We start from the raw sequence: 1125987 nt of genomic DNA on the forward strand, positions 1-1125987 counted from the left end.
ATATTCTTGTGAGTCTAGTATGTACACTCCTGGAAATGGAAAAAAGAACACACTGACACCAGTGAGTCAGACCCACCATACTTGCTCCGGACACTGCGAGAGGGCTGTACAAGCAATGATCACACGCACGGCACAGTGGACACACCAAGAACCGCGGTGTTGGCCGTCGAATGGCGCTAGCTGCGCAGCATTTGTGCACCGCCGCCGTCAGTGTCAGCCAGTTTGCCGTGGCATACGGAGCTCCATCGCAGTCTTTAACACTGGTAGCATGCCGCGACAGCGTGGACGTGAACCGTATGTGCAGTTGACGGACTTTGAGCGAGGGCGTATAGTGGGCATGCGGGAGGCCGGGTGGACGTACCGCCGAATTGCTCAACACGTGTGGCGTGAGGTCTCCACAGTACATCGATGTTGTCACCAGTGGTCGGCGGAAGGTGGACGTGCCCGTCGACCTGGGACCGAACCGCAGCAACGCACGGATGCACGCCAAGACCGTAGGATCCTACGCAGTGCCGTAGGGGACCACACCGCCACTTCCCAGCAAATTAGGGACACTGTTGCTCCTGGGGTATCGGCGAGGACCATTCGCAACCGTCTCCATGAAGCTGGGCTACGGTCCCGCAAACCGTTAGGCCGTCTTCCGCTCACGCCCCTACATCGTGCAGCCCACCTCCAGTGGTGTCGCGACAGGCGTGAATGGAGGGACGAATGGAGACGTGTCGTCTTCAGCGATGAGAGTCGCTTCTGCCTTGGTGCCAATGATGGTCGTATGCGTGTTTGGCGCCGTGCAGGTGAGCGCCACAATCAGGACTGCATACGACCGAGGCACACAGGGCCAACACCCGGCATCATGGTGTGGGGAGCGATCTCCTACACTGGCCGTACACCACTGGTGATCGTCGAGGGGACACTGAATAGTGCACGGTACATCCAAACCGTCATCGAACCCATCGTTCTACCATTCCTAGACCGGCAAGGGAACTTGCTGTTCCAACAGGACAATGCACGTCCGCATGTATCCCGTGCCACCCAACGTGCTCTAGAAGGTGTATGTCAACTACCCTGGCCAGCAAGATCTCCGGATCTGTCCCCCATTGAGCATGTTTGGGACTGGATGAAGCGTCGTCTCACGCGGTCTGCACGTCCAGCACGAACGCTGGTCCAACTGAGGCGCCAGGTGGAAATGGCATGGCAAGCCGTTCCACAGGACTACAACCAGCATCTCTACGATCGTCTCCATGGGAGAATAGCAGCCTGTATTGCTGCGAAAGGTGGATATACACTGTACTAGTGCCGACATTGTGCATGCTCTGTTGCCTGTGTCTACGTGCCTGTGGTTCTGTCAGTGTGATCATGTGATGTATCTGACCCCAGGAATGTGTCAATAAAGTTTCCCCTTCCTGGGACAATGAATTCACGGTGTTCTTATTTCAATTTCCAGGAGTGTATTTGATGATCTGTAGACAACTTTGCGGGTTTAACTGTCAATGAACTTTAGCAAAATAATTTTACCACTGAAAGTCTCGTCTGCAGAAAGAAAGAAAAGGTGGATGATGCTTCGATACTAGCGGCATCAGTAACTCGGCGGGTAAATTAGATAAGAGCCAATCATAAGCTAAACTCATTCACAAGACATCCTTTGTGGTGGGGTATAGGAGCCTCTGCATAGTGGTGAGGATGTTTACATGTCTTGAGAGCAGAAAGGGTATCACATTAGGACCGCTGGGAAGAGTGAATTCGATGTTATTTTCGTAAACAGGTTCTGTTAGGGAAAGAATTTCCATGCATACAAGCTGAGATATCTCGAAAACTCCTACAAAAGCGCACATTAAGTATTTCTGGGACACTATGCAGTTTACTAGAGTTCGACTTGGTTATTATTTTAGATAGCCATGTGGCTTCAGTATAACATTAAGAATATTGCTAGATATGCTTGCGATGGTATGTAGCTAAACGCAGTGATGTATCAGCCACATGTCACGCATGGTCCATTACAATTGCTAGGGAGAAAGCAGCTTGTGCTATTCTGGAACAGATTTCTGCAGCGTCGCTCGGCAATAAGCTCTTCGTCGGACCGCGGGTAGAGGGAGGGTTCATGCCAGCAGTGGTGAACACGCACACATAGCCCACCTTGGAGCGTCTGCGCTTTGTATATAGGTCTTTGTTCCCGCCTGGTCGCATCATCAACAGCGCCTAGGTGAACACGTATTTCGATAGGAATTTCTCAGGTGTTGAGTACGAAAGGGATGCCGCCACCTCATGCGTGTGGGACCTGAACGGACACCTGTGTGTGGTTTGACAGGTGATGGCCGCGTCACTTCGCGTGGCTGTTGGTGCATCTTGTCTTCTGGGAGCATGTGCGGTCCAATGGACAGGGGTCGGCGGGTAGTGTCTGCACGTGTCTGTCACATTATTTTGCGAGCGGGTCTGTAGGCTGTGCTATGAGCTATTTGGATAGTTTACGAGTACTGAACGTGTCTACACATCACTGTGCTGCATTATTTAAGAGCAGTTTTCAGGTCTGTACTGAAACTATTTCGGTAAGTTAGGAGTTGTTTGCGTGTCTGCAGAGCGTTATTTAGGAGTAGTTTACAGGTCTGCAGACTGTGTATTGTGACCCCAAGCATGTGTTTTGTATCAGTGTGATAAATATACTCTATCCCTAAATAAATTGTTCCAAAATAAATAAAGTACACTCCTTCCTTACGCTCTCCAGCAGCCCAGCACAGGCTGAGTCATTTTTGCGCCATTTTCCCCCTCCAGACCACCATCTTGGATTACGTCACAGGAGGGATGACAGCACCTTCTGGTGGCAAAACTGTGTACTCGGTCAGTTGGACTCTAGATCTCTTGGTGGGGACACTGTCTGTCGCTATTTTGCCCCGCCATCTTGGACTACGTCATGGATTACAGCGCCCTGTCGTGACAGTACTGTGCACTAGGTCAGTTGGAGTCCAGATCCCTTGGCGACCACACTGGATGGTGGTAGTGCCTCTCATTGTTTAAACAAAGACTGGTGCATGTAAAATAAAGACTTATGTCCAGCACTGGTCGAGTTGTTTACCCACGAATCCTTAGGAGGAGGTGGCGGTCAGCTGACTGAGGTTGGTCCGAGTGTCCATTCTTTCGCCCCATTTTCTTAGCTTAGTAGAAATACGCAAAATGACCTATGTTTACCACCAAACTTAGCGCCATTTCCTAGGAAGAGGTGTCGGTCGGGTGACTTATGTTAGTGGGGGTAGCCCAAGTGACCAATGTTACCGCGATTTTCTTAGGTTAACGGAGATGACCGTGGTGTGATGCATTATCCTGTTGGAATTTGAACTTCCCGCCATTTTTCTAGGTGAGGGGAAGGGAGGGGGCGTGGCACTTCCCCCCAAAAGCCGACATCTTGGATGACGTCACGGCCGCCATGTTGGAGTCGTCTCGCCGCCATCTTGGATAAAAGTACTTTGGCGTAGAATGCACATTGCTCTAACACTCCCCATGACTATTCAATTTTCGTCTCCCTTAACTATCTGAATGATTTCTTTTATTGCATCATAGATGTCTTCAATCTCTTCATCATCTGCGGAGTTAGTTGTCAAATAAACTTGTACTACTGTGGTAGGTGTGGGCTGTGTATCTATCTTGGCTACAATAATGCGTTCACTATGCTTTTAGCAGTAGCTTACCCTCACTCCTATTTTTTTATTCATTATTAAACCTACACCTGCGTTAGCCCTATTCGATTTTGTATTTATAACCCTGTATTCACCTGACCAGAAGTCTCGTTCCTCCTGCCACCAAACTTTGCTAATTCCCATTATATCTAACTTTAACCTATCCACTTCCATTTTTTAAATTTTCTAACCTACCTGCCCGATTAAGGAATCTGACATTCCATGCTCCAATCCATAGAACGCCAGTTTTCTTTCTCCTGATAACGATGTCGTCCTGAGTAGTCCGCGCTAAGAGATCCAATCGGGGATTATCTTACCTCTGGAATATTTTACCTAAGAGGATTCCATCATCATTTAACCATACAGTAGAGCTGCATGTCCTCGGGAAAAATTACGGCTGTAGTTTCCCCTTGCTTTCAGCCGTTCGCAGTACCAGCACAGCAAGGCAGTTTTGCATAATGTTATAAGTCAATCATCCCGACTGTTGTCCCTGCAACTACTAAAAAGGCTGCTGCCCCTCTTCAGGAACCACACGTTTGTCTGGCCTCTCAACAGATACCCCTCCATTGTGGTTGCACCTACATTACGGCTATCTTTATCGCTGAGGTACGCAAGCCTCCCCACCAAGGTGACCAGACGGAAAGTATAAAATGCTTTCATTCTCACCTGACGTAGTATTCTAATTACAAACAAGAGTGATGAAAATTCCTAACTCAAACAGAGGTTAATTTTTCTGAGCGAGCTATGTGTGATGCAAATGCATACTGCAGGGATTTCACAGTATTGTTGAATACTGAGGCCATTGAAGGTATTAGTTACAGCCAGTCGTCTCGTAGTCTCTTAGCTCCTTCCTTATCCGAATCCGAGAAATACATGTGAGTACTGGAACTGTCATCTGCTACGTTGCTAACGAGTCGATCAACAACAGAATCCACGTAGCCACCCAGGTGCTGCATTTTCTCCTCCTCTTTTATGACGTGCCGTTCTATATCCCGCCAACGTTAGGCAGTGACATGTGAAAAGGGTGCGTGCGTTAGTTCCAGTACAACTGACAGCTTAACAGTCTTATTATTTCTCGGGCCAGATCCCTTAACGTGGCTTCATATCTGTTCTGTTGGGTTCATATTGTAATGATACAGTGGCAGATGTAAAAGTGCATTTATTTGTGGATTGCTCGATGCTGTGAAAATGGTTGTTTTTCATGTTTCTACTACACATATCTACATCTGTGGTATAAATCAATAGACATAGTCCAAATAAAGAGTACTTTGTATTTCATTTTTGCCTTAAAAAATTAAACTGTTACGTTTTCTTAGTTTAAGCAGCCTTTATTAACAGTCTTTCATAAAATATCGATAACTGAGACTTTATAGTTGACATGAAGACAGGAATTTCGCGGGTAATGTGTAATTAAACACAAGAAGACATGCATTATTCATAAATAAACGATGATGAATTTTACAATTACAAGATGTAGGTAATTAAAATTGAACGTGAAAAAAGATTAACTTGGGCGAGATTTTATTTTTTTTACAGGGTGTAGCTAACCCTCTTTTCTTTCTTTTTTTTACAGCTAACCCACCTTTTTCCTCTTTATCTCCCCTGGGGAGTATAAAGATCGTTTAAAAATAAGGCAGGAAAATTGCCACCGCCACTTTTAAAAAAGAAAAATAAACCACCACATCAGGCGTTGGCCCCTATCCCAGTAAGACTAACGTAGAGTATGAGGAGGCGAGAAAGGATAAAGGAAAGGAAACCATAGGGCAGCTATGAAAATTTAACATAATTAGTTTTTATTTTTTTAATAATTTTTTATTTTATATATATATATATATATATATATATATATATATATATATATATATATATATATATATATGTGTGTGTGTGTGTGTGTGTGTGTGTGTGTATGTATGTATGTTTTACATTTTTTTATTGTTTTTTCTGCTAGATGTGGGCGCTTTGAGTAATGGATACTGCGTCAGCCAGCAAGCCCAAACGTATCTTCTCGTTGAGTGGGATTAGATTCAGTTATTGGTTCTCTTCGGTTCGGAAAGGTTCAGATCAGTTTTCAGCTCTCATGGCTTGGACGTTCCACCTGCGAGGTGGATCGTTAAAGGTGCTCCCTAAGAAATTAGAGAAGTACTGCTGATAGTGTGGGTTGCGTGTTAGGATGCAGTGTCGTTCACTGAGATAATTCCAATACCCTGGTACTGACTTATGGCCAGAATTAAAAAGATAGCAGATTGTGTGGCCACAGATCCATTTCACAGAGTGAGTTCTGGTGGTGGGGTAAAAAGTCCATTCCAGGAATAAAAGTGTGTGTATGTCGATCTGAGCGGGTGTTTGGTGTGTAAGAAACGCCAAAATGGGCTGCACAAGCGTCCAGACAACGGACGCTGGACCACAGTGGAACCAGTGGTCATCTGTGTCGTCCACTCCACAGCGGTTGCAGAGTGACGAGTTGGCTTGATGGATGCGATGCAGTCGATATCGGTTAACTTGTTTGCCATTCACTGTGATATACCACACTGACTGGACGTCGAATTCGAGAAAGTGGGCGTGGACCACTTTCCATATGTGCAGCCACACATACTGGGGATACTTAATTTCGATGGGGTTGGGTGAGCGGCATTGTTGTAACGCCTGGTAAACTGTTTTCATCTGTAACAACCGTGTAAGGCGTAAAGACTGGTAGACATAACTGAAGTCCAGGAAAAATTGCCAGATATGATAAAAGGGAGACGGGATGGTTGAGACCAAAGCTGGGCAGACAATGACACTGGCGCAAGGTCTTGGAATAGGAACCCAGTGAGGCTTTGTGGGCAACAATGCCAGAGTCTGAGTTGGGAGCTGATGTACAGTGCCGGGACTCTGGTCGGCACATGTATTAGTCCCACACCACCATGGTCCCATGGGAGTGCAAGAGAGTCGTACTGCACTTTGAATAACATCCGCGAGCTGACGAAGGAGCCCAGTGCCATCAACAGATGTCGGGTCAGGATACCACGTGGTATGCTTGTGGTATATGGGAGGCATGATAGATGTTCACATATTGGGGGTCTTGAATAATGTCGAGGGCTCATAGCTGGTGATCTGCAAGGCTGGTAGTCTGCAGCAAACGCTTACCTTTAATAGCCGTTGATTGACGGAGATTGGCGGTGAATTCAATGCCAACACATCGAACCACGGTGGCGACGCTAAAGGGGGCGACGCTTCTCTCTGGTAGACCCTCACCAATGGGTAAGACCTTCGCTTTGGACACGCTGAGGGAGCTGCCCGACGCTTCGCCGTAAGTCATCAGCCTTGTCAGCGCTGCTCGAACTTCATCCTCACTGCACAGGTAAAGAACGAGGTCGTCGGGTAGGCCATACAGCAGAAACGGTGCCCATGCAACTTCATACCTTCTAAACGTTGGCGCAGTCCATGGAGTAGGGGTTCCAAAACGAAAGCATATAAAATCGTGGAAAGGGAGCAGCCTTGCCGGACAGATCGAGCTATGACAAGAGGGGGCGTAAGGCGGCCATTGTACATGATTCTGGAGGTCGCGTTGCTCAAAAGGCGAGAAATGACTGCGATAAAACCGCCAGGGAAACCCATATAGGAGTGGTCTACATGGTTGAAGGCCTGACTAAAGTTCAGTGATGCCAAGGCACCAGCAAGACGTTGGTGAAGAGCAAAGGCTATCATGTCCCTGTAACGTTAAAGGACCGTACAGATATTGTTGTTGCCTCCTAGGGAAGTCTGGTCGCTGTAGGTGACGTATCATGCGACCTTCATCTGTGGTCACGTCTTCTAGGAATTCATGCGCTACCTCCACCAGGAGAGTGCTCCTAGTAAGTCGTGCGACCTCTGTGATCAGTTCCACGGAATGTGGTATAGCTGTATACAATCTGGCGAAATGATTGTGGAGAGCGTGGCCGATGGTTTGTTGGGTCTCATACAGGTGACCTTCCGCATCAGTGAGGACATTGATCAGAGCCCTGCATCTTCGTTGTCTTTCCTGGAGGAGGTAGTACATCGATGGATGTTCTTGAAGCATACGATTAGAGGTCGAAGATCGGACTACTGTGCCTTCCAGGTGACGGCTCATGATCAAGGAAATCTGCGCCTTTGTTCTGTGTGCCACCGTCTGTCTGGCTGGCGAAAAAGGCATCGTCGCACAGTCACGAAGAATTGAATAAGAAAAGTGTATTGTATTAGCAAGCCATGCCTTGGCTTCCTTACCATAGCTCATCAAAGTTTTATGGATGGTCGGCTTTGCGCAGGAGAGCCACCAAGATAAGGTGGAGTCATAGGCGTTATCGTGCCCATGCTTCCTCGACCATATGGCGACAGTCTGGGAAGGTCAGGCTGGCGACATTGGATTTCCACAGACCACATTGTGCCACACACGCTGTCAGGCGAGAGTACGTCACAGATGTATGCTTCACGGTCTGAAAAGGCCATGGGCCAGACTTCTGCATGTCGGGTGCCATCAGCAAGTAGGTGGTTCAAATGGCTCTGAGCACTATGGGACTCAACTGCTGTGGTCATAAGTCCCCTAGAACTTAGAACTACTTAAACCTAACTAACCTAAGGACATCACACACATCCATGCCCGAGGCAGGATTCGAACCTGCGACCTTAGCGGTCGTGCAGCAAGTAGGTGGGTGAGGTAGGTACAGTCTATGGGGCTTGACAAGTGAGCGGTGTAAAATGTGTAACCCGGTTGGGTTCCATGGTGCTTTGTCCAGGTGTCAATGAGTTGCAGGCGATCGATGACCAGCGAGAGAGCTGTACAAGGTGAATTCTGTGGGAGTTGGTCAGCGGGTCCTTATATCAAGTTGAAGTCTCCATCGAGCGCCAAATCCTCGTCGAAGAATGTACGCACGCTAAATAGGGTGAGGGCCATACCCTGTGTAGTTGGGAGGTATGCGACATCCTCCGCAGGGAGCCCGTCACGTGGGAGGATGGCGATGCCACTACCAGTGTCAGAGGCGTGAGAAATGTAGATGGTGTACCTGGTGGGTACTTAGAAGTCAGAAATGAACACCTCCTGTAGGAGTGCAATATCTACACCCACAGGGTAGATGATGTCTCAGAACATGGCCAGTGTGTGAAGGGCTCAGATGGTGGTAAGATTCATTGTGGCGGCACGATATTGCTGTGTACAGTCGCTTGCAGTTAATGCAGAATGCGTGATAGAAGCATCCTGCAGGTGATGACGCAGCGGGTCTGCCGCAGTGGTCGTGATTACCGGCAGAGTGCCTCCGTGAGATGCTCTCGCTCGGACATGCTGGTGGTCGTCCTCATGTTCTGGCAATACTGATTTCGCGTTCTGGACTGAGAGAGGATTCTTCACAGGAGGAGCGTCAGGAGTGGTCGTACCATGTGACTGGACGCAATATGGAAGGTCACCATCAGACATCGGGTCGTCATCTCGCGAGGTCATCTGAAGGAGAGCGTCATCTGATGGTGTTCGTCGGCATTTCTTGCGCTTCCTGGGCGACCGCTGTTTCCTAATGTGTTGTTCCAGATCAGAATGTGGTCGCCCATCATCTGACGCTATACCCGTCTGGGTGAAGGCAGCAGTCGGCACGACATCTAGTTCGACGTCCATGGTTCGGGCAGGGTCGTCCTCTACGGTCCTGAGAGTGAATGTTCCCGGTGCGAGCACTGGGAGTGACGCCTTGCTGGTTTCGTCGCCGTGTTGTGGTGCGGTGGATGGCGTTGATGGTGCTTCAGGCATATCCTGAAGTGACATGGAAGGGCTTCGTGATCTGCCGGACGCCATTTAACACTGCGTAGATCGTAAATGTTTGCCACTTATGCGCGAGGTGACACCAAACGTTTCCATATAGCTGGAAAGCGGCAATGACCACCTCCTGAGGCACCTCGAACGGTAGCTCAAACACACGCAAAGTTCGGAAACCGATTCCCTCGTGGACCACTGTCACTGCACCTACATGTCCACCAGAGTGTTTAAATTTTAGTCCGGCGGCGTGTCGTTGGACAACTTCAGGGCACAGCGCTTCGTCGACATCTTGATGTCTGTAACACTTCCTGTGATGGAAAAATGTATTCCGATCACGTCCACGGGGTTCAAACGCAGATCCTCTCCTATGAACTGTTCAACTTCAAAAGCTCTTGGTCGTGGATGTTCGGCCTGAAACGTTATTTTGATCGTTGCACGGCGGTAAGAATGTGCCACGAGATACGGTAGTAGTGGACTATAACGCGAGTACCGCGGCGCGAAAGTAAACAACGCCGAGAGCGGTGCGCTTGGCCTGTGTGCCGAATAGTTCCGCACGCTACCACGGTTGAGAGCCGACTGACTGGTACTGAATTGAGTTATCAAGATACTACGCTACCGATTCCGCTGTGCACGAACGTGCACTTAAGTCTCAACTATACCTAATAGAGTTGCTCGGAAAACTTCAAAGCCGATTAGCTCTGGCAGGCCGCGGTGGTCTCGCGGTTCTAGGCGCGCAGTCCGGAACCGCGCGACTGCTACAGTCGCAGGTTCGAATCCTGCCTCGGACATGGATGTGTGTGATGTCCTTAGGTTAGTTAGGTTTAAGTAGTTCTAAGTTCTAGGGGACTGATGACCACAGCTGTTAAGTCCCATAGTGCTCAGAGCCATTTGATTAGCTCTGTAAATTTATGACAAACATTAAAAACAGCCTATTTCTCGGCACTTTTTAACCGTGTTCCACACGCGTGGTTCACTACGGAACAGGAAGCAGTCTCAGCCATCTTCATACTGCGTATTAACATCTCGAAAATCAGACCACAACAGTGCAGAGGCTGGTGGTAATTAAAGCGTGATTAAGAAAAACGTAAGTGGTAGCTAATATATTTGAATATCTTAAAGCTTTATTTAACGTAACTTACTAATAATATATCTAATACATAAGTACGACCTACATCCAAGAGCGTAACAACACCAGTCTATGTGTGCTACGGCTTCTGAGCAATCATCGCGTTTGTTTTTTTTTTTTTTTTTTTTTACATCAGGTTTATTCTTATGATGAACGGAGTATAGTTTCACTCAAAAGAATGAATGAATAATTCAACCGATACGTAAAATAACAACCGAATGAGTCGATTGTTTTCATTCAGTGGTTTCCAACACTTATAGAGAGAGAGAGAGAGATTGTGGTGATCTAGTGGTCTGTTCTGTTCTTGTTCATGATCTAAGTGCAGCATACTGTTTACGTTTGAACATCAAGGAGCTCGCTTTCGTCGCATTGGTTCCTGAGAGGTGTATTGACAACAGTCGGTTTTTTGTAAGCACAACTTGTAACGAACTTTGAAAAGCTAGGATTTTATTGTATGAAATGGTTGAAACCAAAATATGTTTGAAAAACATGTAATTGAGACGAGTACCATCCTCGAGACTTATAGAGATTTGAAACTTATATCATCAACGAATATAGTGCTATTTGCAGCAGTTATTCAGGAACCGCACCTTAACATCGTTGGTAATTCTCTTCGAAAACGGAATGCATCTGTCGGTGAAGTCAGGCAAGAGACAGTACCATAGATACACTCTCGTGAACCCTATCCGTCAAGTACCTATGTTAATTTTCCTTACAAAAACATTGCGCTCAGTGATTCACAAATGCACATCGTGTTAAATCACAGAATTTCAGTAACATAGGAACTCCACTGGAGGTGTTGGGTGCCCTATGTACAATGTTGAACAGTTATTTATGAGAGGAATCGCTTAAAATCGCCTGGATATTGGATCGCTGTCTGTGTTATGGGGAATGACTGGAGTTTAACATACTGCTCAACATGTAAAATTATCGTATTATTCCAAACTAAAGACTTTCATGCTGCTTCTGCTAAGCTACAAACGTTGGAAAGGCAACTATGTATACTCTGCAAGGCTTCGTTCAGTGCACTGTGTAGTATATCGCACACCACTATCAATCTTATCTTTCCTATTCCATTCGCAGATGCAGCAATGGGATACTTATTATGTGCCCTCATACATTAGGTGTTCTGCATCAAGTAACTTTAAAGTGTCCAAGTCTTGTTAACCTGTCCAGTTTCTATGCTGCAGTATGGATTGCTATGGAGAGACTCAATCTGTGGTGGACATATCTTAAACTACTCTTCGTTGATGTTGTCAAGTATGTATTGGAATATAAAGTTCATGTTCATGCTTTCAGGTCGGGGTTAAATACAGTTCCAGGATGTCACGACATGAGCAAGATATGGAATATTATATCGGATTTCAACTGGGTTGAAGAGTTCCTAGTAAGTAGCATGTTGTCCTTAATGGCGGGTACTAATTTCATTGCTTTCAGTACTATATTCGCTGTTTTCAAGCAGATTTCAGTGTCGTCAATACAATATTCGTTTTAAGAGAATAATGCTACACCTGGAGACGGACTTTAAACTTTTTTTATTCCAATTTCATTGACTTTGGTATGGAAGTGGGAGGGGGGATTGGAGAAGATCTGGCAACAACACAAAGCACGCCAGAACCAGAACCCGGCCAGCCTATCTACTTGTGATATGCTTTTTCAACAGAATGATCCATATCGACATTCGGCTGCTATGACGCAACGTGCTTTTTGTGGTCTTACAAGGGAAGCCCACATACTCATCACCGAATTCCTCCAAATGTATGGTATCATCAGGAATGAAAGTGTCAGAACTGGGAGTCCAGATGGCCAAGCGTTACGAAAAAATTGCATTTTTGGCGCAGATCTGGCGAAGTATAAGGCATTAAGACGTTTAGTACAGTCGAAAAAGTTCAGTACGGTAATCCGATGGTCGTCGGGTCGAGTCCGTGTGCAGAATATTTTTTATTTTCAATTTTTACGTTACTTGCACTGCAAATAAACCGAAATAACGTTCACTACATAGTATTTATTAATATTTTCATAAACGGCAAAGAAATATTCGGGATTGCAAATAAATTTGCAAGACATTATTGTAGTTACAGCGTCCACGAGGCCTCTGTAAGTAATTTGCCAAGAAAGGATTGTAATGATAGCCTCCGGTACTTCGTATTCCGTTAATTTCATTTCGGCCTTCAAGCAGTTCTTGGCAGCTGCACACGGACATTACGTTGCCGTTGCAGGTAAAATGTACTCATCAGCCCTTGGGGACAACGGTAGCTACAGCGGCGGAGCTCATTCGTTTACTAACTCTCGACTCCTTTCCACGCCGTTTACGAAAATATTAGTAAATACAACATATTCGGCATTATTTCGGTTTATTTGCAGTATAAGGAACTTAGAATCTGAAAATTAAACAATCTACAAATACCTTTTCGCAGATGGTCTCGACATCACGACCCGCAGATTGCCGTTTTGAATTCTTTCCACTGCACTAACTGCTGCGTGGAAACTACGCTAACATAAATGGCTCATTCCTTGCCCGTCGGCGCCAAAAATACTATTTTTTAAACAGTTGGACATCTGGAGCTCCTATTTCTCTTACTTTCATTTCTGGTCAAGCCTTGCATATATCCCGTACCATAAATTTGCACGAAATCGGTGATGAAGAGTAGTTGCGATCCCCTTGTAAAACATCTTACCTGGCCAGCAAGATCACTAGACCTCTCGCCAGCTGAACCCGTATGGGACCTGATTAAGCGGGAATTCAAAAGCTGAACGGTCAGCGCGTTGGAATGCCTCGCACGGTGGCCTGTGTTCGGTTCCCGGCTGGGGTGGGAGATTTTTCTCCCCTCAGGGACTAGGTGTTGTGCTGTCCTTTATCACCATTTCATCCCCATTGTCGAGGGGCAAGTCGCCCAATGTGACGTTGCCATCAATAAGACTTGCACTTGGCGGCCGACCTTTCCGCCTGGGAACTCCCGGCCACTGACGCGGTACGATCATTTCCATTTATCCAAACGTGAATTTACTCGTTCTCCGAAGCTTGCAAGAACCATTGCTGATTTGCAACAAAAGGCGCAACATACTCGGGATAATCTATCGCAGGATGCCATACACGCCTTTATGATCATTTGCTTGTGTGAATATACGCCTGCGTTGCCATCAGTGGTGGAGTGGTGAGGGAGAGGGGTACACTGTGGCTTGGTGCGAGTGAGAGGACATCTTTACTGTGATATGTGTGTTTCATTTGGACTGAATTCGTTATCGTATGCTCCTACAACGATGAATTACCTGTCACCTCACCTCGATAAAATGATCTTGTTCTTGAGGGTGTTCCATTTTTTCTGGCAGTGTATAATTTGGGATGGACACGTTTGGTGAACAATCGTGGCTTACTTTGCAATAGGGGTGTATAACAACTACATTGAAATTAAATTAAATGAATCACTGCAGATAAAATCAATGGAACGCAATGATGTAATATGATACCGGTATGTGTGAATTCATTTCAGAAATGCTGACCCTGCAATTTTACGAGTATTTCATCTCCATTGACGCATTTCATTTATTTTCAGTTCATCGAAAATTAATTCAACTGGTACGGCAGGATAAGCCAATGTCCTCTCAGTGATGTGATTCTCACAAAACTGTGGGAATAAGTCTTTCTGTAGTGTTATTACTGACACTGGATATACGATGCAGGCCTCGAAGCGTCCTGATGTAGTTCCGTGTTTAACAGGACTGCCAATAGTAAGGGGGAAATCCAGTTTCATGTCCTGGTATCGTACAATTTTTCACTAGCAACGATATACACTCCTGGAAATGGAAAAAAGAACACATTGACACCGGTGTGTCAGACCCACCATACGTGCTCCGGACACTGCGAGAGGGCTGTACAAGCAATGATCACACGCACGGCACAGCGGACACACCAGGAACCGCGGTGTTGGCCGTCGAATGGCGCTAGCTGCGCAGCATTTGTGCACCGCCGCCGTCAGTGTCAGCCAGTTTGCCGTGGCATACGGAGCTCCATCGCAGTCTTTAACACTGGTAGCATGCCGCGACAGCGTGGACGTGAACCGTATGTGCAGTTGACGGACTTTGAGCGAGGGCGTATAGTGGGCACGCGGGAGGCCGGGTGGACGTACCGCCGAATTGCTCAACACGTGTGGCGTGAGGTCTCCACAGTACATCGATGTTGTCGCCAGTGGTCGGCGGAAGGTGCACGTGCCCGTCGACCAAGGACCGGACCGCAGCGACGCACGGATGCACGCCAAGACCGTAGGATCCTACGCAGTGCCGTAGGGGACCGCACCGCCACTTCCCAGCAAATTAGGGACACTGTTGCTCCTGGGGTATCGGCGAGGACCATTCGCAACCGTCTCCATGAAGCTGGGCTACGGTCCCGCACACCGTTAGGCCGTCTTAAGCTCACGCCCCAACATCGTGCAGCCCGCCTCCAGTGGTGTCGCGACAGGTGTGAATGGAGGGACGAATGGAAACGTGTCGTCTTCAGCGATGAGAGTCGCTTCTGCCTTGGTGCCAATGATGGTCGTATGCGTGTTTGGCGCCGTGCAGGTGAGCGCCACAATCAGGACTGCATACGACCGAGGCACACAGGGCCAACACCCGGCATCATGGTGTGGGGAGCGATCTCCTACACTGGCCGTACACCACTGGTGATCGTCGAGGGGACACTGAATAGTGCACGGTACATCCAAACCGTCATCGAACCCATCGTTCTACCATTCCTAGACCGGCAAGGGAACTTGCTGTTCCAACAGGACAATGCACGTCCGCATGTATCCCGTGCCACCCAACGTGCTCTAGAAGGTGTATGTCAACTACCCTGGCCAGCAAGATCTCCGGATCTGTCCCCCATGGAGCATGTTTGGGATTGGATGAAGCGTCGTCTCACGTTGCCTGCACGTCCAGCACGAACGCTGGTCCAACTGAGGCGCCAGGTGGAAATGGCATGGCAAGCCGTTCCACAAGACTACATCCAGCATCTCTACGATCGTCTCCATGGGAGAATAGCAGCCTGCATTGCTGCGAAAGGTGGATATACTCTGTACTAGTGCCGACATTGTGCATGCTCTGTTGCCTGTGTCTATGTGCTTGTGGTTCTGTCAGTGTGATCATGTGGTGTATCTGACCCCAGGAATGTGTCAATAAAGTTTCCCCTTCCTGGGACAATGAATTCACGGTGTTCTTATTTCAATTTCCAGGAGTGTATAAACTGCATTTGAGCTCCTAAATGTACTTCACTGACATCATTTCATGTCGCTGCATTTCGCTCAGTTCACCTCATCGGTTCCGTTATATTACGCCAATGAATTTAATACAATTAAACTGTAGAAAGCATTCAAAAAACAACCAAATCCTTCCAAGTCGATTAAATTGTAGGACACATTCGAAGAAAAATAAAATTCTTCAATGTCGATTAATAGTATCGATTAGCAACTGTCGCTATTGTTTTTTTAATAAGACCGGATATCGATAACTTTCATGCCCTTTACCCAGCTGATATACACGCCGGTCGAAGGGCTTAAAAACTAAATTATTATACAGACGAAGTTGAAATCTTATCCGGTGACAGCTGTTCTATTCGAATTAACATCAGCTTAGTTATGGCAGCCACAGTTACGAGAAGGCTACCTATGGTGGTAAAAAATGGTGGCGCCATTCAAGTACGAAATCTTATAACGAAGAAGGTATGCCAAAATGCAATGTATCATGATTAATTCCTAACTTTGTCGTTAGCATGCATAACATATATAGTGTATTGTATTTTTGCCAACGTATCTTACAAACTTGAACCTGACGACAGGTTAATACGTTTTAACCGAATCGTCAGAGACTAAGTATTGATGCGAAGTCTGTGTGTTAATAATTGGTTTTGGCCAACTGTTGTTCAACCCTGTGTATCATTTTGGATGTAAAGTAAGCGATACCTATGTTCTATTTAGTGCTTCTTAGGATGACGTCATTGGGATGCTGAGTACTCTCACTTTAGTCTTCACTCAGAATGTAAACTTCTAGTTAGAACAATATGTTTGTGGGATTCATACCCATCACTGTTAACAGAAAAACAATTTTGGGTCTGTTGACATTGATTGATGGCAATATAAGATCTGTCTGTCTGATGTATTGTACGACTGCAGGCTAAACTCCCCTATATTATTTTTTTATGTTATAGGAGAGAGTTAGTATTTTTGAAATATGCTGAAGAGTGTATAGTCTCCATAAATAATGGTATGTAGCTTAGACAGAGAAAAGGGCTCGAAAATATTGTTGAACTTGTGTGTCTGTGGAGAATATCTCTCTGCTGTGTATGCTGCGTGATTCTCAGCTAGGTTTTTTGTTCCTTTTGGTAACAGCATCTTTTTAGATAAGAGAGATATTTGTTTTTCATGCATGTTCTGGTACGGCGTGCAAGTACTTCTGCTAAGTAACATTTCACGTTTACATTAAATAATACAGCTTCTTTTTAGAAACAAAATTCTTTAGCTGTGGCAGACATTACCTTGCCCATGAAATTAGCAGTATTCCTATTTGTAGTATGTACAGTTCAGTGAAATGAGGGTGTAGAAAGCACAGAATGTGGGCAGAGAAGTCAATTGATGGATGGATCAAGGAATATTGCTTATCTTTCATCAGATATGTAAACAGGGACTTATAAACAATTGAGGACTTCAAATGAGCAAGCTTTAATGAAAACTGTTTCCGTGAAAAAAATTTCAGTGCGGAAAACAAAATTTCATGGTGGAGGAACAAGAAGTTTGAAAGTGAAAGGAACACATGTGCATTAGGAATGGCAAGTACAAGAAGTCAACAGAACAGGACTGCAAACCAAGTAATTTTGGTGCCAGGAATGAGAAGAGATGTAATTAAAAGAATCACTTGGATGATTATACTCACTGCATGGCAGGAGTGAAGGTGAATACGGTAGTAGTTGGAGTATTGATGGTGAAAGTTTGTGGTAGCAGTACTCAGTATTTTGTGTTTCCCTGTGATTAGATCAAATTATTACAATAAATGTGTGTGGCTTAATCACTTGGTTCAGGGCTTTAAATTGGATGTTACTAGTGCAACATGTGCCTACCGTACCCCAGTAGTCCTAATGGGGAAATGGGAGCTACAGTTCAACATAGAATATGAACCATGTGTAGTTACTAGTGAATCTTCACATCATAAGAGGTGAAGGCTAGGTTAAAGGCAGACTGAAATATTGTACTGTCCAACCAGGATTCAACCCCACAGCATTTTGGTCTCTTGGCATCATTAGACCTCCAGGCTTGACAGATGATCAAAGAGGTAGAATGAAAGCTATATACTGTCATCATGATGTGATTGTTTATGCTGTATCAAGCAATGTTCACATAAGGCAGAAAACCAAACACCAGAAATATGGTTGACGGATTGCAATTTGTGGAATGCAGGTAAGAGAAGAAAGTTTGGGGAAGTACTTGGCAGGGAACAGGAAGCTGCTGCAGTGATGGGTGGTCTTACATGGCTAATTTTGGACTGGAGGGGAGGAGAACTCACCATATGGTTGACAAAAATATTGCAGTTCCTATCCATTGTAAAAATGAAAGGGAAATATTATAGTGATTTTACCTTATTTTGTGTTAGACAATTCTGTTTGGAATCCATATGAATTGTATGATTATGCTCCTGCAGATGTCAATGTATGATCTAATGATGTAAAAGAAAAATTGGAGGTGGGATTTGAAGTACAGTCCAAAGAAGAGTCTTAATCCTTCGACAAGGTGCACTATGATCATTCAGGAAAAAATTGAAACTATTAAAGTAGGGGGGAGGGGGGAAACAGAATTAAAGCGATTGTTGTCGTACTTTTACAACCTGTGTGTTGCAAATATTACCAGATGAGTATGAAAACAGCTTTTCAGTGTGATATAAAATGAAAATAATAATAATAATTACAATTTCAAAGTAAGGAAAAAGAGTAGTGATCTTTGATAGGTCATTACAAATTAACATTTATGGTATGAAATAATGGTGTAACTGAAGTGAAAGTATTTGGTGTTCTGTTAGTTATTTTGAGTGACTCACATAGGACTGTATCAGAAATGAAATGGCAGGAACACTTCATACAGCCTTTCCTTCATAGCTAAGCAGGTAACACATACAGGAAAGAAACTCTGTATAAAAACAAAACTGTTCTTTGGAGTTGATATCACTTAATAAGTATTGATTTGTGTGGTTTGGTGTTAATATTATTGGTTATCTTCTTTAGTAAGAAAGAAGGTATATTTAGAAAAGCAATAGCTGTATTAATAGATGTTATAAATAAGCTGCCCTTTATAGATTTCAGCACATGCAACTTATTGGTATATATTTCAGCTGCCAAGGTGAAAAAAATTATTTAATGTTAACTAAATGATAACTTATGATCAGTCTTGTAAGGAAGGGAACACTGAATGGACAATTGAGGTGTCAGGAAACATTTAAAATAGGACACAAAATAGAATTGTCGAACATTTGTAATATTCTCATACCAAAAACTAGTGAAACTAATTTCAAATGGTCTGGCTTTAATTATAGTGTTGTTGTTTTTAAACCATTATGCTGAGAACAATGTCATTGACAGTAAAAATAGATAACACTGTGAGGCAAAAATGTGGGCATCTGCTGATGTTGGATAAATACATTACAGAAGTGTCTTATTCCACCCATCCGCTTTGGCCTGTGATGTCGTCAGTATGGCGGAAATGGCTACTTCCAGCATATACGAAGTGACGTCACTACATACACAGACCAACAAATGCGAACAAAAGGAAAAATGACACAATGTCTCACTCCAAAAATAAAATCAAACTAATGAGACAACCACAGAAAATTGTGGGTTTAAGGCAGGGACAAGCTAAATGTACAACAATAAAAAAATGTGGCTTCATACCAAAACAAATAATAGCCTAAAAACTTTAAATCACAGAACTCTACTACACTGACAAAACCACAGAAATCAGAGATTTCCCTTGACCTACATAGCTCAACTGTAATTATCGATACCAAACAACCAACAGCGACAACTCCGAAAAGTAGAACCAAAACCACCAAAACCAATAACTCAAAAACCCAAATATCCCATATTCACTACATCAATTAAAACATAACCGACCTACCATATATATATACAACACACAAAACTTCATAATTACTACAGAATAAAACCAAAACAAAAATCACATACTAACAAATGCCTCTGGCAATACCATCTAGGTTGCCTACAAAGTGTGTGCAAGTGCCCCCCCCCCACCCCCCCCCCACCCCCCCCCCCCCCCCACACACACACACACACGCACACGCGCGGTATGAACTGCCGGAACTCTCATCAATTTCATGTTGTTGCCACAAACTTGACATGTAACATATTTAGCAATAAGACAAAAATCTGCAGAAACTGTATGGCAGGCATCATGTCATCACCCATCTCAAGGTGCAGTGATACACTACACCAAACTAATCAGATTTAACAAAAATCCCAATACATAAACAAATAAAGACCTTAATAACTCACTGAAAACACTTCCACTGCCCACATTATCGCACACGAACTACCTAAACTCGGAACCACATAGCACAATGACAACAAACGAATGAACCCAATACTATAATTAAACTCAGCATGTCTACATCCACCACCAGTGGGCACCATCGAATATAACACATGACATCTACAAACACAAACAACTCAAAAACTCCATGCTGTAGTGATGTCATACACAACAGCACTATTATGTCACAGGTCAAAGCAGATTGGTGGAATTGGATGCTTCCATTGACCCAAGATTTCTTTTTTGTCAGATGAGATGGTTGGGGTGTAAAATGGCTGAATAATAAAATATATGTGCGTATTTGTTCAATATTTACATAATCTAACATTGGGTGGTAATAATTATTCCACGTGATGCACTGCATAATTTAGACAGAGATTTTGAGTCCATTAAGGAATTGTCCCTAGTCAGCATACTAAATATGTAAGAGTTCTTTCATGTGGTACCAGTTCTGTTATGTCTTAGTACATGTAATTAATTTGTATGTTAGAAATGTTTGGCAGTTCTTCAGCACACATGCATATTCCGAAGTCGTGTCATACAACAGTGTGTAGTTTTTTTTTGCATCATATAGTTTCTTGTGTTTTTATTATTATTTTACTTTGTGTATAGTTAAATTTCGTTTGAGATATTACATAAACACAGTACATCCAATTATTGAATGTTATTAACATGGTACCATTTCAAGCATCTAGTATGTTATACTTGATACTGCCTTTGTTGACTATATGATGTATACAATAGAGATGTTCCACTGTTCACAGGCAGAAGTGCTCACTGACTTTGAAGCTCAGCATAAAATGCCAGTTGCAAAACGTGTGGTAAGTGTTAAGTTGTATAAGGTACACCTTTCCCTTTTTTTCCCTCCCTTTCCTCGGCTGGATGGATAGTATTGAAAACTAGAGAACAAGAATGAGGATTTTTTTTTTGTTTTACTGGATAACAATTTGCATTTTTCTTCCAATTATGAGCCAGGTGTATAATTAAGCTATGGTCAAGGAATGCGATGATCACAATTGTCCTAATATCAAATAGATATGACACTTTCAAAATGGGACTGGTGTAATTGACCATAATGTTGTTATTGCAAGAGTGGTTACTGACAAAAAAGTACGGGGATTAGGAGATCAGTTAGAACAGGTGTATGATCAGTAATAGCCAGTCCAAACTTATCAAGTCTTTAAAATCTGTCTCTGCAACTACTAAAATTCTAGAAATTCAGAGATATACAGGGTGTCCATAAAGTCCCTTTACAACTTCAAAATTTTATTACAGCGGCAGTTGTTGAAATATTTTAATAACATTCCTTTTATTGTAATCAGTGTTTATAAAAAAAAATTTGACAGTGTTTAATAGACCTCTATATGGGGGCCTTTAGTTACATGAAGCACAAGACGGTACTCGATTTCTTGCCATGTTCGCTGTTGCATAGCATCATCAATGGTGGCAGTGGCGTTACAAATCCTTTGCGGTGGCCAAGGATTTGGCACATTCCTCCCAATCCATCTGTCTGGAAATGTTTCATTGGGGAACCAATGAACATGCAGTCAACAATGTGGTGATGCACTATCTTGCTGGAAAATTATAGTTGATTGTAAATCAATCAATTGTAGTGCTACTTATTCGGTCAGAAGGTCGAGGTAAGCATCTGCAGTAATTGTTGACTCGTTGAAGAAAAATGGACCAATTATTCAGTTGCACATGATTTCACCCCACACACTCACTTTTGGACTATCACGGTGAAGCTCTCTAGTCACGTGGTGGTGTTCAGATCCCCAGATTCTCACACTGTGTCTGATTACTGTCCCAGAAACAAGAAAAGTTGCCTCATCACTGAAACAAACTTGCTTGAGGAATGCTTCATTCTCCGAAAGGTGTTCCAGAATATTGAGTGCAAACTCTGTCCATTTTGGCTTGTCATTTGGCTCAAGTGTCTCTAATAGTTGCACTTTGTAAGCTTACAACCAAAAGTTCTTTTGGAGGACCTTATGCATAGTCGAACGTGGTAGTTGCAACTGTCTGGCAGCAGTGTGGATGGACTTCATTGCTGAACGAGTGAAGACGTTTAAAATGTGATCGATGTTTTCTCTTTATCCAACAATGTCCCTGTCTCCATAAATTTTTTGTGCAATTCACGGATTGAAGGGTGCGATGGTGGATCTCTTCCATCCTTCATTCTGAAGTTTCATTGAGTCTGAACATCCGATTTTGCCTCAATAAACCAGGACACACATTTTGCCTTCTCTTGAGGAGTGGCCATTTTATAGAGGTTCAGTTTCTTCCATTAACACAGTATCTGAAACGAAAAATTTTAGTATATATAAAAACTGTATTAAACAGTGATTACATTAAAAGAAATTTTGTTAAAATATTTCACTAACTGCCATTGCAATATAATTTTGAAGTTGTAAAGGGACTTTATTGACACCCTGTATTTTAAGTACCTTTAGTAATTGTAAAGCAGCTGCAGACACTGTGGCCACGCAAATGAAGAATTCAAATTTAAAAGTTATATGAAGCCACATTAACACAGACAACACTGGTAATGTGTGATTATAACCCCTGAGCTGATGTAGACCTATTAGCAATTAAGCAGTTATTCCATTTTTCTGGTCACTTTCCTGTCTCGACATTCTACGGTTGTGTGTTCTATTTCGCTCTAGGCCAGTGCTGGGATGGTCCCTTTGAAAAGAACATGGTCGATTTCCTTCCTCATCCATTCGTAATGAGATTTTGTGCGCTTTCTGTAATGACTGCACTCTTGACAGGGCATTACACTCTAGTTGTCCTTCCTTCAGTGAGCTGTTGAACATTATCTGATCACTAGTCGCACTGGCATTGCATATAAATAGCTAATAAAATGGTTCAGTTGTACTTCTGACAATGCTGCTGCAATATACCATTAATATGCTAAGTAAGTGGACCTGTAGCTGTCATTGGGCTTCTTTCTCATGAAGCTACCATCTCCCAACCACTTGAAATTTCTGTTAACTACTTTGTGGCAGTACCGAATTAAGCCACCTTCAGCAAGGAATGTCATTCCATTTTCAATGTCACTCCATTTTCATTTAAAACCTGTGCCTCTGACAGGCATTTACAAATTAAATTATTATGGCAAGGTTGTAAGTTTTTTGTGACCTTACATTCTAACTCCAATATTCCACCTTGTATTTTACATGTTTCATTTGTCTTAAAAGGTATTCATAGCAAATTTAAGTTGGGTAGAGAAATGCAGAACATTGAATAGAAAGTAAAGCACTTTATTTGTAGAGATTACGAGTAAAAAAAACATAATATTAAAAACAGTATTATTGATATAAATAAAATAAGTTGTTTTTAATGAAAAAAATTTCATTCAGTACTCGTTAATTAGTATTTCAGTTTGATAATATAAATTCCTTTGCCTCTCCCAGTCTCTACACCAATATGTAATAATGCCTTGTTTACTTGAAAGTGTTTCAGTTGTGCATGTACTATATAAAGCTGAGAAAATTGAGAAAATCTTTTAATGATAATTTTACATGTACAGTTCCTCCCAAGGATTTGACGACACACTTCTTGAAAAGCCGTACTCTTAGTATTAACGACCACAGAATTGTGTGTTAAGAGATATGCTTAGTAACAGCCCCCTGTTTTAAAAGCAGAAGTATGAGAACTGCAATCTCATACATTAACACAGGGTGTCATGAAATAAATATTTTTAAGACTTTGTATTACATGTGAGACAGTTTGTTTTTTGATTCTGCAGACAAATGTGATAAGAATTTTTGTCGAAAATAAATTGTAAGTAACTAAATAAATAAAGGGAACTGGGATAATTTATGTTCAAAAACTAATAAACAGGGTGTCCAGCATCCAGGAAAATAGGGGAAGGGAATTTTTGTGTTTTACCTAAAATCCCTCGAAAAGCCATGGTATTTGATTTGATTCCGTGCAGAGACATTTCCTTTACTTCTGCTTGGCTTGATGAAATGCTGCTGTCACCATTCACCCTCAGATCCATGCTGTGCAACCGACCTCCACCTGGGTTTTGGCATCTCCCAATCGCTTCCCTCATTCAGTCCACTACAGCAGCCAATCAGCCCAACCTGGTGGAGTCCAGACAAGCTGTGTGGAAGTTTGTTGTTGTTGGTGTGGAATAGCTTGTATGACTGCTGCTGCAACCTGGCCTTGCTACCCCAGTTTGTTATTGTGCCATGGGTTTGTGCTTTTGTGGCATGATGTGACCAGCAAGTATCTGTGTGGAGTAATTAGTGCAGTTTACATTTACGTATGTTCTAATGTAAGTATTGCCTTGTTCGCAAACAGTATGCAATCACTGAGACAGATGTTTTTAGGAGAGTTTGTGGCTCATTCAAATCCATTTATTTTGAACCACGAATACTAGGGCATGATAGGTTTGCATGCTGTACATTGTTTTGGATATATACCGAAAAATTACTGTTGCATGTACCAACAGCTATTGATCTGATTGCGTTGTATACAAATAAGTGTGATTACAGCTCTGTAGCAGTAAGTATAAAATAGTGTGATTAGAACACTAACAAGCAGTCATTGCACTTTGGCACGTGGTTGTTGGTTTAGTTAACATTGAGCTGAAGCCTACAATGGGAACAGTGAAATGCAGGTGGCCAGAGGGTGGCTGGGGGTTGCGGGAGTTGGTGGCTTGGGCATTGGGGGGGGGGGGGGGGGGCAACTCTTTGCATCATTTATACATGTATTCTCACTGGCTAACATTTCTGATGCTGCTGTTGGTCTTAGTCAATAAGAACTACTTTCAATTACATGCACACAAGGAAGATTTTATTGCCTTCCTTTGGACCTAGTCATCAAAAGATGGTAGGTGAGGGGATGGGATGGAAGTTGTTCATAAGAAAGAAAGAAATGCAGGTTGCAAAAAATTGCCACTTTCAGGAAAGAAAAGTAGTATTCCTAATTAGCATCCATGTAATTTTAGTCTGCTGTGATACAGGCTTAGATTTCAGCATGCCGTTGTGGTGTGTCCCAGCAACCAGGTCCTACTCTGAGGTAGTCACATCAAGCACATACTGCAGAAACTTCTGGCTGATGGCCGATAATGCTAGATTACATGTAGAGGGATGCTGTGATGAAGGCAGAGATCCATTTGTGTTTTTTGGCTGCTGTGAGACTCCTATCTTCTCATGACATTGGAAGCTTGTTAACCTCTTATCAGTTATGTTCCTAGATGGTAACATTGCCTCTAAAATGCAGCTTCAAGAGCTAAAAGTAAATTATAGCATTGTTTTGGACTAGAGCTATTCTTCACTAAACAACTACAGAATGTTGTTGCTGTTTCTGACATGGTAGTGTCAAGAGTTTGATCTGCTTTTGCGTCGTTAGAAAAGTACATTGGGCCACATTTTGAGGAGGTATCTTACTTCAGTTTTTTTGAGAAAATGTGCTACAAAAGATTTAGGAGAATTTTGGACAGTTGCACCCCAATCTAAGGTAAATCTGAAAAGGCAAGTCGTTCAGGTGGTAATCCAGAGGGTCCCATGGTTTTATACCTTGGGACAGGTTGTATTAACAGTAGTTGGAATCTTGTTCAGCTTCTGAGAGCTTCATATAATTTATTAAACATGTTTCTTTCCACCAAGCTGATTTCAGAAATATTACAAGCACCTCTGTTTTACTGCAGAAGTTTTGCAGCATTGTGGAAAATAAAATGGTTTCAGTCTGGGCTCAGCAAATATTAACGGCTATTTAAAAATGTGTAAGGTAAATGGGGACGGAAGTCGGTAAAACTGAAACCTGAGGTCACTACTGGAATCCTAAGAGTCATAGCAACCAAGTAGTGTGTGTGTGTCTTTGAGGGACAAGATGCTGATAGCTCATTTCACCTTTTTTGAGACTGGAAACTCAGGTTGAGTAGTTTCTGACTAAATTTCAGTCAGATGCCCCCTTAACTTCACTTCTCTATACTTCCCTCCATTCTGTGGCCAGAGAATAAGGAGAAAATTTGTCAAACAAAAAGGTCATAGAAACAGACTAGCTAAAAAGTAGATCTGAATGACAACATTAATTAGTTACAACCTCAGAAAGTGGACATCAGGTACAGAACCAAAGAAAGCTGTTGGTCTACAGGGGGGAAGATGTCTTTGCATTCTGGAATGAGTGCCTTACATTTATGAAGAGTATGGTAACCAAAGTACTGGATAAATTACCCTTGGCATACTCTGTTATGAAGGACATTCCAAGTTTAGACCCAGAAGTGGCAATTAACGGTACCTATGAGAAAAGACATTTAGGCCATAGCATTGACACATCTCATTACCTTAAATCACTTTGGTGGTCACGAGCCTGATGCCATTGCCGATGAGTTCCAAAATGTAGTAGAAACCATGTCAGTAAAGGAAATCCTCAAAGAATTTGATGGGGATCATGTTCACATCAATCAGTTCTGGATGATGGTCATTGTGATCAAGAGTGGACATGAAAATGTGAAGAGATTTATCAAGGTTGCTTGCATTCTCGTCCATGGCAGTGCCAGCTTTGGAAAAGATTTTTCTGACAGCTGTATTCTGATCAAAAATTTGACAAGCCTCTTTCACAGCTTTTTGTGCTTTTCCTGATGCAGTCAAGGTAACAGGGCTTTTGTCTCTGTAACTATAACAAAGCAGTTAATATATAGCTTCCAAAATGCACATGGTGAAAAGTCTTCAAAAGAAATCTGGAGAAAGAAGAAAGTGAATAGAAAAAAGCTAAGGGGGGGGGGGGTGGGAGACCTAATTTAAAATGCTGAGAAAGAGGTTTCTCAATTTCAAGCAGTAGTTCTATCATTACAAAATATCTGTCTAGTCCATTGCTATTCCTTCCATAATCATTTTGCTCAAACAGTATTTGAATATTATTCTTAGATCTCTTTGTAAAAACTGCAATTTTTTACTAAGATATCTTTGAAACCTAGTCTCATTCTAATTTTTCTGTATTTTTTATTCAAATTACATTTTACACTTAATTTAATTGTCAGATCCTGGTATGTTTATTTCTTGGTTAAAGTGAACCATGTTCATTTCGAGGTATTGTTTCCTTTTTTCCTCAGAGTATAGCCCCCGTCATAAAATTGATCACAATTTTTTATATATATATATATATATCTGGACACCCTGCTAAATCATCATGTAGACTAGAATGCACAAACTATTCTGGATGTAGGTGTATAATGTTATTCTAGTGCTGTATTTGGTTACTGCTATTGTTTAATTTTTGTTCATGGACTCCTCAGGATGCCATCCCTATAGCTCAGTATGGAGGACGCCATGCTGTGACAATGTTAGCTGGTGGTGGTATAGGCCCAGAGTTGATGAATTACGTGAAACAAGTCTTCAGGTACATTTTACTTTTATGTCTGTTCACTAAATGGAGTAGTTGTAAGTTTATCAATACTTCTGTTGCTGCAAACACAAAAAAAATGGTGAAATTCTTTTTATGGTCAAACTTACAAAGCAGTAAAATACAGCACCAAAGATGTAAGTGTACAATCCTTGTAATAAAAATCTCACCATATGACGTGTAGCACCACCTCTGTGTGTAGTCGTAGTTGGTTAACTCGAGGAAGGACATTGTCTGAAAGCTTGGCAGAGAAATTGGTGGCTGGAGAGCCAGGTGTGGAAAGTACCCTTCCCTCCACATTTTGCTTCTTCCATCCACAGTCTCACCATAGACCTAATTCAGCAGAAATCGGAAGCCATTAGGCCTGCACCTGTGAGTGTAGAATCTAATATGTCAAGCCTTGCTGTCAAACTGTACTGTCAACAAGGATGTTTGACACGTGTATGATACTAGAAAATTCTGGGTGGATTACAAATAATGAAAGGAATAAATGTAACCATTCACTGTATAGTTGAGGTGTTGATCGTTCGACAGACACACGAAAAAGATTTCAAATGTTCCTGAACTTTCAATGTCCTCCTCCAGTGCTAACTACTACAAAATGCACATACACATACATGTCTACAGTGTCCCACCACAGTAGTCTGATAAAGTTGTGTTGGGTGGAGCAGGGGAGCAGATGAGGCGGAAAAAGTAGTCGGGAGGGAGGCAGAAGTCTAGGGGAAGGGTGGCTTATGGCTAGGAGGTTGGGGCAGTAAGGTAACATAATTGAGCTAGCTAGCTCTGGGGCAGGTGGGGAAGTTGCATGTGACACAGTATGGAGTGGTTGGTTGATAGGGGAAGATGGATCTTATGAAGAGAACCTGGTATTGTGGGGTAAAGGGGGGGGGGGGGGGGGAGGAGTAGGTGTGCTACAGGTGGCACACATTGGTAAGCAGCCATCAAAGTCAAGCATTTTGTGTCCATCAGTGTTTCCTGCCACAGGGTGGTCAACTTTACTCTGGGCGACAGTTCGGCGGTGACTGTTTATTTACCAAACAAGGTGGCGCAGTGGTTAGCAAGCTGGACTCACATTCAGGAGGACCACGACAGCTCAAATCAGTGTCTGGGGCCCTATTCTATATCATTCAGGACCGATCGGTGCAGTAGGTTAGCCTCGGTAGTGACATCATTTTCAGTTCTTTATCCAAACTTGCTATTCTGTAAACTGCTGAGACCTGTTGCTGATTGGTCCCCTGCCAAGTTTTCGACAACTGTACCATGGGGTTTTGGATTATAGTATGGCCCTCTTGTTTGGTTCGGTGTGATTTATTTGCACCTATAATTTGTTATTTTAAACATATTGAGCAGTTTTAGTGTCAGATTTAGCGACTGTGTTTCAGAAAAATCACCAGGACGTGTCCGGGTGGAAAGTGAGTTCATAATAGACAACTTTCCTTTGTTAGAAAGATGGTTTGTATTGTTGTTATTGTGAGTGATTATAACATAAAGAAAAACAGTTTCAGTCAATATTCTCACAAAATACGTGTTATTTTTATGTAATTAAGAGTTTAAAAAAATCATTAATTTTCAAAAGGTCGGCTCTGCTTACGTGTATCACATGAGTGTTAGCTGAAATTACTAGTGACCTTGTGTACTTTTTTCCTCTAATTGTTTGCTTATTAATTATCAAAACATGTTTAAAATTTTTAAGTAACAATGCAAGTGCCACAGAAAGTTGCACGAGTCTCTTTGTGGAAACAACAAGGCCACTTATTGACAAAAAGTGTGCTTTCATTCAAATATATTTAGATAAGCATTACAATACAAAAGTTTTTAATGTTTGGTATTTGTTGGAACATTTAAGGGCGGACGGTTTCCATCGTCATTTCACTAAACACAACAGCTACAGTTAGACACAGAATCAACATAGGTTTCCCCAAATGGCAGTACTATGCAGCTTTGATGCCTTAGTACAGTCAGGATCAAAAATGGACCATGTGAGAGCTATGAAAAATTGTGTCTAATGAGGCTCGACGTCAGAGTGGAAGACAAGATTTCCAATGTCGAGCACCACTCGCCATTGGAGTGGAAAGGGTTAAGGAAGATGTTTGTACAAGATAGCATTGAACACTGTGGTAAGATGCTCACTTGGAAATATGTGGTCACCGAAATACGCCAATAAAGATTTTACAACCAAAAGTAGGCAACATTTTATTTTTAATAGTTTGTTATGACTGCAGAATTGTTATTAAAAAATACAGTAGTGAAACAGCAGCCATAATTCCATTATTTAACCTTTCTGTGTTTTCATTCATCTACATCTGCATCAATATTCCGCAAGCCACTGTAAGGTGTGTGGGGGAGGGTATCTGTACCACTACTTGTCATTTTCCCTCCTGTTCCACTTGCAAATGGAGTGAGGGAAAAACAACTGTGTGTACGCCTCCGTATGAGCCCTAATTTCTTGTATCTTATTGTCATGATCCTTATGCGTGATGTATGTTGGTGGCAGTAGAATTGCTCAGCAGTCAGCTTCAAATGCCAGTTCTCTAAATTTTCTTAATAGTGTTTCCCAAAAAGAACACTGCCTTCCCTCTAGAGATTCCCATTTGAGTTGCTGAAGCATCTCTGTAACACTTGTGGTTTGTTCAAACCTCCTAGTTACAAATCTAACAGCCTCCTCTGAATTTCTTCGATATCTTTCTTCAATCCAACCTGGTATGGATCCCAAATCCTCAAGCAGTACTCAAGAATACGTTGCACCAGCATCCTATATTCGGTCTCCTTTTACAGGTGAACAACTCTTTTCCTAAAATTCTCGCAATAAGCCAAAGTTAACCATTTGCCTTCCATACCATAATTTTCACATGCTTGTTCGACATCATATCGCTTTTCAATGTTACGCCGATATACTCTGTGCCGAAGGAGTCATTTTAAGCTATTAAAAAATTTCCTGCAAAATTTTGCTAGATGCATTCCTTCAGAAAGTCATTTTCTTGAGACTCTTCCATGTGGCCTATTAACTTAATACAGTATTTCACAGTAACATTATCAATAGCTTCTACAAGTAAATTCTGCACATCTTTAATTGGAATGTGCAATTTCTTGATGCCATATTTCATTTCATTTGCACAACACATATTTCCTATTACCTTGGATTTGCAATGATAAAATGGAAGCTTTGCATCCTTACATGCAGTTTCTGCTACTAAGCAGTCAAGTTCAAACATTATAAAGATGCTTGTCATGCCATACATTCTCCAACATATCATGCTTTCGCATAGCAGTCCAAAAGAAATATTTCTCTCTTCTGGCCACTGTGTAATATCTTCCCTCCTTGTAGTTTGAATTAGAGGTTATGTCCATTTTTGAATTGTAACTGTGAGTTGAGTGATAATGAAGGATAACTTCATTATCACTCAACTCTCCCTGGAACACTGTAATGAAGTAAAAACCACAGATTAAACACATCACTGTTCACCACCTCATAATGATTGCCGGTTTTGCTGGATGTAAATATTACCTTTGCATATTTAATGAAACCATTTTGTGATGATCCTGCATGATAACCAATGTTGTTTCTTTTGGCTGTCAGCACTTTTTCTCCACTTGCCCTTCTAAGTGCCAGCTAGATGTTCGTTCCCACACAATATTGCTTGAGCCAGATCTGATCAAGATATTAAACAGGATGACAATTATTTTCTTTCCTGTCATAGTGCCATTTTTCTGAGAAGTTGCTCTAGATGCTGCCTTATCAGATATCTCTGGCAGAATGCAGTTGTCTTTGTCACAGTTTCAGTATATAAATTCCAAAGATTTCAGAATTGTCACTCGAATGGTGGTCCATTGTGAAGTTAATTTTGTCATTTAAAAGATCTGGTGCTCTGACGTGTGGGATACATGCTACAAGTGTGGTATGAACTACATTCTTCTGGAAGCAGTCCAAATTGATGACAGTTATTCTACAAATATATTTTCTTAGTGATTGTAACTTAATTTATTTATCACAGGTTTCCATTCCATATGTTATGTGAGTGATACGTAGGATGGGGGTGGGGGTGTGTAGTGTATTCCTAGAGTCATCCTTTAGACTTTGTTAGTAGACTTTCTCGGAATAGTTTATGTTTATCTTCAAGAGTCTGCCAGTTCAGTTTCTTCAGTATCTGTGTGACTCTCTCCCGTGTATCAAACTAACCTGTGACCATTCATGCTGCTCTTCTCTGTATACATTCAATATTCCCTGTTAGTCCTATTCAGTACAGGTCCCACACATTTGAACAATATTCTAGAACCTGTTACATGAATGGCTATCCTTCATTATCACTCAACTCTCCCTGGAACACTGTAATGAATAAAAAACCAGTGCTTAAACACATCACTGTTCACCACCTCACGATGCTCTCCTGACAGCCAAACATGTTTGATTCAGCATCTGATTGCACTTCCCCAGTATTCTATCAATAAACCGAAGTTGACCACCTGCTATACCCACAACTGAGTCTATGTGATCATACCATTTTATATCTTTTATATCCCCACAAAGTGTTACACCCAAGTATTTGAATGAATTGGCCGAATCCAACAGTTACTCATTGATATTATAGTCATAGGATACTATGTTTTTTTTCATTGTGTGAAGTGCACAGTTTTACATTTTTTAACATTTAAAGCAAGTTACCAATCTTTGCACCACTTTGAAATTTTATCTAGATCTGACAGAATATTTATGCGGTTTCTTTCAGACATTATTCATTATAGATAACTGCATCATCTGCAAAAAGTCTTACGTTGCTATTAATATTGTCTACAAGGTCATTAATATACAGCATAAACAACAAGGGCCCCAACACACTTCCTTGCGGCACACCCAAAGTTACTTCTACATCTGACGATGACTCTCCATCCAAAATAACATGCTGTGTCTTCCCTACCAAAAAGTCCTCGATACAGTTACAAATATCAATTGATACCCCGTATGATCATACTTTTACAATAAGTGTAAATACAATTGTACTGAGTCAAATGCTTTTCGGAAATTATGAAACACTTCATCTACCTGCCTACCTTAATCCAAAGCCTTCAGTATGTCATGTGAGAAAAGTGCAAGTTGAGTTTCACATGACTGATGTTTTCAGAATCCATGCTGATTGGCATGGAGTTCAGACTCTTAGAGATACCTCATTATGTTTAAGCTCAGAATATGTTCTAAGATTCTATAACAAATTGATATTGGACAGTAGTTTTGTGGATCACTTCTACTACCCTTCTTGCAGACGGTTGTGACCCATGGTTTTTTCCAAGAACTGGCACGTTTTCTTGTTCAAGGGATCAAGGATAGATTATAGGTAGAAGAGGGCCTAACTCAACCACAAATTCAGTATAGAATGTGATAGGGATCCTATCAGGCCTTGGAGGTGTGTTAAAGTCTAATGGTTTCAGCTGTTTTTCAACATCACTGACACTAATACTTATTTCACTCATCTTTTCATTGGTATGAGGATTCAATTGGGGCAGTTCTCCTGAGTTTTCTTTCATAAAGGAACATTTTGAAACAGAATTAAGCATTTCTGCTTTTGCTTTACTACCCTCAGTTTCAGTTCTTGTCTCATTCACTAGGGACTGTATGCTAACTGTGGTGCCACTAACAGCCTTTACATATGACCAGAATATCCCTGGGTTTTGTGCAAAATCATTTTGACAGTATTTGTTACGGTAGTCATTGAAGGCTTCACACAGTGCTCTCCTGACAGCCAAACATGGTTGATTCAGCATCTCCCTGTCTATAGTCCTATGCTGTGTTTTACACCTGTTATGCAGTAGCCTCTATTTCTTTAGAAGTTTCTTTACAGTGACTGTATGCGATGGAGGGTCCCACTCATTATGAACTGCTCTACTGGGTACATATCTAACCAGTGCTTGATCAACTAGTCTCTTAAACTTGAACCATAGTTCCTGTACATGTTCCTGCCCTGTGCTGAAAGTTTCAAGTCCCTCTTTGAGATGTGACACTACTGATTTTTTAGTCTAGTTTACTGACCATATATATCTTTCTGCTTGTTTTAGTTGTCATTTGTACTTTGGTAATCATTGTTGCTGCACCCATGTCATGGTCACTGATGTTCTCATGGTGGTCAAGTCTGTTTGTTTCCATTAGGTCCAATATATTTCAATCATGAGCGAGGTTATGAACTATCTGTTCTAGATAGTTTTCAGAGAAGGCATTTAGTAATGTTTCACAGTATGTTTTATTATGCACACCATTACCAAAACTGTAATTTTCCCAAATGATTCTTGGAAGATAGTCTCTACCAATGATTACAGTATGGTTGGGGAACTTACATACAAGTGATCTGAGGTTTTCTCTAAAGTTTTTGATACATTGGAAGATGAGACTGGTGGGCAATAGAAGGGACCAATTATAATTTTATGCCCATCTCTGAGACTTAAGTTTTGTTCGATCAATCTGTCAAGCAGCTTCAGTTTCTGTCTTGGTGTATTTGAGTTTCTTGTCTTGTGTGACAAATGCCACCTCTATTTCTCATTTGCCTACTCTTTCAATATACACTTAAATTTTACCCAAAAATCTCACTGCTATCAATTTCAGTTTTCAACCAGCATTCTGTACCTAGTATGCTTCACTGCTTCTCAGGTACACTTCAGACTCCAGCACTTTGTTGTGAATGCTTTAGCAGTTAACCATTAGGATTTTAATACTCTCAACTGTGATGGACATTTTTTTTATTTATTTATTTTATTATTTTTGGGTTTCATACAGGTATTGTTATCTGGATTGGATGGAGTTGTTGGTCCTTATAATACTACTGGGACGACAGCAGTGGGAGAAACGTCACTGTGACCACAGAGCATGCTTAGTCACGGCTGCTAGACTACACTAGACCAGATATTAGCAGTTACAAATTAAGGGAAGACAAGGGCAGGAAAAAATTAAAATTGAACCCAGGACTTCCCAGATCACATTAATTTTACAATACAATATATTGATTTACAATTATCACATTCACCTAAATTTTAATATGTATGCTAATGATGTTGATATCAAATGTTAAACTTCAAAGCTCATTGAATTCACCACCACTGTGGACACCATTTAGCTACATAAGTTATATAATTGTTCATCATCCTGAACATCATATGTCATTCAGTTGTGAGCCTCCTAACAATTCTAGGAATGCTGTGTAATGATTACATCCTCTGACAGTAACAGTAGTATTGCTGATTTTGGTGGGGGGGTGGGAGGATTGGCTGTGTGGGTCTATCTACAAGAGATTGCCTTCCTCACCCTCTGATATGTTAACATGGTTAAACGTTCATAGAAAAGCTACTATCTGCCTATAAGCAAGTTTCATAAAATCAGCAAAACGACCACAAAAAATCAGGGTAGTATTACTCTTTGAACGAACCCATCTGTTGCTTGTATGTAGGACTTGTGGATATTTTCCTTTGTCAGCTGACTTAAAACATGATTGCAGGCTGTTTATTAGCATCCCTTCTTTCATCATAAATTAACACATTGAAAACACTTATTCTTGTTGTTAAACATCAGTTCATGCACTGGAAGCGAACTGTCAGCTTCGAATGTGTTAATTAAGCTGACAAGGTGAATGTATGGAAGCAAGTGGAAAAGTCTTAAGCTTGCACTAAAAACCACATTTTATGTATGAATCCAAGTGGTCAAAGTATTGTGGAGAACATCATTTATGCATTCATCAAATGCAGCTTCCTTCCAGTACGAAACCTTTCACGTAGATTGGACCATAATTTCTGTTCACACAATATCACATTATGTACGTCCTTGGTGTTTTTGTCTGTGGTTGCAGTTTTGTGATATACTTAATGTAGATCATATTCAAGGAAAGTGCAACCATGTTGAATATCATTGTCCATATCTCAGACGTTAATAATGAAGTACAAATTTCCTTATAAACCTTCTCCAGATCTGCACACATTTTTGTTTGCAGTAAACTGCATGGCAAAGAATTTTATGATATCACAATATTACAGATTGTCAATTTGAATGAACCTTATACAACACAACTGTTGTAAAAAGTCGTGGAAACAAAACTGTTCAGTGCCACTTCTGTTATTATGCAACAGGAACCAACATAACAAAAAATGAAATTTTGTCATTATCAGTGCTATCACTGTGCCAAGCTGAGAAATTTCTCCCCTCTACATATTTTGTCTCCAGTTTTCAGTTATGTCCTCAGCTGAGTTATCTGTACTTTCCAGTGGTGAGTGGTGATAAGAGAAACTATAAGAAAGGTGATAAGTAAAAATGCTCTTGGGAATGCTGCAAAGATCGACCACTGACAACAGTAATGTGGGTGGGAGTGCTTTTGGCTCATGGCCCGCCTAGGGATATAATTTACACAATAAACAAAATAATTGGGATCTGATGAGGGAAATAAAGCTTTCTGGCTTTGTGCATCTGTTACCCAAAAGACGTCAAAATGTTGCTGTCGTAGCTTTGACATACAGTGAAAATTCTGGGGAGGACTGAGATAAACAGCACTGCTTATTTTTGGACTGATGATGGGTAGCTGCTGCTGCTGCTGCTGCTGCTGCTGCCGCCGCCGCCGCTGCTCCTCCCAGAGTTGAGAGCTGGTTCAGTAGGAGTTGCTGCTGTTAATATACAAAGACATTTATTAGTACTAGATCCAGTGTACGTTTTAACTGCTCACATGAAAATTACACCCCAGTTATTTTCTAAAGTTCCAACTGCTGCAGACAGGTGTTACTGAACAGAAGTGAGGATTTTTTACCCAAGTGATCTGCCGAAATATTGGCAGTTGCATCACACAAGCTGTGATGGCTTCCTGTATGGTTTAGCTGCTTCCATTATCTCTGAGTTGTGAGGGTTAATAAAGTTGAAAATTAAAGAAATCAAATTATAGTTTCATGAGAATATATTAAGTGCATGCAGTCCTGCCTCACCCGCAATACCCCTCCTTCCCCATTTCTGTTAACCTCACATTTCTACTTCAAAAGAGTAAACCATTAGCTAACTTCAGGAAGAGATCAGTTGTTCTTAGTGTTGCACATATTGTTAAATTCAGTAATTATACAGCACTTGCAATAAGCTATGCAGGCCATTCTGTTTTATTTGTGAGCAGATTCTGCTACTGCCAGTACCTCATCCACTCTTGCTCTGCTCTTTTCCAAGCCTTTGTAGGAGAATGATGATAATGTGCAAGAATGGATTTAAATTCTCCTCTGGATTTAAATTCTCCTCTGGATTTAAATTCTCCTCTGGATTTAAATTCTCCTCATAAATTTACCTGTGCTAGTTTTAACTACCCATGACACATGACTTTGTATTAACTGCAGTAAAAGTAAGTTTTCAACTTCAGAAGTCCAGTGAAATTTGTAGGTCATACTATTGCACTTCGGTGAAGTAAAAACAATTTTCTTTAGTACCTCACAAAGGATTATTCAGGAAGTATTGTTGTTATGTTTATTGGCTATATGAATAAATAATGAATGAGTAATAATAAATGCATTTTGGCACAATCTTTAATTTTCCTAGAATTCATTGCCTATGATCATTCCAGCTGTTTTTTCATAAGTAGTGAACTACAATAAGCATAAAATTAACTTTGAGTGCTTTTAAAACATAACATAAGCATTGTAACATAAAAAAATCTCACTTTTTCCCACAAAATTTGGGAATATTTCAAATTAAATTTTTGGAAGTGTCAATAGTGGACACCAGTATGGTTCTAAACATTTCAGTGATAAAAGTTCATTGACAACATGATTTTCACTTATGCAGCAGCACTGAAGTTATGATGTTGGAAAGCCCTCACCAGTGGGAAAGTAGGTTTAATATGTAGTGCAGATACATTTCTTGAGCTGATTTGGCTTGTTATTAACATTTAAATTTTTAGTGATAAATGTCAAGAAAATTTCTGTTTTCCGTGAATTTTGTTTATTCAGCTACTGCAGTGTTCAGACTTTTCTCTTTTTGTGACCCTTCTTTTTTACTACAACCACTCTCATATTTGAAGCCCAAATAAAATACAGTATATTTAGTATTTTTCATATGATGATTGGACACATTAACTGTAAAACAGAATTACTGTACAGTCAGTTTTTGTGAACAGTTGTTTATTGTTTTTAATTGTTGTTTACATTTTTAGAGTTGGTGGTGTGCCAGTCGATTTTGAGGATGTGCAAATGAACCCAAAGAGTGAAAGTAATGAAGATCTAGAATACGCAATAACTTCAATTAGGAGAAATGGTGTTGCTATAAAAGGTACTTATATTGTGAAGTAGTAAAACTTAAGTAGCCACAAAATGTCCCACTTGAAACTATTCACTTGAAAAGCTCCCACTTGAATTCCAGTTACATTAAAGTAGGTTTTAATGTAGTGTCAGTCTCCTTAATTATTATTATTATTATTATTATTATTATTATTATTATTATTATTATTATTTCTTTCTTGTCTCAGACGTTATGTCTGGTTAAAAGTGGAAGGTGACGCGGACCTTGATCAAGCATGACTTCCTTTTAACTGTACGGTATATGTTACATTGCATTTAGGAACTTTCGGGTAATTGAACAAGTGTCAATAATTACAGATTTCTGTAGTTGTATATATATAAGTTTGGATATAGCTGTATTGCATTGATGTACTGGTGGATATTGTGTGGTATGACTCCTGTAGTTGATGGTATAATTGGTATGTCAACTTTATCCTGATGCCACATGTCCTTGACTTCCTCAGCCAGTTGGATGTATTTTTCAATTTTTTCTCCTGTTTTCTTTTGTATATTTGTTGTATTGGGTATGGATATTTCAATTAGTTGTGTTAATTTCTTCTTTCTTTCTTATTATTATTCTTTATTATTATTATTATTATTATTATTATTACTAGTAGTAGTAGTAGTAGTAGTAGTAGTAGTAGGTAAAAGCGTTCTTGAGTTTAATGTATTGCCTTCTGAAATATGATAAAAATTTATTCTGGGCACTTAGCCATTTTAGTAATCAGTTATTAATTTCAAGTATTAGAGAGATTGCAAACCAATAAAAACCGATGTTGAAGTATTTCACAGATTAATCATGCTGGTTAACATTTAAATCTAGGATAATAACCATTTAGTTTCTATAACTATCAGGTCAGAAGTTTCCACTGTCATTTTTGCTATGCAATGGACTGCTTAAATTGTAACATATTGAAGTATTTACCTCCAGAACTTGAGTGTGTTTTTATATTTATTTAAGAGTCTTACTTAAGTTCAGATTTCTGATTCCGATTTCATAATTTGGACACTGAAATGCCCACATGCATAGCTTTGGTAAATTGTCTGAATGCTTTTATAATTTTTGATTATTTTCTGTGAGCAATAAAAAGGGTTTGACAGTTTGTCTGAAATTGGGTCTTGTCTTCTGCTATCTTAGTATTGGATTATGTTAGAGGTGGTAAGGCAGTGACCTACTGGACATGTTTGAAACACACAAATCTGATGTCTGACTTCCCATTGTTTCAGAAAATTTTTGAAAGCTATTGGTGATTTATCCTCTACACTAAGGGTTGCACATGCAGACTTCAAACATTACTAATAAATTGAAGTGAATAGTGGAAAAGAGGAGACACAAATACAGTGAGACCTCAACCTAAGAAATTAATTCACATTCAAAAGTTACTTGCTACCTCAATATCTCCCGTACCTCATATTTTTTTGTATTTTAAAAATAGTAATTTTAAGGTTCACTGCACACCCAATACTTTACTGTACATGGTCTCCTGTAATCTAACTGTAAGTCTAAAAATCCTGTCAAAGAAATTTGGTTCTGGACTGAAGTGTTTTTGTCTCTTCCTTATGTTACAAAAAAAGCTAAATTTACTCATTGTGTTGATAACTTCATTCTAAACTGAATTATACTGCAAAGAAAATCACTAACATGTTTTACTTATTTCTCCATTCTGAAAATTTTGTTCTCAAAGTAGTCTGGAGGAGGCCAAAATTGAATGATATAAGTACCTGGCTGTGTAGTGGATGGTGGAAGAACATACAAAGGAAAATTGTGCGATATCCTTCATTGAAATGTTCCTTCCTGCATAAACTGCTTTAAAGTTACAACATATGGTCCCAGATTTGTTATGCCACCATGATCCAGTAATTCCACAAGAATCAATCCCTGTGCATCCCAAATGAACTAAGATATGATCTTTCTTTTATTATTTCTAGACCTAAGGGTTTCCTCTTTCTTGGAAAATCGGGGCACCCCTTCCATTGGCTTTCTCGTAGTCTCATGTTCAAGAAAACACTCCATGGCTCATCACCCTTTTCATTGCCATATAAAAATTTGTTTTGTAACATAACAAAAGTGCAACAGATCTGGAGCTTCTACTTTCCTCGCCTCTTTGACTAGTCTAAACTTTCCGCTACCATTCTTAACTGACCTTTGAATAACATAGGTTTTCAGTAATTGACACATCACTGACTTTAATTGTAGACAACAAATATAGTTCATCCAGTGAGACCCAGAGATTCAGGTTAATGTTATTGACATATGATGATATCTTGAGTCAGTAAGTTAAGTGTCTGTCCTGCTGCGGGTAACATTTTCTTAAAATTTAATTCTTTTTGTCTAGCTTTGTCACAGTGCCATGCACATTACCACACTGTACACTAATCAACAGCTGTGCCCACATAAACATTGTGCAAATGTTTGAGTGTGAAATTCTCAATTTTGAAAATTGTTTTAAAAGTAGTCCAGAAGATCCCAAAATTGAATAGTGGATCCTGGCTGAGAAATTCTGCACCAAAGCCTCAAAAGTTATAACAAAAAGCACCCAGTTAAAATTGTACCAATAAATTCATCATTTTCATAAACAGTAAATACCCTTTTTTTATGGCTCCTAACACATGCATACTTTATAAGGCACTATATAATGTATGGCATATAGTTCTCTACATTGTTACTCGTCATTAGCTTCCACTTGGGAAAAATGATATTTCCAATCTTCTTTGTCTATGATATTCACCCTTATCTTGTCCAGTCATTCTTATGCAAAATGTGTTGTAGAGACAGTCAGACTAATTTTAAATTTCTTAAGTACTGGTTATGTTTTTTTATGCTGCTGTAAAGACCCCAAGAAATACCACTGTAAAATTTAGTTTAAAAAACAAGATTGTGAAAATGGAAAAAAAATTAGACAAACTTTTTACTCGTTTCTCTTAAAAGTATGGAACTTGAAGGTTATTAATAATTAAAATAAAAAATAATGCTGTTGTGTAGAATTTCTGGGGTTTCTGTGGCTCAGTGCTCCCTAATTTTTTGGGTTTTTTGGTCAAAAATCTGTCAGAGTTAAATTTTTGTTCTGATTACGTGCTAAATTGGAGTGCTTTCATAATGATACATATTCTGCAAGTCACCATGTGGTGCATAACAGAGTACTTATTACCACTACTAGTCATTCCCTCCCCTGTCCCTAAGATCTGCACTAATTCCACTTTTGTGTGGTTGTTATTAGTATTTTTATCACCAGAAGGAATTACTTCATGTCCCATCATAGTATGTTGGCAGTCATAGAATCATACTGCAGTCAACTGCAGATGCTGGTTCTGTAAATTTTCTGAACAGCATTCTACAAAAAGAACATTTCTTTCCTCCTGGGATTTCCATTTGAGTTCATGAAGCATCTCTCGATAACACTTGCATGCTGATTAAATCTGCCACTGTCAAATGTAAATGTAATGCCACACTTCTGAATTACTTCTTATGTCTGTCTTTAAAATGGTCTGGTGAGAATCCCCAAACATTTGAACTGTACTCAAGAATGGATCGCACTGGTGTTCTATATGTGGTCTCATTTATAGATGAACTAAACTTTCGTAGAATTCTCCCAGCGAACTGAAGTCGATCATTTGCCTTCCTACTACTGAACTTATGTGCTCACTCCATTTGACATCGCTTTGCAACATTACATCTAAATATTCAGTTGACATGGCTGTATCAAATGCTCACAACTAATACTAAACTTGAATAATACAGGATTGTTTTCCCTATTCATGTCCATTAGCTTGCATTTTTCTACATTTTGAACAAGCTGCCATTCATCACTCCCAACGGTAAATCTGCGAGTCATCCTGTATCGTCCTACAGTCACTCAGTGTTAACAGTTTCCCATACACTTAAAGAATCGTCAGCGGTCACAGATCGCTGCTCACCCTACAAGTCAGATTGTTTATGTAGATAGAGAACACTTAACGGTCCTACTACACTTCCCTGGGGCACTCTTGATGATACCCTTGTCTCTGTGAACACTCACTGCTTAGGACAATGTATATGTAAGAAGTCTTCAAACCACTCTCATATCTGTGAGAACCAATCCCGTATGCTTGGACTATTGTTAACAGCCTGCATTGGGGCACCGTGTCAAATACTTTCTGGACTCTGCCTCTTACCTTTTGTCTATAGTCCTCAGGTAATTTGTGGTCTCAGGCACATGGTTCTGTGGGTTCAACATAGGGACGCCTCATTAATATTTTGAACCAGTTTCATGTACAGATATCAGACACCTCTCATCACTGTTGAGGTTATTTAGAGGTCTGTGCAGTATCGGGACTGAGTCCTCCGACCTACTGTCCGGCCCTACAGACAATGTTTTAATGATGCAGTCATCATTCAAGGCAATAGTGCATGATCACATCACGTCTACCTAGTGAACACCTACCTCCAGGAGGCATAAATCAACTAAATCGAATGACCAACAGTATCTGCTGACATGAACCCAGCTGAGCACTCTTGGAACAGGTTGGCGCTGATAACCTCGCTGTTGTGCACCCTAAAACACTAATCATCATCATCATCTTGGAACAGGTCGAAGCTTGCAGTGTGACGTCACAGTAAACCACCTCATACACTGGATACTTTCAGGAGGGCCACTGTCAAAGAGTGGAGCAGAGTTGTACAGCAACATGATGACCACCTACATTGGCTGCTCTGCAGTTGATAGTTAAATGCCTGATAGAGGGTTCATCGAACCATCTTCAAGCTATCTCGAAAAGATTGCGCTCTGATTTTTTTTCTTTTTTTACAAAGATCATCTCTCCCTGTTAAGGTGGGTGCCAGAAAAATATTTTCAAATTTGGAGAATAGAGTTAGTAATTGAAATCTTATGAAAAGATCTTTGTTTTAATGATAGCAACCCCAATTCATATACCATATCTGTTTTAGTCTCTCTCCTGTTGTGCTATAACACAAGAGAGTTTCCTTTCTTTGAACTTCTTTGATGTCATCTGTCAGTCCTATTTGATATGGATCCCACAGAACCACTCCAGCAGAGAATTGACAAGTGCTGTGTTGGTAATTTCTGTAGTAGATGTTTTACTTCTTCTAACTGCCAATAAAACTCAGTCTTTGGTTAGCCTTCCCCACAACATTATCGCTGTGATGATTCCAATTTGAGTTATCCATAACAGTAATCCCCAAGTATTTGGTTGAATTCACAGGAATTAGATTAGTGTGATTTGTCATTTAACTGAAATTTAGCACACTCCTTTTAGTACGCATGTGGGTAACGCCACACTTCTCATTAATTAGAATGAATTTCTACTTTTCACACCATACAGATATCTTGGCTAAATCATTTTGCAATTGATTTTGATCACTTGGTTGCTTTACAAGGTGGTAAATGACAGCATCATCTGCAAACAATCTAAGAGGGCTGCTCAGATTGTGTCCTAGATTGTTTATATAAATCAGGAAGAGCAGAGAACATATAAAACTTCCCTGGGGAATGCTAGATATCCTATTTTACTCAATGACTTTCCATCAGTTGCTACAAACTTGAACCTTTCTGACAGGAAATCATGAATCCAATCACACAACTGAGTCAATACTCTGTTGGCATGCAGTTTGTTTAGAGGTCGGTCGAACAATCCGCAAATGTACTACCAGTTCATAAGTGTCCAACAGGCACAATATTTTGGTGATTGTACGTGTTGCCATCATCAGATGTGCTGACGAAGTGAACCCCCTGCGAGCTGCTCCCTCTGTGGTTTGCACCCCTGGCCACATGCCGGTGCCCACGCAGATGCTAGCATCGGTGTCTGGGATAGTGTTGATGTAAGTTCTCTATGCACCCTGGTTGCCCGATTGTCTTTTCTACTGAGAGTCGTCTTAACTAAACTCAGTGCTGGTTCCCAAACCTTGCTAAGATTATGGTTGTAGTCTCAGTTAATAAGATTGTCCCTGGTGTGAATGTCTATGACCCCTCTAACGACGCTGTCCCAGTACTTGGAAGTCTCTACCAATATCCTTGTATGTTTGTATGCCATCGCATGATTCTCGGACAAACAGTGTTCTCTGAATGCTCCCTTGTTGGGATACATCAGTCAAAAATGCCTCTGGTGTTCTCGGCAGTGATTGTAGACGGTGCACACTGTCTGTCCAGTGTATGTCTTCTCACATTGACATGGAATCTGGTAATCACCGGCCTTCTTCATCTTTGACATTTCCCAATAATGCTATGTTTTATTGGGTGGGCAAAGAACAATTTTTATTTGATGTTTCTTCAGTATGCATCTGATTTTTCCCAATAGTGCACCAATGTAGGGTATGAAGGCAGTGCCTGCCATTTTGTCCACGATTTCTTTCACAGATTGCACTGTTGAGGTGGGGAGGAGAGCACGCCTAACGTGCCATTTAGGGTCTAGTTTTTTTGGAATACTGTTTTGAGGTGTTTCAGCTCCTGGAGCAGACTCTGTGTATCTGAAATGGTGTACGCACTATGTACTACTATTTTTAGGTCCCCATTCCTCTCTGAAGGGTGGTGGCAGCTGTCTGCATGCAAATACAGGTCATTGTGTGTTTTCTTCTGATACACACCATGACCCAGAGTGCCATCAGCTCTTTTATTGACCATGACGCCCAGGAATGATAATCTTCTTTCTGCTTCAGTCTCCATAGTGAATCTGATGTTGGGATGTATGGATTTCAGATGTGTAAGGAAGTCAAGGAGTTTTTCCTTCCATGGGACCAGATGACAAATGTGTCATCCACATAACAGAAAAAAAAGTGAGTTTCCACTTGGATGATACCAGGGGCTTCCTCCTCAAAGTTCTCCATGTACAAATTCACGAACACAGGTGAGAGTGGGCTGCCCATTGTGACTCCTTCCATTTGTTCATAGTATTCTCCATTAAACAGAAAATATGTGGAGATCAGGACATGCCTGAAGTTGCTTGTGAGGAACAGGGTCAAAAGCCTTCGACAAATCTAAAAATATGGAATCAGTTTGAGATTCCCTGTCAGTGGCACTCATTACTTCATGTGAATAAAGAGCTAATTGTGTTTAACAAGAACAATATTTTCTGAATCCATATTGGCTATTTGTCAATAATTTATGTTAGAGGTAATTCATGATGATCGAACACAGTATGTGTTCCAAAATCCTGCTGTAATTCAGTGGCTTGTATGTATTTCCTTTTTTGAATATTTTTGTGACCTTGGCAACTTTACAGTCTGTAGGTACAGTTATTTTATTAAGTGAGCAGTTCTATACAACTACTAAATATGGGGCTATTTTATCAGCATATTCTGAAAGGAACCTAGCTGGTGTACTATCTGGATCAGAGGCCTTGCCTTTATTTAGTGATTTAAGCTGCTTTGCTACACAGAGGATATCTACTTGTAAGGTATTCATGTTGGCAGTTGTTCTTGATTTGAATTTGGAAAATTACTAGGTCTTCTTTCGTGAAGGAATTTTATAAAACCATGTTCAGTACCTCTGCTTTAGTGGTTACCATTGCTATCATGTAGGGAAGGTATTGATTGTTTCTTGCTGCTGGTGTACTTTTTTGCTGATGTACTTTTTATATGAAAAGAACCTCTTTCAATTTTATGCCAGGTTTTGAGACAGAGTTTCAACATGGAAACTATTAAGGGCATCTTACATTAAAGTCTGCGCTGAGTTTTGAGCTTCAGTGAAACTTCACCAATTTTGGAGATTTTTTGTTCTTTTAAATTTAGCATGCTTTTTCTGTTGCTTCCACAACAATGTTCTGACCTCTCTTGTATAGCCTGGAGGATCAATACCATCTCTTATTTATGTATTTGGTATATCTCTTTCAGTTGCCATCACTACTGGTTATTATAATTATTAGTATTATTCGAACCACATCTGGTACATGCTTACAAAATTAGATTGGAAGGTGTGAAGACTCTCTCTTAGGAGGGCAGTCAAGTAGAATTTTTAACTGATTTTTTAAATAGATTTATTTTGGTGGATTTGGATGTTACAGTACTCGGTCTCACTATGATGACCTCGTGGTCACTAATACCTGTATTTATTATGATGCTCCCTATTTGCTCAAGATTATTTTTTGTCTCTAAGAGGTCAAATATATTTTTTCAACCATTATGGACAACATGCTATGGGGGAGCCTATGTTGTTAGAATACACAAGGTGAAGCTATATCGGATTGTGTTACCCATCAGGATATTTTGATTTCACCAATGTGGATTTTCAGACTGCCTGCCTTTAGTTCGGATTTTTTTTTTTTTTTTTCTTCATTTCGTGGTAAGGTTCCTTGTTTACTTCTATAATGCTCATTCTTTCATTCGCTGTGCCCACTGATATTCGCTGATGGCAGAAAACTTTTTTTAACCACATAAATGGTAAAAAATTATACTCCTCTCTTAAGGAAATAAAATCACTCTTACTGATGTAATTATTCTGTTTCATATCTCCTCTTTGACTAGTTATTTATTTATCTGATTGTTTCAGCCATCTATGGCACACTATTACACTACTGCCTTCACTTCTTGCACTATTTCCTCTTTTTCAATTATTTCTCTATTCTGTCTCAATCCTGCTTCTTTGTATTACAAGAACACACATCTTGTTCTTGTTTTCTTGCTGGATGGATTTTTGCTTTCCTATATCATCTTTATTGATCACACACTTGACAAGGTTCTGATTCGCTTCTTTCACCTGAGGCCCTAGTTTCTTTGCTTTCCTAGTATGTCAGTATATTATTTGCAGTCCTTTTGTAGATGTTCATGGACACTTTTATTGTGTGTTTGTGTCCTTGCTTACCACATTTTTATATGTAATGTAATAAATGACCATTTTCTATGTAAATGTGTCTGCGCCTATCCGTAACCAGGTGTTTTCTGTAGAATTAAATAAATATTCTATTGGAGTCGAAATCATATTGACTTTTAAATACAGGAGTTCATTGGCCATATGCCTCGTAAGAGTGTTTTTATTCAATGTTGTGGAGTGGTGTCGCAGTTAAAAATTAATAATTTTTATTATGAAGAAAAGTTTTGAAAACAGTTTAGCATACTGACTTTAATAGTGCTGTTGTTAGTTTTAAAGTGTCTAAACATTAATTTTTATTCCATAATATATGACCAAAAATCTGTTTATGGTGTGCATACTAGGCAGAGGTATAGGAGGAAATAATTTTGAGCTAAATCATAGTGTGGGTACAATCACGAAAAAAGCAGCACTGAATTTTTTAATCAGCAATGGATGATTCATATAATAAATAGTGGAAATATGAAGAATGTGTGATATGAACGTACGAGTTGTCAAATAGATCTTTGCTCATTTATTTAAAAGTGCATTAAGTAAAGAAAATGTAATATGTGATGGAAATGCTATTGTAAACAAGTAGCCTTAGCTACAGCTAGCTGTTTGTTATGTGATATTTAACTTTATATTTTATACTCATAGTATCATTTCTACACACACCTATGAAATGATTTCTGATTATATTGAATTGTAAAAATACTCATAACTTGACCTGCATGCTTTGCTTCTCCCGTTTTCCTTTGTTTTGTCAATTTCTTTTCTCAGCATTTTATTAGTCAGTAGCCTTGCCCTGTCAGTAACTTTTGCCCAGTCAGTAGCTCTGCCCAATTAGTAACGTCACAAGTGGCAATTTATTTTTCAAATTAAATATTTTATGTTGTCATTTTAGATACAAATTTTAGTGGTAAGAACAATTTCTCTAAATGTGCAGGTAACATTGAAACTGGCAGTATGAATCGAGCTGTAATATCACGAAATGTGGCTTTGCGAAATGAATTGGATCTGTATGTGAACGTACTCCACTGCAAATCTTATCCTGGTATTCCCACAAGACAGAAGGGAGTTGATATCCTAATTGTAAGGCAAAACACGGAAGGAGAGTATGCCATGTTGGAGCATGAGGTGAGAACATGTTTTTTTTACTTGTGTACTTTTACTTAGTGTGGTTGAAAGTGAATTAATGCTTCACACTTCATTCTTTGTTGGTCTCCTTTTCTTTCCAGAAATTTTTAATGATGTTTGCTGAATAAATATAAGTTCTTTCTTGCCTATAGTTGACAAGAAAAAAATTACACTTTCATAGCACAATTTTTCTGATTTCTGTTAATGAATAGAACAGTGTTTGTAACATTACTAACTACTGCCTCAGATCTGCCAAATCTTGCAACTATTATTATGTTTTTGCACTTGCCCTCAAAGTATGCTGTTTATTCTATTATTATTATTATTATTATTAGTCGCAAAGCTCCTAGAATGGAAGATGCTAAGTAAAGATGGTTCATTTTCTGTTCTTCTTGTTCTTCTGATTTTCCACTAGTTTTTCATTGTTTGCAAGAATTTAGCTCTTTCTTCGCTCCATTTTGTTCCGGTTCTTCAGGCTTTTGGCTCTGGTTTAACCTCCCATTTTTGTACTTTTATTCTAAAATTGTTCCTTATGTCTATTTCTTCTTTGCTGATTTTGATAATTCCAAGTCTTTTTTTTAACATTTTGGATCCATTCTCCTCCATTAGTAAGGGAACTATGTACTTTACTATTCTTTTTGTTAGTCTGTGTTCAGGAAGCCTCATTGTGTGGCCATAGAATTTGAGGTGTGTTTTCCTCATGTCTGTCTCTGTGTTGGAATATTCTTCAATTTTGGACATTTTCTGTAGTCTATATATATTCTCGGTCCATCTTGATCCCAAAATTTTCCTAATTATTTTTCTTTTTTCATTCTTTAGATTTTCTGTATCAGTTTTCCTGTTTAGTACCAAGCTTTTACTGGCATATAACATTGATAGTTTAATTACTGTTTTTTAATGTCTGATTTTGGCATTTAAAGAAAAGCATTTTTTATTATAGAGGTTTTGCACTGATCCTAAACCTTAATGAGATTTTTGTATTCTTTCTTGTTGTGCATATTTTTCAGAGATAATTTCTCTTAGATATGTAAAGTGTGATACTCTGTTAATTTCTCCATGTTGGTTTGTAATTTGAAAATTCCTAATTTTCTGTTGTAAACACCGTCTTTTCAAATGATATTTGCAGGCCAACTTTCTCTGTGCATTCTTTTAGAGTTTCTATCTGTTTTATAGCCATCTCACAAGAATCTGCCAGTATTGTGAGATCATCTGCAAAGGCTGAGAAGGGGATTTGTAGGGTTGTGGTTTTTTCCATAGTGAAATTTGTTTCCAGCAATTTTCTTCAAGTTTCTTTTCCCATTCTTCCATGACTCTATATAGAACTACACTGAAAAACATCAGCTTGTCTAACCCCAGTTTTTATCTTGAGTTTGGTTAGGTTAGCCCCAGTTTTTATCTTGAATGGTTTTGAAAGTTTTCCCATAAATTTCACTTTGGATGTTGTATTTGTTAATCTCTGCTGAATGATTTTCTGTGATGCAATCCTTTTTCTTCAAGAATTCTATTATATTATGCGTGCAAATAAATTTTTATATTATGATGAGCACTGATTTATTATTTAGCTTATGGCGTAGTACATACATCACATGAATTAATAATATATAAGTAGTCTCTATTGTAGACATTAAGAAGAATCCATGTAAGATGTACAAGTCATGTATAAAGAAAGAAACTAGTCAAATACATAAAATATATACATTCACAAGATACAGTATAACCCCAATTTTATATTCCCAGCATTAATAGTTTCTCACCGTTTACAATATTTTTTATCACTTGCATCAAATTTTCCTGGTCCACAATGTTAATTCACATCTGACTTTGCATCAACGTATTTATAATCTTCCCGTGATTTACGCTTTATGAAAAAATGTTTGTGGAGAAAAAAATTGATGTAAAATGATGCTGGCCACCAGGTGGTGTTCACAAACATTATGTGGTTAAGTTTTTTGACACCAAGGTGCTCTGCTTAGCGGACTTGAACCTGTAAACGTGTGAAAGTAGGAGCTGTCTGTTCCCTATCTCCTGCCAATGCCAAGCTCTACTCGGCATGGCACCTGATGGGAGTAATTGGGTTCGTTTCAATAAAGATATGACCAATCACAACCATTTCCAAACTGTCTCTGGTGTGCATGTGCAGTTTCGTGATTGTTGTGACACCTGTGTCAAACAGTATTCAGCGTGATTTGTCATTTGGCCGCTTGTAGTGCTAATTGACACCTTCATTCAATTTGCATTGCTCAAATGTTTTTGGTTTAAACAGTGCCAATTACATATTTTTTCATGCTGACCATAATGTATTTTGAGAATTTATTCTCATTGCCAAGTACAGTATTTACATACGTATTTTTGTGATATTACACAAACAAACAACGTGAATGATAGTTTGTGTTTGTGTGGTTTTCTACATAACTGAGGAGGAACAGTACCTGATAACCTCAAAAAGATGACTACAGTGCAAGAGATGCAGAACAACACATACACAAACACCACACAAAATACTTTTGTAAATATTAACACTTGACAGCGAAAAAAAATTCTTGAAATGTAACATGATACGCATGAAAAAATATGGAACTTGTGCAGTGTTTCATTGTTTAAATAATGAATGACAGCTGCATGCTTTTCAGAAACGTTGGTTATGATGTGTGAAATTGAGTCAAACATTTCTAGTTCCTACACAGTTTATCAGCTTCAGTTACATCAATGGTTTTTATTAGATAATAAACCTTTAGTAGTTAGTAAAAAAGTCTCTGACAATTATTTTGATGCATATTATGTACATATACTGCATATTAAGTGTGAAAATGCAAAGGGGTATCATATACATAACTTTTACAGCTTGATATGTTATTTCCCACATTTTACATTTTCCTGTATTTTACACTACTTTTTTGAAAAGTGTATAAGTAGGGTTTCACTGTTCACTATATACGGAAACACAATACAGCCAGATGAATGACTATTTGGTCATACACTATTTAGAGTGGCCAAGATTTTTCGAGGCTGGTTGACTCCAAAGTGTGCTGAGGCCAGGCACATTACGGATAGCAGGAGGTGCCTCTTTGGCCCACTGCTCTATCCAGCAATCACTTAGCCTGAATGCATGTTCATCTATTCATCGAATTCTTGTACTCTTTAGGGGTGGATCTCTAGAGTGCAGTGTGGTTCTCTCACTGTTGGGGATGTCGTGACGGATTTGTATAGTAGTAGAAATCAGTATAAAGGCGTGGGTATTTGTAGGAAAATTAACATTGTCAGTTGGAGTACTTGTGCACAGTGTATATGCAATAGTATGAGAGCCAGTATACCAACAAATGCAGTCAGATGGTATTGCGTTTGATGTCAGTAGTATACCAGGGTGTGTTGTGTACATAAACCATGATTGTGACAATGCCACACGGAAAACAGTTGTCATGTGATGGAAAAAGTAAAAATCAGTGCACACAATGAATTGGAACTCTGTTTGTCAAATCACCAAGAAGTGGAACTATTCAAGTATGGTGATTGATAATTTTGTTAGATTGGATACACGATACGGGCAGAACAGGATATATGGGCAAAGTAGAAAATTATTTGATGCATAGAAACAGTTACTTTTCGGCATAGCAAGGGCCACAGACTGTTATTCTTCTCAACTTGCTGATTTACAGTGATCTGTAACTGCCAGACATGTACGACAAATTTGGTCACTTGACAAATATTTAGCATTCAAGAAACAACTGCAGAAATTTGCTCTAACACCCAAACATAAACAGTCTAGATAGGAGTTTCCTGAAAAACACATGTCATGGACTTCAGAATGAGAGAAAGTGATATTCAGTGATAAGAAGTAGTTTAATTTAGATGGGTGGGTGGATTTCAATATTATTGGCGTGGTCTAAGAACAGAGTAGCGAGTAAGAATGAGCAGAAATTTTGATGGCGAAAGAGTTATGGTTTTGGCAGCATTCTGCGCTAAAAGTAAATAGTGAACTCTAACATGTACACTAAGATGCTGGAGACAGAAGTGATTAGAGTGTATGAGGACTCAGTGGATGAAAGAAAATTCAACAAGATAATGCGTCTGTGGATGTTTGTACTACAACCAAAAAGTAGATTGGAGATAAAGATATCAATAAATTGCTGTGACCTGCATTCATGCCCAGATGTGAACCTCAAGGAGAACCTTGAGGAATACATCCACGTTGTGTTTGTTACAATGGAAGGCAATTTGAGGCCACATTTTAGCTGAAAACAATGATAAGAGAAGAGTGAGCAACAATTTCACTTCAAGAACTACAAACTAACAAAATCAATGCTGAAGAGTGTTTTAGAGATAATTAGAAAGAACAGAAGTCAGAAAAAGTAGTAACAATGCAATAGTACAACAGGTCAGTGAGTGCCTTTATACAGATTTCCATCCAAGAAATGCGAACACCTTATTTTGTTACTTGTGTTATGAAAGAAACTGTGTAATTCCATAATGATTTCGTATGTCTTATATGTATCTACTACGTTCATAATAAATTCATTAAATGTTACTTCAGACATTGTAAATTACTTTCATAGGAACCCTGCCTTTACAGATTTCCACTACTGTAGAAGAGGGTAGCTCAACCTTCCTTGCGTTCTCTGATAAGTGGTTTCTCGCATCTCAGATGGGAATGAGCTATATTGTTTAGTGTGGGTTGCCAGTAGATTGTGGTTGCCTCTGTTGCGCCTATTATAAGGCACACAGTTGTAGTTGGACAGTGATGCGACTAGTGTGAGAACTGTTGAGTCAAACCCGTTAACAGTATTGTGCTACCAGACGGACAAGACCTAAAGCTGAAATCAATAGTGTACTGTCTGAAAATCCCCGTGAAGTGCCAGCACATGCAAGATTTTAGTGTTCAGAGTTTGGCAGCTGTGTTTGATAGTTGATTCATGAAGCTCAGTGATCTATCCAGGCTGACACCTAAATATTTTGGATGTTGATTGTGGGATAGTAGTTTGGTCTCAAAGCAAATACGGAGTTCTCTGTTGGCTAATTACTTGTCGAGGTGGAATGTAGAGACTTCTGTCTTTGTGCACTGGGTTACAATCTTCAGTGGGAAGAGCATTTCCCAATTCCTCTATAACAGGATCAGCCTAGAGATATTTAATCTTTCCAAAAGTTTGTTAATCATGTTGAGCAGTGCAGTTGGTCTATAGTTTTGTGAGGAATCATTTATTTTTCCTGGTTTTAAGATGGTGGTGATCTTGGCTCTCTTGAGATGGTGGAGAGCATTGCTTGTGTGCAAGACATCAGTGAAAAATCTGGCAAGCCACTTTTCTGTATAGTTGCTAAAATATATGAGGAATTAGGTATGGATGCCATCGAAACCAAGGGCTTTTCCTTTTCACTTCTTGAAGAGCTGCTGCGCAAGGTAGCCGCGCGATCTGAGGCACCTTGCTGCGGTTCGCATGGCTCCCCCATCGGAGGTTCGAGTCCTCCCTCAGGTGTGTGTGTGTGTGTGTGTGTGTGTGTGTGTGTGTGTCTCCTTAGTGTAAGTTAGATTAAGTAGTGTGTAAGCCTAGGGACCGATGACCTGTGTGTGTGTGTGTGTGTGTGTGTGTGTGTGTGTGTGTGTGTGTCTCCTTAGTGTAAGTTAGATTAAGTAGTGTGTAAGCCTAGGGACCGATGACCTAAGGAGTTTGGTCCCATAGGAACTTACCACAACTTTCCAGATTTCTTGAAGAGCTGCTGTGATTTCTTCCATGCTGAAGGGGACCTAGTATGTGGTTTATGTGTTGCAGGCTGCATTAATGGTCTTTAGCTCTTTTTTAACTGTGATTGTATGCTTTCAGTCTTGAGCTCTTGAGGTTGACACAATGAGGTTAGTGACTTCATTTGGTGACACAAAGTCGCATGCACATTCCCCATAGCTTCCTTAGTGAGTACCAATATTTTTTACTTGACATTCTAAAATCCAAGCCTTAAACATCTCTGCCCACTTTTTGTGTGTCACAGTATCAATATTGTGAAGTAATTCATCTACTATGTCATGTCTCCACTTTTCGGGAATTCCTTATACAAGTTCTCACACTCAACAGTGCAACCATGGATGTATTGCTTCCGTAGTGTCGTCTTTAACTTTACTGATAACTGCCTCAGCAAACCTCTGATAGTTCTTATTTCATGACATTAATCTCATGCACTTGTTAAAGGTAGTGGAGGGAGCCTCCCCGTCACCTCTTTTGAAATTCCATCTAGCTCGCAGAAAAGATCGTATTACTGGGATACCGATAAGATGTCGGGACTATACTCCTGCTGCTAGGCTGCTGATCAGAACGTGTCAAACACAAGGTGTGTGGAATGCTCCTCAGTCCAGTCAATCAAAGCATCTCCATTTTCATCTTTTTCTTTGTACTTCCAGCAATGGTGGTGACTGTTGAACTCTCTGAGATAGACTGTAGCATGGGGACGAGTGTTCAACACATTTTTTAGCTGGTTGCAAGCAGGAGATTTGTAGGCATTAATGACAGCGATTTCACCAATCTTCACAAATGCTTCATGAAAATTGTCGGTGGAAGTGGCTGTGAGAGATGCATTTTCAGTATTTGATCTCAGATATTGTGCCCCTTGAGAGAAAGGTTTCTGCTGATTAAACATGTGTTTCCTGTATGACGTCCAGGTTGGTATCTAAATTGGATTGAAAATCCTCAAAGATGAATACAGTCAGTATCACAGTAATTATGAAATAGATTTAAAAAAATACTGTTAGTTTGCGCAAAAATATTCAGAGTTTTTTTGCGAATTTCTTTTTGTTTCTTGTCACGGCATGTTTTGAGATTATCCCATCATCTGATGACCATAAAGTACATATGAACATCACTACTTTGTCAGTCTAGTTGAGTTTCGTCAATTAAAAATTTAATGCTAACAAGAAACCTAACAGGGATAAAGCTAGAACTGATATCGTTATCACTTAAAATGTTTTGTAAGGTTTGACATTCAGTTGTCATATTCCCTCCATATTAAAGTGACAAACTTATAGCGACACTCCGAGCTTCCTAGACACGTGGTCCATGGAAGATTCATTGGTTGAAATCATGCTGTGATATGTGATGTAAGTGTGATGAGATCTCAGTGATGGTCTAATGCCAGTTGTGCTGACTCGTGTAGCATTATCCAGGATGCACATGTAGTATCCTACTGCAGATATGAATAGTGGTACATTCCACTAATTTTATAGAATACTTAAAAAGATGTGTGTGTTTCGATTTGTGACCTCATTACATCTACTGAATATGAATGTTTTTTTTTAATTGATATTGTAACTTGGCCAACAGGACTGATACTGAGTATGAGCAAACCCAAATACTGAAAGCAGGTTCATTGTACACTATGTGATCAAAAGTATCCAGACACCTGGCTGAAAATGACTTACAAGTTTGTGGCGCCCTCCATCGGTAATGCTGGAATTCAATATGGTGTTGGCCCACCTGTAGACTTGATGACAGCTTCCACTCTCACATGCATACGGTCAGTCAGGTGCTGCAGGGTTTCTTGGGGAGTGGCAGTCCATTCTTCGCAGAGTGCTGCACTGAGGAGAGGTATCGATGTCGGTTGGTGAGGCCTGGCACGAAGTTGGCATTCCAAAACATGCCAAAGGTGTTCTGTAGGATTCAGGTTAGGACTCTGTGCAGACCAGTCCATTACAGGGATGTTATTGTCATGTTATCACTCTGGCACAGGTCGTGCATTATGAACAGGTGCTTGATCGTGTTGAAAGATGCAATTGCCATCCCCGAATTGCTCTGCAATAGTGGGAAGCAAGAAGGTGCATAAAACGTCAGTGTATGCCTGTGCTGTGATAGTGCCACACAAACAACATGGGGTAGAATCCCCCCCCTCCATGAAAAATACGACCACACCATAACAACACCACCGCCTCCGAATTTTACTGTAGGCACTACACACCTTGGCAGGTGACGATCACCGGGCAATCCCCATATCCACGCCTTGCCATTGGGTAGCCACATTGCGTAACGTGATTCGTCACTTCACAGAACGTTTTTCCACTATTCAGTCGTCCAGTGTTTATGCTTCTCACACCAAGCAAGGCATCATTTGCCATGTACTGGCATGATGTGTGGCTTATGAGCAGCCGCTTATCCATGAAATCCAAGTTTTCTCACCTTCTGCCTAACTGCCATAGTGCTTGCAGTGAATCCTGATGCAGTTTATAATTCCTGTATGATGGTCTGGATAGATGTCTGCCTAGTACACATTACGACCCTCTTCTACTGTCGGTGGTCTGTCAGTCAACAGTCATGAGGTCAGCCTGTACGCTTTTGTCCTGTACGTGTCCCTTCATGTTTCCACTTCACTATCACATTGGAAACAGTGGACCTAGTGATGTTTAAGAGTGTGAAAATCTCGTGTGCAGTCGTATGACACAAGTGACACCCATCTGACCACATTCGAAGTCTGCGAGTTCCACGGAGCACCCTGTTCTCCTCTCTCATCATGTCTAATGACTACTAAGATCGCTGATATGGAGTACCTGGCATTAGGTGGCAGTGCAATGCACCTAATATGAAAAAGTATGTTTTTGGGGGTGTCCAGATACTTATGATCACATAGTGTATAAGTACAAAGCAGAGCACAGACAGAGCTGAACTGCCTCCTCAGCACTGTTGCTGATACGAAACAGAATTTTCGTAAAACATTCCAATATTTTTTTAACAAAAAGTTTCTAGAATCTGTTAAAAATCTCAAATATTTTGTGACCAATACTGGCGAGTCTGAATCAAACCTGCCACTTGTGCATCACCAACAAGAAACTGTAAACACTTCATCATACTTTACAATATTTAGGCTGCAGTATTGCTTTCACTCCTAGGAAAATAGTGACATGCTGTTTTAGATGATTTTTCAGCATCATAGTTCTTGATCTGGTCAAATGATCTTGATATGATGGCACTTTGAGCTTGCTTGTGCATCACTGGGCCATTATGGCCTCGCCATAAATATACTGTTTAGAAATACCCACTCCCATCAGTGCTTTGTGAATGTTAAGTGGGTTGTAATGTTGTATATGAAGGTAGTCACAATCATTGATTTGCGTTGCAGGACTATGTTAGCATGCAGAGAACACACATAAGATCATGTTTAAAAGGTCCTTGATTATGAATTTGGGATTAAAGTAACTGCCCTAAAGAAGGCAAAGCAAGGTACACAAACAGATATCCCATTGATGATGTGGTTATGTATGTTATTAGACAGCATTTTCTGCTATGTTGTGAATGATACTAGAAAATACCAAGACTGTAAAAATTTCACAGCTTTTGTCACTTGAGAGTGGACTTAAATTCTAATACAGAGTGTATACACCCCAGGCCAACTGGGAAATCCAGAAAATACCTGAGAATTGTTTCAGCCACAAGAAATCTGGAAAATGCCTGGGAATTTTTTGACTTCGGGAAATTTTTCCTTATTTTAGTTTTCACTTAAATTTTTGTAATTTTGACTGATAAGAACAGATAACTCTAACGAAGAACTTTACTTTAGCTCACTGCCGCAGTACAATATTGCAATAGTAAAACATAAATAAGAGAATAACACCAAAATAAAACTTCAGTTGCAAAGAAAATCCGCCATTTATAACAACAAAACACTGTGGGGCCTTTTCTCGATGAGTGATTTGTAACAGATCGTGGGAAAATATTGTGATTGGTGGTTTGAGAAGTGTTACTTTCAATGTAAATTTCCTTTTACCTAAGATGAGTTGTGTTACAAGTGAGAATGACCAATGAATTTCTTAAATTGCAGAATATTAGATTCTCATTCAAGACTTAACTCTGTGGACCAGCCCCTAAGAAAAATTTCAGTCCCAGAAGACCAGCCATTTATGCCTTTATTTAATATTGTACTGGCACATTTGTGTTTGATATACCTTAAAGGGTAGCACACACACCAAGAAAGACCAGGTTTCGAGACTAATTTTTCATATTTATATTAGTTCTCTCATGGATCACAAATTTTGCAATAATGATGGCAAAGAGTATAACTAAGTGCAAAGTGAGTTCTTGAGCAATTGCAAACATAATTGGCTTTTCTATGGAAAAGTTGGAGTGCTTGGTGGAACATGTATTCAGCCAGGTAACACACAAAATGTTTAGTGCACAGTAGTGAAATTCATAATCGTGCTTGTCAGAAATATTCAGCTGCTCCAATTTAAGCTGCGTTCTTGGGACCCTGCCTAATCACACACTCAGAAAAAAAGCAAAAAATATTTTGATGGCCAATATTGTATGTGAAAGCTTAGCTTGTAGCTATGCTTATTAATTGAAACCATTAACTTCACATATCTGAGTGTTTGCACTACTTAACAGTGATATTGCAATTGGCCGACTACATCACTTGTCCTATGTTCTGAATATCTGCTGTCATTGGCTGGTGAGGTCAAGTGACATGGTCTATGATGGCTGACATACGAGGGGCATTTGAAAAGTCCATGCAAAAATAAAAACTACTTATGTGTTTGGGGTAAACCTTTTTTATTTTTTGACATAGTCTCCTTTTATACTTATACACTTCGTCCAACGCTGTTCTGATTTGTTCATCCCTTCCGAATAATAGGAATTGTCCAAGTCTGAAAAATAGCTATTAGTTGCTGCAGTCACCACCTCGTTTGAATAAAATCTTTGCCCCGCCAGCCATTTCTTCAAATTGGGGAACAAATAGTAGTCCGTGGGAGCCAAGTCTGGAGAATAGGGGGGATGTGAAATGAGTTGGAATCCTATTTCTATTAATTTTGCAACCACAACTGCTGAGGTGTGTGCTGGTGCATTGTTGTGATGGAAAATGACTTTTTTACGGTCCAACCAATAACGATGAACAATATGCACCTGTAATAGCTTTACTCTTTTCCAGATAGTCGAGGAGGATTATCCCTTGCGAATCCCCAAAGACAGTCGCCATAACCTTTCCAGCCAAAGGAATGGTCTTTGCCTTTTTTGGTGCAGATTCTCCCTTGGTAACCCATTGTTTAGATTGTTGTTTGGTCTCAGGGGTGTAGTAATGTATCCATGTTTCATCTACAGTGACAAAACGACACTTAGTCCTGCGGATTCTTCCTGAACAGCTGCAAACCATCCTTGCAACACTTCACACGATTCCGTTTTTGGGCAAGTGTGAGCAATCGTGGAACCCATCTTGCGGATAGCTTTCTCATGTCCAAATGTTTATGCAAAATATTATGTATCCATTCATTCGAGATGCCCACAGTACTAGCAATCTCACGCACCTTAATTCTTCTGTCATCCATCACCATATCATGGATTTTATCAATGATTTCTGGAGTTGTAACCTCCACAGGGCATCCAGAACGTTCAGCACCACTTGTGCCAATATAGCCACTCCGAAAATTTTGAAACCATTTATAAACTGTTCTAATCGAAGGTGCAGAGTCACCGTAATGTTTATCAAGCTTCTCTTTAGTCTCCTGAGGTGTTTTGCCTTTCATAAAGTAATGTTTAATCACCACATGAAATTCTTTTTCATTCATTTTTTGACAATCACTCGACTTCCTTGATTCACATGAATGCCAGACACAAAGAAATAGATCAATATTGCTGAAACTTGGTGTGTGTTCTTTCCAAAGATGCTACTAACTAAACATGACCTCGATACGCGCCGGTGGTGCCATCTCTTGGACTTTGCATGGACTTTTCAAACGGCCCTCATAAATGCATCGCAATTTAGATTTCAGTGCTTCGGAAGGTACCGTGCTGTAATTGGTGGAATTCCTGGTGGAATTCTTGTTTATACTTTCATAATGCAAAAATATGCAGTGTAACTGTTGCTGTGCATTAAGGATCTTTCCAAATTTTTTTTTCTGGGTTTAGTTTCATAAAGTGCTGGGAGGTTTTATGCCAGTATATAAAACCTTCACTATTCAAAGAATTGATGACTTTTACAGCTCCAAGGGAAAGTATATTGTCACTTAACATGGAAAAAATTTACTTTCACAAGGGGTATGGTGTATTTTCACTTGGAAAAAAAAGTGTATTTCTAATAGGGAAATCCAGGAATTTTTTTCTTGTCCGCATATAAATCCAGTAATAAGGGATGTTTGGGGAGGGAGAGGTATAGTTGCTCACAGTATGAGATTTGGTTTTCAAGGTTCCTAAATAAGAGTTACCTATGCCTCTCAGAAATGGCAAAGCTGTTTGGCTGTTTGCATGCTACAGTTTTGAGAATATATGAAAAATGGTTGAAGGGCGGTGAAAACCACAAGTAGGCAACAAAGTGTTGGACATCCACACCTTATCACAGAAACATGTACTTGGAGGCTTGCCCTCTATGTAAAGCAGGATGAGCCACAGTTTGTGGACATATCTAACAACAGAGTACAGTGCTGTGCAGGCACAATCTTCTCAGAGCACACTGTTCAGTGTATGTTGTTGAACATGGGGCTCTGCACCAAATGAGCCCTACATGTTTCCATGTTGAGCCATCAGCATCATCAGTTCTGATTACAGTGAGAATGGGATCATAAAGATTGGATTGTGGGGCAGTGGAAAGATGTTGCCTGGTTAGATGAATTACATGTCTTGTTACATCAAGTCAATGGTAGGGTCCAGAGATGCAAACATCCAGGTAAATGGCTGCTTAAAACATGCAACTTGCTATGGACACAAGCTGTTGTGGGGGAGCGTTGCAGTATAGGGGATATTCACCTGGGTTTCCAAAGGACCTGTGAGAGTAATTGAAGGCACCATGAGAGCTGTAGACTTTGTGAACACTTTTTTTTGGACCACCTGCATCATTTCTTGCCTGATGGATTCCCTGACAGCACCTTGTAACAGGACAACTGTCAGTGTCACAAAGCCGGAATCAGAGTACAACGGTTTGAGGACCATGTCGTGTTAATGTCTTGGCCACCAAATTCACTTGATGTGAACTTGATGGAATATATTTGGAACTATCCGGCACCAGCTTCACAACCCCAAATCACTGGTCCCTAATTAACCAGAAATATGTGACTTGTGCATTAAATCTGGTGCCATGTACCTCCAGAAACCAACCAAGGACTTGTTGAATCCATGTCACATTGAGTCACTAATATATTGTGTTAAAGGGTGAACCAACATGCTAGTAAACTGTTCCTTCATAATGTTTTTTTCTCATCAGTGTTTATGTGTTATGTCTCACTTAATTTGTGTATTGCTTTTACTTTTTTGGTACTCATTGTTCCTCCCCTCTTTCTCTACGAGGGTGGTTCCCCCCCCCCTCCCCCCCCCCCCCCCCCCCCCCCCCGCCCCCAATATTGCTTCTAGTCCCAAATGGCAATACTAACTGCTCTAACTCGTAATATTTCTTCAGTTCTTACTCTGTCATCTCAGAACTGTAACTGGTGCTGCACTAATAATGTACTACTTTGATCTCCTCCTTGCTCTGATGCCTCCTTTTTCACCTTTGTCTCCCCTCATCCTTGCAACAGGTGGGTCCGTCTCATCATCAAGTTTGAGTGACATGCCCTTCCTTTTTAATCACCCCCAAGTATGCTGTCAAGGAAGGAACTAATAGTTCTGAAAGCCAGACTAGGGTTGTGTCCATCATATAGTGTATGTATTAAATGTTTTGCCTCCAGAAGGCAAGTGCTGCAGACAGTTGTCTCACACTTTTTGTGAGTGAATTTTCTTTTTATGTAAATCATAGAAGTTATCAGGTATTACGAAGGAACTCATTTCCTGCTCCGACATGTCCATCTCAATCAGCTAGCATTCAGTCTTTTTGTTCAGGCATCACTACTCAATGCAGAAACACCATGTGCTCTCTTCAGTGTCCATAACAACCACAGGAAAGGAACAAGGCTTCTGACAAATGAATGTCATCTCACAGCGTCTTATCCCCTTCTTCCAAATTACCAGACACTTAGTGTCTCCACAAAGAGTGGTGACTGATAAGTGGATCCCCAGTATTGATTCAGTGTTACTTGCTGGGTTGTCTTATTTGTGGGAACCCCATCTCTGTGTATAAATGTTGAGCTTAGTTTTTATGATTTTGGTGGCAGCCAGGTGGGTAGCTGGAACCTCTGTTTGATGAGGGAAATGGCTACAGCGTGTTTAGGAGTGACCTTGGTCGGTATGTGTCAGCTGTATTTGTTTGCAGTCGTTTGGTATGGAATAATTGTGGTGTGGATGAAATCTTTGAGAGTAATATTCATCATTCTGTTCACCCTCCTTCTGCCAAGAGCAGAGGAAATTCACACATGTCCATTTTGGAGGCATATTGGCTTAGAGTCCTTGTGCTCCTGAACACACGTTTCTCTTTTGGTTGTCCAAATTGGCAATGGTGATGATGTGTGCAAATTATTGGCTGGCTTGTTTGCTGTTTGATGGTTGTGGTATCTAAAGTTGCGGATTTAGTTCTCCAATATCTGATGGCAAAAAATGGTGTCAAAGGTTGATGATGAACCTATTTTGTAGAACGTGCACCTACCTCATGCTATGAGGATTGACATTCATGGCTCACAGTAACTCCTACCTCTCATCCCTCCTTACCCATCATATTGTGATGAAAGCTTGTAGTGGTTGCTCATGACTTCCATAGATAACAACAGTAGGAACTCATAATTTATTTCAATATGTTGCCTTGATGAGTTAGTTTTGGCTTGATAAAATCTTCTCCGCCTCAGATGCACAGTTTAACGATTTGTTTAATTAGGTGCAAGTTGTCGGTTTCCAACATAATTTGATTCACCTCATGACACCATGCCAGCATTCTATGTACATATGACTGTGTACCTCCGGAGTAACATGACTCAGCTTCATTTGTTATTCTGATAAGCAGACTTTCTGCAAGTTGTTACCAAAAGCCTACATAACTTCTAACTGGGAATTTTTCCCAGCTATTGGACTTGTTTTTCAACCCGTACTGTTCTATGGTATTAAAGTGAAAATGGATATTAATCGTGTCATAACAGCCTATCTGTTGACTTTAGTGAACAGGGCTTGGTCATCATCCAACTACTGAATATCTCTTGAGCACCTTGGAACCCACATAACTCGTATTGTTGGGAGTAGCTCTTCCTTTCTTCCATAACCCTGTGAATGGTCTGTACATGCCAATGTTTCAAAGTCTATGTCATGCCTCATTTGTGCATTCAGATTCCTCATTTTGGGTATCTATAATCCTGATTGCATCATGATGTCTTTGTGTGCACAGTACTTATTGTCATTAAAAGGATCTTCATCTTGGGAATTGTCACAAGTTCCGCATTTTAGTGATCCTTATCTACTTTCTTTACACCTACTTACTCTGTCAAAAAGTTCAGTACAGAAAGTATTGCCTTAATTACACAGTACCAGTATAGCATAACTGTTATGGTTACAGTATTATCCTCTCATCTTTAGAACAGAGAACTATAACACTCAAAATTTTAAAATATAAAATTTCAAGTCATTTGTGCTCACCCAATGTACCAGGTATAGTGATTGTATCTGCTACATTCCTTTATCCCTGATTCACCTTTGCATCCTAATGTCATATTATTATTGTCACTTCTCATTTATACCACATAATGTTTCATGTTTAAATAACAATGTTGTTTACCAGTTACAGTATTTTCTATGTAGCCTTCACTATGAAGAGTTAAGGTGAGTTGTCATTGTTGCCCATCACACTGGAACACATTGTCTCAGAACATATTATTAAGGATGTCAGTTTCTTTATATAATCTGTCTCACCTGATAGACAATCTTAATTTTACACATTTTTTTCAGAGTGTTACAGGTGTAATCGAAAGTATGAAGGTAGTGACACAGGAAAATTCTGAAAGAGTGGCACGATATGCATTTGAATATGCAAAAAAGCAAGGACGAAAGAAGGTTACTACAATCCATAAGGCTAATATCATGTGAGTAAGAGTTGCCTTTTTGCTCTGTCTTCTGCTTTGTTTTTTTAAAAAAAATTCTTTACAGAGCTGTTGAAATCTTCTAAAAAAAAATTTCAGGAAACAGCATTAGCTGTTGATAGCCGTTTATACCAAGATTATAAATGACAGGTTTTTATCACATTGTAATCGTATCTTCAAGTGAAAAAATTTGCAGGAACATATAATGTGGATCAGGAGCAAATTAATAACACAAAAAATGTGAGGTACTTAAACCAAGAAAAGACACAGTGAAATACCCACATAGTTAGTTTAACATTAGGCCAGTAAACAGCACAGTCTCCCAATGTTCGAATGGCACAAGACATTAGCGTTGCCAGTTAAAATGGGGAGTGAGTAAGCCAGGGAAAGAATATAGCCAAAAATAACTGGTTGGAGGCCATGTAATTGAACAGAGCAAGTCGTGTTTGTAGACCTAAAACAGGAATTAGCATAAGAAACCCAAAAAACTGTGGGGAAACTAACTTACACTGAAATAATGGAATGATGGCTCACCAGTGCTGCAAAACCAGTGAAAAACAGCAAGGAGTCACATGTAGTGACTATGGCTGTGTGTGCAGCAGAAAGGTCATACCACCAGATGCAGGTGTATACACAGCCAACCACTGGGGAAAACTGATGCTGGGCAGTGCGCCACAAGAGGACATATGAGAAGTAGTCGAATGTGTCAATAGAGGGCTTGAAAGAGGATGTTTATAAAGCAAAGTTTGGGAGCCGTGAAATAAATTGGAATGTATAGATAAAAGAAATACAGCGTAGGTAATAGAGCAACAGAACTGTTACATGTAAAATGATGACATTATGACAAATACTGTAAAAATTACTTAGATAAAATAATCTGAAAAATTACTTTGGTCGAACACCAATGGCGACAGGAGGTGGAGAGCAGTACCACCTGTAAATAATCTTCAAGAAGAAGAAGAAGAAGAAGAAGAAGAAGAAGAAGAAGAAGATCAATAACGTCAAAATTATAAAATTAACTTAAAATAAGGTTAGTTAAAATTGTTAAACGTTATTAAAAACCCCAATGTGGATTATAAGAGAACCATACTGAAAGGGGCAATTGAATGTTGCCAGAGTATAGAGTAATAATGACACATAAAAATTACAAATATGTAAAGAGATAGGCTGATAAAGGAAACCAAATTGCATGGCCAGTACACAGTAAGAAATTGAATGGAAGCAAGAAAAAATAAATAAACTAAAGTTAAAAAACCCATAATGAAAGAGATCATGGTGGGAACACGATTAGGGGAGTGCGTATGTAATCAAAATCTGAAAGTATGGGATGGTGCCTAAGTTCTCACTGACCGTTCAGGGCATGCTCAGGAAACTCTTTTAAAGAGTGCAAGATGTGGACTTCTTCCAAAATGTTGAGGATATTGCCCTTGTTACCAGTGCATAAAATCTTTAAGTTTGTTGTCAGGTCAGAAAGTGTGTCCAGTATTATGTAAGTGGATGGTAAGAGCAGATTGAGAACTTGTGAGGCTTAAATGTTTTTTACATTGAATGCAGAAACTGTGTTCTGTTCATACAATGTAACTGGACAGTCGTTACAAAAAATGTAATAAATACCTGCCAAATCAAATATGTTGAAACTGGCCTGCTCATTGTGACAGAACCGGAGGCCAGTACCTCTCAGAATACAAGACACTGGGGAAATACCTTTTACTTTTAGTTTTTTCCTTTTAATTGTTTTGGAGATTCTGCCATAATGAGATATCCTGTGAAAATTTGTCTTTTTGTTAGACTAATTTACTTGTGACAGTTATTTGCTGTTGAATAGGGAAAAGAATAGGGTTAATTTTCTTTTGGATGGCCTTATTAACAACAAAAACAGATCTGTAGTCATTAGAGTAAGCAATGTACTTAATCATGTTCAATTCCCAGTAAAAGGCGTCAATAGGAACAGTATGTAGTCTTTAAAGGAGCAATCTAAAAGCAGTTTTTTTTTATAACTGACATGGTGATTGGGTGTCTGGTGGATCTCCACATCCATGGTGGATAGCTTTGTGTTAAGTCATATTTAATCTCGGAGTCCCTCAGAGTGGTTAACTGGTCTAAAGATGAAAGTGAACCCTGACTGCTATATTGAATAGTAAACTGTATACTCGCATAAGAGTTCTTCAGCTCCTTCATGAAGGACTCACAGTCCTCATTTGACTCAATGGAGAAAAATAGAATGACATCAGTGTAGCAATACCAGGCTAGTAGTTTGTTTGAAAATCTTGTAAGTTGATGAAACATATCATTTTGCAAGTAAATGATAAAAATGTTAACAAGATCGAAGGACAATGGCAAACCTGTCGCAGGCCTGTTCTTGTAGGATAAAGCTATCACGAAACCTAAAATAGTTGAACCAGGTCTAGCAGTCGAATGGCTTCGTGAATTTTGTCAGTAGGATGGCCACTGACTGTCGTGTATGATGTTATGAACTTTATCTGCTGGTAATGATGTATGCATATCTTTAATATCCAAATAAACCAAATTTGTGCCACAGGAAGGTTAATTGTAATAAGTTATTGACGAGATATTTCCTGTTACCAATATTACCACCGATTTATGTGACACTGGACACTACTTCTAACCTGACAACAAGCTTAAAGATTTTATGCCATGGTAACAAAGGCAATATCCTCAACATTTTGGAGGAATTCCTAATCTTGCACTCCTTAAAGTTTCCTGACCACACCCTGAACAGTCAGAACTTAGTCATTATGCCATCTTTCCAGATTCTGATTGTCTGTGCCCTCTGTAGCAGTGCTCCCACCATAATGTCTTTCATGATTGGTCTTTTTAATTTTATTTGTTTTTCTTGCTTCTGTCTTCTTTTTTATTGCATACTGGTCCTTGCAATTTTGTTTCCTTTTATCAGCCTCTCTCTTCATGTATTTGTACATTTTACATGTAATTATTATTTTATACTATGGAAACATTCATTTGTCCCTTTCAGTATCTCTCTCTTATAATCCCTGCTGGAGTATTTAATAATACTTAATAATTTAACTAGCCTTAATTTAAGCTCATTTTGTAATTTTGACATTATTGATGTTTGATCAAAGTAATTTTTCAGATAATTTTATCTTAATAATTTTTACAGTATTTGTCATAATTTCATCATTTCATATATATGTAAGGCTGCTGATGCTCTATTGCCTATGCTGTATTTCTTTTATCTATACATTCTAGTTTATGTAACGGCTCCCAACCTTTGCTTTAAAAACATATCAATGTAACTTCCTCACCACTTTCGTGCCCTCTATCGACACATTCCACTGCTGCTCACTTGCCCTTCCATGGCACATTGCCCAGCATCAGTTTTCCTCAGTGCTTGGCTGTGTGCACACCTGCATCTGGTGGTATGACCTTACTGCTGCACACTGCTGTTTTCCACTGGTTTTGCAGTGAGCCATCATTCCTTTATTTTAGTGTAAGTTAGTTTCCCCACAGTTTTGTTTTGTTTCTTATGCTATGCCCTATTTTAGATCTACAAATGTGACTTGCCGTGTTCAGTTGCATGACCTGCAACCACTAATTTTTTGGTTATATTCTTCTCTTGGATTTCTCTCTATCCATTTTAACTGACAATGCTAATGTCTTGCGTCATCCGAATGTTGGGAGATCTTACTGTTTCACTGGCCTAATGTTAAACTACCTACCTGAGTATTTCGCTCCCTCTTTATCTGGTTTAAGTGCCTTACATTTTTTATATTGTTCATTTACTTCTGATCCACACTGTGTGTTTTTGTATATTTTTTCACTTGAACATGTGATCACAATGTTACAAAAACCTGTTGTTTATAATCTTGGAATAAAGGCTTATCAATAACTAGCATGTTTTCCAGAAGTTTTTTAGACAATTTTAACAGAATTAAAAAAAAAAAATTTATGATGTGTCAACTAAGCTGTCGATACCAGCACTGTAAAATCATATGCTTCTGCTTTGTTTTAGAATATGTCTAATTGTTGAAGTTTTTGAAAAAAGTTATTTTCCATTTATATTGTTAGACCAGTAAGTCATTAATCTTAAGACTAATTTGAGGTTATCCTTTTATTGATATATCCTTCAAGATAGCTTCCATCAGTTAAGTAACCAATCATCTAATATTTGACTGAAAACTATTTTTCATGCATTGCTGAAACAATAGTTAATTCAAACTGTATGACCCCACTTAATCAATAATGTTCTTACAAAACACACAGATTCAATTACATAATATTCCCATTGCTATTTTAACATTTTACTATACTTAACTGTCATTGTGTGACCTGAAACTTGTAATTTCAGGAAGGCCTTTCTTGTATGTTCATACCTGAGTAATCTCACTAGCAAAAGATACTCAGTAATTCATCTTGACCCCGTTTTTGTTTCTGAAATTGAAGATCAGTATTTGAAGAATGTGAGTGCCAACATCTGAGGAGTCAATATGACTGTTCGCTCATCAGACACAAGGGTGCACTGCATTAAAAATGAGTTGGTGGTTTGTCATCTGTCAATCATTGTCTTTGCAACATTTATACATTTGTGTTTAGTTAATAATTTCATCATTTAGTTTTTTTTTCCAATGTATTTGCTTTGTGTTCTACAAATATTTGACTTAACTTCCAATTACTTTGTTTATTCTGTGGCTTTGCCATAGTTACCTTTGCATTTATGTGCCAAAACAGCAGAATGTCAGTTATGTATTATTGTTCCTTCAACTACAATATACAGGAAACACACACCACAACATCCTTGTGCATTTGCTGAATAGTTAAGTTTACCCTTCATATTATTCCAATGACTGTGGATTGTATGTGCAATTTTCAGTTTTGAAGCTCTTGACCAATGGCCACATGCTGAAATGGGTTGATAGTGGACAAGTGAATGATGACATAAGGAAACATTGATTATTAAACTTTTTGAATAGTGAAAGTGTGAAAAAAAGGTTCAGTGTTCAAAACATCTGTTTTCAGGTATACACATTGCACAAGACAATTAACTGTGCAAATCAAAAATATGTTGACACCTGTACCTGATATGATAATAAGATTGCATTCACTGCATCTTAAATGAGTGCTGTTAAGTCAGATAATTACCTGTCAGAGAGGTGCCAACTGTTTTCTTCTTGATATGCACGGCATGAAGCTTCACTTCCTATACATTCTCGTAACTTTATCTTGAAATCTTAATGAAGGAGCATGTATAGATCAGAATTATTATTAGTGTTCTTTTCATAAGGATGGAATGAGATTCATAAATTTAAGCTTAATTTTATGTACAGTGAAGAAATGAACTTCATTAACTTTTGTTGAGTGAGGTGTTACAGTACTTAAGACTCTGGTATTGTATTTAGGAGAAATAAACAAACATCAGTCCATCCACCAGTATATCTGCTGTAGTGTTGGTAAATGAGGAATACACCATGCACATTTTTTTGTAGAACCTAAAATTTCATTTTAAATTGTTTTGCACTGCATTCAATCCAATATTTAGGATTTTTGTAGATGTCTGCAAATTTTATATGTGGACTATATCATCTACAATAACTTTTCTTACAGTTTCGGTGTTTCCTTATATCACTGCTGTTGCAGGATATCCACTGTGTCAAACAGAAAGAGCCATCTATCCAAAACACATGAAACAAATTTTTGACTACTGTCTTTGAAAGAAAACTCAAGCGAAAGAACAATGGCAGTCTTTTTACATCCACACTACTTTTTGTAATCCTGTAAAATCACATTGTGGATGGCAATCTTGGGATTGACTCATTCACTAATTACTTTGTTTCACCCTCTCCATTGTTAGCCAACCTTTTTAGTTATCATTAATTCAGTATGAGGGTTAATAATGAATGTTTCTTCATATTTCAAAAGTCATATTGTAAGACTTTGGTACTGGTGTATTCAAAAAACTGTATTCATTCCATAGAATGAAAAATCAGTCAAAGTTGCAAATATTTTATTTTTCATTCGATGACTAGTTTCAGGCCAAGACCCATTTTCAAATCGACCTACAGGACAGAAAACCAAATTTACACTCATACGTAATACAGTTATTACAAAATTCTTAAACATATGCCAAAGATACAGAACACATCATTTTAAACTTACATAACAAAGTCTGAAATGGCATTTCCGAAGATGGCAACAAAATGTGTAATGTACATTCACAGTGCATACAGATAACTGGTAGTTTATTCCTTCCTCTGTCGTAAAGAAACCTTGGGAAGGGGGTGCCCTAAATGGATATAGGAAACCTTTTTATTTATTAAATTATTCTACAACCATCAAGAATACAATAATTCATACAATTGTTTTGATTCCCTTGCTGCATTGTTAACTCTTTGTTGTTTTCTCTACTTTGTGATGACAGTTTTACTTATTTCTGAACAGACATCACTTTAACTGCCATTTATTCTGTTGCCTCTTCTATGTCACTAATTGGCTATTCACTGAATATTTGTAAGGTTTTTTAACTAGTCATTCAACATTTAATACACAAGTATGTCATAGCTTTATTAGCATCTAAATATGTGGATTTACTGCAGACTACTTAGTGCATATTGTAGAGGAGCAACTTCAAATCTTAATAGAACCATTAAGATTAGTTGTCTTCCTGTCCTCTTTAACCTCTGAAGCATTCCAGGAGCGCAGCAAAATGTATCCTTGAAGTAGTGTTCCTTTGCTAAAGATTTTTCTGTTAAGATGTTGGACAGCAGCCACTATTTATATAAAAAAAATTGATCTTTTGCTAAACTGTGTTATTACTTGATTAATTTACTATCTAAAATTTCAAGAGTTTCACATTAGTATCATTTCCTTTTCTGTTCATTCATCTGAAATCATCTATACTTCAGCTATATCTGCAATCATACCTTGCATTCCTGCATTAAATTTTTTTGTGGAGTTTTATTGTAGTTCAGTAACTTAAATTATAATCTACTCTGCTGAAGCTTTGGATATAATGTTAACAAACCGACTTTTTTGTGATATTGCAAAAATTATGCACTTGGATGGGTGACCATCCGGTCTGCTGAGTGCTCTTGCAAGTGTGGTGCACTCAGCCCTTGTGAGGCAAACTGAGGAGGTACTTGATTGAGGAGTAGCGGCCCCGGTCTCTTAAACTGACATACGGCCAGGAGAGTGGTGTGCTGACCACATGTGCCTCCATATCTGCATCCAGTGATGCCTGTGGGCTGAGGATGACACGGTGGCCGGTCGGTACCATTGGGCCTTCCAAGGTCTGTTAGGATGGATTTTAGTTTTAGTAGTATTTCTCCGTTGTAAATTACCTTATCTTTCCATTACTATAATGTATTTGAATCATTTTTGACTGAGACGTTATGTAGTTGTTGACTTGAAAGACAAGAAGAGGTCTTTGATATATTGCAACTGTACTTGGGTTCATTCACTACCTATTTTTTCACGTGGCTCATCTGCAAAGGGGGTTGGTAGTGAACAGTTGCATTTGCACCCCTAATACTGAGTCATATATTGGCTAGCCTTTGAACAGCAGTGAATTCAATACACAATTATCTATACCACAACCTTGCAAAAAAGGAGGTACACTATACAGGTTCAGATTGAAACTTATTTATTTAAAAACACACACACACACACACACACACACACACACACACACACACACACTTCTAGCTTTGTGGCCATGCATATTAGAGTTCACAAATAAATCCGATCTGGATAAATGATATTCAGTGCAATTTGTACACATGGTTTATTGTCTCGCACCTACACACTTTCATGTTGTTCCTTCACAGTTTATTCGCATACACTGGCATCAAAGCTTACACTTGTGGCACTTTGTCACTCTGAACTCGCCACCACAACAGACAACGACCAAAAGCCCCACTTTCACGCTCATATCCCCAGTCCTGAGTCGGGTCACGTGATACTACGTTAATCAAAATAATTCCTAAACATGGCCACAATTCGTTTACAATTTCATCAGATTTTTATATAATTTTACACACATTTATCACCACATAATTTTATAATTCATTGCAATTAAAAAAAAAAGAAGGCACTATGCAAAGGAACTATGAATGCTCATCAAAACACAAAACAAGTACTTTCATGTCCATTTTGCATCACACTATTTTCACTCAGCATTTAATACATAATTTTATTCATAAGCACGGAAAATTAAAATCAGTACTAATTTATGACATGCTATCAGATTTACATAATTAGAAATAACTCCATTTTTTGGCACAGTTTCACCCCTCTCCCTTCATTTAATGATGTCTTTGCATGAAATATGAGACATACAAATACTTGGCTGGCAGTACAAAGATCGGAACTGAATTGTGTATTCATAATAAAATAATGACTTAGTTTGCATTTGTTCTAAACATCTTTATAACTTAATTCTACTATGAAATGTTTTGATTGAAGTACACCAGCCGAACATATTATTTCTGCTGCTGTGCTTTACATTTAAATTACAAACTATGTAGAAGAGCTCATTTTCACATTACTTCTATTTCAATGATTAGGTATCCAGCAAATCCAAGGACTTGCATTACAAGCACACCCTACATTATTTACTTAAGTGCAAAGTCATGTACAGTAATATATGCAGTTATGTAACCAAGTAATTTAAACCATCTGAAACTGCTCAATGCTGCCTTCTCTTTATCAGGGAAGATGAGTCTATAAATGTATTGACTTGTGTTTGTGCTTTTCACATTCCATCCTTTTTCGTAGCAGATATTTGCATTGCCAGCAAAGCTGCTGTCTGGCCATATTATCCCCCATTACCTTACATACCCCCACTTCATGGAGACATTACCTTAGTATTGGCAACATGAAGTAGCACCAAACACAGCCAACCTATATTACTTTTTATTTATATCACCAAAACATGTAGAACAGTGTTACAGTGGTGAGTTAATGAGTGTGAGTATTGTCATCAGAAAATGTACAAACATTGTCCGACAGTGTAGCCAACCTAAATATATAATTAGATAGTCTCATATTGTGGCTGATTCGGCCTGCAAAATGCAAAGAAATTTACAATATATAAATGCCCATGTTATTCTAAATGTAGGTTGCACACTTACTGCACATTAACACTTCCACTTTTTACACAGTTGTTTCTATAGTTGCATGAGGTTGTTGTAACTAGATCCTTGGGTTCACAGCTTTATGCATTGGAATGCAGGCTTTCCAAACTTGTCAGCCAGCAGTACTGTGCTAGCCAAGCCATCCTATCAAAATTTGATCAAATCCTCTTAAATCTTGCCTAGACATTCAGACCCATGTTTCCCAGGAGTGAGGCTTTCCAAACTCTTCCTGGAACATCTTGTGTTCACTGATCAGCTGTTATTGGGGTTTATACAAATGGAAAACATGCACACAAATCAAACACAAACATGGCATAATTAAATATATTCTATTTCACCCCTTAAATGTTCCCAATCAGGAGCTCTTACATAAATAAACTCCAAATATTTGTATAAATTCCTATATCATTTTTGCACATAATATTTGGCAATATCTTGAAACCCATTCTTTTCTGCCATTTCCATGAGTAACTAGATTCAATAAAAAATGGCAAATAAACTCACTAAGGTCATAAACTTTTACATACATCCACTTAGCCATTAGTGTTCTCTCCCTTACTTCCCTCATTAACATCTTATAATAAGCAAGTTAATTATTTCCCATATGCCTCTACAGTTTCCATATTTGGTAAGTGCCCTACGTGAGTATCCCAGCAACAATCCTACACCCGCACACCAGTATCAACTCCAGGTTCAACAGATACATTAGAAATTTTAATAAAATCTTAACTATTTTTAAACAAACTATTTGCAGAGTCCTCCCTGCTTCTGTATTCTCCACACTCATTTATACAGCAATAGAGACTATATATACAGTAGGTTTCAGTTCCTGTATGACTTTTTCCAACAAGGCTTCTATCATACCCACACCAGTTGTGCAAATTCATTGCACAACAGATTCACTTAATGCAAATACATACTGTATAATGAAGTTTGTTGACCACCAAACAATGGCATTGCAACATACACAGTACACAAGTAATCCTCCAATTATAAATACGCATATATATAGCCCCCAATAATTTTTATAGCTGCATAAACAAACCTAAAATTTTTTAACTAGACACAGTAGTGTACATGGGAATCTCTCACTTCCTTACCCTTTATTCTTTCACCACATATTGTTTCAACTCCATTACATTTCTCAGTCCATATGGCTTTTTGGACACTGGATATACTAACCTATATGCATTAGGGTGTGGACGACCAGTTATCTCGAAGTGCCATGGTATAATTTAAATAACTTTTTGATAGCACCTTATCTCCCTCCGTGAACTAGGTTGTCTTATACCTTTCTCCGTGCCTCCTCTGTCTCTCATGTGCTTTCTTTAACATTTGCTGTCTGGCCAGCTGCATCTTCTCTTGACTTGTCAAGCCTTGAGATGGAGAAAAATTAATGTGTTATGCTATTAGATTGTCTGGCTTGATATCTTTCATGAACTCATAGGGTGAAAATCCTGTTGCACAACTCTTCACTGTGTTCATTGGATCCTCGAGCACAGTTATGTACTCTGCCCAAGTTCTATGCCTTTTACTGCAATATGTCCTACATAGACTACCCAGCTCCTTCATATACCTCTCAGCCAGGTCTCCCACGGGGTGATACACTGAAATCCTTATATGCTTTATCCCAGATCTTTGCATAAATTTCCCCCACACACTAGAAACAAATTGTGCTCCATTATTAGACAGAACATTCTCTGGTTTTATAACATTCACAAAGTAATCTTTCTCTAGCTTGTTAATTATTTTCTGGCTAGTGACCTTTTTCAGTGGATACAGCTTTACAAACTTGGAAAATACATCAATAGCTAATAGAACATACTTCACACCCCCTCAACCTGTTGGCAGCATCTCAAACAAATCAATAGCCAGCAGTTCACCATTTCTTTTAGGAACAATATTCTGCATCTTTCCTTGTACTGCAATAGTACTGTACTTCACTTTTTGACATTTGTTACAAGGAGGCAACTGTCTCTTTACCCTCCCGGCCATGTTGTTAAAACTAACGTAGTCCTGCAGTATTTCCAAACATTTCTGAGCCCCATAATGCCCATGGCTAAGGTGGATGTAATTGATTAATGTTTCCACATGCTCATCTGGAAAACATCTCTTCCACTCCTCTTTGTCCAAACTTCTTTGGCTAAATAAAATCCCCTTATAAATTCTATAATATTTAGTAATTTTTTCATATTCTTTACTTCCAAAGTTTGTTTTGATAATCTTCAAGGATTGGTCCCCATTCTGAAGTCTCCTCATGTCCTTACAGATGGATTTGATTTCCTTCCCTCCACCCACTCCTTTCATATACAGTATCTGTAGTTCATTCTCGTCTCCATTGCCTTTATGTTCTTCTCCAGTGAAAGGTAACCTTGATATGGCATCAGCCACATTGTTGTCTGTGCCTTTTACATATCTTATCTCATAGTTAAATTGCTGCAGAAACATGGCCCATCTCATGAGTCTATTATTTAACAGCTCACATTCTTGCAAATAGCTCAGGGTCTTATGGTCTGTGTAAACAATCATTTTCTTACCTTCCACATATATCCTGAACTTCCGAAATCCAAAAACTGTGGCTAAAAGTTCCTTCTCTGAGATACCATACATTAATTCGTGTTTGGACAGCATTCTGCTTGCAAAAGCGATTGTCCTGTGCTCTGTCTTCCCATCTACTACCCTCTCCTGAAATAGCACTGCCCCTGTCCCGTAATCTGAGCTGTCTGCCCCAATACAGAAAGGCAAAGACAAATCTGGGTAGTACAAAATTTTGCTATTTTTTAAGCTATTCTTTATGGCTTTAAATTCCCTGTCGCACTCAGATGTCCAGCACCAGTTTACACTTTTCTTTAATAGTCTACATAAGTTAGGTGAATTCAGGATATAATCACTTTTATACTTCCTATAGAATGAACATAGTCCTATAAATGATTTCAGTTGTTTCCTGTTTCTTGGCACCTTGCAGTCAACAATAGCCTTGATTTTTCTCTTTATTCGGCAAAATGCCATCAGGGGTTAGCTGATGATTGAGTAATAGTAATGATTCTTGAAAAAATTCGCATTTACATAAGTGTCATTCCCCCTTTAGATATAGCCTTGAATACATCCTCCAACAGCTGACAGTGCTCTTGCCAATTGCTACTCATGATCAAAATGTCATCTACATACACTGTCAATTTTATCATTAGTTCATCACCCAACACATGACTTAAAGCCCTTACAAAAACTGCTACAGATATTGATAAACCAAATGGCACAGTTGTAAACATATAAGCCCTTCCTTCAAATAAGGAAGCAGTGTACTTCCTGCTCTCTTCAGCCAATTGCACGTGCCAAAACGCTGAAGTCACATCTACACTGGACAGAATTTTAGCTTATAAAAATTCTCCAACAGCTCATTCATGTTCTCTGGCTGATCATTTTCTTTGACTATTATTTTATTTAGCTTTCTTGCATCCAATACTATTCTTACAGAACCATCTCTCTTTCACCAATACTATTTGATTACAATACTCACTCCTCCCCATTTCCAGTATGCCGCTCTTCAACATCTTCTGTATCCTGGCCCTTACAGCCTCTTTATCAGCTATTGCTATAGGATAAGGTTTGGCCTTTATTACAGCATGTGGCAATACCCTCAAAACATAATTGAAATCTACAACTTTTCCAGGTCTGTCAGAGAACACATGCGTATGTTTATACAATAAATCTGTAAGCGGCACCTTTCGTTCCTCATTTAAATGTCCCATTTCATTTACTGTTGTTTCATATCAGCTGTTCGGTACACATTTCATCACCTACCTCATCTATCCTCTGTAAATGAGTCATTGTCTCATCCCCTTTAAATTTTATTCTTTGTCTGTTTCCACCAGCATCAAATGCTACCACTCTGTCTTTTACAAAACTGCTACAGTATATTTGTGCAGGAAGTTCACATCCAAAATTACATTCAGTGCCACACCACAAACCAACTAATATCAAAACAATAATCACTACTCTTAAATTCCAGAGATACTTCTCTGCTGATGGGCTTACTACATGTCCCAGTTGCTGTCTTAATTTTGACTCCTGTAGCTGGTAGTTCTATTAATCCTAAACATTTAATTTGCTGCCAGAAAGATTCAGAAATTGCAGATAAACTTGAGCCAGAGTCAAATAATACTATGTCTGTAATTCCTCCCACATTAATATCAATTATTGGCTGTATCACCACTATTTCTACTCTGTTCAACCCTGATTCCTGTAGTAAGTCACTTTCTATTTCACTCCTGCTTTCCTCTTGCATAATGCAAATATATTTAGGTCTTTCTCCAAAACATACATCAGTATCCCCTTCAAACAGATCCTTAATAGCAAACTCAGCATTCTCTTCTTCAATTAATTTTTCAAATTTTCTGGCAATTTTAAATTTTATTTTACTCCATTCTTCAGGCAATAAAGCTTTATGTAATTTTGCATAGGATACTCAATCACTCAAATTATAATCAGCTTTCAGGCTTGCATACTCATCAGTTAAGAAAACATAGGTTTCAATTTTATCTTCAGGGCAACCTATGGCAACATTCTCCATATTACACATTTCCATATCAACATTGAACTAATTATCGCTACAACAGTTATCACCTGCACCCATAAGCACAGTAACATTATCAGTAGGTATTTTACCAGCATTTTCCACATTGTCCCATACACCGTTCATATTAACCTATACATCACACTGAATAATCCTCTCCTCACCTTTTCCATAACTCTCCGTACTATTTCCATTAGACATCTCTACCCATTCATCACATCCATTATTCCTGTGAACATTGCCCCTTAGTTCCATTTCCACTTCTGTTTCCCCTTTTGATGAAACTACATTTGTCTCTGATCTTTTAATGAATTTTGTTGCACACAAACCAATATTGTCCTCCTCTGCTTGTAATTTCTCTTCCCTCTTAAATATGTCATCAATGTTAAACTCACAATGTCCATTGCTGGTATTAGCCTTGTTCCATTTTTTCCTGTTATACCTTTTATCTCTATTTCTGTAATTGTTAAAACCTCCCAACAGATTTTCGTTTCCTAAGACAGCATCATATGATACATTCCAATTTCCCTATTTTCCTTGCTGACTTTATTACTCATCCCATCATGTCCTTGTCTGGCCCTGTTTCCAGAATTACCAGCCCCCCTGCGGACCATAAGTGAGCTTTTTGACTGCCTACCCTGTCCATTTGTATCTGGCATTCCCTCTATTCTCACACATTCTTTGTCACTCCTCCTCTGATCAAAATTGTCTCTTCTCTCCCCAAAACTTCTGTTATCTTTGTGGCCTGCTTCTTCAATCTCTGTCCTGATTATTCTCATCACTTCTATCCTCTCTCCACCTGTTATGGTTGTTACTGTACTCATAATTAATACTGTTTACCTTTTCATGATACATTCCACTCTCCCTCTGTTCCATGTATTTATGTCTGTAGCATAATACCCTGTCCATATTATCCACAAAATTAAGAAATTCTTCCACTGAATCTGTTGCACTGTGAATCAAATCCTGTTGCAAATGCTCTGGTAATCTTCTCTTTAGTGTTGATATATCTGTTAATATACCCATTGTCCTATCCAGATGATTTAATTTATCCAGTTCTATAACACAGAACTCTCTCATACTTTCCTTTCCACTCTTGTAACTGGATCCATTCAAAAAATCGCTTTGCAATCTTAATTGTTTTGCCTGGCCCCAGGTTTTCAAAAGTTTTAAAATCACAAAATTTTGTAACATTTTGGTTAGCCCATGTTTGAGCTCCCCCTTCCAACTGCCTCTTAACATATTTAATTTTTGCCTGCTCACTCATCCCTGTCACAAAGTTATCCTTACACACAGCTAAAAAGTCAGCTGCATGGTATTTACTTTTTTGTATCGCACCTGGATTGGTGGTGTGTGGGTCTGCTCCTGTGAACTGCTCGCAGGAGCAGGAGAGGTGAAGCACTTCCGTACTGCATGTAACTTAAACACTTTTAATCGAGTCAAAAACACAAGTAAAAATAAAAGGCATACATAACTTTGGCTAGGATGAGCACGTAGGTGTGAAGCCGTAGTCCATGTCTAATCTAATACAAAGTCTCAATAGCAAGCTAGCTCACTCGGTAGTAGTAGCGATATTTCCAGGCCGTCTGCTCTTGATGAAATGGGCAGAAATCAATGTCTGCCTCTGTTTCTGAAATAATGTGCATTTCTGTTCCTGTGCCTGAATCTGCCCCACAAGATTGCTTTGCACAGTGTCCACCTTGGCTACTAGTCCCTTCTCAACCTCATCAACTCTCTCAATAATTCCTTTAACAATTTTAACCATGTTTTCGACTTTATCTGTAATTTGAGATCTAGCTGATAAAATTTTTCACTCACTGTCTTTATTTTATCACTTTATCACTAAGCCTCAATTCCATATCTCCTATTTTTGAATCCATTTCTCCAACTATTCCAGATTTAAATTCCCTATTTTTGACTCTATTTCTCCTAATTTACTACTAAATTTTACAAAAAGTGCACTCAGGTCACTTCCTGGTATCCAACCTATTTCTTTTGGCATGCTAGGGCTACTACAGTTACTCCTAACATCCACTAATTTGCCTTCACTTTGAGTTTCACGCATCTCATCGGCCATGGCTAATGAAAGAGCACAATTTTACAATGTAGCTGTTGGTTGTACTTATCTTTTATATCCTCGTGTGACGCAACATCTGCAGTCAGCAGTGGCGGCACAGCTATGCAATGGATCATAGTCGGCGGCATGGACATGCAGCAAACTCAGTCAGGAGCGATAGGACGGGCATGGGCCCCTGGCAGCATGTAGACGTGTTGGTCGGTGGCACGGACAATGGTATGATCCTCGGCAGCACGTGGATACAGCTTCATCAACTGCTTTTCCCGCAGCAACACATGGACACAGCATGGATGACGGTTTTACCCGCGGCAACACGTGGACGCGGCACTGAAGATTGCGTGTGTTCGGTGCCTGTGGTAACACATGGTCAACACACCAGGCTGTGTAAATGACTGCATCACAATCATGGTGGCCCTACATTGGCGTAACCAAGCTGCAGCGCATATCTTGTCCAGTACAAACATGCTGCTACTGCTAATGCACTGATTTAGCTCAGAGCCTCTTCACTGACTGTTCAAAAGCCTAAACATTAGACGGACACCTGAGCCCGAAATATTATGGAATAGAATGAAAACCAAAAAGGCCTTTCCCAGCTGAGCCTCCAATGGCAACTGTACTCGGGCTCATCTGCAAAGGTGGTTGGTAGTGAACGGTTGCATTTTGCACCCCTAATACTGAGTCATATATTGGCTAGCCTTTGAACAGCTGTCAATTGAATACACAATTGACTATACCACAACCTTGCGCAGAATGAGGTACACTATACAAGTTCAGATTGAAACTTATTTATTTAAAAATACACACACACACCACACACACACACACACACACACACACACACACACACACACACTTCTAACTTTGTGGCCATGCATATTAGAGTTCACAAATAAATCCGATCTGGATAAATGATATTCAGTGCAATTTGTACACATGGTTTATTGTCTCACACCTACACACTTTCATGTTGTTCCTTCACAATTTATTCGCATACACTGGCATCAATGCTTACATTTGTGGCACTTAGCCACTCCAAACTTGCCACCACAACAGACAATGACCAAGTCACGCTCATATCCCCAGTCCTGAGTCAGATCACGTGATACTACGTTAATCAAAATAATTCCTAAACATGGCCACAATTCGTTTACAATTTCATCAGATTTAAATACTTAAACCTGAATACATTATATAATTTTACACACATTTATCACCACATAATTTTATAATTCATTGCAATTAAAAAAAAAAGAAGGCACTATGCAAAGGAACTACGAATGCTCATCAAAACACAAAACAAGTACTTTCATGTCCATTTTGCATTACACTATTTTCACTCAGCATTTAATACATAATTTTATTCATAAGCACGGAAAATTAAAATCAGTACTAATTTATGACATGCTATCAGATTTACATAATTAGAAATAACTCCATTTTTTGGCACAGTTTCACCCCTCTCCCTTCATTTAATGATGTCTTTGCACGAAATATGAGACATACAAATACTTGTCTGGCAGTACAAAGATCGAAACTGAATTGTGTCTTCATAGTAAAGTAATGACTTAGTTTGCAGTTGTTCTAAACATCTTTATAACTTAATTCTACTATGAAATGTTTTGATTGAAGCACACCAGCCGAACATATTATTTCTGCTGCTGTGCTTTAAATTTAAATTACAAACTACGTAGAAGACCTCATTTTCACATGACTTCTATTTCCATGATTAGGTATCCAGCAAATCCAAGGACTCGCTTACAAGCACACCCTACATTATTTACTTAAGTGCAAAGTCATGTACAGTAATTATTTGCAGTTATGTAACCAAGTAATTTAAACCATCTGAAACTTCTGAATGCTGCCTTCTCTTTATCAGGGAAAGATGAGTCTATAAAGGTATTGACTTGTGTTTGTGCTTTTCACATCCCATCCATTTTTTCGTAGCAGATACTTCCATTGCCAGCAAAACTGCTGTCTGGCCATATTATCCCCTGTTACCTTACAATATGGAGAATTATTGTCTGATGTACGGCACAGATTTTACTGCAGCAGTACTTGTTCTTCTTTACAATTATCTGTGAATGTAGGATAGAGAGTTCGTAGATCCTGAACTCATGTTGTATACTGTGTTAGTTGTGTTGTTCTGTGAATTTGCCATTTTGAAGTTGTGCGATTCAAAAGTCAATAAGCATGAAAATTGTGTTGTATCAAAAGAAAAATTCATTTGTGGAAACTATAAAGACATTGAATAGCTGGCCCGAACTTACCATCAGGAGTCAAAATTTCAGTACTGCAGATATATTCAAGTTCTGTCTCATAGAGATAAGTACTGGCCAGTCTTCTGTTTCTCTGCAGTTTTAGAATTTCTTGGTAAATAGGGTGTTTCTATTCAGAGAAAATAAATATCCTTGTGTTGTCAGCCTGTTGCAGTACATATTCACTCATTAGCCAGAACATTATGACCATCTACCTCATAGCCGGTATGTCCATCTTTGGCACTAATAACAGAGGTGACGCATGGTGGTGTGGAAGCAATGAGACCTTGATAGGTCACTGGAGGTAGTTGACACAACATCTGCAAGCGCGCGCACACACACACACACACACACACACACACACACACACACACACACACACACACACACACACACACAACCTAATTCTCATAAGTTCGAGGGGAGGGGGGGGGGGCGGCGGTGATGAGCTGTCATGCCACATTAAATCACATCCCAGATGTGTTCGATAAAGTTCAGATCTGGTACGTTGGAGGACCAGTACATTAATTAAAACTCACCACTATGTTCCTTGAACCACTCCACCACACTGGCCTTGTGACATGGTGCTTTATCTATGGTCTGCAACCAGTGTATGATACTCCGTGGCCATCATGATGCCTTGCGTGAGCTCCAGTGGACCAATGGATGTCCACATGAATGTTCCCCAGGGCATAATGGAGCCACCACCAGCTTGTCTCTGTCCTGCAGTACACATGTCGAGGAGCTGTTCCCCTGGAAGATGGTGGATTCGGCAGGATGAAGAAGGTGTCAAGATTCATCAGACCCTGCAATGCTCTGCCACTGTGCCAATGTCCAGTACCAATGGTCACATGCCCATTTCAGTCATAGTTGCTGATGTAGTGTTAACATTGGCACATACATGGGTCATCAGCTGCTGAAGCCCATCATTAGGAGTATTCAGTGCACTGAGTTTACACATACATGTGTACTTTGCCCATCATTAAAGTCTGATGATGTTAATTCCACCACAGTTCACTGTCCGTATTGTTTCACCAGTCTGCCCAGCCTAAGATGTCTGACACCTGTAATGAGCGGTGGCCGCCCAATCTGACGATGTCTGATGCGGTTTCACCTTGATTTTGCCATGTGTTGAAGACACTCGCCACAGCACCCTTTGAACACCTGACAAGTCGTACAGTGTCCGAAATGTTAGTGCCGTGCCTCCGGGCCATCACAATCTGCCCTCAATCAAACTCAGATGAATGGTGTTCTTTCCCTATTCTATACACAGACAGCAGACTCGCTGATACTACATGCACTGCGTGTGCATGTCTGATTAGCAGTCATTAATTTCCAGGTGGTGCTGCTATTGCCTGGATGGGTTTATGTTGATAGTTGGCCGTTGGTCGTAATGTTCTGCTTGATCAGTGTAATTGCTTTGTTAAATTATTGTGTAGAGTAATGTCATCTTGACAGCTGTGTTTTTAATGCTTTACAGGAAACTTTCAGATGGACTGTTTCTGGAAACATCCCGTCAGGTAGCAAAAGATTATCCGAATATAGAACATAATGATATGATCATTGACAACTGTTGCATGCAACTGGTTTCTAATCCACATCAGTTTGATGTTATGATAATGACAAATTTGTATGGTACAATAGTATCAAATGTGGTCTGTGGAATAGTTGGTGGTGCTGGCTTACTATCAGGAAAGAATTATGGAGACCATGTAAGTTGTTTTCACCTTACATTGTTCATACTGATTTTAAACTGAAAAGTTCAGGTTTTCATACCAAAATAAAAAACACATTGTCCTTTAGATATGTCTGGTGTTTGGGTCAGGCATGATGAGAATACTTAAACAACTAGAGACAGAAAAAAATAGTTCTTGGCCAATTTATGTATTATCTTTAAGCAATTTTGACTTTTTTATGGTGTTGGTTTTATTTCTGATGGCTTATTTTTCAAGTTTGTTCTTTATTTTTTTGTCTTATGACATTTTTTTACAGTGTTATGTTGAAAATTAAAATATTCTTACAAATTCTGTCAAATTTATTGGGCATACAAAATGCATTTATTTACATTGTTGGGAAAGAAACCAGTACTTACGTTAAACTTATTGAGTCTAATCAGTTATAGAAAAAAATTCTATACTCGTAAATCACTAGAAGTTTTTCAAAAGAAAGCATAGTCATAACATCAAAATTGTATACCTACTTCGAGTTTATACTGGGACATGTAACAACAAGGAATTGTGGGTTGTCATGTTTTGTTGGATATAGACATTTCCTGCTGCCATGGAAAGTTGCATTTCCACTAAATTTTGAAGGGATTTGTATGCAGTCAGAAGATCTACACCATCCAGACCTGCCATTTCTATTACTCATAAAAGACTTGTCCAACATCAGCACTGATAGAGATCACTACCATCATTCTGGGGTTGAAAAAAGAATCTAGGGCAATGAACACAGACTTTCATAGCTCTGTGACCATAAGAGTTGTCAGCCTAGTTCAAAGATGCCACCTAGTGCATTTCACTATTTCCTGTACCTTTGCTTGAAGTATTTGCCTCTCCATGTGGGTGCCAAGGTTTGTCGGTTTCATCACCTAAACAACAAAAATGTGAAGACATCTTCAAACTAGTTTACCATGGAATAGAGTTTGTAGGAAGTAGGGTCTTTCGTAGGGTAAGTATAGTGTCAGGTTCATTAAGTAACTGGCACATTTAACAAACGTGAGATGAATTTATTTAGTGAGAACAAAGTGAATGAAAGTATTCAGTGCTCGCACGTGGTAATTACGTCATCACTGTGTAAGAACTCCACTATTTGTTCAAAATATTCTTCCAGGTAAGAGGCCATGGAAAGCCAAGAGTTACAGCATGTTGTTACTTTAAGAAGGAAAAAAAAAGTTCAGCTTTCTCCCCTGCTTGTCTTTTCTCTTCCGAAAAACTGTAAATACAAATTCCCTGGCTTTCTTGTGTTCAGGAAAGCACCCTTCGTAGCTGCAGTCTTAAACTCATGAAGTACCTTAAAAATTTTCAACTAGATTCCATTTGTGTACCCAGCACTGAACATAGCTTATGTGATCTCCAGTGACTGTTCTTAAGAGTTGACGCATTTGTTCATATATCTGCATTGGACATAAATGAAATGTAACAGCACCATCAAATAGTGATGTGTTTGCCCTAGGAGGATCATCACCTCACTCAATCTAATACTGAATGGCAAATATGATGTTATGAGGGACCATTTGCCTTCAAAAGGTTGAAATGTAGCATCAACATCTAAGCATTCTTGCTAGAGTGGCCAGATGTAGCAATTGTGTGTGTGGAGATGTGCCTGCTTTTGTGAATGTGAGTGTTTTTTCCTTTCTTTTCTAAAGAAGGCTTTGGCCAAAAGCGTAGTATATATTAACACACTTTTCAGTGTGTCTGTCTGCAACTCAACAAATCATCTTTATAATAAGCAACAATCTGCCATTCTCATAATTGCTGATATCCCAACCTAGACTTCACACCGATAACACAAAATTCACTATGGAGATGGAGAATGGTGATATTTCTTCAGTTTTAGGCAAATCGGTGTCATTAAGAGTGATGAACACTTAAGCCATTCACTGCCTTGTGTCACAGTGGGACAAGTGTCTCAACAGCTAGGGTTAATACTTCTAACATACAGGTACTGGTTTCTGTAATTATGCCTCCAGTTATTTATTTTTGAAAGCCTCTTACATAACCTTTCTTTCCTCTATGGAGGATAGTAATTTCGCCTCCCTTCAATTTGTGGCCTGTAATAAGCAAATAATCCACAAGGGACACTTTACACACATTAGTACCCTTTCTTCCTAATAAATACTCTGTACGAGGGCTATTCAAAAAGTATCCAGTCATATAAATTGTTGTATGTGGGCATGCCTGATTTCTCCCCTCACCCCCACCCCCGCCTGCTCCCCATGACTGCGGAAACAATAAGTCACTGGCTAGCCATTGACAAGTGAACATGTGTAAGTTGTTCGTGTCTGATTTTGAATTGTGGGTAAAATTACAGAAAAAGGGGAACAATGTTATTGCATCCAGTGTGTGTTTTAAGCTTGGCAATTCTCAAGTGGAAACCATTTGTAAGATTTGACAAATGTTTAGGGATGAAGCAGTGGGCATCACCCAGATGAAGAAATGGTACAGCTGTTTCAAATATGGCCACTCATCAGTGAAGAGTGAAGCATCTTCTGGTAGGCTCTCAATGTCCGCAAATGAGGTTATTATTGATCATGTAAGGATCCGGTGATGCAAGAGAGACAAATCATGATCAGAGAACATGTAGACAAGGTTAAAATTACTATTAGGGCCATGCATTCCATTTTAATGGAACATCTGAGCTTCAGAAGGACCTTTCAAAATTTGCGCCCTTCAGCTTATATGGTTTTATTATCCCTCCATGTAATGTGAACCTATGTAAGTAATCCCAGTTTTATTTTTAATACTCAGAGTGCTACTTACAGTTTTTGATACGGTTGTTATTCTCCTATGTTGATTAAAATATTTTTGTAGGTAACCATAACTTCTGATGAACATACACTTACAAGGGGAAGGCCTCAGACACAGCCAACCGATTCAGCTAAGATTTGGCAGGTCGCTTGTGTACAACCTAAAATGAAGGACTCTAAGATATTTTGGGTCAACACCCCTGCAATTTTGAGAAAATCACCCCTAAAGGTTATGACGAGCAATCAACTCAAAATTGGAGGGATCTGTAGATAATTGTAAATAGAGCATTTTTCATCATCAGGTATGGGGTCCGCAAATGCAAACTTTTCCAGAAATCGAGGTAAGAAACTTTTACAACTGCCGCTTCTGTACCCACATGGTAAACGCTTTTCGCCAACAGTGCCGATAGCGCAGTGGCCGAGGTAACTGGCTGGGAATCGAAGAACCCAGGTTTGAATCTCGAAGAAACCTAGTGGATGTTGGTCTTTTTGTTTGTATTTTTCCATATCTCAATTGATAGGAATAGGAGGGTCAATAAGGTAAGTAAATCAATAAGGAATGATAATAATAAGGTAGGCAAACTAATTTCTCAAATGCCGTGAGTTAGTAAAGTATTAAACTTTTAAGCCTTGTCACATGAAAACAGCTCCGAGTAAGAGTGCTGTGAATTCCTCATGAGGGATCACAGATAGCCAACCGCACGACGCTTATTTACAGCAAGGCATGGGACAGAATGCACACGGGGAGAGTTATGTTGTCCCGGTTGCCTCTTCGTCATATCATAGTTGTGAACCTGGAAGAGTGAAGGTGTCCAGCACGAGCCTTATAGGAGTCAGTCGGAAAGAGTTGTTTTCCGTCATTAGGATGCCGTGAACCTCGCGGATACATGTAGTGATTTTTCCATCGTTAATGCGCTGAATGAAATACATTTTGTGAAGGAATGAATACAGTGTTCTTCCTTAAGTAACATATGACAAGTACTGTATGTAGTTTGTAGTAATTAGCTTGTCTGTTATGCCATAGTAACTAGTTGTTGTTTGTTGTGTCATATATTCCAGGTGCATAATCTGAATAATGGAGGACGTACACCCTTTGACTAGTGCTGTAATATATAGTTGAGAGCCTCTCACAGACGATGACAAGCGGGAAGTTACAGACACTGTGTTTTGGTTTGTAAAAGTGTTGCAAGACAGATGCATTATCAATACACTACTGGAAGCAGGCAGTTCTGTTCCTCGGTGTTCCAGGTTGATAGGAGCGGCTATCATCAAGTGATTTTTGGAACTGATGAACGAAATGACTTTTTTTGATACTGAAGTACTGTACCATGAAGACGGAGCAGAAGATGATTCAGTGGAAGATATCCCGACTAATGAATCACAAAATGGTCATAACACTTAGGAAATCTCCACGTCACTGGGAATGTGTGCTTCATCTGTTCCCGATGAGTACTACGAACCGGTTACTAAACGATTGAACTACGGCACTATACCCCTTGAAGTAAAAGTAAAGGTGGTAGCGCTAGCCAGGAATCATCCAAAATGTACTTACAAAAACTGCAAAAGAATGGAGCAACAACAGCCCTGAAAAGAAGAAGGACTTGAAATTGTGGGAAAGTGATATTGTTAAAGGAGGGACAAGATACGACAAATACCAGGCGATAAATAAGTGGACATACAACCGATTTGTCGAATCTCATTGTCGTAACGAGAATGTAACAACGAGAATACTTCAGGAGTGGGCTGCAGGTGCAGCGCTTCAATATATGGCCAACGAGGATTTTACATTTGCTGCATCATTATCTTGGGTAAGAAATTTCAAATTGGAGTATAAAATTCGTCAACATCGCGTCACTAAATACGAGGGCAGTTCAATAAGTAATGCAACACATTTTTTTTCTCGGCCAATTTTGGTTGAAAAAACCGGAAATTTCTTGTGGAATATTTTCAAACATTCCCGCTTCGTCTCGTGTAGTTTCATTGACTTCCGACATGTGGCAGCGCTGTACGGAGCTGTTAAAATGGCGTCTGTAACGGATGTGCGTTGCAAACAACGGGCAGTGATCGAGTTTCTTTTGGCGGAAAACCAGAGCATCTCAGATGTTCATAGGCGCTTGCAGAATGTCTACGGTGATCTGGCAGTGGACAAAAGCACGGTGAGTCGTTGGGCAAAGCGTGTGTCATCATCGCCGCAAGGTCAAGCAAGACTGTCTGATCTCCCGCGTGCGGGCCGGCCGTGCACAGCTGTGACTCCTGCAATGGCGGACCATGCGAACACACTCTTCAGAAATTGAAGAAACGACTTCAGCGTGTTCGTAGTCACAAAAATCTGAACGAACTTCTCCTTCTTCATGACAACGCAAGACCTCACACAAGTCTTCGCACCCGAGACGAGCTCACAAAACTTCAGAGGACTGTTCTTCCTCATGCACCCTACAGCCCCGATCTCGCACCGTCGGATTTCCATATGTTTGGCCCAATGAAGGACGCAATCCGTGGGAGGCACTACGCGGATGATGAAGAAGATATTGATGCAGTACGACGTTGGCTCCGACATCGACCAATGGAATGGTACCGTGCAGGCATACAGGCCCTCATTTCAAGGTGGCGTAAGGCCGTAGCATTGAATGGAGATTACGTTGAAAAATAGTGTTGTGTAGCTAAAAGATTGGGAAATAAACTGGTGTATTTCAATGCTGAATAAAACAACCCCTGTTTCAGAAAAAAAAATGTGTTGCATTACTTATTGAACTGCCCTCGTACATCTCTAATAAGGAGGTACAAAATATGAAGATATACAGAAAGTGGTGGCTCTTTTCAGCACACAAACAGCGTCACTTATGACTGGTTTTAATCGTGATTATGTGATCAACACCAATCAAACAGGATGCGAGTATTGGGTGAACATTTGACAGACGTTATCACATAAGGGAGAAAAACAAACCCTTGTCGCAGTTGGTAGTAAAAACAAACTAACACATTCATACACGATGCAATATGCCATCACAGCCTCTGTAAAAGTGTTGCCTGAGGTTTTCCTGTGTTTACAAGAAATGAATGTTACATTTGGTCCTTGGGTTATAGAAGAGGTGAATCGTTTAACCTACTCATTGAAAAATGTTTACATTACCTGCTCCAAATCCGGGAAACTTACAAATGTGATTTACAGAACATTTCTTGAGAATATTTTAAAACCATATATTTCTGATAACAAGTTTCGTCTAATATTTGATTCCTGGAGTGGACAAATTAATGCTACAATATATGACACAATGTTTATAAATGGCGAGGGTCAGCCGACGCGCACAGTAAAAGTAATACTACCAAACTGCACACTTGTGTGCCAGCCGGGCGATGTTCATTTCTATCGCCAGGTTAAAAACTTTATTTCCAGGCTTCAGAACTGCAGTGTGCTTCTGGAAACCCAGTGGGAATTGCACAACCACACGGATGCAATAACTATTCACAGCATAATTCATAACCAACTTTCAGCACACTGATTTTTCAGGCAATGATATCGTATATGTGGTACGCATCAAAATTAATTCCCGAAAAACACATATTTTTTAATGTAAACCATGTTTGTTTTCTGCCGACTCTTCGTAAGGAACAGTGTAGCTGTCGAAAGATTGCATTCATTAGATGTTCTTGGTGCTGTGAGTATATTTGTCTCGAATGTTTATATGACAAGTACCATCCATCTAGTTGTTCGAAGAAAAGTGAGGACACGCAACAGTGACTGGAAGAGCCATTGTAAAGTGACCTGGAGTAACATTCTAGTTCCCAGAATGAGATTTTCACTCTGCAACGGAGTGTGCGCTGATATGAAACTTCCTGGCAGATTAAAACTGTGTGCCCGACCGAGACTCGAACTCGGGACCTTTGCCTTTCGCGGGCAAGTGCTCTACCAACTGAGCTACCGAAGCACGACTCACGCCCGGTACCCACAGCTTTACTTCTGCCAGTATCTCGTCTCCTTGCAAGGTTCGCAGGAGTGCTAGTTCTGCAAGGTTCGCAGGAGAGCTTCTGTAAAGTTTGGAAGGTAGGAGACGAGATACTGGCAGAAGTAAAGCTGTGGGTACCGGGCGTGAGTCGTGCTTCGGTAGCTCAGTTGGTAGAGCACTTGCCCGCGAAAGGCAAAGGTCCCGAGTTCGAGTCTCGGTCGGGCACACAGTTTTAATCTGCCAGGAAGTTTCAACATTTTAGTTGTTTACTATCCCAAGAAGTTTGAGAAATTGATTTACTTGCCTTATTACCCCACCTATCCCTATCAATCGAGATATGGAAAAATACAAATGAAAAGAACAACATCCACTAGGTTTCTTCGAGATTCGAACCTGGATTCTCCGATTCCCAGCCAGTTACCTTGGCCGTTGCGCTATCGGTGCTGTTGGCAAAAAGTGTTTACCATGTGGGTACAGAAGAGGCAGTTTTAAAAGTTTCTTACCTTGATTTCTGGAGAAGTATGTGTTTTTGTACCCCATACCTGATGATGAAAAATGCTCTATTTACAATTATCTATTGATCCCACCAATTTTGAGTCGATTACTCGTCATAACCTTTAGGGGTGATTTTCTCAAAAACGTGGGGGTGTTGACCCAAAATATCTTCGATTCCTTCATTTTGGGTTATACACAAGTGACCTGCCAAATCTGAGCCGAATCGGTTGGCCATGTCTGAGGCCTTCCCCTTGTTAGTATTGACACCAAGTCAGTGCAATAAAATTTTTGCAACTGGATGGATGTTTATGTCCTTCATTACATATTACAGAGTTACCATAGTGACATCTTGGAAGCTCTTATGTTGATTAGGAAAGATATCTTCACCCAATTCTTTTCCTTTTATTTTTTACTGTCATTTAAAACTGGTAGTCTATGCAAATTAAGAAATAGAATTTTGGGTCAACTGTAAATACTGTGCCATGTAACATCATTGATCTTAGGTTTGAAACATATACAATGGTGTTCCTTTGTAACTTGTGTATTTTAGATTTCAGAATTAACAAATTTGTGGTGTTTCTAGAATGGAACCAGACTTTCCCCACACTGCCACCATTCCCATTTCCTATGGTAGATTTATGTATAGTGCTATAGTGAGCCATTACCATTGTCACTGGATAACCTAACCAGCTGTTTATGTATTGCCATTACTCGACCCTGAGAATTACAGCCAGACGTAATCTGTCGAAATCCCAAACTTAAGTGTCTGAAATTTGACAGTGATTGCTACTGCAACATAGGCTACGTAGACTATGTTGGGCGGTACCTGTTTATAGCAGTGAGATTTTAGTTTTAGTATTCTTAATTATAATACAGAGATTTTTTTGTATTAAAGTTATGTTACACATGAATTAAGTACTGAATCATAAATTTCACATATTGTTACTGTTTTTTTTATACATTTTGTGATTTGCAGTATGCAGTTTTTGAGCCTGGCACCAGGAACACAGGAACTGCAATTGCTGGAAAGAACATAGCAAACCCCATTGCAATGTTAAATGCTGCTGTAGACATGCTTGACCATTTAGGTCATGTCCATCATGCAAAGATTATCACAGACGCTATTGATAAAACTGTAAATGAAGACCGTATCCACACGCCAGGTATTTATGTTTTATTGTGATTGTTTATTGTATAATTTACATTCCTTTCTTGCATATAAATACAGTTATATAACTATTTTGTGTAATTTCAGTATCCAATAATATTGGTGTATGTGAAAGACCACCTCTGTTTCATCACATTGGATGTATGTTAAATAGGTAGTGTTACATTTACTGCAAAATTGATATGGTTATAAAGCTAGAGACATTGTTGTCCATTTTTTAAACCTTTCAATAAATGCTATTCCAGAGAAATTTACCACAATTTTTAATGTAGTGTGAAGAAACACAATTGTGACATGTCATGTAGGAGGTAGATGACCATGTTGAAAATGAATAGTAATACTGCATTAAGGCTCAGTTTGTTGCTAATTAAAAAAGAAAAAGAAAAAACGCCCTTCAAAAATAGAATAACTTTATTGCTCATAATATGGTGCATTTTGGACTTTCACATCTTCAAATATGTGTTAAAAATAGTAAAGGTATATGGAAATAACGAAACAGAATCAGAATAGCGAAATACAAGAACAACTCTCAGTTGCACACGCAAGGTACTTCAGGAAAAAACATACCTGGGAGCAACATGGTTCACATAGATATAAAGGTTGCAAGATGTATTCGTAAGTCTTAAGCAGACCAACAGACCAATGAAAAAAATCTTAACATGAAACCTTGAGGCGAACATTCACATCAGATGCCAGGATAGTAGTGATGGTGGCAGCATAATAAAAAAAACATTAAATCGTAAAAATACAGTACTCAAATATTTTTAACATTATAACAGTAAGAAAGCTAACTCTTTTTTTACAAAAAAAAAAAAAAAACAAGAACAGCTGCATGGTTACAATCAGGTTGCAGAATCATAGTGATTGTGATGCTGCACATCACCAGGAATGACAGTGAATTTTATGTATGAAGAGTAATAGACAGTAGTACATAATAAAAGTTCAATGAGAAAATAATTACAAAGTTTGAAATAAAAACTAACAAGTGAAGGTGTATTGTGTCTGCCATCAGTTGGCAGAACATTAGCAACAGTGGTGTCATACATGATTGCAGTTGACTATGGATGTGGTAAAGGCTAGGCAACAAAATCGTGTAAAATTACAATGCAGAAAAGACAATGCATTAACAGAGCCATATTGGGTTACATCATCTGTAATAAAAACTAACACATGAAAGGAGTACAAGAGCTATCCCGAGTGTCTTTACAAAAATTGTAAACACCCAGAAATCGAATAAATAAATAAATGTACCACAATACAAAGGAAAATCCAGGAAGGAACTTAACAATATTATGAAAAGGATAGTTGCTACTCACCATATAGTGGAGATAATGAGTCGCAGATAGCCACAACAAGACTGTCAGAAAGTGAGCTTTCAGCCAACAAGGCCTTCATCAGAAATAGACAGTGTGCGTGCTGCCCCCCCCCCCCCCCCCCACACACACACACAAAAAACCACAATCTCTAGCTGCTGGGGCCAGAATGCGAGCAGCAGCGCATGATGGGAGATGCAACTGTGTGGTAGTGGTAGGAGGAGGCTGAGGTGGGGAGGGATGGCAGGGTAGGGGTGGGCAATGGTAAAGTGTGGCTTGTGGGAGCGTACAGGGGTGAGGTGGAAATAGAGGTTGTCAGCTATGTGCAGTCAGGAGGTTAGATGGTGAGGGGGCGGGGGTGGAAGAGGCAGGCAGCGGAAAAGAAGTAAAAAGACTGTGGGTGCATTGGCATTGTGCTGGAATGGGAACAGGGAATGGGCTGGTGGGTAAGGACAATGATTTAATGCAGGTTGAGGCCAGGAGCGTTAGGGAACGTAGGTTGTATTGCAGTGAAAATTCCCACCTGCGCAGTTCAGAAAAGCTTGTGTTGATAGGTATAATCCAGATGGTAGAGGCTGTGAAGAGTCACTGGAATGAAGAATGTCGTGTTGGGCAGCATACACAGCAACGGAGAGTCAAGCTGTTTCTTATCCACAGTTTTGTCATGGGACAATTCATGCAGACAGACAGCTTGCCCACATAAATGCAGCACAGTGGTTGCAGCTTCGATTTTAGTCACAAGACTGGTTTCACAGGTAACCCTGTCTTTGTAGGGTTAGGTGATGCTTGTGATCTGACTGGAGTAGATGGTGGTGGGACATGTCTTGCATCTAGGTCTGTTACAGGGATATGAGCCATGAGGCAAGGTGCTGGGAGATACCAACCGTTTCCTCCACCAACTCTCCACACTTCGTGTTCCTTTACCACATGGTGCCTTGCTGATCACTATTGATGCCACCTCCTGTTACACTAACATTCGTAGTGCTCATGATCTTACCACCATTGAACACTACCTTTCTCAACACCCAACAGATTCTGAACGTACAAATTCCTTCCTAGTCACCATGACCAACTATATCCTCACCCACAATTACTTCTCCTTTGGAGACATTATCTATAAACAAATCTTGCTATGGACACCTGTGTGCCACCATTCTATGCCATCCTATTCATGGGCCATCTAGAGGGATCCTTCCTAAACACCCAGAATCCCAAACCCCTCACCTGGTTCATATTCATTGATGACATCTTCGTGATCTGGATCAAGGGTAAGGACATCCTATTCACATTCCTCCAGAGTCTCAACACCTTCTCCACCATTCACTTCACCTGGTCCTACTCAACCCAACAAGCCACCTTTCTCCATGTTGATCTCCACCTCAAAGGTGGCTATGTCAGTATCTCTGTCCATATCAAACCTATCAACCACCAGCAATACCTCCACTTAGACAGCTGCCATCCATTCCACACTGAGATGTCACTTCCATACAGCCTAGCCATGCATGGCTATTGCATCTTTGGTGACATGTGGTCCCACTCGACATATACTGAAGGTCTCACTGAGGCCTTCACAGACCGTAATTACCCTCCGAACTTTGTGCGAAAACGTATCTCCCGTGTCTTATCCCTCCAGTCACACACCACCTCCCAAAGTCCCACCATCAGGCCACAGAGGAGCATTCCCCTTGTGAGTCAGTACAACCTAGGACTGGAGCAACTGAATCACATTTTCCTCCAGGGTTTGATTACCTCTTGTCATGTCCTGGATTGAGGAGTATTCTACCCACTGTTCTTCTCATCCCTCCCACATTGGTACTCTACAACCCACCGAACCTGCACAGTGTCTTCGTCCATCCCTAAACAGTCTCTGCTCCCAACCGATTGCTCATATCCCTGTAATAGACCAAGATGCAAGACCTGCCCCATACATTCTCCCACCATAACCACCTATTCCATCAAAGGCAGTACTACCTGTGAAACCAGTCATGTTATCTAGAAGCTAATCTGCATGACTGGCCACCGACAGACTGTGGCCAAGAAACAGCTGGACCACTCCATTTCTGAGCACGCTGCCCAACACAACATCCTTCATTTCAGTTACTGCTTCACAGCCTATCCTTCTCACAAACACCAGCTTTTCTGAATTAAGCAGGTGGGAACTCACCCTGCAATATATCCAATGTTCCCGTAACATTTCTGGCCGCAACCTTCGTTAGTCATTGTCCTTACCCACCGACCCCCTTCCTGTTCCCATTCCAGCACTACTCAGCCCTCTATTCCACCAATGCACCCATCATCTTTTTACTCCTCTCTTTTTGCAGTACGCCCCCCCCCCCCACCCCCCACCGCCCCCCACATTCTGGTGCTCATCATCTATATTGTCTAGAAGTCCATATTTTGTTCTCTTTGCACCACAAAAGCCTCTTGTGTGCATTTGCCTAGTTTACAAGACATTTAGCAATAGCCTTGAATGTTTAGTCACTGTAATATATTTATTTGTTAATGATCTGCAGCCACAGTTAAATGCCGAAATATTAGACACAGTGTGAATAATTTTGACAGCAGCTGAATTAGGTATTGAAAGAATACCTATTGGCGACACATGACAATTGGTGTGGTAGATGTGAGTAGGACATGGTTACAAGCAGTTGGATGGTACGTGGACCAAGGAAGTTGTTTGCAGGATTAGAGATTAGAAACAATTTAATATAAGTTAGCTGCATAGTATTAGAAAATCTGAAGAAGGGGTGTGTGTGTGTGTGTGTGTGTGTGTGTGTGTGTGTGTGTGTGTGTGTGTGTGTGTGTTTGGCTGAAGGCTGTATCAGATGGAATAGTGTAGAGAAGACCGTTATCCAGCAGTAGATGTGAAATCATTGATGCTGGTCGTTGATGTCGTCATCATCATCATCATCATCATCATCATAATCATCAGAACCTCATTAGGAACCAATCAAAGTGAAGTCACAAATCACTTAAAATCATTGTGGGATTGTAACAGATATGCTCCACCAGCTCCAGTTTCAGATGCCATAAGAGGGGCATGATGCATGTCAGAGAGGCTCTGTTTCACTCCAGAGAGCACACCTTCCAAGAAGAATTGAGCAACATTCCATATATACTGCTCCAAATACCAGCATGAATTAAAATTTCTGCAGCTTTATGTATGCAGGTGTAAATCTTACCAGAGGCTGTTGTGAGTTCTAGAGACCCATCAAATGGAGAACTAATATAAATATGACAAGAAGGAAAATCAAATGAATTAGTGACTTTCCTCTAACTGGAAAAGAAATATTTGGTTCAAAAAGTTTGAGATTTGGGGCAAACTCATTAAATTTACAGCCTGTTTTAGTCACTAACTTCTGTAGTCTAATTTCGAGACACTATATTATTCTCGTTTCTCTGAAATTATATTTTAATGTAAGAAATTTTTATTGTAGGTGCAGAGTATTCCCTAGGCATTATTTGCCAATTTAAGGCTAATTAACTCTTTCAGAAACTGGTATTTTTGGTGGTGAAGGTACAGAAATTGTTAGTGCATTTAGTAATGTTTCATTTACATATTATTATTATTATTTTATTATATTTTGCAGTATGTTACTTCACCCCTTTAAATGTACTAACTTGTACTAATTATTACAGATTTGGGTGGAACTGCATCAAGTACAGATGTTGTAGAAAATATTCTGAAACATGTTCAAAAAACAACAAAGTCTATTTACTGGTAAGTCCCTCCTAAAAATATAGTTATGTGTTATTTTTTAACTATATTTTTATAAAGCTTTTCGTTAAGAATGAAATCTCTTGAAAAAGAATTTGTACTATAAAAAGCAAAAGTGGGTAAAATCTAAGACCAGAGCTGTTAAATACATATTTTGGCAGTAGTTATTGAATATTACTGAGCTACATATTAAGGAATTCCAAGCTCACAGTTTCAATTCAAAAAGCACATCTGTTTTTTTGCACATCATTGGTTACCCAAAACTATTCTCTGATTGGCAATGAAAAATTGATTTGTTGCCAACGTATGAATATCATTGGCAAAGTGTCCTGGCCTGCATTGCCTTTATACTTACTGTTGCCAATACTGGTCTTTCATGCTTATGAGTAATGCCTAAAAATTATTTTGGCCATAAAATTTTATGACGGTAAATTTATTGTCAGCTAATATGATATTCTTTTAGCTGATAAATTTTCATAATCATAGTGATGGTTGTATGATATATTACCTATTAGTGTGGATAATTTTTCAGAAATCAGTTCTGTTGTAGTTGTGCTTTAAAAACATGCATTTTCTATGTCATTAATGCTTAACTGTATTAATTACCTTTCATTGACAATGTGAAGAGTTCAAAACTTCAAATTAATATGTAAGGGCTCTTTTGACTGTGAAGTGAGTTGCATGGGGACATTTTTTTTCCCATTAACTTCCCTTAGGCTACAGCATTTTGATCTTGTTAATTTAACTCCGTGTGATCTGTGTTGAGTGAAGTGCATCATACCAAACTTTCCCAGTTTTTTTCTTGCATCTTATATATAGTTTTTATATTGTCATCTGGAACTCTGACTAGACAAATTTCCAAAGTGGGTGATTTGTCCATCTTCCATTCTAGTTTAACAACCAAACATCTACATCAACATACATACTCTGCAAGCCAGCATAGGATGCACAGTGGAGGGTATCTTGCACTATCACAACTAGTCATTTCCTTTCCTGTTCCACTCGCAAATAGAGCAAGGGAAAAAGACTTTCTAGATGCCTCCTTATGAGCTCTAATTCTTCTTACCATGTATTTGTGCTCTTTATTCGAAATGTATGTTAGAAGCAGAAGAATCAGTCTGCAATCCACTGCAAATAGTGATTATTGTAGTTTTCTCAATAGTGTTTTGCAAAAAGCGCATTGTATTCCTCCAGGGATGCCCATTTGAATTCACAGAGCATTTACACAGAACTCGTGTTTTGATTGACCCTACTGGTAACAAATGTAGCTTCGCTGACATTTAATCCAATGCAGTGGGGGTCACAGTCATTTATGCATCACTCAGTAATGGGTTCCACTAATGTTCTGTACACATTCTCCTTTATAGACAAGCTAAACTTTCAATAATTCCCCCCAATAAACCAAATTTGATCATTCGCCTTGCCTGCTATTGACCTTATTTGCTCTTTCCATTTCATACTGCTTTGCAGCATCATGGCTAGATAGTTAATCGACAAGATTATGCCAAGCAGCACACTTCCATTATTTTTTCCTTGTACTCGAGAGTTTTCAGTTTCTTATGTTCATTCCTTTGTGGATGATTTATTGTATGTATCCCTCAGTCAAAATACTTTATGATAGCATGTCCTCAGATTGAACTACTTGTGCATTTTCATACTCCAATGCCAAACACCTGAAACTCTATTCGAAGTACATCACAAGCTATATGCATATTCATAATATTTATTTTTTCATCTGTCCTTTCATCAAGTATCAAAAAGTCTCACTTCTTGACTGTAAAGTGCATTCCTTGTTGCTTTGTACTCGTTTATCAATATGAATAAATTGTTACAGCAAAGTATAAGGTTATGTTCCTCTCACACGCGATTTCTTCTATTTTATCCATTAGCAGTGTGGAGAATTTTTTCCAAATTTTTATTTGCAACCATTATTTATATTACCTTACCTGGTTAAATAGGTTGCTAATTTAAGTCTTTTGTACACCATTTACCTCGTGCATCTTTGTAATTGTGTAACTTGGAAATCCCTACAAAAAAACCAATTTGGAATTTGCATGTTTGATGTCTTCTTATGATCCCATGGTGGTGTGAAATTTAGTCTTCGTCTTCCTTTAACAAAGAAATTATCATATCCATGCCAGTTTTGTCCATTTTTCCCAGAGGTTGCCATACAACTTCATACAAAATTTGCTACATTTTGTTGCACAGCTGCAGTTGAAATGCAGTGTACTAAGTGGAGCCTCATTGTGGCACTGCTTTGCTGCAGTGCAGTTCTGCTCAGTGGAGTCTTGCCTTTATGGCTATCAGCCAGTCTTCCAGGTTTTAATATAGCGATTATCTAAGAGAGTTTTAATTCTTGTGGTATATTGCTGGTTTGCATAATCTGTAAAGAAATGAGCCATCCATGCTTGTGTATTTGCCGCAGTTTATTAGGAAGTCAGTATGGATATTGTCAGTCCCTGGAGCTTTTCCTGGCTTAAGATGTTTAAGTGCTGTTGGGGACTTCTTCAAAAGTGACAAATCTTCTGTAGTTTTTGCTGATATTTGGCTTTCTTTAAATTTAACCTTGTACAAAGAATAAATGTGATTAGAGCGATTTGTGTGCCTACCACTATTTTTGATTTTAGGGTTTGAAGTTCTCATTTCGCATTGATTGTAAGCAATTTGTCCCTCAATGCTCTGGATGTCGCTACTAAATGTCAAGCAATGGCATTTGGATTAACTGTTGTCTTAGTGCTTCATGTGGGGTCTCTGCTTCCTAGTTTCCTTAAAAACATCCATGCTTGTCTACTCAGTGTCAGAATATTCAAGCTTTCTTCAGTTTCCACTCACATTTGCCATCTCACTGCATTTAGAGTGTGTAGTAGATCACCTATGTCATGATCACCATTTTTGTGGAAGCTTCAGTAAAACTCCTCACTTTTTTGGGACCAGCCAGGGATGTATTGCATTCAGTAGCCTCTTGGTATACACATTTTGGAAATCCTGGCTGTGACAAATCTTCTGTAGTTTTTGCTGATAGGGGGTATCCAATGTAAGTTGTCAAGTTCTGTAGAGAACTTGGACCATTTGGCTTTCTTTAAATTTAACCTTGTACAAAGAATAAATGCGATTAGAGCGATTTGTGTGCCTACCACTATTTTTACTGCTTAGTGCTTGCTGTGTGGGGAAATTGTCAAGGACTTTTTGTGAGACCGCTGAGGTCTGGCCATTGTTGTCTGCTGAAACGAAACATCGATTGGGCTATCCCTGCCTCCGTGCTGCTGACTTGTAAATAGGTCAGTCTTTAGCAGTGAACACAAGCATAAGGTGTTCACCTTCCGTTCATTTTACTATAGTCTGATTTAAAGTAGTTGTCACTTGACAGGCAACGGGCTTCAGGGCTCCCGCCACCAATAAACCAATGGCAGCCGGCGCTGTCGGCTGCCACTGCGTTGCCACTTCGCCCTGCTGAGCTGACTAAGGCATTGTGCCAGCCAGTCCTCAGCGAACCGTTGTAGATGTGCGGGTGAGAGATTTGAGTGACTTGTAGCTTCGCGTATTTACGATGTCTGATGAAAGCAGTCGCAAGAGAGGGAGGCCGAGGCGCACACTCCTCGGAAACCTCCAAAAAGTGGCGGACATGGCATCGTTATACGCAGTCAGGCGCGTGAGTACGTGTGTTCCTTAAGGGAGTATTTTGAGAGAGAGAGAGAGGGATGCAGGAGGGCCTCTCGTTCCTTTGGATAAGGTGGTGGAGCGAACTGCAGCTGCTCTGCAAGTTAGCGAACGATCAGTAATAAGAATCTGCAAGGAGAAATTCATGAAAGAATGCTCAAGTGAATCATCTAAATTGGATACACTTGGGAAAAGGAGGCGACTAGAGAAGAGGGTCACAAAACTTGACTCTTTTCAGGAAGATGGCATTCGTCGTCAAATATACACATTTTATTCAAGGAGGGAGTATCCAACACTCAAAAAACTACATGCTACCCTCACAGCGGCTGACCTATTTCAGGGTAGTAAATCGTCTTTGTTACGAGTTGTGAAAATGTTAGGATTCTGCTATAAACCCATCTCTGGCAGAATGTTACTAATGGAACGCCATGATATTGCAGCCTGGCGATGTCGCTTTCTTAGAGAATTAGTGGGGACAAATTTTGATGATATCGTTTGACTTGATGAAACGTGGGTGAATGCAGGACACAGTTTAAAAAAAGGCTGGACAGACGGTACCATCAGCGGAAGTATGGCAGCTCCGATTGGCGGAGGAAAAAGGATAATTGTAGCACATGCCGGAAATTCAAAAGGTTTCATTCCAAATTTTCTGCTGCTATTCAGTTCAAATAAGACCTCCGACTACCACGAAGAGATGAGCCACAATACTTTTGTGAAATGGTTTGAAGACTGTGTGCTCCAGAACTTAACAAAAAACTCTATCATTGTTATGGATAACGCTCCTTATCATTCAGTAATACAAGACAAAGCACCCACAAAGGCAACGAGGAAAAACGACATTGTTAGCTGGTTACAGAAACATAAGGTACAGTTCAACAATAATTTTACAAGGGCAGAATTATTAGAACTTGTATCGCAACACAAGCCAAAGAACCCGATTTACATTATGGATGAAGTAGCAAAAAAATACGGGCATAAAGTGCTCAGATTGCCTCCTTACCATTGCCATTTCAATGCAATAGAGCTGATTTGGGCTCAGGTTAAGCGGCATATTGCTGCGAAAATATGAAATTCACATTAACCGAAGTGGAACGCCTTTTGAAAGAGGCAGTTGAAATTGTGACATCGGAAGACTGGCAGAAAGTAGTACATCACGTGAAAGGAGTGATACAGGATGCATAGAACAATGAAGGTATCTTACAACAAAGTGTCAAAGACTTGATTATATTTGTCAATACGAGCAGCGAGACTGATAGTTCCACTGACTCTGACTCTGAATTAAGTGGTGTTTTTGCATTGTCTGATTAGTGCGTAGTGTACTTACTGCCATTAAATATTGTGTTTGTGAATTTATTTCGATTAATTCTTATTTTTGTTGTGAGACTAAGAAATACTGTTTGGCCAGCTCTCATCATCTCCTTATGGTAAGTTAGACTGAATTTTAATTCTATTTCATTTTGTATATACACCAAGATGTTATTCAATGTGTGTGATAGTTTTCGAGATTTGCAATCTAAAGAAGAAAACTTTCCCGGATGCGAAAATTTCTCACACTTCAATAGTTAATGTAACAACGGCCCTAATTAAAATCAAGAAAAGATATTTGATTTGCTTATAGATACCACTGAGACTGATACTGTACGTAAATTTCAAAATATTTACGTAACATTTGTAGGAGATAGAGATTTTAAACATCATACTTGTTTCGAGTTCAGTACTGATAGGGTTCCTTAAAAATGCTGTTTTCAGAAATTTATATACAGGAAACGTGATGCACTACGAAAACTTTTAAGGATTCTTTGCTGAGTGCATTATTTTTGTAATGAATGGAAAAAAATATTTTGCTGTGACACCAATAGTTTTTCTGTAATGACATGATAAGTTAGAAGCTGTTTGCGAAATCGAGAATTTAAATGGTTTCAAACAAATTAAAGTAACTCTTGTCCTAATTAAAATTAAGAATAGATATTTGACAGATTGAGAGACATTGTAGAGATGTACATCATATGTGGGTTTGAAATTTTTTGCTTACTTTTTGTAGAAGATACAGGCTTTCAAACGATTTTCTGTCGTTGGGGGTAGCGATGCGCTGAGGCGGCTGCCTCCAGCCAGTGCTTGACGTGACAACGCCGCAACTTCGCAGCGCAAACGTCAAGTGACAACTACTTTAAATCAGACTATAGTATGTACCCATTATGATTGCAGTCTCTGTATTTCCCTTGATAGTGTTGGCTGTTATAGTCACCCACATATATAGTATGATAAGGACGTGTGTGGAGAACTTGAACTGACTAGTATATGGCTGGTGGCTTGTGAGTGTTGGAAACAGAAATGCTCACAACTTTTGCAACAGCATATAGATTTTGTCATTGGTAGATGTGGAAACAAGAGAGGTGTTTTGTCTATCTTGTTTAATATATGTTGCTATGCCTTGTGATGGGTAACAAGTAGCATCTAACACTTCATAGCCCAGTATTTTTCCCTTTTTTTGTTGTTGCTTCTCCATTTCACCAAGAGTTTCCTGGATAGCAACTAGGTCAATATTTTATTTTTTTGAAAATTTTCATAGGTACTGGCTTTTCTATATTAATATGACAAATTCAGACGTAGTGTCAGAGTTTTCTGGTCAGTAGGTCCTGAGAAGGACGATTCGTTAGTTGTGACAGCAGGTTTGCTTTTTGAGATAGGTAGAATGTGTCTTATGGTCAGCAAATTGCAAGATTGCCTGACAGCCAGTATTGCTAGTTCGTTTAGCATTATCCAGGGTGTATGTGTAGCCTTCTGCTATGGAATTAATGAACTTTTTTATTGACATAAAGTTCCTGCCTAAAAAGTTAGCATTATGTTGGTTTTAAACTTATGCCATTTATTGATTGTCTACGCTTTGAGTATACAAGAAGAAACAAAGTAAACAAAAATAAATCCTTCACATTAATTCTTATTTTCATTTCCTTTTTTCTCCTTACTATGTAAACCTGTTGTCCATGGTATCACTGTTTTTAATCTTCATTATCACTACTATTGTGGCATGCCAAAGTAAACAAGTGTCTCATTGGTATTGCCCATATGGGGTAGCAAATAGTCATATTGTTTCCTCAGATTGATTATATGACACTGATACAGCAGCAGTTTCTTGTCAAATGCCATGGGAAGTCACTAAATTAGCATGGTTCTAGGTCATACTGTAAGCCCCACACTGTTCATTATTCTCACACACCATCCAGTACTTGCTTTGAAATCTGTGACATGTGCTGTTGAAAAATTCCTCATTATCTCCAGCATGCATCGTCATACAGATAATTTCTCTAGAAAAATGGGAAGCCTCAATTGCATTTTTCTTGCCCGTACTGAACAGCTTTCTGCTCAAATTCGTGAGACCTTTTCTGCTGTGGTCACCTGAAAGTTTGGCATGTAGAACTCATGTGCTTTGATTTAGTCTTTATCTGGTGCATCTATGAACATTCACTTCTGTGACATCAAATTTTGTTCGTACTACACATTCATTTGTGGTCTCTTCTTCGTGGCCCCCTGCTGGTCTGGGGGTTAGAATAGGCCCGAGGTATTCCTGCCTGTCATATGAGGTGACTAAAAGGAGATTCACACGTTTCGGCCTTTATGTGATGGTCACCTGTAGGGTTTGACCTCCATTCTTCAAAATTTTCCCGAAGAGTGAGCCAATTGGGGAAGGGCACTTTACAAGATGCATCGTGTCCATCGTGCATTGAGAACTTTAGCCCACTTTCTCGTCGTCGCATACGCAATCCTACCCATTCTCCATCTCTCGGGCGAGGACAACTTCCTGGTTGCATTTTCCACCATGCACTACACAGTGTCGATTTCTGCATCGACGATGACCATGGACTTCTTAGCACCTGATATCCAGTATGGTAGCCAGTCCGTTGTGGTGGGGCCGCCATGTATCCTATGGTTGTAGCCCCCTGACCACACAGGGATCGCTCTGCTGATGCCTGCACCGTTAACTCCCCACATAAGCCAAGGGGTAGATGTCTATCCCCCTGGGGCATCTGGACTCATGGCAATGGCCATCCTGCCAGGTGGCCTTTGCTGCAGCTGGGTGGCACCTGTGGGGAGGGCCCCTGGTTGAAGTGTGTGGCGTCAGGGAGGATGATACACACTGAAGCATAGCACATCGTCTCTTGCTGGTGGTGAAACACCAGCAGTCTCTAAGCGATCGTGAGCTGAATTCAATGCACAGAAGTATGACCCCAAATCGTTCCCCTCCCTGACCACACCATTGGAGGAACGACAGGCTAAGGATGGCAACAGATCTTATTCGCCCCAGTGCCTTGTATGTTCGAGAGCTGATGGGGAATCCTTTCGTGACTATGAAGCCTCAGTTTTTTGTTGAGCATTTAGAGCTCAAGTTCGGGGAGACGGAGGGCTTGTCCAAAATTAGATCTTGGTCAGTCTTGATCAAAACAGCAGCCTCTGCCCAGTCACGGGTGTTGCTCACTTGTGACAAGCTGGGGATGTTTCTGTAACCATCATGCCCCATAAGAACTTAAATATGGTCCAGGGTATCATATTTCACAGAGACCTTCTTTTGCATTCTGACGATGAGCTGTGCGCCAATTTAGAGTGGCGAGGTGTACATTTGGTACAGCGTATTCACTGGGGTCCGAAGGATAATTAGGTTGCCACCGGTGCCTTCATCTTGGCCTTTGAGGGTGATACATTGCCCGAGAAGGTCAAGGTGATGGTCTACCAGTGTGATGTAAAGCCCTATATCCCTCCCCCGATGCAGTGCTTTAAATGCTGGAAATTCAGCCATATGTCTTCCCGCTGTAATTCCAGTGTCACATGTCGAGATTGCGGATGTCCATCACATCCTAATACTCCACGTGCCCTGCCTCCCATCTGTGTCAACTGTGGAGAGCACCATTTGCCTTGCTTGCCTGACTGCAGGATTCTCCAGAAAGAAAGGAAAATCTTGGAGTACAAAACCCTGGACAGACCCCCCCCCCCCCCCCAACCATAGGGGACATCCATCCCCACTTCTAAGTAGGAGAGGCATAAGTCTTCTTTGGCTTCTCTCGCTAAGTAGGGGTACCTTGGGTCACTCCCTTCCCAGGTTTCTTCTAGTGGGAAAGACAACACCTGCCAGTGGCTGAAGAGCCCAAAAGCAGCTAGTCGTAGGGCTTCACACTCACCCTCAGCCCCGGAGACTGAGCCAGTGAAGTCCTCTCAGGCAGGGAAACCCAAGGAGCAGTGAGAGAAATCCACTTCCGGGAGATTTTAATGCCCATAACCCCTTGTGGTGTGTTACCATGCTTACTAGCCAAGGCAGAGATGTCGAAATTTTACTGTTGCAATTCGACCTCTTAAATACTGGGGCCGCCACACATTTCAGTGTGGCTCATGGTTGTTACTCGACCATTGATTTATCAATTTGCAGCCCAGTACTTCTCCCATCTATCCACTATAGAGCACATGATGACCTGTGTGGTAGTGACCACTTCCCCATATTATTCCTGTCACTGCCCCAGCGTCAGGCACACAGACGCCTGCCCAGATGGGATTCGAACAAAGCAGACTGGGAAACTTTCACCTCTGCTGTTATCGCTGAATCTCCCCCACATGGTAACATCGATGTGATGACTAGCACAATTGTTTCTGCGAGAGAAAACATGATTCCTCGCTCTTTAGGGTGCCCGAAGCGTAAGGCAGTCCCTTGGTTGTCGCCGGAAGTAGCTGAAGCAATTAAGGAGCGTCTGCGAGCTCTGCAGTGGCGTAAGCGGCACCCTTCCCTGGAGCACGTCATAGCCTTTAAACGGCTCCGTGCCCGTGTTCACTACCTTATCAAACAATGGAAGAAAGAGTGTTGGGAGAGATAAGTCTCTGCCATTGGGTGTCAGATGTCACCTTCCCTAGTCTGGGCAAAGATCAAACGTCTTTTTGGGTACCAGGCCCCCAACAGCTGTCCTCAGTGTTACCATAAATGCCGAGTTATGTAACGACGCAAAAATGATTGCCGTGCACTTTGCTTGAGCCTCAGCATCGGAGAATGACCCCCTAGCCTTTCGCACACTCAAACGGTGGCTGGAAAGGAACGTCTTCTCATTCACTACACACTGCAGTGAATCCTGTAACGCCCCATTTACAGAGTGGGAGCTCCTCAGTGCCCTTGCACATTGCCCCAACACATCTCCTCGACCTGATTGCATCCACAGCCAGATGGTTAATCTTTCATCTGACTACAAGCGACATCTTCTTGTCATCTTCAACCAGATCTGGTGCGATGACATCTTTCCATCGCAATGGTGGGAGAGCACCATCATTCCAGTGCTCAAACCCAGTAAAAACCCACTTGATGTGGATAGCTATCGACCCATCAGCCTCACCAATGTTCTTCGTAAGCTGCTGGAACATATGGTATGTTGGCAGTTGGGTTGGGTCCTGGAGTCACATGGCTTGCGGGCTCCATGTCAGGGCGGCTTCTGTCAGGATCGCTCTACCACAGATAATCTTGTGTCCATCGAGTCTGCCATCCGAACAGCCTTTTCCAGGTGGCAACACTTGATTGCCGTCTTTTTAGACTTACATAAAGCATACGACAGGACTTGGTGACATCATATCCTTGCCACATTGTATGAGTGGGGTCTCCGGGGACCACTCCCTATTTTTATCCAAAACTTCCTGTCGCTCCGTACTTTCCATGTCCAAGTTGGTGACTCCCATAGTTCCATCCATATCCAGGAGAATGGAGTCCTGCATGGCTTTGTATTGAGTGTCTCTCTGTGTAGTGGCCATTAACGGTCAAGCAGCAGCTGTCGGGCCATCCATCTTACCTTCTCTGTATGCAGATATGCAGATGGCTTCTGCCTTTCTACTGCTGCTCCAGTACTGTTGTTGCTGAGCGGCACCTCCAGGGAGCCATCCACTATGTGCAGTCATTGGCTCTAGCCCACGGCTTCCAGTTTTCAGCCGCAAAGTCATGTGTCATGCACTTCTGTCGGTGTCATACCGTTCATCCAGAACCTGCACTTTACCTTAATGACGATCCATTCACTGTAGTGGAGACATATCAGTTCCTACGAGTGGTTGTCGTTGCTCGTTTGACTTGGCTCTCTCATCTTCATCAGCTGAAGCAGAAGTACAAGCAGCACCTCATTGCCCCCTGTTGCCTGAGCAACACCAGTTGGGGTGCAGATCGCTGTACGCTGCTGCAGCTCTGCAGAGCCCTTGTCCAATCCCAAATTGACTATGGGAATGTGGTTTATGGTTTGGCAGCGCCTTGAACATTGCATTTACTCGACCCTGTGCGCCACTGTGGGGTTCGATTAGCGACAGAAGCTTTTAGGACGAGTCCGGTGACCAGCGTACTGGTGGAGGCTGGTGTCCCTCCACTGCAGATCAGACATGCACAACTGCTCGCCAGTTACGTAGCACATATTCATGGTTCCCCTGAGTATCTGAATTACCATTTCCTTTTCCCACCCGCGGCAGTCCAACTCCCGCATCAGCGGCCCAGATCGGGGCTAACAATAGCGGTTGGTGTGCGGCCCCTTCTTTCCGAACTCTTCACAACCTCTACTTGCGGTCCGTTCACGTACACTTCCGTGATGTATGCCCGGGCCGCAGCTTCATCTGGACCTTTTGCATGGCACTAAGGACTCCGTTAACACCGCTGCTCTCTGCTGTCACTTCCTCTCGATTCTTGACGTGTTCCGGGGCTCTGAAGTGGTTTACACCGATGGCTCAATGGCTGATGGCCACGTAGGCTTCGCATATGTTCATGGAGGACATATTCAGCAGCACTCCTTGCAAGGTGGCTGCAGTGTTTTCACTGCAGAGCTGGCGGCCATATCTCGTGCTCTTGAGTACATCTGCTCATGCCCTGACGAGTCATTTCTACTGTGTACTGACTCATTGAGCAGCCTTCTAACTATCGACCAGTGCCACCCTCGCCACCCTCTGGTAGCGTCCATTCAGCAGTCCATCTATGCCCTGGAACAGTCCCGCCGTTCCGTAGTGTTTGTGTGGACCCCAGGACACATCGGAATCCCCAGCAATGAACTTGCTGACACGCTGGCCAAACAGGCAATGCGGAAACTGCTTCTGGAGATAGGCATCTCGAAAACTGATCTTCGTTCTGTCTTACACCCCAGGGTTTTCTGGCTTTGGGAGATGGAATGGCATAACAGCTTGCACAACGAACTGCGTGTCATTAAGGAGGCTATGAATGTGTGGAAGTCTTCCATGCAGGCCTCTCGCAGGGAATCAGTTGTCCTCTGCCGGCTCCACATTGGCCATACGTGGCTAACACATGGTTACCTACTCCGTTGTGAGGACCCACCTCAGTGTCTCTGTGGCTCCCAAATGACAGTCGTCCACCTCTTGCTGGCCTGCCCACTTTTAGCTGCTTTGTGCCAGACTTTTAACTTTCCCAGCACCCTGCCTTTGGTGTTAGGCGACAGTGCCTCCACAGCAGCTTTAGTTTTATGTTTTATCTGTGAGAGTAGAATTTATACTTATATGTAAGTTTTAGCATATGTCCTTTGTCCCTCTGTGTCGTGTTGCAGAGTGGCTGACTTTCCCTTTTTAGTCTCGTGATTAACCAGCCACTGTAATCTGCTTTCATGCTTTACTCTCTTCTGTTTCTAGCATGTCTCTGTTGTTTTCTTGTCCTCTTTTGTTCCTTTTATGTTCGTTGCCTTCCCTTCGATCTTGTGGCTTTTCCTTCCTTTCCATTTTGTGTTATATGTTTCGTCCGTTTTATTCTCATACTTGTAGCGTTGTTTTATTAGGAACAAGGGACCGATGACCTCATAGTTTGGTCCCTTCTCCCACCTTTAAACCAACCAACCTACCTACCTAATCGTCATGAAACACCATTAACTTAAAATTAACATTGTATTGACTGTGTGAACCATTAGTGAACTGAGAACTTGTAGATCCAGGTTTCCCGACAGAGTAGTCATGGCTGTATTATGCATCTATTACCGATTGCTACGGTTTACGGTCCTTACAGCACTGGCAATGTAAGCAAACTTAATGACAACAGTATGTTGTCTTCTCTACTCCTGACTGCAGAATTGATAGAACTTTTACCACTTCACATTAACACTACAACCAGCCTTGAAAATTAGAAGTGCTGTCGAACAGTAGCAGCTTTAGTGCCATTGTTAAAGATCATGTTTCATTTGTTGTTTCATGTTTGTCATGTTCTGTGTGAATGCCTCTTTTTTTGCATCAGTTTGTCTCCTGTGGAAATGTATACTAGTGTTGAATGTTTGTCCAGTGTTAAAGGCAATTTAATTCCAGTTAGTAATTGATTCAGGTGACTACAAAAAGCTGGTGTTACAATGGGGTAAATGACACAGTCTCTGGAATGATGACTTAACCGAAATATGTTGAAATAGAGATACAGAACACCAAACATTTTAAATTGTTTTTTATTCATTTCAAACTCTCATATACGGACTAAATTTCAGTCAAATGTATACAAAATATTGTTGTTTCAGAATATATTGCATGATATTATAATATGTAAGACTTGCTGATTTGAAGTGATAATATAGTACTAAATTGTTGTGTAACATGAAAAATAAAACAAAACTTTCCATTTTATACTATTAAACAGTCATTAAAACTGAATGTAGTGTTCTCAGACCATATTGCAACAAAAACTATATTTTATCAAACAAATATACTTAATGTGGAAAGTAATAGGTCATTTGAAAGTTGTTTCTTAAGTCTTTTTATGGAACAATGAATGAAACACACAACATTTGCCTTTAAAAATGTATTAGTAATAATATAATTCACGATGTGAAATAAATGCATTTTTCTAATTAATTAATTAAATAAATAAATGGATGAATAGCCCAGAATGACTTCCTTTCAAATGATCTTCAGTAGTCTTTGTGTGATCATTAACGATCATTTTTCTGTTTCACATTCTCAGTATACATTTCACTAGATGCATGTTCTTCTACAACTGTCATTAGCATTTCAGTATTTTCTTCTCACAGTAATTTGATTAGTGCAAAAATATCTTTCTTTTTTGTATCTGTAATCCCAGAATGTCAGGTCTTCAAAATCACCATTTCAGTCTTCAGCTTTAGCATTGTGCATTTTCTCCTTTTCTGTTTGTTAAGGAATGCATGTTCCTGCACAAGGACATGAGACTGGAAAACAAATTTTTGTTTTCCATGTGTTGTTTTAAATTTGGGTTTGTTGTAGTATAGTAATCTAACTGATGCCCAATCCTCAATAAATTCCACTCCTTCTCAGGGGCTGTTTAAGGTCCAAGCATCATAAGCAGTCACTTAGGGTGTTCATATGGAAGAGGCACCAGGGGTGCCCAAGTGCTTCATCTGTGTAAAATGTGTACCACAATTAGTAGTGAAAACTGACACTGGTGAACATATACAGCAATAGAAGCAAAAATGTTCCAGCAAACATGGGTCTCCAAACAGATGATTTGCAAAATAATTGTGAAAGTGTCACACTGACTTCAATATTAGTCTGTCCTGGTTAGTGCAAATGTATTCAAAATTTAAGCTTTTTTTCTGAGTCCCCATGTAATTGGGATCAAATTTCAGCCAAGGCCTTTCTTAACAAAAAATAAAATACTTCTTCATCATGTTACAGTTTACTGTGCAATCATACATGTTAATGATGTTAAACATCTTTTCCTTGCATTTTGATGCAGTACCGCAATAGTGCATGCAGTAAAATCTGAAATCTTTCAAACTCCCCTAGTGTATGAAACTTCTTGGCAGATTAAAACTGTGTGCCGGACTGAGACTTGAACTCTGGACCTTTGCCTTTCCCGGGCAAGTGCTCGACCGTCTGAGTTACCCAAGCATGACTTACAACCTGTCGTCACAGTTTTAATTCCGCCAGTACCTCATCTCAGACTTTCGAAACTTTGCAGAAGCTCTCCTGCAGACCTTGCAGAGCTAGTGCTCCGGGAAAAAAGAATATTGCGGAGACATGGATTAACCACAGCCTGGGGGATGTTGCCAGAATGAAATTTTCACTCTGCAGCAGAGTGTGCGCTGATATGAAACTTCCTGGCAGATTAAAACTGTGTGCTGGACTGAGATCCGAACTCGGGACCTTCACCTTTTGCTCAGATGGTAGAACACTTGCCTGTGAAAGGCAAGGTCCCGTGTTTGAGTCTCGATCCAGCGCACAGTTTTAATCTGTTATCATCTACTGTAAGAGCACCAGCCTTTAATGCCTGTAAAACTGTTTTTAAACAACTCTTGGTGGTTTGCAAAACTCTCTGGAATACGGCTTTACAGATTGCAGTACTATTATTATTGCAGTTTAGTTGATAAATATTTGAAGAACGACAGTTCGAACCAGGCCTAGTTTCATGAAATGTTCTAGATTTTTTTTTTAAAATTAAACTTAAAATCACATCTTACTTGTTCTTTTCACCTGTTGTCCAAAATCTTTCATGGATCTCTTCTTCATTTTTGGGTTTTTGTATATAATGTTTTGTCAACAGAAGATCTGTTAGTACAGCTTCGATATTTGCAGGAAATGGAAAATAACTTAATGGCCTTAACTGTTATTCTAAGGAACAACTCAGATATGGTAATTCATACTTGTCTGCCTTGAGAATGCAAGGAAGGGTATTTTATTTTGCTCTTAAGCTTTATATCTGTTGCATATCACCGGACAATATTTGTGCATGAGATGCCTCCAATTCATTCCCTGCAGTCAAGGTTAGGATGTCATTTGTCATCTGTATTCTTGTTCAGGTTTTAGGATCCCTCTCTGGTGCATCCCCACGCCCCCCATTGTCCTTCTGCCTTGTTTGCAGCTCAACAGTCTCTCCATCCTGGCCGGCCACAGTGGCCGAGCGGTTCTAGGCGCTCAGTCCGGAACCGCGCGACTCCTGCGGTCGCAGGTTCGAATCCTGCCTCGGGCATGGATGTGTGTGATGTCCTTAGGTTAGTCCTGTTTGTTTTCAGTGATAGTATCATCCACATAATGAAATCATTAACATTCAGATAAATGTTTCTTTAGCCTTTTGACGTAAATCAGAAATTCTGTGCATTAATTATGACTTCATGTCTTTCATTGTTGAGATATTGTTCTCTTTTAGACCAGTCTGCCTTGTGGATATGATGAAGAGGTATCAGGGGATTGGCTTGTTTCCTTGTTTATAGCTAGAGTGTGTGGGTCATTAGAAGATTAGCACACCTTATGGATACAATTACACATTTAAAAAATTAAAAAGGAATTACATGACATTGTTGTTTCAAAATCATTTGAAAGTGAATATCTATTTAATTGTTGCCATTTTGAAAGGAGGCTTATAAAATATGAGGGTAACAATATCAAAATTAAGAACACCTTAATGTTTCATCTCAATGTTCGGCAACTCGCTCATAATGGGACCTGCCACCACTGTCATTTTCTAAACAAATAACCTTGTTTTTGACATTTTGAAACTTCTGAGGCAAGTAACTTTCCCTTGTTGAGAAGTTAGTATCATATTAGCTCAGAAAAAATACTTATATTCATACTGTTTTTGTAAACACATTAATTTCCTTTTTCAACAGGTGATTTGATGTGTTTAGTGAGATCCCCCTCCCATTTAAGTCTTTCACATTGTAAATGTAAACCACTCCATTTATTTGATAGTAGATGTGAAACAATCCAAAACAGTCATTGGATGCACTCTCATCCTCTTTTCAATTGTTACTGTTGTTTTTGCTTGAACGGTCACTTCATGAAATATAGTACATCTTCCATTTCTAGTATTTAACAAATAAGTTTGTTTATTCCAGTGTCTCAGTCTTCTGCTCAAACATTTTATTTCTCAAGTTGTGAAGTGTCTTTCAACTATCCATTGCTGATTTTGTTTTTATTGCTTAAAGGCTCACCCAATGTGTGCCTCGGCTCTCCTCAAAAACAACCACCTTACAATTTCTGACCAAACTTTTGAATCATTTTGATAATTATTCTTGTTCTTCAACCAATTTTTGTTTACTGCTTGATACTGTAAGCGCCTTACAAACAACAGAACTCGAGCGTGTAGAATATTTAATTTTATATATATGAGGGTACTTTCTGGTTGAACTGTATGATCCAAATGTTTGTTATTGGAATTATTGAAACTGTTGGCCTCCAACATCGATACATTTCCATGTATGAAACACAACAGATGTTTAAGCTTGTAGCAAAGCGTAAAATTATTATTATTATTATTATTATTATTATTATTATTATTATTATTATTATTATTATTATTATTTGCATACTGTTTGAATCTATACTTTGTTGTACTCTTTCTCCTTAACTGTGTCCATTTAGAAAAAAAGACCAAGTGCTGTAGGGCCTGAAGAATATGGAGAAAAGTTAAATTGTTCCCGTAAATCTTATTGACTGGCCTGGAACATTTTGATCCAAATAAGTTCGCACAGCCCTATGACAGTGCAGAAGGCCACCATCTTGTCGGTAATAAAATCTGTCATAACCATACATTGTATGAATGGAAGGGAAAATGTAATCATAAACCACCATTAGGTACTTTACTCCTGCTACAATTCCTTCAAAATCTACATCAACATTTATACATGGAAAAACCACAATGAAGTGGAAGTGCATGGCAGCTTTGAGTCCCCTAGAATACAAACCACACCACATATCCCCCCACCAAGTTCACATCCCTTTCACCACTAACATGGGGATTATCTTCAGCTCAGGACACACCATAATGCTGACTGATAATTCCAATAAGTTTCAGTTGTGCTTTGTCAGATTAAACAGTGCCACCCATAAGTCGTAATTCACATGTAACCATCCCTTCAATGAATTCGCAAAATTATGGTTGTCGCTTACCTGTTATACCACCCTTGGAATGAAGTAACCTAACCTGCCTCTCTTCAGAATGTGTTGCACACTACTAGCACACACACCACACTCTTGTGATCCTTCTCTTGAAGATTTTCAGGGTGAAATCTGAAACATTACGAGCATCATATTTAATGATTCATCACTTGTGGCTGTGAGAAATCACCTGGATTGTCCTTTGTGCACATCACACACTATTCAGTGGACATCAGATTTGTGTTGTAGACATTTGTTGACCTTGTAGGTGGATGAATTGGAGACTCAAATTTCCACTATCTCTGAACTGCAGCAGATCCCAAGGAAGGATGAAATGATTACTAATTTGTCAGTTAAATGGCCATCTTCAGATCTGAAAGTATAGAGAAGGCTACAGGCCAATATTCACAATATGAAGAATAGATGAAATCAGTGGTCCGGTAATAGATTTTTTTTTGCGCTGTGCGCCATTTTATTGTGTGATATAACATATACACCGTAGTGCTAGTGGCAACATAAGGAGCCATCTTATCTGTTGACAGTATTGGAAGAAGCTATCCAACTGACAGTATCAGATAGACTGACCGATACAGTGTGTACCCGACTTTTGACTCATTGAAGCTGCCAACAGGTGACAGTTCAGTGAACAAACAGTGCTTTTGCAGAGTAAAACAATAAAAAATATACTATAGTTTAAAAATAGGTGTAGAGTACATTATCGTATTTTGTTTATAAAGGTATGAAAGCTGCACAGATAGAACCAATGGGTGGCGTAGGTGATGAAGATTTGACATTCCATTAGAGCAATCCATCAGACTATATTTAACATAAAATGCCAGACACTAGATCATACATTAGTATGTTTAAAATTATAAAATTTATACAAAATACGCTTTTACAAAAATTTTAAATATTGTTTATCATGGACAGTCGCTATGCAAGTAGCAGAACATCGACATAGCCGTGGTGTAAATTATGTAAGAAAAAATAATTCTGACATTCAGGACAATAGCAAACAATTACATATAAAGGCATGAGTACCATAAGTGCATTTAATGCTGTATGTTGAGTAGGCTAAGAGAAATAGAATCATTGTATCCCTCCATGTGATCTTTTCAAATAAAAAGTTTTCCAAACGAAGACTACAACTCTATACTTAAAGGTCGCCTCCCATAACACTAACAATGTCAAGCAATTATAACATCTAAACTGACAATTCTACTGCCATGTAAACATCAAATTACTTTTTCCCAGAGATTTAATTTTTAGGCTCAAAATAAATATTCTATGACAGTTCCAACTTTGTATACTAAATGAACAGTTTATGCTATACTGCAACTACAAAACTTATTTTGTGTCTTACCTAACACTGTCCTTACATGGGACATGTTTCTCATCATGTAGCACACCAGATGTGGTGTCTGTTGTGGTTACTTCGCATTGTGAAATGACCTGCTACATCTTAACAGGGGTGCTCGTCGTCATGGTTTGAGACCACAGCAATGTCCAATGGCAGTTCTTGTCTGCATCTGGCTTGCAAATCGCAATTTCGTAATGAAAATGGACGTGATTAAAATGGCATTGTTCATTCTGTTAGCAATTGTCTAGGAAGAGTGGAAGAAATGGTGAAGAAGATTCTGGACTCGTTGATAGCATGAACGTCAAATTACTGGTTGAGGAACACTACATAATGCTGTACAATGATCTGAGATATGTACTAGTAGAAGTTAACAAATAACTCAATTGAATGTCCATCTTCTCTTCGGTTTCAATTTAAATACAGTTAGAGTATGGTGTCAAATATCAATTTGCACATCCATGTTCTATGATTACCCTGAGGTAATGTACTTCACATAGGTTTCAATATCAGGATTCGTTTTGTAATTTCATTTGAATGGAAGAAGAGTTTCTCACACCCCCCCCTTCCCCCCCTCCAAAAAAAATATAAAAAAAAATTTACCTGCAAGGTACAAACATGAGGCAGTCTACAAAAGAAAGAGATAGCTATATATATAATTTACACACAGTTTCAAAATAGCAAAAACTTCCAGTCTGCAACTTGGAATTACTTTCTGACGTAGACCAGTAGTTCCATTAAGATTTCTGGCCACTGGGCAAACGTTTCAGTCGCTAGCCTATACAACAAGAACTGCAGCAAATACATTATTTATAATAAGTAACATTGACTGTTGTATATAATACTTCCATTACATTAATAAGAACGACACAGAACTTTTAGAAAACAAAAGGTGAAACAAAATTTGGAGGTAGCTAGATGTGCACCTGCTACCGTTTTCTTTGTAGTTCATGACACTATCAACTATGGTACAGCTTTCACATGACAGCTGTGCCTCCTTATATGTTATACACAGTGTAATAGTTGAATCTCCAAATTTCATTATTTGATATTTAACTATGACAATTTTTTTAAAAAAAGATGTGCTTTTGATAATCACCGTTGAGCTGTAGCATAGAAATGGTATACCTTCATGGAACACAAGTTGTAACACCAAAAGCATCAAACATGGGAAGTCTTTAACTACCGATATGTATTTCCTGTCATTTTCTTATAACAAATTGTACCTAAAATGATGTATTTTGAAGATATCCTCAATGTGCTGGTGCTGTGAAACATTTTATATTCATACTGTGTTGTTGTTGTTGTTGTTGTTGTTGTGGTGGTCTTCAGTCCTGAGACTGGTTTGATGCAGCTCTCCATGCTACTCTATCCTGTGCAAGCCTCATCATCTCCCAGTACCTACTGCAGCCTACATCCTTCTGAATCTGCATAGTGTATTCATCTCTTGGTCTCCCTCTACGATTTTTACCCTCCACGTTGCCCTCCAATACTAAATTGGTGATCCATTGATGCCTCAGAACATGTCCTACAAACCGATCCCTTCTTCTGGTCAAGTTGTGCCACAAACTCCTCTTCTCCCCAATTCTATTCAGTACTTCCTCATTAGTTATGTGATCTACCCATCTAATCTTCAGCATTCTTCTGTAGCACCACATTTCGAAAGCTTCTATTATCTTCTTGTCCAAACTATTTATCGTCCATGTTTCACGTCCATACATGGCTACACTGCATACAAATACTTTCAGAAACGACTTCCTGACACTTAAATCTATACTCGATGTTAACAACTTTCGTTTCTTCAGAAACGCTTTCCTTGCCATTGCCAGTCTACATTTTATATCCTCTCTACTTCGACAATCATCAGTTATTTTGCTCCCCAAATAGCAAAACTCCTTTACTACTTTAAGTGTCTCATATCCTAATCTAATTCCCTCAGCATCACCCGACTTAATTCGACTACATTCCATTATCCTCGTTTTGCTTCTGTTGATGTTCATCTTATATCCTCCTTTCAACACACTGTCCATTCCATTCAACCGCTCTTCCAACTCCTTTGCTGCCTCTGACAGAATTACAATGTCATCGGCGAACCTCGAAGTTTTTATTTCTTCTCCATGGATTTTAATACCTACTCCGAGCTTTTCTTTCATTTCCTTTACTGCTTGCTCAATATACAGATTGAATAGCATTGGGGAGAGGCTACAACCCTGTCTCACTCCCTTCCCAACCACTGCTTCCCTTTCATGTCCCTCAACTTTTATAACTGCCTTCTGGTTTCTGTACAAATTGTAAATTGCCTTTCGCTCCCTGTATTTTACCCCTGCCACCTTCAGAATTTGAAAGAGAGTATTCCAGTCAACATTGTCAAAAGGTTTCTCTCCCTAAGTCTACAAATGCTAGAAACGTAGGTTTGCCTTTCCTTAATCTTTCTTCTAAGATAAGTCATAGGGTCAGTATTGCCTCAAGTGTTCCAACATTTCTACAGAATCCCAACTGATCTTCCCCGAGGTCGGCTTCTACCAGTTTTTCCATTCGTCTGTAAAGAATTCGAGTTAGTATTTTGCAGCTGTGACTTATTAAACTGATAGTTTGGTAATTTTCACATCTGTCAACACATGCTTTCTTTGGGATTGGAATTATTATATTCTTCTTGAAGTCTGTGGGTATTTCACCTGTCTCATACATCTTGCTCACCAGATGGTAGAGTTTTGTCATGACTGGCTCTCCCAAGGCCATCAGTAGTTCTAATGGAATGTTGTCTACTCCCAGGGCCTTGTTTCAACTTAGGTCTTTCAGTGCTCTGTCAAACTCTTCACGCAGTATCATATCTCCCATTTCATCTTCATCTACCTCCTCTTCCATTTCCATTGTATTGTCCTCAAGAACATCGCCCCTATATAGACCCTCTATATACTCCTTCCAACTTTCTGCTTTCCCTTCTTTGCTTAGAACTGGGTTTCCATCTGAGCTCTTGATATTCATACAAGTGGTTCTCTTCTCTCCAAAGGTCTCTTTAATTTTCCTGTAGGCAGTATCTATCTTACCCCTAGTGAGACAAGCCTCTACATCCTTACATTTGTCCTCTAGCCATCCCTGCTTAGCCATTTTGCACTTCCTGTCGATCTCATTTTTGAGACGTTTGTATTCCTTTTTGCCTGCTTCATTTACTGCATTTTTATATTTTCTCCTTTCATCAATTAAATTCAATATTTCTTTTGTTACCCAAGGATTTCTACTAGCCCTCGTCTTTTTACTTACTTGATCCTCTGCTGCCTTCACTACTTCATCTCTCAAAGCTACCCATTCTTCTTCTACTGTATTTCTTTCCCCCATTCCTGTCAGTTGTTCCCTTATGCTCTCCCTGAAACTCTGTACAACCTCTGGTTCTTTCAGTTTATCCAGGTCCCATCTCCTTAAATTCCCACCTTTTTGCAGTTTCTTCAGTTTTAATCTACAGTTCATAACCAATAGATTGTGGTCAGAGTCCACATCTGCCCCTGGAAATGTCTTACAATTTAAAATCTGGTTCCTAAATCTCTGTCTTTCCATTATATAATCTATCTGAAACCTTTTAGTATCTCCATGGTTCTTCCATGTATACAACCTTCTTTCATGATTCTTGGACCAAATGTTAGCTATGATTAAGTTATGCTCTGTGCAAAATTCTACCAGGTGGCTACCTCTTTCATTTCTTACCCCCAATCCATATTCACGTACTATCTTTCCTTCTCTTCCTTTTCCTACTGTCGAATTCCAGTCAGCCATGACTATTAAATTTTCATCTCCCTTCACTACCTGAATAATTTCTTTTATCTCATCATACATTTCATTAACTTCTTCATCATGTGCAGAGCTAGTTGGCATATAAACTTGTACTACTGTAGTAGGCGTGGGCTTCGTGTCTATCTTGGCCACAATAAGGCGTTCACTATGCTGTTTATAGTAGCTTACCCACACTCCTATTTTTTTTATTCATTAATAAACCTACTCCTGCATTACCGCTATTTGATTTTGTATTTATAACTCTGTATTCACCTGACCAAAAGTCTTGTTCCTCCTGCCACCGAACTTCACTAATTCCCACTATATCTAACTTTAACCTATCCATTTCCCTTTTTAAATTTTCTAACCTACCTGCCCAATTAAGGGATCTGACATTCCACGCTCCGATCCGTAGAATGCCAGTTTTCTTTCTCCTGATAACGATGTCCTCTTGAGTAGTCCCCGCCTGGAGATCCGAATGGGGGACTATTTTTACCTCCGGAATATTTTACCCAAGAGTACGCCATCATCATTGAATCATACAGTAAAGCTGCATGCCCTCGGGAAAAATGACGGCTTTAGTTTCCCCATGCTTTCAGCCGTTCGCAGTACCAGAACAGCAAGGCCTCTTTGGCTACTGTTACAAGGCCAGATCAGTCAATCATCCAGACTGTTGCCCCTGCAACTACTGAAAAGGCTGCTGCCCCTCTTCAGGAACCACACATTTGTAACTATTGTGGTTGCACCTACGGTACAGTTATCTGTATCGTTGAGGCACACAAGCCTCCCCACCAACGGCAAGGTCCATGGTTCATGGGGGGGGGGATATTCATACTATGTACTCTAATTTATTTTATTTAAAAAAGGCATTTAACTTCATACAATAGGGCACCACCTAAACTGCTTGTGATGTAAAACTGATGCCGCATGTCATTAGTCATGTTCCTCTCCACAAGGCAAAAATTTGACATGCCAGATTCTTCATTTGCTGCTTCGCAGTGTAGTGTGAATGTGGAATTCCACATTCTGATGTCACCACCACCTCATCCATGTACATTTTCAGGTGTTGTGACAGGCCCGCTGAAGACTGAATTTTGTTCGATTATATTGTTGGTGTTTAAATTCTCTTTTGTCTTAGTTCTAGGAAGGTTTGTGTTTTAGCCAGGTTGTTTTATATTGGAAAAATTACACTTTTTAGTATGTTTTTCTGTATTGAGGGCAGATACATTAGTCCACAATCTTATTTCATTTCCCTATAAATGAAATAAATTTGGTATACAGTGTATGTATTAAACATGTTTGTAGATAATTGTAGGAATGGAGTCCTCTTTTCTTCCCCTGCAGAAACAAGATTTTCTGTAGGCTGCTGTACCCAGATATGTGCTATAACCTGTGGCTCTACAATATTTATATTTCTTTCAATTGTATGGGTAACTGTAGGTTCCATATTTTGATGTCATCTAGATACATGGATGTGGCTGACTGGGTTTGGGGCACACCCAAAAACCACCAGCAACATGTCAGAATTTAAATGGTGGTTGGTGGTTGGGTTACTTTAATATTGTTTCTTATTTTGTCCCCATTCAGCATCAATTTTCTTATGTTTTGTTTGGTATAATAACCCAAACAAAACACTATCAACGAACATAACAACATGTAATTACCCCTTTGCCCCCACTCCAAAAAACAAAAAGACTTCTGAACTATTTAGCAGTCACATTGTCGCGTCATGGGCCAACATGCCAGCAGCAAAATTTCTAAATTTGACAGCATGTCAGCAGCTTGTATGTCACTTTCACTGCTTATTTTATCAAGCAGCTTCTCGTGTGGCCTGATGTGACTGAATGGATTCAGTTTCAGGCCTTTCTGCCATAGAAAAATCTGAGCTAGTCACTGGAAATTAATAGGCAACAGTTCTAACTAGATCAAATTGGTTGGATGTGTACCTTAATGATTAAAGTCAATTATGACAGTGATAGTGCAGCACAGAACCTGCAAGTTGGCCTCCACTTCAAGGAGAGCAGCCTAAAGCACTAAATGTACATGGGAGACTTAGAGAATAGTCAGTAGGTTACAAGCCGGTGTAGTGCCAGTGAAGACCTCTCGAGAAAGATGGGGCCTTATCAACGAAGACATTATTTGTGAATACAGTATCCTTGTTTATTAATAAATAAAATCATGTTCAAAACTTCAGGATGGGTGCAAATAATTCTGGTTGTAATTGATTATAGTTACTAAAGAATCATAGATTATTAGTAATACTATACATTCTAGATTTGGCAGGTTATATATCAGTCTTTACAAATTGTCTGTTAATTTAAATAATTCAAGGTCTAATTGTAGCAAAAATTTCTATGGTTATCTCATTAAAAGCAACCCTAAATAAGTGAGAGGGGGGAACTATCTTGGGGTAGGGAATGCTTGAGCCTAATGTGGGGTGGTGTGGCTTCGGATCTGTCAGTATGTGTGGTGGTTTAACAGTGTAACAAATTCACTCTTAAGCTATACTGAAAGTAAAGGGCAGCTAAAATTTGCAAGCTACAACCACAAAGAGAGCCCTATTTGATGAATAGAGTTAATTAAAATTACAGAAAAAGACTGTTACAAAAATGCAAGGATTATTTTAAAAATCCTCATCACTTCCAGTCTTCATCAAACAGTGGACAGACTTAAGTAGAAAAATTGTCCAAAAACTGGTTGACAATTCAGATAAAAACATAATGCTAAACAAAAGAAGATAAACAAGACTGAGCATACCAGAATGGTCCTAGTACTAAGTGTCATTCATGTTGAGGAATGCCACCATTGCAGTACTGTGTGTTGCACAGTAAGTGAAATCAAAACTCTTTGAAGAAAGAAATCGATATGCAGAGCAGTGGTCTGGTTAGTTGGGCTTCAGGTAAGGCTATTATAGAGCTATGAAGTGAACCAATGTGGTTCAGGCAGTGGTTTCATATTCATAAGTATGAGGACCTTCCAGGTAAAGAGTCCCTCCAGCTCGAGTAATGATCGATCTGTAATGAACTTGAAGACAAAGTCATAAGTACGTATCCTCAGAACAGGGAAGGAAGACAGTTTACATCCAGAAAGTGGAATTTGTAACAGTCATTCATAATCATCAAAAGTGGAGATAAACAGTAAAACAAATTCCTTATGCAAAGTAAAGCATTGTAAAGCTCTAAGAGACCAACTTAAAATTTCCCACATTGATTTTAATGTTCATTTACCACCAAACAACATTGATAAATAGGTAGATATTTAGAGAGAATCATTAATACTGGGATCTGAAGGCCCATTAACAAAGGTGTTACAGTATATTGATAAACCAAATAAATTCCCAAGAGTTAATCTGAAAGCTTTAATAAGTATGCTGTCCAGTTATCAAGATGCAATAACAATAATAAAACTTAATTATGAAAAGTAACTGCAAATTATATGTTTGTAATAAATATACATAAGAAATGTAAATGATTCTCATTCAAATGATCAGAAGACATGGAAACATATTAGGTCATCCAATTTATTCTTCTTTTTTCTTTTCACTTGGAAAACAGCTACACTACATGTTTAAGAAAGTAAAGGAGGTCATCCTCCACTAGTTTCTATACTTTTGCAGCATTCCAGCACCATCTATAATTGGCTGGGTCATTCAGTTCAAATTTGAGAGGAAGGCAAGGGCATACTACCCCTAGCAGGAGAGTAGTAAAGCACTGTGGTGTTTAAACCAACCTTCAGGGTGAGGGTAGCTTCACATAGAGCCCAATAATGATGTGTAGTTGATTCTTGTATGCTTTAAATAGTTACATTAAAATGACAGCATGATTTCTCTCTTCATGTTCATGACTATGAGCAGAACTCTCCAATTTGTGATGTCCACAGATTGAATGTGCAGATGAACCTTAAACCTCTCTCAAAAAGACATCAAGTAGTTTTAAATTCTGAAACTGTTTTAACAAGACTCCACTGGACAGTAAAATAATTGTGTACATTATTGTGGGTACACTCTCTCTCTCTCTCTCTCTCTCTCTCTCTCTCTCTCTCTCTCTCTCTCTGTCAAGCATAGAAAGTGGCATTTTCAATTTTTGCTGTATACTTTTATTAGGTCACAACTAAGTTTAGCTTTCTATACCATTCTCAAGTGATTTTGTGTACAAAATGTATTCTATTACCTCAATGAATAGAAATGTAAACTTATTTAAAATCCATTTACCTGCAGTAGAAAATTATGCCTTACATATTGAAATGACAGCGTCTTTAAATTTGTCTTTTGTAGTCCTGTTGGTTCACAAAAACTGTCTTGTTGGTTTGGCAGCTTGACATTTACAATGGTATTATGTTGATCAAAGAGTAAAGTTTAACATGGAATAAATAGAGTAATAATTTCATATACTATGACTCTCTCTCTCTCTCTCTCTCTCTGTGTGTGTGTGTGTGTGTGTGTGTGTGTGTGTATTTGAGGAAGGTTAAAAATACTAAATAACAAGATAGTATGGGAAATAAAATAAAGTGAAAATAAATAGTAAATGTTAAAATATATTCCAGTCGGCCATCTTGTCTTCTATTTCTTGCAATATATGCTCTCCAGTCTTCTTGACAATGGGTAATTTCGTTATGAATAAAATATTGTTCACAAGAGACCAATGTGTGTGTAATGTGCTGTAAGTGTGATGTAGTGCACCTGACTCTGTGAATTAATCCACATATCGACTGTCACAGTGCACTTCTTAGTAATTACTTCCATATTAAAACATGGCACTACACCACTTCATATTGTCAGCCTATTCACTGACATGGTTACTTGCAGTAGAGGCTTATTGCATTAAATTTGTAGTACTGATTTTTCCATAATGTGTAGTTACATCTGTTAATTGTTGGCCTACTCTTTGCAACTTTCACCAAAACAGGATTAAAAGGTCCCATCTCTAGCACACCCTGAAACACACATTGCAGCAGTACTATTTTCATTACTACAGGTATCTCAGAAGGACCTGTCAGTGGGATCTTGTTAAACAATTTTTTTCTTAAATGGAATTGTTCACAACTGGAAACATAACACTGTTGAACAGTTTATGCATGATAAGTTAACAGTAGACTTGGTGTTTTCATCTACAGTCAGTGTAAATTTATTCCAGACATCACGTTTTAGACTCTACCATTTCATCAGTGTTTACACATTGCTGTCAGTCTTAACTTGTTCCTGCACCTGCTACCAAACACTGCAGTTCTCTCTCTCTCTCTCTCTCTCTCTCGCTCACACACACACACACACACACACACACACACACACACACACACACACCACACACACCACATATGAAACCTGACTGGCAGTTTCTCAGTCGTGCTTTCTGCAATAATCCACTTATTTCAGGTGTTGATGTTTCTTATTGAAGTTTATGCAGATCTGCTTACTTTTTGTAAAATATACTAATTGCCTACTCTCGTGGTATTGCCATTTAGTGTAATGAAGCTTCACGGTACTTTGACGAAACTTAATTGTTTATATATTTCTCCCGTGATATTGCTGATGCTCTTGATTTCACAATAGTGTAAGCACAGTGATCTATTTTGACATTGGGCAATAACAATTACACAGTCCCAGGCAAAAAATGTCCTTTTTTTAAGTTTGAAAATGTTCTTGTAAGGGAAATGCATGACCTCAAATGCTCGTAATCACACAAAAATATGCTTAAAATATAAATGATTCATCCCAGAAACAGTAATATAAACTAGTATGCAAAACGGTGTGTTTTCCCATGAGACATATTAGAATGATCATCTGTTCAAGGTCTAAGAGAGGAGCTTTGGTAATGTGAAGAAACAGATACCAATGTAATAGGAGCAAAACCACACTGAATACAACAAACTATTGTCAGCCCATTGATGTCTATTTCCTTAGGCGATACAAGTTCTGCATGAGAAGGATTGTTGATATTGCAAAACCACAGTGAGAAAAACTGCAAGTTAAGTCACACAATCATCATTTCATCATCAGTCTTCACTGTGTTCTCTAGAATCAACCTTCCACACCAAAGTAAAAGCCTATGTTATAGTATGCATGGCAGAAGGCAGGTCATAACATTGACATACCAATATCATAATATCTAAAACACAGTTTGATTGGCATTTGATATTGGACTGCATGAATGCAGAAATGATGTTGAAGTGAAAAAGCATCTTCAGTCAGATGTCCCTATTGTTCTGACTGAAATCCCACACCTGCACTTTGAAGACAGTATAACTGTGCAGCACTATTAAGTCAGTGGGAAAGTTCATTCTTCAGATAGCATAATTATATTAAGCAGAGGGAAATATAACAGTAAATCACAACATTAAAATATATGTATTTTTTGTGCTATTATACTGGTATTTTGTTTCTTCCTCTTACCAAAGTTCCTGCCTAAAGCCCTTGAATAGGTGATCCTTCAAAAGTATTTCATGATAAGACATGCAGTTTTGCATGCAAATGGCTTATACTGCTGTTTTTGGGATGAGCAATTTATGTTCTAAACAAATTTTTGCATGGTTCTGAGTATTTGAGGTCATGCACTTCTATTGTTAGAAAGATGTTATCAAATTTTACCTTGTTTTGCATGAAAACAAGTGGTTACATTTTTTTTCTTCTCTTTTGCCAGTAGATTGCTTGTTCGTTGCTTTAACAATTATGGCTTGCATAGGGTGCTGGAATAAACCTAAAGCCCTTAATTCTGTAGCTCTTCTTAACTGCACTAACCTTAAATCAAAGGTAGATTGTGTGCCGAATTCAATAAGATTAAAATTGCATGCCATTAATGGAAAAGTACAAAGTTGGCTCATTTGTCACAGCAATGACCTAAGCTCAACATGGAGTTCAATCTTTCTGTGACGTATTATTGTAGTTGATAAATTTATTTTAAAATTTACAGATAGCTTTATCAGGCACATCTATTTTTCTTGTATTTTGATGTTAAAGGAATTATTTTTCTTTTTTTCAGATTTCGTGACCTGCTTTCTTTTAAATCTGTCTATGTAGTGTATTGTTGACCTCATCCAGAATTCTTCTGTAGTGAGGAGTTCTTAGTAAGCTTAATCTTGCTCTTATACTTGTGTGCTTGCTTTGATATTATTTTGCTGGTAAAAATGTTTAAGTGCAGTATCTGACTTGTAGTCCTGTTGAAGGAACATGTGGTATTATTCTAGTCATTATACTCAATATTTATTTCCAGATGTTATGTAATTATTTTTAAGAGTGGATGAAGTTTTCTCAAAGGACTGCTACATATTATTTGAGGAGTTCATGACTCCAAATTGTACAGAAATTTGTATTTGATGTACCACGTTCTTGTAGAAATTGAATAATAATGTATAATAAGTATTGTATTATTTTCACTTTGGTCCTTGTCCTCCAAATTACATGTATTTTGTGTACCATGTTCAGAAGTCATTTAGCACTTGTTCATTATATTTTGTCTTCCGTGTGTTTCTCTGCAGGATAAAACCAGGATCAATGAGGGTTTCTGCTTAGAGGTAAGCAAATGTTATATGTATTTATATATGTGTGTGTTGGGGAAAATTTGAATATCTGAATGTTTTTTTGTAATTATCAGTAGGAACTATTTCAATTTCATTAGTCACAAAAAATAGTGAAATATCAGTATCTAAACTAGTACAAGATTAAACACATTTGGATGAGGGAGACAAAGGGAAAGTCATTTAATAGTGTGATATTGTTACCATCTTAGGTGTCTTGAATAGCTATGCTTTAATACCCCTGTGGAGCCGGCTTGTGTGGCCGAGCGGTTCTAGGCGCTTCAGTCTGGAACCGTGTGACTGCTACGGTCGTAGGTTTGAATCCTGCCTTGGACATGGATTTGTTGATGTCCCTAGGTTAGTTAGGTTTAAGTAGTTCTAAGTTCTAGGGGACTGATGACCTCAGATGTTAAGTCATATAGTGCTCGGGGCCATTTGAACCATTATACCCTTGTCATCCTTTTGAGTGTTTGTAGGATCACTCTTCAGTTTCAACAGATGTTTTGCTTCATTTCTACTGTTGAATAATGGTATGTGAATACAACTGTATAGTTGAAGTGTATTTAAATAGTGTAAGAAGTGGAATGAAATTGAATATCAACTGAAGAACATATATTTTGTTTGCTACAAATACTTGAAAAATATTTGGAATCAGCCCCTTCACTTTTTGCAGACAGAGAGAAAGCCTATGATTATATCCATCATGCAGTTTGTGGAAGGCTTAAAATCAATTCCATACCATAATTAAAGCAATCCAGAACCTATATAAAAACTACAGCAAGAATAAAAATACAAAGAGTTACTCCCCCTCCTCCTCCTTCATTAAGAGGACACCAGTCTCTTACTAGGGTAGTCAGGTGGTGGGTCTGCCACTTTGTTTCCTGACCTACTTGATCTTTCTGTTGGGGTTTTCTCCCTTAGCCAAAAAGTCCAGTTGAGATGTAAGTCAACAACTGGATGCCAAGAACTCAAATTTCACTCTCTCCCATCTGCTACACTCCTAATGAGAGAGTGCTTTACCCAGGGGCTATATGGTTTTCACCTTCATGGATGTGGGAATAGGATTTGCTAGCAGAGCTACGAAGCAATCACAGAGCCATTGCCCAAAGTTTTAGTGTCATAGGAATGGAAAGTAGCAAGAATTATAACTGTATACAAGGAAGGAGATAAAAAAAGAATGCTGAAATTACAGGGCACTATCCATTTTAAGTGCTGCTTGTAAAGCTTATTCCTCTATCATTAAAAGGAAACTCTAGCCAATAGCAGAAACATATTTACGAGAGGGCAATGTGTCTTTTGTAAAGGCAGGTCCTGTGTAGATGCAACATTTGTTTCAAAACAGTTGTTAGAAAAGAGGAGAATTCAACAAACCAGTATTTATGCTCTTCCTAGACTGATAAGACCTTTCATATGGTAGGTAGGATGACATGGGAAATATTCGCTGACAACAAGGTACCGCCAAATTTGTTGAATTCCATTAAATCATTATAACACCAAAATTAGTATAAATGAAGAGTTATTGACTGTAAACCAGGAACTAAAACAAGGGTGTCATCTCTCACCAATCCTTTTCTATGTATACAGAGTGATTAACAGGTATCTGCGCACTCATTATGGGTGTAATGTATGCATCAAAATTAGAGTAAAATCTTAAATAAAGATTTGTCTGAAATTGCTTTATTACTGAGATATTCAGTAGAATAGGGATCACAAGTGCAACACAAATGACACAAAATTAATTCTTCTCTGAAAGCAATGACAAGAAGGGACCAAAATGATTTCTGTGTAGATGAAGACAGTGACGTGCTTGACATCTTGCTATTCTCAGAATCTTGCAGACGCCATTCATCTCGTTCTGCACTGTTGCCAGCCATTTTCAATTCACTGCTGTAGTTGTGCTACGTTCTTGTCTACAACACCATAAAAAAGTTCCCTGAGATGGACACAAAGGTACAAGTCCAGGGGGTCTAAGATCTGGAGATCTGGCAGGCCAGACAGCTGGTCCTCCATGACATATCCACTTATTGGATAAGAAACCTGATGTGCTCTCTTGGCTCCCAACTGAAATCTCCAGGGACACCATCGTGCATAAACCATGATGTTGGTTTGTGCAGTAAATGGGACATCATGAAGCAAGCCACCTAATTCATTTTCCAAAAACTGTCAATACACTCTGCCAGTCGGTCACTGTAAAATAACATGCGGTGTGCGTAACTGATTGTTTACTATGCCAAACCAAAGGTTCACTGCAAAATGCTGTCTTGCATAAAGATTCTCATCCACCCACATGTGCATGTTATGAGTGTTCACAGTACCCACATGGATAGAGAGACTGTCATCCATAAACAGTACCCAATGACTGAACAGTGGATCAGCAGCATTGTGCTCATGTAACCACTGATCGAAATTCTGACATTTGGGTAGCCTGCAGGTCTTAGTTCCTATACCTTCCACAGGTGAGATGGATGAAATTGCTGTCTGCGAAGCAAATGCCATACAGTTGATTGAGGAACCCCTACAGTGCCACCTTTACAGCACGTACTTATGACCAGATCTTCATCTACCATTTCCAGGCTGTTCTCAACACCCACTTCATCCAGTTGAGACCAACTTAACTGTGGCACACCACACGTGCCATATTCCCATAAATGCCTGTCCACAGCTGTGAAAGTCCTATGGTTTGGTACTCTTCTGTTTGGAAACATTTACATATGCCATCATCTTGTTGTTTGTGCATTGCCTTGTGCTGCACTATTATGGAGGTGCATATCTGCATATCACCTTTTAAGTATGCCATCATACTGTACACAATGTCCGCCCCTGTAGCTGAGTGGTCAGTGTGACAGATTGTCAATCCTAAGGGCCCAGGTTTGATTGCCAGCTGGGTCGGAGATTTTCTCCACTCAGGGACTGGGTGTTGTGTTGTGGTCCTAATCATCATCATTTCATCCCCATCGATGCGCAAGTCGCCGCAGCGGCGTCAAATCGAAAGACTTGCACCCAGCAAACGGTCTACCTGACAGGAGGCCCTAGTCACACGACATTTACTGTACACAATGATGATTAGTCTGTGATCTAGTGACATAGTGACAGAATGAATTTACGTAGTACACTGGGCGCCACTACACCGAAGTGAAGTAAACAAAGGCATTTGTGTCAGAATCAACTGAGCAGTGTAGAGGGGTGTACAAAGCAACGTCAGTAGATACGCAGGTGAATATGACATGCCAAAAGCCTTTACTGGCCCATCGTGTAATGCCTACCTCAAATGATGTTATGCATAACAACTCGGAAATAAAGCCATTTCAGATGAACTTTATTTAACATTTTACTTTTGTTTTGATGCATACATTACACCCATGAAGTGTGTACAGCTACTTTTGAATTTCCCTGTATATATCAACAAGTTTCTAGAAGAATGGTATTCTGCGTACTCCAAGGAGATGGACCTGGGAAGGAAGAAATTTACTGGCACTATTTTGTTTTTTTTAGATGACCAACTTCTCCTAGCACAGTGAAAGATCTTTACAAGAAAATGTATTTAAATTGAATAACATTTTACAAAATTATCACACAGTTATATCTGTAAATGAAACTAAAGTAATGGCAATCGAAGGGAAACATGCAAGAAGAGCAAAAATAGTGATAAACAACAAAATAATAGCACAGGTAAATTCAGTTACATATCTAAGTACGGGGATGTCATTGTACAAAACTAATTCAGATGTGGTTCAAAATATACAGAAATAAATATAAAAAATAAAATATAAATGGTTTTATTTATAAGATGGTACTTTGTTAGGAAAATGGGGTATGGGAGAGCCAATGAAGAGATTGAGACGAGTTTTGTTCAGTTCTGTTACTTTCAGAATGGGCCAGCTGTCACTCCATGAAAACAGGGAGAGGAACGAAAAAAACTTACAGCTTCTAAGATGTTACAGTATGAATGCAGCCCATTACCAACATTTTATAAAATATATGCATGCTGAGAGAGAATTGGAAAAATGGAAGAATGTGGAAATCCCAATAAATGATAGTACTATATATTCACTACAGTTTGCAGATGACCAGCTAATTTTGGCACAAGTTGGAGAAGGAATTGAATATATAACTACAAAATTAATAGAAGAGTGTAAAACATTGGCCTTTAGGTCAACATGAATAAGACAAAATATCTGGGAACAAGACAAACAAAGAGAGATTTGACCCTGGAAGAAGGAATGGGGATGATTACATGTACTGAAGAGTACAAATATCTAGGAATAAAAATCACACAAGATGGTAAACAAGATAGAAATTAATTCCCCGTTGGAACGTCAAATGGTAGGTGATTTGGTCCTCAGATCTAAAAGAAGACAAAAGAAAAAATCATCAAAACAGGTATTAGAATCATAATGACGTACGGATTGGAAGTATGGACTGTTTAATCCCAAGTAATGAAAAGATTGACAGCAACTGAGATGGACTTTTCAAGAATGACTGCAGAATATTCAGGTGGGAAAGAGTCATAAATGAAGTTATCAGAAGGCAAATTTATGTCAGAAGTGCAGCTCTCCTATGGTATAGACATACAACAAGGATGTCAGTGGAAAGATTGACTTGAGGGTTCACAGAATGGGAACCACCAGGAAAGAAGAAAAGAGAGAGTACTGACCACATTGATACAAGGAATTCAGGCATTAATTAGAAGAAGAGATATTGAAGGAAATTTATGGAAAAATAGGCACAAATGAAGAACAAATATTCAGTTAGGTGTACAGTCTCTCCTCCTGACAAAGTCATTCTCTACTGTGCATTTCTCACAGTGTTCCGTTAAATTAACTTTACTGAGAAAGATGTGTCCTCTGTACTTTTGCTAATGTGACCAAGGGAATAGTGCCCTGTCTAATTTCTCAGTGTTCTGTTACTTAGTTACATCTGACACATAAACGGTACAAAGCAGTACAGAAATGTGAAGGATTCAATTTTTTAAAATATTTGTTGACATATTCACATCTTTACTACCTTATCATGCCTATCAATTTGTGGATTGCATCTTCCACTATTGTTATCAAGGCAAAAACTGGGAAATGATTGGAATAATGTGGGAAAAGTTTGCTTGTTGGGAATTCAGTAGTGAAATGTGGCAAGGTAAATGACTCAATGCTGATTAAACCTCTTTCTTTTGTAAGTTGCTGTTGTTAAGTCACCAGTTTTTCAGTTATCTCTGTACCCACAATTATTGTTGTCCATGCGTGCAAAAGATGTACAAAAATCTGTGTTTACATATTCTCTCTCTCTCTCTCTCTCTCTCTCTCTCTCTCTCTCTCTCTCTCTCTCTCTCTCACGCACACACACTAATGAGAAAGGTTCTTATATATTTATAAATATTTCAGAGAAATTGGCTGAGCTATGATGACCCACAATCCATCACCACAGTGACGACAAAGGCCTTCATGTATGTATAGGCTGAAAAAGGCGCGCACACACACTAATGAGAAAGGTTCTTATATATTTATAAATATTTCATAGAAATTGGCTGAGCTATGATGACCCACAATCCATCACCACAGTGACGACAAAGGCATTGCAATCTCACAGTAAAGTTGCCACAACTCCAGAGAGCTGGAGCAGAAGCGTAATCGAGCCTGGTGGTCTAGCAGTAAAGCAAGTGCTTGAAAACCAAAAAGTTCACAGGTTTCAATTCAGGTTGGACCACAGAATTTTATTTTCATTTTTCACCCTAGCAATCACTTCTCAGTGATGTGGAGATTTGCCAGAAACGAAACTTGTTTTGGATTCCACTTTAAATTGTAGCTAGCCTTTTCCCGGTTGGATAACTGGCAAGGGAGATGCAAGTCGCTGAAGTGACGTCCGCATGAAAGACTTGTATTTGGACATTAAGCCACATGGAATTATTATTACCAAAATCTGTATGTACATTCATTCATTCTCCTTCTATACATGTTGTAATTTAAACTCTCCACTGCCTTTTTCAGCCTATACATACATGAAGGCTAATCTCAGGAATAACTGTAAGGATTTTGATGAAATTTTTCACTAATAGATACATTAAGTCATGAGAAAGGTTCATGTATATAATTTCTAAATATTTCTTTCCAATTGGTTGAACTACAATGAATTCCAGTCCCCCTGCCACATTTTTCTGTCTTTATGTAAAGGCTAATGTCAGTAATGACTGTAGGGATTTTGATATTTGCAGTGGACTGGCTCTGTAGTCTGCAAGCTCTCAGGAGGCACAAATGTTATATGTACTATATTTAATTGGCTTTTGGAGCGACATCATGTAGCAATATTGGGGGCTGCAAGTTACCGCACTACCTACAGTGGCAGGAGCAGTATCCAGTGATGATTTCCAGCAAACGGCTGGCTCTTACTGCCAGCAAACAGAGAGTAGCCACAAAGGTGCAGTGCCTTTGATGAACAGTTTGTGTTGTTAGCGGGATGCGATTGGGCAGTCTGATGACACCTTTAGATGTTGCAGTACGCCGTCAAGTGGCATGTGCTGCTTAAATCATTTAATTTTTTGAAAGTGATGATATTGTCACCCGATGTTGTACTCTGACCTTTTTATCATAACCATGCAGTGCTCAGTGTACAAAATTACCTACATGCCACACATGTTGACCAGCTGTAGATATTTATGCTACCTGTGCAAAACTGGGTTGGGTCACTAGGCTTCTTATCATTATACATTTTCAACACTTTATCCTTGACACATACGCACTACTTTGGAGATTTCTTTCATCTTAAGGGTCAGTTAATAATGATTTCATGTGAAAGAATTGTCATCAAAAAAGATTGCTTACCAGATAAGCAACCGTTTTAATGTATAGAAACTGCATAAATTTATAAATATAATTACGTGGAATACTTAGAACTTTGTTATTCAGTAATCCTTTGTGTAAGATTGGGCATTTCAAATGTGTTCAGTTACAGTTGTGTAATTGAAATGAAAAAGCATGTGAAGCCTATGGCTTTTGGGTTGTTATTGAGTAAATCTATTGTTGCAGTTAGATGTTAAGAAACAAGGTTTGATGTTATGAAAAAGATTAAAGTTAGGGTGGTTTAAATTTATAAAATATTTAAGTTATAGCAATTAATCCTTACAAAATAACTTACAATTATGGCATAAAGTGATAGTAAAGAAATTAGATTATTTGCATTATCATTATAGACAATACTGTGCATACATTAGTGTTTTTGTTTATGTACTTCAAGTGAAAAAGTATAGCATTCACAAATCTTAGGATTTTGAACATCTCTTACAGTGTAACCCATTTTTCTATTTTTGGAAAGACAGCAAATAAGTAGAAGCAGATTGCTTCGCAGCATAAGCACAATCTTCTACAGTTCAACACACAGGAGGAAAGAGGTCTGATGAATACAGGCAAGAATTATGTACCTAATGAGCCATAGCTATCCCTTCCAGGGAAGCACCTACCATTTTGCAAGTCTTGGGCTGTAGCAGCTGTGTCAGTTACAAACAAGTGTGGAGCGTGTTTTCAAGTTTTTGGATAAGTGTAAATGTCTTTGAACTGATGATTGAATAGCTTTCATTCTTTCGGTTTAGTCAGCCAGTCAAAATGTATTCTATTATTTTATGCTTCTGTAAAGTTAACTACACACATCAAAAAAAGTTTTGCATCACATTGGTTCTGAGAGTTCTGGAACCTGTACAGATAATTGGAATAGAGGTCAACATAATCATCATTTCCGCCCTTTTTATTGCACATGAAAACCCCACATTGCATGTTGTACCACCATACAGTGAGACCTCCAGAGGTGGTGGTCCAGATTTCTGTACACACTGGTACCTTTAATACCCAGTAGCACGACCTCTTGCATTGATGCATGCCTGTATTTGTTGTGGCATACTATCCACAAGTTCATCAAGGCACTGTTGGTCCAGATTGTCCCACTCCTCAACAGCGATTAGGTGTAGATCCCTCATAGTGGTTGGTGGGTCACATTGTCCATAAACAGCCCTTTCCAATCTATCCCAGGCATGTTCAATAGGGTTCATGTCTGGAGAACATGCTGGCCACTCTAGTCGAGTGATGTCGTTATCCGGAAGGAAGTCATTCACAAGATGTGCATGATGTGCGAATTGTCATCCATGAAAACGAATGCCTCACCAATATGCTGCCAATATGGTTGTACTATCGGTCGAAGGATGGAATTCACGTTTCGTAGAGCCGTTACGGCGCCTTCCATGAACACCAGTGGGGTACGTCAGCCCCACATAATGCCACCACAAAACAGCAGGGAACCTCCACCTTGCTGCACTCACTGGACAGTGTGTCTAAGGTGTTCAGCCTGACTGGGTTGCTTCCAAACACTTCTCCGACGATTGTCTGATTGAAGCCATATGTGACACTCATCGTTGAAGGGTACAGGATGCCAATCCTGAGCAGTCCATTCGGCGTGTTGTTGGGCCCATCTGTACCATGCTGCATGGTGTCGTGGTTGCAAAGATGTACATCACCATGGACGTCAGGAGTGAAGTTGTGCATCATGCAGCCTATTGCGCACAGTTCGAGTTAATAACATGACATCCTGTGGCTGCACGAAAAGCATTATTCAACATGGTGGCGTTGCTGTCGGGGTTCCTCCGAGCCATAATCCGTAGATAGCGGTCATCCGCTGCTGTAGTAGCCCTTGGGCGGACAGAGTGGGGCATGTCATCGACAGTTCCTGTCTCTCTGTATCTCCTCCATGTCCGAACAACATAGCTTTGGTTCACTCCAAGAGGCCTGAACACTTTCCTGGTTGAGAGCCCTTCCTGGCACAAAGTAACAGTGTGGATACGATTAAACTGTGGTATTGACTGTCTAGGCATGGTTGAACTACAGACAACATGAGCCATGTACCTCCTTCCTGGTGGAATGACTGGAACTGATTGGCTGTTGGACCCCCTCCGTGTAATATGCGCTGCTCATGCATGGTTGTTTACATCTTTGGGTGGGTTTAGTGGCATCTCTGAACAGTCAAAGGGACTGTGTCTGTGATACAATATCCACAGTCAATGTCTATCTTCAGGAGTTCTTGGAACTGTAGAGATGCAAAACTTTTTTTGATGTGTGTATTTCCTTATTTATACTATATTTTATCAGAAGATACAGTTTTACTTTCAGTTGTGCAGATTATTATTTGGTACTGCAAGGAAAAGACTAACATTTACCTCATAAAAACGTAATGTACTTCACAAAGGTAGGGCACTGCACATGCTAAGACATTAAAGAGATGATGATGATCTGACCTTCATTTGTTAGGAATTGGCCTGATTATAGTGCTATTTTTCTTTACATTTATTCAGGTGCCAATACTTTATTCTGTATGCATCTTCTGTGGGATCTGCTATCTTTATTATCTCAGTGGACTTAATCATGTGCAATTACTGTTAAATAATTTGAGGAGTTAAAATAATATGGTTACCTGACATTGTCATAACAACTCAGTGCTTCAATTATTCATTACCATTTTTATACTCAGTGTAATAATTTATAATGTAGTAGAATTAGGTGGTAGTTAATGAAAGTAGTAAACTGGAAAAGGCTTATGTAACAATCCAATTTCATCAATCAAGAGTCTCCTTCCCTCATACCCCATACGAAATCATATTTATTCTTCTGTGAGTGCTTTTGTTTATTTCTAGAATTTATACATATTTATTTCAGGTTCCTCAATACACAACCAAGATGATAACCTGGATGTTGACTTTGCAGTATTATTATTCTTTATGTCCTATTAACAGGTATAAATCTGTGATGAAATTGTTTTTAAAAATTTGAAATTAATATTATGTTTGGATTCATTTAAATTGTTGAATGCAGATACACAATATAAACCGTGGGTGGCTAAGAGCACCCAGTTTTTGAAATGGGAACAAGATTAGCGCAGTCTGAAAACTGACATTTCATTTCCTGTATCACATCAGCTAATTTTCTGTCAAAATGAATATTTCTCCTAGTGGAGGGAACCTCAGCAGCAAAAGAATTAAGCAGACTGCAAATGTAAGCAAAGGTAAACTAAGTCAAATGTCTTGTTCTTATTTCAATGACAGGTACTCATTTTTTAATCATAAAGTAATATTTAATTTACTGTGATGTTCTGTTTGTGATACACTTGCACAGGTTATAATTAGTAATATATGAGTTTCTGAGGGCATGACATCTTGTCCCCAACTGGTGTAACATTGACGTGCTGATGGTGGTTCTGTTCTTACCAAAAAGGTATTTTAATTTCCTTCATACACCATTGGAGCACTTGCATACAGGCCACTGAGTTGTCATTTTGCACAGTTAAAGAGTCTTCTATTTGAAAAATAATTGCACAGAAGTTAATTTAGTTCTTCAGAGGAACAACAGAAATTGCCTCTAATGCTGCAATTCTAATTGTTATCCCATATACACCAGGCAGGTATACATAGAAGTTAATGGTAGTTTTGAATCATAGATAACATTACAAAATAATTGGTCTTAAATTTTATTCAGATCGTTTACTTTGTAATTAAAATTGGTTATCATTTTGGAAAATGTGTAATGTTGAACACAGCAGATGGTCAGATTGTGGACTCTCTTACAAAATGAATAAAATATATTCCATGCACAGCAAATGATGACATGAATAAATAATGTAACTTAATTGGTACATTCACATTAATGGGAAAAGGAGTATTCGTAGAAACTACCATGAGTAGAGTAATAACTTTTGTATTTCGTCACTAAATCAGAAGAACTGCTTATCAACATAGTATTCCAGCTGTGTTACTTAGATTCGTACTCACAGTTCACTGGTATTCATTTTTAAGGACATTATTGGACCATTTATTCAGTGATCATATGCCATACATTATTCATTGTTGTGATGTGAAGGTTTGTCGTGCTAAGAAGTGGACTTGAACTTTGGTAAACTGCAGTTAACTGTTACTCAATTTGAGTAAGATGCCGAGAACGGGCTGCAGAAATTGTATCATTTCAATTTTTACAACTCTACTGAGGTAGCACTTGAATTTTAGGGTACCTGAATTTTAGGAGCTGGAATTTTTGATAACATTCTACTACAGTCCTCATTATTCAGCCTTCTGTTTATTGGATATGGTGCATTGAAACACATTATTAGTATCTACTGAATGTGCAGCCATCATTGTGTTCAAAGCTGTAATTCACAAAGACAGTGTCCCTTCTCAGCATGTTTGTCATGATCTTTGACAAACTGGCTTTGTGTGTCAAATTGTGAACAAATATACAAAATATATTTTATTTATTCCATTTGCTACCAGTAGTAAAACAAATAAATAAGAAAACTTCATCAGTACAGCCAGTACTTAAAATAACAACCACACCTCAGGAAAGATGTAGAGGTGCTGGGAATGCCATCCTTTCGTCTCATTATATCAAAACTAAATTGCTGTGTACTGTTTTATTGAATATCAAAGTTAGTTTCTCCACACTATAAAGGTATGTTTCTTTGTATTATGTCATTTCAACCATGTGGAATATGATCACTTAGCAAGTGGCCTACACATTTATCCCAATTGTAAGTACTGATGTCATGGTGACTTCTGGATCAGTCAAATGAAGTCCTCCATCAACAAAATATGCCCTCTCTTTGTCATTTTACACTTTTTTCTTATATATATATTCTTCTGCCTGCCTTCCAGAATACTCACCTGTTTCTTGATACATTTATTTGTGTAACACAATGGATGTTGGCACTGAAGTCCTGCTGAATCTCAAGTCCTGTGTGTCACTTATTACTTATAGTGTCAATGCTAATGACTTTCCTCTTCTATGTGGGAAGTGGAAGTTCAGAGTACATTCATTGTAATATATTGTCACAGAGGTGCTAAAAACATAAGATAGTTGGCAGCTACCTCTGCATTTACATGTATTCATGTGTAGTTGTCTCCTAATGGTTGTCACAGTGGAGGGTAAATGAGGCTGTATATCTTCAAAAACAGTTTGTGTTTTCCATTGCTGAAGTAGGACTGCAAGAGTAAACAGAAAATATGTCTCTCTTGGTAACTGAATTATGCACATTTACCCAAACTTGCCACTATCTAGAAATAAAATTGGTCAAATAATAAAGAAATAAAGTTATTGATGCAAAATACCTAAATATTACCACATTTTTATTAAAAGAGTCTATGCAGTGCGTTTGTTGGTAAAGTGTTGATTGTGGGATATGAGAATTGTAGCAACTGGAATAGGAAGGAATATAGTAGGTTACTGTGTTAAAATATGTATGTTCTCTTATTTGTATTCTCCATAGAACTGCATCAATTAAGTATTTATATAAAAATGTGAGATGTATTGTATAGAGTTTCCAATTGCCAAATAAATTTTTTAACAAAGACTTTTGTAGTTATTTGCCTGTCTTTTACCATGAAGCTGAATTTACAATAAGTTGACATAAAGTTATACAAGATTGTTGTGAATGATTCATTTCAGTATTATAGAACTCCAAAGCCATCGACTGAATTTGCTCATTCAGATTTTAAGAAAAAAGAAAAAGAGACCCTCAGTACCTTCATTACCATGTTTGCCTTCATGTCTGCAAGAAAGCAACAATAGCTCTATTTCAGGGGCTGTGGTCGAAAAAGGATAATCTAAGGCTGCTTAGGTGGAACTCAAAGTAATAAATCATTGCAATTTTGCAGGTTTCTCTTTTGAGCTTATTAAAGAAAATGTATTATTTCTGTTAGCAACACTGGATGTCTCCAGGGATGCGCTGATAGAGATTTTGATGTTGCGAAGATACCAGGCTGTCAGTGAAGAGAAACAGAGTTCAGCTCCACATCTGTTCAACCAGATTTATGTTTTAAATATGGTAAGGAAAGGTCTGGCTGAATGTAAATAATTTAGGAGTAAAGAGAACCCCTCTCAACGAGAGGAAATGTTGAGTAATTGACAGGCTCACAAAAAGAAAAAATGAAACTTTTGTTAGCTTTCAGATGAATCCCTTAATGAGTTAGAGCACCTGCCCCCCCCCCCCCCCCACACACACACACACACACACACACACACACACACACACACACACACACACACACTCCTGTGCAGCATCATTGTGGCAGCTTAACACACAAGACCAGGATTGCTGTTCAGCAATAGAGTGGATTGGAGTGAGGGGCTGTATGGGGCAAGGTAAGTAGAGGGAGAAATAGGCAGGAAAGGAGGAAGGGTATAGGAAGAGTTAACTTTCAGCTCTGAGGTAGGCAGCTGGTGTGAGAGATAGGAATGCAGGATGGAGAAACAGCAGGTGCATGGTGTAAGGGTGCAGCACAGGCATCAGAGCCAGTGAATTCCTGTGGTGCACAATGAAGGTGACTGACATAGAGCTGTGAATTGGGAGGGGAGACTGTTGGGTAGAGAGTGTGTGTCTAGTGGGTTAGTGAAGATTGAGACCAGGTGGTTAATGGGAGTGAACCATGTGTTTCAAGGATAACTCTCATCTGTGTAGTGCTGAAAAGGAGGTAAGGATCCAAATGGCACAGATAGTGAATCAGCCATTAAACTCTGTATGTTGTGCTCTACTGTGTGATCCACCATTTGGTGGTCAACTTGTTCTAGGCTGCAGTGGCCATTCGGTCTGGTGGAAACTGGATGATGGTCATGCCCACATAGAATGCTGTGCAGCACTGGCATATGACAAGGCTGCCTTTGATGGGATTGAATAAGTTTATGACCGAACTAGAGTAAGACACGTTGGGTGGGTGAATTGGGCAGGTCTTGCACCTGTGTCTTCCATTGGAATATGACTCCTGTGGCAAGGGGTTGGGAGTGGGAGTACAACAGAGATAGAACAGGATGTTGTGTAGGTTGGTTCTGTGGTGGAATACCACTTCAGGGGGGAGGGGAAGGGTCATGGGTAGTGTGTCCCTCATTTCTGGGTGTGATACAGTTGCAGCATGGGTGACCAGGCTAAAGAAGAGTGATTTTTGGTGTGGGAGGGATCACAGCTGTCAAAATGCAGTGGGCTTGGTATGAACAAAGGTATGGAAGGAGCCATCAGAGAGGTGGAGGTCAACATCCAGGAAGGTGGTAGATAAGGCTGAGGAGAACCAGGTTAAGAGGTGGAGAGATGTTGAGGTAGTGGAGTCAGGAGGATAGGTGTCTTTGTCATGGATTCAGATCATGAAGATATCATCAGTGAACCTGAACCAGACTAGGGATTGAGGTTTTGTGAGACTGGGAAGATTTCCTCTAAATGGCCTATAAACAGGTTGGCATAGGTGGGTTTCATGAATTGCTGATGGCTGTGCCATGGATTTGTTTATATAACTTACCCCAAATGAGAAGTAATTGTGTGTGAGGATGTAAGTGGTAATGGGTATAAGGCATTTGAAGTAATGGTTTTGGAGTCTGAAGGACATTGAGAGAGGTAGTGTACAACAGCAGCAAAAACACTGGCATGAGGAATGTTGGTGTATGGTGTATAGAGAGGTGGCATCAACAGTGACGTGTGGGGATCTAGGTGGTAATGGGATGGGGATAGTAGAATGCAATTGAAGGAAGTGGCTTGTAGTTTTGGTGAAAGAGGGTAGGCTACATGCAGTTGGTTGGAAGTGTTGATTGAAAAGAGCAGATTTTTTTTTTTTCAGTGGGGACACAGTAACCAGCTACAATGGGGCATCCAGCATTGTTGGTTTTATGGATTTTTGGAAGCCTGTAAAATGTGGTTGTGTAGGGAGTCTTTGGGGTAAGTAGGGAGATGGATTCAGGGCAGTGATTCCGGACTGGGCCTAAGGATCTGAGTGTGAATTTGGAGGTTATGTTAGACTCTTGGGATGGAATCACTATGGCAGAGCTTGTAGTCGACGGTCATCACAGTGGACAGCAGCCGTCTGTCAGATGGTCACTGTGATTCATCACAACAGTGGTGGTACCTTTGTCTCCAGGGATGATGACTAAATCAGGCTGTAGCAAATGGCTGTTCTGTTAAGAGGTTTGTGTTGGGAGGATCCTGAAGAACAATGGTGAAGCCTGGTTGGTGAGGACTTCCTGGAAGGGGAACAGGGGGTGGTTATGTGGGATAGGGAAGATGCAAGGTTCAATATTGGGATTAGGTGGGCTTTGGTTGAAGTGTTTGGTAGCAAAGAACTGAGTGTTTGAATGGAGAAGTCCATAAAATAAGAGTGTTACCGTATTAATGCAACTTTTATTTCGTGTAATCCATTATTTGCCAGAAGATGCAGTTAGTAGTAAAAGAGCACTTTGTAGGTGATTATGAAAGCAGTATGATGACTTTTCCTGAGTTGAATATTTCAAACGTGTTGAAGTCAGCTTGGATCTCTCTCTCTCTCTCTCTCTCTCTCTCTCTCTCTCTCTCTCTCTCTGTGTGTGTGTGTGTGTGTGTGTGTGTGTGTGTGTGTGTGTGTGTGTGTGGGCCGCGCGCACGGGCGTCCGTGCTTGCGAGCGCATGTGTGTGCTCGCGCATGTGTGTGCTGACGTGTGTATGCGTACGGGCGCACGCGTGAAAGAAAGAAAAAGAGAGAGAAAGAGAGAGAGAGAGAGAGAGAGAGAGAGAGAGAGAGAGAGAGTGGGGGGGAGGGGTGTGTGTGTGTGTGTGTGTGGAGTGATGTCAAACTTAATGGAGAGCTATAATAAATGATCAGCAAAACAATGAGAGAGAGCATATGCTTCAGGTTGTATCACCATAAGTTTCCAGGGCATGACAAAATAGTTCATTAAGGAATAAGAGATTTTAAAAGAAAATGTGATTATTTTTCCATTACTGCCTCACAAACTTTGCACATACTAGATTCATATGTTGTGTTACTAAAATTAATATAATAGTATTAATCATTAAGTTGAAAGCCATAAACTATTGGTTACTGAGCTACTTCAGAACAATATATTTATATTAAAAATAAATAAATTTTTGATGTTTTACATTTACTCAAAAGTAAGGGCTGAGGGCACTCCATCCCCTTTTCTCATTGAGTCCATTTTACACAACTCATATATATATATATATATATATATATATATATATATATATAACAACTTTTGTTTCTTTGTGCTACCACACAGTTTGGATCTATTGTACTAATATATATATATATATATATATATATATATATATAGATCCAAACTGTGTGGTAGCACAAAGAAACAAAAGTTGTCCTTAAAGAGGAAGAGCTGTTCTACTGTATATCGTGCTCACTGAAGGTTACAACCAACGAGATAGGAGGTACAAAGAAGAAGATGATGATGATGATGATGATGATGATGATGATGACTACCTGGATCCAAAGTATACAGATAACAATGAGAATATCTGATGCAGAAAGAAATACACAAAATAGAAATACCTGGAGGGGTGGGCATGAACAGCATCAGAGTTTGAGCAGTCATGTGACATGGAGATGCCGTGTATACTTGTGAGACAGCTTTATCAGCACCTGACATGGGACTCATTGTGAGTCTCCATTTGGCAGCCTGATCAAATTGTGCAATGTGTGACATTGGGATGAAACTATGGCCAGATATTGAACTGCAAGGGAACATGAGGGCGGGCAGGCTTGTCAAGGTTCCAGTCAACCACGTCTGACAACCACATTCAAGGATAGCCAGACTGTGCACAAAGTACATCATAACTCCTTCACAACTCCGCATTCCATCAGAGTACAAGTAATGAACTCCCTGCAACATTCCGTGTCATCCTGCACCATTTATCGAATACTAACAGCAGCCAGACTAGGGAATTACCATCCCATGCATTGGCTGCCATTAACATACCAACACAAACAGCTTTGTAGAGTGGTACCTTGATGAAGTGTGGATTTGCTGATGATTAGCATCATACTGTGTTCAGTGATGAATCGCAGTTCTGCACTACCCCAGGTGATCATTGTCAGCAACTGTGGTGGCGATGTGGGAAGAGGACCCATTCTTCCAGTGATTAGTAGAGGCTTTAGCAGTGTTACTCCTGATGTCAAGTGTGGGGAGCCATTGAGTACGACTTCAGTTCACGGCTGGTAGTGAGTGAGGGCGTCCAATGGCACAACAGTATATCATAGACATCCTGTCTCCTGATGTTACCTCTTTTTAAATTCCTTAAGAAAGCAATGACTCATATAATGTGTCAACAATCATTTCAGACTATTCATATGACTATGACCCTTGCCAATTCATAATAATAAGAGTTTGAGCAGCTAGATTTTTGGATATTTTGCTTAGTTGCTGTGAAAGTCCTGTAGAAATAGATGATAGGGTCTCTAAGCACACAACTTAACTGAGTGAACTGAAGGCATGAGAATTGCGTGGGGAGAGAGCAGGACTATAGGACAGGTGCTTGAGTGCATCCCACTTGAGTTCATATAACTTCTGATCTTTCCCAGACTTCAACCGGCATCACGTATCGAATCGTGACCAGCACGGAACTTGGCTCACCATTCCGCAATTGTGATTTTTGACAGAAATGCTGCTCCATACACAGTCTTCATTGTCCAGTGGATGTCTATCTGTGTTTTTCCTTTGGCAGCCAACAAAAGTATAACAACACACTGGTGCAGTTTGGATGCATTAGGCAATAAAATCGCCATAGTTCATGCTTCCACATTTACTGCAATGCACATTGGGAAGGGAAGAATGCCATACTAATCTTTTGCCTATATGTCTGTGTTTATATACCTGCATTGGTGTAGCGCTACGTTGCATATAGGCTGCAGCAATGCTTTCAAATGGAAGCCCTCTCGTATATTTTTTACAAAACTTTTAAGCAAAATACTCTCCACCATTACATTGCAGTTTCTTTTGAATAAAAACTGCTAAGTTCCCTTGGAAATGCTAGAAACTGGCAAAATTTGAAAACCTTAGAAGATAACAGAGGCAGAGGAAAAGGTGGTGGTTTAGGGTAGATAGAAAACTGTTATGGCTCAAGCTAAGGCAAAGACTCATTGCCGTAACCTGCTGATGCAGCATTATGCAATGCTGCCCACCTAGGAGCTGTAGCATGACTGTTAGTCAATGACCAGTGATGTTATTGTAAAATGGGACACTTCGGCAATGTTATGGCATCCAGCATACATAACAGCTGCAGCAACCACTCAAGCAAAGTCATCCTGGTGCATACAAATACTGGCCATCTGCCCAGGCTGGGGATTGAATCACCCTGTGTTGTAGGGTAAGCTCCTGCTGTGAGGTGGCCTTCACACAGTTATAATTCTGAGATGACCAACTGCATGGGGGTAAAGTCACAGTGCCAATGGACTGGGGGTCGAATTGAGACCCTCTCAACCACCAAGCCAATGGGTGTCTGACAATGCCTGATGCTGCTAGTCAGATACTGAGGCTTTGGGTTCACATCCCAGATGTTGATAGTTCCGTCAGTCCCCACAGCTGGTGCAGGGTGCCAGTAAACCCTGCTATTGGCATAGGCGTCCCCCCCCAGGGGGTCCCATCTGTTGAGTATATGCATGGCACCATGGGTCCACAGACCTTGACATGTTACCTCCATTTCTGTGCTGCAACTCATTCCTTCTACTATTTTTTTCTCCATTGTGCGTTTCCATGGATAATCTTCTTGGTTCTCATTGTGCTTGGATCTTGTTTACGATTTTGGACAATCATTTACTTCCCTTCCATTATTCTGCAACTTTTCATCCTTTGGTTTGACTTGCTACTCCTTTTCGATATTTTATAGATATGTGGATCATGCAGTGGAGGTTAGCCTGTCCAGGAGAGGTACTATGCCCAAAACCTGGCATGGTAGCCATTTCACAGTGGGGGGAGGGTGTAATAGTGGTAGTAAAGTACCTGCCCACTGACCACACAGGGATTGCACTGTTGGTGCCTGAGATGGAAACTCTCCAAGATAACCAATGAGTATGTGCCCATCATGGCTGGAAAATGGGGTCTTCAGGCAAAAGTTTACTGGCCAGGTGACTGTTGCTGTGGCTGGGTGGCACCCTTGGGGGAGCCCCCATTTTGAGTGGAAAGTACCATGGCAGAAGATCCACACATGAAGAAAATTAAACCATCTTCCACGTGTGGCCTAAAGGTTGCAGCAGTTTCTTGAGATGGGAAAGCTTATTTTCGTGCAGAGAGATAAGTCTGCACAACATTTCTTTCACTGGCTACACAATGGGCAGAGGGACAAGCCAGATGTCAAGAAGTGAAACATTTCATCCAGTACTTGGTATGCACTCGGAATGAGGTGGATACTTTTAGTGCAACAAAACCATTTTTTTATGACAAAAACATTGAAGAAAAATTTGGTGAATCTGTGAGAAAAATGCAAAATGGTTCGCTATTAATTAAAACTTATTTGCTGCCCAGTTTGGAGCTCTTCAGGCATATGATCGTCCAAGTGATGTACCTATGACCATTGCCCCATACAGAACTTTGAGAATGTTCCAAGGATTCATTATCCACAGAGATCTTGTGCTCCAAACAGATGAGGAGCTCTGGACTAATTTCCAGGAGTGAGGTGTACATTTTATCAGGCATGCACAAAAAGGGCCTTAGGATAATCACACGGATACGGGCCTCTTAGCTTATCCTTTGAAAGGAATGTCCTCTCAGGGAAAGTGGGAAAAATTAAGGTCATGGTGTACAGGTGTGATATAAAACTGTATGTCCCACTGCCTATGAAGTGGTTCAGATATTTATGCTTCGGGCTTATGTCACCCTATTGCATGCGGACCCAAAGTGTGCCAACTATGGATGACAGAGTAGTACTTGTGAACATCCACCTTTGTGTGTCATTTGTGGGAACACCACCCTCCACATTCACCAGTTTTCAAAAAAGAACAGAAGATCTTGGAGAACAACTCTGTTGATTGCCTGTCATATACTGGAACAGATATGAATGCTTACATCCTGTGGATATGATCATCAATTATGCTAACATCAAGACTATCACCACCTCTAACTCAACCTTCCTCCAACCAGATGTCCCACCACCTTCTTCTCCTGTGGTTCCTGCAGTACCTACTTCAGGAACCACTTCCCACACCCGGCTCGGAAGCATTTTCCTTCTTCGTCATCTACCAGTGACAGCACACTATTTTGAGATTGCTCTCCCTGGCAACCCCCGGACTTGGAGGCCCAACATCAAACAGTGGATGAAGGAGCTACGGCCTGTGGGTACCAGGGCTGTTCGTTCTTCATCTGTCCCTGCACTCAATGTGGATAGCCCCCTTAAATGAACCTTGTGACCAAAGATGATGATGATGATGAAGAAGAAAAAGAATAATAATCTGGACAAGGCTCCTCTGGTACACCCCTCCCCCTCCCCCCCCCCCCCCTCCAGAGGTGCCAGATCCACCCACGCAGTCAGATTTGGAACTGATGTTTGTGGCTGTGGCTCCATCTCCACTTGTTACAGGCAGCGATCCTATGGCGTGAGCGGTCCTCCTGGCCCCTTCATGCCCAACCTGGCCGCCATTCACATAGTCATTCAGTGGAGCTACAATGGGTACTACTGTCACCTGCTGGAACTATCACACCTTTTTTCCTCTTTCTATAGTTTGCATTGCTCTCCAAGACACACAAGTCACTGATGACCATTCTCCAATGCTGTCTTGTTATCACGTGTTCTGTCAGAGCTGTGCAGGTCTTGAGAGGGCATCTGGAGAGGTCTGTACCTAAGTTCATTCAAATGTTGTCAGTTAATGGCTTCTCCTTCATACCTTGTTGGAAGCAATGGCAGTGCTGGTGCAAATGACCTCAGCAATTACCATTTGCAACCTCCACTCACCTCCAGGCAAGCTACTTATGTTCAATTGACCACAGTAATCCAACAACTTGCCCCCTTTTCTTCTGCTTGGGGACTTCATCTCACACCACCCCCTGTGGGAGAGTACCACTTCATCTGGTAGGGGCCTTATAATTGACCAGCTTCTCTCAGACCATGATACATGTCTCCTCAATGGTGGTTTTTCTACCCGCTTCAGTGCTGCTCATGGCACCTTTCCAGCTGTCAATCTAACTTCCTCTTCTCCTAATCATGTGGCTTTGCTATATCTGCTATATCGGTCACTTCATGATGACCTTTGTGACAATGACCATTTTCTGATGATCCTGTTGTTTCCTAACCACCGCCAGACCACCTGACTACCGCATTTGGCACTTCTCAGAGCCAGCTGGCCTTTGTATGCCTCTGCTGTTACATTCGCTCTCTCTCTGTCAGATTGTAATGAGGAGGTTGTGTGAGGCATCTCAAATGTGATCATTCAAGCTGCTGGAACTGCTATTCCCCTTTCTACACACACCATACTGTCTGTCGGCCGGTGTCACTGTGGACCAAAGACATTGCAATAGCTGTTCATGACAGCCGACGAGCCTTACAACAATTCAAACATCATCTTTTGCAGGCCAATCTTATCACTTTTAAGCAACTTCAGGCTAAGGCTCACTAAGGGACGTATGCCCCTTCATCTCGGGTGTGGGCCAAACTCGGTGGTCTTATGGGCTGGCAACAATGAACACCTGTTCCAGGTCTTTGTACCAATTCATCATTTCTTACAGAATACCTTGTGACTCACTTCGTGACAGTGTAAACATGCTTTTCCTATCCAGCTAACTTTATACTGCAGAACTGTCAAGTTGAGGACATCCCCTTATGTTTCATTCCTCACTAAGCTGAATCCTCTAAGGAACACTTCACTGGCTGGAACTACTTCAGGCTCTTGCCTCATCTCACAGCACAGTCCCAAGCCCTAATTCAATTCACCATTACATGATTCAACACATGAATGTTCCCCAAATGCAACATCTCCTCAAGGTCTTCAACTGCCTTTGGCTCCAAGGTACCTTCCCCTCGTTATGGTATAGCATTGTTGTGTCAGTCCTTAAACTAGGCAAGAACCCAATATCTCTGTAGAGTAACAGGCCAATTGGCCTGATCAACATATTCTGTAAGCTGCTTGAAAGGACATATCCCCACATATTATACTGGGTTCTCAAATCTCAGGGCCTTTCGTCCCCTTACCAGTGTGGTTTCCAGGAGGGATGATCCACAACTGATCACCTCCTTAGGTTGGAAACAACAATCAGACAGGTTTTTTCTTAATGCCAACGCCCTGTCACAGTCTTTTTCAACCTGCATAAGGTGTACAATTCCATGGTTGGGGCTTTCTATGACCCCTACTGATTTTTGTTCATCAGTTTTCATCACACTAGTTGTTCTGGGTTAGAGTCGGCACTTCACTCAGCTCCCCACAGGTCTAAGAGAATGGTGTTCCACTGGGCTCTCTGTTTAGTATCACTCACTTAATGATTGCTATGAACGGGCTAGTGATCTCTGCTGGGCTGCTGGTCACCTCTGTGTTGTATGTCGCCAATTTCTACAGTTGGTACAGCTCCCACTTGGTAGTCTTTGCTGAAGGCCAGCTAAAAGGTGCCATCTAGCAGGCCTTTGCGTGGACTCTTTCCCGTGGTTTCCAATTTTCCTACAAAAATATGGATCATGCATTTCTGCCATTATAGTACAGTCCATCCTGGCCTAGAACTCTACTTAAGTAACCAGCACATGTATTTTGTAGCACAGTTCTGTTTTTGGGCCTCCTTTTTGTTAAAAAGTGACTTGGCTGCCCCATATTCATTACTTGAAGAGTAGCTGCATGGGAAGCTTAATGCTCTGATTCCTTGCCTACACATCTTGGGGTGCAGATCGTGCTACTCCTTCCATATTTACCAGACCCTGGTTTCATCCCAAATGGACTATGGTCACCAGGTTTATGAAAATGTGGCTCCTTCAGCTTTGAAACTGTTAGACCCAGTCCACCATCATGGCGTATCTCTGGCCACTGGTGCCTTTCACACTAGACCCATTGACAGTCCCCTTGCCAAAGTGGGGATCCTCCCTCTTCAGATTCGATGGTACTAGCTCCTGGTCTCCTATGCAGTCGCTGTTCAACAATTCTCTTATCACCCGATGTATCTCATTCTCATTACATACAAGGAGTACCAGTGAGTGGGATTGCCAGTAAGAATGCACTTTGCTTCCCTCTGCCAAGGTCTCGATCTCTCCAATTTCCTGGTGCGCTCCCCCTTGGACAGTGCCCAGGCCACAGATTAGAACCAATCTCTTCAAAGGTCCTGAAGTCTTAGCCAGCCCATGACCTTTTGACATCTGGTACACTCAGTTCTTCAAAGAGTTCCAGGGTGCTACGACCTCTTACACCAGTAACTTCAAAAGTGTGGAACACACAATATATGTATTTACATTTCCTGCTGGTATGTAATGCCATTTGCTGCCAAGAACATAAAGTGTATATATGGAAGAGCTGACAGCCATTAGCAGAGCCCTTGATTATATTAAATGGGCCTCCTTGACCATGTTTTAATATGTACTTACTCAACGAGCAATGTCCAGGCTATTGACCAATGCTATCCATGCCACCCTTTAGTCTCTGCTCTCCGACCTCCTTCATGCTGCCTGCTCAGTTGTTTTTCTCTGGGTCCTAAGTTGAGTCGCTCCCAGAGAACAAACTGGCCGACAGTTTGGCTAGAAAAGCACTTCCTCACTTCCTGTTCACTTTGTCGACCCCAGGTCTGGATTTATGGGTGCGTGAGAGATCTCCACTTGCTTAGAAACACAATGACATCTGGTGGGCTACTGCCCCTTCTAATTAACTCCATACAGTCAGGGAGACTACTGCAGCACAGTGCTCTTCCGTTCCATTCTCCCAGAAGGAATCCACAGTCCTATATCACCTCAACATCAGTCATACCAGGTTAACCCAGTTTTCTTTTGTGTAACGAGCCACCCCCACATTATGGGTGTGGAGCTGTACAGACAGCACCTCATATCTTGATGGAATCTTTCCACCATTTGGCCCTCCACGCAAAGTACTGACTTCTGGACTCAGTGCCTCTAATATTAGTGGATGATTCACAGATGGTTGAACTGGTTCCCAGTTTTCTCTGTGAATGTGGTTTTTATTCTCAGTAACAAGGTTTTAATCTGCATCTGGAGCAGGGGCAGGGTGATTGGGATGGGGCATCTCCCACTGTATGCTAGGTGTGTGGGATCCCTGACCCTACCTCCTTGACAGGGCTAGTCTCTTACAATAACTTTTAAATTCAGTTTGCCTCCATTTTGCTGCATGCAATTCTCTTTCACAATTTATTGAATAGTGGTCTCTCTTGACTGTAATGGATCGAGGGTGGGACAGCTGTGGGTGGAACATTTTGTGTTGCATGTAGAGCCCTGGGGACACCCACCTGCTGACTTTCCTATCTCCTTCATCTTGCTTTTATTATTTAGAGTATATAAGATGTCCATTACATTTTTAGCCTCTTAACATTTACCGTTATGACACTCTGACTGGATCAGAAAACATTTTCGGTGGACATCTCTACCTCCTGATGCGCCATTCTTGGATCGTTGGATCAAGGAACTGACGACCTCATTGTTTAGTCTCTTACCCCTCCCACCCCTTTTATCCTAAATCAACCAACAACCGACCAACTATTGGCGTAGTCTACAAGTTTGCTGTGCCAGTTCATGACGCATCTCTGCCACCTTGCCAAGGTTGTAAGTGTCATGAGGTTTCCCTGCTGTCAGCCCAGACTTGACATAGCAACTACTAGCTTCGTCTTCTCTGCACATTGTGCACAGTGAGTTTGATGCCCATCAGCATGCTTCCACCTAATGTGCGCGTGATAGTACAATTACACTGCCTGACACAAAATGTAAAGCACTCAAAGGGGTGGAGGAAACAAACTAAAGCTTCACAGTTTGAGAGGGTATTTGATATTATTTCAGTGACAACAAAATCGAGTAAAATTTCCAAAGAACTTGAGAGTATGAGTCCACTTATCAGTATGTCCCATTTGGCCTAGATGTATGCACGGATTCATTTGGGAATGGTGTCATAAAGCCATTGTATCCTCTCATGAGGCAGGGTGCATTACAACTGTTGTAATTGGTGATGGATATTCTAGATACTGGCACTGAGACAGAGTTGATATCATCCTGCACATATTATATCAGGAACAGATTTGAGGATCTTGCCGGCTGCAGGAGTACTTCAGTATTATGGACAAAGATTTTTCATGTGGATGAGCATAATCCTGTTGTAAAATGGCACCACAGTACTGTTGTCATATGATAGGTAACGTGAAGATACTGAATGTCCATGATGCATTGTTGTGCCATCAGAGTTCCCTCAATCACTACCGGTCATGACCTATAGTCATACCCAATGTCTCCCCTCACCATAACCCCAGGAGTATCACCACTGTAACCCTCCAAAACATTGGAAGAATGGGTCCTCTCCCAATATTTCTGTGATACTAACAGTGGTCATCCAGGGTAATGCAGAGCTGCAATTCACTGCTGAACACAGTGCAATGCCATTGATCACGAGACCCTGCTTTCAGTTCATGGCACCACTACCAACTCAGTTGTTTGTGTTGTGGTGTTAACAGCAGCCTAAGCATGGGACAGTGATTCCATAGCTCAATGGCTGCTAGTCTCAGACCAACGGTGCAGGATGACAAAGAATGTTGCACGGAGTCCATTACTTGTTCTAGGATCGTTGGCACAGGTGTGAAGGAACTACAATTTGCTTGGTGAACATATGATGATTTTTCTCTTGTGGTGGCCAGACATAGTTGACTGGAATCTTGACGACACACATGCCAGCCTTCACAATGAGCCACTGTCAAATCCAAATGACACAACACTAATGCACTCTGGTTTCTGTTCTACCTGTTACAGAGAATTGCATTGTAATCATTTATATACTTGCTGATGGTGTGCATGTGCACAAAATTATATTGACGTCCAACTATGTCTTGTGGGTGCTTCTCATTGTGTCAGGCAGTGCATAAACTGTTGAAAAACTGTCTTTGAGCTGTGTGTGACTTATACTGCCCACTTCTCTCCTTCTGAGAACATCTGCAATCCCTACAAAATATATACATAAATGACCAAAACTTAGAAGCAACAGAGAAAAAAAATATAGAAACTGCAGGTACACTATTTGGAGCCAGCTTTGAATTATGTGGAAGGCACTGTGGTATTAGAACTTTGTTCCAGTGATATAAAGTTTTAATTAGGATCATACAGCAAGCTATACAAGGTTACATTTGGAAGAAACTGCACAAATGGTTGCATTGTCTATGTGTGAGGAGAAGCAATTGTTAATGTTTAGAGTGAAGAATAAGTTTGAGGATGTCAAATCACAAAGACCTTTCAGCTGTCTAATTTCCAGACAATTATTTTATTTGGCTACCAGTTTTGGTGATTTACTTTGCCATTTTCAGACCCCCTGACTGACATGTAGGAAGATTCCAACCTTGGTTCCGGTCAAAATAGGGGGCCAGCATTCAAATACTGGGGTCTGTAGATTTCTGCGTGATACAGCGATCACTTCAACCATCATCTCATCTCAGGGGGCCTGAAGGTGGTGTAGTAAATCGTCGAAATTGGTAGCCAGATAAAAACTAACAGTTTGGAAATGTGATGGCTGAAAGGCATTTGATTTCATGTCCTGTACTGAACAGTAGAGTCCTGCAACCATCTCTGAAAAGAGGGACATACAGAGAGTTAATATCTTTGATGATGTTATTTCCAAATCAAACTCAAGATGAAGGGATATACTGTATACTTCCAGCACGACAAAGGTGCCCGGTAGTTGTAAATTATTTGTGGTGGTGAAGTTAAAGGGGTTGCCTGGTGAAATCAACAGTAGACGCAGTATTAGTGAAATCTGTACTGTATGGATTCTCTCTCTCTCTCTCTCTCTGTGCACAATAATGGTAAATAATGCAATAATATCATACTGCTTTGTGATATCTTACATACATACCTTTTTTCACAGCATTCAGGACTTACCTATATCTTTGTGGATAGCCTTGACTGACCACTTTGATCACTTGCCAACAGCAACCGCCCCCACTGCAGTCTCTGATGTCAGCAGATGTTTCAAGAACGCCCAAAGCGACTGCTGATGTCAGAGACTGCAAGGGGGATGGTTTGCTGTTGGTAAGTGATCAGTCAAGGCCATCCAAACAAATATAGGTATAAAGGGAAGGTACTATGAGACAGATGTTCAGTTGTATTGCAGTAACGATGGGAACATAATGTTAAATCATTAACACGGAAAGATAAAAGGACAGGTACAACTCGTTCTTTACTGTGGGCTCCAGTAAGATGAGTTTATGCTGCAAGATCTTCTTCATTTCGTACTCATGCTACTGCTGCTGTTGATAGTGATAATTCTGTTACAGATGAAGTACTTGATGCTGTGGTTGATCTGTTTACTAATTTAGATAAAGAACCATGAGATAGTATTCAAGAGGCATATGACAGTGGTGAGTTAAATACTCCACCTATTGAAGAAACAGATAAGCATTTTGGAATAAAATGGAAAGCTGAAGAAGATTCTCAGCCTGGTCTGGGAGAATGTAAGCAAGCATGAGAAGATACTCCAAGTAACAAAGCATGATAGTATTTATACAATTGTTCAGTTTCACAAAGTAATTTATGATGCCACTTGAAGAGCGTTCATAAGAAATATTGCTGGATTGAGGGAGAGATCAGTCACCATCGATGGTTCAGTAGTGGGTGGTGAACTCTTCATAGGGGTGGACAATGAGTTTGAAGAAGTGGAAGAAGTCCATGATGATAAGAAAAATCCCAATGTGCCCTTCATGACTTACTCAAGCCACTTGTTAAGAAGTAATGGGAATTGAGCTTTCAAATCTTTTTTACGGCTGTCACAAAATTTCCTGAAATCAGGGAGTATAGACTTACAAAACATCCAGTCATCATCATCAGCTGATGAATCCCATTGTGTTTTCACTTTAGTAAGTGCTTCAGCATTTATCAGTAGCATATGAAAAATAGAAACACGAGGCAGCTCTACATAGCAGCAGGCAGCATTTAGCCTAGCACGTGACACTTAGCCGCCAACCTCATCGTGGACTACCTCCAGTATACTTCACGTATTTTCTTAAGAATGAAGAGAGAGATGTCTCTCCTTCCACCATTAAAAACCATTTTGATATGTTAGCTACATTTTATATGCAGCAAAGTATGCCATAAAATGAACAAAATTTAAACCGTCCAGCAGCTACATTTATCGCTTCGAACTTTTCAAAATAAGTTCTTTGTTTTACCTTTCTTCAAAGTATTACAATAACCATGAGCAACAACAAAAAGAAAACCAGTATATTATCAAGTTGTGATGTCAGGCTATAAGATGCAAACACATCAATTATTTTTACCGAATATTTTCCTCAAAATCGAATGAGAAAGACTGCATAGCAGAGAACATGCACAAATCTCACAACAGTAGTTTTTAGTTTATCTACATGAAAACTAAAAGTATCACTGAGAAAGTAACTGCAGAGATAAATGTAGCTGTGCTTCATCAATATAAAAACTTCTTTTTTAGGCACATGGAATGACTTGAAATATGACTCCCTTTGCATTGTAAGACACAAGTTGCATGCAGCAACCAGCACTCCATGTTGTACCAGGCTATACAATAGACATATGTAACAATGTTTTCTTGCTTTTATCTAATTGGGAATTGGGTAAGTGGCTTCCACTGTGTTTCTATGCTCTGTGCTGATTCAGGATGCTTATGCATCGTATTGCGAGTCGCATTGTGTATACTAACTCAGTAAGAACTGTGCCTTAAGTGCTTGGAAGAGGATTCATAGAAGCACTTTCAGACTATTTCATGATGATTCCACTGTCAAATAACCCATGGGAAAAATGAACATGTAAGTCTTTTTCCATGTGATCTCTACTTTCTCCTATTTTCTCTCTGTGTAGGTGGAACTTAACAAAATATTTTCACATACAGCAGAGAAAGTTACTCATTGAAATTCAGGGAAAAGATCTTGCTACAATGAAATACATCCTTGTTTTAATGATTGCCGCCACAACTCACTTGTCACATGCATGACATTTTCTCACCTATTTCACAATAATACAAAACAAGCTGCCCATCTTTGATATTTTTCAATGTCCTCCATCTATCCTGTCTGGTAAGGACCCCATATGACACAGCAGTACTCCCAGAAGAGTACAGACAAGTATAGTGAGACAGTCACTTCAGTATATTTGTTGCATCTTTTACATCTTCGTCCAGTAAAACACAGTCTTTGGTTTGTTAAGTTATTTGTTATTGTAATCTGTAAGTAATTAGTTGAATTGGCTACCTTTAAATTTATATAATTTATCATTTAAACAAATTCTAATATAAGTCTTTTGTACTCTTATGAACGACCAAATGCATGACATTTTTTCACCTATTTCACAATAATACAAAACAAGCTGCCCATCTTATTGTTCAGGATCAATTGCCTCTTTCTAGGGGTACTAATAGCCTGTGTAATTTGTTTTGATTTTTTGATGATTACTGGACAGTAAATGACAAAATCGTCTGCAAACAATCAGAGTGCTGCTTAGATGGTCTCTTAAATCGTTTCTATAAATTAGAAATGACTGACAGCGTATAGCATTTCCTATGGAAGCCCCAGATATTACTTCTGTAACATTTGATGACTTCCTTTTAGTTACTATGGACTGATTCATTTCTAACAGGAATTAATGAATCTAGTTGCACAATGAGACCATGTTCAGAAGACACTTGTGGAAAATGATGTGACATCAAAAGCCTTCTGGAAATCTAGAAATCTGGAATCAACTTAAGATGCCCTGTCAGTGACACTCATTACTTCATGAGAATAAAGATCTAGTTGTGTTTAACAAGAATGATATAAAATGAATCCATGCTGGCTACACATCAACAGATGGTTTTCTTTGAGGTATTTCATAATGTTCAAATAGAGTGTGTGTTCAAAAATCCTCTTGCAGATTTATGTCATTGATGTGGATCTATAATTCAGCAGATTACTTCTGTTTCATTTCTTGTGAAATGTGTAACAAGTGTGTAAAATATTAATTACTGGCTTTTGTAAAGTCTGGCAATAAAAGTAACCAACCATACTGAATTACTGAACTCCACACTACTACACTGAGATGACAAAAGTCATTTGATGCCTCCTAATATTGTGTAAGATCTTTTGCCAGATGTAGTGCAGCAACTCTACATGGCATGGACACAATAAATTGTAGGAAGTCTCTTGCAGAAATACTGAGCCATGCTACCCAGCCATCCATAATTGCGAAAGTGTTGCCAGTGTAGGATTTTGTGCATGAACTGATCTCTTAATTGTTGTTGTTGTTGTTGTTGTTGTTGTGGTCTTCAGTCCTGAGACTGGTTTGATGCAGCTCTCCATGCTACTCTATCCTGTGCAAGCTTCTTCATCTCCCAGTACCTACTGCAACCTACATCGTTCTGAATCTGCTTAGTGTATTGATCTCTTGGTCTCCCTCTACGATTTTTACCCTCCACGCTGCCCTCCAATGCTAAATTTGTGATCCCTTGATGCCTCAAAACATGTCCTACCAACCGATCCCTTCTTCTAGTCAAGTTGTGCCACAAACTTCTCTTCTCCCCAATCCTATTCAATACCTCCTCATTAGTTACGTGATCTACCCACCTTATCTTCAACATTCTTCTGTAGCACCACATTTCGAAAGCTTCTATTCTCTTCTTGTCCAAACTGGTTATCGTCCATGTTTCACTTCCATACATGGCTACACTCCATACAAATACTTTCAGAAACGACTTCCTGACACTTAAATCTATACTCGATGTTAACAAATTTCTCTTCTTCAGAAACGATTTCCTTGCCATTGCCAGTCTACATTTTATATCCTCTCTACTTCGACCATCATCAGTTATTTTACTCCCTAAATAGCAAAACTCCTTTACTACTTTAAGTGTCTCATTTCCTAATCTAATCCCCTCAGCATCACCTGACTTAATTCGACTACATTCCATTATCCTCGTTTTGCTTTTGTTGATGTTCATCTTATATCCTCCTTTCAAGACACTGTCCATTCCGTTCAACTGCTCTTGCAAGTCCTTTGCTGTCTCTGACAGAATTACAATGTCATCGGCGAACCTCAAAGTTTTTACTTCTTCTCCATGAATTTTAATACCTACTCCGAATTTTTCTTTTGTTTCCTTTACTGCTTGCTCAATATACAGATTGAATAACATCGGGGAGAGGCTACAACCCTGTCTCACTCCTTTCCCAACCACTGCTTCCCTTTCATGCCCCTCGACTCTTATAACTGCCATCTGGTTTCTGTACAAATTGTAAATAGCCTTTCACTCCCTGTATTTTACCCCTGCCACCTTCAGAATTTGAAAGAGAGTATTCCAGTTAACATTGTCAAAAGCTTTCTCTAAGTCTACAAATGCTAGAAACGTAGGTTTGCCTTTTCTTAATCTTTCTTCTAAGATAAGTCGTAAGGTTAGTATTGCCTCACGTGTTCCAACATTTCTACGAAATCCAAACTGATCTTCCCCGAGGTCGGCTTCTACCAGTTTTTCCATTCGTCTGTAAAGAATTCGAGTTGGTATTTTGCAGCTGTGACTTATTAAACTGATAGTTCGGTAATTTTCACATCTGTCAACACCTGCTTTCTTTGGGATTGGAATTATTATATTCTTCTTGAAGTCTGTGGGTATTTCACCTGTCTCATACATCTTGCTCACCAGATAGTAGAGTTTTGTCATGACTGGCTCTCCCAAGGCCATCAGTAATTCTAATGGAATGTTGTCTACTCCCAGGGCCTTGTTTCGACTCAGGTCTTTCAGTGCTCTGTCAAACTCTTCACGCAGTATCTTATCTCCCATTTCATCTTCATATACATCCTCTTCCATTTCCATAATATTGTCCTCAAGTACATCGCCCTTGTATAAACCCTCTATATACTCCTTCCACCTTTCTGCCTTCCCTTCTTTGCTTAGAACTGGGTTTCCATCTGAGCTCTTGATATTCATACAAGTGGTTCTCTTCTCTCCAAAGGTCTCTTTAATTTTCCTGTAGGCAGTATCTATCTTACCCCTAGTGAGACAAGCCTCTACATCCTTACATTTGTCCTCTAGCCATCCATGCTTAGCCATTTTGCACTTCCTGTCGATCTCATTTTTGAGACATTTGTATTCCTTTTTGCCTGCTTCATTTACTGCATTTTTATATTTTCTCCTTTCATCAATTAAATTCAATATTTCTTTTGTTACCCAAGGATTTCTACTAGCCCTCGTCTTTTTACCTACTTGATCCTCTGCTGCCTTCACTACTTCATCCCTCAGAGCTACCCATTCTTCTTCTACTGTATTTCTTTCCCCATTCCTGTCAATTGTTCCCTTATGCTCTCCCTGAAACTCTCTACAACCTCTGGTTCTTTCAGTTTATCCATGTCCCATCTCCTTAAATTCCCACCTTTTTGCAGTTTCTTCAGTTTCAATCTGCAGTTCATAATCAATAGATTGTGGTCAGAATCCACATCTGCCCCTGGAAATGTCTTACAATTTAAAACCTGGTTCCTAAATCTCTGTCTTACCATTATATAATCTATCTGATACCTTTTAGTATCTCCAGGATTCTTCCAGGTATACAACCTTCTTTCATGATTCTTGAACCAAGTGTTGGCTATGATTAAGTTATGCTCTGTGCAAAATTCTACAAGGCGGCTTCCTCTTTCATTTCTTCCCCCCAATCCATATTCACCTACTATGTTTACTTCTCTCCCTTTTCCTACTGACGAATTCCAGTCGCCCATTACTATTAAATTTTCGTCTCCCTTCACTACCTGAATAATTTCTTTTATCTCGTCATACATTTCATCAATTTCTTCATCATCTGCAGAGCTAGTTGGCATATAAACTTGTACTACTGTAGTAGGCATGGGCTTTGTGTCTATCTTGGCCACAATAATGCGTTCACTATGCTGTTTGTAGTAGCTAACCCGCACTCCTATTTTTTTATTCATTATTAAACCTACTCCTGCATTACCCCTATTTGATTTTGTATTTATAACCCTGTAATCACCTGACCAAAAGTCTTGTTCCTCCTGCCACCGAACTTCACTAATTCCCACTATATCTAACTTTAACCTATCCATTTCCCTTTTTAAATTTTCTAACCTACCTGCCCGATTAAGTGATCTGACATTCCACGCTCCAATCCGTAGAATGCCAGTTTTCTTTCTCCTGATAACGACATCCTCTTGAGTAGTCCCCGCCCGGAGATCCGAATGGGGGACTATTTTACCTCCGGAATATTTTACCCAAGAGGACGCCATCATCATTTAATCATACAGTAAAGCTGCATGTCCTCGGGAAAAATTACGGCTGTAGTTTCCCCTTGCTTTCAGCCGTTCGCAGTACCAGCACAGCAAGGCCATTTTGGTTAATGTTATAAGGCCAGATCAGTGGTTGTGGATGACACTGGAGTTGTCGTCCAGTGGTGTTCCATATGTGCTTGACTGGAGATTGCTCTGATGATAGAGCAGTCCAACGTAACAAGTTAATGCTCTGCAGTATGTGGTTGAGCATTATCGTGTTGGGAAACATGTCCTGGCATGCTGTTCATTAATGGGAGCACAACAGGTCAAATCACTTGACTGATGTACAAATTTGTGGTCCGGGTGCCTGGGATAGCCACGAGAATGCTCCTGCTATCATACGAAATCATGCCCCAGACCATAACTCCATGTGCAGGTCCAGTGTGTGTAGCATGCAGATAGGTTGGTGGCAAGCCCTCAACTGGCCTCCCCCTAACCAATGCACAGCCATCACTGGCACCAAGTCAGAACCATCATTCATCAGAAAACACAATGGACCTCAGGCCTGCCCTTCAATGAGCACTCACTTGATACCACTGAAGTCACAAATGGTCGTGACTTGGGGGTCAGTGGAATGCACGCTAGAGGGTGTCTGGCTCAGAACTGTACTTGAAGTAACAGACTTGTAATAGTTCATTGTGTGACTGTGGTGCCAACTGCTGCTCAAATTGCTACTGCGGTTGCAGTACGATGCACCAGAACCATACTCGAACATGATGGTCTTCCCTTTCGGTAGCGCCATGTGGCCATCTGGAACCCAGTCTTCGTGTGACCATACATTCTCATGACCACCACTGCCAGCAGTCATGTACAGTGGCTATATTCCTGCTGAATCTTTCTGCAGTATCATAAAAGGAACATCCAGCTTCTCATAGCGCTATTACGCGACCTCGTTAAAACTCAGTGAGCTGTTGATAATGTTGCCTTTTGTCGCCTTAAAGGTGTTCTTGACTAACATCAGCTCACCACATCCAATCTGAAAGTTAAATAACGCTCGTGACCATTATAGCATGTATTTAAAGCAAACCTGATTTGCATCCTCCCAGTGGCGGTACTAGTAACACTGTTATGTGACTGATGTGAAATTTGAATACACATCATCTTTCAGATGTAGAAACATGCCTGCCAACTTTTGTTTATGTCACACAGCTCTTGAGTTTTCTTCATGTTACATGCCCCATCACCCTTCCTTAGAGCAGCGGGGGGGGGGGGGGGGGGGGGCTGGGAGTGAGGGCTGCACTTGAGTCCTGGTGTGCTTGGTCAGATGTCACCTTATGTGGCATTTAAATGTTTCTCAACTGGGAGCACCTGCAGTGTATTCTCAGCAGTAACAGATCCAAAGCAGAACTTAGTTGGTAGTGACGATCTCTGATTATGAGGCCACCATTGGTCTCGATTTCAATGGCTTCCTGTATTACGCTGTCTCAAAATCCACAGGGCTTGCTCAGCATTCTTGTCTGTTAAAATCAAACATATGGTTTTCTTCTAAGCTGTGCTCAGCGACTGCTGATTTATCCTTCTGTCTCAGGCGAATACATGTGGTGTACCACAACCAGCGCTGCTGAGCCCAGCATTGTGTCTACCCAGTGTGCTGCAGCGCACACTCGCGGATGCCAGGCATGAACAGTCCCACTGGATCCTTGGCCTAGCCAACAAAATCTTTAATCTTCTGCAGTGGCTGAATGACTGTTTTAACATTATATTTCTTAAGGATCTTTTTCATCTTTGCTGTTGGTGGTCCCACATATGGCAAGAATGCCATTCACTTGTCCTCTTCCTGTCTTATTTCAGAGCAGCACATTGTGTGTATGCCCTTCTTAATTTGTGTCTCACTGTAGCCATTACCAGGAAAACTGTCCTCAGGTTTTTCACTTTGGTGGACAGGCTTTCCAGGTCAGTTATAGCCTGAGCCCTGTGACCAAGAATCAGTTAGAATTGTGGTACATTGGATCAAGTGATGGAAGATAGATGCATGCCAACACAGATCAGTGTGCAAAATGTCCAGAAATGGGAGGCAGCCATCTGTCTCCACCTCCCCTGTAAATTTTATATTCTCGTGGGTGGTGTTGGTGTGTCCAAGGAATTTGTCAGTGGTTTCACTGCCGTTCACAGAGTTATCCACATACCTGCAGATGTGTTTGGGTCTGAGGCATGTGGGCCCTCTAACCATAATCTCAAATATTCCATGTACAGACAGGCTATTCCTGGTGCCAGGGGAGACATCCTAGCTGTAGTTATTAATACTTGTTGCAATTAAAGTAAGAGGGAGTGAAAGGTTGTTTCAGAGGTCTCACAATCAGTGGCTCAAAAAGTTACACTCACCAACAGAAGTTTTTTGACTTGAATATCTTCCAACAATTGTATAAACTCATAAAAATTCTTCACATGGTACACACAGTGCCCAAAGGTTTCAATAATTCTGCTACATGTTTGGCCACTCCATATGTCAGTGAGCTGGCAGTTGTTTACTGTTGAATGTAACAGCATTGCTTCCTTATGCCCTTTTAGGAGCACAAACGAGCAAGGATGTGCTGCTGCCTGTGGCTGTAGTTGTTTTATCCATTCGAGTGGCAAGTCAGAGTTCTTTAGAGGAGTGAAAGTCTTTCATGGTTGATGTCACATTCTTCGTAAGTTCCTTGTATGCTTATTCCAGCAATAGTTTATCAATTTTTCTGGTGATATTCGGTGGCACTCTATAAAATGGTCACATTGCCTTTATTTGTTGACAGCACAATAGTATCTTTATCCTCTCACAAGGTTCAAAGTGTTCTGCTTTCTGCTGCTGTGATGTTCAGTTTCAGAATTTTGAACGTGCTACCATCCGGGGCCTGCCTAACAAAAGAAGCCATTGAAATTAGAACCAGAGATGGCTTCAAGAACAGAGATGGTGCCTCCCAACAAAGTTCTACCTTGGAACCATTATTGGCCACAACACACTGCCAGTACTGCCAACCAAGATACATCCGTATGTCGTGTGAGACGGAGTCTGAGGGACCATGCTGTTACTCAAGTGTGACCCCTCCTCCCTCTCCCACCCACTCTGTTGGGAGGTGAGGGGGCAGCCCACTGCCCTGCAGTGCCTGTATAAGAATAACCAAGATGCCACCTCAACACTTCACCAGAAGATGATGGGAGTGACATTCTATGAAACATCACTCTTTTTGACAAACTCACTCAGCTGGAAACCCGAGAGCTTTGTATTAGTTCACCTTGCCAAGAAAGACATTGCGATCATATAATGTGATTTATCCTTCAGCTATAGTCTGTCATTTACAAGCAAGCATTCGGAAGGATGACGGTTCAATCCCGCGTCCGGCCATCCTGATTTAGGTTTTCCGTGATTTCCCTATATCACTTCAGGCAAATGCCGGGATGGTTCCTTTGAAAGGGCATGGCCAATTTCCTTCCTCATCCTTCCCTAACCCGAGCTTGTGCTCCGTCTCTAATGGCCTCGTTGTCGATGGGACGTTAAACACTAATCTCCTCCTCCTTTACAAGCAATTATCATCTGATATCTGCAGATCAATGATGCATTACAAACTGCAAAATTCTGATTACGATAGTAGTGGCTCTAAACATTTTCAAAGGTGTTACTGATGCTGATTTTAATATTGATGGTATGAGGTACACATTTATTTGTCACATTGTTAACAAAAAGCGTTCATAAAAATGTGCAATACTGAGGCATTGGACATGTTTGCAGAGCTTTGCCAAAAAGTAGCCTTTTGTAGTTTATTTCACAGATATGTATATATTGCACTTGTTCAGTTTTGACTGCTTTCTTTGTCCATAATTCAGCAGGTAGACAACTTCACCATGCCAGGGATGGTGCAGAGTCCATGATATGCAGCTGAATAGCACTTGTATATATTAGTACATTGCTTCGTTGTTACCGGCTTCTGCAACACTGCAGCTGACTGCTGGATGTTTTAATTACTAGGAAGATTCATTCTTTGCAGTTAAACAGGTCAAAGAGAACAACATGACCATGCAACATCTGAGCTGTCACAAATTCGTCTTATGCTTTACATTAGGAATCAAGCAACTTGGAGCATATACCTCTTTAGCCATTACTTTATGTAATCTGGCCCTATTGTTGAGAAATGTGAAAGACAACACATCATATAACATTCTACGTCTGTCAGAAGTTCAGGTTTTATTTTGAGCCAAAGAAGTGGAAAAAAATTAATCAACTGGAAATCCAACCAGCTGTCTCGTGATATTAATGCAGTTATATCAGACTATAAAAGCTCATATTCATATAACCAATAGAATTCTTAGAAGTTGTTCACACATTATAATGTTCATTTGGAATATTGGCACATCATAACCACACTTGAGTCCAAATCTGATTGCAGGGTTATCATTGCAATACAACACTTTGCATCGAAAGAAGGTATTGTGAACACCAACATACAGCTAGTACAGAACTGACTCTTGGACAGAGAGTGCAGCTATTTATAAATTTGTGGAATATTAAGAATATACAAATATTATGAACATAAGAAATTTTGAGAACCTTCCATAACTGATAACTACTAAATGACAAATTGCTTGTGGTCAGGTTTGAACTGGTAACCCACAGCATGATGCTAATTTTACACCACACTGAATACAGTACAGCTTGTGACATTGCTACCTCTCCTGGAGAAACAATGACTCGCTGTTTCTGAAGTTCTCATTGGAGACAGCTACAGCATCCTGGATCTAGATCTTGTCAATGATCCTCTATATGGCATTGCTGGCAGAGTCTCACTTTTTGGTTGTGTTGTCAGAACCTCTTCACTATGATGAACATCAAATTTATCCCAACCCGTCAAATCTTCACAAAGTTGAGCTAGTCTTCAGGTTCATTGAATGACAAGCCCTCATCATTGATCTGCACTTCAGGAATGTAGTAGGGTTTCATGCGAAGAACATGGATGATGTCTCTGCATTTTTATCTTCTTGAGGAATGGTTATAATCCTCAACTTTGGATGTGATGTCCGATAAGCAACAATGTTTAAGATATGGCCCAAAGCACTACTTTATTAACTTTTCAAGTACTCACATTTGCTGAACAGGTATAAATATTGATATCAAGTCCCCCAACCCATATTCCAATGGCTAGTGTTTGTCATTCTAGCATTCTTGATCTTTATCCTTAACATGCAGAGTCTGTAGATGACCTAGCTGTCTTGCCTCGGTGGTCCTTGTGATTATGTGGTTCGCATAGTCATACTGAGTATCGTCCATTTCAAACTGGAACAGTGTATCCATTATGGTTTTGGCCTAGTGACTGTGGAGCAGAAAGAACAGTGTGAAACATGTAGTGTCTTGCTTCACTGTGTTGTATATGAATGTCATGATGGGCAATATTGTACCCCAATATCTCTGTTTGGCATCAGTGTACATCATGAGCATATATCTGCCATTGTTTTGTTAAAGTATTCTGTGAGACCATTCATCTGTTGGTGATGTCATAATGTGAAATTACATCTGATGCTAGTCTCGACTGGAAAACTTTTCCATAATCAGAAATCATTACACAGGGTGCTCGATGCTTCAAAATGATGTTCTCTACAAGGACACTTGCAATTTCTGGAGCTTCAGCAATCATTGCAGCTTTGGTGACAGTGTAGCAGACGGGGTAGTAAGTGCAGACTGTTATCAATCGATTCCCATTTGTCTGCTTTGGGAACCTCCCCAAGTGCCGCTGTAGTTAGAATTAGTACTAGATGCCCAGAGGTATTTCCTGCACACACTTCCATCACTAACATTCCTTACTGCTGCTCTGGTAGTATATATTCTGTCTAGAGTCGTCACAGATCCCAGGTGACCACATTTTGGAGTGACATGGATAAACTTTAGGATGACTAGCCATAGATCAGCTGGGATGATGAGCAACCATTACAACCCCATTGGATCATAGTTTTTCTTAGACAATGTTCTCTTTATTAATTGAAATTCTCCTTTGATCAGTTCCTCATTCTTCAAGCCTTTGTGATTTTCCCTGTGTCCAGCAGCAATGTCATTTAATGCAACAATGACAGAGTTCATCCATACTGCTCCATACTGCTGTGCTCCACCAAAGGATTCCTCGAAAGGCAATTGGCATCCTTCTAATTGCATGCATTTTTATATACCAGTGTGTTGTACTCCTGAAACCTCAATACCCATCTTGTCAGTTGACTCAGTGGGCTCAACGGGCTAGTCATCCATCATAGAGATTAGTGGTCTGTCACAATGGTGAATGGTTTGACAAATAAACATGACTTTTTAATGGCTCATACAACTACAAGGCACTCTTTCTAGGGTGTATAATAGTTCCTCTCAGCTATTGAGAGTACTCTGGAAGCATAAGCTATCATTTTATCACCACATTCATGAATTTGTACTAGGACTGCTCCTATCCCATAACCACAAACATCAGTGTGAAATTTTGTCTTGGCATTCTTGTTATACAGTTCTAGGACTGGAGATTTTAGCACCTTGTTCCAGGAAAATTTTGCATCTCTCTGCAGTAGAACAAGCACATTCCAAGAAAACATCTCACATCTCGAATGTGCTGAGATATTGGAAATTGGTGACTGCACTTCTTTATTCTGGTTTGGAATGGACTCCACTGCCATTTACTAGATACACCACGACCTTTATTTCTTTGGCAACAAAGATGCACTTTTTCGGATACAGGTGTAAGCAGAGGCCTGCAGTCTGAAAACACTCCAACACAGCTTTCAGTGACTTATATTTTCTTCAAATATGTTCAAGAAATATCATGGTCATCCAGATAGCAAACACACTTCATTCATTTAAGGTTCAAAGCAGATTATTTATCATGTACTCAAAGCTGGCTGGTGTGTTAGATAGTCCAGACAGCATGACTTTGAACTGATAGAGGCTGCCAGGAGTTATGAAGGAAATCTTTTCACTGTCAGTCTCATGGCCCTTGATTTGCCATTTGTCTGTCAGCGTGTCCACAGCTTAGAAATATTTTGTTTCTTTCAAGCAGTCTATGGTGACATCAGCATGCAACAATGGGTAGACATCTTTTTTCATGAATGTTTCACCATTGGTCATTTGGTTTATCTTTCCTCCACACCAGATTTGAAAGGATGCAAAAGTGAGTGTGGAATGGGTAACACTCAACCACTTTGCTCCTCTGTCAGGTCATATCCTAGTGGCATTTTGATAGTAGCTTCCTCCTCTACATTGTTTGCAGTGTCAGAGGAGTATGATTCTTCATCAATGGCATTAAGCTACCCTTACTGGACTCGTCTGCGATTCAAAGTTCTCCTTGACCACCTACAATGCTTATGATCATTGCTGGGATGTAGATTTATTTTGTGAGCCTGAGTAGCTGTTTGCAATCAACAGTGTGTTCACAGTTTAACTAATCATCTATATTGATCTTTGTTATGTGTGCTTGATGAAATAGCTTTGTTAGCTGTGAGCTCCAATCTTCCACAATCTATGACTGCTCGTGATGCCTGCAAGAAATCCCATCCAAGAATAATGTTATGCCTACATTCAGATAAAGTGACAGATTCCAAGAGCTGTGTTCTCTCACTGAGAGTTATAAGACTTACATTTTCTTATTGTCTGGACATATTTCCCATCTGTGACTTTCAGCACAAATGCCTTCATATCATGGGACCCAATCTTCTTTAGCTGGCAACAATAAGCATTTAACATTACAGAAAAGGAAGCTTCTGAGTCAACTAGTGCCCAAACAGGTTGACCATCAACGAAATTTTCTGACATCTTGGGGGGTGTCGTCCATGGAGGATTTTCATCTGTGGCTGCCTCTCCTCCATAGAGGGTTACCTTGCTTAGTATCCCTGAATTCAGAGACGAAGTGAGTGGCAGATACTCCTGTAAGCATCAGGGAAAGGCTACAGTGTGTTGGGGAGCAACTACATCCCCCAGGTTGGTTATAATTATCTGCAGTTGACTGGTGTGAATGGAACTGTTGTTATGGTGAATGTCTGATGGTGCAGTAGTCATCAAAAAATTCTTCTTCTTTCTTTGCAGCAGTGCACAACATGTTCAGGGCACCTACAGTCGATGTTTTGAAGCAACCACTGTCTCCATCAAAAAATGTCACATCATGACAAAACTAAAGTCCAAATCCCAAAGCACAGTCATCAATGAAATACAACATTTAGCACTGAAAGCACATTTATTAAAACACCAACATATAGCCAGAAAATAACCAACTTCTGGATGGAGAGTGCAGCTATTTGTTCAATTATTGAATATTCCAGAATATACAAACGTTAGAAATGAAATTTTGAAAACCTTCCAGAACTGATAAATACTAAATGACAAATAATTGTGAGTGGTTGGGTTTGAACTGGTGACCTGTGGCATACCAGCCAGTGATGCTAACTGCTACACCACAGTGCAAGTAGCACAGTTCATGGCAGTATGTAATCCACCATTCTCAGGTCATTTTTCTAATGTATTTAAAATGTTCGGTTGCTGAACTTCTATGTATGAATGTTGATAGTAGAGGTGCTAGTAATTATCAATCTTTATCACTGCTGATATTTTATAAACAATTTGAAAAGTTATTTATTCTAGGACAGTGCCCTACCACAATAATGATGATGATGATGATGATGATGATGATGAAGGTAATGTAGAGCATAATAATAATAATAATAATAATAATAAGATAGATTTCAGATGAGGGAGAAATTCTGAATAACATTTGACAATATTTAATCTCAGATCCACTATTGCCACACATTTTGTGAGTGATCTCTCATTTAATGTAACAGTACTGGAACTAATCAGTAAGGCTTTTCAACAGGACACAATTGTTATATTCAATCCTTAGTACGTATAGAGTAAAAGATGAGATGGTGTGTGATGTTTGGAAAAGAATCATGAAGTTATATATGTGGTGTCTGTTATTATGGACATGTGAATCAAGACACAGAGGAATGACTGACATTAGCTGCCAGTGAGCATTGATTAAATCAACCGGAAGTCGAAAATTTGTGCCAGACCAGAAACTGAACCCGAGTCTCCTACTTACTAGGGAGATGCGCTGACCACTGTGCCATCCAGACACAGTCGTCATTGCAACTGCACTGACTCCTTAGAACACCCCCATCAGACCCAAATTCTCAACTTATACATACACTACTGATGTAGTGTCCCTTGTCCATTATCATCGTTACTTGTGGCAGTTTGTTAATTCCCGTAAGAGTTCAAGCTTGGCGTGCATCTGCACTGAAGTGATTAATTGGTCGTCCTCACCTTAATTATATGTCCGAAAGAACAGACAAAATTTTAATTCTGCAGCCATTATGAATCAGACACAAAGAAGTGCCTAGTAAGCAGAATACCCAGGTTCGAATCAGAGTCCTGCACAAATTTTCAATTTTCACCATTGATTTAAATCAGTGTCCACTAGCAGCTAATGACAGTCATTTCTTTGTTTCTTCAATCATGATGTTGTTTACTGTAAATAATCTTAATTTTAAACACACACACATTAAATTCAGTTACTTCCATCATGGGTACAACACAAGTCATAAATACAGGGTGTCCCAGGAGGAATGGTCAATATTCATGCATATGATAGGGATGATCATTCAAAGCAAAAAAAGTCTAGTAAACATGGGCTCTAACATGAAAACCTTAAGAGCTTTGAGCATCTCCTGTACTGTGAAACAAATCTCTTCTACTGCAAGTTCACAACAAAAACAAAAAAAAGTCTAGTAAATATGCCTGAGGGTGTTTTCATGTGCCATCAGGCGCTAATTAAAAACATTGTTACAATTCTCATTACAAACAAAATGTTATTCCTAGTGTAATTTAATGTGTTCAATTCATTTGATTTACATTCACTTCAAGAATGTGGCAATATGCTGAGTAAGGTATGTGTGACTCTCAGCTCTCTTCACATTATCAGCACACACAAGACTTTCTCAGTTACATATGAACATCCTGATTGTTCTTCACACATTACTGCCATCACATCTAGTTACTGTCAGAAAGCACAACCTATACATACTGGAAATTTCTAAATAATAAATCTGTAAACAGAGAGATGTTAAGTAGAAATTTTTTCAGTTTAATTTTAAAGTTAACTTTGCTAGGCATTTAATGTCACGTACATCCATCCGTATTCTGCAAACTAATGTGAAGTGTATGGCAGAGTGTACTTGTGATTCATAATTCCATCTACACATCTCAAAAACATGACTAAAGATGTCTTTGGAAACACTAGCAAAAAAAAACACGATATCTCAGTGGAAATGCCCCTTATAGTGCCTGTATTAGGAATAGCTTTAATTGTAGTCTTCAGTCCAGAGACTGGTTTGATGCAGCTCTCCATGCTACTCTATCCTATGCAAGCTTATCCATCTCTGAGTAACTACTGTAACCTACATCCTTCTGAATCTGCTTAGCTATTCATCTCTTGGCCTCCCTCTACGACTTTTACCCTCCATGCTTCCCTCTAATACTAACTTGGTGATCCCTTGATGCCTCCGAATGTGTCCTACCAACTGATCCCTTCTTCTAGTCGAGTTGTGCCACAAATTCCTCTTTTCCCCAATTCTATTCAGTACCTCCTCATTAGTTATATGATCCACCTATCTAATCTTCAGCATTCTTCTGTAGCACCGCATTTCAAAAGCTTCTGTTCTCTTCTTGTTTAAACTATTTCTCATTCATGTTTCACTTCCATACATGGCTACACTCCATACAAATACTTTCAGAAAAGATTTCGTGACACATAAATCTATACTCAATGTTAACAAATTTCTTTTCTTCAGAAACACTTTCCTTGCCATAGCCAGTCTACATTTTATATCTTCTCTTCTTCGATTGTCATCAGTTATTTTGCTGCCTAAATAGCAAAACTTGTCTACTACTCGTCTGATTTAATTCAATAGCTAAACTTAATATCTGATGCTACTGAATAAACTCTTCTATATGTGTGCAGCATGTGCCATGTATGTAAATGAATTATTAATAGTTTGGAAAACCACATAATTTCAGTATTTCATGCAAACTATCTCTATCTAGCCAAGACACATCAGTTTTTCAAATTCTTATTCAAGTGTTTGTGTGAAAACCAGTTCTTTAAATTGTTCATTGACTTTTGCTGTCATAATTGGATGTTATTCATTGCTTTATAATTACCTCAAGCAGGAGTGACTTCTAACAATTGTTATCTTATCTGGCAGGGTGTTCTGATGATTTGTATAGACTTCTGTAGTATTAGACACTAAGTCAGCTGCCACACCTATTACCATGAAAATCTTTGCAAGAAAGGCTTCAGTTAAATGTGTACCACTGTTTGATGCATAAAGACCCAAGTTTATCTTGAACTGCTTATAAACTATGCTACATAAGACTCCAGTGTATATTTCCTGAACAGTATGAACATGCTGAAAGAGTGCCATGGTAAATAGTCAATGAGCACAATGAAATTTTGCCGTAACAGTATATTTCTGTTAATTTGTTCAAATATATGTGTATCTAAATACACTTTATATAAAAAAAACAAAGATTCTGTAACTTACCAATTGAAAGCGTTGGTACGTTGATAGAGACAATAACAAACACACAAACACACACACACACACACACACACACACACACACAAAAAAAAAATTTCAAGCTTTCGCAACACACGGTTGCTTAATCAGGAAAGAGGGAAGGAGAGGGAAAGACGAAAGGATGTGGGTTTTAAGGGAGAGGGTAAGGAGTCATTCCAATCCCGGGGGCGGAAAGACTTACCTTGGGGGGAAAAAGGGACAGGTATACACTCGCACACACACACATATCCATCCGCACATATACAGACACAAGCAGACTTCCGCTCCCGGGATTGGAATGACTCCTTACCCTCTCCCTTAAAACCCACATCCTTTCGTCTTTCCCTCTCCTTTCCTCTTTCCTGATGAAGCAACCGTGGGTTGCGAAAGCTTGAAATTTGTGTGTGTGTTTGTGTTTGTTATTGTCTCTATCAACGTACCAACGCTTTCGTTTGGTAAGTTACAGAATCTTTGTTTTTAGATATATTTTTTCCATGTGGTATGTTTCCCATACGTTTCTTGGAGTGGAGAGGAAAAGAGGATATAGAAAAGAGAATCCACTTTGTAACAGAATACACACAAGAATTTTCAATTGTGTTGATATACATTCATCAAATACACTTTATTTTCAGTCATCAAAATCAACATGAGTGACAAACTGCTTCCTATAGTACACTAAATCACACAAACTCTTGTGATATATGGAAGCAAACAGTGACTTAACCTTTATCAACAGCAAATACAACAATTATTAATTGCAAGCAACAGATATAATATTACATCCAGTCTGTTTCTGAAGTAGCACAACCAATAGATGAAAGCAGTCTGCTATGAATTTGCTCTGAACTAAGAAGCAGACACATAGATAACAAATAAAATGATTATTTTTGGAATATTCATGTTGAACAATGCATTTCAAATTTTATACTTACAGAACTGTTTTTATTTCTTTTTTTATTTTTTATTTTAAATTACATAAGCAATGAATCTCATTTTTTTCATTTTGTTGAAAAACAGATATTCTTTTGAGTAAATATGTAACATGAAATAAAGAAATTAAAAAAAAATGTATTCATTAGAAATTTCAATAGCTGACAGAGGCTGTTCACCTCAGAATTGCTTTAGAACAATAGATTAAAATCGAGTGCCATATAATTTTTTATATACACTGACAATTTGAAACAGCAAACAGTAAGCTCTTGAGGTACAAATGACATATTTTGCTACTTATTTGTACCACAAAATAAATAAATTGGCCATTTTGACATCTAAATCTGATTTATTACTATAATAATAAATTAGCAAACAAACTGTTGATTTATCTCCCATAAAGTTTAGGACAAGGGCACAGTCTCTTGTAATTATAAATTTCATATATCTTCTGAATGGGATGTTTCAGTGCATTTCCATTTTAATTTGTCATATCAAAGATATATAAATAATAAGTGAATCATAAATAACACATGTTTCTCAATAGTAAGAACAGCTAAAATGGAATAACATCCCAAGCAGGAGAATCAAGGGAATGGTTATCTGCTACAGAAGTAAAGCATCGATATACAGTTTTGTTCCATGCATAAGACATGCGTGTGGACGCTGCAGTACATAAGAGCTGGATTACTATACAATGAAATGTGCTATAGTTTTATACCTTTCCTTCCCTGTCAGGTGACTCCTTGCTTTTACCCCAGAATTTGTCAAATCTTGTTCTAGCTTTCTCTAGAACATCAGATGCAAGTGAACGACCAGAGGACGGGGATACAAGTGGCAAAGGTTTAGTGGGAGATTCTTGTGTCAGTGCCTGACCTTCTAATACATGGTAAGAGCCCTGTGCGCTTCCCAGCTCACTTGGCTGATACGCAATGTCGGATGGTGGACTAGGAGCTTCCAGAACTCGGTAACCAGATGGCCCTCCTGGTTGCTGTGTTCCTATAACTTTACCCTCTTCAGCACCAAATGAAACATCTCCAAGACATTTAAGTGTAGTTCCAGGAACAGGTGTCTCATAGTGAGTCAGTTCTGACCCTGTTGGTACGTTCTCCTCCCCTTCACTTTTTTCTTCAAGCCCATTAACTGTCTGAGAAGGCTGTGGAACTGGTGTGCTTGAAGGTTCAGTCTCTGTTGTGTCAGATCGCCAACCTGTGAAATACGAAACATAATGTGAATGCAACCAAATTAATATTTTTACTATTTTATTGAGACATAGCAATAAGTTTTACAGCAGTTAAATAAAACTGGAATAGTATGAGTATATTATTATATTAAAAGTGGGTGGTTGGGTGGTATACAGGATATATCAAAAAGAATCATCCAATTTTAAAAAAATCATAACTTTTATGTTATCTGAGATGTGTGCATGAAGAATGTACTGTTGGAAAGAGCAAACTCTTGAGTTTCACATGGTTCCCACTAGGTAGCAGCAGTGTCTGCCCACTTAAGTTCTAGTAAAAACTGTGTCGGGACAGCAAAAAGCATTTTGTGTTCTACATTTTGCACAGTGTGGGTCAGTAATAAATGATCAGCGTGACTTCCGTACTAGGTATGGTGTGAATCCTCCAACAGCTCAGATCATTAGATGATGGCATGAACAATTCTGAGAAACAGATTGTTTGTGTAAAGGCAAATTGCTGGGCTGTCCCCGAGTGTCTGACACCAACGTTGAAAGCATCCGCTATAGTTTCACAAGGAGTCTGCAGAGATCCGTTCACCGTGCAGCTCAACAGCTCAACAGCTCAACACGACCCTAATGTCCATCTAGTATGTGTTGGATCTATGTTTACACATCAAACCATACAAAATTCAGTTACTGCAAGCTCTTTTTGAAGGTGACAAATAACAGTGTGTGGAGTTCTGTAATTTAGTACTTGGCAAGATGGAGGATGACAGTTTTCTTCCATGGTTAGTGTTTTGTGAAGAGGCAGGATCCTATTTAAATGGAAAGTTGAACCATTGTAATGTGAGAATATGGGGTGCAAAACAACCATGTGAAGTTGTACAGCATGAGAGGGACTCTCCAAAATTTAATGTGTTTTGTGCATTTTCATGGGAAAGGGTGTATGGTCCATTTTTCTTTGCTGAGAACACTGTTACAGGAAGCACATATCTTGATATGCTTGAGAACTTTCTTTTCCCACAGTAGGAGACTGATTCGAACAAATTCTTTTACCAAGAGGATGGGGCACCAATACACTGGCATCTGGAAGCGTGGGAATTTTTAAATCAAACAATTACTGAACGATGGATCGGTTGCACTGAACTAAATGATTCAGCCTTACATTACTGACCTCCAAGTTCACTGGACCTGACTGTATGTCATTATTTCTTGTGAGTGTTTATAAAAGACTCTGTTTATGTGCCTCCATTACCAGCAACAAAGAATGAACTAAGACATCATATAGCAGCAGTTGTGGAAGACATCCTCGCTGCAGTGTGAGAACTCTGTGAATACTGCATTGACATATGCCGTGCATCTCAATGGGAGCATAATGAACACCTATGAAAAGGTATGTAAAAAAGCTTATTGAGTTTCCCCCTTCACCGAGAAACGAAATTCATTGTGTATGTTTATTAGTTTCAGAAATATAGATGTGCCAAATTGGGCAGTTCTTTTTGATACACCCTGTATAGTACTTCCAGTTACTGTTAGATACGTAACAAGAGAAATAATATGTATGGAGATACAGTATGCTGCATGTGCTGGCAATGGCTGCAAGCATTTTACAGAATTTAAATACTGATCAATAGGAACAAGTGAAACTGAACAGCAGATTAGTTGCAAAAGCATTTAAAATGATAAAGAGGCTAGGATTTTGGGGAAATTAAGATCTTCAGTACACGTCAGTGATAACATGAGGAGGGCATTTTATTAAATTAATTGATATTACTCTTTATGTATTGTCCATCTACATGTTGTCTTTCTCACCAAAAAAATTCATATGAGACTTTACTGTTGGACACTCATTACAGAACAAAATTATAATTGTTACCAGACATTTACAAATACATCAGTGACAGTGTCTTCAGAGTAGATGAATAACTTAACTGATTCCTTGTTTGCACAACAGCATGTAGAGTGTTTGTGAAAAGAAGAAGTGGGGCAAAGGAGTTTATTCCACCAAAGACCAAAAATAGAGCTCCGCACTTAGAGCCTCTAGAGACCATGCCACTGAGATGCCTTTATTAGCAATGCTTCTGTTGGCATACTATTGGCTTAAATCAGTGGTCATCAAAGCTTTTTGCTCAATATCCAGTATTAACATGAAGGGTTGACAACTTGGGCTGCATGTGTACCAATATTATTATTAATTGGTAAGCTATGGAAATCGGTATTTTGTAAGCGTCCAGTAGACTAGTTGTGGTAAGGGCGCGATAAGTTGGCAGCTGGCCCCCATGTAGTGATCCTTAAAAATCAGCACCATTCAGACCACTTCGTGTCAAATGTTCTCTATTTCAGATTGTTGCACCCTCAGCGACCCCAGAGTTGTAGCACAGCTTTGCGTAACTAAGTCTTGTGTTGTCCGTGTGAACGGATAGTTAACTGGTTAATAAAAGTAACTGTACTTATGTTTTAAAGCATTATTCAATACAAGACCCTATGACATATGATTTGAATGTCAGTTTTCTTCTACTCATTGCCCCGTATAATAAGATCTTTAATGTAATGTTCCTTGCTGCAAGCAAGTATCACATTTGAAGATGACCATCTCTGTAACGTGCATTCACAAATTCATGTTACTTCCATCTCAAAATTCATACCGTAGACTCTGATCACTACAAGATGCTCGCACACGAGAGTTGTTGGTACTGGAAGACAAAACAATAAGTTTCCCACTGTAACGCAGCAGTGGCCGCGCTACTTGACCCCCATACCCCTGAGGTAAGTGGCCAACTTTACTTAGCTCATGGACGAATTCATCAACATCGATTAAAATTATGCACATCTTAAAATCATACTGGCTGTGTAAGTATTTTTTTGTTATTAAGCAGGAAAACTACAGCTGTTAACGTTAGTTGGCGTTTTGGGTTCAACTGTTAGTTGTCAGATGCATATTGTTATAAAATACAGCTGAGAATCGCGGGCCACACGAATACTTGATTCGGGCCGTATGCTGCCCGTGGGTCGCAGTTTGACGACCACTGGCTTAAATGAACACGTTGAGACGTACAGTGCCACTGCACTTCTGTGGCTCTTAACAACAGGCTATCACCACCACTGGCAGAACACTGCTTTCAATCATGGCCTTTGCTAAATGCCACTCGGTGGTACTACTGACTAGCCAAGCAACAGATTAAGCTGCATAGAAACCATCAGCACATGACACACTGATATTGCCGTGTATGAGCATTTTGTAGCATTAGTAGACCTTTAGCGATACTGTTGGCTTGAGATGGAAATCAATGCAGAAGACTTAATCTGTGATGCTGAAAAACATCCATCAATATGAAATGTGGAGTGTGAAGAATATTAAAGTCAAGAAAATTAAAACAATGGAGGCAATCATCATTATGTTTTCTCAGGACTTTGGAGACAAAAGTACTTCAGAGAAGAAAACAATTGGCAAGTGTCATAACAAAAATGATCAATAAACTGTACATGCACAACATTTTCACTTTTATTAAATGATTAAATATGGAATATACTTCATTTCAATATGTTCAGTAAGGTAATAATTTTTCAAACTGCCATGGTAAATGTGTTTTGCCTGTTGACATGTCATGTTAACTGAAAGTAGTCAAAGTGTTTTCAGATCTGTATCCATCTTCATCGTATTCAAAATTCTCAAAACAGCATGTTTTCACATCATTGGCAAATTCTGGAGATACATTCAAAGACCATTGAAAAATTCTCCACTTGTCATTAAGAATGCCAAAAGTATATTCAGTGTATCTTCTAGCCCTACAGAGATGGTAGTGCAATTTTTAACTGTTAAGAAATTGCTTCTGTATGGATGCAGAAAGAACAATGACATACTAAAACCTTTACCACCAATGATTGGTGGTACATACAGCTGCCATTTTCAAGGGAATTTAATTCTATTCTCAATTAACTTCTTATAAAGCAATGCATTCTTGAATACGGTTGAACCTTTCGCTCTTCCACAGGCACCAGCATCAGCGAACGTGAATCTAGTAGTAATCACACATGGCTAGCAGCACTATGGAGAAAAAATTTTGTATTTGTAATAAATCAAGTCACTGTCAGCTGGTTTGATGGCACATATGTGTTTACCATCTATAGCTACCACTCATTTGGGGTTTTCTTGTTCATTAAGAGAAGTAAAAGAAAGTTATCTTCCTCATCCAAATTTATGATGGAACAGCAACATGGCAGAATGTGGTAGCGACATTCTCACAGTGGCACAGTGCAACAACAAAGAGCCACTGCTCAATGGTGCAACACTTTGTGAGAGATCAGTGAGAAGCACAGCTTGGTGATGTTGTTTAAGGCCAGACTTAGTCATATGGCTTGCATCTGGATGTGTACCATCATTTTCACAATAAAAGGGTCTTTCATAAATGTGCAGAGGAACTACGCATTGAAAATATTCGGTAATTAGTTTACTTTTGAGGTGTCATGAAACTATCAAGAGATATTATTGTACTAACAGTGATCATATTTAGCCCACCTCCATGGATGAGTGATTAGAGCAGTTGGCTGCAGAGTGGGGATGCAGGTTCAGTTCCCATACAGCCAGAGATTTTTCCTTGGTGGGGGACTGGTACAGGATGCACTCAGCCTTGTGAGACCAACTGCAGAGCTACTTGACTAATTAGTAATGGTTCCAAGCTCAAGAAACCACCAGTGACCAAGAGAGTCATGTGCTGATCACATACCACTCCGTACTGCATCCGATAACACCACTGGCAGAGGATGACACAGCAGTCGGTCAGGCCCAATTGGCCTGCCTAGAGCCAGAATGCAGAACTTAACCTTTAGTGATCGTATTTGGTGTAGGGTGAATATTTCCTGTTGAGCATGTTAACATCTCGATCATCATACATTTGACTGCTATGATTTAGTGGATCCATACCCAATATAAATAAACAAGGTCATACAAAGATTCGGTGTTTCATATAATACGCTACATCAGTCAGTAATGACTCAAATTTCCATCTACTGCACACGCAAAATTTATGAAAAGTGTTACAGGTTGGTGGTTAGTAACTTAGAATCATGAAAAAGAACTGGAACACTTATGTTCTTAATAGTGAGTATATAAATATAACTTCCTGCAACTTATGAAAAGCCCAGGATAACTATCAGTACTCAACTTTATCTTCAGTTGTTTATTACTCCCTTTTTCATACTTAGAACATGCAAGGAAGGCACACTGTTCTGCTCTTCATTTCTTGTCTTTCCTTATGTCTGCAGTGCAATGTGTTGGAACATTTATGAACAATAAAAGCAAATCAACATATCTCTTGTTCCTGTATTTGTTTAATCCTTTAAGCACAAGACCCATCTTGTGATGGACCATTGAAGTTGTGCGCTCACTGGTAGCAGTTGTTCATAAATAGACAGTGTAGTATGTAACCTCCCTCTCTCTATATTTTCTGATTCTTAATTGCAGTGATCAGCGATAGGTAAGGCACGGTTAACTGAGAGAACACACTTTTCATGGAACCCGTCAGTGTTGCTAAATGGAAACATATCTCTGTTCTTTATGAAATTTAAAGGTTCGCTTCTTCAGTGTAAGTGACATGGTTGCTCTGAAAGGAGAACAGTTCATACCATTACTTAGATTATTGAGTTCATAGATAGCACAATTCCTAATAATGGCCTGACCCAACCATGCTCGTAATAACCGTCAAATCCCGTTCCATTTGCAAGCTAAAGATAGCAATTGCTGTATAGCTTTTCCAAATTAAAATTATCATGTTTTAGAAGTTCATAGTCATATTAATAATTGTTCAAGGAAGAATATAGCTTGCCAACAGACACTACTGGCTAAAAATCATGATACTGATTTGTCCATAGATTTTTTTGTATAATTATATGCACTTTTCATGAAAAAACTGATTAATCACTCAACTTTGCTTTACTGTTTGACAGAAAACTTCCAAACTCATATTTTATCAATATCTACAAAGTGTCAATATTTTTTGTTTGACTTGACTTCATGCTACTGTTCCATGCAACCTGAATAATAAATTTTCTCACCTTACAGAAAGTACCCCTTACAAGTGTGAGCTCTTTCACTTTCTGCTGCTTGTCTGTGCTGGATGATCATTCTGTGGATGATATGCAGATTTTTAACTGAACATTTTGTAATTTGTATGAAACTCAGTATGTTGCAGGCAGTGGAGTCACTGCAAATGCACATCTGCAACTGTTCATAAGGCCAAAGGGATCTCATATATCCAAGCTGCTGGAGTTGTTGGAAGTACTTATTAAAGCTGAGTGCAAGGATCTGTCTGATCTTTGTTTGTCAGACAAAGATTCTGACTCCAAAGAAAGAACTGCATCTCGTCAAGCCTCAACCACAACAGGTATTATACATGGAACTGCAGGTTGTGTTATTTCCAAATAATCTTCAGACTTGTATGAAAGTAACAGTGAATGTGACTTCTCTACAAAAACAGAGAAGAGTACACATAATGTGTATTGGTCACAAAACAACAAAACAAATACCACCCAGTAGTGCATCCTTTAAATGTGGAGAATGCAGGGATTATTTGATATCTGGATGCCTGATGTTCAATCTTTCAATATTTTCAATTATTTGCATCACTGTCAGTTTTAGAGTTTATTGTGGAAGAAAGTAGTAATTTTTTATACACCCATTTTGGAATAATTGCTCTCAAGAAACTGATTTTATTTGATTGTAAGTGTTCTGTATTTTGCTGACTTCTTGGATAGTGCTGGAGACAGACTTCTCAAAGTGAGGAAGGTTGCTGATTAAATATGTCAGACCATTAGGAATGTATTTCTCCATTCTGTGTAGCCAAAAGTTTGCTTCTGTTCGATGGGAAACTATTCTTTAAGCACTACATTACTTCTAAGAAAAGATGATCTGAAATAAAGTTATTCATGTTCTGTGACTGCAAGACTGGTTACATACTGGATTTCTTTGTTTATACAGGGGCTGAAAGTGACATCAAAGAATATAGCCTGGGGAAAACAAGGGCTATAGTGGTCACTCTATAGCACATCTATTTATGTCAACAGGTGGTATGTGATTGCATTACAGAGCTACAAATACATGTGGAAAAATCCCCAAAAACACACATTACATGCCTTAAATGAAGACATAGCTGAAAAAAAGAACAAACTCTGTTAAGGTCATCTGATATTTTATTAGCTGTCAAGTGGTGTGATAAAGACAAGTTTGGATCTCACAAGTTGCAGCATTGGCAAAGAAAACTGACCATAAAGCTAGAAAGAAGGTCCAGAAACAGGAGTGCGCGCTGGACTACAATGAGTCAATGGCAGCAATGGACACATTGGATATGGTTCTAAGCTCAATAAAATCTATCCAAAAAACCATAGAATGTTGTAAGAAGTTCACCAGAATTTGTTTCCACAGTGCAGTGAAGTGAACACAGATTTGAAACGTCTTGGCAGATCGCAACTGTGGCAGACCAGGACCCAAACCTGGTACCTTTGCCTTTTACAGGCAACTGCTCTATCAACTGAGTTATCTAAGCACAAATCATGACCCAGCCTCACAGCTTTATGTCCACCAATACCTCTTCTTCTACTTTCCAATCCTCACAGAAGTTCTCTTGCATACTTTGCTGTAAAAAAGTTGGTTTTTTCATGTTTTGGACATGCGTGTCTTAAATGTACACAAAATACAAACACTTAAAATCATAATGAAAGGTTGAATGGATAAATACCACCATAGTCATATATGATAAAAATTGGAGGTGTATGGCAAAGAAAAGAGGAACAGTGTATCAAAAAAGTGTTAGCAGATGTACCAACCCTTTGGTTAATCTTGTAATCTCATCGAACCTATATAGAGATCATACCATACTCAAGAATCAGTCAAATAAGTATTTTGTTAGTCTCTTCTTTTGTGGATAAATTATATTTTCTTAAGATTCTCCCACTGCATTTCAGCCTAGCATCAGCTAGGTGCATGTTAGCAGGTATTCCATTTTAGGTCACTGTGTATGGTTACTTGTAAGTATTTTGTAATAGTCGCTGTTTTCTGTGATTTTACATCAATAGTGGCTGGCTCTGGTACCACTTTTAATCTGCTGACTGTCCCATTCTATAGCTGTCAATTTCATGATCAGGAAACTTACTCATGATATTGTCCAAGTTCTCTCTGAATCACTCTGCCACTATAGCTGCTGATTCATATAGTGCATAAAACCATCTGATAACCATGTTTGTTCCACCCTTGGTGCTTAACTTCGCTCAGATTATTTCACATTCATAATCCATAGTAACCCCACTACATATTGTAGAATTCTTTTTGGCAATAAATGTGCTGCCACCATTATGTCAAACATATCCTTCAGATATATGTTCGATCTGAATTTATGATTTCACTGCTATTCATTTAGATTTTCAGCTTGCTTTCTGTTCTTAGTGTGTATTATTATCTTTAATAAACAATACAAATTCTGGAACCTTACTCTTTGTGCTCTTTCAGTCTCCCATTATCACCTTAACATTTTTGCTTTCTGATCTGCAAGGATGAATGTTCACCTCTGAGAATGATATCACTGATCCATCTTCAATTTCAGCAGGAAATTCATCATTGACCATAAGGAGGTATTCTTCTAACTTAAAAAAGCCTCCATGTCCACACTACATGTTCTCTGCTATCCAAGTAGTATCTTTCTTCATGTAGTCCATGCCTGACCTATTCAGGGGACCCCTATAATTTCCACCCTAAAGTGGAGGTCAAGAAATTTGCATCCAAGATCATCACAGAATAATTTGAGCCTCTGATTCAGAGCTTCCTTTTGCCTCCAAACCAGAGTAGTGAGAGCCCTGTAATCTGTGTTAACATGATCTATGATTTTCAACCAGTTGCAGCCAATGTGTTCCATAACGGGTGGCGCACCCTCCTCCATGTCTCGGATGAGACCTCATGGCAGATGTACCAAGTGCATATGGGCCTTCATTCCTGGACTGCTTGCTATTTCCCTAAGGGGTTCCATTACCTGCTTAATGATGGAGCTCACTGAACTGGTGCAGCTTGCATGTTATGGTCGATTCTTATTTTGATATCTTTGGTGGTGTCCTATCTTCACCGTCTTGCTTATTTGGCCAGCTTTGGTTTTGAAATTGATAATGGAAGTAGTGAACAGGGAGTGCTTGTACGGGAGCAGTGAGTGTGTTTGTGGCAGTGAGCGTGTAAAGAGTGTACCAAGCTGACAGCCGTTGAGTGCCGCACATGGAAGTTTGATGGCTTTCTGGACCGAGCTGCGGCTGTGTGGTATTAGTTGGCTCCCTTATACTGGAGAACACACAGTTCTGCATGACTCAGTGGGGACTGCTAACTCAACCCAAAGTGGCCTTCTGTTGTTATCAGCCGTGGACATGGAGCTGTAACTCAGAATACTGACTGAGTGTTTCTGGCCACAACAGCTTACTGGCATTGTATTACTGCTCATGGCTGTCTTTGGCAGTTCTGACTGTTTGAAATCAATTAGCAATTAAGATCACTAGTTATCTGTTTTGCATCAGGTTTGTTGCTTTGGTGATTGGTACTGGCTCAACCTCTCAGTGTTAATGGTAGGTCACTTTCATAAAGTTTGATTTCTAAGCTGTTATTGGTTATCAAACTGTAGTCTTACTTAAGGGGAATATTTTATATTATAGGCTAGCCTATTTTTAATTGAGCTGTGATCAGAAATTTGTTTTAATCACTGAGCTGTATGGTTGTTTTTCCTTAAGCTTTGATTGATACTGCACATGGTTTAGACAGAGGTTTCCAATGTTTTGCTAAGTTACCCAACCCATTTTTATGTGTGCTTTGTGATGTATTGTCGCTCACCGTTGATTCTGTGGAGTGTCTTGTAAAATTCCTGTGATTTTCAGTTGATTTGGAGAAACAAGTTAGGATCTTTAAAGTTTCTTGACAGGTAGAGTTACAACTCATTTACCCACTATGTAAAGCTTCGCTCATTGAGTTTGTCAGTGACACCTTGGTGCAGGAGTGAGATACAGGTAAATTGAGGTACACCATCCTACAGAGAAGATTATTTATCCCCATGGGCTCCTCAGCAGGAAAGGGAGCCTCTTTCATGCTACATTTGGGAAGTGCATGTGGCAGCACAAGCCCTTGAAGCAGCTTTATCCAAAGATGAGGTAGTGTCTATCATTGTTCAGGGGATAAATCCAGAAGATCTATCATATACTTTTGTTCATGGGTAGACCCTCCACATTTCAAGAATTAGAATTGTAAGTTGCATAAGGCGATGCAAGGTGCTGGTGTAGTCGTGATGTTAAGCAAGCAGAATGTGGGATTAATTCAGAATCTGGTGCCAGTATTGCTAATCAATCAAGCAGATGTTTTTGTTGTAGGTGGACACTGGGCACTTTGCCTGGCAGTGTAATTGCCAGACTAGCACAGAGCCAAACAGTTGATGCTGAAGTAGGACCAGGCAGAATGGCTGAAATAAGATACCACATGCTTGCTATCATCTCAGTGTGGGTAGTGCGCTGCCTGCCTGCACCAATATTAATCATGAACCCATATGTGGGTTAGTGGATTTGGGAAGCTCTTCATCACTAGTCAGTTATGAATGGTATACTAGACATGAGCATATTTGTAAGTCTGGGCAGTTGCACCCAACCTTTGTAAGGCATCACACTGCCAATGGTCAGCAACTGGTTACCATCAGAGCCTTGGGAGTCAATTGCAGCATTGGGAAATTTTCTTGGCCACTTTAGGTCATCATGATTAAGAATTTGAGTCTTGAATTAATTTTGGGCTGTTACTTTATGGATAAAACTGGATTAGTATTGGATTATGAGCAAAGGTCATTTTATTTCAGTTCATGCCCACAACAAAGTTGGTCTTTTGCCATGATAAGTGTGTCCATGAGGTATGTTTGGTGGCTGATAGTTATGGGGAGTTTAATTTGCAGCATCTGTTGGAGGTGGAGGCATAACAGCTGTGGTGGGTGTTAAAACAATTTCCTCACATGCCGACTAATAAACTTGGGATGACTAATAAGGTGGAATATGGTATTCAACTTAACAATGATATTCCTGTTAGACAGTCACCATATTATGCCGAGATTGACAAAATGTTGGGCAAGGGAGTTATCCGGCTGTCTGTCTTGCCCTAAGTATCTCCAATAGTTTTAGTTAAGAAATGTAATGGATCAGGCATCAGACCTATGGTGGATTACCATTTGTTAAATAAGAAGGTGGTGTTAGAATCTGTTCCTTTGCCAGACCTCTACCACTGTTTTACTTGGTTTGCTGGTATGAGGTACTTCATGGTCCTGGACCTCAACCAAGCCTACTATTAGATTCCCCTGGTGAAGGCTTCTAAGCCTGTTACAGCCTTTGCTATGGACTGGAGTTTGTATGAATTCAGCTGACTCCATTTCAGTTTATCCATGTAAGCTGCAGTTCTTTCGTCTGTTGGATTCCATCTTGGGGGTCATATAGTTACAGTTCACATACAATTATTTAGATGATGTCGTCATATACAGCAAAACCTTCTCTGAACTCCTGGAGCATCTTTGTCAGGTTTTGGCAAGGTTGGGGAGGCAAGTTTAACCATGAATCCATCCAAGGTCGACTTGGCACATCCAGAAATCTCATTCATAGGGCATTTAATATCAGTAGATGGGACAGGAATAGATCATTCCCACATGCAAACCATTTTGAAATTCTGTTCTCCAAAGAGTAAGACAGGGATAATCCAATTTTTGGGAATGATTAATTTTTATAGCAAATATATCCGCAAATTTGCTGAATTAGCAGCCACTCTGAACACACTACGTAGGAAAAATTAGGAATTTACGTGAACTGATACCCAGCAGGCGGCCTTTGATACCCGTAAGCGTGCATTGAGCAATGCTCTGGTTTTAGCATTCCCGAATTTTGACTTGCCCTTCATCCTTCAAACTGACGCATCGAACTCTGGTGTTGCAGCCATGTTGCTGCAAGGGGAGGATGGTCAGTGACATCCTGTGGCTTATGCATCACATGCCCTTACTAGTGCTGAGACCAAATATTCCACCTATGAGCTGGAGGTGCTTGTGGTGCTATTTGGTACTGAAAAATTTCGATTCTACATTGATGATCATTCCTTTGTGTCGGAGATGGACAACCAAGCCCTGTTGTGGGTGCTGGCACGTCCCTACAAGACCGGTCAGATCGTGAGGTGGACCATTAGGATATTAGTGTTTAAGTTTGAAGTCAGACATAACACGGGTTCTGACAATATGGTCACTGATGTCGTTAGCAGAATGTTTGAATCTGATGCTGAGAAGAGCCCTAGAGAACAGGTGGCCCAGCAAGAGGCCTTGATGGCTGTGGTTTTGTGTGAAATGCCTGAACTCTTTGGGGATCAGGGGCTACATCAGGATTCAGACTCTGATTTAGGAAAGATTGAGCAGTGAATACAATCCAGAGAAGATGCACCTGGGTACCATGTTAGGAAAGACGTTCCATGCGCAAAAACCCAAGGAGGTGGGATTTGGAAAATCTGTCTTCAAAGGGAGCTAATTCCTGCCATCTTTAAATATTACCATCATTCAATGTTGGAGGGGGGGGGGGGGGGGGGAACCTGGGCCTTTACAAGATGCTTCATAAGATCAGGGACCACATCATCTGGACTTTCCTGCACAAAGATGTTAAGCAATTAGTTACACAGTATCAGGAATGCAAAAGGTCCAAACGCAGTTTGGGGCATAAGTGCAGCCTTCTTAACTCCAGATGGGTGGAATTTTCCATGCAGCAACTATTTGTTGACTATTTCTCTCCACACAAAGTGCGCTTATTTTCATCACTGTTGATGCGTTTACTAGGTTCACGTTGTTGAGGCCCATTGACAGTATAACGACAGGAGCTAGTGCGAACCTCCTAAGTAAAATCATTTCATGGTTTGGTCCTCCTGTTACCTAGGTGAGCAATAATGTCCCGGCTTTTGTTTCCCAGGAATTTTGCAGGGTTTTTTTTTTTTTTAATGGTTTATGCATGTGACTATAACACTTTATTACCCACAGCCTGGCAAAATGGGACCAGTTTTTGTCACAGCTGAACTTTGCATTTACATGGCAAGACATGAGCCCCACTAAGCTACCTCGGTTTCATTGATGTTTGCGCATCCAGTTAACTCCCTACTCACGAACATGTGGGGGTACCGATTTGTTGCCCAAGGTTTTTAGTCCAGATATTATTCAGGAGAACTTGTGACAGGCTAAAGCTAATACTTTTAGGGCTCATTGTACAGATACGACAGGTTACCCTGCACAACTGCTAATGCACCAGCAATTTTCTAATGTTTTTTGAAGCAGATGATTCAAAACTATCTGAGTGTAGTCACTTATCTGGACTATATGTTAATAAGTGGCATTACAAGAGAGTGACAGCTGGCAAACTTACATCTACTATTCCAGGTACAGGAACAAAACTCACTGAAGTACAACCTAAAATCATGTGAATTCTGTCAAGAACAAATGGAGTGCTTAGGCCACATATTTAATTGTAAAAGACTTCAACTAACTCAGCAACATGTGGAAGGCACTGAAAGAAACCAAAGTGCCTCTGAACTTTAAGACTTTCGGTCATTTCTTGACAATGAAATGAAATGATCGTATGGCATTTATTGGCCGGGATATCCCCTTCAGGGTTTGGCTGCCGTATTGCAAGTCTTTTTAGTTGATGCCACTTCAGTGACTTGCATGTCAATGATGATGAAAATGATGATAAAGGACACACAACACCCAGTCTCCTGCTGGGAATCGAACCTGGGCCCCCTTGCATGGTAGGCGGTAATGCTACCACTGTGCTACGGAGGCAGACATTTCTTGACGAAATAAACTATTATGAAAATTTATACAAAATGTGACCCAAGTCACCAAACCTCTTCAAAATCTTTGCAAAATATGAATGGTGACAGCTGTATCAGGACACTTTTCACAAGTTTAAATATCATCTAAAGTTTTCTTCTTGTCTGCTGAAATATGTAACATAAAAAAGCCTTATCCTAGCCACCAATGTGTATCAGTGTTGCATCAAGGTAATTCCTTTTCACAAATGTGATGAAGGGCATGAAAAATCCATTGCATATACATTTAAAATGCTCTCTTCAGCCTAGACCAAACACTCACAAATTGAAAAAGATGCACTGATTATCATATTTGGCATCTATAAAATTTCATAGTTTCTTATGGCACAAAATTTCACCTCATGATAGACCATAAACCATTAATTTCCTTGTTTGGTTGTAAGAACTGCCTTCCAGGAAAAATAAAATATGCAGTGCCCACTACACTGGACCCTTTTCCACAGCAATTAAAAATATTCAATTCAGTATCAGCTGACAGCACAACATGCTATTGCCAATGACTATGCAGACTATGTAAACAACTAGTTTGGCTCTCAGAAAACAGATTTTCTGTACACACACACACACACACACACACACACACACACACACACACACACACACAAACTTTTAATAATACTGACTACTATATTTATATACATTTATTTCATTTTGAGTAATATGTATGTCATTACCGCCTGAGAGAGATTGTTCTTGTTCAGCTAGTTCTGGTGGTGCAGACTGTGGTGCTGGAGGAGGGACAGCTGGTGGAGTCCATGCTTTTACCTCACTGTGTGGCCTGCTTATTAGTTCACCTGAAAAATAGTTTTAAGTGCAATGTATAAAACAGAACTTTCAAAAACACATCTAAAATAATTTGCACATGCTGTTTCTGAATGCAAGCAGATTTTTCATATCTCTTTTGAAGAAGCTTGCCATTATTCTGCCACTAGCTTGAAATATGTATTACTGTAATTAACTGCAAGCACAATAAAATCTAACATTAAAGAATAATCAACTTTCAGCAGTTTATTTCCTTTGGTGCCGATTTAAATCATGATGAAGTCCTAACATCTGCATGTGTTGTTCATGATAGTGTTTCATAGTAATACAGATTGTAAACTATCCTACTCACTGTGTGTGTGTGTGTGTGTGTGTGTGTGTGTGTGTGTGTGTGTGGGTGTGTGTGTGCGCGCGCGCGCGCGCGCGCGCCAGAGAAAACTGAAGTGTGGATTCGTAATATTAAAATTCTGTACGAGTACCGCTTCGTTTCAAACAGAAAATGTATTATGAATTTTCACTAACTTCATGATGTTATATTTCAGTCTGAGTGATCAAATTTTTCTGGATATCAAAATGCAATTAAATCTGCCCCTCAAAAAAAATTGAAAATTTAACAACATTGTGTCATATACAGTTTTATCTAATGTCACATTAATGAGCTTAGTCTTTCCTGCAACTGCAACATAACTGTCTATGTACTGCAGTCCAGCAGCTAGCAACAGGCATGATGATTCTGCGAAACAACTTTTGTATCTGGAGGTACATACTGGCATGCATTATGAAGCACAATGAAAACTCTGTAAAATCCAGAATGCGTAGCTGTTGGTGCCATATACAAGAAATAAGTAACTGGTCACTACATGTCTTTATAATGTACATATTCAATAATTTTCATTAGTTTGGTCAGTTTCCCTGACCATTAAAGTTACTTAAATGCATGCAAGTATCAACAGCAACTAATAATGTAAGAGCCCTCTGCTCTGAATTATTGTTTTTATTTCATTGTGAATATATTTGGTGGCAACTTTGTATCTTGAGTCAGTATTTATGGTCATGTGGAGTAAACAGTAGATCATTAATCATAGCTGAAAATAAGAACTCTTTGTTGTCTGATCACTTTCTTAATAAAGAGAAAAATAATTCTATTATACATCAACAAGATAAAAGAAAAGACCAGTGACAGTCACAGTAAATGTCACTGAATGCAGTTGTTGTTTGGAGACGAGCCATCCAATGTATAGGCCTTTCAGTGGGCTGCAAATGAATAGATTTATAACAACAAAAACAATAAATTATTGATAAAATTATTTAATTGGATAGATGAAGAAGCTACTCACCAAGAGGTGGCAGAACACACACATAAAACACTGTTGTGACTGGCAAGCTTTTGGAGGCAGTGGCTCCTTCTTCAGGCAGAAGGGTTGAAGGGGAAGGAAGAAGGGTGAAGAAAAAGGACTGGAGAGGTCTAGGAAAAGGGGTAGATTTTCGGAAAGTCAGCCAGAACTGCTGGTCAGGGGAGACTTACCGTACAGGATAAGAATGAAAGACTGATTGTTGGGGACTGCATCGGATGAGATATCTGTGGTTCTGGGTGACTTTCCCAAAATCTACCCTTTTTCCTAGACCTCTCCAGTCCTTTTCCTTCACCTTTCTTCCTTCCCCTTTAACAATTTTGGCTGAAGAAGGAGCCACTGGATCTGAAAGCTTGCCAGTCACAACAGTCTTTTATGTTTGTGTTCTGCCGCTGCTTGGTGAGTAGATTTTTCTATCTATCTAATTAAATAAATGTATCTAAAAACAAAGATGATGTAACTTACCAAACGAAAGCGTTGGTATGTTGATAGAGACACTAACAAACACAAACACACACACAAAATTCAAGCTTTCACAACCCACGGTTGCTTCATCAGGAAAGAGGGAAGGAGAGGGAAAGACGAAAGGATGTGGGTTTTAAGGGAGAGGGTAAGGAGTCATTCCAATCTCAGGAGCGGAAAGACTTACCTTAGGGGGAAAAAGAGACAGGTATACACTCGCACACACACACAAATATCCATCCGCACATATACAGATATGTCTGCTTGCGTCTGCACACATGTGGACGGATACGTGTGTGCGTGTGCGAGCGCACACCTGTCCCCCCCCCCCACCCCCCACCCCTCAGGCAAGCCCCTCCCAGGACCGGAATGACTCCCCACCCTCCTCTCTCACTCACAGTGAAGAAGAACTCCAGAATTTCCTCTCCAACCTCAACTCCTTTGGTTCCATCAGATTCACCTGGTCCTACTCCAAATCCCATGCCACTTTCCTTGACGTTGACCCGCACCTGTCCAATGGCCAGCTTCACACATCCGTCCACATCAAACCCACCAACAAGCAACAGTGCCTCCATTATGACAGCTGCCACCCGTTCCATATCAAACGGTCCCTTCCCTACAGCCTAGGTCTTCATAGCAAACGAGTCTGCTCCAGCCCTGAATCCCTGAACCATTACACCAACAACCTGAAAACAGCTTTCGCATCCCGCAACTACCCTCCCGACTTTGTACAGAAGCAAATAACCAGAGCCACTTCCTCATCCCCTCAAACCCAGAACCTCCCACAGAAGAAACCCAAAAGTGCCCCACTTGTAACAGGATACTTTCTGGGACTGGATCAGACTCTGAATGTGGCTCTCCAGCAGGGATACAACTTCCTCAAATCCTGCCCTGAAATGAGATCCATCCTTCATGAAATCCTCCCCGCTCCACCAAGAGTGTCTTTCCGCCTTTCACCTAACCTTCGTAACCTCTTAGTTCATCCCTATGAAATCCCCAAACCACCTTCCCTACCCTCTGGCTCCTACCCTTGTAACCGCCCCCGGTGTGAAACCTGTCCCATGCATCCTCCCACCACCACCTACTCAGTCCTGTAACCTGGAAGGTGAACACGATCAGAGGCAGAGCTACGTGTGAAAGCACCCACGTGATTTACCAACTGACCTGCCTACACTGTGAAGCTTTCTATGTGGGAATAACCAGCAACAAACTGTCCATTCGCATGAACGGACACAGGCAGACAGTGTTTGTTGGTAATGAGGATCACCCTGTGGCTAAACATGCCTTGGTGCACGGCCAGCACATCTTAGCACAGTGTTACACCGTCCGGGTTATCTGGATACTTCCCACTAACACCAACCTATCAGAACTCCGGAGATGGGAACTTGCCCTTCAATATATCCTCTCTTCCCATTACCCACCAGGCCTCAACCTCCACTAATTTCAAGTAGCCGCCGCTCATACCTCACATGTCATTCAGCAACATCTTTGCCTCTGTTATTCCGCCTCGACTGACACTCGACTGACATCTCTGCCCAAACTCTTTGACTTTACATATGTCTGCTTTTTTTTTTGTGTGTGTGTGTGTGTGTGTGTGTGTGTGTGTGTGTGTGTGTGTGTGCGTGTGTGTGTGCGTGTGCGTGTGCGTGTGCGTGTGCGAATGTGTGCCTTTCCCTTTTTCCCCCTGGGGTGGATCTTTCCGCTCCCGGGATTGGTGTGGCTCCTTGCCCTCTCCCTTGGAGCCCGCATCCTTTCGTCTTTCCCTCTCCTTCCCCCTTTCCTGGTGAGGCGGCCATGGGTTGTGGGAGCTTGAATTTTGTGTGTGTGTTTGTGTTTGTTGGTGTCTCTATCGGTGTGCCAGCACTTTCGTTTGGTGGGTTGCATCATCTTTGTTTTTGGATGTATTTTTCCCATGTGGGTGGGAGGGGTGTATCTGAGAACAAGGATGATGTGGCTTGCCGGGCGGGGGCATTGGTGTGTTGTTGGAAACACTGACAAGTGCAGGCACGCACGTGGGGTTCAAGCTTTCACAGCCCACTGTTGCTTTGTCGGGGGGGGGGGGGGATGTGGGTTTTTTGGGGGGGGAGGGTCCCCACCCTCATTCCGGTCCCGGGAGTGGAGGGGCTTGCCTTGGGGGGAGACAGGTGTGCGCTCGCACACGCGCACACGTATCCGTCCGCACGTGTGTAGACGCAAGCAGACATATCTGTATATGTGCAGATGGATATGTGTGTGTGTGTGTGTGTGTGTGTGTGAGTGTATACCTGTCCCTTTTTCCCCCTAAGGTAAGTCTTTCCGCTCCTGGGATTGGAATGACTCCTTACCCTCTCCCTTAAAACCCACATCCTTTCGTCTTTCCCTCTCCTTCCCTCTTTCCTGATGAAGCAACCGTGGGTTGCGAAAGCTTGAATTTTGTGTGTGTGTTTGTTAGTGTCTCTATCAACATACCAACGCTTTTGTTTGGTAAGTTACATCATCTTTGTTTTTAGATATATTTTTCCCACGTGGAATGTTTCCCTCTATTATATTCATATAATTAAATAAATGAATAGATTTGTACTAGTGATTTGCTTAAAACTCATACAGTATGAGGAGGAAAATTTAAATTCAGTCCCCCAATGGTATCAAAATCAAGAAAAACAAAGCACAAAGTCAGCTGGATATGGAACGGTAAAATAATCATTTATGGTAATAAACATGCATAGGTTTCCACAGCTTGAGTCACTTTCCATAAAATTCTTCAGGAGTGCTGACCACATCATCCTGTGTTTCTGCAATCATATGTGCGACCTTCATCAGAATATGTCATATGCTACTGGATCAGTGGTTTCAGAATGTAGGTCTCTTTTACAAAATGATATGGACAACAATGCGTAAAAATCTTATGGACGCTATAACCTTGTGAAGGAACCACAGAAACATAAATTTGGACGATTGAATAGGGTTCTTAACCAAATCCCATCCCTCTATGATTCCTGTATTTCAAAACAGTACTGCCATGCTTAATTTAATCCAAAAAAACCGGTTAAGCTCATTAAAATCCAGGTATAGTGGTGTGCCATCTTATAAAACCAATGTTTTGGTCATGTTGTAGTGGAATTTCTTAAAGTACAGGCTAAATTTAGTTGGGAGGAGGGGGTGGGGTGCTTCAGTATGTTTGTTTTCTAAAGGTATAAATTTCTTTGGTAGCAGTCTTTTTGAATTGTTTTGAGAAAGCAGTTTATAAGAGAGTAGGTGCACAACTGAGAATGCACAATTCGCAGTCAGACTCACAGCTTGGCTCCAGGATAGGAGTCTCCAGAGAAACTGCAATTTACCCTTTTATGTGTGAGTCACTATTGAGGGTAACCAAAGGTTGGGGATATTGGGTATTAGCTATGAGTTAACAAAAGCATTTGACTGGCTGGCCTATGCAATACTTTTGCATAAGTTTGAAGATCTGAGACTGGGTAAAAAGCTCAAAAGTGGTTCCATTCATATCTGGAAGTAGGAAGCAGAAGGTTGTCCTCCAGTGTCAACAAGAAGTAGTCTGAATCTGACTGGAGTCACGTAAAGTGCACATGGGGGAGATTGTTTTTCTCATTTTATATGTCAGTGATCTAACACCAAACATTCAATCATTTTTATCTCTGCAGATTGCACAAATTTTAGTGTGAAACAGTGTGATATAATTTAAATGATAAAGCTATTAGGATAGTTAGTTACATCAGCATATGGCTTTCAGAAAATAGATTAACACTTAACTACAATAAAATGCATTTTGCAGGGTGGTCATAATTAAAATTTCACTACTTGAGGCAGTGTAGATGGAAACTATTCACCATATGGGTACCCAACTTTGTAGGACTGTGTGCTGCAGGGTATGCATCGTTACCAGTGTGACTTGCTGTTTGGCTCCGGAACTGGTATGGCAATGTAGGGTTGAAGCACAAGCATCAGTGTACATTACAGATGAAGTCAGTCTGGACAAGGTGAACAAGACTTTACTTGTAAAGCTGTTTGTTTGATAAAAACAACAGGCTGATGCTCTTTGCAAGTATCGACACATTAAAGGAATACTGAGATGTCCAGTTGCTGCACCGAGGCTGAAGAACACAATTCAGAAGTTTGAATTAACTGGTTATTTGAAAACTGCTTGTAAGAGAAGCCAACAACCAATTGAACCACAAACTGAACTGTTGAAGAAGTTACAGTTGCCATGGCTGAGAATGCTGGATGCACTGTACAATCTTCAAGCAGTGCATAATCTCTGTCATGACAACTGAACATTCCATGGTCCACCATTCAAAATGTGCTATGGACAAAGGAATTGATACCTTTAGTGTGATTCCAGAATGTCATGGATGCTGATGGTTGTCACACTGAGCAATGTTTGTAACCTGGAACGTAAACATGATATGCAATCAACAAATGTTACCCTTTCATATGTAAATTAAAAAGTGTTTCTTCCAATGGTTTACCCATTATTTCTCTTCTTCATGTCTTTGTAAATGTTTCCACTAAGATTCATTGTCCTATGATCACCCGTTTTTTTAGGCGGGCCCTCTCAAGTAGCAGAAATTTAATTATAGGGTGGCACACAAAATGTGTCACCATTTGTTTTATACATAATTTATGAGTTGTGCTGGATATCATGTTGAGCATCTCAGCATCTGTAGGAGTAGAGCTTGGAGAAATAAAGGATTTTTGAAATGATGTGTAATTCATGATACCGCCGCTAGGAGACGAGTGTTTACAACATGGCTGACAGTGGATGACTAACAACTTTCGACAACAGTTTAACCCATGGTGAGCCCACTGCAGGAGAACCATTCACAGGCTATATTCTCAATTTCTATGGGAAGGATCAATATTGGAAACAAAGCAACCCTGGCTGAAGCCTGTTTGTTCACCAGAGAATACTGAAGTGGCACAAGTTGCTTTGCAGAGAAGCCCTGGAAAATTGAGTAGAAAGGCAGCAGTACAACTGGGCATATCCAGAGACACTCCTTTCAACAGATTCTTAAAAGTGACTTCTGGATGTACCCGTACAAGATGAACTCTGATCAGAAGCTCACTGCAGAATGCAAGCGGTAGACACAGCTGTTTTCCTGCTGGGTGCAGGATAGGGAACAAACGGTCAGCAATGTTTGGTTTTTAGATAAGGTGCATTTTCATTTGGATGGTGTGGTTAATAAACAAAATGCATGCTTTTGAGCTCCTGAAAATCTGCAAGTGCTTCATGAACAACAACATCATGTTCTGAGGATTACAGTGTGGGTTGCAGTTTCAGTCACAGATTTGTTGGACCTTTTTTCTTTGAAGAAAGTGTGAACAGTGCATATTATTTGAGCATGTTCTGAAATAACTTCCCTCCATAGCTTCTTGCTAGTATGTTGCCCTTCAACACGCAGTGGTTCATACAAGATGGAGCAAGGCCATGTACTGCAAATACTGTGTTGCATTTCTTACACAAGCATTTTGACATACTGGTTATTTCAGTCAGATTTCCAGGTCATTTTAGTGGTGGACAATTTTGAACCCCCCCCTATAGCCCAGACCTCAACCCATGTGACTTCTTTCTTTGGGTGAATCTAAAGGAAACAATTTTCCTGAAATGTCTATATGATTTAATGGTGCTCAGATGCCTTATTCTTCTCACTTTCAGTGAAATCAAGGAATACATGTGCCATAATGTTATTGCTAACATCAGTAATCATGTGAAGGAAGTTAGGAATCAAAATGGTGGTCATATTGAGCATGAGCTGAATTAGAACAATTCTCCACAGACCATTTTCCACAGTAGTGTGTGTTCCATTGGGTTTATCTTGATAGTAAAGTGTTGATTCAGAAACAAAATGGTGATACATTTCTTGCACTACCCTGTATAACCACCCGGTATATTGTTTCTCAAAAGTGAAATTTTACAGTCCCAGTGTGGTCAAACAGTCAATGAAGTCATTCATTTTAAATTCTTAGGGCAGATGGTAGATGGGAAGCTTGTTTGGAAGTATCATGGTCCAAGATCTTCTGAGGGGGGGGATTGCTGTTATCTTCACTATAAGACTAATCTCAATTGCCTTTGACACTGAAATACAAAGGCTTGTTTATTTTGATTACTTTCGCCCTATTATCTCTTATGAGGTGTATTTGGGGGGGACACTGTGCACTCACTGAGATCATACTTAGCCCAGTTAAGGGTGCTCAGACTGATCTGTGGCATCCACAATTTAAACTTTGCATAGGCAATTGTTTAGATGGCTCTGAATTCTCTCTCTGCCATCCCTGCATGTATGTACATTGTTCAAAGAAACTTCGAGATTCATTCACTGCACACTGGACAGAAAACTGATATTCACTTGGATAACACTTCCTCAAGCAATGTAGAAGGTTCATTTGCAATAGGGTTCCAAAAAAACTGCCTGATAAACGACAAATATTCAAATCCAAGTTGAAGGGTTGAAGGCTTGGCACATTCCTTCTACCCTGTATGGGAGTGCCTCACAATAGTTCAGAAATTTTCTCTGTAATGTCTTATTTGTATGTATACTCTCTCACGAGATTTGTAGAGCTTTATTACTTCTTTAATTCTATTTATAAATTATCTAATCAGAAATCTGTAAGCAATGTACTGACTTATTCCTTGACCAAGTATCTTTGGCCCACTGAACCTGAAATATTAAAAAAGTTAAGATCACCAACATCAAATTTCTTACATTTTATTGGGCTTAAAAGCCACTATATGGCATACTATTTGCAGGTAACTGACAGCTCACTGGAAATTGGTGACAAGCCTGTGAGGCCCATGTTTTCTTGCTGTTAGTTACAGAAAACTGACATCAGTTTTGCATGTGTTATTTGTTCAGCTGATTGTGCGAGCTCTGATTTCCCATATTTTATTATATCAACAAAACATTATCACATTCGGAGAAGACAGTTGGTGACTGAAATTTTGTGAGAAGGTTTCTCTGCAATGAAAAATGCCTTTGTTTTAATGATGTCCCCCCAAATCTTATATCATGTCGGTGACACTCTCTCCCCCCTATTTCTCGATAATACAAAACATGCTCCTCTTCTTTGAACTTTCTCAATGTACTCCATTAATCCTGTCTTGTAAGGATGCCACACTGCACAGCAGTACTTCAAGAGAGGATGGACAACCATAGTGTAGGCAGTCTCTTTAGTAGATCTGTTGCACCTTCTGCCAATAAAATGAAGTCTTTGGTTCACCTTCACCACAACATTTTCTATGTGTTCTATCCAAATTAAGTTGTTCATAATTGTAATTCCTAGGTATTTAGCTGAATTTTGTGGCTTTTAGATGTGACTGATTTATTGTGCAACCAAAGTTTAACGGATTCCTTTTAGCAATCACATGGATGACTTCACACTTTTCATTATTTAGGGTCAATTGCCAATTTCCATACAGATATCTTTTCTAAATTATTTTGCAGTCTGTTTTGATCTTCTGATGTCTACTAGACAATAAATGACAGCATCATCTGCAAACAACCTAAGATGGCTGCTCAGACTGTCTCCTAAATCATTTATATAGATAAGGAATAGCAGATTAACTCCAGCTGCGGTAGCCTATACACTTCTAACAGATTAGGCTGGGGCAAGAAGATGTGAACTTACAAAGTAATATAATGAAAGGATGGGAACATTTACAGTGGCCTACAAGACTGAAATCCAGAACAGTTTAGAAAATAGTATACCAAATGCAGTTACAGATGAATTTTCTCAATAAATATTGTTACATGAATGAGTAAGAATTCATTACAGCCGCAAACATAAAAACTACTGTAGGAACTGCTGTGCTTCTACAGTTGTGGGTTCCACAAAAACAAGTAAGCTTACATTGTACCTACTAATGTGAACAGCTTGCGAACTCATTCAACAGTTATTAAAGAACCAAAATAATGAAAGTTGTCACAAGCTGTCAAGCAGATCTGCAATACTCAGAAAGACCACTGAAGTATGCTCTGTCCTCAAATTATTATACTCTAAGCTTCCTTCTTTTCCTTCTCCTTAAAAACAGGCTTTATGATGCAAACAGAAATAGAAAACACTGTATTACATTCAAAGAAAGTATATTCACTTCCTTTGTAAAAATTATGGGCACAAATTAAACTATTGTTTAGATAAAAAAAACTGAATGGGATGGACTTGTAAAGACATTGAAGAGATTTTTTCATAGTAAAAACTAACACTGTGTACTGAAAACTCGAACATAAGTTCTGGAATGTGTAAGGTGTTAACCTATAAGCAATGGAAAACTCTATTACTGCAGAGACAGAGAGATGACAAAAGTGCTCCAAAAGTATGTGTGTTGGAAATAAATGTCCTGCTGCATAACATAAGGAAAGAAGAAGGTTAATGTGGAAGAAATATGATATCCAGTAGCAGCATCAGAGTTTTATAGACTATGAATGAACTGAGATGAACAAGAAAGGTACCATCAAGTTTCTAGAAATGTATTGTCATGACACTATATAAAATTCACATTTGGGTAAATGTGAAGTCTATCAAATGATGATTGAACAAGATGGCACAGTGGTTAGTTATGGACCTGCATTTGGGAGGATGGCAGTTCAAATCCCCACACAGAATCAGGTTTTTTGTGGTTGCTCTAAAATGCTCAACTTAAACACAGGTGTTTCCTTTGAAAAAACAACGTGGCCAGTTTCCTTTGCCATCCATACTTATTCTAAGTTTGTACTCCATTGTTGATGGGACATTAAACCCTAATCTGCCTTCCTTACTTTTTCAGATGATCAGTTTGATATTACATGCTCATAAATTTCTGACAATTTCTTAATGAATCTCTACCTCACAGGCTGAAAGCAGACTTGTCATTTCTATCATAGCTATTTAAGCTTTCTGATAACACACCCTGTGATTTTTTCTTCTGGTACTCATGAAAGAAACCATTGATGTTTAGCCTCTGTCAACAGTGTTAGATGAACTATATCACAGTTCCAGTGAGCTCAATAAACCAATACATTTTCCATTGGCTGACTGAAATATTCAGGTACCATCTGGCTGTTGCTCTGTTACTTGTGCAACCAGAGTGGGCACATTGAGTACCTACATCAGGTATCACCCGATGTAAGTTACACAATTCACATATGTATAGACCATAAAATGAGAACTACAGACAGGAAACCCAAATCTGGAAAAAGTCATAGGGTCCAATGCCTACATCTGGGCCTCCCTTTCAATGGAAAAAAAATGAGGGTTTTTTATTTTATTTTATTTATTTATTTACTACTTCCTGTGGTACTTCTTGCAATTCAGTTGACTGCATTTAGGATGTTAGAATGTCTCAAGTGCATTGACATCTGTCACAAAAACACTGCTTGTTGTCCATCATCACTACTAATTCACATATGCTACCAAGGAGGTCACCTAGTGAGAGGCATGCCCCTACAACTTTGTACCTGTGTAGGGCCATTGGATGATGTTTCCAGAAGAAGGTTCCTACTGTCAATTTGTTCCTCATCATAACCTCTACAACCCTTCTGAGTTTATCAGTATTGTTTTGTTACACTCTGTTTATTTACAAAAAATATATCTCCCAGAAAATACTTGATGTGTTGCCATTTTCTTTAACTTGTAATGAATATTTACATTTTGAGGCATTAGCCATTTCAAATTTATCTCTAGAAGTTCATGGTTAATTTGTCGATGATTGGAAACTTAATGGGCACGTCACTTCTAATATGATACAAGGCATTGTTTGTGTTATCTCAAAAACGTGGGATCAAATCATTCATCATGCGGTTCAGCTGAAAATTTTGAGTGGAATAATGATGTAAGATTAGTGGCATGGAAATTCCAGGTGAATTGGTATTGAAAACAACATTTTCATACTTGTACAGTGAAATTGCAGTATTTTATTAAATAAATTACCAAGCACATGTACAGAGCATTTACACAAGAAGGACAGAATGAAGCAGCTAACTGCATGTTGCACTGTAAAGATAAAAAACTAAACAAACTAGACTTCTTCTGAACAGGCCATGAAGGCCCAAAGGTACTGACCAGCTGCCATGTCATCCTCAGCCCATAGGCATCACTGGCTCTGGATATTGGGGGGGGGGGGGGGGGGGGGGCATGTGGTCAGCACACTGCTCTCCCGGATGTGTGTCAGTTTCTGATACCAGAGTAAAGATAAAACACACTCAAAAGAAACTATTCAAGTGCTCAGGTAATGGTGCGCATAATTGCGCAATTAAGATACAAGAACCTTGTAATACTTATCTACCCTCATAAGCTCTTATTCATCCCATGTATGCCTTGTTGTAGCTGTATAGTAAAAGCAAAGATATACTGGTTTTCCAGGTTGGAATGGATTCATAGAGGAAAGCACCCAAGATCTCCATAACACAACCACCTTTGTAAGTTACTAGCTGTTCGTTCACAGTTACTGTGACACCATCTTCACATCTCCGTTGTATGTAGTAGAAAAGACTGAAGAGCTGCAATGAGAAAATATATGGTAACATTTGATGAGCCATGCATTTGAAAGCCTGAGGTGCTGTAGCATCTCAACATTGAGAATCCAAGCTTTTAAATCTTATCATACAACTTGTTGGATTCCCTCTCACAATGTCTTCGATGGGAGTAATAGTTTACATAACAGAAGGATGTCACCTAAAGGGACTCTTCAGCATTATTTATGCTTTTGTAGGTGAGCAGATGATGTTGAGGACCAGAACCCTGAACAGTTTGGACCTTCCAGAATCAAAAAAGAGAAATTACTGTGATGTGTGTTATCTATCATCTGCAGATAGTAAATAATGTTATTAACATGTTATGAACATACATTCAGTTGTGTACTTTATCCAGTCCATTAAGTCCAGTAAGAAGGTAAGATGTTTCCTCTGTGGTGTAAATAATATAAGAAGTGATAAATATTATAAGTTATTCAAGAATACTAACCAGAAAATCACTGTCTTAAATTTCCCACAAGCATATACTGCAAAACATGGCAAGACAAGTCAAAAAGCTAGTTCCATTATTGTTTAATATACTGCCTGAAGATACTAAAAAAGTTTAAGTTTTTGAGATTTAAAAAAAAATACATTTCCAGGGGATATTCAAGGTGATTGAGTTGAAATTCATAATTGGCACCAGCCTGGAAGCTACCCATGAACAAGCAAAGTTTCAGAACTCCTCTGAAACTTTCAAGGTAAAATCTTCATATGCCTGAAGTAACTGTCCAGGTAAGTGAAGAGGCAAGAGTAAAACTGATGACAGAAGAAAGAATGAAATGGCAAATAAAGAATTTACAAAAGAAGACACTGGAAGAGATCAAATTCCAAAATTTAGTTCAAGTTGTCATAACATAATGTAAGACAAGAGACTCAATATGCTGATAAGGGAATATATTCTTATTACAAGCAGACAGTTCAGTGCCCATGGATTGAATGTAAACTGTCCACTAAAAGTTTTGGACTACCTTGGTGACTTGCACAGTGTGCATATTTTTGATCAGGAAACTCTTTCTCAGTACTCTTTTGAACACAGGAAATCACTACCTGTGTAAGGGACGTAAAAAATAAACCTCCATTTTCAGTGGAAAGCAGTTCAATGCAGTGTACTATTTCTCCAATCATGAATCAGGCAATGGGACTTGTGTACACTTTTCAGGCTGTCAACACGGTTTGAAGCTTCATCTCAACTTCAGAATGTGCACACAATGTTGTGTTACAACAAGCTGTCTTTAGCATGGGACACTGCTGAACTGTTGTATACCACAGTGAGATCATCATAACATTAAACCACTATCATGCGACACCAAACTTGAATATCTGTTTCACAGTGGTCTCCGCAGTTACCAAGAACTGATGATAACCAGTTCCTGAAAGTAAAGGCACATTGGTAAGCCAAGGAAACTACAATGCAACTGTACAACAAAATTTCGGAGGCAACTGTGAAGGCTGCATTAACTCAGATAGTACACAACTGTCTCCATATGATTAATTTGGCCTCTAGGCATCCCAAACAACAGCACAATCCCCCAGGAACAGTGGTCCACAAAGTAGGAGAGCAAGGGAACGCCTAGACTGGAACCTAGCTCTTCATGAATAGTGAAAGTTTTGTCTGATACTTGATTATCATTGTAGAAGAGTGTGAAGGCAGCTAGATACCAATGGAGTCACACATGTTTTGATGGGAGGTGTGTCAGTCATGTTTTGGGCTGGTCTCATGTACGGATGTCAGACACATCTCATTGCTGTCAAGAGTAATTTTAGGGCTGTTTAGTGCCACAGCAGGATCTTCCAACCTATTACCCAGCAATACACTCCACACTGTTGCAATGGATCTGTCTAGCAAGGTGTTAATGCACAAGCCAGTCACACCCACCTCATGGACACAATCCTCAAGAAGACAGGCATTGTGGTATTTGCTAACATGAACCCAACTGAAAATGCTTTGGACGTGTTGAAACTTGTAGTGCATCATTCTAGGAACCCTTCATGCACACACTGAATGACCTCAGCAGGACAATGATAGAATGATGGAACAGGCTTTGGCAGCAATGCCTCAACCCGATTGTGGACAGTGTGCCAAGGAATATCCAAGCATGTTACTATGTACAGTCAGTTAAGTTATTTTTTAGTTTCATAATGTTTATTTTTTTACTATCTGCTCCCTTTGAATGTAATCTCACACACATTTGCAGATGGATTTTTTTATTTTCCTTTTTTTTAGCAGTTTAGGTTAATCTAGTTGTGTCACCTCTGATGATGAATAAGTGCTACAACACACAAGCACAGATTTGAAACAGCAGAGAACATGGCACCGAAAATAAAATATGCCAGATGTTATGTTGATGTGAGAATATAACATCTTGTAGGGCAAGTTCTCAGAAACTGTCCATAAGGTATGTGTTGCAGAGTATGCCCCGCAACAAAGTGTTATTTCTTACTGATCTCAGTTTCTGTTCTATATCCATTAATCCTTTCTGTATTTAAGTGCTCATCCTGCTAATGTAGAAAACTGAATGGTGGTTAGTTGTTAGTTGCTATGTCATGTGTATTGTCACACAAGTAAGTCTTCTTTGGATGAAATAAATATTATTAATGACTGAGGCTGAGCAGCAGTAGTAGGTAGGGCACAAATAAGTTTTATTGCAAAGATGTTCACATGGGTATGACTCATACGCAAGAATATTTTGAGGAGGTGAAAAGGATTTGACCAAGATCTTGCAGAGGTTGTTGAGAAGCTTCTGTGGGTGTTTTGGGGAGTGAAGTGAAAAACATAAACTTAATTTGAGGTAGTAACTTCAGAAAATTATAGCACTAGTTGAGAATTAGATTGATGCATTTCATGTGGTAAACTATTTTGTGGTCAGAAATAAAGAATCATTTTTGGTTTCTGAATGAATCAACAATTTTGTAGTGACTGAGAGGCCACAAGAAATCTTGTGAATGGCGCTTGCAGTGTGTCTCTGAGTAGAAGTGCTGTGGTGAAATTGCCTGTGCATTTATATAGCATATCAACAGATATGAATACTGATTCTGTAAGGGAGAGGACCTTTCATGTGAACAGGATGGCTACTGAGAAAATGTAAGCACTGAACAGGTGAATTTATTTGTGAAACTGAAATACTGTGTTTTGGAAAAATCAGCCCTCACATTTGCGTTGATGTAATGCTTTGGAACTGCTTGCTTTGATGGAACTGCTTGCTTTGAGAGAATGAAGAGCCTCTGGTTGAACAATGTTTACATTGGGACCATGTTGGAGCCAACTGAGAATTTATGCAACCCAGTTATATGTCAAGAATTCTTGGAGTATCAGTATGTGTTGATTCTGTGGCAGAAGTGTTAGATCATATTGGCTCACTGACAGATCAATTTATCTAAAGGAGGCAAGACAACTACAGGCTTTTTTTTTGCAAGAGAGGAGTAAATGTGCTGGAAAGATGAGTGAAAAACCAGAGTGGGACAAATGAGGAACAAAAGTAGTGATGTAGGCAAAGAAGAAGGTCTGGTAACCAATTAAGGTGACTTAACTTGTTGCTGCAATATGTAATTATATCAGTGGACATTTTCCGGTGAAACATGATGAGCAATCAACTGCAGAGTTTTATACAGCACAATATTTCACTTGTGTAAAGAATTACAGATAAAATGTATAACCTGAGGACAGTTTGGCTGAAGCCAAGAGAATGTTGTGACTGCAATTAAAGAGGATGGCGAACACTTCAAGCTAAGCCCTTGGGGGGTGATTCCTAAGGATATGCAAGTGCAGATGAAAAATGTTTTCGAAGGGAAAAATCATGTTTGACAAAGAAATGAAGGTGATATACTGTCAAAATCATCTTGACAAAACAAGAAAATTGTAAGAATAGGCAACACTAGCAGATCCCAGCGAATTACTGAATTACAACAAATTGTGAGAAAAATAAAGGCTAATACTTACATCAGACGAGTAATAACTGTAGAAGAAAAGGAAACACATTGGCTCTCAAAAACACACAAAAAATTTAGAAGGAAATAGCAGAGATATTATCTTGATATAAGAAATCAAATTATATGAAAACAAAAAAATGATGCTACAGATAATGCAGAAATTTAAGAAAACCAGAGTAAATAGTGTACGAATTACATTCAAACACATGAAACAGAATGTGGAAAGAAGCACAGAGAAGATTTCAGAAGCCCCTTTTAAACTTCAGCAAGCATTATTACTCTTTTTCTCTTTCTGTAGTTGATCTCCTCATACAGCCACTTTGAAAACAATATCCATGTCCCCACTGCATGCCTCCCTTTCCCTAACACTTCAAGTGTTCACATTTTCTTCTACTTCTGTAATTTCAAGCACACTCCCTGACACAAACCAATGCATATCCACTCATTCCATGGTACAGAGAACAGAGCAAAGAACAAATGTACCTACATTAACATCCATACTCTGCAAATCACTGTGAAGTGTGTGGCAAAGGAAGCTTCCCATTATCACACACATTAGGGTTTGTTCCTGTTCCATTTGTGTATAAAGCAGAGGAATAATGATTGATTAATGCTTCTGTGCATGCTGTAATTAGTCTAATCTTGTCATTCTGGTTCCTACAGGAGTGGTAAGTGGGAAACTGTAGTATATGCCTAAATTCCTAATAAGTAATTTTCCTGGAAACTTTGTAAGTAGGTTTATGTGGGATACTTGATGTCTAACACCAAGTATCTGCCATTTCAGGTTTTTCACCATTACCATGCCGCTCTCCCATAAGTCACACAAACCTGTGATCATTTGTGCTGGCATTTTTGGAATATGTTCAATATCCCCTGTCAGTGGTATTTGATATAGGTCCACACACTTGAGTGATATTCTTGAACAGGTGATATAAGTATCTTGCAAGCTATCTCCTTTGTAGACTGACTGCCTTTTCTGAGTATCATACAAATAAACAAATATCAGTCACCTTCTTTACTCCATCAAAATAGTTATACCCAGATATATGAGTTGTCTGACTGCAGTTGTGAATCTTTGCTATTTTAGTCATGTGTTACTTCATTTTAGCATTTTCTAAAGTGCAAAATTCCTTGTCATTCAGTTGGTATGTTTATCCCTGTATAGTGTATCTTTGTGTCAATGTCCAAAAACTTATTTCTTCTATCACTACATATTTTTGTCTCTGTTTATGTATGTAATTTGCATTTGTATTGAATAATCATTCATCACACCAAGTAGTAAAAAAAGTGTGATCTCAGATTTATTTAGATTTCTCTAGTAATGGTTGTTTTCTGTAAATCAGATCATGAGAAAACAGTATAAAGATAAATTATGATTTTTCAATGAAAGTGGGTAGTTCCGATGTTCATTCATTGTAACATGTAATAGTTAGTCCCAGAACCTTGTACTCTTTCAGCATTGGAATATATTGAAATGTGGATTGCCTTCTGATGCCAAATTTGTTTTCATGTCTGCTGTACTAGTGCTGCAATAACTGATATGTAAATGGGCCACAGACATTACTTTTCCATCACATTTCTTACAGTACAAGAGTTTGTAATATATATGGTTCCATGCCTTGAGTGCAACATTTCTGGCTTGCACTGCTGTGACAGTTAATGCACAAATTTATTTCATATTTTAAGTACCTTGAACGTTTTTGGACCAGTCAGCAACCATTCTTTATAGATACAACAAAATAGAAATGTAGCTCTTCAGATGAGCTATTCTATATTTTGAGACTGGAGAAACATAGCATCTTGAGTAAGGACCAAAATAGTTTTCAAACCAACTTTCAGATTAGTGACTGCTTTCAGAATATATCCTCAGATTTCAGCCTACATGTATATTCTACTTTAGCATGTTACATGTTACAATTTACTGTACATATGTACTTGGAGAAGGAGGTGTTCCAAGTGTCATTCTCACGCCTGAATGCATTACATCATTTCTGCAGTGATTTAAATTCTTTCAAAAACACTAGACCATCTCCTAAAGCTTGACAGGACTGTACAATTTGCTGTTTCTTTCAATAAAATCTTCAATAAAATCAATAGTGCTGTACACTTTACATTTAAGATGATCTCAGATAGAAAGGTCCAGAATAATGATGGCACATGATCTTTTGGGGATCAAGTTACAGGCCTTCCTTGCCTATCCATCTTTGACCATATTGGTTCCATTACATGTTGCCTTATATCAACAGCAAAATGTGCTGAACTGCATCAAGCATCTACTATATACCCCAATGTTATACAAGAGGTATTGGTTACATCTGAGGCTAATTAAATGGAGACTTAATGAAAAACTTTACATTTCAAATACATTTGTACTACATAGCACAGTTTTTCATAACCACACATTCACAAATACCTCCACACATGTCAGTTTTTGCTAACATAACAGAAGTTGGACAAAAATATGGAAACTAAATGTGAAATGCATGCTTGAACATAAATGCAGGTGCTAACGAAGCCTGCAGGTTGCACTGTTGTATTTGACCAAGAGTGGCACGTGCAAGATATCGTCAATACATTGCAAGTGAAATATCCTCAATACATTGTAAGTGTCAGTCATGATGAGAACAGTATTCTGTATAATTGCAAGTCCATTATGTTGGAGCTAATTGAATTTGAACATGGGCAAATTATTGGTGCTTGTATGGTGGGTGCTTCCATGACTAATGGAGCCAAAGTGTTTAGTGTTTCGCCGGCCGCGGTGGTCTAGCGGTTCTAGGTGCTCAGTCTGGAACCGCGCGACTGCTACGGTCGCAGGTTCGAATCCTGCCTCGGGCATGGATGTTTGTGATGTCCTTAGGTTAGTCAGGTTTAAGTAGTTCTAAGTTATAGGGGACTGATGACCACAGATCTTAAGTTCCATAGTGCTCAGAGCCATTTGAACCATTTTTTTTTTGTTTAGTGTTTCAAGTGCAGATTTAAGTGTGTGTGTGTGTGTGTGTGTGTGTGTGTGTGTGTGTGTGTGTGTGTGTGCAAGTTTGAATTACTGTTAAGGATTATGTAAATGTTTTGGATGATCAGGTCCTTCCCATGGTAGTATGTTTGTTCCCCAGTGGTGATACTGTGTTCTAAGCTGACAGGACCACTGTTCACATAGCTTGCATTGTCCAGAACTGGTTTTGTGAGCACTTGGATGAATTCTTACATCTCCCCTGACCACCACAGTCACCAGATCTCAATATTATTGAGTCTTTGTCATCTATTTTGGAGAAAAGTGTGTGCGATTGGCAGCCACCTCCATCATCATTACCCAAACTTGCCACAGTTTTTCAGAAATTCCCTTGAAAGCCATGTAGGACCTGTATTTATCCATCTTGACAAGACTGTGAGCTGTCTTGAATACCAACAGCTTTTCTACACCTTTTGAGCATTGTAATTGTATCGTGTTTTTGCTGTTTCCATATTTTTGTCCATTTCTTGCATATATTATTTCAGAGTGAAGGGTTTACACTATATTTTGTTTCTGCAAGGGTTGGAACTTTAATAGTGGCAACTATTTGTTTACAGTTCATACAAAACAGATACACGTTTCAAAGTTTTACTGACCTTCAAAGTAGTCACCAGCATTGTGTATAGCTCATTGCCAGCGATGTGGAAGTCATAGGATACTCTTAGCAGTGCCAGTTGTGTTGACAGTTCGAGTGGTGCGGTCTACTGCCCGACAAATTTGTAGTAGTTCTGAAGCAAATGCTGTTCATTTTTGGAACACAACCTACGACCAGCTTAGAGACAGAAGTGATGACACTTTCTGCAGGACCTGACCATCATTTTGCAGGACAATGCTCAACCATGTACAGTGCAAGCTGTTACTGATCTGTTTGACTGATGGGGTTGCTAAGTGCTATACCACCTACTGCACTCCACTGACTTAAGCCCTCATGAGTTCAACTCGATTTCTAAACTGAAGGAAACACTTCATGGCATTCACTTCAGAACTGCTACAAATTCATCAGGCAATAGACTGTGCCGCTCAAACTGTCAACACACCTGGCATTGCTGAGAGTATTCTACAACTTCCACATCGCTTGCAACGGGTTATACACAATGCTGGTGACTGCTTTGAAGGTCAGTAAAACTTTGAATCATGTATCTGTTTTGTACAAGCTGTAAATAAATAGTTGCCACTATTAAAGTTCCAACCCTCATACAAAGCAGTGAATTCTTTGGGAAGTAGTCATAAATCATTATTTAACAAGAGCACTTCTGTGGACTTAAATGTTTAGCTTATGGCTTACTTATGATGACACCCATCAATGCAGACTTTTGTCAATTGTTCTCATGAAAATTTGATATTTCACTGCAACAGCCTTTAAAAATCATGAGATCTATGTACTGGCCTTTATTTGAAGCTGGTCCGTGGCTTACTTTTATAGTAAGCGCATACAACTGATAACATGATGAGTGCAGGCAAAATAAAGAACTAGTTGATACTCTACCTACACATTTCAGGAAGTGATACATATGTACCAATAGCTATAATTCTTAGAAAAATAAAATCAAAATATCCATTCAAAGTAACATAAAAAACAACATTGGAATTTTATATTCTTAGTAGAAAATGAGTGTTTTACTCTAATAATGAAAATTATAATTTTAAATATATGTGAAAATACTCTAATTCCATACCTCTGTAAAACCTCACATTTGGCATAGCTACAAGAAAATAATCAACCATGATAGTGTCTGCATTTACACACAGTATGTGAACTTAAATTACTTATTACAATAATGAAGATACTGTGTACAAAAATTCAGTAATTTACCATGCACTAACTACTGCACAAATACATTAAGTGTGACAGAGTTCTAATCTAAAGTGTTTTGTTCGACTAAATTATTTTTAATCACATAAATGGGGTTCAACTCTATATTTATTCTGAGAAAATACTGAAGATCACATTTCCTAAATTAATATTTCTATTACTGGTAGTTTACATCTGCAACACTCAAAACTAAATACATGTCTGATGAATTAATAGTATGTGCTGTGTTGTTTGATCATCAATTTCTGTCAAAGAAACAACAGCCACAGCTATCTGAAACCAAATGTAGTGTGATTTAAATTTAAGGCAATGATAGAATTTGCTTCCTGTCTGAATTTGTAAAACAGAAAAAAAGAATTTTAAAGAAGATGCCAAGCTGATAACAGATCTATAAAAAGAAGAGTACCTGTACAACTCCAGTAAATGACTGATGTCCCAGCACCTACATAATTCACCATTTACCACAGAAAAATTATTTCTTAGGCTGATTAATTGGGAAATAATAACTCTTTTAGGTGTATTTTTTCTATTTTTAAATATAATCCATAAGGTATGGTATTACTGCGGTTTACTAGTAGACCTAGTCTGCATAATCATATTTTCAATTTGAACATGCAAAATAATAAAGTTAAAACATGCAACATATATGGAATTACACATGGATATCTTTTAACATAGTGGCCAAAGCATTTTTATGAAAACTTCTACATAAATGTGGCCTAAAACACTTTTAACATTATCTATCAGTTGCACTGCACAGAACATGGGATGATTTTATAAGTAGACAAATCCACAATCTATTTTTTGTTTCTCAGCCACATTTAAAAGAGTAAAATTGTTTTAAAAGCTTCGATGGTTATGTAATCTCTGAAATTCAGTCCTAGAGATACTCCATAAATAGGAAGGGAAGGACTGATCCCAATCATTTCCTTAACTAGTTATGTTACATGCCAGTAAGGGTACGTTAAGAAGTGTTGCCAAAGCCAACACTAATTCATCGCATTATCTCACAACACCAGAAATAGTGAGTAACTAGTACAATAATATGACAAGGCTGGTAAATCTAATATTTTTGTAAAGAATGCCAGAAATGGGCAACATTAAGTGCCATACCACCTCAGAGGAAAAAAAGACAAGAAGAGCAAGTAAAGGAAGAAGTGAGCAAATGAAGACATTAAGTGGCAAATCACTCGAACAGAGATACCGAAATGGCAGATGATATTCAAGATGCAATCATAAAACAGAAAAAAAGGTGAAGATGAATTTTTAAACATCCAGAATATTCCTTTGACCAAAATGAAGGAGAAGACTTAAATATTAGGATTACAGAGGCTGCGAGCAACTTCAAACTGCTGTGTTTCATTACAATAATATACAATGAAGACCCAAAGAAACTGGTACACCTGCCTAATATTGTGTAGGGCCCCCACGAGCACACAGAAATGCCACAACACGATGTGGCATGGACTCAACTAATGTCTGAAGTAGTGTTGGAGGGAACTGACACCATGAAACCTGCAGGGCTGTCCATAAATCTATAAGAGTATGAGGAGGTGGAGATTTCTTCTGAACAGCGTGTTGTATGGCATCCCAGATATGCTCAATAATGTACATGTATGGGGAGTTTGGTGGCCAGAAGAGTTTAAACTCAGAAGAGTGTTCCTGGAGCCAGGCTGTAGCAATTTTGGATGTATGGGGTGCAATGCACAATGGACCTGAATAGATGCAGGTGATCAGACAGGATGCTTACATACATGCCACCTGTCAGAGTCATATTTAGACATATCAGGTGGTCCCATATCACTCCAACTGCACATGCCCCACACCATTACAGAGCCTCCACCAGCATGAACAGTCCCCTGCAGACATGCAGGATCCATGGAATCATGAGGTTGTCTCCATACCTGTAAATGTCCATCCGCTCGATATGATTTGAAACGAGACTCGTCCAACCAGGCAATATGTTTCCAGTCATCAACAGTCCATTGTTGCTGTTGACAGGCCCAGGCTAGGTGTAAAGCTTTGTGTTGTGCAATCATCAAGGGTACACCAGTGGGCCTTCGGCTCTGAAAGCCCATTACACTGATGTTTCATTGAATGATTCACATGCAGACACTTGTAGATGGCCCAGCATCTGAAGCAATTTGCAGGAGGGTTGCACTTCCATTATGTTGAATGATTCTCTTCATCCTGTACTTGCAGGATTTTTTTCTGGCCACAGTGATATCAGAGATTTGATGTTTTACCAGATTCCTGATATCCACGGTACACTTGTGAAATGGTAGTACAGGAAAATCCCCACTTTATCACTAACTCAGAGATGCTGTGTCCCATTTCTCATGTGCTGACTATAACACCACATTCAAACTCACTTAACCTGTCATTGTAGCAGTAGTAACCAATCTAACAACTGCACCAGACCCTTGTTGTCTTATATAGGCTCTGCCAACTGGAGCTCCGTATTCTTCCTGTTTACATATCTCTGTATTTGAATCCACATGCCTATACCAGTTTCTTTGGTGCTTCCATGTATATTATTTTACATGGCTATCTTTCTATTACAAATACATTTCACTTCTATTTTTATTTATGTTAGTTCACTTTACACCTTTCTCTCAGTACACTTGTTTCAATGTCCTTTTGTTTTAGTCAAATGCATCTGGAGGATGTCCTTCCTATACTGATGCTGCCTGAGCTTCAGACAGGCCTTTGAATACAGCCAGGTAAAATGTGGGCTGGCCACTGATGTAATTCTGAAGCTGGGTGCTGCAACAAGCATCATGCAGCAACCTGCAATGTGGTGTTCTGCTGTCAGTGGTTGACTGTGTCACTACACAGTGTAGCAAAATGGGCATTTCTACAGCAAAGTAAGCATTGGAGGCCTACCACCTGTCAAAACACATTTGGCCAGAGCAAGTTAAAATGTTCCCAGCTCAGCATGTAGCAACATTCCTTGAGCATCATTCATTTGACTGGCATAGTGTCCACATTAGTAGTCAGTCAAATTTACAGCAAAGCTACTCCAGCCTCATTGAGCACGCGAAGCTGCTGATCTATGAGCCATGGACTTCAAACTAGATCCACTGAGGTGAGGCCATCCAGGGGTGTGTCATCACATGACAATCAATCCAGTCTCTAAGGGCCCCAGATTTTATGGCCTGCACACTTGTGTCAGTATCACAGAGTGCCAGTAGTACTTGACAACACTCTGGCGTGGCTTTAAGTCATCAAGCTGACAAGGTGAATTGCATCAGCTAGGTTGCTGCCTGTCACCAACTGCTGCTGTCTCATCGTACTGATGATAATGACACTCACTGCCTACTAGCCACAGCTGGTACCTGGGCCACTGCTGTCTGGGCAGTGCACAGGAGGCATCAAGTAATAAAGATTTTTCTTGTTGAGTAAGAATTTTTGATTCTGCACTTGCAAAAATAATGGAAAAGCCATACCACAGCTCTCTACACACACCACTCTGCTTTCACAACTGGCAAGCCTGTAACACTGTTGTCAGAAGAGCCAGTGCCTATGATGATGTGTGGCATCAACTCACCATGGCGAGTGAAAATGAGTTGTTTTGCATGTGTTAGGGTTGGGTAAGCAATGTTTCATTGCCAGGATAGGAGGTCTGAATGTAAACTTCAAGTGCTGAAATGGGACTCAATTAATGACGTATGTGGTTTTGGAGGGCAAAATAATGAAAGAGATAAGGGTTTGCAGCCAGTTAGATATTTGCAGTGTAACTTGATGGGGCACAGTGCTCAATGGGCCCAGTCATGCCCTGTAATCTGTTTCGAGGATGTGTTAGTGTTCATAAAAACCCTATTAAGAGCTGAAAATGCTGGATGCTGATCAGAGCAGCTTTTATATATTGCGTAATTATGTTTGGTGGGATAAACTAAGAAGTTCTGGAACACATGGACATTTGAAATTCTGTCGGTAAGCTTAGTACAGCAATACAGTAGAACAATGTATGTAGGTATTGCAGAGAACAGTTGGGCAGTGTGTTGCAAAGACAGGGAGTCCATCAAAAACTTTTCAGAATGGATTAGAATGCTAAACATTAATATATACATGATGATGGATGAGAGAGTCCTTCTGCAGGAGACAGAACAAAGGGCACTATATGCATTTTTATGGGGCCTGTTGCCTGGTGTATCAAGAAATGTACAAGCAGAATTCTGTGACTGTCATGGTGTTAATGGAGTTAGACGTGGTGACCTTAGTTTGAGATAGGAAGGGAATTGGTACTACATGAAGATGCGAGAGAACAAGCCACATACAGTGGGAATGCCCCACAATCTGCAATGTAGAAAATGCATGTGAATGAGGTGAACGTAAGAGGACCGTAGACAAAAGCCTACCATGGAGCATGATAGATGCACATGGGGTGGGAACAGTAATCAAATGTTAACAACAATGGGTGTCCAGGGGTGCTGTACAGTGCTTCCAGTAAATAGAAGCTCTTCTAAAATGTGTGCAATGGTACAGTTTTACTCAGGTAACTTAGTGGATGAAAGAAAGTGTAAGATTTTACTGGACACAGACTTTGAGATCATGCATCAAGACAATTCAGATACAGAAAATCCAGACCCTAAGCTCAAGCAGGCCACCAGTTTCGTTGCATTATGATAAAGGTAGAGCATTTGGAATGGGCAAAGAAGATAGCAATGGAGAAGTTATTCTTGGAATATTAGGATCTCTTTAAAAGCTGTGCATATTTGCCAGTGAGCCCAGTGACACAGCACTGAATCCCAAGTTGGGACGAACTGTCTGTGTATTATAAGCTGTACTGTATAGCACATCACCTGCAACCAGTGACAGAAGTATTTATTAACCAACAGTTGTGAGGTGAATCACTTTTGTTGTGACTATTGGTTACCATATCAAGTGTACAGTTATGGATGCTTATCCAGTGCTGGAAACATTGAATAATCTGGGGCAGTGCAAATATTTTCCTATTCTGGATCAGTGGTGTGGTTATCACCAGTTACAGTGTGTGTGTTGGGGATTATGGGCGCTCAACATCGAGGTCATCAGTGCCCTACCAGTTACGGAAAGCACAAAGGGATCACCCAAAGACAATATTTATGATGCTGGCAGAACATTACATTATAGGTATATGTTGTTTAGGTTTAAAAAATACCAGCACATTTCTGCACCTCTTTGATAGGATATTGAAACTTAGATAATGTATGGTTAATGCAAAGAAAATGGAAGAATATGTATTACAGCTAAGCAAATTGTTTAAGTAGCTGTGCATAGCGCATTTAACACTCAGATTAGAAAAATGTTACTTCATGCCAGAATAAGTACTGTATTTATGGCATGTAATAAGTTGCAAGGAAGTTGGAGCAACTCCAGGAAAGACAAGCAGGATTTTCCAGTGCCACATAATACAGGAAAAGAGTTGTAGTCTTTCTTAAGCCTGGCGAACTGTTACTGTAAGTAAAAGCATGGCTACTCACTCATCTATTGGAAAAAGGAGTGAAATTTCACTGGTCAGTGGAGTGCAAGGTTGTGGTCAGTCAGTTGAAGAAACCATTAACAACTGGACCGGTATTAGTTCTCCAAATTCTAAGTAGGAATTTCTGCTGTCATGAAGTGCAAGCAATCATGTGACCATCTGTGTATTAAGTCAGGAAGTGGATGGCGCAGAACATCAAGCTGCCTTATCTCAATACAGTTGAATAGTGTGGAATAGAACCATTCTACAAAGGAGAAAGAGAAACCTAGTCTCATATATGGCATAATATATTTTTGATGTTATTTTTATGGAAGAATATTCATTTTCATAATAGATCATGCAGCACTGAGATGGCTATTAGCATTGAAAAACCCATCTACCTGGTTAATGCATGTGGCAGTAATATAAAGTGAATTTGATTTTGAGGTGATTCATCAACCTTGAAATTTACGTAGGAATGAGATGGCCACAGTCAGAAAATTTGTGTGATACAAAGAGTGGGTGCTTTCTCTGGAGAATGGCAGAATGTACATGCTACTGATGTGGAAAGCAAACTATCTGGAATGTAATGAAAGGTCACTGTTCATCATGGAATGTATGTGAATAAACAAAATTTTGATCTCATATTGCAGTACGAGCAGCATTTCAAAATTAAGTGTTTAAACAGGTACATGATCATGTCATGGAGGTCATAGAACCACAGAGTGACATTTAGCCATACAATATTGGAAGCAGGCACATAAGCACGATGTACAACATTGAGTAAGGAACTGTGTACATGTGCACAATAAGTCAAATTAAACCATCAGCATATTACACTGCAGAGATTATTGGGGGCCAGCAAACCATTTGAGGTCATTGGTTTAGACATTTTAGGCCCTTTTCAGCAGACACTAGCAGGGAATCGTTGTGTATTACCCATAACAGAACACTTTTCACCCTCTGTACAAATGATAGCTATTATCAATTAATAAGCCACCACAATGGCACAAGCCATGGTTAGTAACTGGTTATTAAACTTCAGTACACCAGAGATCTTGATCTACATCAATGTACTTACCTGATATCAGAACTGATAAAGCAACTTCATTGTTTGCTACAGATTTGTAAAAATTAAGAACAAGTGCCTTCTACCATGGGTCCACAGGATGGTAGGAAAGATGTTGAGGCACTATGACAACAGTCATCATCATGACTGGAATACACTGTTACCTTACATAGTGACAGCATACATTTTGAAAGTGAATGGCAGTATAGGACTTTTGTCGTATGAGGTAGTATGTAGACAGAAGGCACCATCAGCATATGAGATAGTAAAACACAGAGTGGGGAAAATGGTGCATCAGTGCTGAATTTTGGGAAAATGGTCCACCAGTGCTGAATTTTGAGAAAACTTTATACACAGTACGTCATCAAGGCCTAAAAGTGAACATAAAGGTCCTTGAGCAGTGGGAGTGAATGGGATAGCACATTGCTGAATTCTCTAAATGCCATGTAGGATGCTATGGGATGTTGATAGTCATTACATCCCATATGGAGAAAATAAAACTTCTATGTTCATTACCAAGATCCACAACAGGTGATCAAGATGATCTTATCAGTAAATGTGAAGTTACAGCTCCCTCCTTGTACCACAGTCATCTATGATGTGCATATTCAACTCTTTCAAGGTGCACCACAGGCTTTACCCCCATTACCAGCACTGGTTCCAAATAAAGGTGGGTTGAAGGGGGGAGGGAGGGGGGGAGGGGGAATGCGAAAGAGAAAGTGGCATGACAAAGGAGCCAGCTGCTCCACGTAGTCTGCACATACCTCACTGTGTGCACTAAGATCAAGAGATAGGCTCGCATAGAGAAGTGAGGAGGGTGATTGAAGTTTCCTTGCTTTAGGCAACATCACTGACAGACATGGCCACAAGATGTATCATGCTATTGATGCTGCTGCACTTCTGCAATTGTGGGGGGTTGCACACAATACAGGTGTGGCCACTACAGGATGGAGTCCTGTTAACTCAGTGAGAAGGCATTGACATGACAGATCACTGGTGGACATTGAAACTGAGAAATGAGGTTCAAGGCTGGATAAAGTCTTTGGGGAGATCCATCAGAAAGCTAAGGAGAAGGGGGTGTTAAATTAAGTGTGTGGTGAATAGTAGAGTTTAAGGGCCTCTTATAATTGCTTAGAGGGACAGTTATAGCAGGCTATGGATCTAGTGCTGCACACCATGAGAAGAGATAAACAGGGATGTGTAGATGCAGGAGGAAGATAGTTGATGACTGTCTTGAGGACCAATGATGCTGAAAATATGAGGCAGGTGTGCAGCATGATGATATATGTGCAGTTGGAAGCAGAGGGCAATAGAATTCTGACTAAATGGTATACAACCCAGCTCGCTAATCTGGAAAATGAAGTGTTGAAGAACAGTAGGACTAAGTGTGGAGCTGACTAACTACACTAAGGGGGTGGGCAATGAAGTGAATTGAGATTTGGATATTATACAAGCACAATTAGATCTGTCAGACACACAGTTAGCCCTGGAAAGAGTTTTGCGTACCAGAACTGACAGTAATGGCAACGCTCAAATAGAAGTAGCAGAGTTACAGGAAGCCTTCCAGTATGCAGTACAAGGGCAACTAAAACTGTGCTACCTCCAGGAAAGTTTCTGGCAGGGCTACGTCAGACATAGGTAGGGGTACCAACCACTCTGGAAATAATAAGAGTGCATGTTAGTGCTGTCAGAAATGACTCCATGGATAGCATGCAGTAACAGTAGATATGAATGATGTGAGATACATCAGTAACCAGTGAAGTGGAGAACATAAGGGAAATTTATACACCTCAAAACAAAGAAGATTTTGTTAGTTATTTCAGATAGGAAGACTGATGTACTGATGGCAGCAGAAGTGCTGTACCAAAGCCAAAGGGAATAGCTTACAGTATGCTCTATAAGATGGTCCAAACTATCACTAGGACATGTGAATTGGAACTGTTTCTCATGAAGCAGATGGTGCTATGAGCAGGGACACTCAAAGGTAACAAAACAATTGGAACAGTGGAATACTGCTAAACGAAACTCAATGTGACATCTCAGGATTCACTTTTTGGCTACCAGCAGTGATAATATGCTCAGAACCTTATGTGTCCTCTACTGTACCTACCTGATAATCCTCTCAAAATCCTGCCAGCAAAGAACCTAATTTACTCAATAGCTACCCTCTATCTCACCATACTTAGTTCCTAAACAAGCTGTTAGCAGCACTGAACGGCCACATTAGTGCAGAACAGTTGTTCCAGCACATTCAGCAATACTGCATTGGGTGCCAGCACTGAGACATGGTAACAGGAATTTCAATGTTGGGAATGTTCTTAGTCTCAGCTGTCACTTTTGTGGGCTGTATCCACCATCAGAAGAGAGCTGTCTACCTATCCGATCTCCCATCTCACCAACCAACTTAATGGGAACCACAAAGTTTATCACAGGTGACCGAATATTCTGGTTGTACAAGTAACCATATGATATGATGGACTGTTTAAGAAGAACAGAGAGTGCATGAAGTGTAAATAGTGGAGTGGGAAAGTGCACTGCAAGAGTAGGGGGAAATCTGTAGACACAGTAGTGCTGTGCTGATTTAGTAATTCACAAGTTCAGCAGCAGCCTGGAATTCAGAGGACTGGATATTCCTGAAGGGGTAGGAGCATTGTGGCCTGAGCTTCATTTAGACCTCCATGACCAACTGAGTGATTTGCTGGCCAGCCACTCGAGTAATTCTGCAGCCACCTGCTGCAATAGTGCTGGTGCAGTACTCTGCAGTGTGGCTTTCTGCTGTCAGAGATTCACTGTGTTACTACATGCACAGTGTGGTACAATGTGGCTTCTCCATACTCAAATATGTGACCAGAGCTTACTGCCCCCTTGAATGCATGGTTACTGCCCCTTGAACACACCAGTCCAGAGGTAGTATAAATGTTCCTAGCTCCGCCAGTGGTTCCATTGCTGCAGTTTCATGTATTTGACCAGTCATTGGACAAATGTATGACTCAGCTACTCTACCCTCAAGTGACATCACTGACTAGCTGAAGCTGCTGATCTATGAGCCATCATTGAGTCCTGATGGTTCTGAGCTCCGAATTGGATCTGCCAAGGTGAGGCCATCCGGTGGGTGATGTCAACTGACACTTCAGCCAGTCTCTGTGGGTCCCAGCTTCAATGTGGAGCCTGCTCAGTTCCTGCCTGACTTGCCCTTCATAACCAAACTGATGGGGCAACTCACATTGGTAAAGTTACTGGTTGCTGCCGGCCCCCACTGTCTGAGCATGGCACAGAGGATATCAATCGCTGCCTGATAGCCATGAATAGTACTATGCTGATACCACCAATGCTGTAATTGTATTGAGTAATGGAGAATGTTCTTGTTGAATAAGTATTTTTGACTCAGTGCTTGACATGGTACTGGAAACCATATTACAGCTTCCTGCACAGGCAACTCTGCAGCCAGAACCAGTCAGCCCATAACAATATGAACACAAATCTGCAATGAACTATTGGTTGTTTCCTATATGTTGATTACTAAGTCATCTGTAGTTTGGAAATGTACACATCAACCAATTTGCTTATAACCAGGGCCTACCTTTTTTCTTTAGCTTTTATTTTTTCTAATCTCTTACTGTCGTTTAACAATAATTTTAATTCATGGGATTTTTCTCTACTTCACTATTCTTGCTAAATGGTAATTATGCTTCCCAATTATAAATAACTGTTATATTCTGAATATACAACAGAGATGAGTATTGAACATCACAGTTTATTAAACACATCCATGTGTTACAATATTTTAACAACCATTACAAGACCAAAGGTGTACATTCAGATGCAATTTTTCTTTGGTATGATACTAGAAAATCCTGGGTGAAATAAAAACAATGGACTGACTCAAAATAATGATACATATATAGGGATATAAGCAAGAACTAGAACATAATAGCTTGGATGTTTTCAGTGGTGTTACAAGAATTTTAGCTGGCAGTATTGCACCACAAAGCATTTGTTTGTGTGTAAGGCAATGGATGTTGTTGGAAGTAGGTGGAATACAGTAACTCCACTTCAGAAATTTTATGGACAGAAATGTGAAGCACTTACTTACAAAATTTACTTTACACTACAAATTATTGTACTGTGAATTATCTTGCATATATTACCGTTAAACAGTGCATCACTGAATGAAACTTTCAACTTTTTGCAAAATTATAATAGCTGAAATACTTCGACAAAAGCCCATAGAGTCAAGAATTACAGAAATATAGCAACTGATGTGGAACATCATGCAGTGTTCAATCAGTCGAAAAAAAAAAAGGAACAATCAATGCTTCTTCTATAACTTATTAATAGTAGCTAACAGATCAACAGCTAATCCCAATTTTGAAAATTTAAAACTGCAGTAACAAAACCACTTTCAGAATTTAATTCCAAAATTTACTTTACTACTCAGGAAATTTGATTATAATGTGTCTGACTCAGTGTAAATATAAACATGCCTCAGAGCAGCATTCCGTTTAATGAGGACAATTTCTTCCTGTACAAATAGTCGCATTTTCAGGCAAACGATTATGTATATAAAGTTTAGTAAGGATGTCACCAATGCATTAATGAACACTGCTAGCACATGATGGCTCTATTTGCAGTCAGAGCTCATAGCATGAGATGTAACTTTGTATCTCACAAGGAAGCCACGTATTGTTTCATTAAGTTTGGTTTTTGACTATGGCAATCTAACAATTTCTCAATAATCACACATGCTGTGACACTATGTTGGTTGCATAACAATGCTATTGAATAGAAATCAATGTAAATACAACACATACATCTTGAAGAGAAAAAGATTAACTGTATATCTGTGTTAACATTATGAATGAATAAATTGGTTAACATTTATTTCATAGTTATATGATTTTTCCCAAAGAAGGAGCTTTGTTATCTCCATATTTTTCATTATGTCATGCAGAACTTTCATTTATTACAATGATAGATCAGTATTGGTATGGTAACAAAATATAACATATATGAATGATGCTCCTTTGACTTTTGAAGTAGAGACACTTACACTGCTTTAGAATCTTACAGAAATACCATTCACATTACTCAGTACACCAAAAAATGCTATACGGTACCCTAAAAAACAAAATTTATTACCACATTATAGTCGACGTGATGGATGGTTTGAATTCTGGCAGTCGAGGTAATTTTTACCATCAGTGTTTAGCTAACAAGAAGAAGACAGTTTGCAGTACAAAGTTACTGATTACCAGATTGTGAACCAAAGTCCGGGATTCAGTCTTAATTCTCTCCCCATTACGAGTGAGCACATGTGACACTGTTGATGGTGATTTGTCTCTCAGATAGAGGCTTAAAACTTAGGGAGGGTTGGGCTGTTTCCTTATCCTGGGACTGGTTTCATATGCTCCCTTCCTTTTATGATACTGTACATCTGCTGTACCTGGAATCCTACAGGCTATTATTGCAGCAGTATTGCCACTTTTCAAAGTATGTGTGCCCTGTTGATATGTATGAGAGAGTAAGTAAAATCATGTCAGAGTGTAGCCTGCATGTGTTAAACATGACTGAAAGAACTCCAAAACTTAACCTCTCTGTGTGGTGTACCACTTTTATCAAAGTGTTTTATTGCATCTCTCAACAAGACTTTGCAGAGATGCCTGCCATTTGTAAAAGGAAGTGAAATAAAGCCACACTCTTTATTGTGCCAAAAAATACAAGTGATGACTGTACTAACTCCTGATAAAGTTTCAGATGTATCATAATCTATAAATCTCAATCATGAAGACATTACCAAGAGAGAAAGGAGGATGATCTCGAACTTTGCTATTCCAAGTGGCATCTTACTCATTCAACATTATCGTATGCATTACATAATGACCTGTTGAACTGGCCTTTAACAAAGACTGCATAAAGTGAAACTTAAACAGAATTAAAGATAAATTTTAGACAGTTTTATTGTATAACTCAGTGTAGCCTTCCTGAACAGTAAATTAATATTTTGGTAGTTCTTGCATTTATTTTCTAGAGAAAATTTATGTATTTTAGATAGAACAAGAAGAACTAGATATGTTAGTGGGAAATGATGTATATTAAAATTGTGGCTACAACGAAAATATATTTTTACATCCTTTTTCAAGGCTCAGGGAATGCTCTTTTCTTTTACTGGCATTTAACATCTTGTTACGTGTGAATTTCAGTTAATGTCTGTGATGGTTTTGTAGGATTTCGGTTACTAAATTTACAAACTATCAGTGGCTGACATAAATAATGTTTTACAGAAAATTGTTAAGGGGAACATCAAACATGTGGTACCTCATTAATCAAAGAACAAAGGCAAATGTTGAGCAGCTGTGATAAAATTTGGAAGTAACGAACTAATGTACATACCAAAACATAGTAAAAATGACAATTAATTCCAAGGTCATCTAGAAAGTAAAGTCCTCAGTGTAACTGAGGTGGAATAAGGGAAACCAGCCTGCATTCACCGAGACAGATGAAAAACCACCTTAAAAACCATCCACATACTGGCCGGCACACCAGACCTCGATGCTAATCCACTGGGCAGATTCGTGCCAGGGACCATCATGACTTCCACCTGGGAAGCAGTGTGTTAGACCTCATGGCTAACTGGGCAGGCTTCTTCCAGATACTTAATTATCACTTCTTAATTTTCATTTCCTGCTGTCATATTTTGGTCCCAAGATTTTCCTCTGTATTTTTGTTTTTGTCTTTTATATTTTACCTAATTGCTTGGCTGTATTTAGCGAAAGAAATCCTGAAGCATAAAGGCATTCTGGTCTAATCACAGTGTTGTAGTGATGGAGTTTTGTATGTATGGATAAATATTTTTTGTTATACAAGTTTTTTTTGTTGATTGAAGAGCCATGGCCATTTTCCTTTTCCTTGCTTAGTTAGCTTCTTTGTCCAATGTATTTGGTTGTATTATTTTACCTTGATATGTAAACTTTGTAGTCTTTTTTATTATTCTATAATAAATTTCCATGCATGCTCATGCATCCAACAAGTATGTCATATACTCTGGTTTTTTCCCAAAAGATATACAGTTTTCTACTTTTGAAGGTGTCTCTTTTATGAGCTTTAACTGCATTGTTGCATCTTTTATACATTCATCTAAGATGTCAAGACTGCCTGCAAAAGATTATCCTCTTTTCTCTGAATTAAGCTTTTTTTGATTCCTTATTCTGTTCTTCTCTTTCATTCCTTGATTACCTATTCCAGTAAACAATTGAACAGCAATAGGGATAATCCTTTTCCTTGTCTTACACCAATTTTGATCTCAAAAGCTTTGGAAGGTTCACCTTAAAATTTAATTTTACATTTTGTATTTGTTAGTGTGTCTTTTAGGACTGCAGCTGACTTTTGTCAACTCCAAAGTCTTTTAAAGGTCTTGAATAATGTTTCTCTGTCAATTGAGCCATATGCTTTTTGAAGCCCACAAATTTTTTGCTCTCATTCATCTATACCTGATCTTAAATTTCAGGTTTAAGATTTGTTCCACAAAGGATTTTCCTTTTCTAAACCCTCCTTTGTATGCTTCTAATTGCCAATCCAGTTGGCTTCCCAGCCTTTTTTTTTTTTTTTTTTTTTTTTTTTTTTTTTTTTTTTTTTTTTTTTTTTTTTTTTTTTTTTTTTGATGGAGTCAGTTTCATCACCTTTTTGGTGAATTGGGTGAATTAATGCTGTTTTCCAATTTTCTGGTATAGTTTCTGTTTCCCAGGCTATTTGAAAGACTCCATGTAGCTGCACGACTGTCCCAGAATCTGCAGTTTTCCACATTTAACCAGTTACTGATTCCTCATCTTTTATTACCCTTCAGATCTTTAACGATATTTTGGATTTCATCTATGCTGCAAGATCTTGAGTTTGTGTATATGCATCCCAAATTTTGTTCTAGAACTTTTTCTCTTGGTTCCGCACAATTTAGTAATGTCTTGAAATAACTTGCTAGTATTCCACATTTTTTTCTTTTCCTTTTTTAGGCTAATTTTATGTCTTCATTTTTGAAGCACAAGTTGGTAAGTTTGGAAGCTTTGTCTAAAAGTTTTTTAGAAGTTCCTGGTATTGTTGTTTTGGAAGTCTCCCTCGGTTAGTGATAGCTTGTTCTTTTCAAAATTATTTTTGACTGTCCTTATTTTTATTTTTTGTTGTTGTTATTGCTTAAAGCTATTAAAGTCTTCACTTCTGGTGGTGGACAACCATTTTGGCCAAGCTTTCTTTCTTAATAGCAATGGTTTTTCACAACGTTCATTTCACCATCCCTAGTGTCTTAAGAGTGGCACTATTTCAAGTGCTGTTATACTAATTTTGCTTTAATCTCTTCCTACACTTCTAAGCCTATACTTAGCTGTTACTTGAATTTTTGTTTCATTAGTGTTTCAGAATCAAATTTATAAATCCAATGCCCCTGTTTTGAAATCCATGTTTGTGGCATAAATTTAATTTTTATTGCAGTTAGATAGTGATCTGTTGCTATATTTGCCCACTTTGTAACTTTCAGGTTCTTAGTTTGTTTTTGATTGCTAAAAGATATAGTTACATGGCCATGTGAATTTCTTCTGGGTTTGTATTGGGTGATTTCCAAGTTTTCTGTTTCCTTGGCAGTTTGTTAAAGTTTGTGGACCATAGTTTCCTCAGTTTTATTCATTCTTTTGTGCTTTGGATACTCTCCAATAGTTTTCCTGAACTTTCATTCTTTTCCAGTCTGTGCTTTGAAGTCCCCTAATAAAAGCTTGACATTCTTCAGTGGAACCACTACTAAGATGTTTATTTTAATAATGTAGATAATAAGAGTTTGCTGCCACAAGTGCTTGAGGACATCGGACAGATGAAGCTACTTAGTGTGAGTTTGCAGTTGTAGGGTGGAAGTCCTAAGATCTTGGGTCCAAACTAAAACAACTGATTTTATGTAATTTTGTATTAATTGAGTTGTGAAGCATAATTCCCCCAGTCAGATCCCTGTTTCTTGTTCTGGATTGCCTGTCACAGGTTTTGCAATATCTGACAATAATGTCAGCATTTAAAGCGCCTCCCCTTGTAGTAAAACTTGATCAGGAGGACACCACGTTGATCCCAGAAGACAATGCACACAATTTTTGACAGAGATTGTCTGTCTGAATCTGACTTTCATAACAGAGCAACCATACTGCCAATGAATGGATTGACAACACAAGCAAGAAACTATTGCCTTTCTTTTCATGTGATTGTCAAGATGTGAATGCTGTGGTGAGAATTTGTGTTTGTGTTTACCTGCTGGCAGCCATCATGCACATATACTGTGGAAACCAAGCCTTTGGCCGATAATTTTGTTCAACAGTGAGCAAGAGATAGGGGGAAAAAGGCGAGTGTTCCAAATTTGTGAAGTGCTTGTGCTGCAGAATTATTTGTTGCAGACTTCTCATCAGTTCTGAAGTAGTCAGCCACTACAATATTTTCTGTGCACATTGTATTGATTTTAAATGAAATGTCTGTACCATTGTCTAATTACATATATTGTTGCTCACAATGTCAGGTCTATGGATGTGGCAGAACTGACAGACAGTTCCTGCTGGAGTTAGTTTCTGAGTGTGGTACCAAGCTCACAGTTGGCAGAAGATAGTACTGATGTTGCCTGTATCTCCTACACATATGAATGATGACTACTGCCACAACACTGAAACTACACCACATTGTTGCCTCATACCCACTCTCTGCAATCAGTCATGTATGTTCCACACCCATGACTATATCATGTGTACTTTGTACAATATGTGATCCACAGGATAAATAAATAAATACAAATACAAATACAAATGACTCATGCCATAACTGTATGTGGTTGGAAACTGCATTCTAGGTGACCTCCATACAAAGGCTAGTAAAATGGCAGTTGTGGTGATATAACACCACTTATGTCTTAAGAGTTCCTGCACAGCTGGTTTAGAGTGCCACATCAGACAAAATGCATGTGTGTGTAACCTTTGATGGTCATCCTTTATCCACAATAACAGTACGCAGACACTTGCATGATGATGTGCACAACATTACCAGATCAGTGGTTTGTTCACCACTGGCCTAGTATCACAGAAAAGAGCATTTACAATGGAACAGGCATATGTGAACTGGACTCACAAGCAACTGCAGACAGTGCTCTTTGCTGATGAATCCAAAAGTTTGCTTGACAGTGATTTTCAGCTTTCTCAGTTTGCTGGCGAGCACCTGAGCCTGTTTACCATGGATGATAACATCCATTTTTCTGATGGTGTTTGTGTTGGAGGGTGGTTCCATATGGGACCATGTCTGCTGAAGCATACAAAGGTGACATGTTGTATCACCAAGTAAGCATAATTTGTACAATAATGAGGAGAAAGCTGAGCCCCCACACCTATAATAGCTATCATCACAGAGTATGTCTAGTTAACTGAGAAATCACATAATTTGTACAATAATGAGGAGAAAGCTGAGCCCCCACAACTATAATAGCTATCACCACGGAGTATGTCTATTTAACTGAGAAAGTGGTAAAGTTCTCTGTACATTATTCCTCCAGGACTATATGTATTTCTTGTGCTTCTCTACAAATCCTGATAAATGTACAGTGATACTAGTCCACTTGGCTCATGCCATTACTCCTACACTTGTACTTCACAGGCCAACTAGGGTGCCTGGTGAAAAGCATACAGCATGACAGTATTGTTAGCCCCATTCTTGTTGCACAAATATATGGTACATCTGCGAGAATCACAAGGTTCTTTGTGATGATATTATTTCTTCTTAGGCTTCAAACAAAATTTTATTTTTATTTCTTAGAATTATTAAGAAATTAATGTATTTATATTCTGCTAAAATAATGTCGTTATTTAACATTCTGCATCTGCCTAAGCAACAAATGTTTCAATTGCTCTGTGATATTTTATGGAATATAGCAGTGTAAGACAGTTCACTTAAGCAAAATTGTATTTTACAGGAGTTAAGATGTAATTTCATGTGAGGAAAGTATATAATGCTAGATTAGCAACAATACTAAAAAAACCAGTCTCCCACTTAAATGGATAAATATCTGGTTTACTACCAGTTATATGAGCTTAGGTATTTTTCAGCCCTTCCTCTTTGTTTATTGCATGTAACACATGGCAGTACTCCAGAAGAGTATCACTGAAAGATTTATAATCTGATAGATCATAATTGTTGGTTAAAAATTCAACTCATTGTTGTTAATCCATAAAAGTGTCATTTCAAGAGGCAGTGGATCTTAATGGCCACTGCATGTAGCAAGAAGTTAGAAGTGTTGGTTAAACTTCATTAATGAATTTGAAAATATTCAATTAAATTCACTGATAAATCAAGTTCCACAGACCCCAAGAAGAAGGAGAATCTTCAGGGATGTGCAACGAGTCAATTTATACATTAACAAAAGACAAATATATTAAAACCTGTATAATGTATTAACAATAAACTAGCACTACTACATTTAATGTTATTCACACTTATGCTACTGAAATTTAAATTCTCATGAAACATAATGATATTACTGTCTATCAGATCTGTGTAAATAACAAATTAAATAATGAGTAACTCAAAACTATATGCCTCACAAAACACATGTCAGTGAACTGAAAACATTTTGTCTGTTGCCAGAGAAAATCCACTCTTCAAGTGGGAGCAGATGAAAACAAGTAGAAAGATGTAAAATTGTAAGCTCTCAGAACCATAGGCACCTTCTCTTGGCAGAATAGAAGAGAGAGTTGAATGAAGAGAGGAAAAAGATGAAGAAAGTGAGACTGGTACAAGTTAAGATACAAGGAAAGTTACTCAGGGCCCCAAGTCAAGGGAGACAAACTGGACAGGGTGAGAAGGACTATGTTGAGAAAAAAATATGTAGACATGAAGAATAAGGATCTAAAATCTTAAAAAAGTTTGTTTTATTTGAAAAGCTTTAAGAGTTTTCACATAGCAAATACACACATGCATTACTTTTCAGAATGGTCTCATAATATAGAAGCTGCATTCACATATCAGGTATCTTCAATATGTACAATGTTCATCATTAGTGTGAAAGTAACCCACACATCTCTCACAATCATGGATATCCAGTCTACCTTAGCTTCACTGTATATGCCAGAATATTGGGAGACAGTGTTTCGGGTCTCTACTTGATTATTATGTCATTCATTTCTCACAAAAAAATTTCTGAAGCACTGCAAGATATCAAACTTTATGTTCAACAAAGGATATGGTTCCACACACTTTCAAAGGAATGTCTGTGGTAGTTACCCCCATTGACTTTCCTGGGATATGTGTTAGTCATGGTGGTTCTGTTTTATGGCCTCCATATTCATCTGACCAAAATCTCCCTGGATTTTGTCCTGTGGGCACACTTGAAGGAGCACATTTAGTCTACTCCACCATCCACCAATGAATGTGTAAAAACTGGTAGTGCAAGTCCATGCTCCTCTTGTAACTGCCGATGCAGCTCTGATATGAAGAGTTCAGAGAAGTATGATCCAGTGAGTCTCTAAGTGTTTGGAGATGCAGGGAGCTCACTTTGAACATATACTCTGAAGTCATCATATGCTTTGTGAAAGAAAAGGTGTCACTGATAGTTTGTTTATAAGATTTTAGAAGGTATCTGATGTATTACGTATGGCTGCTTGTACTGAATGTAGTAGTATGTTTAACGTCTCCACATTGATAAGTTTTGTAGTTATTTCAGTTTTATGATAGGTAAGTTTTGTTTGATAAATATTTTCAATATGTCTGACCAATGATTATTATTTTCTGCAGCTGCAGGATATGTATAATTTAAGAAACAGTGTACACTATAGCAGTATTGGACAAACTGATGCCTTCACTATTTAATCTCTCAGAGCTATCCATTCATCTTGTGCTGTATTCCTTGCTCCTGTTTCAGTCATCACCTATAACCAATAAGTTATGGTCAGAGTTCGCATCTGCCCTGGGAAATGTCTTACCCTTTAATATGTGGCTCTGAAAGCTCTATCATACCATTATATAATAACTCTGAAAGTGGTATATTGAAAGTAAAAAAATGGATGGAAAGGAAATACAATAAATAGGAACCATAAATTGAGGCCAGGTTACTAGCACATTCTGGAGGAAATTTCCACCTGTAATGTTCTGAGGAACTGATACTGGGCAGGAGAATCCTGATTGCACATGTTGTGAAACAGACACATCATCACAATTATCACTTTCTAGACCATGAACTGCCTCAAAAGACTATTTATTGCTTTCATATACAGAGTGAAGAAAAATTCATATGTTTTTCCACAGTCCAATTCCCTGTCCAGCACCAATACAAAAATGTCACCAACACTTCCTGGTTAGTGCAGTGGGTAGAGTTTTGTGTTAGAATATTTGAGGTGAAGAATTTAATTCCTGGTCTGGGTGTAATTTTTTATATTTACCAAACAAAAATATTACCTGTAGACCCAGAATCTAACTTCTCACCTCAAATATTCTAACACGAAACTTTTGTCACACATGCGATTATAGTGTCACCAAATTGCTATTATTTGATGTCGATTTTCTACTGAAAATATGCATAGGATGAAATTTTCTTACAGACATTTTTGTGTTGATAGTACATTGTGAAGTCCAACTTGACAATTTTTTGTTCATCCTGCATACTTTCTGCCTGTACCCGCTCATTCTAGTTGACAACTTTGTGACTGTCTCACCAATAAGTTTGGCTGCTAATAAACTGACAAAGCCTTTTCTTACAACTTTTATGTTTTCCTACGCCTTTTTTCACCACTTATTTCAACTCATTAGGGTCTCCTTTTCTACCGTGATGAGTCCCATTACTTGTTATTTCTTTTTTCCTTTTGGTAACAGGCTTTTTCAGTCTTAAAAGTGATGTTCTACATCCTGATCTGTGAAAGCTGCCTGTCTCTGGAAAACCCCAAAGGTCAAACCTTGAAAGTCCCTATTTCTAGATATAACCCCACCCTCCACCATTCCCTTCTATGTTTCTAAGTACAGCAATCAGCTGCATTTACTGAATCCATCCATGACCTTCATTTGCCAATAAGCTTTGGATCTCCAAGTGTGGACTACTCAAGAGCATGTAGTCATCAGGAAAAACAACCACAGCATGCTAAGAATCAGAATGTGAAATGACAGATTCATTAATCACATATGTAGGTTAGAAAATCTAAAAAGGGAAACAGATAGGTTGAAATTAAAGTGAGGACCAGTGAAGTTCAGCGGCAGTATGAACAGGACTTCTTGTCAGGTGAGTACCTGACTCAACTAAAAGTAATGCAGGAGCAGGTCTAATAATGAATAAGAAAATATAAATGCAGATAAGCTACTGTGAGTTGCATGGTGAATGCACTATTGATGCCAAGAAAGCCAACACCCACCACAGCAGTACAAGTTTATAAGCCAACTAGCTCTGCATCTGATGAAGAGATTGAAAGAATGTATGAGAACATAAAAAAATTATTCAGATAGTTAAGTGAGAGGAAAATTTAATTGTGTTGGGTGCGGTAACCCAGTGTTACCAACTCGATCATCTTGGCAACTCGCTGTCCATTAAATCAGCAGGAAATGAGGTGCTGGCCTGTCACTTGTTATTCAAGTAGCCTGTGTTGGCGCATGATAGCTAACCTCAACTTCCAAGAGGTGGCACATTCAGACAGCACTAACAGCTGTGCATCAAGAGTGGCAGCTGCCAACAGTTGGGAATGTCACATGCTATTGTGTATAACCCCAGAGTGGAATGGCTTCATTTCATTGTGTAATGGTTTATGCTCTTGTTACCTTCACACTGAAATTCCGGGAAACGGGTACAGCCATGGACAGATGTCACAGGCTGTATCTGGTGTGACATGCAAGAAACACATCAACAGAGAATAGAACATGACCAAAGAAGAAAGCAAGAAACTTGTGGTTTTGCCTTTCTGTGGTACAGTGTGGGGAAAGGTTAGCCAGCTCCTGAAGAGATATAACATTTCATCGCTGTTCAGACCCCCAGCAAACATTTGGCAGCTCATGAGGCCTGTGAAGGATGATCTAGGGCTTTAAACACCTGGAGTGTACAAGATACCATGTAAGTGTGGCTGTTACTATGTCGGCCAAACAGTGCGCACTGTGGAGCAACACCGGACGGAACACGAGAGGTGCCTATGCCTATGCTATCCAGAACATGCCTTAGAAAATGGACACCGAATTCTATTCGATGAAACATCTGTCATTATGAAGATGAAGGGATTTTGGGATAGCATCATAAAAGAAGCTATTGAAATAAAAACCTCTGAAAACACCGTCAACAATGACGGTGGTTTGCAGCTCAGTACAGCCTGGGACCCGGATATTGCAAAGTTAAAACGGCCGCGACGGACGTGGGATGAAAATATTACCATATATGACAAGGAAGAGCACCAGTGACGTCACAGCCAGCAGTATGGCTATATAGCGACACGGCCATGGTGACACAACAGTCCGTCTTACCACTTGACAATGACCGGGGAGAGCTCGGTCCAAAGCTCATGGGATTTTAACTACATGATGCGGTTGGAAGCCCAAGAATATTTTATCAACTGGATGTATCATTTTGCTACCAAACTGCAATTTTTTTGTATGGAAAACATATCATTGAACCTTGCCTTGAACAGTTCCTCGCGGTTTGATCCAGCACCATACATAAAACCACCCATTACATGGAGCATTGTTCCACCAAGCTTTCTTTGGTCCCAACTTTATGACACCAACCCATCCACTGTTATCTTACACTTTTCATTTCCTCAAAACAAATGACTTCATCATTATCTCCCCTCAGACTAGGAATCTACGACTTAGGTACTCAAATGTCACAAGTACATGAAGGAGAGTCTGCACCAGCTGACCCTTTTACTTTTGGCATCTGCCATCAGGATCTTAGTTTACTGCTTCTAATTGACCTACAATATTTCCTAAACTCAAGCACCTCCAAAGGATTAATGTGTGAATCCCTATCACTTCTTACCCCCTCAAAACTGTGTACCCCCAACTTCAACTACTTCAGGAAACCAAACTGCCCTAGTGATCCCTTAGCTGTTGTGTGTCTACATTGTTGGATCATCATCTGCAACCTACCATACAGAAAATTGCTTCTAATTTTACTGACACCAATGATTTCCTGGAACATCTGACATCTGTACCTGATTTACCCCAGCCACACACCTTGTTAGTCACTACTAATGGCACCCACCTCTATACCAACATTCCCAACACACAACATTTATCTGTAGACTGGTTATAGAAATATACTTCTGGTGTTACCTATGCCTTTACCACCCATAATTATCCAATGAGTCTAGTTCACAAAAAAATTCTCAGGCCAAATAAATTAGTTTTTCAGCTGCCAGTCTCAAAAAAACTAAAGAGCACTCTCTTTCAATATCCAATCTCATCCTGATATAAAATTAAATAAATAACTTCTTCAACATGGTTATCAGTTTCTGACATGATATGCTGAAATGAGGTCTACTTTATTTAAAATTCTACACTTACATTTATACTGTTACACCCTATAGTGGACATTTATCCTGTTGCCATTATCAATTTCCTCTCTCCTGTTCCATTGGCAAAAAGTGTATGGGAAGAATGACACTCAGTATGCCACAATTTGAGCTCTAATTTCTCTGATTTTACCATCACAGTCATTTTGCAAGATGTGTGTGAAAGGAAGTTATATGTTGCTTGACTCTTGTAAGTAACTACACTCTCACAATTTTAACAGTAAACACCTGTACGGCGAGTGTCTCACTCTTGTAGTGTCCAACAACAGAGTTTTACTGTCTCTGTGGTGCTCATTCTTATTAAGTTAACCTATTATTAAAGTCAGCACTCTTCTTTGGATCATTTACATTTCCTCTATTCATCCTACTTGGTAGGGACCCAGACTGAGGAGCAGTATTCAATAATCAGTTGAATGAAAGTTTTGTAAGCCATTTCTTTTGTAAGTGAAGAACATTTCATTGAGATTCTTTCAATGAATCTCAATCCCACATTTGCTTATCTTGTCACACATTTTATTACTTCCTATCATTTTGAAACACTTTGGATAGATACCCCTAAATATTTTACAGTTACTTCTACACACCAAATCATAACATCTTGCTGTCACATGCCACTCCTTTTGAATCTGTTTCCTTGCTCCGCAGTTTTTACCACTGCAAGATTTTTTCTCTACACTCTCCAGTAACTTCATGTGCCAGCTACTTGAAAGAACTATCCCACTGATGGAAGAAAAAGCTGTGACACAGCTTATGTCACATACCAATATACATGCCTTTCATGTTGGTATGACAACCACAAACATGTTAATAAGGATAGTCAAAGAATATATACTAACAGCACACAGCACTTCATTTAGAGCATAATCTGAAACATGATGATATGAACTTTGGAGCTTATTTAGACACGTACACAACTGGGATTCTTCCTGTCAACAACAGTTCCTCATAACTTCACTGATGGGAACTCGCTTTACATTGTATGTGCTCGGTTCTTGTCACCATCTTATCTCAGTTTTCATCATTTTTTGGGTATTGATCCTCTTTTCTTTTCATTTTATTTACTTATTAATTTTAATCTCTGAATCATTTGTCTTGTAGTTAATTTTCCACTCATTTTACTTATTTATATGGTATTTGCACTTATCTCTGACATGCCTACTGCCATCTCTCTCATTTCTAAGTTCTCAGGTTTTCAAATTTTGTCTGCATCCAGCAATCCATTTTTCCCTCTCATACTATCTTGTGCCAGAAAAGGGAGCCCTTGGCTCTGTAAGCCATCAATTTCACAGTCATGTTTTTTCTCTCTCTCCATAAGAACATATTTTGAAATATTGTGTTTTATGTGTTTGGTCAAATTCAAAGACAAGAAGATAAACCAATAAGAAAAAAGCAACTGCTCTAGTAAACAGTACTCTCTACTACTTACCAGCATGTCATACACTCATAAACACTACAGATAAAACAAATGAGTCTAATCCTTACTAAATTGAGGATTAGCACTTTCTTCCACTGACCCCTTATATGTATATTATAGCTAAGTAAATGGAAACATAACCATATAATATAATTTAATTCATCATTATGAATGAGTCATTTCCTAAATCTGATATTATTTTTATTATACAGTAAGTCAGTGGAGCAGCTTAGTCTTTCCATTAAGTTACCATGTACTTCTGTGGATGAATAAAACTAAGTGTTGAATAAGTAAGCAGTGATAGGCTGGACATTTAAGAAATGCCATGATGCAGACACAGATATATTAGTAAGAGAGCCATTTCTGTAAAAGACAGAAATCATAACATGTATTCAGGCCTCCATGCTATCAGGATCTGCTGTGAAATTTCATTATGCCACAAATTCCAATTTTTAGTCTCAGATTTTACATGTGAAATGACTGCACAGTGGGAAGGATTTAGCTATGACATTTTATTTGTCTATAATAAATCAGCAAAACAATAAAAATTCAAATGATGCTGAAAAAAGAAGAATTTGATTTCAGATCCTCTCAGTATGAGCCCGATATAGCACTTATATATCCTCTTGCTCCCCAAATTGATCTTTTTGGAGGAAGATACTGATCTAAATGTTATTTACTTTTGTAACACAATACTGTGAAATTTTAGTTTTCCACTATTTAATTTAGTTTCTGATGCATATAACCAAAGTTAGTATTATGTACTTAGATGGAACAACACTTTCATAATGGAGGATGAAGCTTTCACTATTAATTTAATTTTCCCAGAGCTTCTGCACATCAGCCAGTTTAGTTGCAAGAAGCAGCATCTCATCATTGCATTTGAGGAAACGCTAGTATCCTACCAGTCTGAACAAGTTGCTTTATTTCCAGCACACCTCACACTGAAATATATTAAGTACTGGGAGCTGATAATGAAATATGTGATGAGATAGTAATATGATAGACATAAAAACGTCTGTGAACATAAACTTAAGGAAGGGAACCCTACCTTCAAGAACATTTTGGGTTACAGTGAAAGTCTTTCCTGTGTCTAGCGGCACAGTCCAGTTGACTGGTTCAGGAGATCGCATGATGATCTGCTCAGGTGATTTCACCCTAGTTGGCTCAGGTGGAGATTTCACTACAGCTGGCTCAATCTCTTCCTTTGACTCTGATACAGTTTCTTCCTTTACTTCTTCATCCTTCTTTTCTTCTTCAGCACCTGAAAACCATCAATAAATAATTTAGCTGAAGTATATATCAATATTATTGATCCCACAAATAACTTATTTCTATGTACATAATGTGAATTCATTGTGCCATTTCTCATTTTCTGTTTGCTTAAGTTTATTATATATAAAGGGAACAATAATATTATTTATAAATATAAAGAAATTATAATTATGTAGAACCAAGAGTGTATCATGTATTATATGTTCATTTCTTCTTTATGCACAAGATGTGCTCAACTTCTGTTATATAAAAGAACCATAACTGGATGTTAGTAATTATGCAGCGTATAAAATTAATGACTGTAAAAAACCCACAGGGGATGAGCAGTGGCACAATTCACACAAGTCTGTGTACTTTGCAAACATTTATTCACCAAACAGACAGAATTTTATTGTCAGACTTCCCAACATTATCTATTATGTTTATGAGGCAAACATCTAACTCTGCAACTGATTGTATGAAGTAGTCTGACAGTCTTAAAAGTATCAGTCCTGCTCATCAAAAGGAAACTATTATAATAAAACTGGCAAATGTGCCACACATAAACAATTAGGACCACAAAGAGAAACATGCAAAGTATACGAGTATGAATGAAGCTGTCTCCTTATACCCTACTGAATGGAAAATTAAAGAGCTCTTAAATAATGTGTCAGCAGCAATGTTGCATTTACAAAGCAAAATTTAAGGATATATAATAATGGAGACATGACACAAAAGCTGATAGGAATCTTGGAAAAGAGCCAACTTTCAAAAACTATTAAACACATTAAAACGTACGCAAACATTAAAATTATCCCTTTGGGTTTGTTTAATGAAACACAAAGTAGTAGTAGGGTGTTTAAAATGTAGAAAGCAACGATGATGTTTCTTAGTGTAAAATCAATTTGTTTTCCTTTCTATTTAATAGTGTGTATCAACTGGAAGAAAGGACCTATGATTAAGGAATATTTAAAAGCCGTTGCTGAAGTAAATTAAAGAAATATAAACTAAATCAAGTGATGACAAACAGTATGGGTATGAAGCATTAAAGTACACAATCATTTAAAAGTTAACACCATAGGAGTGCCACATAATGTTATATTTATGTGCAACAGAAGAATTAAGGGCTTTCATGTGCCAGAAGAACATAAACACAGAAATCTAGCTTCAAATGAGACAATTCTTCTTTGGCAACTAATGCTCACTACAAAAAGTAGACGCCTTGAGAAAGAATAAATACATGATGTAGTACCTGTTTGTAAGACCATTTATATCGTATTGCTCATACCGTACTTTCTGTAGACAATGATATGGACTAAGAAGGAAGAAAACCTGCATTACTTTGCTTACAATATTCTGCATGATCACTGTTCATTTTCATTACATTGCACATTGAAGTGGTAACCAAAATACATCATATTGGTGTAAAATATCTGTGGAACTGTACACACAAGCAACAGTAAGCAAAACAAGATAGGCAATACTTGTATGAAGCCACTACATAAATGCATTACTCCCAATGAGTCTTGTGTGTAATAGGCATATGGAAAAAAAGCTTAAACATTTTGGAGCACTTATGCGCTCTATTCTTTACGAGATTTATTGCTCTGATTCTATGTCAGAGGCTTAGTATGTATGTGACACACTAAGTGTCAGAATGTAGTTGTTACATATTTGATCACACAATTTCAGCATAGGACTGAAAGTTTGGTTTCAACAGAGGACTGTTAGGTTTTTAATACTTTAGTGTGTTGAGAGTGTAGCCAGTGAGACAGATGATGTTTGGCTAAGTCCTGACACGCTGTTAAAATACTGGTGCAAATATATTTATAGTTACAAATGTAATGGCAGTGTTTGTAATTGGGGTACATCATGTACATGCCATTCAGTTTTCCAAGCTGGGCAAGGAGGCAAAAATGTTGCAGAAACTACAAAAAACTGTTTCTGTTTTAAAAGTGAGATAATAGCTAAAATTATGGCACTGTTCACATTGGAAGAACAATCTCCTTTCAAACTGGTATGTTGATTTTCAGTACTCTGTAGGTGTTTTATTCTTGTGGATGAGAGTAATTAGGAAAGCTGCAGTTCAAATACAGTTGTTGTTGCTTCATAATGGTAAAAGATCAATGATACTGTTAAATCATTAGTTACCTGAAGTAGAAATTATGTCACAGTTCACATAATGTATTGATATGCAAAATACACTGTCATACATATTCTGATGTGGATGACCTTACTCACTGTGCACAGATTCAACAATGCTCCTGTTGAATATGGGAGCCTCTTGCAGATAAAATGCTGCATAAATATACAGCAACATTGATAATCTTTCACGGACTATGCACACAGCAGAAGACATCAATTTTACAATAAACTGTTAATATTTAGATCTGAGTGCACAACTATATACATAGATTAAAAGAATACAATATCCTGCACCATCAGCAACTCCAACAGAAGAACTATAGACATCAACTAGTGTCAAAAGTAGCACACTGTGCCATATTAATTCTAACAGTTTACAATATTTGCACAAATAATAGAAGTATATATCCACTGAAAATACCGAGCTCAATATATGAGAATAATGGTACGATTATGTTTATGCCAGATGGAAATTATTGATTTACTATGACTGAAAATTCATCAGACATGAAAGAAACCAAGATATAGGATGGAGAGTTTCCAGATAGGCTTAATGTAAATACACTCCTGGAAATTGAAATAAGAACACCGTGAATTCATTGTCCCAGGAAGGGGAAACTTTATTGACACATTCCTGGGGTCAGATACATCACATGATCACACTGACAGAACCACAGGCACATAGACACAGGCAACAGAGCATGCACAATGTCGGCACTAGTACAGTGTATATCCACCTTTCGCAGCAATGCAGGCTGCTATTCTCCCATGGAGACAATCGTAGAGATGCTGGATGTAGTCCTGTGGAACGGCTTGCCATGCCATTTCCACCTGGCACCTCAGTTGGACCAGCGTTCGTGCTGGACGTGCAGACCGCGTGAGACGACGCTTTATCCAGTCCCAAACATGCTCAATGGGGGACAGATCCGGAGATCTTGCTGGCCAGGGTAGTTGACTTACACCTTCTAGAGCACGTTGGGTGGCACGGGATACATGCAGACGTGCATTGTCCTGTTGGAACAGCAAGTTCCCTTGCCAGTCTAGGAATGGTAGAACGATGGGTTCGATGACGGTTTGGATGTACCGTGCACTATTCAGTGTCCCCTCGACGATCACCAGTGGTGTACGGCCAGTGTAGGAGATCGCTCCCCACACCATGATGCTGGGTGTTGGCCCTGTGTGCCTCGGTCGTATGCAGTCCAGATTGTGGCACTCACCTGCACGGCGCAAACACGCATACGACCATCATTGGCACCAAGGCAGAAGCGACTCTCATCGCTGAAGACGACACGTCTCCATTCGTCCCTCCATTCACGCCTGTCGCGACACCACTGGAGGCGGGCTGCACGATGTTGGGGCGTGAGCGGAAGACGGCCTAACGGTGTGCGGGACCGTAGCCCAGCTTCATGGAGACGGTTGCGAATGATCCTCGCCGATACCCCAGGAGCAACAGTGTCCCTAATTTGCTGGGAAGTGGCGGTGCGGTCCCCTACGGCACTGCGTAGGATCCTACGGTCTTGGCGTGCATCCGTGCGTCGCTGCGGTCCGGTCGCAGGTCGACGGGCACGTGCACCTTCCGCCGACCACTGGCGACAACATCAATGTACTGTGGAGACCTCACGCCCCACGTGTTGAGCAATTCGGCGGTACGTCCACCCGGCCTCCCGCATGCCCACTATACGCCCTCGCTCAAAGTCCGTCAACTGCACATACGGTTCACGTCCACGCTGTCGCGGTATGCTACCAGTGTTAAAGACTACGATGGAGCTCCGTATGCCACGGCAAACTGGCTGACACTGACGGCGGCGGTGCACAAATGCTGCGCAGCTAGCGCCATTCAACGGCCAACACCGCGGTTCCTGGTGTGTCCGCTGTGCCGTGCGTGTGATCATTGCTTGTACAGCCCTCTCGCGGCGTCCGGAGCAAGTATGGTGGGTCTGACACACCGGTGTCAATGTGTTCTTTTTTCCATTTCCAGGAGTGTAAGATACTTCTAAGTCATCAGTGGAGTTTTGAATGGAAGACATAATAAACATCTGTTAAATTACTGAAGAAGCAAGATGTTTACATGCAAAGGAAGAGAGAAATGTTGAATGTCATACAGTGGTTTACAAGTATCAGTATCTTCATATTACACACAGAATGTAGAGGTTTATATCAACAAGCAAGCTACAGTGCAACAAGTTAAACAAATTTATAATAAAGCACCAGTTGATGATTCAGAATTATTTCAAGGTTAGAAAATAATCCTTTTAAGCTACTTTGACAAGAATGCTTGTGGTACATTTATAGACACAAACTATTACTTTATGTACATTCTTGTGTAGTATAATACTTCTTTTGATATATCATAGTGACTCTGACTGTAGATTTCCACTTTAAATGGCACAGTTGATTTACTCATTTGCTTCATTATTAGAATGCTGTACAGCTTCTTAAAACAACCCCTTAACCAAACATGCAAGCCTAACCGTATACAGAAATATTATGTGGAATACAGAAAAGATAATACTTAAGAATATGCATATGTTGTTTGAATATGTTATATGAAAGAGGACATAAATTTAATTATGTTCAGTAATATATTTCTTTGTTAAGTACCTACAGTAATATAGTGGATGAGTTTGTTCACAGGACTGAGAAAGTCAAGGGCACACCACTTCCACTATAATCAAAAGTATTATAGCACTGTGGTGTTCAAAGCAACCTTTGGGTAGATGAATGTTTTGTTATAACAAATTGAAATAATTTACAAAATACATACTTTGACAGAAATCTCTACCAAATGTAGCACAGCACTTCTTTATTAGATTTGTATAAAAATCATGACACAAATTTCCTTAGACTCCCATAGGAAGTAGAATGTTTTTGATTTAACTGCAACAAATTTGTTCAAGATGACACAGCAGGTGAAACTGATCTATCAAAATTATAATTTGTGAAAAAGTAGCTTTCTACTTAAAAATTATATCAGTTAGAAATCCACAGAAAGCAAATTACATAAAAAGTTTGTCACTCTGATGTTACTTTCCTAAAGGGAACTGCACAAAAATTTTAAAATTTTTCACAGTCTTTGGTGTTTTACTGTTTGAAGAGTATACACCATATCTGGCATGCCATGTCTGAGTCCTCACAATCTAATGATAACTTCATCTAAGTAAAGAAATATCATATATGCCATCTCTCTGGGAGATATGCAAAGTCTACTCAAGTGTTTACTCACATTTTAACTGTTTGTGTACTGTGTTTATGAAGTGGAGATAGAAAACCAGCCTGACACTTGCACCTACATGGATCTGGGAAACAATCTAAAATTTACACCAAGTCTACCTGGTGTGCTAGACCAATATCTGCTAACTTGGAACCACTCCAAGCTGGTTGATGTGGCCATCTCTGTGTGTTACACCATATGAGCATGACATCAATTTTTTGTAAACATGAATAAGTTTGAAAATCAATTATAGTTAATAGGAAAAATATATCAGCTTTGTAGTGATACCCAGTGACATAACTTATTATAGCTTTAAAAACAATTATATAGTGAATGGAGAGTGTGCCTTTGGTTTGAATTGAGATCCTTCTGATTGTCATCCTTATATCATAAGCCATGAAATCACTAGTACTACAATTTAGTACTCTCATTCTACCAATGTGATGGATTGTATATTGTTGAGGTACAGACAGGCACAATGAAAAGACTGTTACACATACAGCTTTCAGCCAAAGACTTCTTCAGTAAACAAAACACACACATATTCACATAAGTAAGCATACCTCATGCAGACATGACTGATACCACTGGCAGTTCCAGTCAGAATGTGACTGTCATGTAATAGCAATCTGGAGTGGCATGGGCAAGGGGGAGGGATAGCACATTATGAATGGGGCGAGAGAAGAGCACTGTCTGGCATAACATGCAAGGACTAGAGAGCGCCAGGCACAGCATCGCGAGGTGGGGATGTGGGGGATGAAATGGGGACCAGAAAAGATAAGGATTGGGAAAGGAGAGGAGCAGGGAAGGGGAAAGGACAGGAGGGTACATTGGCAGGGGACAGCACATAAAGGGAGTGAAAGTATGTGAAAAGGAAGGAACTTAGGGACGGGGGGGGGGGGGGGGGGTGGAAACTGTTGGGTGGAGGGTGTGAGAAAGGTAAGTTACCGTTGGTTAAGGTTGGGACACTTTTGGGAGTGGAGAATATGTTGTAAAAGTGACTCCCATTTGTACAGTTCAGAAAAACTTGTGGTGGAGGCGAGGATCCAGATGGTCTGAGTTGTGAAGCAGCCATTGAAATCAAGCATATTATGTTCAGCTGTATGTTGTAGGATGTCTCTCATTTCAGGGCATGGTGATAGATAATCAAACACATGACAAAGGATGTGGTTCAGTTGTTTCAATCCATAAGGTAATTGTTGGGTGATGAAAGGGACACTCTTTTGTAGCTGGCTCTTGGGGAATGGTGGGAGGATTGGGAGTGTGTTGGGAAATGGCATGGGAAATCTGTTTGCAGACTAGTTCCAGGGAATGGTGCCTGTCTGTAAAGACCTTGGTGAAACCTTAGCAGTTCCCCTGGAACTAGTCTGCAAACAGATTTACCAAGCCATTTCCCCACACACACCCAGTCCTCCCACCAGCCCCAAGAGCCAGCTACGAAACAGTGCCTTCATCATCCAATACCACCCCTGACTGTAACAACTGATCTACATCCACTTTGATTATCTATCATCATGCCCTGAAATGAGAGACATCCTATCCAAGATCCTAAAGTGGAATGCCCACCTAACTTCCACAACATCCTATTCAATTCCTATGCCACTCCCAGCCCCAACCCCTCGCCATAGGTATCATATCGCTGAGGAAGACACAGGTACAAGACCTGCCAAATCCATTCACCCAGCACTTCCTCCTCCAGTCCTGTCACAGACTTATCTTACCTCATCAAAAGCCAGGCCACCTGTGAAAGCAGCCGTGTTATATACCAGCTCTGCTGCATCCATGCACAGCTTTTTATATTGGTATGACTACCAACCAGCTGTCCACCAGAATGAATGGCCACTACCAAACTGGGGCCAGGATCAAAATAGACCACCCTGTGATGCAACATACAGCTGAACATAACATGCTCGATTTTAGTGGCTGCTTCACAACACAGGCCATCTGGATCCTCCCCTCCACCAATAGCCTTTCTGAACTGCACAGATGCACTGAACTGCACACATTCCCCATTCCTAAAATTATCCCAGCCTCAACCTACATCCCCCTGTGGGTTCGGGGGTTAGAATAGGCCCGCGGTATTCCTGCCTGTTGTAAGAGGCGACTAAAAGGAGTCTCACATGTTTCGGCCTTATGTGATGGTCCCCTCTTGGGTTTGACCTCCACCTTTCTAAATTATTCCGAAGAGCGAGCCAATTGGTGCACTGTATCCGTCGTGCATTGAGACCTTTAGCCACCTTTTTTATCGTTGCAATGGTGTCCCGCTCGTTTTCCATCTCTTGGGCGAGGATACGTCCCTGGGTGCGATTCCCACGCTGCACTCTGCAGTGTTGCTTTTAACTGCGGCGATGGCCTTGGACATTTTTGCACCTAAGATCCAGCGCGGTAGCCAGTCTGTTGTGGTGGGGCCGCCATGTACCCTGTTGGTTGTAGCCCCCTGACAACGCAGGGATCGCTCTACTGATGCCTGCGCCGTTAACTCCCCACGTATGCCAAGGAGTAGATGCCCATCTCCCTGGGGCATCAGGACTCCCGGCAATGGCCATCCTGCCAGGTGGCTATTGCTGTGGCTGGGTGGCGCCCGCGGGGAGGGCCCTTGGTCGGAGTAGGTGGCATCAGGACGGATGACCCGCAATGAAGCGTGGTACATCATCTCTCGCTGGCGGCCAGCCACCAGCAGTCTCTAAGCGTTCGAGGGCTCATTTTAAAGCTAACGTTTATGACCCCAAATCGTTCTCCTCCCTGGCCACACCATGGGAGGAACGAAAGGCAATGAATGACAGTGACATGTATTCGCCCAGGTATCTCGTCTGTACCAGAGCTGATGGTAACTCGTTTCTATCCGTGAAGCCTCAGTTCTTTGTAGAGCATTTAGAGGACAAGTTTGGGGAGGTGGAGGGCTTGTCCAAAATGCACTCTGGGTCAGTTTTGATAAAAACGGCATCCTCTGCCCAGTCACACAGGTTACTCACTTGTGACAAGTTGGGGGATGTTAACGTTACCATCACCCCACATAAGAGTTTAAATATGGTCCAGGGTATTATTTTCCATCGGGACCTACTTTTGCAGTCTGATGACGAGCTGCGCGCCAATTTAGAGCGCCGTGGTGTACATTTCGCCCGGCGCGTTCATCGGGGTCCGAGGGACAAGCAGGTAGCTACCGGTGCCTTCATTTTAGCCTTCGAAGGTGATACATTACCAGAGAAGGTCAAGGTGATGGTCTACCGATGTGACATCAAACCCTATATCCCTCCCCCGATGCGGTGCTTTAAGTGCTGGAAGTTCGGTCACATGTCCTCTCGCTGTACTTCTAGCCTCACATGTCGAGATTGTGGACGCCCATCTCATCCCGATACTCCATGTGCCCTGCCTCCCATCTGTGTCAACTGCTGGGAGCACCATTCACCTTGCTCGCCAGACTGCAGAATCTTCCAGAAAGAACGCAAAATCATGGAATATAAGACCCTGGACCGACTGACCTACACTGAGGCTAAGCAGAAATTTGAACGGTTACATCCTGTGCGCATGATGTCATCTTATGCCTCCACTGTCACTCCTGCTCCAGCTCCTTCAGCTGCAAGTCATACCGTCAGCTCTCAGAGTCAGAGGACCTCACCTGCCCCCTTGACGATGGGGGCCCCTTCTCTCGCTGTTGCTCCCACACCATCTACCTCGGGAGCAGCACCCACTAAACCACTGGGGACACCAGTCCCCACTTCTAAGCCGGAGAAGCGTAAGTCTTCTTTGGCTTCTCTCGCTCGGAAGGGATCCCTTGGGTCACTCCCTTCCCAGGTTCCTACCAGCGGCACAGCAGACACCAACCAGTGGCTGAAGACACCACAGATCGCTGGTCGACGGGCTTCGCGATCCTCTTCGGTCCCCGAGACTGACTCCAATAAGCCCTCTCAACAACGGCAACCAAAGGAACAGCGAGAGAAAATGACTTTGAAGACCCGTAAGACCAAGACACCTGCAGTGGCACCTACTCCACCGCTACCTAAAAGCTCTGCGTCTGATGATGAGGTGGAGATCCTTGCGTCTGCTGAGGACCTCGATCTCGCGGGTCCCTCAGACGCAATGGATAGCACTTGCACGGGTGCTCCATCGGAGGCAGCAGGTGACCCAGCGGCGTAATCTGCCTTCCCAGTCCCGTCACGCCTTTCTCCGCCATGGACAATACCATCCTCCAGTGGAACTGCAGCGGTTTCTTCCACCATCTAGCTGAGCTCCGCCAACTTATCAGCCTTCACCCTTTCTTCTGCATTGCTCTTCAGGAAACTTGGTTTCCAGCAATGCGAACCCCCACCCTCCGTGGCTATCGGGGTTATTATAAGAACCGGGCAGCATATGAAAGGGTGTCTGGTGGCGTCTGCCTCTATGTCTTTCACTCTTTGCACAGCGAGTCTGTCCCTCTCCACACACCTTTAGAGGCTGTCGCTGTTCGGGTGTGGACGCCACAGGCTGTTACCGTCTGCAGTCTTTACCTTCCACCGGATGGTGATGTCTCGCAGTATGTCCTGGCTGCGCTGATAGCCCAATTGCCGCCACCTTTCTTGCTATTGGGCGACTTCAACGCCCATAACCCTCTGTGGGGTGGGTCAGTGGCAACAGGTCGAGGCGCCACCGTTGAGCATTTATTGTCGCAGCTCGATCTCTCGATTTTAAATGATGGTGCCTTCACACACTTCAGTGTGGCGCATGGCACATACTCCGCCATTGACCTTTCAATCTGTAGCCCTAGCCTCTTACCGTCTGTCCAATGGAGTGTGCATGACGACCTGTGTGGTAGTGACCACTTTCCGATCTTTCTGTCACTACCACAGCGTCACTCTTCTGGGCGTCCTAGCAGATGGGCTATGAATAAGGCTGACTGGGACTTGTTCTCCTCCACTGCCGCTATTGAGCCTCTGTCTAATGATGACATTGATGCGGTGGTTCAATCGGTCACCACCGGCATCATTACTGCCGCCGAATCTGCCATTCCCCGTTCCTCTGGGTCCCCTCGGCGGTGGACTGTGCCTTGGTGGTCGCCTGAGATCGCTGCAGCGATTAAAGATCGCCGGCGGGCGCTACAGCGTCACAAGCGACATCCCTTCATTGAACACCTCATCACCTTCAAACGGCTGCGAGCACGGGCCCGCCACCTTATCCGCCAAAGCAAGCAGGAGTGCTGGGAGTGGTATGTGTCCACCATTGGCCTCCATGTCTCTCCATCCCAGGTCTGGGCCAAGATCCGACGCCTCTATGGCTATCGGACCTCTGTCAGTGTCCCTGCGCTCTCACTGAATGGAGCAGTTTGTACAGACTCCGATGAAATTGCCAACAGCTTGGCAGAGCAGTTTGCTCTCAGTTCCGCTTCTTCCAATTACCCGCTGGCCTTCCGCTCCACTAAAGAGCGGATGGAACATCGGAGCCTTTCGTTTCGCACCCACCACCCAGAATCCCACAATGCTCCATTCAGTGAGTGGGAATTTCGCAGTGCCCTAGCCGCTTGTCCTGATACCGCTCCTGGGCCAGATGGCATCCACTGTCAGATGCTGAAAAACCTTTCAGTGGACTGCCAGCGGCGCCTCCTCGATCTTTACAACCGTCTTTGGGTCGAGGGGGAGTTTCCGTCGCGATGGTGGGAAAGCGTTGTCGTCCCCGTTTTGAAACCTGGAAAGAGCCCTCTGGAGGTGGACAGCTACCGTCCCATTAGCCTCACCAACATTCTTTGTAAGTTGCTTGAACAGATGGTGAGCCGGCGCTTGAATTGGGTACTGGAGTCTTGGGGCCTTCTGGCTCCGTCTCAGGGTGGGTTCCGTAAAGGCCGCTCCGCCACCGACAATCTGGTGAGCCTGGAGTCGGCCATTTGTACTGCCTTTGCCTGCCATCGGCACCTGGTCGCTGTCTTTTTCGACATGCGGAAGGCGTACGATACGACATGGCATCATCACATCCTTTCTATGCTTCATGGATGGGATCTTCGGGGCCCTCTGCCAATCTTTATCAGAAATTTTCTGTCGTATCGTACCTTCCGCGTGCAAGTCGTGGCCTCATATAGTTCCTCCCACGTCCAGGAGACCGGTGTGCCACAGGGTTCTGTTTTAAGTGTCTGCCTGTTTTTAATAGCCATTAACGGGCTCGCTGCGGCCGTGGGAAATTCTATCTCCGCTTCCCTGTATGCTTACGACTTCTGCCTTTACTACGCTCTGTTGAACGTCAGCTACAGGGCGCTATCCGCAAGGCGCAGTCTTGGGCTGTAGCTCATGGGTTCCAGTTTTTGCCAGCCAAGACCTGCGTTATGCATTTCTGCCGGCGACGTACTGTCCACCCGGAGCCGTGGCTTTATCTTGCTGGCGAACTTCTTTCCGTGGTGGAATCACACAGGTTTTTGGGGGTGGTTTTTGATGCCCGGTTGACTTGGCTGTCTCATATCCGGCAGCTCAAACAGGCGTGTTTGCGCCACCTCAATGCTCTGCGATGCTTGAGCCACACCCGCTGGGGCGCCGACCGATCTACCCTGTTACGGCTCTACCAGGCGTTAATCCAGTCTCGCCTGGATTATGGGAGCCTGGCTTATGGCTCAGCATCCCCATCTGCGTTGCGGGTGCTGGACCCAATCCTCCATAGCGGGATACGCCTTGCCACTGGTGCTTTCCACACCAGCCCTGTGGACAGCATACTAGTGGACGCAGGTGTCCCTCCACTGCGGTTATGACGTCAACAACTACTGGCTGCTTATGCTGCCCATGTTTTTAGCTTGCCTGGGCATCCAAATTACCGTGTCCTGTTCCCACAGTCAGTCGTCCATCTGCCAGACCATCGGCCCCGGTCGGGTTGTCCGATCGCCGTACACATCAAGGAGCTTCTCTCCGGGCTTGGGTTTTTTCCTGTTCCACCTCCTTTCCGGGCACCTCTGCATACACCCCCATGGAGTGCGCCTCGCCCTTGCCTTCGGCTCAACTTGGCACAGGGCCCGAAGGACTCAGTACCTCCAGAGGCCTTCCGCTGCCACTTTTATTCCATCCTGGCCGTGCATCAGGGCTCTGGCATAGTTTACACTGACGGCTCGATGGTCGCTGGTCGAGTCGGTTATGCGCTAACTCTAGGGGACCATTCCGAACAACGTTCCTTGCCGGATGGCTGCAGCGTTTACACTGCTGAGCTAGTCGCCATCTTTCATGCCCTAGAGTATATCCGCTCCTGCTCAGGTGAGTCCTTCGTTATCTGTAGCGATTCCCTGAGCGGTTTACGAGCTCTCGACCAGTGTTTCCCTCATTCCCGTCTGGTGCTGGCTATCCAGGAGTCCCTGCATACTCTTGCGCATTGAGGCCACTCTGTGGTCTTCGTGTGGACCCCAGGCCATGTTGGGATACCTGGCAATGAGAATGTAGACCGCCTGGCGGAAGAGGCCACTAGTAAATCATCTCTGGAGATTGGCCTCCCGGAGACTGATTTGCGGGCAGTCTTACACCGTGAAGTTCTTTCGGTTTGGGATGCTGAATGGCGCAATCTGCCCATGCCCAACAAACTCCGTCCAATCAAGGCGACGACGACTGTGTGGTGGTCGTCCATGCGGGTCTCCCACAAGGAGTCTGTTGTCCTCTGCCGGCTGCGCATTGGGCACACTCGGCTTACGCATGGCCCCTTATTGCGCCGTGAGGACGCACCTCTATGTCGCTGCGGCTCCGTTTTATCTGTGGTCCATATTTTATTGGAGTGTCCGCCTTTAGCTGTGCTCAGGCAGTCATTCACACTCCCTGACATGCTCCCTGCCCTTTTAACAGAGGACTCTGCTATGGCTGACTTAGTTTTACGTTTTATTCGGGCAGGAGGTTTTTATCATTTAATCTAAGTGTTTCTGTTTTATCTTATTGTTTTGTGTTGATTCTGGCCTTGGCCTCCGGTTTTAAACTGATTTTTTAATGTGTTTTAAGTGGTTGGCTTTTTCTTTTTTATTTCTATGGTCGGCCAACCACCGTCACACTCTGTGTGATTTTAGTTCGTTTTGTATTGTCTTTGTCTCAGTTTCTCTTGTTCTGTGTCGTCTGTGCTCTATTCTGTTAATCGTTTTTATTCTCTGTTGGTGTTTTTAGTACTTGGAAAAAGGGACCAATGACTGTAGCAGTCTGGTCCCTTTAATCCCACAAACCAACCAACCAACCTCAACCTACAGTAACCCACTGTCCCCACACCCTCCACCCAACAGTTTCTGGCCCCTTGTCCTGTCACCTCCCCCTTTTTCATATTCCCTCATTCTCTTTGTGTGCCGCCCTCCACCAACATACCTTCCCATCCTTTCCTTTCCCTGCACCTCTCCTTTTCCGCTATTCTCCTGTTCTGGTCCCCATTTTTTCCAACACAGCCCACCTCCTGATGCTGCATCTGGCAGTATCTAGTCCCAGCATGTCCTGCCAGACAGCACTCTTCTCTCCCCCCATCCATACCCTGCTATACCACACCCATCCCCACTCCCACTCCAGATTGCTATTCACATCACATTCACATTCTGGTTGGTGCTGCTGGTGGTAGTAGTCACGTGTACGTGAAGTGTGCTTGCATGTGAATGTGAGTATGTGTTTTCTTTGCTGAAGAAGGCTTTGGCGAAAAGCTATTGTGTGAAACAGTCTAGCAGTATTTTCGTTTTGCTTGTCTGCAAATCAACAGATCTTCTTTACAGTGAGTAGCAATCTCTCTTTTTCCTAATACTGTTGATATTCCAACCTGGTGTTTCCACAGTTTGGCATTGTATGTTGTGATTAATACTCATACTCGTAAAATGGGCATGAGAAAGAATGCTAGTAAACAATGCAGATGCCTTGTCATTGCTTGGTGGAAGTCGTTTATTACAGCCAGCTTCATATTTTCCTATTAAAGATTCATTATATACTGTAAAATATAAACACAAAAAAGATTAAGGAAGGCCCAGTTAGTATTATATTGCTGTAAATTAAAGTATTGTATCACATACAATAAAGATGAACAAAATGGTTCAAATGGCTCTGAGCACTATGGGACTTAACATCTGTGGTCATCAGTCCCCTAGAACTTAGAACTACTTAAACCTAACTAACCTAAGGACATCACACACATCCATGCCCGAGGCAGGATTCGAACCTGCGACCGTAGCAGTCCCGCAGTTCCGGACTGAGTGCCTAGAACCGCTAGACCACCGCGGCCGGCAAAGATGAAAATTATTTCTTTACTGTAAATATATTTACACCACCAGATAGTAAGTGTACTGTCAAGCAGTTATTTATTTTGTTTCTTAATAACTCCACAATAAAATAACTAGTTTCTTATAATGCAATAGTTTTATTTTATTAATTATAAGCATGCCTGTATTGTGACATCTGGACATATATTTAACAAACCGAATAGTTGTTAAAGGATTAAACACTTATACTGTCTGTTAGCATGTCCTTGTTTATTCAGATTAATGACTTTGCCATAGGACAGAGTACTGCAATGTCTTAGTGGTAATTTACATCAAATTTAAAGCAACAATTTTAGGAGAATTCTGACAGTTGGTCCAGGGTGTATATATCTCTATGTTGTAGATAACAATGACACATAACTTGTTTCTTAAAATTCTTAAAATTTACAGTATATGTACATACTCTGTTGTATAAGAAAACAGTAGTTCTCTAGGAAGTTTATGGCTTGTGTAGCATAATGCTAAACTATTCAGCTGGAAAATTTCTCAAAATATATATTTAACAATACTGTGCACCAGTACATATATTTAATAACTAAAGCAAATTACTGGCAACCAATTTAGCAGCCATTCTGCTGTATTTACAGTTGAGTGTGTATATATTTCAATATGAGGAGTAACATGTATGAGAAATACATAGGGAAACTGATCTAAGCAAGGATGTTATAAATACAAGCAATGCAATACTGCATTCTGCAAAGCAGCTGTAAGTCACAATCATGCCAAATGCAAAAAGAAAGAAGGAAATACCGAGAAGGAAGTCTATTCTTTTCATCTCTAGTGCATTTAAATTCTAATCAATCATCATTATACCAGGCAAAATTTTTCTATAACATTAAAAGACCCTAATTAAGAATCAATATTTAGTAACAGCACTGTTGTGTAATGCTGAAAATAAAACATTGTCTGAATATAAAAACTACACAAACATTCATGTTTACCTGAAAGATATTCTGTTAGTGACATGTGTCAAATAAAGTAAATTATACAAAATACATAACATTTTCTCTGTTCCCATCTCCCACTGACATTTCTGACATTTATCCACAATCATACCTAAACATACACAGCAAAACCACACACACATGTACGTTCGGCAAAGGAAGTGATAGTCATTATGGGGGTGTGTTGCATATTTGATTCCAGTACTTCAATTACACTTAAAAATTGACATCTGTAAAAGCTACATTTTGTGATATCACAGTGAACAGCTTTTATAAAAGGAAAATTTTGTGTACATTCTTATCATGGAAAGTGAAAGCCAACTTAAGCAAGAAGTCTGAAGTGTAATAGCTCATCATTTCATAAGCTGTAGCTGACACAAGTCAAAATACAAAGCTGTTAGGATACTTGTTTGTTACTGTCACCTTTATCTCCACAATCTATTTTTGAAAATTATCATAGCTATGCAAGTTTGTTCCCAAACTTGTAACACTGATTCAGATTTTTATGGGTTTTTCATGCGGTATTACCACAGAGAAATCTGAGGTTTCTTCTATTCACAAATATTAGTGAACATGTTTTCAGATCAGAAGTAACACCGGTTGCACCCCAAACAGTAACACTGCAATAGTCATTCTCATCTATGAATTTGAAACTGCACCAAAAAGATTATTGAATTTTTAGTTTTTGTTCATGACACTGGAGGTTTTATTTTTCATGTCATATAAAAAACAAATGTACTGAACAATTATTGAAGCTTCTTAGTTGTGTGAATGGAATACAGAATGTGTAAATATATTATACAAAATTTTAGTTAAGAAACTGTAACTCTTTACAAAACTGATAATAAATGAAAGTAGAAGAAGATAATGGGAAGTGCTGCCCAGCAGCCTGATGATGAGCCAGTCATAACAACTACAATAATCGTTTTGGCTTGATGTACGATACTTTTAACTTCAATGTTGTTAACAATTGTTTATTAATTTTTCATGTATGAATTTGGTTTCTGTGCCAACACAGTCTATAGGAAAATTTTATACTATATTTTTTAAAGTGTTTATTAATGATTCTGTCAATCGTTGGAGAACTTATATTGGGTGAATAGTTTCAAATTTTACAGGTTCATTCTCAAGCCTGTCCTACTGATGCTGCACTGACAGTGCCTGATGTTAATAATAAACATCAATGTAGTAGTAGTAGTAGTGGTAGTAGTAGTAGTAGCTTTATTCATCCGTAGATATCTTTTTACAAGGATATAGGACATGTCAAAGTATTTACAAGTTTAGATCAATTTAAAAAAAACTAATTCATATACACATATATTTACAGAATTCTAGTTAGACACAATCATTAGATTTACCTCCTGGTATACAATACTTTTCTTACAAATAACTTATTAAATAATGTAATGCCACACTGTACACTCATATTCACTATCAGCCACTGCACACACTATACACACATTGTGATGTTGAGCTCAGAAAGAGGAAGAGGTGTTAGTATTGTGCTATGCATAGCTTGGGGGTAAGTATTTCTAGAAAGGAAAGAAGAAGGGAAAAAAACATAAAGCGAAGGTGTTATGAGGAATGTTGGATGTCTTATAATCATTATTATTATTATTACTTATTTGTACAACATTTTTTTATCAAATCCCTGCTCTGTTTTACCTAAGTAATCCTTCAATGTATAAAATGTATTGTATAACAGGTACTTTTTAGCTGCCTTTTTAAATAAATGTATTTTTGCAATTTCTTTAATGCCAACATACTCTTTGTAAAATGTTTGCAGAATGAATGCCACAATCCACATGTGCCTCTTAGCAAGTCAAAATGATTGATTATGACTTGCTAAGAGGCATTTGTGGACTGTGACAACTGTGACATTCATTATGCAAACATTTTGTAAAGCATGTGTTGCCATTTTGATGTTTATTATTAAGATCATGCACTGTCAATGCAGCCTCAGAAGGCTAGGCTTGAAAGTGACCCTGTAAGGTTTGAAACTAATCACCTAATATAAGTACTGCAGCTGTTGACAGACTCATTAATAAACACTTTAAGAAATTTAATAAACATGCTGGTTCCCTGTCAACAAAATTCTTAACAAAAATACTATATTGTTTTCGAAATTCTTGTTATTGACCCAAACACTTATAACATAAAACCAAATTTCATCATTCACATTATACAACAATAATTAACAGCACATGACATTACCAGTAGTTGATTTACTAAATATCCACAATGAGACACTAAACACACTTTAAAATATGTTACTCATTTCTAAGCATATAAATTGCAAATTTTCAACACACTGGAAATATTAAAATGGATTAGTATTCTAGCTATAAGAAAACCCACTGCTGTAATTAAATGTGGCATGTTTAACATGGGACATGCTATTTGGTCAACTGAGAGATTACATAAGGAACACCAGAAACAGATCTCACTGAAGCAACCAAGCAAATCAGCTGTTACTGAGCATACTGAGTATTTATCATTAAATAAATGGCAACTCCAGTATCATGGTGCGCTCTAAGTTTCTGGAAAAACATAATTAAGCAGTGTATGAAGTTCTGATGTTCTCAGATTCAGTGGGGCCTAATATCAAGTGCTGAATTTATGAAGATCTCACTGGTCACTGGATCAATGATAAGAAGACAGTGTTGATGGAATTAATATTATAAAAGAGCTGTTATTAGTGATAGGAAAAATAAATGTTTATAAAAATGATGGGTCCAGCCATGTTGAGAATTGATTTAAACTGAATTTATCAGCACATGGCTGACAATGTCACAATTTGGCTGGAGTCCAGACAACTAGCAAATCACAGTTAATCATTTTGATGGAGAAGATATTGCTATACAATACAGAAAAAGGCTTGATATGACCAAAGCTGTCTTTTGTTATCAAAATTTATTCCCAGTAGAATAATTCCCAGTTTCCTGCATAAATAAAAAATAATTGATCATAAATGCAAAAGATAGGAGCGTTCCCCATAACCAGAAAAATTAAGAAAAGCATTAGTTTCAAGCTAAACAGAAATATGATAAAACTGGTCATGCTGAGTTGACTATGGCAAAACAGGGTGGAAGGGGATAGGGACCTGTTGGGACGAGGTGTAAGCATAAAGAGAATTTATCACTATATTAGAGCACAAAAAATTAAGAACAAAGTAAACCAAACCCTGGGTGACTCAAGTGATGAAGCACAGCAGTAAAGTAATAAAGTTTTAAAAAATCTCCTTTGTATTGAGTTCAAAGGACAAAGAGGCTTTCTTTATAGTTAAGGAACATCAGAAGAGATTTTAATGCAACAGTCATTGATATAGGGAAGGAGAGAGTTCAAGTTATATTTGAAGCTTTGGTTTATGTAAAATTCAAATTTATTTGAAACTTTTAGGCACTCATATTTACTGGATGACCTGAAAAATAGCTACCCATTTCTGTGCACATGTGGAGGAAGGTCATTAGTATCTGAATAACATTCACATTTACAGTAAGAGATTTGATTTTCATTTCCAGCATGTACATTGTTTTGAAAGCCATAGTACTGCAATGTTGAACTATTTCTGTTGACAAAGACTGACTTCTGAACTCAATGACTAATTATGTTATCCATATTTTTTGATTTGAATAAACCAAAAGTTAAAGCAGATAATATCTTTCAAATCCAGTGTATGTGCAATCATGAAAATAACAAGCTTGCATTCTATCTATTGTTTCAACTGTCAACAACTCATCCTTGAAAAATGTAAAGACTGATTTTCCATAGTAAAAAGGGAAGGAATGTAGCTTGTTTATGTGATTGATATAATACATAAAACATAATTAAATCAACAAGTGGTAGAGGAGACCTCATGAACTAAAGGATGCACAGATAAACAGAAAAAATATCCTTACAAAGGGCATAATTTGTGGAACTACTAGCAGCTCCACAAAAGTTCACAAAGCATATAGGTTTGATGTTAAGCAGAAATTTATCAAGTTGTGCTGTCCAATACCGAGTCAAGAGTTCTGCTCTGGACATGTATCATTATTATGTTGAAAAATTAACAAAACTTTTAAAATAGCATAGCATCATTAAAAAACGAAACACCCTCTGCTTGCTGTGGTCAATTTTCCATTGTTACTATATCCATAAGAAATATAGTGTGCAAAGGAAGCTGTCTGAAAAAACTGAAATGCAGTGTGATTACCAGATTTTGGCAGTGACTGAAATGAAAGAAATGAGAACTGAATTAATAATTTTAGCAACAAGAAACTTTTAATTACTGTAAAAAATAAGTACCAGTGCAAAATTTTAAACTATATCTCGCTTTTTGAGAGTCAGTGTGTTGTCAACTAAACCATTCATAAATGCATTTTGGGATGACATGCCATCTCCCAAACTGAAGGTTCCATTTCTAATGGCATTGGTGACAATGCAGAAATACACTCTAACCATCTTTCTCTTTCCTTCAAATGTATGAAGGAGAGCTAATAAGAAACTGAAGCTCTGAGTTGACCACAATAGTAAGCAGGTGGCTAAATTGGGAGAGTGTCTCCAACAAAAGGCAAGCATCTGTGTTAGAGTCTAAATCCAGCACATACCTTTTCCTTTTTGCAAATGTTCAATGCAATATATGGCCCCACTAAAGAGTACCATTCCATCTCAATCACATTATTATGCAGTAGGAAGAGCTAACCAGACTCTTACTAGAAGGTATCATTAAGCAATTCAGAGAGTAGGCGAAGAATTTGTTATTGAATAAGGGGCAGTCAAATGAAAATGAGAAAGATGGAAAAAGTAAGTAAATTGTTTATTATTTCAGAAGTAATCTCCACAATTGTTAATACATCTATGTCACTGTGAGACAATATGGTCAATGCCTTCGTGGAAAAAGTTTTGCAGTTGCCCGCAGAACCATGATTGTACCCGGGCATGCACTGCCCAGGGCTCCAAAAATATGGAAATAAGATGCGGAGTGATTGAGACTGTATAGAGGATGTTAAAGGCTTCCCAGCAAAACATCTGCAGCATAGTCAAAACAACCTCGGCAACATGTGAGCCTATCCACATGCTGCAGAGGTTGTTTCATGTATGTTGAAGTACTTTTGCTGGGAAGCCATTACACATCCTTCATATAGTTCTGATCTCTTCCCATGTGATTTCCATCAGTTTTGGAGCACTGAAGTCAGACATTGGTGGCCACTGATTTGCTTCACATGAAGAGGTGTATGCCTGGGAACAATAATCGCTCCGTAGGCAACCACAAACATTTCCCGTGAAGGCACTGCCCGCCTTTTCTCACTCAGGGATAAATGTATTGACAATTACATAATACATGGCTTACTTACTTTTTCTCATCTGTCTTGTTTTAATTTGACTGTCCATTATAGATTACCCCAGATCTGTGAAAATTATTAGAAAGGATGACAAAACTGGGTACAGATGACAACACATTATAGGATAGGAGAAGAGGATTTCTGCAGTAATGATTACATTTGATGCTGTCAATAGCATGAGAATACCATTCTTTCTAATATTCACTCAAATTTTTAACTCACAAGGAGACTACATAGCAATCGGACTCTTGTAATTTTTTTTTTTTTTTTTTTAATGTGATGTTCAGAACTCAAATATCAATCAACCAAAGCACTTCCATTGCACTCTCTAAAATTCTTGAGAAAACTGAATTTGAAGTTTTCCAACAATTTTTAATTTCTTACAGTAAGGTCCATTTTTCACAACTGGCAATAAGGCTGTGTAGTAGGATGCTCCCCTGCCACACACAAGTCCTGGAATCAATTCCTGGCTGATGTAAATTTTTGAACAGAGGCCCATGTTCTACTAGCATTTCCATAAAGTGTAAAATACATAAAGAGGGCAAAAAGTCAGTAGACTGGTATCATCTGGCTCATGTCTCATTTCAGTCATGACTTTTTTTTCATTCTTTTTTGTTCAATTCAAATACCTGCATCATTTAAATTAAAATTCATCAGATGTATGCTAATTAACACATATCTAATTGTCATTTTTATGAAAAATTCACCTCTCCTTGTTTCTAATTACATAGCACACACAAAAATCCAATTTCATTGCAAATATAAATACTTGATTACCAATCTTTTGTAAAGGATTGTTAATAAAGATTGTTTAAATTAAAGAAACACATCAGAATTTTTTTCATCTTTATATATTTTATGCTTCATGCAAATACTCATGTAACATGCACTTTCATTTAAAATCTTACCACAACTGAGAAGTGAGCCCAACCCAGTCACTTGGTAGACAAGCGTACTACTACAGAGCCACTCACACCATCAGAAACACAGCATTACTTCAGGGTATTACAGATGTGCAGAAAACTTCTATGTTTATTCTCTTGAGAATTACTGTGTGTTGCATTGAATTGCTTTGGGAAATCAATGTTTGAGTTCTGAACTTCACATAATGAAAATATTTTAAAAATACTACGAGTAAACATGAAATGTTTATTCCACTCAGGAACAATTTAAACAACAAAATGTTTCTTGCCACAACTTTTATCTTAATAATACAGTGATTTTCATAGTCTGCAGCTGTATTGTTACATAAACCAAACATTGTACACCATAAACCAATACACCCTATTACAATCACATATGCAATAATTATTATGAACATCTATAGAGGCAACTGATACATCACTTTTTGTTTAATTTTTTGCTATCATTTTCCTAAATTTCAAAGTCAAACTTTTGCTCTGCAGGTAATGGCCCACCAAAATAAAAATCTGTCATTAATTAAAACTGCAACGTCTGTTCAAAAATCCAGAACTTTGTCCACAATTTTTCTTGCGCTTACCTTTTACTTATTGTGTATGGTCTCCTTCAAAATACTCTTCTCCAAAATTGATACATCACTCCCAACATTATTTCCACTTCCAGAAGCAGTCTTGGTATGCCTCTTGCTGGATCGTGTAACGTGCTGTCTGCGAATGTTTTTATCTCATCTATCATTGCAAATCTTCACCCAGTCAATGGGTTTTTCAACTTTGGAAATAAAAAATGTATGCAGTGGCCAGGTCTGCAGAGTACAGGGGATGTGGCAGCACAGTGATTTCATTTTTTATTCAATAGTCATGCACCAACAGGGATGAATGTGCAGGTGCGTTATCCTGATGCAAGAGCCATGAATTGTCTCACCACATCTCAGGGCATTTCCTTCTCACATTTTCTTGTAGGTGTTGCAACATGTCCTGACAGTATCATTGATTAACATTTTGTCCCTGCGGCATGAATTCATGATGAACTAATACATCAAAGTAAAAGAAAACTATCAGCATAGCTTTGACATTTGACCTGACCTGATGAGCTTCTTTTGGTCTTGCAAAACCTTTCCCAACCCATTGTGAAGATTAAACCTTGGTTCCAACATCATAACCATAGACCTACATCTCATCAGCAGTTACAGTTCTCTTAAGGACTATCTCATTCTCATTTGTGTGATCCAAAAGCTTTTCATCGATTGTGAGGTGCAGGTCTTTCTGGTCTTGACACGTGAGCCATGGTATGATCTTGGCGGCAGCGTGATGCATTCCAAGATGCTGTGTCAGGATTTCATGACGTGATCCAACTGAAATGTTAAATTCTTCTGCAATCTCTCAGATGGCCAACCTTTGATTGGCATGCACAATTTTGTTGATGTTCCTGACATGAGCATCATCAGTAAATGTCGAAGGGCATCCTGAATGAGGATAATCTTTAACTTTCATCTGGCCATTTTTAAATCATGTGAACCATTGTGAGTATGGCTTAAGGACTCATCATTGTAGGCTTCCTGCATGATTTGGTATGTCTCTGTAAAGGGTTTCTAGAGTTTCACGGAAAATTTAATGAAGACACATTGCCCTTCTAACTCCTCCACCTCAAAATTCACAGTGTCCTATTCAATACAGCACTGAACAATACTAACAGATGTACAACAATGAAACTTCCAACAGTTACACATTAAACACGTGTGTGCAGGGATGCCAACCATACTTTGCTCCATCACAGCACTGGTGTGATATTATAAAGGTCCAAAATTTTTTGAACAGACCATGTATATAGCAAATCAGTGTTTGTGCTGAGACCTGTACCATTTCATGAGCAACGCTGTACCATTTAAGCCACCAGAGTATGTGTCATTAATTGACTTAAAGCGAGAATCTGCTAATATTTCTCTCATGTGTTTGCATGGCAGCACTCCCACATATTTTTCTAGATTAACACCCAAAGGTGAAAGGATATGGCAAAGAGTAGGTTAGCCACAACCTACAGGATGGTCCCAGACTGTAACTATTAGTGTGAAGCAAAGTGTACACTAAAAATAATTCTCCTACGACACTGTAATTGTGTGCTTGGAGAAAACTTGAGTTAAATTTTGTCTCTTGTGGAAAATGATATATAATACGAGTATATTTCACGACCTGACACAAAGCTTCAATATTTATCTCCCAGGAGTACCCTTTTCAGCAAATGATCTAAGAAGAGTGATAGTTTTAGTTTGAAGAAATGGAGGAAGGAAGATTTGGGTTTAACATCCCATTGACAGTTTCATTATGAAACAGCCCCATAGGTTGTGACAAAGTGAGTCTTTCTCTTTAAATGACAGTTGTAGTGCCATATTGACCAGAAATCTTTCTGTTGTGCAGATTATTTTGGGTCAGTTAGGTCTGTGACTTTAGATCAGGTCGGCTTATTACAGGGAGAGACAGTCACTGTCATTTGTCACAATCAGAAGCCAAAGAAGAATGAAAAAAAATTCTGTACCCCTCAATTGCCATAATTTACACAATTTGAATATACACCTATAGTTATACTAGGAAGACTTGAGCTTTTCAGAAATTATTATAGAACAGGCTAAATAATCAATAAGGGCTGTCAATAAAAAATGTTATATAGTCCTGCAAGATATGTAGGAGAAATTCTGTTGAATATGGAGAAATGAAAAAGGTATACCAGCTCACTGAAGCTTTGACTTAACCTATGAGGTACTGCAAATAGCTTAACTGATAGAACACTACCTGCAGAAAGCAAATATCTAGATTAAATTCATTATCCACCACAGTTGTAATCTGATAGAAAGGAACATATGCAGTATTCTCTAATGATTCTTGCACACTCAGGCAGAGACAAGAATCACAAGCTACTTTTTAAACCAAGAAATATCAGTAGCTTGTTTGAAGAAAGATGGTGCCAAGTTAAAAGCTTGGCATTATTACTAGTTTACCCAAAGTTTTTCTGATTAAGTTTTAAATTACAAACAGTCTATTTTGAAAAAGGTCTTCAAGAAGGACAACCATCTCCCTCAAAGTACACTATTGACTGTACTTATAAGTGCTGCAAAAACAAAGTACTGCTTGAAATACATAAGGTCTGCTTTTATATTCACTGCTATTTTCCAAAATAGTATGCCATAATAGAATTAGCTGATCACTATAATCAGTTACCTATGATTTGAATTTCAGTAGGAACTTGATTTATTATATAACCCTGTAATATACAGCCTTTTTGGCATAATCTAGGTTAAAAATTGGAGTCCTGAAACCTTCACTTATAAAATAATGTTTAAAACTTATTCCTTTAAATTTCAAATAAAATGAGTAGTATAAAAAATTAAATCCTGAGTAAACATGGAGGAAAGTTAGAGGAATGGGCTGTACTCATCTGTAGAGATTTTTCTCTTTAGTAATGGGTACAAATTTCACGGAAAGAAAGACAAAGCAGTGAATGAAATATTATGTGCCTGATGGAATCTGATGTGGATTTGTGAATGAAAGCATTTAGATGTGCAAGTAACTTTAACCATGACTATCCATACTTATATTTACCTTTAAGTCTCATGTTATTATTATTATTATTATTATTATTATTATTATATCATCAATTAAAGCTGTCATCAATCTGAAGATTGTTTTGAACACCACAGTGCTTTACTAGGCATGTTCCTGCTAAGGGTGGTATTCCAGATCATGCATACATGATCATTGATGGTATGCCTTTGCTTTCATCTGAACTTTGAGCTGAATTACCCAGCCTCATTAAAAGGACACCTACAGCTTAATGTGAATTCTGAACCACAGTATCACTTGGCATTTTTCACATAAACAAACATTTTCAGAGATGAAAGAAGTGGTAAGTGACAGATAAAAATCCTAGGATTGACCAGGGATCAAACCCTTGATCTTTGGATCTATAATCTGCACCATCAAGCCATGTTTTATTATTATTACTTTACTGTGGATTACATCGTCACACTATGGCTACCTTCAACTACTTGCCTCAATCCAGTGGCAGTGGATGAACAATTTATTGCAGACAGGTTCTAATGTCCTGGTACTTTTCCATAAAATATTGTGTACAAAATCTGACACAAAAAGAAGGAGAGAAATGCAGGAAATTTGTGTGATTACCAAATACACTCATCAGCAACTGAATATGAGGTAGCTGTTGTATTGGAGAGAGTCACCACAGTGAATAAAATAGTTTGACATCAGACCTAATGACAGCATAGGATGAGAAAGACATGCTGTCTCAGCATATTTAGTTGGACACACATTGTGGGTGCCTGATGCAGGGGAACTCTCCATGGTTACACAGTCACTGGGCTTGTCACATGCTACCTTGTTATGGTTGCAATGAGAGTACCTCAACTCCACCACCAGAGTCAACTGCAGTGGGGAACAGTGCGTTAATGACAAGGGTGCTGCCAACTGTATTGGACTGTAATGGTGCAGCGAATCTTTCATAAATTCAGGACTGGATGACAACAAACAACAAGCTGTGACCAGCTACACTATCCAGAACCATCTCTTCATTGTAGGGTACAATGTCACTGGCTCACACATATATTTCTGCTCACTGAACATCAAAGAGAATATATATTAGCATAGGGGTAGAGACACAGCTATTAGCTATTCAGATATGGTATAAGATCATGTTGACTGATGAGCTGTGGCAAACATTGGTATACACTGATGGATACTTATGATTATGTTAAAAAACATTAAGATTGCCAAGGGCCTCCTTTCAGGCCCGTTTTGAAGGTATTCTCACGTGAAGGTTGTTTATAAGTGATGAAAAGGGATCCCTGGTCACTAGTGAATAATAATGAACTCTATTATCTAATTCTGTGCATCTGTTCATTCGCCTACAGTATACTGCACATGACTTATATCATCAGTAAGCCAACACTTCTTCTGAACATTCTTGAAGCTTGTAAGAATGGTATAAGGAACCATACTTCATTAACATGGTATGACTGTGTTTCCTCCACATTACCAGACCTCAGTTCTGCTTAAATCTGGCAGTTGAATGAGATAAATGTGCCCTGGACACAGACCATTCTCCATGAGTTGTGGGTGGAGGTTGAACTGCCACGGATTAGGATGACTCCTCAATGCTTTCAGTATTTTGTGGAGTCATTCTTGCAAAAGGGTGTTACATGATATTAAGTAGCTGCCTCTAATTCAGTTGCTCAACACTAAGTGTTCAGTTAAAGGTGCCTAAACTCAAAGTAAGACTTAGTTGAGTCCATACAAATCCAAAATTATTCCTTCAAAACAGTTTTGCATTCCATTTTCCATGAGGATTCACAGGTTTGACATATTCATCATAGTGCAGAGTCCAAGAACACATTTGTAGTAAACTTGCTGTCCACAGCCACTTATTTTTGTTTTTGTATTTCCTGAAGTTGTATATTCCATGCATAGATAAGTATGGACACTATATGTGAACCATCAGTGCACATGTGGTTCCAAATAATGTGTTATGGGTAGTCCATATTGTTCTACATTTGCCACCTGTGAAACAATACTATGCTGTGCAGCTCAGCTCAGCATATTTGTGATTCTGTTTTGAAATGGACATAATACAGCGTGACAATTATTGAACCATATGAAATGAAATCATCATAACTTCTGAACGGTTTGCGTCAGGATGTTCAAGCTGCACAGCTGACCACAGGGTGTGATGGAAATTAGGATGCAGATGCGCACTCATCTTCTTGTTGTTGGTCATTTGCACATGGAAATGTCCCAGTACAGCACATTTGGGGGACTGAGAATCTGCATTTCACAATCAAGAAGTCTCTTCACCCTCAATGGGTGACTGTGTGGTGTACAATATCCAATCACAGAATAATCAATGCAACATTTCTTGATGGCACGGTGACTACCAAATGGTATGTGAAAGTTTTGGAAGATGATTTCATCCCCATTACTGAAAGTGACCCTGATTTCAACAAGGTGTGGTTCATGCAAGTTGCAGCTCAACCACAATGAAGCAGAAGAGTGTTTGATGTCGTTGAGGAGCACTTTGGGAACCATATTCTGACTCTGGGGTGAACAGAGGCCAACAGTATAGGCCTCAATTGGCCACCATATTCTCCAGATCTGAACACAGGCGACTGCTTTTTGTGGGGCTATATTAAAGAAAAGGTGTACAGCAATAACCCCAAATCCATTTCTCAGCTGAAAACAGCCATTCAGGAGGTCATTGATAGCACCAAATGTTCCAACACTTCAGTGGGTCATGAAGAATTTTTTTATTCATCTGCGTCACATGATTGCCAATGAAGAAAGGCATATTGAACATGTCATAACCTAAATACAAATAGCTGTAGTGACATTTACATGTTGAATAAAGTATCTGCATGCCATAGTTTGTAACTAATTCTTTTTTTTTCATATAGTTCAATAATTGTCACCCTGTATCTTAAGCCCACCACCACCAATGGCCGGGATGGTGCTCCATACTGACTATCATTCTACAATATGAACACTGGTGTACAAAGTTAAAGCAACAAAGTGCTATTTCCCCATCCTGTATCTAATTCACAATACAATCATACAAACTGTCAATCAGATGTCTGTACGATCATGTTCTGCACTGAAGATGGCATTTCTGTCAATGGACAACCACACCAATAATGATGTAAAAGCATCTATGAAAGGAGGTAGTGTTTGTGAGGTAGCCCCACATCCACAGTCACTGTGTACACAGTCACAGATGGTGTAGTTAGGCACAGAGAAGATGCCTACTAGACTCTCTGCCATGGGAGCCCATAGAAGGAAAGTAAGCAGGACAGTCACAAACTGATTTGGCCCGATGGCTTAATGTGAATCGTTCAGGTGTTTCTTGGATGTGGTGACAGTTTGTACAGACAGAAACTCTATCCCAAAGACCAAGGCAGGGCCAACCATTTGTGATTTCAGATGAGAGGACCATTATTTGACTGTAAAGGGATGACACTACTGCCTTAGTACTGCACAGCAACTGGCACGTGAGCTCGCAGTATCCACTGAACATGTTATATCAAGGCAAACAGTGTGCAGAAGACTTCGGCAGAGCAGCCTTCATTATTGGAGACTTGCTGCATGTCTACCTCTGACGCATCTTTGCAGAAGGAACATCGAGAGTGGAGTCATCAACATGCCACCTGGATGGTCCAACAGTTGGCCAATGTTGTTTTTACAGAGGAGTCCTGATTTAATCTGGAGAGCGATTCTCAATGGATTCACATCAGGAGGGAATATGGAACATGATTTTGGGACCCAAATATTGTGGAAAGAGACAGATATTGAGGAGGATGCCTAATGGTGTAGGCAGGGATTATGTTTACCACTCGTACTCCACTTCATGAAACTGTATGGGTGCATTGGCAAGGTTTAACTTCTGTCAGGTATTGTGACATGATCTTGGGACCTCATTTGTGGTTGTTGAGAGTTTCTGTGGGCCCAGACTTCATACTGATGGATGATAATGCTCAACCTCATAGCGCACAGGTGGTTGATGTTTTCTTGGAAACAGAAGATATTACATGCATAGCGTGGTCTGCTCACTCTCCTGGTTTGAATCCCATAGAGCATGTCTGGGATGCACTGGGGAGATGGCTTGCATTATGCTGGTATCCAGCAACCACTCGCCAAGATTGCGAGCAGCTCTGCAGGGAGAATGGGAGTTATTGCCTCAACATGAGACTGATGACATCATTCACAGTATGCCCCATTGTTGTCAGGCCTGTATTGCTGCCAGAGGTGGTCCCACCCCATACTAAGCATACTAACCAGTTGTTGTAATGTGTGTGCAAATCTATTAAGTCTGAAAAATGAAGAACATTTTTGTCTACCTTTATGCATGTTGCTGTTGTTTATGTTCTGTATTATTTACATTGTTTCTACTTTACTATCACCTGTTTATACTGTTTTGAGACAAAATAAAAGCAACATTGCAAAATTACCTTTTGTTGCTTTAATTTTGGACACCAGTGTTAGTTAACTTAAGTCAGAACAGTAACCCTCATATTAAAAATAAATAACTAAATAATTTATAGGGTTTTTATCTATTTCACCTGAGCAATTGGGCTAGTACACATCTGTACTACAAGAATAGTTTACAGGCACCAATTGTAACTGAACACTGATTATAACATGTGAATGTAATATCTGTTTCAAAAATGTAGTTTTAGGTGATAGTGTGGCATCACACTCTCAGCTTTGATAAATTACTGGCTCTTGAAGTCTTGTAAAATTAAGGAATTTTCTACACTGATACAACACATGTTTTCACTCAACTAATGACAGGATACATATATTGGAAAGCCTGTGTGTGAACATAACAATCTTTTGCCAGCACTTCTGATGAAAAAACTGCTCTCTGCTGCAATATCTCAAGAGAAAAAACTAATAATAAGGGCAAAACTAAATAAGAATAATCATGACTATTGTGGAGTTACATAGAAATTATCCATAAAACTCATGGATAAATACAATTCAAGATGGATGCACAGTAGAACATTTACACACTCATTATAGCTTCACTGTTTAGCTTATGTACAGTCCTGTTTCCTGTAATAGTAGTTAAAACAAATATATCTCTAAAGGATTGTGCAGTCAGACACATTTTCCAAGATAGTCTGCTATAGTAGGATTAGCTAATGACTGTAATCAGTTACCTTCATGCTACCTTAATTACTAAATGGTGGGACAGGAGTAAACAAGGGCCTCAGTGAAACAATCATCCTATAATTAACTCAGAACACATTTAGAAGTCAACAGAAATTGTAAATCAGGATTCCTGAAAGAAGATCTCAGTTGGGTTATTCATGAATGCAGGTATCTTTTTTCACACAATATTCCATACTGGTGGGAAAGAAGCATGGAGGAGCAAGGGATAAAGTAAATGAAAAGTGGCACTCTGATTAAATGAAAAAGTGAACAACATTTAAAAATCTGAGAATAAAGAAATAAAAATGTGTTACAGACAGAATTGAGAACAACTATTTCAGAAATGAAAAACAATACATGAGGAATGGAAAGGCACAAAGAATCAGTGCAGATAGAAGCAAAAATTGTTGAAATAGAAGAAAAAGGCCCTGAAAATAAAACCTTCATCAAACAAATGCCAGGAAAAGCGCAACAGCTAGTATGAAAAATAGAAGAGATAAAAGCAGTTCAAAATGATGGAGAGAAAAGGAACTGTAGAAAAAATATTTCGCATCACTGAGTCCATGAGGTGACATAAGAGAGAAAATATTGATTTTAGACAGAAATAAAAACAAAAGTTGGGGAGGTGTGTTAAATTTAGAAGCTTATAATGAAAAACAGTAGAAAGAGAGTAAATGACTGCAGCAGATACACATGCTGATAACAGAATACACAAAAATGAAAATTCAGAAAGGGGCACAAACTGATATTCATTGGCCAAGTGAGTGAGAAAATCATCTCAGTAACAGTATGTCTGTATGTAATTGAAGTTACATTTGTCTTCTTGATATAGTCTTGTCTCTATAATTCTACACATGAGAGAATAATTTCTGGACAAGAGCAGAAGATTTAAAACAGGCCAGCAAACAGAATTATGGTTCCTTGACAGGGTCACTATGAACAGCCAACTCTTCTTCACACCTATGTGGCAAGGATTTGAAAGCTCAAAGATGAGTTTCTGAGCTACATTGTTCAACTCCTTCTGTCCCAAGATGATCTGCTGTGACCAAGATTCTGATAAATTCTATCCATAAGAACAGACACCACTCTCATACATACATTTTTAACATTTCAGTGTGGATGCACAAATATCATCTGAATTCCTGCAGGAATCAGTAGTTGGTTGAATATGTCTGACAGAACAGAAACCAGTCAAATATATATATTTCTGTAAGAGATTTTTCTCTTAGGTTCTTTACAATTATGTTAACAAATTAAGTGTTGTAATGAGTGCTCACTATTGCATTGAAATGATAAAGAAAGAATGAGGAGTTCAATGTTCTCCATTCCAATAAAAATACTGCAACTGATCCAGTATCAGGAATGTTACTGTAGTATGTATACTATAGTATATCCTAACAGCAACATATATGTGGTTAAGAAGTTACTGGAACAGAAAAGAAAGAAAGAAAGCTGTTCGCATTTTAAAACTGTTCTTTTGACATTACTTAGAATTTGAAAAACCCGTTTGCTTGTACACAGACATTCTCAAAGCAAACTGAAGTTTGTGTCACTGAAATATTACGCATGGTAACTGGGGTTGGAATGAAATGTGTGTGGTTTCATTATTTAGAGATAGTGCTTTGATGGTTTGGGTTAGTTATTTTCAACTAGATGAACTGATTGTTCTGTTGCTGCAACAGCTCCCATCTGTGTGGTCTGTCTGTTTACACTTTCTGCAAGCTGAAGTTTCCACAGTTTGTTATCACAAAATGTGTATTATAGTAACATAAAATATAATGATTATATAGAATTACATGTGCTAGACATTCTATGATGAAATGTGTGACAGACAAAAACTAATTTAACAGTCTGAATGAAATATTCTCCAGAAACTAATTTGGCATTTTACCTCCACTTCTTAGCATATAAAAAAACATATTACTTACAACCATTTGTCAAACAAAATGATACCATAAATGGAAACATAATGGGTAAATTTTGCCATCTCATGTACTGCAATTTTTTCATCACAGACTGGAAAATTATTTCCACAAATAAGACTAGTGGAACCCATATCATATAAAGACTAATGGGGTTAGTATCATAACCCCAACTAACATGTAATCATTTTCTAACAAACTTGTTAGCTGGCTCTCTTTTAAACAATAACAGCTGATACATGAGCATTATGTAGAGGGAACATGAAGAAAGTGAATCCCCATATGTTTGCAATTGTTTGATTTCAGTGATGTGTTAAGGATCTTAGTGAAATATGATGACGCAAATAAGAGGTACCATTCCAATACACAGTTATTACAAATACAAATAAATAAGGTGAACAAAATAATAACTCTCTCTCCTATTTATGAAACTACAGTACTTTTCTGTGTCGGTGATAGAAACCTATGTGTTTTTATACTATTGTACCTGATTAGCATTCAGAAAAGAATAAACCTGCTCTAATTCATTATAATCATCAGTTTTTACATTAAATTCAATGCTCACTAGAGACCAAGAGTATTTAACATATCATCGAAATATAGTTACAGGAGTAACAAATCACTAAGTTCAATAGGGAACTCTTTGATAGCTTCTCTGTTGTAACATGATGTGATTATGTAAACAACTCGGTGACGTACAAGTATGTAAACATTTGTTAATTAATAATGAATAATATGATGTGCAATTTTAGGGGAAACTATAGAGGCAAGCCTGAAGGATACTACCAAAGACACAATGTATATAGATAGATGTCTCAAAAAGCATAGAACATGATACGAGTTTCTCAATGAACCAAGAGATACTGAGTGGGGATTCCAAGATACTTCAACTACCTACTTCTATTTTCAAATTCAATAGTAATAATTACAATCCAATTTTACGAAACTATTACTCAAATTTGTATCCAACCTATTAATTCACATGCTTAAAAATGATTTACAGATGAATGATGACAGTTTCAACAGCTAAATTCAATACTGTCATACACTTACAGACAAAATCATCAGACCTCTGAAAGAAACAAAACCATAAAATAATCTTATGTAAAAATTTCAGTTGAGTATAAATGTATAATTCTCTTCTATTAGCTTATAAATGTATTCAGTACTAAAAATTATGATCATATAGCTACCTAGAAAAAAATATGCTTTCAGATATCAAATGATTAAGTCTCAGAGTGTATATTGCATGACTGTATGAATATACCCTGTACCAAAAACATGTTTTAAAGGGTTTGCATACATCACTTCCAATACCATCTGTAGTTTAATAACAGGCTTCATCTACAGCACTGCTAAGCAGACATCAACATCCATCCATCTTTACAACACCCGGCCCAACTATATCAGTTTACTTACTGGATTCTTTTGTGTCAGCAACTTTGGTCCTGTCGCCTCTGACTTTAGCTCCTTGCACCCCACTCACCACCGATTTTGTCGGCATTTGTTTGGCTTTAACGGTGTGATGGGATTTGCCTTCTTCGGGTTTTAAGGGAGCAGAGCTACTTTTAGGACGGGAAGGACCTGTTGTGGTTAAGGAGGCTAGAAAAAGGTGAGAAGCAGTTGTAAAAAATATTAGCCTTCACAATCTAAAATCTGGCTCCAGCTACTTGAAAAATGTGAATTAATGTGTTTGAACACTAGCACATACAACATACATGACCAGACATACAAATTGCAACTATTAAACTAAGTTTCTAAACTCTTTTTCATTAAACAATTGACATTAATTTTGAAAGGAAATTGGCATTAGCAGAGAAACTTACAGTAATAAGCAACTTGTGTATCAGAGCACAAATAAGCTCTTAACCTAAACATAAAAAAAATAAATGTCATATCCAGGTGAGGTAACATATGTGATAGAAACATACAAACATCAATGAACAACCATTAGGTTGTCCACCGTTTCATTGTCCAGCTAGAACAGTGATAATGTGTCAGACTAAATCTGACTGAACAACTAATTAAGTGAATAACTAAATATAAAGAAATATTTCATGTGCCCAGTGAAGAGATCACTAAAACAATTCTCATCTCCAAATGATGACAGAAATGGGCAGCATCACATCACAAAAGGAACTATACTTCTAAAATAGGTGAATTATAAGGAAACATTCCAATTTAAAAGAAAATGGTGCTACCTACTGCACAACAATTATTAGGATCATAATACTCATCTGGCAAAAGATCATTCCCACTCTAAGTCTATAACTGAACATAACATACTGAATTATGGTTACGAGGGATATACCAGAACACATCTGTGCCACTACACAGCCAACAGGAAACACATACTGTTCTATACCTAAATGTGACAGGCATTAATTTTTTGAGACAAACACATGATAAGATTAATAACTACAGCAAATTCTATTTCAACCATTGTGACCAGTCTGAGCAATTTACCATCTTTCCTGCTTTTAAATTAGTGGTTAATATTATTTTCATGTAGCTGCACTACATATATATCAAAAGGCCTTTTATGGTAATGCTGTGTTTAAACTAGCAATAATATTCCATTGTAATTTATGAAATGTTATTTTTTTAGTTTTAATGAGAACTGGTGGGTTATTAATGTGCCTGATTTTAGAACAACAGTTGTTGTGTATTATGGGAAATAAAAAGTTGTAACTTCAAGAAAATTTTCATTTGATAAGAGTTGAATTTTCTGATTAGCAGTTCTGCATTTTGAGGCTTATGAGAAAATTTATGATTTTTTTTTTTAAATCTGGGCAGGTAAGAGAAATTATTGGTAATAACTTAAATGAAGCACAAACAAACTGGAGAAAAAACTCTGACTTACTAACAATATAAAAGGTAAACAAGAGTATGCATGTGACTTCAAATCAAACACTTTACAGAATTTCTGGGCTGAGAGGGTATTCCAAAATTAGCAGTTTCAAACCACCATGTAGGAAAAATCAAGTTCAGTTTAAAAAAAGCTACAATATCAAGTTACTCATGCTGTATTAGTTTCCAATGGAAAACTACAGTAATCCATTTAGCAATATCTGAAATATAGAAGGAATATTATGAGGTATTACTACATACATCACAGATAATACACTCTGATCTACATATTCAATTCAAGCTCATTACCTGCATAGTCCAAATAGCTCTTCTATTTTAAATATCAGTTTTTGACCTTAGTGCTTCAGTCATTTGCAGCATGACTGTTGCAAAATACTGGATATGACAGCAGAGCACTCACAAATACACATGGAGATAATGGTCAGACACAGAAGAGGAACATTTACCATTGTATATGGGCTATAAGAGCCACATTCTTTATAGCAAATAAATTTATTAATCATATTAAATTTAGATAAACACACAAAATAATTTTTCATAAAACTAAAACTTTTTTCATACGTGAAACAAATTATTTCACTGATGATTATTTACACGCACACATAAATGTTCGTTGCAAATCATCCCTAAAACATACTATTTAGCTGTTTATATAAATGAGATGTGTACAATCTGTACATATTTTGTACTTATATGATTTTTGATTGAAATATACCAAAACTCCATTTTCCTACAGAGTGTGTTAGCAGACACAAAATCAGATAGTAAGACACATATGTGTTAGGTTTTTAGAGTGAGACATGCCTTCAGCTGTTAAAACAAAGGAAAGAACTGGGCAAAATACACTAACCACACAAAATGTTGCAAGATGGGGAGGAAATTGATTCCCTTCTTGTTACATTCTGTCGAGCCTTTTTGATCAGGGGACTTTCCTAATTTGTTCATGATTAGTCTCATTTTCTCCAGCAGTTTTTCCCCAGATTAAGGAAATAAATGGTCTGAAATCTAGTGGCTTCTTATATGTCCTTGTGTCCCTTATATCTGCTGGGTAGTTATAATTAAACTTATGGTGTTCCCAGTGCTATTGCAGGGCACTGACATATCATAGGTATGTTCGTTAATCAGTGCACTCATGGAGTGTGCTGAAAACATAATAGTCTGGCTTCCTGCCACCAGGTGCAACAAAAGGCATGATACACAGTCAGAATGTGAGGTAGGTGCAGGAAAATGATAGGAATGATCAAGCACATGATAACAGTGGACCTGGCATGTTAATTAGGATACAGGCACAAATTAGAACATGTGTTCAATATGATCTCCTTACTCAGCAACATACCGCATCCATAACATGGCATGTTTGACAGTTGCTCACAGCTTATCCAGGGTAATCAGAGCAATGTATCATTGTATGCTATCATTAAGATCAGGAAGAGTCTGGATACACTCCTGATGGACATGATACTTCAGATATCCCCACAATCAGAAGTCACAAGAATTTATGTCAGGGAGATATGGAAGACCACACACCTTGAAATTGCTTAGAGATGATGCAGTCATTAAAGAAGGTTTCTTGAAGCAAATCTTTTACCTGGCAAGTGACATGTGGTGGCACCTCATCTTGCATCAAAGTAGTGGTGTGGGCACAGTTGTGTTCTTGGAAAGCTGGACTCATGTGTTGTACATGCAGCTCCTTAAAATATGTAGATTTCACTATACACCTAATGGGCCTGAGAGGTGTCATGTCATCTGCTTGAAGAAAAATGGATGAAGTATGAAGGAGCTTGTGAAACCATACCATATAATCACAAATACTGAGTGCAGTGAATGTTCCTGCACCAACATGTGGTGCAGTAGAACCCCATTTGTAACAGTTGTGTACATTCATGGCACCATGCAGAGTAAAATGTACCACATCCATCCAAAGAATAGTCCCCAGCCACATGTCATCCATTTCCATGCATCCGCGAGCGCGTGTGCACATGCACACACACACACACACACACACACACACACACACACACACACACACAAACATAAAAAAATGTAGGGCAAAGTCACGGTGTTGTAGCCTTTCTTGGGGCTTCATTTGCTGCACATTCTGAATCTTACAGGGACACCAGTGTAAAATGTGCCACAAAATCTTTTGAACCATTGACCAGGGGAGAGACAATTCCTGTGATGCAGCTTAAGCACTGGCTGCACAATGTGAGGCATGCGCTGCTTGGTCAGCTATAGATACAGTGACTTCATCAACAATTGTCATGGAAATGGGCCACCTCCCTCTCCATGCTGCACCACTTAATTCACCCATTTCTTCCAATTTCTTGATCATATACTTTACCCCATTTATTGACATGGGACCTCTTTGCAGATGTTTCTGTCAATGAAATTCCCATAGTGCAGTGCTGCTAATGCTGGCATTCTGATAAAACAACTTTAACAGCAGTGCACAGCTTTTCTTCTCAATAGCTATAGTGTTTTGTACGAAAAATTCAATGTTCTTAACACTTTACACCTGCAGTCACTTCACAAAAGAAATCAACACAGGACACCAAGAGACGAACAGTATACTGACATCAAAAAAGGAAACATGTCACCTTCTGACTGCTTACAGAATGTCATTTTCACCTGATGGCAGGAAGTGGAACTATTATTTTTTTCAGCATACTCCCCAGGCGCACCAATTAACGAACATACCTACAGTGTTTCAGCAGCCTGCAATGTATACAGTGTGCAACGCAGCACCTGGCACACCAAATTAATAGTAACCACCGAGTACAAAATTAGAAATTTTATCTACATTTGCCTGTATTTTTATTTCCTGCCATGTGGTAGCAAGATGCACTCTAAGACAAAAAATAACACAATATGAAGGAGTTATCCAAATGGGATGGAAATTTGTAGATGTACATTTACAGACAAACATACAATTACAATTTCAGAAAAATTGAATGATTTATTCAACAAAAAGAGCTTCACAAACTGAGCAAGTCAAAAACACATTCGTCTACTTCTGGCTCTTACGCAAGTAGTTGTTCAGCTTGGCACAGATTGACAGATTTCTTGGATGTCCTCTTGAGGAATATTATGCCAAATACTGTGCAGCTGGTGTGTTAGATCATCCAACTCATGAGCTGGTTGGAGTGCCCTGGCCATAATGCTCCAGACATCCTCAGTTGGGGAGAGATCCAATGATCTCGCTGGTGAAGGTAGGGTTTGGAAAGCACAAAGACAAGCAGTAAAAACTCTCGCCATGTATGTGTGGGTATTATCTTCCTGAAATGTAAGCCCAGGATGGCTTGCTATGAAGGGCAACAAAATGGAGCATACAGTATCATCAACCTACCTCTGTTTTGTAAGGGCACTGTGGATGACAACAAAAGGTGTCCTGCTATGAAAAGAAATGGCACCTTGACCATCACTGTTGGATGTTGGGCTGTATGGTGGGCAATAGTCAGCTTGGTATCCCACTGCTGTCTGGGGTGTCTCCAGATACGTCTTTGCTGGTCATCAGGGCTCAGTTTGAAGTGGGACTCATCACTGAAGACAATTCTACTCCAGTCAATGAGATCCCAGGCCAAAGATGTGTCTGGATATGTCCCAGACAATGGTGAGATAACAAGCTGACTGTTGTCAACATATGGCCTGACAACCCGAAGTGATGGTTTGGGGTGCCACATCTTTTCATAGCAAGATCACTTTGGTTGTCATCCAAGGTGCCCTTACAGCACAGTGGTATGTCAATGATATTCTATGCTCCATTTTGTTGTCCTTCATGGCAAGCCATGCCAGACTCTTATTTCAGCAAGATAATGCTCACCCACACACAGCAAGAGTTTCTACTGCTTGGATTTGCGCTCCCAAAACCCTGTCTTGGACAGCAAGATCACCAGACCTCTGGCAAAGTGAGAATTTTTGGAGCATTATGGGCAGGGCCCTCCAACCATCTCAGGATTTTGATGATCCAACTTGCCAATCAGCAGTTGGACAGAATTTGGCATACTATCCCTCAGGAGGACATCCAATAACAATATGAATCAATTCTTGCATAAGGGCCAGAGGTGGACCAATGCATGATTGATTTGCTCAATTGGTGAAGCTCTTTCTCTTGAATAAATCATTAAATTTTTTTGAAACTGTAATCATTTGTTAGCCTGTACATATACATCACATCTATCAATTTCCATCCAATTCAGATAATTATTTCATGGTGCATATTTTGTTGATCTTAGAGTGTATATCAAAAATGTTGTTTCCGTGCATATTTTGTTGATCTTAGAGTGTATATCAAAAATGTTGTTTCCAAGTACTAGATTTTAAATGCCATATTTGCCTATTTCAGTGTTTACAAAGTATATGTAACATTATTTGGGATGTTATGCAACAGGAAAGGAGCCCGTGACCACTGGAGATTGTCCCATAGACTATCCCAGTGTCATACAAACATGTTGTATTAATTCGCATAAATCCACCTGATGATGGAGGTATTAGTTTCTATTCTTCTGCCAGAAAAAATTTACATAGTAGGAAATACTTTGAGGTCTGCTCTTGGAGAAAAAATTACTTTTGAGCAAGGAACATACTGGTTGGCTGTAGAGAAACATTGTAATTGGAAGGCTAAGTGGATAATTGATGATTCACTAGCTTGAAAAGTTGTCCAAGTACATACCATTCAAAATAACACTCGATAAATAAAAGTGTTAATGGTCTTACTACTCTCAAATTACACTTATGAAAAGCTATGACCTACTGCACAGAAAGAGCAAGATAAATGGAAAGAAATAGTATCATATTTTGATCAGTGGAACATAACCATTAAACCCAAAGAAGGAGTAGCTAAAATATAGAAACTTTCATAGTCAGAGGTGGTAAAAGGGAGGTGGTAAAAAAATAAAATCATCTGAGATGAATAAACAGGCCTACTGGGAGAAGTTCTACTTAGCTGGCCTTCAGCTATAAATGAAAGTAAATATAGAATCTTCAGTCCTCAGAACTGGAGACTTCTCATTCAGGTGCTAGAAAGAAGTCAAGTAGTTTAGAAGCTGCAGCTAATAAGGTGAGGCAATATTATTGACAAATCAGGCTCAGAAGAGGGCTGGTGAAAGCAGTGTGCATATTTATATCTCTTATGTACTGTCCCAGGGATTTTTTGTTTGTTTGTTTCATTGCACATGACTGCTGAGTGGTACCATCTGTGGGGGAAAGTGCATGGTTATAACAGTACTTGGAGATGACCAATTATCAGCCAGGAAAGTTGTGTAAAAACAAGTCAATGCTGACTGAGAGCTCAGGATGTAGCCACATGCACATAATGGACTTGAACAAGACCCTGTTTGTCTTTTCCTTAAATAGTGTTTGGCATTTAAAATGCTAATGTAATGAGTTTACAAATATGACAGTTTTAGCTGTATTTCCCCATCTGAAATATAACTAAAGTACTATAAAATATATAGCAAATACTAATACAAAATAATTTAAAAAAAAAAAGACACCAACAGCAGGACTGGAAAGGCAAGACACACCTTAACAATTGAGTGGGCCATAGATGGTTAGTTACTGTAACTATCTTACACTCTACTGGCATCATCTACAATATGGCGACATATTGCATATGAGTTTTCAATACATTGTTTCCATTTTGAATTTCTTCAATCTCACCTGCATTAATGATTGTGGTATCTAGTACTAAAAATTTCACTGTAAAGCAAACAAAACTCAATGAGGTCTTCTATTATTAACAGAATAGCCCTGTTATTTGTGCCAAATAAAATGTATTTTGTCTGTCTTGTGTGCACCGTTTTGTCTACCAGTGCCTGTGACCTTTTGTAAGTGCTAGACATCTCTAAATTTATTCTGTATAGGTTATTTAAACATTTAGGGTTCCCTAAAAGTTACTATTATGTAATAGCAACTTCAAGAAAATGACAAGAGATTATTGTTGTCATTTGTCCTTTTCAGACCTACTGGAATGTTGAAAAACTATTGCATTTTTCGTGGTCCACAATAAATGGCATATCAGAAAACATTGTGTAGGTTTCTTGTTTTGAAATATTAGGATATGGTACCCTCTTAATACTCAAATATATTTTCGCACATTTGGAGAGAGATATAAATTGTGGCAGCACTGAACAAGAGAAAGGGAACCTAATATACAAGCAAAACAACAATATTGAGTGAAAGAAATCACAACAAATGTCTGTCATTTCTGCAAGAAGTTCTTATGAATGAAGAAACCATCTATATCACTATTTCCTTTATTAATGATGACCAGTTTTGACCTGACCAGTAGATCATTTTCAGATTGAGAACTGCAAGGTGTTCTTTGTCAGGAGTGGTAAGAATGTAACATAAAAGTTGAGTTTTATATTAAATTCTTATCACTACTAACAAACTGCACCTTGCAGCACTATATCTAAAGATGATCTGCTAGAAAGCTCAAAACCAGTGATCATTAATAAAAGAAAAGTATATTTATCTAGACAATGGTTTTCATTCATTGTACCAAGAGAGATCACTGTCTCTTCAGACATGCCTTAAATTAATAAATTATTATGTCCTAGAGAACACTATGATCACTTCAATGTTGATTAAAATCCTTTACTACCAAGGGTACAAACAATTCCTGGTGATCTCAAAAAATTATTTGTGATCTTAACAGTAATAAATTTCTTAATAAAAACTTCCAATTGTTCTCAAATATGCAGGATGTTATTACTTTAAATTGATTCTGGATGAAGCAATATATGAGATTCAGGTGAGCTTGGTAACTGTGAAATACACTTCTCTTAAATCAATATTCAATCAACTGTCGTTGCAGAAAGTAGTCAGTTATGAATTAAAAGATCTAGTTATCAAAGTGTACACCCCTGTTATCAAAGTGTACAACCCCATACTTTCAATCTTAAGACAATATAAAATGTAATACTTTCTGTTGACAGTTTCCTCATTCAAAACCAAATGTGCTCTTGCTGAATGAAAGCATTTAATTCTCTATTCAAATGGCCTGTGGGCAGCATCTACTGTGTAACACCACAAATGAAGAAAATAATTTTAGATCTGCCCAGTGTGTCTATTGAGTAACAAAAATTTTTATAGAATTTATGGCATAAATACTATTTTCATTGTAGGTTTTGCCAGTTCTAAAGTCTGACACAAAATACAATCTGCAACTGGTTAAAATTTGAAGAATTTCACAATATCTTGCATGGTTCAATAACATTTGTACAACAAAATGATGACAATCTTTTGTCAAATGTAAATAATGTTCTGTAATTTTTAATGAAATTGTACGCCGCGGACTTAATAGAAAACTTGTTGACGAGGTAATTAAATAATGAAAGTAGCAAAAATTAACAGTGAATGATGAAAGGAATAATACTGCACAATTATACCTGAGGATTTACACATTGATTTAAGTACTCAAAAAAAGACTGACTTTCTAATTTCAGGAAGCACATAACATAAGAGAAGCACAAATGAAGCTAAAATGTTCACTCTCCAGAAGCAAAGAACAGAATAATGTCAGTAGAAGTAATCAATAGTAAGACTTATTCTCATCCTAGAAACTAAAATATAAATCAGTATATGGAATTGAGCATGGCACATTTGATACTGGTGTAACAGGAAATGTAGAAGCAGTTGTGGCAAAATTTTTCTTTTTGTTTGTATTGAAACAAAGGAGCCTTTAGTTCTGATAGCTCGTAATTAAAAAATTATGGATGTTTCTCCTCTTCGCTTATGGTGAGTGTTACACTTGTCATTTGTATTTATTCATGTAATTTCATTTATGTTATTATACTAACATCAGTTACTTAATATGACACATAAATATTTTAGGAACACTGGGACTGTCTTTTCATCATAACAAATGCAAAAGGTAAACAACAGCTTACTCTACATCTTTGCAGGCATCACCAATTACATGAAAATATTTAATTTGTGCTGTAGCCAAATACAAAAGCAGAGAAAATATTTGAAATATGACACTGTGTAAAATCTAGTGTTATTTCATCACTCACTGAATGGTCTTCGGGAAAACTAAATAATCTACATATTCCAGAATGAGATTTTCACTCTGCAGCGGAGTGTGTGCTGATATGAAACTTCCTGGCAGATTAAAACTGTGTGTCAGACCAAGACTCGAACTCAGGGCACCGAGTTCGAGTCGTGGTCCAGCACACAGTTTTAATCTGCCAGGAAGTTTCAATCTACATATTGCTACTAGTATGCATCTTCTGTTATTGTAGCATACAATGACCAGCTGAAACACAAAGATAACCCTTCTACTATTGCAACGGCCATGGCTAGGTTATGTGGAGGACACACGTTCCAATATCAAAGTTACATGAGCAGTACTTTATGTAAAAATACATAATTTGTGTTCTGAAAACTGGGAGAGCTTTTAATTTATCTGACTCTGAAAAAAGACTCTCACTCATAAACCCCTGCCTAGGAATCACAAAACTGATGACATTTGTTTGCTATTCACTTGATGCTAGCATTAGTATCTGTAAAATGTAGTAAATTGACAGTGAGAACTATGGTAAATGATTAAGTGTTGGGTAATTGTGCCAAGTTCAGGAACATAGACATTGGCTGCTTCTCTGATAAGAATATATTATTATGAGTGGGGTAGTTCTCTGTGGAGTACAGTGTTGGAGAAGACATAATTCCTTCAAAAATCTCAGTTCATTGTTAATTGTTCATTGTTGAAAATAGGGATTCGCAGCAGGTAGCCTTTATGTTCTTCACTGTTCAGCTAACAACATTACAAGCTACAAATGCAGGTGCTGTTGGAATGTTGTGATGAGACTATGAAGCAATGAAAATCAACTGCCTTGTCTTACACATCACACTTTCTGTGACATTATGATAATGGTTGGGTCAGGATACACAATACTTCAGGAGAATTACTAATTACACAAACATCACATAACATACTGTGTGTAGATAGATAGTGGCAGTAATATACAGTGGAGGACATTTGCATAGTTTTTGCTAAAAACTGTGGTTTTTGCAGGTTGCACCACGAAAGCTGTAAGCTATGACAGTATTGTTTCTAACCACTTGCACCCCCCGAAGGGTGATGTATTTACTACTCAATAGGAAGTTTTTCAGATGGAGAAAATTGTGCTACATTGGTTTGTGGAACATGACGATAGACTCCATTTGATATCATGGCCTGTAAATTTTAGTCATTTATCCTACAAACATATCTGTGATCCAAAGAAACCTTCTTACAATATTAACACTTGCCAATCTACAGTAGTCCAGTGCCCTTTCCACGAGTTACTGGACATGGTCACTGTTCACCACTAACCCACGAGGTGCAGAATGGTGCAGCTCTCATATTATTGCTTCTAACACAAGTTGCCAATTGGTGCTGGAGGCAAATCCTTCATCCTGATTAATAAAATTCAGTGGCACCCACATTTTAATTGCTTCCTTAAGTAATGTATCCTAGAAAACATCAGTTAAACAGAAAGCAGATTTATATATTGCTGAACACAGCTTAATAAATAATAATAATAATAATAATAATAATAATAATAATTCAGCTTGTGGTTGCTGGGTAATAATGAGGCAATTGATACATGAGTGTTACTAAATTTCATCAAATGGAATAAAAGATTTGCCCTTAGCACAGTTCGTCAGCCCTTAATGGCAGTGATAAGACAGAAGTTATATCACACTGTACTTCATGGATCAGCACTGTAAAGTGGGTATCGAAATATTGAAGTGTTCAATGCCATACATTAGCTTTGACCCATGACATCATCACAATGGTGAAAATAAGCATCTCATCCATATCCAACGTGGTGGCCATTACTTCACTCATGCAACTGTAGAAAATGTAGAAAATAACAATTGTTTTGTTATTGAAAACATAAATAATTTAAAAAATTAATATGTAACTAATGGAACAACTGTGTGATTTTGAGTATTTAAGTATGGAAAAATCAAGCAAACAATGCCACCTCCTTTACATATGCACCAAAGCCAAAAATTAAGCAAAAGTCTATTAATAGCATATCACACGAACCTTCTAGAACCATCAAAAACTTGGTATTGTAATCTTTAATATAAAACTCTGAACTCCATGACACCAACTGATGAAGAAACAACTATTTCAACAAAAAATTACATAACTGCTGGATTGAAACTTCCTGGCATATTAAAACTGTGGTCAGATCAGGACTTGAATTTCGGACCTTTGCATTTCACAGGTAAGTGCTTTACCAGCTGAACGGGGCAAGCACAACTCATGATTCAGCCTCACAGCTTTACTTACACCAGTGCTTCATCTCCAAACTTTAGAACTTCACATGCCACATTTCAAATAGGCTGTTCATGCATGATGCCAAATGCCACAAAACATCATTACATCAAAATTCAAAGCTAAAGCCCAGTACAGAACATGTCAGGTGACCAATGGACATGAGCTGACACTGTCACAAGTGGGGCTGATTGTTCATTATGGATTTTAAATGTGTTGCCACTACCAGGTCATGTACAAAGAATTGGGCAGTGACACACTTTATTTTTACAGAAGATGGAAAGAACAAATGCATCTTCCAAAAATCAATGCTCCCTAAGAATATTTTACTGTATTAACAAACTCCAAAGCATTCATCTAAAGATATCTGAGATAACATTAAGCACCAGATTGTAAATCACCATTTTATCTATATATATATAAAAGAAAGTCGTGTTAGTTACACTATTTATAACTCAAGAATGGCTGGACCAATTTGGCTGAAAATTGGTGGAGAGGTAGCTTAGAACCAGGAGACAGACATAGGATACTTTTTATCTTGTTTGACCACTATAAAACGTGGTATAACAAAAACGCATCTGGCATGGAATAACAAAATGCAAATTTCAGCTGAACGTCTATGGTTAAGTATCAGTATATAACATTAATTAAAAATTTAAAGAAATAATTTTTATTTTCTTTGAATCATCATTAACAATGCCATGACCAAGATGACTGAATATTTCTTGACAAAGCCATAATGCAAGAAGGATACAAGACATTGCGAATGAAAGGACTGAAGAAGAACAACAAATTGCCTGTGAAGAGCGCCGCATTAGTATGACTCAACTTCGTGCTTCTCAATCACAAGAGCAAAGTGAGGCAGCCTGTGAAACGGCTCAGTTGGCAATGCAAAATCGTCAAGTGAACAACAGAGATCAACATGTAGATAATTTTCGATGCACAAGAAGAGCTTTATCATGTGATGATTTGAATTGAGCAGCGTTTATTTATTGGCTTTAAGGTGGAACAGAGTTCGCTGGGTCAGCTAGTAATGTATAAAAATTACACACTTGTCCACCTATTTTTAGTACCATCTATCTCCATAGATATACAACATATCTTGAGGATCCAGGATATGGAAAAAGAAGAAAATATATGCTTTTTGAATGTTAAAGGTAGATAACTATTCAATTAGTTGTAATTAAAATATTCTGATTGAGTAGTGCACTTCAGTAAAGAAAATTCTTTTGAATAGGGTGGGTAATACAGAAACTGTTTTATTGAAGGATAAAAACAGCCAACTAGCTACACAAGTTTTATTGAATTCCTTGGTTTTGATACTGACTAAGGGCATCTTCATTAGAATAAGTTATATTTATATATAATTTTTTTAGTTAATGTAGGAGAATAACAACCATACCAAAACCTTAAGTGGCACAAGAAGCATTAAAAACAGAACAGGTATTAATTACACAGTAAGCATTTATAGGTAGCCATAACTTATTCACCGAGCAGGGTGGTGCACTGGCTAGCACACTGGACTTCCATTCAGGAGGAGGACTGTTCAATCCCGTGTCCAGCCATCCTGATTTAGGTTTTCCGTGATTTCCTTAAATCACTCCAGACAAATTCCGGGATGGTTCTTTGAAAGGGCACGGCTGACATCCTTCCCCGTCCTTCCCTAATCCAATGAGACTGATGACCTCGCTGTCTGGTCTCCTCCCCCAGACAACCAAACCCTATAACTTATTCTGATGAAGATACTCTTAGTTGATATCAAAACCAGGTCAATGCAACACAATTTGTGCAACCAGTTGGCTGTTTGTATTCTCCATTACAACTTAAATTCAGTTGCTGAATGTAAGCCATGCTGAAAATTGGAACAAACACTGTTGTTACAATTTACATCTGATAATACATCAACTATTACAGCCTGTCAATAAAAGCATAAATATATGAGCAGATGTGTTGCAAAATATTTTGAAAAGTGAACTTTAAAAATGTGTGGATATAGAAGTGCTCACATCATTATGAAGAAAGTATTACTACAATTAATGATAAGAATAAAATTTATATTTCATTTACATGAAAAAGAATAATTTCACAAATCAAAAGTCTGACTCCTCTAGTGGTATCACCATAGTGGCATTCAAACGTTACCTCTTTCAAAAGAGTTTATAGTAGAACCAGGTATTGCACATTGTTAATATTGTGTTTGCACTCCTAATATTATGAATTACTTCATTTGTTTTTTCAGCTTCTAGAATTACAGTAAAGTAGCCAAGATGTACAGTTTACACAATGTGCTATCTCTTTGTAAATTATCATAGCTAAATACATTGTCCAGTCACATTAATGTGCAAGACGTTTCTTGGTTGAGGATCCTAGGTATGAACAAACCAATAGGGGTGGTGCCAAAGAGTCTTGAGTGGATTTAAATTCAGGTAGTTTTGTTGCTAGGGGAGTAAGGTTAACACATCTTGTTGTTCTTTGAACCACGCATGTGCGCTGCCAGCTGTATGACACATTTCATTGTTCTACGGATAGATGCCAATGTGCCAAGGAAAAAAAGATGCTTATAGGGGTGGACATGGTCCCCTAAGATAAATGCATACTTGTGTTGATACATTATGCCTTCCAAAATGACAAGATCACCCAGGGAATGTCCTCTGGCCTGGACCCTTCCAAGCATTGTTGCAGGGTGTTTGCTTTCAGATGTTTCATGTTGTACATGCCAACAGCCATCTGTTTGATGGTGCATAAAACATGATTCACCTGAAAATTCACCATCGCCACTCAGGGGACATTCAATAGCAGTACTGGTATGCAAATTCTAACCTTTGTTACCAATAAACAGCAGTCAGCTTTGGTGCAAGAACTAGGTACCTGCTGTGGAGGCACATACTCAGCAACATTCACTAAACGATCACTGAGGAGACACTTTTGGTAGCCCCATGGTTCATCTGGGAGTCAGTTGCTCACCAGTTGCACATCTATTCACCTGTACATATCTCTGCAGCTGCAGTTCATCCCTGTCATCTGTGGTCTATGGCGCACCACAGGTACCTCACTGTTGGTTTTGGACAGCACCATTTCACCATGAACAATATACTTTAACCAGGGTGGCATGCAAACAGTTTAAAAACTTACCCATTTTGGAAATGCTTTCACTCTTGTTCTGAAAGCTAATGATATGCCCCATTTGGATGTCAGATCAATCACTCTATTTCTGCATTACAACAATGACTGCACTGTTTTACACATCCCCTAGCACACTTTATATACCCTCCACTGCTAACATTACTACCTGCTCTTTGTGAGTGATAATTGCACATTGACATCATACATAATGGTGGTCACATTAATGTGAATGGACCTTGTAATAATGTACTTAGTTTTTTAACATTCATTAAATAACATTCAGTTGAAAACAATTACATCAAAACTGCAAGGCAGAGACAATATAATATAAAGGTCATTCATATTATTCATTCATTTATGTCTGTTATGTCAAGTTGAACTAGATGTGGAATTAAACTGCACAATGTGACAATTTGTGTGACAGTGGAGCTTTGTATACATAATAGAGGATTTAAGAATCTGTACAAAGATACTATCACTATATACAGGTATAACTAACACATGGCGATCACTGGCACTGAGGCAGAACCACCTTTCATCAGAAAACACAACAGACCTCCGCCCTGCCCTACAATGAGCTCTTGATTGACACCAATGAAGCTGCAATAAATATTCGAGCTTCTGACAGAGTGTATAAATGTATCCCCTATATTGTATTATGATTATAAGCTTATAGAAATAAAAACATTACTACTGAATACAAAATAATTTAGTAACATACAGAAATACTTATGCTTTCATGTACATATTATAAGTTTGCTAAGTTCCAAACTTCTCATATATAAAGTGACATTTTATTTAAAATTATTTTAATGTATTCAATCTAGTGTCTGAACATACACAATATGTTTTTCTTAAATTGTGTATTTTGGGTCTGATGTTAGCTCCTTGATGGAAAAGCATGCTGAGAAATGGAAATTTTCTGCATTTAGTTGTATGGAAAATCTGGTTTTCAGTCTTGACATAGTTTTTCACAGGTCTGATTTGAGGTTTTGGGCTAGAATCACAGATGATAACTATACAGTACAAAACAAACACAGCTGAAATGAGTAAAATCCTAGCAATCAATTGCCAAAGCATTCACATCAAAGTCCCACAGTTTGAGACACAGATTAAAAAAAAAAACAGTGGTTTGTATATGTCTTTAGATACACAATGCTTGCTAAGATCCAGAATTGAGAGGAGTGAGATTTATCAAGTAAATCTAAGTGTATATCAAAAGGATGGGGTAATGGGGCATGGAGGTGGTGATTTCATCACAGTAGACAAGAAACTCAAATCTACCATGACAGAAATTGAAGTGGCGTGTAGCATTGTTCTGGGAAGTCTTGGTATCAAGTGTGGGTATAAATTTGTAATTGAATCCTTGTCTTATATATACACTGAAGGCAAAAATCTAAACACCAAAAAATAATTAATGTATAGTAATGAAATACATTTGTCTGGATAATGTACTTTAGTGATTAACATTGCAAAATCACAGATTGATGAAAGTGCAAGATAAGACACAAACTTGAAATGTTGGTATATTAATAACCAGTCTAAGCACAAAAATGTTGAATGCAAGCATGCAGAATTGCATTCCTTGTGTTGTAAAGGTGACAGTTGTAATTTTGTGTGCCTATTGCACTTGGTCGCGCAATACAGGGACAGATAATGCTGCTGTGGATGACACTGGAGTTGTTGTCTGATGATGTCCCATATACGCTCAATTTGAGACAGATCTGGTGATCCAGCAGGCCAAGGTTACATATCAACACTCTGTAGAACACATTGGGTTACAGTAGTGGTTTGTGGGTGAGCATTACACTGTTGAAAAACACTCCTAGGAATGCTGTTGATTAATGGCAGCACAACAGTCAAATGACTTGGTTTATGTACAAATTTGCAATTAGAGTACATGAGATAGCCAGGAGAGTGCACCTACTGTCATTTAAACTCACATCCCAGACCATAACTCCACATGTAGGTCCAGTGTGTCTAGCATGCAGACAGATTGGTTACAGGCCATCAACTTGCCTCCTCCTAACTAACACATGGCCATCACTGGCACTGAGGCAGAACCACCTTTCATCAGAAAACACAACAGACCTCTGCCCTGCCATACAATGAGCTCTTGATTGACACCAATGAAGCTGCAAATGGTTGTAGTTTGGGGTCAGTGGAATACACGCTACAGATCCTCTTGCTTGGAGATGTCATTGAAGTAACCAATTTGTAACAGTTCACTGTGTCATGGTGGCACCAACTGCTGCTTATATTGCTACAGCAGCTGCAGTATGATGTGACAGAGGTGTTTGCTGAAAACGATGGTTTCCCCTCTCAGTACTGCCACATGGCTGTCCAAAGCCCAGTCTCCTTGTGACCATACAGTATCATGACCATCGCTGCCAGCAATCACACACAGTGGCCACATTCCTTCTTTCTGCACTATCACAGAAGGAATATCCATCTTCTCATAGCATGATTACATGACCTCATCAAAACCCAGTGACATTGATAATGGCATCTCTGTTGTCTTCATGGCATTCTTGACCAACATCCAATCTCAAAGGTACTTAATGCTCACAACCATTACAACATGTATTTAAAGCAAACCTGATTTGCATTCTCACAGTGGTGCCACTAGCACCAGTTGTATGCAGCTGGTGTGAATTTTGAATAGACATCATCTTTCAGATGTAGAAACACACCTACCACTTTTCATTTATGTTGCACAACTCCTTCTTGGTGCTGCAACTTTTTTCTGTCGGTGTATGTTCTCTAATCATACTGTTATCATTGAAGGAGATTTAACAACCAAACAATTGATGTGAGTAATTTGTTATGTAAGTGGTGGATATGACAAAACATCCTGCAAAACAATGCTAAATGCCTTCTCTGAAAACTACTTAAAATAGGTAATTCAGAAGCCCAATTGTAATGACAGTTTACTAGATCTAATGGCAACAAACAGACATGACCTCTTTGCAGATGTTCACATTGAAACTGGCACCTGCAACCATGAGGTGGCTGTAGCAACAATGATTACCAAAGTACAAGGGCAACTAAAACAAGTAAAAAGATTTACATGTCAATAAACTATATAATGAGGCAGCAGTGTTATATTTCAAGGAGGAACTTGAAACATTTAACTCTGGGCAGGAAATGTAGAAAAATTTTGACTCATGTCTGGAAAAATAATTTACCAAATTGACCAATGTCAACAAGTCACAAGTTGAATCAGTCAACTGATATAAATATCTAGGTGTAACAATTTGTAGAGGTATGAAACAGAATGGTCACATATACTCGTTAGTGGGCCAGGCAGGTAGTACACTTGGGTTCATTGGTAGAGGACTGGGAGAATGCACTGAGTCTAAAAAGCACACTGATAATAAAACACTCATGCAACTTGTCATAGAGTATGGCTTAAATATGTGGGATTCATACCAAATAGGACTAACAGGGGATATTGAATGTATACAAAGAAGAGCAGCATGAATAGTCACAGATTTTGTCTGACCCACAGGAGATCATCACTGGAATATTGAAAAACCTTAACTGGGAGACAACTGAAGATAGATGCCAAATAATATTGTATGTAAGCCATCTTATAAAGTTTCAAGAAACAGTATTACTTCTGTATCTACAAATTTATTACAACCACCAACTTATTACATCCATAGGGACTACAAAGACAAGATCAGACCAACTACAGAGGCATATAAGCAAGCTTTCTTCCTGTGCTCCACGCAAAAATGGAATGGGAAGAAAGATTAATACGTGCGACAATGAGAGGTACGCTCGACATTGCACTTCATAGTGGTTTGTAGAGTATAGATATGCATATAAATGCAGGAGAAACTTGCACTATTTACAGGAAGAAGGTGACAGTGTTTCAAATATTATAATTAAATAAAATGTAGATCTAGAAAAACCTTGAACAATTTACATGCACAAGATGACAGTCTTTCAGTTATTAAAAAGAAATCAGTGTAGTTCAATGCTAATCCACACATATCGCATTACACTCATGAACAAATGATTAGATGTTCCATAGTGAGGACATGATATAGATTAATACACAGTCATAGATTATTATATTCTTATGACAATTACCTAGCTGTGATTTCTGTCCTAAAAAGAGAGTGATTATAACTAAAGGCCCAATTTCGAAATACTGCAAAGAACAAACCACTGCTCAGAACAACATCAAGTTTAAATGGAATATTATCAGAGAAGTGGGAAATGTTACAGAAACAAAATAAAAGACCGCTAGATGGTATGTGAAGTGGCAGAATATGCAAAATAAAAGATGCAGAGTACATGGCCACTCCTCAGTTTGCATCTGAGATACTCAGCATGACTGTTTCAATGCAGGATCTTGTACTGCTGGTAAAGATCTTTTACAAAAACAGTCACTGTGTGCCAGTAGCACTGCAGAAGTTCCAGAACATAGGGTTCTGAAAAAAGGAATTGGTTAGATGTATGCCAAAGAAAAGGATGGCTGCCTTCCCTTCCTTGATGTGTTGACCAGAAGGAAGGTTGAGGGTATGTTAGGACATGCTGTTTATATGATGCCTACTCACAGTGACATGTATCTATACACTGATAGTTGTTGCCATCTGGCTCAGCATTATGGCATACTTTGTACTTTGGTACACAGGGCCATGTCATTTCAAACCCCAGGAGTTTGTCAGCTGAGTTAACTCATCTTGAGGCCATCTTCCATCAAAATGGATATAGTGAAAGATGATCAGATGTGCATTCACTATGAACCAACTGTGCACCAACTGGGTAATGTTAATACTGTGCTGGTACTGAAGTCTATGGCCTTTCTGCGTTATGCAGGGGGCATCTCCAACAAGACTGCTCATATTTTGTGGAAATATGATGTGAAATGTGTTTTCCAGCCTCCCTCTGAAATTAGGGTCATGGCTTGTCATATATTGGTCAGACTATCAGGACCATGGAGGACCAGTGTATTGGCGTAATCATCACATATACTTACAACAGCAGAGCAAATTATCTGTTACAGAACATTGTCTTGGCACCAGTCATCCTATCGAATTTAGCAACATGGAGATCCAGCATGCGCTACTAGCTACTGGGATAGCATTGTTAAGGAAGCAGCTGAGATTAAATTAGCAAGTAACCTTGTAATCAGAGATGGAGGTTTTTGCTTAAATTCTGCATGGAGTCCTGCTTTCTCCCTTGTCAAAAAACAGAGGAACAGAGTTAATGTTACCTCACCTGTTGTTTAGTAAATTTCACTATCAATAACTTCTGATTGCTGTCATCTATGGCTGTGTGGTGATGCTAGTGTTTGCAGTGTCTGTGTCTGTGTGTGTGTTATCATTCTAGATTTGCTCTACAAACTGAGGTATTAAATTCACTTGCACTGCACTTTCTTGCTGACTTTGGGCTTGAAAAGGACAGGGCGGTCACCTGTTGAAACATTAGTGGTTGTCAAGAATGTCACTCGGCTGCATTCCCGTAACTTATTTGGACATTGCATGTGCCAGAAGAAACTCAGGTCTCACAGTGTCACAACTGTTGAACGCCAAACTTGTGTGGTCATGAAAAATTGTGCAGTATGGTTGGTTAATTGCACAGTATGGTTGGTTTAATGTGCAACTCACACCATATCCATCATACTGCAACTCATTTGTTATTTGTAGCTGAACTCATCTACATTATGCCGCTTGCAGCACTATCTAGTGGGAAAATTTTGGGTAAATTTCTTTTGTTTCCATAATGTTTCCCCTTCTTCAATAATATTCCATTCAAATTTGATGTCATTCTGAAAAGCAGTTCTTTTTTTACAGTGTTTTGAAACTGTAACTTTAACTATTATCACCTTGTATATTGATGTTTCAAGTATACAGATACATTCCACTGTACTCTGATATAATTTTTCAGCAAATGGTGTAAGCTGTAACACCCATATGAAAACAACTGCTTCCTCACAAATTATCTTCCTAGATGCATCTGGCTGCAACTCACATTGGAAAATAAAGACAATGAGAGTATTTTTTCTGTATGTTGTAACAGGGTTGGAAATTTATGATAATAAATTGTTTAAATGTGTAATAAAGCCAGGTGGGATTAGCCGAGTGGTCTAAGGCGCTGCAGTCATGGACTGTGCGGCTGAACCTGGCGGAGGTCCGAGTCCTCCCTCAGGCATGGGTGTGTGTGTTTGTCCTTAGGATAATTTAGGTTAAGTAGCATGTAAGCTTAGGGACTGATGACCTTAGCAGTTAAGTCCCATAAGATTTCACACACATTTTTTTTTTTTTTTTTTTTTTTTTTTTTTTTTTTTTTTTTTTTGTAATAAATCCTCCGGATGTGATATCTGCATGGAAACACATGTGCAACAATAATCACAACCTGTTAAAAATCAAAACCACTTATACAAACAACAGAAAATTGTTGTTGTTGTTGTTGTTGTTGTTGTTGTGGTTTTCAGTTCAGAGATTGGTTTCATGCAGCTCTCCATGATACTCTATCCTGTCCAAGCTCCTTCATCTCCAAGTAACTAATGCACCTTACATCCTTCTGAATCTGCTTAGTGTATTCATCTCTTGGTCTCCCTCTATGATTTTTACCCTCCATGCTGCCCTCCAATACTAACTTGGTGATCCCTTGATGCCTCAGAATATGTCCTACCAACTGATCCCTTCTTCTAGCCAAGTTGTGCCACAAATTCCTCTTCTTCCATATTCTATTCAGTACCTCCTCATTGGTTATGTGATCTACCCATCTAATCTTCAGTATTCTCCTGTAGCACCACATTTCAAAAGCTTCTATTCTCTTCTTGTCTGAACAGAAAATTATGGCTGGAATTAAACCTGTTTGAAAGGATAGATGCTACTCACCATACAGAGGAGGCACTTAGTGGCAGACAAGCACAGTGGCAAGGACTGCTAGACATTATTTAGCTACAAGACTAAGTCCCTCAAAAGACAAATACAACAAAACTCACACACAAGCACAACTCATACACACATGGCCACTGACGTCTCCATGCACTAAGGCCCAGCTACGACTGTGTCTGAGGTAAGCAGCTATTCTTGCCGAGGTGGGCAGTAGAGCTACAGAGGAGCTGTGAGGCCTGATAAGATGTGGGGTAGGGTTGGGGGATCTTCCCAGTGCTGCTTGTGGGAGCATGCAGGAACACTTGGGAGCAAGATAGTGTCTTGAGGATGTGTGTGTGTGTGTGTGTGTGTGTGTGTGTGTGTGTAGAGGGGGGGGGGGGGGGGAAGAAGGCAAAATGATAGAGAAGGAGAAAGGACTATGCAGGTGTGCTGGTGGGATAGAAAGTGTGTGTAATGTTGGAGTGAGAGTAGGACAGGGATAAGTAGGTGGAGGACAGGAATTGGCATAAGTTGAGACCAGGGGTTACGGAAACAGACATGTTGCCGGAAGACCTCCCATCAGCAAAGATGGTTTGAGAACATCCACCTCCCCCTCCCCCAATCTCTCCCTCCCCCCCCCCCTCTCTCTCTCTCTCTCTCCCTCTCCGCCTTGTTTCCTGACACACTTCCACCCTGTCGGTTTCCACTATTAATTGTGATATGTACCATGTAAAAATCTAGCACTTGGGCACCACTTTCCTGTGCTTTGTCTCCCTAGTCACCTTTCATTCTCCACATACCCACAGTCTGGCCATACAAGAGTACACCTCTTATGACTCAGTATCACCCAGGACTTGGGCAACTGAATCACATCCTCTGCCAGGGTTTCAACTACCTCCCATCATGTCCTGAAATTAGAACTGTTGTATCCACTATCCTCTCCACACCTTCCACAGGAGTATTCTGCCACCCACACAACCTATGCAATATCCTTGTCCATCTTTATTCCACCCCTGCCCCCAACTGCATGTCCCAATGGCTTGAAACCCAGACCAAGACCTGCCCCATATTGCCACCCCAGCTACTTCAGTCATGTCACTGATATCTCCTACCTCATCAAAAACAGCACCACATGTGAAAGCAGCCATGTAATCTACCAACTTACCTGCAATCACTGTGCTGCTTTCTACATGGGCATGACAACTATCAAGCTGTCTGTTTGCAGGAATGGCCACTGCCAAACTGTGGCCAAGAAAAAGCTGGAACACCCAGTTGCTGAGCATGCTGCACATGCGATATCAGCACCTACTTCACAGCCTGTGCCATTTGGATTACTCCCACAAACACCAGCTTATCTGATTTGTACAAGTGAGCAGGGCCAATTGAAGGCCAAAGTGACACAAGCTGCCACTAGGAACACCAAGTTGACGGGGCTCCTGAGGCATCACAACTGTAAGATTTCTGTAAAGGAAGTATCACAATAAGTAGTGGCCATTTGGGGTGCCAAGTTGAGAGTGGCACTCAAATGCAAGATTTGTGTACAGTGAATATCACAATTGGTAGTGGAAACTAACTCAGATGGAAGTGCACAAGGGAGAAAAATGGACAGAGGGGAGGGGGCATGGGGGGGGGGGGGGCACCAAATGATAAGTTGCTTGTGTGGAAAAATGTTCTCATACATATTCACTGGTGAAAACTCTACCTCCAACATAACCAAATATTGGTCACAGTATTATGACTTTTCCAGTTGAAGGTACTGGTGATTTTCAAGTTCAGTAATAGTACAGAACACCTGGAGGAATATGACAATCATGCAAACATCAACCTTGAAAAATTTTGTTCACCCTGAGCATTTTTTGAGGGCGTGTCAAAACCAATATATATCACACTGAAAACATCAGAGTTTGTGTCCATAAATTAATCTGGAGATTGGCATATATTCTTAGCAATTTCTGTTTTTTGAAACTTTGACACATTAATTTGAACCCAAAAATTAACAAACTTGTACACTGAATTAATTTATCATCTATATCACCAACAACAGTTTAATAATTTCCAAAAGGATTAACACTGAGTGTGTTGGAGGCTGTAGATACATGGAGTTAAGCTCTATTAGTTTGTAATTTATTGAATCATTTGAAGCAGTTGATTTGAGTTCAAAATATGAGGTAAAAAATAACATAAACAAAAAACAACTAAAAAAAATATCAACTGGAAAACAGGTTATGAATGAATCTACTGCAATCTAACTGAATCTATACACAATGCTGAGAACATCAGTACTCAACAGACTCAATTAATATGATATAGCCTATAATGTTTGATAGTTCTCATCCTGAGGAGTATGAGGTATCAGGATGTAAACTCAACAAGGTTCAATTCTGACAGTTCAGGCTTACTTATGACAAGCAAAGCATAAAAGGAATATACTATGTTTTGACTTCAGTCTTGAAATATACATATATTATGGTTGATGTTCTAGCTTAATTAGTTTCCTAAAATGTGCTAAGGGCCATGCCAATGTTTTCATGCTGAAAAAAATTTCTCACTAAATATTATTAACCATTTGTCACCTAAACTACTCATACAAATATTTTCATTATTACTACAGCATGTTGAAATAAGCCATAGTACATAAACTTATTACTCTTCAAAAACTGGTAGTGTCCTAATGACTGTTTTCCAGTGTCTGAAAATTGATTCCAGGATCTACGGGGTGGTCCATTGATAGTGACCAGGCCAAATATCTCACAAAATAAGCATCGAATGAAAAAACTGCAAAGAATGAAACTCGTCTAGCTTGAAGGCGAAAACCAGATGGTGCTATTGTTGGCCCACTAGATGGTGCTGCAATAGGTCAAACGGATATCAACTGCGTTTTTTAAAATAGGAATCCCTATTTTTTATTACATGTTTGTGTACTACGTAAAGAAATATGAATTGGACCACTTTTTCTGCTTTGTGATAGATGGTGCTGTATTAGTCACAAACATATAAGTACATGGTATCACGTAACACTCTGCCAGTGCGAACAGTATTTGCTTTGTGATACATTACCCGTGTTAAAATGGACTGTTTACCAACTGCGGAAAAGATCGATATCATGTTGACGTATGGCTATTGTGATCAAAATGCCCAAAGGTGGTGTGCTATGTATGCTGCTCGGTATCCTGGACAACATCATCCAAGTGTCCGGACCATTTCGTGGATAGTTACGTTATTTAAGGAAACAGGAAGTGTTCAGCCACATGTGAAACGTCAACCATGACCTGCAACAAATGATGATGCCCAAGTAGGTGTTTTAGCTGCTGTCACGGCTAATCTGCACATCAGTAGCAGACAAATTGCGCGAGAATCGGGAATCTCAAAAACGTCAGTGTTGAGAATGCTACATCAACATCAATTGTACCCATACCATATTTCTATGCACCAGGAATTGCATGGCAATGACTTTGAACGTCGTGTGCAGTTCTGCCACTGGGCACAAGAGAAATTATTGGACAATGACAGATTTTTTGCATGCATTCTATTTAGCAACGAAGTATCATTCACCAACAGTGGTAACGTAAACCGGCATAATATGCACCTTTGGGCAACGCAAAATCCATGATGGCTGCGACAAGTGGAACATCAGCGACCTTGGTGGGTTAATGCATGGTGCGGCATTATGGGAGGAAGGATAACTGGCCCCCATGGCAATCTAAATGGTGCAGTGTATGCTGATTTCCTACATAATGTTTTACCGATGTTACTACAAGATGTTTCACAGCATGAAAGAATGGTGATGTACTTCCAACATGATGGATGTGCGGCACATAGCTCACGTGTGGTTGAAGCAGTATTGAATAGCATATTTCATGACAGGTGGATTGGTCGTCGAAGCACCATACTATGGCCCGCACGTTCACCGGATCTGATGTCCCCAGATTTCTTTCTATGGAGAAAGTTGAAGGATATTTGCTATCGTGACCCACCGACAATGCCTGACAACATGCGTCAGCGCATTGTTAATGCATGTGCGAACATTACGGAAGGTGAACTACTTGCTGTTGAGAGGAATGTCGTTACACGTATTGCCAAATGCATTGATGTTGACGGACATCATTTTGAGCATTTATTGCATTAATGTGGTATTTACAGGTAATCACACTGTAACAGCATGCATTCTCAGAAATGATAAGTTCACAAAAGTACATGTATCACATTGGAATAACTGAAATAAAATGTTCAAACGTACCTACATTCTGTATTTCAATTTAAAAAAACCTAACTGTTACCAACTGTTCATCTAAAATTGTGAACCATATGTTTGTGACTATTACAGCACCATCTATCACAAAGCAAAAAAAGTGGTCCAACCAAAACATTCATATTTCTTTACGTACTACACGAATATGTAATAAAAAATGGGGGTGCCTATTTATAAAAACACAGTTGATATCCGTTTGACCTATGGCAGCGTCATCTAGTGAGCCAACCATACCGCCATCTTCAAGCTAGACGAGTTTCATTCTTTCTAGTTTTTTTGTTTGACGCTTATTTTGTGAGATATTTGACCCAGTCATGATCAATGGACCACCCTGTATATCAATCAAAGATTGCCACTGTCAGGCATTACAGATAAAGGTTATTTTCCCTGATCCACTTTCTATATGTACCTCCCCTCACCAAACCAAATACTGTATATTGCCAGTGAACTGTAATGACTACATGGCGATGTTCAAAAACTCCATTTGCTTTCAAAACATATCATTTTCATTATAAACACCTTCCTTGATAACTATATTTTTGCTTTAAATGAAGCTGACTTGGTGAAAGAAGTAAGATTATAATTTAATGGCTTGCTGAGTGATTTGCTTAGGTTCAAGTCAGAAGACAATGATTGGGGGGGGGGGGGGGGGGGAAGTCAGCTTGGTGATGCATAGCAACATAGTGGTGCACAGCATTTGCCTATGGAGAGCTGGCAGTAGATAAACAAAGGTGATTTCATATGTACAGAAAAACATTCACTAGGGACTAAAGATTACATGCATGGAGCATCAAATTATAAGAGTCTGCTGTACTGAACTACTGGCACTAACTGCACTCTAAACCTCGTATCAGTTGGCAAAGAGGACACAACGGTAACATACGTGTGTACCTGCTGTACTATGAAGGCTACTCTGTGAATGCACTGGACAATGATAATACTAGAAATTTATGCACTAGGGATAATCAATAACTGAATGAGTTGATAGACACTATCCACTGAACAATATTATTCTGAGAACAATTTTTAGTAATTTGTGTGTTAAGACCAATTAACTATGTTGAACCTGAAATCAAAGAGACCACTTACTATAGACATTGCAAGAAACCATTGTCCAACACATGTAGTCCAGAGCATTATTAATATTTTTTGTTTTAGCATGAAACTTCACTGTTCCATGCCAGTGTTGATTTCGGAAGTAATGCGATTTTCAAGTTATGTATCACTGCCTATATGGAGCCAGCTATTTGCTTACTCAAAAGTAAGTGCTGATTATTACTGTCAGTGGCAAATCAAAAGCACTTTGGTGACATTGCTGCCAAATGATGGGCTCCCTGTGTGTGGCACCAAAATGTCGGCAGCAGCTGCCAGTAGGTGTGTTCAGCTGCTCCGCAGTGTCACAGTACCTGTTAGTGTGTGATTGTCGTAGTCCACTCTCATAGACACCCTACCTCCTTGAAATTGGCTCAGACCTCTCTGTCTGCCCCCTCCAGTTACTGCCAGCTGCTGGGTGGCATCCGCCCTCTCCCCTACTCCTCAATTCAGGATATAGCTCATCAATCACCACTTACTGTTCTCACACCCATTCTGTTGATCACAGCCTCAGCAGAGATATCAACATGGACCATCACCATGGCTGACTTTACAGACCCCATACTTGGTGACTATTTCATTGCCCACTATGGTCTCCGCCTCGATCTGGTGAACCGCCGTGTCATCAGCAGCACCATTTTGCCTTTAGACCATTATCCTACTCTGGTTTGTTTCGTGACCTCTCTGAATTCCTACTCCTCACCCACCCTTTCAGCACCCCCCCCCCTCCCTCTCTCCCTACAAGGTATGCCACAATATGCAGCACTACACTGCAATGAGCCTGGATTCCCCAGTTTTCTACTCCCCCCACCACCTCTCACCTGTCAAATGCTGGCCTGTGCAGGGTGACATCGAAGCAGCCTTCGCTGCTTGGGTGTTATGCCTCTCAAAAACCCACTGGACTTCTGCCTTGCATCTCATCCCCAGAAAGGATGGGACTTGATGCCCATGCAGCAACTTCCACACCCTCAATAAAAGAATGGTTCCTGTCTGTTGTCCGGTCCCACTATTGAACAGCTACAGTGACAACCTATAGAGCACTACCATGTTCAGTAAATTAGACTGCAAAAAGAAACTTTTATGCAAATTTTGGTTGTTCTGGAAGAAATGGAAAAGATTCCTTTCAGTCTATTCAAAAGTGTCTTTAAGCCAGCTCGCAGTGTTTCCTTGATAACATCCCATGTGGTGCCTCAGGTCACTTTGTGTATGTTAATGACCTCTTTACCTATTCGCACACCCCAGTGGAACATCATTGCCACCTCCGGGAGGTTTTCTCCCACCTCCAAACAGCGGGAGTGATAACCAACCTGGAAAAGTGCATTTTCTGTGCCCCGGAGATTGACTTCTTGCGGCACAGAATATCAGCAAAGGGCTCCTGCCCACTACATGAGAAGGCTCATGCTCTTGACGAATTACCACACCCCAAAACGTTTAAAGAACTCTGCATATTCCTCAGTATGGTGAATTTTTTTCAATGCCACCTAAAGAATGCAGCTATTATCCAGTCATTGCTCACTACTGCACTTCAGGGCAACCACACCAAAGGCAACAGGCCCATTCCCTGGGCAACTAAAATGAAGGATAACTTTGAGCTCACAAAACAAAGTCTTTCTGACTGCACTCTCCTCCCTCATGGTCACCGTAGATGCCAGCCAATCTGCCATCAGTGCTGCCCTACAGCAGAATGTCAAAGGTGCTTGGCAGCCACTGGCATTTTTATCCGCAGAGATGTCTGAGCTGAAACAGCAGTGAGGTGCATATGACCACGAACTTCTTGCTATGTGTAAGGTGATAAAGTATTTACGTTTCTCTATTGAAGGGCTCCCCATTGCAGTGTTTACTGACCACCACCCCCTTAGCACAGGTTTCTGCCAAAGAGACAGCAGCCAAATTTCCCATTGGCAGTTCTGCTAACAAGAAAATGTTACACAATTCATGACCAACACACAACACACGGCAGGCATTGGCAATGTTAGTGCCAACTGTCCTAGTCACTCTTGTATCATTACAGCCCCCTCAATCACACCACCCTGACAGCTGACACCAAATTACAAAGGTAGCACAGGAACCCCAACTTTCAACTGTATATGATTCCAGGTACAGTGTTGTGCTTTTGGTGCAATTTCTCGCATGTGTTGTGACCATATAGATGGGTCTAATGAATACATACACCCATACCTAACTCCCCCAGTTTACGCCAGCCAGCTTTTGAGCACCTCTAGAGTTTTTCTCATGTCAGTGTTTGGGCATCTGTGACACTTGTGCAAGAACAGTTTGTATGGCCCAGCGTACAGTGAGGTTGAACCATCTGCGGTGCTCTTGCCTCCATTGTCAACGTGCCAAAGTATGCTGCCATATCTGTGCTCCAATTGCCTCTTTCCCTCCAGTCTCCCATGTCCATATTGACCTCACTGGATCCCTCCCACTGTCAAATGGTCACAGGTATATACTCAATGTCATTGGCAGCTGAAAACCATACTGCTGCCTGACATAATGGTGAATATGGTGGCTGCAGCTTTCATAGACATTTGGGTCTCACATTTTGGGTGGCCCCACCACATAGCACCAGACTGCAGATGACTGATCACATCAAGCATATTTAAAATATTGGCTGCAACATGCAACACACTCTTTCATTTCATGACCAGTTACCACCCTACAGCAAACCAACAAATAGCATGGTGGAGTTTCCACAGAACATTGAAAGCTGCCCTCATATGCCAAAATTAAACCTGGGGGACTGCCCTACTGCTAGTTGTCCTAGGTTTGGGTATGGCTCACGAACCCAACATGGGTGCATCCACCACCAAAGTTGTTTATAGGCAACTACTCATCATTCCAGAAGACTTCATTGAGTGCCAGCCAATGTCAACCATCAGCCAAGTTTCAGCCTTCATTCAGGAGTTCCTTGACTGGATGATGTGCCTTCATCTGGTACCCTTATGGCACCATGGCAAGCACAAGTCCTTCATGAACAAACACCTCTGCATGTACATACACATTGTGCTCAAAGTGAAGGGCAATCAGCCACCCCTCTGCTCACAGTATTCTGGTCCACACCTCATCCTCAAGAGAGGAGAGAAGATTTTTTCTATCTCCATCCACAGAACCCCACCACAGTCTCTATCTATCATCTAAATCTGACATATACACTGGACCTCCCCAGCCCATGTGCAACATCCAATGTCAAGGTTGAGCTGTCATCGGGTAAATACCCCAGTTGCCATTGCTGATCCAGCAACTGAAACATAGGGCTCTCACCTGAGGTTCATGCTGCCACCCCCATTGCCATCTACACCAGTGGAGCTGCCCACAACAGCTGCCACTGCCATGCCCTAGATGTGAACCTCAGATTGCCATCCTACCTGGGTTGTGGGATGCCTGCACTATGCACCCGCCACTGAGTGATGGATCAGGAAGCTCATGATATAAGCTCATGCCCACATGATAGCACGTAATATGCCCTTCCACCAGGAGGTTACAACAGCCTGTGGCACTGGCACATAATGGCGTGCAGCGTACCATGTATGCGGGAAGCATGGTGTGCCTTGCACTACCTGTCCAAGTGCCAACAGCCTGCCATGGTCTCCATAGCCCGTCCGACCCCACCAGCCAGCTGCAACACTTTGATCTGCCTCCCCACCCAAACTGAAGGTGAAACATGCAACCAACCCACAGCCAGTACCATATGATTCTTCAGAGCCCACCAGGTACAATGCCACCCGCATCTGGTGACCGGCATCTGTGACAGACGGGCTAGCACCGAGCAGAAGACATGTCAATTAGTGTGCACAACATCACAGACTGTGCGTAGTGACATGTGGTAGCATATCTCATGCCCATCTCTTTGCCAGGCATTGACTTTTTCCCAAAAAGCCATATGGCAGAAGGCATTCTTCTCAGTGGCACTTCCCGTGGAGATGCCTAGCAACACGCACGATGGGACATGCTCTCCTAAGTTTTGTTAGTGATTGTAAAAATAAGTTTGCTCATGTGATATCAGACATTTAACAGTTTGCCAAGTGATTAGTTTAGGGTTCAGGCCAGAAGATGACAAGTGGATAAGTCAGCTTGGTAACGCAAGCAACATAGTGGTGCACAGCATTTGCCTATGGAGACCAGGTGATAGACAAATAAAGAGCTGTAGGTAATTTCATGTGTGCAGAGAAAGACTTCCCAGGGGCTAAATATTACATGCATGGAGTGTCCAATTATCAGAGTCTACTGAACTAAACCACTGGCACTAACTGCATTCGAAACCTTGTATCAGTTGGCAAAGAGGAATACTAAGTAGACCCCTCTATGAATGCAATGGACAATGATGATATTAGAAATTTATGTTCTAGGAATAATTAATAACTCAGTGATTTGGTGGACACTATCTGCTGGACAATATTATTCTGAGAGCAATTTTTAGTAATTCGTGTGTTAAGGTCAGTTAACTACATTGATCTTGAAAACAAATAGATCACTTACTATAAACACTGCAAGAAACCATTGTCCAATCTGAATAATCCAGATCATCATTAACATTCTTCATTTTAGCAAAATACTTAGCTGCTCCATACCACTGTTGATTTCAGAACTTATGTGATTTTCAAGTTACGTAGTGCTCCCTGTACAGAGCCAAACTTTTGCTTATTCAAAATTAGGTGCAGGTTATTATTGTCAGTGGGAAAGTGAACATTGTAAGTTATCAATGAGATTCTTTCTTTTAACTCAATAGATGTTTTTCTTGTGATACATAGTAAGTTGTTACAAGTGTTGTATGTCCTGGGCCATTCTGTCCTCTCCATTCCTATGAAACATTTATTTGGAGCAGATTAGTTGGTGGAATGTACAACAGTTGCAACATGCTTATCATCATGAGCATGATGTGCCAATTTTTAACTGCACAAGAACAGCATATTTTGTTGACTGAAAACATAAATAATGCTGTTGTATCTGTTGTCATGTTTCTCTGCAGAATTTTAATTTTGTAATACAGTTCTAAACAAATAAGATTTCTGAAAATAAATAATCAGAAGACAATGCAGTGGAGCTAGGAGTTCAAAGGGTTGCAGCTAAAAATTTAAATCTTGAAAATTGTGAAACTGCAACTGCACAGTTGTCATGCATTGATGTATATAGTGGCTTTAATTATGCAGATGGATCAAAAATGCCAATGAGAAATCAAAATAATTTTTAGAAATGAAAGTTTTTATACACTAGAAGTATTAAAGTGAAATCCCAGGCAGCAGATTATGTCTGCAAAAAGAATACTGAACTCATGAAACAATAACTATACCTACACGACTGTCTGAAATTATAGATGTCACAAAATATACTGCAGAAATCTCCAGATTTCTTTGAAATATATCAAAGTACGGAGTACCTATGGTACTGGAAACTTAGCTCCGAAAGAAAAAAAAAGCAGTCTGACCTTTCATTACTATGTGTTGATGTAGCACTTCAATTGTAACAAAGTAAAGGTATTACAGTGAAACCTAGATGTTTGTGGGTTTGCATTTCTGATCCAGAAACATAACACTAATAGCTGCACACAGTGTACATTTTCAAATGATATTTTGTTCTATTTTTCCTGTTAATTTTTGACTTACTGGATACATCACTACATGTCCTTTGGATTTACAGAAGGAAAGTTTATATTGCCTATTATTAATAGGTATCTTAAATTGCATCCTGTGTGTTCTTTGTGTATAAATAATGTAAAAAATGTCAGCGGCAGGCGCACATTTAAGTATTTCCACAATAATTAGGTTGCTCTATCCACAGTCAAAAAGAAATGTGAGAGACAATAATGTGAGGAAGATGTAAAAAAGTGACCACATAGTCGCTACTCATCAGTTGTCAAAAAGAAGGAACCAGAAGCCATGCTTAATTCCTTATGATATACTTCATCATTTGAGGTGTACATCAAATGTGAAGCACTTGGAAATAAAACTGAGTAACATTTGCAATGCATAAATATGTGTGGCTTCAGACATGTATGAGAAGAAAATTGAGAATCTTGTCTTTTTACTTCATTTGAGCCTAATAATTACAATAACAATTATAAATTTAGATTCAAGCAAATGTAAGAAGATATCAGAATCTACAAAACTGAGAGGGAGAAGTTAAGAAAAATGTGTAGAGATTGGGTGTACAGAAGTGGTCGGGTCCAAGAGATGGAGATTGGTGGGGCACACAGAGACAAACATGAAAAATTGAATACTTGTAACTATATATATTGATAATAAAACATGATGAATAAGACATATAGGAACAAATAGGAGACATACACAAGAATAGTGACAGAAAAGAGACTAACAGAGTGAATACTAAAAATGGAACATAGGAGTGAAACTGGGGACAGTTATAAAGTGAACTGGATGAGAATAATCCTGAATGTTTACAACTATACAGTAGTTGAAAAAAACTGACAAAGTTATATTACATTCTCTTAATTTATTGCCATTTTAGTCATCAGCAATGGGAGCTGGCAGTTGTAATTGATAGTGTGCTGATATTTTAACTAACATTGTCTTGGTATTTTATGAATAACAGTTGGACAAATTATGTTGTAGTGACATTACACAAAGATTAAGGAGTTTAAAATGGCATGTTTCACATCCATGAGGATCTCATCACTTTGGGTCTGTGGAACAAAAAGTGTATCTAATCTATTGTAGTCTAACATTACTACCAGAGATTGTGTCAGTGTGATTTTGAAACAATAAACATATAGATGCTCAGCCATTAGATGATTATCCACGTATAGTAATCTTCCTTCCTGTGAGGCTACATCAAGCAAAATAGGAAGGATTTTGGCAGACAAGGCATTCAACATATTTTTCAAGGACCCATGAAAATAAAGGATGTCCTGCACACAACAAAAGACAATTTTGGCCTCATGATTCCTTGATTTATAAAATACCTTATTTAGTGTCACACATGTTATATTAGCATCATGTGGATGCTGATAACACATAATCAATTATGGAAAACTCAGCAACAGTTGAGCACTACCACACAAACAAATAAAGAATTAAGTTTGATGAGATAAAAACCTAGTCCCACACATTGACTTAGTTGAATATTGGATTCCTTAACCCTTTTATTGCTGTGGACGTGTTTAACCATGGCCTCCAGGTTTCCCTTAAGCATTATTGATGTGTTTACGTGTTCTGTTCTGCCAACTCTCTCACTGCTGTGGGTGAGTTTAAGCACACTGAGCCTCTGGTGCATGCAAAGATGAATTCCTGCACTGTTCTTATAGATATTTTTTGATTTCTTGCTGCATAGTTAATGTGCACATCTACATTTGTTGTTCTGGATCATAGCAGATGTCAATTTTTCTTTACGTATTTTTCTCAGTAGCAACTTTGCATTCTTCTGTTCTATGGGTGAAATGTCATGTTGCTGTGGTTGCACACAAAGAGAAATCCTGGAGATACTCACTAGGGGTGACTGTGAGAGTGAATTATGTGATGTTAGTAACAGCAATGAGTCATCAACGGAATCCTGAATTAACAATCCTCAGCTCTGTGCATCAGCTGGTACAGCTCACTAGTCTGATCTTTCTCCAGGAGGCGCAGTCAGCAGATATTTAGAATCTGAAGAATCAGAAAATGATAGTGAAACACTTAGGAAAAGAGCACACTTACTGGCACTTTTGATCAAAAACAAACTGATTTTCAGCCATTGGAGTGTGCATTTGAGGAGTCAGCTTCAGGGCACAAATGTCAGCTGATTAATGACTCAAGCATTCTGTAATTTTTTATGATATTCAAGTCAGAGGACTTGTTTCATTTTTCAGCAGATGAAATGAATTGATTTTACATATACAACAAGGCAAATACTTGTAAATCTGGTGGAAAGGTGGAAAGATACTGGATTTGAGGAACTTTTATTGTTTTGTTGCTATTTGTCTTATAATGGTTCAAGTTAGAAAGAGAGCTGAATGTAAGTCATTACTGGTCTACAGAGACATTTGAACACTCCAGTTTTCACTGAAATTATGTCGTAAGACAGTTTTATTTTACTTTTGAAAATGGTACATTTTAGTGACAGCTAGGCAGGCAATGGATATGACAGTTTGTTTAAAATTATGAATTTTGTTGAAAAAATTCATTCAGCATTTCAACCACATTTAAACCACATCAGAAATTTTGCATTGACAAAAGTCTTCTGTTGTTTAAAGGTCAATTATCTTTTAAACAATTTATTTCAGCCAAATGAAGTAGAACTATACTAAAGCCATTTGTGCTGTGTGAGTGTCAGACTGGGTTCATTTTGGAAGTCATTGCATATACCAGTGCAACAACAGAAATTGGGTTCCACAACGTAGAGGAAAGTGGTTATGTGGTGGTAACACTTATGAGACAATATTTGGAAAATGGACATAATCTGTATCTTGACAGTATTATTCCAGCCGAGACCTATCTCTCTGACTTCGCAACCATGGAACAACAACATGTGACACTGTTCACAACAAGCACAACATGCCAAAACTGCATAGGTACCTGAAATGAGGAAAAAGTAACTTTAGGTCAACTGACAAAATGATTGCTATCAAATGATGTGATAAAAGAGAAGTGTGGGTGTTGATCATGTGTAACACAATACAAATGGTTGAAACAGAGGAGATTGACAGAAACACTAGCAAAAGATAAATCAGTAAAACCAGAAGTATTGTACGTGACAACTCAAATAAAAGTGCAGTTTACCACTGTGACATGCTACAGAGCTCAGTAAGAATAATGTGTAAGATTGTGAAATGACATAAAAAATATATTTTCACATCTTTGATCAGTGCATTTTAAATGCTCATTTTCTCCATAAGTCAGTTACAGGGGAAAAAATGGCATTGTAGAGTTTCACCTACCTCCCATTAGGGAGATTGTAGAAAAATATGCAACAGAAGGAGAAAAGCTGGCAGACAAAGTACTTCTGATAACTGGAATCTTCTATTATTTAGAAGAAAAATTTGCTAATCTACAGATGTGTGGTTTCCATTAAACATAAAGTGCACCAGGATACCAGAGACCAATGCAAACACAATGCACCATTATGTATTGTACCTTGTTTTGAGACTTGTCATACAAAGAAGCTCTTGTGAATAAATTATTTAAAAAAGACAGAAAAACACAAAAATGTAACAAAAGGACAAAAAAATCTATTTTTAACTTCATCAGTGCCAGTCCAAGGCCTGGACTAAAACAAAAAATGACAAATAGATACAATGAGAGCAAAAAGTATTGAGACGCTTCCTTCAGGTAAAGTAGATCACTGACAAATGAATAGACATGATCTTTCAAAAGCTACACTATACATTTCTACAGCAAAACAAAGCTCCTACATATGATGAGTGTTTCAAAATGAATATTGGGGTTTAAAGGCTTTGTAGCATTTATTACATTCAACTTACAATTATAAATTACATATCAAATGAAAGAGCAACTGAAATATCTCCTTATGATACACTGATATTATTACCAAATAATGTATACAATTCATATATTATGAGTTTTGACAATGAAATTTACTTAGGCAGATACAGTACTGTAAAGCAGACTTGAAATACAGACTGTGTGTTAAAACAAGTCTTAATGCTTCAAATTTCTGAGTATGAAGCAGAACTCCTGATGATGAAATATGCTGGCAGCTAACAGATGTTGTGTTTCAGGTGCTACAATACCTATTCTGTGCATGATGCCAATACACAGTTAAACAAAACCTACATATATTCATCACTTTAAAATGTTATGAAATTATTCCGATGTGAGGGAAACAATTACATTCAGGTAGCCTGATATTTGGGTCATGGTACTTGCCTAAGGATGCAGGGAAGAACTGAAAATATATACTGAGTATTTAAAATGTATTCAAAGAATTAAGTTTCCTCACTTTGGAGTGTCTTTCCAGATGAAGAAGTATGGTGGCAAGAAAAAGACTTGTTGTTTCAGATGATGTTAGATCTATTTTGTATTTGATGTAATTACACAGCATACATTGCATGAGTAAAACAAATATTATAGATATTCATCTGATTATGATATGCTGAAATTATTATCAAGTAACATAGACAATCATAGTCAGGAATAGTGATTTTTGGCTGTGAAAGTTGCCTAGAAATGTGTAAAAGCATTGAAAATACATAATGCACATTGTAAAAAGTATTCAAAAGCTTCAAGATTCCAAGTTTAACATGTCTTTCTAGACGGAATAATGTAGTGGTAACAGACAGACCTGATTCTTCATATGCAGCAACAGCTATTCCATGCACAAAAGTAAATACACAGAACACATAGCACCAGTTAACAAAACATTATGCAGATTCATCTCTTTATGATGTGTTAAAATTATTCCAACATAATGGAAAGATTTTGTATTTGAAAACATCGATTTCTGGCTTTCGAGTTTGCCAGGGAACAATTTATTTTATTTATGTACTCAAAATGTATTTCAATGCATCAGAAGTGTGTTTCAGCAAGCAATTCACTTCCCTTGTGAAGTGTGTGTGAATGAATTAGTGTGCTAGCATGCCCTAAGAGCACAGATAAAATGGAGAGAGTGGACGTACAGGTTCTACAGCATTTATCTCGAAATCTATGACCAAAATATTCAGCACACAACCAGGAGGCCACCACAGGTACTACAGCAGCAGGAAGTGGACGCAGACAGAGGGTCCTGTCACAGATAATGGGGTAAGACCATAATGACACTGCACTCGGCATGGTCTGTGGCAAGTGTGTCATTAGCAGTGAAAGGGTTAAGAAAGAAAGCTGTTAAGATCAGATTACACAACCACAATTTTGGTTAAGATAGGGGCTGTAACTTCTGTAACATACTGCATGTAGTGTTTAATGTTGAGAAGTTACAGAATAATATTTCAAGCAGTATACATTCCCAGGAGATTGGCAGCGCTATAAAAATTCTTGCATTGCAAGTCCAGGCATCTCTGGTTGCATATATGAATCCCTTTGCCCTTGCATGAGGTCACAACAATGTCATTTGGCTCACTGCTACATTTAAAATATCAAAACATCATAAATTTAAAGTTCCAACACAATATTATTTACAACAGTCAGCTCCTGGGGATGACAGAGATATTATTCAAACTGAACACAGCAAGTGAAGTGAAACAATTTCATCTAAAACTGTTATTATAAAAACCTTGCTTACAGCTGATGAAATTTGCTACAATAACACCGTAACAGTTTGAGATTGATACACAGGTGTAATACAATAGGATATATGAACTGTAAGTGATGCAGCCTTCTGAAACACAACTACTGTTTTTTTAATTAGTGGATATATCAAGTTCTTCAGACGTGAGATGAAAGTTTACTAGATTAGATGGCCACTCGTATTCCTGAGAATGCACTACTGATTTCTTTTTATATTTGTGACCCATAAGTTAAATGAAATATGTTATGATAATAAGAGAAAATGTATATGGGACACTATTAGAGAGATATGGCACAGATAACATAAATGTTCACAAATGCAGTGTCAGATGGGAACACAATAATTCTGCAAATATCCTTGTATCACTCTCACAAAATTCAACTTATAATACATAGCAATATTTCACTGGCATCAGAACTCCATATTTCTTCCAAGAAAAACATCACTCAAGGTGTGTTTCAAAAATCAAAATTTGGAAAAGAATCAGTCAATATATTAATACAAATGGTAAAAATGATAACAAAATTGAGAATAGGCACAGTTAATTTCAGTGCATATGTTGCATGGCATCACAGTAATAGCAAAACAAATAAGAGGCACAGTTAATTTCAGTGAACAAATTACTGGCTATTTCAATACAGCTTTTGCATAAATACAGCAAGAGTAACATATACAATAATTCAGCACACATGAACAATGCAGCCATGTACAGAACAATGCTCTGCATTAACAATCAAACACTGATGAAGCAAATTGCACCATTGCACATGACAGCTTACTGATTTTAAAATAAAAATGAGCAAAATAATATTTATGCTTTCAAGCTGCAGCAGTTACATGATGTAAGAATAATTGGAATATTAAAATAAACTCAGATTTTTTAAGAAATACAGTGTATCATACGCCCTGCAGCCAATTATTATTTTAGAACCTTCAAAGATTATTTCAAACATGGGCAACTGCAGAATACCGGTGGCATGGCCGTACATTTCTTTACATGTGAATTACCTAATGACATTTATCAAAAGGACTAGTTATTGCCATGAAGGAGTTATAAAACATCAAATCTGAAACAGTACCACCAGTGAGTATCAAAATAATAAAAAAATAAATAAAAAGGACACACTTATGAACTATTGTTACACCGTACTTGAGAAATCAGTGGTACCTGTACATGGATATAACTGAACCTGGGTTGCTACAATAATACAAAACCAGTGTTTCTGATGCTTCAGTATGTCTTTCACTACAACTTTTTACAGAGTGGGACTACTGAATGATGCATTTCTCATGTTTTGCAGCTGGGAATTAATCAACCTGAATTATTACAAAAATTCAGTATCTGTAACAATTAGATGCTTTAACTTCTTTAAACACATTGTACTAGTCTAAAACTAGAAGGAAGTTGTAACAGAACACAAAAACATGGAAGCTGAATCTTCATAAACAGAAAAGAAAGTGTGTGTGCGTGTGGGGGGGGGGGGGGGGGGATGTGTGAGGTGGGTGGTTGAATGTGCGTGTTGTGGGGGGGGGGGGGGGGTGCAGGGGTGGTGGGATGTGGTGTGTGTGTGGGGGGGGGGAGGATGGGTGAGGTGGGTGAATGTGCATTTTGTGGGGGGGGGGGGGGGATGCAGGGGTGGAGGGACGTGTGTGTGTGTGTGTGTGTGTGTGTGTGTGTGTGTGTGTGTATGCTGGTACGTGAGTGGGTGGGTGAGTGATCATTGATCACATGGACCCCCTTTGTGATGAAAATGGGAATCTAATAGCTGAGCAGCTACCATTGTTACTTCTTTGTGTACCATTTTATCATCTTGCATCCAGGATTTCTGATACTGAAATATGAAATGAACCAAAGAAGATTTTAAATGTCTGCAAGTAATCCCTACATTAGCTACAGCATATTTAGAGCAATTAATTTTAAAACTGTTGGAGATGCTGATGTCTGGTATAACACAAGCAAAGCTGGTGCAGACACTATTATCATATATCTTTCACCACAACTTTTTAGGAATCATGTAATACAAAATGATTCAGGGATCATTTTATGCACCTCAAGAGTGCAAGCTCGTAATAAATAACAGATGACTTACAAATAACATCAAATTTTTGTAAATGATTGATCAATCCTAAAAGTGTAAATAGTACCATAAAATTTCACATCTAGCGCCAAAAAATTGAGAAAACTGCTTTGAGAGAAAGGTTGCTACTTCTGAGGTGACCCACAAAAGAGTAAGACGTTTACATTACAATAATGAAATATGCTGCCTGTATCAAAACCACAATACAGATCATGACTGTTTGTTACCTCAATGAAACACTTCAGTGTACTTCCAGCCTAATGGAATGAGCTAAGAGGGTACACTGGTGTTACAGACACATGTGTCTAAGGATAAGACCAAATAGATAATCACCTAGAAAAACAATTTATAGAAAGAAAATATCCATATTGTATAATTTATATTATTGTATAAATGGTCCATTTTTTAAGCAGAGAAAAGGTCACTGATAAGATCACTCAACAAAGAATTATGCATTGATCTGTCATCAAGCTGGCTAGGTTGCATAAAAAGTCATACAGCAGGTGAAGAATGACTTTATTGGTCACAAAGTGACATGTTTTAAGATTATTTCCATCTTCAGAGTCCTACACAAGTGCAAAGGTAGCACAAGGATAAAGTATCACCAGTATCTGTAACAATTAGATGCTTTAACTTCTTTAAACACATTGTACTAGTCTAAAACTAGAAGGAAGTTGTAACAGAACACAAAAACATGGAAGCTGAATCTTCATAAACAGAAAAGAAAGTGTGTGTGCGTGTGGGGGGGGGGGGGGGGGAGGATGCGTGAGGTGGGTGGTTGAATGTGCGTGTTTGTGGGGGGGGGGGGGTTCAGGGGTGGAGGGATGTGTGTGTGTGTGTGTGTGTGTGGGGGGGGGGGAGGATGCGGGAGGTGGGTGAATGTGCATTTTTTGGGGGGGGGGGGGGGGGGGGTGCAGGGGTGGAGGGACGTAATATGAGATCACAGGCTAGGAAGTCTGTCATCTCATGTTATGAACACATCAGGTAATGCTCTTATCCTTGTGCTACCTTTGCAGTTGGGTAGTACTCCTGAAGATGAAAATAATTCTGAAATGTGTCACTTTGTGATCAATATAGTCATTCTTCACCTGTTGTATGACTTTTTATGACACCTACCCAACTTAACGACAGATTTACACATAATTACTAGAATGGTCACTAGCCTCCTACATGACATCATGTCACACTTGTATTATTTAACAAGAGAATTGAGGAATCTGTCAAAAACAAGGTGTCATTTCTGCTGGTGCCTTCATGGTATACAAAAGTATGAAAACTGTCCTCCAAGAAGTGAATGTCAGCATCACAGAACATGACACTGAATATTCAAAGACAAAACTTGATAAATACAATTTCTGAAAATAAATTATCCTGTTCTCAAAAATTACATTATTCAAATTCACTATCTTTATCCATTTCTATCTCTCTTGTTGCACTCTGTATTGCTTTTCCATCACCAATCTTTCATTCTTCTACTAGCACTATCTGTTATTTCTCATATTCTACTCATTTTTCCTGAATGAGTACCTGTGTTTTGGTCTGAGCAGGACTGTTAATTACAGTGTAGTGAATGAGGTCCTGAATAGTTTGGACAGACTTTCCAAGCCAAGCAAATGGTCTCAGGAGAACTCCTGGGTGTGTGTTTTGATGTGTTACAAACTTCTGACAAGCAACACTGAATATGAAGCACTTAAGAGAAAAAATGTTAACCCATGAACTTGCAGCCCAGCTTAGAAAACTCTTGTGGCAGTTCCTTTTCAAATGTTATAGGACGGGGACTTCTGTGTGTAAATGTGATGAGACATTTCCAGTTTGGTAAGCTGAAAGGAATCCTGTTGTCTGGACATTCTCTGGTATACCATTAGGAGTGGCTGAGATGCTTAACAGGTGGGGCACATACAAGCAGCCACTAATTTTGCATGGCTCATACGGCACAGCAAGCAGCTATTTGTGGTTCGTAACATGAAACTCGTGCCAGTATCAAAGGAGGTGGGATTTCCACCACTTCATAGTTACGTAACATTAAAGCACATGCCACAGCACGCAAAACTAAACATATTATTTTCTTATCTTCAGTATCAGTGCAGTATTAGGAATGTGCCAGAATATTTATGTCTTAGGTTAGTAACAAAATGAATTTTCATGTTAGTATGATACTTTATGAGACATTATTCATTTTAAATATGTAGTGTTTTACGTCATTTTGATCAGTGTCTGAGAGTGATTTATTAGATAACTTTTTTGAATTAATGTTGGCCAATTGGTTCCAAGTTTTATAATACTGAAATAATGCATATCCCTACAATGGAGTGGCACAGCAGGGAAGAGACAATGGTGGTAGCCAATAGGAAGGGAACTGAAAGAAGTAGAGGGGCCAAGTCACACAAGTCACAGAAAGCTGAGCTTGGGTGCCAGGATAAGAAGGAACTTTTTGTTTAGCATTGAAAAGGTGAGAAGTTCTTTTTTCAGGACATGATTTAGTAAAGTTTTTATGATTGTTTTCTGCTTGGCAGGTGGCCATGTAGTGGAAGTGCTGAAACTTTGATTATTTTTTTAGTCCATGCTAATTCAGAATTTTTCTGTGTGTGTGATCATAGAGGAACTGGCAAGTTTTACAGAAAAGTATTTTAATGTGCATTAACAGTGTGAACAATTAATCATGAGTTGTGAGCATTACTTTGAATCTGCTCTGAGGGTTTGGCTACCTGTTAGAGTTTACTGAAACTGTTTACTGTCACTACTTCAGTTGTGTTTTAGTGAGTAAACAACTGAATTTCAAAGGTATTTGTTCTGTTGCCTATCTTATTCCTAATAAACACCTCCAGCTCCATTCTTTTATTTATATTGTATTTAACACATGCACAAAGAACTTATGGACTTGAAATCTTTTGAAATAGAAACTCTTTTGCAGCAGTGTGCAATTGGTCTCTAGGCTACATGGCTACATCTTATGGGCCAACAGTAAATAAGTTTGTGCATTCCCCCCCCCCCACCTACCACCCAGCTCACCCCGCAGCCCCCCCCCCCCCCCAAGATAAATTTTCATTAATACAGGGTGGTAGTTAGTTATTAGTTACTTGGAGCTCAAGTCTAGGATATGCTGAAATTTATTAAGCAGGCCTGTAGACAGTAGCATGGAGGGCTAGGAAGACTTAAGAAAAAATATTGAGTGGCCGTAAACATCAGATGGCATCAAAAGCATCACAACACTGTAGGCAGCCCATCATCTGTTCAGGAGTTTGTGAGTCCAAAATTATCACTTCAGCACTATGAAATAACATATCCCTTTAGCCAGCACTCTGAGATTTCCTGTCATTGTCAGTCCACAGTGTTGGTCAGAGATGTCACAGCTCATCAAAACAATGCCGTGACTTCCTCAACAAACAAGTTTGGAGTACTGCATCAGCACACACAGCATACGACATCTAGATTGTCTACATACATTAAGTATAGCTACTACTGCATTTTGTGAATGTTGAACTGAATTGTAAGCCATAGCAGACCATTGATTATGACTGTGGTTTGAAGCACAGATCTAATGATTCAGTAAGCCCTGAGCTGGGAGTGGAAATGCCAATAGATATAAATCCATGGTAGTTCATTTTGGGTAAACTGAATTCAAAATTTGAGAATAAATTAGGGGAAATTAGATCTAAATTTGAAAGTAAAAGTGACATAATTGAAGGGAATATAAATGCAAAATTCGAAGGCTGAAAGTTAGATTTATAGAAGTTGAAAATATGTTTGTTGCACATTGGATGTGATCAAGGAGAATTTAAGGGAGTATATGAGAGGGAATATGTTACAAATTGAAAAATAGGAGAAAGACGTTAAATCTGCTCTTGACAAGCTTACCAGCAATGTAGACATCTGAGACCTGAATTAAAATGTGCTGTAGAAACTCAACCTCCTCATTTTGATTCCAGGTTCACAGAAGCGGTAAGTTTCATCATGATTACTGAAACTAATAAGTCTTGTGTGTCATGCAGGGACCTGCATTGAAATTGTTTCCAAGTGATAACATGTATCACACTGTTGGTTTATTGCCTTTTCATAGGATTAACTTTGTTGTGGGTGTATATATTTGCTTATGGAATTATACCAGCCAATGATTTGTGTAATGGCTGCATACAAAACAATGAATGTCAATATAGAGTGAAAGACTTGAAGAGTAAAACAAAATTTTATAAATGCGTTAATGCTAAAGAGTGGAGGTAAGTTGAGAAATTTAAGTTTGACAGTGAGGTATTAAAAAATAATAACCCTGAAAATACACTTTTGCCTATATGGAAGTTTTTGGAGATGATAAAAATGTAGAGCCTGTATGTTGTATGAATGTAAACACTACACAGAGTGAATGTGTGAAAGATGTGGGGAATGGTTTGCTGAAATAAACAGAATTAATGAGAAAGGATGAAGAGGAAGTGTAGCCATTTATTGATGTGAATGTGTATGATGTGTGTGTAGAGGTGTTAACTGGGAGTGGGAGTAATATTTATGACTTAAATGAGAAGTTCTATGAACATGTTAAGGAACTGCATGGTAATAAAACGGTAGAGTTTCCTGTGAAAATCATAAAAAATTAAGAATGCTACAGATCAATACAGAAAACCAATCAAAAGAGAGATAATGGTTGAGTTTGTTGTAGACAGGGAGTCATTTGTGGAGAATTTCCTTGTGATACCAAGACTGACTGTAAATGTAATGCCTGAAATGGATTTACTGATCAATAAATTTGTGACTATGAAATGCATGAAAATGAGTTTGAGTGTGCATTAAACAGGAAGAGGGTTAGATTTAAATATGTGTTATCTGAGGAAAATGTAATATCAAATGTGTGAAATTGCAGGAGGCTGAGGATGCTTTCAACATAGAAGAGAAAACTGAGTATAAAAATAGCAATAGCTTCTGAACTTAAATTTATTGTGTTTGCTTTTGGAGTGGAGTACTGTGTAATTTTTTTGTATGTACATTCTGTTGTCTTTTAAGGATGTAGTGTATTAATGATATTGGTGGATTTATTAGTACAATTTTTATTAATCACACCATGTACCATGAAGTGAGAATGTGTGGAGTAAATAATGTACAAATGATGAAAGTTTCTTGTTTAATTAGAGTTTTAATTATATGTTTACGTGTTCTGATAGTACCAAAGTCATGGTACATGGAGGTGGCAGGATCACTGTAAACTTGTTGGCTGACAGTCAATTGATTTTGACTGATGAAAAGTAACAATGGTAATCTGGAAGAATTTGACTCCTATGGTACTGATATGTTAACAGTTATTTGTTGGATATCATATGAATTGTGTTTTTGAATTGGATCTGGAGTCTTATTAGTGTGGTGATTCGGCGGGTTTGTTTTTGTGTTGAAATGAACTTCAGGTGACAGGGATTTTGATATATTTTTTGGTATAAATGTAGTGTGAGTGATGTACAGGGCGATTATAATTAAAGTTAAATTTTCAAAATGATGTAGAAATAAAACCACTGGTCAGAATGACATCAAATTGGAACGTAATATTATCGGAGAAGGGGGAAAACATTTGGAGGAAGAAAAAAAAAAATAGTTACAAAATGTAGCAATAGATGGCACTGTATGTGTCAGAATATGTAAATGAAAACACTTATCATGAGCACAACCCATTGAAGTTGGTATAAACACACTGGGTGCATGGCTTTACCTTCTTTCACGTCTGCGACGTTCTCCATGACTGTCTCAATTCAGGATGGTCCTCTTCTTGTAAAGTTGTATTAGAAGAATGATGACTGTGTATACATCATTCTGCAAAAGTTCCAGACACTGAAGGGTTTGAAAAAAGGTGTTGGTCTGATGACTCGCGTGGGTCTGGAGAAAATGATTCAGAAATTTGAAAAGACGGGTTCTTTTGGTGTGGAACCTGGTAGAGGGAGGAAACAATTTGATTCATTGCCAGTGGAAGCTGTGGCTACAGCAATGCAGGAGATGAGTGGTGATGTGCAAACATTTAGTGCACAGAGAATTGCCCGAACATTGGACATACCCGTGAGCATGGTGCATAAAATCCTATGAAAACTCCTTCTTTGCTATCCATTCAAAATTAACCATGTGCATGAGTTGCTTCCTGTTGACCTGCCAGCAAAAGAGACCTTTTCTTTAGAATTTCTTGCTCACATGGAAGTGGATAATGATTGGTTGTGGAATATTTTGTGGATAGATGAAGCCCACTTCCATCTGACAGTACGTCAATACACAGAATTGTCGAATATGGACAATGGAAATTCCACACTCAAATCAACCAGTACCATTTCATCCTGAAAAGGTCACTGTGTGGTGCACGTTTATGGCATCATTTGTCATAGGGCCATATTTTTCGAAGAGACACGTGTTCCAGTCCTGTTACCTGTACCATCACTGGTAAGCACTGTGAGCGTCTTCTGTGCAATCACGTCATTCCAGCTCTCCAACAGCATGTATGTGTGGATGGGATTATTTTTATGCAATATGGCACACCCCCACACATTGCAAATACAGTTAAACAGCTGCTGAAGCTCTATTTCGCAAATGCTAGAATTATCAGCCTCCATTTCCCTACAGCCTGGCTGTCCTGATCACCTGATCTTAATCCGTGTGACTTCTGGCTGTGGGGCTATCTGAAAGATGTTGTATTTGGTGTTCCAATTGCAAACTTGGCTTCATTGGAGGCATGCATTGCACAATGCATTCTGAACGTGACCTTGGAAACACTTCGATCAGTTGTGGAACATGCTGTTTCTTGATTTCAACTTGTTGCAGAAAACAGTGGACAGCATGGTGAACATATTTTGCACCATGATTTTAATTGGTGCCTTTTATGCAGTTTTTGGCCTCAGGACAATTCAGAACCAATGTGAATGATGCTTTTTATGCCATTTTTGCCTCAGGACATTTAAAAACCGGTTTTTCCCATCTGTGTGATATGACCTTGCCATGGTGGATGGGCTTACTTACATAACTAACAGTATCATACCCATACACCCATGCACACTGAGTAGTACAGTTTGTTTAACACCAAACATATACCTTAGGCATTGTTGTATGATTCATTTGTCATTTGTAGTTGACCAAAATTAAATTATGAGGCTTACAGTGCCACTTATTACTATGTTTTGTAACTATTTATTTTTCTTCTGCCATACGTTTTCCCCTTCTCCAATAATATTCCTTTGCAATTTGACATCATTCTGACCAGTGGTGCTATTTATAGAACGGTTTGAAAATTTAACTTTAATTACAATTACCCAATATAACTATGCTTATTTTCTAGTTACACAACTGTGAACACAGCAGTGCCAACAGAACACTTATTTAGAAAGTAGCAAATTCAGAAAAAAAGTATTCTTTATACAGTTTGATAAGAAATGAATTGATGATTAAATGAAAGCTTGTTTTTTAATTGTGTGTTGGTTTGGCTAGCTACTTGCATAAAAGCCATGTAACAGCTGATTCAGAGATGTAAATTCTGTAGTATGGGCCTACACAGTCCAATTGGGTTAGATCCTTGAACTAGACATCACAAGCAAGTTAGAGTCAAAAGAAAGTTCTCTGTTCCATTTCCTGTTTGAAACATTGCTACCATATTGGCTTTCATGGATTTAATTGAATTGTGTGAGATAATGCACAATTTGGTGAGTATTTATTGAAGTGAAGATTCAGAATCCCTCATACCAACTCTACTTCATGTTCTTTCTACCATTTTTAATTTCTATGCAAAAAATTAATTATCAATTCCAGAACAATGTAAATACAATACCTTCTAGTAAGCATTCCTGTTTAATTTCTATCTGTTTAGACTTAAATATCTGTACACACATAAGCAATGAATGAGACATATTTGTACTGGAAATAGAGCATCTCAACAATGCGCTATGTCCTATATGAGAGGAATATTGGCACACCTTACCCTGCCTCTTATCATGACAGTCAAGCTCAGGATAAACAAGGCACATGATATTAGCACTTTGGATAATAAGCAGAACACGAGTGACTGACAAACAGGACACTTCCAAGCCTGAGGTCATGCAGACATTGTGCATTGTGTCACCCTGTAATGAGTGCATTATGCATAAATTCATTGCAGGAAAGCTGCCACCACCACAGTCAACTGCCGATGGTGATGATGTATTCATGACAGGCATTCTATGGCAATGCAACTGACTGAAGTCTAAGACTGAAAACAGAAGTGTGAAATATCTCCATTGTTGAACCCATGTTTCCCTTGTGTTATTGTTTTTCCTATAATAACATGTATCCTCACATTGGTGTTGCATGTATTTCTTCAGTAAATTAATGAAGTGTGTGTAACAAATATTACTCATGTTTTATTGAGGATCGACATTCCCACTAGTGGTGACCCTGAAGTGAGTTGTTCATGCAACCTTTTGAACTAAGAGGAGGGGTGATATCCATGGTGTGTTGGAATGTTGAATAATGCTTTTATTTTTCTTTCCTTTCTTTGATTTGGTATACTTTCCTGGTGCCAACTTGGACAGTTGAAATACGATTGGTGGTCCCACCATAAGAGGAATGTGGAAGCAGATGTTATGTAGCATCCTTGTGAAAGCTTCATGCAGCTCTTTCATGTCAGCCAAATTCTACATAGGTGTAGTGACATCTTTTAATTTCCACAGTTTAGTCTGAACTGTCCTTGAGGTAGTGGTGCATACACTAATGTGAGTGCAGAACACTTCATTGGTTTTAACTATGCATGTTGTCACTTCCTGCAAGGCCATCACCTTTCCAATCAACTCACTGGCAGTGTTCACTATGGTAAGAAGTTCACCTTTCAGTGATGCTTCTGTGTTGACAGGTAAATCTGTAAGCTTCCATGAGGGCAATGTCACACCAAAAACAACGGTGTTTTTCAGTTTGTGAGGAATGCTTGAACAGCTTGTATGTCCATAAACAGTCTCAGTCTTTATATGGAGTTGAACCTTCCATCAACATGAAAATGGTGTACAAAATCCACCTCAAGGATCGGTTCATTGACTTTGGCAATCAGGAAGATCCTCTGCAATTTCTTGGTGAAACCCAAACTCACCACCTCACTGCATTGTCCAAAAGTAGGTATATTAAAGCTGTTTTCAGCAGTGAGCCAGGGGACAACAGAAGATCATTCTTCAGGTTTCATCTTAAGTGTCATCAACTGACACAGCCACCGATGAAGCCACACCATCACCAGACTAGCCTCCACAGGAAACTTCCCAGTTTCTCCTGTTTTAAGACCAGTCTGCATGAAGGCTGGCAGGAGCATAGAGCATGAATACTCATTAACTCCAAGACATCCACTCTCTGGGAGGGGGGCTGTATGGTGAAATAATTAATTGAGGACTAAGACTGGAAGTTGAAGTGTGGAATATCTCTGTTGTTTAACTGACATTTCCTTTGGGTCATTGTTTTTCCTGTTAGTGTAGCTTATGTTTCCATGCAACATGTATACTCATTTTGTGTTGCATATATTGTTCTAGTAAATAAAAAAAATGTGTGTAACTAATATTGTTCATGCTTTATTGTGGACTGATGTTCCCACACAATCAACTGTTACAGATTGTAGTAGTGGATAGATGAGTCACAGTGTAACAACTGAAAAGCCACCTTCTTGCTATGGGGTACAGGAACCACCACCCTACATATGTACCTCAGCTCATCGAACATCTCAAGGCACAAAAATTAGCATGGGTACAGAAACAACAGCATCACACACTCAAAGAGTGCAATACGATTGTCTGGGTTGATTAAATGATTAACATGTTTGATACACACTGGAAGCTGGATCAGTTATGTCCAAACTCACATGAGGTCATGCATCTCCATTGCCAGAAGAACCCTGTTCAAGCAGGTGATGGATGGACATCAATGAATGGATCACAAGAACCATCTATAACTAGTGTCCATAAGTTATGTACAGTGATTCAGCAGTCAAGGTAATTCCATAATACTTTCTCCACACCACAATGTATCATCATACTCACCAGGGCAAAAAGAGATGCTACATATTACCAGGTACATGTGCCTAATCCAACCACTCATAAACGTATAACAAGCTTATTATTTAAAGTGCTACGTTAGTTAAAACACAGAAAGTCAGTTATAATCTAATATAAGGAATTGTTTTACCTTAAATAATTCAAGAAAGACATGAACCATGAGCACTTCATTAGTACGATAACATCTACACTGCCAGAAAAAAATGCAACACCCTCAATGACAAAGTCATTTTATTTACAAGTGAGGTGACAGGTAATACATCACTGCAGAATTGTAGGGAACAAATTCAGACCAAACAAAACACATGTCACATTAAAGGGTGCCCAAATGATTACATCAATACACAATCCACCCCCTCTGGTGGCAACACAGGTGTGTATTATCATGTGCAAACAATAATAAAGATGCAAAATTGCATCCTTCACTAGGTAGACCCAAGCATATAGCACATTTTATTGCAATTTGACAATGGTTCTTGCAGGCCCTGGAGAACGAGTCAATTCCCACTTCATCATGTCCCATATGTGTTCAATTTGTGAGAGATATGATGATCCTGCTGGTCAGGCAGTTGTACACCTCAAAGAGCACCTTTTGTCACATCAGCTGTATGTGGGCAAGCATTACCTTTCTGTAAAAGCACATCACCTTCTTGTTGAAGAGATGGCAGTAGCATAAAGATAACACCTTGTGCAATGTAACAGGCACTGGGCACTTTGCCCTGCAGAAACACCATATGTGACTGACAGTTGTAACTGACAGTCCCCACACCATAAAGCCTGGGATGGGAACTGTGTGCCATGGGCAAGTGAATTTGGGAACAGGCAGCTCACCAGGTCTATGCCATATATGTATATGTCCATCACCTGCATACATACAGAACTTACTCTCATCACTGAGGACAATAGAGTGCCATTACACTCTGCAATCAACTCTTTCACGACACCAGAGTAGCCACGCTTGGTGGTGTCATTGTGCCAGTGGTAGCCTGATAAGAGGCACACATGATATTAATCCTGCTGCAAACAGACGGTTCCCAATGGTCTCTGATGACACAACAGGTGCAATATGTGTTCAGATTTCATCTCTGGATGATGTTTGGTTGGCCACCACTGCTCACACAGTGTGTCAATCTTAACATGTGTCTGTGCTATGCAGATGTCCAGAACCTGATGTAAGTGTGTGGGCATGTTCCACAGACTATTGTTGAAAGCAGTTACACACCACTGACACATTGTGCTCAACGTGGGCAGCACTCTGTCAATATGTCCATCCGGCTTCCTGCACACAATGCAACCCCTTTTTGAATGGTTGAAGCAGCTCAACAGGAGTATGTACTCCATCGTGGGACATGATTGTACCGTAGAATGAATGTTGCAAACAGCTCACACCTTCAAACTCAGCACAATTACCGCCTGCACAGTCAAAACAGAGGGTGCACAGACAGGCCTCCTGGGCACCATCTGATTGATGATGATGATGACAGATGAATCATTAACATTACAACCTCTCAGTATCCACATATTACATCCTGCTGCTCCTGACCACATTTTTTTTCTGACAGTGTACATTCAGCCATAGTTCTTCAAACAGGCACCAAGCACCTTACTGTCATATTGATTTATTTAGTTCAGAGTTTCCTTTGGCTTAAGTGTCAGCTTCACTTTGGAAAGTATTGACTTTTATCTTTCTAAAATCCTTATATTTCCACAAACTCTCTTGGGGAGATATTAGTTCACTGAGCATAAATATGAATGATTGAAAGAGATTGATTCCTTGAGAATGTGACAAAATAATATTTTTCTTTGCAAGTTAACAAAGAGCTGATGGAGGTTACTAGATAGTAAACTTCCCTTTGAATAAAACAATAATGCTTATTTGGGCTAAAAATTACTTCCATAATTATGTGAAAACTGCACTGAATTAAAAATAAGCACTTTGATTGATGTTATTAGGAGAAATTTCAGTGTAGAAAAACTAAGAAACAAACCAAAAGGAAATTGCTACAGTAAAAATGAAACAGAAACAAATATTCTGGATAGATAAGAAGAGTCAGAACCAATTATTTGGCTGTTGGTCATGGCCCAGATTGATTTAACAGTTTAGCTTTGAAAAATATATCTGACAGCAATGGAAATAAATTCAGCTTATATAGTTTATACTTCGCTAATATAATTAATTGTGCCAAAAGTTACTAACCAAATTAAAGTTCTGAAACTAATATATGTGAATTCCGTTGTAGATAAAAGTTTACTGATCACATAAACGTAACTAGCCTCATTTAAGCACTTAACTTTTCTTAAAATTTAAATAGAAGTGGGACTGTAGCCACTTTAAATGTGAAACTCCATTAATTATTCTTAAACATTTTGCAGGAATAATGGTAATATAGCATAACAGAAATCAAACAGTAGTGGGTAAGTTGCTTGTTGGAGTATCAGCATGCAAACATGCAGAAGTCTTGTTACTTAACACTTAGTTTGTAAGGGCAAATTATGACACACAGACTGCTGCCAATTCCAAGTGGTATACTATGATTAGGCATATAAACAGTTCACGATATTTTTGTAAGAGTATTGGAATCCCTGCTCTAGATGACTTTTCTGTAATTTTAGGTTACCTCTTCTGTGAGAGTTTGTGACTGTATAATGTTAGCAGGAGTTAGTTTAAGTATTAAATTATCAGTTACACACTTACATTTAATTTTTCATTCCTATTTGTTGTATACAGGATATGTATTTAGGTATATGTAATTATTTGTGTTATTATAATATGTATTTTTATATTGTGAAACAGTGTAATGTTATTTTCTTTCTTGATGAGTTCTTATGCCTTCTAACATATCCAGGAAATGATTAACAAATAAATAAGAAAAAATTCACTGCTGGACATGTTGAAATGATAAATCAGTCAACAAGGCTTTGTTATGGCTTAAATATTTGCTCTGAACTTTGGAACAGTCATTTGACAGACTGTAATTGAGTATCACTTGATTGCACACAACTTTTGTGGATACTGTGATAAATTAGCTTTCAATCACATGTTCAATCTACACAGATAGAGATTTTCTATGGATAAAAGAAAATTCATTTCCATATTTTTGAAAACAACTTATTAATGTAATGTAGATGCATGTGGGCCTGAATACTTTTATATAGTAGATTGTCCTATTATAATTAATTATAACACCTTAAATTACTCACTTGGGCGTGGCCGCCGCTCTGTATGAACTGGTCCATTAACCTGGCCCTTATGAACAGCTGCAAGTGGAGCACTAGAGACAGGTGCCCTCGGTTGTCGCTTTGGTGAACGATTTTCAACGCTGACCCCTGGGCCCACGGAGTGAGAACGAACTAAAAGTCAAGTCCATACACAACTTATAGAGTATCAGTATCAGTATATTCAGTATACTCTTAATCTTGCTATTTCCGCTTAGATACAAAGTATCAACACCCTGAGAAAAATTTGAAATTTAGAAACACTAATTGTTGCAACTAAAACCTTTTTCTCGTGTGGTTGATAAACATATAAAACAATGCTTTAAAACTGTCCTTCATTTACTTATTTCTACTCTCCTCCCCTCAGACATCAAATAATAAATTCTAAATAATGAATATCAGCTGTAGAAAGAACAGTGTTGACTGATTTTTATTTCATAATACATTATGACTAAATCATTTTTAAGTACAGAATTACAATGTATTTTAACGTTCATAGTTCTGTATATTTAAATTCACTTTATTAAATATGAATTGCCTGTATCACACTAATTAGCCCAGTCATGAATAAGCATTCTAGATTTTTTTTTAAATTGTTCCATTACCTAGAGGATTGGTCCAAATGGCTCTGAGCACTATGGGACTTAACTGCTGAGGTCATCAGTCCCCTAGAACTTAGAACTACTTAAACCTAACCAACCCAAGGACATCACACACATCCATGCCCGAGGTAGGACTCAAACATGTGACTGTAGCGGTCACGCGGTTCCAGACTGTAGTGCCTAGAACCGCTCGGCCACCCTGGCTTGCTACCTTGAGGATTATTTCACTATCAATCTGTGGAGTCAACACTAAATTTAAGACTATTATTTCTTGTACTGTGTTGTGGTTTTCAGTCCAAATACTGTGTAAATACTGTAATCTATATCCATTTGGACCTGCTCTCCATATTCATCCATCTACAATTTTTACCCCTCATGCTTCCCTCCACTATCAAATTGACAATTCGTTTATGTCTCAGGATGTGTCCTACCAATTGATCCCTTCTTTTAGTCAAGTTGTGCCATAAATTTATTTTGTCCCCAGTTTGATTCATTACCTCCTCATTAGAGAAATGATCTACCCATCTAATGTTCATTCTTCTGTAGCACCATATTTAAAAAAAACTTCTATTCTCTTCTTGTATAAACTGCTTATTGTCCACATTTCACTTCCATACAGGGTTACACCAAAGCCAAATACCCCCAGAAAAATCTTCCTAACTCTTACATTTATAGTACATAGTAACAAGTTCCTGCTTTTCAGAAATAATTTTCATGCTATAGCCAGTCTATATTTTGTACCCTCTCTACTTTGGCCATCAAGAGTAATTTAACTGCCCATATAGCAAAGATCCTCTACTATTTTTAGTGTCTCACTTCCTAATACAATTCCTTAGCATCACCTGAGTTAATTCAACTACAACCTATGTTTTACTTCTGTCTTCTAAGATAAATCTCGCATCAGTATTGATTTGCGTGTTCTTACATTTATCAAGAACCCAAACCAATCTTCCCTGAGGTTGGCTTTTATCAATTTCTCTATTCTTCTATTAATCATCCCTGTCAGTGTTTTTTTAACCATAACTTATTAAACTACCATTACAGTAATATTCACCTGAAATTCTAAATATTACATTCTTCTTGAAGTCTGCTGGTAGTTTACCTATCACATAAATCATGCCTCCTAGATCAAATAGTTCTGTCCTGACATATTTTTCCAAGGACCTCAATAATTTTGATGGATTGCCATCTACTCCCAGTGCATTTTTTTATTTAGGTCTTTTAGTGCTATGTGAAATTCTCCTTTTAGTATCACATCTCCTTTTCCTTTCTATAATAGTTTGTTTCTGTAATAGGTTTTTCTATTGTACAACCCTCTACATATTCCTTACACATTTCAACATTCCCTTCTTTGTTTAGTACTGGCATGCCATCTGAGCTTTTAACATTCATTCAGGTGCTTCTATTTTCTCCAAAAGATTGTTTAATTTTCCTAAAGGTCTGTCGTTCTCATTGTCAAGCATACTTCTGCACTTTTGCATTTATCTTATACCAATTTCTGCTTTGTGCTTTCTGTCAGTCTCATTTTTAGATATCATTAATCCCTTCTGCCTGCTTTATTTGTTGGAGTTTTATATTTTGTGCTGTTGTTAGTTAAAAACAATATGTCATGTATTTATGCAAGGGTTTCTACTGGGCTTTGTCTTTTTTGCTTAGTTGGCTGAATTCATGAGTAAATTTAATTAATACTTCCATTTTGTAGCAGTAAGGGCTGAGTCTTATAAAAGTAGATCATAGATAACAAAATGAATTACAGTGTCTAGCATTAAGAAGATGGAACTGCATATGGAGACAAAAGTTAATTGATACCCTGAATTTCCTAAATATGTAAGCACATACAAAAAAAAGTTTGACAAAAATCATTAACTAGCAAAGCATACTTCAAACAATAGATTCATTTTAAATGCTAAAAACAAATCAAAAGCTTTTTGGTCTGTTATAAGAAGTTAAGTTGGCAATGAAATTGAGAGAAAATGTCCCTCTAAACTAATAATAAAAGGTAGAGCTGTTACAGAGCCCTGTGCAATATGTGAATCTTTCAATGACTTATTCATTAGCTGTAATGAAACTGGTGACTGCTCACCACCACGTACAAATTCTAATAAGAAAGAGAGAAATTGCTCAGATTTTAAGTTTTCCTATGCTTCAAACTCTGATGTTATGAAAATCATAATGTCCCTAAAAAAATTAAACTCAGTTGGTCAGGGTGAGGTTCCCATTAGAATAATAAAAACAGTCTGTCATAGTATTGCATATCCACTCTCCCTCATAATCAATCAGTCTTTTGATGAAAGATGTTTTCCAAATAAATTAAAGTATGCCAATGTTTGGCCAATTTATAAAAAGAGCAAACAAGATAAAGTGAGGCAAAAAATGAGAAAAAATCTCATTGTTACTGATTATTTCAAAAATATTTGAATGGGCTTCATGTGATAAGACAGCAAACTATAATTCATCCCACAGCACTATTTACATAATCAGTATGTTTTCAGGAAAGCCTGCAGCACAACCTTATCCATACATGAACTGGTCACAAAAGTTATCAGCTGTCTTGGTAACAGAACATTTGTATCATACATCTTCTGTGAGCTTACCAAGGCCTTTAACACTGTAAATCATGACCTGCTTCCCCAAAATTGACAAGCTATGACTTTCAAGGAATATCTGTTACTTGAATGTGATCACACTTGGCAGATAGAAAATGAAGAGTACTTGTTAACAGAAGTGGTAAGAAATACACACAATTATACATTTCATAAGGTTCAATATTAGCACCAATACTATTTTTGTATTGTATTATCTTTGCCACGCCAGATTCAATCCAATACTATCCATTATGCAGATGACTCAATGGTAATAGTCTGGTGTAGAACCTATGAAGACTTAATCCACCATATTGCACAGATACTTGAAGAAGTAGAGGCATGGGTCAAATACAATAATTTGGAATTATACTTTGCAAAACCAGATATTGTTCTTTTCACCACAAAACAAACAGCACAATGTATAAGTGAATAAGCCCTATGGACGAAAAATAGAACACTGCAAATTGTATCAAATTCCTTGGTGTAGTAGTTAATAAAAATATAATTTGAAATCTCATTGACCAATAATCACCTGTGACTGTTTTAAAAATATGAAAAGGTTTTCAAATACCACAAACAGTCACAACATTTGTTGATTACTAAATTATTTACTAAATTATTTATCACCTCAAAAATGTCACTAAATAAATAATTTAATACTCAACAAATTTTTTGAGTGGTAGTGGTACTTGAAAATCTTTTCATAATAAAAATATGTTGTAGAGTTACCATGTGGACAGCATACTGATTAAACTGAACAGTCTCACATATGTCAGAATGTCTCATATCGAGTCACTGATTTAACCATAACAAAACTGTATATTATGCATATTTTGTTTCAGTAGTTTTGTATAGTATAATTCTCAGTGGGTCTGATAAAACTAATCCACTAAGCTTTCAGACTACAAAAAAGATCATCCAAGCCATGATGAGAGATAAAAAGAAACAACACTCCAAGCAAACCTTTACTTAAAAAGCTACAGCTAATGTCCATTCCAAGCATGTATACAACTGAGATTCTTGTTTTCACAAAGAAAAACCCAAAATTGCTTGAATGACAACCATGTAAAATAATGTGTGTCTATGGAAGTAATGTCACATGTATTATAACCCCTGATTATTTTTCAATGGTAGCTGTGTAAAATAATACCTGTCTGAAGAAGTAACAACATAAGTTTTATAACCTTAGATTAAGTTTATTAATCTGCATTCTGCTTTAGAATAGAGAGATTTACATGTTGCAAAATTGCTTGAATGACAACCATGTAAAATAATGTGTGTCTATGGAAGTAATGTCACATGTATTATAGCCCCTGATTATTTTTCAATGGTAGCTGTGTAAAATAATACCTGTCTGAAGAAGTAACAATATAAGTTTTATAACCTTAGATTAAATTTATTAATCTGCATTCTGCTTTAGAATAGATAAGCCACCTCTGTCACAATCTTCAACTGTATGAGGCATGTTATGTGATAATAAAAAATTGATTTTATCTGACTGATTCATTTGATCCTATGCTGCCTTCACTATTTCATCTATCAAAGCTACCCATCCATCTTCTTTTGGATAGCTTTCCCCTGTTGCAGCCAATCATTGCCTAATACTTCCTTTGAAAACCTCAACAAACCCTGGTTTTATTTATCCAGTTCTCACCTTCTTATTTTCATACATTTCTGCAGTTTCTTTAGCTTTTAATCTGCAGTTCATAACCACTACATTATCTTTGATGATTTTTGAACAAAGCATTAGCAATGATTAAATTATTCTGTGTCCAAATTTCTACCAGGTGGCTTCCTTCTTCATTCCTTTCTCCTAGTCTATGCTCTCCCACTATTTTTCCTTCTCTTCCTTTTACTGCTATCAAATTCCAGTCCCCCATGACAAGTAAATTTTCTTCTCACTTAGTGACATAATGAAATTTTGTATCTCAGAATTCATTCTTTCAGTCTCTTCATCAGCTGTGGATCTAGTAGGCATACAAATTTGTCCACCTTGAGATATAACTGGCTCATTAGGAGAACTGTATAATGAAAAACTCAATACTAGATTTATATAGGAGTAGACAACATACTTTTCAAGTGAATTTTTCAATACTTGTGTTTAATACATTGTATCTCTGTTATTTTGATCTACATTTGCAATTATGTTTCATACTGCCATGTATATTAATTGCTGTTTAATATCATTTAAAGTAATTTAATGAGTTGTAGACAGCAAAGTTAGTCATCTCATTTCACATACTAAATTTTAAAATTATACAGATCAAAACTTTGTTTACATCTATTTCAGTTCAGTCAATTTTTTAGTGACAAATCCAGGAAATCAGAAATTTGCTAATTTTGTGATGACTGCTGATGGCAGATTGGCTATCAAGAGTCTGTCTAAGCTGCTGTGAAGCTGTGTGATATCATCTTTGACTCAGTATGTTTTCTCTTGGTATTGTGATAATTAGTGAGTTAGGGCTTTGTATCACTGTACTGTAATAAACACGTTTTGTTACATCAAGTGGTCACGTGGCATTATATTCGCCAAGCATAGCCCCTTTTTTCCACATTGGTGAGCCTGATTTGGTTGTTTCATCTGCGAAATACATGTTGTGTGTTACCTGCTTCGCACCAGTACTTGTAGGCAATGGATTGCTTACCACATTGTGACTTGAATACTCTGTTCCTGGCTCCTACAGTGAACTTTCTCTGTGAAGCACAAACTCTGCCTTCATAACACTTCTCAGATCCATCTGCACATGCACATTCACTTCATACTGGTTCTCCAGAGGTTAACCTCACCTGGCTGATGCTGCCATGGTGGGAACCACATGTAGTCAGGCCACTATGTCCTGAACAACACTGTTTGTTTCCAGGCTCATTTGGTCTATCCAAACTGTGTGCCACATGATTTGAAGCATGAAGACACATTCCCATATCAGCTTTCTGCACCGCTGTCTCCATCTTCACTGCCTCAGCAGCCTGTGAATTTTGTTTATCTGCATACAATGCAATGTTCCACTCACTCATCCATACTGTTTCCTACAAACTACTTGAACTGTTCTCCAGTGACCATGATCATCCCATCTGCACTGATCAGGTTACCTTCCCTACCAGCCGCACCATGTGTGACATGCAGACAATGCCCGCCTGCCCCCCTTACACAGGCCTCAGGCGGTACATTGCATCCTCTGCCTACCTTGTCCACTGCTCTGTATCACAATTCCACTGCTGACAGCATTCCTCTTCAACTACCTAATTCTTCACCATCCGCCAACAGCCCATGCCCTATACTGTTCAAGAACAGCACATTCCTACAGACAGAGTCCCCAGACTTCCCCAGCTGCAGAAAGAAAACACAAAAACATGGTTTGCCTCAGTGGGCATCTAGGACATTTATGGAATAATTGATGACAATGCTCATTTTATTTGTCTTATCAGTCACGTCCATGATCATATAGAACTTATTAGGGATTTGCTTCTCAACCTGCCTACTCAACGTAAATAGGTCATTGCAAAGTCTCTCATCATTGAGTACCTGTCACACCCTCTGCCAGAGGTGATGCATCACATCCTCTGTGAGATACAACTACATGACAGAACACCTTTGAAGCTGTGGTGGCACCTTCAAGTGTAGGTTGGTTCAGAGGACATGCCTCATGTTGCCTTGTGGTCACTCCAGCTCATCAGACATCCACTGACCTGCAACTTCAGTTACTTTCACACTCCACCCACACAATGGAATCCAAACTTCGGTTGGCAGATCAGGCATATCATATCATCTGTCTTCGACAGCTTCTCCCTACTGTTGACTCTTTGTCTACATCTAAGGTTGGCAAACTTCAGTTGGCAGATCAGGCATATCGTATCATCTGCCTTTGACAGCTTCCCCCTACTGTTGACTCTTTGTCTACATCTAAGGTTGGTAACAGTGCTCCTGCTGTCTGCCTATCACCTCCATGTCCGGCTGCTGGAGCTGAACAAACTACCTCCCTGCCACCTGTTGGACTGCCGCTGGCACCTCCTACTCAATCCTCTATGAGACTCCCCTCCAGCCTGACCTGAAATGCAGCAGTTACCTCAACATGCTGGCTGATTTAGATGCTACAGTTCATGGTGATGTTACAGTGTGACATTACTCACTGAGTTGTCCAACATAGTGGCTCCTCCTAGAAGCAGAAACTACATCTTGGACTCTGCCAGCAACCTTCCATTTCTGGTCGACACTGGGGCAGATGACAGTGTCATTCTCCTCGCCTGCACACCTTCAAGCTTTCTCTTTACAAGGCTAGTTATTTGTGCTGCCAATAACTACAACATTACTGACCATGGTGCTTCTGAACTCAGTCTCCAGCTTATGCTGAAGCTACAATTCCCTTTAACCTCCTATGTTACCAATGCCGATGGCCTGGTCCTCAGAATCAATTTCCTCTAGCGTTTTGGTCTCTCTCCCAACCTGCATTTGGCCACCTTACTCTATCACACAACTGTCACCAGCATTCCCAGCTCCTGTGCCCCTTCCAGACCCTCACCTCTGGGTCAGTGTGGCCCCTTTTTTCATGCTACATCTGAGTGCTCCCGTTTGACAGCTAACCTTGTCAACTTACTAGCTGAACTTGTGACACAGAGCTGTGAGACCAATGCCCTCCACTCCAACAGCAAAGTTCTCCATCAACTGATTACCAATGCATCATCCAACCTGGCAGGTGCTCTCCACATGGTCAATGACCTCACTACTTCATGGCTGTTTCACATCACTGGTTCGGCCCCCATGCCCACTGCTCCCTCGCCCCCAACCATGCTTTATACAACTTAGGTCAGTGACACTCAAACTATTAATTTTTGTGTGATCTGGCACTTTCATCTCATGTTGAAACACTTGTGTTCCCCCATGTACTCAAACTACTCTCATTGGTGCAATCACAAATGGTACCTGTCATAGATTATCCAATCGAGAAGGCCCTCCACGTCATTACAAGGCTAGGGGCCTAACCTCTAAGAAACTTCTTCATGTCAAAGCAGCCATTCACAAACTATTAAATGGAAAAATTGTGCATCCATTCAATAGAAACTGGTCATCACCCATTCATCTAGTCTCTAAGAAGGATGGTTCATTCCAGTTGTGCTGTGACTACACAAGCTCAACGCTCATACCATTACTGACAACTATCCTATTCCTCACATACAAGACTTTGCTCAACAACTCAATGCCACATGGATTTCATTTTGATTGACTGTTGCAAGGCATATCATAAGATCCCTATGTACAAAGACACCATAACAAAAACATCTATCATTATGCCTTTTGGCTTGTCTGGATACTGCCTAATGCCATAGAGTTTCAAGAATGCTGCTCAGATGTGGCAACAGTTTCTTGACTATGTTCTTTTTTCCCCTGCCTTTTTGCTACTCCCATCTTGATGACATTCTCTTCTACTCCACCTCCACCAAGGAGCATGAGCAACACTTAACATAGGTCCTTAAAGCAATTTCCAACCATGGTATGGAGATTAACCATGACAAATCACAATTGTGCCGCTATAGTGTTACTTTCCTTGGTTACATCATCACTGCTGCAGGAACCCATCTGATGTTGCACCATATCACATTTACCAATGACCTGCCATTACAGGAGGCCTACTGTGATCTGTGATGATACCTTGAAATGGTAAATTTTTTCTAGTGCAATATACCTCATGCTGCTTCTCTCCAGGCCCTGTTGACAGACAATTTGTTGGGCAAGAATACTTTTGGGTTGTGGAAAGTGCAGTGGTCCAATGACATGATCCACACATTCAACACTCTCAGGACTGCCCTTGATAAAGCAGACACTCTCAAGACTGCCCTTACTAACGCCGTTACACCCACCACCTGCTTTCTGATGCTCACTTCGCTATCATGACCAACGTGAGTGAATCATCTGTCAGTGCCATTATTCAGCAACACATCATTAATATAACCCAAACTCTCCATTTTTTCAAAAAAACTTCCCTTCTCAGTTCAAGTGGTCAGCATTTGTCCAGGAATTCCTCACGGTCTATGATGCCATGCAATACTTCCAAGAGGACACTGAAGGACGTCAAGTCACGATCTTCACCGAGCACAAACCATTCATGGATGTGGTCCACAACCCTGCCAATGATCTTCCCCTGCAATGTTTCCATCATATGGACCTCACTGGTCAATACACCACATTTGTCCATTACATCAGGGGTACTGATAACATTGCAATCACTGTTCATGCCAGCAGATGGGTGAAGGCAGTTCCCCTCTCGGAAATATCTGCCAGTTCAGTCACATGAGCCTTTGTCACTACATGGCTCCCCCACTTTAGTTGTCCCTCTTCTATCATGACTAACCAAGGGAGACAATTTAAGCCACTTCTCTTTACCAGGTTATGTCTCCTGTGTGGTGTTAAAAAGTTCCACATGACCGCATACCATCCCCACAAAAATGGACTGGTCAAGTGTGGCACCGCACCCTTAAAGTGGCCCTCATTTGTCACTAAGACTCCTTGTTAGAGACCTTTTTGTGTGTTTCTCAGCATCTGCACAGCCTTTAAAGATGACCAAAACTCTTCCTTAGCCAAAATCTTATATAGCAAGTCTTTGAAAATCCCTGCTAAGTTTGTTGAAGACCCCAAGCTCTCTTCCCCTGCCATTCTCTCCAGCTCAGTCGAGCATATCCACTTTCATATTGACAACATCTGCACTCCACCTCCACAAGCACCCTCTTTATTCTCAAAGCTCCTCTACACTTGCTTGATGATTCAGCAACCATACACATCATTCTTCTCTGCTCTTTCCAGCTTCCACATGCTGGTAATGAGGACAATATTGTGGCATCCCTTGACAATAAAGGTTGCCTCTTTATCGCTGTCTCACTCATCACACACCCTCCTTCTACGGCACATGATCCTACAATCCCTCTCTCTCAAGCAGGCCGACCTCTGCATCCTCCTCACTGGCTAAAGGATTATGTGTCTCCTGGATATGCGACTTCACACCACCTTTGGCATCAAGAAATGGTACAGTCATCTCTCCCTCATGGGCCTGCCATGACACAACTGGTCACACTATCTCACACACCTCCTCACCAAATGCTGACTGGATACCACTCCACCCTATCAACCCCAGTGCCATTTCCTTCCCCATGCTCCACAATTCCAGGAGATGGGGAGCTCTGTAGTGACAGTTGACAGTGGATCGACTATCAAGAGTCTGTCTGAACTGCTGTGAAGCTGAGTGATATCACCTTTGACACAGTCTGTTTCTCTTGCCATAATGATCATTGGAGATTTATGAATTTGTATCATTGTATCGTAATAAATTTGCTTTGTTACTTAAAATGGTTATGCATCGTTATATTCTCCAAATGCAGTGCCTCATTCCCACAATGTAATACAATTTTTGAAAAAGCACACAAATGTACACTACACAAATCTCTAGAAAATAAGGAACAGTAAACCAACATTGTTGATCATTCAAAATAAAAACATTTCAATCTTTCACAACCTTTAGCATGATTTTAAAGACATCTTTATGTATAAATTAATAATACATCAGCACTGGAAAGTTTGGGAATAAAATCAACTGAAATACACAAACTTTTTAGTTAGAATTTGTAGATTTCAAAGGAAATTTTTCAGACATAAAATTTAATGAACCTCCATATACAAAAAATTAATGTTTAACAAGACAAATATTTCAAATGCTGTATTTTCTTTGTTTAAGTGGAACTTGCTTACAGACTTAAAAATTTGTGAATATATAAACTATAGTCTACTAATAATAAAATTATAAAACTGTCATGTCTATCTGTTTGAACACGCTAATCTCCAAAACTACTAGGGATTTTCACAGGTAACTTAAGAGTAGCTTGGTGCAACATATAGGCTTTATTTCATCAAAATCAGATATTGGAGAAAACAGCTATTGAGATTTAAGGTTTTATCTATAACCAGCACGTCTGTCTGTTTGAATATGCTAATCTCCAATACTAATAGACAAACTTTTGTGGGGTTTTCACAGGTAACTTGAGCATAGCTTGTGGCAAAATATAGGCTTTATTTAATCAAAATTGGAACACAGAAAAAAAGATATTGTAATTTACAGTTTTACCTAAAACCACCACGTCTGTCTGTTTGAATTTTTATGGGGTTTTTATAGGCAACTTGAGTGTAGCCTGGAGCAAAATAAAGGCTTTATTTTATGAAAATTGGAACACATAAAAAAGGGTATCAAAATTTAAAATTCTATTTAAAATCATCTGCTCAGCTTGCTAGTTCAGATGTTTAGTCATCACTGTGCAGTACACCAAAGAAGCAATAGATTATGTCATTAGTTTCTTAGTACACTAACAGATGGTGGTGTTAGTGTTTTTTTTAAATCAGTGACAGATATATTTTCGGAAGTTTATGTCAGTGTGGCAGTCTTATCTTTATGAACCCAAGCTAACAGTGAATTTACTTGGATAGGATATATGGATTTACTGATTTTTCTTTTTGTATTAAAAACTTAATGATACTGCTTTGCTTCTTCAACAGGTTTTATTTATATTCTTTACTAGAAAAAACAACAAATTTATTAAGCTTGCTTTGTGATTTGTGTGCTAGCTCACTATATTTTTATTTCATTTTGTTTATGAATAAAAATGCCTAGAAAACACTCATGCCTTTCTGTATACACTGGAATGGCTAAAAGACTTAAGTCTACGTCTGAAGAATCCAATGAAGATTATGAAGTGAGACTTGCTGCTGCACAAGAACATGATGCTTTAATTTGCTTTTTGGTAGCTCCTTCCAAAAGTGAGGCAAGATATAACTTTGCTTGAGAGCATAGTGTGTTATCTCATTTTTAGAACTGTTCCCTCACACAGGGTAAAAGTTACTTCTCTTCAATGTAACATCATGGAAGTTGAAATCTTGATGGGAAGTGGTGCAGGAAAGTGAGTTTTTGCACCAAAATTCTGGTCATTCCAAGCAATTTACCATTTAACTTTAAACATGTACAATTCCCAGTGAGCTTATGCTATGCTATGAGCATAAACAACGCACAAAGCCAGACACTGCATTTTGCAGGCATGGAACTTGGTGTCAGCTGTTTTCCACATAGCCAATTTTACATGGCAGAGAGCCTCGTTAGTAAAGCGATCAAGCTCTTTGCTCATCCCCCCAATCATACTACCTCAAAAGTTATATACAAAGAAGCTTTATAAGTCAAAAATAAATTAAATTCTGTGTATGAAGTATCGGTTACAGCTATAATTAAGTACCTGGACAGGTTTTGCAGGTAGTTCTTCATTATAATTATGTAAATATAAAATTGGCAGTAATGTAAAAGAAATTTCTGATTGTTACTCATTTAAATCAGGGCCAGTGCCAGGCCAGTTTGTGAAACCATTATGAGTAGTAATTTTGGGGCAATTTGAAGAAGTTATTTACGATCTTTTCTTTCCAAAATATATATGTGGCCCAAATTTCTCGCTCATCCACAACAATATGCCATCTTCAAAAGTTAAGTATTTAATGAAGTCTCCACACTCCTCCTCTCATAATTTTATGTGCTAAAATAATTTCATTGAATTAATAGCAGTGATAAAGCTGTATGTTTTGTTTGAATTGGGAGGTTATCTCAAAATCTTGACAGACACCCCTCTCATGTGGTTGCACCTATGGTATGAAGCACAAAAGCCACCCATTCACAGCAAGGTCCAAGGTTTTTGTGTAAAATATGTACTCTATATTACATTTTTCTCATGTTTTAGCTCCACAAGGATGATGTCATCACTATGGACTTATAAAATGAACACCATATTTAATATGGTCCCAGCTATACTAGATAAAAAAGATGAATAAATAATAAAGATATATACTACACAAAATATTTAAAAAAGGAAATAAAATATTGGCAAACACATATGAAATACACAATAAATGAAGAAAAAATATGGTAAGAAATATAATATTGATAGCAAACAAGTTAGTGTGTCTCTAAAGTATAAAGAGGGAAGCTATTTGAACAATAGACACATCTCAAATGATACATTAAACCGATTGCAGTTCCCTCAACAGAAAAAAGTACTACTTAATTCTCATAATTAGTGCAAACGTCTTATTGGGAAACTGTACAAAATTGTGAAAGAAAGATGGCTAAGAATTCAACACACAAATGAGAAAGAAATTGATGAGTGGGACAAATTGATGAATGAAGAGTATCTTCTTTGAAATGTTTGATGTCTTTTCTCCCCAGCAATGACGTGTTTAGCTTGACTCACAGCACAATACTAATTTTAATGAATTTACTAAGCAGTACCATTCTGATATTCAAATCTGTAGTGCACAGGACAATTATTTCCATTTCAGGTATGTCTTAAAATTTTCCCCCGTCTTTATCATTGGGTTGAAGAGTCTATAACCACACAAATCATATGAGCTGAAAAGTAAATATTGAGACAGAACTGGTAAATTAGCTTTTCACTAAAAAACTGTATCTCAACTGTTTAGAATGCAGTAACTTGATCTGTATAAATGTCATCTCCCTGTTTCAAGAGTGGCTTACACAATTCAGCTTTTTATTTCTGTGGTGTTATGCATCTATTCCTCAGGAATGAAAGAGCTCATTGTGTTTAAAATACTACAGCGCTCACACCCTTCTGTGATAATTCATAAACACCCATTATGTGTAAAAGTATCATATTAGAATGAAACTCTCAAATACTTTGATATTTGGCCATATTGTCAATACCTCATACATGGAATATTCCATGTCTGAGGTTAGGCAGGTAGTAGACTTTTTATGCGCAAACTGCCAAAGAATTTCTGTGTGCACCTCAATTATGGAAAAACCACTGCAACAGTGAACTACCATTGCCAATAATATTTTGATTGTAGGTTTCATCGTTGTCTGTCATGGAATGTAACAGCAAACACATGGATCAAAGAACAGCAAATCACCTCAGGAAACAACAACTGGTGAGCAACTGTGACATCCAGAAACACCTTCTCATTATGGAGCACAGAAGCTGCCACCCCAAATATGTACCTCTCACTTCCAGCACATCAGAGGCCACAAAGATAAGCATGAGAGCAAGGACAGCAACAATGCATGCATACAGCATGGGAAAAGATCATCTGGATTTATGAGTTGTACAGATTGGTACTCGCTGATGACTGTATGCAAGTATGTCAACAATATCATAAGGTAATACATTTCAGTCACAAGTAGAGCTCTATTCAGGGAGGTGTGGGATGTTTACATGAGTTGAAATGGGGCCCTGGACATGGGTGCAATCATCTCTCAACAGTGAACAATATAGGACCTACTGTCTAAATATGTGCATGCATTTGTTCACCTACAACATCTTACTTTAGTAAGCCAATGCTCCACTCAGACACTACTGAGTTTTGTTAGAGTGATTTGAGGAACCCTTCTGAAATACTTATGTGCTCACACTAAGGTCAGCAGACTTATTGAACACAACTGGAATGCCACTGAGTGACATGTGCATGCCTTCAAGTCAGCTCCAACCAATGTCAACAAGAGTTATAGACAGAGAATCAGCAGTCATAGCTTAGAGTGGCTCCCAAAGGATTTTGATGTGTCATGAAGTCTATGCCATGACAAATGGCCATCATTGTCATGTGAAATTAGATTCTATACAATAACAGGAATATGTCTGTAATCTAATTGTTGATGAGTGTGTACTAAGATTTCTTTCCTATCTACCACTATTGGATGGCATACATAATATGTAAATGACAATTGTTAATAATTTACCACAATGATGAAGAGGAAGCTGAGACAAACAGTTTGATATAGCACACTTGTGGCATATGAAGTTGTAAAACTATGTCAACTAGCATAAAAAAGCCACCTAAGCTACAGTGTACACACACCATGACATATCCTGAATATCTTTCACTTTAGTATACTACTGGCCTAGTCGGTCAAAATTTCATACATTTTATTTCATTAACATTAGTATTTTAAACTTTCCCATGAGGCAATGAAGGAAAAAAGATCTTTGTAAATGCTATGCAAAAACTAATTATTTTTACAATTCAGTCTAAACTTAAGCCTTACAAGCACAGTACTCACATAGTAAGGATGCTAGACAAAACAATTGAATTATTAATTTTAAGTTATTAAAAGTCACAAAATGTTGAGGTAAAATTTACACAGAAACCAATTTTACAATTTGTAAGTCCAAGAACAGGGTGTGTTTAATATTCAAGGATGATTTTAGTGTGAAAAAGAAATGATGTTCAAATGTGTAAGACTGACTATGCTGGTTGTTTAAGAAGGCTGTTTTTGTTGGCCAATTTGAGGTAGTTTACTGACTTGATAGACCACAAGTGGCTTGCATAAAATTGCTGATCTTGACCTCCTCTACACCGGTACAGTATGATACATTGCAAACAGATATCATTTACAACCTGTATACAGGGTGAAGAAAAATTCATGCACTCAGACTTTGCAGTGTGATTCCTCACATACTATCAATACAAAAATGTCTCCACAAAATGTCTCCTGCACTTATTTCTGGCAATAAATGGACATTAAAGATTGGCAGTCTGGCAACATTGTAATCACATAGATGATAATTACCTCTGTCAGCAGACAGGAGGAGGCCTGTGCAATTGGTGCATTTGATAGCGTTTTGGTTTAGCATGCAGGAGGTCCAGGGTTCAATTCTGGATGAAGGAGTACTTGTTTTTATTTGCCAATTTTATTCTGCATATAATACTGTAGAATGCATCATTTCTTCAGTCATCCTTATCCAACATTTCCATGTACATGTTTAGAAATTACTTGTTTGTAAGGACACGTTGCTAGTCCAAATGGTTATGTAAGGCCATAATGAAATGTAATGGACCTGATCATGGCATGAATAATAATTGGTACTAATCAATGGGATCACTGGGGAGTGGGGTTACAGAAAACGGGTTTGATATCTAATAGATGCAGTGGTGTGAAACAATTTGCATCCATGACATGGAAAAGGCTTCTTTAAAGGCAGACCAGTGAAAATGATTGTACTTTCATTCCTGTGTTCACATACTGTACCACACAGCCTACATTTAGCGAATAAAAATAAATATGCCTTGCCACAAACCTGGACCCTTGACCTCCTGCATACTAACCCAAAAAGCTATCTGCTGCACCAACTGCACAGCATTACTCCTGTATGCTGACAGGGGTAGTTATAGTACATGACTACAGTGTTGCCAGATTGCCAGTCTTTAACATCTATTTACTGCCAGAAATATGTGCAGGACAAAATTTTGTGAGTGACATTTTTGTATTGCTAGTATGTGAGGAATTGTGCTGCAAAGTCCAAGTGCGCAATTTTTCTTTGCCCTGTATATTTACAACAAATTTTAAGAGTCCATCTGATCTAAGGGCAAAACTGCTCTAATTGTTATGTACCAGAAAATAATGTATGCAATTTATGTCTGAGGTATGTTACCAGTGATTATTTATTTAAGCTATCAATTTGAAAATAGTTTTGTTAGATCCTAAAATTCTGGAAACTAACCAGTGATCTTAACCATCAGTAGTACTCATTAGTGTTTGTGTCAGTGACTATGATCTGATCATGGAAAGCACCAAATTTCTGATACTTATGATTACATTTCAGACAGTAGAAGGGTAGATTATATTAAGTTGAATGCAAGGTGAAAAGTGTTGCTGCAACCAGAATACTTTTATGTTTTCATGGTATCACATTTCAGTTTAATGAGGAATTATTAAAAAAACATTTAACATGTAACATCACACAACCAGGTACTATGCAATGAACATTTCGAAAACATATGCTATATGATTGTGAATAAAAGGTAAATTATACAGACGGGATATTTTTCTCTTCAAGGTCTGATCGGTAATGAAATTAAAATCAGAGTGAAAATCCTATAAGCCTTTGTGTAGATGTGTTGCACTGTGTTTATAGTATGTCTGTGAATCCTGTCATGTCACAATTTCCACTTTTGAGCACACAATGAACATGTAAAACTGCCTGAAACACCACTCTGAAGCAGGACATACAGACTTTTATGATGCAGATGGTCAAGGAAGAGAGTGAGTGTTTCACCAGCTGAAACAAAAGCTGGACAGCAGCTACTTTAGGAACTGCCTTGGTTGGTTGGTTGGTTGGTTGGGGATGGAGACCAGACAGCGTGGTCATCGATCTCATCGGATTAGGGAAGGATGGGGAAGGAAGTCGACCGTGCCCTTTCAGAGGAACCATCCCAGCATTTGCCAAGAGTGATTTAGGGAAATCACGGAAAACCTAAATCAGGATGGCCAGACGCGGGATTGAACCGCCGTCCTCCCGAATGCGAGTCCAGTGTCTAACCACTGCGCCACCTCGAACTGCCTTGAGGCAAGTATATTTTACAACACAACACTTGGCATAACAGAGAATCACAAATTTGTCATTGGGACTGTCTCTTAGAAGCATCAAGGTTGCTACACAAACACAGCTGTGTCAGAAGGTGAGAACATTGCCTTTTTGGTGGCTATCATTGAGCTTATACGCTGGATGCATAAAGCAAGATCTGCTGGAAATGGAATTTTCTATTTGAACAGTTACTTAAATAAAATCCTGAAAATGAAAAAAGGAAAAAAAAACCGTCACAGTACCAGTATGTATTATTCACACAAGACATCAAATTTGATAAAAAAAACTCATGAAATATACATCTACATCCACACTCTGTGAACATCTGTGAAGTGTGTGGCAGAGGGTACTTCAGATTGTACCAAATATTATGGTTTCTTCCCATTTCTTTCACGTATGGAGCATGGGAAGCACAACTGCTTAAATGCCTTGCTGCATGCTGTAATCAATGTAATCTTGTCTTTTCAGTTTCTATGGTAACAGTACAAAGGAGCTACAGTTTATTCCTAAATTTGTCACTTAATACTGTCTCTTCAACATATAAAAGTGGTTATAACAGACTAGTTTTGATATCTATTTTCACATATCTGCCAGTCTATGTTTTGTTTTAAGCATTCCCATTGACTTTCTCACATGAATCATGCTGCCCTCCTTTTGTATCTGTTCAATATCTACTGTTAGTCCCGTCTGGTGAGGGCCTCACACACTAAGCAATATTCTAGGATGGGTCATACATGTGTTGTAAACAGCCCCCTAGAAGACTGACAAATGAACTGAAATCTGCCATCTGCTTTACCTATAACTGTGCCTCTGTGAAAATTCTATTTTATATCCCCAAAACTGTTACACCCAGGTATTTCTAGGAGTTACCACAATCCAGTTGTGATTCAGTGATACTGAAGTCATAGGATGCTATGTTTTGAGTTTTTGTGCTGTGCACAATTTTATCTTTTTCAGCATTTAAAGGGATATTTGCACAGTTTTGAAACCTTATCAAGATCTTACTGGATATTTATGCAACTTTGAATCCATTAACTACCATTTATTTCTTGAACAGCATATGGGAAAAATGAGCACTTAAATATTTCCTTACACGCTCTGATTTCTTTTACTTTGTTATGATGGTCATTTTTTCCTCTGTAGGTTGGCATCAATAAAATATTTTTGTGTTCAGAGGAGAAAGTTCGTGATTGAAATTTCATGAAAGGATCTCTCCACAATGAAAAATTCCTTTGTTTTAATGGTTGCCACCCCAACTCACTTGTCATATATGTGACATTCTCTATCCTAATTTACAATAATACAAAATGAGCTGTCCTTCTTTGGGCTTTTTCAATATCCTCACTCAGTCCTATGTGGCAAGGATCCCATACCATTCAACAGTATTCTAGCAGAGGATAGACGAGCACAGTGTAGGAAGTCTCTTTAGTAGGACTGTTGCATCTTCTAAATGTTGTGCCAACAAAACACAGTCTTTGATTTTCCCTTCCCACAATATTAGCTATGTGATCATTCCAATGTAAGTTGATTGTAATTGTAATTCCTAGGTATTTAGTTGAATTGACAGTCTTTACATTTGTGTGATTTATCATGTAGCTGAAATTTAATGGATTCCTCACACGTTTTTTATTTAGAGAAATTTGCCACTTTTGCACTATTCGGATATCATGTCTAAGGAATTTTACAATTGGTTTTGATCTTCAAACGACTTTCCTAGACAGTAAATGACAGCATCATCTGCTGACAATCTAACAGGGCTGAGCTCAGACTGTCTCCTAAATCATTTGCATAGATTAGGAACAGCAGAGTGCCTAAAACACTTCCCTGAGGAACACCAGGTATCACTTTCATTTTACTCGATGACTTTCCATAAATTACTGCAAACTGTGACATTTCTGGCAGGAAGTTAGAAATCCAGTCACACAACTGAGACGCTATAGGTACACAATTTGATTAGAAGTCTCTTGTGAGGAATAGTGTCAAAATCCTCTGGAAATTTAGAAATGTGGAATGAATCTGAGATCCCCTGTTGCTAGCACTCTTAACTTTATGCAAATAAAGAGTTAATTGTTTTTCAAAAGAACAATATTTTCTGAATCTGTGTTGACTTTGTGTCAAAAGATTATTTTCCTCAAGTAATTTATAATATTCAAATACAGTACATGTCCCAAAATCCTACTGCTAAGCAACATCTACAGTATAGGTCAGTAATTAATAAGATTATTCCTATTTCCTTTCTTGAGTGTTGGTGTGACCTGTGCAACTTTCCAGTCTTTAGGTACAGATCTCTTGTCAAGTGAGTGACTGTATAGTATTGCTAAGTATGGAGCTATTCTAATAAATGTCTGAAAAGCTGTGGGTGAGAAAATATTGTCTCCTGCAAAGTGTCAAGTCCTATTGAGGGGGCTTCATCCGAGTTCATGTAGCCCACATAATGTAACTGGCATGTGTTCCCCTCTTCATGACAAATATCAGCCACATACTGCAGGGGCAAAGAAGATCCTCCTGCAGTGTTTTAGATGGGAAGTGTTTAATCACCCACCATATGGCTTGGACTTGGCTACCATTTTTTAAGCCCTTCATTCACATGAGGCACTGGCTATGAAGACAGCATTGTGGCACAGATAATGAGCTGCAGACCAGCACTGGGGATTGGCAGAAATCACATGCAACTGCCTTCTATGATGAGGGTATTGGAAAGTTGGTACCACGCTACAACAAATTTCCAAGTAGGAGTGGCAACTATGTAGAGAAGTAGCTGGAAGGTGTCTCTGAGGTGAGTCAAGTGCACTGTGATGCTGCATAGGTGACTGCACATTCAACTGTGACACAGGCAGCTCACAATGTCCAAACTGTTGTGGTATACATGCTGTTAATTACAGGGTATCCATTACTGTTACAGACATCATCACAAGAAAATGAAGGTTGGCTATCATGCCTGCTGTAAAGATGAGTCATAAAATTATCTAGAATAACACAACAGAAGCAAGTTTTGAAATGAAGCCTCTTTTATTTTATTTTTTTAGCTTTGCTTCTATTGGTTTGAAAGTATCTCTTCATCCTTCCACATCACTCATCCTTCCAATTTTTTCTAGTTTCTTCCAAAAACTAAATATGTTTACAAGCCCATGCCTACTGATGGTTTTAATCTGTATAAAATTGCTATTTCATCAGGCAGACCTTCTTAATGAAGATGTTCAAGAACTTTGTAGCCTAGCACAGCTAAAGAGTAACCACAAATTACTGTACTTACTGAAGTACTGTCATTATGAAGAACTAACTTCTAGATCTTAATGTGAAATGCTTTGTTTTTAGTGCTTTATAATACTACCTGATTCTGATGTTGAGTAAGTGTTTCAGGACACCAAATGGCTAAGGTCATCAGTCTCCTACTCACCTCTCAGGACAGATGCAGTGAACACAACCTGCCTGCATGTAGAGTAAATTCTGTGTGCACATGTGAGAAAGTATACTAAATATTTGTATAGCATGTATCAGAAGCAGAATGTGGGAACCAGCTCAGTATTCACCTAGTGTGATGAGCGAAACCACCTAAAAACCATATCTAGGCTAGTCAGCTCACTGAGCCCAGGCAGATTCGATCCAAGGTCTGTATATGTTCCAGTCCCAGAAGCTGTCACATTAACATGAGCGACTACATGGGCAGGTCTAACACTACCTACCTACCCTCCAACAGTACACTTCATAAACCATTAGATTATCAAAACACCAACTCTCAATTAACTGAAATGAACTGTATTATGTAAATTCCCTATAGATTGTAACCAACTGCATATTAGTTATATAGTCAAAAGCCTACCCATGTACTCATGATAATTATAATCTCTAGCTAAATGTTTAAGCAAATTATGAAGTATACCTTTGCCTTCCATGCCACTTCCATATCTCTCTCTCTCTCTTTCTCTCTCTCTCTCTGTCCCTGAAATCAACAGCCTTAAGTTTATGTAGAAGTACTATATTTTTAATATTAAAAATGTCTATCATTCTGTTTCTAAATCCGTCAGTCACTCCTTTTCTGCACCACCCCATCTGACCCTCTCTCTCTCTCTGAAATTTACAGTCTCAAGTTTACATAGCAATATTATATTCTTAATATGTAATGTGTCTTTCCTTCTGTCTATAAGAGTTTCCAATGCTCTACATTTACATACATAAAGAGAATTATACTCACATACCCAAGCATATAATATAGAAATAAAAATAACGACTGAGCTGATATTGTACATCCACTGAAGCTACAGGCAAGCATCATTTTACATGCTCTTTTATCAGTGGCTGTCCTAAAAACTTGAGCAAATTTTCAAAATTGGCTTTATGGTGAAAACAGTTATCATCATTCTCTTCCCAAAAGATGAGGATTTTCCAGACTACAATACTGAGACCACTTTCCTTAAAATACTGTAATAATAAAGACAGGTTTTTATGTATTTAGGAATCCTCTTTACAAGATGATATGTACCACTTCTAAAGTTGCTTTTTGTTTTCTCACAACACATGACAAAAAGTGCAGTCTGCTCTCCTATCAAAGAATGTGGTTCCCTAATGGAACAAACATTCCTCATATCATCACGAGGAAACTGCATGGGTGAACAGGCTCAGTGTCTCCTTTATGTGTTTGTAGGACATAAATGCATCTTATTAGAAGTTTCAGTGTTGCAGCAATACTACTGCAAGCTGTACTGCATGCAGTGTGACCTAGTGATTAGTATTGCATCTGACATGCTGCAGGTAACCAGTTCAAACCTGAGCACCTGTAATTATTTGTTATTTAGTTTTTATCATTTCTGGAAGGTACTCAAAATTTGTTATGTTTAAAATGTTTGTACATTCTGGAATATCTCATGTTCTTATAAATGTAGCACTTTCCATCCAGTAGCTCAGTTCTGTCTGTATGCTGGTCTTCATGATAAATATGTTTTCAATGCTAAGTATTGTATTTCATTAATGACCCTGCCTTTGGATTCAGACTTGATTTTATTTAGAACATGACATTGTTTGGTAGAAATAGCAGGTACTTTTAATCATCTGCATCATTGTGGCTGCAATTAGGTAAAATGAAACTCATTGCTGACACAGACAGACATCAGAATACAAGCAGTATATCATTCCTGAGGTCTATATATTCATGAAACCAGTGCATTCCAAAACAGCAACAGGTCAGGTTTATGTCACACATCTGTTAGTGTTTTCCAGAGATGCTGGTTAGTACCATACAAACTGGCTAAAAGCAATCAGCTGGGTCATTAAATACAACAAGTGGGATGTCATGATTCATTTGTCAAATGTGTATTTTTACTTGGATGGTACAGCCCAGCAGTAAGCTGCAAGTTTGCTTAACAGAAAAGCAATTGAAGAACAGAGTATAACACACTGAGGAAAGAAAACAGTCTTAGTTAAAGACTATTTTGGTCCTATGCCACATCATGTTTCTGAAAATGACAGAAGCTGACAACATCTCACACTTGATGAAAGGAATCACAGAATACATGTATCAATCTCTTCTGATAAGTGATATCACAATGACAGAGGAATTCATTGATTGGTGCTAGTTTATTGAGGAAATGGAACAGAGAAGAGTCAGACAAAATAAATATTACTGACTTCTGAATGTGGTAATGATGCCAGTTGTGGAAACCACCATAACCTCATCTCTCTCATAATCCAGGTGGTAAGAGAAAAGATGCAACAGTTTATGGCAGCCAGAACTGTCAGATCCCACAGATCAGTAGGTAATAGAAAATTGTGAAGAAAATGGGCATCGTTCTTTAGCGCCAATCTCCACCACACCTCAGACACACAAGAAAAATGGGCACAGCCAACTTGGACTTACGCTGCAGCCCTCAAACAAAAACTCAGCATTGAGCATTGTAGGTACACCAATTCCTCCACCAAGTTATGGCCCACAGAAGAACAGACATCTGAGGTACAAAAGAAACAAGCTGGTACGTTTTCAATGTGGACAACCCAGATACAATGTATGCTACTGCATAGAAGGAAGATGAGTGTTCCACAACTACTATGTCACCAGATGTGAACCATCACAACCATTTTATTCATGCCAGTAAACTGCAGATAATTATAGTCAGCAGGTGGAACGAAGCCCATCATTGTACCCTGGATGAGGTCACTCCCCAATATGCTGTAGTCTTTCCTCATCATTCTGCAGAGATACCAGCTGCTTGCCTAGCATTTGAATTCACCAACTTGTTTGAACATTAGATGAATCAAGGGCATTTTTTCCTATAATACCAAATACTTACTGAGTCAAGCTAAAGAAGACTAAGTTCTGTGATATGAAAGTGACTGTGCAGAAAGTCACAAATGGGACACACATCCAACCAACAGCAGCAAATGTTGCCAGTACACCTATGACTGACAGAACACAGACATTCAAATTTTTCATTTTAACAGAATGTAGTCATAGTGTTTTTCTCAGATGTGACTTCTTGCAAGTATCACAAGCACTCAGAGACTGTGGAAGATCAGAGTTCCATATTTACAAAGCTACTCCAACAAGCATACATAACAAAGAATGGTCTGGGCAGTTGTTTGCCATTCAAGATGGCATTAGCATGCCATCATCAATGAAACAAGTCCCAGTCCTCAATCCAGATGCTCAATTAAACAGTGAAGCTCTTGTTGACTGCAAAAATCTACTCAGGATCATAAAAAATCTACTTGTCTACAATGATCATAAGCACTGCAGGTGGTCAAGAAGAACTTTAGATCACTAATTGTCATGAGCAACCACAGCTCTTTCCTAAAGATATATCCATAGGAACAGCCAAAGGAATCAAAGAAAGACACCGTAGTTCCACAACAAAGAAGTGTGGTCTGCTACTTCTATGGACAATGCAGTGGAGGAACCAGCTATCGAACTGTCAATAAGATTTGGCCTGATTGTGGAACAATGTGACTGAGTATCAGATGTTCTGCACCAATTTTTTGATGTTTTTAAATCCAAAGCAGAGAGAAGGCAGACCAAGCAGCCCATGGCAAAACCCTGTATCAGCACTGGGGGTGATCCACCAATTAACCAGAACTCATATAGGATATCACTGGCAGAATGACACACAACTTGGAAGGAAGTGGAGAAGATGTCGCAAGATGAGATCATTGAATATTCAGAGATTCCTTCATACTCAGCTGTAGTCCTCATGAAGGAGAAGGGTAGGACATGGCATTTCTACATCAGCTACCAATAACTACAAAAAAAGTAAGTCTACCCACATTGTGGAATGCTTGGAAGGAGCAAAGTATTTCTCATTTATGCTTTATGGACATGCAGACAAGCTACCGGCTAACTGAAGTTGGCAAGGCTGATTGGAAAAGAGACTGCCTTCATAAAACCTGCCACTCTCTGTGAGTTCAAAGTTATGCTGTGTGGGCTGCATAACACTCCAGCCACCTTCGAGCATATGAAGTACAACTATTGTACCTTTGACACCTTAAATGGAGGATATATCTTTGCTAGCTGGATGATACTGTAATTTTGAAGGTATTAAGAACACCTAATCCACCTGACAACCACTTTGAATTTTTTCAGACCGAATCCAAAAATGTAATTCTTCACCACTCAAGAAATAAAAATCTTGGGGCATGTAGCAAATGGTAGGCAGGTCGTCTCCATCCAGACAAGATAAGCAGTCACAGATTTTCCAACCTTTCAGCACATTTATGATGTGAGAAGTTTCCTCGGGATGTTCTCATACTACCTGCGATTCATAATAGACTTCTGTAACACACCTTACAAGAACTACTGTAGGGAGAGGCCAGATTTTCCTGGAATGAAGTATAAGAAAGATCTTTCATTGTACTTTAGGGGGTCCTAACATCTCTACCAGTTCCAGTACCATATGACAAAAATGCTGAGACAAAACCTCACACCAACACTAGCAGTCATGGCGTAGGTGCAGTCCTAATGCAGATTCAGGAGGGTGCTGGAAAAGTGATAGCATATGCTCCCATAGTACTCTCCAAGGCTGAGATCAACTATTCTACAAGTGGGAAAAAATACCAGCAGATTCCTGTCATACTAGTTTCACCATTCTGATGGACCATCACTCTCTATGCTGTCTGACCAGCCTGAAGGACATTCCAAAAGTCGACAGATGGAAATGGATGGACAATAGTTTGCACTACCTTCCTCACTCATTAGTCTGTCAGCTCTTGAAATTGCAAGGTTCTTTGTAGAAGACATCATTTTGAAACATGGAGCACCCTGAGTGATGATCTACAACTGTGGGAATGTTTCCCAGTTGGGACTAGTATCAGAGGTAATTTCGCATTGCAACATCACCCTTAGGATGACAACTGCCTACCACCCACAGACAAATGGCTTCACAGAACACTTTAATAAGACATTGGCAAATAGGTTTTTGATGTATATTGATCTTGAATAGAGATGGGTAACAATACTGTCCATCATGACATTTGCATATAACACAATGAAGTAAGGCACAACAGGTTTCACACCATTCTATCTGCTCCAGTGTCATATGGCTGAAATGACAATGGACATACTGATCTTGTTTCAACCAGATGGCCCTCAGGATGACTATGTGAAACACCTTATCACCATGACCAAAAATCAAACAGGTGGCTTTCAACAAACCTTGGATGTCCAGGAGACAGACTGAGTGCACTACAATGGGAAACAGCATCCAGCAAGGTGCAGCCTGGGAGCCATGGTATGGAGTTTTACACTTGTGGGAAAAGTGGGGCTACTGGAAAAGTTACTAAAGTGTTACTTTTGGCTGTCTTGTACCCTCCATTGCTTGTTAGACATTGCATATGAAGCCAAGGATTATGACACATCATCAAGAAAACAAAAGCACAGAGATGTCGTCCAAGTCCTCTGTGTTAAGCACTGCTACAGTCCTGAGGTTCAGATCAATGATGGGGATTCTTGATCCAAAGAAACTGAAGACCCACACAGTAAGCACAGAGCTTTAATGGGAGGGGCTATTTTCAGTGCTCATCATAGTGAAGTTCACATCCCAACACAAGAATCTGCCAGTGCTTCTGTACAGAGGACTACTGACAAGATCTAGATCCAGGGTGCTCAATTTGGCACCAATAAGAGCTTCTGAAATTGCAATTATTTGCTATTCAGTATTTATCATGTCTGGAGGGTTGTTGAAATTTCTTATGTTTGGATTGTCAGCATATTCTGGAATAGTCAATGTCTGTATAAAGAGCATTCTCTGTCCAGGAGTTCAGTTCTATCTGTACATTGGTATTCACAAGAAACATGCTTTCAGTGGTAAGTGTTGTACTTCACTGGTGACTCTGCTTTCACATCTGGACTTGATTGTGGTTATGACATGACAATATATTCTTCAGTAATTTATGAAGAAGGCTTTCTGATCCATCTAAAAATTGTGTGGTGGTGTGGATAGTTATTTTAACATTCAAAATGTTGATGTGTTCTCCGAGAGCTGGAAACACTTCCTTGATATATTCTTGTTCTTTTTTGCCCTTTCGTGTTTTTGTGTCTGTTAATACTATCAGATTGACTGCATTGGCAAATCTGGTAGGTACAGCTCAGTTCTTGATTACATTGGATAACTGGACTGATCTAAACATGCTCAAAAACTGAAGTCTTACAGTAAAAAGCTTTTAAGGACCCATTGGACAATATAGATGAAAACACACAAAATGAGAGAAAATGTCCTGTAAGCCGTATATCATGGCAAGAAAAAGCCGCAACGATAGTGTGCATGTCACCCCAGTCAGCACTGTGTACAGCATGTGTCGTAGCAACTTTGTAGTTCAGTGGCTGACTGATAAGCAACTGCACAATGAACACAGGAAATTAGTAGAACAAACAGTTCAATGTTCTTAATATGTCTTTTTGGTCCTCAAAAGGGCACAGTATGTCATTTCTTTACCATTTAATTTCTCTTCCAAAGGCCTTCCACTTCAATGACCATCTGCACCCTGTGACCAAAGAAGTCTACAAAATGAATACTAAATCTCTCATTTTCTGCAACCTCCTCCCAGCCAACTTAGGTGTTATTCAAAGGTCATTACAGAGCCTTGGCATGGGGTCACACAAGTTTTCACTCATTTCATATCCATCTATATATTTTCAATGGGGCTGAAGTCTGTTGTAGAGGGAGACCAGTCAAGAAGAGAAATCTCACTCTGTTCAGTAAAACACTCTTGCACTGTAGTCGACATGTGTATTGGAGAGTGGTCATGCTGCAGACAGATTAATCCCTCCAGGATACTGTTGTCATACTGATGGGATCAAAACATTATCTATAACATGGGTATACTGAGCCACATCAAGTGAAACACCGAAAGTACACAGGAACACATTCAACCCAAGCAGCTACAAACACTTGGCCACTGCAAGCTGTCTCACAAATATACACTGCCTGACAAAAACAGTGAAGTACCCAGAAGGTGAGGAAGAAATGAAATAAAACTTTATAGTTTGAGTGGGTATATGACATAATTTCAGTTATTACAATGTTGAGTCAAATTTATGAAGATCTTGGCAGTAGGAGCCCACTTATCAGTATCACGTTACATCCCATCTGGCTTGGGTGCATGCCCTAAGTTGCTTAGAATGGCTGTCATAAAGCTGCTGTATCCCCTCCTGAGGTAATCTGGCCCACAACTGTTGTAACTGGTCCTTGATAATGGCACTGGGGAAAAGTTGATGTCTGAGTTGTTCCCACACACGTTCTATCCGGGAGAGGTCTTGGGATCTTGCTGGCCACAAGAGTCCTTCAGGCAGTTCGTAGAGATACAATGAAAGTGTAGATGAGCACTGTCTTGTTGAAAAATGGCACCATGGCACTGTCTCATGAGACATAATGCACGAGGATGCAGGATATCTATGATGTATGGTTGTGCCATCAGAGTTCCCAGAGTTTCCTCAATCACTACCAACCATGACCTGACTTCATACCTGAAGGCTCCCCACACCATGAGACAATGAGTAACACTGCTGTGATTCTCCTAAAAATAGGAAGAATGTGATCTCACCCTAGGTTGCCACTATACTTAGTGACAATGGTCATCCAGGATTGGCAAAACCATGATTCATTGCGGAACACAATATGACACCATTCATCAGCAATCCATGCTTCCTATGCAGCTTACGCATGGGACAGTAACTTCCTCATCCAGCAGCTGCTAGTCCCAACCAGTGGTGTGGGATGACACAGAATGTTGCAGGGGGCCCATAACTTGCATTCGTATGGCAGGCACTGATGTGAAGGGGTTGCAATGAACTTGGTGCACAATGTGTTGATCCTTCCTCATGGTGACCAGACATGTCTGACTGGAACTTCAATGAATATGAGTGGTATTTATGACTATAAACATACCTCCATCACTAGTGTCAAGCCCTTCCATGTGATATACCGGGTGATCAAAAAGTCAGTATAAATTTGAAAACTTAATAATAAACCAAGGAATAATGTAGATGGAGACGTAAAAATTGACACACATGCTTGGAATGACATGGGGTTTCATTAGAACAAAAAAAATTAAATTAAAAATTTAAAAAAATAAAAAAATAAAAAAAAAGTAAATAAAAAAATAAAAAAATTGCTAGACCCATGTAAGATCTCTTCGCGTCGTTTGGTGATGATCGTGTGCTCAGCCGCCACTTTTGTCATGCTTGGCCTCCCAGGTCCCCAGACCTCAGTCCGTGTGATTATTGGCTTTGGGGTTACCTGAAGTTGCAAATGTATCGTGATCGACCAACATCTCTAGGGATGCTGAAAGACAACATCCGACACCAATGCCTCACCATAACTCTGGACATGCTTTACAGTGCTGTTCACAACATTATTCCTCGACTACAGCTATTGTTGAGGAATGATGGTGGACATATTGAGCATTTCCTGCAAAGAACATCATCTTTGCTTTGTCTTACTTTGTTATGCTAATTATTGCTATTCTGATCATATGAAGCTCCATCTGTCGGACATTTTTTGAACGTTTGTATATTTTTGGTTCTAATAAAACCCCATGTCATTCCAAGCATGTGTGTCAGTTTGTACCTCTCTACCTACATTATTTCGTGATTTATTCAGTTTTCAAATTTATACTGACTTTTTGATCACCCTGTACATTTCAATCAGAACTTAGAATTTTATTGCTATTAACATTTGGTTTCAGTTAGTTTCTGGCTGTATTATTGTGTGAGCATTACTATCATTTATAAGCAAGACTAGTTCTGTGATCTTTTCATGGATGATCCTGCAGTTAACTAGCACTGTATTAACATTTCCATTCTCTGATCTGTCATGATGAATCTTACTCTCTGTAGCTGATGGTACTAATATCCATTCCTCTCTGAAATCAGAATATAATTTATTGGGCCTTTGGTGGGATTTCTCTCCTCTTACAAACAAAATTTTCATGTCACGCATACTCTGATACCCTTATAGCCACATTCTGTATGTAGTGCACAACTGTCCTATTAAGAGGGGTCCTACAATTCTCCATTCAATGGCAAAGGTAAAGGAATTTGCATCCAAGATTGTCACAGAATAGTCTGAGCCTCTGGTTGAGCAAGATGGTGCAACAGTTAAGATATTGGAATCACATTAGGGAGGAGTCACATTGAAGTTCTCACACAGACATCCATATTTATGGATTCCATGGTTTCACTAAATTACTTCTTCCTCCCTGAACAGTCAGAGAACATGCTTTATCTCCAATGATCTATTAGCCAACATGACATAAAATCACGACTTCTTTCCCTGCCACCTTGTGGTGTCACTCTGTCTGACTGGAAAGTATTTCTTGGTAGTCATTTCAGTGCTGAGAAAATCACACAAAACTCCAGGATGGCCTGGGTGGTGGCAGCAAGATTATCTGTGCTGATTAAGTACATGAGATGTTTGTTGTCAGTCCTCATGAGCTAACAATATTCTTTCAGCAAACAGATGTACTTGACAGGAGCATCATGGAAACAATGTCACATAACAATGGAGGTGAAATGAGAAATATACTAAACTTAGATCATTTACTGACGATTGTTTAATTCCCTATCATTTTTGCTGCAATCTGATGCAGTTAACCAGCCCATACCAAATATTAGATAATATGCTATCACTGTTTGGTTTTCTGTATGACAGTTTCATAACTGTCAGTACTGATGATAAAATATATGCCATAATGCACAGTACTCTTCCAAAGGGCATGGTCTGCAATATGATAGTCATGACCATGATATCTGTTCACCAAATAATTCTTTTTCCTAGCACCAGAAGCCCAGGTGAGTGCATTTTTTTTGCTACCACGCCAATGGCCTCAAATTTCCTCGAGCTGTTTCTCACTTATTTTACTTTTTCTCTCATGTTTCATTTAGCTTTTACCTTACCTCTGCACTAGCATTACCTTTGACATCTTTCTGTGAGCTTTGTCCCTTCTTCACATTAATCTCTTTTCCCTTTTATGACTCCCTCTGTTATTCCATTTCATTGTTCTGTAAACTGTATTGTTGTTTCTATTTTATTGACTTATGTTCCTCTCTTTTGTGATTTACTACTTCATGGCATCCTCTACAATTGTGCCTTTAATTTAATCAACTTATCCAAATCCACTTTCTTATTCCCATATGGCTAAATTGTCAGCTGCTCATTCAGCTGAATATTGTCTGTTGGTGACATCTCCATGTTGACTTCCTAGCGATACTAGCAACATCTCTTATCACTCACTCAGCTGCAGCTTCATTAGTAGACTTCTTTTCTATTTTTATTTAAGAGGTAACCATAGACAGTGGCAGGTACACAGAAGATGGAAAGTATCAATTTTGGCTTAAAAGTAGCAGCACTTAAAAAAAAAAAAAAAAAAAAAAAAAAATATTACTGATTGCACTCACATCTTCTGTGCAAAATGTCCATTAAATGACATTACCAACATAATTAATGTAAGCCAAATTCATTTGAACAGATATCATGCAAGCAGAACTATCATTATTGTTAGCATATTAATAGTTACATCAGCTTACAGAAGACCATGACATTCATTACTAGATTCTATTAATTGATTCCCTGATGTTTTTTCTTCAATGTGAGAAATCCTCCCATCTTTTCATGCATCTAGCAATAATAAGAGCTTTCTTTCTTATTCCATTCATGTATTAAGTGAGGAAAAAGGCTGTCTATATGCCTCTATCATGGGCCATGATCTATCCCTAAATGAGATATATACTGGTGGAAGCTTAATGGTCTCACAGTCTTCTTCGAATACAAGTTCTTTAAATTAACCCAACAGAGCTTCACGGGAACTATGTAATCTTTTACTCATTTCAGGCCCATGAGTATTTTTGTTCCACTTTTGGATGGACTTTTCTGATCTGTTATGATTCTAGCAGCATGTCTCTGAATTTATCTGAAATCTGGTATCATGCCTACTTGTTAAGGCCTCTAAAAACTAGAACAATATTGTAGAACTGGTTGCATCAGTGTCTTGTAAGCTATTCCCTTTACAAATGCAAAGCACTTTCACAAAATCCCCCCCCCCCCCCCTCTCTCTCAATAAATCTAATTGTTCCATTCTCCTTCACCAATAGTGATCTTATGTGATTTTGTCCCATCTCATATTGTTTCTTAGTATTACTCCTAAATACACTATGTAACATGCTCAAGATGTTTAGCACTAATCTTGTAATCAGATACTATATGCTTCTTTCTCTTTGTTAGAGCTGTTATCTTACATCTATCTACTGTTAAAGAGAGCTAACATTCATTACACCATGAGTCAATTTTGTCCAAATGTATCTGCAATGCTTTAGAATTGTCCAACAACGATACTTTCCTGCACACAACTGTGTTGCTAATGAACAGTCTTATAGTTTGGAGCACTTATGAATGCATATACATATTTGCACTTATTCAGCTCTTTTAAATTTAAAGTCTATTTTGAAACCAATTAGCTGTTAATAGTAACATTTATTACTTCAAAAGATGATTTTGAAATTCTTACCTGCTCGGGGACTACACTTTGGGCTGGATTTTTGTGGACTCTTGTTTGGGGCTTCCTCTTCTTTTGGACGAGGTACCACTGGCTCCAGTTTCTCTCGGGTGGGAGATGGCAGCAAAGCACCATCAGCTGAAGCAAGACAATTCATCTACATGCTCATTGAGAGTTTTAAAGTTAAATTTGTGCAAAACATATTTTATTGCCAGAGTAAATGTTTTATTTTCTGATTTTCAACAAAATTTTAATATATATGTTTTGAAAAACTTATTATGAATTATGAAGGACTGTTTTAGCTTAAAAAGGCATAGAAAAAGAATCAGTGGTAAAGGAGGTCAATATTCATCAAGAACGAAGTTCTGTTTTGTGGTGGTGGTGGTGGTGGTGGTCTGGTTTGAGGGTATACGGCAGCACCAGAATCAAACTATGTACTGCCAATCAAATTTGGGGGAGACTGCTTACTGTTGCAGTTTAATAAATTTACTGTAATTATTGACACAGAAATTAATACTGGAGTTACTCAAAATAAATAATTAAAAATTATGTGGTTGTAATCTGCAATAGAAATGAAAATTGTGAAAAACCTGACACTGACGAAAGAGGAAACATACTCAATGAAAATTGTGAAAAACCCGGCACTGAAAAAAGGGGAAACATACTCTATTTCTTGAGGGTTTCATCTTTAATTTCTTTGCTCTAGAGAGTTAGAGGAGAAGTAGGAGACATCAAGTGGTAAATAATGCAGTTAGGCCATTGATAAAAAAGTTTGTGGGAAAGCTATTATAAGCAGAGACAATAATAAATACTTGCAGAAACATATCCTTTAACATCTGCACATATTAGGCTTTGTTTCAACCTATACTGTAGCTAGTTCATCCTTTTTTCCATATTGTAATGTATCCCTTTCCTCCTTTTCTTTGAAATAAGAAATGTCCATTCAGGAAAGGTGAGAAATTTGGGTATTCTTTAATATGCTTCTTTCCACCTTGCCATGATTTGAAATTTTTTAAATCAGTATAGCAATAGTATTTTTCATTTGATTTTTGTAAACAAAAATTTTTGCACTCTTTCATTTTTATTCTGACCCCTTCATGATAAAATTTAGTAACTGATTCTCTATGGTTTAACAACTAAATTCAAGAAATGCCGAGGAAGCAAAGGTTGTTGCACTCTCAGTTCAAAAGAGAACACACCAATGATGACATATAAAGGTTAGTAGAGGTTCACACAACTGTGATGAGATCTATGCGTGAAGCACACAACAACCATCACCATCATATCTTACCAAAATATCTGGGCAAGAACATGAGAAAATTCTGGTCCCATGTAAAATTGCTAAGCAGGTTTAAGGCTTCCATCCAGTCATTCACTGACCAGTTTGCTGTAGCAGTTGAAGCTGGCAAAACGAAAATGGAAATTTTAAATTTTGCATTTAATAAATCATTCAGGCAGGAGAATCATACAAGCATACCATCATCTGAACATCAAACAGATTCATGTATAGATTGCATAGCATTCCTGGCATAGAGAGACAACTGCAAGAGTTGAAAACAAATAAGTTGCCAGGTCTGGATAGAATCCCAGTTTGGTTTTACAAAGAGTACTATACTTGACTGGCTCCTTACTTAGCTTGCATTTATCATGAATCTCTTGCCCAACACAAGGTCACAAGCAACTGGAAGAAAGTGCAGGTGACTCCAGTATATAAGAAGGATAAAAGAATGGGCCTGCTATATTACAGACCATTCTCCTTAACATTGGTTTGCTGCAGAATTCTTGAATGTATCCTAAGTTCAAATATAATAAATTTGCTTTGGACTGAGAAGCTTATGTCCACAAATCAGTACCATGTTAGAATGCATGACTTGTGCAAAACTCAGCTTGCCCTTTCCTCAAATGATATGCGGTGAACTATGGATCAAGGCCAATAGAAAGATTCTATATTTCTAGATTTCTGAAAAGCATTCGACACAGTGCACCACTGCAGACTTTTAACAAAGGTATGAGTATATGAAATTGGTTTCCAGATATGTGAGAGACTTGAAGACTCCTTAATAATAGGACCTAATATGTTGTCATCAATGGTGAGTGTTGATCAGGGACAAGGGTATATTTAGAAGTGCCCCAGGGATGTGTGATAGGACTGCTATAGTTTTCTGTGGACATGGTGGGCAGCAATCTACAGTGTTTGCTGATGATGCTGCAGTGTACGTAAAGGTGTCAAAGTTGAGTGACTGTAGGAGGATACAAGCTGGTTTAGACCAAATTTCTAGTTGATGTTTGGATACAGCATTAGTAGTGTCCTACTTGACACAGTCATATTGTCTGAATATAAGGGTGTAGTATTGCAAAGCAATATGAAATGAAACAAGCACATGTGGATTGTAGTAGGGAACTTCATTTTATTGTGAGAATTTTGGGAAAGTGTGATTGATTTGTAAAGGATACTGCTTATAGGACACTGGTGTGAGCTATTCTTGACTACTATTTGAGTTTTTGGGGACTACACTAGATTTGATTAAAGGAAGACACCGAAGCAGTTCAGAGGTAGCCTGCTAGATTTGTTACTGGAGTTTTGAACAACATGCAAGTATTGCGGGGATGCTTTGGGAACTCAAGTGAGAATCCCTGGAGAGAAGCCATTGTTCTTTTTGAGAAACACTATTGAGAAAATTTAGAGAACCAGAATTTGAAGCTGACAGCAGAATGACTCTACTGCTGCCAACATACATTTTGCATAAGGACCATGAAGATAAGATACAAGAAATTAGGGATTCTATGGAGGCATATAGATAGTCATTTTTTCCACTCTCTATATTGAGAGGAACAGGAAAGGAAACAATGAGTAATGATATAGGGTGCCCTCTGCCATGCAGCATACAGTGGCTTGGTGAATGTGTATGTAGATCTAGATGTATATGTGGATGTATATTCATAGCTAACATTACCACCCTTACTCACAATGCATTTTAGAACTGTTCTATATTTACTTAAATACATCAACAAATATCATAGCCAATTTCAACTGTGAATATAACAATTCAGTTGGAAAATGAAGATGAAGTAAGATAGGTCACAAGTGAAGATGATGAAAAATGAGTCCTGGAGATATCAATAACAAATAACACAGTTACACTCAACAGAAGGAAAATGAAAATACAAATGAAGGATTTAGTTTGTTTACTAAAATGCAGAGACATTAGGAAAAAGAAACTTAATTTCATGCTTTTGAAATTGCATATTTCATAATACTGAAGTAGATCCTAAAGGAACAGATGATTGCTTACAAATGCCACGCAGTGTGAGGAAGGGAGAAGGAAAGAATATTATGGTTTAACATTCTGTCAATGACGAGGTCATTAAAGATGGAACATAACCTCAGACTTAAAATAATGGGGATAATAACTTCACGAAAACTATAAAAAAACATGCATCTGAATGGCCAGATGGGTAATTGAGCCCACTCTTAAATGTGACTACAGTGCCTTAACCACTGCATCATTTTATTTGGTAGCCCAGCACATACATATGAGATCCACATAAGGACGGGGCCAGAAGGTACAGGACAGTTCTGAGTCCTGAGTACCATGAATTTGCCAATTACATGAAGAATGAATTTTCATTATCTGTTTTATTTATTAGAAATGTCTGAAGAAAAGATAATATACAAACTATTAAGTCCTAGAAATTGTTACTAGAGGTTATTTAAATCTGTCAGGAAATGTGCCCCGAGTCAATAATTAATAACGAAGATAGCTTACAGCTAATCATATGAAGTCGTCATAAGATTTTAATATTCTGCAACAACCATCATCATAGCCACCAGAATTACTATTTTGTAGGTACCTGAAGAATTATGTAATCTCCTTACGCATTGTATTTTTGAAAGTACTGTTTGTTGATGATGCACAAGTAAATTTAACACACCTGTATTTAGTTGTTTATCACTTGGTAGAGTGTTTGCAGTCACTGTGAGGGAGTAATCAATAAATTTGGTGTACAATGATTTGAAAGTGCCATCATTTCTGCCAGAGCTATTTTCTGGGTGCTATATTTCATTTGGATGACTAGTTTTGTCTGTTTCTTGTTTAATAATGTTCCAATTAATATTAGCCTTATTTTAAGAGCATTTAATTTTTTGCAAATAGAACATGAGTTTTTAATGACAGAGTGGAGGACTCGACAGTACTGATGACAATGGAGTTCCAAATCTTGATCACTGCTTGTTCTCTGAATTTTAGCTTTCTCTTCCTAACACAAGATACTTTAATCCCAGGAATTTTCCATACCTTATCCTTGCTTCTGTTCAGTTTTTCTCTTATTTGTTTTAGAGGAAGACAGGATTCAAAGTGCTGGAAGAATACATTTAAGAAAAAGTTAAATTATTTATTAAAGTCCCCAGTTTAAGCTGCACAGTATTTCCCAGAGACACCCACTTGTTGTCTTCAGGTGCATGCATAAACATTATGAGCAGCTGTCTCATGGAAATACTGTACAGCTTAGACAAAACCATCTGATACTGTGCCCATGAAACTTTCAAGCAGTTATTACACTGGGAAAGACACAAACAGTGCAAGAGTTAACGTCCATCAACATTGTCTGCCTTATAAATTTCTCCCAGGTGTTCTTCCTTTAATCTCTCTTTAAAAACTGATACCACTATTTCTGAACAATTAAAGAAAATTTGATATCCACACACTTGCTCCTGTTGTGCGCTCCAGATGATGCCGTATGAGATATTCTCGTTTCGATCGAGGGAATTCTTTCTTCATCTCCTCTTTCAATTCCTCCCGTTTCTCTTCTTTCTTCTCTTCTTTCTTATCTTCTTTTTTCTCTTCTTTTTTCTCTTCATTTTTCTCCTCCTGTTTCTCCTCTTTTTTTTCTTCCTGTAAATTGGCACAATTGAGTTATAAAAACAACACACTCCTGTTACCATGAACTTAGTAAATTTACTGAAATAACAAAAATTGTCAAACAAGTTTAAAATATCTGTTTTGTTCCATAATATACCAAGCTCTGTATTTTCATTTATTCTTAACCATCATCCATAAGTTAAGAATGCATCATAAAATTTGAGAAATGTTTGAAACATATGGAAAAATGCCATTTACTATTATTATCCATGCAAATTACATCAACACTAAGAAATCGAGTTACTACATACATTACTCATGCACTACATAGAAAAAAATTGTAGTGTAATAACTGAGCCAGTAAATAAAGTTGAGTGGCACAAAATAATGGTATATCACACTGTAGAATATCAGTAAAATTCTACAAACATAAACACTTCTGCTTATATAAACACAGAAAAAGTTATGCAAAAATATGTTACAAATATCTATGTAGCACAAATCAGTGTAGCTGTATAAACATTTACATTGATAGTTTTAAAATGAAATATTCACTAAAGCACTCAGCATCAGTCAACTGCTCATTGCAGGCTTTGAAAATGGCCAGTATGACAATAATTTGCTTTTGGGAGGTACAAATACATGCTATAATATTGAAAAAACATTCAGAAATTTACAGTGATTATCAGAAGCAATTCAGTATAAAAATACACATACTAAGAGATCATTTGTTATTTGAAGATCTAAAAATTTCTCTATACCTATAACAACTTCTAGTGTCAAATAATCCATCAGCTTCTAGAGTTAGCCTCGTACTTACTCATTTCTTTTGCAATATGAAAAAAAAACTGATTTTCATCTATCATTAACATATGGTGCACACATAACTCACTGCTTATATATAAAAAGGTGATAACAGAATTAGAGAAAACAGATGAAATTGCACAATATATATATATATATATATATATATATATATATATATATATATATATATATATATATATATATATATAGTGTATAAGTATTTGTGGACATATTTTATAAGTACTTCAATTGATATTTTGAAACAGGGCACAGTTTTTGTTAATCTAAATATGTGACACAAGTACTTGTACCTATAGGTACACAGTCAAGAACATAAGAAAAAAAGAGTGAAAAAGAGTTTGCTTCTGTAGTGAAGAGCCATATGCTCAAGAACACATTGCTAACTACAATTAATTAACATATATTATTAAAAAATAATGCACATATAGTGTTAGAGGAAAGAAACATGTTGCCCATCAAGTTTAAACTGGTAATGCAGGGCTATGTTTTAAAAATATGATACAGAATATAGAAATATTTTGCAAAAAATTCTATTAAAAATTGACTACTCTTACCAAAGTTAAATTTTAATTAATGGAGGATTTCACAACATATTCTAAGTATGGGTTTCCCATAAGTAATGATATGATCCTTTCAGACTGACATCTGCTAACTTACCCGCTTTCTTTCATAACGTGTAATCTTATCTTGGAATGTTGATACTCTAGCAGACTTTGGGCGATGGGAAACTGGCTTTGTGGGGGAGCTTTTCTTTGTATTTTCTTTCTCTTTTTCCTCCTTGGAAATGGATCTGGAATTTAAAAGGGCAATTGCTCTACATCAACATCCTGAACATCACTGAACTGATGCACCTGCTGTTTTAAAAAAAGGAATCATGTTTATGCCATAAGACCTAAACAATGACTTTGATTTTATATACTTATAAAACAAACATGAGTTATAAGAAACAAGTCAGTACAATACCAAAGAATATGGAAATAGTTAATCAAGAGACTGAACAGAAAGGAAAGGAGGAGAGAGAGTGGAAAGAGCAGGAGAAGTTCTGCAGAATTTCATTCAAAAGAGACTCATCAGACAGTGGAGATCAATCAAACATTCCTTTGTTGTCAACAAAAGGGGGTGGAAGGAGCAGAGGAAGACAGCTGCACTCAGCACACAGACTGTTGTGAGGAGAGGAGTGATGTAGGGGACAACAAGTTCAGCTGTCTTCGAACTGTGTGAGTATGACAGCTAAGCTATATGCTTCACACTGAGTTTCAATGGACGTACAAGTGCCATGTCTTCCTACATATTGTAACCCATCTTCTCTGAGTAGTCATAGGCAGTGTCTGTCATGAACCCAGAATTGCCTTATAATTCTTTTTGAAACACAGAAACTAACAGCAAAATATGACATTCACAACTTAGTGTTAGCTACAATGCTGCGCACAGTATTTTCATTGTTAGATCTGTAAAATTGGCAATGACTTGACACAAGTAGCCCAAACTCTTCCAACATCTACTAATTCAGAACTAGAGAGAACAGTGATCAAGAAAAGTTTGAAAATGTCAGAAAATAGCATAGTTTCCCTTTTCGACACTTTCTTGCTTGTCTGTACTTGGTAGGTTTGTCTGTTTTATCTTTCTATCAGAATGACTAGACATTTCCCACACCACTTCGTCTGACAGTTTTATTCTTCTGTTTTAGAAAATAAAATCTAAATTTTTAATATTTACCCAATTATATACAAGTGCTTTGAATTTGGCACCAGTTTATATCTGTACAAATTACATTTTTGCCACTTTTCTGCAGATCTCAAAAAGCTTGTGGCATTCTTATGAGTTGTCAACCAAAGAGTTTCTATATCATTGTATGCTTTAGAATTCATACAATTTACAAAAATTTGTATTGAATTTTATATTATATTAAACTTAAACACTACCTAACAGCCCATTTGTAAATCAATTTGGCTACAATACTGAAATTAGTGCTACCAGTTCCGTATACGTTCAGTGATGGGAAATAGGAGTAGAATTAATTTTATTATTTCACTTATGCACAAATTTGAATAACTAATTTAACATACAGGAGACACCATCAAGGTGCATAAAATCATAAAAAAGATAACCAACATAAATTCTATATAACTATAAAAACCTAAATTAATATTGAACAACAGTGGAAATTACTGGATGGAATAATACATAAAATAAGGGAAAGACAGACACTCACCTACAGCTGACTGACATGTGGTTCACAGAAACATGAACAGAGAAATATTTATACTAGCTTTCGAGCTCTTGCTCTTTCTTTAGTAGATGTACACACATTCATGCAAACAACCACACAGAACACAAATGTAGATGCCTGTGGTCATGGGTGTGTGTGTTTGGGTGTCTGTGTATAAAGTTTTCTTTTGCATATTCCTATGTGCAACACACATCAGTAAGCTATAGATGACTGGTTGCTTTTCCTTTATTTTGTTTTATAAAAAATGTTAATTCTAACATGAGTTCTCCAAAGACAGTGCTACAACCACTCAGAAATTCTATTATTAAATTATAGCAATTCAGTGTAAATTTGGAGTGTAAGCTTTTTTTTTATAAAAGCAACATGTGTAATATAGATGTGTCTGCCTTTAAATTTGTCATGAATCATCGTGAACATATCAAGTACAGTTTGTAAAAAGAGTTTCAATCTGTGACACAGAAGCATGAAATTCTCTTCATTTCTGGTATTTTTCAAACATTCAGAATGATTTCCTGAAAATAAGTCTGAATTTTTTATGTACAAAGTTAAAATACAAAGATGCAGAGTAGTTAAAACATTTAGCTTTCTAACTGGTATAAGAACAAATCCCTGGGATATGTCTAGACAGATTTCTCCAGACTTTGTGTTACACATATTTCTATTCAGATAAACAAACTACTCACCAAGTGACGGCAAAACACACACACAAAAGGAAGTCATAATTAGGCAAGCTTTCAGAGCCAGTGGCTCCTTCTTCAGGCAGACGGGCTGACAGAGAAGGAAGAGGGGCGAAGGAAAAGAACTGGAGAGGTCTTAGGAAAAAGGGTAGATTTCAGGAAAGTCACCCAGTACCGCAGGTCAGGGGAGACTGACCGGATGGGATGAGAAGGAAAGACTGATTGTTGGGGACTGCATCAGACAAGATTTGAAAACCTAAGAGGTTAAAGGTGGAAGACACGGTAATATGCAAGACAGAGATTGCTGCTAAAACATCATGCATGAGTTAATAAGAGTGAAAAGCTAAGAGCATCGTAGGATCATATGTAACAGAGAAAGGGGGGGGGGGGGGGGTAAAAAATAGATGGGTAAGACAATGAAAGATGTATTACACTAAAATGGAGTGGACAAAAGAATAGTTTCTGTGAAGAATTGCTGAGACAGAAGAAATTAATGTAAATTAAAGCCAGGTGGGTGGCAAGAACCAGGGACATGTTGTAGGGCTAGTTCCCACCTGTGCAGTTCTGAGAAACTGGTGTCTGGGGAAAGAATCCAGGTAGTGCATATGGTGAAACAGCCACTGAGGTCACATTTGTTATATCATAGAGCATGCTCTGCAACAGGATATTGCATGTTGACAGCATACACCCTCTGCCTATGCCCATTATTCTAATAGATAAAATTATTAGCTGTGTCTTGAGGTAAAATTAGTTTCTTTCTGTTGATAATATGATCAAAATAATCTACAACCAGGGTCCCATATCCTTATTTTGCCAATTTTTAGAGCAGCAGGTGGGAGTCAACCTGTCAAATGGTTCATGGACTGAGCCAAGACAGTATGACCACCTACGTAATAGTGGGTTCGTCCACCTTTGGTACATGGTACAGTAGAATTACTGCATGACGCAGATTTGACAAGCCACTGCTAGGTTTCTGGAAGTATGTGGCACCAGATGTCTATGCACAGCTCCTGCAATTCCCATAAATTATGGGCATGTGGCTTGCAGGCACAGAGATGATGCAAAATAATGGCCCAGATGTGTTCCATTGGTTTAGGTGAAACTGCTGGACAAGACACCAATGAGTTCACTGTCGTGCTTCTCAAACCACTGTAGCATGATTCTGGCCTTGTGACAATGACAGTTATCCTGCTGGAAGATGCCATCACCATTGGGAAAGACATCAAGCAAGAATGTATGTAGGTATCCACATTAATGTTCACATAGCCTACAGCTGTAATGGTGCCTTCAGTTTTTACCACAGGTACTACAAAAGCCCAAGTGAACATCATCCACAGCATAATACTACTCCCACTGGCCTGCATCTATGGTGCTGTACACATTTCAAGCAGTCATTCACCTAGATGATGGGATATCTGGATACAACCATTGACCTAGTGTAACAAGAAATCTGATTTATCCAACCAGACAACACATTTCCCTTGATCTATAGTTCAATCTCAGATATCCTGTTCACACTGCAATTGTAGATGATGATGATGGGACCAACATGGAAACACATAGGAGGATCTGCTATGGAGTCCCATGTTCAACAATGTGAGCTAAATAGTGTGCTCCAAAACACTTGTTCCTACATCAGCATTCTACTCTATCATCAGATCTGTCGCCTACTAGTGGTTCACTGTCCTTGGAAGCCAAGATGGCCGCCGAGTAAGTGACGCCAGAAACCATTTCCAGAAAGTTAAGTGATTTAGACAGGAATATAATTTAGTTTAACGCCGACAACAAATTAAATACGTGCATTAGTGTATCGTTTAGTCTTACCATTAAAGGTTTGACTTTTCTTTGCGTATTTTTTCAGAAAACACGAAAAGATCGTAACTTCGCGAAGTCGCGCTTAGGCTTAAATTTTGTAAACGTGTTTGTTTCTTGTTTCACGGTAATTTAACTAGTTTCTCGGTAACAAATAAGTAAACTACCGTAAGTAGCGTATAACTTCATTGTTGTAATACAGATTTCAGAAAAACAGCGTAACTTTATATCAGAAACTTGCCTATATACATTTGTTTATAGGCCTAATTCTCGTAACGTTTTTGGAGAATCAAAGTTAAAGTATCTCGTTTAATTGTCCTTTTTTTCATTCCATCGAGTGAAATATATAATAAATAGCGTATACCTTCATTTTTTTAATACAGATCTCAGAAAAACAGCGGAATTTTAAATCAGAAACTTGCTTATATACATTTGTGAATAGGCTTAATTCTTGTAACGTCTTTTTTGATTTTCGGTAATTTAATTGATTTATTCTAGCTAAAGTATTATTTTTGCCATGAGTGAGAAGTGCCTGACTTGCCGTAGAATTGTTAGTTCCGGGGTTTGGTGTGATGGATGTAGTAGTTTTTTTTCACTGGGGGGACTGCAGTGGCGTGGGTGTTGGGAAAGTGGATCAGGCTCATCAGTGGTTATGTAGGATTTGCAGCAGAGATAGGAAGATAGTGGAACAGGAGGGGAAAATTGCTGCCCTTCAGGCTGAGCTAGATCAGGCTAGGGAAGATCTGGACAGGTTAAGGAGGGAGAAGGGCAAAGAGAGGTGTGAAGTGGCAACAGGTAGCAGAAGGAACAGGCCTAGAACTAAGTCTGACAGTTTTGTGGTGAATGTCAAAAATAAGTTTGACCTGTTGCTTCAGTTAGAAACTGATGAGCCTCAAGCAGAGGTAGGTGTAGACAGAACACAACAAACTTTCAATAGGAAATTGAAAAAGAATGTAGGAAAGTCATCGAAAAGGAAGAAAGTTTTGTTGTTCGGCAGTTCTCATGCCAGAGGTGTAGGCCAACTTCTGCAGGAGGAATTAGGACCAGAATACCAGGTCACAAATTTTTTCAAACCAAGTGCTAGTCTGGATCAGGTGACAGAGGATTTAGGTTCACTCTGTAAAGGATTTAGCAGGGAAGACACCGTGGTTATTGTGGGAGGGCCAGGGAACAGCATCGACAGAGATCCTGGGTACAGTATAGAGTGTGACCTGGTAAAGATAGCGTCGGCATCGAGACACACCAATGTTGAATTTGTATCTGTCCTGAGACGCCATGACCGGCCTCATTTGAACTCTTCTGTTGGGAGAGTTAATTTGGAGTTGGAATGGCTGCTTGGGTCGGGTGCGGGGGCTCATATTGGTGTGGTTCCTGTTGATTATCTCAGTAGGTGGGACTATACCAGGCACGGCCTACATCTCAACAGGAAAGGGAAGGGGAAACTGGCTGGGGTAATAGCAGGAAATTTAAGGGGGGGAGGCACTGCCATGAATGGTAAAATACCAGTGGTTACAGGTGTTGGAGCAGCACCTTTTTAGGATAGGTAAGACAGAAAGATGTCAAGTTCTACGAGAGGTCAGGATTGAAACAAATCTTCAGTTTAGGAAAGAAATTAAACAGCACAATTCTAGCACATTTGATCACCAATCACAGCTATCAATTATAAATTTTCACCAATCACCAGAAATTTTATCTCCACCAAGTTGTATCTCAGTCCTAGGTAATTCCATTGATGAATTAAAGTCACCCAACCCAGTTGACATAATCTGCCTCTCTGAACACCATGTGACCACTGGTATAGGAACTAGGCCTAAGCACAATGAGAAACTCAGACAGGAGAGTACTGCAAATGTTAGAATAAGGAAAGGTTCTCATAAAAGTATAATTAAAAATAATGTAAGTATATTTCATCAAAATATTTGGAGTTTAAAGAATAAAGTAGATGAGCTTCTGGTTTGTTTAGAAGATTTAGAAGCTGAGAATGAAATAGATATACTATGCCCGTCTGAGCATCACATTCTTACTGATATGGATAAGGTAAATGTAAGTGGATATAAGCTCTCTGCACATGTAATGAGAGAAAATATGGAGAAAGGAGGAGTTGCCATATATGTCAAAAGTTATCATTGTGCAAAAAGTATAGAAACAAAAAAGTTTTGTGTAGAGAAACATATAGAAGCATGTGCCTGTGAGCTTAAATTAAATAAAGGCACATTTATAATTGTAACTGTATATAGGTCCCCATCAGGAAATTTTTATCTATTTCTGAAAAATTTGGACTCCTTGTTGTGCTATCTGTCAGACAGGGGGAAGCAAATTATTATTTGTGGGGACTTCAATGTAGATTCTCTGAAAGAGGGTAATAGGAAAAATGACCTTGAAGTATTACTCGGTTCTTTCAATTTGACACCCGTTATTGATTTTCCTACTCGGGTTGTAAAGGATAGCAGCTCACTGATAGATAACTTCTTTATAGACCAAGATAAGTTTAACCAGATAAATGCTCAGCCTGTTGAGAATGGTCTTTCTGATCATGGTGCACAGCTAGTTACAATATATGACATAGCTCCATTCAGCAATACTAAACAGTCCTCCAAAGTAGTACGTTCAGTCAACGATTTAACAATTGCAAATTTCAGGGAAAGCCTACAGCAGTTAGACTGGGATGAGGTGTACCATGAACCTGATGCCAATTTAAAATATAATTTATTTCATGACATTTTTGTAAATGCATTTGAAAACTGCTTCCCCAAGAAAATAGTTAAATATACTCATAAGAAACCTTGTAACAAACCATGGCTTACTAAGGGTATAAAAATATCTTGTAACCGGAAAAGGGAAATGTATCTGACAGCAAGAAAGAGTAGTGACCCAGAAACTATCAAAAATTATAAAAACTACTGTGTTATATTAAGAAAAGTTATTAAAAAATCCAGGAGTATGTGTATCATGTCTGAAATCAGCAACTCTGATAATAAAATTAAAACAATTTGGAATATTATTAAAAGAGAAACAGGTCAACCAAGAGCAGAGGAAGACAGTATTACCATCAAACTGAATGAAAACTTTACGAACAAAAAGTCAGAAGTTGAAAATATTTTTAATAATCATTTTCTAAATGTTGTGGATATAGTAGGATCCAGGTGTTCATTAGAAGATGCTAGGCTGTTAATGGAAGAGGCCATACCTATGCAATTTGATACAATTGAAATCTCACCCACTTCTCCCTCTGAAATTAGGAAAATAATAAACGAAATTAGGAAAATAATAAACTTGCTTAAAAGCAAAAACTCACATGGAATTGATGGCATTTCCAGCAAAATACTAAAAGCTTGTTCTCAACAGATAAGTAAGATTCTCAGCCACCTGTGTAATAGCTCTCTGGAACAGGGCATTTTCCCTGATAGACTGAAATATGCTATTGTTATACCTTTGCATAAAAAGGGGGATAGATCTGATGTCAACAATTACCGTCCAATCTCCCTTCTAACAGCTTTATCCAAAATTTTTGAGAAAGTAATGTATTCAAGAGTAGCTTCACATATCTGTAAAAATGAAGTACTAACAAAATGTCAGTTTGGTTTCCGGAAAGGTTTTTCAACAGAAAATGCCATATATGCTTTCACCAGTCAAATTTAGAATTATCTGAATAACCGAACACCACCCATTGGGATTTTTTGTGATCTCTCAAAGGCTTTTGATTGTGTAAATCATGAAATTCTGCTAGACAAGCTCAAGTATTGTGGCATGAGTGGGACAGTGCACAAATGGTTTAATTCGTACCTAACTGGAAGAGTGCAGAAAGTTGAAATAAGTAGTTCTTGTAACATGCAAAGATCAGCACATTCCTCAAACTGGGGAACTATCAAGAATGGGGTTCCACAAGGGTCAGTCTTGGGTCCTTTGTTGTTCTTATTATATATTAATGACTTGCCATTCTATATTCATGAACAGGCAAAGTTAGTTCTCTTTGCTGATGATACAAGTATAGTAATCACACCTGACAAACAAGAATTAACTGATGAAATTGTCAATACTGTCTTTCAGAAAATTACTAAGTGGTTCCTTGTAAATGGACTCTCACTGAATTTTGATAAGACACAGTACATACAGTTCCGTACAGGGAATGGTATGACGCCATTAATATATATAGACCTTAATCAGAAGCATATAGCTAAGGTAGAATATTCCAAATTTTTAGGTGTGTCCATTGATGAGAGATTAAATTGGAAGAAACACATTGATGATCTGCTGAAACGTTTGAGTTCAGCTACTTATGCAATAAGGGTCATTGCAAATTTTGGTGATAAACATCTTAGTAAATTAGCTTACTACGCCTATTTTCACTCATTGCTTTCATATGGCATCATATTTTGGGGGAATTCATCACTGAGGAATAAAGTATTTATTGCACAAAAGCGTGTAATCAGAATAATAGCTGGAGTCCACCCAAGATCATCCTGCAGACATTTATTTAAGGATCTAGGGATATTCACAGTAGCTTCTCAGTATATATACTCTCTTATGAAATTTGTTATTAACAACCAAACCCAATTCAAAAGTAATAGCAGTGTTCATAACTACAATACTAGGAGAAAGGATGATCTTCACTATTCAAGATTAAAACTAACTTTGGCACAGAAAGGGGTGAATTATACTGGCAGTAAAGTCTTTGGTCACTTACCAAATAGTATCAAAAGTCTGACAGATAACCAACAAGTGTTTAAGAAGAAATTAAAAGAATTTCTGAATGACAACTCCTTCTACTCCATAGAGGAATTTTTAGATATAAATTAAGAAAAAAAAGAAAAAAAAAATATTTAAAAAAAAAAAAATAAAAATAAAAAATAAAGAAAAACAAAAAACACAAAAAATAAAGTTGTTATATTAACTTAAGTATGTTGTTAAATTAACCTAATTATGTCATGTATTAGAAAATTCGACTCGTTCCACATCATTACGAAATATCGTATTCATGATCAATGGAACTAGTATTAATCTAATCTAATGTAATCTAATCACTGTCAAACAGACATGAAATACCCACAACAGTAGTACTTAGACATGAAATTCCCACAACAGTAGTACACAAACAGCCAACCACCTTCACTATTTCTGAGAAGTTCATTCCCAGACACCATGCCATAACAACCTGCCCCATGGGAAAGCCATTTATGTCAGTATCTTTCCCCATTTGTGGCCAATGATTCCTCATTTGTCTCTGCTTCTCTAACATACATTCCTTCATGTGTCATGTGCCCACAGTGCAATTGGGTGGCATTCAGTCTCATGGTGGGCAGTGATCAAAATGTTTTGGCTCAGAAGTGTATCTTAAAATGTTGTCGTATTAGCTGGCCAATATATCTTCAGTGCTATTCCCACCATATCCAGCTGCTAATGTAACTGGTAAGCTACAACATAAATTACCTTGGCACAACAAGTCTTCATAGTTGGATTCCACAGTAAACAGTTGCTCTATATAGATGTTCAGCATTTAATACAACATCTAATTCTGATTCTGATTCCAATGTAATGCCTGAGAAATGGTTAAGCAAATTCTATATACGCAAATATGCAGTCTCCACTACAAAGTAGAAGAACAATCATTCCAAACAATATGTAGCCCCCTGCTAAAAAATATCTCTGCAAATATGAATGAAAATATATCTGAGACATATTTTGCGAATTTTGTGTTTGTATCAGGAGAAAAAGGGAACTGTATCTGTCAGTCACAAGCAAACATTAAAAGCACTGTGAGAAAAATATAGTCACACCAAGTAACAAAATAAAGATGATATGAGACATAATGAAGAAGGAGGCTGGTGGAACTAGAGGTGAGGAGGTGCAGATAGCTTTAAGAATATAAGATATATTGTTAACAGTTGTGTATGGTGCTGCAAAAATTTTAACAAACATTTCATAACCATTATTAAAAAGCTAAAGATGTCAGATTCAGTTGATGGTGCCGTATCTTCAACCAGATATTACAAATAACTGCAGTAATATGAAGAGAACCTGCACTATACCAGAAGAAGTAATGTCCACCATCAAATCCTTAACATAAAGAAAAATTCTAAAAGATATGATAAATGATCAACAAAGTGTAATTGAAGAATATTTCTCTGAGTTTAGTAAGATTAAGGTATTTCTGTGACCAGTCATTTATCACTGGAACATTTCCCAATTGGTTAAATATGCTGAAGTTAAGTTTCTTTATAAGAAAGGATCTAATGAAGCACTATAAAAAATCTGCCAAATTTCAATTTTGTTGGCATTCACAAAAGTTTTAGAAACAAATGAATTCTTAACCATCTGATTAATAATAATGTGTTGTCAGAGTCACAATTTGGATTTCTACAGGCTCCTGATACTGAGAAGGAAATTTACTTGTACAGCAAGAATGAACTTAAATTTTTTAAATGAAAAATTAAAAGCTACTAGTATAGTCAATGATGTTGCAAAGGGATTCTGTGTAAATCACAACATTCTTTTAAATAAACTGGAACATTAGTGTTGACAGGAAATGGCTCAAAATGTCTCAGATCATATCTCTCTGAGAGGAAAAAAACAGTATCAATAGGAAATTGTCCTGTGTTACGCCATCAATATTATCCAATTAGGAATTAATTACATGTGGTGTCCCACAAGGTTTCATCCAATGGCCTTCACTTTTTCTTGTGTGTATTAACAATGTTTCATCAGTAACAGTACCTAATGCCAAGTTTGTTTTGTTTGCAGATGATATAAACATTGAAGTAAATGGAAAGTTACATATTTTTGGAAAGAGTTATTAATGAAATTTTTATGGACATTAATAAATGGTTCCTAGCCAATTCTCTGTCATTACCTTTGAAAACAGACACTATATGCAATGCAGAACTTGTAATAAGGGGTTTCCTCCCAGTATATGTCTAAAATATGACAACAAGCAGACAGAACAAGTTGACAGTGTTCAATTCTTGAGACTATAACATGATAACAAATTCAGCTGGGAGCAGAATACTAAAGAGCTGCTGAAAGGCCTCAACAAATTGTTGTTAGCAATTTGTATCTTGTCAGATATAGGTGGTATGAAAAAAGAAGAAAACATACTCTACTTGCTTACATTCCCTAATGTCATATGGTATAATTTTTAGGGTAACTTACCAAACAAAGCTAAGGTTTTCTTAGTCCAAAAGTATGCAATACAAATTATTTGTGGTGTGAACTCATGAGTGTCTTGCTGAAGCCTGTTCAATGAGCTGGAAAATAATTCCGATGCAGTATCTCCAAGGATAAAAGGTAATCCCCGATTTTCTACGAGAGAAAGAAGAATTCCAAAAAGAAACAGTGATTTTTTATGGCCAGCACCCAACCGACCTCGCCAACGACATCTAGTGAACAAATCTCCAGCTGCGACATAGGTCTTAATGTATCCAACACAGTTTTGAGTGCAACGGGGACTAACGGTGTTAATGGACAAGCAGACCAGCAGGACAGTAGAGGTAGCTATAAGAATCTTATTATTCTTCATCAAAATATCAGAAGTCTCAAAAGTAAATTAGAGTTTTTATCTGTAAATTTAGGGGACATGGACACTGTTGACCGTCCTCATGTTTTATGCCTTACTGAGCATCATGTAACAGTTGGAATTGATGGGCTGCAGCTTGATGGGTATGATCTAGCTACTCATTACTGCAGAACAAGTAAGGAGAAAGGTGGTGCTGTAATTTATATAGACAGTAAAATCATTTATAAATCTTTAGATCTAAGTAAGTATTGTGTAGATCAACATTTTGAAGTTTGCGGGACTGAAATTTCTGCAAAGGACATGTTACTTACTGTGCTTGCAATTTACAGAGCTCCAGCAGGGAAGTTTTGCATCTTTATGAATAAGTTAGAATCTCTTTTGACCAAATTGTTCTCTAAAACTAGAAATTTAATAATTGTAGGTGACTTTAATGTCAACTTCTTAACTGATAACAACCTCAAAACTGACCTGGACCACTTAATGAATTCTTACAACTTGGCTGCGATGGTTACCTGGCCCACTAGAGTTACAGAAAATTGCAAGAGCCTTCTAGATAATATTTTCATTGACAAGAATAGAGTCAACAGTGCTAGTGTGAGCAAAGTAATTTATGGCCTGTCTGACCATGATGGACAACTTCTGAAAGTAAATAACATCAGTTTGTGCAATAAAATCTCCCACACCTATAGGTCCTATAGATGTATAAACACTGAAACTGTGTCTGCCTTTAACGACTATTTGTCACAGATAGATTGGGAGCCAGTGTACAGCACATCAGATGTTAATGATAAATTTAACCTTTTTTTAAATGAATTTATATCTGTATTTGAAATGGCTTTCCCAAAAAAAACTGTCAGAAAGAACAATGAGGTTTCTTCCAGTAAACCATGGATTACTGGAGGTATAAAAATTTCTTGCAGGACTAAGAGGGAGTTACATGCCTCACTAAGAGTATCAAATGATCCCCTTGAAAGGTCTCATTTTAAGTTATATTGTAAAATTTTAAAAAGGGTGATAAACAAATCCAAGAGCCTGTATATTAAGTCTGAAATTGATAAATCTGAGAACAAAATAAAAGCAGTTTGGAATGTTATAAAGAGAGAGTGTGGCAAGAGTAACAAGAATGTTAATACCACAGAGATAAGCTATAAGGATGAGGTTATTCATAATCCTGTAACAGTTTCCAACATATTCAACAATCACTTCATAACTGCAGCAGAACAAGTAGGTTGTAACGGTTCCTTAAATGCTGCTACGCATTTATTACACAGAGCTAACCCTAACACGTATGACCCAATTTGTATTGCCCCAGTTACTATTACTGAAGTTAAAAATACCATCAAGGCCTTAAAAAATAAAAATTCCACTGGTATTGACAACATTTCCACCAAAAATACTGAAGCATTGTAGTGACCACATATGTCAAGTCCTGTGTCACATTTTTAATGAGTCTATCCAGCAAGGTGTTGTCCCAGAGAGATTAAAGCTTGCCGTTGTGAAACCACTTTTCAAGAAGGGTGACAAAACTAATTTATCTAACTACCGTCCAATATCACTACTAAGTAGTTTCTCAAAAGTATTAGAGAAACTAATGTATACAAGAATTGTAGAACATCTTAACAGCCACAACATACTCAACAGAAAACCAGTTTGGCTTCCAAAAAGGTAGATCAACTGAGCAGGCTATTTTTTCTCTCACAAATGAAATTTTAGAGTCAATAAATAATAAAATGTCACCTATTGGAATTTTTTGTGACTTGTCTAAGGCCTTTGACTGTGTGGACCCACAACATTCTCTTACATAAGGCTAATTTTTATGGCTTGCGAGGTAGCATTGGTAGATGGATAGAATCATATCTGCATAACAGAAAACAGAAGGTGATAATTAATGGTGCCAATGATAGTCCCATTTCTTCTGATTGAGGCACATTAAAGTGTGGTGTGCCTCAGGGGTCCATCCTAGGACCTTTGCTTTTCCTTATCTTCATCAATGATCTCCCACTTTGCACAGACACCGAGTGTAAATTTACTCTTTTTGCCGATGACACCACTATTCTGCTTGAAAGTCGAACTAACAGTGACCTAGAAAATAAATGTAATGCTGTACTCGTTGACATCCTACACTGGTTTAAGTGCAACGGACTAACTCTAAACATTCAGAAAACTCAGTATATGCAATTTCACACATCTCAACAAGAAAATGAAGTATGCCACTTAAACTGTGGTAACCAAAATATACTACACTGTGAATCATCTAAGTTCTTGGGCATTCTAATTGATGGCAAGCTGAACTGGTCTGAGCATATCTTAGACCTACATAGAAGGCTCAGTGTGGCAACTTATGCTCTGCGTGTAATCACCCCCATTGGTGATGAGGACGCTACTAAAGCTGCCTACTTTGGTTATTTTCATTCTATCATGTCGTATGGCATATATATTTTGGGGCAACAAGCCTTTAGCCAAAAAAATATTTACTGCACAGAAGAGAGCTGTTAGAATCATGAGTGGTGTTCATCAAGATATTCTTGCAGAAGTCTGTTTCATAAGTTACAAATATTAACACTTACCTCTCAATTCATATTTTCTTTGATGATTTTTGTTGCTAACAACCTATCTCTTTTTAAAACTAATAGTGAATGTCATGATCATAATACTAGGTCTAAAAATGATCTACACAGGGATCTGAAACATTTAAGTCTTGTTCAGAAAGGTGTTCATTATTCAGCCACAAAAATTTTCAACTCCCTTCCATCAGGTATTAAAGATCACATTAATGTCTTACCTACTTTTAAATGTAAATTGAGAGAATACCTAATGGTAAATTCCTTCTATTCTCTTGATGAGTATCTACAGATAAAGCAATGATTTTTTATACTGATAAAAATTTGTTTGCTATAGGTCACATTAACTGTTTAATTTGGAAAATGTACTATATTTCCTTTTTAGGTATTGTTTTATATTACTTGAGCTATACCTTTGATTTGATTTTAACCTACAAACTTATTCATAATCTTATGGTACATTTTTGTCATTTTATATATGTGTATTATTTGTTTAATTTGGAAAATGTACTATATTTCCTTTTTAGGTATTGTTTTATATTACTTGAGCTATACCTTTGATTTGATTTTAACCTACAAACTTATTCATAATCTTATGGTACATTTTTGTCATTTTATATATGTGTATTATATCTGTTGTATGTAATCATGACTCATTCCACATCCTTGTGATTTATCACAATACGGATTAATGGAATACGAAATAAATAAATAAATAAAATAAATAAATAAATATCTACTGTTTCCCAATATAATTACCCACTAAACGAAATTTATCATAAATAACATCTCATTTTCAAACTACCAGTTCAGTTCATGGAACCAATAATAAATAGAAATAAGAATAATCTAAATAAAGATTTAAAGTCATTTACTTTGATTTATAATGGTGTCCCTTAGTCAGGAACACAAATTGTTAGTGTGACCAGCAGCCATAAGAAGTGTAGCTACTAATAAAAGTCAGTTTAAGAGTTGCCTGGAAGGGGTGGCCAATTCCTAATCCACTGATGATTTTCACAGTAGAAACAAGCTTCTGTCAAGAAGTGAATATTATCTGTATTTTTGTCTGGTTTGACCCATGTTTATTCAGATTTTCTAAGAGCTTGCATATTTTTTCCGTGCATTAGCTTTTTGGCAAGATGTCTTTGCTGTGAAATAGTGTAATCTGTTTTTATTTTAAGTGCTTCATGATGCTGTGACCTTAGTGTACTGTGAGAACTTTGCAGAACAGATTTTATGGTTTGCTTATTCTTCTTGTTTATATTTTGTGTCCATCCTAATTTCAGTAATGCCACAGTTGGTTAATTTTATCTCTTGTTGAGGTCTGTTTGTTCTTTCTCAATTAGTCATAACTGCTTTGTTAATATTGTTTTGAGATTTGATAAAGTTTTTTACACAGCATGACACACATGTGGACTGGGATTGTTGTGTGCAGGCACAAGAAGAATTGACCACTGTCTGGAAACAGCTGAAATCTGTGTTGGCCACAACTGACAATCTTCAGAAAGCTCTCAAGCTGCAAAAGTATTATGGCATCAGTAGTGAAACATATGACACCTATGGTACTGTTGGTATCCCTTGTAATACTGCTGTCATTGTGTTTTATGTTACACAACATGAGTCTTCACTTGAGTACAAGTGGAAATGCCCATTTCTGTTCTATGATGGTTTCAATTCAGAGGTGTAATATGTCTACTTCTGCTGAGGAAAAGAGAAAAATCTCAGAGCTGCTTGTCCTGGTATGCAATAGGATAGACAGGATGACATGTGCTATGTTAGACGGTCACCTTATGTCACTTAATGTCTGCCTTGCTGTGAAACCTCTTCAATGCCTGTGCATCTCTGATACAATAAGAGATTCTGATCATATGTGAAGTATGTTAATGGCAAGACACAATCAATGCCTTCTCTGCTGTGATGGCAGTGGAGATACTATCAAAGACAGTGCTGCCAAAGCAGAGTTACTAAGCGCAGTCTTACGAAATGTCCTCACAAAAGAAGACGATGTAAATATTCCAGAATTTGAATTGAGAATAGCTGCCCACATGAGTAACATAGAAGTAAATATCCTCAGAGTAGTGAAGCAACTTAAATCACTTAATAAAAGCAAGTCTTCTGGTCCAGATTGTATACCAATTAGGTTCCTTTCAGAGTATAATGATGCAATAGCTCCATACTTAAAAATCATATACAACCATTTGCTTGACGAAAGATTTGTACCCATAGGCTGAAAAGTTGTACAGGTCACACCAATATTCAAGAAAGGTAGTATGACTAATCCATTAAATTACATGCCCATATCATTAACGTCAATATACAACAGGATTTTGGAACATATATTGTGTTCGAACATTATGAATTACCTAGAAGAAAATGGTCTACTGATGCACAGTCAGCATGGATTTAGAAAACATTGTTCTTGTGAAACACAACTAGCTCTTTGCTTGCATGAAGTGCTGAGGGCTATTGATAAGGGATTTCAGATTGATTCCATATTTCTGGATTTCTGGAAGTCTTTTGACACTGTACTACACAAGCGGCATGTAGTGAAATTGTGTGCTTATGGAATATCATCTCAGTTATGTGACTGGATTTGTGATTTTCTGTCAGAGAGGTCACAGTTCGTAGTAACTGATGGAAAGTCATCGAGTAAAACAGAAGTGATTTCTAGTGTAGGTAGTGTTATAGGCCCTTTGCTGTTCCTTATCTATATTAACAATTTGGGTGACAATCTGAGCAGCCATCTTAGGTTGTTTGCAGATGACGCTGACATTTATCGACTATAAAGTCATCAGAAGACCAAGACAAATTGCAAAATGATTTAGAAAATATATCTGTATGGTGCAAAAATTGGAAACTGACCCTAAATTATGAAAAGCATGAGGTCACCCACATAAGTGCTAAAAGGAATTCATTAAATTCAGTTACACAATAAATCAGTCAAATGTAAAGCCCGTAAATTCAACTAAATACCTAGGAATTTTTCATTGCTGCAGATCTTCTCACAAAATTCCAATCACCAACTTTCTCCTATGAATGCAAAAATATTTTGTTGGCACTGACCTACATAGGGAGAAATGATCACCATGATAAAATAAGGGAAATCAGAGCTTGTATCGAAAGATATAAGTGTTCATCCTTTCCACGTGCTGTATGAGATTGGAATAATAGGGAATTGTTAAGGTGGTTAAATGAACCCTCTGCCAAGCACTTAAATGTGATTTGCAGAGTATCCATGTAGATGTAGATGATTTGGTGCACATTTTTGGAATATACAGACCTGCTCCCTGTGCATGGAAAAGCTCAATGTAATGGAGAAGCTGTTAGTAAGCCATATCATGAATATTTTCTGCAGTGTAGCATGCCATCACACAAACGTTTTGTTCAAGTTATGCAGTGGCTCCGAGACACAGGTACCTTCACCATGAGAAGACAGGACAGTGGTGCTCCACGGCAATGCAACATGCCCAAATTTGAAGAAGGTGTACTGCATCACATTGAAAAGAATCTTTCAACAAGTACATAAAAACAACTGTGCATGCAATTAGTGTTAGTCACAGTTTCCATGTTGAGTTCTGTTTGCAGATGAATATAAGATCACTAGGGACCATGTTCTGAATTCATGAAACCGCCATATCTGGGCAGGCAAAAACCTTGTACCATGCACCTTCAGGGGTTTCAGCACAGGAATGGTGCTAATGTGTGGGCAGGTATTCTGGACAGTCATGGGATTGGGCCATACCTCCTTCCAGTCAAGCTAATTGGATTCTTCTAAAAACATATTGGACCTGTTCTTGGAAGCTGGGCAACTGAATGTCCATCAGGAAATGTGCTTTAAGCATGGTGGTGCACCATCTCATTTCTCAATTGTGGTTTGGAGACATCTCAACAAATGATATAGTGGAAGATGGATAGGCCGAGGTGGTCCAAATACATGCCCACCACAATTGCTGGATTTAGCTCCTATGGACTACTTCTTGTGGGGTTGTATGGAAAGTTTAATTTATGAGACTACTGTAAAGACAGAGGAAGACTTGCTGACATTATTTCTGGCTACTGCACTACAAATTGAAGAGACACCAGGTGCCATGGAGAGTGTGTATCAGAACATGTTTCACAGGTACAATGTCTGTAACAATACTGGTGGTCATCACATCACCACTGCTGTTGCACTGCATCAGTACTGTTCTGTATGTACAGTATGCTGAGTTCTTTTTTGTTCTGGAATAATGCAAACACATAATGTTTAAGTGTTAATACAAATAAATGTGCTTAAGTGATAAATGGATGCTTCATTATGTTTCCTTTCAAATTGTTACCTAATAACTGTACTGGGTCACACCCGATTCGGTTCCTTACGCGGAAGTGGACAAGTTAAACATCTGAATTGAAAACATCATAGCACAGAAACAGTACATTTCTGGACATGGGTTCATATTCAAAATGTACTTACTCCCCTCCAGATATCCTAGATGTTTGTAACAGGAATTTCCAAACACCCTATAGAATGCAGTTTTCCAGCTGTCCTCTTAACAACAAATAACACAAAGTCAATTAAAATGTGGAGTACTGAAAGCTGCATGCCACAACCACCACAAGGAGTTGCATCCTACACAGCTAAAAGAAGAATCATCATTACACTATGGATGGTTTCATGAAATGCACCTTGTAATGTATCATCTCTGACCACTGAGTGTCCCAATGATAAATGACAGATCATCTTAACAATGGCATTGCAATACACAAAAGAAATGTACAATGAGTCATATTATGTAGTCTATGTCAGTTTATGCATGAAGAATTTACTAATTTGTTTCCTCAGATTTTCATGTGCACTAGAATTCAGAAATATGAAACCTCTTTTCCCTGTCATTACAAACACTGACGGACATTCTGTATATTCTGGACTGCTTTAACTGTTGGATAAAATTGGAGGATGGTCTGCACAGCAAATAAGGTAAGGAATTTAAAAATCATTAGAGAGATACAACCTGAGAACACAATCAGGAATGATAATGAGGCAGCCAAGGATGAAACTATGCCTGAACTTATAAGTTTTTATCAAATGAAAATCTTTGTTCTCATCTGAAATATTTAAATTTGTTCCTACATGTACACATGTTTTGAAATGAGCTGGGTAGGGTCCTCCAACCACATCTAGATTTTGATGATCTAACATGCCAGTTGGACAGAATTTGGCATGATACCTCTCAGGAGGACATCCAGGAACTCTATGAACCAATGCCAAGCTGAATAAATGCTTAAATAGGCACCAGAGGAGGACCAATACATTATTGACTTGCTCAATTTGTGAAGCCCTTTCTCTTGAATAAGTCATCCAATTTTTCTGAAACTGTAATCATTTGTTTGTCTTTTATTTACTTATTTATTGTCTTAAGAGTGTATTACACTCTGGCTGAAAATGAGACAACATATGCTGATATATTTTGTGCAGGTGGTGCTGGACAGCTTTTAGGGATGTTAAGAATTTCATTGTACAATACACAACTGTACAAACTTCCTTTCACAGAGGAAAATTGATTTTGGTCTTGCATCAATAACTGGAAGGTGGTCTGGTGCAGACCAAAATCAAGTGTCTTCAGCAAAAATAAAGTAGCACAGTTGTGTATTGTACAATGCAGTTCTTAATATATAGATATATTTTAGGATAAGTATACTTTCTTGGATATTTCTTGAGAAGTACGAGATTTATATGACCACGGAAACTAGATGTCATTTATGCCAAAATTTCCTATTCATAGTTTATAAATACCACTATTTCTTATTTACTGGTGCATATTTGTTGATTCCTTACAGCCATTTCATCACAATAATATCTGCCATAATATAGTTGTTGGCTTTTCACAGTACTTATTGCAGCAGCAGCAGAGAAAACATGGCTGCAAAACCTGATCTTTAGTACACATACTTGATAACATTTTGATTTACAATAAGCTCTAAATAAATGAATATTGTAATCAACTGTGCATTTGTAACAGTGAACCAAAAATCAGTGCATGATATGTAGTGATTAAGTCAAACAAATTTTTTGATACATAATGCTAAATTAAAAGATTATTTTAAGCTATTTTTCTGTTATCTGACTTCATATTACTATTGCAGTTGATTATTTGAATATGTGATGATTCTTTTATCTTGTGACAACAATGAATTCTCTGTGAATATGTAATGTTGAGCTCATGTACATGTCTCTCTGAATTCCTTCAGAGAGACAGAGTAGTGTGTTTACATTTTGCGGCATGCACTGCAGCTGTAGTGGTTATAAAGCTAAGTACTGACAAACTTATTTGTGCACTTTTATATAGTTATTAAATTTAACAGTTTTTGGCAGCGTTTCATGCCATTTGTGACAAAATAATGATATAATAAACTTTTGGAAACATTCACTCACCGTGTTTTTTAGAGTTTTCTGTGTGCTGAAGTCATTTAGTAAATGAAACTTCCTGGCAGATTAAAACTGTGTGCCTGACCGAGACTCGAACTCAGGACCTTTGCCTTTCGCGGGCAAGTGCTCTACCATCTGAGCTACAGAAGCACGACTCATGCCTGGTCCTCACAGCTTTACTTCTGCCAGTATCTTGTCTCCTACCTTCCAAACTTTACAGAAGCTCTCCTGCGAACCTTGCAGAACTAGCACTCCTGAAAGAAAGGATACTGCGGAGACATGGCTTAGCCACAGCCTGGGGGATGTTTCCATTCTGGAATCATTTAGTAAATTTTGTGCTTTAGTTTTCAACTGACATTTCTTATTGTTTCTAGTGAAATATTTCCATAAAATTTTCATTCAGTGGTTTAACTTCATTTAGTGTTCCAGTGGCTGTTTGAATTTTTTGGTTTTAGCTAATAATTTTGTGAAGTTTTGTTGGTATTGATATTAGCTATGGTGTAGTAATATTAACACAAGTAGTTGCTTTCTTAGTAGGCAGAGAATTTTGAGACCGTTATTGTTAGTTCTATAAATAGTTCTACTGGTGTCACTGAACTTTGTTAACGTAGACATATGGTTTTTCTCAGTAACTGTAAAATTTTACCATGAGTGAGAAGTGTGGGCTCTGTCATACGTTTGTGAGTAGTGGGTTACGGTGTGGGATTTGTTCAAAGTATTTTTATTTGGGGGAATGCAGTGGGGAAGCTAGTGGTTATTTTAGTGAGATCCTCTCCTGGTAATGCAGAATCTGTAGTAGAAATAAGCTGACAGAAGAGCAGGAGCGTAAGATCTGTGCCCTTCAGGTGAAATTACAATGCACAATGGAAGAACTAGATAGGTTGAGGAGGGTGAAGTGTGGTGGGGAATGGGAACTGGCAGTTCGCAAGAAGGCAGCTAGGAAGAGGAGGTATTCAGACAGTTTCACTTTGCGTATATGCAATAGATTTGACCAACTGTCAGAGCTGAGTGGAGAGAAGTCTCGTGTAGCTGTAGATGTAGGGAACATCTAGCAGCCCTCAGCAATTAGGAGGCCTATGTTAGTTGCAAAGTCTAACAGAAAGAAGAAGGTTATGCTGCTAGGTAGTTCTCATGGTAAAGGTGTGGGCCAACAGTTGCAGGAAGTGTAGGGGAGTGAGTACCGGGTCACCAACATTGTGAAGCCTAGTGCAGTGCTGGCTCAAGTGACTGACAGCATAGGGGAGTTATGTAGCAATTTTACAAAGGAGGATCACCTGGTAAAGATAGCTACTCAAACTGGTGGCACTAATGTGCATTTTGTGCAACTGTTTCAGCATCATGATTGGCCTCACCTTAATGTGGTTGTTAGGCGCGCTGATATGGGGCTGAAGAGGGTACCAATGGCAGAGGGCATTGGTCACATCTCAGTGGTGCCAGTTGGGTCTATCAGCAGATCAGGTTTCACTAGTCATGGCCTGCACCTCAATAGGTATGGGAAGGGGAGGCTGCCTAAGCTTATTGGTGACAATGTAGTGGGTGGTGGTGGTGGTGGTGGTGGTGGTGGTGGTGGTGGTGGTGTCACTCATGGAAAAATTCCTGTAGTAGTTGGTGTTAGAGCATCACCTTTTTTAGATTGAAGTCAGCTGATAAGTATACCTGCTTAAAGGAAGCCCCTCTAACTAAGGGCTCACCTTATGAGGATGTAATGTTTCCAAGTAGATAAGGAATTAGCATATTTCATCAAAATATAGGAGGTATTAGAGATAAAGATAAAGTTAGTGAACTGCTTATAGATATTGAGTTTGAAATTATTGGTATATCAGAGCACCACTTAAATAATTTGGCAATTCAGAGGCTTCCTTTACCAGGATACAGATTAGCAGGCTGTTTCTCAAGTTCCTTGAGGGGTGGGGGAGTGGCTATGTATGTAAAAAACAGTATTCCATTTGAATCCATAGATGTATCACGACACTGGACTGAACAGATATTTGAATGTTGTGCACGGGCAGTTGAATTTAGTGAAACCAAACTTCTAATTGTTGTTGTTTATAGGTCCCCTAACTCCAACTTCAGAGCATTTCTACTCAAGCTAGAGAGGTTCTTGATTCACTTTGTACGAAGTACCAGAAATTACCAGAATGAGATTTTCACTCTACAGCGGAGTGTGCGCTGATATGAAACTTCCTGGCAGATTAAAACTGTGTGCCTGACTGAGACTCGAACTTGGGACCTTTGCCTTTCATGAGCAAGTGCTCTACCATCTGAGCTGCCGACGCACGACTCACGCCCGGTATTTACAGCTTTACTTCTGCCAGTATCTTGTCTCGTCTCCTCTCCTAGGAGATGAGATACTGGCAGAAGTAAAGCTGTGAGTACCGGGCGTGAGTCGTGCTTCGGTAGCTCAGATGGTAGAGCACTTGCCCGCAAAAGGCAAAGGTCCCGAGTTCGAGTCTCGGTCGGGCACACAGTTTTAATCTGCCAGGAAGTTTCATACCAGAAATTAGTTATATGTGGTGACTTCAATGTTAATTTTGTATATGATGGTGCAAGAAAGGGGATGTTGGTAGATCTCCTAAATTTATATGATCTGATGCAGACTGCATTTTTTTCCAACTAGGGTGCAAGGGAACAGTAGCACAGCCATAGACAATATTTATATTCATTCTTCATTACTAGATGGGCATTCTGTTACTAAAAACGTGAATGGCCTTTCAGACCATGATGAAAAAATTTTAACTTTAAAAGGCTTTTGTACTTAAACCAATGTCATATTTAATCGCAAACTATGTAGCAAAGTTAATTCAGCAGCAATAGAGAGTTTTTTAAACCTTGTCAAGGAAGAAGAGTGGCAGGATGTTTATGGTGCAGATAACATAGATGATAATTACAATGCTTTCCTTAACACATTTCTCATGCTCTTTGAGAGCTGCTTTCCATTAGAACACTCTAAATGGGGAACTAGCAGTAATAGGAGGCAGCCCGGGTGTCTGACTACTGAGATAAGGATATCTTGTAGAACAAAGCCAGAATTATATCAAAATGTTAGAAGTAGTCACAATCAAGCTACAGTAGCCCATTACAAACAGTATTGTAAGGTGCTTAAAAATGTTATTAGGACGGCAAAGAGTGTGCGGTATGCAAGTAGAATAGCTAATTCACAGGGTAAAATTAAAACCATATGGTCAGTTGTGAAGGACTGGTCAACAGCACAAGGTTGACGATATAAAGTCAGTTCGCAGTAAAAATATTTCTGTTACTGGTAAATCAGATATATGTACAGTATTTAACAATCTTTTCTGAGCATTGCTGGTCAATTAAATAAAGATTTAGTTTCTACAGGAAATAATATAACTTTCTTGGCAAATGCCTTTCCAAGATTGGTGTCTGAAATACTCCTCTGTGATACAGACAAGAGGGAGATTGAGTCAATAACTAAACCACTGAAGATTAAGGACTCTCATGGTTATGATGGAGTGTCCAGCAGAATATTAAAGTACTGTGCTGCACATTTTAGCTCTGTATTTAGCCATATTTGTAATTTTTCCTTTAGGAATGTTCAGTTTCCTGAGTGATTGAAGTACTCAATCATAAAGCCGCTTTATAAAAGGAGAGAAAGGGATAACATAGATAATTTTAGATCTATTTGTATGCTATCAGTGTTTGCAAAAGTTATTGAAAAGGCTGTGTATGTAAGGGTAATTGTTCATTTTATATCACACGATTTGCTATCGAATGTACAGTTCAGCTTTAGAAATCGTTTAACAACTGAAAATGCTATAGTCTCTTTTCTTTGTGAGGAACTGGATGGGCTAAACAAAAGGTTTCAAATGCTTGGCATATTTTTTTTTTTTTTATTTAACTAAGGCGTTAGATTGTGATGATCACAAAATATTGCTCCAGAAGTTGGACCATTACGGAAAACGGGGAGTAGCTCACAATTGGTTCACCTCTTACTTTAGCAACAGGCAGCAAAAGGTCATTATTCACAATGTTGATAATGGCTGTGATGTGGGATCTGAGTGGGGTACTGTCAAGTGGGGAGTGCCCCATGGATCAGTGTTGGGGCCACTCCTGTTCCTTATTTACATAAATGATATGCCCTCTAGTATTTCAGGTAACTCTAAAATATTTCTGTTTGCTGATGCTAGGTAGTAAAGGATGTTGTGTGCAACATTGGCTCAGTTTCAAATAGTGCAGTACATGACCTCAGTTCATGGCTTGTAGAAAATAAACTAATGCTAAATCGCAGTAAGACACAGTTTTTACAGATTCTGACATGCAATTCAACAAAATCTGATGTTATAATTTCACAGAACAGGCATATGATTAGTGCAAGTGAACAGTTCAAATTTCTAGGTGTTCAAATAGATAGTAAGTTGTTGTGGAAAGCCCACTTTCAGGATCTTGTTCAAAGACTTAATACTGCCATTTTTACTATTTGAATGGTATCAGAAGTGAGTGATCGTTCGACACGAAAAATAGTCTAATTTGCTTATTTTCATTCACTTATGTCATATGGTATTATATTTTGGGTTAAATCTTCCCACTCTAAAAGGATATTTTTGGTTCAGAAACAGGCAGTTTGAGCAATAAGTGGTGTAAGTTCACAAACTTCTTTTCGACCCCTGTTCACGAGTCTGGGTATTTTGACAATGGCCTCTCAATATATATATATTCCTTACTGTCATTTTTTGTTAACAACATTAGCTTATTCCCAAGAATAAGCAGCTTTCACTCGGTTAATACTCGGCAGAAATCAAAGCTGCATTTGGATCGGACTTCCTTAACTCTTATGCAAAAAGGTGTGTAGTATACTGCTGCATCCATTTTCAATAAGCTACCACTCAAATTCAAAAATCTTAGCAGTAATTTATGCGCTTTCAAATCTAAACTGAAGAGTTTTCTCATGGGTCACTCCTTCTATTCTGTCGAGGAGTTCCCTGAAAAATTAAGCTGATTCTTGTTGTATTGTTGATTGTGTTTACTTAAACTTATAGACTCACTTTTTTCGAGTTCATAAACATTTATTTTTATCTGTTATTACTTTTATGTTGTTATTTTATGTACTGAAACGTTCCATGACCTTGGAGAGTTGGTCCTACGGAACTTGATGCAACATACTTTAAGATGGGGTGGAGTGGTTCTTTGCCAACTTGTGCCTTCCAGATGCTCAAATGGTCTTGAATTCACACCATATAACAGGCAACCTCATAGAGATGCTTTTGTTACCTGCTGAGAATAATTCAGACTCCATAACAAATTCTTCTATTCTTAAATGGGGCAGTGTATGTTCCATCGGGCCACATTTGTAAATTTATTGCAATATTTAAATGGGAGTTCTATTTTATTGCTTTGCAGTCATTCAGTAATATGAGAGCTATTTTTTTAACCTCCAGTCAGTCATGAAATAAAAACAACACTGAAAGTCTGATGAAACTTTGTGCAGTGTCTCTAGTATCCCCACTATTGTGTCACATCACACTTTAGTTCTGATTGCATATAGAACACATAAAGATGCCAAGATAATAGTGTCTCCCACCAAGTGTGAAGTCCTCATGAGGAGTTTTATCTAATTTCATGATGCCCACATAAAGTAACTGTCATGCATTTCCTTGTTCATGACAATTCTCGGCCGACATACTGCAACAGAAACAAAGATGTTTCTGCTGTGTTCGACCACCCTCCATACAGCCAGGGCTTTGATCCTTCTAATTTTCATCACTTTGCTCATGTGGTCTTCTCAGCATGAGCACATTAATTTGGCACAAACAAACAACTGCAGACCACCACAGAGAAACGGTGGAAATCACAGATGGCTCCCTTCTATGAGGAGGGTATTAGAAAGTTGATGCCATGCTACAGCCGGTGCGTAAGTCAGACTGGTAACTGTGTAGAGAAGTAGTTGGAAGGTATAGCTAATGTTTCAAATAAAACATTTTGGTTTTTCACTGTGGTTTCCACTTCACAACTAATTGAAGTTTGGGGAAAAAAAGCCCTCGTAACATTTTCTCTGTACCAAAGAGGGATCTGATGATACTGGACATATTATTATGTGATAACAGGGTTGGTTGATTAGAATCACACATTATGGAGTGATCTTTTTCAATGAGCATCCTGGACCACTCTTTTTAGCATCTTGCATTCATATCAAAATAATAATCCTCACCACCATTTTGCACAAAAAAAGAAAAACTAACATTTTTCATGCAGCAAAGGATGAGTCATTATGAACTACATAATAATGTATTGTAAATTAACTATATCCAGTTCAAAAATGATTTATAGTTGCAGGACATGTATGGTCGATGTTTCATTAGATGTTACACTGCATCAGAATGCCACATATATATACACCACATATATATACACTATTTGATCAAAAGTATCCAACACCCCTATGTAATGTGGAATTGACCACTAGATGTCATGAGAGGCAGACCAGCCAGTATAAGAGTAGAGTTGCAGTAATAACGAAATGAGTTGGTCAGGAGAACTCAGTGACTTCAAATTTGGACTGGGCATTAGATGTCACCTGAGTATCAAATCCATTAGAGACATTTCAACCCTTCTACATCTTCACAAGTTGATTGTTGGTGGTGTGACTGTTAAGTGTATAATAAAGGAATGACTACAGCTACACCAAGACTGGTATATCTCACGTAATGATGAATGGGAATCATAAAACATTGCAGATTATGGTAGTAAAAGATCACATGAAATAAGCAAAAGGAATTACTCATGAGTTCCAAAAAGTTACCAGAAGTCCAGTCAGCATTACAATTATGTGTAAGGAGTTAAAAAGAATGGGATATGATTAGTTCCACATAAGACACACATTTCTGTAGTCAATGCTGAGTGATGTTCTAGGTCTTATAAAGAGTGACATCACTGCACATTAACTGACTGTAATTGAGTCATTTGGATGATGAATCACCTTATATGGTGGGCAATTTGATGAGAAGGGTCTAGGTTTCATGAATGCTTGGAGAACATTACCTGCCATCATGTGTAATGCCAACAGTGAAGTACAGAAGAGCTGATGTTATGGAATGGTGATGTTTTTCATGGTTATGGTGTGTTTCCCTTATAGTTCTTAAGAAAATGCTAAATGCAGAAAGTTATGAAGTTTGTACTGCATTATGTACTGCTTACATTATGGGAAAAGTTCAGAGATGATGATTGTCTGTATCAGCATGCCATGTCAGCATATCATGTCATTAAGCAGCATCTGTGAGCCAATTGTGTGTGATAAACAACATTCCTGAAATGGATTGGCCTGCTCAGAGTTTCAAACTGAGTTCAATGGAAGATCTTTGGAATGAGTTACAAAGTCGACTTCACTCCAGACCCAAGCATCCAACATCACTCCCTACCATGTATGGTTTTGGCTCTTGAGGAAGAATAGGCTGCCATTCCTCCACAGGTATACAGGCACCTCACTGAAAGTGTCCCCCCGCAAATCACAAGCCATCATAAAGGCAAATATCCATTGTAGCATATAATTGGTGTCCAGATGCTTTTGATTAGATAGTGAGTGTACTGAATCACTTCATGAGTTGTAAAGAAATATTTTAAATATTTTGTTCATTAATATTCTTGACTTTTAAATCCAAAGCATTAAGATCAAATTAATCAAACAGCATGTACTAAACAGTCCCTCCAGATGTGGATCTAAATGATAGTTTGGTATAGCCAACATCTGACATGCCACCAAGTTCATCATTCCAGTACATAATGTATTACTGCTGACCTGCTTGCGTCAAGTTGGTGTGCATAGCTTAGAAAAGAATAAATGATGAGCAGTTCTTAATAAATCAATCAAAGGACAAAAAGTTTGAGTGTAGCATCTTTTTTTTATTTCATTTTTTAAACTTGATTGAGAAAGTGGTATATTTGATAATGACACATTGATGATGAAACACATTTTGTAACACAGCAACACATGACCAAACAATATAATACCAGTCATCTCAGGAGTCCCACAAGGATCAACTGTATGGGAGGATGAACCATAGACCCAATCCTCCTTATTCTTGTTCTTAATTGCTACCCAGAAATTGTACCATCAATTTTCCTGTATTAATTGCCAACTATACAAACATACTTTCTTAGAAAATTTTGCCACAGCAGATGAAAGTTAACTAAGCTGACAGTGCTAAAAGTTTCTTATACTCGCTCTATGATAACATCCTGCTCAACATGGATATAACCACTCATATGACCTTCTGCCCATCAAAGAACCATATAATATATATAAAACCAATAATTATTGAAAATAAAGCTATTGAACAGGATAGTCACACTAAATTCCTTGGGCTATGGATAGATGATGCATTACAGTGGAATATTCACAGAGATAAATTGTTAAGTAAATCAATCAGCCTCTGCTATACCCTTAGAGAGCTCACTCAAAGGGTGACTTGACTACTAAAGAACTGTTTCCTCTGTTCAGGTCAACTTTGTCATCTCATATGGTATTTCTTTATGGGAACCAACAAACATAAAAATATGGCTCTGAGGAAAAAAAGTGAAGATCATGATGTGATTCCCATGATATGCAACAACTATGCCAATTTTTAAATAAATTTTACCTGTCTCATGCAAATATATATCAGACACCATTTCATTTGTTAATACAAATTATCTCAATCTGTCTGGAAGAAATGATGATATGCAGATGACACGTGCATACTACTGCCGTGAGAGTTTGAAGCACACAGCACTTCATAATAAATTGTCCTCCTCAGTCAAAAATAATAAGAATTTGCTCATTAAGAATGCCACCAGTATACTGCCCCAACATTGATTTTATTTGGATACAGAATACGTGGAGACCAATTCATGACAAATTATACTCCTGGAAATTGAAATAAGAACACCGTGAATTCATTGTCCCAGGAAGGGGAAACTTTATTGACACATTCCTGGGGTCAGATACATCACATGATCACACTGACAGAACCACAGGCACATAGACACAGGCAACAGAGCATGCACAATGTCGGCACTAGTACAGTGTATATCCACCATTCGCAGCAATGCAGGCTGCTATTCTCCCATGGAGACGATTGTAGAGATGCTGGATGTAGTCCTGTGGAACGGCTTGCCATGCCATTTCCACCTGGCGCCTCAGTTGGACCAGCGTTCGTGCTGGACGTGCAGACCGCGTGAGACGACGCTTCATCCAGTCCCAAACATGCTCAATGGGGGACAGATCCGGAGATCTTGCTGGCCAGGGTAGTTGACTTACACCTTCTAGAGCACGTTGGGTGGCACGGGATACATGCGGACGTGCATTGTCCTGTTGGAACAGCAAGTTCCCTTGCTGGTCTAGGAATGGTAGAACGATGGGTTCGATGACGGTTTGGATGTACCGTGCACTATTCAGTGTCCCCTCGACGATCACCAGTGGTGTACGGCCAGTGTAGGAGATCGCTCCCCACACCATGATGCCGGGTGTTGGCCCTGTGTGCCTCGGTCGTATGCAGTCCTGATTGTGGCGCTCACCTGCACGGCGCCAAACACGCATACGACCATCATTGGCACCAAGGCAGTAGCGACTCGCAACGCTGAAGACGACACGTCTCCATTCGTCCCTCCATTCACGCCTGTCGCGACACCACTGGAGGCGGGCTGCACGATGTTGGGGCGTGAGCGGAAGATGGCCTAACGGCGTGCGGGACCGTAGCCCAGCTTCATGGAGACGGTTGCGAATGGTCCTCGCCGATACCCCAGGAGCAACAGTGTCCCTAATTTGCTGGCAAGTGGCGGTGCGGTCCCCTACGGCACTGCGTAGGATCCTACGGTCTTGGCGTGCATCCGTGCGTCGCTGCGGTCCGGTCCCAGGTCGACGGGCACGTGCACCTTCCGCCGACCACTGGCGACAACATCGATGTACTGTGGAGACCTCATGCCCCATGTGTTGAGCAATTCGGCGGTACGTCCACCCGGCCTCCCGCATGCCCACTATATGCCCTCGCTCAAAGTCCGTCAACTGCACATACGGTTCACGTCCACGCTGTCGCGGCATGCTACCAGTGTTAAAGACTGCGATGGAGCTCCGTATGCCACGGCAAACTGGCTGACACTGACGGCGGCGGTGCACAAATGCTGCGCAGCTAGCGCCATTCGACGGCCAACACCACGGTTCCTGGTGTGTCCGCTGTGCCATGCGTGTGATCATTGCTTGTACAGCCCTCTCGCAGTGTCCGGAGCAAGTATGGTGGGTCTGACACACCGGTGTCAATGTGTTCTTTTTTCCATTTCCAGGAGTGTAAATTAAACTTAAATTTTCCTTGCAGCAATAACTAACTCTAAATTACTTATTCTGTTGTGTTTACAGGTTTGTTTTAATAATTGAGGCCAATTTATACACAATTTAATGCTATAAACTGAATTGTAACAATTTCAACTTTCAATTAATTCTTATGTTGATGTGGCACAGCATACCCTGTCCTCTGCAGACTGTTATTTTGTATAAATAAATTGCTACAGCTGATAAATATTTGAAGGAAATTGTTTCCATAGCTATCAGCTGCAGACATTTAACTTTACTCTTGACCAGTTTTGGTTTTTACAGCCATCAACACTGGAAGACTAAACAACAAATACGGAAAACATTTCTAGTATACACAGATGAAAACAACAAAAAATCATACTCTGTACTTACAAAACAGTACATTAGATGGTTAAAGAAATGCATACTACACAAACATGACTTATTACCATACCAAATAAGATGATGTCTTACATTATTACGTGAAATACATATGCATTAGCCAATGTCATAAATCACACTGACAGGTTGCAGAAAGACTAATATTAGTTAATAGGTGAGTGTTGTGACAGTGCCATGACATTTAAGAGTGCCGCCACATCAGTACGCGCAAAAGGCGATAGAGGCACTCCGCAACTCGGCTGTGCGCGGGAGCGCCACCTAGCTACGAATGGCGCCGGCCGCATGTCACGGCACGGCAGTTGAATGACCGATACGGAATTGGTAGCATGTAACCAGCTATTGTTTCTATGTTTGTATATCCACGCAATTTATTAGTGATTAAAGGTTTTAACACTTTTTGGCGACGAGGATGGGATATTTTTGTTCCTGCGTTGTGGATTTGTGTGTTCGTGTCGGGGCAGATATGGAACAGCCTATGCAAGTGCTCATTGAACAGCAAACACAGCTGACAGCTGCTATTCAGGCATTGTCGACGTCACTTACTCATCGTCTGTCTTCCTCTTCTCCGCTTCCATTTCCTCCTTATGATGAGACCGCTGAAGACTGGGAGGATTATGAGAAGCGTTTGCGGCAACACTTCTTGGCTTTCGGCGTTGTCGACGCTCCTATGTGTAAGTTGTTACTTCTATCTTGGATTTCCCCACGGATCTATCAGCTGCTATCTCAGTTAGCCCCGCTGTGGGAACCTGCCTCACTGTCCTTCCAAGAAATGTGTGACTTATTGTCTAACTATTACCGAAAAAACACCCATGTCGTTGCCGCCCGCGTGGCGTTCTACCGGTGTCGTAAAGAGCCCCATCAATCTTACCGGGCTTGGGCGGCGGAACTACACGGTCTGAGTAGAAAATGTAAGTTTGTCATGGACACTCATCATGAGTCTTATGCTGATTCAATGGTTAGGGATGCTATTCTACGGCTTGCTCCTGATAAAGAAGTTCGGCAACATGCCTTACAATTGCCAAACCCGTCGTTGTCAGAAGTTCTAAGCATCGCTCAATTTTTTGAAGTGTCTCATGCTGCTGGTGCCCAAATAGACACATGGTGTGATGTAGGCGCTATACAGACCACTTTTGACACGGACAATTTGCCTGTTTCCCAGGGGACCGACGATGTGGCGGCGGTTCACTCGCGTCAACAACGTCGCGTTGGGCCGCCACGCTCGCAGCGAAAACAGCAACCACAAAAGCAGGTTCGTTCCGCACTTCCTTCTTGTCCACGTTGTTTCGTACAGCATGACAGGGCCGCATGTCCAAAACGTTGGGCCACATGTAATTCATGTAGGAAAAAAGGCCACATTGCTTCTGTGTGTCAGTCCCCTAAAGTTCCTGTCGACGAGGACGAGGCATTGGACATGGACGTTAACTGTGTGCTTTCTCAAACAAATAAGTTGTTTGTTACTGTTCGTGTTCTGGATAAAGACATTCGCATGCAAGTGGACTCTAGCTCTGCTGTAACTCTCATTAATTCTCGCACGTATTTGGAGGTGGGCTCCCCTCCCTTGTCTCCAGTTACGCGAAATCTGAGAACTTATAATAAACAGAAAACTCCTATCGTTGGCCAGTTTGATGCTTCCACTGCCTACAAGTCTGTTGTTAGGCCCCTCACGTTTTATGAGGTGGATCATGCGGGCACTGAAAACCTGTTCGGTTATGATGCTTTCCAGTTGTTCGGGTTCTCCATTGATGATGATGTGCACCTCATATCTGAGGATATTCCATATCAACAGCTGGATGGATTGTGTTCTGAATTCTTGTCCGTGTTCTCTGCTGGTCTGGGTCGTGCCAAGGATTTTGAAGCCCACATTACTCTTAAACCTACAGCTCGCCCTAAGTTTTTCCGGGCACGCCCTATTCCGGTGGCGTTGCGTGCACCCGTCAAGGCTGAGATAGACAGGTTAACAGCTTCAGGGATTCTCCTTCCTGTTACCTCCAGCAAATGGGCATCGCCAATCATGGTGGTTTCCAAACCAAATGGGAGTCTGCGATTGTGTGGTGATTTTAAAGCCACTGTCAACGCTCAGAGTCTCATTGACACTTATCCTCTTCCCCGTCCTGAGGAGTTATTTACCAAGCTCGCTGGGGGCCAGTTCTTTTCCAAGCTTGACTTATTGGAGGCGTACCATCAGTTGCCGTTGGATGCGTCTTCCAAGGAATTTCTCGTCATCAACACTCCTTGTGGGTTGTTATCAGTACCAGCAGTTACCGTTTGGCGTCGCTAGCGTGCCGGCCATTTTTCAGCGGTTTTTGGAGCAGCTCACGGCTTCCGTTCCCGGCTGCATAAACTATCTGGATGACATTGTTGTCATGGGGGCCTCCACTGAGGAGTACCTTCGCAATTTGCGTTCACTGTTTCGGGTTCTGCATTCGGCTGGGTTGAAGTGCAGTCTGGACAAGTCACAGTTCTTCCAACCCTCCATCATGTATCTTGGTTTCCACTTGTCCCGTGAGGGTATACGTCCTCTATGTCAGCATGTTGCGGCCATTACCGCTCTATCCCGGCCATCTACGGTAAAAGAACTTCAGGCGTTTCTAGGCAAGATTGCTTATTATCACAAATTCATTCCATCCGCGGTGGCGGTAGCTCATCCTCTGCATCAGCAGTTACGCAAAAACGTTCCTTTCTGTTGGTCCGACGAGTGTGAGCAGGCTTTTGTCCGCCTGAAGGCTCATTTGCAGTCGGCGTCTGGGTCAGCACTTGGTTCTGGCGACTGACGCGTCCCAGTATGGCCTAGGGGCTGTTCTCGCCCATCGGTATGAGGATGGGTCGGGACGACCCATCGCCTATGCTTCCAAGACCCTCAACGATGCGCAACGGCGTTATTCTCAAATTGAAAAGGAGGCGCTCGCTATCATTTATGCTCTAAAAAAGTTCAGCGTTTTTTGTATGGTTCTAAGTTTCACCTCATCACCGACCACAAGCGGCTGGTCTCTCTGTTCAGCCCATTGGCGTCGCTTCCGGATAAGGCAGCTCACCGCCTGCAACGTTGGGCCTTATACTTGTCTCGTTTTCACTATGAGATTCACTATCACCCCACGGCCCAGCACGCCAATGCTGACACGTTGTCGCGTTTGCCGATGGGCCCCGACCTGGTTTTCGATCGAGATGAACTACTCTGTTTCCACATTGATGAGGCAGAACGTCGTGCGGTCGAGGGTTTTTGGCTTACAGGTTCGCAGGTCACGTCGGCTACTGCGCGGGACCCGGTCCTGTGTCAGGTGATCGGTTTTCTTCAACGGGGTTGGCCGGACAGGACCAAGGGCCGGGCATCAGATCCCCTTTGCAATTACCATGCCTTGCACCTTCATCTGTCTGTTCGTGATGGTGGTGTTCTTCTGGCCACGGATGGCACATCTCAATGGGTCGTGGTGCCAGCCTCTCTTCGCAAAGATGTTCTCAAACTGTGGCATGAAGGCCATTGGGTAATTTCTCGGACTAAGTCCCTGGCCCGCAGGCACGTTTATTGGCCCGGTATTGATTCGGACATCGCCCACATGGTTGCTGCGTGTGGTCAGTGTGCTCAACAACTGGCTGCACCCCGTACAATGCCCTCTCCATGGCCTGACCCGGCGCAGCCATGGGAACGGGTGCACGCTGACTTTGCCGGCCCCTTCCTCGGCACTTATTGGCTGCTGTTGATTGACGCCTTCTCGAAATTTCCGTTTGTTGTTCGATGTCCGTCGCCCACCACTGCGGCGACGACGCTGGCTTTGTCCAAAATCTTTGCGCTAGAAGGTCTTCCATCCACGATCATCACACAATGGCCCTCAGTTCTCTTCGCAGGCCTTCCGTGATTTTTGTACTGGACACGGGATTCATCAGCACCGCCCTTCCATCTGCAATCAAATGGGGAGGTCGAGTGCCTTGTCTGCACTTTCAAAAGCCAGATGAAAAAATTCCTTAGTGATTTTCCCACAGATGATGCTCTGTTGCATTTTTTGAGTTCTTATCGCTTCACGCCTCTGGGTGATCACAGCCCTGCTGAACTCTTGCATGGCCGCCAACCGCGCACTCTACTGCACCTGCTTCACCCTGTCAGGCCTTGTACTGTGTCCCCTCGTGTGGGAAAATACTCGGTGGGTGCCGATGAGTTGGCATGAGGGTATGGATCTTGCCCTAAATGGATTCCAGGGTTGGTCAAGGCGCTTCGCGGCCGCCGGCTTTGTGAAATACGTACGGACGACAGCATGGTTGCTCGCCATTACGACCAGACATGCCCACGAGTGGTGGCCATGCCGGTGCCACCGCCCCTTCCTTCGCCTCCACCAGCCCGAGAAGCCAGTCCTGTTGCTGCTGCCGATCTCCCGTGCATGTTGCTGCAGCCGACGTCACTACTGCTTCCGAGTACGCCGGAACCGGCCCCAGTCGCGACACCGCCTTCTCCAGAACCCATCTCGCTGGAGCACACCCCCAGGTCGTCGACACCTATGGATGCTGATCCGAAGTTTTCACCCGTCATCTCGTCCAGGAGGCACGTTCCATGCACGGGCTTCCGTCCTGGACATTTTCGACCGTACTCTCGTGTTTCTCCGCAGGATTTTCTCGGGGCCTCCCAAGAGGCCATGGATGTCTCCACGCTGTCTGTGTCTCCCAGGAAGTGAGTGTTTTTTTTTTTTTTCGAGGGGGGAAAAGTGTTGTGACAGTGCCACGACATTTAAGAGTGCCGCCACGTCAGTACGCGCCAACAGCGATAGAGGCGCTCCGCAACTCGGCTGTGCGCGGGAGCGCCACCTAGCTATGAATGGCGCCGGCCGCATGTCACGGCATGGCAGTCGAATGACCGATACGGAATTGGTAGCATGTAACCAACTATTGTTTCTATGTTTGTATATCCACGCAATTTATTAGTGATTAAAGGTTATAACAGCGAGTGTTATCAGAGGCACATGTAACCAAAGATCACCAAAGAGGCTAATACAGAAGAGTAAAAACATGTGAAGATCTGAAAAATAGTCATTACAAAAAGTGAAAGAGTACAACTAATAAAAGACTAATGCTGCTGTTACTATCAGTGAAACAATATACACCTGAATACACAGATTGATTCACAAAGATATGCAAATATTTTAACATGTTATTCTACAAGTAAAACTAAAGAAAAATGTTTGTATAAACATAGGTCTGCAAATGTTTTTCGCAGAGTTATGGCTAATAAAAGATTTTGCTTGGAATTAAGCAACTTCACTAATATGAAGCCATCGCAAAGCTGTATGAGGTTAAAGTATAACATAATTTCCATTTATTTTATTGTTATTGGTCTGTTGAATGTAATAAAACATGTCCCAGACGTGTATATGCAGTAGTTTTCCAGAACTTCCAGAGAAGCAAAAAAGTAAAGTCACAAAATTTTTAATTTATTAACTACATAGCCCATTTTTTTAAATTCCAGACAATTTCACAAAGTTTTCAACAGAAGTTGTAGAGAATTCAATTTTAGTATTAATAAAAGCAGATTATCTGACACATTCACACAGTTTCAGTTAATGTTATTACCATCATTTATCCAAAATTAAGTTCCATTGAAAACTTTGTACAACTGTCTGGAATTTAAAAAACAAATTGGGCCAAGAAGTAAATAAATTAAAAATTTTATGAATTTACTTCTTTGCTTCTCTGGATGTTCTGGAAAACTACTGCAGATACACATCTGGAACATGTTTTATTAGATTCAATGGACCAATAACAACAAAATAAATGGAAATTGCGCTGCACTTTAACCTCATACACTTTTGCAATGGCTTCATGTTAGCAAAGTTGCTAAAGTTCAGGCAAAATTTATTAGCCATAACTCCGTAACTAAACATTTGTGGACCTATGTTTATATAAACATTTTTCTTTAGTTTTACTTATAGAATAACATTTTAAAATATTTGCATACCTTTGTGAATCACCCTGCAATATAAGGAGAACAAGTCTAAATGACACTACATCATAAAATATTTCAACTAAACAAATCACACAAATGATATCTTCTAAGATATGTGTTTTTGGTATTGTTATAATAATGATAATATTATACACTGAGGTGACAAAAGTCAAGGGATAATGATATGCACATATATAGATGGTGGGAGCACTGCTTACACAAGGTATAAAAGGGCAGTGCATTGACAAAGCTGTCATTTTTACTAAGGTGATTCATGTGAAAAGGTGTCCAATGTGTTTATGGCCACATAACAGGAATTAACAGACTTTGAATGTGGAACGGTAGTTGGAGCTAGACACATGGTACATTCCATTTCAGAACTCATTAGGGAAGTCAATATTCTGAGATCCACAGTGTCAAGAGCGTGTCAAGAGTATGAAATTTCAGGTAGTACCTCTCATCAGGGACATGGCTGATGGCTTTCACTTAACAACCGAGAGCAGTGGCGCTTGCACAGAGTTGTCAGTACTAACAGATAAGCAACACTGCATGAACTAACTGCATAAATCAATGTGGGATGTGCAACAAATCAATGTGGGATGTACAACAAATGCATCCGTTAGGCCAGTGTAGCGAAGTTTGGCTATGGCAGCATATGACTGATGCCAATGCCTTTGCTGACAGCACAACATTGCCTGCAGTGCCTCTCATGGGCTTGTGATCATACTGGTTGGACCCTAGATGACTGGACAACTGTGACCTTGTTATACGAGTCCAGATTTCAGTCGGTAAGAGCTGATGGTAGGGTTTGTGTGCGACACATACCCCCTGAAGCCATGAGACCAAATTGTCAACAAGGCACTGGGCAAGCTGGTGGTGGCTCCAGAATGGTGTGAGCTGTGTTTACATGGAATTGACTGGGTCCTCTGGGCCAACTGAACTGATCATTGACTGGAAATGGTTATGTTTGGCTACCTGGAGACCATTTTTGACCATTCATGGACTTCGTGTTCCCAAACAATGATGAAATTTTTATGGTGACATTGAGCCATATCACAGGGCCATAATTGTTCATGATGTGTTTCAAACACATTCTGGAAAGTCTGAGTTAACGGTCTGTCCACCCAGATTGCCTGATATTGATCCCATTGAACATGTATGGTACCTGATCTGGAGATCAGTTTGTGAACAGAATCCTGCACTGGCAACACTTTCACAATTATGGATGGCTATAGAGGCAGCATGGCTCAATATTTCTGCAGAGAACTTCCAATGACTAGTTGAGTCCAGGCCACATTGAGATGCTGCACTATGCTGAGCAAAAGGATGTCCAACACAATACTAGACAGGTCAGGCGTGCACTACACACCGGAAGCAGCTACTAGGGTAGCAGAGTACGTGTGGCGTGCACACGGGGGTTTTTTAGGTTAGAGGGACCCCCCCCTTGGGCGAAACAATAAAATACCTGACGGCTTACCAGAGAGGACATTATCATCGTTGATAAAGAACGTCCGTCCTCAGAGACCAAAAACAGGGAAAGTTAACGTAATATTGGTAAACTGCAGGAGTATCCAGGGCAAGGTTCCTGAATTAGTATCTCTTATTGAAGGAAATAGTGCGCATATAGTATTAGGAACGGAAAGTTGGTTAAAACCGGAAGTGAACAGTAACGAAATCCTAGACACAGAATGGAATATATACCGCAAGGATAGGATAAACGCCAATGGTGGAGGAGTATTTATAGCAGTAAAGAATTCAATAATATCCAGTGAAGTTATTAGCGAATGCGAATGTGAAATAATCTGGGTTAAGTTAAGTATCAAAGGTGGGTCAGATATGATAGTCGGATGCTTCTATAGACCACCTGCATCAGCAACCGCAGTAGTTGAGCGCCTCAGAGAGAACCTGCAGAACGTCGTGAAGAAGTTTCGTGATCATACTATTGTAATAGGGGGAGACTTCAATCTACCAGGTATAGAATGGGATAGTCACACAATCAGAACTGGAGCCAGGGACAGAGACTCTTGTGACATTATCCTGACTGCCTTGTCCGAGAATTACTTTGAGCAGATAGTTAGAGAACCAACTCGTGAAGCTAACGTTTTAGACCTCATAGCAACAAATAGACCGGAACTTTTCGACTCCGTGAATGTAGAAGAGGGTATCAGTGATCATAAGTCAGTGGTTGCATCAATGACTACAAGTGTAATAAGAAATGCCAAGAAAGGAAGGAAAATATATTTGCTTAACAAGAGTGATAGGGCACAAATCGCAGAATATCTGAGTGACCACCATCAAACGTTCATTTCTGAGGAAGAGGATGTGGAACAAAAATGGAAAAAATTCAGAAACATCGTCCAGTACGCCTTAGATAAGTTCGTACCGACTAAGGTCCAAAGCGAGGGGAAAGATCCACCGTGATATAACAATCATGTACGAAAGGTACTACGGAAACAAAGAAAGCTTCATCATAGGTTTAAGAGTAGTCGAATCATAGCTGATAAGGAAAAGCTGAACGAAGCGAAAAAGAGCGTAAAGAGAGCAATGAGAGAAGCATTCAACGAATTCGAACATAAAACATTGGCAAACAATCTAAACAAGAACCCTAAAAAGTTTTGGTCATATGTAAAATCGGTAAGCGGATCTAAATCCCCTATTCAGTCACTCGTTGACCACGATGGCACCGAAACAGAGGACGACCGAAGAAAGACAGAAATACTGAATTCAGTGTTCCGAAACTGTTTCACTGCGGAAAATCGTAACACGGTCCCTGACTTCAGCCGTCGCACGGACGCCAAAATGGAAAATATTGAAATAAACGATATCGGAATTGAAAAACAACTGCTATCACTTAGTAGCGGAAAAGCATCCGGACCAGACGAGATACCCTTAAGATTCTACAGTGATTATGCTAAAAAACTTGCCCCCTTTCTATCAGCAATTTATCGTAGATCGCTGGAAGAACGTAAAGTACCTAGCGACTGGAAGAAAGCGCAGGTCGTTCCCATTTTCAAGAAGGGTCATAAATCAGATGCGAATAATTATAGGCCTATTTCGCTTACGTCAATCTGTTGTAGAATAATGGAACATGTTTTGTGTTCTCGTATTATGACGTTCTTAGATAATACAAATCTCCTTCATCATAACCAACATGGATTCCGCAAACAGAGATCATGTGAAACTCAGCTCGCCCTATTTGCCCAAGAAATTCACAGTGCCGTAGACACTGGCGAGCAGATTGATGCCATATTCCTGGACTTCAGGAAGGCATTTGATACGGTTCCGCACTTACGTTTAGTGAAAAAAATACGAGCTTACGGAATATCGGACCAGGTTTGTGATTGGATTCAGGATTTCCTAGAAGAAAGAACACAACATGTCATTCTTAACGGTTCAAAATCTGCAGATGTAGAGGTAATTTCGGGAGTACCGCAGGGAAGCGTGATAGGACCTTTATTGTTTACAATATACATAAATGACTTAGTTGACAACATCGGTAGCTCCGTGAGGCTATTTGCAGATGACACGGTTGTCTACAAGAAAGTAGCAACATCAGAAGACTCGTACGTACTCCAGGAGGACCTGCAGAGGATTAATGCATGGTGCGACAGCTGGCAGCTTTCCCTAAACGTAGATAAATGTAATATAATGCGCATACATAGGGGCAGAAATCCATTCCAGTACGATTATGCCATAGGTGGTAAATCATTGGAAGCGGTAACGACCGTAAAATACTTAGGAGTTACTATCCGGAGCGATCTGAAGTGGAATGATCACATAAAACAAATAGTGGGAAAAGCAGGCGCCAGGTTGAGATTCATAGGAAGAATTCTAAGAAAATGTGACTCATCGACGAAAGAAGTAGCTTACAAAACGCTTGTTCGTCCGATTCTTGAGTATTGCTCATCAGTATGGGACCCTTACCAGGTTGGATTAATAGAAGAGATAGACATGATCCAGCGAAAAGCAGCGCGATTCGTCATGGGGACATTTAGTCAGCGTGAGAGCGTTACGGAGATGCTGAACAAGCTCCAGTGGCGGACACTTCAAGAAAGGCGTTACGCAATACGGAGAGGTTTATTATCGAAATTACGAGAGAGCACATTCCGGGAAGAGATGGGCAACATATTACTACCGCCCACATATATCTCGCGTAATGATCACAACGAAAAGATCCGAGAAATTAGAGCAAATACGGAGACTTACAAGCAGTCGTTCTTCCCACGCACAATTCGTGAATGGAACAGGGAAGGGGGGATCAGATAGTGGTACAATAAGTACCCTCCGCCACACACCGTAAGGTGGCTCGCGGAGTATAGATGTAGATGTAGATGTATTCCCTGACTTCTGTCACCTCAGTGTATAAAGATATTTGTACGTGGTAATTACAATCAATGAGCTTGTCATACAAGTTAGGTTGGTTAGCACGTTTTTTTTTATGATGTAGCATCATTTAGGCATGTTATACTTAAGCTGTACTCAACGTATGTCATTTGTTGATAGTAACCACAACATGTTGTCAATACTGAACCAGTCTTGTGTCAACTGAAGTCACTGACATTTTCTAATGACTACATTGCACATCCTCATGTGTTTTTACACTCTTTTGTGATCTTACATTACATGTTATTTTGATGACATTTATCTATTAACTGTCAGTAGTTTTTATGCGACCTGTCTGTGTGATTTATGACATTGATTAAATTATGTGTATTTTATAGACCACTCTGAGACCATTGTATTTGGTATGCTAATGAGTCATGTAGGCTTATGAGTAGTGTGTATTTTTAATCCATCTGATGTAAGCACTGAGTATGATTTTAATGTACATAAGTAAAATTCTTATATTTTTCATGGTTTTTGTCCATGTATATTACAGATGTTTTTGTCTACTTGTTGTTTAGTTTTCCAGTGAGGTTTGGTTGTAAAAATTGAAACCAGTAATGAATAAAGTTGACTGCCAGGCATTTAATTTTGAATTGGAGTGATCATGTAAATGTAGATGTGTAGCTGATAGCTATAAAAATGTATTTATGCTCCACAGAATATATTTCCCTGTATGTAAGAACTGTTGTAACGAAAAGATATATGCTTTCCCAAGTTTTGTTTTACTGTGTATCCAATATCATGGACATGTTTTGTCAATTAAAAAATAAATACTTATGTATGTGAAAAATTCATCAATGTAAATACTTTTGAATGAAAGGAGACCACTCACCGAGAAGGAGAAGCATTGATTTGTTGATAGGAACAAACAAAAATTAGGAAAACTTGCTAGCTTTTGGATTAATTCTTGAGCTGGAGTAAAATACACACGAAAAACACACACATGCACATAAACACACATACATTTGTAGTTATTCCCAAACATGCTGCCAGATGGAAAAACAATGCCAGAGCTACATTTCGGCAGGTGGACTGTATTGTGGTGGGTGTTGTGTCAGGTGGGGTTATTAGAGGGACAGGGAGTTGTGAGGCAGGGAGAGGGATTGAACGTGGGTGGCTAGTACCTCAGGGTTTGCTGGCTAGGAATGTGGCAGTAGGGGTGGCAGGTACATGGGTTAGGCATATGGTGCACAGTTGTTGGAGCTGGTGGAGTGTGGCACATGCTGAATGTGACTTGGAAACATGAAATGGGAGGGGCTGACAGGATGGAAGAAGCAGAAATCTTTGGGTAGGGGGTGTGGGGACAGAGGGTTACCAGATATTGCGGCCAGGGTGGTTACAGGAGTGACAAATGTGTTGCAAAGATAACTCCCATCAGCATAGTTCAGAGAAGCTGGTGGTGGAGAGAAGGGTCCAAATGGCCCAGGTTGTGAAGTAGCAACTGAAATTGAAAGAGTTGTGTTCAGCTGCATGTTGTGACACTGAGTGGTGAACTTTGTTCTTGGAAACAGTTTGGTGGTGGCCATTCATCCTGCTGGACGGCTCCTTGGTAGTGATACCAACATAAAAAGTTGTGCAGTGTTTGCAGCAGAGATGGGGTATGACATGGCTTCTTTCACAGGTGATCTGGCCTTGGGGCACCACTATCTGTAAACATCCATCCTACTCACAACGAAACTCCAATCAACCCTCATAGCATTCAGACCCTGCCTAGCTGACTTTTCAAATTTACCATATCCTCCAGAACTTCCTTCCAATGCTCCACAAAACCCAGACCCCAAGCAAACACAAAACACTGTTGTTAACCCTTCCACTGAACACCTCAGTCTGCAGAAGTTTCAGTCCAATCCAAAGGCCTCACCTTCAGCCCCACACAAGACCTACTCCCCTTCTCCCGATCCCTATAGTGGAAACACTTCTTAGCCACCAATCGCTCCAACTAAAGCCTACCTAGTCCCAACATTACCTCGCCTGTCCAACTTCATACTACCACCCAACTGCGACCCTCCTACCCCCCCTCCCCCCACCTCCCACTCAACCATCCCCTGGTAACCTTCCAGGAATTCCTCACCTCCAACTTGGTCTCATCATCCTTTCTAAGGGCCCTTTCCAAGAACACTAACCTTTCAGCAGAAGAAAGGACAGTCATGCAGAACCTGAAAACAGGATCTGATCTAATCATCCTCCCTACGGACAAATGTTCCATTACTGTCATGATGAATCACATTGACCACCTGACAGTGCCTCTGCCAACTGTCCGACTCTCCCACCTACAAGTTCTGCCACAGTGATCCCATCCCAGAAGTCCAACATAACCTCCAATCTCTACTGAAAACTATAGGCCCTTCCCAGAACCTCTCCCCCTTGTCCACCTCTCTCCTGACCCCAATGACACCCACAAACCCACCTTCTATATGCTTCCATAAATACACAAACTCAACAATCTAGGACAATCCATTGTAGCTGACTGTTGTGCTCCCACTGAAGGAATTTCTGCTCTTATTGACCAACACCTCCAACCAACTGCCCAAAACCTAGCCTCCCACATTAAAGATACCAACAACTTTCTTCACTGGCTCTCCACCATCCCCACCCATTTACCTACAGGATCCCTACTTATCACTGTTGATGCGAACTCCTTATACACCAACATCCCTTATGCTCATGGCCTTGCAGCTATTGAACACTACCTCTCCCAATAACCTTCAGATTACAAACCCACTACCTTATTCCTTATACACCTCACCAACTACAACCTGACTCACAACTATGTTTCTTTGAAGGGAAAATATACAAAGAGATCTGAGGCACAGTAATGGGCACCCACTTGGCACCCTCCTATGCCTGCTTGTTTATGGACCATCTAGAGAAAACCTTTCTGGCCTTCAATAACTTCAATACTCTAGTCTGGTTCTAGTTAATTGATGGTATCTTAATGATCTGAATCCAGAGCCAAACCACTCTACCCTCATTCCCTCCTCACTTTCTGTCCCATCTGCTTCACCTAGTCACCATCAACCCAGTGTGCCACCTTCCTGGTTATTGACCTCCACCTCTCTGGTAACTCTATCCACATCTCTCTCCACATTAAACCGCTAACCACCAACAGTACCTGCAAATCGACAGCTGCCATCCGTTACACACCAAAAAATACCTCCTATACAGCCTAGCCATCTGTAAATGATGTATCTGCAATGATGACAACTCCCTTGCCCAGTATGCTGAAGGTCCCATTGAAGCATTCCAACACAGCCACTACTGCCCAAACCTAGACCACAAACAAATTTCTCATGCCATTTTCTCACACAACCCCAATCCTGCCAGCACTCCCACAAGTATCAGCTACAAAGGAGTGCCCCCTTTGTCACTGAATATCACCCTAGACTGAAAGAACTGAACCATATCCTTCATTAGGGATTTTACCCTAGCACTAATAAGGATAACTCTAAAATATAGCTAGTATTCTTTCTTTTTGTGTATGCCTATTGATGACTCCGATTTTTGGTGAGTGGTCTCCTCTAATCCAAAAGTACTTACATTCTACCTGAACTTTCCTTCAACAAAAATTTACCAATGTAATATTAGCACAGATTTTTACTTAGAGCGCATAAAGCAACTAAATACAGAGTAACTGTGTTCATCACACACTGGACTCGGGGAATGGGTAATTTTACTGTATACAATTAAGTCCTATGAAAAAGAGTGTTATTCTTCTAAAATCAAGCACCCAGAAGCTCATGAGGTAGTAAAACTCTCCTTTTCAGGACAACCATGCAATGTATTTGAACTCTCAATAAGAACTGTGATGGTTCTGATCAGCTGACAGTCATCCATCTTTTAATGAACTATACTGAGAATTTGGTCAAGGCTGAAGTGCACATATATCTAATGTTTTAATATTATATTTACATAAAAACAAATGATAAATATAACATTAAATGATTACTTTAGATTGTGCCTGATCAAACAGCACTCAATGAGTGTGAATGGAGAATCATTTGGCAACAGATATGATGATCAACACTGATACCATCACACAAAAATTAATACTTTGGAAAAATCAACTTCAAGTTCATGGCATGAAATGCTTCCTAAAACTCAAGACAGTCATTTGTAGACTATACATAACACATTTGAGTAACTGAAACATTTCATTATGAGTTCTGAAGGAGATTCCAAGACATTTCACAACTGGACACTGATTTACATTTCTCTGTCAGACTGTTCTCACTTTTGACTACTGGTGTACCTCATTACTTCCAACTTGAGCTTGTAGATGTACACCCAGCTCAATGGCCTGTTTGTCCAAACCAGGAATTTACAAGACTTTTATAAAATGTTACCCCAAGAGCAATATTCTTGACTGCACAGAGAAACTACATTCAAAGCACATTCAATAAATGTGTGCAAACATTTATTTTTCCTGTTATGAAACTGACAAAGCCCCATCAGTATTTGGGTTTAACAGATTTTAAGTCTGCGTACCTCCATGTGTTTGAATATATAATGAACCACACTTACAGATATATAACATATTCTAAAATTGAAATGTGAATAAGTTTACAAACATCACACCTTAATGTTAAATGCCTGTATGTATAGGTTTTTGTAGTCCTGCTCACTGTATTAACTCTATCTAATGTACTTATTTAGTTAAGTAATAAAATTTGTTCTTTTGGCAGAAAAATAAAAAGATTAAAATAAACACACACGATTCTGCTTATGAAAATATGCTCCAATATTCACCTCTTACACCCAAACCTTCAGATATCAGATATTCAGATCAGTACCAAATGTTATATATCAACAGAGTATCAACCAGAACTGCAGTATAGTTTGGGCTATGTGCTGTTGTGCAGCAGAATGTGTGTAAATGGTAAGTAATAAGTAACTCCTGACCTACAGAGCACAGTAAAAGAAAAGCTGAGTGTCTGTTGTGTAGAGCTTCCATGGGAAAGTCAGTAGAGTGTTAGTTTGTAGAGACCTGGTCACACCAATTTTTGTACTGGTGTATGTGTGAAACTGTCACAGAGGACAACATATTCCTGGCATGTAAAAAGACTGTCCAGAATTTATAGCAATGTTCTGCTGGAAGTCCACTATTGCTTCATTTATTTGAAAGTAACAAACCTATAGAGTGCATTTGTAGTTTCACAGAATAAACATAAGCAATTGGAACAGAAGAATAAAGAAAAAATTGCATCACACATGTGGAAGTATTTATGGTATTGTCTAAAAAATTTGGTGCCACACCAAAGTTAGCAATGTCTCACTGCAATCTGCAATGATGAATGGGAGGTGCTCCTGAAGAAACACTCTCTCTCAACACCACAGTGCCACCACACAGAGGTTGTTATAGAGCTGAGCATGAACTCGGTCTGTCTCAGTTCATGACCTGTAATAAAGCAGTCAGCATCATCTAGTTAGGACACCAGTGCTATTCAAGTCTCAAATGGAAATGCACTTCAAGAGAAGAGTATGTAATTGGATGCAGCAAGTGATGCTTTGCTGTTTGAAGACAGTTGTAAATATTCAATGCACTCCTGTTGCAGTGGATTGTATAAAGTTAAGTAAATCTCTTTATCATTCTTGTAATAAAGTAAACTAATGTTTCATATGTTGTAGTTCCAATCAGCCACCTCCCAGAACAATCCAAGAACCCACAGTTATGACTGTACAATTGTACTTTCATCATGTCATAACAGTATAAATAGTAGTAATAACAATAATAATAACAATTTACTGCTAGATGGCAGCACTACTGTACATCAGAGGTGTGTGTTGTGGCTAAAGTGTTTTGTTTGTGCATACATAAAGAAGCAGGTCTGGAATTGCTGTCCAGTTTGCACAATACTGCCACTGCTGCAACTGACTGCTGTTTTGTGACATGAATCCCTAGATCACTGCTGACATTCTCATCGAATTTTTGCATAGTGACACCTGTGTACCTACAACAACGGAAATAACTGAAGATGCCAGAAAGTGTGCAGCATTCGTACTGGATGTGACTGGTCAGTGGAAGGTGTTAAATTTCACCATAGGGGAAACATTACATATCAATGAGCCCACACCAGATGGAGCAGAATCATTCATTCTTGTCCAAGTATATGGACAAGAGTCAATGTCTTTGATATCGCCACCAGGAGAGTCCTCAAATGATGGAAATGATAAAATACCATAAAAGGAGAAAAGGGAATTGTTTTCCTCAACAAACAAGAAAATCAAAATGCTGAAATATTAGCTTAATGCCAAAAAGCAGCTGAAGTCAACTCAAATATTTGTACATTGGTGTCTGTAATGAAAAACAGATTTCTCACCAGATGTTCTGCATGATGTATGTTGTTTCAGTGGAAACAGTGGTGGATAAGTGGAGAGAATAATGTCTGTAAGAGATAGGTACAAATATATTATGATGCACGTGCTGGAGATCTTCAAAGAGAATTGCTGGAAGGGATGATGTCTTCATGATGTAGACATATAATTGTGGGCAAAAAGAAAAGCAAGGTAGTTAAATTTCCCAAGCTTTGATGCACATGACAGTTGAGTATTGCGCTGGAAGCATAAAAATAGTATTATAAGTTGTAAAGTCAAATCTTTTGTTACAGTGAAAATGTACCAGAACAGAAATGACATAAAAAACAGTAGAGAGGACGGGTAACAAACAAATCACACATTCATGACAGCCTACACAGATGTACATATCTAGTGCTCATGAAAGTTGATTCAACAACAATATGACTGTGGGCTGCACTCTCTTGAAGCTAGAGGATCTACAGATACTGTAGGGATTGTACAATCTATTCACGTGACCTCACATACATACACAGTTATTCCATTGCTTCCAAAGACAGCCAAATTTGCTCCAGAGTTGTCTGTAGTTCTTCAAGAGCCTCTTTCTTTGAGTGCTTATATATGTCAGTCAATGTCTGCAGCACTGAATTTAATTGCCCACTCTCATTCCTCTGGAAAATGACCAAAGAACTGTCCAGGACATTTCTACAAAAAGTGGTAGTGAAACAAAATACCAGTGGAGAAAAATGTCTGCTAATACTGGTTCCTTACAGGCTTCACAAAGATGGCAGTGTTCTTCATGGCCTGCACATACAAAATAACCTGCCAGAAGACAAAATCACAATTCACGTAATTCCAGCAAACACAACCTCCATTCATCAACTGCTTGATCTTCATTTCTTCAAAATGTAAAAGCTAATGATTTCTAAAATCTCTGATGCTGGTCAAGGTTCTTCAGAAGAGATTAATGGAATAATCTACTTAAGCTGCAGTCCCTCTCATACAATCAGTTATGTACTCCACTTTTCTATAATTCTCACCATCACAGCTTAATGATGAATAAACTCATTGAGAAACCCAGATCCTTTGAATATTGATACAGTTCTGTTTCAGAAAGTTCCATTCTGCAATCTAACTGCAATCTACAGGTTGGATGCACAAATATGGCATTCATCAAATGTGCTTGGTGTACAAAAGTGATTTGTTTCACACACTTCTTGGTATGCAAGCACTATTGTGAAACTGTCATTCCAGACTGAACAACACCATGTTTGTGTGTGTGGTAATGCTTGTATTGATTCCTGAACATTATGAACTTACAATTATTCTTATTATTTTGTTTATAATTATTATCATTATTAATGTTTTTGCTGTTGTTACTGTTCCTACTTCTGCTTGTGTGATGTTGTGGTTCCTTTATTCTTCCAATTGTTAATGTTTATTCTGTGAAACTACAGATGTTCTCTATAGGTTTGCTACTTTCAAATAAATGAAGCAAAAGCAGACTGTCAGTACAACATTGCTATAAACTCTGAACAGGCCTTTTACATGGCAGAAACATGTTGTCCCATATGACAGTTTCACACTTACTACAGTACAAAACTGGCATGACTAGGGCTCAAACCCAGGACCCTTGATACAAGAAACTAATGCTCTACCAACTTCTCATGGGAGCTCTATACAACAAATGCTCACAGTTACACCTTCCCTGTGCTCTTTAGGGCAGGAGTTACTTATTACCTACCGTTTATGCACATTCTCCTGGATGACAGCACAAAGCACAAACTATATCAATGTTTTGGTTGATGCTCTGTTAATATACGATGTTTGGTACTGATCTGTCTGTCTGACATCTGGAGATTTGGATGTTAGAAGCAGTTGCACTATGTAGTAAACACAGCCTTCTAAATTTCCCACATGTGCAGCATTTGGTATATAACCATCTCATTCACACCCCTGCTGGAATAGCTCAGTGGTGGGGAAAGCTGGGGTGCTGGGCAAACTTAGCTGCACTTGTGGAGAGTGAGTGCACTCCAAGAGCACAAACCTTGGCCAGGCCTGCTTTAGATGATATTACTTTTATAAATGGCTCAAAGACATTGGGGTATGCAACAAAAAACACTACATGCATTGCAAGTTGTTATCATTGTTCCCATGAAACAAAAAAAGTTGAATTATAGATCTAGACATAAGTCACAGTAAAACATAAACTTTATCAAAAATCAGAAATTACAAAATGAAAGTCACCTTGGGGTTGTAGAAGCCAAAGACAGTGCAGACAATGAACTTCTGCGTGATACTTGTTCCCAAAGAGTCATTTGCTTGCTGTACAGTTCTGCAATGTGCTGAGGTACTAACTCAGTCCCCCATCCACGATGCTGTAAAGTGATTTATTACATGTAAGCATACAATATTTTTCTCTTTTTTATGTAGAACAATGTTTTTTGTTTTATTACAAATGACTAAAGTTCAAGTTCAAAAGATGTATTCCATGCCCAAAAGCTACACATCACTTTCTTCCAAGATATTACAATTTTGATCATTCAACATTTTCAGAACTGAGAAACTCTGCAAAAAATTGTTTTTCCCCCTTGTGTGTATGTTTTAAATTTTGATAGTTAAACTTTCTCAATAATGATTCCATACAGCTGTGCAATTTTCAGAGAAAATTACATTTTGTTAATCTCATCATTTCCAAATGACCTTGGCATTCCTTTAAACTACATTTCAGTTTATAAGTTAATGCATTAAGTGTCACAAGTACTTGTGGCATCTTCAAGATGAGAGCAGTTATACTTAAAATAGTGATGTTGGCTCAAAGCTTGCAACATAATTTCGTGTTTCTACTCATTTTATATCAGAATCTACCTTTAATGACCTCACAGTGAACAGAATTTTAAACAATAATCTTCATTTCTCTTTCCTTATATTGGTTGTTAGTTTTACAGTGAATCATAATACACTCTATGTGTGTGTGTGTGTGTGGGGGGGGGGGGGGGGGGAGGTTTCAATCCACCATGAAGGAATTATCCAAATGGGATGGAAATTGTTAGATGTTATGTACATGTACACACAAACAAATTATTACAGTTTCAGAAAAATGGGATGATTTATTCAAGAGAAAGAGCTACACAAATTCAACAACTCAATAATGTGTTGGTCCACCTGTGGCCCTTATGCAAGCTGTTATTCAGCTTGACATTGATTAATAAAATCGTTTGATGTCCTCCTAAGAGATTTTGTGCCAATTTCTGTCTAACTGATGAGTCAGATCATCAAAATCCTGAGCTGGTTGGGGGGCCATGCCCATAATAATACAATTGTTTGCAATTGGGAAGAGCTTGCCAAAGTAGGGTTTGGCAAGCATGAAGACAAGCAGCAGAAACTCTCACCGTGGGCAGGTGGGCATTATTTTGCAGAAATGTAAGCCCAGGATGCTTTGCCATGAATGGCAACAACATGGGGTATAGAACATTGCCAGTGTACTATTATGCTGCAAGGGTGCCATGGATGACAACCAAAAGGGTCCTACTATGAAATGAAATTGCACCACAAACCATCACTCCTGTTGTCAGGTCATACAGCAGGCAGCAGTCAAGTTGGTATACCACTACTAATTGGGACATCTCCAGAGAAATCTCCACTGGTCATCGGGGCTCAGTTCAAAGTGGGGTTAATCACTAAATACAATTATACTCCAGTCAATGAGACTCCAGGCCAAATGTGCATGACACCAATGCAAATGGGCTAGTTGGTGTACAGAGGTCAACAGTAGTCAGCACAAGGGGCACCGTGAGGTCAGCCTCATTTCTGTGAGATATCTATTAATGGTCCTTATGGTCAATGGAGCACTAGTTGCATGTTAGATCAATGATAATGATGAATCCAGGGCTCTGAGTGCCACTCTGATGATTGCTAAGCTCTCACGTTCTGCATCTTTCTAGGTCAACTGCTTCTTTCTTCATGTTGTTCTGTGATTGTTCACCCACTCCTACAAACACTGTCAAATAATGGTATCACTCGTACTCACATGTTGAGTGATTCACCAACTACTCCAACCACCCTCTTTGAGCCAACTACACGCTCTCTCTCAAATGCTGACATCTGCATGTATTGTTCATGCACCTGTCTGTGAGACACAGTTACTATCCAACTGAGTACACAAAAAGATATTCACAAAGACTTTATGTACTGGTATTGACATGTCCCCAGTTTACCATCCTTGGCAGCTGCACAGTGAAATTGGGTTGCAGCATCACACATTCATCCGTCAGCCTCCAAATTGTATTTTGCATCAATACCTGCATAGATACCCAACAAGGATCCAGTTTCTTAAGTAGACAGAGTAAGTTGCTGAGTCAGTGTTTTAAATACAAGAATGTAGAACCTATCTAATTATGTTGGCCTATGTGTGCATGATACCAAGGATGATGAATGCAGTAATAGTAAAATCCATTCAACTCAAAGAAGGTTGGTTATTTTCAGATGAAAAATAGATACATTGTGTGGCTTATCAACAGCTGTGAGTTGTACTTTCTTCTATTCTCTGAGGACTCATTCTTGATACAGGGATTTCAAAAAGTTATCTGTAAAAAGGCTGATGGAGTCTCATTGAATGGAGTGGCACAAAGAAACATTTGAAAGTATGTTTTCTGCTTACAATTGAACACTGTTGGTGTGTAACTTATTAACAAGTAACTATATAATTTTTCCTCCTCTCCTAACAGATTGAAATTACTGGTAATTGTAAGCAGTATTATTACTGGCTGCTGCTGTTAGAATAGCCAATATTCCATATCTATTTTTCTTCAAGAAAATCACATTTAAATTGCCTTTCATCCTGTGTAAATTATAACGTTTGTACACAGATAATTTGTGTGGTTGTCTATAAATATGACATACTAACCGAATTAAATTCACTGCAATGAAATAAATGGAAACAAAGAGGATGAAATCAGAGAATGTGATGACATGAAATGATACTGGTGAAATTCATTCAGAAATACTTAACTTGCAATATATGAATATATCATGTCAAATGAAAATTTTTGCTAGACCAGGATTCAAATCCAAATATCCTGTTTCTTGCGAGCAGTCCAATAATAAATAAATAAATAAATAAATCATCACGTAAGCACAAGATCTGGGTTCAAATCCCACTCTGGCACAATTGTTCATCTGTTACATCATATTAAATACAAAATAAGCCACTTTAAATAATTGGGCACATGTCACACATTTCATCCTAGGATCAACTGGCCAATGGAAAATTTTACCAGCAGCCTGGCTGAATGAACTGTAGAGTTCAGGCAATTTCACACTCTCGCCTGTGAACCATTGGGGCCATCACCAATTTTATTTGTAATTGCTCTATTCAAAAACACACATTATGATTTTTAAAATCCAATTTAATTAATTAACAAAGGTCACCACTATAACTTTTTTATGTAGAGGTCAATTAGAGGTAAAAATGACTGTTCATTTTGTGGTCCTTTTTGTACACCTATCTATTGCCAAATGTTCCCTCTCTTTAGTGAATTTAACTGAACTGAATTTTATTTGATCCTGCGGGATAACACGTGTATAGTAAATGTGCGCCGCGCGGGATTAGCCAAGCAGTCTAAGGCACTGCAGTCATGGACTGTGCGGCTGGTCCTGGTGGAGGTTCAAGTCCTCCCTCGGGCATGGGTGTGTGTGTTTGTCTTTAGGTTAAGTAGTGTGTAAGCTTAGGACTGATGACCTTAGCAGTTAAGTCCCACAGGATTTCACACACATTTGAACATTTTTTGAGTAAATGTGCATGAAATATAGGAAACATCAAAAACAAAAACATTTATTATAAATTACTTTCTAAGGAGCAATCATTATGATGATTATAGAAAATAATATACCCAAATTTAATTTAACAGATACCCTTTAACACAGTTCAATTTCTTTTCCACCAGACAGTCTTTGAGTGTCTTTAGAAAGTCAGTGTCAATAGTATCACTACATATTAAGTGCATAATAGATCACAAGGGTCATCAGCGCGCATTATAGCCCTGGATCATTTGATTTTATTTGATTTTTACTGATCCCAGAATGTCTTCTTTTTTTCTATTTATTGACATTCAAGCTATGCCCATTCAGCAATCGCAACAATATGATGTCAGTTATAGCAATGCAAATGTAAGGACTATATGACACCCAAGCAGAGAAAATCTCTAACCTGGCCAGGGAATAAACCCAGCCCCCTTTGCTTAGCAATCCACTTTTCTCACCATGCAGCTACTTAGGAGGACATTCCAAAAATTCTGTTATCTGATGTTACACATAGGTGTCAGACAAGCCACAATTACAAACTATATAAATATAATTAACTCATAAAAAGAAAAACAAATTATGTCTGTAGAACGAAATATATTGGCTAAAAACTTGTGGTATTTAAGAAAACATTAGACTCATAATAACAAAAAACATAATAAAAACATTTAACTCAAATGTTTTAGACTAATAATACATAAAATAACAGTTAAATCTGTAGAATTAACTAAATCAGCTATAAGTAAAGTCATATTGCATGAATGGCTGGGAGGCCCTGAAGGGCTGGTTCAGCCACCTAAGGAAATGTTTTCCCTGTCCTTTGCAACTGCAGCCACCTTCCCTTTATGCAGTATGAGAGCTGTGTGTGGAAGTGTATTTGTTAGGTACAGGTGACTGTAATGGGTGCGTGTGTATTGGTGTAGTGTAGTGTGTTGTTCGTGTTGGGGCCTACTCCTTTCAAAGAGCACCAAGCAGGCCACTGAGCATAATGTCCCCATCTGGTGGATGGATGACCATCAAGAGTGTAGCACTCTCTCAAATCATGATGCACTGCAAAGACATTTGGAACTTAATCCAGGACATTGGCACAAACTCTGTTGATCTGGGATGTTACACCACCACCCTTCTTGACTCAGCCTTAAAGGCAAAGAAAAAATTGTCAACAGTGTGTGGCAGATCCAGATGGTCACACATCCAAGTACTGACCACATCATGTGGAGCTTAACTTCAGCGATCTGAAGGAAAATGGTGTATCCATCACAACACAACTATTGAATAAATCTGCTATGAACTTATGGTATAAATGGAAAATATTTAAATTGGTCATTTTAGACTTGCATTCATAAATTCTTCTACTAAACAGAAGCAGATCTTCTGTAGTAACATTTATTTTTGCTCTGAATTCTTCTCTATTCAACTTTTAGCTTTTTGCATGAATCGCCTGAGTACAAATGACATCTCTGTCAATGCATTGCTGTTTTATACTTGTGTATGCAATACTGCTGCCATCTGTATATGTGCATATCACTATCCCATGACTTTTGTCCCCACAGTGTTTTTTTATTTTATTTTTTTATTTTGTGTGTGTGTGTGTGTGTGTGTGTGTGTGTGTGTGTGTGTGTGTTGTTTTCTCAATTACTTTGTTTTGAATTTCTCAGAAATTTTTGTAGCTGGCTTTTCAGACACATTAGAAATTCCCAATTGAGTTTATAACTCTCATTTTCTTTTAAAGTATGATGTGTATAGTAACCACAGCTTCTCAACAAGTTCTCTGGAAGTTGCTCAATAGGTTATTTTAGGGAATCTGTAGCAATTTCATTACTGTAAGTGCTGAATTTTAAGTTGACATCAAGTTCTAACTAAATACGCTCCCATCAAGTTTGAGAGAGCTGTGTTTTAAAGTTTAACTTGTTTCTCCAGCAAGCTTGTGTATGGGTCCAAGACGCAGTTGCAGTTACGATCGACATTTATGTATTGTTAGAAACTATATAATTTATGAAGAGGAGCAGAGGCTTTTTTTCGAAGTAGCTGTTAGTGTCATGATATATATATATATATATATATATATATATATATATATATATATATATATATATATATATATATAGTCTAGAAGTATTTCCATATTCATTAGCGTGAATAGATTCTCACCAGTCAAAATTTGTTTTTAGTGTACTTTATAGAAGTAGCTTGCTTCTTCCTATTCTGTATAACTTAACTCCTTCCACATAGCTGGAGGCTCTCCATGATGGGATTTATGGAAAACGTTTTATCACTGAAATGCCAATTCTAACTTGTTTGCCAATTATGTTGTTGATGCTAATTGTAACTACAAAGTTGTTGTTGATTAATGTACTAGAATTGACAGTGACTTGAACAAGTAAGATCACTGTGGAAATTAGATAAAAGGAGCACAGCAGGGGATAAGATCTACTTTATAGCAGAAGTCAGTTAAAACTTCATATTAAAATTTATGAGAATTGTAATAGCCTTCACTTTTACTGCATTTAAATGCTGTAACAGAATACCTAAATGACTCATGAGACACCTGAAATTATCAGGAGAAACTCCATTAATGGCTGTAGTTGAAAGATGTTAGAAATTCATTCCATTTCAGTAGTCTTGAATATTCTTGTCTCAATAATGAGACATCATCAGAAGTACAAATGATATTACATGCACCAAAATAAACTGTGGTAGGATTATTATCATTCAAAGGCATATATGTAGAAAATTGCAGTAAAATGCAGTAGGTTGCACATAGATTTACATACTACCAGTGGTTGGTGAACACATTTGTAGCTGACTTCCAATACAAGTGAGCAAAAGTTATGTTTGCAAAGAGACAGAAAATTTCTGTATCTTTATCCTGCACAGTAAATTTGTTACAACAATCAGTCACTATTCATGCAGTACCACTTTTAGACAATTAACTAATAGAAAATCACATTTAAGGCTAAAATTCATTGGAAGAATTCTTAGATAATGTAGTCAGAACAAGATTGTCATACATTTACTTAATGAAATCCAGTTGGAGACATTAAAACAAAGACAAACAGTGACAAACCAGCACATTATGATAACTGCACACTGCAAGACTTAATGCTGCTTGGTGGCAGTAAAACAGTGGACATGGTAAATAAAGCATATAAGTGAAACAGAAATGGATGGAGAATCAATCCAGTGATGCTACGGGCCACGAATGAGGAAATTCACTATCATAAGTGACTCTGACAAAGGGGACATTGTTACAGCCCAGCACCTGCAAATGAATATCTTGTATATGGTTAAGCTGGTCAGTTCTCACATGCTACTATTATGAGTTTCTCTGAAAAGTAGCTGCACACAGTGAAGCCACAAACAGGTAACAAGGTATTGGATGTCCACACCTCCTCACAGAATGTGGAGGTCAGAGGTTTGCCCACTCTGTGAAGCAGAATGGGTGACAATCTGTGGCAGTCTGATGAGGGAGTACAATAGCAGTGCAAGCATATGCTTTTCAAAGCATATATTTCAGCACACTGTTGAACATGTAGTTCCATGGTTGACAACTGCTACGTGTTCGTACATTGAACCAATGAGATTGTGAGTTACAAGCACAGTGGGCATGGGATGGTTAAGACTGGACCATGGATCAATGGAAACATAATGTCTGGTTGGATGAATCACACTGATGACTGGAGTTGCTGATGACAATTTCAAATCATCGTAATTTAAAGATGGGCCATAGTGCAGAAAGTGTCTCATCACCGAATGCTGCACTACAGAAACCAGTGAGCATCCATGCCTTTCCGAGCCACCCCCTTGTTGTGGATTACAGAAGTCATGCCTTGAATGTGTATCTCCACTCATCACACACTATAGGTCCTAGAGATTATCACAAGCATGGGACTAGCACTATTGGTTGTCAAAAGCCTAGAAAAAAGTTAATCTGGCCTGATGAGTCATAGTATACAATAGCATGTACTGATGACAAGTTATCTCTAAATCATAACTCACAGACGTGATGGAACCCAATTACCAACAGGGCACACTTTGGGGATGTACTTTCATGTGAAGATTGTTTTTGTTGAATGAATGGTTCCCCACAGATATCTGCATTCTTTCATTATTCACACATGGTAAAAGACCCAACAATCCAATTATGTGCATCCACCTGTTTGGTTCAAATGGTTCAAATAGCTTTATGCACTATGGCACTTAACATCTGAGGTCATCAGTCCCCTAGACTTAGAACTACTTAAACCCAACTAACCCAAGGATATCACACACATCCATGCCCAAGGCAGGATTCGAACCTGTGACCTTAGCAGCAGTGCAGCTCCGGACTGAAGTGCCTAGAGCCACTCGCCCACAGCAGCTGGCCATCCACCTGTTTACCTACAGTATTCCATGGAAACCTCATGCCTTCAGCAAGGTGATGCATCACTCGTAACTTAAGTCAGCATAGATTGAGGAACACTCCATGGACTTGAGGGTGGATGGTGGCCTACGTTATCTGATTTCAATGAACATCACTGAGCAAGATGTGCATGTACCTTGGACTCAGCTCAACTTAATTCCCATGAGATGAGGGAGAGAGTTGAGTGGTCATGGATCAGGATTCCTCCCCGATACTTTGTGTCTCGTGGAAACCAAACTATGATGCATGCTCCTGTATCATGGCAAAAAAATATTCTACACATTGTTAAATATATATCTGTCTCATACATTCTGTGTGTGTGTGTGTGTGTGTGTGTGTGTGTGTGTGTGTGTGTGTGTGAGTGAGAGAGAGAGAGAGAGAGAGAGAGAGAGAGAGAGAGAGAGAGACAGACAGACAGACAGACAGAGAGACAGAGAGTTGTAAGTGTGGGCACCTCCAACAGCCAACGCTGGAATCACCAATGCTAATGAAGCCATCAGTTACAGTTTTTAGAAACTCACAACACATGCACATTGTTACAATGTTCTAGTGACTGATACTGACAAGAAGTAGGGTGCGAAAGCTGGTAGAAAAGGGAAATGACTATTGATAGCAGCATCTTAAAAATAAATAGACATTACAGCTGGAGTGGACTGTCAAGTGTGTAAAAGACCCATGAACACAACAACTGGCTGCAGTTACTATAATAAAATCATGGGCATACTCCTTTGTGGGGGTGGCGGGGGTGGGGATTAGGGAGGCAGCTGTCATCTCTCTCCCCATAGGAAAAAAATTGTTACTGTAAATAAAACATTCAAATCATGACCCACTTCTATAATAATTGATTCCTAATGGCAAAGCATCTAGAACACAGTTTTGAATGTTTGCTGGCATTAATATTGACATATGTTACATCAGCAAGGTCACTTCCAACAAAATCTCAAATATCTATCGTGTTTCTTATTACATGCATATATCTTTCACTTAGTGACACTAATAAAGTCATTCATGTCAGTAACAATTTAATGCAGTCCTTGACATCTACTTACAGACAGATTGATGATCAAGGGATTTATTTTATTTATGTCTTTCTGTAGTATGACTTTCCACAGGGGCCAATGTGGGCAGCACAAATGAATCAGCAGACACACAGATATGGAAATATGTCTGCCCCTGTGTTGTTTTCATGTGTCCCTTTCCTCTAGTGGCATTTGACAAATGTTTGATCTCGTGAGCAAACTGCATTTGACATCCTATAGGCAGCTGCACAGTTTGGTTACATGTGGCCCTTGCTGCTGGTATGGGCTCCCAGCATGCTGACTGCATATCTATAATATACTATCTGTTGTATAAAACTGGTCTTCTGTGGTCTTGGTCAGTCTTGTGTTTTTGGTAATTTAGTTTCAATTTTTGCTCATTATTTGATGTAACAAGAGGCTGTGAAATGACTCATTATTTTTCTAAAAAAATTCTCTTTTATAAGTGAGTACTGAAAGATATACTGAGGATGTTGCAAAGGCTCAGTCACTAGTAGCAGTTTCTTACAAGTATGATTTTGTGCTTTGAGGAGATGGAAGCATTTCATATTATCTGAAGACAGTATCTGCTGTTGTTTTCACAATAAACTAGTCTGTAATAAAAAAATCTAACAATTCCATAAAGAAGCATTTCAAGTAACAGAATATACCTAAGCAGAATATATAGGGAAAAAGAATTAAAAACAGTCTAATTTGCAGAAGAGCAGCAGTTTTATTTCAACACTCATTGCAGCAGTTTTATTTCAACAATATCTTATTCTTATTATGTACACAGGTAGAGCAAAAGTTACTTCTAAAAACAAATTACCATGTTTCACTGCGAGCAAAACTTTATGAAGAAAATTAACACTAGGTATGCACATAATGTAAACTGTGTCAGGAAAATGTTCTTTACCTTGTACTCTCCAGCCTTTTTTCGTAGCTCAAGAACTTCACAATACCATGAGTCACTATGGGGAATATCAGATAGTAAAAGCTGTTGTGAAGAAGGATCTGCATGTTTCTTTTTGAAGAATTTTCCTTCCACATAATCATAATGAGAAAATGGCTGGAACTTTTTCTTGTATTCTGTTTTATATTCTTTCCTAATGAACAGAGAATGATTTAATTTCAGTAAAATACACACATATTGGTGGAAAATATATGCAAATATTCAATGTTATAACTGAGGAAATCAGACACTGTTCTTCACCTATGTAACATATGAATTATGATTTCTGAAATCCCTTCTTTTCCATATTTTGAAAGTTGATTTACTTTTTCTTGTTTTCCTTGTTTATAATGGTATTTCCCTTCCCACAGTTTCAAAAGAAAAACATATAAGCACTTAAAGATAAACTGATATTTATCACACAGGGAATGTGTTGAGCAGCAGAGAAGGCATTCTACAGGGCAACAGGGTGAGTTGAATATATTTTTAATGCAAAGAGTCTCCCTATAGGAGAGAAAGTAAGATACCTATTATCAGAAAAATCAACCAATTATATGATTAACATACAACTAATATCAACTGGAGAAATACCACTCATGTTGTATTACTTGAGTGATAGGATGGTTTCTCCCAGCAACTCAAACCCTTTAAACTAAGAAAAGACATGAACTATACAGAGGTATATACACTGACGTCAGATTTTTATTTCATTGAATACACATTTAAGTTGGTCTAAAGTTATTGCTTGCAACTTCTCTTTGTCTGAAGTGATGTGGACTGCACACTTTGATATTTATTTTGCTGTTGTCTTGCCCTGTACGTAAAGCTCATACCTGGAGCTATGGAATCCTTAATATTGTAGTGACCTCAGGATTGACAAATCAGTTGTGAACAAACAAAAGACAGATTGTGTGCAAAACTTCCCTATACTGTGCTCTTTGCACTTTCTCACTGATCACATGCTTTTGCTTGTTGTAAGAAGTTTTCATGTTGTGTAAAGTAAAGTAAAATAATTATGCATATTCAGACAACATGTCTACATAATCATTGTAGTGTCTGTTTACTTTGTGTCCACAAAAATCCTACAGTGATGACCATGCAAAGGAGCACAGGAAATTAATAACCTCAAAGGTGGCAGGAATGTCAGGCAGGAGAATACACATCAAGAAACATATATGGTACAGCATTCTGAGGCAAGTACACAAACCAATCATCATCCCATGCTACCTATGATGTCAGCACAAGGTAGGATCTCCAGCCATGTTAAACAGCCTCCATTCTGGCCAAGGAGACCAGAGTTATGGTTCACTCATGTAGAAAACATTTTCAACGAGCATGGCATCAGGAATGATATGGAACAATTTCACTGTGTCTTTGCTCACTTGAATTAAATTCAGATAGTCTAAGCAGAGGAAGCATTGTGAACCCATACTTATATTCCTTTTAAAAAAATGCCTTATCAAGCAAAGCATTTCAAGTCAATGCCTGCAATATGGCTTCAGAGATTACTTACAGACAAGCAATTGGGAAACAGAGCACCCAAGCAATTATTCCAAGGGTTTAGGTCACTGGTGACATTGCATTTGTTATCAGAAAATTCCTTACAAATGTTGTGGTTCACACAGCTCCCTACAACCTACAAACATTCGGATTGTTTTGGCAGTAGACATGGAGTTGCCACTTAACATAGTAGCAGATAATATAGAAGCCTTTGTAAGTTGTTTCCAGTACAAAGTCCACAGCGTGGAAGCAAAATACAACAGGGCGGAAGGCACCAAACCACACATACTAGGGGTGGAGCCACCTGATAGCCCAGATCAACTGTCTATGAGCATGAAAGAGTTGAGTGCCTTAATTTTGGCACTTAAAAACATGCAACACACTGATGACATGAGACAGTGGCATAATGCATCCTTTCCTCATGATCAGGGTGATGAGAGATGTTTTGAGAAATTCAGCTGGTGCCGGTATTGCCAATGATTCAGAACCAAAGCTCAAAAATGTGTAGCATCCTGCAGTCACCCAAATGCCTCAGACAGCCACTAAAGGGCACCAGTGGCTGTCACTCTCTTTTAAATAGTTTCTGTACCCACTATCCTCCTCCAGTGGCTACCACATTGGGAATTCTTGAGACATATGCTTCCGTTAACTCCCGTGGAGTGCAACCATTTGCTCCACGCAAGAAGATGTCTGCAAACAACTAGTCACAACAAATTCCCCGCAATGCTATTGTTTGACAGACCCAGTGGTACAACATGCAAAACAGTGAATGAATGGGACATGAGTGGCTCTGGTTTTGACCGCAACTGGTCAGCTCAAATCCATTTCACACAATGTGGTGACAAGTGTGACAAACTTCTCCTCAGGGCAGAATAATGTTAATATTCAGAAGGCACAGACCACTACCATTCCAGATTCTGATACAATAGCCACAGATGGAGTTAAAACACTAATAAACATAAGACACCATTGTTAAGGCTTTCATGGCTACTTGTTGACATTTGTCAATGTTTGGTTTCTGTCTCGGATTCTTTGGCCAACGGTTGTTTGATGATGTACGAGTGACTGGCATTGTCAAAGCTTCACCCTCCATTGTTGGTGGTGGACTATCCATCATTAAACAAATGTTGGCCAAAGAACCTGAGACAGAAACCAACAGGCATTTTGTCAACAAGGTGCCACTGATCAACCTTTCATTCAAACATTTAGCAGGAAGCAGTTCAATTTGGCCCTCAGTTTGGACAGGAAGTTCCAGTGGACCTTCATAGTCGTGAACATTACTGAACCTATAATAGGGGTGGATTACCTTCACCAGTTTCTATTAGCGGCAGATCTCCACAACAAGAAACTACTTTCATTAGCAACAGTAGAATCAACGCAGTTTGACCAGAACTTGGGTAGCTTCATAGAAAAATTTCTACAGATTAAGACAGTAGACAAGGCAAGGTGCCTGGGTGGTCTATGCATTTAATTCTGACATTGCCTGGACCACTGGTGGTGGCCAAGCTGTGCTGTATAACACACAAAAAATTTGTGGCTGCAAAAGAATACATTAATAAGCTGATCCAAGGGGATGTAATGGCACCTTTGGAGAGTCAGTGGAGATCACCACTATATATGGTGATCAAGCAGAACAGCACATGGTGTTTGTGCAGCAACTACAGCGCTCTGAACACCAGAACTGTGGCAGACAGATATCATATTCCCCATGTGTTGGTTTTTAATAATGCTAATGTGAAATCTCAAATCTTCAGTTCATTGATTGTGGGAAGGCCTATTCAAAAATACACCTGGATATACAAAAAAAAGACAGCCACCACTACCCCAATCAGCCTGCTGAGTACCAATTAATGCCATATAGTTTGAAAAATGCAGCACAAATGGCAGAGTTTTATTCACCAGGTTCTCAGAGGCACTGATTGTATGTGTTGTTATGTGGACAATATTGTAGTGTTTTCAGAGTTGCTAGAGCAGCACAAAAATGATCTCAGACAGATTTTCCAATTCATATGCAGACACCGGGTTGCCATCAATAAACACAAATGCATCTTGGGAAAAAGCAATGTGAACTTCCTCAGTTTTAAGGCATCAGCAGAGGCCATAGTTCCAATGCTTGAGAGGGTAGGAAACACTCACGAAGTGCTGATACTGAAGATGTACAAAGATCTGTGGTACTGCCTCAGAATTATTAGTTATTAGAGAATGCACCTACCAAAAGCAGCAGAACCACAGGCATCTGCAGGAAAATATACCAAAGGAAAATATGTAATCAGCAGGAGGAAAGTGAGGTAGAGTCAAGAGCAACCAATGGCATTTAACTCAATTAAGGACTACGTAACTCAGGCAGTGCTCCTCACATACCAATGGCATTAAAGGTGGGCATCAGCCAGGTAGTGGTAGCTTGCAGCAACTCGTACATGGGGCCTGGCAGCCCCTAGCATTTTTCTTGCAAATGATTACAGCAACACAGCAAAAATTGATTGTGATAGAAAGGAATAGTATGCTATATTATCTGCAATACAACATATCCAATCTGCAATACAACATATCCACAACTTGGAGGAAGGAAACACTGCACTGCCCACATGGACCATGCTCCACTTACTGCCTTCTTTATAAAGTCTCTACCCATGGCTCACCAAGACAATGTGGACAAGTGGACCACATTTCTCAGTTCATTATGGACATAAATTACATCAGCAGCTGTAGAAATGTCATACTGAGTTTTTCTCATGTTGTTGTGTAAATGTGAGGGCCATTCTAGGGTATAGCATTGCAGAACAACAACAGAATGACATGACCTATGTTTTATGCTTGAGTAGCAGCAGAGGCCATAGTTCCAGTGCTTATTTATTACGGAAGGCACAAACCGAAAGTAGCGTAACTGTGGGAACATCTGTAAGAGATACATTTGCCCAAACTGCAAGATTCATTGTAGTGTGACATATAGCACAACCTACAGCACACTTTTATACCCACAAACTTCTGATGCCAAGTTTTTGTGATAAGGTGAAGTCAAGCTGATAACAAAAAAGGAGGTTTGTTTGGCGAATAAAAAAAGACTGCTGAAAATGAGTTGAAGCTTATGCCAGATGCCAAAAATGCAAGATTGGCAGGTACTTATCAGCACCCCTCAGCACTGTAACCACACTTATGGTGCACTTCATGTATGTTGATGTTGACCTGGTGGTACCCTTGCCATGTACAGGACAGTGTAGTTACTTATTAGCAGTTGTTGACAAATGGTTCAAATGGCTCTGAGCACTTGAGCACTATGGGACTTAACTTCTAAGGTCATCAGTCCCCTAGAACTTAGAACTACTTAAACCTAACTAATCTAAGGATATCACACACATCCATGCCCGAGGCAGGATTCGAACCTGCGACCGTAGCGGTCACGCGGTTCCAGACTGTAGCGCCTAGAACCGCTTGGCCACCCCGGCCAGCAGTTGTTGACAAATTTACATGCTAGCATGAGACAAGCTCACTGATATGGCTGTGGAAACAGTGGTCAGAGCTTTTGTAAATGGCTAGATTGCAAAATGCTGGGTACTTCTGACAATAACAACAGACTATAGAAGACATTTTGAATCATTACTGTTCCACAAGGTCCAACAACTATGTGGCTGCTCATATATTAAAACCAAAAGCTCCCATCCCACTAGGAATGAGATACTACAAGGATCCCACATGACCTTGAAAGTGGCCATTATGGCCAGGGAGAGTAATGGACGGAGATGTTACCCCTTGTGCTACTGGTGTTATGGACGGTGGTGAAACAAGAGCTGGGCTACACTGCACCTCAACTGGTGTTCTGAGAGCACCTGAGACTTCCAGCTAAAATCATATCTACAAGATCAAGACTTCTGCCTGCTGAGGAATTGAGGAAGCCACAACAGAATTTGTACAGCTTCTTCAAAGAAGCATGGCCCAAATTCAACCTTCAGCACCAGAAACTCATGATACTGAACCTATCTTTGTCCAGAAAGACCTACACGAGGCCCCACATGTTTGGCTGAGGAATGATTCAGTACAACCATCATTAAGACCTCCTTACACAGGACTATTTAAATTCATTCAACATGGAGCAAACACAATCAAGACAGCATGGGATGATAGGGAAGAAATGGCTCCATCGAAGGACTCAAGCCAGCCCACATGGAGGAGGACTCCATGGATCAGAGGCCACTGGTTAGACATCCTACTCCATCAGGCTCTAACTTCAGCCTGTCTCCATCAGTTCAAATAATAGGACCATGGTGTAAGACTCACTGGCACACAAGTATCACTAACTACAAACACATCTTCCTGACATCCCCAGTGCTCCGTGATTCAGAAAGAGTGTGTGTGAGAGGGCAGGGGTATTGTGGGGAGGGGGGGGGGGGGGGAAGTAGCAGGGGTGACAGCTAGTGGCTAGTGTAGTGACCTCTGGATCAACCGATCAGTTCTGAACAAACAACAGACAAATGGTGTGTGCCATTTTCTAGGTTGTTTTCTTTGTACATTCTTGTTGGTCTCGTGATTCTACTTGGAGGGAGAGAGGGGGGGGGGGGGTGTAAGAAGTTTTCATATGGTGTAAAGTAAACTAAAATAAGTGTGTGTATTCAGAGAGCATGTCTACATAATCAGTGTAGTATCTGCTTACTTTGTGACAAGATAAATCCTACAATGTCTTTCAAAATGGCATAGTCAGTCTTGATGGTATTGTTTCATTTTTTAGCCTTTCATTATTGTATTTATCATATTTTTTAGAGACATTTACTTACTTCTTTAACTGCTCCCAAACTGTGACAAGACATGAATGAGCTTAGCTTATAGCATTTTACATATAATTCTTACATGCACACATTAATACCACAACATTTAAAATACACACTTAAAGTTAATAAAAAAAGACTAGTAGCACAATATTAGATTTTATCCACCCCCAAAACACCATTATTCAGTTTTGGGCCATGTGAACACACAGCTATGAGCCATCTCTTGAAATCTCTCTGCAAAATTTTGCCCACTAACTTCTGACCTCACTTGGTAAGAAGTCATGACACAGCTCCTTTGATATACTGACTGTTTTCCATTAATCTCAGTCTTCTCCAGTCTAAGTGAAAATCTTCCTTTCTCCTTGCATTATAACCATTAATTTTTAAATGCCTGCTGGTAACTTTCCTGTCCTCTGTCACTATTGTAATTTTTTGGAACATATAATAATAATTCCATATGGTTCAATGGTCTGGTGCAAGTCTTCAAATTGGATGTCATTTCAGGGACTTAGGTGTCTCTAACCTACTCCAGTAGTCCTATCATGAAAGGGGACCTACTGTTTAATGTGGAATCTAAACTGTGTGTCGTCTCTGGTGAGTCTTCACATCACTGAGAGGCGAAAGTTAGGTTAAAGGAACACTGCAAAATTTCTGTGGTTTGAATGGGATTAAATCCCACACTCTCTCGTTTTTCAGGCATACACTTTATCACTTCATGTTTTTGAATTCGGATATGGTGCTAGCCTCCTCAAAGCGCATGAACTAGATGTTAGCTTATTACTCACATAATCAACTTGATGTTTCTAGTTCAGTTTCTTATTTATTACATGCCCAAAAACTTGTAAGGAGACCTTGTGTTGTTCAGCACATTTTATTCATTTGATTCACCTGGGTGAAAGCACATTACTTTGAGTTCTGGGAATTTAAGCCTTAAATATTCATTTTAAAAAGCATTTTCTGTTTTCTCTATAAATTTACGAACTTTGTTATGTAGATTACCTGCACCTCTTGCCCAGCTAAGACCAGCTATGCCACTGGCATACCTGGAGATGAGTGGTTTATCTTCAGGACTTGGACGGTCATATATATATTACTTTACAAAAAGAAATGGTTCCAATATCAAGCCCTGTGGCACACCAAATTTTATGATTATCATTCTGGACATATTTCTGTCTATGATATGACCGCTGTCATACAAGATTTTAGTGCATTGTCACCTGTTCATGAAATATAACTAGTAATGTCAAGCTTTCCACTGATAATACCATTTGCATGTTTCAACAAAAGTGTATCATGGTGTACTCCGCCAGAAGCTTTGGAAACATCTAAAACGATTCATATAAGTAGCTTATTTTCATCCATTTTTTAGAGCCACATGTACAAACTTCACTGCTTCTGACATGGTGCTCTGCTCTCTTCTGAAAACTTGTTGAGAATCCCCTGATTTATTCTTACTGTTATAATGAACCAGCATATGTTTTAGTATTTTTTTCCAATAAAGTGTAAATTAGAACAATAGGTCTGTAATTTTGGAGAACTTCCATATTTCCACATTTAAACAAAGTCTTGGAAGTTGTCAGTTACAAGTTACTGGGAAATATAAGCACCCAGAAAACACAATTTATTGAAGGAATCAGTTGTATAAATAATTCCTGTTTACATTTTTTCTAATAATAATAGAGAATTTTGTCACAACCTTCTGAATTTTTTTAATTTTTAGGCTATTTATCAGCTGAACAACACCCACACAATTGTAATTTGTTCCTCAGTTCTTTTTTCATGGACCCACCAGTATTCTGCTACATAATCTGACCTTTCTATCTGTAAGTTAATATTATGAGCTATTGGTCTCTTAATTTCTCTGTGAAACATATGCATGCTTTCTGTATTGCTCTTTATGTAGTGGTACATTTAAATTTGTCTGTCTATGTAATCTAGACATGTCTAACATTTTCCCACTCATCTAATGTTAATCATTCCACATAAGATATTTTTTGTTGTTGAGATTTACTTTCCTTGAGGTACAACCATTTATAGTGTCTACTAAGATAATGTTTTCAAAATCAGTAATTATGCGATCTGTAGCCTCAGCAGTTGTATGATCTATTCTAGTTGGAATAAGTGCAAGCAAATCTTTGAGTCCATAGAATAGAATGCAGTCTGTTTATTCTCCAGGGCTTTAATGTTTAGACAATAAGAATGAATGTTTATGTCACCAAGAATTAAGTGATTAATATTATGTCTATTAAATGTTAATTTACATATTACTGAATCAAAAAATTTCAGTTAGAACACAAAATTTGGCATAAGGGATCTATATATGCCTACAATAAAAAAGTCAGTCTGAGGGAAAACTACTTTAACTATTACTATTTCAGTGTGTTCATCTTCACAAAATTAGGTTATCCATGACAGTTTTTTTTAAAGAGATCATGAAATATTTTAGTTTCAGTGTAAAGCTACTCCACCATTTTTGCTTTTAGAGCAACAATAAGATGCAGCTAGATTATAATTTTCCTGTTTGTGATTCTGGACATTATTTAATTTTTTGGTTTTAGTATTCACTACTATGTGTGGGCCTATATCTAAAATAAATCATTCAAAAGCATCAATTTACACCATCTAAATTATAATGTAAAAGTGGTTTTTCCTCTTTGAAGCATATATCTTCAAACAGTTCATTCATAAGTGTACCTTCTTGTTTAACAGTACTGTAGCCCTTACTTATCTCAGAAGAACCTGGCATTGGATCAGTTGTACTACATTACATCTTTTGTGTAGCATTTTAGCAATTACATCTGAAATATGTTTATCTACTACCCTTCACAACACAATTAATAAGTTACTTTTTTGGAACCCTATAATTGTCTCCCATTGTCACACAGAAGTTTAAAATTTAGTTCAAAGGGCCTAAAAAGTATCCTCAGCAATAGTACAAAAGCATGGTATCCTGTAACATCACCATCGGGTTCAGCAACACTTGAGACAGCAAGGTGTCAACATATGTGAAAAAAAGGTCAGAGCTCAAGAGTTCATGTGAGGTGTAAGGTGGGCTAATGAGGTCACATTGGCAACAAACTTCACCACAATTCTGCCAAACACCACTGTGGATGTGTCACATGATTGGAACGTTGTCACACCACCTCTTACCCACTGTTCACCCCTAGTTTGGTGCCTCTGTCATGGAGGTCAGAACCACAATATCCAGCCTTTGAAATCACGTGGTTTTCTTATGGATGGCCAAGGAAAACATTTCAGATACACCTCCACTCAGAATCAATATGAAAAGGCCTCAGGGGGTGGCGTAAAGGACATCAATGAAACTATCCTTCCCCTTGGGCTGTTGGTTCCCACACATTTCACAATCAAAAAAGACAGTTTGTTTTGTGATGAACAACAGGACAATTTTCTTGCAACCTTTGACATTGCTGACACTTCCCTGATAATTCAATCTTTCTCTGAAGAGATTGTGGGCCTGCAATGCTGCTAAAGATGATAGCATCCCTTTTGAGAGCAGTGTGATCACAATTTTTGCTTTGCTGTACAAGATGAAAGTGCTAGGGGCCTTTCAAAACCATTTGAAAAAATTTGAATGTGATCTGAAGCGGCAAAGGGTGTTTATGCTTTTTCAACACTCCTGTTTTCTGCCCTCCTGTGGTGTGTGTTGCTTTTTAATGTAATGCTTGATATGTATGCTTATGCTTCCCATAATGAACACTACAATGACTAAGTAACCTCACCATAATCAAAATAAATCCTTAATATTCTATGGGCCCCGCAAAGCATGATTTACAGAAGCCAAAGGCTGGTATTGGCTGGAGTATTACATTGTATACTGGTCCTTGCCACTGTGCATTGCCCCATCACATGCCCTGTTATGTGCACCATTTTAACAATTGCTTGTGAAATATGCCACTTCAAAATACTGCTTCCACTGGTTGCAAAACCACTTGAACACTTTACTGAGATGATCAGGAAGACTTTTTCTGACATTGTTTGACTTTTGATTTTTGTTTTTCAGTCATAGTCAGGGACACTGCCACATTGTTATCATAGTGACACTTCCTCTTGAAGTATCAGTTAAAGAACTAACTGATATTTTGCAATGGAATAGTTTTGTTGGCAATGCTTGACCATATGTAAGAATTATGCTACCAGCAGGCATGACATTTGGATTGAATTAAGTTTCTTCAATCATTATGTGGAGGCATTATTTTTCAAATAAAACCTTGAAGTGCGTATCAAAATGAACCCTTATAATCTATGTCCTTTGATGCCTCACATCACCTGATAAACTTCTTACAGCTTGGGCTTTTGATTAAAAATATACATAAATCCACATTGCCATAAAAACATCTCCTCCATCTCTGTAGCTGAGTGGTCAGCATGAATGGTTACTGTGCAGAGGAAGACGAGCTATTTGAATGAGAAGTAGAAATTCCAAGGTCAGGTAAGTTGGTAAAATGGCAAGGAGTGCAGTGTGCTGACCACATGTTTCTCCATACTACATCCGCATGATGAAAAATGGTAGATGATGGCATGGTGGCCAGTTGAAACACTCATGTCTCCAGTGCCTTGACGAGGAACTTATTATAAAATAAAATCCAGCATAAAGATGTAACTGTGATGCAATATTCATATACTTATCCTGTTACTTGAGTACAGTACACATTTTTTGACATAACTTTTATCAGAATTACTTTGCGCATCCACCTCCAGAGGAAACACCATCCCATAAAAAGGATTTAAAATTACATAGAATTTCACTGCCAAATTGACACTGTTCCATTTTAAAAACTATGACCAGTCAGTAACATCAGTATTTGGCATATTAAGTCAAGAAGATAGTACAACACAGTACTGTGTTGCAATAGTGCACTGCATAATGTTTTGGTGAGCTGTTACAAATTGTATTATCTACTTTTGTTTACACACAATAGGCGTATATTATTAGATAAAAGATTTCAAAAGTTACAAGAATGAAGAGATTAAGAAAATGACCAGGAGAAAGTGCAATGTTTACTTGAGTAAAACATATAACAAATTTTTGTCTATGGGAAGGAATAAAATTAAAAACAGTGAGGGAAGAATCCTGCTGTCATTAATCTATCAATGATGATGCATCTCTTAATGCAGATAAATTAATGCACAGCTACTATCACAGTTAGTGATATTGTAATGGGCACCTGGAGACGAAACTAGTGTTGTAGAGACAGTTTCAAACTGTATAGGTTGACAAAGCCCTCCCATTTGCCTCCAAATGGTAGCACATAGTTCTGCTTCATTCCCCATAGGTTATGTAGGATCCACAATTAGTGGATAATGGTCATCACATGATGGTGCTGACTGTGGGTAACAAGTACACTATAATTCTTCAATGTTTTCAGTCTTATAATAAGAGTAGAATCTTGTAAAGATGTTTCTGAGGTTATGCAACCCCCCATGCTGAAAATCCTTTTTGCCATAAAGTGACAAGGCATGCATGGTCTAAACTTGAACTGACCAGACTGAATAGTGTACACAATGAACATTCTCCTGTTTTCCATTTGAGACACAGTGTGCTCTACCCAAGTACATGGAGTATGGAGGTTTACTTGTACCTCCATTATACAGGTGATGGTAAGTAGTGACTTCCTGTGGCCAATAGGGTATTGAGAGAAATAAAATAAAAAGCTATGCAAGTGGTAAGGATGGTGCAAAATGTTTATTGTAAACATACTTAAACTCTCTTTTGAATCAGATTTATTTATATCAGTGATGATTTTTATTTAAATATCTACCACTTTGTACATTCACAATTATATTATGATATGTAGTCATTATTTGTCAAATAAATAATCTAATGTAGCCCACAAGAGCCAAATTAGTTTGCCTCTCAGTTTAGATTCTGAGTGACCTGCCCCTCCTTACTGACCTATCTTGATCAATACCTCTTTCTCCTCTGAGGATGAACATCACAAGAGTATTTATTACTTCTAACTGATTTTATTGACAGAACTTGGAATTTCATTTCTTGAGGTTAAGTGCTGGCCAACCATGCTATCTCCTAATAATTTAACAGTAAACTAACTAATGAAACATTTATGATACATTCGTGTCTTGTCTGCAATTTCTGCAAATAAAATGAGCTCTGCTATACAAAATAGCAAAAATAATGTACTTTATTAGAAGTCAATAACAATTTTGTGCAGTTTCACTCTATTTTCTTTTTAGAGGTTTCATAAATGGTTTGATACCTGCACCACTGCCTTCATTATTCACAAGCACCATATTAAAACATAAATACAGTCAGCCAAATCAGATTACACAATGTGACCCATGATCGTAACTTTAAAATCCTACATAATTTATCTGTTTCAAAGTAATAGATACCAATATAATTACATACACATCTGCATTAAAATCCTTCTGAGTGTACTACCACATCATACTTCTGTTGTTAGAAAAGTTCCAGGACAGGTTTTTTATTTCTGAGTTTGCAACACTAAAAAGGAACAAATATTGTTTTTTGTTACATGCTACGTGTGCATCCCAGAAACGACCTTGGCCATGTTTCTTCACAAACTCGTGAGGTGGCAGGGCTGTGCTTAGCAACACACTGTTTGGGTTCTTAGTGCACTAGTTACAGTCACACAATTGATGCTGATTGTGAGCAAAGAGTGAACATTAACTTCTGTGTTAAGCTTGGGGAAACTGCTAGTGAAACATGGACAGTGATTAAGCAAGCAAACATAGACAAGCCACTTTCAGGAAATCATGGTTTTGAGTGGCACTAAAGTTTCTGTGAAGGCAGAATTCAGTGCAAGATGTTCCCTGATGCAAATGTGGAGCGTGTAAGGCAGTTATTGCAAGAAGACCATCATGTAAGTGTGGGTGTGATATCAGAAGAACTTATTGTGAATCATGATGTGTGTCATAAGATTTTACAAAAAGATTTAAGGAAACAAAAACTTAATGCAAAACTCATCCCTCACACACTAACAGATGAACAGGAAGTGGTAAGACAAAGAATTTCTACTGAACTACTGGGTAGAGCCAGACATGATAGCACATTCCTGTCAAAGATTATTGCTGGGGGTGAAAGTTGGTTCTAAGAGAATGACCCTCACACAAAAAATCAAAGTGCTGAATGGTGGAGACCTGGCTCAGCAGCATCAAAGAAAATCAAATGACAACCTTCGAGAACAAAGACAATGTTGATTGCATTCTTTGATAGTAAAGGATTAGTTTTCCCTGAGAATATTCCTCCAGGTCAAACAGTGAACCAAACTCTTTATGTCAAAGTTCTGAAACATATGTGACAAGCAGTCTGATGTTACTGTCCTGATATGTGGCATTCTAAGGACTGGTTCTTACTGCATGACAATGCAAGGCCCCTATACGGCTTTATCTGTTACCGACTATCTGGCCAGATATCACTGAATCCAATGGGCTGTGACAATGAGCTCACAAACATTGCAGCTAGAAATCTGCTGCTTGCTTTCAAGACCTGCAAAAATGTTGGCAACTGTGTAAAGATAGCCATGAGGACTACTTCAGTAGTGGCTATGATCATCACTCGGTAAGTGCAATACTCTATTAAAAAAAGGGATTATTATAAAATACTTAAAATGCTAAAAATAATAAAATAACCAATATTTCAGTCATGGTATGGAAAGGTAATTAAGTTTCAAAAATCATGAGTACTTGCAAGACAGCTGTGGATCCGCACCCACAAAATAAGAGAGGTAAATGAAATCCTGAACCAGTCTTACAAGATTGATGGGGGATGGGTACGAGTTCCTGGCATCCTGGCAGTGAGCAATTACAGTACAGTGGGCCAAATGTTATCACAGGGCAGCTGCTTCACTTGTCACTGCTGTAATAAGCTACATGAACACAACATACACAACTGGAGTCATTTCTCTGCAACTAACTGGAAGAAAAAACAGCCAACACAAGTATCTCACCAATATGTTGTGAGCTCCCAATTTCAGCAAGTACTATAACTTATAAATAGTCCGCCATACATCACCTCCCTCTCTCCTACACTGAACAATGGTATTTTAGGGCCAATAAAAATCTAAGAAATGTGTCTTATGACACTGTTAGGAATGCAATATACTGAAGCTCTCACCCTACATCTAATTATTATTTGCCCTGAAGAAGGACACTGGAATGCAGCTGGAACATTTGTTATTTTAGTATTTTTAGAATTTCAGCTATTTTACAAGATGATGTCACATTGCACTCTGAAGGATCCACATCTACATCTACATCTACATCTACACAGATACTCCACAAGCCACCATACAGTGTATGGTGGAGGGTGCCCTGTACTACTACTATTCATTTTCCTTCCTGTTCCTCTAGCAAATAGAGCGAGGGAAAAATGACTATCTATATGCCTCCGTATGAGCCCTAATTTCTTGTATCTTATCTTCATGGCCCTTATGCAAAATGTTTGTTGAGGGCAGTAGAATCATTTGGCAGTAAGCTTCAAATACCAGTTAAACTTCAAATGCTGAGTCACAAAATTTTCTCAATAGTGTTTCTTGAAAAGAACGTCACCTTCCCTTCAGGGGTTCCCATTTGAGTTCCCAAAGCACCTCCATAACTCTAGCAGGTTGTCCAAACTAACCAGTAACAAATCTAGCAGCCTGCCTCTGAATTGCTTCGATGTCTTCTTTCAATATCACTTGGTATGGATCCTAAACACTTGAGCAGTACCCAAAATAGGTTGCACCAGCAGTCTCCTTTACTGGTGAACCACATTTTCCTAAAATTCTCCCTCTACACCAATGTCAGCCATTCACCTCCCCTATCACAGTTCTCACATGCTCTTTCCATTACATATTGCTTTGCAACATTATGCCCAGATATTTAAACAACTTGACTGTGTTAAGCAGGATACTACAAAAACTGTATCCGAACATTACAGGTTTGTTCTTCCTACTCATCTGCATTAACGCACATTTTTCCATATTTAGAGCTAGCTGCCATTCATCACACCAACTAGAAATTTTGTCTAAGTTGTCTCATATCTTCCTACAGTCACTCAACTTCAACACCTTACCATACACCACAGCATCATCAGCAAACAACCATAGAATGCTGCCCATCCTGTCCACCAAATTGTAATTTTTAACATTGTAGTTTTTAACTGCTACTAGTTTTCACTTTCATACATTATGCATGTCAGTGATAGGTCACCGATCAATGACAGTTGAGGAAATGAAACTACAGTAAGAAAAGGAAAAAAAGTCGATGAAGATAGGCATTTCTTCTATTGATACCAGAATATATCATCAGAAACATAGATATTGACATTTATTTGTGTGGTTATGAAGACTTGTGGTAATAGTTATCAGGTAGATTCCATTCTTCTTGACATTTAGAAGATTTATAACTTGCTACTTTTGTTTGCAAAATACTGACATGGATTATTTATGGAAGAATGGAAAAACTGGTAGAGGCTTACCTTGGGGAGGACTAGTTTGGGTTCTAGACGTATGTAGGAGCTTTTGAGGCAATGCTGACACCAGAACTTATCTTAGAATAGAGTTTAAGGAATGTTAAATCTATGTTTACAACATTTGTAGATTTAGAGAAAGCTTTTGACAATGTTGAATGGAATACACTATTTGAAACTCTGAATGTAGCAGGGATAAAATACAGGGAATGAAAGATTATCTACAATTGATACAGAAACCAGATTGCTGTTATGAGAATTGAAGGACATGAAAAGGAAGCAGCCTGTGCAATGAGCAAGATTTGAAGGAAAACTATAATACAGTTGAAAAAGGAATTAAGATTCAGGGAGAAGAAACAAAAACTTTGAGATTTGATGATGACACTGTAATTTTGTCAGTAATAGTGTCTTGAAAATACAGTAAAGATGAACATCAACAAAAGTATAATTAAGGTAATGGAACGTAGTCAGACTTATACTGAACTGTCAGACAAACTGGTATAGGCATGTGAATTCAAATACAGAGATATGTAAACAGGCAGAATACAGCGCAGTGCTTGGCAATGCCTATATGAGACAAAAGCGTCTGGCACAATTGTTAGACCATTTACTGCTGCTACAATGGCAGGTTATCAAGAGTTAAGTGAGTGCACAAGCAATGGGATGCAGCATCTCAGAGGTAGTGATGAAGTGGGGATTTTCCCATACAACCATTTCATGAGTGTACCACGAATATCAAGAATCCAGTAAAACAGCAAATCTCCAATATCGCTGTGGCCAGAAAAAGACTCTGCCAGAATGGCACCACCAACAGCTGAAGAGAATTGTTCAACATGACAGAAGTGCAGCCCTTTCACAAACAGCTGCAGATTTCAATGCTGGGCCATCAACAACTGTCAGCATGTAAACCATTCAATGAAACATCATTGATATGGGCTTTTGGAGCCAAAGGCCCATTTGTGTACCCTTAATGACAGCATGACACAAAGCTTTATGCCTTGTCTGGGCCTGTCAACACTGACATTGGACTGTTGATGACTGGAAATATGTTGCCTGGTCAGCATGACACAAAGCTTTATGCCTTGTCTGGGCCTGTCAACACTGACATTGGACTGTTGATGACTGGAAATATGTTGCCTGGTCAGACAAGTCTCGTTTGAAATTGTATCGAGTGGATGGAAGTGTGCGGGTATGGGGACAACCTCATGAATCCATGGACCCTGCATGTCAGCAGGGGACTGTTCAAGCTGGTGGAGGCTCTGTAATGGTGTGGAGACTGTGCAGTTGGAGTGATATGAGCCCCTGATACGTCTAGATATGACTGTGACAGGTGGCATGTACGTAAGCATCCTGTCTGATCACCTGAATCCATTCATGTCCATTGTGCATTCTGATGGAATTGGGCAATCCTGGCAGAACAATGTCACACCCCACACATCAATAATTGCTACACAGTGACTCCAGGAACACTCTTGGGAGTTTAAACACTCCCACTGACCACCAAACTCCCCGGACATGAACATTATTGGGCATATCTGGGATGCCTTGCAAAGTACTGTTCAGAAGAGATCTCCACCCCCTTGTACTCTTACGAATATATGGACAGCCCTACAGGATTAATAGTGTCCATTCCCTCTAGCACTACTTCAGACATAAGTTGAGTCCATGCCATGTCACACACTGTGGCACTTCTGCGTGCTCGCAAGGGCCCTACACAATATTAGGCAGGTGCACTGATTTCTTTGGATTTTCAGTGAGTGTAAATAAGGTGATGCTGAAAGAACTGTAATGAAGCATTAAAAGTAGTAAATGAGTTTTGCTATTTGTGCAGCTAATTAACTGATGATGGCCAACACAGACAGGACAAAAAATGCAGACTAGCGGACAAAAGCATTTCTAAGAAAGAGAAATCAGTTAGCAACAAGCATAAATTTAAATGTGAGAAAGTCTTTTCTGAAGATATTTCTCTGGAATATAGTCATTTACAGAAGTGAACATCGATGACAAACAGTTCAGACAAGAAGAGAATACAATTTTTTAAGATATGTTGCTACACAATAATGTTGGAGATTAGATGGGTAGATCAAGTAAGTAATGAAGAGGTACTGAATCAGATTGGGGAAAAAGAAATCTATAGCACAACCTGACTATAAGAAAGGTGGTAGATAGGACACATCCTGACACACAAAGGATCATCTGTTTGGTAATGGAGAGAAGTGTGGGGGGTAAAAATTCTAGAGGAAGGCCAAGGCATGAATACAAGAAGCAGGTTCAAAAGGATCTAGGTTACAGTTGTTATGCAGGGATGAAGAGACTTGCACTGGACAGACTACTGTGGAGAGCTGCATTGAACTAGTCTTTGCAATGAGGATCTTCACAACAAAAATTAATATAGTCTTCCACCTTGTTCACTCTTTACTTCAACAAACTATACAATTTTAATGCATTTCAGTTGAAGCTGGAGTAATTGTGGACTCATCATTTCGTGTCCTTTATTGACAGAAGTGTTTTGACACAGTTGCACATCACTATATAATAAACTGTCACTGAAGTAACGACACAGCATAACTGATGCCATGTCAACTGCCCCATAAATATAAAAATGCAGGCAGCCACAACAAACTGTCTAGCTTGTTACATATCTCTCTGTTTTGGGAACCAGTTCTTGAGTCACGTTTTCAGTTGGCAGAAATGGACTGCATTTCAATAGAAGATCTTTTCACCGAGAAAGAAATTGTTGCTAACTTGAAAGTAGCATATGAAAATAAATATTTGTTTCTGAGAATGACTGACAGATGCTAGCCACTACTCCGATCTTTAGTCCTCCTCAGATCTTCCTCACAGGCGCCAACACCATGGGGCCTGAGGGGGCCCAAGCCCCCTCAAAATTCATGATTTAAGAAAATTATTAATTATATTATGCTTTGTAAAATCACAAAATTATGTTGGAATTTTTTATTTTCCTTGTTTGACAATAGTTACCTTTTAGAATACATTGGTTAATGAGTTAAAACAAATAATTACTATGGTAGTAAGCAGGTTAACTGAAAATGAGTGGTGTGAATCATGATAGTGTTACGGTGCTGCGGGCACACTTAGAATTTGTCCCAGTGAGCGAACCTTCAGCTAAAGTCTGGTGCTGGCGAGCCAGTGCTGCAGCCATGATGACATCAAAAGGACTGGAGAAAAAGCACGTGGAACCCTCCACCTCACATTGCCTTGATGCTTCAAGACATTAAAATGCCATGGCTATATAAGGCCCACCCTGCAGTAGCAGTCATTCAGTCGTTCAGTCGTTCAGCGCATGCTGCAGACGTGTTAAGTATTCCAACTTTAGTGTCTAGGGGATTATTTTACATGACTATATTTTATTTGTTTACTTTAGTCGCTTAGTGTATTGTGAATTAAGTTTGCAGTGGATAAATTTGTTATCAAAAAGCACGCTTGGAAGTTGATGATACTGCAAGTCAACCTCCAACAATTATTGTGCTTCAATTGCTTCGTTGTCTTCAGGCGAGAACCATTCACAGCCCAAAACCTGGACAATCTGGTAAGGGAAGATCATTTTAGAAGTCTTGGTTGATCAAATATTCATGGCTAGAATATGAAGCAACTACTGAGAAAGTTTTTTGCAAAATCTGCAAGGAGGTAGATGCTAAAAGTCTATTACAATTTTCTTCAAAAAAAGAAGATTCATTTACTTCCATAGGGTTTTATAACTGGGAAAAGGCTTTGGAAAAATTCCATCTTCATGAAAATACGTTTATGTGTAAAGAAGGTGTTCTGAAGCTGAATTCTGTCGCTAACCGAAGTGTGGCCTCCCAATTGAACGAACTGTTAGATAGTGATATGAAGAAAGGCCTTTTAGCTCTTGAGACAATTTTTACTACCATACAATCTCTGTGCTGACAAGGCCTAACAATTAGAGGGCATGAAGATGTAAACTAAATTTTTTTTCAATTGTTGGAACTCCAAAAGAATGACATACCTGAGTTTAAAGATTGGTTAGGGCATTTGAGGTATAAATGGATGTCCCACAATATTCAAAATGAGATCATTGATCTACTAGAAAAGTCTGTGTTGAGATAGGTATTGGCTTCAATCAAGAAGACTGAACATTTTTCTATTATGGTTGACAAAACATGTGATTCTTCGATTCACGAATAAGTGTCATTTTGTATTTGTACAGTCGATGATTCCTAAATCATCAATGAAAACTTTATTGGCTTATATGAGACCCCCAACACAGAATCACACACTCTATTTAGTATTTTAAAAGACATTTCTTCTCGTCTTGATTTGTCAATGAATAACTTAAGAGGACGGTGCTATGATGGTGCCTTGAATATGAGAGGTAAGTTCAAAGGACTAAAAATGTTAGTTTTGGATGTACAACCAAAAGCACGTTATGTGCACTGCACTGCTCACAGTTTAGACTTGGCAGTTGTAGACAGTCTCCACCATCTTACATCTATGAGGGATATTATGACTTCAGCCAAGGACTTAACAAACACCGTAAGAGAATCCAACAAAAGGATGGGACTTTTCAGAAGCATACGCTGTGAGAGCGCCAGCGACCAAGTTGGTCTATGACCCCTTTGCCTGACTCGATGGACTATGCAAGCTTCTAGTGTCTTGAGAATATTGAAAAACTTTGAAGACCTCATAGAGTTTTTTGAAACATTTTCTGCAGAGGACAAAACAGAGGCAGGTTACAAATATGCAGGCTACCTTGAGTCAATGTTACAATTCAAGACTTATTTCGTTTTACGTCTTTATTACCATGCAATGAATCCAGCAGAGAATGTCAATGAAAAAATTCAATACTCTCATCTAAGTGTTGCTGATCTGGAAAAAATATATGAGGGCTTGATTTGTATGTTGAATGGAAAGGAATCATAGTTTTGAACATTTTTGGGAATTGTGTTTTAAAGAAAAATGTTCACTAGCTTCCTTGGAATCGAAGTATACCAAAGATGTATGAAAACAATGAAGCCAGCTCACTGCACACTTTCAAAACCCCACAGGAATACTACAAAGCTATTTCCATTAAAGTTTGTGAAATGGTGCAATCTTGCGTTACCGAGCAGTTTGCTTCAACTGGACTCACACAGGTCATTGCAGTTGAACAAGAGTACTTGCTTTTAGTGAACAGAGGTGAAACAAATTTGGAAAAATCAACTGAGTTTTTAAAAAATGATCTAGACATTGAGAGACTGTGCTTACACTTGAATATGTTAGCTAATATCACTAATAAAAAACAACTGGTCGTAAAAAACATGTGTGATGTAAGAAAGTACATTACACAAGAGCCTGCAGTTGGAGAAATGTTATGTGATGTAGTGAAGTGCATTAAGCTTCTCCAAGTAGTTGTCATCATGACAGCAACAGCAGAACGGTCATTTAGCACCCTTAGATGTCTGAAGTCATATCTCCAAACATCAATGGGACAGAAGCGACTGTTCAACTTGGCTAGTCTTCATGCCCACCGAGATGTTGTGGATGAATTCGATATCTGACCAGTCATCATATTCAGTAATCCAGTCAGACTGTTGACATTTGCACCTTTCTATAGACACTCTAGCCCTAATAATGGCATTTAGAGCAATATTAAAAATCTTTATAAAATAGAGAATTAAATACATACAAGGTGTACAACTTTGCTTCCAGCATTTGCCGATAAGTGGTGACAATGGTAAGTAGCGGTTGAAAGAAACAGATCGCAGATGTCAGGCAGTTAGTTTGGACCTCAGTCAACATAACGTCAGTCAAACATTAGTCAATTTGTGTCTGCATCATAAAGCTGATCTTGATTGATATGTCAGTTTATGAGCCTAATTCTCATCATTTGCAGGAGGTGTTACTGTTTTGTTTCAATATGAAGAAAACAGCGGCTGAGTCTCATTGAATGCTCTCAAGTATGTATGGTAAGGACGCTATTAGTGAAAGAATGTGTCATGAGTCGTTCCAATGCTTCAAGAACGGTGATTTTAATGTCGTAGACCGGCACAGTGGTGGAAGAGAGAATGTTTTCAAAGATGCAGAATTGGAGACATTGGTGAGTGAAGACGCACATCAAACTAGAGAAGAATTGGCATGATTAGTGGGAGTGACACAGCAAGCCATTTCAAAATGTCTCAAGACTATGGGCATGATTCAGAAAGAAGGAACTTGGGTCCCTTGTGAGCTGAAACCAAGAGACGTTGAATGGCATTTATGTGTTTGTGAACTGTTGCTTCAGAGGCAAAAATGGAATGGATTTCTGTATTGCAATGTGACCAGGGATGAAAAATGAGATCATTACAATAACCCTAAATGCAAAAAATCATGGGGATATCCCAGCCATGCTTCCACGTCATTGGCCAAACCGAATATTCACGGCTCCAAGATCATGCTCTGCATTTGGTGGGACCATCTCGGTGTTGTGTACAGTGAGGTGTTAAAACCAAGTGAAACAATCACAGGTGCACATCACCGAATGCAATTAATGCATCTGAGCAGAGCATTAAAAGACAAATAGCTGCAGTACAGCGAGAGGCATGATAAAGTGATTTTGCAGCACAACAACGCTTGGCCCCATGTTGCAAAAGAGGTAAAAATTTACTTGTAAATGTTAAAATGGGAAGTCCTACCCCACCCGCTGTATTCTCCAGACATTGATCCCTCTGACTATCACCTGTTTAGATCAATGGTGCATGTCCTGGCTAACGAACATTTCCAATCTCATAAAGAAGTCACAAATTGGATTAATGGATCACTTCAAAAGATGAACAACTTTTTTGACGCAGTATTTGTACACTGCCCAAAAGATGGGAGAAAGCAGTGGCTAGTGATGGAAAATACTTTGAATGATGCATGTGTAACCAATCTGTTTCATTAAAGCCTCAAATGTTGGGGAAAAATGGCTAAAGCAAAGTAGTACACCTTGTACATAATGTTAAATTTTCAGTTTCGAAATATTAGTACTAGTTTAGTACTATATTACTATAGTACTGTATTAGTTATTTTCAAATACTTAAATACTTCTAGGGTATAAGACCCAATTAAAACCCGCTATTTACATACTTTTTGACTGAATGTACTAGGAATACTGAGTTAACTTTATTAACTGTATTAAAGCATTAACTTTGAGATATTATTTTTATTTAATGAACCCTGAGTCTTATTCAAAGTAAGCTTAAATTAGCTATTTCACTTATTAATCAAAGTGCTATTACTGTGCAACAGCAATATTTTATGTTTTATTCTTTTAATGATAGTTTAGGATTTATTTAAATATATATTCATTACTCTGTAATAATCTATAAGCATGTTTATTACTGTAAATTAAATTAGCTTTTTATGAAAATGCCATGCATGTCTATGTTTTGTTTCTTTTTTCAAAGCCAAAAACTGTGTCAGGCTTGTCAAGTTCGCCCGAGTGCCAAGTTACTGAGAGTCCAGTTTTCAGGGTTCTAATGTTGATCATATGACTTTAAAATGCTTAAAAAACTTTAAAACTCACTATTTTTCATCTAAAATTTAGAAAATTTCCCAGGGTAATACCCCAAGTAGCTCTCCCCCCCCCCCCCCCCTGCCCCCCCCCCCCCAATAGTTTTTGTAAGTCGGTGCCCCTGGTGTTCCTGCATGTTGCTATAGGGTTCTGGAGCTGCAAGGTTCCTGTGTACAACAGCAGCATCCATAAAAAGCCTCATAGATCTTGCGATGTTCCAGTTATGTGGTGGTTTTTCAACTTCATTTTCATTATAAAGAATAAAAATATGCTATTTCAGCAATAACAACAGGTATTTTGGATCAAGTACGCTAACTGAACAAAATCCAGAAAATGGGAAGTCATTTGCATGGTATCGTTCCTTCAGCAGTGATATGAGGAAAATATCTGATCCTACATGTGACTGTATCAGGATTTATCATTGGTCATTGCCTGGTATGTCCTTGTACATGCATAGTCTGCATTATAAATATATGCCATATGGTGTGCCCTTGCCTTCTTCCCATCTCTGAACTGACTTCCACAGACAGTTAGGGAGGGACCTACAGTTCAGCACATACTGTAAAATATGGTACAACTTACATGACATTTTTTGTACTGGAAGTGAAATAAGCACAAAAATCACAGGACCACAAACTGTGAATTCTCAGCGATTTACAAACATGACTGAGAAATTTTTTGGCCCAATCTTGAACAAACTGATATTGGGGATGTATGGTTTCATCAGAAACACATCATGGCAAAGTGTTTCTGCCAGGAAAAGCTTTTTGAGCATCTCATCTCCTTGCACTCTTGAAGAAGAATATTTACCAAGCAATAGCCCATTATACACATCATTTTGCTGATAACAGTTGACTGGAACTTTGGAATTTGAGTAAATCAGTGTATTGACAATAATGGGCATTACATTTATGATATAATAATTGAAAAGTGCAATTTTAAATTAACAATTATGCAGAAACACATACAAATAGGAATTAAAATGATAAATGTAATTTTTGTTCAAATCAGTAGTTTCATTGCCACATCTTGTATCATCTACATCAGTAATATAAAGGGTCTTAAAAATTCAAATGTCTTTAGAGGTCACTGAAACAAGAAAAACAAGTTTAATAAACAAGGGTTTGTGATGGCATATTTTCTGAGATCTGAATACTTTTTCTTGGGAGGGGATGAAACATTTTTCATTGTGGATATGAGCACAGATGTTGCGTTCACATTACATCAACATGGACAACAGAGTTTTTTATTTCTGCATGTATGACAATAGTTATATTACAGTCTGAATATTAGGTAGTCTGCAGTAAGTAGTGTGATTTGAGTTGTATTTTACCGAAGCTTCAAATATTTACATTACTGTATAGTAAATTAGCTAAATACCTTTCACTGCCTGGGTATGTATTTATTCTAGTTATTAGCTAAATGCCTGGGTATATATTTATTCTAATTATATGAGCAAATCTCTTCTTTCTCCCTCTCTCTGTGTATCTCCTTTGCCCTCCTCTCTGTCCATCTCTTTCCCCCCTCTCTGTCTGTCTACCTTTTCAACCCCACCACTCTCTACCTCCTCCTGACCCTCTCTCTCTCTCCATCTGCTACTCCCCACTCTGTCCATCTCCTCCTCACTTTCTGAGTCCATCTCCTCCTGCCCCCTTGCCCCTCTGTCTCCTCCTCATTCCCTGTACCTCCTCCTCCCCCTCTCTATATCCATTTCCTTTCCCCATTTCTCGCTTCATATCCTCCTCCACTCTTTCCCTGTCCATCTCCTCTTTCTTTTCTCTGCCCATTTCCTCTTCCCTGTCTGTCTGTCTATCTCCTCCTCCACCCTCTCACAATCTCTGCTGCCCCCCCCCCCCCTTGCCCACTACACTAAAAAATATCCATGTCACAGAGTACTATTGAATGCTTAGTCAACTTTTACTGTGTAGTAATGAAAATCCTGGAACTGGTATGCAACAGTTAACAGCAGAAAAAGGTGTCAGTCACCCTCTTGTGTAGTTCATGAACAACTGCTGCATCCACACCATCTTCAGCATATCCAGATCGTAAGGCCACAAGACCACTGTGGCAGATTGCATTTCTGTCAATGGCTCTTGTAAATGTGTTTACACCTAACATTTTATTTACTACAGAGCTGAGTTCATGACAGAGGGTCATGTGAATTTTGACAATCAGCATAAAAATGCCCATACAATTGCAGAGAGCATCATTTCTTGATCAGCACATGGGTAGGTGTTCTTGGTGATAGAGTAATACTGCCATTACTGTTGTGGTGTCACCGCCAGACACCACACTTGCTAGGTGGTAGCCTTTAAATCAGCCGCGGTCTGGTAGTATACGTCGGACCCGCGTGTCGCCACTGTCAGTGATTGCAGACCGAGCGCCGCCACACGGCAGGTCTAGAGAGACGTCCTAGCACTCGCCCCAGTTGTACAGCAGACTTTGCTAGCGATGGTTCACTGACAAATTACGTTCTCATTTGCCGAGACGATAGTTAGCATAGCCTTCAGCTACGTCATTTGCTACGACTTAGCAAGGCGCCATTATCAATGGCTATTTATCTTGTGATGCACGTACCGTCAGACCGATGTTCACCAATTGTGGATTAAAGTTAAGTATTCCAGCAGCTACGTACGTTATTGGCGATATTAATTACCTTTAACTGTTCCAGACCTCACGCCAGCCTGCGTGAGCTTAAACGTGTGCCTTTTGGCTTCCTCTCATAGTGACTTGGCTGTCTTGCCAAGTCACAACAACTGTCATACATGTTACCACAGAGTTCAAATGGAATGCATTATCAGTGCTTCCTACTTAACAATTGTCTGCCTTGCTCAAGGATGTGACAAGTCCATAAAGAATATACATATGTTTCAAACATGATGGCTCACTAGTACATTTTCACAACAATATGAATGAATATCTGACACTGACACTTCAGGACCAGTAGATTGGTCAGGGAATACCCACACCTTGGCACCCTCATTCCACAGACCACAATACTCTCCACCTGTGGTTAGGGGACACTTGTAGGAATTGGCTTATGCTACTTCAGTCAATGATCTGTAGACCCTACAGGATCAAATCTTCAGTTAATGAAAGCCTGTATAGTTACTGAGTAAGCATTGAAGGACAGAAAGATGCTTTGCCATAGATGAGCATCACAATTTCATGTTGAACACCTGCAAACAAGTGTCATGAATGAATGTCACATTGAATCCCTCCTATTAAGAACTGCCAAAATCTTAGAAAGTAAGTGTTGCCAAACCCATGTGTATTGAAATTAGTTTTCTTCTCTGGATGAGTATTACTACCTCTCAAAGTACTTAGTATATATTTAACACCTCACATACCAGAAAAAACACAAGTTGCATCTCAAGAAACTGTAACAGGGTTGCTGCCTTTTACTACACAACACTTAAAAGGTAGTGAAATCTAGTTCTCCAAGATGTTCACTTGATGATGCATTCAGAAAAACCAATGTTTCAAGAGTCAACTACAGCTGAATTTCTTCCTGGTCAGCTTGAATAGGATAGAAAATCTGAAGCAGTACTCAACAACAGATGATACTAAAAGCTTTGCTCCCTCGTAAATGTACCACATTTTTACTGAATTCCATATACAAATGGAAATCTTCAATTTGCCCTCTCACCTAATGAAAACCAACACAGAACATTATGTCCATCAAAATAATCTGACCTGTCTCTATCCAGGGAAACTCTTCAGCTACAATGAAATGCTATGTATTCCCTTATGCAGTTGTGAATTTACTATACAACCAAATGTAACAAATTGTCAGTAAGACCATATTTATACAAGCACTCATTTGACAGTGTGTTATTCTTGAATTAATTTGTTGTAAATAATATTACTACATTCTCTGCTGACATTCCTTACCTGTGGCGAGGCTTCTCTTCTTTGCTTAGAATTTCTTTCTGAATTTTTTCTTCTCCAAAAGAATGATCTTCCAAACTTTTCATTGTCTCCCCACCATCAGTTCCAACTAATGGTTCTAGTTCTGAGGCCCCTTTAAAACAAAAGACAACATCACTGAGTCACATATCAAGCATCTTTGCAACCTGAATAAATAAAAAGGATACACAAATAGAAATAGTTTTTCACATGTTAATCAAGATACAAGGGTACCCATACCCAGAGGCAAGGGGGATTCTTTGCCTCCCACCTCCCCCCGCTCCCCCTGCTCTTAGGGATAGGAAAAAACATAGTGTAGGCAGGTGTTTTTCTTTCAAGAAAATAATTTAAAAGCCAGTATTATGCAGGTTTTTAACGTTTAACAGGGTCAGAACTGGGACTTTTTTATGGGCACTTAGAAGTAACCTTTCATCATTTTCCAAAATATAGAAATACTTCAAACCCCCATCATGACTTGCTGCTTGCTGCCCCCCCCCCCCCCCCCCCCCTCCCGGGCAAACTATTATATGGGTGCCCTTGTCAATATACATGTACATTAATATGTATTTAATAAATACAATACAAGGAAGAACCAAATAATTCCTAGAAGTTAGTGATAACAACACTTTTATTAAATTTACATTACTTTAAGTTCAGTTTCCTTCAAAATGCTTCCATCCTGTATTCACAGACTGATTTCAATATTTATATAGCTATTACAAAACATTTCTGGAACTCCTTTATGTATTATTTTGTTTGGATTGTATGCATCATTTTCAACCACTTACACAGAATTCATTAAATGTGGTCTATTTAGTTTCATTTTTAGTCATACGGAAAGAAAGAAATCAGCTGAATGTATGGGTGAGTAAGATGTCCCAGCACATCAGTGCTACACTTCACAAGATAATTTTTAATTAATAATGACTGGCATGCAGGAGCATTGTTCTCCAATAAAACAAAATTGTGTAATGGGTGTTTTTCTTGGGTGTTCCTTTAGACAACATCTCAGTTAGTAGAGACTGCCCATATTAAGTTTCTTAATAAATGTCTGGCTCTTTGTCATGAATTTACAATGCCTGTGAAATTTTAAGTATTTGGCAATGTTGTCTTCTGTTCAAGTGACTGCTGTTTTGGCTGAATAAACGTCAGGTTTAATTTCATTCATGATAGTTTATGGAAAGTTTTTAGCTTTATCTGATGTTGTAATCAGATTATTTGCCGTTGACAACCCAATACAGGCACAAAATCTCACCTGTATGCTATAAACAGTGTAATACGAGGGACTGAATTGCAATTTCGTGTCATCAAACATTTGTCATCTCCATAGCCTGATGACCACTGAAATGCAATCACCGTTTTTGTCAGAGGTGAAAGTGAACAGGTGGCTACATAAAGGTTTGTTTGCAATACTTGTATGGTGATCAAGAAATGTCTTGTGCCTCTCATCCCACTGAAGCAAACGGACGTAGCACAATGATATCTGGCAACAGAAGAAGACCATCATAATAGTGATTGTGCAGAATGTCCCAAGAAAGCCAAGATCTACTGTAAGAGTAACTATTTAGAACTGACACAGCAGAAAAGAGCATCTGAAGTGACCAAGACAGCTCACCAAATGGGAAAACAAGGTTACTTGATGTAATTGCTGCCTCTCCACACCATAGACATGAGGGTGACCAGCCTAAATACTATTTCTGTTCTGGTGGATTTCTATTCAGTTGCAGTGGGGCGCTTATGTCAGTCAACCCCTCACTTGCCTGGTTACCTGCAAGCTTCCTTGGGGCACCAAGTCCTGTTGGAGGGACTCAGCCACTTTGAGCAGCTGTGCCTGCTACTGAGCCAGAACTGCTGGGGTGCTGTGACTGTCACAATTCAGCTGGCCTTCTGGAGGCCTGACCAGCAAGGCCTATGAGCAGATCATCATCCATAAATATGAGGGTGAGCCACTACTGTTGCTTACCCTAATTCCTGCAGCAGACACTGATGCTGCCAGCCTCTCTCTCCTAATTGGAGGCCATGGCCTTCCTCTGAAAGACTACTCATGCTCCAAGCAGGGCTGGAGGGTGCCTCTCCTGGGAGTTGATCTTCAATATCAATGAGAACACTCTGAGATCAACTAGCAGATCTGTGGACCACTGCATCCAGTGCTGGCTGTGTGCTACCGGGGTTGTCGTCCACCCATGATGTAGCAGCCCGCTATGTGAGCCATCGCTGCCACTCTGAGAGTGCAAGGTGTGCATGTGTCAGAACCTGCTGCCTGACATGTGGTCCACCAGGGTGCCTAAGCTGCCAGCATCCTGGGGAAGAGAAATATGTACTTGTGATTCATAAATAGAAAACTGACAGTAATGTTTTCTTAACACTTTCGAGAATCTGACAGATATCCACTATCGCACCCCACACAGTGCAATCCTAATGACTGTAGGGGCCATGGACCAGCCCTCTATATCTAGTGTCACCAAGTGGTTCCCAGTGGTAGAGATGCCTACGCCTAGTACCATACCTGCACATCTACAGTATTATCAGCCTACATTTTCTGTTCAGTTACTCCTTGAGCTCAACAGTTACAGATTGCAGTTCACCACTGTGCGGTGCTCTGAGAAACTGTCTTTTGTTGGCCTTTTTTGTGCCCACTAAGTTGTGGCCATACTAAGTCATAGACACATCCCCAGTACTTTAAAAGTGGCATTTGTTAGCCCACAGGAGCCTATGGGCCTACCTCAGTTCAGTGGAAATAATAGGTAAGTCTACCAGAGGTCAATGAGGTGCCCATATTGTAATTTGTCTGGACATGAGCTGCTGTGTGTTCAGGCAGTGTCAACAGTATGTAGTATATGCAGAAGGCTTGGCCATGAGACACATCAGTGCAAAGAATGCTGTTAGGCCATGTACAGTGCAAGGATTATTACAGTTTGTTTCTTGTTTGTGAATCGTGGTTACAGTTTGCATATTTTTCTTGTACAGCAGCAAAGGGAGGTTGTAAAAATGCCAGACACACTTGCAGCAACTTCACACAAGATGGTGGGATCCATGAAAGGCAGATGGCTGTGTTGTTGGAATCTACAGCTGAATATAAATGGAGTAATATTGGATTACGAAGGCTTGTAGAAGCATTGCAAGTTACTATTGGGCAAGCATGATCCAATTCGGAAAAGGTCAAAGCTTTATTGAATACAGCTGGCCCTTGTGTTGATCTTGTAGTGGCTAATCTCTTAGTTCTGGTTTTGGGGAAAATGACCAAGAATGTGTTTGTTTTCATTAATGAAGTGAGGGCTGCCACCAAATAAGGGTCAGACGAAACTCCTGTGAATATGGTTATGCTACAATTAGTGGGTGACACAAAGTAAGGCAGAAACATTTGAGGAGCTGGCTGACGGACTTGTCCAGCATTATCATAAACAACATAGCACAAGGTCTTTTAGCAAAAAACTCAGGTGCGTGTTACAGAAACATGTTGAATCAGTGGAGTCCTACTCAGACAGGATTAAGAAGACCAGTTCTCAAAATTATGAACTAACATGAAATGCAGAGAGTGACAGAGTCATCCTGGATGAGGTAGACAATAGGGTTCTAGAAGTGTTTCTGAGGGGTATTTTTGGCGATATGTCCAGAAGGGTCAGGATGGAAAACCCAAGTAATTTGCCTGCTACTGTTATGATCAACACACAGCTGGAATAAACTGAAATTGCTACTCAGAGACAGAGAGACTACAATGTTTCTTCCTCTGAGGTAAAATGTTACAAGTGTGGGAGTAGGGATCACATCAGAAAGCAATGCCATCATCCAGAATGTTGCAAGTGTGGAGAAGTAGGACACAAAGTGCATGATACCACAGCAAAAACAAAATAAGTAATGTTAAAATAAGCATTCGTTTAATGGGAACTGGAGAGCATCATCCATCAGACAGCATTGCCAGTAGAACAGAAGACTGCAAAAAGTGTATGCATGATACAGAGGACTGGTCCATGGCCCCTACAGTCATCAGGATTGTGCTGTGCAGGATTCAGTAGTAAGGAACTGTCAGAGGCTCAGAAGTGCTAAGAAAACATTACTGTCAGTAATATACCTACTAATCACAAGTAAACAGTTATCTTCTGCAGGATGCTGGCAGATTTGACACACTGGTGGAGCACATATCAGGCCAGCATGTCCTGAGACATGCACACCTTGCAGTCTCGGAGTCACAACAACAGCTCATATTGCAGGCTGCTATGTCATGGGTGGACGACAACCCTGGTAGTACCACCGACACAGTCAGCACGGGAGACAGTGTTCTGCAGCTCTGCCAGTTGATCTCCGGAGTGTTCTCGTTGATGCTGAAGATCAACACCCAGGAGAGACACCCTCCAGTCCTGCTTGGAGTGTGAGTAGCCTTTCAGAAGAGGGCCACAGCCTCCCATTAGGGGAGAGGGGCTGGCAATATCAGTGTTTGCTGCAGGAACCAGGGTGAGTGGCAGCAATGGCTCACCCCCACGATGATGGATGATGATCTGCTTCTAGGCCTGCTTGTCAGACCTTGAGAAGATCAGCTGGATGGTGAGTCATAACACCCCATCAGCATTTAGTCAGTAGTAGGTACTGCTGCTCAAAGTGGCTCCAACAGGAATTGGTGCTTCATGGAAGTTTGGAACCATCAAAGTGAGTCGAGGGTTGACTGACATAATGCTCCACTTTCAAAAGGAGCACTGAAAGTGAATATAAATCCACCAGAACTGGATTAGTATTTATGCTGGGCGTGCTCATGTCACTGGTATGGTGAGGCAGCAATGACATGCATCATGGTTTTTCCGTTTAATCATCTCTTTTGATTGCTTCAGGATTTCTTAACTTCACCTTTCAGATGCTCTTTTTTACTGCATCAGTAACTGAGTAGTTACTCTTGCTGACACATCTGGGCTTGATGACAATCTTCTCGGGTAGCCAGTCAGATGATGCAGTCATCTTGACACAATATTTCAACTTTAATATCAGATAAAACCAGATTCCATTCTTACTTACAAGGAAACCCTTATCCTTATTAATAATATTATGAGATAATCAAATTTCAATACATTGCTTCAGAACACATTCCCAGTAGCGAGAAGCACTTCATTAAGAAAGTGTTCTGCCACTGTTTATTTCTCTGGGTGGGACAAATGAGTGTGATGATGGTTTCCTACACATCTGTCCTGAATAATACAGATAGTTTGGCCAATATAATCTGTCCCACAATGACATGGAATTTTATATACTTCAGGTTTACTCAGTCCCAAATCATCCTTTACTGATCAAAGATGGGCTCTAATCTTAACCAGTGGCATAATTACCCTTTTAATATCAGATATTCTAAAAATTCTTGAAATTTTTGAGGATATACTGCTGGCAAAAGGCAAAAATGCAACAGATTTACAAATAACATCTAATGGTTCAGCTGACAGTCCAAACTGAAGAGCATGACATATTAGTTTAGTTTGGTGAGTGGACAACAGAAATTCAACAATAGTCTCACTTTCCTACAATGAGAGTATGTGTATAAACAAGGTAAGAGATGAGGGTTATTTTAACTGCAATGGTTAGGCAGTTTTAATTCTCCCCTTGTTATGTGTTTTCTTTTCCTTTTTTTTCCAACTGAGGTTAGTTCATGGCCTACAAATATCTTACTGTGTAGAAACAGGCAGTTGGTTATGATTCTATGAGCTACATGCTGTTTTTTCTTTTTTAAAAATATGTCCTTCAGTCCTTACACCTTTGATTCTTGTTGTTGTTGGTGTGGTCTTCAGTCCAGAGACTGATTTGATCTCGCTCTCCATGCTACTCTATCCTGTGCAAGCTTCTTCATCTCCAAGTACCTTCTGCAACCTATACCCTTCTGAATCTGCTTAGTATATTCATCTCTAGGTTTCTCTCTATGATGTTTACCCTCCATGCTTCCCTCCTATACTAAATTGGTGATCCCTTGATGCCTCAGAATGTGTCCAACCAAACAATCCCTTTTTCTAGCCAGGTTGTGCCACAAATTCCTCTTCTCCCCAATTCTGTTCAGTGCCTCCTCATTAGTTATGTGATTTACCCAATTTTTATGCAATTCTAATCTTTTGAAAACGCCATAACTTTATGTTACATTAAGGAAATAAGTGGCTTTTAGGATTTTAAAGCTCAAATAGGCAAAAATAAGTATTAAGGTCGAAATAGGCTGTTTTAGGTGCTATAAAAGTAACAGTTTCAAGTTTAAATAGTCATGAAATGCATAAGCACAAAGTTTATTTGCAACTAGGAACTCAGGAAAAGAATAGGTTTTAACCTGAAGGTCCATGGTCTACTCATCAGTCTGGGACCCTTATCAGGTAGGATTAATGGCAGAGTGTTAGTGTGTATGGAAGCATAAGGCACATCAGATGTGAGTGGGGCTAGTCATTTACTTAAATTTGTAACACTTTTAATACATATTTAGAAGCAATATTAGATTTCTATGCAAGTAATAGTTTATACACTTACTTCATTTTTTCCTATCCTTCAGTCACTAGACATAATATATGATTTACTACTGTTTTTCAACACTTTTAAAAGCAGATGAAAGAAAGGAAGGAAGAAATATTATGCTTTAATTTCCCATCACTGGTGAGATAATCAGAGACAGAGCACAAGATCAGATTGTGAAAGGGCGGGGAAGGATACCTGCTGTGGCTGAACCTGACAAATAACATTTAGGAAGCTTGGTACAACCATTAACTCTTCTTCAATAAAAGCAAATAAAAAGTAAACTACAACATTGTTTTAAACAGTTTCTTTATTTAAAAAAATAAATATTATTTCCAGGGAATAGGGCACAAGGCTAGCTTATATTGCAACTTTACACTGAGCAGACAGTAATGAAAGGAAATAGCTGACAGTAAGCTTGTAATTGGTCTGGTCTCTCATGTTGCTAATAATGCTCATGGGCCTCCAGCTCCACATTAAATCTGATGCTGATGCTTTATTAAACCTGATGCTACTGCTTAGCCCAGTATATTCCTAAATTATACAGTCCCACATGATCAGCTCTTCTTCATTGTCTAGGGGGAGACTGAACACCCACTGCACTAGAAACCTATCATGGTGAGCTCCTGTGACCAGATGCTCCACTGAAAACCAGTCCATACATTTGGAAGTTGATTTGAGAAATCACCAATGATGCATCCCACAATGAAGTTTAAACTTGTGTTTATTCTTATAATAGACATACCCCAGTTACAATAGCACTGCACTGGTAAACCTCTCTGGAAGAACTATAGTGATTCCTTACTTACTGTCAATTGCAATTCATTGTCCCATGAAAATTTCTATGAGCAACAGCCTGTGAATAGTCTCTATCACTCTCAAATGGCACTCTCAAACTTTCCAACAACAAGAGAGCACCACAACATCAGACTCATTCTGAAAAACTACTGACTTATTGTTAAAAACTGCACACTGCAAAAATGCCCTCTCCCTAGAGCACAGCTCTCTGCTCTTATTTGTCTGAGTTGCTCTACCTTTTCCAATGGCTTGTCATGCTAGCACTGCAAAATTACACTTTTATAAGTGTACTTTTAGTATTATAGGTTATATGATCATCCAATGTTTTATTACGAGTTGTATTTAATGTAGAGAGGTCGTCATTTTCGACTGACCTTACTACTGGTTAAATCTACTTACCATTTCAGCAATACTTTATGTTAAGCCTTATTCATATGTCACAAGTCATATTCTAACACTACTCAAGTATTATTACATCTATGATGTATATTTTTGCCTGTACAATATTGTGGCATAAATGCTGTGCATTGACATCTCACACATGGTTGTTGGTATCAGCATTCACTTGCAATCGAGTTAATTAAGTCCGATTCATGTGTCACTTTTCAATTAAAAGTGGTGCTGAAACCATGATATAGTTGACACTAGACTGTGTTGCTTACACATTCTGGATAACATTCTTGATTATCATCTGATTTACTACTGGTGTCCTTATCATGTTTTGTTATACAATATAATTACATTGTGAACAATAATATAAAATTCAATTAAATTTCTTGTGGCATGCAGTTTTTCTGAAGTTCAGATGAGTCCTTAGTCTCACTGCACTTGTCACACTGATACGGAGCAATCAGTGTGCTAATTTCATTTGTAGACTGTAGTTCATATTTTGTTGTAAACAGAAGTAGTTTTGTAATACTTGACTTTCTCTGTTTTCTAAGGACATGGGTCATATTAGCATCTGTCTCTGGGACTTCCCAGTCTCTTAACCATCACTCTCAGCCCCTAAAATGCTTTCCCACACCAGTGGCTATTGTGCTAGACAGGACGTACCTCATTCACACCAACCAGTAGCTCCCTACCTGTGGAAGCTTTCAGCTAGCACTGAAGTGTAATGCCATAAGCTGTAAATTGCAGATGATAAATATAGGTATTTCCAGATAAATTGGTATTGGTCAAACTGGCCAGATCACATGTAATCTCAGAACACTGACTGCAAATTAACAGACAAAATAAGAAAAATATACTTAATATACTTGGAAATAGCCAAAAAATTCTTGCACATGGCTGCAATCATGGCATGGTTCTGGAAGGTTTCTCACACAATATCAACATTATAGGCTTTTTAAGGGGAGAATTTAATAAGAAGAAGCATGTAGTCATTATGTAGGGTGCTGGTACTCATTTATACAACAATTACAATTACAAAATTGAGAACAATACTGTAAACACTACTCAACTCTTACATACAGAAGCGAATATTGTGTCATTTTACAATTAATTTAATTAACAATAGATGGAAGACTCTGTGGAATATACCATGAAGTTTGTGAAAATTGCAACACCCAGAAAGAGTAGCCGAATAAATCCTAATCTGGAGGATATCTAGAGCAGTGTGTGTGGCATCACTAAGCGATTTAGGAAAAAATGACTTTCTGTCAGTGGAGTGACTGATGAATTATACACCTTTATTTTTACTTTAAACATATTCACATTTATAATATAGTAATAGTCATTACTAGTCTTGGCCATTCATTAGCTATCTTCAGTTTCTATACATCACAGGTGGTAATTGTGAACGTTTTGTACGCCAAATGACACCTATGACATATACAATCTGAAGATGGCTAATGTATGGGCAAAACCAGTATTGACTCTTATCATATCACATATGTAATAGTGTCTAAAATAAACAGAAGTGTATACATAATTTATGTTACAGAAAGATGGCATACACCTAGGCTCTGAAGCTTGCCCTGAAAGATCAGTGTCTGACACAGTTAGTAAGTGATTAACTGTGAAATGACATGGAAATGAGAAAACAGTTATCAGTCTGTGATGGCCAGTGTCAGTTCAAATGAGATTGTGGTAGTATAACAGTATTGTTTACTGTAGTGTTTTCAGACAAGCCACTTCAAGCTATTCTATAATAATGACCCCATACGCATTGGATGCTGTGGTAACCACAGTCTTACAGCTTCCGTGGATGAGTGCTGGAGTCCTGTCATGGATGAATGTTAAGTGTGATTGTTGGCGCATCCATTCGAGCAACCTTTACATACGGGAAGTGTCAGATCCCAATGTACTGCCCCTACTTGAGGCAATTTTACATACTGCATTTCAAGTGGTAACATGAGGAATGGGAAAGCCTGCTTCAGGAATGAAATGTATCACTGTCACTGGTTCCTTGAATTACACATGTGTCTAAAATGTAATCAATCAAAAATTCCTGGGATACTGTTGGTCAGAAACTTACCAGTAGTTAACAAAGGACTTAAGCCAAGTAAAAAGTAAGCAAAGACATATAGGTATAAAATCACAAATAGACTCAGCTGCTAAAATAACATCCTGTGTTACCCTGATGTAACCATCAAGTATCAGCCCAGTGTAAATAAGGAGGAAACAAAATTTTATGGTAATTGGATACAAAGTGACCTAAAGTGGACAAACATATTGAATACATCAATTCAAAACTGAGTACAGGTTGTTATCCTTTAAGAGTCCATAAAGGATGTATAAGTGACCAGTCAGTAATCAGTGATTGCTATGCATATTTTAATATGCATCTGAAATATAGTCTCATAGTCTGGGGAATTTCCCGAGCAACTCTGAGAGCCTTCAGAATCAAAACCCATTAGGGTGAGTATAAGGAGCAGAGAGACATTCATGTAAAGAATTGTTTAAAATATTTAAAGTGCTGCTGTTGCCATGCACGTATATTATAAACTCACTAATGTACAGGGTGATTATAATTAAAGTTAAACTTCCAAACTGCTGTAGAAATGACACCATTTGTCAGATGACATCAAATGGCAACAGAATATTAATGGAGAAGGGGGGAAACATATGGCAGAAGAAAAATAAATAGTTACAAAATGTAGTAATAGATGACACTGTAAGCATCATAATTTAATAGTGGTCAACTACAGGTGACAAATGAATCATACAACAATGTGTAAGATGTACATTTGACAATAAACAGACTGTACAACTCAGTGTACATGGGTGTACAGGTGTGATACCGTTAGTTGTGTAAGCCCATCAACTATGGCAAGGTCATATCATACCAGATAGGAAAAACTGGTTTTTAATTGTCCTGAGGCCAAAAATCACATAAAAAGCATCATTTACATCAGTTTTTAGTTGTCCTGAAGCTATAACCCACATAAAAAACATCAATTAAAATCAAATTGGATTATTAAATTCTGTGCGACTGCCACAAAACATGTTCAATATGCTGTCCACCATTTTCTGCAACAAGTTGGAATCAAGAAACAGCATGTTCCACAACTGATCGAAGTGTTTCCGGATCACATTCAGAATGTGTTGCCCAGTGCGTGCCTTCAACGCAGCTGAGTTTGCAATCAGAACACTGAACACATCTTTCAGATAGCCCCACAGCCAGAAGTCACACAGATTAAGATCAGGTGATTGGGACAGCCAGGCTCTAGGGAAATGGTAGATGACAATTCTAGCATTTCTGAAATGGCACTTCAGCAGCTGCATAACTGGATTTGTAACATGCAGAGGTGTGCCATCTTGCATAAAAATGATCCCATCCACAAATCCACACTGTTGGAGACCTGGAATGATGTGATTGTGCAAAAGACACTCATAGTGCTTACCAGTGATGGTACAGGTAACAGGCCCTATGATAAATGATTCCATAAACCCACACCACACAGTGACCTTTTCAGGATGAAGTGGTACTGGTTGATTTTTGTGTGGATTTTCCATTGCCCATATTCAACAATTCTGTGTATTGACATATCCTGTCGGATGGAAGTGGGCTTTGTCTGTCCACAAAATCTTCCACGGCCAATCATTGTCCACTTCCATGCGAGCAAGAAATTCTAAAGCAAAGGTCTCTCCTTCTGGCAGACCAACAGGAAACAACTTGGGCACTTAGGTAATTTTGAATGGATAGTAAAGAAGGATGTTTCGTAGGATTTACTAAAAGAACCTGTCTTTTCAAATTTCCGAATCATTTTCTCCACACCCAAGGCAGTCATCGGACCAACGCCTTTTTCCGAACCCTTCATTGTCTGGAACTTCTGCAGAATGATGTGTGCACAGTCATCATTCTTGCAATACAGCTTTACAAGCAGAGCACAATCCTACATTGAGGCAGTCATGGCGAACATTGCAGATGCAAAAAGAGGAAAAGCCGTGTACCTGGCATGTCTGTACCAACTTAAATGGGTCATGCGCATGACAGGTGTTTTCATTTATGTATTCTGACACATACAGCACCATCTATTGATCAATTTTCACACTTTTTCTTTTCTTCTGCAATTTATTCCCACTTCTCTGATGATATTCCGTTGCAATTTGACATCATTCTGACCAGTGATATTATTTCTACAGTGTTTTTAAAGTTTAACTTTAATTATAATCACCCTGTATAATAAAAAATGTAACTGGCAATGATAGTAGTCTAAGAAAAAATTGTGAGGTACATAATCACAATACTCGATTGAAAGGAGAATATCCACAGTACCACTGCTGCTATTCAGCTGTTCAGTACATGAACTTCAATGTGTAAGGAGTATTCAAATGAAAATGTATGAAATGTCATAAGAACCAAATTGGTTGAAATTTGCACATACCACTTTCGGATAATACTGCAAGACTTCTAGGGATGTGAATTTAGTATGTGGCATGGATTTGTGCCCATGAAAGAGGAGAGAAACAGGTAGTTGTGTGTCATACCCATTTGACATGGCAAGGTACATTCACACTGCAAAATTTGACAATTGAGTAGTAGTGAGGCATTATCAGATTTTGGACTATGAAAGGGGTTAAACTGACCAATATTCACTGCCAGATGGCAGCTGTATATGGGGGAGACTCTGTGTCTGACAAGTCAGTGGGAAAATGGAGTACCCGTTTTTGTGAAGGCTAGGAGTGTTTGAGTAATGACCCGAGACTAGGCCAAGCAAACATGGTAATCACAGTCAAACTCATTGAGAAAATTAACAACCTGGTGAGATGTAATCAATGTGTAACAATGCAAATGTTGGCAGTGATACTGGGGGCCACTGTTGGAACAGTGTAGACAACTGTGCAAGACAGATTTGGTTACCGGAAGGTGTGCATGTAATGCCTTCTGAAGAAGCTCAGTGAACCACAAAAGTAACTGCATATGGGGATACCATTGCAACATGTATTCCAGTATAATGAAGATCCTACTTCTCTGGAGGCGATCATTGTTGGTGGAAATAACTGGTGCCATCACTTCAAACCTGAGATAAAGCAGGAGAGCATGCTATGGAAGCATATGTCATCACTGTCTTTTTCAATATCTAAGGTCCGATAATCATTGAGTTCCTCAAGCATGGAAAAACCATTAACTGTGACATGTACTGTGAGACATTCTATAGCTACACAAGTCCATCAGGAGCAAATGGCCCATTCTACCTATGGAGGGAATGATTCTGTTGCATAATAACACATATGCATACGTCTCTAAGGTCACACAAGGTGTAATGGCCAAATTCAAGTGCGAACAGACTGAACAATCACCCTACAGCCTGGACATGTCACCCTATGTTTGGTCCACTATAAAACATCTCAAAGGGAAGCACTTTGACTTGGATGATGAACTGAAGAATACAGTAGAGGACTGGCTGTTGTCACAGACACAGGGATTCTGGCAACACAGAATCCTTCAACTAGTTAAACAGTGGGACAGTTGTGCTCAGGCCTCTGGTGATTACATTTGAACAAAGACCCCAATTATACCCACAATGTTGTTTCATACCTTTCCTTTTGAACATCCCTCATACATATTTTTGTACTTTGTAATATGTAGGCCTACATCTTATTTTGATTATGTTTTTGCATAAATAATAGATTTAAGTCAATTTTCATATCCTCCTGTATACTGTACTTCATATGATAAAAAAGAGCTAAATTAACAAACATAAATAAATAAAACACTGTTGACTCTTTGTTGACTTGCATGTAAACAACAAGCAAGAGTTTGAATGACATTGCAATAGTACCACCTCAACTGCGGTCTAACTATTACAATGATCAACAAATTTATGGCTGTCTCACCCATTGTGTAGAAAATTATGTGAGAGCTTGTCTCGGAACACATTAAGGTCCTCTTTGATTCCATGCCCCTTTTTTAGCCAGAGTCCATAAGGTACAGTTCTCTAATCTTAACTGTATGAATATTTTCAGGTATCTAATCTGTCACTTAAAATTCATTTTGTGATGTGTTGCTCCTATACATAGTTCCCAGGTTAATAAATCGCTGCACAAAAATTCTGAATCAGATTTGTCACTAACATCAGTTTTAATAAAGTTTCCTGATCATGTCAACCAGGATTTCTCATACAACACAGTTTGGGGAAGGGCAGAAGGTCATTAAAAACTAGTTATCAATGTACTCAGGCATCCACCAAGAATAAATTCCCATACAGCATTGGGAACGCAACTAGTGCAGTTATTTTGGAATCCAGAGAATAATGAAGTTCATCACATGTGAGTAAATAAGTGAAGCAAAATGAAAGATAAGTGATAAAATAACAACAGATTCCATTTCATACCACAACTGAAACATCACATAATAACTGCTAATTCATATGCATAAGTATCGACAGAAATTGATGGTGTGTAGGTCATGTGCATTTGTCACTGTGCTGGACAGAATCCAAAGTGGTTGAAAGTTAACCCAATCTTAATAGCATGGTCAGTTACCTAAAAGCACGTTACTTGACCAAGACACTGAAGATCACCAAAAGTTCATTTCAAAGTAATCTGACTGCTGAACACATGACTGCAGAAAACTGATCAATTGACTCTACTAATGACCACAGACGAAGTGAACACAGCCTGCTCTACGAGATGTTACAAAGCCTTAGTTTCATCAACAGATCAAAATTGTTGTGGTGAACTCATCAAGAATGCTACCAACCCGACCCATGCTGCGGCAGGGCACCATGGCAGTCAGTTAACTGTGGAAGCACCCTGGACCCTGTTTTTAAGGTTACCAACACTGCCATCTGACTTTTGGTTACACTAACCAAAAATGTTCAAAGCCTTATCACTATATTTATGTATCTTCCCTTTGTAATAATGGCATTGTTTGCAACTACCTTCCATTTCCATACTTAATGGTCAATTTGGTCTGAAACCTTGTCAGGCCATAGCCATCTTCTTCCATGTTTTGTCTGATTAACTTTCTTCCCTCTCTTTTAAGCACAAAATGCATAAAATTTTATCAAAAATTTTAAGAATTGTTATTTGATCAAGTTATGCTAATTTCATGTTTGCCATCAAACTTGCCATGTTACTCATATGCAAATTCAAGATGCTGCTTTTTGACTGTGATGTCCTAAGGGTGTACTATGACATGTAAGCTCAGTGAAGAAGAGATTTGTCAACCTCTTGAAGGAGCACACTGATCACATTGGAGTGGTGCAGGTGGTGTAGAACTGGTACCAGTTGTTTATTTGACCCTCCAGTATTGCCGTAAGTCGTTGCAGTGGTGTGTATGTGTCAGTCAGTTCTATGGAATTAGCACACAGTAAGAACGATTGATGTGGAGAAGTGACATAAAGGTAGAATGGAACTATTGTGCTTGGACATGCTTATGATCACACTGACAGTGAAGTTGCCTCATTTATTAGGGTTTCAGTAGGGACTGCCCTGCCCAATGTGTATATAAATAATTGTGTGCCATTCACTGCCATGTAACCTGAAGTAAGAACAGTGATTGTAAAAAGATTATAACTGATTGGGACCAGAGATGAGATTTAGGCATTATCAATGACAATTGGTTCAAACCTGACAAGAATTACTGGTTTCTGTGAATGCAGATCCATGTCAACCAGTTTATAAGTGAGTATTTTGAAGGGAACTGCATTAATAGCCATACGGAGTCAGGCAATTCACAAAAAGCCATTGGTAACAGCAGCACATAAAGCTACAAATCTTAAATGGACCAAACAACACAGAAACTGGGCAGTAGTGGACTGGAGGCATGTATTGTGGTCCAGTAAGTCACAATTATACTCTTTTCAAGTGATGATAGGTATTAAGTGCACTAACAGCCAAATGAGGTGTTTAACCTACAGTATGTGGAAGGTGTAGTTCAGGTAACTTGTGGTTCTGTCATCTTTTGGGGGCATGTTTCATACCATTCAGCTTACTGTGAATATGAACTATGATGTTTATTTCAATGTCTCAGTAACAGGTGTTGCCCTTTCTTCTACATCTTTATGATGAGTGTGCTGTGAACACTTCTATCTCCCAAGGGTGACGAACAACCTCATTCATAAAGCAGCATACATACCTTCCTAGTTTGACAAACACACAGGCACACTATGAAACCTTGTCTGATTGAGCAAAATCACCTAATCTTAATTGTATATGGGAATATTTGGAACAGTTGGTGAAATGTACCAGTCTACATCCTTGCAATTTGGTAGCTCTTCTTCTTTAAACCTATTCTGACCCCAGTTTCATCTTTTAACTGGCCATCTTATATCCCTATTTCTTTTGGATTTATATTGTAAGGCTCTATAAAAGACCTGGCCAAATAGCACTCTGCGAGTGTGGGCACTCTGGGCACACTCCTGGCTAGCACTCTGAATGCAGTGGTGAGTGGGGTTGAGGAGCGATGAGGAACAGGAAAAGGCTGCTAGAGCAATTCATTGTGCTAGTCCTACTTTGCCAACAATACCAGTGGCGTTAAATTAGATTTACACTCTGCATTAAGAATAGCATGGCATCTATGCACTTGTCTGAAAAGAAAAAAAAGGTGGAGAAACCACATCATTCTATGCTTGAATGCGAACTGCTTTACTTTTATTGGAACATCATTACAAATCCAGCCACAAAGAACATATGATGCACTTGCCTTCTGATGAATGATAGTGAATTCTGGTGGAACTTAAGATGGTCACATTAGGGGAAAACATGAATTAAGGGTAAATAAAGCAGTGACAGAATCTTTTATGATGTGCATCACGTTCTGTTTGATTTCATTAAGTCTTTTAATGCAAGAGAGGAATCATTTGGTAACAGATATGTCAAACAAGATTGATGTTATGAAACAGAAATTAATCTTATGGAAAAATCATCTTCAGATTCATGACCTGAAACATTTTCTGGAACTGAAGGCAGGCATTTGTAGATCAGACATGACTGATTTTGTTTCAATAACTGAAACATTTCACCATGCGTTCTCAAAGAGTTTCTGAGACTTTGCACATTGAAGACTGATTCAAATTTATTTGACAAACAGTCCACACTTTTGGCTGTTGATATATCTCCTCATTGTCTCTGACTGGACCTGATTGATGTACAGCATAGTACCTGGCTCAACGACCTGTTTTTCCAGTCCAGGAATTTACAAGACTTATAAAATCTTAACCCAAGAACGAAATATTTGACTGCACAGACCATTCGCTAAAGTTATTTCAGTGTTTGGTTTAACATTTTTTATAATATAAATTTGAGAATGTCCCACCAACTCTCAGGTTTAACAGATTTTAATCTGTGTAACACCATGTATTACATATCTAAATTAGAAATGTGTACAAATTTTTAAATATCACAACTTAATGTTAAATGCATACATATAAAGCTTTTGTAGCTCTGCTTACTGTATTAGCAATGTCTAATGTACTTATTGAATTAGGTAGTAAAGTTACTGCTTTGACAGAAAAATAAAAAGTAGAAAATAAACATTATTTAGAAAATCCTCCTTATAAAAGTATGCTGCAATATTTGCCTTTTAGAAGAAGTCACACTGTTTATCAAACACATCCTCCTTAGTTTCCTGCATACACAGTCTTCAGTAAATAGCCATCTCACACAACACCTGCTCGGAGCAGTGCAATGGTGGGGGAAGCCGGACTGCTGAGCAGACTCGGCTGCACTTGCAGAGTGCGAGCACACTCTGGGAGCACAAATCTTAGCCAGGACTGCTCTATAAGATGTAATCATCAATGAGAGGCTTTTGCTGGATATGGAATACCTGAAGAAAGATGTGGACTGTCTTTTGAGCAAAACTGACACCATTATCATAGCTAGATGAGGTGTTAAAGAATATTAGTGTGACATCTCCTGCAGTTAAATAACTTTTTATCTGGTGTGCTTCACTTTCTTGATGTCACAAATTTCACAATCATCCTGTACCAATGCAGGGCTAGAAAAATCATGGATGAAAACAGAGTGATTAACATACACTATCTGTTCAAAAGAATCTGGACACCGATTAGTGGACCATTTGAATTCTGCTGGGGACATTTTCAAAGAGGTATCTGAATGTGGAGGAATGGCAGCCCATTCTTGCTCAAGAGCTGAAACTGAGAAGGGTAGTTTATTTATTTATTTATTTACTTGTCAAGTTCCGTAGGACCAAATTGAGGAGCAAATCTACAAGGTCATGGAACATGTCAGTACATGAAATTACAACATAAACATGATAACATAAAAAAAATGTTCACAAACCTTAAAAAAGTCAGTCCATAAGTTTAAGTAGATGCTATCAGCTTAATTTTTCAAGGAATTCCTCGACAGAATAGAAAGAGTGACCCATGAGGAAATTCTTCAGTTTCGATTTGAAAGCGTATGGATTACTGCTAAGATTTTTTAGTTCAAGTGGCAGCTTATTGAAAATGGATGCAGCAGTATACTGCACACCTTTCTGCACAAGAGTTAAGGAAGTCCAATCCAAATGCACGTTTGATTTCTGCCGAGTATTAACCGAGTGAAAGCTGCTTATTCTAGGGAATAAACTAATATTGATAACAAGAAATGACAAAATGGAATATACGTATTGAGAGGCCAATGTCAAAATACCCAGACTTGTGAACAAAGGTCGACAAGAGGTTCGTGAACTCACACCACTTATTGCCCGAACCGCCTACTTCTGACCCAAAAATATCCTTTTAAAATGGGAAAAGTTACCCCAAAATATAATACCATACAACAATAGCAAATGAAAATAAGCAAAGTAGACTAATTTTCATGTCAAACAATCACTCACTTCTGATACCGTTCAAATAGTAAAAATGGCAGTATTATGTCTTTGAACAAGATCCTGAAAGTGGGCTTTCCACAACAGCTTACTATCTAGAAATTTTAACTGTTCAGTTTCACCTATCATATGGCCATTCTGTGAAATGAAAATGTCAGGTTTTGTTTAATTGTGTGTTAGAAACTGTAATAACTGAGTCTTACTGTGATTTAGCATTAGTTTATTGTCTGCAGCCATGAACTGAGGTCATGTACTGCACTATTTGAAACCCAGCCCCTGTTGCACACAACATCCTTTACTACCAAGCTAGTGTCATCAGTAAACAGAAATATTTTAGAGTTACCCGTAATACTAGAGGGCACATCACTTACATAAATAAGGAAGAGGAGTGGCCCCAACACTGATCCCTGGGGCACTCTCCACTCAGTACCCCACTCAGATCCCACATCACAGCCATTATCAATATTGTGAATAATGACCTTTTGCTGCCTGTTGCTAAAGTAAGAGGTGAACCAATGGTCCAACTTCTGGAGCAATATTTTGTGATCAACACAATCAAATGCCTTAGTTAAATAAAAAAAAATATGCCAAGCATTCGAAACCTTTTGTTTAACCCATCCAGTACCTCACAGAGAAAAGAGAATATGTATAGCATTTTCAGTTGTTAAACGACTTCTAAAGCCAAACTGTACATTTCATAGCAAATTGCGTGATATAAAATTATCCTTACATACATAACATTTTCAATAACTTTTGCAAACTCTGTTGGCATAGAAATAGGTCTAAAATTATCTACATTATACCTTTCTCCCTTTTTGTAAAGTGGCTTTACTACTGAGTACTTTAATCGCTCAGGAAACTGACCATTCCTAAAGGAAAAATTACAAATATGGCTAAATAAGGGCTAACATGTGCAGCACAGTACTTTAATATTCTGCTAGACACTCCATCATAACCATGAGAGTTCTTAGTCTTCAGTGATTTAATTATTGACTCAATCAACTTCAGTGATTTAATTATTGACTCAATCTCCCTCTTGTCTGTATCACAGAGGAGTATTTCAGACATCAATCTCGGAAAGGCATTTGCCAAGAAAGTTGTATGATTTCCTGTAGAAACTAAATTTTTATTTAATTCACCAGCAATGCTCAGATAATGATTGTTAAATACTGTACATATATCTGATTTATCAGTAACAGAAATATTTTTACTGTGAACTGACTTTATATCGTCGACCATGTGCTGCTGACCACACACTTCCTTCACAACTGACCATATGGTTTTAATTTTATCCTGTGAATTAGCTATTCTATTTGCATACCACATACTCTTTGCCTTCCTAATATCATTGTTAAGTACCTTACAATACTGTTTCTAATGGGCTACTGTAGCTTGATTGTGACTACTTCTAACATTTTGATATAATTCCCGATTTGTTCTACATGATATCCTTATCCCACTAGTCAGCCACCCGGGCTGCCCGTTATTGCTAGTACTTTGTTTAGAATGTTCTAATGGAAAGCAACTATCAAAGAGCATGAGAAATGTGTTAAGGAAAGCATTGTATTTATGATCTATGTTATCGGCACTATAAACATCCTGCCACTCTTGTTCCTTGACAAGGTTTAAAAAACTCTCTATTGCTGTTGGATTAACTTTCCTACATAGTTTGTAATTAAATATGACATTGGTTTGAGTACAAAAGCCGTTAAGTGTTTTTGTGTTAGTGATGTCATATGCTGGGGTCTGGAGCACCTGGAGTGAGGTAACGTCATTCACTCATCCCAAAGGCATTCCATTGGGTTCAGCATGTGACTCAGGGCATGCCAGTCCATCTCAAGAATGTTATTGTCCTCAAATCATTCCCTCACAGATGTTGTTTTATTAAAGGGTACACTAACATGCTGATACAAACAATCATCATCTCTGAGATGTTACTCTGCTGTATGCAGTACATAATGCTGTACAACGTTTCCAAATCCTTCCACATTTGGTGTTTTCACAAGTGCAAAAGGGGAAGTATAACCTAACCACAAAAAACATCCCCATTCCATAACACCACCTCATTGTTGGCACTAGATATGATGGCAGGTCCAACCCAAATGCTTCCATCAAATTTCCACAGGGTATAAGGTGATTCATCACTCCAAATCACTTGTTTCCAGTCATTCACTGTTCAGTGATGTCACTTTTAACAGGACCTCGAGCACTGCTTAGAACTGACTACGTAAATGAGTTGTGTGAGGTGCTGCTTGGGAATTATATGCCGAAATTATATGCCGAACTTTTTGACTCCCTACACACAGTCATTATGCTAGCTGAACTGCTGGTAGCACTTTGGAAGTCATGACTGATTCCTTCTGTTGATTTCATGTGATTTTTTACTACCACTCTCTGCAATTGCTTGATGGCTTCTGTCCATCAGCACATGAGGTCTACCTCACCTTTGTTTAGCTGTGGTTATTCCTTCACATTTCCACTTCACAGTCACATCAGCAAGAGTCAACTTGGGCAGCTTTAGAAGGGTTGAAATGTCACCAGTGGATCTTTTAACCAGGTGACATCCAATAACTAGTCCATGTCCAAGTCACTGAGTTCTCCTGCCCCACCCAGTCCACTGTTAGTGATTCTCTATTGACAACACAATACTCCCCATTTCTTTTATTCTGGAGGATCTGCGTCTTGTGACATCTAGTGATCAATTCTGGATTACATAGGGGTGTCCAAACACTTTTGTCCAGATAGTGTAGATGTGACTGAAATAGTGTCACCAAACAGGTAACACCACAAGAGACATAACCACTGGTCTAACTAATTACCGAAAAATGTAATGCAACTAAGATGTAATTTGTTCAGTACCAACATATATGCAGTGCAACAAGTAGGCATTGGTGTTAGTGCAGAAGAAACATGAAATTACAGACCAACAACAGGTTTAGACAGTGCATATCACTCATATAAAAAATAAAAATATTGAGGAGTCAAACAAAAATGAGTATAGCTTTAGGATAGAGAAATTATACAAAATAACTATAAACATATTTTTGTACTAGAAAGTAATCTGATAACTGCAGAAATTGGAAAATAGGTATGGATCTTAATAATGCAGGACTGACTGACATGAAGGAGCCATAAAAATTTACAGAAATGGGATGTACAAGCCTCAGGCCAAAGATAATATCTAATGTTATGCTGTTAAAATAGAACTTAAAATGTAAACATTAAAAGCAGGAAGAAGGGTGGGACACACACACACACACACACACACACACACACACACACACACACACACACACACACACACACACGTATATACTGGGAGTGGGGTATAACTGCCCCCCCTCCCCCAAGCCATGAAGTTTCCTCCTCTCACACACACATTTTCCTGACAACCTTATGTTTGCAAACGGACTTCAGGGATAAAATGCGTGGCAAACTTACGTTGCGCATCAACTGAAAAATAAATAGCATAATGAGTGTGTTTGAACATGCCCAGCTCTGTCATATAATTGTACATAACCTTGTTACTTCTGTGTGTAATGTATACCATAGCTGCTAATTATCTACATGCATGCATGTCCAAAGCAGTATCATTGTACAGCAGACAGATAATATTCTCCCTTCTAACACAGTTATTTTCCCAATCAGATAACTGCTTTCACAGACAGTATTACTTACACACAATTAAAAAAAATATTATTTACAGGAATCAGTAACAATGAATAAATATGAGATATGTAAGTCATGAGTGATTAAAATATGTTTCCCGGTTGAAAAATGACATATTTTTCAACAATTGTATTAAAGTTATTCATAAAAGTAAATTTTTCAACAATTATGTTAAAGTTATTCATAAAAGTAAATCACAGTTGTACTGTCAGTGCCACTCATAATAAACAAACAAATAATGTGTACTTACCTTCATCACCACGATCAAAGTCTGCACTTCGTTTCTTGTGGACAGGTGCAGGTCCAGTAGAACGTATGGCACCCATAGAGAGAGATTTTCTAGGTGGACCACTAGCTGCATTGCCTGGAACAGTTGACATAATGTCTGTCTTGGTGCGACCCCCACGGGGCCACGCAAACTGTAGCCGGTATTCAGTGCTAATGCGACTCAGAGCACTGCTTAAAGGGTTGCCAGTTGTCGTAGTAGGAGGCAAACTTGAAGTCATCTGTGCACATAAAAGGAAAGGCAAATGTTAGTGTTCCTTGCTTCAACATCAGTATGAATCATGTCATGCTTTCAATAAGATGTAAAAGACAATCATACTTTTAAAAAATTATACAGCAATTGCTGGTGAAATGTGGGTTTTATAATTCCACACTCATGAAATTATTTCTTTCTGTGTTGTTAAATGTAGCTTCATGCATGAAGAGGTGCCCAATAAGTGACAAATATTCTCTGTATATGTTACATTAAATTTTTTTGTAAAATATCATAATGAGACCAGCTTTTTGTATACACAGATTTTTGTGTCTTAAACAAAATTCTGATAACCTCTAGTTCATTGTATATCTATTGACTATATTAGAAAAAAAGATTTTTTACAATTCTCTCCTCAAATACCTACAAGTGAAAAATGCATTTATTAATGACAATAAATATTGTTTCACCAGGCAATAATTATTTTTGGTCTAGTAATATTTATCTTTTTGTTGTCTTAATGGATTCAACATTATTTCTGCAAATAATGTGTAGTATGAAAGTAATACAGTACATGTATAGTTTTCAGTGGCGTGGCCTGACTGGTCAGAAAGAAGGATATACGCTATGTGATCAAAAGTATCCGGACACCCCCCAAAAAAACATGTTTTTCATGTTAGGTGCATAGTGCTGCCACCTACTGCAAGGTGCTCTGGGGAACTCACGGACTTCGGATGTGGTCAGGTGACTGGGTGTCACTTGTGTCACACATGTTTACGCAAGATTTCTACACTCCCAAACATCCATAGGTCCACTGTTTCCGATGTGATAGTGAAGTGTAAACATGAAGGGACACATACAGCACAAAACTGTACAGGCTGATCTCATCTGTTGACTGACAGAGACCACCCACAGTTGAAGAGGGTCGTAATGTGTAATAGGCAGACATCTATCCCGACCATCACACAGGCATTCCGAACTGCCTAAGGACCACTGCAAGTACTATGACAGATAGGTGGGAGGTGAAAAAACTTGGATTTCATGGTCGAGCAGCTGCTCATAAGCCACATATCACCCCAGTAAATGCCAAATGACGCCTCACTTGGTGTAAGGAGTGTAAACATTAGACAATCTGAACAGTGGAAAAATGTGTGGAGTGATGAATCACAGTACACAATATGGCAATATGATAGCAGGGTGTGGGTATGGTGAATGCCCAGTGAATGTCATCTGCCAGTGTGTGTAGTGCCAACAGTAAAATTCAGAGGCAGCGGTGTTGTGGTGTGGTTGTGTTTTTCATGGAGGGGGCTTGCACCCATTGTTGTTTTGCATGGCATTAACACAGCACAGGCCTACACTGATGGTTCAAGACAGTCAAACACCTGTTCATAATACACGGACTGTGATGGTGTGGTTACAAGACAATAACATCCCTGTAATGGACTGGCCTGCACAGAGTCCTGACTGAATCCTATAGAACACCTTTGGGACTTTTGGAATGTCAACTTCGTGCCAGGACTCACCGACCAACGTCGATACTTCTCCTCAGAGCAGCACTCGCTGAAGAATAGGCTGCCATTCCCCAAGAAACCTTCCAGCACGTGATTGAACATATGCCTGCGAGAGTGGAAGCTGTCATCAATGCTAAGGGAGGGCCAACACCATACTGTATTCCAGGATTATCGATGTTGAGCACCACAAACTTGTAAGTCATTTTCAGCCAGGTGTCTGGCTACTTTTGATCACATAGTGTAGTTAAATTATCTGAAATCTTTAAACAAAGAAGTTTTATCATCTTTGAACAGCCATTTCCTTGCACTATCCTGCATCATGCCATATAAATGGCCTGTCTAAGTTATTCCCATGACACATTTATGTATGGTTTATACACTCCTGGAAATGGAAAAAAGAACACATTGACACCGGTGTGTCAGACCCACCATACTTGCTCCGGACACTGCGAGAGGGCTGTACAAGCAATGATCACACGCACGGCACATCGGACACACCAGGAACCGCGGTGTTGGCCGTCGAATGGCGCTAGCTGCGCAGCATTTGTGCACCGCCGCCGTCAGTGTCAGCCAGTTTGCCGTGGCATACGGAGCTCCATCGCAGTCTTTAACACTGGTAGCATGCCGCGACAGCGTGGACGTGAACCGTATGTGCAGTTGACGGACTTTGAGCGAGGGTGTATAGTGGGCATGCGGGAGGCCGGGTGGACGTACCGCCGAATTGCTCAACACGTGGGGCGTGAGGTCTCCACAGTACATCGATGTTGTCGCCAGTGGTCGGCGGAAGGTGCACATGCCCGTCGACCTGGGACCGGACCGCAGCGACGCACGGATGCACGCCAAGACCGTACGATCCTACGCAGTGCCGTAGGGGACCGCACCGCCACTTCCCAGCAAATTAGGGACACTGTTGCTCCTGGGGTATCGGCGAGGACCATTCGCAACCGTCTCCATGAAACTGGGCTACGGTCCCGCACACCGTTAGGCCGTCTTCCGCTCACGCCCCAACATCGTGCAGCCCGCCTCCAGTGGTGTCGCGACAGGCGTGAATGGAGGGACGAATGGAGACGTGTCATCTTCAGCGATGAGAGTCGCTTCTGCCTTGGTGCCAATGATGGTCGTATGCGTGTTTGGCGCCGTGCAGGTGAGCGCCACAATCAGGACTGCATACGACTGAGGCACACAGAGCCAACACCCGGCATCATGGTGTGGGGAGCAATCTCCTACACTGGCCGTACACCACTGGTGATCGTCGAGGGGACACTGTATAGTGCACGGTACATCCAAACCGTCATCGAACCCATCGTTCTACCATTCCTAGACCGGCAAGGGAACTTGCTGTTCCAACAGGACAATGCACGTCCGCATGTATCCCGTGCCACCCAACGTGCTCTAGAAAGTGTAAGTCAACTACCCTGGCCAGCAAGATCTCCGGATCTGTCCCCCATTGAGCATGTTGGGGACTGGATGAAGCGTCGTCTCACGCGGTCTGCACGTCCAGCACGAACGCTGGTCCAACTGAGGCGCCAGGTGGAAATGGCATGGCAAGCCATTCCACAGGACTACATCCAGCACCTCTACGATCATCTCCATGGGAGAATAGCAGCCTGCATTGCTGCGAAAGGTGGATACACACTGTACTAGTGCCGACATTGTGCATGCTCTGTTGCCTGTGTCTATGTGCCTGTGGTTCTGTCAGTGTGATCATGTGATGTATCTGACCCCAGGAATGTGTCAATAAAGTTTCCCCTTCCTGGGACAATGAATTCACGGTGTTCTTATTTCAATTTCCAGGAGTGTATTTAGTGACAATTTACATTCTATCTTATTCCTTGCTTCATCTGATTTTAAAAATGGTATGTGTAAGAAAAAAATTTAGTTATTTTCTCAAATGGTAATAAATATATTACGTAAGTGAATCACAGAAAAACTTATTGTGTCCTATTTTACGAGTATTAGGTTTTTTGTCTTCATTTTCAGAGTTATTTTGTAAAATAGTGAGTACAGACTGTGAAGATGTGACTCAATATTGTTGGTTGATTGCTACAATTGTAGAACTACATGTATATGTGCCAAAGTAAAGAAAATGATGATCCATATCTCTTCAGGAAAAGATGCAATTTCCATGGCAAATTGTATACCATACTTCATATTTCTAAAAATGAAACCATATAATTGAAAAGAATGGTATGGTTTCCTTGATATAGCAGAAAGAGAAATCTTAAAAGTCAATTATAGGCTTCATTTTAAAAATACGGCAGAGAAAACAAAATGAAATTCATGTGATGAATAATCATTGCTTAATGTTGTTATAATGATCTCCAGCTCTCTGTTTAAATGATATTTCCAAGACATTTTCAGTCAGTTCCGTACAATTGTTGCAGTAATTTGATATTGTTTAAAAACTGTAAGTATGTTGTCTCCAGTTTGCAAACTATTTCAACTGCTTATAAGTATTGATCAGAAATTCATTTCTTCTCTTAATCCCATCAGAGTTTATGTCTACAATAACCATCAGACCTTTACTGCCTTATATTGAACCATAAAATGTATTCAGTATACTTTCTTTAGTGCCATTGTTGTGAGTAACTTATCCCTTGCCCTGTTACATTTGTCAGCTATTTGTACATTTTCCTTTCCTACTTATTCATATTGTTTTCAACAAATGGATCTCCAGTTCAAAAATTTCATTATTATGTTCATTCCTGAATGGCTCTATCAATCATATTACTGTATTTATATGGTACAGTAAGTATAACTTATTTGTTATTTATTGTGGTTCATGAAGTTTAATTGCATTCTGAGTTTACATTATAATGAACATAGATGACGTAAAGTTATGGATTGAATATTTCATTCAAAACATGCTCATTAGAGATAGATATGAGGCATTTCATATGAAAGCTGTAATAGTAATATATTTAATTCATATTCAGGCCAGTGCAAACCATTTGTGATAAGTTTAAGATGTGTGACAGAGCAGGTTTCATATCTGAACACCAACCTTTCATGAAGAGCCCTCTTTTGACTTGCCAGTCTAGGGATATCTCATGACTCACTTCCAACTTCTTCCCACATGCTGCTCACATGTGAAGCAAGGAAGGGGGGACCATTGAGTGGTAGCCAAGGTATACTCCACCACTGACCATCAGGTGGCTTGTGGAGTAATGATGTAGATGTAGACTGCAGGCTTTCTCAGTGTATTCCAATGATAAAATCTTCTCGGGTAATAAGCTGAGTGGTGGCATAACCTTGTCACAATGTTTCAGTTAGTTTCACAAACCAGCACCTTCAGGCGAGGTGTAGGGATGCCATGTTCTGCATGTCTATGTAGCCACTGGACCAGTGATCACCTCTGCAGGTGGGCCAGTGATGTGCCTCTGGAAATGAGTACTGTATTGGTGGTGGGGGAGGGGAATACTGCATGGCCCTGGTGCAGGCATTGGCTCCTGGTGCCTGTCCATTCTGTTCGTGGACATCACCTTCATGGTGGAGCTCTGCTGTAATATTTTTGCAGTTGTGGAATACCACACTATACTGTCAAGGAACACATTTGACGATGAATGCTTGGAACTGCATGAAACCACAGTAAATAACACTCTATCATAAAAAAAATAAAAAATAAAAAGTACAGTGGTCTGAGCCATTTCCACATAAAACGTTGCATTCTGCCATAAGTGTCATTTTAATAGAGAGAAACAAAGTAACAAGATGCCAATACCATAGGAGGGAAATTATACATAATTCAATAACATCAGTGTATCATTACATTTTCTGTCAACAGTGCCAAAAACCCAGTGTTTAAAGTAATTTGATAGTGCAGAACACACTTATCCTACACACCTGATAGTGCTTACATTAGTCCTCATAATACAGATGTGGGATCTTGATGAAGTGATTAAAACAAAGTGTAAGAAAGCAATGTGTACACCTCCCTAAAGCCACGTTTTAACATTCAAAATCACTTCCACATTCAGGCAATCCAGTATCAACAGCCACATTAATTACATTTTCAAATGATGGTATAGGTATATCAACCCATCTTTCACCAAGCATGTTGCAACATAGGCATACACTTTGGTGCAGAAAATTGATTGTAAATCACAGAGTGAAGTTTGATGGTGAAATAATGATCATGTATCTGCACTTGTGGTTTGGCACATTGTAGTCTTATAAAATCAGCAGTCCTTCTGATATATAGATTATACTGCTGAAAGAAATAAACATTATAGGACTGGGAATATTTTTTTTGTTTTTGGTGAGAAGTAAACATTATATAACTGGGAATATTTTTTTTGTTTTTGGTGGCAATCTCTTCAGCATAAGATCTTTGTTTGAAAAACTTGCATCTAGACCTGACCAGAAATCACACAGCAATAGGCTCTTTTTCACTTGTTACATGTTTGTCAAGGACTCAAATTAGAAAACAGTTCATGTGTTCTTTAGTCATTTTTCCTCTTTTACTTGCCTTCACATGAATGTTTCATGGGCAGGATATTTCGAGTTTCTTTCAAATATTTGAGTGGAAAGTGCCTTGGACCTCTTGAAAACATATGTACAACTTGTCTGCTAGCCTGTTTGTCACTGATAAAGCCACATTAATTGTGTATCTGTGGGCAGTGGCCTTGCCGCAGTGGAACACCGGTTCCCGTGAGATCACCGAAGTTAAGGGCTGTCGGGCATGGTCGGCACTTGGATGGGTTACCATCCAGGCCGCCATGCACTGTTGCCATTTTTCGGGGTGCACTCAGCCTCATGATGCCAATTGAGGAGCTACTTGACCGAATAGTAGCGGTTTCGGTCAAGAATACCATCATAACGACCGGGAGAGTGGTGTGCTGACCCCACGCCCCTCCTATCCACATCCTCCAATGAGGATGACATGGCAGTCGGATGGTCCCGGTAGGCCACTCATGGCCTGAAGACAGAGTGGGTAGATCTACAGATGTACAGACTGCAACACAATAGCTGTAGTTGTCTCTCCTCTGTGAGGCAGTGTTGATGATGAAGACATTTCATACTGGAACTGACTCTGGTCATTGTTCCAAACACATCCCTTCTCCACATCCTACTCTGTCATAAAAATGTTCACTTACTCCACAAACTATTGTGCCTTCTGACATATACTATTATCATCTTCCATGTCCTTACATGTGACAAATGTAGTATTAGGGTTGGCAGAGATGCCATATTCAGCCTTAAGATTGTCAGTAAAAGGAACGGAATCTTTGAAATTGTCCAAGCCAATCAATTTAGGTGCTTCTGGCGACCACATTTGCATATATCATTAGCGAATGGTAGATCTATATGACCTCGCTCTATCAAATTTCGATATTACATGCTCTTTTATAGTTTGTAATTGCATCAGTCTGTGTTATTTGAAATGAGCTCCTGCTCACCTTTTGCTAGACATATAATTTAAAATTAATGCAATTTGATTTACTTTTAATATGCTTTTAGTACCTTATTAGTTTGCTGCAGGAATTGAAGCCACAACTGTAATAGTCATCAATATCTTATAATACAATGGGTCTCAACTGTTTGAGTGAAGACAGTTCATACTCATTTTGACTGGACTGTTCCTATTGCTCTGGAGATGAGTGTCATTTACTGCTTGAAAAGCCATATTTAGGTCCAGGTTTTTCCTGCCCTTCAAAATCAGTGTATCTGTCAAGTGTAACATCATGTATTTCTGTCTCATCCCCTTACATTTCTGAATTATTACGTTATATAATATATCCATGAGCTCACTATTCTTCAACCTGCTTTCATTCCCATATTCAGCAAACCGCAATCTTGTCCCTAATATCTGGACCACATTCATTGGATTAATTCTCTTCATTATATCACTGTACACAATTTACACAGTAACTCACATGTGAACACTCCAAGAGACACATTTGTACAGCAAATATACCATTCACGCAACTCGAGTTCCAAGCATTTGAGGTCAAAGGTGTCCCTTGTGAGTTGAAATCCACTATCCGCCTTCATTATCTTGTTGTGCAGAGATGTTTCAACCACCTATTTGACTGTTAACTCATATAACCCATTAGTGGTGCATATCTTCTTCATTTGTTGAATACTGAAGGTGTGTTCCTTATTAATGCCATGCTCTACCACTGCAGACTTGTCTGACTGCCATAGTCAAACGTTTCTTTTTTGTTCTGTATGGTGCAATGATTTCTGATACATTTCATCTGATATTTGCAGTCAATACTGTGTTTACCCCTTGTCTATGAGCCTTGCTGGTCTTTGGTTGAGTCAAGCATGTCCTTAATTTCTCCATGTGGAAAATGGCCTTTATTTGGTACTCCTCCATTATTATCATGATCTTGGCTGTTAGCGGCCCCACTTATGGCAAGAAACCCACATGTTTGGCTTCTTATTCTTCTGATTTGTCCTGCCTCCTCTTGTAAGTCCGTAAAGAGCATCTTATTTGCATCTTGTTGTAACCGATTATGTGGAAAGTTATCTGCAGATGCTGTAACTCATTCAGCAATCTCTTTCTGTTGCAGACGGATATTGTTCTATGTACTAAGGTGGTGAATACTGAGCTGGAGTATAGTGGATGGTGGCAACTCTGAGGTCCATATGCATCTTCTTGCTGTAGACTGAGTGTTCTAATATGCCGTCCAGATTTCTCTTGATGAAAATGTCCAAGAAGGGTAAGCTTCTGTTCTCTTCCTTCTCCATGGTGAACTTGATGCAGTTGTGTATGTTACTGAGGTGATGGAGGGAATCTTGTAGTTTTTCTCTCCCATGTGGTCACACCACAAAGGTGTACATGTAGAATGCCTTTGGTTTTAGGCAGGTATTATTAAGTGCTACTTCTTTGAAGTGTTCCATATATAGATTAAAAATACCTGGAGCTAAGGGGGAACCAATGGCAACCCCACCACATTTGTAATATATGGTGGTTAGTACATGTTGAAAGAGTTTGACTGTGTCCTCATCAAAGTGTTCCTCAAGTAGAGCTAAGGATACTTCCACTGGCACCTGGGTGAAAAGTGACATGACAACAAAGCTGATCATCTTCCAGGGTCTCAATGCTAAGACCATCTTCTACTTGACTCAGAGAGAACTGGATGGACCAAAATTTTCCATGCTGTTGAAAGGCCTAAAGTTTGCTTCAGATCAAAGAATGTTACCAAAAGGTGGCATTATCAGCAGCATGGAGCAAGCCATAAGTAGACACGCTTCAGAGGCTGCTCAATAAGTGAGAAGGGAGACATGCAGGGTCCTTGAGAAGGCAGTAATGCCGAAGAAGAACATTTCAGCAATAGAACACAGGGCACTACTGGCCCTATGAGATGATAAGCATATAGTGGTCCCAGCAGTGGATAATGGCAATGTGACAGTGCTGCTGAAGTCAGAAGACTGTCACTTTACTGCAACATCTGGCAGCCCACGTAAAACCAAAGGCATTCTACAAATACAGCTTTGTGATGTGGTCACATGGGAGAGAATACCTACAGGAGTTCATCCATCATCTCAATGGCATACACAACAGCATCCAGGTTACCACAGAGGTAGAAGAGAACAGAAGCCTAGCCTCCTTGGACATTTTGATCAAGAGAAATATGGACGGTCTGTTGGGACATTCAGTCTAGAAGGAAGAAGATGCATATGGATCTATACCTTATGCTCACCATCCAGTGCAACCCAACTTGGTACTAACAATCTTAGTACATACAGCCAGGTCCATCTGCAACAGGAAGAGCTTGCTGGATGACTTACAGCATCTGTAGGAAATGTTCCACAAAAATTGTTACAATGAGATGCAAATAATATGCACCTTCTAGACTCATAAGAGGAGGGAAGACAAACCCCAAGAATAAGAAGCCAAACCCGTGGTGCTCCTGGTGTACATGGGGCTACTGACAGTTGGAAGGTCATGAGAATAATGGAGAAGAACCAAATAGAGGCCTTTTTCCAAGAAACTTAGAAAATTAAGGACATGTTTGGCTAAACCAAAGTCCAGCTAGGACTGCAGACGCTGGGTGTTTACAGTATTGAGTGTGAATGTGGGATGCAGTATATTGGACAGACACAGCGCTGCATCTCCCTGTGGGACACATTAGAAACATTTGACTAGGGAAGATGGACAAGTCCACAGTGGCAGAGTAAAGCATCAGTGAGGACCACACTGTCAGTTTTGAACAAATGAAGAAATTATGCAGTGCCAATGGGTTCTGGGACTCACTTGTCAAAGAGAGGGTAGAAATGTGATTGCACAACAATCTAATAAAATGGGATAGCGAATTTCAACTCACAGCAGTTTGGGATGCCACAAATGGGAGAATGAAGCAGGAATGCTCTGCTTTGAAGGTGACAGTGCACATGGTCAGAATGGGCAGACACTGGGACTTGATGCCTACACCAGTGATATGCTGCATTCACCGACAGCCACACTGCATTCCCCTACCACCAGTGTAACACCCTCTTCCAGAGGTGCATGACTGACCCTCGAACAGAAGTGGTCAGTGGTCCAGTGGCTATATAGATATGCAGAACATGGGGTCCTGACATTTTTCCTGGAGATGGTTAGTATGAAACTCATTGAAACCTAGCAACAAAACAACACTACTGCTCTTCTGATTACCTGAGAAGATTTTATCATAGCAGAGATTAATTAAACTTTAATCTTAGTGGTTATTACAAGTTTTTGGAAGGGTGCTCAATGCGAAATTCAGGTGCTCTTCGTTTTTTTCCTTGGTAAAATTAATATAACATACTTCATGTATTCATGAAAGTAGCCCTAAAGATTTTGAGAATGTGTATGACCATGTACTACACAAACACCTATGTGAATGTTTGAGACGCAAAGAAGTGCCAGGAGATTGTGATCGTATTCTGATCCAGAGAAGAAGATCAAAATTATTTAAAATTGAAACTGGAGTCCAACAAGGAAATTGTTTGTCACTATTTCTCTGAAGCTGCTTGTCACTATTTCTCTTCAATGTCCACCTCTGTAGCTGAGGGGTCAGTATGGCTGACTGCCAAGTGGGGGAACATGAGTTTCAATCATGGTTGGCCAGGGATTTTTCCTTGGTGGGATGATTGGTATAGGTGCACTCAGCCTTGTGATGCCAAGTAAGGAGATACTTGACCAACTCGTAGTGTCTCCAGGGTCAAGAAACCCAAAAACAACCAGGAGAATCGTGTGCTGAGCACATGCCTCTCTATACCATATCTGATGGTGCCACTGACAGAGGATGACATGGTGGTCAGATAGGCCAAATGGGCCTGTCTAGGGCCAGAATACAGAACGTTATCTTACCTGACCTTAACTTATTTTTGTTCATCAATAAATCGATGAAGCAGTAAAAACAGTAAAGAGAAAAGACCATGCAACAAATATCTTTGTTTTTTGTGATGATCTCATAATATGGATTTAGTAACTCTATCAGGGGACATGTAGATGGATGATACAGATGATCACCATGGCTGGGTGTTTACTTCCTCAGTAGCTAGTAGTCACAAAGACAGAAGCCTGTAGCCATCATCTCTATTGCAATTTTTGTGCGGGTCCACAGTCTCAACATGTTTAGAGAATGAAAACATGGTGCAAGCAGGCTGTATTGCAACTGCACTCATTCTTCGATATTTCAATTGCTGTGTGGGCTTTCCTTCTATATATAGAAATGTAGATTAGAGATGGCAGCCTCAGGTTTCTATCTTCATGATACTCACTATCATTGAAATAAACATCCAGCCACAGAGAGTGGAGAACAAAACCACCTATTAGAAAACACCCAAACTGGCACAACAACAATAATATATTGGATTCTCTCTCTGTTTCAATGTCTACTTTCAGTATTTACCAAACAAAAATAACCCACCAATGGCAGCCTGAAGAGTTTTACCAAGCAACTCCAAATCTCTGGAAAAATACAGGAAAGTAGCCTTTTACACGTGAACATGACACTGTCTTTCAGCAGTGCTCAGTCATCCAGGGAAACTGCTGGAATCCTGACGAAGGATCTAAATTTTGAGCATTCAAGAAATTTAAGGAAGAATATGATGTGACCCAATGACTCCGAAGATTTTACCATCAATGACAATGTCCACAAAAGGCTACACACTTACATAATTTCTGTCTCCTTTATTTGCCTGTTGACCGCTCAATGCCTCAACTTTATGGTGACTGATTACATTTATTCACACTGTTTTATGTATTCAACTCAGTAATATCCAGTATCATATTAATTTACAATCTCTGGGGGATGATATTAACTTTGTCAGCAATGATTTTTCATGCAACATTTATTCCATTCCATTCCATTCTGGCTGGCTGATACAGCTACTGATTTCGATTACTTCAAATTGAAAAACAGTTTAGGTTGCAAAGTTATTTTAATTTCAATAACACGTTTTATCTTTTGGGACACCATCAGATTGTCAACAAAACAAGAAAACAATCTTTCAAGAACAAATAGAGGGAGGGGCATGGTCCTATCTTGCACGATTATGCAAATAAATAACTAAAACATATATTTAAACTTACAAAGAAGTAACTGGATATAAAACCATGCAACATAGAGTCTCAAAGGCCTAATTAAAAGAAAGGAATTACAACCATAAACCACACTATGTATGAAAGAGATGGGAAAATTCCAAAAAAGTTTGAAAAAATTATATATTACCTTAAGCATGCTAGCAGACACTGTTGTGGCAGCACAGCACAGGACCATGCTTACAAATGTATAAATGCAGTATTGGTGTGTATGGCGCAATAGGTCCATTTAGTGCCCATGAATATATGCCTGTGACAGACTAGAAAGCACACACTGTGCTAGTGTGGCAAAAGGTTACAAGATAGTGTGGCAAAAGGTTACAAGATAGTGTGGAAAACTATGCAGACGTGCAAACGTAAGAAGTCATACAAATTACGTAAAACCATATATATATTAAGATGCCCATACATGAGAGAGGGGGGAAAAAAGGTAAAGTGACGGTAGCATGGTACGTAGTAAGTCAAGTATGTTGTCAAGGCCCAATGACGTGTAGCAAATTGGCTAAAATTTAAATTGCATGTTCAGTGCATGCATCCAATGACCAACAAATCCAAACATCAGGACACCAGAATCAGGAATCACAAAAAGCAAGACCTATCCTCAGACACTTAAAATCAAGAAATACAAAAATATAAAAAAGAAAATATGTCACATACAACAAAATAAATCCCTTAAAAACCCATAACAATCCTCTCCCAACTTCTCTCACATCAAAATGGTAATATTAAAATAATCCTGTTCTGTGAGATGACCTAAAACAGAAACCAGAGAGTGTCACTGCATTATGATTGTAAAAGTTGGTTACACTGAATTGTGATACACCTTATTGTTACTAATCAATTGATCATTCAGAATATTATCTGGGCATTACTGGGCTTTTACGACATACTGGACTCACTATGTATTGTACCTCTTGTATCATATCACTTTTTTTGCTCATTTGTGGGCGTCCTAATATATAGGCATATTTGGATTTATGTAATTTGTATGACCTATCATTTTACACATACTCATTGGAATCCATTCATTTTACATTGTGTTATATTCATGCACACACTTTATGACTAGTTTTGCACAATATTCGGTTACCTTTTGCCAGACTGGAGCAGTGTGTGCTTTCTAGCCTGTCACAGTCATATGTGCATGGGCATTAAATGGATCTACTGTGCCATGCACAGATAATACTGCATTTACACTTTTGTAAGTGTGGTTCCATGTGGTGTTGCTATGGTGGCGACTGCTGGTGTGCTTAAGAAACATAGTTTCTTGAAACTTTTTTGAGGTTTTCCCATATCTTTCATATATAAGTTGGTTCATTGTTGTAATTTCTTTGTTTCATTAGGTCCATGTCTGATCATTTATTACTCTATGACAGATGGGTTTTATATCTAGTTACTTCTGCATAAGTTTTAATATATGTTTTAGTTATTTACATGCGTAATTGTACAAGATAGGAATATGCCCCTCCCTATATTTGTTCTTAATGAATGTTTTATTGTTTTGTAGATAATCTGACGATACCTCAAAAGTGCCAAACACATTACTGAAATTAAAATAACTTATCAACTCAGACTGTTTTTCAACTTGAAATGATTTTCCATTCATATAGCTGAGATTAACACAGACAAATATATATGGAGTGGTCAGAAATGGTCTGTAAAGATGGAAAGGCTGTTCTGAGGTAGGTTGCGCTAAGAAATAATTGTTAAGAGAAAAATTCAGTATGTTGTGCCATTTCCAAGTTAATTAGCATTGAAGTTAGCCAATCACACCATTGTGTGTACAAATTAAAGTGGCCTGCCAGATACAATTAGTTTCAATTGTTCTCACAGTATAGATGACAGTGCACGAGATGCTCAGCCTTTGAATTTGGTTCGATCCTTACTGCCATCCCACATCCAAATTTTGTAACACTCTCTTGTTTGGTTTTAAGAAACAAAATGAAGAAAACACTGGGTGAAGCCATCTTGGCAGGCTACTTGAATCTACGTGCACAATGGCCTCATTGGCTATCTTCAGTGCTAATCAACTTAGAAACGATGCAACATATTGAATTTTTTTGTTAACAGTTATTTCTCAGCACAACCTACCCTGCAACATCCTTACAAGCTATTCAGATTCACTCCAAAGCAGTAGTTTTGAGTCATCAACAGGCACACACAACAAGAAAGGAAATTTGCTAGCTTTCAGAGTCTTTTTTTGAGCTAGAATAAAATACACACACACACACACACACACACACACACACACACACACACACACACACACGTGCGCACACACACACACACACACACACACACACACACACACACACACACACATATATATATATATATATATATATATTAAAAAAACAAAGATGCTGAGAGTTACCAAATGAGAAAGCGCTGGTAGATAGACACAATAAAACACACACACAAATTTCAAGTTTTTGCAACCCACAGTTGCTTCATCAGGAAAGACGGAAGGAGAGGGAAAGACAAAAGGATGTGTGTTTTAAGGGAGATTGTAAGGAGTCATCCAATCCCGGGAGCAGAAAGACTTACCTTAGGGGGAAAAAGGGACAGGTTTGCACTCGCACACACACACATATCGATCCGCATATATACAGACACCAGCAGACATATGTAAAGGCCTTTGGTTCCATCAGATTCACCCGGTCCTACTCCAAATCCCATGCCACTTTCCTCGATGTTGACCTCCATCTGTCCAATGGCCAGCTTCACACATCCGTCAACATTGAACCCACCAACAAGCAACAGTACCTCCATTATGACAGCTGCCACGCATTCCATATCAAACGGTCCCTTCCCTACAGCTTAGGTGTTTGTGGCAAACGGATCTGCTCCAGTCCTGAATCCCTGAACCATTACACCAACAACCTGAAAACAGCTTTTGCATCCCGCAACTACCCTCCTGACCTGGTACAGAAGCAAATAAGCAGAGACACTTCCTCATCCCCTCAAACACAGAACCTCCCACAGGACAACCCCAAAAGTGCCCCACTTGTGACAGGATACTTTCCGGGACTGGATCAGACTCTGAATGTGGCTCTCCAGCAGGGATACGACTTCCTCAAACCTGCCCTGAAATGAGATCCATCCTTCATGAAATCCTCCCCACTCCACCAAGAGTGTCTTTCTTCCATCCACCTAACCTTCGTAACCTCTTGGTTCATCCTTATGAAATCCCCAAACCAACCTTCCCTACCCTCTGGCTCCTACCCGTGTAACCGCCCCCGGTGTAAAACCTGTCCCATGCACCCTCCCAACATCACCTACTCCAGTCCTGTAACCTGGAAGGTGTACACGATTAAAGGCAGAGCCACGTGTGAAAGCACCCACGTGATTTACCAACTGACCTGCCTACACTGTGAAGCCTTCTATGTGGGAATGACCAGCAACAAACTGTCCATTCGCATGAATGGACACAGGCAGACAGTGTTTGTTGGTAATGAGGATCACCCTGTGGCTAAACATGCCTTGGTACACGGCCAGAACATCTTGGCACAGTGTTACACCGTCCGGGTTATCTGGATACTTCCCACTGACACAAACCTATCAGAACTCCAGAGATGGGAACTTGCCCTTCAATATATCCTCTCTTCCCATTACCCACCAGGCCTCAACCTCCACTAATTTCAAGTTGCTGCCCCTTCTACATCACTTGTCACTCAACAACATCTTTGCCTCTGTACTTCCACCTCGACTGACATCTCCGCCCAAACTCTTTGCCTTTACATATGTCTACTTGTGTCTGTATATGTGCGGATGGATATGTGTGTGTGTGCGAGTGTATACCTGTCCCTTTTTCCCCCTATGGTAAGTCTTTCCGCTCCTGGGATTGGAATGACTCCTTACAATCTCCCTTAAAATCCACATCCTTTTGTCTTTCCCTCTTCTTCCCTCTTTCCTGATGAAGCAACCGTGCGTTGCGAAAGCTTGAAATTTGTGTGTGTGTGTTTGTGTGTTTTTTATTGTGTCTATTTACCAGCACACTATATATATATATATATGTATGTGTGTGTGTGTGTGTGTGTGTGTGTGTGTGTGTGTGTGTGTGTGTGTGTGTCCTTACATGATGTTAGCTGGACAAACAGTACCAACATGCATTGCAGCATATGAACTGTGTTGTGGTGGGGGTAGTGTCGGGTGGGCATGGTAGGGGGAGAGAGAGGCATGAGGCTGGGAAAGGAATTGGGTTGGGTGACTAGCCACTTGGAGTGAGGCAGGCTGTTTGCTGGCTAGGAAATCAGGAAGGAGGGGTTACAATTATATATAAAGAAACATGACATATAAAATACATATCCTGATGCCAGTTGTCTGAGCATGATGAGAGAATGTCAAGGGCTTTAGTGAAGTAATTAGTTTGTGAAGCCCATAATATAAAGGAAAATACTCTTACACTGTAACAACATCTTTCTTACTTATGAGCAAGTGCTTCTGATGTTTTATGTGATAATTCTTAAATGTTTTTAAGAAAAGAAAACACTATTAACATTCTACATCTTTATTCTTCATATCTACATATTTATTTCTCTACACAGTCACCCTGGTGACAAACACATTTCTCCCAACGGGTCAGTTTGTTGATACTGTCACTGTAGAATGTTTGACTTTGTTGACAGAAATGCAATGACACCTCTGCGTGCACCATTTCATCACTATCAAAGTGAAGTCCTTGAAGGTGTTCTGTAAATTTTGGAAAAAGATGAAAATCTTATGGGGTCAAGTCGGGGCTATATGGAAGATGAGCGATGACAGTGTACTCAATGTGTCAGATTGCTGAAGATGTTGCAGTGCTCATTTTTGATCTGGGATCGTCATGCTGAAAGAGAGGATGCTCCATGTTTGGAAGAACTATTCGAATTTGAAACTCAATTACAGCATGCTGTACTCCAACATAGTTATCACTTTACACACTGCCATATTGTATCCTACAATTTAAAGAGCTCTAGTGGCACAGGACTGCAAATATGTAAACATGAAGAACATAAATGTATAGAAGGTTAATAATGTTTGTTTTATTTTAAAATTGTTAAGAGTTTTCATGTAAAAAATCAGCAGTATTTACATTAAATGCAAAATGTAAACTGAATCTGTCAGCAAACAGAATCATAAGTTGAACAACAGCCAGGTTTCCTTGAAACAGTACAACATTTAGTGGCAGACTGGCCCATTTAATACATAATATATAAAAAAAATTATGAAAAAAATTCAACAGTGCCTTGACAAAACACAAAATAGCACAACAGAAAGATTTGGAGTCATCATTGTCCAAACATGAACAAATACCAGATAAACATTTCAAGAATATAAAGTGCTTGTATCAAGTGCTGTCACAGAAAAGGTTGGGAATGTCATAATTCCTTAAACTCATGCTCCGGAATTAAGGTCTCCTCCACATATTAGGGGTTGTCACATTTTAATTATCAGCTTGATAAAATAAAGTTATGTAATTAATGTTTTATTTGTTGTAGGTACATGTCTGGAGTCCTGGTAGACACTGAAATTCTCTCGGCACTATAGAAGAAAAGGGGGGAAAATGGTGGAGCTCACTGATAAACATAAATTTTGTACAGTAATTTGTTTTCTGCATTTGAAGGGGAACAACGCTGCAAAAAATCATGTTGAGTTGGTGGAAGTGTACGACAACAATACACGAACACATTTGACAGTGATTAGGTAACACAGATGCTTCCAGTAGTATCAAAGAAGTCTGAGAATAGAGTGGCAAACCACGTCACACTGAAGGACCACAAATCACAACAGAAGTGGAGCACCTGGTGCTCAAAGACCAAACTGGCATGTCCCAACTGAAGTGAAAGTGAAGAAAAGGTAAATTAAAAACAAATTATCTGTGTTAGTCACTTTTATTTCCTTCCACAATGTATTTCAAGCGTTTACATACTCATCTTCACTTGGATCAATGTATTACATTACAATTTTATTTTGCTGAATTTAGCTATTTGTATGTTTTGAACTTCATTTCAAAGATGTCACAGCAAAAACAACCCTAAGAGGTATTATTAATATACATTTTTCATTATTAAATGGCACAAAAATATGAAACAATGACACAAACAGTTCAGAGATTGTACATGTGTAGAAGTACAGTACCTCAGAAGCCAAAGAGAATTACCTGATTATATTGTGAAGCAAAGATACAGATAACATGCATAGAAGTGTTTAAATCATTGCAACCTTTCCACTTAAACATATCATTATTACAAAAAAACTTATAAACATACATTTCAGAGTACTTATTTGTTAATGAATCAGTCTGGTGATTTATCTCTTATGTCATAAACAGTTGCAATTTCCAAATCACAGTACAACTTCAATGACACAAGGTTAAAGAACAGTGAAAAAAGTAAAAATAAGTAATTTCTGAACATCTTGCACAACATTTTGAACATGACAAGGGTTTATTGACCAAATGTGTATCACAACTGGTGACACCCTAAGGCCTGCAGATCTGAGGAAGCAACAGAAATATTTTAGCTATATTAGGCCATGAATTTCATATCTGAACGAGTGCTGGGTGTGTCACTACGACCCTGAGACAATGCAAGCATTGGAAACATGTGAGTTCATCATCTCCACTAAAGGCAAAGACCCAGCCATCATTGAGCAAGGTGATACTGAGTGTTTTTCCAATTGTCATAGTGTGGTGCTAATAAAATATGCTCATAACGGGACAAATCTTCACGGCAGCATACTACCAAAATCTCCTGGTGAGGTTACAGTACACTAGCAATACAAAACTTTGCAGGAAGCTATCAAAGGGGGTATTTTTACTCCACAACAACACCCTGATTGCTTTCCAAAGGGTACAGTGGCACAAGCTGCTCCTATCACCTACCAAATTTTGCATAACCACCCCACCCCCTTCTATTCTCCTGACACATCACCTGGTGACTTCTTACTCTTAACTTGGATTAAGAGACCACTGTATGGCAGACATTTTCAGTATGATGACAAGGTTACTTTTTTTGTAGTTATTATACTTTCAAAGGCCTTCTAAGCTTCAATACCTGGAACCTCTTAGGCACTTTCTTACTTCTGAGTGCAAAATCATTTTCCACCACTTCAAGTATGTAAAGTGTCTGCTTGTTATTGACAACAGTTATCTTTTACAATTTGTCAATGTTGTGCTACACACAAATGGTACGCTGTGATGGTGATGTGACACATAGCCTGAACCAATGCAGACTGTAATGTTGCACAATGTCATCCTAATGTTATGTCAATGCGAGTCCATTGCAATTTGTTATTATACAATGCAGAATGTTGATACACACTTCACTGCTGTTTTGCAGTCTTGTGTTGCATTACTTTGTTCCTACTCATTTTGTCCTGATATAGTAGACTTACACGGATGTCTGCATACTTATATTTCTTGTGTTATGGACTGAACTAAACTACTATCAATTATAATTTAGAAGGTTCATTCAATGCTGTGTAAAGTACTTATGTGAATTCTTTGACAGTGTATAGTCAATATCAACAAAGATGCTAGAAAGTGGTTCAGTACTGCTCATTTCAGGAAGTAATGGACAGGAAGAGAAGAAAATTAGATGGAGTGGAAAATACATAGAAATATTATTTTTGTTAAATCAAAGTGACTCTCACAGTTAGTGTTTCAGATGACAAGATCATTTGCACCATTAAAAGTGATAATTGTTGCCAAGTTAGGTAACTCAAGCAAAGAGACAATAGCAACCTATCTATACAATACTGATCAAAACATGTAATTCCTTAATGAACCAGAGACAGCACTTTTCATTTTCAGTTGGATATTGAAGTAAATGACTATCAGATCTTTTATAATGGTAATGAAAATTACAAAAGGTAATGTAAAACTGAAAAGAATCAACTGAAGCAGAATGAGGAATGTGGTTTACAGTAATTTGAATGAGTATATAAAGATAAACAAAAAATTTGATCAAAGAAGACTGACTGAAGGGAATCAGTCAAACAAAATTGCATAACTACATTATCTGGTTAATTTTTCAGGTCCAGGATCAATTTCCCATTCACCTTACACGCTGCTTGGAGTTACATGATAACTTCACTAGAGAAAACTATAAAATTATGGAAGAGAATTATTTTTCGGAATGTACCATCAGGAAGTGAAATATCAATACCGATAACAGACACATATAAAAATACAAGACACTATTCTAGCTTTTGAAGCTTTTCTTCCCTGGGCATGAGAGAGGGAAATGTTGGGGAGGTTAAAAAGGGAGGGCTTCTTGCTGATGTGCCTATTGGAAGTACTGATATTTGGCCTCTCAATCATAAGTACTGACCACAAATTATTGTATCATAATTTTATAGAACTACAGGAATCAACAATCAGATTCCACAACAGATACAAATGATAGTATTTTGTCATATAATTGTGCATATGACTCTGCATATAAAGAGTGGGTGGGCACAAAAATTATGCAACCTAGAGGTTCTACATATTTATTTATTTATATTATTTATTTAAATGTAATCAAATATGTGCCCGAGTGTATATGTTAGTTTCAAATACATTGATGACTCTTGTGTGCCATCTGCTTTGAGTTTGATAAGTATGATTAGGAACAGGAGTTGACAAATCATGTACCACTTCAAAAGTTCAAATTATGCCAGTGTATTATTTATACATTCACAAAAGAGTGTCAGTTTCAAATCAGCTAGTTAGAGAGTGTATGTTCCAGTTTTTATAGTGACGTTTGATGCTGACAATAATATAAGACACTCTCTTGACATGCTGTTTGATGCTGCTAGTTTACAGTAGTTTCCATAAAAAGTGATGAAGGTCTACATAACAACAAATGTCAACAGCTGTCAATTTGGTTTCAAACTTTGCACTGATCAACATTAAACATTCACTGGATGTTGTGCTCATGCAGAACAAGATTGCTAAAAGTAACTGTATGATAATCAAAAAAATTTGAGTCCTTACAGCCTTTGCAGAGAGCGGCTTTGAAGTTTTTAATCTTATGTCCACATGCTTCCATGCAGAGACAGACTCCACATCAGTTTTGTGGTTTCATGCAAGGGGAAAAACTGAATGATTCTGGTAAAATCTGAATTATCTCCACCTCAACATAAACTTTTATTTGGAAGTAGTACAAGATGGCCAGCTCTTTTTCGTGAACATACCATGGGAACTAAAAGTATATGGAACCTTTGGAAATGTTGTATTCAAAAAGGTTTCCAATCAACCATCCAAGACCAGCACTACATTTTTCAAATACAATTTGGAAGTTTTCTGCGATCTCTGACAGTGCAGTAGAGTATACATCAGCTATATAGGAAGCCTCATTGAAAGGAAATGCTGAAAGTACAGGGTACCACATAAGAAACTCTACCAGCCTGCAGGATATCAACAATACATCTCTGTGGGTCATGGTAAAGCAAAAGTACCAGGACTACCTGCCTTCTTTCCTACAATTATAGTCTGAAATAAATCATTTTACTCAACTAGTTTGTAATTTTCTATTTTAGGAGAGCATGAGACCTTATATTTTCAATAATGAGTATGCAATGCTTATCTATGGTAGAGCTCAAACTGAACAGGGGTTGCATCACTACAGAGCTGACTAGTTGTGTCATCACATTAATTGTCAACAAGGTAATTCAGACTGGCATATTCAGGTACGCTCTGTCAGAGAATGCCAAATGGTGATCATGCTCAGTAAACCACTGCTAGCCTCCTGAAAGAGAGGATTATTTAATGCCTAACTGCTTCAGTGTCAGCGATTCTATGGTATATGTTAACTTTCCTCATCCTCATCACCTTCCAACATCACTGACAGGTACTTGGTAAAACTACATTTGGTATCCTTGCGTCTATTATATGTCCTTCTATTAAGACACACTCATCATTGCAACTGTTTGCAGTTTTGTTATGAGAGGACATGCTGGATTTTAAAGTATTAGAGTGATATTGTGTTTAGTAATGAATTTGAGACCTCATTCACTAATATTTTTCTGATGTATCTACTAATACAGGATGTTTTCAGACTATCGTCAGGAAATGTATTTTTGACAATCTTGCATTCAGAACAGTCCTTTTTGCTTAAGATCATATATGCCAGCAGAGCATCTGCACATTACAATCTTTAAAATTTTCAGTAAAATTTGTTAGATACACAAATTAAGGCAAAAATATTTACTTATCTGTGTATCAGAACTTCTGCATGCTGAATGAAGTAACATATATTGATTTTTGTATTTGCTTCAAACTATGTAATGTTGAACTAATATTATTACATACCAAGAATTCTACAACTTCTTAGGAACTTTGTCAAATTATAGAGTGATTTTAGTACTCACCTTTTCAGCTGGTTACCAACTAACTCTAACAGCAAATGCAAAAGAAGATAAGTCAAAAACAAAAAGTAGGAATAGACATCACATGATATGCAAATACTAAATCAAAAAATGAAGATGAGAAATGTAGAGATGACAAAAGTTACTCAAACTTAAATATGGACAACACACCATGAGTGCAAATTTGTAATATAACAGTACATGGTGCCTTAACAAGTAATAATTTCCAAATTTTTAGCAAGGAAGTTAAAATTCACTTGAATTATTTTATCAGAAATAACAAATGTGGCCCACTTTGGGTAACTCCATAAAAATGAAAAACATTGCAGTAGTGTATCCATGACTTTTCTGAGCATACTCAAAAGATATCTCCAAAAGACATTGTGTGAAATGTTGGTGACCATTTACTTGTATGTATATGTACTTCAAATATTATACAGCTTACACATTTAATAACAGATAATCTAGTGGAATGTACTAGCTATTGTAAATATAAATTATGCAAACAATGGCATTCAACTTTATTTCAGTGGCAACAATCTTGCAAAACATGGATGTCTCTGTAAATGAATTGTGCTGATTGGCGGTACAACAGAAAAGCTGGTAAAATTAAACTACACACAATTCACCTCTAATTACTTTATATACATAGAACAGGTATATTTCTAGTAAGAGACTATTTAATAAAAAATAAACAGATAAAGTAAAATATACTATGTCAGACTCCTATGTACAAAGATTAAAATTTAAACTTACATTATGCAAAAGATTTTATTTTGCTTAACACATGAGTACACCTGTTTGTTGATAATCCAAATTTATAATATATTAACTATGAGCTAATAAACAAGAGGGAATAAAATTAGATGGAATGTAAAATAATCATTTAAATCATATATGCTGCTTCGTGGATGCAAATACTCCTGAAAATGAAGTAATGATAAATTCTACTAGATTTTTATTGACAGGTTAATGGTAAGTTAAATTTAAAATACAGATGTGAATCTGCAACTATTCTAATCAAAAGACATCCAGTGCTACCAGTACCTGTAATTATTGAATTCTCTTTAATCATGAAGGAAAACCACATAATAAAAATTAAGTATTTACCATCAAACTGAAAAATCGGAAGTATTCTCCTCAACAGATTCTTTGTTTACTAAAAATATTTTTATCAATATATATTTATGCAATGCATCTCTCACCTATATTTTTGCAAAAAGTGTTTTCCAAATGGTAAGTGGAGATTTGTAGCATGTGGTACACCTTGGATAACATTTTTAATAGAAAATAAATGTTTTAGTACTTTATAGCACCCAACAAGTGCCTGGGCCACAGAATACTGGAAGTAAAATTTAAATCAGACTACTACAATAGTCAAGTAATGCAGTTTCATTGTTTTATTCACACACTGTATCTATATCAAGAAGGAAAACTCTCAGGGATTGTGAACAAGTGCAAAAACATACTGGTACAAAGTTGTGGCACCATTTGTGCATGATTTGCAGCACAGCTGAGACAAAAGTGAAAGTAGAAAGAGTCTTTGAGTGTCTGAGCTCCATGCTGAGCTCTTTATAAAACTGGCAACTGTGCAGACATCAAGTAAATATGAGCAAAGTTAGTAATGTGAATACTTGAACTTTATATACAGTATACCACATAAAATGTCACTCAACATATATTGACTTCCAAAGATATAAAAATTAGCATGAATTTCCTTTGTAGGATCGATGAAAAATAACAGCTTCAGGACAACAGAAGAGTACCCCATGAAATGCAAAACAGTCACTAGTCATCTGTTCAGTGGTAACTATACTGCTCCAAGGATGGCATCTGCCCACAGCACATGTTGAAAGCTTTCCTCAATAAGTACATACCCCAAATTTGACATTTCAGAGTTGCAAATGCTTCACTAGTTTGACCAATTTATGAGAGACAGTGGATTTTCTAACCAAGATGCCATTATTCTGTTAAGTTGGTGCATAAGTTTGTATTAGTTTTGTTTTGTATGTTGGTATTCCAGTTGCTGTGGGTTTATTTATCAACAGTCATTTTTTACTAGTGGTTGACTGTTGCTATCTGAATTTACATATTGTCAGTTTGCTATTTGGAGATAGTGAGGGGAGCTGTGGATGCTAGAAAATGGAGTGCCAAAAGGAGAAATTGGAACATTTCCGATGTATTTTTCTGTTTGTGTTAAATGGAGGGGTGATAGCAGTGGACGCAGCCAGAAACATTTGTGACATGTATGGGGATAAAGCAATTGAACAGAGTATGGCAAGAAAATGGTTTCCTTGTTTTAGTGAGGATTGTCTTGACATTAGTGACTCTCCATATTCAGGATTTGATGAAGATTGCACAAATGCATTAATCCACAATGATCCACAACAGTGTACTCAAGAACTGGCAAAGGTGACGAACTGTGATCATTCCACCATCACACAACATTTGCATGCAATAGGGAAGATTAAAAAATTGAGAGTATGCTCTAAGCCAAAATTTAAAAAAACCTGTGGGTGGCCAAATGTGCACCTCTGCTTGCTTGTTATCAAATGGTTCATGAACAATACTGACCATTCCTATCCTGTATCATTACTGGTAACAAGAAATGGTGTCTTTATGTTAACATAAGGAAAAGAAAGGAATGGTTGAGCCCAAATAAAGGAGCATCTTCGCGTACAAAGACCTGTGTGCATTCACAAAAGATAATGTTATGCATCTGGTGGATCACTGACCACATGATGTACTAGGAACTGCTTCCCTGAGGTGTAACCATCACTGCTAACATTCACTGACAACAACTGAGATGTCTTGTACACGCAATCCAAGATTCATTGACCAAGAAGACAACATGAAGTGATGCTACTCCATAATAACGCCAACTCACATTCTGCTAGACTGACAGAAAACACTATACAGGAGCTTGGTTGGAAAGTCATTCTGCATCCCACTTGTTCATGTGATCTTGTGCACTCAGCATTTCACTTTTTCTGCTCTCTATTGAACAGCCTTGAAGGAACTTTCTTCCTGGATGAAAATGCACTCCAAATATGGCTAGATGAGTTCTCCACATGAAAACTACATGGTTTCTACAGCCGTGGAACTGAAAAGTTACCCCAGCACTGGCAGACTGTTGTAAACAGTGAAGGAGAATATATTATGGATAACTAAAGTCTCTGTTATGTGTATCTATTGTGTTTATTAAACTTATGGAAAAACATTACAAATTTATGCACCCGCTCAATACATCTCTGTCTACATCTACATAATATTCTGCAAAGCAACACACAATGCCTGGTGTAAGGTACCTTGTACCACTACTGGTGATTGCCTTTCCTATTTCATGAAGAAATAGAGTGATGGAAAAACAGTTGCATATATGCCTTCAAAGGAGCCCTAATTTCTGTTATCTTGTCTTCACAGTCCTTATGAGAAATGTGTTTTGGCAACAGTAGAATTGTACTGTAGACAGCTTCAAATGCCAATTCTCTAAACTTTCTCAATAGTGTTTCATGAAAAGAATGTTGTCTTCACAACAGGGATTCCCATTTGAGTTCATGAAGCATCTCCATAATAGTCATGCATTGACTGAACCTCCTGGTAACACTCTAGTGGCATGCCTCTGAATTGGTTTGATGTCTTCCTTTAACCAAACCCAGTGGGGATCTAAAACACTCAAGCAGTAATATGATCCGATAGATTCCCTCAGCTTCACTTGTGGAGTCCAGGCTGTGAGTACATATTACAACAAAACTAGCAGCACCTGAAGAAAATAGCTGGGTCAGTCATTGAAATATTGTGCATAAAATGGAAACAACAACTTGTCAGAACACTCAAGCAGTACTCACAAATGGGTTGCACTAGTGTTATATATGTGAACTCCTTTATTGGTGAACTACACTTTCCTAGGATTCTATCAATAAAACAGAGTTGATTATTCACGTTCCTTGCTACTGATCTAACATGCTTGCTCCATTTCATATCACAGTGCTAAGCCTATATATTTAAAACAACATGACTGTGTCAAGCAGCACACCACTAATACTGTATTCAAACATCACTTGGTTGTTTTACCCATAAATCTACGTTAACTTAAATTTTTCTACATTTACAGTACGCTGCTAAATAGCAAATCTGTCAAAGTCATTCTGTATCCTCCTACTGTGACTCAACAATGACATTTTCCTACACTGCAGCAATATTAGAAAACAGTCACAGATTACTACTCACCCTACCTGTCAGATCATTTACATGTATAGGGGAAAAGAGCATTATTATGGTACTTTCCTAACACACTCTTGACAGTACCCTTGTCTCTGGTGAACACGCACTGTCCAAGACAACATCTCGGTTCTATTATTTAAGAAGTCCTTGAGCAACTCACATGTCTGGGAACCCATTCCATATGCTGAGACCTTTGTTAAGAGTCTGTAGTGAGGCACTGTATCAAATGCTTTCTGGAAATCCAGGAATACGGAATCTGCCTGTCACCCTCCATCCATGGTTTGTAGGAGATTGTGCAAGAAAGGGGTGAGCTGAATTTTGTATGAGTGATACCTTCTTAATCTGTGCTGATTTTTCGACAGAAACTTTTCTGACTCAAGGAAAGTTATTATATCTGACCTTGGTATATGCTCAAAAATTCTGCAGAAAATTGATGTTACAGATATTGTTCTGTAATTTTGCAGGTCTGTTATTTTACCCTTTTCATGTACAGGAGTCACCTGCATTTCTCCCTTAGCTTGGGATCTTCTGTTGGGCAAGAAATTAACAATATATACAAGCTAAGTAAGGGGTCAATGCCAAATACGTGTAACTGAATCACTTCTCTACACCAGAGATGACTATTTTTATGAATGGTATTTTATGTATGTGTTTTTATGGTATGATGAAAGACATTCTTGTATGCTTCAGCCACTGACCTTTACACAGACACATGAATTTCTATTAACTTTAGCCTGCTGACATTTCTGTGTTCTTTTTTAAATCAAGAGTGCAACAATTTCTGCTTCCTCGGGATTTTTCAAACTTTGTTATTAAACTGCAGTGGGTCTTTTCCATCCTTAATCTAATTACTCAGCACATGATTCTCGACAGTGTGATTTACTGTCAGTTTAAGCTTTGCCCATAATTCCTCTATGTACATCATATCGAAACTAAGTGATGCCCACTTGTGGTCTAAGTGGGATGCTAACAACTGCTTATCTGCTCTTACCAGCATTAAAAACCCTCCTAGCATTCTTGATGGACTTATTAACTTTAGTAACCATCATCACTATAATTACATCACAATCACTAATCCATGTCTCTGTACTGACACTGTCAGTAAGCTCAGGCCTGCATGTAACTACAAGGTCTAAAATATTTCCACTGTGTGTGGCTTTTAAGACTAGCTGCTCAAGACAGTTCTCGAAAAATGTGTTCAAAATTACTTCACAAGACTGTCTGCCTGTACTATCCGCAATGAATCCACAGACATCCCATCTATACTTGGCGGGTTAAAGTTGCCTCCAACTAATATTACATGATAGGCATACTACTGCATTACTTTCTTCAACTGATTCAACAACTGTTACAGCAGAACTGGGCGGCCTGCTCACCAATAATCATCTTGTAGGTATCTCTTTAAGGAGTTAGGCATTCTGACTAATGCTTCACAGTATATTTATTTCCTCATGAAGTTTGTTGTCAATAATCCATTACTGTTCAAAAGGAACAATGAGGTACATAATTACAATACTGGTAGGAAAAATGACATTTGTTATTCCAAATTAGGGTTGTCTTTAGCACAAAAAGGGTGGACAGTGCTGCAACAAATATTTTTGATCACTTACCCAGTGACACAATATGACTGACTGACAGCAAAATTAAACTTGATAACAAACGGAGAAAGTTTCTTCTTGACAACTTCTGTTCTGTAGAAGAATTTTAATAAAAAAAAAAAAAATTAAACAAAATTAAAAAATTGGAAATGTTCAGAATGTAAACCATATGTGCAAATTAATTTGTGATGTGAATGTAAAATGACTCATTCCACATCATTATGATCTATTGTGTAAAATGATCCATAAAGCATGTAACTAACTAAATAACTATCTAGCCTGTAGAAACATCCAGTGATTAGCTTTAGTTCATCTAGGCTTGGTATTCTTGTCCAGATAACATCTCAGTCAGACTCAATTTTGAACTCAACAGACACAATATTTTTGTCAAATGCAGCGAACACTTTTCCTCCTATGGCATATACATGTCTTTTTGATACATGTTCCATGCCTTGTTAAATATTTCAGAGCTTTCTACTTCAGCTCTGATCCAGCTCTTGGTTCCAAGTACCATTTGAACACAACAGTTTCCCTGAAGGGCAGTAAATTCAGGCCCTTCGCTACAAGTGCTTTACTATTTTATTGTTAAAATTTTGTATTAGAAATGCCTTTACTTTGCAGGGGATCTGATTTTGCTCTCAGTTTATTGACTGATGAGCTCTCATCAGAGAACCTCAAACTGTCACCTAGCTTTAAAAAACAGAAAAAAAGAGAAAGAAAAAGAAGAAGAACAACCATGTGCACTGTACAAGACTCTGCTACCTGAGTGACTGATTCGTGTAGTGCACCCCTGACCTATTAAGAGCAGTCCTACAATTCCCCGTCACACAATGCACGTCCATAAATCTGCAGTCATGACCATCCCAGAATTGATGGAGGCTGTGATTGAGACCCAAACCAAATGATCTCAAGCAATTCTGGATATAATACTGCAAACTGTAAGCTCTGCTTGCACCCCATTGGTGAGGCCAGTCATCTTAACCACTTCTGCTAGTTGCCTGTATAAGTTGAGGATGACCTAAGGACCCAAGTGGCAGGTGTAATTGATGCCAACATGAGCTATAACTTGAAGATGACTGCATTCTGCACCCTTGATACCTGTATGCAAGGCCTCCTCCACATCTCAGATGAGACCGCCCAGTGGGCATACTGACTACACACAGGACTTATGCTACTAGCAAAGAGTTAGGATCCTGGTTTGCACCTTTATGGAATTTTTGTATGGAAACAATTTTCAGCAAAGCATGTGTTTTTTATGAGTAAAATGTATTTCAGCCTCTCTTAGTAATGTGCCAAATACTCATGAGAAAATCAATCAAAAATTTTATTTTATTTAATTCATCTTATGTTGTGTGTGGCAATGAGAACAGAAATTATACATCAATCATGTATGGGGAACACATCATAAACACGTGTACACATATTCACCTCTCTGAAACTCCTTTTATCTAGTATTTGAAATCACCATTACCAATGAAAATCTGGAATATCTGCCCCTTCCAACAGGCATATCAAATCTGTTTTCCCTTAGGCCCAGGGCACTCCAGGTTTCTGCTGCAAAAAGGCCTCTTAAACAAGTGTTTGAGCGTAGCACTTCCAAACTGGGGTGGGGGGCGGTGGGGTGCAGGGGAAGAGGGAAGGTTAATGTGATGTATGCAACGATGTAGTGATCAACTACTGAGATGGGTCAAATTAGTAATGAGTGTACATTACATGTGTGTCATATCTTTTAACTGATCATCACTGCTTTGTCCTACTTGTATTGTTAGATTGAACTGTGTTAAATAAAGAAGGTGTGTTAAAGTACTTGTTACATATCTCATCTCTCCACAAGGTTATTCTTGTTTCTGTTGTTGGTCCAGCTACATTTTAAAATCAGTGTTATGATAATGGAAAAACTTAGTTTGAATACAAACAATGGACTGAGAAAAACACACATGGAGAGAGAGTCACAGTCTCAGTTGACCCCCTGACCGAGATGCAGCAGCCAGCTTGACTTGTGGAATCTGCAGCCAACTCACCTGAGACAGCTATGCCAGTTCCCCCTCCATCCTCCACCCTCCATCCTTTGCACCTGAGACCTATTTTGGGAGACATATCAAATCTGTTTTCTCTGAGGTCCAGGGCACTCCAGGTTCCTGCCGCAGCAAGGCCTCTTAAGCATGTGTTTGAGCATAGCCCTCCCAAACGGGTGGGGGGGGGGAGGGGGGGGGGGAATAGGGGGGGGGGGGGCTAATGTGGTGTATGCAATGAGTGCAGTGATAAATGACTGAGATAGCTCAAATTAGTAATGAGGTACATTATATGTGTGTCATATCTTTTAAATGATCATCATTGCTTTGTCCTACTTGTGCTGTGAGGCTTTCTGTATATGTTCACCTCTTCTATGTAATTAGACTGAACTGCATTTATGCTCTGAAAACATAACTGCAACTTTGAAAGTTGAGCTGCAATGCTCATGCACTGGTCAATGCCTGTATTGTGCTTACATGCTAGTCAGTGCCTGTATTATTGGTTGCATTATCGTAATTACTCATTCCACTGTTGATAAATGGCGAATCCACAAAACAGCTCACAGATCTTTTCTAAGAGCCAACAATCAAATACGTAAATCATGTACAGTAGACGCAGTTCAGGAACATAGAAGATAGATCAACAAAAACAGAAGTGTTTTATATCACTTCGTAGATTTCGTAGATACGTTTGTGGGATAGCTGCAGTATCAGTTGTAGTCAAATACATGAAATGGTCGAAGATCAAAAGCTTTATATATATATATATATATATATATATATATATATATATATATATATATATATATATATATATATATAAAAAACAAAAAAAAAAAAAGCAGCTTGATTGGAGTAACACTCTATACACACATATTTAGGGAGTGCATGAGTTGGAAATTTCTACAAATGTGCACTATGATAAAAATGGTACCTTACAACAGTGAAAAAAAATTCCTTAGTTTATTTTTTAGTCAAGGGGGCCATAAAACAATTCTCTCTATTTTCAATATACCAGCAACAGCTTTCATCAGAAAACTGAGTTGAACACTAAAACATGTGCTGAAGCTGTAAACAGGTCAATGTCTGAAGGACTATTAACCCTTGAACGAGTGTACTGGGTTTTATAACATGAATGGGAGTGTGGGGTATTTTGTACACATGTAAATAATAGCTATTTTTATGTTACGAAGGTAAACATGTATGAGCAAAATCACAGTTCAATCTTAGTTTAATTAAATATCAATAAAATAAATTTATATTATACCAGATAGATCATTGTTTAATTAAACAGTAAAAAAAGCATTAAACAGTGCAAGTGGATCAGGTCACAGCCAACGACTTGTTCAATTACTAATTATCTAGCACCTCATTGTGGGATTGTGCTGATAGCTCATAATCTGGACCATTTTCTTGCACAGATCATAATTTTTTTCTCGCCTAGCTCACTGTTTATTTTATATTATTGCTGCTCACTTGGTTGTATGACAGCTCAACTTAGCACTGTGTTAGCTGTAGCAATTACGAAAGAATGGCTATGGGCTCATAATTGTGAAACAACAATGGAACGGTACAAGACAATGTCATTTGTGGTTGGTGTACATTATACATAAGGGCGCCCACTTGAGAGTTAAACATGAAAAAATGTAGAGATGTCCTGTTTAGGTAGTTTTACACACACAGAAAAAGAATTGAGCTTGATTAACTTATACTATGACCTTCAAAAATAGAAAAATAAAACACTGCTTAATTACTGATAAAATAATTGCATATTTAAAAACTTCTAACATCGATATAAAGTTGGGTGTCTATTGTTTTGAGCTATTGGGACTTTGAGACCTTTGAATAAGGAAATGGTTATGTAGAACAGGCCTTTATTTCAATCAAAATACATGACATATGAATATCCGAAGAGGAAGGAAGTCAGCAAGCAGTCATGATTCAATCTGTACTTTATATTGCAGATCCAGATTTCAACTACAATATAGCTATTATCAGTGTGTATGAAGTGAGTCATATAGACTCAACAGGCTTGTAAATGCACATGTTATTACACAATCTCAGCATGTACATAGTTTAATTCAAACTGAATATGTTGTTTACAGACTTATAGGTCATTTACAGCTTCCACTTTTGTGGGGAAATGTGAGCACCATATCCATAATTCAATGAGTTTTATTAGTAGCTTAAAAATTCTGAAATTTTTACAGTTCTTGTTATAACCCACTAAAGTGACTATTGCTGATTTTTTTCACTAATTGGCAGCAAATCTCATGAAGGCATAACAGCATGACTTAAGCGATTGTCTCCACTAGCTTATTATTTGATAAACAATATTTTTACAGACTGATACTGTCATACTCTCAGCCTAGGTCCTAACATTTATGGTGAATTCTGATGAAAAATCACGCAATTCTGTAGTTTTAAATCAACTGTGTTTCAGAGATACATCAACGATACATTTATAGCATGGCTCTGAGGTGAGGATAAACTTGTCGGGGTCTTGGGGAATCTTAAAGTAATTAATAAAAATATGACATTCACCATAAAAAGGAAGAAAAAGCTTGTCTGACCATTTCTGAATGTATTAGTTTGATGTAAGAAGGATGGGTTTTTAGGATATTGCCTCTACCACAAGACCGCATATACTGATTTATGCTTGCATGCATACAGTTGTGACAATACTTTGCAAACTGTGAGTGTACTTAAAACTTCAGCTCACATGGCTCATGTGTTGCCTCATGTTGACAGTCTGCAGGGTGAACTAGTACACTTGGAGGCACATTTTTTAGGAAAAACAGATATACACAACAACAGCTTAAGAGACCTCTGCAAGCCAAACCAACCAAAGGAAGAGGAAGAAGAAAGACTTGTAAAGTCTATGCCCTTTCACCAATAAGTAAGACATGATTCTTCAAAAATTGCATGAATAATGAAGAACCATAAAGCGATTGTCATCTTCTGCTCACAGACCAAGATGGCCACTCTTCTGGAGCCTGCAAAGGATGATCTGCTTTTACAAACTGTGAGAATCTATGAAATTCTTTGTCAATGTGTTAAAAGTTACATAGGACAAATTACATGCACTGCACAAGAATGGTACAATGAACACCAAGAGCACACCCACCTTCTACAGCATAACAGATCTATGGTGGCTGAACACTATATTCCCACTGGCTATCCCATGTAATACAGAAATATTAAGATACTGGCCACAGTTTCATTCTGACGGGATTCAGTGATGAAGAAACGTATTGAAGTACAACTGGCAGACAACTTGCCCAACTGAACAAGGGTGTCTGTCTCAAGAGTTAATGGAAATTTCTTATTTCAAACCAGCATTCTGAAAAGGAATTTCATTTTGAATCTTCATTGCTGGACATTCCAACACCTTCCATCAATTTTAATGACTAACCACATAATTTGTAAGCACAGTGCATTTTCAGACTCAGTCCTCTCAACATTATCTTCTTTGATGAATATGTTTTATTTATCACAGGCATCATCATGCCATTTGCAATATCTGTAATACATACACATTTTACTCTAAATACAGGTTTTAGTATTTAGCATGTCAGCATACACACTGTCATGCTTGGATATATGAAACTAAGTCACCAATTTGCCTTTAAAATGGTTCACACCCGAGGTATCAAAAGAGGGAGTATCGCTGTTCTGGATGCATGTCTGAATAATTACGGAATATTCTTTTCACCAGAAAAAATCTTGATAATCTCTTCATCTTAGTTATATATCTCCAGAGGCCACATAGAAAATTATGAGTCTTACCTAAGTTGCTGATTCGAAGCCACAATCATTTTCACTGAGCCATGAGTTTCACTGCCTGTTTCTAAAGAGCAGGTGTCTCTGATCTCCTACATAAATTATTGCCTTTTCATTTTTGATACAAAGGGCAACTGTACCACCCTTCCACTCTATTCAATAGTGCTATTCCTTTTTTCATGATAGTTTTCCAGCCTGTCATATTAAATCAATATCTAGAAATTCTGTTCACATTTCATAGCCATTAGATCCAGTTCCTCTGACATTTTCAGGGTAATGTCTTTGACCATAAATTTTTAAATCTATCAATGAAAACTAAAATGCTTATATGTTGCACAAAAACCATTTAACTCATAAATCACACCATTTTATTTTTTTGTTTTTAGATTATTTTGGAAGTTGTAGGCTCTGTCTACACTAAGATATTTCTGCAAATAAATGTATCATTAAGGGGTGTTCTAATACTATAATCCACTTTGTTGTATAATTTATGAACATAGTTAATACCATGTACCTTTGTGTACTGTCTGTGATGAAATTAAATATAAAGTTCCATTACTGCATTTAGACAAACACTGTGTCATTGTAAAGAATGAAATGATAAAGGAGGCCACACAAATTTTATTCAGAAGACAGTGATAACTTTGAGGGCTCCTTGCTTGGATCTGACATGATGCAATTAATGATTTTTTTTCCCTCTTTTCTCCAAATCACCTGCTAAAAGAAAGCTATCATAGGTTCACTCCCACAATCAACAGTAGAAGGCTCTGTAGAAGGTGATAAAAGTAAATAAAGCATAAGGGCATATAAAAACAGAATGAGTTTAAGATATTTTAACATTAAATATTTTGAAACACAGTATCCAAATAAAAGTTAGAAACATTATGGGTATTTACAAAGACATTTAAATTAAACATGTATAATCATATTCCTGAAAAGAGAGAAGACATTAAGGCATTCATTCATCAAACAGATAACAACATGTGGACATGTAAAAGTGTATTCTTCACAAGGAAATATATTCCTAAAGTATATCAAATATTTTTTGTTCAAAATAATAATGAAATTTATAAAATGTTATAGGTTCAGATTGCACACACTGTTTAACAGTGTGATGACAGTCTACAAGATGTACTGAAACAAATTCATCATGGTGAATACACTTTAATGAAGGGGAAACTGCAGTAAAACTGGTTTGCAGATTGTGTTCACAATGTAAATATGTGATTATTTGTCTTTTACAGCAATGACTAACCTTAATCTGAGCAGTTGACTGAAATTTTTAAAAAAATGAATAAATGAAAAACATAATATGTTTCTCATGTTAAACAAAATAAACCATTGGCAAGATGCAGCACCATGCTAATTACATTTGAAAAGCCTAAAAGAAAAATTTGGAAAATATGGGAACCATGCAATCAGCAGGCACAGCCAATACAAGTTTAACATACTTCTACAGCTTAAAAGCTAGAGAAGAGCAGCAAGCAATACAAAGTCCCACATACGAATTGTAACATACTGACACTGGAGAACCATTCATAAGGTTCTTTCCCTTTGTGTGAAAACTTTTTCAACCAGTGACCTCCAAGTGAATAATATTCATTAAGAGGAAACTGTTTTGTTAATTCTGTTAACTTAAAAAATTAAGTCTTTAGCAGTCTAATGTGGCTTAATAATCTGTTTAATCCAACTGCCTATAAGCTGAGCAATCATCTCCTTCATTCAAGTTTTTTAAAAAGTATCTTGCTTTGTATGTTCAAAAATTCTACTATGATTTCTTTTAGATCACAATATGAACTGATTTAAATTCTCTACCAGACACAGCATTGCAAGAGGTGGTCTCCTGAAACTTTTTAAAATGTCAGGATGATACCTATATAGGACAATGACATGAGGAAAGAACAGGAAAAGGTTATAAAATCTTAATGAGATAATAGTGACCAACTCAATTATAACTATGGCAGAGAACATACAAAATGAACTTACACTCATCAAAAGAACAGGAAAAATGTAAGTAGTGATGGAAATTCCTCATTGTGAAACTTGTTATGCCAGGAAAAGGTACCATAATTAGTGTTGTTGCAATATCTTCAAAACATCTGCACAATATGATTTCAATCCTCTGCCTTTCATTTACACCACAGAGCATCTTCCAGAAAATGAGCTTCAGTGAACATGTGTCTAAAACTTCACAAAAGAGAATCCAGTAATGTTGGCATGAACTTGTAATCTGCTTGTAAGGCTTTGGAAGATAAAATAAAAATTTTCTTTCTCATTTAGCCAGCACCTTTAACTGAAATGACAGTACTTACTAAGAACATTCCTCCCTTAATTGTGGACTGTACCTGCATTCTTCCAATAAGGCACCGAATATTCTGCCAGGTGTGTAAGTCTTCAAATATCTTGGCATCAATCAAAGATTTATCACCTCATTTAAGCTGGCATTAGGCATATTGAATTCCGTATATAAAATTCTAAAAGTAACATGGAGGATGGGAAAAATATATAGGAATATCCATCTGTATCATGAAAAGAGTAAGATACTGATATGATGTGCAATTTGTTAACAGAGACCAGAGCAGTGTACAGTGTGAAAAATGCTCAAAGCATTGATACCAGTAAAGAGATCCCGGAAAGGAAAATGCCTTATGACTCACCAACATGCATGATTGTAAATGTGGCACTAAGAAACAGTTCCACAGAGAGCAACAGCCTGTTAATAGACTACAGGCAAATAAGTTCAGTACAAGTTTTCATCTCTGGAGGGCACATTCAGTAACATAATTAACTGAAATTGATGGCATGGTAAGTCACTGGTATGATATGACAAAATGAGAGGCCACTGATGCTATCAAAGTTTTCAAAATGGAATTCAGCAACTGTGCACTTATTTTCCCACAAGACAGAGTGTTTGAAAAATGCACAGTAAGGTCATTTGTGTAATCAAAGCTGATCATTATTCCTAGATAGCATAAGTAACAGAAAGCAGCTCTACTGAAAACAGAATTAACAAATACAATATTACCCCAAAGGTGCCTCTATTTACACAAGTTCATAGAGTGTATGTCACCATGACATCATAGCATCTGAAGGCATATACGAGGAAACAGAAGGTAGAGTCCTGATTTGTTTCTAATGAGCTATGAATGTATCTAAAGCATAAAAATTTATGCATCTTTTCCACAAAAAAATCCAAAGTTATTGTGGCAAACTAGTGATATCAAAAGGGGTCAGCACTGGAAACCCTGGACTTTGACATCAATCAGAGCAATTGTAAGAGGTAGACATAATAGAATAATCGTTCATCTGTTTTGTCTGTGATATACTAGTTCCAGTGGTGATAAATTTAATATTATATTGAAAGAAAACCCCAATCCTAAAGCAATCATTTTCTAGTTGACATTCTGCAAGGTGAAACATTTTCTCAAATATCAAAATACACAACTGACTTAAATCAAGACCTTCTTTACGTAAAGGGTGCAATTCTAAAGGCAGAAAGACAGACTCAGAGTACAACATGACACTTTCCAGAATACAGCTGGAAAGATTCGCAGTAATTTTGTCCCAAATGCATGAACTGCTTTTCAATGGGTTCTGAAAACTGCAAGATTACCCCAGAAGATGATAAACCTGTAATTCATCTTACAAATGCTGAGTCTCTTCTGGTCATACCCCTATGCCAGTGTCCCACTTTGTGAGTGTTCCAAACTAAAACCATGACTCATAAATTCACCTGTAACCACCTAAGGCTTTTATTCATATCATCAAATGTAACACCATTTGTGGCAACATTTATCTGATTGGTCAACTCACACTGAATTGATTTCCTGTTTTGTACAGTGGGATTACTATCACAAAATCGAGTAGGCAGAAAACTAAATAATAATTTTTTTAATCATTAACTTGTAAATCATTTGAGATAATTCTTACTTATTGTCCCATCTCAGTTGCACATTTTTTAATTAGATTACATGTTTTGATCACTCTGGATCATATTCACATCTAAAACAAAGTAAAACTAAACATGTACCACCTAATAGCTTAGAACAAGTAGAAAAGGAAAGAATTGTGAATAAATGTACAATTTACCTAAGTGGTTCCGTCAGCAACCCATCTTTTCTACTCAGAACCACATATCAGAGTACTGTGTTTCGCAACTGGGGTCACTGTTTTAAATAGGCATATCTACATCTACATCTACATATATACTCCACAAGTTACTGTATGGTGCATGGCAGACTATTAGTCATTTCCTTTCCTCATCCGCTCGCAAATACAGCAATGGAAAACGACTATCTATATGCCTCTATATGACTCCTAATTTCTCATACCTTATTTTTGTGGTCCTTATGTGTGGTGTATGTTGGCAGCAGTAGAATCATTCAGCAGTCAGCCTCAAATGCCAGATCTCTAAATTCTCTCAATGGTGTTCCTTGAAAAGAATGTCACCTCCCCTACAAGGATTCCCATTTCAGTTCCCGAAGCATCTCCGTAACAGTTATGTGTAGTTTGAACCTACAGGTAACAAATCTAACAGCCTGCCTCTGAATTGCTTTTCATGTCCTTCTTCAATCCAACCTGGTACAGATCCCAAACACTGAGCAGTATTTGAGAATAGGTTGGACCAGTGTACATTTGCAGTCTCCTTTACAGATGAACCATACTTTCGCAAAATTTTCCCAACACAACTGTAGGCAGTCCTTGCAGCACGCTGGCATGTAGACTGGCTACTGTACATACTGGAAAAGTGCGTGCAGTACAGTACCACCAAGCAGAAGCAAATGCAATTAACAATAACTGTCACACCATCTTCCCTATAGTTTTAGTTGCTGCACCTAATTCCACTTTTATAAATAATTGTTGTATACTTTTTACAGTTTCATTATTTCAATGTTTTTAAAATTTTATAATATTTCATGACATTTCATGCAGGTCTAGGTTCTGTACATAAGTCCACTTCTGTAATTTTATGATCCTTATGTCTTTTGCTATGCATACATCCATCGTTCTAAGCCTATACTTTTAACATTTTAATGAAAAAAAAATTGTACACTTGTTATTTTTATGCTGTCACAGTAAGACCTTATGACTTTATACTTTCAGAGTGTCAAACTTTGAATATCTTAAGATGCTAATTCAGTTTTAGCTACTTTATTTCCACTTCTATAGACTACTATTTTATCCCCCTTTTACAGTTGTACACATTCATTCCAGTATTTTACCACACGGTTTTTAAAATAATTTACTTTTCGCAATTTTAGTATAAGACTCTCTCTTGTTAAGCCCATAGTATCCTTGTCACTATCAATTGCACATCTCCTCCCCCGCCTGCCTTGCCTTTGTTGCCTGCTTTCAACCCCCCTCCATCCAATTTATAATTTCACTATTTTATGCCATTTGAATTTCACATACCCATTGTTCTACACTATTATTGTTTCAATGAGAATTTTACACAATTATGTTTTCTACGATTTTAGCATGACCCCTCTTGTTAAACTCACAACATTCCCACCACCCTCATGCTGCATCCTTTCCCCTCCCCCAACCAGCCTCACTCGCTTTTCCCTCCCACCGTCTCCTCTACCTCCAACATACGCCTATTTAAAACATTGACCACAGTTGTAAAACACTGTATTCTGACTACTTAGGTAAATTCTACAGTTATGTACAATTCTTTTCTTTCCTGCTTATTGCAAAATATTACATGGTATGTATTTAGTTTTCCTTTGTTTTAGATCTGAAGATAATCTGCATGTGACCAAAACATGTAATCTAATTAAAAAATATGCACCTGAGATGGAATAATAAATGAGAATTATCCTAAATATCAATACAATTGCTGTATCTCTCAAGATGAATATGTAAGCTATAGTGAAAATTGTAAATCATATGGTGATATATCCTTAATTCATTTTAGTTTTATGTCTCTTTATACTAAGTTTACTATGAACTTGCTTTTACTTCATTATTTTTTATGTTTTCTTCTTCTCTCTTTGCCTTTATAATCTCTAAAAGAACAGCCTCTTTATAATCTCTAAAAGAACAGCCTCTTCTTATAGAGACTGTAATTCAGTACACAGTCTTGTACATGTTTGTCAGTTAATTTAAAACATTCATTGTACATACATATTGTGTTTTATCCTTACATCTGTGACATCAACATTATATGGAACAAAAGTAATTTTGTTCTTCAGCTATATTGTGGCAGCATACAAGCTGTCAGCAGTTATCACATGAGAACTTCTGTTATTAAAAGTGAATAACACCAAATGAATGAAATATGGTTTCATGTTTTCGCCAATTGTGTAAGTGGGAAAGCTTCCAACTATGGAACTCCACAAACACCTTATGTGAGTTTGCATTAATTTATTGATAATTATAAAGCTTGAAAATGCCATCAAAATAACCTAAATATGCTAATGGAAGTCCTTATACAATCTAAATAATTTAGCCTTGAAAGCTAGCAAAGTGAGGTATTCAGGACATGCAGCTGGGCATATATGTGATCACATGGAACAGATTACCTGCATTGTATGTCAAAAGGAAGAAGTCTGACAGAGATCCGTAAGAGTGGGCTACCTAATTTCCAAAATGAAAAATGAGTTTTGAAAAAGCGTATTTGTGTCATTAGCTGCACAATTTTATGTTTATTCTCTACCGTTTTTGACTCTTACACTAATGTTCAAGGAGAAAAACACTGTACATCAGTGGATCGATCATACATTTCCCATCATATATGAGCCACACAAATATAAAACACATCTAATTATCTTAATAGGCTGCCTTAACTCAGTCCACATAAACATGCTGTGCCATGGCATAATTACAGTCTGAAAGCATGTTTATATGGACTGTATTAAGATTGACTATTATGAAAGTTCAGACAATGGAAACTCCAAGTAGGAATATAAATAATGTGGGAAGAGATAGATTTCTACTTACAGTAAAGAAGACACTTCAAGTTGCAGACAAGTACAATTGAAAGACACTCTCATGTAGCTTTCAGCCTCAGCCTTCATCAGTAAAGAAAACACACACACACACACACACACACACACACACACACACACAGGCAAGCACACCTCACACATATACGACTGCCACTCCAGCACCTTGGGCTGGGCCAAGATGCTGGAGTTAGTGGTCGTATGTTAATGAGATGAGATGTGCTTGCTTGTGTGTGTGTGTGTGTGTGTGTGTGTGTGTGTGTGTGTGTGTGTGTGAGTGTATGAGTCTCTCTTTACTGACGAAGGCTGTGGCCAAAAGCTACATCTGAGTGACTTCTAATCGTGCCTGTCTGTAACTTGACGTGTCTTCTTTACATTAAGTAGCAATCTGTGTTTTCCTGCATTGTTGTTATTATGACAGTTAGATATGTTTTACATTTGTATGTCTCATATGTGATGAAAATGTGTGGTTGATGCATTGATGTAAAATGTTTTTCTCCTTAAAATGATGGTAACAATTGAAACCGGTAGAGAATCGTCAATGAAAATCCCCATAAATATTGAAGGAGATGTACTTGCCCACTTACAAGTTTGCAATGGAAAAACAGTGGGCTCTTCAAATCACTCATATTGGCAAAAATATCATCTTCAGTAACTGAAATGCTGATTCTCTGAGCAAGACTAACAGACTTCTGTGACTTTATGCAGTTTGGCTTAGGGCTAATCATTACAAATCTTAACAACTGAATAAAAAATTAATCAATGGCACCATGACAGCTGAGGAAAGGTGATTACACGACTTTATAAATCATTATGTATGCATACTGGATTACATTCCAATCCTTTCAACTACATCTTAAAAAGTGAGGAGTACACCATCCTGTTGATATTTTATTATATTTGGCTATTAAGCCTTGTAAGCATCTTAAGTGTTTTCCAACAACCGTACATTATGTAACACTAGGTTTCATCACAACAATCCTTCCATCCTCAGTACTGGAAATGAAACACCACATTTAGTATACAGCCATCTAGTTGAAACTAACTGAAATAATAATTTCATTTATTTATTTTAACCACATCTTATATTGCAGACTGCATCTGGACAAACTGTAAGGAAAGTCCGAATGCATCACTTTGACAAATTGTTAACATGTAAAAGATCTACAGCATAAGGTTAATTCAGTGAGTTGAAATCTCAATGAATTAGCACCAATAGCACTTTGAATAAAATACATTGGTTTTCCAGTCATAGAAACATCAATTTCAGCCCTTTTTATCATGAGTGAAACAATTGTTTTAAAACAAATATTTTACGTTTTTTGAAGACGATATAAGTAAATTTGAAACTTTAAGAGTACCAACTGGACATGATTAGAATACACAGAAAAGTTCTTTGTGGCTGGTAGTACTAAAGTCTTTATGGTTACACAGATCCAAAATTCTAAATGTTTTCCACTCACACTAGATTTAATTTCAGATTTAGTCATGGGAAGCTACAATGTTTTGTCAAACATTTACATGACTACTGACTTTCTACACTGCAGATGAGTGAACATGAAAAAACTAAGGAGCAGTTACTTTGTTATCTGCATTTATAAGTTACTCCAGTTTTGGCAAGACTTAAGAAGCTCATCTCAGCTTCCATTCTGCTGCGTGAATCATCATCTAACTTGTGGTTCATAGTTACTAATGTCTCTTTAAATAGTGCTGTAGCAGAAGCTATTTAGGTGGTGTAGCACCTTGATGTGCTTCTGATGAAACACGAAAAAACCACTAAAATGAATACAGTCAAAAATGACTAAGTTGTGAATCCAGAATTTATCCAGTAAAACTACACCATGACAGTCCACATGTAGCATATGGGTCTGACAGAATGCGGTAGACATCTTGAAGTACAGGTTTAGCCATATTTGTAGTTTCTGGTGCATTATTGATAATCACCAGTATAGATTTCTGATGTTAACCCTTTTGTTATCAGAATTAAAAAGGTCACATTAATTCAGATGTTTAGGAAAAGCTGTAACTGAACACGTTGATGAGTGACATTTTAATATTTTTATTCAACTGAGAAGATATCCATACCTGTAAAGCTATGTTTTTGCAGGGAAGCCAATTTGGCGATGTACGTAAGTGGCAAGAAAACATTAACTGTGAATCAAACCACGTAACCAGATATTTTGTAACGAAATGGTTTTCTTGAAATGGGCACAGTAACCCTGATTTAAGTTTATGTAGTGACAGGTATTTCCAAAGGACAATCAACCTCAATTCAAGTTGTCAAAAAATAAATATATGATTTTTATATTACAATGTGACTAAAATGGCTAAATTCACGAATTAAAAAATGTAATATTTCAACATTTACTTGCTTCTTTACAGAACTCTTAATGTGTTTCATTTTCTGCATTGAAAGGATTTATATTGTTCCACCAGTAGAGTACACCAGCTTTAATTGCACTATTGAAAAAGAATAAATTTTTAAGAGACAGTGGTTTTCAGTGATAAGTGCTAAAATATAGGCTACAAGTGTAAGCTGTCTCATGCATGTTACTTTCATTTTTATGGCAAGTTTCTTGTGCCAAGATATCTAACTGAATAGTAAATGATGAAAAGCTCAAAAATAAGGTCACAGGTAATGAGCAAAAAGTTAATACATAATGGAAAATTATCTTCTTTACTGTAATAATGTCATATATTCATTTTGAAAGTATGACCTACATCACATTAATACAGGTCAGGGATGAACCTTAAAGTCTCACTTTCAGATATTGTTAAGAGCTGTTTGCTGAATTGTTCTCACTTTCAGATATTGTTAAGAGCTGTTTGCTGAATTGTTCTCACTTTCAGATATTGTTAAGAGCTGTTTGCTGAATTGTTCCATGTGTAGAACTGATAGTATTAAATGTCTTGTCATAATGTAAACTGATATCAGTGTACCAGCCATGTTATTTTTTTGAACTGGACAGATGGATTTTTATATTAAAAATGAATAAATCGAATATTCATTTCATTCTGACAACTGTAATGTCATATATTAGGCACAGTGAAACAAGATTTACAAAACAAACACAGAAGTACCAAAAAGTCCTCACACAAAACCCATACACTTAATTTTGTGGCTTCCACAGTAGGGGGTATCAGCTGTTGAACTTGTCACTGTGGAAAATAAATAACATTTATTCTCTTTTCATTTATATTTAAAAACAGCTGTGTTATTGATTTCCACTTTAATTGCTGTCAGCTGCAAAGCCACAAGGTTGCATCTTCAGGCATAAAATGCAGTAACTGGTGTATTGCAGCTACGCTCATAAATATATCATATGGAAATTGATAGGTAGATGGATACCTGATATACTTTCAGCTGTACAGTACGTCACTTTCCACATTATGTGCATGAATCTGAAGCATTGCAATTTCGAAATGGATTGCAATTAAAATAAAAAGCAAAAATTATAGCTGTTTCAAAATAGAAATAGAAAGGAAATAAATAGCATCTTTTTTAACCACGGAAAAAGTATGCCAATGTTACAGTTCCATTCAGTATCAGTTAGATTCTGTGTATAAAACAGTTCCATTACAGAATATGGTTTAAGAGACACTGATCAACCATAACATGGATCTGGCTGCTTGGACTGTTGCACCCATAAAAGCTGTACACATGGAATGGTAAAATGTGGGCAGCAGTTCATCTTGTGTTTTTGTTCAGTGTAATAATTGTCACAGTTAACATTGTGCATGCCTGCATTGAGGAACCACTTTTTACATAAACAAACATATGTACAACAACATACTGAAAAATGTATATGTTTTGTCTTTTTGAAAATTGTTACACTAAGCATCCAATTTGATTCAAATTTTATGATTATCAGCTCTTATGCACATGAACTACAGTTGCCAGGAAATAATGAGAAGCTTACTTATTTATTTTTACTATGAATATCCATCAGTCACAGCCCACACACCATGTATGTTTTACATCAGCATGAAATTTCTAAAGAATGAGTCTTTGGACCCAATGAGTGGGTTAAAGCAACCACCCAGTAATCAGATCTCTGAAAATTAGTCAACAGAAGCTTTACAGGTTGTTTCACATAAAAAGTATTTCAACTTATCTATGACCAGTGTCACAAGAAATTTAACTGTTACCTCATGTTAATCTGCTCTCTGAGAGATTTTCCTCCCATGGCTTGTAATGGTAACATGACAAATAGTTATAGCCAGATTAACTTGGAAAGTATGGACTAAACAGTGTACTGAGCTGTCAGTTTGACAGTGGTGTGGCTACATAAAATCTTAACAAACAATGCAATACTGTATCATATTAGAAAAAAGATAGATTGCTTCTCATGATAAAGTAGACACATTGAGTTGCAGACAGGCACAACAAAAAGAAAAGACTGTTACACATTTAGCTTTTGGACAAAGCCTTCTTCAGAAACGACAACACACAATTCGCACAAGCAAGCACACCTCATGCACACATAACCACCACCTCCAGCAACTCAGATCGGAATCCATTCTGGTCCAAGCTGCCAGAGATGTTGGACATGTGTGCATGATGTGTGCTAGCTTGTGTGTGTTTTGTCTTGTGAAAAAGTCTTTGGCCAAAGGCTAAATGTGTAACAGAATTTTCTGTTCATTGTGCCTGTCTGCAACTCAACGTGTCATCTTCATGGTGAGTAGCAAACTATCCTTATCCTAATATCATTCATATTCCAACCTGGAGCTCCCATTGTTCAATACCATATTATGTGTGTTAAATAGCAGATCAAAGAAAGTAAGAGAATAAAATCAGTTCAGAAATTTTAAATTGGATTTTGCATTGAGCTGCACTTCTGATGAAATTCCTTTCTGATATAAGACTAATAAAATTATTTCCTATATCCGACCACTTTGTTATTCTACTACAGTATTGGAGGCAGTGACAAAGTGTCTAAAAGTGCGTATGTGTGTGTGTGTGTGTGTGTGTGTGTGTGTGTGTGTGTGAGATCTCATCAGAGCTGCAGCATGCACTTTCTTAGAAGACCAAGGTGGACAATATACTGCAATAAAGACAGGAATGAGCCATTTGAGAAATAAGTCTACAAAAAATGTGCTTGTCACTGCAATAAAATGATGAATTATGAATCTTCAGCTTTAATTACACCGGGCAAAAACCATCACCACTAGCAAGATGTAATAGTGAATGAAGCTCCTATACAGGATTTCATTTAAGTAATAGTGGAATTGCCTCCTTCATTGCAGCTTTGTTGCAGTATTATCACAACCTTGCATTTATTATAGCTAACCCCTACATTTCAGTACATATTTGAATTTAGCTCAGCGTATCATGTCACATTAAACTGGGTAAAATACTGTTGCAAATGGCAGTTTCATGAGCATGCAATACAGCAGTGGATGTTTTGCAGGAAAAAATCTAAGCATTCCGAAAAGTGTATCTCCATATTTTGTTGGTTTCTTTTCTTTTTTTAAATTTTCATGCTGGGTCAGGGTAAAGGAGGGATGATATGGAGCAGGGGTGGGTGTGCCCTTCTCAGGGCTTCCCGTCGCCTACCATGTCCTGGTCTTCTTCAGGATCGCAGGGGTCGGAGTCGGAGCGGTCCACTGGAGCGAACTTCATGTATTGTAAGCGGTACTCGGATTGCGGGGGGCCCTCCGACTTGCTCCTGCGAGCGGGCCTCGCCCGGCCACCTCCGCGCTCCTCCGACTGCAACACCAATCATCCACTTGTTCCCGATTCCACTCACACTCATAGTACTTCCAGTGTACCACACATGGAAATACACACTTCGACAATGGTAGCCCTGCAAAATATATTTTACTGCCCCACAAATTCCACAGAGAATTTCACTCTACTCAAGTTCTCTTGTTGATCTTTTAATCTATATTGGCATGGAAATGCATTAGGCCATGTAGATATGATCAGTTCCTTGTAAGACGTGATGGTGATTACTCTTCATATTTCAGCATTATTGCTAGCCCTGAACTTGAGAAAATATTGGCTGTCCACTGTGAACAAGTCTTAAAGAGTTTTTCTGTATTCTTCACTGTCACAACTGATTATCCTTGCAAGAACACTCCCCTGTTTTGAGGTTTTCCAGCAACTTCAGGCAGAGAGATGCAGGTCTCAAGCTTCTTCTTTGAATTTCTTCATTACTTGGAAGTCATTTATGGCAAAAATGTACTATTGTGAGTCATTTCTATGGGAAAACATTGTTGACTGTGAAGTTCATTCAAATTCTTTTTTGTATTGGATGACATCTGTGGGTTTGTCATGGGGAAAAACTACTAGAGTACACCTACATGCAAAGCACAGTTATGTTACTTCAAAGGAAAATGTTTGCTATCCCTGCCAGCTCTGTCTTCTTTGTTAGTTACACATCAGTAAAAATGTTACCCCCAATGTCCCCCCCACCTCCCCCCCCCCCTCTCCATTTGAAGGGCAACGCCAGCTCAAATAGAATCAGTTCTTGTAAAGTAGGTTGCTCTTATGGTTGATTGATACCTTACTTACTCTATGCCTGTGATACTCTCAATGAGATTTTTTGTTCGTAATACCATTCGTGTTTAATCTCAGTTTTAACTGATTAAACTGTAAAGTTTCTAATCTTGAGATACATTTTAGGAGCCATTATTATCCTCTCTCATTCCCCTTGACATTATTAAAAAAAATTATAGTAAACGGAAATCGGTGGTACTTTAAGCAATAAGAACTTCGCTCCACATTTTAAATTCCTAAAGCTTACAGTGACACAGATATTAGAGTTATATTAGAAGAACTGTAATTGTGTCTCTGAAGTTGTGGAATGTGGAACAAACAAATGTAATGTTTCTATATTTTATTTTATGAAAAAGTTACCTGACCAAATTAATAATATATAGTCCATACATAGCTACTTCCCCAGTTTTTTCTTTCTCACTGATTTCATCGCTGGGTAGTAATATAGTAGGAAGAAACATATTAATTGAGCATTGTCCTGAAATGTTACATGACCGCCTTGTAAGATATAACTATTAGGCTATAACCTCTGAAGTGAATAATTCATTTTAATTCCTCAAAGCAGATTTGTCTGGCGTCATGTGTAACGTACAACAGTGAAACTTAACATTATGAGGCATCTTTCAAGCATCTGTGAATGTCACAAATACTACTGAAAGCATATGCATTTGAAGGATTGAGTGAATTTTTTAGTGTATTAACATGCCACAACAGCTAACAGCAGCAAGTTGTAGAAGAATCCACTAGCACAGTAAAGTTTTCAGGCAGTACCTGGTCTGATTAGGGAATCAGGAAAGGTATGCACAGAATGCAGTACAATCTACAACAGAAAGCTGGGGCTGTCACTCACCTGAATATTAGACAAAAGATGGAAATGCAAAAATATGTAGGGGCCTACAGACAGACAGTGGGTGCATATGGACAAGGATATACACACATTGACACTGCTGGAAGGTGGAAGAAGGTTAACTGCTATGATTTCTCCATCTAAATTGTGACTTCATGAGTTACATAAATATATTTTGAGGCCCTGAGTTGGAGCATATTAAGGTGAAATAATCATGTAAATTTAGTTACGGGGGAGGCAGATACTGTAAGAATTCTAAGAAAATGTACTTAATACATTTGCAAAAAATGTCATCTGACAGTTCCTGAGTACTATTTGTCAAATTTGGACTCTTAACTGCATTAATAGAAGAGAGGCAGAAGATGCATCACAAGTTTGCTCAGTTAGCGTGAAAGCCTCACAGATATGCTCAAAAATACCCATTGAGAGACATCACAAGGAATATGGTGTGCAGCATAGAAAGGACTGTTCTTAAAATTCTGTGAGCATGTGTTTCAAGATGAGGTGAGAATCACACTATTTCTTCCCACACTAATATCTCATAATTACAGTAGCTTCTGTGGAAGTGTAGCAACATTTGCTCTTCCCCAACACCGTCCATCAATGAAATACTGTGGGAGAAAAGGGTACACAATATATCCCCTGCTGCACACCCAATTGTGATTTGCACAATAATGTCATGTCATATGGCACACAGAGAAAGTAAATAACACCTGCATTCACATGGAACTTCTGGCAGAAGCAAATGAGTAATTGTAGAATATCCATGGTGAGTATGTGTGGTCAGTGAATCTATGAGCATTATGAATCCGGATGCAAGCTGATAAAGAAAAAGAAACTAAATGACACTATGCAGTGAAAAAGACTGTTCTGAGTTCCCCATTACAATTATGAGTAAAAATCAGGCTGATTCCTTCAATAAAGACATGTGCTATTTGTTTCCAAACTAACCTGCCACCTCTGAAGGCCTAATGACAGTTGGATCAGGAAAGGCATAGGAGAGGGCAAAGAAAGACAGAAATAGAAGTCTCATAGGTAAGAAATGGGTGTTTCTCATAAAAAGAATATTCAGTATCACTGAAATGAGTTTCTGCATAGAGCAAGAGGCCCCAACATTCCAACCGCTGAATTGTATCCAGTTGGTGCCATAAGACCAGTACCTCTTCTTTCCTATGCTGTTATCATACTTAGATAGTGCTCTGTCTTAACAGGTGTTACTGTTAGCAGTTTTTTCTTTCTTTTTTTCCAATATATTCCACACATTTCAAGGGGTAGGAGTTGTGAGCAGGTGGCCACTTTCCAGCCTTTTATGTATAAAATTAAAGAGATAAATGATACTGACTGACATAAAAAATATAACCTATGGCACAATGAAATGTAGATGAAAAACATTATGCAACATTATTTTTGGTATTGACAAAATTTTTGTTGTTCCTGGAATACTTTTTGAGCTGCTTTCAGATTTATTATTAATTTTTTCTGTTACTTCTAGTTTTTTCAGATATCAAGTAAACTCATTTTCCATTTAAACCTAAGTTCCACAAAGAGACATTTTATTGCAAGTAAGAGAAATTTTATTTTAGTTGTATGGAGTACATGGCCACCTATCTGGCTGTATCGCCTGGCCACCAAGAGCTGTTGCATAACGATTTGATTCACGGATTGTTATATGGCACCTTCGGTGTATAGCGATTTTACGACTATGTTGTGTGGGGCCTGAAGATGGCATCAATGTAATGCCGAAACTGGTAGCACATAAGAAGTTCATCAAATAAATTTCTACAATACATACGGCTGTTGGTAAATTATTGCATCAAGAAATATCTGGCTGTTAGGTGGGAAACTTTAGTACATTGTTGAAGTGCTTTAATGTTGTGAGGTTATATCTGTGCTGTCAAATGTAGTTTTGCACTTTTTAGAAATAAGTTTCCACAAGTGTTTGAATAATTCAAATGTATTCTGTTGTGTTTGTGGTAGCTAAATAATTCTTACACAAAGACAGGAAATTAACAATTTTTTGAAAAATGTCTACTACACACACTTTGGTGTAAGACTTGGTGATCAAGACAAAAGGTGGGGACCACACAAGGTGTGCTGTACATGTGTTAAGGGACTGTGACTGGAAAAATGAGAAGAGGAAATCAATGCCTTTTGCAATTCCCATCGTTTGGAGGGAGCCATAAAGTCAGGTATATGATTGTCATTTTTGTATGAGTAACACTGAAGTAGGAAGGATATGAAATATTCTAATAGTTCTTCAGCTTTATGACAAGTTAATGTATACTGAATCTCTCCCTACTCCAATCGCACGGACCATCCTTGAAGATTTGCAAGAGGAGAGCAGTGCAGAAGATGAATGCCACGATGCTGATGATTACAAGCTGGAAGAAGATTCTGTAGCACAACTTTGAGTCAAAATAAACTAAATGACTTAACTCATGACTTGAATCCGACAAACTGCTTAGTTCAACATCTTTTACTACCCAGGATATGATCCTCTTGATACAAGACCAGACAAAAGGAATTGATAAAGTTTTCTAAAGAAGAAGATCATCTGGTTTTTTGTTGTGATATTCATGGTTTACTGAATTTCTTTAATGACACTATTGATCCACATCAGTGGAGGTTGTTCACAGACTTGTCAAAATGTAGCCTGAAATGTTTTTTTTTACATAGTGGAAATTTGTTGGCACATTACCTGTTGCCCATTGAGACACCATAAGGAGACATATGAAAACCTCAAAGCTATGTTGAAATATGTGAACTATCAAAAATATCCTTGGTCAATATGTGAGGATCTGAAAGCAGTTGGCATATTACTTGGCCAACAATGTGGCTACACAAAAATGCCATGCTACATTTGTGATCGGGACAGTCGAGCTAAAGACAAGCCTGAAAGAAAAGCTCTCCAATCCAGCCTACAGAATACAATAAATGAACCAATTGTTCAACCAAGCAAGATATTATTACATTCTCTCGGATTAATGAAACAGTTCACTGAAGAACCCTCAAAAGATAGCAATGACGGGGTCTTTGTGGGGCAGAAAATCAGAAATTTAATGAAAGACTATGTGTTTTAAAGTACCATGAATCCAGTAAAAAGAAGGGCTTGGGTCTTGTTTAAAGAAGTAGTTCCCAACTTTTTGGACAACAAAAAACAGGAAAATTATAAAATCACAGTTCAAAGAATTAGGTTGTACCATGAGTGTGAAGCTTCATTTTCTATATTCACGTACTGATTTCTTCCATGTGAACCTTGGCAATGTCAGTGAAGAACATGGGGAATGGTTCCACCAGGACATCAAGGAGGTGGAAGAGAGATGCCAGGGAAGATGGAATACATACATGAAGGCTGACTACTGTTTTATGCCAAAGGGAGATGGCACTGGTGAAAGGAGTCAATCAAAGAAGAGAAGTTACACCCCATGTCAGAAATACAAGGCGTGTTTTTTTAAGTAAGTACCATTTTGAAATTAAAAAAAGATTTGCTAAGATATCTCAATAGTTTTATTTTTACATGAAAGCCTGTACCTTAATCTACGTTGTACCAGTTTTCGAATACCCTCCTCATAGAAGTCTGCCGCCTGACTTGTTAACCACTGCATCACCATTGTTTTGACTTCATCATCGTCTTGAAGATGCTGACCACCCAGGTGTTTCTTCAAGTGCAGGAACAGATGGTAGTCACTGGGCGCAAGATCGGGGATGTACGGAGGATGACCTAGAGTTTCCCATCAAAAAGATGTGATGAGATCTTTGGTCTGATTTGCCACATGTGGACAGGCATTGTCTTGCAGCAAAATGATGCCCTTGCTCAACTTCCATGAACTGTTGCTTTGATTCTGGTGTGACGTAGGCCACCCATGTTTCATTGCCCATAACAATTTGGCTTAAGAAACCATCAACGTCATTGTGTACCGCTCAAGGAAAGTCAATGCACTGTCTAAATGTTTGGTTTTGTGCACATCCGTCAACATTTTTGGTACCCAATGTGCGCACAATTTTCAGTAATTCAAATGCTCAGTCACAATGCCATACAAAACACTATGAGAAACATTAGGAAAGTCATCCCACAAGGAGGAAATCATAAAGCATCTGTTTTCTCTCACTTTATTGTCCACTTCCTGCACCAAACTTTAATTAATGACCAAAGAACACCCACTCCGTTGTTCATCATGCACATTTGCGTGGCCATCTTTAAATGTTCTCATCCACTTTCTTACCATTCCATCACTCGTAATGTTTTCTCTGTAAACTGCACAGATCTCGTGATGAATGTCGATCACTTTTAGGCCTTAAGCACTAAGAAATCTTGTAACAGCCTGTACTTCACAGTCGACGGGACTCACAATTATCGGAGGCATCTTAAACACTCAGTATACAATGTAAACAAGGAAGAATCAGACTGTAATGGCGTCAGTGTGTAGATTAAGGTACAGGCTTTCATGTGAAAATAAAATTATTGAGATCTCTCTGCACGTCTTTTTTTTAATTTCAAAACGGTACTTACTTAAAAAACACGCCTCGTAACTTGATGCAGTGACATCGGCAAAGGGGAATTAAACTGTCATACATGTGTCATGTTTTTGTAATAATTGTTAGCATTTTTAAGGGAACAAATACCACTGTATACTTTAATGCAGTATGTAGTGATTCTATACAACGTAAGAAAGTAAATAATTTACTTTTAATGGGATAAAAAAATTCACTGTTACAAAAAAATGTGATTTTAGCTACAACTTCAAATGTGATTTGTACAGAAATTGGACAAGGTACAGAACTCAAATCAAATTTTAAATCAGGATGAAAAATACATTATGTATACCTTACAGTCATAAAACATCATTCAAAAAGTTTTAAAATAGAGCATAGTGTAATGTATGTACTTCTGTGACCTATGGAGCTGATTGTGGTGAGAGTGCCTCATAACATTTTGTAACCGTGGGATGTAATTGCAAAGGGTGTTATGTGAAAGAGGATGTGGAATGTGTACAAGGGAATAAACTGGTAGTTGGATCACAGGTGACAAAAGTGGGTAGGATTGCACCTAAAAAGAATAATGTTGGCTTGGAGCCTTTATTTGGCATGTAGGAGAAGTTACAGTTGATAGTATGGGCAGATTTCAGGGATGGTTTCACAGCATGAGAGGAAAACATGATTAAAATTACCCCTGGTGAGGATATTGAGTGCTTTTAGATAGGGGAAAGTGAGATGTGTTGATACAGAAATGGCAACAAGTCAGAATTCTCAATGATGGGAGATAGAGTGGCAAAGATGTTCTAGCTGTATGAAGGTGTGTAGGCACTTTATAAGGTGATGCAGGATATAGGAAGCAAAACTAAATGGATACAAAATGCAAGACTGAGTGGGTGTCATTCAAGGATTTGTAAGGAGTGATAGAGCATGGAAGAAGCAGAAATCCCTACATTTGCTTGTATAAGAGGGGAATGAATAAGTCTTGTACACATGGATTACAGTCATGAGATTTTGATTTTGTTCTCACATTTGTCTGATTGGTCTTCACAGGTTTTTTGTGGGGGTGGGGGATTGTAAACTAATTTTTGATGGTGTGTTGTCCTAGATACTTCAGAGTTTTAACTAGATGGATCGAATGGTCACGAATTTTGTTAGTTAAATTGTTGAGATGGAAAAAAAGTGATTGATGTGATGAATGGACAGTGTACAGTTCACTAATCGCAGCTTTGGTGTATGGAGTTTAAAGGAAGATAAAGGAGTTGTGCTATGACAGATATGGGGGGGCACAATGTTATTTGTTGTTACACAAGACATCCATCCATTAGGATGGATGCAAATAAGCTGATGCAATTGACTGGAAGGGTATACGAGACAAGTTTCAACAGGAGATCTCAGTGTCACATGTAGTCACAGTATTGGTGACTGTGAATAAGGACTGTGAGGATATATTCCCTTGTGTTGGTGGACTAGCTGCAGCAGAAAAAGCCAGGATGGTTTTAAGGAGTGAAGGTTCCAGGTCAATAGGAAGAGGTTTCTCTGGGGGTGGTTTGTTGACTTTTAGGAAAAAGAGAACTTCTTAATTATTCCATAAGTTGCAGTGGAAACCAATATTATGGGTGGTTCTATACAAGACTGAAATGGTTTCTGGACTATAGAGAGGACATTCTTCAAGGTGGTGATATGTGATGGAATCATGGCTAGGAATTGTATTAAATTTCTTTGCAACAGTGCCTTTTATACTGTGTGCTGTGATTGGTGTGTCTAAATCTGATTATGATATGTTATGTAAACATTGGAAGTTGTTAACAATGTGAGTGGCAGATGTATGAATGCATTTGTGGTTGAGTGGAGGTTAGTTGAGATCAAAATTAATGTTATCAGTAATAGTGAATATTTCTTAGATGTAGAAAGATGGTTTTTCCTTGGGTTGTTGGGGAGGGGTTAGTTGCTGCAGAGGAGTGAGTAGTAAGCCACAGGATCGTGACCTCTATGTCAGGTTTTAGTGAGATATGTGAATGGTTTCGTATAGTTGTAGAAAAGAGAAAAATAATGTTGTGCCTTTGCCACACCATTTTGAATTTTCAGGGAGTACGGTGGGGAAGTAGATAGGTTACACTGCAATGGCTGCAGGGTAGCTGTAACGGTGAGGAGGAAAGTGAATAGGGGATCTAGGAATATTTGGCTGTAGTGTTTGGAAGTTCAAGTTGGCAAATGTTTTGTATAATTTTTGTATCTAATCAGGTCGTCGTCATGTGACTAGGGCCTCCTGTTGGATAGACTGTTCGCTGGGTGCAAGTCTTTCGATTTGATGCCACTTCGGCATCTTGCGTGTCAATGGAGATGGAATCTGATGATTAGGACAACACAACACCTAGCCCCTGAGCAGAGAAAATCTCCAACCCAGCCAGGAATCAAACCCGGGCCCTTAGGATTGACATTCTGCCATGCTGACCACTCAGCTACCGGGAGGGGGGGGGGCATCTAATCAGGTAATGTCTTTGGATTTTAGAGGAAATGAATGGGGGTTTCAACAGACTCAATGGTGAAGGTGAGTCTGTTACTTTTTGGCATGGAAATGGAATAGGATTCATTATTAGTATCATGGCGAGTTATCAAAGTGACACAGGAGGGGAGGGGGTGATTTGGTACTTTCAGACAGGTTGAGAAGAAGAGAGTGAGGATGGCAGAGATTCCACAGGCAGGAATCAGGTGTGTGCAGAAATTGATACCTGTGGATTTGATAAGGACAAAGTCTATGCTATGACAACTTGGGAGATTTGATGGTTATTTGTGAACATTTGTACTCTTGGGTAATGATTTAAGGATTCAGAGCTTTGTGTGGGTCTCCTTGATTGCTGTTGCACTAGTTTTGGGAAAAAAATTATTCAGAACAAATGAGTTGTCAACATTTTCCCCAAAAAGCAATCTGGCATCATTAATGGTAGTGTCCACACAGTGTTTTCTATACATGAAATGGTAATAATAGTAACTATACATGTGTCTACGATTTCAGTAACAGTTCAATACAACATTTTTATAATGGAGTGGAATTGAATTTTATGGGAATATGTACTTTTTTTTTTTTAATCATCAGTCTACTGACTGGTTTGATGTGGCCTGCCACAAATTCCTTTCCTGTGCTAACCTCTTCATCTCAGAGTAGCACTTGCAGCCTACGTCCTCAATTATTTGCTTGACGTATTCCAATCTCTGTCTTCCTCTACAGTTTTTGCCCTCTACAGCTCCCTCTAGTACCATGGAAGTCATTCCCTCATGTCTTAGCAGATGTCCTATCATCCTGTCCCTTCTCCTTATCAATGTTTTCCACATATTCCTTTCCTCTCCGATTCTGCGTAGAACCTCCTCATTCCTTACCTTATCAGTCCACCTAATTTTCAACATTCGTCTATAGCACCACATCTCAAACGCTTCGATTTGTACTTGAGGACTTTTATTTGGCCAAAAATATACAAGGAGTTGGGGAATGAGCATTTTGTGGTATAAGCTGATGGGAGAACTGCCTAAAGTGATTTAAAAAACCTGTAAAGTTGCCAGTTCCTCAGTGCTCATCCCTCACTCTGACAATGCACATACAAGATGATGGCATTTTCTTACCAGAAACAATACATCTCACATGATGAAGTCCAAACAAGAATTTATTTTGTACATGGTGGTTGATGAAAACTGGGATTTTAAAAGAATGTATCATTCAGCCACAAATATGGGTGGCACCTTTTTTGGAATGAATCTTCCACTTTGTAGAGAAATGTATGCTATACTGGTACTTCTAGATAGATTAAAATTTTGTTCCAGACTGAGACTCAAATTCTGACCCATGTGTTCAAGACAGTCCTTGCTGTATACATAAAATGCCCCCTTCACCAAGTACAACAGTGAAAATTGTACTGGCAGTGTGTCTGAATCTCTATCACCAGCGCATAACATGTACATCAAGATACATGTTGTAGATGTCACCTGTAGGAGGTAGTCGTAATAACCTCTGACCCAATCTCTCACCCCCCCCCCCCCCTCCCTCCCACCCAAAAGAAAAGTTGAGAACAAAATGTTAGGAGCTAACACTCTTCAAATCACAATGAAGTGTGTGCCAGAGATGCTGTACTTGCTATTGTACCATTTATTAAGATTTCTTTCTGTTCGATTAAAAAAATGCAGCATTAGGACAATGTCTACATGTACACATTCGTATGAGCTCTTATTTGTCTACATTTATTTCCACAATTTCTATGAGATTGATACATGGTGGGTTGAAGAATATTTATAGTTTCTGCGCTGAAAGGAAGTTCTTATAATAACTTCCTTCAAGTGTCTCTGGTGAAATTTGTTTAAAGACTAGAGATATTGTTGCATTCTCCTGCTAATCAACATGACTATTTGCACGAACATTCATTGTCTACATGCAGTGTACCCTGGTAACCCTACTTAATACAGAAAAAAACAAGATCAGGTTTTAATTTCCCAAGGTCATTATCAATCCCGCATTCACATTAATCAGTTTATGGGACCACAGAAAACAAAGTCCAGATGGATGGACACAGTTTGAGTACTTGATATTTGTCCCATTTACTTGCACATTATTCAGTTAGCCTATGGGGACCAAAAGGAGGTAGACAAAAATATGTAAACATCAAAAGAAAGGCATGGCTGTACATAAATGCTGATGCTAGCCAAGCCTGCAGGTTGCACTGTTTTATTAGACTGCAAATGGCACCTGTGCAATGTCCTCAATATATTGCAATTGACTGTTGTAGTCGAAATTGTGTTCTGTGTATATAGCTGTGAGTGTACTATATCAGAGCTCATTGCTTTCAAACATGGTAAAATTGTTGGTGCTCATATGGTGGATGCTTCAATAACCAAGGTAGCCAAAGTTTACGTGTTTCAAGAGCGACTGGTTTACAGTTTCCTTGAAAATCATACAGGACCCATACTTCTCCATTCCAAGATGACTGGAAGCTGTTCTGAACGCCAACGGTTTCCCTGCACCATATTACACATGGTAATGTGTTGAGTTTCTTGTGTTCCCATATTTTTGTATACCTCCTGTGCAAGTGTTGCATTTGCAATTGATTTGTTGATTAGCTGCCGTTATCCAGTAATCTAGCAAGGAATGGCAGCTTGGCATTTGCTTTGCTGAGAGTCATATCTATATGGTTGTACCATTTCATATAACATATGGGTACGGTACTTCCAAAAATTTATATGATACAATAGACTATATTCGTGACTCGTTAGTCAAAGGATGCCACGAGTTTACGTTTTATAAAGTGTACAACACTGCATTTCTCCATGTTAAGAGCTAATCGCCAGTCTTTCATTTTGTCAAGCTATTGCTGGATATTGATGCACTTTTTTTTTTTTTTTGATAGAATTTCCTCATTCCCAACTGTAAACAGTTTGGGACTGAAACTAATACCATCCGCCTGGTCACTAAATGTTCTGGGCAAATCAAAATGAATATAGCGATTACAGAATGGGATACCTATTTAAGCATAGTGATACATTGATAAGAATGACAGAGAATATAAAAGAAAGAGCAAGAATGTTTTTACCTACTTTATAGATGTTCTGTGGTACTCCCCTTGGTTACACGGACAACATCGAAGTCAAAACACATTTCACGTCATACATTCTGAAGCCTATATGGTGCCACCGATAGGAGCGCATTAGAAATGCGCATTTTGCGTTCTAGAATCGTTTTCGGCAAAGGACGCACACACACGACGTCTTACACGTGACCGCATCAAAAGAAATCCGTAGATATCAGGTCTGGACATTTAGGAGACCATGAGTAGGGCATAGCATCGTCGCGTCTAGTGCGGCTGATCCAGTGGGCTGAAAGATGATTTAAAAATCTGTGAACGCCCATATCCCAATGTGGGTGTAATCCATCTTCCTGACAGATGTAATCAATGTTAACTGGTGACAGCAACCATTGCTCCAGCAGCTAAGGTAAATGTATGTTGAAACACTTTTCTGAATGAAGAAAAAAAAAAGGCCGTACAATTTTTTTATTGACATCACATAGAATACATTAACTTTCAGAGTGTAACTCTGCTGTTGTTCTTCTTGTGTAACGGTCCCTGTATGAGCACGGCTAATCCCTTCTTGGATTGCATTTGCCTCTTCTCCTCCTGGAATCTCTTCATTGTTTCTCTTCCTTTCTCTCGTTCTTCTTCCGTGATCTTCTGCATCCTCTTCCCTCGTCTGCTCCAATGGTAACACACTATCTCATATTAGGATGGTGTGGAAAGTTTCCTCATCACTAAAAGTGAGACGTGCAGCAAATGTTTCTTCCTCCATGGCTTCCAAGCATTGCCATGGCATAATTCTTACGTTTTACTTGGTCTTCGAGTTTCAATGCCTGTAAAATTTTAATTACGTACGAATTAATTTTCAGGTTAGTTTAGAGAATATGCTAAACCGCTGTTATAGCATTTGCACATCCCTAATGCCTGCATACGTCGATTTCCGTGGACTATGCTCAAATAAAGAGGAGAGTCAACGTTTTGTGCTGATACACGTTACCGTCCGGTATATTTTCAGTTGCAAAGCATCGTGTTTCTTCAAATTGTCGACGCCATCTGCGAATGTTTTTGGCGTTTGGAAGAGCTTGATTGTATCGCTGACGACATCTTCCCTGCATTTCGATTACAGAACGACAACTGCTAAAGCGTCCTATACATGCACCAACCGATCGACCGACAAACTGGACTTGGGAGTAGTCGTTTTGATCGATCGACGGACGAACTTTTCTTGCTGGGATGTCGCCATGGTAGGATTACCCCACCACGCCACCTAACAAATCGTGCCGTGTGTAGCGCTTTCGCGCCAACCGCCCGACGGCCGTTTGTCTTTACTCTAATGTCACCGCGCGCAGGAGTGAACGCTACTCTATAATAAACATTACAGGGTGCGAGCCAGATGAAACTCTAAAGACAGAGTTTCTAGAGAAATTTAATGACTGTAGATGTTTGTTGCACACGTCGTGCGAGAAGTTTAGCAATACAGATGCAAGACATGAAGCACTTTTTTCATTTTCTGACGAAGCCATAATAGTTTCGTGTGGCACATAGAGAGAATAAAAGATCGTTGACCTTCTGTATTTCTGACTTAAACGGAAAGTGTGGGATTTCTTTTCACGTGTGACACCTGCTAAATGCTTCATTTGGTATGTATGTGTTATTGTACTTATTAGATGACCTGCGCTACTACCAAGCGTAATCTTTCGCCTTCGAATTTGAAATGAGTTTCTTAGCTTACAGACCATCTTTTATGCTATGTACATAAATAAATTAATAAGTTCACATGAAAATCTATTGTTTTATTTATTTTACTTTACCATAATGTGTTTCCTGAGTCAGCTATCGATCACTTTGTAGGTTTCAAGAATCATAATTGTGGGGATACGGCAGCACTGGATTGGATGCACTCTTACTTCTACAAGTGGCTAGAAATCGTAATGTAGCTGACAGCCCCTCTCATGACTATATTCTTTTTCGTTAAGAATGGTCTGATGATGTTCAGCAGTTCTGAAATGCATGATTCATCCATTCTTAGATACATACGAATATCATCGGCTCTCAGCTACTTAAGTAACAGAAAATGAGTGATTTTTCTCCATGGTATAGCCGCTTCATTGCCCACAGCTTTCCCAAGGACTTTTTTGGCCTTGTTGTCTCTCAAACAGCCACGGCAAACCGCCGTTTTTGTTTCTGTGTAAAACCAAGCGGGATCTCGTAGAACTGAAAAACAACTTGAGATAAGCAAATCAAAACAATAGGGCGGCGTTGTAATCGCTGAGTGCAGTCGGTCGGGATGTGCATAGAGTGCCTCTGAATTGGTCGGTTGGCTAGTAAATTGATGTGTGTGTAGGGGCTTTAATTTATAACACGTCGAATACCTTCTGTATGGGATGCGCAGTTTTCACTTACGACACGGAACTTCTCACTTTTACATCACTGCGCACGTGTCGGCTTCCGATTCACTGCGCTTGCGCAACGATAGATATTCTGATTTTTTTTTTCACACTCTGTAATTGTTGCCGATGTATCACTGTGGGTTAAATAGTTGTAGCCGTTTGTAATAGCTATAATCATTTTGAATTGGCCTGATTTCTTCCGGAGGTGCAGAAAATATTACTCGTATATGCCTCTAGCTTTTACAAAACAATTGCATGGCTAACGTTGTCTGTTCATTCCATGACGAGGGGCCGCTGCGACACACTGCGCCAAATACGAGGGGATTCCAGGTCAACGTTCCCCTCGCGCAAGGCTCACAGGGGGAATGTTGGCAACACCGCCACCGCAAATGCACTACTGGCGATGGGTGCTCGCCTCACACAACTACTGCCCACGTGCTTCTTGCCGGGACTGGCGTTAGGAGGTATAATAAGCGCTGCTCAAGACGTAACCCGGCTGTATGATGTGCACTGCAGCAGTAGCTGTATTAGTACGGAACTCAAGCCGACAGAGTGTTCACTTTATAAAGCCAGTTTGCCAAATACAACTACAGTGACGTCCCGGTAACTGGAATGACGGTCCGAACTACTGTGGTGCCGAAAGTTATCGTTTCCACACGTTGCAGCAGAAGCCTTGTGGTACAGTTTCCAATACGACGTCAACTGACAAGACAGAGTTGGGCAGTAATGTCACCGTTCAGGTTGCGACAGTAAATCTGCACTAAGAACTAAATAGGAATAAATAAGAACCACAAATATTGGGTACAAAAATAACACGTGTATACCAAATATAGTCACGTGTTATAAACACGAATATTCATTCTTTATCGTCCAAACTTTCGAGCTATCATTCATTGTGTCACAAAGTAAAAACAGCAATTTACTCAATACCTGGAGCTTGTGTCGAATCGAAATTATTTTGCATGCAGCCTTTAAAGAAGTGCTTTTGGGTTTATAATTTTCAGACCTTTAAGTGATTTATGACCAGTTACGTTGTCACTACCACAATCTGAATGTATTGTCAAGAGTGAACGACAGATCCTCATTAATTCTAGAGCTTTCATTTTTTCCGCCCATGGAAAAGACTGAGCTGCTGGGAAATTACTATTGCCCTTCTGTTATTAATTAATCAATTACTCTCGTTTACCTACAATGTACCTCACATAAAAACAAGTCTTATCCATGGACCTGATGGTATGAACGTGTTATACTTTCTCCGCAATGCCTTGCTTTAAAGTAACAAAACACGTAATTGTCAGATAGTTTGTAAATAAAATATGCTTTCACTCGTCACACGACATTTCATTTTACTGTCACTGAGTTGATCTATTCTGATCAAACTTCGAAACTTGTTCTAGGGTATGGGCACAGTGCAAGGTCGAAGAGCCGGCTCAGTGACCGAGCGGTTCTAGGCTCTACAGTCTGGAACGGTGCGACCGCTACGGTCGCAGGTTCGAATCCTGCCTTGGGCATGGATGTGTGTGATGTCCTTAGGTTAGTTAGGTTTAAGTAGTTCAAAGTTCTAGAGGACTGGTGACTTCAGAAGTTAAGTCCCATAGTGCTCAGAGCCATTTGAACCATTTGAAAGGTCGAAGAACAGTTGAGTACAACTGTTAGCGGTTTCGTTTCTTTTGTGTCAAGCTAACACACTCGCAGCACTGACATCGACACCAATTCCGGCCGATACAGGGGTTTTGTGCTAGAGAAAACACACACAAATTGCTAATGCACCCAGCTCTGGTAAGACATGCTGCCTACGCGTCACAGGACGGCTAGTCGCTGGATTTTTTGCGATTCGATTCCCAGTCAGACAACGAAATCAGTATAGAGGTTTGTGGCAAAAAATTTTTAGCGATGGCAGGAAAAATATTCATTTGAAAGCAAAACACCGGTCCAATCATTGAGTTTTCTGTACATCTCTTGATATTAACTGAGAGAGAGAGTTTCTTCAACAGTGCCCCGGACAGTTTCCCCCTCCTTCCTCCTCCTCTCACTCTCCATCCTCTCCCTGTTCTTGTTTAACTGAGCTAGAGGAAGGAAGACGTCATAAGAGACGGAAAAAAGATTGCAACGAACAAGGATGATAAGGAAATAGTCCGTGGCTTTTCCAAAGGAAACATGCAGAAATTCACCCTACTTCGTTCAGGAAAACCACGACAAACCTTAATCTTGGTGACTGGACCTCAATTTGAGCTCTACTCCCCGAAATGTGATGCGAGTGTGTCAGTGAGACACATCTCGCAGTAGCGACAGCATGAAAGCGCAGGAATGCCAACGCTGGCTACATTACGCAAATGAAGATAGCAATAAAAAATAGTCTACGTCAAAGTCCTTAGAGGCAGTGCATAAGCTCGCAATGGACAAGACTGAGGAACGAGATCCTCGCCTTAAGCGATTTAAAGCAGCTACGGAAAATATTAATCTAGATGACCGGACGCGAATATGAACCATGCATTGGTTACATCCTTTACTCCAGCAGAGCATAATTCATTGTATCCAAAGTACACTCATCTCACAGCGGCGTAGCATCGCAAACTTTCATTATCTAGCGTGACGTAAAAGCCGCAATAAATTTCTTGGTGGGTGACATATTCCTTTACACATTCCGATTATTATCAACAATTAAATCTGCAGAATATTTAACTTAACTCACAGAAGAACGACCAAAATGCACCGTTTTCGAGGTTTTAAATACAGCACCCACGACTCAACGAAGATCACATTCTTTGTAACAAATATGTTGTTGACCATGTGAGTTAACGAGCATTACGCTCTCATTTAAATATATGGCCGAAAGAATCAGCCTACAGGAATTGTGAAGCGAACCCTGGTGTCCAAGACTGCGTGCCACAATGGGCGCAGATTCACCACGAGATGGGGAAACTCACAGGCGTCTATTGTCTATTGAGGCCTAAGCGCTGTTATGTGCGAGTGAGACAGACGAGAACCTACGTCATTGGATAACCCAGTAGAAGCCTTTTGTGGCCAAGGAGACGTAGCAGTGTTAAATATGGCGGACCTAAGATCGGCCATAAAGGGAAACGTTTAGTGGCTCTGAGCACTATGGGACTTAACTTCTGTGGTCATCAGTCCCCTAGAACTTAGAACTACTTAAACCTAACTAACCTAAGGACATCAGACACATCCATGCCCGAGGCACGATTCGAACCTGCGACCGTAGCAGCCCCGCGGTTCCGGACTGCGCGCCTAGAACCACTAGACCACCGCGGCCGGCGGGAAAACGTTTATGAAAACTATTTAATTCTGTAGTAATTCAGGGAATTAAGCCACAGTTATTTTAATCTACCATCCTTCATAAATTTTTATGGTGATCCCAATAAAACTTGAATATTGATCATATCTATAATAGTTTAGGATTTACTGTTAAAGTGAAATTCACAAGTTTTGTAACAAAGAGCTGAATGCTACAATCTGAACGCTTTAGTCGATCTTAACGATCGACATTTCATATAGAAGCGCATCATTAAAATGACAAACGTTGTAAATATGAACTCTGCAACTTCATTTGTTTAAAAGATATAGTAAACTTAAATTATCAGTATTTTCAGTTAAGCATCATTTCCTCCACACGGAACACATTGAACGATGACAGCATGACACCTTATCGAATCATTCATTAGGTAATAGAATATTTGTTGTGAAGTTTAGTGCATAGTAGTTACTTTCTTTATTTTATTATCAGAACGCACATTGGTGCAAGGCTACTGCCTGTGATATTCAAAGTTAAGAAGGAAATTGTATTGGTTTTATGTAAAAGAATTTAACAGTGGATATTATTGTTACTTTATTTAGAACGTGAAAGTGCTGAAGCTTTGATCATTTAAATATGTTAAAATGTAAAATAATGTAGAATAAGCTGTAGCCACTCAGATGGACGGATTCAGGAAAGGGAACTGCGCTAGGCAGTTGAGCGAAGATGTTCGGCGCGGGAAACGCGGTCGGAGACGGGCAGAAGGACAGTTCTGGTCTAGACACCAAGGAGTAGAGTTCGGCTGGAGACACCAAAGGGTACAGTTCGGATTGAGACACGAAAGCGGACAGTCGGTCTTTAGGCAGCTAGGAAGTGAAACGAGTTAGAAAATTTCGCGTTTCGTGGTATCGCAGGACTTAGTCTCTGAGCGGTGAGCAGTCGCACGATGAGATTGTGAATGATCGAACTGTGTCAAATGGATATGCGCTCGAGTGTAAAACAGTAACTCTAAATAAGACCACTTACACTATTAGTTTGCTTTCTGAATAAAAATTATTCGAACCAAATAGCAAATGTGTGGCCTGCATCATTTATGGGTCGTTAATTTAGTTCTCGATATTATTATTACTGTTATTATATGCTATGTTAACTTTGTATTTCGCAAACTTGCCATTAGCCAGACAATTTAACCAACGGGTCACAAGCATCTAATTTAGGGCGTGTAATGCGACAGGTGCGGTTCAACCCCTAGACGAGTTTGAGCCAAGACATTTCGACGAAGAGGAACCGCATGTGAGCCCGAACATCTTTGGGAATGTTAGCTCTCAACCAGTGTTACAACTCTCTCGCGAACCTGTTAGCCAAGTAACTACTGTTACCTGTTGCCACAAAACAAAATGAACGAGAATTTTTCGCATTACTAAGGCTCCATTTGTCACGACGTGTTATTTCGCCCCTGTTTTTCGAAACCTACGTAGTGACAAGTTTTATGCAAGTGGATCAATACAGTGGCACATAAGGAGTGAATAAGTAGTTTAACACTGACGTGTCCTTATCTCAGTCGCAAATCAAAAAACAGCGCAGCTTCTGCGCAGCCCAACAGGAAACGCCAAGCAAAAATATTCTGGGTAGTTACGACTTTCTCAAACGAGACTAATATTGACAGCGCTCACCGTTGCCACGAAGACAGAGTAAATCACGTCGTGGAAATGATTAATTACACATGAACAATCTGTATATGTATATCTAGACCTACACGATCCAGTCACATTAATGTGACAACCGTCTATGTTCGACGCCAACGTGCAATAACCACTCACAGATAGCAAGTGGCACCCCTATCAGTGGAAGCTGTATGAAGCACGCGGGGGCACGAGGAAAACAGTGCAGTCCATTTCGTAATACGGAAACGGAGCGATTTATATGACGTCTTTCGGGCCACAGGTGAAAGCGTTTCCGAAACTGCTAAGTTTGTAGACTGTTTGCGTGCCGCCGTGGTTGAAGTATACTGGGCAGGGAGAAATGGCGCTATCCAAATCCGGGACCGTGGCAAATGTGGTGCACAACGGGCCGTAGATGACAGGGCTGAACGACGGCTGCAGAGACGTGTACGGGCGAACAGACGTGCAACTGTTGAGCAACTGATCGCCCAGACGAAAGAAAGCGTTACCAACAGTGTCTCGTCAATGACGGTTCAGCGAACATTGCTGCGTATGAGCTTCCGCAGCAGGCATCTTGTTCATGCAGCCAAGCTGACTGCTATTCATCAGCGACAAAGACTGGAATTTGCACGCCAGTGCCGCAACTGGAAGTCTGCTGAATGGCGACAGGCGACCTATTAGGTGAATCGCGTTTTATGCTCCAGCGGGCATGTGGCCCTTGGCATGTATGGCGTGAAACATCTGAAAGCAAACACCTTGCAACAATCGTGGAAAGGGTCCAGGCCGGATGGTATTCCCTGGGTGATCTTTTCGTTGTGGAGGGCAAAATGGACCAACATAAATATGCATGTAACCTTGGGGAACACGTCCACCGCTGTACGCAGTCTGTTTTCACTCAACACAATGACATTTACCAGCGTGACAATGCAACGTGTCACACAGATCGCAGTGTTCGTGCGAAGAGCACAAGGATTTGCTTACCGTACTCGCCTGGCCACCAGCCTCCCCGGATCTATACCCAATCGAGAATCTGTGGGACCACCTCGATCTACATCTACATCCATACTCCGCAAGCCACCTGACGCTGTGTGGCGGAGGGTACTTTGAGTACCTCTATCGGTTCTCCCTTCTATTCCAGTCTCGTATTGTTCATGGGAAGAAGGATTGTCGGTTTGCCTCTGTGTGGGCTCTAATCTCTCTGATTTTATCCTCATGGTCTCTTCGCGAGATATACATAGGAGGGAGCAGTATACTGCTTGACTCCTCGGTGAAGGTATGTTCTCGAAACTTCAACAATAGCCCGTACCGAGCTACTGAGCGTCTCTCCTGCAGAGTCTTCCTCTGGAGTTTATCTATCATCTCCGTAACGCTTTCGCGATTACTAAATGATCATGTAACGAAGCGCGCTGCTCTCCGTTGGATCTTCTCTATCACTTCTATCAACCCCATCTGGTACGGATCCCACACTGCTGAGCAGTATTCAAGCAATGGGCGAACAAGAGTACTGTAACCTACTTCCTTTGTTTTCGGATTGCATTTCCTTAGGATTCTTCCAATGAATCTCGGTCTGACATCCGCTTTACCGACGATCAACTTTATATGATCATTCCATTTTAAATCACTCCTAATTCCTATTCCCAGATAATTCACAGAATTAACTGCTTCCAGTTGCTGACCTGCTATATTGTAGCTAAATGATAAAGGATCTTTCTTTCTCTGTATTCGCAGCACATTACACTTGTCTACATTGAGATTCAATTGCCATTCCCTGCACCATGCGTCAATTCGTTGCAGATCCTCCTGCATTTCCGTACAATTTTCCATTGTTACAACCTCTCGATATACCACAGCATCATCCCAAAAAGCCTCAGTGAACTTCCGATGTTATCCACAAGGTCATTTATGTATATTGTGAATAGCAATGGTCCTACGACACTCCCCTGCAGCACACCTGAAATCACTCTTACTTCGGAAGACTTCTCTTCACTGAGAATGGCATGTTGCGTGCTGTTATCTAGGAACCCTTCAATCCAATCACACAATTGGTCTGGTATTCCATATGCTCTTACTTTGCTCATTAAACGACTGTGGGGAACTGTATCGAACGCCTTGTGGAAGTCAAGGAACACGGCATCTACCTGGATACCCGTGTCTACGGCCCTCTAAGTCTCCTGGGTTTCACACGATGGTCTTTTTCGAAACCGATGCTGATTCCTACACAGTAGATTTCTAGTCTCCAGAAAAGTCATTATACTCGAACATAATACGTGTTCCAAAAGTCTACAACTGAAGGACGTTAGAGATATAGGTCTATAGTTCTGCACATCTGTTCGACGTCCCTTCTTGAAAACGGAGATGACCTGTGCCCTTTTCCAGTCCTTTGGAACGCTACGCTCTTCTAGAGACCTACGGTACACCGCGGCAAAATCGAACTGGTATCCCACAAGGTCCAGCGCCGTGGATCCTCAACCGAAAAACCTAGCGCAGCTGGCCTCTGCACTGGAGTAGACATGGTTCCACAGCCCTGTCAGTACATTCCACATCCTCAATGACTCTCTTCCTGCACGTCTTGCAGCGGTCCGCAGTGCAAAATGTGGATATTCAAATTTGTATAAATGGTCACATCAATATGACTGGACAGTGTATATCCTCAAGCCAGTTTACAGAGTGTATCTTATGTACCTCTGCCAATCTTTTCCCGTTTCAGTCGCGAAATGTGTGCGGAAAGAAGGACTGATTTTAACCTCTGTGTGAGCTCGAGTCTCCCTGATTTTACCTTCAAGGTCTATATGCAAGAGGAAGCAAAATGTTAATTGACTCTTCTATGAATGTACGATCACAGAGCTTTAACAGTAAACCATATCTTGATACATCCCTCTCTCGTAGCGCCTGCCATTGAAGTTTGATGAACATTTCTGTGCCGCTCTCGAATTTACTAAACGAACTGTGACGAAATGTCCTGCTCTTATTAGGATTTTCTCCATTTCCCTTATCAGCCGTACCTGCTTAGAACAGCAGACTGTGGAACAATACTCAAGTATTGGTGGAAGGACGATTTTGAAGGCTGCCTCTTTCGTAACTGGACTACACATTCTGAGGTTTCTTCTGCTGAATCACAGTCTGGAATCTACGCTAACTTAATTTTATGGCCGTTCGATTTTAAATTTTTCCGTGTGCATACTCTTTGATATTTAATGGATCTGAATGTTTCCAGTGACTGTCCGGGAATCAAACAATGACGACTCTTTCGTCCTGCTTACGCGCAACATCTTGTATTCGTTGTCATGGGTTACCCGTGAATTCCTGCACCAAGTATCATTTCTCTATCGATTTCGCTGCAATTTTTTACCACTACGACTTCTCTGTATACGACGGGACCATCCAGGAACCGCCTAATGTGGCTTGAAACGTTATTCAATAGACCATTTTGGTATATTGTGAACAGTAATGGTCCTATAAAACTCCCCTGTGGTTGCGCCCGAAGTTATTTTTGCGTCAGAAGATTTCCCTCCGTTAAGATGGGCATGCTGTGTTCTGTTAGAAACTCTTCAATCCAGTCACACAGCTGGTCTGATATCCGTCTCGGTCGTACTTCGTTCAGTTACGTGAATGTGTTTCGGAAGTAAAGGAAACAGCGTCTACCTTTGCGCCGATATTTACTGCCTTCTGTATCTCGTCGTTGAAGAAAGAGAGCTGGGCTTAACAAAAGCGTTGTTTGTGGTATTCTTACGGAGGAGATTTTCGTTCTCCATACATTATTATTATTATTATTATTATTATTATTATTATTGTTTACAGAATAATTTTCGTTCTGGAATTTTCAGGTATGCATTTCATTACTCTAATTTGTTTTCTCTCAATAACTTATGGTAATATAGAGACGTATTTTAAAACTTTGTGTCGTTGACACAAATACTCGTACGGCCAGGTGAATAAAAATAAAATTATTGTGAGCTCAGTTTACTCGAGTATTTTTGCATTTCGTTTAACATCTGCGCCCGGCCTTACGCAATACATATTCAGTGATCAACGTGGAAATGAGTTGACTAGGTCAGCATCACGTATCACACGAACGTGGAAACGTAAATGAGCGACGCCACCACAAAGTGAGACTGAGTGGGAAGGCGCCTCTTGTCAGGGTGTACTTTGCAATATACGGTCCAGCGACTGAGCACTCTGCGTGATTCAGTGCTAGTCGCTTAGCAGATTTGACACAGGGTCATAGTTTAATGTAGTGCGGTTATTAGGCACGTTTCTATAGGGCCAAGTTTCACGTGACGAGTTGAATGGTAAAACCGTAGACTTAAAAGAAGGGAAGGAAGGAATATTAGGGTTTTACGTGCCGACGACGGAGATGTCGCAGAATCGTCGGAATAGACTTTTGGAGGCTCAGACTGTACCACGCGGGGCTTAACTCCATGCTGAAACCACAAAGTCCGAGCTCATGTACAGTTTTAAAGCCCTAACCATTTGTGCCTAAACCCTAACCATTTGTGCCTTAACCCTAATCATTTGTGCCTTGTCATTAACCTAACCTGGGCTGTACAGTTAATTTTTTCACATGTGGCCTTATTGATGACCCGGCTGCTGTGACCGAGCGGTTCTAGGCGCTTCAGTCCGGAACCGCTCTGCTGCTACGGTCGCAGGTTCGAATCCTGCTTCAGGCATGGGTGTGTATGTGATGTCCCTAGGTTAGTTAGGTTTAATTAGTTCTAAGTTTAGGGCGCTGATGACCTCAGATTTTTAGTCCCATGGTACTTAGAGCCATTTGAACCATTTGAACCTTATTGATGTATCAGCTTCTTAATCGTACATCTGATAGTGTGCTTCCTCTTCTTTCAGTCTATACTATTTCGTGCAAGTAAAGTACCCATATGTTCTAAGTAGCGTGTAGCAGCCGATTTCGCAATGATAATCGCGGTAACGTATCGTGGCATGCACTTCACGATACACTTAAAATGTTAAGAAATCGTCTTAATCTAATACCTACCAATATCAGATTTCTCAGAGATGGGCCCAGTGCGTGCATATATTGCTCGATAGCGCCCCAGTTGAGCTCAGTACGAGTGAAGTCTGGAGAGGGGATCAATACAAGCATAATTTTCATTTGTGAACAATGGAATGGGGCGTACATTGCCTACAGGGTACTTTTACACGCGATAGGAAAGTAGGTTCGTCGCGTATCATTCGCTGATGAGAACGAGAGGAAACATACCAGAATCTCCGTTTCATCACATTTAAACATCAGCAACCGGCCTGGATGTTGCCGTTTTACCAACCGGAATGCTCATAGCTTGCCATTGGTGCATACTAACGTGTACCGTGAAATATCAGTCGTGGAGCCTCTGGCAGTGCTAGTGTACAGTGTCATTCATGAATACTTCTGGGATTTCAGAAAACTAAAAGACATACAGAAAATAGACGCATATCAGGGGATAGAACATTTATCCAAGTTTTTAACTCACATTGCAGGTGGTTACTGTGAGCACTGTTTGTGACTGATTGAAGTCGCCGCTGCAGCTGTCTCGGAAGCTGTATCAGCAGACCGCTTTGGGAATCTATCTGCAGGCGCCAACTAATTCGATGCGCCAATGCGGAACGGATGATTTGTCTACATGTTCTGCTCCCTAGGGTGCTGCGCTCTGCAACTACGCCACGACGCGTAATACGAATCGAAACTTTGAGAGATGCTCCGTGCATTCATGTGTGTCATTTTTCTGTATGTCATGTAGTTTTTGCGCAGCAGCGTTCTGATTTCCCGGAGGTATTTATGAATAACCTTCCGGTCTGTGAAATGCGACGTACTGTTTTACATAGGTGGGATGGTGGCCCCTGTTCTTCTCAGTGCCATAGTGGTACTGAATAGTATGGCTGCTCACATAATTTTGTTACCTAGCAACGAATTCACTAATCATTTGCCCGTCTGTCCACAGTTACAATCGGTGGCAGTCTACGCACTCGCGGTACACTATCATCACCGTGGGACGTGCATGATCTGGGGATGAGATGTTCAACGTGGCGAGCGCCTTTCGCTCAGCCGGCGCACACTTTTCTCGCGACGGCCGTTACAAGTATGACGACATAGCAGTGACGTCAAACCCTCTGACAGCTATCTCTATTACAGTTTTGCACCAGTGTATAGTTTAGTTGGACTTTACACACTTCTAGAAGTTTATAGGACACAACTACTCCAGACATGATTCATTAATCTTCTTACTGTATACTCAACTTTTCTTCTTAATTTCGATAAACAAATAAACTGCATTTTTGTTCTGCTAATTTGTTTATACGGAAGAATCCGTTAATATCATAGGCTTTGACGTTTCTAAGATCACATTTCTTACATTTAGAACTACCTGACGTCTATGAAGCAGGTTTGTATGTTGTCAAGAACTGTGACTTGTTGGTACTGCGAATGCGCAACAGGCTAGCTCGCGAGACGAGGTGATCCAGACTCGGATCGAATCCGCGCGGCGGATTAACGACCGTGGCCGGTACACCGGCTACACTGAATCTGGTTCTTAGGCTGTTTATCACACTCGTTCAGGCAAATTCCGGGGTGGTCCCCAAATTCCGCCACGATACACAAACAGTCAAACAGTTAAAATACAGAACAACATTTACACGATTCACAGACAGATTAAGCCCACGACATCCCTCCCTTAAGTTGCTTTGACGACTGTGACGTCACCAAGAGCATCAACAATTAAATAAAATTAAAAAAATAAAATAAAATGTGGCAACCCCCGAATAATTGGACCCTATATTAGATGGGATGAACGCTAGGGTATGGAAGAGAGGTATGTTGTCAAGAACTGTCTGGATATGACTACCATTGTTACTATTTCAAGAACATTTTTATTGGGCAACATGTACACTGTGGTCTATTCCCAAAATTATAACTCAGCCGTGTGTGCAACTTTTGAAAAATATGTGAAGTGTTAAGTGGGAAATAGCGTACGCTGTATTAAGACATCATTGATTACAATTTATGTTGCTAATTTATTGGTTAGCACTTTGGGACAAGTAACTACTCGTCAGAGCACTTTTGCAAGTTGTGTTTCCCCCATTATGGAAGTTCTTCAGATGGTTCAAATGGCTCTGAGCACTATGGGACTTAACATCTGAGGTCATCAGTCCCCGAACTACTTAAACCTAACTAACCTAAGGACATCACACACATCCATGCCCCAGGCAGGATTCGAACCTGCGTCCGTAGCGGTCGCGCGGTTCCAGACTGTAGCGCCTAGAACCGCTCTGCCACTCCGGCCGGCTATGGGAGTTCTAACAAAGCTGAGCAGTAATAGGAAATACAATAAAAAAACGAGCAATTGCGAGTAGGACTCGTACAAACTGAAACATGTATATAGGCGACAATAATAATTACTTCGTGCGTCTCAGTGGCCAAGTGCAAATCTTTCGGTTGAGCGTATTGAGGTAATTTACAGGTGCCATTCGTGGCCAGATATAACAACGCCACCTGCGCGCTTTGCTAACATCTGTATTTATGTTCAAGCGTGCATTTATAGCGATGTTCCAGGTTTTTGTTCAACCCCTGTATGTTTAACAAAGAAAACTTTTCAGTGCTTGCCCGGGGGATAACCCATATGGCTGTATTTGCAGGCTGGCTGGCAACAGAAAACATTCCAGCCAAGCAAAGGCGCTGACTGTACCTGCTGCCAACAACAAATCTGGCACGGTTACTGAGTCTGCTTACAAAACGGGCAAATCACTGGAACTTGAATAAAGCAAGGCAGGAAAACATAGGCTCTCCGTAAGAAAAAATAAATAACAGGTAATTTCCCGACCGTAGGCGGAAACGACTGAAAAAACATAATCCCCCTCCTCTTATAGTCTGCAGACCTGTCTTCACAACCGTTGTGCTAAGTGAACTATTGATGATGTTAAGTGCAATTCTCAATTTTATATCGTATGAATTATGACATTGTGCAAATTGTTCGAGTTTGTTACTATTATAGATTTTAAGTGAAATGCATGACACATTCACTTTTCAGTTTTTTAGCAAATACTGTTCAAGTGATGTATTTTTCTGAACTATAATTTCTCGGAAGTTATGCTAAAACGATGTACCAAGCGCCGATGTTAACAAATTATTGACGTTGTAGTAAGACCTCCGACATATTTTACTGTTATTATTAAAATTGAAGGCGTCTGTGGCACCTTAAAAGTGAGGGCAACTGGAAGCTAGATTTTGTTGGTGGAATGGGGGAACAGTCCCCCCCTTCCGCCCCCCCCTTTCTCTCCGACCCACCACCTCAGAACTAAGCTGGCTGGACGGTGTGAAGGGAATCTGAGCCACGGGATTTGGGTGAATAGGTCAGTGGCGCATGGCGCTGGCTGCTTTACTGAGGGGAGGAGATAATGCCCAGTGACCCCAGCGGGGCTACCAGGTGGGGGAGACATCGCCGCTCCAGCCGTCCGAGTGTCGCTCGACGCAACTGCGCTCACGTTGCTCTGTTAAATACCTCACATCGCTTCATCTCTCAATTTCTCCTACTTTTCCTGTTACGGCGATGCGTTATTGTATGCGTAGACGTTAAGTCAAGAATGGTGCATGTGAAGTGTAACAGCGTGCATACAAAAATGTGTGAAAAGATATCTGATGAGATTTTCCTTTACGAAGTAACACACTATAGCACGTGGTACACAGTTTCAGTTGCACATTGAAATTTATCAAACGACTGGTTCCAGAGGCCTTCAAATTTGCTACAACAATACTTAAAGTTAGTATCATTAATGTATATTTATAGAAGAAGTCTACTTTTTTAATGGAGGTGGTAGAACGCTTACAATTAGCGCTAAATCTGCTGCTTCGTCACAGAGGATTTACAGAGAAATTCCAAAGGGTTTACAAAGAGTTTGTAGTGTGAACTTATATTTAAACTATAGCAGTCGTAACATAGAAATCTAGGGCTAAAATAGGATATAACAAACAAAACGTAATCTTCATTGGCCAGTAAGCAATAAAGACTTTGTATCCACTTTTTTCCCAGTATTAGCACGCGGCTCCAAGAGTTGACCACAGGGCACGATAAAGGGCCCCTCACACGCCAATATTTACAGCACAATAATGAGCATTACGCAATAATATTAATGATCGGTATTGACGGTTTGAGCAATAGATTAAAGAAGGTAGCAGAGCTTTAAAAATATTGAGACTCATTTAATATACTGGGCAATGTGTTGTACCACAACAGGGTCCACAACAGCAGAGGAAATTGAAGATCACGGTGTCTTGACAATAAGCAGAATTGTTTATTTTAGTTGCAGCAGTTCTCGGAATTGACAAATAGGATCGTGGAAGGTTTCAATCAGCATAATTGTTTTATTTCATTTGCAACAGTATTTACGGTAGAGAGATACACAGGAAACAGCATGTGTACACGATAAATTATACAGTTCACTTACTTAATTTGATATCTGTTCTTGTTGTTGTTGTCGTGGACTGTGCGGCTGATCCCGGCGGAGGTTCGAGTCGTCCCTCGGGCATGGGTGTGTGTGTTTGTCCTTAGGATAATTTAGGTTAAGTAGTATGTAAGCTTAGGGACTGATGACCTTAGCAGTTAAGTCCCATAAGATTTCGCTACGGTCGCAGGTTCGAATCCTGCCTGGGGCATGGATGTGTGTGATGTCCTTAGGTTAGTTAGGTTTAAGTAGTTCTAAGTTATAGGGGACTAATGACCTCAGATGTTAAGTCCCATAGTGCTCAGAGGCATTTGAACCATTTTGAACCATAAGATTTCACTCACATTTGAACATTTTTTTTTTTTTTTTTGCAGCAGAGCCGTATTAAGAGATAAATAGTGTTCTGGGGGTATAAATGGGTGGAGGAGTTGGGAGGGGGGGGGGCGGAAAATAGAAGTGCGAGGTAAGGCAGGTCACCGGATTGTGGTCATGCAATTCCCTCCGCCATACGTCTACAAGTTGAAGAGCGAGCAGATGATTTCCCACTCTGTTTACCCATCTACGTCACAAGAAGCAACTATATGTTGTTTCACGAAGTTATACCGACCATCCACAGTGTAATTTACGAATCACTGGCTACACAGCGCGCAGATATGCTGGCGGTGTTTATTTTCCACAAAGTTCTTTGACGCTGTATTAATTACTAATGTATTAACTACTAATGATACTAACACAAGAAACGCATATGCGCAGAATCTACATAAATCCCTTCACGGTATTCTACACTGCTAGAGGGGAAACTGATTCCTCGTTATGCTGCACGGCAGGTGTAGCATTCTTCTGAGAATGGCAGCACCCCCACCACGAGTGCTGCTCGATTTTCAGTTTACAGACAGACAATGCCTTCCCAGAATTTGCTGTCCAGTTTTTTTATGTGAGCAGTCAAAATAAGTTTATTGAGATTGTTTTTATATAGTGGGGCTATTTTCATTTTACTAAATGAATACTTATTTGCAGTTGTTAAGTGCGCATGTATGTAAAATGCTTTACCATAAACAACGGCTGAGAAGTATATAGCCGGCCGGAGTGGCCGAGATGTTCTACGCGCTACAGTCTGGAACCGCACGACCGCTACGGTCGCAGGTTCGAATCCTGCCTCGGGCATGGATGTGTGTGATGTCCTTAGGTTAGTCAGATTTAAGTAGTTCTAAGTTCTAGGGGACTGATGACCACAGCAGTTAAGTCCCATAGTGCTCAGAGCCATTTTGAGAAGTATATAATTTGTGTGATGTCGTCAGCGACCTTCGTAGTTTTGCTGGGAAAAGGATCCGTTGGTAAATGTGGCATCTTGTTGCTGTCTGTCGTTGACGCCATATTGTAAACCCGTGTAACTCTGTTGTAGCCACTTGATGATGAATTAATGAATGACCAGAAAGTAGTGCATTTCTCGCACTATTAATTATGTTATCGGTAGGCTGCATAAATATCTTCCATTCAAAAATGGTTCAAATGGCTCTGAGCACTATGGGACTTAACTTCTGAGGTCATCAGTCCCCTAGAACTTAGAACTATTTAAACCTAACTAACCTAAGGACATCACACACATCCATGACCGAGGCAGGATTCGAACCTGCGACCGTAGCGGTCGCACGGCTCCAGACTATAGCGCCTAGAACCGCTCGGCCACACTGGTCGGCTCTTCCATCCAAGAATTGTTCGCACGTGTAGAGTGGGCTGCAATGAGCGGAGCCACTTGACACACATCCACAGTATTTCCTCCGAGATGAGTGACAATATGTCTTATGGAATGGGACTGATCGTGTTCGCCCGCCAGAGTGGCCGAGCGGTTCTAGGCGCTTCAGTCTGGAACCGCGCGACCGCTAAGGTCGCAGGTTCGAATTCTGCTTCGGGCATGGATGTGTATGATGTCCTTAGGTTAGTTAGGTTTAAGTAGTTCTAAGTTATAGGGGACTGATGACCTCAGATGTTAAGTCCCATAGTGCTCAGAGCAATTTGAACCAATTTTGATGGTGTTCAGCACTAGTGCAGCAATCTGCTGTAATGCAATGCTTGACTTATGTTGAAATATTTGAAGTTCCGTAATATCTAGGGGATCTAATTCTGTTGCAGATGGAGAAAATTTAAGCATCTGTCTCTCATCAGATGGTGAGAGAGCTGTGGCTTGATACCCCTCATGCTGCAAAAAGGATTTCAGACAGTGATAGTGGGGACAATGAAATTGACATTATCGAATACGTATTGACAGCGTGTTACACTTGGGACAAACTCTTCAGCGTGACAGCTGACAGCTGCATCTGTTGAACGTTTCTGCATAACAGGTCACATAACAACTATAAATAAGTACTCATTTAATAGATTGAAAATAACTCCACGGTATAAGCACAAGCTCAGTGAAGCTATTTTGTCTACTCACATAAGAGAGCTGGACAGGAAAAGCTGGGAGGATATCATCTGTCTGCAAAATGAAAAGCGAGCAGCACTTATAGTGGGGGATGTTGCCTTTCCCGAAAGAATACTATAGTTGTCGTATAGGACCACTAAGAATCAGTTTCTCCTCTACCAGGGTAGAATACTGTGAAGAGATTTACGTAGATTTTGTTTATGCGCATTTCTTGCGTTAGTACTATTATTTACTCGTATTTGTATTCCAAGCAGTGTTAATGCACTTTGTGGAAAATAAACGCTCCTTGGGCATGTCTTCGCACAGCGTCACCAGTGATTCATAAGACGTACTGCGGCGGGTTGGTATAACTTGGTGAAATACACTGTAGTTGTTTCCTGTGACGTAGTGGGGTAGATAGAGTGGGAAATCACCTTCTCGATCTTCAGTTTGCAGACCTATGAAGGAGGGAATTGCATAGCCACGATCCGGCGACCTACCTTACCTCGCGCTTCTACCCATTATCCCCCTCCACCACCACCCAGGACACAATTTATCCCTTAATATGGCTCTACTGCAATTAGACGTGGTACAAACGCTTAATATTTGTTCTTCACCCAATACATTTAAGAGTAAAGAATAATTTTGTATCGTTAAAAATCTACTTTTAATAATTTGCGATGTTTCCATCCCCTGTAACGTGGAAAATATTAGTCCTAGTAAAAAAAAAAAAAAAAAAAAAAAATGGGGGCCCTTTCTGCTGGGAATTTAATGTATTTTAATTTTGTACTGAGGTTGTGGACTTTTAGTATGTTGTTCATGATACTCCCTCCTGCCACTGCACAAAAATTGTCGACTACATAAATTTTTCAAGGCTTCAAGATTGTAATCTACTTCTGAAAACCAAGCGAGAATTGTACAGCCGAGAGGGAGCAGTAACGATTCACATCATAATTCATGATCAGCTGTCAACAGAAATTTTTTAGGCAATGTTATCATATGCGTGGTATGCATCAAAATTAATTGGCGAAAAAGAAATATTTTAAAATGCAAACCTAGTCTGTTTTCCCCGGAATCTTTGAAAGGAGCGATGTAACTGCGCGAAGATTGCATTCATTAGATGTTCTTGGTGTGGCGTGTAGGCTATATTTTCTTCAAATATTTATATGACAAATACCATTCATCTAGTTGTTCGAAAGAAATGGAGGACACGTGAAAGGGTGAGTGAAAGCGCAATTGCAAAGCGGCCAGCATTAAATTTTTAATTCTCTCCTGATCCAGTCAATTTATTTGCTTACCTTCTTACTATCACTTATTGATTTACTTACCTAATTAACTCTCCTATTCCTAGCAATTTCGAAACTGGAAAAACACAAATAAATAAAAGAAGAAATGTATTTGGCAATCGAACACAGGTTCTGTGCTCTCTAGACAAATGCATTGGTTGTTACACCAGCGGCACTTTCGTTGCAAGGTATTTACCTCGTGGGTACATAAGCTACAGTCAAAAAGTTTTTTCCTCGACTTCTAGGAAAACATGTGTTTGGGGACCCCCATATGTGATGAATCCATCAATCTCACCAATTTTTAGTCGACTGCGCGTCATGAACTTCAGAGATGGTTTTCTGAAAAAACGGGCTGTGGGGGATGTTGAGGCAAAGTATCTTAAAGTCTTTCATATGAGGATGTACTTAAACGACCTGCCAAATATTGAGCTGTGTCTGAGGCGTTCCCCTTTTCAGCCTTGTTTCACGACTTTTGCATAATTTCTGTTTGTGTGTCGCAAGACAGGCGACTCAATTAGCAATATATGTGAGTTGCACATCGTCGAAGAAGGAATTGTAACTCACGCGTCGTGGCATGAACATTATGCAGCAACATTGTGCCGTTCTGTCTCGCACTTCCGCGCCATAGCGGGTGGTTGGAATTAACGTGTATCTACCCACGGAGGTCCAGAGTGGGCTGTAACTATTGCATGGCAGCGAAACTTGGTAGTTACGCTAATGCGTTAATACGGAACCGATTTATGCTGAAAACAAAATTAGTTCCAATTTTGGCCATCAGGAAATCTGGCACTGTACAGCGAGTAGTCGACGTCTATGGTGTTCATTTTGAACAAATTGTACAAGCGGCGGTTAATAATAAAATTAACATTATGCATTTCTCACCTGTTTGACCTTTTCTGACCACATCCCATTCCTAATACATCACATAAATTATGCAACCTTTTCTATACATCTTTCTTGCATTCACTGTCCAGATTTGCACCTGGTGGAAGTAATTTTGTTTTTCCGCATTAATGCATTACAATATCTACTAAGTTTCGCTGCCATACGGTAATTACAGCCCACACTGGACGTCTGTGAATTGCTGCACTTCAATTATAGCCATCGGGCATGTTTACAAAATAACGTTGTATCAATAATACAATAACACCGAGCGTGTTAGAGTCACTTAAAAGGGAAGTGCTCTGTGCCCATGCGTAACACGATTAACGAAGCCCTAGCGGCAAATATCAGTCGTGCCATTGTTAACGTGGTTAGTGGGCATTATTGACATTTGCTGTAGGGTCGGTGGCAGCTCATATGCCTACAAGCTACTGCGACCTCTCGGGCACGTATAGTATCGCTTACTGTGTATAGATATTTGGAGAGTGACATCCGTTGCTAGGTGACTTACTGTACTTGTTTATTCCACTGTTACGGCAGATGCAGGCTTACTCGATTAAACCTTTGTAAACTCGCTGTAAAGTCTCTGTGACAAGGATCCAGCTTAACCACAACTTTAAGTGGTCTGTCAGTTCCATTACACAAATAACTGGAGATTTGTACAGTTTCCACATTAATACGAGTCACCTTAGGTTATATATTGTTGTAGGACACATGTGAATGGCTGCTTGACGCACTAAACCGGTCGTCTAATAAATTTTACTACACAAGTAACACTGTACTCCTCAGCTCTTGCTATTGCTCTGTAACACCGTTGAAAAACTTTCCTTGAAAACATTGCCTCACAAGGACATATCATTTGACGAAGCCTCCCCGCCCCCCTCCCACACCCGTAGACATTAGTTGCCTCTACTTTTGTCGTTACTTATTTTAGTCACGTCGTAAATATGAAAGTCCCCTTCCGTAGCAAAAGGGTAGTGTCCATGCTTTTTCACACCGTGGATCTGGGTTCGATTACTGGTGACGGCACCAATTTCATTGACATTCTCGTCACTGAAATGGAGTCAGATGAAAATATTTTCACCAAGCTGTGAACCACGTGAGATTTATTCCTTACTTATTTATGAACATTAGAAGAGAAATTTTGTTATAATGTATGCAATATGGGTCACAATTAGCAGCGAAAGCTGACACGGATGAAGGTATACGATAATAGCAGCGAAAACGGTCCAGTAAACATGGGTCCGCAAACGACCCATTTCCGAGATAACTGCGAGTCGTTACGAGACATCGCTGACCTCTGCTTAACAGATTGCTCTAGTTAGTACAAATGAAAGAGGAATTGTCGTTGAATAGGAATCCCTGTAGGACAAGAAATACTGCATACTCTGGTTTTCGCTGACGACCAGCTCCTGATAGCGGGAGACAAAGAGGAATCCTGTTACATTTGCAGGAAACTGTATGAAGACTACGCAAAATGGAGACTGACAATAAACACAGAAAAGACAGAATACGTGATAATGGCTGAAGATCATCGAGAAGATTTGGACGTAGAATTCTAGCACATTGAAAATGTGGTACATTTAAATACTTGCGAGAGTATGGGAGAGAGTGTCACAGAAATGATACAGGACTTGGGCTGGAAATGATACAGGACTTGGGCTGGAAATCATTAAAAGAAAGGCGTTTTTCGTTGCGACGGAATCTTCTCACGAAATTCCAATCACCAACTTTCTCCTCCGAATGCGAAAATATTTTGTTGACACCGACCCACATAGGGCGGAACGATCATCACGATAAAATAAGGGAAATCAGAGCTCGTACGGAAAGATATTGGTGTTCATTCTTTCCGCGCACTGTACGAGGTTGGAACAATACACAATTGTGAAGGTGGTTCGATGAACCTTCTGCCAGGCACTTAAATGTGATTTGCAGAGTATCCATGTAGATGTAGATGTAGACTTGGGAGTCACAGTTACAACAAAAGAAAGCAGCACACAAGGCATCACAAACAATAGTATGCAAGAAAAAAGAGTAAATAGTCAGCTTAAGTCCTTGCAATGGAGTGACAAAAATATCAACAGAACAAAGGACTTTGTATAAAGGTCAGTCGTAGGAATATGACCACATAGGGCGTAGAATTATGGGAGCTAACCCGAAAGGAGGGAAATAAAATTATGTCGCTTCAGATGAATTAGGCATCATCAGTGGTCTGTAAAATAAAAGATAACTGTTTAACTATACATTTTGTTATAATACATGTAGTGTTTCCTGGCAGCACATTAATAACCCTGAAGAGTGAATGTACCCACTCCGCTCGTGCATAACACGTGATGGATGAAAATTACCACCATACTGGGATAAGAACAGAAATGACAATCTTATGCCATAAACACAAAATAAAGTGAGTGCCCACTCTCCAGGAAGTGCATTTCATACAGATGGTCGTAAAGAAGAATGGATATATGCTCAATAATCAAGAAAGCAATAACAATATTGCCACTATTTCACAACTTACCATTCTGCCTCCCTTCCTTCCCTCCCGAACACCCCACTCCCCCAGTATCCCCTACAGCCTCCATGATCCCTCAGTCAGCCCTACAGCAAAGTCATGTGTAGTTTGCAGCAAGAAAGGTAATTTCTAGTGAAATGCATAACTCTGAACGGCAATCAATTGGAAATCTGTGTTGTATTCATATAGTGTCTCCACAAGAATAATGGACACACAAAAACCATAGGAAACATAAGTTAGGTGACAAATCACAATTTTATTACTATATGTTATGTTAACTGGGGACCTAGAAACGACGGAGAGGCTCCGTCCCCGCTGCAGCCGCAGTGATCCGCAACCCCACGACGACTATCGCAGTCCACTTCACCCCTCCGCCGACCCATACCGAACCCAGGGATGTTGTGCGGTTCGGCCCCCGGTGGACCCCCCAGGGAACGTCTAACACCAGACGAGTGTGGCCCCTATGTTCGCGTGGTAGAGTAATAGTGGTGTACGCGTACGTGCAGAACTTGTTTGCGCAGCAATCGCCGACATAGTGTAGCTGAGGCGGAATAAGGGGAACCAGCCCGCATTCGCCGAGGCAGATGGAAAACCGCCTAAAAACCATCCACAGACTGGCCGGCTCACCGGACCTCGACACAAATCCGACGGGCGGATTTGTGCCGGGGACCGGCGCTCCTTCCCGCCCGGAAAGCAGTGCGTTAGACCGCACGGCCAACCGGGCGGGCATTATTACTGTAAATAGTAAGAGAACCTGGATGTGATGCTAGGAAAAATCCATTCTTCAATAATATTTCACGAAATCCACTAAACGTAGTCCGAGTGCTATACGATTTTCAGGTATTACACATTTTCAACACAGGGCAATTACACAGTCCAGTCACATTAACGTGCTGTAATAAGCCTTCACAGCATGCTGTTCGTCGGCAATGAAGGCTGGAATTTGCATACTAATACCGCATCTGGACGTCCATTGCGTGGCGACAGGAGGCCTTTTCAGATGAGCCACGTTTAATACTTCATCGGACGGATGACCGTTGGCGTGAATGGTGTGAAACGTCTGGAAGCAAACACCTTACATTCCCTAGGCAATCTCGCCATTCTGGAAGGTACAGTGGATAAACACAAATATTCATCCATCCTTGGGGACATATCCAGCCCTTCATGCAGTTTGTTTTTTCTCGGCTCGATGGCATCTACCAACAGGACAACACAACGTGTCAGACAGCTCACAAGTGTACGTGCGTGGTTTGAAGAGCAGCAGAATGAGGTTACCGTGTTCCTCTGGCAACCAAAGTCCCGGATGTAAATCGAGTCGAGAATATGTGGGATCACCCCAGTTTGGCTGTTCGCGCCATGGATCCTCAGTCGAGAAATCTAGGCAGCTGGCCACGGCACTAAATTAAAGTGCCCTGCCACGTTTTTCTGCCTGCGTAAGAAGGCAGATGTCAGGAACTACTGTAGGGATTTTCATACGGTTTTCGTTGATAGATACACTGGTTCCCGAGGAAGTATTGTGTATATAACTTATTGCCGCTACGCCAGACAAATCGTCCTGCCGTAGATACTTAGTGCTACTCTTGCGAAGCCAGGGCTGGTTGCTAGCAGCTAAACAGAGGAGTTGATACGGCGCATTTAAAAACTAAGAAAAATTCATGAAAACATAAAAACTTCTAGTTAGTTTACTACTACGGATAGATCAAGAATGGTTTAACACATGCTAAAGATCTTTATTACAGTCCTACAACGGCAACCTACGACATGATTGACTCTGCAACTGTCTCCGGTGCTCTGACGTCGCCCTAGACTCTTGCGTGACTCTCAGCGTATACCCTTTCCTACGATCAAGTTACTTCTTCATTCAGAGAACTCAGCCATTTATACGCAAGGCGTCAGTGGGATTGCCACGCATCTCATTGCTGTAGCAATACGAGGATATGCTCAGAAGTGATGTCGTACAGACTTGCTCTCTGACATACCATTCTATTTTCAGCGACACCAGATCTACATTGTTTTCCTTTCCTCCTGGTGTCCCAAGTACTTACGCCACATTTTTTTCCGAAAGCTTGTAGAAGTTACTTGAAACACAAAAGTACGTACATACTGACAGTTTTGTCCATGGTTTACATCTTCTTACACACTGCGCACGTCAGTGTACAGCACATGTTAGAGGGTACTTCTATTACTCCTGGTCATTACCTTCCCTGTTCCACTCGCAAATGGAACGAGAGAAACATTATTGCCTGAATGCGTCAGTAAGACCCCTTTCCTCCCTGATTTGGTTCTTGCAGTCATTACACGAGATGAATGTTGGAGGCAACGGAGTCGTTTGCTGTCTGTTGCAAACGGCAGTTCTCTAAACTTCCTCAATAGCGTTTCATTAAAAGATCGGCTTCTTCCCTTCAAGGATTCTGATCTAAGCTCACAAGGCATTTCCGTAACACTCTCGTACTGACTGAACCGATCGGAGACAAATCTAGCACGCTTCTGAATTACTAAGATTTCTTCCATTAATCTGACCTGTTGGAGATCCCAAACACTTCAGCAGTACTCAAGAATGGGTCATACAAGCATTCTGTAAGCGATCTCTTTTACCGCTGCGCTACACTTACACAGAACTCTCGCAACAAATCGTAGTTGCTCATTCGCTTTCTGGACTACTAATAATATTTTCTAATTTCACTTCATGCCGTTTCACGACGTTATACATAATCAGTGAAGCACCATATCATTCTAACATAACAGGAATTCACAGTGAGATTTTCACTCAGCAGCGGAGTGTACGCTGATATGAAACTTCCTGGCAGATTAAAACTGTGTGCCGGACCGAGACTCGAACTCGGGACCTTTGCCTTTCGCGGGCAAGTGCTCTACCATCTGAGCTACCCAAGCACGACTCACGACCCGTCCCCACAGCTCCATTTCTGCCAGTACCTCCTCTCTTACCCTCCAAACTTCACAGAAGCTCTTCCGCGAACCTTGCAGAAATAACACTTCTGGAAGAAAGGATATCGCGGATACATCCCCCAGGCTGTGGCTAAGCCATGTCTCCGCAATATCCTTTCTTCCAGGAGTGCCCGCGAAAGGCAAAGGTGCTGAGTTCGAGTCTCGGTCAGCCACACAGTTTTAAACTGCCAGGAAGTTTCATAACAGGAATGTTTCTCTACCCATAGGCATTAAATTGCATTTATTCACGTTTAACGCAAACATTTAACGCACCAAATCGATATGCAGTCAAAGTCATCCTGAATCCTCTTATACTCACCTGAAGGCGACACGCTCCCGTACACATCTGCATCATCAGCATTATGAATAATATCTTATGTCACTATTGCCTGGAAGACGCCAAGGTGTAGGTTTGACCTCCTAGTTGGGGCGGATTTTCCTCCTCCACTTGCACAAATGTGAGTGTTGTATCTGATGTGTATTTTGTCGAGTGCAGGTTACAGTAATGGATGTATGTATACTGTGGCGTTATGTTTGTTTTGTATGGTAATGAGAAAAGGAGAAGGTGCAGATAGCCCACTTCTCTCGGCACTGAGGCGGGACATCACGGAGCAGGAGGTAGCCGTGTGTCACCCAAGCGTGGCTAAAGCGGAGCCGACAGAAAACCACAGAGTCCCTGCGAGAGGTCGGTCCACACATTCGTAGTCTCCTTAATGGCACGCAGTTTGTTGTGAGTACTGAGATGATGCCATTCCGTCTCCCAAAGCCGCAAACCTTGAGGCGTAGTACTGATCGCAAGTCAGTTGCAGAGAAGCCGATCTCCATAAGCGGTTTCCGTGAAGCCTGTTTGGCCAGCTGTCGGCAAGTTCGTTGCCTGGTATTCCGACGTGATCTGGCGTCCAGACAAACACCACTGAACGACTGGACCGTTCCAGGGCTTAGATGGACTCCTGTATGGTCGCTACCAAAGGATGACGAGGGTAGCACTGGTCGATAGCTTGTAGGCTGCTCAAGGAGTCAGTACACAGAAGAAACGACTCCCTAGGGTATGACGGGATGTGCTCAAGAGCACGGGATACAGCCACCAGCTCGGCCGTGGAAACACTGCAGCCATCGGGCAAGGAATGCTGTTCAGTATGTCCTCCATGAACATACGCGAAGCCAACGTGATCATCAGCCATCGAGCCGTCGCTGTAAACCACTTCATGGCCTCGGTACATGTGAAGAATCAAAAGGAAGTGGCAGCGGAGAGCCGCGGGGTTAACTGAGTCCTTAGGGCCAAGTGAAAGGTCCAGGAACAGCCGCGGCCTAGGTGTACACCATAGAGGTGTACGTCAATGGACCTCAGGTACAGGTGGTAAAGCCAAGGACTCCAGTTCGGAAAGAAGGGATCGGATACGAACTGTAATTGGAAGCCCTGACCTGGGCCGCCAATGAGGGAGATAAACTGCCGTGGGTGGGAAAAGGAAACGGTAATTCGGATGCGCAGGAGAACTACAAACGTGTGCAACGTAACTGGCCATCAGTAGTGCACGCCTAACCTTCAATAGAGGGACTTCGGCCTCGACCAGGACGCTTGTCACCGGATTCGTCCTGAAAGATCCTGTCGCTAGGCGAACGCCACAGTGGTGCACTGGGCCGAGTAAACGCACGCTGAGGGCGCCGCCGAACCATGAACCAGACTCCCATAGTCAATGCGGGACTGAACAAGGGCTCTGTAGAGCTGCAGCACCGTAGAGCGATCTACGCCCCAGATGGTGTTGCTCTGGCAGCGGAGGGCATTGAGGTGCTGCAACATTTCCGCTTAAGCTGATGAAGGTGGAAGCCAAGTCAATCAGGCGTCGAAAACCAGTCCTAAGAATCGATATGGCTCCACTACAGTGAGTGGATCGTCATTAAAGTAAAGTTCTGGTTCCGGATGAACGCTACGACGCCGACTTAAGTGCATAACACACGACTTTGCGACCGGAAACTGGAAACCTTGGGCTAGAGCCCATGACTGTGCCTTGTGGATGGCTCCCTGCAGGCGCCGCTCAGCAACACCAGTACTGGTGGAGCAGAAGTCGTCTGCATACAGAGAAGGCGAGACGGACGGCCCTACAGCTGCTGCAACACCATTAATGGCCACTTTTTTTTTTTTTGGTAATCAGTCTACTGACTGGTTTGATGCGGCCCGCCACGAATTCCTTTCCTGTGCTAACCTCTTCATCTCAGAGTAGCACTTGCAACCTACGTCCTCAATTATTTGCTTGACGTATTCCAATCTCTGTCTTCCTCTACAGTTTTTGCCCTCTACAGCTCCCTCTAGTACCATGGAAGTCATTCCCTCATGTCTTAGCAGATGTCCTATCATCCTGTCCCTTCTCCTTATCAGTGTTTTCCACATATTTCTTTCCTCTCCGATTCTGCGTAGAACCTCCTCATTCCTTACCTTATCAGTCCCCCTAATTTTCAACATTCGTCTATAGCACCACATCTCAAATGCTTCGATTCTCTTCTGTTCCGGTTTTCCCACAGTCCAGGTTTCACTGCCATACAATGCTGTACTCCAGACGTACATCCTCAGAAATTTCTTCCTCAAATTAAGGCCTGTATTTGATATTAGTAGACTTCTCTTGGCCAGAAATGCCTTTTTTGCCATAGCGAGTCTGCTTTTGATGTTCTCCTTGCTCCGTCCGTCATTGGTTATTTTACTGCCTAGGTAGCAGAATTCCTTAACTTCATTGACTTCGTGACCATCAATCCTGATGTTAAGTTTCTCGCTGTTCTCATTTCTACTACTTCTCATTACCTTCGTCTTTCTCCGCTTTACTCTCAAACCATACTGTGTACTCATTAGACTGTTCATTCCGTTCAGCAGATCATTTAATTCTTCTTCACTTTCACTCAGGAGAGCAATGTCATCAGCGAATCGTATCACTGATATCCTTTCACCTTGTATTTTAATTCCACTCCTGAATCTTTCTTTTATTTCCATCATTGCTTCCTCGATGTACAGATTGAAGAGTAGGGGCGAAAGGCTACAGCCTTGTCTTACACCCTTCTTAATACGAGCACTTCGTTCTTGATCGTCCACTCTTATTATCCCCTCTTGGTTGTTGAACATATTGTATATGACCCGTCTCTCCCTATAGCTTACCCCTACTTTTTTCAGAATCTCGAACAGCTTGCACCATTTTATATTGTCGAACGCTTTTTCCAGGTCGACAAATCCTATGAACGTGTCTTGATTTTTCTTTAGCCTTGCTTCCATTATTAGCCGTAACGTCAGAATTGCCTCTCTCGTCCCTTTACTTTTCCTAAAGCCAAACTGATCGTCACCTAGCGCATTCTCAATTTTCTTTTCCATTCTTCTGTATATTATTCTTGTAAGCAGCTTCGATGCATGAGCTGTTAAGCTGATTGTGCGATAATTCTCGCACTTGTCAGCTCTTGCCGTCTTCGGAATTGTGTGGATGATGCTTTTACGAAAGTCAGATGGTATATCGCCAGACTCATATATTCTACACACCAACGTGAATAGTCGTTTTGTTGCCACTTCCCCCAATGATTTTAGAAATTCTGATGGAATGTTATCTATCCCTTCTGCTTTATTTGACCGTAAGTCCTCCAAAGCTCTTTTAAATTCCGATTCTAATACTGGATCCCGTATCTCTTCTAAATCGACTCCTGTTTCGTCTTCTATCACATCAGACAAATCTTCACCCTCATAGAGGCTTTCAATGTATTCTTTCCACCTATCTGCTCTCTCCTCTGCATTTAACAGTGGCATTCCCGTTGCACTCTTAATGTTACCACCGTTGCTTTTAATGTCATCAAAGGTTGTTTTGACTTTCCTGTATGCTGAGTCTGTCCTTCCGACAATCATATCTTTTTCGATGTCTTCACATTTTTCCTGCAGTCATTTCGTCTTAGCTTTCCTGCACTTCCTATTTATTTCATTCCTCAGCGACTTGTATTTCTGTATTCCTGATTTTCCCGGAACATGTTTGTACTTCCTCCTTTCATCAATCAACTGAAGTATTTCTTCTGTTACCCATGGTTTCTTCGCAGCTACCTTCTTTGTACCTATGTTTTCCTTCCCAACTTCTGTGATGGCCCTTTTTAGAAATGTCCATTCCTCTTCAACTGTACTGCCTACTGCGCTACTCCTTATTGCTGTATCTATAGCGTTAGAGAACTTCCAACGTATCTCGTCATTCCTTAGTACTTCCGTATCCCACTTCTTTGTGTATTGATTCTTCCTGACTAATGTCTTGAACTTCAGTCTACTCCTCATCACTACTATATTGTGATCTGAGTCTATATGTGCTCCTGGATACGCCTTACAATCCAGTATCTGATTTCGGAATCTCTGTCTGACCATGAATGTAATCTAATTGAAATCTTCCCGTATCTCCCAGCCTTTTCCAAGTATACCTCCTCCTCTTGTGATTCTTGAACAGGGTATTCGCTATTACTAGCTGAAACTTGTTACAGAACTCAAGTAGTCTTTCTCCTCTTTCATTCCTTGTCCCAAGCCCATATTCTCCTGTAACCTTTTCTTCTACTCCTTCCCCTACAACTGCATTCCAGTCGCCCATGACTACAGATTTTCGTCCCCCTTTACATACTGCATTACCCTTTCAACATCCTCATACAATTTCTCTATCTGTTCATCTTCAGCTTGCGACGTCGGCATGTATACCTGAACTATAGTTGTTGGTGTTGGTCTGCTGTCGATTCTGATTAGAACAACCTGGTCACTGAACTGTTCACAGTAACACACCCTCTGCCCTACCTTCCTATTCATAACGAATCCTACACCTGTTATACCATTTTCTGCTGCTGTTGATGTTACCCGATACTCATCTGACCAGAAATCCTTGTCTTCCTTCCACTTCACTTCACTTCACTGACCCCTACTATATCTAGATTGAGCCTTTGCATTTCTCTTTTCAGATTTTCTAGTTTCCCTACCACGTTCAAGCTTCTGACATTCCACGCCCCGACTCGTAGAACGTTATCCTTCGTTGATTATTCAATCTTTTTCTCATGGTAACCTCCCCCTTGGCAGTCCCCTCCCGGAGATCCGAATGGGGGACTATTCCGGAATCTTTTGCCAATGGAGAGATCATCATGACACTTCTTCAATTACAGGCCACATGTCCTGTGGATACACGTATACTCATGTCGTTGATCATTGCTGATTCTTCCGCCTTTAGGGGCAATTTCCCACCCCTAGGACAAGAGAGTGCCCTGAACCTCTATCCGCTCCTCCGCCCTCTTTGACAAGGCCGTTGGCAGAATGAGGCTGACTTCTTATGCCGGAAGTCTTCGGCCACCAACGCTGATTATTTATCAAAATTTAGGCAGTGGCGGGCATCGAACCCGGGACCGGAGACGTTTTGATTATGAATCAAAGACGCTACCCCTAGACCACGGCCTCCTATAAATAGAAAATGGCCACTATAAATAGAGATACACTCACTAAAGAGCCCTGCGGGACCCCATTCTCCTGTATATGGGGGAGCTATGAGAGGCACCAACATGGACAAGGAAAGTACGAAGAGACAGGAAATTCTGGATAAAAATCGGGAGCGGGCCTCGGCGACCTCACTTCTGTAATGTGGCAAGGATATGATGTCGCCAGGTGGCGTCACACACTTCTCGTAAATCAAAAAAAGACGGCAGCCAAGTATTGGCGTCTGGAAAAGGCTGTTTGGATGGCAGACTGGAGGGACACAAGATTATCAGTAGTAGAGCGACCCTGGCGGAAGCTGCCATGAAATGGAGCCAGTAGGCCACGTGACTCCAGGACCCAACCCAACCGCTGACACACCATACCTTCCAGCAGCTTATAAAGAACGTTGGTGAAGCTGATGGGCCGATAGCTGTCCACATCAAGCGGGTTTTTAGCAGGTTTGAGCATCGGAATGATGGTGCTCTCTCGCCACTCCGAGGGAAAGACGCCAACGCACCAGATGCGATTGAAGATGACGAGGAGGTGTCGCTTGTAGTCAGATGAGAGATGTTTAATCATCTGACTGTGGATCCGATCTGGATCAGGAGCTGTGTCAGGGCAATGTGCAATGGCACTGAGGAGCTCCCACTCTGTAAATGGGGCGTTATAGTATTCACTGTGGCGTGTAGTGAACGAGAGGACTTTCCCTTCCAGCCGCCGTTTGGGAGTGCGGAAGGCTGGGGGGTAGTTCTCTGATGCAGAGGCTCGAGCATAGTGCTCAGCAAAGTGCTCGGCAATCGCGTTTGCGTCGGTAGATAACACGGCATTTATGTGAACACTGTAGAGCTCGCCGACGCTCCTTGCTTCAGCGACTTCCGGCGACCACCAAGGGACTGACTTTCTCCGGGGGCACCCTAAAGAGCGAGGGATCGCGTCTTCTCCCTCAGAAACTATTGTTGTAATCACCTGCTCAACCATCACATCGTTGTTACCGGGTGGGTGAAATTCAATGGTGGCTGCTGAGGTGAAAGTTTCACAGTCCGTCTTGTTTAAAGCCCATCTGGACAGGCGTCCGTGGGCCTGACGCCAGAGCAGTGACAGGAAGATGGGGAAGTCGTCACTACCTCACAGGTCGTCATGTGCTCTCCAGTGGATAGAGGGAGAAGTCCTGGGCTGCAAATTGATAAATCAGTGGCGGCGTAACTACCATGAGCCACACTAAAATGTGTGGTGGCCCCAGTAAGAAGCAGACGTCGAACTGAGACAGTAAAGTTTCGACATCTCTGCCTCGGCCAGTAAGCACAGGGCCACCCCATGGGAGATTTAGGGAGTTGATCAATCAGTGCAGCTAATATATTCAGCGGTACTGCACCATCTGGAGGAAGATATACGTTGCAGACAGTTATTTCCTGCGTCGTCCTTATTCTGACAGCCACAGCTTCAATAGGGGTTTTAAGGGGCTCAGTTTCACTACAGACTGAGTTTACGACACAAACGCAAACTCCACATGACACTCGATTATAGTCGCTACGGTTCCTGTAATATCCCTTATAATCACAGAGGGCAGGGGTCTACATTGCCGGGAACCAGGTTTCCTGAGGGCAACGCAGAAAGCAGCTGTAAAGCTTAACAGTTGCCATAGCTCAGCCAGGTGGTGGAAAAATTCCACTGGAGGGTGACGTCATCGTGGGACTGGGAAGGCATGGAACATTCAATGAGGCAGTTTACACCTCAGGATCACCTGCTGCCACCGGCTTATTGCCTGATCAGTCTATATCCATTGTGCCTGAGGGTCTGGCGAGATCTAGGTCCTCAGTGGATGCCAGAATCTCCACCTCATCCTCAGGCGTAGAGCTTATAGGTAGCGGTGGTGTGGGTGCCACCACAATTTCCTTTGTCTTGGGGGTCTTTGCAAAAACAGACATAATGTCTGATGGGATAACCGCAATCAGTGGTTTTACAGTGTTACTTATAATCTGTCTTGATTGAATAAAATGTTTTTTCACATGACCGGTTTCTGTTCCTCTAGAACCATCTTCAGATCTGCAGTTTCGGTTACAGGAGTAACCCGTCCACACACCGCAACCTTCACATGCTGCGTCACATTAGACACAGTATGTGAAGGTTGCGGTGTGTGGACGGGCTACTTCTGTAACCGAAATTGCAGATCTCAAGATGGTTGTAGAGGAACCGAAACGGGTCATGTGAATAAACATTTTATGCAATCAAGAAGTGTTATAAGTAATATTGTGAAACTTGGGGATCATCTTTTTGGATTTCTCTCGCTGTTACGTGGGTTTCCCTGGCTGGGAGGATTTCACTGATTCAGTCTCCAGGACTGAGGGTGAGTGTGATGCCCAACGATCAGCTGCTTTTGGGCCCTTCAGCCAATGGCGAGTGTCATCTTTCCCACTAGCAGAAACCAGGGAAGGGAGTGAGCTGAGGGACCCCTTCCTAGCGAGAGGAGCCGAACAAGTTGTACACTTCTCCAGCTTAGAAGTGGGGACGGACGTCCACAATGGTTGGGGGGGGGGGGGGGGGGGAGTGTTTCTCCTGAATTAAGTAGTGCAGGAGCAACATGGAGGGAAGTGCCCCCCCCCCCCCCCTCCATCAAGGGGGCAAGTGTAGTCTTCTGGCTCTGAGAGTTGACTGGGGTTGGCGGAGCTGATGGGGCTAGAACCGTTGCAGCGGTGGCGTAAGATGATGTCATGTGTACAGGATGTAGCCTCAGTGTAGGTCAGACGGTCCAGGGTCTTATACTCCATTATTTTCCATTCGTTTTGGAGAATCCTGTAGTCTGATGAGCAAAGCAAATGGTGCTCTCCGCAGTTGACACAGATGGGAGGCGGGCACATGGAGTATTGGGATGTGATGGGCGTCTGCAATGTCGACATGTGATGCTGGAAGTTCAGTGGGAAGACATATGGCCGAGCTTCCAGCATTCAAAGCACCACATTGGGGGAGGGATATAGGGCTTTACATCACAGTGGTAGACGATAACCTTGACCTTCTCGAGTACAGTATCACGCTCAACGGCCAAGATGAAGGCATCGATGGCAGCCTGATTATCCCTCAGATCCCGGTGGACATGCCAAACGAAATGTACACCTCACCGTTTTGAACTGGCGTGCAGCTCATCGTCAGACTGCAAAAGAAGGTCCCTGTAAAATATGATCTCCCGATCATATTTAAACTCTTTTGGGGCGTGATGGTTACGGAAACATCCCCCAGCTTGTCACAAGCGAGTAACGCCCGTGACTGGGCAGAGAATGCTGTTTTGAATCAAGTTTGACCCAGATCTCATTTTGGACAAGCCCCCCACCTCCCTAAACTTGTCCTCTACATGCTCAACAAAAAAAACTGAGGCGTCATCGTCATGAAAGATTCCCCATCAGCTGTCGAACATGCAAGGTACCAGGGCGAATAAGAGCCGGTGCCATCCTTAGCCTGACGTTCCTCGCATGGTGTGGCAAGGGAGGGGAACGATTTGGTGTCATACTTAAGTGCGTTTAATTGAGCCCGTGAACGCTTAGAAACTGCTGGTATTTGACCACCGGCAAGAGATGATGTGCTACGCTTCATCGCATATCATCTGCCCTGATAGCACTCACTGTGACCAGGGCCCACCCCATGGGCGCCACCCAGCCGAAGCAAAGGCCCCCTGGCAGGATGGCCATTGCTGGGAATCCCGATGCCCCAGGGGGATGGGCATCTATCCCCCTGGCATACTTTGGGAGTTAATGGCGCAGCCATCAGCAGAGCGATTCCTGTGTGGTCGGGGGGATACAGCCAACAGGGTACATAGCGGCCCCACCACAATGGACTGGCTACCATGCTGGATATCAGGTGCAAACAAGTCCATTACCATCGTCAGCGCAAAAAACGATACTGCACAGTGGATGGAGGGTGACCTCGCACAACAGCTGGAAAATGAGTGGAAGTGCAGATCCCTGTCGACATAGGATGCGAAAGGTCTCAGCGTGCAATGGACACGATGCACCAGGTAAGGTGCTCTTCCCCAACTGGCTCGCTCTTCGGGAAAATTTTGAAATATGGAGTTCAAACCCTACAGGGGTCCATAACATAAAGGCCGAAACATGTGAGACTCCTTTTAATCGCCTCTTACGACAGGCAGGAATACCTCGGGCCTATTCTAACCCCTGGACTCGCAGGTGGGGGTACTGTATTGACCGTAACAGATGTTGAAGAAAATTTTAGACAGGAAACAAGCAAAGTAACAATCTTTTTATGCTAAATACGTGAACCTACTTAGAGAGCGTTAGTCGTCTGAAATGCAACTGAGGCACTGGCGTACCATGTATCAGACTAGTGGCATCGATGTTGAACTGCTCAGTTTACCATGCTTGGAAGACGTATTAGATAACATAAATAAAGAAGTCAGTCGTGAATTTCTATGTGAGTCACCCCCTTGTAGCGTCTTCATCCAAGCCATCTGGATATATGAGGCCCTCTAGTACTGCAGTTAATTTTTGTGATCCAACCGGTAAGTTAAAGCTCCCCAAGGTTTCGAAAATTTCAGATGAAGGAGGAGGAATCTGATAACTAATCTGGTACGAATGTGTACTAACGATTGTGCAACTCCTGCCCACATACATGTCAGAAGAAAGGAGATGTAAACCACCTGGTATTTTCCTGTAGGGTCTTCGACGTACAGCATATTGCTTGCTTCAAAATCTTGTTAAAATGAAAGTACGACTTCCATAAAGAGCTTCGGTTTTACTGTGCCATGAAGATGCTCAAATAATAATTATAATAAACGGTTTTGATATTATACGGGCTAGCAACGTGTGTACATGAAATCTGGTATACCATCAGTCGTTATATTAACAGATTAATCTTCTGGCGTGTGCTTTTCAATCTGTGTTGAGTTCCTTTTTCCATGGTCTATTTTCTCCACTGTTGATAATATGTCAAGATTCTCTAGCTGTGTGTATTGTTTTTAGGTGAATACTATAAATAATGTTTGATCACTGTACAAACTCTCTTTATATCGTGATTACTCTGTGTAAGTGTTTTCGTATTTGTACGAAGCCATTGGCGGACTGGTTCAGTAAATTCAAGCTAAAAAACCACCCCTGTGTGATTATGGTACAGAGAACACCTTCCACATAATTTTCGGCTGCCCACGTGGTACCATATGAAAACCAGTTTACTGCAGCGCTTAGTTCTTTGTGGATCACAATTACCCAGTAAGATGAGGACGTTGCCCTCTTCCCTATCTCCCCCTCCTCCCTATCACTCTCATCTCTCTCTCTCCGTCTACCTCTGTCTGTCTGTCTGTCTGTCTCTCTCTCTCTCTCTCTCTCTCTCTCTCTCTGTGTGTGTGTGTGTGTGTGTGTGTGTGTGTGTGTGTGTGTGTGTAAATATGTATTATATTTGTTAAAATAAGTGTTGCTCATTACAATTTGTAGAATATCATGTAACGTAGGCTGGCTGAGTCGATAATGTCCCGACGTCCTGCGTATGTCCAATGCGATTTAAGAAAACCATAGAAACTTAATGCATGATTTTTCAGCGGTGATTTGAAGTCTTAAAGCCTTGAGGAACTCGATCTGGCCAAACTGCGGACTCCATAAAGGCTGGTTGCAGTTTTACAGAAGGTGTTCCGTTTCTAATTTTGTATCTCAGCTTCAACAGATATGGTTCTTTTTTGTTTCTCTTCGTGCATGTTTCTACACTGTACACAGGAACCTAAAGAAATTTATTGTGGTCTCATTGGATGTATGAGGGACAATTTTAGCTTGTTCTTAACGTTTCATTTACATACTGTATTGCCAGCTGACTCGTACATTCGTTGTGTTCCCTAAAATTTCACAAGTAAGTCCGAATTCTGAAAGTCTCTTCCAGTTTTATTTTCAACTATACGAGTTGTATGTATTCTTCGTTTGCTCTATGATCTACAAATATTTTTTATTTCCATGCCCCAGAAATTATCGTAGACTTTTCTTCACCGTGCCATTTGCACTTTAGGATGAGTGGATGGGCCTCCATATGTTCGTGTCAATAGGCGCTGCCGTAAGATTATACGCAGCTGTCTGCACTCTCCGTTAAATGCCTATCCATGTTCATGCTTGCGAGACAGCGGCTAGCTGGAGGAAATTACTGTTCTTAGTGTTTGCACTCATTTCTGCCACAGTAACTATGTTAAACGCCATCAGACCACCTACAAGCTACGGAATATTCAGATTCTAGGGCAGGAAGAAATTTAACGAGGGCAATTAATCGATCTGGCGAACGCCACAATGTGTTCTGACGCAACGTCACGCCATTTACTTTCTCCGGTCATTGTGATATCTGAGGTCCTTTCAGATACAATGATCTCACCGCCGACAGTTGTTAAAATCCCACCGCAAAAACTGATATGTCAAGACACGAAAACTGAAAATACCGTAGATAGAAGTCACATCACCTGCTTGAAGAAAGATCCCCTCTACCCGAGTTCTGAAAGAACTGCTCACCGTTTAAAAGTAGCCTACACGAGAGAGAGAGCTATCGCGCCTGGAATTTCCCGGTATTGTTCTTGAACGAGGAAGGCACAACTTGCTTCGTGCAGCGAATGTACAATGCCGCAATTACAGGCTCCTCATCACAGTCCCTTGTCCAGCAGAAAAGGCGGCGGCCGAATGAACTGAAGCACGCAACTCGCGCACGCCGCGACTTTTTATAGCTGACAGAAAGGCGAAAAAGCTCCGGGCGAGCGTGTATACACCGGGAAAAGTAAGCAGTCTCGAAATGATTCATTCACTGAGTCACTAGTGCACTCAGCCACGGAATGGACTTTCACTGACTTCAGTACAACACGGCAACGTGATGGCACTCCCCTCGTTCTCATGTATTTCGTTGAAAGGTAAGGGTTCAGAGGGACAGAGTGGAAATATTACCAACGTTCTTTTTCTCTCAAAAGAACCTGTGGTGAAACGGTACTGTAAACACACGTTCCCAAAAGGGTAAGCCGGCCGGAGTGGCCGAGCGGTTAAAGGCGCTACAGTCTGGAACCGCACGACCGCTACGGTCGCAGGTTCGAATCCTGCCTCGGGCATGGATGTATGTGATGTCCTTAGGTTAGTTAGGTTTAAGTAGTTCTAAGTTCTAGGGGACTTATGACCACAGCAGTTGAGTCCCATAGTGCTCAGAGCCATTTGAACCATTTGAACCAAAAGGGTAAAAATTACGCCACAAAGGATTGCTCTCACTATTGAAAACTCAGACGATCAGAGTTTTATATTTTCAAATAGTAGGAACAGTCATGAACCCCCCCTCCCTCCCCCCACCCCCCAAAGAGGTAACAAAGACGTTTAACTGCTTCACGGCAAATAAATATTTCTAATGAAAAACCAGACCCTGTTTGCGCAATATTACACTGAGGGGTGTAATATACATGACGACTAGAATAAAACTGGTCTGAAAGATTTTTCGGCATTTCGGGACATCATCACCTAACCTCCATAGAGTTCATTAGAAACTTTGCGAAATGAGTTTCAACACTAGGAAACACTGTTCAACAGAAAGACTGCCTGCAGAAAAACCAGACGAAATCGTAACACCAGTTGTCTGTGTAAGTTAGAATTAAAATGTAGCCGTGCCAGAACATTATCAAAAAGGCCCTGCGGTTTTATTCTCGCAAACTTTATGTTGTCCATGTTTTATAGCTTTGCGGCAAGTTTTCGAATACTGAGTTCTGCCAGAGATTCTTGAATGAAGCGGTATCGAAACATTTGGAGCATCGGTTTTTTTATTTTCTTGGATGCAGGATTGTTCAACCTATCAGAGTATATTAGCTCAAAGGAACACACGCAGTTAGGCAACAGACGTTCATCATCGACCTACACAGCATGTTAAAAGTTTTTTTTTGTGCTCACTTTCCGTGTGGCTTTATTTTGGCTACCCTGTGCACAGTTGTCCACAGCTACTTGGATTATATCTTTATCACTTCATGATCAGCTTCTAGACTACATGTTTCATGAGCATTAATTGAATATTGTAATGTAGGATGGTCATCATAAATCTTAATAGCTGACATTGTCGGGAACCAGGCATCAATTGCACATGACAGCAGGCCCGTTATCAACGCGTTAACTTTCCTGGAAGATAATAGATGACAAAAGGCTTGTTACCTTATCTAAGGTGTCTACTTTGCAGTACTGTCGGCAGCAACTGAATGCTAATAGCGTCCTATAACATAGTTTGGAAAATGTGTCACGTATAGTGATGAGCGTTTCCACAAATTCGGTGTGACCCAAACCTTTAGGGTCAGACTTATAGAAATGGCAGAGGATCCTATACCGAGTACTTCCAGATGAGGGACAAAAGAAGGGAATAAGTATTTAGATTTTTATTTACATGAACAATTTACATCTTACAGCAACGTCTCAAGCTCATAGCAAGTGTTCAAAGAGATTACTGCAAGTCCAAACGCATTCATTGCGAAGATTATGATGCACCAGTTTCCCAAAAGTGCGATTTGTTTTTAAAAAAAGATGTTTGGGGGTAAATACGATACCATTATTAAAAGACCTAGCCGGCCGGTGTGGCCGAGCGGTTATAGGCGCTTCAGTCTGGAACCGCGCGACCGCTACAGTCGCAGGTTCGAATCCTGCCTCGGGCATGGATATGTGTGATGTCCTTAGGTTAGTTAGGTTTAATTAGTTCTAAGTTCTAGGGGACTGATGACCACAGATGTTAAGTCCCATAGTGCTCAGAGCCATTTGAACCATTTTTTTAAACGACCTATAAACAAGAAAAACAGAAATCATTATTTCGCATTATTTCACATACTAACACAAAAGTAATGACATCTGTCTATATTCTTCAGTTGAAACTTCCGGGCTGAGAGGCCGTGGTCGATGTATAAAATTTCCACCTGACGTTTCGTCTCCATCTGCTGGAGACATCTTCTGAGGTCGTCCGGCTACTGTCCGTGTAGTATTACGCACCTTAAAAGTATTATGGTACTACGCACAATTAAAAATAAGCAAACAGTAAACATGCATTGTAACACATATAAGACTCCCCATTATACAGGGTGACAATTATTGAACTGTGTGAAGAAAACGTAAATTAGTTACAAACTACGGCGTTTACACACTTTGATCAACATGTAAAACGTCACTACAGAGTTTCGGATTTACGTTATGACATGTTCGATATGCCTGCCATCATTGGCGATGATCTAGCGCAGACGAATAGCGAAATTCCGCATTACTCGCCGAAGTGTCGGAACACCGATGCTGTCGATGATCTCCTGAATGGCTGTTTTCAGTTCAGCAATGCTTTTGGGGTTATTGCTGCACACCTTGTTTTCATATAGTCCCACAAAAGGAGTCGCATGTGTTCAGACCTGGAGAATACGACGGCCAATCGACGCCCATGTCAGTGGCCTCTGAGTACCGCAGAGCCAGAATGCGGTCCCGAAAGTGTTGCTCCAGGACATCAAACATCTCCTGCTTCGATGGGGTCGAGCTCCATCTTACGTGAACCTCATCATGTCGAAATCAGGGCCACTTGGGATAATAGGGATGAAATCATCTTTCAAAACTTTCACATACAGTTCTGTAGTCACAGAATATCGCACCGATTATTCCGTGACTGGATATTGCACACCACACAGTCCACCCGTCGGAGGTGAAGAGACTTCTTGATCGTGAAATGCGGATTTTCAGTCCCCCAAATGCGCCAGTTTTGTTGGCGAACCCATCCAAATGAAAGTGGACTTCGTCGCTAAACCAGACCATATATCGCATGCTAATTCTCATCATGTCTCGCTGCCAACCGTGCAGTTTGAACGTCCTAACGCGAACTGTTCAGAAATTATGACGATTTTATTTCATATAGTTCAATAATTTTCGCCCTGTACATACCATTGTATAACATTCATAATTACTGGTAGCGCTTAGCACTCTCATAAAACTCTGTTTACTAACGAAAACCAGCTACTGCTTCACAACAGATAATCTCCACGCATTAATCGTGACGGCGCTTAAAACTTTGCCACGCTCTCTGAATTATCTCTGTCGGCTGTTGTACAATGAGACAGAGAGTTAAGGCTGTTGTAGGCCTAAGAATTACAATTTGTGCAATTTGCTTTGTTTTGTTTAGACGCTCACCTTAAAATTACATCGCTAAATGAACTGCATTATTATACACCGGTTTTTGTGCTCTTTTACAAAACCAGGGATTATGTTATTGTTTAGACAGATTTTGTTAAACCTGATGTTGAGGATAGTTTTGTGCAGCTGTACTGTTGTAGTCTTGAATTTTTTGTAGAGCTTCGTGGAAAATGCTTGGCTTGGCTTTGAGATACTGATTTTATTAAGGTTTGAAGCTCCTCTTTATGTTCTTGCATTTTGTGATTTAAAATTGGGTTCTTTTGAAAATCAGCCTTATTGAGGCTGTTGGTAGGTAGTCACATTAATGCGACTGGACAATGTATTTCGCACAGTCCTTATTTAGGCATTCCGCCGTTCCATTAAATCGTCCAAGGTGAATTCCGTGATGGTTCCTGTCTGTGCCAGCGTTCCATCTGTAATCACCGAGCGGGCATTGAACTGTCACTACCCTAGATTGGGTTGTGTATTAATGGAAGTGTTTCAGTTTGTAGATAATATCTCTGCTACTGTTAGGAGTAACTGCAGTATTTAGCAGTCGGGATTTACTAAGAAACCCACAGAACTGCACAACATTACATACTGTAAGAATCCGAAACAGTCTGGTGTGCGATGCACGTCCGCTGATGCTTCTACCTATGATAGAGTCACAAATAAAGCCAATGGCTGTCATGTCGCAAAACAGTCACTCATCTTGCATGCAGATAACCACTGAGTACCCACATGTTCCAAAATAGGGTCAGAATGAACGAACAGCGGTTGTTAATACTGGGCGGATGCACTTACTGTCGCTGATCTAGTCTGTTACAGAGAGCGTCCCCAGAAACAACTGCTGCCTTTAATAATCTACAAAAGCCAATCCAAATCATTTCTTTCGCACATAAGAGGGTCAAAATGACAAGAAAGCTACGTCAAGTCGTTAACAACTTGGCGAAGCGTGGCCTTATGCAGTGCACGACTGTATGTCTCTCCTTTTCTGGCCTGCTTAAGGGATTAATGCGAGATGAACCCACTTTGATATGGTCGACAACAAGATTATCAGAGTCGGAGCAAAAACTCGAATCGGCAAGGATGAGGAAGTGTATCGGCGGTGTCCTTTTAAAAGGAGCTATCTCTACATTTTTCTGTGATTTTCGAAACCAGGAAAGAACAAAACCAGAATCGTCTGGTGGGGCTTTGAACAGCCATGATCGCTAATGTGAGTCCAGTGTTTCAATCACTGCATCACTCAATACACTTTTTATCATGCTCGCCAGAGCCATTAGAGTTCTACAAAAGTTAAGAGTCAGTGAACTGTACTCTGCCCGATATCACTTGGCAATTAATAACGCTATGAGACGTCGGGAAATAGAACTGCTCCATTATAACTAAGACTGAAAAAGTATTATGTCGCTTATGTGGAACTACCAGAGTTTATAGTGCAGTGCTGCTGTTGAAGAAATCTCCCAGTCACGTGACACGCTGAACTGCTCCTTTCGGAGTACCAGCTGGAACTCTTTCTCTTTTCTCTCTCTCTTCATCTTCCTCACAGCAGCTACCCATCACTCGCCTGAGTTTAAAAGCAGTGCCTAATTTACATTGGTAGAATATATAGCAGGCCAGTGTGGCCGAGCGTTTCTAGGCGCTTCAGTCTGGAGCCGCGCTACCGCTACGGTCGCAGGTTCGAATCCTGCCTTGGGCATGGATGGCTGTGATGTCCTTAGGTTAGTTAGGTTTAAGTAGTTGTAAGTTCTAGGGGACTGATGACCTCAGAAGTCCCATAGTGCTCAGAGCCATTTGAACCATTTTTAGAATATATACGAAAAACATCTGCCTTCAGACACTAATCATTGTTTTAGAGCTGCGAAGCAGCATCTTCAGGTGCATGACACATTATTTCGTTACTAAACTGTGCAACAAAAATAAAGGATCGCTTTTCCGAAACCCTGTAATTGTCTCCCATTGCGGTGCATTGGTATGTAATTTGGCTCAAAGGTGCCTACAATCTTTCTCTGTAATGGTGCAAAAGCGTGTTGCCCTGCGACGTCATCCTCGGGCATTGCGACGCTTCAAACAGCAACACACATGTGAAGAAAGGCCACAGCTCAATAGTTCACGTGAGCTGTAAGTTGGGTTAATGATGTCACATTGGCACAAAGTTTCAACACAGTTCTGCTCAGTGCCACCGTGGACGTGTCAGGTGATGAGAAAGTCGTCACGGACCCTGTTACCCACATTTCGCCCCTTCTTTTGACGTTTGTGCGATGGAGGTCAGAACTGCGTCACCCAGCGTTGAAATCAAGCTGTTTCCTGATGGGTGGCCGTCTGAAACATTTCAGACACACCGCCGCTCAGAATCGCCGCGAAAAGGCGTCAGGGGGTGGCATTAAGGGTGTCACTGAAACCACCACTTTCCCTGAGGTGTTGTTTCCCACACATTTCGTGGTCGAAAGCAACAGTTCGCAATGAAATGAGCATCTGCCTGGCGGCTGCTCTGGCGGCCGAGGGTTAGGCAACGCCTTCGATACACTAGTTGCCTGCCTTCAGGGGCTAGAGCAATCGCCAGGCTGAACTGGTTCCGAAGTTTATGAAGGTACCTTTGTAACAATTGCAACGGAGTTGTGTGGGTGGCACCGAGAGTGTTGCCGAACTGGTGGTTCTTAGAGGGACTCTTAGCCGTTTTATTCACGCACATGATAATGTTACACTCCCCCACGATCACGCCAGAGGAAGGCGGAAAATAGATGAGCTGAAAAAGCATAAGTACCCTTTGCTGCTCCGGATCACGTTCAAATTTCGACTAATGGTTTTGAATGGTCCCTAGTGATTCCAGCCTCTACACAAAAGCGAAATTTGCTTTGGGCTGCCCTCCAAAGGAGTGCGATCGCCTTCAATGAGAATGCAGCCCCACAGTGTCCTTAGAGAAGGGTTGGAACGTCCGAAGGCGCCAGCAGTGTCAAACTCAACCTCGAAATGTGTGGGAAACAACAACTCAGGGAAAGCGGTGGTTTCATTGACGCTTTTTATCTCACCACCTGAGCCCTTTTCGGGTCGAATGTTTTCCTTGGCCACCCATCAGATAAACGCGTGATTTCAACGCTGGGTGACACGATTCTGACCTCCATCGCAGAGACGTCAAAAGAAGGAGTGAAATGCCGGTAATAGCGGCTGTGACGACTTTCTCATCGTCTACGGTGGCATTGGGAAGATCAGTGATGAAATTTTGTGCCAATGTAACTCCATTAACCCACCTTACAGCTCACATGAACTACTGAGCTGTGGCCTTTTTTTCACATGTGTCGACACTTGCTGTTTGAAGCGTCGCAGGCCCCTAGGTTGACGTCGCGGGGAACCTCACGTTTGCACCACTATAGAGAAAGATTGTTGGTCCCTTTGTGCCAAATTTCACACTACAATTACATCTAGTTCGATGATGAAATAATTGTGAACGGTTATAAATATTTGTAGGAAGATTACTTACTGCTTCTATTATTATTTGTACAGACTCGACGCACGGATAAATTTCGTTGTAAAAACAGATATGTTATAGCAATGGTTCTCGTGTGAGAAGTCAAATGTTACTGTGAATTCCCCACTATATATCGTCTGCGCAACTGATCGACGTCTTCAGGTACGACTAACACCCCGCTGAGCTATATGCCAGTCCAATAGATAGGGAAACGCGCAGGCCTGAAAACGCTAAATTCGGTAGCCAGAAGTGAATATTTTCTGATTGGTAGCGGGAAGGACAGCTACGCCACCTGCCGGACGATAAGCCAAGGACTTCGGCGCGCACGCAAACACTGTCGTTCCTACTGTGCGCTGCCCCCCCCCCCCCTCCGCTCCCCTCCCCCACCCACCACCACAACCATCACCACCACCACTACCTAGCACAGTCTGGTGGAAGCCACATACATGCCGAAATACGCGTCTGCGCTGGCTACTGGTTAAAAATGGTTCAAATGGCTCTCAGCACTATGGGATTTAACTTCTGAGGGCATCAGTTCCCTAGAACTTATAACTACTTAAACCTAACTAACATAAGGACATCACACACATCCATGCCCGAGGCAGGATTCGAATCTGCGACCGTAGCGGTCGCTCGGTTCCAGACTGCAGCACCTAGCACCGCTCGGCCACCTAGGCCGGCCAGCTGGCTACTGGCTATCCTCGAGATTGTCATCCGGATATCGAATATACATTGTGGTCAGTAACTGCCTGAAAGGATTTTGAGGACGTTGAAGAGTAGGTTGTGCTGCGAAATAATTGTTAAGAAAAGAATTCGATATGTTGCTCCGTTAGCATTGAAGTTAGCAGTCGTGCACTGAGCTTCAAGCGGACGCCGGATGCCGAGTCGCCAAACTTGTTCTTCATTTGCTTTCCTAAACCCGAATAGGAGAGCAATATACAACTGGATATGGGATCAAACCCGAGCCAAAGGCTGAGCAGTCTCGTGCGGTATCATCTACGCTATGGGGACAAGTAACTCTAACTGTATCTCACGGGTCGCTTGAATTTGCGGTGAGCAACGGCCTGATTCTCTAACTTCAATGCCAATTAACTCGGAAATGGGGCAGCGTATCCATTGTTTTCCTTAACAATTATTTCTCAGCACAGCCTACCCTGCAGCACCCTTACAAGCTTTTTAGACTGATTCTGACCAGCCTGAATAAGTCGCCACCAAAGCGTTATCGCTTGGGTGACCAATAGTCTCACAATGACATCCGACTTCTCGTCCGAGAACTATTTCTACAACTAGCCTCAAGCAACGCACGTATGTTACACATCACACTGTTTTTTCTTTCACATTTTAACATTCAGAATATCTATATAAACTACAAAAATATAAATATATCAAAGAGTAAGACACATAGATACTGCATGTTTTCTATTCGAATACGTGACTATAGTTATGGTGATAGCTTTCGCCAGATTTCAGAGAGGGCTTGTATGTTATACACAATGTTAATTTCTTGTATCCATGTCTTCAGGTCTCGACATTTTTAACTAATAAATACAACTATGACCGAAAACATATTTTTTTCTAAGTCATGCGTTCGATTACTCATGTGTATTATGCACACTAGCTGAGTACCATGTTACAGAAGATTCACAATTTCAAAAGCAGACTGTACTTCGTCACATATGACAAGGCCGTGTGCTAGTTGAATTTCGAGCCCAGGTTCCTGCATTCTGCAGGCAGCGCACTATGCCTCTAAAACATTCGGGCTAGCATTTTCGTTACTTTTTAAAACATGATTTGAAACACAATTTCTTAAGGCCCAAAGAATATCTTTCCGCTTGGGAATCTGCAGCATAGTGGAATGGCAAATACAATCTCGAGGTAGTAGACTCCGCCTGTTGCTGAACTCGAGGGCCGCTCCGCTGGGTGGCCCTACGTATCGGTTGCAGCGTGGGGTAAACATGATTTCGCGGCGTGGCCGGCTTCGAGTTGTGTAACGACTTGTTAACGTGGCGGTATGCAATGTTTGCAGAGCTTACGAGCTCCGCGCGGTGAGGTGACGATCTTCTGCGTGGCTGTTATATACACGATTTCACTCCAGATGCTCGGGATATGCCATCAAGAAACGACAAATATTGCAAACAGGTGCTGTCTGCGACTCCGGAAAGACATTTTTTAAAAGTGTAACTCATCATCGAATATCTGGCCACTTCCCACAGTCAGTAAACACTCTGTGATTTAAATGACAATATCTCTACAACTCCTGGATGGTGAGGCTTTGCTATGAACATTCAAATGTGCTTCTAAGTAGAACGTGAGCGCAGTAGTTATAGTAAAATTCGTGGTGGGTGCGGAGTAACTAAAATACACATATAAATGCCAAAGGCAGTTGACAGTACACATCTCCTTGTGGAGAGAACACTAGCTTGCTGATAGTAGCACAGTGATGCTAAGAAGCCAACAATAAATGTAATTCTTAGGACAAAATCAAATGTGGTTTGCAATGGGGAGATCGTATAAAATTGTCTAACACTGTACTCGTACTAGGAACTGAAAAGATCACTAGTATGTCCCATTATATTACTAGGCTATTATTTTTGCTGTAATAAATAAATATTTGAATACTTCCGTTCCTCTCCGTCAACTCTCAAACTTTTTCCCGTTTTCACGCAACTTTCTGAGTATTTAGCATTGTACTGCTGAGCGAGGTAGCACAGTGATTAGCATGCGGTGCGCCGTTCATGTAATAATCATCTGCATCTACATCTCCACGTCTACTCTGCAATTCACACTTAAATGCCTGTCAGAGAATTCATAGAACCACTATCAGACTCTTTCTCTGTTGTTCCATTTCTGAATAGCGCGAAAAGAAAAATAACACTTAAATCTTTCCGTGAGAGCTATAACTTCCCTTATTTTATTACTATGATCATTTCTCCCTAAATAGGTTGGCTTCAACAAAATATTTCCGCATTCAGAGGACTGAAATTTCGCGAAAAGATCTCGCCGCAAAGAATTTTTGTTTTTATGACTACCACTCCAACACGCTTATCATATCTATGACACTCTCTCCCTTGTTTCGTGATAGTATGAAACGACCTTTACGTCTTTGAATTTTTTCTGTGTGCTCTGTCAATCCTATCTGCTACGGATTCCATACCGTGGAACAGTATTCCAGAAGAGGACGGACAAGTGTACTATAGGCAGACTTCTTAGTAGACCTGTTGCACCTTTTAAGCGTTCAGGTCTTTTTTTTAATTAAAAATTTTAATTATTACTAAGACTCTTACATCGTGGATTACAGTACTGCCTCGTGCAGTACTTTCAGAGATACAGTGTCGTAGCGAGAGGCAGTTCCCCCGGCTGGAGTTAGCTTCAACAGCACATGTCACGACGCAGTATTTGGCGCGTATAACAGATTCGGTTGTGTGAGGAGCGACTAGCTACGCGAGAAGATATCTTATACAGTTATAGCATAGATGTTCTACCAACCGTTGCTCATAATCCAGCTCCAGAGAAATTCGTACAGGCTAAGGCATGTTAAACAACAGAGGTAGTGGAATATGAACGTTTGGTGCGGGACTACTGGAGGTATGGTCCTCACTTCACTGAAGAAACCTTAACGGCTAAAAGATACGCCCAGTTTCTTCCCGAAGGGCAACCGTTTCTCCTACAGGAAGGGCTATTTGAAATACACATGGGTGTATGTGGTATCAGCACAAAGGGAGCCTGGTTCACTTTTCGTTTGTGCCTAGGAAAGTAGTCACCCATCTCTTTCCTGGTCACTGAATAGGACTTGAAGGTGTTACCAGTTGGCCTGCACGTTCGCCTGATTTGATGCTACTGGATTTTTTCTCTGGGATAAACTGAAAGATGATGTCTATGCACAAGTTCCGACGACCCAAGGAGATTTAAAATATCGCATTGTTACAGTATTTGCAGTTATATCAAAGGATTCTCGTAAGTACGCCAAGAAGTCCTTATAACAGTTACTGCAAAAGTATTCTACAGTAGATGACGGACATTTCAAACACTTGATGACATAAATGGAATTTTAAAGGTGTGTTTGTAACAACATGCCTTCGAGTTTCCTTTTGTTGCAGTTGCTGCTGTAATTTTGCAATATAATGTTTATCTTGACATTAAAATAATGCTGCGAAGTTATTATTTTACAATTGTTATGCATCAGTTCCTTGTTTTACAAATCTATTCAGATTTGGTGTGTATCTTTCTTTCGAGGCTTTGACAGAAAAAAAGCAGAACTGTTACCGTAGTCCTTAGATGCCAAATTCTTTGCCTTCCAGCTGGTTGTCGTTCCAACCAGAACTAACCAGTTATGATTAGTAACAGTTTTTAAATTAAACTTTTCTCGACTATTCCGCTTTTGTAAGTAGCCTCTCTTAACTGTGTCAAGCTGAAGCGCCCCGTCGGCCTCATGTGGCAGCTCGGATTTTTATTTCTTATTTTTTTGGCCTCCAGAGTATGTACTCTGTGTGGTCATCCATACCACATGGTTACATTATACATTGAATTATATGAAAAGAACTCATAAATTCGTATATACAGACATAAAAGCTCAAGCTGTCACAATTTTGTTCATCATAAATTGATAAAAAATACACTGAGAAGTAAATGAGACAGTTGCGACTTATCAGTTTACACCATTAAGGAAACTACATTACAAGCAGGACACAAAAATGAAAAACGCATACCATTAAAACCTATAGATTTTTCCCAATATTATTAAAGAAATGAACAATCATTTTAGAAAGACGAATTTCTTTGTTAAACAAAAGAGAAGAATATGAATAAGAGAAGTGGTACGGTACCACATGCTCAGCAATGTTTTCAAAATGTCCACCCTTTCGCAGTCAAATTTGGGGCATGAAAACAAGATGTGGTTTAAATCAACTTCCGATTCAGAACCACTCTCACATGCAGCAGAACTGTAACTGTTCATTCGATGTAGATGGAGAGGAAAAGAGACTTGGTTGAAGCGGAGTCGAATGATGGTTGATATCGTTAATCGGTCCAAATTTGTGCCCTTAAACCACGGTTTTGCAGAAATTCGACGTTGTAACACCGCATAATAACCACCCTTCATTTTTTGGGACACGTTCCACATCTCTTAGCACTGATGGTTTCCATCGCTCTTTACTTCACATAAGTAGGGAAATTTCAGATTAAGAACAGTGCCTATAAAGGCTGCTTGCTTTGATAATACAACTTTCTCATTATAGCGAATGCTAGCGTGGGAAAGCACCCAGAGCAAATGGATGGTCTGCCCCCTCCATATAGTGTGAACATATTCTAAAACGACATCCAATATACAACAGTTCGTTATTTTATTTCATCTCCAGTGGTGAATATTTTTAAGGACGCGCCGGGAGCCAGACACGATTAATATGTTTGAGAAGAGAGCTGAAGATACAAACGTAAGTGATTACAAAAGTGTCACTGTCTCAGCCACAAAAATAGAAGCGCTTGTAGGCAGTTTAAGGGGACAGCTCCACATAATAACATTAATTTCCGCATAAGATGGCAATAAGTTTCGTGTTCGGAACAGATAAATCCTAAGTTCTTAATTCTGTAATTTCTCAGAAATTACCAATCGGATTTTGAAGAATGAAACACCAGAAATTCATGTCTTTTAGAACTAAAATACTGGCATCAAAAGTTACTACATTTCTATTTAAAAATTTAATTTGAAGAAAAGCATTTTTATAGCCATCAGCTGTAGACAATGTGTGCAGATGATGGGTATAAATAGGCTTTTTTTCATATATTAGTAGCAAGTTAAGATAATAAAAAAGCGAAGTTGATACCAGTATATCTTTCATTAGCATAGCTATGAAAAGAAATTGTACATAATTTAGTGAGGAATTTTTCGCAATTAATTTGGGCGAAAACAGAATTAAGATATCTTGAACGATTCGGGGTAATACCTGAGGTAGCTCGTATAGTTAATTTTATAGCGCGTCAAGTCCGTCAGGGCTTGAACACGATCCAGCAGAGATCTTCATGTAGGCCACAATCTTAGTATTTTCCATTTGCGAGTGAATTATGTTAGTTATCATCAGAAGTCTATTCATTTTCAAAACATTCAGCGTGATAGCATCCCCATTATTTATTTATTAACTGTAGCTACGCACTTTCCTATCAGAAGCCATACTTTTATCTGTTTGCAACACAAGGCTGGTACCGAATATGAGGGACAAGATCGGTGTAGCAGTACGGCACCAAGGACAGTGCTCGCGTGCGAAGCGTGTGCTTCTAATTAACATCGTTAGGGGCAATGCATTGAAGGGACGTTGCGCCTGGACACGTATTGGGGACGGGCAGTGTTCAAAACCCCCGTCTAGCCAATCTGATTTGGGTTTTCTGTAGTTTCCATAGATTGATTTTGATGAATGCCAAGACGATTACTTCGAATAGGACATAGACTATTTTCTTCACCGTACCTGCTCTAACATCGTGACCTGAAATGCTAATTTTCCTTCCTTTCTACGTCTGATTTACGAGACGCTCTAAAAAAAAACCTTACGTTAAGTAAATAGTAAAACACTCTCTCAGGTTAAAAATTTTGTGCCATACCGAGAATCGAAGGCGAAATTCTGAATTTCGAGAGAAATGTTCTACAGTTCACAGACTGTTGCAGAATGAAAAGTAAGAAGGATTATTAGAATCTAACGTCGATCCACGGTGAGATCATTACAGACGGAGCATACTCTCAACCTAGGGAAGGGCGAGTAAGGAAATTGACTGTGTCCTATTCAAATGAACCATTCCGGAATTTGTCTTGAGTTGTTTATAAATACCACGGAAAACCTACATTTGAATGGCCACCCGGCATTCTGAACTCCGGCCCTCGCAAACACGAGCCTGTGTCTCAGTTACTGTGCCAACTTGCTCAGTACAGAGACAAAAATTCATTCCGAAGTGGTATCTAAATCTGCTAACGTGGGGACACGTGCCAGTTGCAGGTTGCGTAACTAGCGGCTTCCAGGGGCAACAAAACTTTGATTTTCAATATTTCAAAGAGCTATTGAACAAATTTAAAATGCTGTTGTAATCTACTCATTAAGAGCTATAATATTATGTGAAATGTTTAACACAACAAGTATTACAATTGGAAACTGTGTAAATGTCTTGAAGCAACGCAACTCGTGAGGCGTAAATTACCCAGACTACAGTGAAGCGCCAAAGAAACTGGTAAAGGCAAGAATATTCAAATAAAGAGATATGTAACCAGGCAGAAGACGGAACTGCGGTCGGCAACGCCTATATAAGACAACAAGTGTCTGGCGCAGCTGTTAGATCGGTTACTGCTGCTACAATGGCAGGTTATCAAGATTTAATTGAGTTTGAACGTGGTGTTATAGTCAGCGCACAAGTGATGGGATACAGCATCTCCGAGGTAGAGATGAAGCGAGGATTTTCCCGTACGATCATTTCACGAGTGTACCGTGAATATGAGGAATGTGGTAAAAAATCAAATCTCCGACATCGCTGCGGCCATAAAAGATCCTGCAAGAACGCAACCAACGATGGCTGAAGAGAATCGTTCAACGTGACAGAAGTGCAACCCTTCCGCAAATTGCTGCAGAGTTCAATGCTGGGCCAGCAACAAGCGTCAGCGTGTGAACCATTCAACGATACATCATCGATTTGGGCATTCGGAGCCGAAGGCCCACTCGTGTACCCTTGATGACCGTACGACACAAAGCTTTACGCCTCACCTGGGCCCGTCAACACCGACGTTGGACTTCTGATGATTGGAAACATGTTGCCTTGTCGGACGAGTCTCGTTTCAAATTGTACAGAGAGGATGGACGTATAGGAGTATGGAGACAACCTCATAAACCCATGGGCCCTGCATGTCGGCAGGGGACTGGTGGAGGCTATGTAGTGGTATGGGGCGTGTGTAGTTGGAGTGATATTCGACCACTGATATGTCTAGATACTACTGACAGGTGAAACGTACGTAAGCATCATGTCTGATCATCTGCATCCATTCATGTCCATTGTGCACTCCGACGGACTTAGGCAATTCCAACAGGACAATGCGATACCGCACACGTCCGGAATTGCTACAGGGTGGCGCCAGGAACACTGTTCTGAGTTTAAACACCTTCGCTGGCCACCAGTCTCTCTAGACATGAACATTATTGACCATATCTGGGATGCCCTGCAACGTCCTGATCATGAGAGATCTCCACCCCGTCGTACTCTTACAGATTTATGGACAGCCCTGCAGGATTCACGGTGTCAGTTCGCTTCAGCACTACTTCAGACATCAGTAGAGTCCATGCCACGTCCTGTTGCGGCACTTCTGCTTGCTCGTGGGGGCTCTACACAATATTAGGCAGGTGTACCAGTTTCTTTGGCTCTTCAGTGTATATCCATCGACTATTTAAGAATGTGAGCATTGAGCGACTTCCAACAAACTTTGCGCATAATTTCAAACCTTCACGAAATTTTTTCTCGGTGACACCCCCATAAAATGATTAATCGAAATTTTTTTATCGCTTACTACATTTTAGCTGTTCATGCAGTGAAACTGTAGTACCAGGCATGACGTTTTAATTTATTACTTCTTTACTACTAACTCTACCGCAATACATTTTGCACAGTGTATCCACATATAACTCTGAATGTACTCGCAAAATTATATCATTGTGCGGTACATAGTTCAGGAGATACGGCGTTTTATGCATGGGAGTGCGATTCCTTAAAGAATGCGGGGCAGTGGTACTGGTTATTTCTAATTCTTACCGTGTTTTAAGGAAATGTTCACTGGTGTGCGTGTGGTGAGACACGTGGGGAAAATGCCACGCATTGTAGATCACACTAAACCAAGGCCATACTGGCTGTTGCAACCAGTTTAACGTAGTGAGTGACAGATTCGCGTTTTATAGCGGTATTAACCAACAGCATTTCAAATCGCTTTGAGATTCTCGTGATTATGAGCTGATTCAGGTAGTGCAGTGGACTCGCATACGGGAGGACGGGTGTTCAAATCTTCATACGGTTATCCAGATTTAGGTTTTCCACGGTTTCCCTCCATCGCGTAAGACTTACAGTAGGATATGTCTAATGAAAAGTACTTGGTTTACCAGTCCTTTTCCTATCCAAACTTGGGCTCCGCCTCTAACGACATCGTGGTCGACGGGGCATAAAACCACAGTATTTATAACAAAGACTACGACTTATCCATTCGCACCTCTCTCGCTAAAAAGCTTGAAACTTTCATCGGATTTTGTTGATGCGATGTGCAACATCTTCTCTTAATTCAAGGAACGGTACGAGGAGAAACTGAAATTCAATCGACGCTTACTAAGTGAGGTGCGCAGAATACTAGACTTGAATAAAGAACGTCTGAGATCCAAAATGCTCTCCAACCACCGTCATCTAAGTATTCGATGGCTTGCCTGTTGAATTCACGTAAATGGCGGGATGGTTCCTTCACTAAAAGCACAAGTGAATGCTTTCCAATCCTTGTCCAGGAGAGCCGGTGCTCCCTGTAACTATCACGCCGAAGAGATATGACGACTGTAACCTTATTTCGTTGATACTGTAAGAAGCTGGAACAACTGGTAGCAGGGAGGTGCAAGAAGTACTGCACGTTCGTCAAGCTGGCGCGTTTCGCCAGCTGACCTCAATATTGCTAAAGTGGACGTTTCCGGAGGAAACTGCAGTCGGTCATGGACGTCGCGCGTTGCTCAGGCTTCCAGGCCGCCTCCATGGATATCCTGGCTGAAAAAATTGCGTTACTCTTGTGATAAAAAAAAAACCGTCGCTTCAGAAGTTTTCCATTAAATGGAAGTAGAAATACATTATTGTTCTAAGAGTAGTTGTTACTCGTAAAACTGAGGTACAGCTGTACCTTTAAATCAGGATTCAATTCGGTCATAGCATATCCCCGATATGGCTGCCGTACGTGCGACATTGAATGTGCTCAAGGTTAACCGTTACATGTTGCATGGACGTCCCTCATAGTTTTCTAATCAGTAACCTGGTTACGTTAAGCGAATTCTTACGTTTACTCTCGGAATCTGCTACTTAGCAAGCGTCCATTGCCTCCAGTATGGAATATCGTTTATTAACATGGAAGTAATTTAATCCACAGTAACGTATTTAAAGGAAATAATGATTTAACACCTGAAAAATTCAATCATTAATACCTTGTGGTGCGTAAATTTCGGCGAGGAACATTCAAATAACTGATGGGCACAGAGGTGTTGTCATAGGCGTCTGCAAGGGGCGCAGAGGGGGGAGGGGATAGGACTGAGGTGCTTGCAGCCACCACCCTCCTACCCCGCCCCCTTCCCACAGCAATCAGGAGTACAGAGTTTTTACTAATTACGGAATTCCCATACATTTATAGAGGTGACTTCAGGTGATTCCTCTAAACCTTTCGTTTAACTAACTGTAGCATTATGTGGCCGATCGCTGTGAGACAATACTATAGTTTCTCGGAACAGGTCACTCATTTGCATCAAGAATGATAGTTTTAGTTACTCCAAAGGGACTAGCGCGTCCCACTATGATTACGTCTCGGAGCTGCTGATTAATAAACTCCTCCATTAATGACTGTGGATCATGAGGAAACTCGAATCGGTTTTATGTATAAAGGTGACTCACTTCCAGTGTGAATATTACGCTGCGCTACTGGCATAGCTGGCAGTCGTCTAGGCTGATTAAATAATTCCATGTATTCCTCCAATAGCCTATTCATGTTCACCCTGTCACGTATTTTCAAATTTTTCAGTGCGGATAAATCGGGAGACTGTTCTGACACCAAATACTTTACACTGAAATACCTCGTCAACTCATCTCCCTCTAACAACTGTAAGTTCGTTATCAGTGCGCCACTTCGTAGGTTCACCTCTTCCGCACCAAAGTTGTTTACACCGACAGACACTACCCTGCTTCCGTCAGTTTCCTGCACATAGGACGAACCACGTAGTATTAAATATTGTGACTGATCCAACTCCTCATTTTCTGACAAGAGCTGAACCACACATAAAGAATTATACGAAAGGTCAGTTACTACGTTCACCCCAAGCAGCTTCCTTGTACCTTTCGGTATTCTATCCCGTGAGTCGAGTCTAAGAGATCGTACACGCAGTTTAGCTGGCTTACACATTAATTGAGTGTGTTTTGCGAAAGTTCAGTTCTTTCAGCAGCAAAACTGAGATGTAACGACGACCCATCCACCTACAAAATGCGCTGTTGGAGAATGACATTGGCGTGATGTTTAATCAGGAAATCTTCCACACGCACCTGGAAGTCTCCCTTCCCCCTTCCCCCACCACCCCTCCTAGGAAACCGAACAATAACGCAGCGAGCGAGTGCGCACTATTGCCATCCACAACACATAGCCAACATGATGGGTTCAAATTTATATACTCAGTTTTGTCACAGATACAGGTATCCAATGAAAACCTACAAAACTTCCGTTTTACTTCACTGGTTAGATAAATGCTTGCCACTGGTTTCACACAGGGATGTCCCGTGTCACAATTACTGAGAGCGTTGCTCAGTGCTCACAACGTCCAGCCCTGTTTAACATAGTGGTGTGAGCTTTTCCCAGAGTCCCCCTTCCTCGCGCCCGTGGATATTTTCGATCGGAGTGCCCCACCTGCCTACATCTTTTACACTGATCCTTCGCGAAGACGAGAGCAATTGTCTGGCAAATCTTTCTGGAATTGAGCTAAAGCTCGTCATCTAAGAGTCTCATTGTCGACTGACACTAATTTTCAACAACAACAAAAAAGAAAAAGAATTGTGCACGAGAAGAAATACTTGGTTCAAAGCAAACACAGATACAAGAAGGAAATTGACAAAGGTGTCATTGTATCATAATAGTTCTATATCTACATATATATTTCGCAAGCAACCATACGGTGCGTGGCGGACGGTACTCTGTACCGCTACTAGTCATTTTCTTTCTTGTTTCACTCGAAAACTGAGCGAAGGAAAAACAGTCTTCCTACGAGCGCTAATTTCTCTTCTCTTCGTGATATTTACGCGCAATGTATGTTGGCGGCAGTAGAATCGTTCTGCAGTCAGCTTCAGATGCCGATCCTCTAAATTTTCTCAATCGTGTTAATTCGAAAAGAACATCGCCTTCTACGACGGATTCCAATTTAAGTTCCCGAAGCATCTCCGTAATAGTTGAGTAGTGTTAGAACCTACCGGTAACAACTCTAGCTGCCCGCCTCTGAACTGCTTCGATGTCTTCCCTCAACCCGACCTGGTGCGGATCCCGAACACTCGAGCGTTACTCAAGAATAGGTCGTGTCAGTGTCCTATATGTCGTCTCCTTCATACGCGAACGACACTTTCTCAGAATTCTCCCAATAAATCGAAGTCCACCACTAGCGTTCCCTACTGCAATCCTTACATGCTCGTTCCATTATAATTCGCTTTGCAGCGTTACTCCTACATATTTAATCAACGTGACTGTGTCAAGCAGTACACAGTATTCGAAAAGTGCGGATTTGTTTTTCCTACTCATCTGCGTTAGACTACATTTTTCTACATTTAGAGCTATCTGCCATTCAACACACCAATTAGAAATTTTGTCTAAGTCATCTTGTATCCTTCCAAAGTCACCAAACGACAATATCATTCCGTACACCACAGCATCATCAGAAAAAGACAGGTGCTGGTTGCTCACCCTAACCGCCATATCATTTATGCATAAACAAAATAACAGCGCTCCTATCAGACTTCCCTAGAGGACTCCTGACAGTTCCATCGTCTCTGATGAACATTCATTGTCGAGGGCGACATAGTGGGTTCTGTTACTTAAGATGTCACTCACATATCGAGGAACCCATTCCGTATGCTTTTCAGAAATCTAGGAACATGGAATCTGCCTCTTACCTCTCATCCATGGTTCGCAGAATATTATGTGAGAAAAGGGTAAGATGAGTTTCGCACGAGCGATGCTTTGTATAACTATGTTGATTTGTGGACAGAACCTTTTCCGTCTCAAGGAAATTTGTTATATTCGAAATGAGAATGTGTTCAAGAATTCTGCTGCAGACCAATGTTAAGGACATTTATCTGTAATTTTTCTCATCCGTTCTTTTGTCCTTCTAATATGTAGGAGTCACCTGCACTCATTTCCAGTCGCTTGGGAATTTGCACTGGGCGAGAGATTCGCGATAAATGTATGCTAAGTAGGAATCCAGTGCCGTAGAGTACACTTGCTAGCGGCATATAATAGTATCAACAATTACTAGCGAAAACTGACACGTCTTAAAGTATACAATGACTGAAAAAAATCGTTCCAGCAGACGCGAGATAATTGTCAATGTGTGGTTGAGTACCACCACCGACTTCAGTATGAAATATTGTAGTATTCAGTGCAGATTTATTTGAAACCCCCATCTAAATGGGATCAAATTTCACCTGCGCCATGATTGAGCACCGGTATGTTTTGCTGCTGACGTAAGATGGCATCCAACACATCAGTGTGGATAGATCGATCACGGCCTGTACCTTAGGTTTCCAAGATCACATCACCTCAATCCTCTGGAGTATTCTGTCTGGACTTATCTCAAAAGTGAAGTGTACAGCACTCTCGTTAATAGAGTTGGAGAACTGGAGTAGCGTATTGTACAGTCTTGTCAAGATTTACAAGATGTTTCGGGGTGTTTGAAATATTTCGTGACTGTAGAAATGAGTACAGGATTGCATCCAAATGCGAGGACGACGCCTGGGACACCTACCTTAGTAGGTACGTGTGCACAGTAAATTGTGTCATGTAGCGTGGTGAAGCAGTTTTTTCTTTCTTGTTAAGGTACGACATGGGTGAAATTTGAATCCCATTAGATCCGGTCTTAATCGAAAAGTTTACAATTCAAATTCGTTTGCAGCAACTAGGACAATATTTCCTACTGAAATCAGTGGCGGCTCGTAATAAAATATTCGTAATATTCTTGCAAATGCCTTGTTTGCAGAGCCATGCCTATTGAGATGTCCTCTACTGGCTTACCAGTATATTTTCACCCGGGTCAGTTTACGATACACCTAGCATATACGCACGCTCTGATACACTCAAGTGTAGAACCAGACTGGCAGACGGTCTAGACGTGTTGCAAACCATGATTATTCCGACCGACCGCCGTGTCATCCTCAGCGGGTGGATGCGGGTATGAACGGGCACGTGGCCAGCGCACCGCTCTCCCGGCCGTTGTAAGTTTTCGTTACCGGAGCCGCTACTTCTCAGTCAAGTAGCTCCTTAACAGCCTCACAAGGGCTGAGTGCGCCCCGGTTGCTAATAGCGCTCGGCAGACTCGGACGGTCACCCATCCAAGAGCTAGCCAAGTCCTACAGCGCATAGCTTCGGAGATCTGACAGGTACCGGTGTTACCACTAGCGGCAAGGCCGTTGGCACAGCGTGAGATTAGCAGCAAAAAAATGTCTGCTTTTTGGTACTTCGCGCGAATACGCCAGGGAATGCGATGCGAGATCGTTATTGTGTTATCTTACCAAAAACCGTCTAACTAAGGAGTCGAGCACGATAGCGCAATGTTTCACACATCAGACAGGTAGATACATTTGGAAGGTGCTATCAAATTCTCGTCTGGCCATCCTGAGTGAAATTTATCTGCGGTTTGCCTAAATAGAATCATATGGATCTCACGATGGCTGTGGCGAATCTCCCTTTCCATCCAACTGAAGGACTGATTCCTCTCTAACGATCTCACCTTTCTTCCAGTTCCTTCTCTCTCTTTTTCTTCTTCAATTTACAGAAGAAGCTATATTTCTTCACCACCTCGGTGTGGCGTCAGTAACGAATAATCGCGTGATACTCCAGATTAAATGAAAGCAAGGAGGAAGTACATTACGCTGCATAGTAAGAGCGGTGTTGAAGCTCCAACTAGTGCGAGGAGCGTGCACCCTGTCCATCTCTTCCTTAGAAAAGTGTGATTTATCTTAAAGACAATGGGCCATCTATCCATTATAGCTACTGCTGGTCTGGTCTCTCTTCACTGAGAACGAAAGGGACTATATTCACGTGTTAATGCCAGAACACATTAAAAGAAAGAAGAGACATCAGGATTTAATGACCCATCGACGTCGAGGTCATCAGAGACGGAGCATAAGCTTGGGCAAGCCAAGCAAAAGGACGGAAATCTACTGCATCCTTTCAAAGTAACCATCACAGGCCGGCCGGAGTGGCCGAGCGGTTCTAGGCGCTACAGTCTGCAAGCGCGCGACAGCTACGGTCGCCGGTTCGAATCCTGCCTCGGGCATGGATGTGTGTGATGTCCTTAGGTTAGTTACGTTTAAGTAGTTCTAAGTTCTAGGGGACTGATTACCTCAGAAGTTAAGTCCCATAGTGCTCAGAGCCATTTTGAACTATCACAGGATACGCCTTGATCGTTATCTCTGAAATCACGGAATACTCTACCAGGTTAAACCCCGTTCCTCCCGAATACATGTCCAGCGTCTCACCACTTCGCCTCTCCTTCGGTCAGAACGTACGAAGGCCATTTACATTTGTTTGGTTGTTATAACCATCGAGGCCGCTGGCTCCACCCACACGTGGAAGAGCAGCTGGAACCGTCCACTGGCGTCAGTCTACGCCTTCACATTTACCACTAGTTATGCTTATTTTTGGAGACATTTCACAGTGAACACTGACGATTCTTATATTATCTTATTCTTGTTCAGGATTCAGATTGCCGTTCGTAAAATACATGGTTCCATTTTGTAAATGCATAGTTGTTCGAATATTTTGATAGGGCATAAAAGTAGGAGCGCTGTACAGCAAAACCCTCGTTGATTATTTGGTGTAAGTTTTGTTTAGCTATCTTTAATAGTTTCGAAAATATTTGAACTCAGCAGTTTGATTTAATCATATACGATATGACGATACTGGTTTGTCGCGACTGTGTCATAATGAAGCTTATAAATATCTCCCGATATTTTCCACAATGTTTGAGTATTATTGCTTGCTTTAATTTATTCGCGACGCGTTTCGAGCGACTGGTGTTAACATTAGACATCAAATATCAACAAAACTCTATTAATTATGTTGGTAAAACGCGGCCAACTAAATTAATCTCTAGTTTATCTTTCGATTACGAAGATCACCACTTGAATTTCTGTTGTTATTGAAAGAAATATGTTCTGTTACGTAAATATTTTGCCGGCAGCTTAACGCGTATTAAATCTTCAGTTGTTGTGATGGCTGCAATTCTGTCTTCATTTCGTTTCATGCTATAGTGTACTGCTTCACCCTGTTTTAAACGCCACATTTGTCTTCTCACTATTTTGTACATGACCATAGGTCGACAGCGTAAAGAACGCACAGCATAACATCACATTGTAACCGCAAGATGGACACAGGATAAATATTTACCTGCCCTATACAGGTTTCTTGCAGACAAATATGTTATAATCTTACAAGATGCTTTCTTGCTTATATGACGTATGACATAATTTTGGGATGATATGTATCGCGCAGAATATTTCTCGCATTGTGTTGAGAAGCATATAAATTGGTCGTCTCCAGCGCAAGCAAAGTCCTATATTACAAGATTTCCATTTTGATGTATGGAGACGTGAGAGCTCAGACTTCAGCAATTGAGAAATCACCTAGAGGTTAAATTAGTTGAAAGCATTTTTAAGAGTTTTGTAAGCGTTTTAGATCTGGTGAGGAACTCTAGTGGTTCGAAAGATGTCGCAAATAAACTGATGCGAAACAAAACGTTGTTACCGGCTCCAATAAATAAATACCACCTCCATCAAGTGACTTACACCTTAAGAAAATGCGGTGCTGACAAATGTGACTGAATCTCAAGTCACGTTACAGCTGCGAGTATAGTGTAAACTTGAGAGGATTACTCCTTAGTCCGCTGACTACCATCGAAATAAAAAAATAATAATTTTAAAATTTTTCACAAAACTGACATTTATTATCATAGTACGCAACGAATACAAGAAGAAAATGCCAAAAGTAATCAATCAATTGTTTTAGAGTTGTTATTTCACTTTGGAACCACTGGGACATATAATTCTCAACCACGCATCACTTAATGAGATATATTTGAAAGCAATTTCTCATTTCTCCTAGCCAAATTCCCACATCTCGAAACTTCCATAAACTCCTAATGCCTACAACAAATTACAGTCGTAAATAGTAAGCAGAAAAGGGCCTAAAACTTTTGTAAATTTATATCATGAGTACGTACTGCTCAAGTGGTTTCATTTTGAAACCACTCATGACATCCCTAGTACCAGCTCAAATTTATCTTACAGTAACTTTAGATGTACTTATTTTCACTGTCAATGACCATCTCAATATGATCCCTACAAAAAAATAAAATGTCACGGTCTCCAATAATAACGCAGCACAATATTTGCGCCGACTCTTGCTTTTAACGCTGTCACAGACTGCTACAATGTACTACATTTGTAGAAGTATCTCAGTGTACCACAAGATGTATCTGTATTGCAATAATATCGGTGGTTTCATGCGAAAGTCACTGGTACTTTAAAAAAACTAATGAAATGGTAGTTTCAGGGCAGAAACCACTGGTACTCAAAGGGATAAATATTATATTTTTGGCACAGAGCTGGCTGAGCTACTATCCACAAATACACTGCCAGCACACAGTATTGTAGTTTATATTATTTTATCATCATGATGACCTTGCTATGTAACTGTTTTTACAAAACTGTCCCATAACTGATATAAACCTGAGTTAAAGAAACCAATGAAAGTGGAATAATCAGTCCTCATCAGTAAGTGAGGTGTGTAACGGTACCAGTGTTTGGCAAGTACTTAATTAACGTAGTTATCATATTTATATTGAGTTTCATCGTTCATTTAAATAAAAGGCCACTCTGGAAGCATATTAAGTTGAGCTGCATGCGTAAGGGTGTGCAGCGGATCATCTTAGCTGGATAGAGGAACCCACCCCTTGGAGAATTCTCGGAAGACACTAGCTGGTAGCTGCACAGCTCACTGCCATTCGGTCAACCAGCCTTTCTCTGAGGAGCTACAGATGGGTGCCGGTCACTGAAGTCACAACACAGAAACAATCTCCCTTAGTGTAAGGCCACCAGCAGAGTCTCTCTTACAACTTGAATGTGGAAGGAGAGGAAATGTCATTCATAGCGAGGTATGGAAGGACGCTTTTGTGAACAGAACTTACAAAACAGGGCTGTCTTCGAAATAAACTGCCCACCATAGATGAGATAGAAAATTGGAGTGAGAACCTGTAGTCTGGTGACCTTTGAGGACTCGGGGTGCCGTAGAACTCAGGCACTGCCAAAACCGAATATTTAACACAATGTATGAGCCACAAGGACTGGCTAACGTAAATAAATTAAAAGTTAGAGAGAGAGACTCGACTGTGCTGCTCAGGACACACCTCATTGGGTACAGAAAGAGACAGAGGGAGAGAGAGCAGGACACAGTTTTTCAGTGCCAAGTGTTAGGAAGCGTGTTATCTGTTAACCGCATGATATCAAAGTCGGAGATGGGACCAGCTTCTTTAAAAATACCTTTTTACTGATTGGTGCTCAGAATAACCGTAGTTTAGTTTATCGAAACGACGAGACAAACGAAAACACGAAAATACGAGTCTTCAATTTTGGAAGCAGATGGAACAGAATCACTTCATCACCGGGGCTCTTCTTCTCCGCCAGACTTCTCCCCATCTCATCGACCAACCAGCCAGGCGCCTCCGAGCAGATGAGCTGGGAAGTCAGAAAATTTTTCGGCTGAGTGGAACTTCATCTACATCTACATCAACATCCATACTCCGCAAGCCACCTGACGGTTTGCGGCGGAGGGTACTTTGAGTACCTCTATCGGTTCTCCCTTCTATTCCAGTCTCGTATTGTTCGTGGAAAGAAGGATTGTCGGTATGCCTCTGTGTGGGCTCTAATCTCTCTGATTTTATTCTCATGGTTTCTTCGCGAGGTATACGTAGGAGGGAGCAGTATACTGCTTGACTCCTCGGTGAAGGTATGTTCTCGAAACTTCAACAAAAGCCCGCACCGAGCTACTGAGCATCTCTCCTGCAGAGTCTTCCACTGGAGTTTTATCTATCATCTCCGTAACGCTTTCGCGATTACTAAATGATCCTGTAGCGAAGCGCGCTGCTCTCCGTTGGATCTTCTCTATCTCTTCTATCAATCCTATCTGGTACGGATCCCACACTGCTGCGCAGTATTCAAGCTGTGGGCGAACAAGCGTACTGTAACCTACTTCCTTTGTTTTCGGATTGCATTTCCTTAGGATTCTTCAAATGAATCTCAGTCTGGCATCTGCTTTACCGACGATCAACTTTACATGTTCATTCCATTTTAAATCACTCCTAATGCGTACACCCAGATAATTTATGGAATTAACTGCTTCCAGTTGCTGACCTGCTATATTGTAGCTAAGTGATAAAGGATCTTCCTTTCTATGTATTCGCAGCACATTACACTTGTCTACATTGAGATTCAATTGCCATTCCCTGCACCATGCGTCAATTCGCTGCAGACCCTCCTGCATTTCAGTACAATTTTCCATTGTTACAACCTCTCGATATACCACAGCATCATCCGCAAAAAAGCCTCAGTGAACTTCCGATGTTATCCACAAGGTCATTTATGTATATTGTGAATATCAATGGTCCTACGACACTCCCCTGCGGCACACCTGAAATCACTCTTACTTCGGAAGACTTCTCTCCATTGAGAATGACATGCTGCGTTCTGTTATCTAGGAACTCTTCAATCCAATCACACAATTGGTCTGGTATTCCATATGCTCTTAATTTGTTAATTAAACGACTGTGGGGAACTGTATCGAACGCCTTGCGGAAGTCAAGAAACACGGCATCTACCTGGGAACCCGTGGCTATGGCCCTTTGAGTCTCGTGGACGAATAGCGCGAGCTGTTTCAAGACGATCGTTTTTTTCGAAACCCATGCTGATTCCTACAGAGTAGATTTCTAGTCTCCAGAAAAGTCATTATACTCGAACATAATACGTGTACCACAATTCAACAACTGATCGACGTTAGAGATATAGGTCTATAGTTCTGCACATCTGTTCGACGTCCCTTCTTGAAAACGGGAATGACTTGTGCCCTTTTCCAATCCTTTGGAACGCAAACCTCTTCTAGAGACCTACGGTACACAGCTGCAAGAAGGGGGGCAAGTTCCTTCGCGTACTCTGTGTAAAATCGAACTGGTATCCCATCAGGGCCAGCGGCCTTTCCTCTTTTGAACGATTTTAATTGTTTCTCTATCCCTCTGTCGTCTATTTCGATATCTACCATTTTGTCATCTGTGCGACAATCTAGAGAAGGAACTACAGTGCAGTCTTCCTCTGTGATACAGCTTTGGAAAAAGACATTTAGTACTTCGGCCTTTAGTCTGTCATCATCTGTTTCAGTACCATTTTGGTCACAGAGTGTCTGGACATTTTGTTTTGATCCACCTACTGCTTTGACATAAGACCAAAATTTCTTAGGATTTTCTGTCAAGTCAGTACATAGAACTTTACTTTCGAATTCATTGAAGATCTCTCGCATAGCCCTCGTCACACTACATTTCGCTTCGCGTAATTTTTGTTTGTCTGCAAGGCTTTGGCTATGTTTATGTTTGCTGTGAAGTTCCCTTTGCTTCCGCAGCAGTTTTCTAGCTCGGTTGTTGTACCACGGTGGCTCTTTTCCATCTCTTACTATCTTGCTTGGCACATACTCATCTAACACATATTGTACGATGGTTTTGAACTTCGTCCACTGATCCTCAACACTATCTGTACTTGAGACAAAACTTTTGTGGTGAGCCATCAGGTACTCTGAAATCTGCTTTTTGTCACTTTTACTAAACAGGAATATCTTTCTACTTTTTTTAATGCAACAAATGACAGCTTTCGCAGCTACTTCGGCCTCAACCTGCTGATTAACACAGTGAGATCTAGCCGTGGCAGCGAGTCGAGCCGTAGGGTCAGTCAAATAATTTTTACTGAGTTTCAGAAACTTCAAGTTTCATTTGGAAGACTTGCTTGTAGATTTTACAATAAATATGCTTTCAACTCTAGCCGCAGATGCTAATGTATACCTTTCTCTAACGTGATCTGCCCTTTAATACATTTCAGCAAAAAAATGAGAAAAAAGAATAGGTAGCCACATATGAAAATCGTCAAGAAGTGAGGCTAAACACGAAACATATCAACACGTTAGTTCTTGTAGTACGAGTAAAACTACTTGTTCCATAGTAAAGCAACTCGTTCCATATCGTTATTGTATGTCATTAAAAAAAAAGTTATGTGACTACGGCCTCCCGTCGGGTAGACCGTTCGCCGGGTGCAAGTCTTTCGATTTGACGTCACTTCGGCGACTTGCGCGTCGATGAGGATGAAACGACGATGATGATTAGGACCGCACAATACCCAGTCCCTGAGCGGAGAAAATCTCCGACACAGCAGAGAATCGAACCCGGGCCCTTAGGATTAACATTCTGTCTCGCTGACCATTGAGCTACCAGGGGCGGACATTATACGTCATGAAAGTGGTCTACAGAAGATCTGTAACTAACAGCCTAACGTCATTGTCGAACATACAGTGACAACTTGCAGGTCACTGAAATCAAGGTCGGCCATCGTGACTTACGTTTCAGGTCATTTTCTTACACTGTTTTGGCCATTTTTTTCAGCTAATATGAACTACGTATCTTGAATCCGCAGCTCTGTATAAAGTACTATCTTCACTTGGGAGACTTTTCAGTGGGGTCGTGAGACATCAGTCGAGCAGTGTGTAGCACCCTCTGGCTCCCTGATATCGGGCCGTAGCATGGACTCCACATGACAACGTAAGAAATCGGATGCTAACGGGATGGACGACCTCTCAGCTACCGCTCAGAAGTCGGAGCTGAGGTTACACCTGAGGATCCATTTAGCACTGTGCCAACATAATACAGGGAATTCCAAAAATATTCTTCCAACGTCCCAAGACTGCGCCAGCCGCAGTGGCCGAGCGGTTCTAGGCGCTACAGTCTGGAACCGCGCGGCCGCTACGGTCGCAGGTTCGAATCCTGCCTCGGGCATGGGTGTGTGTGATGTCCTTTGGTTAGTTAGGTTTAAGTAGTTCTAAGTTCTGGGGGACTGATGACCTCAGAAGTTAAGTCCCATAGTGCTCAGAACCATTTGAACCATTTGAACCCAAGACTGCCATATGAATAACGATAAAACTTGGGTTAAATTTTAACTTACACAAAGGAGCACAAAGTTTTAATTGATAAAATAATTATCGAATGTTCAAGGATATATCTTTTACATGAATCAGTTACAATTTTGGAATACTTTTTACAATTGCATTTAGGATCTAAATTTTGATTTATGTTACACAAATGTTCCACAGGACTCATGAGAAACATCCATACGGCAGAAAATAACATGAGATCAGGTTATCTTGGAGACCAATGGTGCAATGCTGGTAGCAACGTCGAATGCTATGAGCTGTGTTAGGTGCAGTCTCATACTCTCGACGAAAATCACGCCGTACAGTTGTAACTGAATAGCACCTGTCAAAACGAATAATGAAGAAAACTTTTTGCCTCTGTGTTAACGCTTCCTCGATACGATGCGCACTGCGTAGTGAGTGGGCGTGTGAGCTAGCTGCGCTACGGTGACCCCTACCGTCAGCCACACGAGCTGGAAACCTACAACTGGCGCCAAGACACGCTTCTGGTTTCGATGCGTAAGTTAAAATTTATCCTAAGCTTTCATGTGGAAAATGTTGAGTGTGTAGGGCTGCCCTCTGCATATTTCGGCTACCATACTTAGGTGTATGTTTCGCAGGCCAGGTATGGCCCCTGCTTCACCTAGGAGGTTATCTGCATGCAGAAGAGTAAGGTACTGTGTACAGTCAAGCCGCCAGTAGTCTCCACAGCGTCCGGAGGCGGCGGTCACGCCACTAGGTGGCGTGCAAGCGGCAGCACCCGGCGCTGCTGTCGCGGGCACTAATTTACGTCCGCACGGTCACGTGCTCACGTGATATCACACACATGTATCCTCGCGCAGGCGCGTACTTCAGCCAGCGTTCCGCCTACGGAGAGCCAGTTACGTCCCAAGCTCCGATTGACCAACGGCTGCCTCAAGTCTCCGCTGCGGACACCGTCTGCTACTGTCGCTTCGCTGTCCGCTGCTCGTGGTCTAGTGGCTAGCATTGCTCCCGGGTTCGATTCCCGACCGGGTTGGGGATTTTCTCTGCCCGGGGACTCGGTGTTTGTGTTGTCCTCATCATTTCATCATAATTCGTGACAGTGGCTAAACTGGACAGTGAAACAAATTGGACTGCGAAAAAAATTGGAACTTCGTATGGGTGTTGATGACTTCGCAGTTGAGCGCCCCACAAACGAAACGTCATCATCATCTATCGCTTCGCTGCCCGCCACGGTGCCGTGCCGTTCCCGTTCTGTGCCACGTCCGACGCTGTGCTTCCACCAGCCGCTTCGCAGTATTTTTTGTGACTGCTCACGTGCTTATCACCTTGTGGGAACTCCTCGTTACCAGCTGACTGCATACGAGCTCTCGGCCGCGTAGGACCGTGTCGTCACAGCACCAGCTTGTCGTCAGGAGACTGCCTACGAGTTACCAGCCTCGTGGGACTGTGTCGTTGTTAATCTTCCCTGCTTCTGAATACACTGCTGTTCTTAAGTTTCGTAGACGTTATTTTCAGAGGTTGTATTTAGCTTAAAGCTTGCAATAAACTGTTGTTACTGCGAAGCGTATGTCTCACTTCAGCGAGTCTCGCTTCTCTAGAACAGGATAGAACAGACAATATAGTCTTACGAAATTGGATTAATCGTTTTGAAACACGCTGTGCCTCGTTCATCCGTGTGAACGGTGCCGTGTTGTCAAACTAAATGCATTACTTCACCAGATATACGACGCCCCTGTATCCTGCCATTACCCCCTAAAAGCTTGTACTGCGATTCATCAGTCCAAGCCACCTTTTCACATGCTTCGACCGTTCAAACGACTGTTTATCATATTGTTTGATTGTAAAGATCAAAGCCAGTAGAAAAAGTGTTCTAAGGCAGAGTTCCTGTTGCCATGCTATTCTGTGACGTGCGATACACGGAGGTGTTTCCAAAGTCTGGTGACTCGCTGCTTGTTCTGATTTACTGCACTGTGGCCCATCTATCCACTGTTACAAGCTGAGATAATCGGCGACGTTGTTTCCAAGGCAAGTAACTGAATTAAGGCAATAATGCTTCGTCCTTGACGCGGTGTCCAATAGCGGCGATCAAATTCTCATGGCTTCGTCACTCTGCTCCTGTACGTCAAACCGACGGGCAGTTCAGAGTCTGACACTATTCCTGTTTTGCATGTCCACAGGAACGGCGTTTCCCTCCAACACACCAACTATTCTGCGAGAGCCTGCTGAAAAGTAATGCCTCCGATTTTTTGTGTGCGAAAACTCTTAAAGCCCTTTAAATAAAACAAATTTTATTAACAGTCAGCATCTTTATTCTTTATGTCTGCCGCGCGGGATTAGCCGAGCGGTCTAAGGCGCTGCAGTCATGAACTATGCGGATGGTCCCGGCGGAGGTTCGAGTCCCTCCTCGGACATGGGTGTGTGTGTTTGTCCTTAGGATAATTTAGGTTAAATAGTGTATAAGCTTAGGGACTGATGACCTTAGCAGTTAAGTCCCATAAGATTTCACACACATTTTTTTCATCATGTCTACATATTTATTTCTCGACATAGTCACCCTGACGACAAACACATTTCTCCCAACGCGATCCAGTTTTGTTGATCTGTCACTGTAGAATGTTTGACTTTGTTGACAGAGCCAAAGCCTCACCTCTGCTCGCAACACATCATCGCTGTCAAGGTGAAGTCTTTTTTATGGTTTCAGAACAGATAAAAATCGGATGGGGCTAAGCCGGGGCTGTCTGGAGGATGATCGATGACAGTGAACCCAAGGAACTGGAACATTGCAGATGTCGCAGCGCTAGTGTGTGGTCTGGCACTGCAGTGCTGAAGGAGAAGGTACTCCATGTGTGGGCAAACTCGAGCTTCCAATGTTTTGACGGTTCCTCACGCAACGACATAGTTATATTACACACCGCCATCTTACACGCTGCAGTTCGACAGAGGGTTGCAATTTTGGTCAACCAAGCTGGTAAGTCGACCGAGTAATATGCATGGCCTCGACCGGTATTGAGAACAGAATAAAAAACCGGAGGCGTTACTTTTCAGCACGCCCTCGTAACTTGGCTACTCACATGTATGTATAAAGCGTGTACTGATCTAATAACTAATTTCAAGGCCACTTCAGTATATTCAGTGGGTTGTAAATTAGAAGTCATTACCTCATATTTTGTTTAATCTGCTGACCAACGTCAAAGAGAAGTTGTAAGAAAGTAAGTCGCTGATCATTAGAATGATTAAATTTTACACATGAGTGTGTCACTGTATGGGTGAGAAAGTTCAACCCCCCCGGAAAATCGACAGAAAAAATTAAAAGAAACTTGGGAAGTGGATAAGAATAGCAAAGATAGAATGGGCAAACAGAGAATGGCCGAAAGAAGTTCGACAAAGGCAAGCAGTTTTGGCAGACATCCTACACAGAAAGTCTGAATGGACATGGCACTGTTTTGAGACACAGTTGTTCCCTACAAGGAGACAAGATGTGAGGCAAGTGCGGACTGAGAAAAAGAAGAGTGCATTTTATTGATGATTCGAGGACAAACAGAAAATACTGACTGTTGAAGGAAGTAACTGAAGATCGAGATCAATGCAAAAGAAGAACCATAATCGGAATATGGAAAGAAGTGGACGAGCTCGTCATGCCAATAGGCACAACGCTGTTGATGATAACTGTTTAGTTATTGGCCACTGCCCTTAAATTAAGTTTGCAATTAAACATCATCTTTAGCCTCAGCTGCATTTTAATTGTTGCGTACAATGTATTTCCAGTCTTATGACTCTAGCACCCGCTGACGATTCGACTGGCTTAGAAATGTTTTATGCACAGGGAAGAAAAAATTACATCTAATCTTGGCTTAGAGTCATTATTTCCCTTGTAACCGTTCTTACTAGATATGGTACAATACGGTACAATATTTGTATATCTACGCAGTGCGAAACACAGTTGGCAAGACGAGGCACTAACAGTATTCGTGAAAATGGAAGAGACCTCACCTGTCACGCCAATGCATTTGGCTCGGACTGTTTCCAACCAGAAGGCCTGGAGCCAGCCTGCTTCATCTCCGCTCTCTAGGAAATTGAACAGTTAACTCGCTCGCTGTCTTGGTGGATTAACTTTGCTTTCATAGCTAAGCTCGTTACCAACCCCATTTCCCACAATAAACTACGAAATGACGAAGACAACAGAAACACAGCAAAATCAAACTCGACGGAGGGAAAGTGCGATAAACGCTTGCATGCGAAACGACATCATTGTCAATTGCTGCCAAAGGAAGGAAGACGAGAGACAACATTCTGCCGCACTCCTCCAAAATGCGAGTTCTGTGTGTTTGTTAATCACCACACCATCTGGCTCAGAAATTGTCTCGAACTCAACCACTCGATTCCCATTATAGTTTCTTCTTTTTCTAGTCGTTGAAAATTACTTAGGTTAAGAGCTTAAACACGCTGTAAATTGCGTCGGAGAAAGCAGGATTAAAATGACGGCTTGATACATCGATTTACATTTTCCATGATTAACAATGTTATGAAAAGGACAGATTGCTACTGACCATAAAGATGATACGTTGAGTTGCAGACAGGCATAACGAAAAGACTGTTACACATTGAGCCTTTGGCTAAAGCCTTCTTCAGAAGCGAAAACACACACACAGTCATAAAAGCAAGCACGCCTCACACTCATATGCCTACTATCTCTAGCAGCTCCAAGCAGAATACAAATATAGCGTTGAACGAAAGCAGCAATCCGGAATGGGGCTGGGAAGGATAGGAACATACCGGTGCCAGGAGAGAAGAACGCTATCTGGAGGAGCGTGGAGGAACTAGATGACGGTAGGTCAAGGCTGCCAGCTGCAGCGTCAGGAGGCTGGTGGGAGAGTAAGGGGGGGGGGGAGTATGGAGCAGAAAAGGAGAGGAGTACAGAAGAGGAACAGACGGGTGGGTGTGTTGGCAGAGCGTTGGCACAATAAGGGTGAGGGGATGTGAACTGAGAGGAGGTGACAGGAGAGAGGGGGTGGAAACTGTTGGGTGGAGGGAGTGGGGCAGCAGGTTACCGTAGGTTGTAGCTGGGATAATTTTGGGAGCGGATAATGTGTGGTAAGGATAGCTCCCATCTGTGCAGTTCAAAAAAGCTGATAGTTGAGGGGAGGAAGCAGCCATTGAAATGTAGCAGCCGGCCGCGGTGGCCGTGCGGTTCTGGCGCTGCAGTCCGGAACCGCGGGACTGCTACGGTCGCAGGTTCGAATCCTGCCTCGGGCATGGGTGTGTGTGATGTCCTTAGGTTAGTTAGGTTTAAGTAGTTCTAAGTTCTAGGGGACTTATGACCTAAGATGTTGAGTCCCATAGTGCTCAGAGCCATTTGAACCATTTTTGAAATGTAGCATGTTATGTTCAGCAGCATGTTGTGTCATAGGGTAGTCCACTCTGCTCTTGGCCACAGTTCGGCAGTGGTCATTCATCCTGGTGGAAAGCTGCTTGGTAGTCATACCGATATTAAAAGCTGTGCAATGATTGGAGCAGAGCTGGTGAATGATATGGCTGCTTTCACAGGTGGCCTGGCCTCTGATAGATTAGGATAAGCCTATGACAGGACTTGAACAGTAAGTACTGAGTGGTTGAATTGGGCAGGTCTTGCGCCTGGGGCTTCCACAGGGATACGAGGCCTGTAGCAAGGGGTTGGGATTGGGAGTGGCATAGGGTTATCTAGGATGTTGTGGATGTTGGATGAACTATGGAACACCACTCTAGGGGGGTTAACAAGTCGGTACAGAAAATGCGAGCGTCCAGCAGAGATGCTCAGGGACCTTAACTGGGGACTTTGAAGACATGAGACTTTGTTCCCGTGAAAACCTGTTTGGTAAATGCAGAGAACTGGAATTCAAGGTGTAAGTAGGCTGTTTAGGTTTTTATGTTGGCAACGCCACGTAGCGCTCTATATGAAAATCACTGACTGTGCTGTGTGAAGGCTGTGGTTGGTTTGCATGGTTGGAATTTGCTATTGTAGTGTTGGGCAGTTGGCTGTTAACAGCGCGTAACGTTGCGCAGTTGGAGGTGAGCCGCCAGCAGTGGTGGATGTGGGCAGTGAGATGGCGGAGTTTTGAGAGCGGATGATCTGGACGTGTGTCCATCAGAGACAGTAAATTTGTGAGACTGGATGTCATGAACTGATTTACATATATTATGACTTTTGAACACTATGAAGGTAAATACATTGTTTGTTCTTTATCATAATCTTTCCTTTGCTAACTATACCTATCAGTAGTTAGTGACTTCAGTAGTTAGAATCTTTTATTTAGCTGGAAGTATTGGCGCTCGCTGTATTGCAGTAGTTGGAGTAACGAAGATTTTTGTGAGGTAAGTGATTCATGAAAGGTATAGGTTAATGTTAGTCAGGGCCATTCTTTTGTAGAGATTATTAAAAGTCAGACTGCGTTGCGCTAAAAATATTGTGTTTCAGTTTAGTGATGATCAGAATAGGTAAAGAGCAAAATGTCTGAGTACGTTCAGTTTTGCTCAGCTGTTTGAAAATCAAATAACGTAAGGTGTTTACCAGCACAGTAATTCATTGCCCGCATTTCGTGGTCGTGCGGTAGCGTTCTCGCTTCCCACGCCCGGGTTCCCGGGTTCGATTCCCTGCGGGGTCGTGGATTTTCTCTGCCTCGTGATGGCTGGGTGTTGTGTGATGTCCTTAGGTTAGTTAGGTTTAAGTAGTTCTAAGTTCTAGGGGACTGATGACCATAGATGTTAAGTCCCATAGTGCTCAGAACCATTTTTGAACAGTAATTCATTAATTTTTCTAAGGGGACGTTTCAAAGGAAGACTGCTGCCACTGTCATGTATCTCATGCAGGGACCATGAGACTAATTGAAATTAGGGAGTGTACAGAGGAATTTCTGACTCACTCAACACGTGAGTGGATAATGACATAAAATTGCTAATATTCATATCCCTCACCAAGCAGTGTACAGTGGCTTGCGGAGTATACATGTAGATGTAGAAAAAGAATTTTCAGAGGAGCCAACAACTGTGCTGCCTGGACTGTTGTCTATGAAAATGAGTATTTACGTGTACTGGATGCTTTCTCTCTCTTTCTCTCTCTCTCTTTCTCTCTATATTTCCTACCTTTTATCCCCTCGGTTTCTTTCATAAATTTGTGGCCAGATACCCTTCCTGCCACTACAGTCCTCAGGTAATCTAAGGGACGGAAGTCATGTGTCCCATTTGTCTGTTAATCGTGTGTACTTTGTACTGAGTATCATCATATACACTGTCCAGTTACATTAATGTGACCACCAGTCAACAGCCAGAATAACCACCTGGACATGCAGGAAGGGAGTTAATGAGGTTCTGGAACCCACCAACAGGGATGTGGAGCCCAGCCGACTCCAGTGCCGTGGTCAGCTGCTCCCTTTAGGTTGAATGGCGCTAACTGCACGATGCAGGTGATCCCAAAGATTCTCGACTGGGTTTCTACCCGGGAAGTTTGGTGACCAGAGGAGTACGGTAAACTCATCGTGGTGCTCTTCGAATCATGTACGTACACTGCGATCTGTGTGACACGTTGCATTGTCCTGCTGGTAGATGTCATCGTGCCGAGGAAAAACAAACTGCATTTACAGGTGGACATGGTCCTCAAGGACAGATGCACACTTATGTTGACCTATTCTGCCCTCCAGCATGACGAGATCGCCCAGGGAATGCCACGAAAACATTCCCCAGGTTGTAACGCTCCCTCCTCCAGCCAGGACACTTCCACCGACTGTTGTAGGGCCGCACACGCCAACGGTTACCTGTCCGATGAAGCATAATACGTGATTCATCTAAAAACATCATCTGTCACCATTCAGTGGACTTCCAGTTGCGGCACTGGCGTGCAAATTCCAACCTTCGTCACCGATGAACAGCAGTCACCATGGTTGCATGAACAAGGCACCTGCTGTGGAGGGCCATATGCAGCAACGTCCGCCGAACAGTCGCTGAGGAGACACTGTTGGTAGTCCCCTGGTTCATCTGGGCGGTCAGTTGCTCAACAGTTGCACGTCTACTCGCCCATACACATCTCCGCAACCGTCCTTCATCCCTGACATCTATGGCCCGTGGTGCACCACAGACGCCTCGGCGCCGGTTTTGGATAGCGCCATTTTGCCATGCACGGTATACTTTAACCACAGCGGCACGGGAACAGTTTACCAACTTAGCCGTTTCGAAAATGTTTCCAACGTTAGCCCGGAAGCCAAAGAGTCTGCCACTTTGGACGTTACATAAATGGATACGTTTCCGAATTGCGACAACGACTGCATTATCTTCACGTTCCCCCGACATGCTTTATATTACCTCCACTGCTAGTGGTGCCACTTGTCTGTGAGTGGTTTTTGCACGTTGACAATGAACATACGCGGTGGTCATATTAATGCGACTGGACTGCATATTGACTGTTAGTGTGCCATTTTTTTTTTAAGCGAAGATTGTGGGCCAGACCAGATTTTGCCCAAAGGAGCGTGTGAAACCACCTGAAAACCACACTCGGGACGGCCGGTGTGGCAGTCCAACGGGCGTTAATATGCTGCGCTGATTCGATCCGGGTTTGCCTCACTTACCTGGGTCGGAAGCTAGCGCGCCGCGCGTTTAGTTAGACGAGCAGTTGGAGATATGTGCGCTGGAAGCTATTTGGAGGAAGCTCGGCTGAACGTGTACAGAGGCAATAAGGTGCGGGAGTGAGGCCACCAGTCACAGCCGCGATTGATTTACAAGCCATGGCTGAGAGCATGTCCAACAAGTGGGTAGTTGGCGGAGTGCGAGGCGGCACAACTCACGGCGCTGAGCTTTGTGAAAAAGTCAGTGTTCATCACTTGTATACTTTATTTCAATATGATTACCAGCTCACTATCTTTTTTATCTGCACCCAGACGCTTTGTCACTAAAGCAAAGGCAACTATGTATTTCAGCTGCTTTTCGATTTCTGTCATGAATTACTTGACACGCACTCATTACAAAAAATGAACAAACTACTACGATTCTTTTTCTAAGTATATCACTAAATACCAACGTGTAAAGCTATGAAGCGGTATGAAGTGCACGAAAGCGTGAATGTAGTTACGGGGCAGATGAAATGAAAACATTGATATGTTTGAATAATGATGCGAAACTGCAGCGCGACTGTAGTTCACTTGCGATCGGCAGAGATATCTTCGGGTTGTACATTTAGGTATCTGCGACATCCGACGTATCTTTCGGCGGCACGCGATTAGCCCGCCCTTTGAGTCCTCGGCAAAGTAGTCTGCGTTACAGCAGCTATAAACGACTGAACTAGACGTGAACACAACACTTTGCCTCAGGATGATGAGTAGGAAACTTAGCGAAACGTTGCGGCAACAAGACGCCACGACTCGGCTGACAGCCCGAGATTTCATCACAGATACACAGGGTGTTTCACAATTCCTATTACAGGCTTCTTGGTGCTAAAGAGGGGACTTAGCAGATAAAGTTTTTGTTACGAACCCATGTCTGGAGATGTACCATTTAGATATACACAGTCCAATCACATTAATGTGAGTACCATCTATGTCTGAGGTCAACGTATAATAACCACCCACAGACTGCAGGTGACACCACTAGCAGTGGAGGGGTATATAAAGCATGTTGGGGGCATGCGTCGCAACGCGGGAACGTAGCGAATTATCCAACGTCCAAAGGGGCAGGATCTTTGGCTTTCGGGCCAAGGGTCGAAGCACTTTCAAAACGGCTGAGTTGGTAAACTGTTCGCGTGCCACCGTGGTTAAAGTATACCGCGCGTGGCAAAATGACGCTACCCAAAACCGGCGCCGAGGTAACTGTGGCGAACCAAGGGCCATATGTGACAGGGATGAAGGACGGTTGCGGAGATTTGTATGGGCGAGTAGATAAGCAACTATTGGGCAATTGACCGCCCAGATGAACCAAGGGACTACCAATAGTGTCTCCTCAACGACCGGTCAGCGACCGTTGCAACATATGAGCTTCCGCAGCAGGCGCCTTGTTCATACACTGATGCTGACCTCTGTTCATCGGCGACAAAGGCTGGTATTTTTACGTCAGTACTGCAAGTGGACGGCACCTGGGCCCCAACATGTAGCCTTTTCAAATGAATAACGTATTATGCTCCATCGGACAGATGGCCATTGGCGTGTACGGCGTGAAACGTCTGAAATCAAGTATCCTCCAACCAGGAGGGACTGTTATGATCTGGGGAATGTTTTAGTGGCATTCCCTGGGTGATTTCGTCATTCTGGGAGGAGCAATGGATCAACAGAAATGTGCATCTATCCCTGGGGACCATGTCCACCCATATACACTACTGGCCCTTAAAACTGCTACACCAAGAAGAAAAGCAGATGATAAACGGGTATTCATTGGACAGATATATTACACTAGAACTGACATGTGATTACATTTTCACGCAATTTGTGTGCATAGATCCTGAGAAATCAGTACCCAGATCAACCACCTCTGGCCGTAATAACGGCCTTGATACGCCTGGGCATTGAGTCAAACAGAGCTTCGATGGCGTGTACAGTTACAGCTCCTCATGGAGCTTCAACACGATACCACAGTTCATCAAGAGTAGTGACTGGCGTATTGTGACGAGCCAGTTGATCGGCCACCATTGACCAGACGTTTTCAATTGGTGAAAGATCTGGAGAATGTGCTGGCCAGGGCAGCAGTCGCCATTTTCTGTATCCAAAAGGCCCGTACAGGACCTGCAACAAGCGGTCGTGCATTATCCTGCTGAAGTGTAGGGTTTCGCTGGGATCGAATGAAGGGTAGAGCCACGGGTCGGAACACATCTGAAATGTAACGTCCACTGTTCAAAGTGCCGTCAATGCGAACAAGAGGTGACCGAGACGTGTAACCAATGGCACCTCATACCATCACGCCGGGTGATACGCCAGTATGGCGATGACGAATACACGCTTCCAATGTGCGTTCACCGCGATGTCACCAAACACGGATGCGACCATCATGATGCTGTAAACAGAACCTGGATTCAACCGAAAAAATGTCGTTTTGCCATTCGTGCACCCATGTTCGTTGTTGAGGACACCATCGCAGGTGCTCTTGTCTGTGATGCAGCGTCAAGGGTAACTGCAGCCCTGGTCTCCGAGCTGATTGTCCATGCTGCTGCAAACGTCGTCGAATTGTTCGTGCAGATGGTTGTTGTCTTGCAAACGTCCCCATCTGTTGACTCAGGGATCGAGACGTGGTTGCACGATCCGTTACAGCCATGCGGATAAGATGCCTGTCATCTCGACTGCTAGTGATACGAGGCCGTTGGGATCCAGCACGGCGTTCCGTATTACCATCCTGAATCCACAGATTCCATATTCTGCTAACAGTCATTGGATCTCGACCAACGCGAGCGGCAATGTCGTGATACGATAAACCGCAATTGCGATAGACTACAATCCTACCTGTATCAAAGTCGGAAACGTGATGGTACGTTTTTCTCCTCCTTACACGAGGCATCACAATAACGTTTCACCAGGCAACGCCGGTAAACTGATGTTTGTGTATGAGAAATCGGTTGGAAACTTTCCTCATGTCAGCACGTTGTAGGTGTCGCCACCGGCGCCAAGCTTGTGTGAATTCTCTGAAAATCTAATGATTTGCGTATCACAGCATCTTCTTCCTTTCGGTTAAATTTCGCGTCTGTAGCACGTCATCTTCGTGGTGTAGCAATTTTAATGGCCAGTAGTGTATATGCAGTTTGTTTTTCGTTGGCACGATGGCATTTACCAACAGGATAATGCAACGTGTCATACAACTCGCAGTGTATGTGCGTGGTTCTAAGAGCACCAGGAAGATTTTTTGTTTTGTTTCGGTTTTAGGGCGCAAAACTGCTATGGTCATTAGCGCCCGGTCCGTGACTTAGGAAACAGTAAAAAACCGAAATTGAAAACCAGCAGCAATGGGAACGAAAGTCATAAAATTGGAGAAACTAAAAGCAGAAGGAAGGCTTAAAAATCCACTACAGAAAGGGGTTACACCAGGAAGAGTTTATCGTATTCATCCGGCTACCAAACTCCCCGGATTTAAATCAATCGAGAACATGTGAGACCATCTCGATCGGGCTGTTCGCGCCATAGGTCCTCATCAGTTGGCCACGGCACTGAAGTCGGCATGGCTGCGTATCCTTGTCGGTACCATCCACAATCTCACTGAATCTCGCCCTGCACGTCTCGCGCTGCAGAATGTGGTTACTCGGGCTTTTTTGAGAGGTGGTCATACTAATTGGACCGGACAGTATAAAAGGAGCGCAAAGATTGGATCACTTTCTAGTCTTATGCTTTACGGTTCGGTACGTAACGATAGAACTGCACAACGCGTGTATCAAGAACGTTTTCCTGTTCGTCTCAGTTCTTCACCTACGCTTTCCGTTCGACTAGGACAATGTCTGTGTGTTAATTAGGAGCGTGGACTGTGGTGCTCCACACAGACGTGCGCCATGGTACGTGGACAGTGTGTATGGCTTGCGTCGCAGATACACCTTGTACAACGAACAGCTGATCGCCACGTGTTGCAGCTCTTCTAGAGCACACAGGTCAGAACTCACTGTCTTCGCTGTGTACGTATCGTGATGCAGGAGATCTACAAGTGATCCAATCTACAAACGTTAAATTTCCAGACGTAGACTCCTTATCAAAACTATATTTTCTAAATTCCCTTTACAATCACTAGAAGCCTGTAATAGGAATTGTGGGACACCCTCTATATTGAAGAAGGTTGTGAAGTCTCAATAGCCGGCCGAAGTGGCCGTGCGGTTAAAGGCGCTGCAGTCTGGAACCGCAAGACCGCTACGGTCGCAGGTTCGAATCCTGCCTCGGGCATGGATGTTTGTGATGTCCTTAGGTTAGTTAGGTTTAACTAGTTCTAAGTTCTAGGGGACTAATGACCTCAGCAGTTGAGTCCCATAGTGCTCAGAGCCATTTGAACCATTTTGAAGTCTCAATACGTTATTTACTAGTTTTTAAATTATAAGCATGTGATCCTGTCTTATCAAGTGGATGGCAATTACGTGACATACAGGGTTAAACCAAAGAAAATTGATTAATTTTATGTCGTTGTATCACTTTTTTAATTGTTAATTTTTTAATTGTTACTTGTTTGTATGCCCGCCTCATTTATGTGAATGGTTTTATGGGAGTTTCACAACGAGAAATTTAAAAAAATTGTATTCCATGCTGCTAATTTTCCTACGGCTGAAGTGATATTTCTTGAGTGCAATGAAATGTATAAGGTAACAGAAACGACGTACCCGGAAGGAGTCCGAATCGTTTGTTGATGCGGCAACAGCGGGAAACCTAGCCACGATTCGTTTTGAAGGGAACTAATCATTTGCAGCACGAAGAGGTGAGTAGTGGTTTTATTGTTGTCAGCTGTAAGGACCGCGTCGGAAAGCAGTAAATGGCAGGAACGTGCCTGAAGAAGCGGAACGACCGACCGCAAACTCTCAGCTAGCGCTGTGCTCGTGACACTTGCACATCAGCGGACAGCAACGTGCCAATCCGGTTCATAAGGTACTCCAAAAACAACGATACCAAGTCAGACAAATATATTTACTAATCTAAACAAAACGCAGAATGAATTACTATATATTTCACCCCTTTCAGGGACATTACGCATGTTCTACTTGCGCCACTCTGCAGAGCGTGGATCAACACTCGGTTACTAGTGAGGGGATTTACAACATGTAATCACAACTTGGTGTTGAAAGATTGCTTCATTTACCTTGACTGGTTTCGGAAGTGCACTTGTGTTAAGCGTAACGCTACACAGTGTTCAGAGGTTGGACAAAGCTATGGAAAAACCAGAAACAACACACTGTCCTGCCTAATACGGTGTTGGAAACTCGTTAGCATTCAAAACAGCTTCCAGTCCTCTTGGAATGGATAAATACAGGTCCTGAATGGTTTTCAACGAATTCTTATATCATTCTTCCTGCAAAATAGTGGCAAGTTCACGTAACGATGATGGAGGTGGACAGCGTAGACCAAAAAGGTAGAAGTTGGAAATAGTGTAAAAGAAGACTCATCCTACGAAATGACTTTCTTCCATTGCTCTGTGGTCCAGATTTTATGGTTTCGGCACCACGTTTCCTTGTTACGGCCATTTGCATCACTGATGAGTGGTTTTGGAATGCCATCACGTAATGTAATTCCCTACTTTTGGAATTCGTTTCGTGTTAATTTGGTGCTGACAGGGTTCTTGGGTGCGGAATTAGGTTCTGCAGTAACCTTTGCAGTTGTCAAAATGGTGCAAATGGTTCTGAGCACTGTGGGACTGAACTGCTGTGGTCATCAGTCCCCTACAACTTAGAACTACTTAAACCTAAATAACCTAAGGACATCACACACATCCATGCCCGAGGCAGGATTCGAACCTGCGACCGGAGCGGTCGCGCGGTTCCAGAGTGAAGTGCCTAGAACCGCTCGACCACACCGGCCGGCTTTGCAGTTGTCGTCCTCTTATTTTTCGTCAGAGTTCTCTTCAATGACCGTCATTCACGACCACTTGAAATATGTTTTCGTCCGCGTTGAGACATAGCGGATAATGTTCGATACGGCGTCTCTTGAAACACCAAACGCTTCGGCTCCCACGATTACGGAAGAACTCACCACACGAGCACCAACAATTTGCCCACGCTCGAATTCACTTAGCTGTGACACAATGCACAGAGCGAGGTTCTGATCAGCACTGACACTTGCAACGTGTTGAGGGCGTTGCACAGGCGCCGTTCTTGATCAAATACAACAGCGCAACCTGCAGGCTTGGCTAGCATCTGAATTTATGTTCAATCATGCATTTCTCGCGATGTTTCCATATGTTTGTGCACCCCTACACGTAAGTGCCGTGATGACGTTCGCTATCGTGTCCTCTTAACGTTTCCATTCTTACTGCAGGTGTGGTACGGACCCTACTGTCGTGTCGCGTAATGTACAGACTCTGGAACTTCATAGACATGTGACCCTCAGTAGATAACTACAGACTCAAGTTACCCTCGTTATTTCTGGCATTGTTATTTTGACGAACTATCGATATAGCTCGATTAATGTGTCACGTTACACATTGATAGTGGGAACAAGTGTACCATAGGCGACACTTCGCAAACCGGGCAGCGTTCAGCAATGTGCTGGAGGTGTCCTCGTGCTGATGATGTTAATATGGACTAGCTGCTACTTGTACCATCGTCTGTCTCCGACCAACGATACGAGAACCTGCAGTTCCCTCCTGTGTTGTCTTTTGTCTGGCTACAGTAGCCAGTAGGCGACATACAACTTCAGCTAGACAGTGTAACCTATATCAGAATTGTTCAACACTTTGTGGACATTACGGTGTTTTTGTGCAAAGGCACTACACTTTCATTCGAGAGGAACAGAATTCAAATCCTATTCAGATTAAGGTTTATCGTATTTATATATATATACCACTTAAGAGAAATGCTTTCGTTTCTCTGGAAAGGACACTGCTGATCTCCTTCCGAATCCCCTTATCCTATCTGAAGAAGTGCTCCATCCGTAGGGAGCTCAGTGTCGACCGAAGGTTGAGCCCTAAATTTCCTCCCTTCCTTCGACACTAAGTAGTAAAAAAAGAAAAACGCAGGGAGATAAACTCTATTTCTTCTTCATACTGTCTCTGTACAAGCGAGCGGCAACATCTTTTATTTTTAATATGAATAAAAAGAATGAAATACTCACTGAATAACTTATTTTCCTACGTAACAGCCTAATATTAACTCATTAATAAATAGACTATTTTATTCGGCGAGGGTATGGTATTTGAATCTCCAATTATTATCGAGAGAGTCAAACCGTTTGGGTTTAAGTAAGCTGGAAATATACCATATTAAAATTAACTGAATTTTCTGCCGGTGCTTGGCAGAAAGTAATAATAGTATCAAAAAGGAAAACGCATCTTAATGTTCTGCAACATTGCATTTATTTGGTCGCGAACAGGCTTTCGGCTTTTCAGGCCATCTTCAGGTAACAACTGAATGTTGTAAACACGGAAAAACATGACATGCGACTTAGACAGATATTATTTGTACAAAATATACAAAAATGACAGTGGTTCCGTAGGAAAGCAATACAACAATTACGTTATCTAAAAAAGTTTTAACAAAGTTTTTATGAAGAGACATATTTAACAAATGATGAGAAATAAGATGAATTTACAGTCTGAATCTAGTATTTGTAACGAAAACTTACTTTAACAAAGGGGAAAATGGAAATTTAGTCTGATCATTTAATACTAGGTCGGCATTCTGTGTCATGTGTTTGTTGATCTTCAGTGCTTCCGGTAGGGTCATATTACTGCTTTTCTCGACAGAATGTCCCCATCATTTCTTGAACGTATTTCCACATAAAAAGTTTGTTTACCCACTTTTTTCAGTTAATGTAATTATTGCAATGTTTCCCTATGTAGACGCTTCACTATTTTTGTATCTTCTGTACAAATAATATCTGTGTAAGTCGCACCTCTTGCTTATCTGTGTTTGCGACATTCAATTGTCATCTGAAGATGGCCTGAGAAGCCTAAAGCCGGTTCGTGACCAAATAAATATAATTTTGCAGAACATTAGAAACTGTTTTCCTTTTTAATGTTAAATCATATTACATAACCAGGAATGAAAACAGCATCAATGCTCAGAATGTTCGCCCATGGGGAAAGGAGATTAAGCAGCAATATTTGTAAAAGGAAAAATAATCATGTTGCGTTTATTCGATAGGACACTATACATCACGGATAAAAAAGAACAATGGGTTAATGAACATAAAAATTTCACTTAATTTAACAATCATGAACACAAAATTTATTCATAGCTTAGAACAGTGGTAGTCTACCTGTTTCCTACCGCCCAGCAGTGGGCGTTCTTGCTTTTGTGGTGAGCGGTATGTAACAGGGATTTTAAAAACATTTTCATTAAGTTTCCATAAAATTTGGACATAAAGTATTTGGTAAGTAATTATTATTATATGTTTTAACTTTCTATAACTCTGCTTTATAAATTTAATGAAAGTAATGCTACCTCCCTACTTTATAGCTCACCCTTAACATGGAACCGTTTGGTGGTTAGAAAATTTTTATTGCTAATAGAGATATAAAAGTGAGCGGTAGGTGATAAAGATTGACTACACCTAGAGTAGAATAATAAACACGAAAAGAGGTATGAACGGCTTCAGAGTAGTGTTTATAACAAAACAATTGCAGTATATACTTATACTTGTTAGTACATAAATAATCTGTGCTGTTTCTGCGCACCTGACATATATTAAAATCGGGAGGAGTTTTTTGCCTTATGAAATACAAGGCAGACCTGTATATGGAGTACTCGATTTCTACTTTTCATTCACCCGAGATGCATTAAAAACGAAATCCCTGTTTCAACACTGCAAAGCAATAATTGCTCAGTCATGATCTCTAACGTCTACTGCCAGACGTCGGCTACCAGAACGGTTTCTTACGTCAGTTCTATTCGTAGTGCACTGTTAACTGTAACCATCTCAGCCCAACAATCAATTATACTTGTAAATTATGTCTCTATTTCTTAAGTCTGTATTAACTGAGGCTATGATGTAAATTTCTCAGTCATGACAGATGGATTTAATTTATTTTAGTATATGGACTGAAATTTAACTTATTAGTCACCGAAAAATTTCTGGAGTTATTGAGTAACTTAAGAATTTTTACTCTAATAATACAGAACTGAACTTTTCAAAAAGTTGTTCTTTAATTAAGATGCTATTAATAGCAAGTTTAACGAAGCAGATATTTTCTTGTGGTACTATCTTTTCAAAAACACAATTTACCGCGTATTTGTTATAGCTTCAGAAAAGTTTTCAGTCTGAACTGCCGCCCATAACGAATAACGGATTAGAATTTATCTTCAAAATTACAAAAGAATATTGGGAGCACCTATGCGGGACGAGCTAACGACTTGAAACTCCTGTGAATAAATATTTGGCACAAAACTTAGGAAGCTCACTGTGAAGTATACAGTTCTTGCAGTTATTCTATCAGCAATTAACAGCACGTTTAATATGCGATTCTTTCTAAGGTGAAAATGTCAAATTAAATTAGCAGCTTCCAGTCAACACAACCCTTGGACCATAGACGATATAGACCGCGCGTGGCGTCATGATATTGAAACCAAAATCTCGATCACCTGACTATCTGCAGCATCCATTTACAGGTGACATCTGGAATACTTTTCAATTCGTTTTCATCTTAACTACAGTATTTTCAGAAAAGGTTTCTTTATTACATTGGAGAAATTTTGTGCAGCGGTTGGTTGCACCGAAAGATATGTGAAAGTAAGTAATATTTCGTTCTATGGGTAAAGTTGCTTTAAACATACAAAAAAACTTGCTAATACACTTTTCGAGTTTTTAAAAATGGCTCTGAGCACTATGGGACTTAACTCCTGAGGTCATCAGTCCCCTAGAACTTAGAACTACTTAAACATAACTAACCTAAGGACTTCACACACATCCATGCCCGAGGCAGGATTCGAACCTGCGACCGCAGCGGTCGCGCTGATCCAGACTGTAGCGCCTAGAACCGCTCGACCACTCCGGCCGGCTTTTCGAGTTTAACTCAATTAAAGCTAAGCAGCTGTGAATGGCCTTCTATTTGAGATTAATTTTTTGTGTCTGCATATTACGAATTAAATGATATAGATCATTATAAATCAGTATACGAAAAATAAGTACAAAAATTTATGAAATATTAGTTGCAAGGATTTACTTTTTCACTGTTTTCTATCAGCTTCATTACTTGTTTCATGTAATCGCAGAGCTCGTTACAGTTTTGCCGCTGATGAAGTAAGAAGGCACGTTTGGATCCTTGCCACGAAAAGGGAGAATTTTAAGTCAAACGATTTCACAAAACTTTGCAATAAACGTATTTCGAAATACTTGTGGATTTCTTTCCACGACTGAAAGATATGTCATATGTTGGTTTTTAGATGTAAAAGTCTATGAATGACGAAGATTTTTGAGACGACAGAATATTAACATGTTCTTATCTTCACATTGTTTCGGTATGTGCACTGGATTAAGCAAAATTCGAATGACATAAACGCTTATTTTGAGTGAAAACTAGAAATTATGGTTTTTAAAGGAGTGTCGTTTCTAATGAAAGTGTATTGTTGCGGGCCAATAATAGAAAACAAAATACTTCCTGCCAAATTGATATTTCGTCTTCTCCTCCTATGGAAGCAGTGGACTAACTGATTCACAGTGGAAAAACTGTCAGTACAATGTTTCAGTCTGTTTGTTAGCCATTTGCCTGGTCAAATGTAAAAACTATAGCCATCACATTAGTATCGGGATTTTCGTAGAATTTAGGTGTTGTACTACATGTGTAATACTAATATAACAAGTTGTGCAGTTGCAGAAATCAGTGACTGATTTCAGCTATGAATGAGGCAAACTAACTGTCGGTTGCACTTCGCGTAGTAGTAACTCGGCTTTTTGCCCATCGTCAGGTGACATAGATGTTCGTTTCACACCAGAGACAGGCCGTGAGCGGTCTACATGTATCTACGATGTAAGCTGCCAGCACACGTGTGTCGCTAACCTGCGAGGGCGGCGGCAGCTGCATGACGGCGGGCCACGCCAGGATACGCCCAATAACGCCGTAATTGCAACGCGCGGTGCGGCGCGGCTGCGCGACTGACTCACGCAGCCGCTTCTGCAAGCCGCACGGCGCTCGCCGCCGATGCCAGCGCCTCTGTGGCCGTTGCACCAAGCTGCGCCCGTGTAAACACGGCCACGCCGAGCCCAGTGACGTCATCGCGGCGTGTCAATCGTGTCGCATCTTCGCTTCCATTTCCCATTTACACTTTTCTCATTTTCTAGCGATGGAATTTAGATTTAGCTGCTAGTGTCCAGCAAAATCCTCATTCTAGACAGCTAGGCCCAACCAGGTGTAATTAGCATCGAGGAGTAAAATGGTGTTTTTTGAGGGATCAAGGGGAAAAAAGTGTTCGAGTACCGTTTGGTCACGACTCCAAATGGTTTGTAAAAATAATCTCTATTACTTCTATTCCCGTAAACTCTAATGGTTATTAGAGCGTCTGCATCCGTGATAACTGATGGAAAGTCCTCGAGTGATACGTGTGATATTTGGCGTTTCGAGTAAATGTTATAGCCTTCCTGCTGTTGGTAATCTATAAGGGGTAGAGTTGTAAAACTACCATAGGCTTCCGTAGATTGTCATAAATAAGCGTAGACTACCGAAGTTTTCCTAGCAGCATTGGTCAGTTAAGATCGTAACCGCGCTACCTGTATGTGAAGTATGTTGCGTACCTATCGGGCGTTACCTCACTTCGACCGCTTTATTTGTATGTGTGATCAGCGACTCACTAGTTTCCCATAGAAACCGGAAGCGACGAACTGTCTAGAAACTAAGTGAGGATATAAAGAAGGCGCTACCTATCTAACATTTTTGCTCTACTTAGTTATCCTCCTATCTGTTATTTACAAATAAACAGTACTTATAGCAAAATTTAAGTTGTCAATGTTTAATTCAGATTTTATTCGAAAATTGTTGATTTGTAAGGTGAGATAGAGATGGAGTGTAATAAAAATAAGAAAAATAAAGATTTATCATTTAGCCATAGAGAATGCAATTTCCTAAAAAAGGGTAACTAAAAAAAGAAAAAAAACTAAAAACGAGTTCTAATTATGTGCAGAGCATACAAGCAAACAAAAAACCAAGGGAAGTCGTCGGCTCCCAGTTTCTCTCTCCCACATCCATTCACGTTTCTTTCCCCACCATTGCTACAAATACTTCTGGTAATCCCACCATTGACTACGCCATTTATGAAGTGTACCAAAACCACCGAACCGTAGTTTTGGTAGAGGGCAGCTCCAATAAGGGCGACCAAAAAGTTTCCGTTCGAAGGCCACAATAACCCCTCGGTTACATCTCGGTGCTTATATACCCGCATTGGAATCGTGCTGGGTTGCATATACGCTGCAGCAATCCACTCAAACGGAAACTTTTTGAACGGCTCTTATCTACAAATGATTTAGGAGACAATTTGAACAGCCCTATTAGACTGTTTGCTGATATGCTGTCGTTTACCGACTAGTAAAGTCATCAGATAATCAAAAGGAATGGCAAAATAATTTAGACACGATATCTGTATGGAGCGGAAATTGATTCTCTAAACAATAAGAAGTGTGAGGTAATTCACATGAGCACCACAAGCATGCGTTAAATTTCTCTTACAGATAAATTACATAAATTCAAAGACTGTCAATTCAACTAAATACCCAGGTATTACAGTTACGAACAATTTGAAACTGGAACGATCACATGGCAAATGTTGTGGGGAAGGCAAATCAAAGACTGCATTTTATTGACAGACCACTTAGAAGATGCAACAAATCCACTAAAGAGACTGCCTACAATACACTTCTCCGACCACTTCTGGAGTACTGCTGCGCTCTATGTGATCCTTATTGGATGGAGTGACGGCGGAGATCGAAAACGTTCAGAGAAAGGCAGCTCGTTTTGTATAATTTCAAAATAGTGGAGAAAGTGTCACGGATATAATACGCTAGATGGGGTGGAAATAATTAAAATGAAGGAATTTGTTGTGGCCAGATCCTTTCACGAAATTTAGATCACCCACTTTTTCCTCCTAATGCTAAAATATTGGGTTTACTCCCATCTACATTGGGAAAAACGACCATTGTAATGAGATAGGAGATATAAGAGCTCGCATGGAAAGATTTTAGTGTGCATTGCAGAGTTGTCACGTTGGTGAGGATGTAGATCATGATCATCAAGCTTTCTGACGTCTCTGCTAGGTAAATGCATTCTCTAGAATTTTCTGTATATTTCGGTCATTGTAATAGGCACCCATACTACTGTAGCATTTTTGGCGTTGCCACCTACCCATCTACCATTAGTTCTTAGTCTTGTTATTTTAGATTAGATTATATGAGCTCTTCGTCCCACTGATCAGTATAGAGGTGATCCCTGTGGACGTGGGATATTTCAGATGTCTCTTACATTATGCGATATTAATAAATAATATGGTAATAATACGTACAGTCCATCAAATGGCACTGTTTCAAAATTAGTCAGTGGAGTAGAAGGAGTTGGCCCACAGGTAAGTCTTTTAGACTTATTTACAACAACAAATTTCATTAAGGAATAAATATACTGAGAAGCAGTGCTTGGTATACCCAGTTGCTTGAACAGACTTGTACAGGTTATTTGCGCATTCACACCACAAACAATGCACAATGGACTCTGAAACCGTTGTTTGACATGAAGGGTTACTCCAAAACATGTCATATTACGTTATGGAGTGAAAGTAAGTAATGTATGCCAGCTTTTTTACTGTTGTGTCACCTATGTTTGATAACATTCGCATTACATTGCATGCTTACCTTTTGAGTGTAGCAAATATCTTTCTTGGTCCATGTCCCACTCATATGCCTGTTCACATGTATCGCCCACACCTTTTCATTTTCATTAAAACCATAATTACGATGTGTACTCCAGTCTGTTAACTGATCCAGATGTTTGGTTTCTTGCCTCCCCTAAATATTCACATCATATGTAGCTACATTACTCGCTGGTCAACTAATTTTGAATGGCTTCTGCATTAACAGTCCCTATGTCACTGCCGTAAATCAAAACTGCTAATACGCACTCATTTCAAACTTTCAGTTTCAGGCACAGCAGAAGCCAGTTTGGGAAACTATATTTAGTTTACCAAAAGCATTCAAGACCAGTTTTGGTCTCTTGTTTTATTTTTGCTGTCCGTCCAGTCATAGTAGCCAGCACTTGCCATCTAAAAAACTCTTTTAGCATCAATTTTTCTTGTTCATTAAATTGACATGTGAGTGTCAGAATCCAAAGACCATTTTCTTGGACTCCACGACAACACACTAAAGAGAGATTGTTGCAGATCTCGGTTGTCGATATCTGAAAGGAAGGTTTATGGCGAGTTTGCATTGCAGGGAAAAAACTAAAGGAATATCGTTTCCATTCACAGTGGGAGTAATGAAAACAAAAGCAACGAACCGAATGAACCTCGACCATCACCTGCGGTGAACACTGATCGACGTTAAAACGTCAACGTAACAATTTCCTTATCTAGCACAGTCGAGGGTTTACTAAGGAACAGCAGAATTAGATACGCCTACTAAGTATTGTGCAGTATTCCGTTCCACAGTGGCGACGGCGGCGATTCAGTCTGGATTCCAGATAAGACGGGTTTCTCAATGAAGAATGCTATTTACACATTCACTCACAAATATTAACAGCCTTAAACAATAAAATATTGGCAGATGGTATTTCTTGTGATCTTTCTAAGGCATTTCACTGCGTAGATAATGCTACACTCTTAGAAAAACTAAAGCTTTATGGGATTGATGGCTTTACACACAGTTCATTTCAGTCACATTTAATAAGCAGAATGCAAAACGTTGTGCTGAATATTTCAGACAATGTTGAGAAGGTAGATAGTTTTAGTGACTGGGGAGAAATTACAAAGGAAGTCCCACAGGGTGCAATTTTGTGTCCACCCTTATTCCTTATACAAGTGAATGAGTTTCATTCACTGGGAGAATTGGTACTTTTCACAGGCGATACTAGTGTCATAATAAATCTCATTAGATAGAAAACAAAAGAGCAGACTGCTATTGATGTTCTTCAAAGAGTTGTTAAGTGGTTCTCGCAAAAAGGACTCTCCCAAAATTTTGAGTAAAAAAGCTATATTCGATCTGTACAACAAATAAAGTCATACCACACTTAAGGTAGCACATAAACAGGACTCCGTAAACAGGGCAGAATACTCCAGATTTTTGGGTGTACGTATTGATGGAATCTTAAATTGAAGGAACATACTACTGAGCTGCTCAAATAATTAAGCTCAGCTACTTTGCGGCTTTGTACAATTGCTAATCCTAGAAACAAACGAATCAACCTCCTGACATATTTTGCGTCTTAACAAGCAGCAATATCTTATGGAATAGTTCTATGGGGTAACTCACCACTTAAAAAGAAAGTACTGATTGTAGAACAGTAAGAATAATACATGATATTTACTCTCGGTCAGCGTGTAGGCATTTCAACTGCATCATTACAATACACATATTCGCTAATCAAATTCGCCGTAAGTAATGCATCACAATTTGAGAAGGATAATGATATCCATACCTACAACTCTAGTGGAAAAAATGAACTTTATTACTCATTATTAAAGCTGTCAGTGGCTCAGAAAGATGTTTAATATACAGCAACAAAATTATTCGATCATTTGACCAATATCATAAAATGTCTGGCAGATAGCAAAACAAGTTTTAAATGTAACCTAAAATCACTTCTCCTGGACAACCCCTTCTACTCTGCGAACAAATTTCTATGTAAAAACAGAGAGACTATAAAAAAATTCAAAATAAATCAAAAAAACTACTTTTAAGTGTAGTGGCATAAGGACGACTAAAAATGTAATATGACTCGTTCCACATCATTTCTGTAAAATAATGTTTCGAATTATCTATGGAGCACGTAACTAAAGAATTATCGTGGGCACCGAAAGCACTGGGGAGCCGTTTCACCGCTCAGCAGCCTCCCAGAACTCACAGTGATTCGACGGCGCCGGGTCCAAGGCATGCACATCTCGGTCGGCGGTGTCCAGGGTGTGTCAATAAGACCGAAAGGCAACTCCACCACACTCAGGTCTATCAAGTATATCTCACACGAACTTAGTGGCAAATTAAAACGCATTACCGGACTGGGACTGAAACCCAGAACCCTGTCATTCACAGGAAATGCGCTTACCGATTGAGCTATGCCAGATGATTCAGAAGCAACCCTCAGAGGAGAGTTGTCAGGAGTGAAGCTGTAAGGGTGGATGTTTGATTAGCTCAGTAGGTGAGACCGCGCGACGAAGTGTATAGTGGTTTGCTGAGGAAAAATGATTCACATGGCTCTGAGCACTATGGGACTTAACATCTGAGGTCATCAGTCCCCTAGAACTTAGAACTACTTAAACCTAACTAACCTAAGGACATCACACACATCCATGCCCGAGGCAGGATTCGAATCTGCGACCGTAGTAGTTGCGCGGTTCCGGACTGAAGCGCCTAGAACTGCTCAGTCACCGCGGCCGGCTTTGCTGAGAATATACAGGTGTTGTACGAGAATATTGAAACACCAAAAACACAACATATTACCATTCCTAACACGGTTTGGAAAACCCTTTGGCAGTCCAAACAGCTTCTAGCCGTCTTGGAAAGGGTAAATAAAGGTCCTGTAATGTTTTCAAGAAAATGTCATAGCATTCTTCCTGCAAAATAGTGGCAAACTCATGAAACGACGAAGGGGGTGTATAGCGATCACGCATTCTTGTTTCCAAAGCAGACCACTAAGTCTGAGTAATACCGACGTCTGGTGACTGTGGTGACCAAGGGAGACGCGAAAATTTATCGCCATGCCCACAAACCATTCCTGGACGATGCGAGATGTTGTGAATAGGGGTCCTGTCGTCTTCGAACACAGTGTACCATGAGATAGACCATATCAGCCAAGATAATAAAATAATCCTTGCCAGTAATGCGAGCTTGCTGAGTGCCCATGGTGCCCATGGAATTCCATGACTTGGCTGCTCAAATCACCCTGAAACCCCGCCGTGTTTCCCCCTTGGTACGTAAACTCGACCAGAAATCGGAAACAACGTGAAACAAGACTTGTCGGGCAAAATGACTTTCTTCCACTGCTCCATAGTCCACATTTTATGGCTTCGAGACCACGATTTCCTGTTACGGGCATTTCCATCACTTGGTAGTGGTTTTGGAGTTCCAACTCGCCCTACAAATCCCTAGCTCCGTTAGTGTTGTTTTGGTACCGACAGGGTTCTTGTGTGCGACATTCTCTGCATTGACATTTGCAGCCGTAGTTCTCTTGTTTTCCGTCACAATCAACCTCAATGACAGTCTGTCGCGATTCCTGTACACGGTGTAAATATGAAATTCGGTACCCCTCGAAACACCAAACAAATCGGCTCCCTTGGTTACGGAAGCACTCGTCATACCAGACCAAACAATTTGCCTACGTTAGAAGTCACGTAGCTCGACATGATGCAGTAAAAAGTACACAGAGGGCTGTTCTTACCACCACTGATACTCGCAACGTAATGAGGACACTGTACAGGTATCATTCGTGGCCAGACGCAACAGCGCCACCTACAGGCTTAACTATTTATGTTGAAGCATGCTTTTCTCGTGTTTCCGTCTTTTTGTCCAGCTCCTGTATGTAGGAGTACAGGGCATTCCAAAATGCTTGCACCAAACGTCTAGGGATGATAGGTCACGTCATGGTTAACATCTTTTGTTGCAGACAGAGTGTTCTTTTTTGGTGACACTAAGCGTACTATAGTATTCGCTGGCTCTGGGATGACGAGATATTACCAAACTGGCGGGGTGTAATAACAAGGTCTGGTGCATGCTACCTATCCTAGTAAGCTGACAGAGTGATTTTCAACAAGAAAACCTTAAGTATGAGTGTCTCTAAACGAAAAATGATATTTTAGAAGCGAATAAGGATCTTTAATTTTGTTGGACCCACCCCCTTTCACAGTGATTTTATGGCTAGATTATAGGCGACACTACAGCCTAAGCACGCTGCAGAGCGCCCACGCACTGCCGCGTCTGAGGGGTGTAATCAATACAAACGGACGCCTCGTGTCACCGGGGAGTGTCAGCGAACATTTGTATCTAACGAATGTTATTCCTCATGGCGTGATCTGTCACCATTAGACTTTCAGAAAAGACTTAAAAGCACTCTGTAGAAGCGATTTGACCGCAGGAGGCAAGGTTCTGGTTTTGAGCCACGGTTTGATACACAGTTTTAAGCCGCCATGTAGTTTCATAACGGTGTACACTCCGCTGCAGCCTGAAAGACTCATTCTGGAATTTCAGACACATTTATCAAGCGTTGAGGTGTAGCGTTGTCTTGCTGTATGAATAGGTCGTCTTTGGGTGCTGCGGGCGAGTAAAAAGAAGCACATGTTCGGCACTAGCTTCATGTTTAATTCTCCGCACTCTTTCGCCCAAAACCTTCCCGAACGTGGCCCTGTTACCAAGTTGGATGTAAAGCCCCGTTTCTGCCAGCCTGCCGTCGACGTGTACTGTCTCATCATGCTAGGCTACTTTTCATCTTGCATCGAGGGTCAATACGGTCTTCCTGCCTCGTACTTATATCTTTGCCCTGCCAGAATGAATTTTCATTCTGCAGCGGAGAGTGCGCTGACGTGAAACTTCCTGGAAAATTAAAACTGTATGCCATTCCGAGGCTCGAACCTGGGACTGATGCGTCTCTTTGGGTTGAAAAGGTACTCAGGCAGTCAGCCTTTTTAGATAGCAGAGGTTATCACCACAGTAAATAGTTAATGATTCTGTCCCACAACAATAATGACAAACCTTATTCATAACATAAGATTTTAAATAGCTACAAAAGTGTTATCCCCTCGTGTTACCTAGCGTTACCTTACAATACACTTCAACATAAGTGCCAGCCATTATGAGGGCACAGACAACCAATAGCCAGACCAACCAAGAGTGGGTGGAGAAACAACAAATTCACAATGAGGGCAGCTAGCCCACCGACAGTACTTAAAATGCTGGATTCACTTTCCCTTACGGAATCGAGCCAGCAGATGGCCGCCCGCGGCAATGTTCAAGATACAAATCAAAGTAAAACGCGCTTACAACTTGAGGAAGTATATCAGACGTGCTTCGCAGAACTGACACGAACGCTCTCTCTCACTATCGTTTGAAAGAACCAGCCATCAGCAAATCCGGGGGCAAGATAGTACCATACCAACGGAACACACTAGCCGCTCCCCAGGAGACACTCGAACAGGTCGCATCGTACGTCCACGGCACGGCCGCGCAAGACCCCCACTCCGGGTGTAATTGTACCCTCCGTCAACCCGTGCAGAATCAACACCCGGCGCAGTGCGGAAGAAGGTAGCGTCTGCTGCTCACCCGTGTCCGGTCCCCACTGCCAGCGACCTGGAGTCTCCCCTCCCAGCTGCGCGAGACGGCCTGCAGACGGCGCTGCGGCCCAAGCCGAGCGCGCAACGGAAAGATAGCACTGAGTGACAGCATCAAGATATCGCAAGCGAGCCATACGGCTCAGGAACCTTTGCCTATCGCGGTCGGGTGCTCTACCAACTGAGCTATCTCAGCACGACTCACGAACTGTCTCCACAGCTTTACTTCTGTCGGTAGCTCATCTCCTACGTTCCAAACTGGGCGAAGGTCCCAGGTTCTAGTCCCCGTCCGGCACACAGTTGTAATATGCCAGGAAATTTTCATTTGTGCCCCATACCAAACGACCATAGTGAAGAAGTGGTTTTGATGGTACGGTTGCTAATCGATTGTTGCACTCGCGCATTGAAATATCGAGTGATTTAGTGCCGTGTGGCCTGCACATATGCTGTTACAATTCGTGACAGTCAGTCTCCCATGGAATCGTCACATTTTTGCCCGTAGTAGATAACTCTGCTGATGGCGGTTTCCCCTTAATCCAGGTACTGACGATACACAGTCGATGCAGAGGTACGTGAAAAACCCAGTGCTAGCACGATCTCGGATTTAAACTGAAAATGGGACCACGTCTTATTGTCATCACTGGTTTCGTCGAAATTTATTGTATACGCAGGGTTTGGCCATAACCGATAGTGACAAAAGTGGGGCTCCAGATGGCCAAGCGTTTAGAAAAAACAGCATTTTTTCGTGGGTCGGGCGAGGTGTGGGCGATTTATGTTGGTGCTATTTCAGGAAGCGTTTGGTGAAGCGGAAAGAGTACAAAAATGGCTCTAAGCACTGTGGGTCTTAACATCTCAGGTCATCAGCCCCTAGAACTTAGAACTACTTAAACCTAACTAACCTAAGGACATTACACACATCCATGCCCGAGGCAGGATTCGAACCTGCGACCGTAGCGGTCTCGCAGTTCCAGACTGTAGCGCCTAGAACCGCACGGCCACTCTGGCACGGAAAGAGTACAGATTTGTAATCCGAGTGTCGTGGGCGTGACACACTACGCGGAAAGTTTTCTTAATTTTGAGTTTTTACGTTATTTACACTGCATATAAACGGAAATAACGTTGGATATATTGTATTTGATGTGATGAAGCCCTACGAGCAGAAGAATAAATTTCTTCTGTCAAATGAAACGTAGGCAGGACAAACAAATTAGAAATTTTAGGAACAAACTTTTCAAGGTGAAGAAGGATTGCCATCCTTCTGTATTAAAGTGATTCCATCCAACCCCTGCCCCCCCCCTCCCCCTCCCACTCCAAATGCAGTCCGCTAGTGCAACCCCGCGAAGCCTGTTTTTATCGTCAGCTACAGCATTTAATCAAGAAGCTTCAAAACTGCTCTTATCTCGTCGAGAGAGAGAGAGAGAAAAAAATCACTTCCCAAGAAGACTTCATCAAAATGCATTCCATTGTACAGTGAGTCATGGGATAGCGATATGCACACATATAGATGGCGGTAGTATCGTGCACATAAGGTATAAAAGGGCAGTGCACTGGCGGAGTTATCATTTTTACTCAGGGGATTCATGTGAAAATTATTGCTTCTACAGCTACATCTTCATCCACATATATCCTCCACAAGCCACTGCATGCTTATGGTAGAGGGTACATTGTACCGCACTAGTCCCCTCTTATTCGGCGTATATTACCCTAAGACGTGTAAAAAACCAACTGCAGAATAATAAAAATGTTTAATTTTATAATCGTAGTTCTCATGCACGCCTTAAATCCCGTCCTGGAAATTTATTTGCAATCCGAAATTTTCCTGTGCGTTTACTTTCAAATGGTTCAAATGGCTCTGAGCACTATGGGACTTAACATCTATGGTCATCAGTCCCCTAGAACTTAGAACTACTTAAACCTAACTAACCTACGGACAGCACACAACACCCAGTCATCACGAGGTGGAGAAAATCCCTGACCCCGCTGGGAATGCGTTTACTTTCCTGCCTTTTATGGAAATATTAATAAATACCATATCGTGAGCATTATTTATGCTTATTTAGAGTGTAAGTAACGTAAAAACTGAAAACAAAAATAAAAAAGTTTCCACATAGGGAGCAAGTCCACTGCCCTCGGATTACAAAACGGCTCTGAGCAATATGGGACTTAACATCTGAGGTCATCAGTCCCCTAGAACTTAGAAATACTTAAACCTAACTAACCTAAGGACATCACACACATATTTTCCCGAGGCAGGATTCGAACCTGCGACCGTAGCGGTCGCGCGGTTCCAGACTGAAGCGCTTAGAACCGTTCGGCCACGCCGGCCAGCCTCGGATTCCAATTCTGCACTCTTTCCGATGCACCAACCACTGCCTAGGAACTACGCTAACATAAATCACGCATGCTTCGCCCGACCCGCGCCAAAAGAGCTATTTTTTTAAACACTTGTCAGTCTGGCGCTCCCACTTCAGTCACTTTCCTTTTTAGTGAAGCCGTGCATACACCATAAATTCAGGCGAAATCGATGATGACGATTAGGCGGTCCCTTTGTGAGTGGCTAAAAGTCACGGTTAGCCCATTTGAAGAAGGCCATATGTGATGGCTGGATTTCTCGACTTGATGCGGTTTGCGGCATGAATGTAGACACGACATTTGAGCAGTCTTTTACAGGCAGGTATGCAGTGAACTTTAAGAACGTCGTGAGTTAATCGAATTTGGACATGGTATGCTAATCGGTTCAAGGCGCACGAGTCATGGCATATCCGAGATTATACAAGAATATGGTTTCAGGATGCCAGCAATGCATAGGGTGGATCTTCAACGTCGCAGCGACAATGTTTCCACACGCATAAGACAGATGATTTTTTTGAAGTAACATGTCTGTAGAATGCCATATCAACATCCAAAGTTGATACCTCAAGTAGGAGCAAAGTTACTGGTCATTTAGTTCGGGCACGCAGGGGCTCCCTGTAGTGTCTCGGCGAACAGATGCGAATGCGGGTACATTTGGCGCTCTCGGTCAAATATTTGATGGAACACATGAATGCTAGTCGGTATGGGCCATCTGGCAACTGGTTCAACTGGCTCTAAGCACTATGGGAGTTAACATCTGAGGTCATCAGTCCCCTAGACTTAGAACTAATTAAATCTAACTAACCTAAGAACATCACACACATCCATGCCCGAGGCAGGATTCGAACCTGCGATCGTAGCAGCAGCGCGGTTCCGGACTGAAGCGCCTAGAACCGCACGGCCACCACGGCCGGCTGCCATCTGGCAGTTTGCTCCAAAACACATTGACTGCGGCTCGAGAACCGTTAAAAAAGTGTACTTTATGGCGCCTTCGATTTTTAGTGAAGGCTTAAAACCCATTTTGAAAATACTGCAAATTGTGGGAGGTCGAAATTAGCTACCGCGCAGAAACATTTGCCATCGATCGCGACTATGATCGCCTGCAGGACGCTCATCGCCGGGAGCTGTACGAGTCCAGCAAAGCGCAGGCAGTCAGCAATCATGCGAAAACTGTGGCTCAAAAGGATTTTGAGGTCGTTGAAAGACTGTTGTGCTGTTCCAGGGTAGCAGATTAGTTGTGAGTATGAAAACTGTTACACAAATTCATTGTTAATCTGACAGAAATCATATTTTTATTTGTAAAAGCTTATTTCTCGATACAGTGTTCAAGCTGACGGAATGGATTTCGGGCAAACTAACAAAGATACCTTTCAGAAATTTGGCTGAATTACTCCTCGGGCATGTCTGCAAGGAGTAAAAGGCTCATTCTTTGTATTCTAATATATTCATTAGTTACTGCAAAAATCGCAACCAAAGAAATACTAGCCGGCCGAAGTGGCCGTGCGGTTCTAGGCGCTGCAGTCTGGAACCGCGAGACCTCTACGGTCGCAGGTTCGAATCCTGCCTCGGGCATGGTTGTGTGTGATGTCCTTAGGTTAGTTAGATTTAACTAGTTCTAAGTTCTAGGGGACTAATGACCTCAGAAGTTGAGTCCCATAGTGCTCAGAGCCATTTGAACCAAAGAAATACGACAAAACTACATTTCTGTTTCAAACGTCGGCCGTTTTATTATTTTTCCAAATTTCATAAAAACCGTGTTATTACTGCTTGGGCAATTTTAAAACAATAGTTCGTTTTTTTGATTTCAGATAATATTTGCAGAATTTAGGACTTCCGTCATGGACACACCTCATGTTGGAGACCGCAACTTTAATGACGACTGAATTTCTTACAACAATCAGTAAATGTTACTCTATAATCAGCGAATAATGTGCAAAAATATTTACGTTGATTGCTTCATTAGCTTAAAAAATCGTTAATATCGCTTATTTGATAGGCTGACTGAGAAGAATGTATCCTTAATTTAGTTGATAACATTGCATTCAACATGCCTGATGAAGAACACCAGAGGCAGGAAACGAGTCACGAGTAAGGCAACATAAATAAAACAGACAAAAATTGTGACTGATTGTGGAACATACATATAACCTTAATTATACACGGTTATTCATAAGTACCTCGGGGGTTTAAGAAGATTGTGAAAATTACAAGACGTAAACGAAACATATTCAAAACAGTGGGTAGAGAACCCCTCCGAATTTTAAGTCAGATTACAGATGCTAAATATGTCCATTGTTTGTAATTCGGTGAACGTCAATGCGTGCGTGCAGTTCACAGAAATCACTCACACGAATTTCCAGGAACGCTGGCACAGCAGTCTGCTTTCAAAATCTGTTCATTGGAATGCTTACCTTGCAGGTGCGAACTAATTCGATGCGACAAACGGGAGCGGATTATCTGTATACATGTCCTGACATGCCTGCCCCCTCGTGCAACTACGCCACAGAGTGTATTGTGAATCAAAACTTTGGAGAGAAGCTCTGTCCATCGATATGTATCTTTTTCTGCATGTCTTGTAGTTTTCGTGCAGTCTACCTAAACTCCAGAGGTACTTATAAATAACCCTGTATATAATAATTTAAAAAAAATAAGGGTTATGTGGCGAATCTAATGAAACGCTGTGCCTGTTCGGAAATAAACTCGATTTCAAACCAAGCAGTAACCACAATAGGTAAAAAACTACTTTAACTAAGCACGCGATGTACAGGAAATGTACCTGTAAGTTTAACATTCTTTGTCAGCTAGTGTAAAAATGTAATTAATGATGTGATACACGTGTTCGGGTTTCTGAGTAAGAAGTGAGGTACACTACCTACACACTACAAGATTAGTTGCCCTATTTGTTTAAGTACGTTGGTATCAGTCTTGTGTTTGGATTTTACTTGGCTTGTATTCATAGACTTGTGAAGTCATGTCCTCTTTAAATAGCTCTGCAGCCAATAGTAGTATAAATAAAATAAAGTCTTCGTGAAAAAAAAATACATACATCCTTATTGCCTCCTGGCATGTACAAACTCAGTGAACTGAGTTTCGCAAAATCACTACTGCTGCCTATAGAGGAGAGCACAAAACTTGTCCCATAATTCTACAATAGACTGGCGCCAAATATAAAGTTATAATTCCGTCCGTTCGTACGACGATCTCTTCTGAAAACGGGAATGATCTGCGCCTTTTTAAAATCGCTTGGCTCTCTTGATTGCTCCATCGCCCCATGAACTGCAGGGGTGGGACAAAAATATGTCAACACCACGAGAAGCTTAAACATAAGTGGAGGTGCTAGCCAAGTCTGCAGGTCGCACTGTTGTATTTGATCACGAACAGTACATGTACAATTCCCCAGTATGTTGCAAGTGTCAGTCGTAGATAGAACAGTGTGCTGTGTCGTCATGAGTGCATTATGTCAGAGCTAAGTGCATTCGAACGTGGGTACATAGTTGGTGCTCGTATAGTGCCTGCTTCCGTAACCGAGGGTGTCAATGTTTCTGGTATTTCAAGAGTCACAGTACCGAAGATTTATACCGCATGCAGGGAAAGCGGAAAGCATCAGTCGCTAAGTCACAACGCCGATGGAAGTGTGTGTTGAGTATCGTGACAGATTGACTGATGAGGACTGTGACGAAAAATAAGAGTAATACAGCTGCAGAAGTCAATACAGAACTGAATGTCACACTTTCGAATCCCGTCAGTACCAAAGCAACACGAAGGAAGCTCCATAAGCAGGAAATAGCAGGTAAAGCTGGAATTCCAAAACCACACACATAACAGGAAAACGTGGTGCCGAATCCATAAGGCCTGGTCTATGGAGCAATGGAAGAACGAAGTTTGGTCGGCTGAGTCTTGTATCTTACTGTTTCCCAGTTATGGCCGAGTTTACGTCCCAAAAGTGAAACACGGCGCCAGTTGAGTGATGATTTGGGAAACCATATCGTGGCATTCCATGGGCCCCAAGGTTACTCTGCAAGGTCGCTTTACTCTCAAGAATAATGTGACCATTTTGGCTAATGACGTCCACCCCATGGTACAAAGTTCCTTCCTCAATAGCGATCTGTGTTCCAAGACTACAGGGACCCTGTTGAAACTGCTCGCATCGTCCTGGACTGTTTCTGTGAGCACGCTGGCCACCACAGTTACCAGATCCCAACATTATTGAGCCATTGTGGTCAGTTTGCAGTAAAGGGTGCGTAACCGATATCCGTCTCCAGCCCCGTTATCTGGACTAGCCACTGTTTTGCAAGAAGAATGGTACAATGTTCCTTGAAAATACTGCACCTGTATTTATCCATTCCGAGACGACTGTAAGCTGTTTTCAATGCCAACTGCTTTCATACACCGTATTAGGCATGTTAAAGTGTTGTATTTCTTTGTGTTTTCATGGTTTTTTTTCCACCCCTGAATATACATCAACCGACGTTTCGCGCTGGAGTTTGTGAACACCTGTCAACGTGCAGATCGAGAAACAAACTGCTGTCGAAAATTAAGTTTCGCAACGCCCTCATTTCTTGCACACTCTTTCTCAGTATTCTCCTGATCACAGAAAATCACTACTTAAAACCACTGTGTAGTCGAAGTAAAACTGGATTCTCACTGCAATTAAATACAACATGCTGTGTGTGTGTTAGCAAACGGAACATTGATCCTTGTACCCACGTTCATTCTGTCAACACGCCTGAAGGGTTACTTGAAGCTTACACCGTTTTGCGTTGTCACTTTATGCACAGAAGGATTGTCAGCACGCCAGGTTGCCCGCCGAACTGGTGTACACAAAAAAATGGTTCAAATGGCTCTGAGTATTATGGGACTTAACATCTGAGGTCATCAGTCCCCTAGAACTTAGAACTACTTAAACCTAACTAACCTAAGGACATCACACTCATCCATGCCTGAGGTAGGATTCGAACCTGCGACCTAGCAGTAGCGCGGTTCCGGATTGAAGCGTCTAGAACCGCTCAACCACCGCGGCCGGCTGGTGTACACAGCGAAGTCAGTCGAACATTCAGTTGCTGACAGGAGACACCAAATGTAGAAACTCTGCTTCTTAGTGGTAGTCCGCGGGCAACAATAGCAGCTGATGACCGCTACCTGCCAATTATGGCTCGTAGTACCAAGAGCAGAATGCAAAAGAATTGCACATTGCATTTCTGGAGGCAACTACATGGGCTGTGTCGATCCAGACACTATATAATCCGCTTCTCACGATCAGTTTTTTTTAAAAAAAAAATCTTTATTCCATTAAATTAAATTATTTCTTGCATGTTAACCCACCACCTAATACATTAGTGGGTCTTAAATCTACATTACAATTTTTATTGAATATTAGCAGCATTTTTACTTCTATTCTAGTGTTAGTGAACTTACTTGCTACAGGAGATAAGAGTTAGTTTCTCGTTGGGTAAGATCTAATTCTACACTTTGCTAACTAATCTAGGGGCTACTTCCTGCAGCGTTACAGGCGTGCCAGATGTTTGTATAAACCTACTGTGTGGCCGTACCCACTGAGCTAATCCCAGTGAGCATGCCCCTGGCACTGGGCTGGCCTTTTGAAGATCGCTGCAGGTTCTGTTGAGATTTTCTATCTACTATCTACTTAAGGTTAAACTATTACTAAGTCGTAATCGGTGCGCAATTGTCAATTTCGGGTGTTGGCGCTCCCTCCCCCTGTTCCAGAGCGTGGCGGATTCCTACCGTCACGGCGATTGGCCAGTCCACGCCCCGGCGGAATGGGATGGGTCGCCTTCAGTCATGTCATGTCCGGTGGTTCATATGTTTTCCCTTAGATATTCTCGCAGGACCTTTGCTGATACCTCGCTGGCAAGGCGGTTTACTATGTTAAATGTGGTGGGATCTCTGATTAATTGATACGTGTTGTTGTGAGGCAACTGGTTTCTTAGGTCACTGGCCACATCATCGAAGATGGGGCACTCATAGATCACGTGGTCCGGAGTACCCCATTCAGCTCCGCAGTCACACGAGGGGGTAGCCCCTTTCCCGAATCGGCAAAGATATGCCGGATACGGTCCATGTCCTGTGAGGAAGTGCAACAGTCCCTTACTTGGCTGGAAATGCGAGAGTTGGAGACGTTCTTTGATGTTTGGGAGCAGCTGGTAAGTCCTACGGCCTGTTGTGTCAGCATCCCAGAGTTCTTGCCATAACTCTTCTCCTCTCCTCTTGATTGCAAACTTGTCCCCCACCCGCACTCCCAAGATACTTTCGGTCTTATCTACATCTCCCCTTTTCACCCAGTACCAGGCTGCCTGTTCCCGGATTTTGATGTCTAGGGGACACACCCCCATAAGTATTAGTAGTGCCCCTCCTGGAGATGTTCTGTACGCTCCAATGGAGCGCAGAAGCATGTTGCGTTGCACCCTCCTCACAGACATAGCGGGCACGACCCTCGTGAGCCTGTGTGCCCACACTCCGGATCCGTAACCCATGACAGAAACAAGAATGGTATTGTGGTATAACTTAATGAGTTCTGGTGGAAGATGAAATCTACTGTGTCCTATTGTGATTAAGTTGTTTAGAGCTTCTAATGATTTTTGTGTAGCTGTTTCTATATGTTTGGCGAAATTCCACCTTTCATCGATTATTACCCCTAAATACCGGGCCTCACGACGCCGAATCACTGGTGAGCCCTCGATTCTTACCGTTGGATTTCTGGCCAATTGGCCTTTCAGTAATAGGTATTTAGACTTGTTAGGCGCAATGGTCATTTTCGTGTTCTGGCACCACTGTGTGAGAATTGATAATGTCCTATTGATTTTGGGTTCGAGGTCCTCGCGACTTCGGCCGCCAACCAGCAGAAGGAGGTCGTCAGCGTAAGCTATCGCCTCTAGCACGTCCATACTGTTTTCCAAGCTCTCCAGGAGAGGCTCCATATTTATGTCCCAAAAGAGTGGCCCCAGGACAGAGCCCTGTGGACACCCCTTCGTGATCTTCTTGCCTATTCGCTCGCTAGGGGACGATAGCCAGACCTCTCTTTCCATACAATAGCTCCTGAGACAGCCGTATAGCGGCCCTGGACACTCCTTCTCCCGCAGCCAGGAGAAGAGCGAAGGCCACCACAGGTTGTCAAAGGCGCCATTGATATCTACCATGATGCCAACTATGTACTTGTGCGGAGACGACCCACAGACCTCGGATGCGAGGGCAATTGCGTCACACGCAGATCGCCCCCGCCGAAAACCGAATTGTCTGTCACTCATCCCGCACAGCACTCGGTGTGCTGTCAGTCTGTCAGCCAGTAACCTCTCCAGCAGTTTGCTCAACAGGTCCAACAGACAGATGGGTCTGTAAGATTTTGCTTCTTTAGGGTCTTTGTCTTGCCCCTTTTTGATAATTACAACGTTGGCCTGTTTCCAAATTTTAGGGAATGTTCTGAGGCGCAGGGCCTCGTTGTAAATTCTTGCTAAAGGTGTCACTAGTTGAGGAGCGAGGTACTGCACCACCTCCGCGATGATGCCGTCTGGTCCTGGGGCCTTTCCTTTCTTTAGCGATTTAATGTGGGCTGCAACTTCCTCTTCAGAGAAAGGGTACACCATGATGTTATTCTCGTAGTCTGCCTGCAGAGCCTGCCTACTTAGGCGTTGTTCTTCTGTGTCCTCTTCCTCTTTATCGTCAGGGAGGAGTTGGTGGAGAAGGACCTCAGCAGTTTCCTGCCAAGACCCAGTCATCCGGTTTCCATCCCTGATTGTGAAGAGCACCATTGGCGACCTGATTTTTTCCCTTACTATTTTGTAAGGAGTGCCCCAGGGATCCATAGCCAATTGGCTGTGCACATATTTTTTCCAGCTTTCCAGCCTGACTGTTCGCAGTTCTTTCTGAAACTGCTCTTTGGCTTCCCTGTATGTTTGCAGCCATCTTTGTTTTTCTTCCCAGACGACACTTCGCTGGTAATACCTCCTCGCCCTCCTGACAGACTGACGCATCTGCCCTAGTTCCGCAGACCATGGTGATGGAGAAGCCGCAACGGCTCTCCACGATCAGTTTGGTCTCTATGTGTCGATTTAGAACAAAAAGTGTGGTGTCACCGCCAGACACCACACTTGCTAGGTGGTAGCCTTTAAATCGGCCGCGGTCCGTTAGTATACATCGGACCCGCGTGTCGCCACAATCAGTGATTGCAGACCGAGCGCCGCCACACGGCAGGTCTAGAGAGACTTCCTAGCACTCGCCCCAGTGGTACAACCGACTTTGCTAGCGATGGCTCACTGACAAAATACGCTCTCATTTGCCGAGACGATAGTTAGCATAGCCTTCAGCTACGTCATTTGCTATGACCTAGCAAGGCGCCATTCCAGTTCTATTGATACTGTGAATAATGTACCGTCAAGAGCGACGTTCACCATTAATGCATTAAAGTTAAGTATTCGACCAGCTACGTCCGTTTCTTCTAAATTCTAATTTCCTTGTCCTGTTCCAGACCTCACGGCAGCCTGCGTGAGCTAAAACGCGTGCCTTTCGGCTTCCTCTAGTAACACGGTGTTGGCTCTCCTGCCAACCACAACAAAAAGTACCAACCTAAAAGCGTTATGGTACGTGGAGTAGGTGACAAGGAAAAGTCTGGAATGGATACTGGATCAGAAGCATCGGGCTCTCGTCGGGTACGAATGTAGTAGTTATCTGACGTCTGATAATCGTTGTGGAATAGTGCGGAGGCGGCCAGATACTAATGATCGTCTCAGAAGTGCAGTATCATCGGTTCAGTCATGTTCTGTCCAGTATCATGCACGGATGTCGCGATCTCTTATCGCTGCGAGGGTAATCTGAAGCTGTGTAGTATCGGGAAAGGACGCTGGAATCAATTTTCACCCTGTACTCAACAGTTAGTCGATGGTTTCGTCTTTTAAGACAGTTAAAGACATGCAAAATGCGGTCACATCATGTACTCGTTCCACCAGAAGCAGAAATCAAAAGAATGGACTAGCCTGCTGTGCCGATGGACACGACTGAACGCGATTGGGGCAGTTGAAACACGAGTATATCATCTCAAGAACCTTCTGCACGCAGGCGAAGAGTAGGACAGGCTTCAGCAGCAACGTCTCGACTACCTAGTGGACAGCATGCCAAGGGGGATCCAAGCGTATTCCAATGTGCAGTGTAGAGCAACAGGTATAGGATATTACCCAGCTACAAATTTTGCTGTCACTCACGTGAAAATATGTGTACCTTCGAACAGACTACCTGTTTGGACATTGTTTTATTTTTGTTCCACAGTACAGATATTTTTTTAGTTTAATAAGTTTTATTCCTTCATTCTGTGCTCTGCTGAAACTAAGCCCGCATACGTTCGCATAAATCCATGTCTTATTCATGAATGTACTTGCCAGATTCTGCGTATGCAACTTTTGCTGGTCACATTATCCTGTTGAGCGAAATGGCAACGTATGTTGACCGTTATGGGTACGCATTTCTTCAATGGGTGAGTCAGTGGGAGAGCTGGACTGCAGTCGTTTACCATATGGTTCGCAGTCAGCCATTGCACATGATGGACTGCATTAAGAGGAGGGGATGTTAACCGAACACGGAAGAACATCCCTCACTTTAATTATTTACTCGGCTCCAAGTCCAACAGGCACGGTTGTCCCAAAGACAAAAGGAGGCTCATCTAACTTTAACAGAAATTTCTTTACATCATGCGGAGCAAGGGGAAACTCCTCCATGAATAGCTGCAATTGCACGCTTTCACTTACTGAGCGACAGTAAAAAAGAAATTACTCATATTAGAAAGATATGTCTGTCCGTATCGTCAAGTAACAGTGCACAAACTGAAAGCTTCACGTGACCATTTGCACAGACGTCTAAGTAATAGCAAGACATGTTTATTTACTTTCCTTTAGGACCGTAAACCTATGCTCCAAGGTAGCTGCAGTACACAGTAACTGCATATATGTAAGTACACATAATATTTTCAGTATTTTGATGTTGTCCCACACTATTGGTACTATATACATCGTGTTTCAATGTTATATGCGAAACTGCCATCACCAGATGTCATAGGTCAAATAAATGAGGAACTCATGTATAACATAGTGTCTAAAGTGATATATGAGGATGCTGCTTTGAAATGTTTCTCAGTGATGGATACCGAATGCGATATAGAAACAAAAACTGGCGTACCGCCAAATATTCGTAAGATAGATTACCATGGAACACAACGGATTACACAGGAATTCTCACCATGAAATCGCTTACACTTTGGACTTGCGGCAAATTCACAAGATGAGGTAAGAATTGCAAGCGCTGGTCTTAGCCATTCTCCTCCGTAGCCTTCCTCCCATCCTCCCGACTCACTGTTTTTACTGATTTGAAAAACGTATTTTTTTTTATCTTTGTGGCTGTTGGCCCCTCGGTTGCCACAGTCATCAGTTAACACGGGAGAGATGTGGTATTCGCCAACTCTTTGCGAATCATGTAGGCTTTGTCTTGTATGTTATCGTAATTTAACTGCATGTGTGTGGTATATAATGAGGCGGGAATTGCAAACTAATCGAACGTGCGAACCAAATAAAAACCGCACAAAAACTGTGTGTTGTTACTAGCACATTCACTCACAAAATTTTACAAGCATTAAATAACAAAAGAGCGCCGGATGGTATTTTCTGCGACCTATGTAAGGCATTTGACATATGGATCATAGTATTCTCGTAGATAAACTAAGGTTTTATGAAACTGATCTTATAGTCAACCAGTGGATGTCAGATCTAACCAAAAGAACGAGAAAATTGTACCTAGTAATTCAACAAATGTAATCAGAGGAGACCATTCTGACTCGGATGAAATCACATATGCCGTTCCCCAAGGCTCAGTGTTTGGTCTGCTGTTGTTCCTTCTATAAGTTAACTATCTCTAGTCTAACGTATAACAATCAGAAGTAGTTCTTTATGAGGATGACACTAGTATTGTAATGAATGCTAGCATCCGTACAGAAATGGTAAATAACGTTCTTAAAGTCTCACCGAATGTTTTCCTGCGAATATCTTACACTCAGTTTTAAAAAGACTCAACACATTCAGTTCTGCGTGTCTGTAATTACTACACCAGTGACTAGTACAACATATTGTGAGGAAGTAATAAATAGGCTGGAAACTTTAAAATTTTTGGTTGTCGATACTGATGAGAATTTATACCGGAAAAACACATTTAGGAACTCCTGAAACATCTTAGTTTATACAGATTTGCACTTACAGTCATTGCAAATCTTGGGGAGTGACAAATCAGTAAGTTGACATGTTTTGAATGTTTTCATTCAATAACGTCATACGGAATTCTGTTCTAGGGTAACTCATCTTCAAAGAAGCAAATCTTCATTGCTCAAAAACGTGCTATAAGAATATGACGCGCTCACCCACGATCACCTTTTGGACAGCTGTTTAAGGAGTTGGACATTTTGCCTACTGCTTCACAGTGTATTTATTTCCTCGTGAAGTTTGTTGTGAATAATCCAAGGAACAATGATGTACATAATTACAATAGCAAAAAAATGACATTCATTAAGCGACGTAAGGTTGTCTTTAGCACAAAAAGGGGTGCACAATGCTGCATCCAATCGTTTTGATCATTTACCCAATGATATAAAATGTCTGATGGACAGCAAAGTAAAATTTGAAAACATACTAGAAAAAGTTTCTTCTTGACAACTCCTTCTATTTCGTAGAACAGTTTCCATTAGTGTACCGTGTAAAAGGTGCAGAACAGGAATTACTAACTCACATCTGTATGTAAAAAAGCACTTCTAAATGATCAGCATGTAGCCACATTTAGAAAATATTTTTTTATGTAAGCATAAAATTACTCGTTTCTCATTGCCACATCATCACGATTTATCGCATAAATTATCAATAGAACATGAAACTAACTAAGACACCAGACCAAGGGTCGCTAATTCGCCGTGAAGATTCGACCCGGATCTGGTTGGCGTAACTCCAAGGCTTGCAAGATAGCACATTGCTCGTTGAGCTATACAAGGTGCAGAAGTATGAAACCAGAAATTGGTTGCAATAATTTCACGTCTGTTGTTTGAAACTGATAAACAATATTTTCTCCAAAATAATCTCCATTACTATTTATAGATTTCTCCAACCTACCCAGCAGGCTATGAATGCCACGCCAAAAAAACAGTTGTTCTTTTAAAACGAAGCAGTCAGCGAGCCATATTTGTTCATTTTCATATGGATCGAAGCGTTGTTCAGCGAGAGCGTGTCCGAGTGATACAAACAGATGATAATCGGATGGAGCCAAGTCTGGAGAATAAGCCGCATGCCCTAGTATTTTCCAACTGAACGCCTCGATCGTTTCCCTGACTCGTTTTGCTGTGTGTGATGGGGCCTTATCATGGAACAATATGACTTCGTGTAGCCTTTTTACATATTCCGGTCGTTTTTCGCGTAATGATCGATTTAAATTGATCATTTGCTGTTGGTAGCGGTCAGTGTTAACGGTTTAACCAGGTTTTAGCAGCTGATAATAGATGACACACTTCTGATCCTACCAAACACAGAGCATTGTCTTCTTTCGAAAGCGATTTGGTCTTGCAGTGGATGTCGATGGTTTGCCTGGATTCACCCATGATTTACGATGCTTAGGATTCTCGAAATATATCAGTTTTTCATCAACTGTCACTATTCGATGGAAAACGACTTTGTTTTGTATCTGGCGAGCAGCATTTCACAAGTGGTCTTTCGATCTGCTTGCTGTCTTTAATTCAGTTCATGTGGAACCCATTTTACCACTCTCTGCACCATTCCCATAACTTTAAACCGAAGAGAAACGGCTTTCTGCGTCACATTCAATTGTTCCGCGATTTCGTTTTGAGTTTGAGTAGCATCTTCTTCCAATAAAGCCTGCAGTTCGTTGTCTTCGAACTTTTTCGGTGGTTTCCCGCCCTCGTCGCTTCTCACATCAAAATCATCACTTTTGAATTTTTCGAACCACTCGAAACACTGTGTTTTCCAAAGGGCATGTTCGCCGAGAGCTTCGACAAGCATTCGATCCGATTCTGCTGCAGTTTTCTTGAAATGACAACAGAAAACCAATGCTGTCCGCAAATCGTAGTTCGCAGGCACAAAACGCGACATGTTTAAGAGGCTGAAACAGATCCCGATCTATGGAAGTTGGGTTGCTGTGTATTAACATTACGGAACACATGGCGCTTCAGACGCGGTCTCATAGACCCTACACTTACGGCTAGCACCATCTGTAGGAAAATTCCGGTTTCATGCTTCTACACGTGGTACAAGCAGGTTGTGCGTTAATTAGGAATTCACACCTTGAAATTGCTCAAGCTCTTGACTAGGCGCAAGTTCACTCGAAAAACAAGACTACGACAAACATAAATCAATGAAAGAAGGTTGCCATTGTGGTAGGCGCTAATCCTCACCGTTAATGCAAAAAATTATTTTTTTATAGATGGAAAACAAATAGAGTGCTGCCTCTGAGTTGCACAGCGCACACTACTATCGTGTAAACTGATATCTCGGCTACTCATCCTATCCAGAAGCAGCTGTCTAAGAGTACTCAGAAGTTACTACGGGAAAGACCTTTTTTTTTGTATTGTATCAAGTGGCGAATGATGGAAGGGACAACAGCCGCGATATCATTTAACACGACATAGTTACAAAGTTATAAGCAACTCCATGGTGTGAACCCTTGTTTAATAGATGTTAGTGTCCAAAAGGCCTTCTTGTGAGCTAACGTGTCTTGAGAACGATTGCCTCTATGCCAGTTTTCTTTGATTTATTGCAAGATATTTCTGATTTATTGTTGATAACTCATTTCACGTCAAACAGCTATGTTTCCCTGTTAATTTCCCAAGGAATACGCTCATGGCATGTTAGCATACAGTGATGAAATATTCTGTATATTATACTCGTAACAGCGATAATTTTAAAATAGAAACTGAATATGACTATAAAATAAACATAATTTCTATGTTTTGGTTTCTGAAGCTATTATAAATTTCGTGAGAGACATCTTTTCCTTCCACAGCAGTTGGAATTAATTATCTTCGCTCAGATAGTTTTGAGTAGATCGCATCTCTGGGTGGTACCTTTGTTACGAATCAATATGTATGGGAACGTTTCGTGTTACCAAAATTCATCTGTTATAATCAGTAAGGTTAAAATATTTTCAATGATATTAAAACTTACATACGTATATAACACAGGTAAAAGGCAAGGTCATCGCCATATGACATCCACTGCGTACGTTTTTTTATACAGGTCGTTGGTTTGGAATTATTTATCATATGGTGCATCACGAGAGACATAAGAACAAGAGATATACGATCATAGCATCTCTTCGCTTTCATAGATACCCTGGTGTGTTACAGTTACACATGCGTAAACAGCGACTGTTCCCCCTATCGCAGAAAACGTTGTTGACGTTATCAATGTAATTTGCCTCACGATGTTCTACCACTGCGCCACCTCGCGTGCTGCGCAAAACAATTAAAAACATATAAACTTGTAAACTCCGTTCACAGGTAATGGCAGGCCCATCGGTACCGAGCGACCGTCGTGTTATCCTCCGCCACTGGCGCCAGTGGATGCGGTACGGAGGTGCGTGGTGACAGTACACCGCTCTCCCGGACGCTGTCAGTTTTCGTGACATGGAGCCGCCACTGCTAAGGTCAAACAGCTCCTCAATTGGCGCCACGAGGCTGAGCGCACTCAGTTCCAGTCCTCTCACCGAGAAAAGTCCCAGGCAGTACACGGAATCGAAACAAGTTCCTCCGCATGTCAGTGAGCCGCCCTGACCGTTCAGTTACCGAAGCGGACAAAAATGTACAAAAAACGCATGTATATTTCAGGGATATCCACCACAGATGTTAGACACGAGTCCAAAGTTTTATTTCTAGATCAGTAAAATCTGAAAGTTAATGTAAGGCCTATTACAAACTTATGTCAACTACGTATCCTAGACGAATTACTCGGCAGATTTTGTGCCGTGCGTATCTGCCCTGATATAATGCAGAATATGTGTTCTTGGAGACAAGTTTCCGCTTGGAGATGCTGTCCTCCCGCAATGTCAGCTGGGACGGTTAAAACTTAGCGTGAATTTCCCAGAAGCGGTCGTGACCGCGGAGGAGCCTTGGCCATTGTGTCCACTGAACCGTGCAACCTCGTGGTCTGAACACCGTGATTTGCAGATCGTGACGCTAACCTCAAGCGCCACGTGGCATCCGTTACCCACGTGCCCTTCTCCAAGAGCCCCGGAAGTGCCTATTTGGAAATATGCTTTTGTCTTACTTTACTCAACTTGCTGTCACTTGCCGGTTCTGTAAATGGACTCACTAACCGTGTCACATTTGTTGTTGTCAGCACGTACAGTCAGCACCTTATCTGGGTGGAATGTTTTCTGTTGCCAGTCAGGCTGCAAATTCAGGCACATGGGCAGCATTCAGGCAAGCACCGAAAAGTATTCTGCGTTAAACATACGGAGGTTGTACAAAAATATGGAAACACCGTCAGAAATGGATGCTTGAACGCAAATGCAGATGCTAACAATCCTGCAGGTTGCGCTGTTGAATTTGACCACGAATGGCATCTGTGCAATGCCCTCAATACGTTGCAAGTGTCATTACGTCGGAGCCAAGTGAATTCGAACGTGGGCAAAATGTTGCTGCTCGTACGGTCGTTGCTTCTGTAACTAAGGGAACCAAAGTGTTGGGTGTTTCATGTGACACCCTATCGAAGATTTATACCAAGTACAGGTCAAGCGGAGAAACGTTATCCGCTAAGTCACAACGTGGACAGAATTATGTTTTGCGTGATCGTGACAGACTGTCATTGAAGAGCATTGCGACGAAAAATATGGGGACGACAGCTGCAAAAGTCACTGCAGAACTGAATGCCGCGCTCGCGAATCCTGTAATACCAAAACATCACGAAGGGAGCTCCGTAAGGTGGGGATTGCAGGGCGTACTGTAACTCCGAAGCCACTCATCCGTGATGTAAATGACCTTAACAGGGAAACGTGGTGTCGAAGCTATACAATCTGGAATGCGTTTTGGTCGTATAAGTTATGTTTCACACTGTTTCCAATTCCTGGACGAGTTTACGTCCCAAGAGGGTTCGGTGATGATTTGTGCAGCCGTCTGGTGGTAGTCTGTGGGCCCCATTACTCTGCAAGGCCGTATTAATGCCAAGGATTATGTGACCATTTTGGCTAATCAGGTCAATTCCATGGTACAAAGTTTGTTCGCCAATTGCAATGCTAGCGGGAATCCTGTTCACATAACTCGCATTGTCCCTAACTGCTTATACACTGATCAGCCAGAACGTTATGACCACCTACCTAATAGCCGGAATGTCCACATTTGGCACGGATGACATCGACGAAGTGTCGTGGCATGGATGCAATGAGGCCTTCGTAGGTCGCTGCATCACCACATCTCCACACACAACATACATAATTCCCGTAAATTCTCGGAGGGGGCGATGAGGTCTGACGTCACGTTCAATCACATCCCAGATTTATTCGATCGGGTTCAGATCTGGCAAACTGGGGGCTAGCACATCAATTGGAAGACGCCACTGTGTTCCCCGAACCACTCCATCGCACTCCTGGCCTTGTGACATTGCGCATTATCTTGGAGAAAAATGTCACATCAGTCGGGAAACATGATCAAAATGGTTCAAATGGCTCTGCGCACTGTGGGACTTAACATCTGAGGTAATCAGTCCCCTAGACTTAGAACTACCTAAACCTAACTAACCTGAGGACATCACACACGTCCATGCCCGAGGCAGGATTAGAACCTGCAACCAAGCATCACGAAGGGGCGTACATGGTCTGCAACTAGTGTACGATACTCCTTGGCTGACATGATGCCTTACACGAGCTACAATGGATCCATGAATGCCCACGCGAATGTTCCTCAAAGCTTAATGAAGCCGCCGCAAGCTTCTCTCTGTTCCGCAGTAAAGATGTCAAGGCGTTGCTACCCTGGAAGACGACGGATTCGCTCCCTCCCATCGGCATGATGTAGAAGGTATCGGGATTCATCAGACCATGCAACGCTCTGCTACTGCGCCAACGTCCAGTGCCGATGGTCACCTGCCCATTTCAGTCGTAGCTGCCGATGTCGTGGTGTTGAGAGTGGCACATGCAAGGGTCGTCGGCTGCGGAGGCCCATCGTTAGGAGTATTCAGTGCACTGTGTATTCAGACACACTTGTATTCTGCCCACCATTAATGTCTGATGTTAGTTCCGCCACAGTTCGCCACCTGTCCTGTTTTATCAGTTTGCTCTGCCAACGACGTCCGACATCTGTAATAAGGGGTGGCTGCCCAACCCCACGACGTCTGGACGTGGTTTCGCCACGTGTTGAAGACACTCCTCGAACATCCGACAAGTAGTGCAGTTTCTGAAAAGCTCGTGCCGAGCGGCCGGGTCACCACAATCTGCCCTCGGTCAAACTCAGATAGATCACGCTCCTTCTCCATTCTACACACGGACAGCACGCTCACTGATACTACATGCACAATGCGTGTGTCTGACTAGCAGTTATTCCTCGCCAGGTGACACTGTTATCACCTGTACGGATTTATTTCGGCAGTAGGTGAGTGGTCATAATGTTCTGGATAATCAGTGTGTGAGCACGAGGATGACTTGTCGCACGTTCCCTGGCCACCATAGTCACCAGATCTCAATATTATTGAGCCTTTGAAGGGTGCTAACAACCTGCATCACCGTATCTGAATTTGCCGCCATTTTGCAGGAAGAATGGTATAACAGTCCCTTGAAAAACACAGGGAACATGTATTATTCATTCCGAGACGACTGTAAGCTGCTTTGAATGCCAACGGTTTTCCTGTACCGTATGAAGGGTCTCGTTACAGTTTAACCAACCAATGGACACCTGTAGATGGCTTCTAATGGCAAATGTGTTGTGTTTGTGGTGTTTCCGCATTTTTGGCCACTCTCTGTCTTGTTCTGGCTCCGTATTGCAAGCACGTTTTTGTAGAGCAGACTACGCCTGCATACTGCCGATACATATACGAAGACGACTAATAACTTTATCTTTCTCTGCATCTCCGTTTCTTACTTCTATCTTTAAGGTGAAATTTACGAGGAATTCTTCGAGCGACCATTGGACACAGTCTAAGAAACAGCATTTGTAGCTGTTTGTATAACGTTCCTCGCAACTCTTCGTTCAGCTCTAAACAGGTTTGCTAATACTAGAAATTTTTCACTACAGCACAGCAGCATATGTGCTACTAACATTAAACACCCGACAAGAAGTGTTAGAACCTGAGCGTTCAAAATTAGGCGTTGACTAAATAAAGGAGTTAGGACGGGAAGATCGCCTTGTTATTTATTTAAGTCACAGTTATGAGGTGATATGATTAGTCATGACGTGCGGCCGTTGATAGAGGCCATCTTCAAGTCTCCATTGGTTAATTACAATGTTACAAAATGCGTCTCGTTACAGTTTAACCAACAAATGGACATTGTAGTGGCTTATAATGGCAAATACCGGTCATGGTCACTTATATCTCGTCGCAGTTGCGACTGAAAGAAATACGCAGCTATATCTCAGTAACGTGTGCTGTATCTCTTGAACGCAATAAGCCTGCCCTAATGCCGGCCGGCCGGAGTGGCCGAGCGGTTCTAGGCGCTACAGTCTGGAACCGCGCGACCGCTACCGTCGCAGGTTCGAATCCTGCCTCAGGCATGGATGTGTGTGATGTCCTTAGGTTAGTTAGGTTTAAGTAGTTCTAAGTTATAGGGGACTGATGACCTCAGCAGTTAAGTCCCATAGTGCTCAGAGCCATTTTTGAACCTGCCCTAATAAGGCAGATTTTAATCGCAGTATTTATCAGCTTCGCAATACTGTAAGTCTTTGATGCAGATGGCTAGTGAGGCTGAAGCTTAAACTCGTTTCTACCTCTTCGTCTATGTCTTTTACTGCGAGGTTCATCTGCATAAAGATGAATAATCCATTCTACGCTTCCCATGCCAAGACCCTGAACTACGGATAATTTATAGATTTCGCTTCAGACTTTCTTTATGGATTTCTTGTCCACATTACGGATACTGTGTAAGAAGTCTGTCTCAACAGCAAATTGCACCCTACAGCAGGATATATAAGATGTTGAGAGTAATTTTCACATCTTTCTTTCTATTTATTGAATAATTTGTTTGGTTCTTGTAGATTTAATATGGGTCTTGCTTTGATATTGTTCCGCGTTACATATTCTATGTTACCTAACAGCCCTTTCAGACTATGCTGTTGAGATTTTCTTCTATGTCTCCCATAAATACTCAGAAAAATTTTGCTATCCATTCTTGAGTACTGCTCCAGTATTTGAGATCCCCATCAGATCGAATTAAAGGAAGAGTCCGAAGCACTTCTGAGGCGTGCTGCTAGAAATGGTTTAAATGGCTCTGAGCACTATGGGACTCAACTGCTGTGGTCATCAGTCCCCTAGAACTTAGAACTAATTAAACCTAACTAACCTAAGGACGTCACACACATCCATGCCCGAGGCAGGATTCGAACCTGCGACTGTAGCAGCAGCGCGGCTCCGGACTGGAACACCTAGAACCGCACGACCAGCGCGGCCGGCGTGCTGCTAGATTTACTTTTGATACAAGTAGGGCTTACATCCAAAATCATAAAAAATCTATGTTATTATTGTTTTTTGACCTCAGTCAAAAGCAAGAGTTTCCTGTTATTATTGATAAGCGCGAAAATTGTTAATGAATAACAGAAACATGTTTGACATATGCTCGACGAAGTACTGAAGCGATTTTTGATGTGTTTTTGTTTTGCGGTTTTTTAAAGTTTTCTAGCGCTATATGATTAATCTGGATTTTATTTTTTATTTTTAGTACAACGTCTCTCTGTTTCATAGTACAAGTTAACAATTATTGGATAAAAACCTGAGCTGCCGACAGTTCCAGTTTTGCTATAAATACTGTTTATTTTTAAGTAACAAGTAAGAGGAAACAATGTAGAACAAAAATATTCCGTATGTTATGGAGCCCTTCATGCATCCTCACTCAGTTTCCAGATGGTTCACCGCTTCCAGTTCCTAGGAAAACCTACATATTAAGACACGGACCGCATATGGAAACAAAACGATAGAAATGAGGTAACGCCCATAGGTATGCAACACACCTAACCCACAGGTAATGCAGTTACGATCTTAACCGACCAATACTACTAGAAAAACTACCGTAGTCTACGCTTACTTGCGATACTCTAGTGTAGCCTTCGGTAGTTTTACAACTCTAGATTTGAGCCAGTGTCGCATCTCAGAGGACGCCACCGTAAGTGTCGCTCTCGGGTAGACCCTCTGGCTGTCTTTTAAAGCTAGAGTTGTTTTTATCGTTGGTGCTGGCGTTACCTTCTCGCTACCCCTGTATTACCTGACAGAACCAACATTATATCCAGTCGCACCGGGAAATAGTTTGTACACGTGACTAGGTACAGCCACGTTTCAGTTCGAATTAGAGCATATTGCTACCTGGAAGTGCAGGCACGGAATGTGACCGCGGTAAATGTCTTTGCGGGTAGCTGCGGTGTCCTGCTGTCAACGACAGTAAATGTATTCACGACGAGAAGGCTAAAGAAGGGATAGTGCAGATGACAATTATGACGGAATTAAGTAACAAAACGTCAAGTTGAGGAAGTCGACAGAGTGCAAATTACGGCACGAGGGATACAGTGCAGCGCGGAGTGGGATTCTAGTATGTGTCCAAAGGTGCACACAATAAATATCCCACTGACGGTATGGATAGAGCTGCGATTTCTAAGATGTGACCAGCTGTAGCGCCATCACGATTTTTCGGCACTACTAACAAGGGATACTCGCCATTGCAGCCCCCTCAATTTGGTGGTTAGATGGCCCAGTGGAGAGCCTATCAGAAACAAACACAGATCAGGCATGAAAACTGGTAAACTATGCACTGAACTGTGGAAAAAGAAGCAAAATGCTAACAGTGAACGGCCCAAGCTCAAGACGTGCAACATCGAGCGAGTTGGAAGAGCCAGGGCGCCGTGGTTACGTGGTCACGGTGATTGACTGCGAAACGGGAGATCCGTGTTCAGTTCTCCCGTGTGCACCATCATTTTTTTTCGCAGAATTATGTACTGTCTGCTCGGTCATTGATGTGTCTGTTCTCTTCTTGTAAGCCTGGAAATTGTCATACTGTACAGTGGTTGTAGAATATGAGTAATGTGGTGAGAATAAATTACCATCGCATGCAAATGTAATGAATAGGGAGAGCAGGCGAGATACCGCATAGGCCTCTCACTGAAAAGAAAAAACAAATAAACGGGTGTGAACTATGTTACAAAAAAGGAATTCAACAGTGAATTCTTACAAAACGGAACACAACTTCCAAAACGTTAAAAACATATGTTTTGAAAGAGTACAGGGAAAGCTGTGTGATTGTGAAGCTATTACTTTCAATTGTTGCAGCCTATGTGACAAACTATTATGTCATTTCTTTGGCAGTAATCACATTCACATTCATACGAACACTCGAAACGGGCAAAGAGGCATATCTCAGTCATTCACTTACCAGGCGTACAAGTTAGGTGCGTCAATGAGAGATTCCAATCATATGACACACTTACTGTCACCAATGTCGTGTATGATATGCCAGAAGTGTTCCCCTGTGGTGGGGTAGATGGACTTGTCACTTTGTCATCAAACGTTTGCGCTTCCCATTCGAGAGCCACTTCCTTTCGGCTACTAATAGAGTAATTGTGCGGGATCAACTTCGTTATAGGTCCCCTCCGTACATCTCGCTGTCGCAAATGGACCTTACACCATGACTCAGACAGAAATTTGAATACAACGAACAGACACGTCAGAGACCGGATGGACAGTTCATAATTGTGTGAGGAAAAAAAAGTATGAAGCACGAGGGAAATTTGGAGACGGATCTCCCGCTTCGCAGTTCAACACCATGACCACATCACCACGAAGCCGTGACTCTTCCAGGTCGCTTGATGGTGCGCATCTTAAGCTTTGACAGTTCACTGTTTCTATTTTGCTTCATTTTTCGCAGTTCAGTACACCTTTTTCCTGTTTTCATGCTTGATCTGTATTCGGTTTTAGACGGGCCATCCACTAGGTCATCTTACCACCAAATCTGAGGAGGGCGCGATGGGGAGTTTCCTTTGTAAATGAAATAGCAGTACTGCCGCAGCCGTTGCGAGCCGGCCGTAGATGCCAGTGACCACGGAGCGAACCAAAACAACTTTGAATGAGTTGTAGCAATACCGCCAGCTGGTTACCACATTGCAGGCCACTGGTCAGAGCTCGCAGTACTGACTACGCAGTGGAACGGCAGTGACAGGCCATTTGACACACCTTCCGGCCGCCACCTTATTTTGGTTTTCGTGGTTAGAAGCAGTGCCTTGGCTAGAGTTGCACTCTATCAATGTTACTAGGTGGTACTTTCGGTGAGACATAAATGACGTAATAAACGGTAGGTTTATCGGTAGTATTGGCATCATTGGTAGGGAAAGAAACATAAGTGTATGTATGAAGGACAAACTGGGAACCGACGACATCCCTTTGTTTATTTGTTTGTTTTGCACATAATTAGAACCGCACATCGTTCAATGTTAGTCCACTGTGTAATCTATATCCATACAAAGTATAAATTGCATTTTATGAGTAATAAAAACTTTTGCGCTTTTATGTAACCAGAGCAATTACTATTGATACAAGTACAGTTTACATACAAAAACATACAAAAATCTATACAATTATTGTTGTTATTTTGTACTCTGTAGTACGTTCTTCATCATGATCAAACACAAGAGTTTCCTGTTATTATTGATAAATGTGGAAGTTGTTTATGAATAACAGAATCATGTTTTATGTAAGCTCGATGAAGTACTGAAGCGGTGTTTTATACGTTTCTGTTTTGCCGAATTTCTTAAGTTTACATTTTTTAAGAAATTGCGTTTTCTAGCGCTAAGTGATAAATCTTTATTATTTTTTTATTTTTGCTGCAGCTTCCTTCTGTTTCACATTACGAATCAACAATTTTCAAGCGCATCCTGAATTAAACATTGCTATAAATTCTTTTTACTTAACGCGGTTACGATGTTAACTGACCAAGGCTGCTAGGAAAACTACTGTAGTCACGCTTATGTATGATAGTCTACGGTAGTTTTGCAGCTCTAACTTCGATATAACAATTGGGTACCTATTTTCAATACAGGTTTTCACAGTGTGGCGGCACCTACGGGGGTCTACGCCAGGCAACAGCATGTCATGGTTTTGGGAACTGCCACCATCATTCTTAGATTCCACTTCCGACGAGGCGTGTATTGGTTCTAGGTCCACTTCCGTAGGCTTGGCGGCCTCCATCTGGGTGCGCCAATTCGGGTTCACTTCAGTCACAGCTGGACTCGGTAGCCTTTTTTCACCTTGGCGGTGCACCCGCTCATCTGCTCTTAGTTGAGCAGGTAAACTGACGCTATGCTCCTCCGCTGCTGGGATCTGTCTTCCACTAGAAGAATCACCGAGTGCTTCCGCGTCTGCAGGCGCACGGTGCCCCGAATTGCAAAACTGTGCCAAGACGGTGCACGTACTGCCGCAGGCGTTCCGTGTTAGCAGACCTGCTCCGCTGCTGACGTCATGTCGGCCATTGGCCGGCCGTTGCATCAGCAACCACTGTATTCTTGAGCCACCATCGGTCAGCATGCTGACGTCAACCCACCACCTCAACTAAGCCTTTCCACTGCATTGGCCATCAAACTCGAGCCTCTACACAAGAAATATCAAGATACAAAAACTTCACAACTGTTATCCCACAGAAACAGGCTTCACGGCTAACAATGATACTCTGCGAAAAGTTGTTCTGTCTATGAGATTTAGTTTTATAAGGTGCGAGAATAAACTAGTAATCATGTGCGAACGAGGCTACATAGCTTCAAAAGGTATACAATATTAGATTTTTTCTAAAAAATGAAACATCAATGTTAAAGGAACCAGTGGTTTACTCACACGAAACAAGGCTTCGCTTAAGTTATACTGTGTATAAATGTCATAGTGATAATGAGTGAGAAGTATTGCCAAAAAATGTTAAACTGTTTTTGTAGGCAGGGCACTGTCGCATAGACGTGTAGTGGTGTTAGCGCTCCACTTGTAAGACTGCTGGAGCCGTACACTGTTGCTAACTCCACTTGCTCGTATAGTGTAACGCGCCACGGGATGGTGTGACATACCTTGATCGGATCCGCACGGTTAATTAACGACTGTGGCTGGGGTGCAGGGCAACCTGATGGTGGTTTCCGATGTTCGTTCAGGCAAATGCTAGTCTCGTACCCTGTTACCACCTCAGACAACACGATGCTTAAATATTTAAAATACGATCACAAAAGCAACAGAGTTTACACAGTTGACAAGGAGGTGGCGCACACAGCATCCCTCCCTTAGGTAACTGACGACAACGGTGATAGGAACTGCATCTAGCTAGTAAGTTAAATAACAATAATTTTGCCTAATCCTACGAGTACAGCGGACCCAGTACTCGACGGGGTTACCGCTAAGTAAAATAAGAAGAAAACGCCGTTACTAATTTGCCGGCCGCTGTGGCCAATCGGTTCTAGGCGCTTCAGTCCGGAACTGCGCTGCTGCTACGGTCGCAGGTTCGAATCCTGTCTCGGGCATAGATGCGTGTGATGTCCTTAGGTTAGTTAGGTTTAAGTAGTTCTAAGTCTAGGGGACTGATGCCCTCAGATGTTAAGTTCCATATTGCTTAGAGCCATTTGATTCATTTGTTACTAACTTCTTTCCTTGTTTCTCTGATGTAAACACGACAACGCTAGTATCCTGGCAAGATCTTAATTTCGCTTTGCCAAGTAATACAGATTCAGCTAATTTCACAATGCTGTGTTCATCATGCGTGAAAACAGAAACTTGCTGTAAATTTTAACGTACGCATCAAAGCTAATAGTTTACTTTGCCGCCAGCTGTAAGTTTCCAATTTTTGTCGCTGCTGATAGGATCTCCATACGGTGTTAGCTCCCTTACTCATTCATTTCCCACCTTGTGGCGAGCCGAGATTGCAATAACTTAGCAACAAAAGTCGTTTGCGTTCTCCGTTTCGACTAGTGCAATTCAACTGTAACTGTGTGATAGTACTTTCTCTATAGGTTCAGGCAGGTCTGTCTTTTTGCCCTCTTTCATATTTTTTCTCATTCCATGCCTTACTAATATTTCGCTTATGTTGTTTTTACTGTCTAGTCGATCATCTGACGGTACTTTGGAAAAGGATGCGATAGAGCGCCAATGTTTTATTTCTTTTAAAATCAACAACCCCTTCCTTTCCCTTACCACCCTCTGAATAATTTCTGTAAGGTATGGAGGCATGGACAAGTGATTTCAAAAACCTGGTGAAGGTCACAGGTGTTTCCTTTAGTCAGAATATAGCCATACCAATCTCACTGGACACCTTCCATAGACGTCCATTTACATAGGATGCCGTAAACTCAGAGTTTTCCCGTTTGTTTGGTCCGTTCTACAGGCTCTAGACCTATGATGTAGTGGAGTCCTCCCCCAACATGTAAATAAAGATGCACTGTCTCCAATCGTCTTCCGTTCGCTGGCTCTTTAGGACACACTTGTTGCAGCCGTCGTCTCATGAGTAGTCCTGTTCTTCGGACCATGGTCCGTTTTAGGTTCAGATCGCTTTGTGTAGTCCAGAATGTGAATAGTGATGGAGGAATCATCGCATTTACATCTGTTTACCAATCAATAATGATTTTATGAAAATCACGTCTTGTGTAGAACTAAATTCAAGTGTAATGCTTGAACTGTGCTTTGTTAATAGTCTGGATCAGACCACATGCCCTCAGCATAATCGTTTTGGTTGAGTTCATTGTTTCCGCCCAAATTCAAATAATTAATACAAGCAAAGTCATGGAGGGCAAGTTCGTCACAGCGCGTTTTATGAAAGAAAATGATCAGGTGTAACAGACAGCATGTATCATGAATGATAGGCCCTGTGCTGATTTCTAGTAGACTCAATTTCCCTAATAATTCTATCAATTAACTGGCATCGGCTATTTTTCTACATACATACGCGCGCTCTTTATGGTGCTTTCACTAATATACATCCTCTATGTAGAAGTTTTCCTTTGTGTGTAGCCGAATGCCACATGTATCTGAATCTGATTTGTGGACAGGACGCCTTCGGATTAGATTGATCCAAATTTCGTGAATGTAACGAACCCCTAAATAGACAGCAATAATTTTATGTATAACATTTTATAGATTTGTTCCCTCTCTGCTCTGATCCCAGAGTCTGTCCTCAATTATCCTCTGTAATAGCATGCCGCTAAATTTAATTAGTAAAAGGAATCCCAATATGTACGGTAATGTTTCCATATATAAAGATTTAACAGAACAATTTGGTTTCTGTCAGGTTTAATGGACTTCGGTTTCCACCCTTCGAGACTCCCTGTATCCAAAGGACTCTTCTTGCACTGGCATAGCTTGAATTAGTTTCCGTTGTTCTCTCCTGTGTGACTCATTATTCGGTGCAGCCCAGAATTATTCATTCCTCAAGAGTTTCCGGAAATCATATCCCAAATCCTCATGGGAGGTGATAGCTGTTGTCTAGCTTAACGAAGTGTATTAATGTTTTTCCGTGCGTGTATAAGGGACCACATAGGATAAACATTTGTCGACAGTGTATTTACTGTTTTCTGGACAGTAGTATTGTTTCATTGAAATAAATGTCCATTTTGATCATTTATGATCTGCAGGTGGTCCAACTTCTCCTCACACTCCATTTTGCCTTGTAATATCCGCATGTTCAGCAGTCAGAGCCACCTATTTCAAAAAGATTTTTCTGTCACAAAGAATGTCTTCATCGCATAAATTGTACAATTCAAAGTTACCGGTTTCGGTCATTACCATCTTCAGATCTGTTACAGATAGAAAAAAACATTGGTGTAACCAACTCAGTTCAGTTAGCTGAAGCAAGATCTACAACAGACCTAGTGACCATTATATCTTTAATAGTGCTCATTTTTATTTTAAGGAACCTCTTCAAGTGATAAATTTGTGCCTAGTCAGGCCAAGAATGAGGTAAAACCATTCCTTAAAATAAAAACGCGCACTATAAAAGATATAGTGATCACTAGCCCTGTTGTAGATTTTGCTTCAGTTAACTGAGCTTGGCCGGCCGGGGTGGCCGAGCGGCTCTAGGCGCTACAGTCTGGAACAGCGCAACCGCTACGGCCGCAGGTTCGAATCCTGCCTCGGGCATGGATGTGTGTGATGTCCTTAGGTTAGTTAGGTTTAAGTAGTTCTAAGTTCTAGGGGACTGATGACCCCAGATGTTAAGTCCCATAGTGCTCAGAGACATTTAAACCATTTTTTAAACTGAACTTAGTTGATTACAGCACTGTTTTCTACTATCAAAGATTTGAAGATGGCAATGGAAGAAACCAGTAATTGTGAATTATAGAATTTATGTGATCAAGCCGGATCTTTACCAGTAAAGTACCTTCACATGATCTCGGATTCATTTACAGACTTCGTGTCTTCAATCAATAGCTCCGGTATGCATAATAAGCCCAATGGAATCGACTGCCACCGCGTAGTCGTGCCGTGCCGAGACCACGGTGTTTTTCCGTTGCGCGTCTTAATGTTTAGTTATCAACTTCGTTAGCGCTCAATCAGTGACTTCATAAGGAACGATTAGAATCCCATGCTCATCTCAGCGGATCCGTATTTAAGAGTAACCGTTAGAAAAACGTAGGGACCACTTTTATTTTATCAGTGGTAACCTAAACTGACCGTCCCGATACAGTGTACCTCTTTAAGGTCAGTGGTCAAATTTTAAAACTGTTATCTAAAACAGATCTCATGAGACATCTAAGAATTGCCTCATCATTCTGCAGTAGAGGACTAGTAATGCTTGCAAGAAATGCTACTCTGAGCTTTCTCAATCATGTGGGGCGGCCGCAATCTAAGACAGTCTCACTATCAATTTAACTGCATGAATTTACGCTGTGTTTCTGAGAGATATACTGCCCGAGTTGTTACAACATATCGATCCTGATCTTCGTGGCATGTGATTCTAAAATGATATACATCTTCGTCGTGAGACGGGAAGAGAAAGTCCAGTACCTCTTTCACCTGATCTGAGCCCAAATGGTTCCTTTTTGTAGTGTCATTTGGAAAATCTTGCATACGAGACGCCTTTAGAGGGTTTCCTGCCTAGACTTGTCGCGGTTTCTGCCACAATCTTCGGGTCGTACGAATGGCTACTGCAGAACTTCGTGCGACAATGCCATGCCTCGCACATGTGTCAGTTTCATCACTTTTGTGAATGTAGCAATTTGTTCAATCTTTAACGATAAATAACGTTATTGAAAAATTTTATACTGTGCTTCCACGTATTTTGTCGAGTCTTTACTTCCTTCTTATGCACAATATTGCGACCCAGCCATTTACTTCATGTGTTGAGTTGTACCTGTAGAAGACGGCTGTGTCGGTCATCGGAATATTGTGAATAAGATAAAAACAACAACTAGACAGAACACAATATCAATCAGTCGCACCGAAGAGAGCTGAGAGGTTAAGAAAATTGTCTACATTGACTATTGTAGTCGTCAGCAGACAGACTTTAATCTTGAAGTTTTCGTGTTTTCGCTTACACTGAGGTGACAAGTCATAGGACAGCGATTAGCACATGTGCAGATGGCGGTGGTATCGCTTACACGAGGTATAAAAGGGCAGTACATTCACGGAGCTGTCATTTGTATCCAGGTGATTCGTGTGATAAGCTTTCCGACGTGATTGTGGCCGCCCAACGGGAATTAGCCGGCCGCGGTGGCCGTGCGGTTCTAGGCGCTCCAGTCCGGAGCCGCGCTGCTGCTACGGTCGCAGGTTCGAATCCTGCCTCGGGCATGGGTGTGTGTGATGTCCTTAGGTTAGTTAGGTTTAAGTAGTTCTAAGTTCTAGGGGACTAATGATCACAGCAGTTGAGTCCCATAGCGCTCAGAGCCATTTGAACCATTTTGCACCAACGGGAATTAACAGACTTCGAACGCGGAATAACAGTTGGAGCCAGAGGCATTAGGGACATCAATATTCTGATATACACAGTGCGAAGAGTGTGCTGAGAATACTACATTTCTGGCATTACCTCTCACCACGGACAATGCAGGGCCCACGGCCTTCATTTAACGACTGGGAGCAGCAGCGTTTGCGTAGAGTTGTCACTGCTAACAGACAAGCAACACTGAATGAAACAACAGCAGAAATCAATACGGAACGTACGTCGAACGTATCAGTAAGGACAGTGTGACGAAATTTGGTGTTAATAGGCTATAGCAGCAGACGGCCGAAGTGAGTGTCTTTTCTAAAAGCACGACATCGGCTGCAGCGTTCTTCTGGGATGTGACTGTATCGGTTGGAGCCTAGGTGACTGGAAAACTGTGACCTGGCAAAATGAGTCCTGACCTCAGTTGGTAAGAGCTGATGGTAGGGTTTGAGTGTGGCGCAGTCTCCACGAAGCCGTGGGCCCAAGTTGCCAACAAGGCACTGAGCAAGCTAGTGGTGGCTCCGTAATTGTATGGGCTTCACTTACATGTAATGGATCTTCTGATCCAACTGAACCGATCATTGACTGGAAATGGTTATGTTCCGCTACTTGGAGACCATTTGCAGCCATTCGTGGATTCATATTCCCAAATAACGATGGAATTTTTATGGATGACCATGCGCCAAGCCACTGGGTACAATGGTTCGCAATTGGTTTGAAGAACATTCTGGAAAATTCGGGTGAATTATTTAATCAGCCAGATCACCCGACATGAACTCTATCGAACATGTATGGAGCCGGCCGCGGTGGCCGCGCGGTTCTGGCGCTGCAGTCCGGAACCGCGGGACTGCTACGGTCGCAGATTCGAATCCTGCCTCGGGCATGGGTGTGTGTGATGTCCTTAGGTTAGTTAGGTTTAAGTAGTTCTAAGTTCTAGGGGACTTATGACCTAAGATGTTGAGTCCCATAGTGCTCAGAGCCATTTGAACATGTATGGAAAATAATCGAGCGATCAGTTCGTGTACAAAATCCCGCAACGACAACACCTTCGCAGTTATGGACGGCTATAAAGGCAGCATGGCTCAATATTACAGCAGGGGACTTCCAACGACTTGTTGAGTCCGCGACACGTCAGTTGCTGCACTACGCCGGGGAAAAGGAGGTCCGACACGATACTGGAAGGTATCCCATGACTTTCGTCACCTCAATCTATAACTTGCTTTCTGGACCAAGGACTTTTACCTCAAACTGACCTCATCACTGGAACTTTGTGTCATCATCACAGAAACACACTCAGTGAGTTAACGGTGAGGGTACGTGACTGCCATTTCGTGGGCGCTGTTTCGATCTGAAATACTACCGTCCTTGGTCAGAAGACTATCATGTGAACAGCTACTTGAAGGAGAACTAGAGGTTACAATTTAGAAAACGGAGATGAACGGCCGCTAGAGCGGCGTGTTAACTGCAAACACATCCAATACTACAACTTTGTGTCGCCTTAACGGCTGAAGTGATGGTGAACGTGGACGTAGGCGTGGAGCGTGACAAATTTTGTACGTCGTGGGGTGGAATTCCACGACGCAGACAATCAGGAACATTAGATTTTTCAGGTTTGCTTTAAAACATAGCCAGTGCGATGCAAGATCGTTTCTACCTCACGGGTGGAACCGTGCAGACGCCATATTGGAATAAACCTTTCTGAAACTAAAGTGTGTCCTTTCAGTGAATCTAGATGTCGTATCTCCCTTTCATAGAACTAATATTATGTGATCGTTCCACTTAAATTCGCTGCGGAAAAATACTTCATCATACGTTAAGGTTGTTTCCAGTGACTGATAATAGAGCACTCAAACAACAGTAGGTTTTTACCGCATATTTATGCGCAATCCGTGAATAGCGCCAGAGAGCTTCCGACGCTATCCACTAGGACTGTATATTTTATTAACAGTAACGGCTCTGGGGTACGCCCAAAGTTACTGTTACAGCAGACGACTTGGCCTCGTTACGAAGGACGCGTTGAGGTATGTCTGCTAGGAAGTCTTGAATCGAATTACAAACCTGATCCACGAAGATTTTAGTACGATTTGTTATAATCATACGCTCTAAGAAAAAAATAATAATAATAACGAAACAAAATGATGCATCACGAGGAAATCATCCGAATGTGACAGAATCGGAAGATGTGTCATACATGTACAGGCAATCAAATGATCACAATTTCAGAATGATTTGGTGATATATTCAAGAGATTCACAAACAGAGCAATTCAGTAACGAGCTGGGTCTTATGCCAGGAGTTATTCGGCTTGTCATTCATTTCTAGAGTTGAAAGATGTCCCCCTGAGGGATATCGTGCCAAATTCTGTCCGAACGACGCGTTACATAGTCAAAATCCCGAGATGGTTGGAAGGCCCTGGCAATAATGCTCAAACGTTCTCAGTTGGGGAGATCCTGCTGGTCAACGTGGCGTTTGGCATACACGGAGACAAGCAGTAGAAACTCTCACTGTGCGTTGGCGGGCATTATTTTGCTGAAATGTAAGTCCAGGATGGCTTGCCACGAAGGGAAGAAAAACGGGCATTAGAATATCGTCGACGTACCGCTGTGCTTTAAGGGTGCCACGGATGATAACCAAAGGGGGCCTGCTATGAAAAGAAATGGTATCCCAGAACATTACTTCTGGTTGTCGGGTCGTATGGCAGGTTAGTATCCCACCGCTGTCCGGGGCATCTACTGACACGTCTTCGCTGGTCATCGGGGCCTGGAATCTCATTGACTGGAGTAGATTTGTCTTCAGTGATGAGTTCCGCTTCAAAATGAGCCTCGATGACCAGCAAATACATGTCTGAAGACGCCCCAGACAGCGGCGGATACTAACCTGACTGTCGCCTGACAACCAGAAGTGAAGGCCTGTGGTGCCAGTTCTTTTCATTGCAGAACACCTTTGATTGTCAGCCTTTACAGCATAGCGGTACGTAGACGATATTCAACTCCCCGTTTTGTTACCCTTCATGGAAAGCCATCCTGGACTTACATTTCAGCAAGATAATGCCCGCCTGCACACGGCGAGAGTTTCTACTGCTTATCTTCTTGCTTACCGTACCCAGCCTTGGCCAGCAACATCGTCGGATCTCTCCCCAACTGAGAACGTTGGGATCATTACAAGCAGAGTCCTCCAACCAGGTCGGGATATTGACGATCCAACGCGCCAATTGGACAGAATTTGGCACGGTGTTCCACAGGAGTACCCCCAACAACTCTATCAATCAGTGCCAAGTTGAATAACTGTTTGCATAATGGCGATAGGTGGGCCAACGTGTTGTCTCTGATTAAACCTGCTTCCGTTGTTCTATGTGCAAAGGAAGGATGCTACTATAAACCTACCCTGATGTTTCGCTCATCTAATCGCTGTGTGCATATCCACCGATTAAATAGAAGTTTAAATTGTATTTGATATGAACTTCCTGGGTATGGGGGGAACAAATGGAAACTACAAACTTTTAATAGCTAAGTATCTTATGCTCCAACTGCGAATCCGGTAGCGCAGTTGATACAAAATTCAAAGATCCTCTTTGGGAACATAATTTTTTGTCGAATGTTCGACATTTCATTTGGCTGGGTGATTTTTTGTGAAGGCATGATTGCTGTGGGAAGATGAAATATTTTAAAGCTCTCTTTTCAGCCTTTTTTAGGATCTTTGTATCTGCCTACGTCTCCACACCGTCCATCTGAACGTTCTCCTCCGATCTTCGACTATCGCTAATGGAACTGACGCAGCTGTTTTACGTGTGTTGTAGCGCTTCTGGCTCGTGAAGCTTGAGTTTTATTCCCACGTATCACATTTCAGTTGAGCGAAGATACAGTAGCTGACGCATGACGTCATAATGTGGAGTGAGGCAAGAATGATATGTGCTGCTACCTGGTTACAGCAATCGTGGGAAATTGTGCCAACTGAATCAAATAGTGTTCTGACTGACAGCTGTAATAGAAAATGAGGGGACTGTCCGCTGGCCTTGCCTGCGTGCCGAAACTGTTTGTTTTCGATAATTAATTATTACTAAATTAACATTCAGATTTTGTTCATAATTACAGGGAAACCTCTTAATATTGCGCTATCGTTTCGTAATCAAAACATCATTTTATGGTTACCTTTTTGTGGTATCAACGTTGGATACCACACTTGTTAGGGGCTGCAGTTATCGACTGTGGTCCGTATAAGTATCGCTGGACCCGCGAGTCGCGACCAGAGCAGCTAGCGCCGCTCCGCCGCTTGTGTCAAGTTTCTAGCGAACTCTCGTTCTCTCATTCTCTCATAGCCTTCAGCTGATAGGAAGCAACCTCTAACAAGGCGCTTGGTAACGTATGGTCTAAGTGAGGCCTCAGTAGCTACCTGTTTATAATTATATGTATGCAGCGAAAACGAACCCTGTACAAACAGTTAAGTACAATATATATTATTTTTTACCATCGACTTCTAATTATTTTAGTCGTTGCAGATCCAGACCATGCAGCCAGCACCTGATCGACGTTACTGACAAACCTGCTGTGATTTATATGTTTCTATTTAGCATTGGCCATGAGTCAACATTGGCGAAGATTAGTCCGTCGTCATCATAACACTTTTAGTAGGCAAAGAGGCAAAGCACTTCGTGTACATCAGTTTCGTACCGATTACCGAGTTGGTTCGTGTTGTGTTGGCAGAAGAGCCAACAACGTGTTACTAGTGGAGGCCGAAATGCACGCGTATTAGCTCACGCAGGCTGGCGTGAGGAGGGAAGAACTTTACTGACGTGAGGTCTGGAACATGACAAGGAATTGGAATTCAGAAAGAGGACGTAATTAGTTTGATACTTAACTTTAATCCATTAATGATGAATGTCGCTCTTGACGGTACATGATTCACAATATTATCTGTTCGGAATACATTAGTAGTAACTGAATATGGCGCCTTGCTATGTCGTAGCAAATGACGTGGCTGAAGGCTATGCTAAACTGTAGTCTCTGCAAATGAGAGCGTATGTAGTCAGTGAATCATCGCTAGCAAAATCGGCTGTACAACTGGGGCGAGTGCTAGGGAGTCTGTCTAGACTAGACCTGCCGTGTGGCGGCGCTCGGTCTGCATTCACTGATAGTGGCGACACGCGGGTCCGACGTATACTAACAGACCGCGGCCGATTTAAAGGCTACCACCTAGCCAGTGTGGTGTCTGGCGGTGACACCACAATTCGCGCCTAACATATCAGTGTTAAGTCGGAGTGAATAGAGTTCAGATGATAAGTTGGATAGAACGCAATGCGCGCCTGAGATCACGAAACTGCTAGCAGTGCTGATTATTATTGAATTTAGGGAATTGTATTTTGGCTTGTGATATGTTAGTAATATTTGTTGCTCAGTTTGAAAATGAGAAAGAATTGTACTTTGAACAATAACAATGATTGGTAACTTTGTAAGTAATTCCTGTAGGTGTACCCTAATGTTCAGTTTCCTGCTTTATCTGAAGAAACGTTCAAAATAAAAAATAGCTAGCATCTCAATATACTACGGACCTCATCATTTCATTGTAGTGTCATTAAAGTCTCACAGCAAAAATAGTGGACTAAAGATCTACGTGCTACCTCTGAACTGGGGCCAACTTGGTGGAAATATTAGAAAGTCTGTGTTTTGCTTCAACGCGGCGAGAGACAACTAGGTCCCTGATACGTCCTACTACTCCGGTACAAATGGAGACAGTTGCGTGCAATGTGTGATAACACAGAGAAGGAAAGCGCACTGGTGACTCATATTCACTGCACCCGGGATCGACGTAGTGTACATCTTCGGAAAAAGAAGAAACTGTATCGGTGTGGCAAATCTAGCCGACAGCTGCCGCAAGAGACCGTTGCTGGCGACACGCCCCGTGTGATTATTTCAGAGTTCTCCAAACACGTCGGCGTTCGAGTTCGCTACGACTTTGGGCGGAGAGTGAAGCAACGATCGATCCGATGGCCAATAACTTATAGGACAATAACGCCACGGAGTTTGCTATAATTTTGATACCTGTACCCTGAGCGCCCAGTTTTCAGAACGATATTATTTTCTAATTTTCTTGTTCTTTTCTCCGAGACTTTAAGCGTTTGCGGGAAGGAATGTCTACTATTGGTGACTAGAATATTAGCTGAGCAGAACTGCGGGGGCAGCAGGAATCACTAAGCAAGCAGACGACGAGACTGTCGGAGTAGAAATCCAAAAACAAGCCAAAGTTGACGCGGAGCAAAGTTGATAGTATCAAAACAGAAATCCAGACACGTAAACAAGAGACCAGAGGTTGACCGAATGACAGGTACCGAGATGCCGATTTACGAAGAGCAATACACTACTGTACGGACTAGGGCGCTCCGCCAGCTGTGCATTTCGCGAGACGCTGTACTGGGTCATTGGAGATTCGCACGCTCGGGATCGGACACTGCTAACGCCTCTGCATCCAAGTCCGGCGTCCTAGCATACTAATAGATGACAGAAAAGCAAAGTTTTATCTACGTCAGGCGCTACTGGTCCTGTGTGGATCGTAGACGATGGAAAATGTGTGTCAAAGCTTCGGCGACACTACCATTGTAAACATACGCTTTACTGTTAATCGTCTCAACCACGGAGCCACTTCCACACTGGCTGTATACTGCTGGAGCTACAGACCAAACTATGGACCACACTGCAGTAATCATTACGTCAATTTTGCCTGTTTCTCCAGTTCGTGTAGTAGCTCTGCTGCGTTTCACTACAAACAACACAAGTTTCTACCGAAGCGACAACACACCAATTAGCGCCAACAATTCTACAGTGCAGCGTCAACAACGCTTACCTCTAGCCGACTTCTGCTGACGGCTTTCATCCAGGGTGTTTGTTATATGAAATGGAGATAGCGAAATCGAAATATAAAAGAAAAAATAGGGAGAACCTTTCACTGACGAGTGACAGACAGTACGTACCGTACGAAGAGGCCAAAGTCCTCTCTTCAGCACTGCAAAATGGACAGCGCACAAGCAAAAGCCGACTGCAGTTTTGTAAGTTGCGCTAAACGCTCACGCCAGCATACACTAATATGCAGCTACAGTATCTACTACGTACGTGGAGACGTTTAATGTTCCGTGCTATACTGTGTCTTACAGTTGCTGCTATGAACTATGATGTCTGCATTTCGATAAACTTGTCTTCATATGTACAGGATGATAATTATTGAACTATATGAAATAAAATCGTCATAACTTCTGAACAGTTTGCGTTAGGACGTTCAAAATGCACGGTTGGCCTCGGGGAATGATGGGAATTAGTATGATCAATATGGTTTGGTTTACCGACGAAGCTCACTTTCATTTGGATGGGTTTGTTAATAAGTAAAATTGGCGTATTTAGGGGACTGAAAATCCGCATTTCGCGATTGAGAAGTCTCTTCAACCTCGACGGGTGACTGTGTGGTGGGCAATATCCAGTCACGGAATAAACGGTGCGATACTCCTTGTTGGCACGGTGACTAACGAACGGTGCGTGAAACTTTTGGAACATGGTTTCATCCTCATTATCCAAAATGACCCTGATTTCGATGAGATGTGGTTCATGCAAGACGTAGTTCGGCCTCATCGAAGCAGGAGAGGAGCACTTTCGGGACCGCATTTTGGCTCTGGGCTACCCAGAGGACACTGGCATGGGCCTCGATTGGCCACCATATTCTCCGGATCATGCGACTACTTTTTGTGGGCTGTATGAAAGAGAAGGTGTACAACAAAAACCCCAAAACCATTGCTGAGCTGAAAACCGCCTGTGTGAAAGACAATGTGTACAACAAAAACCCCAAAACCATTGCTGAGCTGAAAACCGCCATTCCGGAGGTCATCGACAGCATCGATGTTTCGACACTTCAGCGGGTCATAAAGACTTTCTATATTCGTCTGCGCCACGCCATCGTCAAAAATGGGAGGCATATAGAACATGTCATAACCTAAATCCGACTATCTGTAGTGACGATTACGTGTTGAATAACGTGTAGGCACAACGTAGTTTCTATCTAATTTACGTTTTTTTCCATATATTTCAATAATTGTCACCCTGTGTTTTACGTGACTGACGGGTTGATTCCGTATCTCGCCCTTAGGAACACTAAAGACAAATAAGTAAAACAAATAGATCAAAGCTTATACGATTCGCAGTCAGATGGTAATGTAGCGTCAGGACGAGGCCTGTAAGAAGTGGCCTGCTGTATAGGCTAGATCGCACCACACCATCAGGAGAATACAATCTTACATCACTTCCTAGAGGAACTCGGTACTTCGCCTCAAGATAAAATGTAGGAAACTTTTAGAAACGGTGCTTAAAGACGACGATGTTGCTTGAGTGTTAACTTGAGAACTTTTCGCCGGTTAAATAACTTGTAGCAATAGTGCGTATTAATTGAAGGAGCATTATTAATTCTCTGTGCCACAATGTCCACAAGCTTTTGTGAAATGAATTATCGTATGGCATTGATATCCTGGAGTCCCCAACTAGGAATGTTCGGCAGCCGAGTTGCAAGTCTTTTCAGTTGGTGCAACACTGGGTGACTTACGTGTCGATGATGATAAAACGATGACGAGGACAATCCAACATCCAGTCGACGAGCGGAGAAAATCTCCGACCCGGCCGGGAATCGAACCCGGGCCCACTGCATGGCAGTCAGACGCGCTGAATATTCACCTTTTTTTTTTTTTAGCCGCTCTATCCATCTTTTTCTTTTTTTTTTACAAATTGTGAGGAATAAATAAGGAAATTTTTTTTCCAAAGGAAAACAAAGACTCCAATTCTACTGGTTTCTCCGTCCAGTAAACAAAAATGAGACTCCTTCGTCTTGTTGGCGAAGAAGCAATCTTTTGGAACAAAAAACTTTTTTTTTCTTTTTCAAAGCCAAACTCAAATTTCTTTTTCCTTTAAGAACAAATTGTGAGGAATAAATAAGGAAATTTTTTTTCCAAAAGAAAACAAAGACTCCAATTCTACTGGTTTCTCCGTCCAGTAAACAAAAATGAGTCTCCTTCGTCTTGTTGGCGAAGAAGCAATCTTTTGGAACAAAAAAAGTTTCTCAAAGCCAAAATCAAATTTCTTTTTCCTTTAAGAACAAATTATGAGGAATAAATAAGGAAAAGCTTTTTAAGTCGTCGTGCGACTTGTAGTTAAAGTCCAGTTCTTACAGGAGCTCCTGAAGTGTATCCGCCTACAGCATGCCAGCTCGTCCAAACGTGTCTTCTCATGGCGTAGGCGTGGGTTCTGGGTAGCAGATCTATTCAGTTCGGTTCGGTTTATACAGTTTTCAGCTTCTCAGGACTTGGACGTTCCAGCTAATAGGTGGGTCATCGAAAGTACTCCGTAAGAAATTGGAAAAATATTGTTTATAGCGTGGGTTGCGTATCAGGACGCAGTGTCGTTCGTTGAGATAAGTCCAATATCCTAGCGTAGACTTGTCGCCAGAAGTAAAAAGATAGCGGATCGTGTGGCCACAGATCCATTTCACAGAGTTAGTTTTGGCGGAGGGGTAGAAAGTCTTATCGGGGTACAAAAGCATGTGGACGTCGATCTGAGCCGGTGTCTGGCGAGTAAGAAACGCCCAAATTCGCCGCGCAAGTGTCCAGACGTCTAGCGCTGTGCCACAGTGGAACCGGTGGACATCCGTGTCATCCACTCCACAGTGGGTGCAGAGGGATGAATCGCCGAGATGGATGCGGTGCAGACGATCTCGGTTAACTTGTTTGCCATTCACGGTGATGTACCACGCTGATTGAACGTCTGCTTCGAGAAAACGCGCATGGATCGCCTTCCATATGTGTCGCCACACGTACTGTGGATACTTACGTTCGATGGAGTTGGACGGGCGGCACTGTTGTAACAATTCGGAGACTGTTTTCGTGAGGTACAAACGTGTAAGTGGTAAGGACAGGTAGATATAACTGAACTCCAGGAAAAATCGTTGGATGTAATAAAAGGGAGTTGGAATGGTCGATACCAGTACTGGGGCGGACAAGGAGGCCGGTGCAAAGTTGTGAAGCAGGAGGCTAGTAAGGCTCTGCGGGCAACGATGCCAAAGTTTTAGTTGGGAGCTGACGTATAGTGCCTTGACACGAGTCGGCACGTGGATGAGTCCCACCCCGTCACGATCTCGTGGCAGTGCAAGGGATTCATACTGCACCTTGAATAACATCCCCGAGCTGACGAAGGAGCCGAAAGCCATCAACAGTCGTCGCGCCAGGAGATTTGGGACTGGTAGTACTTGAGCCACGTGTGGTATACGGGAAGCATGATACATGTTCACGTATTGCGCGCGTTGGATAACGTCGAGAGCTCGTAGCCGGTGATCTGCGAGATTTGCTCTGATTGTCTGTAGCAAGCGTCTACCATTGATAGTAGCTGAGCGGCGCAGGTCTGCTGTGAAATCAAGTCCAAGAAACCGTATGGTGGCGGCGACACTAAGGGGGGCAGCGCATCTCTCCGGCAAGCCCTCACCAATGAGCAGGACCTTGGATTTTGACACGTTGAGGCAGCTCCCCGACGCTTCTCCGTAAGTCGCCACCCATGTCAGTGCTGCTCGTACTTCATCTTCACTGCGCAGATATAGTACTACGTCGTCTGCGTAGGCTGTACAACAAAAACGGTGGCCTTGCACAGGCATGCCTTCCAAACGTTGGCGCATGCCCTGGAGCAGGGGTTCCAAAGCGAAAGCATACAAAATCGTGGAAAGAGGGCATCCTTGTCGTACAGATCGTGCGATGACCAGGGACGGTGTAAGACGACCATTGTACATGATTTTAGAGGTTGCACTACTCAACAGACGCATAACCACTGTGACAATACCGCGAGGAAAACCCATATGCTGAAAAACTGTCCGTAAATAGAAGTAGTCAACACGGTCGAAAGCCTGGCTAAAGTCCAGTGAAGCCAAGGCGCGAGGGAGACGCTGATGATGCGCTAATGCTATCATGTCTCTGTAACGGCAAAGGGCCTTACGGATGTTGTTGTCGCCTCCTAGGGAAGTCTGGTCGCAGGATGTGACGTAGCGTGCGACCTTCTTGAGTCGCGATGCCAGTAGCCGTGTGAATATTTTCATGTCGCTGTTGAGCAAAGTAACTGGTCGATAGTCCTGGACCCTCGATAACCCGCGCGGTTTATGTACGGGAATAATAATTCCTTCTAGAAAGGCGCTCGGGACCACTGTCATCGGTGACATCAGCTCTTGTGCGATTGCCGTCCACGTGGAAGCCAACAAATAGTGAAAACTTTTATAAAATTCGATGGGTATACCGTCAGGTCCAGGAGATCTGTTATCGGAACCCGCCTTGATTGCGTCTACCACTTCATTTGTGGTTACGTCGTCTTGGAGGTCATGCACTGCATCCTCCGGAAGAGTGTTCGTAGTAAGCTGAGCGACTTCTGTGACCAGTGCTGCAGAATGCGGTACGGCTGCGTAGAGCCCGGCAAAATGAACATGGAGAGCACGACCGATGCTTTGTTGGGTGTCGTGCCGGCGCCCTTCCACATCAGTGAGGACTTGGATCAGAGCTCGTCGTCGTCGTTGTCTTTCTGAAGGAGGTGGTGCATCGACGGACGTTCTTGAGGGATTCGATTAGAAGCTCGAGAACGGACTACAGTGCCTTCCAAGTTACGCCGCATGATCAAGGAGATCTGCGCCTTCGTGCGATGGACCATCGACTGCCGGGCTGGCGAGAAAGGCATCGTCGTACAGTCACGTAGAATGGTGTAGTAGAAGTGCAGGGTATTAGTTTGCCACGCCTTTAATTCCTTCTCATAACTCATCAGAGTCTTCCTGAGGGTCGGCTTTGCACAGGAGAGCCACCATGATAAGGTGGAGTTATAGGCTTCTCGACGATGGTGGCAGCGTGCCTACGCTTCTTCGACCATACGGCGACAGTCTGAGGAGGTCAGGTGAGCGACATTGAGTTTCCACAGACCACGACTATGCCACACTTGCTGTCGGGCGAGAGTGACGTCACAGAGGTACGCATCATGGTCTGAAAAGGCCAAGGGCCAGACTTCCGCATGACGTGTGCCATCAGCAAGGGAGCGGGTAACGTAGATGCGATCTATGCGGCTTGACGAGTGAGAGGTGTAGAATGTATAGCCCGGTTGAATTCCGTGGAGCTTCTTCCATGTGTCAACAAGTCGGAGACGGTCGATGACCACTGAGAGAGATGCACAAGGGGAATGTCGCGGGAGTTGGTCCGCGGGCTCTTGTGTCGAGTTAAAATCCCCACCGAGTACCAAATCGTCCTGCGGACCGGTGAAGAGGGGTGTGACGTTTTCGGCAAAAAAAGTTTGTCGGTCATGACGGCGGCCAGTGCCGGACGGAGCGTAGATATTAATAATACGCACGCCGAACAGTGTGAGGGCCATACCTCGCGCAGTGGGGAGGTAGATGACGTCCTCTGCAGGGAGTCCGTCGCGTAGCAGGATGGCGACGCCGCTACCGGTATCGGATGCGGGGGAAACATGGGCGTTGTATCCGGTGGGAACTAGGAAGTCAGCCACAAACACCTCTTGTAAGAGTGCTATATCCACATCCGCAGAGTAAATAGTGTCTCTGAACATGGCCAGTTTAGGGGGGGCACGAATGGTGGCAAGATTCATCGTGGCGATACGATATTGCTGTGTACGGCCACCCTCAGTATTTGCAGAACGTGCGGTAGATGTAGCCGGCAGGTGGAGACCCGCCGGTGGTCCCGCCGTGGTGATAATTACTGGCGGGGCGCCAGCCCCAGTGTCGCCGAGGTGGACTCCTGTGCAGACACGCTGGCAGTCTGTTCCACTTCTTCTTCAACGTCATCGGCCCAGGAAGCTGACGGCGTGGACATGTGACGGTCACGTACTTCCGGAACGGGTGTTGTGGATTCCGCAACATGAGTGGCAGTGGGACCGCCATCATCATGCGTTGACAACGGCGAGGACACGTCCCTGGCTGGGAGAGTAGGCGTCACAGGAGGGGCGCCTGTTGCTGCCACATCGCGTGACTGGACGCAATGTGGGAGATCAGCGTCAGACATCAGGTCGACATCTTGTGGGGCCGTCTGAGAAAGGGCGTCATCGGAAGGCGTTCGTCGTCGTTTCCTGTGTTTGCGAGGCGACCGCTGTTTTCTGATGTGGCCTTCTGAATCAGAATGTGGTCGCCCGTCGTCTGACGCCGAACCCGTCTGGACAAAGGCAGACGTCGGCACGACACCGAGGTCGACGTCCATGGTTCCAACAGGAACATCGGTTTCGGTCTGCAAACCAGACGGTCCTGAAGCGAGCACTGGAGGCGACGCCGTGCTTGTGTCCTCGGCGCGTTGTGCTGCGGCGGGTGGCGTTGACGATGCTGCTGGCGCAATCGAGATTGGTACGACGGGGTCCTGTGCAACCTTGGCGTGGGTGATGGGTAAGGACGTGACCGTCGAAGCCTGGGTCTCTTCACGTAACGGCGTCTGTATTAAACGGCGGTGTAAGCATTCGGAACGTACATGTCCCTCCTGGCCACATCCTGCGCACGTTCGTGGCTGTCCATCATACATGACGATGGCCCTCACACCGCCAATCAGCAGGTACGATGGGACATGTTTCGTCAGCTCAATTTTTATTTGCCGGACGCCATTTAATACGGGGTAGGTCGTAAATGTTTGCCACTTCTCCGCGACGTGACCCAAGACGGTGCCATATGGTTGGAAAGCGGCAATGACCACATCCTGAGGCACCTCGAACGGGAGCTCAAACACCCGCAGTGTCCGGAGACCGAATCCAGCATGGGCGACCGTCACAGCTCCCATATGTCCATCAGAGTGTTTAAATTTCAGTCCGGTAGCATGACGGTGAATTATGTCATTGCAAATTTCCTCCGTCGACATCTTGATGTAGACAACACTTCCAGTGATGGAAAAATGTATGCCGATTACGTCCTGGGGGTTCAAACGTAGATCCTCACGTAGGAACTGTTCGACTTCGAAAGCTCTGGGTCGTGGGTGTTCGGCCTGAAACGTTACTTTGATCGTTGCACAGCGGTACGAGTGCGCCATGGTGTACTTTAGTACTGGACTCGATAGACGCAAACACCGCGACGCGGAAGTAAACACCGCCGAGAGCGGAGCGTCGGACGGCGCGCGGAGCAGCTCCGCACGCAAGCACGGCTGAGAGCCGACTTTGAGCTAAGGGGTTGTACACAAGATGTGGTGTTCTCATATGACGCTTTACACTCCCGGCGGGCTCCAGATAAGTCGTATGACATTGTTGGTTGGGAGACCTCGAAGGGCAGGTTCAGCCGCGTAATGGGAAAGGAAAGGTTTTTCTGTCTCTGGCGCACCATGACAACTTTCCTTCGATAAGTGTGAGAGTTGTGTGTTTAAGTGTGTCTAGTAAGTTTTAGTGACAGTAATGGGTGTATGTAGTGTGGTGTCATGTTTGTAATGGATGAGGATTAGAGAAGGGAGACCGTGAAACACGGTGCGGGCATACAGACTACTCCTGAATAGCACCATGGGAACCGCCGAGCTTAGTGTGCCCATCCAAGGGACGGATCGCTGTCAACAGCGTCACATGCCATCATGTTATGAGATACTTCTGAGACGTTTGCAATTTAACCCAGGACAGTGATGCAAGGTCTGGTGATCAGCAACTTTACGCCACCATACCTCCTCCCCTTTGCCGTAAAAGCAAAAGAAAAGCAGCCAACAGCACTTGGTGTACCCATGAGGCTACCTAGCCACATACTACCCACGCTCGACGTCGCTTAACTTCGATGTTCTGACGAGAACAGGTGTATTCAACGAAGCAAAGCCATTGGCAGGCGCTAGACGATGTTGTTTGTAGAATGCAGCAAAGTTACTGGGTTGTGGGGTGTCTTTTACTAGACCGATCCTCCTAGATACGAAGAGCATCTGTTCCATTACAATTCGTTGATAATCTCACCGTTGAGTGCCCAGAAGATCCAGCCTCCGTTGCCTTTCGCCTCACCGTACCACATTATCATCCCAGTGTGCTCAAAAGCTTCGCTGTCCACTGTGCACCTAGAATTTTCATATAAACAACTGGCAAGTCACACTCATGGCGTAGAAGCAGAACATGGAATTTTGAGTTGGTTGCGGTGGTCTGTTCTGTATTATAATCAGTGCTTCTTACTAGAGATGTGAACATGCCCTATTGAAAAGTTAAATTGAAGTAGTCATGGTTTTAAAAGTTTTTTTAAAAATTTATTGGCTTTCTCAACGCGCCCATTTGTGCACTGGAAATACTATGTTACAGTTTGTTTTTAGAATGGAGAGTATACATTAGTTTAAGTCGTATCCTGGTACGAATTTATATAGGACTAACAAAGAACAGATTTCGACCTAAAACAAATTTTACTTCCTTAGTATACTGAAACGAGTAAACAAGACAAAAATGTGATACAGGATACAGTTTTCAAAGGTTTTATAACAGGTTATTTTAGTTGCTTAAATTACTGCAACCCACAAGACGTGTGCTGGGGGTTGCGAAACACCCCTGGATGGGGAAACGCTCGTTAGAGGAAGTGCAAGAGCGGTACGCGCTAGGAGGTGCTGTAGATAGTGCACTCTATCGAATGAAGCGCTTGTTTACTCGTTATGCAGGCTTATAAATCCGTGGAAGTGTCTGTGATCGTAGTAGTTACAAAACATTCCACAACGATGCAGCTTCGTGGCAGTTTTTGGAACCGGTACGAAACACTAACTGTAAATGGAAAAACAGAAGCCAGATATAAATGCCAGCATCTCACTGAACGTCAGGTATGTCCTTCGTCTATTAAATGCATGGTGTCGTCACGGCGTACAACAAGATATGAACGGAGGTAGTCACAAATGTAAGTTGAGATGAGTAGTGTTGAGCCTAGACCTTCTACATTAGCGAATAGGTCATGATCTGCAGAGCCATCTAAGTGGACAGATGTACTGTTGCTCATAACATCATCTACCGTGCCGTCCACAATAATCACAGACGATGGAGATGGCGAAAGTATTACACGAGACGTGTATGCAACAGGCGTTCCGCATTCACTGTTAGGATCCAAATACTGGTGAGAATCCTTCCAGAAGATAAGACCTAGTTATAAGCCATTACCTTGAGGGAATCCTTCTATTCACTGAAAACCAGTGTGTGCACGAGACTTTTATGCAGAAGATGCAGAAGTCACATTCGATCGTATTAATAATATGTGGATGGTCAGACATATGCATCGGGTCACAGTGTTGTTAATTTCGTAATAACCACTCTGGAGCTAGTATTTTACAAGAGCATCCGTCCTTGAGCGCAAAAGGAACTTGATCGATAGTGTTTGGATACCATCATCGACCTTATCGGTGAGCGAGACAATGAGAAGTTCGTTGCTGTTATAACAATGTTCGAAATGGCTAGCTGCAGGCAACAGTTTACACCAACAATATATGCATATCGTCAGCATAGGCTGCGCAGCATACAGCTTTAACCTTATTATAAGAGACTTTATGGCTCCAGAAAAACTTCATTACATTAACCATTAGCTAAAACATTGATTAAATCTTTGAATTTCAGCCATACCCCTAATGCGATATTTTAGGGTAAGCGGAAAGAGAAATACAGTACATAATCTGTCGCATTCAGATTTCAATCTCGGACGCGCTGGGCTGCTGTAGCACTATGTTTTGATATATTGTTAACCAACGTGGAAGCTGCACTGGAAACAACTGCTTGTACTAACGTACAGTTCTCCAAGGTCGGGGAGACCGCTGTGATAAAGGATGAGAGATTGCAGAAACTGTAAGAGGCCTTGTAGTTACTGAAAGCTGTGTATGATGCTACAACGCGATCAGAAGCAGATAATACCGTTTTGTCTGAAGTACGTGAGTTTTTGCTGGGATTTCAGCAAATCTAGAAGGGCTGCTGAAGCGGAGCAAAATATTTTCTACAGCAGACAAAGGAGTTGTAAAAGTAGCACTGAAATGCTGGAAAGAATTTATGTGCAAAACAGTCCACACAGTAGCAGCCCTTCTCGACTCCGGTACAAGGGAGTAGCTCTTATTGCAGACGAAAGAAGTCAAGTAGAGGACTATATAGCAACACTAAGTAATTTGCTTTAATCTGATTCGGGAATTATTGCGGTAAGTCTAGCGGAATTTCGAGATGGTGTTGCTCTCTTTACAAAGATTGTCTCTGAGCTGATGCTAGTAACGTGTCTTCGCCATCCTGGTGGCCAGGACTGGCTACTAAGCAACATTCGTGTTTTTTGTAATCCAGAATGCGCTAGGACACAACTGCTCCGTTCATAGCCGGATTCATAAAAAAATCCGTAACAGGTAGGCGGACAGAAAAACTAGTGTCTGTACAATGTAATCTCAGATACAATTCTGATCGAGCAGATTTACAAGATCCTCCAGAAAATACCTTTCTTTTATCGGATGAAGACTCAGTATAGTGGGCGTCTTTGTACTTCAAACTTTGTGAATTTATTTAAATTACTGAAAGGGGTCTACTTTAGCCCAGTTTCATTTTCCAAAACTCATATTGCCTTGTTATAGGTTACACGGGGTTATCTGTGCTATTCGACAAAACCTTCTGAAAGGCAGTAGGTATGGAGACAACGTGTTGTATTCAATCTGATAACCAGTCACCTGTTTTACGAGAGTAAGTTTTGAAATATGCCGGTGGTGAGGCAGGGAGTTTCTTTTCTATCGGGTTGAGTTTCCAACTTTTAGACTTCCTTCAAAGACGTCTGGTAACGTTGTTACCTTTCAGTTCCTGCACTTTTCGTCCTTATAATTGGTTAGAGGTCCGCCCACACACTGCTGGATCCTAGCTGCAACGGCCGTTAGCCAGCGCTTTTTTAAGTCGTTCTGGGATTCGCTGCGGAGCTGTGAGTACGCCTTGTTCTCCAGAACACGGCTAGGTATGATTACGTTTGAGTTAGTCGCACCGAACAGTTATTTTTTATAGGTGAGTCACTGAGCTATTTCAGTTACGCATTCTGATACGCTTGTGATTTTATTCGCGTTCTAACTCCGATGCATTTACTGTGGAATGAACGAACTTAGCGTTAGATTAGGAAATGAGACACTAAAAGTTGTAGAAGAGTAATGATGTTTTGGCAGCAAGATAACTGACGACTGGCGAAGTAGAGAGGACGCAAAATGCAGAATGCCAGTTGCAAGCAAACCTTTTTCTGAAAAACGGAAATTCCTTAACATTTAATATAAACTGAAGTGGTACGAATCCAATTCTGTATTTGTCTGCTGCATAGCCCAATATGGAAGTGACACGTGGACAATAGGCAGGATAGGAAAGAGCAGAAATTTTTTAAATGTCGTGCTACCGATGAATGCTAATGAATAAATGGATAGATAGTATAAGTAATGAGGAGGTACTGAATGGAACTTGGAAGAAAGGAGTGTTATGGCACCACTTCAGTAAAAGAATAGATCGATTGATAGTACATATCCTGAGGCATCAAAGATGTGATTATGGAGGGAAGTGTGGCACCAGTAATTGTAGAGGGAGATCAAGGATTGACTTCAGGGAACAGTGATAAGGATAGAAGCTGAAGAAATGAATTAAAAGTTGTGCCAAGGCAGGGATTGTAACCCAGGTCTCCCACTTACTAGACAGCTGTGTTATCCACTACACCACCGTGGCATTGTAGCAGGTGATTACCCTAGTCCAATGCTCTCCCTGACTCTGGCAGGATTTCCCCATTACCTACAAAGCTGGAGCGCTATTCCAATAGAGGAGAGCCTCGGAAATACTGGCGATTTAAGAAGGGGAAAATCAGGATGGGCTGACGCGTAAACTGACGTTTGCATTAGGGAGGGCATTGGACTAGCTAAGCCGTTCCGCGCTGTTAGCCACACTGGCAGGATGGTGTAGTCGACAACCCACCAACCTAGAGAGCAGGAGACTGGGGTTCAAGTCCTGTCATTGGCACAATCTTTAATTCATTGCTTCAGTTTCTATCCTAATCGAAAGTAAAGTTGGGACTCAATCTGTTTTCATGAAAACGTTGTTCAATAATCAGATTCAAGTGGGCGTAGTATGCATTAGTTATACAATAATGAAGCGGCTTGTGCAGGATAGACTAGCGTGGTGAGCTTCATCAAACCAGTCTTCGGACTGAAGAGCGGAGAAACAACAACATACAACTCAATCGCTTCCTGTCTCACTAACGCTCTTTAAAGTTAAACTTGCCGCTTCGTCAGTGTGCGAGTAAGTATTCAAAATGTATAAGCACTTAGTAAATCTGAGCTTTGACAAAAATAGCTGACGTCGCACCCAGTTACAGCGAAGTAATCTGTACAGTGTTATTTGAAGAGCCGTGACTCCCTAAAGCCTACCATTATCACTGAAGAAGTACAGTGGCTTCCACGTGCTGAATGTGTGAGACACACACGAGAGTGCAACTGCTGTGCTGGACTGGATGATAACACGCTGCATCGTACGTCGACAAGTCACGCGATTTTGTCCGCGTTGCGTGTATGTAAGTGGAGTAGCCACGGCTGGTCGCTTACGGCGTGTTAACATCGGCTGCCGAACTGCCGTCTGCAAATTATCAGTCCTGGTCCACTGGGGAAAATACAGCGAATAAAACGTAGCTAAATGGAGTGTCTCCTTTTGTCCTGGTATCACTTTTAGAGTAAATTAATACAATTTTTTTCTTTTTCGTCTGAAATGTACTTTTGGCGAATAATTGCCTATTAGAAATCAAAAATTGCTTCATGGGCTATGTTTTACAAATTATTGTGATTTATATACTAAATTTTTGGTTCACTGATTTATGATTTTGATGGCGCAGTTAGATTTGCCGAGGAACTCCTATTTTATTGATATCTAAAATGTCATTGTGCCCAGTAATTTTCAGTCAGCTAAAATCATTTACTTGATAGGAAATCTAACCGAAAGTACAAACTGGAGATGTGTCACGCTTCTCTCGGTGCCAGGCAGTCTTTTGCCTAGTTTTTCTAAAAAGGATACAAGCAGTAGTAGATTGTCGACTACGAGAACAACTGGTTTTCTTCTGCTCTGAAGAAATACTGGTTCTGCAAAACGTAACAGGAAAGTGCATAGAATTCAGCTGTCCACCGTATCTGAACTTGAAATTACAATGAAATCCAGACCTTTAGCTGCTTACAGGCGTTGATAAATATCAACGGAGACAGTTGAAATTACGTACCGCGACCGGGGCTCGAACCCGGGCTCTCCTGCTCACATGGCAGACACTCTATCAGTCTGAGCCATCGAGGACACAGAGGATAGGGTGACTGCAGGGACTTTTCTCTGTCACGCTTCCCGTGAGACCAACACTTCCAACTTTCTGTCCACACACTACGTTTGTAGCGCCCCTGTCCACTACACTCAATACTCGCGGCAATCAATCTACCGATTCCCGTAAGAGTTGGGGCAATGTGAGTGCATCCGCACTGAAGAAGATCATTGGTCGGTTAGCCTTTTGTATATGAAGATGGTATCTGTTCATTCGCACATATCCGAAAGAACAGATACCATCTTCATATATGTATCTAAACTTCGTTCATTTTTAAAACGCGCCGACACTCATTGCGGAACATTGTAAGCCTATACGTTACTCCTGACCACCTCACTGATGTTTCCAGAAACCTGTATCTATACTCGAGATGCTGCATAACAATAGAAGATGGAAACGTCCTTTCATTTAGCATTCTGAAAAGCGTCAAACAATAATGTTTCCTGTCACCATTCCTTTTCATATTAGTGGTGGCTTTCACAATGAGAAAAACTATGGACAACTAAAACATGGACATGCATTGAAATGAACGATATAGGCTTACAGATATGAATTTTGCTAATGACATCGTTCTTCTGGCAGAAACACCACAAAAATAACAATTCATCACTGTCAAGCTGCATGGAATGGCCAGTTCTGTGGGGCTGAAATTAAATGGTTATAAGACATTAGCAGTGTGCATGAAACGTGGAAATATGTCTTCTCAGATTATAGTGCAACAAAAGGCATTACAAAATGTTGATCGATTTTCATAATCCTACAGTCTTATTTGGGTAATACAGCACATTACCACGACTAATACGGTATACGAAAACCGTTGACATTCAAGACAGCTTCCAGACGTCTCGGAATGGATAAACACATGTGGTGTATGGCTTTCAATGAAACCTCATATCATTATTCCTGCAAAATATTGTCAAGTCTAGCTAACAGGAATGGAGGCGGATAGTGGTCACACACCATTTTCTTCAAATCAGGCTCATTAATATTGTGATCTGGTGACTGCCGCAGCCGGATGAAGCTGTGACAATTCATCCTCGTGATCACAAAATCAGCTCTGAAGGATGCAAGAACCAGGATCCACTCCTCTTGGAACACACTATGGCCACTGGGGAGCAAACATTGTACAAAGGCTTGGACCTGATCAGCCAAAATTGTCAAATAATCCTTGGCAGGAATGCGACCTTGGACAGTAAGTGTGGAGCCATGGCAAAACACGATATGGTTGCCCAATTCATCACCAACAGCCGCCACGTTTCACTCTTGGAATGTGAACCCGGCCAGATGTTGGAAACAATGTGAAACAAGACTCATCCTGCCACATGACTTTCTTCGATTGTTCCATAGTCCATATTTCATTGCGTCGGCAACACGTCTTGCTGTTACCAGCATTTGCGTCACTGATGAGCGGTTTTGGAATTCCAGCTCGCCCTGCAATTCTCCGATTCTGGAGCTCCATTCGTGTTGTGTTTGTGCTGACAGGGTTCGTAAGTTGGACATTCAGTTCTTCAGTGACTTTTGCGAATGTCATCCTACGTTTTGTTACCGTTCTTTTCAATGACCGTCCGTCACGATCACTCAACACACACTTTTGTCCGCGTTGAGACTCAACGGATGATCCTTCTCCGCTTTCCCTGTATGCGGTATAAACCTTCGTTTTGGTGCCTCTTGAAACACTAAACACTACCGCTGCCTTGGTTACGGAAGTAGCCACCATACTAGCACCAACAATTTGCAAACGTCCGTGTTCACTTAGCTCCGACATACTGCACTCACAACTATACAGAACACTTTTCCGACCACGACTGACACTATCAAAGTAGTGAGGATATTGGACAGATGCCGTTCATTGCCACGTACAACAGCAAAGCCAACAGGCTTGGCTAGGATCTGCATTTATATTTAAGCACACATTTCTCTCAGTGTATCTGTATTTTTGTCCAATCCTGTAGTTTTCGTACAGTAATCTTCTGGAACCCCGGACGTAGTTATAAATAAGCTCGCCCAAGCTCGCCCGGCTAGCCGCGCGGTTTAACGCGCTGCTTCCCGAGCGGGAAGGCGTGCCGGTCCTCGGCACGAATCCGCCCGGCGGATTAGTGTCGAGGTCCGGTGTGCCGGCGAGCCTGTGAATCGATTTTAAGGCTGTTTTCCATCTGCCTCGGCGAATGCGGGCTGTTTCCCGTTATTCCGCCTCAGTTGCACTATGTCGGCGATTGCTACACAAACACTGTCTCCACCTACGCATACGCTATAATTACTCTACCACGCAAACATTTGGGGCTACACTCGTTTGGTATAAAACGTTCCCAGAGGGGCCCACTGGGGGCCGAACCGCACAACAACCATGGGTTCGGTGTGGGGCTGCGGTGGGGTGGGTGGACTCCTGTGGCCTGTTGTAGGGTTGTAAACAATTGAGTGCCACGGCAGGACGAAGCCGCTCCGTCGTTTCTAGGTCCCCGGTTTAATACACAATATACAATACGCACAATAGTTATAAATAACCCTGCATGAGTAAAGTCACAACCAGTGTGTGTGTTATTATTTACATCTCTTTATTTGTGATTCGTTTCATGCCTCTGGCGTTCTTCATCAGTCGTCAAAAAATTGTGCTGAAAGCAATGTTATCAACTAAATTAATTTAGGACTCGTTGCGGTGAAAGTCTCGGTGGAGTCTCGGACAGTGTGTCTCCCAACAATGAAATGAAAATGATATGTAGGATTTTTTCTCCCAGACTTCCAGCCCAACTGCAGACCGGCAGTAGGACCTAACTGCAGTTGTTTGAACACTGCCCACAGCCTAGACCGTACCTGCTCCAACTCCTGCCTGGACACACTCTGGTTGAGGCTCAACATTCATAGCTTCATAGAGCACTCGCCACAGTCTCACGCACCCAGCCCAACTGGAACTGGGTTCATCAGACCATGCTACTACACGCTGCCACTGTTGACGCCACCCAGCAGCAGAATTGAGAAACCGTCTGCAGTCTCCCAACGAATATGATCCATATGGCAATTAAACTTTGGAAGTATGTCCACAAAGTTACGGTTGTAATCCTCTATCATTCTACCGACGAACATATACTCGAACGAGCACTGGAGAATGTCAGCAAAATCAACACATAAGCTCAAGGTTTTCACCAACGATGTCTCAGGCGAATCTTGAAGGTAAGTTATCATGATCACGTTTCAAATAAAGAACTGCTGAAAGGAAGTGGTCTACGCAGCCGGCACAAATCGTTACTGAAGGAAGACTGAAGCTTGCGAGGCATGTTGTACGCAGGAAAGATGGAAGAATTCCTACATCATACTGGTGTGGAAACCTATGAATGTATACAGAAGTAGAGGATGACCTCGTAACACCTGGAAACGAACTTTTGCGAAGGATCAACAACATGTGGACATGAGATTGTAGGAATCTTAACAAAGTGGCAGCTGCTCGATTTCACTGGAGGAAACGTGTTACTCGATACGCAACCTAGCGTTGGAGAAAGTAAATCTAAGTAAGTAAGTTACTAATTAATATCAAAACAGCATCCATGAAATAAGTTGAAAGAGTTGTTATACGATACTGTTAGAAATAGCAAGTAATGTTCGCTAAGTTATTGCCGCGTGACGTTTGGGTCTATGAATAGCACTTACCACCCTGCGAACGGTTGTTTGTTAAGCTTTGGTAAAAACTTTAAATTGAACTGGTCAGAAGAGCGCTTTCGGCAGATCGTCACAAAGCCTTTTAGAGGATGAATAACTGTCTAAATGGAGAACTGTACACACCGCACTTGCTACCTTGGCACGAGTTCATGAGTTTTTCGGTAATGAGAGGGCAGTCAGCAACGACAGTAGAATCTCCTTGCCCCCAAAATCACCTGATCTGTCTCACTGCGATTTTCACCTGTGAGGCAAGTCAGTTGTACTCCAGTAATTCCCATCCAATGAATCAACTTCAACAGAACAATGAAAGAAGGAAGAGTAAGGTTTAACGCACTGTCGACGACGATGTCTTTAGATTGGAGGCACAGGCTCTTATTGCGGACAGATGGAAGGAAAGTGGTCGCATCCTTTCAAAGGAATCGTCTCGGTATCCGCGGTTTAGGGAAACCACAATAAACCTAAATCTTGATGGCCAGAAGGGGATTTGAACCGCCGTCCTCCCGAATATGAAATCAGTGTCTTAGCAAGCGTCGCCTTCCTGTTAAGCGGTAAGTTGGACACAGCGCAGCGTGTGACGTCAGCGAAGATCATTTGCACCAATTATCCTGTCCATTGACTACGCGACATTATTTCGTGGTAGGCTTGCATACTTTTGGTAACGGATCATATATTGTCACGAGACATGAAGAAAATGTATATTCTTTAAAATATTTATTGTACAAGTCTCAGTTTGCAATTTGTCACACATGATAACTAGTTTCGATCACGGGTTGTGAAAAGTCAATTTTTTTCATAAAAGAACACAGTCGCTAGTCGTAAAATAAAAGGAACACCTCAGTAACAGACTTGTTACATCATTTAGTGGTCAATGCTGAGTAAAATGCTGGATTCCACTGAATGTTGTCACAAGTCTGCTACTGTACTGCCCCTTCTATTTTACAGCTAATGGCTACATTCTTTCATTAAAAGTTTTGACACTTTCCACAACTTGTGATTAATCAGACACGAAAGTGATCATTAAGTGATCGAATCTAGTTAACATCTGTGACAAATTGCAACTGATACTATCGCAATAAATGTTTCACGTACATCTTCTGGGCCATTTCAAATTGATCACCTCGTTTTATTTGCAGGGAACTGTTGTGGTGTGATCCTGTTCCACTGATTAATGTTAGTGCTGGTGGACAATGCAGTTCGATAGCGAAGTCTCCGGTGCCCCCGGAAGTGTAAGCGGAGCCACCTCGATCGTACGGCTTCGTGGCCACCAGTGCACCAGCAAATTCTTTGCTGTCTTTGCAAGCAGCGCTCGATTCTCTGTAGCTCTATTCTTCAGTGTCCTACAATCAGTTCGGTGACATTGAGATAAGGCGTGCGCGCTGCAACAGTGAAAATAAGCCTCGCAAGACTTTACAATATCCCTGAGAATTTGATGTTTTAGGCTTAATTGATATTACGCGCAGATCATTAGATGTACATGCATCAGTTCAGAACCTTACTGTTATATAAATCACACCGATTTGTGGGAAGAAGGGAACAAAAGAAGACTAGTGTTCAACGTCTTTAAGCGATTTACGGGAATCACGAAAAATCTAAATCTGGTTGGTCGGGCGGTCATATCGTGCAAAACGTACCAACTCCCTCTGTTCCATTCTAGGGGACACACCAGCACATCATAATATGAACCTTTTGTGGTTCGAAACCAGCCGGGATCAATTTAGACACCTGCGTGAACATTCGTAGCACGTCGTGTAGTATGAGAGTATGGAAATAAAACGATACTTGAGTATGTCCTAGACAGCCATTGATATAAAACATTCAACATCGGAATAGTTGAGAGATTGGTTGTCAATTTAGTCTAAAGGCGAAGACATAGGTCACTATGTCGCACCATTCGCCGCACTGTTGCTCAAAACATTATTTTTGTCTGTTATTATTGTTATTACTTACTAATTTATTCATTTAAACACGCGGCGTGTGGCTCGGCAGCTCGGAGGGCAGGTATGAAACTACGAATTTGTCGATGAGCGTAATTAGTCTCCAGGCTCTTGAAATCACATTTCAGGAAATTTTCTGTTGACATACAATCAAAATTCATTTTAGGTAATTTCCAGTATGAAACTATTTGCGTCGATTTCACTTGAACAATAAATATGTTTTGAAGACTACGCCTGAGGAAAGCACAATTCCTCGTTTCTTTCTATCTACAGTCATCAGTGACATTGCCTTTATTTTAGCGTCGAACAACAAGTAAGCCGGTCGCGGTGGCCTAGCGGTTCTAGGCGCTTCAGTCTGGAACCGCGCGACTGCTGCGGTCGCAGGTTCGAATCCTGCCTCGGGCATGGATGTGTGTGATAGGTTTAAGTAGTTCTAAGTTCTAGGGGACTGATGACCTCAGATGTTAAGTCCCATAGTGCTCAGAGCCATTTGAACAACAAGTAAATGTTCGACGAGAATACATACAAGTTAGTGCTGTGGTCATCATATTCACATAAAATGTGTTTTAACGAAAGCAAGCACCTTAAAACATATTTTGTTATTAATGTTGCTATTTGGCAACACAGTCTGTCATCTGCAAGGAATGACGATTTTTTTGCAGTATGTAGGTTCTATAGAGCGAAAATTTGGGCCTAAAATAAAATTAATGGTGTATGAGCTATTTTTCACTTTTTTATTGTTTTCTTACTTAACTTACTATTACTATATAATTGATATTTCTGTTGTCAACACATCTCTATTGATTGCGCTAAGCCCTTTTTTTATACTAATTAGCGGGAAATGTGCGTGCTTGTTAGTTGAAAAACGTATTATTCGTGAATGTGGTGAGTGTGGGAAACTGAAATTTGCTTCAACTTACTTTTATTTTTGGTGGTAGTGGTTCAGGGAGTTAGAGAGAAACAACTGAGTGAAAAATAACCGGAACACCAACTGTTTCATTTTAGGTTTAAATTCTCTCCCTACAGGAAGTAGAGATCTCGGTGGCCAAATCATTCAGTCGAATTGTCCAGAATGTTCTTCAGACCAATCGCGAACAATTGTAGCACGGTGACATGGCACATTGTCATCCATAAAAATTCCATCGTCGTTTGGGAACATAACATACATGAATGGCTGCAAATGGTCTCCAAGTAGGCGAACATCCAAAAGACCAAGTCCATTCCACGCACACAGAGCCCACACCATTATAGATCCACCACGAGCTTGTACAATGCCTTGTTGACAACTTGGATCCATGGATTCTTGGGGTCTGCGCCACACTCGAACCCTATCAGCCATTACCAAATGAAATCGCGACTTATCTGACCAGGCCACAGCTTTCCAGTATATGGTTAAGATGGTTCAAATGGCTCTGAGCACTATGGGACTCAACTGCTGAGGTCATTAGTCCCCTAGAACTTAGAACTAGTTAAACCTAACTAACCTAAGGACATCACAAACATCCATGCCCGAGGCAGGATTCGAACCTGCGACCGTAGCGGTCTTGCGGTTCCAGACTGCAGCGCCTTTAACCGCACGGCCACTTCGGCCGGCTATGGTTAAGAGCCCAGGAGAGGTGCTGCAGGTGATGTCGTGCTGTTAGCGAAGCTACTCGTGTCGGGCGTCTGCTGCCATAGCCAATTAATGCCAAATTTTACCACACTATCCTAACGGAATGTGCGTCGTACATCCTACATTGATTTCTGCAGTTATTTCACGCATCATTGCTTGTCTGTTAGACTTGACAACTCTACCCAAATGCCGCTGCTCTCGGTCGTTAACTAAATGTCGTTGACCACTGTTTGGTCCGTGGTGAGAGGTAATGCCTGAAATTTGGTATTCTCGGCACATTCTTGATACTGTGGATTTTGGAATATTGAATTCCGTAACGATTTTCGAAATGGCATGTCCCATGCGTCTAGCTCTAACTGCCATTGCGCGCTCGAACTCTCTTAATTGCCGTCGTGCAACAGTAAACCATTTCACATGAATCACCTGCGTACAAAGGACAGCTCCACCAATGCACTACACTTTTATACCTTGAGCATACGACACTACTGCCGTCTTCTGTATATTAACATATCCCTACCTCATGACCTGTCACCTCAGTGTATACAATATTTATAAGCCTACTATACTTATGGCAGTTTTCAGAACCACTTGAAATTTGCCTAATGTAAAGATCGAAACCAATAGTCGACTCTATAAGGATCTCAGTAGCAGCTGGAGTATTTTCCATTAAATAATTGTTTCGCTTGCTTCAGATCCAGAACAACTTCAGTAAAATATGCATGAACTGAATATAGCAAGTGTAGCAATAGACCTGACCATTAAATAAAATAAGACCAAAATTATGTACAATCAGTATGCCTATTGGAAAATAGTAAAGATTAACAATGAAGCTATACAAACGTTAAATGTCTGAGATGTTTAAAAACAGATGGTTGCCCAATAATCAATGGAAAGTTGCATATTGGGCATAGTAAGGAGGGATAAGAGAAAATAATTTAGGACGTAATAGTGATTGTTACGAAGACGGAATAGAGATTCGCTGGGTGTATAACGAGAAGAAATTATGGGAAATGTAGTACGGAGATTCCGTGTTAGATTGCTAGTGCTATCTTAGAAACTAAAGGACGACGTAATGGAAAATGAATTGATGACGTGAAGTAACAAGCAGAATCCATTTGACGGTGTGCAAGGAGAGGTCAGGAAGAGGCCTATACCCTGCAGTGGACTACACAAGGCTGTTGTTGATGCAACTTGTATGTGTTCTCATTGAGTATCACCATATTGCTTTACTGTAGCGTAGGCACCGAGGCAAGTATGAGTAATGTGAGAAAAAGAGGAAATGTGACCTGCCCAAAATGTATTTCCTCAAAACTTATTTAATGTGTAAACAATTTTGTTTTGTCTGTTTATGTAAGCATACTATACAACCTGTTTTTTTTTTTAATTTGACACGATTGATTATACCGTTAACTAATTTTCGAGTCTCTACAGGGTCATCATTAGATGGCTGTGTTACAGGAACATTATCTGGAGCATGTGCAGCAGAACTCTAGGGTCGTGATGACTGCAGTGTCTCATGGTAATGTTCCTGTAACACCTCCATCTGATGATGAGCCTACAGTGGCTCGAAAACTAGTTAGTGGTACAATTAATCATATCAAATTAAAAAAAAGTGACTGGTTGCGTAATATTCCTACATAAATCGCCAATTTTATCACATATGCAGTTCGTCATCCGCAACGGACGTAATGAAGTTATTTTATATTCAAATGGTCGCTAGAAATATCCCACCGCAGTTATGTTGAAACAGCAGCCATTACTCGGTAAAACTGTTTGTGGCGGAGATGAGCAGATGTAACGGTACAGACTCCAGCTAGGTAGAAGTGTGCAGACAGAACAAACGGCGGCGGTCGGTCGAGGGGGCGTGTGCCGCTGGGTCAGGCCGGCAAATCAATACAGCCGGACAATAGCGCCGCCGCTGACTCACGCTATGTAAATAACCGCTAGGCTTGAGTGACGGCTCCCTGTAAGGTGCCATCTGTCAGCAGCTGGGGGAGCCCCTTAACCTCGTTACACATCTCTCTACGTTCCCGTTCAAACTACAAAACAAAACGGGGGCTCAGCAAAAAGAAAACAGACGCTTATGTCCTGTGCCTTGTGGATGTCACATATCTTCGGGTGTAAAACGCCGAGTGACTTTCCATTTCCACCCATGATGATGGTTATTTAACTGTGACTTTGCTAACATTTATGAATAGATTTTACGGGGACCGCTACCTGACACAATTCTTTTTCACTTTGCTTCAATTGCCTTATTTATGCAACATGTTTCGAGGTATGACACCCTCGTCGCGCAAATATGCCGTACAAAAATATCTTCACTTAAATACACGGACATCTTATAGTAATTTTTTTTTTTTTTTTTTTTTTTGTGTCTCGGCGTGTACTGTAGACTTCCTGCTACATAAGAACATAAGAGCAGTATAACAGGTTTGTGAGAACGTTTACTTTGTTTGCTGATCTTGTGGCGCTTTCCAGTGCCTGTAATCTCACCAAATATTCTAACGACACGTTATGTGTTGCACAGAATATCACTGTGCAGTAAAGCCAAAATAGCGCTCAAAAAAAGGTTAATTCGACTTCAGTATCGATGTGTCGATGCTGCTGATTTCTGTCACTTTCTAATATCTTCTGTACACTTGGACAAAGTATGTTTGATATTAAGAGACGAACTGTGTGACGATACGAGAGTATATAAAGTGTTTATTATCCCTAAAAACAATCACGTAATTACTTTGAAGTCCGCAGCTCGTGGTCGTGCGGTAGCGTTCTCGTTTCCCACGCCCGGGTTCCCGGGTTCGATTCCAGGCGGGGTCAGGGATTATCTCTGCCTCGTGATGACTGGGTGTTGTGTGATGTCCTTAGGTTAGTTAGGTTTAAGTAGTTCTAAGTTCTAGGGGACTGATGACCATAGATGTTAAGTCCCATAGTGCTCAGAGCCATTTGAACCCAATTACTTTGAAGTTATGAACACATATTTTCTGAAAAAACGCAACTATACATTCCATAATTACTAGTGCTTATACACATCTGTATTTTCAGAAACGATGTCTTTAAAGTAATATTAAGGGCGGACGCAGAGTTTATTGAGAGATGTAGTTCCTGTTGGAAAGCTATGCGAAATTATTTATTTCAGACACATTTTGAACTTAATATTGGGAATCACCGGCTTCTACCGTTATGGCCTTCTTCAGATCTTTCCAGCGTAACACTTCCACTTCGTCGTCGTGTATGGCTGCCTCAACATTAAAACGCTGTATTTAGTATTTTATTATTGGTATACCTGCGTGGTGCTATGAATACACTGGATCGGACAGTAGGGTCCTGTGGCGTGGTTAAAGACCTCTCTGCCAGGACCCGACGTAAACATCCAAGCAGGATGAATCACTATGGAAGTGCACCAATGTTTATCGCGAATCATTCTTCTAGGTGTCCTTTTTCCATGCTTCTAGCGTGTAATGGTGGCGTTCCTGCCCACATTCCGATGTTTCCAAAGTGTATCTTTAATTTCTTCCGCAGATTTTAACGAGGAGCCTTAAGGACTAATATAATGTGGGCGTAGTACAAGTAAATATGTTCAGACAACAGCGAATCTCCTAACTGCATATACATCACTTGAAACCATCTAACTACGTTACACTGGCGAATGACTCAGTTTTCGGCTTGCTACAAATACTTTTATGTGTGAAAGCACGTACCGGTGAGTTATTTCACTTATTTCCAACAAAGCACAGGAGAAAGATAATTTTATTACGCAAGGTGTGGACACACAGGGTGTAAACAGTAACAGTTTACAGTGTATCACAGTAGCTTAGATGACGTCGAGACGAACAACCTGATGTACGACACAAGTGGTCTATCAAGTCAGGAAACTACTTCAAACTGACCTACAAGAACCACCTAAGCTACAGGGCATGCACGTCGTGAGAGACTTTGAGTATCCTCTCTCCCTCTCACACCACCGGCTTAGTCTGTCAGAATTTGGAATTTCTCACTTTCTTAACACTAGTAATTTAATCTTGAAGAAAAAATGAAAAAGAAGAATGAAGAAAATGAAAGAAAATGAAGAATGAATGAATGAAGAGAAAGAAAGACTTTTTTGAAACTAATTAGTTTGAAAATCAATCTAAACTTAGCACTTACAAGCACAGTAGTCACGCAGTAAGAATGCCAGAGAAACAAAAAGATTTAATTATTAATTTTACGCGGTTCAAATTCACAAAGTCGGTGAAAAAATTTACACGAAACGCAATATTGCAAAGTGTGAATGTAAGAACAACGTTCGTTAATTATTCAAGTATAGGTACAGAAAGCTGGCTAAAGCCTGAAATTAGTTCTGCAGAAATTTTTACGAAGTCTCAGACGGTGTTCAGGAAAGATAGATTAGGCAGAATTGGTGGTGGAGTGTTTGTGTCTGTCAGTAGTGGTTTATCTTGTAGTGAAGTCGAAGTAGATACTCCGTGCGAATTGGTATGGATGGAGGTTATACTTAACAGCCGAACTAAGTTAATAATTGGCTCCTTCTACCGACCTACAGACTCCGATGATATAGTTGCTGAACAGTTCAGAGAAAATTTGAGTCTCGTAACAAATAAATACCCCACTCATACGGTTATAGTTGGTGGGGACTTCAACCTTCCCTCGATATGTTGGCAAAAATACTTGTTCAAAACCGGTGGTAGGCAGAAAACATCTTCCGAAATTGTCCTAAATGCTTTCTCCGAAAATTATTTCGAGCAGTTAGTCCACGAACCCACGAGAATTGTAAATGGTTGCGAAAACACACTTGACCTCTTAACCACAAACAATCCAGAGCTAACAGAGAGCATCATGACTGATACAGGGATTAGTGATCACAAGGTCGTTGTAGCTAGGCTCAATACCGTTTCTTCCAAATCCACCAGAAACAAACGCAAATAATTTTATTTAAAAAAGCGGATAAAGTGTCACTAGAAGCCTTCCTAAGAGACAATCTCCATTCCTTCCGAACTTACCGTGAAAATGTAGACGAGATGTGGCTCAAATTCAAAGATATAGTAGCAACAGCAATTGAGAGATTCATACCTCATAAATTGGTGAGAGATGGAACTGATCCCCCATGGTATACAAAACAGGTCCGAACGTTGTTGTAGAGGCAACGGAAAAAACATGCAAAGTTCAGAAGAACGCGAAATCCCGAAGATTGGCTAAAATATACAGACGCGCGAAATTTGGCACGGACTTCAATGCGAGATGCCTTTAATAGGTTCCACAACGAAACATTGTCTCGAAATTTTAGTAGAAAACCCTAAGAAATTCTGGTCGTATGTAAAGTACACAAGCGGCAAGACGCAGTCAATACCTTCGCTGCGCAGTGCCGATGGTACTATTACCGACGACTGTGCCGCTAAAGCGGAGTTATTGAACGCAGTTTTCCGAAATTCCTTCACCAGGGAAGACGAATGGAATATTCCAGAATTTGAAACACGAACAGCTGCTAGCATGAGTTTCTTAGAAGTAGGTACCTTAGGGGTTGCGAAGCAACTCAAATCGCTTGATACGGGCAAGTCTTCAGGTCCAGATTGTACACCGATTGGGTTCCTTTCACATTACGCTGATACAATAGCTCCCTACTTAGCAATCATATACAACCGCTCGCTCACCGATAGATCTGTACCTACAGATTGGAAAATTGCGCAGGTCGCACTAGTGTTTAAGAAGGGTAGTAGGAGTAATCCATCGAACTACAGACCTATATCATTGACGTCGCTTTGCAGTAGGGTTTTGGAGCATATACTGTATTCAAACATTATGAATCACCTCGAAGGGAACGATCTAAATGGTTCAATTGGCTCTGAGCACTATGGGACTTAACATCTGAGGTCATCAGTCCCCTAGAACTTAGAACTACTTAAACATAACTAACCTAAGGACATCACACACATCCATGCGCGAGGCAGGATTCGAACCTGCGACCGTAGCGGTCACGCGATTCCAGACTGAAGCGCCTAGAACCACACGGCCACTAGCGGCCGGCGGGAACGATCTATTGATACGTAATCAGCATGGTTTCAGAAAACATCGTTCTTGTGCAACGCAGCTAGCTCTTTATTCGCACGAAGTAATGGCCGCTATCGACAGGGGATTTCAAGTTGATTCCGTATTTCTAGATTTCCGGAAAGCTTTTGACACCGTTCCTCACAAGCGACTTCTAATCAAGCTGCGGGCCTATGGGGTATCGTCTCAGTTGTGCGACTGGATTCGTGATTTTCTGTCAGGAGGGTCGCAGTTGGTAGTAATAGACGGCAAATCATCGAGTAAAACTGAAGTGATATCAGGTGTTCCCCAGGGAAGCGTCCTGGGACCTCTGCTGTTTCTGATCTATATAAATGACCTGAGTGACAATCTGAGCAGTTCTCTTAGGTTGTTCGCAGATGATGCTGTAATATACCGTCTAGTAAGGTCATCCGAAGACCAGTATCAGTTGCAAAGCGATTTAGAAAAGATTGCTGTATGGTGTGGCAGGTGGCAGTTGACGCTAAATAACGAAAAGTGTGAGGTGATCCACATGAGTTCCAAAAGAAATCCGTTGGAATTCGATTACTCGATAAATAGTACAATTCTCAAGGCTGTCAATTCAACTAAGTACCTGGGTGTTAAAATTACGAACAACTTCAGTTGGAAAGACCACATAGATAATACTGTGGGGAAGGCGAGCCAAAGGTTGCGTTTCATTGGCAGGACACTTAGAAGATGCAACAAGTCCACTAAAGAGACAACTTACACTACACTCGTTCGTCCTCTGTTAGAATATTGCTGCGCGGTGTGGGATCCTTACCAGGTGGAGCCGGCCGAAGTGGACGTGCGGTTAAAGGCGCTGCAGCCTGGAACCGCAAGACCGCTACGGTCGCAAGTTCGAATCCTGCCTCGGGCATGGATGTTTGTGATGTCCTTAGGTTAGTTAGGTTTAACTAGTTCTAAGTTCTAGGGGACTAATGACCTCAGCAGTTGAGTCCCATAGTGCTCAGTGCCATTTGAACCTTACCAGGTGGGATTGACGGAGGACGTCGAAAGGCTGCAAAAAAGGGCAGCTCGTTTTGTATTATCACATAATAGGGGAGAGAGTGTGGCAGATATGATACCCGAGTTGGGATGGAAGTCATTAAAGTAAAGACGTTTTTCGTCGCGGCGAGATCTATTTACGAAATTTCAGTCACCAACTTTCTCTTCAAAATGCGAAAATATTTTGTTGAGCCCAACCTACATAGGTAGGAATGATCATCAAAATAAAATAAGAGAAATCAGAGCTCGAACAGAAAGGTTTAGGTGTTCGTTTTTCCCGCGCGCTGTTCGGGAGTGGAATGGTAGAGAGATAGTATGATTGTGGTTCGATGAACCCTCTGCCAAGCACTTAAATGTGAATTGCAGAGTAATCATGTAGATGTAGATGTAGATGTACTTTCTGTGGAGAAAACAATGAGTTTCATATGGTTAAGACTGACTAAGCCGGTGGCGTGAGAGGTCAAGAGGATACGCAAAATCTCACAAGGTGGGCACGCGTTGTTACTACGGTGGCTTTTGTACGCCGATTTCAGTTAGTTTCGCATACTGATAGACAACAAAACTTCCATATAAATTTTTCGTCCTGACTTCCCTTGCACCACTGTGGTGCACAGTAAACAGTTATCATTTACGCCCTGCGGAGACAGTTATACCGATGGAATGCTGCAGATCCGATGATAGAAAAGAGATTGCTCACGATAGCATTTCTTTTCGGAGTGAGAAGTAGATGGGAAATACAAAGCTAAAAGTGTAAGAGAGCGGGTAATCAACAGGTATCTTCCACATTCACTGCATTGCTGGAGAGAAAATAATGACAAACACGAAGGTCTGATTGTGCAGGAGCTTTGATGTAGTGTCGCCCATCGATCGGGTAGAGACATGAGGGGTGAAGTGAGGAGGTAATAACGGTAACTACCGCCTACGCCCGTAACTGTCAACGAGATTTACGTACTTGTACCAATGAAGTAAGATGTAGCTTCCGAAAAGCCGAGAGTATCCTTACCAGCTAACATACTAATAAAATATTTCACGCCCGACAAGATTTTATAAAATAGTCAAATTTCCATTTGAAACTAAGGGGAAGGTTACATACGTACAGAGTAATCAGAAGCAAGGAAAACAATTTTATGATTTACTCTGATACTGGAATGAATAGTTTCCTGCGTGTTAGATTTTATATCACATCCTTCTCCATGGTACACTTAAGGGAAAGTATAGACTGAAAAGTAAAGAGGAATGTCCAAACGCTAATTTATCTCAATGACTGATAAACAATAAATGCAGATAAATCAGCGTTACTGAAGCAAAGGTGTTTATAGTTCGTTGCCTTTCGAACTGATTCATAGGTACGGATACTGCCGAAACGAAATGTCCGTTTTTCTTTCACGTAGCGTTTCACGCGACAAAGCGTTTTCTTCGAAATTCGCAGCAGCCCTGCACCCTTTAAGCCACACGATCACTGAAATCTTACGAACGGATGGCCTGTTGCAGGGATAATAATTCTGAGTAACCACTTTTGACCAGCAACCATTTAAAAAAAAACCCAAAGTATATTCTGTATTCTAAATAAATACTTGTCTACAAAATGGCAAAACTAAGTGATGAAGTGTTGTTTGGTGACAGAAAGTGTCAGCCTAAAACTCCAAAAATCTGAAGTTTGGCTTTGGTCGATCCTAGGACTTTATTCTCGTAGTCGCGCATATGAAAAAGCAAGTTACCCCGTAGATCGCTTTTTATGTTAATTTGTAAGACCTTGTATAACGTGTTGGGTGGGACGACTATCGTGTCGCCGGCCGGGGTGACCGAGCGGTTCTAGGCACTTCAGTCTGGAACCGCGCGACCGCTCTGTCGCAGGTTCGAATCCTGCCTCGGGCATGGATGTGTGTGATATCCTTAGGTTGGTTAGGTTTAAGTAATTCTAAGTTGTAGGGGACTGATGACCTCAGAAGTTAAGTCCCATAGTGCTCAGAGCCATTTTTTGACTATCGTGTCGCAGGAAGCCGAAGGCATGCCACCTGCAGCTGGACCATGCTTTGTAATGCGATTTATAGATCGGGTTGAGGACAGATTTACTTTTACCTTTTGCTGAGTAAATCTGCAGTCCTAATTTCGTTTCAGTAAATCATGAACCCTGCGGAAGCCTCTCTTTCATTTCACTGTTGTTAACTTGCGTTTTTCAGGAAACATAAACATAGAAAAACTACCGAAATGGAATGGCATATTCTACACGTATGCTTTCATCTTACATGTATCCGCTAGTGCCGCTAAGAAATGTTACATTGTCTGTTGTTACGTAAATTGCAGTTATACTAAGTGTACTAGAAATACTGTTACATTTACTGAGGACATATGCCTGACACCAAAACAAAGAAGAAATGTCTAAGCATACCTGTGCATCTGAAAAATGGCAAAATGCAGCATGATCCGGTTTTCACATTAAGGAACATCAAATCAATCTTGGTATTTAGAACTGTTTCGCTTTAAAAAATATTTCGTACAAATGTAGAACAACAGAAAGTGGAAAGAAATAAGTCAGTCCTCTACATCCTCACAGCCTTTCTAACATAGGAGTAGTCTCTGTTCTGTCGACGCAAATGTATTATTCACTCCAGCGCTGGTAGTTTGGAAGTCACTTCGAATATAGGAGTTCTTAGACAGGAAGTTCTATTGTGTAGTTACTGAAAGACAGCAGTGTAGCGCTGTTCAGATACAACCTACATATGATTTACAATCGTCTAGCTTGCAAAAAACCCATTGCTTTTTCTTTCGCTAAGACTCTTTGTTTTCCTAGCTAGTCTAAATTTTGTATTGTGAACAGAAGAAACGTAATTTCGTGTCTCTAGTGGAGGCCAAACGAGCGATCGAAGTTTAGTTTTTGAAATGGAAAGCTGACGGTTCGCACTTCAGTTGGAGCAATTATCGCTAAAACTTCAACGGCGACTATCGTCTATGTGTTGCGGTATTCCATTGCCAGAGATGGTACAAAACTGGACTTTGCAATAAAAAGTCTCAAACTGAAAAAAAACCTGCTCTGAGCATAAAACTAAGATACGTGTTCCTTTACCCACAAAATCGGATGTGACTTAGTCTGCAAGAACCTTGAATGTTCCGTTTATGAACTGTTGTACTGCGCAGGTATGTGTGAATTACGTTCGTTGTTTGAAGTATTTTCCGAGGATTCGACAGAATATTATTTCACGGAATTTAGCGGGACTGGCGGTTCCGTACTCCTCCACTTTGTTTCAGTGGCTGAGTCGATCGCCTACCTCAGGAGCAACTAGTGACGAGCCCAGACGTGATTGCTGGCTGGACTCGAATCAACTGTGCGCTACTGTTGACAACGCGCCGCTATTTATACCCAAGATCGATCCCCGGCAACGCCCACGCCCTCTCTGAAACCGGGCCTCTCTCCGGCGAGTGATTCGTCGCACGTTTCATCAGATATCTGTAATTTAGTTTTTGCGATGTGGATGTCAACCTAAAATACGCGAATTGCTTATGCGTGACGCCCATTGTCAACGAAACACGACGGTTTATTTCTCTTTACAACCAAAAAATTTTAAGTGGAATTCTGTTTTCCCTTTCGAGAGAGCAGTGTTGAAGTAGTTCGTGGCGATATTCAGTTCGTGATGTGTGTTAACAGAGACGGCAAAATAAGGATAATATCAAGTGATTGGGTAGCGACTGGCTATTTCTGATACTTGGCGGTAGTAGGCAAGCAGCGTGGCGCGGCTCGGCGCACGATACGAGAAGGGGCGTTTGGTGCCCGTCAAATGCTCTCTGATGTTTATCGACTGCATTAGAGACTGGTGGAGAGTGAGCCATTGTACTATCGCAGACCGGAACAATATCACCTTGAGAAGATTTTCACTGATCGGACTGGAGTATGATTTCCCACATCCCAACACAATAATTACTTTATTTTACGAGGGTCGTTCAATAAGTAACGCCTCACATTTTTGAAAAGCCATTAATATCTATATAGACAAACGTCATTGTTTCTGCTTCACATTTGATGTTTGTTCTGTGTGCCCGTGAATTTTCGAACCTTTCCGGCAGATGGCAGAGCCGTAGTACAGCGTGAAAATGACGTCTACATACGACTCACGTTACAAGCAGCGTGCTGTTATTGAATTCTTGTGTGCAGAAAAAGGAACCGTGGTGAACATTCATAAACGTTTGTGTGCAGCACATGGCGATGCTGCAGTTGATAGGAGTACAGCTAGGCGATGGGTACAGAAAGTTACAGCCTCAGGAAATGCGGGAACAGAGCTCCATGATCAGCCACGTTCGGGGTGTCCTGTCACAGCCACTACTCCAGACATCCAGACATGCTGAATCGTGCGGGTGCCATTATTCGTGCCGACCGGCGCATCACATCTCGACAATTGGCTATACAGCTGTCGGTCAGCATTGGAAGTACGTCTGCAATGATCGACACTCTCGGATATTCAAAGAGGTGCTCACGATGGATTCCACGAATGCTCACAGCGGACCACAAGATTCAAAGAAAGGCCGTTTCATCTGAGCTGTTGGAGCGTTTTGAGATCGACAGACAGGCCTTTCTGTCACCGATCGCTACGGGAGACGAAAGCTGGGTGCAATACTTTGCGCCGGAAACAAAAAGGCAGTCCATGGGGTGGCATCATCCTCATTCACCACAAAAGAAGAAATTCAAGACAACCAGGGGAGGGTGGGATGGCAAGGGGGGCGCCACGGGGGCTTTAGTCCCCCCCCCCTCCCCCAATAAAGTATCATATTACACAGGATAAAATGACTTCAGAAATCAGATTCAACATTTTTTTTTTAATAGCCGGCCAGAGTGGCCGAGCGGTTTAAGGAGCTACAGTCTGGAACCGCGCGACCGCTACGGTCGCAGGTTCGAATCCTGCGTCCGGCATGGATGTGTGTGATGTCCTTAGGTTAGTTAAGTTTAAGTAGTTGTAAGTTCTAGGGGACTGATGACCATAGCAGTTAAGCCCCATAGTGCTCAGAGCCATTTTTTTTAATAATTATGTAGCAATGTATTTCAAACACATTTTAACAAATGAATAAGAGCGGCAAATAGTTTACTATCTAAACTAATAAATGTCATTTAAATTAAAATGTGCGTCTTATTATTTATTAATACACATTGGATTTATATTAATTTTATCACTTACAATAATCGAGAAAGCTAAATATGCCGGGAACGCCTACCAACACTTCAGTTGCTAACCCCAGACAAAAACTTCAAAATCGCCGGACACCTGGGTCAAATGGTATTATTTTCCCGGGCACACACATTTCTGTAGACGCGTTGCAGTGCTGGCGACGCCCAAGATTTTCGCACCATATTACCACTTGAAGGTCTCATTCCTGCATACCGTTTAAAATACAATGAGGATGGAGTGATCCAGGCATCCGAGAAATATGAACAGTTTTTGGAGAGTTCTTCGCTTTTAATGAAAAGAGAGCTGAAACTATGGAAGAAAAAGTGGATTGATGAAAGTAAAGACTTGAAACAGCAACTGAAGTTTTAAAGAACTGTGACAAGTTTTTTCCCAAATGTACATGTTTTACTTCAAATATTTGGGACTATTCCCGTCACCAAAAGCGCCCCTGAACGAAGGACCTCTACTTTGAGACGAATAAAGACTTATTTGCGTAAAACAATGGGGCAGGTGAGACTAAATGGATTGGCTCTGACGAATATCCATAAAGAAAGAGATATGGACATTGAAAATATCATTGACGTATTCAGTAAAAAAGAAACAGAGACGAATGAGCGTGACAAATTGGGCAGAAGACGGAAATACCCAGTGAATTTTGTTATAACAAATTTTACCAATTTGTCGGTTGAGGACTCCAACTCTCCTTTTGTTAAGCGATATTCCATTTCCTTGAACACCCTCCTCCCCCCCCCCCCAATTAACCCCCCCTCCCTTGACCGACTTCTAGCATCGCCCATGAAGACAACCCCCTCTGCCGGAAAAGTCTTCTGGGATTGTGATGGCGTCATTCTCGTGGATGTGATGCCAAGAGGGCCAACCATCAATTCAGAGGCATACGTGAAGACCCTGAATAAATTTCCGACGTGTTCGATTGGACAAGAATCCAGCAGAAATCTTGCTCCAACACGATAATGAACGCCCACGCACAAGTCTGAGAACCCGGGAACACGACGCCAAATTGGGTTGGACATCTTTGCTTCATCCATCCTACAGTCCAGACATGGCACCCTCGGACTTTCATCTGTTTGGGCCGCTTAAATATTCTCTACGGAAATCACACTTTGAAGATGACGAGGGTGTCAGTCATGCAGTGAAAACATGGCTACTCTTTTAGGAGAAGAGCCTTTACCAGGAGGGAATACACGCTCTTCCACAACGTTGGCGTACCGTCATAACACGTGATGGAGACTACGTAGAAAAATAGAACATGGACAAGACATTTTGATGTATATTATCACAAAATTCTGACTCTTAACAATAAACATGTTCTGAGAAGAAAGATGTATTGCATTAATTATTGAATGACCCTTGTACCATGCTGAAAAAAAAAATCTGCTCCAGTGTCTTCTGTTAGTCGTCTATACGGTAAACAATTATTCGTCATTTCTTCTTTGCCGAACTCATCCCGTTCCTACTCACTCGCTGCTGGTGCAACGGATGTACGTCGTGTTTTGATCTCTCTGTCAATATAAATCGTTAAGCCGAATATCGTACTAGACTAATTTGGACAACTAAAATTCAATTTCAAAAACATTTTCTTTGCAACAAGAAACAAACCGTCATGTTATGTTAACCCTTGGCGTCTAATGTGAAGCATATAGTTAACAGCATTTCTTTGGATTGAATCCACTCACACATTTAGAAAGCGAACTCACAAATATCTACCTTAACGCTAGAGATAATGCGTCTGACAACTGTTACGGTAGAGACCTGGTGTAATGAGGAGAGTGAAATACAAACCCGGCTGCACGCGCGGTAATATGCGTTCTATTTCTTCACATGTTAGGAGGGAACTGAACACAGTACCGGTACGCTTGGTTTCAGTTATCCTGCAAACGCATAAAAAAATTTGTAGTTCAACTGGTGTTAAATAGCCCGAGTTAGTTTGCAGCTGCATCCTGTAGACGACCAGAACGTTTAAGTAATCTGTTACTCTGTTGAACACTTCCTTTTCTCGGTAACCATACACCACATCACACTGCGCATACGATGGTCACAGAATAATGCAAATTTGTGTACGCATGCGAAGGAAAACGATTCTCAAGCTAGACATGCAAAGAAATTTAACATATTGGTAAGGTATACAAACTCAAAGAACAATAGGTTTTTGGTATTCATAAGGTAACGACTGAAGAAATACTTGTCTTTTCTTGCAGGAAAACTACGCAAGAAGGTTTCTTTTTATTTTCAATCACTGGACGACTACATTCAGATACAAAAGCTAGTAATAAAATGTCGTACTAGGTTCAGGAACGGGAGGTCTGTCCACCAGCTATTGATGCCAAGTTGGACACAAAATTCGTTTGTAATTACTGAGCATGTATTCGTGCTTTTGATTTTAGAGAATATGAAATATTTTAATTTCACACCATGAAGATGGGGCAGAACGCTGAATTCTTACTGTGTACTTGCAACTTCCGAACAAAGGCACGTAAATTAAGTTCGGCGGCACTCAAGTCCCTGGTGGCAGGCAGCATGCTAATAATAGCGGCCTCTTTTTCTTCGCTGGGTGCACTCAGACAAATTACACCCTGGCCGCAATGCTGTGCAATGGAAAGGCACTTCACATAATTGGCTGAAGATTTGGGGCACAGAACATATTTTGTCACCGAATAGTGACAGGCTGATATCGCGGTTATCGGTCGGGGTTCCGGAAAGAAAGAGCCAGCCATTCCTTCACCAGTATTCAGAAATCAGCTGATGCATTACTATACGCATGCATTCCAAGGACATACCGAGTCAGTGCTGGTCGTACTAACTATTAGCAACAAATGGATAATATTAAAATTGTATACAATAATAAGGGGAAAAAACATTGTTCCATTCATATTCTCACCTGTCGCTGACGTTATGAGGGCTTGATGACAGTATTAAATAAAAACTTGCTTGCAGAAATGATCGTTTGTGATTTCATTTAGAACTTACTTCTTTCTTCAGTTACCATGCAGTCTTGAACCAGAGAGGTGGTGGTAGTTGTTGGTAGTTCTACAAAGAACTGGATCTCGACTTTCGTTTGTATTTTGCATGCCACTTATCATTAGTTCGTCAGTAGAGCTAAAGACATGACGTGGGCGTTATGCATTTTTAATGGAGGGACAGTTTACCTGGACACTACGTTGCCGCTGAAGTGACATAGCTAAATGAGAGATATCAGGAAAATATAGTTTCCAGGTTATCTGGCTGTGAGCATGCTTAAAAAGGTTACCTAGTAAGACCTCTTATAAACTTGTAATTATGTTGACACATTATGGCAGTTTTTTCGTCGATAACTGCCAGACATTGGTGTCATTAGAAAAGAAATCTGTTTTGAGTCCTCAAACTACGTTAAAGGCATAGGCTGACCGTTAGTGTTCTAAATGCCTACCATAGAACAGATGGAAATCAATATGTGTGGTAGGGCTATATGGAGAGCATGTCAGTGATTCACTTCTCAGCAGATAATCACAGAAGCATTTTGTGGTAGGAGAATCACAAATGATAGGGTCGATCAGCATTTCACACGACAAATGCAATGAATATTACAAAGGGACGGCTAGACTGTTAGAGACGAAAACAAACTCAGGCTGTTTAGGGATTCTCAGTGGCTGAATCTGAGGCTTGCTCTTCAACACCAGGACACCTCGATCGAAGCAATACGTGCGCTGCGTATCATTATAATTGTCTGTTGAGTAAACCTGGATCACGAAAACTCTTGTTGTCCCAACTTTTTTTACTTATGATCGCATTTGGATAACGGGCAAATGAACAAAAATGAGGCCCATGTTCATTCAGAATCTCCTGTAGTCTTTTTGTCATGTTTTCACTAGAGACATTGATACCTCGTATTAAGAAGAATCGTGTGTATCAGAAGGCAGGAAATTGTCTTAACATCTTGATGCACTGCTACTGACAATAGCCACCATGGGGTTTGAGAGGGATCAGTTAAACAACGTATGAAATGTGTCGTAATAAAAAGACGCCTAAAGAAAGGAGTTAAAGAATCATCGCAAAGAAAGAAACAACAATGAGAAGATTGCGCGAATGCTCAGAGGCGATAAGACTATAATAACAGTAATAACAACACATTCCTGTATCTGGCCTGTATAAAGAAATGTATCATCGAAACTATGAACCTATGCGTGACTGAATCTCATGGAATAGACCCATTCTAGACCAAGAGGAGTTTTTCACTTACACAAACCAAATGTGATAGCAGGTACGAGAAAACTAATTTATAAATTATGGGTATTTCTCGATATTTTTCTATTTGCAGTCACGTAACATATCAGACTACGAGGCAGACGCACTGATGTTCTCTGAAATCATTGTTTATGAACTAATTTCTTCCGCTTCCGTCACTTTTCACTATTATTTAATTATCATGACGCATTTCAGCTGCATGTTGTCATCATCAAGTGCAGTTACACATACATGAACATTACATTAATCTGAAGTGTGCTGAGATTCATTTGTTGGGTGTACCGATGAGGTTACGTATCGAAATACAACCCTGTACGAGAAGATACATTTATTTTAATGTGTACTATAAGAGGATTGTATGTTTAAATCACACAACATAAAACCCAGTTATATTACGCAATAAAATAAATGTTTTTTAAGTACAGGATTATTTTTCGATGTATAACCTCAGGGCACAACCAACAAATAATCCTTATGATACTTATGATTAATGTAACGTAATGCAAATGTAACTATCAAGACCTTCTGATGGCAGCACGCCACCGAAACGAATCATGCTAATTAAATATTACTAAAATGTGAGTGACGCAGTAGAAATTATTTCATAAAAAAGTCGCAGACCTCAAACATTTCCATGTAACATGGATAATTTAAGTCACAGTGATTATGTTTTTAAGGAAGGTGGACTTTCCTGGCCCCCGACATCATGCCTTTCTTCATGAGGTACTTCGTTGCTTAAATTCAGTGTCACCTTCAGCTTCTGGGATAATCTATGTATGACACATTCCCGCAGCTGGAGTTATTACTCCTTTCCCTTGTGAGTTATTGATCTCTGCATGCCACTATTTCCTATCTGGTTTGTGCTGCCTTATAACTGTTGATATATACATAGGATCTAAGACGTGATGAGGGCGCCCCTTATATTTCACAAACGGTTCGAGATAGTTCGAAATAATATTTTCAAAAAGTGAATAATAACTGAAAAGCTCAGTATTTAGTGGTATAGTTAATACTATTAATTTTTTTATCTGATGAAATATTGAAGATATCTGGGAGTATTTTTTTTACAAATAGAACGAAAAGAGGTCTTGAATAATAGGAGTACTACATAACGCATGTTACGTTTGGTATTAAAATTCGACTAAGAAAGATGGGATATGAGCCAAATAGGCCAACACAGCACAATTTCAGACCCATCTATGCCTCGCAGGCATGGTATACCAGAGTACAGACAGCGCTGTGTGTGTTTTGTCAATATTTGGTTTCGAAATAGTTTTGGGAGAACTTTCACAAAGCATCACTTCGCTAAATTTCCTTTATTAAGATCTCATGAATAATATTAAGGAAGGACATATTTCCTTTCAAATGAGACATCGATGTTTCAGTGTTTCTGTTCATAAGAAGTTGCAAGTACGCTAAAGTAGGAAGGTTAGAATTTAACGCCCGTCAATGTTGAAGACATTAAAGACGGATACCAGCTCGGATTGGACTACCGTAGGGGAAGAATTGGTCAAGGGTAACCGTGCTGGTTTTGGCTGGAAGAGAGAATCAGTGATTTTAGCCCCCATCTTTGTGAATCCATTGTTTCAGCCAGAACCCTGCCTCGTTCCGTAAATCTACATTGAGAACATGGTGAAATACTCGCCCGTTACGAATTACCACATAAAACATAAAACATAGTTTCGATATCTTGAAGCGGTTGTGAAATATGAGAGATGTCACTTCTACCTGAGGCTCACTGTATATAACAAACAGGTTCCTATGCTTAGAGACTGTGTTTGTAGATAGACTGCTGAGAATTTCAGCCGGTGCATTTAAAGAATGTAGCGTGGTGAAATTCTCCCAAGAAGGTTCCACATACGAAGTTCGTCACACACTCATGTCCATAAGTCAAGGGGTCTTCGAGAACCACGAAACCACATTGGCTGGTGGGTAATCCATGTCGACTGATGTGTGGTGGGATAACACGGAATAACTTGACACGCAAGGTGCACCAGTAGGAGACTGCTCAGTGTGGCTACAGGAGTCCGTGTCTACATCTGCAGACATACTCCACACTACGTGGCTGACGCGATTTTCCACTTCTACCAATTCACCTATTGAGCGAGAGAAAAGTGGCCCTCTGCACACGTTTGTACGCGCCCGGATCTATCTTATTGTATTCTCATGATCTCTCCCCGAGATATACGATGGTACAACATAACAGTTTTACAGTCTGCCACGAATACTAGTTTTCCAATTTGTCCAACTGGGTTTCGAGAGAACTAAGTCACCTCTCTTCGAAACATTTATGTAAGATTCAAGAGCATCTTTGCCACACTTTCGTGTAGGCTATACCAACTTCTTTATGATCGAATCAGCACGTTTCTGAATAAAATCGATGTCTGAGACGTCGCACTTACTTGATAAAGGCTCCAAACGCTGGAGCAATGCTCTAGAATTGATCGCACGAGCGACCTGCATGCGATTTCGTTTACAGATGCACTGCACTTTCCCAGAAACGCTTCAAGATATCTGAGTCTTCCATTCGTCTTGCTTAGTGCTCATTTTAAGTATTAGACCTATTCCATTCTTAGAATTACACCTGAATATTTAAATGACATGACGTACTCAGGATGTTCGCTGCTACGTTTCAATAGTCTCAACTGTTTTTTCCTCTTTTTTTCTCCCTTGGGTGTACTGATCTGCATGTTTGAGGGTTCGGAACACCATAATCGAGTCTTACTGAAGCAGGATGGCACAGGTAAGTCAGTAGGATGACATTATGCACGGCCAGGTTAGTGGTGGGCTAGAGGTCGACCTAAGCCTCCGCGATGTGGGTTAGGAGTTATATGTCACCCGTAGTGTCGTTTCGTAGCTGTGAAGAAGATTCATCGACTGTACATGCGCGCTCAACCACAAACTACAACCCGTTGCCACTTTTTCTAAGAGTTCCCGAAAACATGCGACTCGTACAGTACCTGCCCTGCAGTCACATGTCTGGCGCTAGACTGTGTAGGGAGAGTCTGCTCTGTGACCTGCCATATCGCGACTTGGTGAATGTGTTCTTTTGGGTACCATGTGTATACTGAAGAACAGTAAGTAGTGTTCTGTTCACGGACTAATCGTCTCCGGAGGGCGGTTCTCGACGCCTGTTTGTCTGGCGCTCCTGGGACACCCTACAGCGCTGCCAAAATTGTGTAGGTTATAAAACTCACCGTCACACTATTTCCGACCTATCGAAAAAAGTTGGACGGTATGGTGCTGTAGTTCCTCAACAAGCGATACAACGTTTGTCTAAGAACATACAACGTTGTACTCTACTGTGTAATTTTACATGTTGCCTTCACATCAACTGCTGCGATTGTGGAAAGACGACAAAGAACATTCGAAGCGTGGAAACTGAAAACGTTCTAAGTGCTACTTTTTTTCAAAAACATGTTTCCAGTGATATTGTGTTTTCGGCACTCTATTGCAATACCTATACTTGTTCCATGTGTCAAACCAAAGAGAAATTGTTTCAAATATTCATTATTAGAAGGTGCATGATCTTCGTACCAAGCAGTGGTTCCAAGTGCCATGCTCAGACGTCCTCCATTTCCCCTGGGTTTGTTTGAAGAGATAGCACAAAAGTTTTCAGCTGCGACAGACATTTTACAATTACAGAGAAACGAAGAAAGGTAAGCGAGGCTCTTGTCCACAAGATTTACACAAGATTTAATCAGCTAATCCTATGAATCCATGGCATGTATTGCCAATGCATACAACTGACTTCTTTGATTTTAGAGATGCTGTTGAAACATTTGATGTCAATGCAAAGTTTCTCATACTTATCCACCTCAAATAGCTATTAATAATTCTTAACTCTGAAACAGTAGAGTGGAAAAACGACGATATTTTCAAAAGAGGAAAGGCATTGGCAAATGTATGCCATACCGTGCTTCATCTGCAAGACCAGCTATGTTTATCAGTTGCAAAACAGAAAGACCATTTGACGGTGTAGCCTCAACGGCACAGGGAGTTTTTTAGTAAACTTTGCGACATCTGCTCCCAAGACTGGAGTTGTTTAAGAAACAGAAGTCAGTATTGAGATATTTTTATAAATTTAATTTTTTCAACTTCTTAAAATTGAAAAAATATTTTTTGAAAACTCTTTCGATTGCCTACATCGCGTGCATACAGCGTGATCCTTGAGGATGTCACAAACTTTCAGGGACGGTGGAGAAGGGAACATATCAATTTGAGGTAAGGGACCCTGGTCCTGAAACGACCATGTCGAAAGTTAGAAGCGAACATCGTTCTATTACCTTTGACAGAGAACTAAATTTTCTGGTACTCTTGTTGCGAAGATCGTACGGTAGGCAACTTTCAGAGGTGGAGGTACGAACCACAATAAATATGGGCTCTAAAATGCGTACCTTAAGAGCTATAAGCACTTGTTCATCTTCGCAACTGTGAAACACATCTGTTCTTCCGGACAAGTGCCCATAGCTCTTGAGGCATGAAATTTAGAACCCATATTTACTTAGACTTTTTTTCTTGGTTTGACCCATATCACCTCTTCCAAAAATATTTAAACCAAAGAGCTTGTAGTAGAAGAGATGTGTCTCACAGTGGTGAAGATGAACAAGTGCTTGCAGCTCTTAAAATATGCGCTTTAGAGCTCATGTTTGCTAGACTTTTTTTCTTGCTTTGGCCCATGCTACCACCTCTGAAAGTTGTCTACCTTACAATCTTAGCAATAACAATACCGGTACATATATTTCACTATCAGGGATATTAGAACGATTTTCGCATATAAATTTCGACCTGGTCGTTCCCGGATCAGGTTCACTTACCCCAATCTGATAATTTAATCTTAACCATCATCCATGAAAGTTTGTAACATCATCACGGTACAACCCTGCATATGGAAACTGAAATATGATGACTAAACTAGTTCCGGCTTTGAGCGCAACCGTCCTCAGACTATACTCTTACGAGACGCAGGTTGAACAAATACTGGGTGTACCATTAGCAACCATATCATGCATAAGAGACAAGTTCACTGAAAACTTCTTTGGTTGTAAGAGCACAACAGAAATGTGACTGGTGCTGCAACATGGGTGATAAAGTCGTAGTCAAATTTTCAGTTATGTTTTGGCTACGAATAGCCACACCGTACTTCATCTGAAAGACCAGCCATGTTTATCAGTTCAACACAGAAACACCTATTGACGGTGTAGCCATTTCTTCCTCAACGGCACAGGCAGTTTTTTAGTAAACTTTGCGACATCTGCTCTCAAGACTGGAGTTGTTTAAGAACCAGTAGTCAATACTGAGGTATTTTTTTTTATAAATTTAATTTTTTCAACTTCTTGAAATTGAAAAAAATCTTTTTTCAAAACTCTTTCGATTGCCTAGCCAAGTTGAATAGTCAAGTTAGCCGAACTGGACACACAGAGATTTTGTTTTTCTATCATCAAGTTACACCGTGTCACGATGACTTTTTGACACCTATGGTGTAGAACAAGTCTTATTTTTGTTGTGCTGTTGCAACCAAAATTTTTTCTTCAGTGAATTTTTCTCTTATACCAGCGCAAGTTATTGCATGATATGATTATTACAGCTACATCCAGGATTTGTTCAACTTGCAGTTCATAAGAACATGATCTTGGGATGGTTGCACTGGCAGCTGAAACTAGTTTAGTTATCATATTTTAATTTCTGTTAATGTAAGCGACTGGGCAAATAAAATATTTAAAAAAAATAGTTTTAAAAAAATATTTTTTAAATTTTAAGAAATTACATATGATCATCGTTTTCTCATTCCCCGAAAATTTCAGGCATTACTAATGTTATTCTCATGTAAAAATGTGAAAGAAATGACATACTGTTTTTGCTGACTAGAGCTCTACTAGTTAGAATTATTACTGCTGTATTGCTGTACTTGTGTTATCACAAATAAAAAGTGGTGGCTCCATATTAATGGCACTTAGAATAAAAACTTTCTTATTGGTAATCGGAACCATCCAGTTCCCTGGTATGGCACTTGGAACGTAGTTAATAAATCACTTTCGCACCTAGAACGCATTCCGCTTCCAGTCTTTATTTGGACGCATACACTTACAACACTTCACACTTTGCAAAGGAGAGATGCCAACAATCGTTAAGCATTCCAGTTAAGCGGCTACATTTATCATTCGGCGATCCCCTATTCAAAATTTCGCACATCACCTTCTACAGCCCGTATTGACTATCTTAATGGCACTGGCCCATAGCCAGGCTTCCAGTTTACCTAATATCCGTATCACGGGATGCAGTGTTGCCAGGGCACCTTTAAACTGTCAGCGGTCACGTTGTTTCGTGGATCTCGAGAAATCGGTGACTAAATGACATGAGTGTGTGTGTGTGTGTTTGTGTGTAGGACAACTGGAAGTGAACATATTTGCGACGACGAGCACAGCAGGCTGCCAGTGAAGTAAGTCGGCTACTTACGCGCCACTGGGCTGACGGGTGGGAGATGGCGCCAGAAGCACTTACCAGCTAGCGGCTCTGCAGAGCAAGCGGCCGGAAAGCGGCGCATACTGACCCTGGCGCGGTCCACCGGAACGGCAGAGTCCAGAGAGTCGTCCGACGCGGCCAGGAACTCATGCGTGCGGTACGCTAGCTCAGGGTGTTTCTTGCGGCGTGGAAGCGCCGGCTCGACGTTCCCGCCTGCAACACAACACACAGCACTCAGCTAGTGTCGAGCGCAGCATCGCGGTATGGGCAACATAGGCCGATTAGCAGTACAGTCGATCGCAACAGTCAGTTGAAACTTCCTGGCAGATTAGAACTGTGCCCAAACTAGAACTGTAACTTGCAAACTGGTCCTTGGGGCAAACCTCTTACCGACTGAGCAGTCCAATCACGACTCACGATCCGCCCTCAGATTTACATTTCTACCAGCTCCTCTCTCTTCGTTCCCAAACTTCGCAGAAGCTCTCCTGCATAACCTGCAGTAGTCTAAATTTGCCAGGAAGTTTCAAAAGAGCTCAAGCAGCTCTGCAGGGTGAAACACACTGAAGCGCCAAAGAAATTAGTATTAGTATGCTTATTCAAATACAGAGATATATAAACAGGCAGAATACGGCGCTGCGGTCGGTAACGTCTATATGAGGCAACAAATGTCTGGCGCAGTTGTTAGATCGGTTACTGCCGCTACAATGGCAGGTTATCAAGATTTAAGTGGGTTTGAACATGGTGTTATAGTCGGCGCACGAGCGATGGGTCACAGCATCTCCGACGTAGCGATGAAGTGGGGATCTTCCCATACGACGCTTTCACGAGTGTACCGTGAATATCAGAAATCGGGTAAAACGTCAAATCTCCGACATCGCTGCGGCCGACTAAAGTGAATCGTTCAACGTGACAGAAGTGCAACGCTTCAGCAAACTGCTGCAGATTTCAGTGCTAGGCCATCCACAAGTGTCAGAGTGAGAACCATTCATCTAAATAACATCGATATGGGCTTTCGGAGCCGAAGCAAAAAGCTTTACACCTAGCCTGGGCCCGTTAACACCGACATTGGACTGGTGATGAGTGGGAACATGTTGCTTGGTAGGAAAAGTCTCGCTTCAAATTTTATAGAGCAGATGGAAGTGTACGGGTATGGAGACAACCTCATAAATCTATGGACCCTGCATGTTAGCATGGGACTGTTCAAGCTGGTGGAGGTTCTGTAATGATGTGGGGCGTGTGTAGTTGGAGTGATGTGGGACCCGTAATACGTCTAAATACGACTCTGATTTTGATCATCTGCATCCATTCATGTCCATTGTGCATTCCGAAGGACTTTTGCAATTCCAGAAGGACAATGGGACAACCCACACGTCCAGAATTGCTACAGACTGGCTCCAGGAACATTCTTCTGAGTTTAAACACTTCCACTGGCCACCAAACTCCCCATACATGAACATTATTGAGTATAACTGGGAGGCCTTGCAACGTGCTGTTTAGAAGATATCTCCACCCCCTCGTATTCTTACGGATTTATGGACAGCCTTGCAGTGTTAATGGTTTCAATTCCCTCCACCACTACTTCAGAGATTAGTCGAATCCATATCACGTCGTGTTGCGGCATTACTGCGTGTTCGCCGAGGACCTACACAATGTTAGGCAGGTGTACCAGTTTTTTTAGCGCTGCAGTGTATTTAGTCTGGAGTCAACACCTACGCTGTAGCTAGTCATTTCTCTGCAGTTTCCTTTTGGGTCAAATGTTCGAGCGGAGCAAAAATAATACAACGAAGAGTGGGAAATCAACAAATGAGAAAAAAAACTGACCAACGAGAGGTATGGTTTTACAAAAAAGGGTTCATTTGCTTAAAGGTAATAATGGTAATGAAGAAAAAATAATTAGTGATTTACGAGAAAATTGAAATATTTCAGTAACAGCTGCTCCTAGATATGTAAACGAAGTGCCAAAATCTTCATGTCTTCAAGGCCTAGATACTATGCGTAAAAAAATTGCACTGTTGTGATATTAGATTTTTATAATGGTTTCCTCCGAATTAAGTACCAAATTTAGGATACTTCGACAACAGTAGACACTAGGAAGACAAAGGAGTTTAAAAAACTTGGCTGTTCAAGGTGTAGCTATTTCGCGCACAAGAAGTTACGTTAGTGTGGCATTCATCTATAAATATGGTTTCCTTCGAATCAAGTACTAAATTCAGGACATTCAAAGAATAGAAGAGGCTAGGAAAACAAATGAGGTGTCAATAAGTTCATGCTTTCTGAACAAATCTCGAAAATAAAATGATTAAAATATCAGTCAAATGTTTTACAGAAAGATTCTTCTAAATTTAAGAAATAAAAGAGGTTACACAAACATCTTAAGAGCCTTTGAATTATTCTCGAAATCATGTACAGGAAATGAGGTATCTCAAATGTTTCTCTAATCTATTTTATCTCTTACTTTTAGACAAATCTCTTCACAAAAAATTTTCCGTTTTTTTTTTCCTTTGCCGGAGTATTAATCCAGCAAGGCATGGAGGAAAGCGTCTTTGAAGGTTAGAAATTAGGCGTGAGGTATCTCACTGAAGTGCATCTGTGTGAAGGGTTCGTGAGTCGTGTCTCAGTAGTTCAGAAGATAAAAGCATTTCCTGCGAAAGGCAAGATGCTGGATTCAAGTTCCAGTCCGGCACGTAGTTACAAACTTCCACAAAGCTTAGAAACATCGTAAACTTCTCTGCAGAGTAAAAAACTCGCTCTGGTATCAGGTTCTTAGATGATCCGTCCACAGTTCATTTATGCAGTGATGTTTCACACGCCATCTTAACTCAAAGGGATAAACAATTAAAAATTTAATTAGTTCATAGATACAGCCATGTCACTACAGGCAAATTTAGCTGACAAATTATTTATGTGTTGTCAACAACGCTGTTGTTTGTGTAAACGAATTTATAAAGAAGAAGTTAACCAATAACATAAGAGAATACTGGTACATTTTATAATTTTATTTATTCGTGTTGCTTCACAAGTCACTGTCTACACTAAATTATACACCCACCTATCCCCTCCCCCTCCCACCCCCCCAACGGCCACACACAGACACAGACACAGACACACACACACACACAGACACACACACACACACACACACACACACACACACATTACATACACAAGATTGACGATACTTCTGCTTTTGTATTACCTTCTTCTTGTTTTACCATCTCTCTACATAAAGAGTCTGTGTAAGGATGCCTCCTCATGTGAGCGAGTGTTGAGCTCAGGGCAGTGGAAGGAGGTTAGTGTATTATCCGTCGCAAATCTTGAGCGTTAGATTGTACACAGCGGTGCACTATATTTTGATTGTATGCTTTAGAATGACATAGGTGTTTGTTACAAATGTATGTTAATCTTTCAGTAGTCCCTGCTCTGTGTAATGAAACAAAACGAGATTTCCCCCTGAACTCTGGTAAAAACAACTACACCATTGGCAAGGAAATTTCAAGCACCGAGAAGACGCTTATCAGACTCTCTTTAGTGGAAGGCGATAAGAAGAATGAAAGCAGGACAGTCACAAACTGAAAAGGCCAGATGGCTTAATGTAAATCGTTCTGTTGTTTTTCGGGTGTGGCGACACTATATAGAGACTGAAACTGTATCGCGAATACAGGGGCACTTAATTTGTCCGTACTCTTTTAGAATACCGCTGATCGGTGTGGGAGATAGGGAGAGAGTGTCACTGAAATGATACAGGACTTGGGATGGACATCATTAAAACAAAGGCGTTTTTCCTTGCGCAGCAATCTTCTCACGAAATTCCAATCCACAAATTTCTCCTCCTAATGCGAAAATATTTTGTTGACGCCGACCTGCATAGGAAGAAGCGATCACCATCATAAAATAAAGGGAATCAGAACTCTTACGGAAAGATATAGGTGTTCGTTCTTTCTTCGCGCTATACGAGATTGGAATAATTGAGAATTGTGAGGGTTGTTGGATGAAACATCTGCCGGACACTTAAATGTGATTTTCAGAGTATCCATGTAGACGTAGAAGAGTAAATGACGAGTAATGTTACAGTAGTCAGTTGTTGACAATCACTACTACTGTGTTGTATCATATTCCTCGGTGACGATTAAATAATGCTACCAAAGGGGTCTTTCATTATTAATTGACATACGTTACATGTCTTTTCTCCGGAAAAAAAGAAGCGTAACTTTTTGTAAATGCGAAAGTAATAACGATGGTAATATGTATGGAACCAATAAAACAGTAATGATTCTCATAAAACCACTACTGGAGTGGAAGAACGACGGACTCTGTCTATGTGTTTTAGTTACATGAAAGAAATAAAAGTAATAGAAACGGTGTAATAATAATAGTTGCTGCTGAAGGTTGCACGCTGTTGTAGAAGCCAACACTAATTAAGAAAAACGTAATAAGAATAAGCAACAAACAAAAGCAAGAAGAAAGGGAAAATAAAGAAAACGAATAAAAGGAAAATAAATGAACGAAAGCTAACGAGTAGGAAGAACAGGGAAGGGGAGATAGCGAAATGAAAATGGGAGCGAGGTAATGAGGAAAAAATGAGGTTTTCACTGCTGGATAGGAGGAGCCGGTAGCGTTGCCTGCAGCGGCAGATTACTGGAGAGATAACACAAGGACTCCAGCTGCCTTTCAGTGCAGCCCGGCGTTTGATTTCGCTTAGATTACTAGGTACTCCGTTCCACAGGCCTGTGACAGCATTAGAGAAGCAGTTTCAGGAAGTCTTATTTCATGCAGGCGTACAAAGACTTTATCGCAATGTTGAGTGTATTTGCAGCTAGACGATAGGCATCTGTTGAAAGAAGATAGAGTTCTGAGGAGACACTCCAGTATCCGACACGCATGCAGCGTAGATACAGCACTAAACAGTTTGTACGTTTTTTAGTGACTTCTTTTGCTTCTTCATAATAATCCCCCCTAACCTCTCTTTGAACTCAACAAACCTGATTGGACCCACCTCGGTGTTCACACGAAGGTCTTGGATCCTTCTGTTTCTGGCACATACACAAACATCTAAACCAGCACCTACCCCTCCCTGTGTGGTGTCTGTCCTAACATCTCCTCTGACGATCAGCCCCTGTACCTTAGTCAACCCTATCTCACCAATTCAATAATTGTAAATGAATTTGTAATAATTGTAAATGAAACAAAAGAAAAATTTTGTGTAGGTATTAAAATCCATGGAGAAGAAATAAAAACTTTGAGGTTTGCCGATGACATTGTAATTCTGTCAGAGACAGCAAAGGACTTGGAAGAGCAGTTGAACGGAATGGACAGTGTCTTGAAAGGAGGATATAAGATGAAGAAGAGAAATTTGTTAACATCGAGTATAGATTTAAGTGACAGGAAATCGTTTCTGGAAGTATTTGTATGGAGTGTAGCCATGTATGGAAGTGAAACATGGACGATAAATAGTATGGACAAGAAGAGAATAGAAGCTTTCGAAATGTGGTGCTAAAGAAGAATGCTGAAGATTAGATGGGTAGATCACATAACTAATGAGGAGGTATTGTATAGAATTGGGGAGAAGAGGAGTTTGTGGCACAACTTGACAAGAAGAAGGGACCGGTTGGTAGGACATGTGCTGAGGCATCAGGGGATCACAAATTTAGCATTGGGGGGCAGTGTGGAGGGTAAAAATCGTAGAGGGAGACCAAGAGACAATACACTAAGCAGATTCAGAAGGATGTAGGTTGCAGTAAGTACTGGGAGATGAAGAAGCTTGCACAGGATAGAGTAGCATGGAGAGCTGCATGAAACCAGTCTCAGGACTGAAGACCACAACAACAACAACAACAACAACAAATATTCTATCTTTGTATCCTTTACTTAGAGAGAGTATACGTGTATCTCCATATATGGAATTCCAATCTCCTTTCCAAACGTGAGATGTATACACTTCCTTAGAAACTATATCTATCTTATTGCATCCTTTCTATACAACTGTCTATCCTACGTAACAATAAAGAACACTGATTCCTGTTTCTTCTATCCACCTACAGGTGTGTACCAAGCCTCTGTCTTTTCTCCACTTCTATTTATCCCCTACAAGATTTTTCTAACTCTGCCTCATGGTGTTGCCACACACTAGTGAAATCAAGGCCACAGTAAAAATTCTGCTCACACACACCTTTATTCTCACACGCCCATTTTACAGTTATAGTTGAAGTATATCCGCTGCAGAGGGCAGCACAATGTACAGACTTAACAGAACACCTACAGATGGCATAAGAGTCTTCATTCCCCGACATCCTCCCCACCCTGGTCCATCTCGAGGGGGATGACCAGCTGGACCGGTCGACAGATCTTCATAGAATCTCTGGCAGTTTTAGTGCTTTAGAATTACAAAATGCCCGCACCTACTGGATCAGAAGAGTTCAAGAGGAACTATTCACTAGTGAACTGTCTGCATTGCGTAAGGGAGAACAATTGCCCAAGGAATCAAAGATTGCTTGATACAATCCCTTTATATCGGATGGCATCCTTCGTCTTGGTGGTAGGCTGCAATGTGCTGAACTTTCACACTCAGAGAAGCATCCAGTTATATTGGATGGACGTCACCATTTCACTGAGCTTCTCATCAGACACACACACGTAAGACTGCATCATCTCGGTGTGCGGATTGTGTTAGGGGAAATGCGAGAAGAATTTTTGATTCTGCGAGGACGACAAGCTGTTAGGAGAGTTCTTCACTCTTGCCTACCATGCAAGATAATACACAGTCGCCGGTATGCAGAGATGCAGGCCCCACTACCACTGGACAGAGTTCAGCCTTCAAGACCATTTGCAGTAACAGGCATCGATTTTGCCGGACCATTATATGTCAAATCTGGACATCAAACAAAAAAGTCCTACATGGTCCTATTCACATGTGCAACAACATGGGCCATTCATATTGAACTTGCAACTGACATGTCCACTGACAGATTTTTGATGGCCATGCAACGCTTTGCAGGACGTAGGAGCCTACCAGTCACTGTCTACTCAGACAATGCTACAACATTCCATGCAGCCAACTCAGAACTGGCAGAGCTTTTCAAAACCATGCAGCATACTGACGTACAGCTCTACCGTGCCCACCATGGAATCACTTGGAAATTCATACCACCACGTGCGGCTTGGTGGGGAGGCTGGTGGGAACGCATGATAGGCTCAGTAAAGCGCTGCCTGAGGAAAGTTCTTGGTCGCTCCCAGGTGGATGAAGAGAGCTTAAACACCACCTTGATCAGCATAGAAGCCGCAATAAACTCACGACCCATCACTCAAGGAGAGAGCGACACTGCATTGACGCCAGCTCACTTTCTGAATTGTGGGAAATTAGTAACAATTCCATGTGGGCCAGAGCCAGCAACTAGAAAGGACCTTGCCAAGGAGTTCCGACTCAGACAAAGGGTCAATAACGACATCTGGTGCAGGTGGAAGACAGAATACCTCCTGCTGCTAAGACAATATCATGAGGTGAAGGGATACCCTTCCGCCGGCGTCGAGTCCTCTTTAATGTGTGGTAGCACTCTATCTCTTCATGTTCTCCCGGGTTTCGGCACCAAAATGTTGCTACACACTAGTGAAATCAAGGACACAGTGAAACTTCTGCTCACACACACCATTATTCTCACACGTCCATTTTACAGTTATAGTTGAAATATATCCGCTGCAGAGGGCAGCACAATGTACAGACTTAACAGAACACCAAAAGATGGCGCAGGAGTCTTCATTCCCTGACACATGGGGTAAGGCTGTCGGGCCATCAGCTCGCTCACAGACAGACGCAACTAGTGTAGGTTACCTGCCAGGCAGCTCTATTACACACTGTCTGCGCATGCGCTAACCCCTTAGCCTCCCCTGCCTGCGGCCGTGAGGCCACAGCAGTTCGCTAGTTTGGCTGCCAGACTGGCCGCGCTTCACATGTTAGCCCGTCAACCGTTGCCTGTGAGCACCCGGCTGCCCACGGGTAGCAGTCAAGTCTATAGAGTTGATATGCCGGGACCCCCACTCCTCCTGTCTAGCGCTAGTACAACGACAACACCGTCTTTCTAACGCTACACCCATTCCAGAAATTTCAACTATCTTTTCAGTTCAAACTCAACCAATTTACCGGCAGGTTCAGCCAGTGGCTCCTCAAGCTCAACCCTTCCGAGACTCAGGCAATAATTACAAGGCAAACCAACCGCAACACCGAACACTCTGCCTTGCCTTCCGTAGCCATCGACCATCCACCACTAGGATACTGTATCAGCTTGCTATTTTCCCCTCTTTCACATTGAGCCCCTTCAGATTTCCTGTTTCCAGCAGACTTGGCATCTTCCCTTCTATCGTTTTATCACTGTTCTGCATTTGTACCAACGAAACTTGAACAATCCCGTCAAGCATTGAAGTATTTAGAGGATGGGTAATTAGACCTATTGCGTTATGTGGCTCTGAGCACTATGGGACTTAACATCTGTGGTCATCAGTCACCTAGAAAAACGTAGAACTACTTAAACCTAACTAACCTAAGGACATCCCCTTACCTTACCACAAAATCCTCCCAGCGATCTGTCTACCCTTCTGGCATTAAAGGAATATTCCTCTTTATGTCGGGTCTCTTGCTTCCCCCTCCCCCCCCACCCCGTCCACATTTTCCACTCTTCCTTTCCAAAGCCCTTTAGGGTCCTTCTCCCCAACTCTTCCATCTCACCTCCTTTCCAAAACACTCTCTGTTTAACAACTCTCTTCACATATTATTCACTTCCTGCAAATATAGGGAAGTGTAATGCTCCGTTTTTTATGAATAATGTCATCAGTATTATGTATTTTAAAAGACAACATTTTACTAACAATCCTTAATGTAAATTGCCAGTAAATATTTTATTTTTTACTGTTTTTTAGAATTCATGCTTTTATATTTCTTAACTGCTCTCGGTTGACGAACAGCAACGTACTGCTGCTCGCCCATAACGAATGATCAAGAAAATAGCAGTAAATCGCACTCATACAAAGGGAACTGAGAAGAAGTGAGTGGGAGGAGAACTTTTAAAACTTCAGGCATAGCGAAGCATTGAAGTATTTAGAGGATGGGTAACTAGACCTATTGTGTTATGTGGCTCTGAGCACTATGGGACTTAACATCTGTGGTCATCAGTCACCTAGAACAACTTAGAACTACTTAAACCTAACTAATCTAAGGACATCACACACATACATGCCCGAGGCAGGATTCGAACCTGCGGCCGTACCGGTCACGCGGTTCCAGACTGAAGCGCTAGAACCGCATGGCCACACCGGCCGGCTATTGCGTTATGTATATGAGTGACAGAACGTCCTTCCCTCCTAGTAGAAATTTATCGTAGATCTCTGGTGCAACGAACCGTTATAAGCGATTGGATAAAAGCGCAGGTGAGTCCCTTTTCCAAGAAGAGTCGTCCGGCAGATGCGCCTAACTATAGGCCTACAGTTATCGCCGACGTCAGCCTGTTGTAGAGTAACCGAAAATTTGCTTGCGTATACAACCTTCTTCGAACAGAAAATATGATCCATAGGAATGAATGTTGATTCTTTGAACAGCAGCCTTGTGAAGCTCAGTTCGCTCTGTTTGTCCGAGATCCAGCAGGCAGTATACAGTGGCGTCCAGGTAACGCCGTTTTCCATTACTTACGGAAGGCAAACGATATTGTCACCTAGACAGAAACACCTGCGGAAGATCGACGCTTTGTGCAGCGACTAGTAGCTGACTCCCCATGTAAGTAAAAATATAGGAGGATCCACCACTGCACTATTAACTTATCAGCGAACAGTTACTGGAAACATCCATAAATATTTAGGAATATGCGTTTGGAACTAACTTCACTGGAATGACCACCAATATCAGGAAAAGCAGATATCAGACTGTTCACCTTCGTAGAGGAGCTGTCAGAGCGATTGACTGCCTTGTGGAGGACCTGTGTTCAACTCCCGGCACTGCCTGGGATTTTTCCTTGGTGGGAGGACTGAAATGGGGTCCGCTGAGGGTCGTGATGCACACAGAGGAGCTGTTTGACCAAGTAGTAGCGGCACCAGGTCACGAGCACTGACAACTGCTGGGGGAGTAGTGTCCAACATTCATTGACGGAGGATGACACGGCGGTCGCTAGCTACCGATGGGCCCACCAGGGTCGGTAGACAGAGTTTATGTTTAGATGTCAGACTATGGAAGAATTTTTAAGAAATTCTTCCATAGTCTGACATCTAAACATAAACTGTCCACAAAAGAGATAGCTCAAAACCCTCGCTCTATCTCTTCTTGGGTACTGCCGTTAATTTAGGACATACATCAGGTGGATTGAATAAAGCTGATAGACGCGACACAAAAACTGCGGCGCGTCTCATCACGGGTACATTTAGTAAACGCGAGGCAGTCACGGAGACCACACCAGACTCCAATGTCAGAGGCTATTAAAGTGACAATGTGCTTCACGGTAAGGTTTTCTCTTAAATTTGCGAGAGCGTACGTTCCAAGAAGAGCCAGGCAAAGTATTATCCTCCCACATACATCCAGTGAAATGGCCACGGCAGGGAAATCTGTGATATTCGACCTCATTCGGAGCTTTCTGACGCACACTACTCGTGAATGGAACAGGAAAGCGGAAAATGATGGTATTAAAAAATGGTTCAAATGGCTCTGAGCACTATGGGACTTAACATCTATGGTCATCAGTCCCCTAGAACTTAGAACTACTTAAACCTAACTAACCTAAGGACATCACACACATCCATGCCCGAGGCAGGATTCGAACCTGCGACCGTAGCGGTCACGCGGTTCCAGACTGATGCGCATAGAACCGCACGGCCACACCGGCCGGCAGTGATGGAATTACTCTCCATATGACTCCGTAATACGATTTGCCGATTACGGATGTTGACGGTGGAGCTTAGACTCTGGCTCCGTAAAAGTTTACTTCTCGCCAATTGTAACGATACTCCTGAAAAAAATTTGGCTCTTCAATAAACGTGCCTTACATCTGCAATCATTTTGAGACGTTGCCTACAGTTATTATTATTCGATATTGACGTATGGTCAACTATGAGCATAGGATACTGGCACCGTATCAAATTTGTGTTAAACATACAGGGTGTTACACAACTAATATTACAGGCTGCTAGATGTTGTAGAGGGGACTTGGTAGATAAAGTTGTATTAAGGAACCAATGTCCGGAAATGTACCGTCTGGATGTAAACTAAGTTTGAAGGTTGTGAAGCAGGACATTTGAAAATGATCCGATCTTCAGATTTACAGCCAAACGGTACGTTTCTCGATATGAATATCTTTTCGAAACTTTATCTACTGGGTCCATTTTAGAGCCCCTAGAAGATTATAAAAGGAATTGTAAAACACACTGTATAAACGCCTTGTAAGGAGTTTGCTTTGATACCTTATAACATACAGCGTGCAAGTAATATCTCTCAGCCATCGTTTAATTCACTAGTAAATAAGAATTTCAATAATTTGAAGAAATAATTTTTACTTTGAGGAATTCACATGAGGCTGTTCTGCTACGCCAAAGACATTAATGCCTCCATCAACATTAAACTGAAATAGCTGTAACACAGTCCCGGAGATATGCCCAGCTAAAGTAACGAGGTCGTTCTTTAAAGGGCAGAAAAGTGTTGAGTGTACAACCTCAGTTAGTACTAACAAAAGCACTGTATGGGTGACGATGATAAAACGTTGCATTGTCATATTTTCCCTTTACGTAAACGCCCTTTTCATTCATGCTCTCTGTAACTGTTTCCCGTGGGAAAGCAGGCAAACTGATGATAGAAGGCAATAAGACGTTGCCCTTTTGCAGGTGCGACTCACTGCTGCACCCAGCGGAATGTTCTGGTGAAGGATCGATAATAGGGCAAACGTGGCGTCGAGATGCGCCTCAGCAACGGCGCATGTGTTACGAGTATACTGCGATGAAGCCACTACACGCTTCTTTTCCTCTTCCAGTCACATCAGCAGATCGGTAAAACGATTGTCTGTATTATGGGCTTCTCTCATCAGCGCGTAATGACATTACAATGTCTGTGAAACACAGATATGAACTAACAGTCGGTTTTTCGAGACTACTAGTGTTCTTGTACAGCAAAGCGTATTTAAAGCTCTCCAAGTTCACATTCTACATTCTTATAACAAATATAAAACCTGGATGCTGCTCCTTTAGAATGTTGTATTCAGTTCCAGATTAAACGAAAAGAGGCAGATTGTGAAATTTCTGCTTGACAGGGGAATTTTTTGTATCTTCAGCTGCCTACCAAAACCTGCTGCTGTAAAAGTAGTAAGATTAGAGTTTAATGTCTCTTCGACGAGGAGATCGTTAGAGACGGAATAGAAGTTTGTATTCGGGAAGGAGGAGAGGAAATCCTTATCAAGAGAAGCATCCCGGTATTTGTCTTAAGCGATTTGGGTAAACTGTGGAAAATCGAAATCTGGGTGAGCGGACAGGGAACTGAATCCCCAGTCCTTTGGAATGTGAGTCTAGTATCTTAACCACAAAAAGCGGCACCGCGCTCAACGCTCCTTCACGCAGTCACCAAACACACACACACACACACACACACACACACACACACAAACACAAAGTTATACGTCGAGCCATTGTTGTAGACGGTAAATTTGAGTGAAGTGGGCTGCGGTTACATGGGAGGCAATATAACAGGGTTAGCTATTTGGCTATAGCCCGGGTGCGGCAGAGTATATTTCTAACCATTTTTCAATAAGTGGACTTTGCACTATATAGCAGCTACTACAATAAAAAATTGGTATTTGTTAAAACATAAAAAGAAATTTATATGAAATTGTTTCTAAAAGCCATAGTTATTTGTCCAAATCTAGCACGGTCGAAGTCATATATAGCTAGACAATTTCAAGTGCTGACTAATAGTTAATGAACTTGCGCCGCGCGGAGTGGCCGCGCGGTTTGAGGCGCCATGTTGAGGACTGTGTGGCCCCTCCCGTCGGAGGTTGGAGTCCTCCCTCGGGTAGGGGTGTCTGTGTTGTTGTTTTTAGCATAAGGTAGTTTAAGTAGTGAGTAAGTCTAGGGACCGATCACCTGAGCAGTTTTGTCCCTTAGAAATTCACACACATTTGAACAATTAATGCATTTGCGCCGCGCGGTATTAGCCGAGCGGCCTGAGGCGCTGTAGTCATAGACTGTGCGGCTGGTCCCGGCGGAGGTTCGGATCCTCCCTCGGGCATGGGTGTGTGTGTTTGTCATTAGGATAATTTAGGTTAAGTAGCGTGTAAGCTTAGGGACTGATGACCTTAGCAGTTAAGTCCCATAAGATTTCACACACATTTGAACACTTGAACGCATTTGCGGTCATTTTATGTGAACAGTTGGCAGCACCAACGTGAGAAGAACTCAAGCACGTTGTGTTAAGTTTATTCTTAATCAGTTGGTAGCACTACCACATGTGTCGCATGCGCTGAACAGACAATACTTCTTTTATTCATTTGATTGACTTCCGTAAAACAATTTTGTAGAGGTTCATTTTGTGACAATTATTGGAAATTAATTGTGAGTTTCGTATGATGTTTTGCAAATATAGTGATCCATACAGAGGATTTATAAACAGCATTTGTAATGTAATATTAGAGAAGGAAAAGCCGTGTGAAGTCCCTCTGTATTAGGTACATGTAAAAGATGGATAACAGAACTGAGTGCACGCCAAGCCAGATGCAGTGAGTCAGTTGAATATTGAGTGCTGAACAGAGCAGTAAGTTGAGGGCAAATTATCAGCCAGTAAAATTTGTATTGTGAGCTGTTACTTCCAACTAGTAAACTGATACTGTATCCTCAGATGTTATGTTTTAATGATAAGAAGATGAGTATTTGGAGCAGTGGAGCTCTAGCTAAGCACTGGAAGTCCGCAGCTCGTAGTCTAGGGGAGCCGGCACGGTAGCTCAGCGTGTTCGGTCAGAGGGTAGCTGCCCTCTGTAATAAAAAGGAAAAAAAACTGAGTTAATGGATCAACAACGAACTGAAACGGGTGTCTTACAACGTCCGCCCCGAGCAGATGCAACGAACTAAAACGAACAAAATAAGATTTAAAAAAAAGGCGGGGGGCTAACGTTGCTCTGGATCACGGGGTCCCGGGTTCGATTCCCGTCCGGGTTGGGGATTTTCTCTCCACAGGGGGTGTATGTGTTTTCCTCATCATTTCATCATCATCATTTCATCATCATCATTTCTGATAGTGATTAGATTGGATTGTGAAAAGAAAATTGACTGTGTAAAATTGGGACTTTGTATGGGCGCAGATGACCGTGCAGGTGAGCGCCCCACAAACTAAACATCATCATCATAAGCACTGGATGGATGTTGCAATGTGTTTATGTTGCAAGAGTAAGACACAATAAGCTCCATGATACCTTTCAATATGGTGCACTAGCAAAAAGAATGACCTTGCGGGAACTGCAGTGTAAAGAGGCTAAATGAAATTGGTAAAACTGCCGTTGAAGGTACAATGTACTCGACGTAGTGTCTCACCACCTTGAGACAAAGTAATAACTGGACTTGTATATGTGTGGAGCAGCGGTTTTTTTTTCAATAAGTACCAAGCATTATTTCAAATTGTTGTTAGCGTATTGACTAATCCTCTTCGTGCCTCTTGGTGTAGGTCCCTGGTCCGCAAACTTAGATCTGAGCTTTAGCATCGTAACTATACACTTATAAGAAAAAAATTCTTTAGAATGATTTTAAAGTGCCATATTAAGTTTTCGGTTCGTTATACAAAATAATTTTCTTAGGCGTCTTATCGTAAAGTACGTTCACGTAGTAAAACAAAATTAAGATACTTTCATTTGGGTGTTAATTGTGAGTTAGTAACTGATTTATAAAGCACATGGAAAATAATTAAAATCGTTCGTAAATTTCATATATTATCTTAAAATGTTATAAATGAAATCTCTTTCTCTATAATTGTTTTGCCAATTGTTTGTGTTTCAATGTCCCTAGTGGCGTTATTACCAAGGTTGGAACGTTCCACTTCTGTTATTTAGTGTAAAAAATAAAAGCTTGGTAATAGTGCAAATAATTGTCCTAATAGGATTGGCAACTGTTTCATACCTATGACTGCCGCAAAATAGTCGTGTGTTTCTTGCATGTAAAGCTGCTGCGAATTCGCGCTCTTCCATAATTTTATGATTCAGCACCTTCGGAATAACTGCTAAAAAACGACGAATGCAAGATTATATTGCTACCTTTTGCTTCATTAATATAAATAGTCTCATTTTTTAATCCTAAGTAAAGGCAACACTAACAAGACGCAAAATATTTACAAAGAAGCAATAAATGCAGCCACAAAAATTTTTTACATTACTATCAACTTCAAATTCGTTTCCTAAGAACAGCATAAAAATACATATGCAAGAATGAGTAGTTCGCAGCAAACTGTAGCAGCGAACGGTTGTTTTTATTAAAGTTGATTCGTGTCGATGAATCTTCTGCCTGTGGCGAGAGGAACGTAAGCTCAATGAGGAGTGATTTTTGGAGTTTTAAAGACGAATGAAAGAAGTTGGACCAACAGGTGTGAAAGTGGAGACGTTAGAACATTTGAATTGGGTAGATGACTTGCAAAGACACGAGTTGACAAAATGAATAGAGAATCAGTATAGCAGTTACCGACTAATCCATTCCGGATTGGGAATTTAATAAGCACGTTTGAATCAAATACTTGTTTCATTATCGAAAGCCTTTTCTCGCCAGATTGCTTACATGCTCACGCTTGAAAGTAACACTAACCGACTAACATGTTGCCAACAGCTTACATTTCGTTTCAGGAGAGGAGGGAAGCATTATCCTATGCATTATCGCTGGAGATGAAATTACTAGGAGTGCGGGAAACGTGGAGACGGCGATGGATCATTTACAGACCTGGAAGAAGGCACGTCCATAGAGTATTAGTACATGGGCTGAAAACAAGAAAAATTCGAAATGTTACCATTGGCTGGAAAAGTTATCGCATATTGATTTTATCGAATAGAGCATGACAATATATTCAGCTCGTTACGCACTAATGAGCAGCTGAAGTAGAGACACGTACCTAGTAGCGGTGGCGTGTAGCACACTCTTTCGCGCTAATGACGACGGCAACGCTTCGTGGCCCTGGCTCCGCGAGACAATGTAAGCCATCACCGTTCATCCAGCACTCTCATTTCACACAGATTAGTCGTAATTGAGTCTAAGGCGCGCACACCTTGCTCGAGAGAAGGAAAAAGAAAATTAAAGTTTAACGTTCCGTCGAAGACCATGTCATTAAAAACGAAGCAAAAGATCGGTCGATAGAACGATAGGGAAGAAGATCGGCCGTGTCTTTGCAAAGGAACCACTCCGATATTTGCCTTAATCGATTTAGCGAAAACACTCAAAACCAAAATCTGGAAGGCTGAACAAAGATTTGAATCGCCATCTTTCCGAGCATAAGGCCAGTGTTTTACCACTGCGCCACTCACTCGGTATTTTGCTGGATGGTACCCCAAATTTGCTCTATAGAGCTGAAGTGAGGTGACGTAGGGAGTCACGCAAACGCCACCATGTCCATGATGTGCTCCTCAAATTATTTAGGAGCAAGTTTGTTTTGCAATAGAAGAACAAGGACTCAGATTCTAAAACAAACTTGTAGCTTTCTTACATAGCCTTTGGCATATTAAGGGTGTCGGAAACGAAGGGGCTCATCGGCTTTTTGTCACTTTGAAAATTTGAGATTAATGGCATTACACTGAGATGACAAAACTCATGGGACACCTCCTAATATCATCTCGGAGCTCCTTTTGCCCGTCGTGGTTCAGCGACTCGACGTGGCATCGACTCAACAAGTCATTGGAAGTCCCCTTCAGAAATACAGAGCTGTACTGCCTCTATAGCCGTCCACTATTGCGAAAATGTTGCCGCTACAAGATTTTGTGTACGAACTGACCTCTCAATCATATCCCATAAAAGTTTCTTGCTATTCGTGCCACGCAATCTGGATGTCCAAATAATTCTCTCGAACTGTCCAAGATTTTCTTCAAACCAAATGCGAGCAATTGTGGCCCGGTAACATGGCGCATTGTCAGCCACAGAAATTCCATCATTGTTTTGGAACCTGAAGTCTATGAATGGCTGCAAATGGTAGCCGAACATAACCATTTCCTATCAATGATTGGTTTAGTTGGACCACAGGACCCAGTCCATTCCATGTAAACACTGTCCACACCATTATGGAGCCACCACGAGCTTCAACAATGTCTTGTTGTCAACTTAGGTCCATGGTTTCTTGGGGTCTGCGCCACACTTAAAACCTACCATCAGCTCTTACGAACTGAAATCGGTACTCATCCGATCAGGCCACGGTCTTCTAGTCACCTAGCATCCAACTGATATGGTCATGAGCCCAGGAGAGGCGCTGCAGGCGATATTGGAATACTGAATTCCCTAATGATTTCTGAAATGGAATATCCCATGCATTTAGTTCTAACTGCCATTCCGCGTTCAAAGTTTGTTATTTCCCGTCGTGAGGTCATAATCACGCCGGAAATCTTTCACATGAATCACCCGAGTAACAATGACCTCTATATAACTTGTGTACGCGATGCTACCGCCATCTGTATATATGCATATCGCTTTCGCATGACTTTTGTCACCTCAGTTAGAATAAAGTTCTTGTGGCCGTTTGAATAGTGTATCACAATGTTTTAAAGACACAACTGGATGATCTTGCTTGAAAGTACTTTGAAATCAACTTCAGGAACATAATACATGGATTCCAGACTCATTTTTTATAGTGACTCAAAATGATCAAGTTACTAATGTGACCCATCCTTTCCTGCACCCTTCATACACACCTCTCAGGTGAGGTGATATGAACATTATACGGCTACGAAAGTCAGGTGAACTTTATTTTCACAGGGATGAGGTAGACTGGCCTCAATTAGTCTGGCGCACTGTATTCTCTTTCTACACGTGCAAACATTGTGGCAGTCCTTTTGTGAAATTCTATCGCTGGCGAATTAAATCACTGGCTGATGTTACTACAACGATTATTCCAGTCAGTGATGACACTTCACTCCCATCTTTCGCACGAATACTCACAAGAAGTATAACTGTTATCAAAATGGCACACGCTAACTATCGACTCCTATGAATACAGCCCTCAAAATGCAATTATTGTCAATCCGGAGCACCGCTTTCAAATTATTATTCCCTGTATCGCAGGACTGCAATATTGTAAAAGCCGCGCTGTGTGGTGGCGCGGTCTGGGGCACGGTTCGCGCGACTGCACCCGTCGGAGGTTCGACTCCTCCCTTGGGCATGGGTATGTGTGTTGTCCTTAGCGGAAGTTAAAGTTATATTAAGTAGTGTCTAAGCCTAAGGACAGATGACCTCAGCAGTTTGGTCCCATAGGAACTTACCACGAATTTCCAAAATATATTGTAAACACTGCTGGTCATTGCCAGCAACTGCACAATAATTTAATTCGATGAACGAGTCAGGTACAGCCAATTGCAGTTGCGGCTCATGCAAAATTTTACCAATGGACTACAATAATTTTGTAGTTAATAGTTTAACAGTGCGAGGAATAAAATAAAATGAAGAAAAAATTGATAGTGGCAGCGGGAATCGAACTCAAGGCAACGAACTGCCAAGCAGTATGCTTTACCATTGCCCCACGGCACCCGTACGTTAACTACTAAAAAATCCGTTGACCACTCCAATGGTTCAAACGGCTCTGAAGACTAGGGGACTTAACATCTGAGGTCATCAGTCCCCTAGAACTTAGAACTACTTAACATAACTAAGCTATGAACATCACACACATCCACGCCCGAGGCAGGATTCGAACCTGAGACCGTAGCGGTGCCTAGAACCACTCGGTCACAGCGGTCGGCGTTGACCACTCAGGCGAAATATTCTAGCCTGCTTCTACTCACTTTCTTCTCCGAAAATGTACTGGAAAAGGGCTCTTTAGCAGATCATCTACAGAATTCGCCATGTTGCTTGCACAATACTTTAGACGGACTTCCAAAGAAAAATACTGACCTGATGGTGTGAACAACGTAGCACCCATAGTGAGGGAAGGGATGCCGTCTCATCAGAGCATGCACAGTCGAAAACAAACATCTGCGCCCCTTCCATGAGAGGACTGTCATTTCAGCACTCGACACTGGTTCGTAGTTATCGTGGAGAGAGCACTACAAAACATGTTTTCGTCCGTTTTATTTGCGTACCAGGAAGCTTTCGAAGAGAAATGTACTTTTAATGCGATTTCCAGCTCGCATTCGAAGAGAAATTGCGTACTTTTTATGCAATTTTCGGCTCGCATTCGAAGAGAAAAGGCATAATTTAAGTACGATATTTTCATAGTGCAGTAGCACATGAGCATATGATCACCAGCCGTACCTGTGCAATAGCTGCGAACGGTAAGCATTTATTCTTTACTGGTTTTGAAAACTAAATTTCCATTTATTATCGATGTTAAAGTATAATATCTTTTGGAGAAGAATAGCTGATTTATATTCGAATCCAGTAAAGAATAAATACTTACCATTTGCAGCTGTTGGACGTAGTTGACTCCTTCGTCAGCTCAAAAAGATACTGGAGAAACAGTAGCAGGCTCGCGGAAGTTGGCCATTCACCTCTGGGGCGAAACTTGGTACGAGGGTAGATAGATTTGTCGTTGGGGGGGTTGGCGGGAGGGGGGAGGTGACGTGACAGGAGGAATGTTTTCATGTTTGTCTTCCAGTACTGACAACTCGTGGGCGCATGTGCCTCGTACCAATTACCTGCTATGGTATAAAACTGAAACGGAAATAACACGGATTCGGGAATGTGCACTATAGAGACAGTCACCTTAGGATACGGTACTTCTTTTAAGCAAGAAATATGAAATGAAATTGAGGCTGTTGTAACACAATGCAATGAGGAGAAGAAAAATGACATTTAAAATATTTAGTAAACAAAAGTGATCGTGTCTCATATTGCATAATGCACTTAAATATATGTACAATATCACTGTTATTAATCACGTAATCACCAGCTAGCAAAGAAAACACAACGACACTTCGTCAAACAATTACAGTTTCTAAATTTTGGGATCGGTAATGGTGGTAGAAATATACGAATAAAACAGGGAACAGTCAACACGAAGTCTTCCGAATAGTGTCGACTTTTAACGATTAGTACTTGGAGGTGAGCGGGAAATTATCGCTCCCTTATTATAGCTAGTTTACAGACGGCTCATAACAAACTAATGTATGTAGGTTACCTATTAATGTTAAGATCTGTACATAAGTAGCCCGAGGTGCTTCCCCACATTATCAGTATTGGCTCTTGAGCAAAAACGTTTGAGGAACACTGGATTATAGGTCTTGTGCCCAACTTTAAACTTATGATTAGATTTGGGAACTAGCTATCGATATTATGACATAAAAAAATAAAAACTTGGTGTTTCTGTTCTCCTTGCAGAGAGAGATGAATAGAAACAGCAGTGTTAATCTTAGTATTTTTTTGGTTATTGGTCTTTCGAGTGAATTGGGACATGTCTAAATATATTTTGGATCTAGGAGAACAAAAAAATAAAATTTATTTGATTAAAAAAAGTCATATTAAATGCAAAAACTAAAAATATTGTATGAACTGTGATTTTTTATTCTGTTTTTCAAATAAAAATTGTTATGTCTCTGACTGCTTGACCGTAACATTAAATTAATAAACTTGATTTGTTATTAATACATTAAGTAACAGACCTCTTTGAATCTAATTCGTACCCTCAAACGTAGCGGCGAGCTTTTTAACACCGTCTCCTTGACTAAAAAATGGCTCTTCATTTATTAAAATACATGTGTTTAATCGGCCTTCTTTTTTTTAAAAAAAAAAATCAACATAACTTTTCTTTCTAAACACCAAATTTTACAGGCATACAATCTCGATGATTGTTTACTTTTCTCCATTTACTCTAGTCACAGCATAATATCATGGGTTGAGAACAGTGGTTTTTCACTTCTGTCAAATTCTTGGCCTTCTTCTTAAGAAACACCGATGATTACTGTTTCTATTCACCCCAAAAATTCCGAAAAGCGATCCTACATTTTCAGTTAACCGAAACACAAGAGACATTAAATTATACTTTAAAACTGAACTTTTGGGTGATGATATGGAACTCTAAATTTTCTTAACATGTACATAAAATAACGCATTTTATATTGGTACCTACAGATAAATTTCGAAGCAGGCAAATTCAGTATGACATCCGATGATTGTCATAGAGTGAACAGAACTTCAATGACACTGTCGCGAACTTTTAAATTCATAAATTCCCTGTTATATTTGTTCTCGACAACCCTAGACGGACAAATCTTTGAATTATATTCTCATTTGTTTTCTGACACTATAGTATAGAACTTTTCTTGGAAGTTTCGTTTCTATTCACTTCACTGTTTCTATTCACCCCATTTTCGGTATAGAAGGAGACAAGGGGTGTTGTGTTGTCGGTAGAGAAGCAGTAATGCCAAAACATGACGCTCTGGAGAGCTCAGAGATTTCAAACGAAGACTAGTGACTGGATGTCACCTCAGTAACAGACCCATCAGGGACATGTCAGCTCTTCTAAAACTGCTCAAGTCCACACTGTTGGTGATGTGCCTGTGGAATGAAAATGCAAAGGAACAACTACAGCCAAACTAACACCAGACAGATCTCATGTGCTGACTAAAATAGACCGTCGTACATTGCTGCCGGAAATTGTAAAAAAATCGCATTAAATCGTGAGGTCCAAAGTGCTATTAGCAGTGCAGCTAGCACAATGATTGTGCGCACAGAGTTAAAAAGAATGGTTACAGTGGGTGAGCTGTTCCTCATAAGCGATAAGCGACGCTTGAGGTAGCGTAAAGGCCGACGCCACTGAACAGTGGACGACTGGAAACGAATGATCTGCAGTGAAGAATTACGATATATCCTGTGGTAATCCGATGGAAGGCTATGGGTTTAGTGACTGCCTGGAGAACGTTAGCTGCCATCATGTGTAGTGCCTACGGTGAAGTACGGAGAAATTGGCGATACAATACGGGCGTGTTTCTCCTGGTTAGGGTGTCGTCCGTTTATTGCTCTTAAGAAAACTTTAAATGGAGAAGGATATAAACAGATTTTACAGAATTGTGTACTGCGTGCGGTAGAGGAACAGTTCGGAGAAGATGACTGTATCATCATAAGAATGCATCCAGTCACAAAACAGTACCTGTAAGGTAATAGTTTGCGATCAATAACATTTCTGAAATGGGCTGGCGTGCCCAGAGTACAGACCTGGTGCCACTAGAACACCGGATCAGTTAGAACGTCAAATTCGCTTCAGACCCCAGCGTCCAGAACTATTACCTTGTCTAGTTTTCGGTCTTGGGGAAGAATGGGCAGCGATTCCTCCACAGACATTCAGACACTCCACTGAATGTGGTCAAGTCGTCATAAAAGCGAAGGGTGCACACAACCCGTATTAATTAATAGGTGTCAGGATACATTTAATCGGATAAGTGTATCGTGCTCGTGGGTCATGGCTTTTCTAGAGTCACAAAAAGTCCTATGTAGAAATCAACATTGTATCCGCAATGACTCTTCGTCAGAACCCAGCATCCTCCGTTCGTTCACGTGATACGACAGACAGAAGATAGTGAAGCTCAAACTGACGCCGTGTATGTTGAGTTACAGAAAGTCTTCTATACAATTCTGAACCATGCACATGAGTATTCGAAGAAATTCGTGACTGGATTAAAGACTTCGCAGCAAACGGAACACAATATGTCGTTCATAAAGTGGGAGTATCGCCAGAAGCAAAGGTAGCGGCCGGCTCAACTCAGAGTAGTGCGATGGAGCCTCTGCTACTCACAATGCATACGAAGTCAACGACACAATTTCGGAGGTTGGTGACGGAGATTTTCTGAGTGTTTCGATGTAAGGAATCTGTTATGGAGTAATTGCATTCGTCTGATATCTTACCTTCATTTATCTTTGTACCTACACTCGAGTGAAAAATCTGTAAATGTCGAAGGCACGAGCTGTGTCTTTGGAAACAAACTCGTTCCATTAACTCACATTACTTGCTATTGACAGGACTAAAGCTCACTTTACTCTTCGCCCTCAAGTTTGCATTCAGTACTGCTCGGTACAATAGTCTCGGTTTTTTTCCCGATAGAGTTAGTTGTGCGTTAACAGTGAAACACGGCAGTACTGACAGGTTTGCAGATGACGAGCTGGCCCATACTGAACGTCGTGTATGAGTTCACTGAATGCACTGCAATTTCGGCACAACGGCGCTGGTTTCAGCTGTTGCCGCGACCAAAGGTTGTTGTATTTCTCTGATTGGTGACTGAATACTGTTGTGAAGGTATTTTCACAGAAGCAAACACAATAAATCGTGAGTACCTTATCACTTTGTAGCGAACAGCCGGAGACCATGGATTCCTTAAACTAAAATCCCTCTAAAATATCCCTGAAGAAACACGGACAAATTGTCGTTGTCGTTTGGTTTTGCCTTGAATAAGGAAGTTGGGTGATAATTTCAGTAGGTCTATAAAGCTGTGTGGAGCGATATGACATAGTAAGAAAATTACTGAGTACTGGAGAGAGACTTACGCTTCGTCAGAATCTGATAGGATTATTAGCAGCTTATTCTAAACAGAAGTACGGTTTGCATAACAGTTGCTTTATTTCCTACTGCGTATCGTTACAAAAAAAAAAAAAAAAATTGTTCAAATGTGTGTGAAATCTTATGGGACTTAACTGCTAAGGTCATCAGTCCCTAAACTTACACACTACTTAACCTAAATTATCCTAAGGACAAACACACACATCCATGCCCGTGGGAGGACTCGAACCTCCACCGGGACCAGCCGCACAGTCCATGACTGCAGCGCCTAAGACCGCTCGGCTAATCCCGCGTTGCGTATCGTTACCAAAGGACAGCAACTTACGTTGCAAACCTCTTCGGGTGTGGCAGCAAATGAGGTCTATTAAATCAACGTGCTGGAGTGTAGAAGCAGTTTCGCATCTGTCTGCCTGTCACCAATTTGATTAGCCGCGGATCTCGAGATGCTCTCGGCACTGGAAGGCCATTACGTTCGCATTAACCCGCTCTAAACTGTTCGACTCGCAACTGCAATGTGTAATAGCAGGGCCGTGAAGCGCGAAATTCAGTTTGCGAGATGAGTCAACGCCATCTTGGCGGGTTATTTAGGTGCTAGTGAAGAATATCATCTTCCACTCCTTTCTCATTTCTCTCCTAACTTTTGTCAACAGCTAGCACACTCTTGTGTAATAATTGAGGTATCATCGTACCCATTTACTGCTTAATAGGCCGGCCGAAGTGGCCGTGCGGTTAAAGGCGCTGCAGTCTGGAACCGCAAGACCGCTACGATCGCAGGTTCGAATCCTGCCTCGGTCATGGATGTTTGTGATGTCCTTAGGTTAGTTAGGTAACTAGTTCTAAGTTATAGGGGACTAATGACCTCAGCAGTTGAGTCCCATAGTGCTCAGAGCCATTTTTGAACTGCTTAATAAACATCCACCGCCCAAGTGACGCACACAAAAGACGTAGTCGGATGTCAGTGTAACTTTGTATATGTAAACATCATCGGCATCTATGTAAATGATTACAGCTGCAGTTCTCAGTGACACGTAGAACGGCCACCAGAGAGCGTTAGTGTTGTTCGTGTTTAGTGCTGCTGCCAGGCCTGTGGGGTATATAAGGGAAGTGAAAAGCGTCAGATGTCCACTGAAACCACTTCCTCCCCAACACCCAATGTGACTTTTGACCTTCCTTCTCTGCTGATGGCCAACTCCTACGCCTCACTCAACTCCACTCCCTCCAGCTTAGCTCCCGTCGCTCCGCCATTTTTGTCTCCCTCGACTTCGAAAAGGCCTACGACAGTGTCTGGCAGCCCGGTCTCCTGTTTAAACTCCAGACCTACGCCCTTCCTGTCAACTACGTCTGTCTGATTGCCTCCATCCTCTCCTGCCGCCCCTCCTACGTTACCATCCATAACGCCGATTCCTGCACCTTCTACCCTTCTTCAGGTGTGCCCCAGGGCTCTGTCCTCTCCGCTCTCCTCTACCTCCTGTATACGCCAGATATGCCCCCCCCTCCCCCTCCAGTACACCTCCTGCAGTATGCCGATGACACCACATTCCTTGCCCTCGCTCCTACCCTCCAATGGTCCCAACGCCTTCTCCAGAATCACCTTGACCTTTTGGCCACATGGTGTAACCAGTGGCTCGTGAAAATCAATCATTCCAAGACCCAGGCAATCATCGTAGGTCGTACCACTCGCTCCTTCCAGCTCCTTGATTTCTCCCCATCCTGTCCGCCTCTCCCCCACCCTCACTTACCTTGGCCTCACCTACCTTGACTATCACCTCACCTCAATCCCTCATGTCCACTCTATCCAATCCAAAGTCAACAACTGCCTCCGACTCCTCAAACTCCTCTCTGGCCAGACATGGGGGTGGAACCCCTCTACCATCCTCCACACCTACAAATCCTTAATCCATCCCATCCTGTGTTATACCAGTTCCGCCTGGATATCCGCTCCCTCCCCCCCCCCCACCTCCCAAATTCTGTAAGTTCCACCAGATCCTCAAGCGCCATACACTCTGCCTCGCCTTCCGTATACGCCTCCCGTCTGCCATACTGATCCTCTACAACCTGATTCCTTTCCCCCATCTGCTCCTATTCCTCCAACATATCCACATGCTCTATACCTCCTGCTGCCTTGATCCCCCTTGTCCACTGGTTGCTCCTCTCCTCTCCAACCCCCGCCCTCTGCCGCACCTTCACTGTTGTGTCCCCCTTACCCTCCATTTCTACACCCTTCATCTCCTTTCCCAAGGTGGCTTCCATCAACTCCCCCTCCCGGATGATGTCCTCTCTCCCTCCATTTATCCCTCATATCAACTCTGATTCTCACCTCCTCCTCCTTTCCTCTCTCCTTTCCCCGGGCTCCCTCTCCCCCCCTCTTCCACCTTGTTTTCCCCACCTACCCTCTCTCTGCCTCCCTTCTCTCCCCTGAGTCCTTTCTGGTCTCCCCTCCACAGCCTTTCCCACTCCTTCTCGTGTCCGCCCAGCCCCCTCTTTTCTATGTCCCCTCCCTCCATCGGCTCCCCCCATTTTCTTTCCTCTCCTCCCCCCTTTTTCCCGTCATAGGTCCGGGTCCTCCCCCCTCCCTCCCCATCTGCCGCCACGTCACCTGTATAGTGCTGTTATAAGCGAGTGTTCAGTGTTGTGCATCCCTTGTCAGTGTTGCGAACAGCCGCCATAGTGTCGCTCGTTATGTTTTTTATCTCGTGCGAACAGAAACTAGACTGACGCCGTGGTTTTTAATTGTGCCTGTCTACTTCTTCATCCGCATCGTCACCACAGTATTTTTATATTTTAAATTCCACCCTTTACCGCCATTTTACTGTTTTTTACCATGTCACCGTTTTATCGCCTGTTTTTCTTGTTTGTTTCTATTCTCATTAGGTTTTTTAATTTTTCTGTAGGCTGTAGAGCAGCATATTACGCTGCTGGCCAGCCCGCCACCGGCCCCCCCTGGGGGGGAATTGAAATCCAATAAAGGAAAAAAGTCAGATGTCGAGTGATCACTGTGGCGGATACGGAGATGCCGCCTACTTCCGTGAGGCAGCGTTGTCAGCAGCAGATAGAGTTTGAAAGGCACCTCATTGTGTGTCTCCACTTCCCAAGCTGGTCAACTGTGCAATATCCACATTGGTGGGGGATTCGGATGTGACAGTGGTCCAATGTTGGAGCTGTTATTAGAAGAGGTTTAGCACTCGTTCTGTCAGTCTGTTTTATTTTAATCATTTTTCTCCACAACCACATTTCAAAAGTGTAGGAGAATTTTTCCTCATTCATTTGGACTGGACATGATTCAGTGCCATACAGTATTACACTCCAGATGAAACACTTGGCGAATCACTTACTTAGTTCCATTAGATTTCCTTTTTATTTCATGAAGACTTTCATTTATTCAAAATATTTTTGATCCATAGAAATTGTACTTTTAACTCCTCTCACACAGTTTCCAATATTTTTCGTTGCTATGAAGTCCACAGCCGTGATAAGTTTCTTGAATGATATCAACCTACCGCTCTGGCTGTTATTTTTAGGACTAACCGATTCTTTGATTTTATGTTATTTACTACCACGTAGTTTCGTTATTGAAGCCATTCTCGGTGCCTGCAATACATACCAAATATTAAAAAATTAAAATACTAAATATAAAGCAACCGTTGGCTGTTTTCTCGGCAGTATAAAAATAGAGCTCACAAAAAACAATCCGTTAAACGCACGTACTTGGGTCACAGTCAACGTACTTGTCTGCATCACACAACTGTAGAAGCAGAATGTGGTTGGTCTGATACACAATAAAATTGAACACGAATTAGGTTTAGTTAAAAATGGTAAATATGTAATAAGAGAGAACATCATACAATAAATTATATGATGCTCTCCATTATTCTGTAGTTATTTACCCTACCTTCCAAATGATCTTACGTGTTGTTGTCTGTCTCAGATAGAACCACTGTCTTCGGCAAACGTTAATGTTTTTATTTCTCCTACTTAAAGTTTAATAACTTTTCCAAATTTTTTTTTACATTTCTTTACTGCTTGCTCAGTGTACAAATCGGGTAACACGGGGAGGGGCTGCGATCCTGTCTCACTCCTTTCTCAGTTAGTTGCGGCCTTTCCTGTTGTTTGCAGTCTGGTTTCTGTGCAAGCTGCAGAGAACCTTTCGTTTCCAGTCTTTTATACCAATAACTACAGAATTCGCGACAGTGGATACCAGTCAGCACAGTCAAAAGCTTTGCTCTAAATCTTCAAATACTATAACAGTGGGTTTGTCTCTCTTCAGCCTGTTTTCTAAGATATGCGGTATGACCAAGAAGTATGCATCGTCCATCCAATAAATTTCGAGACATATTTTATTCGTGGCGTGTAAGCGACATCAGCGCAGTAACTAAGGTGGCAGCTGTGGGCAGGCAGTGTAACTAGTGAAAATGTGGCCGAAAAAGTCAAACTGTTGTGTCACAAGTCGAATGGGGCAAGAAATTGAATGTCTCTTAATCATTTGTTGAAGACATTCCCCAGATTGTTTTGAAGAAGAGAAAAGTAGGTGTAAGGATTGGCAAGCAGACCATGACGCTCCAACAAAAACAAAGACGCGCGAACGGCTGCCGCGACTTAATTAAACCGAAAAACGTAGACAATTCTTTTCCGGAAAAAAGTCATCACAGGTGACTAGATACGCTGTCATCAGTACGAACATCCCCGCAATGAGAAAGTGCATAATGGATCTCTGATGGTTCGCCAAGACCGAGGAAGGTGCGAATGTGACGCTCGAGTTGATGGACATCGCAAAGAAGGACTTTTCTGGCAGTTTGGGATGGCTGTACGAACGTTCTGTGTGTTGAACTCATGAGGGGGGAGACTATGTGAACACTGAAGCATTAAAACCACTGTCTTAACTTTTCTGTATTTCTCTCTTTTTTTGGACGGACGGGGTATCCTCTACCAAAATACACTGACCGAAAAATATCGCACACCTAGAAGGAGCTATGCGACAAAAACGAAAGTTCGTAGGCGTGTTTCAACATCTCAGAGATGATGTCTATTCATATTTCGCGCCAGTTGCATAACAGTGGCGCTAGTAGTGCCGCTATGAAGATGCAAATCAGGTTTACGTCAAATACACGCTGTAACGGTCGTGAGCGTTAGTTACCTTTGAGATTGGATGTGGTGAGTTGATGTTAGTCAAGAATACCTTTAAGGCGACATAGACGCCATTATCAACACATCAGTGAGTTTGAACGAGGTCTTGTAATAGGGCTACGAGAAGCTGGATATTCCTTCCACGATACTGCAGAAAGGCTTGGCAGGACTAGCCACTGTACATGGCTGCTGGCAGCATTGTTCACGAGAACGTACAGTCGCAAGGAGACCGGGCTCCAGACGGCCTTATGGCATTATTCAGAGGGAAGACCATCGTGTTTAGCTTATGGCTCTTACGCATCGCACTGCACCTGTAACAGAAATCTGAGCAGCAGTTGGCACGCAACAAACTGTTACAAATCGGTTATTTCAAGGACAGCTGCGAGCCATACGCCTTGTTGTGTGCATTCCACGGACACCACACCACCGCCGTTTGCGACTTCAGTGGTGTCCGGGAGTTCGTTGGAGGACAGGGTTGAGGTCTGTTGTGTTTTCTGATGAATGCTGTTTCTGCCTCGGTGCCAGGGATGGCCGCATGCTGGTTCGTAGGAGTCCAGTTGAGGGGCTGCAACCAACGTGTATTGTGCTAGACATACTGGCCCTACACGTTGAGCTACAGTCCGGAGTGTGATTTCGTATGAAAGCAGGAGCACTCTCGTGGTTATGGCTCTGAGCACTATGGGAATTAACATCTGAGGTCATCAGTCCCCTAGAACTTAGAACTACTTAAACCTAACTAACCTAAGGACATCACGCACACCCATGCCCGAAGGAGGATTCGAATCTGCGACCGTAGCAGTCGCTCGGTTCCGGACTGGAGCTCCTAGAACCGCTCGGCCACCGCGGCCGGCACTCTCGTGGTTATCCCACGCACAGTGACTGCAGATTTGTTTGTCGATTTGCTGATTGGGCCCATTGCGCTGTCATTCATGAGCAGCGTACCAAAAGGATAACCCTAGTTCACATTCAGTTTTTTAACCCAACATGCTATACAGAGTGTCGACATGTTGCCTTGGTCTGCTCGATCACCAGACCTGTATCCAGTCTATTACATATGGACGTCATCTGACGACAGTTCCAGCGTCATCCTCTAACAGTATTAATCGTTCCTGTATTGACCGACCAAGCAAACAGATATGGAGCTCCTTCCCACAAACTGACATCCGGCACCTGTACAATACAATCACCGTACGTTTGCATGTTTTCATTCTGGAGGTTAGATTGGTTATTAAAGTACCTGCTATGCCCATCTGGCATGGCTTATCTCGCGCTTGATCCTGAAATGTGAATCACCTAAATATGTTACGTAGACAAATGTATTCCAGAAATTTCATTACTCTATATTAATTATTTTTTGGTGTTGCGATTTTTTCCCATCAGTGTCTTAATACTGTGTCGCATCTTGGTGGGACTGGTGATGGAAGAGCTAGTTTGGGTTGTGTATATCATCATAAATGAAGTCACCCCTTTTCAAGTACTTCATAGCACCCTTCCTGCTAAGAATATCGCATAGAGACATATATCCTTGGCCGTAGAGTTTACAGCCTGTAGAAGCCTGTCTTCTACGTACATTGCAGCGTCCTACGAGGTTCACGTTTGAGCGGTGCTCTAGGCCGAGAGTAGCGGCCAGCGACCGCGATTAATATCGTCGGTCCCGTGAGCTGCACAACCTGTTCCGTGCATGCGCCGCTACACCAGCTTCGTTTCGGTTTCGTGCAACTGTGCGGTGCGCGCCGTCTCGTACATATATTTACATAACGGGGACACACTACAGCGTGCTTCACGCTTTCTGATATTAGCTTTCGAAAGAGTTCCAAATCGTTCTAGTCCGCAGCTCGTGGTCGTGCGGTAGCGTTCTCGCTTCCCACGCCCGGGTTCCTGGATTCGATTCCCGGCAGGGTTAGGGATTTTCTCTGCCTCGTGATGACTGAGTGTTGTTTACTGTCCTTAGGTTAGTTAGGTTTAAGTAGTTCTAAGTTCTAGGGGATTGATGACCATAAACGTTAAGTCTCATAGTGCTCAGAGTCAAATAGTTCTATTTTTCGACTATTAATGAATTATTCCGTCACTCATTTCACTTCTACAAGTTGTAAAGGAAAGAATCAAGTTAGAGGAAGATTTATGATGAAAGATGCATTATCTGTCTGAGATGGGACAAATTAATACTGGTATTCGGCATTGTTCAATTCTAGTACCACTTCTGTTTTTGCTGTGTATAAAAGACTTTCCATCTTACATTGATAGAGCAGCAACAGTGCCCTTTACTGATGATGCAACATCATTATCAAGGCCAATAGAACTGCTGCAACAAAGGGGATAACAACTGAAATAGCTAAAAGTATTATTGGCTGATTCTCGGTTAATAGCCTGTCAATTTACTTAAAAAATGCAATTCATTCAGTTTTATACAAGACAAGATATATTGTCAATAATAATACGGCACGGAGGAAAGAAATATGTAAAGCCGATCATTCATGTTTCCTAATAATTGAATTGGAACTCACATGTTGTAGAGCTTCTCAAAAACTCTTGAGCCTATTTCCATCCATTAATGTCATATGAAGTAATTTTCTGGAGCAACAGAAAACTTGGACACAAAGAATTCATTGCACAGAAACGTGCTCTAAGGATAATACATGGTGTCAACCCAAGAATCTCAAGTTTAAAAAAATGGGAATACCAACAACATCCTCACAGAAAATATACTCTCTTTTGAAATTTCTTGTGAAAAACCAGGCAAAACCTGAAAATAGTAGTAATATTCATAAATACAACAATAACAGTAAAAACATCCGACACTATCCACCCCTGCACAGAAAGACGCAAAGTATGGAGGTATAAAAATATTTGATTACCTCCCTTGTGAATTAATCGTACGAGCAGATAATGGATGTGTTTTAAAATGAAATTTGCATTACTTCGACATGGTAACTCCTTCTACTCCAGAGACGAATTTCAGAGTTGGTTGTATGTGACTGGATTACATTTATCAAATTTTCTTGTAGATAAATATTTTTAAAAAAGTGCAGTCAAGGAAAAATGTAGCCATCTTTTCACAGAGGAAACCTGCTGATACGTTCTACAGCATAGCGTAATAAGCAAAAAATTAAAGTAAAATAAATTGTTCTGTCGTAGCCACTTGAACAATCCAGATGTGTTCCAATAGTGCTACAGGCAGCGAGAATTCTTGAGACGAGAGTATCGGCAGGTGTCTCGTACAAAAATCTCTTCTCGTGACCCCACAAGCATAAATCACATGAGGTGCAACAGATAATCAAGAAAGAGAAACCATTTTTCATATATTTCATTCATTAAACATTTGACAAAAATGTTCCCAAGGAATATGGAACATGTGCCGGGGTTTCATCATGATTCAACGATATACATGTACGAAAGTCAAATGAGGTACCTTCTAACAATTTGAGGAGTACGTTTCTCAGAAATTCAGGTTTCACTGAGGCTGTTACAATAGAGGAAGCAGATAGAGGCCTAGTAACCAATCACAGACTCATTGCAAAACTGTACGTTCGGCTCGCCACAACTGTAGCGTGTCTATTGTACATGACCCATCCACTCTGCTGCTATTACTGAACTTTCCGTCCCTGGTGGAATAAACTTCATCCCATGGGAAAAAAATACATACACAGGAAAGTAAGAGCTACCGTACAACTCAACACGACGCAAAGTCACAAGCCAGTAGAAGTGAGCGCATGCATTTTTTGTGAATTGTGAGAATGTTATCGTATCACTGTCTAAATAATATAGTGTATGAAACCCATTTCATGTACAAGTGGGTGAGAACTTCTTATTGGCGCGGCCGAGAACTGTTTCGTCACGTTGAGAGCTATAAAACTAGCGTTTTCCTCGGTTGTTGGGTTGCGGCACCGCTTGCACTCTTACCAATAATCGTTGGCAACAGTCTTTGAAACACACTGTGCGCCAGACATCTCCAAAATGTACATTTGGCCCGATACAACGTTTCAGCTTCACTACAGTTTCCATTATGGTCCGTACATGAAAATTACGGCCAATATTTGTGTAAGCTAGTACACCACAATTTCACCAGGGCTGAGCACAGAACTTTACAACATGTCTGACCACTTCACTTACCAGAGTTTCCTATCCCCATCCCTCACGTAACTCGCATTTCCTTAGCCTACAGTATTACCAACTACGAACACAATAAATTAATTTATTAATCAGCAAAACAACAATTCTGCTGGAAGAGTTACCCCACGACGCTATTTGGCTTCATAACGTTAGACTCAATTGTTTCCGGATCAGGGTTGGCCATCTCGAATCAATAAATTTGTTCTTCTCCACCACTCCTGAAAACACGGTAACACTCTGTTGACAAGTCGTCATGTACAGCAATGGGCAAGAGTTATATAAAATGGAGATCGCCTTATGTATTGAAATATCGTGGTTTGATTCAGAGGAAAAGAGAATTTGTAAATAAGGATACGCGTCCAGAACAGAAATTGGGGAGGGATGAGTACGTAAGGGGGATGGGATATCGCTTCTACGAGCTAATACCTATAACATCTCGCAGTTTGACGTACATATTCACGGTACTTTTAGAAATACCGTATGAGCCAAAATCACGTCGAAGACCAGGTCATTAGAAACGAGAAACGTATAGAATTGTGATTCTTGTCCTTGGCGAACTAGTGGAAGGAGGGTTAGAGTCTGAAACGAATTTCATTAGGTACACCAAAGTGGTATTTTGCACTCCTGATTTTAATTACAGTTCAACTGCTTAGATTAGAGCTCTGGTTACGAGTAAAATACGGAGATACGAATAACTGATTTTACCAGGCCTAGAAGCCAAGCAAATGAGAGAGCATGGATGGGAAGGAGGTTTATAGTAAAATAATAAAAATAAAAAAATAGACTGATGCTAAGAATCATTTGCTACTCCAGCCATAGCCCTAGTTTCGATTCTCGGTGGCCACTTCAGACTTTTTTCTGAGGGAAATATCTTAAAAAGGTGCCTATTCAGCCTCGTGAGGCCAAATTAGAGAATCTTCTTGAATATGTAGGCAGTGGAACGGACACTCAAGTTGCAGCAAGTGACATCAGGTAGAAAGGTTTATATCATTCTTGGAGATACATGACCATAATTATTATTATCCAAATATCGAAGCGGAATCTGCGAATTACGTTTATTTAAGCTGAAGTACCACCAGCACAGTAGTTCGTCTCTGTCACCCGCTGACAACGGCCCAGCTCATCTCACCACAGGATCAATATTAAAGAAGCGCTCGCCAGATCTTTCTGCGCAATACTTCGTAGGGAAATGCCACATTCTATAAGAAACTAGCTACCATTCACTTCCTTAGCCACAGTATTCAGTCACGAGGAGTGTATGCGAGTGCAGTCACTAGGAAACAAGAAGCGTCTCGTGGTATTTTTCATTACAGCACGGCCCCGTAAAACCAGAACTTATGCCTGAAAAAATAGAAAAAAGCAGGAAATGCGTATTCTCCACGCAATCCGACATGAAATATGTTACTCAGGTTTCACTATTACCTGCAAGTAAGCCTCATTTTTTGAGGCGTGGAAGGATAAGAGGCTGTTACCGCTTTCTCGTTTTTCTCGCAGAGACTATCGAACGATGTGGTCAAAACTTAGTTTATTATGTTAGGAAGCAATATACATACAAAACCTGACACGTCCTACTCAATACGCCTTTCAGTTTCTACAGTAGTGTGGCTCAAAGAATTTCGTCAACAGATATCGATCTCCAAACGATCGTTTGTTAACAGTAAATTATTTTTGAGTGAAGTTTCTGCTGGGAATGCCAATAAGGTTAGGCAGTGAACTTTCACCTCTGAGCGGAAAATAATTATAATTGTTTAGTAGGAATAATTAAAGATAAAAGAAAAGTAAGAAAAATGAACTTGCAAAATTATTTGTATGAGGGGTGACCTAAAAGTTCCGTTCGAAGACCGTACAGTCCAGAATTGGTATGACAGTTAGACAAAATCGCCACGAGCACTGATGGAATCATCCCACCGACGCACCACGTTGAAGATAACCGTTTGGTAAAAAACCGTCTGCTGCGTGAAGAAGACTGTAAATGCCTGCTGTACATCCTCGCCCGACAGGAATCATCGCTTGATGTTCGAATAGGAAAAATCGGGATTACGGCGCGGATGCTCGACTGTCTCCCACTTCAGTCTCCCAGTTGAGGCTGGCCTCCCAGATTGACCGGTGTCCCATGTCGAATCACGACCAGCACTGCACTTGGCACACTATTTCACAACCGTGGTTTTCGACAAATAATGCTGTTCCATACACATGCTACTCTCTTCGATGAGTGTCTATCGATGTTTGTCTTTCGGCAGCCAAAAAAAAAAAAAAAAATAACAGCACGTTGGTCCTGTTTGTCGCATTTGGTAATAACGTCGCCACAGCTCACGTTTCCATGTTTACCACATCTCACGCCGGAAAGAAACGAATGCGACAATAGTCCCTTACCTACATGTCGGTATCTATATAGGATGGTCAGAAACAGTTTGAAAAGTTTGTCAGGGTGTTACAGTGTAGGTTTTATTGTTAAGAAAAAAAAGGCGATACGTTGCGCTATTTTCGAGTTATTTAGCACTGAAGTTAGCCAGTCAGGCTGCTGCACGTGCAAATTCAAGAGGCTCGCCAGATACAGTTAGCGTCAGTAGTTCTCTTTCTTATGAATGCGTGGTGTCTGTTGTTTCGGACATGTCCCAAAGAACAAACACAATGCATTCATATAACTGATTCGCCTCGATGGGCAATGAATCGGCCACCTTCAATGCTGATGCACAATTACGTTCGACCTTCTGCATGAATCTCAAAGTAGCGAGCATGGAGGACGTGGACGAGGACTGTGGATACGTGGCGCGAGGTGGGAATGGTTGTCGGCCGGGAGGTGTGCCCAGATAGTCCGCGTAATTGCGATAAACGCTGTGTCCGGGTGACGCAGTGATTAACGCAACTGCCTTGTCAGCAGGGGATCCGAATTCGAATACCAATCCGGCACACATTTGCACTTGTAGCCGCTGATTCGGCATGAAGTCCCGATGCAGCTTTTCCTTTTCCTTTCAACCCCCTCTGCCTTCAGTTTACCTAAGTTGTTCTCACAGCGTGCGTACGAGACTGCTTAGCCTTTGACTCGGGGTTCGATCTTTATTACCGTCACATGTCTAATTTTTATCACTCTCTTGTTCGGTTTTAGCAAATCAAACGAAGAACACGTTTGGCGACGCTGTTTCCCTAAAATAACATCACGAAGAACAAACTGCGATTTGCGTATGATGATGTATTGTTTGTCTGTAACGTAGATAAATTTCGGCAACTAATGGAATAACTTAACAGAGCAAGTTTGCAACTAATACAGAAAATAAATCATGAAAAGATTGAAAAAATATGTAGCCACTAATCAGTACACTGAAAGAAAATCTTACAAATTAATAGTGAATTCATAGTACCTGTTGATAAGTTTGTTTATTTGAAGCAGTTGAAGAGAATGATTGCAAGGAAAGCAAAGGAAATGCACCGCAAAGTAAAAACAGCATGGAGCGTTTTCGACAACCTAATAGAGTTTTCAGAACTCGTTTTCAGATACACTTAACACCGAAAGTTTAGAATGAGAGAGTATTACTAGTTTTGATTTAAAGCAATGTGGTATGGGCCTTTAATGCAAAAATCATCCAAAATCTGAGAGTTTCTCACTGAGCAGTGCTGAGATATATGCTGCGATTTCTAAGGAGAAACTGGAAAATGAATGGTCAAGGGAGTGCATGGTGAGGCTGCAATGTGGGTGTGGAGAAAACGCAGTCAGACAAATGGATGGGGAGTACGTTTCTGGGTTTTTAAAAGATAAATAAGGACCGAAAATAGGATTAATAGAGGCAAGTAGACGAAGGCTTAGCGTGAGAACTTCTCGAGGAGATCTTTGTCTGGCAATGGATGATGATGATCTCATGATGATGATGATGATGACGACTGTGGTGGTGATGGTATCATGGTTTTTATATTTCATATAATACAACAGAAAATCTGTAACTTACGCGTCGCTTATTATCATTTATGCAGCACTAGACAAAAACAGAAAGAAAAACATCGTTTCTTAAGTATTCATTACAAAGCTGTTTTCATAGGTGTGGTCACTTCGACCAGTTTAGTAAATGTTTGAGATACTCCAGCCACTTTCGTGTAAAAGGGTGCATATAAATTAATGTATAGTCAATTTTTATCAGAAGCTGCATTTCGTCGCCTAACATAATTAACAAGCTCTACAGAAACGTCGCTACCGAAAGAATTATGTACTAAAGGAAAGAATATATGCCTACTTGAAGATGGCAACGTGCTGAATATTCGCGTCGTCCCAATCTTTTGCTGGAAGTGAATAATGATATAATTAGAAAAGTGTAACGTTTTATAAACTTTGTAGACAGTCGCAAACCTCAATGAATTACATTGTCACATGGGTACATTTAAGACAAATGTGTTATTTTTCAAATAATGATTCTTGCTCTTTGGACGCTATGGGGCATCGAAATTTGTGAGAGGCGGTGCCAATGTTCCTTCGGATTGTACTGTATATGATGCTCTACTTATTCATGCTGTCCCAGTTACACTGACTGAACACGACAGATTTCTTCACATTCACTGAGCTTATCTTCATCTAATAGTTCTCGCCGAAATTACGTATTATGTGTCGTGTATCACAACAGTGGCATTTTTGATACCAGTATACGAATCAGCGCACAATTCAAAAATAACTGACGTTCTGCTTACAAAAGACACCATACACAAAGGTGACAAAAGTCATGGTGTACCTCTTAATTTCGTGTCGGACCTATTTTGCCTGCCGTACAGCAGCAACTCGACGTGACACGGACTCGGCCATGCTGCCTCTCCAGACGTCCATAATTGCGAAAGAGCTGTCGGTGCAGGATTTTGTGTACGAGCTGACCTCTCGATTACGTCCCATAAATGTTCGATGGGTTTCATGTCGGGCAATCTGGGTGGTCGTATCATTCGCTCCAACTGTCCAGAACGTTCTTCAAACCAATCGCGAACAATTGTGGCCTGGTAATATGGCGCATTGTCATCGATAACAATTTCGTCGTTGTTTGGGGAAATGAAGTCGATGAATAGCTATTTCGAACGGAAGTCGACACTCACCTGACCAGGCCACGGCTTTCCAGTCGTCTAGAGACCAACCTATATGGGCACGAGACCAGTAGAGGCGTTGCAAGCGATCTCGCGGTGTTAGCAAAAGCACTCGCGTCGGTCGTCTGCTGCCATAGCCTATTAACTCCAGATTTTGCTGCATTGTCCTAAAGAATACGATTTTCGTACTTGCCACACTGATTTCTGCGGTTATTTCAGGCAGTGCTGCTTGTCTGTTAGCACTGACAACTCTACGTAAACGCTGTTGCTCTCGGCCGTTAGGAACCGCGCCACCGCTACGGTCGCAAGTTCGAATCCTGCCTCGGGCATGGATGTGTCTGATGTCCTTAGGTTAGTTAGGTTTAAGTAGTTCTAAGTTCTAGTGGACTGATGACCTCAGAAGTTAAGTCCCATACTGTTCAGAGCCATTTGAACCATCTCGGCCGTTAAGTGGAGGGTGCCGGCCATTGTGTTGTCCGTGGTATGACGTAATGCCTGAAATTTGGCATTCTTGGCACACTCTTGACACTGTGGTCCCAGAATGTTGATTTTCCTAACGATTTCCGAAATGGAATGCCCCATGCGGCCAGCTCCAACTACCATTCCGCGTTCAAAGTCTGTTACTTCCCGTCGTGCGGCCATAATCATGTCGGAAACCTTTTCACATGGATCACCTGAGTATAAATGATAGTTCCATCAATGCACTGCCCTCTTATACCTCGTGTACGCGATACTACAGCCATCTATATATATGTGCGTATCGCTATCCCATGACTTTTGTCGCCTTAAATGTAAGTGTCGCAGGCGTCTGTGTAGTTGTAAGCTGAAGCTTTTTCCGCCTGTCACACCCTGTATCAATCGACGTTCGCAGCTGTTCAGGAAGACAAACTAACCAGTTACAACGGAACTATGAACTGTGGAAAGAAGTAGCGCATGTCCAAGAAGCGAATGAAGCACTGCACGGCCTATACTAATCTCTAATTGCTTACGTTATGAATTAGTATACAAAACACAATCTGAAGAGCTTTTTCATACTTTCGTTCTCAAGCTTCGACAATACACAACGTATAAAGCGTCTTTTTACGATCAGGAGTTTCTTCTTGCAAAAGAGATTTTTCATCCCTCACAGCATACTTCATCAAATCTGTGTTGTTGATACACAAACTGTCTTATCACAAAATACGGTATCGCAGACTTACAGATACTACTGCTTGCTTATGACCCAAAATTATATAGACGATAGATGATCTGAAACGGAGTACTTCGAGGCGAATAACTAACAGTCAGAAATGAATACTTACAGTAGCTTCTCACCGTTATAAACACCTTGCATCTTACAATAACAGCGTGCGCTCATAACACTGTTCAAAGTGCTGACTCAGTCTCAGTGCATGCAGCAGCCACGTTTAGTGATGAAAGTCCATGCGTCACGACAATCGCTTATCACCAACAACGCCTCTCTACCCGTTTGTGTGGCCCTCCTGATATCTGGGATACAGACTTTTTATTCATTACACAATTGTTATACATTCTTGTAAAGAACCATTCAATCTGCATATTTAGCAGTACCAACTCCAATGGAAAGCACTGTGGCTTCGGCAAGCCCAATATAATTTAGTTTCGTTGTCAGGCCGTTCACGGAATATGCCTGTTATATCTTTGTCTTGGAGCGGCGGCGATTTCGGCGTTGTTTTACAGTCATGGCGGATGTAAAACTGAGTACCCAATCATTTCATTTGTCACTTACTCGCTCAACCATTATCAAGCAGTTTGAACAGGAACACAAAGAAATTATCTGCAATTTACCTGCCCGACATTTGTACCAATTTCCATGATGACAGATCCTTCACCTGCTCCAAAACTCAGTCACAGCAGTGGTCTACCATTTTTCTGCAGACAAAGAAGTGTCGTGTACGACTTCGTACACAACGGTAAGGAGAGATGGGCTACAGAGTGGCGCGGCAGCTGTCGTCGTGGGACAGCTGGACTACAGATGAAATAATAAGCGAACAATCAACCCAGCTAACAGAAGATTTACTCAACTTGTATTTCTCCAAACGTAAGAAGCAGAAGTACCATTTTCTGGACCAGAAACGAAGAAAAAAATGTGAAATTTGAAGATGTATCAAACTGTATACAGTGCGACATGTAGCTATAAATTTACGAATTCTGCAGACCAGTAGGCAAGGCTGCACTAAGGTGTCGAACTGAGGATAGGTGACCATCTTGGTTCAGTCCTAAGCTATTAAGAATCAGTGCAAACTGCCAGTTTGATGCATGTCTAGGAAGGTATCTCACATTCACCTCGTCGAATGCTGACTCTGGGCTACACTTGTAATGCAGCTTTCAAAACATATTTTGTTTAACTCTTTTTATGCCAATCAGCGTTAAAAAATAAAATACAGGAAGGTAATGCATTAAAGCTATTAAAATGGTCAGATGTGAAGTTTTGTAGGCAATAAAAGCGGTATACAAAGCATCAAAGTTGAATAAGAGACTTAAAGTTTATTTTCTTTTTCCCATTTTGAGGAGTATTAATCAGTGCTAATTAATGCTGTATAGCTGTAGAAAGCATCAGAATCTCTTCAAGATAGTCCACAGATGCTGCGGTTATCTGTAAGAGAGTGCCAACGGTTTGAGATAGTATCGATTAGCAAAATGACCTACAGATGTTCAAATGTGTGTGAAATCTTATGGGACTTAACTGCTAAGGTCATCAGTCCCTAACCTTACACACTACTTAACCTAAATTATCCTAAGGACAAACACACACACCCATGCCCGAGGGAGGATTCGAACCTCCGCCGGGACCAGCCGCACAGTCCATGACTGCAGCGCCTGAGACCGCTCGGCTAATCACGCGCGGCACCTACCGATGTTTGATGAATGGTGCAGGCTGTGGCAGTTGGTCCCGAACATAAATAAATATGACATACTGCGCGTACATAGGATAAGATATCCACTACTGTACAACTGCACTATTGATGACTAAATTGCTGGGAACAGTATCTACCGTAAGATATGTGGGAATAACTATCCAGAGCAACCTTAAGTGGAATGACGGCTTAAAACAAATAGTAGTAAAAGCAGATGGCAAGATTCACAGGAAGCATCTTAAGGAAATGCAAACTCATCTACGAAGTAAGTGGTTTACAAGGCGCTTGTCCGACCGATTCTTGGAAACAAGAGCGGCGCGTGTCTTCAAGGAATCCTTTAGTCGGCACGAGAACGTTACAGAGATGCTCAACAAAATTCTGTGGAAGACTCTACAAGAGGTGCGGTGCACATCACGGAGTCGCCTACTATTTAACTTTCGAGAGAGTACTTTCCGGGAAGAGAAAATTCGCGAAATTAAAGCTAATGCTGGGGGTAGCGACAGGGGAGATAAGTTAGTGGTACCAGATGCACCCTCCGCCGTATCCCGTCAGGTGGCTTGTGGAGTATTGATGTAGATATATATGTAGTTTTTTTGTTGATATGCAACAGGATTCCTCAAATCATCTGATCTTTTTGTGTATTTAAAACTTTTAATTTTCAGTGTCACTTAAACATTACTGGCATTTGAATAACACTTTGCAGCTTTCCTTCCTTACCCGCTGGTAGGAATGAAGATTAGGGTTTATCATCACGTCGACGACAAACTTAGAAATAAACGACAAGCTCGTGCTGGGAAGGTCTGAAAAGGAAATCGGTCAGTCCCGTTCAAAGAAAACAGCTGGGCATTCGCCTTAATTGATGTAGGGAAGTAAAAGAAATACTGAATGTACATATCTGGATGGGGATTTAAAGCCCCGGCGGATGTTTTGTCACGGTACTATCACTCTTGATAAACTCGTTGGGCCGCTGTTTTAACTATGATATGATACAATTTCAGACGGTTAAATCAAAAAGTTGATATCCATATTTACTTTAAAATATAAGGATATGTACTTGGCATAAGGTAACGAAATATGCTCAGCTTTAAATATAAAAGTAAACTACCATCAAAAACATATGGAGTGGTTTAGCATCAAACGTTTGACATAGAATAAGTTTTGGGAACTTCCTTTCAAATCTAGTTCTTGAGGCACGTCACGTTCTCAAAAACCACCGAACCAGTTATATAAAAATCGGCAGTTTTAGAATATTGCCCTATGTTGTATAAATTTCCATGGGTGCGCCGACCGTGGTGGTCTAGCGGTTCTAGGCGCGCAGTCCGGAACTGCGCGACTGCTACGGTCGCAAGTTCGAATCCTGCCTCGGGCATGGATGTGTGTGATGTCCTGAGGTTAGTTAGGTTTAAGTAGTTCTAAGTTCTAGGGGACTGATGACCACAGTAGTTAAGTCCCATAGTGCTCAGAGCCATTTGAACCATCTGAACCATGGGTGCTGATGAATCTATCAGTATGTTTCTCTTTTCAAATTACGCCAGAACCTACACGAAAATATACTGACATTGCACCCTTCCATAGCGAGTGTTAGTTAACAGAGGCTGTAACGAGCTTTCATTTGTCAAGGACAGTTAAAACTGTTGTAGGCCAACTTGCCTCTGTAGAGGGTACAGCGGTTTTATGGCAACCTTGCCAACTGATACAGTCAATCTAGACCAGAGTGGGTGGAACGGCATATTGGTAAGTGGGATCATACTGCCAAGTCTTCATAAATTTGACTCAATTTCGTAATCACCCAAATAACGTGACTTAAGCTCTCAAAGAGGCAGACTCCAAGAAGACGAAGGCAAAAGGAAATGGACACGATAGAGTGTTTATGTCATGTCTAGGGAAAAGAATAAAGCAACAGGTGACATGAAACTACAGGTTCATGGTTAGCTGTCACCTGTGGATGCGTGAGAACGGACGGATTGTGAGGTAGCGTGTGTCACGCGGGTCTGGGGATTGTAGCACGCACGCAAGAAGCGGCATTGACTCTGGCACAGAGAAGACTATTACGCCGTACGCATATACAGACAAAAAAAGTTAAACACATAGAAGAAATTGTCCAATGTAAATGACATTCCGTGCACTTACTTACTATGAGTGGATAGTGGTTAGAGATGCAATCGTCAATGACTGATAGAATGGCCACTAAAGTGCGTTAGTGTCTTCACCACTACGTCATGTTATCGAGTCTTACGGGGTATATGGTAGCTGCGCAGAGAGCCAGATGGCTAGTAAGCATTGTGAAGGACCACAATGTTGAGTGCTCACTTGAGACGTTACCTGCATTTGACAGAGTTTGAGACAAGAAGATTTGTGCGTCTGTATGTGGCTAGCTAGTCACATCGTGCAATATTCAACCCACTATTGGACAGAATGGGAACATGAAAGGAAAATATAAACATTATAAAGGTTCCGGTCGGCAACGCCTGATGCCCCCAAAGGAGCATTAGCCTATTATGCATCTAGCACATCGTAACCGCTTACAACTCCACTTGCCATCCGGAACAATTAAAGGACCTATATCACCACATATTATCCCGCACCACTGTGCAGAGACTGGCAGAAGCCAGTCATCCAACTGGTAGGTAGCTGTTAACATCACTTCACAGACTGCTGCCTTTGGAGTGATGCTGTACGTGGAAAGTATGGACTCCTGACAAGTGGCATAGCATGATTTTCAGTGATGAATCTCGGTTCAGCACTACCTTGGATGACCTTAGTCAGCGCGTGTGGCAGCACTGAGGGAAGATGTGCGTTCGGCCAATGATTTGGAGATATACATTGGTGTTACCTATAGCACTCTGAGTTGGCAGCCACCGAGTATGAGCGCAGGTTACCTCTGGTAGTGATTCATGGAACTCTAGCGGCACAGAAGGTCGTCGTGGGCATACTGGGTCCTCACATGTTCCCTCTAACGATGAGGTATACGGGTAGCGTCTTTCAACAGGACTACACTCGTCCACACACCGCACGCGTCTATGAAGTACACCCACAGTTTTGAGGTACGTCCTGGGCCAGCACGATACCCCAATCTGTTCTTAATAGAACTTGTGGGGGGACAACTCAGACGTCAATTCCATCCAAGTCCCTACATGAGGAATATGTAGGATTTTGAGGAGCAGTTACAAAACTTTTGTAGCAATGTACCTAAGGAGAGGTTAAATTAGCTGTAAGGCACACTTATCAATGAAATGAAATGATCGTATGGTATTATTGACCGGGAGACCCCGCCTGATGTTTATCAACCGGCCGCTGTAAGTCCATATGTAAGTCAACACTTTTTTTTTTCTCTGGACGTAGGTTAGTTTTATTCAGAGTGACAATGCACCATATTATTTCCTACTCTTTTGGCTACAAAACTCATTTTTCAACGTAAGCATAATGAGACGGCCTTACGCCACCTTACTGGGAGGGCCTGTATGCTCGCAAAGTACCACTCTACTGGCCGACGTCGGAGTCAATGTCTTGCTTCATCAATAACCTCCCGATGACCCACACACTGATTCCTGTGGAGTGCGCCCTTCTTTGAGCCAACCGGATGGAATATGGAAGGTGGGAGATCCGGACTGTGGGATCGATGAAGAAGAAAAAGCCAATGAAGTTTTGTGAGCTCCTCTCGGATGCGCAGACTTGTGTGAGACCATGCGTTGTTATAGAGAAGGAGAAGTTGGTTTGCATTTTTGGGGCGAAGTTGTTTCTTCAGTTTCCTGAGGGTAGCACAATACAATTTAGAGTTGATCGTTGCACCATGATGGAGGAAATCAAACAGAATAACTCCTTCAGAGTCACAGAAGATCGTCGCCATAATTTTACCAGCTGAGGGTGCGGCTTTGAGCTTTTCCTTTGGAGGAGAGGTGGTGTGCTGCCACTCCACGGACTGCCGTTTTGTTTCCGGTTCGAAGTGATGAACTCATGTTTCATCGATTGTGACGGTGTTCGACAATATATTGCCACGATCAGCCTCGTAACGCGCAAGCAGTTCTGTATAGATAGATGGCCCTTCGTTGCTCTTTATGGTCTCTTGTTAGACGGCGAGGAACCGAACAGGCACACACCTTTGAGTACTCCAACTGGTGGACGAATGTGTCAACACTACAAACAGAATAGTCCACATGAGCAGCGAGGGGTTTGTTATCCGTCTCATCCCGAATAAGAGCGTCTACAAGTTCCAATATTGCAGGAGGCGAAGCCGTGCTTGGTCGGCCGGCAAGCACGAGATGACAGACGCCTCGCCCAATGACTCACCGTGCTTCTGTTCACTGCCATGTCTCAGAAGACATTCTGTAAGCGGCTATGAATATCTGGGATGCTCTGGTTTTCCTCCAAAAGAAACTCAATGACAGCTCTGCTTGGAACGTACCTCCGCTACAGAAGCTATTATGAAGGCTACGTATAGCGCCGGCACGTATCGCAACTTCATGAAAGTATAGGGGCTAAATTGGGAATGTTCCTCGACGTTCCACAACAAATTACACATTTTTAAACCGAAATTGGCCGAGAAAAAAGCAAGTGTTTTATTACTTATCGAACACTCCTCGTATTTGATGCTCCTTCAGCGACTTGCGCGTCGATGAAGATGTGATGAGATGATTAGGACAACACAAACACCCAGTCTCCGAGGGAAGAAACCTTCGACTCTCCGGCCCCGGCGAGAATCGATCTGGGGACCGTGCGATCTAGAGGGAGCGGTACGAACGGCTCTATTTTTTAAACACTAGACCAGGTGCTGTGAATTATCCTTCCCAAACAAATTAGTGCAAGCATCACTGTCCAACGGGAGCAACATCGTCCTGACAAGTAACCAGCAGTGTGCTCGTACTGTCAGTTTGGTCACTAATTTAACTCGGTTTTGTAATCTCTAAAATAAAACCAGAAAACCTCTCAACGTGTGTAGTTGTTCTGGGTGCTTGACTTTATTTGTCAGTGAGTGTACTTGTGCGCCTCGCCAGAAGATAATTAGTGACGCTATTATGGTCCATTGTTTGGGTCTGACCGACATCTAGTGGAGTGGAAAATTAACGAACAGTGCGTTATGAAGAGCGGAGCATCTGTTTCAAATTATAATTGGAAGGGAAACGTCATCAATGAAATGTGCTTGAACAGAAAGAAGAAAATACCACCAGCATCATCGGCACCGACAGCACTGCAGTATAGGGGCCTCCATTACAATTTTGCGCGCTTTATGTTCTATAGCTACTCACAACCATGTCGGTCCTGCATGTTTTTTAATTACATATACTCATTTCTCATTATGTTGCATTTTCAGTCTATTCTCTTTGAATATATAACGGTTATATGAATACTGTATAAACGGAGTTGGCAAAACTCACAAATTACAGGAAAAATAAATGAAGGAACGACATCGCTACCATGGAAACATGTGATGTCGCAATAAAATCTCAAGTTACTACTAGTGAAATGTTTACAAGTAAAAGAAGTAAGTGTTCCCAGAAGACAATGTCATTCACGAAACTATGGCCTTCTAAAAACTGTCAGGAATTGATATTTGCGTGCCGGCCGGAGTGGCCGAGCGATTCTGGGCGCTTCAGTCTGGAACCGCGCGACCGCTACGGTCGCAGGTTCGAATCCTGCCTCGGGCATGGATGTGTGTGATGTCCTTAGGTTAGTTGGGTTTATGGAGTTGTAAGTTCTAGGGGACTGATAACCTCAGAAGTTAAGCCCCATAGTGCTCAGAGCCATTTTTTGATATTTGCGAATGTGTACAGCTACCGTTCACAATGAAAGAAAAAAAAACAGTTGTCGTTAGAGCATGCAAGAGGGATAAAATTTTTATAATTTGTAACAGATGTCATACTTAGACAAAATAGTTGTTATGTCAACAGTTCAAAAAAATGTTCAGACGTGTGTGAATTGCTAACGGACCAAACTGCTGAGGTCATCGGTCCCTAGACTTACACACTACTTAAACTAACGCTAAGAACGACACACACACACACACACACACACACACACACACACACACACACACATGTCCGAGGGAGGACTCGAACCTCCGGCGGGAGAAGTCGCGCATCCCGTGACATTGCGCCTCAAACCGCGCGGCCACTCCGCGCGGCTATATGTCCGCTCCAAGCATTTATCACCTCTAGGTATGACATATCGATCTGAAAAGTGTCAAGTCACAGCGTGGTTCGGAGTTCATGTGAAACTATGGTTTCCCTACAACTGGCTGGGTAAGACATTTCAAGTAAGGAAATAAAAAACTATCTCCAATAGTACTACGCCCAGTGAAGCACTGTGATGTTGGATCCAACCTTCGGATCGACAGATTTAGCTTAGACACACGTGCAACTTCTCAAAGGTTCGGCTGGACCAGATACTAGCTGCACGCGTCGAGTTACGCTGGTTAACGAATTACTCGCGTCTAAGAGGGGCCAGAGAAATCTTGGTTTTTAATTCCTGTAGAGCACGTCCGGGGACCTGCCACAGTCCCCCTTCACACCTATTTCTCTGGACTGGGATCGATTGCTGATGGAGCTCGTTTAACCAACCCAAAGAGAGCAGGGCAACTCACACACAATCAGGTGTGGCAACTAGCGGTATTAGCTGTTTTGTTATAGGGGAAGACATCTTAAGATGTCGTTTTTTATATGTATCTTCTGCTTACGAGCTTTTATTGTTTCATATTTCGGACACTACTTTATTGTAAGCTTTATCTTGCAGTACAACACGCAAGAAAACGCAAATAAGAAAGAATTCGACACTAAACGATTGAAGAATTAGTGATGAACATGTGCAGCTAGTCGCATCGTTTAAATATTTATGAGTTCGTTAACTCTAAGAAGCGTTATGAAATGAGACCAATACGTAAAGCCAGTATTACGAAAGGCGAATGGAGGACTTAGATTTGTTGGAAGGGTTCTGGGAACTGCAGTGCTTCCATATAGCAAATCGCCTACATAACAGTAGTGTAGTCAGTTCTGGAGTATTGCTCCAGAGTTTGGTAGACGTCACACGAATTCAGAGATGTGCTTCCAGTATCATAATAGAATGGAACATACAATTCTGAAGTGTAACCGAGGTGCTCCTGGAACATAAATGGGACTTTTACTTTTTAAGAAAATCATCGCTGCTTCGCGAAACTGTGTCGGGTGAGTTTAGATAACAAGTTTGAGAAAATCTATGCGACATTTCTACTGCCGCCAGCGTATATTTCGTGTAGGAATGGTGGGAATAAGGTTAAATATTAGGCCGCGTACAGAAGTATCCTAACAGTCATTCTTCCTGCTCTCAGTACGAGAATGGAACTGGACAGAATGACGATAATATTGATTTAGTATCACTGCCAGATAATTATCCTACAACTTATCTTGAAAAATACTTCAGGGATAGGAAAACTACGTTCATAGCTTTTGCAGATTTTGAGAAAGCGTTTGACAATGTCGACTGGAATACCCTCTTTGAAATTATGAAGGTAGCAGGGGAAAAATACAGGGAGTGCATGGTTATATACACTACTGGTCATTAAAATTGGTACACCACGAAGATGACGTGCTACAGACGCGAATTTAACCGACAGGAAGAAGCTGCAGTGATATGCAAATGATTAGCTTTTCAGGGCATTCACACAAGGTTGGCACCGGTGGCGACACCTACAACGTGCTGACATGAGGAAAGTTTCCAACCGATTTCTCATACACAAACAGCAGTTGACCGGTGTTGCCTGGCTAAACGTTGTTGTGATGCCTCATGTAAGGAGGAGAAATGCGTACCATCACGTTTCCGACTTTGATAAAGGTCGGATTGTAGCCTATCGCGATTTCGGTTTATCGTATCGCGACATTGCTGCTCGCGTTGGTATCACTAGCAGTCGAGATGACTGCATGGCTGTAACGGATCGTGCAGCCACATCTCGATCCCTGAGTCAACAGATGGGGACGTTTTAAAGACAACAACCATCTGCACGAACAGTTCGACGACGTTTGCAGCAGTATGGATTATCAGCTCGGACACCACGACTGCGGTTACCCTAGACACTGCATCACAGACAGGAGCGCCTGCGATTGTGAACGACGAACCTGGGTTCACGAATGGCAAAACGTCATTTTTTCGGATGAATCCAGGTTGTGTTTACAGCATCATGATGTTCGCATCCGTGTTTGGCGACATCGCGGTGAACGCACACTGGAAGCGTGCATTCGTCATCGCCAAACTGGCGTATAACCTGGCGTGATGGTATAGGGTGCCATTGGTTACACGTCTCGGACACCTCTTGTTCACATTGACGGCACTTTGAACAGTGGACGTTACATTTCAGATGTGTTACGACCCGTGGCTCTACCCTTCATTCGATCCCTGCGAAACCCTACATTTCAGAAGGATAACGCACGACCGCATGTTGTAGGTCCTGTACGGGCCTTTCTGGATACAGAAAATGTTCGACTGCTCCCCTGGCCAGCACGTTCTCCAGATCTCTCACCAATTGAAAACGTCTGATCAATGGTGGCCGAACAACTGGCTCGTCACAATACGCTAGTCACTACTCTTGATGAACTGTGGTATCGTGTTGAAGCTGCATGGGCAGCTGTACCTGTACACGCCATCCAAGCTCTGTTTGACTCAATGCCCAGGCGTATCAAGGCCGTCATTACGGCCAGAGATGGTTTTCTGGGTACTGATTTCTCAGGCTCTATGCACTCAAATTGAGTGAAAATGTAATCACGTGTCAGTTCTAGTATAATATATTTGTCCAATAAATACCCGTTTGTCATCTGCATTTCTTCTTGGTGTAGCAATTTTAATGGCCAGTAGTGTACAACGTTTGTAGAAACCAGACAGCAGTTATAAGAGTCAGTGGGTATGAAAGGATGGCTGAAAACGGAGTGGGACAGAGTTGTAGCCAATCACCAATGTTATTCAATTTGTGCATTGAGCAAACAGTAAGGAAAACGAAAGAAAAGTTTGGAGAAAAAATCAAAGTTCGGGGAGAAGATATAAAAGCTTTGCGGGTAGCCGATAACATTGTAATTCTGTCAGAGACAGCAAAGAACTTGGAAGAGTAGTTGAACGGGATGGACAGTCTCTTGAAAGCAGGATATAAGATGAAAAGCAACAGAAACAAAACAAGGGTAATGGAATGTACTGAAATTAAATCAGGCGTTGCTGAGGGAATTAGATTAGAAAACGATACAACGAAAATAGTAGATCAGTTTTGTTATTTGGCTGGCAAAATAACTGATGATGACTGAAGTAGAGGGGATATAAAAAGTAGACTGGCAATGGTAAGAAAAGTATTTCTGAAGAGGAGAAATTTGTGACCATCTAATATAGGTCAAAGTAACAGGAAGTCTTTTCTGAAGGTATTTTTCGGGAGTGTAGCTTTGCATGGAAGTGAAAGGTGGATGATAAACAGTTCACACAAGGAGAGAATAAAAGCTTTTGAAATGTGTCGCTACAGAGACCATGTAACCAATGAGGAAGCACTGAACATAATTGGTGAGAAAAGAAATTTGTTGCATAACTTAACTGAAAGAAGAGATCAATTGACAGAGCACATTCTCAGACATCAAAGGATCACCAATTTAGCAAATGGTTGAAATGGCTCTGAGCACTATGGGACTTAACTTCTGAGGTCAACAGTCCCCTAGAACTTACAACTACTTAAACCTAACTAACCTAAAGACATCACATACATCAATGCCCGAGGCAGGATTCGAACCTGCGACCGTAGCGGTCGCGCGGTTCCAGACTGTAGCGCCTAGAACCGCTCGGACACCCCGGCCGGCACCAATTTAGCACTGGAGGAAAGTGTGGGAGGTAAAAATTGTAGAGGGAGACCAAGAGATGAATACAGTAATCAGGTTCAAAAGGACGTAGGTTGCAGTATTTATTGGGGGCTGAACGGGCTAGCACAGGATAGAGCAAAATGGAGAGCTACATCAACCGAATCTTCGGACTGAAGACCATAACAACAACAACAACAACACTGCCAGCGGACAACGACATGGACGCAGATGAGCTGGCGTGGCTCTCACGGCAGAGTAGTGCTGCAAACTGTCACGGATGGGGCGCGGGGAGCGTTGTAGGGGCAGAACCGTGATCCAGGTATTTATTTGATGGTGGTGACAGGCCGGACCCGTCAGTTTTTACGCTGACATTGACTACCTTGGACCTAGTTCTCGCATCGCGCCATGCTCTTAGTTACTGCTATCAGTCACTCGTAGTGGTCAAGTTTTGCGCTTTTTTCTGCGCTGTCTCTACGCGGTGTTCGCATTCTCAGCTCACTCGTAGATTAACCCACACGTTGAGTTTGTTTTCCTCGTCCGTGGTACAGCTCCTTGACTTCCGTAGTCGAGCCATGCCGGCTGGAGTAGTTAAATTCTACATTTACATTTACATCTACATAGATACTCCGCAACCCACCTTTCTTTCCTATTCCACTCTCAAATAGAGCGAGAGAAAAACGACTGTCCATATGCCCCCGTATGAGCCTTAATATTTCGTATCTTATCTTCGTGGTCCTTATGCGCAATGTATGTTGTCGGCAGTAGAGTTGTTCGGCAGTCAGCTTCCAATTCCGGTTCTTTAATGTTCTCAATAGTGTTTCTCGAAAAGAACGTCGCCTTCCTTCCAGGGATTCCCATTTGATTTCCCGAAGAATCTCCGTAACACTTAAGTGTTGTTCGAAACAACCGGCAACAAATCTAGCAACCCGCCTCTGAATTGCTTCAATGTCTTACTTCGATCTGACCTGGTACGGATCCCAAACACTCAAACAGTACTCAAGAATAGGTCGCACCAGTGTCCTATATGCGATCTCCTTTACAGGTGAACCATTCTTTCCTAAAATTCTCCCAATAAACCGAAGTTGACCATTCGCCTTCCCTACCACAGTTCTCACATCCTCGTTCCACCTCATATCGCTTTGCAACGTTATGCCCGATATTTAAACAACTTGAATTTGCCAAGCAGGGTACTAGTAATACTGTATCCGAACATTACAGGCTTCACAAATTGAGCAAGCAAATAACCTGTTGGCCCGCCTCTGGCCATTACGTAATCAGTTACTCGGCTTAAAGTTATTTGATAGAGTTGTTGGATGTCCTCCTGAGAAATACTGTGGCAAAGTCTTTCCAATTGGCGCTTTAGATCGTCAAAATCAAGAGATGGTTGGCGGGCAGTGCCCATAATGCTCCAAACGTTTTCCATTGGGGAGAAATCTGGCGATCTTGCTGGCGAAGATATGGTTTGGCAAGCACGAAGGAAGCAGAAGAAATTCCCGCCATGTGCGGGCGGAAATTATCTTGCTGAAATGTAATCCCAGGATGACTTGCCACGAAGGGCAACGACACTGGGAGTAGAATATCGTCGACGTACCAGTGTGCTGTAACAGTGCCGTGGATGATAACCACAGGGAGCCTGCTATGAAAAGCTGGTCGCGTGAGGCCGAGCGGTTCTAGGCGCTTCAGTCCTGAACTGTGCTGCTGCTACGGTCGCAGGTTCGAATTCTGCCTCGGGCATGGATGCGTGTGATGTCCTTAGGTTAGTCAGATTTAAGTAGTTCTAAGAGTAGGGGACTGATGATCTCAGATGTTAAGTCCCATAGTGCTTAGAGCCATTTCAACCATTTTTGCTATGAGAAGAAATATCCCACCTCTCTCCAGGGCGTCTCTAGATACGTCTTTGGCCTGGAATCTCATTGAGTGGAGTAGAATTGTCTTCACTGATGAGTCCCGCTTCGACCTGAAACCAGCGAAGACGTGTCTGGAGACGTCCTGGCCAGCGGTGGGATACCAGCCTAACTGTCGCCCGCCATACGGTCCGACCGGAAGTGATGGTCTGGGGTGCCATTTCTTTACATGGCATTACCCCTGTGATTGTTGCCCTTTCATTGCAAGCCATCCTGGGCTTACATTTCAGCAAGATAATGCCCGCCTGCACACGACAATAATTTTGACTGCTTGTCTTCGTGTTTTCCAGACCATACTTGGCCCGCAAGGTCGCCGGATCTCACCCCAACTGAGGTCGTTTGAAGCATTATGGGCAGCCCCCCCCCCCCCCCCCCCGCCCCGCCATCTCTGGATTTCCCCAACTGAGATCGTTTGAAGCATTATGGGCAGCCCCCCACCGCCATCTCTGGATTTCGACGATCTAACGCATCAATAGGACAGAACTTTGCGCGATATCCCTTAGGAGCACACCCAACAACTCTGTCAATCAATGGCAAGGCGAATAACTGCTTGCTTAGGGGCCCGACGTGGACCAACGCCTTATTGACTTGCTCAATTTGTGAAGCTCTTACTCTTGAATATATCATCCATTTTTTTTCTAAAAATTAGAATTATTTGTTTGTCTGTACGTGTACCTTACATCTACCGATTTCTGCATCATTCAGAAAATTTCTTCGTCGTGCATCTTTTTCTTTTTTGTCTTAGAGTGTTTATTGATGTGCTATATGTATGCCTTCATCGGTATCTGACGACCGTTAATCAATGCACTGTAAAATCTTTTCGGACAGATAATAATTTTTGTTTGTTTGTTTGAGAACTTCACCGCCGTTAAGTTGTAACAAAACGTGGTAGTGGTATCTCTCTGCACGTGGAGAGAGTCTATGATAAGGTGGATTATGTACTCGTTTCTAGGCCTGTCTGTTCGACTCTTTCCTCCTACCATCCCTTCAATTGCTGCTTCCAAGAACAACTCATGTTTTAATTCGTTTTCAACTACTCTACCTCTTCGTTTCATTATATTCTTCAGAAGACAGTTTTTCTCATTGAGTTGTTGGACTTCTCGGTTTCTTACTCGATCAGTACATCTAATATTTAACAGTCTACATTACCAAGAGCTTTCAACGTTCTAGTAGTTTCTTTTCTGTCTTCATCATTGTCCATATTTAGCTCATATACAGATCTGTGTTTCAAATACAGGTTTTCCCTGAGTCTTTCTCTAATCGTAAAGTTTTTAGCTTTGATATTAGTAGCGGTTTATACCTTGTGCAATGCTACTTTTTTCTTGCATCTTCCCTCTGAAAGAGATATTAACTGGGTATACCCCTAGGATAACTAGTAGCGAATAGAGATGTTAGGCACCGAATGCTCTAGTTGTCCCTAAGAGCACATCCCTTTGTGTACGCCCCTGGAGTGATATATTATTATTTGTAGGTGGAGCTGCAGCCCTCACGTTAAGAAAACTTCACACGAACTAGTGTGAAGAATGTGGAGGGTGATACAGGGGAAGGGCGAGGTTGTGCGCTGCGGCAGCGGCTGTCGACTGTCGGCTGGTATCGATCTATGGCGGCGCGCCGGCCCTTGCCAACACAGCGCACGGCCGCACGCACACTAACTCAATTATCCCTTTTCGCTCCCCAGACTCGTTATTGAACCCCTTCTGTTGTCACTATCAGCAGCTGCGGGTTCTGAGCTTATATTCTGTTTACCACAGCTGCCCAACGCGAACGAGACCAATATGTTCACTGGCTCGGAAAGTTTAGTATGTCAGCGCAACGAGCAATTTTTCATTTTCCCCCTTTACCCTAACGGAAGAACTCGTTTCCAAAGAGTCTTAAATAAAAAAATTCGAATTTTGTGTCCTTTTTATATTACTGGATGCACTATACCTCCTCACATCTAGTCAACGATATGTTATCAAGCTAATCTGATATTTATCGTGATGTAGACGGTTTTAAAATTGGTGATTCTTCCCGATTGTATGACTGTGGTCAACTTTCCCGTTCCTAATGTTTAATATAGATTATCTCCGCCGATCACGTATAATCTTCGACCACGCCCTTTTTCCACAGTATTTATGTCACTCTCCGACGTCCGACCTCTCCGTCGGCGAACTCAGCGGAGCTCTAGAAGAAATCTTGGGAAGAGAAAAGTTTCGTGGATCACGACCATACAACTAGGAATATTCACCAACAGCTAAGAATTCTGTCGTGAAAGCCTCCACTGTATGGTTTAAAAATTGTTTTCATATTGAATATAGAGAGAGAATAATCGAGATATAACACTCAGCCTTTATTCACCACGTTTGATGAAATCTCCAAGCAGACAGTTCAGATGTTCAGGTGAGATTATTGAATCATCGGTGTTAAATATTGAAGTAAACAAAGATCGAATAGCATACAAAGAGCATGAAAACTCACTTGGAATAAATGTTGTGACTTGGCAAGACAGCCAAGCCACTATGAGGTAGCCGAAAGGCACGCGTTTAAGCTCACGCAGGCTGGCGTGAGGTCTGGAACAGTTACAGGAGTTGAGTCTAGTAAAAAAAGTACGTAGCTTCTGGAATACTTAACCTTAATCCATAATTGGTAAACATCGGTCTGACGGTACATGCATCACAAGATAAATAGCAAATGATAATGGCGCCTTGCTAGGTCGTAGCAAATGACGTAGGTGAAGGCTATGCTAACTATCGTCTTGGCAAATGAGAGCGTAATTTCTCAGTGAACCATCGGTAGCAAAGTCGGCTGTACAACTGGGGCGAGTGCTAGGAAGTCTCTCTAGACCTGCCGTGTGGCGGCGCTCGGTCTGCAATCACTGATAGTGGCGACACGCGGGTCCGACGTATACTAACGGACCGCGGCCGATTTAAAGGCTACCACCTAGCAAGTGTGGTGTCTGGCGGTGACACCACAATAAACACCAAAACTGACGAAATTACGATACAGTTTTTAAAACGAAATTGTTTTATGCATTAAAACAGTGATACTTGGTGACTGATCTCAAATTATAAATATCATACACCAAGAAAGAAAAGTTCGAAGAAGGAACGTAGGAACAAAAAGGCGAAATGGAATTTAGATGAAGAAGGAATCAAAGGAAATGTGTCAAGCTGCAGAAAAACTCACAGATACAATCAGGAAAGGTCGATTACAATATTATGGTCACTTACGTGGAATGAATAACAACAATCTCATAAATAAAGTTAAGGACTTAGCTTTGTCGATGAGAAACAGAAGAAACTGACGTACAGAAATCATTGAAGACGTTAAGGTAATTGGCAAGCATGAAGAAATCATTTAAGAAAGAACAAGACTCTGAACCATAATTAACAATCAAAAATTAACAGAGAAGCCCTTTCGACAAGCTACAGGATGGACAGAAGAAACACAGCCAATGCATTAACGTGTATTGAGAGGCAAAGAAACTTTACACACACTCTTCAGTTGCACACAACGAAAAAAAGCATCTAACATCGTCGTTGTTTTTCACTTCCAGTATGTCTTAAATCCATGTTGTCACTCCATAGAAGCAAAGCAGTCTGCGACACATACCGTGTATCTCGGGGCTCCGTGCGGCAATCAACTGTTATTGTAAGAATCAATGCACTTTTTATTCTTCTTGTTTACATGATCGAAAGAAATCTAACATTGAATAAGAAGAAGAAGTAGTGTATCACTCGAATAATTCCTCTAGCAAAATGACTATAACACCAACAATATGAGTAAAAACAAAGTACGTAAATAGGCCACAAATAACTCGCAGCCTACACTAGCGATAAATGTCATTAGATTTCTTCCCCTTGGTATACTGGCAGCAAGCGTTTCCATGCCATCGTTTTATTAGTGTCAAGTAAAATGGTTCAAACGTTTGTCATAACAATCAATATCACTTTTTCCGGTAAGAGGACATAATTATTTACCAGCTGATAATGTTTTTTACGTAGCAGATGCTTTTTTACGGAAAATAGAGCAACCTATGTTGCTATTTAGTTACCATAATGAATCCGAAAATTTAAGATACGCGTATGAAATTTTTAGGACTGATTTCTCAACACCTGCAAAGCAATTTCTAGAAATAAATTAAATCCAAAATGAACATTAAAACAACGCAAGTAAAACCCATTGAGATAACAGCTTGAAAAGCGGGTCTGAAAGCCACCTACCCGGATATTATCAGGTGTTTTCACTCCCTGTTGAAGAGGTAGACGAGGTAGTCATTACTTGAACCAAGCAAAGAAAAAAAATGGCTCTGAGCACTATGGGACTTAACATCCGTGGTCATCAGTGCCCTAGAACTTAGAACTATTTAAACCTAACAAAACTAAGGACATCACACACATCCATGCCCGAGGCAGGATTCGAACCTGCGACCGTAGCGGTCACGCGGTTCCAGACTGAAGTGCCTAGAACCGCACGGTCACACCGGCCGGCTGAACCAAGTAAAGAAGCCTAACTGACTACTGAAGGGAAGATGAAAGATATTACATTACTTTTCAGTTAGATAGGAATCTAGGAGCACCAGTCTGCAACGTCCTTTTGGCATAAGTTCTGCTTTGAGATCTTGCCTTTTGTAACATTGGTATTTGTTTTCGGAATTTATTAAATTCATTTGAGCTAAATCATACCTAAACAGTTTGTTGTTCCAAAAAGTATGTTCTATGTAAATTGTTTCAGAAAGAAAAGATGAAATAGCGTAAATGACCACATTTTACCACACTTTCTGTCACTGTGTAAGTATAGTAAAACATTGCTGTGTTTTGTCTCCATTACTGTTCAATTTCGGCTGTAAAGTCTTTTCAGATGTTTTTGTGTACAACCCACTAGAATATCCAGGATCCTATCAAATCGTACATTTAATTGTGTAAACGGAGTTTGGCCCATTATCAAATTGGGCAATCAAGGGCATGGCAAGCATATTTAGAACAACAGTAATTCGGCGTGCCACTTAGACCTATATGGACCTCTGTACAGTGACCTAATCAGATATATGCAAGAGCACATGATACCTAAATGTGGGAAGAATGTAAATATTTTTGAGATGTCTATGGAACTAGAGAGCTCTTACTGCGTATGAATTGAAGACAAAGTGTACAGTAATCTTCACATTCATTCCATGTGGTCTAGGGATACCGAGAAATATTTCAAAGAGCTTATTTGTTTCTGTTACTTAGATGGCTTGGAACTAATGAAACAAGAGAAAGTGTGTCAAAGGTTATTTTACACACGGACGCTTAAAAACCCGTAAATTGTAAGAACAATAGAAGTGAATGTCTTCCTCACTTCTGCTGTTAAACAAAAATTGCTGAATACATGATTTGAAACGAATGCGACGTTTGCACTACCGAGAAACTATTAATCATGATGTACTAGCGCACAACGGTTTTTCGTCTTCAAACTGTGTCCTTGGGCTGTGACGGTTTAATGCAGAGGTATGATTGCCCTCTGTTGGAAGGAATGACAAAAAATAAAAGAGATTAATACTGAAAATTAATGTTTTACCACATATATGTTCAGTAAGTAGGTGTTGCCTTAAAATTATGACTCGGTTGGGTCCTTAGACACCTGATTCGTTCCTTCTGGTGCTCCAAATATATTTCTCACATTGCTCCCCGTGAGACTGCGCAGAAACTCCGGTGTTCTTTCTTCACGATGGAGCTCACAAACACATCTGCGGTAAACAGCTCTTCCTCTGCCAATGAGTTGGTAGATCTTGTGGGAACTTTACTGTCATGCTGCTGTAAAAGAGGTTCTATAGTGGAAATCAAATATTTTCCTTCTGATCAACAAACACTCTCAACTTCAATGAAACTTCGTGTTAGAATATGAGGCTATAAAACATTAGTCAGTGAAAATAGGAAAAGTAGGTCAGTTTTTTGTCATTTCCATTTCAAAAATCTGTTGTAATCGGCAAAGCAAAAGTGCACAGCTTAGACATCTGTAATATGTAGCTTCTAGGAAGGTACAGTAGATATTAATGTCCCTTCGAAGAGAAATTAATCAGAGACGGATCACAAGTTCGGATTGCACAAGGATGGCAAAGGAAACTGGCTTTTGATTTTCAAAGGAAAAATAGTGGCATTCGCTTTCATAGATTGAAGTTACAAATGATGTGAAAACACTGATAGACTGTAATAACGTCTTGTCTTCCGTCAGTCTGATACCAGTACCTTTTGTAGCAGCAGCGTTATTGTCAGTGTTACTAGAGAGACCATTACGTCGATTAGCAAGAACACGTCACAATTCTGTGGCACCTGGTGAATCCGGTGGTATCATGTAATTGTGTGTGTAGCTGTTTGCGATAGCCCCTGATGAAATGCCCTTGGAGATGAGACCCATGTCACGGGGCCGTTCCACATTGTATCTCATATGGGATGACTTGTCAACAGAAATAACTGTTGTAATAATGATCATAGTGCTGAGTGTCAACTGAACCGTGTCACTGGAACAATCGCTGGATGATGAACAGCATCACACAGCAAACCGAAAAGAGCAGTGCTCTTAGCCTTACGAAAATGTTGTATAGTAAATCAATCATACTTGGCGCTTACCTTCTAGATTCAACATCTATAGACACACACCGCAAGCCAATGCACAGAGTATGGTGAGGGGTAATTAGTACCATTTCCTCACCTGTTACAGTCATTAATGGAACGAAAGGAAAATGAATATCTGTGTACCATTGTACGGACCATAATATCCCTTACTTTACCTGTGCAATGAAAGTTTAGCTGAATGAGGTCTGCAGATGATATGAAGGAATTCGATTGCGGCGACTTAGTGAAAACCATCACGTCTTTCACCTAACGTGATTTACGGAAGCAGAGGGAAACTTACATCTGAAATGCCTTAAGAGGATTTGAATCTCGCTTCTTCTGGACGCTAGTCCGTTGTCCTTAACGCTGCGTCACCTCCATAGTTAAACAGTGGTCAGTTAACAAAACGTAGACAGGCACCTTCAGTGCCAGCCGCTCTCGCTGTAAGGGAAGTGAACATGCAGCTTGAATACCGCAATCCAGGTTTTCGAGGCTCGGGAGCTAAGGTAAGAAAGAAAAGTGTTTTTAATCCGTTGTAATGAGTATGTCAGTGTTATTTAATGATTTTTGTATATTTTCTGTTAAAAGTAATAAGTACAAGAGAAAATGCGTGAAACTAGTATATTCCTCAACGGTCAACAGCTTAAATACTCTCTGAGAACCATAAAAAGAGGATTTTCTTTCAGCCTGAAATAGATCAGCCCTGTGAAGACATTTATTTGACGTGACTTAGGGACAGCACAACCAATTCAAATAAAGTCGGTTGTAGAAGGGCGTTAAGCCGTTGGCTCCTCAGTACGAAATCGGGGCTGTATCGCAAAGCCCCTTCGTTCTTGCGAAGCGGGTTTTTACAACGCAGAGTACGATGAGAATTTAATCTGTAATTAACTTTAAACCATAATCTTCCCTTTTCTCCCTTAGTGCCTACGGCAAGTAATAACTGCGGACGACGATCAAATTTAATGACCAGTCAGCCATATCAAACTTGTTTATGAGCTTTTTTCCAAACTACCGGAATGAGGAAAGGGTATCCATTGGGCCCCGTACAATTTAAAATTTTCCTTCTGCCTACTGCCTTTGACATTTGCATCACATACGCTCAACTGAAAATCATACCGAAAATATCGCCTTCTCTCCTTCGGCGGACTGTAAAGACTTGCTGAAATGCAAATCACATACAATAAAATCACTTAGACGCAGTTTATTAATAATTTTCATAAATGCTTAAAGCCATCAGTCTGCAACCGAGAGAGGTGGTGCAGTGGTTAGCACACTGGACTCGGATTCGGGAGGACGTCTGTTCAAACCAGGGTCCGGCCATCCAGATTTAGGTTTTCAGTGATTTCCCCAAATCGCTCCACACAAATGCCGGGATGGTTCCTTTGAAAGGGCGCGGCCGATTTCCTTCCCCATGTTTGACACAATCCAAGCTTGTACTCTGTCTCTAATGACTTCAGTGTCGACGGGACGTCAAACCCAATCTTCCTTCCTTCCTTTTAACACTAGTGCAACCAGTTCTTGTGTACTGCTCCCATATTTGGGATCCCCACATGGTCAGATTAAAGAAGGACATCGAAGCAGTTCAGGGGCGGGCCGCTAGATTTGTTACTGGTAGGTTGGATCGAAACGGAAGTACTACGGAGACTATTTGGGAACTCAAATGGGAACCCCTGGAGCAAAGACTATGTTCTTTTCGAGGAACACTATTGAGGAAATGCAGAAAACCGGCATTTGAAGCTAACTGCAGAACGACTCTATTACCAGCAACGTACATTTCGCGCAAGGACCACAAAGACAAGATACTAGACATTAGGGCTCGTACGGAGACATACAGACAGTCGTTTTTCTCTCGCTCTGTTTGCGAGTGGAACAAAGAAGAAAATGACTAGTAATTCTACGAGGTACCCTCTGCCACACGCCCTACAGCGACTTGCGTAGCGTGTATGTAAATAGACTGAAGCGCCAAAGAAATTGGTATAGACATGCGTATTCTAATACAGAGATATGTAAACAGGCAGAATACGGCGCTGCGGTTGGCAACGCCTATGTGAGACAAGTAAGTGTCTGGTGCTGTTGTTAGATTGGTTGCTGCTGCTACAATTGCAGATTATCAAGATTTATGTGAGTTTGAACGCGGTGTTACAGTTGGGGAGCGAGCGATAGGAAGCAGCATCTCCGAGGTAGCGATAAATAGGGGTCTTTCCCGTACGACCATTTCACAAGTGTACCGTGAATATCAGGAATTCGGTAAAACATCAAATCTCCGACATCGCTGCGGCCGTAAAAAATCCTGCAAAAACGGGACAAACGGCAACTGAAGAGAATCGTTCAACGTGACAGAAGTGCAACCCTTTCGCAAACTGCTGCAGATTTAAATGCTGGGCCATCAACAAGTGTCAGCGTGCAAACCACTCAACGAAACATCATCGATATGAGTTTTCAAAGCCGAAGGCCCAGTCGTGTACCCTTGATGACTGTACAACACAATGCTTTACGCCTCACCTGGGCCCATCAATACCGACATTGGACTGTTGATGACTGGAAACATGTTGCCTTTTCGGATTAATCTCGTTTCACCTCATGAATCCATGGACCCTGCATGTCAGCAGGGGACTGTTCAAGCTGGTGGAAGCTCTGTAATGGTGTGGGGCGTATATAGTTGGAGTGATATGGGACCCCTGATACGTCTAGATACGACTTTGAAAGGTGACACGTACGTAAGCATCCTGTCTGTATCACATGCATCCATTCATGTCCATTGTGCATTCCGACGGACTTGGGCAATTCCAGCAGGACAATGCGAGACTCGACCCATTCAGAATTGCTACAGAGTGACTCCAGGAACACACTTCTGAGTTTAAACACTTCCGCTGGCCACCAAACTCTCCAGACATAAACATTATTGAGCATATCTGGGATGCCTTGCAATGTGCTGTTCAGAAGACATTTCCATCCCCTAGTACTCTTACGGATTTATGCATAGCCCTGCGGGATTCATGGCGTCAGTTCCCTCACACAAATGATTCAAATGGCTCTGAGCACTATGGGACTTAACTTCTGAGGTCATCAGTCCCATAGAACTTAGAACTACTTAAACCTAACTAACCTAAGGACATCAAACACACCCATGCCCGAGGCAGGATTCGAATCTGCGACCGTAGCGGTCGCGCGGTTCCAGACTGTAGCACCTAGAACCGCTCGAACACCCCGGCCGGTTCCCTCACATATTAGTCGAGTCTATGCCACGTCGTGTTTTGGATTACTTCTGCGTGCTCGCGGGGGACTACATGATATTAGGCAGGTGAACTAGTTTCTTTCGCTGTTAAGTGTATAAAGAAAGTGAAACGCCCAGAAGACATAATTATCAGGACCTGAAGAGTAAATTATCTACGCGATTCTTCATTTAATTACTTTTATGTTCTCAATGAAATGTATTTAAATAATCTGAAATAGCGTATAGACATATTCAACTTGAGCGTGAGTACGCGAGAGAAAACCGTGCGCTCGCGGATTAAAAATGAAGTACGAGTAGTCATCGAATAAGATAGGTGTACCTCAGAGCTGAGCTGTTCTTGTTATGGTTGTTGAGTACAGGGTCGCTGACTGTCAGTCGTGAGATGTATGGAGATGGAAGGTGAAGTCGCCTCGTATTATTTATAATTGCAACTGTGCCTTATGTTCTGAAGTTAATGTTAAAAGTGTGTACTTCCATGAAGTGAAATAAAAAATGAGTTACAGAAGAGAAAACTGCGTATCAGAAATTCTCTCAAGTTGTATCCCAGGAGAGCCTTACAGAAAAAGAATTCTGCAGCAAGGAAATGAAGTCGATATAACTGCTCGGCGAGCTAACTTCTGACAGGATTCGACGAATAGCTCATATGTCATCGTCTCTTAGGCAAAATAAGAGGTACGAGGTACTGTCATACCGATTAGCAAAACTTATAACAGTAGAGAACAGGCTTGTGTTAAAAAACATACTCTGTAGAAAGCCGCTTTAATTACGCTGCGATTGAGAAGTAAATGATCGTATTGTACGACTGTGTCCACAAGTGTCACAACTTCCAGTTCAACACATTCAAATATAGAGGTATACTTTCATTTATACAATTAAATAACATCTCTTTATTACTCACTCATTTATAATTTAATTGCATTTTTTGTTAGATCCTGCTACACAGACACATTCGACATAAACGGTTCGATCGACAACATCTAGGAACATCGCAATGGGCGCCTTGCAATATTCTGTTATCTCGCACCAGTGGTAGAAGACTAGCGATAGCCGGAATAATGAATTAGTGTCCCAAGAGTAGGCTGCCGTTAACACCACAACGTAAACGGCTTTAGCTGGAGCGGTGCAGTCACTGGGAAGTATGGATTTCCGATGAACGGCGTCCCACTGATTTCAGCGATAAATCTCGGTTCTGCATCAGCCCGGATGACCATCGTCGGCGACTATGGAGGTGACCTTGTGAGAGGCACCTATTGTCTCTAAAAATGTTATTTACTGATACATGTACCCACTCGATATACTTATGGCTGCTTTACTTTAATTATGGAAATAAATTCCGAATTTCAAACTTCAGAGTTTCTCCTTCATACAAGTAGGCTAAATGAGTGTTTTTTTAAATTTTTTTATCAGTCCTCCTACCTTAAGGAGTATGTCCTTTAAAGACTCCGTCGTCAAAGGGACATTAATCTCTAATCTCTTACAGATAATGTTAAAATTCGTCAGTTTCGTGAGGCTTTCAGAACCGTAGTTCTTTATTTGATTTCATTCATACCTTCTATGAATTAGAACATAATTAGTTGTCTTCTTTTACCATAGAACTGCCTTACGTATACGACTAAGCGCCTTATAAAATAAAATTAAAAAGATTTAAAAATAAACTCCAGTCTTTGAAATCTTCACGGGTTATCAGTCGAGTGGCGACACTTCGCCTGAAGATGATGGATACGCAATCCATTGAAACGTTGCGACTAGAAGACGACACCACTCGGCTGATAACACGTGAAGATTTCATAGCTGAAATACGCCGAGAAAGCCTGCAATCGTAAATTCCAGCCTACCGTACTACGAAATCGATTGCCGCCGTAATTGTAATCTGTGAATATCAAGCTATTGTTGATACGAAGTGAGGTATGGAAAAAGGTAGATGTAGCTGTTGGTTTGGAGAGACATTGCCACGGCTAATGCAATAGTCGCGTCCGTCACGAGACTGGGATGCCGTCAGGCTGTGAACTGGCTACGCTATGACAGTCGAGAGATGGATGGGTAAGACACGCGATAAGAGAGCCATATCGTGACGCACGGGACATTCCATGTCTGGTGTCGTGCATGCACTGTGACATCTACCTGACACCGTGACTACCTTGATTGGATGGAAACCTGTGTCGCCAGTGTAGCGCCGTAGACGGCAACGTGTTGGTAACAGGGGTCGCCGTCACCTTCTGTGGATGGTAACAGTGGACAGATGCGCTAGATTGCGACTTATCACTCGTCATCTCAGTTTTGGACTACAACAGCCAGTGAGAAGGCATCCCATTCAGCACCACCTCCACGCTAAGTGGAAGAGAAGCTACTGCTCCACACCCATCTATTTGATCACTACACGACAAAGATATTAGTGCTGGTGCTAATACGGATTTCTTCACCCATAGCATCCTGCAAATGACCTGCTCTTTAAGCAAGGCAATGCATCACCCCTGTCGTTCTAAATCTGTGCCAGAACGGATCGAGGAACATTTCAACACACGAGAATACTTTTGTGCCGCCTCTGCATATCACTTGACGTAAATTGTATTGAGAACATACGAGGTGCCATGAAGCGATATATTACCTGTTAGGGATCAGGTTGGTACCGGGACGCTTTCGGTGCCAGGAACAGTTCAGTCTATGACGTGTCGCATCCCTAATTAGAGTGGAGGGATGTGATACACGACACCAGGTGTGCGAACGAAACGAAGATTACGGTTTGATGTCCGTCGCTGACGAAGTCATAAGAAACGCAAACTCAGATTGGGGGAAGGATATCAGTCATGTCCTTTTGAAAGGAACAATCTTGGACTTGTCTTAAGCGATATAGGGAATCAGTGAAATCTTAAATCAGGGTAGCCAGGAGGGTGTTTGGAGCGTCGTCCTCCTGAATGCAAGTCCAGTGCCTTAACAACTGCGTCTCCTCGCTCGCTAGGCAGCTATATCCAGTTCTATTACTCATGAGTGTATAGTATACTCTGCATTAGTCTAAAATATTTCCCAGATTTCTAGCACAAGAAATAGTACATTATGTCGTCGTAACTAAGTATTCTAAATTTAGTTATTAGTACTATGTTTGTATCTACGAATTATCTGCATATTTAACTAATAACAACTAAAAACACGTTTATCGCAAGTCTGAGCACAATCATTGAAGAAAAGACTTTTTTAACTGTTTGCACCAAAGCCGCTAATTATTTACTGGCTGCGTGGTTTCGGGATTTGCCTATTTACACAAGCCACCTATTACAGGGAACCAAGATTTTTATGAGTAGATGTGTCGAAAGTTGATAATAAGGGTATGAGTAATAATACGGTCCAGATGGTAACTACTTATGTATTCTGTATTTGGTCAATACTTGGTGTGAACAGTTCTATTTATGTCATGACATTTTAGATGTGGCTGAAATCTGTGTTAAAAATGTCACAATTGTAGTTCATCTTAATGTAGTATGTCAGTATATGAACACAGGATATATTTGTTTTAATTGTAGTACCTTCATTATCCAGAATGATATGATCTACATGACAACGATATATAATGGAGAATATATTCTCGTTGGAGTTCACTATGTGTCACACTGACTTGTTTTCATAGGTGTCATCGTAGACTGCCTTGCTGTTGTTGTGGTCTTCAGTTCAAAGACTGGTTTGATGCAGCTCTCAGTGCCACTCTATCCTGTAAAAGCCTCTTCATCTCCAGGTAACTACTGCATTCTACATCTCCCTGAATCTGCTTACTGAATTCATCTCTTGGTCTCCCTCTACGATTTCTACTCCCCCCTCCCTCCCCCCTCCCCCCACGATTCCCTCCAGTACTAAACTGGTGAACCCTTGATGCCTCAGAATGTGTCCTACCAAGCGATCAAGCGATCCCTACTTTTACTCAGGTTGTACGACAAATTTCTCTTCTCCCCAATTCTATTCAGTACTACCTCATTAGCTACGTGATCTACCCATCTAATCTTCAGCGTTCTTCTGTATCACCACATTTCAAAAGCTTCTATGCTATTCTTGTCTAAACTGTTTATTGTCCATGTTTCACTTCCATACATGGCTACACTCCATACAAATACTTTCAGAAAGGCCTTTCTGACATTTAAATCTATACTCGTTGTCAACAAATTTCTCTTCTTCAGAAACGCTTTTTTTTGCCATGCCAGTCTACTTATTTTATATCCCCCCTACTTTGACCATGATCATTTATTTTGCTTCCCAAATAGCAAAACTCATTTATTACTATAAGTGTCTCATTTCCTAATCTAATTTCCTCAGCATCGCCTGATTTAATTCGTTTACATTCCATTATCCTTGTTTTGCTTTTTTTGATGTTCAATTTATATCCTCTTTTCAAGATACTGTCCATTGCATTATCACTGACTATATTCAGTGAGACACACAGTGCTCCATTAAATTACAGTTATACAATAAATTTTCGTTTTTATGAATCCTTTGCAGTCCCATATCTGGTGATTAATGTAGGTTGGAGTGTATTTCACATACTGATCAAGGTGCTGTTGAAATTTTCTATGAATTTTTTGGTGCGCAATTCTGTTTGATTGCTTGATTTTTTATGGGTGCTTGGTTTTGTGAATGAAGATTTCTATTTCTTCCAAAATGTCTATTAATTGGCCTTTGGAAGCATTATGTAAAAAGTGAGATTTATCTCGAAATGTTCAGCAAAGTGTTCAGTTTCTCTGAGATCCGTGGCGATAGCTGGAAGCTTATTTGAGCTTATGTTTCTGCTTATATTATCTCGTTTTAAAATTCTACCTGTCTATCCAGCGTAGGCTTTATTGCCGTTGTGTTTGGTCTATTTTACGATTTATATTAGTTCCTAATGTGTTGCTGGTATAGAAACCTATTCTGAGATTTGTTTTCTTTAACGCGTAATTTATTTTGTGTGATACATGCCCCCAGTATGGAAATACTACAGATTTATCTTTCATTTAGTTTCAGTCTTTGTTAGCGTGATTTCGTCTTTAATGTTTCTCCATTTTTTATTTAATTTCTCTTTTATTTATAGAGCAGAGATATGTTTAAAAATGGCTGGGTTGTTACTAGAGGGGTTGAGAAGTGGGAAATTGTAACGTCTTTGTGTGTGCAAATGCAATACATGATTTAGGTTGGCTTCTCGGACCAGCAACAACTAAGAAAGCGTTCACGGGAGTGGCTCTCAGAAACAAGCGAAATAGGGGCTACCTGGAAATCTGAATTAGCGTTGAACTTCGTCACAGGTTTACCAGGAACAAGTAAATAACGCCAGAGCAGCCACCCTTGCAGGTGAACTTCTGTGCGATAACGAGCTGACGAGGTGGAAGCCACTCAACCGAAGAACTTCTCGCAAGTTGCCGAGTTTCCCATGGCTGTTTGGTGAGCAGTTCTTCACAGGGAATCCACAGCTTCGGTGAATCGCTATTACTTCTTGAACATCTCTGTTTCATATTTTATTTCCAATTAGCCAAATTACCTAGCGATAATTCATGCCGAATTTACTTCGTCTTTTGTACTAAACATCTTTTGCGGATGACCACATATGATACGCTAAACCTGAGTGCTCTACCGGGAATCGAGAAAAAGGTCGGTTGCTTACGCAAGTTGCACTCCGAGAAGCATCATTAAACTGGTGACCACAGAACTCGGTGTATAGCGAGCGTTTATCTATGGTTCATTTTTATCTCTGTTCTCATTTTGGACGTGTTGAGTTCATCCTTTATGTGACGTTCTTTTGTGTCGAGAGAAACAAACGTAAATAGAAAACGGTTTAGAGAACGGTATGTGCAAATTCCCTTTTCATCCCAATTCCCTTTGCGCAAGTACGGAAAAGGTAGAAAGAGTGAGAGAAAGTGTGAAATGCCTCAGTCGGTTAGGTGGTAACAATTATATACATAAACAAGAAAACAGTCTTCTAGTGAACGAACAGTATTACGGAAATGTCACGGACATAATATATTTTAAGAAAACGAAGTATGAAATCTACAAAATCAGAAGACCTCGAAGTGAACACGTATTGTCATAGGTGTCGTGGAAATGTTCCTTCTGACTTATGAATGGATAACATGAAACGCTGATTTTGGAGAGACAGAGGAACAATTGTAACGTTTTATTCACATAAACAATTACGATGTGAGCTGTTTCGAATCCATAAGTAAAACTAAAACTTCATTTTCCAGAATAAATCCACTGAAGATGTCTTTAAAATAAAAGGCGACATGTATCTGGAACATAAACAGATGTTATATCACAGCAAGAAGAAGCGGTTTGAAGTTAATAAATGGATGTAGGAAGCTCTTCATTCTTCATGCTTGTAACAATATACCGCAGCATTTATACGGCGTGAGAATTTTCTTAATTTAGGGTGAGGAAAGACTTCAGTTTGTTTCGGGAGGATCGGGCCAGGATTTGTTTTCATTCACTGAACCTTAGAGTGTAGGTACATTAGAAACACTGCGCACCAGTTCATCAAATTGACATTCTACAACGGATTCTTGAATCTTCAGTAGTATCAAAGATTTATCGACTTTCTCGTGCATGAAACTTATTATTTTGACCTTTACAGCTACATGTACATACTGGAAGCCACTGTACAGTGTACCATTGCTAGTCATTCCCTTTCCTTTTCCGCTCGCAAATGGAGCGAGACAAAAGTGATAGCCAGCATGCCTGTGTACGAGCCATATGTCCCTTATTTTGACCTGTGGTCTAACGCGAGGTGGGAGCTGGAGGCAAAAGAATCATTCTGCAGTCTGTAGTAAATGCTAATTCCCTAAATTTTCTCAATAGGATTTTTGGCAATGATCACCTTCATCCTCCTCAGAGGATTCTCATCTTAGCTCATAGAGAATTTCCGTATCACTCTCGTATGATCGAACCAACCGGGTAATGTTTCCAGCAGGCCGCCTTTGGATAGCGTCGATGTCTTCCTTAAATCCGACCTGATGTGGATCACATCCACTCAAGCAGTACTCAAGAACGTGTCATACGAGTATCGTGCACACGGTCTTATTTATAGGTGCGCCAAGATTTCCCAAAACTCTCCCAGCCAATAGTAGTTGGACATTCCCCTTCGCTACAACCGATCTAACGTCCTCGTACTATTTCATGTCATTCCACGACTCACGTGTGACGGTTACTGTTGTATAATAGAATTGCGCCTGTCCTATTTGCATACGACGGTCGTTCAATAAGTGATGAGACACATTTTTTGTGAGAGCGGGTTGGTTTTATTCAGAATTGCAATACACCATATTATTTCCCACTCTTTTAGCTACAAAGCTCTGTTTCTCAACATAATCTTCGTTCAATGCGATGGCCTTACGACACCATTCAGGGAGGGACTGTACGCCTTCGCGGTACCTCACTACTGATCGACGTCGGAGCCAGAGTTCATCCCTCGTTGCACCAAACACATGGAAGTCGGACGGTGCGAGATCTAGGCTGTAGGGTGGATGAGGAAGAACAGTCCAATGCAGTTTGCGATGATGGCAGACACTTCACCCAACAACTCACCGTGTTTCTTTTCATTGCCAGGTCTCCATAGACATTCTGCAAGGCCCTATGAATATCTGCGAAGTTCCGGTTTTCAGCCAAAGGAAACTCAATGACAGGCAGCTCTCCGCTTTACACGCACCTCCGTTGCAGACGCCAATTTGAAGTCTTAAGTATAGCGCCACCACCTATCGGAATTTCATGAAACTATAGTGGCTGAAGCGCGAATATTCCACGATGTTCCACAGCAAATTCTGCATTTTTTCATCTGAAATTGGTCGAGAAAGAAATATGTTGCATTACTTATTGCCACCCCTCGTATATACCGGGTAATCAAAACGTCAGTATAACTTAATAAACCATGGAATAATGTAGATAGATGGGTAAAAATTGACACACATGCTTGGAATGACATGGGGTTTTATTAGAACAAAAAAAATTACTAGATGCGTGAAAGATCTTTTGCGCGCGTCGTTTGGTGATGATCATATTCTCAGTCGCCACTTTCGTCATGCTTGGCCTCCCAGGTCTCCAGACCTCAGTCCGTGCGATTATTGGCTTTGGGGTTACCTGAAGTCGCAAGTGTATCGTGATCGACCGACATCTCTAGGGATGCTGAAAGACAACATCCGACGCCAATGCCTCACCATAACTCCGGACATGCTTTACAGTGCTGTTCACAACATTATTCCTCGACTACAGCTGTTGTTGAGGAACGATGGTGGACATATTGAGCATTTCCTGTAAAGAACATCATCTTTGCTTTGTCTTACTTTGTTATGCTAATTATTGCTATTCTGATCAGATGAAGCGCCATCTGTCGGACATTTTGTGAATTTTTGTATTTTTTTGGTTCTAATAAAACCCCATGTCATTCCAAGCATGAGTGTCAATATGTACCTCTCTATCTACATTATTCCGTGATTTATTCAGTTTTCAAATTTATACTGACTTTTTGATCACCTGGTATTTATGGAAAATTTTCGAAATTTCACTATGTTTAATTCAGTTGGAACTATACGCAACACTTAGGACATTAAAAGAGTCGTGACTTTAATACGTGGCCACAGCGTTCATACGTCCCCAGCATTCCGTGTTGAACGTAAGTTATACTGAATCGATCCTCGCTTTGGCTACACATTTAAATTGAATTTTGCGTGATGTTAATCGTTCACGAGATGGCCGAACGAGGTGGAACTGTTGCCAGATATTGGACTAGTATTCCAGATTAAAGTTTCCCGCGCTCTCTCTAAATCGCCGAAGTCGAATGCCGTTGTGGTTCCTTTGAAAAGGAAAATCGGCCGGTGTGGCCGAGCGGTTCTAGGCGCTCCAGTCCGGAACCAAGCGACTGCTACGGTCGCAGGTTCGAATCCTCCTTCGGGCATGGATGTGTGTGATGTCCTCAGGTTAGTTAGGTTTAAGTAGTTCTAAGTTCTAGGGGACTGATGAGCTCAGATGTTAAGTCCCACAGTGGTCAGAGCCATTTGATCCATTTTTTGAAAAGGAAACTGCAGGTTTCGTTCTCCGTCTTTCCCCCAACCCGCTCTTCTGCTCCATCTCTAATGAGACGGACCGTTAAATCATAATATTCCTCAGTTCCTTCACGTGCCTCGCAGCTTACAGGGGATGAGAGATGGCGGTGCCTATTGCGTATTGAGTGTGTCGCGTTGTGCCGCCTCTTGACACAGCTCGCAGCATTCAGCGTGGTCTCCCTAAATCGAAAGGCGATACGGATCCTTTGAAAAGGAAACTGCTTGTTGAGTGTGTCACGTTATGGCGCCTCGTGACGTAGCTCGCAGCATTCAGCATGGTCTCCCTAGATCGCCAAAGGCGAATGCCGTTACCGAGCCTTCGTAAAGGAAGCGGCAGGTTTCCTTCTGTATTCTTCCCCCAACCTGAGCTTGTGCTCAGTCTCTAATGACGTCGTTGTCGACGGGACGTTAAATCATATTCTTCTTCAGTTCCTTCACGTGGCATGCAGTGAGTGATGGTGACGCGCGTTAAGTGTGTCACGTTGTGGAGCCTCGTGACGCGGCCCGCAGCATCCAGCAGCAGCACACATTCCTCCAGATCGATGCAGCCCCACAGCTGACGCGCCTCCCTCACTCCACACACTCGCCACTGAAACACATCACTCACGTGCCCCTCCTGCATTGACACAGTAACAGCTCTCGTCGCCGAGATACGGATTTGCATTCGGGATTACTGGTAGCCTTATTATCTGCCTCTCACGCCGATTAAGCTTATCTGTCATTTCCCTCGTCACTCTGCGAAGTTTTCGGTCTTATCGGTGATTTTGTTTGATTTTCTGTCTCGAATATGAATTCTTCGAGAGTTCTCCTCTGACTATGCCAAATTATCGACACTGGACGATCGTAATGAAACTCGCAAAGACTAAATTTAATCTTGAAACTTCCTGTCAGATTAAAACTGTGTTCCCGACCGAGACTCGAACTCGGGATCTTTGTCTTTCGCGGGCAAGTGCTCTACTTATTCTGATCAACACTAAACTGACACGAGTTCGAGTCTCGGTCGGGCACACAGTTTTAATCTGCCAGGAAGTTTCATATCAGTGCACACTCCGCTGCCGAGTGAAAATTTCGTTCTGAAAATTTAATCTTGTTGTAGTGTTTGGTAGCTTCCTTTAAAAGTGGATGAATGCAGGAAAATGTCTAAAACGAAGAGAAAGAAGCCGATAGTACCAGATTGCAGGATAAGTGGTCAACATCTGGAGCAAGCCACATCTGTTAAATACCTAGGCATCATATTAAGAAGAAAAACGAAACGGTACGAACACGTACAAGTAGGGAACGTGCATGGAAGTCTTGAAACATACCCTTAGAAAAATTTATGAATTACCGTGCTGGTAAACCTCTTACGTTATTTGATTTTCAAACAGCTGAGCAGAACTGAACGTACTCAGACATTTCTCTCTTTACTTATTCTGATCAACATTAAACTGACACACAATATTTTTAGCGCAACGCAATCTGACTTTCAACAATCCCTACAAAAGAATGGCCCTGATTAACAATAACCTATGACTTTCAAGAATCACTTACTTCACAAAAATCTTCGTTACTCGAACCACTGCAACATAGCGAGCGCCACTACTCCCAGCTAAATAAAAGATTCTAACTACTGAAGGCACTAACTACTGATAGGCATACTTAGCAAATGAAAGATTTTGATAGAAAGCAAACAATGTATTTACCTTAATAATGTTCAAAAGTCATAATATATATATCAGTTCATGATATCCAGTATTACAAGTTCACTCTTTCTGGTGGACACACGTCCATATCGTCCGGTCTTAAAATTCTGCCATCCCTCTCCCCACATCCACCACTGCTGGCGGCTCACCTCCAACTGCGCAACGCTATTCGCTGTTCACATCCAACTGCCGAACGCTACAATAGAGAATATTTCAACAATGCCAACCAGCCACAGACTGCACACAGCAGTCAGTGATTTTCATACAAAGCGCTACGTGGCGTTACCAACATAAAAACCTAAACAGCCTACTTATAGACTTATATTAGTGGGTCGCGTTCTGGGAAATTGCAGCTCAAATGTAGAGAAATCGCATGCAAACATTTGTTCCAACAGTTCTATTGTACAGCTCCAGTGTTTGGAGTCCTTATCACGAAGACATAACAGCAGACATGAAACGAATTCAGAGGTGCGGTGCTAGGATCGTAACTGGTTGGGATAATCCTTACCAAAATGTAAGAGATGCAGATCTGTTCTGAGAAGTTAAGCGTGGATCATTGAGGGGAAATTGACAATGATCTTGAGTGACGATGTTGTAGTTGCGGAAGACTGTGGGAGAATTATGCTGTTATCACTGTATCTTGCATCGGGGTGATAAAAATACGATATGATTAGAAAGGGATCCTTACAGAGGCATATACAGGGACAGGGGCCTCATCTTCTAACCTCAAATAACTGTGGACTGAAAACAGAAATTTTTAATCTGTTTTCACCTAGACGATTAATGACCAGTTGCTAGTGAAACTACGACCAACGCGTTTTCGCAATTGTATTAATCTACGAGGTACAAGCACTGAATGATTTCTTTTTTAATTTAATTCTGGTACTTTTTTGCAGTAGTGTAGCAGATTTGTATGAGACAAGTTCATTATTTCCGTCGAGCGTCACGTAAAATTGACGAATCGCATACCTCTGTAGCCCTCGATTCCGTGGAGAGAGGTTTAAAATTACGTGCGGCGTGTTGTTCAAGCGACTGTACAAGAGCACAAAGACCCATATTCAATGTATTTTTAATACGCTGCTTCTTGTCAGACCAACAAAAGAGCTATTTGATTAAATTTCATGACTATTTGTCTAGGTGAAATGAGGCTATAAATATCTTTAACGCTTCAAAGGTTATTTGAAGTGAAAAAAACTGGCCGCCTTACACTGTATGTACTAATTTTTTTTCAATATATGGTAGGAACTGGTCAGTAAATTGCCAATATCGGTTTGGAGTATACTCTGCCATGCACTGTAAAGCGTCTTGTGGATTATATTGTATGTGTATTACATATAGGGTGATTCAGTTGCCCCTAACGATGGCGTGTTATGCAACCATCAATATTATATCATGGCTTCAGAAACCACGTGTGAGGTTTTCATATTCTCTCGCTTGCTACGCGCAAACTACTTGTCATACGGAAGAAATGAACAAGACCTTTTTGTAAGAAATTTAATATAGTTAAATTTTATACTCGGATCCGTTTTCGCTGGCGCCCACGGCTTTCGAGTTATTCGAGAAAAACGTACGAAAGTGACCTTGAAACCCACGTCCACCTCTACACTCATCACTCATCAGTCAGGATTTCTCGTATGTTGTTCGTGACACTCCCTCCAACCACCGTAAAAAAATTCTCGACTACACGAACTATTTCCGATATCCAACCTTCTTTGGTGTCTACTGGTTGGGCTACTACGCCACCATCATATTCGGCTATTTCGTTAACATTATTAACTTAAACGTGACTGTGGGAGTAATGAAAGGAAAACGACTTTTGTGAACGTTACTCTAAAACTAATTACTTTGAGAATTTGATCCCAATTTAATTATTAAAAACACAGTAGTTCGTAGTCAGAAGGGTTGATGAAAATAATAATGTAATTGCTTATTATATGCTGTTAAAATTCATAAAATTATTAGGTAAAATTTACAAAAACGTGAATTTTAAAATTTGTAGGTGCTCGACTAAACGGTGGCGTAATAAAGTCAGTCGATGGAGACCAAGAAAGGTCGAACTTGGAAAATAATTCGTGTAGGCGCAAATTTTTGTACAGTGGTAGGTGGGAATGTCATGAGCAGCAGACTAGAAATCCTGACTGGTGAAGACTGAGTGTGGGAGTGGGAGTGCGTTTGAAGGTTTTTCTTGAATAACTCAAAAACTGCGGTCTATACCCAAAACGTATCCCAGTACAAAATTTAAATTTCCTACAAAAAGGTATTGTTCATTTTTTTCTGTAGGAGTAATAGTTTTTACGTAGCAAGGGAGAGAATATGAAAATCTCGCGCGTGGTTTTTGAAGGCCAGACAGAGAACAGCGGGTTGTATGAAACGACATCGGTAGGGACAGCTCTTTCACCCTGTATACGTAAGCATATCAGACAGAAAATTTAACACCATCCCCTCGCCCACCTAGCCCCAAGAGACATCAAGCTTATCCCGTGTTTAGCCTAGATAATGGCCTCAGTTCTACGTGGAATCCACAAGTTTCTTTATGTACGTCGTACTCAGCCGAAGCCACTCGTTAATGCCATCTCGAAGAATTTCCATAGAATTACGGAGATGCTGGATGTTACATTTGACTTACTCGTCTAAATTGTTCCATGTATTTTCTAAGGGTATAGGGACGGATGGTTTATCGGGCCAGTCGATGCACGACAATGATCACGAGTGTTCGTCAAACCCGGAACGTATGCGTAAAGTCCTGGGAAGGCGGCTGTTGTCATCTTGGACGGGGGTGTCCACAGCAGACTCATCACCAAGATGTAAAAAAAGATAAGGCAGCCCTTGGCCACTGAGAATGTTAAAAAAATCATCCTTGTTCATGTTCACGGGATCCTGAATATGTTAGCCGACTCATGTTACGAGAAACACCACCTAAACCTCGTAGAACCTCCTCAGGCCTAAAATACGTCCTCTACACATTCCGAGTTTAAAACCACATTGGGCCGCCACTGCACTCGATGCCTTGCATCATTTGAAAAGTGGCAAAATCGCGACTCGTCTGACCATATTTCTGAGGTAGGGTTATTACTTACCCAACCGAACGAGGTGGCGCAGCGATTAGCACACTAGACTCGATTCGGAAGGACGACGGTTCAAATCTGCATCCGGCCATCCTGATTTAAGTTTTCCGTGATTTCCCTAAATCGGTTCAGGCAAATGTCGGGATGGTTCCTTTGACAAGGACACGGCTGATTTCCTGCCCTATCGTTGGTGAACTGGGACTGTGTGTCTTCAATAATGATCACGATGTCGACGGGACATTAAACCCTAACCATCCTCCCGTCTTCCTTTCACAAAGTGTTGGCACGATGCCATTATCCTCAGCTGTGTGTGGTAGAGCCGTCCAAAGCCGTAAACACACAAAGAGAATTTCTCCTTTAGCAACCGTCTGGATGTATTTGCTTTTCCGTTGCTTTTGGCGACGTAAGCAGTTTCTCTACGGAAGAATAACTTATGTCGCCGTAAAATGGAGAATACTTGAGCCCCTACGTTTGTGCTTTAGTGAAACGCACAAGTAGAGCGGATAAAAAGGCGAGTGTATGGGCAAGCGGAAAACGGGTGCCGGGCTCTGTGTGTGGGTGGCCGCTCCCGGATCGATGGCTGGAGTTCCCCGGACCGACCCGCGCATTCGCTTCGTCCCCTGTCCGGACGTCCCACACGACGGCACACTGAAAGCTGTATACTTCAGCGCTCCTCAATTCGAAGGCTGCACCGTAATGAAGGAGTTACCACAGGAAAACCAGTGTTAGGTGAATTGCAGTGGATGTTATCAAAATGTTACTAGAAAAATGTAAGGAACGCAAATTGCTACAAACAATTGGTTTGAATCATATGTAATGCCACAAGAGCGTTGAATTATCAGACTACGTTGGAAGTGGAGCAAATTTTAGTGACTGGGGATAGCTCAGTGACAGAGTTCCACAGGATTCAACGGTGGATCCATTTGTATTCTTTACAGAGGATGTTTTGTACCTACCGAACAAGCACAAAACTGTGCTTCAGATCTTCTTAGCGTGAAAGACGTTTCTGGAAAACTGATAAGGGTAAACTGAATGGTGAATTATAAACTGACTGGAAGCTGCTTGAAAACAGAGAAAACGAACTTAACCGCAGAATTTGAAGTGGGGCGTGGCACAAAAAATAATAGAGTCAAATAACACACTCTAAAAGTAACATTTTTCCCCGAAACTCACGAAAGGTCTGCAAGTTGACAGCAGATGCTGCTTTAAGGACAGAGTCATGGTCACATTCATCAGAGACGAAGTTTTGTAAAGCGAAGTATTCCGGCATGAAACCAAAGCATCTATAGTATGGGATCAGTCTTCATTAAATGGAAGTTTTACAAACCGAAGTAATACTCTTTCTTTAGGTTACTCTCAACGTTGTATTACAGAAAAGCAACGACATACAAAATGTTATTCGGAATTTCCACACCGTTTCCGCAGAACGGCAAAATAGCGTTCGTTTCCTTGTCTTCTCGTTGTTGCCCAGGCGTACTTGAGCTGAGCGTGTAAAGGTTATAGTCTCCCGGGAGTGAAATAAGAACATTACGTGTAAAAAAGCACCTTCAAACGGCAGTTTACAGAGTTACAACAGCAGTCTTACGGTTTTAGTTACGGCAGTTTGCTGCAGTTGGTTGCAAACGTGGCTATTTCCTCACAGCAGAGACCACAGTGCCAGTGTTAGGAAAGTTTATTTGGAGTTGACAAATCATCACCACAACAATAAAGAAAGCATTGGTTTGGTATTTGGGTCATAGATAGCGGACTGCCAGATACTTTTTGCACTCAAACACGGCCACAAGTAAGGAAAGAAATTCAGTTGTTCTTGACTCGAGCATTGGCGTATGCGGCAGCAAATAAGGCTCATTACGGAGAGGAATTCACAATATTACGGTGAAACTACTCGGTTTATGCAGACATGTAGAAAATCGGCAACTAAAAATAGTAATAAACCTACCCCGGAAAAATTTTCAGCCATATAGGAAAACAAAGCTCGGAGAAATGTAATAAACACATTTACAGTAGAAGTTAAGGCCTTTCCGCTTTGTGGTAAAATGCGCCGTGCCTGCGGCTGTGATATTCATTGCACAGGGGAAAAGAATTTTCAATGTGCAGCTACCGAATATGCAAATGTATTATTTTGTAAAAGGTTTCATAAGATAATAGCTCCAGTGCCTGTGCAAACAACTCAGTTCATAGGTTTGGAGGCAGTACAAGTAGTATACTTTAATTCATAGTTCATGGATATCAATCAAGGTATACGGAAGCACTTGTCTTTGTGATGACCAACAATATTCTTAAACATCATCAATCGCTCATGTGTGTTTCATCGTAAATAGTTTTGGAATCGGCCTTCAGGGTTTGGAATTTTTATTTTCAATCTTGTATTTACTTGGATCACTGTATGTCCTTTTACAAGGTGGCGTACAGTCCTTTTGGTTGTCAATGAGACAACGCTGTGACATGGCGTTAGCGCACCGACTGTTTTTGTAGTCTTCAGTGCTAAGATGGGAGGCTCTCCACGCTAGTCTATCCTGTGTAAGCAAGCCTCTTCATATCTTCCATAGTACTGAAACCTAGATCAACGTGAACCTGCTTGCACTATTTCTAAAAGCCCAAGTGAATCGTTGGCATTTAAAAATAGACTATAAAACTTTGAAAATCCGATACAAAAAAATCCTACGTATTTCGTAGCTTCATGGTGAAAATTCTACTTCCTCATATAAAACGCTGATAAATTTTTCTCAGGAACATAAGGGCAGAATGGAAGTCAGTCGTCGGTACAGCGTATACGAGAGGAATTACTCAACAAAGAGTCATACTGTTACGCTTTTAATGCCGTATATGAAACTCACATTATAGATAATACTTGTTTCATTTTCGATGTAAATTCTTGATTCAGAGTAATATTTACCTCTCAGGTCTACTAGATTTGTGATACTCGGTTTATTCTTTGTCTCAGAATGAGAGGCAGTTTTGTACATTTACTTTATTTTTTGTCAACAACCTGTGCAGACCCACGCCCGGGTTCCCGGGTTCGATTCCCGGCGGGGTCAGGGATTTTCTCTGCCTCGTGATGACTGGGTGTTATGTGATGTCCTTAGGTTAGTTAGGTTTAAGTAGTTCTAAGTTCTAGGGGACTGATGACCATAGATGTTAAGTCTCATAGTGCTCAGAGCCTGTGCAGACACAACAAAAATAGGAAATAATAAATAAAACAATGAAATCTGGAGGAATAATATGGCCTGAGATACAAGCTGTAAAAGAAGTGTGGTCGTCAAATCGGTTCCTTTGTATGAAGGAGGACGCAAAGAGCGCAAGGATATCTCTGTTGGGACTGGTCCAACAAATCTGTAGAGATCTCTTAGAATTCGCTTATAAAAGAGTCATAAAGTTTTGTAGTAACGTCCTTTTAGGATGGCAATGGAAAATCAAGCCAACCACGACAGTATGGTGTTTTATTGCTCGAATCATATCTTTAAACAGAAAAACAACAGGATTACACAGGCTCATTTTTGTCGGTTTTGTAAAGCAGTCTTGTGATGTCCGTTTCATGTAGTCTGTGTCCACGTCAGTGGACTTCTCGCTCTGCGTCACGTTGGCAAAAATCTCATATGAGAGCTCACACAGGAATCGTAAGAGCCTCTAATGCAGAGCGTGACGTTTACCGTTTACTTTCGTGATTTACGAGATCGCAAGACGAACAGCCGGCTTGCGACCTGTCATGTAGAGATGCTCCATCCTACAGACTAATAACAAGACATCATGTTCCACTCTTGCTTCTCGTCGCTCGCAATTCTCTCTTTTTCTCCCTCACTTGTCTCAACCCCATAGCGCCTCTCTAAATATAAAAAGATATTAATTTTGAAACTTTTTCAAAAAGTATGTTTTCATTAACCAGTGAACCCCGATAATCAACACTCTTTTTCCCCGATTTCAGTGCTAAAGATTTGTTTGTTGAAGTATATGTAAACCTTTGGGGGACAGTATACAGGGTGTTTCAGAATCTTTGCATCAAACGTCTTGTAGGCACTATGCGGCGTCCTTATCCGTACGCAGTGTGTGCTGCTTGTAAGCCTGTCATCTGTTCGGCAAGATAGGCCGAGCTTCTTTTATGTTCATCCGTTTACAGACCTTCATTCTTAAGGCTCTTTTTTGTTGAAAGTCACTATCAATTAACTAGGATAGATCTTATCAGATGCAGCACACCTGGTAAATAGGCCCTGCTAGTTCGGTGAAATTTTGTCGGTCGTCCCAGGGCCGGAGAATTCAATAAAAAGAGGGATAGAGTCTACGAAAAGTGCCAGCGAACAATTTTTGTCCAAAAAAAATTGTTCTCCACGACATAATCTATCATCTCTGGAACTTTGATACAAAGATTTAGAAACATCCTGTATTTTAACTGTCGAGTCAAATTTGGACTCTGCCCAGTGGTCTGAGCCTTCCTGTTCGCTTGCATCCCGGGGATTAATCTGCATTAATGACCAATTCGAGGATGGGTCGCGCAAGTTGATTTCTGCTTTTTGTGAAGTGCACAGTTTCACATTTCTGAAGTAAGTTGCCAGTCATGGCTACTTCACGTCTGTAAGAGGGATCGAGCATGGTGCTTACGAGACCTCACGGAATGGAATCTTTTTCTTTTGGTTCCACGAAATGGTGGATAGGTAAGGTGTACTGCCACACTGACAATCATACTCGGCAAACCACTGTAAAGTGTATAGTGGAGGGTACTTCCCAGTGTACCATATAGTTTCTTCCAGTTCCGTTCTCGTTCTTTGGAAGACTGACTACTTAAATGTTTCTGCGTAGCGCAATTAGTTTTACCTTATCTTCACGGTTTTTACCGTAGTGATACATAGTATGTGCCTAGATTTCTTACTTAATAACTGTTCTTGAAACTTTGGAAGTAGACTTAAGCGGGATCTTCAAGTGTCTGCCAGTTTAATATTTTGGCATTTCTGTGATGCTCTCTCGTGAGTGACACCTCTCACAGTTAGTGCTGCTGTTCCTTGCACATTTCCAATAACCTTTTTTATTCCTGTGTAGAATGGCCTCACGCTTGACCAATTCGAGGATGGGTCGCGCAAGTTGACTTCTGCTTTTTGTGAATTGCACAGTTTCAAATTTCTGAAGTAAGTTGCCAGTCATAGCACCGTTATGAAATCTTATAAATGTCTGACTGAATATTTGTGCATCTTATCTCCTATAGTACATCATTACCGATAGCAGCTTTGTTTGTAGAAATCTGAGGTTACTGTTAACATAGTCTGACGCGTCATTAATACACAACCTCATGAGTTTTGGTCCCTACGCATTTAACAGGGGCACTCCTAAAGTTACTTCTAGACCTGTCGATGCCTCTCCACACAAGATAACATGCTGCGTCCTCTGTACGAAGTCCTAAATCCTGCCACAAATTAGATTTGCTATTCCACATGATCGTACCTTCGTTAATAAGCGTCGCTGTGGTGGTGAGTCAAGCCCTTTTCTGAAGTCAAGAAGTAGTGCAGCCACCTGATTGCCTCGATCTATGGCTTTGAGGTTGTCACGTGTTGAAGGAGAGAGTTGGTTTTTGCTTGCGGAATCGATCTCCTCACGGATATTCGACTCGATAACACCTTTCTTTGCTGAGCTGTGAATGCGAAAAAGCTAGGCAACTGGAGAATAATCCAGAGCAAGCAGAGCATAACATGTTGTAAGGGTCTGAGCGAAGAGCCGCAGCTGAGAACAGACTAGAAGGCTCGCCCGCAGGGACCGGTCGTAGGTAGCCTGAGGGCGTGTAGAGGGCATCAAAAATTTACCGCCGCTCCTGGAAACGGCGCCGCTCGAGAAGGGGTAGGGGTTCGGAAAGGCTGGGAGGAAAGGGGGGGGGGGGGGATGTAGCCGTATTACTGCGACGCCAGATTGGAGGCGGTACTTTCCTGTCCAGCCGTCGCCCTTCTCCATCCATCACGCTACACTTAGTCACGTGCATGTTCCGTTTATCATAATTGGGACCTCCTACGCACCTACACATACACACGCACACACACACACACACACACACACACACACACATACAAACCATTTTATCCCACATTATGAAACCGTTCTATGGAGTAGGAGTTGTCAATCAGACGTCAGTTCGTTTTTGAAGTTCATTTTGTTACCCGTTGAATTGTGTACATCACTGGGTAGGTGATAAAAGATTTTTATGGTGTAGTATCTCGCTTCTATATGTGACACGCAAAGGAGGGTGATGGATAGTGTAAGTCATTTCTTCTTCGAGTGTTATGTTAATGAAGGACACTGCTGTTTTCGTACTGTGACTGACTGTTGACAGCAAAATTCATACAGAAATAAATGTACTGTGAAGTTGTCTGCACGTCAAACTGTTTAAAGAGCTGCCTACAAGAGGTTCTAAAGTGGACACCACATGTCACCGTTAAGAGAACGAAAACTTTTTCGTCAATGACGAGTTACCGAAGAATATGTTGCCATAAGGCACTGCTGAATGTAAATGTACAAAAGTAATCAAATTGATAACATTTTCATCTTCAAAATCTTGTATTATCCATAACACAAAATTTGCAGAGCTTAGAACTTCACGAAGACCTGTAACATGTGACTCATACTATAGGTTCTTATCACTATAAACCTCTAAGAATTTAGAATATTCGCTCTCATTTGCCATTACACACTATTTATAATGGTGGAGTCAGGCCTTGTGCAGTGCTGTATTGTATTAATTGTGTTCTCTATAAGTTCAGCAGAAAGAGTTATTACTTTTCAACAAAATATTATTTGCTTTTACAAGTGTAATACGTATCTCCATGATGTGTAATTACAACACTTGTGTTGTCAGAAAATAGGAGACTTTATGCTTCTTGAATATGTGTTGGCAGATCATTTTTATACGTAACAAGAAAAAGAGCGGACTCAATATCGATCACTGTGGTACACACATATTAATTGTTACTGACGCCAGAGCTTCCGGTTTTACGCCAACGGACGTATGAGAAATCTACGAAGTCATTATTGGTGTCGACTGTGAGTCTCTTGTGTTTAATCGATACTTAGGCGGTATAGGCCAGTAGCATTAGAACTGATTCCCGATGAACTACTATTCGACTCCTAGTTTGTTCATACTAATGTGACTTTTCTATTACCGTCTGAGTTGTTCGAAAGGATTTGCGGGGAGACAATAAGATATCTACAGCTAGCTATTGTCTGGTTAAAATCTTTAATTTTTTTTGATACTATAGATCTTGAAAATGATTTTGTTAAACCGCAACTCCTAACGTCACACACCAGTTACCAGATTCAGAAGTTCAATTACCAAATTCGATATGATATTGGTTGCCGCTATTCATATCTAACATTGTATAGACACCTCGATAATATCGGAACAATAGTATCGATACACGCAGCATCGCAAGGTATTGATTACTGATGTATGTTTACTGTTCTCACGAGCACAAAATGATTTAGTCAGAACAGAATGCGAAACATAAAATTATGCTATGTTTTCACTAACCAGCTTGCGTATAAAATCAAATACAAACTTATGGAATAGAGGCTAATAACTCCAACCACAGACGAATTATAGTCCTTCACATAAATCTTATACTACCAAATTGTGTCATTATGGGAGAAGTCTCTTACCAGCCTGCGAAGTACTGTAGACGCCCGAAAGGCGGGCGCAATCTATATAAGTGGTATGACCATGTGTTAGCAAGGAGAAAGGCAATGAAGCTAGAGCTTCATTTCTTAATATGCTTTGTAAGAAGAGAAATGCCAAGAAGAACGCAACAAATCGGGTTCATTTCGCGTAAGACGTGATTCAGTACCAAGTACACAGTTATTAACATTATAAAAAACTTCATACTCTACATAAGCTTCTTACCACACTTTTCGAAGTTTTAAATACAAAATTACGGCAGGCCTTCAAACGTAAAATGAACTAGCAGACATGACCGCATGGCGCAGTAGATTTTTAAGGGAAGAACCATACTGATTAGCTTTTACTGGCGTGAACAAAGCGAGCGTGTTTAACAGTTCCGCAGAAGCGTCCACGTGGTGTTTTGTCCTGTACGCATCTCAATACGAGACTGTTCCCGTTGGGACAAGAGAGTACTGTTTGGTTTTGTGTCCACACAGCAGGCGTGATTACATTTTCTACAGCAGATGTCACAGGTGTCTGGCCGCTATTTTGTCGAATAATTGCACCTTGTGAGGTTTGCTAGGTTAGGACACGAGTTTTGCTCGGATTACAGAATACACTGTCTGCGTGCTATTCTGTCGTTGGCTCCTTAAAACCAGATCCTGACACAGAGTTTGCGTTCCCGTCGCGTCCAGTGAGCTGAATACTGAACTGGAAAGACTAATCGCTGAAAGAAAGCCGCGACGCAGCATGTCAGAGCCGCCATGACATGTTGGGGCAAGCATTCCAATTATTTTGCTTGACCTTAGAAACAGCAATTGCTGCTTACTGATACTACGTAACTCTGTCAGATATAATTTACAGTTCACTATTAAAACTGATTTGTATCCGCTAATTCTTCTCTGCAAGCTCAGTTACGCATTTGTTCAAGTCTATTTATAAGCGTTATTTTTGTGTCGTCTCAAAAGAGATTCTCTGATTGAACTTGTCAAAACACTCACTCTTGTGTCAGAATTTTCAGTTTCACTTCGCTTAGCTAACTAACTGAGTGACTGCAGGAAATGAGCAAAACATTGACATGAGAACTTATTTTTATATGATTATCTCGCCAGTTAAGCTGTGAACACTACTCAGGTAATAAATCATATTAATGCAACGTTGTTTGGATCCTGATAAACACATTTGGTAGAAACGCTTATCCTTCTGTATCTATAGGAAAAAAATAGTTCCGCTGACTTCATTAGGCAACAAAATTGCTCAGTTATTGTTTGCTTTTTTTTCAAACAAGATACTGTATTAAACAAGCAACAGATACATGAAACTGAATATTAACTTTACCATGCATCACTTACCAAGAAAAGTTATGTTAAGAATTTGCAGATATGATTTTTCAGGAAGCGAGGAGGATGTCAAATCACTAATGTTACCTGTAACACATTTTATTTATGTACTAATTTTTTGCGACACATATGTACAGAATGTTTCGACATTGACAAATGTAAATAGCTCGTATGGTTGCTGTTCTGCTACACATAGCTGGGAAAACCGAATAAACTCGACGCGTCGTCTTTCAGCAGCTTTTTATCATCTTCTGGTCGCACCATGTACCGCCTTTTGCAAAATGATCACTACAAATAACTCTATATTTCTATGTTTTAATGTTCTTTACGTACCACGCTCACCAATTTAGTAATTATAGGTGATAGTAAGGAAATCTGAAAATATTTTGCATTTCTTAGTAGCATTATTTTTATTTCTCGAACATCAGTTTATTTCAGTTACATAGCTTATCTATCTTAATTGCGGAAATGAACGCCACTTGCTATCGATAAATGGAACACCGTTGCTGACCATTTTGACCTGAAATACAAGAAGAGGAATAGTTCGAATGTGGCAAAGAATATGGCGGCTCGACCAAAGATTATCATACTTTTCTCTGCAATCACACCTTTGCGTAATCTCTCCGGTTTAGTACTGAGCTACTAATCACATGTCACAACGGGCGGTGTCCAAAGTGTCCCGGAAAACAAGTAAGCAAAAGTGACCCGTAGCGCCGCGTCAGACAAGTCGTTTTAATCACAGTACCGTCTCTTCCTCAGTAAAACTAACCGAGTTTACCGTTTCTGACGACAAAACACTGCTACGAAAGGGAAAAAAGTTAACGCACTTACAGTCATCTTCTCTGCTGAGGCATTTGCGTGGTGGGGAAATTTCCTTTCACTCCCCTCAGGTTATGAAAACGCTTTTCGCTTCGCTTTTTGTCCCTGAATGTCCGTGTAACGTTGCAGTCACGTTCGGACTATTAGTACCTTGCTGTGAATATTAAAGGAGTCGCCTCTTCCGCGCATGTTTTCGAACTGTTCGTTCGTGTTGACGGTAGTCCATGTTCCGCCTGTTCGACAGTCATATTCTGCGGAGAAAACTCAAATCAATTGTTAGCATTTTCTGCTTTTAAAGAGTTTATGCTGCTAGTTCTCTCTTCTTGCTGCTCGCTCTTCTACAAACTTGAATGTTTCTCAATTTCTCTTCCTGCTCCCTTCTTTAGCTCCTTGCTTACTCGCTGTCCCGATTATTTTGGAATCCCCTTTTCGTCTTAAAAAGGTGGGTTCGACATTAAAATATTCTTAGGCAGTCTGTACATGCCAGGGCACTATATACGTCATGATATGTGAATTTACAGTTCCAAAAATTTCATTTTCTGTCACTTTCAACCAACGTTTATTTCTTTTCTTTGTTTCTCGTGTTTCTGCCTCACGTACTAACATACTTCGCGAAACAATTTGGTAGATCATTTTCTGTTTATATTCTTGGTATAACAACAAATACGGAGAGTTGAGTTATTTGTCTTTTTTTTATTTTGATACAGATTTTACGTCTTAGCTTTACTCCTAAGTAAAAAAAGAGAGAAGGAAGACTGGTTTAACGTCCCGTCGACAACGACGGGCCACAAGCTCGGATTACGAAAGAATGGGGAGGAAATCGGCCATACCCTTTTCAAGCGAACTATCCCAGTATTTTCCTCGATGACATTTAGGGAAAGCATCGAAAATCTAGATCTAAATGTCAGGACGGGGATTTAAACCGTCTTCTCCCTAGAGTTCACTCCCAAGTGAATGTGGCGTCAATAGCGTTACTGCCTACTTTAAGACTGATTTCAGAGGCTCCCGCTGGTCGGTATTTTTCCTCGTGAAATTCTCTTTCAAGTCCATCAGAATATTGTTGACACGAATTCTGATTTTGGAAATAATATCCGCTTTCAATTAATTTATTGTTAGTGGCGGAGTTCACGAGCGATGTAGAATATGAAATACAATTACACCAGCTGAACGTACCGAGACGGTTTTTAATGAACACCAGCTGGCCGGGGTGGCCGAGCGGTTCTAGGCGCTACAGTCTGGAACCGCGCGACCGCTACGGTCGCAGGTTCGAATCCTGCCTCGGGCATGGATGTTTGTGATGTCCTTAGGTTAGTTAGGTTTAAGTAGTTCTAAGTTCTAGGGGACTGATGACCTCAGAAGTTAAGTCCCATAGTGCTCAGAGCTATTTTTTAATGAACACCCAAAGCAGCTAACGATAAGATTTCTGTAGGATTCACGGAGCTCTACTTGTATACTGAGACTATGGAGAGATTCACAATGTGTATTATATATATATTTTTGTTGCCCTACCCCGAAAGAATCGGGTTGGTTACTTAAGAAGCTAGTAGAAATAAAACAACAGTGACCAGTTAGTGTGTAGGTATTCTTGGCAACCGAGAAGATAAATTCTGCTTTGAATTCGTGAGAAAAGTTGGCATAGAACTATAGACAGTAGGATTCTCTAAGAGTGTGTATTTCGCTTGTTTAGAAATCCTAGCGGCATAGACCTAACGGATACTGAACGGTTGCCATGTTGCCACTCATGCGTTATTGAACTCTTCATGAGTAATATGAATAAGAAAGATCGAAACCTTCAACATAAAGGTAGTACTGTAAATTTGCACTGATTTTATTGGTATTTAAAACGCAATATAAAAAAAAAACATGGTCACAACTCAGTTGTCGCTATGGACGAAATTCTGCTTCTAATGATATGTCTTTTCGATATTGTTTAGAAACAAGTGCGAAATGTCTTGACTACATATAAGTGCAAAAAGCCATTTCGAATGTCTAAAAGATGTTGCTATTACGTTTAATCTTTCTTACATACTTATTTCACAGGGCTTAATGCAGTGTATAAAAGAGGCTATCTCGAACCAATAACGTCTCCCGTTTCGCTTTCCCATTCTCCAATCAATGCCAGCAATCATACACAATCGCCAAATCCATTGGGGTATCAAGCAGGAATGATTTAAAGTGGAACGAGCACATAAAGTTGGTTACGTTGATGGCAGATGTCACACTGAGATTCTTTGGAATGTTCCCAAGGAAGTGTATTTCACGCTACAAATTTGTCTGGTAAAGATCTCAGTAGCACTCGCGCACTGACTAAACAGGGTTACTTCAAAGCATTATGCTTCTAAAATCGTTACCGACCAATGTGGTACAATGGTTAATCGACCGGAATACTGCATTAGCAGGCCATAGAACCATAGACGCACCTACATTTAGTTACCCGGAAGTTCACCAAGACCTATTGAGCAAAATTTCGGAATGATTCCTTGAACAGGTCACGGATGATTCTTTCCTGTCTTCTTCCTCCAACTAAGCTAATGCTTCTTTTCTACTGACCACAATGCCTACGAGACAGTAAATACCAGCGTTCTTCCTTTTTTTTACGTTTCTTGGATTCTTTTCTACAGTCTCTTCTACATCTAGATTCGTATTTAGTCCGCAGGCGCCCTTACGCTGTGTGACGTAAAGTATATCGTATTCCACTATCATCCCAGTTCCACGAGGTGCCGTGCACGAATTGTGTTGTAGAAGCTTGGATTTATCTGATTTTCTCGTTACACTCATGCCAGGAGACGCCTGAGAGGGGAAACAATATGTTGCTTGACTCGTCCTGGCCGGCGTGATTTCGAAATTTTGACAGTAAGCCTCTCCCGGAAGCACAATGTCTGACAATGGTGTATTATGGTCGGGTCACTGATATTCGGGCGCTGACTTAAAGACCCCGTGAGGAGACGCGCTGCACATCTTAGAAATTTATGTACCTCATGAATCAGCCTACTGAATATCGTTCCTAGACTGCAGAGCAGCATTCAAGAATATGTCAAAAGATGGTACTGTAGTTGTGTGCATGTGGATGAATTACATTTCCTTAAGAATCTTCCAAGTATCACAAAATGTCTGTCTTCCCCAGGACCAGTTATATGTTGTCGTTCCACTTCATGTCGCAAACGACGCTAACCTCTAGGTAATGTACATCTTTGTCTGTTCCCAATCAATGATCGCCTATGGTGCAGTCAAACAATAGTTGGTCTTTTCGACTATTTAGGAGCAATACGTATCATTTGTTTCTGTTTATGGTCAACTGCCATTTCTTGCACTAAGTACAGAATTTAATGCAATATGATTAAGTTCTTAGACTTTGCGACTTCATTGTGTAAAACAGCATCGTCTACGACCAGAGTCGCGGAGTTTCCGATGCTGTCTACCATTTACTTACATACATTCACGAATTAGAGACGTCCACATAGCAGCGTGAAGCAGCACCATGTGCTCTGATGACGGCGACGATACGTGGTGTCAGAGTTATGGGACATCGAACATGGGAAGTCTTCCTACTCGATTACCGTTTAGACACCGTCTTCTGTTCACGGAGATTGGTCGGAGCTGGATCCAAGGCGCACACACATAGCTTCGTGGCGTCCGAGATGTCATATGTGGGACTGAGGTCAGATGACCTGAGAGGCGTCATAGAAACCTTCCTGCGTGTGGAAGATTCCTCGAATCATTGTGACACGTCGGAGTGGTACAAGGTCTTGCTGAAGCTACAGGGCTCCTACCAAGTGCTGTAGGATGCGTTTCATTGAACAGTTGCTTCTTGTGTCGCTCACCGGTGAGAGATAACAGTAGACATAACAGTGGTCCCATTTAATCCCATAACATCTTCCAGGCACGTGAAAAGACGAGTGCCTGCACGACGATGCAGACATAGGGTGTTACGCTTTAGAAGCGCTCTTGCCTATCCGACGCTCGACTCTCACCCTGCTGATCATTAGAAGACTTCACGACATACAAAACACGAAGTGACAGGAGCGCTCTGTCTGTCCAGTTCTGCAAAATTTCTAAATCAGTTGCTCACGAGTATACATCGTAAACAATAGCGGCTCCACACAGAATTTAAGAAGAATGTCTCATATTCTTACGGTGTGTAATACTGGACAAAACTAGAAAATAATGTGTCAAAATTTGACGGTACATAATTATTTATCGAGATGTGGGCCATTCCATCCTATGGTAGCCAACTGTCTACGGAAGATGATCAATGAAGTTCCCTGTCATTCTTACACATCCTTCAGCCAAAGTTCTCAAAGAATCAAGAATTCGTGCGAAAACTCCTGGCTGCCCTCGGTGTTGGTTATACGCTTGTGATACGCGCTCCTGTCTCATGTGCACGTTGGCGATAGGTATGAAATACACAGGTTGTGTCGGCCAGAGTTGCGAGGCACAGTCGTACGTACCAGAGGGCTGAGCTGTCTGCAGCTCAGGCAGCACTGAATTATGGCAGGCGTCCAGAGAGAGTACCACACGGCAACTACTGTCGTATTCTTCCGCCATGTGTCTCTCAAATAGTTCTGAAGACGACATCCTTGCGCCAAACGAGAATATAAACGAACACAAAGCCTTACTCAGTCAGTATAGCGCAGTATAAACAGGAACAGTAGTACCTCAAGGTAACATTAGTGCTCAGTGTACAGTCGCCATAAAGAAGAGCGAAAAATAGACATTCTATAAATGATCGTAATTATCGTCGAGTTGATACTGAACTAGACCAGAGTTAAAGACAGATCAGTGCAAACGAGCCTTGAACTTTTATCACGCACTATCGTCATATTAAAGTTAGGCGGTGTAATATTTATTTTAATAAATTAGTGTAAACTGTTGCTGACACGTATTGCTATATATTTTTGTTTCACCGTTGCCTAACCGTATTTGGTCCTGTGACGATGCTGTATAACTGCAGCGTGCAAGCAAGCCACCTCATGAAAGTAAGTACTTTAGATGGTACAGGGTTCTCTTCCTGCACCCATTGAAGTTTTGAACGAAGTTTACTTGGTGAACAGAACAACACCAGTTCCATTGAATGTCCCCAATAAGAACTTTACGGATTTAAGTTTATGTGACCAGGGAGACCATGCTACTGGATCTTCTCGACCCGTCATCCAACAAATAACGTTTGTGCTAATCACTATCGTATGAGGCGTAGAAAATGGGGCTTTCCCCTGTCGTGCATAACTCACATCCACTGCCTTCCAGCAACGGGTAACGTTCCCCATAGCGCAGGCAGTTTGTCGCATAGAGCCGGCCGAAGTGGCCGAGCGGTTAAAGGCGCTACAGTCTGGAACCGCGCGACCGCTACGGTCGCAGGTTCGAATCCTGCCTCGGGCATGGAAGTGTGTGATGTCCTTAGGTTGGTTAGGTTTAAGTAGTTCTAAGTTCTAGGGGACTGATGACCGCAGCAGTTAAGTCGCATAGTGCTCAGAGCCATTTGTCGCATAGAAAACGGTGATAAACACCATCTATTAATGCGTACGGTAAAGTGAACAGCCCACAATTCCTACCCATATATTGATACTAAAGCGAACCGGATGCCCTGCTTTCACACTCACTCGAGGGTTTGCATCTGTCCGCACACGGTTGTTGCTTTAATTTATCATACCAATCTGTGTGAATTCCACCTCATGCGTCAAGAAAATTCAAGCTGTGTAACTGCAGATCTTCAGTGCTCTGCCTTAGAATACATTGGTAGAACTATTATGCGGTTTACTGGTCTTGTAGCCTAAGAACAATCTCACAGAGGACGAAGTACAGAGAGAAACGCAGGCAATAAGTAATGAACCGGAAGATAGCTTACACTAACATGTAGACTGATAACCGCTCAGTTTGGTCCCTTTAATACACAAAAACATGTATGTAGTGATGGTTCATGAACAAGTAAACTGTCCCGCACGACAAGTGTTTATTTGCAGACATACGTTTGAGGGACTTTTTCTTCTAGTTTTGACCACCAGTACTATCTCGTGTAAGAATGTAGGACACTTCTCTTTAAACACCTTGCTTAGTATTTACTTACTATCTTCTGTAGACACACCGAACACAGATGGTTCAGTGGTTGGCACACAGAACTCGCCTTCCGGAGAACGACGGTTCAAATCCGCGTCCGGCCATTCTGATTTAGGTTTTCCGTGGTTTTCCTAAATCGCACCAGGCAACTGCCGCAAGAGCTCCTTAAAAGGGCACTGTCGATTTATTTCTCCATACTTGAACGTTCCGAGCTCGTGCTCCTTCTCTAATGATCTCGATGACGATGGCACGTTAAATTCTAATCTTCTTCCCATTAATAAGATTTCTCCCCCTTTGAGTGCTACGCACTGGCTTGGTCCTGCTAGGAACTATTCAGTCCGGCCACAAAGTTCTTCCAATTTAGAGTACGCAGCTATTTTGACGGTGACGAAGATAGCAGAGAGCCGAGTTGTCGCCTCGGCAGAGGCGCAGAGATGGGCGCGGCGGGCGCCGTTAGTAGTGCAGGTGTGGGCAAGCATTTAACAAGGCGGCACTGCGGATCTTGAGGCTCGTGGCCATCGACCGCGATGGCGCAGCGGCAACGCCGCGGGAGACGCCGGGGTCGATCCCCGGTCACGCCGACCCCGGCGTCGGAACTGCAACTAGCCCTCTCGCGGTACAAGGCCGAGCGCCAGCCAGGAAATCTCCAGGAAGTCACCTCTTGCACATACACACTGGGCCTTCACACCTTTGACTGGGACGTATTGACTCAGAAATACCCCAGTTCTGGCCAAGACTCTCGGAAGGTTTCCCTCGGCTGTGTAAACAATCTGCGGAATTAAGTATCCCCTCCTCCCAAATACTGCCAGTTTGGAACAATCCAGCCCAATTCGCAGCTCGCTACCGAGCGATGTTTTTAATATAGCGGAAAGACACGGGACACGCATTCGGCAAGACGGCGGTTCAAGTCGACGTCCGGTCTTCCTTCCTTCCCTTTCTTTTTAGCTCGCCTGAAGTTTCTCTGAAGAGACAGCTCCAGACGGATCTCAGACAGTCCGTCCTACTATTCAGGACGGGGAATGAACTTTACTAAAATAAATTTAAAAGAAAAGGGTCACTTAAATAAAATGCAAGTAAACTTGCCGGTGCTCTGTTACTCTCGCGAATAACAACTGAAATTTACAAGTAACTGTAATCAGTCACTCCTACTGAGCTTACCAGTACGGATACAAGAAGATTATACCTCCTCTGCAAGTGAAAAGAAATTATAACTCATAAATACAATCTTTGCTTAGTTCGGTTTATAGAATTTGCGCGTCATGGTAATACCTGAGTTCAATGAAAGATACTGATATTTATACTACTGTTTGTCTATGCAGTCAGACCTTCCCATAACTTTGAGCTATGTACTAAAATAGCTTCTTGTCCTCTGCTCCATGAAAATGTCACAAATTTCCCAGGAAACTCTTATGTCTAGTTAATATAAATTAATCCGTTTAACGAATGAAGTATACTCCTCCAAAACTCGTAGTGGGAAGGTCGACTGATTTCACTGTTTACAGTTACTTGTGTATTTCAGTTGAGATTTCTGAGTGTCAGTCACATTCTGACCCTCGACGGGGAAATTATCAAAAAAATAATGGGATAGTCAGAATTTTCTGAATGATTTACAAAATAAGTGTGATAATCAGGTTCAAAGTTAGGTTTTTACAAATTTCTTTGGCTTCAGGTTTATTGTGAATTTCTAGACTTTCTTTCATTAAATCTGCTGGCACAGCTAATTCTCTGTGTTCCCGTCTGGCTTCGCATCTTCGTTATCGTAAAATTTTTCTCGTTTGTCGACAGTTTAATTTAAATTCACGACCTTAAGCTGTTTGAGGAACTTTGCTTTAACGCCGGCTTCTGGAATTACAGGATTACTCACGCTAATTTTCCTAGTGTTCATTTCCAGGAAGATAAATAATCGTGTCCTTGATGCACCTTCCTTGTACTTTTGGCTTGTGTTCTCAAACTTTGCAGACAAGTGCAGTCGTTCCCTATTCATCGTCTAATTTTCATTGCTAACTGGCGTCCTCGTGGGTGGTTTTTACAGTCCACGACTTCATAAAGGATAGGAAGTTAGGGCTCAACGTCTTATCGACACCAAGACCATTACATGCTGTGCGCAAGCTCGCAAAACGCAAGCAAGCAGAAGACAATGGGCCTTTACACTGCCAACGGGGCAGATCAGCATACGTGGAGAAACTACGGAAAACCTATACGTGGATGTCTGTGCGCCAAGTTGAACCCCGCTCTTGCCGCATGTGAGTAGACAGCATTAACTACTTGGTCGTCTTTCCTTACCACCACGGAACAGCTAACAAAACTTGTCTGCTGACATCCCTGCCATTTCTCTGTTCACACTCTGATCTTAACAACAAAGCAGTTGTTAGTTAGGCTGGTTCCAACAACACAGTTCTTTAATTAGCATGGTCCTTCCTCTCAACTGGAAACTAGTCGTAACGGGGTAGACAGACTGTGGTGCAATTCATGCCACGGTGCGACTCGATCGTTTTGCTGACAGAGTTATGTTAAATTCGGAAATAAAGTCCTTGGAGTAATCGAGAATCGGAACCCATGTTTTTGCATATCTATTCAGAGGTAAGGAGAAATATACCGACGAAGGAAAGTAAAAACACAATGGCATGTGGCCTTCATGTCATGCTTAAATGACAAAAGATGAAGAAATATAGTGTACGAAACGTATCAGGGACTTAAAGCAAATACATGAACCGTTTAAACAAAGAGCGGTTGAATTCATGATTTTCTGTGTTCTTGATTACAAATTGTAAGCTGCTAGGCAAGGAATTAGAAACTATTTCTGATATTTCCCTCCACGGAGATAACTTTTATTTTCTTATTGCCCTGAATTTAATAAAACGAATTCGTCGTCCAGGCTGTGAAAGCCCAAAGGATGTCTATGGCCGCCGTGTCATCCTTCGCTTTTCGGCGTCACGCTGATGCGGTATGGAGGTCATGTGCTCAGCACACCGCCCTCCCGTGCGCTTTGTAGACTTTCCAGAACGTGGGGCCGCTACTACTCGATTAAGTAGCCCCTAAATTCGCATTACGAGGCTGAGTGCATCTCTTACCAGTCCTTCAACCAACAATAAAGTCCTTGGCAGTACCGGGAATCGAAGGTGAGTCCTCCACATGGCAACCATCTGCGCTGATCACTCAGCTACTGAGGCAGACTTGAGTTTCATAAATCCTTTGCATAATTTGTTCGCTATTCGACATTAATTCATTTGTCAATGCATCAGATTTGTACATAGATTTGATATTTTCATTGAAAATAATACATTTTGTGTATTGGATATCAGTAGTGCGAAATAATACCGTCCGGAACAAGAAATTTCTTCTGAATGTCAAAACAATGTTTTTTATACTCTATATTTTGAACACACCATTGCTTGCATAAGTTATCAGTCTAAAATAATAGTCATAGCGGTGGTTAATGAAAAACTGGACTAGTATCCTGCTAGGTCGGTTACACCAAATACTTGGCCAATATCGCTCTGAATAACTTAACGTCATCCCTGGATGTTTTCTCACGCAACGGAAATGCTCAGTTTCTTCCTCGACAGTCACAATATTTGATATTTCTAGGGTTGATAACTCCATCGAAGAAAATGATGAAGAATTGTTCTGGAATATTTTTTGGTATTCAGTCTTTACGTATTCTGTTCTGTGAAGGAGTGGCCATGCAACTGGAAACAGTGAACACAAGAAAGCTGAGATATTTTTGATAATCTCGGCACGGGGCAGGAACTGTTTTACGCGAGCTTCTAGTCTCAGGAGAAATTGTATAAACATGAGATGCAGGTTATGCGCATGTTAAAAAAAGAAAAAGCATTTGAATAACACATTGCACCTGGCTGTTGACCCGTTTCTGGAGCAGGTTTGAGGATCTTTGTCTTTCCAGGCACGTAGCTGCTAAGCTTACACGCAGCAGGAGTATACGTTGCACATAATGTGTACCGATGGCAAAGAATTATGACATCACTGCATTGACTTCCGTCTGTTCTTCACATGTCATGCGTTTTAAATATTTACCAACAGCGAAGCTAAAAACAGAAATTTTGATGAAAGAGAAAATTATCTTATTTATTATCCTGTTCGCAGATTAATAATTTAACAACGAATAGTAATAATGAAGAACAGAAAAGTTACATCTAATACAATATCAACACTGTTAAACGTATATAAATTACGAAGCCAATGTACTGAAAAAACTAACTTTCATGAAAAATAATTAAAATTAATGGTACTCTTTCTGTGAGAATTGTAAGATTGGTCCTGCCTGGAATAGATACCTTAACCTCAAGAGAAGCCGAACTGTACACTGTATCAGAAACGTTCTAATATTTTGAAATTCGACAACTTTTCGGCCTGGAAAGAAAGCACATCGTGGTTCGTGGCAAGTTCCAACGAGATTATAAGGTTTTGAACAAAGTAGACACATTTACCAACAACGTGTTTGCCAGACACGCTCTTAAGCTCATTAGATGATCAATGGCAGGTAATTTATCAAGCTTACTATGCACTGGCTGATGTGCCAACCGTAAGTAAGCTTGGTCAACCGACATTCCGTCCTGGTCAGAGATTCCTCCAGACATAACACGGATATTTGCTATTTCTACCTGTAAACAATAATTGTACAGAAATCAAACATTTTCCCGTAAAATTATGTGGTAGAAACTATTTGATATTCATACATGAAGCACTAATTTACAAATTTTTTAAGGTGACGCAATGTTCCTGTACAATGTGGCAATTTTTTCGTATTTATAAAATATGATATAGTCGCGCGTGGTTATCTGTAAGTGATAATTTTAATTCCGTTTGACTGCATATTGTGTGGGAGGAGAAAAGCGTAAGCTTGCACTGTAACAGCAAAAGTAGGGTTTTGCCCTATTCAGTTGTTAAGAGACAAAAATATACAGAAGAAAAGAGAAAAATGAACTCACTGGGTAAAAGAAGGTTGCAATTATAAGAAAGAATCAGAAGAACAACAAACTTTTGAGGAGTATTTTACGAGTTAAGTAAACAGCTCAGTGTCGTCTGACAGGCATCGCGTGTAACTACATGATGTGTGACAAGCAACAGGCAAAGCAGAAAGTTTTTTTTCTTTTTTTTCTCAACGAACAGCGCTAACATCAATATCCACCAGACACGAAACCCGCTCCAGAAGAGGAATAAAGCAACACTTCCTGTTTAAATACCGTCGGCTACAATAGAACACAGCTGACGCCGACATGGGTATTTGTGACTCATAAATTATCACCACCGCCTTATAGAATGTAGTCGGGTTAGTAATATCTTCAGAAACAGTATATACGTAGAAGCGCGTTTTCTTATTATTACAACTATCTTAGGTTGGTAACATCTTGAACATTTCTAGCTCTGCAGAAGGAAAAATCAATACTCTCAAGCCGCTTAACAATAGATATTAGCATGTCTTTGTGTATCTTTGTAGTGAGCGTCAGCCAAACGTCTCGTAAAGCGAATGAATTCACTACAGCAGATGTTGCAAATCAAACGAATGTTAAAGAACTATGTAACACTTGATTACGATCCGGTGATTATGACGCGCTATATCATTAAGCTCTTCCGGTCTGTATTACTTCTGGTCGACGGGGCGTGCTGCCGATCGACCTGTATCTGAAAGGAGGCGTGTCGGCTGTATCGATCTGGAGCGCACGTCATTGATACTCGATTCTGTCTTTGGTACTCTTCGAAGGATCAGAAATCTGTAACGGGAAATCTCACATTTTATAACACATATCTTTGAACGGACGGCAGTTTTGCGGTGCTACAGCGCCACCACGAGTGGAACTTCTAGAAATATCGTACGGAGTATACAGTGGTATACTGTATTTTATATCGTGCCCCACACAGCATTGCAAGCAGGTTGTGCGGATTTAAAGAGGAATTTGGGCGAGACGCTACGATGTTCTAAGAAGAATGATAGTAAATCTAGTAACTGCCATGTAGTTTAGGCAAACACACGAAATTTTCGAGAGCTATGTTTTGCTCCTAGCTACAGCTCAAATCGAGATTTCCGTTTGATAGGTGAATTCTAAGGCCACAATAACTCAAGATTTTGTCGTTCTCAAAGTTGAAAGAGTTTACGACATAAATGAAAGCAGAATAAAAGATCAGTATTTGGTTAATCCAATGAGTAGACTTATATATAATAGCGAAGGGAATGTGATATTCGTACAAATAAAAATTTATCGCAATATTCTGCTTCCGCCACTCGAAGAGCAGCGCAGCATTGGAAACATGTGGAGATGGCTGCTGCCGTTTAAAGTCTACGGTTATTGCAACATCAGGCTATATGGCCATTATCTGATGTTTACATGTCGTGTATTTAGTGAGATTGCAAGTTTCTCCGAGACGTCTCACTGTAAACAGTAGAGCGGAAGCCTCCTACTTGAACTAGCGGAGTTTGAAGTTGGCATTTACTCACGGAAGGAATGGTGGTCGGCCGTATGGAAATCCACAACGACGTTTTGAAGGGCGCGAGAGCGCTTCGCGATGCGCGCGACCGAGAGAAGAATGTTGGCGGCTCCGGCGGTGGACGCGGTCAGCCACGGCGGCCGGCACTGGCGCTCCCGTCCGCCGCCGCGACGCCCGCGCGCCTCGCGAAAGCGCCCGACCGCCGCCGGAGACGCCCGAGGCCGCACACGCCTCGTTACCCGCAAATTATTGTCGCCACTCTCCACTCACCGCTCGCCACCTAATGCTACAGAAATCAGATCGAGGCTTCCCGTCTCTGCGTCCGCCTCGCCTCTCACCGTAGATGAATATTACGAAGGCCATACTTTGTTACTTCACGTAAGCGAATTCGCATGCCTGTCGTTTGATGTCGTGACGGACACTGAAACTAACTTTCCGCCACTGACAAATATTGTTTCTGAAATCGAGAAAATCTTCTCTCACCATGTAACTATAATCTCAAGATAGTCTGAGAGTTTAGTGAAGTCACAAATTTTCTTAGACATTGTTAGATCACAGTAAATATAACTAGAAAACAGGGTACATAATATGCGCCAAGATAGTATAAAACTACTTCGTCGTTATTATTACGTTTTCACTATGTTTAGCAGTCCGCCTCCGGTAGCTGAGTGGTTGCTATCACGGTAGCTCAGTGTGTTCGGTCAGAGGGCTGCGTGCTCTCTGTAATAAAAAAAAACTGAGTCAAGGAATCAACGATGAAGTTGAATGGATGTCTTGTGACGTCCTCCCAGACGAAACGCAACGAACTAAAAATGTCAATCCTAAGGGCTCGGGTTTATTCCCGGCTGGGACGGAGATTTTCTCCACGGAGGGACTGGGTGTTGTGTTGTCTCAATCATCATCATTTCATCCCCATCGACGCGCAAGTCGCAGGAAGACTTGCATCCGGCGAACGGTCTACTCGACGGGAGGCCCTAGTCACACGACATTTTTTAGTTTGTTTAGCGAGGTTATCGCTTTTTCACCCTGGAACTATCGCCAATACTGTTTATATACGTATAATTTTGGAGCTGTATCTTTCAAGATTTAAATACAATTGAGCATTGACGCCTACATTAGGAAACGGATCTGGTCGCACCGATACTTCACCGGACCGCACTCGAAATGCAATGAATAGGCTGCCAATTGTTGCCATTGCAAAGGCGAGGCGCTTTTACTTGAATAGACTGTATGATGTGACATTTTTTAGGCACATAATCCATATTATTTGATGCGTTTTGTATTGACCACTTCCGAGATCTGAGGTGCGTCATTCCCACACCTGATACACACGCTTTTAAACTGGCGTACCAGCATGATAATGCTTACTTACTCTGAAAAGGGGCAGTAAAGTTCTGCATCAAAAATTATCTATGTTTCCAGTACTATCAGGAACGTGACTTTTGATGAAATTACAGATTTTACTTGCGTAATTTCCCCCCCTTCCCGGCGTTAACTGCTTCGGGCCTGACGAGTTAGTGATCATCGTAAATCTAGCACTAGATTCTGCGGCCGTTCCTGTCCCATCTCTAACGACATAGACATCGACGGTAAGTAAAGCTACAGTGTGGGCAAAATACACTACTGGCCATTAAAATTGCTACACCAAGAAGAAACGCAGATGATAAACGGGTATTCATTGGACAAATATATTATACTAGAACTGACATGCGATTACATTTTCACGGAATTTGGGTGCATAGATCCTGAGAAGTCAGTACCTAGAACAAACACGTCTGGCCGTAATAACGGCTTTGATACGTCTGTGGGCATTGAGTCAGAGCTTGGATGGCATGTACAGATACAGCTGCCCATGCAGCTTCAACACGATACCACAGTTCATCAAGAGTAGTGACTGGCATATTGTGACGAGCAAGTTGCTCGGCCACCATTGACCAGACGTTTTCAATTGGCGAGAGATGTGGAGAATGTGCTGGCCGGGGCAGCAGTCGAACATTTTCTATATCCAGAAAGGGCCTGCAACATGCGGTCGTGCATTATCCTGCTGAAATGTAGGGTTTCGCAGGGATCGAATTAAGGTAGAACCACGGGTCGTATCACATCTGAAATGTAACGTCCACTGTTCAAACAGCCGTCAATGCGAACAAGAGGTGTCCGAGACGTGTAACCAATGGCACCCCTTACCATCACGCCCGGTGATACGCCAGTATGGCGATGACGAATACACGCTTCCAATGTGCGTTCACCGCGATGTCGCCAAACGCGGATGCTACCATCATGATGCTGAAAACAGAACCTGGATTCATCCGAATGAATAACGTTTTGCCATTCGTGTACCCAGGTTCGTCGTTGAGTACACCATCACAAGCGCTCCTGTCTGTGATGCAGCTCAAGGGTAACCGCAGCCATGGTTTCCGAGCTGATAGTCATTGGATCTCGACCAACGCGAGCAGCAATGTCGCGATACGATAAACCGCAATCGCGACAGGCTACAATCCGACCTTTATGGAACGCATTTCTCCTCCTTACACGAGGCATCAATACAACGTTTCACCAGACAACGCCGGTCAACTGCTGTTTGTGTATGAGAAATCGGTTGGAAACTTTCCTCATGTCAGCACGTTGTAGGTGTCGCCACCGGCGCCAACCTTGTGTGAATGCTCTGAAAAGCTAATCATTTGCATATCACAGCATCTTCATCCTGTCGGTTAAATTTCGCGTCTGTAGCACGTCATCTTCGTGGTGTCGCAATTTTAGTGGCCAGTAGTGTAAATACACTGACGGAAAAAAAGTCGCAACACCAAGAAGGAGTTGTGCGACACAAACCAAAGTTGGTAGACGTGTTTCTACACCTGAAAGATGATTCTATTCAAATTTCGCACCAGTAGCATGAGAGTGGCGCTAGTAGTGATGCTATGAGGACACAATCAGGTTTGCTTCAAATACATGCTGTAACGGCTGTGAGTGTTAGTTACCTTTGAGATTGGATGTGGTGAGATGGAGTTAGTGAAGAATGGCTATAAAACGACAGAGACGCCGTTATTAATACCTCTCTGAGATTGAACGAGGTCGTGTAATAGGGATATGAGAAACTGGATGTTCCTTCTGTGATACTGCAGAAAGACTTGGCACGAATGCAGCCACTGTACATGACTGCTGACGGCGGTGGTAATGAGAAAGTACGGTCGCAGGAGGACTGGGCTCTCGATGGCCACGTGCACTACCGAGAGGGAAGGCAATGCATTCTGGCGCATGATATTACATCTGCAGCAGCAATTTAAGCAGCAGTTGGCACCACAGTAACACAAAGAACTGTTGCAAATCAGTTACTTCAAGAACAGCTCCAAGCTTGACGCCCTGTAGCGTGAATTCCACTGACCTCAAACCACCGCGATTTCTGACATCAGTGGTGGCAAACGAGAGCTAATTAGAGGGCAGGGTGGAGGTCTGTTGTGTTTTCTGGTGAAAGTTGGTTCTGCTTTGCTGTCAGTGATGGCTGAGTGTTGGTTAGAGGGAGGCCAGCTGAGGGCGTGCAACCAACCTGTGTGCATGCTAGACACACTGAACCTATACCTGGCGTTGCGGTCGGGGGTGCGATTCCGTATGACAGCAGGAACACTTTCGTGGTTATCTCGCGCTCCCTGACTGTAAATTTGGACATCTGTCTGGTGATTCGACCTGTTGTGCTGCCATTCATGAACAGCATTCCACGAGGTGTTTTTCAGCAGGATAACGCTCGCTCACATAGCGCTGTTGTAACCCAACATGCTCTACAGATCTGTCTCCGATCGAACACATATGGTACATTATCGGACGAAAATTCCAGCGTCATCCACAACCAGCATTAACCGTCCCTGTATTAATCGACCAAGTGCGACAGCCATGGAACTCCATCCCACAAACTGACACCCGACACCTGTACAACACAATGCATGCACGTTTGCATGTTTGCATTCAACATTCTGTGGGTCATACCGATTATTAATTTACCAGCATTTCACATTTGCAATGACTTATTTCGCGTTTACATTAACCTGTGATCTTGCAATGTTAATCACTTAAATATGTTATCTGGACAAATGTATTGCTGAAATATACATTACTCTACATTAATTACTTTTTGGTGTTGCGATTTTTTCCTTCAATGTATTTCAGACACATTAAGATAGGCAACCCAACTTACATCGTCTGCCCCAGATTCGGGTTATGAAAACTGGGCTGCCTATCTTAAGATGCATGAAGTATTTTGCTGGAATGTTCCCCCCGCCCCCCTTTTTTTTTGTCCGCCCTCGCCCACCTTTCTTCCTTACCATGAAACGCCCCTGCTGTCTACTTTTAAGTGTGTCGTTCATGCTATCTGTCTGTGAATCGCGTTAAACGTGTTCTGTTTTCCTGTTTTTCTATTCCTTCATTGACGTGTAGGCGGGTAACCAATCTTACATCCACTCAAACAAGTGCGGGAAACCGCTGCGGTACGGAGTCTAGGAAAACTTTAGGATCGCGGTAGAGATCAGAGAAAATCGTACAGTGAATATTGTGAGATGACTAATGGACGGTCGGAAGTGCATATTTCAGTTTCGAACGGACAGTGTGTGAGGCACATGTTGGTAAGTTTCTTATGTTTCATAATTAACTGCCTGCCACATCCATTACACAATCGTATGTGTTGATTGTGTTGATAGTGGATTACCATTACCCGTTAGAGCAACATGCAGACGTCCATTTAACGTGTAGCGGAAAGTAGTACCTGGAGAAATAGGCAGAGAGAAAAATTTCGCATAAGGCTTCTTCGCCGCTCGAAAAAACTATCGATGTGGACAGAAATTTACGAGAAATAGGACCTTTCATGCCAAGGAGAGCTGGCTAAGGTTGTTCACATACTAAAATCTGGTGTTAGATGATGTTCGATTGTGTGTGGTCAGAGATTCATCTATAATCAACGGTCGACCTGGCCATGAAATGTACACGTCGAACAATAGTGTATGGAGAGTACCGATGCAGTAACAATTACATACGTGTCATAACGTATGCAATCAATGTAATCAAATGATTTTGAGTACAAGGCTGTACTGTTCACTGGTTAGGCTTGTTTCATTCATGATGGTGATATGAACTGACACACTGGCCACGCCTGAATGGATGAAAATGCTTTCGTCACGCTCGGTTCAGATTACTTTCACCAAAACGTGGATTGGAACTGTACAAGATTAAGTAATAGACACTTATGTGCTGCCACCAGTTTGAATGGCGAACGCTACCTGGTGGTAATTTGAGAGGTGCTGTCGCAGTTGTTGTACGTCACTTACGTGAGACGGGGAGGAAGTACTTCCAGTGAAACGGTGCACCATCTCACAATGATTACAAAATGGTAGATCCGAAATAGACGACAGAGGGATAGAGAAACAATTAAAATCGCTCAAAAGAGGAAAGGCCGCTGGACCTGATGGGATACCAGTTCGATTTTACACAGAGTACGTGAAGGAACTTGCCCCCCTTCTTGCAGCGGTGTACCGTAGGTCTCTAGAAGAGCGTAGCGTTCCAAAGGAGTGGAAAAGGGCACAGGTCATCCCAGTTTTCAAGAAGGGACGTCGAACAGATGTGCAGAACTATAGACCTATATCTCTAACGTCCATCAGTTGTAGAATTTTGGAACACGTATTATGTTGGAGTATAATGACTTTTCTGGATACTAGAAATCTACTATGTAGGAATCAGCATGGGTTTCGAAAACGACGGTCGTGCGAAACCCAGCTCGCGCTATTCGTCCACGAGACTCAGAGGGCCATAGACACGGGTTCACAGGTAGATGCCGTGTTTCTTGACTTCCGCAAGGCGTTCGATACAGTTCCCAACAGTCGTTTAATGAACAAAGTAAGAGCATGTGGACTATCAGACCAATTGTGTGATTGGATTGAAGAGTTCCTAGATAACAGAACGCAGCATGTCATTCTCAATGGAGAGAAGTCTTCCGAAGTAAGAGTGATTTCAGGTGTGCCGCAGGGGAATGTCATAGGACCGTTGCTATTCACAATATACATAAATGACCTTGTGGATGACATTGGAAGTTCACTGAGGCTTTTTGCAGATGATGCTGTGGTGTATCGAGAGGTTGTAACAATGGAAAATTGTACTGAAATGCAGGAGGATCTGCAGCGAATTGACGCATGGTGCACGGAATGGCAATTGGATCTCAATGTAGACAAGTGTAATGTGCTGCGAATACATAGAAAGATAGATCCCTTATCATTTAGCTACAAAATAGCAGGTCAGCAACTGGAAGCAGTTAATTCCATAAACTATCTGGGAGTACGCATTAGGAGTGATTTAAAATGGAATGATCATATAAAGTTGATCGTTGGTAAATCAGATGCCAGACTGAGAATCATTGGAAGAATCCTAAGGAAATGCAATCCGAAAACAAAGGAAGTAGGTTGCAGTACGCTTGTTCGCCCACTGCTTGAATACTGCTCAGCAGTGTGGGATCCGTACCAGATAGGGTTGATAGAAGAGGTAGAGAAGATCCAACGGAGAGCAGCGCGCTTCGTTACAGGATCATTTAGTAATCGTGAAAGCGTTACGGAGATGATAGATAAACTCCAGTGGAAGACTCTGCAGGAGAGACGCTCAGTAGCTCGGTACGGGCTTTTGTTAAAGTTTCGAGAACATACCTTCACCGAAGAGTCAAGCAGTATATTGCTCCCGCCTACGTATATCTCGCGAAGAGACCATGAGGATAAAATCAGAGAGATTAGAGACCACACAGAAGCATACCGACAACCCTTCTTTCCACGAACAATACGAGACTGGAATAGAATGGAGAACCGGTAGAGGTACTCAAGGTACCCTCCGCCACACACCGTCAGGTGGCTTGCGGAGTATGGATGTAGATGTAGATGTTAAATCCATAAGCACCAGAGCAGCTGATACTCTCATTGTTGGACTAGAAGGTAAGGTATTGTCCCGTTGTCAGCACCACCGCCAGATCTCACACCTATGGATTAATTAATGTCGTGTTACATGAAATTGTTAGTGATTGAAACACCTGTAGGAACTGACGAGGATCCCAGATGCTTTTCAGATAACATGAATGTTTTATAGAGTGCAGCCCAATTTCAAGCGTCATTGTAAAGATAGTATGGTGACTGGTGGTATTCACTTTGAGTAGCTGATGTGAACTGAAGCCAGTAAAAAATCTAAATAAGATCCTAAGGATCTGGGACAACTTACATAAAACTCTGTGTGGCAGAGAGTAGACGCGCACATCTCCCGGATGTCCCCGTTTCTGACGCTAGCGCCCACACGATACACTATACTTAGAAGACAGTTTTACGTCACCGGTAAAGGAAAATATACGTATAGTGCTACATTTTACGTCTATATTCCAGCACGTTGTTATTTCGTTGTCTCTTGTAAAACAGTAATTAAACGGTAGTTTCAGTTGCTCATAGATTTATTACCACTACCGATTACGTGAAATGACTACTGACGATCATGTTCCATGAAAAATGCTTCTTAAATAATTATCATGCTTGTATCGTACCCCCTATCTCAAATCTTTGATGACGAAAACCTTCATCTATTCCATATCTTTGTCTGCAATCTAGCTACACTCCCATAATTATACCTCCTAAAACGTAGCACTCACTAACCTGTCTAATTCTAATGCCATGCCCAGACATTGTAAAGAGCTGACGGTGTGGTTGCGTTTTACACCGCTGGTTTCAGTTATAGCTGTACAATATGGTATGACAATTTTCCATTTTCGTGCATTCAGAAATTCATCCGCTAGTATCACCACCCACTTCCTGCAGGCTCCCCTTTATTTTGAGAACTGTTATTATCACCACAAAAATCTATTAGTGTCTGTTGTCCATTAGTTTATGAGCAGTGTACGCTGTGACACTTTTTCTGCCGGCCGTGGTGGCCATGCGGTTATACGCGCTGTAGTCCGGAACCACGCGACTGCTACGGTCGCAGGTTCGAATCCTGCCTCGGGCATGGATGTGTGTGATGTCCTTAGGTTAGTTAGGTTTAAGTAGTTCTAAGTTCTAGGGGACTGATGACCTGAGATGTTAAGTCCCACAGTGCTCGGAGCCATTTGAACCATTTTTGACACTTTTTCTTCCCTAACACCTCATGCTGAGATACGATCCACAAAACGAGACGATTTACGATCTGGAAAATAAATAATACCGTGGTAAGACACCACTATGGGGTAGGTACTCTGTAGCTCCTGGAGTTATTGGTACAGACAAGACTTACTACCTGGAAGAAAATGCTGCTGCAGTAATGTATCCGTAGCTCCCGTGCTAAGTGGAATGGGCCTTGGAAAGAAGAGATACGTAAAGCTAATTGAAGACGACTTATTTTAATTTGCGAGGCCTATAGCCTGACTGTGATGGTCCGTCTGACATTTACGTTAAACTAATAGTGTAGTGAATTTGTAAGAGATGTTACTTTATAATTTGTATACTGAAGTTACATTTTTTGAAAGCAAATCCATAAAATTACTTCGATTTTACATTACAGATAAATTCGCTTCATTATGAGACTGCGCTTTTCAGCGGAATCCCGAATGTCTAGATATCGATGATAATAATTATACGCAGAGAACACCCCACTGATCATTCTGTGCATTTTTATATTTTGTCAAACGTTCATTTTTTCTTCTGTAACTTTTTGTTTTCCATTTACTTTAAATATTACTTTCGAGACATCTTTGTTGGAAGACCTAATTACTGCGTTTACGGCGCAGAGGTCTGAAACCATACTGAAATATTATACTGGGTTCAAGTCGCTTCAGGATGCAACGGATGCATGAAAAAAAGTTGTTGAAGAAGCCTCGCATATTTTTTGCCACGATAATGGCCACGTACGTAATTAATGACTGCCTTATTTAGGAGAATACTTCTGGACGTAGCAATAACAAATTTTAACTTTGATCATTGGTGTATGTCAGGGTGTATGCTGCCTCCACATTATTCGTGTAATCTATTTTTTAGATTTTATGCTTTCTTTAGCACTCATTGATGGGGCTGCACTTTTTTGCCTTCGTTCAATTTCACAGTAGAAAAAGATCGTTCTTTGAGGACTTTTTCACATGAAAACTGCTGAAATAGATGCCTGCAAGCCATAAAGTTTAAAATTTCGTAAATAATTGTAGCTTCCAAAGAGAATATTTTTCCCTACGTGAAGAGAAACCCAAGATATTATTCCATGGCTCATCAATAAAAGGAAACGTGAAATATATTTTCTGTCATCTGTGAAGGAACGTATAATTATGTTAACACTAATTGAACTTAATCGCCGTAGAATAAATGTACTCTGTTTTTATTAAGCTTAAGTTTATATCACGATACAGCCTAAAATACTTCTATTTTCTGTCGGTATACCACTTTGGTCCAAATGGCACATACACTGCCTGACAAAAAATGGAGAGTACACAGATGGGGGTGAGAAAAAGAAATAAGGTATGTGACGTTATTCCGGTGATTTTAAAATCGAGTCACATTTACAAAGAACTTGCCAATGTGAGCCCCCTTAGCAGTATGACGCTAGGACCGCTCTGTTCTGGAGCATGTTTTGATTCAGTTGGTAAGGGTGCTATGAAGCCGTTGTACCGTCTCATGAGGTACGTTGGCCAACAACTGTTGGCTGGTCCTTGATATCCTGTGTACTGGCTCTAGGAAGGAGTAGACGTCCGATATGGTCTCACAAATGATCTGGGTATCTGGTATATGAGAGTACCTCGACACAACGCAGACAGTTCATAGAGGCACGTGCCTTATGTGGAGACGAGCACTGTCCTGTCGACAAATAGCACCAAGACGCAGTCGCGTCATAAGTGACAACTGAGGACCCAAGATGTCCGTAACATAGCGTTGTGCCGCCAGAGTTCCCTCAATCACTACCAGCCATGACACGAAGTCATAACCTATGACCCCCACACCATGACGCTAGGGCTAACACCACTGTGGCTCTTAAAAACAATGAAAGAATGGGACTTTCTTCCAGATTACCGCCATACTTGCACGCAGTGTGACGCCATTGACCAATAGTCCATGATTCCCGGTCACGGCAGTACTCCAAATACAGCCGTCTGTACTGTGGTGTTAAAAGGAGCCTCCGCAAGGGCCGGTAATTCCCCAGAGTAGCTGCAGCTAGTCGCCGATCAATGGTGTGGAATGAAACAGAATATTGTATGAAGTCCATTACTTGTTCTTAGATGGCACGTGCTGGTGTGACGGGCTTGGGGCACAATACGGCGTCTGTCTTAGATGTGGTCGACCTGAGTCCGGGCAATGAGTATATCTGCACTCACGTTCCCATGCAGTCCAACATCGTGCCACTGTCACAGTCGAATACCCCACAGATCAAGATATTGCACGATTTGACTAACTGGCGAAATGGAGACCCACAATAAGGCCCATTTCTAACTCTGCCAAGTGCTCTAATGCTGTCTCACATGAGTATGCGGCATCTCCATGTCCCTCACAGTGATCACGCACTATCTGACGCTATTCACGCCCCTTACGTGCCGTACCAAGCCTGGCAACAACACTAAATGCAAACAAGACTAATGCACTCTGGCTGCTGCTCAGCCTGTCACAGAACTACAACTCTAATTATTTACATACCGGAGTGTATGTGTGCGAACTTACATTGACATCCGACCATATCTTCTGAGTGTTTCACTGTTTTTTGTCTGATGGTGTGTATATATTACAAAATGTGATGACATGTTACTTTGTACTTAAAATTCCCGCTGAACCATATCGTTAACGGTTACCTATATTTGAAAGTTTTCATCTCTCATCTCACTTTCAGTGAGAATTAAAAAACACTTACATCTAATTAAATAAGTCTTATATGAAATTAAGACCACTTCCTTACTGTCAACGCTTAGGTTTTAAAATTGTTATAAGTATTCTGAATTATTTATAATGTGAAAAATAGTATATCTGTAAACTAACGAAAAATAATGAACATTGTTTAAAAGTACTAACAGTGGTTACTGCATGATTTCCACTGCTGAATAAAGAGCTCCTCCACAACTCTTCCATCTATTCGTATCTATGTTGCTCCAACATGTTTTCTGAAGTCACAGATACTTCTTCCATTAGGTCTTCATCTTTTTCTATTCTTATCTTATGGATGACTCTACCTCCGACGCACAACCATATGATTTGTTGTAACTGCGCCTTCCAGTCCATTCTTATCCCTGATAGATATGTTTATTTTCCATCTCTCCTACAAACATCCATTTTTCCATTCCTCTCTGAGCGACCGTTAGTAAACATTTTTAAACTGAGAGGCCAAGACAGAAGACATGGTCAGATGTCAATGTAACTTCGTACACCTCCACACTATCAATGGATGCGTAAACAGCTACAGCTGCAATTCTCTGTGACAGGTAGGACGGCCACCAGCATGTATTACAGCAGAGTCCCGCTAATCCGAATCCCGGTAATCCGAATGTTCGGTTAATCCGAACATGAAAAATGTTAGGCATAACAATGAAAGAAAAGCTGTCAAACTTACTAAAATATAGCGGACATTTTATCTCTTCTTTTTAGATGACAAAAACTCATTGTTTTTTTGGCGTAATCAAGACAGTCTGTTATATGACGCATAGTTGCGCCATCGTCTCATACACATAAAATCAGCATGTGTAGCAGTGGTCTGTTGCTCCAAATACGGTAGCGCGAGGTCTAGGGCTTCTGCTGCGTCACTGTGTGGCACCAGCTTTCCTTTGTCGCTTTCAGGCTCATTGTCACTTCCGTCACAGCAGTCCACTTCTTCCTGGTCTCGAGTCACAGCAGCAACAAAATCAGCGTTAGTAAGTTTCTCCACACATGCCCCATCCGCTGCGATCCATTCATCTATGTCTCCTTCACTAGCTTCTTCACATCCAGGGATTGTCTGTATCATTTGTAATAGATTTTCCTCTTCATTTTCAATTTGGTTGTCCTGAAATTCAAGAGATGTCCACAGTTTTCTCCACAATTTTCTCAGAGTATTTTCTGAAATATTCTGCCATGCCTCAGCGGCCCAATAAACAACATCCTTCACATTTTTTTTTTATTTTGTCCACTAAAGGAATGCTGTCATCTTGGATCAGCATTCTTAAAAATTGTTTTCTGTAAACCAGTTTTAATGTTTGCAGTACGGCCTTGTCCATCGGCTGTAGAAGTGGTGTAACATTCGGCGGCAAAAACTTCGCCACAATTTCACCATCACATAATTACTCAGTGTTGGGGTGCGATGGCGCGTTATCAGTCAAAAGGAATGCATGTGGAGACAAATGATTTTCCTTAGAAAACTGTCAAACAGAGGGAACAAACAGGCCGTGAAACCGTTCTTTGAAATAGCTTACGATCCATCCATGCTTTTTTCTGGTTGCGGTAATATACGGGCAGGGACTTCATGTTGCAGTTTTCGAAAGCTCTGGGCCTAGCAGATTTGCCGATCAGCATTGTAGGCGGCTTGTGATTAACAGCAGCGTTGCTGCACGCTAATAAAGTCACACGATCTTTGCACATTTTAAAACCAGGAGCATTGTCTTCTGCTTTTGATGCCAGGCTTTTTGTTGGCAGTGCCTTAAAATTAAAGCCAGCCTCGTCAGCGTTATAAATTTGTTGGGGAGAATACCTTCCCTCTATTATCATTTTTTCAAACTCGCCCAAGTATTCCTTCGCTGCATCACGGTCAGAAGAAAGCTTCTCTCCAGTAATTGTTAGCTGACGGATTCCATGACGTTTTTTTAATCTGTCCAACCAACCCGTACTCGCACTAAAAGACTCATCACCATTCATTAACTTGTTCAGGTGAACAGCCTTCTCCTGAACCAGTGCTCCACTCAAAGGAGTTCCCCTTTCTCTTCCCTGCGTAAAACAAAGGAAAAGAGATTCATCAACTTTATCATACTGAGACTGTTTCAAAGTCTGCCGAATTCCAAGTGTTTTTCCAGAACACGTTTTACAGGACTGTTCAAGCTTCGCTCGGTTCTTCTTCCAATCACAAATGGTTGCTTTACCAACACCCAGTTCAGTTGCCAGTTTAGATACATTCTCACCATTGTCTGTCCGCTTCAAAGCATTCAGTTTTTGTTTGAGAGTTAACGTTGTATGTTTCCGTTTACTCATGACGAAAATACGTACACCACTACACCTGAACGAATACAATACAATTGTTACGCATGCTAGCGATCGATAACTAACATAACCAAGCGCTTTGCGAGCCAACTGGCAGTGCACTGATCGCAGACACTACAAAGGTCTCAACAATACACAACAACAAGGGCAGGGAGTGAGAGTGAGCCATTGTTCACACACTTGTTTCCATTTGTTACCATGGTGTACCTACTTATCTGCCCGGTATACTTCATTCTAGAAACTCGTCACTGTAATTCCGGCTAATCCGAACAAATCGATAATCCGGACAAGGTCCGGTCCCAATTAGTTTGGATTAACGGGACTCTACTGTTCTGTTGTTCCTGTGTAGTGTTGTTACCAGGCATAGCAAGGTATATAAGGAGCTTGAACTGTGTCAGATGTCGAGTGATCACTCTAAAGAACACAGAGATGTTACGTATTCGTGTGAGACAGTGGTCTCCATTTGGCCAGCTGCTCGAATCGTGCGTTATCCAGATTTGTGGGCGTTCGGACGTGATAGTGGTCGAGTGTGGGCTGCACTGAAATGTGACAGCAGGAATTCTCGTCGTCAGAGTTCCGGTCGACGACATCTGACCACCACAAGGAAGTGTAGCCGTAGTGTGCACCAAGCACAGCGTAACCCCTACACGCTAGCGCCTGCCGTCCGAGAGCAAACGATGGACTCCTTGCCACACCACTGGTCGGAGACTACCAGCAGCTGAACTGTCCCATGCTTAGGCTGCCGTTAACACTACAACACTAACAGCTGTGTTTGGAGTGGTGTCGTGGCCAGTAATCATGGACTGCTGGCCAGTGGTATCGCACTGCGTCCAGCTATGAATCACGTTTTCGCACGCACTAAGCCGGACGACCATTGTCGGCGAGTATGGTGGCGACCTGGGGAGAGGCCCAGTTTTTCCATTGTTATTGAGACGCACAGCGGTGTTGCTCATAGCGTCATGATGTGGGGAGCCACTGCGTATGACTTCAGATCATGGCTGGTATTGACTGAGGAAACTCCGAAGGCGCAACGATATGACATGGATATCCTGCGTCCTTATGTGTTAGGTTTCATGCGATAGTATAACGGTGCCATTTTTCGACAGGACAATACTCGTCCACAAATGGAACGTGTCTCTATGCGCTATCTAATTTATTCAAAGGTATTACCATGGCCAGATAGAACTTTTATGGAATCAACTTGGACATCGAGTCTATACTAATGAAAGTGATCAGGATATCAAGGACCAGTTACTATACATGTGGGCCATCCTACTTCAGGATGAGATGCAAAAGCCTTATAACACCCTTACTAAAAAAAAAGTCAGTGCATGCACCCAGGCGAGACGTGGTGCAACGTCTTACAGATAACTGGACACATACTGCCAAGTTCTTTTATCCTTTCTATTAATCTCTATTCTGACTGAGAATTTATGCATGTGGGACAGGTAATTTCGCTTATTAGCCTTGGTCTTGGGAGCCAGCGGATGGTACAGCAGGTGCTATGGACTTAGATCCCTGCAGAGATACTTTCTAAACGACAGGGGCTGACTTTTGTAGACTATGCCAACAGAATGAGGGGTGGCGCCCCTGGTCAGCTGAGGCGCAAGTACTCTCCCGACCAACATTGTTCTGATGGGTGCCATTCTGGTGGCACGGCAAATTTTTTCCGTGGGCCATAGGTTGCCAGTTCGCGCAACACGGATCCAGCTAAAATGCTAAGAATAATGTGTCATGCCAGAAACAGACGGCCATCGTCCAACCACGCCCAAGTCGGTCAAAGCACGCATTGCAGAGGGCATTGTACTCAACCCAGTGTATTCTCGGAAAGCCGGTGGGGTCGGAAACAGTTTGAACACATCCCCACGTCCTGTCCTTCCAAAGGAAGCGGCACTTACAGCTTTATGTACTGAGTTTTGTGTCTGTCGATGAAAGTGAGTTACGTCAACCTGATGGCAGCCTTGGTGCAATGAGGAATTCTTCCATCAAAAGGCGGGAGATTTTTTCATTGGGGGTTCTTAAGAAATTTTAGAAAGTGAGAAGCTGGGAGCTGACGTTCTGAAAACGTTATACGAACGAAAAAACCACTGGTCGACGGACTAAAACAGATATCGATGAGATAGGAAAGCCCTTATATAATGTTCCAGAAAAGGCGTCGGCGGGAAGCCGGCTGAACTTTTAGCACCGATTATTCGGTGGGAGAACGGACAGTGGCATAACGATTTCTTCATTGGCCAGAGTCTGAGGCATCTTTTTATTGAAAGAGTATGTTTTTGGCATGAACTCTGTCTAGAGCAGCGACTGGATTCGGAAAGGAAAGACACTCTGTGAGGAGACAAGAGGCAGTACACACGTTCAGGGTCAAGATAAGAAGCTTCAACAGCGAGCGAAACTTATGTTTGGAGAGGCGGATTGCACGACGAGGAACAGTGGTAGCCACCTCCATTTCACGTCGTTTCCATTCTTTCACAACTATTATGTCGATATTATCTGTCGGCTTCGGCTGGTTGGGACGGAGCGAGGCTAGGCGTTTTGCGACATTTAAATTAGGATGCATTCACTACCAGGGGATCAAGGATAATTGCATGTTATTTTCTCCTCTACGATCGGCACGGTCCTAAAATCACTTCTATTCACCCATGCCTACGTTTCACATGATTGGTTTGTTAACTATGCCAAGTTAAGCAGTGTTACTTGTATCTGATTTTTTTTTTTTTTGAAATTTTGTGGTAAGGACTACAGGACCAAACTGCTGAGGTCATCGGTCCCTAGGCTTACGCACTACTTAATCTAACTTAAACTAAGTTACGTTAAGGACAACACACACACCAATGCCCGAGGGAGGAGTCGAACTTCCGACGTGAGGAGCCGCGCAAGCCGTGACAAGACGCCTGAGACCCCACTGCTCCCCGCGTGGCATATTTGATTATTTGTTCTAGTTTAATGTTGGTTTTGTTGTGCGTTTAATTAAGATACACACTAATGCCATTATCTGACTTCCGTGTTTTAAGAATTATTATAATACACGTGGAGTCACTTGGGCAAAGATTTTAATTCTGTAGTTTATGAATCCCTTTTCCATGCAGTATCCTGGTAATGAGTTTGTTAAGCCCAGCACCCACGATTCATTTATTACGGCCACCCCTTCAATATTGTTAAATCCGTGGCGCAGAGTTCTTAGATCAGTACCTGAGTTCATTGGAGAGCGATGGGCCTCTCAGTATCCCAGCTGATGCAGTCCTTATAGCAGACGGAAAACTCGCGTTCATAGCTCGATTGACACTTCACACACTAAGGCAGTTAGTGTCCTTATCTGTTTATTTCTTTCCAGTAGTATTCACATACTATAAATAGTAATCACACAAAAAATTCATTAGGTGGTTCTAAGACTTTACTGTTAATTGTACTATTTTCTTATCACCGTGGTGATTCTCCATAGATGAGCCACAAAATTATGACCAGTGCCGTACGCGAAATTGCTGGCTTTGCAGACAAGTGACGAGGTAACGAAAGTGTATAAGCTAATCAGAGACGAATTGGGGATCATTCTGGCGACAATACGGGCCGCAAATGGGGAATGCACTGACATAAAAATGGTTCAAATGGCTCTGAGCACTACGGGACTTAACATCTGAGGTCACCAGTCCCCTAGAACTTAGAACTACTTAAACCTAACTAACCTAAGGACATCACACACATCCAAGCCCGAGGCAGGATTCGAACCTGCGACCGTAGCGGTCCGTTCTATAAAGCTGGACACACATCAGAGGACAATGGTGGTACAGGTGTTCTAAAACACATCTTTCAGCGCGCATTGTGGCCATAGACCTCTGCAGCAGATGACACTTAAGGGTTCCCACACTGACCCAAAGACATCGTCAGTTACGTTTGCAGTCGGCTCGGGATCATCGAGATTGGTCAGCAGGTTAATGGAGGTGTGTTGCCCGGGCGAAAGAATCTTGTTACACCAGAACAATGGCTGTATCCCTAAACTCCATCATCTAAGCAAATGGCTACTCGAAGCATACACCGCGCCACGGACACAGGCTAGTGGGGGTTGGGAGACAGTATTATGCAGTGGGAGATATTCACCAGAGGACTAGGTAAACGTTGTTGCGGACCGTCATCAGTTCACGCTTGATATCTTCCCCGAAGGCGTTGGCATCTTCCAGCAGGATGACTGTCAGTGTCACAAGGCCAGAATCGTACTACATTGGTCTGAGAGCATGCCTTGGCAACCAAATTCGCCTGAACTGAACCCGATGGAACACATTTGTGACGCTATAGGGCGCCAGCTTTGCGCGCAGAAACCGCGGGTCCGTAATTTACGGGAATTGCGTGACCTGTACATAGATATCTGGTGTCATATGCCTCTACAAATCTACTAAGGACTTGTCGAAACGATGCCACGCAGAATCGCTGCTGTATTGCAATCCAAAGGTGGTCCAACGCGCTTTTGAGCAGGTGGTCATACTGTTTTGACTCATCGGTGTATGTTATTTTTATCTTCTTCGTATTATCATTTTTATTTACAGGACCTCTTCAGACTTCCTGACTCCCCTTTCTCACTATCTTCACGAAGTGTACTGGAACCTAAGGATTCGTGCATATTTCAATCAATTAACTAATACAGGTTAAATGAATGTCTTGTTCTCAAGCGCTGTTAGAAAAAGAGTTTATTACAATTAAGTCAAAGCCTTTCTCAAAATCTATTAACTCCCGGCATAGTGTTAATTCATACTCCTTTCTCCGTACTGTAATTTACATCGCGACTTGCAGATAGTCCACTGTGTTGCGTCCACTTCCATCGCCTGTTTTATGCGAGGCTACTGTGTCTAGTTTATGGTGTATCTGCCGTACAATTGAGAAGTGAGGCAGAGCACAGTGCCTCCCGTTTTGCGTGGGCCGCACCGGACGCGTTGCTAACACACGTCACGGCCCTGAATGTGGAAGCGCAGCCTGACCTCCGATCGAACCCGTGACCTGGAGTGCTCGTGAGCTTTAATCTACCTGCTGGCTGGGGTCGCTATGATTTTCCGGGCACGTCCCGCACCTCACAGAGCAAATACTGTAATGGTACCCCATTTAGCCTCGTCTGCTGTGTTCAGCAACATGAAACAATGTTACGTTCGTTTAAGCCATTATACACTTGGTCTCATTAACCTGCAAAACATTGTGAAAACGGCGTCCAGCCGCTGCGATTTACAATGCTTTGTCTAATTTGCCGCGTTTTTTCATAAGTATTTCCTATTTCTCATAGACATTACTTCAATTATTCTTCTTTCAGATCTCCGTTAATGTTCCACTGGCTACGTTCCACAGCTGATCGGCTGGTAAAATGCTCTGAGAATTCGGGTAGCTTACAAAACATACACTACTGGCCATTAAAATTGCTACACCACGAAGATGACGTGCTACAGACGCGAAATTTAACCGAAAGGAAGAAGATGCTGTGATATGCAAATGATTAGCTTTTCAGAGCATTCACACAAGGTTGGCGCCGGTGGCGACACCTACAACGTGCTGACATGAGGAAAGTTTCCAACCGATTTCTCATACACAAACAGCAGTTGACCGGCGTTGCCTGGTGAAACGTTGTTGTGATGCCTCGTGTAAATAGGAGAAATGAGTACCATCACGTTTCCGACTTTGATAAAGGTCGGATTGTAGCCTATCGCGATGGCGGTTTATCGTATCGCGGCGTTGCTGCTCGTGTTGGTCGAGATCCAATGACTGTTAGCAGAATATGGAATCGCTGGGTTCTGGAGGGTAATACGGAACGCCGTGCTGGATCCCAACGGCCTAGCAGTCGAGATGACAGGCATCTTATCCGCATGGCTGTAACGGATCGTGCAGCCACGTCTCGATCCCTGAGTCAACAGATGGGGACGTTTTCAAGACAACAACCATCTGCACGAACAGTTCGACGACGTTTGCAGCAGCATGGACTATCAGCTCGGAGACTATGGTTGCGGTTACCCTTGACGCTGCATCACTAACAGGAGCGCCTGCGATGGTGTACTCAACGACGAACTTGGTTGCACGAATGGCAAAACGTCATTTTTTCGAATGAATCCAGGTTCTGTTTACAGCATCATGATGGTCGCATCCGTGTTTGGCTACATCGCGGTGAACGCACATTGGAAGCATGCATTCGCAACACCGACTCAGAGGAAGGCCTTGGCGCTTGTTGGTGACGTCACGTCAGCTAGGCACGGCGAACGCCAGGTCTGTTGCAGGCAGAAACGCCTGGGCGTGCTTATCACTATAAATCTCTTATTTTTGGACAAAATCTTTGGTATTGTTTTGGATTCTGCAGTTTTATTTAGATGAAAGATTTTCTTACTATCGTAAAGCTACAAATGAAGATTATAGTTCTGTATTTCTGAATCCTGTCGAAACAAACGTAGATCAATATGAGAAGATGCTTTGCCCCATTGCAAGCTTCGGAAATTTTACATTCAATTAACTATATTTACTTGATCCACTTTGTTATCGAAAATTACCCCAACACCCTTACAATGAACTCGTTTCTTTTATTTATTTATTTATTTTCATTTGACATCGTCACTGGAAATGTGAACTAATTTACATGTGTAAATGTCCAACTGTTGCCAGTCACTAGATTACAGTCCTTTTCAACGAAAGGAATTCTAAACAGGAAACAAAATAGCTTCATACATCGAAAATACTGCTGAACTTAAACTTTTTTAAACATGCACTTTAGAAAAGATAAGTAATACCCTCTTGTAACTGAAAGGAGAAACTTTATAAGATAAAAAAAATATTTTATAAAACAAGTATCTCTCTTTTGCTTCTTCTTCTGTCCCCCACCCCATCCCCAAACGTGTACAATCGCAAGATATTTCATTAACATTCAGTGCTCCTCACCCCATAGTCAAACAAGATACCTAAAGAAGAGTACCAATATGTTCACAGTTTATTGTAAAAGCAACCCAGTACAAACGTAACTTCCTCAGACTTACAAATAAGGTAAAGAAGCACGAATTCTGTTGGTGCTGGACCATGAAGTTGTTTTTGTATGTCACTCCTTAAAACAGGTGGAAATTTAAGTTCAGGAGTACACTATTTGTTAAGAAGTGTGATGAATTGCACAATTCATTGATTGCAGAAATCTCTCAGAACAATGTGTGTTGGTCAACTACCGCCAATAGTTTCACAATTTCCTGTGTCAGAGAGGGAGACACCACCATTATGAGTATGCCTGCAACAGACCTGGCGTTGGCCGTGCCTAGCTGACGTGACGTCACGAACAAGCGCCGAGGCCTTCCTTTGAGTCAGTGTTGGTATTCGTCATCGCCATACTGGCGTATCACCCGGCGTGATGGTGCGGGGTGCCACTGGTTACACGTCTCGGTCACCTCTTGTTCGAATTGACGGCACTTTGAACAGTGGACGTTACATTTCAGATTTCTTACGACCCGTGGCTCTACCCTTCATTCGATCCCTGCGAAACCCTACATTTCAGCAGGATAATGCACGACAGCATGTTGCAGGTCCTGTACGGGCCTTTCTGGATACAGAAAATGTTCGACTACTGCCCTGGCCAGCACATTCTCCAGATCTCTCATCAATTGAAAACGTCTGGTCAATGGTGGCCGAGCAACTGGCTCGTCACAATACGCCAGTCACCACCCTCGATGAACAGTGGTATCGTGTTGAAGCTGCATGGGAAGCTGTATCTGTACACGCCATCCAAGTTCTGTTTGACTCAATGCCCAGGCGTGTCAAGGCCGTTATTACGGCCAGAGGTGGTTTTCTGGGTACTGATTTCTCAGGATCTATGCACCCAAATTGCGTGAAAATGTAATCACATGTCAGTTCTAGTATAATATATTTGTCCAATGAATACCCGTTTATCATCTGCATTTCTTCTTTGTGTAGCAATTTTAATGGCCAGTAGTGTAATACCGTATGTACTGTGAAGGTGGTTCCCTCTGACAGGCACTTGAATGTGATTTGCAGAGTGTCCATGTAGATGTAGATGTAAACCTGAACTTTTAAATCACTCTGTTATTACACATAGGAGCAGATACTTTCATATGCAATATAACGTTATGGGACATACTGATATAAAGAGATGGTGCCTGTATGATTCAAGGGATGAGAGGATACCTTCACACTTTTTGCACAACTCACAAACAAACGAATCTGCCATGACTAGTCCTAGTGTTTCCTCATACGGGTCGTTACCACGAATATCAACGCTACTTCGCGTCGTATGTCCCGTGACATTATTGACGAGCACGTGAGGTACCTTGAAGATTAGCAATCTCCATATCTGTAGTAACATTCCTACAATACCCTGCAGGACTCATTTGTAGTTAGAGGAAGTTACAGAAATATAGACATTTTAAACCAGCAAAGCCCTTTGGTATATAATTTGGTGACGAAGATTCTGCAGTGCGATTCCAATTTTCGGCTTTCTGCCATGACGTCATTTGTTACGTCATGAGTTTACGAAGCGGCCTGTGATTAAATGTTATCTGTGGTTGCCTTACTAACTGCGTAAGCTAAGCTGTTTATTCTGAATATGTCGCGATTTCTGGGGGTGCAGGAACCTGAGAGCACAGCTTAAATTGCTGCGAGGGAAACGAGTAGCAGCCACCTTTATGATCTTGGTTCTCACAAATATTTAGTTGTTTTCCTCCGATTGCGTCACAATTTCGGAGGGTGAAGTTTGGCAGGAACTCGAAGGACAACTTAAATTTCTGTGGGTGAAATGCGTAGCACTCATATTTACGATCTTAGTTCTTGGTTCGATTTGGTGGTAGTGATAACACGCCTGTCGAAAAATATAAACACACATATACAGGGTGGTCCAAAAGTACGGAAACACCCTCATAAAATTCAAATGGAGTAGCAAACAAGGAAACAGACTCCCTACACGCGAGGAACGGGAATGGGGAAACTTTATAGGCTACGCCGCCAACATGGCGGCGATCTTGAAAGCCGCCATCTTGGATTCAACTCCAAAATTTCAAATGGGAATATGGTCATGTGACATATCAGACAGATAGAGAATTTCACCAAAAAAACAATGCCGTTGTTATTTTAGACGTAGCGTTATTCATTCTCTGGTTATAGCCAGTTACATGTGGCAGCGGTGGGACGCTCGGCAACATATGTGTTACGTGCCGAAGAGGCATTACGCCGATGTTACAGTCCCGAGAGATCACCAACAGTCATAGGAATGGCTCGATATGTTGTACATTATGTTGGATTGTTAATTCCATCCTACGAACCCAGTATTGATGAACTTTGACAAACACATCTGGCTGAATTTGACCACACGCATCAACAATGCGCTGCTTTATGATGTTGCAAATCCCGTATTTTCACAGGATAAACCATTGCTTTGACATGACCCCAAAGATAAAAATCCAAAAGAGTCAAATCTAGTGAACGTGGTGGCCACTCCCTACGACCAATCCACTTTTGAGGGAACTGCACATCCAGGTATGCTCGCACATTGTGCCCATAATGTGGTGGGGCTCCATCATGATGGAAGAATTCCGGAAATGTCCCATCCTCCCTTAACAATGAGGGAAACACTTCTTCGTCCAATAACCTCAGATAACCATTGATTAAAATGTTAGCATGAGTAAATGATACCTAACAGTTAAACACATGTAACATATCAGGTATGGGATAGTCACTTTGCACCGTTTCAGACTCCATTTTATGACTTCTCCGTACGTAATACTCACGCTGCCGAGCGTCTCACTGCTGCCGCAAGTAATTGGCTATAACCCGAGAATGAATAAAGCTATGTTTTTCTGGTGAAATTCTCTATCTGTTTGATATGTCACATGAGCACAGTCCCATTCGAAATTTTGGAGTTGAATCCAAGATGGCGGCTTTCAAGATGGCCGCCATGTTGGTGGCATAGCCTATAAAGTTTCCCCCTTCCCGTTCCTCGTGTGTAGGGACTCTGTTTCCTTGTTTGCTACTCCATTTGGATTTTATCAGGGTGTTTCCGGACTTTTGGACCACCCTGTACACACGCAGAGTAATAGCAGATGCTCCGGATACCACCAAAATGAAACAATAGACGAACGCATCCCGCAGTGTCAAAAAAAAGGATACGAAACGGAAAGATGGCAGTGGATGTTCACAACACAAAAACCGTCAGTACACAGTGTTAGTGAAAATGATGCGTGCTAAAATGTACCACATAGCGTAGAAGAACTTGAAGATTCGTATAAGAAACTGTACATCAACTTAGCAAAGAAATTGCGAAGCTAGCCGCATTGTTACAGTGACCACTGAGGATGGTTATTAATAAAGCGTAACACGTTTGGTCTTAACACGACTTTTATTACGGTCGCAAAATATGGTGTTACCTTATATAAGAAAACGTTTGCTGGCTTCACGCTGGCGCTAGAGCGCCTTTTGCTTGTGATTAAGCCCCTGAGGGGTGGCAGGGTGTAGGCAGTCTGTGGCGTGCATAAGCAATGTGCGTTGCCTATAATCCAGTCAGCTGCTCCGCGTGAAAGGGCGTACAGATCAAAATTAAAGTTCCCGTTCGCTTCTACAATATCTTTCTCCACTTACACACAATCATTCTTAAGGTTTTCCTGTTGAAAATCACTATCTATTCACTGGGCTAGGTAGTACGCAGGTGCAGCCATCTGGTTAGGAGATCCTGCTTGTTCGGTGTAATGTAGTCCTCCCAGATACGGTGAATTCAATAAAAGGACGTGTATTGTTGCCGCGAAGCGTCTAACAAAAGTCGTTTCCCATTACGTAACTTATTATTCTCAGACATCTGATGCAAAGAATCTTGAAACACCCTGCTCGGCGAGTTGCTGTGTAGTGCGTGACGGCTAGTTCTCTAATTTAAAAAAAAAAAAAAATATTTCTTATAGATATACGAAACCGTGTAGGACTCATCTGTAGTTAGTGGAAGTTACAGTAACATAGACATTTTAAATCAGCAATGCCCAGCCATACAAAACACGTTGTTTTAAATAACTGGCTCATTTATCATGACCTCTGCACAAAACTCTGCTGCCTGTCTGTGGAGTTATGTCGTGACGGGACCCTGTGGGTTCTCATTTGAGGTCAATCGGCGCCCTCCCAGTAACTTCTTTATTTTCGGCGAGCAAGTAATCGAGTCCGCAAGGAGACAGGCAGAACGTCTCATTTGAATGTAGAGGTGATGTAGCAGCATGCCGTCACCCAGCAGTACGACACCTGAGGACTGCCTGTTCGATTTGAATGGATCTGCGTAGTCTCCCCAATATCTAATTCGTAACGGAAAAGTAAATTTGGGCATGCTCCACCAGTGTAACAGGACCATTACTATTACTGGTGTTACAGAATGACGTTTCAAAAATTCAGGAGATAGAAGATGCAGTTCAGAACTTCTGCAATAAGGAAATTATAGCCAGAAATATGAAATAAAATTTCTATAGCACTATGCACTTTCAAAGCATTTGGTAGATTAAATGAAACACCAGGATAGTGTAGTGTAGAAAACTTTTATTGGCAGTACAGTAGACTACAAACCAATACTGTAAATACTTCAGAGTAAATGTTCACTGAGACGACCACCAACTTTGTTACATAATGTACAGCGTCGAACCACGTTTTGCCTGGTTCTCCATAAGACTCTACACTCCCCTCTGATTGTATCAAACGCTGTATATATGCCCTCAATAAGCTCAGGTGGTGTTCTTACGCGTACTGAGTGCACAAGGGACTTAACATAACAGTAGAGGAAAAAGTCAAGAGGGGTGAAGTCAGGGGGCCGGTCGTGGTGATCGAGCGGTTCTAGGCGCTTCAGTCCGGAACCGCGCGCCTGTTACGGTCGCAGGTTCGAATCCTGCCTCGGGCATGGATGTGTGTGATGTCCTTATGTTAGTTAAGTTTAAGTAGTTCTAAGTTCTAGGGGACTGGTGACCTCCGATGTTAAGTCCCATAGTGCTCAGAGCCATTTGAACCATTTGAAGTCAGGGGAGCGCGCAACCAAGGCGCTAGGAATCCTCTTCCAATTAGTCTCGGCCTGAAGTTTTCCAGCGCTTTAAGTGTCCTGAGACACCGTCGTGCTGAAACCACAAACTACAGCATAATTGCAAGGGAATGTTCTCGAGACGTTCAGGCGAGGCATGCTCCATGGAGTTCCAATACCAAGCAGTGTTCAAAAGGTTTTGTAGGATGGGTGGTCCAGTAACGCGATTTCCAAGAATTCCAGCCCAAACGCGTACTGAGAATCTTACCTGTCAACTTTTCCTAATGGAAGTGTGTGGAGTTTCAACAGCTCATTCCAGCACTGGAGCCTTAAATCTCATCTAGGAATCTGGTATGAACCGTCAATGTATAATTATGTACTTGTCATTCTCGAGACTGTTTACGAAAGGAAGACGACGATGAAGAGAACGCAGTAGTGAGTAACATATTCACCTGAAGAAATAAAGACATTTGAGAAAATCATTTTAAGATTATAAAGAAAAAGAATGTAAGTGCAGACTGTTCTGAGACCACATTGAGAACGCAATAGAAACAAATATTCCTTTGGTGTAGCTTTGTGTTCTTTTTCTTTTTTTAAAGAGTATATTGTTACTGCTTTTGTAAGTGTAAGAGGAGGAAATTGTATGTTAAGCATATGCATAAAGATTTGTTGAAACATTTAATTATTATTTTAATTCAATGAAAGATGTAGTTAAGAAAAAGCTGGCTATTGCGGGAGTTAAAAAGTACTCTTCCTTATGAAAGTTGACTAATTATCAAATAGCACGATGTCTTGAAAATTGAGGACAGCAACACGTTGACGCAGGAACGATTGCGAGAATCGTTACCATGTTTCAGAATCAGGCTTTCCCCTAGTTTGACCTAGTTGATCATGGAATGGATGCAGGCGAGCACTACGCAAAAGCTGCCAGACATTCACGTGAACTAGTATATACATTGCGTGCGAAATTGCACATGTACTTCTTCATAGATAGGCAGCTACATGTTCCATAGCATCTTCTTAAAATCTTGGGGTTCGTATTCTTCTTCTTGTACCTTCCTTGTGTGCATCAGCTGACACGTTCCTGTCTCTCTCAGTCGACCAACGACATTGGTAAAAACACTGACGGAAAAAGAATCGCAACACCAAAAAGTAACTAATGTAGAGAAATGAAACCTCGGTAATACATTTGCCTAGGTAACATATTTAAGTGATTAACAGTGCTAGATCACAGGTTAATGTAAGTGCGAGATAAGCCATTGAAAATGTGAAATGCTGATACATTAATAACCGTAACCGCCAGAATGTTGAACGCAAGCATGCAAATGTGCATGCATTGTGTTGCTCAGGTGCAGGATTTCCGTTTGTGGGATGGAGTTCTATGACTTGCACTTGGTCGGTGGTTAATACAGGGACGGTTAATGCCGTTTGTGGATGACGCTGGAGTTGTCGTCGGATGATGTCGGTGATCGAACAGGTCAAGACACCGTGCCAACACACAGTAGAGCATGTTGGGTTACAACACCGGTATCTGGGCGAGTATTATCCTGTTGGAAAACACCCTCTGAAACGCTTTTCATGAATGGCAGTACGACAGGTCGAATCACCAGACTGACGTACAAATTTGCCAAATTTGCGGTTAGGGTGCGTTGGATTACTAACGAGAGTGCTCCTGCTGTCATACGAAATTGCACCCCAGACTATAACTCCAGGTGCAGGTACAGAGTGTCTAGCATGCAGACAGGTTGGTTGAAGGCCCTCAACTGACCTCCTTCTAACCAACACAGGGCCTTTATTGGCATCGAGGCAGAGCCAGCTTGCACGAGAAAACGGAACAGACCTCCACCTTGCCCTCTAATGAGCTTTTGCTTAACTTCACTGAAGCCACAAATGGTGGTTGTTTTGGGTCAGTGGAATGCCAGCAACAGGACGTCTGGCTGTAGTGCCACGTTGCCAGAGCCTGATCCTCTTACAACCGCACAGTCTCGTGAAGACCGCTGCCAGAAATCATGTATAGTGGTTACATTCCTGCCAAGTCTTTCTGCAATATCGCAGAAGGAAATTCCAGCTTCTCGTAGCCCTATTATATGACCTCATTCAAACTTACTGAGGTGATGATAATGGCGTCTTTGTCAACATACAGGCATTCTTGACTAACGTCAACTCAACACGTCCGGTGTCAAACGTTAAAACGTGTATTTAAAGAAAATCTGATTTGCATCCTCGTAGTGGCGGTACTAGCGCCACTCTCATGCGACTGGCGTAAAATTTCAATAGACATCATCTTGGAGATTTAGAAACACGCCTACTAACTTCCGTTTATGTCGCATAACTCCTTCTTGGTGTTGCGATTTTTTTCCATCAATGTAATAGGGCGCTAGGCAGTCGTCTGGGTACCTTCCTAGGTACAACCGTATAACTGCATTCGCATTCCCTCGAGCTTCATCATAACAGAAAAGCGTATCAGTCAGTTCTCCAAGTGTGTAAGTATCCTATATAAGGCAGAACTTCCCTACAGTGTGGAAAGCATGGTAAGCAGACAACTGAACACTGACTCACGTAGACTAGCTGTGTGTTTACAGCGCAGCGCCAGTGGATGAAAGGGGTGAGGGATGACAAGCACTAAGTAACCAACATCCTGCACACAAGCTCAGGTAGACTACTGTAGTAGTTTGTTTACGGCCTTCCTTTCGCAGCAATAACATAGCGTCAATGGATGGAAGGGCAGTTACCCAAGCGATTGCAGATCAAACACCTCTTACTGCAGAAGAAACTTTATTTCACATTTCCCGCTATATGTTCCTTAACGTATATAGTTCCTAATTTCATCCTCTAAAATGTCCCAAATTTGTTAAACGTCATTCTGTAAAGCTTTGTATGTAAAATGACCCAGTAGATAACGTCGGAAGCACCATTTGGTTGCTGGCGAATGATGCTGTTGTATACAGGGAAGTCGTAACACCAGAATATTGTAGCGAAATACAGGAAGACCTGCCGGCCGCGGTGACCGAGCGGTTCTAGGCGCTTCAGTCCGGAACCGCGTGACTGCTACGGTTGAAGGTTCGAATCCTGCCTTGGACATGGATGTGTGTGATGTCCTTAGGTTAGTTAGGTTTAAGTAGTTCTAAGTTCTGGGGGACTGGTGACCTCAGATGTTAAGTCCCATAGTGCTTAGAGCCATTTGAACCATTTTTTTTTGAACAGGAAGAGTTGCAGAGGATCATCCCTTTGTGCAGGGATTGGCAGTTGACTCTCAACATAAAGAAATGTTTCGTATCGCGCATAAATAGGTAGGAAGACCCGTTATTAAGTGATTACACGATTTCTTAACAGTCCCACCCATTAAATAGTTTTAAAAATGCGTAAGGAACGATCTGATGTGGAAAGGCCAGATAAAGCTAATCAAAGGTAACGAAGATTCCAGACTGAGAAGAATAGGGAGACTGTTCAAGTTCAGTCCTCAGGCGAAGGAGATAATTTACAAAACATTCCTGCGTTCTTTACAGTCTGGGACGTGTATCTGATAAAGGAAACAGAAAAATCGAAAGAAGAAGAGTGTGTTTCGTCAAAGTTTTGTTCAGTAAACGCGAGAGCCTCAAGGACACGATCACTCAAGTCCAGTGGCAGACGCTACAAGAGAGACGTTGTGCATCACGACTTGGTTTCTGTTAAAATTCCGAGAGCGTACGTTCCTGGAAGATGCATCCGATATATTCCTTCCTCCTACGTATATCTCGCGAAAGGAGCATGAAGGTGAAACTAGAGAGATTCGAGCTTGCACGGGGGTTTATCTACGACCGTTCTTCCCGCTCACCATTCGTGACTGGGACAGGAAAGGGCAGAAATGATAGTGGTAACGAGGTATCCTCCACCACATTCCATAAGGTGGCTAGCGGTGTATACAGAGTGGTCAGACCAGTCTGACAAGCTTGTAAGGGTCTTTTAGGGTAGGACGTGCTGGGAAATAACTATTAAGAAAAAAATTCTATACGTTGTGCCGTTTCCGAGTTAATTAACATTGAAACTGGCCAATCACACCGTTGTACGCGCAAATTCAAGTGGCCCGCCAGGTAGAATGAGTACCAATTGACCTTGTAGCGTAGATGATAGCGCACGAGACTGCTCAGCCTTTGGCTCGAGATCGATCTGTAATACCGCCCCGTGTTCAATTTTTGTGTTGCTCTCTTTTTAGGTTGTAGGAAACCAAATGAAGACTACGTTAGGCGACACCGTCTCTGGCAGGCCGCATGTTAATTTATGCACACAGAGGCCTGCTTACCTAACTTCAATGCTAATTAACTCGGAAACGGTGAAACATACCGAATTTCCTTCTTACCAAATATTTGTCAATACAAACTACCCTAAAACACTCTTACAAGCTATTCAGATTTCCTGACCACGCTGTAGACGTATATGAGTTTCACAACTTCCGCCAACAATAAAACAAATTAGTAGTTTGAAAATAATTGTGCAAGGTACTTCACGAAAGTAATGTCACACGGCTGGACGTGGTGGGTGGTATACTTAAGGAAGTTCTGGAGGAAGCCAGGGCACTAAACTTGAATTGGGGTGGAATCTTTAATAGCCACCGCGACCACGCCAAAACAGAAGTACCGCCAAATTTAGATGAAAGGTTTCCCATCGAACAAAGTCTCTGTTGACTGTCGTTGAATTTGACCATAAAACTTCCAAACGAGGGAATGATGGCAGTGTTCACAGTCTGACGTGCTTCAGTCGGACGCAATTTAAGGGAGGAAACTAAAGAGACACACAGTCTCTCCTTAAATGAGGACAGCATTTTTGTGTACTTAAAAATACCTCATGAATCTAGCGATAACTTTTTATTGCGTAGTTCCATCCACAAGTTGTAGGAACCAAAGGCCCGTATTTCTCAATGTTCAGAATATGTGAAATATTAAAATTATTTAAAAAATTCTGGTTCATTTACCGTAACTTTGCGGTTCATTGTGCTGTTGATCTCCTACAGCAATCTAAAGAATGATAATGAAATAAAAATGTGTGAAATGAATGATAGATGGAAAAGCACAGAGGTAGCCGATGTTAACCAGGTAAAGTAATCTACCTATCGTGGAGTATTCTAGAATGCCTAAGGAGTGTTCAAATGAATAGGTACGGAACACCGTAAGAACCAAACCGGCTGAAAGCTGCATACACCGCTTTAGAATAACGTAGTGAGACGTGTAGGGATGTGAATGTAGTGCCGTTACCTCCCCCTAAAAAATTCAAAGCCGTGCCCTCAGCGTACAAAGGGACGCTCAGAGTCATTTTCGACGTCCGAGGTCCGATATTCATCGAGTTGCGCGAGCACGGAAAAACCATTTACGGTGACGTGTACTATGAGACACACGGTAGCCTAGGCAGGTCGATCAAGTGCAAACGGCCTGAGCTGCTCACGGAGGGAATGATTTTGCTCTACGATAAGACGCGCCCACGTGTCTCTAAAGTCACACAAAGCGTAAAGGCCAAGTTCACGTGGGAGCAGCTAGAACATCAGCCCTACAGCCCGAACATTTCGCCCCGAGACCTTCATGTGTTTGGTCCGCGAAATAAAAAAAGAAAATAAAAACATCTCAAAGGGAAGCGACTCGGACGACAAACTGAAGGACACGGTAGAGAACTGGCAAATCCTGACCAAATCGTCGTGAATTTGGGTGTATGTGGTTTCTTTATTTTACTTCAGGGCTACGCTGGAATTATTCTCTGTACAGGGCCACCGCTGAATCAATTTCGCTTCCTTCCATTCGACCGAATACATTAATGCTTTGTTTCTAGCTCTTTCAATGTTGACACTGAAAATGTCTAATAAAGAAAAAAGCGGGTCAATGTCGGGAAGACAAATGCAAGGCGTGACGAGTAAGGTTCACATCTGTTTTACTTATTTTCTGGGATTCCGAGGGGCCATTTTAACCAAAGTTACACTACTGGCCATTAAAATTGCTACACCAAGATGATGACGTGCTACAGACGCGAAATTTGACCGACAGGAAGAAGATGCTGTGATATGCAAATGATTAACTTTTCGGAGCATTCAAACAAGGTTGGCGCCGTGGCGACACCTACAACGTGCTGACATGAGGAAAGTTTCCAACCGATTTCTCATACACAAACAGCAGTTGACCGGCGTTGCCTGGTGAAACGTTGTTGTGATGCCTCGTGTAAGGAGGAGAAATGCGTAACATCACGTTTCCGACTTTGATAAAGGTCGGATTGTAACCTATCGCGATTGCGGTTTATCGTATCGTTACATTGCTGCTCGCGTTGGTCGAGATCCAATGACTGTTAGCAGAATATGGAATCGATGGGTTCAGGAGGGTAATACGGAACGCCGTTCTGGATCCCAACGGCCTCGTATCACTAGCAGTCGAGATGACAGGCGTCTTATGCGCATGGCTGTAACGGATCATGCAGCCACGTCTCGATCCCTGAGTCAACAGATGGGGACGTTTTCAAGACAACAACCATCTGCTCGAACAGTTCGACGACGTTTGCAGCAGCATGGACTATCAGCTCGGAGACATGACTGCGGTTACCCTTGACGCTGCATCACAGACAAGATCGCCTGCGATGGTGTACTCAACGACGAACCTGGGTACACGAATGGCAAAACGTCATTTATTCGGATGAATCCAGGTTCTGTTTACAGCATCATGATGCTCGCATCCGTGTTTGGCGACATCGCGGTGAACGCACATTGGAAGTGTGTATTCGTCATCGTCATACTAGCGTATCATCCGGCGTGATGGTATGGGGTGCCATTGGTTACACGTCTCGGTCACCTCTTGTTCGCATTGACGGCACTTTGAACAGTGGACGTTACATTTCAGATGTGTTACGACCCGTGGCTCTACCCTTCATTCGATCCCTGCGAAACCCTACATTTCAGCAAAATAATGCACGACCGTATGTTGCAGGTCCTGTACGGGCCTTTCTGGATACAGAAAATGTTCGACTGCTGCCCTGGCCAGCACATTCTCCAGATCTCTCACCAACTGGAAACGTCTGGTCAATGGTGGCCGAGGAAGTGGCTCATCACAATACGATAGTCACTACTCTTGATGAACTGTGGTATCGTGTTGAAGCTGTACACGCCATCCAAGCTCTGTTTGACTCAATGCCCAGGCGTATCAAGGCCGTTATTACGGCCAGAGGTGGTTGTTCTGGGTACTGATTTCTCAGGATCTATGCACCCAAATTGCGTGAAAATGTAATCACATGTCAGTTCTAGTATAACATATTTGTCCAATGAATACCCGTTTATCATCTTCATTTCTTCTTGATGTAGCAATTTTAATGGCCAGTAGTGTAATTGGTCATGGAACCAAGCAGTACATGAAGTATATAATGTAGGAAATACTGGCTGAAGAAGTGAGATGAGCATGAGACTTGCAACAACGTATTCATACCTGTAAGCCGGCATAGAGATAGCCTCTAAACTACTGCAAGGGGCTCCTACAGAATGATGGGGTAGTGAAGGATGCTGTTGCAACAAACAAGATTTTAAATTTAATTTTGAAAATTCCAATCACATTTTTGGATTCTAAATGAAGCGCAGTGGAAATGGAGTCTGTAGTGCAGACCTTTCTGCACGATGATAGGGAAGTGCTATCCAAGTAAAAGTCTTATTGTTTCTATTTGTCAAGTGGGGTGGCAAAGTGGTAAGACGCTGGACTTGAGCTCGGAAGAGTGGCGGTTCAAATGCCGTCGGGCAGTCCAGATTTAGGTTGACCGTGATTTCCCTGAGTCACATAAAGCGAATTGCGGAATGATTCCTTTGTAGAGGCACGGCCGTTTTGCTTTCCCAATCTTCCTTTTCCGAGATTGTGATCCGTCTCTAATGACCTCATCGTGGGTGGGACGTTAACCTCTAATCTTCCTTCCTTCTGTCTTGTTTCACGGAATGAATACTTATGATGGTACAGAATATTTTGTGAACACGAGATACTCAACGACGAGGACCGCAGTTATCATCGAATTTTTAGAAGGGATTTAGTCGTAGAAGCCAGTTTAAAGGCTTTATTGCAGCTTTTCTAGTACTTATATGTTTATGTCACCAGCTTGTGCACAGGCTACTGACACTTACATATAAATGTAGGGACGTTGCTGCTTTACCGATAAGAATTATTTCCTTCAGTATTTTAATGCGTGTAGATGCTGACATAGGCTGAAAATTTCCATAATTGCTTACAAACGTTTGAGAGAAATTTTAAAACTCCATTATTACACGCAATTGGCACTGGAATCTTGTTGGACAGGAGGGGTTTGAAATTCTAAGCCATATTTTTAGTTCAAACATTCCGGAAAAGAAACAGAAATCGCAAGAAATCCAGTACGAAGCTCAAACTATTCACACGCGAGACCATAGGTGTTATGGATAGAAATTAATTGAAAAGCTCTTAATTTAATACCGTGTCGCTGTCTAGTACTCAACCTGTGGTGGTGTTGTCCAGTGCAGTGAAAACTGTTAATGTCGCTTCTTTGGCGTTTTCAATCACTCTTGAGGCTGCAAATGCACACAATCCATTCCAGTTGATGCTTCTTACTGGTGCAGCGCCCTGCGCGCATTTTCGGCATCGGAATTCATTAAAAACGCCAAAGAAGAGGCATTAACAGCTGTCCACTGCAGTGGATAACTGCACCACAGGGATAAGACAAGTTGGTATGGTGTATCTAGCTAAGGCTGAAAACATCTTGACAGGTGAAACGCAGTTCATTCTCCTTGACTGTCAGCCATTGATACACGAGTAATAGCTAGTCTGCGCGCCCTGTTCCCTCCCTGATGTTTGTGCATTAGTGTAGCGACTCATTTTAGAATCACATGAATCTTTGCGCTCTAGAAACCGCAGTTACTGGCATTTTTTACTTTTCTGTTGTGAGAAATGAGGCTGTGTTGTGTCCAGTGTTTTATATATTAGGGGTTCTACATATTTAAGTGATGTATAACAGATTAAAGAAATTTGAAGGATATTCTTAACTTTTCAGTTACAGAGTAAAATTCTAATAATTTTTAAAATTAATTACCAAAAGTGTGGAGGGTTAAGCCATACTTCGATAGTAGTGCTCCATCTTGTCCGTTGAAACGGAAGGGCGTTTTCTACCGCGAAGCACGTGTATTTGTAAATAATCTGAGTTTCTTTAATGTATTAACATTCTTCCGTGTCTTAAAAATAGAAGTTGTGTTAATTACCAATAGCATCTATATCAAAATGATGTTAATTTGTAACTGGTTTTTGATAATATTACTCCCTAATACGATTTCACTTACTGGATATTGATGTTTGGTAATGTAATAGTGTAACATACTGACTATTAAATACAGCACTGACAAGATTTACTCCATTACAACACATAAATTTAAATAGAATATTTGTTCCGAGTTACATGATCATTTTGTAACCTGGAGCAGCGCTTCACGCGTGGAAAAGCTTTATTTTTCCGAAGAAATTTTTGTAATTAAAAGAAGACTGCAGCACACATAAAAGAATGCTATTATTTCAGAATGGTGTAGAAAAGAATATTATACTTCTACAGGGTGGGGCAAATAAAATTGACCTAGATGGCTGTGGCCGAGCGGTTCTAGGCGCTTCAGTCTGGAACCACGCGACCGCTACGGTCGCAGGTTCGAATCCTGCCTCGGGCATGGATGTGTGTGATGTCCTTAGGTTAGTTTGGTTTAAGTAGTTCTAAGCTCTAGGGGACTGATGACCTCAGACGTTAAGTCCCATAGTGCTCAGAGCCATTTGAACCATTTTGAACTAGACGAGTGAATACGATTGGACGTGAATGTATGCACATAACCACACCCCAACAGGATGGAGCAACTGCCATACAGCCGTCCGAAACTTGGAGCACATTTACACACTCTTCAGGTCAGTTTTGTCGCGGCCATGGCTGGCCATCCAGGTCATCTTTTCTGTCAGTGTGTGATTACTTGGTGTGGGGAGCCCTCAAGCCTAAGGTGTATTGCAACAACAATCATGGTCTTCAAGAAGTGCAGCAGAACATTTCCGATGAAACTGCAGCAGTCCCCGCATTCCAGCTTTGATCCGCCTTCAGCAGCTTGCTGACCAGGGTCGAAAAGTGCCAAGACATTAATAGTGGTCACTTTCAACATCTGCTGTAGTCAGTTTAGCACCGTATTTCCTATGCTCTGCTGTGTTTCTTTGAAACCTGGAATTCTGTTCTCCGCCCCACTTTTATTTGCCCAACCCTACATTACATAGCTGACTAGACGTGAAAGCCTGAAAAGTGTTCGAAGCTACAACGCTGTCCCGTACATAGCTTATTGTATATGCTATAATTTCTGACTAAATGGAGATGGTTCGGTTATCTACGTGGAATTGATATTCGATAAACGTTGTGGCCGCCCTCATACAAAGGCTTATAATTATTTATGAGTAAAGGTGCACTGAGGTGACATAAGTCAAGGGATACCTCCTAATATCGTGTCGGACCTCCTTCTCCCCGGCGTAGTGCAGTAACTCGATGCGGCACGACTCAAGTCGTCGAAAGCCCCTGCAGAAATATTGATCCATGCTGCCTCTATAGCCGCCCATAACTGCGAAACGAAAATGTTGCCGGTACAGGTTTTTTTGCACGAACTCATCACTCGATTATGTTCCATAAATGTTCGATGGGATTCATGTCGGACGAGTTGGGTGACAAAATTATTCTCTGGAATTATCCAAAATGTTCTTCAAACCAATCACGAATAATTGTGGCCCGGAAACATGACGTGGTTGTTTGGGAACTTAAGTCCGTGAAGGGGAGCAAATGGTCTACAAGTAGCCAAACATATCCATATTCAATCAATGATTGGTTTAGTAGGATCAGGGGACTTAGTCCATTCCATGTAAACACAATCCACACCATTGTGGAGTTATCACCAGCTTGCACAGTTCCTTGTCGACAACTTAGGTCCACGGCTTCGTGGGGTCTGCGCCACACTCGAACCCTGCCATCAGCTCTTACCAACTAAAATCTGGAGTAATCTGACCAGGCCACGGTTTTCCAGACGTTTAGTGGCCAACCTGTACGGTCATGAGCCCAAGAGAGGCGTTGCAAGTGATGTCGTGCTGCTAGCAAAGGCACTCACGTCGATTGTCTGCTGCCATAGATTATTAACGCCACATTTAGCCGCACTTCCCTAATGGATACGTTCAACGTACGTCCCTCATTGACTCCTATTGTTATTTCACACAGTGCTGCTTGTCTGTCAGCACTGACAACTCTATGGGAATTCTGCTGCTCTTGGTCGTTAAGTGAAGGCCGTCAGCTACTGCGTTGTCCGTGGTGAGAGGTAGGGCCTGAAATGTGGTATCTCGGCACACTCCTGACACTGTGGACTGAGGGATATTGAATTCCGTAATGAAGTCCGAATTGCAATGTCCCATGCGTCTAGCTCCAACTACCAGTCTTCATTCAAAGTCTGTGAATTCCTATCGTGTAGCTGTAATCACGTCGGAAACCTTTTCACATGAATCACCTGAGTAAAAATGACAGCTCCGCCAATGCAATGCCGTTTTAAACCTTGTGTGCATGATACTACCGCTATCTGTATTTGAGCGTATCACTGTCCCATGACTTTTGTCACCTCAATGTATACGTAAATAAGGACACCACAGGATTCGAGTCTTTAATTATCGATTAGTGTGTTACGATTAGAGTTCACCAGGTAATTCAAATAATCGGCAGCAATAAAATGTGAAAGTAAAAAGTGGAGCGGCCGACCGTCGTGACCAAGCGGTTCTAGGCCGCTTCAGTCTGGAACCACGTGGCTGCTGCGGTCGTCGGTTCGAATCCTGCCTCGGGCAGGATGTGTGTGACGTCCTTAGGTTAATTAGGTTTAAGTATTTCTAAGTCTAGGGGACTGACGATCTCAGATGTTAAGTCCTATAGTGCTCAGAGCCATTTTTAAAGTGGAGCGATAACATTTCAAGTATGTAAAATGAATAGCAAGCTTAGATTCACTGATAAGATTCTAGAAAAGTGTTGTTCGTACACCGAAGAGATTATTTACGAAAGAACTGTACGGCAATACTGGAGTGGGTCCATATCAGGATGGACTAATGTGGAATCTCGACCATATGTAAATGACGTGAATGGTCACAGGCTTGTCTGATCAGCGAGACGGTTTGACAGAAGTGCTCAAAAATCTCATCTGTCAGACAGTTGGGGAAAGGAACCACTTATCTAGCATAAACCTGCCCAGAAAATTCCAGAAATCGGCTTTCATGGTCGAATTTGTAAATAAAAGAAAATTTCTATGCATTTTTCCCGTAAACTTCTCATGAAGACAAAACAATGCCAATAAAAGCTCACTCTGAAGAGTATAAGCAATCATTCTTCCCTCGCTGCATACGTGAATGGAATGGGAAAAGACCTTAATGGCTCTGAGCACTATGGGACTTAACTTCTCTGGTCATCAGTCCCCTAGAACTTAGAACTACTTAAACCTAACTAACCCAAGGACATCACACACATCCATGCCCGAGGCAGGATTCGAACCTGCGACCGTAGCGGTCGCGCGGTTCCAGACTGTAGCGCCTAGAACCGCTCGGCCACCAAGGCCGGCGAAAAGACCTTAATGCATGAATCAATTAAAAGTACGCTCTGTCCCGTAGTTCATAGTGATTCATGAGCTAAGAGTACAAGGGATACAAGCGCTTGCTGAAGTAAACTGAATAAATGACTGCCAAAGTTAAATAGCTATTTATAAATTATGTGAGTTCTTTAAACCTCAGATACATCTTTTTAATGTTTAGTTAGTTTGTGTATAGCTGCAGGTATGCTTCGAGTTTTTAGTGCATCTGAATCATTTTGTGATATATTAAAATTAATTATACGCCTTGAACCTGAAAACTTTTTTGAGTAAAATAGGCACAAGTGCAAAAACACTTTCTTTACTGTGTTTTACTCTAAAACATTTTCGGTACAACACACGATAGTCATAGTAAAACACATTTTAGTTATCAAACAAGAATTTGTGCTTAATTAATGCAAAACTAATATAACAAGCTGAAAAATAGATAAATATCAAATAAAATAAAAATATCAAAAGATATTGGTGTGGTTCCAACACGTAAGAAAGATTATTCATTCTTATTTTCTATAATCCATTCACAATCAGTGCCTTGATATAGAATCAGAATCATTTCCTTCTGTCGCATTTCTTGATGAATGTCCTTCCTAGGTAACACTTATGTTGCTGTACCATTGTGTTGTGCATTTTTTTGCCTTCCTCGTCCCCTTCTTTGACCACTTCCCCTTCTTTCTCCGCTCCATCTTCCTTACATCCATGGTAACTGCTGTCTGCGGATGGGATATGTTGTTTTAGAACTCTTGATAAACTGGTGAGATGTAGTTCTTTATTTCCTGAAGATCTTTTCATTTCTCAAATTTTATTTCAAAATTATTTTGATACAAAGGCTGCAGAAGTGGTATTGATTGCGACAAATGTTGTGCCTCCTAAAAGCCGCTTCAGTAACCTCAAGATCATGTCTTAGTGAACACGTGAACTGCACTGTTAGAGGATTTTCCTCGCTGATTCTCATACTACTAATATTCATTCAGTGTATTTCGTTTTCTTGAGTGTCCTTAGCAACTTTGGCCTTTGCTATGGCATCCATGGCTTTAATCGAAAGGAGGTTTTTTGTTTGCATTTCCACTATTGAAAACTTTAGGCTGACCTTCTTCACTGCTTCCATCCTGTCTTGCGGGACAAATAGATATTTCAATTGTTCCTTTGCAATATCATATTCCATGATGAGGTTCAAGGAACTTGAGATCTATTGAGTGAATTTTGCCTCAAGATTTACATCCATTATTTAAAAAGAGGGCCAATTTAAGCATGCATTAAATATTACCACAAATAATATTCAAAGCATATGCATTAGGCTATTGCACTACTGTGAAAAGAAATCGTACCTGAAGATTTATTAAAGACAGCAGCAATTCTCCTTTCGTTTGCCATTTCACTTGTCCTAATTGTATTCTGAATGTACTCCAGGCATTCGCTTATAATCTAACCTTTATCGTCACAGAATGTAGAACTATGCAAGAAATCGCTTGTAGTTTGAAGAGATCCACACTTAAGAAATATGCGCTTAGAGAATTTTTATGTGAAATGTCACTTTCACTCTCGCCTGTACAACTTGTACTCTGTCACTCGCCTGGCTGCGTAAAGACATAGATGTGCAATTTGATTCTAACATTCGGTCCTAATTTTTCCTCTGGTTCTCTAGTACTAGCCACAATTTCTTATTTTATTCTTTGGTGCACCAGATAATCTGTAACCAGAGGGTCTCTAACGGTATCGGTATGGATGGAAAGTGAAAATCTGTTCTAGGTATTCAGCTCGATAGCTGCCAGAGAGACTGTGGGGCAATGCAGAGGCAGCAGAGCTTTATACCCTGTGAGGCAGCTGGAAACAGAAGAGAGCCTCCACACGCTCAAGTCTTTTAGCCCCTAACTAGTTCTCTGGGAGAGTTAGATACACGAGAGGCTATTAACTGCCAGATGTAGTGCCAATAAAGGACTTAATTTGGTCTCTTTTAAGTGGAGCCGCGCAGAGGCTAGACTGCCCATCTCGCTAGTTATTTTTAGCTGTTCGACTATTATGTACAGCAGCCGCTGCCAGCCGAGTCTGAAAAAGGAATCGAAATGACGCTGAGGATTTTAGATGCAGCGTGTTGCTGCAGCAGACTGTTTTATACCTTCCATTAATTGTATGTCAAGAATAGCTGGTCACTGTAATGAGAAGCAACCAGCTTTAATTTGCAGGTGCTTTAAAGGAGACAAGAAAGCTTCCTTAGCGGAAGAGATTCTTTTTCAGATCATTTTCATCACTCGCAGTTTGTTACCAACAGTACAAAGTGAAAGCAGCGACTACATCATTTCCTTTAAGTTAACAACCATTTCAGCATCGTTACAATCTCATTTCTTCGTGAACAGACCGCGGCACTATTGGTGGTAATTTCTTGTTATAATAAGGGTTCCATTCGCTTCAATTACATCAGTAGTATATAAAACATTATTTTGGCTCTTTAAGCAGTTAAATTTCATCGAAGCCAAGATTTGCATTTCCTTCCACTTATAAACTGGCGCCGACATAGAGAGTTTAGGTCGATAACCGACATCAGTCAAAGACGATCGATCTTTACAAATCTGTGCAACCTGAGTGCAACTGACTTTATCGGCCAATTTTTCCGACCTCGGACGGTGATCAGTGGAATTCAAATCAGTTTGTTTTATTTGGACTATCTGGGGGACGCTCTCTTGCGACAGGAAACAGATTGCGAAAAGCGTGATTCCGTAAAAATATTTTTTACTAAATGAGGGTACACCGTATGTATTTCTGAAGTTCGATTTTAAGCAAATATATTCATCCGAAAAAGAATAAATATTCTACTTTCCTTTCGATTACCGAAACAATTCCTTCTTGAAATTAAAATAAAAAAGTTTAACTTGGAAATTCTAACTAATTTCAAACTGATATGGTAACATCTTAGTTCCGTAAATAGGAACTTGCCATTATCAATGAGAAATCCTCCCATTACCAAACACGCGCTCTTGAATGATTAATGGCCGGCCGCTGTGGCCGAGCGGAATCTAGGCATTTCAGTCCGGAACCGCGCTGCTGCTACGGCCGCAGGTTCGAATCCTCCTTCGGACATGGATGTGTGTGATGGCTTTAGGTTAGTTAGGTTTAAGTAGTTCTAAGTCTAGGGGTCTGATGACCTCATATGTTAAGTCCCATAGTGTTTAGAGCCATTGAACCTTTTCTTTTAATGATTAATGTTGCGACGAAAAAATCATTGGTTTCTATTACATGTTACTTCGTACGAAATTTTGTTGAAGGTCCATCAATGTTTATGGATTTGAAATGAAAGTGATATCTGTCTGTATTCATGAGTAACTGGTTGCGGTACAAGAGCTTTAAGACTGTACGTCTCAGATATACACTGACGGAAAAAAATTATAACACCAAGAAATAATTAATGTAGGGAACTGAAATTTCGGCAATACATTTGTGTAGGTAACATATTTCCGTGATTGACATTGTAAGAATACAGGTTAACACAAGCGCGAAATACGCCATAACAAATCTGAAATGCTAGTACATATAAACGTGTATCCATTGTGTTGTACAGAAGTCGGATGTCAGCTTGTGTGATGGACTTCCATATCTGTTTCACTTGGGCGGTGAATACATGAACGGTTAATGCTGTTTGTGGATGACGCTCGAGTTGTCGGCCAATGATGTTCCATATGCGATCGACTGGAGATCGATGTGGTGATAGAGAAGGCCAAGGCAACATGTCGACACTAGGTAGAGCATGCTGGGTTAAAAAAGCTGTATGTGAACGAGCGTCATCCTTTTTGGAAAACATCACCTGGAATGCTGCTCATGAATGACCGCGCAACGGGCCCAGTCACCAGATTGACATACAGATTTGCAGTCAGGGTGTGTGGGATAACCACAAGAGTGCTCCTGCTACCACACGAAATCGCACCCCAGACCATAACTGAAGGAATGAGTCCAGTGTGTCTAGCACGCACACAGGTTGGTTGCAGCCCCTCCACTAACCTCCTTCCAACCAACTCACGGCCATCGTTGGCACCGAGGCAGAACCAGATTTGATCAGAAAACACAACAGACCTCCCGCTTACCCCCCAATGACCTCTCTGTTGACATCAGTGAAGTCGCAAAAGGCGGTGGTTTGGGGTCAGTGGAATGCTCGTAACAGGGCGCCTGGCTCGAAGCTGTCCTCGAAGTAACAGATTTGTAACAGTTTAATGTGCACTGTGTTGCCAACTGCTGTTCAGATTATTGCTGCAGATGCAAAACGCAGAACCGTACACCGAACACGATGATCTCCGCTCTTAGTTCCATGTGGTCGTCTGGAGCCTGGTCTTCTTGCGACTGTACGTTCTCGTAACCACCGCTGCCAGCAATCACGTACAGGGGCTACATTTCTACCAAGTCTTTCTGTAATATCGAAGAAGGAACAGCCAGCCCCTATTAGTCCTACTACACGACCTCGTCCAAACTTGGTGAGATGTTAATAATGGCGTCTCTGTCGCCTTAAAGGCATTCTTCAATAACATCAACTCACCAAGTCCGGTGTCAAAGGTAACTAACGCTCACGACCGTTACAGCGTGTATTTAAAGCAAACCTGATTTGCACCCTGATAGTGGCGCTACGAGCACCACTGGTATGCGACTGGAGTGAAATTTGATTTGATATTATCTTTCAAGTGTAGAAACACGACTACCAAATTTCGTTTGTGTCGCAATACTCCTTATTGGTGTCGCGATTTTTTTCAGTCAGTATATTTTGCTTCCTCATTATCATGAGTTCGTAGGATTAGTGCGCTTGTTCTAATAGCTCAGGAGAACATAGAGATTTCGGTTGCATGACTTCGTCATGTTTTTAATATTAATAAAAAAACAGGAATCCCGGACTTGTGATTAACTACATATATGACGGATTTGTTGTGGCAGCTGCGCAAGGCAGGTGACGCACTGTGACCAAGTTGTCGGTTGATCTTGTTGGTTGTCTTCTGGCGATGAGTTCTAGAGAAAAATATCGATGCCATTATGACTACAGCATAAACAATTTTGCTGCTCTCCTTGTCATATAATTTGGTTAGTAACTTCAAGAATGACGATCCTGATTGAAAAAGTTTGCTCTTGTTTATAAAACACTAGGCACAGAACCTCACTAGTGTTGCGAACAGTCTGTCGCATCCAGGCAGAGTTGACCACTCGTGGTTCCTTGTTGTGCCACACTGCCTTTGCGAGTTCTTAGGAAAATAAGGCGGTTTTGCTCGTATTACTAGCGAACTACCTTTCGTTACATACCTGTATTAGTGCGTGATGTTCGACCTTGGCTTGTTTCCTTTCGTTGTGGAAAACTTTCATCTAAATCGATTCAGTGACTGTGGATGGTCAGTTTATTGCAGACGTGAACTGGCACTCCATTGAAAGGAAGACACGGTGGAGATTCTGGCCATCCTCACGGAGAATCGTGGCGCGTGTGTGGACTTATATGAAAATTTTTGCTAAGTACTCATATATATATTAGGAAAATGTAAATAAAATCAAAGGATCGAAGCAACCTAGATGCGACTGCTGAGCCATTATTATACATCGGATCCTTGATGGTTGAAGGGAGACTGAAGCTTCAGAGCACACCTATGTTCGAAGCGTTAAGTGATAATAACAAATTTAGCTTCTCGAAGTCTATAGGTCCAATTTTATCACAGAAAGCCAAAAGAGAACGTGTTGAAAAACTGACGCGAGCCTACGGTAGATAACTATCACGTGCCTTAGAGGACGGGGACGAGAACGCCTGCATACAAGGATGAGAAAATAACCGAATGAAGGAAAAGAGATCCAGCAAACCGTTAGCTTGTTTTCGGATCCGAAACCGGAGATGAAGGAGAGACTGGATTTTCAGTATCCAACCTATTACAAATAAACGGGGAATACTCCAGCACGCCGCCGACTTGCTTCCAAATCGGCGTGGTTCCTGAAGCTAGTGCATATAGGAAACTTTATGTAGAGCACTCTAGTTACTATCATTTTCTTCATTTCCTCTCTCTGCCTCCGTTTTTATTACTATAAATTCATTTATTATTATTTTCTTTTCTAATATTAATGTTGTAATATTACTGGGACGAAAGTTTTAAACGATAAATTTTTAATAATTAAATACCATAAATATCGTACAAAACGTAAACGTAGATCAAAGCACATTGAAAAACGATCGTCCACAGATGAGGGAAGGAGATGTGAACAATTTAGCCGGCAGGGGTGGCCAAGCGGTTCTAGGCGCTGCAGTCTGGAACCGCGCGACCGCTACGGTCGCAGGTTCGAATCCTGCCTCGGGCATGGATGTGTGTGATGTCCTTAGGTTAGTTAGGTTTAAGTAGTTGTAAGTTCTAGGGGACTGATGACCTTAGAAGTTAAGTCCCATAGTGCTCAGAGCCACTTGAACCATTTTTTTGTGAACAATGTAATGGCTGTTTAAAGAAATAACAACAAAATTATTAATGAACTGTTTACAACTTGTTTAAAATGTTATGTAAAAGTATACTGTTCATGTTAGTAACCTCGGTGACGGGTCACTAATAAAGATAAATAAATAAATAACAGACAATAATAATTAAGGTTATTCACATTTGATGCGTTAGCGTCCTTCCTTTTGTGTAAGGCCTCGTACACATCATTTTCGCGTGAAGTGTCGCATACTACCACTGAGAAGTTACTTGTTACAGCGTAAGGACAAAGTTCAAAGACGAAAAACTGTTACGCACGTCAACGGTACGGCAAATAGTTCTGTAGCAATGCGAGTAGTCTGGTTTCTTTCTTGGTATGCTCTGTGTATTCTGCTGCAGCTGATGGAAACGACATGTAATAGTGACGCTCTTAAGGCACATGATTTCCAGCTAAGACAAAGGTTCTGCTTGTCAAATCCAGCTAAACTGCACTTACGTTGCAGAAAGGGTGGGAAGTATTAAAGATAGCTGAAGACGTAAAAGTAATATGGATCTGATATCGTGTTTTAGAGGTTTGCAGGTAGTGTAGATGAGATAAAACGAATTTTTCTGTAATAAGTTCGGAAAATTGCATGAGAAATGTATCTCAACTAGATATCAGGGGTGGGTATCGATTGAACGCGGAAAGGTTTACTGTTTGCCCGACTGCACTAGAGCAAGATTAGCATTACCGCAGCAAACAGGTCGACTGCTCACGATGAAGTATGATATAATAACGTCGACAACGCGTTAGTGTTTTGTTTGCTACTTGGTAATGTATACAGTGAACTGTTGATGGCATTGTTATCATTAGTCACTTTCTCAGTGTTCGCCAGGTCCGTATTTCGGAAAGAAAGAGAATGAGAACAAAGTAGAGTAGCGTGGAACTGCACAGAAAAAACATGACGTCACATATTTACTTAAACGATTCTTCAACCCACATTCTGTTTACTAATGAAGTCAGTCATTATTATGAAACCATTGATAACTTAATCAGAGAAATAACTTCCAATGGGTGAGTTCCCATAAATGATTTATTCCAACTAAATCAGTGCTTGTGAGGCATTTCACAGGGCTTTCAGCCTCAATTTTCAGAGTACACATCCACATATATATCATTTTGTTGACGGTATTGTTCGAACTCAGGCAACCACCTACGTCAGTCTGAGTCACACAGCCGGGCCTCGCCGATCTAACAATAAAAGTGAAAAACATATGCAGTTTATATAGGAATTTATTTTAAAGTCAGAAATGGAACTATGACACATTTGAATTTTTAAAAAGCGCTTTTTATTATTATCATAAGGTATGAAAATAGTTCCCGTGTTTTTTTAAATTATCCATTATGAGCATGCGTCTTTTATCAAGTATTTTGAACAAAAGCTATGACTGGGCTACCTTAGCAGTCATAGACAGTTCTAAGTCTCTGAAAATTGGAAGGAAAATACTGCAGTGGCATATTATGTTTTCCTCCGCTTGCAGTTGAGATGACACAAAAATTGAAAACTACACGCAGTTGACCTATTTCGAAAAGTGACCGTGCGTGCAGCTGACCAGTTGAAGACTAGTAAAAGTTTGCATATGCGAGCAGTTAGGATCACCCTGATGCCACACGGTAATCAAGAATGTAAACATCATGACAGAATTAAATAGGGAGCCTACTCAGAAAGCAATTCGAAATCTTTGTGTTTCAGAAACAGAATCTCTTCCACTAAGGACTCTGTCTCATTTGCTTTAGAGTACGTGAAAATTAAAAAATGGTTCAAATGGCTCTAAGCACTAACTGAGGTCATCAGTCCCCTAGACTTAGAAATACTTAAACCTAACTAACCTAAGGACATCACACACATCCTTGCCTGAGGCAGGATTCGAACCTGCGACCGTAGCAGCAGGGCGGTTCCGGGCTGAAGTGCCTAGAACAACTCGGCCACAGCGGCCGGCTGTGAAAATTAAAACTAAATGCTACTCACAATGCTGACGAACGATTTTTGACGGAAAGAACCTCACACTTGTGCATTGCAACAAACATCCTTAACATTTTTCTTTTTGCGAGTCTCTGGGGGATTGGAGGACTGTTACTATCCGATGGACGCTTGGTACCGTGCATCGAGGTAGCCCTGCATTGGTCAGTTGTAAGTACGCTGTCTCTGAGAGAAACAGATCCGGATTAAGCTTCCGGTGCTGCATTCAGATTTAATTCTTCTGGGAATTTAATTACAGCTACACTCCTCTGAAAAGACAAAAATTTATGAGATTTATTTAAAATAAGCACGTGGTGGACGCTTTGAGCCTTGTTGCCCTTATTTGCACAGACATGTTGTTTCTGTTGGGTTAAATGCGAAACAGCACCACATTGATCTTAATATTTTCACCAATATTACAAATATATCAGAACAACACCATGCTGGTCCTAGTATTATAGCAGAATTTTACTTTTTTCCCACCACCCAGGCTTTTGACGATGAGACTGGTATTACAAGTCTGTCATAAGCGTAGTTTAATCCCCTAGTCGAAGTCGACACTGTTTCTTCGATGTCTACATCTAAATTTACACATATACTTTAGAAGCTACTGTGCGCCGTGTTGCGGACAGAATTTGCTTTAATTTTTGACGGTTTTATGTCGTACTTCATTCGCCTCGTATTGATTGAGGGAAAAGTGACTCTACTTGCCTTCGTGCGCACCCTAATCTCTCACCTTCTTCTCATTATACCTACGCAAGATATTTGATGGTGCAAGCAGCATGTTTACTCAGTACCACTAGAATACCGCTACTCTAAATTTATCCAAGTGGGTTTGGGAGGAGCAGCATCTACTTTCTTCCAAAGATTCTCGAATAACTTCCACGAGCAACACCGTTGCACTTTTGTGTGGGCTACTCACCGGTTACCACCCTAGCAGCGCGTCTCTAAATTCTGGCGATTTCTGCTGCCATAGCGACTTATAAGCTGTTTCCTTCAGATACACTTCATGTTCCCGGACATACTGAGACTAACCAAAGTATTCCATTTCCCACACCTACTACAGAGTATACGCAGTCCAGTCACATTAATGCAACCACATTCTATGTTCGACGTCGACGTGCAATAACCATTCACAGAAAGCAAGTGGCGGCACTAGCAGTGGAGGTTATATAAAGCGTGTTGGAGGTACGCGGAAATCAGTGGAGTCGTTGTCGTAATGCGTAAACGGAGCGATTTAGCTGACGTCCAAATGGGCACGATCATTGGCTTTCGGGCCAAGGGTGAAGGCATTTCCGGAACGGCTAATTCTGTAAACTGTTCTCGTACCGCCGTGGTTAAAGCATACGGAGCATGGCGAAATGGCATTATCCGAAACCGGTGCCGAGGCAACAGCTGTCCACCACGCGCCATGGGTGACAGGGGTGAACGACGGCTGCGGAGATGTGTACGAGTTTATACACGTGTAACTGCTAGCAACTGACCGCCCAGAGGAACTAAGGGGCTACAAACAGCGTCTCCGCAAGTACCATTCAGCAAACGTTGGCAGGCGCCTGGTTCATTCACTCATGCTGACTGCTCTTCATTGGAGACGAAGACTGGAATTTGCGTTCCAGTATTGTAGCTGGTCCACTGTATGGCAACAGACGGCCTTTTCAGATGAAACACGTTTTATGCTCCATCGGACAGATGGCCGTTGGAATGTACGGAGTGAAACGTCTGAAAGCAAACACCCAACAACAATCGTCCGCTTTTCGTGGTATTCCCTGGGTGATCTCGTCACTATGGAGGGCACAATGGATCAGCATAAGTATGCATTTAACCTTAGGGACCAGATCCTCCCCTAAGTGCAGTCTGTTTCTCCTTGGTATGGTTGGTTGAAATGGCTCTGAGCACTATGGGACTTAACTGCTGTGGTCATCAGTCCCCTTGAACTTAGAACTACTTAAACCTAATTAACCTAAGGACATCACACACATCCATGCCCGAGGCAGGATTCGAACCTGCGACCGTAGTGGTCACGTGGTTCCAGACTGAAGCGCCTTTAACCGCACGGCCACACCGGCCGGCCTCCTTGGTATGAGCCGGCCGCTGTGGCCGAGCGGTTCTAGGCGCTTCAGTCTGGAACCGCGCGACCGCTACGGTCGCAGGTTCGAATCGTGCCTTGAGCATGGATGTGTGTGATGTCCTTAGGTTAGTTAGGTTTAAGTAGTTGCTGAAAAAGAGAATTTTGCACAGTCGTTTTAAACGTAGTCACTGCCCCGCTGACAAACAGAAATTATGCGTAATGAAAGCTGCTGTCAGAAGGACAATGAAAGACTCTTTTAACGATTTGAAAGCAATATTTTATCTGCAGATTCTAAAAATAAACCCAAAAAATTTTGGTCCTACGTAAACTCTATGAACGCTACAAATAATTCAATACTTTCTCTTGCTGACAGTACGGGTAATGTAACTGATGATGATAAACAGAAGGCCGAAATTCTAAACCTAGCTTTCAAAAACTTGTTTACGATAGAGGACTCCAGCACCATTCCCCCTTTCAATTATCGAACAAACGAAAGGATGGCTGACATAGTGTTTAGTGTATCTGGGATTGTAAAGCAGTTAAGATCCTTAGACGCCAGAAAGGCATATGGCCCACACGGTATCCCCGTAAGATTTTATGTTGACTATGCTACAAATACAGCACCATTCTTATCCGTCATCTATCAGAGATCATTGGAACGGCGGAAAGTTCCACGGGACTGGAAGAAGGCCCAGGTCATAGCAATCTATAAAAGGGGTAGAAAATCGGATGCACATAATTACCGGCCAATTTCACTGACATCGATTTGTTGTAGAATCATGGAACATATTTTGTGTTCAGAGATAATGACCTTTCTAGACTCTGAGAAGCACATCTGCAGAAACCAGCACGGTTTTAGGAAACAACGGTCATGCGAGACACAGCTGGCCCTCTTTGTGCATGATATACAACAGGCTCTAGATATCGGCTCCCAGGATGATGCCATATTTCTCGACTTTCGAAAGGCGTTCGACTCAGTTCTGCACTGTCGCTTGCTACAAAAAGTGCTCGCTTACGGTCTATCCAGTGATATATGCGGTTGGATAGAAAGTTTTCTAACAGACAGGGAGCAGTATGTCGTCCTGAACGGAGTAACTTCAACAAAAACAAGAGTAACTTCAGGTGAGCCCCATGGCAGCGTAATAGGTCCTCTGCTTTTTACTATTTACAAAAACGATCTGGTTGATGGTATTGACAGCGGCCTTAGACTGTTTGCCGATGATGCTGTAGTCTACAGGAAAGTAGTATCACACGAAAGTTGTGAACAAATCAATGAGGATTTTCAGAAAATAAATGCGTGGTGTAATGACTGGCAGTTATCTCTCAATATTAGTAAGTGTAACCTACTGCGTGCAACATGGCGAAAATCCCCATTAATGTATGAGTACAAAATAAATGATCAGTCATTGGAAGCGGTAACATCAGTCAAGTATCTGGGTGTGACTATTCGAAATGGTCTCAAATGGAATGATCACATTACACAAGTAACGGGTAAGGTGAACTCTAGATTGCGGTTTATTGGTAGAATCCTGAAGCGATGCAGTCCTTCAACAAAGGAAATAGCTTACAATACGTTAGTTCGTCCAGTCTTAGAGTATTGTTCGTCTGTATGGGACCCCTACCAGTTGGGTCTGATTCAAGAAATTGAGAAGGTCCAAAGAAGAGCGGCAAGATTCCTGACTGGTACATTTAGCCATCGCGAGAGCGTTACAAATCTCATAGAAAGTTTGAAGTGGGACACACTTGCAGATAGACGACGCGCTAAACAGAAGGGGCGGCTCACTAAATTCCGAAATTCAATCTTCACCGAGAATGTAGAGCATATATTATTACCACCAGCTTTCGAATCGCGTAATGATCATCATTCAAAGATAAGGGAAGTAAGAGCTTGTACTGAGGCGTTCAGACAGTCGTTTTTCCCTCGTGCGATCGCGAGAGGAACATTAGGGGGGGGGGGCGGAATATGACTTTTGCGCGAATTGTGCCCTCCGCCACACACCGATTGGTGGCTTGCGGGGTATATATGTAGATGTAGATGTAGAAGTTCTAGGGGACTGATGACCTCAGATGTCCCATAGTGCTCAGAGCCATTTGAACCATTTGAACTTCGGTATGATGGCATCTACCAGGAGGACATTGCAACTCGTCACAAAGATCATGGTCGAAGAGCACCAGGGTGAGTTTACCGTACTCCCCTAGACACCAGACAACCCGGATTCAATAGCAATCCAGAATCTGTGTGACCGCCTCTATCGTGCTGTTGGCACCATGGACCCTCAACTGAGAAACCTATCGCAGCTGGCCATAGCACTGTAGTCGTTATGGCTGCACTTCCGTGTTAGTACCTTCCAGAACCTCATTGACTCTCTTCCTGCACGTCCGGCGCTGAAAAAGTTAGTTATTCGGGCTTTTGAAAGGTGTTGGCCTTAATGTGAGTGGACAATGTACAGGTGTGTGCCTTTTCATACCGCTATTTCGGTATTACTCCAAAATATTCCAACAATTTCACGTGTCCCAGATTTTCGCTACAAGTAGAATGCTACCGAATACCATCTTTTTGTTATACACAGTACTCTGCATTCATTAGTATTTGAAGGAGCATTTGTTAGACTAAGTCAAAATTTTTTCCACGTTTTCCTGCGTTTAGTTACAACAGTCCAACGACGTTAATTTCATGTAAACAACAGCATCATCTGCGAACAAAAAATGTTCAGATGTGTGTGACATCTTATGGGGCGTAACTGCTAAGGTCGTACACACTATTTAACCTAAATTATCCTAAGGACAAACACACACACCCATGCCCGATGGAGGACTCAGACCTCCGCCGGGACCAGTTGCACAGTCCATGACTGCAGCGCCTAAGACCGCTCGGCTAATCGCGCGCGGCCATCTGCGAACAATATTATAATGTCGCTGACTCTAAACTATAAATCGTCTATTTATACTGAGAACATTACAGGGCCTATTTACGTTTCCTTAAGCTACATTCGATGTTACTCTTGTTTTTGTTGATCATAGGCTAGATTCAGTTTATGCTATGCATGTGATATATGTACCGGTGGGTAATAGATTACTGGCACTTGAGGTTTAATATTTAAGCAATCACAAGTCTCCTGAGTCTGCATATTGAATTAAGCGAAAGGTATTTGAACCCATTATTTTCGTAGTCCACTATGCTGCAAAAAACGTCTTAGTATTTGTCTGTCGAAAAAATGGCGGAAACGAGAAAACATGAACAATATTTAAAGTCAGAGTGGATCTTGGCTCGCTAAGAGTCACATCGAGTAAGGCGACGCAGTGGTGAAGTCAGTGGACACGCATTCCGAAGCGATGTTCAAATCTCTGCATGACCATCCAGATTTCGGTTGTTTCCGTACGTCACTTAAGCCAAATGCAAGGGTGCACCATTGAAAAGAATGGTGTTGATTTTCTCCCCCATTCTCGTTCTTCCATAACTTTACTATATCTCTAACGAAAAGGTCGTCAACGGGACGTTACACTGTAATTTTCCATTTTTGCTACAGATGATGGTGATAGCGTTAACTACGATTGAGGCATATAAAACAAAATAGACCCAATGGACCGGCAGCCAACCGGCTGGAGAGAGGGCATGGTTTGCTCATCAAATGCTGCAAACCACGTTGCATCACCCCGTGATATTCTTGAAGTATTGAAGCGTAAGACTCAAGGAAGAAGATCTACAAAATGAATGGCGCCGCTCGCACTGCATGTAGGCTTCGAAATACACCAACAGCAGCTAGACCTAACCTGAGGCGTAACTCGGCAAGGGCTGCATAACCAGTTGGCGGCAAAGTGTTATTCTTATAGATGCCCGAGGCGCTCGTAACTTGGTTGTAGAAGACGGGTTCCTCGTACTGCCTTCAGTACTGTGTATTTATTGTCAAAACGAAAGGTGTGTGGTTAGAGCGCGACACACCACCTACTTCGCTGTGCTGTAAATTTGGAAATTTGGGGTAAGGACTTATGGGACCAAACTGCTGAGATCATCGGTCCGTAAACTTACACACTATTTAATCTAACTTAAACTAACTTACGCTAAGGACGACTCACACATCCTTGCCCGAGGTAGGACTCGAACCTCCGACAGGGGGAGCCGCGCGGACCATGACAAGATCCCCTAGACCGCGCGGCCACTGTACTGTGTTGAAGAGAACTTTTACTGCTGAGTTCATAGTAAGTGAGTACTTCCTTCTCATAGAATGTTCTGCAAGTCCCGAAATGAACATTTTATGGACTATGAAGCAGAAGTTATGGGTGTATGAAACAGTAACAACCATTTCATGAATCGTGTAACGCGTTACGCAACGGCATCGTAAACACTTTGATCGTTTTCACTGACAATAATGCTGCAAGGACATTCGTGGTAGCATTAAGACGGTCAATAATTGAGGAACAAAGGGGAGTAAATACGTAGGTATGTATAGGTTACTGATGAGTTCAACTAAGGTGATATTCTAATAAAACGTTTGTAATTTAAATGATAAATGCGCGATACATTGAAGTTCGAGGAAACCTAACGAAGAAACTACCTTAACTGTCGTGTTATAAATCAGATCATAAACAAGTGAGAGACAATCGGTGAGTAAGTCTTTTTTGTTTTTATCCTTCTTCTTTCAAACAGTGGGACATTCGCCTTTCCAGTGACTGGAAACATTATATCCAAGGATTTCTCCGTCTTCCGATGTCTTTTCTATAATTCAGTGTATGTAATAAAGTCTCTTTTGATATTCTTCCTTCTTGCAAGTGTCAGAGCCAGCTTTCTTTATTTTCTTCGATTCTGTCTTCCATTTTGAAAATATTCAGTTCTCCCCACGCCTCGTTATTTTTAAATCTGTCCAATCTCTTGCAACCTTTCATGGATCTCAGTAATCTCATTCTTATCGCTGTATCTCACTAACATATTGATTCTGAATTATTCAATCATGTCTCTGAGCTGTACGGCCAAATTGATACAACCATTTCTCTACAAAACTTCATTCGTGTTTCTTTTCTCTTTTTCCTGGTTTATGTTTTTCTCATTTTCCCACATATCACCCAGTAAGCATTCGTGATCGCATCGAGGCCATAGTTTTGCTCTATTGAGCAGATATTTTATTACTGTATCGTGATCAGCAGAGATCGGATTATATGCATCATAAATCCTTAAAATATGCATGAAAATATGCATAAAAATGCTTAAAATGCATGAAAAGTGTCGAAATACTCAAGATAAAATAATAAAAAAACATGGTAGTTACTGCGTGCACTATATATCTCAAAGTCGAACTTGTACATATCAGTTACGAGGAAGAGCACGGGCCACGCGAAAAATCGGAGGATGCTATGCGAGTGAGTTACAGCGAAACAATCTATATGTACATGACCAACTTCGAGATATATCGCACGCAGAGGGGCACGCTCAGTAACTCCGTAATATTTTATTTAAAAAACAACATATAATGACGAATTTTCTTGAACAGCATTAACTTTTAACTAATACTTTTTGACCAAAGCATCATCTACAATTTATTTTACATTTTTCTACTATTGTAGACGTAAACGCCCAAATACTGTTCCAAACGTTCGGTTGTAAAACTGTGTCTTCGATCAATCAAAACACTTTTATAACCAAAAAGGACCGTTCTACACAACTGAGGTAACTGGGCAGTATTTGAATTTGGGTGCTATGATGGCACTTATTGTTTCTGGTAAAAGTTCACCCATCCCATTAATAGAACTATCAATTTGGCACAAAGGTTCAAAGCCTGGGTTACTGTTTAAAATGTTTTCAAACTTTTCTTTGAGTTTTCTTGGGAATACCTCTGGCAATAATTAGTTCACTAAAATAATTTCATTCATTAACTGAACAGATTCATTCAACACCCATACCTTGAGTTTCAAGCTTTTTAATACTTGCAGGTATATGGGAAAAATGAGTGCTAATCACCGCAATGTCTTTTTTAATATCGGAATCATGAAAAGCTTCCTTGCACTGGCAAACTGCCTGTAGCCGGGCGGGTTAGCCGTGCGGTCTAGGGCGTCTTGTCACGGTTCGTGGTTTGTGCGGCTCCCCCCCCCCCCCCCTCCCCCGTCGGAGGTTCGAGTCCTCCCTCGGGCATGGGCGTGTGTGTTATCCTTAGCGTAAGTTAGTTTAAGTTAGATTAAGTAGTGCGTAAACCTAGAGACCGATGACCTCAGCAAAAATGATTCAAATGGCTCTAGCACTATGCGATTTAACTTCTGAGGTCATCAGTCGCCTAGAACTTAGAACTACTTAAACCTAACTAACCTAAGGACATCACACACATCCATGCCCGAGGCAGGATTCGAACCTGCGACCGTAGCGGTCGCTCTGTTCCAGACTGTAGCGCCTAGAACCGCACGGCCACTCCGGCCGGCTGACGTCAGCAGTTTGATCCCATAGTCCTTACCACAAATTTCCAAAAACTGCCTGTTCCAGCGTAACGACATGCGCCGGGATGAAGATCAAAATGGAAGAGCAGCGAGGGCTGTGAGACAACGTCAGCCAATAGCACGCTGACTAGGGCGTCACACTAGAAGAGCCGCTCTAGAAGGCGGGTGCTAGAAGAGCCGCACTAGAAGACGAGCTGTGACTTGTAAATGTGTGTGATTTGCTTTCATGGAAATTTTATGTATCGAAGGACACTGATTATTTGCATGTCGTCATTTTATTGCGACCTATCTTTGTAGAAACGCAAGTTAACTATTGTCAATTTAACATATTGTAATAAAGTCCATTAATAGGATTTGATTGAATTGTTGTCTAGCCATCCGAGGAAGCAGCTTGTTAGGCACACTATATTACACGAGTGGGCAGGATCCCACACTGCCAAAGCCTCTGAACTATCGAAGACGTTTACTACCCCTCTAACGGCCTCGAAATATTCATCGTAAAACAACACAGCTTCGACCCACGCACCCCAACGAGTTATCACAAGTTCAGGAGGTAAAGGCAAACTTGGTAGTTTTTCTTTGTAGGTCTTGGTGCGAACAGGAGCCTTTAAAAACACTTTCTTTGAGGATGAAATCAGTTTATTTACATTCACAAACGTGGAGCGTACTTCTTCAGCAAGGCGATGTACTCCACGAGCAAAGCACGTCACATGAATCAAATTAGGATAAAATACTCGGAGGACTTCTCGTACTTTGATCATACAGGGAGCAGCATCTGAAATAACACAAACACCTTTTCATCTGCAGAAGATTCTGGAAATATTTTTCTAATACCCTCATTCACAAATCTGGCGATAGTAGAACGATTTACTTTTTCAAGATCTTTGCAGGCCGCTAAATAGGAAGAAGAAAGCTCTCCTTTTAAGGCACCAACAATTAAATTTCCAATGTAAGGGCCACAAGCGTCTGTAGTTTCGTCACCTGAAATACGGATAACACTGCCCTTGAGTTCATTGCGTATTTCTTCCCAAACATTTACGTAAATTGTCAGTATGTAATATTTACACAATGTTGATTCATCTGGTATATTTTGATTTAAGCAATATTTGGGCAGGAAGCCTTTGAGGGTAGGGTTTGCAAGTTTGTGAAGAGGAATACTGCTTGTAATGAATGTTTCATAGATATCCATGCTAAACCGACTTTTTTGGTTACCTTTAGAAAAAAGGCTGCTACTGCAACTTGCTGTTGTCAGAAGCTGTTGTCGTGGTCGTTTCTTCCGCATTCCTGCCATTTGAAGAATTGTCTTGACATGCCGGTCTATTTGAAACTTTTTGTTTTTTGCACGAAAAGTTTTTCGCGCAAACTCGGCGATATAGAACAATTCCGTCATTTGTAAACGTTTCAGGATTGTCAGCTATCCACGAAACGCCGTTTCTTTTTTCGGGCGGCATGGCGCACAACACGTTACACACTACACGTCGTAAACACGCTCAACTGTGAACAAGTAAATAGAAAGCTGAACTGAAACAATGGACGTGCGACTAAAAGCCTGCTTTGTTTAATTGAATTGTTGCCGCCCGTACGGTATGACAGCGGAGGGGCTTAACCGGGAAGGGGGAGGGGTGCAGGAGCATTGACTGTGTACCTGTACCTTTTTCTCTTCTTTAATGATTTCGCTAGACAGTGGCCTCTCAGTTAGCGATTGTACGCAGTTTTAGGTCGCGGTCAATCTGCGAGACATGAAAATCAGATCGAGGTACAGATCACCCGTCACAATTTTTTAAATACTGTAAGCACAGAGCTAAAATATGTATCGTCCTAGTTTTTAGTTAAAATATGCAATAACCGGTGAAAAGGAACCAAATGTGCAAATGCATGTGCAACTTACAAATGTATGTAATCCTGTCTCTAGTGATCAGATATCTCGTAGATACAGAAATATCTCTGAAGATATCCATTAGTTTGATGAATAATAGCTTGTCATCAGCAAATATCGTTCTTAAGTGCATTGTTTCATTTATTTTAGATCCTGGGCTTCCTCTGAACATTCTTTCACTAACTATGTCACCCATATAAAGATTATAAAGTTCAAAGAAGTACTATTTGGTTCATATAAATTTCTTCAGAGAGTTGGTTTTCTGTTTTCAGTGTTATGAACCATGATATAACCTTTTTAAGACATCCACAAGATGGAGAAATCCTTCTCCTTTTTTTCTTCTGCCTTTGACCCGTACCGATGCAAGGTCGATGGTTAGGAACGGGTTTGGCATAGTTAATTTAAGGGGTGGCGGGATGCCTCCAACCCGTTAATCTCCGTGACGGAATATGCGCACCCTAACCATCTGAGTGTAGTCTTATTCACTGGAAATTATGTAACTGAGGCGGAACTTAGGTACCATCCTGGACTTCATCGAGTGCGATGTGGGAAACCGACTGAAAACTACATCCAGGTTGTTCGGCACACCGTTCCTCGTCGTTAATCCGCCGGGCAGATTTGATCTGGGGCCGGCGCTCCTTCCCGTCCTGGAAGCGTCACTATAACACGCACCGTTTACCGGGAGGGTACAAGATGGAGAGAATATCCACGTTTAATCAAAATATCTTAGAGGAGGGATCTTTTTATGCTATTGAAGGCCTTTTAAGGTTAAATTCTTGTCGTTTTCCAAAGAGCATTTTCAAAGAAAATACTTCGTCTACTATTACGGTATGCTGATAAAAAATTTTACTCAAGATTTTAAACATGGCTGCAACAGCAACTGTTGGATTTCTTCTCGATAAAGGATGACAGGCAAAAATAGTTGTAGGATAAAAATTTATTAAAATTTCTTAACCAAGGTTTCGGTACATATAAATATACCTTCATCAGAAGTAAAAAATCTGAAATTACATCATGTAATGGAGATTAATAAAACAATTATGCCAAAGGCGTCGTCAATAATTGAGACATCTTCTCCATTTGTACAACATGACTATGGCCACAGGGTCAAAGCGAACAGTTAATGGTGCTAAACTGTTTTATTAATCTCCATTACATGATGTAATTTCAGATTTTTTACTTCTGATGAAGGTATATTTATATGTACCGAAACCTTGGTCAAGAAATTTTAATAAATTTTTATCCTGCAACTGTTTTTGGCTGTCATCATTTATCGTGAAAAATTTTACTTTTGGGACGTCTAATTACAGCTGAATGAAACACAAATTTGGTGACATACACGTTTCGCCTTTATTCTTTTCAAGGAATCTTTTGTGGCAAGGAATATATACATATTTTTGTTTATACTATTTTGTTTACATTTGGGATGACGTATATATGGGTTATAAACAGTTCTGCCAGTTTGATTTTCTATGATGTACCAATACTTCAAAGTTCTGCTTACAGGCTTCGTGGATATTGCTCTACATGTTGTGGTTTTGTTCAATTTTTAACGCTGTTTTCTTCTTATAATTGACATTTGGAACTTTGTTTTTCAGACATCACAGCACTGGGAACTGAATACTTGTTTTGATGTTGTGTTATGGTAGATATGCCAACTGTCGAATATTATTGCCAAAGATCGAAATTTATTGCCAAGTATTGAATGTGTTATAACAGTGACCTATTTGTGTGTGTGTGTGAAATGATATTTGTTTTGATATGAATAAGTGATGCTGTAAATATTCTTTTTATCATTTTGAATTTTGTTTTATTCATTTTATTTTTTAAATTGTGTGAATTTATCTAAATTGTATGTTACTTTTTCTATATTTGCTCGACAATTTCTAAAGTACGTGTTATTTTTTAAAGGACATCATATTCGATGTTGACTGTAGATATTATTTATTTCGCAACTGAAATTTCGTCCCTCGGGCCATTTTCAAGTGGTACTGCAAAAGTGTTTACTTCAGCACATGTCAAACTTTAAAAAAAAACCGACATGTATACATCTCATCCTCAAAAATTGGCCTCTTCACAATGTTAACATCATTCACATAAATCACTAGAAATCAATGTACTAGCACACTGTGTACATGTAAACCAAACTGGTTAGCATGTAAACAGTGACCTAGAATACTGATTTGTAACTGAACTACTTTACATGTAAACAATGAGCTAGATACTGATTTGTGACGATTTATGTTAATGATATTAACATAGTGAAAAGGCCTTTTTGATGATGATATGTATAAATGTCGGAGGATATTAAAGTCTGACGTGTGCTGAAGCAAAATTGTTTGCAGTACCACTTGAAAATGGCCCACAGGTCGAAACTGCAATTGCGAAATAAATAATTTCTGTAGTCAATGGCAAATATGATGTCATTTTAAAAAATTCCACAGGACTGTGAATGTCGACCATCAGAAGCTGATGCGTGTTATTTATTTGCCTAATTTTATCTCCTTTCTCTTACATATTCATGCTCCACAACAACTGACTACCTCATAAATAAACTCATTACTGGCCACCATAGCTGCTAATTAAATATCTTATTCCAATACCACTTACGGTCAGCTGATCATCTACAGGTGGAATATAACATTACGAAGCACACCTGCCACCTGAAGACGATCATGTCTTCATAACCACTGGGGAATAAAACCGTTAGAAGCTGTGACAGACTAGAATGAGTTTATTTACAATTTTTAATCGATTGAGCATTAGCATCAATGGCAAAAGATCGTGGAATAGAGAGTAGCATATTCAGAACTTGGTAAAAAAGGGTGAATAATAGAACCTGAAACTATGAAATTACAAAATGAAAATAACAATAAAAGCAACATTACTACTACTGCTTTTTTGTTGCTGCGTTCGACTTGAAAGAAACTCACCTACGAAATTTATCATTTTTCATTTATCTAATGATTACTAGTGAGGAATAACGAATATCTGGTTACTTACGTGTACGCTAGTGGGAACTGTATGATTACACTTACGTGTAAGGCCATGGGTGGAAAATGGACGTGATGGCCCAATACTAGTCACCACAAGAAAGTGACTGTTATCGCGACTGAGACGGATATTAGAAGGAAATAAAAAAAGACATTTACTTTGTCGTTGAATTTGTGTTTCACTTGTAGTGAAAAAGACTATATTTAGCTAGTAATATATAGGTTTGCAGCATGCAACCATGCACTCGAAAGATTCGTGTGTACATACTATACGCGCAATATAACTTAGCATATTCCCAGGGAATGCGTGGAGCGAAGGAATTAGTATATCGTCTAGTATTGACTCGTTTCCACTCGGTGCCACCCTCAGTATGATAAAAATACTACTCGCAGTAACACTATGCAGTAAAAATTTGTAATTTTCAAGATTACAGAAACGAAAATCATCGATTTACTGTTTCAGTGGGAATCAGATTTCCGTTTTGTGTATACAAATTCATTTGAGCGATTGTGTGTCATCTCTTCTTACACGGAAACACAGATGCATGTTTGTTTTATGCACAACGTGCCCTGTGAGAGTATTAAGGGTAGCTTGCATTTGCTTTCATGACTCCTCGGGTGAAGTGCCAAGTTATATAGTAGCCTGTAAACTGATTCACTCCAGCTCATTCCGACAGAAACAGTGCGAATGATGTATGAAACTTTGAACAGGTTTTTAAAGCTCCTCTTAAGAGCAAAGTTACGGTTATAGGTTTCTGGTTGGCGCCCTACGAGAAACGAGAACCTGGACTCGGGGCACGGCGTGCTGACCTTTCGTGCGCAGCTGGGGAGGCGCTGCGGCGCGCTGCCCGGTTCGCGTGCAGCGACCAACGCCCATTGCAGCTCCAGCCCCTACTCTTGGTTATGACTTGACGGCGCCAACGATAAACACAGCACATTTATCGCCTCCTAAGCCGTCTCCACGCCCTGAACCGAGTGCTGATCCACCTTATGCCTGAGTCATTCATCGAAATAAGATTCTGAAGGACACTCGAAAACATTCTGTCGTCTGCAACGCCACCCATCTGGAGGTAGCTACAGTCCGTCTGGGCCGGCCGGAGTGGCCGAGCGGTTAAAGGCGCTACAGTCTGGAACCGCACGACCGCTACGGTCGGAGGTTCGAATCCTGCCTCGGGCATGGATGTGTGTGATGTCCTTAGGTTAGTTAGGTTTAAGTAGTTCTACGTTCTAGGGGACTTATGAGCACAGCAGTTGAGTCCCATAGCGCTCAGAGCCATTTTTTTGAGTCCGTCTGGCCAGAGATCTGTGACAGTGAAAACGCTCTCGTCAAGACTTTTTCTTACATTTGACACAGTCACTTAATACGATTTTGGTTACGTATCTGTGTCAACGTCTCATTGTCACCGCAGTTCTAAAGGCACTTCAGAAATTCCCGCCGGCCAGTGTGGCCACGCGGTTAAAGGCGCTTCAGTCTGGAACCGCGCGACCGCTACGGTCGCAGGTTCGAATCCTGCCTCGGGCATGGATGTGTGTGATGTCCTTAGGTTAGTTAGGTTTAAGTAGTTCTAAGTTCTAGGGGACTGATGACCTCAGATGTTAAGTCCCATAGTGCTCAGAGCCATTTGAACCATTTTAACAAGAAATTCCCATTACAAAGTTCTAGGGCTTGTACAGGGGAGTGAGAACATAATAGTCTGAAGAGGAACCTATGTGCAGAAATGTATCTGTGTTACAGCCGTTTGAAAACACGTTTGCTACGCAAGTTTGCAACAGGTAGTCATAATTGGGGGCGGGGCGGGTGCTCACTTCGGATTGGCTGATGTCATTTGACGTCTGTCCTACCTCTTTGACCTGGTTCGACTCTCATTCACGTGTCTGTGAGTGTTCGATCAACATTGTTGGGTATGTGTTTCCAGAATACACCGACACGACCCTTCTGGATGGCGAAGCTCACGGTAATAGAAGAGCTGCTCGTTCCCTTTATCAAGATCGTTACTCACAACGTCCGACTCCACCGCATACCCTTTTCGGCACAATCACGCAACGACTTCGAGAAAGGGACACCTTCAGGGTCAGCAGGCGAGGCTGTAGTGCTACAAGGAGACGCCGCATCCCCGACTTGGAAGACGCCGTACTGCGTCATGTTGAAGAGAACCCGTCGACTAGTACCCGAGAAATTGTGCGTGCAATGGATGTTGTTCCCCGCTCCGTCTGGTATGTTGTGGATGAGCAACAACTACATCCATACTGCTTTCAACACTCCATACCACCTGTAACACTCCCAGTCACGTGAAAGAGGCTCGAACCATGTAATACCTCAAATGACATAAGCCAATCCGACGTAAGCATCCCCCACCATGACTATGCTGTTGCCAACCTACCTAGCAAATATGTTTCCAAACTGCTGTAGCACGGAAATAGTACGTTTCCGAACATGGCTCCCTATTCACAATATTATGTACTCACTCCCACCTACAAGTCCTAGACTTTTGTGACGGGATTTTACGAACACCCTGTATAAGATCCGATACGAACCGGACCAGAAGCAGAAATCAGTTGTCGGACAGATGAGCTAAAGTCAACATTACGTAGGATAAATTCGGTAAATACGCAATTAATTTCACACACATCGAAGTACTTAACACAGTATGTATGATGTAAGCCTGAAAATAACTGAAGAGTGGAAATGTTTCGCCTTCTAAGTGCCAAATTTCACATTTGTCAGGCGAATCAAGAAACAATGTATCTGTTTTTGTACGTAGCTTATTTTTATACAAAAACTGACATGGTATATTGATGCTACTCATCTCATCACTGCAAAAAGTAAAGGGACAAATTAGAAAACAATTTATTAAGAGCGTTGTAAATAATGTACCAGTGAACAAACTGGTTGTAAGTGCCTATAAGAAATTTTTTGTTCCAAGTGCCATTAATACAGAGGCACTAAGTTTTAGTTGTGACAATATATGATAGAAATACAGCAACAGTGTTTCAACTAACAGAACTGTATTAATTTTTTTTTCAATTTCGTTACATGTTTACGAGAGAATAACAAAATTAAATTCAAGAAGAAAGTCTCTCAGTACTGACTTCTGTTTCTTACAAAACTCCTCTCTTGGAATCAGATGTTGCAATGTTTAATGTAAAGCTCACTACTGAGGAACAAATGGCACCATCGCCAACAGGTTCAAATGTTCAAATGTGTGTGAAATCTTACGGGACTTAACTGCTAAGGTCATCAGTCCCTAAGCTTACACACTACTTAACCTAATTTATCCTAAGGACAAACACACACACCCATGCCCGAGGGAGGACTCGAACCTCCGCCGGGACCAGCCGCACAGTCCATGACTGCAGCGCCTGAGACCGCTCGGCTAATCCCGCGCGGCGCCAACAGGTGTTTTGCAACTGTTAGACATGGGAACTGATAAACATGACACGGAAAACATCAGTCATGACCTTGCCCCTTTTGAATAATTAGACGTTTTTCCATTCTTCTGTTTCAGTGTAAGAATTTTTAATAACTATTTGAGATGAATGAGTATGAGACACATTGTCCATACTGCATTTGGAGATCTTATATGACTGGCTTAACAGCAATGTTTCACGAACATCTTTAAAATAAAAGAATTCATTTGTGAACATTGGAATTACATGGAATGGATTCATATCTTTAGCTGACTCAACAATCTTGTGTTAATCTTGCCGAACAAAGAATGTGAAGCATGACACTTAGAACTCTAACGGGAAACACTGCTAGGCACAAAGGCACCATGCAATAATGAATGTTGAAACATTTGTTCCACGTTCTGGAACTTGGAACAAGTCTAGGGACATGCAACAGAGTACCGAGAACAAAGTAGCAATGAAAATGTGTTTTTTTTTTAAGTGGCACTTACAATGTTTGACAGATCCGCTCTGAAACTGATAATAAGATTTAAATTAAGTGCAATTTCGAAAAGAAAATAGAGCAAATTAACAATTAAACTATAGAAGTAGTTGATGGGTTTTTTCATTTATGCCAGTTCAAGAAAATGACTGTATGGACAGCAAGTGAAACAAATAAGCGTATAAATGGCCTGGAGTGCCTTCGTTACCCTAAGTAGAATTTCCGAAACAAAGCTTGAGACGTATCCGAAAAATGAATATTTATAAGCAGTATGTAATGCCAGCTTTAACTTGTGGCAGTGAGAACATGGACTTTTAATGCAGAAAATATTCGAATAATTAGGATTTCAACAAAACTTGGTATACTTACTATCTAGAAATAATTTCTGTGGTGATAGGAACCAATACCAGTCGAAGGAGTGCAGGTGAAGAAGCAGTGTGGCGCACGACGCGCGTATACAGATACTTAATTCATCCAGTATTTAAGAATGAGAGTACTTAGTGATTTGCAATAAACTTTACACACAAATTCGAACCATTAAGAATGTTTTTGTCGGTGACAAACCCCACGAAATGATGAAAGTAAAAAAGTTTATCGCTTACTACATTTTCGCCGTTCATGCAGTATAACTGCCGCATGAAACATGCCGTTTTAATTTATTACTTCTTTACAAGTAACTATATAGGCGACAGATTTTGCAGACAGTATTCACGTATACCACTAAACGCACCATCAAAATTATATTATTGTACTGCGTATTGAGTGGCGGTTCTAGGCGCTACAGTCTGGAGCCGAGCGACTGCTACGGTCGCAGGTTCGAATCCTGCCTCGGGCATGGATGTGTGTGATGTCTTTAGGTTAGTTAGGTTTAATTAGTTCTAGGTGACTAATGACCTCAGAAGTTAAGTCGCATAGTGCTCAGAGCCATTTTGAACCATACTACGTATTGTTCGGGAGATACGGCGCCATAAACACCGAGATGTGTGGATAACTGTTGCATAATGCATGAAGTTTAAATTTATTACTTTCTTGCTGCTACATCTATTCACAACAAATTTCTCAGGGAGTTGCCACATATACACTATGTGATCAAATGTATCCGGACACTCCCAAAACATACGTTTTTCATAATAGGTGCATTGTGCTGCCGCCTACTGCCACTTACTAAATATCACCGACCTCAGCAGTCATTAAGCGTCGTGAGAGAGCAGAATGGGGCGCTCCGCGGAACTCACGGACTTCCAACGTGGTCAGGTGATTGGGTGTCATTTGTCTCATACGCCTGTACGCGAGATTTCCACACCCCTAACCTCCTAGGTTCATTGTTTCCGATGTGATAATGAAGTGGAAACGTCAAGGGACACGTAGAGCACAAAAGCGTACAGGCTGACCTCGCCTGTTGACTGATAGAGACCGCCGACAGTTGAAGAGAGTCGTAATGTATAATAGGCAGACATCTATCCAGACCATCACACAGGTATTCCGAACTACATCAGGATCAACTGCAAGTGCTATGACAGTTTGGCGGGAGGTGAGAAAGCTTGGATGTCATGGTCGAGCGGCTGCTAATAAGCCACACATCACACCGGTAAATGCCAAATGACGCCTCGCTTGCTGTAAGGGGCGTAAACATTGGGCGAATGAACAGTGGAAAAACGCTGTGTGGAGTGACGAATCACATACACAATGTGGCTGTCCGATGGCAGTGTGTGGGTATAGCGAATGCCCGGTGAACGTAATCTGATAGCGTCTTTAGTGACAACAGTAAAATTCAGAGGCAGTGGTGTTATGATATGGTTGGTTTTTCATTGAGGGGGCTTGCAAACCTTGTTGTTTCGCGTGGCACTATCACAGCACAGGCCTAAATTAATGTTGTAAGCACCTTCTTGCTTGCCACTGTTGAAGAGCAATTCGGAGATGGCGATTGAATCTTTCAACACGATCGAGTACCTATTCATAATGCACGGCCTGTGGCGGAGTGGTTACACGACAATAACATCCCTGTAATGGACTTGCTCCATAGAGTCCTGACCTGAGTCCTATACAACACCCTTGGGATGTTTCGCAACGCCGACTTCGTGCCAGGCCTCACCGACCGACATCGATATCTCTCCTCAATGCAGCACTCCGTGAGGAATGAGTTGCCATTCCCCAAGAAAACTTCCAGCACTTGACTGAACGTATGACTGAGAGTGGAAGCTGTCATCAAGGCTAAGAGTGGGCGAACACCATATTGAATTCCAGCACTACGGATGGAGGGCGCTACGAACTTGTAATTCATTTTCATCCAGGTGTCCGGATACTTTTGATCTCATAGTGTACCTCTTGATGCACTTGCAAAATAATATCATTGTACAGCATATGCTTCAGGCGATATGACGTCACAAACATTGAGGTGCGTGAAAATAATAAAAATGGTTGAAATGGCTCTGAGCACTATGGGACTCAACATCTTAGGTCATAAGTCCCCTAGAACTTAGAACAACTTAAACGTGACTAACCTAAGGACGTCACACACACCCATGCCCGAGGCAAGATTCGAACCTGCGACCGTAGCGGTCCCGCGGTTCCGGACTGCAGCGCCAGAACCGCACGCGTGAAAATAATACTCCATGGCGAAATTCGCTAGAGATACAAGTGTCTACAAATATTTGAAATACATTAAATAAATGTGAAATATTGTTGGTATGTGCGTATGCGGACAAAACCACGGTAAAAACCCATCCTAAACTCCGGGAACGATTTCAACCATATTTGCTAACGTATTAGTTACGATCTGAAAAGAAATACTGTGAGGATAAGAACCACCAGCCTCCTATTGGAGAGGGGATGATATCGTGCAGAGAGAAAAGGTGAGGAGGAGTTGGACAGACAGTGAGGGTGAAGTTGGAGATGGTCACAGATAGGAGACGGGAGATGTACAGGGAGAGACGTAGGAGGGAATGGACACGGAGAGGCGGAAGAGGAGATAGAGAAAGGAAAGACGAGGAAATAGACAGAGACCGGGGAAGAAGGGATGGTGAGAGAGAGGGAGGAGGAGGAGATGAACAGAGAGAGGGAGAGGAGGATATGGACGTAGAAAGGGAAGAAGAAAAGATAGAGAGAAAAGGTGAGGAGGTGGACAGAGAGAGTGAGGAGGAGGTGATGCACAAAGAAAGGGGGAGGAGGGGATGGAATTAGAAGGAAGAGTAGGAGGTGGACAGAAGGGAAAGGAGCAGATGGACAGAGAGAGGGCAGAAGGAGATGGACTAATGGAAGACTGGAATAAATACATATCCAGGCAACGCCGGGTATTCAGCTAGTATGGCAGGTAATAATATTAGCACTGAACAGAACATCGCTTAACTGCAACAACACGCAATGTGTACACTAAACTCTTGTAATACCATGATGCGCTCTGAAGTCGAGCATTCTAAATCCTTCTGACTGAGAGTAGAAGGAAGGCTTTTTTGGAAAATCACGCTCAAGATCTTGCACATAAAATGGATGTTTCAGTCTTTAGTACACTGATAATTCCCGCTTTCTGTCAGCTCTGAAACGCAAATTCTTTTTGAATTTGCTTACCATCACTCTGCTATCTCGTGGGTGTTACATTTTGGGCAACTCTTATGCAATGTTAAGAGTATTCTTAGCCGGCCGGAGTGGCCGTGCGGTTCTAGGCGCTGAAGTCTGGAACCGAGCGACCACTGCGGTCGCAGGTTCGAATCCTGCCTCGGGCATGGATGTGTGTGATGTCCTCAGGTTTAATTGGTTCTAAGTTCTAGGTGACTCATGACCTCAGAAGTTAAGTCGCATAGTGCTCAGAGCCATTTGAACCATTTGAAGAGTATTCTTAGTTCAGCAGGCCGTCGTTCGAGAATTCTCAATCTGCCGTCTCTGTGCATGAATTCCATCATGGGATTTGCTCTTGACAATGCTGATTCATTCAGAAGAACCCGCAACATTCCTTCATTGAACACCAGGCGGTAAAACGATATGCAGTTGTATAAAAACCCCTTAAACTTTGTACAGAATGGTGTAAACTATTCAGCAGATTTCCTTTTCAACAGACTTCCAACAGGCTATGACGTAATGGAATGTGGGTAGATGACAGAATAAAACATCGATGTGTACAGGTGAAGACCACAAGGCACGGGAAAGTCGGGAGGGGGTAATGGATGTGAAATGTCTGACGATGAAGGAAACTACCTACAAAACAGTTCTACAATCATTAATACTAACCATCTTGTTTCAGATACAGTCTTTTTGCTCAAAAGGACAGCGCCACACAAACATTATGTGGGAAGAAGTCTTCGATAAAACATTCAAAACAGTGTTCGGGACAGACTACGAATTGTTTCCTTGTACCTTTCATGTAAATAACATGCGGATAGTAAAAAATAATTTGAGACACTCCATTCTCGAAAGGTTATGAAAAATGGAAATGTAAGAGGTCCGATGACAGAAAATTGAACTACTTGCAGAATCAAGGTTTTTTTCGTGCGTATCAGTGGACGACTACTTTTCGACCTTGAGTTACGTCCTTATACTGCGACATGATTCATGAAAATCGATCAACTCATTGGTAGTTGGCGAAAAGCGACATGCGACATGTAGAAAATTTCCGAGCAGTTGAAGGAACGATTGCTGACGCATAGGGACTGAGATGGGCTCTATACTGAAAGCAAGTAAGTGAACGTAAGCTCACCGGACAAAAGATTTGTCACGCCCAGAGAAATCATTACAGGCATCATTTAATACGTATAATACCGCTCCTGGACTTGATAAACACCTAGATTCGTTTATGAAGTGGGTCGACAAGGTTGTGCAGGTATGTCGCATTTACGTTAAACCACTCACTGAGGGTTTGATCGAGCAATTGCTCCAGAGCGCGGGGATGCTGATGGTGCCGTTTTAACCACTGTTCCAACATGACCCACAGATTTTCTGTGGTGTTCAAGTCAGGTTATTTTGCAGACCAGTAGAGATATAGTAGGGTGGGGGTGTGTTCAGAAAATCAGTCGCACATTTTTCCAGCCCGATGAACGTTGCTGTAGTCGTCATTACGGTATGTCTCTTTGTGAGCAATGGTCTCTTGCAAGGTTGTATGCAGTTCCCGTTGCAGTGTTCTCTCGCTAACTGGTTGGGGTAGACCTACATTCATTGCCTGCAGCAGTTCCTGTTGGGTTTGGAAGCCGTGAAACGCGTCTCCAGTCACTCTCAGGGTATCTTTCCGACCACAGTTCTGACGTCGTGTTTCGTGGCCTCGTGTGTTAAACCACTGCTTGTAGACACGTTGAACGTCCACCGTGAAGCAACTTCACGCACCGTATAGCCATGGGCACGGCCAAACAGGACTTCCCATTTTTACTACTCTGACACGTCCTTACATATACCCATGGTTTTCTACAATGTGCGCTTGTAACACATGTCTCACTGTTTGCTGCTGCCTTATGCTCACATAGAGGCAGTACGCGAGTGATGGAGCACGTGACTCGATCGCTGCTCCATCTGTAAAGGCGTAACGATTCATCTGTGCCTGCTCGCCAGGATGACTAATTTTTTGTCCGGCGAGCTTATCTCAGAGGTACACAAAGCACTTCATTTCTCTTTTACAATACTATGATCGCGATTGGAGCTTAAAAACATATATGCAGTAAACTGCTCGTCAACTGCCGCAAAGTTGATTCAGTTGTCTGAAAGGTATCACTGTGTAAGGACGCAGTTCAAGGTTCAAACGAAGTTACACACGTTCGCCATGATAGTTAGTTTCTTAGAACTGGAAGTAGTCTCATTTCCTTTTTGGCACACCTAGCATTCTGATGTGTAGTATCATCCATCAACCGAGAAAGATTGACTTTCGAAAAGTGCGTACAGATGCTGCTCCTTCACCAAACGATGTGAAACATATTAATGTTAAACACTAGTAAGCAACATTTTTGTTATAATGCGTTTCCTAAACATTTAATCTTTGTCCTTGGAAACTGAGTCTTCTCTTACCTACCGCATCAGCCACTTACACAACGATCACCAAAGGAGGTACGATCCAGAATTTGTTTTTGTTGTTATGGGCGAATGAAAAGGAGAGTTCTCTGAAAGTATAATGCACATATAAACTGCACCGTGTATAAAACGCTTGTGGGACCCATTTCTGAGTAGTGTTTGAGTGTCTGGGATCCCCAACAAGTCAGATTCAAGGAAGACATCGAAGAAACCCAGAGGCGACTATATTCGAATATTACAGCAATGCTTCTCTTACACATAAACTTACATTAAGTGTCCGCTGCAAGCTCCCACTCATCGCACCTAATAGAATTTATGAAGGGAGAAAACTGAGAGTTGCAAGTAAGACATTGAAGGAACTCAGAGGCGTGCTGCTGAGTTTGTTACTCGCTAGTTCGATCAGTGCGAGTGTTTTACGGAAACGCCCCGTGAGCTCAGACAGGAATCCTGGGAAGAAAGATGACGATATTTTCACGAAATACTATTGAGGAACTTCAGAGAACCAGCATTTGCGACAGACTGCAGAAGGATTCTGTTGATTCCAGCGATCCAGTAAGGATCACAAGGACCGAACGAGGAAGATTAAGTCTAGTACAGAGGAATGCAGGCAACCATTTTTCCGTCGCTACACTTGCGAGCGGAACAGGCAGGGAATGACTAGCAACGGAAAAAAGTACACTTCACTTCTCGTGTATCTTCTGGTTTATGTGGTCGTGATCCACGAAACTTTTTCGTACCTGAAGTTTCGTCCAGAGCTGCGCTGGACATCTTCAGAAGTGCTCCTCGTTCTGCTGAGTCTTGCCGACTGATGAGTCGGACGTCGGAGAGCGACAAAAATACTGTGAAAAATGGGCGTGGTAGAAGATTACACGAGATCGGCAGAGATAATCCTTGTCAGAGATAAGAATTAAGTAACGAAACGTCGTTTATCGAAGATAAAACTAATCCCTCGATTCTGCAGAGCTACTGTCCATATATCACTACGTTTCATGGATTTTTGCCGGCCGTTTTGGCCGTGCGGTTCTAGGCGCTACAGTCCGGAACCGCGCTGTTGCTACGGTCGCATGTTCGAATCCTGCCTCGAGCATGGATGTGTGTGATGTCCTTAGGTTAGTTAGGTTTAAGTAGTTCTAAGTCTAGGGGACTGATGACCGCAGATGTTAAGTCCCATAGTGCTCAAAGCCATTTGAAACAATTTCATGGATTTTTCTTTCCTATTAAAATTATCACCATATTTATATACATGGTCCAATCTCATTAATGTGACCACCGTCTATATTCGACGTCAACGTGCAGTAACCACCTACAGACGGCAGGTGGCAGCACTAGCGGTGGAGAGTATAGAAAGCATGTTGGGGGACGCAGACAACAGTAATGTCGTTGTGGAGGAGGGAGGAGAAAATTACTGTTTAACATCCAGTCGACAACGAGGTCATCAGAGACCGAGCACAAACTCGGAGGAGGGAAGGATAAAGAAGGAAATCGGCCGTGCCCTTTCAAACGAACTCTCCCGGCATTTGCCTGAAGCGATTTTAGGGAAATCACGGAAAACGTAAATCAGGATATCCGCACGCGAGTCTGAAACATCGTCCTCCCCAAAGCGAGACCAATGTACTAACCACTGCGCCAGATCGCTAGGTGTTCTGTTGTTGTCGTAATGCGGAAGCAGAGCAATTTATCTAAAATCCAAAAGGGCATGATCATTGGATTTTGGGCCAAGCTGGTAGCATTTCTGAGATGGATAAGTCTGTAAACTGTTTGCGTGCCGCCATGGTTAAAGTTCTCGTATACCGTGCATGGCAAAATGGCGCTACCCACAACTGGCTCCGAGGCAACTATGGTGCACCACGGACAGTAGATGACGGGGGCGAACGACAGCTGCGGAGACGTGTGCGGGCGAATAGACGAGCAACTGTTGAGGAGCTGACCACCCAGATGAACCAAGGGGCCACCAACAGTGTCTCCTCAACGACCGTTCATCGAGCGTTGCTGCGTATGGGCCTTAGCAGCAGATGTTTGGTTCATGAACCCATGCTGACAGTTCACCGACTAAGGCTGGAATTTGCACGCCAGTGCCGCAAATGGTTGTCCTCTGAGTGGCACCAGGTGCTCTTTTCTGAAGACCCACGTTTTATAATCCATCAGATGGCCGTTGGCGTGTACGGCGTGAAACGTCTGAAAGCAAACAACCTCCGGATGGGTCCAGGCCGGAGGAGGGAGCGTTACGGTCTGGGGAATGTTTTCGTTGCATTTTTTAGGTGATCTCGTCATTCTAGAAGTCACAATGGCTCAACACAAGTATGCATCTATCTCTGGGGACCATGTCCACGCCTCCATGTAGCCTGCTTTTCCTCGGCGTGATGGCATCTACCAGCAGAACAATGCAACGTGTTACACAGCTCCCAGTGTACGTGTCTGGTTCGAAGAGCACTACCGTGCGCTCCTGGTCACCAAACTCCCCGGATTTAAATCCAATCGAGGATCACCTCGCTCAGGCTGTACGCGTCACGGATCCTCAAACGAGAAACCTACTGCAGGTGGCAACGGCACTGGAGTCGGTGTGGCTTCCAGAACCTCTCTGAATATCTTCCTGAACGTCTCGCACCAGTCCGCGTTGCAAAAGGTGGCTATTCGGGCTCTTGACGTGTGTTTATTTTTATGTGACTGGACAAGTATTTCGATGGCTTCTCTCTAAAGCCGTGGAAGCTAGTTCGTCATTGTAGATAAAATTTGATGTTTAATTGCAGAAACTTGCGCAAAGTCTGATGATCAGGAACTTGACGCCACCACCTCTCATGCAGGTTGGTCAGAAACCGTCTGAAAAGCTTGCAAGTATGTTGTAGGGTAGGTTCTACTAAAAAGTAATTGTGAAGAGAAACATCTGATAAGTTGCGCCGTTTCCAAGTCAATTAGCGTTGAAGTTATCCAGTAATGTAGTTGCGCAAGTAAATTCAATAGGCCTGCCAGATACGGTGTCGCTAAACGCGTTCATTTCGTTTCCTAAAATCGAACAAAAGTGCGATGCAAAACTTGGACATGGAACGGAAGTAAGGATCAAACCGGAACCAAAGTCTGAGCTACATGAGAACAACTGACATTAATTGTATCTGGAGGGCTGCTTCAATTTGCGCGCACCACGGCCTGACTGACTAACTTCAATGCTAATCAACTCGGAAACGGCATAATGTATCGAATCTTTTTCTTAACAGTTATTTCTCAGCACAGCCTACTCTGCAACACCCTTACGAACGTTTGAGACTGGTTCTAACCATCCTGTATACTAACAGCAAAAATTTCTTCTCCCGCCAGGATTCGAACCAGCTGCCTCCACGTCGAGCAGTAACACGCAAGTTCGGCGGCTACCTGCTGGCCTGCACTCCAGAAACGGCGTAATTGTAACAAGTCGGAACCAATGCATGGGCCACTAGTGCTACTATGAACAGTCGTCAAATTACTTAAAGTACACTAACTACCTGCGGTAATGAGAAATTTCTAGAGAGATTAAAGCCGTGTACTAGCCTGAGACTGGAAGCCGTTTGTCTTCGTGCATGGGCTCGAGTCCCAGTACGACATACGGTGTTTTCCTTTCTGAAAGTCTTACAGCTACGCATGGTCCACTGCAGGGTGAAAGAGTCTTTCTGCCTGTAGCAATGTTTGCGTGGTCACTGCATTACGACGATACTCTGCCACTCTCCGTTCAAAGAGCAGTTTCTTTTCTAAACCTTTATAATGTTTCAAGAACTGCTGTGTCCCAACTCTGCTTTTTTTCTGTCTGCAGAGGGCTGGCCAAGTTCAGCGTTTCTCGCAAGCACACAAGAAACTTGACGCGCCTTCTCTTTTAATCAGAGTCCGATTCTTTGTGCAGCATCAGCTACTTTGGAAGCAGTTTGCGGCGGGTTTGCAACTGACTGCTCATTTAATTTTTCCCTCTTATCCACAGTAGCCTCTGTTTTGTATTATACGCATCTTGCAAAGTACCACAAACTTATTAAGGTTACTTACGTTTGTAGGGAGTTCTTCAGAATGTTCAAAGAGTACGTTACTTCAAATAGGACTAATAGCCTTCTATTTAGTCTGTTCGAGAATTGCGAGTCACATGCAAACTGGGAAAATCTACTGAGGTAGCACAGATGGGGCAAGTATTTGTAAGTGCAATATTTCAGCTGTTACATTATGCCCTCCACCATTTTACTAATTTGTTTGTGTATCGTATGGAAACATAGATACAGTCACTCAGTTAGTGTCCCTAGTATAGTACGAGAAATTTGGTATTTAACAAAAATTTAATCAAAACGATTCCAAGAAAATATTTCGCTTTCTTTCTCTGTCCAAGGGAGGTGGTACAGAGGTTAGACACTGATGGACGGAGGTTTAATTCTCCGTCCGGTCATCCAGATTTAGGTTTTCTATGATTTCTCCAATCGCATATGTGGTTCTTCTCCACGGGCAAGGTGATTTCCTTCCCTATCCTTCCCGAATGCGAACTTGTGTATGGTCGCTAATGACCTCATTGTCAACGAGGCGTGAAACGCTAATCGTCCTTATTTCTTCTTATTTTCTATGTCCCTCTCTCTCACTTCCTTGTAACCCTCACTTCGAACTTTTAGAGTTACGATACCGTATGCAGGGTGTTTCGACATATCACCGACAAAATTGAGAACAACGACACATCATGCGGAGCGGAACCATGTTTTATGGAATATATTCTTTTAACTCGTCTGTTATGAGATATGTGCATAAAGCACTCGTGCAGTTTTGACAACGAATGAACCGAAATTATATTTTATCGAGGGCATTTTCGAATAAATATAAAACAGCTGTTTAAAAAGTCTGCCATGAAATGTGCTGGGGGATACGTTATGCTGAAAGCAGAGGTTAATGGGCAAGGCAAACTTTACTGTAACCAACAGTTCTGTAGGTATGGTATGCAGAATCTGATCCCAAAATGTTCCGTTCAAACGAGATGACGGAAGTAAAGGTACCGGAAAATAATCAAAACAGTTTTCACCTGTAAAGTAGCTTCCAATTGTGAATAGCAAGTGTGTGTAGACGGAAGCACTGTTAGCATTTTGATGAAAAAGAGGTGCGAAATCCCGTCTGCCTGCACTTTATGAAGTGAATATACTACTGCAATTCTCACTCAAGAGTTGCTTAATTTGTCTCAGCAGCATTCGTACTGGTTAAAGATACATTACTAAATATCTCTATAGCGACATCTTTAAAATGCGGAGTCCTTACATGTCTTAATGTTTCTTAATAAAAAGTTGACCTATGATCGTGCCTATCGACCTTCAACGTGTTTCTCTCTCCGGAAACAACTTCATACTCGGTCATAATGATTTATTTTTAACGATAAAACTTGAAATGACCAATCACAGTATCATAACCAGCTAGGATCTCTCGCTACAGAACCGCCTCGCATTTCTCAAACGCGAGGAGCGTAAATCAAATATATGTCTTCATTTGTGTTCCCATTGTAAGATAGTGACATTGTTCAGTGAAGTTGTTTACAGATACCACGCACGAGTTATGAAGCTCAAAAGAAGATGGATGAAGATATACACTCACCGAAATGTGTTATTTTATCTGTGTGGCTAGAGTAAAGTTGATGGAGACTGAAAGTAGAGGAGAAGGAGACGGGAGTGAGAACAGTACATAAAAGGAATCAGATATGGCAAAATCAGCGTTCTCTTTTCCCGTAGCAAGTAATGCACTCAAGTGACTCCGCCATACAGACAAGGCAAGAACGATCGATAACCACCTTTCACAGTGGCCGATGAGGCCCGCTCAAGCACTGCGGCTAAACGCTTTTTCTGCCAGGCTGCGTTTCACCTTTCATATATCGGCAGCACTGTTGAAAGAACGCACTCAGAGAAGTGACACGGAGACTCGGGGAATCGCGGAGGAAGGATGGAGGTTAATACCTGACCGACGTCAAGTTAATCGGAGATGGACCACTAACTCATATGGACAACGATGACGAAGGAACTACGTACATTAATCTGAAGTGGTTTTTGGAAACAATGGGAAGCTTAAAGCAGGGTCGCTTGATAGGGGTTCGAACTCTGATATTCCGTAATACCAAGCAGTTATCTTAATCACTGAGTCACCTGGCTCCCTGAGATGCAGAGGAAGGAAAGGAAAGGTGTATATGTCTCTCATTTTATAAGGCAAAACTCCGACACCGATTTAAACACCAATATGGAATGAAATTTTCTTGTGTAACTTCTTTTCTTACAAAGAGACAGAATTTGAACGCAAGGATGAGAAAAAAGCTCTTTTCTATAAAGAAAGCTGACAGCAGATTCGGGAGCTGAACTTTTCACTCAGTCACCGAAACCATATAATGGAATTAATAGGAATTATTTGATCGAATGGATTCACAGAAGAATGAAGGGGTCCCTTAGCGAGATACAATAACGTACGTTTACAGTGTGAGCATTACATAAAATAACGAAGACGGTGATGATAAAAGTGTTTCATTCAGCGATTCTTGGTTGAATGCTGTTAAACAACTTCAATGATAAGAGATTTCCAGTAGCAATAACATAACGTGTTTAATAATACGTACACGTCTGATAATTCCAGTATATATAGCGTGTGATCATTACTATCCATGCTCAACGAAACGCCTCTGGATGTACAACAGACGGACTAAATAGAGATGTTGATGATGCGTTCAAATCTGACATTCCTTCCGGGACAGTTAGATAAGCGAAACGAGCGAGTGACGTTTCCAGGTATCGTTTGGAGAGACTCCTGCAACATATCAACTATTGGTGACTGTTACCTGTGCACTGTTGACTCTTAACAATGGTTATTAAACTGAAAATACATCGATTGACATCATTCTTCCATTAACTTTAAAATAGCATTGCCAAATCTGCTAGCTGTTTAGTTTTTTCTCAAGTTTTCAAGTTTCCTGCACACAAAAATACAAATAGATATATTGTAGTCTGCTGTTGCCCAGAATGTCAGTAAATACCTTGATATGGAGTATTTTACTGCCGCCGGCTGGTGTGGCCGAGCGGTTCTAGGCGCTTCAGTCTGGAACCGCGCGACCGCTACGGTCGCAGGTTCGAATCCTGCCTCGGGCATGGATGTGTGTGATGTCCTTAGGTTAGTCAGGTTTAAGTAGTTCTAAGTTCTAGGGGCTGATGACCTCAGATGTTAAGTCTCATAGTGCTCAGAGCCATTTGAACCATTTTACTGCCACGTAATAGTGATCGATGTTGTGGTTTGTTGTTTTCAATTGACGTATTCAAAAGCTGGTAGTCTGTTCGCTGTCCATTTCTACATACACAAAGTGGTGACTTGACAACGACATTACTATTTATGCGTTGTCTAAAACATACATGGCTAAAACAGTATTGGAATTTATACCTGGAAACGGAAAGACGATTTGAATTTAACTTTCTGTGAACATCAAGGTCATAAAAAAAATCGAGAAACAATGGAGGAAACGCCTTAGCTGAATTCGAGAAGTGAGCAAAAAGCGTACTCTCATTAGATCTGTCAAGATAAGACAAGCACAAAACTGACTTTGTAAGTGGGCTGTTTGGGCTTTTATATTGGTAACGCCACGTAGCGCTCTGTATGAAAATCACTGACTGGGAGTGTTGGGCAGCTGATGTGAACAGCTCGTAGCGTTGCGCAGTTGGAGGTGAGCCGCCAGCAGTGGTGGATGTGGGGAGTGAGATGGAGGAGTTTTGAGAGCGGATGGTTTGTTCTCTATCAAAGTCTTTCATTTGCTAACTGTGCCTATCAGCAGTTAGTGACTTCGGTAGTTAGAATCTTTTATTTAGCTGGCAGTATTGGCGCTCGCTGTATTACAGTAGTTCGGGTAACGAAGATTTTTGTGAGGTAAGTGATTCATGAAAGGTATAGGTTATTGTTAGTCAGGGCCATTCTTTTGTAGTGATTATTGAAAGTCAGACTGCGTTGCGCTAAAAATATTGTGTGTCAGTTTAGCGATGATAAGAATAAGTAAAGAGAGAAATGTCTGAGTACTTTCAGTTTTGCTCAGCTGTTTGAAAATCAAATAACTTAAGGGGTTTACCAGCATAGTAATTCATAATTTTCCAAAGGGTACGTTTCAACTTAACCGTAAAAAGAGTCACATTGAATTAAATGATACTGATTATATTTTGTCTAACAAGAATGAAATTGGGTGGAACGCTTCAATTTGAGGATAATTCAGGATCTCTTGTTATTATGAGATGAATGATATGATTTAGGGACCTAATCTTTCCATTAATTACATAGAAGTACTCGGCGCCTCAGAGTGTACTGGTAGTAATTGGAAGAACAACTAAAAACCTGACAGGTAACTGAAGAAACAGGTATGGAAATAATCTTAAGAAAAAGTGATGTAATGAAAATCAGCAGGAAAGGCGAGAAAAAGAAGTACGTAACTTGTTTCGGAAAAATGTTAAAGAAGTGGATGCTTTCAAGTACATAGGAAATAAGTTAACGAAGAAAGGAAACATCAAGGATGAATTTCGGAGGGGATAGAACATTGTTCAAAATATTATTATTGTGTGTCGGACTTAAGTAGAAACTGGAAAGTACTGCCAAGGCAAAGATCATGATATAAAAGTCATATTATCTGCCAGTTTTGTCCTATTGATCAGAATGTTGGACAAGGGCAAAGAAAGATCTGAGCAGAATACAAACGTTAGAGATATGCTTTCTACGAGGCATCCTGGGTAAAACGAAAAGGGACAGGATAAGGAATGAAACAATACGAAACACCTTTCAGTTCAGTCCCCTAAAAGAAACTATGGAGAGAAATATGCTTAAATGATTTGGCCACGTTAAAAAAAAACAGTACAAGAAAGACTTCCACGAAGAGCTCTAGGATGGACAGAACCTGGAAGACCAACTGCAAGGTGAACTGAGGAGGACTGCGATGGGGGGAAATACTGACCAACAGACTGTTGGAGAAAAGAGGAGATTTGAAGAGGCTCTCTGAACGACCTGCATTAGCAGAAACGTTTCAAGAAGAATTACTTGTTCCACACAATGAAAATTACACACATGAATGAACGATGTTTAATCTACACACTTTATTTTTCCACGTAATCTCCATCCGTCTCTACGGCCTTCCTCCAACGAGACAGAAGGACGTGTATGGCCCGGTCGGTACCAGCCCTTATTCTGGTCACGAAGCCATTTCTTCACTGCATGAATCACCTCATTGGCATTCTCATAATGTCTTCCAAAGAAGTGAAGCCCGGAGGAGCTAGCTCAAGGCTGTACGCTGGATGGTGTAACACCATCCAACCCTATTTCGTGGTGCGTTCAGAAGTCCTCAAAACTTGTGAGAGGCCGAGTGTTATTGTGTTGAATCGAAACAACCCCTGGATTTATAGGACGCCGAAGTCGCTTGAAACGCATCTTGAGTGTGTTTAATGTATTCACGTATACCTTCGAATTAATGGTACTGCCATTTGACTTCACGTCGATGAGAATCATGCTTTCACAGTGCCAAAGACAGTCATCACGATCTTACCGGTAGAAGCAGCTATTTTGTATATTTTTTCCTGTGGAGAGTGAGAATGACGCCATTCCATCGATTGTCTTTTTGTTTTGGAATCGAAATGGCGAATCCACGTTTCAGCACCTGTCATTATCGGGAACAAGGTGGCCATCCCCTCAGCTTAAAAGCGTTGCAACAACTCTAAACAGGCCGGCCGGTGAGGCCAAGCGGTTCTAGGCCCTTTAGTCTGGAACCACGCGACCGCTACGGTCGCAGGTTCGAATCCTGCCTCGGGCATGGATGTGTGTGATGTCCTTAGATTAGTTAGGTTTAAGTAGTTCTAAGTTCTAGGGGACTGATGACCTCAGATGTTAAGTCCCATAGTGCTCAGAGCCATTTGAACCATTGCTGCGAGATTTGTGTTCTGTCGTAAACCAGCGCAGAACACATTTTGCACACAGTTTCGAGTATCCAAGAGCGTTCACGCTTCATATGCTGACTGACACCAGCAGCGTAAGTGCCGAGCCGAAACGCGTCGGTCCCTGGGAATGAGAACGTTAGTTCGCTTCTACGTGTCAGGTGTGCCAGTCGTATATAGTTCCCCGTTCGCCAAGAAACATGGGAGCTCCGCCGAACTGCCTTCTGTGAGCTCACCGTCTGTGCGCAGCGACCAACTGTACACCTGTCGACTGCAGATGTTCCATAGACTTCACACAAACGTTTGTGAATACTCCCGACAGTTTCTTTCTCAGCGAGAAATTCAACGGAGGCACGCTGCTTGGAACGTACATAGCTTACTCGACACCATTTTGAGACATTTCTGCAGCTACGGTATCTGTCAGGGGAAACGGAAATTTTGAGCGTACAGTCAGGAAGCTTCAAAGAATTCATACCTAATGTTTCGCTTTCGCATCATTGTTGTTGGCTGAGAAAAAAAATGTGGGGCATTACTTTCTTGGCAGCCCTTCTTGTTACCATTCACTGATAGACTGTCGAGCACCACGCACTTGTTTGGCAATGGGGCGGGGGAGGGGCATTTATTTCTAAATGTGTTTGAGAAATCGCAGAAAATGAACCCTTCAATTCTTTTACTAATTAAAAGGTGTACTTGAACGCTGAATTGTAGTGAAATGTTTTTTTTTTTTTTTTCGCCATGAGGTAACCAACCAGGAGTTGATCGAAATCCTAGACGGAAACCTCAGGGTCAATGAAAGTTTCATCCAAGACTGTAGCTGTGCTTAGGCAGCCTAATAGTTAAGGCAACTGCTCGGAAAAAACGGAAAATTTGGTTTCGAACTCCAGTCTGACAAAAATTTAGATTATTCACTGTATGTTCATTATACGTTTCTTCGTATGCATTCTCTGCAGTCACATCTGTGTCCAACACGTGCCCTTGTGACTAAAGAAGCCGTTCACTGATGCCTCCGGCGCAACTACGTACACAGCCAGTGCGCAAACACACTCGACACAACCGAATTTGCTACGTGAAAGACGCCTATCACACATATTGCCTTGCCTGATGATCACCTGATTCAATAACAGTGGGCCAAATTTTAAAAGTTCCGCCGCAAAATGTATACTGTTGTTCATTGAAAACATGCTTGTCAAGAATACTGGAGAATTTGTGTGGCAAAAAATATGGAACGACACAGGTACTGTAGTAGTATCCTGAGCCCTAAAATTAGGAACGGAAGAACTTGGCGCAGTTGAGAGCATCGACTGCTTGAGATAATGCTAACTCTCCTTCGATAACGAGGAGTTACGTGTTCCATTAAAAAGTTGTCCAGCGTGAAGAAGTAGCAACTCCGCGAAACGTTTTCGTCTCAAAAAGTTTTCTGCAAACTTTTTAAGGTAAGAGAGAGCCACCTGTGCCTCAGAGGCTCGAACACGACATGCCCACAGCACAGCACGCACAAGCTGCATACGAGTACGAATCCTCCAGCTCTTAGATTTGGTGCAGTTGCAAGCCATTAACGTGGGGCAGTAACATCTTTGTCATCATTGTATTATTTGTTTTAAAAATGTTCTCACTGTCAAACGAAGATATTTGATATAACTGTACCCCATCTGTCCAATAAGTTTCGAGACTGTACTACTAAAATATAGAGAAACGTTAAACTGGTTGTCCCAATGCTTCCGGTGTTGCACATAGTCACCCTCACTTAAGGAAAACGCATAGAATGGCTATAAAACCATGTGAAACTGTCAGAAAAGTCCTTCTTTGGAATGCCGTTCAGTTCGTGCGTAACATTGGTTTGAGTGTCGTTTATGTCGTCAAAGCGTTGATCCTACGTGTGAAATTCTGCACTTCGTTATTTTGTGGTAGATTCGTACTGATGACGCCAAGTTTCGTAATCCCTGATGATTTTTTATGCGGGTGAGTAAGAAAAACAATCCTGTAAAGTTAGAATACAGCATTAGTAGTGTGCAGCTTTATACAGTCACATCTATTAAATAACTAGGCGTTTGCAAAGCGATATGAAATGGAATGAGCACGTCAGGTTGGTAGTAACGAAGGCGAATTGTCGACTTAGTTTTATTGGGAGAATGTAGCTCACCTATAAAGGAGACGGCGAATAGAACAAGAGAGTGACCCATTCTTGAGTACCGGTAGTGTGTTTGGGATCCTCAACAGGTCGGATTAAAGGAAGAAATCGAAACAATTCAATGTTACTAGATTTGTTACCGGTGTGATCGTTCAGCAAGCGAGTATTTCGGAGAAGCTTCGGGAACTCAAATGGGAATCATTGGAGGGTTGGCGACGAAAATTTAGAGAGGAGGCATTTAAGGCTGACTGCAGAGCAATTGTACTGCCGCCAACGTACACTTCACACAATGGTCACAAGATAAGATGAGAGTAATTGGGACTTGCACGGAAGCTTATAGGCAGTCGTTTTTCCCTCATTCTGTTTGCGAGTGGAACAGAGAAGGAAACGAAGCCTTCGCTATACGCTGCACTGTGGCTTGCGTATTAGGCAGTCCATTACACATTTGCGAATAGCATCTGCGTGAGAACTGTAGAAAGGAGAGGTTCCTCACCATACGTGGTTCACCTGGCGGTCGATTACTTGTGTGTGTGAACGTATCTTGTTTCTCGAGTCTGGTGCTATCTATTTTGCATTTCTACACTCAAAAATGCGGTGGTGATGTCCAAAATACACTCTAAGGCAAAAAACAAAAACGAAAAAGAGACGCACCCCGAAGGAATGATCCGATTGGGACTGAAATCGGTAAATGTGATGTGCATGTACAGAGACAAAAAAGTAATTGAAATTTCAGAAAAATTGGGTGACTGATTCAAGTGAAAGAAGTGGAAGTCGGTAAGACGTTGGTCCAACTTTGGCCGTTATGCAGGCAGTTATTCAACTGTACATAGCTCTTAATCAATTGATTTTTTTAGTCTATTACACACAAGTGGGTTTCTTGTATGATTTGGAATAAAAAGTAACTCCAACACATGAATATAAGCGCATATATTCAAAGAGTGATACAAGGTATACAGTAAACGCATTTCATTTATCTAGCCGGAGAAGAAACGGTGTATTACACAGATAATTACCTGGCGAAAACTAAGTAACAGCACAGCTTTAGCAGTTAAGTGTTATGCTGACAAAGTTTCCATTGAGTGTCTACAACATACTAGTATAACAATGTAAACTAATCACAGCTAACAAAGTTTAAAGAACATTATATCACAATCAGCTCTTTTCATTCGACTGCTAATTACGATTAATTAGTTGTGAAAGGAAGCGACCTAGTTTTCCTGCCACAAATTTCAGTTTTGAGTAGAGAACCATCGCCCCAAAATAACATTCAAAACAAAGAGTGCGATGCTCTCGATGTTTCAGTGAGAAACATCAAGAATAAACAGAGCCTTTGAGACAAACTTTCATTGTTAACATTCACCAAGTTCCGAGCCATACTGGCAGTAAAAACACGAATACAAACAAAGCTTACCTTTTTGCTGATAACTGATTTTGGGGCTTTTGTCCATGGTACAAAGCTTGCTTGTTTTATAGCCTAGTGTTTCGCCTCTTGCTGCTGGAGCTATCCTCAAAACTAATGCAGATAGCTGGTTGATAGATCGACGACAAATACTTAGAAAGGAAAATACGGATCATATTTTCTCTAGCCAACACTCGTTGTCAGGTTACGTCATTCGAACGCCACCGAAGATCGTCGAGTCTCGCCGACGCAATGTGTACAGTTCGTTCGGCCGAAGAGTTGCTGCTGTAAGTTTTATTTAGTACTACGGCCCATACTCTATCTAATTTAAGTCCTCACTCTTTCCTGTTGCGTCAATTTCCTGTTCTTGGATTTCGACGGCATCCTTATACATTCAGCCACTGTACGAAACCAGAGCTTAGTGTACACTTTACACGATTCGTTAAATAAAGGCGTAAAGTGCATTCTACTTGCAAGTTAAGGTGAGACCAATGGTAGGGAAAGTACGAAGCACGAGAGCTGTTGTTAAGCAAGTACAACGAGTTGAAGGAAAAATAGGAAGTATTTGACGAAGATGAGAGAGAAAAAGCATGAGTGGTTCTGACGTATCATATTCCTTCCATTTGTAATTGCTAAAAGGTGCTAGGAACTAAAGACGATCCAACTCAGAAACAACATACCATCATCGTCAGCTGTGTGACATCCCGCAGATGTGCTTGTTAACGTGGTAGCACAGTGTGGATCCATCTACGGACGTGTAAGACTTGTTGAGTTTTCCCAACAGTAAAATCTATGTTTTGTTAAATGGGTTGAAATTACACAAAAAATATTTTTTGAGATACTTATCAGATTTAAATTCACGAAGGCTTTCGTTTTTGTATAGAATCTTTCTGTACTGGGACTTCAAAGTCAGATACATTTCTTGCTGGACAGATATCAGACAGAACGCGGATACCGTTTTCGTCATTCCGAACGACTGCAGAGATACACCGGAACAACATTACCATTGAGAAGACAAGCTTTCATCTTCCAATAAAATATACGCTACGATTTGTAAGCTGCATCTGAAACGTTCGGTGAATGGTCTTAGAACATAAAGGAAACGAGAGTTACAAACAAAGTACCTTTACTAGCCTTCAAAATAATCGCCATTAGCTACAACACAGTTCTCACAGCTCTTGTAAAACTGTTGAAAACTGTCGGGAAACGCATCTTGTGTAACCTCTGCGGCACCGTGGTCACGCCTTCTTGGATATCCACAACGCATGCGGAGCGTAAGCCTTTCAGGGCTAATTTAAGGCCGGAAACAAAAAGGAGTCTGCCGGCGCGAAATCTTGAGAGTAAGGAAGTTGTTTAAGAACAGTTGTACCTACATGTACATACACATTCCGCAAGCCACCGTATGGTGTGTGGCGGAGGGTACCCTGTACCATTCCTTTTCTGTTCCACTCACAAACAGACTGAGGGCAAAATGACACTCTGTATGCCTCCGTACCAGTATTGATCTCTCTAATCTTATGTTCATGGTCCTTGTGCGAAATGTACATTGGCGGCAGTAGAATCGCTCTGTAATCAACCTCAAATACCGGTCCTCTAAATTTTCTCGATAGTGTTCCTCGAAAAGTACGTCACCTTCCCTCCAGTGATTCCCATATGAGTTTCCGAAGCATCTCCGTAAAACTGAAGTGTTGTTCGAACCTACGAGGAACAACTCTAGCAGCCCATCTCTTAACTGTTTCAATGTCTTCCTTTAATCCGACCTGGTGCGGATCCCAAACACTTGTAGATTATTCAGCAATGGGACGCACTAGTATCATATATGCGGTCTCTTTTAGAGATGAACCACATATTCCTAAAATTCTCTCAGTAATCCGAAGTCGACCATTCGCCTACCCTACTACAATCCTTGCATGCTCATTCCATTTCACATTGTTTCGCAACGTTACGCCTAGATATTTAATGGCTGTGACTGTGTCAAGCAGCAAATTACTAATACTGTATTCCTACATTTGGGATCAGTTTTTCACACTCATCTGCATCAACTTACATTTTTCTACATTTAGAATAAGCTACCATCCGTCACACCAACTCGAAATCTTGTCCAAGTGATCTTGTATCCTACAGACACTCAACGACGACTCCATCCTAAACGCCACAGCATCATCAGCAAACAGCCGCAGACTGCTGCCAGACCATTTATGTATGTAGAAAATAACAGAAGTCCTATCAAAATTCCCAGGGACACCTCTGACGATACCCCTGTACTGATGAACACTCAGGCCGGCCGGTGTGGCCGAGCGGTTCTAGGCGCTTCAGTCTGGAACCGCGCGACCGCTACGGTCGCAGGTTCGAATCCTGCGTCGGTCATGGATGTGTGTGATGCCCTTAGGTTAGTTAGGTTTAAGTAGTTCTAAGTTCTAGGGGACTTATGACCTCAGATGTTAAGTCCCATAGTGCTCAGAGCCATTTGAGCCATTTGATGAACACTCACCGTCGAGGACAACATACTGGTTTCAGTAACTTAAAAGGTCTTCGAGCAACTCACACACGTGGGAACCTATTCCGTATGTTTACATCTTCGTTAACAGTCGGCAGTGTGGAACCGTGACAAACGCTTTAGGGAAATTTAGGAATACTGAATCCGCCTGTTGCCCTTCATCCACGGTTCACAGCATCTCGTGCGAGAAAAGGGAAAGCTGATATGTTGACAGAAGGTTTTCCTTCTCAAGGAAATTTATTGTATTCTAACTGAGAATATGTTCAAGGATTCTGCAGAAAACCGATGTTAAACCTATTGGTCTGTAATTTTGCGGGTCTGTTCTTTTATCCTTCTCATATAGAGGAGTCACCTGCGCTTTTTTACTACCGCTTGGGACTTCGCGCTGGGCTAGAAATTCGCTATGAATGCAAGCTAAGTAAGGGGCGAGTGCTGTAGAGTACTCTTTGTGAAACCGAATTGGTATTCCATCAGGTCATGGCGATTTAGTTCCTTTCATCTCTTCAGTTGTCTCTCTACAGCAGCGATGCTTATTACTATGTCCTCCAGACGGAAATCAGTGCGATGGTCAAACAATGGTATGTTTGTACAGTTCTCCTTGGTGAACGATTTTTTAAATGCGAAATTTAAAAATTCGGTTTTACTTTTGCTATCTTCTACTGCCACACCAAACTGATATACGAGTGATTGGATGAAAGCATTAGATCTACTTAGCGATTTTACGTACGACCAGAATTTTCCCGTGTCCTCGGCAGGATCTTTTGCTAAGGTATGACGTTGTTAGTTGTTGTAAGCTTCGCTCATCGGCCTTTTTACAGACGTACGAATTTCTATTAACTTTTGCTTATCGTCATTTGCACATTCCTTTTTGAAGTGAGAGTGCAACAGCCTTTGCTTCCTCAACACTTTCGAATTTTGTTGTTAAGCCACACTGTGCCTTTTCCGTCCTCAATCCATTTACTCACATATGCTTCTCCAGAGTAGGATTTAAAATCCTTTTAATCTTTGTCCATAATTCCTCTACGTCCTTAGTACTGGAACTAAATGATCTCAACTCACTGTCTAAATGGGATGCTAACTACTGTCTGTCTGCTCCCTCTAGCAGGAATACTCTCCTAGCCTTGTTGACTGATTAATTAACTTCAGTGACCAAAATCACAAGGATGAAATCATGGTTACTAATCCCTGTCTCTATACTGACGCCGTCGATTAGGTCAGGCCTGTTTGTAACTATCAGGTCTAAAATATTTATGTTGCGTGTGGGCTGCCGAACTAGCTGCTCAAGGCAGTTTTCGGAAGCGCGTTCAAAAGAACATTGCAGGACTGTCTGTCTGTATCCCCTGCTATGAATCCATAGACGTCCCAGTCTATACTCGCTAGGCTATAGTCGCATCTAACCAATACAGCGTGATCTGGATATTTCACTTCTGACAGTAGACTTTCTGTCGGTGACTCTAAAACTGTCACAGCGGAATCGGGTGGCTGGTAGAAACATCCAACAGTTAACTTGATTTCACCTAATCTTTTATAAACAATTAGATAACCTTGCGTTGAACGAGAAAGTTGAAAACGCGGATCGCAGTGTGCGGACAGGCGTTCTCGTTTAGACAATTTCTCTGCTCATTCTGGTACAGTTCTAGCGGAACCTGTCGGATGTGTTGCAGCAGCCGTTTCAAAACTTACTCGTAAACTACGGCACTAATGGTTTCACCCTTTGGTAGACATTCATAGTGGATCAAGCCCTTGCTGCTGAAACAGACGATCAGCATCTTGGATTTTGTCAACCAGTTTATTTTTGTGGGTGTGTGTGTGTGGGGGGGGGGGGGGGAGGGGTAGGAGGATGGGGGGGGGGGTCAGAGAAGACGATGAACATCATGCCGTTGACTGTGGCTTGGTCTCTGGATCGTATTGATAATACCTGGTCGACCCGAACGCGGCTCATTCTCGACCCCTTCCATTCCGTTTCTAAAGCGTTTCAACCACTAAAACGCACACTTTTTACTCACTGATTCAACAACGTGCATTTGCACTAACATTCCACTAGTGTCCGTCGCCTTGTTCCCTAATTTGAAGCTAAACATCATATTAACGCGTCGTCCATTTTGCAGTGACAAGACTTCTCAGATTGAATCCGTTAGCTTGGTCGCAGCGTGCACCACTGCTTCACTGCGGTGATTTCCACTATAGGGGGTGCTTGTTGACATGTGTCTCATTGCGTATGCGCGGGTGCCTCCACCTAACCAGCGCGATTAGTAACATCTGACACCATTCATCTAACTTTTCAAAACGCGCTTTGTGCACCAAAACTGCGTACTGGAACAAGACTCGAATTCGAGGACGAGATTTTCGGGGTCAGTACGCTTCCACACTTCCAAGAGAAACTACACAAACTGGTATCAAATTTCCAAGCTACAGACGGCAGACAAGAAGTTTCGAAAGGCTACATCGTTTTGAGACTGTAGTTTAAAAGCAAGAGATAACACTGACATAGCCTTCTGTGTCTGCAACTACGCCTCCACTCCGATGGTCACCTTACAGTGTGTAATTTGTCATTTTGCTCTCTTGCTGTTCCATTCACGAATCGCCGAAAGGCTGTCTGTCAGCGTTCGTATGAGCTCAAATTTCTCTTATTTCCCCGTAGCTTTTATTTCGCGAAACACATGCGGAAGGAAGTTTCATATCGTCTGGCTCTACTTAGGAAGTTCATTCACAACAATTTAACTGTAAACACTTCCGTAACACAAAAAGCCTTTCTCGTCGCATGTACCTCTGGAATAGGATGAGCATCACCATAACGCTTTCGCACTTACTAGACAAGGTAGCGACGGAACGCCTTGCCTCTCTTGGATCTTCCCTATCTCGTCTAGTAATCATACATGATAAGCTTCCAAAACTAACGATCAGTGCTCAAACATTGTCCAAACGTCTATTTTTAAGCTGCCTCCTTCGTTGGTGAATTACGTTCCCTTAGGATATGGGTCGCAGGCTGTGTTGACATCAGACTACAAATCCAAAGGTTCAGCGTTAAATCCTAGGATTCTTTCCGTCATTTATTGCTGTTTCTACCCCCGGTAACAGTTTGTATTTATGAAAAATGCCAAGTTGCACCTTGGTGCTGTGTGAACATTGAACTTTAAGTCTCACTCTCAACTCGATGGGCAAGTTCAAAATACGAAGGAAGGTAAGACCATGTCACTTACAGTAGGATCATGCATAGTGAAGCATTTTTGGTGTTCAAACTAACGTTTGAGTTGAAAACAGTTTTACAACACAGGATTCTCCCAATTAATCTCGTTCTGCCTCTGACTTTCCTAAAACTTGTATACTACTTTAATTCGCTCCGGACACATAATCCTACATAAAAATAGCTTATTGGTTTACAGTAATTGATTGGAAAACAGTAATGCATCACTCCACTTGTTGTTGTTGTGGTCTTCAGTCCCGAGACTGGTTTGATGCAGCTCTCCATGTTACTCTATCCTGTGCAAGCTTCTTCATTTCCCAGTACTTACTGCAACCTACATCTTTCTGAATCTGCTTACTGTATTCATCTCTTGGTCTCCTTCTACGATTTTTACCCTCCACGCTGCCCTACAATGCTAAATTTGTTATCCCCTGATGCCTCAGAACGTGTCCTACCAACCGATCCCTTCTTCTTGTCAAATTGTGCCACAAACTCCTCTTCTCCCCAATTCTATTCAATACCAATATCACTCCACTTACATAAGTGTAATACATTATATTTGTTTATGTTGAAGGTCGTCTGGCACCGCGACTTCCTAGCGTAAAATAACTTTAATAACCACGGACAGCCTCATAGAGCTTCCGAAATTATGCACCAGGTCATGTTAAAAGAATTGCGACTTTCTAAGAAATTGTTTTTTAGTGCTCTACTTGTATAATGGAAGTAATGTAAAACTTTCTACCTCGTAAGTAGTTCATAGAGATAATATTTAGATAAACAATGAAACGTGCGTTTGGATTCATTAGGGAAACTACGATACAATTTTACATACAGTCAAAAACATTTGTATTTTACTATCTCGTAGCGCAGGGAAAGATGACCTATATGCAATAGGAACACATCATTAAGTTGCCCTTTACAGCAACGGAAATGTGTCTCGTTATCCAAAAGTAAGGATAATAGTGAAAATTAATATTTAGGAAGATACCGTCAAGAGAGCGGTGCAGATCCGGTGTATCAATAGAGAACTACGTGTCTGTTTTCTTATTTTTTAATAAAAACGTTTACTTGTGATAGTAGTCATATTTCCCAGCTGCGTTCTCTGAACAGACGAACCGCATATTTAAATAAATAAAGCGCAGATACACACAGCGGTGAACTGATGTACGCAAATATTGAAAGTACTAATATCACTGAAGCACAAACTGATAAATAAAGCGCAGATACACACAACGGTGAACTGATGTACGCAAATATTGAAAATACTAATATCACTGATGCGCAAACTGTCTATGAAAAATATATTATTCTAACGCTGCAGTTCTCCATTTTGTTAGACAATACATGTAGTCTGTGCAATACTGTGGCAACAAAGAGCTACGGGCAATACGTCTACAATAAATGTCTTACTTTTTGGGTCAGCCAATACATAAACCACGCGTCGGTGCAACCAGAACGTAAAGCTTCACCCTCTAAATACATCACTGGTCCTAGCCAACCAATAAAAAGAAGAAGAGGGCTTTGACAGCTTGTCCATAAAACCAGCGCATCAGTGTTGTAACCTCAGATATGTTTTTACACATTCGTCATTTGCGTTCTCCACCTGTAGTTGACGCGTGTACGTATTCCTAACATTGATTCTCTATTATAAGTATAGATGAGAGAAAGAGAGAGAGAGAGAGAGAGAGAGAGAGATAGAGAGAGAGAGAGATATCAAAGCGGGACTAGAGAAGCTGTAACAGACACCTCGCAATGATGTGTTACCGGTACGAATAACATGCAGGATATTCCAAACCTTTCTGGTTAGAATTATGTAGTTACTAGAGTATTCTGAAAGGAATACTTTCAGATAAGAAACTAATAGTCACAAATCGATATTTAGTTTCTAATTGACATAAACAACATACATCTTAACAGATTACAACCTCAGCTCATAGCAGCTGTTCAAAGTAAAGACCACCAGTCTCACTTCATGCATTACAAAGCGCATAAATTTTTGTCACGTTCTTCCTAACATTCCTGTTTCCTTTGTACAGAGGGGCAAAAATAAAAATAGCCCATAAAATATTTCACACACCTTAAGATAGGCAACCAAACTTACATCTGCCTCCAGAGGCACTTAACGGTAGATGAAGTACTTTCCGGGCCAGTTTTGGTTTGGCCACCCTGCACAACAGAACAGGCAGCTAGGACCATATCAACCTGTTCCTCTTCCGCTTTGACCACTTTCTGTATTTCCACTAGAAAAAAAAATCATAAGCGTGATATTCGGCTATGATCTCCCCTTAGGACAGGACCTTCCTTCCCAATCCGTCAATGAGAGTTCGGTCGCTCAGGTGCTTACGCACATTAATATTGAATTAGGATGGTACTTCGTCGTGTTGAAACCACGCAAGAGACCAGCCTCCAACATTTGTGCCACAACGTCTCCAATGACCACCAGGTAACGTGCACCATTCAAACGTGGTGGCACCAAATTAGGTCCAATAGTTCATCTTTTCTAGCGGCATGAGTCGAATTGCGCGTTTGGACTTTCATGGCGTCAGATATTGCTATTGTGGCAATTTAAAACACAATGACGGTTGAAAGAGGTCTCACCTCTGATTTATACAGTCTGTAGAAAATTGACATCTGCAGTACAGCGCTGGATAATTCGTAGTCAAAAACCAGGGGTTCAAAATCATATGGTCCCAATGCTTCCACACTTCGAGTTTGACAAGCGTGTACTTCCTACTGTTTTCTTCGAAGTATACATTTCATGGACAAATTGACGGCTAACTGTAGTTTATAATTCTTCAGCACGATACAACACCTAAGCCGTACCGTGTCGATAGGTCGCGGTACGTCTTCCGCATGCCGCCTTTGCCTCTAGCGGAGGGAGAGCTGTTTTGACAGAAGCAAGTGAGTTTGAACAATGCGATGGGACACAGCACCTCCGTGGTAGCGTTGTTGTGGGAATTTTCCTGTACGGCCATTTCGCTAGTGTACCGTGAATATCAGGAATCCGGTAAAACATCAAATCTGCGACATCGCTGCGGCCGGAAAAAGATACTGCAAGAAAGGGACCAACGACGACTGAAGAGAATCGTTCAACGTGACAGAAGTGCAACCCTTTCGCAAACTGCTGCAGATTTCAATGTTTGGCCATCAACAAGTGTCAGCGTGCGAACCATTCAACGTGACTTCATCGATATGGACTTTCTGAGCCGAAGCCCCAATCGTGTACCGTTGATGACTGCACGAAACAAAGCTTTACACCTCGCCTGGGCCCATCAACGCCGACATTGAACTGTTGTTGAGTGGAAACATGTTGCCTGGTCGGACGAGTCTCGTTTCAAATTGTATCGAGCGGATGGAGGTGTATGGGTATGGAGACAACTACACGAATCCATGGACCCTGCATGTGAGCAGGGCATTGCTCAAGCCGGTGGAGGCTCTGTAATGGTGTGGGGCGTGTGCTGTTGGATATGGGATCCCTGATACGTGTAGATATGACATGTGGCACGTAAGTAAGCATCCTGTCTGATCACCTTCATCGATTCATGTCCATTGTGCATTCCGGCGGACTTGGGCAATTCCAGCGGGGCAATACTACACCCCACACGTCCAGAATTGCTACAGAGTGGCTCTAGTAACACTCTTCTGAGTTTAAACACTTCCACAGGCCATAAAACTCCCCAGACATGAACATTATTAAACATATCTGTGGTGCCTTGCGACGTGCTGTTCAGAAGAGGTCTCCACCACCTCGTACTCTTACGTATTTATGGATAGTCCTGCAGGATTCGTGGTGTCAGTTCCCTCCAGCACTACTTCAAACATTTGTCGAGTCCATGCCACGTCGTGTTGCGGCACTTCTATGTACTCGTGGGGGCCATACATGACAGTAGGCAGGTGCACCAGTTTCTTTGGCTCTTCAGTGTATGTGGACTCATTTATTACTGCGAATGGCTTTGATGCTTACTGGTGAACTTGTTAACTCTGAAAGAAAACAATTCGTGCCAATTGCTTGTTATTTACGGTACAGTCTGCTAACGTAATCTAAGATCGTTTGCCAACCTTGTGCATCCATTCAAATCTTGTTGATTTTCCGTCCCGCGTGGCGGCCCCTTGCTACCGTTACGCCATCGGGCCCTGTTTTAAAAGTGAATTCCGGTTGACGGACTTATCTTCTTATAACCTTGTTGTGATTTTGGTGTGTCTTCAGTAATAAATCCCGATTGTTTTTTGCTATTAATGACAGAGGGCTTCTTTTCTGAGCCTTAATTGGTATGTGGGTGGGTAATTACGCTTTTAGCCATATTGTGCTCAGTTTCATGATTGAGTGGTTAAAAATAATTTATGATTTAATTATTTGTTGAGCTTAAGCATCCTTTTTCTTGCCAGGTAATACTAGCAGTTACTAGCGCCATGCGCAAAAATGTCTTCGTTATTCGGTAGGTGTCTTTTTCTGATTTACGCTGAGTAACTACCTGGGTGGAGCCGGTTGGATTCTGATGTTGCGAGTTGCACTGCCTCTGGATCAGTAATACTCGAATGGGGGAAAAAGAAAAATTGCTTGACGCAACATTCTACCCGTCTTGGCTTTTTTTTAATTACGTATTTTTTAAACTGTGTCTGCGTTTCCTTTTGGGGAACTGAATTTAAATTTTAAGGTCATTGTTTTAACAAGTCTTCATTTCTTTGCTGAGTGGTATTGCGGAACATTCTGTGATACCAAGTAAACTGGCTCTCAGAAAACACGATAAACGGAATTCTTAAATTGTTTGTCACACAAATTCTTCTTGTTGTAGCTGTTTTGTTGAAGCATAGGTACTATATTAAATTTCTGCATCGGTCTTATGTCACATAAGCTTCTACTAAAATGTTTTAGTGTCCTAATAATTACATTCTATCTCATTATAGGAATTGAAACTTAGTGATAAGCAATTAATTCTAAAGGAATTGCAAAAAATATCCTTGCCTCTGTAATATGCGTTATTAAATGTACTGGCTTCAGTAACTGTGTTAGTTAAGTGCAAAGCTTATTTTGTGTATCTGAACATAGATATTTTCATAACCTTATACAACACTTAGGACTTTCTATATTTTTAACAATATAATGTGGGTCAGTGTGACAGTGTATCAAAGTCTTACTTGAATGCGAAGTAAACACTGAAGCACATGTTGGGGAAGTAAATAATTATGAAATTTCTCGAGACCTGTTGTTGCTGTTTTTAATGTATATTTTAAATTAATTGTTGAAAGCTTACACGTAATTTTTTCTTAATGGATTTGATTGATTCTTTAAGCACAAAAAATTAAATGAATATTTTGGTCACGAATGATGTTCAACCCTTACTTGGCCTAGTGCTCCTCCGCCTATACAACTCACGCAGTAGCTATGTTCATCTCAGTTTCTACTATCCGAACCTTGGGAACCTTGTCCAGCTCTCCGTTGTTTGAACGACCCTGTTTCTCGTACGTTTTGGTCCACGGGGGTAAGTTAGGATAACGCTTGTTGCGAAACTTTTAGCTGAACATTCTTTTAGCATTCCGGGCAATCCATCCTGTCGTACCGTAAGTACAATGCATGTCTGCAAGGACTGGTAAGAACTAATGCCTCATCATCGACAATCAGTCATGCGCCGTAAAAAGTGGCAGAATCCACCGTGAACACATCACAAACTTGTATTTCTGTTCAAGGTAGCGTCATCAACGTCAGTGCGGCAGGCAGTATCTTGAGAAACCCATACTTCACATGTGTTGGTCATTGAAGGTCTAGCATGTCCTGAAATATTCACTTCCGATCTGCTGTTCTTATCTAAAAATACTCAGTTTAGGATTCTCTACTTTCAGTGTTGTTTTGATCCTATTTATCTGGGAAAAGCTGTATACAACAAAGATATCCGTATTTTCTCATAAGAGAATACGGTACCTTTCGTTCAGGCAATGAGAAGTGACGCTAGCGCTGCTGTAAGTCCTTCGGTAACACCTATTACGTTTCAACTTTCCCACTAGCTCGTCGAATTATTTGTAGAGTGAAAGACCGAATGACTTATGATTAACATTACAACAAACGCTGCAAACAGCTGCGGAATGCAGATCGGAGGTAATGCGCCGGTGTTAATGGTGCCCGACAGCAGATATCAGTGGGGCGGAATGGCGAGATCGCTGTCAACGGCTGTCATATGCGGTAACAACTGCTCAAACCTGTGTTTCCCTGCACCGAATCAAAACCGAGCACGTCTGCATTTAGGGGAAGTAGGATGCTGTAATTAGTAGTTCAGCGTTGTTAGAGATATTTTCTAAAACTCGGAAAACAGTAGACCACATTCGTACTCGTCAAATGTAGAGCGAATACTGCTTGTAGTTGTTAGAATGGAAGTTAGCCACTGCATTCACACATCTTACTGTTATTTTCGTCTTCATTTCTGTCAAAATATTTTGTATTATAATTTAGTGTAAGATTACAAAAAGTTCTGAGTTTCTAACAAATGCGTTGTCTCGTTTCACTACCGAGATCGCTACATCGGTTGATCTCTACCCAGACGGTAATGCATTCTAATTCTGGATGTGGAATAAATTTTCATTATCTGTAGATGATGCCGTTGAATATAGGGAATTCACAAGGACGGACAACTGTAATGAAATGCAGAAAGACGTGATGAGCACCGACCCTTAGTTGAACGACTGGCAGTTAACCCTCAACTTGAACAAATACAACGTAATATGCTTAAATTGGCGGACAGACCCATAACTGACAATGAATCACTGGAAACAGCCACAGCCCTTATATTTTGGAATATGTGCGTGGTTTTCAAAAATAGTTCAAATGGCTCTGAGCACTATGCGACTTAACTTCTGAGGTCATCAGTCGCCTAGAACTTAGAACTAATTAAATCTAACTAACCTAAGGACATCACACACATCCATGCCCGAGGCAGGATTTGAACCTGCGACCGTAACGGTCACTCGGTTCCAGACGGTAGCGCCTAGAACCGCACGGCCACTCCGGCCGGCTGCGTGGTTTTATTTCAAATGAAATGACCACGTAAAACCAGTGGTGGTAAGGCAGATGGAGACTGAGATTCATTGGAAGAAATGTAAAGAAATGTAATTCACACATAAAAGAGATAACTTAAAAAGCCTCGCTCGGCAAAGTCCTAAGTATTGTTCGTTATCCCCTGTTCTTTACTAAACAGAATTAATCCAGGAGACACAGCGTCGCGGAAGTGAACATCAAACTTCCGTAGCTGATGCTGCAAGACGGACATCGTGCATCGCGGTGAGGTGTACAGTTAAAATTAAGAAAAGTAGATTGTAACTAAATCTTCTGATGATTGCGATCCATTCCACCGTTACAAACGGAGCACAAATTCGGACGTGACAATGACGTAACAGGAACGGCTCTGTTATTTTTTAAACTAACAATTCCGGCTTTTTCCACAAGCAATTTAGGGAACCCGTGGAAAACTCAGAATTCAATGGTCCAGTGGGAATTTTGATCCCACTCTCACCGAATCGAAGCCGAAAGGAAGACCTATACAGGATTAGGTTACTCCGCAACCACGGTTAAAGGATCACCGACGGCCGTCTCATCTTCCGTAAGACGTCATTGTTGTTCGTTATTGAGGGACATACACAGTGCTCACTTGTCCGCTAACGTACGGTTTTCCAAAGTGGAATCACTGTTGCCCCTTCAAGTACACTGATATGAAAAACTGATGGACCAAAGTAACGTTCACATGATGTATCATTGCCAAGTACCATAGATCAATGATACATAGAAATAACTGCTACAGTGTAGTACAAAAGATAACTACAAGAAATACGCAGTGATGTTAACTGAAATGACACTTTAAATCCAAGACAATAATTACGCCGAAGTCACCGCGACATGCGATGGCTCCCTGGACGATACAAAAGGCGGGACATGGTTCTTAATAGGGTGTGAGATCACCACGGAGGTGGTCTCATGTTGTCCGTAAGCTTGGAATGAATTCTTGTTGTCGGGCATTCCATTCCGCCACCAGGACGGCTGACAACTGCTGAGTGGTTGTTGGTGCATGTGGACGTTCTGCAGTACGTTTCTTCAACGCATCTCTCGCATGCTCGATGGGATTTAAGTTGGGTAAACGGGCAGGCCAGTCCATTCGCCGAATCTTCCCTGGTTCCAAGAGCTCCTTTAAACGCGCATGCCCCCTTCTCACCACGCTGTCCAACCAGCAGAGAGTGTCAACCCTAGACTGTGCCAACTGTAAAGCCTCCCACCCAACTAACTACCGTGGCTACGAAGTGCATCAGATACTGACACAAAACCAGAGGCAGCGGAAAACTGCCCCTACAACAAGGGCTGCATCAAGTGTTAAACTCGCCAAAGGCAAATTTCGAACTTCAACCCGGAGAATTCCGGACTATGCGAGCACGTAGGGCAGCTCTGATCCCCCCACCACCGTCTCTACTGTCGTGGCGACTTTTGCGACTGTGCAGCTGTCGACCCTGTCCCCACTCCCACCGTCACCTCCCCCACCCGCACTCCAAGTATCACCAGCAACAGAAGTTCCCGAAGAGGCTACTGTAGCAACTAATGAAGCTACAGTCCCAGTACAGGAGCCGCCTCAGGCGGCACCAGGCGCGGGCAGCTATTTCGGAAGTTTTCTGAAGGATCTCACGAGACATCAGGACGCTATTTACAGGGCTCACCCTGGGCGCAGCGGTCCAAAAAGTGAGAGAGACTTTAGCGGCGGTCAGCTCCGCGAAAGATAGATTCGTACAAATGCTGATAATCGCAGAAGCAGCTATATCACTCTTCTTTAGTGGATCGTAATGGAACAAGAGCGTTCAAATTATTAACTTGGAATGCCGACAGCATATTGTCCAATATCCCGCAATTAGAGTCTTTTCTAGACCGGCACTCCATAGATGTCACCTGAATCTACATCTGCATCTACATGTACTTGATTACTCTGCTGTTCACAATAAAGTGCCTGGCAGAGGGTTCAATGAACCACGTTCAAGCTGTGTGTCTGCTGTTCCACTCTCAAACGACACGCGGGAAAGACGAGCACTTCAATTTTTCTGTGCGAGCCCTAATTTCTCTTATTTTATCGTGATGATCATTTCTCCCTATGTAGGTGGGTGCAAACAGAATGTTTTTGCAATCGAAGGAGAAAACTGGCGATTGAAATTTCATGAGAAGATCCCATCTCAACGAAAAACGCCTTTGTTTTAATGATTGCCACTCCAATTCACGTATCATGTCTGTGACACTATCTCCCCTATTTCGCGATAATACAAAACTAACTGCCTTTCTTTGAACTTTTTCGATGTCGTCCGTCAGTCCCACCTGATGCGGATCCCACACCACACAGCAATACTCCAGAATAGGGCGGACAAGCGTGGTGTAAGCAGTCTCTGAATTCAGGAGATCCGTTTATCACCGACCGATCGGTTTAAGGTGTGTAATTACTCTCTTCTCAGGGTCGATAGGCGAGACCGCACAGGTGGAGTCGCCGTCCTTGTGAGGCGGAAGACTTGCCGCCATACAGTCAATATGCCAAATTTGGCCACGGTCGAGGTGGCCGGAATAGAGTTAAAAATCGACAACCAAATTATTAAAATAGTCTCAGCATCAAGCCCCCGCAGAGAAATTACGGCCCACAGCACCTTCAGAGCTTGTTCGACATCGGCGAAAGAGTTATTATAGCAAGGGACTTGAACTCCAAAAGAGTGGACTGGAAGTGCAGCACTACAAATGGCAGCTGTTGGAGATCGAGGAGGTTTATCGATATCAATCCCCAAGTGAGGTAATTGCTCCCGACTAGCCTACTCACACCCCCTACAACCCTGACTGCGCACCAGACATCCTAGATGTCTTCCTGTGCAAATGCCTGCCTTGCAGGGCTGTGCTAACAGTCCGCTACGAGCTGAACTCAGACCACAGTCCGGTTGTCCTGTAATGTGTCAATGTCGAAGACACAGTCCGAATGATGGCAAAAATAACATATCAGACTAATTGGGAACAATATATCGCCTGGTGGGACAACACCTGTAGTACATACACCAAAAGCGGGTGGACACAGCAGTTGTACAATCGTCCTCCAGAGCTGTGCTCGAGAGACAAGCAACAGACTGACCACCGGACCTGGTGCCAGGAACCTCATATGGGACCTCATAGTCAGTAAGCGGCACGGGAGGAAGGACTGGCGGCGATACTGCGATCCTACCGATCGTCGCTTGCTTAGGTGGCTTGAAGCCGAGGTAAAACAAAAATGATAGATCACAGAGATCTCTGCTAGGAAGAGAAACTCAGGGATGTCGGGCAAGACATGATCCAAGTATGGATGATAATGAAAATCCAGAAGGATACTCCGAGGGTAGACAGGAAACTCCGAGGTCCAAATGGGCCAATATATGACGACGAGGAAAAGGCAGAAGTATCGACGAAATTGCTATAGTTACAATTCCGTACTCACGTTATTGAGGATGACGAGAGTGACAGGCAAAAAGAAATAATAGTGGGACGAGTGGCTCAATTGAGGCAAGAGAGGCCAGAGACAGAATTTATGCCGGTTTCCGATCGACTTGTGTGTGCTTACATCTGACGCTTAGGGAAAAATAAATCCCCGAGTTCTGACAAGGTCCGAGTCCGAAATCTGAAGTGTCTCCCTCCCACCGCAGTCCCCTACCTCACTACACTATACAACCTGTGCCTCTCCCTAACCTACTTCCCAACTGCCTGGAAACCTGCTAAGGTTACAACCCTACCTAAACACAATAAGAACCTTATCCTTCCACAAAGCTGTAAACCCGTATTACTCCTCTGCTTCCTAGGGAAAGTACAAGTGTGTCTTAGCCTCAGAACTCTTTCCAGATTCCTACAAGAAATAACACAATCATCACCGAGCACAGTACCATTCACCAATCTCTGCGTCTGGTGGAACACATACGCAGGGCAAGAAACCGGGAACACAGCACAGGAGAAAGCATACAACAAAGTCTGGCATGATGGCTTAATTTACAAGTTATCCCAGTCAGACATTCCTGGACATTTGGTCAACATGACGGACTCCTTTCTGACGGGTAGGCAGTACTACGTCAGGTGCGGCAAGCATGTAAGCAGCGTCAGGGACTCGGTGACAGGAGCTGTGCAGGGCTCACTTCTGGGCCCCATATTATACTCGCTATACACTAACGACGTGCCAAAGTTGCCAGGTGGTGAGATAGCGCTGTGCGCCGATGACACTGCGGTTTGCAAAAGTAACAGCAACCTCGCCTTCATAGCACGAAAGCTACAGGAGCACCTGGACAAAATGGTGAAATAGTGCAACTTACGGAAAATCAGGATAAATCCCGAGAAATCCGTAGCAGTCATGTTCACGAGAAAGTTACATCCCCAAATAGACAGATTTCTGTAGCCAACAAAGCAATAGAATAGAGCAGCTCAACTACTTATTTCGATCTTGTGCTGGATAAAAGCTTAACCTTCGCAAAGCAGATAGATAGATTCAGGAGCAGAGGTCACACTGCTTTAGCCTAACTGTACTCACTCCTAAAGGAGGGTTGGGGGGGGGGAGGTCGAGGGGGAGGGGGAGTAGCATACTGACGAAACTAAGACTATACAGGTCTGTTATCCTCCCTACTATTTTGTATGGATCTGAAGTTCGGTCAATGACTACATATTGGCATCTGCAGGAACGTCAGAGACTCCAAAACAGAATTCTCCGCCTCATTGCCACTGCAGACCGATACACGGCAAACACACACACACTAAGAACCTCTTAGAAGAACCATCGATCTACACTTACATCAAAATGAAGTCAGAAGAGTTCTATGAGTAGACTCCCACACCGATCTACCATCTAATTCACCACCAGGTACACAATACCCATATGCTTCAGATAAGGGACTAATCCCCACACTAACCAGACAGTTTAGGGCATAACAGCTACAGACAAACAGTCATACATACAAATATCATTTGGATAAACCATAAAAGCTATTTCTCAAAATGTCATTCAGCCATACTAGAAGTCAGACGGGCAAAGTCTTGGCAGTAACATATCCTGCGAAAGTTACTTTCGCCCTTAAGGTTTGCACACCGTTGTAGCACCTTCATTATCCTCCTGTTCTTGTCCCTCCACCGACAATCGAACATGGATCTTCCACATAACAGAGATACCGGCTGCTTAACTAATGAAGCGATAAATGGCTTCTCAACGACCGCACGCCTTAGGTTTGAAAGTATGTCACAAAGTGAAAGAAATAAGACTAGGACCTGAGATCGCGTCGACTACGATGTCATTAGAGACCGAACGCGAGTTCCGAATTGTGGAAGGATGGTGAAGGACTCGTTCGGTATTTATCTCACGCGACTTAGGGAGACCACAGGAGATGTAAATCTGTATGGCTGGAAGTGGATCTGAACCGCCGTCGTCACGAATGAGTGTCCTCCATCAAGTAACGATGTATGTTACATCAAAAACGTAGAACCTCTACGAGCAATACTAACTAAACTACGAGCCAAGTATGGCAGACACATTCTGATGAAAAGACGGGAAAAGGAGGATCTACTGGCAACTAGGGTAAGGTAAAAACGACGCCCAAAATTCGAATACATACGTCCAGCGCCCACAGTGGCGCAAAACCCGACTGCATCCCTCCTAAACCTCGTCCCACCATGACCCCACTAATAAACAACGGCCCCACGCCTCCCCACCTCGACGCCAGACAACAGCCTGTACACACACAACAGCACATACAGAAGCTAGCGCACGCGCACACACACACACACACACACACACACACACATATATATATATATATATATATATATATATATATATATATATATATATATATAAACTCACAAACACTGACATACACACTCAGAGCACTCACTCTAACACACAAACATTAAAATAAAATGCGGCTGCATCCTCCTACTCTTTCCCCAGTGCCAAGAATCCCCATCCCTCGCACAGTATACCCTCCTCCTAATCGTTCTTGACCTGTTGATCCCACTGTACTGTACGATCTTACTATAATGCCTATACTGTTTCGACCGAGCGAGGTTGCGCGGTGGTTACCACACTGGAATCGTTTTCGGGAGGACGATGGTTCATTCCCCCGTCCGGCCATCCTGATTTAAGTTTCCCGTGATTTCCCTAAATCACTTCAGGCAAATTCCGGGATGGTTCCTCTGAAAGGGCACGGCTGAATTCCTTCCCCATCCTTCCCTAATCCTATGAGACTGATGACCTCGCAGTTTGGCCTCCTCCCCAAATCAGCCCAATCAACCCAACCGCATACTGTTTCAACCAGTATGCAATTAAGAAAATGCCAACGAGCTTGTCGCACTAGTAACACTGATTCCCGCCCGATCACAGAAGTTAAGCGACGCTGAGCTCGGCTACTAGGGGAGAGCGGAGCTAGAAGTTACCGAGGTGAGTTGTTCCGATTGAAATAACTCCGCGAGGGAAAGAGAAATGAATATGAAGTAAACACGTCGTGAAATGAAACGCTACAGCGCTATGGTAAACAGCCTAGTGGTCCCCGAAACACCGGAACGACAGCGCTTGCGTCGCTGGTTCATAAATATTTTCGTATTTGGTATTTTTGATCTATCTCACGAATTTTAACGAGTAGCCTTTAGTGATTCAGTGTTTTATTGTAAGGATTTATCTATTGTTTTGGTGCACAATGCGTATATTACCTAAGTTTCGTAACGTAACCAATATCTTGCTTTTATTTCAACATGTGTGATTGGGGCTAGATGTTCCGTTTTCCGGGGGCACGCCGTGACCTCGGAACACCTTGCCCCAATTAATTTGTACCACCAATGGAATATAAATATTGTTATTTTTTTCTTTTGTAGTATAAGCACGTATACCCGAAAAACAGGAGTTGATGCAGAAAGCGGCAGATTTAGTTCTCAACGATGACAGGAAAATAAAAATTGTTGCCAAAGAATTAGATATTTGTCATATGACTTTATACAGATTTGTCAAAAAGCTAAGATCTAGGGTAGAAAATATCGTGATTGGTTACAAAAAAGTAAGATTATTCCTTACTGAAGAACAGGAAGATAAGTTAGCAGAATATCTCTTGCAACGTGCTTTAATTTTCTTTGGTCTTCTGCCGGAAGAAGTCAAAAAGTTAGCGTACGAATGTGCACTGAAATTCAATGCTCGCAATATTCCACCATCTTGGCACGAAAATAAAAAAATCTGGTCCAGACTGGCTGACTGGTTTTTTAAAAAGACATCCTCACCTGCCAATACGAACATCGGAGTCAACGAGTGCCAGCAGGGCGATATCATTTAACAAACCCAATGTTACCGAACTTTTTTACAAAGCTAAGCATAGTCTTGGATAAATATAAATTTCCACCTTCAAGAATATATAATTTAGATGAACAGGCATTACCACAGTGCTAAATCCGAGGAAAATTATTGCCAAGAAGGGAATGAAGCAAGTTGGACCCATAGTATCTGCTACACGAGGGACATTGGTTACAGTGGAACTGGCAGTAAATGCATTAGGTCATGCAGTTCCTCACATATTTATTTTCCCAAGGCTTAAATACAAGGATTTATTTATAAAAGGCGGACCACTGGAATCTATCGGCGCAGGAAACAGTTCAGGATGGATTACAGCTACGGAGTTCGTGAAATATATGGATCATTTAATCAAACATACTAACCCATCACCAGCAGATCCGATTTTGTTGTTGCTCGATAATCACTAATCTTATACTGATATCAATGTGGAGGAAAAAGCGAAATCTAAGTCCATAATAATGCTGTCATTCACGCCTCATTGTACACACCGCCTACAGCCATTCGATGTTGGAGTAAATGCACCTTTCAAAAGGATCAGGACAATTTGCCTCGCAATAATCCTGGCAAGACAATGTCGATATATGAGATCCCAGAAATTGTTAGATACGCGCTACCTCGTGCAGTGACTCCCATAAACGCAACGAGCGCTTTCAGAAAAGCTGGCATTTGGCCTTATGACCCCAACGTTTTTAAAGAAAACGACCATCGTATGTTACAGATCGCTCTTTAGCTTTAGTAAACGCATCAGATGTGGCTTTAGGCATTTCACATGACATCATCACCAATAGGTCGGAAGCAGTATGAGTGACTGTTACTAGCATAGACGCTAATGCATCTGAAATTGTAAACGTTAGTACAGATACAAGACAAATCGTTGATGCGCCAGGGCCATCAGGGGTTGTTAATCTGCCTTCATCTTCTGGTGTCATAGAAGAACAATTCGGAGATCAAGTCCCTTTCAAGCAATACGTACTTTTCCGAAGACACCGCCAAGGATTGCAACAAACAAGAGATGTCTTAGGAAATCCGCTATTTTAACCGATACTCCAGTAAAACAAACCTTAGCAGAAGAACAAAGCAAGAAAAGGAAAGTAAACATAAAACATGAAAAAGTAAAGTAAAAGGGAAAGGTAAAACAACACAAGGAAATGGGAAAGGAAAAAGGCAAAGGGAAGGGGAAGTCTGTTAAACAATAGGTTTTATTAGCGAGTAGTGAAAGATTTGAGAGTGAAGAGGACAGTTTAGAGTATTATTGTCTAGTGTGCTGTGACAGTCATTCTAAGTCACGTTCTGGGAAAGAGTGGGTTCAGTGTCAAGAATGTAAAAACTGGGTTCATTACAGATGTAGCCAGAATCAAGTACTATTAATCTATCTATGCCCGAACTGTGATTGTGATATATCTTCTGATGATTAATTAAAGTGTATATGATTTCTGCCTATGACAGCAATATGATAGACATTTTCAGCGTAATACAAAGCCAGTATGAGTGAAGACTGAATTATTAAGGCGGAGTATTTACAAGTTATTTGATAATCTGTTAATTGATAAAGGTTTAATAATTGTTTAAGTAAAAATTATAGTTACTTGTTGTATAACCTGATGCTTCGTGCAACATTGTTGATTATTACTTAAATAAACAGACATGGTTTAATCATTTATTGTTTTTTATTTCACAAATAATAACTTTAACAATATGGTAACAACTTATCCTGGCATGTTAACAATTTGCCCCAAGTTAGGGTATGTTGTTTTTTTATGACTTTAGACATTAAAACATTATTACTAAAAAATCTCATAACAAATGACCCAAATAACCGTTTTAATATCAAAGTTGCGTATATAAGTTAATTTTTATTGCATCGCATGAATACCAAAATCAAACATTCTTAACGAATTTTGAGGTTAACTAAAATTCGGAACATGTAGCCCTGCTCTTCCCTACTTGGAAAATCCGGGTGCCGTCGGCTGACGGTCATGCAAGTTGCCGAAGTGGCGTCCATTTGAAAGACTTGCACCAGGCTTAAGAAAATACACTTGCAAAAGTCTGTTAGAAAATATAACCTCAATCATTATTTTGTATCATTTTATTCTTTTATCAGTTACCTTAATTTTATCCATCATTATACAGGGTGAGTCACTAACTATTGCCACCAAGAATAACGCCGAAAGTTTGATAGGAGCTCAAAAGTTTGTAGGACAGAAGTTGCGTGGGACATCAGGGGCCATAATATGACGTTGGTTTTTTGTTGCTCGGTGGGGTCACGTCAGAGATATGAAGGTCAACTTTGTTTTTTAAGTGGGATGCTATAGATTGGTACTTATTTTCTGATAGCGGATGTCGAGACGAATCCAACGATTTGTAACAGTAAGGTCTTTGAAGGTCAACGGAGGTCACAAAGGTGGCATGAACGTCCATTTACAGAAGGTGTTCAAAGTGATGACCATTGGTCTCAATGCAGTGGTGCTATCTTCTTATCATGGATTTAGTGGTATTCCTTATCACATCGGCACTTATCGAAGCACATGCTCTGACAATTCTCTCTCACATATCTTCAGGTGTAGTTGGAACGTCTTTATAAACAATGTTTTTTACGAATCCCTACAAGAAAAAATCCAGAGACGGCAAGCGGCCAGGACCCATCTCCTCCGCGTCCAATCCAACGATTTAGGAATTGTCTCTGCAACTTATTTATAGCCTTTAGCGGAAAATATCCCGGACACCCATCGTGTTGATACCACATTCTGTTCCTAAAAGTATTTCTTCCAATAACAGACCTAATGTTTCTTGCAGGAATGTGGTGTACTTCCTACCATTAAGATTTCCTTCGATGACAGAATCCCACACCATACGTTCACCGACCACGGTTTTTGGTGTGCAACTTGTCGCAGCCAACATGGATTTTCAGTTGCCCAATAATGCATGTTATGCAAATTAACATTTCCATGGTTCGTGAATGTAGCCTCGTCAGTAAATAAAATCAAGTTAATAAATGTGTCATCCCGCTGAATCTGAAGTTGAGCCCATCGGCAGAGTTCAATGCGACGCATACAATCCATGTCAGTTAATTCTTGGTGGAGACTTATATGGTAAGGATGATATTTATGGCGATGCAGAACACGAACAACACTACTCTGGCTCAATGCCAGATTCCCTTGCGATTTGACGCGAACTAACACAAGGATCTCGAACCACAGTGGCAAGAGTACCAATTTTCGTTTCCTCGTTAGCAACTTTCCTTTTCCGGATATGTTTCCGATGCGTTAAAGATCCAGTTGTTCTTAATTTATTATATACATATTTAAATGTACGACATGTACGGTGAGTACGTTGAGGATATCTTTCAGCGTATAAGTCTCTAGCTCTCACTGAATTCCGTTGCCATTCTCCGTAAATGAGAAGCATTTCGACTTATTCTTTGAATCAATACATCATTCACATTCGCTTGATTCGACGATACTAGTCTCACCGTTCCTATTAGTGTTTTATTGCGAAACCGTCGAATGGTGTTTACATTTCAGTGGCACATTAGATGGATACGCCGTATTCGGCGATTATTTACTATTTGCACGATATACGAGAGAGAATTGTCAGAGGATGTGCTTCGGTAAGTGCCGAAGTGATTAGGAATACCAGTCACCCCATGATAAGAAGATTGCAGCACTGCATTTGATACCAATGGTCATCACTTCGAACACCTTCTGCAAATGGACGTTTGTGCCACATTTTTGACCTTCGTTGACCTACAAAGACCCTACTGCTACACATCATTGGATTCGTCTCGAGAGCCACTATCAGAAAATACGTACCAAACTATAGCATACCATTTAAAAAAACAAAGTTGACTTTCATATCTCTGACGCGACCCCACCTAGCATATTATGACCCCTGTTGTCCCACAAACTTTTCAGCTACTATCATACTTTTAGAGTTATTCTAGGTGGCAATAGTTAGTGACTCACCCTTTATTACACATATTAGTCACTTTATACCTGTAATTAATACTTTTGTTAACAATGTCAAAGTCAAAGGACTTAACAAAATTTCTTTTTTCATTGATTTGTCTCCTTATTTTGATCTGTCATTATAATTCACGTATTCGTCAATCTATTCCTGATAGAACTACATTTTTTAAATACAGATAACCCAACTATGTATTTTAGTATTTTTACTATCTTACGTAATTTTTAAGTAGGCTAATTGTTAAATAAAAAATTACCGTAAAATTTTTGCAGTGTTATAGAAAAGCACTACTGCAAGTGATGTTAATAAAGAAGAAAGCTATATCTGTATCGTACACCTTTGACTGAGAAATAGCTCTATCTAGCAAGACTCGCCCCTCTGCTCTGGGAAGAGAGTGAAATGCGCTGAAAAAGAAAAAGTGTGCTGGCCGTTGCACCATGTCGTTCTTTGTATGACAATGTAACCACTGTATCTGTGTACAATGATGAGTGATTTACAAAGCACAAACAAATAACAGTGCTTCTTCGTTAACCTTTCGGGAGGGTAGATCGTTATTTTCTTCCTCGGCCGGCTTTTCAGCTAACAAATCTTTCAACCGTCTTTTACGCGAGTCTTTGGCTGTCGGCTTTTTGTGATCGCGCTGTGCTTTTATCGACACTAGGAGAAAAAGCGTATGCGTCAGAGGTGTGACGCGCCCTCGTTTTTCTTCTGCAGAGAAAAGCACGACTGAAAAAGCGGTTGTTCGCCACTCGCTGGGAAGATAGCGACAAAGTTTTCAGTCGACGTGGACAAATAAATCAGCCCATGTTCTAGAATTTTGTTCAATAAATTACTTACGTGAGAACACTTGATTACATTCTAATGATTGTGTTAATGGGCGAGTTCGATGACTGATGTAAGGCTGAAAACCAGTTGTACTTGAAATATGCAGCTTGCCGTACAAGAAAGAGTTCCGGTGAACCAGTGTCGTTGGGACTCCACTCAGCATCGCGATGGCGATTACAACGGCCAGGAGAGCCGTGTTCTGAACCCATGCCCCACAATATAGGGTTATCAGGTGGTCTACATCCACATCTATATCTACATACATACTCCGCAATCCACCATACGGCGCGTGGCGGAGGGCACCTCGTACCACAACTAGCATCTTCTCTCCCTGTTCCACTCCCAAACAGAACGAGGGAAAAATGACTGCCTACATGCCTCTGTACGAACCCTAATCTCTCTTCTCTTATCTTTGTGGTCTTTCCGCGAAATGTAAGTTGGCGGCAGTAAAAATGTACTGCAGTCAGCGTCAAATGCTGGTTCTCTTAATTTCCTCAGTAGCGATTCACGAAAAGAACGCCTCCTTTCCTCTAGAGACTCCCACCCGAGTTCCTGAAGCATTTCCGTAATACTCGCGTGATGATCAAACCTACCAGTAACAAATCTAGCAGCCCGCCTCTGAATTGCTTCAATGTCCACCCTCAATCCGACCTGATAGGTGTTCGGTCTTAGTCGGACATGTCCGGCTTTTTACGGTCCTGCCCGGACAGCTATACACAAATTCGGTATGTGTTGCTTTTGTTAGACTTTTTAGCGATGATATAAACAGTCTGTGTTATTCTTATGTCTGTGTCCTGTGTTATTCCTCATTCGCTGAATGAAAAGCTTTTAGTTGAACATAAGATTATCTTAGGAAGATGACTGTCATAATTGCTAAATTATATGGCTGTTCACCCAATTTTTTTTACTATTAGTACGTTTAATGTTGATCTGGCCAAAAATGACTGTAACTGATTATTAATAAATGACGGAAAATACGCAATTGACTATTTCTATTTAAAATAGGTAGTCTGGCTTTTAGGGCGAAATGTCTGGCTAAATACAACGCCGAGTCCAGCTTCTCAGTTCTTTGAACTAGCGACCTTACCTGCACGCTGCCTTCAGATGACGCCATATGGCAGAGGACAACACGTCAGTTACACGATGTGTGCTCTGGGCATGCGCAAAGAGATACTTTTTACTTCATCTCATACACGAAACCCACATGGGCGTAACAGACTAAAAAAATCGATTGCTTAAGTGCTATTTGAACAGATAGGTAGATTCGCTATCCCTATACATTTCAAAAGCTTTTAATTCAGTGTCACACGGACGTCTACTAAAACAATGACTAAGTCGTGTGGGAGATCTAACGAGCCTTACCACTGGGTGGGAAATTTCTTGACACCCTGAACACGATATGTTACTCTGGATGGAGAGTCATTTACAGACACTAGATTAGTGTCGGGCGTATTCTAGAGAGCTGCAACATACTGGTTGAAAGGAAGACTGTGGTTTACCGTCCCGTCGACATCGAGTTCGTTAGGGGTGGGGCACAAGTGGCCATTTGAAAGGTACAATCCCGGAATTTGTCTGGGGCGATTTAGGGAAATCACGGGAAAGCTAAATCAGAGTTTGAACCGTCGTACTCCCGAATGCGAGCCCAGTTTGCTAACCAATGCACCAACTTGCTCGGTCTGTGAAATAACCATTACTATCATTACTGTTATTAGCGTTAGTATCCATCTCAGATAGATGATGCAGTTGTGCAGGAGAAAGGTTTATCATAACCCAGTTATAAACTGAACAAATGTAAACTGTGTTCAGACACTGGCAATTAATCCCTAATGTGCCAAAAGATATAATTTCGGATTTCAGCAAACGCAAGAAAGTAGTACCATTTGACAACACTGGTGAAAAGCCACAATTAGCGTTGTTTGTACAAAAATGTGATGTTCGCAGATTCTCAACTGACAGGTACTATACGAAAAACGCGTTATCTCTGGTGAATGCCTGCTTAGAAACTAGAAACATTTCCCCTGCGTACCGATCTTGTAGAGATACTGAAGGTAACATTCAAGTAATAGCAGCCCAGAGTCTTTCTTCTCATGCCCAATCTCTGCATGGAACGTGAAGGATCCTGGATATATGGCGCAACGTACACGCCGTGGTGTTCCGGAGAGTATAAATTTGTATGTAAGAACCTGCTATGAGGGAACGTGCTACTTAAGTTAGAATCCTCATTATGATTCTTCTTTATATTTATCGCGAAGGCAAGTCGTTGTCGGACACGATGAGTTGAATAAGAAGCATTTTAAAAAGATCTTCGGTAAGTGTTTGTGGCCACTAATTTGAACTGAACACGAAGTAAAGTGAAAAGCAAGATACAGTGCACACGTGATGTAGTAATGCTTATTAGAATATTAAGGCAATTACAAAGTCCCAAAAAGAAGGAAGAAACAAGGCTGGTGTCCCATTCTGGAGAGCGAGAGAGAGAGAGAAAGAGATAGATAGATAGATAGATAGATAGATAGAGAGAGAGAGAGAGAGAGAGGGGTGGGGGGGGGAGACGAAGAGAGAGATTAATTATGCAGCACAGGCACGTAATTGGAGATGCGACACGTGGGAAAGGAGGAAAAATTCAGCAAACACTGCAAGGGAAAAGGGTGGAAGGTAATTTTATCGAAGATCAAGCTAAGACGGTTCTGCAATTCTAATAACGATTCTCTTATAATCACAGGTGCTGTTTCTTGTACTTACTTCAATGATGAACGCAACAGCTGGTACACTATGTGATCAAAAGTATCCGGACACGCCCAAAAACATACATTTTCATATTAGGTGCATTGTGCTGCCACCTACTGCCAGGTACTCCATATCAACGACCTCAGTAGTCATTACACATCATGTGAGAGCAGAATGGGGCGCTCTGCGAAACTCACGGACTTTGAACGTGATCAGTTGATTGGGTGTCACTTGTGTCATACACTAGTACGCGAGATTTCCACACTCCTAAACATCCCTAGCTCCACTGTTTCCGATATTATAGTGAAGTGAAAACGTGAAGGGACACGTACAGCACTAAAGCAAACAGGCCGACCTCGTCTGTTGACTGACAGAGACCGCCGACAGTTGCAGAGGGTCGTAATGTGAAATAGGCAGACATCTATCCAGACCATCACACAGGAATTCCAAACTGCATCAGGATACACTGTAAGTACTGTGACAGATAGGCGGGAGGTGAGAAAACTTGGATTTCACGATCGAACGGCTGTTCATAAGCCACACATCACGCCGGTAAATGCCAAACGACGCCTCGCTTGGTGTAAGGAGCGTAAATATTGGACGTTTGAACAGTGGAAAAACATTGTGTGCAGTGGCGAATCACGGTGCACAATGTGGCGATCCGATGGCAGGGTGTGGGTATGGCGAATGCCCAGTGAACATCATCTACCAGCGGGTGTAGTGCCAACAGTAAAATTCGGAGGCGGTGGTGTTATGGTGTGGTCGTGTTTTTTTTTTTTTATAGAAGGGCTTGCTCCTCGTGTTGTTTTGCGTGGCACTATCACAGCACATGCCCACGTTGATGTTTTAAGCACCTTCTTGCTTCCCACTGTTGAAGAGCAATTCGGGGATGGCGATTGCATCTTTCAACACGATCGAGCACCTCTTCATACTGCACGGCCTGTGGCGGAGTGGTTCCACGACAATAAGATCCCTGTAATGGACTGACCTGCACAGAGTCCTGACCTGAATCCTGTAGAACAAAAATGGTTCAAATGGCTCTGAGCACTATGGGACTTAACAGCTGTGATCATCAGTCCCCTAGAACTTAGAACTACTTAAACCTAACTAACCTAAGGACATCACACACATCCATGCCCGAGGCAGGATTCGAACCTGCGACCGTAGCAGTCGCACGGTTCCGGACTGCGCGCCTAGAACCGCGAGATCACCGCGGCCGGCCCCTGTAGAACACCCTTGGGGTATTTTGGAGCGCCAACTTCGTGTCAGGCGTCACCGACCCACTTCGATATCTCTCCTCAGTGCAGCAATCCGTGAAGAATGGGCTGCCATCCCCCAAGAAGCCTTCCAGCACCTGATTGAACGTTGCCTGCGAGAGTGAAAGCTGTCATCAAGGCTAAGGGTGGGCCAACACCATAGTGAATTCCATTATTACCGATGTAAGTCATTTTCAGCCAGGTGTCCGGATACTTTTGATCACATAGTGTATAAGAAAGTTTGCTAATGAATGAATGGGGAAACCACGGCCTGGTTTGTAGTGGCGAGGGTTTTTTTACAGTTACTAACGAGAACTGTGTTGATGTAAACTGCACTGGGCTGGGAATCCCATGAAATGCAGTTTGAGGATCCTTATTTATTCTGAAGAGTGAAAAGTAAGTAATGTATTAAACTAATCCATTACAGATATTGTTGAACACCGTGATTGCATATTAATTGACTATAAACATAGAAAACTGCAACCAACCATTTACAAAAAGATTGTTTATTTCCATTGACTGTTTGTCCAGGCAATTTTTTCAGGATCATCTTCAGATGGGGCATGCTGAAGTTACATAATTCTATTTGTAGCATGACACAAGGTACTAGCTTGCGGCACTATCAGCGAAAATGGTGTTAATATCCACATCGTAGCTTTCATTTTCAGTGTCTGTCTGTCACGGAATTCACCGTTCACTAAAAACTAATATTTGAAACATGACTATCACAAGAAGAAAAGACTAGAGAACCACAAAATATAACAGAGACGCTGTAACTAATGGTGCTTGAATACTGCCAGACAACGTTGAGCCAAGCGTTAAAGACAACTGACGCAGTATTTCATTCACACAATCAACGATGCAGATAATATGGCCCAACATTTTTAATAAACGCTACTATAAATCGGGTTAAAGACACTACATTAATGAAATATTAAAAAGGAAATGACCCACGGTTGTATAATGAAGTAGAAAACAGACTCTGGTTCACGTGATATATTGCTTCACGTGAACTGCGGCAGAGTTGCGGCAGAAACGCCCCCTTTTCGTCTCTCGTGGAGCAGGTGCCGGCGCCTGCTGCTCTCTGTCGGCGGCTCTGCGAACTACTCGAAGAGCCTCCACGGCCTTCCGCAACAGGCGCTGGTAGTCTAGCGCCCACTTTCAAACAAGCCGCTCTTATCGCGCGTCTGTGCTGTGTTCGTGATTTGAGATACTATCTTCCCCAGTTTGCAGTTTTTATAAATAATGAAAAAAAAGGATCCAGGAAAATATTCATTATTATTAGAGCTGAGATAAACCTTCCTTTTCGAGCATGAAACCATACTATACAAGTGAAAAGTTTATTGAGAGATATGAGCGTAGGCATGACGTTTAATGAGAAGTGCTTCTGCTGATTATAACACGTTTACTGCTAATGTGAATGATTACCAAGTATTCCGTTAATATACACACAGCACTATTTCAGTTTCCGGGCTGGGAGAATCTTTAAGATATTTACATTGATTACTCATATTCTTTCTTTTCATTTTCCTCTTTTCCCGATCGTCAGCCGGCCGGAGTGGCCGAGCGGTTAAAGGAGCTACAGTCTGGAACCGCACGACCGCTACGGTCGCAGGTTCGAATCCTGCCTCGGGCATGGATGTGTGTGATGTCCTTAGGTTCGTTAGGTTTAAGTAGTTCTAAGTTCTAGGGGACTTATGACCACAGCAGTTGAGTCCCATAGTGCTCAGAGCCATTTGAACCATTTGAACCGATCGTGCTTTACATTTGGAAACTAAAGACATTATTAATAAATAGCGCTACAGAAGTATGGGAAAAAAGCCGTCACACCTCCGCCAGATCAATGACTCATCTTAAAATACTTATTTTGGGCATATGACCATCTTCGTATGACAGTATGCTCTTTTATGCTATTTAAGTGATATTTTTTTATGTTTGCCCCATACAAAGACGAAACATAGTATAGACCGCGGAGACCAGGAACAGTGACTTTTCGTACATTTTAGCGAACTTGTCCCTCATCTTATGTCACTATATACCCAAGTTTTCTCCAGGGATGAATAGGCAAGCCACATAAAACTCAAGTTCTAACACTATTACGAAATAAAAGTCTTAGTACTACACCCCAAAAGGACTGTTATTCCTGCACAACTCTCATCTAGAACGTTTACGACAAGTTCAAATGGCTCTGAGCACTATGGGACTTAACTCCTGAGGTCATCAGTCCCCTAGAACTTAGAACTACTTAAACCTAACTAACCTAAGGACATCACACACATCCATGCCCGAGGCAGGATTCGAACCTGCGACCGTAGCGGTCGCGCGGTTCGAGACTGAAGCGCCTAGAACCGCTCGGCCACACCGGCCGGCTTAGTATAAGTGACAGGTCATATTGGGCCACGTGTCCCCATAGGAGACATCATTCCATGAAATTTCGGACTTGCAGCCGGATGGCGTCAGCATCTTGCCACAATATTTGGCTGACAACCATTTAGCCATCTTCAGGTGAGTTGTACACTGGTGATTGGCGGTGTACATCACTAAATTTAGGCCCACAAGCTGACGCAGTGGCGCATGCTCTTAGGTTACCGCTGCAAGTCCGATCTCTGCAGAGTTCAGCGCCCTCTGTCGAATTCTGCTGCATCCGAGGAACGCAGGCGCATGCGCAACGTTGATATTGCATGCACGCTCTCTGTTGAATTGCGGGCCCACGAAGCTAAAATTCGTTGTTCAAGAAATTAACTGTCGCTAGACGTGTCTTTAGGCGTAAAGTTTAGTCTTTCTGAAGATTTGAAAGAAATCACCGGGTCCCATGCCTTATAAAGCTGAAAGCCGCCGACACGATTTATAAGATCTCCCTCCAAACGTATTTCCACATATTCCTTAATAACTGAGCCTTGGAAGAATCTCAACATCTAGAGGGTTGGATCCCCTCCTTCGAAAGCGTCAGATTGCAAAGCCTGGGCTACTCTCAGGGTGGAATCTCCGTCTTCGAAGATTGTGTGTGTGTGTGTGTGTGTGTGTGTGTGTGTGTGTCTGTCTGCCCGCTGTTGTCGCTGTTCGTTCGTTCGTTCGTCCGTCCGTCCGTCCGTCCGTCCGCCTGCTGGCTGTCCATCGCCGTCGTCGCAACCGCTGCCGCCGCCGCCGCCGCCGCCGCCTGCTGTTCGTCCGTCTGTTCGCCGCCGACGCCGACGCCGCCTGCTGTTCGCCGCTGCCCATCGCCGACGCCGACGCCGCCTGCTGCACGTCCGTCTGTCCGTCGCCGTTCGTCTGCAATGAGTACTCCCACCTCCACCGTCATCTACACCTCCCCCTCCCCCTCTCCCACAGCCACTTCCTGCAGTGCCGCCTCTGGCCTCCCTCCTTCCACCTCCCCTTTCCTTCCTCCATTTACCCACCCCCCTATCTCCTCCCCTGCTGTATACCCACACCTCTACACCCTTCCTCCAGCCTCCACACCCTCAACAGCTCCCACTACTACCCCCGCCCTCACGTACGCCTCTCTTGCCGCCTCTGCTGCCGCCCCTCAGGTGGTTGGCTTACCCTCTCTCACCGACCCCGTCGCGTCGTCTTCTGCATCTCCCGCACGCATCACGTTGCGCCGAGCCACCATCGCCACCACTGAACCAGCTGCTTCTCCCGGTGCCTCCACTATGCCACAGGGATCTGCCACCCACCACCTCCCTCTCCTCCCCGTTCCTCTCCCCTCCTCCCAGCCTCCAGTCTCCAAAAAACCCCAAAAGCGCGTCCTTACCGACTCTGCTCGCGCCACTTCCCACAAAAATCAACGCCACCTCCCCCTCCCCCTGCCGTCACCATGGACACCACCCCTCCTCCTGCCACGCCTACCTTGGCCCCCACCCTCCACACCTTTGTCCTGTCAACTCCCGATCCTAAGTTCCTCGACGCTCGTACCCTCACCAAGGAAATACGAAAGTACTTACCTGGTGCTCCCATCTCCCAACTCATTCCCCGCAGGGACTCAGTCCTTATCAAGTCCTCGTCCCCATCATTTCACACAGACCTCCTGCGAAAACTCCCACGAGTTATGTTTGGCCCCCACGCCTCTCTGACACCCTTCCTTTCCGCTTCCACTCCTCGTCAGCCCCAGCCTCCCCGTCGCCCCCCCACCTACACCGCTGTGATCACCAAGCTCAGCCCGGTGATCACAGAGGATGAAGTGTTGGTAGAACTGAACTCCCACCCGGACTTGGAAATCCGCTCTGCCCGCCGTATCCACAATGCCTCTGGTCCCACCTACCTCATGCGGGTATTCTCAGAGTCTGCCCCGTCCATAGACCATCTCCTCACCCAGGGTGCCCTGATACACCACTGTCGCCACCCTGTTGAATCCTCCAAATCCCCTCCCCAATCCTACCGTTGCCTATGGTGCCTGATGTACAATGACCACCTGACTCCCAACTGCAAAAACCCCCCCACCTGACCCCATTGCAAGGCCTCCCACTTTCTCAAGAACTGCCCCAACCTCGCTGCTCCTCCTTCCTGTAATACCTGCAATGGCCCCCATCCCACATACTCCCACAAGTGTAAAGCTAAACCCCCTCCAGCCACCCCTGAACTTACAGTCCCAGTTCGTCCCGTCGATCCTCCTGTCCATCCTAACAATTCCCTCCGTCCACCCCCCACGTCCGAGGACATCATCCGGTTCATTACCGTTGTACTCCAAAACATTCACCCTTTTCAGCGCCCGCACACCTTCCAACAAATATCCCTTGCTGCTCGCTCTGTTTTCCACCTGAACACCTTCGCCACTTACTCCCACAACCAAGCCCACTTCACCTTCACCCGCCTCGACACCCTAGTTTAAGTCTCTTCCCTTCCCTCTCTTCCCCCCCTTCCTTCCCGTCATGGCGCGGCACGAGTCTCGCATCCTCTTCCAGAACATTCGCTCCTTCCGCTCCAACAAATACCTCCTCATGCACACCCTCTCCCACCACCTGGTCGACACCTTCCTCTTGAACGAAACCTTTCTCCAGCCCCACCATTCTATCCGCACCTCCCCCTATATCCTCCACCGCACTGATGCTCCTGGTCCTCGTGCGCAGGGTGGAGTCGCGATTGGCCACCTTAAGCATATCCCCATCCGGCCACAACCTCTCCTCAATGACCCCACTGAACACCTTATCCTTAGCATCTTCTTCCCCTCCCTCACCATTACCTGTGCCACCATCTATGTCCGCTCCACTGCTCCTCTTCCTTATGACTTCATCTCACACATTGACCACACCTTCTCCACCTATGTGATTGCCGCCGACCTCAACATCCATAGCCGCCACTCCTGCTGCCCTTCGGCGGTGGCATCAGTTCCTCTCCACAATCCAGGGTGACCTTGTTCCCATTCCCCAGCACACCCGACCCGAAAGTAACACCACCCCCGATGTTGTCATTGCCTCCGCCAACCTCCTTGGGCGTATCACTGTCGCCGTCCTTGACCCCACAGGTAGCGATCACCTCCCTGTCCTTCTCACCATAACGTCTGCAAACCGCCCCCCTCCGGCTCCGCAACCTGCACCCCCTCCCAAGGTCGTCCATGACTATCGCCGTGCGAACTGGGATGCCTACCGGGACTCCATCTCCACCCAGGTCGAAAGCCACCCTCTTACCTATCACCATCCTGACGACATCATCCGCGCCTCGTCCTTCCTTCAGACAGTAATTACTGACGCCGTGGAGGCCCATGTTCCTACTAAAACCATCCACCCACACCGTCCCACTCTCCCTCCGCGGGCTGTCCTCCTCCTCCGTGAATCCCGCCGCCTCTATCCCTCCTTCCTCCGCACTCGTGACAGGGATACACTCCAACGCCACCGGCAAATACAGCGACACGTACGGAACCTTATTACAGCAACGAAACGCCGGGACTGGCGCCAGACCTGCACACGACTCAATGCCACCCTCCCTATCAACTCCTCCAAGTTCTGGTCTGCCTTCCATCGTCTTACTGGTTCCCTTTCCGCTCCCCACTACCCCCTTCTCCATAACGATCGCCCCCTTCCAGACAACCTCAGTAAGGCCAACCACTTCGCTTCCCACCTTTCCGAGGTCTTCTCCATCCCCGATGATCCCCACTTTGATTATTCTCTTTTCCCCACCGTCATGGAACGTGCTGATACCTCAGTCGCTCCACTTGCTCCTAGTCTCCAGTACTTGGGGCAGTTGCCCCCCTCCAACGTCAACACTCCCATCACAGCACAAGACATTAAACTTCTCCTCCAGTCCAAACGCAACATGGCCCCTGGTCACGACTGTGTCACCTACCGTCACCTTCGAGAAAGCCCCTATTCCTTCCTAACTGTCCTCGCCCATCTCTATAATGTCATCCTCTCTACTGGCTTCTACCCTGACCTGTGGAAGACCTCCCGCGTCCTCCTCTTCCTCAAACCCAACAAACCCCCTTCTGCCGCCTCTTCCTATCGTCCCATCTGCCTCACCTCCGTCTTCAGTAAGGTCCTTGAATCCATCCTCTCCCACCGTATCCATCGGCACCTTGCTCAACACCACCTCCTCCCCCTTACCCAGTGTGGCTTCCGACCCTCCTTCTCTGCTGACGACCAACTCCTCAACCTTGTTCACCTTCTGTCCCTCCAGCTCAACTCCCGTCGCTCCGCCATTTTTGTTTCCCTTGACCTCCAAAATGCCTATGACCGTGTATGGCATCCCGGTCTCCTCTTTAAACTCCAAACCTACGCCCTGCCTATCAATTTTGTCCGTCTGGTCGCTTCCTTCCTCTCGCACCGTCCTTCCTATGTCACCCTCCACAATACCAACTCCCGTATCTTTTATCCCACGGCTGGCGTCCCCCAGGGTTCTGTCCTCTCCCCTCTCCTTTATCTCTTGTATACAGCTGATATGCCCAAGCCACCCCCACCAGTTCACCTTCTCCAATATGCTGATGACACCGCCTTCCTGGCTCTCTATCCTACCCTTCAACGGTCTCAACGTACCCTCCAAACCCACCTTAACCAGTTCACCACTTGGTGTAACCAGTGGCTCCTCCGTCTCAACCCCTCCAAAACCCAGGCAATCATCATAGGCCGTACCACTCGCTCCTTTCGCCTCCAAGATTTCTACCTCACCCTTTATGGTCGTCCTATCCAACTCACCCCCACCCTGAAATACCTTGGCCTCACCCTTGACCGACACCTCACCTGGACCCCTCATCTCCTGACCATCCAGCAGAAAGCCCATTCCCACCTCCGCCTGCTGAAACTCCTGTCCGGCCGGACATGGGGATTGCATCCTTCTACCATCCTCCACACCTACAAATCCCTCATCCGTCCTATCCTCTGTTATGCCAGCGTCGCCTGGATCTCTGCCCCCACCCGCTTTTACAAGGCTCTCCAAATCCTTGAACGCCATGCGCTCCGCCTTGCCTTCCGTATCCGCCTTCCTTCCCCCACACGGCTCCTGTATGAACTGATCCCCTTCCCCCACCTCCTCTTGTTCCTCCAACATCTCCGCATCCTTTACATTGTTCGCAGGGTTGATCCCCCCCACCCTCTGGTTTCCTCCTTCCTCTCCACCCCCCGCCCGTTGCCGCGCCTCTATCGCTGTATCCCTCCCTCTCTCCACCTCCACACCCTCCATCTCCTTCATCAGGGCAATTTCCAACGCCTCCCCCTCCCGGATGACGAACTTCGCCGTGACATATACCCTTCCTTCCAACTATAACCCGGCCTTGTTCCCCCCCCCCCCCCCTCCCCGGGGCCCCTTCTCCTCTTTCCTCCTTCTCCCAGAGCGGATTTTCCTCCATCCCCCCCTCCCCTGAGACCCTGCACCCCATACTTGCCTCTCTCCTTCCCACATCCCTCCCTACCTGGCCCTCTTCCGAGCGCCCCCCATTCCCCTCCCCCATCTCTTCCCCTTCCTCCCTTCTTCAGGTCTCCCTCATCTCCTTGAACCTGGCAGATCCTCTGTATTGATCATCATCAGTGTGCCACGTCAGTGTTGTGTTTCGTGCTGTTTCTCGTGTGCGTCAAGAGGTGTGATTTTAATTGTGTACTGCCTTGAGGTTCGCCGTCAGTGTTACGTTGTGTGCTATGCCATCCGTCAACACCTTTATGCTCCAGTCATACTGTGCCTTGTGTTCTTTTAATCGTCGCAGTGTGTGGCTTTTTGTGTGTGCTACTTTTAAACAGTTTTTTATCTCCATTTTACAGTCACCCCGTTTTTTTGTATATTGCCTTCCAATATGTTCTCCCTTTTTTATATCTATGTTCGCCTTCTTCTCTCCTTTGCTGTTTTTAAATGTCTTCTATTGTTTTGTTCTATGTCTTTCGGCTGAAGAGCAGCGCATATGCTGCTGCCAGCCCGCCCCGATGGGGAATTGAAATACAATAAAGAAAAAAAAAAAAATCTCAAGACCGCCCCGATGGGAAATTGGAATACAAGAAAGAAAAGAAGGATCTCATGGAGATCAAGATTTTCGTAACACACTAATTAGAAGATGTATTGACCACGTATGCGAGGCACGCCCTGGACTCAAATAGCTCTTTGTCCTATTTATCTTGTGAATGGTCACGTTTATTCCTCGTTAAGGCTTTACTAATTTGACGTGCAGAATGTCCATTGTCCCTGAACACAGATTCTAGGTATTCCAGTTACTTTGCAAGTCCGCTTTTACGAGACACAACACGTGCCTGGTGCATCAACGTTAGAAGGAAATTTACAGTTCGTGAAAGGTGAGAGTAACTAGACGCTTGCAAATAAAGATCCGTATGAGTGGGCTTACAGAAAACGAAATGCCCAATGGTACATCTACTTTCCCACCGTCTAAGACACCTACAACGGTAGCCAGCTGCCTTTTCCCACTTCCGTCGTAAATCAGATATTCTGGTGGATTGAATTTAGAAGTTGTAGTAGTCGTGACAGCTCCTCTTCATCATGAAGCCACACTACAGAAGTATCCTCTACATACCGTCACAAGACTTTTGGTTTACCTTCTCCCGACATGAGCGCCCTGTTCTCAATTTTTCCATAAAAAAAATTTGCTTCCAGAGGGAGAGAGTTCTACCAACGGCAACACCATCAATTTGTTTGAAATGTTCTCTGTGATATAAAAAGTAAGTTGAGGAAAGGGCATGGCGGAAGAGCCCTGTTATATCGTCTTTGAACATACTGCCAGTGAGTGACAACGAATACATGAGAGGGACCTCGGTGCAGAGAGAGACATGAAAACTTACAAATAAGTCCGATTGACTGAATAGTAGTGACTTCAGTCTACTAATAAAATCAGCAGGATTGTGAATTTCGTGAGAGCATTTTCCCACAGTCGAAATATGGTGAGAAGATGTCGACGTCATCCATCTGCAGTCCCGAAACCACATAGAATATTGAGTGTGCCGGGGATACTTCAAGAATCACCGGAGACGTCATGTTTCCAAGAATACCCCAACGGTTAACGGAAACAAGGAAGTTGTACTACAATACAAAGGCAACGAACTGTAGCTGATCCGATCCTACTTGACACCTTCTGGTGACGTCAATTGAAAAGTCTTCTATCTTGTATACATGATTGAAGACGACCTCCTGGCAAGAATGCTCGCACTCTTCGAGCAATACCAACGTTATTCAAACTTCTTGCGAGTTGTGCAGATAAACGTAATTATTGTGAAAATATATGTTTCTGGAATTTTATTGTCAGGAGACTTATGGGATTACTGAAGTTTTCACATTTTCGCTTATAACTTTGGATTGAACCTTTCGAGAAATTCTATATTTCCACTGCTCCGTCATACCTGTGTAGACAGTCATATTACTCTCGCCCCATACGCGAATAAAACAGGACACAAAGTCGCTGATACCTTTACAAAGTACTCTCCCGCATAATCTGTACAATTTCTTGCGGAGTAGCAGAGTAACGCCGGCAAATTTGTGCGGGTTGACAAACTGACCATTTTCCAAGCGGGAACGTCTGTTTGGAAATGTGCAGTTTGGGCACTGTGGAGCGTGAATGTTTCAGAACTGGACTTTGGGTTGTGTTTGGTAGCCTAATCAAGTATGCAAGTCATTAGCCATCAGTGTAAGGTAAATTCACGGACCGCACCTAATAGCATTTGTGAAGATGTCCTGCATCTTCCGATAGTCCTAAGCTCCCGTCAAATTGGCTAGATGAGTTATGCGCCAGTGGAGTGACGTTGTTGAGAGCATTGCGACGTGTACGAGTACGATATGACCGACATGCTGTCTGCATATGGACAATTTGGTGGCAACGACTGACCCGTGACCGCAGCTCGAGGTCGTGCGGTAGCGTTCTCGCTTCCCACGCCCGGGTTCCCGGGTTCGATTCCCGGCGGGGTCAGGGATTTTCTCTGCCTCGTGGTGACTGGGTGTTGTGTGACGTCCTTAGGTTAGTTAGGTTTAAGTAGTTTTAAGTTCTAGGGGACTGATGACCATAGCTGTCAAGTCCCATAGTGCTCAGAGCCATTTGAACCATTTTTGACTGAACCGTTGTAAATTAGTATACGTAGTGGCTCCCCGAAAGGAGGACTTCGCATCACTCACATTCACAGCAATTGGTTCAAATGGTTCAAATGGCTCTGAGCACTATGAGACTCAACGTCTGAGGTCACTAGTCCCCTAGAACTTAGAACTAGTTAAACCTAACTAACCTAAGGACATCACACACATCCATGCCCGAGGCAGGATTCGAACCTGCGACCGTAGCGGTCTCGCGGTTCCAGACTGCAGCGCCTAGAACCGCACGGCCACTTCGGCTGGCTCACAGAAATTAAGAAGAGACTAAAAGAGACCTAAAAGTTTCAAGTAACACCATATATTGTATCCAGAATATTTCAAAAATTGTAGCACCTACTGTCAGAAAAGTGTGTACCCGTGCTTATTACATTTCTCTATATGTACAAACGAGCGATGTGCGTAATGGTTAGCACACTGGACACGCATTCGGAAGGATGACGGTTTAAATCTCCGACCGCCCATCCAGATTTACGTTTCCGTGATTTCCCTAAACCGCTTACGGGAAACGCCGGGATATTTCCTCTGAAAATGTACGGCCGTTTTCTTACCCCGTCCTTTCCCAATCAGAGCCAGTGCTCCGTTTTTAATGGCTTCTTTGTCGACGGTACGCTAAACACTAATCATTCTTCCCTCGTTCTTCCCGCAACGAGATCGCGGCGTTAGAAATCGTTTCAGCGCACACACGGCTGCACCACAGAGATAATCGCGCAGCAGTACTAGCTTGGAAGCCAACCAGTACGCACGTAGGCAGTAGAAATCAGACACTGTTTGCCTTTTTCATCTATGAGTACATTAAGAATCACAATAGGAGGTTTTGCACTCACCCGATGGTTAATTCACGGATGCCGAGAAGAGCGTTCGTGAAAGTGTTCATGCGTTTAGGAAGAGATGAAAAGAAATTATTTTGATTGTGTATGGTCGCTTGATGAATTAACAGTAAAACAACAGCTGTAGCGTCAACTGTTGACCTTTTCCAGATATATGGGCAGTGGCTGCACTCTAATGGATCTGGATTATCAATACAGAATTGCTCACACAACACAGCGTAAAACTGTGAGGAAAGTTTCTAAATCTGTGGGGAATCTTGCACAAAGAGTGCATCCCGAAATTCACAGAAGAAAGGTGGCTGAAAATGTCAGGGGATTTGAAAAGCATGCTATGTGATGGTTCAAATGGCTCTGAGCAGTATGGGACTTAACATCTGAGGTCATCGGTCCCCTAGAACTTAGAACTACCTGAACCTAACTAACCTAAGGACAGCACACACATCCATGCCCGAGGCAGGATTCGATCCTGCCACCGTAGCGGTAGCGCGGTTCCAGACCGAAGCGCCTAGAGCCGCTCGGCCACAGCGGCCGGTATGCTATGTGATCTGGACAATGAATTATCCATCAACCCAAGGGGGAAATTCACATAATAGTAGAAGAAATGTCTTCACTGATTGCCTTATAGACAATGCTGACAAATTACCACGGCAAGACAAATGTATCCATATGTGATAGGTACAATGGTGGTGAACACTGAATCAATTTATCAAAAAATGGTTCAAATGGCTCTGAGCACTATGGGACTCAACTTCTGAGGTCATTAGTCCCCTAGAACTATATTTTCAAAAGCTTATTAATTATACAATGTAGCCCACTACCTTATGTGATTAGTGGGCCGTAATACTTCTACATTTATACATTTTATTGCAGCTATTCTAAGTATGATTTGGTAACTAGTTAGTAAGAGCACTATATGGGAACTACAATGGGCAAAGTAATATGTTATTTAAGTACTAAGTGGTAACCTAACTAACTATGGACTAGTCACTAAAGCCTGCAGCGTTACAAATGTGTCAGCTGAAAATATAATCCTACTATAAGGCCTTGCTCATTGAGCTAACCCCAATGAGCGTGCCCCTGACACTGGGCAGGCCATGGTGTTAGTCGCTGCAGGTTCCTATGAATAGTATCTATAAACTAGGTCCTAAAACTAACTTATCCTAAGGTCAAAATTGGGTGCGTTGTCTGAATCGGTGTAAACTGCACCCCACTCCCCCTAATCCCGAGGCGCGGCGGATTCTAGACTGAAGAATTCGGCCTTTCCGCGCCCAGGTGGTTTGGGAATAGGGTACTAGACTTCATCGGTATTTAAAGGGTCTCTGTAAGGTGCTAGTTTGGTTCTCGCAGGTAGTCCTTTAAGACTTTCTGTGATACCGCGTTAGCCAGTTCGTTGATAATCTGAAAGGTGTCGCGCTGTCTCAACAGTCTGAATGTGTCATTGTGGGGTAGTTGGTCTCGTAACACAGAGGCCACATCATTGAAAAGGGGGCACTCGTAGACTACATGGTCAGGAGTACCCTCCGGAACACCACAGTCACACGCGGGTGTCGCCTTTTTCCCGAATCGACATAAGTATGTCGAATAGGGTCCATGTCCAGTGAGAAAGTGAATCTGTCCCCTGGTTGGTTCAAAATATGACATTTCCATTCTTTCCTTGACATCTGGTAATAAGTCAAAAGTTCTGCGGCCTGTGTCTTCGCATTCCCATGAAAGTTGCCACAGCTGATCCCCTCTTCGCCTAATCTCAACTTTATTCTCAGTCCTGCTTCCCAGAATTTCCTCTATTTTCTCTAAGTTCCCCTTTTTTGCCCAGTACCAAGCAGCTTGTTCCCGAATTTTGATATCTAAGGGGCAGAGTCCCATTATGACTAACAGGGCTCCTCCCGGTGTAGTCCTGTATGCCCCCACTGATCTCATAATCATGTTTCTTTGCACTCTTCTCACTGTCATGGCGGGCACCACCCTCGTGAGCCTGTGTGCCCAGATTCCCGAGCCGTAACCGACTATGGAGGTGAGTATGCTACTATGATATAGTTTGATGAGATGTGGTGGGAGATGGAAGCGTTTATGTGCAATGGAGATGAGGTTGTTGAGTACTTGTAAAGCTCTTTGTGTTACGGTTTCAATGTGCCTGCCAAATGACCACCTTTCATCAATGATGATGCCGAGATATCGAGTCTGACGTCGCCTGAGAACTGGTGAGCCCTCTATCCTGACAGTTGGATTTCTGACTAGTTGTCCCTTTAGAAGAAGGTATGTGGACTTGGCTGGTGAAATCTTCATCTTGGTGTTCCGGCACCACAGTTGAAGTATTTCAATTGCTCGCTCAATCTTGGGCTCTATGTCTTCTCGGCTTCGGCCGCCGACCAGTAGGAGGAGGTCATCGGCATAGGCTATCACCTCCAGCACTTCGTTACTTTGCTGTAATTTGTCTAGTAAAGGTTCCATGTGGATGTCCCAGAACAGGGGACCTATCACGGAGCCCTGGGGACATCCCTTAGTGATTGTTTTTCTTACCCTTGTGCTGGGGGATGATAGCCAGACCTCCTGATCCTCGCAATAGCTCCTCAGACACCCATATAGCGGCCCTGGACACTCCTTCTCCCGTAGACAGGAGAAGAGCGAAGGCCACCACAGGTTGTTGAAGGCGCCACTTATGTCCACCATGATGTCGACCACGTACTTGTACGGGGTAGAGCCACAGACCTGAGCCGCCAGGGCGATTGCATCAGATGCCGATAGCCCAGGCCTGAAGCCGAACTGCCTGCTGCTCATCCCGCACAGCACTCGGTGCGCAGCCAGTCTGTCAGCCAGCAGTCTCTCCAGAACCTTCCCAAGCAGATCAAGCAGGCAGATTGGTCTGTAGGATTTTGTTTCTGCTGGGTCTTTGTCAGCACCTTTCTTAATGATTACTACATTTGCCCTCTTCCAAATTCGAGGGAACTTTTGCTGTCTGAGACACTCATTGTATAGGTGAGTTAGAGGGGCGACTATCTGGGGGGCCAGAAATTGCACCACCTCCGCCACAGTGCCATCTGGCCCGGGAGCTTTCCCTCTCTTCAGGGATTTTATGTGGGCAGCTACCTCCTCTTCAGAGAAGGGGTAGACTGCCCTATCATTTCCATATGCATTGCTGCTGTAGGTTTCTCGCAGCTGTCGTTGTTCGTTTGTCTCTCCATCCACTGTATCATCAGGCAACAGGGACTGGAGAAGGACCTCAGCAGTTTCCTGCCAGGACTCCGTCATCCCGTCCCCACGCCTGACGGTTGAGAGCTCCATCGGAGAGCGGTTTTTTTCCCGGACAAGCTTATAGGGAACTCCCCAAGGGTCTAGAGCAAGTTGGTTCAGAACGAAGTGTTCCCAGCTTTTAGATCTTACTTCACGTAAGTGTTTATGGAAATTTTCTTTCGCTTCCCGGTATAGCTGCAGCCATCGTTGTCTTTCTAGCCAGACGACACTGCGCTGGTAGTGCCTCCTGAGCCTTCTGAAAGACCAGCGCATCTCCTCTAGTTCAGCTGACCCTGGTGACGGAGAGGCCGCCATGGCCTTCCTCTTAGTTGGTACGGCAGCCTTCACCGCTTGAGTTATTACTGCCATCAGTTCCTCAGCTCTATTGTAAACGTCAATGTCGAGGTGTCCGTCACCTTCTGGCAGTGCAGGAATGTCGCACTCCCTAGCAAGTTTCTCCCAATTGGCTCTTTTGTAGTTAAATTGCACCTCCCACCCCATGGCCCAGCGGCTCTCCCTGTCTCCCATACTGAAAGTGATAAGATTATGGTCACTAGTGGTGGCGTTCTCTACAACTTTCCACTGCTTGATTAAGTGCGCAGCATTAGGCGTAGCCAAGGTCACGTCAATGTTTGTGCCTTGGCCACCTCCCGTCACGTAGGTTGGAGGGTTTCCAGGCTTATTTGCCACCACCAGCTGCAAGGCCATGATGGCCTCTTCTGCCCTCTCTCCGTTTGGGTCCCTGGTGCTGCTGTACCATAGGGGGGATTTAGCATTTATGTCAGCAGTTATAATTACTTTCCACCCCCGCAACGCCGTGATGACTGTGGTGAGGTGTGCCAAGTGTCTCTCAATGTCATCACCATACTGAAAATACATGTTGATGAAGATAATGATTCCGGATGGAGACTGTAGCTCCACGACGTTGCAGTGGCTAGTTGTAAACTGTGTTAGAACTGTGGCTCTTAGGAGTTTGTTGGTTATAATTATTGCCGATCTTGGGTCTTCCCCTCGGCTTATAACTTGCCAGGTCACAGCTGTGAATGCTAGTTTTCCATTTAGGGAGTACGGCTCTTGCAGACAGACCAGATCCAGTCTCCTCTCCTCCACTTCCTTACGTAGCTCCTGCATCACAAGTCTACTGTTATGGGCGTTAAGTTGGCTAGTGGTGATTATTATCATTTAGTTGTTATGGAAAATATGTGTGAATTCTGTCGTTAGGACAAGTCTTGTTCCAGTCAAACGTAATGCGTCCATTTGCCAAAACTGCTTTCTGGTAGATGTCATCCAAGTCGAATTTTTCGCCACGTCTTTCAAAGACTTTCTTTAGTAAGTCCCGCAGGGCTCCGAAGTCGGTGGGGAGATTCACTGACTTGAGTTGGATTCTGTCAACAGCCCCCATTACCGAGAAGGTGACTCTCCTACCATATTCATGTCCCACCCGGACCACGTGTCTTAAGGCAGTGGTCAGGGTAGTCGGCTGCTCTAGTCTCGCCAGTTGCATCGTAAATTCGAGGTTTGGATAGACTCTGACTGGGTCGATGGGTGGCAATCTCACGACTGGATCTATTGTGGCTGGTTCACTAGAGCTACTAATTTTGTTGTCCTGGACTGGTTCATTTGTATTTCTGTTCTCCTTCGTTGAGATTGCCACAGTCTCTGTTACAGGATGCCATTGCCGTTGATCTTTAGTCGGCCTTGTTTCCCGGCTTTGGGAGGAGAGGGGCTTGACTGTAAGAGGCTCAGTTTGAGTTCCTCTGTCAGTTGTAGTAGAGTCCGTTTGAGTACTCGCCTCTTTGGTATTGTTTGTGGCATCAGTAAGCGACCTCAAAAACAACTTAAAGGCACTTGCCCTCATGGCATCCCTCCTCCTTTTGCTCGGGGATTTTCTTTTGGGCATCCTGTTCGCTTTGGCTTGTTCAGCCATAGTCTATTCTCGAAATTAGTCTTTGTTCTAGCAGTCTGTAGGTGGGGCAGTTTCGCCCAGAGGCGCCACAAGGTTTTTTGCCCCGTCACTTACAAGGGATGCAGACTGCTGCAGCCCTACAATCTTTCCGTACGTGTCCGTCCTCACCACATTTTGAGCAGGCCGACCCCCTGGTACAGTTCCTCAGAACGTGGTCGAGGTCTCCACAGTTGTGGCAACGCGGTACCACAAGATAATGTCATGTATTTATGGCATGAAAGCCTATATACAGTTTGCCCATTGAAGTTAATTTCCTCCACATTTGAGCGGAGACCTCAGTGACGTGGTGAACCACATCACCGTCCCGAGGCCCTGTTTTAAATCTCAGTTTAAAATTTTCCTTGAATTCATCCGCTGACATCTCCTCAAAATTTTGTGCCCTTACAGTTTCCTGTATTTCCTCATTCGTCATAACCGTTGGTACATCATAGAGGATGACCAACGGGTTTCTTTTCCTCGGTGGCTCGCATTTGACCACCGAGTTTAATTTAGCATTGTTTAATAATTTTGCTCTGTCCTCTTCGGAGGCAACTTCTACAATAACTGAATTTCTACTTGGTTTAACCTTATTAATTTTAATCTTATCTTTTACAGGGTTTATTGTGGTGGTGAGCAATTCTTGTATTTTCCTAACGCTAGTGTCTTGACCGGGCAGGGTCTTTAGGAACACCGTTGTGTCTGCTTTTTTTGTAACTCTGGCAATGGTGTCCTTTGTTGCCTGTGGTTTTGGTGGCGCTTGTGCAACCACTCCCGCCCAAGTCTTGGTAGGTTGTTTCCTCAATCTTTCATTCACTTTCTCCAGCTCTTCTACTCGTCCCTCTAGCTTGGCGTTAGCGATGGGCCACGCCGCCAACTCATTCTTGATTATTGTCAGTGCTGCCTGACTGATCTTTCCATTTTTAATATTTTGCTCAAGGAGCGACGTGATCCTTGAGTGTCTTTGCAGCGCATTTTCCTCGTTTGCCTGTCCCGACTCGTCCTGAGGAGCAGGTACAGGCATCAAAGAAGCTCACGATAGCGCACTCGAATCCCCTAGAACTTAGAACTAGTTAAACCTAACTAACCTAAAGACAGCACACACATCCATGCCCGAGGCAGGATTCGAACCTGCGACCGTAGCGGTCTCGAGGTTCCAGACTGCAGCGCCTAGAACCGCACGGCCACTTCGGCCGGCATCAATCTATCCCCCAACGTGAAAGACTATTCAATTTCTGTCACTACAAAAATGTGTACAATTATCTTTTTCCTGGTTGCAGTACAATAAAGCATTGATTACATTGAACTTGCGAAGGTAACTAAATTTACTTTAAACTGTTATTGTAAACTGAAGATTTGTTCACGCAGATGAAACGGCTCTCGCCATGGAGCAAAGCATTTGCTGATTAGCGTTATTTCAAGTTTTCAGTGGCCAGATTCGAGCAAAAACGCCACCTCTACAACACAAACACGAAATAGTATAACAGTGACGTTTACCTATATCGTGTCTTTACTGATTCTGTTTCGCAGCAAAACCAACACAAAACATTACACACACTTAAAACATGTGGCTCTCTTAATCCTACCATGATACTCCGTGCGAGATGTATCCCACGTTTCAGTGTATTTTTTTCACACCTTCAACGAAACGTTCCACTTCCGGACCGGCTGTGTCCATGGCCGGCTGACTGCAGCATTCGATAGTGTTCCGAGCCCCATTCCGTAACGACGACTCCTGCTTCACGAAGAGGGAACAGAACGCTGTAATGCAGCAGTGGCTGGCGACCACAATTCTCTCGCGGCGAGTTCGGAGCGTCTCCGCCATAGTGATCGGCTCCATTGTTTCACATGCAGTGCCGAGACGCAAGAGGACATGACGTTGCTAACTAGCGATAGTAAATCGCTCCGCTTGTGTGCATCGAGCCTGTATGTATATTAGACCTTCTGAATATTGTATCAAGTATCCTGCATTTATCTCCGATATCAGATGTGTAATACGTATACTGGCCGTCCATGTTAGTCTCCAGTTGTTGAATTTGAAGAGGAGACCTTTAAACACTTTGAAGAGTATTGGTAGACCAGCGCTCGTCGAGTGGCTCGAGCGTAAATATTTCTCACGGTAATGTGTGGAGAGCTACGGTCAACAACGGCTACATCCATACCATCTGCACAGTGTCCATGCAGTGTGAAGATCTACCATCGACAAGCACAGTAAGCGCAATTGTATTTAGAGCGCTGCCGACTTCAACCACAATTCCCGACTATGGTGCTATTTACCGATGAAAACACGCTGAATGGAATTGTCAAGCTGTACAACACTCCTATATGGGCAGAAGAAAATCCGTGTGAGCAAGTCGTTAGACGTGACCAAAATTCACTATCTGATGAAAAGTATCCATACACCCCTACGTAATGCGAAATTGACCATTATATGTCACGAGAGACGGACTCGCGAGGGAAGGGAGGCGGGGAGTAATGTGTATTCAGTAGAGAAGGAGTAAAAGCAGAATGGATCGGTCAGGTTAGCTTTGTATCTTCGAACGCGGAAGTCATTAGACAGTCATTACATGCCACCTGGGTAACAAATGCATCAGGGACATTTCCACCCTTCTAAAGCCCAATTCGAGTGTTGCTGAAGTGATCGTAGAAACGCGAAGGAACAAGCACATCTACATCAAGACCAGGGAGGCCTAAAGTAGTGACAGGCACGGACCATCGAGCTTCGCGGAGGGTGAATGTAAAAAATCGCGTCAGATCAGCGGAAGGAATCACTCGTGAGTTCCAATATACTAACAGCTTTCCAGCTAGAGAACTGATTGAGCCTAGGGAGTTAATAAGAATGGGGTACGATGATCGAACAGCGCCTCTTATGCCACACATTTCTGTAATTGGTTGTTGGTTAGGATATGTAGACGACACATTCGTTATCTGGCCACTCGGGGAGGTGGAGACGAGATGCCTAATTCACTAATAAACAGCCTGCATCAGAATATAGAGTTCACACGTTTGGCGCCAGCTGTTATGGCAACATCATAAAGAGGGAGACCAAGGCCAACCGATACAAAATAAGAGAAGATGGCAATGAAGAAAAGCTTCCGCTGGTGCACTTACCGTATATGAAGGGCGTCAGTGAACGGCTAGAGAACGTCCTCCGCCGACGAGGTTTGAAACCGATTTTCCGTAGCAGCCACAGGAACCACAACTTGATAGGTTCCACCGAGGATGCATTCAGCAGACTAGATATGCAGGAGTATATGAACTACATTGTGAGTGCGGAGCTGCCTACATATGGGAGACTGAGAGACCAGTTAGCACACGAGTAGCAGAACATGAACAGCGATAGAGAGGACGGCTACAAACTTCCGGCGTCCGTGTTGCCAGCTATCCCAGTTCAACGGGCTGCGAGTGGTCGCGGATCAGCAGTCTCACCGGGCAGGGATCGACAGCCTAACAAACAGCTATAGGGAGACTGTCAGCCTCGCGGAGTGGCCGCGCGGTTTGAGGCGCCATGTCACCGAGTGCGCGGTCCCTCCAGCCGGAGGTTCGCTTCCTCCCTCGGGCATGTGTGTGTGTGTGTGTTGTCATTAGCGTAAGTTAGTTTAAGTAGTGTGTAAATCTAGGGACCGATGACCTCCGCAGTTTGGTCCCTTAGGAATTCACATACATTGGAACATTGGTGATTGTGCATTTTCGCATACACGAGGAAGTAAACGTACCACTTGAAGCCAAGTACTGACTGGCAGACTGTCGCCAAAGACTGACAAGCCCGCCAGCCCATTAATACCCGTAGCTCCTTTCCTACCAACTCCCTTCCGTAATGACTAGCCTATTATTTTTCAGGGCTAATAAAGTTTGAGAAAAAAAAGTGGTATTGACACCGATCGTTTGCAGTAAATAGAGGCACCTTTTCTCCACCAAAACCATTCTTACTCTGAGGAAGGCCGTTGACATAAAGGCGAAACTGTGGCGAAACAAGCGCTGTATCATGTGAGAGATACAGAGGCGAGCGAGTGTGCCGGGACTTACGCCAGTTCACTGCTATACTCTGTTCATCACAAGAATAAATCTGGTCAGAGGCCGTAACACACGTACACTGGTGTTGTTAGGCTCTTGGGAGTAGGTCCTACTTATATATTAGATATATTATTACTAACTTACGTTAAATCAAATTATAAGATATTCAGATTTATTACGAGCCATAAAGGTTTTTCTTAATCACGCTTTAGCTGTGTAGTTTTTATTTAAGAAATTGTGTACAATCACAGTCTCTGCACTGGTGTTCTCTGATAGTCGCGCTGTTAATACGCAGTATCAAAATGGGTGAGGCTGCTTCACGTTCCGTAGTGAAACATGCGTGTGAAACATGGTTAAAAAGTACTGGGGAAGAGGTTGTTCTTAATATTTCTTATAAATTTACAGAAATAATCGGCTTTTAAGTTCACCGAGGCACTGTATAGATACAGTTGAGACACAAGTGCACATTGTATGTAAGGCGGGAACGGTAGCGTAGATGATTAATGGCTGATTGCAGTTCATGGTTCGCTGGTTGAAGTCTCGTCTGAGTCAATTGTTTTTCTCGTTCAATTTGGAATCTTACATCTCGTAACTGTAAATTTCATCATCATTTTTTATGAATAAGGCACGTCGTCTTGTTTTTGATTATATTTTGCAAATGAAATCCATGTATTAATTTCCAATATAAATTCTGAATTATCAATATTTTATGAAAGATTGATAATAAAGGTTGCTTAAATTAAAAAAAAAGATCTAACATTTTAATTTTTTAAGGCAAAAATGAAAAACCAGATACTCTTTATTTGGACTGTGTAGATTGTTTTATAACACAGATAGAGATAGGTGTAGAAACATGAATAACAATCATTTTCACAGCATCGTGCACACCATACGAATGCTGCATTTTCATATTTACCACTGTACCATTACAATATAAACCCAACAGAACTGATCTGGGCCAGCCGGAGTGGCCGTGCTGTTCTAGGCGCTACAGTCTGGAACCGAGCGACCGCTCCCGTCGCAGGTTCGAATCCTGTCTCGGGCATGGATGTGTGTGATGTCCTTAGGTTAGTTAGGTTTAATTAGTTCTAAGTTCTAGGCGACTGATGACCTCAGAAGTTAAGTCGCATAGTGCTCAGAGCCATTTGAACCAACCATTTAGAACTGATCTGGAGGCAAGTTAAGGGATCTGGACCGAGAAATAACAAGACTGTTAAGCTTCCAGACGTACTGGAACTAACACACACAGTTTTACCACATGACACTGCCGAACGCAGTCGGGATGTAGAATGGCATCTCATAAAAGGAGAAAATGTGGCGCCTGGTTGGTTTCGTGGATTCTATTGTTGATCGACTCGTTATCAGCGTAGAGGATGACAGTTCCAGAACTGAAATGTTTCTCGCATTCGGATAAGGCATGAGCTAAGAAATAACCAGACGACTAACTGTAATTAGTACCTTCAGTGGCTTCAGTATTCAACAGTACGGTGAAATACCTACAGTATTCTTTTGCATCACGCATAGCTCGCTCCGAAAAATTACCCTACGTTTAAGTTAGAAATTTTCATCACTCATGCTTGTAATTAGAATATTATGCCAGGTGAGAAGGAGAGAATTTAATGCTTTCCGTCTGGTCACCTAAGAAGCGTGCTTAGTTCTGGAGTTTCGCCGATTATTATTTCATTCTCTTTGAAAATTAAATGACATTCGAAGTTGTATTGTTTCTTTCCCCGTGTCATTTTACGTCTGAATTGCAACTGCTCACATCATTGTGTGTTATTTGGACCGCTGGCTGGCCAGTGCTGTCCAAGTTTAATGCGCCAGTAAAGCTGTTGTCCCGCAGTACCGCTCAGTTTACGCGCATGTGACACAGCATAAAATGTACCCTGATGACCGTACTTGACTGTACTGGACACAGCTTGGATTTCGCTCCATGTGAAACGAAATCCAATAAGATTCAAACATACGCGGAAGGATACATGGCTTAATGTTCACATCAGGTTTACTCTTATGATGAACAGGTTACCATAAATCGTTTGTGCGTAGCATACAGGTATTGCACCGTAATTTAAGAATGCAATTAAAAATTAAAGTAGCTCTTCCAAATTTTGTCAACATATGCATCAGTATACTAACGTTTAAATTGTCAAATCTCAGAGTGTTCAGGTGAATATCTTTCCCTAAATGCATCGTTTTAAGCAAAAAATAAGGGCGCTAAATAATAACGCTAGGAAACCAAAAATTAGTCAGAATGTGCAAATGTATGTCAAAATCAACTGCGACAGGTTTCAATTTGATCGGAACAAAATTTTAGTCAGAATCCACGTTTTTGCAAAAAATAAGTGGCGTTAAATATTAAACTTAGAAATATGAAAATTTGTATGACGCTTCAGTTTAGTATAAAAACATTAACTATATGACCCCATTAAGCTGCCTCTACCAGTTTTCGAGTAATTTACTGAAAACTAAATTTGGAACAAAAACGTTCTTATTTGTAGTACATTAAATATTATTTATATTAATGATAGAAGATTTTGATTACAGCACCTGATGAAATCCATTAAATATTAGAGCTATAACAAGTTTCAAGACTTTGACATCAATAACACTCAATACAAGGTCTCTTAAAGTTGTAGCTCAGAGGACATATTCTACTGTCAGTTCCGTTCTAAAAACTGTAGACGGCAGAGGTTAAATGTAGTCGAGATAAATCTTTTTTGTGATATGACGTCACAGACAGACTGTTACTAAATGCATATTTTCAATAATAATAGACAGTGAACTCGCCAGGATTGTACACTGTCCTGGATCGCTTGGGTTTCACAGAAGTTACTGTGTGCCGCCGGTAATGATACCAAAGCCGCGTGGCAACTGATGAGAATATTTTCCAGTTTTGTGGCAAGCAATTATATTGATTATCAGAAGTCAAGGCGAAAGACCATTTAATGGGAACTTACTGTAGAGGTCACCTCTGGACTGCTCATAGTGCTGTTTCGGATAGAGACGTATATCATTAGTGTAATCGTCAGGAATATTACTATGTTGTGCGTGTGAAAGTTGATCAAATATATCTATCAATTAGAACTTAAATCTTCATTTATAATCATAGTTCCTGATTCCGCTGAGTAAACAGAATATAAATATTTCTTTCACTGGGCTGGACAAGAACGTTGACTTGCTGATTGGGAACTATGGTCAGTATGTTCACTATCGCTTTCTGGCTAACCACAGAAATAGTTTTCAGGCGCTAGTACAAGACGCCGCCGGCGCCCCACAAAACGTTAGTTTTACAATGAAAGGATTTTACGCAATGACGCGTTACAACACCCAGAAGAATTTTGATCATCATGACACTGGCAGCGGAAGCCTGCGTAGTTATGAGTCAAAAGTGCTTAGAAGCCCTTCATTCACGTAAAACGGATTTGTTGTCCACGTTTATACGTAAAATAAAATTAGTAATACAGAAACTATGCGTACAAATTCTTAGTTGGCTCGGTGATGGATCGCGTGCCCGTGTGCGATGCAGCCCTTGCACAGGGGAAAGGTGGGGCTTTTTCCCTCACTCAGACGGAAGCAGTTAACGAACAGCCACACTTCGTTTCCAATGTGCGTCATTCTCTACACCCCCAACGTATATTCTTATTTACGTTGGGCCTAAAAATTTTTAACCTCATTTGACGAGAACTGCTCGGTTTTCGTTACGTTTCTTAACGAAATGTTGAACACCGATTTGTAGCCATATACAGACGTTAGTTCTGTGTTAGCAAATGACCAGTTTACCGTCCTGATCAACATTCCGCAGGCGCTGTCAGTGCGTCCACTTTACATTGATGGCTACTACGTCAACTGAGCAACTGCAACACCAGACAGAATATGCAGAAGCTTTGACGCCCTAGTCTCAATTTTCGACGCCCCAGACGCCAAAACCGCGGTTTTAGGAACAGTTTGTATTTTGAAAAGTGATCAGTGTGCCGTCCCGCACAACATACTCATACTAAGCGTTGTCGGCGTTTCCTTGATACGCACCGTATGTATATGTAACTCATCTGGTACAAAGAGATGGAAGCAGAATTAGGAAACAGGCTAAGCCCCTATGATCCCTACTGTAGTTTCACTGCCGGTGCACAGAAAACGGTGTGAGCACTACGCGAAAAAAGAACGGCATCGCCGCTACATGTGACGTCTGCCACTTACTAGGAAAATACTGCCGGATGCGTTTTTTTTTTTAATCACACCGCTGTTTGTTCGTGGGTGCATGTGCTCTTATTCCAAACAACGTATTTCATTCTGGTGACAAATAAAGCGCACAGCGAAAAATTGCATTAGTATTCCTAGTACCTTTGGTCGGTTAAGATAGTAACCGCCTTATCTGTACGTTAGGTGTGTTGTATATCCTCATTCCGATATGTTACCTCATTCCGATGGTTTCGTCTGCGTGTGCGATCAGTGTCTTACTAAATTCCTCTAGAAACCGGAAGTAGTTGACCATTCAAATGATTCAAATGGCTCTGAGCACTACGGGACTTAACATCTGAGGTCATCAGTCCCCTGGAATTTAGAACTACTTAAACCTAACTAACCAAAGGACATCACCCACATTCATGCCCGAGGCAGGATTCGAACATGCGACCGTAGCAGTGGCGCGGTTTCGGACTGAAGCGCCTAGAACGGCTCGACCACCGCGGCCGGCTTAAGAGGTTGACCGTCAAGAAAGTTAGTGATGATATACAAAGGGCCACGTATGGATTATCTTTGTCCTACACAGTTATCCTTCTGTCTCTTGCTTAAAAATAAACAGTATTTATAGCATAACTGTCAATGTTTAACTGAGGTTTTATTCCAAAATTGTTGATTTGTAACGTTTAACAGAAGGACTTAGCAGTAAAAAAAATACAGATTTATCATATAGCGCTAGAAAACGCAGTATCCTAAAAAAAAAGGTAAAATTAAAACGAAAAACGCAAAACAAAAATATATCAAACATCGCTTCAGTACTTCTTCGAGCTTATATAAAACATTTTTCTGTTATTCGTAAACATCTTTCGCGAGCTTATCAATAATAACAGAAAACTTTTGAATTTTGATCATGATGATGAACGTTCAATTGAGTACAAAATAACAACTATATAGATTTTTATGTTTATGTGTGTAAAATGTACTTTCATCAAAAGTAACTACTTTAGTTACATAAAAGCACAGAAGAACCATGGTCAACTAAGTTTTATTACTTAAAAAATGCAGTTTATATTTTGTAAAGATATAATATACACAATGGACTAACGCTTAACGACGTGTGGTTCTAATTATCAGCTGGAAAACAATCAAACTAGAAAACAAAAAACAAAGAGAAGCCGTGAGGTCCCATTTCCTCTCTCACACATTAATTTATGTTTCTGTCTTTACCAATGCCACCAATACTACCGGTAATCCAACCATTTACTACGTCTTTTATATACTGTACCAAAACTAGTGAACCGTATTTTTTTAGAGCGCAACTCTCCTTGGGTATGAAGATGTTTATGGGCTGGCGAGAATTAGCCATTATTTTGTTGAATGAACCTGCACTACAATCACCTGCGGCAGTTCATGGAAACTATGGAAAGTGGCATGACAGGGATTCGAATCGTGCTTCCTGGAATTAGGGTCCAGTGAACTTAACGCTAGCTTGTTCGTAATCCAGCTTTGGGCAGGACGAACAGTGCGCGAAAATCCTGTAGTCATTTATTAACGTCAACCACAGTATGAAATAACTTTTTTAATGAATAAAATAAAATAAAATCTACCTTAGTGCTGCTGGCTGTTACCGTCGTGTGGAGTCTATATTATTACATAAATTCAAGGCGTTGTTTAATGTTGTTACCAAAAGTCTCGAAAAGTTCTTGACCAATTTATTTTAATTTTTCACACGATACTTTAACGAACATTCAAACTGACATAGGCTACATGTTTTTAATGTATACAATAGTTAAATATATATTTCTATGTATACAAGTATACAAAGGCGAAACGTCGTTTTACGTACTTCTTGAGCGATTTACTTCGAACTTTTACACGACGCTCTAATAAACATTTGGACAGGGGTGGGCTGTTTATTTTTGTAGTATGTAAAGCATACACAGGGTGTTTAGGGGTATAAGTGCAGATGCTGTGATCATTGATACCGTGATATGTGCCCACTTCAGTAGGTTAAGTGGTTTTGTTCTCTGCATCTAACAGCTTTCCCGCGAACACGTCACATAATTTACTACCTGGTGTTTTGTGCATAGTCGTAACTGCACTATTAAGTGGACAATGCTTAACCATATAGATCAACCATTTTACGTGCGAACGTCCACACTTCAGCACTTGACCTTCTCTCCGTTGGTTCACTCTTGCCACGTGTACTTGGAGCTACTAACCAAACTAAAATGATATTATTCTTAATAGCTATAATTATTCGTCTGCGATTAATACTGATATAATGTTGCTCAGTACACCGTCTTCAGTCACCAATAAAAATATCTGCACTTCTAACACCCTGTATATACACGGTGGCCGGAAACAGTCTGAAAAGCTTGTAAAGACGTTGTAGCGTAGGTTGTGCTGAGAAATAATTGTTAACAAAAAAATTCGATACGTTGCGCCATTTCCGAGTTAATTAACATACCGGTTGACCAATCAGGCCTGCTAGATACAATTAGTGTCAGTTTTTCTCGTAGCATAGATAATAGCGCACGAGACTGCTCAGCTTTTGGCTCCGGTTCAACCGTTTCTGCTGTCCCATATCCAATTTTTTTATCGCTCTCTTGTCCGATCTAAGGAAAGCGAACGAAGAACACCTCTGGCGACATCGTCTGTAGCAGGCCGCTTGAATTTCCGTGCCCAGCTGCCTGTTTGGCTAACTTCAATGCTAATTAACTTAGAAACGACGCAATGTATCGAATTTTTCTTAACAATTATTTCTGAGCAGAATCTACCCTGCAACACCCTTACGAGCTTTTCAGACTAGTTCTGACCACCACTGTTAGCAAAAATCTCTAAAAGTTATTGATCGATTTACTTTAAATTATTACATGATACTCTCACTCATGCTCCATATACCAATGATTCCAACCGATTTACGCATTGATTTTAACCCTCCGTTACTTGCGCGAAAATTCGTGACATAGCGCGGACGACAGGTGTCACCAATAAAGGAAGCGGTCTATTTGTATACTTTGAACTATGACTTATTTTATGATTTTTTTATTATATCATAATGTAACACATTTAATATTCGCACACAGTATATTATATATCTAACGTTTGAAACAATTTGTGCAATAATTTAATAAAGGCCGCGGGGTAGCCGCTCGGTCTTAGGCGCCTTGTTACGGTACGCGCGGCTCCCTCCCGTCTGAGGTTCGAGTCCTCCCTCGGGCATGGGTGTGTGTTTCGCCCATAGCATAAGTTAGTTTAAGTGAGATTAAGTTGTGTGTAAGCTTAGGGACCGATGACATAAGCAGTTTGGTCCCATAAGATCTTACCACAAATTTACAAATTTACAATTTAATAAGGTTACATTTCAAAATAACAAATTTACATCCGTTTTCCATGTAAGGATTGAGGTGTGTGTAACAATGCAACTATTTATCAAAAGAACATGGAAATGTTTATTTCAAAACAACGACTTAACTAATAAGCATATACAAATAGTAATTTAGTGACAAAGAGCAAACAAAATTGACATAGAGAACACATTATTTGACAACACAGTTTACACACCTATCTTTTAGATGATCTACACATGTCCAGTTGTTGCGTAGTACACCATCTACACGTTTTTTTACTTCGTGCTCTTCCACATATATAATACCTTCCACGTGATCCAATTGATTTTTCTGGCTGTTCCACAATTTCTTGAGTGCCTAAAAGTAATTTAGCCCTTCTCCGAATTTCACAAGGAAGGTTTTCAATAAGGGAGCTTCGCCCTATTTGAGGCTTTCAAAAATGGCTCTGCGCACTATGGGACTTAACAGCTATGGTCATCAGTCCCCTAGAACTTAGAACTACTTAAACCTAACTAACCTAAGGACAGCACACAACACCCAGTCATCACGAGGCAGAGAAAATCTCTGACCCCGCCGGGAATCGAACCCGGGAACCCGGGCGTGGGAAGCAAGAACGCTACCGCACGACCACAAGCTGCGGACATTTGAGGCTTTATTTTTTCTATAAAATCAACCCTTTTTACAATCTGATTTGAAGCTGTGCAGTCGTATTTACATATACACAAAGCATTTATAGCTGCAATGTTCAAAATATTGTAAAACAATACCATAGGCCACCTTCTTGTATTACGTGACACATTGTTATTCCGACCAAGCTGATCTAAAAGATCTACCCCCACTTTTGACATGCTATAGAAAGTGATCATTTCAGGTTTATTTTGTTCCCCTGTTGAACGATCTATAGCGTCATTGAAATACATGCTTGACAACACCAACACTATTCTATTTTTCTTTAGATGGTATGAAACCAATGTACAGTCCTGTTGAAATCCAAAGATAGATGATTTTGGCTCCCTTTTTCTTTATGGTAGAAATTCTTTCGGCACTTCTATCTTATTTTTTTCGTACTGTTCCGACATATGTCAGTTTCTTCGCCTGACATTTCTTGACTAAATAGAAACTGGTAAATCAGTTGTCTCAGTAATATTTCTGCTTGTACCTTATATTGGTTCGACCATTCAAAGAACAATATCTTCAGCTGAATTACTGGCATTATATGGCGTCTCTGGTTGCCTACCGCCGTACGGTTCTAAATTCAAAGTGTAAGCTGTTTTTACCTCAACCAAAGCACACACTTTTAACCCATACTTTGCAGGTTTGATAGGAATACATTGCCTGAATGGGCAGTTTCCTCTAAATGCCTAAAGCCGTTCGTCAACAGTAAGATATTCACGAAGTGAAAAATATCTTTGGCAATTGTTTGAGGCGTCTTGTCACGGACTAAGCGGCCCCTCCCACCGGAGGTTCGAGTCCTCCCTCGGGCTTGGACGTATGTGTTGTTCTTAGCATAAGTTAGTTTAAGTTAGTTCAAGTAGTGTGCAATACGAGGGACCAATGACCTCAGCAGTTTGCTCCCTCTGGAATTCACACACATTTGAACATTTTTTGAACTGTTCGTGAATAGTTCAAGTGCTTCTCTGATAGCAGCCAACTTGTCGATCTCTCTGCGAACACCTCTATCACGGATATTATCAGACATCTCAACAAAATCTGAATCGGTTTTCACTCACGCATAAATAACGTGATTCAAGTCAGTTTCCTTTTGAGTTATACCACAATTTCGATATACTCTTCCTAGAACATCTCAAAGATCCACACAGATAACAAACCAATGAAAGCTCTGATCTCTATCGCATCTGTTTCTTTAGCATCCCTTTCCCTAAAGAAGTTACCACGAACTTCGTTGCTGTATATATTACTGCATGTTACGATAGTGTGTATTATGTTTTCTTCCAAGAATAAATTCAGAATTCCTCTTTCGGTCTTTTTTATACGAGCTTCGTTTTCTGGTCCAGGCAAATGCGTAATAATATTACAAGATCTGCTTCTAACATTGGTAGGATATTTATTTTCCTCCCTTTAGTTATTACATCTTTCCCTAAAAAATGCATCCTCTTGAGTTACTTCTTTCTGTGACTCATATTCATCATTTTCTGACACTTCTTGTTCTGTTCCTGAATCATGACCGCTTTCATGAACGCAGTCCTGTCTCTGAGTCAGCGCTATGACTCTGAGCATCTTCATCACTCAGCTCACTGAACCACTCCAGCCATACATTAGGATCTCTACTAAACTCAGTACGAGGTTTTTTTTGCCTTTGACATTTCTTCCACAATCTAAAAATAAAGAGAAAACTAAGTAACACGGAAGGTAACTGCAATCAGTTTCAATACGCCCAAATTTGCGCAGATGAAAGATTGATTGAATCTAGGCAAGCAATAAAGTAATATAGACGTACTTTGTTTCAGATTGTGGCAGCAGAGCTCGCACGGATGACCAGTGTCCTTCAGACTATGATGATGTTTCATAAAAAATGTATCTTTCGTAACTGAAAGCCAACTATGACCGGAGCTAACAGCCCGAGAGTTAACAGAAAGATACTGAAAATGGCGCGAAATTAATCCAGCCCCGTCAGACAAAACTGAGCGGGAAAGTCATGTGGATGACGAGTGTCATCCGCGCGAGCAACGGAGGAAGCGACTTCAATTCCCAATCACAGTTTCGTATGCAATAACAATAAATAATGTTCAAGATTATAGAGAGGGGGGAAGAGGAAATGGACAGAGAGGGGAGGGGAGGAAATAGACCTAGTGAGGGGGAAGAAGGAAATGAACAGGGACAGGGATAGAGTGTGATGGACAAAGAAAGAGGAGAGGGGGTTATGGACAGAGAGAGTCGGAGATGGAGGAGAGAGACGAAAAGAGGGGAGGGGGGAAGGATATAGACAGACAGAGGGGGGGGGGGGAGGGAGAAGAAGATTTCGACGTATATCCAGCTGTAACGCATAGTTTGTAATTGTAAGGCATTGCCGGCTTCGCTAGTATAAGCAAAATGTACGAAACTTGAGGTGAGCAACATGCAAATTATGTTTGTTTGACACGCACTGTATGTAGATGTACCTCAGAAGTACATCATTCGGTACATTGGGATGGAAATAGAATTACGGCATAGGCTCTATTCCTGTCACCTCCTCTCCCTCCCCCTCCGCCCCCCCCTCTCTCTCGTTACGCTGCAGATGCATAGAACGAGTGATGACACACAATGAAAGAAAACCGCAGTGTAAAATATGCAAAATACACAAAGTGGCTTGTTTGACAATAATTATCAAACTGGCCTCGGATAATTAGCCAGTCAGCGAATATTCTTGTCCATCCATGAAGAACTAGTCATTGCTAATAAATTTTGTGTGGTTCAATGACCTGGAGCAAGTTTTTCTAATGGATGCTACTTCGGCGACTTGTGTGTTTCTAACGCACCCCAGTTATCCAATCGGCAAAGGTAACCTACAGTTTAACGTGGAATCCGAGCCACCTGTCGTTTCTGGTGACTCCTCACATCGTTGAGAGGTGAAGGCTAGATTACAAAGCAGACTGAAAAATCTGTAATCCGACCTTTCGGTTACAAGAAGAAGTCTTTTCTGGTAGACCACCAATGCTGTTGTTAGTGTCTGGAGCGCAATTTCCTCGCCAGTTTCATTTTGGCCAGTAGGTAGTTAGTATTTTGTGACTCCGAACAGCTGAAAACAGATTATTCAACCTTTTCGACTGTAGCTGCAAATTCGTAAAGCATGGAAGAAAACTTAGCTTAATGGATTAGCGCGCAATGGAGGGTACTTTCGAGGCTAACAGAAATGACGTTTGCGGCTTTGTTCACCTACCGGCGAGTGGAGAGCATTGATCAGTCTGTGCTTCCTGGGCGGCTTAGCGATTTCTGGCTGTTCATTCGTGAGATTGCAGTTCAGCAGCGTGTGACTCCCAAAAACGGGTGAAATTCGAACTGTCTGCTTCCGCTCCACTCTGTGTGTCCGTTTTCATGCCTGCTCGGGCGCTCCACTCTCGCATGTGACACTGCTGTAATTACTTTCGCTAAACCGCACACGCTACTCAAAAAAGGCTGCACGCCTGACGTGATACAGGTATAAATGATATCAGGACGCTGCACGCCAAATATCGGGTTTCTGGATGGATACCGCCATGCACCGTCCTGATGGTGCCATTTCAGCAAGTGATATGAGCAAGGTATGAACTGGTTGCTGACGAACCATGCTTTAGAGTTAGAACTATATGTAAGGACAAAAAATACTCCCAAATTTTGTTTATGTGTATAAACTTAGTATAAACTTAGTCATTGTGCAGTAAATCGGACATATCCCGCCCAGCGCCATTCCATTTTCATCGTCTTTCAGTCTTGTTTGTTACCTAATAGATTCGTTTGTTTTCCTGCTTCCTCTAGTAATTCTCAACAGGCACCTATTACTAGTCGAGGGGCTTCCATTTTTAAAATTATTTCTGCATTAAAAGACCATGTATCAGTATTTTAAGTGAAAACTGTAATACACAGATATTGTAAGCTTTTCTTTTGAAACTAATCGGAAGCTTTGTTTTAAAAGAATGTATAGGTTACCAGAAGCTCTTGAGGTCACTTTTACCATTTTGTTTACTAATTTTTGTGTCCATCTATTCCCTGTCTTTAAGTACCCTTAACACTGATGAATCAGCTGGTTCTGTGTCTCCATTGGTGGTGGCTATAAAACTTTTATTATAGTGAGTACACAGTTCTTCTTTCACACTTGTTCTGTAAGTTCTTCACTCAGTCGTCGAAGTTGATCTACTTGAGAAACTAACAGGAGTCATTAGCAGTAAAAAGATGGTTAAGGTGTGCTCCATTAACACATATTTATTCTTCAATTAGACGGTTTAAGGATATAAATACTTCCCCTACGGTTGTTGAGACAGTTTAGGTAACTTGTAACCTCCTCGTTCGACTCTTTACCCAATTCTACATTTCGCACAATCACGATGAAATCCAGTGGAAGCGGTAACACTGATGTATGTGTTTTCCATAACAGAAACATAGTTTGAATCAGTATCTCAGTCCTCAAGAGTAGTTAGTACAGATTTTGCTGAAACTAATTTTATCAAAATGTTTTACTCCTACGCAAAGTGATAGTTCATGTTCATTGCTCTGACCTACAATTTAATTGACGGGTATCAAGTTGTCCATTGTGCAATATTTACTTCTAACGACAGCTTATCTTTGCTTAATTAATATCCTGTCTTTCAAGACAAAATTATTTCTTTTTATTTCACCCATTGACATATGGATATTTTCTGCCCTATTTTCAGTTGACATACGTTTATTCCATTGCAACATATATCAATTACTTACGTTGACAGTGTCAAAGGTCATATTACCAACACTTGTCGTGCTTTTTTGCGGTTTATCTAAGTCTGTGTTTTTTTCTGTGTGCCATCAGGAGAATGAAATGATCTGATTTGTATTTTACCACACATGTAACTTCTTCGTTTGCATGCTGAAATAAGTGACTGTTTTCTTTTCTTTCAGTGACTGTGACTATACGGACTGCTTCTGGCACGACCTTGAAACTAACAGTTCTTCCATGCTATAATTTTTGTAATATAAAACGCTATATGTCGCAAAAATCTTCTTTTTTTTAACAGAAAATAATAGGCAGCACGTTATGCTCACTGTCTTTCTTGGCGCTTAACGTTCCATTCACTGCCACGCAATTTTACACCACAGTATATGGCTCAGTTTCGATAATGTTGTGGGAAACAACCATCCACGACCTCATTTAAGATGCCCGCTATTGTAATGAGGCTACCCGAGACGGAATTCTAACCTCCACAAAAATACAGAAGTATGGCGATAGGGTGTGCTCTAAAAGGTCGCCCGGCATCAGTTTGGTAAGTGACTTTGTGACGCGGATACGAGGTGTACCGGAAAACCAACCACAGCCTATAAAGCGGTAATATGGGATGTGGTGACCTCGTTCGTTAAAACAGGCTGCATTATAACTAGCTGGGCTATCATTCTGAACAAGCACCCAATGGAGACTGCAGTGGCCCGTGATGTGGCGGTATTAGGAATACAGTCCTTCTTTGACAAGTGGCCCATGAATGTAAAATTGAAATAAATCATGACAGCGAGATGACCACTAAAGATGCTTGAAGTGAAAGGTATTCGTCCATCCATGAAATGGGCCTCACGTCCAAATGCAGGCTGAAAAGAGTGCAGATGTCGTGTAGCTATATCCTTAGGAGATTACTAGAGTATATGCGCCGGAAATTACTAGAGTATGTGCGCGTATCATGATGTCGAAGTAGACGAGAACCCTGGAACCATTGCAATAAAGTTAGGGATGAAGCGGTTCAATTGAGAAGACTGCGGTCATCTCTCTGCAATCTAAGAAGCGAATCATCCGTAAATGGGAGAGTACGCCACTATTCCTGGGGCCGATCGCAGTGGGCAACGCATCACACTCGCGTCCCTTTGTGTGAGGACAGATCTCTGAGCATACAGAGAAAACGATACACAGGCTGATGGGAGATGAGCGATCCAAAGGCTGTTGCTATTCCGCTTGGATGTCTTCGAGAAATTCCCGACAAGTGCGGGTAATAATCATGACACTGGATTGTAGTAGGTGGTCGACCCGTCTCGCACTGCCATTAAATAGTTAGTCGTTCCTGGAAACATTTCCACATTTATGAAATAAGACGATGGGCGACAGTAAACACACAGTCAGTGTGATGGTGACTCTGGCCAGTCTGTATTAGACACCACGTAATGGCAGGTTGGAAGTTGACTTATATTCACACACAATTCCTCTGCTATATTTTGCAGTGACATTTGAGGTCGCGTTTCGGAAGCACAGTTGATAGCGCACAGTGTGTCCAACAAGTGTCGTGACTGACGTCGTGGTGAATGGGAAGGGGTAGACAGCTGTCTCTATGGTGGGGTATGGCGCTTGAGCCTGGATGCACGCTTTAGTTGCCTTCGAGCCTTTTTAGCGTACAGATCGTGCCTGAAATCAGTGTATGTTCTGTTGTGGCGTAGCAAGACAGCCACGTCATGGAAGTAGCCGAAAGGCACGCGTTTAGTTCACGCAGGCAAGAGATAGGTCTGTAACAGGATACGTAATGAATGCTATAAAGAAAAGTACGTAGCTTCTGTAATACTTAACTTTAATCCATCCTTGGTATATCGCTATTGAAGATATAAGTGAGACTCCATAGATACATGCAATGTTACTAATGGCGCCTTGCTAGGTCGTAGCCATGGACTTAGCTGAAGGCTATTCTAACTATCTGCTCGGCAAATGAGCGAGGCTTCGTCAGTGTAGTCGCTAGCAAAGTCGTCCGTACAACTGGGGCGAGTGCTAGTCCGTATCTCGAGACCTGCCTTGTGGTGGCGCTCGGTCTGCGATCCCTGACAGTGGCGACACGCGGGTCCGACATGTACTAATGGACCGCGGCCGATTTGAAGCTACCACCTAGCAAGTGTGGTGTCTGGCGGTGACACCACATGTTCACTGCTGTGAACTATCGAGCAGCGTTCTGCCTTAAAATCTGCGTAAAACTGAGAAAAAATAATCCTCTGTCGAATGTATGGTATGTTTGGACAGCTGAGATGGTCGAAGCGACTTGTATGAAGAACTTGAACAGTCTTGCCGTTTTCGGGCTCCAGAGGAAGTGTGAATGTTAGAGGAAAAATAATAAATAAATAAATAAAAACCTCGTCAGGGTTCTAGTAGATAAAATCTGACCACAGCGATAGAGGATTACCCTACTGCGCACTGAGAACATTGTAATCCCTTCACACTTGCTGCTGCCATTCAGGCACAAAAATGGACTCAATACAATGCGCTATGTCATTTCAGACTGGCAGCTCGAGTCTAGGGGAAGCCAGATTACTGATTCGCTCTGTGACCAGTCTGTATGATGAGGAGGTACCTCCTGACCAGCAATATCCCCTGATCTGTTACAGATACAAGATGTCTGGGACCAGTACGGACGTAATCTCCATCCCAGTATCAGTACCCAGGCTACGATGTTGTTGTTAAGAGAATACAATGGTTGAATGACTCGTTTCGCAACCGAATCACTTAATGGATTCATTCCGAAGGAGATGTGACATCATACTGATTATCGGTCGGAGGATGAGATCCACGTATCGTACAGCCGTTACGGCGTCTTCCATGACCACCAGCGGCGTACGTCGGCCCCATGTATTGCCAACCCAAAACAGCAGGGAACCTCCACCTTGCTACACTCGTTGGACAGTGTGTATGAGACGTTCAGCCTGACCAGGTTGCCTCCAAACACGTCTCCGACGATTGTCTGGTTGAAGGCATATGCGACACTCATCGGTGAAGAGAACATGATGCCAATCCCCAGCGGTCCATTCGGCATGGTATTGGGCCCATCTGTACCGCGCTGCATGGTGTCGTGGTGCAAAGATAGACCTCGCCATGGATGTCGGGAGTGAAGTTGCTCATCGTGCAGCCTATTGCGCACAGCTTAAGTCGTAACACGACGTCCTGTGTCTGCACGAAAAGCATTATTCAACATGGTGGCGTTGCTGTCAGGGTTCCTCCGAGCCATAATCCGTAGGCATCGGTCATCCACTGCAGTAGTAGCCGTTGGGCGGCCTGAGAGAGGAATGTCATCGACATTTCATGTCTCTCTGTATCTCCTCCATGTCCGAAAACATCGCTTTGGTTCATTCCGAGACGCCTGGACACTTCCCTTGTTGAGAGCCCTTCCTGGCACAAAGTAACAATACGGACGCGATCGAACCGCGGTATTGACCGTCTAGGCATGGTTGGACTACAGACAACACGAGCAGTGTACCTCCTTCCTGGTGGAGTGACTGGAACTGATCGGCTGTCGGACCCCCTCATGCATGGTTGTTTTCATCTTTGGGCGGATTTAGTGACATCTCTGAACAGTCAAATGGACTGTTTCTGTGATACAATATCCGCATATCATCGGACAGGGATCCCTCAGATCCAAAGACTTACAGGCCAATATGCCTAATAAACACCCTAGCAAAGATTCAGGAGAAGCTACTATGTAAGCGCCTGCAAGCACATAGAACTCTCAGGGGTATGAGCCAACACCAACTCGGCTTCAGAATTGGCAGGTCAATAGATGATGCCATCAACCAGGCCCTACAAATAGTAAAAATACAAAACAGAAATACGCCATGGCAATAATAATTGACATTACCGGAGCATTTGATAATCTCTAGTGGCCCGCACTGTTTCAGAGGTCAAAACATCTGGAACTACCGCAGTCACTGTACAACAGTTTCCTAGACTACTGCAAAGACCGAGTAGTCGAATGGCAGATGAACAGCCGGAAAGTAATTAAAAGAATTACCAAAGGCTGTCCTCAAGGGTCGATCTGGGGCCCCATCTTCTGGGACATAGCAATCGAACCCCTCCTACAACTTCTGGATGGGGATGCCACGTCAGACGGAATTATCGCCTACGCAGATGACCTATTAGTTGTAGTCACTGCAAACAACAGAGTCGAGTTAGAAGAGAGAAGCAGTGGAATACTACAAACAGTTACACAATGGTGTCAGAACAATAAACTCAGGATAGCCGAAAACAGAACAACATGCACTTTACTGAAAGGATCACTCCAAAGGAATCCTTCGGTTAAAATTGGGGACACAAACATCAAACGAGCACACGTTACGCGCTATCTTGGGGTACACATACTTGAAAAAATGAATTTCCACGATCACATAAGGCTAACAACAGACAAAGCAGAAAAAATACTACACAAACTGGTGAGGATAAATTCAAAAAAGTACAAATTACCTCTACCAGTCATACGGACATACCACTGTGCGCTCTTCGAATCAGTACTCAGCTTCGCAGCTAGCACGTGGACACATAGACTGAACGTGGTCACCAACAAAGCATCGGTCAGACGAGGGCAGAGAAGTGTCCTACTAAGGGTATCTAGAGCCTTCGGCACCACGTCAGCGGATGCACTGTGTGTGGTGCTTTTAATATACCCCATAGATATCACGATCAAATACAGAGCTGCAAGGTATTGGTTAAAGATGGGAAGACTGGATAAGGTACACACAATAACTGGTGTGCCGATAGAGACGATACATCACCTTAAAAGTTGGCGTTTGGATACATGGCAAGGTGAGTGGGATGTAAGCGATAAGGGACGTAAGACTGCACGACTTCTTCCCTGACATAAGGGAGCGGTTGAGAATGAAACATATCGATCCCAGCCGCGGTATGGTACGTTTCTTAACCAGACACGGACCTTATCCCACGCACTTAAACCGAATGAGTCTGAGGCAGACACCTTCATGAGCATGCGGGGAAGAATGTTCTCCAGAACACACTGTCTTTTTCTGCGGGCAATACGCGAACAATAGACATATGCTACACATAGACTACACAGATACAGACATAGATATATACACAGCAATAAGAGACGAAGAACAATGGGCACAGTATTTCAAAACAACACATGTAAAGTACATGCGGATACGACATAAGAGACATGCCTATGTGCAACCTAACAACAATTTCCAGAGGGTGGACAGCGATACCCACAGTGACGGCGAAAACAGTGACAATGGGGAGGAACAGGAGGAGGACGCTGAGATGTGACATTAATAAGCATAAGATGCTGGCGATCTAGCCAAGAAATCACCAAATGCTGTGCACAGATGGGCACCTAAAGTTAATACATAGGATTAGCAATAAATAGGATAAGCAATACTATTTCTCTACTAATAACCATGTGTGTGTGTGTGTGTGTGTGTGTGTGTGTGTGTGTGTATTTCTGTGTGTGAGACTGGCGGTCAACGGCTCGAAGAAACCATTCTGAGGTATTCACCGTCAGTCACATTCGGTGATGGTGCTAACAAATTTCTCCTCTATCCTATCATCTTTTTATATTATTCTTAAAAAACAAGAAAATTTATTTATATTTCAACCTTAAATTATCGTTATTTTGAAAAGTATAGTTCTTTGTAAAGGTTGTAGATAAAAGAAAAGAAAACTGTAAAAGATTAAAAACGACAATTGTAGATGTATGACCTGTTTTAAAACATCGAGTAACAAGTCTATAATTTGGCAATAAATAGATAAAGTAATGCACAATATCCACAGTCAATGTCTATATTCAGTTGCTCTGGGAAACGGAGTGATGCAAAACTTTTTTTGATGTGTGTAAAATAAGTTCATAAAATTTAGTGGATAGCTTGCACGATTACGGATCTAACACCTGTAGTAAAATGGAGAACTGAAAGGTCTTACTGCGGAATTTAAAGTTACTGGATCAGTCCGTCAGTCACCTGCATTTAGGGGCAGAGACATGAGACGGGATTACACCTCATCGAGAGGGAGGAAGAGGAGAGAGAGAGAGAGAGAGAGAGAGAGAGAGAGAGAGAGAGAGAGAGGGAGAGAGATTTATCCTGGGTTCTTTTCATTCTTCTCGTGGCGTGTCTTTATTTGATCAAGTAATCAGCGCAACTGATATGCACTACTGGCCATTAAAATTGCTACACCAAGAAGAAATGCAGTTGATAAACGGGTATTCATTGGATAAATATATTATACTAGAACTGACATGTGATTACATTTTCACGCAATTTGGGTGCATAGATCCTGAGAAATCAGTACCCAGAACAATCACCTCTGATCGTAATGACGGCCTTGATACGCCTGGGCATTGAAACAAACAGAGCTTGCATGGTGTGTACAGGTACAGCTGCCAATGCAGCTTCAACACGATACCATAGTTCATCAAGACTAGTGACTGGCGTATTGTGACGAGCCAGTTGCTCGACCACCATTGACCAGACGTTTTCTATTGGTGCACAACATGCGGTCGTGCATTATCCTGCTGAAATGTAGGGTTTCACAGGGATCGAATGAAGGGTAGAGCCACAGGTCGTAACACATCTGAAATGTAACGTCCACTGTTGAAAGTGCCGTCAATGCGAGCAAGAGGTGACCGAGACGTGTAACCAATGGCACCCCATACCATCATGCCGGGTGATACGCCAGTATGGCGATGACGAATACACGCTTCCAATGTGTATTCACTGCGATGTCACCAAACACGGATGTGACCATCATGATGCTGTAAACAGAACCTGGATTCATCCGAAAAAATGATGTTTTACCATTCTTGCACCCATATTCGTCGTTGAGTATACCATCGCAGGCGCTCCTGTCTGTGATGCAGCGTCAAGGGTGACCTCAGCCATGGTCTCCGAGCTGGTGGCTGCACAATCCGTTACAGCCATGTGGATAAGATGCCTGTCATCTCGACTGCTAGTGATACGAGGTCGTTGGGGTCCAGCACGGCGTTCTGTATCAGCCTCCTAAACCCACCGATTCCATATTCTGCTAACAGTCATTGGATCCTGACCAACGCGTGCAGCAATGTAGCAATACGATAAACCGCAATCGCGATAGGCTACAATCCGACCTTTATCAAAGTCGGAAACGTGATGGTACGCATTTATCCTCCTTCCCCTTGGCATCACTGCGTTTCACCAGGCAACGCCGGTCAACTGCTGTTTGTGTATGAGAAATTGGTTGGAAACTTTCCTCATGTCAGCACGTTGTAGGTGCCGCCACCGGCGCCAATCTTGCGTGAATGCTCTGAAAAGCTAATCATTTGCATACCACAGAATCTTCTTCCTTTCGGTTAAATTTCGCGTCTGTAGCACGTCATCTTCGTGGTGTAGCAATTTTAATGGCCAGGAGTGTAGATTTTCCGACGTATTAGAAGATAACTCCACATCTCAAAAACTCTCTATGGAGTGGGAGATAATATAGTTTTAAGTGAACAAAAGTAAAAATTTTCTCTGTATGGAGCATGTGGAAGAACGTGGTACAGTTTACTTAGCGTTGTGCAATGTGATGCCAAATTCTCATATTTGAGAGGACTATAGTTAAAAATCCAATCAGGCCGTCATGTATCACATTATCATATTTGAGTCTAAGTCTCTGTCAGTAACTGCCAGGGAGACAGCTTTCGTACGGAGCTGGTCAAGTATAGCTCGGATGTGTATTAACTTTAAGCGAAAATATGTCGCGGGCAAAGGAAACTTGAAACTTTCTAAAATAAATTTTACGAACGTACACTTCAAATTTGGGTTGTGAGAATAGTCGATCGAACGAGGCAGCTGGATTTGGGCACATTTTGGGCAGAGAGCAGGTGGCGCCGCGCAGTGCGTACGGCCCGTCAATATTTGCCTCTGATGGAGAGAGCAAACGCGGGCTGCAAGCCAAACACTGGCCATAAAGTGCCCGCCCTGCCCGGCCTGCGCTGGCCTCAGCCGCTCGCCAGCCCTTCACTCCGGAGCATTCTCCAAGGAAGCAGGGGCCCAGCCCACGCATCATCTCTTACCATCTTCGTCTTCTGACTTTGGTTTGGTGCCGGCCGACCGTATTCACGTAGACTTTCCCTCAACATTCCCTCCTCCAACCTCTTTCACTTGCTTCTGGAGACTATTAGATATCTACCCGACATGGAAATTCCATTTTTTTCTGGATCCGAAGCGACATTTCAATATCTGTGCCATCACCAGGGTTCGAACGTGAATTTACTGCGTTCTGCGCACAGTAACTTTGCAATTCGTCTAAATAGACCTTATAGGCCGATCTAACTTCTCATTGTCTGTCAGTGGTGCCTCCTATACGACGAACAACTACACGCGGAAGATCTGCCATCACGGGATTAATGCCGCTGCAGAGTATCTGAGACGGAGAGCCTTGGCTGATTTTGCCAAATCAAGAAGAATTTCGACCCGTGGAAGGCATACGGGGGTTTAGCCAGTTTAGGAAACGATCTGTTCCAGATTCTGTTTCATCTAAGGCTCGGTGATACGGTGCACCCTGCCTTTGTGTGAGTTAGATGTGTATAAGCAGTTTTCTTGTTTTTGAGTGATGTCTTTCGATTACACATTAGTGTCCGAAGGTCTGTAGTAGTTGCGTTATCCATAGCCTATATGTGATCTTTCAAAGTGTCTGATTTTTTTCAGCCCAGTTTCTTTTTTTGGCCTTTCCTGGAAACTTATTCGATTTTGCAAATTTTCCTTAAATAATGCACGCGCTTGGGTCCTATCTCGAGTAATTTGGAGTTCTTTTACGTCCTATCTAGCGTCTTTACACAACGGGCTAGCCGTTATCAGTATTTCAAAATAATTACGTGATTTCCTTGTGGGTCTGTTTGTCTGCTCTCTGAATATGACTATAAAATTTAGTTCTGCAACTGTGTAGATACTCCACAAACCACCGTACGGTGCATGGTGGAGTCTACCTTGTACTACGGCTACTCACTCGCTTTCCTGTTCCACTCGGAAATGAATCGAGGGGAAAACGACTGTCTATATGCTTCCGTACGAGCTTTGATTTCTCTTATCTTGTCTTTCCGGGCGGTGTGTGAGAAGTTTTTCCTACTCGTCTGAATTAATTTACATTTAGATTAAACTACCATTCATCACGTCAAATAGAAATTCTATCCAAGCCTCCATATATCCTCCTACAGGCACACGACAGCAACTCATTCCAATACACTTCAGCGTCACCAGCAAACAATGGCACATTGCTGGTCAGCCTATCCGCCTCATCGTTTATGTATACAGAGAACAAGTGTTCAAATGGTTCAAATGGCTCTGAGCACTATGAGACTTAACATCTGAGGTCATCAGTCCCCTAGAACTTACAACTAATTAAACCTAACTAACCTAAGGACATCACACACATCCACGCCCGAGGCAGGATTCGAACCTGCGACCGTAGCGGTCGCGCGGTTCCAGACTGAAGCGCCTAGAGCCGCTTGGTCACACAGGCCGGTTGAACAAGTGTGATCCTGTGGGATTTCCCTGGGCACTACTGGCGATACCTTTGTGTCCGACGAATGTTCACCGTAAAGGACAACGTACTAAGATCTATTACATAAGAAGTCTCTGGAACGTAGTCCGTATGCTTGGACCTTCGTTAACAATCTGCAGTATGACACTGTGTCAAGTGCTTTCCAGAAATCTAGGAATATGGAACCTCCCTGTTGTCTTTCATTCAGGGTTCGCAGAATATCGTGCGAGAAAAGATGAAGATGAGTTTCGCACGTGCAATGCGTTTTAAATCAGTGCTGATTTGTGGACAGAAACTTTGAAAATGTTCAGGAACTTTGCAGCAAACCGATGTGAAGGATACTGATCTTTAATTTTGAGGGTCCACTGTTTTACCTTTCGTATATACGAGAGTCACCAGCGCTTTTTTTTCCGTCGCTTGGTACTTCGCCCTTGTCGAGAGATTCATAAAAAATGCAACCTACGTAAGGGCCGCTACTGAAGAGTTCTCTCTGTAGAAACGAACAGGTATTCCGTCCGACCCTGGGGACTTATTTTCTTTCAGCTGTTTAAACTGCTTTTCAACGCCAGGAATGCCTGTTTCTATGTCCTCTTTACGGGAGTTTGTGCGGCGAGCAAAGGGTAGTATGTTTGCACATCTTCCGCGTGAATGGTTTTTTTAAAACGCAAAATTTTAAACTTCAGTTTTTCTTTATCACACCAGACTGGTCGATGAGTGATTGAATTCAGTCATTCCTTATTGCACCTGCAATTCTCTCAATGTGTGTGTGAAGTTCAGTGTTACTATGTCTTCTGCATTCTCCTTCAATTTTGATTTTTAAATGAGCCAAATGTTTTCCTGAGATATTTCTTTTAGTGGTTTACAACTCCTCCATAATTTTTCGTTCAGTAAGAGACATTCTGCAGCTTAAAGTGGTACTGAGTGTATTAACGTAGCGTAGTTAGCAAGTTTGGCGTTCAAGGATATTGATTTTTTGTTATAGATGTCTTTCACTAAGTGTCACGCTACCTTGAGAGAATTGCATCCCTTTCATACTGTTTGTTCAACATTTCTCCTAAATTCTTGAATTTATTGGTTCGATTAATTTTCCCATATTTAGCTTTCATGTCTAACGGGCTGTCATAATTTATTTCATAAATTTAATTTTCTCAAACGAGCTATGTGAACCTGTTTTTCTTTCCAGCCTATTTTCAAGTACATTTTGGTCACTATTTATAGTTACTCTCCAAGATCTGAAAGACTAAGTGGTCTATTAACATTTTGTCTCTCCCGTTTAATTATTTTTACAACTTTTTATTTTTCTGGTAAACTGGTTGATGTCTTTCTATATTGGATCGTTTGATAATGAGATCTTAGCCTCGAAACGGTTTATTATGGCATAAGTAAATAAAGGAATTTCTATGTGGCTATGAAACATTTATTTCCTAAAATAGTTAGGATTCCTAGACTTTTGAACAACAGTCTACGCCAATTTCGCTAGCTGACTGCGCAGATCAGAAAATCAACCTCCCGTTCAAATTTGTTTCGATACAGCAACTGGCATCCCAAGCATAATGATACAGCGCAATGTGAAATATAAATGTGTGTATTTTTAACACCATTGTCGAATTTTTGAAAAAATAGAGATGTTACCCAAAGCCGAACATTTTCGATGGTTACATGTTCCATGCCGCTATAATTTTAAGAAAAAAATACGTATCCTGTAAGTACCATTAAATAATGGTTTCATTTCCGTCAATGTTAATTCTCTAATGCGTATAAATATATTAACCTATGCACATAAACAGAGAGAAACACATGAAGTAGCTCCAAATCACTTTTAAATCTGTAACATGGCATCTATCGTTGCCCCAGCAAGAGACTGAACTCACGTCCACCCACCCAGACGTGCGCCTTGTGTTATTTTGTATATTTCATGGACTTGTAGTTTACACTTGGTATCGAGAATCAGGAAACTTTTTTGACTGCCACCTACATATGGAGGAACGACCATCGCAATTAAGTATAAGAAATTAGAACTCGCATAGAAATATTTGGGTGTTCATTATTTTCCATGTGCTGTTCGAGAGTGGAATGATGGAGAAATAATCTGGAACTGGTTTTATGAACCCTCTGCCAAACACTTAAGTGTGACTTGCAGAACAGTCACGTAGAAGTTGATATAGATGTGCAGGAGTACCGAGAGGTGCCACAGAACGTTAAATTTAATCCCTTGTAAGCGACCCTGCAGAAAAAAGCTACGAGTATTGTAGCTGTGGGAGCTGCGAATAGTCAATAACCAAGTTCTGCATCCGTAACTGAGGAAGAGGGAAGTTGAAGTTAGGCAGCGAAGTTAGATAATACTGCAGCGGCGATGGCTACAGCCAGCTCCCGTCGTCCTCGAAAAATACCGCCCTACAGTTCCAAAGACAGCATCTCCACTCCAGCCTCACTGACAGATTCGTGTAATACTATGATGTACAGCCGACCTGGCTACATTTCTCTTTAGGACACAGATTTTCTTTAATTAGTAAATCATATAATCCAATTCCTGTATAATTAAACGGAATCAGCGATCACTTTCTGTCACATCAGTATATTTAGTAAACAAGTCGCAGCCAGGATTCATAAAAAGTGCCCCGTTTAACTTATTTAACTGCGTACATTTTCGACGTCTGGGAAATAAAATTCTAGCAGTGCATTCATTCATGGTTTAAATAAATTCGGTAATGATTAGATAACTGGACAATAGTATTTTGACCGGCAGTCCAAAATCGATCTTACAATCATTAGCATTTTTACGTTAACAGTATATCACGACTACGCATTGTTAAGGTTGCCACCTGCAAAATAAAACAAGGGTAACGGAAATATTGTAATTGACATCTGAAGACCAAACTAGATGCCTACCTGGCGACAATATTGCCCATTGTACTGCAAACCTGCGAGACTTGGTGTCTGTATCGAGGTGACATCCAACATATAGACACTTTTCATATGAAATAACTCGGAGATCTTCATAAAATGATATGACACAAAAACGTTATATTACAGTTTTTGGGTCAAGAAGTCTGTACTAAATCATGCTTTTGTATTTGCGGCTTCATCTTCTGGTGAAATGTGATAGAATTACAGATTTGTTGTGAGAGGGAACTAATTCGTTAGCCCCCCAAATAATGTTACAGAAGGTTAAACACAAACTCATTATACTTCTTAAAATTATTTCTGCTGCAAACGAAAAGTTTACCACTCGGAACACAGCAGTACCGTGGAGAACTGTATGAAGTGCTGAGAGAGATCTGTCAGATTCCTCTCATATCTTTTTGCTTTTCTAAACTGTTCATTGGCTCTTACCACTTCGTAAATGTTTGCAAAAGAACCACCGTCTCGGAAAGAAGTGTGTCATTATTTTCTTTAGGTTTGTGTGTTTCATAAATGATTATCTGGCTCCACTCTCCTCACTTCCTTGCTAATCCAACAAATATGAAAATCCAATTTGACAACGAACGACAGAGGGGCAGATTAATAAGAGAAACATAGGAAGATGCTGGCTTGTGTCTTACTACTTGCATCTTGACCGAGGCATCTGTCTGCTGTAATTAGAAGTTGGTTAATATTGGTTTCCAGCAGTAGTTTCAGTGTGAGCAGAGCGGAAACAGTTGCAGTCATCCTGGTATTAGCTGCTCTTAATGGAATCTAGAGAGACAAATTGATACTACTCTTAACAGATCAATGAACAAGCATATCAAATTTTATTGAAATAATAGTTTTCGTTCTTATGAAGCAGTGTTAGGGTGCCTGAGTTTCACACATGAGTCACGTGTCCCTAAGACAGTGCCGGACATTTGCTTAACACATTGAGAGGAACAGCTGTCCATGGCGATCTATTTACACGCCTGACAGGGATTCGTCATGGTCTGTACTTGCAGGAATGCGCCGGGGAGGACATTTATGCGATTAACCGTGGATCCACGTCTCTTGCAGATACGATGGCTCCAGCCCGGAAAAAGACAAATGGTTCAAATGGCTCTAAGCACTATGGGACTTAACATCTGAGGTCATCATTCCCCTAGACTTAGAACTACTTAAACCTAACTAACCTAAGGATATCACATACATCCACGCCCGAGGCAGAATTCGAACCTACGACCGCAGCGCCAGAGCCGTTCCGGGCAGATGTGTCTAGAACCGCTCGGCCACAGCGGCCGGCGGAAAAAGGCAGCATAGGAACTGATGACCATGTACGCCCCCAGACGACATAGTAGCGCTAAGAGAAAATTGACGGCCTACTGATTAAGTAGTAAGTTACGACCCCGGCAGACATACTGAGGCCAAATGTGTTGAACAAAACTGTAAGAAAAAAGTTAAGACGCTTTCGAAAAGTATTCAGTATGGTAGGGGAAGAAACGGGCACTTTACTCATGTCTCATAGGTTATAAAGCCAAGACCAGAGCTCTCACTGGCCCCTAATATGAGATGTAGACCTTTGTGATGGTCTTATGATATGAGGAATGGGCTCATGTTGAAAATTTTTTCTCTTTGAATGCGTCAATCAAATAAGCACGAGGCATGGTTCGCTGACGTGAGGTTTTGACGGATTTATTTTTGTTGAGACGCCAGAGTTACAGAAACGAAGAAGTGAAGAGGATATTCGCCCTGGAGGACGGTTGAGTGAACATACTGTTGCGGAGACCGGTGGAGAGAACATTTCCGTGTCGGAGACCGATGAAGAGCAGTTTGTCTTCGTTTGAGATGCAAGGTGTCAGCCACAATGGTGTGTATTCTCGCTGCAGGATTAGGATCTAACTAGGATCGTCATAGTGTGAAGTTTAGGAGCCTTGCCACTAATTTAGTGTTGTTTCATAGCCGTAGTCATGATTTATAACTTTTGATTTCAACTCTTTTTGCGTTTCGGGACACAAAGTTATCATCTTGAGTTACCTCAGAGTTGCCAGTTAACTTGTCTGGTACACGTATTAATTTTGGTGCATGTATTATCTCTCCTTAACGCCATGGGTAACGCAAATATTTCTGCTACACCATTTGAAGTCTATATAGTCTCAATCTCTGGAAGTAATGCCTCTTTTACATCGTGTTTTCCGGTACCTGGCGGACCCACCACAAATGCTTTGCTTGTAACTGAGACAGTTTAATACTACATGCGTTTCTAGCTATTTTGAACGAAGTCGTTCACCATGTTTAGCTTTTTCTATATGTGTAGAACTTTATAAAATAAATATATGCTAATCAAATTCCTCTTGATGTCATTTTGGTAGTTAATTGATCCCATGTCATTTGAATACAGATTAACCAGTGCCATAAGTCATAAATATACGTGAGGGACATTGTTTACTGTGACATTTCTGTTGCGCAAATCTTCTTTTAAATAACAGAGAGCTTCTGACCATCCTATATGCCACAGGATATATTCGTTTATTCTGTATTAATCACTGATGCTCAGGCATCTGATAACCCTTTGTGTTGACTCATTAGTACAATGTAACAGCAACAGCTTATTTATTCCTCCAAACAAAGTAGCAGACTTCCTTCATTTAAATCACCCTGCCAGGATATACAAATAGTTCCCCCATAATAGACGTCTTTCATTTAGCTCACCCTACCAGGATATTATTCAATGTAAGCAGACTTCTTTCATGTAGCTCATCCTGTCAGGATACATACTCTCCCATGGTAGCTATTTTTCATTTAGCTCACACTGCCAGGATGTTATCCACATATTCGTTAATAGTAGGTATCTTTCTCTGTAGTCACATTTTGTCTTCAACGCTGTGTAATATTATGTTTTGGGCTAAAGAAATTCGCATATTTTAATTAAAATATATAATTTCACAAAATACTAAATCATATCAGACTATTTCACGTTAGTGACACAAATTTTCGGGCAGGTCTAGAGTAATGTTGTACGAAGCAGAGGTATCACCGTCTTTCGTTCACGTAGACCTCCTGCCTGCCTAGTACAAATGAGAATTAACATTTTATTAGTAGTTTTGTGTTTTACTGCTCACTAAGAAAAAACAGCCAAGCAAGATTACGCTTTGATGTCCTGACGATGAAGACTTCGCTAATGTGGAACATAAGCTCGGATTGGTCAAGGAGGGTAAAAGCGGCCATGGCTTGCTCGATGACTGTAACTCATTACTTTGCTTAAATTATTCAGGGAAACCTAAACCTGGATGAGAATCTGAGGCTCTCACCTCGCAAATGCAAGTCCAATCTACATGGTGATCCAGGAGGAATGGCCACTATTCAGGGATATGACAGGAACGAACATTCGAAGTAAATGTTTCTAGTAATCACGGGTCCTAAAATGAATACGTGAAGTGCCATTAGCATTTCTTCATCTTCACTAACTCTTTAAGTTATGGATTTTAGTGTCAATGTTTTTTGTTGTTTTTGTTCATATCACCTCCTCCCAAAATATGGAAAGCAAAAAGCTTGCGGTAGGAGAGATTTGTTTCACAGTATTGCACATGAACAAGTGGTCATAGGTCTTAAGGCACGCATTTTAAAGCCTATGTTTAGTAGAACTTTTAGCCTTAAATGATTGTTCCTTAAGACTGTTTCCCCTTGAGACACCCTGTATATTACGAGGCATGCTGAAAAGTAGTGCCTCCGAATTTTTTATGAGGAAACGCTTAAAGCTTTTTAAACAAAACAAACGTTATTAACATTTTACATCTTTATGCTTCATTTATACGTATTTATTTTTCAACATAGTCTCCCTGGCGGCGAACACATTTCTCCCAATGAGAGACCGACTTGTTGAGTACAGTCGGTGTAAAATATATGACTCTGTTGACGGAGCCACAACCTGACCTTTGTTTCCACCGCTTCATCACTATCAAAGTGAAGTCCTCGAAGATGTTCTTCAGGTTTTGGAAACGGACGAAAATTGGATGGGGCCAAGTCGGGACTGAATGGAGGGTAACCGCTGGCAGTGAACCCAAGGCGTCGGACTGTTGCAGATGTCTCAGCGCTCGTGTGTGGTCTGGCATTGTAATGCTGAAGGACAGAGCGCTCCAGCTGTGGACGTACTCTTCGAATTCGTAATTCGATTACAGCACGCTGCTACTCACGCACTACCACAGTAACGTTACCCGCCATTATGCTACATGCTACAATTCGGAGCCCTCTTAACATCAGAGGGCTGCAAATATGTAAGACGTGAAGAATATAGTTGCTGAATCTTTTAATTAAAAAGCTTTAGGAGTTTTCATATAAAAAATTCGGAGACATTACTTTACAGCATACCCTCATACTAAGCTAACTGAACTTTGTACAGTAACCGGTTGTCTATCTAACGGCTTCCAGGGATAACAGAAATGTGGTTTTCGATATTTCACGTCATTACTGACCGAATTTAAAATGCTTTAATACTCTGCTCATTAAGAGGAATAATCTAATGATAAAGGCTTAACACAATAAGACGAGTGTTACAGTTATAAATAGGCAGTGTGACTGACGGTGCGCAATACTGGGACTACACGGCCCATTCACATTAATGTGACGGCCGTATATGTCGATGTCAAAGTGCAATAACCACTCACGGACGGCTGGTGACAGCATCTGCAGTGGAGGGTATACAATGCGTGTCGAGAAGACGTAGAAAAGGTTTAGTCGTTGTGGAAATGCGGAAACAGAGCGGTTTACCTGACGTGCAGAGGGGTCTGATCATCGGCTTTCGGGCCAAGGGTGGAAGCACTTCCGAAACTGCAACTGTGTTGCACCTTGGGCCATAGATGACAAGAGTGAACGATGGCTAAGGAAATGAGTACGGGCGAATAGACGTGCAACTGTTGTGTAACTGACCGCCAAGATGAACCAAGGGGCTACCTACAGTGTCTCCTCAACGACCGTCTAGCGAAAGTTGCTGCGTATGGGCCTCCGCAGCAGACGCACGGTTCATTCACATCTGCTGACTGCTGCTCATTGGCGATGAAGATTGGATTTTGCACGCCAAGACCACAACTGGACGTCCGCCGAGTGGCGACAGGTGGTCTTTTCAGATGAACCACGTTTTATGCTCCATCGGACAGATGGCTGTTGGAGTATACGGCGTGAAACGTGTGCAAGTAAACAAGTAGGGAGTATTATGGTCTGTGGAATGTCTTCGTGGCATTCCCTGGGTGATTTCGTCATTCTGTAGGGGACAATGGACCAACAAATGAATCCATCTATCCCTGGGGACTATGTCCACCGGTACATGCAGTTTGTTTCTCTTCGGTATGATAACACCTACCAGCACGACAATGCAACGTGTCATACAGCTGTCAGTGATTCAAAGAGCACCAAGGTGAGTTTACGGTACTCCCTTGGCCACCAAACTCCCCGTATTTAAACCCAATCGAGAATGTATGGGACCACCTCGATCAGGCAGTTCGTACCATGGATCATAACTAAGAAATTTAGCGCAGCTGGCCACATCCCTGTCGGTGCTTTCCAGAACTTCACTGGCTCTCTTTCCGCTCCTATTGCAGCAGTCCACTCTGCAAAATTTGATTATTCAGGCTTTCGACAGGAGGTCTCATTAATGTGCCTGCACAGTAAATGTACTGAGGATTTGATAATGAGGGCGCATAGCGACTTCCAACGAACTTTATGCATAGTTCCAAACCATTACGAAAATTTTTCTCTCCGACACTCTCAAAAAGTGATAAATGGAAAAAAAGTTTATCGCTCTCTACGTTTTCACTGTTCATGCAGTAAAATTTCAGCAGCAGACATAAGTTTTTAATGGTTCAAAAGCATTTGACGAAATCTGAACATGATTCGAAGCAGCAAAATGTACTTACGCTTTATCAGCCCTCCAGTTTTCCACCCTCATTTGGCGTTATCACGCCCGAGTGCCACATTAACATGAGCATGAATAAAAGAGCAAGGTGCCCTCTAAGACCCCCCAGTTCGGTAACATCCTCTGTGCCACGCAAGCACCTTTCTTGAGCACGTTACAAATGAACTTGTCAGAAACTTCGACCTCAGTTCAGCGTGGCGGCTGCTCTAGCAGCTAGCGGTAGGCAAATCGAACCCAAAGGATGTTGAAGAGGTTGCCTAATTCCCAGACGCTCGAGTGGATGCCAGGCTGATTTTGTGTCGAAATTTGTGAAGGTACATTTCTAACGTGCTCAACAAAGGTGCGTGGGTGGCACCAAGGGTGTTGCCGAAGGGGGGGGGGGATTTTAGAAAAACTCTTTGCCGTTTAACTCACGCACATGTAAATGTTGCACTCAGTCATGATCGAACCACAGGAGGATGGAAAACAGGAGGGCTGAAAAAGCATAAGTACGCTTTTCTGCTTCGGATCACGTTCGAATTCCGTCGAATGGTTTTGAATTGTTCCTAGTGGTGCCAACCTGTATACGAGAGCAAAAATTACGGGTGTGCTGCACTCCTAAGGGTCGCGGTCAAGTTGAATGCGGATGTGGCCCCACAGCGTCCTTAGAGAAGGGTTGAAAAGTCCAAAGGTGTCAGGAGTGTCGAAGGTTCTCAAGAACATCTTCGTGTGGCTCATCGCACTGTGAACTATAGCTTTCGACCGCGGAATGCGTGGGAATCCACGTCCTGTAGAAAGGTGTGGTTTCGTTGAGCGTCGTAATGGCAGGCAATTACAGGTTTAGAAAAAGTGATCCTTTGATTCTGTTGCGCAGTATATAAGAGAGCTATTCGGAAAGTAAGGAACGATCGGTCGTGAAATGGAAAATACGGTGAAAATCTGATGAAGCTTTGCACAGATGCGTTGGGCACTGTGTCTAGTTTGCCCGTCGATCGCATCATGTCACTCTTTCCAGTTATGAGCTCAAAGTGAGAACGTAAAGATGGCTAGAAATTAGCGTCTCCCACCAAGTATGAGTGCCTGGCGAAAGATTTCACCTGAAGCTATGCAACCCACATAACATAACTGTCATGCGGTTCGTTCTACACGACAATTCTCGGCCGCACTCTTCAGGAGCAATGAAGATGCTCCTGCAGCGTTTTCGGTGGGAAGTGTTTGAGCACCCACAATACAACCCGTAATTGGCTACCTCTGAGGTTCATCTCTGCTGAAATCAACCGCTGGCTATGAAGACAATATTCTGACACAGACAACGAGCTGCAGTCCAGAGTAGAAAATTGTCGAAAAGCACTGGCGACTGTTTTGTATAACGGGGGAATTGAAAAGTTGGTACAACGTTACGACAGATGTCTAAGTCTGAGCGGCGACTGTGTAGAGAAGTAGCTGGAAGGTGTAGCTAACCGTCGCAAATAAAACAGTTTTGATTTTCACTGTGGTTTCCATTTCGCGACCTATCGTTCCTTATTTTCCGAATAGTCCTCGTACTAGCTATAGAACCTGATTTCAGTATGTAAATGAATAAGATAAACATACACTTTCAGATTGTTAATAATTACTTTGTTGTACATGTTCTTACAAAAAGCTTCATTACATCCTTTTTGTTGTACTTGTCAATCATAAGAAAGTTAATAGCATGATTATCAAAAGATGTATTCCCATATTGATATTCTACGTTAAGCGTATTAACAAACTGTGTAAACCATCTAGCCGTAGGACTGAAACGTGGTACTGGAGTGACCAAACACCTACGACTCCATACATGCTTCCTAATTAGATGACGTCGTCTCAGCCTTAATATCCAACGCACTCGAGATACTCAAGCGAGGGGTCGAATAACTCTCCGACAACGTGCACATCGTCGCGCATTTACATAAATACAATGTGTTATATAGCAGTTGGCATGAACAATATTTAGACGATTACTTAATACTTCACTCCCAATATGAGACTCTTTCGATACTCTAATTGCAACGCACTGTACAGACACAATGGATATATGTCACCGAATGCATCTACAAAATTATATGATTCTACGACAAATACTTCAGGAGATAAGACTTCATGAATATTGTGGTGCGTGAGAAACGTGCTTTTACTGATAACGGAGCGCAAATTACCCAGACTATACTCATCGAGTGTTTCGTAATTTGAGCGTTTAACGATTTCCAACAAACTCTTAGCAAAGCTTTTCTAAACTTTTTCTCTCTTTCATGCTTAATGTCAAATATTTAAAATATTAACGCATTTGGAAAGAAATCAGACATTTGAAGCTGTCTTGTACACGAGACTTCGACTGTTTAAAGAATCGGGTGTTTGCTGGTGCTTTAACTAATACGCCTCTTCCCAACATGGCGTACTCCATAATTTTCCTGGCTGTTGTCTCTACCGAGATTCGTTTAACATACTTCGGTATACAGAAGTACAGGCTCCCTTTCATAGGAGTAGTTATGCCTGTTTCAGTTTTATCAAATGAAGGGGCACCGTGAATAAGATACCAGTTTCGGGAGAACTGGGCTTCGATTCTCTGTCCGTCAACCCATATTTAACTTTTCCGTAGTTTCCTGAAGTCGTACTTGCGAAATTCTCGGATGGTTTCTTTGAAAATCGTCCGATTTCATCCGCAATCTTTGTTATATCCGAGCTTGTGGTTCCTCGCTGTCAAGTGAGATGTCGAAGGGATGTTAAAACGCTAACTTTCTTTTTTGTCTGCGTTTCTTTGCATAGTTCTTCATTTGGTCATACAAGCCGCTTTATATATAGAGCATGAGTTTGCGGCATTCGAAATGAACCGGTTGCACACATTTTTCTTATTTAGTTTAAGGGTAATGACTAAAATATCATGTTTCATCACTGCAGAAACTGGTTGATTTCATGCCGTTATTTAATGGAGAGGTGTCGTCAGTATCGTTAATTACAGCCACAGCCTCCGTGTAGAACACTCTGTCGTCGTAGGCGGAGATGCTACGAGAGGCAGAAGAAACATGAGAAAGGCTATTGCGCCAGAGGAATGTGCCCATTGGGCAGCCGAGCGAAATAACTGGAATTACGTGAATTCCTCGGGTCATAGAAACCGGAATTCCCCATGGTTACCAAGGGATCCAGAGAACTTAACGAAGGTCGTTAAATAACTTGCACTTGGCACGCTCTAGTACATTATCGAATCTTACGAAGAGAGAAGGAAGTGGAGGTAATTTTCCGAGGGTCTGCGACTAACAAACAAATTTAATTTGGGAGTCCTCTCTAAATAGCTTTCTTTTCTGCATCATAGGACTTAATTTTGTATGTGTTATATCCACATTGAAGTTTACATATCAAGATAACACGAAACGTGAGTACGATGTGGGATTTAGTGTGGAAAAAGAATGTCACGAGACCATAAAAATGATTTCTACGAGAAAGATAAGCTAGCTTAAAGAATGTGAACCATCATTAAGTCAAGGAATATTGTTAAGGGCAGAGTGTCTTCTTCTCCAGTAATCCTGATACTCTTGAGAATAATGATGATGCCTTATGGTGTTTACTGTTGAACTGCAATTATTCTCATATCTATAGCTTAAGCCAGTGCTTCTCACCCATTCTGAGACCATTGTCTCATGCCCAGATGTCTCGCAGTAACACCAACAAAGTTTAACACATAACTAAATTCTAGGAGATGAAACAGTTAAGAGTCCTATTTTTAAAACGAAGCACGTTACTGACGTTCAAGCGATAGAAACGCAAATGTTGGGTACGTGTTTTATAAAATCAAGAGATAATTAATCAACGATATGGTTAATACTTCTTATTCTAACAATCTTTTCATATTAGTTTTGACCTCGGGGAATACATATTAGGCGAGAATTCAGCTTTACAACTGTAAGCTATAGTGTGAGGCGTTCTCAGATAACGCTGGGCTGCAGAAACCAACTTTCCGTGAAAATGTTGCCAGCTCTGTTTCATCAACAAAAGTCGTTGTGCCCATTCCTGAGCGTCGTGACCAGAGACCCAAGCTTCTCCATCCTGGACGGTTACCAGCTTCTCTTAGAAGCTGCTGATGAGTTAGACCAGAGATCTTCTTAATTCGATCCACCCACCTTCTCTCTGCTCTTCCGCTCGGTCTCTTGCTCTCAACCTTCCCTTCCACGGCTATTTCCTGTAGGAATTCCCCATATTTCTTCACAATATGGCCAAAGAGCTGGAGAATTTATTGGTTAACACGAGAAGAAAGGAGTTGCTCAATAATGGACATATTTGTTCCTCTTTCAGTCCATGTTATGCATAGCGCCCTACGCCAGCACCAAAGCTCAGATGCATCAATATGCTGCTTGTCTTTGGCCTTAAGAGTCCACGTTTCGCAACCGTAAAAGAAGACCAAAAACACGAGTGTTTCAACAAGCCGGATCTTTGTGGTGTTCATGTTTGACCTATTCTGCCAGACCTTCATGAGCTGCTTCGCATCCGTCCTTATCTCATCTTCACAGCCTACCGTGTCGCAGATGGTTGACTCAACATAGACGAAAGAATGTGCGACTTCCAGTTCTTTAATCCAGCTGTAAGTTGAACCTGCGCTCGTCGATCAATTATCATTGGTTTGGATTTGCTGAGACTGAAATCCAATCCATATGATGGACTAATGTCCTTTACTTTTCTTAGTAGATCATTAAGTTTATCTTCAAAGCACGGTGTCCTCCGCAAATCGGAGGCTGCTAATAGTTCTACAATCAACTGGGATGTCTTTAGTCCAACCATCGAGAGAACTCCTAATGACATGTTCTACATAGATGTCGTACAGTTTGGGGGGTTGAGTACAACCCTCTCTGACACTTTTTGATACACCGAAAAAATCAGGCGTGCTAGCACTCGTCTTCACAGCTGCGAGGTGATTACTGTACAGCCTTCTGATCAGTTGTATCAAGTGTGGTGCGACATCGAACTCTGCAAGCACCTGCCACAATTTTCCACTTAAAACATAGTCAAAGGCCCCTATAGTCAGGTAAGCAGATTAAGATCGGAACACAGACTTCTCGCAATTTCTCGATTATATGTCGTATGTTGAGAACATGCTCAAGAGTTCCTCTTCCTTAAAAAAAACTGCTTGTTCTGTAGACTTGTGAGGCCGAATGTATGTCTTCAAATGCTAGTTCAAGATGTAGAGCAAAATTTTGCTTGCTTGGTATATGAGAGCAATAGTTCGGTACTTGGAGCAGTTCCTGATTGATCCTTCCTTGTGTAGGGGGTTGAAGAGAGACTTCGGCCAGTCTTCTGGCTACTCCCCTGTTTCCCTATTCTTGTATACACTGAGTGCAGCACATTAGCATCCTAATGTCCCATTTCTTTGTTCATCTCACCGTATATACTGTCTAGGCCAGGGGATTTATAGTTCTTCAAATGTTGGATTGCATTCTTTGTTTTCTCTGCGTAAGACTGTCTGCTCTGATGTAAATTGTTCAGCTGCACGGTACTGTACTGTCATTGTTCCGGCCGGCCGCGGTGGTGTAGTGTTTCTAGGCGCTCAGTCTGGAACCGCGCGACTGCTACGGTCGCAGGTTCGAATCCTGCCTGGGGCATGGATGTTTGTGATGTCCTTAGGTTAGTTAGGTTTAAGTAGTTCTAAGTTCTAGGGGACTGATGACCACAGATGTTAAGTCCCATAGCGCTCAGAGCCATTTTTTTGTTATTGTTCCCAATATACAACTTTTCACAGTACTGTTTCCATCTCGCAACAGCGTCTTCCTTGTGTCTTGTAGGGTTGCCATTCTCATTGTCTACCGTCCATGTGTGAGGATTGGCCCGAACGGCCAGCCGCGCGGCTAACGCGCTGTTTCCCAAGCGGGAAGGCGTGCTGGTCCCCGGCACGAATCCGCCCGGCGGATTAGTGTCGAGGTCCGGTGTACCGGTCTGTCTGTGGATGGTTTTTAAGGCGGTTTTCCATCTGCCTCCGTGAATGCGGGCTACACTATGTCAGCGATTGCTGCGCAAACACTTCCTCCACGGACATGTACACCATAATTACTCTACCACACAAACATTGGGGCTACACTCGTCTGGTGTGAGACGTTCCCGGGGGTGTCCACTGGCGTCGAACGGCACGATAACCCTGGGTTCGGAGTGGGGCGGTGGTGAGGTGGGTGGACTGCTGTGGCCTGTTGTGGGGTTGTGAACCACTGAGGGCTACGGTGGGACGAAGCCTCTCCGTCGTTTCTAGATCCCCGGTTTAATAAATACATACATACATACATACATGAGTATTAAATTCACCAATGATGCTGTTGATTTTTTTGAAGAGATCATATACTTGATTGTGATGATGATGATCTATCTCATCACAGATACCGTTAATGAAGTGTGATCTTGTGGTATCGTAGATTGAAACTATCCTCGTCAGTATCTCACAGTTGGGAACAGAAACGCACTTTTCCGATAGACGCCGATAGAGGTCGCGCGGGAACCCGGAGGATCCAGTGATGTACATCCATTGAGTCACGCCTACAGCAGCTCCGACTGCGGGCGTTCTCTGCCGCCGCGATATAGTATGGAGGGAGGCAGGTACACGGCCAAGTATCAGTTGCAGTTTTCGACACTCTTCAGTCTGTCAACCTCCGATAGTTCACTCGTGCGTTAGTAGCGGGAGTTTCTTAATGCACGACGAACTGTTCTTTTGTAAAGTTTCTCCTCAATGCATGGAGAAAGCCACAAATTAAGTAAAACTTCTGTTTACTGCATTTACGTCGAAGACCGAAGTCTTCCAAAGCTAACTGTTCATTACCGATTATTTGCTATTTTATATGTTATTATTATTATACACGTAGTAGACCCTTTGTGGATCACGTGAAGCTTCTACAGTTCTTCCGGCGGTTTTTCATGAGACCTTCATTTTCTTGCTCATGGCTTTCTTTCTTTCATCCGTCCACTTTGTACCGGTCTATGGCTGGACTTCCCACTTGTCTATTTTGCTTCTGTAGATGTTACGGTCTGCAATGTCCTGGATGGTTAGCCGAGCATCACTAAGGTCTCTTCGTACTTGTTCGGCCCATGTCATACCTTTAAGGTTTTCAGTGGATGCGAGTATCTGGCGTGTGACTCTATACTCAGGGAGTCTGTGTATGTATCCATGGAATTTAAGGCGTCTTTTTCTAATGTCAGCAGTAATATTTGAAATTTTCTTTGTAGTTTTGATGGTTTGCGGTCTATATCCAGCATCAGTTTTTTGTGGTCTAAGGGTTTTCCTAATGATCTTTCGTTCATCTCTGCATTTTTTTTTTTGTAGCATCTTGTTACGGATTGATAAGTTTTCTGCTGCGTATAGCCCCTAGGGTTTCATGACACTGCTGTAGTGCCTGATTTTTTTCATGCATGGACATGCACTTTTTGTTGTAAAGTTGGTGTGTTCGACCGTAGGCTCTCTTTGGTTTCTGTGCTTGAGTTTCTTGAGATTTTTTTCCTAGTCCAATGGGTTCCAAAATATCCCCCAGGTATTTAAAATGTGGAACTCTGTTTATCCATTTTTATATTTTTTATCCATTTTATTTATCCATTTGTCCGCAGCTCGTGGTCGTGCGGTAGCGTTCTCGCTTCCCACGCCCGTGTTCCCGGGTTCGTTTCCCGGTGGGGTCAGGAATTTTCTCTGCCTCGTGATGACTGGGTGTTGTGTGATGTCCTTAGGTTAGTTAGGTTTAAGTAGTTCTAAGTTCTAGGGGACTGATGACCATAGATGTTAAGTCCCATAGTGCTCAGTGGCATTTGAACCATTTATGCATTTTTTATAAATTTTATATAGAGGGCTGGAACTTTTATCGTGGCAACCATTTATTTACAGCTCTTACAAAATAGATAGATGTTTCAAAGTTTTACTGACCTTCAAAGTAGTCACCAGCATTGTGTATAACCCGTTTCTAGCGTTGTGGAAGTCGTAGGCTACTCTTAGCAGTGCCAGTTGTGTTGACAGTTCGAGCGGCGCGGTCTATTGCCCGAAGAATTTGTAGCAGTTCTGAAGCGCATGCCGTGAAGTGTTTCCTTCAGTTTAGAAATCGAGTTGAACTCACGAGGGCTTAAGTCAGGGGAGTGCAGTAGGTGGTATTGCACTTAGCAGGCCCATCAGTCAAACAAATCAGTAACAGCTTGTACTGTACGTGCTTGAGCATTGTCCTGCAAAATGATGGTCAGGTCGTGCAGAATGTGTCATCACTTCTGTCTCTAAGCTGGTCGTAGGTTGTGTTCCAAAAATGAACAGCATAGAGACAGAAGTGATGACACTTTCTACAGGACCTGGTCGACTGATTCGTAGTGTTTCTCGTCTATCTGGGGCTCTTAACAGGTGGAGTTAATAAAAAGTAATAGGGAGTAGAAAGGATTCAAAGGAGAGCAGCGCGTTTCGTCACGTGTTCGTTTGCTAAGACCGGGAGCTGAGATACTTATCCAAAGGAGGCATTGAGATTCCGAATTTAACGTTTCGCCGACGACGAAAGCATTAGATACGGCGCGCAATTTCGGACTGGAGGACCGAGAAGGAAATCAGCTGTGGCCTTACTCCAATGGGACCATCCACCATATTCCTTCAGAGATATAGGGAAACCGTGGAATACATAAATCTGTGTGACTGGGTGGGAATATGAACTGCTCTCTTTGTTACGGCGTAAAGTCAAGCACCGGCACGTCTGTCTGAAACGACAGTAAAGAGAAGGCTGTGAGAGGAAGTCAGCCAATCACATGCTGACCGGATCTCCTTCCAGGACGACAACGCGACAACAGCGGCCCTATGTGAAGAGGACATAAGCGCCACGACCGACTGGTGACGGCCCAGTTAAACAGCAGCTTCGAGACGAGTGACTTCTATAGCAGCGTCAACGATAGATACTTCGCTTTTACTCCCTATGTCGCACAGACTTAGGATTGTCTGTACTGAAGAAAACTGCATATTTCGTAGGTCGCCCTTTGCTCATGTCACATCTGTGTAATTGCAAAAGTTAAGTATTGTAAGTTTCTTTTTGTAATAAAACTCATTAGTACATTTTGTTTGAATGTTTGTCTAGCGAACCGTGTACGCTGGCTTCGTAGACACCACATATTTGACGACGAGGCTGGACGTAACAGTCTTCCCGAAAGAGAATCCAGTGTTCTAATCACTGATTACTCCGCATGGTAGAGAAATTAGAGGTCATGTGAAGATTTAATAACAGTCCTTCCTCCTGCAAGTAGAACAGAAAAGTGGGATATGGTGGCGGCCCATAAATGCCTGCAATAATTACACTGAATCCAGTTTTCCGATGATTCTTCCCCGCGTGAAGTCATTGAAATGTTGTCTCCGGGCCATGTAGCAATGAAAACCACTGACACAGTACATCTTATCTGCTCACTGATTGACACTCGCCGTCTTTTCCTCGCCTTTAAGTTGCCTCGAGATGCGAGGACAGCCCCATTTGGCGCTACAGTCACTGTGACTTAACGTCGTGCGACGTACTACTTCCTGTGCAAGACTGAGACCTCTGGCAACATCCTCCTGCAGGTTCGTTCCTTTCCACCGAGTTGTTAATATGTTAAGTTACTTTATCTATCTCGTCCTTAAGTTTTGGGAAGCAATGTACATACTCATTCGTTTTCCATTATATGTTCGTGTTCACATAACTCCAATGAATTTACTTCGGATGTTTACCCAGAATTATAGAGTATTCTCTGCCTTTGTTGAGTTTTTGTCTTTGGAAAGAACATCAGCACCAGGTGGCATTAAAAGCCTGTCGGAATGAGCCACTGCATATCACCTTACACTTGAGACAACTCTTACACAGGAAGAGTCCGTTACATCTGCTAACTGAGCTGTCAAGACATTCATGTCTCCAAGACACGTACTTTAGTTTTAATCTGTGACGAGAAATACTGTTGATGAATTCTGGCTAAGCAAAATTCGAAATATGGAAAAGATACGAAATCGAGTTGCACTTCATTAGTTCAAATCACTGATGTGCTAGTTCCGAAATACTGCGCCGAGTTTTCGGTGCGTGACGTCAAACGTGTTTCCGCTTTAATGGGAGCTGCTCCCCTCTGGAACAGCACTTCTATTTCCGCGCCACGTTCGTCCATCTCCGGTCTGCTTGTAAGCTGTCCAGAGCAAGAACATATCTACGGTGCCTGGGGGCACGAGCTCCGCTAATAGGCAACGAATTTGTCTGTCTGACAGTGCTACACCTGTGTAGTAATGTCTCCGCCTATGTTGTGTATATGGTTTCTATACTGTGGTGTGAAGTTCACTCCGCACTAATTATGTAAAGAATGTGTGAGTATTTTACCTAAAGAATTTATTAGTTGTGTGGACTTACCGAGTTACATAGTATTTTTCGTATTTCTCCTTGTTAGTGTGGTAAATGGATGAATGCCCTAAAATTTGGGGCTAGCCTTAGGAAACAACAATACTCAAAGTTTTGTTTTATAATTCACTTACTATAAACAGTATCTAGTTACTATTGATTTTGCAGCCATTATCATGGAGATACGTCTGTGATTTTTCTCAGTTCTTTCATTGAAAATTCATGCCAACTCGTCATACGGAACATAATAACGTGTATCCTAGTGCCTTTTGTGAAACGAGACAGACAGAGGACTTTACAGCTTACATGAGTCTTCGCTTCCTTTGGCAAGTTATAAGAATAGCATATGATCTATACGGGAACACTTGTTTCGCCTCTCTCTCTCTCTCTCTCTTTCTCTCTCTGTCTCTCTCGAACAATTGATATGCTCGGAACACTGTATTCCTTGCGAATGTTGATGCGAAAATCAACGTAAAATACTAAACGCGCAGCGCGCGTCAGGCAGATGATATTGCACCATGCTACTGCACATCGCTCCAGCACCGCCTTTTTACGTGAACAACTTTGTAGACGCTTTACCACTGTCCTTGTTTGGTAAAACAGTATCGATAGGTGACGAAGATGCTGACTTTTTAAATCGTACGCTATCAATACTTTGCGGTAATGAAAACGAGCTTTACAAAGTGCCACAATTATTTGTGTTTTCGGGCACAATATTCATGACAATCGTGTTCACCGTATGCGCTGTGCCTTGGCAAACGTTAACGTCATCGACGAACTCAGTCGTAACTTAGACAAAGGAGGACAATGGGACAGCAACGAGTATGGGCCGACGAGCAAATTCACTGTAAGGAAACTAGCTTGTACAAGCATGTGCTGCAGTGTGTCTATACACTCGAAGCTAGAAACTTTCCTCTCCAATCCCAATGGAACTGGCTCTCAGTAGCCAGTTGGCTGCTCATCGTGCATAAAACATGAAAATTTTAAATGACACTGATTGTATACGGTAACTGAGTGATGAATATGTGGTTATACAGAGAGGTCTGTTGCTGCTGCGGTGTTGAGTGATACGCTGGCGGTTGACGGTTCTGGTGAAGGCGACGTTAGTGGCCGTACAGAGTCAGAAGCAGGCATTGATACTGCTGAGAACTGATGCTGCCGTTGATGAAGAACCACTCTTCGGCTGCTATATGTGGAAAATTATGGGATGGAGGATATGAGTTCTGCAAATATTTAGGATCTGGTATCGCGGATAGGGAACGATTCCCACTGCAGTTGAGTTTGAAAAACTGAAGGGAAATAAGCGAACAAGGCTACCTGTCAGAAACAGTATAGGTAAAGAGTGATAAGTGCTCTTTCAGGAACGATTAGTTTCTTGGACGGGAAGCCTTTTGAAATTAGCTTCAGATAGGGCGAAGCGCATGTGCATATTAAGAGAAGTAGAGAAAGGAAGGAACGTATATTAGGGTTTAACGTCTCGTCCACGAAGGGATCATTTAAAGATGAAACACAAACTCGCATAGGACAGAGAGGGAAAGTAATGGGCCGTGTCCTCTTGGAAAAAACTAGCCTCGGATTCGCCTTAAAGAAGCTTAGGGAAACCACGGAATACCCAAATGTTAAGAGCGATTTGAACCATAGTCCTCCCTATTAAGAGTCGAGAACGTTAGTCATTGGACCACCTTGCACGGTGCGACAGAAAACAGGAGAGCTGTGTTGATACTCGTGTATTCAGCCCTGAGCTGCTGACGACAGGATAGAAGCAACGCTTGTTTCAGTAGCGTCTCCTAGGTGTACAAGGTGAAGGACTTCCGAATATGATTCAACTGTTTTGATAAATTGGGAGCTTTATTAACTTCCTATCTGAGTACTCGGCAGTGCCCGGGTATGTCTTTATTCCACTCTTCCATTTGTCCATCTCATCCTTATTGTGCACTCTGTACATCTCCCCCTCACCTCTCTCTCGGTCTATCTCCTCCACCTCCCCCCCCATCTCTATCTCCTCCTGCCCCTCTCCTCTGTCAATTTGCTCTTTCCCCTCTCTCTGTCCATCCCCTCCTCGCCTTCTCACTATCCTCCTCCTCTCCTCTCTCTCTGTCCATCTCCTCCCTTTCTCTTTCTCGTTCCACTTCATCTTCCCTCTCTATCTGCCCATCTCCTCCGTCCCACCACCTGTTTCCATCTTCTCCTCCCTCTTTTTCTCTCCACGTTGTCAAGCCCATCCAAATAGGATGTTGGTGCTTCCTACTGTCACAGCATTTCTTTACAGATAATAATATGTGCACCAAGTTTGGTTGAAATCGATCCAAGGGCTTAGGAGCAACTTTTGATCCGTAGCTTTGCTTACATACGCACATGTCACATGCATTTCACAAACATTTAACGTATTTCACACACATTTTTACACATATTTCATTTGTATATCTAGTGAATTCCACCCTACAGTTTCGTTTTCACAATGCTCAATATTCATGACGTCATATCTCTTGAAATATGTGTCGTACAATGATCTAATTTTCCAGGTACATCCAGTAGTATATCTGAATACTGTCTGCAAAATGCGTTTGAAATAGTCAGTAGTAAGGAAGTAACAAATTAAGAAGTCGTGACTGATGCGGCAGTTTTAATACACGAAAATGTGGCAGGCGATAAAGTTTTTTTTCCTTTCATCGTTTTGTGATGTCAGCGATAAAAAGCCTCGTAAGACTTTCAAATTATGTGTAAAACTGGTTGGACGAATATAGTCCAGCTATTGAGCGTCGTGTGCTATGCTTCTTTTTCACTCCTATACCCACCCCTTTGAAACATAGGCAATTCAAAATGGTTCAAATGGCTCTGAGCACTATGGGAATTAACATCTATGGTCATCAGTCCCCTAGAACATAGAACTACTTAAACCTAACTAACCTAAGGACATCACACAACACCCAGTCATCACGAGGCAGAGAAAATCCCTGACCCCGCCGGGAATCGAACCCGGGAACCCGGGCGCGGGAAGCGAGAACGCTACCGCATGACCACGAGCTGCAGACTAGGCAGTTCTTACACCCACAGTGGTTCTTTCCAGGCAATAAGTAAAATATGTACGAAGTCAGGTGGTGGCTAACCCTGTGGTTTAGGAGGAGATGTGAAACATGCGTACATACTTACTTCCTCTTTTATAATATATATGAATATGGAATATGAGGCGTGACAAAACTGCCTACAGTTGCGAATAAATATATCACCACCAAAATGATGAGAAAATATGTTTTTTCGTTGCTGCTCGTAGTTACAGCGTGTTAGCACAAAATTTCTGTTAATTCTTACTGTTTAACTGAATGAAAAAAACTTCAGTCCGTGCCCACAATGGAAAAAAAGGGCAATTATATTGCTTGATAGCTATAGCGAACAGTACAGCTTGAAATCAGTAGCCGTTGATGTTAAGTTCCAAACTTTACATTGTCTTGATGCCTCCGGATGTTTCTAGAAATTCACTATGTGATCGAAAGTATACGGACATCCCCATAAAGCATACGTTTTTCATATTAGGTGCATTGTGCTGCCACCTACTGCCAGCTACTCCATATCACCGACCTCAGTTATTAGACATCGTGAGAGAGCAGAATGGGGCTCTCGTCACCGACCTCAGTTATTAGACATCGTGAGAGAGCAGAATGGGGCTCTCGGCAGAACTCCCGGACTTTGAACATGATCAGATGGTTGGGATTCACTAGTGTCACACGAGACTCGAGATTTCCACACTAATAACCATCCCTACCTCCACTGTTTGCGATGTGATAGTGAAGTTGAAGCGTACAGGCCGACCTTATTTGTTGACTGACAGAGACCGCCGACAGTTGAAGAGGGTCGTAATATGTAATAGGCAGACATCTATCCAGACAATCACACAGGAATTCCAAACTGCATCAGGATCCACTGCAAGTACTCTGACAGGTGGGAGATGAGGAAACTTGGATTTCATGGTCGAGCGGTTACTCATAAGCCACAAATCACGCCGGTAAATGCCAAACGACGCCTTGCTTGGTGTAAGGAGCGTATACACTGGACGACTGAACAGTGGAAAAACGTTGTGTGGAGTGAAGAATCACGGTACTCAATGTGGCTATCCGATGGCTGTGTGTGGGTATGGAGAATGCCCGGTGCATGTCATCTGCCAGCGTATGTAGGCCCACAGTAAAATTCGGAGGCGGTGGTGTTATGGTGAGGACTTGTTTTTATGGAGGGGGCTTGCACCCATTGCTGTTTCGCGTGGCACTATCACAGCACACGCCTACGTTGATGTTTCAGGCACCTTCTTGCTTGCCACTGTTGAAGAGCAATTCGGGGATGGCGATTGCATCTTTCAACACGATCGAGCACCTCTTCATATTGCACGGCCTGTGGCGGAGTGGTTCCACGACAATAACATCCCTGTAATGGACTGGCCTGCACAGAGTCCTGACCTGAATGCTATAGAACACGCTTGAGGTGTTTTGGAACACCGACTTCATGACAGGCCACACTGACGGAAATCGATACCTCTTCTCAGTGCAGAAATCCGTGAAGAATGGGCTGCCATTCCTCAACAGACCTTACAGATCCTGATTGAACGTATGCCTGAGACAGTGATAGCTGTCATCAAATCTAAGGGTGGGCCACACCATACTGAATTCCAGCATTACCGATGGAAGGCGCCACGAACTTTTTAGTCATTTTCAGCCAGGTGTCCGGATACTTTTGATCATATTAGTGTAGGCTTCTGTAGATGAGTCTAGGCTGTCGCCTTCAGTAACATTATAGTTGGTTGGTTGATTCGGGGGAGAGGAGCAAACAGAGAGGTCATCGGTCCCATCAGACTAGTGAAGGATGGGGAAGGAATTCGTCCGTGCCCTTTCACAGGAACCATCCCGGTATTTATCTGGAGCGATTTAGGCAAATCATGGGTAACCTAAATCAGCAGTTGCTTTGAAATGGTGTCCTGTTCCGTGACACAGTGCGTATACTGACCGTTTATAATCGCAGTTGCCGCTGTTTATTGACTGGACCGTCAGCTGTGAATCTGGTTAGATGTACACTGATTGAAAAAAAAAAAAAAAAAGAAGCAGCCATGGACAGCTGTCATTGTAACTTCTTACACGTACTCACTGTCGGCGGTTATGTAAATTATTGTAGCTGCAATGCTCTGTGAAAGGTAGAACGGCCATCAGAGTGCACTATTGTTGCTCCTGTTTAGTGTTGTTACCAGGCCTGGTAGGTTATATATGGGATGTGAGATGTTGAGTGATAACTGTGAAGGACTAGGAGAGGCCACAAACTCTAGTGAGACAGCGTTATCTGAAAGAGAACTCATTGTGAGTCTCCATTTGGCCGGCATATCTAATCGTGCAATATCCAGACGTGTGGAACATTCGGATGTGCAGTGACCCGATGCTTGACTGCGTGGGAACGTAAGGGCAGGCATACTCATCGGCAAGGTTCCGATCGACCACGCCTGACCACTACAAGGAAGGATAGCCGTATTGTGTACCAAATACATTGTGATCCCATCCGAGAACGAGTAATGATCTCCCTATTAAATTCTGTGTCACCCCACACCATTGGTTGTAGATTAAAAGCAGCTTGACTAGAGAACTACCGTACCCCATGTATGCTGCCGCTAACACCACAACACCAACGGCTGCGTTTGGAGTGGTGTTGTGACTGGGGTGCACGGACTGCTCAGTGGTGTCGCATTGTGTTCAGCAACATCACGGTTCTGGAATATCGCGGATGACCACACTTGGCGTTTAAAGCGGAAAAATGGGGACAGATCCCGTTTATCCGTCATTTTGGAGAGGCACAGCTGTGTTACTCTTAGTCTCATCGTATGGGCAGCCATCTGTTATGACTTTAGGTCATGGCTGGTAGTGACGAAGGGAACTCTGGTGACAGAAAGGTCACGAACATCCTGTGTCCACATGTGGTACCTCTTGTGCGACACTATCGTGGTGCAATTTCTCAACAGGAAAATGCGCGTCCTCACATGGCATGTGTCTCCACGAACTGTCTGCGTAATGCTGAGAGCCTCCTGCGGCCAGCAAGATGGAGCTATGGACGGCCCATATCTATCCCGATGGAATATGTGTGACGAGCTCGGATGTTAACTCCGATTCAGTGCCAATATTCAGGATATCAAGCATGAGTTACAACAGTTGTGGACCTATTTGCCTCAAGAGAGGATACAATGGCTTTATGACACCCGTCCCATTCGAGTCTATAAGTGAGCTTGTACTGCAAAGTTCTTTGTAAATTTGACTCGATTTTGTAATCACTGCAGTAACATCATATACATTCTCAACCCGTGGAGTTTCGTTTTATTTCCTTCTCCCCTCCTGTGTGCTTAACTTTTTTGGCAGGCAGTGTATTTTACTATTATCCATTTTGTGGTCCCGAAGTCGTGGTTGTTTAGCCAGTCATGATGTTTATTCAGGACGCAGTCCACAATGAAGCAACATTAATACACAGCTACGCGTCGAACAGCCACACTCCCATCATATGGATAATAGTGTTTGAATCAGCAAACAGACGTGTTTGCACATAGCAATTAGTAGTCATAAACTAATGCCGCTTGCACAAACAGTACTCGTAAAATCGCCAACTCATGTCCCCTTTCTCCTTCTCTTCACCTTGCCATCACTTGACCAGTTTGCCTCTTCTTCCACGCTATCTCCGAGCTTGTCCACTGATTTCTGGCAACAGTATTGTCCCTGTAATCGATACGACACTGTCTAAGAGTGGAAAAAATGTTACTCCATTCCATATTATAAAAGCACCCTCTAAATCTACGAAAGCAATTTGTTTCACGCCGTTTATTTATTAACTGTAGAATCCCCCTAATTCTCCTAAAACAAATTGGTCCTTTCCTAAGCTAATTTCGAATTTCCCTTCTGTTCTTGGATAATGTACCCTAGGGGATGTTTTTGGTGCATCTATCAGCAGACTGATTGTGCAATTAATATAGCATCTCAAATGCGAAACGTTACATACTCTGTCTTATCGTACCATTAAACTAAAACTCCGTCGGAACAGGTGATGAAGGCCTAACGGTGCCGACTGCCGGGTCATCCTCAGCCCGTAAGCGTCATAGGATGCGAATGCCGAGGGGACACGGCTCTCGCAGCTGTCGTCAGTTTACGAGCCCGGAACCACCACTTGTAAATCAAATGTGTTCTCAACCTGCCTCACAACGCTTGAGTGCACCCCACTTGCCAACAGCGCTCGGAAGACCCAGACGGTCACCCATCAAAGTGCTAGACAAGCCCAATAGCGCTTATCGTGGGTGATCTGACTGGAACCCGTGTTACCACTGCGGCAAGGCTGTTGACGTCGTACCATCAAGCTGCCCGTTTATACGTAAAATACTCAACCAATCAACCAACAGGCCACTAATCCTCACCTGAAAGCTTTTCTGATCGAAAACTGGCTAGTTCTAGCTATCACTGCATAGTAAATTAGCATATTCATCTTCGTTGAAGTTGGATAGTACTGTAGGCTGAGGAGAGTCAGAGGTCGTCACGGACTCCTAAAGAAAAGGTTTTCTTCTGTCGCTGGTACGTAGTATGTACCTCTGGAATACAGCATTTGGAAGGAAGAGAGTTCAGATAGACTTTTAGGTTTTCCGTTGTTTTCCTAAATCGCTTAAATCAAGTGCTGGTTGGTCCATCTACAGATCTACATGAGGTTTTCTCCGTTCTTCTTCCAAATGTATGATTTGACTAGTAGCGACAAAATTACTGGAAACAGAAACTACCAAAGGGATACCTTGGACTAAACAGCCGGAGTGACCAAAAGTTAAATGACCAAACATAACAAATAGTAAGAGAATAAAATGATAAGCTGAGACAGCTTTGGGGACCACAGCTACAGATAATGATGGTGAATATTGGGTGTATCTAACGTTACTGGAACTTTTCAGCTGAAGATGGCAACACAGTGTGTCCAGAGGATATGCACGTGCAGGTTTTCCCTATCTTTCTGACTTGAGAAAGGTTGAAACATTGGGATAAGGGACATGGGAGCGCCATAAAAAAATATTTCAAAGACTGTCGATTCTAGTGCAATGCAAATGAACTCAAGATAACAACAAGAGTAGGCACAGATCCTTCCAGAAGGATTACATCAGAAGAAAATAGTAGAATTCATCGCCTGGAGCTGACAAATAGAAGGATGACAACAGTTGAAATCCGGTCAGAGGTCACTGGCAGACAGTTACCACGAACTGTCTGCAACAAATCACCGGAAGCTGAGTTGAGATTCTGAGTCTTCATGCGGCGTTTATTGCTGGCACCATTCCGCACACAGCAGAAATGTGCGCGGTGTAGAGTTAGTCAAGTGAAACGTTGAGTCGCATTCTGTGGTGTTCAACGACGTGTCTCGCTTCCATCTGTGATTTCACCCCCTGTGTCTGTAGATGAACTGGTGAAAAGTCACTGTAGCAGCTATTCTGGGACTTATACCTCTCCCGCTCCTGGAACCATTTTGGGGATGTATTGAGTTTGACAACATGAGTGATTTGATGAAAGCTCGTCATTGTCTGGCAACAACGATAAACCGGGTTATCATACCATTCACGAGTAGGATGCTAAATTTATATTCCAGTAGGATAATGCAAGACCTCACTTCGCAGTTCACATCACGAACGCCACGAGGAAACTACGGTTTCCCCCAGATGTTATCCGGAGGTTGTTTTCTTCCATGTTAAAACGAATATAACTTATTGATGTTGATAATGTAATTCAATCGCCGGCCGCGGTGGTCTCGCGGTTCTAGGCGCGCAGTCCGGAACCGTGCGACTGCTACGGTCGCAGGTTCGAATCCTGCCTCGGGCATGGATGTCCTTAGGTTAGTTAGGTTTAAGTAGTTCTAAGTTCTAAGTTCTAGGGGACTGATGACCACAGCTGTTCATTCCCATAGTGATCAGAGCCATTTGAACCATTTTGTAATTCAATTCCGGCTGGAACGAAAGTACACCCGTTATGAGATGAACATTACCACAAATCTTGATAAATATCAAACTGGTGCAAAAGGATATGAAATTTTCGTCAGTGTGTGAGAATAATACTATGCAACGGACGAGTATGTATAATCAGCAGAAGGGAAGACGCATCAAATACAAATGTTTGTACGGAGTATCTAGGGAAAGAGCGGTGCATTTTTGAAGGTAACCACATACACTTGTGTCCAAAATTAAAGAAACAAACCGAAATTTTGCAACGTTGAGTCTATTTTCCCACAAACCACTATAATCAAGCTATAGTACAGTAGGAAAAATGTAAAGAATACAGAACGCAAACAATTGCAACATGCGTAACGGTAGACAAAGGTGTTCTTCGGTTTTTCCAACTTAACGGATTTACACACACATTCCGACAACTGGTTAATGCGTTCAGTAAGAGAGGTGACCACCTCTGGCAGCAATGAAGGTCTGGCAAACGACGGGGCGTGCTGTGAATGATGCCAGCAATCTCATTTTGAGGCAATAACGCCCATTCTTCCTGCAGCGCTGCTCGCAAGTCTTGGAGATCCCTAGTGCATCCCAGACATGCTCTATGGGATTCAAATCGGTAGAGCGAACAGGCCACTCCATGCGTGCAATTTCTTCTGTTTCCAAGAAAACATCAACCACGCGTGGTCTATGAGGTCGAGCATTATCGTCCATCAGTACGAAGTCAGGGCTCACAGCACCTCGCAGCAATCGCACATAAGGTCTCAAGATCTCATCACGGTATCTGACAGCATTTAAACCTTGCCGATGAAACCGTACAATTTCACGAAAAGGTGTTCAAGTGGTCAACGTAATCCCTGCCTACACCATTAGGTATCATCCTCGACATCAGTCTCGTTCCATTATGGTTTAGTCCCGAAATCGTGTTCCATGTTTCCTCCAGATGCGAATCCGTCGAGAATCACTGTCCAGACCAAAGCGGAACTCATCTGCGAAAAGAACACTGCCCCACTGTTCGACCGTTCAGGTGTCATGTTGACGGCTTCACTCTAGACGTTCCCTTCTGTGAAGATGCGTCAGAGGTACGCATACAGCAGATCACCAACAATAAAGGCCACCCTGCCGAGAGCTACTGAACATAGGTCTGCCGCGCTACAACACGTCTTGTGGATGCTGCAAGGTCAGACGCCAGTCGTTGTGCAGTACTAAGGCTCAACATCGTACTCTGGCAGCCAAATAAAGGTTCTCTATTTCTGATGTTGCAAGTGGTCGGCCCCGCCCTGGTCTTCGGGATACAGTTTCAGTCTCTCGCCGCATCCGAGAAACAATAGAACGGTTCACATTAAGCCATCAGGGTACATCACTTTGCTACTGGCCAGCTCCCGTTCGTCCCATGGCCGTCCACCGCAGAGAGCCTGGTAGGTACCTTCCCTGTGTCATACTGCACCGTCGGTGACTGTGTACACAGCGATTGTGGATGTGAGACTACCCGGCAGACACTATGCCATTTGATAGGTGCCTTGGCATGGTTGTCCTTTGAGCAATATGCCTTCTTCCGTGCAGGACACGATCTTACGGACATCTGTTGACAGTTTGTATGATTATATCGTGAATTAGACACAGTACGATGAAATAGTGGTTTACTGCTTTAATTTTGACACCAGTGTATATGACATTAATGCGATTCGTTATAGTATATTCAACATTCAGAGTATTTATGAAGAATTCGTGATAACAGTTATTGAGTACATTCGAAGATGTGCCACGTGTATCGTAACAGATCAAGCAGGCACCTTACGGAAGTGTAGTGGAGACGTTCGAGAAACTGAAATGGAAATTTTTGATATAAAAAGTGTCTTTTTTTCTCGTAAAATCCAATGGGATACAGTTAGTGCCTCCTGGGTGGACGACTGTTCAACAGTTCTACTACCTCCACCGAAGTACTGTTCCATGCAAGTCAGATATGAGATCAGATCTGATCGATGCGAATAGACAATCAGTTTTCCCTCACTTCCTGCAGGAACGAAATAAAACAGATGGACACTCTAGTTACTATTAAGTATCTTCTGCCATGGGCTGTATAGAGTTTTGCGGTATATATATTCTTTCAGAGGAATTTTTATGCGGTTTGTAGAATGCAAGAGCGCAAATTTACAGGGGAAATATTTTTCACGTTTATATTTTGTCATAATCTTTTGTAATATGTTGTAGAACCTTCCTTTTGAGGTACATACGAATTTCCCATCTGCGATAATCACACCGAACCTACGTTAAACTTTAGAAGAGGGAAATGAGATACAGAAACGAGAATCTCTTGTGAATTGTACGCTTATACAGCCCGTTAAATTGGTTATTCAAATTTAAATCCTGCAGTGAATAGAAGCGGTGGCCCGAATTATGCTTTATCGTTTAATCGTTACTGTCCTTATTCATATTTTAACAGAGGGTAATGCAAGAGCCGAGTTCCCTAAAACAACAGCGGCCACAAATCCGCTTTCATTTACCGACACACTGCTGAGGTACAATGATAGATGCTGTAAGCTATTGTCCACGTACAGGCAGTCACTCGAATTTTCCATAGATATACCAAACCGTTCTATACAAATGCAGCGGGGATTTCGTGTCCTGTACCAAACTGGTTCATCATGGACTGCCGTCAAGTCAAAAAGATGAGTCTTCTACTAAAGTCAGACTGAGTCCTACCGAAAAGGAAGGAAATGCATTTTGTTGCTATAAGTATCATAAGTAATAAACGAATTCTATGGAAAGAATAATTGCTATTCACCGTATAGCGGAGATGCTGAGTCGCAGATAGGCACACCAACATGACTGTCAAACAAGTAAGTTTTCGGCCAGAAAATCCTTCATCGGAATTAGAGAACATACGCACACACACTCATACAAACGCAACTCAAACACACATGACCACAGTCTGTACCTGTCGAGGCCAGACTACAGCAAGAGTGTGTGTGAATTGCGTCTATATATATATATATATATATATATATATATATATATATATATATATATGTGTGTGTGTGTGTGTGTGTGTGTGTGTGTGTTGTCTAATTCCGATGAAGGCCTTTTTTGGCCGAAAGCTTACTTGTCAGTCATCTCGTTGTGCCTATCTCTGCGACCCACCATCTCCGCTATGTGGTGAGTACAAACAATTTTTTTCATAATAATGTCATTATTCTATCCTGGATTTTCGATTCTTTGACAAGTAACAAGTAATTATTCGCGAAACTTGCAACACCATTACCGAAAGACATGAATGGTACGAAGCAGGCGAGGGTACTAAATTAAGATGAATACAATTAGAGCGAGTGCGTATACAGGATTTGAAAAGTGTCCTCTGGACGGTAATGATAGATGTATACAATGTCTTTCAGTGTTTCAGGAGGAATAGTCAATATCTTAGAAGGCGAGAATGTAAACCGCACAAATATTCACAGACGATATTAAGCAAAGGCAGACGAAAATTTCAAACTTCATTTCATGAATTACACCTCCGACTGCGATGTACTTTGGAAGTCTCTTCTAATAACATTTGTAGCTCTTTTGAGATCATCTTTACGTTATTTTATGAGGGCAGTGCTATTCATAATTCTACGGATTAATTCGTCTCTCTCTTTTTTCTTTTCGTTTCGGCTTCCAACCATCCACACAGCCAAAAATCTAAAGGGGTGAGGGCCGTCGTCCTTAGTGGCCAAAAAACGTGGCTCTTTCTGTCAATCCATCTTCAGAGAACGTTAGGTCTAGATGGTGTGCCACGTGACGATTAAACGGAGCGGGGGCCCCGTCATTATAGCCAAATAAACCTGTTCCAATAATGCTGGCAGCTCATCTTCAAGAAAATCTAGTTGACGGGGCGCTTTAATGTTATGTAGCACGTTTAAACGGTACAGAAGAAGTGACTAACAAATCACAATCTCAATCACAATTAAAAAATGCGGTTATGTAAACTCAAGTATAACTTCACAACATTAACCTTTAAACGAAGATGACAATCTATAATGAACCATAACGACTAGATTACCAATACTAGAAATTAAAAAATACCTCTGTAACCAGGTCTATCTCTATAAGCAATAAAAATAGGACACATTTGAAACGAACTGAAACTTGACAAGTTTAGGGGATATGACCAGAAGTCATACACGATGGCTTCCATACCATGTCGCCCGGAGTAACAGCGATGTGCTGCACTAAATTACTTGATGACTGGAACCTCTCACCATGTCGCCTCGATACGCCGACGACGATCATCCGGGGCAGTGCAGAACCGTGATTCAATGCTGAACATAATGCGGCAGCATTCATCAGCAGGCCATGTTTCCCGTTCACGGTATCACGACAAACGCAGTGCTTAGAGTTATAGTGTTAAGGGGAGGTACCGGTGAAATTTCAGGCCGGTCGCAACAAAATTGCAGGAGCTTAAAATTTATTTCATAAGATACTTTGGACTGCTGAATTCAGTGGGTAAATCAAATTTGCTACAAAAATTGTTTTCATCACTTTTCAGTTTTTGAGGTTTGGAAAAACCATTATTTTTTTCGAAATCCATGCGTGGAGCTGTTGGTTGTCACGAAATGTATTCCCAAAAATGTTCTGAGCCAAAAATTTTTGAAACTGACGGAGGAGTAGCTGTGCTTCGTTTGGGTCATTTTGATTTTTTCAGAGAAATTGAACTACAGTTACCCTTTTAACACTATATACAGTACATACGAAAAGTGTAAATCGATCGTAAAAATTCTATATTTATAACACATGACAAGAATTTAGCGTAAAATACAATCACTATGGTATTATACACTGAAACACCAAAGAAACTGGTATAGGCATTCGTATTCAAATACAGATAGGCAGAATACGGCGCTGCCGTCGGCAACACCTATATAAAACAAAAGGTGTCTGGTGCAGTTGTTAGGTCGGTTACTGCTGCTACAATGGCGGGTTATCAAGATTTAAGTCAGTTTGAACGTGGTGTTATAGTCGACGCACGAGCGATGGGACACAGCATCTCCGAGGTAGCGATGAAGTGGGGATTTTTCCGTACGACCATTGGACGAGTGTACGGTGAGTATCAGGAATCCGGTAAAACATCAAATTTCCAACATCGCTGCGGCCGGAAAAAGGTCCTGCAAGACCGGGAACAACAACTATCGAAGAGAATCGTTAAACGTGACAGAAGTTTAATCCTTCCGCAAATTGCTGCATATTTCAACACTGGGCCATCAACGAATGTCAGCGTGTGAACCATTCAACGAAACATCATCAATATGGGTTTTCAGAGTCGAAGGTTCACTCGTGAACCCTTGATGACTGCACGACACAATGTTTTACTCCTCGCCTGGCCCTGTCAACACCGACATTGGGCAGTTGATGACTAGAAACATGTTATCTGGTCGGAAGAGTCTCGTTTGAAACTGTATCGAGCGGATGGTCCTGAACGGGTATGGAGACAACCTCAATGAATCCATGGACCCCGAAAGTCAGCAGGCGACTGTTCAAGCTGGTGGAGGTTCTGTAATGGTGTGGGGCGTGTGCAGTTGAAGTGATATGGGACCCCTGATACGTCTAGAGACGACTCTGACAGGTGACACGTGCGTAAGCTTCCTGTCTGATCATCTGCATCCATGCACATCGATTGTGCATTCCGACTGACTTGGTCAATTCCAGCAGGACAATGCGACGCCCCACACGTCTATAATTACTACAGCGTGGCTCTAGGAACACTCTTCTGAGTTTAAACACTTCCGATGACAACCAAACTCCCTAGACACGAACATTACTGAGCATATACCGGATGCCTTGCAACGTGCTGTTCAGAGGAGATCTCCCCCCCTTCGTACTGTTACGGATTTATGGACAGCCGTGCAGGATTGATGGTGTAAGTTCCCTCCAGCACTACTTCAGAAATTAGTCGAGTCCATGCCGCGTGGTTTTTCCGCGCTTCTGCGTACTCGCGGGGGCCCTTCACGATATTAGGCAGGTGTACCAGTTCCCTTCGCTCTTCAGTGTACGATTTATGGCCCAGAATGAAGGAAAAATAAATAAAAGACGACTTGATAGTTTGAAAATTGTATTCTCTATTTTCAACTTACATATTAAATCACACATTCCCGTCTCCACTGCGCCCGCACGGGCAGGTCGTCAGCCCGGATATAGCTGGCCACGCGGAATAAAAGTGGGTCATTCCTGCCCGCCAGGTGTCGTGCTGGACTTCCGTGACGCGGTACAATTGCTGGACTGCAGGGGCGTTACCGGTAGAGTATATATATATATCGTGGTCTGAATAAAGTTATGGAAAGTAACTGAACCGAGTTCGAATGTCGATCACCTTGTCGACCTAAGAACCTCACATTACGCCCCCACCAAATGGGTCAAATGGCTCTGAGCACTATGGGACTTAACATCTATGGTCATCAGTCCCCTAGAACTTAGAACTACTTAAACCTAACTAACCTAAGGACATCACACAAAACCCAGTCATCACGAGGCAGAGAAAATCCCTGACCCTGCCGAGAATCGAGCCCGGGAACCCGGGCGTGAAAAGCGAGAACGCTACCGCACGACCAGGAGCTGCAGACACGCCACCACCTGTTCAGGACTTGAAACCTTTATAAATATTTACTTTCCAGTTCACAACTCAGTCCACAGCGAACGTAAATCCGAATGTCTGGAAATGGCAAAAATTTAAATTATAGTTGCACTTATTTATTTACTTTACTTTCGGATTTTTATATAGACTGGGAACGTATACATACACGATTACGGATGTACGTACAGTTTATGCACATATACAGACATATTCATATGGAATTAACGTTTCAATTAAATTTTTGTACTGTAGATGTATATCTAATAATAGAAAAGTAACTATACTTCGACTTCTTTGAAAAAAAAAGCTCGAAATGGCCACAATAAAAAAATGCTATTCCTCCGTCAATTTTAAAAATATTTTGCGCACAGTTTTTTTGTGGATACATTCCGTGATAACCAACAACTCTACGTATGGGTTTTTCAAAACTCAAAAATTCTAAATTGATGAAAAAATTCTTTAGCGCATTGGATTTACCTACTGAATTCAGCGTGCCGAGATACGTTATGAAACAAATTTTCAACTCCCTGCGATTGTTTTACGACCGGGTTGAAATTTCACCAGTACCTCCCCTTAATGGCAGCCTATGCATGGGACGGTAATTCCCTAGTCTGGTTGTCGCTAGTCTCTGGCCAATAGTGCAGGATGACACTAAAGTCCATTACAGGAGTCCATTACTTGTTCTCGAATGGAAGGGGCAGATGTGAAGGAGTTACTATATGCTTGGTGCACGATACGGCGATCCTGCAGACGTGGTCAGTCGGAACCTTGACAACAGATATGCCTGCCCTCACTTTCCTATACAGTCCAACATCGAGCCACTGTCACACCCGAACGTCCTACAAATCTGGGTATTGTACAGTTCCAACAGCCGTCCAAATGAAGACCCACAACGATGACCCTTTCAAATTCTGACGTATGATGATAATGCTATCTCAAACCAGTACGGGGCATACTATCCTTCACAGTGAGCACTCAGCATCAGACGTTGTTCACGCTCCTTATATATTGTACCAGACGTGATAACAACATTAAACACGAATTACACTAATGTACTCCTGATGGCCGTTCTACCTGTCACAGAGAATTACAACTCTAATTATTAGTATACCCGCCGATCGTGTTGACGTGTAGAAATTTACATTGACATCCGTCCATGTCTTCTGTGTGTTACTTTTTTGTCAGGCAGTGCATTTATTATTCGTCCTGCAACATGCCGTGCACAGGGTGTTTCTCAATTCCTATAACAGGCTTCTAGCAATTTAGAGGGGACTTATTAGATAAAGTTTTAATAAGGAATTCATGTCCGGAAATGTACGGTTTGGATGTAAGTTTGAAGATAAGGTGATCACTTTCAAACTCGCGTTTTACGGGAGACACACAATCTAAGAAGGAGGCGCCGTTGTCTGTCCCTGTTGTAATTATGACATCACATACCATCTTCGTGCCAACGTCCTCGCCGCGGTGGTAACACGGGTGCCGGTCAGATCGTCGAAGTTAAGCGCTGTCGGGCTAGACTAATGCTTTTTTAAAAATTTATTGGCTCTCAGAACTCGTCCGTACAGCCAGCTAGCCACAGGAAATACCATATTAGAATGGTTTCGACATTTTATAGGTAGACGTTTTTTGAGTCTACGATGTAACATAGGATTAACTAAGGATTTATTCGACATAAAACAAGATTTTAGGATAGCACTTGAATGGGTCACTGTCCGTATCTGTTGGCAAGTGGGCGAACTCAGTCCTTGTGAGGCCAGTTGAGGAGCTATTTGGTTGAGAAGTGGCGGCTCCGGTCACGAAAACTGACAGCGTCCGCGGGAGCGGTGTGCTGACCACATGCCCCTCCATATCCGCGTGCAGTGACGCTTACTGAGGATAACACGGCGGTCGATCGCTACCGTTGGGCCTTAAGATGCCTGTTCGGACAGAGAGTTTATACCATTTTTGTCCGTCTGCAACAATAGCTGCAAGGAATTGGTACCCTCGCAGCTAGGAGGACTGACTGTGTTGCTCCATGCTCCACGGAGGCGCCGCACACTCGACTCAGAAGAGGACGTCCTTCGTCACGCAGAACAGAACCCGACGACGAGCACGCGAAAAATTGCCCATGTCATGGTCTCCTATGTAGCACATTAGGACAGAGCTCATTGTCTCCACTTTGTGCGTGCCGTGCAGAGTGAGACCTGAAAGTCATTCGATCTTCAAACTTAATTTTCATCCAAACGGTACATTTCCGCATAAGGTTTCCTTAACAAAAACATTATCTGATAAGTCCCTATACAATCACTAGAAGGTTGGATCAGGAATTGTGAAATACCCTGTATAAATTGATGTAAAGGAGCATCGAAGTTATTTTCAGTTGCCCATCAACGATAAACGTTGCACGAGAGATCACAATTCCTGACAGGAAGCTTCCATGTCGTATTGTTCAACGGCAACCAATATGGAGCATGTTGTTACTACAATAAATGCATGTGTGTGTGTGTGTGTGTGTGTGTGTGTGTGTGTGTGTGTGTGTGTGTGTTCGTGTATGCGTGCACAAGCGTATAAAATGGGCTAATAGCTGCAGAGTAGTAAATATGGCAGGGGAATGTGATGCATGCACAAAATGACCAACTGGTGATTTGGGATGTGGTGATGCACCACAAACCTTCATCCTGCATGATGAGTTAAAACGTTGCAACACTGCAACAGTGCTACACGCAGCACTCAAAGTTTGCTAGCATCTGTTGCAGTAAAAACTGTGCTAGAAAACTGTAACAGAAAACAAGACGCTTCAATGCAGTGAGGCGCATTTGGTAACTTGTCTTTTCAGTGCTTCATATTGGACTACAGTTTAGGCGGAGCGTACATGAGACACTATGGATGTAAACTACAATGCCAGAGCATAAGGTCCTAGCATTTCGATCGGCGAAGACCTAACGTTATCAGTAGCTCCACTTGCGTACCACGAGTGAGCGTGGCTGTACCAGATTGTTTGTACCATCAATAGCGTCTGCTTTCTGCAGAAATAGATAGAGGCAGAAGAGGAACGCTTCTTTCAATACATTCCCTGAATAGCATTCCAAAAGGAAATACAGTAGTATTCTTCATGTTGCACAAAAACGTCTCCATTTTCAAGCACAACAGAGACCGCTTCTTTCCTGGAATTCCCAGTCGCTTGTCATGTCAGCTACTGAACCTGCTTGTGACGGGCAGGCTGAAATCTCTGACGCACACCCAGTACCCAATACAAGCTGACGATGGCATGAATGAAATGTGTCTGGAAAGTCATACTTGCAGAAAGCATTTGTAATATTAATGATTCCATATCACAACGTTCAGACCATATCGCTACACTTTTCAAGACGTTTTGATATTCCTCGCATGAGTAAATTTAGATGCTATTGATTCCATACCTATGGTACTGGTATCAATACCAAGTACTCTGCCGGCCTCGGTGGCCGTGCGGTTCTAGGCGCTTCAGTCCGGAACCGCGTGACTGCTACGGTCGCAGGTTCGAATCCTGCCTCAGGCATGGATGTGTGTGATGTCCTTAGGTTAGTTAGGTTTAAGTAGTTCTAAGTTCTAGGGGACTGATGACCTCAGATGTTAAGTCCCATAGTGCTCAGAGCCATTTGAACCAAGTACTCTATTAGTTCATAATATCTAATGAAATATCTGAATATTGGAAAGTACCGAACATTATTCAAGCCATGCGCACACGAAGGCGAAATCGTTCCTCTCGAGCTCACCTATAAAAATTAATATTTTCGGGTGTGTATCAGAAAAAATATGTTTCAGATGGACATTAATTTTAATTATTAAATTTCATTTTGCTTATAAAAATAGAACAAGTGTGTAGAATGAAATTTACATCAATGCCTATATTTTTTTGTTCGTGCTTTGTTGCTTACATAAGTATTTGATTTTACATTCAAGGTGATACATGTAAACACAGCATAATCCTCAAATTTTGCCTGGTATTTTAAACTAGCACTTTTGTCTTAAAGAAACCTTATAATAATGCTCTGTAATGCTGGCACATCTGTGCGACATCAGATTAATGTGAAGAAGACCTCTATTTTTGTTTATAGCGGTAAAAATTCCAGAGGTAAAGTAGTCCCCCTTTCGGATCTCCGTGCGGGATCTACAGAAAATGATGCTGTCATTAAAAAAAAAAAAACCTCCGTTCTACGAGTCGGGGATTGGAATGATGGATCCCATTAAAATGTAGGTAGGTTAGAGAATCTGAGGATGGAAAGGTAGGTAGAAGTTAGATATAAAATGTGTGTGAAATCTTGTGGGACTTACTGCTAAGGTCATCAGTCCCTAAGCTTACACACTACTTAACCTAAATTATCCTAAGGACAAACACACACACCCATGCCCGAGGGAGGACTCGAACCTTCGCCGGGACCAGCCGCACAATCCATGACTTGTGCCTAGACCGCTCGGCTAATCCCGCGCGGCGAAGTTAGATATAGTTGGAACTATTGTAGTGCAGTGACATGAATAATGATTTCTAGTCAGTTGAGTACAAGTTTATCAACATTAAATCAAATAAGGATTATGCAGCAGTGGGTCACACAGTGAGCCAGAAAATGGAAATGTGCGTAAACTAGTAAGAACAGCGTAGTTAAGCCAAAGTAGCCACAAAGTCACTACTACCTCCACAGATGACGAGGGGATCAGAAAAAACACATATAATGAGATGAAAGAAGTTATTCAGTACATTAAGGGAGACGACTATTGGATTGTGAGCGGGACTATAGGAAAAGGAAGTGAATGAAAAATAATAGAAGAAAATGGAATTGGGTAAAGGAATGGAGGAGGAGGATATTAGTGTTTAACGTCCCGTCGACAGCGAGGTGATTAGAGACGGAGCGCGAGCTCGGGCGAGGGAAGGATGGGGAAGGAAATCGGCCGTGCCCTTTCAAAGGAACCAGCCCGGCGTTTGCCTGAAGCGATTTAGGGAAATCACGGAAAACCTAAATCAGGATGGCCGGAGACGGGATTGAACCGTCGTCCTCCCGAATGCGAGTCCAGTGTGCTAACCACTGCGCCACCTCGCTCGGTATGGTAAAGGAATGAAGGGGAAGACTTCTGGTATAATTTTGCACTGAGCACAATTTAATCATTGCTAACATTTGGTTTTAGAACCATGAAAGAAAGTTTTATACTTGTGAGACTTCAAGGCACCAGAAAGATTCAGAAAGATTGTGCAACTGAAAGATAGAGATTTAGAAAAGAGATTTTTGGATGGAAAACATTTCCAGGAGCAGATGCGGACACTGGTCATTATTTATTGGTTATTAGCTAAGTACGTGATGTTATCTTGATATGTAATTATTCCAGTTTTCTATTAGTTCATCCCCTTCTTCCCCCTCTCTCTGTGCTGCTAGTCCTTCACCTCGTCTCTGTTTATCTCCTCCAACCTGTCTCTCTGTCCACCTGCTCCCACTCTCTTTCCATCTCCTCCTGTTCCTTTCACTGTACCGGCCGGTGTGGCCGAACGGTTCTAGGCACTTCAGTCTGGAACCGCGCGACCGCTACGGTGGCAGGTTCGAATCCTGCCTCGGGCATGGATGTGTGTGATGTCCTTAGGTTAGTTAGGTTTAAGCAGTTCAAAGTACTAGGGGACTGATGACCTCAGATGTTAAGTCCCATAGTGCTCAGAGCCATTTGAACCCTGTCACTGTCCATTTCCTCCTGTCCCTCTTTCTGTCCATTTCCTCCTTCACCCTCATTCTGTCCATCTCCTCCGCTTCCTCCTTCTCCTCCTCGTCCTCCTCCTCCTTCTCTCTGTCCGTCTCCTCTTCCCCCCTTTCCTTGCTCATCTCCTCCTCTCCTCCTCCTCTCCTCTCCTCTTCTTTCCGTTTTCTGTCCATCTCCTCCTTTCCCCTCTCTCTTGCATCTCCTGCTCTTCCCATTCTCTGTCCATTTTCTCCTCTCCTCTCACTGTTCATCTCCTCCCCCTTCATCTCTATATCTTTTTCTACCTTCCCCTACCTCTGTCCATCGCCTCCTCTGTCCTTTCTCTGTCTGTCTCATCCTCTCTCTCTCCATTACTCTCTCTCCCCTTTCTGTCCATTTTCCCCTCGCGCCTATCTATATCCACCTCGTCCTTCTCGCTCACTGTCAATCCATCTCTCCTCTCTCTCCACATTATCACTCTCACCTCAATAGGAGGTTGGTGGTTCTTACCCTCACAGTATTTCTTTCCAGATAGTAACGAATATGTGTACAAAATTAGGTTCAGATTATTCCAGGGGTATAGCCTGAGCTTCTTACTTGTGGCTTTGCAACTGCACGCACATGTCACATATAATTAACATGTTTTCATACGTATTTTTACACTTATTTCACCTGTATCTGTAGTTAATTTTAACCTACGGTATCATTTTCACGCATCTGAGTATTTGACGACAAGTCTCTTGAACCATGTGTCGTTCAATGATATAATTTTCTAGGTACTTTCTGCGGCGTATGTGGATACTGCCTGCGAAAAGTGTAGAGAATAGAGTTAGTAGCAACGAAGTAATAAATTTAAATGTTGTGCATAATGTGCCAGTTTTTCACGCATCTCAGTGTTAATGACGGCCGCGCCCGGTAGCTGAATGGTCAGCGTGACGGATTGTCAATCCTCTTGGCCCGGGTTCGATTCCCGGCTGGGTCGGGGAAGTATCTCCGCCCAGGGAGTGGGTGTTGTGCTGTCCTCATCACCATCCCATCGTCCTCATCGCCGAAGTGGCGTCAAATTGAAAGACCGGCACCCGGCGAACGGTCTGCCCGACGAGGGGCCCTAGCCATATCATTAAATAAATAAATAAAGTGTTAATGACATCATATATCCTGAACTATGTATCGGACAATTTTATAATTTTCTCGTACATTTAGTGTTATATGTGCATACTGTCTAAAAATGTGTAGCGAATACGATTAGTAGTAATGAAATAATAAAATAACACCACATGCTTCATGAGGCAGTCTCACTGCATGAACAGCGAAAACGTAGTAAGCAATAATTTTTTTTCCTTTCATCATTTTGTGGGGGTTTTCAGCGAGAAAAAATTTCGTCAAGGTTAGAAATTATGTGTCAAGTTTGTTGTAAATGCTCTCATTCTCAAATACTGGATGACTAAAGTCTGAGTATTCTCGTGTCTTGGGTTGCATTGATTTTTCACCATCACCCCATCCCTTTGAGAGGTACATGGTTCTTACCCTCATAGCAATTTTTTCCTGACCGTAAGTAGTGTGGTTCTATGTTTATCACGTCTGGTTGATATCGGTGCAATGATTAAGGAGGATCTCTGGAACATACATAAATACATACACTATATGATCAAAAGTATCCAGACACCTGGCTGAAAATGACTAACAAGTTCGTGGCACCCTCCATCGGTAATGCTTGAATTCAATACGGTGTTGGCCCACCCTTAGCCTTCATGACACCTTCCACTCTTACAGGCATACGTTAAATCAGGTGCTGGAAGGTTTCTTGAGGAATGGCAGCCCATTCTTCACGGAGTGCTGCACTGAGGAGAGGTACCGATGTCGGTCGGTGAGGCCTGGCACGAATTCGGCGTTCCAAAACACCTAAGAGGTGTTCTATCGGATTCAGGTGAGGACTCTGCGCAGGCCAGTCCATTACAGGGATGTTATCGTCGTGTAACCACTCCATCACAGGCCGTACATTATTGAACAGGTGCTCGATCCTGTTGAAAGATGCAATTGCCATCCCCGAATTGTTCTTCAACAGTGGGAAGCAAGAAGGTGCTTAAAACATCAACGTAGGCCTGTGATGTGATAGTGCCACGCAAAACAACAAGGGGTGCAAGCCCCCTCCGTGAAAAAACACGACCATACCATAACACCACCGCCTCCGAATTTTACTGTTGGCAGTACACACGCTGGCAGATGACGTTCACCGTGCATTCGCCATACCCACACACTGCCATCGGATCGCCACATTATGTACTGCGATTCATAACTCCACATAGCGTTTTTCCACGGTTCAATCGTCCATTGTTTACGCTCCTTACACCAAGCGAGGCGTCGTTTGACATTTACCAACGTGATGCAGTGGATCCTGATGCAGTTTGGAATTCCTGTGTGACGGTCTGCATAGATGTCTGCCTATTACACATTACGACCCTCTTCAACAGTTGGCGGTCTCTGCCAGTCAACAGACGAGGTCGGCCTGTACGCTTTTGTGCTGTACGTGTCGCTTCACGTTTCCACTTCACTACCACATCGGAAATAGTGGACCTAGGTACGTTTAGGAGTGTGGAATTCTAGCATACAGACGTATGGCACAAGTGACACCCAGTCACCTGACCACGTTCGAAGTCCGCGGAGCGCCCCATTATGCTCTGTCACGGTGTCTAATGACTACTGAGGTCACTGATATGGGATACCTGGCAGTAGATGGCAGCACAATGCACCTAATATGGAAAACGTATGTTTTTGGGGGTGTCCGGGTACTTTTGATTATATGGTGAATATACGTGCATCCATTTTTATATTATGTGTTAATGCATGAATTAAACACAGGTAGGAATTGCACAATTCGCAGAAAGTTAGGAAATTAAGGACATGGGACCTAGATAAGTTGAAAAAATCACAGCCGCTAAGAGTTTCATAGGAGGGATGAGGTAATGACCAACGGAATTCGGTGAATGAAATGCATTGGTAGATGAAGGGATAGCTTTAAAACATAAAACAGTGACTGCTCAGAGGAACAACTAAACAAAAATACAAAGTCCAGTAGAAATTCTTGGATAATAATTAATGCTAGGAAAAATATAAACACCTTCCGAAAGAAACAATAAAGAGGGAATATACACAACTAAAAATGAGGATGAAAGTGCAAAACGACAACACAGGAACGACTAAGGAAGATATGGAAAGCTGAAGAAGCATATATAGAAAAGAAGATAATGTGAATAGGAAAGCTGAAGAAACGTTTGGTGAAATGAGAAGCAGCTGTATGCACATAAAGAGCTCAGGTACTAAGCAAAGAAGGGAAGGCTGAATGTGGAAGTAATATGTAAATGATAGGAACTAGAAACAATATTATGGTAAGGGAGGAGGTAGCAGAGCAATATGAGGTGAGGGAAGCGATAAAGCAAGAAGAATTTGACTGAGCAGTGAGAGCCAAATCGAAAGAAAGCACCTGAAACATTCTCTCAGAATCGTTAAGATCATGACGAGAATTAATCACGAAAAAACCGCTCTGTCTGGTATACAGATTATGAGACGGGAGAAATACCACAGAGTTAAGGAAGAAAGCAGTAATCTCTTTACCAAAGTAGGATGATGCTGACAAGTGTATTACTGAACCGTCAGTGTAACGTGTCACAGGTGCAAAATACTAACGGGTCTTACGTAGAGAAATATGGGACAATTGTTAGACGCCGACGTAGGAGAAACACCAATTCGCATTCAGAAAGAACGTAGAAACATACGAATCAATACTGACTCTACAGCTTACCTCAGAAAATAAATTGAGGAAAGACTAAAGCACATTTATAGTGTTTTAGAAAAAGCTTTCGATAATATAGGCAGTGACACACTCTTCGAAATTCTGGTGTTGTAAGTACAAACTGCATGGAGCGCAACGTTTTCTGTAGCTTGTAAAGTAACCAGAGTTCTAAGAGTCAAAAGACGTGAAAGGGAGTAAATGGTTGAAAAAAAAAAAGGGCAGCGACACGTCCTATTCGTTATATTCAGTCTTCACTTACTGAAACAGTGAAGGAAACAAAGCAGACATTTTGAATGGAAATTAACATTCAGGGAGAAGAAATAAAACCATTAAGGTTTGACGACGCCATTGTCTTTCCATGAAGAAAAGCAAACGTCTTGGGAGAATAGTTGAATGCAGTAGATCGTGTCTTGAAAAGAGGTCATGAAATGAACGTCGAGGAGAATAAAAAACGAGTAATGTAATGTAGTAGAATTAAATCAAATGATGGTGATGGAATTAGGTTAAGTAATGTCACTAGAAGTAGTTTTTTGATTGTTGTCCAAATTTTCATCGGCAAACTAAAAGTGAGAAATGGGCGAATGGTGTATTAAACTGACCAGCGTAAGGTCTAGTTTTACGAGAAAAGCTTTAATTGCTTGAAAGTAATCAGGGCAATTAAGAAACGATCAATGATTTCAGGGAATATTTTGTCCAAATTTTCGTAGATGATCGAAGAGCGGGAAGTAGACAAATGGAGTATAAAATTGACCAGCGTGGTGTCTACTTTTGCAAAAAAACAATGTAATCGGGTTGATGGACAAAAAACTTAGTGATTTGAAGTAAAAGAAATATTTCACGACCAGCTGCTGCAAGCTATGTAAATTAAATAAAATTTTTCACATCTCTTCAAGGTCTAACTGTTTGTGCATAAATAATTGTGTTGGTGTGATATTTAACGGTTAGTAAAAATTTTGAATAAAAAATTTTTTGAAAAAGCGGTCAAATGTTTTGTGAAAAGATGTGTCTAATAGTAAGAAATGATTGACCCATCGTTCAATGATGCTGGACATCATGTACAGTAAATGAGGTGCCGAATGAGAATTTAGCGTTCAATGTTTGACTTAGAACATTAAAATTTTAGAGAGCAGTGGAGGATATTTTTCTGGTGGATTATGTGGACTGTGCAGTCTACCGTTTTTTCGGTGTAGGATTTAAAATATCGTTCAAAGGTGTGTCAAATTTTTCTCTAATTTATGTTACTTCTTACTTTTAGACAAATCAGTTCATAAAACACTTCACTTCTTTTTCGAATTTTTTTCTATTTGGGCAGTATAATAAGTGATGATAGAGGAAGGAGACAGGATATAAAATGCAGACTGGTAAACAAGCATATCTGAAAAAGTGAAATTTTTTTTGCAGAGATGCAGTGATTTCTACAGGAGAGACTAGTGTGAGAGCTGCATCAAACCAGTCTTCGTACTGAAGACCACAAGAAAAACAACAAGTGGAATATTTCTACTTTTCTGCTTACGTCTGTATTTCATTTTATAAGCTAGCTGTTTTATGAAAACATAGCATATATGCCATATTTCGCCTTGCATTCTAAATAATCTCTTGTGTGCTAAGGAAAAACTTAAAAATTCACAAATAAGCTTTCAATACGTGTTACGATGTATTTTTAAATAGTGGTATCGATAACGAATATCGTATCGAATCTGATATTGGAACATCCAGATGCTGATTATGGACATGGAATATTATTTTATCACCAAGTACCTTTCATAATTTGTTCAAACAGTTATCCTTATCACAAAACTAATTTCTACGTTTTTGTAATAATCCATTCATGGTGTTTCAGCAACGTAGGTTTAAGTATTTTTGTAGAGGTCGACTTGGGGCGAGAGGAGTCCGTCGGCAAGCGGACGTGGTGGCACACGTGTCAAGTAGTGGCAGCAATTTTACTCACTCTTCTTCGTTCCGGGCGTCGTCGTTGTAGCGCCTGATGAGCTCCACATTCCTGGGAGATTAAAACCCTGCCGCGGCGTAGTGCCACGAGCAATACCCTCTTACCGTGGCGCCACAGCTCTCACAAACTGTAATCAGCTTCTAGAGACTGGGACTTGTTCTCTCTCCACAAAACTGAAGCAACTGGCGATAGTGAATTGTCTACCACTTCTTGACATTTAGCGTGTTTTCCGATTATAATCGGAAATGATAATTATCATCCCAGCGTTCTCTTACAGGTGTGCGTGTAACCTACTGAGAACCGCAAAAGGGAAATGGAAAATTTTTTTTTTTATTTTCAAAAATGAATACGAGTCCGGAATACTGAAACGGACTTGTCGCCATTTTGAACAACGGTGACAAAAATTTGGCAGTATTTCAGGAACAGGACATTTTTGTGGCTTTTTACGAACTGTTGCATGTTTAGTTTCCAGCCTTGTGATGAAAGGAAATTTCAGAATTCATACTTTAGTGGTATTTGCTGATGATGTTGTTCTATTTGCAAATGTTATAGAAGAACTTCAAATATTAGTTTACAGATTTGCGTTAGTTAGACCTGAAGTCGATCTAAAAGTTAACTGCGATAAAACCAAAATCATGATGAACGAAAGAACACCAGAGGGAAATATACGTGTTGGAAGTGTACAACCGCATAGGTTCACAGAATCTGTCTACCTGGGTCAGGTTGTAAATATGAAAGGAGACCTAAAACCAGAAATACACTGGTGTGCAAAACTTAAAGATGAAAGTGACTTTCGCATATGTCACTGCCAAGTACCATAGATCGATGAAACTTGGACCATACACAGAAAGAACTGTTACAGTATAGTATAGTATAGTATAGTAAAGAAGGCAACTGTTAGAAATACGCAATGAGACGAACAGAAATGATATTTTTATTCAAAGAACACAACGTATTGGTCGTCAGGTATAGCGTGAGATAGCGTGCCCTGCAGTCCTGTTAAAAGTGGTAGCAATTGCGACGAATACTGTTTCACGTTCTTGCCTGTTGCACAATGTAGTTGACCGTGGTCGGCCACCGCCTCTCCTTCGGACAGCAGTCCCTGTGGTTCGGAACGCTTCCCACGCACGTGAAAGAGTTCTGTGAGCAATACCAAACTCCTACGCTACACTTGCACACTTGGTCTTTCTTCCAGTTTCCCGATGATTCTTCCCCGTGTGAAGTTATCCATGTTGTAATGAACAGCACTACAGCGCAGCGTAACTGCTCGCTGATTGATACACGCTTCTTCTTCACGTTCCTGCAACTGTGCGCGACTAGGATACGTCTGGCAACATGCTCCTGCACTTCCGTTCATTTCCACCAAGTACTCCATATGTTATGTTCCTTTATCCAGTACTTACGTAAATTTTGCAGAGCAGTGTACCGGGAATCCAGCAAAGGAGTCCCTGATTTCAAAATTAAATATCTCAAGAACTAAAACGATGGACGAATTCAACAAAAGGTATGTTTATTGTGATCGCTGTAAGAATTTTATGCAAAAGTTATACAGAAGTTCCAAAATAGTTCGAAAAGTTGCTAACAGATGGCGCTGTACGCTGTGCTGTGCAGCTCGTACGGTATCAGCTTCATCAGCGCCGTCCACAGTGGTGGGACGGTTCTGGTTATGGCTTTCAATGTGGCACACAAAAAGTAGTCACCCGGAGTCAAGTCGGTCGAATATGGAGGCCAATGCATCCTTGAGCCAGGAAATTTGCAGTAATTCAACGCAATGACTCTATTCCCGCACTAGTCGTCAAAAAAAGCGAAATAACTGTTCGGTGCAATGTGTCTGGACCCAACTTGTATTAACCACTCTGTGTGTGGTTGATCCTCCAACGTTAGTTGTGTGACGAAAGATTTTTCCAAAATGAACGTAATGTTCACTAGTGATAGTTTCACGCGTGAAAAAAGGGCCAGACTCTGCTCCATACAGTAGTCCAAACAGTAACTATTGGAGAATACAGTGGTTTCCGAGCACACAGATGGGGATTTTCGAAACCCCAGGATAGCAAGTTTTGTTTATTCTCGTTTCCGGTGAGGTGGACGTGTGATTCATCTGTTAACTATATGTATCCAACATAAAATCCTTCATTATTAATCACTGTGGGAATCTGGTTTGGGTTTTGATTAGAAACGCATGTAGGTTTCGCCTCAGTACTTTCTGCTGGAACGCTTCAAACCAGCCTCTGCTCAATTCTTTGGACTGATTTCCCTGGTTCTTGCGGAATAATTCCAGAAACCGTGGCGATACTTTCAGGAGTAACTACAGTTTGCCTGGGGCCAACATTCATGAGCCTCGCTGTCTGTCCAGTACCAGAAAAACACGTTGTTCAGTATAATATGTAATTTCAACCTCTGTCTTCGATATGCTAACCCCCTTCAATATTTCAAGGGTGGAACTGAGAGCTCTAACAATGGGAACCCGCCATGAGTCGCTCTGTGATACATTCGTAACTTGGCGTGGTGAAAGAAGGGTGAAACTAAAGCCATACCTAATTTGACTTAGCTGCCAATACGCAAAAGATTTCCCGACAATGGCGACCAATGTTTCGGCGTGGCTTTATCAGGCTACTAGCGCGTCGTAAAATCAGGTGTGTTGGTAACTCAGTGCCTAAGACCACAGTTTCCAAATTTCGCCTTCTGTGTTCAAATATAAAGTTATATATTTTTTCTTTTGTTGTCGTGGAAGACTGTGACATCAGTAGTTTTGTGGCATCTCAAAACACAATGGAATTAATGGCAAAATAAATGTACACTTAATATCTTATTAAAATTGATTTTATCATACCAACTGACACGGATTAACACCTTACAGAAAACTGCTACCATCAGTTTCCATTTGTCTCCAAATACTTAGTGACAGTTTAACCGTCGGGTCTATCAAGACGTAAGCCAGTTACTGGAACGACATCAGAAGGCACACGCAGCAGCCACGAAAGAAGTCTCACAAAAGAAACATGTCATCAGTTTCTCGACAAAGTTTTGCGACGTTACTTAAAAAATGGAATCATTTCTCTACATTATTGACTCTTGGAGTGAGCAAAGAGGTCCTTCCTTATACACTGATGCGCCAAAGAAATGGTACAAGCATGCGTATCCACATACAGAGATATATAAACAGGCAAAATACGACGCTGAGGTCGGCAACGCCAATATACGTGTTTGGCGCTCTTTTTAGATGGGTTATTGCTGCTACAATGGTAGGATATCAAGATTTAAGTGACTCTGAACGTGGTGTTACAGTCGGCGCACGAGAGATGGGACACAGCATCTCCGAGGTAGCGATGAAGTGGGGATTTTCCCGTACGACCATTTCACAAGTGTACCGTGAATATCAGGGAACCGGTAAAATATCAAATCTCCGACACCGGTGCAGCCGGAACAAGATCCTGCAAGAGCGTGACCAACGACGACGTAAGAGAACCGTTCAACGTGACAGAAGTGCAACCCTTCCGCAAACTGCTGCAGATTTCAATGTTGGGCCATCAGCAAGTGTCAGCGTGCGAACCATTCAACGAAACATCATCGATATGGGCTTTCGGAGCCGGAGACCTACTCGTGTACCCTTCATGTCTGCATGACACAAATCTTACGCCTCGCCTGGGTCTGTCAACACCGACATTGGTCTGTTGATCACTGGAAAAATGTTACCTGGTCGGACGAGTCTCATTTCAAATTGTATCGAGTGGATGGACGTGTACGGGTATGGAGACAACCTTATGAATCCATGGACCTTGCGTGTCAGCAGGAGCTGTTCATGCTGATGGAGGCTCTGTAATGGTGTGGGGTGTGTGCAGTTGGAGTGATATGGGACCCCTGATACGTGTAGGTACGACTTCGACAGAGACAAAAACAGTAACAGTAGGCATAAATGGTCAGAGCAAACAGTATGTTGAAAAATGCTGGTTAGAACAATAGTAGCGAGTGTAACCAGCGATAATATTAGGTCAGATCTTAGGTAAGAACAGCAAACAACAAGAAGTTAACTGATAACATTAGGATAAAACCTAAATAAAAACATGGAGTAAATATGTAGAACACTGTAATAACTTTAGGACAGGCGCAGGTACATCTGAGAAAAACTGAAAGATATAAGCAACAGACAGTACAATAAGGCAATGAAGATACAAATCATGAACAACGCAGCTAAAGTGACGTGAGTCAACCATACCGACTGGGATTATTGGTGGTCTTCCCTCAGCTTCAAGGCGATTACCGGAAAGCGAAATTGCACAAAATAATGACTGAATATTAACAGAAGGAAAAGAGTAAATCCAAACCATATGGCCTATTACAGAATAAATGGTGTCACAACAGTGTAAATTATTCCTGCCCTATGATGAAAAGGGTGCCACGAGTCCTCAGCAGGGAGCACGGCCCCCTCGGGGTGAACCAGTACTTAAAAAAACTTGACTTTTGCGGCATGTGCTGATGTACCACATTGGGCTAGAAGCTATAGCACTCGCCAGTGGAGAAGCAAACTGCTAAAATTGGAGTTTTCACGTCTGATGGTTTGACTCCCCAAGTTGCATTATCTAGTATGTTATTATTGGCACTGATCTTCAACTTGGTGATGGACCGATGTCTCTGGAAAGTTAAAACTCGAACTAGGCTAACTTCCAAGTAAGCGAAATTGACAGAGTGCTCCAGTATCCCGCACCACCATGGCATTGTCAACTTCCTTGAGTAGATTGCGAAGATGAAAAAGAAAAACCTTCGTTTTAGCAGGATCTGTTTAAGTCGGTTTTCTACACAGTACTTTTATCTAAGCTTTCAAATGCTTCAGTGAGCTTTTGTTCCACCTCCTCAAAGTACCTTCTTTGTGCGGCTATTATTCTCTACCGCAGAAGATATATCACGAAAATAAATTCAAATTACAAGAAGTGGAAACGCCATGTGCCTTGACACAAATTTATTCACCTGACAAAAGCTGTTAAATTTATTCGCCTAGCAAAAGCTGTTTTCCATTTACAGTCTCTTGAATCGCAAATGTAGGAAAATACTGCATCAAATGACAGAATACGTGTATAACTCCTGCCATTTCAAACTAAATGAGCAGGTTGTAACGTGCCAAAGTTATTATGCTACTGTAGTTGTCGTTATTCAGTGCTAAAAGGAAATGAACGTAAATAAGCTGCTCACGGCGCTCTGTAGATAATGTAAGAAATAAGTAATTTTTCGATTTCTTATTTCTGAAATTCCTATCACGCTTTGTTCCAGAAACTCGTTTATTCGAATAAATAATTTGTTAATTCGACTGTATTATTTCTCAACTCAGAAGAGTCAGCGGAATTGAAAAAGAGCAGATCAGTCGAAAAAAATAAAGGGGCTGCAATTTGGAGGCCACAGAAACTCGATTTCCAGCGCCCGTGATAGATGAAAGCCGTGGGCCATTCGGAGCTGTCGATACATTTTTCACGGGCGCTGTGATCTCTCTGGCAGACTAATCTCTCGAGCAGACACGTAAGAAGCGGGCACTGACTTACTACCGAGAGCCGCGCCAAATTAAGCTGAGTAATAGTCGCAGATTATGTGCCGCATCCCTTTAATACTGTAGGCTCCAATAATTTTCCTCCCTTCTTCTTCTTCGCCGTTCGCTGGAAGAGAGAGGGACTGAAGGGCTAATTGCGAATCCTTTGTGTTATCTTCCGCGATAATCTGCGTAATTCCCAAGAGGCCGTTGTTGATGGCGAGGGATGAAGAAACAGACGTCACAAAGATATTTAATGGCTTACAACAGTTATACGCGGCTTTCGGCAAACAGTATTCTTTGGAGAGTTAGAGTTATCACAGTTTACTCAAGCAAACTCCGGTCATTAAAATTCTACGTGCAAGAGTGAAAAAAAAATATTCCTACTTATTTACCTCCAAATTCTAGTGATGCGTTTTGCAACTTAGTGTAAGACCTTTCCAATACACAAAGCTGGACTTAGCATTACGGCGCGTTCTTGTCAGACAGTGTACGCATAGAACTATACAGCAGCTGAGATAAGTAGAGGTATCAACACTCTTTAGCAGATATGTTACTATATCCACCCGAAAGATATTGCACTACAGGAGCAGGCAATACCGTGTGCCTGGGACCTATTTTAGGCAATTAATGATATGCTTTCAGTTCTATGTGCCCAATTTTGGAAATATCACATTCCAGCCTTCTTTGTAAACTGGTGTTGGCAGAGTCATTCGTCCCTGCATAAGCTGCCACGTCACAGTATCTGTAGATCAGAAAATATTCTGTCAAATTTCAAATGCATCTGATCATGTCAACAAAATAATTTGCCCAGGTATCGCAGGAAGGAAAAACTTCTAGGTATCTGAATACTCCTGAGGAAGAAAACATTTAGGTATCGGAATATTCCTGAGGGCAAACACGTCTATGTATCTGAAAATTCTCGCCAAGTGACACAGTCCTTGTTACGTGTCAGAAACGGATGATTGTTTGAATTTGCAATGTGTTTAATGCAATGCGTTCCATTTTTTCCCTTTTAGTTCCTTTAATAGAAATTGAACACTACGAGGTGTAAAATTAACGTTAACTAATTGACATTCATTGCTGCATAAAGACCTCCTGTATTCGTCTCCGTTCATTATGATCCTCAAATGGTTCAAATGGCTTTGAGCACTATGGGACTTAACATCTGAGGTCATCAGTCCCCTAGAACTTAGAACTACTTAAACCTAACTAACCTAAGGGCATCACACACATCCATGCCCGAGGCAGGATTCGACCGTAAGGGTCGCGCGGTTCCAGACTGAAGCGCCTAATACCGCTCGGCCACACCAGCCGGCTTATGATCCTCTGCTGTTCCATGTTTACTAATGTCATATTGCCATTGATTGACCGATATAATCTATTGGAATCCAATAATGAATCACCTTGCATGAAGTATCACTCATTCTTGTGGCTTACACACTCCTACATTTACGAGGTGAGTTCAATAAGTATCGTAATGCCACACATTTTTTACTGAAAGTAGGTTGGTTTTATTCAGGTTTCCAATACACCACATTATTCCCCATTCTTTTGGTTAGAAAGTCGTATCTTTCAACATAATCTCCGCCCGCGTTGTGCCACGCTAGTGGTCGATGTTAGAGCCAACGTCTGGCTGCATTCATCCACGTACTGCTTTCCGCGGAGTATATCCTTCTCTTGGCTAAAGAGATGGATGTCAGAAGGCGAGAGATCCGTGTTGTAGGACTGATGAGGAAAAACAGCCCAATGAAGTTCTGTGAGCTCTCTCGGGTGCGCAGACTTGGGTGAGACCTTGCTTTGTCATGGAGAAGGAGAAGTTCGTTCCCTCTGAGAGTAGCCCAATGCACTTAGAGTTGATCGTTGCCTCATGAGGGAGAACATGGAACAGAATGACCTCTTCAGAGTCTCAGAAGACCAACGTCATGACTTTACCGGCTCAGGCTGCTGCTTTGAACTTTTTCTTCGGAAGAGAGGTGATGCGGTGCCACTCCATGGATTACCGAATTCGACGCTATGAAATTTCAGTAGAATATTTTTTACTAGATATACGAACTTGGCCGCGCGGGGTAGCCGTGCGCGGTCTAGAAGTCTTGCCTCGGTTTGCGCGGCTCCCCCTCCCCCCCGCCCCCCACCACCGTCGGAGGTTCGAGGCCTCCTTCCTCGGGGATCGGTGTGTGTGTGTGTTGACCTTAGCGTAACTTAAAGTTAGATTAAATAGCGTGTAAGCCTGGGGACCGATGACCTCAGCAGTTTGGTCCCATAGGAACTTACCAAAAATTTAAATTTTTTTATACGAACTTGTTACATTTTGGCAGATTTCTCACACCCGGAAAAACTTTTTTTTCCTGAGTAGTTTTTGTAATTTAAAAAAGTAATGCACTACACAAAACGATAATGTTATTGTTTAAAAATATAATAAGAAAATTTATTTCTCATCTATTACACGACTGGTTAGAGGTATAAGCCTGAAAAGTATCCCAAGTTAGAACACTCTCCCTTACTGTATTGCGCTAAACATAATAGACTGCTCTGAATGAGACAAGTATCGCGTCACTGGCAGTAAATATGCCATTAGGGATATTAAAAAAATTGTTGCACATGTTATTTTCGATACCGAAAATATTTTCGTATAAAACATTCAACCTATCCTTGTTTCCAACTGACTCAAAATAAAGCAGTAATACACAGTGTTTAACCGTTTCGATACCCATTATAAGTCTACCATGTTCAGTTCCACTGTCATTAGTACTGCATAGCACATACAGATTATCAACTCGCGGGTTGGGTAACTGTGTTTTTGATGTATTTTTAAGATGCAGCGGGGTGTGATGAATGTGTGAATTTTACTTGATAATATTAAAATCGTTTTTTAATACTTTAGCTATAAGAAATATTCTGTTCTCTCTCTTTCGTGAAGAGCAGTTGACCGTCTCATGTTGTGTAAATGTGTGACTGAAATTTATCGTCCAGTTCAGCAGGTTCAAGTACACGCCTCCGTGGCCGAAGTCTGCAGCGGTCGTCGCTATAGATTTCGACAGCACCTTCTATAAAGTGCGCCACCGTTTCCTGTTTTCGGCGACAGCCCGTACGGGCACACCCTCTACGTCCATCGACGTCCTCCGACGTCTTTACAACACTGCCAGTTCAAGAGTCCAAGTCAATGGACGTTTAGCAGCGCCGGTACCGACCCGCCGTTCCAAACGGCAAGGGTGGCCCCTCTCTACCCTCCTGTATGCCATTGCCCTAGAGCCCCTCATTGGGGACCTGACAAGCAAACTCTCTGGCCTCAGCCTTCGCCAACACACTTTTCGTTGTCGGTCATATGCTGATGACTTCCTACTCCTCATCCGCTCCGGCTCTGAGGTTCGAGCAGTCCTCGAACTGATTACGCGTTATGGGGCTGTCGCTGGCAGTGCCACGAATGTCGCCAAATCCACTGCAATGTACTTTCGACGAGGCCTCCACGAAGGTGAACTGGAACCTCTGCAGCTTGTGCGTACGTTACCGTACCTGGGCATTACCGTTACCCCCACGGTCTCACGCACAACGGCAACGAATTTCCGTCGCCTGTTACACGTCGTCCGCAGCGACGTCCGCCAGAACCTCCTGCGCCGCCACGACACACTTCAATGCGCTGAGTTTCTTAATTGTTACGTGGCATCAAAATTGTTCTTCAATGCGCAAGTTCTCTCTCTGCCGACGGCGATTGGGCGCAACCCTCAGGCGGCCTTTGGCTGTTATCTCACGGCTGGTTCCATGTTTGTCAGTTATGAGACACTTACCTTGCCCCCACGGGATGGTGGCCTCGGGCTCGTGAACGTCCGTATGCGGGCTGCGGTCTTGTATATGAGTACCATGAGAAGACAGTGAACCGGATGGGGCACATCTCTAACACGCAACGATTGAGGCCCTCCTGCCACCTTCCACCTCACCACCGGTGTCTGTCGGCCCCATCGTGTCTCATTTGTCTCACATTTAGACCTTTTTCGTCTACTACAGTTACACACATACGTCCCCCAGATACGCATCTGCCCAGGACTAAAGGTTTTTACAGCCTACTATAGCGCTGTGTTCCCCGGAATGTGATGGAGACCAAACATTCCTCCATCCAGTGTCTCATAGCGTGAACTACAACCCACCAGCCCTTTTTCCCTAAGGACGTCCGGCCACTATGGCATCACATAGTCAACAGGAACTTTGCCACGAAACAGCGACTGCACAACATTGGTTTGTCGGATTCCCTTCTTTGTCTCCTTTGCCAGTAACTCGAAGCTGATGACCACTGTATGACATGCACCCCTTCGCAAAATGTCTGGCGATTCGTGCATCTCCGAATGCCACCAGACACGATCGAACTGCGAATGTATCTATACCCGGAGGACAAATATTTTCCCACCACCAAATATCATGCCATTACGTGGGTCAAGGGGTGGGTGGTCGGTTACCTCTTCCGTGAGGGACCTAAATCCCGCATCGACTTCAGGAGCTACTTGAGAATAGACCATGCAGCTCTAGAAAAGACGCCACTTTACCGAAGATTACTTGCTAATTATCTTCGAGGGGTCTTTGTTAGACCTCCAATAAGTTGGGGAGTGCCTGGACCTGAGGGCACCTACCCCTCCCCCCCCCCCCCTCCTGCGATGTCTGAGTTTAAGCCACCTATAATTGATTCTATCTCCGACCTCCGCGGATGGGAGAGCCGTAAATTGCGAGAATGTCACTTCTACTTTTTCTATTTCTTTTCTTTTTCTTTATCCAGTATTTATATTTTTTTCCTCTGGGGATTACGTATGTTCCACATAATCTCATAACAGTGAAAATGACAAAAACAAAATGGAAATGAATAAACAACAGCACTTTCCGCTTGTGTTGATTCCTGTGTCCACTACTTTCCTGTGCTACACAGGCTCGGTGGCGGGCGGTGAGGGAGACACTGTGGCCAGGCCTCGGGTTTCGATCCTTCAAAAAAAAAAAAGTAAAAGTGGCGGCGGAAACAAAAGGTCGCTAACCCACGCTTGTGCGGTGACCCTCGACCCGGCTGTAAGCCCGGTTCGAATCCTATTGTTGCAAAAAAATTTTCGCTGCCAGTGTTTGGGCGGAATGGGGAGAAGAGGTGGTGGTGTGAGATTTATGATCATCAAAATTTGCGCCAATGTTCTGTTTTAAAAACCAAACCTCTGTGCAGTGTCTAATGAAGTGAGGGCATGTGACACTATTGATGGTGATTCGCTCGTCGGATAGCGACGTCAAGCTTGGCGGCCCCCTTGGTACGATTGGCGAAGAATAGGCACCGGTATACATCCTCTTTCTTCTCTCATCATCATCATCATCATCATCATAAACATTACACTACACTCCGCACACACACACACACACACACACACACACACACACACACACACACACACAACGAACATACACTCTATATACATATGTGGCGCAAAATTTGTAATTTTGAATCGAACTCTAAAACCGAATATTGTTCACATATTGCACCGAATTTATGGTATCTACAAAAATTCTTCCCGGCTGTGATGCATTGGTTCTTGTTTTTTCGATTGGTTAAATGTTTTCTCTGTTATTGTCGCTTGCCAGCTTCTTCATCTCAGCATAGCTTTTACATTCTGCATCACCGACATTGTGAATTATACACCCACACATACCTGTGGTTCGTTCCTTCCATCATCCCTTCATCTATAGTTTTCAGCAATGACCTATGTGGTAACGGTCCGCCTCGGTGGCTATGTGATCAACGTGGCTGGTTGCTATGCGGAGAAGCCGGGTTCGATTCCCGGTACTCACAGGGATGTCCCCTTGGTGAGAGGGCCATAAGTGGGTGAAGTCAGCCTCTACGTGAAAGAGAGTTAGCAGCTCCAAGATCCAGAAAACCGACACCTGCCGAGAGAGAGGTGTGCTGTCCCAATGCCCCCCCCCCCCCAAACTGCATTCAAGTGGTGCCATTGGAAGCAGGTGATACGCCGATCGGTCGTTCCAGAGTGGCCTGTCTGGGACAGAACGCGCAGCTTTGCTTCGCTATGTTACGTGCTCAGCCATCCTGTATCATCATTCTATTCTTTATTGGACATTTTTTCTCATTGACTTAAAGCAGGACGTTTCCATTCTTTACTCGATCAATCCATGTAATCATCAATGATATCCTGGAACTGCTTCAAAAATGCAGTAACCAGCCACTTCTGGTATAGTTTTATTTTATGCTGAGATGCGTTGCGGACTTCAGAAAGTAGTTTACACATGTCGTCCCACGATAAAACCATCGCGCAACAAGAGGGGCGCATAGTCAACTTACAAGGGGACCTTCCGGTCTCCAAAATTCAGTTCGGGATGAAACTTAACAGGTTAGTGGTATATCTCCATGGTGCCCACTCATCCAAGTCTTGAAGCGCAGTATCCAGAAAATTCTGAAAAAAAGAGCGGCTCTAAAGTTTTAAAAGTAGCTCATACATATCCCATATATGGGTCATAAGTAACAAGGTGGTAGATATGTGAAATCGCTCAGTCAGTAGTGTGGTAGACTGCCATGCGGCCGATTTGGGTTCGGTCCTACATACCTACCGGTATGGTTCCTTTAATTGTTTTAAAATTATAACAACTGTTAAATAAAGTTAATGACCTAAATAATAAATCATAAATAAATTCATTTTGTTTATGTAATGGCTCTCGCAGGCTACTTAAAATGTAGATAACACTCGTCAATACTTTCTTTTTAAAAAGGTGAATAATTTCAAATTCATATTTAATGGAGGTAAATTAAAGCGTTAATTACTGTCATTACAATGTTATTACAAAAATGGTTGATATCACAAGCTGTGGAAAGGTTATAAATATTCGTTGTAAATTCGAGGAACCCGTGTCTTCGTGGAAAAGCGGAGTATAGCTGTTGCTCTATTGCATATACAAACAGGCAGACGGTCAGGAAGAGTCAAGGCCGACACAGAATTAATCGAGCAATGGGCCTTACCTACTACAGTGCCAGTTCATTCCTGACTTTCGTAGAAATTGGAGCGTTTTGTACTGTGAAATATTATCGGAATTTTTACAATGTTGTGAATAAAAAATGTCTGTCAATGCAGACATCGCGAAAGTATCAGAAGCTGTAGATTCATTATACAGTGAAGTGTAGAAGGTAATGTCAAAAGATACGGTCCTTTAATACGAAAGCTTGCTTACTGAAAATAATTTTGGTTGCATCGGAATCTTTAGTGACAATTTGTCTTGAAGTGAGGGCGAAGTAATTTTACAGACGTACTATGGACATGTTGGCAGAAAAATACTTGTGACTGATGATGAACTTGCTCGCGAAAACGAAAACTGTGAAGGTGATCTTTTCGAAAAGTGCGAAGACTACAGCTCATCGGATGAATATGAACCAAAAGAAAAGAAGGCAAAGAAGTAGACTGTCTTTCCTTGGATTACAAAATTAACGATGTTAATATCGCAAAGGCTCACCCCACGTGGAAACTACAAACATTACAAAAAAGGGCTGCAGCCTGTTGAGAAAGAAGGAATATTTATCCCAATGGGATAAAAAAAGGAGGCAATCAATTTGATAAGTACGCAGAATCAGCTCCTGGACGTGAGATCGTTTTGTTAAAGCCCGAGAGAATTATCAGCAAGTGAGTGCACAGATTTTACAACAGCACAACAGTTTACAGATTTTGAATTTACAGCTTCAGACAGCTTGGGTCATATACTCAAAATTAAGGATGGAATTCGTCAGCGAACAATGACAACATTTGTTTCAAGAAAGAAACAGCAACGATCGAAGAAACCTTGGCCGCTGCAGACACTTTTAGAACCCAGACGTTAAAACTGATATCGAATTTCAACGATGAGTTTCTTATCAACACTGACCAGACAGGTGTTTATTATAGGGTATTTAAAATGCATTTTGCTCTCAATTTTTCGATTTACTGATAAAATACTTCTATTTCGGTTGTTTTTTCTTTCCATGATGTCAGTATCAGTCGGTGTACAACTGGACTCTGGCTGTCAAAGAAAGCAAAACTATTTTCGTCAAAAAACACGACATAAATAAAGTGACGCATATACAGGGTGTTTCACTAAATGTGTGTGCCTCTGTAAGTTACGAAGTAATAGGCGACGGAAATATTTATTGCGGTAAGTCACCATAAGAAACGTTACACTGTCTGCGGTGCTATGGACATAGTTGATTGTCTTATTATCCAAAGATTTACAGCAAAAGATACAATTTTTTAAATGGAACAATAGTTGTTTCTATCATGCACTGGAATCAGTAACACCAGCTGTGTATACAGCAGTTTAAATTAAATTCCTATCACTTTTAATTTGGGAGCTGCAACCCTTCAAAGTTTCAGGGGCAGATACCTCACACGCTGCGCATAACGCAACGCGCCTTCTAAATGTGCAGCCGAGTTGTAATGTCGCCGGTGTCACGGAGCGAGAAGCTTCCCCGATGCGCTGTTAGACTGTCGACTGTCGCCGCACACGGCGACCGTATACCCGACAGTTCGAGCCACACAAACAAACATGGCTCAATATACCACAGTTACTGACATCGGATGAAGATGGCATACACGAACAACGAGTACGTTGACATGTTGCTGATGCTCGGCGAGCGCCGACACGATGCCACTGAAGCAGCCATGGCGTACGCCGTGAGATATCCTAGGTGAAGAGCTCCGGCAGCCATTACGTTCTTACGTGCCGAACAAGGACTTCGGGAAACAGGCAGCTTGGTAATGCGCTGCGGTAACAGACGAAGAACTGCAAGAAGTGAGGAGACGGAGGTGTTTGTTTCAGCTGCAGTACACCACGATCCTCATATCAGCTTACGAGCCGTTGCTGCAGTCGCTGGTGTCAGTCTCACATCTGTGTGGCGTATAGTACACGGCCACAGGTTTCACCCGTAACGCCTATCACTGACCCAGGAGCTGCATGGGAGCGCTTTCCATGCGAGAGTTACATTCTGTGGATGGGCCACGCGTAATTTTACTCTGGAGTCTTTACAAGGTGTTATGTTCTCTGATGACTATTGTGGAAGAACTAAACAACAAGTTTGCTGGAAGGTGGTTGGGGCGCCATGGTCCTCATTCATGACCCGCAAGGTCGCCCGATTTAACACCATTAGATTCTCTTTGTGGGGATATCTAAAGGATCGTGTTTATGTCACTGAGCCCACATCCCCAGATGATCTAAAACGGCGCATCGAGGACGCATGTTGCTCCGTAACACCGGCGATGTTACATCTCGGCCGCAGATCCTTTAGAAGGTGCATTCCATTGTACACTCAGGAACATGGACACACATTTGAACATCTCATTTAAATCAACTTGCCACAGCCAGAACAACCATCACCCACCACACAGCCATGTATTATGTACAGCTTGCGGTATCTGCCCCTGAAACTTTGAAGGGTTGTAGCTCCCAAACTAAAAGTGATAGAAATGTAATTTAAATTGATGTATGCACAGCTGGTGTTACTGATTCCAGTGCATGATAGAAACAACTATTGTTCCATTTTAAAAAACTGTATCTTTTTGCTGTAACTCTTTGGACAATAACACAATAAACTATGTTCATAGCTCCGCAGGCAGTGTAACGTTTCTTATGGTGACCTACCGCAATAAATATTTCTGTCGCCTATTACTTCGTAACTTACAGAGGCAAACACATTTAATGAAACACCCTGTGTATACCGCTCAATATGCTCTCACTCTGTCTGGAAACACCCTACCTTAAGTGTTTACAAGAGGCAACCGGTAACGTTGGTCCCCGACGTTAAAAACTTCAAAGAATATGATCAAAATTATAAAAACAATGTTCTAACGTCTTCCAAATCTGGGAAGTTAATGGCAGACCTGTACACTGACTTTCTCTTGAACTTTTATGTGGGTCAAGACCGGTTTCTGTTAATTATTGACTCTTGGAACGGATAAGAAAAGCCTGGATTATACGACGAAATCTTTCAGGATGACGAGAAATCCACAAGGGTGTTTTTGATTCGTCGTTGCAACTACAAAAATGCGTGATATTTTTGCCAGACGCGTTTCTATTTATTAAGGTAACGCATCATCAGTGGTCTGTAATTAAGTTCTTTACATTCTCATTTGCTGTTTGGATCGGAAAACAATTCGTTAAGAATAGATTGATTTGTACTTACGGTGATTTTTTTGTCCGATTTCTCGCTTACATCGGGAAATGCCATCTGCTAGCACATACTTGTTTTCTGTGATACACACTCATAATTTTGGTCTAATTTTTAGATGTTCTGCAGCACTGTGCGTTTCTCACAACACACTTTTATGCACACCACTGTATTTTGTTTGTTTATGTACTTCAAGTATATGTTGCTGTTTGTGTGTTGTAGTGGTGCCAACATAACCTTTCCACTACTTTGCCTTTGACCTACAACTGTTTTTTATGGGAGGGGGAAACCATGATGAGTGGACGTAAGTATATAGGAGTGTGATGGAGTGTCAGTTAGAGGAGAAGGTAAGGAGCGAGAAGTGAAATGAAACTGTGAGTGTTGGGGGAGGGAGAGTGAGAGAGGTGAAAGATGGAAAAGGCTCTTTTTCTTTTTCGTGTGATTTCATAAGTTATTCTATATAGAGTCTGGTTTCCAACATGTACAGTTAACGTGATTCCCCCGAAATGTACTCGACTTGTTCAACCATGTGACGCCTATTTTTATAGACAAGTAAAAAATCCGGTACAGCGCGTTCAAAATTGCGCTTATCTTATTGAAAAGAATAGAGAAATAAATTCTCGTGAAGACTATATAAAAGTACAATCAAACATCAGCTGTCATTGCCAATGTTTAAAGAGATGATCAAATACGCCTGGTATGCTTCCAGACTATCTCAAGAACGAGAAGTCTTTAGGAATATCAACGAAGTATGTTTTTCTACAGATCTTTTAAAAAAATGTTGTTCCTCTAAACAATCGTCATTCTTAAATTGTGCAAGATGCAAAATATTTTTCTTTCCAATTTCTTTTATGAGAATTACCATTCTGATGCTTGCCCATAAAATACAAAATTAACAAATGTACATAACACTGTAAATATTGTTATATCATTGAAACTCTACCCAGAATTTTGTGACAGTGATAATTAATTTGGCTCCATTAAAAATGCATTTGAAATTATTCAACTTCTTAAAGAGAAAAAATTGATAACTGTAATTTATATTTTAAGTAGCTATGACGGCCATTTCATAAGTAAAATAAAACTATTTATCATTTAACTGATAATACTTTAAGTCATTAATTTTATTTGACTGTTGTTATGATTTTTAAAACAACTAAGAAAAAATAAACAAACCCTACCGCGAGATTTGTAGGATCGAACCCAGATCGATAGTATGGCAGTCTACCACCATACTGACTTTGTTTTTTTTAATAATCTCATTTTGTTCGTTGCGGACGTCCCATGACACCCGTTGAAGTTCTTTGTTGATCCTTTCACTCAGCTTTTATTTTTTATTTTTTTATTATTATTACAGAGGGCAGCTAACCCTCTGAACGAACACGCTTAACTACCGTGCCGGCGATTGGCTCAGCTACTTCACTTACCTGATATCTGGCTCCTTATGACCCGTATGTGAGGTGTGTGTGACTTACGTTTAAAACCTCAGAGACTTTTTTACGGAATTTTATGCATAGTGTGCCTTAAGACTTCTCTGAGTGGACACCCTTAAAGTATACTACTAACTTGCGAAGTTTCGTGCCGAACTGAATTTCCAAGACCGAAAAACTAGAAGTACCGGGACAGTACGATTCTCGTGGCCAAAATTCAGACGATATCAGAGCTAAATACAATGTCGCGCCCAGCCTTAGTGATATGGTGGCAGCTATTTGACCGGGTTCACACATAAATGGGTGATACTGATCGTGAAGTTCAAATCTTGCACCATGAGACTTCCACCTTTTCGGCAAGCTTAATTAACGTCTGGGAGGAAGAGACTTTCCAGCAACGAGAACGTTCACTCAGCGGTTGTAGAATGGCTCCGCGAGCAAGCAGCGAATTTCTATCCTCGAGGGATTGAACGATTGGTAGAAAGTTCCGACCGTTGTTTACAGAGACTTGATTATGTTGAAAAATACTGTCATGTCGTATAAATGTATTACGCCAGTAGAAGACGGGTGATGGCCTGAAACTCGTCTTGACATAAGAAACGAGCTTCTCGTCTAAACATTGAAGGCACAAGGGTTGTTTACCGGCCGCCGCGTCATCCTCTGCCTTTCGGCGTCATACAGATGCGGTGTGGTTGGGCATGTGGTCGGCACACAGCTCTCCCGGCGGTTTAGTCGAATTTCCAGACCATAGAGCTACTTGTCATTGAAGTAGCTCCTCAATCAGCATCACGAGATTGAGTACACCCCGTATCAGTGCTCTCACCAAGGTAAGTCCTTGGTAGTACAGTGAACAGAACCCAGTTCCTCCGCGTGGCAGCTGTCGATAGAAGGCAATGGAAATCTCGTAACTCCATCTGTCTTTGAAAACCTCGTAATTCCAGTAACCAATAACTCCATATCAAAGAGAGATTTGGAAGCGCATGGATTCTCCAACCTGTCAATAACTATTCTTCTACTATATAGTTAAACATGTAGCAACGTTATCTCTATCACTTTACAAATTTTTTGAGAAACCGTTTTTGCTTCTCCCGTGAAATTCAACAAACTGGAGTTACGAGGTCTTCATTGGCTACCATCGACATCTACGCTGACCACTCAGCTACGGAAGCGGACGGTCGCAAATTAAAGCTATACAAAAAGTGGCTGGCTGCTTCTTCAAGTAATGTAGACCTCAGACACGGAGTCCAACCGCGATTAACATAAATTAATATTAACAAAATGCCACTGCAGCATTAAAAATGCGGTGGATACAGACTTGAATATAACTGCACCAGCGAACCTGATATTGCTTCGCTATTGCTAAATGTGTGTGGGAACTGGATGCACGTCCTTATCTGGTGTATTCCTGGGAATTCTGTCAGGACGTAGATTTCGGCTCCTCCTTGTGACATCGTCCACTTTGAAGACACGGTACTTGAAATTATAACAAATCATACAGCAAATGCATGAAAATGACTCCATTGGTTTCGTTTCTGTTTTTATTAATTTTAACATTGTTTAAAATGTTTTGTTCATGCATCAATTCCAAAACTCCGGAAAATACAACAGTTTTCGTTTTTTGGGTAAATGTCTCACCTTGAGCCTTGCTAATTGTTATTGCAAACAAAACACCGATAGGGAATGGAGTCGATTAAAGTAAACAGGTGAATTGGTTGGGATCATTGGTATATGGAGTATGAGAGAGTCCTTTCCAGCTGCTTGATCTGGGTGACATTATTTCGCATACTTTTAATCTGCCGACGGGTAGCATTACAAGGTTCCGGACGATTCCGGTTGGATAATAGCGTTGTAATCATAAGCCGATAAGCCATAAATACAACTTTCCTAATGTACAGGTTTTCTGTTAAATCGACGCCGAGGAAGAAAACAAAACAGCACTTTGTTGTGTATACAATTTTTGTTTAACATTATGTAAACGGAGAAACATTATATAGCATAAAGGCGAAACCATTTGTCTGTTGGTTTAAATGCCCTGCTACTGTAGTTAAAACCGATTGTGAGAAAGGAAACGAAACTGCACATTTACACTGCTCAGAACTTTCTTGCTCTGTCTACTTTTCGCACCCTTAAAGAGCTGTGCTGATGGATTGGAAAGCACTTAAAGAAAGACAGATATTTAGTAGATAACGGATGGACTGAGGCCTTGCTAACTACCGCCAGCGGCGACAGGCGTCAAGCCCTCGCTGGCGCGACGTCCGATCTGCGGATAACACAGGATTAGGCATCGGCTTTATTCTGGCCGGCAGGAAGTCGTAAGATTGAGGCGGGCCACTTGAAGCTGCAGATCAATACGGCTGAGCCTGCGGCGGCTTCAGGGTCAATAGCAGCCCGCCCGCTCGCTGCTGTGGCCACGCGCCACGCACGTGGCCCGCAATCAATACGCAATAGCCGCAGCCCGCAACCCAACACTAATTAACCCCTCAAATCCGCACATTTCCGCCCGCTTCCGGTCTGCCTATCTCGTCGCGGGTCGCTGCACTAACGTTGCACACCCTTATGCGCATGCGCTTTTCAACGGTAGCCATTGTTCGGGTCATCGAACCTACGCAGCGTACTGGTCTCGTATGACATACTACGGAGCAATAGACTAAACGGTCGAAGATTTTTAGAAGCCAAAGTCAAATTCCACAACTAATAGCATCTGTCAAGATATATCGCTACCACTGGAAATTTAAAACTGATTATTTATAAAAGTGGCAGTTACGTTATAAAAAAGTCGATTATCGCATTCAGCCGTCAGGAGTGTACTTCAGATCTGAAAAATAAATAAAAGTCAATATATATGGATTGGAAGAATGGCAGAGGCAGTAACAGCAGGGGGTAGGCACTGTCGTCAGTGCGTTATAAGTAACCCCTGTTCAAGTAATGGGTGGCTAGCTTAACAGCAAAATTAATAAACTCAATCAGGAGAAAGTGAATTCCAAATACTTTTAATACAATTTTATAAAAATTAATTTTATAAAAAATTAATAATTTCATTTTTTCACGAATTTGATGATCAAAAGTTGGAGCCACTTTTGCAGCTAACCTTTATCACAGAATGTAATACACTGAGGTGACAAAAGTCATGGGATACCTCCTAATATCGTGTCGAGCCGCCTTTTGCCCGGCATTCTGTAGCCACTCGACGTGACATGGACTCAACAAGTCGTTGGAAGTCCCCTTCAGAAATAATGATCCATGTTGCCTCTATAGCTGTCCATAATTGCGAAAGTGATGGCAATGTAGGATTTTGTGTACGATCCAACCTCCCGATTATGTCCCATAAATGATCGATGGGATTCATGGCTTTCGACCATAGGTGGCCAAATCATTAGCTCAAATTGCCCCGAATGCTCTTCAGACCAATCGCGAACAATTATGGCCCAGTGACACGGAGCATTACCATCGATGAGTGAATGTAAATGGTCTCTAAGTAGCCGAACATAACCATTTCCAGTGAATGATCGGTTCCGTTAGACCAACGGACGCAGTTCATTTCGTACAGACACAGCCCAGACCATTATGGAGCCACCACCAGCTTGCACAATGCCTTGTTGACAACTTGGGTACATAGGTTCTTGGGGTTTGCACCAAGTTAGAACACTACCATCGTCTCTTACCAACTGAAATCTGGACTCATCTGATCGGATCATGGTTTTCAGTTCTCTAGAGTCCAACGAATATGATCACAAGCCCAGAAAATGCGCTGCAGGCGATGTCGTGCTGTTAGCAAAGGCACTCGCGTCGATCGTCTGCTACCATAGCCCATTAACGCCAAATTTGGCCAACCAATTCTCGTCGTACGTCCCAGATTGATTTCTGCAGTTACTTCACATAGTGTTGCTTGCCTGTTAACACTGACAACTCCACCCAAACGGCGCTGCCCTCGGCTGTGAAGTAAAGGCAGTCGGCCACTCCGTTGTCGGTGGTGAGAGGTAATCCCTGAAATCTGGTATTCTCAGCTCAATCTTGACGTTGTGATCTCGGAATTCTCAATTTCCTAACGATTTCCGAAATGGAATGTCCCATAAGTCTAGCTCCAACTACCATTCCGCGTTCAAAGATTGTTAATTCGTGCGGCCCCAATCACGTAGGAAACCTTTCCACGTGAATCACATGACCACAAATGACTGCTTCGCCAATGGAATGCCATTTTATACAGTACATTTATACTTTGTGTACGCGATAATACTGCCATCTGTATACGTGTATATAGCTACACCATGACTTTTGTCACCTCAGTGTACAGTCTAAAGCAGACAAACAAATGATTATTGTTTCATAAAAATTTGATGAGTTATTCAAGAGAAAGAGCTTCACAAACTGAGAAAGTCAACAATGCGTTGGTCCACCTCTGGCCTTTATGCAAGCAGTTATTCGGCTTGGCATTGATTGATAGAGTTGTTGAATGTCCTCCTAAGCGGTATCGTGCCAAATTCGGTTCTACTGGCGCGTTAAATAGTAAAAATCCGCAGACTGTTCGAGGTTCCTGCCTATAAAGATGCAAACGTTCTCAATTGGGGAAGGATCCGGCGACCTGGACAAGGTAGGTTTTGACAAGCACGCAGTAAAAACTTTCGCTAGGTGAGGGCAGGTATTATCTTGCTGAAATGTAAGCCCAGATAGGCTTGCCACGAAGGGCAATCAAAAGAGGCGTAGAATATCGTCGACGTACCGCTGTGCTGTAAGGGTGCCGTAGAAGACAACCAAAAGAGTCCTATTATGAAATGGAATGGTACCGCAGACCATCACTCCTGGTTGTCAGGCTGTATGGCGGGCTACAACCAGGCTGGTATTCTACCGCTGTCCTGGAGTCTCCAGACACATCTTCGCTGGTCATCGGGGCTCAGCACCGAAGACAATTCTATTCCAGCAACGTGGTTCCATCCATCCTGGGTTTACGTTTCAAAGTGCTTGGCAAAAGCTCCTTGATCCACCTAGGTCTCTCGCCAACAACGTTTGGAGCATTATGGGCAGGGCCTTCCAACAGGCTCCAGAATTCGACGATACAGAACGCCAAGAGGACAGATTTGGCAAGATACGCAAGAGACCGCGAATGTAGTTATTATTCGGAAAGGGTTAGATAAAGATCCAACAAATATAAAATCCTACAGACCAATCTGCTTGATTAACATACTAGGGAAAATATTAGAAAAGCTACTAGCTGACAGACTGGCTGCACATCGGGTGCTGCGTGGGGTGAGCGACAGGCAGTTCGGCTTCAGGCCTGGGCGATCGACATCTGATGCAGTCGCCCTGGCTGCTGAAGTCTGTGGCTCTACCCCACATAAGTACGTGGTGGGCATCATGGTTGACATCAGTGGCGCCTTCGACAACCTGTGGTGGCCTTCGCTCCTCTCCTGCTTGCGGGAGAAGGAGTGACCAGGGCCACTATATGGTTGTCTGAGGAGCAATTGCGAGGAACGGGAGGTCTGGCTATCATCTTCTAGCGATAGAATTGGAAAATCTATAACAAAGGGCTGTCCTCAGTGTTCTGTGTTAGGGCCCCTGTTCTGGGACATCCACATGGAGCCTTTACTAGACACCCTACAACAAAGTGAAGAAGTGCTAGAGGTGTTAGCCTATGCAGATGACCTCCTCCTGTTGGTCGGCGGCCGTAGCCGCGAAGACATTAAACCTAAAATAGAGAGTGCCCTAAACAAGTTACAACTATGGTGCCAAAACACCAAAATGACGGTGTCACCAAGTAAGTCAACCTACTTACTACTGAAGGGACAATTAATCCGTAAACCGACTGTACGAATCGAGCGCTCGCCGGTTCTTCGGAGACGTGACGCACGATACTTGGGCATCATCATTGATGAGAAGTGAAATTTTGGGAAACACATCGAAACCGTAACCCAGAAAGCCCTCCAAACACTGAACAACCTCATATCCATAGGACATAAAAGATTTCATCTTCCACCTCATCTCATAAGACTCTATCATAATAGTATATTAACATAGATAGTGGGTGACGGCTCGGGAGTCTGGGCACACAGGCTCACGAGGGTGGTACCCGCCATGACAGTGAGAAGGGTTCAAAGGAACATGATACTTAGATCGGTAGGGGCTTACAGAACATCACCAGGGGGAGCACAACTAGTCATAATGGGGCTTTGCCCCCTGGACATTAAAATCAGGGAGCAGGCTGCATAGTTCTGGATTAAGAAGGGAAATGTAACAAAAATAGAGGAGATCTTAGGCATTGGGGCAGGGGACAAGGGTGAGATTCGGCAAAGGGGGGTACAACTATGGCAAGAACTGTGGGACACGGATGAAACAGGGCGCAGGACATACGAGTTGATTCCAAGCGTTAGAGAACGGCTAAAAATGAAATACTTTGAACCCACCAGAGGACTAATCCATTTTCTCACTGGACATGGGCCTTACCCGGCATACTTATGTCGGTTCGGGAAAAGGGCCACACCCGCGTGTGAATGTGGTGAACCGGAGGGCACCCCCGATCATGTGATTTACGAGTGCCCCCTCGTCAACGATGTTGCTTCCACACTACGTGACCAACTACCCGACCATGACACATACCACCTGATAAGACAAGAAGACACCTTCCAAACACTGAATAGACTTGCCAATGAGGTATCACAAAAAGTGCTAAGAGAATACATGAGGGAACAAAACTAAATAGCACAGATTACGACAAATACGCGCCCTACTCCCATACCGCCTGTGCGTGGATAGGCCGACCCTATAGTCTGGAATCCGCCACGTACGGGATTAGGGGGAGTGGGGAATAAAAACAACCAGGATTTGACAATGCACTGGAGTTGACTTAGGATAGAACTAGTTAGTAGAAATTAGACTAGAAATCTAGATTTAGGAACCTGCAGCGATTAACATCCTGGCCTGCCCAGTGTCAGGAGCACGCTCATCGGGATTAGCTCGATGGGCAAGGCAATACAGTAGGTTTGTATATTTCTGACACATCTGTGACGCTGCAGGAAGTAGAACGTAGGGTTAGTTAAAAATCTTAGAAGTTAAAAACAAATAGGTGTATATAGCTGCCCACTGTAATTAGATTATAGCTGTAGCTCACGACTTAATATATTGTAATTAGCTGCTAATTGTAACAACAGTAGCAAGTAAGACCCACTAATCAAATAAGGTAGTGGGTTATGATGTATAAATATTATTATTGATGGTAAATAAAGATTTTTTTTTTTAAAAAAAAGATACCCGTGTGGAGGACATCCAACAACTCTATCAATCAATGCCACATCGAATAACTGCTTGCATAACGGGCAGAGGTAAACCAACGCGCTACAGACTTGCTCAATTTGTGAAGCTCTTTGTCTTAAATAAACACTCCAATTTTTCTGAAATTGTAATTATTCGTTTGTCTGAAGACGTACATGATATCTACCGTCTTTCGTCCCATTCGGTTAATTTCTTTGTGGTGCGTCTTTTTTTCTTTGGAGTATATATGTCAAGGCTATGTTTTACACATAAGCTGACATGAATTGTTTACATAAGAATTGGAAAGCTTGTGGAGGACGACCATGGATAAGACCATTTTGTGTTATGGAGAAATGCAGAAACGTGCAAGACAATATTGATTTTACGACTCATCTTGAAGGAGAGGTCGCAGGAAGGCAACCCTGCGTGTATAGCATTTGTTCGAGGGCGTTCTGAAAGGTAGTGCCTCCTAATTTTTACGTGAAAACGTTCAAAGATTTTTAAATAAAACAAACTGTATTAATCTGGTATCCGGCTCCACGTAAGGTGAATACAAGCCGGAGATAATGGACCTAGAGGACCAGTCTCGCCGCAACTCTGTGCTCGCAGCGTGAGTGCGCCGCTCGTTACGGCACGTGCAGGCGACAACCAACAGTGTTCCTCGCGGTCAATCAGTTCTGCACTTGGTCTGATATTGTTGATTACTATCAGCGCTGAACTATAGATCACTGGATAACAACCCCGCTTCGAACTTCGTTTTCTCTCTGGTCGCGATTCGGATTGTTCCTCTGTTTGCTCTTGGCTTATTGGTATCGTATTTTCCGCTTCAGTGTTTAGCCCGACTACCACTTGGCTCCGTGTTCTCTTCTGCAGTCGACCTTCCACCACGCGGATTCCGGTGTTTCTCTCCTGGATTCTCACACGTGACTTGATATCCGCCTACTCCCGGATATAGTATTGGAGACGAGGAAAAAGTTGTTCGGATGTTAAATTGGTTTGCCTGCTGGAGCAACAGGAGTAGTTCTACATCTACATGGATACTCTGCAAATCACATTTAAGTACCTGGCAGAGGGTTCATCGAACCACCTTCACAATTCTCTATTATTCCAATCTCCTATAGCGCGCGGAAAGAATGAACACCTATATCTTTCCGTACGAGCTCTGATTTCCCTTATTTTATTGTGGTGATCGTTCCGCCCTATGTAGGTCGGTGTTAACAAAATATTTTCGCATTCGGAGGAGAAAGTTGGTGATTGGAATTTCGTGAGAAGATTCTGTCGAAACGATAAACGCCTTTCTTCTAATGATTTCCAGCCCAAATACCATATCATTTCTGTGACACTCTCTCCCATATTTCGCGATAACACAAAACGTACTGCCTTTCTTTGAGCTTAGTTAATGCAACAGCAGCAGCTTTACATAGACTTGATGCAGAAGTCTCTTCCGCTTCGAGCAGACGAACTCGAGAGTGCATGAGGCCACTTTGCTCCAGACCTCAGCGTCCCCTGCAGTAGAAACACCAATTCGTCCTCCATCGTTTCCGCTTTTCAGTGACGCTACGGAGTACTGGGACACATATCTGCATCGACCCAACCAATATTTCGTGGCGTTTCAAGTCATGAATTATTCACTGCGGAGATCGTTATTTCTTTCTTGGCCGTCGCCGGACAATTTTTTTCTCTCTTTTTTTTTGCTCCCCAAATTGACGTCTCTTTCTGACCACGTCGCTTTCTCCTTTCAGGAGACATGTACTCTGTTTTCCTAATTCCATTTCTTGTATTTCATAAAGATGTCGATCTCAGCGGTGCATGTTCCTTCAGACATACATGCATGTCTGAAGGACATTGCAGAGTACATCTTTCTTCCTGTACAGGAATCATAGTAATTGTGCTAGTAAAAGACGAGGACACAAAGCGACAGATGGAAGTTCGTGTCGGATGGCAGAGGCCGTTAACGCAGCTACTACCATAAAGTGCAAAATCCGGATTCGAGTTCCTGTTCCGTATAAATTTTTACTATCACCAATACACTGTACAGATGGAGTATGATCATATTCGCAACTGCGAATACGTTTCTTGTTCTCCAGCAAAAATTTAATTCTGTGAAAACCGGCAAGGGATTTCGAAGATCATAAAGGGATAGGATATTGTCTTAAAAAGAGGCTATAAGATGAACAGCAAGAAAATTTAAACGAGGTTAATGGAATGTATTAGAGTAACTGAGGTGATGCTGAGGAAATTAGATTCGGAATTGAGAAATTTAAGATAGTAGATTTGGGCAGCAAAATAACTGATGGTAACCGAAGTGGGGACGATATGTAGACTGCCAAAAACAAGAACTGAATTTATAAGAAGGGAAACTTGTGGGTACGTTATAAAATGCAGACTGGCAACAGCAAGAATAGAATTTATGAACAAGAAAAATCTGTTAGCATAGAATATAAGGCCGGCCGGTGTGACCGAGCGGTTCTAGGCACTTCAGTTTGGAACCGCGCGACCGCTAAGGTAGCAAGTTCGAATCTTGCCTCGGTCATGGATGTGTGTGATGTCATTAGGTTAGTTAGGTTTAAGTAGTTCAACGTTCTAGGGGACTGATGACCCAGATGTTAAGTCCCATAGTGCTCAGAGCCATTTGAACCATTTAGAATATAAATTTAAAGGTTAGGACATCTTTTCTGAGGGAAAATGTGTGAGTTATAGCCTCGTACGGAGGTGAGGTGCGGACGATAACTACTTCCGACACGAAAATCATGGAAGCTATTGAAATGTAACGCTACACAAGAAAGCTGAAGATTAAAAGAATAGATCGAATAACCAATGAGGAGGTACTGAATGGAACTGAGAAGAAAAGACATTTTTGGCAAAAGATATCAGTTTATAGGAAATATCCTGAGGTATCAAACAGTCGTCAATTTGGCAGTGGAAAGAAGTGATGGTGGTAAAAATTGTAGAGAGAGACCAAGGGTGGATTTAAGTAAACGGGTCCGGTTGTAGTAGTTACCAAAGATGAAGAGGCTTGACAGGATGGACAAGGGTGAAGAGCGGAATCAAACCTGTTGGGTTGAGTTGGTTTGGGGGAGGAGACCAGACAGCGACGTCATCGGTCTCATCGGATTAAGGAAGGACGGGGAAAGAAGTCGGCTGTGCCCTTTCAAAGGAACCATCCCGGCATTTGCCTGGAGCGATTTAGGGAAAACACGGATAACCTAAATCAGGATGGCCGGACTCAGGAATGAATCGTCGTCCTCCAGAATGTGAGTCCAGTGTGCTAGCCATTGCGCCACCTCGATCGGTAATCAAACCTTTCCTTGGACTAATGACCACTACGAGAACTCCAATGAAAGCAATTACAACAGTGGCTGCACATTGTTTCATCATTTTAAAGTACGAAGGCGTGCTGAAAAGTAATTCCTCCGAATTTTTTGTGTGATTACTTTTAAAACTTTTTAAATAAAGTAAGGTTAAGAACATTCTATATCTTTAGCCTCCGCCCCCGGAGGGCTCCGAATTGCAGCGTGGTAGCATGGAAGTTTGTAACGTAATAATGTCGGTACATGAGGAACAGCGTGCTTAATTGAATTTCGAAATCGAAATGTTCGTCCAAGAAAGGAGCACCCTCTCTTTCAGTATGACAGTACTAGATCATCTCCAACAATCCGACGCCTCCGGTTCACTGTCATCGAACGTCCTCCATGTAGTCCCGACTTGGCCCCATCCGATTTTCACTTGTTTCCAAAACTTAATAACACCTTCGAGGACTTCACTTTGATAGTGATGAGGCGGTGCAACCAGAGGTGAGGTTGTGGCTCCGTCAACAAATTAGAACATTCTACAGTGACGGTATCAACAAACTGACGTCTCATTTGGAGAACTGTGTTTATCCGCAGGGCGACTATGTTGAGAAACGAATGTGTCGAGATGTAGAACAGCGATATAGAATGTTGATAAAGTTTGTCTTAATTAAAATGGTTTAAGAGTTTTCCCATATATTCGGAGGCATTACTTCTCAGCACGCCCTCATATGACGAGTTTCAGAATCCAAATGAAATTTACGGAAATACGGTCTAAAATAATCTAGTAGGGACCCTGATGAGATTTTTTAATAGCGGTACGAGCAGAAGCAGGGTTCAGTCCAAGGGAAGGAGGAAGAGAATCAATTTGTTACTGTCTGTCCACCCCCCCCCCCCTCCTCCCCCCGCCGCCAAGTCCAATCACCCAGTAACAGTCACCCACACTTTTAATGTACGGCAGGTGCCAATGATTCTAGTATAACGCGGAACGCTATGAACACATTTTACGGCACTGTGTACTGCTTGCAGTAGAGGAACAGTTCGGAGATGATGGTTGATTGCATCAGCATTGCTGTGAGATTACCGCGGATGACAATCAAATATGTGCTGCTATGAAATGAAGTGGCACCTCAGAGCTTCAACCCTGACTATCGGGCCGCATGGCGGGTTGCGAGTTGGTACGCCACCACTATCCAGGGCATATCCAGACACGTCTTCGCTGGTCGTCAGGGCTCAGTTTGAAGCGGGACTCATCACTGAAGACAATACTACAGCAATCAATGAAATCCCAGTCCCCGATGACTGGCGAAGACGTGTCTGGAGATGCTCCGGGCAGCGGTGGGGTACCAACCTGCCATACGGCTCGACAACCATGAGTGAGTATCTGGGGTGCCATTCCATTTCATAGCAGGAACCCTTTGGTTATCCGTGGCACCCCTATAGCACAGCGGTGGGTAGACGACATTCTACGCCCCATTTCGTTGCCCTTCATGACAAAACTACGTTTCAACAAGACAATGTCCGCTCGCACACGGGGAGAGTTTACACTGCTTATCTTCGTGCTTTCCAAACCCTACCTTGGCTTAAAGGTCGCCGGACCTCTTCCCGACTGAGAACATTTCGAGCATTATGGACAGGGCCTCCCAATCAGCTCGGGATTTTGACGATTTAAAGCGCCAATTTGACAGAATTTGCACAATATTCCTCAGGACGGCATACAGCCTCTCTATCAATAAGTACCAAGCCGAATAACTTCTTCCATAAGGGCCAGAGATGGAGTAGTGTGTTACTTACTTGTTCAATTTGTGAAGCTCTTTCTCTTGTGTGCACATGTACCTCACATCTACCGATTTCCGTCACACTCGGACCGTTCCCTCGTGGTGCGTCACATTTTTTTTATCCTAGCTGCATTTCTTATGAAAATTTATTAGCAGAGCTGTTCAAAGCTTTGGTATATATATCGCATGTATCAAACCCCTGAAATTTAAAAGTAGTTGCTTTCGTGCAGCCAACTACTTTCAAGACTTGTTACAAGAAAGTCAGATCACTTTATCGAACATTGGCCACAGTACGGACTAAATTTCCTTTATGTTACTGGAATTTTATGTTAGCGACTGCCGTACATACTTTTAAGCCTTGTACGGAACACTGACGTGGAATTATAAATCTCTGAAACTGGACTGATAATGAATTTTGTACAAACAGTAGTCGCTTAATGGATTCCCTTCCTCTACAAAATGAGATCACCCCCTGCCCTAACGAAGAAGAAGAAAAATCGGATTCTTTTCCTTTATATTAAGCACTTCATCATCAATAGGTACTCAGAGAGAACCAACTGCGAGATTTGTGTGATCTACCGCACTAACATCTCACACAGTATACGAGTTTCTTTCATTTGTTTGATATTAATGTAAATGAAACCGACCAGGGAGCTTATCGTACCATTTGTGTCAGAATTCCGCTTAAAAGTCCATTATTCGGAACCGTAGATTCAAACAAGGCCAAAAAACGCATAAAATGAAAGTAAATGCTTCCCGCGGTCCCTTAAATTTTCCATGCCAGAATAAATTTCCGCTAACGTCTTAGGCGAACAGAAGGCAATAAGGTGACTGGTGAATATGGAAGCGATGGGATGAATTTCGATTCTGGATTGGGAGGCGCACACAATGAGTAGTAAGGTGGGGTAGGGCTATTGAACACGTGCACGGGGTGGCAGTAATCTGAGAATGGCCCTCCCAGAGATGGGAGTCCGTGCACAATGCCCAAGGACGCTCTCCTAGCGCTAGAGCGACCCGGGGCTGTCCGCCTAGGATTCAGCTGTCCTCTGCTGTGCTGCTGCGAATATTGCAGCGCTACACGTGAGTAGTGCACGTTTCTTCGATTGTTATCATCACTGTCCCTAAAAGAGGTCATAAGATGAACATCAGCGAAAGTAAAATAACGCTAAAGGAATGTAGTGAAACTAAATTAGGTGAAGGCAAATGACTTAGATTAGAAAATAAGTCACTAAAACTACTAAATAAGTTTGAGCAACAATATGACTGACGACGGCCAAAGTAAAGAGGATACTACAAGTGCGTTGATGTGTCTATTATCCACAGCAAGTATATAAATATCCCTTTCACAATGTGCAATATCTTTTTATTGCTGTGATACGTATTTATTTCCTCCTGTTCATTAAGGCGTCATCTGGAATAATACAATTTTGATTTTGTATGCGATTCCTATAAATCAGGAAACTTTTCACGTCATAATTTTACATTAGTAAATTATAACTCAGAGTTATTCGTTTTTCCGGCCGAAATTTGAGCTTTCTCTCACGTGGCCATAGGTTACAGCTCGCACTGTCACTTCACGTGTAAAACTTCGACCCATTTTCTCTTTACGACCTTTCTGTATAGATGCTTTAGAAGCGAAGTGGCAGTGTGACCTGTAACTTATGATCAGGCGAGAGGAAATGCGTCGATGCACGTCGGTTTTTCATATTAGAGCTGAGTGTGTTTAGTAAAGTAACGAAATACAGGATTTAAACCTTAAAACAGCTAGAAGTGGACCAGGATGTGTATGTAACAGGATATATCGTAGAATGTTAAGTCGATCATTGGTGGCGTTCTTCTTCTGGCTGCAAGATGTTTACGTTGTTGGCGGCTCGGACAGGGCGGCACTGCACTACACTATGGCCATACGCAGTGTTTCCCCTAGAAGAGCTCTCTCCGGGATACATGTCGGCCGTGGCTTGGTGAGCTGGTTGGCGCAAATTTCACTGGGTGCACTTTTCATGTATCTGATAAAAGAAATGATAACTACAGCAAATAACGAAAAGCATGGAAATTATGGGAAGTATAGTTGGATTATGACATAGGATCGGTTAACGTAGAGTGGGAAAGTATCAATTTCGGAATAAGAGCACTGAGTGAAGTGCAGCTGCGGAAAAGAGCTATTAAAGAGCTAGAAATTTCAGAATATTTACTTCAAAAGGTATGAAGAGCAACCGGAATAAGGAAGGAAGCAGTTTGCTTCCTACTATGGAATTACTTAACTATTGTCATAATACAACACTCTCTTCTGATCAACATATGGGGTGGTCAGAAACCGTCTGAAAAGGTTGTGAGGGTGTTGCAGGGTAGGTTGTGTTGAGATAAAATTTTCAAGAAAAAAATCGGTTCGTTGCGCCGTTTCTGAGTTAATTAGTATTGAATTTAGCGCAGATTCAAGCGGCCGGCTAGATACAATTAGTGTCAGCTCTTCTCATAGCCTAGATGATACCGCACGAGACTGCTGAGCCTTTGTCTCGGGGTCGATCCTTACTGCCGTCCCACTTCCAGTTTTTGTATCGCTCTCTTGTTCGATTTTAGGAAATCAAACGAAGAACACTGTGGCACCGCAGTCTCTGGCGGGCGTTTGAATTTCCCCATGCAACGGCCTTATTGGCTATCTTCACTGCTAATTAACACGGAAACAGCGCAACGTATCGAATTTTTTTCTTAAGAATTAATTCTCAGCACAACCTACTCGCAACGCCCTGAAAGCTTTTCAGACTGTTTCTGACCACGCAGTATATACTGTATAAGCATTTTTCAGAAATTCCTTGCTGTGATCAGTAGGTAAATGAATGTTTGTTACACTGAGCAGTATTTGACTAGGTATGAGGCATTATCACTATATAAGAATAGTCTGCCATGGTTTTAGCCCTGATACTTTCATCATATACGTTTTTACTGTGTAAAGTAGTGAAATCAGCGTTATTAGTTTCTTGTTGCGGAGATGAGGAATTTTTTGTCACTCTGAGAGCTCCCGAATACCACGTGCTTTGACGTTGTCTGCGGATTTTCCATTCGTCAAGTCGTCTACTCGGGAGAGTCTCTCCAACCCATTAAAAAATCATAGTCCGACTGCCTGAACTCTGCTCATATGAAAGAGAAGGAAAATTGCTCCAAGGAGAAAACATAGCTTGGAAATGTGGAATAAATTTTCAATGGTTTGTCATGTGCAGTGAATGAATATACGAGTGGCATCATATGGTATGAGTATGGTACGAAGCGTTGTATGGAGGCTGAAAATAATAAAAAGTATTAATAATAAAAAATAGGTCGCTTCCAGTAAAGTGCGGAATACCAGACTTCCTTCTATCTGTAATGTTTTAACACAACCCTTTTATATAGTAATCTTGCAGATCGAATGAACGTGAAAATCGTTCTTCTGCATCGCGCCTCAAACCAGAGGTAAATTAAGCGTATTACGGACAGTAGGTTTTGATCCATCACAAAATGACAGGCTGATAATTAATTTACTCCATTCCCCGCCCCTCGGAAATGGAGCACTTGATGCACGTAATTACGCGGACGCCGCACATGACGACTTTCACAGGTGGCTAATGAAAAAAGTGCCATCTGAAGGCAGGCAGATCAACGGGAACAGTCCTCCTGCTATCGGGATTCCAATGAAATATCTTCGCTTATTAAAGCACACCAGAGTGAGTTTCACAGTTATTACGTTTCATGTACCACGTAAGCAGCTCGGGAGGTATGTAAGATCTGACAGAAAATTGATTTATTCTTTGTGATTTCCTAGGTTGTTAAAATAGGAGGGATGATAGATCTCTACAAGGATGTAAACTTTGTGAGTCCGAAAACCAGGTGTAAATTATCTCCAAGCAGCAGTAGAAGTTAACACATGTAATCATGCATTTCACCGAGAGCTTGGAAATACATTGCTCTCGTTGATTTATCCATCCTAAACGCCCCAGGTGATGTCAGGAGAAAGCTTGTACGTTGATAGAATGATGAGAGTCGCCCAGACATCCGGGCCAGGCCTGAGGCTCACTGCTGGTTTAAATACCGGCCAACGGTGGAAAATCTCGCAAGTTTTCGGGTAGCGAGGGGTAAAACTCTATGCACAAACGAGGAGAGCAAGAAAAGATCATGGAAAGTGTTCCTGGACTTTATCAACCACTACACTTGTTCTACAAAAGTGTGGGAGACAATCAGGACGATCTCCGGTAAATGCAATCTGTCACCAATAGCAGTAGTACTGAAGCAGAGAGATTTCCAAACACCTGGAGTCGTCGCACTGACTATGGCAGATGATTTTGCGATGGCTAATGCCACTGCTATCCAGAATGTAACATTCGGTAGCTGCCGTGTAACGCTGGACTGTGATGTGTTGAACTTCAAAACCAACAATTCTGAGCCATATAACTGCATTGTATGAGGCTTGTGATACTGCACCCGGTCGCCAGCGAAGCCAGTACATCATGCGGTAACCCTTACAAACGAAATGAGAGGAAATTCTCCTAAAATATTTTAAACCGATACGTCAGACAGGACAAGTTACAACTCGTAGGGGGAGGCTATTTTGATGCCCTTCCTCAGAACAGGAAAAGAGCAAACATGCCTCAGTATTTACAGAAAAAGCACGCTAACGAACAGTGTACGAAAGATCCTCGAGCAGATGGTGAACCGTTAACTGGTCTGGACATTTCAGAGCAGGCACTTCCCTCATGGCTCTGTGTTGTTTCAGGTGATGTCGATCCACTATTGACAGCGTGACCCTGATAGAGGTGACTATATAGCAGGCTTTCCTATACAGACAGCATTGTATAGGGATATTTTTTGACGCTAATGAAGGGTACGACACCATTTGGAGACACAGTACTCAAGAACAGATCCATCAATGGGGCATCCATTGACATCTACCCATGTTCATTTAGTCCTTATTGCTGTTACAGGCTGACCGGTTCTGGCTGCAGAGGTTTCATGCCTTTCGTACAGTACTTCGACGATACCAGCACAGGGGCCGGTTGTGGCTAGGATGCAATGTGTCAGGACGCCAGCGGAATGCTGAGGCAGCACACCAGCAGCTGGTAGAGATGGTGCCCTAGCTAACCTAGTAGCCAGTAGTGAGTCAGCTACGCGACACCAGTGGGTGGCATTACCTGTCTGTAGCCCGTGGAGGCTGGCAGACGTGTGTAGGCACCCCGAGTTGAACTCAGGACCCTCAGAGGCTAGTCGATGGTCCGGCGATGGGGGCCACTTAACGGCCTCGACACAATGGGTCCTGTCCGAAGCTTAGGATAATCAGGGCTAGCTGACGGCTCTTACATAAGCGTTTTACCCATTTGTTGACACTGCTTAAGAGGCTGGAGTAGCTTAGCCGTACATTCGATCGATGGCTGGCGTGAAGACAGCATTGGCCGAAATCGTGACGTTGAAGGACTGTTTCTACCGGCTGAGCTGGGAGTTTTTATAGCCTCTTCGATCAGGTGTGTTATCACTGATGATAGGCTCCTGTCACGTACTCAGATACGGAACCTCCGCGACACAACTTAGCGAACTAGTCACCCACTAATGACAGAACGCCGCACTGTGGGGCGCTACGGCAGTACTGTTCCCGCTCCCAGCTGAGGAATTGTATCGGTGAGTGGCTCAAATAACCCTTGCCTGGTTGCAAAAACCTACGTGAAGCTCAGGTTGCAACAATATAAAAATGCTACCTTAGGTACTGTGTTAGTGGAGTGTTGTCTGATAATTTTGAGCAGGAGTATGTTGTTCCCGAGTCACGTGTCTTTTAGTGTTACTCAGTCTTGTACAAATGTTTCTTGTTTGTGTACAAGTTTGCAGTATTCTGTTGCTTCTCTGGCACTACAAAAGCAACTCCTCAGTTGCAACTCAAAGAACTCAGAGTTAAGAGGTTGAAAGACTGAGCTAAGAGACAGATTTTAAATTTTCTGCAGATGAGAGTTTGTATATTGGTTTTAATCGTTCTTTAGACAGAACGTATCTGCTCCAGTTTTATTAAAGTTTTGTTAGATCCGGGTTAGACTATGGGTGCATAGTGTATGGATTACCGAGACCATAGCAGTTGCTTCAAGCACGTTAGCGATAACCACAATGAGAGTATCAGGGTGACCACAGCTGCCCACTCTCTGTGCTGAGGCTGGTGAGCCGCTACTTACCATTCGGCAGCATCTTCTAGTGGTACATCAGGCTTATAACATACTTCACTGTTTTGAATGCACCAGCATACCACACATCTGCTCGTCCGACTGTGGAGCAAATTTTCTCATATTGTCCGTCGCGTGACCTAGCGTCACTTGGTGTGTCGCTAGGGTCAGAACCGACTACCGACCGGGCCTACAGTAATTTTAGATTTAGTGAGGTAGCGAGGCTGCACTTTTACATATATCCATTGATACAATGGTTTGTGAAATTTTGGGTGAGCACCACAACTATGTAGCTGTATCCACAGAGAGATCTATGGAGGGAGGGGGGCTCACTTGACTGTTCTGTAGGTTTCCCTAATCGTATGCCGGCCGAGTGGCCGAGCGGTTCTAGGCACTACAGTCTGGAACCGCGCGACCGCTACGGTCGCAGGTTCGAATCCTGCTTCGGGCATGGATGTGTGTGATGTCCTTAGGTTAGTTAGTTTTAAGTAGTTCTAAGTTCTAGGGGACTGATGACCTCAGCAGTTAAGTCGCATAGTGTTCAGAGCCATTTGAACCATTTGAACCTAATCGTATAGTCAATATTAATTGCGTACATTCCAGAATTATACGCGACCCTAGGCATTAGAGCAGATCATATGTGTTCAGACTGCAAAAACTGCTCATCTGCTCCGACCCCAGGTGCCCTTCATTATCTAAAACACTTGTATCCAGCGGATAAAGTAGTCGAAACTACCCAGGATGTCCTTCTCCACCTACAAAGTCTGGGGACGGAGATGTCATGCTGCTGGATATGAGGGCACATGAGAATTCAGGGAAACTAATTACCCGATGTAGCAGCCAAGGAGGCGTTTAGTGATTATTAGGTGGTTCAGTGTGGCGTCCTCGTACATCCCATCACTTTGCTGTTGAAGTACATAGACATAGCTACATGGCAACAATAACGCCTGGAAGTTTCAGACAGTAACGTGCTGCTCGTAAAGCCAAGAATACGGCCTTTGCCTACTTCCTTTCAGACACTCAAGACGAGATGAGTTCTTCTCACTCTTCTTCTCATAGGTCACAGCTCTATACTGCGAGAGGGTCTTCCACCGTGCGGTGCTTCTGATGCCATATTCTATAAGGGGCGATCGAAAAGTTTCCCTTCGATGGCCGGTATGCAAACCAGGCAAAATCGCTGTGAGCACTGAGGCAATCATCCCATGGACGCACTATTTTGAAGATACCCGTTTGGTAAAACACCGTGTCGTGCTGCGAGAGGAAGTCCGTAACTGTCAGCTGCTCATCGTTGCCCAACAGGAATCGTCGACCCTTCAGTGGCTTTTTGTCGGGACCGAAGATGTGATAATCGCATGGAGAGAGACCAGGATTATAGCGCTGGTGCTCGAATGTGTTCTACTTGAGTTGACATAAATTCTGCGTACGATATTTGCGATATGGGGACGTGCGTTGTCATGAAGCTGCAGCATCCCTTGTCGCGCAGAATTCCACAACGGTGATTTTCGACAGGCATACTACCCAATACATATTCTTCATTAGCGGAAGTACGTTTGCCGGTGTTTTCTTTTCGGCGCCCAAGAAAAGAATAACAACATGTTGATCCTGTTCGGACGCATTTGTTAAGGTCGCCATAGTTCACATTTCCGCATTTGCTACACGCACGTAGGAAAGACACGCATGCCACCCTACTCCTTTGCCTATATGTCGGTGCTTACATACCCGCATAGGAGTCGCGCTACATTGAATATATGCTGCGGCAACGCCCTCAAACCGGAACTTTTTGATCGCTCCTTATAGCTAACCGAGTTTTGTATTCAGACGGGAGTGCAGCGGCTAATTATTGTGGAGATCTGCTATCTAGTTCACCTGAAAATGAGACGAATGTATTAAGACTTTTAAGATTGTATGAACTACCGGAATCCCTTCTTTAATTTGTAATGTACTGTCTGGGTTTTTCTAAGTGCTCAGCCAGTCACACCTCGCTGCATCGGTATTTTAGCCTCTTCCTCGTATTATCCTGTTTTAATAGAAAATTTGATGAAATTTTCAGTATATTCAATGTTGCGTGATAAGGTGGTTCCGCTGGTGATCGAGAATGAAACTGGAAGAGAGAGTGCTGTGTTATGCAAGATTGTGTTTTGCCTTCCTTTAATGTTTTAGATTTTTAATTATTTTAGTAAGGCCGCTGGTAACCTCGTAGATGAACGCTCACAAACCACAAACACACACACTCTCTCTCTTCTCGAAAATATTAGAGTTACGGAACATCGATATCAAGGTCGTTAGAGGTGGACAGGAAACGGAAATCGTTTGTGGTTTTATTCAAGAAATCATCCTTGAGTATTCGACTAAGGTGATTTAGGAAAATTCAGAAGTCGAAATGAGACACATCGAATGGTGACTCTCACCGGTGTCAAGTAAAAAGGGGCATTCAGTACGCATTGTAAAACATTTTTCTGAAAGCAGGATTGTTTTATTCAGGTTCCAGTACACCATAACTCCCTACTCTTTTGGCTAAAAAACTCTATTTTTTAACACAATCTCTGTTCAGTGCGACGGTCTTACGTAACCTTACTGGGAGGGCGTATATTCCCGCATGGTACCACACGGCTGTTCGTCGTCGGAGCCTATGTCTTGATGCATCAATAATCTCCCCATCATCCACATACTGCTTTCCGCGGAGTGCATCGTTCATTGGGCCAAACAGATAGGAGTCGGAAGGAGCCGTATGGTGGGTGAGTGAGGACAGTTCAATGAAGTTTCCGATGATAACGGATACCACGCCTCGTTGTGCTTTTGTTCACTGCCACTTCCCCGTAGACATTCTGCAAGCGGCTATGAACATCTGGTATGCTCTGGTTTTCCGCAAAAGGAACTCAGTGACAGCTCTCTACTTGGAACGCACCTCCGTTACAGGCGCCATTTTGAACGCTACATATAGCGTTGTCCCCAGTCGGAACTTCATGAAAGTATAGCGGCTGAAGCGAGAACATTCCACGACCAATTTCGCATTTTTCAACCGGAAGTGACCGAGAAAAACTTGTGATGTATTACTTATTGAACGATTCTCGTACAATTTAGCGTCTCGTCCACGCCTTTGTCGTAAGAAACTGTCTGAAGCTGGACTCCAGTGTCTTAACTGATATGGCCTTCCACCGGGTCTCCCTACATATTTCTTACACTCATGAGCAATTTATTGAATTACCTACAACAGCTGTATTGGAGAGAAAGGGTGTGCTGCTGTCGCCACGGCGAACGGAGTATTTTGGCATTTTGCATGAACTTTTGCCAGGCCTCCCGCTGGCCGTTTCCGTGACAGTCGAACGCAGGATGGGCAAGACGCGATGTCAATGGTTTCAGTATTGTAAGAGCGCATGGAAGGGCCACAGTGCAGAAAATCAGTACCCAGTTCAACACTAGGAAACAACAACTGGTCAGCATCTGCACCATCTCTATCGGCCATGTTCTATGTGATAAAGAGGACATTGTCCTATACGTGAACCTCACCTCAATGCACAGACACTTGAAACACCACCACTGGACGCTTGAAGCATAGGAGAAGGCCGGGACTTGGCGCATGCCAATGGCAGTATACGACTATGCCACTTGCCAATAGGGCACCATTTAGACATGAGGTGGATGTAAAAATGGTTCAAATGGCTCTGAGCACTATGGGACGTAACTTATGAGGTCATCAGCCCCCTAGAACCTAGAACTACTTAAACCTAACTAACCTAAGGACATCACACACATCCATGCCCGAGGCAGGATTCGAACCTGCGACCGTAGCAGTCACGCGGTTCCCGACTGTAGCTCCTGGAACCGCTCGGCCATGAGATGGATGTATTCTCAGTTAAGGGAAGTTAACGTAAGATGACGTGGAGACATTGATACAGTTACCATCGTCTCAGGAACCTACTGTATGATCATGTGCCTCTGTTCGTTCGTAAAACTCCTGCATATGCAACAAGGGAACGAACCACCCCACTGTTCCCGGAAAGGTTTGAGGAAGAATTCACGCCCATGAGACAGCTGGTATGTCAATGAAGGTCGTTTTACTTTAGTTCTATTGACGATATCTGGGATGCGACCCAGGCAGACCTTCGTTCTTGGACCAATATCCAGCCAACACCAGTGTGTTGTGAAAGGCACTTGTTCAGTAGAAGAGATGTGCATCGCAGTAGCGAAGATGAAGTAGTGGTCGTACTTCTTAACGTATGCATTTTAGATCCCATGTTAACTAGACATTTTTGCTTCGAATGTCAGTTCCTGTTATATCCATGAATATAGTACATTCCTCGTAGGACAACCTGCCGAGCCTTTGGTAATGCTTCTCTCTCACATCTTGTATATAGATAACATAATTAAATTCAACACAAATTAAAATCACGATGTTCGCAACTAGATAAACAGAACTGCTGCAGTTAAATGAAATCTCGGTACTATCTTCTACATTCGAACAGGGTCCCACAGCAGTGTGTCAAGTTCCTAGGCATTCGCAGAGACTAGGCGCGGACAGTGAAACGTGACAGTAATTTAGTGGCTATCTGATCTCGTCGACGTTGATTAAATTCGCAGGTGCCTGCGTAATTACTGAAAGCATGGATAAATGGGAAACAGTGTCTGACGGGCGTCGGGTATCAAACGAGAAATCGATGAGCCCCGACATTTTCCGGCCGACAAGCAAGCAACGCTGCTCATATTTACCTGGCACTGAACGTCAAGCTTATAATTACATGGTATATAGTTGTGAGATAATACAGGGGCTATTATCTGGAATTTCCGTGGATTGATACTGTGTTTCACATCATATTAGTTAGTTTATAGCAAAGTAGTGCGTTACTTCGAACATGAGTTTTAGTCACTATGTATCCCCGCAATGATATGTCAATATTTATGCTTCAGAGACAAAATGGACTGGAGTACCGAAAATTCTAATGTGGTATTGTTACCCGTTATTGTATCCAAACATGAAACACAATCATGACAAAATTATTTTGGTAACGTCACTATCAGTAACATTAAAATATGCAATCTACACCAGATCAGTGCTCCGCAAGCCACCTGAGGGTGTGTGACGGAGGGGCTTCTGGTACCACTAACTGATCCCCTCATCCCTGTTCCACTCGCGATTGGGTCGTGGGAACAATGATTGTTGCTGTTCTTACACTCTATGTTGGCGTTTCACCAGCAGCTCGACGACGCCAGTTTAAGATGTTGAGTGTTAATTAAAATCATTCGAGGGCAAAATTTGGTCTCAAGATCACCGTCGGAAATTTCTCGTCTCAACTAGCAGTTCACAGCATTTATGTGTGTCCCTCATTACGCTAAGACAAACAAGGTCAGCGAGGTGTGGCATTCAATCCCCGTCTGGCCATTAAGATTTAGGTTTTACTGTATCTGATCAAAAGCATCACCGAGCGCATTCGGGAGGACGGCGGCTAAAATCCTCTTACGGCCATCCAGATTTAGGTTTTTCGTGATTTTCCTAAATCACTCCAGGCAAATACCGGTATTGTGCATTTGAAATGCGCGACTGATTTCCCTCCCAATCCTTTCGTAATCCAATCTTGTGCTAATGTCTCTAACGACCGCGCTGTCAAAAAAAATAATAATAAAATAAATAAATAAATAAATAAAATAAATAAAAAAAAGTTCAAATGTGTGTGAAATCTTATGGGACTTAACTGCTAAGGTCATCACTCCCTAAGCTTACACACTACTTAACCTAAATTATACTAAGGACAAACACACACACCCATGCCCGAGAGAGGACTCGAACCTCCGCCGGGATCAGCCGCACAGTCCAGGACTGCAGCGCCTTAGGCCGCTAGGCTAATCCCGCGCTGCACCGCGCTGTCGACGGGACGTTAAATTCTAATCGTCCTTCCTTCTTTCAAGAGTATCCGGATACTTATTAGTCGATATTAATATGGGGTGTGTTCGCCCTTCGCTTTTATGACGGTCTGAACTCTGTTGGGACACTGTCAGTGAGATGTCTGAATGTGGAGGAATGGCAGCCCATAGTTCATGAGGAGCCGAAACGAGAGAAGGGAGTGATGATGAACGCCAAAATCACCCCAGACATCTTCACTTAGGTTCAGGTCGGGACTCTGGGCACACCAGTCCATTTCAAGACTGTTGCCGCACGGGATTAGCCGAGCGGTCTCAGGCGCTGCAGTCGTGGACTGTGCGGCTGGTCCCGGCGGAGGTTCGAGTCCTCCCTCTGGCATGGGTGTGTGTGTTTGTCCTTAGGCTCAAATGGTTCAAATGGCTCTGAGCACTATGCGACTTAACTTCTCAGGTCATCAGTCACCTAGAACTTAGAACTAATTAAACCTAACTAACCTAAGGACATCACACACATCCATGCCCGAGGCAGGATTCGAACCTGCGACCGTAGCGGTCGCTCGGTTCCAGACTGTAGCGCCTAGAACCGCACGGCCACTCCGGCCGGATGTCCTTAGGATAATTTAGGTTAAGTAGTGTGTAAGCTTAGGGACTGATGACCTTAGCAGTTAAGTCCCATAAGATTTCACACACATTTGAACACTTTTTTTCAGGACTGTTATTGTCCGCAAACCATTGCCTCACAGAAGCTGCTTTATGATAGGTGCATTGTCATGCTGATACAAACAATCACGCCCCCCCCCCCCCCCCAACTGTTCCTCTACTGTACGCAGTATACAATGCTGTAAATGTGTTCATATCCTTCCGCATTTAGCGTTTCCTTAAGAGAAATAATGAGATCACCCTCTAACCACCTAAAACACCCCCACAGTGTAACACCACGTCTTCCGTACTTCACTGTTGGCACTATACGTGATAGCATGTAACGTTCTCCAGGCATTCGCGAAACCCAAACCTTCCATTGGATTGCCGCGGCTATATCGTGATTCATCACTCCAAATCACCTGTTCCCAGTTATCCGTTGTCCAGCGGCGTCGCTATTTACACCACCTATGGCGTCGCTTAGCACTGGCTACAGTAATTTATGGGCTGTGAAGAGCTGCTCGACAATTGCAACCCATTATTTTTAACTCCATACGCACAGTCATTACGCACTTAGGAACTCATCACTCCTCCATCTGATTTCATGTGATATTTTTACAGCCATCCTTCGCAATGCTCGACGGTCGCTGTCCGTTAGCACGTGAGCTGTGTATGGTCTCGACTTAGCTGTGGTTATCTCTTTGCGTTTCCATTTCACAGTCACATCATCATCAGTCGACTTGAGCAGTTGTAGAAGGGTTGAAATGTCCCAAATGGAGCGGTTACACAGGTGACATCCAGTGACTGCTCCACGTTCGAAGTCACTGAACTATCCCGACTATACTACTGGCTATGCAACAGTCCCCGCCTCCTTTTACACTAGCGGGTCTGCCTCTCGTAACTTTTAATGGTCGATTCCGCAATACATAGGGATGTCCTGATACTTTTGATGAGACAGTACAGGGCTATTACAAATGTTTGAAGCGATTTCATAAATTCACTGTAGCTCCATTCATTGACATATGGTCACGACACACTACAGATACGTAGAAAAACTCATATAGTTTTGTTCGGCTGAAGCCGCACTTCAGGTTTCTGCCGCCAGAGCGCTCGAGAGCGAGTGAGACAAAATGGCGACAGGAGCCGAGAAAGCGTGTGTCGTGCTTGAAATGCACTCACATCAGTCAGTCATAACAGTGCAACGACACTTCAGGACGAAGTTCAACAAAGATCCACCAACTGCTAACTCCATTCGGCGATGGTATGCGCAGTTTAAAGCTTCTGGATGCCTCTGTAAGGGGAAATCAACGGGTCGGCCTGCAGTGAGCGAAGAAACGGTTGAACGCGTGCGGGCAAGTTTCACGCGTAGCCCGCGGAAGTCGACGAATAAAGCAAGCAGGGAGCTAAACGTACCACAGCCGACGGTTTGGAAAATCTTACGGAAAAGGCTAAAGCAGAAGCCTTACCGTTTCGAACTCACTGATGGGGACATGCTGCGCCGAGTGTGGGAGGAACTTGATTATCGGCTTGATGTCTGCCGAATCACTAAAGGGGCACATATCGATTATTTGTGAGTGCCTAAAAAAACCTTTTTGAGTTTTTGTATGTGTGTGCAAAGCATTGTGAAAATATCTCAAATAATAAAGTTATTGTAGAGCTGTGAAATCGCTTCAATCATTTGTAATAACCCTGTATGTGTGGTTTCCTAAAATCGATTAAGGTGAACACCGGGTGCTTTATTTTCGAAGGTCTCGGCCTTTGCCGGCCGGGGTGGCCGTGCGGTTCTAGACGATACAGTCTGTAACCGCAGGACCACTACGGTCGCAGGTTCGAATCCTGCCTCGGGCATGGATGTGTGTGATGTCCTTAGGTTAGTTAGGTTTAAGTAGTTCTAAGTACTAGGGGACTGATGACCTGAGAAGTTAAGTCCCATAGTGCTCAGAGCCATTTGAACCATTTTTGTCTCGGCCTTTTCCGGTCACGATCCTTGGCATATCAGTATACACTTACACTCCGTCCATAATGAGCATATTATCAGTGGGATATTAAAGACTAGTCTTGTTTCCTTTGTTCCAGAAATACAGGGTGGGTCACATGGTTGAGCCATAAATGTGTATCTTGAAGTTTAACTTGTGTTAAATTTTTTATTTGTATGAAATAACAATTTAGAAAACTTCGTTAAACTTACTTCCTGTGTCAGGCATCCATTTAGTGCATGGTATAGCTATTGCAAGGTACTTAAAGAAGCAAAAACAGAACTGTTACTGTAATTTAAGGGCTATTGTCGTTTGTCTTGAGGTGTGTGCGTAGGTCCACCGTTACACATCGATTCGCTTTAGTATCAGCTCTAAACGACAGTCTTTTGCATCGACACTTATACACACAAAGCGAGGTGTTATTTGTGGTCTATGCCCTATTTCAAACTGGTTTCATCAAAGTGGATGACCTATGACATTTCCGTACAACATAATAAAGATTCAACTGATTCGGAACCAGCCTCGTACGCAAGAAAAAGTTATATTAAGTTGTAAATACAGTTAGTCTCTCTAAACTATTTATCAGTTCGTACCAGTTTGTGCCATTCAGATCGACGAGGTAATACAGAATGTATTAGATTTTCGTGCGAAGAAACCAGTTAATATCAATATACCTATAATAAACAATACTGAAAAGAGAAATTACGTGTAGTTTACTAAGAACCGGCTTACAATGCCTTAAACTACTCCCGAATATTAACAATTTAAGTCATTAAATATATACGTATAAATACATAAGAAAACATTCCTGTCGAAAGAAACATCCAGAGAAATGTTACAGTGTAGAGAACAGGAAATGAGAATGGTACGACTCTGTTGAGGTACTTCGTTCGTACTTAATCGACTTAGTTCAGTGACAAGTAAAATAATTGCATTTGAATTCCACAAGAAATATTTCACTATTTCTGACGAACGCCGATTTTCATCATTTGCCTATTCAACGTACGAATGACACATTCCGTGCGCCATTGTCAGTTACTTTTCCACGGCACAGACTGGAAGCCACACAACACCCGTGAAGCTCGTGATTTAGGTTCGCTTCTGACGGAGAGAGATTTGTTCCCCATATGTGCTTGTCAGCGACGAAGCCGTCTGCAAAGAATTCATCTCTCCAGTTTTTCTGCTGCACTTCAATTTGATTTAGGAAGCAGAGCGAAGTGTAAATGTCAACGGCTATAAAATACTACTGCAAACTTCGATATTTTGTGTCACAGAGTTACGAAAGGTTAAACTGGGTGTCCCAGTGCTGCAAAGCAAACGGACAGATGCTCCAGGTGGTGGAGACGAACATTGGAAACAGCGACCTTACGGTCCTTTAGACGACAGAATTTACTTGGGTTTCCTTGATAAGGGTTCGTAAAAAAATGTATGTGAATGACACTAGGGGACTGGAGGCTACATAGATAATACATGTGGCTGCTTGGTGACGCGTTTTTAGGCTATTTTGGTGTGGCAGGTGAAAGGCTCGCACACATAAAAGATCACCGGGTTTTCATAAAAATAGTCAAGTATTTATATGTTATATTGACCTAAGATAAAGAGTGTCAGATTCGACAAGGAAATGTTTCAAAGCCCGCCTGCTCTGGTTTCGTATATGCACCGCAGTCGGACAGCCGCCAAAGAAAAGACGCCAACTAACGGGAACGGTCGACACAGTGTACTACCCGACCACGATATTATTGCATTTGAGCTCAGGTGGCCGTTACCGGAAACATGCGATGATGTTACGGTTAACAAATGCACTAGTGAGTACGCAATACGCATAGAATTGTGAATTATTTCAAGGCAGTTGTGCAAATACTGTCAAGTGGCCCAGCGTGTCCTCGTGAAATATCACGATAAAATCTCACTATAAACCGACGGAAGCCCCCTCACTCCCAGGAGCAATAATGTTGTAGTCGACTAACAGTACGCCGTCCGCTTTATGTGACATGTGAGGTCTCCGCGATCCCCTTAGTCCAGCTACTAGCCGTTGGCGCATTGAACAAAGGAAGGGAGAAAACGCTTTCCGTTCGTGACATTCGTTCAGGGGACACTGGGGAGTCAATCTGATTCATCATAGATGTATCGACTCTGTTGGTTTGGTAGGGCCCTTCAGTGCAGCAAAGCTTGTGCCACAGATAAGTTTAAAGTTGGTTTTTTTTCACCTTTTGCATTTAGGAATCTTCTCTGGGATTTAGACAAGATGTGACTTGTCTCCTGTTCTATTCAAAGTCAACACAGATGACCTTGTCAGGACATGGAAACAAAATATTACCTACAGTATAAAAATCAATAGGGAGAAATGCCTTAATTCTCTAATATAGGCACTTGATCAAATAATATTTCAAGAAAGCGGAGATAACTTCAAAGAGCCGTTTAGCACTTTAATTTGTTCCCTTATAAATATAACATGAATATCTCCACTGGTAAAAGAAACGTATGACATTGAAGAGAAAATAGCCTATAAGCTCTAAAATAGTAACAAGTAATGTAGCAGGGGAGAGAGTTTTAGCCTGAAACACTTTTCACACTATCGTCTCCAGCCAGCCCTGTAACGGAAGTTTAGTATATTTTCTTATTCCATTTTGAAATGGTTTGCCTTCACTTTATGTGTGCTGCAGTGTTTTTCTGAATGTACAAAAATTATTCTGCAAAAGTAGGATTTTTCAAAATGTGAAAAACTGTTGCAAGGTACTCCATGGTCATGCACCTAAGGATAAATATTCAGTTCAAATTTGAAAGCGCTGCAATCGAGAAAAGCTTGTCAACAATGTATGTAATAGTTCTGTGTCACATTATTACCTCACTACATACCAATAACCGGTAGCTGTAATCAAACTGAGAAGTAGCATTATCAAAAATCAGTTACGAGTCAAACATTCTGAAAACGAAGCTGTTGGCAACTAAAACAAATTTCCATTTTCGAGACAGAGAAAACTGTTAGGAAATCAAAGAAACTTAGTTCATTAGCAAACATCTCGTATTACGATACAGGATGGTTCATAACTGACGAAGTATGGCTTAATCGTCTACACGTTATGTTAAGTGACTTAAAATACACAGAATTTTGTTCACCATAAAACTCTATTACTGAAGAAGTAAAAATATCCTCAAAATATATCATAGAGAACTTAAATATGTAGGACTCGTAATATTTACGAACGCTGCACAAAACACAACCCGATGTGTCACAACAACAAAAACAGTAGAAAATCCCGAAAACTGCCTTCTGCGGTGTCTATTTCGCGTTGATTCACGTGATTCTAAAATTGGTCGCTAGACTTGAAACACCGACCACGAAACATCATGTGTTCTTGGGTACACTATCCTCCAGGTGCAACAGTCTTCCCTACTGGAACAAATAACCCACTTTCTGTGAATCGGCAGTGACAGGGGACGAAATTTAGACACTGAAATTCATAACAATACCCTAAAATGTATCGCATTTTGTAGAACAGTTAGAAGCAAACTACTAAAAAAGGCTACGAAAGTGAAACAGATGAAGTTTTACAAAATCATGGCACTATCTACTACGCTCTATGGATCTGAAACCTGTGTCTCACGCAAAAGAACTTCAGCAGAATCCACGTCGCGAAAATGAGATTGTTCCGTGGTGTTAAACGTTAAAGGGCGCACCAGAGAAGATCCTTTGAGAAATGAGGACATTAGAAAGGGATTTCTAGTTGATTCGATGCACAACGAAACAGATCTAAACTATGACAGATGTTGAGAACACGCAGATAGCATGCAAGAAAATATAATTCCAAAATAAATTCTTAGTTACAAACCTAGAGGAACAAGACAAAGGAAAGACCACAAGAGAGATAGCTGGAAATTATTGACACGAATATGTGAAACTACCTAACCCTTGAAAGAAGAAGAAGATGAAGTAGAAAAAGAAGAAGTAGAAAAATATTCTCTGCAATGAGTTATTGTTTGCAATTATCTTTTCAAAGTTGTGCAAATTCTAAAATTGTATTGTTAAACGCTTGTGTTATTTATGTCTTTAACGCTGTGTAAGGTAGCGCCATGTGTTTAACGTGGGAATTCTTATCGAATTCCTTTGCGAGGATTCACATTATGGTGTATTCGAACTGTTTCCAGTACAAGCTGTATCATTTTAGAGCTAAGGACATCTCCTCAAAGTGGATTTTCCCTTGAAATGATTAGTAGGCAGCGTTCCACTCAGCCTTTGTCTAGTCTGCTTTCGTAGTTTAAACACGTGGGAAATGATTTATTACGTAGAATGAATGCTCTTTCTCAGAAAATGTAGATTTGTTTCTCAATAGAAAATCGTAAGTTGAGCAATTTTGGTGTCTTTGCCAGTCTGTGGGTGAATGGGTATTCATACCCCAATATGTATCTTGGTGGCGGGAAGAATTTGTAGTAAACATTTGTCTGTGCTGTTCGCATTTGTTCTCAATTAATAACAAATAATTTTGTGAAATCATTTGTGTACAAGCTGTGGCTGAACTATTGAATTTACCGATATTAAGCAAAATTTGTTTCTGTCGTTTACATCACTTTTACTTGGCAATCCCCTTTATTACTCAACTAAAAAGGGCGTCCATTTTGATGCATTTTTAATTGCTGTATGCCTTCACTCTTCATTTGACTACCAAAGTTTGAAATTGCTTTCATTACCAGACATTGTGACGTGTGTTACTGGACTGTGTTCGTTGCACCTCCCAGTACAACTAGACAACGCACGCCACTACTCTTTATTTCAGCCGGCGGTCGCTGGTACGAGTGTTCCAGTTACAATAATTTCTGGTATATTGAGTAGCGAGAGCAGATTAAAATAGGCTCCGAAGAGTTTGACTAGAAGAATTTAGATTCATTAGAGTTCTACGTTCATGAAAAGACTCATTAACTTTTGTGGGAAACGGTAAGTTGTTTATGATCGAATGCAGAAGGGTTCTTTCAGTTTTACAGGTTCAATGCTGTCAAATGCGTTAGCTTTTATTGTTTTGGATTGGCTAGATAGCAGTAACATCGGCCCCTTCTGGGTTCAGAAATTTTGCGTGTGTGATTCTTCATGTAGAGTGGGCTTGAGAGAAAGAACAACTTAACCCATTACTGGCCAAAACTCTGTCGGATCATTTTTTGCAAACTTTTATACATATATACGTTATATTGAGTGATTAACTGAATAAAAAGTTGTTTTTAAAATTTTCAGTTTATTAGAACAAAAACTACAGCCCTCCCCATTTTTGGGACATTGGCCAAATACGCTTTCCAAATGCACAACCTTATTCTCCACGAGTAATATTACAAGAAACAACACAAACAATAACTAAGGAATGTTTTAATATTATTGAATGTCTATTCAGTATGAAATAAAGCAAAACACTTGTCGTGTACACCAACAAACGTACCACTTTCTGCTCCATCTCCTAACGCTTTCCTTCTTTTGGCTTCTGGAGGTACAACTGTAGCATTAGCTTCATCTCGGCTGGTTATGAGCTCTAAAGTACCGGCTACATCTTGTACAACAGACTCATTGTTCAGTACATTTTCGTCAATGTCTTCTTCATCTGTTACTACATCTTCATCAGGTGGAATAATCGCCAATTCTACGTCATCATCTTCATCGTCACTCTCTTGATGGTTCTCTAGTTCTCCTAGAATTTCTTCAAGTTTAAGTCCACGCGGCATGTTTTTATCCTGTTGGAATCGTAAAATTCGAATAGAATATGGAAAATAGCAGATATAAGGAACGTAAAATGCAATTCTTCTCTGTATAATACGTGTATACAAGAATAGGGCACATCAACAATAAATGATAGTGTAACGTGCCATTGTCACATTATTGGGACGCCTAAAATATATCGATATTGCACTTACTTGAAAAAATCTGAATTATACTTAATCTTACACTGCCATCCGTATGTTCATAAGAAACACGCCCAGACAACTAAATCACTGCTCATTGTCGTCCAGGAACTACCAGCAGACATACAGTGCTGCCAAGTGCGAGAACAAAATATCGGCTAGTTTATAATTTTCCTGACTTGCAGTACTTAGAAAAAGGTTATTTATTTTAAATTTACAGGCATTATAGCAGTTAGTTGAACCTACAGGTGCAACAACAAAGGCTAAAAGCTCCATTGCTTACATAGAAATAAGTAAAATATACGCGTCCCAAAAAAGGGAGAATGGCCAGAAATGGGTTAATAGTCAATTTATAATAGTCCGTTACGTAACATTCATATCCAGAAAAATATAGCTTCAAATTCATTTCAATTCCACGTATGGACTACATAATGATCACACAACTAACCAAAACACGAAGGTTGCTTAGTATTCTTACGATACATATGCCCATGTTAAATATCAAGTGTAGGGTGAATTAACATGGATACCTCAATTGCAAGACGTTATTTCCGCCGAGACTGTACATTTGTATAGAATATTGTTTATTCAAACCACTGCTGTGTAATTTCTGTTATACAGGTGGCTTAAAATTGACATTTCCGTTAATATCCAAACAACTAGGACACATCACACTATCGGTAAATATTGAACATGAGCTTTGCAGTACATGCTTCCACTTGTTCACCAGCACGAGTAAAGGGTCAAAAACATGGTTATGTCCAATACAGAATTCCGCAGAACGCGGTAGGAGATAAGAAATTTGGAAGTGCTTCTATTAGGAGACAGTGCTGCTACTCCACATGACCAGCACTTGAGATTCTGTGGGAGGGTAGGTCAAGACTGGTCATGAGCATATGCCATAACGTTCATTCATTGCCGGTAAACACCTGGTAGAGTTCAGCCGTAGCCACATGCGAGCAACATCGGTCTCTCGCAGCATTTTAGTAATGCATTATGGAGGCCACACTACAGTCGACACATTGGTAATGATATCCACTGAAGCATAGTAGTAAAAGTCCGTTTGTCTTTGTCACTAATAACGACCAGGAATGTGGTCCTAACGTAATTATTAATGAAATGGCCGTATTATTGTTTTCAATTCTAAACAATAATGGAAAGATGTTAATTATTTTGGTAAGAACATTACAGATTAAAGAATAGGAAGATTGGGGTTAAATATCCCATGGAAGACAAGATCATTAGTGATCGAGCACAAGCTTGGACTGGGAAGGGTGCTTAAGGAAACTGTCCATGTTCACTTCAAAGGAACATTCTGCAATTTAATTTAAGCGCTTTAGGATTAAACCTTGGAGAATCTAAATCATGGTAGATGGACAGAGATTCGAGCTGACATCCATCCGAATAGCGCTCCAGCATCTTACCACTGTGCCACTTTGCTCGGTATGCAGAGAAGAGTAATAAGTCAGTTTTTAAGGATAACCACCATCAATGTAACCATGATCCAAAAAGTCATTTTCATATCGAAATGAAAGCAACTACACACTTTAGTTACATTCCTGTGGCCGGGTCACTTCATCCTTTTATATAGAAAGTGCCATACTTCAGAGTTTAGGGCGTTACTTTGATAGTCTCTCTGATAGCAACTTCTTGCTTTTTTGTGTACGATATGTAATGAAAAATTTTAGATAATCTAAATTAGCTGTTCAAGCTGAAAAACGTAAGGAATCATTCAAATGGCTGGTATAAAGTGCACTTAACGAAAGCACACTATGAGAAATACCTCCCTAAATACGGGGTTAATAAAATTTATCACGACAAAGCACAGCTTGTGTCACTTATCGAAACGAACTCCTGAACTCTTCCAAAACAATGTTGACTAAACGTCTCTTAAAGGCTGTGGGCACGAGATACATACAGCTGAACTATACTCCTGTCCTTCAGCACGCAATAAATTATTTTACGTGTGACACACTATTTTGTATTGAATTGCTAGTACAATTGGTAGTGGATGCGACAGTCTTTGTTTGTGCGAGAGAGGCTTGTCCTTTCTGCAGTCAGAGGAGCACGGAGAGCACTGGGCCTCAATAATGCAGGGCCCAATAGACATGTGCTGCCGAGTGGTCCTGCGAGAAGGCGCCAGGGAGGCGGTAGGTGATCGCTGCCTTACTCCTAGCACAAAGTTACGGGACACACTTTTGCTTCTTTATAAACCAGGGCCCCCTCTTCCTACAGGTATATCCATACAGGGTGAATCACTTAAAACTTGCGCCGCAAATATTTCGAAAACGGAAAGTGCTATTGATATGCAGTTTTCACAGAATGGATTGATAGTCAGGGGCTTGTATTGTTAGCTAATCAACCTATTGTAATAATACGTATAAAGTGAATTTTTGTTCAAATATAGACTTTTCTAAATGGAAAAACGCCTGTTGACATTAACAAACTAAAAGTAGGGAAAATTAGAACGTCAGTAGTCTGTATTATATGGCTCAAATGGCTCTGAGCACTATGGGACTTAACTTCTAAGGTCATCAGTCCCCTAGAACTTAGAACTACTTAAACCTAACTAATCCAAGGACATCACACACATACATGCCCGAGGCAGGATTCGAACCTGCGACCGTAGCGGTCGCTCGGTTCCAGACTGTAGCGCCTAGAACCGCTCGGCCACTCCGGCCGGCAGTCTGTATTATAGTGCGAGTCGTTTTCGAGATATCGTATTTTGGATTGTTCACATATCGACGACACCTGTACACTACATGTGGTAGCACACACTAAAGAACAACGCAAGTGCATACGATAGTTACGTGGATTTTATACAGTAATAGACAACTGATAATCACCGATTGTGTTGAAAATGACCACTGGCAGCGGCAGTACATGCTTCCAGTCTGGTATGGAAGGACTAAGGACTGCTGCACACCTGCTCGCATTTCAGCGGAGATGTCCGAGCAGGCTGCAGTAATAAATCGTTGCTTATCATCGGGTGTGGTTGGTACGCCCTTGTAGACAGCGGTTTTCAGCTTTCCCCACAGAAGAAAATCTACAGGCTTCAAATCCGGGGAACGTCCGGCCAGGTACAGGTCCTCTGCGTCCAATCCATCTACCTGGAGACTGTGAATAAATGCTGTAGTACATCGTGCGCTATGGGGTGGACAGCCATCATGTTGATACCACAGGTTCCCCCTAGTCTGCAGTGGAACGTCTTCTAGCATTCGTGGAAGATGGTCTGTTAGGAGGCTGCGGCACTTGTGCACGTTCAGTGTTCCGTTTAGGAAAAACGGGCCTATGAGTTGATGGTTCACTATCCCAAATCACACGTTTACACTCAATGAACGCAGACGTTTCACCTGACGGAGCCAACGGGGATTATCAACAGACCAATAGTGCATGTTAGGCTGTTTACCTGGCCATGAATGATAAATGTGGCTTCGTCACTAAATAAGATACATAATACATTTGGAGTGTCCTGTCTTAGTATCCATGTACGATTCTTGTGATCGTTTCCATGCAGCTCTTGATGGAAGGAGATGTATTAGGGATGGAACCTATATCGATGGAGTATGAGCAGGACACATGCCTGAATCATACTACTTGCTCGTGCGAGTGCACGGGAGCTAACGTGTGGATCAACTGCAACAGCAGCAAGAATATTATTATCCCCCTCTTCTATCTTCACTTGTTTCCTTCTGTTATGCTGTATGGGTGTTACACTACCTGTTTCACACAACTGGTTGAAGAGGTTAATAAATAATTGCCGAGGTGGGTGACGTCTATTGGGGTATCTTGCCGCATACGCCGCACAAGAACGAACTGCGTTATTCCTTCTCGCTCCTTACACCATGAGCATATATCATGGGTGGACTGTCACACGCTGACTGAGTAGCAAGTCGTAATGCACTCAAGGTACACAGAAGCACCCTGCAAGCAAACATAAGAACATCGTACGTAGCAACTACGTAGGTTGAATGGCACAAACAAGTGTCGGTGTGGAAACTTATCAAAATACGATATCTCGTATACGACTCGCATTAGAATCCTGCAACAAACACCAATGAGATTCTAATTTACCGTACTTTTAGTTTGTTAATGTCAATAGGTACGCCGGCCGGTGTGGCCGAGCGGTTCTAGGCGCTTCAGTCAGGAACCGCGTGACCACTGCGGTCGCAGGTTCGAATCCTTCCTCGGGCATGGATGTGTGTGATGTCCTTAGGTTAGTTAGGTTTAAGTAGGTCTAAGTTCTAGTGGACTGATGACCTTAGAAGTTAAGTCCCATAGTGCTGAGAACCATTTGAACCATTTTTTTCAATAGGTATTTTCTGATTCAAAAAAGTGTGTTTGTACAAAAATATACTTCTTAAGTGTTATTGCATAAGTATTATTACAATCTGTTTATTGGATAGCACCAGGAGCCCATGACTACCAGTTCATTCTGTGATAACCGCAGACCAGCAGCATTTTCCATTTCCTCAATATTTGCGGTCCAAGTTTTAGGTGATTCACCCTGTATATCAGTTACTCAATTACTTTTTGATATTATGTTTCATAGGTCAAGGGTAGGATTATTGTAAAATGAGTCAATATATGGGCTATGTAGATCTTATTTGTTTCCGTGTATGGCTATATGCCTGCCATCTACAGACAATAAAATAGCGCTGTGGTTTAAATTTAATAAAGCAAATATATTCGTGAAACTTCCTGGCAGATTAAAACTGTGTGCCCGACCGAGACTCGAACTCGGGACCTTTGCCTTTCGCGGGCAAGTGTTCTACCATTTGAGCTACCGAAGCACGACTCACGCCCGGTACTCACAGCTGCACTTCTGCCAGTATCCGTCTCCTACCTTCCAAACTTTACAGAAGCTCTCCTGCGCAGGAGAGCTTCTGTGAAGCTTGGAAGGTAGGAGACGGATACTGGCAGAAGTAAAGCTGTGAGTACCGGGCGTGAGTCGTGCTTCGGTAGCTCAGATGGTAGAGCACTTGCCCGCGAAAGGCAGAGGTCCCGAGTTCGAGTCTCGGTCGGGCACACGGTTTTAATCTGCCAGGAAGTTTCATATCAGCGCACACTCCGCTGCAGAGCAAAAATCTCATTCTGGAAATATATTCGTTTTCGCGACTTCTCGTTATACAATTAAATAAAAGTTAAATTTAATAATGGGAATAACCAACATTCCTTTCTGTGCTACATATGCCAACAGTTTTCAATTTAATCAGAAATCGTTAATTTTGAACAATCCACTCCTATTCTGTATTTTTTTTTTACATTTAAAATTCTTGATACTACCTGTCTGTTATTTTGTTGATAAGCAATCGGTCACAGATTTTTGTGGCTGTACGTTTCACCCCTGAGCCACTGAATATTTTAATGAGTTAGTTACTTGGGCATAATTTCGATCTCTCACTAGAATATGGAAACTGTTAGCTAGTTTACAGTTGTAATACTATTTCTTAGTGTAAAATATGCAACATGCTGGCCAGTTGCATGGTTGACTTTTGCCTTAATATTAAGTTACCTTTCACGTTTTTCGTATTATGATCTGTACTTAACTCTAAGTGTAACTGTTCTTGTCTCATAACAATGAGGCACTGTAACGACTGCTTTTTGTTGTCACTGATATTTGTCACTGGTGTTTCATTCTCCTCATTCACACATTTAGAAACCAACAGTAGAAACTAAACTAGATGCTGTCGTGTTTCTTTAATGTCTAATTTAAGAAATTTAGTCAGCTGGTGCCCCGTGAATATTTGCTCACAATGCTGTGAATTTTTCACGAATCTCTTGTAAACTGATGATTTGGTGAATTATTCCGCACATCATTATGTAATGACGCAGGGAGCTGCCATCATTCAAGATACAGGTGTTTAAATGATGCTACAGTATTTTTCCTTTAATCACTTTACTTTGCAGTTATCAGAATGTGAAGTACTGTTGGGAATAGCACTGAAAGTTCTAAACCAATTTGTTAACATTTGATAGTGCAATTTGTCGGCAACAGCCCGATGTTCCGAAACTGGCTTCTTCCTAACATGAATGTCAGAGCATAATGTTTTGCTCTAAGACAGAAAGCTTTCAATAATAATAACAATAATAATAATCTGATGTGCGATTGATTACGTGACACATATCTGTAGCGTTTTTTGTTGCATTTTCTTAATGCAAGCAGTGTGCTCAGACACACTGGTCCATAACAGAAGTTTTCGTAATCTAGATGGACTGCATTTTATTTGAAGGAGTGAGGAAGGAGAGGAGGGTAGTTGTTTTATGTGGATGAGTGTGAGTCTGTTTAAAATTCACTGCCGGAAAAAAAGTACACCCTTTTAGAGGTTTCCATTTCAGTCATGATTTATTGTAGCAGCAGTGCACACGGAGTACGTAAAATGATTACATTTACAGATCAATCGCACAAGTGGTTCTGAGGTACTAGGTATCGACCCATGCTGCAACACATATATTAGTGGGTGGTGTAGCTTCCACGGGCGGCAGTACAGGCGCTGACTCTAGCATCGAGTACAGATTGTAAATACTGTCCTGGGATACATTATGCCATGCCTGCTCAACTTGTTCAAGTACTTCCGTAAGAGTAGGTGGTTGACGAGCCGTACAAGTCACTTCTCATCCAATCACATCCCACACTTGCTCGATTGGATACAAGTTTGGATATCATGCTGGGTAGGGAAGTTGATGCACGTCTTGCAAAGCACGTAGGGTTTCAGGGGCAGATTGCGTGCGAGCACTACCCTGTTGGAACAACACATCACCTTGCTATTTCAAGAACGACAAAAGGACAGGTCTAATAATGCGCTGCACGTACCGACCGCTGCTTAGCGTCCCTTCCGGAAACACCAAAGGTATAAGAGATTTGTAGCTTATCGCTCCGCAGCTCATAAGGCCTGGGGCGGGGCGTGTCTTGGACGAATGCACTCCACGAGATTCTGGTGGGCACCTGTGCTGCATGGACATCCAGAACCACACTTAACAGGAGTGAGAATATTCGCATGACCACTGGTTCTCGTCGTTGCAAAACTGACACTGCACGTCCAGCTTGCGTGGCAATACTACGAAAGGACCATCCCGCCACTCGGTAGGCCGCAATTTGACCCCTTTCAAACTCGTTCACTTGGCTGTAGGCAGAACGAGCTCGTCTCTGTGGCATGGTTGTCTGCTTGCTTTACACGTTTGCACCACACAGAGCCTTCTGGCTGTAAGCATGCCCTTTTAAAGTGTAGACACAGATGGCGCACTATTAGCTATACCATTACGCTATCTGTTGGCTGACGACGTTGAAATAATTATCATCTGCTATCCCCCAGGTGTCATATGCCGTCATCGGATCAAAATCGACGAGGTATCTCCAGGTGTACAAAATTTTTTCCGGCAGTGTATACGCGGTATGAAGAGGAGACGACTTCTAGCTGCATGTGCTGCTACCAGACAGTCTTAAAATAAACATTCCTCTGGATCCAGAATGATATTTTCACTCTGCAGCGGAGTATACGCTGATATGAAACTTCCTGGCAGATTAAAACTGTGTGCCGGACCGAGACTCGAACTCTGGACCTTTGCCTTTCGCGGGCAAGTGCTCTCGGTCCGGCACACAGTTTTAATCTGCCAGGAAGTTTCATATCAGCGCACACTCCGCCGCAGAGTGAAAATCTCATTCTGGAAACATCCCCCAGCCTGTGGCTAAGCCATGTCTCCGCAATATCCTTTCTTTCAGGACTGCTAGTTCTGCAAGGTTCGCAGGAGAGCTTCTGTAAAGTTTGGAAGTTAGGAGACGAGGTACTGGCAGAAGTGAAGCTGTGAGGACGGGGCGTGAGTCGTGCTTGGGTAGCTGAGTTGATAGAGCATTTGCCCGCGAAAGGACGCCGGCACGGTAGCTCAACGTGTTCGGTCAGAGGGTTAGCTGCCCTCTGTAATGAAAATAGTGAGTGACCGGACCAATAATGAACTTCAACGAGCGTCAGGGGACGTCCGCCAGGAACAATTGCAACAAACTATAACGAACAAAATGACATTAAAAAAAAAAAAAAGAAGCAAAGGACCCGAGTTTGAGTCTCGGTCCGGCACGCAGTTTTAACCTGCCAGGAAGTTTCATTCCTGTGGATGTCAGAAATGTAAACTCCTGATCTGAATCTGCTGCGAGGCGAAACAAAAACCGTTCATCGTATTGGCCTTTCTCTCGTTATGGTCCATTATTACGAGGGCGTAACCAAACACATTTCAACAAATTATTTTTTATCGAGTGTTCGTAATAGACTACAAGCTACATTTATGTTAATACGCTATAGCGTTATGCACTGTAAAGATGAAAGCACAGCTCGAAGTGGTAAGAGTTCAAGCTGTGAAGATGGGTCTTGCCTAGATATGTGACGGTAAGAGAATTGCCTTCAAAAGCCTTGAGATGAGGATGTCTCCAAAGTCTTAAGTTACTGAAGTGTAGAATTAATTTGACGTATAATTCTTTTGGCTTTGCCATCGCCAACAGCCCCAAGATGATAGAGAATGTGACACTCGCTCAGAAAGCAAAAGGTAGATGACCCCATCCTGAACGGAAGCATACCCTTGTGTGGTCGTGTGTTGAACAAAAGCAGCTGGCAATGTTGTTTAACTCTTTTTTTACTGTAAGGATAAGCTAGGTTTATTTAGAACTTAAAGGCATTAAAATCTCGTTTAATTTTAATTTAATCTTCATGCGTCATGTTTCGAGCTCTGATTGTGTACCATAAGATACAGCGTACTCTGCTGGTTGGAGCAGTGCTGCAATAAAGTTTTGTAGATAAAACCTCATCAGAATACAAAACGTTGCAGGGGCATCATTACCTGGGACAAGGAACCACTCCACGAAATGCACTGTACGAAGGTTAGATATCGTGTTTGCTACTGATTATAAGGAACCTAGTGCACTATGCTTTGACACTTGCTCTTCGTTATGGGAATTACCCGTAATTCATTTTACTAGTGTGACCCACTAATGTAGTGTTTGTTTATTGCAGTTATTTTGCTATTCATTTACAACAACTAGTAGGCTTGTAATTGTGTAATCGGGTGAGGTGCATTTTCAAAATTTCAAACCTGATGAGCCCCACGACTCTTTGTCCGCGGCTCCCCCCTGCTATCCCTCACCAAGAGACCACGGAAGACGGCTGAAATTTCTTTCTCGACTCAAAACATAATTATAATCCGCTATGGTATCTGTTAAACAACTTATAAGCACTCATTCATATAGGAAAGTCAATGTAACTACTCTTTTAAAGTCATCGAGGTGGCACAGCGACTATACCAATGTACACGTTTTCCAACTGTGTGGGGATCAATCCTCGTCCGCGACTTCTCTAAATCACTTCACTTGCATGCTTTGTTGATTATTGTAGCAGTATCGATTCCTGTTTCGTCTTCAGTCTTCCGTAAAAGAGTTAATTCGCCGTCTTTAATGAATTTGAGATATACCAGATAAAAAAAGGCGAAGTAATCCTAAGTAATCGGTGGCAGGAGGAACAGAACTACTGGTCAGGTCATTACAGGTTTATAAATATAAAATTAAACACGTGTAGCGCAGGAGTTGGTTTAATGATGATTTAAAAAATAGGAATGCGGGTAAGCTATTATGAACAGTATAACGAACGCTTTTCTGTAACCAGGATAGTGTAAGGTGGCTATAATTTCGCACCTTATAAGCACTCATCTACATACTTTGCCGTGATTTGCCACTGGAATCAGCTATCATTTGATAGGTTGTACATCGTATACCTGAATATTTAAAGAAGACTGACATTGTCACGTATACCTTGTAAATAGTTGTTAACGCTTATTGCATGAAAGGTGATGGATTGTCTTTATTATCAAAACGGTGTAATGAATGATTGCATATACTAGTAGAGGTTGGAACGCCAGTGGAAATGAAAATACAGGCGTAACTCTGGCCCTGGGTGGAAAAGCCTGCACAAGTGTGTTGATCCTTCTAAGAACAGGAAGTAGCCCAAGACGGACGGTCGGGGCACTTGAGCGCTGAAGCACAATAGAGTGGTGGCTGGCCGGCATTACAGCGAGGCCGGAAGTATAACCGGATAATACTTCCGAAACTCTGAAAATCTTGGACGCCACAGAGAGGAACGAGGAAGCGTTACCTCGGAAATCACGCAGGCTGGGTTATTTCCTGGGAGGGAGGGGAGCCGTGCTTCGCTGGAGAGCCAGCGGTGGAAAAAAAGAGGTCTTCCGTTTTGAGCGCCCGTGTTTGACGGTCGCTCAGTATCAGCTTTTGTTGGTACAGATGGACTTGCTGTCTTTGCTCCCAGGAGATTTTATAGCTGTCTTTGCTCCCAGGAGATTTTATAGTTAGAACGGTTAGGCACTGTACTGTTGCGAACTTATCGAATCTGGACTTCGCCTCCAGGTAGGGAGTCGCCGTTGAGTACGCAGCGTTCAGTGATTGAGAGCACTTATTTTGTCTATACTCAAGTAGAAATGATACCTGAATTCCGCCCTTGTGGCTGGGAGTTCGCGTTTCTTGTCTGTAGAACACAGAGAAGAGAAGACAGTATTAGATTATACTAATCAGAGGACCGCCTTCTGCCGTCCTAGTGTTTGAAAGAGTTTTCATTTTATGGCTGGAGTTCTTCCACCGTCGCAGACGTGTACGAGAACCATCACTCTGACGCACTGGATGCAGTACACACCGTGATAATGCTAACTGATTCGGCATATTAGGGCTATAAAGCTAAACAGCTGTGATCACGTAAGTTGTATTTCCACTGAGGTTGCACACCACTGTAGATCATCTTTGCAAGTATTGTCTTCTAGTGTTTGGTGCGTAGATGATGTCAGTCATCTCACGTTACTTATATTAGATCTCGTAGCCATAAAAGGGGGCGGATTTGGGCAGTTTGATCAATCATATTAGTTAAGAAATTCATTTGTATCTCTTTATGTCCATTGGACATTGATATATAAACATTTGTAATATATAAATGGTTTTTAATCTGCAATAAATGTATAAGCAGAAACTACATGTATCTTTTGTAGTTACTAGATGCCTTAACCATTCATTTATGCTTATGTTGTAATTTATATGTTAAAGAGCAAGAAGGAAGAAATAATATAACAACTAAGAGATCCTAAGATCTGCTTCAGGGAGTAGTCAGAAAGGGCCAAATCTTGATTTTCGCGTTCATTATTTTCCATTGTGCACATTCATTTTTACACCCGCCTGGAGTAGCATCTTAGAATAGAAACGAAGCTCACACGCACCACAGTAACCCAAGTTTATATGCTACTTAACTCCAAAGATGATGAAGAGATTGAAGAAATGTATGATGACACAAAAGAAACTATTCAGATAGTTAAAGGAGACGAAAATTTAGTTATGATGTGGGACTGGAATTCAATAGTGGGAAAAGTTGGAGAAGGAAAAACAGTAGGTGAGTATGGACTCAGGGAAAGGAATGAAAGAGGAAACTTCCTGTCAGTATTTTTCACAGAGTATAATTTAATCATTGCTAGGCACTTAACTGTGAACTGCAGAGTAATCATGTAGATGTAGATGAATCATGAAAGGAGGATGTATATGTAGAAGAGATTTGGAGACACCAGAATGTTTCAGATTGATAATATAATAGTAAGACAGAAATTTCGCAACCAGATTTTAAACTGTAAAACATTTACAGGGGCAGTTGTGGACTCTGACCACAATCTCTTGTTTATGAACTGTAGATTAAAATTGAAGAAACGGAAAAAAGACAGGAAATTAAGGAGATGGGGCTTGGATAAGGTGAAAGAACGAGAAGCTGTTGAGAGTGTCAGAGGGAGCATCAGGCAACGAGTGACTAGAACAGGGGAAAGAAATAGACTAGAAGACGAATAGGTAGTTGTGAGAGATGAAATAGTGAAGGCAGCAGAGTATAACATAGGTAAAAAGACACGGTTTAGTAAAAGTCCTTGGTTATTATAGGACATATTGAATGTAACTGATGAAAGGAGAAAATATAAAACACAGCTAATGAAGCAGGTGAAAGGGAATACGAACGTCTGAAAAATGAGATTGACAGGAAATGCATAATGCTTAAGCATGAATAGCTAGAGGTCAAATGTAATGATTTAGAAGCATATTTTACTAGAGGAAAGACAGATAACACCTACAGGAAAACTGAAGAGGCCTTTGTACAAAGGAGAAGCAGTTGTATGAATATCAAGAGCCCAGATGGAAAACCAGTGCTAAGCAAAGAATGGGAAGCAGTGTGGTGGAAAGAATGTATAGAGTGGCTATGCAAAGGAAATGAACTTGAACGCAATAATTTAAAAAAAAAGATGAGGAGCTAGATGAAGAAGATATGGGAGATAATATGAGAAGAATTTGACAGAGCACTGAAAGACCTAAGTCGATACGAGGTCCCAGGAATGGACGACATTCCGTAAGAACTTCTGATAGCCTTAGGAGAGCCAGACATGATAAAACTTTCCATCTGGTGTTGACGATACACAAGACAGACGAAATAGCCTCAGGCGTCAAGAAGAATGTAGTAATTCCAATTTTTAAGAAAGCGGTTGCTGGCAGGTGAGAATATTACCGAACTATCAGTTTAATAAGTCATGGTTGCAAAATACTAACACGAATTATTTACATAAGAATGGAAAAAACTGGTAAAAGCTGACCTCGGGGAAGATCACTTTGGATACCGGAGAACGCGCGAAGCAATACTGACCGTAGGACTTTTGTTAGAAGATAGTTTAACGAAAGGTAAAACTACGTCTACAGTATTTGTAGACTTAGAGAACATTAATGACAATGTTGACTGGAATACTCCCTTTGAAATTTTGAAGGTCGCAGAGGCAAAACACAGGGAGTATAAGACTGTTTACAACTTGTACGTAAACCCGATGGCAGTTATAAGAAGGTGGAGAACAAGACTAGGGCTCTCCTCAAGGACGCGAATTTACCAGAGGGTGTCGCCAAGAAATTGATATCTCAAAGACCGGTATAGCCAAGACTTTATGGACTTTCTCAAGTCCACAAAGAAGGGGTGCCGTTACGCCCAATTGTCAGCAACATTAGGACACCTACATATTTGTTGACCAACTACCTGGCAGAATTACTAGGCCTTATGTGGCTAAATGCCCTCACCACGTTCGTTGTTGTTGTTGTGGTCAGCTCTCCATGCTACCCTATCCTGTGCAAGCTTCTTCATCTCCCAGTACTTGCTGCGACCTATATCCTTCTGAATCTGCTTAGTGTATTCATCTCTTGGTCTCCCTCTACGATTTTTACCCTCCAGGCTGCCCTCCAATGCTAAATTTGTGATCCCTTGATGCCTCAGAACATGTCCTACTAACCGGTCCCTTCTTTTTGTCCAGTTGTGCCACATACTCTTCTCCCCAATTCTATTCAATACTTCATCATTAGTTACGTGATCTACCCACCTAATCTTCAGCATTCTTCTGTAGCACCACATTTCGAAAGCTTCTATTCTCTTCTTGTCCAAACTATTTATCGTCCATGTTTCACTTCCATACATGGCTACACTCCATACAAATACTTTCAGAAACGACTTCCTGACATTTAAATCTATACTCGATGTTAACAAATTTCTCTTCTTCAGAAACGCTTTCCTTGCCATTGCCAGTCTACATTTTATATCCTCTCTACTTCGACCATCATCAGTTATTTTGCTCGCCAAATAGCAAAACTCCTTTACTACTTTAAGTGTCTCATTTCCTAATCTAATTCCCTCAGCATCACCCGACTTAATTCTACTACATTCCATTATCCTCGTTTTGCTTTTGTTGATGTTCATCTTGTATCCTCCTTTCAAGACACTGTCCATTCCGTTCAACTGCTCTTCCAAGTCCTTTGCTGTCTATGACAGAATTACAATGTCATCGGCGAACCTCAAAGTTTTTATTTCTTCTCCATGGATTTTAATGGTTCAAATGGCTCTGAGCACTATGGGACTCAACTGCTGAGGTCATTAGTCCCCTAGAACTTAGAACTAGTTAAACCTAACTAACCTAAGGACATCACAAACATCCATGCCCGAGGCAGGATTCGAACCTGCGACCGTAGCGGTCTTGCAGTTCCAGACTGCAGCGCCTTTAACAGCACGGCCACTTCGGCCGGCATGGATTTTAATACCTACTCCGAATTTTTCATTTGTTTCCTTTACTGCTTGCTCAATATACAGATTGAATAACATCGGGGAGAGGCTACAACCCTGTCTCACTCCCTTCCCAACCACTGCTTACCTTTCATGACCCTCGACTCTTATAACAGCTATCTGGTTTCTGTACAAATTGTAAATAGCCTTTCGCTCCCTGTATTTTACCCCTGCCACCTTTAGAATTTGAAAGAGAATATTCCAGTCAACATTGTCAAAAGCTTTCTCTAAGTCTACAAACCTAGAAACGTAGGTTTGCCTTTCCTTAATCTTTCTTCTAAGATAAGTCGTAAGGTCAGTATTGCCTCACGTGTTCCAATATTTCTACGGAATCCAAACTGATCTTCCCCGAGGTCGGCTTCTACCAGTTTTTCCATTCGTCTGTAAAGAATTCGCGTTAGTATTTTGCAGCTGTGACTTATTAAACTGATAGTTCGGTAATTTTCACATCTGTCAACACCTGCTTTCTTTGGGATTGGAATTATTATATTCTTCTTGAAGTCTGAGGGTATTTCGCCTGTCTCATACATCTTGCTCACTAGATGGTAGAGTTTTGTCAGGACTGGCTCTCCCAAGGCCATCAGCAGTTCTAATGGATTGTTGTCTACTCCCGGTGCCTTGTTTTGACTCAGGTCTTTCAGTGCTCTGTCAAACTCTTCACGCAGTATCGTATCTCCCATTTCATCTTCAGCCACATCCTCTTCCATTTCCATAATATTGTCCTCGAGTACATCGCCCTTGTATAGACCCTCTATATACTCCTCCCACCTTTCTGCTTTCCCTTCTTTGCTTAGAACTGGGTTTCCATCTGAGCTCTTGATATTCATACAAGTTGTTCTCTTTTCTCCAAAGGTCTCTTTAATTTTCCTGTAGGCAGTATCTATCTTACGCCTAGTGAGATAAGCCTCTACATCCTTCCCTTCTTAGCCATTTTGCACTTCCTGTCGATATCATTTTTGAGACGTTTGTATTCCTTTTTGCCTGCTTCATTTACTGCATTTTTGTATTTTCTCCTTTCGTCAATTAAGTTCAATATTTCTTCTGTTACCCAAGGATTTCTACTAGCCCTCGTCTTTTTACCTACTTGATCCTCTGCTGCCTTCACTACTTCATCCCTCAAAGCTACCCATTCTTCTTGTACTGTATTTCTTTCCCCCATTCCTATCAGTTGTTCCCTTACGCTCTCCCTGAAACTCTGTACAACCTCTGGTTCTTTCAGTTTATCTAGGTCCCATCTCCTTAAATTCCCACCTTTTTGCAGTTTCTTCAGTTTTAATCTACAGTTCATAACCAATAGATTGTGGTCAGAGTCCACATCTGCCCCTCGAAACGTCTTACAATTTAAAACCTGGTTCCTAAATCTCTGTCTTACCATTATATAATCTATCTGATACCTTCTAGTATCTCCAGGATTCTTCCATGTATACAATCTTCTTTTACGTTCGTAATTCTGTGGATTTCGTAAAACGTCTCGACAACTTCAAGCTGAAAGACTCAGATATCCTGGTGAGTTTTGACGTTGTTTTATTATTCACCAGGGTGCCTCTTCAAGAGTCAGTTGAGCTTATTGCACAGAAGACCTTTTCTGGCACATTCTGACCTCCGCTATTTTCTCTTGAATGGAGAATACTATGAACAAACAGAAGGAGTCCCAATGGCGAGCCCACTCTAGACTGTGGTCGCGAATTTCTATAAGGAGTACTTCGAGGAGGAAGCTTTGGCGTCATCCAAATGGAAACCTACTTATTTTCACCGTTATGTGGATGACACGTTCGTGATCTGGCTCAATGGAAGGGACAAGCTCCTAGACATCCTCACACACCTGAACTCCATGCATCCGAACATCAAATTCACTATGGCCACCGAAGAAGAAGGAAGATGATCAATCCTGGACGTCATGGTCAAAAAAGAGCGAATATCATCCTTGGCCACTGGGTATACAGGAAGAAAACGCACACCGACCTCTATTTACTTGTGGATAGCTGCCACCACCCTTCGCAGAGGAATGGGGTGCTAATAACACTGGTGCACAGGGCGCACACCATCTCTGATGCAGAGAGTCTGCCCCATGAGTTGGAACACCTCAAAACTGTATTTCCGAAAAAAACGGGTACTCGGAATGGCAGATCAGGCGCGCTCTCCGCCCCACCTCTACAGTACAGCATGTGGAGACGGAAGAAGTCACGGAGGAAGATATAGCCACTGCCTATATACCATATACTGGCGCACTATAGAGGAAAATAGGACGGATATTGAGGAATCACCGAGTAGGAACTGTCTTTTGCGCACCCAATAAAACACGAGCATTATTGGGAAGTGTCAAAGACGATCTCGGTTTGCAGAAGGCCAGCATATACCAGATCCCGTGTAAGTGTGGGAAAACTTATATTGGACAGACAGTGTGCACCATCAAAGATCGATGCCGAGAACATCAGACGCACACTCGACTTAGGTACGCCAACAAGTCGGCGGTCACAGAGCACTGTTTGTCCGAAAAATCGCGAAATGGGCTACCAACATACCAGGGTCTTGGCACAGACATCTAAATACTGGGACAGTGTCGTTAGAGAGGCTATCAAAATTCGTAGCAGGGATGGACTCATCAACCGATATTGGGGCTATAACCTCAGCAAGACATGGGAACCAGCATTGAGTCTAATTAAAAAGACGCTCAGCAAAGAAAACGACGGGCGACCAGGGCGGATAGGGCAATTACACAGACGTCACCACAAACGCCGACGCCAGCGTCTCAGCGACCGCCGACGCGCGGCCGCGGGCGCGGCCGCGGGCGCGGACCATGGAGAGAACGCCTCGCAGTGGGAGGGGATTTAAGACGGCCGCCCGCCCTCTGGAGCTCAGTTCGTCAGCGCACCTGACGATGGCGACACGTCTGGTCGCCGAAATATTGTACCGGTTGGAACTATGGACCGGCAGTACAACCGTGGACTGTTCGAGCAAGAAATACACCGGGAGAAAGTGAAGAATCACATAGATTTAAGTGTTAGTAAGTCTTCTCTGAAAGTATTTGTAATGAGTGTAGTCATGAATGGGACTGAAACCTGGAAAATAAACAATTTAGACAAGTAGAGAACAGACGCTTTTGAAATGTTGTGCTACAGGAGAATACTGAAGATTAGGTGGGTTGATCGCTTAACTAATGAGGATATATTGAATAGAATTGGGCAAGTTATTCTCCGGCGCCAGGTTTCACCCTCTCCTCGTTTTTCATCAACATCATTACTCTTTACTCGCATACATTATAGTCACTCACAACAAAAGAACAACACTCACGTCTTAAGAAGGGTTTCCTATACAATTAGGCAAATGAAAAAACAGGCGAAGTACCCCAGCCAGTGACGCAATACAAGCTCTTTCTTTCGGTTGCCATTGTAACGCACGAAGTGATGCAATGTATGGGCGATTATACATTTCTCACGAAGAATGGCTTACAAGTATCGACGAATACGATGACAGCAGCTACTTTCAAGTCACAGATCAAAGTAATCTATTAAGGTCTGCTTACATCCCCAGACAAAAAAAAAGAAAACAGTAATAAACTCCAAAGTGAATATCAATAGAAAAATAATTGTACTGCTTCGTCGGTGTATGCGAACGATACCTAAGGCACATGAAAAGAGCACTCAGCAATTTAAAGCGCGTAGCAGACCGAACAATATCGACGGAAGCGTGCTTTTTTATGGATCTCGCAGTCTTGAAAGTACAGGTAACAACCCTCTTCAGACACTAAGGTAATAACGTGTAAATTTAACGATGCTACATATTTCTCGTCATAATGAAATGAAATGGAATGAACGTATGGCATTGTTGGCCGGGAGGCCCCATACGCGGAAGTTCGGCCTCCGAGTGCAAGTGTTATTTCAGTCGACGCCACATTGGACGACTTGCATGTCGGTGATGATGAACTGATGATGAGAACAACACAACACCCAGTCCACGAGCGGAGAAAATCTCTAACCCGGCCGGGAATCGAATACGGGCCCGCTTGTACGGGAGGGAAGCACGTTACCACCAAGCTAAACATGCGGACTTTTCGTCATAGTTTTCCTGGTATAAACATACTAAACAGCTTGTCGTACAGAAGACGGACATAAAAACACTACCCGTCATGGCTGTACAAAGACATATGCGTTCCAGCTCTGCAGCTGATGAAGATACTGAAAAAAAAAGCCTGAAGACATGATACAAACTATCAGTACGTTAAAGGTGACGAAAATGTAATTGCGAAAAGCAACTGGAATGCGATAGCTGAAAAAGAAAGAGAAGGAAAAATAGGAGAAAATGGATGATTCAAAGGGAATGCCACCTAGTATGATTTAGCACAGAACACAGTTTAACTATTGACAACACTTTGTTTAAGGATCGTGAAAGAAGATTACATACATGGAAGAGACCTAGACACAACCGAAAGTTTCATCCAGACTACACAGTGGTAAAACAGAGATTTATAAAACATATTCCCTCCGTCGCTCTCTGCATTTTTATTCAGTCTCTAGAAACCGAGTGAAATAACGCAATGATAAGACACACAACTCGCGTTATGGAGGAAGGTTGTTCAAAGTTCCGTCCGGCAACTCAGATTTAGTTTTTCCGTGGTTTTCTGAAATCGCTTAAAGCAAATGCCGGGATAGTTCTTCGTTTCCCAGTCCATATCCAAAGACGTTGTCGTTGGTGGGACGTTAAACTGCAATCTTCCTTCCTTCCATAATAACTAGAAATTATTTTCTATTGAACTAATGTCTACAATGGGTGCCCTAGCAGATTTTCTTCCTTTCCGATGATGAAACCGAAATGAGTGAGAAGTAATATCAGAACAGCAAGTTCCAGTGTTAAAAGTAATTCATCGATAAACCCGTTAAGTTTTGGAGTGCTGCAAACTTTCTCCTGGATCCAATACTTAGCAAAAAGCGAAAATGGAACCAGTTTGGTGGGGAGCAAGAGTAACATAACCTGCACACTCTGATCAGATGCTGCTCGTGCAGGACATCTGGCTGCGTGACCAACAACAGGCACACTTGCAAGCTGCAGTATTTGTGTCCATTCGCGATCAAGTATCTAATGTTCAGACCGTGGTAGAGTTGAGCGAACTCCGTCAGCTCTATGAGAAATTCGATACTACTTGGCTAATCCAGAAATGCCAACCGAATCTGCAAGGGCTGCAGTTGCCACGAAATACTGAAAAAAAATGACGGACGATCATGTCTCAGTTGCAGATAGAGCTGCTGCTCTATTTGCATTAGAAAACTAGGTACACAGTATGAAACACCAAAGCTGTGAACTGCGCGCTACAACTTGTCCCGTCAGCTAGAAAATTACTGACTTCTTCTTTTTATTTTTTTCTTCCTTTTTTTTCTTTTTCTTTTTTATTTTATTTTATTTATTTTTTATTTTTTTTGCTTCTCTGTCGTTTCAAGAAAGTTATTTACAATTAAACTGTAGAGTATTTGATGACGTAAAGCCTCAAATATTCTCGAAAGGAAAAATACCATATTTAAATTGAATGACTTGAAATTATGAGCAACGGAACGTCATCATTTTAATGGACGAAATGGTACGATAGTTACATTTACATGACTCGCTGTATAGTTGCGACATCAAGTAAAACGAATATCTTTGATACAACGGAGCATATATATCATTAACAATATACATACATAGACACCGTTGTAAACGAAGGGAGGAAGGAGGGAAGAATAGGGTTTAACGTCCCGCAGTCATCGATGTCATTAGACACACACAAGCTCGAATTGTTTCAGGAATGGGGAAGGAAATCAGCGGTGGCCTTTCAAAGTACCCATCCCGGTATGTGCCTGGAGCGATTTAGGGAAATACCTGAAAATCTAAATCTGGATGGCCGGACTCGGCCTTCCAGAATCTCAGTTCAGTGCGCAACGAATGCGCCACCTCGTTCGGTGCACCATTGTATCAAAGGTGATTGTTTAACTTGATGTGCTTGTTATTCAGCGAGTCATGTAACAGTAACTATCATTTCATTCATTATAAGGACGCTCAATCCTAACTTGTTACAAATGTCTGCCGTAGCGTAAAATTATGTCATCATAACTATTATTTAATGTAATACGGTATTTTTGTCGATTCCTCAAATTCGAAAAACTGTCTAGTCAGTGGAGGAAAAGATAATCTATAGACGTCGATTTTGATCAATTATTATTTTCCAATTGTTTTAAAAGTAAAGGAATAGAAATATTATCCTGACAGGAGTAACAAAATTTGTAAAAAACATACGCGATTTTCCTCACAACGTTATAATACGTAATTGTATCGCTTTTACGGTTATAATACTTTGTATTGTAATTTTAAATGTTATTCGTATTGACGTTTTCCCTTTCAGTGTTATATACACAGAAGAAGAAAAAATCTGAACATCAAACAATAGCTAAAGTAGAGTGATTAAATTTCGGGAATAAATTTGTCACGGTAACGTACTTAAGTGGTTAACATTGCAAGATCACAGGTTAAAGTACGTGCGAGATAAGCCATTGGAAATGTGAACTGCTGGTACATTAATAACCAGAATGTTGAATATAAGCATGCAAACGTGCATGCATTGTGTTTTGCAGGGGCCGGATGTTTGTTTGTCGGACGGTGTTCCATGCCTGCTGCATTTGGTCGGTCAATACAGGGACGATTAATGTTGGTTGTGGATGAAGCTGGAGCTGTCGTCCGATGATGTCCGATATGTGCTCGACTGGAAACAGATCTGATGATTGTGCAGGCCAAGGCAACATGTCGACATTCCGTAGAGCACGTTGGGTTACAACGGCGCCACCAGACTGACTTACAAGTCTGCAGTCAGGGTACGTGGGATAACCACGAGAGTGCTCCCCTGTTATGCGAAATTACACCCCAGGCCATAACTGCAGGGTGCGTCCAGTGTGTCTAGCACGCAGACATATTGGTTGCAGGTGCTCAGGTGGGCTCCTTCTAACCAACGCACGGTCGTCCTTGGCACCGAGGTAGAACTAGCTTTCATCAGAAAACGCAACAGCTCCACCCTGCCCTCCAGTGAGCTCTCACTTGACGCCACTGAAGCCACAAATGACGGTGGTTTAGAGTCAGTGGAATGTGCCGCTACAGGACCTCTAGCTCGGATCAGTCCTTCTTCCCTCTCGGTAGTGCCACGTGGCCGTCCAGAGCCCGGTTTTCTTGCGAGCGTACATTCTCGTAACCACCTCTACCAGCAGTCATGTGCAGTGGCTAGATTTCTGCCAAATCTCTCTGCAGTATTGCGGAAATAACATCCAGCTCCTCGTAGCCCTATTACACTATTACACGACCTCGTTCAACTCAGTGAGGTGTTGATAATGGCGTCTTTGTCGCCTTAAAGACATTCTTGACTAACGTCAACTCACCACGTCCAAACTCAAAGGCAACTAACGCTCTCGACCGTCACAGCGTGTATTTTAAGCAAACCTGATTTGCGTCCTCATAGTGGCGCTGCCAGCGCTTTTCTTATGCGAAGTCTGAATAATAGTCATCTTTCAGATGATACGACTACCAACTTTCTGTTATGTCGCATAACTTCTTGGTGTTTTCGTTTTTTCCCCTCAATGTCTTTATTCTTCTTCTTTTATAAGTACCTGAAGGCCATCAGAATTAATCTAATAGATCACCTCTTCATTTTTTGCGATAAATAATTGAAGAGTAAAGATACGTATTGGAATGCTGTTAGCCTCCAGTACAAGCCTAGGACTACTGATCAAACATATCTGATAACAATTCGTTAATATGAACTACACTTTTCGATTTTCTACCCAGCTTGGTTACCACTTTGTTAGTAATACAGTTGGCTAGGAGAATAGCAGATTTTCATCTTGTAACAATCGACTTCCAGACATGAAATCAGGTAACATTTGTGTAAATTAAAATGCCTAGGAACAACTCCCTGTGAAGAAGCAAATCAGCTTCCCCCTTACTCCAGCTCGCGCATCAGCATCAGATTTTATCGCACTACGCACGTATGTAGCGCATTACAAAATGTTGTTTTGAGAGCCATTTCATCGGCAAGTTTTGCAGTTGTCTCAACAAGATAGCTCTAACCATTAAATGGAATTGAGGGATTTGCGAGGTGTGTGTGTGTGTGTGTGTGTGGAGGGGGGGGGGGGGAGGGGGCGGGGGTGTCTAATTCCCATCCGCCTATCTAGATCTAAGTTTTCCAAAGTTTCACTACAATTGTTCTTTTTCTTGTGCTTTTGCCCCGAATCTACATATGGTCGGGATGGTTAGTAATGAATATGGTATGGTTAGTTTAAGGAATGGCCACATTCCCTTCTTGTCGCTATCCCATTACCCCAACTTGTACTGTAATTCTTGTGAAAGTGAGCGAAAGTTTTCTGAATGTTTGGGAATCGTATAACTGAGGTACCACCCAGGGAGTCATGAAGTAGGATGTGGAAAACTGCCTAAAAACGACATCCAGGCAGGCCGGCACATCGACCCTTATCATTTAACACCGACCGGATTAGATCCGAGGACCGCATACTGCCCCGACCCGGAAAAAGTTGCTTTAACACATGTGGCTATCCAGGCGGGCCTCGAAGTTTTCTTCCAAAGATTTAGGATTGTGTCAACACGCTTCCTTGCAAAAAGATATAGTCAGTTTCCTTCCTGTCCATTTCCAGTCCAAGTTTGTGCTCTTTTCCTCATGACTTTGTCCCTAATTATGTTAAAAAGTAACTTTTCTCCTTTCCTAAATTAGCCTGGCTTACTTTTTTTCGCTCTTTGATATTGAATGAAAATACTTCTGATTTATGTTGCGTGGTCGTATTGCGTTACCAACTATGTTTCGTACGCAAATAGTAATGTGGTAGCCCGGTGTCAAACGTTACGTTACCATAAAATATTACCAGCGATTCATTTGCCTCGTTCTTATTACATCCCTTCGTTTTTCAACAATGGCCCTTCCTTTTTTCTTATAGAAATGGTCATTACAGTGCTATGTATTCACTTTAATCGGGTGTAATTGCTATTATGTAAGGGTGATATTTACGCCACACTGAACACTTGCTTAGCTGAATGCTAACAGGTTAGCCACTTAAGAGTTACCTGTACGTTTAGTAAGTCGATTGATACTAAATATAAAACGACAGTGGATGACATACATTTAGAGAACGAGGTAGCCTGTAACGCATAGGTAAAGTTTTGTGAATGCGTGGTGTCTGTTCTTTCGGACATGTCCGAACGTGAAACTACCACCTTCAGTGCAGATGCACAATTACGCTCGGCTTCTAGCAGGAATCTCAAAATAGCGAGCATGGAGGACGTGGACGAGGAATGCGGATAAGTGGCGCTGGGTTGAAATGTGGGTTGGCCGGTAAGCCTACTTAGGTAGTCGGCGCAATTACACTAAATACAGTATCCGGGTGGTGCACTGGTTAAGGCAACTAGCGATTAGCAGGAGAACAGGGGTTCTAATCCCGGTCAGACACACATTTTCATTCGTTGTCGCTGAATCCGCAGGAAGTCCCGAAGTAACTGATATCAACAGTTTCTTCCCTTTTCTCTTGTTTCCCTCCTCTCCACATTCAATTTACATAACATGCTTATGTAAAGGTATACAAAGTCTCGACATTTGTTGACAATGAATTATTGCATTTTAGAGGCGGAATCTGCTTATAAGCGTCCAGTGACAAGCCTACCAGAAAAGTATATAACTTTGTAGACGCATTACATTTGTTGAAGTCTCTGAGGAAAAGTAATCAGTAGTATAATTAGTCATCATAAAACATACATATTTGGATTAAAGTTGATCTAGCACAAAAGACGCAGTGAACAAGACTGTGTTGCCTTCATTTATTTTCTGACGATAACAATCACAAAAAAATTTCAAAATGCGGTTAACGAATTCTGACAGCCAGTTGACGTCAAAGTGTCTGATGATGATCAGTGGAAGGTCAAAGAACTTCGCTTTGAAATGTTTTTATCGTTGTTGTTGCAAGAAAATAAAAGAAGATATTTAGTCAATCTTTTAATCTCCGTTGAGAACATGTAGATTTGTTCCCGCCTCATTGTCTTATTTGGAAAACTGCTGGTGAGGACGATCTGATTATGTCTTCTCTACGGGAAGCAGTCCTAAACTGTAGTTATTTCGATCTAATAATTTTAATCTGAATATGAACAACCGATGCTACCACTGGGTTCACTCACATAAACAAGACGTGGGAGAGCTGGGCCTCTCCGGGATTTGAAAATATTTCTAGTTTCTCGAGTGAAGAGATACATCATCTCATCTGCAGCGGGAGCCTCTGGTCACCAGATGATGATAATCACCCGCTGGATATACCTTAACTTCACACAGTAACAAACAAGACTGAGTAAACTTAAAAACTCATACCTGCTGGTGTATTATTAGTATGTCACGCACTTCGTTGCTGTCGTTAGCAAGTGACGGATTTGTGGACTCCTTACCTGAAACAGATGGGAAATAATAAGTAAATAATATAAAAGGCTGAGATGTTAATAAACAATCTGCATATTGCGTACATGATACATTGGTAATATCGGACAGCGTGTGTCCGTCGCCAAAGTGACGGAAATATATGGATGTGTCGCCTCCAACAACTTCGTTGCCAAGAAATGTGATCGTACTGAATTAACACATATCACATGTAACTTTCAAGTGTGCTGTTCTTTGCTCTCATGGAACAGAAGTGTTCTGGTTTTTACAGATAGCAATTACAATTGATGAATAATGATTATGATACGATAATCGGTATCACACTGCAGATGTGCTGCTACTTCCTCGAAACTGGCGAACCAACGAATGCTGGGACCTGCTGCACTCTGATGTATGCAGCCCAATAAGAATTAGGAATTCAGGGCTTTACATTATTGAAGGGGAAGGAAACTGCAGTGCTACACGATTACATCAAGCAACATGTGACAAGAACAACAACGAAAAATGTTGCAGGGATTCGTGGCCGTTGTCACTGCAGGTAAAATCTTCTACGTTATTGTACCACCTAATATTCCCCTTCAAACAACTTCTTCAATTGTGGAATTTGCACAACGTCATCCGGCGGCAAACCCGTGAATACTATTTACAACTCATCCGCCGGGAAAGCTTGAAGAGTCACAACTTCTTCAATATTCGATCATTCGAGACCTCTACTGGAAATTCCTCAGGAGTCTTCTGGTATGTCCGGTCGGCTGAAGAAGTGTTAAGAGCAATTTGCATTCAACATAGTCAACATACCGGGTAGCTGTAATTAAAGTAAAGTCACTCACGGAGGTCCAGTGTGGGCTGTAATTATCGTGCTGCACTTGGTAGATATGCTAATGCGTTAGTGTGGGACCGATTTGTGCTCGAAAAACATTAGTTCCAATTTTGGCCACTAGGTGCAAACCTAGCACTGTACAGGTTGTCGTTGACGTCTCCGGTGCTCATACTGAACAAATTGTGTATGCGGCAGTTAACAATAATATCAACATTTTGCCTTTCTCGCTCATGCCTTCTGCCCACGTCGCGTTCCTAGTCCATTACATATGGAAACATTTCTGTTCGTCTTTCTGTCATTCACAGCGCCAGATTTGCACCTAGTGGCCAAAATTGGAACTGATTTTTCGCAACGTAAATCGGTTCTGCGTTAATACATTAGAATGTCTGTCGCGTTTCGCCGCCATACGATAATTACAGCCCACACTGGACCTCTGTGAGTGGCTGCACTTGAACTGTAACCACCCGATACATCTTTAAGGCTACCGGTGCTTGGTTCGGAACCTGTGGAGTAGCTATTTCGGCTGTCCTTCGACAAATAACTAACGAAAGGGTTTTGTATTCCTTCGCACATTGGGTAGAAGAAAGTAAATTAAAGCTACTGTCCCACAGAGTTACATCATTTTCTCTTAAAATACAGAAAGTCACAAATGCTGCTATTTAGGTATTTGATCCTTACAATAATTTTTCGTGGGGCATTTAAAAGTAACTGTTAAATCTTTGATACTTTGTTAGTATCTTATCATGCACCTTTTATTTAGACAGTGCAGTCAAAGTCTGAGGAAGATGTAGACATCGCTTGATGTACTTCGCTTTCTAGCGCTCTTCTGTCCGCTAATACCATCTCTAAATCAATGGAGGATGTCTACGAGTATTTGTAGGCTAAGACATGTAATGTTAGGATCAGACCGTGAACTTAATCGGGTACATAGTGACTTCAGACTTTTGCAGAACTTTTTCTAAGTTGTGGTGGAACAGTCCAGTCCGCTCTGACCTATAATACAAGACGTCGACGGTGTACGAGTCAGACAACGAAATTATTCCACTATGTCAGGTGACGTAACTTGTAGTAGAGCACGTTAGGCGCTCTCGGTATTGACAAATTTCTGCCCTTCTTGTTTAATGTGCTTGCTGTTTAACGTACCTGATCTCTCAAAGAACGACGTGATCTTCGTCAAAACTGTCGTCAAGACGGCATTCTATTTATTAGAACCTCGCTTGCTCTTGAGAATGTAATTTTTCATGAGGAGAAGGACACTGATAGAACTGAAACTGTGATCACAGATCGCGAGTCCTTGATGAATAGCAGAAAAGAAGGATCGGTACAGTACTCTCTCTTTAATACTATGAAGGTAGCAGGAGTAAAATACAGGGATCGGAAGTTTACCTTCAACTTTAATAGAAACCAGACGGCAATGGAAAGAGTTAAAGTGCGCGAAAAGGAAGTTCCAGTTGAGAAGGGAGTGAGACAGATTTGTAGCTTCTCTCCAATGCTATTAAATCTGTACACTGCCGAATCAATAAAGTAAACCAAAGATAAATTTCGAAAGAGAATTAAAGTTTACGCATAAGAAATAAAAACGTTGCGGTTTGCCGATGGTATTGCATGTCTGACGGCAAAAGTCTTGGGAGTGCATATGAACGGAATGAGTGGTGCCTTGAAAAGAGGTTATAAGATGAATATTGACGAAAGTAAAACAAGAAAAATGGAATGTATCCCAAATACGTCGGGCTATGCCAACAGAATTAAATTAGGGAATGAGACACAAAAAGTAGTAGATGGATATAGCTATTTGAGCAGCAAAATAACTGACGGGGGCCATAATAGAAAGGATGTAAACTGCAGACTGGCAACAGCAATGAAAATTTTATGAAAGAAAGATTTTTTAACATCGAATACAAATTTAAATGTCAGGAAATCTTTTCTGAAGACATTTTTACGGACTGAAGCCTTGTACGAAAGTGGAACGTGGACGATAAGCGGTTCAGAAAGGTAGAGAATAGAAGCTTTTGAAGTAAGGTGCTAAAAACAATGTTGAAAATTGGACATGTTTATCGAATAACTATTGCGGTGGTGTTGAATCGAACTGGCGAAGAAAGCTATTTATGTCGTAACTCGACTAAATGATGGGATCTGTTTATAGGAGACGTCCTGAGGCACAAGGTATCATCAGTTAGGTAATAAAAGGAAGTATTGGGGCTAAAAATTGTGGAGGGACTAGTAAAAAAGGCTGGTTCAAATGGATGTTGGATGCAGAAGTTACGGACGAATGAAAATACTTTCACAGGATAGACTATCGTCGAGAACTGCATCAAACCAGTCTTAGGACTGAAAACAACAACAGCAAGAGTGCTGTGCTGAGGGTTCGAGTTACGATCATATACACAGTGTTTTTCTATCAGGGAGTTTTAGCACTAATTTTCTGTCATATTACAGTACTTGAGTATCACTTTTTATTAAGACGCAAAACGAATTCCTTTCATCAATCAGAACTTCTCAATATTCATCCCGCTTTCGAAACTTTGGACATATCAGGACACACTTTCGCAGTATGTTTCTTTTTCCCTCTTCTGATAAATCTTATGCCAAAGCTCTGCAATGTGTAATACTGACATCTTATCCTCTTTCTGAGCCAAATATACTACTTATTATGGTGGAACGCGGACTCGATATTTCAAGCAAGCAGATGGAAAATTGCAGTACCAGCATGGAAACCAAACGTCATCGTCATGGCCCTAATGTTAGCTAATTGTGTGTGTATAGTGTGTGTAATGCTATATTATGAAATAATGTGTGTACAGTACGTGTAGCGCGTTCAGTGGTCAGTACTGGTCAATGAACAATGTTTACATAATTAAATTACTTCCTTACGAGAATGTATAAACAAAACTGTATTGTACGTTAGGGGTGGTAGCTGAATGGTCAGCGTGACGGATTGTCAATTCTCTGGGCCCAGGTTCGATTCCCGACTGGGTCGGGGAATTTTCTCCGCCCAGGGACTGGGTGTTGTGCTGTCCTCATCGTCATCCTATCATCCTCAGCGACTGTAGGTCGCCGAAGTGGCGTCAAATTGAAAGACCGGCACCCGGCGAACGGTCTGTCGACGAGGGTCCTAGCCATACGAATAAATAAATTGTACGTTAGGGGTAAACCGAAGGCTGTCACGCTATTGGCTACTGAATGCCCTTGTATTTGGGAGGATGGGGGCCTAATCTCCATACGACTATTCTGACTGATGTTTTCTGTGGTTTCTTCAAATTATTAGAGGAAAAAGGTTATGCGATGTTCTTTCAGTGATCACACATTTGAATCATATTTACAAAGAACTGATTTGGTTGAGAAGGATGTCATAAGGCCGCTGTATCCTCTCCTGAGGCATACTGCCCCACAACTGTTATAACTTGTCAATTACATCACGGGTGTTGGCACTGGGACGGAATTGACACCCGAGCTGGTTCCACACATTTTATATCGGCGACGGATCTAAAGATCTTGCTGCCCACGAGAGTACCCCAACATCACGTAGACAGCTTATAGAGACACGTGAAATGTATGAACGAACAGTGTCCTGTTCAAAAATGACATCACGATGCTGTCGCATGAGAGGTAACACATTTCGAGGCAACAAGTGCAACCGTTGTGCTGTAAGAGTTCCCTCAGTCTATTATCATTTGTGTCGTGAAGTCATACGCAGTAGGTATAATCACCATGATGCCAGAAATAAGCCGGCCGAAGTGGCCGTGCGGTTCTAGGCGCTGCAGTCTGGAACCGCGGGACCGCTACGGTCGCAGGTTCGAATCCTGCCTCGGGCATGGATGTGTGTGATGTCCTTAGGATAGTTAGGTTTAACTAGTTCTAAGTTCTAGGGGACTAATGACCTCAGAAGTTGAGTCCCATAGTGCTCAGAGCCATTTGAACCATGCCAGAAATAACTCCACTGTGTCTCTCCAAAACATTGGATGAATGCAAGCCTATGTTGTCAACGCCATACTTGTCGACGATAGTCATCCGGAGCGATACAGAACAGCAATTCATAGCTGAACACAATGCAATCAACTGTCATCAGTCCATGCTTCCCGTTCACAACACCTCTCCAAACACAGCTGTTTGTGTTGTGGTGTTAACGGCAGACTACACATGAGACGGAAATTCCTTAGCTAGGCTGTTGTTGGTCTCCGAGCACTGGTGCTGGATGGCACAGAATGTTTTAGGGAGTCCATTACTTGTTTCCGGACGGCAGTTGCAAATGTGAAGGGGCTACGATGTTTGGTGCACAAACAGGCGATCCCCCCTTTTGGTGGTCAGACGTGGTCGACCGGAATCTAGTCGACGTGTATGCGTGCCCTGGCGCTCTCACGCACTCCAACACTGGGCCATTGTTACATCAGAATGGCTCATAAATCTGGATGTTGTACAATTTGGCCAGCCAGCCAAGTTGAGCCCCTCAATAAGGTCTGCCAAGCTCATAACGCTGTCTCACACGAGTACGAGTAAGCGGCACCTCCGTCTCCGTCTCAGCGATCACTCAACATCTGACGTTCCCACCCCTTCTGTGGTAACAACACTAAACACCAACAACAGTAATGCAGTCTGGGGGCCGTTCTGCCTGTCACAGAGAATTGCGACTCTAACCATTTACGTACCAGCAGATGGTGCATAAGTGTACGAAGTCACATCGACATCCGACCATGTCTTCTGGGCGCTTCACTTCTTTGTTAGGCAGCGTATAAGAGCACAAATGACTAGCACAAGTTTACCGTGTTAGTTTTTAGGCGTTTCACACATCTGTCAAATATCACCGCACTTGTCGCAATACGAAGGAAAAGAGGAAAGATTGGGGTTTAACGTACTATCGACGACGAGGTCATAAGAGATGGAGATTGTCTGGGAGTCCTCAGCAACTTCGATTATTACAGGAATGTATAATGTTGTTTATGTAATCCCAGTTACGAGAAACTTATAGTTAAATAACAAAACATACGGAAGTTGTAATGCGAGGTGGTGTGGTGCTTTAATACTGTGGAGAGCAGAAGCGAGAAAACTTGCGGCCGGATAGTGCAGCTGGAAATGGACGTGGGGACGATGGCCTGATACATTATTCAGGCGGTGGTGCTCTCCGGCAGACATACCGCGCAATGCTTCACGGAGCGAGTGTCTTTCCCTTCTGGCCTCTTTTACTCTGATTCTTTACGGCGAGGCTGGCAAACAGATTATCCGCTGGAAGAGTGCCGACTACTTCTTGCAGTGCTTTAACTGCCACGGCAAAACATCTTTCTTTGGTGGTTTTGTACTTCTCTTCAGATGTGTCAGATTTTTCTTCTGTTTGTGATATACGAGAGAAGAGTTTGCAACTTTGATGAATTGTGTTGATTGCTCGAATAATAGTAACAGCACTTGCAACTGCATTCATTACTTCCATACGAATAAATCTAGGCAAAAAATGTTAATTATAAAAAATGTGTGTGGAATCTTATGGTACTTGACTGCTAAGGTCATCAGTTCCTAAGCTTACACACTACTTAACCTAAATTATCCTAAGGACAAACACAAACACCCATGCCCGAGGGAGGACTCGAACCTCCGCCGGGGATGTTAATAATAGAATAAAAAAAACTTGTAAATGTAACTGTAGCACAGTAAGTCACTTTCTGACGTGTAGGGAAATCGCCAGATATTTTCACACTACATTTCAAGATGTTGTAAGTAACTGTGTGGTGCTATCATTTAAAATGGTTCAAATGACTCTGAGCACTATGGCACTTAACATTTGAGGTCATCAGTACCATAGAACCTAGAACTACTTAAACCTAACTAACTTAAGGACATCACACACATCCATGCCCGAGGCAGGGTTCGAGCCTGCGACATTAGCGGTCGCGTGATACCAGACTGAAGCGCCTAGAACCGCTCGGCCACATGGGCCGGCACTATCATTTACGACGGCATCTATTTATTTATAGCGAATGCTGCCACTGCGTACGACAATGTCTCTCCATTGTCGCGTCTCTTCATATACATGAGCATCATGTGGTGCAGAGATTCTATTTCTCTTCCATAACTTGATTTTGTTTTCTTTTTATTTATGGAGATTCCCCATTGTAGGATTTTTCCTGCTGCCACGTAATTCAGTAAGAGAAAACTGTGTGTGTGAATTCCTAAGGGACCAAACTGCTGATGTCATCGGTTCCTAGACTTACACACCAAAAAATGGTTCAAATGGCTCTGAGCACTATGGGACTCAACTGCTGAGGTCATTAGTCCCCTAGAACTTAGAACTAGTTAAACCTAACTAACCTAAGGACATCACAAACATCCATGCCCGAGGCAGGATTCGAACCTGCGACCGTAGCGGTCCTGCGGTTCCAGACTGCAGCGCCTTTAACCGCACGGCCACTTCGGCCGGCTAACTTACACACCACTTAAACTAACTTACGATAAGGACAACACACACACACCCATGCCCGAGGAAGGAATCGAACCTCCGGTGGGGCCGCGCGAACGGTAAGAGAAGAGACAGGCAGAGGAGAAGAGAAGATATATGCCTACTTGCCAGTCTCACTGTGAGTACAATCCAAATGTAATATCACATTATTTATAAAATATCACATTCTTTATAAAATCTAATATGAGAGACTCGTTTTAAAACTAGCTTCCTCGTATCGTGATGTTAACTAAGCACATGGCAAATGGTATAGACAGAGCGTCAGTCAGTTCTTGGTTCAATAGTTACGCGTGTACCATCGGTGGCTCACGCTCGACTCTGCCATTTATGCTACCAGCAATACAATATGGTGTGATGTATTACCTATCAAGTACGCGCAACGAATAGCTCTGATGATGTTTGGTCTGTGGGGCGCTCAACTGCTCGGTCATCAGCGCCTGTACAAAGTCCCAATTTTTACGCAGTCCAATTTTTCACGCAATCCTATCGAACCACTGTCACGAATGATGACGATGATGAAATGATGAGGACAACAAAAACCCCAGTCCCCTTCAGAGAAAATCCCCAACCCGGCCGAGAATCGAACCCGGGACCCCGTGATCCAGAAGCAGCGACGCTAGCCACTATTTTTTTTTAACCTCGTTTGGTTCGTTGCATCTGCTCGGGGCGGACGTCGTAAGTTCGTCGTTGATCGGTTAACTCAGTTTTTTTTATTACAGAGGGCAGCTAAACCTCTGACCGAACACGCTGAGCTACCGTGCCGGCGTACTACACCACGAGCTGCGGACACAGACGAACCCTTCTGAATACAATTTTGTGTGACACTTCAACGAGAGAGCTTTCTGAACCAATGAGATCACATAATTTGTGATGAATTTAGTGTAAAATTATTCAATGTGATCACTCGTTGTTTTAAATATAGTAGGTCAATATAGTGAAATAGTAGCCTTAGGAATTTGAATACAGCCGCCGGCCCCCTCCCCCAATCCCCCTAGGGCGAAACACAGGAAAAGCGACGCCGACAGATGAATGAAAGCGCGAATACGCTCGCCGCCCCACAGCGAGAAACATAATTCTCAGCTTCAGACTGAACGACTTAACCCTACTGAAAGCTTTACTTTCTTGTGAATAGTCGGAATGCAGTTCATGTTATGTAATTCTCTATCCTGTTCGGTGCATGTAACAAGCGTGTAGCTTTTATCGTATATTATTGTAAAAGCAAAAAGCAAAATGTTCTTGGTCCGCAAGATGCCAGATGCAGTATTCCATTTTTAAATACATAATAACGTGTTTCAAAAGTTTGACGTCTTCTCTGCGTGCTTTGCGATGTCCCTGAATTCACATAAATTAAACGTCATGTTACAATACTGTCTGCAAGGAGCGAATGACATTGTAAATGGCAAATCCATTATTCATTTCCGTAATTTACGACAATGTTTGGCTCTGTTTCTGAGTTGTTAGCGTATCAGACGGCCATACTGGAGAGCGAGAGAGCCAGGGTCTTTTCCTCGGTGGGAGCACTGGAACGGAAAGTTCTCAGCATTGTCAACTGATGTAAGTAACAGCACCAAGGCTGGAAACCAATGTTAGGAGAGCGATGTGTTGCTCAAGAGCCCCTCCATACCGCATCCGGTGACGCCGTTGGCTGAATATGGCACTACGTGAGCAGCGAGTGGTCTTCACGGCCTGAACAAGGAGTTAAATCAAGAACAATACATTTTGGTTTACACGTGTCCAGGGGCTGCTAATCTCACAGAGTACCACACCATTGTGCGCACACTGCATCTGAAGAGCTTCCAAGTACGTATGTCTCCACTTGTCCAATATGTCACATCGTCTTTTTTATGAAATGGAAGATAAGAGCGACCGCCTTCTTATATCGTAAAAAGAAGGGAAGGTTAGAGTTTAATCCGCCATCGACGACGAAGCCATTACTTACAGAGCGCAAACTAGAATTGGAGGAGCAGGATGAGGAAGGAAACAGACCTTATCAGTTACGAAGGAACGATGCTGATATTCAGTTTTAGCGTGTTAGGGACACATTCCGTTAACCTTGATCTGAATGGGCGGATGGGGTGTCAACTCAACAATGCCACACGCTCATTTCATTTTCCTCCCAAACGCGGGTCTATTGTCATAGCCATGGTGATACATAGCGGTGAGGCGATTCTGAGTTTTTGCCGATAATTTGAATTTCCTCGGTGCAGTGTATGATCCTCCTCTAACTCATGCTACCGCCAGAAAAGAAAAAAAAATACATACAGGACAACCAACAGAGTTGTCACGAAGGGCCCCTTCGCAGGACATTATCACAAGCTTCGCAGGACGATATGGCGAATACAGACGATTGTTTGTTTAGAAGTATATACTTTTTATACATGTTTTTAAAGGCGACGTTACTGAGCGAGACTTGTCTCTTGAAGGAAGTGCGTGGGACTCTTTCGCGAGATGGCTTGCGCGCCCTTTCATTTACAAAGGAAAACTGTTGTGCGAAAACAGTACAAAAAGCGTGAGCTGTCAATTTGGGCGAGACTACAACGTCAGTCAGCATTCTCTGCTGTGATTCCTGCTGCTGCATCTGCATTTGCCCTCATGATGAGAAATCCACCTCAAACTTCAGCCGAACATTCCGGGACAGGAGCCAACAGACAATACGTACTCACACACAAGTTTATATATCTGTTTAAAATGTTAGAATACAATGTCGGGAATTATATCAGCAGTTTGTGATGCAGTGTTTGACACATTTCAGGAGTATGTAAAGGTAAGAACTGTTACACATTTTTAACTGTATTTCACAACATGGTCTTCCGTCACACACGGAAATGATATATAAATGACAAAATTTAATCAAAGAGATAAATGACAAAATTTAATCAAAGAAATATTATGACTTATAGAAACAAAAATAGGCAAAAATATTATAAAATATTTCTTTAGAATAATTAAAGAGAGCAAAAATAACTGGTGAAAGTGACAGATTACAACTTCGAATAAATGTTTCCATCTTGTAAGGCAATAAAAGAGGGTGATACACTAGCCCACTGTCTATGTTGTGTGCCTTATGATCACCTTGTACAGACTGAACTAGAGGCTCAGATGAGTACAGAAAGACTGAGTCAGGCAGTACAGTATTTATCGGCCCAGAGGACGTTGTCGACACATAACCTTCAAGGTAAGAGGTCACAGATGATAAGTACACTATGGGTATAGATTACTGCCATATAACGTGGTAATGTATAACATCCGTCCCATACGTGCTTAAACAAAACGTTCGCTTTGGCTCCTTTGAAATGCACAGGAGGCTGAGGATTTTACGTCCTTAGCTCATTGGGCAAGCTCCACGTGTATGTTACGTATGCATATGTATACATATACAATATACGAGTTGCATATCTGATCCAGAGATTCTACTTTTATTCTTCCTCGTTCTTTCCCTTTTGTATGATGATTTTTCATATTTTATTTTAGAGTTGATACTGGTTTCTGAATGATGACGGTCATTTCCGTTCGGGCATCTGCTGCTGATGCCCGATTGTAATGGGATTTTTCTTTAGTATGCCACGAAAGTGAATAGTTTAGTACAGTTCCATGGGTGATTTCTTTCCTCCTGGTTTATTTCGTCATAGATAAGTAACGATATTTGCTGAGAGAAGCATGGCTCTTCCATACGCACCCAAAAACCGTCTGGGGTCTGGCTCTCCACGAAACATACTCAAGAAGCACGTTTCGGACTTAGGACCACTTTTACACTCTGTGAGTCCGCTCAAACTGTTGCGCAAGGCTGTTACGCATAGTGTTAACGCAAGAGTGCAACCCGAGTCGCCCAGTAAGTATGAGCACCCACATGTTATTGCTGTTAAATCCAGCAACAATGATTTCACCTGTACATTCAGGTTTGAATGGTCAGTATTCATCTCCTATGAGCACCTTACCATCAGATTATGTGTACCACATTTGCATATCTCTTGTAAACAGTATGGCTTATTGAAGGCAGAAAACTCAAGCTCCAACATTATTAAGCATCATCACATTTCAGTGTCGATGCACAAACACAGCTAACTGTCGACTTTGTGTGTCATTTGCCCGATCTAACAGCACCTACCACTAACGTCACGGCAAGGGTGTAGCTCACATACCCCGTCGGATAGCCGCGCACATTAACTTTCCACCGGCCGAAGTGGCCGTGCGGTTAAAGGCGCTGCAGTCTGGAACCGCAAGACCGCTACGGTCGCAGGTTCGAATCCTGCCTCGGGCATGGATGTTTGTGATGTCCTTAGGTTAGTTAGGTTTAACTAGTTCTAAGTTCTAGGGGACTAATGACCTCAGCAGTTGAGTCCCATAGTGCTCAGAGCCATTTGAGCCATTAACTTTCCGCTTCTGGTATTCGCGGAGACGAGCCTGCCCCGCGTCGAATTCACCTCCCTCCGGCGAGGGTTGCTGAGCCAGCCAACCTAGATTGGTTTTTAGGCGGTTTGTCACATACACTTAGGCAAATATCGGGCTGGTAACTACGTCCCGCCTCTGATACCCACTAAGCAAACAATTAGAAAACGTTTTCACATTTGAACTAAGATTTGCACTAGACGCAGGCAGGTGTGGTACTTATGTTCCGTCCCAGGGGGAGTGGTGGCATCTTAAAGGGCATCCTGCCACCAGTTGTCACTAAAATTGCTTCAACTCAAATAACAAAATCGAGCCCGTAAATAAACAGGAAAAGGAAAAGTAGAAAATGAAGAGTGTGGCGTACATTTTCGCAGTTGTTAGCATAGCTAAGCCGATCACTAGAATAAATTATGTGTTTTACAACATGAAAATAACCATGAGCTTCTTGAGAACAGGGTGGTTATTTCTGCGAAGATATAAAAAATGCGATACGGCTCAGACTGAATAGCTGATGTCAGTTTATTAGAACATGTTTTAATTATATATATATATATATATATATATATATATATATATATATATATATATACTTTTTTTAAAAATTTGTGGTAAGATCCTATGGGACCAAACTGCTGAGGTCATCGGTCCCTAAGCTTACACACTACTTAATCTAACTTAAACTAACTTACGCTAAGGACAACACATACACCCATGCCCGAGGGAGGACTCGAACTTCCGACGGGGAGAGCGGCGCAGACCGTGACAAGGCGCCTTTGACCGCGCGGCTACTCCGCGCTGATACAGTGTTGCGGTTGTAATTGAACTTTCTCTATTTAATACGTCATAACACGGAAACTAATTACCGTACGATTACCAAACGAGGGAGCATTAATTTCGAGAGTATGGGGTGGATGATTTCCATGCGTCACAGCGCCACCGTCCAGTTCCAACTACGGCCTCGTGGCGCCGTGATCAGTCATCGTGATTCATAGTCTTACACACCTGACCTGTTGACTTGTCAACGTGAGCTTGGACAAAAGGAGCAGGGTATTATTGGCGAAGCTCTATTACCAAAACAACAATAATACTGCAGTTGCACTTCGAGACAATCGCCTGCTGAAAGGATTACGGAAGGGTCCACTTTCTCCATCTGCTTTGCGGAGGAGGATGAAGTTCGAATCAACTGGGGAACTGGGCGTCGCTCAGGGAAGAGGCCGACGACCGGCTGCTCCAGAGGAGGGTGATGAAATCGCTGTTGCTATGGCAAATAACGCTGCGCAATTCCCGATCGTCAGGCCGTGCGCGTGCTGTGTGACGACAGTTGAACATCCCGTGGTCCACTGCACGGTAGGTACTTCGAACAGTTCTCAGATAGTATCCGTACTATCCATATCGTACAGCAGCGTGCACCACAGGTTGAACAACGACATGTTGACTTCGCTCTCCACTTTCTTGCAAGGATTGAAGTTGACTAGGGCTGGCCCTGGACCATTCTCTGGGCGGACGAAGCTCATTTTTCTCTGACGGGTGAAGTGAACACCCAGAATGGCCGAGTGTGGGGAACTTCAACTCCAGTGAGAGTGCATGAAGTTCCTCTGTATGGTGAACGTGTCACTGTACGGCGAGGCTTCACGGCTACGTTCATAATTGGCCCATTATTTTTTTGAACAGTTTGGCGCTCACTGACCAAAGACGTGCAGTGTGACTGGTCAGCGTTACTGCGATAAGCTTCGCCAGAATTCCATACCCGCCCTACAGGAGAGAGACACATTGAACCCAACAGTTTTCATGCAAGATGAGGCCCCACCGCACATCAGTCGTGAGGTTCACCTGCTTCTCCGAAACATATTTGGAAACGAACAAATTATCAGTCGATCGTTTCCAGATGCTTGGCCGGCAAGATCACCTGATCTCACTACCTGTGATTTCTTGTTATGGAGCTATCTGAAGGACAGGGTTTACCAGGGGAACATTCTCACATGTGCTGATCTGATGCGCAGCATACCAACAGGGGTAGCCAACCTACTACGGACATGCTTCGTTATGCTGTGCAGAATGCAATCCTGCACTTTCAGACTCTTCTGGACACTAATGGGCGCCATATCGAGCCCAATTTGTAGCAGTAACGGTACCGGAATGTAATGGTATGATGTACCGTAGCAGCACATTAAAAGTGTTTTAATTGAATTTATTCTGCAATATTTCTTTGCCCCATATCCTTGACATTAATGCTACCAAGTTTCATCGTCGTACAATAATTAGTTTCCTTGTTATAACGTGTTAAATAGGGAATGTTTAATTATAACACCTGGTATATATATTCTCAGAATATTACAGACGTTCCATGTATGCAACACAACCGACAGGTTCAAAAGAAATTATTCCATGAGAAAAAACATTTATCGACTTGGTCCATAAACGTTACGTACTGTTGGTTGGAAATTAGAAAGGAGGGGTGTATAAGCAATTTATTGGGTTACATGTTTACTAAACAAACTGTATCGATTGTTAAATTGGGCATGGCTAGAGTTTTGAAACTACCGAAGGCTACCATAGACTATCATAAGTAAGTGAAGAGTACGGTAGTTTTCATAGTAACCTTGGTCAGTTGAGTATATGACCGTGTTACTTGTTCGTAAGGTGTGTTGTATACCTATGGGTATTACCTCACTTCTAGCGCTTTGTTTGCGCATGTGAGCAGTGTCTTACTAGTTTCCCATAAAACTGGAAAGCGCTGAACCGTTTAAAAATCGTGTGAGCATATATGAAGGGCCACGTAATCTATGGGACATTTTTGTTCTATATAGTTATCAGCCTGTCTGCTACTTAAAAATAAACAGTATTTATAGCTAAATTGAAATTTTCAATGTTTGATTCTGGTTTTACTAGAAAATTGTTGATTTGTAACGTGAAACAGAGGTATGTAGTACTGAAAATTAATTTTTTTTAACATAGTTTCAATACTTCATCGAGTTTATATAAAACATATTCCTATTATTCGTAAACAACTTTCGCAGTTATCAGTAAGAACAGGAAACTCCGTCCCTTGAACATGATGAAGAACGTTCTATCGAGTGCAAAAAATGACAATAATTATACACGTTTTTTATGTCTGTGTATGTAAACTACATTACCATCGAAAGTAACAGCTTTGTCTACATAAAAGCGCAGAAATTACACGATAACACATAAAATGCAATTTATATTTTATAAGACTATAAAATACGCAGTGGACTAACATTGAACGATGTGCGATTCTAATTATGTTCGAAACAACTACAAAGAGAAGTCGTCGGCTCGCAGTTTCTCTCTCATACTTTCATTTATCCTTCTTTATCTACCAGTGCTACCAATACTACCGGGCATTTATGTACTGTACCAAAACTACCGGACCGTGGTTTTTGTAGAGCGCAGCTTCAGAAATTAACATAACTAAGGCAATGAGGTCACATTTCACAGAAAGAACACAGATAGAGCTCTTGGTTTTCAATTTATGACGGAGGCACGGGTGGAATACAGTGACTGAAATACTGCGCCGTTGAGCTTGTGCTGCTCTGTTACGAGGCATATAGGTACTCGCAGAGTGGCACAGAAGACAGCTCTCGCATTTCCATGCCAGCTCGCTAGGCTGTTCATTAGAACGTGAAGTAGCTTCTGGCACGGAGCGCGAGACTCATTACTGCAGCGGCCGCAGAGCACAGCCAAGACACGGCCGCACTCGCGCCGCCGACTCGGTGTCGCGCCGAAACTCAATTTGATACAGCTTGATGGCTGTGACCCGGCCCGACACCTTCTGAAAAGTTCTTCAGACCTTACAGCTATTTTTGGTCAAACTTTCCGCCTTTCTTTGGGATAAGTTCCAGTGGAAATAACTGCTACCTAGCACCACGTCAGACTTAAAAATACCATTGCGAAACAAAATTTCCAGAAAATTTATTCATCTGTGTATGTACTCTGTAAACAAATATAGAGGTATTATCGGACGAATGTTGGCCTCCACCCTCTTCTATTTCTTTCGACTATCGATCGAGGGAGAAATATCTTTGTATTTGCCTCCATACGTGCCCATATCTCGTATGTTTCATGCGAGACAGCCATGAAGGTGGTTATATCATTTCACAGTCTACCATGAAAATAGATTCTTTAGATTCATCCACACGGATTACCGAGTACAATTTCGTTTATTTGTCGACATGTGTCGGCCAATAAACAACAACTCAGAACTTTTTTCTCTGAATATATTCAATGCTAAGAGTTAGAATTTGATTACAAAAGCAGTCAACATTTCTTTTCATTGCACTGTTTACTACTTACGTAGTCTCCATCACTTTCTGTGGCTCTTCGCCAGCGTTGTGTAAGATAATATATTCCCGACGATAAAACCTCTTGTCCTGTGTTCGTAGGCATATTTTCACTGCATGCACTTCGCGCTCATTATCTTCAAAGTGTGTCCCATGCGGAGAATCCTCAAGTAGCCCAAAAATATGGAATCGAAGGGCGCCAGGTCTGGGCTATAGGGTGCAAGAGACAATGATGTCGCGAACGTGGCCAACTATGGGGCTCAGTTTCTACACTTTCTTTACCCATCGCCCAACTCTACACCTGCCAATGGCATCATTTCCGTACACTGCACACAAACGTTCATGGTTGTTTACCACTCTTTCTTTCGCACTTTCGCAGCAGTTAAGTACTCAATTACGGCATATTCCTTGTAACAAGCGTTTTGCGGAGAAAGCTATTTACAGTCCACTGCGGACGTTGCGGTTTGTATCTAAGTAGACGTTCTAATTCATCCCGAAGATGTTCCATTGGGTTCAGGTCGGAAGTAAGGGCAGGCCAGTCCATTTCAGGCATGTTATTGTCCACAAACCATTGCTTCACAGACGCTACTTTACGACAGGGTGCATTGTCATGCTGATACAATCATCACATCCGAACTGCGCTCCACACGATGCTGTAAAACGTGACGGCATTACACATGGTGGGAGGTAACTTTCTCTACACATCTACCAAACTCAAACCCTTTCACGGGATTGCCACAGAGTGTAGCGTGATTCATGACTCCAAATCACTCGTTGCTGGTCATAATGTGATCATTAGTGTCGCTGTGCATCGCCTCAAGCACAACATAGAGCTGACTATAGAAAAGTGTGGATTATGCGTAGGTGCTCGACTATTGTACCCTATCCTTTTTATATCCCTACACACAGTCATTGCGCTAGGGTGGACAGCTGTTAGCACTTTGGAACTAGCGAATGATTCCTTCCGCTGATTTCATGCATTTTTTTACTTTTATTTTTAATTTATTTTATTTATTTATTTATTTTTTACGAACGCCCTCTGCAGCGCTTGATGCTCCCTGCGCGTCAGTGCATGAGATCTGCGTAGTCTTGGTTTAGGTGTCATTATTACTTCGCATTTCCACTTGAAAATCACATCTACAACAGTCGGCTTGGGATTTAAATGTCCGTGATGGATCTACTACTCAAAAGGTTCAAATGGCTCTGAGCACTATGGGACTGAACTGCTGTGGTCATAAGTCCCCTAGAACTTAGAACTACTTAAACTTAACTAACCTAAGGACATCACACACAGCCATACCCGAGGCAGGATTCGAACCTGCGACCGTAGCGGTCGTGCGGTTCCAGACTGTAGCGCCTTTAACCGCTCGGCCACTCCGGCCGGCATCTACTACTCAGGTGACACCCAATAACTAGTCCACCTTCGAAGCCAATGAGCTCCCCTGATCGATCCATTATGCTGTAACGTCTTCTCTCCAGAAAACACAATACTCCCCGCCTCCTTTTATACGGATCGGCCTCTCGTGATATCTACTGGTCAGATCCTCATTACATAGTGGTGTCCAGGTACTTCTGATCATATAGTGTGTCTAAATGACACTAACGCATATTTTAATCTAATCTATTCTGAACAACCCCTTCTACTATGTAGGCGATTATGTAATTTGTTAATTCAATCAGTAGCTAAGATAGGTATTCAATATGCGACCATACATGTCTGGTGTTAATTCGAGATGTGCAGCGACAATGGTTGGAGACGCCATCTCTTGTTGTCCACGAGAGGCTACGGTTTCAACGAGACGCTGCAACATTACACTTAGATGTTAATGAACTTGAGCATACGGAAAAACAGATAGCCTTTTCGTTGTATTGGTAAGGTGAGTTATCACCAACGCTGGACCTCAAACCTGTGACTTCCCTCCTCTGGGATTACATGTGGTCGTCGGAGCGCGAAGTTTCAGCAGAATGGCTAGCTGCGTCCCTCGTTATCTCTCTCATTATACGACGGAAAGCACGCGTGTTTTAGTGTTGTCGATGTGATTTTCAAGAGGAAATGCGAAGTAATAATGACATATAAGCCAAGACTAGGCAGATCTCATGTACTGGCGCACAGGGACTATCGAGCATTGCAGAGGGTGTTTGTGAAAAAAAAATGCATGAAATCAGCGGAAGGAATCATTCGCTAGTTTCAAAGTCCGTTGTAATGCATGTCTTGAGACTGGAGGATTTAACATTGATCTGATCCTGTCAGCTTATGGCATTACTATAAAGTGCAAGTTGTAAGCTGTTCTTCGTCGCTTGTTAAATCGCTTGGATTTAATTGCAAATAAAGTATTGGCTCATAAGAGTGACACATTTTTGCTGGATATTTGTCAAGGAAGCAGATCTGAAAGTGAAGTAAATCTCACGCCTTATGTTTTCACAAATAATTTAATTTTTAAGGTCTTGCACGAATAGAACAGCGTGAAGCTGAAGGACTGATGTACCACGCCTGTCACAAGCATAAATAACTTCAGACTTATTTATTTATGTAATCGAATGGCTAGGGCCCCCCGTCGGGCAGACCTTTCGCAGGGTGCCGGTCTTTCAATTTGACGCCACTTCGGCGACCTGCAGTCGATGAGGATGATAGGATAATGATGAGGACAGCACAACACCCAGTCCCTGGGCGGAGAAAATTCCCCGACCCAGCCGGGAATCGAACCCGGGCCCAGAGGATTGACAATCCGTCAAGATGACCATTTTTTTTAAAATCTCATTTTGTTCTATATTGTTCGTTGAATTTGTTCGTGGTGGACGTCCGATGACACTCGTTCATGTTTTTCGTCGATCCGTTTACTCAGTTTTTTTTTATTATTATTACAGAGGGTAGCTAAAATCTCTGACCAAACACGCTGAGCTACCGTGCTGGCTACCATTCAGCTACCGGGAGCGGACAACTTCAGACTATTGTTTTAGGATGCCAGACAAAGAGAGCGTGCGATAGAAACTAATGGAGATAGGGGTTGAGAACTAGCGACGGGAGACTCGGTTACTGGACTGAAGGAAGAACAAAGAGAGAGAGGGGGAGAGAGAGAGAGAGAGAGAGAGAGAGAGAGAGAGAGAGAGTGAAGCGCTGTATACTAGTTCCTTCTTTCTACCTTTCTTATCCCAACTCTGCGCCACCTCACCCATCTATGAAACGAGTCACTTCCTTGTTAATTTTGACGTATGCTGAAATCGATTTCAACTTCACTCTAAAATGAACAAAACGTCGGTAATGTAATATTACTTCTTTAAGTTTACTGTATGAACAGTGTTATGCCAAGTTATGTGAAAATAATTACGGAACTTTTCGACATAATGATTGCATTTTAGAAACAGAGGTTCATTGATATCTAGCAGAGCAAATTTCTTATTTTCCCCTCCAGTGCAATGTGTCAAAATGCCGATATAATGTAACCTTCAGCGACGTTCGCTAACTCGCACACAAACACAACATGAAAGGAAAAAATTCTTAAAGAAAATTGATGACCTTAGTGGAGAAAGTAAGCAATCGTGGCTGTCGTAATTTTGTGACGGAAGAGATAAAAGAGGAAGGGTAAAATTCAAGGGAAAGAGGGACAGAAAAGTAGAAGGGGAGAAGGAGAAGAAGAAGTAATAAAAGAAGAAGAAGCAGGGGAACTACTGAAGGACACTAAAATGGGAAAGGAGCGGAGCGGGGATGTATGAAAAGAAACATTGAGGAGATTGTTATTGGACTCCTTGATACAGGAGAGCCGGTCGGTGTGGCCGTGCGGTTGTAGGCGCTTCAGTCTGGAACCGCGTGACCGCTACGGTCGCAGGTTCGAATCCTGCCTCGGGCATGGATGTGTGTGATGTCCTTAGGTTAGTTAGATTTAAGTAGTTCTATGTCTAGGGGACTGATGACCTCAGACATTAAGTCCCATTGTGCTTAGAGCCATTTGAACTTCATTTGATACAGGAGAGGCTGCAGTAGTAATCTGTTTATCTAAGCCATGGGAAATAAGAGCGAGCGACTAAGGTTCATTAAAGATTTTGCACCAAATAGCTTAACAGTGCGAATGAGGACACGCGTAGCTCAAGTAAATGAAGTACCGATAGTATGCATTATTGTGAACTAGTATTTGAAGTTGGGATTGAGATTCTGTCGTTAACTGCAGCGTAAATGCTATAAGAAACATGGATGATTTAGTCAACTTTAGAAAAAACAATTCATCGTAGCATTTGGTATGTACTGATTCTGCTCGTTGCCTCAAATATTGTCTAATGATTTTACAATTATACAATGATTTTTACGAGAAGTGTGTTATCTATTCATGGTGGCTGGGGAAATTTCGCTACTGTACATGCGACCAATAGAACGATGGAAATTTCACTGGTTTCGTGCGGCTGAGTGGTTACTGCCGACAAAATATGAAAGCATAGCTTTCCGCGAACGAACGAGCTCCACTCGGCCACAAATCGACACACAGACTTTTAGAGATAAGAGAAACCTTCGTGTCTTTACTTGCCTTGTTGGTAATGTAATTGTTAAAACGTCGATTGCGTAGTTTTCAAGAAGAGTGAAACAATACATTTATTGCTCCCAAATACACCTTTCGAAATGATCGTGGCAGTAAAATTAGAGAAATTGCAGCTCATACATTGTGTTTTCCCGCGCACCATTTGCAACTGGAACAGGAAATAGCGAGAATGACAGTTGCAATCGATGTACCCTCCGTCACATACCTAGAGGTAAATATTATTCCATCATCTTCAATGCGTAAAGAAGCATTTACATAAAAAGATCAGAATCTCGTTAAGTATGGAGTTCATGAGTTAGCCATTCAGTTCCATCCGCACGCCTCTCCTGTTCCATTTTTTTCGCTCCATGTCTTCGTACGTACTCTCAGGATTTCAGAAGATGACTGCTCAAAAACTACAAACATGCAGTGGACAGAGTATCTCCCAAAGTTTCCATTCGTAATACGTGCCGTGGTACAGCTGTAGAGCGCACCGCTTGTGTCAGAAGTGATACAACATGAGGACAAATCATCCGTTATGTATTGTTCCGTCGGCAGCTCATGGTCTTCTGGATAGCGTTGCTGCCACTCAGCCACGGGGTTCCGGCCGATTTCTCGTAAGGTCGAGGTCTTTTTCGCTCGGGACTGTATGTATGTGTGTGTGTGTGTGCGTGTGTGTGTTTTGTCGTTCTCATCATCTGATCATCATCGACAGGCAAGTCGCCGAAGTGCCGTCAAATAAAAAGACTTGCAGCAGCCGGCCGAACATCCCACACGGGGCTGCCGGCCGCTAATTCCACACGAACACTTTATTTGTATTGTCGAATTAGTTGCCTGTGGACAGGCAATGCAAACAGCGAATTTTCAAAGCTGTTTGCTGTCGTAGCAACTTTAATGAACTATACCGCGGTGCCCAAAGCCATGGAATAGCGATATGCGCACGTACAGGTGGCGGTAGTATCTCGTACTCAAGGTATAAAAGGACAGTGCATTGGCGGAGCTGTCTGTTGTGCTCAGGTGATTCATGTGAAAACGATCCGACGTGATTATGACCACACGCCGGAAATTAATATACTTCCAACGCGGAATCCACTTGGAGCTAGACACATGGAAGACTCCATTTCGGAAATCGTTAGGGAATTCAATACTCCGAGATCCTCAGTGTCAAGAGTGTACCGCGAGTACCTAATTTCAGACATTACCTCTCACCATGGACATCACAATAGCCGACGGCCTTCACTTGATGACCGAGAGCAGCGGCGTTTGCGTAGAGTTGTCAGTGCTTACAGACATGCAATACTGCGTGAAGTAATAGCAGAAATAAGTATGAAACGTACAATGAACGTATCCGTTAGACCAGTGCGGCGAAATTTGACGTTAATGGGCTATGGCAGCAGACAACCGACTCGAGTGCGTCTGCTAACAGCACGACATCGCCTGCAGCATCTCTCCTAGGCTCGTGACCATATCGGTTGGACCCTAGACGACTGTAAAACTCTGGTCTGGAGAGATGAATTCCGATTTCAGTTGATAAGAGCTGATGGTAGCGTTCGAGAATGGCGCAGTCTCCACGAAGCCATGGACCCACGTTGTCAGCAAGGCACTGTGCAAGCTGGTGGTGGTTCTATAATGGTGTGGGCATGGAATGGACCGAGTCCTCTGGTCCAACTAAACCGATCATTGACTGGAAATGGTTATGTTCGGCTACCTGGAGACGGTTTCTGCCATTCATGAACTTCATTTTTCCAAACCTGTATGGATGACAATTCCTCAAGTCAGCGCGCCGCAGTTGTTCGCCACTGGTTTGAAGAACATTCTGGAAAATTCTAGCGAATGACATGGCCACAGATCTCCCGACGTGAATCCCACTGAACATTTATGGAACGTAATCGAGAGATCAGTTCGTGCACAAAATTCTGCACCAGCAATACTTTCGTAATTATGACACTTGTTGATGACCCAGCATTGAAATCTGCAGGGTTCCACTTCTGTCACGTTGAACGATTCTCTTCAGTCGCCGTTGATCCTGTTCTTGCAGGATCTTTTTCCGGTAGTAGCGGTCTCGGAGACTTGACGTTTTTACCTGGTTCCTAATATACACGGTACACTCACGCAATTGACGTACAGAAAACCCCCACTTCATCGTTACCTTGGAGATGCTGTGTCCCATCGCTCGTGTGCCGACTACAACACGACTTTCGAACTCACTTAAATCTTGATAACGCGCCATTGTAGCAGCAGTAACCGATCTAACAATGCGCCAGACGTTGTATTATATAGGTGTTGCCGACCGCAGCGCCGTATCCTGCCTGTTTGCATATCCCTGTCTTTGAATACGCATGCCTATATCAGTTTCTTTGGCGCTTCCTTGTAATACAGTACTAATAGTAACCTCTCCTTTTTGTCTGAAATAAAAGGTGGAGTGGATTTAATGCCGATATACGTGCTGAATTCTTCTGAATATGACGTCCATGTTGACCTGTCAATTCACAATAAATCGAACTTGTTTGTATTATTGCTTTTATAAATGTTGAAATTCCAAGGCCGTCAAAGAAAGAATTAATTGGAACCAGTATCTCATATGGCTGACGAAAATAAAATCTAAAATACTTGATGCTTGCAACTCATTCGTCAGTGTGAGTAAATGCAATCAACCGAGTAACAAGATGACATATATCGTGCAGATAAAACGCGATTCGACGAAATCTGCTATACAGAATTCATCAGTGTGAATGGAGGGCACCATTAGAAGCGGTTGAACCCGTTCAGCGTCCTGATATCGATAAATCGTTCGGGCCACACTAGACGTTCACATTTCATTCTCCACGAAGCCGGCGCAGATTCTCATCGACCAGTTAGTCTCGTTTCTCAAATTTATTTTTCCATAGGCATCGTATATAAATAACTCAATCTTTGCAAGATGACTGAACAACCGTGAATGCCGCTGGCAATATTTCGAGCTGTAAGGAAAACGCAGCACATCCCACAACTGGATGTAATGATGTGTGAAATGCGTGGGGAAAAGTAATACCCATTTATAAACAAAACGCTGAGAGTAGCCTACTAGTAAAAAGTATAAGGCATAATTTGAGGAAAAAATTTCTGATAATGTACGTGTGGAGCACATCATTGTAATGGAAGTGAATAATGTATTGTGGAAAAGTAGAAATAAAGAGAAACGAAACGTTTAATTTACGGTGCTACGAAAATATGCTGAAAATTAACACGTCTCATAAGGTAATAAGTGAGGAGACTCTCCACAAAATCGGCGAGGAAAGTAATATGTGCAAACACTCACTACAAAATGGAACAGGATGGAAGAACGTATGTCATCACATGAGGGAATAACTTCAATGATAGTTAGGGAAGAGCGAGTAGTATATAAATCGTAAAGGTATAGTCTGTCGGGCACAGAACGTGACCGGGCTACTGCCTGACTTCAGGTACCGTGCAGCCTTTTCCCACCACGGCACTAGCAGGGGCCGCCTTTTATCTCCGGGAAAGATCCCCCATACTCATTTGATAGCAAGCTGAGTGGACTTGCGGCATTTGTGGAACGACGAGAACGAGGAAGAACCCCCACCCCTACCTGGGGTCCAACTCGGGACCTCCACCGTCAGTCTAGCACTCTACTCGCTAGACCACGTCGGCCACAGAGTGGGAATATATCCAACATATGACTGACGACGTTGCGTGTAAGTACTACTCTGTTACTCTGTGGTGAAGAGGTTGGCACGGGAAGAGAAGTCGAGGTAGGACGCATCAAACTAGTCAGAAAATGACAATCCCAAATAAACAAACCTAAATAGGTCATCAAGCTGGAAAAATATAAACGAATGACCAAAGTGCACTAAAAGAACGGACGTTACATAAAAGAACTTGGCCTATGTGTACAGTATGCACATACGACAAGATGGGTTGGGGGGTTGGGTTATTTGGGGAAGGAGACCAGACAGCGAGGTCATTGGTCTCTTCGGATTAGGGAAGGAAGTCGGCCGTGCCCTTTGAAAGGAACCATCCCGGCATTTGCCTGGAGCGATTTAGGGAAATCACGGAAAACCTAAATCAGGATGGCCGGACGCGGGATTGAACCGTCGTCCTCCCGAATGCGAGTCCAGTGTCTAAGACAAGATGGGAAAAAGCAACAAAACGGAAAATGTCGACGCCAAAAAGGACCATGTAATTTCTGTAAAAATGTGAAGCATTTTAAATCTGCGATTAATATATGTAAAAAACAAAACTGTGTACTATTCCAGAAAATCCACTGAAGATAGCGCTCACATTGTGCAGATATAAAAGCAGATATAAAATACCATTATCGTAGAATGAAAAATGGGTTGTGTTTATAAACGGACGTTTACACAGTTGATGCAGAATATGATCACTCCAGTGAAGTAGTTAGTTTTTCATGACTAAGCGCTATCTGTTCTTGGTAATGGTTTAGCTTCAAGTTGTTCAGTGGCAGCTGCGTTTGGTACGTTCTTACGTGCATAACTTGCAAAAAAAAAAAATTGTGTCTGTTATTTTGGTGTTTTCTTCAACAAATGGTTTTTGCAGCCTTAAGTTGCACGATTCCCACAATGCAATACTTCCACTATAGCGTAATGCTTTCTTGAGAGAATAATACTGACTGATGCGACTGGTCTTTAAAGCAGTTTGGGAACCCAGGCGAAAAAGTGGATATGGCGTGACTGTGCCAAACTGGCAGGGGGAAGGGGAAGAGAGAGAGAGAGAGAGAGAGAGAGAGAGAGAGAGAGAGAGAGAGGAAAAGAGGGTGTCTGAGAGAGAAGGACGGAGGTGGGATGAGAGATAGGAAAAGTGAGGACGAGACAAGTGGTGAAGGAGCAAGAAAGGCAGTGCGCGAGGCTGATGATGGTGCTGGTAGGTTTATTGTCTAAGGCCTCTTCAACATCGAATTCATTAAAGAGAGAGCTCTCGTTCCCCTGTTGAGGGCTACTGGAGGAACAGCAGGTTGTGGCGTTCATTGAGGGACCACCGCGGCATTTTCCTGCTTCATAAAATACGAGTCGCGCCAGTGCAGACTGGCCTCGGAAACAGCACGTATTGCGCCAGGCTTTCTTTCGTCGTCACTTTCTTCAACGAGACTGCTATTACAGCATCCAACAAGAAAAATATGTGAGCAAATTAGACAAAACGCTAAACATGCACTTATCTTCACGATAATACAACGGGGCATAGATTTCAGTAATCCAGCTTACTATTTTGTCGGCGACTCCATCATCACCGTCTTCAACAGCTTCTACCCACTGGTCGGCTCTCCTTGGAACAGATGCCTCTCCGTCGTCTTTTGTCTACCGTCCACGTGTCCGTCTCCACCTTTCTTTGGCACGCAGTCCTTCACTCCTTTCAGCCACCAGTCTCTAGGTCTTCTTCTTGATCTTTTTCCCTTCTTCTACGTCTTGTCAATCTACCTGTATCCCCTTGTCCTCCATTCGCTTAACATGTCCATACTATCCAAGCTTTGAGTCCTCTATCCTATTCTGTAAAGCAGTGGTAGTCAACCTGGTTCCTATGCCCACTAGTGGACGTTCCAGGTTTTCATGAAATTTTGACATTAGTTATTTGGTAATTATATATTATTTGCTTTAACTTGCTGCAACTCTGCTTTATAAATTTTATAACATAAAGTCACTTTCTTACTTTATAAATCACCGTTACTGTGGAACTAGTGGGCAGTTGAAAAATTTAACTGCTAACAGAGATACAAAAGCGGGCGGTGGCTAAAAGAAGCTGGACGACCCCGGTTGTAAAGGTTGTTTCCTCACTAATTGCCTGATCCTCTCGTTCCTTAACCTGTCCATCTTTGTCATTCTGGTACTATTTCTCTTCACTAACTTGTATTCGGGTCTCTCTCTCTCTCTCTCTCTTTCTCTTTCCCCTCCCCCCCTCTCTATCACTCTCTCTCTCTCTCTCTCTCTCGTCTTTCCTCCAAGGCATATGTCAGGAATGGAACATATAATTCTCGATATATAAGCCTTTTTCTGTTTTGAAGGACATGCTTCTTCACCAGACTTCTTACACTCTTCCGAAGTACTTCTGTTTGTGTCCTCTGTTCATTCATTTCTCTGTCGTTTCTTCCATTTTCCTGTATTAAGCTTCCCCGGTACTTAAATCTCTCCACATTCATCAATTGTTCCCTAGAATTTTTGCTGTTCCAGTCGGCAACATCATGGCTGTCAATTTACGTTGCTTCTCCATTTGACAGTAGATCCTCCCATTCTGAAAGTTCCTCTGACTTCAGCCTAGCAGCGTATTAATTTTATGCGGATCTCTCTTGGCTATGATAATCTGTTTGATAGTCCGTTAACAGTTATTCACGTGCATTGACTGTGTTGACTAATGTTACAGTCCGGCCCCGGTAGCTGAATGGTCAGCCTGACGGAATGTCAATCCTAAGGCCCCGGGTTCGATTCCCGGCTGGGTCGGAGATTTTCTCCGCTTAGGGACTGGATGTTGTGCTGTCCTAATCAACATCATTTCATCCGCATCGACGTGCAGGTCGCCGAAGCGGCGTCAACTCGAAAGACCTGCACCAAGCGAACGGGAGGCCCAAGCCACACGACATTTCATTTCGCTAATGTTACAACCCAGATCAAACTACTATCTACACTGTCATCCTTATAACTACTGAAAATGCTGTTTCTCTTTCAAGAACCATCGTTAGTGTTACTTGTTCACAGATACCCTTCGTACATGTTGCAGCAACGGTTCTCTAACCTGTACCGTTGAGGCACAGAATCCAGTCCAACGTGTCAAGGTCCATTGTTCCTGGGGGGGGGGGGGGGGGATGGAGTATTCAGTCTTGTATGGCTGTCTTAATTTATGATGCCTCTTTCTAACACTGTTGATCATAGATTTTATTCCAGCACTCTGAACATTTCTCTGGCTTCAGCAATGAAACAAATTGATAACTGGTCCCGACGACAGGTTTCATTATTTCTCTGGCTCCCTTCGGAATTTTTGGCTGCACTCTAACAATCTCATGGAACTGGACCGTTTGTTGAGCCGATTCACGGAATTCTCCAAACAATGTGCACTAAAAAATAGCTCGCATGCGATAGCAAATAAAAGTTGGTCCAAGTCTCGCGATGCTTGTTTTTGATTAACAATATAGTTTCCACAATGGGTCATAAGGTGTTGACGTATAACACTAGGTAGAGTAACAAAAAGAAGACACCAAGAACCATTTTATTACTTTGAACATTTTCTTACCTATTTCATTACTGTTTCTCCTTGTGACCTATGGAGAGATGGGATTTCGTGACGTAACTAAAGGTTGAATCGCATGATGAATTTTCTGAATATCAAATAACTCCTACTTAGGAATCAAAATGGTTTCAACAGCACTGCTCGTATGAAACATCGCTTGCTCCGTTTGTTCATGAGATATAGGAGGCAAGAGGTATCGGAACTGAAACCTTTCGATACAGTTCTGCACGATTGCCTAGTAAGCGAATCACATGAATGCAGCGTACCCTAACGGATATCGAATTAGATTGTTAGATTCACCGCAAACAGAATTCATAGTGTTGGTCGTATTACGGAGTCATCGCCACAAGCAAAGGTCGCATCCGGCTACCTCAAGATTGTGCGAAAGGCCGCTGTTGTTTGCGGTACATGTAAATGACCTATGAGTATTAGCAAGGGACGTAATTGTGTACAGGAAACTAGCATCTTAAGAAATTTATACAAAATAGAGAGAGATGTGCAGATAATCACTGCCTGTTGCAAAAATTTGTAGCTGATACTGAACAAGAACAAATGTAATGTAATGCGAGTAAGTACACAGCCTGACAAAAAAAGTGAAGCACCCAAAAGTGGAGGAAAACACTAGATGAAACTTCACAGTTGAGAGTGTATGTCACGTTATATCAATCATTTTAAAATCGAGACAAATTTACAAAGAACCTGGCAATATGAGCTCACTTATCAGTACGACGTTGCACCCACTCTGCACTGATTCGGTTGGGACGGGTGTCATAGAGCCGTTGCATCCTCTCCTGTGGAAAGCTGGCCCGCAATTGTTGTAACTGGTGCCTGATATCCTGGATACTTACACTGGGCCGGAGATAAAGTCCCACATACTTAATGATATGACAGTACAGTCGCATGAGATTTAGCATATGAGGACACAGCACGTCCACGACGTACCACTGTGCCGTTAGTGTTCCCTCAGTCACTACCAGCCGTAACCTGAAGTCACACCATTGACTCCCCATACCATGGCGCAACCAGCCTCTCCAAAGCATTGGAAGAACTTCGCCCAGGTAGGCACCATAGAAGCCGAAGATAGTTATCCGGTGTGGTGCAGATACTTGATCCATCGCTGAAAACAATACGACGCAATCCATCAGCAGTGCATGTTTCCTGATTGCGGCAGCACTCTAAGTACTTCTGTTAGTGTGTGGTGTTAATGGCAGGCTACGCACGAGACACTAACTTCCGAGTCCAGCTGCCGCTAGTCTCCAACCAATGGAGCGGGATGGTACAGTATATTGCAGTGAGTCCACTACTTGTTCTCGTATTACAGTTACAGATGTGAAGGGACTGCAATGTGCTTGGTGCACAATACCGTAATCCTACCTTGTGGTGGTCACACATGATCGACCAGATCCTTGACAACGACTATGTCTGCCCTCACATTTCCATCATACCACTGCACAAATGAATGTGCGACAAAAGTGGATGGTGCATGTTTGGAAAGTCTGCCAAATGGGGACTGACAATAAGGCCCCTTCAGACTCTATCAAGTGCTGATGACACTGTCTCATACGAGTACCCGGCATCTTCATGTCTTTCACAGTTATCATTTGATATCTGATGATTTTCGCGACCCTTGTATACCAAACCAGGCGTGGTAACAACACTAAACATGAACAACACCAATGCATTCTGACTGCCATTCTACCTGTTAGAGAATTGCAACTCTAATCATTTATATACTGATGTGTACGTATACGGAGTTACACTGTCATACGATCATATCTTCTGAGTGTTTCACGGTTTTTCTCAGTCATTTTAGATGAAATGATCCTATATCGTTTGACAATAGTATCAGTCGTTGGAATCAGTGAGAACCCTCATGTGTCTAGGATGTTCTCCCCAGACGGCGTAATATGGAGCGACCTCACAAAACTAGGCGTGGGAAGGCAGATTCCAGGCTCCTTTCCGCATCCTATCGAAGTTTAATACAACCACGAAAGGGATCGTTTGCAGAACCTCGTTTGACCACTTCTTCACTCTTTTTCGTTAGTACGAGACACTTACCAAGTTGGATAAACAGTAGAGTTAAAGAATCAAAGATGAGCTGCACGATTCGTCAAGGTTTTATATATGTCCAGTCTAAAAGTAGCACAGAAACGGTCAACAAGACGCTGTGCGTCGCGGGAGACTTACTCTCAAAATTCCGAGGGCCAGGTTCCAGAATTACGTAGAAAGCACATTACTTCCCCCTAAATCCATCTCGCGTAATCGCCAGGAGTAGAAATTACGGAAGTCGTCAGGCCGTGAATAAGGTTGGAACGAGAAAAACTATTGTGGTATAGCAGATACTCTTTACCATACATCGTCCAGTAGCTTATGGAGTACAGATCTGGATGTATCGATAGATAATCTTTTCGGAACACTGTAAAACAGTTAATTCATTTCAGGATTACGATTCTTAGAAGTCAGTACGGATTATGTAAGAAAGTGAAACACCTACTGCCGTCCTTATGATGTCACTTATTGTATTCCTACCAGTTTCGGTGCTTCAGTGCACAATCGTCAGGCCTTAATTGACGCTGAAGGGGTTGATATCATCCGTATACACGATGCATCAGTGACCAACATATCTGGTTTACGCAGATTAGCTGTAACTGTAGGTTTTATAATTTATGGTTGCACTAATTAATACTCAGAGAAAATCTCTTTATTAATTAAAAGTGCCGCTATAATTTTGTAGTATCGGCATATCTGCGTTAAAGGAAACAATATGAGTATGTACGAATATCTTTGAAGTGATAAGGACTGTACTGGCTTTGGAGACGCACGGGAAGTCGTTTTTCCGACTCCAATTAAGTTCACACTTCCTCTTCGGTCGATCGCAATAGCTAGAACGAGAAACAGAAAGTGACTAGGTCTTCCATTTCATTAGTGGTCAGGTCACGAAGTATTGTAAATGCTACAGGGCTATACCACAGTTTCCTTTTATGTGTCTTTGTGAAACGTAATTGGCAATACTTTGAATCTTGCACAGAAGCGGTTTCGAATGAATACAGTGGTTTAAAGACAGTGTACGTAGTATGTATCGTAGGTTAGCTGTGTTCCAATGGAGTAGACAGTGAGCGGTAACCGATAAGGGACTATTTGATGTACCCTCTGTACAGAAACATGCCTTACAGTTCATTCTTAACAGGAAGTTACTACTGCGGTAATGGGTTCCAAAATACTGTAGTGGACATATTAAATGAAACATAAATATCTGCACTCATGGGACGATGACCTCATCATAGCATGCACTCCGCATGACACTGAAATCGTTGAGGAACAATCCTCAACTAAGATCAATGAAGCGCTGCACACAGTTCATGGAGACTGATCGCATCTGGGTGTAAAGTGCTCACATTCCAATCGATTCCGCTCCAGATGCGCCCAGTGGAGCTGAGGTAAGGTGATCAGAGGCTGAGGGTGCAGTAGCACAGTCCCGTCCACGTAATGTTCTTCAAAACATTATGACATATTTCGAGAACGGCAGGATAGTGTAGTGCGTTGATGAAGATACAGGTCGACTGCTGCAAGCGAACAAACTGATGCACGTGAGGGGACGATGGCTGCCTGTATCGTCTACTACTGAGAGACGATGCTAGATGTAAAAGTAAAGGGAAAGTCTGTGGCGGAAGCTGGTGAGCGGGCTGTCGGCCTGACTGCAGGTAGAGCGCAACCTTTCTATTCGCGACGGCACTAGGAGGGGAACGGTTCGTGGTTCTCCCACCTGGACCGCCATTTGCACCCGGCTAGTACTCATTTTGAGTTCCCCGTCTCTATCCAGGATTGAACCCGGGATCTCCAGGGCCGAAGTCTAGTGCTCTACCCCTTAGACTACCATAGCCACTGATGGTGAGTGTAAATCGTTATGTCCCACACGACGGTAGCTCCATGAATCTTAACAGGAAGTTACTACTGTCAGCCTTAATAACGTATACCATGACTCATCATTCCACACGACCTTCTTCCACATTTGAAAATTCCAATGGCGGTATTACTTCACGCACGCTAATGTCTGTGTCCTGTGAAGGGCACCCTGGTGGTATTTTTTACCCCATATCAAGGAGGTCAGTTTAGATTTTGTGGTAGCTCGCGATTGATGTTGTTTATTAATGAATTGTTGAACTGTGGCCCACCCATCTGCTGCTAAGAATTTGTGAAGTTTGTCGCAGTCTCGCTTGTCAACTCCTCGTTGTACACTACAACTGTTCAGAGTGGCGGCGGATTTTTCCAAATCGATGAGTTCACTGTACATTAATTCCACTTCATCTGTTAACTTTATTGTATGAAGCCCGTCAACCGATACCTAAAACGGGCTGTGAAAATGCTACAGTTCTACAGTGTTACATTTTATATTGTGTTATATTTTCTCAAATATTTTTTTGCAATCGTTATTATTGTCTTATACATCTGTAATTATTTTGCTGTGCTATTGGGGAATTTCTAGTGCTACTGTACTAAGAGGTGCTACAACTATATATCCCATTCTACTAATTATATAATTCAATACACACTATCAGTTTAGACTGACAACTAAGCAAACTGCTAGAAGAATGTAGCGTTAGCAACCACGTCATAAACAGAGGTTGTCAGCTGCGTACTACAAGTCGAATCCACTACATCTTTGACTGTCTTGTCACTCGTGTCTCTGTACCGATTTTTTTCGAACCCAGTAAACGCTAAAACACAATATAATCCTAAAATTACAATCCAGTATCAACGATTGAGAGAATTTCACAAATTGGATGAAAAGTAGCAACCATAAAACTTCACACAGTTTTTGTGCGTTAATAATTTAATGCCTTGCAAAATCATCCGGATTGGCCGTGCGGTTAAAGGCGCTGCAGTCTGGAACCGCAAGATCGCTACGGTCCAGGTTCGAATCCTACCTCGGGCATGGATGTTTGTGATGTCCTTAGGTTAGTTAGGTTTAACTAGTTCTAAGTTCTAGGGGACTAATGACCTCAGCAGTTGAGTCCCATAGTGCTCAGAGCCATTTGAACCATCATCCGGAGTTTTTTTTAGATACAATGTCTGATATTCTTTTAAGTATACTCTGTTTATCATTGTCTCAGTTCCATTTATGTTTTTTCTTATCAATGCCTGGCTTGTCTCGGAGGACGCCTGGGCCTTAGAAAGGCACTGAAATATTCTGTGATCTGGGATTCCTTCTGGAACATCACATTCACAAACTCGTATGGGTCTTTTCCCTACCCTACACGAATATGATGGTAGAGGCTACCGTACTCTCAAGGAACTCCTTGAGCGCAAGCAAGGTCGCAAAAGGCCAGTGATGTTTACGGCATTCGACACCCCACATATTGTCTATTGTGGAACCCAATATTGGCTGCTAAAGGGGACAGGCCAATGGTGAGCTAGCTTGAGGCTACGCCGCGTACCGAACTTTTCAGTCAACGCGTACATCACAGTGGTGCTACAGTGTTAGTGGTGTTGATATAAAGCAGACCAATGGTAACGATAACCAAAGCAAACAGTGAAACTCTACAAAACAGCTGCCGAAGTTGACATTTCGTCAGAATGGAAACAAGGAATTTCTCAGAGCGAGAAGGAGGTGGCAGATGATATATTAGCGTTTCTGCAAGATGAATCAATGGAATGTGTGGTGACGTATGCGCTCGACTGTGCGGACGATGTACATGAGGAGTACAATTATGACGATACGTGCTTAAAATTTGAAAGTAAGAATGAAACAGGTGTCGAGCCATGTAGTTCAGCATCCTTGTCAGGCCGGAAGCCACAAATCCTGTCTCAAGTGAAACACAGTAAAGGACACTCGTTGTCCAAGGAGCGGGTACTAAACGCAATTACGTACTTTACTGGACACTAAAAATGCTACAGCACGAAGATGACGTGCTACAGACGTGAAATTTAAGCGACAGGAAGAAGATGCTGTGATATGCAAATGATTAGTTTTTCAGAGCATTCACACAAGGTTGGCACCGGTGGCGACACCTGCAACGTGCTGACATGAGGAAAGTTTGCAACCGATTTCTCATACACAAACAGCAGTTGACCGGCGTTGCCTGGTGAAACGTTGTTGTGATGCCTCGTGTAAGGAGGAGAAATGCGTACCATCACGTTTCCGACTTTGATAAAGGTCGGATTGTAGCCTATCGCGATTGTGGTTTATCGCATCGCGACGTTGCTGCTCGCGTTGGTCGAGATCCAATGACTGTTAGCAGAATATGGAATTGGTGGGTTCAGGAGGGTAATACGGAACGCCGTGCAGGATCCCAACGGCCTCGTATCACTAGCAGTCGAGATGACAGGCATCTTATCCGCATGGCTGTAACGGATCGTGCAGCCCCGTCTCGATCCCTGAGTCAACAGATGGGGACGTTTGCAAGACAACAACCATCTGCACGAATAGTTCAAATGTTCAAATGTGTATGAAATCTTATGGGACTTGACTGCGAAGGCCATCAGTCCCTAAGCTTACACACTACTTAACCTAAATTATCCTAAGGACAAACACACACAACCATGCCCGAGGGAGGACACGAACCTCCGCCGGGACCAGCCGCACAGTCCATGACTGCAGCGCCTAAGACCGCACGGCTAATCCAGCGCGGCACGAACAGTTCGGCGACGTTTGCAGTAGCATGGACTGCCAGCTCGGAGACCATGGCTGCATTTACCTTTGACGCTGCATCACAGACAGGAGCGCCTGCGATGGTGTACTCAACGACGAACCTGGGTGCACGAATGGCAAAACGTCATTTTTTCGGATGAATCCAGGTTCTGTTTACAGCATCATGATGGTCGCATCCGTGTTTGGCGACATCGCGGTGAATGCACATTGGAAGCGTGTATTCGTCATCACCATACTGGCGTATCACTCGGCGTGATGGTATGGGTGCCATTGGTTACACGTCTCGGTCACCTCTTGTTCGCATTGACGGCACTTTGAACAGTGGACGTTACATTTCAGATGTGTTACGACCCGTGGCCCTACCCTTCATTCGATCCCTGCGAAACCCTACATTTCAGCAGGTTAATGCACGACCGCATGTTGCAGTTCCTGTACGGGCCTTTCTGGATACAGAAAATGTTCGACTGCTGCCCTGGCCAGCACTTTCTCCAGATCTCTCACCAATTGAAAACGTCTGGTCAATGGTGGCCGGGCAACTGGCTCGTCACAATACGCCAGTCACTACTCTTGATGAACTGTGGTATCGTGTTGAAGCTGCATGGGTAGCTGTACCTGTACACGCCATCCAAGCTCTGACTCAATGCCCAGGCATTCAAGGCCGTTATTACGGCCAGAGGTGGTTGTTCTGGGTACTGATTTCTCAGGATCTATGCACCCAAATTGGGTGAAAATGTAATCACATGTCGTTCTAGTATAATATATTTGTCGAATGAAGGCTCGTTTATCATCTGCATTTCTTCTCGGTGTAGCAATTTTAATGGCCAGTAGTGTACATGGAATATCATCCACAGCACAGTAAAAAAACAATTATGAACAGGTTTTGAATAAGTCCGCAGCAATATGACAGAGCAGAGCATAAGAAAAACTAGAGATATTCAAGAGCGGACGAGGCGAACTTGTTGCAAAAACTGGTGTCTGCGAGTCTCAAGGATGTTTGATACAATTTATAGGATTTGCATGATAGTGACCTACTACGTTATGCACATCAGAGCGCGCGTGACATAGATTACTGTGATTTTGAGGGAAGCAGTGGATGATTGCATAACTTCAAACAGTGCTACAGAATATTGTAAGCCGTAAGATAACAAAATTTCAAACAAAGAGTCACCTTGACGGTGCACAATAAACTGCTGAATTGGTCCAAAAATATGTAAATGCGATAAACAAACGTATCCCATCGTTCAGTAAGGACTTTGTTTCAACTCTGACCAATCGGGATTTGAAGAGGATACCAATATGGAAGGAATCCTGGAAATGAGAGGTACCACGAAATTTGTATCAAGATCAACTAACATCAATGCCTTAACACATCCGTATGCAATTATGCCGACTGTTAATGCTGAAGGTAAATTGGCTGGAAAGGTATTTATTGTGCCTCAAGAAGTTGGAGGTGCTCTACTCAGAACGATTCTTTCTCGTATGCGTGATCTTGCAAAGGCAGCAGGGAATGTTTACGTCACAGCAAGCAAGAGTGGGAAAATTGTCGTAAGAGAACTACAGCTAGGTTATGAGCTCTGCTTTTGGCCAATAACTGATCAAAAAATTTGCTTTTGCTTGATTCCTTGTCTGCGTATAAAAATCATACCCCTTTAGAGCAAATTATCCTTCCTTAAAATAGTGTGACATTACAGTTTATACTACCTGGAACCACTGGACAAATTCAGACTCTGGATATTTGTTTTTCCCGTGCCTATAAAACATGTTATCATAATATCTGCAGCTACCCCTTAAAGGATAGTTAGTTTCACGATAACCACCACAACGAACTGTTTCGCATTCGGTTGCATGCCGTCACATTCCATCACTTCTCATTACCTTGTTGCACCAATATGATTCTATATGCGTTGTTTAATAGTGGATACCTTATTCATCCGGTGAATACCTTAATCATTCGGTGTTCATGGTACAAGCTAATGGTTCGTTTCGAACATTTATTGAATGTCGACGATGTTCATTTTGTAACGCGTAATACATAACTCCTATAGAAGGTTTGTCTCTGTACCTCCCGGGCAGTCATTTTCTATCGCCTTCCTGATGCACATGGTGAGACACTAGCAGTTAATATTTTTCATGTCACAACTGTTAACACGACGCTTTCAAATGAGCCTTACTAAAGATTGAACTCGCGACCTCGCAGTCAAGGGGTTACTTGTCAGTGTACATCCTTGATCGTTCTTCATGTGAAAAATCCAGTGCTTCAACGTGTTCAGTGCTGGAGTGTTTAATTTTTTGAGCACTCACGCAACTATTGCATTTGCCTGGCAGTTACACCGATTATTTACTCCGTTTGAAATTTGTGATGATTCTAGATGTTAACCAAAATTCCAAAATTTTATCAGATTTCACTATTTCATTTGTAGAGTATGATGAACCCCTTTCAAAAATTGACTTCTTAGTTAATTTTTATGTACAAGATGAAATTTCCGTAACAAGTAACTCGCAAGAAACTCTTTCTCTTATTTCAACCCATGGGAGAAACCAGCAGGACTATTAAATGTGAGCCCAATTAATGACCGAACTATAAGGAGCCACTTCACAAAATGAATCTAATGCCAACCACAGGCAAGGAGGAAATTGTTGACTGGTAAGCGGCAAGGTCTGGAAAATTCACTTTGGTGGAGGGCGAAACGGGGCGAAGGGAGCTGCAACGCGCAACTTGGGCCTCATAAATCGATTAGTTTCACAATAGCGATCATAATTCATTTGGTGACGAGTGTACCATAAGACACACGCTTTTCCGTTGGAAGTGAAGAGAACGGCGAATGTTTCTTATTTGCAGTAGTGCGCGGGTCTATTTTGCTGTCCACAGCCCGTGACAGCGAGTTTATCCGGCGGCGCCACGTTTTCAGGTGCGGCGCATCTGACGGCTACTTCCTGCGCCTCAGGTTGGTCGATGCTCTGCCTCGCAGGCGAACGGGGCCACGTTCAACTCCGAAACGGCGGCCCAACTTGGCCGGCGCAGGGGGGCAGCAAACACTCATTAGCATTTCTACTGTGCAACTTGAGCGTACCTAGTTATAACGACCTGAATTTCTCGGCTGTTTGCCACAAAATGGCACTCAAACGATCCATTACATTGCAGCATATGTGAGTCACTCTAGCTGTTGTTTCTCTAAAGCGGTGGCCTTTCTAAGCGCTGAGGTCTTAGAGCTCTAAGATGTTCAGCTAGTCCTAGTATGTACCTGTGTGATGATCTATAGCAAGAAGTAACTAACTGATCTGCTCGATTTACTTCTCCTGCAATCTAAGTTCGCAAAGCAACGCAAGAAATTCTATGCTGCAACATCATTATCATTATCATCAATAATAATAATAATAATAATAATAATAATAGTAGTAGTAGTAGTAGTAGTAGTGTTATGGTTCAAATGGCTCTGAGCACTATGGGACTTAACTTCTGAGGTCATCAGCCCCGTAGAACTTAGAACTACTTAAACCTAACTAACCTAAGAACATCACACACATCCATGCCCGAGGCAGGATTCGAACCTGTGACCGTAGCGGCCGCGAGGTTCCAGGCTGTAGCGTCTAGAACCGCTCGGCCACTCCGGCCGGCTGTAGTGTTAAAAAAGCAATTAAACAAGCTCTACAAAATCTTTGCTGTTGTCTTAACAGTACTTTACTAAACTTATATGCTTTTACAATATTATCTCCAATTCGTAAATTAGAATAATTGTGAGACATTTCCTACACAATATCACTTTCGGCCGTCCTAGTTGTCTTCTTCCTTCTGGACATTCTTCTGCTGCAATTTTGATGAATGTTCTTTTGTTGTCTCATTTCATGACCAGCCCATTTTATCCTTTATGTTTTTATTTGACAAGTGGTAATAGGTTGTGTACATTTTTTGCAAATTTGATGAGTTTGTGCCGGCCGCTGTGACGGAGTGGTTGTACGCCCTTCAGTCTGGAACCGCGCGACCGCCACGGTCTCCGGTTCGAATCCTGCCTCGGGCATGGATGTATGTGATGTCCTTAGGTTAGTTAGGTCTAAGTAGTTCTAAGTTCTAGGGGACTGATGACCTCAGATATTAAGTTCCATAGTGCTCAGAGCCATTTGCACTATTTGATGAGTTTGTGCCTTCCTAAAAACAGCAGATAAGCTTGTGTGAAAAGCAATAGTATTTGCTCAAGTAAATTAATTATATCTGTGGCGACTAAAGGAATATGTACTTATTAAATAAATTCATTTTTTTTTCATTGAGATGAGTATAGGAAGTTCGCTTCCTTACCTACTGCTATATTAGTTGAAGTAAAAAAAATGCCATGTCTGGAATGAATTATATTTAGCCAGTATATAATGTTAATTTGATAGATGTAATAGATGCCGTAATATGTGAGCACAACGCTTACAGACAATCCAAATACATTTAATAAATTCTAAATCTCGTTGTAAAATGTGAAAACACGATATTAATAGGATCACAGGTTTATAATGGTAGGCAAATAAAAAAGAAATAAAAAGAAGGAAACCGTCATTTAAAATATTTCTTCATTTCTTGTTCGCCATATGTTTCTCTTTGAATCCCCAAAATTACTTTACCTAGTCATTCCTGCGAATTCGAAGGCTGTGCCCCTTGTTTGGTGCTATTCGCGTGGCGTAGTGAAATTTTTCGGTGTAATATTTCAAGCGTTTCTGTGCGTTGTCTTGAAGAGTGTAAAGAGCGCTTGTGCAGTGCGTGTGAATGATCATAGAAATGAAAGTAAAAGCCGGTCGGTGTGGCCGTGCGAATCTAGGCGCTTCAGTCTGGAACCGCGTGACCGCTGCGGTCAGAGGTTCGAATCCTGCCTCGGGCATGGATGTGTGTGATGTCCTTAGGTTGGTTAGGTTTAAGTAGTTCTAAGATCTAGGGGACTGATGACCACAGATGTTAAGTCCCATAGTGCTCAGAGCCATTTGAACCATTTTTTTGAACGTAAAAGGACAATAAAAACTAATGTCCATATAGCCTACCCCTCTGGAATAGACGCAAGAGGGCCATCCACCTTACCGTCCCCATCTAATAATCTAATCACAATTAACAATGCCATGTGTCGTTAACTCTTGAGATGGTGCAGGGAAATTCTGGTTATCATAAACATTGTAGTAACATCTTTTAACACACATTATCAGCGCACACTCATGTAAACTCAAAGACCACAAACTCTCATTGTTCACACTTTGCTTGACATATTGTCAAATCTACCACTAGAAGACAAAGCCATTCAGAATGAAATAAAAACCTTAGAATACATAGCCCGACAATACATTTATGAGACAAAAATTATACAAAACTATATTACAGTAAAACACAACCAAAAAGGCTCAATATACTTGAAGAAGTAACACTTAACACACACAAAGCATCATGCGTAACCACAAATTATATAGGAAACATCACAAACAAAATTAATAAATTATTCAACAAAACTAACATCGCCTTTCCATATCAAAACATACATAGCCTCAAACACTAAATCTACAAAGTCAATTCCCATGCATAACCACCCCGGCATTCATAAAATTTCATGTAACATATACCCCAAATTCTGCATCGGACAAACCGGCAGTAACTTCAACACTAGATACAAAGGGCTCACCAGAAACAGTGAAAACAACCCATTCACATTCTTTCAACATCAGCAAATAGAAAAACACGACGTAAAATTGATAAACGAAGCGCTGGAAATCCTCTGTATTACGCAAAAGGGGGCAAACACGAACATCAAATGGTTCAAATGGCTCTGAGCACTATGGGACTCAACTGCTGAGGTCATTAGTCCCCTAGAACTTAGAACTAATTAAACCTAACTAACCTAAGGACATCACAAACATCCATGCCCGAGGCAGGATTCGAACCTGTGACCGTAGCGGTCTTGCGGTTCCAGACTGCAGCACCTTTAACCTTACGGCCACTTCGGCCGGCAAACACGAACATACTTGAAGAAATATTTTGATACGCACATAACGTTGTTGTTGTTGTTGTCTTCAGTCCAAAGACTGGTTTGATGCAGCTCTCCATGCTACTCTAACCTGTGCAAGCCATTTCATCTCCGAGTAACTACTGCGACCTACGTCCCTCTGAATCTGCTTACTGTATTTATCTTTTGGTCTCCCTCTACGATTTTTACCCCAGTACTAAACTGATGACCCCTTGAGGCCTCAGAATGTGCTCTACCAACAGACCCCTTCTTCCAGACAGGTTGTACGACAAATTTCTCTTCTCCCCAATTATATTCAGTACTTTCTCATTACTTATGTGATCTACCCATCTAATCTTCAGCGTTCTTTTGTAGCAGCACATTTCAAAAGCTTCTATTCTCTTCTTGTCTAAACTGTCTATCGTCCATGTTTCACCTCCATACATGGCTACACTCCATAAAAATGCTTTCAGAAAGTACCTCATGACACTTAAATCTAAACCCGATGTCAACAAATTTCTTTTCTTCAGAAACGCTTTTCTTGCCATTTCCAGGCTCATTTCATATGACCCCTGCTTGAATATCATCATTTGTTTTGTTCTCAAATAGCAAAACTCATTTATTACTTTAAGTGTCTCATTTCCTAATCTAATTCCCTCATCATCACCTGATTTAATTCGTCTATATTCCATTATCCTCGTTTTACTTTTGTTGATTTCCATCTAATATCCGCCTTTCAAGATAATGTCCATTCCCTTAAACTGCTCTTCCAAGTCCGCTGCTGTCTCTGACAGTATTACAATATCGTCGGCAAACCTCAAAGTTTTTACTTCTTCTCCCTGAACTTTAATTGCTACGCTTCTGTTTCCTTTACTGCTTGCTCAGTATACAGGTTGAATAACATCGTGGATAGGCTACAACTCCGTACCACTCCCTTCTCAACCACTGATTCCCTTTCGTACCCCTCGACTCTTATGACTGCCATCTGGTTTCCATAAAAATTGTAAATAGCCTTTCGCCCCAAGTTTTTTAGCCCTGACAGCTTTAGAATTTGAAAGGGAGTATTCCAGTCAACACTGTCAAAAGCTTTCTCTAAGTCTTCGTATGCTATAAAGGTAGGTTTGCCTTTCCTTAACCTATCTTAAACTCCTGAGGCCTTGTTTCAACTTAGGTCTTACAGTACTTCATCAAATTCTTCACGCAGTATATCTCCCCTCTCATCTTCCTCTACGTCGTCTTCCATTTCCATAATATTGCCCGCAACTACGTCTCCCTGGTATAGCCCCTCCATACACTCCTTCCACCTTTCTGCTTTCTCTTCTTTGCTTAGGACTGGTTTTCCATCTGAGCTTTTGATGTTCATGCAAGTGGTTCTCTTTTCTCCAAGGGTTTCTTCATTTCTCCTGTTGGCAGTATCTATCTTATCCCTAGTGATATATGCTTCTACATCCTTGTATTTGTCCTCTAGCCATTACTGCTTAACCATTTTACACTTCTTGTCGATCTCATTTTTTAGACGTTTGTATTCCCTTTCGCCAGCTTCATTTATTGCATTTTTACATTTTCTTCTTTTCTTGATTAAATTCAATATTTCTTGTGTTACCCAAAGATTTCTACTAGCCCTTGTCTTTTTACCATCTTGATCCGCTGCTGCCTTCACTATTTCATCTTCCAAAGTTACCCATTCTTTTTGCATTGTATTCCTTTCTCCTGTTCTTGTCAATTGTTCCCTAATGCTCCCTTTGAAACCCTCTACAGCTTCTGGTTCTTTCAGTTTACCCAGGTCCCATTTCCTAAAATTCGTGCCTTTTTTCTGTTTCTTCAGTTTTAATCTGCAATTCATAACCAATAAATTGTGATCAGTCCTCACCTGCCCCTGGAAATGTCTTACAATTTCAAAAATCTGGTTCCTAAATCTATGTTTAACCATTAAATAATCAATCTGAAACCTTCCGGTGCCTCCAGGTCTCTTCCACGTACACAACCCTCTCTCTTGATTCTTAAACCTATCGTTAGCTATGATTAAATTATGCCGTGTGCAAAATTCTACCATGCGGCTTCCTCTTTCATTCTTTTCCCCCTGTCCATATTCCCTTGCTACTTTTCCTTCACTTCCTTTTTCTACTATCGAGTTGCAGTATCCCATGACTATTAAATTTTCGGCTCCCTTAACCATCTGAATTATTTGTTTTATCTCATCATACATATCCTCAATCTACTCCTCATCTGCGGAGCTAGTTGTCATATAAACTTGTTCTACGGTGGCTGGGTGTGAGCTTCGTGTCATTCTTAGCAACAATAATGCGTTCACTACGCCATTTATAGTAGATAGTAGTTTATCTGCATTCCCTTTTTTTTTTTTTGCTCATTGTTAAACCTACTCCTGCTTGATATTGCATTTAGAACGCTGTATTCACCTGACCAGAATTCCCGTTCCTCCTGCAACTGAACTTCACTAATTCCCAGTATATCTAACTTTACCCTATCCATTTCCCTATTATCTAACCTACCTGCTCGATTAAGGTATCTGACATTCTACGCTCCGAACCGTAGAACGCCGGTTTTGTTTCTTGCGATAACGACGTCCCCGCCCGGAGATCCGAATGGGGGACTATTTTACCTCAGGAATATTTTACCCAAGAGTATGCCATCATAATTTAACTATACAGCAGAGCTGCATGCCCTCGGGAAGATGTACGGCTGTAGTTTCCCCTTACTTTCAGCCGTTCGCAGTACCAACACAGCAGGCCGTTTTGGTCGATATTGCAAGGCCAGATCAGTCAATCATCTAGAATGTTGCGTCTGCAACTATTGAAAAGGCTGCTGTCCCCCTTCAGGAACCACATGTTTGTCTGGCCTCTCAACAGATACTCCTCCGTTGTGGTTGCATCTATGGTACGGTTAACTATATCGCTGAGGCACGCAAGCCTCCCCACCAACGGCAAAGCTCATGGTTCAAGGGAGGACGCACATAATAACACTCTAAATGTACTGAACTAACCAACCGACCTGAAGCACAAAAAACATATTGAAAACTTTACTGATATTGTAAAACAGAAAACGGATAAAATAAACAAACCAAAGAAACTAAGTAACACACATCCATAGTAACAGCATAAACACTGTACAACAAAGATGCAACACCAAGAAAACATCACAACCCATAAATGATAGCAAAATTATTACTTAAAAAATAAAAATAAAACTTAATAATCTCAGCACAAACCGGACAAAATTTCAAGTAAAAAACATAATCAGAACCAAACCTAAGAAAGTAAGCAAAACATAACCGAATTTCGACACATCACTTACTTCTAGTGGTAACTGTGTAAACATGTACCTGGTAGTGACACTGATCTACTGTCATCCAAGCTGTGCAGAGAGAAAATAACGCACAAAAATTGACTAATCTATATTTTTAAATCAGATATAACAGTATGTCTACAACGAACGACCAAGTAACGTCTAAATACAAATTCCAATAAAGACAACATATAGTAGCATCGAATTACACATAAGGTAAAAACAACAGTCGAATGTATAATACCTTTACGATCATAATTACAGTTCACAATGTCAAGACTATTATCACCTATTAATGTATTTACAGAACAGTCAATGATGGCAATAAGCCGAAAGCCGCGCGGGGTTAGCCGAGCGGTCTTAGGCGCTGCAGTCATGGACTGTGCGGCTGGTCCCGGCGGAGGTTCGAGTCCTCTCTCGGGCGTGGGTGTCCGTGTTCGTCCTTAGGATAATTTAGGTTAAGTAGTGTGTAAGCTTAGGGACTGATGACCTTAGCAGTTAAGTCCCATAAGATTTCACACACATTTGAACAATAAGCCGAAATGAGTTAATTGTGATTTAAGCAGGAAAATCATATAGAGAGCATTACAAATGGTATACCATTATCGTAATTCTGTCACCGCAAGACATATTTGCACTTGTGGCCCCAAAGAGCAAAAATTACCTTTCCTACAGTTTAGTACATTAAAAACTCCTAAAGACTGAGACCAGCGAGGCCGAGAACGAAAACAAGTGTAAAAATTTTTATCGCAGTGCAGAATAATTTAGCAGCGCTGGATGTGGCTTTTATTATTGTTACAATTCTGAAAACTTTTCTTGGATGGAACTGGAAATGAATGCTTATTTGCAATACATTTTTGATGTACGATATTTCGACCGTATCAATCCAGCTTATTATTCCTGTACCGCATTCATTATCTTCTTATTATTATGGTTGTCACTATTACAGTTACTGCTATTATTATTATTATTATTATTATTTCTTTCTTTTCTCAGACGTTATGTCAGGTCAAAAATGGAAAGTGACGCGAACCTTGATCAAGCGTGACTTCCTTTTAACTGTACGGTATATGTTATATTGCATTTAGGAATTTTCGGGTAATTGAACATGTATCAATAATTACGGATTTCTGTAGTTGTATATATAAGTTAGGACGTAGCTGTATTGCATTGATGTACTGGTGGATATTGTGTGGTATGACTCCTGTAGTTGATAGTATAATTGGTATAATGTCAACTTTATCCTGATGCCATATGTCCTTGACTTCCTCAGCCAGTTGGATGTATTATTTTTCAATTTTTTCTCCTGTTTTCTTTTGTATATTTGTTGTATTGGGTATGGATATTTCGAGTAGGTGTTTTAATTTCTTCTTTTTATTGGTGAGTATGATGTCAGGTTTGTTATGTGGTGTTGTTTTATCTGTTATAATGGTTCTGTTCCAGTATAATTTGTATTCATTATTCTCCAGTACATTTTGTGGTGCATACTTGTATGTGGGAACGTGTTGTTTTATAAGTTTATGTTGTAAGGCAAGCTGTTGATGTATTATTTTTGCTACATTGTCATGTTTTCTGGCTTATTCTGTATTTGCTACTGTTGTACATCCGCTTGTGATGTGATCTACTGTTCCTATTTGTTGTTTGCAAAGTCTGCATTTATCTGTTGTGGTATTGGGATCTTTAGTAATATGCTTGCTGTAATATCTGGTGTTTATTGTTTGATGCTGTATTGCAATCATGAATCCTTCCGTCTCACTGTATACATTGCCTTTTCTTAGCCACGTGTTGGATGCGTCTTGATCGATGTGTGGCTGTGTTAGATGACACGGGTGCTTGCCATGTAGTGTTTTCTTTTTCCAATTTACTTTCTTCGTATCTGTTGATGTTATGTGATCTAAAGGGTTGTAGAAGTGGTTATGAAATTGCAATGGTGTAGCCGATG

General features: G+C 41.3%; 2 protein-coding genes and 1 pseudogene across 4 annotated transcripts; 1 reads left to right on the forward strand and 2 right to left on the reverse strand.

Annotated features, from left to right (window-relative positions):
• The first annotated feature begins 15982 nt into the window (after positions 1-15982).
• On the forward strand, positions 15983-139071 carry LOC124723239 (isocitrate dehydrogenase [NAD] subunit gamma, mitochondrial). Of its 3 annotated transcripts, none has more exons than XR_007006552.1 (11): positions 15983-16218; positions 20850-20906; positions 27332-27435; positions 37581-37696; positions 47428-47618; positions 63359-63492; positions 82982-83213; positions 91385-91571; positions 96529-96610; positions 113567-113710; positions 126179-126558. XR_007006552.1 is itself a non-coding variant. In XM_047248435.1 (11 exons), the coding sequence occupies exons 1-10, from the start codon at positions 16135-16137 to the stop codon at positions 126706-126708; spliced, it is 1221 nt and encodes a 406-aa protein (XP_047104391.1). In that variant the 5' UTR covers positions 15983-16134; the 3' UTR covers positions 126709-126710; positions 136394-139071. The 3 variants fall into 3 exon arrangements, 2 of the variants coding, with proteins under 2 accessions (XP_047104391.1, XP_047104392.1); XM_047248435.1 differs by lacking the exons at positions 113567-113710; positions 126179-126558 and adding exons at positions 126675-126710; positions 136394-139071; XM_047248436.1 differs by lacking the exon at positions 113567-113710.
• Positions 139072-172066: 32995 nt separating this feature from the next.
• Positions 172067-805752, reverse strand: LOC124722543 (microtubule-associated protein 1B-like). The gene is made up of 17 exons (XM_047247685.1): positions 805697-805752; positions 805369-805589; positions 707073-707197; positions 517344-517496; positions 470630-470885; positions 448218-448347; positions 421085-421274; positions 411196-411326; positions 361132-361264; positions 359493-359679; positions 354800-354925; positions 322228-322377; positions 268742-268924; positions 234749-234961; positions 209109-209135; positions 188119-188238; positions 172067-173585 (listed from the first exon to the last, which is right to left on the reverse strand). The coding sequence occupies exons 1-17, from the start codon at positions 805750-805752 to the stop codon at positions 173092-173094; spliced, it is 2895 nt and encodes a 964-aa protein (XP_047103641.1). The 3' UTR covers positions 172067-173091.
• Positions 805753-986203: 180451 nt separating this feature from the next.
• On the reverse strand, positions 986204-986322 carry LOC124723325 (annotated as a pseudogene).
• Positions 986323-1125987: the final 139665 nt, after the last annotated feature.

Source organism: Schistocerca piceifrons, chromosome X, assembly GCF_021461385.2.
Source record: "Schistocerca piceifrons isolate TAMUIC-IGC-003096 chromosome X, iqSchPice1.1, whole genome shotgun sequence".
NCBI classification, from domain to species: Eukaryota; Metazoa; Arthropoda; class Insecta; order Orthoptera; family Acrididae; genus Schistocerca; species Schistocerca piceifrons.

Coding starts and splice junctions, on each gene's coding strand:
- LOC124723239 (XM_047248435.1), top strand. CDS start 16,135: ATGGCAGCCACAGTTACGAGAAGGCTACCTATGGTGGTAAAAAATGGT. Junction 47,619..63,358: donor ATGCCATGTTGGAGCATGAG/GTGAGAACATGT, acceptor CATTTTTTTCAG/AGTGTTACAGGTGTAATCGA. Junction 91,572..96,528: donor AGACCGTATCCACACGCCAG/GTATTTATGTTT, acceptor TAATTATTACAG/ATTTGGGTGGAACTGCATCA.
- LOC124722543 (XM_047247685.1), bottom strand. CDS start 805,752: ATGCGAATTCGCTTACGTGAAGTAACAAAGTATGGCCTTCGTAATATT. Junction 805,590..805,696: donor CTTCGTAATATTCATCTACG/GTGAGAGGCGAG, acceptor GCGGGTAACGAG/GCGTGTGCGGCCTCGGGCGT. Junction 209,136..234,748: donor AACCCAAAATGTTCTTGAAG/GTAGGGTTCCCT, acceptor ATTTTCTTGTAG/CTATGCCAAATGTGAGGTTT.